The 1,141,967-nt window shown below is 50.0% G+C and overlaps 10 protein-coding genes across 39 annotated transcripts; 5 read left to right on the top strand and 5 right to left on the bottom strand.

Annotated features, from left to right (window-relative positions):
- Positions 1-47,574: 47,574 nt before the first annotated feature.
- B3GAT1 (beta-1,3-glucuronyltransferase 1) lies at positions 47,575-91,340 on the top strand. Of its 6 annotated transcripts, XM_036397450.2 has the most exons (7): positions 47,575-47,766; positions 73,585-73,713; positions 73,851-73,997; positions 76,826-77,334; positions 80,806-81,102; positions 87,559-87,676; positions 89,095-91,340. In XM_036397450.2, the coding sequence occupies exons 3-6, from the start codon at positions 73,886-73,888 to the stop codon at positions 87,643-87,645; spliced, it is 1,005 nt and encodes a 334-aa protein (XP_036253343.1). In that variant the 5' UTR covers positions 47,575-47,766; positions 73,585-73,713; positions 73,851-73,885; the 3' UTR covers positions 87,646-87,676; positions 89,095-91,340. The 6 variants fall into 6 exon arrangements, with proteins under 6 accessions (XP_036253343.1, XP_036253342.1, XP_054373070.1 ...); XM_054517095.1 differs by lacking the exon at positions 47,575-47,766 and having other exon boundaries at positions 73,605-73,696; positions 76,862-77,334; XM_036397448.2 differs by lacking the exon at positions 47,575-47,766 and having other exon boundaries at positions 73,605-73,696.
- Positions 91,341-91,824: 484 nt separating this feature from the next.
- Positions 91,825-125,518, bottom strand: LOC118695708 (beta-galactosidase-1-like protein 2). 2 transcript variants are annotated; one of them, XM_036397442.2, is made up of 19 exons: positions 125,399-125,518; positions 118,993-119,190; positions 117,037-117,105; positions 116,270-116,365; positions 114,362-114,470; positions 113,792-113,884; positions 110,940-111,021; positions 108,140-108,204; positions 105,262-105,346; positions 104,510-104,647; positions 103,804-103,884; positions 103,101-103,207; positions 102,615-102,761; positions 100,787-100,858; positions 98,653-98,734; positions 95,802-95,889; positions 93,921-94,035; positions 92,923-93,039; positions 91,825-92,538 (listed from the first exon to the last, which is right to left on the bottom strand). In XM_036397442.2, exons 1-19 carry the CDS (start codon positions 125,479-125,481, stop codon positions 92,452-92,454), a joined length of 1,914 nt encoding a protein of 637 aa, XP_036253335.1. In that variant the 5' UTR covers positions 125,482-125,518; the 3' UTR covers positions 91,825-92,451. The 2 variants fall into 2 exon arrangements, with proteins under 2 accessions (XP_036253335.1, XP_036253336.1); XM_036397443.2 differs by having other exon boundaries at positions 98,653-98,731.
- Positions 125,519-127,119: 1,601 nt separating this feature from the next.
- On the bottom strand, positions 127,120-138,160 carry ACAD8 (acyl-CoA dehydrogenase family member 8). Its single transcript, XM_036397548.2, has 11 exons — positions 138,049-138,160; positions 135,969-136,069; positions 135,442-135,611; positions 134,673-134,782; positions 134,261-134,337; positions 133,878-134,015; positions 133,111-133,246; positions 132,912-133,009; positions 131,159-131,311; positions 128,734-128,836; positions 127,120-127,898 (listed from the first exon to the last, which is right to left on the bottom strand). The coding sequence occupies exons 1-11, from the start codon at positions 138,128-138,130 to the stop codon at positions 127,846-127,848; spliced, it is 1,221 nt and encodes a 406-aa protein (XP_036253441.1). The 5' UTR covers positions 138,131-138,160; the 3' UTR covers positions 127,120-127,845.
- A 66-nt stretch (positions 138,161-138,226) lies between these two features.
- On the top strand, positions 138,227-144,046 carry THYN1 (thymocyte nuclear protein 1). Its single transcript, XM_036397549.2, has 8 exons — positions 138,227-138,379; positions 139,603-139,686; positions 140,615-140,841; positions 141,288-141,356; positions 142,007-142,099; positions 142,693-142,788; positions 143,585-143,735; positions 143,818-144,046. The coding sequence occupies exons 2-8, from the start codon at positions 139,644-139,646 to the stop codon at positions 143,862-143,864; spliced, it is 726 nt and encodes a 241-aa protein (XP_036253442.1). The 5' UTR covers positions 138,227-138,379; positions 139,603-139,643; the 3' UTR covers positions 143,865-144,046.
- A 3,477-nt stretch (positions 144,047-147,523) lies between these two features.
- Positions 147,524-156,803, bottom strand: VPS26B (VPS26 retromer complex component B). The gene is given in 7 exon segments (XM_036397485.2): positions 147,524-147,750; positions 147,752-147,769; positions 148,671-148,813; positions 149,439-149,614; positions 151,238-151,402; positions 153,052-153,208; positions 156,536-156,803. Coding segments are annotated over 7 exon segments (1,011 nt in total). The 5' UTR covers positions 156,759-156,803; the 3' UTR covers positions 147,524-147,621.
- Positions 156,804-157,187: 384 nt separating this feature from the next.
- Positions 157,188-197,311, top strand: NCAPD3 (non-SMC condensin II complex subunit D3). Its single transcript, XM_036397431.2, has 35 exons — positions 157,188-157,270; positions 158,020-158,174; positions 158,834-158,996; positions 159,804-159,979; positions 160,067-160,240; positions 160,746-160,807; positions 161,067-161,154; positions 162,940-163,073; positions 163,747-163,819; positions 164,116-164,238; positions 164,382-164,634; positions 165,869-165,931; positions 166,110-166,193; positions 168,970-169,043; positions 171,347-171,481; positions 172,970-173,190; positions 175,061-175,252; positions 175,539-175,636; positions 176,705-176,820; positions 178,214-178,321; positions 178,854-178,968; positions 179,589-179,696; positions 184,168-184,406; positions 185,698-185,777; positions 187,008-187,145; positions 187,443-187,576; positions 187,722-187,921; positions 188,353-188,463; positions 188,859-189,014; positions 189,751-189,920; positions 191,524-191,663; positions 192,038-192,115; positions 195,707-195,781; positions 195,893-195,953; positions 196,619-197,311. Exons 1-35 carry the CDS (start codon positions 157,210-157,212, stop codon positions 196,731-196,733), a joined length of 4,473 nt encoding a protein of 1,490 aa, XP_036253324.1. The 5' UTR covers positions 157,188-157,209; the 3' UTR covers positions 196,734-197,311.
- Positions 197,312-198,235: 924 nt separating this feature from the next.
- On the bottom strand, positions 198,236-233,715 carry JAM3 (junctional adhesion molecule 3). Its single transcript, XM_036397432.1, has 9 exons — positions 233,657-233,715; positions 207,009-207,074; positions 205,769-205,882; positions 204,797-204,949; positions 203,514-203,710; positions 203,138-203,237; positions 202,682-202,811; positions 201,324-201,378; positions 198,236-200,714 (listed from the first exon to the last, which is right to left on the bottom strand). The coding sequence occupies exons 1-9, from the start codon at positions 233,706-233,708 to the stop codon at positions 200,679-200,681; spliced, it is 903 nt and encodes a 300-aa protein (XP_036253325.1). The 5' UTR covers positions 233,709-233,715; the 3' UTR covers positions 198,236-200,678.
- A 40,209-nt stretch (positions 233,716-273,924) lies between these two features.
- On the top strand, positions 273,925-319,125 carry IGSF9B (immunoglobulin superfamily member 9B). Of its 17 annotated transcripts, none has more exons than XR_004981563.2 (22): positions 278,483-278,753; positions 281,673-281,870; positions 283,453-283,599; positions 285,016-285,167; positions 286,252-286,369; positions 287,189-287,330; positions 287,460-287,605; positions 290,306-290,448; positions 291,242-291,382; positions 292,562-292,678; positions 294,279-294,371; positions 294,477-294,627; positions 295,843-295,966; positions 298,681-298,856; positions 300,002-300,228; positions 301,673-301,757; positions 303,003-303,164; positions 303,889-303,934; positions 305,254-306,885; positions 315,111-315,232; positions 315,640-315,934; positions 316,397-319,125. XR_004981563.2 is itself a non-coding variant. In XM_036397297.2 (21 exons), exons 1-21 carry the CDS (start codon positions 274,077-274,079, stop codon positions 315,861-315,863), a joined length of 4,410 nt encoding a protein of 1,469 aa, XP_036253190.1. In that variant the 5' UTR covers positions 273,925-274,076; the 3' UTR covers positions 315,864-319,125. The 17 variants fall into 17 exon arrangements, 8 of the variants coding, with proteins under 8 accessions (XP_036253190.1, XP_036253193.1, XP_036253192.1 ...); XR_008508778.1 differs by having other exon boundaries at positions 315,640-316,500; positions 318,642-319,125; XR_004981564.2 differs by having other exon boundaries at positions 315,640-316,500; positions 318,197-319,125.
- Positions 319,126-405,980: 86,855 nt separating this feature from the next.
- On the top strand, positions 405,981-715,213 carry LOC118695693 (opioid-binding protein/cell adhesion molecule homolog). 5 transcript variants are annotated; one of them, XM_036397403.2, is made up of 8 exons: positions 405,981-406,250; positions 605,253-605,337; positions 689,933-690,165; positions 699,950-700,075; positions 700,344-700,490; positions 700,571-700,691; positions 702,005-702,156; positions 712,327-715,213. In XM_036397403.2, the coding sequence occupies exons 1-8, from the start codon at positions 406,190-406,192 to the stop codon at positions 712,425-712,427; spliced, it is 1,026 nt and encodes a 341-aa protein (XP_036253296.1). In that variant the 5' UTR covers positions 405,981-406,189; the 3' UTR covers positions 712,428-715,213. The 5 variants fall into 5 exon arrangements, with proteins under 5 accessions (XP_036253296.1, XP_036253297.1, XP_036253294.1 ...); XM_036397404.2 differs by having other exon boundaries at positions 405,983-406,250; positions 700,356-700,490; XM_036397405.2 differs by lacking the exon at positions 405,981-406,250 and adding an exon at positions 604,378-605,068.
- Positions 715,214-717,964: 2,751 nt separating this feature from the next.
- NTM (neurotrimin) lies at positions 717,965-1,107,341 on the bottom strand. 4 transcript variants are annotated; one of them, XM_036397397.2, is made up of 9 exons: positions 1,107,184-1,107,341; positions 864,504-864,588; positions 769,484-769,716; positions 745,840-745,965; positions 726,788-726,922; positions 725,802-725,922; positions 724,296-724,447; positions 721,319-721,351; positions 717,965-719,785 (listed from the first exon to the last, which is right to left on the bottom strand). In XM_036397397.2, the coding sequence occupies exons 1-9, from the start codon at positions 1,107,257-1,107,259 to the stop codon at positions 719,685-719,687; spliced, it is 1,062 nt and encodes a 353-aa protein (XP_036253290.1). In that variant the 5' UTR covers positions 1,107,260-1,107,341; the 3' UTR covers positions 717,965-719,684. The 4 variants fall into 4 exon arrangements, with proteins under 4 accessions (XP_036253290.1, XP_036253293.1, XP_036253289.1 ...); XM_036397400.2 differs by lacking the exon at positions 1,107,184-1,107,341 and adding an exon at positions 864,988-865,371; XM_036397396.2 differs by lacking the exon at positions 1,107,184-1,107,341 and having other exon boundaries at positions 864,504-864,880.
- Positions 1,107,342-1,141,967: the final 34,626 nt, after the last annotated feature.

Raw genomic sequence — 1,141,967 nt, 5'->3', positions numbered from 1 at the left:
TTCTGTTTGAACGACTGGATTACTTTGATGGCTTTTTTTCCCTTTTAAAACCAAGAACGAGCCACATCCAGGCAGTGGCTGCACTTCAGGTGAGCCCTGGAGCAGGGCTGGCCCAGTGGAAGCTGTTCCCTGGCCCAGCCTGCTGGATGCTGATCACAGTGTAAATTATAATAATTACTAATTATGGCTGAGTATCTATCTGCAGCCCTGCCTTGCTCAGTGCCATCCACGCTGGCTCTGGGCTGCATCCTCATCTGGGTCCTCTTATTTGGAATTATTCTTCCAAATAATTCTCCTTGGGACAGCACCAGCGTGCTCTGGGCTGTGTCCTCATCTGGTCCTCATCTGAAACTTCTTCCAAATAATTCTCCTTGGGACAGAATTTGAACCACTGAAAACCAAAGATGGTCCCAGTCCCATCACCCCCAGCCTGCCTGCAGATATTGATACAATTCCTAGGTGGCTCTTTCGGTTTCTTTTTTCTGTTTGAAGCACTGGATGACTCTGATGGGGATTTTTTTTTTCCCTTTTTCAACCAGGAACCAGCAAGGCAGTGGCTGCAGTTCAGGTGAGCCCTGGAGCAGGGCTGGCCCAGTGGAAGCTGTTCCCTGGCCAAGCCTGCGGATGCAGATCACAGTGTAAATAATAATAATAATAATTAATAATGACTGCTGATTAGCTGTCTGCAGCTCTGCCATGCAGGCTGGCAGCAGTGGCAGGGCTGGCTCAGTGTTGCCCAAACAGCATTTGCAGCTTTTGTTCTGCCTGGGTGCAGCTGTGGGCAGCAGCCCTGGGTGAGCCCCTGGCTCACACGTGGGTGAAGGGACAGCCCTGGGCTTGCTCTGAGGGACAAAAATCCACAAAATAATAATTTTGATCCTCAAAACAAAAATGACAGGAGCAGGAAGCAAGGAGAAGGAACAACTCAGCTGTCCCAGGAGCTGCTGATTCCCACCTCTCTCCTGTGGCATCCTGGGGCTGTGTTTTCCTCTGTCCCTCTTTTATTTACATGAGGCGTTTTTATCGCTTCAATTCCATTTTTCTTGGCCTTTCCCTCACACACAGGGGCAGTTTTATAGGTTTGGGTTCCACCGGCATGGAAATACCTGTGCACAGAAATGCACACACAAGCTGGTTTAATTGATTTTTATAACTTTGGTGTGTGTTTGCATTGTAGTTGAGAAGGCTTCTGTAGCTTTAATTATATTTATTCTTTTATTTCATATATAATATATAATATATAATATATAATATATAATATATAATATATAATATATATCATATATTATATATTATATATTATATATTATTTAATTGCACAGAATATAAAACTTTTTATCATACTCTTTTATAATTATATTACTTATATTATTATTATTTATGATAAATATATTATAATATATTATATTCCTTATATTTTTATAGTATGTAAATAGTCTCTCTCATACATATTCATGCTTCTTTTCTTCAGTTCTGTCACTCAGAAGCAGGTGCTGCTCCATTTGAAAGGTAAAAATGCTGGGATTTTCCTACCTTTACATCACTAAAACCAAATTAAAAGATCTCTTTCTTGTTTTTAGTCCAAGGGGATGGAAATACTTTAAGTGAAATTACTGGACTCAGCAGAGATAAATGGATGGATATCATGGTAAATGTAATATTTGTGATATACAAGAGATCACCTAAATACTCTTAGCTTCAAAGAAAGGTTCTGTTCTCTCTTGTACTTTACTCCTGGAAGAAATAAAATGTCAAAGCAACAGAAGGATTTGTGGTTATATCATTTGTTTTCCTGCTTTTCCAAAAAGTAATGGAAGCTGAAAATGTGAGTAAACACACAAAAAAGCTCTTTACTGTGCATCAGATAATGTTTTGCTTTGCAGCAACTTTGTTCTCTTCAGGTTTTCAATTTCACTTAGACCCAAACAAACAAAGCAGTAAGAAAACAAATGTTTAAAAGTATTCAGAAGAAATTGGGGAAGGGAGGGAAGCATTTTCCCCTTAGGATTTTGACAAAAAGAATAATAACCTCTTTTTTTAACCAGCTTGTCCATAGAATCTTCATCCTTCCTACATTTCTTTTTTACCTCTAGTACTCACCTGCTGTAGAATGAATGAAAAAATTTTAAAGTTAAATCTCACAAACAATTTTAGGGCATTTTTCATTAAACATCACCCCTCATGCCAGCAGCAAAGGAGCTTTTAGTGGGAGCTGCTTCCTTTGGGAAGGATGAAAACTGCAGTGGAGAGGCTGGACAGGAATTAACTGCCATCTCCTCAGGGGCAAATGTTGCTCCAGCAGAATTTTTAGCATCTCAGCCTGGGAGAGGACAGGGAGCTGAATAAATGGCAATGCCCTGACGTCACTTGAAATGTTCTCAGGGCTCTCTCTGGTCACACTGTTTGTACAGTTTAAGGTTTGAAATGTAACAGTTGCTGTTATCCCAAGATAAGACACAAAGAAATGCTGTCTGTAGCCAGTGAAGGTTATTTCTGTAAATCAAATTATTTCATGCTGCTAGGTTTCCAAATAGACTCTAATTAAATTAAACAGCTTTTTTAACATTTTTTTTTCTTTGTCACCAGAGGCAGATCGAGATTGTGTTGCCATTATGGGGGAAGATCAGTATTTATAGCATGGAAAGGATTTGTGCAGCAGTCACTGTTGTCTCTGTGTGCCTGACAGGACATTTCCATTCTGCACTAATGTTGTGTAACCTTCGGGTGAGAGGAACAGGCACAAAATATTTACCAGCACTGGCAAGACAAAGCTACAGGTCTTTCTTCTTTTGTGCTTAAAATATCAGAGCAGATGCTAAAGCCCTCTCTTGTTAATCTCTTGGAGGTTGAAAGCTGAATTCCCACTCGCTGACACCAATGCAAGGGAGAAATATCAGATATCCTGGGTGGCAGGAGAGAAATACACAAGAAATCCAATATCTGCTGAGGAATTCCACTTCTGCCTTGGCTTTCATTTGCTATCTCCCAGGTTGTGTCTGAGCAGCTGATAATCCTTCATGTCCCTGTCCCCAGAACATCCCTGTGAAAAATTGCCAGCCCAGCCACGAGGGAGATTGGCAAGGGGAGTTCATATCTTTTCCAATCTCAGCCCTTCATCAATCCACAGCTGGCAAAGGTTACACTGCAAAATTGGTTCCCCCCCAGCAGCAAGACAAAGCTTTTGGAGGCATTTCAGAACTGATGAGAGGAGCTGTGAGTGTGCCTTGGTTTGAACAGTCAGGTGTCTGCTAAGGAAGGCAGGAGCCTCTCCTGAAATGGAAAATGCAAACCATCTCACTCTGAATTATTATAATTTTGAAATTAAGGGGCTCTCGGGCAGAGATATGGGGGTAGGAATAACAGTTCGTTATTAGGGAAGAAAAATAAAATAAAATAAAATAATAAAATAATGTGCAGTAATACAAAACAGCAGTGACAGAGTCAGCCCATGCCCTGTCCCCTGTGTGCCAGGGGGTGGCACAGCCCCATCCCATGGGGGCTCAGCCCTCCTGCAGTGCCAGCTGTGGCTCAGCTGGAGCAGGGATCCTGCACAAGGGGGGAGTTTTCCTCTGCAGCTCCAGGGCTGCTGCAGATGGGCCTGGGCTCCCTCTGGCCATGCAGGGCAGCAGAAGCTGCTCCTCTGGCAATGCACTGGGCAAAGGCTGCTGGGCTGTCCCAAAGCTCAGATTGGATCCAGGTAGGAATGCTTGGCTCCGCCCCTGGGCAGAGCATCTCCCCATGGGATGATGGAATTGGATCAGCCCTGCAGGGACACTCCCTGGCCATGGAGAGAAGAGAATTAATAATTAATGGCCCATGAACAGCAGAGAACTGCCCCACAGATAGGAATGGAATTTGCACCCCCATTTCCAACCCAGCCGTGTCACTGGCGCTGGCCAGGGAGCTGTGAAAGCCCAGCTGGGTTTGTCAGAGCTGCTGGAACAGCTGGGCTCAGCTCCCTCACGTCACTCCTTGGGCAGAGCAGCTCTGCTCTGCTCCTCCAGGTGTGCAGATCCCAGCCTGTCTGATGAAGGACCCTGTTAGTGATCCAGATGTGCTGGGAGTCAATGCTGCAGCTCCTGATGCTGTGAGTTCCAGCAGACACCACTCAGACATTCCCCTGCTGTCCCTGCGCTTGGCACCTCCTCATTACCATAATCAATGCAATTTACACCCAAAATAATCAATGAGTAGCTATCAGGAGCACTGGGAGCTGTGTATCCAATCTTCTGCTCCAATTCTCACTTTTTTCCTTCACTGCAGCTTGCATTGCTATGAAAATATCTACAAGTTGAGCATAATGAGATTAAAAATACAAGAAAAGATTCAAAGTTCAGGGTGCAGCCTCATTTAATGCTCCCAACAGAAATTAAAGAAAAAAAAAACAAAAACCAACATTTAACCTTAATACATCAAATTAAATACCACTTACTTATTCAAATCCAAAGAAAAACATTCTCAACCTGCTTAATCCATCTACCAATAAACAATTAACCAATACCACAAAATATCTCTCCAAATCTTTCATAATTCATTACCAATCCCACTAAAAAATAAAATATCTAAACCAAATTTCTCCCTAAAACACCCTCTAAACCTCCAAAATGAACAGCTGTAATAATAGTAAACAGCTCAAGTGGAGTGAGCTTCTGTGTTGTTATTACAAAAATATTTTTAATACATTTTCTAACATGTAAAAAAATAAGTCTAGAAGGAGAACTCAGATTCTTCTTAGCTTCCTGGTGATGAGAATTAAGATTAAGGAGCTGTGGAAACTGGCCAGCAGATCAGTTGTAACAAATGATAATGTTAAACTGTGCCCTTTTTTCACTTTGTTGGTTTTCCTTTCTCAAGCAGGGGGGGTTTTTGCCCTTTGCCAAGGCTCCATCACCCCAAACACCCCTGCAAGCCTTCCTCCTGTTAGAAATGAATACTCTAATTTAATAATTAAGGAAATCTATTAAATAATCAAAGTATAAATTTGGAAAAAAACACAAGCAGTTCCACTCTGAGCCAGGCAATCAGAGTTGGGGATACCCAGGATTTGGCCTCCGTGCACCAAAATCCCTGTGGGTCTCCAAATGTCATTTCTAAGGGGTTTGTTTTATATGGTCTTTTGGGCTCTGGAAGAGGCCCCTCTTTAGCATATTTTTGCATATTATCAGAGTTTTTTTTCTTTCTTGCTGCCGTGTTTCTCAGACCTGGTGAACAATTGCTGAAATCCTGTCCGGTGAAAATCTTCTGGGATAAACTTCTGGTGTTGAATATTATTTTATTGATGATACCTATCAAATGCTTCCTGCTGGGGTCTTGTCAGATGAAAAAACCCCTTGAAATATCCATCTCTGGAGTCAGTGTCCTCCTGGTGTTTGAATCCCCATCCTTATCACTTAGCCTGTTACTGCTTGTTGCCCCACACTGGCTTCAGCACACAGAATGCTGTGATTTTTTAATTTGCTTTAGCACAAATTATTTTATAACATATATTACACTCCTGTCCTCTGACTGCATTCAGGGAGTGTTTTGCAGAAAATCAGAGGCAGCTGCTGGGGGTGGTTTGGGCAGCTAAACCAGGGCTCCCCTTTTTGCTGTAATTTGCTGTGATTTTCTGTGATTTGTTGTGATTTGCTGCTCTGAATAAGCCCAGGAGGGGAGGCTTGGCCAGGACAGTTCATTTCCCTGACACTGAGGGACTGTGGGGCAGCAGGGACATCAGGAGCAGGCTCAGTGCCCAGCAAATTGTCTCTGTGTCATCTGTGGCTGCATGCACAGCGCTGCCCTGGGGGGAAGAGATTCCTCTGAAGAAGGAAACCACCTGAGTCTAAAATCATGTTCTTCCTGGCCCACAGACAGGCACTGCACAGCTGATCCTTGGGTCTGGGGGAGTGTGGCCACATTTCTCTTCACTGAGAAAAGCGAGGCACAACTTCCCAAGAATTTTCTGGGATTCGCATTCTCTGAACCTGAGAGAAACAAAAGCCAATTCTTTTCTCATTTACTGCTCCTGTGTTTTGGAACAAGTGGAATGCATTGTGGAAGTTTGTTTACCTGAAGGGAATTGGTAATTGGATTCTGGTGTGAGTGCCCTAAAATTGTTTGTGAGGTTTAACATGAAAGACTTTTCATTCATTCTACAGCAGGTGAGTGCTAGAGGTAAAATATAAATCTAGGAAGGATGAAGATTCTGTGGACAAGCTGGTTAAAAAAGAGGTTATTTCTCTTTTTGTCAAAATCTTAAGGGGAAAATGCTTCCCTCCCTTTCCCCATTTCCTTTGAATACTTTTTGATTCATTGACCAGTTGAATCCAGGTGTGTGTCAGGACTGTTGGCTGACAGTCATGAGATTCTGTGCAGTTGTTTGGCAGATTCAGTGTAATATATCATAGAAAAATACAGTATAATAAAGTGATTAATTAGCCCTCTGATCAGATGGGGTCACATGCATCCTTTTCTCCCCCTTGTCCTGCTTTTCCAATAGGGGAGCCCTGGTTTAGCTGCCCAAACTCACAGCAACTTAAATTCCACACTGGGAGCAGGAGCCATGTCCTTGGCAGCTGCTGTGGAGCTGTGGTTTGAATAAAAAGAATAAAAATATGAGAAAAATATAAGAATAGGATAATAAGATAAATATTAATAAGATCAAAAGATAAGACTAAAAAGAATAAAAAATTAAAACCAGGATTTTATCCCTCTCTCCCAGGCTCTGCCCAGCACAAGGGATTTTGTGGGCAGGGCTGGGGGAGAAGCTGAAGGCACAGGCCTCTCCTTTTCCCAAGGAAACTTCCAGATGGCTGTAGGACCTTTCCAACCAAAGATTCCCAGCCGTATTCAAGGGAATATTTTCAGCCAGAGAGGTCTGGGACATCTCTCAAACACTGCCTAGATAAGCAGTAAATTACAAACCAATTAAGACAGAGGGAGAGGATGCCAGGTGTGGCCCAGGCTCTGTTTAAACTTGCTGCTCTCCCTGTCACACTTGGTGGCACTGCCAGCTGTCACTGCAGGCTGTCTGTGCCCAGGGCCTCGAGGTGACAGCACTGGTGCGTGTCTGAAGCAAGTGGGCACCTTCTGGAAAAACATCTCAGCTGCCTGATGCCATCCATCACAGAGGCAGCTCCTCTTCAGCACTCCAGCCCTTGCTGTGCATCCCCAGCAGCTCTCCTGGCTCAGCATTCCCTAAGCCAGGCAGGTCTCCAGCATTGTGAGCCCAGTCTCAGCATTGTTATTCATCATTTTGATCATTGAGAAGCCACTCCCAGGTTCCTGGGTTTGTTCTGAGTACCCAGTAAATGACAGCACCGTTCCAAAAAAAAACCCCAAACGTCCCAGGTAACTGGGATGAAGCAGGTCGCTACTGCAGAATGTTCCATCCTGTAACACTGCCTGACTTTCCATGTCCAACCCCATTGGGATCAGCAGGGAATCTGGCAGGGATGCCATCTCTCGTGGCCTGAGTGTCACCTGGAGCAGGTGATGACGCTCAGGGCTCACCTGCATTCAGAAAGGCTGGATTTATTTATCTATGGGTTCATTTCTTTGGGGTTTTGCTAATGAACAGAGATTCCTGACCCCTCTGCAATGAATCCATTGGCAAACATGCTGCAGATTTTGCTAAGCAGAGTTTACCAAGCTTTTGGAATAAAAACTCCTTAAGATGTCCAAGAGCCTGCTGCTATGCCTCACATGATGTGTTTTTCAGGACTGGATTATAATTCCAAACACGGCGCTACTTATTCCACTCTGTGGAGTCTAATTAACTGTCAGGAATGCATTGTTGAAGGGATGATGGATTATACCAAGGAAAACATTAATGAAGCTCATTCCAGGCAGCACATGAAGACCAGAGCTGATGTCACTGGCTGCATGGGAAGTCCCTTCCTTTGGGTTTCCAAAGCCTGGAGCAGGATCTGAGTGCCAACCCTACCCAATTAAGAGCTCATTAGCTGCACCCTTTTCTCTCACTGTCGTGATCAAGGTGATTTTTTTGCCTTTGTGAGTAGCAGAGACTGGAAGTGAGCGCTGACTGGGGGAGTTCCTCACTCCAGGCTGTCAGAGCTGAGAGCAGAGCCAGGCTGAGGGAATAACTCTGCTTGGCCATTCCCACATCCCGCAGAGTCAGGATCTGCCTCTTGCTGTGGAGCTGGGAGCAGCTAAAAGCTCTGAAGGACCAGCAGAGCATCTGTCCTGTGGTGTCTTCAGGGTCCCCCGTGGCAGGAAGGAAAAGTTGAATCTCACTCCATGTTCTTAGAAGGCTAATTTATATTATATTATATTATATTATATTATATTATATTATATTATATTATATTATAGTATATTATAGTATATTATAGTATATTATAGTATATTATAGTATATTATAGTATAGTGTATTATAGTATATTATATTATGCTATACTAAAGAATAGAGAAAGGATACAGACAGAAGGCTTAACAAGATACTAATTAAAAACTCCTGACTCTCCAGAATCTGACACAGCTGGCTGTGATTGGTCATTAAGCAAAAACAATTCAGATGAAACCAATCAAGCAATGACCAGTTGGTAAACAATGTCCAACCACATTCCAAAGCAGCAAAGCACAGGAGAAGCCAATCAGATAATTATTGTTTGCATTTTTCTCTGAGGCTTCTCAGCTTCCCAGGAGAAGAAATCCTGGGCAAAGGGATTTTTCAGAAAATGTGATGGTGACAATCCTGTCCTTTCCAACTGCCATCACACCCTCCCAGCTCTGGAATTGTCCTGCTCAGCTCATGAGCTTCATGGCTGGCACCTGGCCACAGCCAGCTCCAGGCTGACACTGGTGTCTCCCTTTTTCTGTGCAAAAATCCTCCAGGATCAGCTTTCCCCCCCTCCCTTCCTGTGCTCCATCCTCTGCAGAAACAGCCCAGCCCAGGCTCTGCTTCCCCACACAAACTGGGGAGCTTTTTGCTTTGATTCCTTTTTGGGTAACCTAAAACCAAAATTAAGAGAATAAAAAGCAGTTCTATTTATTGAAGGGTCTTCAGGTACATTTAGGGCAGACAAAACCCACCCAAAAATGGACAATGGGTCACAGGTTTCACACTTTTATAAGTTTGGTCCATTTGCATTTTGGGGGTGAATCTGCCAATTCCAGCTTCAGCTGATGAAGTCATTGACCCCAAGTTTGCTGCCCCCAAGTCCCTTTTGTTCCCATCTCTGGGGCCTGAGGCAGTGAGGTGTCCTTGATTGCCAGGCCTGGAGAGGAATTGTTGTGTCTGCCCCAAATGGGGAAGCAGCAGCTCCCACTGTGTGTGGAGTTCAGAGTTCTACACTAAAGAACTGCAGGGCTACAAATAGATGGAAAATAGAAAAGCTGAAATCCTCAGGCAGTGGTTTGGACATCCAGTGTCCCCCAGCCTGCACAGCCTGGTTCCCCTGGGCAGAGCTGCAGGATCAGGGCAGATCCATTCAGCACTGGCCACCCCTGGGCCCCTTCTGGCCACAGCTGGGTCTCTCCTGAGGGCATCCAGAGCTTCTCCAGCCTCTCCCCAGCCCCTGTGTGCCCGCCCAGAGGTGGCAGCAGCCAAGGTGACAGTGTGTAATTAAGTGGGAATGGATCCCCATGTGAGCCCAGTGGACAGGGGTGAACATAAAAGCCTGGCAGAATTTTTCTCACCTCATCCTGAGCAGATGGGCAAATGGCACCTAATCAGTCCTCTCTCCTTTTTTTCTTTTTTTTTTTTTTAACCTTTTAAATAATGAAGCAGCAACCTGGCTGAAATGGCCCCATCTGGATCATATAATCCTAATCTTCCTCTGAGGTTAAGTGCAGGTTATGTCACCAGGAGCTGAGGTGACAGCATGGAAATGGCACACAGATCCACCTGAAAGTGACTTTATTTTCACCACTGGGAAAACTGGGATTGGGAATGGCCCCTTCTGGTAAAACTGGGATTGGGAATGTCTCCTTCTGACTGCAGACCTTTTTCCAGAATCCTAAATTAGTGGGTATTCCACTGCTGCCTTTTTCCCCTATTAACAATTCTCACCCCACTCATTTAAAATGCAACAGGTTGGAAGAGCAAACAGAGCCTTACTCTAAATTCAGCTGAAATCCCCAGCCTGGAGCTGCCCTGAGGCTCCTGAGGGTTCAGATCAGCATGGAGGTTGTGGTCTGTCCTCTCTTTCTACTCCAGTTCCTAACCCAACTATTTAATTTAGCATAGTGGGATTAAATCCAAGGCTTGATGTGAATTTTCTCCTTCCAAAATGTGCAGGAAAAGTCTGTCAGAGGCTGTGAGCAGCAGGATAGGAAAGGGTTTAAGGGTGACGCAGAAAATCTGAAAAAAAAACCTAGTGGGATTAAATAAAGCACTGAGAGTTTGACACAATCAGGAATTATATCCTATTAGACTACAGGATAATCCCAAGAGAGGTGGCAGAATGCAGCAGGCAGTTTAAACCAAATTGCTTATACCAGCCTGTGAATACTGAGAGATAAAAGGCAGCAGATAAATTAATTAAAAATCCATAGCTCAGACAGGCCTTGCTTTGCCTCTCACTGTCCCTGGAATTCATGAGGAGAGAGAGAGCAGCACAAAGCCAATGGCACAAGGGCTGAGCCTGCCATCTGATTATGTCAGTTAATTTAAGGCAAAGACACTGCAACACACACAAAAAAAAACAAAAACATTCCAGCAAACAAAAGTCGCATCCCAACGAGCCATTTGTCACTTTTTTTATGACTGCATTTAAAAGGCAACCTCTGAAACAAAGTTCACCCTGCTTATAGCTCATCACCAGGACCTGGTGCCTGCTGCAATGAAAGCAATTAATTGAGGTCCTTTACATCACTTTCTCTCATGCATCATTGAGTTAATTATTTAATGACATATAAATCCTAACGGTTCAAAAGGTCTGGGGCTCGCTGCAGCTTCATTGCAAAGCTGTCTTTCATCTCCCTCTTCTCACAAGAGCAACTCCCCTTCCCTGTGAAGAAGGAGCTCTCTCTCTCTGAGATATTGTTGTGGCAGCCATCAAAAGGTGTGATATGAAATGTTTATTCACACACAGATAGCAGATATTAAATGAAATGAGACATATGTGGTTGCTAAACCCTCAAGACACTTCCCTGTCACTCTCTCTCCTTGGATTGGCTGTGGGATGGGATATGTCTGTTTGATCTGGTGCTTTCACTTCCATTAGATAGTGCTTGTCAGCAAGGAAACACCACAAATTAATTAATTTGTTAAAAAGACTGAGCGTTTCCTTAACAATGCCTCACATTTGTTTGGAACCTTTCATGTAAGGCTCTTGGAAAGCTCTGCAGAACTGAATTAATTAGTGGTGAGGTGGCATTTTCTGCCATGCCAGTGTGAGCTTGGCACTTTTGGGGCTACAGCATTAAATTAAATTAAAAATTTTTAAAGTTTGTGCTTTAAATTGTGTGTTTGGGCCCAGGGCTGGCAGCTGCTGGGTACCTCCACCCCTGAGTGCAGGGACACTCTGCCCCTCTCACAGCCTGGGGCACAGCACCTTTCCAGCTCAGGGGAATTCCTAATGAGAGGAATGAGGGATTTGTCTTTCCAAACCAGCTGTGGGTCTGCTGGGAGATAAAACCAGCACTGAGAGAGAAAAGAAACAATGGGGAGGATTCCACTGAGTGATGAATGGAAAAAGAGATTTGCTTTTACAAGTAAACTGTAGGTTTGCTGATAAATGAAATTGGATATTGAAAGGTGAAAGAAACAATGGGGAAAACTTTAAATTCCATAAGAATTAAAAATGAAAAGGCAGGGTTATACATTAGAGGGGAATCTTTGGTATCAGGTGTTTTGGGAAGTCTGAACCATGATTTCTTCTTCTTATTTGTAGCCATCTTGTGAATGGCTTTGAATGCCTGAGCTTCACAAAAAAGAAACGGCTGTGTTTCTCAAACCCTTCCTTATCAGGCTAGAAAACAATCATTCTTCATTGTAAACCCAGCTTTAGAACGTGTGAATTATCTCGTGTCCATCACAATCAGCTGAAAACCTGGCATGGCTGCATCCACTGTGGCTGGGGGAATTCAAACACATTTGCAAACATCCCTTGTGTGCAGAGGGAACAATGGGCCGGGCACAGCTGCCTGGGGAGCGCTCAGCACCAGCTGCAGCCTGGGCCTGCTCCTCTGGGAGGTGACAGCTGGGGAAGGACAGGGACGGGAGGTTGGTGACAGGTGAACACCCTGAACTCTGGCGGGGGGGGGACACCTCGGGGAGCTGCTCTGCACCCCCACCAAGGAGGTAAATGTGTTTTCTTAGGGTTAAATTTCTATGCTTCATGATCTTGGCACCTCACCTGCCTTGGAGGTTCAGAAGAGCTTCAGTGCACAGTGGGCAAAGCTTAGCTGGTGCAAAGGCAGCTGCAGACATGGGTGTCCCAATGAATGTGAACAGAAATTAGCAAGGAGAGCGAGGATTACTCTAAAAATAATTTGTTTGATAGAACAAAAGCTGTGCAGTTTGAGTAATTATTCCTACAGCACTTTTTGGGGAATCCCCTCTTGCTTTCTGCTCCCTTGTTCCAGCCTCAGGTTCTTTGTTCTAGATTGCAAGGCAAGATGTGTTCTTGTATGCTCTTGTTCTGTATGGCAGATTATCTTTTGTCAAGTGGGCAGTTTGCCTTATCTCTCTCTCTGAGTGATCATACCCACTCCTCCCTCCAGGGGACACCTGCTGATAACAGCCATTGAATGTCCCTGCATGGCTGATAAGAACTGCAGCATCCCATTGGGAGATGTGAGCCCAGAGGGAGGAGCCAAGCATTCCTGCCTGGATATAATCTGGAGGTTCTGGAACACCAGCCAAGCATTCCTGCCTGGATATAATCTGGAGATTCTGGAACACCAGCCAAGCATTCCTACCTGGATATAATCTGGAGATTCTGGAACACCAGCACGGCTTCTGCACTGGATTCCCAGAGGAACAGCAGCTGCCTCTTGCCCTGGATCTTCAGAGGCAGAGACTGCACCTTTCTCCAGGATCCCTGCTCCAGCAGAACCAGCCCTGACACTGCAGGAGGGCTGAGCCACAATTCCAATGGTTCTGCTGCCAGCACCCTGACCCACAGGGTGTCAGGCTGGGTTCTGACTCTGGCAGTGTTTTAGTTTACTGCACTGTTTATTTTATCTTTTTATTTTCTTCCCTATTAAAGAACTGTTATTTCTGATCCCATTTTTTTGCCTGAGAGTCCCTTAATTTCAAATTTATAACAATTCAGAGGGAGGGGGTTTACATTTTTTCCATTTTAGGGGAGGCTTCTGCCTTCCTTAGCAGACACCTAGCTTTTCAAACCAAGACACCAACATTACCCCATATGTGTCTGGAACTGGGATAAGATTGGAAAATTAAAGCTGCCTTCACGTTTTCTCCATTTCAGGGAAGGTTCCTGCCTTCCTTAGCAGGCACTTGGCTTTCCAAACCAAGACATTCTCTTCCTTGCCTTTCCTCAGGAAAGGGGTTGTAATTGAGAGAGAGAGAGGAGGATGAATTAAACAGATCCACTTTGAGAGTGAATTGTAGCTTTTCAGGTTGCCCAAACTCAGTCAGACAAGCTGCCCTTGAGATAAAGCTTTTGCATCTGTGGGAGAGAAACAACTGGCCAGGAGAACCATTTGCAATCCATTTCAGCAACACTTTCTAAAATAAGTGCTTTAAAGATTCCATTTAGATTCTGTCAGGCAGTTTCTGGGTGTTAATTAAATACTGACTGATTATGGAAAACTTATTTATGGGAATCCTAGACCTGCTGATGACTCTAGGAGCATTTTATAACACATCCTGCTTAGAAATATTTTTTTTTTTGCATTGATTTCTCTACACCCTTTTTTTTTCCCACTTATTTTGAAAAATGCTATCAGGAAAAGAAAGATTTCTTTCTTAAAAGTTTTCCTGCCATAACTTTTTAATTCTCTGGTTCTTACTGGATGAGTAGGAGACTGCAGGTGATAAATCATAGACTCCAGTTAGAAGTATTTAGACTGTGGAAATGCAGCCAATGGAATTAAAAATGAGACATAGAAACCTTTTATACTCTTAATTTGTGGGCACTCATTTTGCTGTGAACAACCCTTTTCTGGTGGTGTCAGCAGCAGGTTAACCATGACAACCACCATGAAAAGCTGACAGAATTACAGATTCACTGGCTCAAAATATTCACAAAAACAGGGAAAAAAACTTCTTGACTTCTTGTAAATGCAACAGGTAGGTGTGGAACTCTGGCAACTTGTCTTGAGGAACAGGACTGCTGGGATTGTCACTAGGGTTGTCACTGGGGTTGTCACTGTCACTGGGGTTGTCACTGGGATTGTCACTGTGGTTGTCACTGGGGTTGTCACCGTCACTGGGGTTGTCACTGGAATTGTCACTGGGGTTGTCACTGTCAGGAAGCAGCAGAGGGAACTGGCAGTGCTTGGGGAGCTGCTGCATTATCTTGTGGGCACAGGAGCATCTCTGTGATCTCCAGTGCTGGATTGGTGACACAGCTCCTGTGCAGCACCCAATTCAGCCCTGAGGAGCCTGGCTAATTAATGCTGTGTAATACACCTTGAAAGGGCCCCTGGGTGTGACTCATGCAGGGGGAGCTCAGCAGAGCACCAACATTTTGCTTGAAACTATTAAAACTGAGCTTAGCAGCACACCCCAAAGGGCAGGAATGACAAAGAGAGGTGACCAGAGCAAACACAACCCTTCCAGGCTGGCATTGGCCCCAGAGAGCCAGATGGGCATCCTGGCTTTGCAAAGAGCACCAGGGGTTAGTCCTGGCTTTGCAAAGAGCACCAGGGGTTGTCAGCCCCAGGTTTAATGCTGAATCCAGGGAAGTGTTCAGGGATCTGTTCCCTGATCCCAGAGCCTCACGTGGCCCTGCAGAAGGGCTGGGCCCAGCTGAGCAATGCCTGATCCATCATCATTGCCTTTGATTTAATGCACAGTAACCCTGCCTCTAACCTAAATTAATTGCACGGTCGTACATATAAGTCACTTAATTGTAATTGTTATTACCTTAATTTCTACAATTACAGTGGGTAAACAACAGGGCTTCATCTTCCAAGGGATGTGGCTCACGTTTGGAGCACGTTTGCTTCCCTGCCTTGCTCATCTCTCCTGTCAGATCTCTAGAAAACATCATGTGCATCCTCCCAGGCAGGGAATTTGGAAATATTCTTATGGTAATAAGAACTTCTCCTTCAGCTCTGGCCAGCTCCTGGGTGGGACATGGTGACTGAGTGGCACCAGCCTACCCTACAAAGGGACAACTTCATCAACAGCTGAGTGCCAAGAGCTTGCAGCTCTTGTCTTCCTTCTGCACCCCACACAATGGGGTCTGTAAACCCAGATTGTAAAGTGATTTGTAAACCCAGATTTACAGATTTTCCAGACACTGACCTTTTTTTAATTTGAATTTTAGATAAACATTTTGTAGATCTGGCCCTGTAGTTGTAGCGGCTGCCTGACGTCTCCTGCTGATGGGATGAGGCAGTGCCTCTCCAGCTCCAGACATCACAGATCCCAAAGAGCAGAATTCACCAATAACTTTAATTCCTCTCCTCTCCCTTCAAGATACAACCCCTTTAATTACAGGCCTGTAACATTTTTCAGTCGTTCTCACTTCCCAGCAAATAGTTTGGCTAATAGTGGTTGTATTGATGGACCCATCCAGCAGAGCAGAGAAAGAACCAAAGCTCCTGGATTTAAAATGAATGGAGTGTTTACCTGTACATCATTTTAATGGATGGTGAAATTCATTCTCATGATAGACCCATAAATGTCACTTTCTGTCTGCCACAGCAAAATACTCGTGTAACAAATGGCATGCTGCATTAATACCCAACAAGAGGATGTTCAAAGCAGCTTGACTTGCATTACACACGCTAATAAAGGCTCAACCTGGGATTTTTATTCATTCTGTTGGCTCAGGGAGCAGCAGAAACACACGGGTAGAGGTACAGCAAGAGGGAAGATGAATTATATGAAATTAAATATAAACTAGTCTGGCTCCCAGAAATGAGATCCTTTGTTGAGCTTGGGTCTATTCCAGGTGCTCCGGTAGAAACTATTTTTATTTGTTTAGGTTTTTTTTGCCACAATCCTCTGTGAGTTTGCTCAGCTTTGAGAAAACCTGGAGGCTGATAGCAGCCTCTTCCATCCCTCAGTGGAAATGCAATCACATCCCTGAAATCCCAGTGTCCAGGGAGCTCAAAGCCCTCCAGGTGTGCACAGAAATGCAATCAGGGCCCTTTATTACATCCTGTTCTGCCCCACTCTCCCAGGACAGCAGCAGGTTTGGGACACTGTGTGCAAAGAGGAATCAGCAAAACATCCCCAGCCTTTTTGTTTCCTGTTATTTTCTCTCCAGGAAAACATTTTCTCAGGTTCTCTTTTCCTGCATTCCCCTGGGTTCGGAAGCACAAACATTGTCCTCTCCTGGGCCCAGGGATGGAGCAAGCAGCAGAGAACAGCTCCAGCCCCCATGCCAGGAGCCAACTCTGTGCCTGTCCCTCTGCCTTTGACCTCACAAATCCACCCTGTGGGATTTCAGAGCGGGGAAACCAAAGGAAATTTTAGAATTAAAATTTATTTAATAAAAAGTCAAACCCTCTGTAGTCCTATAGAAATGAAGAAGTTTCTTCACCTCTAAGTCACCTTCTAGGCTTTAACAGAGAATAATGTCTCATAACATCCCTTGAGAATAATGTCTCATATCTCATCCTTTTTACCAAGGATGGTAAAAATAGGTACAAAATGTAGAGAAAATGAGGATTTCTCTCTTTCTCTTAAGATCCCCATAAGCAGCTCTTATCTCGGCATTTGGGATGTTCTTATCTCCCTGTGATGGGAAGGGCTGGGTGTTTCATGAGCCACAAACAGTCCCACCACCACTTTGGGGCTGAGGAAGACTCCAGTCCTGCGAGAGCTTTCCTGGATCAGCCTTTACCCCTCCAGAAAGGCACTGATTGAAGCTGCTACCCAAAGAGCACTCCTTGTGTGCCCTCCCACACTCCCTGGTGATAAATTGGGCATGAGGGTGGATGAGAAACCCCTGATTGTGGCTGCTCAAACAAAGGTCAGGGCTCTGTGTTCCTCAGCAGAGGATTAGAGCCTGGGGGAAGTTTAGCAGGACCTAAATTGAATCATTTAATTAACAGAAAACTCCCCCTTCCCATCTACTGCCAATTTTCTGTTACACCTTTGGTTTCATCTTTATTCCCTTTGGTTTAGTTCCAGCTCCCCTGTCCCTAAACTCTCAGAGTGGAGCCCTCCTGCTTTTCAAAAAAATGCTGCAGCTCAGTTTGCAAGCCTTGCTGAGCTCTGTCAGATCATTTAAATATTTAACTTAGCCTGGATGGACTATTTGTTAATTAGAGCTTTCTGTGTTACAGAAATGTTCCTTAATTTGCATCTCCCAATAAAAATATCCCCTGGATACCAGCACTTAAAGCTGCAAACCCCTCCACAGGAACAAGCTGTCAGGGACAAAGCAGAATGGGATTCCCCTGCTTCCCATTTCCCAGGATCCATGGCCACGTTCCTCAGATTGGAAACATCCAAAAGGAGGGCTTGGATGGAGCTCAGTGTTTGCATTAGCCCAGGTCTCCAGCACAAGGAGCATCCCAGATCTCCTGGGCTCTGTCTGAGGGTAGAAATGCAAAATGTGGCTGGGGTGTGCGTTCTATTCCCATTTTTTACAGGTGGGGCAGTTCTCTGCTGTTCATGGGGCAGTTTTCTTGATCTCTCCCACAGCCAACCCTCCCTGCAGGAGATCTCTGCTGTTCATGGGCCATTAATTATTAATTCTCTTCTGTCCATGCCCACTGAGTGTCCCTGCAGGGCTGATCCAATTCCATCATCCCATGGGGAGATGCTGCGCCCAGGGGAGGAGCCAAGCATTCCTACCTGGATCCAATCTGAGCTTTGGGACAGCCCAGCAGCCTTTGCCCAGGGCATTGCCAGAGGAGCAGCTTCTGCTGCCCTGCATGGCCAGAGGGAGCCCAGGCCCATCTCCAGCAGCCCTGGAGCTGCAGAGGAAAACTCCCCCCTTGTGCAGGATCCCTGCTCCAGCAGAGCCACAGCTGGCACTGCAGGAGGGCTGAGCCCCCATGGGATGGGGCTGTGCCACCCCCTGACACACAGGGGGCAGGGCATGGGCTGACTCTGGCAGGGGTTTGTTTTGTATTACTGCACATTATTTTATTTTATTATTTTATTTTATTTTTCTTCCCTAATAAAGAACTGTTATTCCTACCCCCATATCTTTGTCTTAGAGTTCCTTAATTTCAAAATTATAATAATCCAGAGGGAGAGGATTCACATTTTTCATTTCAAGGGAAGCTCCTGCCTTCCTCAGCAGACACCTGGCTTTTCAAACCAAGACACAGGTCCTGCTGATGGGATCTGAGGCGTTCACCTGCTCCTGATTTCTCTCACTGAGCTGTTGTAGGAACATGTTTGAGGCATTGCTCCTCTCTGATGGCCTCTCCAGCTTTCTGTGTGAGGAGAGTGGTAATTCCACTGGTGATACTTCAAGAAATATCGCTGGCTCTGTGTATTTAAGGGCTTTGAATCGTGAAGAGAAAGGGAAAGTGTAATCTTCTTACATTATCATTAAAGGCATCAACTAATCCTGCTGCAAAAGGTGTGACTTGCTGATGGAAAGGGGAACCTTGCTGCTGCCTGGGAATGCATCTTGCCAGCTCATGAACACTTCTCCCCCAGTTCCTCAAAATCTTATCTGTGCCTGATAAATTCCAATCCCCGCCTGGTTAATGCACAGTCCACACCTGGCAAATGCTGTGGCCTTTTCTATAAATATTTGCTTTGCCACCGCTGAGTAAAAACAACAAACTGGTGCTGGGATGTGCAAGTGCTGCAGATCAAGCAGGAGGTGGCACAGTCAGGTGGGCAATCATCAAACCAGCCAGGGGCACACTCAGGTTTTTCATTTTGCTGCTGACTTGATCTGCTGCCTCAGGCAAAGCACTTCACTGGGTTCTGCTTCCAGTTCCACCCACTGGGAAAATAAATATCAGCATACCCAGCTTTGTCCCTCTGCTTTGGAAAACAAAGGAGGTGAGATCTGGGAAGAAGCATTCCTGCATTTAGCTGTGTGGCAGTGATCTCTGATTCTTTTCCAGGCAGGATGAGGGAAAGTTTAACTGTCCCTTCCTCAATTTGCACTCTTGTGCCAACCCCACAGAGGGGAAGAGGGACGTGAGCAAGGTTTGGGAGCCTCTGGGCACAGGGATTTATGGAGGGCAGAGGTGCCAGTGTGCTGACAGAACATCTTCTTTCCTCCCTTGATAAGTTTTTGACCACTGCAGGTGCAAATTGGTCAGATTTACCTTGCTCCTGTGTGCTCCATCTGCAGCCACACAGCAAATTGGTTCTGCTGATAACTTCCCCTCCCCACACATCAACCATTCTCTCCAACACTCAGTGCCTTCCAAAAAGTGCTCCATGGCTTGGAGAGGCTTTGCACAAGGAAAAAAATCCAAGCCAGAATGTTGAGGGATGGCTGAAATGGTGTTCATGGAAAGGAGTTTTGGGTTTGGTGCAGGGTGTTGGAGTCCAAGTCAAAAATCCTTGAACTGAGTGGGCTGGGGACAGCAACAGGATTTGGTTCCAGGGAGTGGAGGTTTCACAGGGAGGAGGTTTGTACAAGCAAGAGGAACCCAAAGAGGGAGCTTTTCACGAGGATGGAGGAGTCGAAGTGTCTAATATATGAATCAGGAATAATCTATGAATCAGGAATAATCTATGAATAAGGAATAATCTATTAGAACCCCCAGGCTGACAGGGAGCAGCAGTGTGTGACAGGAGCAAGGATTGTCCTGGACACGTGGCTTGGCCATCCCAAAAGCAGAGATAACCCCAGGTTGTGCCACTGCTGTCAGCAGCAGGAGCTCTGCAGCCAGCTGGCAGAGAGGGGAACTCTCTTATTTCCACATTTATTTCATGCCAGGGTTCCTCAGTGCATCTCAGTGACTGCAGCACTATTGGAAAACGAACACAATTATTTTGGATTTGCCGTTTCTTATCTCTATTTTTTAATTTTTTTTTTTTTTTTTGTTCATTAGTGGCTTGCTTTTAGTTAATGAAACCTCCTGCTGCAAGGGAAGGGAAGGGAAGGGAAGGGAAGGGAAGGGAAGGGAAGGGAAGGGAAGGGAAGGGAAGGGAAGGGAAGGGAAGGGAAGGGAAGGGAAGGGAAGGGAAGGGAAGGGAAGGGAAGGGAAGGGAAGGGAAGGGAAGGGAAGGGAAGGGAAGGGAAGGGAAGGGAAGGGAAGGGAAGGGAAGGGAAGGGAAGGGAAGGGAAGGCTGTGATTTCCAGCCAAATGTGTGTGTGTGTGCCAGGGACTGTCAGCACAACACCCTGCTCAAATTTGGGCAGGGACCTGAGTGCGGGAGGCTGATTGAAGGAGCAGGACATGAAATTGCACTTGCCTGGCTTTTTCTGTGGGATCTGGAATTCAAATTTAGGCTTCACTTGTTGATGTAAGACCTGGAAGTGCCTGTTGCCATCACTGATTCAGGTGGACACGCCAGGAATTGACTCCAGAGAGGAAATGAAACTTTCTGAGCTTGGAGTCCACACCTCCATCTCCTGTTGGGTTGGATGCAGAGGATTTGTAGAATCCTGTTTGAAAAATGGGCAACACTTGTGATTAAAAAGAAAAACCCTTTGTCAGCTTTCTTAAAAGCTATTTTATTATTTTATTATTATTTTACCTTAAAAGCTATTTTATCCCCCATGTGGGGAGAAAAAGGGGGAAGGATGCCTTAGAATAACTCCTGTGCCTTGGAAGCATTTTTAATATCCCTTTAAGTACAAGATCCAGCATATTTCTGGCTGATATGAATTGCTCTTATATTAAAAATGTAGCAGTGGTGTTTTATGAAGGGGAAACATTTTTAATGCCAAAGTAGGGCTATTTTAAAATGAGTTGCTTTTATGAAATGGATGAGGTGGTTTTATTTAAAAAAGACCATTTGGGAGGGAAAACTGTGGCAGTATTTCTGTCTTACAGTGTAAGACAAAGCTGCATTTTTTACACTACCTCCTTTTTGAAAAGAAGGGGCTAGATTTGAATTTTTTGGGGTTTCCATGGAGTCTGTTTAGGCTCTGCCTGCAGACAAAAATCCAGTTTTTCATGAAGGGTGTGGTATTAGAAATAGTCCAAGGTGTTTCTTTGGCTCAAATACAAAGTGACCTTGTGGGAAACTGCTTTGGAGTAAAACCTGCATTTATAATTATAAATAATAATATTATTAAAAATAAAAATAATAATTTATAATTTTAAATAATAATGTAATAATAAAATACAAATAAAATGCAGGTATAAATATAAAGATTATACAAATAATTATAAAAATAATTATTATATTATATTATATATATTATATACATTATATTATATATATTATATTATGTTATGTTATATTATATTATATTATATTATATTAATTATATTTATTATATTATATTAATCCTGCAGCACCCACACTGCTCTCAGCTTGCTGAACTGCTCCATGAGCCTGGATTCCCACCTTTGTTTCCTCATTAAAAGCTCTGATCCTGGATTCTCACCTCTGTTTCTTTATTAAAAGCTCTGGTTCTGGTCCATAATTCTGGCTTCTCACCTTTGTTTCCTCATTAAAAGCTCTGATCCTGGATTCTCACCCCTGTTTCTTCCTTAAAAACTCTGGTTCTGGTCCATGACCCTGAATTCTCACCTCTATTTCCTCATTAAAACCTCTGGTTCTAGTCCATAATTCTGGATTCTCCCCTTTGTTTCCTCATTAAAAGCTCTTGTTCTAGTGCATAATCCTGGATTCCCACCTTTGTTTCCTCATTAAAACCTCTGATCCTGGATTCTCACCTTTGTTTCCTCATTAAAAGCTCTTGTTCTGGTCCATAATTCTGGCTTCTCTCCTTTGTTTCCTCATTAAAACCTCTGGTTCTAATCCATGATCCTGGACTCTCCCCTTTGTTTCCTTATTAAAATCTCTTTAAAAGTCCCTGGAATTTTGTTATTTTCACTCTATGGTTCGTTTCTGCTGTGTCTACCCCACCCCTCATCTCTCACTTCTTCGTGCTTGTGGGCAGAGGGAAAAACCTTGGGAATGCACCTTCCAAAGATCAAAAAAAAGTTAAAAGCCAGGAAAACACTTTTTCTGAGCGTGCTTGCTTGCAGGAGGTTGAGAGTGGCCGCGGATGTTGTGAAGGAGAGCGAGGCTGATCTGGGCTCACACAGATTTCTGGTTTTGAAATCAGACTGGGGGTGGCACAGGACCAAAGGCAGATTTAAACACTTTTCAGAGGTGAAGTTCCTCCTTTCCTAAATTACTGTCTTGGCTCATTTCAGGGTGTGGTGTGTGTGCTGCAGAGAGGCTGCCAGAGTGCTGGTAATGCTTTGGCAGTCCTGACTGACCTCAGGTGCTGCTTCCACAGCTCTGTTATCCATCCCAGGAAATCTGTGCTCGTGGTTTGAACAGACAGGTGTCTGCTGAGGAAGGCAGGAACCTCCTTGGAAATGGAAAATGTAAAACCCCTCCCTGTGAATTATTATTTTGAAATTAAGGGGCTCTGGCAGAAGGATATGGGAGCAGGAATAACATTTCGTTATTAGGAAAAAAATAAAAATAAAATTAAAATACAGTAATACAAACCAACCCTGCCAGAGTCAGCCCATGCCCTGTCCCCTGTGTGTCAGGGGGTGGCACAGCCCCATCCCATGGGGGCTCAGCCCTCCTGCAGTGCCAGCTGTGGCTCTGCTGGAGCAGGGATCCTGCACAAGGGGGGAGTTTTCCTCTGCAGCTCCAGGGCTGCTGGAGATGGGCCTGGGCTCCCTCTGGCAGTGCAGGGCAGCAGAAGCTGCTCCTCTGGGAATGCACTGGGCAAAGGCTGCTGGGCTGTCCCAAAGCTCAGATTGGATCCAGGTAGGAATGCTTGGCTCCTCCCCTGGGCGGAGCATCTCCCCATGGGATGCTGGAATTGGATCAGCCCTGCAGGGACACTCAGTGGGCATGGACAGAAGAGAATTAGTAATTAATGGCCCATGAACAGAAGATAATTAATAATTAATGGCCCATGGACAGCAGAGATCTCCTGGAGGGAGGATTGGCTGTGGGAGAGATAAAGAAAAAACTGCCCCATGAACAGCAGAGAACTGCCCCAGCTCTGACAGGTGGGGATAGAACACACACCTCTGGACATATTTTGCAGCCTAAGACATTTGTGTTCTTGAGTAGAGAGAGAAATCATGGCTCCTGTCACCCAGTGATGCATTCCATGTAGGAATCATCTCCTTGGCCTCCGGGTTGGGAATCAAGAGCTCACACAGCCCTGCAGGTCAACAACAGGTTGCACACTGAGTGTGCTTCAGGTTAAGTTTCTGCAATTGCTGAAAGGCAAAGGGGAAAAAACTCATTGGTGTTTGTTTTGTCTTTAATCACTCCTGCACAAAGGCAGCTCTGTGCCTCCCTGGGGTCTGCCTGGGTGGTTTTGCATATCTGAGAGATGCAGTGCTGGCTTCCCCCTTCCCTCTCCATTATTTATCTATCCCTTTGTGTCAGGGCCAGCTTAAGTTGTGCGCAGTTCTCTGGGCTGTGGTGATAATTATATTTATTCTTCTGAGATGGTTTTCCTTGGGTTTTCAAACAAGACAGGGGCCTTTGAGATCCCACTCTCTGTGGCTCTCTGATAGCTTTTGAACCATTTGTGAATCTCCAACAAATTTCCCCAGCATGTGTCAGTCTCGAAGAGAACTGGATGGGGATGTTATTTTTGTTACCCAAAGGGACTGCTAGAATCCTATATTTCTGTAAGTTTCATAAACACCGGGGGGAGAGAAATGGGTGTTAATTCTGTATTTCCATAGGCTTTGTAAATGGAGGTGGGAGAGAAAAGGGTGTCAGTCCCACTGCTGGGGGCTGAGGGTAAGGTCACCCTGACAAGAAACCAGGATCTGTGTGGGAGACATCCCAAATGTCCCAGGAACAGGAAAAGCAGCTTTGTGCCTAAACTTCCATCCATTTCCATGGGAAATTCAGGGGTTTGTGGTTCCACCACCCACAGAGTGACCTAAGTGTTAAGCCTTATATATTTAGAATTTATTTTGTCATGCTGCTCCTTCTGCTGCTTCAGCCATCTGACTGACATCTATCTCAGCATTTCATAGCTCAGTCTCTTCCCTGAGAAAGGAATGTGTGAGGGCTGCAGGCAGAATGAGGTATCCGTGCTTGGGATGGAGAAGGTGTCAGGAAAATTCATCCACAAACACCAGAGGTTGATGTCCAAAAGGAGACAGAGCAGTCCTTTAGCTTTATTCCAATCAAGGCAGAGGCCATGGGCCATTCCCCTGGGGTCTCTGCAATTTTTGGAGGACTCAGCCCACTTTTTATCCCAATTTCCCAGCCATATTTCTCTTCTCTCTTTCCCCATTTCTGAGGTACTTGAGAGGTTCAGACTTCCCAAAACACCTAATACCAAAGATTCCCCTCTAATGTATAACCCTCCACTTTAATTTTTAATTCTTATGGAATTTAGGGGTTTTTCCCTATTGTTTCTTTCATCTTTCAATACCCAATTTCATCCATCAGCCCAACCTACAGTTTATTTGTAAAAGCAAATCTCTTTTTCCATTCATCAATCAGTGGAATCCTTCCCATTGTTTCTTTTCTCTCCCAGTGCTGGTTTTATCTCCCAGCAGCCCCACAGCTTGTTGGGAAAGACAAATCCCTCATTCCTCTCAAAGATGCCGTGTGAGACACACACACCTCGTGTCTGGCATTTTGGGGAGTGCAGAACGCCCTGGTCCCGTCCCTTCCTGCAGACAGAGATGCTTTCTGGGTGCATGACTCAAGTGAACTCAATGATTTTGTCTCCCTGCCATCCTCGGGGCTGGCACAGATGACCTCATGTCTGGGAGAGCACAGGGCACCCTGTCCTCTGCTTCCTGCACAGACAAATCCCCTCCCTGCGTGTTCTGAGACCTGATTTTCAGTGCTGCTCCCTACTGAGCACCCCCATTCAACCAAAAAAAAAAAAGTGTGCAAAGCCTTCTAGGTGCAGTTTTCAAGGGAATTTCTGCGTGAGAAAAAAGTATAGAACAATTACATTTAAATACTTCATTCATTTTTAAAAGAACTCTTTGTTCCTTTCCTCCCTTAAAAGCTCCTTTAGTGATTTATCTCAGCAAATTCTGAGGGCCAAAAAGGCTCTTTGGGGTGAGCTGGGAAGGGACCTGCAGCCTTCCACCCTGGTGACACCAGGACAGCCATTGCTCCTCTCTGTCAAAAGCTCTAATTCCTAATTTAGGAGGCAATTCTAGTGCAAATTAGTGCGCCTTGCAGATAGAATTAGAGTCTGTGTGATGATTTGGAAAATACAATCAATTTACTCCAATTGTTTGTACATGTCAGATCTCTCTCCAATAATGAAGAATTTACTCCCTTCGTGCATGAATACAAACAATGAGCCATTAACCACGGGATGGGAGGCAGAAACAGCACATGGGGGTGAGGGGCTCCTCCTCAGGGAGGGTATTTCCAGGTCAGCGAGGCTGGGAACCTGCCTGACCTGGGAACGGCCTGGAAATATCCTCCTGGAAATAGCTCTGACCTGGAAATATCCTCCTGGAAATATCCCTGACCTGGAAATATCCTCCCTGACCTGGGAACAGCCTGGAAATATCCTCCTGGAAATATCCCTGGCCTGGAAATATCCTCTCTCCCTGTTCCCAGGTCAGAGAGGATATTTCCAGGTCAGAGAGGATATTTCCAGGTCAGAGAGGATATTTCCAGGTCAGAGAGGATGTTCCCAGGTCAGAGAGGATATTTCCAGGTCAGAGAGGATATTTCCAGGTCAGGGAGGATCTTTCCAGGTTAGGGAGGATATTTCCAGGTTAGGGAGGATGTTCCCAGGTAGGGAGGATATTTCCAGATTAGGGAGGATATTTCCAGGTCAGGGAGGATATTTCCAGGTCAGAGAGGATATTTCCAGATTAGGGAGGATATTTCCAGGTCAGAGAAGATATTTCCAGGTCAGAGAGGATATTTCCAGGTTAGGGAGGATGTTCCCAGGTCAGAGAAGATATTTCCAGGTCAGAGAGGATATTTCCAGGTTAGGGAGGATATTTCCAGGTTAGGGAGGATGTTCCCAGGTAGGGAGGATATTTCCAGGTTAGGGAGGATATTTCCAGGTTAGAGAGGATGTTCCCAGGTTGAAATCCCAAACCCTGCCCTGTGGAAGGCTGCAGGTAGAGGAGGGATATCGGGTTCAGGGTGACCCCCGTGGCAGGGAGGAACGATGAGGAGGACTCCATTGATACCACAAGGCTAATTAATTACTTTATTATACTATATTATTCTATATTACATTACACTACGTTACATTACACCTAAACTGAATCTGCCAAGCACCCAACTCTGCACACAACTGCCCAAAATCTCATGACTGTCCCTCAACAGTCCCAACACACACACACACACCTCTGGCCAAGGAACCAAAACCCCATCACTGTGGGTAAACAATCTCCACACTGCATTCTGCTTTGGCACAAACACGGGCACAGCAAATGAGATAAGAATTGTTTTTCCTTTCTCTGAGGTTCAGAGAATGTGAAACCCAGAAATACCCTTGGGAAGAATTGTGCCTTGCTTTTCTCTCTCTGAAGAGAAATGTGGCTACAGAGGGATGTCAGGGATGACCCTCCCCTGCCCAAAATGATGTGGGAGGATGGAGGACGCCCAGTCCTGCTGCTGGAGCAGGGGAAGAGAGGCCAGTGCTGGGGCCAGGTTGGCTCTGTCCTGCAAGGGACACCAGGTCCTCCCCCTGTCCCCAAACTGGCTGTCACAGGGTGGCTGGAGGGGCTCTGTTCCCAGGGCTTTTCCAAGTTCCTGGCCTCCCCAAAGGCTTATTCTTCTGATGAAGCTCCTGAAAATTGCATTTATTGAGACATCCCACTGGGGACCGTGCTGTGGCCATCATTACCATTGCAGGTGTGATTTCTGTGCTGCAATAATTCACCCTCGGCCCTGGGAGGATGCCAGGCTGGGCCTACAGCTGGTTCCAAAGCTCTGGGCCATTTCTGAGCACCAGCAGAGTGTGTCCAGTGCCTCCCTTGCAGAGCTCCTCCAGACCATCCCCTGTCCCACATCCACCCAGAGCTCATCAGAGGCTGCCTGGGGAGCGATTGTTGCTCTAATTCTCCATTTCTGGTCTTTTCACAGCTTTTTGGGAAGCAAACAATGTGCATATTTCATGGATTTCAGCTCAATATCTGTTTCATTGTGAACACTCTGGGTGAGTTTCCAGGAGCTGCCCCAGTGAATCACTTGAGCTGACAAATGGAAACTGGGGAGGAATTTCTGAGCTCCAGGTCTTCATCAGCGTCCTGCTCCTCTCCCTCAGAAATCAGAGATCAGCTCCTCTGCCTCAGTCTGGCAAAGCCTGATATTCTCCCAGCAGAGTTTCATGTTTGGTTTTGGAATTTGAGCAGTTCCTAAGGAAAGGCCATTCCCAGGAAAAGTTCCCTTTAATCCCCAGGATGGCTGGAAAAGGCTTCTTTATCAGAGACCTCTGCTGCCTGCTGGGGCTGGAGGCCAGGATGGTTTGTGCTGTACAAATCCACCCAAAATTCCATTCAGGGATCCCCAAAACTCCCAAATCCACCCAAAAATTCCCCCAGATTTCCACCCAGGAATCCCAGAAATCCTGAAATTCCCAAAAATTCCACCCAAAATTCCATCAGGGATCTCTGAAACTCCCAAGTCCACCCAAAGATTTCCCCCAAATTTCCACCCAAAAATTCCCCAAATTTCTGAAATTCCACCCAAATTCCACCTAAAATTCCACCCAGGAATCCCAAAAATCCTGAAATCCCACCCGAATTCCACCCAAAATTCCACCCAGGAATCCCAAAAATCCTGAAATCCCACCCAAATCCCGCCCAAAATTCCACCCAAAATTCCACCTAGGGATTCCAAAAATCCCCAAATCCACCCAAAAATTCAAAAAAAATTCCACCCAGGAATCCCTGAAATCCCAAATCCACCCAAAATTCCACCTGGGAATCCCAAAAATCCTGAAATCCCACCCAGAATCCCACCCGAAATCCCACCCAAATTCCACCCAAGAACCCCAAAATTCCCCAAAAAAATGCCCCCCAAATCCAACCCAAATTCCATCCAGGCATCCCAAAAATCCCCAAATTCCACTGAAAGTCACAGATTCTCCAGGAGGGAGGATCCTGTGGCTGTAAATTCCTGGGGCATGCAGATGTTCCAGCATATGTATCCCATCTCTGGGGCCAGCCTTAATGCTGGGGGAAACGCACAAGATGCTAAAACCTGCATTATCTGGGATTTGGGATGTTTGCTTGGCAGAACAAGGGATTAGAGAACAGAAAGCTGAAATGACCATCTGTCTGCAGAAAAAGGATCCCGTGAATTCAAATTTCCATGGTCGTTTTCCTTAATCTCCTTGGCTTCATTTGATAGCTTCTATCAGAGCTGATGCCCTGTGCCCCAAACAGGGACAGAGTTCATTTCCCACACGTGGGAGTTCTCTCCTACTTGTCTTTCTCTAGAAACTGTCACTTTTGAGTTTTTCCTGTTGTTTGCAGCCCATAGTTTTAGTATTGGGAAAGAGGAAAGCTTTATCAATACGATTGCCTGGCAAAAGATTTGGTGTCAGAACCCAGGAAATTCCTCTGGCTGCCCTGGAGGGCTCCAGCCCCTGCCCAGGGGGCTCAGAGACCTTGGCACAGAGCCCAAGACACCTCGATCCATGGAAAAACCATTACCAACCTTTATATGAAGAATTACAAGTCAAAAGAGTTTAAGTAGAATGATAGTTTGTCATGGGGTGAAAAATCGATTTTTGGGGTTTTTAGAATGGGGGTTCAGGGGGCAAGATGGAGGGATCTGAGCATGGCCAGCCTTTCTCCTGCTTCTTCTTGGCCTCCATCTTCTGCTGTAATGGTGGCACTTTTGGATTGGTTTAGAGTAGAAGCTCACTGTCTAACACAGGTGATGGGTATTGGAAAGTTATTGTAAATATTGTACAGGTAGTTTTTAGTATAAAAAGATAACACTGCCCTGGGGGCAGGCAGAGTGCCTCTGTCTGTCCTGCTGAATGGACCTCACCAGGGCAGGAGAAAGAATTTTATAGATAAGAAACAATAAACAACCTTGAGACTGAGAAATGAAGAGCTCTGACTCCTTCTTTGACTGCCAGGCTGGGAAAAGAGACTTTCGAACACATCTTGGGGTCACTGTGAGCAGCAGAGATTCCAGGAATTTGGAGAATATGGAAACTATCAGTGAGATTGAAATGAAAGCAAGCTTTGAGATCCCTCAGTTACTGAACAACTGGAAAACAATGGTGTGGCTGCTGAAGGTGATCCCCTTTTGATGGAACAACACCCTCTGCTTGCAGACAGGCCCAAGGGGCAGAGCAGACCCTACAGCTTGGCAGAAGGGGCCCAAAGAGGAGTTTTTAGGGTTTAAAATGTAACACAGGATGGTGATGTAATGATTCTTATAGGCTGTATGTAAATGCTGTAGGATTTGTATCTTGTACTGGATTGGTTAGTGAGAATCAGAATATTGTTATTGATGGATAATGAGATGATTGGCTCTCACAATTAAGGGATAACTACTGTGTGAATATTAAGACAAGCTTTAGTGATGTACAGTTATGTTATTGCAGTTTAAATGGCCTCTGCTCTCCCCATGGTTCCTTTCCCCCTGTGTTGCTGCCATCAGACAGCCTGGGCTGTCCAGGACAGGTACAAAGAAGCTGCACAGGTGTCCCTTACCTGGGGCAGGTGGGAATGGAAAAGCTTGGGGGGGCTCAGGGGGTGGGCATGGCACCACCTGAGCTCCAATGCAGTGACAAGAAAGCAGTTTGCACTGATAAATGGCACAGAAGAGCTGAGTGACAGACCTTGGGAGGGGCCAGGGCTGGCTGATGCAACCCCAGGGGTATAAAAGCCTGAGCACCCATCTTGAACATGAACTGGCCATGTGCTGTGCACGAGGGGCAGCTCCCAGAGCTGCAGCTTCTTCCTTGTGTAGTCCTTTGTTGTATTTTTGTTAAGGTTTAATAAACCTCTTTAAATTTTCACAGTGAGCAGTTGTCTCTCACAATATTCAGCACAGAAGAAGATTTATTGTATTGTAATGGGAACTTCCCACCTCTCTGGGGCTCCTCTTTGGGGCTGCTCCAAGCTGTGGCTGGCAGCTCCACCCAAGCCCTTTGCAATAAACCACAAATTCCACAGCCTGGCTTCAGAGATCTCTCTCTGTCCATCCTGACCATCCTACCCGTCACCCCTACATTTTTAGGGTTTCCAGCACCTTCTATCCCCAAAGAATGAGAGCTGGGTTTGTATTTCTTCTCCATCTAGACCTGAAATGTTTTTTCCTCTGGGCTGGGATGACTCACACTGTTGGACCCTATCACTGCACGAGGGTTTAGTCACCAATTCCAGCTGTTTATACACCAATTTTTGCCACGTGCTTGTGAATCTGTTGGTATTTGATGTCTCCCCATAGAGCCCCTGCTCCTGGAAATGTGAGAACCTTGAAATTTTGGGTTTAAAAAAGTTTCAAGGCCTCGTGGCTGTTCAGGAGAAATCTGGAAGTGTGTTAAAAGTGCTGCCTGTGGATTCACAGCCCAGAGAGCTTAAAGCCCCGAGTTTATTAATTTTAAATCTCATTACCTTTAAGAGCAAATTATATTTTCCTTAAAATAGCAGAGACATAACACCTGCAAAGAGGCAGCAGATCCTTGGTTCTGTGGTGGGGCTGGTGCACTGGGAGATGCAGAACCTCAGAGCCTGAAGGAAATAAAGTCCTTTGCTTTGTTTTAAAACCTTGCCTTGCTCCCATTTTTTAGGATTTAGTTCTGAAGGCAGCGAGCCTTGCTGGAAGACCTTGATTTGGGGTATCTTCAGCAAGACAAAGAGGTTGCTGGGCACTAATCAGCTCTGCTGGAATGGTTTGTGGCCGTGCTGGCATTAGCATGAGCTCCCCAGGGGCTCCCAGGTGCCTTTGGAGTGAAACACCAAATAAATTGGGGTCCTCACCCCTGTGCAGGCTGCCTTGAACCATAGAAGCTTGAGATTTCTTTCATTTTTTTTCCTGTTCTCTGTGCTCTGCCTTTCCAGCTTTCCTTCTCTTTTAGCATTTCCTTGTTTACAGCAAGGTGAGTGGTATTTACAGCGCCAGGGAATTTGTCAGGAGCTGCATTCTGCTCCTCATCTGCTCCGTGCCCGTCTCACAAAGCAATTAGCAGGCAGAGCATGTGAATAACAAACGGTGCTGGAGGGGCTGCTCAGACGGCTGTGCCCAGCAGGGCTGCTCCTGCCACAGCTGGGAGCTGGCAGTGCCAGCAGCGCTGGCCAGGGCCACTGCCAGGGCCACCAACCTGAGCCGGGGGGCAGGGACAGGGAGCCACAGCTCTGGGGACACTGGGGACACTGCTGTGGGGCAGGGAGTGGCAGTTAGGGGCAGGTATCAGCTGTAGGGCAAGGACAGGGAGCCACAGCTTTGGGATCCCTGGGGACACTGCTGTGAGGACACTGGGGACACAGCTCTGGGGTCCTGGGGACACAGCTCTGGGGTCCTGGGGACACTGCTGTGGGGCAGGGAGTGGCAATTAGGGACAGGTATCAATTGTAGGGCAAGGACAGGGAGCCACAGCTTTGGGATCCCTGGGGACACTGCTGTGGGGACACTGGGGACACAGCTCTGGGGTCCTGGGGACACAGCTCTGGGGTCCTGGGGACACAGCTGTGGGGCAGGGAGTGGAAGTTAGGGGCAGGTATCATCTGTAGGGCAAGGACAGGGAGCCACAGCTTTGGGATCCCTGGGGACACTGCTGTGGGGTCATTAGGACACTGCTTTGGGACAGGTATCAGCTCCAGGGTGAGGACAGGGAGCCACAGCTCTGGGGACACTGGGGACACTACTGTGGGGGCACTGGGGACACTGCTGTGGGGCAAGGAGTGGCAATTAAGGACAGGTATCAATTGTAGGGCAAGGACAGATCCACAGCTTTGGGATCCTTGGGGACACTGCTGTGGGGACACTGGGGACACTGCTGTGGGGCAGGGAGTGGCAATTAGGGGCAAGTATCAACTGTAGGGCAAGGACAGAGAGCCACAGCTCTGGGGACACTGGGGACACTGCTTGGGGTCCTTGGACACAGCTTTGGGGTCCTTGGGACACTGCTTTGGGACAGGTATCAGCTGTAGGAAAGGACAGAGATCCAGAGCTCTGGGGCCCTTGGGGACCCTGCTTTGGGTCCTTGGGGACACTGCTGTGGGACAGGGAGTGGCAATTAGGGACAGGTGCCAGCTGTATGAAAGGACAGGGATCCACAGCTCTGGGATCCTTGGGGACACTGCTTTGGGGTCCCTGGGGACACTGCTTTGGGGCAGGTATCAGCTGTAGGGTGAGGACAGAGAGTCAGCTCTGGGACACTGCTGTGGGACAGGGAGTGGCAGTTAAGGACAGGTATCACATATTTGGTCTTTCCTTTTTCAGTGGAAGCTGATGAGCTGTGCCTCCAACTCTTAGAGGTGTCCTGAGCTGTTTTAGTCTTAGAATCAAAGAAATAAAACTTTTGTGCTCAGTTCTGCTGCCTGAGATGCAGCCTGGGCTCAGCTGGAGTGTGTGGCTGGGGCTTTAGCCAGGGGAGAGCTAAAAGAAGTGGGATAGCAGAGGAGTATTTCATAGACACTTTAAAAAGTCATCTGCAAATATAAATTAATATTTCTCTTTGTTTGCATGGGATGGTTCCCTGTCCTCAGTGCTGCGCTGAGTTTGGATGCTGGAATCAGTCAGGGAAGGGTGAATAGAGGGATTTGAGGCTGCTTCAAGTGCAAATGTCTGTGCAAACTCAACCTGGAGCTGCTGCTGACTTTCCCATTATTCATTTATTGGGTGCCTTGCTCTGAGGCTGAAATTGGTACCTCCAAAACTCAGCCTGGCCCTAAATGAGGGAGAGGAGAGGAGAGGAGAGGAGAGGAGAGGAGAGGAGAGGAGAGGAGAGGAGAGGAGAGGAGAGGAGAGGAGAGGAGAGGAGAGGAGAGGAGAGGAGAGGAGAGGAGAGGAGAGGAGAGGAGAGGAGAGGAGAGGAGAGGAGAGGAGAGGAGAGGAGAGGAGAGGAGAGGAGAGGAGAGGAGAGGAGAGGAGAGGAGAGGAGAGGAGAGGAGAGGAGAGGAGAGGAGAGGAGAGGAGAGGAGAGGAGAGGCTCCATCCTCTATCCCAGGCTTTTGGACACTTCCCAGTCTTTTCCTTCCCTCCCAGGATTGCTGTGCTGCCCTTCCAGCCAGCACTTTGCCTGAAAAGCAGGCCCACATCACCCAGCCTGGCCTCCAGCTGGCTTCCCATGAAATAATAACGAGAGCATTTAGGAAATGAAGCCCTGAGTGTCGCCCGAGGGCAGGCAGGCCCTGCTCAGGGAGAGTGGACAGGGTTTGTTCAGAGCTGGGAAGCAGCACAGGATGGAGCTGAGTGCAGGGGACAGCCCTGAGCCTGATGCCTCCTGACGGGCCCTGGCTGCTCCTTCCATCCCCTTGTGCCCCAGGGAACCCATCCCACCGGGGGCCAGGCTGTGGAGGTGAGGGATGGGCCTGGAACAGCTCTGTGTGTGTGTGGATGCAGAGCCTGCCCTCAGGAAGGATTCCAGGAGTGGCTCTGGGCTCAAAGGCCCCTGTGCTTGATCCAGATGTGGTTCTGGTTGATCCAGATGTGGTTCTGGTTGATCCAGGTGTGGTTCTGCTTGATCCAGGTGTGTTTCTGGACACCTCACTGCCTCAGGCCCAGAGATGGGAACAAAAGGGAGTTGGGGGCAGCAAACCTGGGGTCAATGACTTCATCAGCTGAAGCTGGAATTGGCAGATTCACCCCCAAAATGCAAATGGACCAAACTTACAAAAGTGTGAAACCTGTGACCCATTGTCCATTTTAGGGTGGGTTTTTTCTGCTCTAAATGTACCTGAAGGCCCTTCAATAAATAGAACTGTTTTTATTCTCTTAATGTTGCCTGGCCTCTGTTTTTAGGCAGCCCAAAAGGCATCAGTGCCATCAGTGAAGATGGAATGAGGTTGCTGTCCCTGCTCCAGGCTTTGAGGGTTCCTTCCTGCCAGGACTTGGGCAGTCCCTCCCTGGAGTGGGCTCTGCTCTCAGAGGAACCCTGACATTCTCTCACTTTTTTGTCCCTCTCTTTCTAGACAGGAATGAGTAGCTGGGAGACTGGGAAAGAAAGAGGAAAGGGTTGTCAATGATCAGAAATTCAGCCAGTTACAGAATGGTTTTGGTTGGAAGGCCATGGGCAGGGATAGTTTCCACTGTTCCAGGCTTCTCAAAGCCCTGTCCAGCCTGGCCTGGAACACTTCCAGGGATGGGGCAGCCACAACAGCTTAACAAATGTTCCATTTCTGTTTATGAAAAGGCTCTTTGGTGAGCTGGTGGCCATTTAAACAGCTCCCTAATCCAGTGCAGTCTCTCAGAAAGGCCAGCAGTGGTTGGCAGCACCTGAGATGGATGAGATGGCTCCTCTCATCCAGGAGCAATTTATTTACGGGGTGAGGCTGTCAGCCCTGCATGAGCGCTGCCAAAGCTGCCAGGAGGAGCTTTTGTTGGGTTTCTATTCCCAGCTTCAGCCAAAGCAGCCCTGCCTGGGCCATGGCTTTGTTCTGAGGAGAATGAGGTGGTCAAAGGCAGCTCCTGCTCTCTCTTGGTGCTTCCATGTCTGGATGGTGCTGTGTGGGACGGCTTGGAGCAGAAATGAGAAGTGCAAAGGTGGTGGGTTGGAACCCAGGACATTGCTCTGGCTACCCTGGAGGGCTCCAGACCCTGGCAGGGGGCTCAGAGACCTTGGTACAGAGTCACAAACACCTGTGCCTTGGATTTTAGCCCATGGAAACAGTTCCCAACTTTGTGTGAGCCACAAGAGTCTGAGTAGAATGATAGTGAATTTATCACGGGGTGAAAATGTAGAATTTGGGGGTTTTTAGAATGGGGGTTCAGGAGGCAGGATGGAGGGATTTGGGTGGAAATTCCTCTGGCTGCCCTGGAGGGCTCCAGACCTTGGCAGGGGACTCAGAGACCTTGGCAGGGAGTCAGAACCACCTGTGCCTTTGATTGTAACCCATGGAAACAATTCCCAACCTTGTGTGAAGAGTTACAAGCCACAGGGGTTTGAATAGAATGACAGTGAATTTGTCGCAGGGTGAAAAAGTAGAATTTTGGGGATTTAAAATGGGAGTTCAAGAAGCAACATGGAGGAATTTGGGTGTGTTCTGCCTTTCTCCTTCTCCTTCTTGTTCTTCATCTTCTGCTGTGATGGTGGCACTTTGGGATTGGTTTAGAGTAGAAGCTCATTGTCTAACACAGGTGATTGGGAAGTTATGGTAAATAAGTACAGGCAGTTTTTAGTATAAAAAGCCAACACCACCCCAAGGGCAGGGACTGTGCCACAACCCGACCTGCTGGACAGATCTCAGCAGGTCAGAGAGAGAATGGAACAGATAAGAGCAAATAAACAACCTTGAAAAGCAGAGCTGAGGAATCCCAACTTCTTCTTCAAGCGCGGGGCTGGGAAAAAAAGAGACTTTTTAATACCTCAGGAGCCATTCCAACAGCTCAGAACCCGAGAGTGGTGTTGCTTGTACCTTCGTGGAGAATCAAAGCCTGATTTTTCTCTTTAGCTGGGAATTAGCTGGGGGAGTGACTCACTCTGCTAATGCTGCCTGCAGAATTACCCTGGCCACAGCAGCTTGGGCTCCTCACTCACTCTGCTCCACTTGCTCTTGGCCAAATTTAAGGTTTGTGATTCGGTTGCTTTTGCTGTGCTGCTTGCTAAGCTGCTGAGGGGATCAGCAAGAGAGGTGGGAGGAACTGTTGGGAAAAATCAGGGATTTCAGGGCATTGCCAGAATTCCAGAGCTCAGCCTGGCCTGGCTTGTGGCCTCCAGGAGAGATCAAACTCCATGAGCTTTGGATCTGCTGTCTGTGGCAGATTAATGTTTCTGTTCCTCTGGAGCCCACGGCTCAGAAATAATGACCTGGTGAGAGGCACATCCAAACAGTCCACAGAAAGGTCATGATAACAATTACAGGAGTGCAATAAATGCAATTAAGTATTCACAGCAGCTGATTCCTCGCTAAGGGTGGAGAGATCCCATTTTGGAGAGGAGCAGAGGTCAGGCAGCAGAAGGGTGAGGAGCATTTTTGATGTGGCAGGGAATGAATTCCCTGCCTCGAGCAGGGTGAGTGTCCCTCTGATCCCTGCTCAGGGCTGGGCAGGAGCAGGGATCAGCACAGATTATGGAGAATCCTCCTTGTACACCTGCCCTGAGGGCTGGCAGGTGAAAATCTGCAGGATTTGGTGCTGGTGGAGAGGCAGAGACGTTCACCAAAGCCCAGTGATGGTGAAAGCCCTTGGGGAGAGGGAGCAGCAGCGGGATGGGGGAGGCTCCTCTGCAAGGAGGGGAAGGTGCTCACCCTCTGTGGCTTCAGCAGCTCATTCCTGGGCAGAAAGGAGCAGGATGGGAACATTCCTATGCTGAATTAATCAGGATGAGAGCATTCTGGGGTGAAAGGAGCAGGATAGGAGCATTCCTGGGCAGAAAGGAGCAGGATGGGAGCATTCCTGGGCTGAAAGGAGAATGGGAACATTCTGGGCATAAAGGAGCAGGATGGGAGCATTCCTGGGCTGAAGGGAGAAGGATGGGAGCATTCCTGGGCTGAATTAATCAGGATGAGAGCATTCTGGGGTGAAAGGAGCAGGATGGGAGCATTCCTGGGTAGAAAGGAGAATGGGAACATTCTGGGCATAAAGGATTAGGATGGGAGCACTCCTGGGCTGAAGGGAGCAGGATGGGAACATTCCTGGGCTGAATGGAGGGGTGGGAGCATTCTGGGTTGAAAGGGGCAGGATTGGAGCATTCTGGGGTGAAAGGGGCAGGATTGGAGCATTCTGGGGTGAAAGGGGCAGGATTGGAGCATTCTGGGGTGAATGGAACAGGATGGGAGCATTCCTGGGCTGAAGGGAGCAGGATGGGAGCATTCCTGGGCAAAAAGAAGCAGGATGGGAGCATTCTGAGGTGAAAGGAGCAGGATGGGAGCATTCCTGGGCTGGATGGAGCATTGCTGGGCAGAAAGGAGCAGGATGGGAGCATTTTGGTCTGAATGGAGTGGGAATGGGAGCATTCCTGGGCTGAACGGATTGGGATGGGAGGATTCCTGGGCTGAGTGGAGCATTCCTAGCTGAAAGGAGAAGAATGGGAGCATTTTGGGATGAATAGAGGGAAGTGGGAGCATTCCCAGGCAGAAAGGAGCAGGATGGGAGCATTCCTGGGCAGAAAGGAGCAGGATGGGAGCATTCCTGGGCAGAATGGAGTGGGAATGGGAGCATTCCTGGGCTGAAGGGAGCAGGATGGAGCATTCCTGGGCAGAAAGGAGCAGGATGGGAGCATTCCTGGGCAGAAAGGAGCAGGATGGAGCATTCCTGGGCAGAAAGGAGCAGGATGGGAGCATTCCTGGGCAGAAAGGAGCAGGATGGAGCATTCCTCACTCCACAGGCTCTCTCTGCCTCGCTGCAGGCCTGTTCCTGCAGCTCTGCCAAAGGGTTTGTAGCTGCATCCTCTGCTGTGCAAAGGCAACGTTTTGCTGCCAAGGTGATGGTGTAACTGAGATTGAAGGCCTGTGTGTGTGCAAAACCCTGCAGGGTTTGAAATGGGAGTAGGAACAGCCGTCCTCAATCTGCTCTTTTTGTGCTGTCGGATGAATCTCAGGGGGAAATTCGAAAAGAAAACACATTTCCCGTGCCAAAGGTAAATGCTGGGACATTTCTGGGGGCAGTGGTGGTGTTTGCAGGGCAGGATTGGTCCCCCAGTGCTGGATGAGTGGGTTTGGGCACAGCCCATCACCTCCATCAATGCCAGGGCTGAGGAAGCAGCTGGGATTTATGTGCCTGGCTTTGGATCCACAGCAGAGCTGGAAAAGGGACCCCAGTGCCTGGGATCTCAATCTTCTGCTGGAAAAAGGACCCCAGTGCCTGGGATCTCAATCTTCTGCTGGAAAAAGGACCCCAGTGCCTGGGATCTCAATCTTCTGCTGGAAAAAGAATCTCAGTGCCTGGGATCTCAATCTTCTACGGGAAAAAAAGATGCCAGTGCCTGGGTTCATCAATCTTCTGCTGGGAAAAGGATCCCAGTGCCAGGGGGGTTCTTAATCTTCTGCCCATCACAGCACCCCAGGGGAATGGAGCCTTTCTCCAATCCTCTGGTGGTGCTGCCCAGGGCTGGGAGGCACAGCTTGGAGTGGGGATAGGCAAGGAGAGCGGTCAGTGCTGCCTGGGGCTGGCTCCTGGTGCTGCTGCTCTGGGGTGCTCTGGGATGATGTGGGAACTGCTCTGGGATGCTCTGGGATGATGTGGGATGATGTGGGAACTGCTCTGGGATGCTCTAGGAGCTGCTCTGGGGTGTGGGAGCTGCTCTGGGATGCTCTGGAATGCTGTGGGAGCTGCTCTGGGGTGTGGGAGCTGCTCTGGGATGCTGTGGGAGCTGCTCTGGGATGCTCTGGGATGATGTGGGATGATCTGAGATGTGGGAGCTTCTCTGGGATGATGTGGGTTGCTGTGGGACGTGGGAGCTGCCCTGGAATGCTGCTCTGGGATGTGAGAGCTGCTCTAGGATGGGGGAGCTGCTCTGGGATACTCTGGGATGCTCTGGGATGCTCTGGGAGCTGCTCTGGGGTCTGGGAGCTGCTCTGGGATGATGTGGGTTGCTGTGGGATGTGGGAGCTGCCCTGGAATGCTGCTCTGGGATGTGGGAGCTGCTCTGGGATGCTCTGGGATGCTCTGGAATGCTGTGGGAGCTGCTCTGGGATGCTCTGGGATCCTGTGGGAGCTGCTCTGGGGTGCTCTGGGATCCTGTGGGAGCTGCTCTGGGATGTGGGAGCTGCTCTGGGGTGCTCTGGGATCCTGTGGGAACTGCTCTGGGGTGCTCTGGGATGCTGTGGGATGTGGGAGCTGCTCTGGGATGTGGGAGCTGCTCTGGGGTGCTCTGGAATGCTCTGGGATGCTCTGGAATGCTGTGGGAGCTGCTCTGGGGTGCTCTGGAATGCTCTGGGGTGCTCTGGGATCCTGTGGGAGCTGGAGGGATGGAGTCACTCCCTGCTGTTAACCCCTGGCTGCCCTGCTTGCCCCTCTCCAGGAGCACCCTGCAGGCTCCCCTCTCTGTGGTGGGCTGTTTGTTTGGCAGCAGTTTCACCTTTGTTCCTGAGCCTGGAGCAGGGCTGGGCAGAGGCAGTGTAATTAAAGTTTGTTCAGACAAAGCTCGGTGACGAGATGCAGTGTTGCTGAATCCACAAGGGGCACAATTAACTGATAAGAGTAAACTAATTGTTATTCATATTAAATTAGGGCACAGGTGATTTGGAAAATCTATAGACACTCCCATATGCTTTGCAGTTTTGCATTGCAGATTATGGTTTTATAAGGCCCTTCTGGGATTCGGATTAGAGAGGCAAAGTGTGGAGCTGTATCTAAACTGAACACACTCCTTCCTGATTAACTACATGATAAAAACATAAATGTGACCATCAGAGGATTTGTCACTGTTTGCATACTAATTTTTCTTTTCCAGGCATGAACACAACAGGTTTTTTTTAATACATCCCAGTGATTTTGTTTAGTGGCAGCTTGGTAAAGCCAGACAGGGTGACGTGATTGCTGTGTTGTCACATAAGAGTTTGGAGCTGGAGGTTGAGAGGAATGAGGGATTTGTCTTTCCAAACCAGCTGTGGGGCTGCTGGTAGACAAAACCAGATAAATGAAACAATGGGAAGGATTCCACTGAGCGATGAATGGAAAAAGAGATTTGCTTTTACAAATAAACTGTAGTTTGCTGATCAATGAAATTGGATATTGAAAGATGAAAGAAACAATGGGGAGGAAAAATCCCTAAATTCCATAAGAATTAAAAATGAAAAGGCAGGGTTATACATTAGAGGGGAATCTTTGGTATCAGGTGTTTTGGGAAGTCTGAACCTCTCAAGTACCTCAGACAATGGGGAAAGAGAGAAGGGAAATGTGGCTGGGAAATTGGGATAAAAAGGAGGCTGCGTCCTCCAAAAATTGGAGAGACCCCAGGGGAATGGCCCATGGCCTCTGCCTTGATTGGAATAAAGCCAAAGGACTGCTCTGTCTCCTTTTTGGACACCAACCTCTGGTGTTTGTGGGTGAATTTTCCTAACAAGGTTAACAGCAGGGAATGGCAGGGACATGCCTGCCTCAGGAGCTGGTTCACACTCTCTGTGGATATTTGCAGATCTGTGCTCACCCTGCCAGGATGAGGTGAGGCTGCAAAGAGGTGCAGTCTCTCCACACAGCCTGGGAAAGCCAGGCTGGAGCTTTTGGAGCAGTTCTGTATCAGGCTCCGTTGGTTTAAAACATCTCTGAAATGAATATTTATAAATGGGACACGAAGAAAGAATCTAAATTGCGTGTGTGATCTTGGGACATGAGATATTATGATTATTTATGCGCTTCTATGTCTTGCTTTATCAGTTCATTGTGTTGCAATCCCAGAGTGTCACAAGCTGCTCTTGAAGAAGGTTCTCTCTCAGTTAGAGGCAAAACTGCCTGGAGAAGCAGTGGTGGGAAATGTGGGGACAGCAGGGCAGGAAATGGGGCAGAGGATGAGCCAACAGCCCAGCTGGAGTGTTGAGGGAAGGAGAGATGCAGGCTTGGACGGGCTGCTGACCCCTAAAAACAAAGAGTCTGTGACTTTTATCATCCTGAGGTCCCCATTTGGAGTTGTCTCAGCACACCCACTGTTGGGGAAGATGAAACAAGAAAGCCTTATCAATATGATTGTCTGGGAAAAGATTTTGAGAACATGGAAACTATAAGTGAGATTGAAATGAAAGCAAGCTTTGAGATCCCTCAGTTACTGAACAACTGGAAAACAATGGTGTGGCTGCTGAAGGTGATCCCCTTTTGATGGAACAACACCCTCTGCTTGCAGGCAGGCCCAAGGGTCAGAGCAGACCCTACAGCTTGGCAGAAGGGGCCCAAAGAGGAGTTTGTAGGGTTTAAAATGTAACACAGGATGGTGATGTAATGATTCTTATAGGCTGTATGGAAATGCTGTAGGATTTGTATTTTGTACTAGATTGGTTAGTGAGAATTAGAATATTCAACACAGAAGATTTATGGTGTTGTAACGGGAACCTCGCTCTCTTACCCCTTTTACTCTCATGCCCTTCTACTCTCTTACACTTTTGCTCCCTTATCTTTTTACTCTCTCACCCTCTCATCCTCTCCCCTGTCTTCTCTCAGGCCTGCTCTGAGCTGTGCCTGGCAGCTCCCAGCAGGGCCCTGCACCCAGGCCCTTTGCAATAAACCCCAAGTTCCCAGCCCTGGCTGCAGAGATCTCTCATCTCCGTCCGTCCCGACCGTCCCACCCTGTGACCGTGTTCACAGGGGTCTGAGGATGAGGGAAGAGACGAGGATCTGACTCCATGTTTCAGAAGGAGCCAGTTGGACAAGAGCCAAAAAACAATTTATTAGAAAAATAAAAGAACAAATAAACTAATGGCTTTTGTGGGGTGCTTTACCAGGGCCAAGAACTTCTTTCACCTGGCTCGGGTTTTCTTTGTAAAGAGTTTTGTTATTCTGCCTTTTATTAAAACTTTTCTGTTTCCAATGCTACCACAAAAGCCATCCTGCTGATTTTATGCCATCTAAGGTAGCTGAGCTATCTTGGGTGTGATACAGATCTCCAAGGGCTTATGAGACCTGGCTTGAGGAGACCATAAATCCCTCTGTCCATGGGGAGCCCCAGGCACAGCTCTCATCCCCCGGGCTCTGAGCTCTGCAGGCTCGGAGTCTCAGCAGGGCAGGGAACAGGGGGTTTGTGTTGGGCTGAGGTGCCTTCACTGGAGGAAATCCTGGTGGGAAATGCCAGGCTGGGGCTGGATTGCAGGGGAGAGCACCACCTGCTGATCCAGCACCACGGCTCCTCTGCTCTTCTCTGCCTCTCACCTGCTCCTGAACGTGCTGTGCGCTGCTGTGAAGCATCCTGAGAGCTGCACCCACAGATCAGGGAACAGAAACCTCCTCCATCCACTTCCAGAGCTTTGCAGGGGTGGCCAGCTCCTCCCTGGTGCTGGGGAAGAAAGTGGGGAATGTCTGTCTGCCTGTCCTGAGCCTGCTGGTCTGTGGCCCTTGGTGAGTAACAGGGTTAGGGTTATGAGGACAGCCAGCACAGCAGGTGCTTGTTGAAGGGTGTTCTTGCCCAGGGTGAAAATGACAACCAAAGCAGGAGCAAGGATCTGTCCCAGAGAGTGGGAGGGACTGGGAGGGTTGAAGGGAGCACCATAAACACTGGGCTGGGGGGTTTGGTGGGATGGAGGGTGAACACAATTTGTTAGTTTGATTTCTGGGTATGAGCAGCTACAAACACTGTGGGAAGAAGGGCAGTGGTGTTAGTTTGCCAAAGAATTTGGCATTATTTTCCTCCCACAACCTCTGGGTTGTCATGCAGGTGAGAGGGACCATCAAGTGACACAGAGACCCACAGAGGCATTGCTCCATCCCTCTGGATGAAAATTACAGCATGAGGCACCCAGAGCTGCTCCTGGTGATCAGAGCAGCAGAACAACCATGCAAACACACTGCTCTGACATTTCTTACAAAGACACTGCCCTGGCATTTCCCAAGGCTGTCCCTTTGAACCAAGGGCAGGGCTGGGTCTGAGGAGCTCAGGGCTGGGTCTGAGGAGCTCAGGGCTGGGTCTGAGGAGCTCAGGGCTGGGTCTAAGGAGCTCAGGGCTGGGTCTGAGGAGCTCAGGGCTGGGTCTGAGGAGCTCAGGGCTGGGTCTGAGGAGCTCAGGGCTGGGTTTCAGCATCTGGCCCATGCCACTGCTCTCCTGTTTCTGCAGGCAGCCCTGTCTCCAGTCCTGCACCACAAGGTGACGATGGCCTGGGGAAACTCCCTGAGGGGAGGAAGAGGAGGCAGTGCTGCTGGGGTGTGAAGCTGTGGCTGGGGCAGCAGCAGAGGCTGACAGCCAGGTGAGATGCAGTCAGGGATCTCTCCAGCTGCTCCCAGCCCCGTGTCTGTGTGTGCCCTGCTGAAGCATACTGTCCTGGATTGCCAAGCACATTGTCTTCCGTTTGCCATCTGTATGGCAGCTGGCTTCTGCTCAGTGGGCAGTTTGCCTTATCTCTTCCACAATCACTCCTCCCTCTGGGAGACACCTGCTGATAACAGCTACGGAATGTCCCTGCATGGCTGATAAGAACTGCAGCATCCCATTGGGAGATGTGAGCCCAGAGGGAGGAGCCAAGCATTCCTACCTGGATATAATCTGGAGATTCTGGAACACCAGCCAAGCATTCCTAGCTGGATATGATCTGGAGATTCTGGAACACCAGCCAAGCATTCCTACCTGGATATAATCTGGAGATTCTGGAACATCAGCCAAGCATTCCTACCTGGATATAATCTGGAGATTCTGGAACACCAGCACGGCTTCTGCACTGGATTCCCCAGAGGAACAGCAGCTGCCTCTTGCCCTGGATCTTCAGAGGCAGAGACTGCACCTTTCTCCAGGATCCCTGCTCCAGCAGAACCAGCCCTGACACTGCAGGAGGGCTGAGCCACAATTCCAATGGTTCTGCTGCCAACAGCCTGACCCACAGGGTGTCAGGCTGGGTTCTGACTCTGGCAGTGTTGGTTTAATTACTGCATTGTTTATTTATCTTTTTTTTTTCCCTATTAAAGAACTGTTATTCCTGCTCCCATTTTTTTGCCTGAGTGCCCCCCCTTAATTTAAAATTTATGAAATTCAGATGGAGGGGGTTTACATTTTCCATTTTAGGGGGGGCTCCTGCCTTCCTTAGCAGACACCTGTGTGTTCAAACTAAGACACATACCCTGCTATTTACTGAGGACTGGCCCTGGTGCTGTTCCCTCGCCCCTCACAGCCCTGGCTGATGAGCTGGTTGTTCACTGGAGAGAGGCACCACTCCTGTCCATGCCTGGCTCCGAGCACAGACACTCCCAGCACTGCCAGATGGCAAACACAGGGCGAGGAGAGCAGGGAGCTGCAGCTCTGCTTCCTCACAGGAAAAAAGCCTGGAGGGAGCGAGCCTGCCCTGGCCCTGCTGCTGCCTGGCTGTGGAGTTGGGAAGGGCAAGACAGAGCAGGGTCAAGGACTGAGCCCTGAGCCCCAGGGTGGCTGGGGCAGTGCAGGGTGTGGGGCTAGGAGTGTCTCCTTTAGGTTTGCACGTGCCTCCAGCCCTGTGGAAACAAACCTTACATAAACGTAGCCAGAAGCACAGCATTAATATTTAAAAAAATGACATTTAAGGTATTGGATGTGTGCTGTGCTCTCCAGCAGTGTCTCTGTGTTTGCGTGTGCGCACTCACGCTCCGGGCTTTGTTTTCCTTTTATAGTGGATTGTTGTGTGTATGTGTTTTACTCGGGGTGTTCTGTGCTATAATAAGAAGGGAGAGGGAGCAGGGAAATGCTGCTCTGTTTATACACACTGCTGTCAACAGCGATGCTGCCTCTTCCAGACTCACATCCTCCCTGAAGCTCCTGGATCCAGGCAAAGATTTCCCCCCATGATCCCAGGATCCTGCAGGACCGCCTGAGCCTCTCCTCCCATTCCCTCTCCTGGAATTTGGCCCAGGGGAGCGTGGCACAGCCCCATGCAGTGTGCAGACAAGTGGATATGTGCAGGTTCAAAGGGACAACCTTGGGAAATGTCAGGGCAGTGTTTTTGCATGGTTGTTCTGCTGCTCTGATCACCAGGAGCAGCTCTGGGTGTGTCACGCTGGGATTTTTGTCCACAGGGATGAAGCAATGCCTCTCTGTGTCCCTCCTGAGCTTCCTCGATACTTTTCCCAATGTTTTCCACCTTTGTGAGTCTTCTGAGGCTCTGGTGCAGGACTCAGCCTGAAATCTTACTGCTCACACATAATTTTATAAATCTCAGGTGTAGCACATCTCCTTCCCCTCCCCCCTGAATTTTGATGTGTTTAGGTTTTGTGGCAGGAGCATTTTTATGGCTCTTCTCATTTTTTTTCCCCTGAAATATTCACTGAATTTGCCCTTTTCTCATTCTGATATGGGCCTCAAGGGACAGATCGCTTCTATCCATCTCCAGCATGCCATAACAGCCTGGGACATGCTGGAAAAGCACTGGGTCTGAATCCACCCTTTTGATATAAGTGGACATTATGCATTTTTAATAGACATGGAGCTCAGTGAAACCCTTAGTACTAGCTGAGCTGGCACAAAATTCCCAGGCAAGGAGTCTTTGGAGCTGATCTCTCCCTAGGTACCTTGCAGAAAATGAGACCAAGGACAAAAAAAGGCCACGTTCCTTTTGATTGCAGGAGCTGCTGTGTTTTGCAGGAGCAGGAGCTGCCTGGCTGTGCATGAAGGACTCTGGGCTGGCAGTCCTTGTTCATCCTGTTGTTCCACAGAGTAGGTGCAGCTTGCAGGGAGAGGCTGCTTAAAGCTCCTTCCTTCCAGCATCACCTTGGTCTGGAGGCATCATCTGCCTGCTTTGTCCAGCCCAGGCCCAGCAAAGCTCATTTCCACCTGAGGCAGGGGTGTGGAGCCCTCCAGCTCACCCCACTGCAGGAATAGGGAATGTGGGAATCCCTGTGCCTCAGAGGGCGCAGCTGGGCTTTGTCAGTGGGCCTGATCATTTGTGGGTGATGTTTGGATTTCCAAACTTCTCAGCAGAAATCTCTGCATCGCCTGGAGATGCACAGGTGAAAGCTGGAGTCTGAATGCTGTGGGTTCAAAATCAAAAGATCCAGTGAAAATGGTGGGAATCCCTGGTGAAGATCCCTGAGGCTGCTCCATGCTCTGGATCCCAGATCTCTGTGTACTCCAGCTTTCCCCAGTCACCAGAATGATGGCTTTTGTTTTTGTTTTTTTTTTTTACTTTGTTCTTCCTTTTTTGGTAAAGCAAAAGTAAATCTGTCTATACCTACAGGTTTCCATGGCACTGTAACCTTACAGAGAGGGAGCAGCAGGGGAGGATCCGTGGATCTGTGCACGTCCACTGTGGAACAGGGAGAGATAAATGGGGGTACTTGGAGAGGAGTGATGTGGTTGGAAGCAGCTCAGGACAGGTGAAAGGTGCCTCATCCCCAAGCTCAGCAGTGACTTTTGGCTCAGGTTAAACTGCCCAGCTGCCATTTGGAGACACACTCACTGTGGTGCTCAGCCTGCTGAGCAGGATCAGGAGATGAGACCTTTGCTCTCCCTGTCCCCTGAAGCTCTGCCTCCTCCAAGTGATCCCCAAGGAGGAAGGGAGCATCCCTGTGGTTCTGTGCACGGATAGAGGTCACACACAGGTCCTGTCTGCCTGCTGGGCTGGGTGCAGATGTCACAGCTCAGGGGCAGCCCTAGGCACATCCAGAGCCTCCTTCCCATGGGAAAACGCTCCTGCTGCCCTTAGTCCAGTGCCAGGACCCTTGGGCAGCCCCCAGGAGGGACATGGGGGTGCTCAGTGCTTGGGTGGGGATGGCTGAGCAGGGCTGTGGGAAGGCTGGTGCTGCAGGGAAGGGCAGTGGGATGAGGTGTAAGGAGGGCTGCCCGCTGCTCCCAAAGCCTGGCTGGGCTCAGCTGGGAGCCACCAGCACGAGCATGGGCAGAGAGGAGCTGAGGGGGCTGCTTTGAAGAGCTGGAAGTGGAGCAGAGCTCTGCCTGCCACCCTAGGGGCTGGAGGGGACCCTCACACCCAGCACATGGTCACCTTCTGAGCTTCCTCTGAGCAATGCTGAGCCCCCTCCCCAGCCAGAGCCTCTCCATGCCCATGCCATGCCATGCCATGCCATGCCATCCCATCCCATGGATCCCATCCCATGCCATCCCATCCCATCCCATGGATCCCATCCCACCCCAGCTCATTTCATCCCATCCCATGGGTCCCATCCCATCCCATTATCCCATCCCATCCCATTATCCCATCCCATCCCATATCCCATCCCATCCCATTATCCCACCCCATTATCCCGTTATCCCATCCCCTCTCCCCCCGGTCCCGCGGCCGCAGCTCGGGCTGTGCTCAGGGTGAGCAGAGCAGATCCAATTCCTCCCGGGGCCCTTTCCCGGCTGTGGCTGCCGCTGTCGCAGGGAGCGGTGCCCCTGCCGGAGCGGGATCAATTGGTACAGACCATTCCCAGAGCATCCCCTCCTCTGGCAGCCAGAGCTGCCGGCGCTGCTCTGGATACAAAGCAGCCACGCTCTGGCTCCTTCCTCCCGCATCCCGCTGGCCTCCTCCTCCTCCTCTTCTTCCTCCTCCTCCTCCTCCTCCTCCTCCTCCTCCTCCCTGTTTGCTCGCTCTCTTTCTCCCCCGAACGCCAGGCTGCAGAAGGCAGAGCTGCGAGCCGGAGCACAGCGAGGAGCTCCCCGAGGCTGCTCCTGGCCGAGGGAAACGCGGGCAGGGATGCGATGAAGCAGCGCCGTGCTTGCTGCCTGGATTAAGAAAGAAAACATTTAGAAAAAAACCCAAACACCTAAACAAAGCGAGAAAAGCACCACAAAGCCGGACGCAACAAACGAGGCGGAAAGGGGGGAGAGAAAGAGGCGGAGGTTGCTGGATGGGCGAGGAGCCGCTTTGAATCGTGCCTCTGTTCGCAGGGATTAGAGCATGAATGGGAGACGCTTCCCGGCCGCGATGGAGACAGAAGGCGGCTCCGGCTGTGCTCACAAGGTAACTCTGGCTGCCTCCCCTGGCTGCATGGCTGAGCCGAGCAGGACACACGTCCTTTAAGCCCAGGGTGTGTGTGTGGGTGCCGCGGGCAGGGCACGGCGGGGAGCAGGAGATGCTCGGAGCGGTTTTTCCCAGCCCTCCCAGCGCAGTGAGAGGACGCAGAGCGGGTCCGGGGGGCTGCGGTGCTGGAGATTCACTTTGCCTCCCCTTTGCCTGAGGACACCGAGCTGCCTTCCCCGGGGATCGCTCCAGGAGCTCCCAGCATCGCCCTCCCGACCCTGCGCTGCCCCGGGGTCCCTCGGTGGCCCCGCATCCTCCCGAGCATCCGTGCACAATTAGGGGAGGGAGGTGAGAGGCCGCCCGGAGTTGCTGTTCCCCTCCCTTGGTCATCCTCTGCCTTTTCTTAGCACAGCAGAGGGATGGGATGCAGGAGGAGGGGGAACTGAAATCGCTTTCATTCGTGCCAGCAGCGCCGGGAGCCAACTTTGAGGCTGCTTAAAGGGAAAATCTTCCCAAGTGCTGTCTTTTTCTTGGGGAAGAGGAGATGGCTGAGCAAGGCTTTGGGAGGAGGGATGTCTGTGTTGTGGTGTGGAGTGGGAGTGGATGAAAGCCAGTGGTTGTGAGGGAGAAAGTCAGGGCTGATCAATGAAGCTGCCCACAAATTATGCTTTCCTCTCCCTGCTGGGCCTCTCTCTGACTCAGTTCCTGGGTCTCTGACCGTGAAACTCCGAATTTCTCTCAGCCAGAGCAGACAGCACAACTTCAAGCAGGGCTGGGAGGTGCCTTTAGCCAGATGTTTGGGAAAGCCCCGAGGAGAGCCCGATGTTGGCAGCTGTGGAGCCCCTCCCCAGTTATCCCCAGCGAGCAGAGCTCCTGCCTGGCCATCCCTCACTGCCTCGGGCAGGATCCTGCTGCTGCCACATCCATTTGCTCCCATTCCCCTCCTCCCCTTGCCTCCAGGGGCTGCTCGATGGCTCCTGGCACGGGGTTAGGAAGCGTTTGCTTTGATTACTGAAATAACGACGTGTCCCAGAAGTCCCCACTGGTGTGAACACATCCTGAGCCCCAGAGTGCCACCGGTCCCTGTAGGAGCCTGGATGTGCAGGAACAGTGATGCAGGAACATTCAGGGAGTTTGTGGCCCAATGTGAGGGACTGGCAGGGACTCTGGAGTCTCTTGCACTGCTCTGCACACACTCGGATTTTTTAGTGTCCATTAGCATCTTCCTCAGTGAGTGGAGTCACCAGGATTTGGCTGGAAGGTCACAAGGGCTGGGATTTCTTGGCTTGCCTGGCAGAGATGGGACTGAAAGGGTGTGGAGAGGAAAATGGAGGCACTGGGGAAACGGTGGGGAAAATATCTTCTTTCTGTGTGAAACTCCAAACTCTGGTGTCTGTGCCAGCCTCGAGGAATGTAGATGATGTTCTGGTGAAGGAATTCAAGAATTAGGAATAATATTTCTCCCAGCAGGGTTAATTCTGTGGCAGGGGCTTTGGAAATGGCCAAAGCCAGCAGGACAGTGGCTGTTGCTATAATGGGAAGGCAGCTGATCAATAATTTTATTTTCCTGTTTGAATATTTATGGGTGTGGGGAAGGCAGAGGAAGAAACGTGCAGTCTGTGATGTTGGCTCTGGGCACGTTCCCACTCCAGCTGGATTACAAATCCCTTCCTGCACCCCTCCATGGGCATTCCTGGGGGGATCCCAGCAGTGCCCTGACAGCTTCAGGGTGCAGAACAGGGGACACAAGCCTCATGTTTGGCTTCTCTGGGTCAGAAGAGCCAGAGGGTCTCCATGAGGGTCTCCCTCAGTGCAGGAGTCCCCAAGAGAAGAGAGGGGAGCTTTCCCACCTGGCTTCCCAAAGTTTCCTGACCCATCAGGGTGGCTCAGAGTGCACAAAGTGCCCCAAGCCTGGCAGGGGCTGTCACCCTGTCTGTGTCACAGCTGGCACAGGGCAGTGCCACCAGAGCCCAGCCAAGCTCAGCGATGCTGGATCTCCTCTTCCCTGCCCGTTTGTGGTGCATCTTCCCGGGGATTCTCTGCAGTTGTGCCCCTCTGGAGGCCAGGAGGGCTCTGAGTGCCCCCAGAATGCAGGGCTGGTGGGGTTTCAGCATCCCCAGCCCTGCTGCATCCTCCTGGCAACCCTCGGGGACATCTGGCCTAAGCTCACCAAGAATCCTTCCAGGACCAAAGTGTGAGCACACGCTCCCTCCTTGGCCAGAGCCGGCTGTTCCCTGCCAAAACGCTGCTTTCTGAACCCAAATCAGGGCATCATCCACCCCTTCAATCTCTTCCAGCCCTCTCCTGTTGCCACAGCACAAGCCATGGGAAATGACAAGAGCTGTCTTAAAAAGGGAACACCAGGGCAAATGCTGCATTTCATTTTTCAGTGGGTTTTGCAGACTTGCCTCTTGAGATGATTTTGCTCTCTCTTGCCCTTGTTCTATTTCTACTGGCTCAAAAAAAAAAAAAAAAAAAAAGTTGTGCAAAAAAAGCAATTTTTAGTTCGTCCAACAAAACCCAGTGGGCAGATCTGAATCCAGAGGAGGACAGGATGTGGTCCTTTCTTGCATTTCTGTGCATTTTCTCTGGCAGGGATGAACAGTGCCAGAGGCTGCCTGGATTCCAGGGCTGCTTTTCAGCAGCATCCCTGACCTCTGGGGATGCAGTGAGCCTTGGTCAGCATCTTCCTATGTGGCCATGCCCTCAGTGGTTCCCTCACCCTCCACTTTTCCTGCAGGCCTTCATTTCCTGCCTCAAAAAGTTCCGTGGGCTGCAGTTGCAAGTTGTGTTTAGCTGGAGGAGCATTTGGGGGAGCTTTGATGTCTTGTGTCCTGCTGTGGTCACCAGAAACTGATGCCTTGAGAAGGCTGGCCTAGAACAGAGGCTGGGCAGAGTTAAAGAATAAAGCAGGGATTTATTAAAAGGCCTCCATGGATGCACCTTGGGAAGCACAAGAGCCCAGCCAGGGCTGCACCCAAGAGGAACCAAAATGGTCCCAGAATGCACCCAAGATGAACCAAAATGGTCCCAAAATGAACCCAAGATGAACCAAAATGGTCCCAAAATGAGCCCAAGATGAACCAAAATGGTCCCAAAATGAACCCAAGAGGAACCCAAATGGTCCCAAAATGAACCCAAGAGGAACCCAAATGGTCCCAAAATGAACCCAAGAGGAACCCAAATGGTCCCAAAATGAACCCAAGATGAACCCAAATGGCCCCAAAATGCACGAGCGCTCCCGAGGTCTCTCCCTTGGATCAGTTCTGCTCCATTTGCATCTTGCAGTTCATTGTCCCATTCCAGCTCCAGCCCATGCAGTCCCATCCTTGTTTTTCTCTCTCCAGCCCACGGTGTTTGTGCTCCTGGGCTGAGATTTGGATCATTTGTCCTTGGTGCCCAGCTGGAGCAGGAATTGTTTTGTCTCCCTGCTCTGTGCCCAGAGCTCAGCATCCCCTGATGTGAACCCAGACCCACACACTAAAGCAGCACAGAACCTGAAAATATAAAAGCCAAAACCTGAGGCAGCAGCTTCAACCCACTCCAAGGCAAAGCTTCTTCTGGGATCAATGTCCCTGGAAGGTGCCTCTGTGGGTCCTTTTTCTCTGGGATGTGTTTTCTGCTCGTGCTCTGCCTGTGGAGATCCTGGATCAGCCACCTGCCCGTGCTTTGCTGCTGTGGTGGCAGGAGGAGTGACCCATGCCAGGGGGGCTGAAGGGTGAGGATGGACTCTCCCTTTTCCTCCTGCATTCCTTGACTTGTTGTGTTGGGCTTCCTTGACTTGTTGTGTTTGGCTTGGCCATCAGGGCTGGACTCACCTCCAGGAGCTGAGGAGGGATTCTGTGAGCAGACACCATGGGGTGGGGCCCGTCATTAATCTCCATCTCCTGCTGGAGACACAAGGAGCAGCCCCAAGTGCTGGCAGTGAGTCCCTGGGGAATACATCCTGCTCCAGCTGTGCTGGGAACTCCACACCCCCAGGGAATGAGAGAGTGGGCAAAGAATTCCCAGTGCTGGGGAGCACATCCTGCTCTCTCGGTGCCCTGTCCCAGGAATTCAGCCAGTTCAGCCCTCCTCCTACCCTTATCCCTCTCCCTCTGTGGGTTTTTTGGCTGTACCAAGTGTCACTTCCCAAAAGACATTGTTCACAGGCTCAGAAAATTATTCCTGGCCAGGAATGCACTTTAAAGCACAGTTCCACACCCATTTTTCCATTCTGGAAGTGAACTCCTTCCCTCTGCATAGTTCTGAGTGGTAGTACACCTCAGAGCACACCTCCACACCCATTTTTCCATCCTGCAAGTGAGGCCCTTCCCTCTGCACAGTTCTGGGCAGGAATACACTTTAAAGCACACTCCCACACTCATTTTTTACCATGCTGGAAGTGAGCTCCTTCCCTCTGCACAGTTCTGGGCAGCGAAACACTTTGGAGCATAATTCCACACCCATTTTTCCCATCCTGGAAGTGAGTTCCTTCATTCTGCACAGTTCTGGGCAGTAAAACACCTTGGAGCACGCTTCCACACCCATTTTTCCATGCTGCAAGGGAATTCCTTCCCCTGCACAGACCTGTGCAGTTGCTCTCCCTCTGTTCCTGCCCTGCCCGGGTACCACAGAGCCTTGAAGCAATTTCCCAGCTGCAGTGGTGCCTCTGAAATCCCTGCAGCTCTGCTCTCCCTGTGAGCCATGGCCAACACAACACGCTGTGCCTGGCTGTGACAGCAGAATAAATAGGAAATGCTCGAGATCCCCCTCCTGCCTGCATCTGAGCTGTTTTCCTAAAGCCAGGACAAGAGCTAAGCTTCTGTCGAGGGATTTCTCTGCTGTTCTTGAAGAGCAGCGGAGAGGGAATTGAAAGCTGAGGCTCAGGAGGAGAAGCCTGCTCACCTCCAAAAAATGGGGAACCCTTTGCTTCAGTGCTCTGAAGATTGGGGTGCTGCCTTAGGTAGGTTCAGCTGTAAAGAAAAATAGGGATTTCCAGGGTGAAGCTCATCTGATCTAAAGGAATTGCCCTAAAATAGACCAAGTGGTTGTTTGCAAAGAGAATGGAGCCAGGCAGCTCTGCTGAGGGGAGCTCCCTGCTCCTGTGGCCCTGCAGGGAGCAGGAGAGGGAGGCACACTTCACTCTCTGACAGGAGACAGAGCCGTGGGATTTGTCTCAGTCTCCTTGCTGAACATCATTCCTAAATTCCCTGCAGGTTCCTCTGGAGATAAAAGGCAAAAAAAAAAAAAAACCCACACCCAAAAAAACCCCAAAAAAACCCAAAACAAAAAAAAAAAAAACCCCAAAAACAAAACCAAAACCAACCAAACCAAAAAAAAAAAAAAACCAAACAAAAAACAAACCAAACCAAAAAAAAAAAAAAAACAAAACAAAACAAAACAAAACAAACAAAAAAAAAAAAAAACAAACCAAACTTGCTGGACATCATTCCTAAATGCCCTGCAGGTTCCTTTGGCACCTGAAAGGCAAAAAAACCAAAAAACAACAAACAAACAAAAAAAAAAAAACTGAAGAAAAAACCAAAACAAACAAACAAAAAAACCCCAAAAACAAAACCAAAAACCAAACAAAAACAAAACCAAAAAAACAACAAAAAAAAGCACCAAAACTAAAAAAAGGCTACTCCAGGAGAAACACCTCAAGTCTGCCTCACCTTCCATTGAGCTGGAAAGAGCCCAGAGCAGAAGGAGGGATGCTGGGGCTGTGCTCTGCATTTCATGAATGGATGAATGTAGAGACACAAGAGGGGATTTGGAGGGGATTTGGAAGCCTGCTCCAGGATTTGTCTGGCACACAGAGCATTTATAATACTTCCAGCATTATCATAACATAATGCCAGCGTGATTTGGGGCCCACTCGGGCTCTCAGTGAATAAAGAGCAGCACTCCTGTCACCATCAGGGGGACAGGGATCTCACTAGGGATGAGTTGGGGTCCAGATTCTTGTCCTGGTGGCCCCGAGCAGGGGCTGAGATGCTCTGGAGTGCTGCTGTGAGGGACTGGGGCTGCTGGAGGGTGTCAGTGTGACAGTGGGTGGGTCTGGTGTTTGCTGGGTCCCCCAGGTGCTGGTGATGGGGAGAGATGGGGAGACTGACTTGGGGATCAGAATCTGATTTTATTGTGGGTCACCCTGGTTTTTTAAGATTTTCTAAGCCTTCTGATGTTGACATTCTTGTAGTGAACTTTCTCACACACTTTCTGTAAGTAACTCATTGTTTTGCATTCCTTTATGGAAGAGGAGAGAGTTGATGGACTGTTGGTTCAACCAGTGGCATTGGAGAGGTGGCACTGTCATCCTCCAATCCACTGTCACTTTTAGAAGACTGTAAATGTTGGAGTCAGAAAATAAACTGCCCTTTTTTCCTCACCTTGAGAACGGTGGTGAGCTCGTGTTCTTTTGTGTCCTGTAGCGACAATTGTGGGATACAAACACTCATGTACTATTTCAGGGAGAGTAGTAACATGTACCACAATGATTAGGTTAAAATCCCATACACAAACTTATGCATACCTTGCTTGCAGAGTTTAATGGCATTTTCTTTTTCCAGTAAACCCGTTGGATTGAATCTTCTTGCAATGCAGATCTAATTTTCAAAGTTCCCTTTGCTTTTGCCAAGGCATCCTGTTATCAAATCTCTGATGTTAACCTGGTCCAAAGTCCATCATCTGTCTTGTGTCCCCCAACATTCCAGCACCCAGATGAAGGAAGGAATGATGAATCTGACTCCATGTACTCAGATGGCTAATTTATTATTTTATGATACTATAGTATATAAAAGAATATTAAACTATACTAAAGAATGCAGAAAGGATACAGACAGAAGGTGAGAAAGAATAATAAGAAGAACTCGTGACTCTTTTATAGATAAGATACAATAAACAACCTTGAGACTGAGAAATGAAGAGCTCTGACTCTTTCTTCAAGCACCAGGCTGGGAAAAGAGACTTTTGAACTTTTCTTGGGGTCACTGTGAGCAGCAGAGATCCCAACATTTGGGGAGTGGGCAGGAGCTGAGGGACCCTGAGGGACATGGGGCAGTGATGAGGCAGAGCTGCTCCTCCTGTCCACCACAGAATAACCACAAATCCCCCAAAAATGAGGGATCCAAGCCAGAGCAGACCCCCTCTCCTCTCCCTGAGCTCAGGCTGGGAAGGGAGCAGCCAACAGAAGGGATTTTGTCAGGCTGGGTGCAGTACCTGGAGAACTGGTTTGGCTCATGAATAACTTGATATTTGTCCTGAATAATAGATGCACGTGATGGCTGCTGAGAGGCAGGGCTGGGAGGGGGCTGGGTGCCTGAGGAAGGGAGGGAGGGAGGGAGGCACAGGGATGAGGCGGCCCTGGGCTGAGCTGGGGGCAGGAAAAGGGGCAGAGGGGACCTTTGGGTGTGAATGGGTGTGGCTGAGGCAGAGAGGGGGCTTGGCTGGTGGTTTTGTGTCCTCTGCAGTCAGCAGGAGTATATAAGTGTGTATTTATATAAAAATATATTATATAGTGTATATATATTGTATATGTATATATATTATATTCTATAATTACATTATATATGCATTACATTATATTACATTATATATACATTCAATATAAAAATATATATTTTTATATATAGATTGTGTATAAAAATATATATTTTTGTATGTAGATTGTGTATAAAAATATATTTTTTTATATAAAGAGTATATAATATTGTATATTATATACATTATATATGTACACATATATACATGTGCTAAACATATATATATGTATTATATTAATAATACATACATAACAGGTATTATTATATGTACTACATATATGTAGCACATGATATATGTATTATATTATATTATATATGTATTATATGTGTATTATATACGTGTTATATATATATTATATATTATTAGTGCAATACAGCACTGCCCAGCTTGGGCTCTGGGGCTGGGGAGGGTGAATATTTGTAATTTGCAGCTTTTAAAAAAATTCTAGTTAATGATTTAAATTTTTATTTTTAAAATGTTTGCGAATATTTGCCATTTCTCTGCCTCCAAGAGGGGCTTCCTTGGCTGTGTCCATGGCAGGAGAGCAATGGGTGCTGTGGATAAATCCCAGCACGGTTTGTGCTGTGGGTCAGGACAAACGGGGCAGGTTTGGGAGAGCCCAGAGGCTGGAGCTGAGGGCTGTGGGGGTTTTTGGGAGTTCCTGGCAGTGCTCAGACCAGCAGGGTGCTGTGACAGGCAGCCTCTCCCTTCCTTGAGAGACAGCTTTCACCTGACTTTCTAGTGGCACGCTCTGCTTCTAATTTGGGAGAGAGGGAAGGATAATCTGGCACAAGGCTGCCACCTCTGAGAGGCTGCCAGGCACTCTGTGGCACTGTCTGCCTGCTCCCTGCAGCCTGGGATGCAGGAATGTTCCTCCCCTCCTGCCACGCCTGGCTCCTGAGGAGGATGCAGGGCTCAGGAGAGGCTGCCCTGGTTGGTGTGGGCTGCTAGGGACAGCTCAGGATTTATTCAGATGGGCTCTGATCCACTTGGATGGACAGCAGCTGGTTAAGGAGATTGGAGCCACACAAGTCACTGCTGATGAATAATTCTGCCAGTGTCTTTCTTATAATAGTGTCACATTCAGCAGGCATGACTCGGACATATTCATCTTCCCAGAGCGTGCAGCTCCTGGAGTGACCTTCTGTGAGGCTTTGGAAGTGTTGTCTTCTGTTTGTCACACCAAGGAGCATCAGTCCTGACATGATTTTTAGCAGAGACAAAAAATTACAAGTGCTGAAATGGGGAGTATTGAAAAGAGGGGTTGGAAGCTGTGTGAAAAAGGATAATTCTGAGAGCACCGCTCACTCCTGGGTGGGCCAGTTTGAAGCCTCATCTCCCTTGGAGTTAGTTATTCTAAGTTATTAGTTCCTTTAACTCTAAATTCTCCCAAGTGCAAGCAGCCAGAGTTCAAAGAGGAGCACAGAGAAGGGGCCTGGCAGGCACAGCTGTGAATAAACCCACTGTGAGATGAATCCCCAGCAGCAAAAGGGGGATCTGCCTGGATTCTGCAGGTGGAAATTGTGTCTCTGCCTCCAGCCTGGCAGGCTGGCCTCAGGAAAGAGGAAAAATGGCAATAAAAGGTGCCTTTCTATAAATAAAGCCCAATTTCTGCCCTTTGTGGAGGCTGTGGCATTGAGAGGACGCAGGAATTGCTGTCAGGTGCTGGGCTCAGGGAAATGCTGCACACCACAAATCCATCCCTGTTTTGGGGGTTTGGGGAGTTTTGTACTGGCAGAACACGTGTGGGAGGGAAGCAGGGGGACCTGAGTTCTGTCCCTTGGCTTTGGGAAATGTGACAGCTGTGAAGCTGCTGGTGGCAAAGGATTGGTGGCAATCCCCTGAAGGTGTCACCCCACACGTGCACCTCCTTCCTTCCAGCCATTTGTCTCCTGAAAATGCTGCCAGCACTGTTTCTGCCCTGTTTGTCTTGTTCCAGAAGGCTCTAAAGGCAAGAGGCTCAGAGTTAATAAATAACTCACCTGAGGGCCTGGGTTATCCCAGGGCAGAGCAGGGTGGGAGCCCTGCAGGGTGGGAGCCAGGCTGGGCACAGAGCCTGGGGGGTGGGAAGGGATCAGCCTGTGGAGTGGGGAACAATCCCAAAGTGGGAGATGGGATCAGCCTGTGGAGTGGGGAACAATCCCAAAGTGGGAGATGGGATCAGCACCTGCCCCCTCTGCTGCTCCTGCTCTGGGACACCTTCAGCTTTAAAGCTTGGGGTGCTTCCCAAAGCTGTGCTACACTGGGGGGATGTGGGAAAAAGGGGTCAGGGAGTGCAGGGAATCCTGTTCCAGAGGCAGGATGGGAATCAATGGCTTCACTCTGTGCTGAGAACCAGCACAGGCAGAGAGGCTGAGACAGAAAATCCTCTTTTTTGTCAGCATGACAGCAACTGGGTGGACCAGGAGTGCCCAGATGTCCTCCCTGATGTGCCACATCCCCATTTTCACAGCCTGCATTTCCCAGGAGCCCCAGTCCCTGGAGCAGCAGTGGCCCCATGCAGCACCTTCAGAGCCCATGCAGCTCTGCTTCCTCCCTCTCTGTCTCAACCATCATTTCTGTTCTGGCTCATTATCAACTGAGTCAATGAGTTTAGTAACTCATGTTTTTAAAGATTAGTCATCTATAGGAATGACATTTGAAAGACTGACAGCTCCAATCAAATCACAAGGGCTGCTCTTGTGCTTGAAGTTGTTTAATTAAAATAAAAAAAAGGTAAAATCAACCTGACTAATTATGTGTGGTACCCTGAGATGCAGCTGAGGGAAGAACAGACGTGGTCCTAGGAAGGAAGGAGCTGCCAGGGTGGTGGGTGTGGGCTGGGCAGGCCTGAAGGGAGTGAGCTGGAGCTCTGTGGATGTTCCCTTAGCCCTGCTCCCTCCTTGGGCAGGGCCTGATCTCTGCCAGGCAGGGCTGGTGACAGTGGTAATAATAATAATAACAACGCTGTGATTTGCCTGGTTGATTTGAGATGTGCCATAATTACTGTGTGATTACAATATTCTTAGAGCAGGGCTCACAAACCCCCCCCAGCTCCTCAGAGCTCCCCAAGGGCTCATCTGGCACCTCACCTTGCAAGCAAAGCCTGCAGGGGAGGCTGGGGGGTGTCACTGGGATATTTTATGAAAAATCCCTTTGCCAGGATTTCTTCTCCTGGGAAGATGAGGAGCCTCAGCTTCTCCATGTTTTGCTCTTCTGGAATGTGATTTGGAGAACTGCTTACTCTGCATGTGAATTGTTTTGAATTAATGATCAATCACAGCCAGCTGTGTCAGACTCTGGTCAGTCACAAGTTTTTCTTATTCATTCTTGTTTAGCCTTCTGATGTCTCCTTTCTCTTTCTTTAGTATAGTTTTAGTATAGCATTTTCATATAATATAATATAATGTAATGTAATGTAATATAATATAATATAATATAATATAATATAATATAATATAATATAATATAATATAATATAATATAATATAATATAATCAGCCTTCTGAGAACTTAGGGTCAGATTCTCATCTCTGACCTCGTCCTGGGGACCCCACAACACGCCAATATCTGGGTGTCCCTCAGGCAGCTCTGGCTGTGCCAGGTGAGGGCTGTGTGCCCTCAGCCACCTGTAGATCAGAGTTCCCTGCTTCTGAGACTCTCTGGGGGAGTATTTGGTAGCAGGATGGTGCTTGGCCAAGCAGGACAAGCTTTTCCAAGGGCTGAGGATGCTCCTGGGAATGGCAGGGGCTGGGCAGTGGCACCTGGGGATGCTTTTCTTCCTGTGACAACCTCGTGCCCACTGAAGTATGAGGTGTGCAATTCTCAGCTTCATTCTGTCCCCAGCTTCTGCTTTGATGCCTTTTGGGCATCTAAAACAGAGGCCAGACAAAATAAAGAGAATAAAAAGCAGATCTGTTTATTGAAGGGCCTTCAGGTACATTTAGAGCAGACAAAACCCACCCAGAAATGGACAATGGGTCACAGGTTTCACACTTTTATGAGTTTGGTCCATTTGCATTTTGGGGGTGAATCTGCAAATTCCAGCTTCAGCTGATGAAGTCATTGACCCCAGGTTTGCTGCCCCCAAGTCCCTTTTGTTCCCATCTCAGGGCCTGAGGCAGTGAGGTGTCCTTGATTGCCAGGCCTGGAGAGGAATTGTTGTGTCTGCCCCAAATGGGGAAGCAGCAGCTCCCACTGTGTGTGGAGTTCAGAGTTCTACACTAAAGAACTGCAGGTTACAAATATGTGAAAATATAAAAGCTCAAATCCTAAGGCACCAGTTTGGCTCCTCCATTTCTCATTCAGAAGATCTGGATGGGCTTGGACCTTGAGTGACTCTAAATTCAGGAGAAATTACCTTTTCCAGGCCATAGGATTGGGCTCTGCCAGCATTGGTGCCTCTGCCATCACTGTGCTGAGCCCCTGAGCTCCCTGAGCCATGAAATTCCTGGCCAAAATTGGGCAGCTATTTCCATCTCACCTCCAGAGCAGGCTGAGGTGAGCTGAGCCAAAATAACTCAGCCACAGGGAAGGCAGAGTCAGCACCAGGCTGGGGTTGGAAGCTGGACAAGCCTGAACATTCATCCTGTGCCTTTCCCTCTGAGAGCAAAATCCCATTTCCTCAGGCAGGGCTGGAACAGCTCTGGGTTTATTGGATTGGCACAGGGGGATTTGTGCTGGTGGAAGAGAAGGAATGGTTCCCTGCCAAACACCTCTCACATGGAATGGGCCAGGTTATCCTGGGGATGCCTTGAGAAGGCTGAGTTAGAACAGAGGCTGGGCAGAGTTAAAGAATAAAGCAGGGATTTATTAAAAAGCCTCAAAGGATCCACCTTGGGCAGCACAAGAGCCCAGCCAGGGCTGCACCCAAGATGAACCAAAATGGTCCCAGAATGAACCCAAGAGGAACCAAAATGGTCCCAAAATGCACCCAAGATGAACCAAAATGGTCCCAAAATGAACCCAAGATGAACTAAAATGATCCCAAAATGGTCCCAAGGTGAACCCAAATGGTCCCAAAATGAACCCAAGGTGAACCCAAATGGCCCCAAAATGCACGAGCGCTCCCGGGGTCTCTCCCTTGGATCAGTTCTGCTCCATTTGCATCTTGCAGTTCATTGTCCCATCCCAGCTCCAGCCCATGCAGTCCCATCCTTGTTTTTCTCTCTCCAGCCCACGGTGTTTGTGCTCCTGGGCTGAGATTTGGATCATTTGTCCTTGGTGCCCAGCTGGAGCAGGAATTGTTTTGTCTCCCTGCTCTGTGCCCAGAGCTCAGCATCCCCTGATGTGAACCCAGACCCACACACTAAAGCAGCACAGAACCTGAAAAATGCAAAAGCCAAACCTGAGGCATCACTGACATGTCAAAGGCTCCCAGGCAGGCAGAATTTCATATTCCCTGGGGAGAGAGCTGGTGAGCAAAGGATGATGAGAGCCCCTTGTGGAGCCCTTGTGCTTCTTTGAGCAGGCCCAGCAGGCTCAGAATTTGGGCAAGGAGCAAAAATCCCCACAGGAGACCATTTAAAAATGACCTTCCAAGCAGGGTGTGTAGGTTTGTGGCTGCACTAATGGACTGCAGGACTGCAAGCACCAATTGATTGTGCTGCAAGCTGCTGAATTACAGTTAGGAATCAGCTTAATCATGCCAGATCCCCCCCTCACTTCCCTTTCCACGCTATGGCATCAAAGAATCAATGTTAATTCCTCAGTCCCATTAGTGACTCCTGTGTGGGCACCCAGCACTGAACAGGGATCAGGATTTGAGCCTCATCCCTTTAAAGGAGCCATCTAACAGGGATGGGAGCTGGGAATTTTCTCTCTAAGCTGATGGAGTGGCTGATTTCCTGTCCAGCTGCTGAGCTGGGAGCTCTGAGTGCCACTCTGAGCTCTGCTGGAGTTTCCTGAAAGGCCACAGGAGTGAAAACCTGCTGGAAATATTCCTGTTGATGCCTTTTTGGGCTACCTAAAACAGAGGCCAGACAAAATTAAGGGAATAAAAAGGGCTTTCAGGTACATTTAGGGCAGACAAAACCCACCCAAAAATGGACAATGGGTCCCAGGGTTCACACTTTTATAAGTTTGGTCCATTTGCATTTTGGGGGTGAATCTGCCAATTCCAGCTTCAGCTGATGAAGTCATTGACCCCAAGTTTGCTGCCCCCAAGTCCCTTTTGTTCCCATCTCTGGGCCCTGAGGCAGTGAGGTGTCCTTGATTGCCAGGCCTGGAGAGGAATTGTTGTGTCTGCCCCAAATGGGGAAGCAGCTCCTCCCACTGTGTGTGGAGTTCAGAGTTCTACACTAAAGAACTGCAGGGCTACAAATAGATGGAAAATATAATAATATATTATTGCTAAATTTATTATTATTATTATTATTATTATTGTTATTATTATTGTTGTTGTTGTTGTTGTTGTTGTTGTTATTACATTATCTATTTCAAATAGATGAAAAATATAAAAGCCAAAATCCTCAGGCATCACTGTGACTGGCACTGCTACACCATGAATCTGTTCCTGCAGTGCTGGGATGAGCTCTGGTGTTGCTGTTACCCTGGGAGCCTTGGCAGCTCTGCATTGCAAAGGTGGCTTCAAATAAGACAGGAATTTAACCATGAGTTTACCCAGATGTTGCAATAGGACACAAAAAAGAATGACACACACACAAGCTGAGATGTCCAAGGTAAAAAGAGAGCAGTTTATTTCCCAATTCCAATATTTATAGACTTTCAAAAGTGACCATGGATTGGAGGATGAAATTGCCACCTCTCCAACCACACTGGTCAAACCAACAGTCCATCAATTCTCTCCTCCTCCAAAAAGAAGTGCAAAACAATCATTATTTATGTGAAAAGTGTGCGAGAAACTCCATTACAAAAATGTAAAGATCAGAAGGCTTAGAAGAACTTTAGAAGAACAGGGTGACACCCAGACACTGCTCAGCTGAAATTCCCAGTGTGGTTGTTCTGGGTGCTTCTGACCATCAAAGCTGCTCCTTGCAGCTCTTGTAGCTCTTGCAGCTCTTGCAGCTCCTTCTTGCAGTTCTTGCAGCTCTGCTCCTCTGCCCAGCTCTGAGCTGCACCTGTGGGGAGCAGCAGGGAGGTGATGCCAGCTGGGAATTCACAGCACTGGAATTCCAGAGTGCCAGGAGCCCTCTGCCTCCCCCAGGCAGGAGCAGCCTCTCTCTGCCCCCAGGCAGGGAACTCTCCTGCCTGTCTGGAGCATCTCCCAGCCCAGACATTGCTCAATGTCCAGCAGCTCCTGCACAGCAGTTTCTGCTTCACCTCTGTCTTCAGGGACTGCTTCCTGCATCAGCTGCTGCTGTTTCCAAAAGTGATGGAGAATTTGGATGTGTTCATGTTTTTTTTGGAAAAAAAAACACCTCTAAGATATTTGATGTTAGCTATTGAAAAGAGAACAATCATGTTTTAAAGAGCTAAATCCCTTTTTCAGGTGACTTAGTTCTAAAAAGTTCCCTTTTTAGAGAACTCAGTGGTGGCTTTCTGCAGTGGGAGAGGGAACTCGCTCACAGCTCTGCGAGCTTCTTTCTCCCCTTTTCTTTTATACATTAGAATCAGGTTATTAATAACTCCTTTTAAATAGAGCAGGATTTATTTTCTTCCAGGGGTAAGGAAGAGCTCTTTTAATTAAAAGTGAGTGCTGATGGCTGTGGGGCTGCTGAGCTCTGCCAGGTGATGCCACAGGTGTGTCCCACCCCACCGTGCCCCCTGGCCCTGGGTGTGGGGGGAGAGCAGCGTCACCTCCAGGTCTGCAGTTGAGAATTTGGGGATTTGGGAGATAAATTGAGCCCTTGTGGCTTGCTGGGCACAGCTCTTCCCGTCTGAGGGTTGGATTTGTGAATTTTCCCAGGTGCCAGCATGAGGGGAGGCAGCTCCCAGCGTGTCCCACCAGCCCACAGAATCCTCCACCAATAATTCACAGAGGAAATAAGAGCTTCTCTCAACCATCACCAGCACGAGCTCTGGGGTGGTGGAGGTGAAGGAATCCTTAATCCAGCATCAGTCAGCACCAGCCTGCCTCCTTTTATTGCTGTGTTCTGCTGGTTTGGCTTTTTAGGCTTTCTTGGGTACAGGAGGGAAGGGAAGGGAAGGGAAGGGAAGGGAAGGAAGGAAAGGAAAGGAAAGGAAAGGAAAGGAAAGGAAAGGAAAGGAAAGGAAAGGAAAGGAAAGGAAAGGAAAGGAAAGGAAAGGAAAGGAAAGGAAAGGAAAGGAAAGGAAAGGAAAGGAAAGGAAGGGGTCTTGACACATTTGACTCGATGATTCAGCCTTGCACATCCTGGAAAAATGCAGTTTGCTGGCCTGCAGGTTGGAAAGATGAGCTTTTTCCTCTGGAAAAGTGAGGTTTGGTCATTGTGACCTGCCACCTGCTCCCATGAGGTGTCACGTGGCAGCTCCTGCCTCCAAACCCTTTGGACAAAGCATATGCAAAGCCTATTATGGAGCTGTGGAATTCAGCCTGATCTTGTTGAAATTGGGTCATCCTTTGTTAATGTCACTTGTTCAGATCCATGGGAGTCAGCAGTGCACAAACACTCGGTGCAATGCAGAGCACAGAGGTGGAAATGGAGAGCCTGGGAATGTGTCTGATGTGGTCTGGGCTGAGCAGAGGGGGCAGCTCGAGGTGTGTAGTGTCACCAGATGAGGAGAATTGGATGAGAAACCCTCAAATGAGCTAATTGTTGCAGCATTTCCACCAGCAACCTTTAACAAAAATCCACCAACTTTTCCTGAAGCAAAGCAACTCCCAGCTGCCTTTCTATTTTGGGAGTGGGCTGCAAGTCAAACAGCTTTTTATCTTGGGAGAGATGCTTCTTAAAAACTGTGTGTGAAGGGCAGCCCTTCATCAGGGAGGGCTGGGGGCAGGAGAGGCCTCCTCATCCCACACATGAGTCAAGGCACAGCTTTCCTGGTGTTGGCCATCCTGGCAGAGCACAGCATCCTCTGTCTCATAGATGAGTAATGCCATGGTTGACTCACAATTTAAAGGCAAATATTATGTATATGTTAAGAGAAGTTTTATAGGTTTATAGTTATATAGATTATATATAACTAGACTATATATAACTATTATATATTATAGCTATAATAGTTATATATAACTATATAATAGATATAATATATAATATATAATATATTATACATATATATAATATATAATATATTATACAATATTCTATATTCTATATTATATTTTATATATATTATAAATAATATATTATATATTATATATTTTATATACTTACATCAAACTATTATATATAATATATTATATATAGTTATAGGCAACTATTATATATAACTATTATAATTATATATATTAATATATATTAATATATATTAATATCTATATAATTATATGTATTATAACAATATATATATTATAACTATTATATATAATAACTATATAGTTTATATATATAACTCTATATATTTATATAGGTTTATAGTTATGTTTTACCCCCCTTGTGTTGTTATCAGGGGGTGCCCTGGGTTTGGGACATTTGGGAAGGTGGGGTTGTTACTATGGCAGCTCCTGACCTCCAACCAAGATTTAAGGCAGTGATTTCCACCCCTGGGCAGTGAAGAAGGAGTTGATGGACAGAACTTTGGGAGGGGCTAAAGGGTTAAAAGGCAAAATCTCCATTGTGTGGATGAGCACTTGGTGGGAAAAATCCTCTGCTCCAGCACTGTAATATTTTCTCTGTTCAGTCTGCTGTTGTATTTTTAATAAACCTTTAATAAGGTCTTAGTAAACCTTTCCAGTTTTTGGAAGTGAGCAGCATTTCTCACATCTGGAAGCAGAAAGGGTCCCTAAATCTGGTGCCACTCCCTGGTGAGGCTGTGCCAGCACCCAGGACCCACAGCAGCCTCACCACTGCTGGTGCCAAGCGTGTGTGACGCATTCTTTTGCTCCTGCTTTGCTTGGCACAAGAAGGTTGCAAAGGTCAGGTCCAGCCCTTTCCAAAATCATTTAATAAAAGGATTCCTGCCTTTTCCAGCCCTGGAAAAGATCCCTTTGCAGCAGCAAGGAGAGGAAGCGCAGTGCCTGTAGTTAAGGAGAAATCTGGACAGCACCTGGGCACTGTGGTGATGCTGCAATGTGAGAGCCTGTCCAGGAAAACAAGCACATTTAGGGCAATAAATCCAATGTTTTCAGGCTCTCCCAGGAGGTGCACCTTGCTGTTGGAAGCAGTGGAGCCCTGGGACTGTGTCACAGCATGAGAGCAGTGCCACTACACCTCCTGTCCCGATTCTACCACGGAGGGTGGATTAATCTGGAGAAGAGAAAGTTTCTGATGCTTGTTAAAATTTGGCTGAAGCTCTGAAACTCAAGGGGTTTTATGTTTTCCAAACTGGTGGGTGGTTCATTCTAATTATGGATATGCAGTTTATTCACATACACAACTAATCCTTTTTTGAATCCTGTTAAGTTCTTGTTCTTCTCAGTATCCTGTGGCAATAAGTTCCAGCAGCTAATTGTGCTTGTGTTGAGCTCCCTTGATCCACTTTACTCATGCTTGCTTTAAAATTTAAGTGTTGTTCTGAGGAGCTCGGTTAATTTTTTTTATTTATTTTATTTCCTTTTTTTTTATTTTCTGGGAGATAATCTGTTTTCTTGATCCCATTTGTGGCACCAGACTCAGGCTGGAAGGGAAGGGTGGGTTGGGTTTTGCCTCAGCTGTTGCAAGGTCAGGGGAATTTTGTGCCTCAGTTTCTGTGGCAGTTTGGAAAGCACAGGGAGTGGCTCTGTAGGCAAGGCAAGGGGTTTGTAGGCTAAGCTGGAGAAAACACTGAGTGAAAAAACAGCCTCCAGAGGCTGAGCTTCCTTACCAGGCTTTTCCAGTATCTCTGGGTTTCTGAAATCTAAAAAAATTACCAACCAAAAAAAACCCCAACCAAATAAAAAACCATAAAAAGGAGAATGCATTATTTCTGTATTCTGGCCATAGAAATTATTTCAATTTTTAAAAGAAGGAAACGAATTCTGAGTGAAGAGATGATGCCAACCCTCACCCTCCACTGCAGCATTGGCTCCAAAATTTGGGTTCTCGTGGATGTATCTGGATCTCCTCTGGCTGGGAGGATTCTCTTGGACACCTGAAACATTTCTGATCATTCTCCTTCCCTTTGCTGACCTGCAGTCCAAGGTTTGTGCTGCACAGATCAGCTCAGGGATGGCCATTCCCCCCTCAGAGCTGGGAGGGCTGACCTGAGAATCCTCTGTCCTTTTGTCCCCTGGATCGGGAGAATCTGAGCTTGAAAACACCACCCCTGATTAAATCCTCCAAGAAGCAGCAATTCTGTGTGCTCATTACTCAGTTCTGGCTATGTTCTGCTTAATAACTAAACACTAATTAGCTGCACAGTTTTGCTACTATACTTATAATAGCCCCCATTAAAGTTATGGGGTTTTTAGGCAGTAATGGCTTACAGAGTAATTAACGAGCAAGAGGCTTTTATTACTACCTTTATTTTTAGCCTGTGCTTTACAAGCCTGTTCTGCCAAATACCAAAAATCTTAGACAGAGGCTTGGAATGCCCATCCCCTGCCAAGCAGTGTGATAAAGAACAGGGATGAGTGTGCAGCACCTCGAGCTCAGAGCTGCTCCAGAATCCCGAAATTCCAGACTGGTTTGGGTTGAAAGGAACTTAAATCTCATCCAGTCCCACCCCCTGCCATGGGCAGGGACACCTCCCACTGGCCCAGGTTGGTCCCAACCCCATCCAGCCTGGCCCCTTGTCCTGACCCAGCCTTGTCCCCAGTGTCTGCTGGGCTGTGACCACCCCGTGCCTCAGTTTCCCCCTCTGGGAAGGGGGCAGGACACCCCTGAACTCACAGTTCTGGGGCTGATTTCTGTGCCAGGCACCTGCCTGAGCTGGGGTGGGAATTCAGAAGGGTTTTTGGGTTGAGGAGGGCAGAGCAGAGGGACCAACTCTGTCTTGTGCCACTCCAGCATCATTTTCCAGCAGAGATCAAACCCGGCTGCTGTTACAAAAGTGGAAGGAGCCCTGATTTTTGATTTTGGGAGGGAAAAGCTTTTGGTGAGAATCTCCTGAAGTGCGAATGTTTATTTTCTTTGCAAAGCTTTTGTTGCAGGTTTTGGCAGCATCTGTTTATTATTTCCTGGCTTGTTTGAAGCACAACAAAACAAGTGTTTGCTACGTTTGTTGGGGGATTTTTTTTGGGTGCATTTTTTTGTCACATCTAGACAATGTTTTTACTCCAGTAAGATGTATAGGTACAAATTCAAATCAAGCCTTTCTTTAGCTTAACATTTTCTAAATCACTTCTCTTCAGTGTGGGCAAACCAAGGATTAATGACACTGGGGCTGAGCAGCCCCAGAGGAGGAATGAAGGTAAAACTGACTATAAAGGTTGCAGATCAAATCACTCGCTCCTATGGCAAGTGTCAGAGCTGATGCCAATTAACTTGATTTAAAAAAAGAACCTTCAGTGTTTAATAATCCGGCATGTTACTAACACGTGGCTCCAGGATTTATTAAAGCTTTTTTATTAGATCAGTGCCCTTTCCCTTTTGTCATTCCTCGACACCATTGCCCTCTGCCGGAGGATGGGGATCTCTTTCATCTTGTGGCACCCAATTCTTCCCAAAACCGTGCGAAACTCCTTTGTTCTAGGAGTACTTTAACCCCTAAAAACACTTACTTTTGAGTCAGTGATTTGTGGCTTGCACATTACCTTTCAAAAGTAAAAAAAAAAAAAAAAAAGGCAGGATACTTTCTGTAGTGGAAAATAGATTTTGATTGTTTTAATTGATGTTTAAATTTGTTCCTTCTCCTTCATTTCCCTGGGGAAGAAGAGACAGGAGAAGTTTAAAAGTGACAATCTGAACGAAGCAGGTTTTGTTTCAAACAGTTTCAGTGAGAAAAGGAGAGTCCTGTTATGATGGGGAAGGGGTGGAGTGAATGCCTTGAAGAGGAACATTTTTCCCAGACCCATTTTTCTCTCGTGCCACAAACAGCAACAAAAATCATCGCCTGGCTTTGGCAACAAGGGAATTTTGGGATTCAGGGCAAGCCCTCTGTCCTGGGCAGTGTAAAATCACAGGCTGCCACGTAATTCCTGGCTGGTGGCGTTCACAGGAGAAAATGGATTTCACCTTTGGCCCGTGCTGAGAGGGGAGTGTGGCTTTGTGACACTGAGAGCTGGTGTCACCTCTCACCGTGGCATCAGGGTGTGGAGAGGGAAGCTTGGAATGCTCTGGATGGAGATTTCATAGCATTCACTGTGACCATGCTCACAGGGGTCCCAGGATGAGGGAAGAGACGAGGATCTGACTCCATGTTTCAGAAGGCTTGATTTATTATTTTATGATATATATTATATTAAAACTATACTAAAAGAATAGAAGAAAGGATTTCATCAGAAGGCTGGCTAAGAATAGAAAAAGAAGAATGATAACAAAGGCTTGTGGCTCAGACAGAGTCCGAGCCAGCTGGGCTGTGATTGGCCATTAATTAGAAACAACCACATGAGCCCAATCCCAGATGCACCTGTTGCATTCCACAGCAGCAGATAACCATTGTTTGCATTTTGTTCCTGAGGCCTCTCAGCTTCTCAGGAGGAAAAATCCTAAGGAAAGGATTTTTCAGAAAAGATGTGTGTGACAGCTCACAGCTGCCCCAAAGGAATTCTCACCACGTCCTTCAGGCAGGATCATCAATAACAGCAAATCCCTTCAGGAACCAGCAGTGAGGGAAGGCTGCAGAGCAGAGCTGGGCAGCTCAGGGTGCAGAACTGGGCTCAGCCTCTGGCTCCATGTCCACCCATCAGCATCAGGGACCCACCCCTGGGCTCGTGTCCCTTTGGGGACATTATTGCAGCCACTGCAGCCCAGGAGTGCTGATGGCACAGAGGGAGCTCAGCCAGCTCTGGGGGACAGGGAAGGGAGCATGGGGACATTCCCTGGGCCTGGGCAGCTGGAGCTCCACAGGGACAGCTCAGTGCCCAGGGAGCTGCTGAATGCTCTGGAGCAAATGGAAATAATCAGAGCAAAGCACAAACCACTGGAGCTGCTCGGTGTCCCCACTGCTCAGGGGCTGGGAAGCAGAGCAGCACCCCAGCACAAAGGGGCCCATTTGCCATCATGGCAAGCTCAGCCTGTCCTGTGGGATGAGGCTGGGTTGAGCCTGGATGGGCAGGAGGCAGGGGAAAGGCAGCTTTAAGGTAGGGGCACTGTGCCTGGAGGAAGCTGCCCGTGACAAACAGGGCATTTGGTGATGCCAGCCCACGGTGGCAGCTTGCCAGGGGCTGTCCATGGGCTCTGAGTGGCTTTTTGAGCTGTTATTTCCTCCCACCCCCTCTCCAGCAGCAGAATCCTGTCCTGGGTGCATTTCTGGGGAAGGCACTTTCCTGGGAAAGGTGTTCAGCCTTTCCAGCTGCCCCTTAGGCCCTGCAGGGATGCTCAAGGGACCTTTTCCAGCTTCATCAGGGGATTCCAAGGGTGCCACCACTCCTCGTCCTCTGTTCAGGCACAGTCAGCAATGCAGGCACAGCAGGGATGATGCTCTTTCCTCAGGGCACTGTGCTCTGGCAGATCGAGGCCAGCAGGAATTCTCTGGCTCCAAGAGCTGGACAGGGATGCAGCAGAAGGCTGATGCTTGCTGGAATAATTCCTCTCCTTCCTCCCTGGTTTATTTTGTCTGAATGAGGCTGCTTTCACCAATTCTGGAAACAAATGAGAGAGCTCTGACTGGGGAACTGGCTGTTTGCTAGAGCTGGCTGGGAATTTTCCTACGAGTTTGGGTTTTGTATGCATGGAAAAGAAATTATTCACTGAAACGTCAGTTGAGGGACATTTACATGACAGTTTTAAGGACAAAGCCCTGTTTTCCCTGGTAAATTAATACCTTTGTGATTGAAGTGCTAATTTGGAAGAACCAGGTTCTATCCAGCCACTTGAATATTGCTTGATTGCAAGATTCATTTAGAGGAAAAACCTGTCAGTTCTTGGAGCTGTTTCACTCCAAGTGAGCTCAGTGCTGGGGGCTGGCTGTACAGCCCAGTGGCCAAGGAAAATTCAGATCAATCCAATTTGGGCTAATCAAGGATCTGAACCTGGATTTCTCCATGTCTTCCCCCAAGAAAAAGCCACCTCTGGGAAAATATTTGCACAAACAGCGTGGCACCTGTCACAGACATCTTTTATGAAAAATCTTTTCTTTAGGATTTTTCCTCCTGAGAAGCTGAGAGGCCTCAGGAACAAAATGCAAACAATGGTTATCTGCTGCTGTGGAATGCAACAGGTGCATCTGGGATTGGGCTCATGTGGTTGTTTCTAATTAATGGCCAATCACAGTCCAGCTGGCTCAGATAGAGTCTGAGCCACAAGCCTTTGTTATCATTCTATTCTATTCTTAGCCAGCCTTCTGATGAAACCTTTTCTTCTTTTCCTTTAGTATAGTTTTAATGTAATATATATCATAAAATAATAAATCAAGCCTTGTTGAACATGGAGTCAGATCCTCGTCTCTTCCCCAGTCTGAAACCCCTGTGAACACGGCCACAGCACCAGACTCAAGGGGAATTAGGGAGGGGATGTGATAACTCCCAGATCACTGTCAGTGGGAGAGCAGAGCTTTTCCCAGAGCATCCTGCTCCCTCTGCAGCATCCCTGGGCTCTGCCTGCCTGCACTGCAGCCCTTTTAGCAGCCTCTAATGCGTGGCCCCACCTGGGAGCAGCAGCACTAAACTGCTACCCGTGTTTGCAAACTGCCCTGGAGCGTGGCAGCCCTGCTAAGTGCTGTGCTTGGGGCTGAAATACAGCCTGCTTAAATCTTGTATGTGCTTGTCTTGCATCAAACTAAGCCATTGTGGCACTTTAATAGACTCCAGGCACAGCACCTCTGAGAGGGAGCCAACCTGAGCTTCGCTGGAAGCCTGAGCTGAAAGTGGAGCTGCCTGCACGATGGGCTGAGCTGAGGGAGTGCTGGTGGGAATGGTGCCTTTGTCCTTTACCCAAAACAGGCAAAATTAAGGGAATAAAACGTATATAATAATAAAGATAATATTAGATATATAATAATATATATTATTATATTAATAATAATATATATTGTTATATTAATTATATATAATAATTATTATAATACTAATAATAGATAATAAAAAGAATAATAATATTTATTGAAGGGTCTTCAGATACAAAACAGAGGCCAGGCAAAATTAAGAGAATGAAAAGCAGCTCTATTTATTGAAGGGTCTTCAGGTACAAAACAGAGGCCAGGCAAAATTAAGAGAATAAAAAGCAGCTCTATTTATTGAAGGGTCTTCATGTACATTTAGAGCAGACAAAACCCACCCTAAAATGGACAATGGGTCATGGTTTTCATACTTTTATAAGTTTGGTCCATTTGGTTAAAAAGTGGTTGTATTTATTGAAGAACCTTCAGGTACAAAACAGAGGCCAGACAAAATTAAGGGAATAAAAAACAGTTCTGTTTATTGAAGGGCCTTCAGGTACATTTAGGGCAGATAAAGCCCCCCAGGAGCTGCACCCAAAAATGGACAATTCTAAGCTGATGGAGTGGCTGATTTTTTGTCCAGCTGCTGAGCTGGGAGCTCTGAGTGCCACTCTGAGCTTTGCTGGAGTTTCCTGAAAGGCCACGGGAGTGAAAACCTGCTGGAAATATTCCTGTTGGTGCCTTTTTGGGCTACCTAAAAACAGAGGCCAGGCAAAATTAAGGGAATAAATAGTGCTTATATTTATTGAAGAGCCTTCAGGTACATTTAGAGCAGACAAAACCCACCCAAGAATGGACAATGGGTCACAGGTTTCACACTTTTATGAGTTTGGTCCATTTGCATTTTGGGGGTGAATCTGCCAATTCCAGCTTCAGCTGATGAAGTCGTTGACCCCAAGTTTGCTGCCCCCAAGTCCCTTTTGCTCCCATCTCTGGGCCTGAGGCAGTGAGGTGTCCTTGATTGCCAGGCCTGGAGAGGAATTGTTGTGTCTGCCCCAAATGGGGAAGCAGCAGCTCCCAGTGTGTGTGGAGTTCAGAGTCCTACACTAAAGAACTGCAGGGTCACAAATAGATGGAAAACATAAATGCTCAAATCCTAAGGCATCAGGGAAAATATGGGATTTCTGTGGCCAGGAGCAGAGGTGCAGCCACCCCAAGGGCCCTGCCTGGCCAAGGGAGGATGTGGCAGGTGACAGCCTGTGCTGCTGTGCCCGGCAGTGCCGTGCTTGTGGCAGCCTCTGCTCCTTCCCTGCGCTGGGCTGGTGCAGGGGAAGGTTCTGCTCCGCTGGGATGGCTCAGACACTGCAGCTCTGAGCAGCTTTAGCTCAGCTGACAACGGGGACTTGCCTGACAAGGGGATGCAAAGGGAAAGCAAGGCCCTGGACACGCAGGAGACATCTCCCTGGAGGGGTGGGACCCGGCTGCTGCTCACTGCCTCCCTGGGGTTTGTTCTTCTCAGGAGAGCTCTGGTGCTTTCTGTGCCTGTGAAAAACGCCAATCACGTGTTTTTAAAATTTTAGAAGTTTAATAGTAATAAAATGGTTATTAAAATAGTAATACAATTAGAGTAATAATAATTTGGACAATTTGGATTAGGACAATATGAGACAATAGAGACAAAGAGTTACAGACAGTCCGGGTACCTCTTTCTGGGCAAAAGGCCCCACGTTAACAGAGGATTAACCCTTAAAAGCAACAGCCTGTTGCATATTCATACATCCCATCCATGATGCATAAATTCCATTCAAACACAGGATTCTGTCTGGGCAGTGTCAGCTTCTTCCTCTGAATCCTGATGGTGTCCTGGATCCTGAGTGAGGCAGGCAGAAGTCAGCTTCTTCTGATAAGAGAACAATAAATTCCTTTTCTCTGAAAGATTTAGGTGTCCTGTGGCTGCTATCTGGTGCGAATACCTCATTCCTTTCTTAAAAAATATCCCACTTACATCGTTCCTATTTCAACTACAAAAGTGACCTTTTAACTACAAAACTATTAAAATGTGAATACAGCACTACTAATCAATACAACAAAACATACATAGTAAATATCTGCATAGAGCAGATGACAATATGAACCAGCAGAAACAAAGTTATTTTAACTAAAAAAGTTAATTTTTAACTGTTTTAACTACAGAAGTTTTTAACTATTTTAAAACTATTTTAACTACAAAAGTGACCTTTTAACTACAAAACTATTAAAACGTGAATACAGCACTACTAATCAATACAACAAAACACACATAGTGAATATCTGCATAGAGCCATACAATATGCACTTTTCACAGTGCCTGCTGGCCTTTGCTGTGTGTTGCAGGTTTCCTCTCACATGAGTCCCTGAGGTTCCTGCTGGCAGCTCCAGCAGAGCCCTGCAGAGGTGCCCTCCTGCTCCTGGCTCTGAGGCCCCTCCAAACCTGCTTCTGCAATGGGTGGGTTGTAAGCACTGGTAAGACCCACGAGCCGTGTCACCTTGCTGCTCTCTGCCTCTCTCGCGTTCTCTCGCTCTGTCCTCGCTCCTTCCTGCCCATTTATTTCTGTTCTCCATGTGCTCTGCTGTTCTGTCTCTGGGGTTTTCACTGTCAGGTAATGAGGAGCTGTGGGCCCAGTCAGTCTTGGAGATGCCGAAGAGACGAGACATCCTGGCTATCGTGCTGATAGTTCTGCCCTGGACACTGCTAATCACCGTCTGGCACCAGAGCACCATTGCTCCTCTGCTTGCAGTGCACAAGGGTGAGAGAAACCAAACCAGCCCATGCCAAGCCCGTGCATCCCCCCCTTCGTCCTCATCTCCTCTCTCATTTCATTCCTCCATGGCAGCCATGCTCATCTCAGCTCCCAGACCATGCCCATGCAGGAGCCTCCCCACCCCAGCTCCTAGGGGTTCTTCAGAGGCATCAAACTCCCCACCCCAGCTCCTAGGGGTTCTTCAGAGGCATCAAACTCCCCACCCCAGCTCCTAGGGGTTCTTCAGAAGCATCAAACTCCCCACCCCAGCTCCTAGGGGTTCTTCAGAGGCATCAAACTCCCCACTTCAGCTCCTAGGGGTTCTTCAGAGGCATCAAACTCCACACCATGGGATGTGCTTGCTGCACTTGGAGAGCTCTTTATGGCCTATGCCCAGAGTGCTGCTTCTCTTTGTTCCCTGAGAGGATTCCCTCCCTCCCTGCTGGCCTTTGCAGAGCTCTGCACACAAAGTCATTCCAGCGGGAAAGCTGCAAAAGAAACAGCAGAGGAAACAAAGCTGCCACTCGAGGCAGCTGCTCTGGGAGACCTGAGGCTGAGAGCACTTTTAAGGAAAGCAGAAAAGCAGCGCTCTTGCACTTGAAGGAGAAGGCAAGAGCCAGATCTCACCTGCCTGGGGGAGCTGAAGTGCTCTGAGAAGTTGACTCCACACTCCTGTCACACACTGCAGTAAACACAGCCCTGGCCCAAATCAGGGGCTCCAGGAAGTTCTGAGGGAACCCTTCTGGCCAGAAGCATCCCAGTTTGGTCCTGTTCTTGGCACAGCAGCAGTATCCAAGGGCTATGAGGGCTCTTGGGGGCTGGAAGAAGCCATGCTGCCTTCTGCCACCTTCCTTCTTGGTTCTGCCCTTCTGCTGTGGGCAGGCTGGTCTGGGGGAAGACCAGTTCATTTTCAGGCCCTTTCATCCTCTCTGGTCCCTTTCTCTGAGGGATTCTCTCCCCTTTCAGTGTTTGTCCCCATCCTGTATAGCTGCTTATGCCTTTGCTGGACACTCTGATGTGCAGTTTGAGCTGCAGGAACTTCAGTCTGTCCTGAGCAGTTTTCCCTTTCTCCTGACTGCCACCTCTGAGACTTTGAGCAGGGAAAAATGCCTCTGATCCCTTCTGGAAGGTGGACAGTGTTTCAGAGGATGAGGGATCTCCTGGGCTCTAAAAGAGGACTTTAAAGATGACTAAAAACACACTGCCTGTCTGTACAGCAGTTTGATCAGTGCCCTAAAAGCTGTTTTCTGTCAATGGCCTCTGCAGTTTCAGCACAGAGACTGCTCCAATGGCTCGGTCAAGAACTCACCAATGACCTTGATGAGACACTTCTCTGCTTCTCAGAGCCCCCAGCAGAGAGTGAGTGGTGGTAGAGACCAATCTGAAATCTCTCAAGAGGAATCATTTTGTTCTTGTGAAGCATTTCTGAGATGCTCTGCTCACAGGTGCTGAGAGAGATGTGCACCTGGAGATGGCCAAACAGCAGCACTTCCCCATGCCAGGGCTCACAGCTGAGGATCTGACCTGCAGGGCTTTGCAAACTGCCTCAGGCACCATCCTGGCTAATTACATTTGTGTCTGTGTCCAATGCATTTCGCAGATTTATTTCTGAATTGATTCCAGCTCTCAGAGAGCTCTGCTGTGATGCTGAGGTGCTTTGCAGCACATAGGGCCTGATAGCAACGTGTACCCTGCTCCTTCCCCCAAATATCCACCCCCCTCTGTCAATACCTTGGAGTACAAAGCCTTCATTTGGTTCAGGTATCAAAGCTTTGCTGCTGGAAGAATAACATGCTATGAAAAAGCCATGGGTAATCCCATGCTGGGTCAGATCTAATGGTCCTCTGTTCCTGTTCTTTCTCATCTCAAGTACCTGATGTTGAAAAATCTATGGCTCAAAGAGCTCTGTGCCCACTGGAGAGGCAGCCTTCCATCCTGAGTGGGGGTCCCCCTTCATCTCTGCAGACTGTGGCATTCCCCCTGCCCTGCACTGGAGAATTGCACGTGGAACTTGCACCCTGGAAAAGCAGCAGGTGCATCAACACTGGTTTTCCTCGAGCTGATTGTGAACATTTGCAGGGATTTTGTATGTTTGGATCAGAGTATCCGATCTTTAGGCTGTTCATTGCTCACATCTGCAGCCCTGAGGGGGCTGTTCTGTTCAGAGGCTGGAGGGGCCTTTTTGAGGCAGGTTAGTTAGAGGCAGGGGAAAGTCTCTGCAGGAAAAAACCTACAATTACAGGCTTTAATTTCCACTCTCCATTTCTGCATTTGAAGTGTGCCTTTCCCCACTTCTCTGTGGCTGTCAGAGAGCAGTGGGGCACTGCAGTGTCCTGCCCAGACCGTGCTGCTGGGGATCTTCACTGGCCTGGTGTTTTCCACCAGTTTTTTCTGTGCCTCCCAGTTCCTGAGTGCAGATCTGAGTCCTGCCCCACTGAGCGTGGTGCCCAGAGCCCCGGAGCTCTTCAGGGATGATGGACCATCATTCCACGTGGCTATTTTCTTTATCTAAACCTACTTGCTCTACAATCCTCTCTTTTCTGGGTGCTTTTTGAAGCTGCTTGTTGTGAGCGCTCAGCCCAGTTGTGAGCTCAGCTTGTTGAGCACTCAGCTTGTTGTGAGCTCTCAGGCCTTTTTTCTTTTCAGTGCTGGTTTTCTAGCAGCAGAATCTTCTTTTCTCACGTGTGTTTGTCCCTGATTCCTTTATTTATCCATGCCCTTACCCACGAAAGCCTCCACTCCTGGCACCCACGAGGGTGACCCGCTGGCTCAGCCAGGGGGTGCCGGACGCCCGAGTCCATGCAGCTCTCTCTTCTCTCCATGCCCTTGCCCAGATGATGGTGGTGACTCCCAGCGTGATCTCGCTGCAGGCTTGGACTCCAAGGAATACTGCCTGTCGGACCGGGACATAGTGGAGGTGGTGAGGACAGAGTACGTTTACACGCGCCCGCCCCCGTGGTCGGACACGCTGCCCACCATCCACGTGGTCACCCCCACCTACAGCCGGCCGGTGCAGAAGGCAGAGCTCACCAGGCTGGCCAACACCCTGCTGCACGTGCCCAACCTTCACTGGATCCTGGTGGAGGACTCGCAGCGCCGCACGCCGCTCATCACCCGCCTGCTGCGGGACACGGGGCTCAACTACACCCACCTGAACGTGGAGACCCCCCGCAACTACAAACTGCGAGGGGACATGAGGGACCCCCGCATCCCCCGCGGCACCATGCAGAGGAACCTGGCCCTCAGGTGGCTGAGAGAGACCTTTCACAAAAACAACAGCCAGCCCGGGATTGTTTACTTTGCTGATGATGATAACACCTACAGCCTGGAGCTCTTCGAGGAGGTAAGGGCCTGATGGGGGCGTGGATGGGGCTGGTGAGCCTGGGGAGTGTAGGATGGTTGTGGTGAGCCTGGATAAGTGTAGGAGTGGAGTGGTTGTTCTATCTATCTAGGATGGGGCTGCTGAGCCTGGGGTAGGACGGTCGGGATGGACGGAGATGAGAGATCTCTGCAGCCAGGTCATGGAACTTGGGGTTTATTGCAAAGGGCCTGGGTGCAGGGCCCTGCTGGGAGCTGCCAGCCACAGCTTGGAGCAGGACTGAGAGAAGAGAGGGGGAGAGAGGATGAGAGGGTGAGAGAGTAAAAAAGGTAAGAGCATAAAAGGGTAAGAGAGCGAGATTCCCATTACACTACAATAAATCATCTTCTGTGTTGAATATTCTAATTCTCACTAACTAGCCTAGTACAAGATACAAATCCTACAGCATTTACATACAGCCTACAAGAATCACTACATTAGCATCCTGTGTTATATTTTAAACCCTAAAAACTCCTCTTTGGGCCAAGCTGTAGGGTCTGCTCTTACCCTTGGGCCTGTCTGCAAGCAGAGGGTGTTGTTCCATCAAAAGGGGATCACCTTCAGCCAGCCACACCATTGTTTTCCAGATGTTCAGTAACTGAGTTATCTCAAAGCTTGCTTTCATTTCAATCTCACTTACAGTTTCCATATTCTCAAGATATTTTGCTGGACAATCATATTGATAAGGCTTTCCTGTTTCATCTTCCCCAACAGGGAAGGGGTGAGGTGTAAGAGGTTACAGTATGGGTGAATGAAGGTGGTATGGAATGTAATCTTATCCCCTAAAGAGTTGCAGCTGAGCCAATTACTAAAGATTAGGAGCAGGCCTGATGTTAACAGGCCACACCTGTAGCCAATAAGAAGAGTGTTAGAAAAGAGTGGCTTGGTGGGAACTGGAGTCAGTTGGCTGCTGTGAGGACAAGGATGAGTTAGTGCCTAGAGGAGCTGCCTACGAGAAACATGGAGGAGGTACAAAACTCTGGTAATACGGAACCCTTGCAATGCAGTGATAATAGAACTCTTGCAATGTAATGACAGCAGTGAGGGATGCTGTGGGTGAGCTGAGGAGATGCTGGGCTCCACAGCCTTCCCAGGACATCTTGTTCAGAGATGTTCCCTGTGCTGGTCCCTGCCTTGCTGCACACACGAGGAACAGGAGTTTGCTGGAGCTTTTTGTTCCCCTCCTGGAAAAGCAGAGCCCTTCATACACTGCCTGGGGGAGGGATGTCTGTGCCAGGAGATGTGTCCAGTTTTTTCCCCCTAGAGCAATTCCTATTCCAGCACTCAGTATGACTCTCCCAGGGTGCTATCAGCAGGCAGAGGGGCTGAGATCTCTCCCTGAATTTGGCAGCTCCAGGGCTGATTTTCAGCATGTCCTGACAATGTGGTTGGGCTTGAGCAGGGGAAGATTTGCTGGGCTTTCCACCTTTGCTCTTTGTTCCAGCCCAGCTGGGGCTCCACATGAGCTCCTGTCTGCAGGTTTGAATGTTCTTACTTGGCTTCTAGCTCAGAAATTACTTGTTCCCTTGCTCTCTTGAGGCCAAACTCTTTCACCAAGGGATGAGAAAGGAGGATTGCTTCCTTCCCCACCAGCTGCCTGTTTTCATACCAGGGATCTCCTATTTATTTCCACACGCATGCCTCTTTCCCTTCCCCAATGGCTTTCACTTTAGCTTGCACAGCCACAGGAATGGCTTTGGAAGCTGAGAGTGAATTCAGGCTGAATTTCTTTCTTCCCCTGTCCCCTTTGAGGCTGGCTCTGGTGGCATCTTGAGACAGACTCCTCACATGAATAAAGCAGAAAGGGTTCCTTCATTCACTCCTATGCTGTGCTCGTAGAGGCTTCTCCTCTCAGATGTGTCTCTGCAGTTAAGGTCACTGAGCCAAGGAAATGTGCTGTGAAATGCAGGAGACACACATTATTGTTCCCTGTGGACAGGGGCTGCCGTTAGCAGCTGTATAATGCAGAAGGGCAAGTGCCAGAGCTCTTCTGCTCTCGTTTGCAGTAATTAGCAGTGATGAGATTAGCTCTGGGAGAGCCCTGATCTAAGAGAGCGAGCTGAGAGCAGAGATGGAGGCTGAGCCTGCCAGGGAGCAGGGCAGGCTGCTGAGGGTGAGGGCATTCAGAGCATCTGCCTTGGCCAAAGGGGCCCCTGGTGGCTCTGCTCCATTTCTGGTGGCCACAGGGAGCAGAGGCACCCTGTTCCACAGGGCAGGGCTGTTCTGCCTGCTGGCAATGTCCACAGAGGCTGTGCTTCCCAGTTGTCCCCCAGGCTGGCAGCTGCAGTGCCCCACTCTGGAGGTGCCCTTAGCCTTACATAGCCTGAGACTGCAGCTTAAATACCTTAGTAGAGACCACCTTTCTTCCTAGATGTGCCATTCCTGCATTTCCATGAGGCCTTGGACAAGGTTCTTCCCTCCTGGGTTTGCCCATGTGGAGCCCAAGAGTTGGACAAAAACCCCACTCATAAATCCCAGAGATTTCAAACAAACTTCTTCCCGCCTTGCTCGGGCAGGATGATGCTGTTAGAGTTATGAGGAAGAAGTTGATGATGACCAGACAGAATCCTGTGTTTGAATGGAATTTATGCATCATGTATGAGGTGTATGAATATGCAACAGGCTGTTGTTTTTAAGGGTTAATCCTTTGTTAACGGGTGTCCTTTTTTATGGGCCTATGCTGCCCAGAAAAGGTACCCAGACTGTCCATAACTCTTTGTTTCTCTTGTCTCATATTGTCCTAATTCAAATTGTCCAAATTATTATTATTACTCTAATTATATTGCTATGAATTAATACAGCATGTGTAAAATACGTACTTTATGATTGGCTTTTCAGAAATATTAAAATGAATATTATATGTGTTGTGTTAGAAAGTAATGCTGTATTAATTCTCTCAAGTAGTGCGTTAAATATAGATTTAGGTTATAACAAAATGTTAAAATAGAAACTATGCTCTGTAGGATACTTTTTTTCTAAAGAAAGGACTCGCACTGAGATAGCAGCCACAGGACACCTAAATCATTCAGAGAAAGCAGATGTATTGCTCCATTATCAGAACTTCTTCCCGCCTCGCTCGGGCAGGATGACGCCGTTAGGATTATGAGGAAGACGTTGATGATGAACAAACAGAATCCTGTATTTGAATGGAATTTATGCAACATGTATGAGATGTATGAATATGCAACAGGCTGTTGCTTTTAAGGGTTAATCCCTTGTTAACGGGTGTCCTTTCTTTGGGGCTATCACAAAATCCACATTTTTCACACTCTGTGTGTTTTCCTGGCAAATGCGCAGCACCCAGAAGGTGTTGGTGTGGCCCGTGGCCTTCATGGGCGGCCTGTGCCTAAAGTTTTCATACAGGCAGAACTTATTTCACATATATTTTATTTTAATATCTGCAAAAAGCCAAGCACAGCATACCCATTTTTCACACCCTGTGTGTGCTCGTGGCAGATGCGCAGCACCAGGAAGGTGTCGGTGTGGCCTGTGGCCTTTGTGGGCGGCCTGCGCTACGAGTCGCCCAAGGTGAACGCGGCGGGGAAGGTTTACGGCTGGAAAACCGTCTTCGACCCGCACCGGCCCTTCGCCATCGACATGGCCGGCTTTGCTGTCAACCTCAGGCTCATCCTGCAGCGCTCCCAGGCCTACTTCAAACTGCGCGGGGTCAAGGGCGGCTACCAGGAGAGCAGCCTGCTCCGCGAGCTGGTCACCCTCAGCGACCTCGAGCCCAAGGCTGCCAACTGCACTAAGGTATGCTCTCGTCCTGCTGCGGGGTGCTGGGGAGCCAGAGGGGCAAGAAAACACAGTTTTCTCCATCATTCCATCACTTCACAGAATCACAGTATTGATATTTACCAATACAGCCAGACGGGGCATGCCTGAGCTTGTCTGGCCCTGCTGCTGAACCAAACAGCAGCACTGTGGTGTTTCACCCCACAGACACTCTTTCCTGGCTGGGTGTGTGGTGTTTCACCCACAGACACTTTTGGCTGCCTGGGTGTGTGGTGTTTCACCCCACAGACACTTTTGGCCGGCTGGGTGTGTGGTGTTTCACCCCACAGACACTTTTGGCTGCCTGGGTGTGTGGTGTTTCACCCCACAGACACTTTTGGCTGCCTGGGTGTGTGGTGTTTCACCCCACAGACACTTTTGCCTGCCTGGGTGTGTGGTGTTTCACCCCACAGACACTTTTGCCTGGCTGGGTGTGTGGTCTTTCACCCCACAGACACTTTTGCCTGCCTGGGTGCTGCAGCTGGGCACGTGGGGACAAGTCCAGGCCTGCAGGAGCTCTGGTGGTGCTGGGATGGAGCTTCCCCCCATAACAGGGGCTGCTCCTCAGGTTTCCCTCTGTGGAGAAGCTTTAAGGTGACGGTGCAGGAAAGGAGTCGGTTCTGATGGAGGGTTTGGATCCAGAGCTTTATTCTGGCCCTCAGGCCTCTGAATGCAGCACCAGCTCCAACAGAACTCCCTGAGCCCGTGGCTGCTGCTCCTTTGAACCCCTGCCCAACCCCTCCTGCAGCTCTGGCAGCCTCGGGGCTGTGCCCGTTCCCTGGGGAGCCTGGGCAGTGCCAGCGCCCTCTGGGGGAAGAACCTTTCCCAAAATCCAGCCTAAACCTGCCCTGGCTCAGCTGCAGCCATTCCCTGGGTCCTCAACAGAAAGAAGAGGGATCAGTGCCTGTCCGCCCACTGCCCCTCATGAGGAGACTGCAGATGGCTGTGAGCCTCCCCTCAGTCTCCCCTTCGCCAGGCTGCTCCTCTGTTTGGAGGGAGCACAGCTCCATTTCAGGGAAGCTGGGAATGGGGGATTATGCACTAAAATGTGTGGAGGGCACTTAATCTCTTAGTGGTTGCAGAGACCTTGAAATGCACTCTTCTCTCCACTGTAATTGTTCTTCTTTCTTACATTAACCCTTAAAAAAATATTATTTTCAAGGTGGGCTTTCCTGTGGCCTGGCTGATCCCCTGGAGCAGGGAGTTCCATGGGTGAAATGTCTGTTATTTCATGTGAATTCCTGAGTGGGGTTTGAGTGCTGTGACACGCTGGGGTTTGCTCTGTGGCCCCTGGGAGCTGTAACCAAGGAGCAGGGAAGGGCTGCTCACACAGGCTCTGCCTTGCTGCCAAGTTGTCTTCTCCCTCCTGACATCTCTGCAGTATCTGTGCTGTTGGTGCCCACAAAAACCTGGATCTTTCTATGTCAGAGATAACACAGAAATGTTGTAGTGCCTGGGACATTGCTGTGAGCTCCAGGAGGCTTCCTGGAGGCTCCATTTGGGGGGATTTCACTGCTTTTAGCTGACTGATCAATGTTGCCTGTGCACGTGGCTGGGTCAGGGAGCAGGACCCTGTGTGCTAAATAACACAGAAACCACGGATGGCTCTTCTCCTGAAAACTTCCCAGTCTGAGAGGAGAGATGAATCTGTCTGGGCTGACAGGGACCGTGGGAGACACCATGAGACAAAGCTGCTTAGAGTGACAGGCGTCAATCACAGCCCATGAGCCACAGAGGTGCTGCCAAGGGCTTTGAAGCTTTGGGAATGGGTTCCCTAAATACTGGAGGTGTGCTGGGGGTCCCTCTGAAATCAGAGACCCCTGTGTAGCACTCTCACACCTTTGTCTGTTATAAACATCAGCCAGTCTGATTTAGAGAGTCTTTATTTCTTAATTACCCTCACAGAATTGTTCTTTTATTGTAAATAAGTTGTTATCGCCAACAGCCCCAGTGTTGGATCCAGGTCTCATCTTTTCTGGGATAGAAGGAAAATGTGGTTTATAGCCTCTGCCTGATTTCCATGTGCACTGCTCCAAAGCCATGGAAAAAACCAGGAATCTGAATGTTCAACAGTGCTCTCACAAGGAACCCAGGAATGAGGAGGAGGAGCTGAGGGGAATGAGCAAGTCTGGGCTTTATCAGATACCTGCTGTGCCTCTCTGAATCCACATTTCTGTGGTTATGGCTGTCCTACACCAGTTCAAATAACCCAACCAGCCTCCCAAGAAAGAGGAAAGAGTTTGGATTAAAATTGGATCCCTGTTCCTGGGCTCTGTGTGGAAATAAACGTGTTTCCAACAGGCAGGAGGGATGGACAGGCTGCTTTTACTCTGCGTACAGAGGATCAGGGGTGTTTACCTGATCTTCCCTCCATAGGGTGTTTACCAGGGTGTTTACCTGGCCAGTTATGCAGTCTTTGGTCCATTGTCCTTGCTGTAAACAAATACCTGCTGGAAGGAAGCTCTGCTGAAAGGCTGGGGTGGGAAATGACAGCCCTGGAGGAAGGAGAGGAAGGAAAATGTTGTTTCCAGGAGGGGGAAACAAAGGGTGCTGGAGCCAGGCAGGGCTGAGCCAGGTCAGGGATGGGAGGAAGCAGCAGGGATTGCTGCCCAGCACTGGAAGCAGACTGAGTTTCCTTTCTTGGCTGGGCTGGGGGGAGCTCACAAGGCTCCTTGTTGTGAGCTGAATGCTGTCTGCTCCTGGCAGGCTCTGAGTGCAGCTTTGCAGCCTCCATTTCCCTGGAAATCTCCATTTCTGCTCTTACTCACCTGTGACTGGGTTCACAGGGGTCTTAGGATGAGAGAAGAGGCGAGGATCTGACTCCATGTTTAGAAGGCTTGATTTATTATTTTATGATATATATTATATTAAAACTATACTAAAAGAATAGAAGAAAGGATTTCCTCAGAAGGCTGGCTAAGAATAGAAAAAGAAGGAATGATAACAAAGGCTTGTGGCTCAGACAGAGTCCGAGCCAGCTGGGCTGTGATTGGCCATTAATTAGAAACAACCACATGAGCCCAGTCCCAGATGCACCTGTTGCATTCCACAGCAGCAGATAACCATTGTTTGCATTTTGTTCCTGAGGCCTCTCAGCTTCTCAGGAGGAAAAATCCTAAGGAAAGGATTTTTCATAACAGATGCCTGTGACACTCACCCCTTTTACCAGGACAAGAGTCAGGGCCAGCAGCAGAGAAGGACCAAAGCCAGCTGTGGTCTGGGCTTCTCTGAGCCCACAGCTCAGGCTCCTCTCTCCCCCCTGTGCTCCCAGCACTTGTCATGCTTTGCTCCTGTTAAACACAACCACACACCTGCTTTGCGGGGAGATTTACATTAAAAATTATGATGTGCTTAGACAGAGTCATTAAGGGGGGATCAGAGGAATATGTAAGATAAGCACAGACATCTGTTCTCCAAAAATGCTGCCTTCCCTGTGTGCTCTGCTGGTGCTGGAAATGTTGATCAGAATTCAGCCCACAAACACACACTCCTGCAGAAAGCTGAAGTGTAGGCCAAAGATCACGTATCATGCTTATTTTGTTGGATTTGGGAACTGCCCAAAATGAAGGAGAAAGTAAAGGAAGTTGGTGTTATTTGCTGAGGAGAAAGGTATCCCTCCTTATGAGGAGGGAAGGATTGGTTTATCCTGGAGCTGTAAGGAAACAGGGCTTTGCAAGGGTTCTCTGTATTTGGATTTCTGCTGTTTGTGCATTTCCCCACACCCCCAGATCAAACCATCCTCTCTTCAACCCCTTGGCACAGGAGAGAGGTCTGAGATTTGGCATTGCTGTCAGGCTGGTGGAAGGGGAGGACATTCTGTTCCCCATTTTCTTTGGACAGCCAGGGAACAACCTGCAGTGAGCTCAGGCAGGGAGGACTGAAGCAGAGACAGAGGACCATGGGCACCACAATGCCACAGCTGGGGACATTTTATTGTCAGGCTGCAGAGCAGGGAGCAGAGCTGCCCTGTCAGCCTGGTGTCTCTTTTTTCCCCATTCTGTAGTTTCCATTTCAAACAACAGCAATTCCTGAATCCCTCCTGGGAGGGTCTGCTGGAAACCCTGTGATCCCTCCCACTGCAGGTCGGATACTTCTGTTTGTTTTTTCATCTCCTGTTGGGAGACAATGAATTGTTCTGCTGTGGAGATGGAGCCTTGTGACCTCCTAGGTCTGTTTTGAGTCCTGTGACTCCAAATGTCAGGCCAGGAATGAGTGGAAGGGTTTTGCAGTAGTGTTTTTAAAGGGGGGGTCCCTGGAGTGATCTCAAGGGTGATGTATGAAGTGATGTATGAAACCACTGCTCAGGAAAAGTCAGATATTTGGTCCCCCTCACTGTTTGGTCCCTCGTGAGAGAGCCAAAGCTTCTCTGAGGCATAAAACACGCTGCTTGTTGAAAAAAAAAACAAGCACTGGCTGAAAGGAAAAGCAAATGTTTCTGTAGTAAATGGTGACCTACCTCCCACGTTAAGGAGCACAGCATGGAAAATGGTAAAAGCTGCTGTATCAAGCTGTAAACTCTGAAAATGGGTCGGTTTTAGCCCATTTGATCTGCCCTTTTTGGCATTTGGCTGTAAGAGAGCAGAAGTGGGCTCCAATTGAAGCAGAGCACTGGTGCTGTGTGGTTGTGTTGCTCTGCTGCTGGAGTGGGAGTGAGCCCTGGGCCAGAGGAGGGCCAGCAGTGCAAAGGGCTCTCTCTGAAGGGGAGAATTGGCTGCAGGATTTCTCCAGCACCTTTTAAATCCTTTCACCATCACTGCAGAGCCCTGAGAGCCACTCATGAGCCCCGCTGGGTTTTGTCTTTTCCCGGGCATGCAGTGCAGTAATTGCAGCAGTGGGGAGAGCAGGGCTGGAATCAAGGGTGACTTTGATGAGCAGGCTCTGAAGTGCTCGTGGGGGATGATGAAATGGATTTTTGGACCCACTCCAGCCAGCAGTTGGTCTCTGCTGCTTCAGTATTAGCAGAGATTTAAGCTCCACGCAGGAGGTGACTGCTCCATCAGAGAGGAATTTGGTCAAACAAGGTCCTTGGGAAGGGAGGGAAGGTGCTCTGCTTGAGCCAGGAGGGTTTGAAAGGGGCTTTGTTCATCCCTCAGAAGCAGAACGTGGCCTGGTTTTTCAGGAAGGCAGGCACTGGGTGGAAGAGGTTTGCAGGATTGGGTGTGCAGGGGATTGTCATGGCAACCAGAGGGAAACCCCACGAGGTGGGAAACAGCCAGGCACAGGTGAGGGGAAGCAGGAAACCTGTTTGGAGAGGATAAAGCTGCAAGGAGGAAAGCAATGAGGATAATTGAGTATTTTAAGCAGCTTCCAGACCGTCTGAGCACAGCAAGTAGAAACAATTTCCTACAACAGCCCCTCTGAAATACTCAACCACCTCAGATTCTGCCAGTTCTCCTCCACAGATGTTGATCTCTCTGCAACTCTGCTGCCAAGACAGAGGGAAGCTTTTAGGAGAAGCTCCAGTTGTGTTTTAAGCAAGTTTGGGAGGGGTTTTAATACCTGGTACAGAATAGGGGGTGGCTGTATGGGGGCAGCATTCCAAAGGCTTTTGGGGGATCCATAGGGGAATGCTGGGTTATGAGAGGGCGTGTGCAGCCCAGAGCTCGTGGGAAGAAGGGAGGATTCTGGAGCCAGCTCCTGCCTCAGCAGCTCTGAGGCTGCAGCAGCACTGAGTCCTTCCCTGCTCGGTGACACTCAGTGGCTTTTTAGGCTCTGGAAAGGATTTAAAAGTGAAAAGAGAAGTGGTGGTTTTGTCTTTTCCCGGGCATGCAGTGCAGGAATTGCAGCAGTGGGGAGAGCAGGGCTGGAATCAAGGGTGACTTTGATGAGCAGGCTCTGAAATGCTTGTGGGGGATGATGAAATGGAGGTTAGGAAAGGAGGTTAGGGGGCAGACTGATGCCTGCTCCCCAGGAATGGATTTTCAGGGATGCACTGAAAAATTCAGATTGTATTTCCCTCAGCCAAAGGCAGGGGTGGACATGGAAGAGCTGCCGATGCCTCTTCCCTCCCAACATCACCTAAATGTCAGAAATTTGCATTTCCCCTCTGAGTGACTCCAAGGCTGAGGGTGTGGGTGATAACCAAGGAGCAGCTGAGGAGCTGTGGGAGGCAGGGCTGTGATTCCAGGCTGGGAGGGAGCTGCCTTACCCCATTGGAAGGCTGATGAGCCTTTGGAGGGAGCTGCTGGATAACTACATGGAAGGAGCAGGGTAATGTCCCACGACAGCACACTGTAAATGGTGATTTCTGTGCACTGTGCGTTCTGCAGAGCAGCAGCTCTGCCTAAATGAAGGTTTATGCAAAGCCCCTCTCAGCAGTGGATGCACCATTAGGCTCCAGGGTGGCTGCTTAAATTGCACTATTGATTTAATGTGCAGGAATATTTCCTAGTGCACTGGAGAGCTGCAGCTAATGACTTCTGCTGGCTTCCTCAGATTTTAGTCTGGCACACAAGGACAGAGAAGCCTGTGCTGGTGAACGAGGGCAAGAAAGGATTCACAGATCCCAATGTGGAAATCTGACCGTGCATGGCTGACAGAGACCAACAACCAGGTAAGAGCTGTTTCTAACAGCACTGAGAAACTACACAAGGGCAGGGAAAAGAGAAAAGCTCTTTTAAATGTGCTTTTTCATTTCCATTTTTCACAACCCTGACCTTCCCTTACTGCTAAACCTCTCAAGACCATTTGTTAATCTCTCTTTTTTAGAGTTAATCCATTTTTAAGACAAAATACCTGCTGAGAGATTGAGGGGAAGAAAAATGCAGGGAGTAGGAGTTTCAGCAGAAGTTGCAGCATTAAGAAAAATCCTTGTGTAAACAATGTTGCCTTATTAACTTAATATAGCTAAAGCACAGAGGTGAAGGGTGTGGATTTATCCACCTGCAAACACCTGAGGGAAGCTAAAGCAGTAGCAGCAAAAAGATTTTTGGTCAGGCAGAAGCTTTCACTGAGGGAAATATTTAATTCAGGCCCACAGTGAAGGCACAGAGGGGCCCTGATGAGTATGGAAGGTGTGGATTGAACCCTGCCTGAGGTGTTTGTTCACCTGAGGAGACCATGGGGTGTCTTTTCCAGTGGAAAGGAGGAAAGAGCACACACATTGATATTTGTTCATGCCCTGGGTGTTTCTGCAGCTGGTTTGCAGGAGGATGAGCTGTTCACTTGTATCTGCAGCCTGCGGAGCTGCCCTTCATTCTTATGGGCAATAAAATAAATGCACAATTCCCTTTCACTGGAGTGTAGAACCAGGCCTGGAGGGACAGGAGGTTGCTGCTCCTGAGTCCTGAGAAACAGGAGCAGGAAGGGGTAGATTTGCTCAGCAGGGGTGAATTTTTACCTGCAATGAGCTCCCTTGTGTCCCATTCCCTGGGGGAAGCAGGATGGAGCCCTGGCTGCTGCTCTGTGCCCTGGGCAGGGCAGGAGGAGAGCCTGCACCAGCTGCTCTGGGCCAGGGAGAGGCTGTGCACGGGGGCTGCAGCTCTCCAGTGCTGCTCCCCCTGCCCAGGCGGCACAATCTTGGGATCTGCAGTGAGGGCCAGGGCTTTGGGATGGCCCTGCAGTGAGGGCCAGGGCTTTGGGATGGCCCTGCAGTGAGGGCCAGGGCTTTGGGATGGCCCTGCAGTGAGGGCCAGGGCTTTGGGATGGCCCTGCAGTGAGGGCCAGGGCTTTGGGATGGCCCTGCAGTGAGGGCCAGGGCTTTGGGATGGCCCTGCAGTGAGGGCCAGGGCTTTGGGATGGCCCTGCAGTGAGGGCCAGGGCTTTGGGATGGCCCTGAAGAGTGGGACACAGCTTTAGGATGGCTCTGCAGTGGTTCAGGGCTTTGGGATGGCTCTGAAGAGTGGGACACAGCTTTAGGATGGCTCTGCAGTGGTTCAGGGCTTTGGGATGGCTCTGAAGAGTGGGACACAGCTTTAGGATGGCCCTGCAGTGGCCCAGGGGTGCTACCCACGCTGTTTGTGTCTCTTGCAGAAGATTTCTTCATGCACAGCCTGCAAGGTTCCTCTCCACAGCACCCACCCAGGCAGGAGCCAGGAGCTCTGCTGACTCCCACCAGTTTTAGCCTTCAGAAAAACCAAGCACCACTGCATACATGAAGTCCCCGGATCCCCTGCCCCTCCTCCCGGGCTCCGGAGGTGGAGAACAAAGCACAGCAAGGCAGGACTGGCAGCTCCCGGCCCCAGGCTCCGGCTGCAACGTGAGCAGGGCTGTGCCAGCACCTGCCTGAGGGTGAGCGCCACCACAGTGGCCCCCAGGGACTGGTTTTGCTGAGCAACATGAACTTTGTGGCCGTGTGTGAGACAGCCTGAGCAGCTCTCTGGCCGTGGAGGGGACAGCTGCCTTCCTAGATGGCACCTTAGCCCTTAATTTTAGGCCTCCTTTAATCAGTGTTCGTTACGCTGCACAAGAGGGGAAGGGTTTGGGGCGGGGGAAAACAAGGCAGGTTAGAACAAACCCTTGAAGCATCACTGTTCTGATTCCCTCTCCTTTTCCTTCTTCAGTTTCACAGTTTGGGGGGCACCCTGATGTTCCTGTGTGGTCATGGAATCATGGAAGGGTTGGGGTGGAAGGGACCTCAAAGGTCCTCTGGTCCAAGCCCTGCCCTGGGCAGGGACACCTGCAGCTGGACCAGGTTGCTCCTGGCCTGGAATATTCCCAGGATTGGGGCATCCCCACCTCTCTGGGCAGCCTGAGCCAGTGTGAACCACCCTCATTGTAGAAAATGCCCTTATATCTCACCTATCCTCTTTGAGCTGGCCCCATCTTTCTTAGAAGACCCCAGAGTGGGACAGGAGCAGGGGGCTGCTGATCACCACCAGTTCACCACTAATCCTCATGGAGTCGTGTCTCCAGCATGTGGATCTCTAAAAATGCTAAAATAACTGGAAATGGGGTTTAATGAGATTGTGGGGGCCATACACCACAATATTCATCCAGATCTTGGTCCTGTTTGGCCCTAATTTGGCTCCCATGAGCATTAGGTATGGGATTCTCTCAAGGGTGCTCCTACATAAAGGCAAATTTCCACTCTTAAAAAATAAAACTGCTTCAAACTAGAGATTGAACACTAAGAGGTGATTTTAGTCCATTTCCCATTTGACTGGAGAGTATCCTCCAGCCCCAGCCCCTTTTTCTGCTACTGCAGAGCTGGTGTGAAAAGCCACCCTGGAGCAGTTCCCTTGGGAAGGGGATCCTGGGCTCAGGGTTCTGCTTCTTCACCATCTGGTGGTGCTGCCACCATGGGTGACTCTGTTTGAGACTGCCAAGCTTGCTGAGATAAAAACTGAGGTACAACAGGCCCCTTCTCCCCAGCCAAAACCCATAAATTCCCTCCTCCTCCATAACTGTTGTCAAACCTTTGTCATTCCCCCCACCCCTGTCCTAATTCCTTCAAAAATTTTGAAGCACAATTTTACCTTTGAACTGAGGGAAAAATGTAATCCTGCAATAGACTTGGTTATTTTTAGCCCTAACACACAGAACTATTAAAATGCTCTGGGTTTGATTGTTGGCTTCACAGTGCAGAAGTCTCCCCTTGGACTAATGACATTGTGTATTTCCTGATATTTCAAAAGGAAAATATTTTTTGTAAGTTATTTTCTCCCACTGTATATCAGAACCGTTGGGGAAAAGTCTCATTCTTTAGTTCCCAGCCACAGAAGCCTTTACAAAAATGTTCCTTTTAGATGCAATGGCTGAAGCACCACTTGGAAAGAAAGTGTTGGATGCTGCTGGCTGCTCTATGGGAACAGGTATTGTTACCTTGGATTAAAACTCTGCACTCAAGTAGATTTATTCTCTTACTGTACTGGCCTTCCAAGCTCCCTTCAGTCTGCAAACCCTACAGTGGAAAAGAGACATTTTTCAAGGACTACCAAGTTTTCATAGCATTGAAATAGTTTCCAGCTGATGTCCTCTCCGAGCTGCATGTTTTGGTTCACTGATCTGAATTCCAGTCCCTGCTGGGTTCCAACTTTCCCTCCTTGGAAGGAAATAATAACTTTCAGAAAAATGCAAAGGATGGAGTGCTGAACACAGCCCTGCACGTTTGCTCTGCCCACAGGAGCCTGGGCCCTCTCAGCTGTCCCAGAGCTGCTGTGGCCCTGGGGAGCAGAGACAGACCTGGCCAGGATGGAGTGTGTTCCAGCTGCACTGTCTGTTCTCAGTTTTAAACAAACTGTATTTAAATTTGTTAAATAAAATGATGGTTTCTAAGAGCCAGAATAGCCTGCACCTCCCTTACAGACACAGTCTGGTGTTTCTCCTGGTACTGGCACAGAAAGCAGAGACTGCTTGGAGATTCTGTAGGATTCACAGCTCAGGTTTGATCTCTCCCTCTCCCTAAGGAGGCTGCAGCTCCTCTGTGCCTGGAGCTGCTGAATTAAAACAATGTCATGTTTACCTAAAGCCCAAGTTTCTGTTTAGAGGGACAAAAAGAAAAAACAGGACCCAAGATCCCACAGCAGCTTTAAGGAGAAAGCAGGGATGAGTTTTCCTACTTGCAAGCCCTTTGCTTCTACCCCAGCCAAAATGGGATCCCTGCTCATTGTGCAAGGGGGAATTTCATCTTTAGGTGCTTCAGTGTGAGCACTGCTGGAGAGGGGACTGCAGCACTCACTTGTTCTTTTCTCCTCCTTGAAAATTCTCATTCCTGCCTGGCCTGAAACATAATGATACATTTGACAGAAGACAAAACACATCTCACTTTTTAAATTTTCTCTTTTTTTTCCTTTTGAGAGAGAGACGACCTCCATCATAAAACTTAGTGGAAAAAAAAGCTGAAATTTAAAGTCATTTGACAACCACCTTGCCTTCCAACAAGGGAACACGTAATGGCCTTTCTGCAGAGAGCCTTGCTAAAATCTGCCTCAAAATGGTTTCCCACACCTGATTACTCACATGTTCACCAACTATTTTCTCCCTACCTAATTATAAAAACGAGGAGGCCAAGGATAGCACATTTTGAAAGTCCCTGGAAAGCTGAGCTCAGCTTCCAGTTCAGATGGCTTCAGTTCTTTCTCTCTCTCTCTCTCACCTGCCTCCAGCACCTTTTTACTCCCCCACATCCACCAGATGGTCCAGAACATGCTCAGCCATCGGGGCTGGGGGCCTCAGCAGGGCAGGGGATGAGCTCCATCCATCCATCCATGGAGCAAGGGCGCTGCTTCCTCGCTGTCCTCTCCTCTGACCTCACTGCCAGAGGGCAAATCCTTCCCCTGGCTCTGGTGGAGATGAGCATGCCCAAGTGCTGAGCCACCAGGTCCCCAGCCATGCAAGCAGGAGTGCTCAGGGTGAGCCAAACGTGGGCCAGGAGCTCTCAGCCCACTCTCAGTCCACGTACTGGGTCCGTCCCAGGTAAGGGATGTCCACGGACTGGATGATGCGGCCCGCCGTGCGCTCCTCAAAGATCACAATCTGCACAGGACAGAGAGAGAAAATCCCTTCTTGCAAAGCCTGGCGCTGCAAAAATGCTTAGGAGAAGCATATTTAAAGAGCTCAGTCAGCGTGGGTCTAACAAGGACTGAGGCTCTGCCTTGGGGATGAAGCAGCATCACCCAGGTTTGGGGTGATTTCCAACCTGAGGCAGAGCTGTGAAGTTCAGCTGCCAGAGCCAGAGCCAGCTTTGGAGCAGCACCTTCCCTCGTTTTCAGAGATCTCAGGAGACAGCACTGCCCTTCCCCTCTGTGGCACAGGCTTTCAGCTAAAGGGTAATTGCTGTCCTGTGTGTGTCTGGCTCTATGGGACAAGGATCTTTAACAGCCCCAACAGGCACAGAGCAATCCCAGCAGAGCCTCTCACCTCGTTGCCCCCTCTCCTTAGCCAGGGCCCAGGAAGGTAAAGAGTTTCCTGAGGTCCAATCTTCCAGTATCTTCCCAGGTTCTGACCATTGACAAACACCACTCCTTTCTCCCAGCCCTGGAATCAAGGCAGAACATGAAATTACTGATGCAGCTCTGCTGCCTCCTTAGCATCCCCACAGGAAACCAAATCTGCTTTCACACTTGCATTCTTTCCAGCCACTTTCTGCAGGTTTTCTGCTTGCTTTCCCTGTGCAAATCCCTGCAGCCAGGGAAAGGGATTTAAACGAGCCCTGCTGAACAGGAGTTATCCTTAATGTGCTCATTAAAAGGATAAAGCTTTCAAAAATGTGCAATTTGTGATTCGTGCTTGTATAGGAAGTTTCTTCCCTTTGAACAGACAGGCCTTTATTCCTCCCCAAGCATGGAATAGCTGCCCTCACCTCTTTCCCAGGTGATAGAAACACTGAATTGCTGCTGGCTGGCCTGATTTACAGCAAATAGAATTTTCCCAATACATGGAAAAGTGAGCAGGACAGTAGGGCCAGGCACAAGGTTGGCTCTAAGGGAGGGAAACCAGAGGAGGAAGTTTAATAATATTTAAAATCTCATGTGAAGTTCTGTGCAGTCTCCCACAGAAGCATGACAGGAATGCTAACTCCCATGCCATGGCCACAAAGAAGTGACTCTTTCCATGTCACACTGAGGAGACAGGAATAAAACAAGGCCCTCCTTTATTTTCTGTGCCCATTACTCCTCTGCAACTAGAAAAGAGCATTTGCATGCCAGCAAAATAAGACTGAAGTGGTCACGGGCAGCTCTGCAGGGTCAGTTTTCTCACAGGACCTCTCCACACTGAACAGAATTACCTGGAGGAGACCCTCAGAATAATTCCCTAAGAGAGAGGGGGAGGCTACAGAGATCAGTCAGAGCAGCTGCACAAGTCTCTCTAACCAGTTTTTTTTAATAAAAACTTGACCAAGAAGAACCAGGACTTGCCTGCAGCTTCAGGAAGGTGTCCTGTGGCTGCTGCTCTATCCACAGCCTCCCGCGGAAGAACGCCGGCCCCACGAAATAATCCGGGACTGAGCTCCAGCCAGACACGTGCTGCAGGCTGCAAGAGAGGGACACCTCACAGCCCATGGGGGCCACCTGCCTGTCCCCACCACCCACAGCCCTGGCAGGCCAAGCTGGGCTGCAGAGGAGATGCCTGGGACTGTCACCACCCCTGATGTCAGCGCTTCAATGTTTTTGACAATAGTGTGTGCTGATGGGGCAAAGGGGAAAGGATTCAGGCTGGAAGAGAGCAGGTTGGGATTGGGTATTAGGGAAAAATTCTGCCCTGTGAGGGTGTGAGGCCCTGGCAAAGGTTGCCCAGAGTATCTGTGGCTGCCTCATCCCTGGGAGTGTCCAAGGCCAGACTGGAGCACCCTGGGATGGTGAAGGGGTCCCTGCCCATGGCAGCAGTGGGATGAGAGGATCTTAGAAGTCCCTTCCACCCACACAATTCTGGGATAAAAGCTCTGCTTCACTTTGGCTGCTGAGGATCCTTCAGATCTGCCAGGGTGCTTGAAATGGCTGTGGCTTGCTAAAGGAGACTGCAGAACTGACAGGATTCAAACCAGACACTCCTGCCATGGCTCCTGGCGAGGAACACAAACACATCCCTGCAGTGTGCAGTAATCAGGGGGATCTGACATGATTCCTTACCTGTGGCAGCAATTTGGGAGCAGGGCACAAGCAGAAGAGGAAATAAGGAGAGCAGAATCCCACAGAAGCCTTGAGCTCCTGTAAGAACATGTTCCCTCCAGCCCTTACAAACTGCATCTCTTGGACTGGGGGAAGTTATTGATCCAGTGCAGCCTGGCTGCTACTGAATTATTCAACTTAAAGCCTGTGACAGCTCCTTTCACAACACTCCTCTCCCTCCTCCCCCAGGGGACTGTGAGCTGATTGTGTTTCAGTGCTGCTGGTCAGCAGCCAGGAGCTGAGGCTACTGGTGACTAATCTTGCTTTTGTTTGGCCATGGCAGCTCACTTGCTTTAATGCTCCTCACTGGAAATATTCCTCTAACACCCTGCAGTCCAAAAGGCTCTGAGTTACCCCATCAATAAGAATCCTTCAGGTAGCTCCTCAGCACCTGGTAAACTGCCCTGAGGCATTTCAGAATGAACCTTTTCCCTTTTAAAAGCCTTTTTATTTTAATGTGGCCTCTCCCTCTCCCTCCTACACAAAATGGGGCAGCTGTGATATCTTGGGGGATGCACATAAGTTGCTTGCTGGTATTAAAAACATCACTGAAAAGAGTCTCTGGACTGTGGCCAGAGTCCTTAGGGCATCTGCTGCCTGAAACATTTGCTGAGGTTTTCTCTATGTGCTGACAGAGGCTCTTCAACATCCCCCTGCTAAATTTCCTCCCTTGAATTAAAGCAAAACAACATAAAAGAGAGGGAGCCATCTGGATTGTTAATGCATTATCAGTAGCTTTCTAGAATTAATCCATCCCTTGCCAGGCTGAATTACTAAATATATCAGCCAGATTGGTAATTTCCAGAAAGACCCAAAATTTCCAACATGTGGGTGTGAGGGGATCCTTCCCTTTGGATAAGCCTGGATTTACCTACCTGATCTCACCCTGCTGCCAGGAAACCTTTAAACCCCACACAGTGGGATTAGATGTCTCCCTAAATGATGGTTTGGATCAGCTGGCACCAGTTCCTGCACTATTTCAGGCAAAAGTATCAACAAAAGTAGCAGTACAAAAATCCACTCCCCACTGTTACCTCATTTAGCTGCTCCCCATTAGACACTGCACTGCTGGAAAGCAGGTGGTTTGAAATGAAGAAGGAAAACGAAAATAAAGGTTAAAATCCCACAAACCTTTTCATGAAGGCAGGTTTCATCTCCAAGCTGTAAATCTTGAAGTTCCTCAAGGGGGTTTTATTCAAGAAGATGTCACCAATTAAGCCTGTGAGAGCAATGGGGGTAATGAGGAGTTGAGGAACAGCTAAAGCTGATGGATTTTGCTATTTGAATCTGAGGAACAGCAGGAGATGGAAAGCAGCCACGTTCTGCAATGGAATTAAGAGTCCATATGGTCCCATTGCTCATGCAGATTGAGTGGGGAGCATCTCTAAACTCTGCCCTCTCCATTCCCTCCTTTCCTCAGCTCAGCTGGGCCCCCAACCCTCCCAGGAGAACCCCCTGGGATGTGATGGGGCTTGTGGGGATTGTGGGGTTCAAGCTGACCATGCACAGATTGTTTTTAAAGCAGTGAATCACTTTTTAAAGCAGTGAATCACTTTTTAAAGCAGTGAATCCCTTCTCTAACAGGCACAGCAAAACACAACCGAGCCAGCACCAACACCCAGGGCTGCTCCAGGGCTTTTCATCCCAGGATTTTAAGGCACCTGAAGAAGTCATTCACCTTTAGCAGCCTTTTGTTGAAGGCAAAGCCTGCTCCTAATCACAGCTCTGAGGCTGCCTGGGCAGCACTGAGGTTTATGCAATGTTTCTGCATTAAATAAAATCAATACAGTCACGTGCCTAACTCCATTAATCCATTTTATAGAGCTTTTGCACATAGCTCCCCACTAAAATAGAATCAACCCCTTCCAGCCCCACTACTGTGTGTGATAGGCTTGAGCATTTCAGTCAATTCTGCTCCATGGGATGCAGTTCCCTCCTCCTGACATTGTGTGAGCTTTTAAATGGTGTGATTCTCAAATATCAACCTCTCCAGGGAAAACACAGATTAAAAAAGGTATTTTCCTTCCCTCCTTGTGAAGTAATATGCTCAGAGAGCAAGAAAAGGGAGCTGAGCATCACCTAGGAAACCCAGAGCAGAGCAAGAGCCATTGACAGCCCTGGGTTTAGCTGTACCCTTATCAAATAAACCTTGGGGCACTGAGCAGCCACTGCTTCTCCTCTGATCACTGCAGAGATGGGGGAGGATGTTTTTAAACCCATCCCCACTGAGCTGTACCCAGCTCCCCCACATACACAGTGTTAACAAACACCTGCAGAACAGAGCAGAGGAGAGCAGAGCTCACAGTGATGTCACAATCACATCCCTGCAGATGGGTTTGGCCAGGAAATTGTCTCTGCTTCAAACCAGAACTCAGGTGTCCATAACTGTGCCACTGTCAGCAAAGTGGGAATAAAATTATCAAAATATTCTCAGGACATTCAACATTCTGATAATTCTGTTTAAATATAAATATTTAGCAAAGTGGAACTAGAAATTAGCAACTGGAAGTTGCTCTGATGAGCAGAGCTCATCAAGGATGTCACAATCACATCCCTGCAGATGGATTTGGGCAGGAAATTGTCTCTGAACCCAGAACTCAGGTGTCCATAACTGTGTCACTGTCAGCACAGATGGGAATAAAATAATCCAAATATTCTCAGAATATTCAACATTCTGATGTTTAAAAATAAGTTTTAGCAAAGTGGAACTAGAAATCAGCAACTGGAAGCTGCTCTGATGAGCAGAGCTCATCACTGATGTCACAATCACATCCCTGCAGTTGGGTTTGGCCAGGAAATTGTCTCTGCTTCAAACCAGAACTCAGGTGTCCATAACTGTGTCACTGTCAGCAAAGGTGGGAATAAAATAATCCAAATATTCTCAAAACATTCAACATTTTCCAGTCCTGACCAGCACCATGAGAGCTGTGCTGGAGAGATTGGTTTTAAAAGAAAGGAACAGTCACACTTGTGGCTATTTCAAGAATCTTCCAGGTATTTGTGATGTGTGCAACAGAGCTGAGCCCTTATAGTTCTTGAGGTTCTTAATATTTTTAGACAAAGAAACATCTATTAATTTAATGATGGTCACAGTGATTTAGGCACTGATGTACCTTGACAATCTTCCACACTTCCTAGGACAATGGGACACACCCAGGGAGTTTTGGAGTCAGCTCCTGTAGTTTAGCTGCCCACAAATTTGTGTAGCAGCAGGAGCAAAGATTTTCAGGGATACAATCCTGGATTTACATCCCATGTCAGGCCTGCAAAGTGCTTGAACAACACTGAAATTCATAATACTGCTGGAGTTTGCAGAGACCTGAGACATCAATTATGTTTTCCTAAATCCTTCTTCTGTACTGTTACAGGACTCCAAGATAGCTGACCTGAATCTGGAGCTGCTTTTATATCTGCCAATAAATTATAAACACAAACATTGCCTGGAATGTTTTGGAAGAATCATGGGAGGACCACAAGTTGCTGAAAAGCACCTGGGCCCTCAGCTGGTTCTGTGCAAAGCACACAGGCAGCTCTGAGCATTTCCCCTCTGAGCAGTCCCTGGGAGGGTTTGGGAGCTCTGAGCAGACCCTGGGAGGGTTTGGGAGCTCTGAGCAGTCCCTGGGAGGGTTTGGGAGCTCTCAGCAGTCCCTGGGAGGGTTTGGGAGCTCTCAGCAGTCCCTGGGACAGTTTGGGAGCTCTCAGCAGTCCCTGGGACAGTTTGGGAGCTCTCAGCAGACCCTGGGAGGGTTTGGGAGCTCTGAGGAGTCCCTGGGAGAGTCTGGGAGCACAGAGAAGTTCCTGGGACAGTCTGGAAGCTCTGAGCAGTCCCTGGGAGGGTTTGGGAGCTCTGAGCAGTCCCTGGGAGGGTTTGGGAGCTCTGAGCAGTCCCTGGGAGGGTTTGGGAGCTCTCAGCAGTCCCTGGGACAGTTTGGGAGCTCTCAGCAGACCCTGGGAGGGTTTGGGAGCACTGATCCACACCCACCTTTCCTCTGCTCATTCAGTGCCAGCCCATAATTGACACGGCCACGGTTCTCCACCAGCAGCCTCAGCTGCCTGAAGCCCTGCTGAAAAGAATAAAGGACAAACATCAGCTGCAGCAGCCCTGCCCTCAGCAGAGGGGCTGAAGGGGAGAAATGGCACCACTGCCTTTGGCAGCTGCAATTTATAAATTTACTTTCAAGTTCTCTATTATTGTTGCTGCTTTGTTAATGAAGGAATGGGACTATCCTGGGTTAAGAATTTATTGTTTAGATGAATGTCAGTCTCTCAGAGGCTGTGAGGTTTTAAAGGAGCAAGCAGCTGGCTATAAAGCAGTCACAAATTCTTTGTTACAAGACAATTCATAACTTTCTAATCTAATGGACAGATGCTACAAGGTTTATTTTGCTTTACTAACATCACCTTTCCTTACTTCTACTGCACTGTGGATACTTTTACTTGATAGGCTGCTGTCTCACATCCTCACATATGCTTCTGTTATAACTTCTAAACTCTTTTATAACTTCTAAACTCTTAGCTTACTCTATACAGCCACACCCTACACTACAAACCCTTCAATATCTTACCCAATAGTTTCCTACATTATAAACCATTCACATCAATATGGTTTCCTACATTATAAACCCTTCACCATCTTATCAAACAGTTTCCTACATTTTAAATCCTTCACCATCTAATCAATAGTTTCCTACATTTTATAAACCCTTCACCATCTAATCAATAGTTTCCTACATTTTATAAACCCTTCACCATCTAATCAATAGTTTCCTACATTTTAAACCTTTCACCATCTTAACCCAATAGTTTCCTACATGATAAACCATTCACATCAATACAGTTTCATACACTATAACCCTTCACCATCTTATCAAGTTTCCTATATTATAAACTCTGCACCATCTTATCAATAGCTTCCTACATCATGAACCCTTCACCATCTTATCAATACAGTTTCCTCACCATCTTATCAATACAGTTTCCTACATTTTAAACCCTTCACCATTTTATCAATAGCTTCCTACATTTTAAACCCTTCACCATCTTATCAATACAGTTTCCTACATTTTAAACCCTTCACCATCTTATCAATAGCTTCCTACATTTTAAACCCTTCACCATCTTATCAATACAGTTTCCTACATTTTAAACCCTTCACCATCTTACCCAATAGTTTCCTACATTATAAACCATTCACATCAATACAGTTTCCTACATTTTAAGCCCTTCACCATCTTATCAATAGCTTCCTACATTTTAAACCCTTCACCATTTTCTCAATAGTTTCCTACATTATAAACCCTTCACCATCTTACCCAATTCAGTTTCTCGCTTACTTACAGCTATAGAAACACAAGTTTATTGTTTTTCTACTTCATGTCTGCGTAATTTATTTTTACATCAATCAAAGCCTGCAGATCAAACCCTCCTGTATCTGTAGAAATTTCTGTATTTCCATTTCCCACAGTTCTCTACTGCAAACAGGGAGGAACTCACAGCCTTTGCACAGATTTCTGGGTTGTTTTTTGGTTTTTTTTTAAATCTTGGATTTTTAATTCCCATTTTAATAGCACCCACAGAGCCAGCAATGGAGTTTGATGCAGGGCAGGCTCGTGCCATAAACTCTCCCACAAGCCCTAAGAACAACAGTGCACCCACCCATCCCCTCAGCTGCTCCCACAGCTCTGGTGCAATGTGCTCATCAATACTGAGCTCTTAGTGCCAGCTTCTGACAGGGTAAAACTGCTCTCAGAGCTGAACTGAGACATTCCTCCTCATTTAATGTGAGACCCAAGAGCCTCCAAAGCCCCTTAAAACCTGCTTTGTGCTAAGGAAGAAGCAGCCTGCAGACATTTAATCTGCAATAACAGGGTACAGGTACTCAATGTTGTGGCTGTGTAAGAAGGCTGGCAAATTTTGTACAGCAAGGGCTGCAATAACTTGAATTTTCTCCATGGAAAAGCGTTCAGACCCCACTTTTCAATCACAAACAGTAACTTGGCAGTGAAATCCCATCATTTGTGTCTGATTGGGGTACCAAGCTAGTCTGGGGTAGGAGGAGGTGCCTCTCTGAGCCTTCTCCCTTTTCAGTGATCTTGTCATCCACACCCTGGAGTTACCTGTCCCTCAGGAATGGAGAGCTCCACTGAGTTGTAGTCCAGCTCCCCCACATACACAGTGTTAACAAACACCTGCAGAACAGAGCAGAGGAGAGCAGAGCTCATCACTGATGTCACAATCACATCCCTCAGATGGGTTTGGGCAGGAAATTGTCTCTGCTTCAAACCAGAACTCAGGTGTCCATAACTCTGCCACTGTCAGCAAAGGTGGGAATAAAATTATCAAAATATTCTCAGGACATTCAACATTCTGATAATTCTGTTTAAATACAAATTCTGTTTAAATATAAATATTTAGCAAAGTGGAACTAGAAATCAGCAACTGGAAGTTGCTCTGATGAGAAGAGCAACTGCTCATCAGTGATGTCATAAACACATCCCTCAGCTGGATTTGGGCACAAAATTGTCTTTGCTTCAAACCAGAACTCAGGTGTCCATAACTGTGTCACTGTCAGCAAAGGTGGGAATAAAATAATCAAAATATTCTCAGGACATTCAACATTCTGATGTCTAAAAATGTTAGAGGTTTTAGCAATGTGGAACTGGAAATTTAATTAGAAGCTGTGAGGGTTTAGGGCTTAGCTGAGAAGTGGAAATTCATGTTTTCTCCCCATTTCCTGCCCCACCCAACCTGAGTGAGCCCTATGCCCCTACCTGTGCCTGGTCCTGACTGTGCCACAGTGAGCACAGGTGGGAATAAAATTATCAAAATATTCTCAGAATATTCAACATTCTTATACTTAAGTATGTTATAAGTTTTAACAAAGTGGAACTGGAAATTAGCAACTAAAGTTGCTCTGATGAGCACAGCAGCTGCTGATCAATGATGTCAGAACCACATCCCTCAGCTGGATTTGGGCAGGAAATTGTCTCTGCTTGAACCCAGAACTCAGGTGCCCATAACTGTGCCACTGTCACTGTGCCACGTCAGATGGGAATAAAATAATCAAAATATTCTCAGAATATTCAATATTCTGATGTTCAAATGTTGTAAGTTTTAGCAACTCAAATACCCATAACTGTGCCACTGTCACTGTGCCACGTGAGATGGGAATAAAATAATCAAAATATTTTCAGAATATTCAACATTCTGATGTTTAAAGATGTCATAAGTTTTAGCAAATTGGAACTGGAAATTTAATTAGAGGCTATAAGGGTTTGGGGCTTAGCTAAGAAGGGGAAATTTGTATTTTCTCCCCATTTGCTGCCTCCACCCACCCTGAGTGAGCCCTGTGCCCCTACCTGTGCCTGGTCCTGACTGTGCCACTGTCAGCACAGGTGGGAATAAAATTATCAAAATATTCTCAGAATATTCAACATTCTTATACTTAAGTATGTTATAAGTTTTAACAAAGTGGAACTGGAAATTAGCAACTAAAGTTGCTCTGATGAGCACAGCAACTGCTGATCAATGATGTCAGAACCACATCCCTCAGCTGGATTTGGGCAGGAAATTGTCCCTGATTCAAACCAGAACTCAAGTGCCCATAATAGTGAGCACAGGTAGGAATAAAATAATCCAAATATTCTGAGAACATTCAACATTCTGATGTTTAAAGATGTTAACTTCATCTTTCCTCCTGTAGCTCGAAGCTTGGCTGGCATTCCCAGTTGGTGAAATGCTTTGTCACCCCTATGGTTAGGAAGGACATGGGAGGATGCATTGCTCTGGTTATGCCACTTTTCCTGTCACTGACTTGGTGGATTGATATGTGATTACAGGTTTTAGCAAGTGAAACTGGATGTTTAATTAGAAGCTGTGAGGGTTTTTGCTCAGCTGAGCAGGGCAGGGTTGATGTTTCCCCCATGAGTGAGCCCTGTGCCCTACCTGAGCCCGGTCCCGGACGTGGTCCCTGCTGTGCAGGTGTCCCCCCCCAAAAATGACAGTCTCATAGAGCACATAGCCATAGGGCTGCCCAATGCTGTCGTTCAGCTGCAGATTCTCCATGTTCACAGGGAACTCTGACTTGATGGGCTGCAGGGGAGAAGCAAATTGAACATCAGGAGTGGAAATTCTTGGAGGAGCAGCTCATTTAAAGGTTCACTCTGCCACAGGTGAGAGCCCCCAAACTCTGGTCCAACCCAAAATCCCTCCTGACCAAAGTACCAGAAAAAGGAGCCAAGGACTTGCAAAAGTGCAATTCCAAGAGAACAGAAGGAGCAGTGAAAAAGCTGAGATAAAAGATTTGCTGCTTTTGCATATCCTTGGTAAAAAAATACCCCAGCCTCATCCTTTTGGGATAAGGCAGAGCAGAGATTGCTCTACAAGTTGATGCCTTTTAGGTCTGGGATGCAGTAAAAGAGGTGTCAGTACCTGCAGAAGTGCTGGCAGCACATCCCACAGAGAGATGTACTGGTGCAAGAGGATGGCACCATAGGAGGCCTTGCTCTCAATCATGGGAGGCAGAGGAAGGGGCTGGCCTGGGGTGCAAAAACAAAGATGGAACAATGACTTCAGACAACAAATTCAAGATACCTCCCTCCCAGACCTTCTTTGTCCTCCCATCCTTAATTCATAATCAAGCAGAGCTCCAGAAAGGTCAGTGTCAATAACTCCCATCCAAGGAGAGCCCCAGAAGGGTCAGTGTCAATAATTCCCAACCAAGCAGAGCTCCAGAAAGGTCAGTGTCAATAATTCCCAATCCATCCCCAGTTTCAATAATTCCCATCCAAGGAAAGCCCCAGCAGGGCCAGTTTCAGTAATTCCCATCCAAGGAAAGCCCCAGCAGGGCCAGTTTCAGTAATTCCCAACCAAGCAGAGCCCCAGAAGGGCCAGTTTCAATCATTCCCAATCCATCCCCAGTTTCAATCATTCCCAATCCATCCCCAGTTTCAATCATTCCCAATCCATCCCCAGTTTCAATCATTCCCAATCCATCCCCAGTTTCAATCATTCCCAATCCATCCCCAGTTTCAATCATTCCCAATCCATCCCCAGTTTCAATCATTCCCAATCCATCCCCAGTTTCAATCATTCTCTGACTGAACAGTGCTGAGACTCCTGGGTTGGTGATTACCAATGACCATGCTGAAGAGTTGTCTCAGCTTGAAGAATTTGGATGTGTAGTCCCCAGCCTCTGTCAGCACAGCATCATAATCTGGAAAAGCAGAACAGCAGCACATGTTTTAAAAACATTTTAAAAAAAACCATAAAAAACTATAAAGCAGCTCTGGGATGGCTTCATGCAAGAAATAAAAGCCCCAGGCACAATTTTCATGGCATTGTCTGCAGAATGGAAATCTGTACACTTTAATCTGAGGGAACATCACTAAACAGCCACAAAATTCCTTAAATTAGAGAAGAGCCATTCACACTTTCAGAGATCTAATTTGCACGTATCCAGAATTTCACACAGGATAAAGTCAACAATTAACCATTTTCACCAGGGGCTGTTGGGATGAAAAGAGATTTACAGTAAAATTTGACTTTGTAAAATTAAAAAATGGTGTTTTGGATCATCATCTCTCCCTAGAAAAAAGAGACATCAGTTCATCATCTGTGACAGCTCTGTTTAAAATTCAGAATAAGGGAATCCCCCACTTCCTGGAATGGCTGGGAATTAGAATCACTCATGTAAGCTCCCTTTTAGACAGGAATTTACTTCTGGGCTGTGTCCTACCTCATCTCTCAGGACAAAGTGGTTGTGCTGACCACTTCTGAGCGTGGCTGGTCACTGTCAGCAGCCCAGGGCAGGCAGAGCTGCACAGGCAAAACAAACTCACCATAACTGGTGACATCTGACTTGTACTCATCAGCTTCCAGAGCCCCGCTCATGAAGCCAAAGTTGGTGCCTCCATGGAACATGTAGAGGTTGATGGATGCTCCTGTTTTGAGGATGCTTTCTACAGTATTCACCATCTCTGTAAAAAAAAAGAGATTTTTTTGCAGTGCCAGGGAGGCCACGGACACAAAACTGGGCCAGGAATTCAAATCAGAAACGTTCTGGTAACTCCTGCCCAATTACAGTGATTTGTGTTGTGATTTGCCCTCAGGAAGTGGCAACACATCTACTGATGCATTTAAATACTAAATTTATTATTATTATTATTATTATTATTATTATTATTATTATTATTATTATTATTAATAGTTGTTGTTGTTGTTGTTGTTGTTGTTGTCGTTGTTGTTAACTTAATTATTTGAATGTATTAAATATTTAATATTTAATCCTCTTCTCCAGGTGAAAAAGGGGTAAAGCTCATGGCCTCCAGCAAGAATTTTGCTTTGAAGAAGAAGAGTTGCAAGGACTCCTCAGCCAGACTAATGACCCAATTACAAAGACAATTGCAGGAGGATGAAAGTTGTTAAACCAGTCCTGTACAGCTCTGCTTTCACTGCTCTTTAGATGCCCTGGGGGTTTGTTTTTTTAGTAGTAGCCTTCCAAATGAGCTTTTAACCTGGGAGAAAGGGCTGCACTCCCAAGGGGCTGAAATTCACTACAAAATGTTCTACAAGAAGAGCGTTTGGTGCTCACCATCTGCATCAAAGACATAGTGAGGGCCTCCCCAGTTATCAAACCAGCCAGTCCAGTACTCCATCACCATCTTAGGCTGGTCTTTCTGTCAAGAGAAAAACAGAGTTCACATGGATCCAGGACAGGCCTGCAGCCACCCCTTTGTTCGGGAGCAGCATTGTTGAAACAGAAGAAGAAAAAGAGGGAGGATGAGAAGAGGAAGGAGGAGGAGAAAAGGAGGAAAGGGAGAGGGAGAAGGGGAAAAGAGAAGGAGGAGAAGGAGGAGAAGGAGGAGAAGGAGGAGAAGGAGGAGAAGGAGGAGAAGGAGGAGAAGGAGGAGAAGGAGGAGAAGGAGGAGAAGGAGGAGAAGGAGGAGAAGGAGGAGAAGGAGGAGAAGGAGGAGAAGGAGGAGAAGGAGGAGAAGGAGGAGAAGGAGGAGAAGGAGGAGAAGGAGGAGAAGGAGGAGAAGGAGGAGAAGGAGGAGAAGGAGGAGAAGGAGGAGAAGGAGGAGAAGGAGGAGAAGGAGGAGAAGGAGGAGAAGGAGGAGAAGGAGGAGAAGGAGGAGAAGGAGGACAAGGAGGACAAGGAGGACAAGGAGGACAAGGAGGACAAGGAGGACAAGGAGGACAAGGAGGACAAGGAGGACAAGGAGGACAAGGAGGACAAGGAGGACAAGGAGGACAAGGAGGAGAAGGAGGAGAAGGAGGAGAAGGAGGAGAAGGAGGAGAAGGAGGAGAAGGAGGAGAAGGAGGAGAAGGAGGAGAAGGAGGACAAGGAGGAGAAGGAGGACAAGGAGGACAAGGAGGACAAGGAGGACAAGGAGGACAAGGAGGACAAGGAGGACAAGGAGGACAAGGAGGACAAGGAGGACAAGGAGGACAAGGAGGACAAGGAGGACAAGGAGGACAAGGAGGACAAGGAGGACAAGGAGGACAAGGAGGACAAGGAGGACAAGGAGGACAAGGAGGACAAGGAGGAGTTTATTTCCTGACTCCAATATTTATAGATTTTCAAAAGTGCCAGTGGATGGATTGGAGAATGACATTGTCACCTCTCCAATGACACTGGACAAACCAACAGTCTATCAAATTTCTCCTCCTCCAGAGAGGAATGTAAAAACAATAACTATTTTAATTATTTACATAAAAGTGTGTGAGAAACTCCATTACAAGAATGCAAACATCAGAAGGCTCAGAAGAACAGGGTGACAGTGTGGTGCCATGGTTTTACAGGAGTATTTTCTTCTCAACTGGCACAGCCAAAAAGGCACCTAAGGAGCTCTGAACAAGGAGCTGTGGGCCAGCAATGCCCAGAACAGGCAAGCAGAGCTTTGTTCCTCTGCTAGTCACAAAGCACAGAGCACACAGCCAGGTGCTGTCAAACATTTCTGGATGCTGCTGTTTGGCAGAGCTGTAGCAAAGGGACAAACCAACTGTCAGTGTTTAGTTCTTGCTAAAAACACACATTTATAAATGTCTGCTTATCTGCCACGCCACTGCCAGCTGAGAGCTTGCAGGTGCAGGGCAGCCAGAGCTTGCCAAGGTACAGCAGCAGACCTGAGCTGCTTTAATGCCTTTTTAATGCTGCATATGGTGCTGGCAGGGAAGAATTTGCAGGAATTAGGTCTTCATTAAAGGCTCTGCACACAGAGCAATTGCTTCCCATTTGTCAGTGCCTGGCAGCTCCCTGAGGCCCTGCAGGATCCCTCCTGTCCCCATGGCATGGGCAGGGCAATGTGTGCTCAGCCTGGCTGCCCCTCCAGCCTCCTGGGCTTTAATTCCAGGCAGTTTTGTGACAGGGGTTTTGTTTAATGCCACAGGAATTGGCTGAGGTAAGTGGCATTAAAGAAACTCGTGTTTCATTAGGAGAAAACAACTGCCTGCAATCATCGAAACATCCCTGGAAATGCATTTAATCAATCCATCCCCAGTGAACCAGGCAAAGAAGGGATTTTATCACCTTCTGGAACAAAAACCCATAACAAGGAGAAGATAAAACAGCTTCATAACCCCTAGAAACATTTCCTATCTCATTATTGGTGTGGCAAAGGAGGAGCTGCTCCTTTGGGGCCACGTGTGGTGGGGAAGGTGCCACCTTCTGCTCATTTGCAAGGTTTGGGCAATTCTGGCAGACCTAAAGGAGGTGCAAGCACTTCCAGCAGAGCCTCTTTGGCCAGCAGAGGAAAAGAAAACAAATGCAAGCTGTAGGATTGAACATCCAGCATGCCAGCAGGGCTCCCCTCCACAGCCAAAAGGTGAGCAGAGAATTGATCAGGGCTGGGGCAGATCCCAGCTGCTCACATCCTTCATCTGCTGCAAGCAGAGCACAGGGAAAGAGGACAGAGGGTGTAAAAACAGAGATAACCTGTCACTGAGCCCAAAACCTGCCATTCCCTCACCACTCCCTCATCACAATCAGGACACTGTTCACATCAAGAGCTCATTAATTAATTAACTCCCTCCCTGAGGCAAACCTCTGATAGAACAGAGGGGTTAAAAATGCTCAAGTGACACAGTAAAACCTCATAAATCTGAATGAGGCCCTGGAGGTGCACAGCCACAGCTGCAGCACACCAGCAAAGAGCACCCACAGCACCAGGGTGAAAGAGTTTGGGAAAAAAATGATGGAAATTCAAGAGAGAGGTTTGATAATTGTGCACTGGGATGCTCTGGGTATCACTTGAACAAGTCTAACCCCCACCAGCTAAACACAGGGCACAGCTGGGTGAAAATCCCTTTTAGAAGGACAACAGGACACTTAAATCCTGCTTCCCTAAATCCAGGAGGATTTGGCCTCGTGAGAAGGAAGCCCCAAACCAACAGACAAATCCCAAACAGAGTTATCAGCTTCACTTCCAGTGCTGGGAAACGTGGATGAGCAAAGTGTTTCTGCAGCTCACCTGCACTGTGTCAAGGTATTTCAGCAGTCCAGGCTCCAGCTTCTGAAAGTTAACAGTGGCCAGTGCTAGTGGGAAAGGAAAAATGTATTAATTTACACTCATCCAAAATGTCCAGGGGATCATCTCCTCAGGCCAGCAGGAGGGAACTGCAACACCTCCTGAACCCCCAAAACACCTCCTGAACCCCCAAAACAACCTGCTCAGAAACTCCCATCAAAGCCTGCACTGGTGTGCAGAATCCAAGTGAACCACAGCACAGAGTGGAATCCTCCCAGGCCATCTTTCAGCTCTAATGTGCAGAGATATCAGAGAGAGAGAGCATCAGAGCAGCTCCTGGGGTGTCACCAGCTCTAATTACAGCCTGTAAAGCACTTGGAGATCCTCACTTAAAAGGCACCACATAAAGGCAAATTTATTACCAAGGCCTGTGTGGATGGCACAGTGCTCTCCCAGGCTTTAGCTGCAGGAATCCCTTCCCAGGCAATATCCCACAGCCTGTCATGTCTGTGGGGGTGAGTGAGAGCAGCCACAGCACAGGAGAGCCACAGAGAATTAACTGCAACTGGAGGAATTCTCTGTGCTTCTGCCCATCCTCAGGCTCTGCAGTAACTTCAGTCTAACAAGATGAAGTTTAATTAAAGTCCAAGTGCCCAGTCCTGCATTTTGGCCACAACAGCCCCTGCAATGCCATGGGGATGGTGTGGCTGGGCAGTGCCCAGCACAAAGGGACCTGGTGGGCAGCAGCTGGACAGGAGCCAGCAGAGTGCCCTGGGGGCCAAGGAGGCCAAACTCCTGGCCTGGGGCAGGAATGGGGTGGCCAGCAGGAGCAGGGAGCTCACTGTGCCCTGCCCTGGGCACTGCTGAGGGCACACCTCGAGTGCTGGGCCCAGCTCTGGGCCCTCAGCCTGGGAAGGACCTTGGGACACTGAGCTCTGAATTTGCCAATGGCATCAATTACAGACTGGGTGACACTTTCAGTTCATTGTCCCTCTGCAAGCCCTGAATGGACCCAGGAGTAGCTGGACAGAGTGATGCTGTCTGGTACATAAATTTAAGACTGATGGAGGACCTGCATTCAAGTTATCTTATATATCTGTATCTATATCTGATATCTATACCTGCACATCCAGAGGGGACAGCGAGGCTGGAGAGGGGCTGGGAACACAAACCCAGAGAGGAACCCCTGAGGGAGCTGGGGGTGCTCAGCCTGGAGAAAAGGAGACTCAGGGCTGCCCCCATCACTGCACAGCTCCTGAAAGGTGCCTGTGCTCAGCTGGGGCTGGGCTCTTTCTCCAGGAGCTGACACAACCAGAGCACACAGCCTCGAGCTGCACAAGGGAAATACAGGGTAGATAGCAGGAAGAAGATTTTTCCAGCAAGGGTGATAAAGTTCTGGAATGTTCTGCCCAGGGAGGTGGTGGAGTCCCCATCCCTGGGTGTGTTTGACAAAGCCTGGATGTGGCACTGGGTGCCAGGGTTGAGTTGGGGTGTTGGGGCTGGGTTGGACTCGATGGTCTTGAAAGTCTCCTCCAACCTGGTCATTCCATGAATTCTCTAAATTCTGTTATTCTGTGATCAGTGACACCCTGGCTCTCACAGATTGTTGTGACAACCAGAGGCAAACTGGGATCAAAGAGCTCCCAGCAGAACAGGACACTCCAGACAAGGAGGAGCTGCCAACATTCCCTCCCTCAGGAGATGAGGCCAAGGCAGGGATTTCTCCTTTCTCCTCCTCCTGACAGCTCTGTGTGTGTGTGGCAGGCAGACAGTGACTCTGTGTGGTCACAGCTGAAAACTGCTGCACACCCAAAAACATCCAAAGGAATTTTTCACCGTGCTGCTGAAGGCCCATGACTCAGTAAATGAATTTATCCCTCTCATTCTGACATGGAAAAGCAAAAGGAGGGAAAAAAGGAGGGGGAAGTTTTTCCCTTTAATCATCTCCATGCCTGAGATTGGAAATTTAACATTATTTATGACTGAGTGATAACAGGAGCACTCAAAGGCTGTACCCTGCAAATACTAAATTTGGGGAGCAATAACACCCCAGGCAATTGGCAGGAACACAGGAGAGAGCAGAGGCCAAGCACAGAGTAAATCCCAGCTGAAATTACCCCAAATTCTGGGAATCAGTGCCCCAAACAGTCAGATTTAGGGCTCAGTGAAACTCAAGCAGCTGCACCTCCATTTCTTCCCAGGAAAAAGGAGGAGGGTGCTAAGCAACATTTAAAAAACTTATTAGAATTATACTTTATAAAAGGGAAAATGGGCATCCTTCTGCATTCTACACATCTGACACCCTCCTTTCCCCACCTAAGGTTTTACACCCCAAAATAAGCTTGCTCAGAAGATAATGCTGCCCCACAAACTATTGCTACATCTACTGCTTAAATGTAAAACTCAGAATCAAGGTTTTAATGGACCTTTTTTTCCTTCTCTTTTTAACTGCAAAGCTTTTACCTTAGGAATGAGTTACTACTGCTAGTAATTGCTGAGGAACTTGTTTAGTATCTATTGAAATGAAGCAATAAGTAGCATTTTCAGCCTTGTAGTCAGGTGAAACATTAAGAAATGCTGGGTGCTGCCATCTCTTGACTCAGTGGGAAGTACAGATGCCCATCCCTTCCCACAGTGTTGCACTATGTGGAAAATAAATAATTCTAAACCTTTCTGGGAGGGGTCTGGGTTGTCCTGGCTGCACCATCCAGCCAAGGGGTCCCTCCTGCCACAAACAGGACTCAGGGGGTGCAAAGGGTGAATTCAAGTCCTGTTTTCCTCCCTCAGCTCTAGAAGCACTCACCTCCTTCCACCAAGCCAAAGGACAGCCCATTCTTGTTGTCTGAGGTCATCAGCAGCTCCACAATCCCTCTGTTTAACAGGGCCTGGGTTAAAAAGAGCAAAAGCCATTGTGTTAACAGAATTTAGCATTTCTCAGGGTATTAAAGCACTCCAGCATCCCTTCTGTGGGCACAGCCTGCAACTGGCAGTGCCTTGTAATAAATATTATCCCTGTGACATCTCCCATTCCTCCTGAAGCCTCCCTGCCTACTTTTCCCAGCTTAAAGACCACTGGAAAATCTTATTTTGTCTTAGAAAGCTGGATTGGTTTCTCACTGATGCATCCAACTTCAGGATTATAGCTTCTGAGATCAAGGCAGTAAACAGCTTCACTGCTTTCATCAGGAGAGGGATTCAGGTGGAAGGAGGAAAGGAAAATCAGCTCAGGCTTCCCAAATGCCTGACAGTGGGAGCTGGAAAGAGGGAAGAGCTGATTTTGCACAGAACACCTTCACAGGACAGCTCAGGCACAGATGTTTTTCAAAAATCAATGAATTTAGTGGTTCCTCAATATTACAGCTCTAGAGGAATCAGCAGTCCAAGGTTTTAAAATCCACCTGCACACACAAGATCCTCCCATCAGGATTGCTCTCTTGCAGCTGGTCCTGAACAGAACAGTGCCTTAATTAACCACTCATTTCACTGTTCCTCCATTGGAAGTCACTCCTGCAGCTCCCAGGAGCTCTGAGAGCAAGGCTTCAGTCCCTTCAGTCCAAATCACTAATTGTGACATGGGATAAAACCCTTTGCTTATTGTCCCTGCCTGCACTAAGAGCAGACCTGGGCATGAAACCTTGCAACACAGAGCCTACAGACAAACCCAGCCCAGAGCCAGGACAAGCTGGGCACTTCTTCAACCCATCCCCACCAAATTTATACCTGAACAGAAGCTGGATTCAGACAAAATTCAGCTGCTGAGGGAGCTGGAATTTCTAGCCAATTTTACCAAGGTAATTCTTTGAGCACTGCACTAATGCTGAGTTTCTTCCCCTCCTTTTGAGTGTAAATGCAAAACAGAGGAACAGCAGAGCTCCCACACATTCAGTGCCTCCCAGAGTGCAGCAGAGAAGCAGGAATAGAAGCTCAGGTCTGTGTGGGAAGGGCCATGTCAATAAATCCTTTCACTTTTAGGAAGGCAAAGGTACCCAAAAAGTGAGGTAAGCACAGGGAGTTGAGTTTTTGTGTGAGCTGTGGGTGTTTTGTAATGAGTTTATTAATTCCAGGAAGCTGCAACTTGGTCAGAGATGCTAGATGTGAATTAATCACCTTGCCACAAACCAGAACAAAAACTCAGAGCCCCACCTCACATCAGATCCCACTCCAACCAAAAACAAAGCCCTGCAAATCCTGCTTTCCAACATTTCCATCTCTAACCACTATTCTGCACTGCCTCAGATGCAAATTGCACCCAATCCCAGAATATGATGAAACAGCACTGCAAAAATACACCCACAGGCCTGGCAGGGAGATGTGTCCTGACAAGTCTGAAACAGCACAAACTCTCCTCACCAAGGAAAGCAAGGCCAAGCCTGCAGCCAGCTCAGACCCCCAGAACCTCTGTGTCCCCTTCATCCAGGGCTCTGAAAACCACCTGCTTGCCATTATCTCTAATTTGTTTGTGTACAAACTTTATATTTGACCTTGTAAGGAGAGCTAAACCACAGCACAAGCTGGAGTTGGTGCAGCCCTAAGGAGAGGAGCATTCCTGCCATGGACTGGTTTGTTTGAAAAGCCTCTGGACACCCTGAGCAATGGCACAACCTGAGCCTCAGGGTGTCACCCTCATTAAACCCTACACTCCTCACCACCCTGGCTGTCCTCTCAGCAGCCCTGGGAGGATGAATAGGACTCAACCAAACACAAATCCAAACAATCCTAGCTTTTTCTTCCATCTCCCACCTAGGCTGAATAGCAATCATTATCATCTACAACCCTAAGCTTACACTCCTCAACTTCTATCTATACACTGTAATAACTGCAACTGTCTTCCTCACCCTAAACACAATCAAAGTCTAAAACTATCTACCCTAATAACTAAAAATAAAGCTATCTACTCTAATAACCCTGAGGGTGAGCCTCAGGGTGCAGCTGGGCTACCCAAAAGGCTCCAGAAGGATCCCATCATCCTGTAGCAGAAGAGCAAGCCTGCATGGGTGACCCCCCTGATGTGCAGCAATACCTTTAAGCATTCAGTGAGAAGAAATGAAACAACAAACCCTGTGAGGCACACTGCAGATCTCACTATCTGCCTGCCCTGCACTGGGTCAGAGTGCTGGGAGATCCACCAGGATAATCCAGCCTCCCTGGGCATGGGCCAGCTCCTCATCACCGACTCAGAGCAGCCAGGGCACAGTTCAATCCCTTTCTGACAGGGCTAAGGGAGGCATTAGGCAAATTAAGCTCCCTGATGCTGAGCTGCAGATTACACAGGTTTAGGAGAGTGCTGCTGACTTGTTCCCATCAACTTTCCTGCCAGGAAAGCCAACAAAGGGAAACCTTTATCAAATATATCTAGGAGAGGCAAAAAAGGACCTGCAGGTGAGAGCTGCTTCAAGGCAGGCTGTGCAGGACAGACACTCCCAGCTCACTATCTCCCTCTTCTCTGGGAGATATAAGAACACAGATTTATCAACACTCAGAGGCTCATGTGCCAACTCTTCCACTCCTGGAGGAAACATCCAAGGAAAATGCAGCTGGTGCTTTCAACAGTCTCTCAAACCACACTCAAAAGTTACACAGAAAAAAGAAAACACTGTAGGGAAGGAGATTTATGGGAGAGATTAACACAGAAACAAGTAAAAGTGCCACCATTACCATTTTGACATAGTTCATGTAGTTTGGGTCTTTGGCATAGGAACCATATTCATTCTCCACCTGCACTGCAATGATGGGACCTCCTTTCTTGTACTGTGGGGGACAAAAAAAAGGGAGAAAGAAGGTGTTCACTTGATTTCTAACTAGCAAAAATCCCATTAGCTGGCAGGAAAGATGCACCAGCATCAGAAGGACTCAGCTCCACCCTCCCATGCTCCCACAGAGTGGGAGCATTCCTGAGCACTGACACAGTGGGAGCATTCTCCACCTGCACTGCAATGATGGGACCTCCTTTCTTGTACTGTGGGGGACAAAAAAAAGGGAGAAAGAAGGTGTTCACTTGATTTCTAACTAGCAAAAATCCCATTAGCTGGCAGGAAAGATGCACCAGCATCAGAAGGACTCAGCTCCACCCTCCCATGCCCCCACAGTGACAGAGAAAACAGCCTGTGCTGATTCCTGGTGCATTTTTGTGGCAGTTTTTGGTTATTGCCTGACCCTCTGCTGTCACACAGAGCCCCCAGTGCCCTGTGCAGCCACTCCCAGGGACAGGGACAGGATGGTGCTTGCCTGGAAAGGGACAACCACGCGCATCAGGCGGTCAAAGTAGGCGTCCACAGCCTCCGTGAAGCCCTTGTAGGTCGTCCTCAGCTGCATCTCGGGGTCCTGCAGCAGCCAGCTGGGGAACAGCAGCAGAAGAGATGTGTTAGACAGCCCTGTCCAGTCATGCAGAGGTGTTCCAGCCACTGGCATCAAGTCCCACCTGGGCAGGGATCATCAGTGTCACCTGGCGGAGCCCACAGTGACACCGTGTCCCACCCACCTCGTGTCCATCTCTCACTTGGAAATAAATCCAGGCTCCAATTCCCAATCTCCTCCTCTTCTTTTTGTTTTGCATTTCAGGCCCAAACTCATTTCATCACCTCTTCCAATAATATTTCAAGGCTTAATCTTATCACTCCAAAGTGAATTCCCTGCATTCCCGAGGGCACTCTGCAACCAAGTGCTCCCTCAAAAAATCCCAACCCTTTCTCAAATAAAAGATTGCTGTCATTGTTCCCACTGTTTCTACTGCTGATTTACAAGGCTGGGTTTGTTTGGAGTTAACAGCAAAAAGGGCAATTTGTTGAAGAGCAGAACAATATAGTGCTGTAACAATTTAAGGGGAATGAGCCTGTATTTTCCTTTTCTCAGCAAAATGAGGCCTTAACTAATATCCTTTCAAAGATCTGAATATTCAACTCTTTGCTAAATGTGGCTTTGTGGACTTAAAAAAAATCATGTCCTCTTTAGCTGGAAAATGAGAATAGTACTGTTGCCCTTTATTAGAATTTTTTATGTGTCTGATTAAAAAACCACATGGGTGATGTGACAACAACTGACAACAGATGCACTTCTCATAATCCAATGTGGAGGTGGCTTCTGGCTCTGGTCATGAAGAGCTCTGCTCTCAGGAGTAAGTCCCTGACACCTCAACTCTGATGCCAAAGGCAGGTGAAAAGTGAAAAGTTAAAAAAATAATCCCCAAGTAATCTGCACTGAGGTTTGTGCTGTGTGCAGTAAGGAAAACGTGGTAACCTGGCACTGGCTCCACTCAGGAACCAGGAATGTCCCAGGGCTCCCAGAGCCTCCTCAGGGGAAAACACCACAGGAGGCTGGGGTTTCATCACTGCCAGCCATATAATGCAGATTTCTAGTAGGACTTTTAAAATGGAGCTGAGATGGAGGAAATTCTTACACCAAGCTGCAAATCCTGTCCATGTTATGCAGAGTCAAGGTGCAACAGCAAGATGGGTTCCTCTAATTCTATTTTCTTGCTGTAACCATTATACCATAAAACAATTATTATTATTTTAACACTCAAAAACAAAATTAGAAGAGCTCCATAAGATAATGAGATAATTTCTGTTTTGGGAACACAGAAAATAAATATCCCCATCAAGCAGCCAGGCATTCCAAAGCAATTCCTTTGAAGGAGCCTTGACTATGTGATCGTGTGTCACAGACATATTTTATGAAAAATCTTTTCATTAGGATCTTTTCTCCTGAGAAGCTGGAAGTTTCAACTTCTCCATGTTTTGCTGCTTTGAAATATGATTTGGAGAATTGCTTACCCAGCATGTGAAATTGTTTTTACTTGATGACCAATGACAGCCACCTGTGTCGAGGCTGTGAGCAGTCACAAGATTTTATTATCATTCATTCCTTTCCTTGCTCCCTTCTGATGAAATCCTTTCTTCTATTCTTTAGTATAATTTTAGTATATAATTTTCTTTTAATATAATATATATCATAAAATAATAAATCAGCCTTCTGAAACATGGAGTCAAGATTCTCATCTCTTCCCTCGGCCCGGGACCCCTGTGAACACCACCACAATTGGGAGTCTGGGATTTGTTTGTCCCTGATGTTGTGATCAGGAGCTTGGGATTTGTTTGTCCCTGATGTTTCCCTGCAGTGAACAATTTCCACACTCACCTGGGCAGACCCCCGAGGTCCCACTCTGAGCAGATGTAAGGTCCAGGGCGCAGAATCACCCACAGCCCATTTTTAGCTGCCAGGGAAAGGAAGGCCCTGGGGATCCAGAGAGAGGAATTATTGTCTGCAGAACCCCCACCCCTAATACTCCAAACCCATTGAATTTAGGTAGCAAAGCAGAAGGGAATTGCATGATGAAGTAACCACACAGGACTGGTGTCACTGTGATATTTTCTGAAAAATCCCTTCACCAGCATTTCTTCTCTTGGGAAGTTGAGAAGCCTCAGAGAAAAATGAAAACAATAATTATCTGATTGGCTTCTCCCTGTTTTGCTGCTTTGGAATGTGTTTGGACATTGTTTACCAACAGGTGCATGTTTGACTGGTTTAATGTGAATTGTTTTTATTTCATGACCAATCACCATCCAGCTCATTAAGCCTTCTGTCTGTATCCTTTTTCTGTACTCTTTTAGTATAGTTTTAGTATGGCATTCTTTTAATATAGTATAATATAAATAATAAATCAGCCTTCTGAGAACATGGAGTCAGATTAATCTCTTCCCTCATTCTGGGGATCCCAGCAAAGATTACAAATTGGTGCTAAATTGATTAAGTTCCCAGAACTTCAGAAGGATGAGGAAGGGGAAGGAAGGAGTCCCCACTGCCTGATCAAGGCACATCTGGAAATGACATCTTCACCCAAACACCACACCCCCCCTCCCCTCCAAAGAGGAGTATTTCAGAACAGAGCTGTCTGTGCCACATACCTCAGGTCCAGGTTTTTACTGAAGTCAAACTTGCCTCTTTCCTTTTCGTGCAGGTTCCACGGCACGTACCTGAAAGGCAGAGCAGGTGAAGGTGAGCTCTGGCATACTCAGAGAAAAACTGAGGCCCCACCATTCTTTTCTGTAGGAGCCACAGAGGGTAGGACAGTTGGGATGGATGGAGACGAGAGATCTCTGAAGCCAGGTCATGGAAATTGCATTTATTGCAAAGGGCCTGGGTGCAGGGCCCTGCTGGGAGCTGCCAGGCACAGCTGAGAGCAGGACTGAGAGAGGAGCCCCAAAGAGGGAGAGAGAAGAATAAAACAAGAGGAAAAAAGAGAGCAAAGTTCCCGTTACAATACCATAAATCTTCTTCTCTGCTGAATATTCTAATTTTCACTAACCAATCTAGTACAAGACACAAGTCCTACAGCATTTAGGATTTTAAACAAGCTCTTTCCCCACCAAGCCTTGGAAAGCAAGGCCAAGCCTGCAGCCTGCTCAGACCCCCAGAACCTCTGTGTCCCCTTCATCCAGGGCTCTGAAAACCACTTGCTTGCCATTATCTCTGTTTGTGTACAAACTTTATATTTAACCTTTTAAGGAGAGCTAAACCACATTACATCACCATCCTGTGTTACATTTTAAACCCTACAAACTCCTCTTTGGCCCCTTCTGCCAAGCTGTAGGGTCTGCTCTGCCCCTTGGGCCTGTCTGCAAGCAGAGGGTGTTGTTCCATCAAAAGGGGATCACCTTCAGCAGCCACACCATTGTTTTCCAGTTGTTCAGTAACTGAGGGATCTCAAAGCTTGCTTTCATTTCAATCTCGCTTATAGTTTCCATATTCTCAAAATCTTCTGCCAGGCAATCATATTTACAAGGCTTTCCTGCTCCATCTTCCCCAACACTTTTCCCACAGTAAGGAGCATGGAAATACATCCTTATGGCCTGTCACAGACATGTTTGATGAAAAATTCTTTCCTTAGGATTTTTCCTCCTGAGAAGCTGAGAGGCCTCAGGAACAAAATGTAAACAATGATTATTGTGGAATAATATTGTTATTATTCAACAATAATCTGTGGAATAATAACAATATTATTATTATTCCACAGATTATTGGAATAATAACAACAATATTATTGTTATTATTCCAATAATCTGTGGAATAATAACAATAATATAACAATAATAACAATATTATTGTTATTATTCCAATAATCTGTGGAATAATCACAATAATATAACAATAATAACAATAATAACAATAATAACAATATTATTGTTGTTATTCCAATAATCTGTGGAAAAATAACCATAATATAACAATAATATAACAATAATAACAATATTATTGTTATTATTCCAATAATCTGTGGAATAGTAACAATAATATGACAATAACAGTAATAACAATATTATTGTTATTATTCCAATAATCTGTGGAGTAATAGCAATAATATAACAATAATAACAATAATAACAATATTATTGTTATTATTCCAATAATCTGTGGAATAATAACAATAATATAATAATAATAACAATATTATTGTTATTATTCCAATAATCTGTGGAATAATAACAATAATATAACAATAATATAAAAATAATAACAATATTATTGTTATTATTCCAATAATCTGCTGCTGTGGAATGCAACAGGTGGATCTGTGACTGGTCTCATGTGGTTGTTTCTAATTAATGGCCAATCACAGCCCATCTGTCCAGACTGTCTCAGTCAGTCACAAGCCTTTGTTACCATTCTTTTTCTATTCTTAGCCAGCCTTCTGATGAAATCCTTTCTTCTATTCTTTTAGTATAGTTTTAATATAATATATATCATAAAACAATAAATCAGCCTTCTGGAAAACATGGAGTCACCATTCTTGTCTCTTCCCTCATGCTGGGACCCCTGTGAGCACCAGCACAGTGCAGAGGCTGGGCAGGGAGGGCACTCACGTGGTGAGGGTGTTGAGGCCACAGGCTCTCATTTTGAGCATGCGATCCTCCCAGTACTCGCGGGGCACTCTGAAGTAGTGCATGGAGCCCCCCAGGATGCGGAAGGGCATCCCTTCCAGCAGGAACTCGGAGTTCTCTGTCTGCAGGCCATGGGTCCTCCCCCACAGCCCCAGAGGGGTCAGCTCGCTCCAGTTAAACCTGCAAGAGAAAAGGAGATGGGTGAGCAGACAGTCCTGGGGGAGGAATGTGTCCCACTCATTGCACCTTGCCCGGCACAGAATCACGAGGTTGGGAGATGTGGTGTTACATTTGAGTTAAATGGTATGCTCTGTCTCACCTCTCAAAAATGTAGGGTTTATTCCAAGCCTGTGACCCTCCCCTGAAGTACCATGGATCTGTAATCCCATTGGCCCAAGCCTTACTCCATGCCCATTTTGAATCTCCCTGTTAAGCTGTGCCAGGGAGACCAAACCTCTCCTGGCCCTTTTTCTCCCTCTCTCTGCAACAGGAAGAGACCTTCAAGATCATTGAGTCCAACCCAGCCCAAATCCCTCAACTCAACCCTGGCACCCAGTGCCACATCCAGGCTTTGTCAAACACACCCAGGGATGGTGACTCCACCACCTCCCTGGACAGAACATTCCAGAACTTTATCACCCTTTCTGAAAAAACTTTTTCCTGATATCCAACCTGTAATTCCCTTGGTGCAGCTTGAGACCAGCTCTGACCTTCCTGCTTCTCAAGCAAGCCACACTCTTGTTCCTACAGAGCACAGAGATGGTTCAGAAGGCTCTAAGCCAGTTGGGAGATCTTCTTAAATATAGTTTTAAATCCATTTCACTGGCTGCTTCCCCCCTGAACCCCCTAGCCACTGTGCCACACTCTACAACTGACACTGCTCAGGCACAGAGCATGAAACTCATTTGCTGAAATCATGGATGGGCAAGTTTTCACTCACAATACTCACAAACACTTCCCTAACCTATGGAATTCAACATCTCCCTTTGCAGTAGGAGGGCACATGGCTGATTTCCAGACCCATGTTCCAACATCAGCTGCATCCATCACTGCCATCCCAAATGTCTTGGGGACTCTGGCATCTTCCAACTCAAAGCATGGAAAAAATAAAACCCTCTCACCTGTTCCCTGTGAACAGAGAACCTTTTCCTCAGTTTAATGAACCCCCTGGATTATATTCATCACCCAGGAGAGACTAAATCAGCCGTCACCACAAACTTACCTCTGCTCACATCACTGTTTATGTTCATCCTGAAAATGTTATTTGCCAGAAGAACCAGAGGCACGGGGCCAGCAGCTCCTCAGCACTTACCAGGGTGAGCCCTCCTGCTGTCACAGCTCCTCTGGGGTCAGCTCCTGCACTACTCACGGCCTTGCAGGCTCCCAGCTCTCTTTGGCTGAACCAAAACCCCATCTCACCAACAAGAACAGTGTCTGTTTTTACCAAAGCAGTGTCACTGCCTCCCTCAGCCCACCCCACGAACAGAGGGTCAGACAATGGCAGCTTGTTCCTTATCAGAGCCAGATGTGAGCAATGAATTCCCAGCTCCAGAAAGCAGCAATGACCAGCACAGTTGGGAGAAAATCACAGGGAGAGAGGAGAGGAACACCTAAGGCCCCAGCTGCTGCCTAGGCTATGTGAGAAGCAGTTGTTAGCAGAGGGTGAGGATGCTCAGAGCTTGTGGCTTACAGGGATTGCTAACCACAGCCTGTCTGTCCTCTGACAGGCCAGGGGGACTAAAGGAGCTGAACTAAGGCTTGCAGGGCACTGCAGGGCTGGCTGACAAGCTCAGAGGGTACCTGAGTAGCACAGCATTCTCACAGGGCTCTGAAACAGCCAGCAGCAGGCAGGGGTAATACCTGGAAAAGGAAGCCAGGTTAGATATTCAGTGCCTCCAGACAAAGAGACTCACAGATTGTCCAGCCATTCCCAGTGATACATGGTCTCCTCCTACCAGGTCTTATAAGCTCTTGGAGATTTTTATTACACCTAAGATAGCTCAGCTACTTTAGAAGGCATAAAATCAGCAGGATGGCTTTTGTGGTAGTGCTGGAAACAGAAAAGTTTTGATAAAAGGCAAAATAACAAAACTCTTTACAGAGAAAAATCGAGCCAGATGCAAGAGGGTCTTGCTCCTGGTAAAACACCTCACAAAAGCAATTAGTTCCTGTGTTTTCTTCTTTTTTTTAGTAAATTGCTTAGACAGGACTTTTTAGCTCCTGTGCAATCCATAAGTTTGAGGTGAAGTCCCTCCCCCAGGTCCTATGAGGTGTCTTTTTACCTAATTGAGGAGTGAAACTGTCACAGACACATTTTATGTTTTATGAAAAATCCTTGTTTTAGCATTTTTCCTCCTGAGAAGCTGAGAGGCCTCAGGAACAAAATGCAACCAATGGTTATCTGCTGCTGTGGAATGCAACAGGTGCATCTGGGATTGGGCTCATGTGGTTGTTTCTAATTAATGGCCAATCACAGCCCAGCTGGCTCGGTCAGTCACAAGCCTTTGTTATCATTCTTTCTTTTTCTATTCTTAGCCAGCCTTCTGATGAAATCTTTTCTTCTATTATTTTAGTATAGTTTTAATAATATAATATATATCATAAAATAATAAATCAAGCCTTCTAAACATGGAGTCAGATCCTTGTCTTTCCCCTCACCCTGGGACCCCTGCGAACACGATCACCAGAAACTTTTGGGCTTTATTTCCTTTTTAAGGAAACAAAGGATAATTTGGTCACTCCATCAACAGGGAGCACATTCCAACATCCCAGCAACAGAGCTGAGCAAGGAGACTCTGCTGTGTCAGAATGTGGGGTGATAACAACAGCTCCTGATGATAGTGCAGCTCAGATAGGAGAAATGAGTACAAACCACAAATCTGCCACATTTAAAGCGTGCCTGGGTCAGAACAGGACCCAACGTGCTCATCTGCATGAGAAACAGCCAGAGAAGGATGGCACGAGGCTGGGAAATGGCAGCACTGCTCCCAAGGAATTGTGATGAATTTCAGCAGCAGGGGAAAGGGTTCTCAAGCCCCAAACAGGACACCCCATGGCCACTGTGCTGCTAAATTACAGATTGCTCCTCTGTGCTGCTAAATTACAGATTGTGACTTTGGCAAATGTGAAAAATGCATATTTTATGATTGGCTTTTTGCGAAAGTGATGCTGTATTAATTTTTTTAGTAGTGCGTTAAATATAGTTTTAGGTTATAACATAATGTTAAAATAGAAACTATGCTATGTAAGATACTTTTTTTAAAAGAAAGGACTCGCACTGAGATAGCAGCCACAGGACACCCAAATCTTTCAGAGAAAGAGAATTTATTGCCCCATTATCCGAAGAAACAAACTTCTTCCTCCTTGCTCAGCCCTGAAGAGCTGTCAGGATTCAGAGGAAGAAGCTGACACTGCCCAGACAGAATCCTGTGTTTGAATGGAATTTAAGCACCGTGGATGAGGTGTATGAATATGCAACAGGCTGTTGCTTTTAAGGGTTAATCCTCTGTTAACGTGGGGCCTTTTTCAGGCTTATGTTGCCCAGAAAAAGCTACCCAGACTGTCTGTAACTCTTTGTTTCTATTGTCTCATATTGTCCTAATCCAAATTGTCCAAATTATTATTATTACTCTAATTATATTACTATTTTTGTAACCATTTTATTACTATTAAACTTTTAAAAATTTAAAAACGAGTTAGTGGCGTTTTTCACAGCAAACCAAACCAGCAGCTACATCTACTTCTGTTTTCCAGAGGTGGAAAACTCAAAGGGGTCTGGAGCTGCAAAACTCCAATTTTTAAAGATTATGTTGGAAAAGAGTTTCCAAGTTGTTTCTTAGCTAGGTAGAGCCCCAAATTCCCCCTGCACACAGAAGTGCTGCTGAGTGGTGCCAGAATGAAGGCTGTGCTCAGGAGGCACACACAGCCAGATAAAAATAAACTAATCACTTAAGCTCATCTTCTTAATCCCAGGCACAACTAACCTGGCACATTCCCATCAAGTTTCCTACTTTAAAACTCCCCATCTCCATTGTTTTTTCTCCCCAAGAAGGGCTGGAAGGAAGCTCCCAGTCTCCCAATATTTTCAACACGTTATCCTAGATATCCTGAAACCCACATTTCTCATTAGGATCTGTTCAAGTCACCTCAGGAAGAAACATTTCTGTGACTCAGCAGAGCTCGATCCTGTTACCCTGAGCTGGATTGCCAGAGTTTAAAGTGTACCTGGGCTCTGTGCTTCCTCCTGAGAGCAATTTACAGCTCCCAGAAGACTTTTTTTCTCACTTCTATAATGACAGAACAGGTTGCAAATAGTCTTTTTTTTTTTTTTTTTCCCTTTGTTAAAGGTTCCTGGCTTTCTTTGTCAACCTCAGCAGCCATCCCTAGGAGTGTTCCAGTCAGGCTGGATGGGGCTGGGAGCAATCTGGGATACTGGAAGTGTCCCTGCCTATGGCAGGGGTGGGACTGGGTCATCTTTAATATCCTTAATATCCTTAATATCCAACCCAAATTATAACATTCCACGATTCTGTGATTTCATCTCTGCCTCAGGGAAGTCTCTTTTGCAGAAAAACCCCAAAACAACCATTCCATTACCAACCAACCCCAGAGCAGAGACTCTGAAGTTGGATTGCATGAGTTAGGCCAGTAAGATGGAATAAGCCTCTGTAAGATGGAATGTGAAGTGCAAAATAGAGCACATGGAAAAGCCGAATCCCAAATAACTTGTGAACCAAACAGCCATGCTGCTCACACCTGTGAAACACAAACATGGCTGAAGTCCTCTCTGCAAGAGAGATTTGAAAAACCTCTCTGATTGAACACCAACCTTTGATCTTCAACCACCCCATATCCAGAGCAGCTGGGAGAAAAAGCTGGTGGAAAACAGCCAAACCAGGGGAAAAAAGGCAACAATTTCTTTGCTGATACTGAAGGATGTGCTTCAGAGGACAAGGGACTGTGCTGCTGATCCCTAAGCTCCACTGAGACCTCCAAGGGCTTTGCTGTTTATTCTGGGCTTCCTCTGGCCAGGGGAAAGTGAAAGCTCTGAGCTGCCCTGGCCCCCAGCTCCCTGCCCTGCACAGCCCCCCTGCTCACAGACCAAGGCTGAGGTAGCAGCAGCAATATCCTGTAAAACTGCTTGTTCTGCACACAGGGGTTTGTTCTGCACACAGGGATTTGTGGCTACACTCCTAGAGGAGACAGATGCTGTGCCTCCATCAGGTATCAGTTTGCAATAATCCTCCCTAAGAACCCAGGTGGCACAAATCCAAGGCCAGCTATGCAAGAATTTTGCTTCTAATTATGCAAAGATTTATTAAAGCTTTTTCCATAGCTCTGAGGATCAGGTTTACTTCCAACTATGATTTTAAGAAGGTGTTATAAAACAATCCAGCTGGCAATAAATAACTCTATTACATCTCCATACATATCCATGTGTATTTTCCAGCATGCCACTGGGAGGGACTGAGGAGTTTCTGACACCTGGAAGCCACAAACACGGGGAAAGAACATCACCCCCAGAATGAACGTGATCTAAACCACGTGGGATTCAAGCCAGAACCTCAAAATACTTCTTGATACTACTGGTGGGGTAGAGCTGCTGGTCTGGAGGGTGAAACAGGAGCAGCAGAAGGAAGAGAAGAGGTTTAGACTGGACAGGTGGGCATGGCCCATGGGTACCACACCGCTCTGGGGACACGGAGCAGGGACAGGCAGCGCCAGACCGGGGCTGCAGAGAGGGAAACAACGCCTGGGAGCCCGGAGCTGGGTGAGATGAGCCGGAGCAGCGATTGATTCGCGGAGCGCATCATCCACCAGCGCTGCGGTGATGCAAAGGCTCCCAAGGTCGGCACAGAACTGATTTATAACGAACACAGAGCTGATTTATAACACAGAGCTGATTTATAACACAGAGCTGATTTATGGCGCTGGCAGCGCGGCTTTCCCCGCCGATATTTCGGTGACGGACGGTGCGGCTATCAGGTGCAGCGCATATTTATATTTATATTTATATTTATATTTATATTTACATTTATATTTACATTTATATTTAGCTTTGCTCATTCCGCGCTCCTTCCCACGCTCCAGTTCCGCTGCAGGAATGATGGCAGCGGAGGTCTCCCATCGGAAAGGATGGGATTCTACCGAGCCTGCTCCCGCCCGGTAATTCCCCGGCAGCGCTCGGGACGCACGGACGCTAATTACGTTAATAACCGTTCTCCCGTGCACCGGCGCCGCCGATTCCATCCATGCGCAGTTCTCCCGCAGCCAGCCCCGCTGCCAGCGGCGGGGCCTGCGCCCGGCGGGCACCGACACCCGCCTCACGCCCGGCCCCGCCGCCCCCGGGGCGCGACCCCCGCGCCCCCCACCTCGCGCCGCGTCTCACCTGCGCAGCAGCAGCCACAGCACGACGAGGAGCAGCGCGACGCCCCCGAGGCGGCGCTGCCGCCGCCCCCCGCACGGCCACATGGCGGAGGGAGCGCGGCCGGGCCCCGGGAGCCCAGAACCCCGGCCCGGAGCCCCCCGCGCCCTCCGGGCCCGAACCCCCCCACCCGCCGGGCGCCGACCCAGAGCGCGCCCGCCCCGCCCGCCGCCCGCGCGCCACTGGCCCCGCCCCGCCGGACCGCCTCCCCGACTCCCATTGGCTGCCGGAGGGGCGCGCGCGGCCGAGGGGGCGGGGCGTGAGAGGGAGAGGCGCGGCCGTGAGGGAACGGCCTGAGGGGGACGGAGAGACGGACAGAGAATGGGGAGAGGGAATATGGAGAGAGAACATGGATAGAGAGACGGGACTGAGAATATGGATAGAGAGACGGAACAGAGAATATGGATAGAGAACATGGAGAGAGAGATGGGACTGAGAACATGGATAGAGAGACGGGACAGAGAATATGGATAGAGAACATGGAGAGAGAGATGGGACTGAGAACATGGATAGAGAGACGGGACTGAGAATATGGATAGAGAACATGGAGAGAGAGACGGAACAGAGAATATGGATAGAGAACATGGAGAGAGAGATGGGACTGAGAACATGGATAGAGAGACGGGACAGAGAATATGGATAGAGAACATGGATAGAGAATATGGACAGAGCTGGGACAGAGAACATGGACTAGAGAGCTGGGACAGAGAATATGGATAGAGAACATGGACAAAGAGCATGGATAGAGAACATGGACAGAGAGCTGGGACAGAAAATATGGATAGAGAGATGGGACTGAGAACATGAATAGAGAGATGGGACTGACAGCTGGGACAGAGAACATGGATGGAAAGCACTGGGAGAGAGCCCAGACTGAGAGAGAGCCCCAGGAGAGAACCCAGGCTGAGACCATGGCCAGGGACCCCTGGGAGAGGGACCCTAGGCAGGGATCCCACAGAGAGACCCACGACAGAGCCCCCCAGGAGAGAACCTGCACTGATACCCTGGACAGGGACCCGTGACAGAGATCCTGGGAGAGACCCCAGACAGATCCTCTGGGCAGAAACTCCCCATGGAGACCCTGGAGAGACTTCAGGCAGGGACCCTGGGCAGAGACCCCTCCCTGCCAGCCAGAGACCCCTCCCTGCCAGCCAGAGACCCCTTCCCACTGCCCAGAGACCCCTTCCCACTGCCCAGAGACCCCTTCCCACTGCCCAGAGACCCTCCCAGCCCAGGACACCCATCCCCTGGGCAGGCAGAGGGTCTCCCCCATGGGCAGGGGGCTGTTCCTCTTTGAGGCACTGGTATTTATCCTTTAAACTGCCCTCACTGCCCTGTGGGGCAAATTCAATGCGCAATAAAATGAGGGAGGGGACATTCAGGGCCTGCCAGCAACAGCAGGAACTGAGGTCAAACAAGTGGAAGGTGTCTGGAATGAGTTTAAGGGTTTAAGGTCCCTTCCAACCCAACCCATTCCATGATTCTGCTGCTAATCTCTGTCATCTTCCCCCTGCCAAGTACTGCTGAGAAAAAAGAGCTGGCTGACCTGAAGGGGTTAACAAAGACATTACCTAAAAAGCCCTCAAGCAGAACTATTTTGCAACGCCTACTTCAAAAATTCCCTATTGCTTCTGTTTAAACACCTGAAATACCACAGAAGGAAATTATCTTAATTTCCACTCCAGTAACATTTCCATCATTGCTTTATTGATTTCAAATCAGAGAGGAGAAAATAATTTACCAATATTTTTACTCCCCTTACATTGTTCACAGCCTCACTGATTGGAGGCCACAGAGCTCAATATTTCTGTACATAACTTTATTTTTCATTTGCACTTTTGTGTTGCAAAGGCTTCTTTAAGATTAAGCACCAAGATGTGGTGGGAATACAGAGAACAAGCAATGGCTGGGAAAAGTTTAGGAAACATCAGGAAAAGTTTGCTGGGAAAAGAGGGAGTGCTTCTAGCTAAAGGAGAGGCATCCTAGGATAAAAACCCTCTGGTTAGAGCCTGTGATCATCGGTTCCCAGGGGTGCTGTGAGCAGTTAATTCCTTCAAAATAAAGATTTCAGTGATCCCATGGGCTCACCTCTGCCTGGGATTCCCATTTCAGAGGTGAGCAGCAGCTCTGGGGTTTGTTTTGCCAAGGAGGACGTGTGGCAGGCAGGCCAGGAGCAGGGTTTGGAGACAGGGGCTTGGGTTGGCAGCTGTGATTTCTGGCTGCACAACGCCAGCCTGGCGACAGCAGCTCTGCCAGGCACGGCATGCAGCTGTGCCAGCCAGCTGGGGGTAAGGCAGGAAGGCTGTTCCCACTGGGGCATCCCCCTCTCCACTGCCAGGGACAGAGCTGGCCAGCAGGGGAGGGAAACAGGCCGGGCTGGAACACACGGAGGGATTTGAAGGCTCCTGGCTTCAGCCCTGCAGCAGATTCCTGGCCACAATCATCCTCATGACCTCGTTGGTGCCTGCAGCAGGATGGGCATGCAAAGGAAACACGGTTAAGGCATGGCCCAGTATTTTCCCCCTCAAAAGACCAAGAGAATTCTCCCCTGCTGTGCAGTTTACAGCTCTTCCCACCAGCTGAAGTGGCATTTAGGAGGGGCTGGGCCAAAACCCAACTGCCAAGGGCCAGCATATTGCTTGGGAAAGCTGCTGCTGCTTTTTATGTGAGTGTTGGGAGGCTGCAGGAGCAGGCATTGAGCAGAACTGGATTCACAGCAACATCTGAGCTCTCTGCTGTACATTTAACACATTCACCACACACAGGCTGCAAACCCACTGGGTGTAAGAAAGAGCATGTCCCTCACCAGCTACCCTGCTTGTAGGTGAGGGGATTTCAAAGCAGAGAAAACAGAATATTTAGGAGGCCAAACTGAGATTAGAAATGGCCAGATACTGTTAGAGATACAATGTCAAGGAGTGCAAACAGACCAAAATCACCGTTAGAGACATGATGTCAAGGAGTGCAAACAGACCAAAATCACAGGAGAGGAATTGTTAGGGAGAATCATCACGAGGCCAGGAGTAATGGGATGAAACTGGACAGAGGCATTGCTAACATGACAACTAAATATATTTCTCTGCTGTAAGACTCCTAAAATAGCCAGCTAAATATCTTCCTCTGCCCTCACACAGCCAGAGCTGCCGGCCAGGGCTCTCACACACGGCACACCTCATGCTCAGAGCAGAGCAGGGCTCTGAAACCCAACAATCAGACTCATGTGGGAAGGTGGGGGCCTCCAGGGGGGTTTTCCTCCCAACCCCACTGCCAACTTCACTTGTTCTAGGAGTGTCATTTACCTTCCAGGATCTGGTGCACTCTGATGTCTCGCACGAACTGCTGCACGGCGTAATCCTTCAGGTAGCCATAGCCACCGTGCATCTGCAGAGCCTGGTTACAGATCTGAGGGGATAACACTGCTCTGAAGTGACTCGTGCAGGACACAGCAGTGGCAGAAGTTCAGTAAGGGCCCAGGAATCTGGGCTCACTTTTTTTCCCTGGTCACCCAATCTCATCTCTTAAAAACGTGGTGTGACTGTCAGACCCCATCAGTGCTGCTCTCCATGCTATCATATGTCCTGTTTCACATGAAGGGTGTGTTTATGTGAACAGCAATGCCCAGAAATACCCAGGGATGGGTACAGATACCCAGGAATGGGATAGATACCCTGGGATGGGTACAGAGATGCCCAGGGATCAGAACAGACACCCACGGATGGGTACAGGTACCCAGGGATGGGTACAGGGATGCCCAAGAATGGGTACAGATACACAGGGATGGGTACAGGGATACCCAGGTATGGGTATAAATACCCAGGGATCAGTATAGACACCCAGGGATGGGTACAGATACCCAGGGATGGGTACAGAGATGCCCAGGGATGGGTACAGGGATGCCCAAGAATGGGTACAGATACACAGGAATGGGTACAGGGATACCCAGGTATGGGTATAAATACCCAGGAATGGGCACAGAGATGCCCAGGGATGGGTACAGACACCCAGGGATGGGTACAGAGATGCCCAGGGATGGGTACAGGGATACCCAAGAATGGGTATAAATACCCAGGAATGGGCACAGAGATGCCCAGGGATGGGTACAGACACCCAGTGATGGGTACAGAGATGCCCAGGGATGGGTACAGGGATACCCAAGAATGGGTATAAATACCCAGGAATGGGCACAGAGATGCCCAGGGATGGGTACAGACACCCAGCGATGGGTACAGAGATGCCCAGGGATGGGTACAGACACCCAAGGATGGGTACCGACATCCAGGGATGGGGATCTTTAGGGAATAAATTGATTTTTGTCGCATTTCTGCCGTTTGCAAACCCGAGCCGCCACCTGGCGCCACCTGGCGGCCACTCAGGGGAGGGGCAGGCAGGGCGCTGGTTTCCATGGAAACGCGACTCCGCGCGTCCTGTCCCCCAGTTTGGGATGGAAAACGGAACAACAGCAAAAATTCAAACTGCTGAGCACATAAACAGCTTCTAAATGGCACTGGGATAGGAAATGTCAAGTTCTTTTCCACCCTTCTTGCTTTCTCTTTCTGGGAACATTTTGATAAAGTAATAAAATAAGGTATTTTTCAAAGGGATAAGATAATTTTCAAAGCAATAATGTAATTTTTCAGTGGTCTAGGAAAGACCACTTCCTACCTAAGAACAATCACCCTGCAACATACAAATTTTCCTTGGAAAATAAAAATGCTCTGCTCCCTGTCCTGTCTCCCTTTTGGCCCCCCAGGAAGAACAGTGGAAAGATGTTTGAAATCTCTCAGATTAATCCTGCAGCCTCCACATGTGTTATAAAACATCCTGTCCTCAAATGAGGCTCCTGTTGGCTTTGGGTTGTGTAGTGGTTTTGGTTCACCAATTTAAAGATCTTAATCTTTAAATTAAGATTTGAGATTAAACCTTAAAATTTTAAGTTTTTTTTAAACCTTTAAAAAAATTTAAGATTTTTTTGCAAATTTAAGATTTTTCAAAGATTTAAGATTTAAATTAGTCTTAATTTAAGATTAAGATTTAATCTTAAATTTAAGATTAAATTTAAAAATAAAAAAAAAAATACAAATTTTCAGGGACAAGATCAAACTTCTCCCTGACACCCTGGGCATTAAGATTAAATTTAAGATTTGGAAAAAAAAATTAAGATGTCACTGTCATATTTTCTGAAAAATCCTCTTTGCCCAGGATTCTTCTCCTGGGAAGCTGAGAAGCCTCAGAGAGAAATGAAGACAATAATTTTCTGATTTCTTCTCATTTTTTGCTGCTTTGGAATGTGTTTGGACATTGTTTATTTACCAGCTGGTCATTATTTGATTGGTTTCATGTGCGTTGTTTTAAATTAATGACCAATCACTGTCAGGCTGTGTCGGGACTTTGGAAGAGAGTCACGAGTTATCATTATCATTCTTGTTAAGCTTTCTGTCTGTATCCTTTATTCTTTAGTATGGTTTTAGTATAGCATTAATATAATGTAATGTAATGTAATGTAATATAATGTAATGTAATATAATATAATATAATATAATATAATAATAAATTAGCTTTCTAAGAACGTGGAGTCAGACTCATTCCTCCTCCGTCTGGGGCACCTCAAATATGACACTAAGATTTTTCAGGGAGAAGATCAAAGTTCTCCCTGACACCCTGGGCATTAAGGGGGGCATCTCCAACCTTCCAAGGAGGATCCCAAGAGGAGTTTGAGGCACCTACCCCGAAGCACTCGTCGGTGGCAAAGAGCTTGGCCATGGAGCAGAGCACGGCCGCGTCCTCCCGGCCCTCCTGCAGCGCCCGAGCCGCGTTGCGCACCATCAGCCGTGCAGCCACGAGCCGGGTGGCCATCTCTGCCAGCCTGAACTGCAGGTACTGCAGAGCCACAGGAAACCCCCATCAGCACCTCACAGGGGTCTCAGCCAAGCCCTCTACTGCCAGGCAGGGCTGGGAGCCACAGCTCTATGGAGAGAGCAAACACAGCCCCACCACTGCCAGGCAGGGTAAGGAGCCACAGCTCTATAGAGAGAGCAAACACAGCCCCACCACTGCCAGGCAGGGTAAGGAGCCACAGCTCTATAGAGAGAGGCAAACACAGCCCCTCCACTGCCAGGCAGGGTAAGGAGCCACAGCTCTATAGAGAGAGGCAAACACAGCCCCTCCACTGCCAGGTAGGGCTGGGAGCCACAGCTCTATAGAGAGGCAAACACAGCCCCACCACTGCCAGGCAGGGTAAGGAGCCACAGCTCTATAGAGAGAGGCAAACACAGCCCCTCCACTGCCAGGTAGGGTAAGGAGCCACAGCTCTATAGAGGCAAACACAGCCCCACCACTGCCAGGCAGGGTAAGGAGCCACAGCACTATAGAGAGAGGCAAACACAGCCCCTCCACTGCCAGGCAGGGCTGGGAGCCACAGCTCTATAGAGAGGCAAACACAGCCCCACCACTGCCAGGCAGGGTAAGGAGCCACAGCTCTATAGAGAGGCAAACACAGCCCCACCACTGCCAGGCAGGGTAAGGAGCCACAGCTCTATGGAGAGGCAAACACAGCCCCACCAATGCCAGGCAGGGTAAGGAGCCACAGCTCTATGGAGAGAGCAAACACAGCCCCACCACTGCCAGGTAGGGCTGGGAGCCACAGCTCTATAGAGAGAGGCAAACACAGCCCCACCACCACCAGGCAGGGTAAGGAGCCACAGCTCTGTGGAGAGAGGCAAACACAGCCCCACCACTGCCAGGCAGGGTAAGGAGCCACAGCTCTAGAGAGAGAGGCAAACACAGCCCCACCACTGCCAGGCAGGGTAAGGAGCCACAGCTCTAGAGAGGGAGGCAAACACAGCCCCACCACTGCCAGGCAGGGCTGGGAGCCACAGCTCTATAGAGAGAGGTAAACTTTCCCTGGGGAAGGCTGTGAGAAGATCAGAGAAAATAATGAGAAACAATTTGTATCTCCACTTGCTGCACCTGGTGTTGTGCACGTGTGGAATGTGTTATGGGGATTTGGTTATACAAAGGGTGGTTTTGTAATTGGACACTGGATAGTGTTGGGATTGACCAATAGGATCCATCTGGATCAGACTGTCTGCAAGGGTGATGAGCTTCTTAACAAGTATACTATAATAATATAGTATAGTATAATAGTATAATATATGTTATATATTATAATATGTTATAATATATATTATAACATATTATAATATATATTATAACATATTATAATATATATTATATAATAGTATAATATAATAATAATATAGCACAGTATAACAGAATAAAGCAATTGATCAGCCTTGTGGAATCACAGAGTAAATGATTAATTATTATTACCCCGTTCAGGGGACCGCTGCTATGATGAGGGCTCAGGCCTGATACACTTCCTTAGGAAAGTGTGCTCTTGACTTCTCCAGGGAGGGCCCTGTGAGGTGAGGGATGGCCCTCCCAGCATGAGGAAGGTCAGGGCTGCTGCAGGGCTTACCTGGTTGTTGGCGAGGGGTTCCCCGAACTGCTTGCGGACAGTGAGGTGCTCCTGAGCCAGGAGAACTGAGGCGTGAGCAGCTCCTAACGAACAAGAAGCTGGTGGGAGAAGCCAAGGACACAGAGTGAAGGTGAAGCTACTTCAGACAGGCAACAGGAAGGTCCTGCCCTCCTCCCCTGGCTCTCTTTGGCTTTCTCACCAATGTTTATCCTGCCTCCGTTGAGCCCCTGCATGGCGATGCTGAATCCCTGCCCTTCAGCTCCCAGCCGGTTGCCCACAGGAACAACGCAGTCCTCAAAGATCACAGCTCGAGTTGGCTGGGAATTCCAGCCTACCTGGGAAAAAAAAAGCTCCTTCCAGACTGCTCCTGAGGAGCAGCACAGCTCCAACACAGAACCACCCAACCCCTCGGTCTCACCGCCAAGCTGCCACAAAGCACCCGTGGCCTGCATGGCTTGGCCTCAGTGTGGAAATTGGAATGGGTGTTTTTGAGAAGAGGCACAAATCCAGTGATCTTGATTTTCCTGAGACTAAAATCCTTCACTTACCAAAGGGATGGGTATTGGGCAAACTTCACCACTTGGTGAAACCATGACAGTTTGGGACTACAATCCCATCCATGGAGAGATCCCTAATGCTTTTCACAGAAAAGCTCATTGGGACCACAGGACACAGCCTCAAGCTGTGCAGGGGAGGCTCAGATTGGACATCAGGAAGAATTTCTCCATGGAAAAGGCTGTCAGGCATTGGAATGGGCTGTCCAAGGAGGTATTTGAGTGACCACCCCTGCAGGTGTTTAAGGAATGCCTGGATGTGGCACTCAGTGCTCTGGCTGACAAGGAGGATCAGTCACAGGCTGGACTCAATGGTCTTGGAGGTCTTTCCAATCCTGATGCTTCTGTGGTTCTGTGATCTCTGTCCTGCACTTCCCTCAGGCACACAGGAAGCACAACCCAAGCCTCTTACCTTCTTCTCCTTCTTGCCAAAGCTGAGCCCTGGCATTCCCTTCTCCAGCACGAGGCAGGAGATGCCCTTGGGGCCTGGGCCCCCTGTGCGACACATGACCACGTACACATCGGTGTCACCTCCCCCGCTGATGAAGGCCTGCAGGAGGGCACAACAAGAAAAGTGAGGCTTTTTTGGGGGGGGGGGGGGGTTGCAAACTATCCCTGAGCCCACAGCAGCAGCTGGCAGGGTACAGAAATGGAGAGGCAAAGAGCCCACAGCCAGAGGCGTTCAGGGACCCAGCTGGTGAAAGCTCTGCAGAGCACGTCTTGCCTTGGGAGAATGCACAGAGGTGAGGAGACAGCAGGAATGGGAAGGACAGTTTAGCAGGAGCAAAGAGGTACCTTGGAGCCATTCAAGACGTAGGTGTCCCCTTTCCTCTGAGCTGAGGTCAGCAGGGAAGCTGCATCACTGCCACTCCCTGTTTGAGAAGCAAGGAAGCAGCCAGTGAAGCAGAAGGTCCAGAGCCTACAAAATCTCCCTGGGACCATACCCTGACACCTGAGTTTGTACCACAAGCATCTCAGCAATCATCATCTGCCTCTCCTCAACTTCACAAAATGAATATGGAAAGAAACGTTTCACCTGCAGCCCTTTGCAATGTTCATGTGCAGTTAAAGAGAGAGGAGATGTCCTGGTTGAGGATGCTCACCTGGCTCAGTCAGGACCTTTGGTCACCTGGCTCAGTCAGGACCTTTGCAAGGTTCATGTGCAGTTAAAGAGAGAGGAGGAGATGTCCTGCTTGAGGATGCTCACCTGGCTCAGTCAGGCAGTAAGAGGCAAACTTTTCCATGCTACAGAGAGATGGGCAGAACCTGTGCCGCTGCTCCTCGTTGCCAAAGGTGTCGATCATCCAAACACACATGCTGGGGTGGGAGACAAGGAGCAGCATTCAGGATTGAACATAGGTTGGACAAGAACATCCCTGGCTGAACAGAGGAAAGCTCCACAGAGCTGAGCCACAAGCCCTGAGGCCTGAAAATGTTATTGTTACACCTTCCATTCACCACAGACTCACTGCCCTGTGGAACAGCAGGTTCTGTTTAAGAGCCTCAGTCTCCTCTCCATGAGCCCTGCTCCCTCTCCAGGAAACTGCACCTGAAGAACGAGCAGCATCACTGCAGCTCTCTGTGCCAAGTGACCTGTCACTGGACATGTCTCTACAAGCAGGACAGCCCTGGGGTCAGGTGGTGCCTCTGGGCTCTGTCACAGCATGGCTGAGGCACAAAAGCTTTTTCCAGGCAGGTTACTATCTATAGAAAGCTTAAGTGGCAGGGCAGAGAACAAAATCCAGAACTTAATCCTATCTTGCATGCCACAAAGCTAAAATTACTTCTTGGTGGCATCTCAGTCCTTGTGGCCTATTTGTTTACTGCCATCCAGGGATCCTCACAGGGATGTGTGTACTCGAGGTCAGCACTTAAATATATAAATAATGAGCAGCAGCCAGGGAGTGCCTCCAGCTGGATTTAGAGCCCACAGAGCAGCCAGGCTGACACCATCCACCCTGCACAGACAGACTCACTTGTGGATGCTCATGTAAGCAGTGGTGCTGGTACATCCTGTTGCCAGAGCTTCAAAGATGATGGAGGTGTCAAGCCGTGACAATCCAGAGCCACCAACATCTGGTTTCACGTAGATCCCACCAAATCCCAGCTGGGCTGCCTTCCTCATCGTTTCCACAGGGAATATTTCCTGTTGGGGCAGGAGAGATATCCCAATGAATATTCAGGATTAGTTCAGTCCCTTTGGGTAGCCTTGGGTTTGAGTCCCACTGTCCTGCAGAGTTTAAGACAGCTGGGTGAGTCAAAGAAGAGCTGGTACCAACACAGACACATTCCATCTTCAGCAGTGAATCCAGGATCCAGGTGATTGAATAACCTGGCTGGGAAAGCTTCAAGGTGTTTCTGATGACTTCCCCTTCCCCAGCTACAGCAGCAGCTTCAATGACAACCCCCAGAGCTACTGCAGGAACCCTCAGTGAGACCCATGGGTCACAATGTCCTAAGGGAGGAAAAAGGGAGCAGTGCAACCCTGGTGAGGCTGTCCTACCTTCTCATCCCACTCGGCCATGTAAGGAGCCATCTCCTTCGCAGCAAAATCAAGGGCAACTTTCTGGAATTCCTTCTGATCCTCAGTGAGTCCCGTGGATGCTAGAAAAGCAGCAAGAGATGAGAACACGTGTCTGTTGAGGGAAAGCAGCACAACCACCTTGTCTACACCCCAAACAATTTCAAGGTGCCCCTTAACATTAACTCACAAACAGTTCAGGGTCTCTGCTGCAGAGACCATTTCTCTGTTCCTCAGGAATACAATGAACTGTGCTGAGAGCAGGGGGCTTTGGGAGGGGCTTTCTTGGGACAAAACAAATCCAAGATCCCAGCTGGCTCTGTCTGCTCCGTGCTAACTACATTAGAAAGCCAGGACAGGGACCACAGTCACTCCATCTCACTAAGTCTGTGATAAAGAAATCTGAGGGAGCAGTGCTGGGACTTTAAAGAAAGGAGATTGGAAGCAAATAATACAGCAGCCCTTTGGAAACAGCATCTAAAGCTTTAGTTAGGTTCTGCATTGAAAACCTGCTTCACTGACACATAGATCCAACATTGTTTTGGTTGTTCCTCTCCTGAAATTCACAGCTATGCTGCAGCCTCAATTTTTAATGTTGCTACATTTAGACATCGAAGCAATTCATCTGCAAAGTGTCCTGGAACCAGAATGGTTTGGATTGGAAGGGACCCTAAGGACCATCTTGTTCCAACCACCTGACATCTTCTATGAGACTAAGCCTGTCCAACCTGGCCTTGAGCACTGCCAGGGATGGGGCATCCACAACTTCTGGCCAACCTGTGCCAGCTGGAATTCTGCCTGAAGAATTTCTTCCTAGTATCTAACCTGAATCTCTCCTCTTTTAGCTTAAATCCATTCCCCCTTACCCTATCAGTCTGCCTATATAAAAAACCACTTTCCTTCTTTTTAAAAATCCCTCTTCTTTTGAGAGATACTCTTGATTCACTATCAAATCTGAAAAACCGTGAAAACCTAGGTAAGGGAAGGACATGGAGATGTCACTATAGGATATGAAACAACATGAGCGCACACACCACTGCTCTTAAGGTGAAGAAAAAGGGAGTTTATTTTCTGACTCTAGCATTTATAGTTTTCTAAAAGAGACAGTGGATTGGAGAGTGAAGTGCTCCCTCTCCAATGACACTAGACAAACTAACAGTTTATCAAATTTCTTTTCTTCTATAAAAGAAAATGCAAAACAATAAGTTATTTACAGAAAGTATGTGAGAAATTTTACTGCAAAAATGCAAACGTTAAAAAGTTTAAAAAATCTTTAAAAAATCAGAGCAACATGGAGAGGGATGGACCTTCCTTGTGGGCTTTTTCTTACTATTGAGCACGGTCTAAAGAGGTAAAAGGAGGGACATGGAGAGGGATGGACCTTTCCTTCCAGGCTCTGTCCCACTGCTGAGCATGGTGTAAAGAGGTAAAAGGAGGGACAGGGAGAGGGATGGACCTTTCCTTCCAGGCTCTGTTTCACTGCTGAGCATGGTGTAAAGAGGTAAAAGGAGGGACAGGGAGAGGGATGGACCTTTCCTTCCGTTCTGTCCCACTACTGAGCACGGTCTAACAAGGCAGAAGGAGGGACAGGGAGAGGGAAAGACCTTTGCTTGTGGGTTCTGTCCCACTGCTGAGCACGGTCTAACAAGGCAGAAGGAGGGACAAGGAGAAGGATGGACCTTTCCTTACAGGCTCTGTTTCACTGCTGAGCACAGTATAACAAGGCAGAAGGAGGGACAGGGAGAGGGCAAGACCTTTCCTTGTGGGCTCTGTCCCACTGCTGAGCACGGTCCAAAGAGGTAAAAGGAGGGACAGGGAGAGGGAAAGACCTTTCCTTGCGGGTTCTGTCCCACTGCCAGGCACCCTCTGCGCGTGTCCGCGCCCGCACTGCCCTGACCGGGAGCAGGACCCGGGGAGGAGGGACACGGGGAGCGGTGACACACGGAGCAGTGACACGAACAGCTGGGAACATCCCTCCGGGCGGGGACAGGACCCGGGGGCCACCGACCCGCCGTCCATCATGTCCCCCAGCCCGCCTCCCCCAGGCCGGGCAGCTCCTTACGGTCGATGCAGGACGCGATCCCCCGGCGCCCCAGCAGCAGCCGCGCCGCCGCCCGCGGGGCCGCTCGCCACGCCATGGCCATGGCCGTGCGGGGCCGCTCCGCTTCCCGGCTCCTGCCGGCTCCTGCCGGGGCAGGCTGGGAGCTGTAGTCCTGTCCCCGGCACCGCCCGCCCGGGCGGGGAGGGAGCGAGGGGAGCCGGCCCTGCCCCGGCCTTTGCATAGCGGGCACCGCTTCCGAGCGCGCTTCCTCCTCCTCCTCCTCCTCCTCCCCGCCCGGCACCGCCAGCATCCTCATCGCCCCGAGCAGGACCGGCGGCAGCGGCCCGGGCTGGTGAGCGGCAGCTCGGAGGGCTGGCAAGGAGGGAGGGAGGAAGGGGAAAGCTTGGCATAGAAGGCGGAAAAGTTGATGCCGGCCGGCCTGGCAGGAGGCAGCGGGCTCGGAGCCGTGCGAGTGCTGCTGGCAGAGGGGGCAGGGGATGGGCCGGCCGGCCCGAGCCTCTCCCGGAACCCCGGGGTCCGCAGGGCTGGGAGGGACCTGGGCGTCAGCGGTGAACCCCCCTGGCCGGGCACGGCCACCTGCGGCCAGGTGCGTTTGGCGCTCTGCAGGGAAGGGGCCGCTCCCGAGGGACGCGGGCGAGCCCGGCCAGGGGCAGAGCCCAGGCAGAGCCCGGGCAGGGGCAGGAAGAGCCCGGGCAGGGGCAGGCAGAGCCCGGGCAGGGGCAGGCAGAGCCCAGGCAGGGGCAGGCAAAGCCCGGGCAGGGGCAGAGCCCAGGCAGGGGCAGAGCCCGGGCAGGGGCGGGCAGGGGCAGGCAGAGCCCAGGCAAGGGCAGAGCCCAGGCAGAGCCCGGATAGCGGCAGGCAGAGCCCAGACAGATCCTGGCCAGAGGCAGGCAGAGCCCGGGCAGAGCCCAGGCAGGGGCGGGCAGAGCCCAGGCAGGCGCAGGCAGAGCCCGGGCAGATCCTGGCCAGAGGCAGGCAGAGGCAGGCAGAGCCCGAAGCCACAGGCAGAGCCCGAAGCCACAGGCAGAGCCCAGCAGAGCCCAGCAGAGCCCAGGCAGGCGCAGGCAGAGCCCGGGCAGATCCTGGCCAGAGGCAGGCAGAGGCAGGCAGAGCCCGAAGCCACAGGCAGAGCCCGAAGCCGCAGGCAGAGCCCAGCAGAGCCCAGGCAGGGGCAGGCAGAGCCCGAAGCCGCAGGCAGAGCCCAGCAGAGCCCGGGCAGAGCCCAGGCAGCCGGGGCGAGGCTGGGCTGAGCCCTGGGGAGCAGCACAGCTCCTGTGCCAAAGGCAGAGAGGGCCCGCGCTCTGCCCACGCACCTTGGGGATTGCCTGGGTACAGCAGCGATCCAGCCCTGCTGCTGGTGTCCATCAGGGCTCCAGGGTGCGGTCCCCAAGCCCTGCCAGCATTCACACTGATAGAGGAAGTGGCTGAGCTCAAGGAAAGATTTATTTGCTCTCCACTCGCCCTGCAGCGCTCGCAGCTCCCTGCCTCAGCCGTCTGTACTCTTTTCAGCCGCCTGGAGCAGCAGTAATTCCTCCTCCTTCTCTCGTCCATCAGGTGCTTCTCAGTGAAGAGAAGATAATTCAGAGAGACCAGAGATGCCTTGGCCGAGCAGAAAGAGAGACAAAGGAGCAGTAGCAGGTCTGTGCTGACATCCTGACTGATTTAGCACCTCTCATTTGAGGTTCAGGCCATAGTGAAACTACAGGCAGCCGTGCTAACCGTCTGTCTTTCACAGGCAGTGTCTTACAGACAGCATTTCCTGTGCCAAATGGGCTGAGCACCCGAGCGTGACTGAGACAAGCCTGCTAGGTGTGTGATAAGGACAGTGATGTATTCTCAGCACAAGGGGCTTAGGAAATGGAATTCAGGCCCATTTTTGCACAGCAGAGTTGGTCAGTCAGAGTACCCCCAGTGCAGTGCCAGGAAACTGATGTGGTACCAGCTGCAAAGACAAAAAGCAAGAAAATGGCACTGGAGGCATAATGATGTGGTGTTTAAAGTACAAGATGAAAAAACTGCACATCTGTGCCACTCATCTGCTTGATCCACTCCAGCAAATAACCACATTTTTATCCTTTAATCACTTCTTAATAACTGGGGCCTTTTTGTCTGTGTCCTGAAGAAACAAAGGATCCCTTCTGAACAGGTAGTTCAGTGGAGGTTAAGCTAAGATTTCCAGCTCCTGCAGGAATTGAAATAGTTTGGTTTGCTTGGTGAATGTTCCTCTTACCAGATTCACCTAAGTCTGCTTTGTTGCCTGGAGCTGATTTCTCAGCAATTAATTAAAAAAATTCAACTACACTTCATGTGGGCAAACATGGTCTATCCTGAGGTCTTTTTATTACTAACTGGGAGTATTAAACTACATTTTTGCAGACCCAAAAACAATCTCCTTATTTCAGATGCAAATTAGAAATACTCAGAATCATTGGTGCATAATGCTGCTACCTTACCCTGAGCACCTGGGGTGCCCCAAGCTCCTGCTGCAGTCAAATGTGTGAAACCAGCTTGGACAACTAAAAATATTTTTTGAAACAAAATGTGTTTTATCTCAATGTCTTTTAAGATAAAAAAGAGCCTGATGCTAAAATTGCCAAAACTGAGAAGGAGACCTCGGATAAGGAGGAAGAAGAGAAGTCTGCAAAACCTCCAGCTGGGAGCTCCAAGTCAGGATGGAAGAACTGGAAGAAAAAAGAATCAGAGTCTGGTGGGGAGGAAAGCAAGATCACATATTGTCACTGGCTGCTGAAATCAGAACCTGAGAGCAGGCTGGAGAAGGGGGTGGATGTGAAGGTGAGCACTGGCACCCCCTCACTCAGCAAAGGACAGCAGCAGGGCCACTCCTGCCCACCTTTAGTCCCAGATGCTGAGGGACAACATCAGGAAACTCGGGTTGCTTTATCCTCTCAAAACCCATTTGTCCTCCTGGAAACAGAAAAACAAAATGTTCTTGTCCAAGGTGACAACCTTGGGGTTTCATACATGTAATACAAGAGGAAATCAGCTCCTCAGCATGCTTGGCTGCTGGTCACAGGAGCAGCATCTATTTCAGACTCTGCCTTTTCACTGCTGCTTTGTAAAGGTTTTTCTGTAGGCCCTGTGGGAGATAAAAATTGTGTCAGGTTTGTGCTATAATTGAAGGAGCTGCTAGCAACAAACGCTTAGGCTCAGTGCAGACAATGACACTGTAAAGATCAGAATGCTCCTGAATGAATGTTTATTTTCATTTCATTTGGCAGTTCAGCGTTGACGACTTGAAAGCTCAGCCTAATCAGACAACCTGCTGGGATGGAGTAAGGAACTACCAGGTAAGAAGCACATGGGGGCACTGAAATAGCAGTAGAAGAAGGTGGCTCTGCCCACAGCTTGTTCCTGTGCCTGAAGCATTTCCTCTTGCGGCACCCTGCCTGTTCATGCAGGTGCATTTTGGCAGGGACCTGAAGTCAGCTCTTGCTTAGTGGCCTCAAGGTCAGAGGTAGATTCAGGCTGGTGAATATTCTGTCAAATCACCCAGTTTTTCTTTCACTTAGACCAACCTTTGGTACCTCACAGCAAGTCTGTACTTACCCAAATCCTCTGTCAGTGCACAGCTTTCTGTTCCAAAGGAATTCCACGTGTGTTCCCCTGCTGTGTACGATGCCTGTGCTGTATAGGATTCCCTGTTCCCCTACACATGATCTGCTCTGAATTGTTTGCTGACAGCTCTCCTGGGCAAGGGTGGCTGAGCTGTTGAATTCCCACACACTTTCTGACCAACAGGAGCTTGCTCTTCAGCCTTGTTTTGACTTTATTTAATTCCAACACAAAACCATCTCTATGACAACTGTAGGAAACATTATCTGAGTAATTCTGAAGCACATCTACCTCTCCTCTTGTTGGTTCCTGCTCTTGGCTGCTTCTAATGAAGCCCTGAGAGCTTGATGGAAAGAGCTGAAAGTCTCTTGTTTACTCCTGACAGGCAAGGAATTTCCTGAGATCCATGAAACTTGGGCAGCAGGCCTTCTTCTACCACAGTAACTGCAAAGAGCCTGGCATTGTGGCCCTTGTCAAGGTGAGTGTCTCTGTTTTGGGGAGAAGTGATAAGGAATGGATTATCAAGCAGCTCACTGCTTGTGTCTCAGCACCAAAGAGTGCAGGAGTTGTCCAGTGAGAGCAGGGAGTGAGCCCAGGACACCTCAGCTCAGCACTGCAGGGCTGACTCAGCCATGTGTCCCCAGAGAGATGGAACCACGCTGTGCTGTTTTCCTGCTGACATTTCGGGGCACTCCCAGCCAAGCCAAGTGCTGTTCCACACTCTGTTCCAGTCTGACTCACTCCATTCTAGTCAGCAGAGCCCACAAGGCAGTAGACTAAAACCAGGGCACAGAGCAGCTTTTTCTTTAAGAGCAGAATTCATCACAAAGATCAGCAGCAGCTACCCAGTTTTCCTCTGCTGCATTTCCTTCCACGCTGATCTCCAGCAGGTGATGCTGCACTCACTGTTCTGCACTTCTTCCACCCAAGAAATGTAAAGGAAACTGTTAGAATGGAGTTCAGGGAAAGCAAGGCTGATTTTTCACCAGGATTACTCTCTGTCACATCTCATGCCCTTTGCTGGCAGGTGTTTTGAACTGATGGAAACTTTCCTCTCCCCTTCTGCTTCAGATTGTGAAGGAGGCGTACCCTGATCACACACAGTTTGATCAGAAGGATCCTCATTATGACTCCACCAGCAGAAAAGAGAACCCCAAATGGTCCATGGTAATGTATTCCATTAAATACAGCCCTGTGTGCAAGCCAAGAGAAGGGAGAAGGCTCTTTGCATCATATTAAAAATCTTAAGCTTCTGTCCTGGCCTTGCTGCCTTTTTCTCTCTCAAGAGAAAATTCAATCCTATTTTCTCTGCTTTTTCCCCAATCCCTTCCAGGAGGCTGCCAAAATATATCTCCCTAAATTTTCATATCTTGGCTGCAGAGCTGGCCTCTCTTCCTTTTCATATCTTGGCTGCAGAGTTGGCCTCCACACATGGCAGAACCCTGAGTTAGAAAAATGAGCTAAGAGCCACTGTCAGTGCACAGCGAGCAAAGCTGCAGTTTTGAGGCACATTAGATTGATTGTAGGGTGTTCATGTAGGGTGTTCATGTAGGGTGTTCATGGGCTGCCTACATCCCACATCTGAATTTTGCATTGTTTGTGACTTGCTGCTGCACAGTGCCAACAAATCACCTGCAGAACCCTGAGTTAGAAAAATGAGCTAAGAGCCACTGTCAGTGCACAGCGAGCAAAGCTGCAGTTTTGAGGCACATTAGATTGTAGGGAAGGGAGTGTTCATGGGCTGCCTACATCCCACATCTGAACTTTGCATTGTCTGTGACTTGCTGCTGCACAGTGCCAACAAATCACCTGCCACAAATACTGGGAAGCTCTTTCAGCCTTCAGCAAGGCAAAGTCAGTGCACATCAGTCACTTCCTACAGCTCCAAATCTTTACCCCTCAAATATTCTACGGGCTGTGGAGGCTGTGTGCCTGTCCAAGCTGCTGCTGCCCTCCCTTGCAGGTGGATGTGCAGTTTGTGAGGATGACCAAGCGCTTCATCCCCCTGGCTGAGATCAAGGCTCACCACCTGGCACACAAGGCAGACGGGGGCCCCCTCAAGGACATGATGCTCTTCAGCAGGCAGCGTCTGTCCATCCAGCCCCTGACACAAGGTGAGAACCTCCCAGGACTCTTCATTCCCTCGCTCAGGGCAAGCTGCAAGTCCCATTTATGGCTTTTCCTTCCTTACCACAGAGGAGTTTGATTTTGTCTTGAGCCTGGAAGAGGAAAAGCCACATTAAAGCAGCACAGCTCCCACCCAGCCTGCTGATGCCTCCTCCTCCACCAGCACAACTCTCAAGTTCACCTGCTCAAGCACAGCACCACGAACATGCCACCACAAGACCTGCAGCCACACGTCCCTTCCCTCGACACACTGTTATTTTTGCTTATTTTTTCAATAAATAAAGCCTTTTGGAATCAACTGCAGCTACTTGGGTTTAAGTAGTAGGAAAATCTGCAATTCATCTCTTGAGGAAGAAACAGGTACATCTTCTTTGTTTAGTTTGGGGTCTAGTGCAGCTCCATGTACTGCAGAGGGACATTTTTCTGCAGGAAGGAATCCCTGAGTTCTGTCTAGAACCAGAAAATTTAGAATCATTGAATAGCCTGGGCTGGAAGAGACCTTAAAATCATCTCATTCCACCCCTTACCTTGGGCAGGGACATTTTCCACTATCCCAGGGTGCTCCAAGCTCTGTCCAGCCTGGCTTTGGACACTTCCAGGGATGTGGCAGCCACACAATCAGGAGGAATTTCTCCCCAACATCCCATCTAAACTATTTTCTGTCAGTTTGAAGCCTTTCCCCCTCCTCCTGCCAGTGCATGCTGTTGTAAACAGTCTCTCTGGAGATGGACACACAAAGCAGATCACAGTGAACTTCCTGCAGGTACAAAAGTTCCCATGTTATTTTAGTTCTGACATCAGGGAAATGGAAGAAAATAAAGCCAGCCTGCTAATTTTTAAGCCACATGGGTCCTCCACCAGCACAGCTGCCAAGCAGTGACACAGCTTAAAGAAAGACCAAGGATTTATAAAGATAACAAAGGACAAACTCCTCCAGCATGTTTGAGAGCTGCACACTGTGGCACTTTTTAAAGAAAAATCTCTCCATACCACAGAAAAAAACCCCAACCCAACCCAATACAAAACATCAGACAAACTCATGCACAGCATTTAACAGCCAGGGCTGGCTCTTTTTAATTGGAGAGACAAAAAAACCCAAGTTTTAAAATACAGCCATTGAAAAGACGACGAATTAAGAAACATGTAAACACAGCAGAGGCTTAATTACAACTTGCACTGCTTGGTTTGGTACTTGCCCACTCCCCTGTGCCTGGGAGGGAGGGAATGAGCCAAGTACAGCACAGAACCACCAGCTCAGGGGGACAGGAGTGCCCCTTGACATGCTAACAGAACACTGCTCTGGAGTGCCTTGTCCTGCAGTGAGCCCAGCTTCTCTCTAAGGATGCTCAGCACATCTGCTCCACCCCACACAAACACAGGGCCCAGTGCTAACAGGCTGAAAATGGTCCTTCAGATTCAGTAAAAACGGGGGTCACTTCTGAATCCTGGTTCCACACACAGGGACATGGGGTAGGAAAAAATCCCCCAACTGAATGTATAGGCTCAATCAATGTCCAGGCTCAATCAATGTCCAGGCTCAATCAATGTCCAGGCTCATGCACCTTTTCCAAAGGAACCCTCCAGGAGTGATGAGCAGATGTTGAACAGCCACCTCCTTAGAGCCAGGCAATGATCTCACACCCAGTCAGGCAGGAAAAAACCACTCCTGGAATGCAGAGACATCTCCATCCAGGGGGTTTCTTTCCTTCTACACGGCCTACAATCCAGGGGAATAAAGGAATAAAGGAACAAAGGAATAAAGGAATAAAGGCAAGGAGGGAGCTGAAGGAAAGCTGAAGAAGATTGTAAGGGCACTGCTGTGCTCAGTTCCCCTTAGAACAGTTTGCATCCCCAAGAGCTCCCAAAGGAGCCTCACTTGTCCCTAAAGGATTGTGCCTGGCTGCAGCACAGCCAGTTCCCCCCAGGGAAGGAGGGAGGGAGGGAGGAGTGTCCCAAGTGCCATCCAGGGTCCCCTGCCATGGCAGAGGTGCCCAGCCCTGCCCTGGCACAGCAGGCTGATTGTTGTTTGCAGGGAGGTTTTGCCCCAGCCTTGGGAAGGCAGGGCCGAGCCCATGGCACAGATTCTCCGTGGGGGGACAAGCAAGCCAGGACCTCAGTGGGGCACAGCAGAACCAGGGGGTGACACAAGCACTGAGCAGAGATGAGAGCATCAGTGTCCTCTACAGAGCGAGACTGGCCAGCTCTACTACAAACCACAACCTTACACGTGGTGAGGAAAAGATAACTGACTTTGGCAAGCAGAAACACACATTTATCACTGAAATACAGTAGCTGTCATTACAGATAAAGCTCCCCTTCCCACCCCAGCCCCACTCCCTCCACCAGCACCGTTCCACTGAACACAGCAGACACTTCCATTGCCCAGACACCCGCTCCACACTCAGCTGTAGGACAGAGGAACTTGATTCCAGAGCCAAAAGGAAGCTGGACGAACTAACAAGCCACAAATTCAGGGAAATCCAGACAAATCCCACTTGACAGAGCTCATATCCCAGCACTTGGTGCAGGCTGGTCTCTCCCTGGGGTAGGAGGTGTCACCACCTGCTTGAGCAGGAGGGACATCCTCCAACCTCAGTCAATCAAGTCTACAAAGCCACATCTGATTTTTAATGGAGGACTGACTTCCTTCTGGGAATGTGCTCATGAGTCTACTTAGCTGAAGGCTAAAAGCAGCTTATTTAAAAAAAAAGAAAACCCACATTCAGGTTCTCAGCTCACTGCATGCTCTCAGACCTCGCTGGTGACTTCAGCTCAGGCCTCAGGAATGTGTCTCTGGAATCAGAGCTCTGCCACCCTTCCAGGTGCTGCTTGGCTCCTTCCAGCAGCCCACACTGGCCTGTTTGAGCCCCCCACAACAACTGCATCCCCCTTCTGTCCCCGCTAACCCTCATCCTGCAGGCACGAGGCAGCAAACCTCAGCAAACCAGACCACATGCACGTGTCCCCACACTGCTGTCCATCCCCACACACAGCCTGCTCTGTCCCCAGGACACAGACACAGGCAGGGCAGCGTGGGCAGCACAAACCCACCCACAGGAGAGCCCCCAAGAGCTCCAGAGCTGCTCTCCACACCTCCCTGCAGCAGCACCTGCACGAGAGCAGCAGCCGAGTGTGGATCTCAGGACAAGAGAAGGAAGGCACAGCTCGTGGCCAGGAGCCTTCCTGGCCCCACTTTGTTGCCCACCCATGAGCACTGGGACCGTCACCGCTCTGCCCACACCATGGCACCTCCTCCTGCAGCCACATCTCACTCCCTCCTACCAGCCCCAGCTCCTGGTGGGACACAGCCCGTGCTCCACGTGGCTGGGTGGCAGTCCCAGGGCTGAGTCACCTCCAGCATCCAGCTGCTTGAGGCAAGGAATCCAACGCCAGCATGAAGAGGAAGAAGGGGAAGCAGCAAAGGGATGACACCACAAGGTTTCCAGCAGGTCACACCAGTCTCTGATCCCTCCTCTAGCTCCTTCTGCTGGGACCTCCATCCAGCTCATCACCAGGCAAGATTTCCAAAAGGCAAGGCAAACATCCATCCTGCACAGCCCCAAAGCACCCTGCACACGGCAGCCTGGGCCTCCCCTCGCTCTCTCCTTCCCCACAGCCCGTGGGAGCTCTCGGGACACAGAGGAGATCAGGAGGAGATCAGGAGCTCGGCCATGGCCTCCAAGCAGCCACGGCCTCCAAGGAATGGATGGACTGGGCAGTGCCACGGCGCCTCCTCTGCAGCTGGCCGAGCCCTCCCGCCCCGTCCCGCCCCGCCAGTCCTCCGAAGGAAGGAAGGAATGCAGTCCAATCCGGGTTTACTCAGTGAGGTCCCTGGTGCCCCGCGGTGCTGGGGGGTCCCGGCGCCCCCCGGCCTCACTGGCGGCCGTTGTTGTCCGCGGGCTGCCCGGGGGCCTTGGCCTCGCCGTGCGAGGAGCTGCCCTCGAAGCGCTGCGATGCGATGGCCGCCTGGTGGGACATGCTCTTCCTCACGATGTCCCCCTTTCCTCCACAGCACCACCTCCTGCAGGGACACAGCAAAGGCTTGTCAGGGCTCCTGAGACCTTCTGCTAGGACCTTCTGCTGAGAGAGACCTTCTGCTGAGACCTTCTGCTAGGACCTTCTGCTGAGAGACACCTTCTCCTAGGACCTTCTACTGAGAGAGACCTTCTGCTGAGATCTCCTGCTAGGACCTTCTGCTGAGAGAGACCTTCTGCTGAGACCTTCTGCTGGGACCTTCTGCTGAGACCCTCTGCTGAGACCCTCTGCTGAGACCCTCTGCTGAGACCCTCTGCTGAGACCCTCTGCTGAGACCCTCTGCTAAGACCTTCTGCTAGGACCCTCTGCTGAGAGAGACCTTCTGCTGAGAGAGACCTTCTGCTGACACCTTCTCCTAGGACCTTCTGCTGAGAGAGACCTTCTGCTGGGACCCTCTGCTGAGAGAGACCCTCTGCTGAGACCCTTCTGCTAGAACCTTCTGCTGGCACCTTCTGCTGAGACCCTTCTGCTGCCCCACCCAGCCCCCCAGGCTGAACCAGGCTCGGTGTCCCACCCACAGCCAGGATCCACCTGGCAGTGCAGCCTGCCTGAAATTCGGGTAGGAAGCTCCTCCCTGGGTCTGGGCACACAGAGGACATCCACAGCACCTCTGTCCTAGTGCCACTGGTAAGGTGAAGCACAGGAGCTCCACCACGGAGCAGAAAAGATATCCCAGGCAGGCACTTTGCAGACTCCTCCTCACCACCACACACACATCTGACCTGCAGGGACATTCTTCTAGATCATCTTTCCATGTGATGAATCCCAAAATGGAATTCTTCTAGACTATCTTTCCACTTGCTGAATCCCAAATTCCCAGCAGGTCCTTGTAAAAGCATCCCATCACCATGCACGGCTCCAAAGAGAACAGCAGCTGTGGTTCTCACCTGCTGTTTGAAGTAGCGCCTCTCCTCCTCATCAATCAGCACCAGGTTGAGGTAATAACGCACAGAGAACTTCTTGTTGATGTCCCTCATGGTTGGAGTCAGCTCATAGCCAGCCAGAAAGAGCCTGATGGGAATGGACTCCCCTGGAAAGGGCACAGAGCTGTCAGCACAGACAGGATGCAGAGAGAAACCAGGAGAGCAGCAGCAAAACACAAACTCACACGGCCACAACCTTTGTCACCGCTTCCACAAGTGGACTAACATGAGCTAGAAGACCTCAACTCCCTCCAGAAACCAGCATGCACGGTCCTCAGCCAGATCCTGCCCTTGCTGACAGCTATTCCAGCTCCACTCTAACAGCACAGGACTCTTTTGGGACCTGCATCAAGACAGCACTGCAGGAAAAAATGAGTAAGGTGACATTTTCTCTAGCAGGTGACTCTGCTGGGCAAAGGAACACTGGCACAGGAGATTGGCACAGAGCAAGAACAACACCACCTCTGCTCTGAGCTGCAGCAATGCCAGCTGCTGGCCCATGCCAACTGTGAATTTATAGCTGGATCTGCCACTGCTCCATCAGAAAGAATTATGATCCTGTCTTAGTCACCCCTCATCACACTGGAGAGGGAAGGGGATCAGATCAATCCCCTGCTCTGAACCCACAACAGTGGAACGGGATGCTGAGCACACAGAACATACTTCAAGAGTCATATTCCCACCCCAAAATCCTCCAGGAGAGCAGTGCTGGGGGTTGCTGTGCCCTCTCACCTCTCACAGGTGCCCCATCCATGATCTCGTACTTGGCTATGGTGTCGTTCTCGTGGTACACGTTGGGCCCCGTGCCCGTTGTCTCCCTCTTGATGATGTCTATCTCCATGTGCTTGATCTTGATCCGCACCAGCAGGAAGTAGATCTTCCCCACAATCACATCCTTTAGATGGTACCTGGCACGAGAGGGGAGGAAACACCAGGATCAAAGCCTGTGCAGCAGAGCAGGGCTCAGGCTGACGTGCAGGAACTTGCTGGGCAGGCACTTTGCTCTCATCCCCAGCAGATGGCAAATCAACCACCCCCACCAGCAACCAGCCCTTTATTTCCACCCTCTGCTCTTTTGGAAACCCACAAGAACATTTAGCACCAGCATATAAATTAAATACTTTGCTTCAGGCTGAATATCTGCAAGAAACCCCTGGAAGAGCAAAGGCTCCAAAATCAGTATTTTACATCAATTAAAACCAACCCAAATCACTGAATCATTTAGGTTGGAAAAGACCTCTGAGATCATTGAGTCCAGCCACCACTTGCAGGGAGATTTGCCAGCACCAGCTGGGAAGGATGCACTAAGGGTAGTTTAAAAGAGCTCTTCCTAACTTCTTTGCTAGAGTTAATTTCTACTCCAGCTGTATTGCCTGGAAAGGAGCAACCATTGCCTTTTGGAGGCACCTGGAAGTACTGATCAGGATACAGGGAGTGGGAAGTTACAGCAAGCATTTCATGCTGTGCTCCAGGCTCAGTGAGCCACAGCCATTGCTTCCCACTCCCTGACCCAGAAATATGAGAAAAGAGAGGAACCCATGGAGCAGGGAGGATCTGAGCTGCCTCCAGCCTGTCTGGAGCACGTGTGAGACATAAACTTTAAGGAACTTAGGGATTTTAGAGGAGCTAAGATTTTAGTTAGAGATAAGCTTTATTGGAGTTAATTAAAATCAACCTTGATGAAGTTAAGAGTTAGCAGTTAACTAATAACTGATTGCTTGGCAACCCAATGTTGGGTTAGCTGGGTTTATAATGAAGAATACAGAAACTGATAAATGGCTTTTAGGAACATAAGACAATTGTGGGACTCCTCTGTTCTGAAACCAACTGAAGATGGGGAATGGGAGTTCTACCAAGGGTTCATTTGTCAGATTTGCATTGAAAAGGCAGCAAGGTCAGAACGAGGAAGACTCCATTTACTTCCTCATTTTGGGACCCCTCCCCATGAAAGGGACCAGTGACCCATTTCAAGGAACAAACTGCACATGCTTAATGGCTTTGGAACTAATTACCATGCTTAATGACTTTTGAACTAATTACCATACAGAGTGGGGAATGGGATGAACCAAAGTTATGAACCTGTATTTGTATTTTGGGTATTCAATACCTGTACAGATAAAAGGGCTCTGTGATCACCTGTAAATTGTGTTGTGTATTGGGAGCTATTCCACAATAAACACACACTTTCTAACTCTAAACTGTCAGAGAGTTTTTGGATATTGGTACTAGATGAATATCCATATTGGGAATGGGATGTACCAAAGTTATGAACATGCATTTGTATTTTGGTATTCAATACTTGTATAGCTAAAAGGGCTCTGTAATCACCTGTAAATTGTGCTGTGTATTTGGGAGCTATCCCACAATAAACAAACACTTTCTAACTCTAAACTGTTCGAGAGTTTTTGTCCGTCACAGTTGATATCAGTACTAGATCAAGATCCATATTTTTTTCAATAAATCACATGAGCATGGAATTCCTTTGAGGAAACCCCAGCAGGTGGGTCCCCAGCTGCTCCTGAGCCACTCACTTGGACTTGTTGTACTCGAACTCGATGTGCAGGCAGTCCTCAATGCCCACTTCCATCTTGATGGAGGAGTTGAGCTCGGGGTAGGTGCTCAGAGTGTGCACAACGATGTCCATCTCCTTCACCACATCGTTCAGCCTGCGGCTCACGGTGGCACGGAGGAAATACCTGCAGGGACAGTTGTCATGGACATAGGTCATGAAAAATCCTTTCCTTAGGATCTTTTCTCCTGAGAAGCTGAGAGGCCTCAGGAACAAAATGTAACCAATGGGTTATCTGCTGCTGTGGAATGCAACAGGTGCATCTGGGATTGGTCTCGTGTGGTTGTTTCTGATTAATGGCCAATCACAGTCCAACTGGCTCGGACTCTCTGGTCAGTCACAAGATTTTATCATTCCATTCCTTTCTTTGCTAGCCTTCTGATGAAATCCTTTCTCTTTCTTTAGTGTGGTTTTAATTTATAATTTTCTTTTAATATAACATATATCATAAAATAATAAATCTTTTCTCTTTCTTTAGTGTGGTTTTAATTTATAATTTTCTTTTAATATAATATATATCATAAAATAATAAATCTTTTCTCTTTCTTTAGTGTAGTTTTAATATATCATTTTCTTTTAATATAACATATATCATAAAATAATAAATCAGCCTTCTGAAACCTGGAGTCAAGATTCTCGTCTCTTCCCTTGTCCTGTGAACACCACCACAGACAGTCCCTTGCCACCAGGGTCACAGCAGGGACAGCCCCAGGGGGGCTTGGGCTGCACTGTCCTTAGGACACAGATCCATGTAAGGAGCTGAAATGCATTTCAATGCAAATCTAAATACAACGTGTGATCAACTCAGCAGATCCACTGAGAAAGTTCCTTTTTCCCACTGAAGCTTGGAGCTTTCTCCTTGGCAAGGTGAGGTGCTCAGCTCAGCTCAGCTCATGCACAGCTGAGAGGAGGGCCAGCATTTCAAGAACACGGAATGGGAAATGTCCAAAGGGATGAAATAAGCAGGAAACCAAAGAATTGCCACAAGGAAGCAGAAGAGCAAGGAAGCTCCTCTTCCCATGTCATTTGCTGTTCCATCGCTCTTTTAGCCCAGGTCTGAACAAAATAAACCCACAGTAAAAGAGCCCCCAGCTCTTTACATGTACCTGCCCCTGGAGCAGCCAACACCCCACACTGGAAAAGGCAGAAGGGAATTTTCAGATTCAGAAGGGAATTTTCAGATGGAAAAGCAGAATCCTCTCAGCTTCCAAGCATTTGTGAGCCTGAGTTACCTAAGCCCCGTTTTGGGGCTCTGAGGAACAGCCTGCACATGTTCAAACCACTGCTCTTTTGCAAGATTACATCAGGCTGCACAGCCACACCTCCCAGTGCACATCTCAGACTTTTCCAACCCCCACTTTGAAGGCAGTGAAAGGATTTTGAGTCGATTGAGTGCCTTGATGTGAAATATCATTTCTAACACATGAACAAGGCACCAGCAAAGCATCTGTTTGCATACAGAGCACAATTAAAGTTGACAAGACTGATTACAGCAAAAATATCCCCACTGGAGACTAAACCAAACAGTTTATTTTGATTTTTTGAATTATCAAATAAATTAGCAAGTATCTGATTCAAAAGGGGCTGATTTCTCTTGTCACTCAAAGGGGAAAAACAAGTTCCATAAAGAGCCTGATGCATGCTTGTAAAATAAAGACCTCAAAGGCAGCCTTTTACAACTCAGGCACTAAAATTAATTTGGAGTTCTGCATCATCAGAGTGAATATCAGCACTCACAGAGAGCAGAACTGGGCTCAGCCAGAGCAGGGGACTCACCTTAGCTTCACATTCTGCCCCGTGTAGGACTCGTAAGGTTTCTCCACATGTGTGAACTCAAAGTCAAACGTTTGTGATTGAGTGAACTCCCCAGGCCGGGCCAGGTCCTTCACCAGGGACACGAACTCGTGGTGGTTCCCTCGGTCATAGTAGAGCTCTAGAAAATGGAAATCCAGGTTAAGCTGAACCCCACATGACACAGGAGATTTTCAGCAACTCTCTTGTCCAGGTCACTCCTTCCTTCAACACCATTCACAGAACCTACCAGGGGAGCTGCACTTGTTCCCTGCTCTCCATCAGAGCCAGGTGCAGGCCACAACTTTCCTCCCTGAAACAGGAAGGAAAAGGTCCACACAATCTCCTTTACTACAATTTAATCAAGAACTTGCCTTGGGGAGGCACGAGTCGCCTATTATCAATATTAAATATTTGTAGCTCATGCAAACCCTTCCAATAATCTTCTGCACTGTATTCCAGGCCAAAGGCATTGCCCCCGTGAGGAAAAGCCACCACTGCTTGTCTGGAAGAGCCAGTGACAGAGCAAAACCAAGGGGACACGATGATTCCAACTGCTCCTGCTTATCCTTGGGCAGCAAAGAGCTGAGCGGCCTTGAGCTGCAGCAGGGAATAAATGACAATGTTGATCCTGCTGCACAACCAGCCTGTGTGTGGGGAGGCAGCTGAACCCTCCAGCCCATGGGTAACACATTCCTGGCCATGTGAGCATGCTGAGGGAAGAGCTCTCACCTCTGGAAGCACTGCTCAAACCAGCTCAAGTGACCAGCACTGCCTCGCTCTTCCCCACAACCCTCCCACATCAGCAGGAAACTACAGCTTTCCTCATTTAATGAAAGCAATCCTCCACACCTCCACTGAGTTTTCAGCCTCAAGACAAAGCAACAAAACCCTTCAATCTCTGCAATTTGCATGAACAGCTTGGGATTACCCAAACCCATCAATGAAACCTGCCCTTCCCAGCCCTGTGTGTGAGCCTGTGCCTACAGCACACCCACACAGCCCTTCTGCAAGGCAAAGCCTTTCTGCTTACATGAGGAAACAAAAACCTAAGTCATCACACAATCACACTCACACAAGCTCAGTGTCAGCACTAAACTGTGCAGAGGAGGCTTCTGAGAGGTATCAGAGGTGCTCAGGAACTGCAGTTCAGCCCTCCTTGAGATGCACAATGAGATTTCAGCTTTTAAGTGATGCCTGTTCCTCACAGCCCTTTGCTCACCTTATCTCTCTAATGGAAATTTTGGCACTAGAGCTCCCCTCACTTACGCACAACAGCAAATGTCACCAAGCCCTTTAGGCTGGGCAGGTGACATAAATAACCCAGCCTCTCTCTGTGCACTGAATTTGTGTGTCCACTGAGAGGAAAGTGCTTGCTGATGTGACAGGGAGAAGCCACGTGCCAAGAGAAAAAAGAGGAACCAGCCACAGAAATGGAGGAATCAGCCCAGACCATCGTGACACACAATGCAGAAGGCACAAATCAAAAAAGCAAGGGGAGGCAGATGTCAGTGCACTGAGTTCTGTGCTACCTCAGAAGGTCATGTTTGGCACCCTGCAGCCTTTAGCAGAGTGATGTTTCCCACACTCCAGCCTGTCAAACAGGTATAAGCTGTAATTTCAGGTTTTCAGAGCTATAAGGTTTCCAGACTTCCAGAGAAAATAACCTGCCAACATTTCAGTGGCTTGCTCAGGCCACAGCCACCAGAGGTGAAACCATCTGGAATGGGTTCTGGGCTGACTTGAGAGCAGGCAGGACCCAGCACTCACAGTCTGGCCTCCAGTACCTGCTCTGGAGCATCTTCCCTGCAAAACATCCCTCCTTCACATCCCAGTCCCCCTGCCTGTTAAACTGCCTCACCTCCACGCTGACCTCATGGCAGCAAGAAGTCAGAATACAAGATGGAAAGCATTGAGAAGTGCAATTAGTGGAACAAACTTCAGTGATTTATCAAAAAGGCCTGAGGGGCATAAGGACTGACGTGCAGCCACAGCAGCTGTAACACACCCTGCTTGGGCAATAATGTGCATACAAAGCAGTAATTCCAGGCAGGCATGGCTCAAAAGTCTTCCAGAACAGGGAATGAGTTGCAGGCAAGGCAGCACAGCAGAGACAGTGGAGCAGGAAGCAAAGTTCATGCTTAATTTCCACTGGGAACCGTATCAATAGGAGCTCATACCCTGGCTCCTGGTGAACAGCCTCACCTACACTCCATCATTTACAAATCATCATCCCTTCCCTTCCAAAATCCAGAGTCAGGCACAAGCAAAGCCAATAAAACTCAAACAGCAGCATGGGGCTGGGTGGGAAATCTCCTGCTCATGTTCCCTCACCACACAATTTGCAATGCAAAGGCTGCAGGCCCTTGGCTCCAGCAGTGATTTTGGGGTTTAGAGCCAAGCACAGAGAGCCACAGATGTGAGGCCTCGCATGCAGCCACGGGAAGGAACATCCTGAACTTATTTCGGCTTGTGGGGCTCAAGGCATATCTGTGGAGCAGGGACAGCTCCACTCCAATGAGGAGTGGGTGTGGCAGCTGCCTTTCCCCTTCGAAAGCAGGAAATATTAAACCTGAATTGCTTACACGCACAGATAACCACAAGTTTTGAACAACTTGAAGTCACCCAACCAACCGTGCAGGGGTGTGTGGAGGAGAAGGTGGGATCAGCCAAGGTGAGCCTGCAAGCCTCAGGAAAGGGGATCCACGCAGGTTAAAGGGATGTAAGGACAAAACCCACCCCATCAGCACCCTCAGCATCAGCAGGCACACGAGGGAAGTGGGCAGGTAGCTCCTGGAGCAGGAACAGCCAGCCTGGGCAGCAGGTCTGGGCTGACCTGCAGCTGCAGGACAGAACCAAAGCGCGCCCAGCTCGGAGCTGAAACCAGTGACCGAGCAGAAGAGAGAAATTAGGACAGGAGAACAATGACCTGGAAAAGGACTGGAATGCCCTTCCTTCTGCCAGGGCTCAAGCCTGGAGAACAGGCCAGGCTGCCCAGCTCGGAGGGTGGAATAATGTCCAGCAGCCGTGGGAATGCTGCGTGCAGCCAGGAGCGAGAGGAACCTGCTCAACACCAGCAGGATCTCAGTGCCATGGGCACAGCAATACCCCCAGTACCAGTGGGATCCCAGTGCCATGGGCAGAGCAATACCCCCAGTACCAGTGGCACCCCAGTGCCATGGGCACAGCAATGCCCCCAGAGCCCCGGTACCAGTGGGTTACCATGGGATGCAGTGATGCTCCCTGGACACTCAGCACCAGCAATTCTCTCTGGATCCCTGGCACCCGCAGGGATCTCAGTACCATGGGGTCCAGCACTGCTCCCCAGACCCTTGGCACCTGTGGGATGCAGTGATCCCCCCCGGACCCCGGCAGCAGCGGGATCCATCCCCGTGCGGTGCAGCGCTGCTCCCGGCACCCACGAGGGCCATCAGGAAGGGAGCCCGGGCCCGCAGGCCGCCCCGCTCACCGATCTGCCCGATGAACTCCACTTTGATGCCCTGGTGCTCCAGCCGCTTGTTGGGGTTCTTGAGGGTGAGGACCACCCTGCCCGACACGGTCTCGCCGTCATAGAAGAGGAAGTATTTCTCCTTCTTGCCTTCCTCCGTCTTGTGCTCCACCCGCCGCCGGCTCTCGGCGTCGCTCAGCACCAGCTCCAGCTCCGGGCTCTGCCCGAACCCGAAGAAGCTCATGGTCCCGGGATGCGGCGCGGGCCGGCGCGGCCGGACCCCGCGGCCCCGCTGGCGGATCGCGGCCGGGGCGGGGCTGCGCGGGGCGGCGGCGGCGACGCCGGGGAAGGAGCCGGGGCGGCGGCGGCAGCAGCGGCGGCGGCGGCGCGGGGGGGCCGCAATGCGGCAGCGCTGCCGGGGCGGCGGCGGCGGGACCCGCGCACCGCGCACCGCGCACCGCGCACCGCGCACCGCGCACCGCGCACCGCGCACCGCGCACCGCGCACCGCGCACCGCGCACCGCGCACCGCGCACCGCGCACCGCGCACCGCGCACCGCGCACCGCGCAGCTCCGCCCCGGCCCGGCCCGGCCGCGCCCGCCCCGCTCCTTCCGGGGCAGCGGCGCCCGCCGCGATTGGCCCGCGCCGCCCCGCGCTCGCCATTGGCGCGTTCGAAGGCGGGCGGCGGCGGCGCGATGGCGGCGGAGCGGCTGCGGAGCGCGCTCGGCGGGTGGCGGCTGCCGGAGCTGGCTGCAGGTGCGGGCCGGGAGCGGGATCGGGATCGGGATTGGGATTGGAATTAGGATTAGGATTAGGATCGGGATCGGGGCCGGGGTTAGGACCGGGGCCGGGGCCAGTTTCTCGACCTCTTTTCCGGTCTAGGTCGCTCTGTCTCTCGGTCTCTCTGTTTCCCGGTCCCGCTCTCTGTCCCAGTCTCTCTGGGTCTGTTCTGGTCTCGGTTTCGGTCCCGGTCCAGGTCTCTGTCCCGTTCTGTCTCTCTGTCCCGTTCTGTCTCTCTGTCCCGCTGTCCGTCTCTGTCCCGTTCTGTCTCTCTGTTCCGCTGTCCATCTCGGTATCGGTTTCTGTTCCCTCTCCCGGTCCTGTCTCTGTTTCCGTCCGGGTCTCTGTCCCGGTCCCAATCTTGGTGTCAGTCTATGTCCCGGTCTCTCTGTCTCGGTGCCGGTCTCTGTCGCTCTCCCGTTCTGTCTCTGTCGCTCTCCCGTTCTGTCTCTTTGTCCCGGTCCCGGTGTCAGTCCCGGTCCCCCGGTCTCGGTCCCGGTTCCGGTGGCTCTCCCCGGTCACGGGGGTGCGGCTGAACCCAGGTATTGGGAGGCTCCTGGCACTGACAGCGTTGCCCTCAGCCCGCCCGTGTCCCGCTGGATTTTGGGCAGTCCATGCTTATTTTGGAGCCTTATTTTGGGTGAAACGCGTTTCGGAGAAATCTCACCCCTGGCACTTATAAACACTTTTTTTTTGGTTTTTTTTATTTTTTTTATTTCTCTCAGTGTGGGTGGACACGGTGTGGGATCTGGATTTCACGGAGACCGAGCCTCTGGATCGCTGGATAGCGGAGGAGATCACGGCCGAGGGGCTCGACACCTTCACCCGCCTGTACAGCGCTCTGGCGCCCTTTGCTGCCGGGGACCAGGAGAGCAGAGAGGTGACATCCCCTGAGCACAGCCAGCCGCTCTCACTTTCTCTCTTTCACATCCGTCTTGCCTTGAAATTGGCAAAATATTCAAAAACTACTCAAACAATTCTTGCTCTGTGTGCTGGAATGCTTCAGAAGGAAGTTATTCCCAAATTTTAATAATAGAACTCAGTATTAAATCATTATACTATATTATATTATACTATATTATATTATACTATACTATATTATACTATATTACATTACATTATACTATATTATATTACATTATATCATATCATTATATATATCATATACATTATATATTATATACATTATGTATATTATGTATATTATATACATTATATATATTACTATATATTATTATATTCTATATATTATATTTAGTATACATTGTGTTATTATAATTATTGATAATAAATATATTTTAACAATTATTAATGTTAATTTATTAATTTAATTATTAATATATTATAAATATTAGTATAATTAAAATACTATAGATATTAATAATTACAGTAATAAAATAATTACAATAATAAAACACTTTTAAAAGCAGATAACACATAGGGAGTTGGTCATGGTGGCACCTGTTAAAATCTGAATAATGGCTAGTTTTGGACATCCATGTTGTTATGGGATTCCTGACTATACCTGTTTTGCCTCAGAATGTCTGGACCTTGTTTGCTGGGAGCAGCCTGTCCCACCAGGCCCTGGTGGCCGTGCTGCATCACTTTGTGCACGTGGGCCAGCACAAAAGAGCCAACACACAGCAGAGGGTCTTTGCTCTGCACTCAGCTGGGCTCTACCTGCTGCTGCTGGAGATCCCAGGTGAGCCCTGAAATGTTCCTCTTCATGCCCGGGGACAGCACAGGTCAGGCAGGGTCGGGTTTGTCACAATTCCAGGTGGAACAAGTGGCGATGTTGGCTTGGTGGCCCTGAAATCCTCAGGGGTTTCACGAGCTGAGCGTGGTGTGAGTGCTGAGCAGTGTCACTGGACCCCTGCCGCAGAGGTGTTTGGTGGCCCCAGAGCGGGTCTGTGTCCTGTGACAAGGTGGCAAAGGAGAGTGCACAGAGCTGGAACCACACAGGTCCCTCTGCTTTGACAGTCAAGGCAGGAGCTTATTCCTGTTCCTGTAAGCAGGGAGCATTTCACTGTGCAGCACATCTGGATGGGTTTGATTGTGCAAGCAGAAATGTCAGTTTAGAATGACCAGCAGCTGAGTGTTTCCAGCAGGTTTGTTCACAGCTGGATCCCTTTGCATTCCAGCATGCCCTGAGGTTTTGCTGATGTCCAGGGTGCAGCTGAGATGGAAGGGGTCATTCAGCTGGTGGTGCTCCTGGAATGTGTCACTGCTGATGATGAATCAGCCTGGTGCACTTCAGGCAGCTCTTTGTTCTTCTCTTGAACGTTTTTAGGCTCTGGGGCACCTGTGGAGAGATCATAGAACCACAAACTGATTTGGGCTGGGAGGAACCTTAAAGCTCATGTCATTCCATGGGCAGGGACACTTTCACTAGACCAGGTTGCTCCAGCCTGGCACTGAGCACTTCCAGGGGTGGGACATGATGCTCAGGTGGTTTGATGTTCTCTGTATCTTGCCTGGAAGAGGACTGATGTTTGTCTTTTCTGGGCAGGCAGCATAGCCAACCAGGTGTTCCACCAAGTGATGTTTGACAAATGCCTTCACACCCTGACAAAATGCTGGCCTCAAGAGATGAAGAAAAGGAAGAAGGCACAGTCTCAAAGCTCTCAGCCCAATGCCAGAAGGAACAGAAAGAAAGGGAAACCATGCAGGAATGACAGCTCCGGTGTAAGATATTTGTGCAATTTCTTCAGATACAAATCCCTAGTTATAAGCAAATTGTTGGCAAGCTGTTTCTCTTTTCTGCCAATACAGATGGAAGAGATGTTGGAAGAGGAGAAAGAAGAGGATGATGAGAATGTTTACTTCTCAACAGAAGATCTTCTCCAAGTCCGCAACGCCATCTTCCTTCTCTTGAAAAACTTCCTGAGGCTTCTGCCCAAGTTCTCCCTGAAAGAAAAGCCTCAGTGCATGCAGAACTGTGTGCAGGTAAGAAAGATCCAGCTTGATGAGCCTTCTGTCCCCTAACCCAGACTTTTTGGGGATGCAGAGCACTCCACATGGAGGAGGTGGCAGCCCTGCCTTCCATCACCTGGTCCCTGATGGGAACTGGGGAGATGTGGGAGCAGGGTGCCTGCCCTGTGTCTGCCTCTCCTACTGAACACTTGCAGGTGTTTTGTTCCTGGAATCAGAAGAGTTTGGGTTGGAAGGGACCTTAAATCTCGTCTTGTTCCACACCCTGCCATGGCAGGGACACCTTCCACTGTCCAAGGCTGCTCCAAGCCCTTGTCCAGCCTGGGCCTGGGCACTGCCAGGGATGCAGGGGCAGCCCCCACTTGTTCCTGGGGGGAGATTCTGGGCTTTGGGCTCTGCTTTTGTTCTGTTCAAGGGAGGTGTTTGAAAGTTAAACCCAGTGGTGTGACCCCAGACATCCAGAGCCCTGCACAGCCTCCCCTCAGGGCACTGAGCTCAGCTTGGCTCTCTTCCCTTGCAGATCTTTGTTGAGATGACCAGCTTTGAGGCAGTGCTCCACGAGTTCGAGTTTTCAGCAGCCATGTAAGCAAAAAATTCTTAATAATTCTTAGTGTTTATAAAATGGTCTGAACAAGTAAAGCCATCAGTGCTTGTGTTATTGTCCAGTTTGTATAAAAATGAAAGTGACAAATTCTCTTATAAAAATAATTGGAATGTGTTCCATGTGCTGACCGCAAAGAGCATCTTGTGAATATTGAATGTTTCACAGTCAAAGAGCTCTTTTAATAGTCACATTTACTCTGATGAGAGGTGAAGACATCTCTTTGCTTTCTTTCCTTAGGGATGTTAATAAAGCCAAGTACATTCCTGAGCTGGCCTATTACGGACTTCACTTACTGTGCTCCCCTCTCCATGGCACAGAGGATAAGGTACAAGTTAAACAGAATCTTTAACATCCTCACAGCAGCATGGAAAAGGAGTGGTTGCTTCTTTCCTTCTCAGCATGTCCTTTTTGCTTGGATGGTTTTTACTTTTCACTTCAGTTTCCCTCTTTGTGCCATCTTTGCTGGGTCAGAGCAAAGATGGTTTTTCCCACCCCAGTCCTTATGTGCTGCTGCACTTGTGTGCAGTGAATTCTGTGCTCTGCTGACTCTTATGGCAAATGAATTGAAAACAAAGGAGATCTGCAGTGACACTGGGTCTCTGAACCTTAAAGAAGAGAGTTCCAGGTGGCTGCCTTTGCCTGGAATGTTGTGATTCCCTGCTAGATGGAGCTGCAGCACCGCCTGGCAGCGTGTGAGGGGCTGGGCTGTGCAGAGCTCTGTGCCCTCAGTGAGGCTGAGCAGGGCTGGTTCTTCTTCACAGAACACTCTGGGATCGTGGAGCAGCCAGTTCTGCCAGAAATTCCCATCTGTATTTGTTTAAATTGGCAAGCAGAGCAGGGCATCTCCCACTTACCTGAGTGCTGCTGCTCTGCATGGGCTGCTGAAGGTTGGGTGTGCCCAGGCTGTGTCTGGGAGTCTGTGTGCCCCCCTGGGCTGGTTCTGAGCCTGCAGGCTGGGGATCAGCAGCTGTCTAGTCAGGAAAGCCTGGAGAGCACACCAGCCTGGTTATTCCTGAGTGCCAGCCCAGCTGCAGCAGCCTGTGTGTTTCTGCCTCCTTGGTTTCTCAGTGCAGCATGAGCTTTGCAGAGCTGTTGGCGTTTGTGGTGACAGCAAGGTGTAGCCACTCTCCTTCCCAGACCTGCCTCATCTTCCCTGCCTCTCCTGCTTGCTCAGGGAATGTCAGGATCATGAGGAAAGCTGTGGTCCCAAAAACATTCAAGGGAGACAACTCCAAGCGTTCAAGTACAAAACACGCATTTAGCTTAAGACATCTCCTGTGCAAAACCCAGCGAGTTTCCTCAAACTCCAAATGTTTCTGGCAGAAAAAGAAAATCCACAGGGGACTTTGGAGGGAGCACTTTGCCCTGTTTGGAGGGCAGCTGTTAATGCTTTCAGAAAGCCCTTCTGAGACCTTGCTGAGCTTGCATGAGAACATCACAGCCAGGAAAAGTGTTGTGTGTATTTAGAAAGTGTCCTCGTGGAATTTCTCTGCTAGGAGTCATGCTTTAACCTGTGCTGCTGTTTGGTTCTAAGCTTGATTCAGAATTATTTCATGACCCTGGGGTGCCCATCCATGGAACAGAGCCTGCCAGTCACCTCTTCTTTGCAGACCCTTCATTGTGTGTTCCAGCGACTCCTCAGTGTTGTTCTGGTTTCATGCTTTATTATTATATTTACATTTATTATATAATTATATTATAGATTATTATTTATTAGATATATTATATGATTATATTATATTTATTCATGCATTAACCTGTGCTACTGTTTGGTTCTAAGCTTGATTCAGAATTATTTAGCTTGAGTCAGAATTATTTCATGACCCTGGAGTGCCCATCCATGGAACAGAGCCTGCCAATAGCCCCTTCTTTGCAGACCCTTCAGTGTGTGTTTCTCTGCAGACCCTTCAGTGTGTGTTTCTCTGCAGACCCTTCAATGTCTGTTTCTTTGCAGACCCTTCAATCTGTGTTTCTCTGCAGACCCTTCAGTGTGTGTTTCTCTGCAGGCCCTTCAGTGTGTGTTTCTCTGCAGACCCTTCAGTGTGTGTTTCTCTGCAGACCCTTCAGTGTGTGTTTCTCTGCAGACCCTTCAGTGTGTGTTTCTTTGCAGACCCTTCGATGTGTGTTCCAGCGACTCCTCAGTGTTGTTCTGATGGTGGAGAGCAGTGGGGGCTCCAGGTGTGAGGCCCTTCCCATCACATCAGCTGTGACCAGCGCCAGGAACCAGGCTGTGAAATTCATCAGGTGACATTCAGAGCTCTGAGCATGGCTGCTCCTTTCTTCTGGCATGCCTTTGCTTTGCTGTCGAGGTGATAAAGGGATGAGACAAACTGGCACTGGCTTTGAAGTTGTTTGTGCAAATGAGGCTTAATTAAAATGTCTGGAATGGGAATTTACCCAGCTTGCTGGCAGAGGGGGAAGAAGGTGCTGTGGAAAGGACCCATTTTCTGTATTTTGCTTTGTGTCAGTTTTTCAAGTCCTGTGTTCAACTACAGAGAATTGTGAAGGAAATGAAAGATTAACATCGAGCTCGTTCCTCTGTAGTTGTTGCTCTCTCCTGCTTAATGATGTGTTTTGCCTGTGTTTATCCCCCCTTTTGGGGATCCATGTTGTTGGAAGTGTAGTTTGTGCAGAGATCCCCAGACAACATATAAAAGTAGATTAAGAACAAAGAAGCTTTTCATGTTACCCTTCTACTTGTTAGAAAAGTATGGGAAGAAATTATTTTGTGCCTGCAAAGCCTGGTTAACGTGGGAAGCAAGGATGGTTCTCTGCTCATATCCTGCTGCACTCATGATTCCAGAGTCATGGCCACTTTTCCTGACTTTTCAAATGCATTCCAAAAGGAATGTCCTTGACTTTTCCTCTGCTATAAACCAGCTTTGTTAAAATCTGCTTATGTCTTTCCCCTCTGCAGTTCTCTGGTGGATGAGCTGAAAGAAGCTGTTTATCCTGTTCTGCGAATCTTGCTCCAACATATCTGTACCAAGGTATGCCAAGCTCTGCTACTTCTGGGGCTGGAGAACTCGTGTGGATACATTGGAACATCATTAATAGTTTAGGAAATTTGTTTTCACAATCTTTTCTAAGCAATGAAAACGTGTGATGGTGAAGTAGTGACTGAGGGAGCTGTGATGATTCTCACTGTTGTTGAATGTGAATATATCAGCTCATTAAATAAAAAACCACTTCTCTTAAGCCCTGAAATGCCTTTCTGGCATCCAGAGCAGTGAAGTATCACAGGATGCCCTTGTGTCTTTCAGGTTTTAATTAAATTTTCTCTCAGGTCCCAGACAAGGCTGATTATCGCACCTACGCTGCCCAGGCCCTGGTGACCCTGCTGGACAAACTCCCCTGTGCAGAGTTTGCTGAATTCATTGCTTGGCTTTATAAATACTCACTCACCAAAGTAAGTGCATTTCCTTGATGCTTTGCAGATGAAGGGTTCAATCTCAGCACTGAATAGCTCTGTCACTGCTGGTACCCAGAGGCAAGAAAACTCCGTGTTCACTTCCATTAACAGAGCGCCTCGTGTGCTTTTTCTTCCTGCAGGTTTCCTACAGAGTGTTTGCTCTTGATGTAGCCTTGGCTTTGTTGGAGCTGCCAGAGAGGAGCCCAGGCAGCTCCTTGTCCCAGGATCAGCAGAGTTTGCTAAAGCACAAGTTTTTAGTGCAGGTCATGGTGTTTGGCCGGTGCTCAGACAAAGCCCCCATGGTCCGGAGCAAAGCTCTCAGCAGCTTCGCCCATTGTCTCGAGATGAAAGCTGCTGCTGCCTTGGAGAGCATTCAGGACTTACTACAGAGCTGTGAGTACTGTGGGCACATGAGGTAATGAAAATCATTCTTGAACTTTCAAGGGGATAATTGCTGGGAGGTAGGAGTTGTCAGGAACTTAAAAACTGGCACGCAGAGTCCTTACGTGCTGTGCCATAATGAGCAGTAATTCATGAGCTGTTGGGAAGGATGAAAGTTTGACAAGAAAGTCTCACATATATGTGTGTTTAGCAGAAAGATTTTTAAATGTAGAGTCTGATGAAGAAATAGAGATGGAAGTAAGTTTTTATATAGAAGAAAAGAATTGCTGAGCCAGTCTCGCTGGATAACCAAGGAGGCAAAGGGTGTGTTGGTTAGAAGGGGTTTGTATGGCTTAGAGAATAGGATAAACCCACCTCAAACAAGAAGATGTTTTTACTAAGCAGAAAGATGGCACAGGAGAACAGCCTGCTGATGTTGCAAGTAGAAAAAAGGTCTCAGAATTTTCCACTGCAAGAAAACTGAAAAACAACTTCTAGCTTAAACTGTAATGTACTGACTGTGAGTGATTGGAGAACAGTAACATGAATATGGTAATTATAGTAGTTATGATAGGCTGTAGATAATAGTTAGGGTATAGATTGGTTCTACTGTATTAAGAATCTAAGCAAAGAAAAGTATAAAATGCATTGGAACCAAAAGAAAAGGATAGAATGCAATGTAACCAAAACCAAAGGGCTCCAGGCCTGCCTGCAGCTGGAGCTGACAGCTGTAGACACAGCTCTGTCACCCACGACCCTGGACTGCTGCAATGTCTTAAATAGAATAAACTGCATTTTGGATACAATAAACTGCATTTTGGAGAGCTGCCTGGAGTCCCACATCCCTCATTTAAGCTCTTACAATGAGCCTTGTTCCTTATGAAGCCTTATATTTGGAAGGGATTTATTCTCCTGTATCAGTTCTAAAGAGATTCCTCTGTGAGGCCCCTTTGAAGGATGTTTGCAGACAACCAAAATTGCTCATTGGGAAAAAAAAAAAAAGCAGTTCATTCTTGCCTGACAGCTGATTAAATCTTGAGTTGCCTTTTGCTTCTGCTAAGTTGTTCTGTTCGTGACTGGCATTCCGAGCTCCCTCAGGTGTGCTGAAGGCCAGATGGCACAATTCAGAGCCTGCACACAGCATCCCACAGCTGGATTGCTCGCCCAAAAAGAATTTGGAATGGCAGGGATATCCAGAATTCAAATACTTGGTTTGATTTCCTTTTTTATTTCTCTTTTTTGGCAGCCTCTGTCCGCACAGTGTTGGAAGCAAACACAAACACTGCGAGCGTGACAGTCAGTGCAGAAGGTATAGAGTCATTCTTTTCCAGTAAGTCTCAGGCTTTTCTTGGCATGCCATTTCCTAAAAAACACACAAATCTGTTAAACCTAGGGCATGCATGAGGCTCTCTGTTTAACACTGAACCATCTTCTTGCCAGGTGAATATATGCTTTTATTATTCCTCAGCTTTTATCTTTTCTTTCAGCTGTGTCCAACCATCCACTGAGGACCTTCCCAACTTCCAGAACTGTGGAGCTGACAGACAGCAGTGACAGTGCTGGGCCTGATGGTATGTCAGAATTAAAGCAGCCTTTCCAGATAAGCATTCAAAGCCTTAATTGAAATCAGACTTTCTGAATTGTATTCATTGTCCATTTCTCAAAGGAAGTGGAGAGATCTGTTACAAAACACTTAAGGGTGATGAAGGGGGTGGAATTGCCAGCCATAAAGTAACACTATTTCCACTCAAGTCTGAAAAATACATTTAATCCTGAAATGCAGATGTCTGTTGGTACTAATGTGGTGGCAACCCTTGTTGAGAAGCAGGTAATTTATTCTTCTCAAATTGTAATTTATGTGGAATAAAACACTTGTAGCTCCATGAATTTCAGGGTAATTAAATCTCTTGCTCCAATGCACAAAGAACTGATCTGTTTTGCTGTGTAAAGCACAGCACCTTTCTGTTCTGGAGGCAAGGATCTGTTTCTCTGCAGCATCAGGTTGAAAGCTGAAAGCAGAGTGTCACACAAAATGTCCTGATGCAGCATGGCAAGCTGCCTCTAATGTGTTGATAGCATGAAATCACCGTGCAAGTTGGCTTTTGTGGCCAGGATGTTCCTCCTTTAAACCTCTCCCTTTCTTTTCCTCTTGTGTGGAAAAGCTTTTCTTGCTAACCTTTCAACCCCTGCCAGGATCTGCACTCTCAGTTCTTGCTGTTCACCTCCCTTGAACTGCTGACAGTTTCAATTCTCTGCTTGCCTCACATCCTGCAGTGCTGCCTTTGTTCCACGCTGCTCCTCACATGGGATCTCCCTCCCTATCTCCAGGAGCCAGGCTCCAATCTCCCCCCATTGAAAGCTCCTTTTTTTTTTTCAAACACACTCTGCTGATAAATTTCCTTAATCTGCTCCCTCAGACAGAAAAGTCCTCCAGGCCACTCAAGGTATTGTGAATTCCCTGTTTAGTTGCAGGCTCCTCGTGCCAGAGGATGCCTGGGTTTGTCTCTGATACCCAGCTGAGCACACTCTTGGCACTTGGCAAAACAAATTAAGAAAAGGCTGGAATGAAAAAAGACTGTCTGGAGCTCCAGAGGATTCTGGAATCCAGGGCTCTCCGAGGCAGTCAAGGTGCATTAGCAAAGCTGTCTGGCCCATGCCTGTGCTTGGCTTGTGCCTGTGCTAATTTTGCTCTCCTCTGAAGACCAAACAGCTCATTTCTCTTAGAAAAGAAACAAATCTCAGCCAGGGATAGTCAGAACATGCTCAGTGCTCAAGGGCAGAGATCAGAAGGGTGGGGATAACCTGCAAGGTGAGGTGTGCACTGCAGAATTCCCCCTGCACACCAGCATCAAACATTCCCTTCCCTTGGGAGTTCCCAGCCCTTTAGAACTTGGGATTTTTGGTTGTTTTGTTGTTTGTTCCCCCCCTCTTTTCTACATCAGAAAGATCAATGTCAAAGTGTGATTATTTGGTCACCTTCACAAGACTGGACTATTTTAGTGGCAAAATCTTGCAGTAGGAAGGTTCTGTGCTCTTCCTGTGCAGCTGCTCTTGGGAGGAGGATGGAAACTGCACTTAGCTGCCCATTAAGAAAGCCCAGATCAAAGTCCCTTTGCTTCCTTTTGGTAAAAATGTATTTTTAAGCTAGTTTTGCTTAGTTCCCTGTGACTAATCCTGTTTTTAATGGCAACAGGATGGATGTCCATGTGAATCTCTAAGTAACAGATCTCCAAATTTGGCATATCTTTGGGAAATCTGACAAACAGCAATAAATAAAAACCTTAAAAGCCATGATAAAATGCTTGAAGTCCTTATGGCCAGTTAATAGCCTAGTGATTCAAAATGTGAGAAATAATTGATCTGTGTATTCAGTTGTGTGCCACTTAATAACTTCTTGCCTTGATGATGTATTTTTTCCCTGCCAACATGCAGAAATAAGTATGAATATGGCTGTGCAGGGTGAAATTTGGGCCCTAACATGACATCCAGGGAAGAGGGATGTGTTCTGGTTTCCTTGCAGGCTCTGAGGTGGTTCTTTGCAGCTGCTGGTTCAATTGTACACCCTCAAGGAATTAACAAATGGAGTCATTTTCCCTCTGCAGCACACAGCAGTTCAAACATTGATGCTGTGTGCAGCTCTGAGGCAGAACTCCCAGGAGGTTGTGGGTGTTGTGAGCTCTGCAGAGCCTCCCCTGGCTCTGTGCTGGCTCCTTTTGTCTGAGCTCTGCCCAGGTAGCTCTTCCCACAGGTACCAGGGTTACCTGAGCCACAGACTGTGCCTGACTCATCTGCTGAGCTCTCAGACTCTGAAGGTAGCCTCACATCTTTTGTGTAGACAAATAAGAGGTCAGAAATTACAGATTCACCTTTTTTTTTTTTTTTTTTTTTGCTGTGTGTCTCAAGTAATTTGTTCCATCATTTTCTTTTGTGATATATTAAGATGAGTTTTCAAATGAAAGAAGTGGGGAAATGGTTTGGGTTTGTTCTTCCTTCTGGCTTATGCCTCATTCTGGATTTTTCTGGGTGGTTTTAATTGTTCAGTCCTTCTGAAAGTTTTGGGGAGCCGTTTGAGTTTGTTTTTTGCTGATTTACTGAGTTTGTGCTGCTTTAGGGTGCCCAGAGCAGCTGGGGCTGCCCCTGGATCCCTGGCAGTGCCCAAGGCCAGGCTGGACACAGCTTGGAGCACCTGGGACAGTGGAAGGTGTCCCTGCCATGGCAGGGGTGGAACAAGATGAGCTTTAAGGTCCCTTCCAACCAAAACCATCCTGGGGTTGTGTTGTTCCAGCTGGTGCTGTGAGTAATCCCTTCTTCGTGGGGATAATTCCTTTTTATCCTCATTTTGGATAGGAAAAGAAGTCATGGCCATGCTGAGAGTGAGAGCTGGAGATGAGAAAACCAACGTGAGGAAATCTGCTCTGCAGGTAGGGTGAGGTTTGCATCCTTCCCTGCTCTCAGTGATTACCCAAAATTGTTAAGTAATTAATTAGGCCACAGCTTTGCTGCAAACTCTGTCACTTTGCCCACTTGTAGCTTCCTGCTCTCCCTGCAGAGTGCCTTAGAGGCATTTAGGATCTTGTTTACTAGCTCCTGATAAGTAAATAATGCAGGCATAATGATGGAAATTTCTCTAGTACCCTTGCTGGCGTTCTGTTATTCCGTCATTTGCAAGGAGAGGCTCTTGTCAAATGTCAATAGGCATTTCAATTAAGAGACTTCCTCATAAACTGAAGCATATTAACTGCTTAGTTTGTTTTGACCTTGTTAGCAAAGGGATTAGGTTATATCCAGCCTCTTTTTGAGCTCTGTGCTGCTTTCCTTGCTGCTCATTTCTTTAATGAAGTCATTAGCTTTTAAAGAGAGATGCTTCAATGGAAATTTCCTTGTTTTTAAAAAAGAGGTGTCTGCTGCTGACTGCCTTCCTCTGTTAGTCCTCTTCACCCCAGCTCTTCCCCCTCAATTCACACACTGATTTGAGCTTCCCAGTCAGGGCTTTGCAATTCATGTTTTAATGCTTTCTGATTAAGAATAAAAATAAATCCCTCTTCCTTATTATGAAGTAAAAGCTGTGGCTCATACAAGAGGCACGTTACTTTCAAGGGGAAATTGTGACACCCTCCCTCTCCAGCTGCTGTTCCAGAGCAGCAATGACTGGAATGATGTTTTCTGATTCATTTTCCATCTCTGGCTGTGCCCAGCACTCATGAATTGTTAATGTGCTTCACTCTGGGTGTGATGAATCTCTGGTTGCTGTTGGTGGGGGGTAAATTGTATTTTTGCTTTGCCACCCAGTGCCCCTGGAGTGCCCAGCCCAGCTGAACCTAAATGGTGGGCCCAGAATGGGAGGGGATTTGGGGACAAAGAAGGAAGTTCATGGTGACTGCATTCTTGTGAAACAGGAGCTTTAGCCTGAACAGGACAGTGGGGGTCTAGGTAGGATCACTTGGGTTTGGACTCCCAATTACCCTCCTTGCACTTGTTCCAAATATCAAGGCAAGTGCAATGAGATGCCTGTCACATTCAGTAATTCTGTCTGGTTAAGGTGTTCCTACCATAATTAATGAAAAGATTTTGAAGGCTGCAAAGCAGTGGGGAGGGACAAGGGATTTTTTTGGCCACCTGTTTTTAAGCTGCCCCCTAGAAAATTCCACAAGTAGAGCACATGTAGTTTGTGATTATCAGTGAAAATGGCAACACCAGAATGGAACTCAAACCCCTTTTTAGTGAGCTCTGCTCCAAACCCAACCAAACATGTTGCAGATGTAAACGGAGCTGGGAACCCTTCGTGGGAGCTTTGAAATGCATCTCTATTGGAATTAAATATCAATATAGCCAGATAGGACATGCCTGGGCTTGTCTGCCCTTGCTGCTTGACCAAAGGCAGCAACTGTGGTGATTTCACCTCAGAGACACCATTGGCCGGCTGGGTGTGTGGTGTTTCACCCCAGGGACACTTTTGGCTGGCTGAGTGTGTGGTGTTTCACCCCACAGACACTTTTGGCCGGCTGGGTGTGTGGTGTTTCACCCCACAGACACTTTTGGCCGGCTGGGTGTGTGGTGTTTCACCCCAGGGACACTTTTGGCTGGCTGGGTGTGTGGTGTTTCACCCCACAGACACTTTTGGCCGGCTGGGTGTGTGGTGTTTCACCCCACAGACACTTTTGCCTGCCTGGGTGTGTGGTGTTTCACCCCACAGACACTTTTGCCTGGCTGGGTGCTGCAGCTGGGCCCTGCAGACAAGGCCAGGCCTGCAGGAGCTCTGGTGGTGCTGGGATGGAGCTTCCCCCCATAACAGGGGCTGCTCCTGGGTTTCCCTCTGGCAGAGAAGCTTTGAGGCGATGGTGAAGGAAAGGAGTCGGTTCTGATGGAGGGTTTGGATCCAGAGCTTTATTCTGGCCCTCAGGCCTCTGAATGCAGCACCAGCTCCCACAGAACTCCCTGAGCCCGTGGCTGCTGCTCCTTTAACCCCGGGGAGAGGGGCAGGGAGCCACCAAGCAGGGACAGGAGGGGAGGGACAAAGGGACAAAGGACACCTGGATGGCCCAGGGCCCCCCAGGGGTAGAGGGCATCCTTTGGATCTGCCAATCACTTGAGGCCCTTCTGGAATGCCAGGACTGACAGACAGTGCTGGGAGGGGTCAGGGAGAGGGGACTGACACACCTGGGGAGGGACTGGGAAAACTGCCATCAGAGCACACCACAACTCAGCGCTGCTGTTTGCCTGGCAGGTGTTTGTGAGCCTCCTGAGGCAGGGCGTGGTGCCCTGCACGGCCGAGGAGCTGGGCGTGCTGCAGGAGCGCTGCCGGGACCCCGCCGTGTCCGTGCGGAAGCAGGCGCTGCACTCCATCACCGAGCTGCTCCTGGTGAGCCTGCCCAAGAGGAACACAATTCAGTGCTCTCATCTTACTGCAGGGGTGCCATGCTGTTGTCTGCTTATCACAAAAGTTCCATATCTTCTTGGTGTTTCTCCTGAGTCAGCTCCTCATACTCCTGGCTTCCATACTGTTGTCTCCTTATCACAACAGTTTCAGACCTTCCTGGTGTTTCTCATGGGCAGCTCCTCAGAGCACTGACCCTTTCTTCTTCACAAAGCACCCAACTAACTCCAGTTCCCTTCTCCAGCAGCCAACCACTCTTTTATAGCATCTTCGTCTCACTGGGTACAGCTGTGGCCTGTTAAAGTCAGGCCTGCTCCCAATCTTTGATAATTGGCCCAGCTGCAACTCCTTAGGGCTAAGATTACTTTCTACACTGTCTTTATTTTCTTATATTCTATCCCACTACAGTTAAATGGGTATTTATATTATGTCTTGGTTTGGAAAGACAGGTGCCTGCTAAGGAAGGCAGGAGCCTCCCCTGAAGTGGAAAAAATGTAAACCCCCTCCCTCCAAATTTTATAAATTTTAAATTAAGGGGCTCTCAGGCAAAAAATATGGCAGCAGGAATAACAGTTCTTTACTAGGGAAGAAAATAAATTTTCTTTAAAGAAAACTCAGAGAAAATTTTGTTTGTATTTTTTGGGGCCTGAGACAGTGAGGTGTTCCTCAAGTTAGACCCCTGGAGGGATTGTTTTGTGTGAATAAACAGGAGGTGATAGTGTATATGGAGATTAGATTTATACTCTAAAGCAGCACAGGATTTGAAAAATATAAAAGCTAAAATCCTAAGGCATCAAGGGGAATGGAAATTCTGCCACACCTGGGAAGGGGGAGAGCAGGAGGGACCTCACCAATCAGTTATTCACTCTAGGAGCTGCATTTTAGGCTGCTCTAATTCTTTTCATTACCTTTTGACTCGGAAGTCATGACTCACTCTGATACCTACTTGTGATTTATGCAGAGTGCTTCCAACTGTTGGAAACACTGATTTTTCTGGCTGTTGATTTATGTGTCATGAAGAAAATGTTTATGTTGCTGGCCTTCTCAAGTTAAAAAAAACCCTGAATCACTTTCAGATGTAATGTGTGGATGATAGCAATGCTATATTTTTCTTTCTTTTCTATTTATTCACAGGGGGTTTGTAACTCAGGCTTGGAGCACAGGGTTTATATTAAGCAAAGCTCTTTTTTTTAGTGCTAAATCATCTGCTGTACAGCCTTATTGCAAACCTGTTATAATTCTTTATAGAGTCTCAAAACAAAGTGTTACAGTACTTTAGCAGAAACACCAGGTATTTATCATAGAGATGATTAAAGACCTTGTGATGCTGAGTTTCCCTGTCCCACCTGCTGCCACACTGCTGGGCTTGATTAAAATTCAAGTTTTGAAGTTTGTAGCTGAACCTGGAGGCCTTTGCTGCTCTTACCCATGCATTTGGGATCCCCTAATGATTTAAAAATGTGTTTCTCTCAGTCTCAGCCCAGCAATGTCCTGGTGCAGAAGGCCTGGTTGGACGGAGTGGTGCCTGTGGTGATGGATGCAGAAAGCTCTGTCCAAGAAAAGGCCTTGGATTGCCTTGATCAGCTCTTGCTGCAGCACATAAAACCTTACCATAAATCCAGAAGTGGTGATGGGAGGCAGGAGCTGGCTTGGGATCTGCTCTCCCTGTTGTCTTCAGAAAGCCAGGAGCTGAGGTAAATGCATTTTTCCCTCCCTTGCCTCTGTTAACATTCAGGGATAAAACCCACAAGTTTGGGGGTTTTTTTCACTTTTAATCCCATTAGAATACACAATTTTTCCTTTACAGAAGGAAATTACCTATTGACTGAGGACTAAGATAAGAGTCTGAGTTTGTGTTCTCATTCCCTGTGTGGCCACAGCCTGTGAGGTTCCACAGCTCACACGCACCCCGTTAAAATGCACGTGCTGTGCAAGGACAAGAAACCAAATTTTTCTCAGGGATTTCTTTGAAACTGCTCAAATTCCCTGCTTGAAAGCCTCAGTATCATTCTGGGGATGGAAACTGCCACACTGAGGTGCTTGTGTTGCCCTGCCAGCTCCCAGGACAGGGCTGTTGAGCATGGATAAGAAGAGTTCAGCCTTGCTCTGTGTCAGGTGTTTTCACCTGCTGCTCCTGTTACCTGTGCTCTCTCCCTGGACTGAACTGCTCATTGTTCCATCCCATGCTGGATGCACTGATAGCACATGAATATTTAAGTCAGATGGAGGTGTTCCTCTGACAGAAGTGAGAGAGGATATATAAAGCAAGAACATCACCTTGTATTAATTCTTATGTACAATATGTTACTTGTCTTGTGACAAATCGAATTATCCTGCCTGCCGTGGGAAGGAGAGGGAGAAATGGGATGACACACAGCATGACAAGGACACAACATTGATTAAAGACAGCTGTATGTTTATTAGTCAACAGGGCATAATAGCTCAGAAATAGCAGCTGAGGCACTGGTGGTGCTGCCGTGCCAGTGTGGGGAGCTGTCACTGTTCTAATTTGGGCCATTTTCTAACAGGGTTTGCACATTCCTGGCACCTTCTTCCTCCTGACCCTGCAGGACCTTGCAGCTTGAGAAATCTCACAGCTCTACCAGTGTGGAGCAGATAATGAGGGTTGTGCAGAAAAACGAGCAGGCTGTGATGCCTGACATGACTCTGCTGTGCCTTCATCCCTGGGAGTGCTCAGGGCCAGGCTGGATGGGGCTCTGAGCACCCCAGGTTAGGGAAAGGTGCCCTTATCCATGGCAGGGGGTGGAATGAGATAATCTTCAAGGTCCCTTCCAATTAAGGCCATTCTATTGATGCCTTGTCACGGCTGAACTGGAACAGAGGCTAGATGGAGCTAAAGAATAAAGCAGGGATTTATTAAGGGGCCTCAATGGATGCACCTTGGGCAGCACAAGAGCCCAGCCAGGGCTGCACCCAAGATGAACCAAAATGATCACAAAATGAACCCAAGATGAACCAAAATGGTCCCAAAATGCACGAGCGCTCCCGGGGTCTCTCCCTTGGATCAGTTCTGCTCCATTTGCATCTTGCAGTTCATTGTCCCATCCAGCTCCAGCCCATGCAGTCCCATCCTTGTTTTTCTCTCTCCAGCCCACGGTGTTTGTGCTCCTGGGCTGAGATTTGGATCATTTGTCCTTGGTGCCCAGCTGGAGCAGGAATTGTTTTGTCTCCCTGCTCTGTGCCCAGAGCTCAGCATCCCCTGATGTGAACCCAGACCCACACACTAAAGCAAAACAAAATCTGAAAAATAGAAAAGCTAAACCTGAGGCATCATTATGACTCTGGGTATTAAATAACCACTGCTGGAAAGTCTTGGCTACAAATTGCTGAAATTATAATTTCCTGGTGTGTCATGGGACCAGTTGGACCTTCTGTGTTACTGCCCCAACACCCATGTAGGGATGTCAGGTCTGTAGTGAAAATATGCCTAAATGTGGAAATTTTCAGTGGGAATTGTGGCAATGCCAGGCAATAAGCAGCTTTGTTGTGTTGGATTTTACTGTTCTATTTATTCCTCCCTAAACTTTCCTTTCCTCCCTGCAGCCGTTACCTGAGCAAAGCCTTCCTTATGTGGTCCAAGCAGAACAAGTTCACCTCCACTTTTGTCAATAATGTCATGTCTCACGTGGAGACAGAGCATTCCAGGGCAGCTTGGATGCTGCTTGCCAAGGTGGCAGGTTCTTCCCCCAGGCTGGATTACTCCAAGATCATTGAATCCTGGGACAGCATCAGCAGGTCAGTGTGTGTGCTCTGAGCTGCATTCTGCCAGGGAGCCCTCAGTGCCCTTCCACAGATTGCCTTGTAGCTGCTAAAATCCCAGTTTTTCCTTCAAACTGTCACTTCTGCAGCTGGAAATCCAGCAAAGGCTTCGAGATTGGTGCAGTAACCAACTCTTTCCTCAAGCCCTCTGAGTTTTCATTGCCTTTGTCAGGCCTGCCTTAATCATGCATGTCCCAGATGAGCGAGGATTGCTCAGCTGTGCTTTGGTGGCGTGGCTCAGAGCTCACTGTTGGTTTTGCAGGCAGCAGGACACCAACAGTGGCACCGTGGGACACGTCCTGTGTGTCATTGGGCACGTGGCAAAGCACCTCCCCAGGAGCATCCGTGAGGGGCTGAAGGGTGAGTGGCCCTGAACACCCGCAGAGGTTTCATCTCAGGAGTTTTGCTGTTAATTGCAGCCCCAAGATAGAGGAACAGTCTCTGTTTCGGCCCGTGTGTTCGAAGAATGAGTCAGAGCTCTTCAGTTTTTGATCTCTATATATCTTATCTATAAAAATTTTCCTCCTGTCCAGCTGAGGTCCACTCAGCAGGACAGACAGAGGCACTCTGACCGCTCTCAGGGCAGTGCTGTCTCTTTATCCTACAAACTACGTACAACATGTTTACAATTACTTTCCAATACCTATTGGAGGAATACAGTATGGGTAAATGAAGGTGGTATGGAATGTAATCTTATCCCCTAAAGAGTTGCAGCTGAACCAATTACTAAAGATTAGGAGCAGGCCTGATCTTACCAGGCCACACCTGTAGCCAATAAGAACAAGTGGCATAAAAGAGTGGATTGGTGGGCCCTGGGGTCAGATAGCTGCTGCAAGGACCAGGAACAGTCAGTGCTTAGAGGAGCTGCCTGTGAGAAACATGGAGGAGGTATGAAACTCTGGTGATATGGAATCCTTGCACCACAGTGATAAAAGAACTCTTGATATATATAAGACAACACATAATGATAATAGAACTGTTGTAATAGATAAGACAACAACCTATCACCTATGTTAGACAGTGAACTTCTATTCTAAACCAGTCCCAAAGTGTCAGCATCACAGTAGAAGATGGAGGTAGAGTAGAAGAAGAAAGGCTGGAACACGCCCAAGTCCCTCCATCTTGCCCCCAAAAACCCCTATTCTAAAAATCCCAAAATCTACCTTTTCACCCAGTGATGAACCTATTATTACACTGCTTAAACTTCTGTGGCTTTCAGGTCCTCATACAAAGCTGGCAACCTGCTCCATGGGTCATAATCAAACCCACAGGTGCTCTGGGCTGTGTGCCAGGGTCTCTGAGCCCCTTGGCAGGGGTCCCACAACTCTGGACACCCACAGGGATGTGCTGAGTCCTGACAGCTTTGTGCCTCCACAAACCCTTGAACAGCTTAGAAAATGTTTATTTTATGTGTGATGTCATCTCCAGGGAGCATCCAGAGCTGGCTGAAGGAGTCTCAGTGTCCCCTGGAGGTGATCAGCCCCGCTGTGGAGACCCTGCAGAAGCTCTGCCAGGCCTCTGCAGCTGCACCAGAGGAGGCACAGGTGGGACTTAAAATACTCCTTTTAAAATAGCCTGTTCCCCACTCAGGGGGTGTCTGCTGTTGTCTGCAGCCTGTGGGATGGATGATGAGCTCTAAAAAAGAGGCTCTGATTCCAGCAGCTCGAGCCTGCTCTGCTCAGCTCTGCCTCTTTGCTGCACTTGAGCTGGAGAACATCCTGGGGCTAAGCCTGAGCTTGTGAGAAATCTTCTGCCTTCAATCTTCTGCCTTCAAATGTGTTCCCCCCACACACCTCTGAAACACCTTGCATTTGCCTTCTGTCCAAGTTTACGGAATTCCTAAAGGAAATTTCCTAAAGGAAACCTGTAGCTGTGCTTGGTCCAGTTTGAAGCCACAGATTTATGCTGTAATCTCTGTGTTCTCCATCAGAGCTGCTGGAAATACACATATTTCTTAGACCTCTTCCTGGAGACCAAACAGGGAGTTAATAACTTGCTCATAACTTTTTTTCTGCCTCCATTTGTTTTATGCCATGGCTCTGTTCTGCTCCCATAGTGGGAAGTTAGGCCATATTTTGTTGGTAAAATAAAAATCTCAGCCTGGACACAATTGCAGAGAAGCCAAAATTGATGCAGGTCTCTGTCCCTGATGATTTCTCTTTGTTTCTGTTTTATATTTCTCTTTCAGTGTAGATGGTAGCTGTCTTATAATAAGCATCCCAATCAAGTTTAGTAAATAATGGGCAGAACTGAACCTTCTGTGCCTCAGCAGCCAGGGTGGGATGATGGTTTTTGGGTTTTTAAACTGACAATCAGAAAATCCTGCCCTGTAGGTACAGCCACTACAGAGTGTTGGCTTAAAATGAAATGCAGATGTTCCTGTCATTGGTCACTTCATCAAATCTAACATTAAATACTATTTATATATGTATTTGGTTATTAAAATTATCACTTTTAGATGGTGGAAAACCAGAAATTATGCTTTATATTCACCACAGTGTAGTAGATAATCTGCTTTTCATGTGTTTCCCCTTCACTCTTTGGAATTCACATCATGTTTTCTTGGTTAATGGAGCTGCTTTTTTCAAGCAACATCTAAAAATTCCCACAGACACCTCCAATGTGTTGGGTGCACATGAAACAGTCGCCTAAATCCTTTTTGTTTAAGTCTGTGTGATTTCTATAATGAAGTAAACTTGGGCCTGTGGATCATTAAAAGCCACATTTTCCAAGGTGTTTTGACACTTGCACACATCCTTTGATGTGCAGGGAGAATTTTAAAGCTCTAAGGCACTGTCAGATTGATTTTAATGGAATCCAGATTATTAAAAGCACATAAAGACTTTGATATTAGGGATTCATGTGTGGACAGATATTACAGCTACCTTTTGTTTAATTAATAATGTGTTGAATTAATTTTGTTTAATTACTGAACAGGAGCTGCTCAACCAGGTGTGTGGAGATTTGGTATCCACCTGTGAGAGCTACATCTCCAACATAGTCCTCAAAGAGGATGGAGCAGGGCAGCTGCAGGAAGATCTCTTGGTAAGTTTGGGGATTATTATTGTAAATAATCCCCTTCAAGGGTTATTTAAAGGGTGGAGGTGTGCCTGGAGCTGGTGTTCCTTGAAATCCATGCCAAGAGCTGGGATCATAGGAATGTGCAGGGCCTGTGTGTGTGATGAACTCGTGTGTTTAAGGGCCTGGGAGCCCACAGCAGTTTTACACACCAGTAGTTGCTTTAAGGATATGGCACCCCATGTATTTTTAATATATGACGTGGTTTTTATTTCCTTGCCTTTCCACTCAAACTTCTGAGATGAGCTGTTTGGGAGAGATGCATGGAATGCTCTGAGGAGTATTTCAGTCTCATTAGATGTGGTGGGGGCTGTTGGAGCATATTAAACACACCTACCCAGGATTTCTGTTCCAAAGCCTCCCCTTCTGTTCTCCAGCCACTGCCTTGAAAGCACTGAGGGAATTTTGAGTTGTTTTTTTGGAGAAGAACTGACTCCTGCTGGCTTAATTTGCAGCTCAGCCTCTGCCTTTTGACTGCAGTGCTGCTTTCTCTCTGCAGGTCAGACACCTCTTCCTGCTGGGTGAGGCTGCCCAGCTGTGCCCAGCCAAGGTGGACAAACACATCTTCCTTGTGGTTCAGTCCATCCTGGCCTCTTCTGGCAGCAAGGACCAACGTGAGCCACTCTCCCTCTGCCTTTAGCTGTGGTGATGTTCACAGGGGTCTCAGGATCAGGGAAGAGATGAGAATCTTGACTCCATGTTTCAGAAAGCTGATTTATTTATTTTATTATATATATTTATTAATATATATATTTAGTGAATTATTATTTTATTATATATATTATTGTAGGATATGTATATTATGATACATATATTTATATTTTTTATAAATATATTTATTCTCCCTATGATTTAGGGAGAAGAAGAATATAATATATATATTATATTAAAACCATACTAAAAGAATAGAAGAAAGGAGGATCTCATCAGAAGGCTTAAAAGGAAAGGAATGATAATAAAATCTTGTGACTGACCAGAGAGTCTGAGCCATCTGGGCTGTGATTGGCCATTAATTAGAAACAACCACATGAGCCCAATCCCAGATGCACCTGTTGCATTCCACAGCAGCAGATAACCATTGTTTGCATTTTGTTCCTGAGGCCTCTCAGCTTCTCAGGAGAAAAATCCTAAGGAAAGGATTTTTCATAAGAGATGTCTGTGACATTTAGCTTTGAATTTGCAGTCACCCCTGTGTGCCAGGCCCTGTTTCCATCCCTGCCCTGTTCTTTTCCAGTGTCTGCTTGCACAGACAGTGAGGAGATGCCCAGCTCCCAGCCACTGTCCCAGTTCAGGGGCTCAGCCATGCCTCCCGTGGTCAGGGCTCATGCACTCATCACTTTAGGTAAGTGCTATCCTGCCTTAAAAATGGGCCTTTGTGTATCTCAGCCTTTCTGGTGAAGTTCTGCCCAAAATCCTGCAGAAAAGGAGGCTCAGGGGGGACCTTGTCACTCTGCAGCTCCCTGGCAGGAGGGAGGGGACAGGGACAGGACAAGAGGAAATGGTCTCCAGCTGTGCCAGGGGAGGGCAGCTTGGACATGAGGAAGAATTTGTCCATGGAAAGGGTTGTTAAACATTGGAAGGGGCTGCTCAGGGAGGCTTGGAGTGCCCATCCCTGGAGTTGTCCAAGGAATGCCTGGATGTGGCACTCAGAGCTCTGGGCTGGGGACAGAGCAGGGATCAGTCACAGGTTGGACTCAATGATCCCAGAGGTCTTTGCCAACCTAAATAATTCCATGTAAAGCTCTGGCAGTTGTGACAGAGAGCCTCAGTGCTCTGTTGGCATTAGTGCAGCTCAGAGCTTTTAGCAATGCAAATATCCATGGAAACAAGTTGGGCAAACCATCAGAACCCTGCCAGCTCTGCTTCTCCAGGTGGTTAATGCATTAATAGTGACCAGTAATCAGCACAGTCCCCAGAGCTGTGCTGTCCTTGTACTCAGAGCTGGGTGCTGAAGGATCCAGCTCACTTTCAGTAAGGTATTCTAGAGAGGGTGAGGAAAACTTGGTCCTGTTGATGTAGCTTAGAGCAGGATGGCTGCACTCAAATACTTGTTCTCCTCAATGTGAGGGAAATGCTGCTCTCAGAGAAGCCTTTCAGAGAAGCCTGGAATGCCAGCTGCATTCCCAGGATTCTGAGGAATACCACGTGAAAGTTCTGGATTTTAATACTTCCTTGGTTAGGAACAAGTTTCTTCTGCAGATAGGCAGCATTATTCTTCCCTTAATTACTTTGGAAAGTTTAATACTTTTGTGCAGAGCTTGGGAACAGGGAGAAGTGATGTTAGAACTATCGCAGGCTATTTTATTTTAGGTTGGTTCAGTGATGCTCTCAGAGGTGGGTGTCTCCCTGCTATGCCTATGACAGCTGGGGCTGTTCTTTTTAGCTGCTTTGAATAATACCCTGCACACAGAAATAGTTTGCTGTGAAGGAGGGAATTTGGCATGGAGACCCACTCTATTGGTCTAAGGGGAGTTTGGAAGAACTTGAAGTACCATCTCCCTGAGAGATCGTGCAGATTGCTCATCAAGTTCCAGCATGAGTTTCTTGTTTATTCCCTTGTTTACTTCCTGATTCCTTCCCTGGTTTGTTTTGGAGGCAGCGAGCTGGGCTGGCTGGGAAGGAGAATTTATCCCAGCTCTGCTGCTCTGGTGATGCCTTGGAGTGGCTGCCTAGAACAGAGGATAGACAGAGTTAAGGGAATAAAGTGTGAATTTATTAAAGGCCTTTAATAGATACACCTTGGGCAGGGTTACAGAGGCTACACCCAAAATGGACAATGGTCATGAAGTCTTGCATTTGTGGGGTTCCCAGATGGAGGAAGGAATGATGAATCTGACTCCATGTTCTCAGAAGGTTAATTTATTATTTTATGATATTATATTATATTAAAGAATACTATTCTAAACTATACTAAAGATACAGAAAGGATACTTATAGAAAGCTAAAAAGATAATAATGAAAACTTGTGACTCCTTCCAGAGTCCTGACACAGCTTGGCCCTGATTGGCCAATAAGTCAAAACAATTCACATGAAACCAATGAAACAATCACCTGTTGGTAAACAATGTCCAAATGCATTCCAAAGCAGCAAAACACAGGAGAAGCAAATCAGGTAATTATTGTTTTCCTTTTTCTCTGAGGCTTCTCAGCTTCCCAGGAGAAGAATCTTGGGCAAAGGGATTTTTCCAGAAAATATGGCTGCTACAATGAGGTTTTCAGACTGATTTGAGTTTGGTCTATTTGCATATCAGAGGTTAATCCTCTAATTACAGCTTCAGCTAATGAAGTCATTCATAGTTTACTTCCCCCCAATCCACTTTTGTTTATACTCTTAGGGGTCTGAGGCTGTTGGGTGTCTTTGGATCTCGCGCCTAGAGAGAAATTGTTTTGTCTGACCACAATATGAAGAGTTCACTAGACTTTACATGGCACTTAGAGCTGTGCTGTCTTGGTTTCAAAAGACAGGTGCCTGCTAAGGAAGGCAGGAGCCTCCCCTGAAATGGAGGATGTGAATGCCCCTCCCTCCAAATTGCTATAAATTTGAAATTAAGGGGCTCTCAGGCAAAAAATAGGGGAGCAGGAAATAACAGTTCTTTAATAGGGAAGAAAATAAAAAGATAAAATAAACAATGCAGTAAACTAAAACACTGCCAGAGTCAGAACCCAACCTGACACCCTGCGGGTCAGGGTGCTGGCAGCAGAACCATTGGAATTGTGGCTCAGCCCTCCTGCAGTGTCAGGGCTGGTTCTGCTGGAGCAGGGATCCTGGAGAAAGGTGCAGTCTCTGCCTCTGAAGATTCAGGGCAAGAGGCAGCTGCTGTTCCTCTGGAAACCCAGTGCAGAAGCTGTGCTGGTGTTCCAGGATCTCAGATTATATCCAGGTAGGAATGCTTGGCTGGTGTTCCAGAATCTCCAGATTCTATCCAGGCAGGAATGCTTGGCTGGTGGTCCAGAATCTCCAGATTATATCCAGGTAGGAATGCTTGGCTGGTGTTCCAGAATCTCCAGATTATATCCAGGCAGGAATGCTTGGCTGGTGTTCCAGGATCGCCAGATTATATCCAGGTAGGAATGCTTGGCTGGTGTTCCAGAATCTCCAGATTATATCCAGGCAGGAATGCTTGGCTCCTCCCTCTGGGCTCACATCTCCCAATGGGATGCTGTAGTTCTTATCAGCCATGCAGTGACATTCAATAGCTGTTATCAGCAGGTGTCCCCTGGAGGGAGGAGTGGTTGTCTGGGTCTCCTGCTGGGCAGGTTTGCCCCCAGGCAAGCAGCACGGGGCTGGATAGCTCAGTCCTTTGGGGACAGACTGTCCAAGTACCCAAGCTGCTCTTAGCCACAGGCAACCTTAGCAAGCTTAAGGGATATCAGCTCTTTTTAGTGACTCTCAGCTCTTTTGCTTACTAAGGCACCATTGCAGGCCGACCGAAAGGCAGACACGAGAGAGGAGAAGGCAGCTGGGGTTCCACAGTGATGGCTTTATTGGGGGTCTGTGAAGGGTTCCAGTGACAGCTCTTCTAACCAGAATGGGCTAAACCAGTCCATTATATAGGGTATAGGGGGATCCAAAATTGTCCAGTAGCAGGGTTTAAGGGAAAGTGACCTATGGGGTTACAGAGAGATAAGCAGGGGTCCGAAAGGCAGAAGAGAGGGGCTTCTTGCTATTTCACCAAGACTTGGCATTTCCTATCTTTAAGCCTCTTCCCTCCACGGAGCCCTAGCAGGCCTGGAGCCTGCTGCAAGTGTGGTTGTGGACGAGATAAGGAAAGAACCTGCCTTAGTCCAAGTCCAAGAAAGGAAGGAGTCGAACCCCCATATGTTGGTTTCAAGGCAACCGCATAGACCACTTATGCTTCTTTCTCATAAAGAGGTGTTAGTAAAACAATTACATAGCCTTGTCAAGACTAACTTGCAGGTGAAAACCCAGCACATCTCTACCTAAATATGGCCAACCACTCACAACTTAACTTCCAAGACATTTCCTCACGTATCATAGAAGAGCTGATAGGATTCCATGACCATGCCCTGATGTGACCGTGTTCACAGGGGTTCTTGGATGAGGGAGGAGATGAGGATCTGACTCCATGTTTCAGAAGGCTTGATTTATTATTTTATGATATATATCACATTAAAACTAGACTAAAAGAATAGAAGAAAGGATTTCCTCAGAAGGCTGGCTAAGAATAGAAAAAGAAGGAATGAGAGCAGAGGTTTGTGGCTCAGACTCTCTGTCCAAGCCAGCTGGGCTGTGATTGGCCATTAATGACAAATAACCAACATGGGCCAATCACAGATCCACCTGTTGCATTACACAGCAGCAGATAGTCAATATTTACATTTTGTTCCTGAGGCATCTCAGCTTCTCAGGAGGAAAAATCCTAAGGAAAGGATTTTCCATAAAAGATGCCTGCGACACCCTAATGATTGCACTAGCAAGCTGCAGCCTAGTCCTCTACCTATTAACCCATACACTCAGAGAAAAACTATCGATCAAGGATAAGGAAAACTGCCCACGAAACAGAAGACAACTATACAGATGGCAAACAGAATCCACCTTGCCTTGCAATCTGGGACATGCACCCTAAGGAGGCACTAGCAGGCCAACCAGCATTACAATTGCTATCTTAACCACCACGTCCGTCATCCTCCTTCCTATCCTCCCCTATAATCCTTACCATTATCTAAGAAACTTAGATTACCTAAACCCAAGGCCTTCAAAGCCTTAAACAAGAGTTAAGCCCTCTTAGCGCAGGCTCTGAGAACCACAAGAACCTGAAACTGCAGGCGTCACCAGCGGTGTTGCTTTGCAGGGAAGCTGTGCCTGCAGCACGAGGAGCTGGCCAAGAAATGCATCGCGGCGCTGGCGCGGGAGCTGGAGGTGTCGCCGGACGTGGCCGTGCGCAACAACGCGGCGCTGGTGCTGTGCGACCTGTGCGTGCGCTACACCTCGCTGGGCGACAGATACATCCCCAACATCTCCCTGTGCCTGCGGGACCCGCACCCCTTCATCCGCAGGCAGACCCTCATCCTGCTCACCAACCTCCTGCAGGTGAGACTGTGCGGAAATTTTCGGGATGGGAATCTGTTTTAAGTGAAATGTGCATTTTTTAATTGAGTCCGTAGCTTGCAAACACAGCTGCAACACCCCTCAGACTACTGGCTCGTTAAGGAAACACCCTCATCCTGCTCACCAACCTCCTGCAGGTGAGGTTATGCGGAAATTTTCTGGATGGGAATCTGTTTTAAGTGAAATGTGCATTTTTTAATTGAGTCCGTGGCTTGCAAACACATCTGCGACACCCCTCCAGCTATTGGCTAATGAAGGAGACATCTGCATCCTGCTCACCAACCTCCTGTAGGTGAGACAAAATGGAAATTTTCTGGAGTAGAAATCCATTTTAAGTGAAATTTACATCTTTGAACTAAGTCTGTAGCTTGCAAACACATCTGTAACACCCCTCAAACTATTGGAGACACCTTCATCCTGCCCACCAGCCTCCTGCAGGTGGTGAGACAGAGTGGAAATTTTCAAGAGTAGAAATCCATTTTGGTTAAGTGAAATTACATCTTTGAATTAAGTCTGTAGCTTGCAAACACAGCTGCAACACCCCTCAGACTATTGGCTAGCTAAGGAGACACCCTCATCCTGCTCACCAACCTCCTGCAGGTGAGATTATGTGGAAGTTGTCTGGATAGAAATACGTTTTAAAGGAAATGTACATCTTTGAATTGAGTCTGTAGCTTGCAAGCACAGCTCCAACACCCCTCCAACTATTGGCTAATGAAGGAGACTCCCTCATCCTGCTCACCAGCCTCCTGCAGGTGAGACAAAATGGAAATTTTCTGGATAGAAATCCATTTTAAGTGAAATGTACCTCTTGAATTAAGTTTGTAGCTTGCAAACTCAGCTGCAACACCTCTCAGGCTATTGGCTAATGAAGGAGACACCCTCATCTTGCTCACCAACCTCCTGCAGCTGAGACACAGTGAAAATTTTCCAGAGTAGAAATCCATTTTAAGTGAAATGTACATTTTTTGAATTAAGTCTGTAGCTTGCAAAGGCGTGCAGTGTAAAAACAGTGTTGAAGAGCACACCTGCCATGGGGTGGGGAAACAGATTTTTCATTTTTCTGCTTTATTCTTCATGCCTGGGGTAAACCTCAATGTGCTGTTGTGGCATTTATGCTGCTTAGAGCATCCCCCAAAATACTTGGGGTTGTTTTGGGGTTTATTTTATGTGCCTCTTGAGGGTTTACAGCTTGTTTGTTTACCTGACTGCAATTGGGAGGTTCACACTGAATTTTCCTGGTCAGGTTGTTGATTTCTGCTGATTTTCACAGGAGGAGTTTGTGAAATGGAAGGACTGCCTCTTCTTTCGGTTTGTCAGTGTCCTGGTGGATCCAAACCCAGACATTGCCAGGTAAAGATCTCAGCTGTGAAATGATGGAGGAGGTGAAGGTCAGAGATGGCTCAAAACCTGTCTCAGTCTTGGCACCTTCACATTGTGAAGAGAAATGCCAGTGATAAAGCAGATTATCCCTCTAACCTCTGTACTTCCTTTAGGGTCTGCAGTGGTGGCACAGAGGTGATGAGCCTCTCCCCAGGTCATTTAAAAGTCCCAAAGTGTCCTTGGCTGTCCTCAAAACCTTCAGCTCTGCTCTATTCAGGACTCAGTTATCCAGGAAAAAAAAGGCATTTTTGAGGCAGACACTTGTGAAATCTTCCTTGTGGTTTTCTGACAGGCTCTGTCTCAAGTGCTGGATTTGTTTAAGAACTAGGATTAAGTATTTTGTTGCAGTTTCTTTTTTCTTATGTTGCATGCCTTGCCTTTTCAGCCTTCTGCCACATCTTGTAATTGTTAGAGGAATGACCTGTCAAATGATGTGTCAGAAGAATTATGCACTCTCATTTTAAGTGCGTGTTTATGAAGTTTTTGGAGGTTTCAAGGTCTCCAGCTGCTCTGTTATGTGGGAAATGAATGGGGCAGGTTTCTCTCAGGTGGGGAGCTCATGTAGAATTAGGATTGCAGAGGAGGATTGGACACCTTGCTGCTCATTTCTGCCTGGAACAGTCAATCTGAGATGGATATTTCCAGAACCATCGACCTTTTGTCAATTACCATTCACATTCCCTTTTCTCTTCAGTGTCTTTTGAATATCTAAAAATGTCTTTCCAGTAGATGGTGGCATTGCAGCATCGTGTTCCTCCCATTTCTTTGGGAGCCTTTTCCTTTGCATCTGCATTTGGAGACTGCATCCAGCCAAAACCACTTTCTTCAGGCCTGGGTTTTGCCCTGCAGCTCTTGCAGGACCTTTGGTGATGAACTCGTTGCTGAGTGCTGTGTCTCAGCCATGGTGGAACTCAGGTTAAATAATTAAATTGCTGTGACAGGATTCAAGTTCAGATTTATTTCTGACTCAGTTTGCTTTAATGGCCATAAAAATGAGTAGTGCTGTGGCTGCTGGAGATGTCTGTCCTCTGGAGACGTCTGTCCCTCTGAGAAAGGGTGGAAGTCAGTGAGCTGGGCAAGAATTAAATGTGGTATTGAGGGAGAGGAGAACCATCCTCCAGCCTTGAGAGCCCTACACAGCCTCAGGGGTGGCTTTTGGAAAGCATCCAGTGATAATTTCCTCCTTCTCCTCCCCTGCAGGTTTGCAGAGTTCTGCCTGGTGCATCTCTTGCTGAAGAGGAACCCTGTGATGTTCTCCCAGCACTTCATTGAGTGCATCTTCCATTTCAACAGCTATGAGAAACACCAGAAGTACAACAGGTTCCCCCAGAGCCAGCGGTCAGTTGAGCGCATTCCTGGCTAATTTTTGCTAAATTATGGGCTGTCTGGCCATGCAGCTCTCAGTGACAGCACAGCATTTGTGGCACTTGATAATTATCCATGCAAGTGCTGAGCTGGGTCCTGCCTTCCCTGTGACACTGCTGTGTGTAATTTGTAGGACTGTGTGCTGTCCTAGCAGGTTTATGGGTCTTAAAAGTGGCATGCAAATATCCCTGGCTGATTTAAGGTCTCATTATTCCTGGGAGCTGGCATGATGTGATTTGGGCCTCTGTAAAATGTCCTGCTCTGCCACAGGGCGAAGCAGCTCTTCTCTCTGAAGGGGAAGGAGAACAAGGAGAAGAGGATGAGGATCTACACCTTCCTGCTGGAACATTTTACAGATGAGCAGAGGTTCAGCATCACCACCAAGATCAGCCACAGCATCCTAGGTAAGGCTTTAAAAATGCCTTTAAAAACCTGCCAAACAAAAACCTGGTGTCTGTATAAAATCTCATGATCCAGGTGTTTTTATCCTGGCTTGCCCATCATTGCTGCTTCTGGAAAAACAAATTATTTCTTGCCTGTGTCTTCCAGCTTGCTTTGTGGATGAGGTCCTTCCTTTGGACCTGGAAGGCAGTGAGCTGCTCTCAGATACATTTGCAGTCCTCAGCTGCAAAGAAATCAAGCTCTCAAGTATGAGGTCCAAACCTGAGGAGGACATTCAGGCTGATGAAGATGAGATGGCCATGGCCAATGCTGTCATGCAGGTGGCCCAGAAAAAGCTCATTTCACAGGTGAGGGGCACTTGCTGTGCTGTGGGGAGAGGGCTGGGCAGCTCATATTGTAAAAGCACAATATGAAGGCAGAATTGCTGAGGGATGCTTGTTGTGGAGGTGGAGGGAGCAGAAGTGCATTTCCCAGGAGCCAGGGGAGCTGTGCTGAGCTGGACTTGTTCCCCACCCCTCTCCTTGGCCAGGCATTTGAGCAGAACAATGATTTTCCTGCACCTCTGGGCAATTTGCCTTCACTGTGAGATCTGAGTGACTTAGTGATGCATCTGAAAAGGCTCCCCTTAGGTTAAAAGCCTCTGTGCATATGTGTGGTGCAAGAGCAGCCTTAATTACAGTGATTCCTTGGCTGTGGAGGGAGAACTCCTCTGTGGAGGTGCAGAGTGGCTTTTCCTTCACTGCCTCGCATAACTGTTCATGCCTCGTTCACAAAAAAGGTTCAAAAGAAGAATTTCATCGAAAACATCATCCCAATAATCACATCACTCAAGTCCTTGATGGAGCAGAAGAGGATCCCAGCTCTTAAGGACCTGATGAACTGCCTGAGGGTAAGGGGAAGTGTTTTCCTGCTGGTCCTGATGTTTTGATCCTCTCTGGAGTTAATGTGCAACCACTGCCACAACCAAGAGCCTTCTGAGGAGGGAGGAATTCAGAAGATAGGATGTTGTGACACTGCCACTGTGTTAAATAACGTGGGAGGTGGAGGGATTGGAGATGAGGCTCTCAGTGTGGAACGTGGGCAGGAAGAGAGCTCAAACGCTGCAAAGCTTTTCCATGTTCTGAGGAACAAATTGGAGTTAAAACTCTTCAGTCTGTTAAAAACACCTCTGCTCTACCAACTGGTGTTTCCTTTTGCTCCCAAGCAGCTGTGATCTGAATGGGGATGTGAATCAGTAGCTGAGGGAGATTTCTGAAGGGGTCCAAACATTCCTTGTTGCTGCAGGAAATGATGCAAGATTACCGAAACGAAATCAAAGACTTCTTTGCTGTGGACAAGCAGCTGGCAGCCGAGCTGGAGTATGACATGAAGAAATATGAAGAGCAGCTGGCCAGGGAGAAGGAGTCAGAGCAAGAGCAGCTCCCAGCAGCCCACAGGGAGGTGGTTATTGCCATTAATTCCATGTCTCCTCTGCTCAAATTTGTGTGCTCACAGCGCCCATGCCCTGCCTGGGGACCCTGCCCTTGGAGCAGGATGGTTATCAGGGGTTTTCCTCCCTCTTTGTACTTCCTGACAGAAGTTTTGGTTTCAGAGTCATTTAATAGACTTAGAACATCAGCAAACAAAGCTAAGAGGAGCAGCAAATGATTAATGGAGAGAGAATTAAATTTAAAGGAAAAAGCAAGTCTAATTTGGCACTGGCTGGGCTTAAATGCTGTATTCTCTCTGTTCTCAGAATGATAAACTGGTAACAAAGAAAAGAGTTCACTTTGCCTGATGTCAGGTGTCTACAAAGTGAGAGTTCAAAGCTGTCCCAGTCATGAGATACTCTTTTAAATTCAGTGTAAAGAAATAAATATGTGCCTGAGTCAGTTGTCCTGAGCTATTTTAGATCCTTACCTTAAGATGAGATGACTTCTAGCCTGGAAGTTCATTTCTCTGCAGACCTTAGAAGAGCACTTTTTATATATAGACCTCTAAACTGGGACATTTGTGTCCCTGCTCACTTCTTGGTAAAATTTTGGCCAATAAATTGTTCCTCTCCAGCACCCTTTCCATCCATCCATCCATCCATCCCACAAAGGGCAGTTCTGAAACACTCAGGCCCAAGCACCTTGCAGGGTTTTCTGCTCTTGTCTCCACTGGCAGACATGACCTGTTCTCCTGTTTTCCACAGCAGACTCCATCTCTGGAGAGAGCTGCAGCTCCTGCTGGCCAGAATAATACCAGTGCTCAGCCCTCTGGGGGTGGGAGGCCATCCACACCTGGCTCCATCCCTGCCCCTGGCCCCTCTGAGTTTGCCACTCCTCGTGCTGAGGCTCTCAAGCAGCCACTGGTGGGTCGCAGGTATGGGCTCATTTTGTTACCTGGTATTTTACATTTATTATATATTTGTATTTCTTTTTATTTATTTATAATTTGTATTTTTATATTTTAATATTATGTATTATTTTACATTCTATATTTATTTATATTATTTTTATTATTATGTATTGATATTGTATATTTCAATATTGTTTGTATATTAGTTTATATATTTTGTATTTTTATTTATATTATATTATTTTTATTAAGTATTTATATTTTCTATTTTTATATTAGAGCTTATATATTATGTATTTTATATTTTTATTTATACTATTTATATTATTTTTATTTACTTATATTTATTTACTTATATTTATTTACTTATATTTATTTATACTATTTATATATATTTTTATTTTTATTTATTTATATTTTTTTATTGTGTACTTTTATATTATTTTATTACAGTTTATATATTTTATATTAATTTATTCATATTATTGATATTATTTATTTTTATTTGTTAAATTTTTTATTATTTTTACATTAGAGCTTATATATTATGTATTTTATATTTTTATTTGTATTTATTATTATATTGCTTTATTTTATTATAGATTTATTATATTATATTTTTATATTATTTTATATTCGAGTTTATATATTTCATATTTTTAATTTATTTATATTGCTTATTTTAATTTTATTATTTATTCATATTTTAATATTATTTTTATATTAGCATTTATATATTTCTTATATTTTATATTTTAATTTATTTATAATATTTATTTATTTGTATATTTCCACTTATTTATGTCACTTTGCTGATCCTTTCTTTAGAGAGTGGTCTGAAACTCATGGGTGTTGCAGCATAATCTCATTATTAGGTGTTGAAGATGCTGAGGGAGGGGACAGACCTTCCCTCAGGGTCTCATCAGGGCTTTCAGAGGGACATCCCAGCCACTGTCCCTTTGTGCCTTAGGGCAGCATCCCTGAGCACCCTGGCCATCCTCACCTCTGTCCTCTGTCCCTTTGTGCCCTAGGGCAGCATCCCTGAGCACCCTGGCCATCCTCACCTCTGTCCCTTTGTGCCCTAGGGCAGCATCCCTGAGCACCCTGGCCATCCTCACCTGTGTCCCTCTGTCCCTTTGTGCCTTAGGGCAGCATCCCTGAGCACCCTGGCCATCCTCACCTCTGTCCCTCTGTCCCTTTGTGCCCTAGGGCAGCATCCCTGAGCACCCTGGCCATCCTCACCTGTGTCCCTCTGTCCCTTTGTGCCTTAGGGCAGCATCCCTGAGCACCCTGGCCATCCTCACCTGTGTCCCTCTGTCCCTTTGTGCCCTAGGGCAGCATCCCTGAGCACCCTGGCCATCCTCACCTCTGTCCCTCTGTCCCTTTGTGCCCTAGGGCATCCCTGAGCACCCTGGCCATCCTCACCTCTGTCCCTCTGTCCCTTTGTGCCCTAGGGCAGCATCCCTGAGCACCCTGGCCATCCTCACCTCTGTCCCTCTGTCCCTTTGTGCCCTAGGGCAGCATCCCTGAGCACGCTGGCCATCCTCACCTCTGTCCCTTTGTGCCCTAGGGCAGCATCCCTGAGCACCCTGGCCATCCTCACCTGTTGTGTCCCTTTGTGCCCTAGGGCAGCATCCCTGAGCACCCTGGCCATCCTCACCTCGGCCAGGAAGGCTCTGCAGGAGAGGAACCAGCAGCGCAGCAAGAGCGTGGGCAGCAGCCTGTCAGCTTCCTCTGAGGCAGCGGGCACAGCTGGCAGCCAGCAAGGTGGGCACTGCTATGCCCTGCTCTGCATGGGCACAGCCAGCAAGGTGGGAACTGCTCTGCATGGGCACAGCTGGCACCAGCAAGGTGGGAACTGCCCTGGCTCTGCTTTACATGGGCACAGCTGGCACCAGCAAGGTGGGAACTGCCCTGGCTCTGCTTTACATGGGCACAGCTGGCACCAGCAAGGTGGGAACTGCCATGCCCTGCTCTGCATGGGCACAGCTGGCACCAGCAAGGTGGGAACTGCCCTGTCCCTGCTTTGCATGGGCACAGCTGGCACCAGCAAGGTGGGAACTGCCCTGGCTCTGCTCTGCACGGGCACAGGCAGAGCTGCAGTGCATTTCAGATCTCACTTTTTCCCTTCTTGTTCCCAGGCTCCCTCCAAAGCCTGAACCAACAGTCCAGTGGAGGAACCACGGCTGTGGTGGGGAGAGCAATCAGCACCCCAGAGGGTGAGTAGGAACTGGTGGCTGTGGATTATTTATTTATCTAAGGGCTTGCAGGAAGGAAGAGCCCTCCTGAAACCAAGGGATGAGAAAACTGAAACTGTGCATGGGAAAGCACAGCCCAGTGTCTCCATGTGCATCTCACAGGGTCAGTGCAGGAGGGAATTTATTTTGGGATGCTGACATAACACAGTGCCCTTTCTTCCTTCCTTGGCTCTGGGGTGCTGAAGAGGAAGGTGGCTGGGGTTCCTCAGCAGCCTGCCCTGCCCAGGGGTGTGGCAGCAGCTCTCTGGCCACAGAGAGAGAGATTTTCCCAGGATTTTCCTGGTGAAAGCTGTGAGAAGATCAGAGAAAAGAATCAGAAACAATTCTTAGCTCCACTTGCTGCACCTGGTGTAGTGCACATGGGGAATGTGTTATGGGGATTTGGTTACCAAAGGGTGATTTCTTAATTGGACACTGGTGATGGTGTTGGGATTGACCATTTGGATCCATCTGGATCAGACTGTCTGTAAGGGTGATAAACTTCTTAAGAAGTATAATATAATAATATAGTATAATATTGTATATATATAAATATAGTATATATATTATATACTATATAATTTAATAATATGGTATATAGAGAGGCAAACTTTCCCAGGATTTTCCTGGGGAAGGCTGTGAGAAGATCAGAGAAAAGAATGAGAAACAATTCTTATCTCCTCTTGCTGCACCTGGTGTTGTGCACATGGGGAATGTGTTATGGGGATTTAGTTACCAAAGGGTGGTTTCTTAATTGGACACTGGATAGTGTTTGGAGAGATTGAGCAATTAAGTCAGAGCTGTATCAGACTGTCTGTAAGGGTTACAAGCTTCTTAATAGATATAATATTATACTTAATAGGTATAATATTAAGTATTATACCTATTATATAGGAATAATACTTAATATTATACCTATTAAGTACAAGCTTCTTAATAGGTGTAATATATTATAGTAGAATAAAGTGATTGATCAGCCTTCTGCAATAATGGAGAACTAATATTTATAGTAATTACCCATACTAATTATTACCCAGCTGGGGCCCTGCTATGACACAGGTGCAAGGCTGAGCACTTCCTGGGCTCTGGAAGCTCAGCTGAGCAGTGTCAGTGCCCTGCAGAACCCTGCTGCACAGGGAAATCCTCGAGGTCAGGTTCTCCCTACTCTGAGGTGTCCAAAGAGGGTCTGGGGTGAGCTGCAGGCTGCTCCCAGAGCAGCACAGGATGTGCTCACAGGGATTAACAGCCTGCACAGACACTGAGGGTGTGTGTTCCACACTCAGAACTGGGCAAGGAATGATGTGGTGTGGTTACTGCACAGAGAGGAATATCCAGTGCACAAACTGTGAGTCTTTGCTTGTGTCCACTGCAGCTGAGCCCTGCAGGGACAGATTCTGCTGGAATGCTCTGACAGTCCTGCAAGCACGAGAGGCACTTAGAGCAAAAGCCAAATGGAGCTGAGTTCAAGCAGGAAATCCCCTTCCTTTCCATCCCTTTGCTGCTGAACTCCTTTAAATCATCTCTGTTGTGCTGTGAGGTGCAGAGAATTGAGAGAGAGCTCCAGGTGTGCATGTGTGACAGCTCAGCCCTCCTTAGGTTTGGGGCCTGCTTTGGGAAGGTTCTGGAATCCCCAGGGAGCTGTGGGACTGACTGACAGCTCCCCTTAGGTTTGGGGCCTGCTTTGGGAAGGTTCTGGAATCCCCAGGGAGCTGTGGCAGTGCCCCTCACACACAGCAGAGCCACACTGCAAACCCCTGACAGCCCTGAGCAGCCACTGGAAAATCTGATCCTGCCCTTCCTTCCCCGTGTGCTGGGCTGCACTTGTTGCCTCAATGTTTCTCTTTTCCTGAGCAACAAGCAAAAAAAAAAGAAATGGGGTTTGGTGCAAGAAGTGTTTTTAGAGAGCAGGATTCTTTGAGTGCTGTGGTCTCCTGGAAGCTTGCACGGCTGTTGCTCTTAAAGCACCATATGGTGAAAAAGGAGGGAAAATGTTAATCTGCAGTGGTGCTAGAGCTGAATTCCTGCTTTGCTTGGAGGCAGCATGTGTCCTTCAGCAGGGAGACAAACTGTACAGAGCAGGAGCATCACTTCAGTCAGCGTGTGTTGAGCCATCTGTATGGTGGCACAGGCTGATAGACAACCAGAATAAAACATTTTATTCCTCTGCTATATCATTCTGAGACTACTGGAGATGCAGTTCTTTGTAAACAGGTTTGTACTTGAGAAGCTGGGAGCAGCTGTCCCCTCTTGCTGCCTCCTTCAGCTGTTCTGGCTGTGTTCTCTCTTCCCTTCTGTCTTTGGGGCTCCTCAGCTCCTGCTTGGTGCTTTGGGAGCAGCCTCAGTGAGCTGGGTGCAGGGGATTGTACATAAACTGTACATTATTGTGGAGATAACCACACTGCAAGGAAGCCCTACTTCCCCATTTTTCCCCCCATTTTCCCCCCCCTTCTTTTCTGTTTAATCTTTACCATTTCTTTCCCCTTCATTTCCCTTCCTTCCCCATCAATGGCTCCCTACCAAGGTAACTTTTTCAGGCCCACACTGCACAGAGTCACTGGCACAGTCCTGGGAGATGCAGGGTAGAGCTAAGGCAGATGGATCAAGTTTGATTTCTGCTCTAAGCTTCAGTGATTCCCTTCCAGGACAGGGGAGGAGTTACAGAGCAAACCCAGCTCAGCTGTGAAGAAAAGTCCTTTTAGCTGAGTTTCCAACTCCTGCCCTATAAAGCACTTCCTACCTTAATTCCTTGTGAAAGGTTCTGGGAAACACGAGCATAAAACAGAGCGTTGAGTTAAGTAAAATCTGAATATTGTGACATCTCTCCTGAGATAAATGACAGGAAAGAGACAGCTGACAACCAGGGCCTATTCAGGCAAGCTAAATTCCACCTAGCTCCCCTGTCAAGTGATTCCTCTTGTCTGACTGCAGGCAGCTCCTCACTGAGTGGCTCTTCAGGGCCTTTGGCAGTTTTCAGATTCTGCCTTGAGTAAGAGGAGCAACTGCTCTGGGTGGGATGTGCTGCTGGGAGGGATGGCAGAGCTTCAGTGCCTGCCAGGGCAGGGGCACAGGACCAAGGTGCCACCCTGATTGCCTCCAGCCTGTGAGGCTGGGATTTGGGGGTGCTGTGCCCATCACACTCAGCACAGGGGTTTGAGGCTGGGATTTGGGGGTGACGTGCCCATCACACTCAGCACAGGGGTTTGAGGCTGGGATTTGGGGGTGCTGTGCCCATCACACTCAGCACAGGGGTTTGAGGCTGGGATTTGGGGGTGCTGTGCCCATCACACTCAGCACAGGGGTTTGAGGCTGGGATTTGGGGGTGCTGTGCCCATCACACTCAGCACAGGGGTTTGAGGCTGGGATTTGGGGGTGCTGTGCCCATCACACTCAGCACAGGGGTTTGAGGCTGGATGGGAGGCCCTGAGGTCTGGGAGGAAGAGTTGGATAGGCGTGTTTGCAATTAACTGGATTTACTTACTCTGTGACACTTGAGTATGGCACAGCAGCCTGCTTTGCCCTCTGGCTGTGTCACAGGCTGCTAATATGTGATTTTTTATTTGTTTTTATTTCCAGAGACCATAAATGAGTTGACATTTGGTGCTGGGGTCAGTTACATCAGCCTGATGCACACACCCCATTCAGCTCCAGGCAAGTCATCTCTGGCATTCTTATTTGAGGGGAGGGGGAAATGAAACCAACCCCAAATGACCAAACTCTGTGGCATTTTGTAAAACACGAAAACATATGTATTGTTTGCAGCGAAGAAAGATCCTGAGGATGAGCCAAGGGATATCATCTGTTTGACATCTCCAGAAAAACCGTGAGTGCAGCACGGGGCTGGAACAGGAACTGCAGGGAGAAACAGAGGGGCTGGAGCTGGCACTGCTGGGAGAGAGAGAGAGAGAGGAGCTGGAAGAGCCATTGCAGGCAGAAAGAAACACTGGAACAGCCACTGCAGGGAGAGAGAGGTTGGAGTAGGCAGAAAGAGAGGATGGAACAGGCAGAGAGGCGCTGGAGCAGGCACTGCTAGGAGAGAGAGGGGCTGGAACATCCACTTCAGGCAGAGAGAGGTGCTGGAGTACTCGCTGCTGGCAGAGGGGGGCTGGAGCAGGCACTGCAGGCAGAGAGAGAGAGAGAGAGGCTGGGGCAGGCACTGCAGGCAGAGAGAGAGGGGCTGGAACAGGCAGAGAAGAGAGGCTGGAAGATCCACTGCAGGGAGAAGGAGACACTGGAGCGGGCACTGCAGGGAGAAGGAGGCACTGGAGCGGGCACTGCAGGGAGAAGGAGACACTGGAGCGGGCACTGCAGGGAGAAGGAGACACTGGAGCGGGCACTGCAGGGAGAAGGAGACACTGGAGCGGGCACTGCAGGGAGAAGGAGGCACTGGAGTGGGCACTGCAGGCAGAGGGGCTGGAGCGGGCACTGCAGGCCGAGGGAATGGCCAAGGGTTGGGAAATGCAGGGCTGTTCTCCTTCCTTCCTGCAGCCCGTGCCGGCCCCGGGAGTGGAAGGTGAAGTCCCCAGCCCGGAGGAGCGGCCAGGCCCAGGCGGGGCCGCTGCGGCGCTCACAGCGCAGAGCCCCCCCGAGGGCGGACACCTGAGAGCCGCGCACAGAGAGGCACCAGGCTCCTGCACTGCCCCCGGGATCCGAAACGGCTGTGAATGCGCATCCTGCCCTGTCTGCTCTGAGCTGGCTCTCCCCAGAGCTGTTCTGGAGATGGGCAAAGCCTGCAGAGCACAGGGATGGGTTGCAAGTGCTGCTGTTCACACTGCAGGGCTCAGAGCTGCAGGGTGAAAGGAGGGTGGCTTTTCACTCTCTGGATGTGTAACTTGTCCATTTGGAAAAGTAAGGGCATAATGTCACCACGAGCCTGGCAATAAATTCATTTATCACAGCTTGCAGGGCAGTGAGTGGCTGGGTTTGCTCACCCAATCCCTCATTGTCCCTCTTGGTTTTATAATAGAGTTGCTTTAATTTGAAAAAAGGTGAATCAGCTTGTCACTGCCACACCCCTAAATCTGGTAATTGCACGCTACATCACCTCTTATTTGTTGTGCAAACTCCTGTGTGTATGAACAGCCTTAATGTTCTTTTTATATGGAATATTTCCATTCTTGAACTGTGTTATTTCCAACTATTAGCGTTTGATGAAAATAAATGGTTGCAGAATTAATTCCACCCACGGCGTCTCCCCTTTTCTTCAGCTGACAGAGAAATGATTTTTTTTCCCCTGCAGATTTCTACAGCTTCTCAGTCTCTTCTACCACATCATTGGTATCTTGGGCCCTCAGTTCAATTATTGTTGGGCCAGCAGCTTTTAAATAGAGACTTTGACTTGACTGCAAGCAGGGTATGAGTGACTCAGACAATGTGGGTAAGTGCCTTGTTTATCCCAAATATCCTGGGTAAATCTGACCCTTCCTGAGTCTCCTTGATGGCCACATGCACCTCACTGAAGTTTTTCTGTTTTTAGCTTTTATCACAGAGCTCATGGCCTAGATTTCATTGAAACTTGGAGCTGGGTTTTGTTTTATTCCTGCTGGTTTGTCTAAATCAGACACCAGCCCCAGGTATGGAACAGGATTTGCTGCAGGAGTGGAAACAGAGGCACTTTCCTCCTGCACTGGAATCCCAACGTTTGCCTCCACTTTCCCTACCCTCTTTTGAAGATCAGAGAACCCTTCAAGTGAGGTTAAACTTTATCCCCAAAATCAAAGTCGGAGAACAGAGGATGTATGGAATGGCTTTGGCTGAAGCTATGGCCAAACCATATATTTCTGTACCTTCTCTCCTGCCTTCAGCTATTATTTAACCACTCTGAAGGTAAACTGGGATCATTTATTTCCTACTTTTAGTTTTCTCCTCGAGCAGTATCTGAGATGGGCCCTGTGAGTTTTAACCTGTCTTCTCTAGAGAAGAACCAGGAACAAATGTCCAAGAATAAACTGATAAACAGCCCTGGACTTTGTCACCTCCATCCACTGTGAGTGCTCTGACAGGAGAGACCTTCCCTTATTTCACTGAGTTGAAAACAGGAGCTTCCCATAATTTGGCTGTTTGAAAACCACCACCAAGCCCCAACAAAAACCCCTACAAGAATGCTTTAGAGCTTGATATTTATGTAAAACATTCTTGGCAAAGTTAAAAGATAATACATTAGTACAAACCTGAATATTATTCACAATGATACAATGAATTCATCCATCAGCTCTCAGGAGCTGGGTGGGGGGAGATCCTCTCCCCTTTCTCTCATTAGAGATGCCACTGTGCATTTTGGAACTGGGAAAAAAAAATAAAATGAAGTTTGGATTCCTAGCTCTGCTGGTTTGTCACACGAAGGCTGCCTTTGGTGGGGCTGCAGATTGTGCTCCCAGAGCTACCCTGGTCCAACCCTTTCCTCTCTCTCCTTTGTTGAGGTACCCTGAAAGCAGCACAGAGGAGCAGTGGATGCCCAGAGGGTGCAGAGGGATGTCAGAACAATTAGAGGCAGCAATCAGCACTGGGTGGTTGGATGAAGAGCTGGCATTAAGAAGGTAACACCAGGGAAAAGCTGCAGGATAGTGGTGATGGGTGAGTTACAGAGAGAACGCCTGGCTGGGGCTGCCCCATCCTTGTCTTTGCTTCCCCTGGCAAAGGGACAAGTGGCAATGCTTTGTTGGGGTGGAACAAATGCAGCAATGGCATGCCCAGCAAGGGCTCTAGGAGACAAAGCAGAGTAAAGCAGAACACGAAAAAATAACACTGACAGTCCAAATTGTCAAGTATCCAAAATACTGTATACAGGAAAAGTTAAGACAACTCAATTCATATTGGAAATACAAGAACACTAAATTCTGCTACATTAAAAAACTTCCTAAACCACAGCACAGTCCTAGCGTTGCATCCACATCTTGCAGCCTGGTCTCACCCAATGCTGTTCAACACTATCAACATGGATATTTTGGGAAACAAAATATTCCCCATCATTCTCTCTAAAGCCAAGAGAACCAAATTTGGTTGGTTTTGCTTTTTCTTTTTTTTTTTTTTTTTCCTTTACCATCTAGAGAAGAATTTCATCTGACACTGTAAAAGTGCTTTTGTGTTGAGCTTTTGCTTTCCCAAGCCCAGAAACAGTGGCCTTGGCCATGTGGTTTAAACCTGCCAAGCTGCTGCAGCTGTCACACTGTGTTAGTGCTTTAGGGAACTTGCAGAGGGGCAGCAAACACTGAAGTCACTCTGTCACCTCTTTGGAACTGAATCCAAAAACCATCCTGGCTGTTTCTTGCAACGACAAAAACAAAGTGTTGGTCACTGGCAAGAAATTTTTTTTTTTTCATATAAAAAAGTTGATAGCTCCTGCCATAAATTTACAAAAACTATCCCTGAGTGACTCTGTTCTGTGTCTGGTAAGACCTCTTGTGACAAGGAAATGGCTGAAGCTGGCTGAAGAGGAAAGAGATGCTGTTCCACCTGCAGCTTTTTGTTACACTTTGCACTAATACTGATATGCTCTGACAGTGCCACACTATAGCAACGTGTGAGCTCCTCTCCTGTAGCTTCAACAGTAAAAAAATAGCTCCGTTACTCAAACACTGCTGGCATCGCATATTTACACTTTTAAATAGAAATGTTACCTTTTCTGAAGTAATCAAAATAGATCTTTGCAAAAAAATTTAGAAGGTTGTGGGGTTTTACAAAATAAACGGAGAAGGTAAAAAAAGCTGGAGGATCTCTCAGTACCTTTTATGGCAATCTTAGCCCAGGAAATTATTTGGCTTTAATTTTCCTGAAAGGGATGTCTTAGCAGTGGTTCTGTGCCTCCCCTGTAAGCCTCTTTGCCCACGGAAGGACGCAGGAGCCAAGCCTGCTTTGTGCAGATTAGAACCAGGGGTTACCTGGGTGCAGGAGCCCTGCCAGGCACTGCCCTGCCCTGGGGCTCCTGTTAAACAAAGCATTTGGGGATTTACACAAGGGCTGAGGGCATTAGTGGTGGTTTCACTGTCACTGGTGGCTGGGCACCTGAGCAGAGCCAAGCACAGGACAATCACAGATGTGGAAAAGTCACCAGCCAGGCCTGGGCAATGAGCTGCTGGGAGGAAATCCCCCAAATCTCACTCTCTGAAGTCCATCTACTGCTGTATCAGCACCTTTTTTTTGTCTACTGGTAACACATTGCTGCTCATGTCTACTACAGGTTTACCTAATGCTGTGCCCCTGCTGGATTTGCACATTGTGGCCGTGTCCCTGCAGCACAAAGAGAAGGCAATTCCACAAACTTCACACAGCCCAGTCTCTTGGGAAGGATTGAAACCTTTCCTCAGTCCAAGGACAGGTTTGGGTGATCCTGTTGGTATCTCCAGAGGCAGGGGAGACGCGAGTTGGGCAGTGAGGAGTTACTTTAAACTTTGGCAAAGAAAAAAAAGATAAACAGATAGCTAGCTATCGAGTTCTTGTGTGTTCCAAACTCTTCCAAGCGCACTTAATTATTCTTTTGCTCTTGCTTTGAGTTCCTGGAGGAGGTATTTTCACACTTGCTTTTGCTGGTTTGCAATCTCCTTTTGGCGTCTTAGATGACAAATGAAGACTTGTGTCTGAAGTCGCCCTGCAACGAAACAGTTTGGGATGTAGGAAGGATCCAGCAGCTTTCCAGGCAGCTCTCTGTTCCTGCTGCCCCTAAAAGGTGGATCCAAGCTGTATGACAATGCCCAGGCAGCTCCCATTTCCCACTGGGAAGGAGAGGGAGGCACCAGTTCCCCCGGCCAGGTGCTCCTCCCCTCGTCCTCCTCTCACACCAAGGCGTGGCAGGGACTTTCTCATTCCCTCACTGATATCTCTGCTAATGGGAGAGGCTTTTTCTGCTCTTAAGCTCAGTGATCTACTCAAATCCCAAAATACAAATTCTCTCGTAAAAGCATCACGTCCTGCCCACTTAATCCAATGAAACTCATCCTAAGGGGGTCAGGCCACGAGATAACTCAGAGCAGAGCTGCCTCTGATAGCTCCTGGCATCAGTCACTTCAGGCAGCTTCAACTGTTCATCATTTCTAAGGAAATGACTCAGCCCTCACCCTTCTGTTTTCCCTCTGTTCCCCAGCCCTGCTGAGGAGGGGAGCCCACTCTCACAAAGTCTGTGGGCCCTCCCAGCGCCTCGTCCTCTGCCCACCCTCCTCCTCTCCTGCCAGAGATGGAAATGCAAAGCATTTGTTGTTACCTCATCATCTGTCCGGATATAGTTAACGCCATCAGGCTTTGCTGGAGTCTTGTAGCTGAAAGAAAGGGAAAAAAAAATCTCATTTCTGGGACAGGAAGACTGCAGGGTTTTGGAGGGGAGGTGCTGGGGAAGATGGAAATGAGGAGGAGGAGCTGAGTGAGAAGCAAGCAGAGAGAAATCCAGTTTGTTTCTCAAATGAGAGGTCTGTGTTTATTCCATCATTTACCATGACTGGGATTTTGTCTGAATTCCCCTTCAGCACAGGGCGAGAAGATTGCTGTGTGTTTCCCTAAAACTCTGCAAAGAGATAAACTGATTCCTTCCTGGGCTTTGCTGCTTTGGTGTCTGTCACTGCCTTTCTGGGCCTCCTGCTCTGTTTCCTGTGGCAATTATAAAGTTCATTTTAATCCTTCACTGCCAGAAGCCTTCAGCATTTTTCTTAGTTACAAGGAAGCACCACTTGTTTGCAATCCCACAGGAACTCAGGATTTATACAAGACTGTCAAGTCCAGTGTATGCCAACCCTCAGCTGCATTTAAATGGCATATTTAGAGCTTTTTTCTGAAAAACAAATGAAACACGAGAAAAACAAGACAGGACTTGTGCTGAAAAGCAACATTTAGCACAGAACAAATCTATCTGGTGAGAATGTTGGCTTTGCATATATTATCTCCTCTCCAGACTCTGTAAGGACATCGAGGCTTGTCTCTGATGCTAATGCTGTTGTTTTTAACATTTTCATCTGCGCTCCAGAACGGCTGTTTTTCATCCCAAATTTAGGTCCTCACAACTAGTGAGACTTTCTGTGGAGAGCCTGCTCTGCTGCATCCATTCCCTATGCATGTCCTGATGCTTCAGACTAATTAGGCAGCGAGCTGAGATCATTAAACCATGGCCCTCGTTATGCCAACAGCACAGGAGCTGCTGGACAAACACCTGCAGGCATTTAATTGTGCTGGGCCTCCTTTCCATGCAGAGGATGAGGGTGGATGTCAGAGCACAGCTCTCATCCACACCACAATTCTCCCCTAGGAAAATGCCATCCATTCCTGCAAGCATCCAAGGCCAGGCTGGATGGAGCTCTGAGCAGCCTGGTCCAGTGAAAAATGTCCCTGTCCATGGCTGGATGGTCTTTAAGGTCCCAATTGACTCTGGGATTCTGTGATGATTCCATGAAATAAACCTGGATGCTGCAGGGTTTTACAGCAGGGCATTGGATGCCTCAGGGACTGGCTTGGCCTGAGGACTTTGGTGGGGAATTAGGCACTGAATTCCTTTTAGTCACTAATTTTTGGCACCCTTCAGACTCCTCCATGCTACCTGAGGGTGCAGGGAGTTGTCCAAGAAGCCCAGCTTACCTTTCCCCACTCTCTTTGCCATTTGCAAAGTATCCCCTTCTGTAGGCACAGCAGATCCCGAAAGTGATGAGCACCAGGACTGCAAGGACCACCAGGACTCCCCCGATTATCCCACCAATATTGAGGTCATCTGCCAAAGAGAGACACCAGCTCAGTGTTTCTTCAGGGCAGCAGCCACATGCCAGCTTCACACTCACTAAAATGCCATCTCTCAAGTCTTTCAAGCAATAGTTCACAGGGAACAAGTGAGTCCCTGACTTCAAGATTAAATCTGTTCACAATCTGACGTTTCCCTGCATTTTCAGATTATTTTTATCTCCTTATGTTTGGGGCTATGAGAAAGCAGGGAAGACTTAATGCTGTAGGATGTCCCTCCCCAATCCTGATGGTGATGGCAATTTATTTATGGTGATAAATCAGTCAGCATTGATGAAAACTGTACAGAGAGCCACTCACAGACTTCCATCTCCTGCTCCTCACACTTGGCAAAGCCAGCCTCGTTTGTTGCTATGCAGGAGTAACGACCTGTGTCACCTTTGTGCACTGCATGGAAAACCTGGGGAGGGAAAAGGGACAAAGGGAAGGGATGTGACATGAGAAACAAAGCACTGTGAGGGTATAAAAGCGTGTATAAAAAGCTTGTATATGTATCTCTGCTAAGATCTTCTTCCATCAATCTTCCCCCTCCCAACTAACCCAGACCCTGGCACACCTCACCTCTTCAAATTATTCATTCCTTGAAAGCCAGGCAATGTTTTTGTGAATTTACAAGCAGCCTTAAAGATAACCTGTCCAGCCAAACAAGTGTTGATCAGGTGTGTCAGGGCATTACCAGAGTGCCTGTGGCAGGGTTCAGGCTGTAGGAGGAGTTGTGGGGTTTGGATTTGCTGTCGGCTGACAGAGGTTCGCTGTTGCGGTACCAGCTGTAGGTGGACTTGGGGAAACCTTCATTCTCATGGCAGTGAAGAGAGGCTGACTTGCCAACAGGGACAGCTTTAGGCACAGAGCATCTGGGAGTCATGGGTTTCACTGTGGGGAGACAAAAACCAGGTGAGCGGCACTAAAATTCTCTGCTTTCTTAGGCAAAACCATCCAAACTTCCCATTATTTCCAGCTGGTTTTAAACCTCCCAGAGTGGCACTATTTGGAGATGCCCACAGCCCTTTGTGTTCCCCTTGCAGAGGCTGTGGGTTTGTGTTCATTTGTGTTTGTGCCAAGCAAATTGTATTCTATTTTATCTATTTATTCTATTTTATTTATTTATTCTATTTTATTCTATTCTGTTACTCTATTGTATTCTAAATAGAATTGTATTCTATTTGCCATCTGTATGGAAGTTGTCTTCTGTTCAGTGGTCAGTTTTCCTTATCTCTTCCACAACCATTCCTCCCTCTGGGCAGACATCTGCTGATAACAGCTATTGAATGTCACTGCATGGCTGATAAGAACTACAGCATCCCATTGGGAGATGTGAGCCCAGAGGGAGGAGCCAAGCATTCCTGCCTGGATATAATCTGGAGATTCTGGAACACCAGCCAAGCATTCCTGCCTGGATATAATCTGGGGATTCTGGAATACCAGCCAAGCATTCCTGTCTGGATATAATCTGGAGATTCTGGAACATCAGCCAAGCATTCCTACCTGGATATAATCTGGAGATTCTGGAACACCAGCCAAGCATTCCTACCTGGATATAATCTGGAGATTCTGGAACACCAGCACAGCTTCTCCACTGGATTCTCCAGAGGAGCAGCAGCTGCCTCTTGCCCTGGATCTCCAGAGGAAGAGACTGCACCTTTCTCCAGGATCCCTGCTCCAGCAGAACCAGCCCTGACACTGCAGGAGGGCTGAGCCACAATTCCAATGGGTCTGCTGCCAGCACCCTGACCCACAGGGTGTCAGCCTGGGTTCTGACTCTGTCAGTGCTGTTTTAGTTTACTGCATTGTTTATTTTATCCTTTTATTTTCTTCCCTAATACAGAACTGTTATTCCTACTCCCACATTTTTGCCTTAAAGCCCCTTCATTTAAAATTTATAGCAATTTGGAGGGAGGGGATTTACATTTTCCATTTCAGGGGAAGCTCCTGCCTTCCTTAGCAGACACAGTTTGGTACCTTGGACTGTGAGCTGGATGTTGATCTCGTCGATGGTTTTGGTGTCGGAGGGCGCAGCCACCTCGCAGCGGTACGTGGCCGTGTCCATCCTCGTGGTGTTCTTAATCACCAGGGACGTCCTGCTCAGGATCTCTGCCCGAGTTGCAAAGTCTCCTGAGACACAGAAAAAAGAGGGAAAACAGCAGGGGAATCAAGATTAATGACTCAAGACTGAAAACCAGACTCGTTTTGGGTGTATAAATTAAGTGGTTGTTCTCAGACTCCTTTCCAGAGTCAAAGGAACTCGATGCTTGAAAACCCCAAAGGAAACCAAAGCTTCCAGCCATGTAAGAGGATGAACTGGAAAGCATCACTCCAACCCTCAAAAACTGTGGCAAAATCGAACTTCCAAGACAGCCTCAGGCCTTGCGTCCTTTGGCAGATTCGTTTGGATGTGGCTCTTGGTCCCATGTGAAGTGCTGGAGTAATTCCAGATGGAGTCAAGCCCTCCTGGCACTGGAGTTCTCCTGTCAAGCCAGTGAGGCTGCTTCTAATGCTCCCAGGATGCTGCAAATCTCTGAGCAGCCTCAGCAGAGAGCACTGGCAGCTGGACACACGGGTCCCTGCTGGGGTGCAGGTGGAGCTCTCAGATGTTCTGGGGAAAGCCTGGAGGGCTCAGTGCCTGGTGCTGAGAGCTCAGACACCCAGTGACCATGGGACCCACAGAAGGGAAGCTGTATCATTCCTTTCTTCCCCAGAAAATGCCTCCTAAGGAGGATCTCACTCCAGCTCCCTGTCGCTCCCTACTGTGACTTGTCAGTAATGAGGCAGGGAGGAAAAAAACATCCTGCTCCCTCTCCATCCTGCACTTCAACTGTTCCAGAAGAAAGCAGCCAGCCAGCCAGAGCTCCTGCCTTTCACAGGCTTGTTTGTTCCCCATTGTGCTGTTTCTGAAAGCTGGTTTGGAAATCTGAGAACAAGGAATCTTCATACCCTGCATTTTGTTGCCAAAAAACACGTAAGAGGTTTCTCCATCTCGGATTTTCTTCCACTCGATTCTGGGATCTGGCGTCACCGTGGATTTAATGATGCAGGACAGCTCCACACCTAGCAGGAGAAATGGAGGCAATCCAGATTAATAGGAAGCAGCTGTGTTTTTGCTCTGCTCTGAACACTCTCACTCAGTGTTTTATTAGGAGATGCTGCCCACAAAGCAGAGCCTTCTCTTTCATCTGCTTCACAAACAGAAACATTGCTGGGTTCCAGGAGCTATTGGAAGATGGATTTTGGCCAGCAAAAATAATAGTCCAGCAGATATCAGCTATGGAGAGAAATGAACACCCTGTTCTCTGCAGACTGGGGCTCATGGCAAACAAAACCTTTAGTCAGAGTGAGCCCTCAGCCCTGTCCTGCTGCTGAGCAGAGCCACCCTGTGAGCCAGGGGTGCAGCATCTCCCTGGGCAGTGCCTGGGGATGGGCTGGGAGAGCAACTCCTGGGGATAAACCCAGCCAACGCTGTCCCCTCTGCAGCTGGCCCTGGCACCCCAGCTCCCCAGCAGGGTGAGAGGAGCCTTCCCAGTGTCACAGGCATCTTTTATGAAAAATCCTTTCCTTAGGGTTTTTCCTCCTGAGAAGCTGAGAGGCCTCAGGAACAAAATGCAAACAATGGTTATCTGCTGCTGTGGAATGCAACAGGTGCATCTGGGATTGGGCTCATGTGGTTGTTTCTAATTAATGGCCAATCACAGGCCAGCTGGCTTGGACAGAGAGCCGAGCCACAAACCTTTGTTATTCATTCTTTTTCTATTCTATTCTTAGCCAGCCTTCTGATGAAACCTTCTCTTCTCTTCTATTCTTTTAGTATAGTTTTAATATAATATATATCATGAAATAATAAATCAAGCCTTCTGAAACATGGAGTCAGATCCTCGTCTCTTCCCTCATCCAAGAACTCCTGTGAGCACCATCACAAGAAAATATAAATTTCTCTCTCTGTGTATTAATTGCATTGTTTTCCTTTTCTTGGGACCCAGTTCAAAAAAGCACTTAGGCAGAGACTTTGCAATGCCAGTGGCTTGCAGAGGACCTCAATAAACCATTTAAAACAGGGATATACAAACACATTCTCAGGCACTCCTCTGAATCCCTGGCTCTCATAGTCCTAAGGAACTAGTGAACAATAAGCCAAATTTTCCTGCATTGTTTGGCCTGATGCAGCACAGGCAGCACTCACTTTGGAATTCCTGCACCACGGGCTTGGTGTTGCTGGATGTCAGCTCCACAGCCAAGAGTCTGCAGCCTGGAAAAACAAACAGAAGGTAATAAGAAATAGCACAGCTCATAAGTCACCCAGCTAGGAGCAGGCTGCCTGCTGAGAAATCATCCTGGCCAGCTCTGAGGAGTGACTTCCCCTGACAAAACCTCTTCCTGCCTACCAGCACAGCTCCAGCAGGACTGAGTTTATTTAGGAGTTGTGGTGTAAATACAGGAAAATATAATTGTTAGAAGTAGCAATTAAAGAGGAGGATAAGCATAATGGCACAAAGGCAGTGCCAGCATGAGCCATTTCCTTGTGCTTGTTTAGATGGGAAAGGAACTGTGCTAATGCAGGAGTGAAAGTTTTATTTGGAAAATTAACTTGATGGTCAGAAGACAGGAAGCAGACCAGTCTCCAGAGATCTGGTCAGTTCCTGGGAGATGGAATGGGCCAGGCCTGGCCTCTAACAAATGCTGATTACATTGGCAAATACTGCAAGTGTGGTAATGTAAAATGTGAGGCAGTAAATCACAAGAGGACTGTGAATCAGGAGAAAACAGCTCAGCTCTTTGGGTAGAGCCCCAGCCAGACCCACACTGGGGAGGAAGCTGAGCCATGCAATGCTGTGAGGCTCCTTACAACACAAACCTGCTTGTTCCCTTCCTGCTCTGAGCACTAATTCCCAATTAATCCAGTCATCTTCCCTATTTTGCATGTTCCTTTAGTTTGAAAAATCTGCCTTCTGTGTCCCTTCTGCTGTGCACCCCACCAGAGCAGGCATCAACAGCAGTCTCGCTCTGCTGGATACCAAATTCACCAACAACTCTCCAGAGGGAGAGGGAAACAAGCAGGGATTTCCCTGGAAGAGGAGAGTGAAGCAGACAGGATATTCTGGAGCTGGGTGTTCTGGTTCTCCTTCTCCCATGCACAACATGGTGTCACCAAACCAGGCTCCAAAGCCCCTCCAGGAGGAGGCCCCATGCTGCAATCAGTGCCAAAATAATCAGCTGCAGGGGCCTGCTGGGGTCACATGAGCAGCTCTGCTGTGACAAATCCCATCACAGGTTGGTGGAAATCTAAGGGAGATGCCCACTGAGCTCGCTGGGCATTGATCAAACAGCAGCTTAAAAATGATGGAAAACCCAGCCTCAGGGACATGGGATGCAGCTGAAGGTTAAGAGTAAAAAGCCATAACAAGCATGGATAGAAAGCAGAAAAGAGAGATGTGGAGAAAGGAATGCTCTCCAGCATCATGACCCAGCTGGAAATTCCTGCGCTGGCTTTCAGGGGGGAAAGCTTTTGGGCAGGGACAACATCCCCCTGTGGAGTGGCCTGAGAAGCACCCAAGAGCTGCAAAGTCACTCCCACTCAAAGCCTGAGGGCCTTCAACACCCAAAACCCTTCCAGCAATGCTGAAATGTTCCCTGCTGGTTCCTGCCCCTCATTTATTAAATGCTGACACTTTCCTGGTACCCCAAAGACCACCAGGGAGAGCTGGAGTTTGACAGGGTTTAGAAAGCTGCCTTTGTGTCCAAAATCATTGTTTCTCACACAAAAGCCACCAGCTGATGCGAACTAATAGCTGGCCCAGCCAGAACTGCTCCTAGCAGGACTTTTCCACCCTTCCCCCTTCTGCACTGGAGACAGTCATGCAGCCTTTGGGAGAAATCCAATACTGCACTGAGCTGACAGAGCTCTGCACTTTGGTTCTCTCCAGGCAGCAGCTGGTCTAAGCAGTAATTTTTGCAAGTCTGTTTTGAAGCAGAGTCCATTTTCATAAGAGTTGCTGCTTCCAGACCTACCCCCTGAAAGCAGGGAATGGTGCCAGACAATGCCAAAGCATTCCCTGCCCTCTGTGCATCAGGGAACTGAGGATTGATCTGGGTTGGAGGGGACCTTAAAGACCCTCCAGTCCCACCCCTGCCATGGCCAGGGACACCTTCCACCGTGCCAGGGTGCTCCAGCCTGGCTTTGGACATTCCCAGGGATCCAGGGGCAGCCACAGCTGCTCTGGGCACCCTGTGCCAGAGCCTCACCACCCTCCCAGGCAGGAATTTATCCCAACATCCAGTCTGTTCTGTCAGCTGAATCCATTCCCCCTTGTCCTGACATGATGTGCTCTTGTAAAAGGGGATTTTTTAAAGTTCTCTGATCCTCCAGGTGTTCTGTGTGGGGCTCCCATCCTCAGGAGCATGAACAGATTCCACTGACCCCAGCAAACCCCAGAGCATGGGAAGCTGCTGATCCCCCAAAGACAAGGCACAATTTTGGGAAAATCCTTTTGGAATCTTTGGAAACGTTTCTAACAGTGAAACACAGCATTTGAGTGCCTCTGCTGTGAGATTGCTGCTTCTGGAACCAAGAACTGAATTGAGAGCCCAGGCCTGAGCACTCAGCTGATCTGAGGGGATGCTGGCTGGCCTCCTGCTCTGGACCAGTTTTAGTTTTGTTTCAGATTCTTGCTTGCACAATATCTTTTTCTGGGAAAATGCTGTCCCATCAAATAGACATGGCAACAGTCCTACATCTGCTGTAGTTAGAAAATCTGTTCAGCTGAAGGTGGGGACAACAAAACCACAGAGCTGTGTAGCTCTGAGGGAGTTATGGCTCTGGAAATATTCACTCCAGGCCAGTGGGACTCCATCAGATTCCAGCCCCATCTCATTTCTCAGAAACTGCTCACAGCAGGCTTTTTCTCACCCACTAAACACAAGAGATTCAGGTCTATCCCTCAGGCACAAAGCAGGATGACAACAAATTTTAGACAGAAGCTGAGTCCTTGGAGACTGTGTGAGAGGTTCTGACATTATTACATGTATTGACCGTGGGCAGAGATCAATGTGGCTGCTTAAATCACTGCTAAGGCAGATTTATTCCCTTCTGTGTGGCAGAATACTGCAAGTAGCATGTTCTAAATTAAAAGAAGGTGACAGCAAAGCAAAACAAAAACCTGATCTGACCATACAGACTGTACAGAAAGAGAGGAATGCCTTTCTGGAACCTCACTCTGCTGGCAAGAGTTGTTTGTTTGTTTTGTTTTGTGTTAAATCATCATTAGTGCTTAATAATCTTCTAAAAGGTGTTGCTTTAGGCTCCTTCCAGCCCAGCACAAACAAGCAGCAAAGGGTTTGTGTTATGTAAATCTCACTTCAAAGGCTGCAGCACCCGGGGTTTGGAGAACAGCTGGAATTGCATTCCCTGTCCATGTGTGCCACAGCACAGGCTCCCACCACAGCCGTATGTGCCACATCCCTGGATCCCACCAGGTCCATATGTGCTGCACCTCCCAGCTCCTACCAGGTCTCCATAGGCTGCAAAATCCCAAATCCTACCAGATCTGTATGTTCTACCCCTCTGAGAACCTACCAGCTCTCTGTGTGCTGCAGACTCAGCCAGACATACAGCTGAATCCCAAATGTCATCAGTTCTCCAAAATAGAATCCAGGACAAGCCACTGAAGTCTATAGCATATTCTTATGGCACTTCTTTTTTTTTTTTTTTTTCAGCTAAAGAGATCCAGCCCATGCTTGTTACTGTGACTCATGGTATCTGAATCATTTTAAAACGCTATACTGAAGAAAAAAAAGCAGCTTTATAGGCGACTCTGTGTGTTAAATCTCCTTTCTACTTTTCAAAGCCAAGCCTGACCTTCCATCTCCTTCCATCCTGATGTCTGTTTGAAAGGTCTAGGCAGAAATTTGAAGAGGAGGTGAGGTATTGTGTTATAGGGAAAATGAGAGGATGACCAGGAGACAGTTTGGGAGAAGTTGCTGGCATCATCCTGAGCCGCAGCCCCGCTCGATGTTATCTGATACAGTAATTTTAGTGAATGCACTGTCAGGCACAGGCAGTACAAAACCACGCAGCTGCATTTAAACACCTGCCCACCAAAGCAACAGAAATATTCCTTGCTTGAGGTGTCCATCATCACCAAGCCCTTGCTGGATTTGCAATTCAAAGCGTGCCTAAGCCATGTGGGAACGCTGCAATAAACCACACGCCTTGTTAAGCACCTCTGCCTTCTGGGGGGGTACTTGGTGCAGCAGGGGTGAGGGATACATTGGGGGGTGTTAAAACACGTTTGCTGAACCCTCTGCATGTCAGCAGCCTCAGGGCTGCTCGTCTGGAGGTGCCCATGGAGCATCCATCCATCCATCCATCCATCCATCCATCCATCCATCCATCCATCCCTCATCCATCCATCCATCCATCCATCCATCCCTCATCCATCCATCCATCCATCCATCCATCCATCCATCCATCCATCCATCCATCCGTCCATCCCTCATCCATCCATCCATCCATCATCCATCCATCCATCCATCCATCCATCCATCCATCCCTCATCCATCCATCCATCCCTCATCCATCCATCCATCCATCCATCATCCATCCATCCATCATCCATCCATCCATCCATCCATCCATCCATCCATCCATCCATCCATCCCTCCATCCATCCATCCATCCATCCATCCATCCATCCATCCCTCATCCATCCATCCATCCATCATCCATCCATCCATCCATCCATCCATCCATCCATCCATCCATCATCCATCCATCATCCATCCATCCATCCATCCATCCATCCATCCATCCATCCATCATCCATCCATCATCCATCCATCCATCCATCCATCCATCCATCCATCCATCCATCATCCATCCATCCATCCATCCATCCATCCATCCATCCATCCATCATCCATCCATCATCCATCCATCCATCCATCCATCCATCCATCCATCCATCCATCCATCCTCAGTGGTGACAAGGACAGCACAGCCCGGGCACAGAGCAGCCCAGGGGAGCTGGGCAGGGCAGCCAGGCTGACCCAGGGCTGGCCCTGCCTCTCAAGGGGGTGTGCAGCAGGGAGGAAGCTGCCTGGGAAATGGGGGGGAAACCTCCAGAGGAAGAAGAGCAGAGGGCACCATGCAGAGCTGGACTGGGTAAAACAAGGAGAGGGGAGGCTGCATTCCTGCCCTCAGCTTATTTTGAGGAAATCACCATAAGCCCTTTCAGGAGCCTCTGACCATCTGCCTGGAAATATCCATCCTTTTGTCTCCCAGTGCTGCAGGCTCTTTATCCCCCCTCTTCTCTATTCCCAGCGCGTCTCCTTGCAATTCCACAAGCAGACTTGTGCCAGGTGGTGCAGGACAGACAACGCAGCGTGGCACAGCAGTGAGACACCACAGTGCCTTAGGCACTGTTTGGTGAAGTTTCTTGGGCTTTCTTTGTCCAAATGTCTTTGTGTGGAACTTCAGGAACAGCAAATGTACTTGTGACAGATAAAGACTGGATTTGTAAAGGGTGAATAAATGTTTTGCAGCACTCAGTCTTAACTTCCACTCCTTTCCTTCATCCCAAGGAGCTGGTGCTGTGTTTGCTCTGGCCCCTCAGTGTCAGGCTAAAGCCCCAGGGGGCTGATAGGAGGGAGCAGGCAGGTGATGGGCCATGTTTGCCCAGTGACCCAAGCGAGCCATGTGCCTTTTTTTATTCCATTTTTCCATGGCACCTCCCTGAGCTCAGCCTTGACTCCAGGGTGGGTTGCCCTGCTGGAGAACAATGTCAATGTGCAGCCAGAGATTAGTGAACAAAAGCTTAGGAGTGTCTCCGTTCAAATTAAGTAACAGATGGACCTGGTCTGTGTGGGAGCTGATAACAGTTATAAAAAGGCCATCACCAGACTGTGGCCAGCCCACCCTGGAAAAAACCCACTCAGTCGTAAATCCTCTGTGCTGTTATAGCTGCTTGTGCGAGTAAGGCTTTATTTTTACCAGCTATCATCAACCAGCACGCCTTATTTTAAGATGCATGGCTTTTACTGCTCAGCTAAAAGGGTGCCAGCTCTCTGACAGACACCTCCCAACAGAGATGTGCCCGCCTGGGCAGGGAGCACCAGGCAGAATTAACCCAGAGAAGGGAAATGCAGCCTTGCAGAGCAGCCTTGGCATCCACAGGGCTTTGCTGTCCTCCTCTTAGGGAGCTCACTTGTGGCACTCTGCTGTGAAATGCTGGTGGTGAGGGGGTCTCTGGTGGTCCCAGCAGCAGCGGGACCCCGCAGGATGGAGCTGTGTGGAACACCACCGGGTGTTTGCATTCATCTGGAGGTGTAAGAACTTGGGATTTTGCCCTTAATTCACTTTCTTCCTCCTCACCAGTACAGAAGGTGAGGAGATGCCTGACTTCAAACAGGGTACGTGCAGTTCTGGAATGAAATCTTAACCTGTTAAATCTCCTGATTTAAATCTCCTGACTTCAACTGGGACCTTAAAGACCTGACTGCATTTGCTGCAGAGAGGGCTCATTAGCACCCAGGCCACGCACACAGGCTTTTCTCTTCCTTTCCTTTTTCTTTTTCAGTTTTTTCTTTCCTCCTCCTTCTTTTCTCCTTTGCTTTTTGTCTTCCTTTTGGACAGGAGGATTTACTGTTCTACCTCCTAACCAGACAGCAAAGCACACCCACCCTGAGGAGTGGAACAGGTTGCTCTCAAGGAAATTTGGAACCCTCTTAGGTCAAAAGCCTCTCTGCAAAGCAGCTCTTTCTGCAGCCAAACACTCCTCCTGTCTCCCAGGCAGGCAGGGAACCATAGGTGTTGCCTGGGAAGACCACACAGAGCTCTCTGATGGTTTCCCCCAGCCTGGTTTCATCACACTGGGCTGCAGCTGCAGACAGACTGTCTCAAGCCACCATCTGATCAGGGCTCCTGCAGCTCAGGGTTTCACAACCTTTGCTTGCTGTGGCATTGCAGCGTGGGCAGAGATGAGATGTTAAGGTCCTGCAGATCAGCACCTTCACAGAAACGACCCCACTTTATTAAAATGGGGTTTCCTCTGTCCCAACAGAGCTGGCTGGAGGCGCCAGCCCCACAAAGGGACCCTCACTCAGCCGCCAGCAAGGAGGAGATGGACATTTATACTCCATTTAATACCCTGCAGATGTGGCTGTACAAACCTTGCCCAACATCTTAATCTGGGCCTAGCTCTCCTGTTTTCCCAAGCTCATCCCCTGGGCTCTGGCTCCTCTCCTGGAGAGCACTGGCTGTATGTGCAATATTTGTGTGCATGACTAATACCCAATACTTAAAGAGATTAGGATGGAAGCAGCAAGGAGAGCTTCCAGCATGTCAGATTGCATCTCTTTCTGGAATATACTTCAGGCCAACTTCAGCTCAGGGAGAGGATGGAAAGAGTTGGAATTTGCCCCTCAAAATCAGGGATGAAGGGTAGTGGAGGGGGAACAGAAAGGAAACATGAACAGGAAAGCTGTTACCACCATTCCCTGCATTCCTGAATTGCTTCTTCCTTCCCAACAAACCTGAGGTCTCATTCAACAAACTGAAAGTCTCATTTCCCTCGTGTGAGCAACAGGGAATAGGGCATGGAGCTCCTGCCAAGGGATTGAGTCCTGCCCAGACCACTTCTTTGCCTTGCTGGTGGCCTCTGGGGTCAAGCCCCTCAGAGATGCTTTGGGCTTCCAGTGTTAGGCTGAGTCTCCAGAAGGGAAAACAGGGGCAGGTGGCCTTGCTGTGTGGTTCTGAGGCAGGAGAGCTTCTCCTTACAACCGCACCAGGGTTTTGGCAAAATAACAGAGGAGAAATCCCAGATCACTCGGCCAGGAATGCATCAAACCAGCCAGGATGTGCTCAGTGCTGGTCTTGCCATTTCATTAACAAATGGGCAGCCTAATTACACCTTCAAACTGGGCTGGCTCACAGCCAGCATCAGGGAAATAAAATGGGGATGAGGGGATCCCAGGAGGGCAGCTCATCCCCACCTCTGTTTAGGGCATGGAAACCCCAGGGATGCAGCTGGCCAGGACCCTGGCAGCCTGAGGAAGCTGAGGGTCTCTTGTGCAGTTTCCCCCCATCATTTCCATCTCCCCAGGTGCTGTACATTCCTCAGCTGAGCCTCAGTCCCTCCACATTCAGCATCCCCTGTACTCAGTAAGGATGTACAGTTCCAGTTCACTGGAGGAAAAAAATGAGGAATGGAAATCCCAGGAAGAGCAAAGGCACACGCCGTCTCAGGCAGCAGTGGATATGCCTCTCTGTGACCTGTTTACCAGATGAGAATGCCTTGCAGCAGCAAATCCCAGGAACAGAGATGGTGAGCACTGGAGAGCAGTGGGAACTTTTGCACAGGGCAGATTGGAAACCAACCCTTCCTGCCTAGTCCCACTTGCCTTCCATTGTTTCCTCAGCCAGCCCTAGGAACTGCCATGCAGGCACATCCTACGTTATTTCTCACTTCAGCAAGTCCCCTTCCTCCCCAAAGTGGCAGATGCTGGTACCAAATTAGTGCAAAGTGGGAGGGAACCAGCAGATAAGTACCACAAAAGCCAGGAGCAATGGTGCTCCTGCTGTCCTCTCCCTTCCTCCCAGCAGGACTCTCCTGGCAGCCGACAGATGCTGAGGGATGAAATCCAGGGCAGAGTGGGGTCAGTGAGATGTGACAGGGATCTATGGCCAGTGTCAGGGAGAGGGAGTGAACTGCAATGGGAAAAGGGGCAAGTTCCTTTATTTTTGGCTCGTGTGGGAATTTGACTCAAGGATTGCTGAGGATCTCAGAAGCCACGGTGACATTTTCCAGGCTGAGCGCCAGCCGAGGCACAGACTTGATCTCAGCAGGTATTTGACTTCCCTGGGAGCTGGGATGCTTGCTACCTGCCTGACCCTGCCTTTTGATGAGGACACACATCTCAGAAGCTGCCTGCAATGCAAAGACAGGAAATAAGCGGATATGCTATCAGCACCAGGCTTTGCAGTGCTCCTTAGTGTCTGGCTGTGTCCCAACCATCAATACAGAGACTTGCAGGGGTTTAGCCTATAATCCTCTATTCCTCTGTCTGTGACTCTAATCTCCTGATCCTCCCTTCTCCTCCAGCCTAGAGGCTTGACCAGCAAAACACGGATCCGAGGTTCTGCTTATTGAAGACCAACCATGTCATCTTCCTGTGGAAAATGGGAGCTGGGGAGAGAGCAGCAGTCATCCGAGCCAAGAGCCGGGAGTGGGCTGGAGAAGGGAACAGGAGAGGGCGTGAGCAAGCACACAGAGAAATAAATCATTTATGACAAGACTGAAAGCAGCTCTCGTTTTAAGAACATTTCCTCCAATTTTACAGTGTAATTTCTGCCTTTTTTTTCCTTTCCCCGCGTGCGTATAATTCTAGCCCTGGGTACAAACCGCAATTGTCTCACGAACACGCCATGAAACACGCACAAATAAACGCTGCAGGAGCCTGCTGCAGGCACCCAGGGAACATCCCCAGCTGCCTGTGAGCACACCAAGAGCTCACAGAGATCCCTGTGCCGTCATTCCAGGCGGGAGAGCTGGGGCCGGCCTCCGCCAGGCAGCTTTGAAGCTTTGCAGAGAATCCGTCAGAACAAAGGACGCAGCCCCACAAGGGGGGAAAGGCACTCAGCAAGCCCAGAGATGTGATTTTAGGGGCAGCCCTGGATCACAGGAGCAGATCTGAGAAGACTTGCCTTGTTAACATCAGCCTGAGCAGCACAGGCTGCCAACCTGCGCGGGGAGAAGCGCTGCAGGGTTCAGGGGAGATTATTTTCTTAGGAAGTGCACCAGGGAATTAAAGGGAGCCCAAGTGAAGTCACAGACAGATAAAGATGAAAAGCCTGACACAGAGCTATTAGGAAGATGCCAGCATAAATGAGCAGGGGGAGAGGGAAGGGAGTAATGCTGTGTCAGAGCAAAAAGGACAAAACCCATCCTGGCTCAGCCCAGCCTGGATTCCTGACCAGGGCAAGTCTGTTTAACAGAGCAGAAACGAGCCTTGGCACAGAGGGGTTAAAAGATTACTTGTCCTGGGTGAGTTGAATTAGCCACATATCTGGGAACCAACTTCTCCCAGACCCTGCCTTGTTTTTCTCCTTAAACATCATCTGCTGCTATTTTTAGCAGAGAATTTTCTCAGCCGAATGCTCCCAGTGGAGCTCTGGTCAGGGGCCCTTTTCCCAGCGAGACATGGGCACAGCAGCACATGCTGGCCCCTGGCTCAGCCCAGCTCTGTGCCACTGCCCTGCCATCTCTGGGTTCCTGTGCCACACTGCCAGCCCTCTCCTGAGGCACGGGACAGTGCCCACCCCAGCCTGGGCCAGGTATATCCAATGCCCTCAAAAAGCCAGGGGAGGCTCTAAGGTCAGAGACAGCTAAAAGGGGTGGACTGGACTTGGTAACTCGCCTGGAGGCTTTAGCAGCATGAATGGCAAGAAAGGTGGGAAGGAGATGGAAAGAAATGATTAGGCTGACATTAATAACAGGATCTGCTTCTCAGGACTAAAATCTATTTGGATTCCTTCCAGTTCCTCCGAGGGAAACCATGGAAGCTTTTATTGTTCATAAAAGTTGTAACTAAATTCGGACTGTATGAAGCTTAAGGAAATACCTCTCAGAGGACAACCCTGCTAAAAACAAACGAGGTAACTCCCTTCCTCTTCTCTGCTTTTCTTGGGGCCTTCATTCTTCCTTGGCCAACACCCCAAGCTGTCCATCAGCCCATCAGCCCCTGGCTCCTGGCTGCTCAGCCTCCAGCACTGCTATCTGTCTGCCTGGCTGCAATTAGCAATGTGTCACTGGATGTCTGGGCTGCTTCTCAGGGAGGCAACGCTGGGAACTGCTTTTATCTCCAGCTTGAATTAATACCTGCCTGCCAGAGATCAGCACGGAAATCAAAAGGCCAGATCAGGGCACACGGATGGACAAATTGAGTAAAGCAGGAGCAAACCCCTGCCTTGTGTGTGCTAATGTGCAGCTCAGGCTGGGGCAGCTGGGAGGATTGAGCTCTGTGGATGCTGGGGATGAAGTCAGGAAGGTCCCTGTAACAATGGCCCCTTCTTGGTCAGTGTATCTGTTCCCTGTGTGTCTTGGAGCCATGTCAGCGAAGCAAACAGATTGGGAACACATTTGCACTCCCCACAGCAGCACAGAAGCCAGCCCTGACACAGAGGAGCAAGCTGGGCTCTTGGCTGCTCCGTGCCTCGGTGCCAAGTTTCCAGCTCTGCTCAAAACCTGTGTTGGAGCCTGAGAGGTCAGGCAGGGCTGGGGAATGCTCAGCTCACAGAACCTGGCAGCTGCAGGACAGGGGAGCCAGGCTGAGCTCACCTGCGCTGCTCTGAGGCTTCCCAGGTGACACCAAACCTGGCACCGTGTGGCTCTGGCCTCCTCACGGCCACGCTGGAACAGCTGGGGCAGCAGGAGCCCACACAGCACACAGATGCTGCACAGGGCCTCGTCCCTGTGGCGAGAGCTGCCTGCAAAAAGCTTCCCCCAGCCCTGCAGGAATCCCAGGAGCCCTGGATCTCTCTCCTGACCTTCATGTGTGCATTCCAGCACATGGCACTTAATCTTTGAGGCTCCTGTGCAGCGCCAGTGCCAGCGTTTCACGGATGAGTGTGCTTCCCCTCGCATCTGCCCCGGCATCAGAGGCTGCCAGCACCTCTCTGTCTCTCTGCTGGCCCTGCTCCCAGCTGAAGGACAGACAATAGGCATTTGAATCCAGTCTCCACTTCCCCTCCCCAGCAGCCTGGGGAGATGGCATATCAGAGGCAGTGCTGAGAGCAGCTCCTGCCAGCTAGCCACAGGTCTCTGCAGATCCCACGCTGTCCTCTCCTTCCCTCCCACAGCCACAGAACCACCACTGCAGAGGTCACTGGGCACCCAGGCCAGCTCTGCTGGGCAAGTCCTGCCTCCCTCCAGCTAGCCAGGCCAAGGGAGCCTTCTCTCAGCACTCTGCTGCTGCCAGAATGGACTGGATCACCCTGCATCCCCAACCTGCCAGCCACAGCACTGGGCACGGAGCTCTCCTGGACCTCTCTGCCCTGCCAGCTCACTGCAGACACACTGGCCACCTCCTGGACCTCTCCTGCTCACTCTTAGGAGCATCTACCTGCATTTAAGTGATCCAGGTTCCACCTGCAAGAGGTTCAGCCAGGGTCTGGTGAGAACTGTCCTGGATTCTCCTGAAGAACCATCTTCCATCTTTCTAGAACCAGCTCTGCCTCTGGAGCCATTCAGCCTGCTTGGCACCATTCCTGCTGCTTCAGAGATAACAACAGAGAGTGAGAAAAACCTGTCTAGACACCATTTACCTTCCACGGACTCCCACTGCCACATCAAAGCACCTCTTCAAACAAAACTGGCCAGGGAAAACTCCCCAGCCCTCCTGTGCCTGCTCCAGCCAGAGGCAAGGACTCATCCCATCATGCTCCAGAGTTTATCTTTAATCCAGGCCCTTCTGACAACAGGAAGAGAGGGAGGATGAAAAATCTCATTACAGGCACATCAACAGAAGTCACCTGGCTTTACCCTGCCCAGCTGGGGGCTGCATCCCTTCTGCTCAGTGCCCAGCTTCAAGCTGAGATCTCACCTGTCTCCTCCGGGCAGGCTGCAACCCCCCAGCTCCTCTCCAAAGCTGCCACACACTTGTCACACTTGTCACACTTGTCCCTTCTGCTCAGCTGCCTTCCCATGTGTGTGAATGCTGGGCAAGCTTGGCTGCGAGCTGGGGATCACAGAATATCTTCCTGTGACACCCAAGGGAAGGGAGGTCAGCACCCAGCTCAGGACAAAGGCACAGGAGCTCAGAGAGAGGCTCAGGATACCCTGAAACCAAGGAGAGAATTTCAGGTCTCTTGAGCAATTCAGAATTCAATTCTCAGTTCTTGAGAATTTCAGGTTTCTTGAGCACAAGTTCAAGTCCCTGCTGTGAGGAAGCACCTGGTGCTGGCATCGAGCACTGACCCCACACAGCCACCACGAGAGCAGCATCTACCTCATTATTTTAATCAGGGTCCTTTGAAATACCTCCTGTGTGAGAGACAGCTAAGAAAATCCCAGTCTGGCTTTATTCTGTCTCAGGCAGAAACAGCCTTTATTTAGCAAACTGCTGCTAACAGCTCTGTCTCATTAGTCAGTGTTTAGGGAAGCAGGCTGCAATTGTTCTGAAGTCTGGCATTGCAGAAAGAGCCTTGATAATGAGGTCTGCAGGAGACGATTCCTCCTGACAGCCCCACAATGACCTAGAAATCCTACTTAATTCCCTGTCAGGGAAAAGTGCTGAGTAACAGCGAGGTGCAGAGGCACCGGGGGCTGGTCCCAGAGGGAGCTGCTCACACTCGGGGCTGCCATGCAGGTCCAGGGTGGCAGAGCCAGCCCTGCCCAGCTGCAGCAGCTCCCCAGAGAGAGCCTGAGGGGCAGGGACATGGGGCTTGCTGTGGGAAGGTTTTGTAGCCTCGTCTGGAGAGACTTGGCATATAGATAACACAACAGGAAAATCAACAGCAGCACCTGGGTCTGGGCTTCCCAAGGCATGAAGCACTGCCTCCCCTGGATTGTACTCACCTGCAAACTGTGCCAAAGCCCTGCCAAGGAACTCCCTGGCTCAAACAGCTCCACTTTTCCCTCTGTTCTAGGTCTGGCATGGCCGGGAGCTCACCAGCTCCACTGCTCCCAGCAGAGCCTGTGCAGTGTTCTGCTGTGGAGCACCCCTGGAGCTGCACAGAGGAGCAGACTCTGGGCAGATTGTTAGAGCAGCCCTCCAGCATCCGAAGACAGCCTACCATAAGGAGGCAGATGAGCTACACAAGGGCACGGAGTGATAGGGAAAGTGTGGATGGCTTTAAAACCTGAAGAGTATGTGTTTCCTTTGGATATTGGGAAGAAATTCCTTGCCAGAAGGGTTGTGAGACACTGGAACATGTTGTGGGTGACCCATTCTTGGAAGTGTTCAAGATCAGCTTGAATGGGTCTTTGAGCTTAAGGCGGTCTAGTGGAAAGTGTCCCTGCCAATGACATGGGGGGTGAAATTAGCTGAACTTTAAGGTCCCTTCCAAACCAACCATTCTATTATTCTGTGGTAATATTCATTCTGTGCAGTAGCAGTAAGCAGTTGAAGATAGAAATAACAGACTATTCATTCTGAGAAACTGCTATCCAATGAGTTTAACTGCTTGGCTCTCACATGTAGGCTCCATTTAGCATTACTATATCCAGTAACAGTCCTAGCGCTTTATCATACACACAAATATTTTATAATTTTTAACGTTTCTGACATTTGGGAACAGGATATGGGACACAGAGTGTGTGCCCTGAGGTGCTGGGGAGCATCTGACACGTTCTGCCCCAGCTGCTTTCCCCCATTCCCTCGGAGGGGCAGGCAGCAGGCTGGGGCAGGCTCAGCCCATAGGCACCCCATTTTCAGTGGGGTGATTTGTTCTCTACAAGCAGCACGTGGGCATGGCCAGAAACCTCTGGGCTGGGTGGCCCAGGGCCAGCTGGGCCAGAAGGTGAGGCAGGAGGTGTAGCAGGAATGTGGGCTCCATACTCCTGCAGGGAGGCTGTACAAAGGTGGGGTTGGTCTCTTCCACCAGACAGCACTGACAGAACCAGAGGACACAGCCTCGAGCTACATCAGGGAAGGGATAGGTTGGATATTAGGAAAAAATTCTTCACCAGAAGAATAATAAAGCACTGGAATGCTCTCCCCAGGCAGGTGGTAGAATCACCGTCTCTGGATGTGTTTAAAAAAAGCCTGGACATGGCACTTGGTGCTATAGTCCAGTTGAGGTGTGAGGGCATAGGTTGGGCTCAATGATCTTAGAGGTCTCTTCCAACCTCATTATTCTGTGATTCTGTGATACAGCTGACCCTGAAGACCACCCCCAGCACAGACCCCCAGAGCCATGTGCTTGCCACCTGTTCCAGCCAGCAGACGAGGGGCTAAGGCAGGAATTCTGGAGCTGAATGCAGGGTCTGTTCAGAGGGGTCTGGAGCCACACTGGGCTGGGAGTGCTGTCACAGCCCCTGGCTCAGGAATGCAGGGTCTGTTCAGGGGGATCTGGAGCCTCCCCAACATTGGGCTGGGGGTGCTGTCACAGCCCCTGGCACAGGAATGCAGGGTCTGGAGCCACATTGGGCTGGGGGTGCCCTCCCAGCCCCTGGCACAGGAATCAGCTCAGCCCATCACGTGCAGGGCTGCGAGCGCGGCGCTGTTTAAAGCACAGCCCAAATATGCAAAAGACTGCTGCAAAAAAAAAAAGAAAATTAAAAAAAAAAAGTGCAAATGAAATCAGCAGCCGAAACAGTGTCTAGAGACAGCCCCAGCCAAGTCCCTCGAATGTCAGCAGCAGAAGGAGGGCTCAGAGATGGAGAACCCAGCTCAGTCTGCTGGCACACACAGAGACATGAGGAAAAGACATATGCTGAGAAGGGAAGGCCCAGCTTTATTTTACCAGCCTCTGTTCCCACCCAAGATGTTTTAAAGACTGCCTTGCAAAGTAGGAATTAAATCCAAAGGTGCCTATGCATCTTCCTTGCTGTCATCCCCTTATCAGTTATCTCCAGCCTGCTCTGAGCCAGAAGATGAAAGGATCCTAACACCACTTATCTTCCCACTTAAGAACACGCTTAAAAGCTTGCTCTTAAAGAGCAGGACACTCAAGGCTGGGGAAGCAGCTGTAAATTCTGCAAATGGGCTTCCTTGCATGTCTTTGAAGGAGCTACTGCTTCTCAATGAGGGGCACGGATACCAAGAGGAAACTCGGGAGGGAGGAAAGAGAGAAGCCTTGATAGCCAAGGGAGTCTTTGCCTCATGTCCAGGACGTGGAGCTGAGTGACAGTTCCTCATGATACCATGAAGAAACTCGGGAGGGAGGAAAGAGAGAAGCCTTGATAGCCAAGGGAGTCTTTGCCTCATGTCCAGGACGTGGAGCTGAGTGAGAGATGTGAGACTTAGAGCATGTGTGCCTCAGAAGTGACCAAGGACGAGCCAGGAATTGCAAAGCTCTTGGGAAATATGGAAGCAGCCAGAATGATGGCATATTTGTCACTCCAAAACCAGGCTCTCCTCGGCACTGTGCAGTGTCACGGGCAGCAAAGGTTAGGGATGCCCTTGCAGGCTGCAGGCAGAGCTGCTGCATCCAGCCCTGCTCCAGGACCAAGCCTCGAGGCCAGGACCTCTCCCACACAGCCCCGTGTCTGAATTTGACCCTCAGCTCCCCTCTTTGTAGAGCTGCTTGTAACCACAGTGAACCTGGCTCCAGCTCGCTTTTGTCATTTAATAGCTGAGTCAAACTGTCAAAACAGCCAAAAAGGATCTGTTCCAAATATTTGCAGAAAGAGGAGGATCAAGGAGCCTGCAGCAGAACAGCAGGAGCCTGCCCAGGCAGGGAGAACAATTCTCATTGTGGAGCAGCAGCAGGATGCTGGTGGGCGATGAGCACGCCTTGGGACGTGGGCATAGAGCCCCAAAAGCCCCCAAATCCTCCAATGTTCAGGGATAAACTGGAATCTGGAGTCCCCTCTGTTGGGGTGTCACTCACTCGGGACATCAATTGTGGTTATTAATTGTTGTGGTGTTGTGAGGGTCCCCAGGACGAGGTGAGACATGAGAACTGACTCTAAGTTCTCAGAAGACTGATTTATTATTTTATGATATTATGTTATAGTATATAATATTAATTATATATAATTAATTAATATATTATTTATAATAATTATATAATTATATATATTATATTATATATATTATATATAATATAATTATTATATATAATTATATAATTATATATAATATATATATATATATATATATATATATTATATTATATTATATTATATTATATTATATTATATTATATTATATTATATTATATTATATTATATTATATTATATTATATTATATTATATTATATTATATTATATGAAAATTATATACTAAAACTATACTAAAGAAAGAGAAAGGAGACATCAGAAGGCCAGACAAGCATGGTAATAAAAACTCATGACAGACTCAGAGTGTCTGACACAGCTGGCTGTGATTGGCCATTAATTAAAAACAATTCACATGCTGGGTAAACAATTCTCCAAATCACACTCCAGAGGAGCAAAACATGGAGAAGCTGAAGCCTCCCAGGAGAAAAATCCTGGCAAAGGGATTTTTCAGAAAATATGTCAGTGACACCCCTCTGCCCCCTGGCAAAGGCCCAGCCCTGCAGGGTGACCCGCCCTGTGGCAGCTCAGCTGTTGGCTTGGAGGAGCAGTTGGCAGAGGGACAGGGGGTGCTGGGGCGCCTCAGGAGCTGCTGCCAGCCCCAGCAGGGACTTCAAAGGGCTCCTCTCTCCCTGCTGTGTGGGACAGGACAGCTGTGTGCTGGGCAGGCCCACCAGAGCATTTCTGATGGCAGCACGGAGGGGCTGGTACCTGGTGTAAGCTCCTCTCTCTCGGGCTGCTGTTGATAATTGCTGCCCCGAGATGTGCAGGGTGTCTCTGCTTCGGCCCGTGCGGCTGAAGAACGAGTCTGGACTCTTCACTTTTCGCTCTTGAGGTTGTTTATTAACTCTTATCTATAAAATTTTCTTTCTGCCCAGCCGAGGTCAGCTCAGCAGGGCAGCCACAGGCACTGTGACCACCCCTGAGGTGGTGTTGTCCTTTTATACTACAAACTACATAAAACATATTTACACTGAATTCCCAATACTCATCACCTGTGTTAGACAGTGCACTTCCACTCTAGACCAATCCCAAAGTGCCACCATCACTGCAGAAAATGGAGAACAAGAAGAAGAAGGAGAAGGAGAAAGGCTGGACACGCCCAGATTCCTCCATCTTGTCCCCATAACCCCCATACCAAAAATCCTAAAATCTACATTTTCACCCTGTGATCATTTTGTTATTACACCATTCAAACCTGTGTGACTTTCAGGTCCTCATACAAAGTTGGCAACTTGCTCCAGGGGTCAAAATCAAATCCCCAGGTGCTCTGGGCTGTGTGCCAGGGTCTCTGAGCCCCCCGTTGGGGTCCTCAGCAACTCTGGACACCCAGAGGGATGCACTGAGTTCTGACACTCTCCAGCAGGCAGAGCTCTGAGATTTATGGGATGCTGAAACCTGGCCAGAATGAAGGGAAAACACCAGCTCCAGAAGGATGTTTACCAACTCAAACTGCCAGCTCTGCTTGAGAAAGAGCCCACGAGGCTCAGTGGGCGATTATAAGGCACTCTGCCAGTTCAAAGGCAACTCCATCAGCTCTGAAGGAGATAAGGCATTGCCTTGCTGGGAAATCAGAGCAGCCCCATGCACATCCACCACCTGCAACCTCAGCAGAGCAGCTCACAGCAAAGAGGGAGGGAAAGCAGCACCTCCTGTGCTGTGTGGGAGCCTCTAGATCAGCGAGGAGATCCGTGGTGGGTGAAACCAACCTGTCCCATGGCTCATGTCTCCAATCCCAACCGGGGTGTTGGAACCCAGGACATCCCTCTGGCTTGAGACCCTGCCAGGGGGCTCAGAGACCTTGGCACAGCGCCCAAGACCCCTGTGCCTTTGATTTTGACCCATGGAAAAAACAATTACCAACCTGATATGAGGATTTACAAGCCACGAAAGTTTAAGTAGAATGACAGTTAGTTTGTCACAGGGTGAAAAGTAGAATTTTGGGGTTTTTAGAATAGGGGCTCAGGGTCCCAAGATGAAGGAATTTGGGTGTGCCTTGTCCTTCTTTCTCCTTCTTCTTGTCCTCCATCTTCGGGGTGATGGTGGCACTTTTGGATTGGTTTAGAGTAGAGACAAACTGTCTAACATAGGTGATAGGTATTGGAAAATTATTGTAAATAAAGTACAGGTAGTTTTTAGTATAAAAAGACAACACCACCCTGAGGGCGGGCAGTGTGCCACGGACTGACCTGCTGAACCGACCTCAGCAGGCCAGAGAAAGAATGTACTAGATAAGAGAAAATAAACAACCTTGAAAAGCAGAGCTGAAGCATCCTGACTCCTTCTTCAGTTGCTGAGCTGGGAAAAGAAACTCTCTGACACACCTTGGGGTCCTCCTGACCACAAACACTCCTGAGACAGGGGTGCCTCACTCCTTCCACTCTGCTGGTACCCAAAGACCTCAACAGCTTCTTCCAAGGGCTCCCACAGGCTGGGCTGGACCAGAGCTCCAGAGCACAGAGCTGGGACTTCCCTTTCCAAGATGCTCAGGACCTCCCTAGCACAGAGCGGATGTTTTCCAGGCTCTAAAAATAACCAGCTCCAAACAACGTGGTGGGCATAAAGAAATATTTATCTGCAAGGTTTTTGCTGAAGATCAATACGGAAGAAAAAGATTAAAGCAAAGATTTAAGTGTGTATTAAAAATAGCTGTTGATAAGTTCCCTTTGAGGGGATAAAAGCTTTTTTACAGGAGCAGCGAGAGCTGCAGGACTTTGCAACACCTTCCCTGCCGTGTGAGCTGCAGGAAATCATTCAGGAGAGTGTCAGCAGCCAGAGCCTCGGGAGGAAGTCCATTAGCAGGCAGCAATTCCTTAATGGGCCCTGGGGTATGTGGGAAAAGCTGCTGTGGACATAGGGGCTCCTTCCAGCACCACGATTCACACAGCCAGTTACCATCCCATCCTCCCAGGAACGCTCCTCATCTTTATGGCAGCCTGAGAGCACCATGAATTCATCTTTTGAGGAGCTTCCAGTGAGTTTTTGCTTTTTCTTTCTCTTTTTTTTTTTTTTTTTTTGTCAGCCCTCAGCAAACAGCCGCGAACAGAAGCTGTTCTGTAAGGCAGCTAACAGCAGCACCATCCATTAAACCTCTGTTTCCCAAGGATAACATCCTGGCAAAACAATAAATGCTGCTCTCCACGGGTGGTTTTGGGGCTGAAAGATCTTGTCCACTTACAGAAAAAATCATTAAGTTCTCTGCTGTGCAGCCACCTCCACTCCAGGTCTGAGAGAACACACAGCCACCCAGGAGGGATGAAAAGTGGCAGGAACCTTTCCACTGGGAATAAAAAGCAGGACTGCTGTGCAGAGCTCTGCTTCTCTGCTAAAAGGTAAAAAAGAGCTCTCCTCCACTGACCTTGCTTGCCAGCCTTATTCCATGTCACTAACAAAACAGAACTCCTGACTTCCTTTGGATATGTGGGATTTTCATGGGCTCCTTCAGCAAGTGCTGAAGGCTGTACATCTTGAGAAATACTGCGCAAGAGTGTCAAAAATGGCAATTTAATTAGATGTCTCAATGGGAAGAGAGCAGGGAAGCCGGGTGCTGTCAACAGACCTGAAATTTTAGAAGTATTTCACTCCCACCCTTCGAAACAGAGCCTGAAAGTGTCCTGATTTACGTCCTCTCTGTCAAATACTGGCCACTTATATAAGAAATTGCCCAAAGTTTATTAAGGCAGGGATTTTCAGAGGAGGTCATGGGCATTAGAAACCCAGCCTAGTAATAGGAACAAAATCCCCTTAGATTTCAGTGGATTTCTCCAGCTCAGCAGAAAATCTTACCTAGGCCACCAAAATACATTTTTAATAGCGTGATTAAAAATCTTGAAATACTGCTGAACATTGTCCACTGCTGCCTTTCAGCCTCATGCCAAAGATAGAGTAAGTCCCTGGCATGCTGCAGTTTTAAAGCTCAGTGTGTCTTCAAATGAGCCAGCTGTGCCCAAACAAATTAAGAGGGTCCAAAAAACCTGCTGATCTCACATTTGTGTTGTAATAATCAGGTACATTGAAGGGAGTAGGTTCCAGCATGCTCTGGCTTTAACTCTGAAATCCCTAGGATTTATGACTTAAAAAAAAAAAAAGAAAGAAAACCTTAAGCATTATCTGCACACAATTTAATTTCATCCATTGGTGCTCTGAAAAAACCTTCATTTCCCCTTGTAACTGAGTCTTAAGCCCTGTGCTCCAGCCCATGAGGGGCACCACAGAGCCCAATACCTGGGATTATTTATACTGACAAGCAATGCTTGCATGACAGAACAATTCCCATTAATTTTTCGAGCTTATCTGAAGTACCTGTGGGCTGTCAGGTTACAACATGTATGTGCTTTAGTTTCTCTTTGATTGGCCAACGCCAGCCCAGAGCTGACTGGACTCTCATCTGACAGCATTTCACAGGTGAGTTCATGGGAATCCAACCCAGCTGTGCTCTCAGGAGCTGGAGAAATTTCCAAAATACTTGTTGTTTTGGGGGGGTTTTTGGGGTTTTGTTTTAGTTTTTGTTTTGGTTTTTTTTGTTTTTTTTTTGGGGGGGGGGTTGGGGGTTTTTGTTTTTCGGAGGTTTTTTTGTTTGTTTGTTTTTTGGTTGGTTGGTTTGGTTTTTGTTGTTGTTGTTTTGGGGTTCTTTTTTGGCCAACTCCCATTTATAAATTTTGCTCCTGCCTCTGCTGCTCTTTCCTCTGCCTGTTCTCTGCTTTGGAACATGCACCTAAAGCAATTCCCTCCAATTCCCAACACAGCAGAAAAGCACCTTTGACAAGACACTGAGGAACTGCAGAGGAGCTCCCTCTCCAAACCTCACGTTTTACATATTGGGGTCTTTTTCTAAGATATTTGAAGGCCTGGCTGAGGATGCTGCTCTGAAGAACAGGACTCCAGCTCCATTTGCAGCTGTCCTGGTGCTGCCCAGGAGTCACACAAAGCTTCCTCAGAGTGGCAGCAAGGCCACCAAAGTGATAGCAGGGCCTCAGCTGGCTGTCCCTGAGCAGAAAACACCTTTAAAATACACCTCCCTCGATGTTTATCCCCCAAAGAGACTGCCTGACCCCTGAAATGAGAAGCAGGAGCTTGTGAGGAGTTGATAATCCCTGCAACCAGTGTTCTGGTGAACCGCAAGGAATGGACTCCATGAACTCCTCACTGTCCTGTTCCCCACAGATTTATTTTGCTGAAACCCATGGACTCCATGAACTCCTCACTGTTCAGTTCCCCATATTTATTTTGGGGAACCCCAAGGAATGGACTCCATGAACTCTTCACTGTCCTGTTCCCCACAGATTTATTTTGGGGAACCCCAAGAATGGACTCCATGAACTCCTCACTGTCCTGTTCCCCATATTTATTTTGGGGAACCCCAAGGAAGGGACTCCATGAACTCCTCACTGTCCTGTTCCCTACAGATTTATTTTGCTAAGTCCCCACAAAAAAAGAATTGAAACTCTCCAAACCACACCTCTCCCCTCAGGTTATTCCTGTCGGTGCTCTGAAGGGTCACGAGCAAACAAAGACCTGAACTTTCCAGCCAAAAAAAGGTCCAGTTTTATGTTATTATTTATTCTTCTGAAAAGTGAAACCCCTGGCTTCCAGCAGGGAGCTGGAGCGCTGTGACCCAGCAGTTATTTCCTCTGCCCCAAGCACAGCTATTGCCAGAACTGCACCCAAGCAGCAATCCAGGCCCTTTGGGGGAATTTCAAGCTGTGTCCAGAACATTCATTAGTGCAATTAAAGCCATTAGCTGGTTCTGAAGCCATGCCCTGACTCAGCAAGGACTGGGGTTTGTGCCCACGCCCTGACTCCTGCACCTCCCAGGAGTGATGTTCGGTGCTTCGCTGGGGTTTGGTCCTGTCTCACAACAACGTGATACTCCCTGGGGGCTCTGAGGGAAGGCAACCAGCCCTTATCAATCAGGAGAAGACGCTGCAGCTCAAATTCCCGTCGATGGAGAAGCCAGATTGAGAATGTAATTATCCTAATTAATTTTATATCTGGAACTCATCTCCTTTTGCAGTTTCCAAGCAGGCCACCGGCTTTTTTTTTTGCACAGAGCAGTGGTTTTATCTTGTTGAAGGGCATGTTGGCAACACAAGCTCTTGTTGTGTGAGACAAGGACTCTTGAGGACTCGGGATGCTGCTGGCCTGTGGAAATCTTTGCCTTTGCTAACTCCCTCCCACCACTTCAGGCCGGCTCTGTAAGGAGTTCACGAACCTTCTCCGGATCATCGGGGCTTGATGCAATCAACTGTGAAGCATTAGCTCTAAATATACAACTGGGAGGCCAGTTCTGCTTCAACACACAAACACTCATGGCAGAGGATGAGCCAGCAGCCAGCCCAATTTGCAAGAGGAACTGAACTAATAATCCAAGCAAGCTGCAGGGGAAGCAGGAGTGAGTGGGGGCTGATCATTGCTGTGCCCTTTGGGGATGGCTAAAGTTAGGGGCAAACTGGCAGGAGGCCACCCACAGCTTTTGTCCTTGTTGGTGGAGCTAAATGCAGCAGCTCATTCTGCTTTATTTACTTGTTTAGGTGATTTTTTGGCAACTCCAAGCGTGTCCCTGGTGCAAATCCTCCGTGTGTGGACAGATAATTGAAAAACAACAGCAGCAGGCCAAGAGACCCAGCATTCAACTTGTACAGGGAAAATAAACACTGAAAGAACCCAAGCTCACAAAGCAGAGCAACATCTCAGCCCACAGACTAAAGCAAACACGTTTTACTCTTTGGATCTCCTCGTGTTTCAGCAACCAAGAAATTCTCAGAAGCATTCGGGGCAAGAGGGAATGTGCTGGTGTCACGTTCTTTGTCAACAGCTGTAAAGGAGATGTGCATCCAACCACTCTTTGGTGGCCATGCCAGACCCCGCTTACCCAAAAAGGAACACCAAGCCCTTCCTAGGAATTTTTTGGAAGATGTTATTAAGCATCTGATTTTGGCAGGGCTCTCAAAGCCGTTTGTCCCGGTTTTTTACTGCCTGTTGAAAAGAAAGCGATACTACAAATACTTCCCATCAGAACATACCAACAAGCAACCTATCATCACTGCAAGGGAGCTAACAACATTTCCACCGAGTGGTTTTTGGCACTGACAGCTGACTCAGAACAGTTGTTGGTGGCTGGGACAGATGGACTTCATATATTAAAAAAAAAAAAAAAAGGAAATGAGAACTTCGACTCCATAGATTTTAAAAAGCCTTTTGCGAAATCCAACCTATTACCAAGCCCTCAGAATTAAATCAAAAGGAGATTTGAATATAATGAGCTTTAAAGCTGAAATGTGCCTGAGACTTGCCCATATCTCCCCATCAAGGACTACAAGCTATCAGCATGTTCCATTTTCAACAGGAAATACTCGAGAGTTTTGGGAGGGTCTCCACAGCTCTGCCCTCAGCCCAGCCCGTGAAATCCTCTAAAATCCAAATATTTGTTTCCACGGGGAAGCTGGCAAGGAGAGAGAGCTGGAGGTAGAACTGAAGTCAGCCGTGAGCCCCGCTCTCCATCAGTGCCGCCGAGAGCTTCCCCTGCTCTAATCGTGGCCATGGCATTTCCCTGATGTGCAGAACCTTTAGAGGCTTTCAGTGCCTAGAGCTGGGAATGCTCTGAACGCTCCATGCTTCACTGGCTCCCCTTCCATGGCAATGTTTTAAGGCCACGAGCAAGAACAGGGGTTGTTCTGGCAGCAGCACACAGCAGAGGCAAGCCCAGCCCGCAGCGCTCGGGGGTCAGAGCAGCACCTCAGAGTCTAGAGCAGGTCAGAGTTGGCATCTCAGCATCTTGGGAGCTTTGCCTCCTTCTTTTCATGCCTTTTTCTTTTTTCTCCCCCAAGTAATCAGTTGGCACAAACACATCCTTCCAGTCACACTCCCATCCCACTATCCAGCACCAGCCCTGCAGGCTTCAGTGCATGTCTAATTTTATGTACTGCTGACAGCATAACCCTATTTTAGTGGGGTGCCCCCAGCACCTCAAGTCAGGAGTAGTGGAAGAAACCTTTTTATTCTCAACCTCACTCTGCCCAATCTTTTGGGCTTATGACCCCAAGTTCAAACATTACTGGAAATCAACACAGGATGAGGCACTCTGACTTGAATTTAATGGAAAGCAAAGCTTGGCACCACTGGGCTCACTCACCAGGTAAATCCTCTCAGTCAGAGGTGTGAAACCAGTGGGGTTTGGCTGCTTTTAGCAACTATTGTCTGTCTGAAGAAACACAGAAATATCTGGAGTTTGTTTCCATTCCTCCTATCTTTAGGCCAGATTCAGTAGGATACTTGGGCTCTGTTCATGCAACACAAGAAGGAAATGGGGCACCTTTCTACCCTGCAGCCCCTCTGCCAGGGAAAGTCGTGTTAAATCTGTGTTTTTTGCCCATCAAAGGGAGCAGCTGAATCCAGAGCTAGCACTGGGCAGACCGTGTGATGCTCTGGGATCAGGCACTCCTGATTTCTCCCACTGAAGCTGCTTCTGCTCCAAACCACAGCAAAGCAAGTGAACACCAGAGCCTGGAGTGCGTGACAACCCTCTGCTTGTTGGGGATGAGTGTCAGAGTCATCTTCACACCCCTCCGCTGACTGATTGGGTAAATAGTGCCCAAATCTCACTTTACTTGAGACCCAAAGCGACTCTAAGCGACTCTGTGAGCTCTCTGGAGTCACTGGAGGAGTGTTTTTTGTCCTTAGATAAACTGTTTGAAATATTTCCATTCACTTCCTTGAATGTTGACCCAAAACAGTGACTGGTGAGTGTGTACACGCTCAGCCCTGTGTATTTTGGTACTCAGCTGTAGGCTGGTTGTCAGCCTAACCCCACTCCACCCCATCTTCTCCTCCTGCCATCTGGGCAGAGGGGGGGAGGACAACGTGAGCCCACCGGCTGCTGTCCCCCTCCTCATCCCCCAGCTATTAATAGCCAGACAACAAATGAGCCCAAATTCATTCCTGAGCGGAATTAGCAAATGTTTTTGCAATTAAAACTGCAAACACTCACGCGGGGCCCCCCGAACAATAGGCGCCTGTGCCTGGTCTTGAATAGGCACCAGTGTCCTCCCTGCCTGCCTGCCGAGCCTGCACATTCCTGGCACCCTCAGCCCTGGACCCGCTCCTTGCTGAGCTGGGTTTTGGGATGTTTCCCCCTGTGCTGTGTGTGTCCCACGCTCCCTGCAGCATCCGGCGGGTCCTTGCTGCGGGCTGGCCCTGGCCCCGTGTGCTGGCCCCGTGTGCTGGCCCCGTGTGCTGGACCCGTCCACATCCCGGCGGCTCCCACGCTGTCCCCGCATCCCCCCGCGCCCGGGCCAGCGCATCCCTCCCCTCCCTTCCCTTCTCCGGGGCAGCAGGAGCAGGGACGGGGGCAGGAGCAGGGGCAGGGGCAGGGGCAGGGGCAGGGGCAGGAACAGGAGCAGGGCAGGAGCAGGAGCAGGGGCAGGAGCAGGAGCAAGAGCAGGGGCAGGACAGGAGCAGGGGCAGGAGCAGGGGCAGGAGCAGGGGCAGGGGTAGGAGCAGGAGCAGGAGCAGGGGCAGGAGCAGGGCAGGAGCAGGGGCAAGGGCAGGGGCACGGGCACGGGTACGGGCAGGGGCAGCGCATCCCTGTCCTTCCCCGGGATGGTGACGGGGGCAGCGCATCTCCCCCTTTCCCTGGGATCACAACCGGGGCAGCGCATCCCTCCTCCTTCTTTCACTCCAGGATGGGGACGGGGCAGCGCATCCCTCCTCCCTCCCTGCCCCGGGATCACGACCGGCCAGCGCATCACCCCCTTTCCCTGGGATCGCAACCCGGGCAGCGCATCCCTCCTTTCTTTCTCTCCGGGATGGGGACAGGGACACCGCATCTCTCCTCTCTCCCCGGCTCCGGGATGGGGACAGGGACACCGCATCCCTCCTCCCTCTCTGAATCTGCGATCGGGACGGGAGCAGCGCATCCCTCCTCCCTCCCTGGCTCCGGGACAGGGACACCGCATCCCTCCTCCCTCTCTGAATCTCGGATCCGGACGGGAGCAGCGCATCCCTCCTCCCTCCCCTCTCCGCGATCCGGACGGGAGCAGCGCACGGCGGTGCGCGGTCGGCGGGGCGGGCGGCGGGCGGTGCGGGGCGGTGCGGGCGCTGCCGGCCGGTACTCACCGAGCAGGGGCAGGAGCAGGAGCCGGAGCAGCTCCGGCCGCCGCAGCGCCATGATGGGGTGTGCGGAGCCGAGCCGAGCCTGCGCACTGCCCGGGCGGCGCCGGCCCGGGGGCGGGGGTGCCGCCAGCCCGGTCCCGGCTCCGCGGGGGCACCGGCCGGGGGCGGGCCCGGCACGGCTCGGCTCGGCACGGGAGGGGAGGGGGCACGCACCGCACCCGCGGGCAGGGCGCGGCCCGGGCCCGCCGCCTGGAAAAGGGGATGGTCCCGGCAGGGGGATGGTGAATGGAGAGAGGGGATGGTCCCGGCAATGGGACCCCGTGAATGCGGAGAGGGGATGGTTCTGGCAGTGGGACCCCGTGAATGGAGAGAGGGGATGGTCCCGGGAGGGGAACCTCCGTGAATGGGGAGAGGAGATGATCCCAGCAATGGGACCCCGTGAATGCGGAGAGGGGATGGTTCTGGCAGTGGGACCCCCGTGGATGGGGAGAGGGGATGATCCCAGCAATGGGACCCCGTGAATGGAGAGAGGGGATGGTCCCAGCAATGGGACCCCGTGAATGGAGAGAGGGGATGGTCCCAGCAATGGGACCCCGTGAATGGAGAGAGGGGATGGTCCCAGCAATGGGACCCCCGTGGATGGGGAGAGGGGATGATCCCGGGAGGGGAACCTCCGTGAATGGGGAGAGGGGATGGTTCTGGCAGTGGGACCCCGTGAATAGGGAGAGGGGATGGTCCCATCAATGGGACCCCCGTGGATAGGGAGAGGAGATGATCCGAGCAATGGGACCCCCGTGGATGGGGAGAGGAGATGATCCCAGCAATGGGACTCCCGTGGATGGGGAGAGGAGATGATCCTGGCCGTGGGACTCCCGTGAATGGGGAGAGGGGATGATCCCAGCAATGGGACCCCCGTGAATGGGGAGAGGGGATGGTTCTGGCAGTGGGAACCCGTGAATGGGGAGAGGGGATGGTCCAGCACTGGGATGTTCACATTGTGAGAAAAGGAGCCATTCCTCCCCGTGGGACCCCCGCCGGATGGGAGAGATGGAGATCCCGGTAGTGAGACCCCTGGCGAGTGGGGAGAGGGGTCGGTCCCATTAGTGGGACCCCCAGTCGGCAAGGAGGAAGAGTGATCCCGGTCTTGGGACCCCCGTGGGTGGGGAAAGGGGGTGATCCTGGCAGTGGGACCCCCGTGGGTGGGGACCCCCGTGGGTGGGGAGAGGGGGTGATCCCACCCATGGTGCAGAGAGAGGCCGTTCCCAACCGCTGGTTAAGCTCTGTGGAGAGAAGGAAACTCAGCCTGAGTAAGGCACCAAGAGGACTTTAATGTTTTTGAGCCAGGATATTAGCAACATTGTGGTTATAAAACCCATCTAAGTTTTGTTCCAAAGTGTTTCCCCTTTATGTTTAAGAAGAACCCCTAAAAAGAGATTTCTCTGAGAATTTGCCCTGAAAAGCCAACTCTCATTGGTCTGTGAATTTTACTATAAACTTTCAACAACTTAAAGTAAGCAAGAAACATAAACAAGCAGCTGGGCAGAGAATGCTGCTCTTGAGGAACTTCCTGAGCCATAGAATCACAGAATGGTTTGGGCTGGGAAGGATCTTAGAGATCATTTAGTTCCAACCCCCATGAGAAGGAACACCTTCCCCAGCCCTCCTGCTGGACCAGATCCTTTCTGACACAGCCAAATATTTGATTTAGTGATTTTGCCCTGAAAAATAGCTTGGCACAGAGAGCATCCCAAGCTGCTGTGTGGTCCTCAAAAGTGCCCCAGGATCTTTTTCTTTGATTAAGAGCAACAGAAATGATCAGCATGGGACAGTGGCCCCGAATAGAGCAAGTTCTGTGTTAATGCTGGCTCTTGCGTCACCGCCAGCAGAGTCTGATGAGGATGCAATTAAGAAGCTGTTGAAGATCAAGCAGCTGGAATGAAAGGCAGAGCTCTCCTCTGCTCCATAAACCAGCTCAGCAGAGCTGGCAGGAGTTAAGGGATGTAAAAATGTATTTAACCTGATAACGCAGCAGATCTAACTCGAGATGCTAATGAGTAGATTTAAAGGGATGATCTGAGCCCGGTGAAATTAATACAGGGAGTCTCATCAATTCTAATGACCAGATGGGACATTTCCCTGAGGATGAAGGGGAAGGAATCACCTAATAAGGCTGTATGGCTTAAAACCTGACTCTGGCAGTCTTTGGGCTGGGTCCCTGTCGAGTTGGGAATCATTTTAACACAGCCCATTTGGGCTGCTCTGACAGGAGAAGTAAAATGTGATGACAGCGAATATAATCAGCGATAAAGTGCAATCACTGAAGTGTCAGGATCCTCTTTAGCTTCCAGCAGCAGCTTGATCAGGGCAGAGAGGAGATGAGACAGAAGAGACAAAGAAGGATGGGAGGTCTCTAGCTAGATTGCAGAAAAAAAAAGAAAATTATTTCAGTTTGGATGGTGCTTGGAGCAGCCTGGTCTGGTGGAAGGTGTCCCTGCCTGTGGCAGGGGGTGGAACTGGATGATTTTGGAGGTCCCTTCCTCCCCAAACCATTGTGTGCTGCTCTGAGTGGGAATGAGCCGTGCTGGGACAGCCACAGGAGGACTGTGCCGAGGTGTGTTGGCTCCCCCAGGCCATCTGGGCCACTCGAGGGGGAGCTGGATCTGCTCTGAGGAGCTCCCCCAAGCCTTGATTCCCCTCTCCAGGCTGCTGGAGCCCAGCCTAGGCGTGCCCTGAGAGTGTGTTTGAATAATCAATGCAGGCAGGGGCCGGCTTTGGAGTCAACTGGCAGAGCAGATATCACCTTCAGGATAACACCAGGGCATGAAACCTCGGCATCATCCCAGATATCCATCCTGCACCAGAGGGATGTGCCAATTGCTGTTCTCAGGCTGATACAACCCTGCCAGCTCTTCTCTTTGTGCTGCCCCCGTGGTTTCACTGCAGCCAGGTCCTGCCTTTTCAGCTGCCATTGCCTCTGAGGAGCGTTACTCTGGGTTTTTAAAGTTCTTCTAAGCTTTTTGATATTTACATTTTTTGTAATGAAGTTTTTCACGGAGATTTTATGTAAATAATAATTGGTTTGTGTTTTTTCTAAAAAAAGAAAAAAATTAATAAACTGTTAGTTTAACCAGTGTAATTAAAAAAATAGCAATTTCATTCTCCAATCCATAGCCACTTTTAAAATTCTATAAATATCAAAATCCAGAAATAAACACACCGTTTTTTACCTTAAACATCTCAGCGTGCAAGTGTCATTCATTTCGTGTCATATTACAACAGAGGAGCACTTTGAAACGTGAAACTCAACAAACTCAAGAGTCACAATAAATACTATACAGGATATTAATTTATTAATAAATATTATACAAGATATGAATTCATTTATATTAATATATATTATAAATATATATATTTGTATATTATAAATATTATACATCAGGCTGGGATGGCAAAGCACTGCTGTGTAAAACACTGATTTCCACACACAGATGGAGCTCCCTTTCCCTTATTTATTGTTGAAACAAGCAACTAGAATAAAATTTGTGCTGAGGGCAGCCCTGTGTGGCACAGGGGTGTATTCAGAAATGAGGAGGACCTCTTCCTGTGGTTTCCTTGTTCTCTGGAGGGTTTTCCAATCCATGCTCCAAACAAGCAAAGGAATCTGCAGGATGATAGGAGGGGAGCACAGGCCCTGCCAGGGAGCTCCAGGACAGCCTGTGTGGGGAGTGATGGAGAACAAAATGTGGGATAAAGCCATAGATACTCCTTGTAAGAACAGAGGGACGGTGACCAAGGACTAAACTGGGGAAAAAAAGCCCTGAGGGATTTCTGAAGGTTGCATGGAGCGTGCGGTACATCAGGTGTTTGGGATCTGAAGGCAGCTCAGAGAAAATGGATCTTTTTGATGCTTGCAGTGCCTGGAGGCCCAAACTGAGTTTCAAGCCCTGCTGGGAAGAAGCTGCTCAAACCTGTAATAACAGGCTGTGCCTGTCACGATGGCTTTTCAATAGCAGTCCACATGGCAGGCAGGAATGTGATTATCCCAGGCACCAGGGCTCTGCCAGAGAGCTGTGCCATACCTTGTGTGAGGAGGAGCAGCCTGTCTGAGCCCTCAGGGCTGTCCATCTGGACCTTTCCCAGCCTGCAGCTTTCTCCAGACCTCTTTAACTTTGATGCTGTGATGGTGACAGGACTCTGCTGGCCTGGGGTGAGGGAGGTCCCGGCAGATTGCTCCACCAGAGAGGGTTTGGCTGTTGTCAGAGGTGGGAGCAGCAGCACTGGGGGGAATCTGTTGTGTTAAAGAAAAAACTTTACACAAAAGAGAAGGGTTCTGGGCCACAGTGTTTTCTCAGGGGGAAAATACCTGCAGATGTGATTTTATTGGATGATCTGAAGTGTCTCTAGAGCCACCTTTGCATGTGACAGATGGAAGGTCACAGGTGATGTGTGTAACTGGTGGCAGAATGGCCACCAGAGAGGAAAAGTCTCCCTGGAGCTGCCCTGGGGTGAGCAGGAGCTGTGTCCCAGCCTTGGTTCCCCTTGGTGGGACAGAACCTCTCAGTCTGACTGGGTAGGGTGTCTGGAAACAAAGTCCTGCCTTGTCCTGGGGGGTTTCTAGGGTCACTTTAGGCAGGTACATGTTTGTGCACATCACTCCTGATCTCTGGATTTACCCAGATCATTCCCAGCAGCTCTGGGGAGAGATGCAGGTGTCTGGCCTGTGTCCATCCCTCTTTCACACCCTCCTGCTGCTCGGGCAGCTTTTTAAGGATGGCCTCATGCTCCAGTGCCTCTCACTCCTAGCTGAAGACAGCATCTCTTTTTTTGTCTGCTGCAGTCTAGACAAGCTGTTGATTCCCTGGTGTCACAGCCCATGACCCCACTCCTACACCAGTGCCATCATTTCCCCCTAGTTCATTGCTCAGGCATATGCTCATCTATTTTGAATCATTTCTGTGTGTGAGGCTGAGTGGCTCTAATCTCGTCTCCCTCCCGGGGCGTCAGTCACACTGGCATGTGCCTTTTCCCTGTCTGCCTCCCTCTCTTTATGGACTATGGGTATTTTTAACTCTACCCTCTAATTAGAGGCAGTATTCTCAGGATATTTTGTGCTGAAGGGCTCTCACGTCTGTGGTCAGCAGGGCAGGCAGTGAACACTGGGGACTGGCCATGCTTGGAAACCTTCCTGCTGAGCAAACAGGGTCCAGCAGCAGAGCCTGGGATGTGGGGAGTGCCTGCATTCCTCAGCAGCGTGCTGGGGTGGCAGCCACACAGAGGAGGCAGCTAACCCCCAGTGTGGAAAATGCCAATCGCTTGGTTTTTTTTAAATTTTAAAAGTTAATAGTAATAAAGTGATTATAAAAATAGTAATATAATTAGAGTAATAATAATTTGGACAATTTAGATTAGGACAATACGAGACAATAGAAAAATAGAGTTATGGACAGTCTGGGTACCTTTTCTGGGCAACATAAGCCCGAAAAAGGACCCACGGTTAACAGAGGATTAACCCTTAAAAGAAACAGCCTGTTGCATATTCATACACCTCATCCATGATGCATAAATTCCACTCAAACACAGGATTCTGGCTGGGCAGTGTCAGCTTCTTCCTCTGAATCCTGACAGCTCTTCAGGGCTGAGCAAGGCAGGAAGAAGTTTGTTTCTTCTGATAATAGGGGCAATGAATTATTTTTCTCTGAAACATTTAGATGTCCTGTGGCTGCTATCTCGCTGCAAGTCCTTTCTTTAAAAAAAGTATCTTACATAGCATAGTTTCTATTTTCACATTATGTTATAACCTAAAACTATATTTAACACACTTCTTAAGAGAATTAATACAGCATCACTTTCTAACATAACACATCTAATATTCATTTCAATATTTGCAAAAAGCCAATCATAAAATAGGCATTTTTCACCCCCAGGGACAGGGCCACAGCTGCCTCCTCATCCTGCAGCACAGCGCAGAGCCTGCTCAGAGCTCCCTGCAGCTGCCTCCAAGCTGCACGCTCATTTCTCCCGACCTGGAGCAGCCACATCCCCAGAGACATCCCTGGAGACATCCCCGAGCTGAGCTCCCTCACCCTGTGCTGGTCCAGGCACAGAGAAGACAGTGATACTGTGTCACTATAGGACATGAAATAAAATGACACACACACTGGAAACTCCAAGGTAAAAAGAAGGGAAGTTTATTTTCTGACTCCAATATTTCTAGACTTTCAAAAGTGACAGTGGATTGGAGGATGAAAGTGCCACCTCTCCAATGACACTGGACAAACCAACAGTCCAGCAAATTTCTCCTCCTTCAGAAAAGAATGTAAAACAGTAATTATTTACATAAAAGTGCATGAGAAACTTCATTACAAGAATGTAAACATCAGAAGGCTTAGAAGAACTTAGAAGAACAGGGCACCAATACTAATTAGAGGTGGCCTTGAACCAGGTGTCCCCAGCCAGGACCTTGTCTCCTTGTCCTTCCAGCACCAAGCAGTGCTGCCTGCCTGGCTCCAGCACCCTCTGGAGCCCCAGCCTGCTGGAAGCTGTGTGTCCTAGGGTGACGTTATGATGCTTGTATCCCCATTTGTGTGTTCTGTTCATGCTGCATATCATGTTCTGTGCCTTCAAGACTGGCTCTGAAGAGTGAAAGTTTTGGTTTGGTTTGGTTTGGTTTGGTTTGGTTTGGTTTGGTTTTTCTATCAGCTGCTCCCCACGGCTGGTGGGACACACAGACACAGGGCAGTACATGGTGCTGCTTTTGCTTTTTGCTTTGCTTTTCACTTTGCTCTTGCTTTTTGCTTCTGCTCGTTAGTTAGTTTAGCTAAGCAGTCCAATTTTTCCCTGGACTGTTTCTCCTTTCTCTTTTTTGGACCTACTCGACCTGCTCTGGACTGGGACCTGGGAACACCGAGAGTTTGCCCCTTGTGGCTGCAGCAGCTGCCCCAGCACCTGAGGGACTGAGAACAGAGCGAGCACCCCCAAGAGAGACTTTCTGAATTTGTCAACTTTTTCAGAGCAGTGACAGAGTGGTGTCACCTGGTATTGTTCATTTTGTGTGCTGGGGGGTGCTGTGCCTATTAATAAACAGGTCCTTTCCACTTCTCTCCAAGGAATCCTTCCCAAGCCAGTTGGGCAGAGGGGCAGTGTGGGTTTGCTTTCTGGAGGGGTCCCCTTTGGAGGTTTTCTCCCAAATTTGCCCTAAACCAGGGCACTGTGGTTCCCCAGCGCAGAGGCACGAGGCAGCCGTGGTGAGTGGCTGGTGTGAGCAGAGCTTTCCTCTCCCTGCCCAGCAAGCAGCATCTGGCTGGCCCAGGGCGGCCCCCGGGCAGCCTGTGGTGTGCTGCACATCTCCTGTTCACAGCCAAGTGCTCACTGCCCTGCCACAGCCCCCAGCAAAGCCAGGCCAGCTGTCATTGCCTGTCCCACTGACTGTGCCCTTGCCAAGGCAGCCGGGGGTGGCACCAGCTCGGGAGAGGCAGGGTGGGTGCTGGGGCTGCTGACCCAGCTCAGCTCTGTGGCTGGGAACAGCCAGCCCTGCTTCCCTGGCTGGGCTGCCTGGAGAAGGGGGATACAACTCCCTTTCCTCTGCTGGGGTGTGGGAAGGGGAGGCTCCCTCTCTCTCCTGATCCCTTACAGACCCTGCTGCACACACTGATAACTGTTAGAGATAAGGCTCTGTCGAATTTATCTCTGTGCTTGAAAGACAATGGGGAACACAGAGGGAAAACCGTTTCTTCAGGAGAGTGAGGATGTTCTGCAAAGCTCAGGGCTCAGGCTGCTCATGCCCTGGGGCAGAAGGAGCTGCTCTTCTTCTTCAGCACCATGGCAGGAGGGCAGTCAGGTCTTCAAATCCAGCCTGTGCAGGTGAGAGCAGCCTCCTTGGGCAGCGCCCCTCACTGCCTCCCATCTCCCTGTGCTCCCTGTGCTCCTTCCCTTCCTGAGTCACTGTTTACCCTGGCTCCGAGGGCTCCTGCTGCTGCGCTGGAGCAGCCTTGTCTGGATTTTCCAAGCTCTCCAAGGTTGTTTTGACATGCCTGACTAACATCCAGTGTCAGCCAAGGGTCTCCCACCACCCAAGCAGCACCTTGCTGGCCAAACAACACACGCCCTGGGGCAGGCAGCTGGCCATGCAAACACCCCCACGCATGCACACACCTCTTGCACTGTTTTATTGTTTAATAAGTGCCTTAGGTTTCGCCCTCCCAGCTCTTCTTCATGTGAATCCCTGGCTCAAGCTGGTTTTCATGGCTCTTGATGGAAACCAGTCAGGTTCTGCAGTGGCAATGTGCTCAAGTTGCTTGGAAAGGAGTCAAGGATTTAGTTCTTGTTGGTCTCTTGAGTCCCTGTTGGTGCATTTTTCCCTGTCCCATCTGCCTGATGGCTTTTCCAGATGATGGCATCCCACACCTTTGGGTCTGAAGCAGTCCCAGAGGAGGGCTTGTCTCATGAAGAGAGCTGCTCAGGCTCCTTTGGAGGAACAGGGAATTCTTGGGGGGTCTGGCTGCTTTGGGACTTTGTGCTTCTGGAGGGCTGTGGGGCTGGGGGAATTGCTTTGTGTCACTGAGTGCCACCCTTGGTCCCCTCCTGGGCAGCCTGGTGGGAGCAGTGTCCTGCTGCCTTGCAGTGGAGAGCAGTGCTGGGTTTGGAGGAGGAGCAGGGCTCTAATCTCTGCCAGTCGAGTGGTGCTTGCAAAGACGATTAGACATATGCCAGCTAATTCATAGTAAACAGGATGGAGGGAGAATTTGCCACTTATAAATGGCAGATGAGCAAGCCCATCATTGCTGTCACTCCTGGGTAATACAGGCTGACATAAGCCCAGTTTAGCTGCAAGTTTATCATTGCTAATCCTGCTGGCCCATGCCCCTCTGTTCCATCCTCCTGGCATCCTTCTTCCCCTTTCTGTGTTTTGTCTCTTTCTCCCTTGCTCCTGGTATTCCATCTTGGGGGCAAATTCCCCAGCATCTCCCACCCTCTTCTCAATACATTTGGCTGCCAAGGAATCTTTTCCTTTCTCCTGAAAGTGTCCCTGTGCAGACTGGGGAGATCTATGGAGAGATCTATGGGGAGATCTATGGGGAGATCTATGGGGAGATCTGTGGGGAGATCTGTGGGGAGATCTATGGGGAGATCTTGTCACCCCAAGGTTTTGGATAGACTTCCCAACCCCACTGCAGCTCTCATCACCTTCATTTGCCTCTCTGACCCCTTGGTGCTATTTCTTCACATGATGCAGCATTGCCCAGCTCCCTTCCAGGTGTGCCTGTCTCCAATATCATCGATGCTCCTGCATCTCCCACATGTGGGGTTGGGGCTCAGACAATGGGCTCAGACCCCCCCATGGGTTCTGCTCAGGGCTGGATCCCACCCAGCCTGGAGTTTATCTGATACCTTTCCCCAAACAGACACTCCCCTGGGCTCTGTGTGAGCAGCACCACAGGAAATTTTATCTTGGAACCACCCTGCTGTTTGGACAGCCACGTGGCCAAGCCAAACACCATCCTCTGCTGCTGGGGAGGGGGGGTTGGAGCCTTCGAGGAGGCGGAGGGGAAGGCGAATGTCCATGGGGGAGAGCAGCGACCACACAGCCTGGCTGTGGGAATACACAGCTGGATGGCACCAGCCAGATGTGGACCAGTGCTCAGTCTTACCTCTGCCCCACTGAAGGACTCTGGGCTCGCTCCAGAGCGTGGCAGGTCCAGCTGGGATGCAAGTCCTGCTCCTCTGTGCCTGTGTGGGTGCCAGGGACAGCAGTGGGAGCCAGAGCAGTGACATCTTTCCTGGGAGTCCTGTTGGATTTCCTTCCCAGTGATGATACAAATGTCCAGGTTTTCCTTGCTTGACCCAGCCACCCACAGAGGGTATGTGGGGGTTTTTTGGGTACTCTCAGTGATGTCTCAGAGACATTGCCCTGCTACTCTCCTTCATTCAGTTAAACTCCCTCCCCCTGCCTGGCCTTCATCCCTTGGATTGGATCATCTGGAGAAAGGAGGTCAGAGACAGGAATCCCATGAACCCAACCCCTCCCCAGGGGCAGGGGGACGGGAGATGCCCTCAGGTGGTTTGGGGCAAGCAGGGGTCCGAGACCCCTGTGCTGAGCGAGGGCAGAGCATCCTTCCCTGGGGAAAAGCCTCCCTGGGAGCAGGGCTGAGGGTGCCGAGCCGCGGAGCTCCTCTGGGATGAATTTCTCCAGCCCAGGAGTTCCCCCTTGTGGCAGGAGGCTCGGGCTGGTGCGGAGAGCTGCCGGCGAAGGCTCTGGATGTGCTTTGTCTTCCGGAGGGTGCTGTCCGTGGGTGTGCGGCTATCACCGAACCAGCGCTGGGTTTGCCTTTCCCGTGGCCGCGGCGGTGCCTGGATGGACTCGGCAGAGCTCCGAGCTCTGAATCTGCCGCAGTTTGCCCCTCACCTCACAGGGGCTGTTGCTCCAGGGTCCCTCTGCTCCCCGTCCGTGCGGGCAGCTCGGTGGGAGCAGCCCTCGATGGATGTGTGGGCACGGGGCTGTGAGTGATGGAGAGCCCGCTCATGGTGAATTCACAGCCAGGAGCCGGGTCCTGGCCCCTCTCCGAGCTGCCCAGAGCCAGGGCTTCCCTCTCACACCGGGAGCAGCCAGCGAGATGCTTTGCAGCTGCCTGCTGACATTTGTGGCTGCTGCTGCAGCAGCCGGGCATGAAGGGGAGGCCTCCACAGCTTCCCCGCTCCAGATCAGCCTCTGAGCATCCTCTGAGCCCCGTGCCGGCCCGGGGAGCCGAGGGCAGCTGTTCCCGTGATGAATCAGCACCTCCCGGGATGCTGAGCCGGGCTCCTCACGGCGCGGAGGCGACATCGATGTTTATTAATGACTGTATCGGGGATGCTGTTTAGTCAGCGCTCCCACGGAGCCCGAGAGGCACCCGAGAGGGGGGAAGCGGCTCCTCTGTCCTCGGGGGACACCTCAGGCACCCCGGCACCCGCAGCGTTTAGCGCGCTGATAGCCGGGTCCCACGGGATGCCACTGCTGCTGGCACACTGATGGGGAAGATGAAACAGGAAAGCCTCATCAATGTGATTGTCTGGCAAAAGGTTTTGAGAATATGGAAACTATGAGCAAGATTGAAATGAAAGCAAGCTTTGAGATCCCTCAGTTACTGAACAACTGGAAAACAATGGTGTGGCTGGCTGAAGGTGATCCCCTATTGATGGAACAACACCCTCTGCTTGCAGGCAGGCCCAAGGGGCAGAGCAGACCCTGCCAGCTTGGCAGAAGGGGCCCAAAGAGGAGTTTGTAGGGTTTAAAATGTAACACAGTCTGGTAATGTAATGATTCTTATAGGCTGTATGTAAATGCTGTAGGATTTGTATCTTGTACTGGATTGGTTAGTGAGAATCAGAATATTCAACACAGAAGATGGTTTATTGTATTGTGACAGGAACTTCGCTCTCTTACCCCTTTACTCTCTTATGCTTTTGCTCTCTTGCCCCTCTTACTCTCTCACCCTCTCATCCTCTCTCCCCCTCTCTTCTCTCAGGCCTGCTCTGAGCTGTGCCTGGCAGCTCCCAGCAGGACCCTGCACCCAGGCCCTTTGCAATAAACCCCAAATTCCAAGCCCTGGCTGCAGAGATCTCTCATCTCTGTCTGTCCTACCCCCTGACACTCCTACAGCACACGGCTCCAGTCCCTGCAGAGCCACAGCACGTGGAGCTGGGGAAACTGAGGCACAGCAGGCAGTCAGGGGTGACAGCAGGACATGGACAGACCGTGCTGATCTCCTGATGGGCAGCGGGCTCCTGCCTGCATCTGGCACATCCAGGGGGATTTATTGGTGCAAGAGGGCTGCAGATTTAACTGGTGACAACCAAGCAAAACCATTAGAGAGGAGGGGGGATGGTTCTTAAAATGCTGGGCAGCGTGGGGTGTGCTCTGGGTGCACGCTGGGGACGTTTTGGCACAGAGAGGAAGCAGTTTAAGGGCTGGGTGCTGTTATTAAACTCTGTGACGAGCGTTTTCCCACTCCGCCATCTGCAGTGCCATGAAACTTGCATGAGATTTGAGATGAAAAGTCTATTTCTTTGAATGAAGTTTTAATAAGATCAAATTGGAAAAAGAAAATAGTGCCTCTTCCCCCTCCCGTCCTGCCCCCCTTCCTTGGCTGCTGTTGGATTTAGTCTGGTGGAGGTAAAACCCCTTGTGAAGGGGCAGGGGCCTGCACTGAGAGCTGGGTGTTCAGGGGTCTCTGCAGGGGATGGGAGGAATTTGAGGGCCATAAAAGCTGTGGGGTTGCAGTGGAGGGGCTGTCCTGGTGCTGGGGGTGGTGGTGAGCTTACAGGCCATACCAGGGGCACACATTGACACGGGCTGCAGGGACTAAATGACCTTTAAAGGTCCCTTCCCACCCAAAGAGGGGAGCAAGCCCCTCCTGGTTGGTGTGCCAGATCCCTCGGGATGCTGGGAAGGGCTCAGCTGCAAACCCCTTCATTAACCCTCTCTTTGAACTATAATTTAAATGGGCTTAAGCTGCGTCCCTGCTGGGTGGAGGGAGGATGCTGCCGGGGGTGTTCCCAGCTCGGGGCAGCACAGAGGGCAGCTGGTGGCCCGGGGGACCCTGCCGGTGTGGGACGCTGCCAAAAGGGAATGCTGCCGGTGTGGGATGCTGCCAAAAGGGAATGCTGCCGGTGTGGGATGCTGCCAAAAGGGAATGCTGCCGGTGTGGGATGCTGCCAAAAGGGAATGCTGCCGGGGGGGAGAGCTGCCGATTTGGGGTGCTGCAGGTGCGGGGTGCTGCCGGTGGGGATGTTGTCGGTGCGGGATGCAGCCAGTGTGGGATGCTGTCGGTGTGGGTGCAGCCGGGGCGGGATGCAGCCGTTGTAGGAGGCTGTGGGTGCGGGATGCTGTCGGTGGGAATGCTGCTGATGGGAATGCCTCTGATGGGAGATGCCATCCCTGCCCCTCTCCGGGCGGGGCGGGGCCGCCAGGGGGAGCCTGCAGCCGCGGCGGGAGCTTCATCCCCCGCTGAGCATCATCGTCATCATCATCATCATCGTCATCAGCAGCACCATCCTCCCCGCCGCCCCGGGGCTGGGACGCGCTGCAGGGCTCGGCGGGATGCGAGTCCCAGCCTGCCCCAGCCCTCCCGAGTGCCCGGCTCCCCACGGCATTTCCAACGGGGCAGGTCCAGCCCCGGGGCCCCGAGGGATGCAGCTTCAGCCAAGTGGGATGGAGAGGAGAGCTGCGTGGCCCTGTTCTCTGAGAAGCACGAAGCCCAGCTGGCGTCTCCTCATTGCCCGGGAATGGCTCCCAGCCCATGGCTGTGCTGCCAGCGCCGGGATGGGCTGGATGCCCCGGAGATGGAACCCGGGGCATTGCCCTCTGCTCCTTCTGTGATCAGCAGCTCCCAGCACTGGCGGGTGGGGCAGGCTCCAGGAAGGGGAAACTGAGGCACAGCCCAGCAGCCGTGCTGGGGACAGAGAGAAGAGCAGTTGCAGCCCAGCATGGCTCACCTGGAGGTGCCAGCCCCAGGAGCTGTGCCCAGGTGTGCTCTTAGCCCTGAGCTGGGCTCAGCCCCACGCCAGCCAGGCCGGACAGGAGGCTCTGGTGTTTTGCAGTAGCCCCCAGGCACAAAGGCCCCTTCCCCTGCAGATCTCATGGCCACACGTGCCAGGAACCAGGTGTCCCTCTGGCACACAGGCTGTGACACGCCACTGCCCTGCTGCAGCCTCACCAGCGGTCAATAAACCCTCTCTCTGGTCTTCCTACCCCTGCCAGCTTCTGTCCCAATGCCAGAGGGCTGGCACTGCCCCAGCTGGGAGAGGAGCACTCCAGCTTCACCTTTTCCAGCAGCTGGGAAGGCAGAGGGAGAGGTGAGAAGGTACCTGGAGCTCAGGGAGTGTGTTAACATGAGTGACATTCCTGGAAAAGCAGGCACAGATTTAATTCGCTCGGCAGCGTGGGCTGGATCCTGCTGCTGGATCCTCCACCATGGATCCTGAGTGCCTGAAGTGTCCGTGGAGGTGGTGCTGCATCCAGTGCCAGCTATTTTGGGCAGGTGTCAGTGCCCTGCTCCTCATCCTCCCCCACTCCACGTGCCCTGGCTGCTCCGTGCCACCATCCCTGAGCAGTGGGAGGCTGGGGACGGTGCAGTCCCAAGGAGCAGGCTGAGGGTGCCAGGCAGTGGGGCTGGCAGGGGCTGGGAGGTGCCCCAGGACTAGCAGAGGGACAGAGCAGGGTGAATGACTCGTCATGGCTGGCCCTGCCTGTCCCTGCCTGTCCCTGCCCACCGGGGTGGCCCCGCTGGGTTCCCCCTCTCCATATGGCTGTGGATGTCTGGAGAGGCGTTTGACACCCTTGGATGGGTAATAAATAGAATCAGGCCCGCTGCCTTTTGTTTTGATTGATTCCATTTGTTCTGCATAAGCAGCTCCTTCCCCTTGCCAAGGCTCAGCTCCCGAGGAAGGAAAATGCTGAGAGATGGAGGGGCCCAGTCTGGCTCTGCTGGGAAGGTCCCCGAGGCTGAACTCTGACAGGGAGACACTGAGGCACCCAGCAGTGCCAGGTTTTGGTTAAGAAGGGAAACTGAGGCTGGGAAAGGTGGTGTGCTGTGCCCTGGGGATGCACAGTGAGGCAGGGGAGCCTCTCAGGGCCAGAAGTTCCTTCTCTGGCGCTGGGTGGGGATGAAGCCACCCAGACTGGCAAGCAAAGAGTGATCCAGAGACGTCGGCCAGCCCATGGTGCCACTGGCACAAAGGGAAAATGACTTTATAAATGAGCTTGGGATGAAAATGAGCACAGGAGCCAGGACTCCTGGCTTCCCTTGCCAGCTTGGTTGGAAACAGCAGCCTCGGGCGAGTCTGGTTCCTCCCTGCCTCAGTTTCCCCAAGCAGGAGAGGCTGTTTATCCATCAGGAGCTAGGGAACAGGCAGGTTTGGGAGCAGCTGGGATGAAAGGCTGGAAGCTCAAAGCCGGGGGGCTGCTCCATGGGCTCCCTGTGGGGCGGCACAGCAGTGAGGCCCCGAGTGGTGGGCGATGGGTGGGGACTGGTGGGACCCCAAAGCCATCTCCCTGGTGGTTCCCCGTGTGTAACCCCCTCACCTCCTTGCCTGGAGACCCCCATTCCCGGCAGAAGGAGGGACGGGGTTAAAACCATCGCCCCACCCCGGTGCTGCCGTGCCCCCCGGGTGAGTCACAGGGCCGGGGGTGCGCGTTCCTGCTCCGCAGCTGAGGTGCCACGTCAGGGGGAGCGGGTGTGGGCCCGAAGGACACAGCTGCCTCCTCTCCGCGTCCTCTCACTGCTCCTCTCCTCCTTCTGATCTGCCTCATTATCTCCTGAGTCATCATCGCTCCCACCTCCGCTGCAGCCACCGCCGCCCGCAGCCGGCACCGCGCGGGGCTGGAGCTGCCGGCGGGGAGAGGGGAGCTGCGGGCTCCTGAGTGTCACCTCTCGGTCCCCAAAGGTGTCCCGGTGATTGGGGACCGGGAGCATCTCCCCTGCGCGTCCTGCTGGGCGCTCAGATGGACACAGATGGGTGGGTGGTCATCTCCCATCTGCTCCCACTCCCTTTCTTCCTTTTCCTCCTGCCTTCTTGGCAGGGGGACCCTCCAGCCCCCTCCTCCTTCTCGGGGCTGCAGAAGGGTGAGAGCTGCCATGTCCATGGGCTGATGAAGACCTTTTTTCTGAACAGGAAGGTATTTTCAGGCAATAACTGCTCCTGCCCGGCACGGAGGGATCCCTGGCCACGGTGCTTGTCTTGCAGGGATGCTTTAGGGCTGGCAGTCAGGCTCCGGTGTGCCAGGCAAGGCTGCAGGCTGCTTCCCAAGCCCCGCACATATCAGGAGCCAGGAATAGAGCTGGTCTGCTCGCTGCTGCCCAAATAGGTCCCGATCCAGCTGCTGGCATTGCTGAGCACACGCTGGCGTGCTGCAGATCCCGGGTTTGGCATGAGCAGCCTGTGGTGCATCCAGGACACGGCTGTGCTCCCCAGAGAGCCCGAGGCATGCTCCAGGATTTTGCCTCCGAAGGTGCTGCAAGGCCAGGGCTGGCTCCATTTAGCTGCCGGGATGAGAGGCACAGCTCCGAGCTGAGCGGAAATCCGAGGAAGTGCCTCTCTCTCTCTCCCCGTGGCACTTGGCAGCCTCTTCGCAGCGTTAATTCCTCTTGCTGCTACCAATTTGTGGCTTATTAATTCTCATTTGAGCTCCCCAGTTTCCTCTCTCTGCTCCTCGTGCTGCCTCTCCCCGGCAGCCCCGAGTGCCCACAGTGGAGGAGCTCGGGGGGGATGGCAGCCCCCATGTCTCCTGTCGGCTGCGTGGGTGCAGCAGTTTAGGTCTCTTGTCAGAGGGTGTCTTCTCCCAGAGCTGGGAATGTCTCCGTGGCTCGGCATGACCGACGGCGGCTGAGCTGTGAGCTGTGGTGGCTCGCAGCCAGGCTCTGTCTCGCAGACTGTTCTGGAAGTGCCCCGGGTTAACCTGTCCATCACCCACAGATTTCTGCAGATCTGAGCCTGGGCTCTTCCCCCCATCCCTCTCTGCTTTGTGCTTTGCCTCCATGGCTAATAACTAGGTCAGGAGTCCTGGAGCAGCCGGGTGGGTGGGTGGCCATCTCCCATCTGCTCCCACTCCCTTTCTTCCTTTTCCTCCTGCCTTCTTGGCAGGGAGACCCTCCAGCCCCCTCCTCCTTCTCGGGGCTGCAGAAGGGTGAGAGCTGCCATGTCCATGGGCTGATGAAGACCTTTTTTCTGAACAGGAAGGTATTTTCAGGCAATAACTGGATTATGGCCCCACAGCCGGGCTGTCAGCTGTAGCCAATTGAGCCCGTGGCTGTGAAGAGCCTGTCCAAGGATGGGAGCATCCTTGGGTACAGACATCCCTGCAGAGGGTTTCCTACCCCCCAGCACTGGGGTGGTGGTAGCCACGGCCATGGCAGTGGGAAGTGCTGGAGCTGTGCGGGAGGCTCTGAGTCGGTGCAGAAGGTAACAAGCAGCTGAGTGACAGCCACGAGAGCCCCCCGGGGACAGCCACACGCTGCCGGAGGGCCGGGGAATCAAAGCCTTGGGAGAGCTGATGTCTGCAGGCTCCAGGAGAAAGGCTGCTCTCGAGAGGAAGGGATGATGCAAAGGCCACCTGCTCGCAATGCCCTGTGCCAGCAGGACCCGGGTGACATTGAAACAGCTCTGTCCCTTGAAGCACCCGGCTCCCAACGCCTCAGTTTCCCTCCGAGGGGGCAGAGCTGCAGCCCCCGAGGGCTGTGGGGGTCCTGTGGCAGCATCCGGTCCCGCTGGCCACCCCTGGGACGGCGCCGGCAGCGCGGGTGCTCCGAACAGGCGGCCCCTTGTGCGGCGGGGCCGGCGGCGGCTCCGAGCCCCCGAGGGGAGCGGGGAACAAGGGCGGCTGTGTGCGCCCATGGCACTGCCTGGCCCTCTGCCCTCCACGCATTCCCGACGCGGGCAGCGCTTTCCGGGCTGCCGCCGCTGGGATGCGCAGGGAGGGGTGCTGGCTTCTATAAGGGGCTTGTTGTGGAGTTTTCTTTTTTTTTTTTTTTTTTTCCTCCTTTTTCCTTTTTTATTTTATTAGCAGCCTTTGGGTGTCTTTTTGAGCAATTAATCTGGGTCATGACATTCGCTGAGCAGATCGGAGAGCCCGGGGCTCATTAGCACCCGGCCGAACGTCGCTGGAGAGGCGCTCTCGGCAGCTCCGCGGCTCCGCCTGCTTGTTATTCTGGGCGAGTCGGGGGCTGCGGCAGCTCAGAGTCCCCTCAGCAGAGACCCCACCGCACTGCTGTGGGCAGGGGGGACACCGTGGGGTGGCCGGGGTCCCCTCCTGCCGTGGTGGCGTGGCCGGAGCAGCCGGTGATGCTGTGCTGGCGCTGGGGTCCCCGGTAATCAGCAGGCAGCACCGTGCTGCAGGGCTCAAGGACTTTTGAGGGTCTCAGCCTCCCTGCTTCGGCTTTGGATTGACTTCATTCCCTGTCCATCAGCTGCTGGAGTCCTCAGAAGTGACCTGCAGCTGCTGCTGCATCGGCACCAGGAGTGGTGTTTGGTCCTGGCAGCCCTTTGTAGGAGCTGGTGCTGCTCCCCTCCCCTCTCCTGCCTGGGGAAACTGAGGCTGGAGAACTCACCTGGCCCAAATCCAGTTGCCTGCCTGTCTGTCCCTGCCAGCAAGGAAGGAACCATCTCTCCTTGGTCAAATCCAGCCCAGCTGTCATAGGGAACTGGTCTGTGATTCCCCACCTCCATCTCATGGATGCTCCTCTGTGGCTTTGGCCAGAATTTTGCTTTGGTTTTCCACAATGCCCCACGGCCATGAGCTGCTCCCAAGCTGCAAGCCCTGGCCTTAAACCTTCTGAGGGTTTTCACCCCAAGCCTCAAGCCTTCACCCTATCCTGCTGCCCACCTCCTGCACGGCCCAGCCCCGTCCATAGGCCTGGGGAGCAGGAATGGCGAGGAAGCTCCCTGTGCCTGGCTGGCTGTGGCGCAGCATATGTGCTGGGATCTGCTCCCTGCCTGCTGTTTATCCGCTTCCTTCGAGTTAACTTATGTTTCCATCGCTGCCCATCTGTCTCCTTCTCTTCCTCTCTTCTTTCCACTCCTTCCGTGCTGGCAGGCGCCGGCGGAGCGCGGGGTCCCCATCCCCAGCAGCTCGGGGTGACCCTGGGGAGTGACAGGAATTCTGCTTCCCTCCACTGCTCCTGTATCCCTGCAGGCCAGTTTTTGGGGGAATCCCGGTGTGGATGCACCCAAGGCTGAGCTCTGGCAGTTCCCTCCATCCACCACTAAATCCAGCAGGAATTCCGTCTGGAGGATCCCCTTCATCCATTAAACCTGAAGCCGCCGGGGCTGTGTCGGTGCCGGCAGCTCCCTTTCAGCCTTCCATTCCCTCCCTTCCTCCCTCTTCCTCGGCTCTCTTCACTCCCCAGGCTCAGCGACGTCGCTCCCATCCATCCTGTGTGGAATTTGCTCTTCAGATGTCTGTGCCTTCCCAGCTCCGGGAGGGAAGCCCGGCCCCGCTCCCACCCGGAGCCCGGCTATTAGGGATACCCAGGCTTCTTCGGGAAACACAAAGGCATCGAGAGCCGGAGCCAACATGCACCTGCTTTTCTTGCTGCTTCAGAAAGCCCTTGTGGCTGCTGCCTCCCACTTCTCCAGCTTTTATTTATAGTCTGTCTTGCTCGCGCTGGGGATTTTTTCTTTCTTTCTTTCCCTCTCCCCGGCGCAGCTGAGCTGCTGAACTCGTAGCGCTGCGGAGAGGCTTCTCCCTCAGCTCAGCTGCATGGCCATGGAAAAGGGACTGGGAGAGAAACTGGATCCCCACAGGAGCATCCCAGAGCTTCATCACCATGCTCTTCATCAGTGCTGGTCACCCCTGTGGTGGCTGGGGGCTCATGCACGAGGTCACTGCTGGTGGCCGTGACCCACATTTGGGGCTTTGCTGGGTGCTGTGGGCACGAGTGGCATCATCCTCGCTGTGGCACCAGGCTCTCAGGGCTCCTGCAAAGGACAGATCAGGCCCTGAGGAGGGACATCCCTCCAGCTGTCTGTGCTGCTTGTCACATCAGTTTGGTGACACCAGTCTCTTGCCTGCTGGGAACTGGGCTGAGACCCAGCAAGCTCGTGCTGCTCATGGCCCCTCAGGGGGATGCTGGGCAGAGATGGGGCTGGTGTTTTTCTCTTTGCCAGCACTGTCCCATCCCCAGAGCACAGCAGGATGTCCCTGATGTCCCAGGAATGTGCAGAGGAGCGCTCAGCCAGGGGACACCAACATCATCTGCCCAGGTCAGTGCTTTAAGAAGCTTGAGGACTGGTTGGGATGAGTGCACCAGCCAGTGCTGTTCCATGTGGGACACTGCCAGCCTGCCACGTCCCACAGGGAAGCCACCAATGGCTGTGGAGAGTCACTGAAAGCCAGGCTCCACTCCTTTGAGCAAAAACACAGTGCTTGCCACAGCCATCTCTGCCCTCCCAGGGAGGAGGTGGCCAGGGGACACAGCAACGAGAAGGGAGGGGAGAGGGGGCTGAGGACTGAAACAACAGCCAAAAATTACAAAATAAAATCCAATCACAAGGCGAGAGGCTCGCCATCTGCCGTGTGGGTGCCAGAGCAGGAGGCACCCGCCAGCCCCGCACTGCTGCTGCAGCCTGGGTGGCACCAGTGCCAAGTGATTCCACACTGGGAGGGAAGGATGCTCTGGGGACCCTCAGGGCTTGACCCCACACCCCAAAATGTACCCTGGGGGGAAAGCCAGGAGGGAAACCCCTCACCCCAGGGGCAGCTGCTGGTAGAGGTTTTGTGTGAGCCATGGCTGCTGGGGTGAAACTCTTCACACCTTGGTGTTTCCTAATGAAAGAAGAAAATCCGGGTGGAAGCGGAGACTCCTTTGTTCCAGGGGAGCCACGTTTCCATGGCACCCAGTGGGAATGTGCTTCTCCACACACCTGATGCCTCACGGGGTCCAGCAGCACGGCGAGGGGAGCCGGGGGTGCCCCTCCAACACAGCCATGGCAAACCAGGGCACCCAACCTGGGCAGGTGTCCCCAGACGGGCTCAGATGCCACGACATCATGGGCAGAGGTGGCATCGTGTGATGTGTAAGCAGCGAGTGCCACCCCCGAGGCGGCTGTGCCGGGAGCACCGTTCGTGGCTAACACTGCATTCCTGGCTAAAGCCGTGTTCCCAGCTAATGCCTGGTCATGTTCCCGGCTAATGCCTCATTCCAAGCCAAGCTAACAGCCTGTTCCCTAACACGGTGTTCACCTAACACTGTGTTCCCGGCTAACGCTGCATTCGTGCTCGCGCTCCCGGCTAACACCTCATTCCCAGCTAACACCGTGTTCCTGGCTAACACCACGTTCATGCTCCCGGCTAACACCTCATACCGTGTTCCCAGCTAACGCCTGGTCGTGTTCCTGGCTAATGCCTCATTCCAAGCTAACACCGTGTTCCCACCTAACACCGTGTTCCCAGCTAACGCCGCATTCCCGGCTAATGCTGTGCTCATGCTCCTGGCTAACACCTCTTTCCCAGCTAACACCGTGTTCCCACCAATACCCTGTTCCTAGCTAACACCCCTGTTCCCAGCTAACACCGTGTTCTCAACTGACACTGTGTTCCCACCTAATACCCTGTTCTCGGCAAACACCCTGTTCCCAGCTAACGCCGCGTTCCCGGCTAATGCCGTACTCGTGCTCCTGGCTAATGCCTCTTTCCGAGCTAACGCTGTGTTCCCACCAATACCCTGTTCCCAGCTAACACCCCTGTTCCCAGCTGACACTGTGTTCCCACCTAACACCCCTGTTCCTGGCTAGCACTGTGTTCCCGGCTAACACCCCTGTTCTCAGCTAACACCCTGTTCCCAGTTAACACCATGTTCTCAGCTAACACTGTGTTCCCACCTAATACCCTGTTCCCGGCTAACACCGTGTTCCCAGCTCACACCCCTGTTCCCGGCTAACACCGTGTTCCCGGCTAATGTGGTGCCGGCACGGAAGACAAAAGCGGCATTACTCACTGCCGGGGAGGAGTGGCTCAGAGCATTACTCAGCCCCGCCAGCAACTGGGTCTATTCTTTGTGCTTCAACCTGGGGGACCGGGGAGGAGGAGGGGAAGGAGGGCTGGGGATGGGGGACTCATTTTTCCGACGGAGCAATGCCCGCCCACTCCTCTGCAGCCCCCTCCTTCCCCCGGTGTCACTGGAGGGACGTCAGCGGGGGGATGCTCGGGCGGGGGCTGTGCCAATGCTGGTGCCTCCGGTTCTCCATGTGCCGCTTCCTCGGGGCTAATTGGAGATAATTGATCCAAGGAGAAGCTGGAGGAGGCTCATGTGGCTGTGGGTCATGACCTCCTGCGCTCCTCTCCTCCAGGTATCTGGCAAAGAAAGTCCCCAAGACTTCCAGATGTGGAGCACAGCTGGGGCCGGGGTTTTTGCTGAAGTCTGGGCACAGCTCTGGGAAGGCACTGGCATCATGCTGGTGTGGAATTCTCTGGAATTTTCTGCTGGGCCAGGTGCACACATTGCTACACTGCTGGGGAGGGTAGCAAACACATTGCTGGGAGAGTTTACTCCTGGCTTAGAGGATTTTTTAGGGAGCTCCTGGTGAGGTTGATGCTGGGATGGATGGATGGATGGATGGATGGATGGATGGATGGATGGATGGATGGATGGATGGATGGATGGATGGATGGATGGATGGAGGCAGTAATGTAGGAGCACTGGAGAGGGGAGGCAGGGGTGAGGGATGAGCCGCTGGCGGATTTGTAGCCACGGATGCAGCTTCTTAATGGAGGAAAATAATCAATGTGAGCTGAAGGGGGGAAGAGGATTTTAAGTGGGGGAGGACATCGCTGCTCTGGGTTGGGAGCATAGGAATTCCCATGGGTGAGGGGAATGAAGGGGAACAACGTTCTCAAAGGCATGGCCATGAGCAGGAGCAGAATGGGGGTGAGGAATGGTGCAGGGGCAACACCTTGCTCTGATAGGAAACACCTGGAGCCACCCAAAGCTGGGGGAACCCCAGCTGCAGAGGATGAAGCTTTAAATAGGGGAGGGGAAGCCCTTCCAGCATTCCAGCTTCTCTGCCCTGGTTCCTGCCCGTTTTGGTGATCCTGTGGCTCTCCTGGCCAGGTACTGTCAGCGTGGCTGGGCTGTGTGGTGGGGATTCTGGTTGTAAGAGGATATCCCCTCCCCTTGGATGTTTGGTTGGGAAATCAACCTTGGTGTGTGCATCAGGATAGGGCTGGCAGAGCCCTACCCACAGCAGGACTTGGATTTCTGGTGGGGATTCTGCTTTGAGCTCCAGAGAATGCAGCTTGGAGGGCTCTGGGCATGGAGTGGCTGCTCCTGTCTGTTAGGGGAGTCCAGCTTCTTCATGGCTTTGTCATGGGCAGGAAAACATGCTGGTATTGCTCAGTATGCAGGGAAATTGTTTCTTGCTCAGTTCCCAGACACAAAAGGTAATTTTGGGCTGGACCAGACCTTTTCTGGCTCTTTCAGCGTTGCAGCTCCTGTGTCTGTCCGCAGGGTCCGTGCAGAGCCCTGGCAGCCGTGTGTGTCTCCACGTGGCTTTGCAGGCACTAATGAACATCCCCCGTGCTGAGCTCCTCGCTCCCAGGGAGGAAAACCTCGTTATCCAGGGAGATGGATGCGGTGGCGTGTTCCCAGACACCCCGTGGCAGAGCCAGCCTCTAGGTCTGGATGCCTGGGTTACAGAGGTGCCTGGGGAGACACTTTTGTTCCCAAAGCAGTGGTGAATTTAGGGGATTCGAGTCCCACCACCCTGCTGCAGGACCCCTGGGGGTCTCCTTATTCTCTGCATCCCTCGTGTTGCTCCTGTAAATGCACCCTCAAGCCTCTACCAAGCAATTAAAACCGCAGCTACCCATAAAAATTAATTGTGCCGTGTAACGCTGCTCTCTGGCCAATGAGCTTGTCCCCACCTGACCCTGGGACCCCATCCCTATTGGAGCCCCTCCGAGGGGGGGACTGGGTACCTCTGCATGTGGTTGCCCCAGCAACTGTCAGTCTCACAGAGCATCCATCACACCCAACATTTCGGAGCCGTTATCGCGCCTGGGGCGCGGCGCTGATGGAGCGCTGCCGCGGGAGAAGCGTCACCCGCCTCAGCCTCGCTCTTTATCTCACAGTGGGCATAAATATCCACCAGCTCCTGCGTGTCCCCCTGCTCCAATCCCCTCCTGGTGCTGCTCACAGCAAGAGCTCCCTGAGCAGGGACCTGTGTCCGTGGGAGACTCGGCACAAAAGCAATTAGGAGTTTCCGAAGCGCGGTGTCGTTAATTGCATCTATCCTGGCAAATTAACAAAAGCGCCGGGGCCATTGTTTGACTCTGCCTGTGCCTGCGTGGCCTCAGGTGCAGCCTAGAAATGTTGGAGGCGGTCTGAGGGATGGGAAGAGCTGTGGGGTGATGGGTAGAGGGGAGCTGTGGGTTGTGGAGCCGGGAGAACGGCTCATGGGTGCCCAGCTGCTTTTCCTGCTCCTCACAAAGCGTGTCCTCATAGGGCAGAAACTGGTCTGAAAACTGTCCCAGATCTTTCCTCTACCCAATATTTTCCCTGCCTTTATCCTGCTTTCCCTGTTCCCCAACATCTCACCTGGCTTGTGCTGAGGGATTCCTGCTCCTTTTCTAAGCCCGCACCATCCTTGATCTGCAGCTTTGCATCATTTCAGGACTTAATTTTAAAGGTAAAATATGCTGTCAAAATAGAGTTGACTTTTTTTAGTGCTGCCTAAAACTAAGCAGGTCTGAGGGTCAGAGCAGCAGCTGGGGGGAGCTGCAGGTGTCTGGGGCTGGGCTGGTTTATCCCAGGAATGCTTGGTTCTCCTTAATTAATTCGTAAGGCCTTCTCTCATGTTTTTACACAAAACACCACGGGTTTGGCTCACAGCATCCCTCCCGAAGGGAAGCCCAGCGTGGGGCTGTGGAAGACACCCGCCCAGCTTGGAGTGCTGTCCTCATCCAAGGTTTTGCAGGGGAAGCCTGGGATGAGCGTGAATCAGCCATTCTCTGAGCAGAAAGCAGAGTGAGCACCAGCATCCCCCCCCCGGGGGCTGCCTGGGATGGCTCCCTGCCTGCTGCAGGCAGCTTTCCTGCAGGGAATGCATAATTTCCTTGGACCCCCTCAGGCAACCAGCTGGGAATCTCCAGATTCCCCAGTTTCGATGACAGCGTGGGGAATTTGGGAGCAGCATTTCCTGCCCTGTCTCGCTGCTCTGGTGATAAAAGGCGAGTGACAGCCCGTGGATGTTTTGGGGGAGGAAAGCATGTAGGGCAGTGCTGCTGCAGGGAGGGGATTGCTCTGCCTTCCCTGTTTCCCAAAGGATGCTCAGGCTCTGCCAGGCTCTCCCAGCTGACCAAGGATGTGTTGGTTCTTTCCCTGCCATGGGTTGCTCTCCAGTGGGACTGACCCCAGGGATCAGAAAGGTGCTGGAGGGTCCCTGCAGGTGTTTTCCTGCAGGCTTTAGGTTGCAGGGATGCTCTGGCTGTGCCTGGAGCTGCATCTCCTTGTCAGTGCCTCAAAAGACACTCATATATTCAAATGCTTCGAGGAGCTGGGGAAATAAATAAATAACATCATCTGCTGGGATTTTCTTGCTCCCGTTTTGCTGGTGAGGAGCCAGGCCCGGGTGGTGGTGGCGGAAGGAGCCGGTGGGGATGGGGCGATCCGAGGAGGGTTCCTGCCCTCTGGGCATCTCCTGGTGAGATCCCAGCGCAGGGAGTGAGAGCCCGGGGGACCCTGCGGGGGCTGTGCAGCCTCGCGCAAGGCCACCGTGTCCTTGTCGGGGGGTGGCGCAGGTACCGCTGTCCCCGCGGCTCCGAGCTCCGGGTCACCTTCCCCGCCGCGCTGCCGGGAGCCGCGGCCGCGCCGTGACCGGAGCGGTGCCGGCGGAGCCGCAGCACAGCAGGGAACCGGCATTTATCTGCTGCGACAGCTTTGCAACAGATTCCTTGGCGGAGCTGACTGCAAACTGCAATCCTAAACTGTCGGACGGCTCCTTTTTCCAGCCTGGGAGTGTGAGAAACAAATTTGTTTGGGTTATAAAAACATATTAAAAAGCAACACATTTTGTTTTGCAATATACATAGTTCTTCATGCCAATTTTTTTTTTAATGACTGCCATTCTAATCCCTTCCAGACAAAGACGTTTCTTAATAACTTTTTGTGGAGGTAATTGCTGGGGAGCCGTTTCAAAGTGGCAGGCAGGGAGCTGTGGGTTGCACAGCTGCAAGTGATGGCTGTGCATTGCTCAGGTACGGGGGGAGGAAGGATCAAAAAAAGCTCTTGGGTGTCTCTAGCTCTGAAAAGGTTCCATACCTGGTGATGCCTGACATCAGGATGTCTGGAACAGCACAGGAAAGTGGCTTTTTTGCTCGTCACACGTGCCCAGATGGTTGGCATCTTCATGGGCATGCGCTCTGTAGTTCTCTGGTGGTTCAGAGGCTGCTTGGCTCTTCCCAAATCCTGGGTTTGGAGGGTCTGGCTCTGAGCAGCAGCTCATCAGTACCAGCAGCTTCCTCTCCTCCTGGCATCCAGGTAACGTTCAGGACCTCCAGCAGAGGGTTTCCCTGGTAGGAACAACGTGTTAGGGATCCCTGGGAGCTGCAGGTGGGTTTGGGTCCCAAACCACTTGGGGTCCATCAGCTCCTCATCCTTGGGCTGATGATTGTGGAACATCCTGGGGTGTCTCCAGATCTCCTTTGCAAATGAGGGGGTCCAGACTTGTTTTTCCAAGTTGGTGTCAGCTGCTCTTCAAATCAAGGTAAATGCCTGTGGGTTTTTTTTTTTTTTTTAGAAATGGCACTGTTTGATGTGCAATTAAAATGCTCCATTTAATTAGACAAATACCAAAGAACCTTCAGAAACATGACTATTTTTCTATATTTACTCCTCTTGTGTTTTTCTTAGTGACTGTAGTTCCAATTAAAACAACCTCCCCTATTAAACTGTTGGCTCCTAAACCCAGGAACTAAAAATACAGCACAACCATGAAGCTGCCCTCCCTACCCCCACATCTTTCCTTGGACTGCTGCCTCTGCATTGCTTTGCTCCCTGAGAGCTTCTCCAGGCACTTGCTGGAGCTGGTGGTACTTGACTTTGGCTTTGCTCCATCACTTCTCCTACCTTGTGCTAAAAACTTGCTGCCTTTGGGCAGAAATATGCCCAGAGCAGCCCGATTAGGATGGAGGGATGGGTTACTATGGGGATGGGAAGGCATTTGCAGCAGGTTTTCTCCCACCCTATTAATTTGGGGAGCCTTTGGAGGTGGTTTCATCCCAAAAAGCCCTGTTTGATGTGCCTCCAGCTGGGAGCTGACACTTGCTGTGGTGGGGCTGGGGGGAACAGCTTGCATCCACCCCAAACATGTCTGTGCCATCCATGCGTTTGCAGTATAGGAACAATAGCCGGCCTGCCAAGCTAAACACGAGCTGTTCCCAAAGTTATTGGCATTTTGCTTTTTGCCAAGGGTCTGGAGAGGAGGCGGAGAAGCAGCCATCAGCTCTGAGCTGCAGCTTGGAGCTGGGAGAGGGAAGGAAACCCCTTCTGATCATCCAGGTTGAGGCAGCACCAGCAGCTGTGCCTGTGCTCGGGGAAACTGAGGCAAACCCTTGGTTTGTGTGCACTGGGCACCCCCAGGGGCACTGATGGGGAAGATGAAACAGGAAAGCCTCATCAATGTGATTGTCTGGCAAAAGGTTTTGAGAATATGGAAACTATAAGCGAGATTGAAATGAAAGCAAGCTTTGAGATCCCTCAGTTACTGAACAACTGGAAAACAATGGTGTGGCTGACTGAAGGTGATCCCCTTTTGATGGAACAACACCCTCTGCTTGCAGACAGGCCCAAGGGGCAGAGCAGACCCTGCAGCTTGGCAGAAGGGGCCCAAAGAGGAGTTTGTAGGGTTTAAAATGTAACATAGTATGGTAATGTAATGATTCTTATAGGCTGTATGTAAATGCTGTAGGATTTGTATCTTGTACTGGATTGGTTAGTGAGAATTAGAATATTCAACACAGAAGATGATTTATTGTTGTGTAAAGGGAACTTTGCTCTCTTAGCTCTTACCCTCTTACTCTCTCACTCTCTCATCCTCTCTCCCCCTCTCTTCTCTCAGTCCTGCTCTGAGCTGTGCCTGGCAGCTCCCAGCAGGGCCCTGCACCCAGGCCCTTTGCAATAAACCCCAAGTTCCAGCCCTGGCTGCAGAGATCTCTCGTCTCCGTCCATCCCAACCGTGCTACCCCCCAATGCCCCCACAGGGCACCTCCCTGCCCTGCTTTGCCCCAGCTGCTGAGCTCAGCCCCCAGGCACTGAGCCTGGCTCTGTTTAATGGGGAGGTAATTTCCCAGAGGTGCCTGAATTTGCCTTAATGCGAGCTGTCAAAATGATGTACAACTGTGCCGGGCTGCCTCGCTCCCCCTGCCTCTCTGGTGACAATTTTGTCAAAGATCCTTTCTGAGATGCTGTTTTGACGGGGTGCTAATGGCTCCTTCCTCATCAGGCACTCGCCGTGTCCTGAACGTGCCGAATGGAAGCTGCTTGTTTCTGTGGTAATTAAGAAAAATGATAATAACAGGTTTAAAGGAGAGCAGCTGGGGGTCAGTGCTGCTGGGTTGTTGGCAGCTCGGTGATGCTCACAGCCTGCAAAGGCCAGAGGTAGCATCTCCTCTGTGGGCTGGGATAAATCAGGTTTTTGGGAGCCTTTGAGGGTTTGCTGGGATGGGGCAGCCCTCAGAAATAAGGAGCTGGCTCAGCTCATCTTAATAACATGGGAGGTTAAAAATAAAAATCAATAAATACCAGATTATTGAGATGGGATTAATATCAATTTTAAACACCCCCCAACATCAATAATGACCCAGCGTAGTCCAACTAATGAGATTGGGGGCCTCAGCAATCAAGGCAGAGGATTAGAGATGATCAGAATAAATCCCAAATGATGAGGGACGTTGCCAAAGTCTATCCTTGGAAGACCCCACTGGCATGGACCTGATCCTGGGGGATGCTTGGGGCTGACTTTGCTTGACCTCAGGGCTGGGTGATCTGACCTGGATGTGGGTTTGGGCACAGGCTGCAGCTCTTGGTGCCTGCTTGGGTGTTGGAGCCCAGAATGCTGTGACCTCCCTTTAGCACACCGTGGTCAGATCCCACCTTTCTGGCAGCATCTCGTGGGCTCCCACCTCCACCACTGATGGCTCAGACTCCAAGCCTAGATCAGAACACTGGGACACTTGAACATTGCCTAAAACCAGTTTGCCCACAGCCCTTGGATAGCCCCAACCATCTTCTCCCACAGCTGCCCGTGGTCTCCAGCTGTGCTCTCCCTTCCCAGTTCCCAGCTTAATCCCCAGGCGTGTTTTTAATGCCTCTGCATGTCTCTAAGCTCCTCTATACCCAGAAGCCAAATGCTCCTTGTAGGATTCAGATGTCTCCCCTGTGGATTAGATGGGATGGCTGCAAATTCCTTGTAATTTGCTCACACGGGGTCTATTATCTGCTCCTGGGAGGAGGGGGCTCAGGGGTGGCCCCCCTCTGTTTCCCATCTGTGGAATGCTGGGCCAGGGGGGATTTTAGCCAGTGATCCCTTGTCCAGGCTGTGATTCAATTATTCCCCACTGCAGCCTTGCTGGTGGCTATGGGGCAGCACTGGAATTTGTTCCTTGTGTAGTGTGATGGAGGATGGCCCATCCCTGTGCCAGGCAGAGCTGGATCATGTCCTCCCTGTTCCACCCAGGGCTGGACCAGAGCATCCCCAACTGATTCAGGGCTGGATCAGAGCATCCCCATCCCACCCAGAGCTGGACCAGAGCATCCCAGTCCCACTCAGGGCTCGACCAGAGCATCTCCAACCCAACCAGAGCTGAACCAGAGCATCCCCTGCTGATTCAGGTCTGGACCAGATCATCCCCAACCCATCCAGGGCTGGTCCACACCATCCCCATCTGATCTAGAGCTGGACTAGAGCATCCTCATCCCATTCAGGGATGAGGACCAAAGCACCTCAAACTGATTCAGGGCTGGACCAGAGCATCCCTATCCCATTCAGGGCTGGACCAGAGCATCCCTGTCCCATGCAGGTCTGTCCCCCTGGGCTCTCTCCCTTCCCAGGTTAGCTGGTTCACCAGCTGCCTGTGTTGTTAAATATCACTGCTGCTTAACTCAGGTGACTGGGATGCAGGCTGGATTTGCTGATTCAGCAGGTTAAAAGGGAAAATCCTTTCTTTTATTGAAAAGAGTGGGAGCTGGGCAGAAGCAGGGGAGTTTTTGGGAGGGAAGTCCTTTTCTGCCAGGGATTTCTGGCTGATCAGAGCTGTGTGCTCCAGGAGTTTGATCCCTGCTGTCGGCTGTCTTGTGCCCAACAGCTGGAGGACACCTGAGTTGGTGCTTTCATGTCCTGGGAGGTGTTTGCCCTCTCCATAGGGATGGAGAGCATCAAGCGAGGGCATCCCTGTGCCTCCCACATCTCACCATGAGCGGTGGCATCCCCCACCCCCGGGGCTGCCGCCGCCTTCCCGGGGCGGGGAGCCCGGATTTGTCTTTCTAATGCCTCAGTCAATGGCATCGATTGGGCTGGAGCAGAGGATCGATCGTAATTTGGTCGGAGGGCCCCGGCGCCGGGTGCGAGAGGAGTAATTAGAGCAGCAGAGGCGGCGCGGGCCGGGAGGTCGGGACGGAGCCCATCGCCTGGGGAGGGACAGACGGACGGACAGGCAGCAGGGAGGGCGAGGGGCTCCCGCTCTTCCAGCGGCCGGGATGCCCTTCCTGGCACCCAGACCCCCACCCCAGGCTGGCAGGAACAGGGGGGTTTGCTCTGCAAAGGGATGGATGCTGAAGCTGGGTGTTTTCCAAACGTGCTTTCCCTCTCCTCTGGAGCAGCCCCTTCAGCCCCACAGAGCAATTTTTCCCAAACTGGGCAGAGTTTGGGTGCTGGGAGGTGCCTGCAAGGGAGGGAACCCACTGCACTACCAAAGGAGAGAGGGATGAGGGATGCTGGTGGGAGCTGGGTCTTGTTACAGTTGGGCAAAAATGGGAGAAATTCCCCTGCAGCCCAAGGGAACGGCACCAGAGCCCCGAGCCGGGCTGCAATGCAAATTTCCTGCTCTGCCTTGGCCTTCCAGGCTGCAGCTCGCTGGCAAATCCCACCCACACGGCTGGAGCCTGCTGCTTTCCCCAGCCCTGCCTTCGCAGGGGGCTGCGGTGGAACAGACTCTCTCCTCTTCCCCAGCAAGAATGATGGGCCATCTGGATTTCAAAGGCAGCTGCTTTAATTGGAAGCTGTTCCTTGCAATGGGAAAGGAGGGGGCTCTGCCTGACAGACACCCCCAGCTTTGTCCCCCCTTGCTGTCCACGGCCATGCTGGGGAACCACATCCCAAGGGGGCCCTGGGGGATGTATGCACACAGCTGGGCTTGGGAGCATCCCAGGGGTGGTTCCCAGAGTTGGGTGGGTGGAAGGCAAGGGAGAGGAGGATGTAAACTTGGAGAAAGGTCAGGAATGCTATAAATAAATGGCATCCGGGGAAAGAAATGTCAGCGTGAGGCAGCAGCGACACAGCAGTGCCCGAGATGGGGAGGGAAATGTTGGTGTCTGGGGGATCAAATCCATGGAATGAATGGGGAGGGGGCCCTCCCTGAATGTGGTGGGTCAAAGCGTGGCTGTTGTGCTGCCCAGGTTGTTATTGGGGGTGCTGATGCAGCCAGGTGGGATTGGGGCACACATCAGTCACAATTCTCCCAGACTCTCAGCACTTGGAAAGTTGTGCTGCTGCTGTCTGACAGGGAAAACAGGCTGGGGCTGTGAGGCTTTCCAGCTGCTCCACTCCCAGGCCCATCTTCAGTGAAGGCAGAAAAATGAGGGAGAGCTTCCCGTGGTCCTCCTGCCCGAGCTGTGGCAGAAGGATGTTGCAGGAGTGGGCGAGCACCCTGGAGGGGTTTATTTGGGATGGGGGAGCATCAGCAAAGGAGGCTGCAGTGCTACCCGTGCCCACAGCCTCCCCAGGGCATTCCCTGCAGCTCTGCCGGCCTCCCAGGGGAGCCAGGCGTGCTCCTGGGGACTGATTGCACGTTTGTCCCCGAAGTGCTCTGACTCGCTGCCGAGTCATCTTCCCGCAGCCCTGTGAATGCCGGGCTGATTGCTGCCTGGCAGGGAGGGAGCCTGGGGAGGGGGAGGCTGACTGGGAGCCAAGCCCAGCTGCGGGAAGCGCTGCCGACAGCGCTGCCCGGGCCGGGCTGTGCTCACCGGGCTGTGCTCAGCTCCTCTCGCTGCTCTGAGGAAGGGATGGTTTGGGGAGCTGTGTGTGCCGGGGGGACAGGACCCCCGCGTCCCCAAGGGAGCCCTGGGGGGCTGTCACCTCTCCCTGTGTCCCCTGGGCCGGGCTGGCTCGCCGGGCTGTGCTCAGCTGCTCTCCCTGCTCTGTGCCCATCTCCATGGAGGGGATGGTTTGGGGAGTTGTGTGTCCCTCTGGGACAGGACCCCCATGTCCCCAAGAGAGCTCTGGGGTGTCGCAGACATCTTTTATGGAAAATCCTTTCCTTAGGATTTTTCCTCCTGAGAAGCTGAGAGGCCTCAGGAACAAAATGCAAACAATGGTTATCTGCTGCTGTGGAATGCAACAGGCGCATCTGGGATTGGTCTCATGTGGTTGTTTCTAATTAATGGTCAATCACAGCCCAGCTGGCTCAGACAGAGAGTTCGAGCCACAAGCCTTTGCTATGATTCCTTCTTTTTCTATTCTTAGTCAGCCTTCTGATGAAATCCTTTCTTCTATTCTTTTAGTATAGTTTTAATATATATATCATAAAATAACAAATCAAGCCTTCTGAAACATGGAGTCAGATCCTCATCTCTTCCCTCAACCTGAGACCCCTGTGAGCACGGTCACACTGGGGGCTGTCACCTCTCCCTGTGTCCCCTGGGAGTGCTGTGGCAGTGAAGGGCGATCTGGGGGTGCCTGGGCCTGAGGCTGGTGCCACCCTGTGACTTCTGCATGGGGATTTCCTCCCCATGGCAGGCTGCAGTGTCACCTGCTCATTGCACCTTCACCCCCAAGTCCCTCCTGGTCCAGGGAGGGTTTGGGGTCATTGTGGTGATGCCCTGAGCTTGGGGGCACAGGGTGCTGAGCTGGGAGCCTCCAAAGCCACCTGTCCTGGGCACACTGTCTCCTTCAGCCCTTCGTTGTGGCACCTGGGCTGTGCCTGGAGGGGACACACGGGAGGGTCAGAGCCTCTTTTTGCTGTGCCTGGCCTCCTGAGCAGGGCAGACAGCTTGGAGGGCTGTGGCCTCGGGCAATCCTGTTACAGGCTGCCAGGCTGTTGTTGGAGGGAGTGGAGGATTTGCCCACCTGCTGCGGGGCAGGGAGCAGCAGGAGGGGGCTGGGGCTGGAGGGACCTGGGGGGTTCCCTGAGAGGTTGGACTCTGCTTCCCCCCAGCCACGATGTAGCCTGGTTTGGGGTATGGCTGTGGGAAAAGCCATCAGCAAGGGATGGGCTCTGGCTGTTGGCTCCTCAGGGCCCACCCTGAGCCCCCCACCCAAGATATTCACTTTGAGAGAGGAGAAAAGCAGTGAGTGGTTCAGTCTGGGCAGGGAGGTGCGAGGCTGCAGACCCTGCAGCCATCATCTTCTGCCGTGAACAAAGGCGGCTCTGAGGCTTCCCAGCCTCTCGGCTCTGCACAAGAGATCCCTTCTCTCCGGCAGCAAAAGCCTTTTCTAAGCCCGGCCCCCCTCCTCGGGAGGGCTGCAAGGCTCTTCCCTGCCCTTGGCCAGCCCAGCCTGGCTCCTGCCTGTGCCCTCCCTGGGCTGCTGCGGGGTCCGGCCATGGAGGGGACCCCGACAGGTTTGTCCCCTCCTGCAGCAGGGCCAGAGGTGGAGGTGGGATCTTGGGGGGGCAAGGCTTGGATTGCAGACAGTCCCACATCCTGGGGACCCTGCCTGGCACCAAGAAGGCTCCTGGGGGAGCCTGGGGTGATGATCAGCCCCCCCGGTTCGGGTGGGACTGGGCTGGGGCGGGCTCTGGCCGCGGGCACCGGGGAGCCCGGCAGGGCAGCAGGGATCAGAGGGAGGAGGAGAAGAGCTCCTGCGCCGGTAATTACGGGCGAGGCTGGTGCCACATGATCCGGGGACGTCAGCAGAGTGTCACAGCTGATGACACGCTGCATGTGCAGGGGCTGGAAAGGATGCCAGGGTGAGGGGGCTGGAGCACTGGGACACGGCGTGTGCCCACAGCGCTGAGCCAGCCTGGCCACCCCACCTTCACTGAGTCACCTCTCGTCCCCTCCTGCCAGGGCCCAGCCTTGTCCCCCTCCCGTGCAAAGAAAGTTCATTGTTTCAAGTCCAAACAGCTGAGTTTCAGGAGAAGGTCTATTCTGGAGATGTTCTCTTTTGACATCCCGGGTGGTCCTTTCTGGTTCTAAAACAGACCTGCAGAATCCTGAAGCAGAGAACTGCTACAGAAAATCGCTAATAACTATTTAGAAATCCACTGAGCCAGTAGCTCTTTCCCCCCTTTTTCTTTTTTCTTTTTTTTTTCTTTTTTCAAAAAGACCAGCAGCAGCAGAGGCTTCTTGGCTTCTCAAGAGGAAAAAAAAATCCTTAGGAAAGGATTTTTCAGAAAACATGTCTGTGACACCCTCCCTCTGGGAGCTCAGCACGGCCAGATCCCCGTGCCTCAGTTTCCCCCGGTGCAGTGAACTGAGCAGCTGCCGTGGCTCCGTGCCTCAGTTTCCCCACAGTGCAGGGAGCCGAGCAGCTGCCGTGGCTCCGTGCCTCAGTTTCCCCCCGTGCAGGGAGCCGAGCAGCTGCCGTGGCTCTGTGCCTCAGTTTCCCCCGGTGCAGTGAACTGAGCAGCTGCCGTGGCTCTGTGCCTCAGTTTCCCCACCGGTGCAGGGAGCTGAGCAGCTGCCGTAGCTCCGTGCCTCAGTTTCCCCACAGTGCAGGGAGCCGAGCAGCTGCCGTGGCTCCGTGCCTCAGTTTCCCCACAGTGCAGGGAGCCGAGCAGCTGCCGTGGCTCCGTGCCTCAGTTTCCCCACAGTGCAGGGAGCCGAGCAGCTGCCGTGGCTCCGTGCCTCAGTTTCCCCACCGGTGCAGGGAGCTGAGCAGCTGCCGTAGCTCCGTGCCTCAGTTTCCCCCGTGCAGGGAGCCGAGCAGCTGCCGTGGCTCCCTGCCTCCCCCCACCCCAGCAAGGAGAGCAGCACGCTCCTGGCTTTTTGGGGATGTTCTCGGGGAAGCCAAGGCAAAGTGTGGTTACTCATGGCGATGACAGCGCCGATGACAAGTCCCGCAGCCCCCAGAAGCACGTGCTGTGCCTGTGCTCCCGCGCAGGGAGGTGTGTTCCCGGTGCCAGAGAGCCCCGCTGAGTAATGGGGTGGGCGGCAGTGCTGGGGTGCCGTGCTGCAGGGTACGTTCTGTCCTCTTTTTAGGGTGGAGGGGCTCCCCCCAGGCAGCCCCTGAGGGGTGTGTCCCCCCACGGGCAGTAGGATGGGGGGCTACAGCGCCACTCTGCTTTGTGTGAAGGGTGAGATGGGTCCCCAGCGAGGTCAGCAGTGTCCCGCTGCCCCTGCTTGGAGGAGCAAACACCAGGTCACGGTGGCAGCCCTGGGTTTGGGGACCCCCACTGGCCCCAGCCAAGATCCCACAGAGCAGCACAACAAGGCTTCCCCTGGCTGGTGTTGGGACAGGGATGCTCCATGCAGTGGAAAGACGTATTTAGGCTGGGGAAGCAGGTGATGAGATAAGGATGGGGTATCGCGTTACCACAGCCGGATCTTTCTTTGAGGTTAACAAGACAAGACAGACAATCGCTGCTGCTTGATCCAGGGAGTGCTGTGTGAGTGAGTCTATTAGTGGGCTGATGAGTAATTAGCTCTGTTGGAGACCTGCTAACGGGAGGAGAAAGTTGTTACCGTGACTCAACTGACCCCTCTTCGCACAAGTTTAGTGTGTCTTTTCTGAAATACCACAGGTGGATCGTTCCACGACTTGGACGTGCAGCCAGCAAGGCATGGCAGGATACTCCCTGTTTGCCATCTGGAGTCACGCGTCGGTGATGAGCCACCGGCGAGGGGACAGGGGACGAGGAGGGAACGAGCCTAACCCCAGCTGGGTGTGAGCCGAGCCCATCTGCCTGCCTGTCCTTTGAGGGGGCTTGTTTTGGTCTTTCCGAAGAGCAGGCTGGCTGAGCAGGCAGCGGCACCGCAGGCTTGGCACAGCCCTTCCAGCTCAGCTCCCGAGCTTTCAGTGCCCCCGAGGGCCCCTGCCCTGCTGCTCTTCCTCGCTGAGATGGCAGGGATGGGGTGGGCTCTGCTGGTCCCTGCACAGAGAGGGGAGGAGGTGACAGCTGGGCCATGTGGGATGCTGTGAGACACCAAGTCCCACTTTCGGAATGTGGGCCGTTCCCTCCGAAGTGCAGGAGGCAGCTCTCCCGGGAGATCAGGTGTTGTGAGACTCGTGACTCCACCATGCAAATGCTGGAGGCTGTGAATAATCATGTACTTGTGCAGGGAGACTCAGCCCCGTGTGGGTTGGAGCATCCCTCGGCCAGGTGGGAAGCAGCTGGGTCCAGATTCCTGCTTTCCTGGACTGGTCACCAGCAGCGAGGTGTTGGAGGGAGAGAGGCAGCAATCCATATCCTGGCAAGTCTCATTTTCAGTTCAGCCCCTCTCCAGTGTTGAGTATTTTTTGCTGCCCCATATGAAGTCTGATCCAGATCCTTGCTGCTCCAAGTGCTGGAATTCCCTGGGTTTCCAGCCTGAGTTGTAGCTCATTCCCACTTTTCTCGTGCCACTTCCCAACCCAAAACCTCTCTCCCTGATCCTGAGAGCCAAATCTCAGGGAGATGGCAGCAGGGCTCAGCCAGGGCTGCATCTCTCCCACATGAATGTGTGTGATGGGGAGAGCTGCATCCCCCGGGTCTCTGGTGCTAATCTGAGAACTCCTGCCTCATCTGTCAGAGCTGTTTTCTTTTAAAAAACAGCCACATTTTTATCCTTCTTGTTAGACAGAGCAGTGGAATTATCACTGGGCAGTTGTCAGTGGCTCAGCTGGGCATGGTGGGTTCTGCTGGCCATGGCTGTGTGGAGGACAAGGACATCCCTGGGTCAGTAGCACAACACACAGGTACAGCTCAGGTCAGCAAAACACTACTGCAAGAGCAGCTCCAGCTGGGAATGTGGGGCAGGAAGGTGCCAACTCCAGGATGCCCTGCATCCCATGGGAATTGCAGAGCTGGGAATATGGGGCTGGAAGGTGCCAGCTGCAGGGTGCCCTGCATCCCATGGAACTGCAGAGCTGGAAATGTGGGGCTGGAAGGTGCCAGCTGCAGGGTGCCCTGCATCCCATGGAACTGCAGAGATGGGAGGAAGGTGGCAGCTCCAGGGTGCTCTGCATTCCATGGGAATTGCAGAGCTGGGAATGTGGGGCAGGAAGGTGCCAGCTGCAGGGTGCCCTGCATCCCATGGGAACTGCAGTGCTGGGAATATGGAGATGGGAACATTTGTGTGGGTCTAGGGGCTGTGTGGCTGATTTGGTCCCATTGCCATCCCCTTGGCATGGAGGGCTGCCCACCTGCCTCCCACGTGCCATGGCCAGGGCCTGGGGTGCTCCTTGCCTCGCCACTGATTCCTTCACCCGCTCCTGGCTCTGCCACCACAGGCTGACGTGCAAGTACAAGGAGTGCCCTGCTCATGTAAATAAACCCAGCTATAAATAGAGAGGGAGAGAAGTGTGAAAACAGTGGGGAATGGATTTCATGAAACCAGCAAATTAGTCTGGAGAAACAAGGGTGTGAACTGACAGCCATGCTCCAAACCAAGCCCATATTTCCAGTTTCTTGAGGGATGTTAGTGGGGCCCCTGTGGATGCACAGGCTGGGATCAGGGCTGGGCCCCCCCATCCACCACGGGCTCCTGATGCCTCCCAGGTTGGGCTGTGTTACCAAAGGTGCCATCAATGCCCTTAATTATTTTTTTTTCCTCTTTGAAATTGTGGCAAAAGCCAGGTAAAGACATGGAGATGATCTGACTGGTAACGTGGACTCCTGCTAGACCAGAACACTTTGTCTCTGTCTGGCTGGGCAAGGGCAGATGGAGCTGTGCCAGCCTTGGGCTGGCTGCTCTGCAGGCTGGGAGATTTTGGGTGCTTTGAAGGTGGCAGGACCGGCATGGGGAGGGTGCTGGACAAAGGGTTTTGCCCTCCTGGGCCACTCCAAACCAGACTTTCAGGAAACAGGAGAGCAGCTTGGAGAGCAGAACTGCCCCAGCACAAGGGTCAGCCCTGGCTGTGCCAACCCCCTGTGAAGATCTGCAAGCTTTCACTTCAGGCCTCAGCACCAGGAGCTGAGTCAGGCTTTTATGAGGTCTTGGAATCTGCTGGGGAAGCAAAGTGCCTGGGAGCTTGCGTGAGCTGGGGCTGGGCTGGGGGATGCTCTTGCCTCCTGCCCAGGGCTGTGCCAACATCTGATCCTCCAGGAATGTAATTCCAGGCAGAAGCTGTGGGATGTTTCTCCAACTCCCACATCCTCTGCAAGAGTTGGGTTTGTTTTTTTGGTTTTTTTTTGGTTTTTTTTTTTTTTTATTTTTTTATTTTATTTTGTTTCTTTCCTGAACGTGCATGGGAAGAGGTGGGAAGAGCAGCTGCTCAGACCTCTCCCAATGGGCAAGGGGAACACAGTGACTGCTGGGGACAAAACAATGTGTCCCCCTCTCCGTGTGAGCCTGTCCCCTCCCGGGCTGGCTGTCATCTAGGGGAGTTCAGTGGCTCGTTTTCCATGGCTGGCATGCTCCTGGGGGAGCCAGCCCGGCTGTTTGCCCATCTGGCACTGCCAGGTCTTTGCAGGGAGGATGGGTGGGCTGAGATGGGGGAGCACAGGGGCACTTCCTGTTCTCTGCCCATTTTCCATTGAAATGAACCCAAATTCTCTCTTGTCAAGTGGGCTGTGCCCAGCAGGTGACAAGGAGCTGTCACAGGGGGTAAATGGTGTGGAGCAGGAGCAGGGCAGGTGGCACAGGTGGTGCAATGACAGGAGGAGGTGGCACAGCTGGTGCTAGAGGTGACAGTGGCACTGAGTGAATGTGACACCAAGCTGTGGTGGTGGCAATGAGGTGACCGAGCAGTGCAGGGTCCTGGCAGAAGTGACAGCAAGCTGGTGCAGGGGGCAGGTGACATATCTGTCCCAGGCTGGTGGGGAGATGACCCTGGAGCTCTGCCAGGGCACAGATGGTGGCAGCTGTGTTCCCCTGAGCTGGTGCGTGGTACGAGGCTGCAGTGGCACCAGGCAGCTGGCAGGGAGGTGACCCTGAGCTGGTGCAGGGTGCAGGGACAGATGGCACAGCTGATGTGGAGCTGGTGCAGGGGGCAGATGGCTCAGCCCGTGGTAGGGAGGTGACCCTGCCCAGTCACAAGCTGTCACTGGCGTGTCAGAGAGGCAGTGTGTGGCAGCAGGGGTAGGTGGCAGCTGGGGCCAGGGAGGTGACACTGCACCAGGGGAGAGGGGGCACGTCTGGGGACAGGGAGGTGATGCTGAGCTGCTGTAGGGGGCACATCCAGCAACAGGGAGGTGACACTAAAGCTATGCAGGGGCACAGCTGGGGACAGGAAAGTAACGCTGAGCTGGCACGGAGAATGGCGTCTGGTGACAGGGAGTGACACTAAGCTGAAAGTGACGCTGAGCTGCTGTAGGGGACACATCTGGAGCCAGGAAGGTGATGTTGCACCATGGCAGAACACTTATGGAGGCAAGGAGGGAGCAGTGAGTAGGTGCAGTGACATTTGGGGATAGGAGGTGATAATGAGTCGGTGCAGGGGCACAGCTGGACACAGGCAGGTGACATGGAACCAGGGTAGGGGTCCATCTGGGGATGGGGAGGTGACACTGATCTGGTGTGCTGACACGTCTGGGGACAGGGAGGTGACACTCAAACAGTGCAGTGACACATTTGGGAGTGAGGAGGTGGCACCGAGTTGGTGCAGGGGCACATCTGTGGACGAGGAGGTGGCACTGATCTGGTGCAGTGATGCATCTGGGGACAGGGAGGTGACACTGAGTAGGTGCGGTGACACATCTGGACACGGGGAGGTGGCACCGAGCCGGTGCAGGGGCGCCTCTAGACACAGGGAGGTGACACTGATCCGGTGCAGGGCACATCTGGGGCCAGCGAGGTGACACTGTACGGGTGCAGGGGCACACCTAGACACAGCGAGGTGACACTGATCCGGTCCAGGGCACATCTGGGGACAGCGAGGTGACACTGTACCGGTTTGGTGACACATCTGGGGATGGTGAGGCAGCACTGAGGTGGTGCGGCGGCACATCTGGGCACGGGGAGGTGGCAGCGAGGTGGTTCAGGGGCACAGCTAGACATAGGAAGGTGACACTGTACCGGTGCAGGGGCACACCTAGACATAGGAAGGTGACACTGTACCAGTGCAGGGCACATCTGGGCACGGTGAGGCAGCACCGAGGTGATGCGGTGACACATCTGGGCACGGGGAGGTGGCACCGAGCCGGTTCGGGGGCCCGTGCGGGCGCGGGTCGCGGCGGGTGTCCGTGCGGGGAGGTGACCGTCCGGCGGAGGTGACCGCGCCGCTCCCGGCAGTGCGCATGATACTGCGGCGCAGGGGCCCCGTGCGCGCCAACCCACCTTGAACCGGCCCGGGCCGCGGCGGCGGCCAATCACCGCCCACTCCGCCGGGGCGCGGCCAATGGGCGGCGGGCGGGGGCGGTGCCGAGCCGCTAAAGGGCGCAGGCTAGGCTGCACCGCGCGGCGGAGCGCAGGTGCGGCGCGGCGCGGGGATGGGCGCGGGCATGGGCGCAGCGGCGGGCGGCCGGCCCTGAGCCGCCCCTCCGGCCCCGCCAGCCCCGCCGAGCCCTGCCCGGCCACGGCCAGCCCGGCCCGGCCCCGCCCCGCCCCGGCCGGGCCGCCCGGCGGGCGGAAGATGCTGCGCACCGGGGGCCGGTAGTACTATGATTTGGTATGTGGCCGCTTTGGTAGCAAGTGTGCTCGGCGCCCGCGGGCTGCCCGTCCAAGGTGAGTGCGGCCGCGGGGTGTTTTCCGCTGGGGTGAGCCCGGGAGGGCCGCGCCGGGGTTTGCGGGGCGGCGGCGGGGCCGCCTTTGCGTGTCCTCCCCCCCTTCTCCCGGTGTACCGGATGCGGCGGGGGGGATGCGCATGGACCGGGAGGGATGCGCGCACCGGGGGGGGCATCACGTCCCGGGGAGAGGGTACCGGGAAAGGGCTGGGGAGGAGGGTAGGAGGGGGAACTGCGGCTGCGAAGGGGGTTTGCGGGGTTCGCGTCTTCCCCGCTGCCGGTGCGGGGACCGAGCGCTTCCCGCTGCGGCGGGGCGCTGGCGATTCCTTCATCCCCCGCTGCCGGGGGGAGCCGGGAGCGCCCGGCGCATCCTCCCTCCGCAGGCTCTCGGCGGGGCTGGCCGTGACCTCCCCGAGGGCAGCGGCTGCAGCTGGGGAAGTTCGGGAAGCCGCGCTGCCGGTGCGGCGGAGCCTCTGCCCAGGGCTTGGAAATTCCCTTTGGGAGAAGGCGAGCGGGTGCGGGTCCTGGCGGGGAGGGAGCACGGCCGGCTGAGTGTCCCCGTTGATCAGGGATGGGCAAGCTTTTCTCCGCATTCGGATTTTCTTCTCTCATCCTGAGGAAGCGCCTGCGGCAGCTCCGGGGGGTGCGGGCAGCGTTTGCCCTTCCCTGCAAGGGTAGCCCGGCTGGGCAAGGAGAAATGCAGGAGGGATTCGTCGCCTTCCCCTGCAGCGCCCCGGCTGCGGGTTGGGGGGTGACTTTGCTCCCACCCCCCCGCCCAGGAGAGGCTGCCCTCCTTCTCCCCCCACTGCAGGCTGGCTGCTGTGCTGTGGTAAACTGAGGCACAGGGTTGTCCAAGGTCAGGACGGAGACGGCGGCAAGGAATAACCCTGATTTTCCTGCTCTAGCTTCTTTCCCTTCAGCTGCCAGCCCCCTCCCACCCCTCCGAGCCATCCCTGCAGGTACAGGGGAGCTCCCTGCCGCTGGTGCAGCACCCTCCCCCATCTCTGCCGCTGGTTCCTCGCGGGGCACACGGTTTTCCCTGCGTCCCGGTGGTCCTTTCCCGGGATGAGACCCTGGAGCCGTGCCCTGGGTGTCACCCACCCTGCCCATGGGGATGCGGTGGCTGCCGGCAGCAAGGGATTGCCTGGCTGGGAGCCACCACCACTCCCCTCCCCGTGCTGAGGGGGACGCTGCCTCGGGGGGCACGGGTGGGCTGGGAGGGGGCACCTGCCGGGTGCTGCAGCCCCCCCAGTTCACAGCGCTCCCTGAGCCCACTGGGTCACATCTCGTCCCTTGTCCTCCTCGCCTGGCAGGCGGCTCCTGGAGGCAGGGGGTGTGTGTCAGGACAGGGCTGTCCTTTTGGGGGGGTTCACGATGGGGCTGCCCCATTTGGGGGTACGTAGCCCCTCTCACCGAGCCGTGGCCGGCAGCTGCCAGCCTGAACTGCGTGCTGCAGTGTGGCGAGGCAGTGTTTGCAGCAGCTGCTTGTACAGGGATGCTCCGCCGGGGAGAGGAGCCGAGCAGCGCGTTCGGCACCTGGGAACTTGGAAATACCCTGGAGCCGCGGGGATGGAGCTCCGGAACTGGTGCCGGGGGGGAGTGGGTGCCGGGAAGCCCCAGCACGGGGGTGCTGTGCGTGTGGAGCAGCGTGTACGTGATGAATGAGCGTGCCGTGAGTAATGCGGGGGTGGCTGCCGGGGGAGGGGGTGCTGCGGGCCAGCGCGGCCCCCGCAGGGGCAGGGAGCCCACGGCACTCGCCCCAGCTGCTGCAGCCCTTTGGTCCCAGCACTGTCCCGTCCTCCTGGGGAGCTGTCACCCTGCATTGCTTGGGGACAGGAGGAGAGCCGGGGCTCACTGTGTACCGGTGCCCGCGCTGGGGCTTTTCCTCTTGCCATGGCCTTCCTCCCACACCACTTCCTCTTTGCCAGCGGTGCTGGCCCTGGGCAGCCTTCTTGCCTGGCTCTCCAAGGGCTTTCCAGGCGTTAATCGGCTCAGAGAGGGAAGGAGGGTGCGTTATCCCCTCTTATGGCATGGAGGAGGAGAGCCAGGACGTGACCGCGCCAGGAGTGGGTGTCAGAGGAAGGATCCGGCCTCCTGGCATTCCCAGCAGTGCCGTCACACCGAGGGGCTTTTCCTCCCTCTCCCACGAGCGTGACGCTGTGGCAGCACACACACAGTGCCTGGGGATGCTGGTGGATCGGGCAGGAGGGTTTGCAGAGCGAGGATTCGGCTCTGGTGAGGAGGCTCCCTGGGCACCGCGGCAGGCGACGCTCCTGGCGCTGACCTTGGCCGGTTGGAGGGGCTCGGGGTGGCAGTGCCAGCCCTCCATCCCCTGCTCACTCGCTGTGCACAGCTCTTGGGTTTTGCCTCTTTGGCCGTGGAGGAGTCTGGACCGGGAGCCGCTGGATTTGGCACGTGTGGCTTTGGCCCCGCTGTCTTCTGGCAAGGGGATGGTTTGGCACCGGGAACAGCCAAGGGCGTTGGCCGGGCTCCCATTTCCATCATTCCCTGGAGGTTTTCTGCTCCTCTGGACCTGTTGGATGGGAGCACGCGGGGCAGGGAGGGACGTGAGCGGCTCGATGGATGACTTGGCTTGCCGGCGGGTCTTTGTGGTGATGCTTTGCCGGCTCAGTTGCCTTTTGGCTTGGAAGATGCAGCTTTGCTGGTGATGGGTGAGCCCTGCAAGTTCCTCTCCAGAGCTGTGGCAGGGTGGCACAGCTCCCGTTCACCTCTGGTCCTCTGTCTTGGAGGTCATGCCTTCACGTGGATGAGAAGCCCTGCAGATGGGCCAGCAGTGGGTCCAACCCCGTGCCGTGCCGATGGAGGAGTGCTTCCCTCTCCCTTTCCCTGCAGGAGGAATCTCCCAGGCTGGGAGCCCTGAGCGACCAGCTGGCCTTTGGAAAAACAACTCGCTTCCTCCCGCTCCTCCGTGGAGAGGCTGGCGTTGGTGGGAGGGCTGCCTGAGCCAGGAACAGCGTGATTCAGGAGCTGCTGGCGGGCAGCTCGGAGCGCTGCCTGCATCCCAGTTTCCTGCTGGAGGGCTGTGAATGCATCGGGATGGTACCCGCTGCTCCACGGGGAGGGTGGTGCCAGCCTGCATGGGGGTACTGGGGTGATGTGGGGCTGGACTGGGGGCACAGCACCCTGGCAGTGCTCTCCAGCTGCCAGAGGTCTCTTCTGGGATGGGTTTGGTGCTCCAGCTCCCACCACAGCTGCTTGTTTGTCCCTGTGGTGCGTGGAGGGAGCTCACGGGGAGTGCACAGGTAGCTGCTGGTCGTTGCTGGGAGATGATGCCTCCCACGAGGCAGCTGCCAACACCCGATGCTCAACGCCGGGCTGGTGGTGATTGGAGGGAGGGGGCACAAGGGACCCCCAGGAAGGAGTAAGGTGACCTCAGGGAAATAATTTTCTTTCCTGCTCCATCTCCGTGCCTCTCAGAGCACCAACCTGTGCTCCCGTGTGCTCACTGAGCTGCTGCCTAGCCAGGCACATTCCCACCTGTGCCATTCCAGGGAGCAAGGACCCACTGTGGGGCTGCTGTGGGGCAGCATCCCATGCCTGCATTCCCCTTGGGATGCCAGGGCAGCTGCCTGCCTGCCTGCCTGAGGAGGGGGGTGATAGTCCCACAGGACACCCCTTGTGCCCAGGAATGGGGTTCTGAGTCCCCATCTCGCTGGGAATGGGGCACCAAGCCACCCCTCAGAGCTGCTAATCCTTCTCCTCCCTGGCCCCGTGTGACCTTGAGGCATGTCACTTGACCTGCGCATCGCCCTCCATCCATCTGGAAAATCGGGTTTAAAACGCAGGAATCGCACTGAAAGCCCAGATGCTGCTTTCCAGCTGGGGGAGGGGGTGAGGGCTGCGCTCCCAGCCCCAGGGCTTCCCCCACCAGGGGACAGGCGGGTGCTTTTGGGGGGCTCTGGATACCCCAAGATAGGGGCTGGGTTTGTAATGGGGGGTGCAACCCCTACTGGGATATTTAGGGGGCACAGAGGTGGGGGACAGGCAAACTCCCAGCACCCCACACCCTGCCAGGGTCCCTGCAGCACGTTGTCCCTGTCCCCCACCTGGGCTGCAGTCTCCCCCTGTCTTCATTTCATGGCGATGGCTGCCTGCTCTCCTTCCCTGCTGGCCTCCATATGCCATGCTGGTGGCCTTGTCCTCAGAGATCCCTGCCATATCCTGCCTCCACCGATGGGAGCGGGATGTGTCAGAGCACATCTCGTCTCGGCTCACCAGGGAGGAGAGGTCCACAGGCTCGGGCCCTTGTGCCTGCTCCCTCAGCCGTCCCCATGGGGGCTCTGGGGTGGGGATAGTGCCAGGGGTGTGGGGCAGCACTGGAAATGGATCGTGGTGCCTCTGTTAGCAGGCTGCAAGGTGATGGGGGGTCAGGACAGGATGCCCTCTCTGCCCTAGAGCATTGGTGTCCACTGTGCCAGGAGGGGAAGCTTTCCCAGGTGTTAATTCCTTTGGAAACCTCTCTGAAAGCACCTGCAGGAAGAGTCCTGCTTCAGCAAGCACAGCAGAGATTCTGGATGCCTTCAGCTTCACCGAATCCTGTGGCACCTTCCACCTGTGCCCTTGGGATCGGAGGAACTGCACGCCCAGATCCAGGTGAGGGTCTCCCCCTGCTTGGCATCGCCGTCCTGGGGAGCCCCGCGGTGGCACCGTCTCGGTGGCGGCAGCCTTCCCTCCTCTCCCTTTGGGATGCTGTTCAACTCCACCTCCGCATCTTGTATTCTTGCCTCCTGGCACGCGGCATGCTTTTATTTTTCCTGGATCTGCCTGGATGACGAAGCCTGTTGATTACTTGTTTTTCTTTACGAGGCATCCCCCAGCTTCACGTGAGCTCCTGCACCGAGGCGGATTTGGGGTTCGCCTCGGTGCTGCCGTTCCCTGATGTTGACCCTGTTTCCAAACCGCAGATTCAGCCTTGAAACCTCTCTGAACTTGGCTGGGAAAATCAAGTGGGTTTAAAAATACCCCGTCTATTTGTGCTCTGTTTCTTCTGGCGTCTGCGGGTTGTTTTCAAGCGTTTCCCTACAAATGTGGGGGTGAGAAAACACTTTGAATCGAGAGCTGCAGTCTCCATTGCTCGCTTTCTTCATGGTCTGGACTTGGAAGGAAAACTTGGTCAGGGTTGGGACCCCGCAGGGTTGGTGGGTTGGGAAGTTGAGGAGACCCCAAGAGGGTTTGTGAGACATCTCCCCATTGCCTTGCTGGTGCTCTGGAAGTGGGGACAGGAGGGCACAGGGCGGGTGGCAGCTGGGCAGAGCCGGGGGCCGGTTCCCCGCCGTGGCTGCCAGTCGGCCGTGCGCTGGGGAGGTGATGCTCAGCCGTGCGTGCAATTCCCCACCGGCCCCGCGATCAGACACCGGCGCTGTGAGCTGCCGGGGATGACCTATTTTCCTGCGCCCGGGCAGCCCTGGCCAGGCGTGGGTCCGGCGGAGCGGCTGGCTCGTCCTCTCCCCGGGGACGTCACCCACTGCTCTGCCAGGGAGCCAGCCAGGGGATCCTCATGTAGTGTGACTCCCTGGCGCCCGTCCCCAGGGTGTCTGGGTGGCCTCTTGGGCAGCGGGCTTGCTCCAGCTGGGCAAACATTGGCATTCCAGGCTCCAGTTGGTGGAGAGGTGCTGGGAACCAAGATTCCAGCTTGGTAGCCCAGGAGCTGGAGCGCTGGGGCAGGTGGGGGGCTTGGGAAAGGGGTTTGGGTGCTACCGCTTCCATCTTCTCCTGCTGGTGGGGAGAGGATGTCACTTTGAAGGTGATGGAAGTGCTGGGGACCTGCTCGCTCTGGCAAGGCGGCTGGGGAAGTGCGTCCTTGGATGCTCTTGAGCAGCATGTGACAGCTCTGTCCCCGATCGGCGCAGCAGGACCATGGACAGGGAGGGGGGCTCATCCAGCCCTGCAGCGCAGCCCCCCTCACCCTCTCGGATGGAGGGGTCAGGACGGGTTCTCACAGCTCAGTGCCGGGGTGGCAGGGGAGGGCTGGTACCGTCCCTGCTGACAGGGTGCGAACGGGAGCTCATCGGCGATGCAGCGCTAACGAGGGATGGAAAGGTGCAAGAGTGTTGTCGAGGCGGTGCAAAGCGTGTGCGGGGGTGTGCGTGCACACCGCACGTGTGTGCTCAGCCATTCCCCCCGCCCCGCTGGGGTCCGGGCGGATCCGTGGCCCTGCAGGACCCCCGAGCGGGGCCGGGTGCCTGCAGTGGGTGTGCGATGCAGCATCTGCTCCTTGCAGATGCCTCACAGCTCTGCACCCCCAGCCCGCTGCCACCAGCCAGCCCTCCCAGTTAAAGAGCCACCCGTGCCCGGTTTGCTGGTGGCGTGGGAGCTTGGTGACCTTCTGCAGGGACACACCTTGTGCGTGCCGTGTGCGAGCCGCGGCCGGCTCTGCCCGCTGCCCTTCCCGCGGGGACACTCGGCTGGTGGGCCCGTGGGGTGGCACATCACGGGCCTCTCGCCGGTACGCGCTTGTGCCAGAGCCAAAAATAGCCGGTGATGCTCGGTGATGCTCGGCTCCCGCGGCGGGAAGCGGTGATGTCACTCGCCGCCAATCACCGGCGGCCCCGAGGAGCAGCGCGGAGGAGTGGGAACGTGCTTCCCCGAGCATCCCTCCCCGAGCACCCCCCCGGAACAGCCAGCGGCCGCGTGTGCCAGGAAAACGGGGTCCTTTCCATGATGGGAAGGGCGATGTGGGTCTAAACCTAGTTTTGGGGACCCCCTGTTTGGCTTCCTCCCAGCCCTGGGTTTCCCTGTCTCTCCCTCTCTGAACGCCGTGCTGAGGATGCAGCTTTGCTGCTGCTGGCAGAGCGGGATGACGCCAGGCTGCAGCGAGCAGGGCGGCACAGCCGGGGTGGAGCAGCCTCGGAGCTGAGACCAAAGTCCCCTGTAATTAGCCAGCTGGGAGGAGCAGGGTGACAGACCCGACCCGCAGGTCGCAGACGGGTTTCAGGCTTGGGGCTCTCGGGGATGCCCGAGGACATGTGGGCTTGGCTGGGGCATGGTGGCTCCGGGGGCCCAGCCCACCCTGGCAGTGGCGGGAGAGCTGGGTCCGAGGGCTGGCACAGCAGAGCTGTGCCCAGGGGTCCGTGCATGCTCAGTCCTGCCCGCTGGAGGATGCAGGGGCACAAGCTAAAAGCAGCCTTTTCCCCGCCACAAGGATATAGGGTAGCCCGGATGGTGCTGCTATGTGGGGAGCAGTGCTAGGCATGCTCCGTGCTCTTCTACTGAGAGCAGGGGTCCCCAAAACCCCTGTGTGGTCACTGGGCATCACCCTTGCCCTGGTGCAGAGGTTGGGAAGCTGTCCTGGAACATTGGGGTGCTGATGGCCACTGTCCTGATTCCTGTGGTAGCTCAGGGGTGGCCTTGGAGCTGAGTGTAAGGGCTTCTGGGACCCTCTGTTGGTTTTGGGGCAAGGGTGAGCCATGAGCTGCCCTTGCTGGAGACAGGGGGCTGGGTATGGGCATCCTGGTTCGATGCTGGGCACCAGCAGTGGGATCAGCCACAGATTCTTCCTTCGCCCCCTCGCAGGTGCCCTCGGCTCGAGGGAGGAGCCCGAGTTCGTGACCGCTCGCGCTGGCGAGAGCGTGATCCTGGGATGCGACGTGATCCACCCGCTGACGGGACAGCCCCCTCCCTATGTCGTGGAGTGGTTCAAGTTCGGCGTCCCCATCCCCATCTTCATCAAGTTTGGGTTTTACCCTCCCCATGTGGACCCAGAGTATGCCGGTGAGTCCCGGGGGCGCAGGGGGACGAGGGGAGGGTGCCCGGTCCCGGCTGCAGCCCGGCCTGGGCCATGCAGCTCCGCTCCATCCGTTCCTCTGTCACAAACCACGCGGGCTCTGCCTCTCGTTGCTCGCTTTCCACCCAGTTGGTTTTAATTAAGCAGCAGCATTAGGAAGCCAGCTGGGCTGCGTGGGACGGGAGCAAGCGAGGCAGAGAAACCCAGGGTGATGCGTGGTGGCGGTGGCTGCTGCTGCTGCTGCTGCTGCACCTCAGAGCAGCTGTGAGCCCAGGGAGGGGTGCTGGGGGGACACTGGGGATGGAGCCAGGGCCACGTGCTGGGCGGAGGTGACAGGTTGGAGCCGCAGAACTCATGTGGCTGCTTGCCAATGTGCTGCCTGTGACACGTGGCCGGTGTCCTCTGGTGGGATCTGTGAGCTGGAAACCAGCCCTGAGAAGGTTGGTGTGGCAGGACAGACACATTGTGGTATCTCTTTCCCTGTCCTGGGAATCTTCCCTGGGTCTTAGGGGACTCTCTGCCCAAATTGCTCTCTAAGAAATGCAGCAGCAGGGAAGATGCACCAGCTGAGCCCTGCCAAACTCAGCTCAGCAATGAGCGATCCCACAGCCCGGTGGCCACTGCACCAGGGTGGAGCTTTAGGCTGCTCTGCTCCTGACCCAGTTTTTGGGGCTGGCACAGGGTCAGCTCAGGGCTGCCCTGCTTTCTGGGAGTCTCCCAGGCGGGGCAAAGCTCTGGGGCACGCCCCTGTGCCGGCTGTGCCGCCGCCAGCCCCCGGCTGGGAGCAGAAGGCCGGTGTCGCTGCGGGCAGACATTGCTCCAGGCACCTTGCCTGGCCCTGGCAGCTTGGCTCTGCTGTCCCCAGATGGGCGAGTGTGTCACTGGCCTGGCACCACTGACCTGGCGCCACTGGCTGGAACCACACTGTGGGGACCAGCCAGCCCCAAACCGGGACAGTGCCCACACAGGGATGGGGTGTCCCCTGTGGTGATGTTCTGGGGGGCTGCTCTGGGGCCAGGATGGGGGTGTCCCCTGCAACGGTGCTCTGGGGGCTGCTCTGGTGTGGGGATAGGATGTCCCCTGTGGCCGTGCTCTGGGGGCTGCACCAGTTTGGGATGGTTTGTTCCTTCAGTGATGTTCTGGGAGCTGCTCCAGTTTGGGATAGGGTTTCCCTTGCAGTGATGCTCTGGGGGCTGCAGCAGTTTGGGATGGGGTTTCCCCTGCAGTGATGCCCTGCAAGCTGCACCAGTTTGGGATGGTTTGTTCCCCACAGTGATGTTCTGGGAGCTGCTCCAGTTTGGGATGGTTTGTTCCCCACAGTGATGTTCTGGGAGCTGCTTCAGTTTGGGATAGGGTTTCCCTTGCAGTGAGGCTCTGGGGGCTGCAGCAGTTTGGGATGGGGTGTCCCCTTCAGTGATGCTCTGGGGGCTACAGCAGTTTGGGATGGGGTGTCCCCTGTAGTGATGCCCTGGGAGCTGCAGCAGTTTGGGATGGGGTTTCCCCTGCAGTGATGCTCCGGGGGCTGCTCTGGTGTTGGGGACACGGTGCCAACGCTGTGCTCTCCCACAGGCCGGGCCAGCCTGCACGACAAAGCCTCCCTGCGCATTGAGCAGGTGCGCTCTGAGGACCAGGGCTGGTACGAGTGCAAAGTGCTCATGCTGGACCAGCAGTACGACACCTTCCACAACGGCAGCTGGGTCCACCTCACGGTCAATGGTGAGCGGGGCGGGGGCTGCGGCATCCCTGCGGTGCCAAAATGGGATTTCTGGGGGATGCTGGATGGCTGGGGGATGCTGGGCCTCAATGGCATCTTCTGTGCCTGGCAGACACGCCAGCCTGAAGCCATCCAGGCTGGCTGATCCGGCCAGGGTGTGACTTCAAAAGGGACAAAGCTTTATTAGGGATTCCTCAGTTTAATTACACAGAGCTTGTTTAAAGGAGAGACATCAAGAACCGGGGCTGGGAATGAATCTCCTCTCAACAAACAGATCAGAAAATCAAATCTTTGTTTTCTTGAAATTCAGATTTACTCAAATTACTTTTTCATTTTATTAAGGCTGTATATTAAACTAATTAACAAATTGTCATTCTCTGCATCAGGAGAGAGATCTTTATTTTTAGCCCAGCAGCAGGGCTGTGCCTCTCCTGCTGCAGTGGGGTGGCTGGAGAGATGTGGCCACTGGCAGCTCCTCGCTGGTCTTGCCTTGACCTTGTGCAATTAATTTAACCTTTGGGGGGATAGCTGTGCTGTGGCACAGAGCAGAGCCACCTAATTGAGCCCAATTAGTGAGCAGGAGCTTTGCAAGCGGGGCTGTGCAGGCCACCAGCCCCATCCCTGCCTGCTGCCCTGCCTGCTGCTTCCTGCTTTCCCCCAGCCTGCTAATGAGCTCCGAGGGCTTGGGAAGGAGGGCAAGAGGAGGAGGAAGGAGGAGGATGGCGGTGCCTGGCTCACCTCTGCCACGTGCACAGATCCTGCAAACTGCCTGGAAAATGGCCCCAGATGCCCTGTCCCTCCCCTTGGCAAAATGGGCCAGTTTTGGGGCTTTATGCAGCACGGGGCGTGCAGGGGCTTAATAACAATATAATAACCATAATCCTCCCAGCCCGAGGAATTGCTTTCAGGGTGAGGGCTGTGGCTTTCCCCCAGAGCATTACAATGCTTAATTTTCTTAGGGGGAAAATAAAAATCATTTGGGGAGAAACAAAATATAATTCCTTTTCCTTTTTTTTTTTTTTTTTCTCCCAAGCAGATTAAATTGCCAACCTGTCTTCTTCTAAAGTGGGCTTTAACAACCGCGGGTAATTAGGGGCGGGCTGTAATCCTGCCAGCCTCTTTCATCAGGAAGGAGCCTTTCGATCTGCACTGCGGTGTTTTCCCATGTTTTGACAATAGCGAGTTAATGTGCAGCGGGGTGGGGGGAGGAGAGGGGACAGGGCTAGGGTGCGACGTGGCACCTCTTGGTCGCTGTCCCCAGGGACACCCCTGTCCGTGCAGCCTTTGTGGCGGTCGCAGCCCTGCCGTGGGGATGTGCAGGGCATCCCCTGTGTGCAGGCAGCAGCGTCCCCTCTGTCCCCGTGTGCCCCCAGCCCCGGAGAGGCCACGGGTGACGCGGTGGTGTGGTGTGTCCCCAGCTCCCCCCACGTTCACGGAGACCCCGCCGCAGTACGTAGAGGCGAAGGAGGGCAGCAGCGTCACCCTGACCTGCATGGCGTTCGGGAACCCCAAGCCCATCGTCACCTGGCTCCGAGAGGGAGACCTTTTGGGTGCCAATGGCAAGTACCAGGTAGGTGGGGGTGGGCTGCCGTGGGGGCTCCTGGGCTGGCAGCTGGCAGGGACAGTATTGACGGGACCACGGTGGCGGCGGCTCCGCTGAGCCTGGAGCCAGCCGTGCTTTCTCAGCACTTCTCCTTGGTGAGATGCCCATTTTCCCCCACCCCATCCCTGCTGAGCAGCAGCCTGTAACGCTGCCAGCCCTTGGGTGCAGGCTGGAGACCCTCTGAGTGCTTGGGACAGCCCTGCTCCTGCACCTGACCTGCTCCCTGCAGACCCAGCCCAGGGGCCAAGACCCTGGAGGTGGGGTGGGGGCTGCAGCCTGGGGTAGTGTCCCCCCTGGCAGGGCTGGGGCAGGGCAGGATTGAGCAGGGAGGATTTCCCCTCCTCCCCTCCCCTTCAGGACCCTTTTTGCATCCCAGAGGCTCCCAGGCAGAGATTCCCCCCTGAGCTGTAATTGGTAAATCAGGCATTGGAATCAGCGCAGGCACTAATGAGAGTAATTAGGAATCATTTGTTACTAATTGAAATAGAAGGATGAGGCAGAATGAGGTGGGGGGGGAAGCCTGGCTGGGAGGCCTCCCCTGTGCATGGGGGTGCTGCTACCCCAAAAGGTGACAGTCCCTTGTCCACCCTTCTGCTGTGTCCCCAGGGGAATCCATCCACTCCTCTTCCAGCTGAGAGGTGGCCCCACAGGGAGGACAGTGGCCAGGCTGGGGTCTCCCCTCATCCCCCAGCAATGGAGCAGGTCCTTGGGGGGGCAGGGAATGCTCCAGCAAGGCTCCTTGTGCAGCTCCAATGGTGCTGGGGTGCTTGGCAGGAGCGATTTGGAGCCTGCTGCCTGCCAGTCACTTCAGGGAGACGAATGTGCTGGGATGGTTATTTATTTATTTCATGATTTTTTTTTTCCCTTCCCCTTGGCGTCGAGCAGCAAGGCGTGTGTTGGTTTATTAATATCCCACGTCTTGCAGAGCGGGGAAACCCGTCTCTCATCCGGCCCCGAGAGCGCCGGCAGCTCTGCCGTGGGAAGCAGGGAGGGCCTCCCCCATCCCCCTGGGGGTCCCTGCCCACGCTCCAGGGTCTTCCCTTGTTGCCAGGTGAGCGACGGGAGCCTCACGGTGCTCTCGGTCAGCCGGGAGGACAGAGGTGCCTACACCTGCCGGGCCTACAGCATCCAGGGCGAGGCTGTGCACACCACGCGCCTGCTCGTCCAAGGTGAGACCTTCCAGCTCCTCAGCATCCCCTGGGAAGCCAGGATGGGGGGCATTCCACAGGTCCATGGTGTCACCTTGGGGTGACCCCCCAGGCCTCTGTGCCTGGCTGCCCCTGGCTCTGCATCCGGTTTGTAGGATGGAGGAATCTGCTTAATTGGGACGCGGTGGTGGCCGTGCTGATGAGCAGCCAGGCCCTGATGGCAGCTCGGTTTTGTTTGGGAAGCGGGGAAAAGATTGAGGCTGTCATGAAGCGCCTCGTCAGACAGCGGTGATGCATGACAGGCCTCCTGCTCCTTGCTCCCTCTCTTATTAAATAAATCTTTAATTAGGTCAGCAGCTACCGGCAGAGAGAGGAGCGCGGGGTGTCCTCTGCTCTGCTTTTGTGGCAGTGGTGAGCTGCTGGCTCCTGGCAGTCTGTTCCCCCTGGATTTTTCCTGTGGGTGATACTCTCCTCCAGAAGTGCTGGGGATGAAGGGAGGTGTGTCCTTGTGTGCCCTGGGAGAAGCACCATGGGCGTGGATCCTCTCCTCAAAGCTGTAGAGATTAGGAAAGCACTGGGAATAACAGGGTCACTGGTCAGCCGAGAGATTAGGGAAAGGGCTGGGAATAACAGGGTCACTGTGGTTCTCAGTCAGCCCAGAGATTAGGGAAAAGGCTGGGAATAACAGGGTCACTGTGGTTCTCAGAGGATCGGGGCCAGCCCTGCCCCAGAACCCTCCAGCAGCTCCCAGCCAAAATGCTGTGATGGAGCTGAACCTGAGCAACCTTTGTGGGGACACCTGTAGTGGTGGGAGTGACACCTTCCTCTTCCCCCCTCCAGGACCTCCCTTTATCGTTTCCCCTCCGGAGAACATCACAGTCAACATCTCCCAGGATGCTCTGTTCACCTGCCAGGCCGAGGCGTATCCCGGGAACCTCACCTACCTGTGGTACTGGGAGGAGGAGAACGTCTACTTCAAGAAGTGAGTTTATAGCTGGTGGGGCAGCGTGTTCTCCTCCTCCTGCTGCTCCTGGCTTGTGCTGGGAGCTGGGATTGTGCTGGGCTTTGCCTCTGGCTCTCCTCGTGATCCTCCTCTCCTCTTCTCCTGCAGTGACTTGAAGCTGAGGGTGCGGATCCTGATCGATGGGACGCTGATTATTTTCCGTGTCAAACCAGAGGATGCTGGAAAATACACCTGCATCCCCAGCAACAGCCTGGGCCGCTCGCCATCAGCCTCTGCCTACCTGACAGTGCAGTGTGAGTGTGGGGATGGGGCTGGCATTGATAACACCTGGCTCCCAGGCAGCCCCACAGGCTCTCTTGTCCTGGTGTGACACTGGGAGAGTCAGGCTGATGTGACAGCAGCCTTTGGATGAACACGGAATCATCCTAAGCAAAAAAGCTTAAGAGCATCCCACGTGGGCGTGGGAGACAAGAAAGCAAATGGTCTGAGCAGCCTGAGTGACACTGCTCAGCTGGGACCAGCATCCACCTTGGCTACAAGTGTTTTTTAATTAGGTGAGCGTGACTGTGTTCACAGGGGTCTTAGGTTGAGGGAAGAGACGAGGATTTGACTCCATGCTTCAGAAGGTTTGATTTATGATTTTATTATATATATTGTGTTAAAACTATACTAAAAGAATAGAAGAAAGGATTTCCTCAGAAGGCTGGCTAAGAATAGAAAAAGAAGGAATGATAACAAAGGCTTGTGGCTCCGACTCTCTGTCCGAGCCAGCTGGGCTGTGGTTGGCCATTAATTAGCAATAACTAACATGGGCTAATCAAAGATCTACTTGGTGCATTCCACAGCAGCAGATAGTCAATGTTTACATTTTGTTCCTGAGGCTTCTCAGCTTCTCAGGAGGAAAAATCCTAAAGAAAGGATTTTTCATAAAAGATGTCTGTAACAGGTGAGCATCATCCCATGGCGGCTGCCTCACCGTCCTCACCCTGCTGGGGTGAGGTGAGGGCTCTCAGTGCCGAGGTGTAGTTTTTTTGGTGTTCATTTTGGGGGTTATTCCTGTGTTGTGGCCGTTCTGCGAGCTCGGTGTGTCACATTCCTGGGGCGGTAAGCGATCTAAACAAGCGCAGGAGAAAGGGCTGCAGCAGGAGCGGCGCCTCCCACGCTCGCTCGTTCTGCAGGAATCCCCGGGCGGTAATGGGTAGTGTGCCACCGGCATCCTGTGGCATTCCCCTGTAATGGCCTCAATTGCCGCCGCTCCAATTGCAATATTGCTCTGCTCCGAAAGACTTCGGCGTTTTTATTTCATAATGAAAGACAGGTCTGAGCAAAGTGGGCTCTCAGTGTGGGTTTTCCAAGGCTGCCTTAAAGCTGCTGCTGCCTTTAGACCTGGTGCTGGTTAGTGGGGAGCCCAAGAGCCGGGCTGGCAGGTCCCTGTGGGGATGGATGAAGGGGCAGAGTGGGCAGGGGGATGGTGTGAGTAGTGCTGTGCCCAGGCACAGGCGTGATTTGGGGCTTGGATGTTCCCAGCTGGGTGGCTCTTGGGAAAGCCTGTGGCCTCAGGCCATTAAATCTGCCCTGCCTCTAATCCAGGGCCGCTTGTCAGGGCTGATAGCTGTTAAAAATAGCTCTAATGGCAGGGAGAACAGGCTCGGACAATCTGCTGCTCAGCCAGGCTTCAGCACAGGGAGGGGTGCTCGGTTTTTGGTGCCACAAACCCTTTTCCTCCTGAGCAAACCTTGTCCACACCGGGGTGATACCTCTGGAGGGACCTTCCCATCCTCTGAAAGCAGATGGGGACACAGCTCTGGGTCATTAGTGGGCTGGGCTGGCCCCTGGCCAGTGACCTAGTAGTGAAAGGCTCGATCCCATTACCCTCTCCCGCACTGCTGGAGTCCTTGATTACATTTCCTAAGAGGTGGAGTTAAGCAGAGGGGGGTAAAGCCTGCTCCATATGTGGCACTGGGCAATCTGGGTTATGGTGCCACTGCCGGGGGCGAGCGGTTTTGGGGAGTGGTTGGCGTGACCTGCTGGGAGCAGAGCTCCCAAACTCTGCTGGTTTTGCCCCAAGAAAGCAATAATCTTCCATCTTCCACATCTTCCATGCCTTCCTGTTAAGCACCTTAATGTTTACCCTCCCAATTTGCATCAGCAGTGCAGGGATGCTGCACCCCAAAACTCCCACATTTATCCCTTAATGCAGCATAAGCCCCATCAGGATTTTCCCATAACCTCGTGCTGCCGGTGTCTAGACGAGATTGTAGAAATACTCACTCTTCTTATTAAAAATAACATTTTTTTAAAAAGCTTCTTATTAAAGAAAGTCTAGATTCTCTTCAACCCACTCGCACTTAATTAAAAAGCTCTTAGAAGTGCTGTTAATGACACATTCTAGACTGGAGGATTGCGAGACACCTCTCTGCGTGGGTGGTGCAGTGTGGAGGGGGGGGTTAGATACGTATTTTAAGGTTTTTGCATCTTGGAAAGGGTGAGGTGGCTGCTGTTCAACATGACCCAGCCTCAGTGAGGCATGAGTATAAGCAGATACGGGAGGTAAAGGACTTGTGGCAGCCTGGACACAGATCCCTTTTCCTATCTGTGTGTGTTTTAAGGCTTGGCAGTTGAAATAGGTTTGATTGCTTATATGTAAAACCAGGCTGTGCTGGGTGTTCGTCACACCTGGCACATGTTGTGCTGTAATGGAGCAGCAGGATGCAAGTTGGTGTGGAATTGGGAGCAGGCATATCTCCCATTTCTTCTTAAATGCAATCTTTAATGAGCCCCAGGTAGGAACACCCCGGACATGAGCAAAGCCTTCCAGAAATACCAGGTATTCCAGAGGATTTGTGTGTAGCAAGCCTGGCTTAACAACCTGTGGGAGCCAGGGTGGTGCTGGGTTTGGAATTCATTACAGAAGTGAGGCAGATCCTCTGAAGCCAGGCTGGGAGGAGAGAAGGGCTCTCTCCCGTGCTGATGTGGTGCTGCTGCCCTCTCAGATCCTGCCCGTGTGGTGAACATGCCCCCCATCATCTACGTTCCCATCGGGATCCACGGGTACATCCGCTGCCCCGTGGAGGCAGAGCCACCGGTCACGCTGGTCAAGTGGAACAAGGACGGGCGTCCCCTGCGAATCGAGAAGGTACCAGAGCCCCCAGGGAGCAGGGGACAGGGGGGCACAGAGGGCTCGGACCCTCATGTCCTCTGCAAACACCAGTGAGCACCACCAGGCACCCTGTGGGTCCCTTTCTGTTGGGAGAGAAGAATCTCGTGGATGGGATGACACTGCTTTTCCTTGTCAGCTGTGGGCAGAGTTAATTCCAGTATTCCAGTTCTTGTATGGAGCCCACAGTGCCTGTGGACATTCTGTGTCTCCCACACCTGATGCCTTCTTCCCCCTAAAGTCACCTCTCGATGGCCCTGCTTTATTTTTCCAATGGCAACTGGTGGTTAAAAGACCCTTTTAACAAATCTACATCTTCCCCTAATCATGGTTTGATAGTCTGAGCAAGGATATTAGCCATTAAATATTTAAAGAAAACGCTCAATATTTTAAATTTTTTGCTTAAATATTAACGATTTGAAGTTTTAATTCCATTTAAAGTTGTTGCTGCTGTGGCCTCCTGGTCCTTGGTGCCCTCAGCTCTCCAGGTAGAGATGTCTTGCTGACTCCAGAACAAGTCTTATTTAGTGTTAGATTCTGATCTTAAATCTTTTGGGCTACACGAAGGTGCCTGGCTGTGCTTGGACAGGCTGATGTTGCCCAAGTTTCCTCTCTCTACTGTTGAGGAGATGCTTTGGATGTTGGGAGTGGGATTGGGCATCTCCTGGAGATGTGACAGCACCCTGGGCATGGGCGGGGGCTTGGCTGAGGGGGAAATAAGGAGCTGTGGTGGGTGTTGGCTAAGTGATCTCCCTGGCTCTCCCTGCTGCAGTATTCTGGCTGGAACCTGCTGGAAGACGGCTCGATCCGGATCGAGGAGGCCACTGAAGATGCTCTCGGCACTTACACCTGTGTGCCTTATAACGCCCTGGGTACGATGGGCCAGTCTCCCCCTGCCCGACTGGTACTGAAGGTAATCCTCTGCCAAAATCCCCTGGGTTTGCTGGGAGCAGTGTCCTCCTGTGCCAGGAGCAGCTCCTGGGGCTGTGTGGGGAAGAGCAGAGGCTCCAGGGTGAGGGAGTGTCTGTGCTGTGGTTGGAGTTGTGCTTCCCACCGGCCCAGGCAAACCCCCAGGGCGCCCTGTCTGGTGTAGCTGGAAATATCCTGCTGGAGCAGCAGTGCGGGTTTTGACACTGGACTGGGGTAGTTTGAGGAAACATCTCCCTGGAATGTCCCCTTTGCCAACAAAACACTTAGCCCTGCTGGCCCGGGCTTGGGTTCAGGAGGATTTTCATAAATGGATGATTTGAGCTCCACGTGCTCCGGCTGCGTGCGGCGCCTGGGGCGCGCTGAGCTACCAGTGCAGTTCCTGGTGCAGCTGGGGTGGGAGCTGCTGCCTCTTCCCTCCCTGAACACGGAGTCCTGTGCCTGGGAGGGAGCTGTGGTGATTCATGGAGTCTCGGCGAGGTTCAGATATAACGCTTTGTGTACCAGACACGCGCATCCGCCGGGGCGGCTGCCGGGGCGAGGAAATCAGGTTGATGGCTGATGTGATGTGGGTGGGTTTCTTCCTGTTTCCAGGAGGTAAAAAGCAAGATGCTGCTCAGCCTGGAGAAGTTGCGTGGAGGTGTCAAAGCAGGCTTCCTGCAAAGAGGGCACCTGCAAGGAAGCTGGAGAGGGATTCTTTGTCAGGAACTGTAGAGATGGGACGTGGGGTAATGGGGTCAAACTTAAAGAGGCAAAATTTAGGTTAGATATTAGGAGAAAGCTTTTCTGTGTGAGGATGAGGAGGCCCTGACACAGGTTGCCCAGAGAAGCTATGGCTGCCCTATCCCTGGAAGTGTCCAAGGCCAGTTGGAGCAATCTGTGACAGTGCAATGTGTCCCTGCCCATGGCAGAGTGGAATGGGATGAGCCTTAAGGTACTTACCAACCCAAACCATTCTAGGATTCCATGATTCTTTGGACAGAATCTTCCTCCAGGTGTAATTTGAGCCATTGAGGCTCCTTAGCACACGTTCTCCGCACAATTTTCCTTGCAATGCCTCAAGCTTGCCCAGAATGGGGATTGGGTTGGTCTGGAAAAGGTTTGGTTTTGGTGATGGGAGTTTGGGCAGGCTGACACTCGTTGTTTTTCCCTTGTTTGGCTGCAGGACCCCCCCTATTTCACGGTGCTACCAGGCTGGGAGTACAGACAGGAGGCAGGGAGGGAGCTGTTGATTCCTTGCGCTGCTGCCGGAGACCCCTTTCCCATCATCGCCTGGAGAAAGGTACCCGGCCTGCCAGACAAATCTGCAGTGCCTTTGGCTTTTGGTGAATATTGCAGACAGAGAAGCCACACTCTGTCCCGGTAAGAACAAACTGCAGGTACAGCTGCTTCGCTTTGGGCTGAGCCACTGCCGTCCTGTCCCGCAGGTGGGTGGGGGAAGCCCGGCTTGTGGCCGCCCAGTAATCCCGGGAAACCGACACGGCAGCATCCGCAAAGCTGAAACACTGCCCCCGCCCCGGCCCCTCCTCTGCCTCGCCAGCACTGCCCACAGGACGCCCTCCTCCTTGCCTGGCTCCCAGGTGTCACCAGCGGGACGTGGCAGTGGTGGCAGTGCCGTTGTCGCAGCACACACCTCCTGTGGAGGGAGGAGATGTGTCACCGCAGCACATCCAGGGGTCTGGACCAGTCAGCAGCTGCTTTACTGCCCTGTGACTTCAAAGAGCCTGGGAAGAAGCTGTTTTTATGATCCTGAACTGGATATAAAGACTTCAAGATGTCCCTTGTCATAGAGCAGGGTGTGGTGGCACAGCCTGGGAGCAGCGAGGGCTTTCCAGTCCTCCTGCAGCCTTTCCCTTGCTTCCCACCTTTACTGCTCCCATAGGAAAGCCACTGTAAAGGAGACCTCCTGGGCTCTTTGTTGTCAGGAGCTTCCCTCCAAGCCTTCCACGCCCTTCTTAGGGCTCTTGAGAGTGATCTGGGTCCCTCTGTCACCCAGCGGGACCATCCCCAATCTTTGTGTCTTGAGCTGCTGCACCTCTGGGTCCCTTTTAGCAGCACGAGGAGGACCGTGACTTGTACACATTGCAAGTGACCTGCCTAAAGCTTGTTGGCTGTTTAGTCTTTTTCTCCATCTTATTTTTCTTTCCATGCCCTCACCAGTCTCAGCCAGGTTTCTTTCCAATCCCATTTGTGCCTTCTGGTGGTCCTCCTCCTTTTGTGGCTCTGGACTTATCTCCTCCAACTCCAGTTAGGGCTGGCTTGGCCTGGGCTCAGTTTGCCAGTGGCAGAAACCACATTCCTCCCTCCCCATCAGCCCACCAGTGCTGACCAGCCTCTTGAAGTACTCCTTGCCTTGCACTGTAACCCAGCGTGTCCATGGGCTCCTCTGCTCCTCCTTCTTTGCATCAACCTCTGGGTCCTGGTGATCAGCAGAGTCCCCCACATGAAGAACAGCTGAAGAAGACTCAGGACAATGTGGAATTTGCACAACTTTGGCTGATGGGCATAGATGAGTTGTTACAAGATCCATCTTTCCGCTCGGCTTGAGAGATTCCAGGCACCTCCACGCACGCCATCCTCCCACATCCCCACGGGACCCTTGCTGCCCAGACTCTGATGCGAAGGGTCCTGCCTCTCATCTGCTGCTAACTGAGGCTGAGGGGCAGTTTGGGCATCTCCTGGGGCAGCCTGTGCCTTCCCCATCCCGGGAGGGGGTTTGCTGGGATATCCAGTGCCCGTTCTTGCAGCAGTTTCAGCTTTGGATGCCGGAGGTTGAGCCCTGGCGCGGGGCTCGCTGTCCGTGCGAGTGCCGTGGGGTTTCCCGCTGGTGTGTGAGCGCTGCCAGCAGCCTCCTGACGCATGCCTCTCGCGTTGCCCCCCAGGTCCTCTCGGAAACGGGGGAACCGTCTGCCTTGCCACGATCGGAGAGCCCGGATCCCCTGCCGGTGGCCGGCGGTGTCCCCTGGGCCGCGCAGGTAGCTTAGTGACCCCGCCGCCGCCTCGCCCTGCCCCACCACCCGCTGCTGAGTCCTGTTCTTTCTCTCTTTGCCTGGCTCCCCCCACCCCGCTCCCTGCCCAAGGTAGGGAAGCCCAGCAGGAGCAAGCACAACACGCTGCCCGGCGGGACCCTGCAGATCCGCTCCCTCGGCAAGGACGACCACGGCGAGTGGGAGTGCGTCGCCACCAACATCGTCGCGAGCATTACTGCCAGCACCCACCTGACCGTCGTAGGTACGGGCAGGGGGGGAAAAAGGGGCCTGGGGAGAGCCCCCCGGGCAAGGCAGGAGGTGGGCATGCTCCCCACAGGTGACAGGACAAGGGGGAGTGGCTTTAAGCTGAGAGACGGGTGGTTTAGATGGGATATTGGGAAGAAATTCCTCCCTTTGAGAGGGTGGTTAGGCCCTGGTGCAGAAGCTGTGGCTGCCCTATCTCTGGAAGTGTTCAAGGTTACGTTGGACAGGGCTTGGAGCAATGGGGTCTACTGGAAGGTGTCCCTGCCCATGTCAGGAGGGTTTGAGCAGCCATCCCTTCAAGTTCCTTCCAACCCAAACCACTCTATGATATTGAGAAGAAATTCCTCCCTTTGAGGGTGGTGAGGCCCTGGCACAGAAGCTGTGGCTGCCCTATCTCTGGAAGTGTTCAAGGTCACATTGGACAGGGTTTGGAGCAACCTGGTGGTGAGGCCCTGGCATAGAGGCTGTGGCTGCCTTATCTCTGGAAGTGTTCAAGGTCACATTGGACAGGGCTTGGAGCAACCTGGTCTACTGGAAGGTGTCCCTGCCCATGTCAAGAGAGTTTGAGTAGCTGTCCCTTCAAATTCCTTCCAACCCAAACCACTCTATGATTCTAAGAGCAGTGTCTCCTTTAAATGTTATTTCCTGCTGGAGTTGCCTTTCTCTGTGCTGTTATGGCCACCTGCCCTCTGCCATTTCCAGCAGAAATGGCCTTGGCCATTTGTGACCGTGATCACAGGGGTCCGAGGAAGAGGGAAGAGACGAGGATCTGACTCCATGTTTCACAAGGCTTGATTTATTATTTTATGATATATTTTATATTAAAGCTATACTAAAAGAATAGAAGAAAGGATTTCCTCAGAAGGCTGGCTAAGAATAGAAAAAGAAAGAATGAATAACAAAGGCTTGTGGCTCGGACAGAGGGTCTGAGACAGCTGGACTGTGATTGGCCATTAATTAGAAACAACCACATGAGACCAATCCCAGATGCACCTGTTGCATTCCACAGCAGCAGATAACCATTGTTTGCATTTTGTTCCTGAGGCCTCTCAGCTTCTCAGGAGGAAAAATCCTAAGGAAAGGATTTTCCATAGAAGATGTCTGTGACAGCCATTGGCTTGGTGCAAGAGGAGTCCCCTCAGGCCGTGTTTTGGGAGATGACCCCTTGCAGCCGTGGTGCTGCTCCCCTCTAAGCTGTCCCCTCTCTGTGCAGGGACAAGCCCTCACGCCCCGACCAGCGTGCACGTGGTGGCCGCCATGACCTCAGCCAACGTGTCCTGGGAGCCCGGCTATGACGGTGGATACGAGCAGACTTTCTCAGTTTGGTACGGCCCTCTGTGAGTCATCCTGGCATGCTTTGCTCTCTGCTTCTTTTCCTTCCTAGCCGACCCGAGCTTGGAGCAGCCGGGGGGAGGAGGGTGGGGAGGGTGGTGTGCCCAGCTCTGTGCCCAGCTCTGTGCCCGTGGGCCTTGCAGGGCTGAGCTCCCTCAGGGCTCCTCCGACAGATGGGTGGTGGTTGTGGTGGTGGTGGGATCGTGCAGTTCCTGTATTTTCTCTCCCTTCTGTGCTGGCCACTGCCTCTGTCTGCCCCAGCAGGTTTTACTCTGCTTGTGGTACACAGGAGATGCTTTGCATTCGTGTAGCTGTGCCTCTGGCATCTAATTTCATGATAAACTGTTTATGAGGCTTAACAGTCAGGGAGAGGATGGAAAATGCAACCTTTAGAGAGTGTGTCCTGGAAGAGCTGTGACTAAGCAGAAATGTTCTCTCCTTGCTCTGTGGCTCCCTGGGGGTGGTTAAATCCCAGCTGAGATCATGACCAGCCACTGTGAGATCCTGGCACTGGGGCTTTGCTCCCATAGCTCCTGTGCTCCCAGCACCCAGGTGCATCCCACCTTCCTGCAGCAGGGCCAGGCTCAGCCCTGTGCCTTTCCCCTGGGGCAGGGGAGGGAGAAATGTAGCTGCAGCAGGGCTGGGGTTTACTTTGGGCTCTGCTGTTGTCATCTTCTTATAAAGAATCATCCTTGGAAATGTGGAGGGGGTGATGTGTTCCCTTTCCAGGCCTGGGCTGGCATTCTTCAGCCTTTCCTCTCGCTCTCTCCTTCTTTCCTTGCCTTAATTTGCCCTGATGGAGGCTGCTGATAGAGAGGAGAGAGGGAGATGCTGCCTGTAATGATTTCTGCTCTGCTCCAGCCTGAGGCTGGGCTGTCTGTCTGGAGATGGAAAGAAGGAATGGATTGAACAGAGAGAGGGGAAATGAGGGAGCAAGCTGAGCAGTGCAGACCTTGCTTTGATGAAAATGTCCTTGGGAAGGAGTGGTTAAACCTCTCTGCTCTGGCTGCATCAGCAGCTGCTGCTGCTCTTGCTCTGCAAGCTACTCTCAGATTCCTGCCTCCTCGTGGCTCTTCCAGACTGCACAGGGAGAGAGCAGCCAGCAGGGAAGGGTGTTTGCACCAAGCTTGCATTAAGGAATTCACAGGGAGCTGTGGGGACTCAGGATAGGGAGGCAGTGACCTGCCTTGCCCTGACCCTAGGGCGTGATTCCTGGGGGATGTGCTGTTCCCTGGGCATCCGGGGCATCTGGGGCACAGCTGGCTCATGCAGTGCCATCCAGAGTGCCATCCACGTGCTTTCCTCCCTGCTGTGGCTGTGGGATGCTCAAGCAAAACAAGGCTCCATTTTCTCTGGATTCGTGCTCTCCTCCTGCCTCTGCCTTTGTTGAGGCTGGAAATGCAAACCCCTGTCCCCAGGGTGGCCAGGGCCAGCACAGCATCCCAGCTGCACCACGTCCTCCCTCAGCCAGGGGGTTCTCCCAGTTCAGTGCTGCATTTACCCCCTGCTTTCCCCACCCTCAGCCCCTCTCTCGTGTGTCCCTGCCTGCAGCAGTGCCAGGAAGGAGGGATGTGAGGGCAGTGGGATTAAACACTGCAGGGACACTGCCCAGGAGAGGGGCTGCCCTGCTGCCCTCCTGCCTCTGCCAGAGTGGAGGGGGGTGCTGGGATCTGCAGTCCCAGCTGGAGCTGCACTGATCCAGAGGCTTTCCCTGGGTTTGGCAGAGGCACACAGCACATGCATGGCTCTCCACAGACCTGCTCGTTTCCATGGCTTGCTGCTGCTTCTCTGCCTCACTTTCTGCTCTCTGGACAGCAGCAGTATTTCTCTTTCCTCCATCTTTTCCTGCTGGGTGGATTCACCTGGCTGTGTGCTGGTAACTGCAGATGTGCCCCCTTACCTGTGCAGGACAGACCATCTGCACCAATCCTTCCCAAATTTTCCAAGGACACCACCAAAACCTGCAGCTGAGGGCTCAGACTCCCTAAAATCCTTCTAACACGAGCAGCATGGTAGTCATGCAGTGGTGCTGCTTTGGGATGTGGGATCCTGGTGGGATTAATGGCTTGTGGAGGTGGCACTGGGATGGCTCTGGGGGCATTTTTCACCCTGGGGTTGTGGTTAGACCCCAGCAGAAAGGTTCTGTCCTGCACTCCCTGCCAGTGCCTCTGCTGCTCTGCCAAACCCTGAGTGGTGCCCCAGGCTGTGCTGGCAGCCCCCGACTTGTGCAAATGTGGCAGAGATGGGGATTTAGTTAAATGTCTCTCGTGGGATGACATGTACAGGGCTACAGCTGAGGGAGAACTTGGCTCTGGCTCAGGAGATGTCGAGGTATAAATGGGAACAGGGCCTGTCTCCTGCGTCAGCCGTTCCCTTTGCAGCACTCACCAAAATGCTCCAGCTCCCACTTTTGCCCGTGGGAATCTGGTGGAGATCACGTCAGAGCTGGGCTGTTGGCACTGCTGTTATCCCTGACCCAGCTCAGGGCAGAGGGGAGAGCTCGTGGCAGTGCCCCTGAGAGCTGGTGGGACACCAGGGCATGGTGTCCTCTGCCAGCTCGTGGGTGGTGAGTGGCTGCCCCATGTCCATCCACATCACTGCTGTCAAACCAAACCATCGCTCAGGAAAGCTCCATTTTTGCATAAGAAGTTAATGCTGCCTCTCTGTCCTCCCTGTCAAAGACACCTTCCCCTGAGGATGCTCCCTTTTCTCTTGGCAGGATGAAGAGAGCCCAGTTTGGACCCCATGACTGGCTGTCTCTCCCTGTGCCAGCTGGTTCCAGCTGGCTGCTGGTGGATACCTTGGAACCAGAGACTGCCTACCAGTTCAGTGTCTTGGCTCAAAACAAGCTGGGCACCAGCTCCTTCAGTGAGGTGGTCACTGTGAACACTCTAGGTAAGTCCTCCTTGGGAACAGGGGAGGGATCTGGGAGCTCTGTGTTGCCTTCTCCGTGTTTCCTGTCTGTTGGAGATGGAGATGGAGATGAACATCATCAGCAATGGTTTCCAGCCATGTAGGGGATAGTTTGTGGAGGGTCCTGAATGAAGCTTGCGGATTTTGGTGGATGCACGAGGCTTTGGAAGGCTTATCCTGAGAGACAGCATGGGGGAGCTGTACTGTGCCAGTCACCTTTCAGATCTTCCTTAAGTTCAGCTGGGATCAGGAGGTATTAATAGAGCACGAGATCACTTGTTAGAGCTCAGAGCCTTTGGGCTCTCAGGTGGTGGTGGGAGGAAGCAGGAAGACCTGGAGTCATGGCCTCATTAGTCCAGTGCCTTTTGAAAATCCACTTTTCTATTTCTGTGATAAGAGACCAGACTCCCAAGAGGTGCCCTAAACTCCTGGAATGTGGGAACTGCCACAGTGGTCCTTCTTATCACCGGCCAGGGGTGTATGTACAATCACAAACAGGACAGGACTGCTGTGGAACGTGCCTTGAGCTGTTTTATTTTCCAGCATCAGTCTCATTACATGGTTAAGACAATGGGAAGATGCCAGCAGCTCACATCCCAGGCAGCAGGTCAAGAACTTAATGTTACAATTTACTTTATAAGTTTCTTGACCAATCACACACAGCAAAAGCACATTGCCAGTAGTTCTATCCAACCACCATAAGCACATGTACCTGTGGTTAAAGCAATGCTTGCTTATTTTTAATATAATACCTACTTGTAAGCCTTAAAACACAATGTACAGAGCTCCATTATTAAGCTTCAAACTTCCTAGTATCTTGCTAGATAAACTTTCTGTAGCTTAGAGAGTTATTCTAGACAAGCGTTAATACACAGACCATTGTTCTATTTGTCCTTGCTTTTCTACTTTTTAAATAATTTTTCTGCTGACCAATCTCATGGCTGCTGCTTAGCTCCAATCACAGTTCTGCTGTCTCTGAGGCCTGCCTTTTGCAGCTTTCCCAAAACCCTCTGATTTTGTGGATTCCCACACTTCTGCTGCTGCTGGGGGCACGGGTGGAAGAGAATCTCCTGTGCTTGCCCTGCCCCAACTCAGAGGTGTCCCTGTCCCTTCTGCTCTGCCCTCAGCATTCCCTGTAACAACTCCAGAGCCTCTGGTGTTGGTTACCCCACCGAGGTGCCTAACAGCCAACCGGACACAGCAAGGCGTCCTCCTGTCGTGGCTCCCTCCCGCCAACCACAGCTTCCCCATCGACCGCTACATCATGGAGTTCCGTGTGGCGGAGAAGTGGGAGATCCTGGATGATGGCATCCCGGGCTCCGAGAGCGAGTTCTTTGCCAAGGACTTGTCCCAGGTGAGCAGGGGCTGGCTGCCCACACCAAGCCCAACGGAGTGATCTTTTCCAGCCTTCATGGCTCTGTGATAATATTGCACCATCTGCTGCAGCTCCGGGGAAGTTTTGGAGTGGCTTGATCAAGGAGCTGGGCAAGATAGAACGCTTTAATAGTTTTAATTAATGGTATTAAGTAATCACAATCAGTATACATAAAAATGATAAATAGTGTGTTACTCTTCAATTACTCTTAGCCAGCATTTTTATAAAGTTGTTATAAGCTACTTCTGTAGGAACACAGCTTGAGAAAATGACTGAGACTTAAAGTTTTGGTAAGGCCACTCTGATATGCTTCAGTGAACAAAACCTGGGAGAGAAGGATGTGTTGTTGAGGTTGGAATGTAGGATTTATGGACCACAAGGACATTTTGCAGAAAGCAGAAGCTAAAGAGACTAACAAAGTCTCAGTATACATTAGAAAGTCCCTACAGGAGGAAAAAGATACTAAAAATATGCACTAATTAGCATAAGAAGCGAGAAATCGATAACCAATAGAGGATAGGATATGAATTAACGAAAGAGAATTGTGTCATTTAGGACCAATGAACAATAATTTTTGTTTGATGAAAGTGTATAAATAGATGAAAAAGTTTTGTATCTGTGTCTGGGCGGAGGCCAGAATTTTGGGTTGACCACACAAAATGGCCACACACCCCCTGGGCAAGGATAAAAGCCTGGCTTGCTAACATTAAAAATGTGTTGTTAGAGGGTTTTTGTTGGAACCCAGGACATCCCTCTGGCTGTCCTGAGCAGCCAAGACCCCTGCCAGGGGGCTCAGAGACCCTGGCACAGAGCCCAAGATGCCTGTGGTTTTGATTATGACCCGTGGAGCAAGTTACCAACCTTAGATAAGATCTGCAAGCCACAAAAAATTAAGTAGAATGATAGCGAATTTATCACAAGGTGAAAAAGTAGATTTTGGGGTTTTCTAGAATGGGGGTTCAGAGGGCAAGATGGAGGGATCTGGGCATGTCCTGCCTTTCTCCTTCTTCTTCTTGGCCTCCATCTTCTGCTGTGATGTTGACACTTTTGGATTGGTTTAGAGTAGAAGCTCACTGTCTAACATAGGTGATGGGTATTGGGAAGTTATTGTTAACATTGTACACGTAGTTTTAGTATAAAGCCATAACACCGTCCTGGGGGCAGGCAGATTGCTAAGCAGACCTCAGCAGGACAGGACAAAGAATTTTATAGATAAAGAACCAGAAACAACCTTGGGACCAAGAAATTAAGTGCCCTGACTCCTTCTTCAAGCGCCGGGCTGGGAAAAGAGACTTTCACACTTTTCTCGGGGTCACTCTTAGCAGCGAGAGATCCCGACAGGTTTTATGGGGATGTTGGAGGTTCTGGTAAGACGAGGCTGGAGGCTGTGTGGGGGCCCTGACAGGTGTGTTTGGCGTTGCAGGACACCTGGTACGAGTTCCGCGTGCTGGCGGTCATGCAGGATCTCATCAGCGAACCCAGCAACGTCGCTGGCGTGTCCAGCACAGGTGAGGGCTGGCTCCTCTCCTCTTCTCCCCCTGGCTGTGGGGCTGTGAGCTGGGCTGAGGGAGGGGTGCAGGGCTGTCATGGCTGTGCTGAGCTGACCCCAGGCTGCCCCGATGGGAGCAGGTGAGGACAAATCCCCGGAGCATCGCCGAGCCCAGCCCGCCCCGGCTCTGCGGTGAGCCTGGAGAACAAAGCTCCGAGCGGGCACTGGCGCAGCCGGGGAGCGGGAATGAAAGGTGGAGAGAGGGAAACGTAGCACTGCAGTGCAGAGTCCACAGGGAAAAGGGCTTTGCAAGCAGGGAGACTGCAACGTGCTGCAGTTCGTGCGTGTTCTCCCTGCACATGCAGCGCTGAGAATGCTCCTCGAGCCAGGGGCAGGCGGAGGAGGGTTGTGATGGCGCTGGGAAGGCGAGGGCAGCAGGAAAGGATGGGGATGGGGCGAGCCCGGATTTTCTGGCTCTCGTGGAAAAGCCGGCTCCGCTGTGCTGCGATGCCGCGGTCTCTCTCTGCCCCCAAGTGGTGCCGGTGTGGTGAGGAGAGCTTGCCGCAGCTTCCCTGCTCGCTGCCCTTGCTCCTCACGCCCAGGTTTTCTGATGGGGTTTGGCAGGTGCCCGGCCCCAGGCAGCTGCTCTGCCAGGCTGAAAGCTCCGTGGGGGAATGCGCTGATGCTGGATATGGCACACGGCAGGAGCACCGAGGTGTGCAGGGTGCACATCTGCACGTGCTCATAGCTGAGGTCTGCTGGGGCTTCACACGTGCTCCTGTTGAGCAAAGGGTTTGCAGCCCAGTTTTCATTGAAATGCTGAAATGAAGCCCTGACAAAGAGGTTGAAATGCCTTCTGCTGCTGCAGTAGGCTATTCAGCCAGGAGGTGACTGCAGGTTTGCTGCAGTTGTGTGTGTTCGTATGTATTTGTTTGGTGTGGACGCTTCTTCCCTGGATGTCCACCAGCTAACACAGAAAGGTTTATCAGGTTGGTTTGGGCAGTCTGATCTAGTTGAAGATGTCCCTGCTAGACAGCCTTAAACAGCCCTTCCCAACCTAAACTATTTTATGATTCTGTGATCTGGTGTGAGATCACCAACTCCCTTGGCCTTGAAGCAGCACTGATTGTTCTCCCTTTGTGGGCTGGCTTGGAAGCAGGGTCTTTACAGAGATTATCATTCCTGCAGGCTATCACTGCCTCCACGCTGTGGCAGCTCCCTGGGGAAGGCAGCACGTGTAACACTGAACTGTGTTTTTCCCCAGATGTTTTTCCTCAGCCTGACCTGACGGACGAGGGCCTAGCCCGCCCGGTGCTGGCTGGCATCGTTGCCACCATCTGCTTCCTGGCTGCTGCCATCCTCTTCAGCACACTCGCCGCCTGCTTCGTCAACAAGCAACGCAAACGCAAGCTCAAGCGCAAGAAAGGTGAGTCCATTCCCGGTATGCTTCCTCCCTCCTTCCTGTCTCCCCCTCGTTTCTGCCCCCTGGTTGTGTTGTGGTCGTAACCTTCTTCCCTGTCTGTCTCTTCTTCGTCCGTGCGCGTCCTCAGGTGAAGCCCTGACTTCCTCCCTCGGCTGTGCCTGAAAGCGCCCGCGGTCGGGAGCGGGAGAGGCAGGGTGGGTGAAGAGGCGCCAGAGAAACTAGCCTGGGAATTCCGAGGGAGCTCTCCCACGCGGTGATAACTCCTAGAGCCGGGGGTTTAGGCTGGGCTGTCCTCTGGGATGCAGACGGGGGGCACTGCTCACCTGCTCCAGGTCACCCTGGAGCTGGGTTCTCCAGCTGCTCCCAGCATGGAGCGGGCAGTGCTGGGCTAGAGAAGACCCCAAAGGAGACCCTGCTGCTCTGTTTCCCAAAAGCTGGGACTGCAGCCTCCATGCAGGAGTGGCTGGTAGGGAAAAGGGCGGCTGGGGAGCTGGAGAGGGCAGGGAAGTGGCTCCGTCTCCTCCAGCCTGCGGGGCTGTGGCAGCAGGACGGGCAGGACCCTGTGACGGGAGCTGTTTGTTGTCAGCAACCATTAAAGCACTGGAGCAATGAAACCTTGGCCTCTTGTTGAGTGTCTTTTGTTGTCGTGATGTTGAGTGTGTCTTGTCTCTGTCGTGTTGCGCCTCCTCAGCGTTCTCTCTTCTTTCCCCTTTTTATTCTCTTCCAGACCCTCCTCTCTCGATAACCCACTGCAGGAAGAGTTTGGAGTCCCCGTAAGTATCTGTCTTAGCTGTGGCACCAGGCTGTGAGGGTCTTCAAGGTGCCTCCCTCCTACAGTCATTGCAAAGCTCAAATGGAAATGTCTCATCCTTATTTGGTGCTCCTGATGAGTTGTTTTTGAGTGTTCCCTGAACTTTTGGGAACACAGCAGTTCACAAGAGACAAATGGGCTTTGGAGCAGGAAGCAGCAGGGACAAATGCAGCAAGCTGAGCTAAGAGATGACCCCGCTGGATCTGTGAACACTTTCCAAAGCTGGAGTTGGCTGATGGAACTCAATTCCACACCAGTTGGAAGAGGCTCCTTAGGACAAGGACTAGCCTGCTACATATGGAGTCCTTCCTGCCAGCTCAGTGTAGTTTTTGAGTCATTCTCTGTTGGCTCTTTTTTTCCTGGGAAATTCATCTTTTCTCCTGAAGAGTGCCCTGCTGAAGCCTCTTTCCATATGTGCCCAAAGGTGGTGGATTGGGGTGCTGCGGAAGCCACAGCTCCTTGCAGAGCCCATCAAAAGCATGTGTAGCTGCAAATCAGCAGGAGCATCTTCCTGGTGGGAGTGCAAGAGTCTGGGATGTGGACACCTCATTCTTTGGCTCCTCAACTGTTGGAAAATGTCCTGGTGCCAGTGGATCTGAATCTTACTTGTTTTCAGTTCATCCACTGCTCTGAAATAACCTGCACTGTGTTGGATCTGCTGTCTTTTGCCTCTCAATCCTGTTTGTTCAAGGCTTTCTGGATAGGGATGAGGGAACTGTCCTGGTGCTCTCTGCCTTTTGAGATGCTCAGCCTAAAGTCTGAGTGTTGATAATGGGAGAAAGAGTTGGTCTGAAATGATCCGTTAGCATCTCCAAGTGAGATGCTGAGTTCTGTGGGAGGGAACATTTGCCTGATGTCCCTCTTCTCAGGGCCTTTCCTGGGCATGTACAGCTCAGGTGGACATAAGAAAGCGCAGAAGGAGTTGGAAGCGAGCTCTGGGTGTGTCTTTTTTTCCTTGTGGGGCTGTAGAGCTTGTTGCAAGGTCTTGGTGGAGCTTGTTGTGAAGTGTTGGGGTGTTGGTGGAGCTTATTGCAAGGTGTTGGTGTGAACTTTCAGCCCCGAGTGTTCCGAGCTGCCCTCCCAAGGAGCAGGGATGCTGTGCACTGCCGCTGCTGAGACTGCCATCCTGGTTAGCCCCTGCCAATTTCTCCCAGAGGTTCCTCTTTTGAGAGCTGGTAGCACTTTGTTTCCCGGATCCAGAGTTGTTCTTCTGGGCAGGAAGGGCTCCTTTCCTCCCCAGGTGACCGTCCCCTCTCTCGGTTTTTCTCCCCTGTGGTCCAGGTTGTCTTCCGGCAAGGTGAGTCCCGAGAGCATCCGCACGCTCCGTCCCCCCTCGGAGTCCTCTGACGACCAGGGCCCTCAGGCCAAGCGGATGCTGAGCCCCACCAAGGAGAAGGAGCTCTCCCTTTACAAGAAGACCAAACGAGCCATCAGCAGCAAGAAGTACAGCGTCTCCAAGGCGGAGGCCGAAGCTGAGGCCACCACTCCGATCGAGCTCATCAGCCGCGGGCCGGACGGACGCTTCGTCATGGACCCAGCCGACATGGAGCCCTCCCTGAAGACACGGCGGATCGAGGGCTTCCCCTTCGTGGAGGAGACGGACATGTACCCCGAGTTCAGGCAGTCAGACGAGGAGAACGACGACCCCGTCGTCCCCACCTCTGTGACCGCCCTGAAAGCCCAGCTCACCCCTCTCTCCTCCAGCCAGGAGTCCTACCTTCAGCCACCAGCATACAGCCCCCGGTTCCACCGGGCGCTGGAGGGTCCTGGCGCCCTGCAGGCCACCGGCCAGGCCCGCCCGCCAGCCCCCCGGGCTTTCCACCACCAGTTTTACGGTTACCTCAGCAGCAGCAGCCCCGGGGAGGTGGACCCGCCGCCCTTCTACATGCCAGAAGTCAGCCCGCTGAGCTCAGTCATGTCCTCCCCACCGCTGCCCCCCGAGGGGCCCTTCGGACACCCCACCATCCCCGAGGAGAATGGGGAGAATGCCTCCAACAGCACGCTGCCCCTGGCCCAGACCCCCACGGGGGGCCGGTCCCCCGAGCCCTGGGGCAGGGCCGAGTTCCCCTTCGGCAGCCTGGAGCTGGCCCCCGCGCCGTTCCCCCACCAGCTCCAGCCCTGCGAGGCGGCCGAGGGCTCCCAGCCCACGGGCTGCCTTCCTCGGGGGCCACCACCCTCCTCCCTCCAGGTGGTCCCCGCATCCTACTCGGGCATCCTGCCCCTGGAGGCACCAAAGAGCTGGACCGGCAAGTCACCGGGCAGGGGTCAATCCTCCGTGCCCGCTACCACCAAGTGGCAGGACAAACCTATGCAACCCATGGGATGTCAAGGGCAGCTAAGACATACCAGCCAAGGTATGGGCATACCCGTGTTGCCTTACCACGAACCGTCCGAGCCCGTCGGCCCCAGCGGCACAAGCACATTCAGCCTGGACACCAGGTGGTACGAGCCCCAACCCCGACCTCGGCCCAGCCCTCGGCAGGTCAGGAGGGCTGAGCCCAGTTTACATCAGGTGGTGCTACAACCTTCAAGGCTTTCTCCTCTGACCCAAAGTCCCCTGAGCTCCCGCAACAGCTCCCCGGAGCTGACTGCCCGCGCCCGGCCCCGCCCGGGGCTCATCCAGCAGGCGGAGGTGTCGGAGATCACGCTGCAGCCGCCCGCGGCCGTCAGCTTCTCCCGCAAATCCACGCCGTCCTCCACGGGATCTCCGGCGCCGAGCAGCCGTGGGGACAGCCCCAGCTTCCGACCGACCACCGCCTTCACCCCCGTGGGCACCGGCTTCTCCAACTCCCAGGGCTCCTCCCTGCCCGTGGACACCATGGATGTTTTCGGAGACATCCCTTCTCCAAGGAGGGCTGGCGAGGAGATTCTCCAACCGGAGCCGACATCCACCACCACGGTAGCCGCCACAGGGTAAGTGCGTGAGCCCCATGGTGACCACCCCCCCCCCACTCCCAGCCCCTTCCTGGCTTCCCCCACCCTGCCTTACCCGCTCCCTCTGACTCCCTCCCTGCCATCACCATCCCAACTGGTAGGGTCTCTCTGGGCACGCTGCAGCATCCCTTTTGGAGACCGGCGTCCCGCGGGCTTTGCTAGGCAGAGGCTGGTGCCACGGGCACGGGTTGCATGGCCGCCGCCCGAGAGCGCTGGGTTTTAGGCAGGCGACCTTCCCGGTCCCTTGGGAATCTGGGAGCGCCGTGAACTCGGGCTACGGGCCGTCTACCAGGTGTACAAAGACCTGGCTCGCTTAGGTAAGTGTCCTGGTGTCACTGGAGGTTGTTTCCTCTTCTAGCTGCTGGCTCTTGGCTTTCTTCGAACGTTAGGGCCGCCGCCGCCGCGCCTCTGTCTTCCTCCTCCTCTTCCTTCCCGCGGAGTCTAGAGAGCTTTAATGCATGACAGAAACAGCTATCACGGTCACCGCCCCACCTGCAAAAGGGATGCTGCAGCCCCAGGACGCGGGCAGGGAGAGATCAAGGACTTAGCCACACCAGCAGCATGTCAGGAGAGGAGCAAAAATAAAAATAAACTAAGCCCAGCGGAGATCGGGAGGCTGCCGGCACGCTCAGATCCTGCCCTAAAGAGGGATGTGGCTGCACTAGACAGTAGCGGCTGGTTTTCCAGGTACCAGGGTTGCTCCAGGCAAAAGCGTCTCTCTCTCTCTCTCTCTCTCTCTCTCTCTCTCTTTCTCTCTATTTCTCCTCTTTCCTTCCGTCTTTCACAGCACCTTAGACCCCGTAGCCGTGCTTTCGTCCCATCCTTTCGTCTCGCTTCATTCTGGCTTCTTGTCTGGTGGGGTCGAGCCCCCTCCTCCGGCTTGTGGCAGAGAGGAGTCGGGGGCCGGGGCTCCCGGCCCCGCGGAGCCGGCGCGGTCGGAGGCGTTCGGAGGAGAGGCTGTGTTCTGGGGAGGGGGGAGGCAGCGTTTCACCCCGCAGTGCCCTCCGCATTTCACTCCCGCCCTCTGGTACCTGGAAGCGTTATGGCCTTAGCAAATCCCTCCGGCACTGAACGGAAGGAAGGAGGGCTCAGGGGAGAGAGGATGGGGAGGGAGAGCAGCTGGATGAGCCTGAAATGACTTCTGTGTGCCTCTGGAAAACCCAGCTACGGAGCGATGCAGTCAGGGATGTAGTCACAGGTCCATGTGTCTAGCAGGGCATGCCAAGGAGAGCCAGCTCCAGGACAGAGCCATGTTAGAGCAGCACTGTTGTCCGTGCTTTTATGCAGTGTATCCATTCGCTTTGTTGATTATCGTTTTTGTTTCTTCTTTTCCTTTCTCTTCTGTTTCTTTCCCCCTTTCTTCTCCAGCCTCGTTTCGTTTGTGTTTCAGTTTGGTTTCTTTCCCTCCTTTTTCCTTTGGAGTTGTTGACGTGCTGATGTGTTGCGGAGCTCGGCTCCTTGCGGGTGTTGATAACTGCTTTGTTTTTGATTAATCTCAGCTATCTGGGCAGTGTTGTCGAGACAAGCTTCTCCTCAGCTCAATAGGTAAGGGTGATCCATGTCCGAAAGGATGGTGTGGGTGCTGTGGAGGGTGGCCGGGAGCGGGGCATGACAGGGGACACGGAAGGGGCTTTTCCAATACCATCTCTTCCTTTAAAGGGGAATAAGGAATGTGAAAACACTAGGAAACACCTCTGGACGCACAGTCTCTGTGGCTTTTGGGTTTCCCCTCCCAGCAGCACACGCTGCTCCCCTGCCTTGGGGGCTGGGGTTTGGGATGAGCCGAGCTGCCGTCTCCCTGGGCCACCCTTCCTTTCTTGGGGGCTGGTGACACACGTGGCACTTTTGGCCCTGGCAGGGTGCACGAGGGCTGTGGGGTGTTAGGGAGGTGTGTGTTGAGGTGGGGTTGTCCTGGATGATCCAAACCAGGAGGAGCCCACAGCCAACCCCTGAAGTCAGGAAAAACAGCCATCTCTGGAGCTGCCAGCTGCAGACAGCCTGCTCAGAGTGGGCTCCAAAAATCAGTCTCCAGCTGCAGTCCAGCACGTGGAGAATTTTGTTTCCAGCAGAGTCTGGATTTGTTTTCTTTCTCCCGAGTCTCCTCAATCACAGAAAATGGGAAAAGTCTTTCTCCCAAGATGGATTGTATGCTTGGCAGCAGCAGAACTATGGTCTCGGGCTGCCAGAAACGTGTTTTTCCTTCCCACCACAGGTGTAGTCATGGTAAAATCCTTCCATACCTGAAATACTCCTTGGAGAAATCTTTGACCTCTTCTGACCCAGCTGTAAATAATCTGCCCTAAGCAGATCTTGAAAGACTCTTCCAAGAAAATTCCTCCTGGGCTGCCTTCATGGGGCTGGTTTCCTAGACAGCCATGGGCATTTCTGGAACTGGGATGGAGTAATCTGGAGATGGTTTTCAGACCTTAGAAGCAGAAGAACATCACTAAAACTGCCAAATCCAGATGGGATAATACTAATTTGTGACCCAGAGGATTGGCAGCACTGACCTGTTTGGCCGTCAGCCAGGCTGGTTGTGAAAGCAGAGATGGGATTGTAGATGGGCCTGTTTCTAAAGGCATGGCCATACCCAAACTTCCTTAGGACAGGTCTTACAAAAAGTAAAGCTTTGCTGCCTTGGTTGGGAAGAGTCAAGGTTCTGGCTGATTCTCTCCAACAGCCTGAGGAGCCTTGTTGGGCTGGGAAAGAGCCTCATGAGAGAGAGGTGGGATGCCTAGAGAAATCAGGGAGAGGTTTCCAGGAGAGGGGAATTCCTCCAGCTGACCTGGAGGGTTGTCCTGGGGTGGGGAGAGCAGGATTGGTGAGGAGGGGGTGTTGGATGTGTGTGGTCCATGGAGGAGCCATCCTCTTGGCATGACAAAACCCATCCTGTTCGAGCCTCCAAATCTCTTGAGCACTTGGCTGCCTTCTCCTTCTGTTTTTCCTTGCTGATCCCAGAGCAGGGCATCCCGTGAGGAGCAAAGTTGGCACCAAGCCTTGGTGAGATCTGGGCTGTGCCAGCCTTTTTGGGAAATGGGGAAGCCCTCAGAGAGGATGTGGCTGTTTGTTCTTGCTCTGTGACACTTCCCTGCTCTGGCAGCATTAGGGACACGAGCAGTCATGGCTTTAGCACAGCAGAGGTGAGTCCAGGCTCATGTCTGAGTTTGGTGTGGCTCTTGCTCAGGTCCTGGCTGGCTCCAGTGCTGGCTGCCATGGGCTGATGGATTTTGAGAAGCAGGTGACACTGCCCAGCAGGGTGGGAGCAGCCGTGTGTCCTACTCCAGGATGCTGCTGGGAGCTGCAGTCACAGGGACAACTCCAGAGTCATTATCCCCAAAAAGGGGAAACCAGAAGAATAAATCTCACTTCAATAAGCAAGGAATCCCACAGAGAGCCCAGCCGAGTAATTTCTCGATGATTTGGGGTCATAAAATTGTCAGTGCATGCAGAGCACAGGGATTTTATACCAGGCCAGCCAGATTTCTCTATTGCAGCATTGGAAGCTGAGAGGAGAAGGAGAAGCAGCATGTGAGCTCCCTGCTGCACCATGGTGGCTTTTGCTAGGTGAAGCTCAGGTAGTTTTTATGGATGAGCAGAGATAAATGATGCAGTTACTGAGCCAGGCAAGGAGTTCTCCCATCTTCTCCTAGGATGCAGCGCGCATCTTGGAACAGGGAAAAGGGGGCTGTCGTCTCCCTGCAGAGGGAAACCCAAAAACCACAGACAAGGCACCAAGCTCCCCTGCCCCTCGGCACGGCAGCCTGCCCTGGGTGGCCTCCCTGGGCCCCCCTTGCCGGGGCAGCCCTGCCAGTGCAGGGAGCTGGGGGGCTTGGCAGTGGCGTAGCGTTGAGTGACCAAGGGACGTCGGCGCCAGGCGTGTGGGAGGAGCAGCAGCAGCCCTCGCTCCCCGCTTGAAAGAAAACAGGTTCCCCTTTAAAGACTGTCCATGTGCTGATCCTCTGCATGTGTTCCATGCCTCCTTCCGCTTGGAGAAGTTGTGAGTCCGCTTGTCTGAGTGCGTTTTTCTTTTCTTTCTTAATTATTATTATTATTATTATTATTATTATTATTATTATTGTTACTTTATTTTTCTTTTCAGTCTCTTTAATTTCCTTATATATTTTCTCACTCCTGTTTTTCATTTATCTTCCTCTCTCCCCTCCCCTTCCCCATGACTGTATCCCCCTCTTCCTGTCCAGCCCGGCCCCGTTTCCCTCGCCTTCTCTCCTCTCCGTCAGCATGGTGGTGAAGTCCGTTGTGTAGATGAGTTATGGTGTCTGCAGACCTGTAGAAGGGCACCCCTTCTCTGGTGTGCTCCCTGCTGTGACCAGCCCCTTCCTCCCTCCCTCCTGGCGGTGCCTTGGCAGCAGCAGCAGCCCTGGCCTGGGGCTGTCACCGCGGTGTTTCTCTGGCACCTCTTGTGCTGAAGGATCCCAAGCGTTCCGGGATGGAGGCAGCAGCCTCGGAGCAGAGTGGGAATTCTGACTTGCAGGAGCCTTGTGTAGGACAACTGAGCTCTTCATGTGAGGAGGATGAAGGGTAGAAGGACACAGTGGGCTCCTTTCAAGTGGATACTCTACTTTATCCAAGTGATGCTCTAACATGCCCAAACTATTCCTGGATGTCAATGTCTTGGCTCGAGGAGAGGAGGAGACAGGGAGGGTGTGTTGAGACCTCCATGAGGTTAAATATATATGAATTTATCTATAGTATCCTTGAATCTCCTGGACCCTTCCTTTATATGGGTTCCCTTTCAGAGTGGATGATTTCAGGGGTCTTCTCCCTCATATCTTTGCTTTGTACATGGAAGGACATTTGAAGAAGAGCAGCTGTGATGTGTGTTGGGCTGGATACTTCTCCTCTCCTTCCTTTTCCTGCCCTGGGACTCTTGGAGGTCCTTCAGTACCTTTGTGGCCTCTCCAGTACCTCCCAGTCCATGCAGTCCAGACACTTGCTCATGCAGAAGGGTTTTCCTTTGAAGACTCGAGGAAAGCTGCTGCTCCAGGTGTTGGTGGTGCCTTGCAGAAGGTTGGTGCCAGGAGTTCACGTGGGCTTCTCAAAGCTCCTTTGCTTGGCTCTACACTGAAATTTCCAGAAGAAGTTCGCCCACCTCCCTAACGTCTCATCTGTTGGTATTCAAGAGCTCCTTTGTGTGTGGGCAGCTGCCCAATATGTGAACTCTGGGGGCAGGAAGAGGCTTTTGGCTGAGCTTAAAATGAAAATTAATTTGGACGAATTGGCGCCCTTTGAAGAGATAAAGGGTGGGTAGAGCAGATAAAATTTGGCTGCTGAGTAGCATCGTTTTGTCCTCTGTATCCCTTCCTTGCCAGAGGTCAGATAGTATTTATGGTGACACATGGGTTCAGTGCACTCACTGTTTATGTTTGTGTGTATAAATACGAGTTCAATTATGGAGAACTAGTGGAAATGAGCTTCAGGCAATTTCCTCATAATCCCTCATGTAAATCTGTTTAATTTTGTCAGCATGCCACGACAGCTTCTTCTTAGAAAGAAAACAGAGTGGAAAGAGAAAGAGACTTTTACAGGCTGAGCTTTAATAACAGTGGCAAAAGCTGTCTGGGTGGTGGGAAGAGGTGGTGGAAGGCAGGGGCTGGTGGGCAGGATGGTGGCAGGATCACCGAGCTCGTTGCTCTCCAGGGCTTGGCACACCTGAACTCTGTGGGTGATGGAGCTGGAGCAGCTGAAGTCACCATTAGCCAAGTCCCTGCAGGAATGCAACTCATCTGCACCCCACAGAATGTTGGCTGTAAGAGGGAAAAGCCTGTCATTGGCCATTCAAGCAGGAATTGCTGCAAGGAGTGCCATGTTGTGACCTGTGGGTCACTGCAGTCCTGCCTTCAGCCAGCATGGTTGAAGCTCAGTTGGTTCAGCTCAGAGGGCAGAGCTGCTGCTGGCAGCATCTCTCACAAGAGGCTGATTGCACTTGGGAAGGCGTTTGAGCTCTGCAAATGTAAACGTTGTCTTCTGGATGAGGAAAAGCTTAGATCCAGCCAGCGGGACTCCCGGCATGTCTAATGAGCTGCTTCATCTTTGGCTGATGTGATGCTCTGCTGGGAGCTGGAACAGAGGCTCTCCAGGAACTCTCCGCACCCTGACGTCTCTGTTGTGTTGGAAAACATGAAAAGGAGCTGTTCTGTGCCCAGTGAAAACATGAAAATGAGCTTTTCTGTGCCCAGTGTTTGGGTTTCTGTTGCGTCTGCTGTGCCTCAGCTGCTTCTTCACCTCACGCTGCACTTCCCTGGGTGCTCTCCAGTGCTGCCAGCAAAACTGAGAAGCTTCGCAATCACACTCATCTTCAAAAAAACCCCAAAACCCTTTTGCTCCCCAAGGGGAAAAAACCTCCTGGGAGCTCCTTGCCTGTGCGCTCCTGCTGAAATTTCAATGCTCTGGAGACCCTTGGGATGTCGGATGGGAAGTGCTGCTGTCACACCGTGCTCTGCACACATGGGGACCCACAGGGAAAAGCCTGCAGGTGTCTTCAGTGCCAGCCAGGCTCTGCCTGGACCCCAGGGGAGATGAGGAGCTCCAGACTCTCCGTGGGTGGGTGTACTCTGGTACCACAGCCCGGGAGTGCAGGGTCTGTGCTCCAGCCCATGTCCTCGCCCCTTCCCTGCTGCTCCTGCCAGCAGCCACGGTGTTTTTGCCATGCTGGATGGGGCACACCCTGCTGACAGACAGGGGGACATCATCCTCAGTGGTTCTGTGCCTCAGCAGGAGTCTGAAGGCACGGATGTTGCCTCTTGCAGCCAGCTGAGGTGTCTCCTCCTGCCCTCCTGCTGCCCGTGGCTTGTGGGATTTGCTGATCGCTGCCCTGGTCACAGATGGATGCAGGAGCTGCCATCAGCACTGTCCTCTGTGTGGCTCCTGTGACGAGGTTTGGTTGCTGACCCCTGGTGACCAAGTTGTCAGAGCAGAAGAGCATCATCTCCTCCTCTGAAGGGTTCCAGCAGGCTGGTTTAAATCTTCTTTCCTCATTGGAGCCTGGCTTAAAATGTTGGCTTTATCGCAGTGAAAGGTGCTTTGTGGAAGCTTCCAATCTTCTCTGGACACCTTGTCTGCAAGTGGCTTGGGTTTATCCCAGATGGCCACAGACAGCTTCTGTGGCATTAGGAGTTGGTGACTCTTGGAGGGTCGTGGAAGTAAAATGGAGAGGGGGAAGGAGATGGGAAAGCAGCAAGAAGGAGGGGATGCTATAGATAAGGGGTGTGCTATAGATAAGAGCTGGACTGCCTGCTCTCCTAAGGAAAAGGTTTTCCTCTAATGCTCTGCTCTCTACAGCAGTCGTGCTTTCCAGGCCTTGGATGGGAAAAACAGGTACAGTGAAGGAGATAAAACAAAAAATCTCTTTGCAAAGGGGAGGATACTGCACCTTGAGCTGGTTCCTGTAGAAGAGCTCCCCAGGGGGTACAGCTGATAAACTATCCCTTGCACCTGCTGGCTCTCCTGCAGGAAGCACCCCTTTGCAAACGTCCTCCTTGTCCTTGCAATAAAACCTTGTCAGTGTTTCCATTTCCAGCTCCCAGCCTCTCGCTGTTCCAGGAGCAGATGCTCCTGTGCTGTCGCGTTTCTGTTGTCGCTTCTCACAGGGACCTGGGAACGAGGTACCTCTCCCAGCTCTGTTGGTCTGTGCCCTTGGTGTCCCTGTCTGTCGTGTGGCCCCTGGTTTTTCTGGCTGTGGGAGCAGGGCCAGCAGGATCCTGCCTCCCTGCTGTTTGTGGTGCAGGTGTTGTCCGCCCCGGGTGGCTCATGGTGCCCGTCTCGATGCTGCCGTGCCGCTTCTGCCTATCTCTTTCTCTTCTCTTCTCTCTCCATCCCAAGGGGTTTCCTATCACTTCCCAGAAATGCCTTATCGGACATAGGATCTGCCCCGTCCTGTTTTGTCTAGCAGTGTTGGCATGGCAGGCAGGTGAGCTGGGGATGCCCACATTGGATGTGGCACCGGCCAGGTCGCGGTGCTGCTGGAAAACCTGGAGGAGACGTAGGGGCACAGCGGGGACGCCTCACTTCCTCCATCCCGTGCTCTGGCACACCTGGCTGGCCCTGCTCCCTCGGCCCTGGGTTTCTCACCTCTTCCTTTTCCACGGCAGAGCCAGCTGGGATCGGCCGATCCCCCACCGGGGACGCCCAGAGGCCCGAGCGTGGCCGGGAGCCGCTGATGGCGCGTGTCTGCTTTTCCTTCCTAGAAAACGTCCATCTCCGCCCGGGGACACTGCTGCACCTGAGAGGCTCGAAGCTCTGAAATACCAGCGGATAAAGAAGCCCAAAAAGTCATCCAAGGGCTCCTCGAAATCCAGAAAACAACCCAGTGAGTGCGAGGACCCCACGGTCCCCAACGGCATTCCCTGTGTCCTGCTGTGAGCAGAGCTTGGGCAGATCCCTGCCGGCTCCAGCACTGGGGTTCTCCAAGCCCGTTCCTGGATGCTGCCCTTGTTCCCTGCTTCCCAAAGGGATGTCTCCCCGGGCTGCTTGCCTGCAGGTTGTCCCTCCTTTGCTCCTCCAAACCAAGTCCTTTCCATGCATCTCCCATATTTAGTCATTTGTTTGGATTTTGAGTGTTAATTTCATTTTCCCTGATGCCCAGCGTTTTCCCTTCTTGCCACGCTGCGTATTCAGGGCCAGGCTTGCTGTCACCTCCCTTTTTCAGCAAGCAAAGCGCTCTGCTCTGCCTGCTGCTGGCTCCAGTCCCATCTGCCTTCTCTCCCCCCTTCCCAGATGGCTCTGCCTCCCAGGTTCAGCACCCTCCCAGCTCTCAGGTACTGTCACCTGACGAAGCTGTCTGCCTCCGCAAGAAGAAGAGACACCCTCGTCAGGACCCCTTCGCCCGGCTCTCAGCGCTGAAGGACGACCTCTGCCACCGGCAGCTCCCTGAAGACCAGACAGCCATTCTCAACAGCGTGGACCACGATGACACCAGTGGACACGCCACCCTGCTCTAGCCTAGCGCCGGTCCCAGGAGGTTGAACAGGAGCGGTGGAGGGAGCTGGTGTCACACCACGGGGGGATGGAGGTGATGGGAAAGAGGGGGGGACACCCCTAAGCTGTCACCTCTCTGAGGGGTTCGGTGGCTCACGGTGGGGACGAGCTGGGGGGACCTGGGGGATGCTTTGGGGAGAATGCTTTGGGCTGGGTGTTCCTCAAATCCACTTCTCCCCCACCCCAAACAGTTTGGGTGGGGTGGGAAGAGGGGTGTTGCATCTCAGTTTTGGAAAAGATCTATAGGCTTCAAAGGCATGGATGGAGCTTTTGACATCTGCGTCGGCAGCGCGCGTTTAGGGGGAAAGTGTGGGATTGAGCAGCTGGCCCTCAATCGCCAGAAGAAGTTGAATGACACAGGGTGTAATTAAGTGACAAGAACCTAACAACCCAGGCGGGAACTGGTAATCCCATGAATCTGATTATGATAAAAACATGACCAAATAATCCCAGGAAAGATGTAATTGTGAAAATCTCCCTGCCTCCCCCTTCCCAGCCTCCTTTGACGTGAAGGTAACAGCAGCAAAACCATCCGTGACATCTTTCCTTACCTATCTCTGAAAGGGAAAAGCCAGAAAGACCCTGAGCCTTCGAATCAATGTGAGAAATCACCATTTGTCTGTGTGCAAATGCACTTGAGCCTCGGTGAGGTGTGCTTGATGCCGCGCGAGCGCGCAGGTGCGGGGCTGATGCGATCTGGGGGTGTTTCCCCCTCCAGGCGTGGCGTGTGCCAGCTTTGATGAGGGTGGGTTTGATTAATTCTGCCCGACTGCTCTGTGTATCTCAGGCAAATGTTCTTCAGCGCCGCATGGTGATGTGATTTCTTACTGTGTGATGTTTAATCCCTACCCATAACCGCAAAGGGGGAGACGTGGGCGTGCGGGCGAGCGGGGTTTGGCTGCCTGGTGCCCAAAGCCTCCGTCGGCAGGTGCTGAGCCCCAGGGAGATCATCTGGAAGTGCCCAGCTCTGCGGATGGACGTGGATGGCTCCGTGCAAAGCTAAGCCCAGCGTTTCGCGCCAGCTTAAAATATGTTGCTGCTGGTTTCACTGTTTTTCCCTTTTTCCTTCCTGCTCCAGCCCGGATGTGTCGGCTGTGACACCTGCCAGGGTTGTGCCCCTCCCTTTGCTCCCTGTTCCCCTCAGTAATGCTGTTCAAACTCTTCACCAGAATGTATTTCCTCTTCAGAATAGGGTAGGTTTGGTGGCTGGTGGTTTTCTGGATTGCATAGGCCTTTTTTTTGGTTTGTTTTTAGCAGGCAAGGTGTAACCCGAGAACAGCCGGGCTCACTTTCCTGCTCTGCCTCCACTCTCTGACTGCGTGGCCTTGGGCAAGTCACTTGACCTCTCTGTGCCTCAGTTCTCCCATCTGTAAAATGGGGATAAGTCATATTTGAGCACTTTGGACAAGCACTTGGTGGCCTACAGACTGCAAGTGCTATGTAAATGCTTAGTGCTAATACCAAGCAATCCCTACCTTTAAAATATTTAGAGTTGATTCTTTTTTTTTGGTTTGAAGTGGTAAAATCAACCACTGCATCCAGGTTTGCACAGTTCTTCCTCTGCGGTAAAGTGCTAAACCCTCCAGCCTGCCTGGGAATAAAACACCGAGTGTTTCATGTAGATATTCTTGCTTTGAGTGGATTCAGGCTGTAGAAAAAGTGTCAGGAGAGCTGGAGAGCCTGCAGGCATGTTTTTAGCCCCAGGCTCTCTATTTGCATATGAAACTTTTGTTTATTCCCAGGTAGAATTGCCAAGAGATTCTCTGCAATCTCGCCTTTAATTCTGCTTTGCCTTGGTTTTTGCTCTTGCTGCTGGTTGAACCTCCAAGGGCTGAGATGTTTGGAGGAAGACGTGAGCTCTCGGTTGTGATCTGGCTCTCTGACCATGCCACGCTTTTAGGTTGGAGCCTGTTGATTGCTCTGCCTCCTTATACCTGGTTTTAGAGGTTGTGCTTCCTTTCCCAGCAGGATGCTCGGGAACCTGTGGCCACCAAAAGCAGAGCACCGTGTCTTTTCCAATCTCCAGGCCCTAAGTAAGGTTTGAACCGCTGGACAATGAATCCTCTAAATCGATAACCAGATATTTCTGAGCTTTAACAACTTTCTCAAACCATCACCAGGTTTGTCTTGGGAAGGAGGGAGGGTCTGGCAGAAATGCCTCTCTCTTTCCAGCCTGTACCAGGGCTTTTTATTGACCTGACGAGTGACCTGACGTAAGAACCTCAACTCTCAGAGTGAGAACTCAACCTTGCTAACAGTATGACTGCGAATTTCTTTTCTTTGGGTGTGTTTTTAGGGTTTTTTCCCTAGAACCTGCTCGGATCTGAATTGATTTAATGCCATTCTCCCGCTCGGCAGCGGGGAAAACTCTGCCTGGCTTGGCCAACTTCAGCTCGCCGGTCCCTCCAGCTGGGCTGCTCCTGATGGACAGGTGACCCTCGGGGCTGGGGGAGGCGTGGAGGCTCTGTGCTGCCTGTGCCATGGCCAACTTGCTCTTCCTTTTGCTCTCATTGCCTCAGCCTCTGGAACAGAGGGTTGCTTTTCCATTTGAGTGCTTTCCAAACGATTTACGACACCCGTTCGGATGGGCCAGGCGCTGTCTTCAGGCTCTTGAGGTTTCTACCTCAGGACTATGCCCCATCCCATCTTAAGGAGCTCTAGAGGACTTGGAGTGCAGGGCAGGTTGACGGAGCATGCAGGCTTGCTGGGTCAGTCTTTTGAGATTTGTTTTCCTTTTGCAGGTGTTTTGAGCCACTGGGCTTTTCATGGTCTTCGACCTTTAGAGGCTGGAGCTGCAGCCCTCTCTCTTTCAGCCGTGTACCTGCCACGCTGCTGGAGTGGGAAATCCCGCCCGGGCGCCTCGTGGAAGCAGCTCCTCCCTAAAACCATCCTTAACTCCTTTCCCTGCTAGACCGAGTTACCTTCTGATAGACTCGGGCCGTGCTTTGGCTGACTGGCTCGCCTCTTGCTTTGGCAACCTCCTCCTCGCTTCTCCCAGCCCTCTGGTTTCCATGCCCTTCAGGGTCGCTCCTCTCTCCTTCCGTGGACCTGGAAACATCGAAGCCGTGTCAGACGATGCCAAACACTTCCCCCATTTCACCCCCGTTTGAACTCCGTGTCGCTTTGGTGGTTTGCAAACACAGCTGCTGTCGCTGCTGCTGCTGCTTCTTCATTATTTTTTTTTTTTCCTTTCATGCTGCAAAATATATCTTGATTTTTATCTTCCTGGGCCACACTCTCTTATTTTCTAAGCTGGTCTGAGGTAGATGGCTCTTTCTGTATCTATCAGTAACTGTACAATTCCTCCTTTCACGTTGTGAACATGATGTTCTATTAGGTCCCTTGGCAAATCCTGGCCCACGGTGAAAAAATTCCTCTGAATCACAAGGATATTGTCCTGGGCTCTGCTGGGGTGTCAGTGTAGGGATACCAGCCCCGTTTTGGGGGGTCCTTGCTGATGCTTCTCCCTGCAAGGGGGCCATGGTGGGGATGCTCCAGCACTGGTTTCGTGCCACCTTGGGGGTTGCAGGATTGGGGCACCCTGAGCTGGGGAAGGTGACATGGAGAGGTGGATGCAGGATGCCACTGAGATCCTGTGGAATAGGGGTGCTCCGGGGGTGCTGTCCCTTGCAGTCCAACAAGGAGTCCTGGAGCAGGCAGGGAAAAAGGGCAGGGAAAGTGCTTTGCCTGCTTTTCCAGCAGGGCTTGCTGAGCTCTCATCCACGTGTTTCTAAGGTGACTTTGCCGTGCAGCCCCAGCAGCATTTTGGTTCTGCAGTGTTGACGTGAAGGAAAATGCAAGTTAGTGTCAGGGGGGAGTGGGAGCATTCAGGGCTCGTTTGTGGGGCCCCATTGCTGTGCCTGCCACTACAGCACCCACGGGCACAGGGAGTGATGAGTTTGTGGGATGGGGGAGCTGCAAGGTCCCAGGGTCCCTTCCCAGTCTGAACCTCGGCATGGCTTGCAGTCTGCCCCCTGAGTCACCGTGAGCCCTCATGCTGGCTGTGTGAGCAGGGGAAATCCTTTTCCTGGGAGGATTCTCATTCCTGCTCCCCTGTGCTGGTCACCTGTGACTTGGAGGCTGCTTTGGGGCATGGGGGGACTCCAGGCTGTTCATCTGGTGTTTGTCACCTTGTCAGCTGGCTCAGTGCCACTGGAGGAAGGCTGGAGGTGATGCTGTTTGGATATATAAATGTAAAGGGAATATAAAAGGAATAACAGCTTGCTGTACCTACCTCTGGGAGTGCTGAGGACACTGGATTTGGGATCAGCAGCCCAGGCACAGTCCTGACAGGACTTAGTCATGTCTGGTGGCATCCAGACATGACACACATTCCAGACTCATTGCTGCTCCCACCTTGCTGTCTGTATTAGGACAAAATCCGCCTGGCATTTTGGTTTCTCTTCCTGCTTCAGGCAGTGACGTAGATTTGGGAGTTCTTGGAGTTTTGGGTTGGTTTCAGCTGTAGCTCTTGTCTGGAGGTATTTTTCCATGAGGCTGGACCTTCAGGGATTTCCACACGTCCCACATGGGCTCGCTGCAGCCCCAGACTGAAGTCAGGGCTTTTTTGGAAGGAAATCTTCTCAAGGAACTGGAGTAAAACCCACTGTACATATGAGATATAAATAGATAGAGAAGCATAGGACAAAGGTAGATAGGTTTGCAGAATTCAGTAGATTTGCATGTCGGGGTATGTGTGTGTCATGGGGAGAGTTTAGAGCCGTGCTGGAGCGGGGGATCAGGATGGGCCAAGCTGGGAAGGGGCTGGGAGCAGCTGCAGCCTGAGGGGAGTTTGGGGATGGAGAGGCACCGGCGTGAGCTGCGCTGCGGCCCTGCTGCACACAACAGATCGCTCTGTTTCATTATTTCATCCCCAGTTTTTAGCTTTGCTTTGTTCATTGTCTGGGACTCACCCTTGGGCCCTGAGATGGAGGAGCAGGAGGGTCAGGTCCTGTGCTCTGCGTGCCCGAGGCACGTGGGGCGTGACACGGGACAGGACACGGGAGGAGGATGTCACATTGCCTCATCCCTGGTGCCATCGCTTAAAGAAAAAGCTGCACCACGCAAAAACCCTTCCCTCGAGTCCCTCTAGATGCTGCTCTCTGGTTACTCGTGTGAAAGCATTTTGCTTTGCGTCTGTTCTTCCCAGAGAAGCGTGAGTCAGAAGGGATGAGAGAGGGATACAGCTAAATTTGTCCCCTGAGCTGAGGAATGCAGCACTGGCTGTGCCAGCCAGCCCCAGCAGTGCCTCCTGGGAGGGACAAGATGTTCTTGACAGAGTCTTTTTATTTTAAACCTCATTAGCAGGACTTTGAGGATCTGAGGCAGAGAGGGGGTTTGGTCACCAGTGATGCCAGGGCTGGTACTGACCCCGGGCACGGGGACAGCTGGATTCAGGCTGGATCCTCACTCCTCTCCCAGAGCCATCCCTGTGCTGTCTGGGCACGGGGTGGCCCTTACAGAAAGCAGGATATTTACTCCCATTTCGCCCCTCCATCCAAATTCTGTTGTTGTTTTTTTTTCTGTTTTTGAGTGTCTTGACTCCTCTCTGCCTGTGTTTGTGGGAAGGAGAGGTAGGAAGTGCAGTTGTTCCTGTTAGAAATCTGTCAGGGAATGCTTGATCCAGGAACTGAGGGCTGGGAGGCAGCGACCAGATTTGGCAACACCGGTGCCAGCAAAAGAAGAAACTTAATATTGCACTCAATTTCCATCAGTTGGCACATCCCCAAGCAGGGAGGACCAGTGTGGTTGTGTGGAGATGGGAGCCTGTTCCCCTGCCTGGGTGACTGGGATGAGAGGGAGCCATGTTTTTCCATTTTCCCCAATTTTGGGTGTTTTGGCACAGCTGGCTGAGCTCTTTTCCTCGCATTGCGTGGCAGCAGGACGAGCATCCCCAGTCCTGGGGCTCTGGCTGGCTTTTGATACGTGCATGGATGGAGGAGGGACCTGGGGAGGGGGTGGGCAGTGAGAGGGGGGCAGAGGGGCTGGTCCAGGCTCGGGGGTGTTGGCTGAGGCAAGCATGTGCTCTAGAGGTAGATAAGGATTTTTGTACTGGTTGCAGTGGGGTGGGAAATGCAGGATGGAGGGGCTGGCATCCCCCATGGAGGACAGCTTGCCCGGATTTTATATTTACCATCAAAATGACACTTTCTCTCCCAGGAGGGCTTTTATTCTTGTTCTCCTGAGGTTGCAGGGCTGCAAAAGAGGGTGCCCATCTTCCCAGGTCTGAAAGCTCCTTGGATTTCCACCCACTCCCCCCCCAGCACTTAGATTAAAATAAAACACACAAAAAAAAATAGACTTGAGAAATGAGCCCCAGTATCTCTATCTAAAGAAATGATATTGGTGTATTGAAACCGCATTGTATATAAAATTAAACAAATATATATTTACTCTCTATTTTAGAAGGGGGGGAGAATAAATATTTAAAATAATTCGTTAGTAATAGGTGTCAGAAACTTCTGTGCAGCATGAGAGAGGCTGTCAGAGGTGGGGAGAGTCTCAACAGCAGGAGCAGAGCGAGTATTTTTACATTATATTGCGCTTCAGCTTCTCTGCTTCTCCATCCACCTATAAATAGACAAAAAATATATATACAAATATATATATATATAAAAATTATATATATCTAAGTCACATAGCTGTTTTATTTTTGTATCCATGCCTAGTGCTGTTTGAGCAATACAGTGGCGAGGGAGAGGAGGGCTGGGCCAGGCTGGGGGGCTTGCAGTGCTCCGGGGATCTGCCCTCTCCGGGCCCAGCATCACCACTGTTTGCTGTTTCAATAGGGAAAAACACTAAAAAGGGACAAAATCCCGGCATGGGGAAGCCTGGGCTTGCTGCCAGCTTGCCCAGGGCCATGGTGAGGTGGTGTTTTCACTGAGGGCTGTCTTGGGCTTTTTTTTCTCAGAGAAAAAAGACAAATTTCAGCTCCGAGGAGCATCAGGGAGCTGCAGCCTGGGGGTGGCACAGGGTGGGGACACGCTGTGGGGACAGGGTCCCCACACTGCTGCCTCCCTGGTCACCTGTCCCTGCTGCCCTGATAAACCTCGAGGGTTTCTGAAACCCTCAGAGCCCCTCAGAGCCACCCGGGTGGCCACAGTGGCATTCTCCAGGTCCCTGCACCTGGCTGGAGCGGGGAACCTGCTCTGGAGGGAATGTCAGGACCTCTCCAGCTGAGTCTCCCAGGGCCTACTGGTGCTGTGGGGCTGCTGGGGTCCACTGGGGCAGGATGTGGGGCTCTCCCTGCCTGGATGGGTGGGATTTGAAACTCTCCCTGCCTGGATAGGGTGAGGGGCTCTCCCTGCCTGGATGGGTGGGATTTGAAACTCTCCCTGCCTGGATGGAATGTGGGGCTCTCCCTGTCCCTCTGGATGGAATGTGGGGCTCTCCCTGCCTGGATAGATGGGATGAGGGGCTCTCCCTGCCTGCATGGGGTGAGGGGCTCTCCCTGCCTGGATAGATGGGATGAGGGGCTCTCCCTGCCTGGATAGATGGGATGAGGGGCTCTCCCTGCCTGGATAGATGGGATGAGAGGCTCTCCCTGTCCCTCTGGATGGGATGTGAGGCTCTCCCTGCCTGGATGGGTGGGATTTGAAGCTCTCCCTGTCCCTCTGGATGGGATCTGGGGCTCTCCCTGTCCCTATGGCTGAGGTGGCATCGAGCCCTGGCGCGGTGGGGGCTGTGCTGGGGATATTTGGGGCTTTTCCTGCAGGGCAGTACGGACCCGCCGGATCCCTGCCCCCTTCCCCCTGGGCTGTGGCAGGACAAGGAGCCAGTTTGGGACTGAGCAATGCCAGGGAGCTGCAAACCACCCCCGTGCCTTCACTGGGGCACGATTTGGGGATTGTCTTTGGGCAGTGGCTCCCCTCAGCCTGTGTCCCACAATCCTGGGCTCTGGGGGGGTCCGGGTGCTGTTGTTTGGGCTCAGATGTCCCCGAGGGGACGGTGGCAGAGCCCTGGAGTGCTTACACCCCTGCAGAGGCAGGCAGAGGTCCCTCAGCGTGGTGCCCCACGGCTGAGGCGCTGGCAGGAGCTGGCCCCTCGCAGCAGCCCCGTGTCCTCCGTAGGTGTCACCTGTATTTTCCATGATATTTCTCTCTCTTCTTCGTCGGGTCGGGGCGGGGGGGCTGGGGTGGGGGATGTTTCTAATATCCAGCCGAGATTTGTTCAGCACCAATTCTTGATATCGAAGCAAAGCATGTTTGGTGGGACTAACTTGCATTTATTAGCGGTAAATACATAAGTGAGTATTTTATATGTTAAAATAAAACAAACGAACGGGAGAAGAAAAAAGGAAAAAAAAAAAAAAAAGAGGATGTCAGGAGAAAGAGAAGGGATGAGATTTCTCACCACTCAGTGTCCGGGCTGGGGGGCTGCCTTGCCCCCCCCCGGTGGGGCTTTGGGTATTGCTGGGGGTGGGCAGGGGGGCGGGCAGCTTTCTCCTACCCCCATCTCCCCTGGAATCACTTACAGAAAAAAAACAGGCAAAGGAAAGCTCGAAATGTTTACAAAGCACACTTCCCACAGTACCGTTAACCCTCTGGATGCCAAACAGACACATCAGGAGCTGCCCCCTCCCTGTGCTCAGGGGTGCTGCCTCCCACAGCATCATCCTGCTTCCCGTGGTTTCTTTGGTTTGGTTTTTTTTGGACACCATCCCCGCTGCCTCCATCTGCGTGCACCTGCCTGGAGCTTGCTGTCCAGGGGAGGGGTTTGCTTCTGCCCCCTCCCGGGCTCTTCCTGCTCACCTGGGAGCTGTGGGAAGCTGTCCAGGGGCAGTTTGCTTCTGCCCCCTCCCAGGCTCTTCCCGCTCGGCTGGCAGCTGTGGGAAGTGCCTGTCTCTGCTCGGGAGGTTCTGGCTCGGTGGGAGATGCTGGCACTCACTCCTTGCCCTCCCAGATGCACTTTAAGGCCAAACTTCCCTTATTTTCCTTCTCCGGGGCTGGCACAGAGCAGGCAGGGGATGCTCCCGTGGCCCCAGGGGGTGCAGGACCTTCCACACATCTGTGCAGGCTCTGGTCCCTTGGCATCTCCCATGTGGGGAAGCCCTTTGGAAATCCTGGGAATGCCCACGTTGCCATAAGGTTCCTCCTTTGGGCATTAGGGGATCACAGCTGCACTGCAGCTCCTCGGGGAGCAGCCCTGGGTCCCCCGGGAGCATCTCCAGCTCTCCCATGGGAGCATCCCTGGCTCTCCGGGGGAGCCCAGACTTTTTAATCCCCTTTTAATAGGTTTGTAGACTCTCTGAACCCTCGTAGACCTCCATAGGTAGCTCTTGATTTAGTCCCCTCCTAACCCCATAGTGTTTTCCCCTAAGGCAGGATTTTCTTCCGGACCCAACGCGCGTCTCTGGTTGCGTGGGACAACTTTTTCTTTTTAAGAAGAATTTCTTGCCTCTGGATATAAAGACTAGACCATCCAACCTCGTTTCCATCTCTTGAATGTCGAGTATTACGATGTATAACACACGTTAGGGTGCTCTTTGGTGCTGTTTCAATGGTAACCAGTGGAACTGACTTTTTTAAATAACAATAACAATAAAAGAAACTTTAGTGTCGCTGGTTCCATAACGTTCGTTGTCGTGACTTTTTTTTTTTTCCTCTTTTTTTGGAAGTTTTATTAGGGTTTTGTTTTTTTTTTTTTAATTCTTTTTTAATTTTTACTAAACAGTGAGTAGCGATCAGCTGCCGGGTTTCTGTGGTGTTGATTTTAGTGACTGGTGGATGCTGTGAGCTTGGCAGGCTGCGTCACAATTTAGTGGGATTTGGGATCAAGTAGCTTCATTTTGGAACTGCACACAGCAAAACGAGCATTTGATGGGAGCCCAGACGGCAACTAGAGGGTTAATTTTTGAACTTTCAGGTATGTTCCTCAGAAGAAAATAATAATAATAAAAAAAATAATAAAAAAAAAAAGATAAGAGAAACAAAACACTATTTTTTCAGTAAGCTTTTTTTTTCTGTAAACGATTTACAAATAAATCTGACATGATGGTGCTGTACCAAAGCCTTATACGAAACTTATTCCGCTCTCTCTATAATCTCTCTGTATCTGTATTGTTGCTCTCGGCCTCCGCCAAGGCCAGGAAATGCCAGCAGGAGGGACCGATGGCCGCGCTCGCCATCGGCATCCCTGGAATTCCCCGGCATGGGAATCGTCGTTCATTCCCGGGAATTCCCGGCCCGCGGGGAGGGAAAGCCAAATTTCAGCATCACTCCCCAGGCGTGCGATGAGGGGCACAAGTGGGGGTCCCTCACCCCAAACTCTCCTTCCGACTGGGTGCTATCCTGCCCTGGGCAGGGATCCGAGACCTCGAGGGCGTTTTACCCCCCGTGCCCCCTCCTCCGGGGGATTCCACATCTTCCAGCTCAGCCCGAGCTCCGCAGCGCTCAGCCAAGGCAGACCCCTGGCTCTGCCCTGCGAGCCCTCTGCCAGCCCTTCCCCTGGGGAGCTGGGGCTGCTTTGATAGCTCGAAGCAATAATCCCACTCTGCCAAGAAAGTTGGGTCCTTTTGGCTCTTGGACTGTTGTCAGTTAATGAGTAAATGCTCATAAGCCAACAAAAAAAGTGGAAGCAATGAGAGTTTGAAGCCCTGCCTTACTGGGAGTAGCTGGTCCCTCGGTCTCTGCCTGTTGGAATTTTAAGGCCTGCTGAGTATTTAATTTATCGCCGGTAACATTGCATGTTCATAGATTGACTTCTTGAGTTGATTTTTTTCTTATTTTAATGTACCCACTATAAGAAATTCTGGCAGTGTTGCAATGTTACGTACAACTAGCCATGCTGTAGGAGAATGATGGGTTTTGGAATCGATTAACTTGCTCCTCATGTAACATTACCCTGCTTCAGAAATGTTTTGTATTTTGATATAAATAAACATTTGCTAAAAAAAAAAATATCTATAAAAAGGCTCGGTTGCTGCCATTGATTTGCTCAGTGGGGCTGTGGGGAGGGGGTGGGCTGTCCCAGAGGTGTTTGTGGGGGATGCTGGGCTGTTCTTTGCCCTCAGCATCCCAAGTTGTCTTGTCCCCCTGGGATTTGCAGCATGTCCCAGCTGGTGCTCCAGGCTGAGCTGGATACTGGGATGGACACTGATGCTCAGGTCTTGATTTTGGGTGAGCTCCAACCCCATCTGGCAGGTTGATGATGGACAGTGAGCCCTGTCCCTTACTGTCCCCTCCCACAGTTCCCTTTCTCATCCCCTCCCCTTTGCCTGCTCCCTCTGGAGTTTTTCTCCATCTTTTTGCGCTGATTCATCCCGCAGGAGCCCCAGGATAATGAAGTCTGTGTGCAGCCATGGAGTGTGTCCGGGACTGTGCGATGCCACAGTGTCCCCAGACTCGCTGGTGGCCGTGCCACACTGTCCCCAGGGTCACTGGTGGCAGTGCCCCGCTGTCCCTAGCCTTGCTGGTGGCCGTGCCCCACTGTCCCCATTCTCGCTGGTGGCCGTGCCCGCTGTCCCCATTCTCGCTGGTGGCCGTGCCTCACTGTCCCCATTCTCGCTGGTGGCCCTGCCCCGCTGTCCCCATTCTCGCTGGTGGCCGTGCCTCACTGTCCCCATTCTCGCTGGTGGCCGTGCCTCACTGTCCCCAGGGTCACTGGTGGCCGTGCCCCGCTGTCCCCATTCTCGCTGGTGACCGTGCCCCGCTGTCCCCATTCTCGCTGGTGGCCGTGCCTCACTGTCCCCATTCTCGCTGGTGGCCGTGCCTCACTGTCCCCAGGCTCGCTGGTGACCGTGCCTCACTGTCCCCATTCTCGCTGGTGGCCGTGCCTCACTGTCCCCATTCTCGCTGGTGGCCCTGCCCCGCTGTCCCCAGGCTCGCTGGTGGCCGTGCCTCACTGTCCCCATTCTCGCTGGTGGCCCTGCCCCGCTGTCCCCAGGCTCGCTGGTGGCCGTGCCTCACTGTCCCCATTCTCGCTGGTGGCCGTGCCTCACTGTCCCCAGGCTCGCTGGTGGCCGTGCCCGCTGTCCCCAGGCTCGCTGGTGGCCGTGCCACGAGGTGGCAGTGCCGGCTAGGCAGCTCCCGGCGCTGGCGATGCGCTCCGAGGAAGAGGAGGCTGCCTCGATCACCTCCAGCATCGCTGTGCTCCGTGTGTCCCCCGCAGGGCCAGCATGGAGGGGATGCTGCTGTCTGTCTGTCTGTCTGTCTGTCTGAGCTATCCCCCAGCGCTGGGGTCTGCACGAAGCCCCCCCCCCCAGCCTCCCTGCAAGGATTTTAGGGGCTGGAACATGTTCTGCTTTCAGCACGCTGGGGACAGGGCTCAGCCCCTGCAGCATCCTTGGGGTCGGTTCCAGGCTTAAACCCCGGTCCCAGCTGAACCCCTCTAGTGGTAGGGATGCAGCATCTTTGGGGCGTCAGCTCTGGAGCTTCCCAGTTAAATCCCACTCCAGGGAGGAGCAGGGATGCAGGGAAAGGCTGTTCCCACATCCCTGCTCCCCAAAACCGGGGGCTGAGGCAGCCCTGGCCCCTGCACCCCTCTGCTCTGTTGGTGCAGAGATCAGGGACTGTCCTGCTGTGGTCCCAGCACTGGTGGGAAGATGCTGGGGAGCTGCTCAGGGGCTGCCCTCCATCTCTGTTCCAGGCTTGGTGAAACCCTGCGGGAAGGAGGAGGAATCCTCCCGGCTGGATGCACAGGAGAACTGACCCACGCTGCTTCAGAGAGAGTGAGGGGGAAAACTCAGGGTGGGCGGGCTGTGACTGAGGACTGTGCAGTTGAATTGATGCCTTTTGGGCTGCCTAAAAACAGAGGCCAGACAAAATGAAGAGAATAAAAAGTAGTTATGTTTATTGAAGTACATTATGTTTATTCAGGTACATTTAGGGCAGACAAAACCCACCCAAAAATGGACAATGGGTCACAGGTTTTCACACTTTATAAGTTTGGTCCATTTGCATTTTGGGGGTGAATCTGCCAATTCCAGCTTCAGCTGATGAAGTCATTGACCCCAAGTTTGCTGCCCCCAAGTCCCTTTTGTTCCCATCTCTGGGCCTGAGGCAGTGAGGTGTCCTTGATTGCCAGGTCTGGAGAGGAATTGTTGTGTCTGCCCCAAATGGGGAAGCAGCAGCTCCCAGTGTGTGTGGAGTTCAGAGTTCTACACTAAAGAACTGCAGGTTACAAATAGATGGAAAATATAATAACATACTATTATTAAATATAACTATTATTATTGGTAGTAGTATTAGCATTAGCATTAGTATTAAATATAATATCATCTCTTTCAAATAGATGGAAAATAGAAAAGCTGAAATCCTGGAGAGGAATTGTTGTGTCTGCCCCAAATGGGGAAGCAGCAGCTCCCACTGTGTGTGGAGTTCAGAGTTCTACACTAAAGAACTGCAGGGTCACAAATAGATGGAAAAATAGAAAAGCTGAAATCCTAAGGCATCAGAATGATGCTGCTGGAGCTCACCCAGGCTGTGTGGGTCACAGGGGATGATCCCTGGGCTGGGGGAGGATGGCACTGGTGTGCATGGCAGCTGTGACGCCCCTCCAGTATCCCCAGTCCCCCCAGTGCAGGTGGGCAGCCCAGCTGTGCTGCTGGCCTGGGGCACAATCCCCTGGCTGTGCTTTTAAGCCTCACAAGGACAGCTGACATTTCCTGAGGGCAGTTTGGACTCTCTCCAATGGTTCAGGGGCTGACAAAAAGCCTTGATCTGCAATCACTGAGCTGAGGTGCTCCCAGCATTTTGAACACCTGTCCCCAGGTAGCAAATTTATTTCCCCTCCTGGAGCCAGGCAGCATTCCCCTCCTCTGGAGCCCCACATCTGGCTCCTGGCTCTCTCCCAGCCCCACTGAGGGCCAAACCTCTGCTGCCAGGATGGGTGGCACTGGCAGGAGCTGGCAGGGATGCAGGGGGTGCCCCAGGGGGAGGCTCTGTGCCCTCCACAGGTAGGTCTGGCTGGAGTGTCTGCTATCAGTGAATTATTGATTGGATTTACCACCACGGCTCTGACAACACCATTACTGCCTTTGACTTCATGTTTAAATCATCACTCCAATAGCTCTGAAAGATGAGATCTTTTATTTAAAACGCACTCAGTGGCTCTTTTTGATGCCCTGGCTGGATGTGCTGCTGGCAGGGGTGGGGAGTGCTGGGTGCCTCAGTCTCACACCAGGGGCTTTGGGGACACTCAAGGTCACTCTGAGAGAAACTCTCACCTCATGCTCCAAATGAAAGCTGCAGGTAAGAGGGAGCTGCAGGGAGCTGTGCCATGCCCTCTGCCCTGCCTTCAACCCAGCCACAGCAATCCCTGAAGCTGGTGGAGCAAGCTGGGAGCTCCTCCAGGGCTCTGTGCCCCCAGCCCACCCTGCTGTGCTCTCCCACTGCTGTGTCCCTGCTCCCCATCCCCGAGCTTCCCCAGCTCCCAGGCTGAATCCCAGACCCTGTGCCTGTGTCTCCACAGCTTCTTCCCACCCTGACCTGCCTCTGGGGTGTGCAGGGGGCTGTGCTGCTCTGGGGCTGCACATTTTGGGGCACAGCAATGGATGTAGAGGCCCATGGGGCCAGAATTCCCCCATGCCCAGCTGGGGGCTGTTGGGATGCTCAGTGCCATCCCACTGGGAAGCTGCACTGCTCATTCCAGCAGGACAACAGGGCTGCCTGCATCCCTGCTTGTCTTTTTATCAGCTTCACCATCCAATATTCCCAGGCTGCTTTGTCTTTGCTTTCCATTTATCAATATTACCAGCTGATCCCACCGTCCCCCTCCGTGGGTTTATTAATATTGCCCTCTGATCTGCAGGCAGCAGCCATGCTTTATATTCCTGCCCCATCCCCAGCTCCTCCAAGCCCCCACGCCATGTTTAATTAGATTTTCTCCTTGGCTCAGGCAAACACAAATTGAGCTCCTGGTATCTCTGTGCTGTGCTGGAGCTGGGTGCCTGGCTGAGGTGGACAGCATCCTCCACCACATTAATATTCTAGTGCTGGTGCTTGTCTTGGGATGGTGCAGTCTGGGGGGTTTGCCTGGAAAAGGGATTATTTCTAACCCCCACACCCTGTTTTCAGTGGATGGCAATTAATTTAGCAGGGAAATATCTTTTCCTACGGGGTCAGGGTTGAGAGTTCATGATTAGGAAGTAGCACAGGATCCCTGGGTCAGAAATCAGAGCTGCTGCTTCCCCTTCTCCCATTGCATTCCCCCCATCCTGCTGCTCCAGGCCATTAATGTCATTTTCCAAGGAATCCTTCTGGGCTTGGCTTTCCTCAAGTCAGTGGGGACCAGCATCAGCCTCTCCCACTGCTCCATGGCAGCTTTTCCACATCAGAGGGAAAGAAAATTGTTTATGCAAAGTTTGTCAGTCCCTCCAGGCACGGAGGGAAGCGCTGATTGTTCTCCAGCTATCTCAAATCTTTTGCCAGTTTCCAAAATTAAAATTTTTCCCTGTGTCTTGCAGACATATTTGGTGTTCGTGCTTGGATTTCCAGACTTACTGTCCAGCAGCTGCACCATTATTATTATTATTTTTATTATCATTATTACTAATATTATTATTATTATCATCATCATCATCATTATTATCATCATTATTATCATTATTACTACTACTATTATAATATTTAATTTAATTTGAATTTTATTTTACTTTAATTTTTATTTTATTTTTAATTTTACTTTTTAAAATTTCTACTTTATTGCATTGTATTTTATTTTTTAATTTAATTTTAATTTCATAGAATTTTATTACCCCACCTCCCCAAAAATAAATAAATAAATAAATAAATAAATAAATAAATAAATATATTTATTGGATTTCTCCTCCTGCCACAGTCTCACCCTTTGTGTTTTCCTCTTCTCCCAGGGAATACAGGATGGAATTTGCTCCAGGGATGCTCATGCAGGGACCAGAAACCCCTCCTGGGGCTGGATCTGCCTTTCTCAGCTGTGATTCCATGGGGCAAAGAGCTTTCCATCCTGGCAGCCTGTGGTGCTGCTGGGATGCAGGATGTGCTCCCCTGCCTCTCCTTTCGCAGCCCTGCCAGAGGAATGTGCTCCTTGAGTCAATAGGAAGCTAATTAAGCCATTTATCTGGGAAAAGCAGCCACTCCTGGTGAGCTGAGCTGGAGGGATGGAGGAGGAAGGAGCACAGAGCTGGGGAGAGCAGCAGAAGGCTGTGGGCAGCCCCTGCAAAGGGAGAAGCTCAGCTGGGAGCTGAGCAAGGTGGGCTCCATCCCCAGCACTCCCTGCCAGGACCCTGCCCATCTCTAGGTCACACCCTGGTCTTGCATGTGCTGCCTGAAAGGAATCCCTGAGGATGCTGCAGTGCTAAAATCACCAATAAACTGCTTTTCTAGCTGACAACTCGGTGCTGAGTTTTGTAACACCCATCATTCTCACCCATACTGACAAACAGTGTTTATTCCCAGCTGCCCCTCAGCCCTGTGCTATCCATGCAGGGGACCCAAATCCCATTTTTCCCCCTCAAACTCCCCTCTCCAGGCTTGCTGTTTGCAGAGCACGGCTCTGCACTGAAGCAGGCTGCACTCTAACTTTAAATTGACATTTTTAGTGGAGCCCTGGGAGGTTTTTCCAAGGAGTGCAGCCTATTCTTCAGGGCTTTTATAAGCCTTTAGTAGCTTAATACACAACTAAGTTGGCCCTAATCCCTCATAAAAGCACGTAGGTTTTCTTGCCCTTCTGCTGCATCAAGGTCTTAGCCAGGTGCTTTCCTTCACTGTTGTGTTTGTCTGAAGGACGGGAAGGAAATGCCTGTGAAATTTTCCTTTTTAAAGACCTGGATCCTCAGATCAAACCCATCCAGGGGGGGCTGTGGGCAGGAGATGGGTTCCATGGGACAGAGGGAATGTCTCATCCCTGATGTGGTGGCACAAATCCTTTTGGCTCCATGGACATGCAGCACCTGGGGAAATCTTTGGCTGGATCATCCCCACAGTGACCCAGAGTGACCGTGCTCACAGGGGTCTGAGGATGAGGGAAGAGACGAGGATCTGACTCCATGTTTCAGAAGGCTTGATTTATTATTTTATGATATATATTACATTAAAACTATACTAAAAGAATAGAAGAAAGGATTTCCTCAGAAGGCTGGCTAAGAATAGAAAAAGAAGGAATGATAACAAAGGTTTGTGGCTCGGACTCTCTGTCCGAGCCAGCTGGGCTGTGATTGGCCATTAATTAGAAACAACCACATGAGCCCAATCCCAGATGCACCTGTTGCATTCCACAGCAGCAGATAACCATTGTTTGCATTTTGTTCCTGAGGCCTCTCACCTTCTCAGGAGGAAAAATCCTAAGGAAAGGATTTTTTATAAAAGATGTCTGTGACAATCCAGAGTGAGGGGGGCGGTGTGAAAATATGGAAAAAAAGGATTTCTTCAGCAAAACAACAGTAACCCTGCAGTGAGAGGGGCTGTGCAGCTCTGCCCCTGCCAGGAGATGCCCAGCCATGGGTGAGTTGGGTTTTATCCTTCACTTTGGAGAAGTTTCTTGGGTTCTGGCTGGGGTTCATTCTCAGAAATATGGTTTTTGTGAGGAGAGATGAAATGCTGCCTTGAAAGTTTGGAAATGGGTGGACGCAGAGCTGGAGGGGTCTGTGCTTGGCCAGGGCTGGGCAGGGATTGATTCCCCCGAGAATTCTCCTGGGCACTTGCAGCTGAGCTGTGCCTCGCTCTCCAGCCCTTCCCAGACCTGGGGCTGGCCCAGGATCACTCTGTGGTGGGGTGTGGGAGTGCTCCAGACCCCAAAATGAGGATTTCTGCACCAGGGCAGCCTGTGGGGGAATGAACCCTGTGCTGGATGTTATCCCTGCACGGTGCCAGGGAGTGAAGCATCTCTGAAAGCCCCAAAGCCCCAAGGAACCCCATGGGGTGGCACTGGGGCTCTCAGCAGGGACAGGCTGAACACAAACAGAGGGAGGGAATATTTTCTCACCCCACAGCCCAGAATGATGCGAGCTGCAGGAAGGGAGGGATCACACCGGTGCTGAACACGAACACACAACTCTGCACCCCAAAACCACACACAACAGGGGCTTGTCTGCCAGTGGGGGAAAATTCGGGTCCCTGTGGGCCAGCCTGGCAGGAGCTGCCCCATTTGCATATTAGGGGTGAGTTTATGAATTATGCAGCCACCACGGCACGTCCAGAGGAATCGGCTGCAACACGGAAAGCATATTTATCTTGGTGTCTCATTGATTTATTTTTCCTCTCCTGTTTTTTCAAGCTTGAGCAGCTGCAGCGAGGAAGGGAAAACAGCCCAGGCAGCCGGGGCTGCAGTGGGACAGTGTCCCCTCCCTGCAGCCATCACTCCCATGGGGCTTCTCCTCAAAGCTGGGAGCTGTTCCATGGAGACCAACGTGTTCTGAGCACTCTGGTGCTTGTTTTGGTGGAGCAGGAGCCTGGGGATATTTCAGAGTGAGTGGAATCATTTTTGGTGACAGCAAAGGTGCTCCTGAAGGGTGATATGGACCATGGGGTGGTGAGAGGGACAGTGACCAAGGACTGTCCTCTGTGGGCACCATCAGAGGTCCTAGGCAGGAGCCAGGCCGTGAGGACACATCAGAACATTCGTCCTCATCTGGGTAGAAATGCAACCATCCATTTTCACATTGTCTCCATTGTCTCTTTGTCCATCCATCTACCCTTTCCACTCATTAACTCCACCATCTGCTCCTTCATTTATCTCCCATCCTGGCCAGTAAATCATCTCTGTCTTCCCTCTCCACCCATGCATGAGAGAAGAACCTCTTGGTTCCCTCCTCATCCCAGACCCCCAGGGCCATGACCCTGCTTTGAGCAAGACTCCATCCAGGAGGGAAGCTCCCAAAACCCTTGGGGCTTTATTTTAGCTCTTAGATGGCTTCAAAGCACTCAGGGACTGCAGGAAGGAACCAGACCTGCTCCATCCCCAGGTGCTGGACTGTGGGTACCACTGACAACCACACTCCACCTGCCTTCTCCTGCATCCCTGGGAGCATCCCCAGGTGCTGGACTGCGGGTACCACTCACATCCACCTGCCTTCTCCTGCATCCCTGGGAGCATCCCCAGGTGCTGGACTGTGGGTACCACTCACATCCACCTGCCTTCTCCTGCATCCCTGGGAGCATCCCCAGGTGCTGGACTGTGGGTACCACTCACATCCACCTGCCTTCTCCTGCATCCCTGGGAGCATCCCCAGGTGCTGGACTGTGGGTACCACTCACATCCACCTGCCTTCTCCTGCATCCCTGGGAGCATCCCCAGGTGCTGGACTGTGGGTACCACTCACATCCATGCTCCACCTGCCTTCTCCTGCATCCCTGGGAGCATCCCCAGGTGCTGGACTGCAGGTACCACTCACATCCACCTGCCTTCTCCTGCATCCCTGGGAGCATCCCCAGGTGCTGGACTGTGGGTACCACTCACATCCATGCTCCACCTGCCTTCTCCTGCATCCCTGGGAGCATCCCCAGGTGCTGGACTGCAGGTACCACTCACATCCACCTGCCTTCTCCTGCATCCCTGGGAGCATCCCCAGGTGCTGGACTGTGGGTACCACTCACATCCACGCTCCACCTGCCTTCTCCTGCACCCATGGAAGCTCTCAGCCCTCCCAGCTGTGCCCTTTTCCCCCCAGCAGCAAAGGTTAGCTGAGATCACAGAGCCAGCCGGCTGCCCAGATTCCCACTCCCTGGGGCTAATTATGGAACAACATTAGATAAAAGTCAACATATGTTGTAAAAGGCACTATGTATCAGCGCCTGACAGCTCCTAACAATGTGCTCATGTAACAGCTGTCAGGCTGCAATGCCTGGAAATGAGGAATATGTTGATTTATGGATATCAGATCTGCCCTCACGTTGGCCGACGGCGGCGCGGAGCAGCGGCAGCGCCCGCCAGGATGGGCTGTTCCCCACGCCCTGGCTCAGCCTCCCGCCCTTCCCAGGGATGGTTCACTTCCAGAGGTGCCCACGTTTGTGTTGCTGCTCGTACAGAGGAGGAAAATCCCCAAATCCTGTTGTTTCTGCCCCCTCTCCATGGGCTCGGAGAGCAGGGAGGTTCATCCAGCTCAGGAGGAATGTGGAGTTGCTGGAGAGAGGCACCAGCATCATCAGAGAGATGGAGCAGCTCTGCTGGGAGGAAAAGCTGAGAGAATTTGGATTGTTCAGCCTGGAGAAGGGGAGCTGAGGGGTGACCAAATTTCAGCCTCCCAGTACCTAAAGGAGCCAGTGAGAAGGATGGGGAGAGATGTTTTACAAGAGCCTGGAGCAACAGGAAAAGGGGGAATGGCGTCAACCATAAAGCAGGATTAGATCAGATATTGGGAGAGAATTATTCCCTGAGAGGGTGGTGAGGGCCTGGCACAGGGTGCCCAGAGGAGCTGTGGCTGCCCCTGGATCCCTGGAAGTGGATTGGACCAGGACTTGGAGCAGCCTGGGATGGTGGAAGGTCCCTGTCCATGGCAGGGAGTGGAACAAGATGATCTTTAAATTGCCTTCCAATCCAGGCCATTCTCTGATTCTATGATTCATTTCTATATAGGACTGCAGTTCATTTCTGTGCTAATTGTAATATTTTATTTTAAATGCAATCAGTAAATATTTGCTGGCCGAACAAAACCTTCTTCCCTCCTCATCCCTCCCTGTTTCAGAGCTCTGGCTGCTCAGACCTCTCTGCTTTGATTGAACCAATCACTGGGTGGTTTCAAAGTCTTGGGGTCACAGGGGCAGCTTTAGACATCAGCTCCCAGCCCCAGATCCCCCTGGGAGACGTGGTGCTGTCCCTGCAGCTGGCAGGATGCACCCAGGCCCAGCCCATGCTCCCCAGATCCTTGGAGCTGAGAGCAGAGGCTGCACTGGGATCACTCACAGCTACTGACACTTGTGTTCTTCACCTGTACTTGTCCTGATGCTTGCGTTCTTCACCTTCTCCTGTTCTGCAGCTCTGTCCCTTCATGGAACCCCTGCACTGTGGCAATTCCCCAGACCATGTTCCTTCACCTTCTGTGGCCTCTAGGGCTCTGTATGTTGGGGGGAACCAAAATCGGACTGTGGCTTGGGCAGATTTTGGGACGTGGGAGGTGTGGTGAGCCCACAAACCCCCAGATCCTGCACCCTGCTCCCCTCCAGCTTTTGGGGTGAAGCTCAGCTTTTTTACTGTTTTCCTGCTTGGATAAGGAAGTGAATTTTTTTGGGAGGCTGTGGTCAAACCAATGGGTGCTCAGATTTGAATATTGGCAGCTGGTGTGGCCAATGAGGACATGGATCCACCTCTGAGAACACAGGGGGTTAAGAGCAGAGAAGCCCCAGGGAACTCTCGCTTGGTTCCAGTCCCTGAAGGAGATCAGATCTTTTGTGTGGTGGTGGAAACTGGGGGGAGGAGGAGGAGGAGGAGGAGGAGGAATGTTTTTGGGAGGTTTTCATTCTGACTTCTGTGTGTTCTTTTTTTTCATCTTGGAAGTTAATGAAGTTCTTTTCCTTTATTCCTAAGCTGGAGCCTTGCTCTATTTCTGGTCTATAAGCTTTGCTCTGTTTCTGGTCACATCTCACAGCAGACACTGGGGAGAATATATTTTCATGGGGGCACTGGCATTGTGCCTATCCCCTGGGGTGGTGTTCACAGGGGTTCCAGGACGAGGGAAGAGATGAGAATCTCGACTCCATGGTTCAGAAGGCTGATTTATTATTTTATGGTATATATTATATTAAAAGGAAATGATATACTAAAACTATACTAAAAGAATAGAAGAAAGGATTTCATCAGAAAGAAGGGAAGGAAAGGGAAAAGGAAGGGAAGGGAAAAGGAAAGGAAGGGAAGGGAAGGAAAAAGGAAAGGAAAGGAAGGAAAAGGAAATGAAAGGAAAGGAAGGAAAAGGAAGGAAAAAGGAAAGGAAAGGAAAGGAAAGGAAAGGAAAGGAAAGGAAAGGAAAGGAAAGGAAAGATAATAAAATCTTGTGACTGACCAGAGTCCCAACACAGCTGGATCTGTGATTGGCCATCAAGTAGAAACAACTGACATGGACCAATCAGAGATGCACCTGTTGCATTCCACAGCAGCAGATAATTATTGTTTTTCTTTTCCTCTGAGGCTTCTCAGGAAAAAAATCCTCTCAAAAGGATTTTTCATAAAATATGCCAGGATCTGGGGGGCCTGAACCATGGACATTCCCACCGCAGCAGAAAGCAGAGGTGCCATCCCAGCTGCTGGCAGAGTTCATTAGTGGCTCCCACTAATCAGCTTTGATGGGAACAGGGAAGGAAATTCCTCCTGGCTTTATTAGGCACGCTCGGCTGGATGCTCCCAGGTACAGCTGGGCCTGAGGGAAACCTGATTCTGCTCAGATCTGTGGGGCTTGGGCTGATTTTTGGCAAGGAAAGAGCTTTTGGGAAGTGTTTTCTTGGCTCAGGCGGGGTTGTTGGGGAGGCAGGAGGGGATAAGGCAGCTCCAAACTCATGTAATTTAAAATACAGGAGTGCATTCTCTTTCCCTCCTTGTTTTCAGCAACCCTCAAGGCTCCAGGAGCTGTGGAATGGAGATATTTCTTCCTGGGAATGGGGTGGGACTGGATGCTTTTTGGTCCAAACTGGGTTTGCTCCCCTGTGGGAGGTGGCAGCCTGGCCAGGGATGCAGCAGGACTCTGAGATTCCCCTTGGGAAGGCAGTGGATCCAAAATTAATTTCAAGTGGGGATGTTTTTTCAGCTCTTAATGTCAAGAGACATCATTTTTAGTTTCCTTTTCCAAATGCTGATCCCTAGCAGGATTTGCATCGCTCTTTAATTTATTCCAGCCATGTTTTCCTGTATGTGCACTCTGGTTTTCCTACATTTTGTGGGGCTGTTTTCCTGGGTTTTTTTGACAAATATGAATAAAGATGCGATCTGCAAATGCTCTAACTCTTTTTATTTTTGGGTGCTGGGGTCTCATCCCCTGTAACAACCCTGCCAAGTTCCCCCTGCTGCAGGGGGAATGTGCAAATCCAGTAAAAGTGTTCATTCCATTGAAATTTGAAAATATAATAAAGTTGGTTATATCACTTTATAAAAAGTAATAAAAAAGAAGGTTAATGTCCTTCCTCAACTTGCAGCCTGTGTGTTTTAATCTGCAAAACAATAATGGAAAACTCCATTTATGGAGCTGCAGAGTGGGTTGGACTGAGCCTTTACAAAACCTCACATAAGACTAAATAAACTCCGGCTCCATTGCAATTTGCTCTTTATAGGCTGATATTTACCAGCCTAGCAACCCCTCTACTTCCTAACTTGAATATATTTCATTTTTTTTAATACATATTCATTATTTACAAACTTGTTTCCACTCTCCAATTTCTGCTGCTTTGTGTGATTTCTCGTGGGAATTCTTTTAGTATGCAGATTTCATAGGAAATATTTTTATATATAGATATTTTGGCTATGTAATTATCTCAGGTCTATTGTGTTTAATTCCAAATATAACTTTGCAATTCCCCAAAGAATGACTCTATTTTAGGTTTTCCTCTCTTGGGGGAAGTTTTATTAACCACAGGTGTGTGTGTGGATGGGGGAATTATCCCAAATTCCTCGTGCAGGGCAGACCTGTGAGGAGGAGATGGGAAAGCAGCTCCAGGATGTTTTATTTTGCTCCAATGGTGGGAAAAATTCCCTGGGAATTTTTGCCTTTCCCCTCTTTTGATGCTCAGATGGGGAGCAGGAACTGGTGGCTGCTGGAGGAGCAAGAAGCTCCCACAGACCATATCAAAAGCAAGTGCACATTAATGGGCTTTTTTCCCCTTTTTTTTTTTTTTTTTAAATGGGGTTTGGACACTGAGCCTGGGATTCATCCAGGCTGGACCAAGAGCCCTGTGGCATTTGGAATGCAAATCACCCAGCCATGCCTTAATCATTACCACCGGGAGACAATTAGGGTTAAAATATAGATTTTTCCAAAACAAGGCCAAACTGTAGAGGCATAAAAAGAAAAAAAAAAAAAGTCTGGCTATGATTCATTTATATCAGCCTGTTGCTTTGAGGAGGTTGTTAGATGCTGGGAAAGAGCCTAAAACCAGAGATCTGCTCCAAAACAGGGGAGAAAAGTGGGGTTTAGGTGGGTTCCACCTCTGTGGAATTCAGAATTCAGGGCTGGCTGATCCCACAGAATTCCCCCCAGCAGCAAAAAACGTTGGAAACAGGGAAATTAGTCAGCTGTGCTGGAATGTGATCGAAAGTGCAAAGCAGAGGATGAGGGAGGTGAACAGAAAGGGCCTTTTTTGCATTTTTATAATCTTGTGGGCTTTATGAGCAAGGTAAACTTAATAACGTGGGCCAAGAGCCTTGCTGAGCACTGCCCGGGGCTGTGCAGGGAGGGGGTGAGGAAAGGGGCTGGGAGAGCCCAGGGGGCTCATGGGGGGCACTGGGGGTGAGCAGCTGCTGCCAGGCTGGGCTTCCCCTTCGCCCCTTGGCTTTTCTCCAGGGATTTACCCCACACTGATCCCACTGACGGGGTGAAAATGCAGGAAAAATTATTTTTTTCACAATTTCTGGCCTTGGAGTGAAAAAAAAAAAAAAAGGAAAAGGTTTGATTTCATAGGTTATTCCCAATCCCAGCTCCCTGTGGTGTCTCCTTGCCCACCTGTCCTGTCTCAGCACCATGACTGGGGCCCGTGGGTGGGAGCCAGGCTGTCCCTGGACCCACACAACAATTTCCCCTTCCTTCCTCCTCCCTCTTGCTCTCCGCTTTCCCCCAAATCAGAGGGTGAGGGATGGGAGCAGCCTGTCCTGCCCCTCCTGTGCACCTTGCAATGCCCTTCCCAAAGCCAAACCCCGTGGCCAGGGCCAGCACAAGGCTTTGGATAATCCTTGCCCAGATTGTGGAAGTGTCCCTGTGGGGAAAACCCAACAACAGCCGCGCTCTAATCTTTAATTAGAGAGTTAATTACCCTCGGAGGCTTGTGAGGGGGTGGCTGGACATGGAGGGAAGCTGCTTTGTGAGTGGAATAGGGGGCAAAGACTTTGGGGTTGGGGGGGTGGTGGCTCCTGATTTAGCTGGGTGAGGGGTGGGCACCTGTCCTGTCCCCTTGTCCCTCCTCCCCTGTGCCCAGGGAGGGACCCCAGGTGATGAATGCTGGGTTTGGCTGGACTGAGGGGTGGGCACCTGTCCTGTCCCTCTGTCCCCAGGGATGGATCCCAGCCGAAATCCAGCTGTCCCCTGTTCCTGGCAGTGCAGGGGTCTGGGTGTCACCACCCTGGCACAGGGGTTCCAGCAAGTGGCACATGGCTGAGGAGCCGAGCTGGCCCACGGGGATGTGGGCTCTTGGTGGCCTCTCTGTCACCTGCTTGGTCTCTAACACTGAAGTCAAAAAGCAGGAATACAAATGGTGTGTGAGAGCCCAGTGCTGTGCAGGGCACACAGAACGTGGCACAAGGGACAGGGCAGATGGGACAGGGCACACAGGACAGGGGACTCTGAATGTGGCAAATGGGACAGGGCACACGGAACAGGTCACACTGAACGTGGCACACGGGACAGGTCACACTGAATGTGGCAAATGGGACAGGGCAGATGGGACAGGAGACTCTGAACGTGGCACATGGGACAGGGCACACAGGACAGGGCACACTGAACATGGCACACAGGACAGGTCATACTGAACGTGGCACATGGGACAGGGCACACTGAACATGGTACATGGGATAGGGCACACAGGACAGGGCACAGTGCACATGGCACACGGGACAGGGCACATGGGACTGGGCATGTGGGACAAGGCACACTGAATGTGGCACATGGGATAGGGCAGACGAGGCAGGGCACATGGGAAAGGGCACACTGTGCACAGCACACGGGACAGGGCAAAGTCTACATGGTCCCAAGCACACAGCACAGGGTATATTGCACATGGCACATGGCACGTGTCACAGCCCATGGCACAGAACCCATGTCACCCAGCCCATGGCACGCAGCACATGTCACACAGAGCATAGCACATGTAACCCAGCCCATGGCACACAGAGCATGGCACACAACCCATGACATACAGCCCATGGCACCCAGCCCCATGGCACCGAGCCCATGTCCCCAGCCCTGTCACACCTGTCCCCAGCCCTGTCACACCTGTCCCCAGCCCTGTCACATGTCCCCAGCCCGTATCCCCAGCCCTGTCACATGTCCCCAGCCCATGTCCCCAGCCCTGTCACACCTGTCCCCGCCCAGCCCCGGGGCTCCCCGCGGGGCTGTGACCAGCGGCAGTGACCAGAGGAGGGCGCTCTCGGCTCAGAATTGCCCCTCCCAGGCCCTGCCCCGCCCCACCTGCAGCCCCCCAGAATCCCAACCCCCGGTGAAGAACAGCCCCCCAAAATCCCCGACCCCAGGTGCAGAACAGCCTCCCCATGTCCCCCTCCCAGCCCCTGTCCTGCCCCACCTTCAGCCCCCCAAAATCCCAATCCCAGGTGCAGAACAACCTCCCCTGTCCCCTTCCAGCCCCCCAAAATCCCAACCATGTACAGAACAACCTCCCCTGTCCCCTTCCAGACCCCCAAAACCCCCTATCCCATGCACAGAACAACCTCCCCTGTCCCACTCCAGCCCCCCAAAACCCCCTACCCCAGGTACAGAACAACCTCCCCTGACCCACCTGCAGCCCCCCAAAATCCCCAAAAACCCCATGCACAGAACAGCCTCCCCTGTCTCCTTCCAGCCCCTCAAAACCCCCTATCCCATGCACAGAACAGCCTCCCCTGTCCCACTCCAGCCCCCCTGCACTCCTGACCCCCCCCAGCGTGGGGGGTTCGGGCATGGAAGGTTCTGGCATCACCCCATTGCACCCCTGGGGTGGCTCAGTCTCCCCCTTGGGCATTGGGGACCCCCCCAGGTACAGGGCCCAGCCCAGGGAAAAGCCCAAAGCAGCAAAAGGGACTCGGTGCCAGGGAGGGGAGTGAGTGTAATGATGGGAAAATAAGGGGAAAATAAGGGAAAGTAGGAAATCAGCACAACAAAGTTGACTAAAGCAAATATTTCCATCCCTGCAGGAGGGAGCTGGGCTGACTGGAATGCTAAAGCTGCCCCTATTTGCATCTTTTTAAATAGGAGCCGATAAAAGCAAATACTCCACCGCCAATAATTATAATATTTTAATTGCCTTTCTTCAGGGCTTTTGTTTTTCAGCGAGACACAAAAGCTGTGTGTAAACTGGCAGAAATAAATATCCCTGCTGGTGTGGGTTTGGGTGAGATTCCTGAGTGTGCTCCTCAGGACCTGCAGCACCCCTGGGGCTCAGCTGGGACCTGGGGGTTGCACATCCCCATCCTTGGGGGATCAGGGGGTGAATTTTGCTCCCCTCTCCCTCCCAAATTCCTGGTTGCAGGGTCCCCCCCGTCCCTGTGCTGCTGTTGGGATTTTAGAGCACTTCCAGAACAATTTTGGTTTCCAGACCAAACCCCCAGGCCTGGGCAGGATGGGGGGCTCAGAAGGTTGGAATCGATGACCTAAGAGATCTTTCCAACCCAAATGATTCTAGAAAACGCCTTCCCAGTTCCATTGTGGTATAAAAAATGGAGCCTTTCATTAATAAATACGTGATTTGGTGTCTGGGGGTGATCTATCTCTGCTTTTCCCCCATGTTTTTAATTCACAGCACATTTTTCACTTGCTAGCAAGGGCCCCATCCAGAGACTCCCTTGCTCTGGGGGATTTGGGATGGTTCCCCCAGCCCAGCACACCTGGGGGGGTGCTGCAGGTGAGCTGGGAGCTCCCAGCATCCCTGAGCCCCTGGAGGAGGAGCAGGTTCATCCTGCAGAGGGGGAGAGCTGGAGGATGTGGAGGAGGCTGAGGGTGAGCCGTGGATGTCTTTATTTTTGGGTTTAATTCCTTAGCTACAATAGAAAGATTTGGGTTTTTAATAGGTGAATGGAGCTGTTGCTGTGTGCAGCTGCCTCCTCTCAGCTCTGCTGGTTCCAGAAAAGGAATTTTTGTGGTTTTTTTTTCAGTCTTAACAGGGAGCCACGTTGTGCAAATCACCCCCAAACTCTGCTGTGGGGTGTCTGAGAGCTGCAGTGAAACAAACTCCACTCCTCCACTCTTGATACCCCATGGAAAAATGATTTACAAGGAGGATGCCCCCAAATCACCTCCCTGCAAGTGCAGGGCTTGTGTTTAATGTCACCAAATGTCCCTGAGTGTGCCCAGGTACCACCCAGCTCCACAGAGAGCTCTCCATGAGGCTCAGCCTGGGGCAGAACACATCAATATCGAATTCCCAGAGGAATTAAAGTCTTTCCAAGTTGGGTTCTGAGCAGGGCTTGCTTTGGTGGGTTCCATCCCCATGGTGGGGGCCCTGGAGCTGCTCCAGCACGGGAGGGCTGGGTCCTGCTGTCCTTTGGGGGCCCAGGGAGTGTCCCAGGGCAGAGAAAATCCCCCCATCCTCTGGGTACCCCCAAACTGCCTGGGAAGGAGGGAGAGTGCAGCTGCTGAGCCCTCAATTCGGGGTGCACCGAGGGGAAATCTCATTTTTCCAGGGGGGTGGTGGGGCTGGATTTGCTGCTTGCTGCCCAGGAAGGATTTTTGTCACAGACACATTTTGTGAAAAATCCTTTCCTTAGGATTGTTCCTCCTGAGAAGCTGAGAGGCCTCAGGAACAAAATGCAAACAATGGTTATCTGCTGCTGTGGAATGCAACAGGTGCATCTGGGATCTGGCTCATGTGGTTGTTTCTAATTAATGGCCAATCACAGCCCAGCTGGCTCAGACAGAGAGCTGAGCCACAAACCTTTGTTATCATTCCTTCTTTTTCTATTCTTATGAATATCATCATTCTTCTGATGAAATCCTTTCTTCTATTCTTTTAGTATAGTTTTAATGTAATATATATCATAAAATAATAAATCAAGCCTCGTGAAACACGGAGTCAGATCCTCATCTCTTCTCTCATCCTTGCACCCCTGTGAACACCACCACAGATTTTTCTCCTGGTTTTTGGCTGGTTTGGCTGATAGTGAGGAGTTTGTGGGGGGAGAGTGGGGCTGGATTGCTGGGCAGGGGTCCTGGGGAGGTTGGGCTGACTGGGCAGAGTAGGAACAGGGTCACCCCTGTGGGATGGAGGCTCGGGATGGGGTTTGGGGTGGGAAGGAGCTGGGCCCAGCTGCTTCTGTGGGCAAAGAGAAAGAGGGAGGGAAGGGGAACAGGAGCAGCGTGGTCTGACCCAGGTTTAGCCTCCTGCTGTGTCCCAGGATTTAACTGGGATTGGGGGATCCCAAAAGGGCCCATCTTGAACCCCTCTTTGGGGGAAACCTGCCCCAGCCCCAGCTGCACAGGCTCTTTCCCCTGTCATTCCAGCTCCAGGCATAAATCCCGAGGGAAGCAGGGTTCATTGGCTCTAGTGCCCCTGGGATGACTTGTTTTATTTAGATTTTCATTCCTGGAAAGAGAACGAGACCTTTTCCCCCTATTTTTAGGGTTTCACATTGATATAACACAGAATTTTTTGCTGTTTTCTCTGTGCCTGGCCCCGAAGCAGTGGGGAAGTGGGGATGGAGCAGGAAGGGATTTTTCCTTCTGTTTTCCCAGCTGTCAGAGGGGGACACAGCAACATCCCCTGGCATCCCCCAGAGCTGCTGAAGCCTCTCCTGGCCCTTCCCCATCCCATTTCCAGCCTGTCCACCGAACCAAGGGGCGCTGAACAAACAAACAAACCTCAAACCGTCCCCTCTGCTGGGGGGCATCACCAGAGTTTGTTTCTTTGGAGTTGAAATTAATTTCCCTCCCCATGGGTCCAGGGCTATGCTCAAAAGTGCAAATAAACCTCGGGCACATCTCGCTTGTGTGCCCCAGGATCCACGTGCAGCAAGATATTTGCAGGGTCAGGGACTAATAATTTAAACTGCTGAGCAAAATAAATAAGTGTAAAGCAAACCCCAAACCCAGAGCGCCACAGGAGCAGGCAATATTGTTTGCTTTTCAAATAGACACACGAAAAATACAAACAGTAGCAGGAGGGATACAGAGATTAAAATTTTTATAAAAACAAAATAGCAGCAATCCCACCAGGAAGCAGTGTTTCCATTTTGTATGTGCATAAGATTAGCAACACTTTGCTGCCTGCTATGAGCATCCCTCTTCCCCTCCTCCTGGGAAACTTTGACCAAAAAAAAATAGTCTTTTTGGACCAAAAGGAAAAAAAAACAATAAAAAAACAAACCAAAAAATAAGATGATTAAGATTTCCTGCAGAAAATGTTGACTTTTTAAATTGGCTGTTGTCTCTGCTCTAGCCTAGGGGGCAGCCAGGAAATTCCCTTTTTACTTTTCCCACACAAACCCTGAAAAGTTGGAATTAGATGCCTCCCTTGCAGATCTTGATGTGTCATAAACGTGAAATCCACATGGAAGGAGGAGAGGGATGTGCTGGCTCTGTGTCAGGGGATCCTGAGCCAGAGGGGAGCGAGGTGTGTGCCTGGGTGGACACCGTGCAGCCAATGCTGCTGCTCCTGCTGGGCTTTGAGTCTTCCTGCTGTAAACTGTGATTCCTGGAGCGTCACCACGGGGATTTCCAGAGGCAGGTCCCCAGGCAGCTGTGCCTGAGCGCCACAGGGAGCCCTGCCCTGAGCCCACTGCCATTCCTGCAGGGGCTTTCCCTTGGTGAGGGAATGTTTTCTGCCCGATATATTTCAAGGATCTCTGAGTGTTTGACTTTTGCAGTTTCAAAATTGAAAAGGCTGAAATCAGTGGTTTGGTCAATAAAAAGCTCCAATCTATTCCCTTTTCAACTTCACTTTTGCCATTTAATGCTTGGACTGGCCCTGAGCGCTCTGGTTTAGTTGACAGGGCAGTGATGGGTTAAACAGACTCCACGATCCTGGGGGTGCTTTCCAACCTAAATGATTCCATGATGTGGTCCAGTAACACCTTGTCCAGGTGCCTGGAGTCACTCCTGATTCCCCAGGCCTTCTTTCATGTGCTGTCATGTATCCAAAGTGAGCTTGGAGCTGGAATTTGGAGTTTTTTGGACCTGGCATGGCTGGTACTGACCCCATCCCCAGCCAGCCCCAGCTCCCCTCAGACATCCCCATTCTCCTGGCATCAAACCTGAGCTAACGCATGAGTGGGGTGGGAACTCCAGGGAGCTGCAGGGGTGGCTTTGACAAGCAGATCCCACCACATCCTCACCTTCCCACGAGCGTTTGCGGGGCCGGCAGCGCCCGTGCCCACCCCTCTGCAGAAGGCTGGAGCCAGCATTTGAATAATGAATTCTGCTTAAGACTGAAAAGCTCCGAGATCCATCTGTAACAAGACTCGAAATAATTACAGCTGATGATTGCCTGGTACCTCAGCCAGAAAAAACAGAACAGATTTTGGCCGCCAGCAATTACAAGCAGCACCCGCTCGAGCACGGGGAGAACTTTGTGAGCGAATTCATGAATACATTTGTGTGGATCAGGAGTGGTGGGGATGGGGTTTGGGGTGCAGAGTGTGGGGAGGAGGTGTCTGTGCTCACATGGATCCCTGAGAACTCGTCTGGGAGAGCAGTGGGTGTTCCCTTGGGGTGTGTGTCTGTCTGCAGCATCCTTAGGGGCTGGGAGGAGCAGGGAATCCACACTCAGACCAGTGCTTGGGGTTTTAATCCACACCAGGATAAGAATTGGTGGGGAGATAGGAGAAGAACAGGGAAAAGTGGGGACAAAATGAGAGCCTTCCCAGGAGCAGAGGGATGTGTGGAGGTGGCAGAAGAGGGTGATCAATTTTGGACTCTGCCAAACATCTTCCCCCTGTTCCTTTGGGTTTGTGGCTTCACAGGCAGGGGCTGAGCAGAGCAGGGTTGTTCCTCCACACAACACAACAGCGCTCCCCTTGGGGCTGCCAAAAGCGCCCGTGCTGTCCCTGCTCAGATTTGCCTCTCGCATAATGGGGATAATTTATCAAATAGTGAATACTACGCTTCCCTTCTTCCATGTCTCCTCCACGTACCATTTCAACTGACTGAAAATTGTCAAATTAGACTATTTTCCTTGACTGCTCCATTTAGGAGCAGGGGGAGCCGAAGGCGCTGATAATTGCGCTGCGCGCTCCGCCAACATCTTGTAAAATAACAGCGAATAAAACTGTTACTGCCCGAGCTCCAGGAATGTCCTGCTGGCTGAAACATGGGCTTCTCTCCTGAAACTGGATGCTGATGATCCTTAAAGGTCTGTTTTCTTTGCCCCCAGAGCGTGGCTGGCTGAGGCTGACTCGGGGAAACCTCCGCTCGGGGACTGTAAGGACGCGGCGCTATCGCGTTTTCCCATCCGCCAAAATTGCGTGTGCTCAGAATTGTCCCCGTGTAATGTGCCTGTATTAATCATTGCTCCCTTATCTTGTTCGCCTCCAATCTACAAGGATCTGCTTGGTTCTCCTCTGCACCTTAAATTCTCTTTTATCTCAACTGGTGTCACCGCAGAGCCCGCAGACAGCTGGAGCAGCTTTCCCCCTGCAGCTGGAAAATGCGGGCGGGACTCCCTGCCCTGTCCCCATCCCTGGATTTTCTGTGGGATGTGGGGCTTGTATGGACTGGCTGGAGCAGTGCTGGCATTTTGGAGCATGTGTGGGTGTCTCTGCTCTGCAGCCATCCTGGTGGCCATGTGAGATCCTTGTGGCGGGGATGATTGTGGTGGGAAGGGTGACCTGGGGAGAGGGAAGCTCCCAGCCCTTGGATTGGCAATCCAAGAGGTCCAAAGAAATTTTGTGATGGGGGAGCCACGTACTCTGTCAGGTTGTTTCCTCCCTCCTCCCCGGCCAAAATTACCTCACTGACCCCCTGTTTCTGGTGATGAGTCCATCTGGAAGTAGGAAAGACAAACCTGGGAGACCTTGTGCATGCCTGGGTATTTCCACAGTGTACAGCAAGGGCCTGGGGGGCTTTTCCTCAGGGAATCTCTTGCACTGGTATTTCCCACCCAAGCTGAGGCGGAAAAACCAGAAGCACTTTATTTTATGCCAGAGCAGCCTGCCAGCCCAGAGCAGATATGCAGAGAGGGTTTGCTGGTCCTGCCCTATGTCCTGAGCTTGTCTAATGCTGCCAGTGGGGTTTTTGTAGGCTCTGTATTTCTGTTGGTATTGGGATGCTGAGATTTCTTCGTCAGTGATTCAAGTTATTTTCTCCCTTTCCATCTTTATCACTAGAGCTGGTTAAATAAAACAGGAGCTACAAAATGCCTACTGAGTACAGGTGCCCAATTTGAATGATGATGATTCTGTTACAGAATCCCAGAATCTTTAAGGCTGAAAAAGACCTTTAAGATCATCAGGTCCAGCCACTACTGTGTTCACAATTAAACCATGTCCTCAAGTGCCATAACTACACGTTTTCTAAACACTTTCCAGGATGGTGATTCCCTGAGCAGTCTTTTCAAATGTTTCCCAACATTTGCCATGAAAAAAACCTTTTCCTAATATCTAAGCTGTTAGATAGGAGGCTGTTTCCTCTTATCCTGTCTCTCTGCACCACCCTGTTTTGGGATGAAACGCGAGGTACCAAGTCTGCCATCCCAAACTCCCCACAGCCTCTCCTGAAAACCTCCATTTAAACCCAGAATATGGGAGCTGCTTGGGCAATATAGACTGTGCAGCGTGGCTTAATGGGGCCCCAAATAAAGGGAACAGCTGGGTAATCAGTTCGAGCGGCTGGGAACCAGTTTACCGTGCATTAAGTATTCTTTGATTCCGTTTAATTGGGACATTGCAGAGACCCTGACGTCCAGTAATAAGGACAGTGGGAAGCTGATCAGACAGCTCGTTAACACTCAATTAATGTCGCTCTGTACGGCACAGCAGTAACTTTTAAAAAATGTATGTGCTCAGCCGAGGTGGAATGGGATTGCCAAGGCAATTTCCAGAGGGCCCGAGCCGGGGCTGCCGCGCGGGAACGGCGCTGCCGCGGTGCCCGCGTGCAATTGAAGTGGAATTAAAAGTTGAAGTGCGATTTTTTTAGGTGAATGCAGTCACTTTACGCAGTGCAGAATCAGTTCATTTTTAATTTATAGGAGCAATTAAAGCGCAGTAAGAATAAAATTAATAAATCTTTAGCTAACTGACCGTGATTCTTCTGAAAACTCTTTTTGTTCCTCCTGATGTGGGTGATAGGGGCACCTGCCGTGCCTGGAATTACATTAACAGCGAGCTCTTCCCCTTCAGCCTTTCCTTGTCAATCCTCCAGGCTTCATTAATCTTCCCTGGATGTGCCCTGGCTGTGCTGGGGTGTTTGCTTTGCACCCACAGCCGTGCAAAGCCTCAGCAGCAGGTTTAACGTTGGCTTTGGCTGAGGGACCTGAGCCAGGAGGGTGAATCCCAGGGATTCCCTGAATTCCTTACTGTGGGATTTGCTGAGATGCAGAGATGGAGCAGGGGATGCCAGATGCCATCCTTCACCTTGCTCCAGGGATCTGTCACCTCTGCTAGGCCTCTGCACCACCTGAGAAGCAGACAGAGGGACATGGGCATTTCAAGGCAGGGAATGGTGGCTGTAACTTCACTGGGAACCCTGGAAAGGACTTGGATGGAGAAGTGTAACCTGGCAAAGAAGGGAAGGAGCTCTCAGAAGAGGCATCTCAGTCTGCAATAGCTCTGCAGGGTTTTCCTGTGGTGTGGATGGAGGAAGCTCTCAGTGGTCTGGGTTCAGCTTTTCTCTCTCCCAGTCAGTTTCCCGTCATTTTCCCTCCGGCCAGACAGAGTCCACGCTTGGCATAGCATGGCTGGAGGGGTAATTGTCATCTCTGCATTTCCCTAATGAGCTCTGGGTCTGCTAATGAGCCTATTGCTCCTCACAGAGGAGCTCTGACAGGGCCCCTCTGCTCCGAGGGGGGCACAGCTTTGATCAGGGCATGTCTCTTGCCCCCTGAGTGCTCAGAGGGGGACAATTCCCCGCTGGCCTCTTTGTAACTCAGCTCCTCCAACCATTCCTTGCCATCAATCATAGATTCATTTAAGGGCATGATTTCCTCCTTCTTTCTTTTCTTTTCTTCCCTTTTTTTTTAATTTTTTTTTTTTATTTTATTACATCTGCACACTCAGTCATGCAAAAAATTACATGATTTCAGAGCTTCAGCTGACTCTGGTCTCAGAGCACGGGGGCTGCTTAGCACTGCCATCACCATTCAATTAGCCCTGTGCACAAAAGGGATAACACAGCCTAGGGCTGACAGGGGCTCTGTCCTGTGCAGAGCACTCTGTGGGGAGAGCAGGAGCTTGTCCAGTTACTCCTCTGTCAGAGCTCAGTGCATCCCTCTGGGTGTCCAGAGTTGCTGGGGACTCCGCCAGGGGGCTCAGAGACCCTGGGACACAGCCCAGAGCACCTGGGGATTTGATTTTGACCCTTGGAGCAAGTTGCCAGCTTTGTATGAGGACCTGAAAGTCACAGAGGTTTGAATGGTGCAATAACAAAATGATCACAGGGTGAAAATGTAGATTTTAGGATTTTTGGTATGGGGGTTATGGGGACAAGATGGAGGAATCTGGGTGTGTCCAGCCTTTCTCCTTCTCCTTCTTCTTGTTCTCCATTTTCTGCAGTGATGTTGGCACTTTGGGATTGGTTTAGAGTGGAAGTGCACTAACATAGGTGATAGGTATTGGGAATTCAGTGTAAATATGTTTTATGTAGTTTGTAGTATAAAAGGACAACACCACCTCAGGGGCGGTCAGAGTGCCTGTGGCTGCCCTGCTGAGCTGACCTCGGCTGGGCAGAAAGAAAATTTTATAGATAAGAATTAATAAACAACCTCAAGAGCGAAAAGTGAAGAGTCCAGACTCGTTCTTCAGCCGCACGGGCCGAAGCAGAGACACCCTGCACATCTCGGGGCAGCAATTATCAACAGCAACCCGAGACTCCTCAGCTCATCCTCTCCCCTCATCCACTGGGATAACGATGAGGACTGGGCTCCAGAGGTTGAGTTGAGCCTGAACATGCCAAGAGATGCAACAGGTGGGCATGGAGGTGTTTAGTGCTGCTGACTCCCAAGCAGGTGCTTCAGTGCTGCCTCCTTTTCTGGCTGTGTGTCTGCTGCAAAATCCAAGTGGATGGAGCTTCTCTGAGCATCTTCCTCCTCCCAGGGGACAGATCAGCCTCCTTGCAGCAGCAATCCCAGTGTGCCAGGCTGCAGAATTCCCTCAGCTCCTCAGACGTGCCCTGGAGGATGCTGAGCTGTGGGGAGGGCTCCCCGCCCTGCTATGGACTCACCCCCCAGCCCAGAGCTGCATTTTTGCCCTGCCTGTGCAGCACTCGCAGGTGGGCTGCAGAGATGGGGGTGAGATGAAACACACGGCTGGAGCCAGCTCGGGGAGGCGGTGTGAGCTTTTCCTTGCAGTTTATAGGCCACAAAAACCTGCCTTTCCAACACTTCCCCTCCTTCTCCATGGAAAGCCTCAGTTCTGCTGCTAAAACGTGGTTTGCAGGAGAGGCAGGTGAGCACACGTGCCACTCCCAGGACTCCTCTGGCCATCCCTTCCCCAGGTAGATGAAGCACCACATCACCTCTGTCATTCATGATCAAAACCTCTGCATTTTTAGGCTGGTGATGACTGAAGATAAATCTGTAGCTTTGAAAGGAGGGGCAGAGGGTAAAAGAAAAGTTATTCCTTTCCTTCCACCTCTGCCCTTGAGTGGGAGCTGATAAAATCCAAAGGCTCTGCCAGGAGATCAGACTCCACTCCAGCTTTGCCCAGGAACCATGTGGATGAAATATTAAGCACTGGGGCTGGAGCAGGTAGAGGAGGAATAATCAGATGAGTAGCTAAAGGTCTGGTATCCTGTGGGGACACATGTGATTGATCAGCCTTGCAAAAATAAATAACCTGGCCCTTTAGATCTATGTAGCAATTTTAAATTTTTAATAAATCTGTGTGTATGGTGAAGGATAAGTCGTCGCCCTGCGCTCTGTGCCTCTGATTCTCTGGGTGAATTTATCATGCTCTCCCTTTTGGAGGCTTCACATCCTGCTGATAAACAGTTTAAAACTCCTGTCCCGTCTTTATCTCTTTGAGGTGCCACAGAGCCTGGCTGGGGATGCTCCATCTCTGAGCAGGGAGAAGGGAGAGCCCAAAGCTGCTGCTCCTGCCTTTGCCAGCCCGTGGTGCCCCCAGGTTTGCTGCAGGAGGAGGGAGAAGAACCAGGAGTGCAGGGGAGGGCTCTGGAATCCTGCAGAGAGGGGCAGCATGTGGAGCAGAGGGAGAGATAACACAGCAGAGGTAACACAGCAGCCTTCCAGACACGGGAAATGATGGCACAAGGTGGACAGCACCTGCAAACCAATCCTGGCAGGCTCTACAGAGCAGGGTTGGGCTCTCTCCACCTTCCTGCTTGGAGTTGAGGCACTTGGGAATGATGGAGCCTGGCAAAGCTGATCTGTTTCTGCTCTGAGAAAGAGCAACCAGGGGTCTGAGAAAAGAGTTTGCTCCTCCGGGAATGTGGAGTTGGAGGCAGAAGGACCCAGGTGCAGCTGAATTTCACATCTGAGAAGCACAGGACATGTTTGAAGGCAAAATGTGCCTTTCCTGTGGCTTGGTGCAGGGCTCCTGGGCGGGGCTGTGGGTGGCAGCGCTCTCCTGGCATCACCAGAGCTTTGCAAAAGTCTTTTGTCACTTGTGTGCCATTTTTGTGCTGTGCAGCTGTTCAGTCACATCCCTCTGTGTCCCACCTGAGCTGTGGAGCGAGAGCTGCTGCCATCCCACTCCTGAACAGGCAGGAATCTGCCATCCTCTCCTAGCTGGGATTCCAGCAGCCCTGGGTGAGGTTTCCCAGGTCCCTGCTCTCTGCCAGGCTCTGACACGCCCAGCCCAGGGCTCTGTCCCCCGGGCAGAGCTGCTCTCAAGGACCACATCCCAGCTGGGCAATACAAACTCCCCGCTCAGCAGGGAGGCAAATCCAAGCTGGGAATACTTTTGGGTTTTATTTTTACCATTGCAGTGGGGAAGCCTGGAAGATCTGCAGAGCCATGGCAGCGTGGGTGCTGCTGTTCCCCCACGCTCAGTGGGGGTGACACGGCTGCGTGTGTCACCTGCAGGGCCCGCGCTCCTGCTGGAACCTCCTGGTGCCTGCAATTAATTTCTACGTGAGCCCAGATCATTGCTGACTTTGGGGGGGATTTTTTTTTTTTTTGTACTCTGTGTCTAGCAGCCATCAGTATTTTTAAAACTTGAGCTGCCAGCAAATTTGAGTCGTGGTAGAACCTCTGGAGGAGGTGCTGATGCTCTCGGTGGCTGCTGTCAAGGGGAAGGCAGGATGTGAGCTGAGGGAAAACCTTCTCCTGCTCCCCTGATAACGTGGCACTGTTCTCTGGGCTTGGGTTATGGATTTGGAGCCTCCACGAGGGGGTTCTGGTGATGCTTGGAGGTCTGGTCCGGCCACCAGCTGTCATCGGCAGCACCAAACGTCCCCCCAGCCATGGGGACAGCAAGCACAGTGCGGTGACAGGCAGAGGGAGCCCCAGGCTAGAGAGCCAGGGGATGAGCAGGGAAAGGTGTCCAAGCCATCCGGGGGGTGTGCACGACCCTGGCACAGCAGTGGGAGCTGGAGCTGCCACCTCGGGGTGGTCCCAGCCTGGCAGAGCTGTGATATCCATCCCTTTCAAGCACTGCTGCTCTGCTCTTTGGGAAAACTCATTAAAAGCAAACATCTCCTGGCTCTGCAGTAATTGAGAGCTATCAGTGGAGCACCAGGATGCTCTTTAAAGCATTATGGGGGAGGAGAGAAGGTAAAAGCCCGGGGATGAAGGCCAGCCAGGAAGGATGAAATAGCATTTAACAGTGAGCAGGTTTGCCTTGGGCATCCTGGCAGGCATGGCAGCTCTAGGTGGGAGGCTGCTGGCACCCAGGTGTCATTTACTTTGATTTCCTGATGGTGTTTTTAACCTTTCAGGGGCCAGGACAGCCAGCCCTGCTATCAGCACAGATGAGGGTGGCTGTGGGGGCTTTGGTACCTTTGATGATCTACAGTAATTTGTTTTCCCTCCTCATCTGAGGCAAGCCCTGGTAACTTTCTCTGTGCCTCTTCCTCTGCCACAGCCAAATGGGGAGCAGGCACCTTTTTCTGGGGTGAATTTGGCCCTGTGAGCATTGCAAGCCTTCCCACTGGTTTTTAAACACTCTCATCAGCAGAGCCCAGATCTGGCAGCCAGATTCCTCGCTCAGGTTTAAACGAGGGATTGCCTCCCTCCTGTGCTCTGTTTGTTGTCTCAATTTCTCTGATCACCAGCAAAGATGGTTTTTTTAGACATTCTGCTTCTTGCAGATAATATTCCTCCTTGAGCAGACCTGCTTGGACTTAAATAGGCAAAGTGTTGGGGGCTGTGTGTGCAGATTTTGCTGAGCTGCTCGGTGGTGAAGGTGTGGGGACCCAAAATGCTGCTCCTGAGAGGAAAAAAAGGATTTGCAGGGACAGTGGGTAGAGGTGAGGAGGTGGAGAAGAGCTGCCAGGGAAGATGATGGCTGGGGAGAGCACTGGGGAGGAAGGCAGTGCCTTCCTGAGGTGGTAACACCAGCCCAGCCCCGTGCAGGAGAAAAGTGATTCCCAAGCATTCCCAGCATGTTGTTCTCCCAGTTTTTTTTTGATGCCACAGTGCTTTTGGGCATGGCTTTGCTCTGCTGCAGCCCTTGAAAGCTGTTGTCCAACACGTCTCACTCCTGTATGGTCGAAATAATTGTGTGAGTGGCATCCAATGCTCTCTTCACTCCTTTTTGCATCGTCCCTCTTGTGAATAAAAGCCACTTTCATCTCCTGCCTCCTTTAGCATTTTCCATCCCATTCTTTCTCCCCCTTTTTTTTTTTACCCACAAAAAGCACAATTTTTCAAAATGAAATGAGAAAGAGAGAAAAAGAAAGCTCAGATGCAAGTTTTTTTTGGTTTTTTTTTTTTTTTTTTTGCTCATGAAAAGGAAAGCGTGGAATACAACAAATTAAATAGCCACCCAGTGAGAAAAAAGGGAGTGGAGTGAAAAATGGGCAGGGGGGGGATAAAACCCAGATGAAAAAGGCAGGCTGGTGCTGGAAGATGCCAGACAGGTCTGGGAATAGAGGCATAGCATGGCAGTAAAATAATTGTACCCCTTCGGCTGCAGTCCAGCGCTGCTTTCTGCCTCGCTACCCCAAGCCTGCCATCCTCTGTTAGCTCCTGCAATATTTTATCCGCCAGCCCGGGCTCTGTTTCACCAGCGATGGAGAGGACTGGATTAATTAGGAGAGCTCTCTCTCCCACAGCCAGCCCGGCTCTGCGGGGGGAAGGCTGGGAACTATTTAAAGGGATGAAGATGTACTGCAGCAGCTGCCATCTCTCTGGCTGGTAATGTGCTCGCTCACCTAGCTGAAAATTCATCTCCTTTTGCCCTCTGCCAGTAATTCCCAGCAAATAAAAGCTGGTGAGCTCCAGTCTGAGCTCTGGGCTGGGCTGGGGGTTTGGGGAGAGCAGGTGTAAGGGAGGGCATGGGGGCGAGATGTGTCTGGATGGAGCTTGGAACCTTGCAGAACGTTCAGAACCTGAACGCTGCTCTTGTTTGTGACAGCAGTGCCCACGATGGGAGCGGGGCTGCAGGAATCCCAGGTACCCCCCAGCCAGCACGGACCCTGCCCAGCACCGCTCCCCCGTTTCACAGCTCATTAAGGCCCAGCCTTGCCTCCGAGTGACACAGGTAATGAATCCTCTGCAGGGTGCCTGCTGGCTTTAATAAGCTGGAATGAACTGAGGATGAGAATTAACCTGGCAGGATTAGCTCGCTCTGCAGCGGGATGCTGGGGATGTCTCCTCGCGGGCCGTGACGGGAATTTCAACACCTCTGGCTGCCCGCACTGGCTCCGGCTGCTCTTTGTGGAGCATCCAGCAGCTTTAAAGCCCCTGCGGGGCCGAGGGGGAGCAGGCAGGGGAGCAGCACCCCGGCTTGGATGGTGCCTGCTGCCCCCCCGAGTGTCGGACGGGAGCGATGCTGAGCTCTGCAGCTGCCAGATGTGGGCTCTGCAGCTGCCAGATGTGCAGCATCCCGGCGCTCCAGAGCAGGGAGGGTTTGAGAAGCTGTGTGTGGGTTCGGGAGGTGTTTCAGGCAGCACATGGGGTGGGTTTTGGCCAGGGCTCCCGGAGCCTGGCTGATCACAGCACTGTGAGAGCCTGACGCCTGAAAACCCTGCAATTACCCTGCATTTGCTTGGGCCTTCGGGCTTTTTATTTTCAGTAAATGGCTTTGTAATGCAGCCCCCCTGCAGGGCACGCTCCGTGGGACACAGGACGTGCTTCATGCCCTAAAAGCCACAGGGATGGCAGTGTGGGGACATCCAGGGGCTGAGCCTGGGATCCCACACCGCATCCAGGGTCCCGCCCGATCCCTGGATCAGGGATCCTGATAGGATCCAGGCAAGGGGGCACTGTGCTCTTGCTTAGCTCAGCGCAGATGAGGAGCTTCCCTGCTGTCCTGCCTTTGGCTGGGGTAGAGTTAGTCCCTTCCTAATCCCTGGTGGTTGGGATTTAGGATGAGCCCTGCTGTGACACATCACCCTGCTGCCTGTCACCCTCCCTCTACGCTGTAGGTCCCTGGGCAAAGCTCATCCTGCAGCTGGGTGAGCCCTGGTACGTGCCCAAATGGATGAAAGATCCCTCGTGATGAGGTCTCTGGTGTCAAGATGACCCCGAGGTGTTGAAAGTCTCTTTTTCCCAGCCCTGAGACCAAAGAAGAAGACAGGATGCCTTGGCTCTTGTTCTCAAGGTTGTTTATTTTCTCTTATCTCATACATTGTCTTTCTGACCCACTGAGATCTGTCTGGCAGGTCAGTTCGTGGCACACTGACTGCCTCGGGGCACTGTTATCTTTTTATACTAAAAACTACATGAACTTTATTTACAATAATTTTCCAGTACCTATCACCTATGTTAGACAGTTTGTTTCTACTCTAAACCAATCCAGCAGTGCCACCATCACAGCAGAAGATGGAGGCCAAGGAGGAGAAGGAGAAAGACAGAACATGCCCAGATTCCTCCATCTTGCCTCTTGAACCCCCATTCTAAAATCCCCAAAATTCTACATTTTCACCCTGTGATTAATTCACTATCATTCTTCTCAAACCCTTGTGGCTTGTACATCTTCATTCAAAGTTGGTAGTTTTTTCCACGGGCTAAAATTGAAGGCACAGGTGGTTTTGACTCCGTGCCAAGGTCTCTGAGCCCCCTGCCAGGGTCTGGAGTCCTCCAGAGCAGTCAGAGCAATGTCCTGGATTCCAGCACCTTGGGTCTGGGGGAAATGAGGGGAATGGGTAATTGGGACACACCTGGCTCCACAGGCACAGGGACGTGGGAAGGTGACGACGGTTGGCACCTCTGTCTGCCAGCCCAGCAAAGCCAACATCAGAGAGCCCTGCTCTTTGCCAGGCTGCTTCCCAGCCCGTGGTCTCCTCCATGGGCATGGCACATGCATATTAATGTGCTTTTCCTGCCTTACAGGAGCCTCTAAGGACAGACACAGAGTTTGAGAAACCCTTAATGGCACTGCTTGTAATTAGAATGTAATTGGAATAATGGGGAGCCCAGGGGCTGATTTGTGTGGTTTTGGTTATTTTGAGGCTTGTGGGGTTATCCACTTCCCCAGGCCTGGTTTGTGGGGGTTTAGTGATGCTGCTTTGCCTTGGTTTGGGTCCTTCCTCCTGCCTGTCCGTGGAGAGCAGGAGGAGGGGAATGGGGACAAGGATTGGCAACAACTGACAGAACCAGAGGACACAGGCTTGAGATGTGCCAAGGGAAATATGGGTTGGATATTAGGAAAAAGTTGTGGGGGGATAGAATGTAAGAAAGTAAAGATAGTGCAGAAGGTAATCTCACCCTGAGGAGTTGCAGCTGTACCAATCACCAAAGATTGGGAACAGGCCTGGCCTTAACAGGCCACAGGTGTTTCCAATGAGGATGAGTGCTATAAAAGAGTGGCTTAGCTGGGTGAGAAGGCAGTTGCAGTTTGTTGGCTGTGCTGTAAGGCAGGAGTCAGTGCTGTGAGGAGATTCCCCATGAGAATTCACCAAGAAGGTAGGGGAGCTTTTCAATAAGATGGCAACAAAGAGTTTTTTCCAGAAAGAGTGACAAAGTTCTGGAATGTTCTGCCCGGGGAGGTGGTGGAGTCCCCATCCCTGGGTGTGTTTAACAAAGCCTGGATGTGGCACTGGGTGCCAGGGTTGAGTTGAGGGGTTTGGGCTGGGTTGGACTCAATGGTCTTGAAGGTCTCCTCCAACCTGGTCATCCTGTGAGTGCAGGCACAGAGCAAACACTTCCTTGTGACACCACAGCCTGGTTTGAGGGCCACCAGAGCCATCCCTCATTGATAACACCTGGGCTGTAATGAGTTCCCAGTCCAGGCTAGGAAATAGTTTGGAAGCTGCTCTGGATTTCCATGGAATGTCCCTGTCTGCTGAAGGGTTTCTGGCTTTTTCAGCTCTTAGTAGGAGTGTGAATGTTTTTATTTCTGCATGGATGGGGTAGCAAGGAGAGGGTTAACACCACATACCCGGGTGTATTGTCCCCAAGATGCTGAGGCAGGGATGGTGCTCCTGTCCCTTGGCATGGGGACAAATCTGGTGGCAGCCACCAGCTCCCACACTGGGGCTGCTGGTGGCTAGCAGGAACAAAGCCCAAGTGTGGAGCTGGAAGTGGATGGAGCCTGGATGACCCAAAGTGTTTTGAAGAAGATAATTAACAGTGAGAGGGGATGGCTTTCAACTGCTTGGATTTTCTAAGGTTAAACCTGGATGTCATGAGGGTATATCCCAAATTCCATGCAAGGCTGGGCAAGGTGGCTGTGCCTGCCCACCTTTAGCCTTAAATCAAAGGTTGCAGTCCTTGATGAGAAAGCAGCCAGGGAGATTTTTATTCTGATGCTGGATTTCAGGGACTTGCAGGAAGGTGTCTGTTTTTCTCTCCCAATCCAGTTTGTGGAAGAAGAAAAACAATCAAGAAAGCAGGGAGGGTGATGTTCTTAAATCCACCAGGGCTTTAGGAGGATATTATTTGTGCTTCTTGAATAATGGCTTTTGATATGTAATAATATTGTGTGGGGTTTTTTTTGATGGCCAATATTACATTTATTTTAAATGATATAATCAGCCCTTGGCGTCTCAGCTGATTTAGTCAATTAAGTTTTTAACCTCATGTCTTCAATCTCATCTGTGAGTAATTTAAATGTGGTGATTTTAATGAAAGTACATCTACCTGTTCATTTATCCACACACACCGTTGCCCTTTGGATCTGTGGTGAGAGGGACAGGAGATGCCTTTTCTCTTCTGCATGGAAATGTTTAGCAAGGCTGAGGAGACAATGCAGTGATTGGCATTAGGGAGCTAAAGGGGTTTTTGTTTTTTCCCCCCCACCAATGCAATCCAAATCTATCAGATGTAGCAATTCCCAGAGTGGCTGTACATTAAAGCTTTCAGAAAGGACAGTGGGACTGCCTCAGAATCTGGGGTGGTGTTTTTTACCCCAGGAGATGACAATAATGCACCATGGGGTGGTGTTTCTTACCCCAGGAGATGACAATAATGCACCACCCAAAGCTGATGGATGCACAACATCTCAGATGCTCATGCAAATCTTGTGGCTTGCCCTGATAATTACAGCAGCTTCAGGATCAGGCACTGCTGGGGCTGAGATTGAGCCCCAAACCCCTCTGTGCTGTTTGGGGTACTCATGACAGTGATGTCCCCAGGCAGATGGCCCTGGAGATGCCCTTCCTGGCAGGATGGTGGCTCCTGCAGCCCCTGGCGTGGCCCTCGCAGCGCTCGTGGTTTTTGCCTCGTGCTGAATTCAAGCCCAGCAAACGCAGCTGATGTTTTTCAGCCTTCACCAGCACTGCAAAGAGAAATCAAGATAAATGACCTGGGGCTGCTCAGAGCCCAGCTTTGTGTGCTCCTGGACACGCTGGCTCCTCCCCACGGTGTTTTTTGGCTCACAAGGGAGTTCTGCAGCACCAGCAACAGCCCGGGCTGGGGCTGGGGCTCCTTGGGCACACACCCTGGAGAGGTGCCTGCTCCAAAGCGGGTGTCTGAGGCCAAGTTCTTTGAAATCAAGCCCAGAAGCAGCAGTAACAGCTTTTTGTTCCTATCTCATAGGCTGACATATCTAAAATTCTTTTTTTTTATTTGTTTTTAAAGTAAAAATATTCCAAAGGGGCATTATATGTGGTTTTCTCACAGAAGGCAACCTGCCTCCCCCTGAAAACACTTGTTTCAAAATTTTCTGTGGAAAATGTGAACGGTTTTTTTTTTTATAAAAGCATTTCTATTCATGAGCAGTAGCTCAGAGAGATTTGCAGAAAATAAATAGGTTTTGGCAGCATAAAAGTCTCTGTTGAACAAGGGGATGGGGAAGGTGTGAAGCTTGATTTGGTATCGTTTGCCCATGGAATTTCAGCAAAACTCCTTCAGCAGAAGTGTCAGGGGACATTTTTCCATCAAGCCCCTGTCCAAATCTCCTGGTGCTGGTGAGAGCTACAACATTCCTGTGTCAATAACCACCTTCTTGGCTGTTGCAGTGCTCTGCTCCTTGGAGACTTGTCTCCATCCCACCCTGGGCCATGCTTGCTGCTGGCTGGGTGTGTTGGAGAGCTCGCCTTGAGCTCCCTCCACATTTCAGCTGGTGAAGGTCACTGTGTCTCAGGAAAGCTGATTTCTCCTGCACTTCTAATAAACATTCTGCCTTATTAGTGCAGGTTTTTAACGAACTCTGTGCACAACGGAAAGCAGAGAAGGCAGGGACAGGGCCTGTGTTGGTCTGAAGCAAAAGTGAGGTTTTTATTTTGCAGCCCTCTTGCTGCTGACCTGGGCTGGAGGCGCCTGGGGCAGGGCAGGTTGGCATTCATTCTCTGGTAGAATTGATCAATAATTCCTGCCTGGGGGTGAGTGAGTGATTAGCCTGTCAGGAATTCACCAGGCTCCAGTTTCCAGCATGCCCCCTGCTTCCAGCATCCCCAAATTCCCTGCTGCCATAGGGAGCAGCTCATCTTAGAGACAAACCTTGTTTTGGGTGTTCTCTTACCAGCTTTTTGGGCTCTGTCCTGCCCTAAGTCTCCCAGCTGAAATTTGGCTCTCCTCTCCTTGCTCATCTGAGGCTCTTTCCCTCCTTCCTGCCATGGATGGGGTGTAAAACTGATGATATTTGGGAGTGTGAGCCGGCCCTGCTTGTCCACACCTCCTCCCCTCTTCATTCCTTCAGAGCTGCATATAAGAAAGCTCAATTTTCTTGAAAGCTGCCTAAAAAAAAAAGGTATTTCCATGTCTGGCAAGGAAGCAGGAGGATGAAGGGATGCTTGGAGCTGCCTCTCTACCTCCAGCTCTTCCCCCACGTCCACGTGGATGCAGCTTCACTCCCTTGTGGGAAAGGGAGAGGGGAGGAGAGGCACCTGCACCGCTTCCCTTTAAGCAGAGATTTGTCTGTGGCTCTGAAAGCAGAATTAGAGGTAGGGTTTAATCATACAAGCTCTGAAATATGGGAGATTAAATCTTTTTAAGGAGGGCAGCTAAGCACTTTATTTTCTGTGCAGGAATCTTCAGGGGGTCGGAGACCAGACAACTGGATTTAAAGCTTTTAAATTACTTTTTTCTTCTTCCTTTTTTTTTTAAACAAGTTATTTTTTTTTTCTTCTTTTTTCCCTCCCACAATACATGGTTGGACACGGAAGATTTTAAAGTGATGGTTAAAAAAAAGAGAGAGAAAAAAGATGGGTGGAATGGAGATGCTTGTTGAGAACGGACATTATTAATGTTGTGTTGAGTTGTCCAGGCACATTTAATCCTTAAAGTGCACATGTACTCTGGGAAGTGATTTTTGTGGAAGGAGGGAAATCTTTCAGGTGTTTCTTGTCATTTCTTGCTGCATTTGATGACAGCTTTGCTCCATGGCAAGGGGATTTGCAGCCCCTCTCCTGCTGCAGCCCCCAAAAGCCCTGAAGGTGCTCGTGGGTGCTGTGGGTCCCCCTTCCCGGGGTTCCAGGGGGATGTTTAAGCTGAGATTGGCATTCTGGCTGCAATTGGGTTTTGTTTTTCCCAGCCAGGCACTGGACCAGCCTTGCTCAGGGGAATTGGAGCTGTTTGGTTGCCTCTCACAGAGCCTGCTCGGGGACGTTTGCTTGTGTTTGTCTTGCGTTTTTCTTAATTTCACGGAGCTGAAGAGATCGATGGGAAGGTAGACCTGGGATTTAAGGCTGCCTATAGCACAACTCTGTGACTGATGACCCCAGCTCTGCTGCTGCTCTGCAGGCTGGGAGCTTGCAGGGCTGCCAGGGGCAGCTGATGGTGACATCCCCAGGAGGAATGTTGTCCTTCCCACGGGTGGGACACCTGAGTGGGTCATGGTGACTTTTATGAGTAGAAAAGTTGCCCATTTTTTTTTAAAAGGTTGCAGAGTTCACAGGTTGGGCCAGTTGCTGCCAGGGTGGAGTTCTAACTATTTGTTATTGTAATCACCTGTCGTTTTTGTTAACTACCTGTCCTTGATGGTTAAGGATTCCCCCTTTTGTCGAGTGGCACACCCAGATGGTGAAGAGGAGGGGACATTGAGTTGCCATGCAAATGATATCGGATCCAGCGTGCAACAGGAGAGATCCCTCACTAAACCTAGCCAAAAACCCCTAAAACAACGAGCCAACACAAAATTGACGAATCAAAGCGATGACTAGACGTGAGGAACAGAATCCAGTATTGACAAGGCCTTTTTACCCCTCACCCTAACCTAAAAATGTTGGCTGGACAGAGGACCTTGAATGTCAAACCAAAACATCTGATGCTCTTGTGAGGACGGAAGCCCCAGCTGTGCCCACAGACCATTGGACAAAGCTGCGCTCTTCCTCCTGCTCTGTGCCACTCCTGGGAGCAGCAGCGGTGCGAGCATGGACCCGTCGGTTCTCCCCACCTGAGCTGGTTTTCAATAAAGGCATTAAAAAGGAGAAAGATCTCCTGCCCTATTTATTTCAGTGAACGCCCTGGGAAAGGAGTGCGAAGTTGGTTTTGAAGGCTCTCAAAGGACTCTGGGAGTCCTGCCTGGACTCGGTGGGACCTTGCCTGGGGTGTCAGCAGAACAGCGCTGGGATCGCGGTGCCGCCGGCTGTATCGGCTGCTCGTTGCCATGGGAACACCCTGTGGCATCGTGCTTGTTTGGAACGAGGTGGCACTGGCGTGTTGGCAGGACACGCTGCGCTTTTCCCACCTGGAGCGAGCGCCTTTGGCCACTGGAAGTTGTGTGTGTGAGGGAAAGAAGGGTTGGCTTGGGTGACTGTGCTGGAAGGGCTCCAACAGCCAGTGAAATAACCACAGGCAGGAAACTTTTCTCCTTTTTTTAGTACCTTTATTAAAAGTGACCAGCTCAGGTGGGGAGATCCGATGGGTCTGTGCTTACGCCACTGCTGCTCCCAGGGTGACTTGGAGGAGGAAGAAGAGTGCAGCTTTGTTCAGTGGTCTGTGGGCAGAGCTGGGGCTTCCGTCCTCATGAGAGCATCAGGAAATTCCTTGCTATTCAGCTCAACATTTGAGGTCCTCTGTCCAGCCGACGTTTTTTTAGGTTAGGGGTAAAAAGTCCTTGGTGGATACTGGATTCTGTTCCTCACATCTAGCCATTGCTTTGATTCATCAATTTTGTGTTGGCTCATTGTTTTCGGGGTTTTTGGCTAGGTTTGGTGAGCGATCTCTCCCATTGCATGCTGGATCTGATGTCATTTGCCTGCTGACTCGATGTCCCCTCCTCTTCACCATCCGGGCGCCATCCTCCAGGAAGCAGCAGGGTGCCACTCGACAAAATGGGGAATTCTTAACCATCAAGGACAGGTAGTTAACGAAAATGACAGGTGATTACAGCAACAAACAGTTAGAACTCCACCCTGGCAGCAACTGGCCCAACCTGTGAACTCTGCAGCCTTTTAAAAAAATGGGCGTCTGTTCTACTCATAACAGCCAGGACACTGAGGGTGATGGGAGAAGGTCCCCTTAGTGATGCTCTGGTGTTCCTGCTGGTGCAGGCAGCATTTTCTCCATTCCAAAGGCTGCTCCATGGCAGTGAAATGGTTTGTGCAGCCTGGGTGTCCCTGTAGAGATGCTGCTGCATCCCTCCAGCACCGGCAGCCTCTGCAGCCCACCGTGGCTTTAATGGCCCAATTCCACCGAGCAAATGAGGCAGCGCCTCCGAGCCCTCCCCTCGGCCTGCCAGCTAATTAGCACTCCATTAACTTAACGAGGCTCTGCTGGCCACCCTGGATGCGGCCAGGAGAGGGAGAGCCAGGCTTGGCTGGACCTGGGGGCTGCGGCAGAGCCTTTGTGGCTGAGCAGGGAGGGCTTTGCCCTGGGCTCTTGGGGCTGCCGAGGCTTTTCCATGCCTTTGGGTCAGAATGGCCGTGTCAGGGAAGGGTGATGGGGATGGCTGGCGCTGTTGGAAGCTCTGGGAGTGAGTTGTGACGTTGTGTAGGGTGTGATGCTCCAGCATCCTGCACAACCCTGTCTTGAGACACTGCCCCATGGCCAAGGGGGACTGAAGGGGGTGCAGTGTCCCTCGGAGGAGATTCCCTTCCTGCTGGAAAGGCTCAGACAACGGCAGCTCCCTGCCAAAGCTTTGTTTGTTGACAGAGTTAAATTTGCAATTTCATGGTTTGGTTACAATGAGTTTAGCTTATAAAATTCATGAGCTGTTAGGAAGTGTGGGGAGGAGGGGGGAAAAACACGCCTGGGAGTCAGCAGGGACGTGGCTGCTGGCACATCCAGCAGGGTCCTGCTTTGGGGACCCTGTGGGGCTCAGAGATGGGGTGTGAGAGCCTTGTGCAGGACAGAGGGATGAGTCCCCACTGGAGGAGAAATGCTGGTTTCTCCTGGTAACAACCACTGTATCTTTACCTGCACACCGTGCAGAGCTTTCCTTGGGTGGCCTTCAGAGAGCCACTGGAGAAACAGGAATCCTTTCAGGGATGGAGCGCAGGGTCTTGGAAACAGCAGGGCTCAGCCTGCTCAGGGAGCCTGCTGCTGGTTTGGAGTTTGAATTTGTGGTTCTTGGGAGCTTTGGTTGGCAACCCACGAGATGAGCTCCATTCCCTGGAATTCAGAAGGACCGTGACAGAGAGAGGCAGTTCCCTGGAGTGTCACTGCATAGGCAGCGTGCTCCAGTCCATCTGTTGTGAGATGAGCTGGTTGACACCCTCACATCCCACTTTTCCAAGAGATTTCTTTGCAGCTTGTCTATTGTATTTGCAGGGTGCCCTGATGAAGGAAGGAAGGAATGACGAATCTGGCTTCATGTTCTCAGAAGGTTAATTTATTATTTTATGATACTATATTATATTAAAGAATACTAAACTATACTATACTAAAGAATACAGAAAGGATACTTAGAGAAGGCTAAAAAGATAATAATTGAAACTCGTGACTCTCTCCAGAGTCCTGACACGGCTTGGCCCTGATTGGCCAATGAGTCAAAATAACACACACCAGAATCCAATGAAAAAACCTCCAAACACATTCCAAATGAGCAAAACACAGGAGAAGCAAATAAGATAAGAATTGTTTTCCTTTTCTCTGAGGCTTCTCAGCTTCCCAGGAGAAAAATCCTGGGCAAAGAGATTTTTCAGAAAATGTGAATGTGATACCTGTCCTGTGTCTTTGGGGGCTGACTTGGAAGCAGAGCAGCCCCCCCGGTCCCATCCTCCATCCCCCAGCAGTGGAGATGCTGCTCCAGGATCCCGGAGCTGCTGATGAGCTCAGAGGGAATCAAAAGGCAGTGTCAGGAAGGATCTACACAAATATTAGCTAATTAACATAGAGTGCTGGGAGCTCAGGGGGAGCAGGAAGGGGAGGATTCACTGAGGATACAAAGCCATGAGGTACCTGTCCAGCATGGCAATATCTGTGAGCAGGAGCCAGCAGCCTGTGTGTGCTGCTGTGGCTGGGCTGGCGTTATTGTCACATCAGCAGGAGGCTGGTGTCCTCCCAGATTCCTTACAGGTCATAAACCACCACTGGACTCCATTGGAAATGCTAAGCTGTTGATTCTTGGGGTTTTCAAAAGAAACCTGGTGTTAGTCACTGCTTGGTCTGTCCCTCTGTGGGGTTGTTCATGGAGACAGGCCATAAATAGACACCAAAACCCCCTTTTCCTGCAGTGTCTGTTGGGTGGTTGACTTCCTGGGATCAGTGGTCTCTAAGGTTTGGCAGAATCTGCTCATGGCTGAACACATGGATGTGCTAAGCAAGGCCCAGAAATCATTGGTGGAAATGGAACTGAAGTTCAGGGACGGTCACTAGATCTGACCAGGGCATCCAAAAATTAAGGGGAAGGTGATTCAGGCTGACTCCTGGACCTCATTCTGGTGACCTCTCCAGCAGCATTGTCCATGATGAAACCTTTCAGTTGCTCTGTGTTCATTAACGGCCTTTGGGTTGTAACTAGTACATCCTTGCCTTACTGAATATCTCCATTTGAAGCAATTTACTGTGTGAATGTTTCCCTGTGAAGCTGCTGGACTTTCTGGGAATGCTCAAGAGGGTTTCTCTTTCCCAGCAAGCCCCAGCACATGGGTTATGTTGATATACAAGATGCAGGACCCAGGTGAGGTTCATGGTCATTGGATTTTGTATATGGGGCTTGTCTGGAAGGAAATCCTCCTCTTCCCTTGCTGGTGGGGCAATTGCATGGAATTCTTTTCCATCCAAAGTGTTTAATCACCTAATTTGTGTTAAGGAGCATCGGCTTTTCATTTCCAGCTGCGCCAGCACAGAAGATGCTTCCTTGTTAATGAATCCTGGACTTGAAACATCTTTATGTCTGTGTGGGGACATGAAAGCCCAGGGAGGGGACAAGACTTGAGGGTGCATCAGGAAATTGGGAGCAAGGGCAGGATGGAGCGCAGCAACGAGACCACCCGCAGATCCCGCTGCATTGTGTCCAATCCAGTACCCAAATTTCAGACTTTTAAGAGGATTATCAGGTGTCTGTTTGAATTACTCTGACATGAACAGTCACTCAGAAAATGTACATTCATTTGAAAGGTCAAGCACATCTGATTTTTGCCTTTGGTATGCGGGGGCTTATCCTTTCAACTCTCCCTTCCTTAATGAGATTCTTGTTTCAAAGAGTCGCGCTGTGCCCAGGATTTGACAGAGTCAAGTGTGCTGGAGATAGTTTTTGTTATCATGTTTACCCTTTTATCTGCCTGTCCTTTGAAAGCTCCCCAGCACACAATAAGGATGCAGCAGGATGGCCACTCGGGGCAGCTCTGCCAGCAAAATCAGCTTTTTAGGGGCGGAGAGATGGAGATGTGCTAGCGGGGAGCTGCAGCACCAGGAATTTTGATTTCTGTGTGGCAAAGCATCCAAATGGAGAGAGGGCCTTTAAGACCTCCAGTCACTGGGCAGGGGGGGCGGCTGGGCAGGTACCAGGGTGTCATCAGCTCCCACAGAAACCTCAGAGGAAATAAAGCCAAGTTGGGCTTGGCATGGCAGAGTTGTGTTTCTTGATTAAATTAATGTGTATTGATATTTCTCCTGTTGTTTTGACTTCACAGGCTGTTTAAATTCAGGCTTGTCACAACAAAATACAAAGGAGGTTGCGCAGAGATTGATTTTTTTTTTCCCTTTAATCCTGTCTCTGAAGAAGAAGAGTATTTTAAAATTTTATTTTTTTTTTTCCCAGTACTTCCAGGTTGACAGCCAGGGAAGGCTGCAAACGTTAAAACTGTTGTGCAAATAATTATGTTAAAATGCTGAGCATACATTATGGAGGGCGCTCCTTGATTGTAACGTACGAATCAATTTTCTGCGTCACAAAATTACTGACACTGGAGTTGGCTTTGGTGATTTATTCCCTGGAATGACGATCCTGTGACTGCCTTTCCCCTGGAGAAGGTTTTTATTTTTTTCCTGATGGGTGAAGCTTTGGTCTCCTCTTTGCTGTCACTGCTGTCTCCTCCCTGCCTCGGTGACAGTCCCCTCTGCCGCTTAAAAATAGCGGCTTTTATGCAAACTACGTCCCAAAACGCTCTGCCAAGTTAAATAATGTAGTCACAAAACCAAATATTGAATAATGACTGAGGCATGGATTAAGGGAGACAGGCAAGGAACAAAAGAGAGATTCTCAAGTGTTTTGAACACAGAATTGAGACGACACAGATGCGCAGTGGGCTTTTTCTCTCTGCAGCCAGAGGACACAGATTAAAGGGGTCCTCCAGGACTGTGCACTCCCAGCCAGCTTAAGCTGCCTAAAGACCTCTTTAAATCCAACCTTTTCGACAAGCCCAGCTGGCTGGAGGAATTTCTGCTGGGGATAAATTCAGAGAGTCATGGAGTGGTTTGGTTTGGAAGGGACCTTGGAGGCCGTCTCGTTCCAAACCTCTGCAGGGACACTTTCCACTAGAGATTCTCCCATTGGACCTTTTAAAATGGATTTCTGGGGAACATATCTTGGTTTTTTTTTTCTAGTGGAAAGTTCCCATGGGAGCTTTTCTGTGCTTGCTTCTGGAAAGAAAACATAGTTTCTCTTGTTTTCCCTTGAAAGGCAGCAGCCCAGGCAGTGCCATCAACCCCAATTCTTTACACGACTCTGTTTTTGCAGGGAGATTTAAATAAAAAATGCCAGAGGCGGGGAAAAAAAAAATCACAGGCATGTAATTTCTCATGCAACTCGTGGGATTTTTCAAATCCACCTCAAAGTTGTTGAGTTGCAGTAACTCAGTGGGTAGCTGTTGGCTACTCATATGGTGAGAGAGGAACAGGCTGAAGGAACGTTGCACAAAAACTTATGTAAATGTCTTCTGTACAGCTCAGAGAAAGTCTAGGACTCCTTTAAATCTAAAAGTTGGAAATTTATCTGGGAAGACATAAATTCAGTAGATGTCTTTTCCTCAATAAATTCAGACTATTGGCCAGGGAAGAAGCATCCATGTTTCACAGAAGGAGTTACTGGACTTTCTGAGTATTTCTTCTTCTTTTTTTTTTTTTCCTGGTCCAGAAACAGTTGAAATGTGGCTCAGGATAAATTGCAAGGTGATGATTTACATGACAGGTGACACTGGCAAGCACATTATTCTCAGAGGAAGCATGAGATGGGATGTATTTACTGCCTGTCTGGGCAAATTATCCACTCTCAGATGTCTGGCATGTGCTTGTGTAGGAAATGTGTGAATCCAAAATAGCTGATAAAGGGGATGCAGGGCACAGCAGTTAATAAATGCAACCCCCCCATGGCTGTTGCTGCATCCCTCCTGCTGAACTCTGTAACTGAGAGATCTGGAGATGCTCTGAGGCTGGGTTGGAGTGAGGGAGCTCGCAGAGGAATTTCCTTGCTGCTGCAGAGGTGAGATGGGCACGGCTTTGCTGAGGAAAGGAGAAGGATCTGTGTTTGAGGGATGTCAGTGCAGGGAGCCCAGTGTGTTTTGATTTTGGAGCTGCAGGAGCCCAACTCCTTGTCTTCTGTTCCTTCCTGAGGTTATAACATCCCATCCTCCAGGGAAACTCCTCATCTGAGATCAGGAAAATTACCCTGCTCTGGCTGCTGCTGTTGCTTGGTCTTGTCAGGCTGGCTGTGATTTACTCCTAATATTTATCCCTCTTCACCTTATCTTTCCTACTGATGATTTAAGCAGAATAATGAAGTGGTGCTGTTAAACTCTGAGCTCGTGCTATCCGAGGGGACTGCAGCTCACAGGCAGGGATGAGTTGGGAATTTCAGTGCAGTTTTGGAGCCCTGATGTCCCCCCTGGTAGCTGGTGATGACCCTCCATGTGGAGACTGCTTTAGATCACCTCTATTATGGATTATTGTGTTTCCAGAAGGTTTTTTTCTCCCCTACTCTGGGCGGGGGGAGGTTTGCAGGATGATTGCTTTTTATTTGTGTGTGTGTGCCCACGGAAAGCTTGGGATCTCATCTGGCTTTTAAGGATCTGCTTCTGTTACCTAGCAGGTATTGTAGGTGGATGTGTAAATGAGGATCCTTCTGTTTACAAAGAAATGGATATGTAGTATAAAAACAATTTACTTGTAAAAGACTCATCCTGCCTCCAGAATATGTTTGAATCTTAACACAAGACAAAGTAATTTAATCCCTCCCAAACCCATATGTTGTTTGCTTCTCATTTTTTCCAGCAAATTTTACCTTCATCAAAAGATAAATCAATTTGTAGCAGCTATTGGCAGCTCTTTAAGCTGCTGAATTGAACAGCTTAATTAGGGAAAATATATTGAAAGATCTAAGAGATGCTAACCCATTCAGTGCCTCCTCTTGGTACATCCGTGTGGTCTTACACATGTGTGGGGCTCCAGACCCCCTCTAGTTTGTCTTTGCTGCTGCTTTTATGTGATGCTTTGTGGTGTAGTGATGGCACGAGGGGTTTTACTGCCCTCTAAAGCCTGGCAGGGCTTTTCTAGGGCTGTCCAGTTTGAGGATTTATTATAGAAGTTTATTCTCTTGCAAATTTTTCTTTTAAATAAAAGCAATAACAATTTAAAAAATTAAACCAATAATAACAACAACAAATTATTATTATTACTACTACTATTATTAACAACATTGGTGGTATTATTATTATTAGAGGGCTCTTCCCAAAGCACCTGGCAGCTGCCCAGTGTCTGTGAACATCCCATGTCTGCAGCATGAGATGGAGTCGTGGTCTCAGAGTTCTCACACCCAAATAAATGGGACAGGAGCAATTTGGAGCACCATTCCCAAAGATCCACTCTCATTCAGCGCCGTTCCTGTGCGTTGTTTGCACTTTGGAGGGGGGGATGGAAAAAGGCACCCAGTAAAAGCACAAACTGCATGAGTCAGCCTGAATCTGCTGTTGTGCCTCGTTCTTCCCATTAGCAAACACCAGGGATGAGTGTGTGGGGAGGTGGGCATGCCCTCCTTCCTGAATGACAGGTTCTTTCAGGGCTAAACTCATTGGTGAACATCCCCAGCCTGGCTCAGCACATCCCTGCCTCTCCCAGATATCCTGGGCAGGGGAGTGGCTGCTGTTGATCTTTGCCATGGCTAAGATGAGGACAGACCTTTGCTAGACCTGTCTTGGAGGGACAAAGCTGCTGTGCCCTCAGTCCCGGCCTTCAAAAACCTGCTAGGAAGTGGATTTTGGAAAGGAGTTTCCTGCTGCTCCTGTTGGAGAGGATGAGCATCAGCTGAGGACTTCAGAGCTGTGCTTTGCTGTAAAGCTTCCATACTTGACCTTTCTTAGGGCTCTACCTTGGGTGACGTTTGGTCCAGGATTCCTAGAGATGGCTCTGGGTTCAGCAAATAAGAGAAGTTCCTTGCAGATCTGAACTCCCCAAGGCTCGTGTCCTGGGCTACAACAAAAAAGCAATGTTTGGTTAATTTAAGCTTTAACTGAGGTGCTGAGATAAAACAGAGCTGATGTCAGGGTAGTCTTGCTTCAGAAGCAGAGTATTGTCAGCGCAGAGCAAAGTGTTCTCCATCTGTTCCCGTGGCTGTCAGGAGCCAATATTAGATAGCTCCGCTGCAGGCTGGGAATCTGCGAGTGAGGGCTCATGGCAAAAGCTCCATGTGGGAAGTTTCATCCCTCCCTTTGCCTTGCCTTGGGTTAACTCACACCCAAACCAGTCAGGCTTTGCAAAGCTGAGTGTTCCTGGTGATGTCTAGAACTCATTTTACATCCTTCACGTTGCCCTGGAAGGACAGGGACAAAAAGGAAGCTGAAACATCAACTGAAGGATCTCCTTGTCATCATCCTGAAAATCTCCTAATGACCCAAAGAGTGGTTTCCTTGCTCTTGGAGCTTGTAGCACATGACAGACCTTGAGGTTTTTCTTCGCCCACCTCACGTTTTTTTGTCCTCTGCAGCAACAGAGATGAGGTTTGGCTGCTGAGGGAAATGATGAAACTTAGAAAACGAGAGGTCCTGTGACAGGCTAACACCTCAGCTTGCTTTGAACTCGATAGTGAAATATATAGACACAATTTTCATCGCAGGTGGCTTTTTCCATGGTAGCATGTGGGTATCTGTGCCCAGCCCCACACGTGTGTGTACATGCATAGTTATTCTTGCCTCAGCACAACGATTTCCTAACGATCTCTTACCCATCCAAGACAGATTGCTTTTCATGGTTCAGTGGCCGCAGCTCAGGCATCCATTTTAATCAATAAAACAGTCAAAAGAGAGAATAGATTTACTTGTTTCTGGTTTTTTACATTTAATTGAAAATTTTCGAGTGATTACAAACATAGCTATTGTATAGATTGTGGAGTTTAGAAGACAATAAGTGCCAAAAGAAAAATGTCCCTGGAGCTCAACCTCTTCCCCTTGTGATGCACTATAGATGTTGGTGGTTTGTGCCTGGCCTCGTCCTTTCTTCTCCTTCCTCAGGGTTTGCAAAAAGCGGGATGGATTTAATGGGGTTTTACCCAGACACTGCAGGGATGTCTGTGATGAGCAGCATTAAATCCTCTTGTTTGTCATGAGGGAGAATCTCCTTTGACACAGAATGTGGAAACACCATGGGAAACCTGGAGATGCATCATCGTGAGCCACCTGGTCACCAAGCATGTGTGAGGATGGGCCATAAACTCTCTCCAGATCCAACAAAAAGGGTTTAATTTTAATGAGAGCTGATTGAAAAGCAGTTTCAGCAAAAAAAAAGATCTTTTGGTCATCAACAGGGGAAGATACGTATAATTTTTGTCATGTTTTCATGTCCAAACCAAGCCCCTTCTTCAGAAGGAAACTGTGGGGATAAATAATTGGAGAATAGGTGGGTTTGGGGTATTTCCTAGTGCCCAAAGGTGCTGCTGTGGTATTTATCCCTTATTAGCAGGTTAGGTTAACCTTCCCCACTGGAGATTGAATTTGATCATTTAATCTGTTCCCTTTGTTAATGTGAGTGTCCAAAGGTAGGTGTGTTTGTGGGGGTACCACATACATAACAATCCTGTTGAGATTTGAATAAATGTGTGCATGGAGCAATGATTTGCTGTGTGGTGTTAGGAAAGGGAACTCCTGGACACCCATGGTTTCTGAGCTTGCAGCTTGCATTGATGCCTGATAAACTTTGCCTTTCTTCTGGGGATTCTTTGGAAAAAATAACAAGCCATGCTGTCTCTCTGGCTGTAAATTTAATAAACCTGGAAGCAGCACAGCAGCTGAACATATCAAAGCCACAGACTGTTAACTCCAGTGCAGGAAAACTTTAAAAACAGTCCTCGAGACCCCTGCGCTCTCTGCAAAATGAGATCTGAGTCCTCTTTAAGTTGTTTTTAATAGCTGGAATTACTGAAGATTGGTGTTTACCAGGGAATAGGTTTGTGAGGGAGCTGCCTGGTGGGTGCCCATGGTGATACCATTTCCAGTGGTATTCCTGGGATAACCTCCAGAGCACACAGGCCTCCTCACAAATTAACGCTGAGCCCTTTGTGCTGCCTGGCTCTGGCTCCCAGACGGACAATTTCCTCGATATTTTTATTATCATCTCCGATTTCCTAAGCTTGGTTGCCTGCTGAAAGCAGATTTGTTCTGGCATGGGCCAAGATGTGGCTCTGGAGGAGTGGTTGTCACCTTCCATCTGTCACGGGTAGCGCCCCTGTCACCTTGCAGAGAGCGTGGCTTTGTCTCCAAGAGCCCAAACCTGTGGAGCAGCTCTTAGGAATCGAGAGATTTCCAGTTTGGAGATTCCATCAGAGAAGAAAAACAGCTCATGGGGTGGTTGTGTCCACAAAACGAAGCATTTTTGTCCTTTTTATCCCTGATATGTTGCAAGCTGGACAACCCCAAATGTTGGATTATGTGCAAACGCGCCCTGAAGAATTTGCAGCAAAACTGATTTTACTGCTACAAAAAGTTTATAGATTATGGCTATTCCTTTCTTGGCAGCATTTTAACTCTTCCTCCCCATCAATTTTATGGATTTTGTGGGATTTTTTCCCATTGCATATCCCTCACCAGAAGGAAGCAGCCGTTTTGAGGAAGAACAGATCCTTTTCACAATTTTCTTTTCAAACGCAAAATCAAATTCTCCATCAGGAAAGGCTTCAAATAGAAAACTCTGACCAGCCCAAATTAGGGGGGACTCAATTTACTCTGGCAGAATACTTTGAGAGCTGCAGATGAAAACTGCAATTTAAGTGCCTAATATTATAATTATACACCGATGTGTTTTATTAATGGGATTGAATGCTGGTAGCTTTGTAGTAATGAGCTTTTTTGAAGATCCGTGTAATAGAGTTTTCTGATGGTGAGGACCCTGCCATGCTGCTCCCTCTAAGGAGCACCTTGAAACTTGTGGAGTAGCCAGGGACAGGGTTAATTCGTTGACTTGAGCAGTAATTAGTTGCCCTTCTCCTGGAGGAGCCCTTCCTGGAGGGGAAGAGGAGCCCAAACCTCTCGCTTTTGGTGCTGCATGGATGATCTGGAATTTTATTTTGGGTGATTCTCGAGCAAATGAAACGTTTGGGGAGCCTTGGAGATGAAAGGTTTTGTCTTGACAAATTAGCACTTAGCAGATTGCTGGTATTAAAGAGCTGTGGGTTTGAGCGATGTGTGCAGTTGGGCCTTTTTAACACAGGAAAAATCATTTTCCCATTCTCTAACAGCATTTGAATGCACTTCTGGTAATAAATAGGGAGAAAAAAAAATGAAACCTTTGAGTCTTTTCCTGGGCCACACCATTCCCTCCCAGCGGGGTAAAGCTGGGTCAGTTAAAAAGATTCATGTTTGCAGCTTGCATATTCCCTGTGGAAAAACCTGGAACAATCCTAACTGAGGTTCTGAAATAAAGTCTCTAAGACAAATTTCAGTTTTAAACAGAATGTTGATATGGGATATTCTGATAGTTTAATTTTTTTTTTTTCTTACTGTGAATTTATCACAACTCGCTTCCCCCGGAAGGAATTTTGGATAAATCAACAGCTTGTGTTAATTATATTAATAACCACATTAATTATATAACAGTGCATAAGAATTCAAGGTCTTCTAAGACTGAGTAGGGAGAGCAATGAAAATAAAATGGCAAATTCTAGAGCTGTTATACTGTGAAATCGATGTTACTTACTTGGTGTCTTTTGACAGGGAAAAGTAACTTTTCAAAACCCACTCCAATGTTCTTTACAAATCCTGCTTTTCTCTAAATGTGTCCCTTCTATGCTAGAGCATAATTAGCTTTTGTCAACTTTTCTATGGGCAGTTTTCATTTTGCACTTTCTTTGAATTCCATGGCTGCTTTTCTGGAATAGCTGAAGTTTTGTTTCTTCCTCTGGCATTTTTAGTCTGCAATTTTCGTGGAGAGAAAACCTCATGTTTGGCCTCCTCTCACTAGTTAGGTGTCCTTGATGCATTCATTTAGGAAATGCAAAGCCAGGCAAGTGTTGCCCCTTCTCCCTTTGTTAATTAACCCAGTGTGTACAATCACATTTTATTTGGCAGCTTGACTGGAGGGCCCAGCTGCTGGGAGATGAGCCATGAGAGGGGAAACAGGAGCTTTGTGCTGAGTTAATATGTGGATTTTTGGAGCTTGTTGATGTTCCCTAGAACATCTGCTCCTTGGCACTTGCCTGTCCAGCTCAACCTGGATCCTTCCAGGAATGGTGGAACGAGGAGGGGTGGGGAAATGGGGGTGCAAATGGGAAAATGGGATGGAGAGTGAGAGACTTCCCCTATTGCTGATGGACGCTGGTGTCTGAATCTTGGGGACTTCAGGGCAAAGCCTCCCTCCCAAGGCCAAGGAACCATGTCTGGCTTCCAGCATCACCCTCAGTGACTTGTGGCACGCTGGGTTTGGTGTGGGAGGGATGGCAGGAGATGGGAAGATCTGTGTCCCATGCATTCTCCATCCTGTCCTGCATCCCTCCTGCCCTTCTCACTCATGGTCCCTGTCAGGGAAGTGGGAAGAATGGGCAAGGAGACAGCTCCAGTGCCACCCTGTCCACCCCCACATTATCCTGCCTTATTACATTGTAATAAATTGAACCATTCCACTTCATTATTTCATATTTGAGGAGATTTATAGATTGTCCTGGTGGCTGAAGAGGCAGTGATTAAAGGAGCAGTGTGCTAATGAATGAGCCTCAGCACAAAGCCTTTTTAATTAATGCACAGCCCAGGGGCTGTAAACGCCTTGCTGATAACAAGCCTGGCCCATTCAGGACATGAACTGACAACTTTGCAGAGAATGAAGGCTTATGTGGAGACATGGGTATGGTATTGAAATGGCAATTAAGGCTAATAAAATGATTCGTCTGCCCATCCATCGCCCTCCTTCCCTGTGCCCAGCCCTGTCTCTGCCTCTGCCTTGGAAGTAATGGCAGGTGGAGATTTCATTTGGCTCCTCCAACCTTTCTTGGTGATTTAATTTACAGGCTGCATCTGTTCCTTCACAAGGCTCTTTCAGTCACATTAGAGATGGATTTTCACTCCAGGCTATTCTGAACTCGCTGGAAATTTCCCTGAGTCAGATTATTTTGCCCAGTGTTTACGGCTGCTTTTCTTTTTATTTCTACAAAACTTTTCTAATGGAGTGTCTTGCTGGGAGGGGAGGCAGTGAACTTGTTGGCAGTGCTGTCCATCCATCCACACATTCAGCATTGACTCTGGGCTGCTCAGAGCCCTGGGATAAGCAGAGTGGATTCACACAGCTCTGGGAAAGAGGGAACTTTCCAGGATGAGTTGTCACCTTCTGTCAGGATGGCCTCAAATCTCTCCCTGATTTTTGATGGGTTTCACATCCCCTTCCTGCACATCCTGTGCTTGGTGGTGTTGGTACATTTGCCCATTGGTAAAAGTGACTTTGAAAAAATGCATTAAGGAAAAAAATCAATGCTTAAATAAACTGGTGGTGACAAACTGGAACTTCCTATTTCCTTGAGAAGTTTAGGGGGAGATGAACAGCACAGACAGGTCATTGCTGCTCCACTGAACTCTGAGGAATTGCCCTGGTTTGTGCCCCATTCTTTGTGGTGATGCTTAAATGCTGTGCCCTGAGTCAGCCTCGTGGCAAAACACCCTTGGTGTGTCCAGGAGCACACAGGGATCAAACCAGGCATCACTGACACCTGGCAGCTCTGGCGAGTTTTGGAATGCTCTACTCCTCTGAGCATCCCCTGTGGCTTGGGAGTGAGGACCTCAAAGCCTGGCACCATCCCTTCTTCTCAAGGTCCATCTTCTGCATTTTGCCTCACTGAATTCCTGACAGGTGGAAGCACTATTTTTCAGAAAGGGACACATGGGAAGAGGAGGTGGCAAACTTTTGAAACAAAGTTAAAAAAAAAAAAGAAAAAAGACAAAAATATAAATGATGCTGCTTGTGGCCTGCAGATTTAATGATATTTGCCCATTTGATTGATGAAGATGATGAACGAGGCTTTGTGGCCTGTTGAGGGTGAAAAGTCTAAGTACCAGGATGGAGAGTAAATCAATCACTTCCCTCTCCCGTGCCAGATGGGATCATCAGTTACCTGCAGATCCCGGCAGCGCCGTACATTACCCGGCTGTGGGACAGCACATCAGCCATGGCTGCTGCCTCCTTTCCCCAGAGATCAATAATCCATGGCCAGGGGAAGCAACACCACAGAAATAAAACTGCTAAAACTCCTGGCCAACTTTATTCTCGTGTCAGGTTTCGTTTGCTGATGGACAAATTCTGGCACCACATCTCACAGGGGTTGGGCTGGACACTGGGCCCTGCAGTGCTGGGCTCTTCAGGGCAAGGTAGAGGTGCCTTAAGATTTTAGCCTTTAATATATTTCAAATCCTCTATGCTGCATCAGTGCATAACTCTAAACTCCATATAAAGTGTAGTTAACTCCTCACATTTCAGTCAGTCTTCACATTTAGTCATTTTAGTCAGACAAAACAATTCCTCTAGGCCTGAGATCCATGGACACCCTACAGCTTCAGACCCTGTAAAGTATAAATCAAAGTGAATTGGGGAGGGGAGAAAATGGGGGGGAAATGATTTCATTGCCTGAATCTGTAATTGGAGGATTAACCTCTGATTTGTAAATGGACCAAACTTATATCTGCTCTAATCTTATATCCTATATCATCTTATATCGAACTTATATCTATCTTATAAGATTGGTCCATTTATAGATATAAGATCTATCTTATGAAAAACTTGTGACCATCATCCAAACTGGGTTTAGTCCCTCTCAGAGGCTTTTGATTGCCCCAGGTGTATCTATTGAAGGCCTTTAATAAATGCCTACTTTTATTCTGTTAATCTTGTTTAGCCTCTGTTCCAGGTATCTACTCAAAGACAGCATTAGGACACAGGAGATGGAGTACGTGGGGAAATGCTGGTGGTTTATTGAAGAATAATCTTCTCTTGAGTGCCTGCAGTGCCCATGTTATTTTTTGGGTTTTTTTGTTTTGTTTGTGTGCATATGTTTTTTCGTGGCCTTAATTAAGTATTTGAGCACTTCCTCATCATTTACATGCTGAAACCCAGAGTGTAGAGGTAAAAAATGGTTCTGTCCCTGCTTTGGACAGAGGGATTTGGGTTGCAGGGCTGTATCTCAGTGCTGGACCCTGCAGGAGTCAGAGATCTCATTCCTTGGGCATTATGAGCCATGTCCTCCATGTGCCATCCCCATGTTACACCTGCTTTGGGCCAGCACTGTAACTTTATTATTTTGAGTAGTATTTGCCTTACACTTGGCAGAATCCCATGAATTATTTGAGGGTGTGTTGGTAAACAAGGTTTGACAAACAGTGGCTCAGAACCATGTAACAAGCTCAGGACTTGGGATGTTCATCAAAAGTTTTGGGGTTTTATATTTCCTGAGTTCCACCAACCTTGTGAGCAGAGCCAGTGTGATTTATGGCTTTGTGTTATGCTCCTGTGAAACTTGCAGGATTTTGTTATAAAATTCTCCCAGCTTTAACTATCAGGTTTCACCTGAGCCCTGTTTTGGAGGCCGTTAATTCTTTATGTTGTCATTTCTGAAGACCCTTTTACAGCAGGAACTCAGCATTATATAGCACTTAATAATGGGCATGTTGCACTCCAGAGTAAAGAACATTCTGCTGTGTTCAAGCCTCTTACAGTGATCACTGCAGCTGCTGATGGCCAGGACAAATGTGCCCAGTGTTTTGCAGTGTATTTATGTAGGGAAGCATCATTCTGCTCAGGTACTTTTTGGGTTGTGATTTATGCTCAGAGGTGCTGCAGGACTTTCACACTCTCTGAGTCCTGTTGTCTAATAAAGTCCCAAGTTGTGTCAGTGGGGAAGGAGAGCTGCCCTTGGGAAGAGTCCATCCCTCTTGTTGACTTGGTCCATTGACCTCCCCAGTCTATTATCAGGACTCATTGGAGAGCTGGCCTTAATTACCTGGCCTCAAGATGATGAGTTTAATGTGCTGCTCAGACAGAGAAGCTGCCACATGTAGAGGTCCTCACCAACCATGAAGAACACGGTGGGAAGCAAAGGAAGGAGGAGCTGAGATCCTTGTAATGTGTATGTCCTGAGTTTTAAGACCCTAAGAAGGGAGATATGATGGGCCAGGCTTGGTCTTGTCACAGCAGATGCAGAACCAGTGCATTAAACTTACAGCCACAGGAGGATGAGGTGAATTTCTGACAGCAGCACTGTTCTGACTTCTCAGCACTGTTTTTTCCCCTGGATGTGCTGCAGATTCCTTCTGTGACCTTGAGGATGTTTTCAAATCTTTCTTTTCTGCTTGTATCTGGGCTTTCTAGGGCAGGGACCATCTCTTACAATGTCTGCTTAATCGAGGTTTGCCTCTTTTTGCCTCTTGTTTGAAGTCTCTGGGCACTGCTTTTGATATCAATAACAGTCATGATGGTGAGAGACCAAAGACAAAGGAACAGTTCCCAGGAAAAATAGAGCAGTGCTGCTCTCCTGTATTGGTAATCCAGGGGTAAGGAATATAGATGAGTTTTGACAGGAAATAAGAAGTGCTGGGGAGCTCAGACTGCAGTTCTAGTGTGGACTGAAATCTGGTGTACAATGAACAAAGCCTTCCAGACCTCCCTGTGCTCTCTCACCTGGGTGGGAGAGTAGGAAGGGAAACACAAACATTTCCTAAGAGGATCTGCTTGAATTCATAGTGCCTAGAGCAGGGTTGTTAGATGGGCCCTGAATCACAGGCAGGAGCAGAGGATTTGGGGAGAACAGTCTCCCCTAATAAATCCACACAGCACCTGACTTGCAAATAGGTGAAGTAGAGTTTTTGAGGTTGGAATTGCTGGCTAAATCCAGGACTTCTGTGCAGCCCACTGCAGTCATTAGAGAGGGCCTTAAACTCATTCTCTCCTTTTCATTAGCATTGACCATTAGCTCTGGAGAGCCGTGTTATTGATATAAATGTCTTTGAAACCTCCCGAGCCCCAGGCTTTGACGGATTTCATAGGCTGGTTAGGGAAAGTGTTTCTTTTCATCAGTTTTGAATTTGTCACTATTTCAGTGGAATCAAACGGGACTTCTTGTGTTGCAAGGCAGGGAGGGTAGAAATACCAGATGTACTTTATCTCCCTCACTCATTAATTCATATACATTTATCATAAGACTTCCTATTTGTCTCCTTTTTAAGATAAATAATCTCAGCCCTTCCAATGCCTTGTCATATGCAGACAAGAATGATTTAAGGAGCTGGAAAAGTTCCATATGACAAGGGATACAGAGATTCAAGTGTTGAGTCTGGTCCTTTCATTTCTGGAGGACAGAGCAGAAGATGGACATGACAGGGCTGAATATCCTGGTTTCTCTGCAGATGTCCTGTGGCTAACACAGGGACAAGTGCATGGAAACACATCTGTCCACCCCATTTTTGATGCTGGTAACACATTCTGGGCTGTGATAAGTTCGAATTTTGTACAGAATGAGCTACATTTGATAGGAGCTGTCTGTATGGCCTCTTAGTCCCAAACTCAGAGGTGGATGCCGAACGTGTTTGAGTCATTCCCTCCGCAGGAATGTTTTATAACTTGGCTGAGGTTGTAGCTGTGGTATTTGCTTAAGATCTGATCCAGATCTCCTGTAATTGCAAGGTGTCTTTCTGGAGGATTTGGAAGAGCTAGGCTGCCTTATTCCCTTCCCCCTAATTTGAAGGTTATGCATTGCTGTTTTCCCCCGGAATACAAGAGTCTTTCCTGGGATACTCGGGAGGATCAGAGGAGGAATAGCAGCAGCCCTGTTTTAGGGTACTAATCCTCTTGTAAATCCCAGCATTTGTATATCTCTAATAATAATTCCAGGCACTTGAATGATGGTTTAAGCGCACCCATAAGGAAATAAACGCTGAGCTAATCCTCTCAGCGCCCGGGGAGCAGCAGGGTGAGCAAGTGGTTAATGCTTGTGGCGTGGGTGGGGCTGCTCTCGATTCCCTGAGCATGACAGGACCCTGGGAGCAGCTGATGCCAGGAGAGGTGTGGGGACAGGAGGCACAGCTCACCTGAGAGACGTCCCTGCAGCATCCTCACCTCACCCCTCGCTCAGGAGCTGCCTGTGAGCTCAGACAGAACCAACAGCTTGAGAAATCTCTCCCTGCAGCCCAAGCTAATTTGTGCTGTCAATCCCCCTCGCTTCCCGCGCTCGTATTTAGCACCATTGATTTATTGGATTGCAGGAATATTAAGAACCTCAAACTATTAGTCCTGATTATAACTTGTTGGCGGCTTCATCACTCCATGTGTCTTGCCATGCTTGGGAGGAGACAGACTGGGCCCTTTGCTTGTTCCCAGCAGCTATTGAGCCTCAATTTACCACTCTCTCCTCTCTGCCTTTCCCTGCCCTCCCAAACTTTCCCAAGCATGCTTTTCTTACAGCCACAGGATTTTTGGGAAGGCATGGAGGAATGGAATAACTTTCCAAGATGAGATGGACTCATGCAAAGCAGAGCCAGGGAGCTGAGGTTGCTTTTGCCCTTGTTCCCAATGCACTGGATCTTTCCTAATTTCTCCTCTACTGCTTCCCATCCCTTTGCTCCCTTCAGAGCACTTAACACTGCCTTTCCTTTCCTACCTTCAAGGTCCTCTTTGAAAATCTCTGTATCTTTGGCCTCAGAGCAGACTGTCTTCCCTTCTCATCCCTTTTCCAAGTCCTGGGTGCTTCCAGAAGGAAATGGGGTCATCCTGAGTACAGATGGGAATGCATTTAGAGGAGTAAACACCACTGCAAAGAGATGCTGCAATGGCCCTGGTTTTGAAGCTGGCCTTGATCAAGAGAAAAACAGCCTCTGGCAGTGAGGGAGGGGGAGAGCAGGGAATTTGGGGTGAGAAAAGTGCTGAAAGGAACAGTCTGTGCTCCGCACTGTGCCCGGGGGGGTTTGGTGTGTACAGATGGACCAGGTCCCTCTGTGCTCCAGCTGGGCCTGAGTGCAGGGACAGTGCTTGGAGGGGGCTGTGTGAGCTTCCCCTGAATTGTGGGGGTGTGTGAGGGGGCTCAGCCCCCATCCCACTCTGCCAGTGGGGGATGCAGCAGAGTTTGTGTTTGTTGGATTTGTGACTGTCCTGTCTTTCTGCTTGGCTTTTCCCTCCAGTGGGAAGGTGTGGGGTCATAAAGGAGCCCCCTGAGCCTTCAGGCTGGGGTCACTGGGGTTTACTGATCCCTGGTATGGGCTGGTGGGGTCTGGCAGCTTCCACCATCGAGTCTGTGCTTTGCTACAGGGGCCAAGACTCCATGGGGGAAATGGCCTAAGATCAGTTCCTTTGTGGGGGGAGAAAAAATAAAGAGAAATGGCTTTTAGAATCTGAGAGTTCCACATTATTAACATCAGAGCTGCTCTTACCTCTGCAGTGCCCTCTTAAATGATGCTGGTGCTGCCAAGGGCTCCCAAAATCTGGATGGCTGGGAGCTCCCTGCCTGGGGTTCCAGCTGTGTGGTGCTTTGGAGAGGGTGTCATGTGCCTTGGTGACTGTAAGGGGCAGGGGGAGAGGCAGCAGGATCCCACCACCCTCATCCCTTAGCTGCATCTGAAGAGAGCTGCCTCCAAGCTGCTGGTGTGGGAATCCTTAAAATCAGAGGGTTTTGGGAAAGCTGCAAAAGACAGGTGTCAGAGACAGCAACTGACTGGACTTTCACAGCATTAAAATTGCTGTGTTGTAATATATAGCAATGCTTAATGCGAGCAAAAAAGATGATTTAAGCAAGAAATAAATATAGTAAAGCTATGAAATGCAAAGTAGTTAATAAATGACACAATTAGAAAGTTTCTTTTTAGTTAAACCCAGAGAGAGAGAGAGCTGGGGGTGGTGTCCCCACTCCCGAGCCTCCTTTCCTGCCCTCCAGAGGCTCTGTGGTGAGATGAGAGCTCTGTCTGCAGCCCTGTCCATCTTCCATCACTCAGGGCCTCAGGAATATTGCAGAGGAAGGGTTTCCACTTGTTGTAACCCAGGAAATTCCTCTGACTGCCCTGGAGGACTCGAGACCCTGCTGGGGGAGCTTGGAGACCTTGGCACAGAGCCCAAGACCCCTGTGCCTTTGATCTTGACCCATGGAAAAAATTACCAACCTTTTTATGACGATTTACAAGTCAAGAGAGTTTAATTAGAATAATAGTTAGTTTGTCACAGGGTGAAAAACAGATTGTTGAGGTTTTTAGAAAACCTCAAAAGGTCCCAAGATGGAGGAATTTGGGCATGCCCTGTCCTTCTTCTTTCTTCTTCCTGGCCTCCATGTTCTGGGTGATGTTGGCACTTTCGGATTGGTTTAGAGTAGAAGCTCACTGTCTAACATAGGTGATAGGTATTGGGAAGCTATGGTAAATATTGTACAGGTAGTTTTTAGTATAAAAGATAACACCAGTGTGCCTCAACCTGACCTGCCAGACAGACCTCGGTGGGTTGGAGAAATAATGTTAGAGATAAGAAATAATAAACAACCTTGAGAACGAGAACAGAAAAGTCCTGACTCCTTCTTTGACTGCCAGGCTGGGAAAAGAGACTTGTACGGATCTCAGAGTCACTCTGAGCAGCAGAGATTCTGAGATCCACTCTGCTGGCGTGAGGCTGGATAAGGTCTGGGCGAGCTGCTGCTGAGGGATGGCTGGGGAGTGCTCCACAAGGACCTGGCCCTTGCCCAGGAAAGGTTTCCATCACTGCCTCCCAGCCCTGCGGCCATGCGCTGCTGTAGCCTAATTACAGCAGCGCTGCTTAATAGACTGCAGAGCCGGGACTGCATCTCATGGCTTTTACTGCCCCAGGAGCACCAGTCCTCCTGCTGTGGATGGAGCCAGACAGGGCTCTGAGAATCACAGGGTGTCCTCAGCTGGAAGGGGCTGTGGCAGCAGCTCTCTGGCCGCAGCGACAAACACAACTTTCCCAGGCATCATTGTGTGAAAGGCTGTGAGAAGATCAGAGAAAAGAATGAGAAACGATTCTCATCTCCACTTGCTGCACCTGGTGTGCACAAGTGGAATGTGCTATGGAGATCTGGTTACCAAAGGGTGGTTTCTTAATTGGACACTGGATAGTGTTGGGATTGACCAATTGGATCCATCTGGATTGGACTGTCTGTAAGGGTGATGACCTTCTTAATAAGTATAATATAATAATATATATATATAATATAGTATATAGTATAATATAATATATAGAGGGGCAAACTTTCCCATGCATGGTCCTGGAGAAGGCTGTGAGAAGATCAGAGAAAAGAATGAGAAACAATTCTTGCCTTCACTTGTTGCACCTGGTGTTGTGCACATGTGGAATGTGTTTTGGAGATTTGGTTACCAAAGGGTGGTTTCTTAATTAGCCATTGGTAATAGTATTTGGATTGGAGAACCAATCAAGTGCACCTGTAGTAAACTAGGGTATAAAAGTATAGGTTTCTTCATAAAGATTATTATCAGCCTCTGTAATGCATGGAGTCTGTGCTAATTATTACCTGTTACTGTAATAAGGGACCACAAGGATCACCCAGTGCAGCTCCTGGCCCTGCACAGACACCCCAGCAATCCCACCCTGTCTCTGGGAGCATTGTCCAGCCCCTCTGGCAGCCTCTGCCCATTCCCTGGGGGGTCTGGGCAGTGCCCAGCACCCTCTGGGGGACAAACCTTTTCCCAGTCATCCTAAAATCCACCATAACAGGATGGATCATGTTTCCCCATCACATGGATCGTGTTTTACCATCACTTCCGGGGCAGGACAGCAGCATCACTTGCAGCTGGAGTTTTAGGTGCTGCTCTCACCTTCAGCAAACAGAAGTGAAGGATATTCCAGGTGAATTTGGATGCTTAAATTAGTATAGCAACTCTTCCATCCACTTCCAGCCCTCATCTTTCTCTTCTCCAGCCTTGCTCCCTGCTCCTGCAGTCCAGAGCTAGTGCAGCAAACACGTTCCTCACGGAGCAGCCAGCCTGCTTAAGGACCTAAATTTATTTCATTTTCTAAACTGCAGCTGGGAAAAAATAAGGACCCATTAGGCTGTCAGTTGTCAGAGCTTTACAGGAGCATCAACACATCATGTTTTTCTTTACTGAGACATTAAATGTGTCAAGAGCCAGTGATGGACTGTTTGGATCAGATTCAGAGGGCAGAAGGGATGGTGAGTGAGGGCAGGATGGTTTTCTCTGCTCTCCCAGGCTCCAGAGTCTCAGGAATGCTGTGCTTTCCCACATGTCAGAGCCCTTCAGCTGCTTCACCTTAATGGAAGCAGTCACAGGTGTCTGCAGGGATGTCAGCAGGGAGCTGAAGCTCAGGTGCTCGCCCATCACTGGATGGAGCAGCACCACAGGTCTCTGGTGCAGCCCTCGTGGGTAGGATTTGGATGCTGCTGGCAGCCAGGAGCGTTTCTCCCCATTTTCTCCCCGTCAGGAGGTTAATGACTGCCTGACCACAGCAGTGTGCCAGGGCAGGAACTGACAGGCAGAGCAATGTGGAAATCGTGACTTAAGCTAAGGAGAATTCAATGTGAATGGAGGTTTTATTATTTCCCAAAGTACAGCTGGACCTGGGAGTTTTATTTTGTTTTTCCTGTGCTTGTCAGATGCCCAGAAACTTCCCAAAGCCTTCAACATCCCAAGGCTCTCCCGAATGCAGTGTTTGGTCTGCATGTACACGAGATGTGTGGCAAATATTTTATTTCAGATGCTGGCATATTTGCACTGGCACCGACTGAGTTCCATGTGAGTGATGAAAGGCCCTGTATAAATACGGTGTTTCCATTGGTATTGATTGCATTATGATTGCAATTACACTTGCAGTGGGGCTGCCTGCATTATGTGTGTTATTAGATTGGCACTCATCATTAGTGCCTGCCTTGAGACCACTTTCTTTTTCCTCGAGTCGTGTCTGACACAGCAGGAACGGAGCTGTGGAGGCAGAGCCAAGGCTGAGCTTGGGATGTTGGGTTTTCCTGCAGCACTGACCTGCCCAGGGCAGTGCCTGGCTGAGGAGGTCTCTGGTGCTGAGATGACCCCGAGGTGTTGGAAAGTCTCTTTTTCCCAGCCCCGAGACTGAAGAAGAAGACAGAATTCCTTGGTTCTCATTCTCAAGGTTCATTATTTATTATCTATTACATTCTTTCTCTGACCTGCTGAGGTCTGTCCAGCAGGTCGGGTCGTGGCACACTGACTGCCCTCAGGGCAATGTTATCTTTTTATACTAAAAACTACATGAACTTTATTTACAATAATTTTCCAACACCTATCCCCTACGTTAGTCAGTCTCTACTCTAAACCAATCCAAAAGTGCCACCACCACAGCAGAAGATGGAGGCCAAGAAGAAGCAGGAGGAAAGACAGAACACGCCCAGATTCCTCCATCTTGCCTCCTGAACCACCGTTCTAAAAACCCCAAAATTCTACATTTTCACCCTGTGATAACTTCCTTATCATTCTACTCAAACCCTTGTGGCTTGTACATCTTCATACAAAGTTGGTAGTTTTTTCCATGGGCTAAAATCAAAGGCACAGGTGTTTTTGACTCCATGCCAAGGAGTTTTTGACCCCTGCCAGGGTCTCGAGTCCTCCAGGGCAGCCAGAGGAATTTCCTGGGCTCCAACACCTGGGTGGTTCTGGACCCGAGCATCTCTTGCCTCTCGTGCAGGGCAGTGTTTGATGCTCTCCTGGTTGTCACTGCTCAGTGCCTTCAGCTGGATGTCCCCTCCCACACGAGCAGCTCAGCTCTCGTGGCAGCTCCTGCTGCACTCCCTCCTGCTGTGTTGAGATCCCCAAAATTCCAAGGTGCTATTTAAAATTCCTTCTTGCTCTCTGCGCTGACCTCCTCATTACAGACCCAAATTGCCTTGGATAGTCTGTGTAGTAGAATGTCTCTCCTCCTTTGATTCAACCTCTGTCTTTATTTTTTTTTTTTTGTTATTCTGTTTTGTGAGATGAGGGTGCTGCGGGCTCAGAGGCGGTTTTGATATTTTCCAAGTCAATATCTCTTCCTGCTAGGAACAAGATGTAATCTGTGTGTGTGTGCCTTCACAGGCTCACACAGAGCAGCATCAGGCTCCTGGAACAGGAAGAAAGGGATGTGCATTCCCCAAACGCAGCAGGGAGCTCTGACATTGCCTCTCCCTGGCCTCTGAAGCTGGTGAGAGGATTGCCCTTTGCTGCCCTGCCCTGGAAATGTCATCCTGGCTGGAGAGGGAGTTCTGTGCCTGCTCCTCGCCCCAGGCTGAGGCAGCTCCCTGGCAAACTGATGAGGAGCAGATGCTTTGAGCTCGGGAAGGGTTTTCCCTGCCTGGGCAGGTGTTAATGGGAAAGGTTACAGGTATGATGGGGAGTGAGGAGCAGAGTGGGAAGGGGCAGATGGACAAGGCAGGAGAGGGAAGCAGGATGGCTGTGCAGGGCTTTCTTCATCTGCTCACTTAATTAGAGAGGAGACCCCAACCTGGGCACCCCTGAGCCTTTGAGGAGTGGTGGGGGTTTGCTCTGGGCTCTGCCCCTGGCCTCAGCCACTGCCCCAGGGAATCTGCCTAACACCTGGAGAAAGCCAAAATAATTTTTAAAAAAAACCACTGAGGGGTAAAAATGGGGAGGGGGAAGTGGGCATGAGGAAGGGACACAAAATACACTTCCTCTCTGACAATCCACATGAGTTTGAAGTCAAAACATTCTGTGCATGTCTGTTTTTTCATTGCCTCACCACCTGGTAGCTATTATCAGATGACAATTTATTCCAGGCATCCTCTTGGGAGGAGATTTCACTAGCATCAAGATTTTAAATCCAGAAAGGGCCATGCTTGGCATGGTGTGTGCCTAAGACAGAGTGTTTGGTTTCATTTCCCATCCTGGGCTGTGCCCCTCGCCGGGGTTTCGTGTGTGTTCCCCTGGCAAAACCTCAGGATTTGGCTCTGAAGTCCAGGAGCCTTCACTGGCTCTTAAACCACCTCTTCAGGAAGAATCTCCAGACGCAGCTGGGAGGGGGAAGGATTCTTGCAGTTTGGCTGGGAAAAGGTGGGGGAGTTGTGCCTGGGCTCTGGGACAGGCTAAAAGAGGAATTTTATTTTGTGTAACCTCAGGAGGTTTGCAAGGCAGATGGAAATGGCTGCAGAGGAGCAGGTAGAGCATCTGTGTTTCTCTGGAAGGAGAAGATTCCCTCAGCATGCCTCAACATGGTTGTATCTGATTCAGGAGTGTGTGACCAGTTCACAGAGGTCTCAGGTTAAGGGAAGAGACGAGGATCTGACTCCATGTTTCAGAAGGCTTGATTTATTATTTTATGATATATATTATATTAAGACTATGCTAAAAGAATAGAAGAAAGGATTTCATCAGAAGGCTGGCTAAGAATAGAAAAAGAAAGAATGATAACAAAGGTTTGTGGCTCAGACTCTGTCCGAGCCAGCTGGGCTGTGATTGGCCATTAATTAGAAACAACCACATGAGCCCAATCCCAGATGCACCTGTTGCATTCCACAGCAGCAGATAACCATTGTTTGCATTTTGTTCCTGAGGCCTCTCAGCTTCTCAGGAGGAAAAATCCTAAGGAAAGGATTTTTCATAAAAGATGTCTGCGACAGGAGTTTATCACCAGGATAAATTGGTGCATCAGGCACCTTTTGTCTTTGCCTTTCCTTTGCCTTGGAGGCTTATTGGTCAAATTGGTAACTATTAGAATATTACTTTACTGCTAATGACTTTGCAATAGGTTGCACTGGGATGTTGCAACTCCAAAACCTGCTGTGTTTTATGGGAGAGGGTGGCTTTTCCCTGTGCATTATGGCTTCCTGAGCTTTCTGCCATTAGAGAATTCTTCCCCTGGTGTAGAATCCCATCCCAGCTCCTCCTGAAGTCCCCCTCTGGACACCCTGCTTCCCAAATTTCCCAAAAAGTGCCTTGCTGGTGCCTCAGCCAGGCGTGACACACGGGGCTGTGAGCACCTCAGTGCCTTGCCAACGGTGAAAATAGACTTGTCATGTTTCGTTTGGTTTGGTTTCCAGCAGATGTATTCACAAATAACTTCATTTGATGGCAATGATGGGGAAAGAAAAGAAAATCATCCCCATGATTTTCTGAATGTTATCCAATGATCTATAAAGCTAGGCAGAAATTTAAAAAATAAAAAGGGAAAGAGAAAGGAGGAATTGTGAAGAGTTTGACAAGTGTGTCAGTGTTTCTTGAACACATTACAGCACAAAATTCAGTTGGCTTGGGTTCCTAAAGCACTTCATTGCTGGCTCCTGAGTGCTGAGCTGGGCTGTGCTGCCTGTGTTCCCAGCACATGAGGGACACAACATGCAACAAAATGCAGGAGAAATCAGGGAGCCTTTAATGCTGGAGTGATGGTGTTTGAGGAGGGAGGAGCATGATCAGATCACTTTGGTTGTCCCTACTGCTGCCAGAGCCACAAACTCCAGGGTTTACAGGGCTCAGCATGGTGGGATCTGCAAAATCCAGGGAGTCTCTGTCTGGATTTGCTTCTGGCCTGCTCCCAGTGTGAGCCCAAATTTCCCAAGTGTGCTGAACGCAGCAGGAGGAGCTGGGCAGGTGTGCTGCAGGGGGAGTGCCCAGGGTGTGCCAGAGCTGCTCTCCTGCACTGCAGCTTCATTAGAAACCTGCTCAGGTGCTGCTGGCCACAGGCAGCCCCAGCTGTGCAGATCCAGGGCTCTGGGAGGAGCTGGGCCAAGCCATCCCTGTAATCATCCCTCCAGAGTCCCCCTGGAGTGGTGCTGCTGGTTTGTAACCTGTAAAATCAGAGGGGCTTGGTCAGTTCAGCCAAGCAGCTGCTGTTCAGCACCCCCTTCACTCTGGATTTTGGTTTGCTCTTGTTTAGGAGGTGGATTTGTTTTGTTGGTAGGTGCTGGGTGAGGGAGCAGTGCCCAACCAGAGGGGCTGTGTCACTGCAATTCCACATAAGGCAGCATGAAGCAAGGAGGGGGAAAATACAAGCAAATAATAATAATAATATTAATAATGCAAACAGAATAAAAAATAGTGCCATGGGAAGATTTAATGCAAATTCCCTTCCTGTCCTGACTGTGTCTGGTGGCCAATCCTGTGACACTGGGTTTGGTCACCAGGACTGGGGCTCTGAGATGGGACAAGGGACATGGAGCTGGGTTGCACTCCAAGGAGCCTGGTGTCCCATCTGAGGGCTTCTCTCCAGGTGCCTGGAGGCACAGTGTGGGGCTTTGTCTCTTGTTTAGAGAGCCTTGGCTTTTATAAGTTCAAAAATGAGATGGCAAATTGAATTTATTCATGAGCATGGAGGCTCTCTGGGGTTTCCTCTTTAATTCAGTAGACTCGCTTTAAGGGACTCTGTTTTAGCAGAGAAAGGACGGAGTTGGTGCTTTCATCTTTCAAGCTCCCTTTACCGGTGTTCCCCCCTTGCTCCTGAGTCCTACAGAGCCTGTCCCAGAGCAGAGATGTCCCTTTGTGTGGTTCCCACCCCTTTGTGTGTGGGATGCTGTGCTGGGTTTTTGGTTCAAGGCTCCTCTCCCTGTGCAGGGGTTTGGGAGGATCCATGGGAGGGGGTGCAGCAAAGAGCCCCCAAGGTCCTTTCTCCTTCCTCCCCACCCACTTTGGAGCAGGAGCTGCCCTGGTGGGGTGACGCCTCCACCCTGGCTGGCAGCTGGCTCGTGCCACGCTGCCACTGCCATGCCAGCTCAGGCTAATGGGTGCCATATGGAACGAGCCTGGCTCTGCCTCCCACTCCCCCTCCATGCTCCCAGGGAGCCCCGAGGGGTTTCCAAGCAGTGACAGGAGCAGTCACAGGCACAGGGACCTGTTAGCTGCTCTTTCATGGTTCAGCAGGCTCCGTTTCCACCTGCTGCTCTCCGGGGAGCCCCTGTGAGCTGCACAAGGTGGGCAGGGACAACAGGGTGTTTTGTGGGATGTGGGGCATCTTTGTGCAGGATGAGGGTGTGCAATGGATTGGGAGTTAAATAGCCCCTCCCAAGTTTTGGGAGATGCCCATTTCCCTCCCTTTTCCATTGGCATTGCTGCTAAAAAGTGGAGGTGGGTTCAGGGAAGGAGGGGAGCCAGAGCTCCTCCAGCCTGCGAGCACAGCTCGGGCTGGAGGTGCTTTTGTCTCTTGTTTAACCCAACAAAGCCCCGTGGGCTGATAACTTCAGAGGGCTGCGCAGCAGCTCTTGTATAAACCATGGAAATTAGGAGAATTTTTGCTGTGGTTTAAGTTTGTTATGAGCTGAATGTCAGCCTGGGTTTGTGGTCCCTCTGGGAGCGCCGGGAGCCGGGAAGGTGCAGCGCTAAAATTCATTGCCTGCTGAGCTGGCTGCTGCTGTGTGCACACAGCCCGTGCTCCCAGCGAGTGTCTGGGGCTGTAAAACCCCGTGGAAGGAGGTGATAAAGCCCCTGAGGCTCCAGCAGAGCTGCACCTCCCCAGCTGCTCCCTTGGTAATGGGACCTCCTGATGCACGGCAGGATCTTTACTGGGAAGGTGCCATTGAAGGACAGCGTCTGAGGATGTTTGGATGTTAAAGTTTTACAGCTCCCCTGCCTTCGAACAATGCCTAAAAATACTAGTGTATGCAAATTATAAACTAATTTAGATGATGGAGCATGGGAATATTGCTCATACTCCCCAAGCATGGCATTTCCAATCATATCTTCGTTTCATTTTTAAGCAAAGAAATCATAATCTTGACATGTTTATCATTCAGTGCCTGCACCAATTATCTCTTTGGGTTCATTCTATAGTTCATAGAACTGATAGATTATGATCATGTTGTTAGGAGAATTGTGCAATCATTATTCCTCCAGCTGGAGGAGAAGTTGCAAAACAATTATAAAGAATGATTCTCCTTTGGATTGCTTTTGGAGTTCATGGAATAGGCAAGTTCCCATTACCAGGGACCTGGAGCTGCAAGGTTCCTGCCACCGGTGGGTTTGAACTCTTGTGATCCAAACCCCATGTCTTGAGATGCTCATTTCCTCCAGCAAGCTCCAGTTGTGGTTATTATTTTTTTATGGGTTGATATCAGAGAGATGAATGCCATTGGCTGCACGAGGGCTGCGACTCGGAATGATAATTTCCAGTTTAATTACAGTGCAGGGCGCTGGGGATGCACCAGTGGATACCTTTTGGGTTAGAAATTGAGACTCAAGGCTTTGCATCCAAATAACCCAGTGTGGAATTTTGACTTGAAATCGGGTGAAGCGTGGTTCCCCCAAATTAAGCGTTGTTTTCTTTCAATGTCCTTAATGAGACTCGTGGGATTGTGACCCTCCCAAAGAAAATATTTGCAGGAGATGCTGCTAAAGGAGTCCTCTGGGAATTTGGGAGTTGAAGGCAGCATGCTCCTAGGGGAGAGCTTTTCTTTGATCCCCAGAAGGAGCTCTCTAATCTCTTCCATAAACACACTTGGGCAGCTCCGGGGTGATTTGGCAGCCCTGCCTGTGTGATGGATGGTCCCCAGAGGACCACGCTGCCTCCCCGCTCCTCCCCTGCCCCACTTCTCCACTCACACTATCGAATTTTCAAGTTACTTGACCAGAAGGCAGCAGAACCAGAAAAACAAATGTCTCGCCAAGACATCATTCCCACGCAAGGATTTTGTCTCCTTGTCTCTCCAGGGCTTTTCTTTCCCTGCTCATGTCCCAGCTGGTGTCAGGACACGAACAAAGGGCTTGGCTGCATCCGTGCTTATCCAATTTGGGGCTGGATGAAGCCCCCTGTCCCCCAGGCCTTTTTGTTTTGCCTTCTCCAAGTGGTCAATATCGACTGCTGGAGCAGAGCTATTTATTTAAGAATGCACCTTGTCAATATTTATGTAGCCTGCAGCTGGCTGAGTGTTCCAGAGCAGTGTGGGGAGTGATGGACGGGCAGGGGAACTCTCCAGCTGGGAAGGGCTCCGTGCTGGGGAAGGAGGGAGCAGCCTTGGAGGGGCTCTGGTGATTTTGCTGTGCCTTGGAGTGGCAGTTTCCTCCTTCTTCTGGTCACACTTCCCTCCTCCTCCTCTGAAATTCTTCTTTCCCTCTGCATCCCCACTCTGGAGGGCTCAGATTTTCCTTTGGGGGAGGGAGAGGACAATCACCTGCTTGCCATGAGACCCTCAGTTCCTTTTGGGAGCAGAACTTGCTTCTGCTGTTAATTACCTGTTTAAATTACATGGCATATAACAGAGAACCCTCAATTAGGTTATTCAGGTGTTGCACACCCAGGGAAGCAGGGTGAATGTCCTAGACCCAAGCTCATGTTTTAATATGAAACCTGTTTTTATATGCTGGGCAGAGGTGCCAAGAGTCCTTCAACTTTAGAAGAAACATGGAGAAACTGGCATTATTATTTATTACTTTCCAACACCTCCCACCCTGAGCACCTGGAGTTAACAGGCTCCCTGTAGCTCTCCACTGGCTGGGATTTAGTAGACGGATAAACACATTTTATTTCTTCAGAAAGGGGAAAAGTTGTTTACAAATTTTAAACCAGAATGGAAATGTTGTTTTTTGTCAGGACTATTTCATGAACAATAACAAAATAATGTTTAAAAAGCCTTTGACGTGTCCCTTTCAAAAGCAAAACTGAAGTGCTGGGGGGAATATTAAATGCCACAAATACAAGGTATTAATGCTTATTAATGAGCTAAGAGAAGAATAAAATGCAACTGAAAGCAGAAATTCATGCCTTTGTGAAGGCTTTGTGAACCTTTGTGAAGGCTCTGCCACATCACCACAGGAAAGGGTCATATCTTTATTTAAAAACAAATAAAGGCACAAAATGTGCCTGTGGGGGAAAATCAGCTGTGGGGCTTCCAGATTTACATTGATGTTATTTAATGGTGGTCAGGGGAAGACCCTTCTGGGTAGGAAACTCTCAAGGAGTTGTCCCTGAGGTTCTTGCATCTTCCTTAAGCTGTGTGACATGGATGTGCTTAAGTGCTGCTAATTCTGCTTGACACTGCTTTTCTCAAAGTGTGTTGGACTTTTTAAATGTTAGACAGTGGCAAGGGTATTGGTTTTGGTCAATTCTCCTTTTCCTTTCAATTATTGTAGGAAGGATGCAAAAAGCTTCTAAGAACAGGTCCTCTGACAAGTGAGAGCAAGATTTGCTTGTCCTGAAGAGTAGCTCCAAGGAGAACATGGGACATATTTCCAATTACTTCATGACCAAACCTATTACAAAATAAAAATATTTCCAAGTGCCAGAGGAGGGAGCCAGCAAAACACAGGAAATCAGAACATTTCTGCCTTTTTAATATCTCTTTTCCTAATGAAATCAGAAGAAATTGAGTGGAGCAGCACCAAACTTTGCTGTCAGTTGAGAAGGAGTTGATAAAGTGGTGTCAGTGTGTGATGGATGAGTTGGGAGCACTCACTTTAAAAATCAAAAGTTTTTGGCTCTGGGAGGACGGGGCTTTCTCCTTTCTGCTCTGCCCACCTGCTCCAGTCTATTTTTTGCAATAATCTCAGGGGTTATTTCTGGCCTTTTCCCTGCTCTTGCAGCACACAGCTATCCATGGGGATACTTGGGAATTTTTGCTTGCCCAGGCTTGTCACTGCTCTCCCCACAAAGCAGAGCTATGTCACAGGCATCTTTTATGGAAAAGCCTTTCCTTAGGATTTTTCCTCCTGAGAAGCTGAGAGGCCTCAGGAACAAAATGCAAACAATGGTTATCTGCTGCTGTGGAATGCAACAGGTGCATCTGGGATTGGTCCATGTGGTTGTTTCTAATTAATGGCCAATCACAGTCAGCTGGCTCAGACAGAGACCCGAGCCACAAGCCTTTGTTATTCCTTCCTTATTTTTCTATTCTTAGCCAGCCTTCTGAGGAAATCCTTTCTTCTATTCTTTTAGTATAGTTTTAATATAATATATATCATAAAATAATAAATCAGCCTTCTGAAACATGGAGTCAAATCCTCATCTCTTCCCTCATCCTCAGACACCTGTGAACAGTGTCACAGAGCTGGATGTTGGTGACAGGCTCTCAGATGGCCAACAATAATTCGTGGCCTCACACAATGGTTTGGGTTGGGAGAGACCTTAAATCTCATCTCATTCCAACCCCCTGCCTGGGGAGGCACACCTTCCACCAGCCCATGTTGCTCTAAATCCCACCCAACCTGGCCTTGCGCACTTCCATAGGTCGGCATACACATTCTCCCTGGAAAAAGGAACGATGGCAGGTCCTGGGAGGACACTGGGAGATGTGCTGGAGTGCATCTCCTCGCTTCCATGGGGAGTGTGGGGAGCATGGTGCTGCCTGGAAAAGCTGGGGGAGGCAGGGAAAAGGACATCTGTGAGATGCCGGAGGCGTCTCCACCCTGCAGCGCTGCTGTGGGAGGCAGGGAGGGATAGAGAGCACCCATGGGCAATGCAGGCGAGCTGGGTGACCCCAAACACCCCCGTGCAGCCCCAAAACTCCTCTCCAGTGCCTGGGATGGGTGGGAGCTGCCAGTGCCTCTCAGTTTTGGGCCTTGCCTTTCGGTTTGCATGCGCTCCGTCACTCCACAGATTCCCACTCCCCGTCGCCTTGCAAAATGCCTGCGCCGCATATGAAATGGAGGAGATAAAATTACAGGATCTGAGAATTGGCCGGGCTCTGTGCAATATATAACATACCAGATGGTCCTACAGGATGCCTCTGAAATATCTGTGCAATAGCATTTTAAGAAACTGATATAACTGATCAGGCAGCATATGGAAAAGACTTTCTGTGCTGTGTGAGGGTGCGGTGCCCCCTCTCCCGGCACCTGCTCTGCCTCCCCAAATTAGGGGTGCCACGCAACAATGAGCATCTCCCATCCTTAATGGGAGATGTTCCCATCAAACATCTGGGACAGGGCCCTGCAGCTGGGAGAGCACCATTCCAGCATCATTCTGTAGAAATGAAAAAAGAAAGTTGTTGTCAATCAAGGGCAGAGTGATAACATGGTGGTTCGGTGGCTTCTTCACAACAACAACGTCCAGGATGGCCTTTTCCTGGGAGCATCCCAAGGATGGGGCTGTTTGCATGGAGTTTGTGACCACCCAGCCTCCCTCCTGCTGCTCTGCTGTAAATGAGGTTTTGATCACATATTTCCCATCTCCCTGTGCCTTAAACAGAGGGCGGGGTGGGTTTGTGGGAGCAGACAGACCCTAGAATGCACCTCCCTCATCCCTGGGCAGCAGCACAAACCCTGGGTCTCCAGCAGGAGTTTTCCCCGCTCTCCACCCTTTGAGCCTCCCCAGTCCATCCAATTTTGGATGCACCTCATGTGCTCATCTTGCCCGTGGTGTCCCTGGGCTGCCTCTCACCCTGTGCACATCCAAAGCCTCTCCTGCCTGTTTGCTATTCCCTGCTCCTCTGCCTGGCCTCACACATGGGCTGACCCCTCTGTCAAACAGAATGGACAATATTTCCTCTCCACAAGGCTTGGCTCATATTCTTTGAGGTACTTCGGGGTCACGGGATGAAAGGCTCCTTGCTGCTTCTGCAATGAGTCCAAGTCGAGCTAAGAATAGATCTATAAACAAGCCAGCAGGGAAGGCTTCCCTGGGGAACCTCTCAGGACTCTCAGAGAATGTCATTGCTGGAGTCATTGTCACAGGAGATGTGGACCCTGCTGAGCCCTTGCTCTGGGGGGCGCCTGCCTTTCCTGTGTGGGGGGTGGCTCTGAGCAGATCCTCTCCCAAACTGCAGATTGCTTTTGGTCCCAAGGAGCAGCGCTGGGGACCAGAGCTGAGGCAGGAGAGGGAATATTGCATCCCGTGGCTGCAGGTGCTGTGGTGGGTGATGCTGCAGGACACAGGTGGTGGGCTCTTGTTGGGATCTGGAGGGATGGAACCAATTTTCCTCCCAGGCCTGTTTCCCTGGGTGCCCTGGGAGAGGGCTGCGGGCTGGGATGAGCTGCAGGGATGGGTTTTTCACCGGCACGTGAAATGCTCTGGCAGGAGGCTCCACGCTTGGTTGCTACCCACGCTCGTGCAGAGGTATTTCGAGCTGTCAGTCTGGCGTGCTGTCTGTCTGTCCACCCACCCAGGCATCTATAAAAATCTGGGCTGGATTAAATCTCTGTCAGAGCCCTGCTGCTGGGGCCAGGGCTCGTGATGCTGATTGTTGTCCTGGAGCCCAACGTCCAGGTGGAGAGGGTCAGGATTGGGGCCTGAAATGTGCAGCTTGATCAGCTTGATCCCTGTTTCTGGAGTAATCTACATAAAAGCTGAGAGCGGGAATCTTGCAGAAAGCAGGCGTCCCTCCTTTGTCTTTCCTGACTCTGTCCTCTCTGTTATCTTGACGGCTTCTGCTTGGCTGCCGTGTTGCTCTTTAATCTGGAGCCCTCTGTTCTTACCTGAGCTACAGAGGCTTGACGAGGAAAGCCACTGAACTCGGAGAAAAATGAAAAGGAGCAAAGCTTATAAAAATGTTTTCTTTCTCATTCTTGAAAAAAAAAAGGAAGAAGAGAAAACCCAACCCCCAGAAGCGCACAGCCAGTGAGTGATGCCTGGATTCATCCTTGAACTGTTTCCTGCTTATGGATCAGGGATGCATCATTTCTGCTTTGCTTTCTTTCTTTCCTCCCCCCCCGCTCTTTCCCTGGCATTCAATCATTTTGATCAAAGCCAGGCAAACAAAAAACTCTTTGCTTTCACCCCATTGACTGGGAGAAGAGAGTCCTGCCCCGGTCCTGAGGAGAGCATCTTTGGAGAGGGTGGGATGGGGAGCCTGGAGCAGTGAGGCATGAGGGGATGGGGGGTGGCACAGAGGAACTCGATGCCTGCATGGAGATAAATGTTTTGTACACGACAACAATGGATAATTACTGTGATCAAAGATCTGTGTGAGGGTATCTTGTGTTTCATCACTCCTGGTGCTGGCCCATCCTCCTGACAGCTGAGGAGGGGAGCGAACTCCCCCGCTGTCTTTTCCCACCATCCTCCTCCCCATGGATTTCCTCTGAAAATGCACACGAATCCTTCCCATGAGGATTCCTCCCAGGAGATGGGGTGCTCTGGAGGGTGGTGGTGTTTTGGGAGTGGCTGGGAGCACCTGGGGGTGTGAAGGGGGCAGGCTCTTCTCAGGAGTGCTCAGAGAGGGCAACGAGCACAATCAAAGTGCAGGAAATTCTCTTTAAATGTAAGAAAAGCTGTTTCAGGGAAGTGGTGCTCCAGCACTGGAATGGGTTGTCCAGGGACACTGTGGGGTCCTGACCTCCTGGTGCTGCCACGTTTTCCAGGGCTCACAGCACATCTTTGGAGGTGCCTCATCCAGCATGCGGCAGGTAATGATTCTTGACGGGAATTAGGACCCTGTCCATCTGGCCCCCGTTCTGCCATCTAACAAGAGGAGATAAGTGCACTTAACAACACACCAGCTCTAGTTCAGGCCCCTTCTTCCCAAGCCAGAATCAATAGCAGTTCTCTACAGCTTTTAGAGACTTAGATCCCATCTTTTCATCTCTCTCTCACTCATTTTTCCCAAGCAGCATGTGCATGATTTCTCTTTTTTTTCCACTCTGCGGAAATTTTCCCGTTCCACCTTTCATCCACACCCGCGTGGCGCCGGCCCAGCCGGGGCTGCAGCTTGCACACCAGATAAGAAACCATACCATACCTGGGTTCCCTGATCCCCATCTCCCCCTCTCTCCTGGCCAGGAGCTCTCCCACAGTCTCATTTATCTTCAAAGTGCTTTACAAACACTAATTAATCCCCGCAGCAGCCCGCGGCGGGAGGCGATGCATCGCTGTTTGCCCTCAGCCACTGATGCCAGCACCCTCATTCCTCGCCCTTGGTTTCTTCCCTGCTTGCTGTGCTTGCCGTGGTTTGGAGGAGTAGGGAACTCTCCCCATGGAAGGGTAGCAGGACGCTTGGTGTCTGTGTCACAATGGTTGGGGACCTGTGTGGAAGGAGCCTGACTGATGGCACTGCCAGCCAGGACCTGCAGGAGGTGAGCAGTGCTGTTTGCGCCATCTCCTCCTCCCGAGCCCCAGCCTGCTTCTGCCTTGGCTTTCCCTGCTCATTTAGTTGCCTTAGGTCCAGCTTAATTGTTTTGTTTGCCTTCCCCCCTGGGCTGGGTGATGCTGCTGGCCCAGCCTGGGGTAACTCAAAGTGTTTGCCCTTGGTGAGGGATGCAGAAGCACTTGGGGAGGATGGTTGGGTGGATCCTTGTGCTCTTCCTGCAGAGCTTGGCGTGGTTGGTGCTCAATTCATAGAATCACAGGATGGTTTGGGTTGGTATCACCTCATTCCAACCCCCTGCTATGGCCAGGGACACTTCCCACTAGACCAGGTTGCTCCAAGCCCCATCCAGGTTATTTATTCCTGCAGGAGCTCTGAGTTCAGAGAGTCTTTCTTTTTAAAAAAAATAGAAAAAGAAAAAAGCTAGGGTTTTTTTTTTTTCCTCTCTCCTTGCACAAAATGCAAATCAATAGCTGTTGTATTCACATTCTAACAAGATGTCAAGGAGAAAAGGGTAGCCTTTCATTCAGCAGAGCACACACACACACACCCCGAGGGAGGGGACAGGGAGGAGGTTGCGGGGGCTGCCTGGGGCGGGCACTGCGGAGAGGGCACGGGGGTGAAAGCCACAGGCACGGCCGGTTTGGGAGGCTTCTGTTTCCCTGGAGCCCTCTGCGCCCCTTCCTGCCCATCCCAGAGCTTCCATTCCCCACCCTGCTCTCTCAGCATCCCTTTAAACCAAACCCTTGTGCTCCTCATCCTGCCCATCCCAACCCTTCTGCACCCCTTCCTGCCCATCCCAGAGCTCCTGCTGCCCTTCCAGCCCAACCCAACCCTTGTGTACCCCTTCCAGCCCATCCCAACCCTCCTGCTCCCTGTCCTGCCCATCCCAGAGCTCCTGCACCCCATTCTGTCCATCCCAACCCTCTTGCTCCCCATCCTGCCCATCCCAACCCTTCTGCACCCCTTTCTGCTCATCCCAGAGCTCCTGCTCCCCATTCTGCCCATCCCAACCCTTCTGCACCCCATTCTGCCCATCCCAGTGCTCCCACTTTGCTCCCCTACACCTCCCAGTGTGAGCAGACACCTCTCAAGGCAGCCTTGGGCTCCTTGCAAAGCCACAGCCCTGCAGAGAGGTGCCATGCAGTTCCCTGGCACTGCTCTGGGGTGGATGGTCCATGGGGGTGTGGGGTCTGGGGTTGGGAAGGAGAGTGGAGGTGGCCAGGGCAAGGATGGTCCTCAGCACCTGGAGGAGCAGGACAGTGCTCTGTGGCACGCGGTGATCTGTGGCTCACGGTGATCTGTGGCACAAGGTGATCTGTGGCACAGGATGATCTGTGCCCTGAGGTGATCTGTGGCTCAGGATGATCTGTGCCCTGAGGTGATCTGTGGCACGGGGTGATCTGTGCCATGAGGTGATCTGTGGCATGAGGTGATCTGTGGCACGGGGTGATCTGTGGCACAAGATGATCTGTGGCACAGGGTGATCTGTGGCACAGGGTGATCTGTGCCCTGAGGTGATCTGTGGCACAGGGTGATCTGTGGCATGAGGTGATCTGTGGCACAGGGTGATCTGTGGCTCAGGGTGATCTGTGGCTCAGGGTGATCTGTGGCTCATGGTGATCTGTGCCATGAGGTGATCTGTGGCTCAGGGTGATCTGTGGCTCATGCTGATCTGTGGCTCAGGGTGATCTGTGGCTCAGGGTGATCTGTGGCACAGGGTGATCTGTGCCCTGAGGTGATCTGTGGCTCATGCTGATCTGTGGCACATGGTGATCTGTGGCTCAGGGTGATCTGTGGCATAGGGTGATCTGTGCCCTGAGGTGATCTGTGGCACAGGGTGATCTGTGGCATGGGGTGATCTGTGGCATGGGGTGATCTGTGGCATGAGGTGATCTGTGGCTCAGGGTGATCTGTGGCTCAGGGTGATCTGTGGCACATGGTGATCTGTGGCTCAGGGTGATCTGTGGCTCATGCTGATCTGTGGCTCAGGGTGATCTGTGCCATGAGGTGATCTGTGGCTCAGGGTGATCTGTGGCTCAGGGTGATCTGTGGCACATGGTGATCTGTGGCACATGGTGATCTGTGGCTCAGGGTGATCTGTGGCACAGGGTGATCTGTGGCTCAGGGTGATCTGTGGCACAGGGTGATCTGTGGCTCATGCTGATCTGTGGCACAGGATGATCTGTGGCACAGGATGATCTGTGGCACAGGGTGATCTGTGGCTCAGGGTGATCTGTGGCATGAGGTGATGCAGGACTCTGTAGGGATCACTCTGGCAGATGGGATCAGCCCAGTGCAGGCTGCTCTGGGGATGGAGCACCCAGGATGGGAGCAGGGATGCTCCTCACGCTGCTCTCCTGCACTGCTCTGTGCCCTCTCCCTGTCTGTGCAAACCTCTGCTTCACTGAAAACGTGTTATTTCCCCCAGAGACTACTCTGGTCCCAGATGTGAATATGCATTGAGACAGCTGGGGAAAAAAACCTCTGGAAATACACACAAAAATCATGTCTAAATGTGCCCAGCGGAGCAGAATGTCTCCTCTCCGATCAGGGGCTGCCTGTCAAATTTAAATATGCATTTCAGATTCTCTGCTTGATATCGGAAAGCAAACAACCCCAAATATCCCAGAAAAGCTCCACCAGCTAAATACATATTTATACACCTTTTTATTATGTGTCTTGGAAATCAAACAAATGAAACAGGCCAGTGCCTGCTCGGTCCTGCAGAGCTGGTGAGCAGTGATGGATTTGTTTGGCTGATCAAAGCACATTTGTTCCCATTTTGCAGATGGGAAGGTAAAGGCAGCAAGGTACCAAAGGTCTGCTCTAGGGTCACTCTCAGAGCTGTGTTTGGCAATTTGGGTGCCAGCCTAATTGGCCAAAATATATGCAAAGAGAGCAGCTCAGTGTGTGCTGGACTTGGGTAATAATCACTGCCAGGTGAAGAAAAAAAAAAAAAAAGCAAATGGGAGAAGTGTGGTGGGAGGAAAAAAAAAAAAGTAAGAATGTGTTGTTTTGAAACTTCCCCAAATATAGCTTTTCAACTCAGGGTTTGAAAGCAGAGCAACATGTTTGTTCTGAGTCCATCAAACATTTCTGTTAATTAGAAATGATTTCTTTGTTCATTTCCTTTAGTTCCTCCAAGATAACTTTATTTCTTTTTTTTTGCCTTGGGCGGATTCAGAGCTCGCTGTGTGCGTTTGGAGGATGAGCTGCAGCCACAGGGTTCAGCTGAGCCCCAAAGCAGCTCAGTTTCCCCTGGGGACAGATGTCCCTGTCCTGGGCTGGCCAGGAAGGATGCAGCCACATGCCTGGCAGCCCTGGGAAATCCCAAATGTCTCTTTGCAGCTGTTTTCCCAAAATACTTGTGAAGCAAAGGATAAATTTGCTTGGTGTCATCTGTTGGGGTGTCATTTAGAGGGAAATTCAGGACAGAAATATCCCTGTCCTCTCCCAGGCTGAGGGAGACACTCTGCTCACTGGTTTTTGCTCCATGTGATGATTTAGCTCTTTCAGAGGTCAAGCAACATAACTTTACCCTTATTAAAGGAATGAAATCCTTAGTCATGTTTGCTTTGGTGCTTTCCTGAGGATGCAGGAGATGGGATGCCTTCAGCAGATAATGTGGGAACATGGCTGAGTTAAAAGCTTTTGAAAACTTGCGGTTTATTCATGCAGAGTAGAAAATGAAGAAGAATTAATGGTTAAAAGCCAGAGGAGTTTGTCCTGGCAGTGTGTGCTTGGCTCCCATCCCTCTCTGGGTGAGGGACACCCCTTCCAGAGCACAAGGGACCTGGCTCTGTGCTCCAACCCCACTGCTCCTGCTCCTCCCAGTGCTGCTGTGTGTGACAATAGTGCCAGATAAGAGGGATGGACATGGACGGGGATGTGCTGATACTGTGTTGTAACAGGTGGGTGAGACAAAAGGGAAAAAAGACCAGAGGGGAGGGAATGATCAGGGGTTTGTGGGTTTGGGTGCCAGGAGAGCTCTGGCCCCAGCTCTGTGGCAGGCTGTGGGAATTGGGGTTTGTGCACCCCAATGCAGAGGGTCCCTTAGCCAGGTGCTCCCTGAGATGATGGCTTAATGGAAAAAGGAGTCTCGAGGGAAAATAATCCAGGAAAATGGGGATCCAGGGATGGTGAGAACAAGCCCAGGTAGGTGAGAACAGAGACCAAGGCGAGGAGCAGGTGAAACCCTGGGGTGTGGGATGTGGAGGAGTGTGTGGCCACTGGTGCCAGAATGCTGTGGTGAGTTAGCTGGAAACCCAAAGTGTTGGGCTGAAAGTTCTTTTGGGCTGGCCTGGAGCTCAAAAAGAGACCTTTAACCCTGAGCTAGTGGGGAAAGAGATGGTTTTGAGAAAAACTGAAGGTTAAAATTTGTCCTGAACCATTAAAAAAACCCCACTTACAGTCTGTTTTTAACAAAGTTGCAGTGAGAAATAAGAAACATGTTGTTGGTTTCTTTTTTTTTTTTTTGTTTAGAAAATGTCAAAAATAAGTACTATTTATTTTGGAAACTAACCTTTGCAACTTTTTTTTTTTTTTTTTTTTTTTTTTGGCAATGCAGCAAACTCAAGCCCTGACTGGTGAATGCCTTGATCTGGAGGTGGCTGTGGGAGGGGGACATGGCAGGGGCAGCTGCCCAAGCCCAGGGATGCTCAGGGCTCAGCAGAGATGTGGGAATGTGCCAGGGAGGGGGTTCTGGGGGTACAGAAGAAAATTGTGGCATCCTGGAAGGAAGGGAGACCCTGAGGAAAACTCCTTGGTATGGGATAGGGGGTCTGCAGGGGCAGGTACCCTGAGCTCAGGGTCTTTTTGGGGCTTTGTGAGCTGCTGAAGGGAAAAAAATCATGTCTCCAGTTAGGATGCACAGGGAAGATTGCTGCCTGGTTTCAGAGATTTTGTGTGAAAAACACCCACTCATGCTAAAAAGCTTGGATTGCTCCCTGGTTTGCCTCAGCAGTGGAAGAGCTGCTGCTGCCTTCCCAGTGAGGGGAGCAGAGGGCAGGGAGAGCCAAGGGGCTGAAGCCTGGGGCTGCCCCACCAGCCAGCTCCAGGCTGGGGAAGGAAAACCTTCCCCTTTGCAGGTGGCTGGTGCACGAGGAGCTGGTGTGACCATGCCTGTGTCCATGCAGGGGCTGCTCTCTGCATCCCAGAGCTGCTCTCTGCATCCCGGGGCTGCTCTCTGCATCCCGGGGCTGCTCTCTCCATCCCGGGGCTGCTCCCTGCATCCCAGGGCTGCTCCTTCTATCCCAGAGCTGCTCTCTGCATCCCAGGGCTGCTCCTTCTATCCCAGAGCTGCTCTCTGCATCCCGGGGCTGCTCCTGTATCCTGGGTCTGCTCCCTCCATCCCAGAGTATCACCCTCCATCCCGGGGCTGCACCTTCCATCCCAGAGCTTCTCCATCCCAGAGCTTCTCCCTCCATCCCAGAGCTGCTCCTGCATCCCAGAGCTGCTCCTTCATCCCAGAGCTGCACCTTCCATCCCAGAGCTTCTCCCTCCATCCCAGAGCTGCTCCTTCCATCCCAGAGCTTCTCCCTCCATCCCAGAGCTGCTCCTTCCATCCCAGAGCTGCTCCTTTATCCCGGGGCTGCTCCCTCCATCACAGAGCTGCTCCCTCCATCCCGGCCCGGGGCTGCTCCCTGCATCCTGAGAGCTGCTCCTGCATCCCGGGGCTGCTCCCTCCATCCCAGAGCTGCTCCCTGCATCCTGAGAGCTGCTCCTGTATCCTGGGTCTGCTCCTTCCATCCCAGAGCTGCTCCCTCCATCCCAGAGCCTCTCCCTGCATCCCGGGCACCAGCTGGTGCCGGGAGGGATGCTCAGGGGGTCGATGCCTGCATTTAACTCCCTGGTTGCGGAGTGAAGCCCGCAGGAGAGCGGGAGTGCGTGTGTCAGTCAGCATCCTGAGCCAATGGGTGCCCGGTAGGAGGTCTGCGCTCCCGGAGCACGCACGGAGCCCGCTGCTCCTTCTGCCAGTTGTGTGCGAGTGTGCGTGCGTGTGCAAGGGGAGACCAGCCACACTGACTGCCTGCTCCCGTCTCTCCCCCTCTCTCCAGCTCGCTAACTCCGTCTCCCTCCCTCTGCAAACATTGGATTTAAACCTGCTCAGAATTCAGCGCAGACGGAAAGCAGCGGCGGCAGCAGCAGCCAGCAGCGAGCGAAGCAGCCGCTCGCCTAGCGCAGCTCCAAGATGTACCATCCTGCCTGCTGGATCGTCTTCACGGCCACCACTGCCCTGCTCTTCATCCCAGGTAGCGCAGGAAGCTTTTTCTGGGGCGGCTGGGAGGGCAGGGGCTGGCAGGGTGGGAGAGCCGAGCGGGCTCTGCGCGCAGGGAGCCGGCTCCGCGCACATTGCGCACGAACGCGCGCAGGCAGGCGGGCAGGCAGCGAGTTTCTCTGCATCGGGGGATTGCCCAGTGCTCCCCGTGATCCCCTTGAGGGGCTCCGGAGCCGTGCTGGACCCCCAGGTGGGCACCGAGCCGCCGGTACCTGAGCGGTGCCGGCACCTGCAGCCCCCGAGCTGGGCAGGGTCTGTCCCCCCGAGCGATCTCTGCTCGAAATGACGGGCTCGTGCAGTTTTTTTTTTCCCTTCAGAGTTGGGCACCTGCTGTGCCCTCCCTCTTCTGAGAGCTGTCATGCTATTCCCTGCGCTGCCCTCATCCGTGCTTCCCTGATTCCTGCCAGGCAAACTCGGTGCCTTCCCCTCCAAAGTGAAAATGAGCCCCCCGCCCCAATCCAGGCACTCGGGGAGGCCGTGCCGGTGCCGCAGCCGCGCTGAACTGAGCGGGTGGCTCCCGAAACGGGGGCTGGCCTCGTCCCCCCGGCTCCGGGGGAGATGCTGGGGCTGCATCCAGCGCTGGCTCCGTGCTGATGCTCGCGGGGCAGCGGGCGCTGCATCCAGCGAGGGCGATGGGGGCGGAGAGCGGAGCTGAGCGCCGGGGGGAGGAAGTCACCGGCGTGTTTTTGATGATGATGTGCACTTTTAGCAGCTGGGGAGATTATCATCCCTGTGCAAGCAGATGGGGACTGGGTGTCGAGGCTGGGATCCGATCTTAACCCAGCCTTGTGTTTTTCATGACCGCCAGGGAGGGTTCTGTTGCACCAGGGAGGGCAGAGGGAGGCACGGCTGTGATTTCAGCAGCTGAGGCACACACGGGCTCTGAGGGGTTGGTGTGGGTGGCAAGAGGGTGAGGCTGGCAGGGGAGAGGTTACTCATGTCACAGCTGGCGAACAGCTCTGCCCACAGCAGGGCTGAACAGGAGGGTTCTTGGGTTAGAACTTGCTTGTGGAGGCTTGTGCCGTGGGACCAGGCACATCCTGAGGTCCTGTGGAGCTGTCACACTGCAAACTGAGCAGATCAGTGGGTACAGGACCCCCTGGGATGGGCACAAGACCCCCTGGAATGGGCTGGTTGCCCCTCTGCGGGATGGCAGGGGGCTGGGATGTGCATCAGCACTGAGGTCAGCCCTGTCCCCTGGGCCAAGCTTTGGGAGCAGTGGTGGAGAACCCTTGACCAGCAGAGCCTCGAGCTCCTCAGCAGCAGCAGAAACCAAAATGGTGCATCTGTAGTTTAGCATGTGAGCACAAGGGAGCCATGGCTGTGTGAGCTGCCTGACTTTGTGCATGTAAAGGGGTTTTTTTTGAAAATAGATCTTCAGCAGGACAGGGTGGGTGTGCCTGGCGTGGGGGCAGGCGTGCCTCAGCAAGGATGCTCTGAGCAGAGCATTGGCTCTTTCACCCTCCTGCTGGATAAGGTTCTGTGGGTTGGAATTGCAGAGAAATGGATGGAAGCAGCTGTGTGGGCCAAATGGGAGGACGTGTGACACTTGATGGGCTGTCACAGAGATGTCCTTAAGCTGCAGGAGCTGGCAGAAACCTGACAGGGTGCATTTGCTGTTTGCCAGTGCCCTGCTGCACTTTCCTCAGGATGTGGCTGTTTGGGCCAAGCCAAGGCCTGGGCTGGCCCTGGCCCCTGCGTGTGCCAGGGAAGGAAAAGGCCCCTGCATTTAAGTCCCTGGAAACTTGGGAGAGGCTTCTTGATCCACACTTATGCAGTTGTAGCTTTCCCTTCTTATTTCTATAAAGCAGCAATATCTGCTTTGGCTTTGGATGTTCCCCTGAGCTAAACCAGCCCAGGACTTTGCCTGGCTGGGCTCAGCCCTTAATCCATCAAGCCAAACCCTTCTGCCTGCATTAGAGGAAGGGAAATACTCTGGGCTGCTGGTGCTTTGCCTTCCTGCCCTGCATTTGAACATCTCAATCCTTTTTATTTATGCCTGGCCTGCAGAGGTTGGATGTTTTCCCTCCCTGCCCAACCTGTCCCAGCAGTGATTGCAGTCATGGTTTCACTGCTGTGGGCTGGAACACGAGTCACGTTGGCAAAGTCACGGATGGCAGAGGGAAGGTGAATGGTCCCTGCTGTCCTTTGGAGCCTGCACCTTTTCCCAAAATGTTTTTCTTGGGCTGTTTATTATTCACAGGCAAAGGTTTTGTGCAGGTGACTCTCCCCTGGGATATGCAGAGGCTGGTTCTGAAGTGCAAACTCTTTTCCTTTCCGTTTTTATCCGAATCCTGCGGGAGTTTCACACGGGGTGGTTAAAGTGAGAAGGGAACCTGCTTTTAGAAGGTGTAATTAGAGTGAAGGGAAACATCACAACTTGAAGGCTCCTGCAGAAAATAGCATCGCAAAGTTATTATTAGCTGTAATAGCTTATTTGCCAGTTTTTCCTCTTTCTCCTGCTCCCACCTCTGTCTTTCCCTCTTTCTCTTATTTTTGTTAGGAAAGATGCATTTTTCCCATTGGGTCTTGTGTCATCTCGTTACCAATTTACTCTCGTGGAATCTAAAGACACGAAAGGTTAATGCAATAATGAAACCCTGACCCCTCTGGTCATGGAGACTGTCTTACTCTGCAGCTTTTTACTTCTTTGTAAGACAAGTTTCTATCTGAAATAATTTGGAAGCCTTAATGCTGTTGTCATCTGGAGCCTTGGGGGAGGCGGGTTCCTGGACTGGGGTTGCTCTCTGAGGTGGGAAGGATGCTGAGGGTTTTTAATGAGTCCAGCGCTGCAGGATAGGGAGGTGAGTGGGTAATTTAATTGCCAAGCTGTTGGCAAATGCTTTGAACTGCTGGGCATTGTGGGTGCTGCTGGTTTGAGGTGAGGGTGGGCTGTGATGGGGAATGAATTTGGGGCAGGGGGGAATCGTTGTCTGAGCTGCAGTCACAGGGTGACATCATGGCTCTACAGGTGGCAAAAATCAATGCTCATCAGCCTCTTCAGACATTTATATTGCTGCCTTTGCAGGCTGGGGGAAATTACTTGTCATGGCAGTGGTCAGAAAATCTGGTACTGCAGGGGGGGGATGGACAATCCTGTTTTTCACTGCTCCAGGGCACCGGGATCAAGGTGAAGCTTGTAGAGCTTGGGGTGTCCCCCAGTGTGCCACTGTCACCCTGGCACCCAGGACCTGCTTTCTGCATCCTCCCAGGGACTCTGTGTGACTTCATCCTTGCTGAGGCAGCCTGGCTTTGGTGGTGGTTGTAAAACCCATCTAAATTTACAAAACAGACATTGCAGGCATTAAAAAACACCCTCCCATCCCCTCCTGAAGGGGTCCCTGCTGCAGGAGCTTGCTTTTCCTGCTGCCTGTGACATGACTGTCACCTCTCTCTGGTGGGGCATGCTGGGCTGGTGGAGGGCTGCTGATCCCTGCCACTAAGCCTGAGAATAAGTACCTGGAGCACATTAGTTCTGCTTTAGTATCATTTCAATATGAGCAAGAGGGGCTTAAAGGGATTTTCTGTGCTCTCCCAAAGGCTGGGGATAGGTGTGGATCAGGCACTGCAATCATCAGTCTTCCAGGAGGAGTCAGGGAAGCTGGGGAAGGTGTCCCAGCAGGATGGGGTGTGAGCCCAAAACCACTGTCTGGCCTTCCTCTGCCTCCCCCTGAGGTCTGGCCTGTACTTTCCCTGCCAGAGGGTGATTTCTCCATCTCCTGGCTCCCAGTACAGGGAGAAGGTTGGTGTTGGCTCTTAGAGGATGCTTTAATTCTGCTGGGGAGGAGCAGCACTCGCTGTCATTTCCAAGCAATGTGGGGAGAGGGAGTGTGATGGGAGAGGAGGCACACACAGCTCTTGCTCCCTGCAAATCCCCCCCCGGTGCAAGTTCCCAGAAGAATTTGCCCTGGGGGCTGTGGGTTTCGGGGTCGGTGGCTCTGGCAGCTGCCTTTCAGGATGCCCCAAAGTGCTGAACCTTGCTTTGCATTTTCCAGCAGCTTCTCTTTGACAGCCTCTCCTTTGTGCATTCCGTGGTTGCAGACGGCCGGGTGGAGGAGCTTTTGCTGGTGCGAATCCCTGTGAAAAACTGAAAAGGGAGAGATGTTTCAAAGGCACCGATGGGAGCTCTGTGCCTTAACTGGCGCCTTTGAAAATCTTCTCCAAAGGCTTGAATATTTGGTTATGGCGAATTTTGAGCTGCATAAACAGCTGTGTTCGTATTTTACAGTTGAATATGAAATTCGGAGTTTGTGCTTTGCTTGGTGAGAAACCAAAGTCACTGAGAGGGGCTGTCGGGGTGCAGCGATGGACCCCTAGAGGTTTGTGGGGGAACAGGGCACCCAGGAGGACCCTTCTGCTGCAGTCAGGTGGGGATAGAGCAAAACTTGTTGGATTTTATCTGTAATCTCCTTCACGACCCTGGGGTCACCCTCAGCTTTGCAGCTCTGCCTTTCCCCTCCCCAGTCAGCCAAAGCTGGGCACTGATCCTGAGCCCTTCTTACCTTCTGAGCATCCCCTGAGATGCTCTCAGCTGCTGGCATGTGCAGGATGGGGAGTGATTTCAGCTGTCACACTCCTCCTTTTTGTTTAAACTTAAAAATAATAACAGCTTTGCTGCAAATCTCCTTGCCTCCCAGTCATCTTTCCCTAATGAAGGCACGGTACTTATAATTACCAATGCAGCAACAGCACATAACAGAGGTGGCTTTGACACTTGCTGCTCCGTGGGTGGGTTTTTCCAGGGAGCTCCTCTTCGTTTCATGCTAAGAGAGAAGAAACACTTTCCTGCCTGCTTCTCCAAAGCTCTGGGATCGTGTTTTCACCCTCTATGGGTACCCAGGCAAGGTGGCTTTTCTGGTGGGAGTGGCAGGGGACGTGTCACCCTTGTGAATGGATGGACACGCGAGCCCAGGTGTTGTGGGGCTGACTGGGAGCTGGGGGATTCTCCCTCCAGTCCCAGCTTAGGTTCAGACAGTGTGGGATGGCTGAGGGCAGTGGTTTGGGATGCTCAGGTTCTGCAGGGACCCATCAGTGAGAGAGCCACCCCCTTGGGAGGAGCTGCTTTTGGGAAGTTGAACCTGTTGCCTGTGCGGCAGAGTCATGTGCGCCGGGGACACGTGTGAGATGAGGCAAAGAAGGGGGAAAAAGAGGAGATATTTTTAGGTTTACTTTTCTGTGAATTCAGCGCTAGTGAAAAGTGCTGGATTGACTGCTCTGGAGACTGAAGCCAAGTGCAGGGAAGGGTAGCCCAGGAAAGCTTCCCTGTGAGCTCTGCACTTCAGGATGGGATGGTGGGACTGGACCTCATCAGCTCAGACTGCCTGGACAGCAAAGCCGTGGGGGATGTCTGTAGTGTTGAGCAGAGCTGGTGCACTCGTGGGGTTTTCCAATGGATTTAGGATTCCCAGGAGGGCAGCTGGGGTTACCTGTGCTCCATATGGCTTTGTGCTATATGATTCACCCCATGGGTTGCTCCTCCTGGCTCCTCAGCCACATGAGGACCAGCTGACCCCGCAGCAGGAGGTTTGGGCTTCCTTCAGGTCCTGCCTTTTCCACTAACCACGCTTCCCAGGCATGTGTATTCCCATGCTTTTTGCAGAGCATGGAAGAAGAGGTCTTCACATGGGGCTCTGGCCCTCAGAGCAGCTCCAAAGTGGTGAGACTGGGCTGAGCCAGGCTGTGCCGCACGTGTTTTCTGAGCAGTGTCCCCCTGCTGTCCCCTGCCAGCCCTTTGCCTCCTCTCTCCCAACTGTTTACTTCTGGCTTTTGTTTCCTGGACTTGTTGCTATGCATGCAGCATGTGGAAGGAGCTCCAGCGAATATAGGCCACACTTTGATTGTTCAGCAAGCTGGAAAATGATGATTATAATTTTTGACAGAAAGGAAGGGAGGGGGAAGGAGATCTCTGGGCTTTCAAATCTGCTCTGTCATAAGCAGGATCTTGCAAGGGCCTTCTGATGACTTCTCCCGCCCCAAAGGAAATGGAGTTTGCATAGCAAGAGGGGTTAGAGGAAAAATTCCTCTCTCTGCAAGGACAAAGTGGCACTTCTTTCACCAAGCCTTCCACCTCGGGTGGCGGTCCTGTCACAGAGCATCAGCCAAATGCAGTTGGTGTTGGCCAGTAATTGACTGGGAAGCATCCAAGAGAAACCTTGATGCTGCTAAAAAATCCTCCTTCCTGTTAGAGCAGCACACAGGTGCATCCCTTGGATTGCAGAGGTGCTGGCAGAGCAGTGCCTGCAGTGCCAGCCCTGGGGGACGTGGGTGTTGAGGTGGAAGCCAACCTGGAACTGTCTGGAGGCTCCAAAGACTTCTCCCAAAGGGGCAGCTCCATTTGGGGCCACACCAGCAGGGGACTTGTCTCATCACAGTCCAGCCTGGCAGCAGAGCCCATGGAGATGTTGGCTGCTCCTGCCCCTTCTCAACTCACTGCTCTGTTGGCATCACCTGCACAGTCCTCGAAGGATCTCCCTATTTATTTGTTTTATTTAATGGCATTGGCCAATTTCCACTTCAAATTTTTTTCTTTTCTTTTTTTTTTTTTTTTTTCTTCTTTGTGGTTGTTTATTTTAATGCGATCACTCCTAATGAGGCTAATGACATTTAGTCTCTGTGGCGGTGCATTTTAATTTGGTCACCGAAATGTCAGCGCACGGCTGCCTCCTCCTATCTCCCCGTGACAAAAGGCACCTCAGACAAAGGAGCCCTGTCCCCAGCTGTCCCTCGCCCTCCTTATCTCCATCCTCCCAGGGACGGGCCAGCACTTTTGGCAAAGCCACCTCCTGCCATCCCCTCCTCTGCTGGTGCCAGGGGAGCGGGTTTGGCCGCCAAGGGCTGCGAGGAGGGAAAGTGAGGGCTGCCGGAAACTCGGGATTTTCAGGCGAGCCAGTGCCACGTAATTAATCAGATGTCAAAAGCTCTCAGCAAAGTTAGCTTTGATCGGCAGGGAAATCTGTCAAATAGGTCGTTCTGCTGCCCCCGGTGCTTTTCTGTCTCGCTCTGCCCATAAGTCTACCTGGCACTGCTCCTTTCCATGGCCATGTTGGGAACTTCCTACAGTAGGGTAGGACCTTCCTGCTTGGAAAGCTGGACCAGCTTCTCCTTGCCTGCACTAGGGCTGGTGCCATGGGCATTTTAAAGCTGGAAATGGGAAAAAGGGAGAGGGCTGGGGTGGGAGTCATAGATATTTGGAGAGGGTGAGGTGCTCAGATGTTGTGTGTGCATTTGGAGAGGGCTGTGGTCCAAGCTGGGGGGTCAGGAGCAGCCTAAACCCTGGGGAGGTGGTGCTGGGGTCACAGGTGGCTGCACTGGAGAAGTGGAAACTTCTCTGCCTTGTGTTGCACCCAAATCTCTCAAGGTGCTGAACCTCAGAAGCCTGAGCCATTTTACTTAAGAATGAGTCCTTTTTTCTGCAATCTGGGTCCAAATGCAGCTGAATTTGATCTGTTCTCCTTTGATCTGTTCCTCCCTCGCTATTCTATGTACCAGGAATGGATGAAGATTAAAGTTTGCAGTTTCTGAGCAAACTAGGTTACTCATCACTGCACGATACCCAATTACCTGCTGATACCTCAGGAGTGAGAAGGTATTGATCTTGCTTGGATTTGAACTTGTTGAACCAAAGACTCTGGATATTTCAAATCCGTTGTGGAGGACGTGCCATTTCCTTCAGGAATCAAAGAGGGATGCAGGCTGTGTTTCTGCATCACATGGACTGTGGGAGGTGGATCTCTCCTCTCTGCCACAAGGGAGATGACCAATAAGTGATAAATAATATTGTCTGTACCCTCCACACCACAGGAGGGATGTAGACGTAATGACTTTTGTGATGTGCCTGGGAATATCTTAATTTTGCTGGGAAGAAGTCCTCAGAAGCTGATTTTTACCTCACATGGGTGGGTTTTCTGTGCCCTCTCTGCTCACCACTTCTTTGTGAGCACTGCAGGCTGCAGAAGTGCCTTTGATGGCATCCCCTGTGTCTGCCTTCCTCCTGTCTGTTGTGTTCCCAACCAGAAATAGCCAATAAATTCAAAAGAAACACGAAAATTCTTCCAAAAATTACCTGGCGAGACGAGGCCGGGGGGCCTGGATCAAAACCTTTATTACTGAAACTCACTGATATCAGGTCTCACTCTTACGCAGTGTTTGTTTCCAGCAGATCTTAAAATAATTCACGGAGAAGAGAAATTTCATTGTACCTGTTTTTGTAGACAGGGGAGCCAAGGAATAAAGAGGGAAAATGACTTGCCCAAGGCATGTGCAGAGACACGTGTTAAGAGACGTGTCCTTGCTGTAGCTCCAAATCTGAAGTGCGTTTTTCCTTGTGAAACAGTGGAGTTCCTGCTTTGAGAAACACAGAAGAAACAGTGCAGGATCACTACATTAGGTGCTAAAATCCCTGTGCTGGGCTGGCAGGGAGCTGGAGCACCACCAGGCTCTTGAACCTGCACTTAGATGCCCCAGTTTGTGTCCTGGCAGGAGAGTCTGTAGCACAGTTGAGGCAGTGATGTCTGGAAGAAGGAAAATGTGAATTCATGATCAGCCTGCCTTTGTGAGTGGAGGGGCACCCTCTGCTCCTCTCCAGGCTGGCAGGAGGGCAGCACGTGGTTGATCCCCCTGCCCTTTCACGTTGCATCTTTGCCTGTCCTTCCCCTGAGGCTGGAGAGCGATGATCCCGGAGCTGAAAGGAGGAGGCGAACAGAGGAGAAATTCTCAAGCACACTCTTCACTCAGCCCTCGGTCTCCAGATGGAAGCGCTCTTTGGAATTTCAGGGGGAGCACGCATTTGTCCTGTCAGCGCCTGCCCTGCGCTGCAGCATCCGCCGGCCGCCGCGGGGCCGAGAGCCGCTGCCTTTGCCAGCCTCTCCGGATCCTCGGGACACTTTATCTTTATAAAGTCGCAATAAGTGGACAGTATAATATATTTCACTTTTAATAAGGTGTTGCCAGTTGCACACACTCTGCAGAGCAATTAGTGTCAAAGGCGGCTAAGCAATGGCGGGGCGCCGTAATTCCGCTGTTTACCGGGCTGCAGGATTTATGGGCAGTGCTGGAGGAGCCGCGGCCACGGCTTGGCTGGAGGCACAGGAGGTGCCGTGCACTGGCTTGGAAGCCACACTCTGAGCTGCTCTGAGTCGTGGTACTCTTGGGAGAGAGGCAGGAACGAGCCACTGCTTTGTTTTGGTGTCTCCCACCCCAGTTCTGGGATTCCGAAAGGAGATGCTGAGCCTGCTCAGATGTGCCTGCCAAAATTTTGGGCAGTTGCTCAAAATTCAGACTGAGAGGACCCCCTTGCTCTTTGAGTGTTGGCATGGGAGGAAGAGCTTTGCCATATGAGGTTTTCCACCATCAAGGAAGGGAATCATAGAATCACAGAATGGATTGGGTTGGAAGGGACCTTAAAGATCATCTCATCCCACATCCTTGCCTTGGGCAGGGATATCTTTCACTAGGCCAGGTTGCCTGGCTTTGAACATCTCTAGGGATGGAGAGAAATCTGGAGAAGTCTCCAGTGTCTGGATTAAAGGTAGCCCCTGGGCTTGGTTGGCACACAGGCATTGTGCTGATGGTCTGACCAGTCGGGTGAAGACAGGACAGGAGAGGGGAATTTTCAGGTCTGGGGGAGGCTTTTTTGCATGCTTACATCCTGTGAGGTACCTGGATGGTGGGGGTATCCAGAGATGGTGGGAGATGCTACTCAGTGGTTCTGCTTCCCATAAGAGTAACCCCATTTTCTCTCCTGGGCATCTAGGACTTCTTACTTCAGCTTTTCGAATTTTTTTTTTAGCATCAGGGCATGTTGGGCAAAGAGTTTCAGTGAGCTCAGCTCAGAGAAGTGCTTATCCCTGCCTCCTTCCCATGAACTGAACATTCCTGCTTTTGTCTGGGGACTCTCTGATCATCACAGGCTGTACTGTGCAGTTTTTGTAAAGTCAGTCCATGTGCTGATCTCACTGCTGAGGCTGTCAGGCAGCTCCACCATCCTGCCACAGCCCTCCTACCCAGATCTGACCAGGCTCATCCTGCCACTCATATTTCCAGAGGCTTGACCTACAGTCCTTGGCTTTGTGTGAGGACAGAAAGTGGTGTCACACCATGAGCGGGGTGGAGGGAGGTGCCGCTGTTCCTAATGGCTGGATTGGGCTGCAGATGCTGCAGAGTCAGTCCAGGCAGGATCTGCTGCTGGGAAGCAAACTCAGTTTGTGTCAGATGTGTAGGATGTGGTTCTGAGGGTCTGGGATCAGCCCTGTGGGGAATGCACACGCACACACAGCCGCTAACGCGCGAGGCGCGTGCCAGGGATGCAGCGCTGGGTTCTGCATCCCTCATCTCCAGCTGCCATCAGCTCTGCACGCCTGAACCTGCACCTCTCCTGCCATTTGCCACCCCAGCCCCTGGGGATGCCTTCACTCCTGGAGGGATCAGCCCCAGAATTTGGTTTTTGGAGCCAGCACAGTTGATATTGCTGAGCCCATGCCCCTGCCCGCTCCCCCTTCCCCCCCCCTGATTCTCAGTTCAATAAAGTCCCAGTATCTTGGGTTTGTTCTCCGAATTGAAAGCCTTCCATTTTCACACCTCTGTAATTGGTGCTATCTGTTGAGAGAAACTCTGCAACTCCAGCCAGCCAGGGTCAGGAGGAGCTGAATTGAATTAAAAGGAGCAGAAATTGGTTCGAGGTGGGCAGAGGGCCACAGGGAGAACTATGCAATTTCTCTCCTCAGGGCTCCTGATGAGCAGAGCAAGCAGCAGCTTCCCATCTCTGCCCGTGGGGGGCTGACACTGGCCCACCCACACCTTAATCTGCACATCGAGGTGGGCATCTCTCAATTGAAAACAAGGAAATGAAACCCAGCATCTCCTCCTTTTATCTGGCCAGCAGGCCAGGACTCTGCTCCTCTGGCTCCTTGGCCAGGATGCTGACAAGTGTCACTGAAATGACCTTGCTGTGATTAAATACAGCAAGAAGTGATGTTTTTAATAAAAAACTAAAGCAGTGATACAAGCTGATGGCTGGGAGATTTGAGGTGCTGTGTGTTAATCCTACCTGTATCTGAGCCCCAGATTGAAAACTCCTTGTGCTGTTGGACTGAGTTAAGGGCAAGCATCCTGGCCTTTGGATCATGGTTCCCCAGCTCAGTCTCTGCTGGCTTAGGCTGGTGTAAAACCACAGAAACTTCAGCCAAAGCCAGTGGATTTATAGCCCCGTGGTAAAGCTAAGGATGGAGAGAGTGCTGGGAAGTGCCAGGTCTGAAGTTGTCTTAGGGGAATAGATGTGATGCTTACAGCTCTTAAGGAGCTGCTTGGAAATTTTCCCACATTTTTTTTTCCCCATGAAAAATGGTTTTTTTGTTATCTTCGCTCACAGAGTGTAGGAGCACTCTTTGCTTGGCTCTGGGAAGCTTGCTTATCTTGAGGATGCTATTTCTAGGAGCAGGAGGAGACCCATCTGAGGAAGGGAGTGCTGTGACCTCTGATCCCCACGCTGCCCTTATCCCTCAGCCCACAGAGAGTTCTTCTTCCTCAGGCCAGGCTGGGCTGGTTTTCTCTTTTGTCGCTCTTCTAGTGGGTGTACAATTAGTTTTTATAAGGGATTTGGCCCCAGGTCTTCCCCAGCCCAGCTAAATGTCCTTGGCTTTTCAGAACCAGAGCCGCTCTTGCTTTGGTGCTGGCTTGGTGAGCACTCAGAGTAGAGTGGCTCCAACAGGACAGCGCAGAGAGGGGGAAATATTTCAAATGGTGAAATTTCAGGCAACAAGGGAGCAATTTTCCACCCACTTCTGAGCTGGAGCGTAGCCCTTCCAGTCTCCCTTTCTGTTGCTCCCCAGCTGGGCTGGCACCAGGGATGTGCCATTTATTGGAGGCAGTGAGAAGGCACGTGGCCAGGGTAGCACTGGAGGATGCCAAGCGCGCTGCCCTGCCTGCCCAGCTGTTTGGAGGATATCCCCAGCCCCATTTTTCCCCCCAGGGGGCTGATTGCTCGTGGCCTCGCTGTCCCCTGCTCCTGTCCCCGGGCAGCAGAGGGGACAGTGGCACAGCTGGAGCTGGCAGAGCACCCTGGGCCCCTGCTCTGCCTCTCTCATAATTTATACAAGCGAAGGCCGATGTTCCCTTTTAAATTGACAAAGGCAGAGACTGGAGCCCGGGAAGCCCTCTGACCCCGGAGCCCTGGTCCATGAAAATTACAGGCGCTGTACAGCACGTTTCCTCTTGATGTACTTGCAGTGGGGAGATGCTGGTTAATTTGCCAGGACTCAGAGGTGACCCGGGTTTAATAAAGAGGATTAATGGATTTGAGCTAAAGGTCTCGGCTGTTTGGAGCTGATAGCCTTCTCCTTCCAAGACACTCCGGCAAGGCACGGCTCAGCCTCCTGCGGGGAGAGGTGGGGGCAGCTCTGCTGGAGGAGCACTGCTGTGTGGGCAGGGCATTGCCTCGGGGTTAATTAGCAAACCCAGCTACCCTGGCCCATCTCCCCGGGCTGGGCAGTGCTGCTGTGAGGCTGCCAGCCTGCCCTGGGTCCTGCCTGTCGCTCCTCCAGCTGCCCTGGGACGTCCCCTTCCCACCTCTGGGAAGCTTGTGCCACCCCTTAGGAGGGGACATGACCGGGTGAGAGGCATGACAGCTGGGATACAGAGCTTGTGCAATGCCTTGTGCTCCAGTTTTGGGATTGGATGCTGAATGTGGGCTCAGACCCCTTGTTTTAGCAGCTTTCCCTGTGGATGGTTTAGGACAGCAGTGCCCTCCAACCAGTGGATGCCAACAGCAGTGCCGACCTTACTGAGAAGAGTTTGTGCTTTGTACAAAGTCCAGGGATTTACACTCTTCCCTGGGGAAGACAGGCAGGGTTTTAGGGATAGGCATGGTTACACCAGCAGACCCTACAGTGCTGGGCAGCTGGGGAGCAGCAGAGGAGGTAGTTTGGCTCAGGGCTGGACCCCTGAGTGGTGTCACAGCTGGATGTAGGGATAGAGGCAGGATGCACGGGGAGTTCCTCACCTGTAGGATGCACTTGTGAGGTGTGAGTGGTGACAGGGCTGTAGAGGAGAGGAGCAGCCTGAGGGCAGTTTGTCTCAGCACATCCATGCTGCTCTGCCTGCTGGAGTCCTCCTGTTCCCACAAGGGTTAAGGACAATCCTGTGGGAAGGATCCCACGGGGCTGCCAAAACCCGTGGCAGGAGCGATTGGCTGCCAGGGGCTGTGATGGGGAAGAGGCTGAGCTGAGCTGCTGCCATATCCCCCTGCTCTGCCTTCCCACTTAATGTTCCCAGCACGCAGAGAGCAATGAATTCCCCGTAGCGTCCCGCTCCCTGGCCCTGGAGTCCCTGGCGATATTCCCGTAATAAATAAGTGGAGTACTTTGGACAGGAGCAGCCAAGGACTGGGCCAGTTTCCCTGCCGGGAAAATGCATGCACGATCAATGCAATCAACTTACCCTTCAGGTCCTTTTTGGGTTGGATGGTAGAGATGCTCTGACTGAAACCCATTTATTGAGTAGAGAAGGTGCAATGGAATTACAAGCTGTAGCTTTTATCAGCTCCTGGCTTCTGCCTTGTCTTTACCTTATCCAACAGGATGCTGAGTGTTATGAAGCATTATTCTCTTAAAACCCCATTACTCCTCATTTCAGAGGGGTGTGGAAGCACTCAGTGATTCATCCTTTGCCAACTACAGGTGGAAGTGTTCAACAGGAGGTCCTGGCATGGAGCTGAGTCCTATTTAAAGTATTATTTATCCCTCTAGGGCTGGCCACTGACCTCTCTTAGCTCTCTTGCTCACCAGGCAATTCCAAGTGAACAACTCCCTTGCAGAGCTGAGCATCAAGTCAGAGCCAAAACCATTTGTGTTCCTCCCAGTGTGTCCCACAGCTCTTTAGGACAGGAAGGGAAGGTATTTAATGTATCATGGAAAAATTAAGTACAGGAGCTGGAATGGATGATTCAGCAAGTGCACTTAAGGGTGATGCCCTGTTATAATGGATATAGTGGAAACCCTGGAGGGAATTTGTAGAGATGTCCATGGCTGCACAAACTCTGAACATCATTAGGAATGAGGTAAATTTTGCCCATCTGTGCACATGTTTTGGTCACTTTGGGCTGATGCTGGCAGTATTTTTTGGTCTGGGTAGTGCATGACTCGTGGGGGATTTCTCCCTCTATAAACAAGCCTATTTTCGAGTAGCTGCTGAAATGGAAAAAAGGAAAAATAACCCCAGAAACCGTGAGTTTGCTCTCATTTAATCTCTTTAAACCAGCCACCACAGAGGTCAGGGCAAGAGCCCGTCAGGCAAATAATCTTTAATGCTCACAGGCGGCCAGGACTTGGTATTTATTTCACTTCAGGTTCCTCTAGCAAGAAGCATCACCTGCATGCCATCCTCTTCCTCAGGTGCCGTACACCGGGCTCCTGGCACGCTGTGTCCCTGCTTGCTGTGGTGTCCCTGATGTGCCACGAGCGATGTGGCTAACGGCCCTGTGCTGCTTCCCTGGATCCGAGGGGCTGGGCACCGAATTTAGCCGAGCTGTAGCTGGGCAAAGAGTCTATTTCAGTCAGTGCTGGGCACTGCTGGCGTGCAGAGCGCAGCGCCCCGGTCCTGCAGCCCCTTCTGAGGCTGCATCGCAGGAATACCCTGGCTCTGGATGCAGAGACATGGGATGCAGAGAGCTGGGATGCAAAGGCTCTGGATACAGAGAGATGGGGTGCAGAGAGCCAGGAGGCAAAGGCTCTGGATTCAAAGAACCGGGATGCAGAGAGCTGGGGTGCAAAGGCTCTGGATGCAGAGAGTTGGGATGTAGAGAGTGGGATGCAAAGGCTCTGCATGCAGAGAGCCGGGATGCAAAGGCTCTAGGTGCAAAGAACTGGGATGCAGAGAGCTGGGATGCAAAGGCTCTGGATGCAAAGAGCCAGGGAGCAAAAGCTCTGGATGCAAAGGCTCTGGATGCAAAGGCTCTGGATGCAAAGAGCCGGGATGCAAAGAGCCACTTTGCTCTGGATGCAGAGCTGGGATGCAGAGAGCCGGGATGCAAAGGCTCTGGATGCAAAGAGCCAGGGAGCAAAAGCTCTGGATGCAAAGGCTCTGGATGCAAAGAGCCACTTTGCTCTGGATGCAGAGCTGGGATGCAAAGAGCCGGGATGCAAAGGCTCTGGATGCAAAGAGCCACTTTGCAGTCAGGTCAGGCTCTTTCCGCTCTCCTCAGCCCTCGCCAAGGACCTGGGGGTGCCGCAGCGGGGTCCCCCCTCTGCAGCGGGGCCTCGCAAATGAGCGCGGCCGCACCGGGGCTGCTGCCTGAATGCATTCAGCCGGCATTGTCTTCCCTGCGCTCCGCTCCGCCTGGAATTCTTCCCTGGGATTGCCATGCATTATTTAGCTCGGCGCTGGAGATGCTGTTTTCAGGAAGGGGCCGGGCAGAGCATCCCCCAGCTCCGGGTGTTGCCTGGCAAGCGAGCAGAGCATCTCCATGGTCTGACCCTCCAGCCCTGTGCTGCTTTTCCCGGGAGAGCTCTCATCCCGGGCAGCAGACCTAGCGCGAAATTGCTGCTCACCCCTGCAGCAGGAGATTTAATTATCATTAGCTGAGCTTGCACAGCTCCACGTGCTGTCGTGCAGCTGCAAGTTTAGCTGGGCCTTTTAAAAATCCAGCTGCAATATAGTTAATTTTTTTTCCCCTCCCTTTTTTTCCCCTGTGTTTTTATTCTTTGCCTCGCAGAAAAGCTTTGTTTTTATGTTTTGGGTCAATTTGGCAGCCTCTGAGCATAGTGCATGCTCAGAAAGGGCAGAAAATTAGTATTTCAAGGATTGCAGCCAGGCAGAGCAACCTGTGGGCAGGTTTAAAATATGCAAGTCCCATTCCCAGGGATTGAGCAGTTTTTGCAGGATTCAGTGTTTATTTTATACCTTAACAATTTACACTAGAGGAAAAAAAAATAGAAGTGCTAAAAAGTCCCCTTTTTCTTGGGAACAGGAGTCAGGGTCATGGTAGGTGTGGGAGGAAGAAGAGGGATCCCCAGGGAATTTCCCCCTGTGGGCTGGAAAAGTCAAACTCCCTGACTTGCCTAAGATTTCAATTTTTTTTAAGACTCTGGCTACCTGTGCAATGAGCTGACAAAACCCAGCCCAATATTCCACAAAACTGCTGCTTTTTAGGAGAACTTTGTTTCCATTAGCATTTCCAGCAAAACTCTTTTTTAATGCCAAGTTGGGATTTTTTTCACTAAAATTTCCCCTTTTCTGGGAAGTCCTGGTCAAATCCCTATTCTATGGGCCAAATTCCTGGCATGGTGACCTTTCCTCATGACTTTTCCCATCCTTGCCCTACCCAGCCCTGGAAGCCACTTTCCCCCCCATTGCCAATAAAGGCAAACAAAAATTAAATCTATAATTATCATTACTAATTCCACTTAATTAGTCACAAGCCAGCAGCCAAATTGGCTTTCTCATAATTATCAGATAAGCAGTAAGCACATCTCATAGATTATAATTAACACTGCTTAATTAAAATCTAATATACATACACCCTTTCCTCAACATATGCCTAACTGGGTTCACAAACAGAGGGGGAGTGAAGCCCCCATCCCTGTTACTCCCCCAAAGATTTGTTGGATGCCACTTTTGTGTTAAGTTGGTGGCACGTGGGATGTTCTTCCTGTGCTTTCCAACACCGTGGCTCCAAAAAAAGTGAGTCTCTGCTTCACAGTGAACTCACACAAGACGCTGTCCCCACTTCACTATTTTTTCTTTTTATTGTTATTGCTCCAGCTGTGACCTCTCCATAATCCCCTGTCGAGGCTGGGCTCTGCAATAATAAAGCAGCTTGAATAAATTACACTTTCAAAGGCGAAGGCCGGATTTTGGTGCAGAGCTCTGGAAATTGATGTCTCTCTTATTCCTTCTTTTCCTGAGCGGGGCTGGGAGATGCTCTGAGGCTGTAGTGAGGCTTTGTGTGTGGAGGGAAACTCTCAAACTTGTTTGCACCTTGGCTGCTCATTGATACCTCACTGAAACCTCATTGATATCTCACCAAAATCTCATTGATACCTCACCGAAATCTTATTGATATCTCACCAAAATCTCATTGATACCTCACTGAAATCTCATTGATACCTCACTGAAATCTTATTGATACCTCACTGAAATCTCATTGATACCTCACTGAAATCTCATTGATACCTCATTGAAATCTTATTGATATCTCACCAGAAATCTCATTGATACCTCACCTGAAATCTCATTGATATCTCACCGAAACCTCTTTGATACCTCACTGAAATGCTCTGGGTGCCACAGCAGCGATGGCAGGGAGCCCCTTGGTCCCCTCCATGGCTTGGTTGAGGGCTTGATGCTTGCAGGTGAGAGCCCACACTATGGTTTATGTGCTGGGGGGGGCTTTTGGCTCCTTTTTCCCTGGATTTGGTGGAGGGGCCCCTCCTGTGGATGAGGAACCCGGGTCTGAACCAGCACAGGCATCATAAGGGGCCACCAAAGCTTTGGTGCTCCCTTTGCAGGTGGCCTGACTTGTGAGCAGGGCACTGCCTGCCAGCACAGCTGCCACTGGCTGACCTTGGGGCAATAATTACATTGTGTTCCAGGTAGCTCTGCTCCCATTCCCAGATAAATTCTTGCCTGTTTGGCTGCCTGAGAGAAGCAGAAACTCCTGATAGTGCTGATTATTAATGAGATCATTTGCCTGCCAGTTTTTGCTGAGCTCATATCTGACTGGGGAGTTGATTCACCGTGGGAGATTTACAAAATGTGATTTCTGTCTCAGAGATGCTGAGCTGAGCTCCTTTAGCCAGGATGGAGGGAGCTCCTTCTCTGGGATTTAGTCCTGGCCAGGGCTCCTGGCTGCACTGCCAGGGCTGGTGACCCTCAGGGCAGGGATGGGGCATTTTTAACACCAGTCCTTGGGGATCAGAGGCTTCCATGTCTGGGGAATGGTGGCACTGGGTGATGCCAGGGCACCCTGGCATTCCGTGATGTCAGCTTGTCTCCAAAGGCTTTCAATGCAGTGGAAGGGAAAGGCTTGGCACGTGTTCCAGCGTCAGGGGAGGATTTGCGGATTAGAGATGTGTAATTGTATGTAGTGCATGACAAAACAAAATAAGTGGCAAAAAGAACTCAGTCGTATTAGGAATTCAAAGCAAGCGTTAAGCTTTTCTACATTAAGGGAGGGAAAAAAAATAGCCAGGAAAATGCACGAGGCAAAGTCCCCTTTGCTCTGCATGCTGAGGCACAGCCTGGCTGCTGTGGGATGAGGGATGCTCGCCATCCACAGGAGAGAGGGGCCAACCACTCCTGAAAACTTTTCCCTCCCAGCTGCCAGCCGTGGATGGATTTGCTGGCCTGGGAGAGATGTGCATCTGGAATATGAAGGGGAAACAGGGCTGGGGCTTCCTGGCTGGTGTTCCTGGTGGTGCTGGAGTGCCGTGCACGAGCCAGGTGCTCTGGGCTCTGGTGGTGGCTGAGCCCCCTCTCCACACTGTCCCCATGCCCACAGCATCTCCACAGCCTCTGCTCGCCAGGTTCTCGCCTGCCCGTGCGAGGCAGCTGGAAGCTTTTGTCCATGGGGATTTCTCACCATCATAAGATCTTCCCAGATTAAGTAAATAATTTCACATTAGCTTAATTAAGTCTAATAGACTCATTAGTTCACTCCTTGCGCACGTTCCCGAGGGAGGATGGCCGGGAACCGTGAAGAGTTGCTGTGGAGAAATCCTGTGGCATCTTAAAGGCAGGAGCCAGCTGTGGGAGCACTGCTGCTGGGTCAGGGTTGGCTCTGTGAGGTTCAGGAATTAAAAATTTACATCCTCGTGGTGGCTTGAATCACGGGGAGGTCTTTCCTGTCCAAAACGCTGATGGGTTTTGGGCTGGCTGGTGGCTCAGGTGGCTGTGAAGGTGGGTGCAGTGGCACAAGCAGGAACATGGTCCCACACCATCCCCTGGTGCCACAACTGCTTCCACAAGCAGGAACATGGTTCAGACCATCCCCTGGTGCCACAACTGCTTCCACAAGCAGGAACATGGTCCCACACCATCCCCTGGTGCCACAACTGCTTCCACAAGCAGGAACATGGTCCCAGACCATCCCCTGGTGCCACACCTGCCTCCGTGTCCTTGGGAATATGTTGCCCTGCTTGGAACAGGGTGGTTCCATCAGACCAGTCTGGCAGTGCCACAAGGGCACACTTTGGAGTGAGTTTTTTGGTGCTTTTGCAGTATTTTTCTTCCTTCTCCCACTACCAAGAAGTTTCTGAGCCCACCATGCTCAGAAGGGTGGAGAAGAGCAAGGGCTCCTGATTCAGCGGCAGGGTTGGGATGGTCCCTTTGGCTGCTGTGTGGGATGGCAGGAGTGGCTCCTGGATGGTTCTGTGGGACATGGAGAGATCAGTGGGGGACAGATGTTGAGCAGAGAAGCAGATGTGGGGGAAAAAAGGCTGAGGCTGCTGGCTGCCCTGGGTAGAAGGTGATGGGGAATGAAAGGGCTGATGGAAGCTGAAATCTGTGTGTGTGCAGGTGCCGCCAGGGTGGGAGTGTGTCTGTTTGCAGCAGGGGGAGATTTTGGCTTTTCTCTTACCTGCGGGCGTGTGGTACTGAATTATACCGCAGCGTACAGGGCATTTTTATGATGCATTTTAAAGTTACATCAAGGGCATTGAGAGCATATGGGTAGGTGACCTCTTTTTTGCATTTGCATAAATCTAAATAAATAAAATAAAATTGAGAGCGGGAGGCAGGGACCTGCAGATCTCTTCATTCCGGTGGCGTGTTCCCATCTCCCGCACACAATGCTGAGGAGCAGAAAGCACAGAAGCCCGAGGTAGACATCTGGTTTCCCTTTCACAAGTGTTGCCTGTTCTTTATTTATAAAGAAATTATTGTATTTAAAGCCAATACTCATCTCTTGTACCAGCAGAGAGCAGAGAGAGATGGATAGATTAGAGGGAAGTGGGTTGTGCATATAAATGGGGGTTAATTTGCTGACTCTTTGGAGAAGTGAAACCTGGCTGAGAGCTCCCGGGTTTGGAGGTTCCTGGAGGTGTTTTTGATTTCAGAAGCAGCGTGAGAGGAGCCAGTCCTGGCCAGGGGGATGCTGAATTACAGCGTGCTGGGTACCATCCTCATCCCTGCATGGCAGAGGGGCAGGATGGAGGGAGAAGGGAAAGCCGACAGCATCCCCCGAGCATCAGAGGGGATAAAATCTCTCTCCTTGTGGCTCTGGGACTTGTCCCTCCACATCCCACCCACAGCATTTCTCTTTGCCTCACTCCATCTGGGCAGCAGGATTTGGTGCTGGCCATGCAACAGCTCCAGCAGGGATGGGAATGGGAAAAGAATAGATTGAAACGCTAAATATACCCAGCAGGAACCAGCTGGAGCCGGTGGAAACCTCAAACGTGCACATAGAGAGGAAGAACACAATGTTTCATTTGTTTTGTTTTATTTCACAAGAAAAATCTTCACAGCCCAAACTGTCACTTTGGAAGTAATTTGTGGCTGAGGATTTCAACACCCACTCCAATGATATTTTATTCTGACCCTAAACAAAATCAATAGCTTTTTTTTTTTCCCTCCTCCTTTTTCTTCTTCCTTGAGAAAACAGTATTTTTCAGCTCAGTGGAAGAAGAAAATAGATTCTGCCCAGTGTTGTTAAAAAGATATTATAACCAGTGTCTCTGGAAGTGTAAAAAGTACATGATCTAATATGTCTGAAGCAATTTTGAAAGGCTGCTTTATTTAGGATAATGGAGAAGCAGCAGTAAACCTCATAATCTTCCCGGATAAGGAGTCCAGCAGGAGGGATCTGAGCTGCAGCATTGTGCCCTGGCTGCTTTTTTCTACCTGTCAGAGCCAGGGTTGAATGCTGGATGAAGCTCAGTGAGGTGGTGGAACCCAGCAGCAGCCAGGGAGGGTGGGGGGCTCCTATTTTAAGTCTGTAAAGCCCCTGAATATGAGAGAGAGGCTCTGAGATGCAGGAGCACCCCTGGGAGGGTTTAGGACAGCAGGGGTGCTGGTCAGGGGTGTCTCTGGCACTGCTGCTCTGTCTTTTCATGTTCCCAACTTCTGAAAGCAGAGAAGCCTTCAGCAATATTGTCCCCATCGGTTGCCCTCCTCGGGAATTACAGAAAATCTTGTTTGTCAGAAGGGAGGCAAAAAAGAAAAAAAAAATAAAGAGGAGTCTGATGAATTTTAAAATAAATTATAAATTATTTTTTTAATAAATTATGAATACATTCTCTCTGTCAGGATTTGAGGCTCTCTGCTCTGATCAAAAAGTTTCCGAGTGTGTTCTCTCCCCACTTAGTCAAATGTAGATGTGTGCATTTCTGCTCCTGATTTTATTTTATTTTGATGAATTTTTTACTCCAACAACAACAAATACTTTGTTTGTTCTTGACGGGCACTGGGGGAGAAAACTTCTGAAACGCTGCTCAAACACTTCACTTGCAATCAGGGTGAGGACTCTGAGGATGCTCTGAGCCTCCCCAGCCCCTCTGGCGCTTGGGAGAGGGAGAGGCAGCAGGAAAAGGGGGTGGAGGATCAGGGAGGGTGGATGGAGCTGGAGCAAGGTGGGCTTGGTGTGCACCACCAGCCCCAGTGACACAGAGGCTGCTGGTGGTGTGGAAACAGTTCTTGAAGGGCTTTCCAAAAGTCTAAATCCTTTGAAGGAATGAGATGCAGCGAGTGATGCACTTCCCTGCTTGGTTTGCATCCTCCTGGCCTTGGTTTGAAAAGCCAGGTGTCTGCTGAGGAAGGCAGGAGCCTCCCCGAAATGGAAAATGTAAACGCCCTCCCTCTGAGTTATTATAATTTTGAAATTAGGGACTCTCATGCAAAGATATGGGAGTAGGAATAACAGTTCCTTACTAGGAAAAAAATTAAAAATACAAGTGCAACAGTACAAGAAAAATCACTGCCAGAGTCAGCCCATGCCCTGTCCCCTGTGTGTCAGGGGGTGGCACAGCCCCATCCCATGGGGCTCAGCCCTCCTGCAGTGCCAGCTGTGGCTCTGCTGGAGCAGGGATCCTGCACAAGGGGGGAGTTTTCCTCTGCAGCTCCAGGGCTGCTGGAGATGGGCCTGGGCTCCCTCTGGCCATGCAGGGCAGCAGAAGCTGCTCCTCTGGCAATGCACTGGGCAAAGGCTGCTGGGCTGTCCCAAAGCTCAGATTGGATCCAGGTAGGAATGCTTGGCTCCTCCCCTGGGCGGAGCATCTCCCCATGGGATGATGGAACTGGATCAGCTCTGCAGGGACACTCAGTGGGCATGGAAAGAAGAGAATTAATAATTAATGGCCCATGAACAGGAAGAGATCTCCTGGAGGGAGGATTGGCTGTGGGAGAGATAAAGAAAACTGCCCAAAGAACAGCAGAGGACTACCCCACCTCTAACAGATAGGAATGGAATTTGCACCCCTATTTCCAATGTAAGACACTCCTGTCTCCATATCCAAGCTTCCACATACCCAGGTTTTGTGTCCCTGCCAGGTTCTGGCTCTGCTCAGCTGCAGGTAAGGACCTGGCTCCTTACAGACACTTCTGCTGCCACCCAAGACTTCTGCCCAGCATCACGTCCTTGGGCCCCTCGTTGGACTGGATAAAAGGGCTGTGATTAGCCTTCCCTTCAGAGGATGACAGGGCAATTACTCTTGTAGATTTTAATTAAAATGTTTAATTACACACAGTTCCAGCAGGCAGAAAAGTTAACACCGGTCCTGGCCGGTCCCCAGATTTGGGGTTAGTGGGAGCAGGGAGAGGAGGAGATGGGCAGGGAGGAGATGGCTCCATCAGTAACATGATGCACTCTCTTCAGTGTTCAGGAGGGCAGGAGGTGAACCTGGTCACAGGGACAGAGCAACAAACTCACAAAGTCACAGGGTATGTATGTGTGCTGCTTATTCATTTCTTCCTGGTCCAGTTAGGAGGGAATGGCAGCTTCCTTGGATCTCTTGCAGCTGGAAGCTGGTTCTTTGCTTTTTCCATAGCAGTGTCTCATCTTCATCCTGCACACAACCCCCGGTCCTTCTCAGCAGCTCTCCTGCTCAGCTCATCCCCTCCCAGCCTGTTCCACTGTGTGGGATTATCCTGCTCCAGGCGCTCAGCTTGGCACTCTGCTTGATGTCATAGATACTCTTCAATATTTTGAAGAACAAGCTGCTCCTGTAAAAACAAATCCCTGAAGTCTGTTGAGGTGTTTAAAACTCATTTTCCATATGGAGGTCCCTGGGATAACAGTGCCTGGAGAGGCAGAAGAGCCAAGGCAATGGCTGGACTAATTGGCTCATGTTAATTGTCAGTAACTAGGATGAACAGATCAACAAGGAAAGACCTGTCTGTGCTGGGTTTGGAGCCTTTTGTCCATTGCCTTGGAAGCACAGGTCTTTTACACAGGTAAATCCCAAAAAGCATCAGCATTCAGTTCCTGAAATAATCTGTGAGGAAGGAAGGAGTGGAAAAAATAAAATGCAGTGTACAGCCTTTCTCCAGGGAGCAATTACCAGCCTGAGAAAAAGCTCTTGGTGCTTCACTCCATGAAACACCTCTCCATCTGTCTGTATCCTCTTCCTGCTGGTCCTGCAGCAGCAGGGACAGGAGGAGCCACCCAGCTCCTCCAGCACCTTCCCCTGAGAGTGTGGAGCTGCTCCCTAAAGCCTCACCCTGTTCTCCTTAGCCTGAAGGTGAAGGAAAGCCAGGAGATCCCCAGGAGTACAGGGAGCTGTTGGAGGTCTCCAGCCTTGGCCTGCTCTGCTTTTATCCCAGGATTCTGCTGAATCTCTGCTGCTGCTCAGCCCAGGGGGATTCCAGCCCCCTTCACTCCTTGCAGTGGTTTTCCTCCCATTTTGCCTGAGCTGTGTGAGGCAGCAGAGATACCCCTGACTCCTGTCCTGCTGCAGCTTGGGGCTATCCTTACCTCATTGCTGAGATATTTCCTCCACAAGGCACCACTCTTGTCTCATGATGCGTGTCCAGGAAGCCACACATCTCTTAACTTCATTAATTCCTATTAGGATTTGAGCCATTTTCTTTATTTCTAAGTGATTTCCCTTAACAGACACTCTGTGTACTGCCAAAACATCAAAGGTGCTATGTTAAAACTCCATTTTTCCAAAATTTGGAGAAAAGATGCCCTGGGAGGGCTGGGCTTTAGGTCTTCTAGCAGTGGGGTGAGTTCTTAATTTGAGAGTGATTGTTGTCACTTCAGAGCTGGTTTATTGAGAAGCTGAGGAGCTTTTCAGCAACAGTAATGAAGTCCCAACCCATGAGAAGCTGAGATTGCAAGGGAGTCGCAGGACTGAGAGGAATGGAGTTAGTGGGCTTGTTATCCAGTTAACACCTGGTGGAGCTGGGGAACATTTAGCTCTGGTTAGCAGGAGCCCTGAGGTGAGTGGCCAAGGGTTTCACAGCTCCTGTTAGTGTGAAAAGCCAGGGCTCACCCCGAGCTGAGGAGGCAAACCCTGTCCCCAGTCCCCGGTGCCGAGGTCGCCCTTCTCCATCTCCAAGGCAGGCTCCTCTGCCTCCCCTCTCCGTGGCGATCGCTGACGTGTTTATTTCTCTGATTAATGAACTCTGCAAATTAACCTCCTCGCTGCTCTATAATTGCCATTAAGGCTTCAAAAATCACTTAAGCGTTTCCGGCGCTGGCGAGCCCATTCCGCGCGGCCGGCCAGCGCCGCGTGCTGATTGCAGGGAGATAGAGCCCGGCTCCTGACCTCCACGTTTACAATTAATTATTGCATTCAGCACCCAAATTACCCCCGCTCTCCACGTGCTCAGCTTTATCTCTCTGCACACACAGGCTTGGCTTTTAATTAAAGGTCCTTCAAATTAAATGAAAACAAATTCAATTATTGCCTCTCATTGGAACAGCTCACCGCAGACTCCTGACTATACTTCTTCTATGGAGAACCTGGAGACTGCTGGTCTCCCATAATCCAGTCTGACTAAATTTGCCTGATCTGCTGTTTTCCTTATCGTCTCTTGAGCTGTTCTCTCACTGCCAGGTCAGACGTGGGCTTGACTTGCAGAGAAAGCAGAGTTTTAAATGGGCTTGCTCTCTCTTTGTGTTGTTGCCCTTCAAGGAGAAGATGCTCTTGTACGGTGTGGACGGGTGGGACCATCATCATTAGTCTTCATTTTGGCAGCAGTGGAAGGGAGAGGACCCCAAAAATGAGGGTTTGGCCTCTCTGGTGCTGGATACCTGAATGCCAGGTGGTGGGATGGGCTCTCACCCGAGGGAACTGTGGTGTTTGGAGCTCTTTGTTCGAGCATGGAGCCCCCCAAGCCCCAGGGCTTCTGAAAAGGGGATATACCTCATGTGCACAAGGGTAGATTTTTTTCCAAAAGTGTGACTTGCATTATTATGGTTGTGAAAGCATCGCAAATCAGTGCTATTTCTGATGGCCTTCGGTGTGGCAAAACCCAGGTGGTTGAGAAGGTTTCACAGCAGGTGTATACCTTGGGAGAGCTTGGCTCACATACAAGCTCTTGGCTGGAGATAAGCTTCATTTCACACAAATCGTGCCTTCTAATGCCCAGCTGCCCCTTCAGGTGATGTCCTTTCCTGCCTCCAAGCAGGATTTCTTAGCCAGAAAAGTATCTCCCTGTCCCACACAAACAAGTGGTCTCCTAAAAGGTCCTTGTTCATCTCCCATGTGAAGGAGAGAGACAGAATATGGCTCTGGCACTGCTCTGCCGAGTGGTTTGGTCCTGGTTATTATTTTTCCTCCCTTTTGTGCAGTTTGTGCCATCATCTGTGCTGGCACGAGCTGGCAGGAGGGACCAGCTCCAGCCTGGCTGATGCAGAGGAGGAAACAGTCCAGCGTGTGGAGGAGGGGGAACCAAAGTCAGCAAGCGTGCTCAAACCCCAGAATGATAATGAATGTCTGGGGTAGGGCTCTCTGGTGGTGTAAATTAGCCAAATATCCGCGCCGTTTTGCTAAGCAACATCAGCCGATGATCGGCCTCATTAGCTTCACCTATGGAAACCCTTCCCTGGCTCTCCGGGGCTGCGTGTGCCCGGAGGGGGCACCGGGCAGCGATGCCAGGCGGGGTGAGCCGGGGGGATGCTGCGCCAGCACGGTTCAAAAAGCACCAGCCTGCGCTTTGCGGAGCAGCCAAACTCCTCATAAGTCTCCCGCTGTGCCGAGCTCTCTCCGTGCCGCTCTGTATGGTAATCACCCCCGATTATATTGCTCTTTAAAAGGCCGCAGCGATCGCTTTTATTTTGCTGGCAGCCAAGCGCGGCTGCCTGGCGGTGATTGAAGGTTAGGATGCTGTGACCGCCCGCTCCCCCGGCCCGGGACTCGCCTTTCCCCTTCATCCCGTCCCTATGGGAGCTTTCCCTGTGTCCTCTGCTTACAGCCGCGCTCTCTGCTCACTTGTGATGTGGTAATTTTGTGACATCTCTTTTCCCAGCGCCGCGCAGGGTGAGGATGGAGGGTGGCAGTGCATTGGGAAGCGGGATGGGCGCTGGGAAGCCTGGGGTAGGGAGCATCCTGCGGCACTCCCTAGACATTGTCCCCTTTGCTTTTCATGCCCTGAGCACTACAAGGACATCGTGGTGACACGAGCTGCCTGGCTGCCTTTCCAGGGCGAGGTGGGCTCCGGCTGGCTTTGCTCCTTTGGAATTCTGATAGAGACAGAGGGAGAAGCGCCTGGAAATGACCACGATGCACACGCGGGCTCTGTCCCTCTGCTCCACTGCTGCAAAGGGAGAGGGGAAGGCAGAGCCCCTGGAAAGGGAGAGATTCAAAAGCCGGGAGGAAGAGAGGAGAAGGGATGCGAGGAGAGGAGAAGGGATGAGGGGAGAGGAGAAGGGATGAGGGGAGAGGAGAAGGGATGAGGGGAGAGGAGAAGGGATGAGAGGAGAGAAGGGATGAGAGGAGAGGGAGAAGGGATGAGAGGAGAGGAGAAGGGATGCGCGGAGAGGAGAAGGGATGAGGGGAGAGGGAGAAGGGATGAGGGGAGAGGAGAAGGGATGAGGGGAGAGGAGAAGGGATGAGGGGAGAGGCGAAGGGATGCGAGGAGAGGAGAAGGGATGAGGGGAGAGGAGAAGGGATGAGGGGAGAGGAGAAGGGATGAGGGAGAGGCGAAGGGATGCGAGGAGAGGCGGTGCGGATGGATGGATGCGCGGGAGGGGGTGGAGAGCAGCGAACACCGGAGAGCCGGAGCGAGCTCATCTCTGCTGCCCGCGGGGTGCCCGGGCTGAGCCAGGCGGCTCTGCTGGCATTTAATTTACTGCTGGACACCGTGTCCCGCGGCTCACTCGCCCCCTCGGGGCGGCAGCAGAGCCGCTGCCTCCGGGTCGAGGAGCAGGGCTGGTTTCAAAGCCAGGCATCGCTTTGTGGGTTGGTTTTTTTTTTGCCACCACCCGGCGTTTGGGCAATTATTAGTCTAGAGCAGTCGTGGAGGATTTTCTGCTTCAGTTCACGAGTTCCCTCTTGCTGCACAAACACTCTGGTGGGGAACCGATTTTCTCTGTGATGTTCCCGCAGCCGCTGAGATGTCAGCTTGGTGTCTGGGGTATCACAATGAATGTCTCTTCCCCATCAAAACCATCTGGAGTGCTTTAATAACACGGGGGGAGATCCCAGGGTAGCGCTCCTGTTGCAGCTGAGGATTAAGATAGGATGTCAGAGTTTGTGTCCGAGGGAATCACATTTTTTCCCTTACCTGCAGCATCCTTTCGTCAGTGGATCTTGAGATGTGTTAATCCTGCAAGGCACAGCAGGGTCAGCATCCTCAGGCTGGGGGAAATCAGGGGAGACCTCACAGCAGCCTACAGCTTCCTTGAGATGGGCAGTGGCTGGGCAGACACGGATCTTTTCTCTCTGGTGACCAGGAACGAGACCCAGGAATGGCTGGAGCTGTGCCAGGGGAGGGTCAGGTTGGATATCAGGGAAAGGTTCTTCCCCCAGAGGTGCTGGGCACTGCCCAGGCTCCCTAGGGAATGGGCACAGCCCTGTCACTATAGGACATGGAATAACATGACACGCACACACTGCTGTTCTTAAGGTAAAAAAGGGGCAGTTTTATTTTCTGACTCCAACATTTATAGATTTTCAAAGGTGGCAGTGGATTGGAGGGTGAAAGTGTCCAAACTAACAGTTTACCAAATTTCTTCTCCTCCATAAAAGAATGCAAAACAATATGTTATTTACAGAAAATGTATGAAAAAGATTGTTGCAAAAATGTAATTATCAGGAGGCTTAGAAAATCTTAAAAAATCAAAGCAACATGGCCCCAAGGCTGCCAGAGCTCCAGAAGCATTTGGACAACAATCTCAGAGACAGGGTGGGATTGTTGGGGTGTCTGCAGGGCCAGGAGTTGGACTCAGTGCTCCTTGTGGATCCCTTCCCACTCAGGATATTCCATGGTTCTCTGAAATCACTTCTCTGAAGATTGGTGATTAGGGAGAATCTCTCACTCCCATCACCTCTGTGGCTACCCTTTGCTTTTCCTTAATTAAGTGCAGCATAGGAAAGAAAATTCTCTGTGCTGAGCATCAAAGGGCTGCACTGAGAGCTGCTGCAGCCCAGGAATGCAGCTGAGGGTCTTACAAGGTTTGCTGGGTTTTTTTTTTTCTGGAGGTTTGAAGTGTGCGGCAGAAACAGCAAGGTCGGAGTTCAGGTTTGACTGCAGTCAGGTGGAACAAAGAAGCTATGAGGCATTTAGAAAAGTGTTTGTTTTGGGCTTGCATTTGCCTTGTGAGGCCCATTACTGAGTGCAAGCCGTTCTCTGCAGCGTGGTGATGGCAAAGTGTGGTTTATAGGCCTAATGGAGCAGATTTGTCACTGGAGCAAGGAGGTGTGACTCTACTCAAGTCTGCAAATTGCCCCCCTGTTTCTGCAGACTGCTGTTTTTGCTTTCCTTTTCCCCCTTTTCCTCCTCTATCCATCACCATTGTGTGCTCGCCACAGTGATTTCCCTAAAGTCATCTATCCCCAGGCTGTGCCATTAACAGGCAGGCTTCGGTGTGATGGCTTTGTTTCTTCTTGGAAAACTATAAATATTGCTGGACTAATGGCTCAGAGGATGAAGCTGGGCCATTTTGGGGTGTCTGAGTTCTGGAGGGCTGAAATGTATTTTTAAAAAATGAAAAAAAAATAGCTGGTGCTGTGAGAGGAGGGAAGGAATTGGGTGGGGTTTTGCTTTGGTCTCCATCAGACACTTTGTCCCTCCAGCTCCAAGTGTTTGGCACTGCTGCAACATCCACTCCTATCCAGTGTCCTCATCCTGCCCCATGTCCTGTCAACAAAGCAGGGAAGGGCCAGAAGTTTCCTAAAGAGAAGAGTTTAGTAGTTGTAATGCATAATTAGGCTGCCATTTGGAATTTTACCAGAAGAGAGCCTCTTTTCCTGGTGGTTTGTTTGGCTTTGCTGTTTTTTCCTTGTCTGTGTGTATAAGTATGTACATAAAAGTGCTATTTGGGATGAGGGCATAGCTTGTTTTAAGCCAGCTCAGCTTCTGTGACTGCAATGTAGATGCAATTTTAGTAATTAGACTCGGTGCCTCTGTCTCCTGGCAGAGGGATGTTTATGTGGAGCAATGCTCCAGCTGTGGTGTTTCAGCAGCTTTCTGAGCTTTAGAAGTGATGGGTCAAAATATTAAACAGGGTTTAATATTAAAAATGAGGAATTATGGTCTGTGGGTGTTGGGGGTCCCACGGAGAAGCTGTGGATGGGAGATGCTGGAGGGGACCCTGTCCTTAGGCTGGGTGTCCTTACTCCAGAACCACTAAAACATCCTCTTTATGGATGGACATTTAAGGTGTCCTTCAGGAATTAGAAACATTTAAGATGTCCTTTAGGAATTAGAAACAAAGATCACTTGAGTTATCAACATTCCACTAGAGGCAGAGCAAGGTATTTCCTAGAATTTGTTTGTGTGGGATGGTTTGGCTGGACTCAAAGGTTGGCTTGGATGATCTTGGAGATCTTTCCCAACCTAAACAATTCTATGACTCTGCCATGAAAGCTGATAATAGATGTGTAAGAAATAGGAAATGAGGATTGGGTGATGACCTATTTTCAAATGGGAAAGAATCTGACTTCTCTGGGTAACTTTCAATTGGTTTGGGATGGTTTTGTTGCTTGGGGTGTGGATTTTCCCAGCCATTGAGGTCAGGAGAAGATGAGTGTCAGTGTTCTTGTGAAATGCTGCTCTTCTCAGCCTCCCTGAGACCTAACAGCTCTTTTTGCTGAGGGCAGAGCAGCCTGTAAGGGGTGAGAAACACAAGAGCCCAGAGGATGGCACTGCCACTGCTGCTGGAAAAGGAGAACAATGGTGGAAAAAGCCAGGATTTGACTCCTCTTTGCTGATGGACTTTTCCCCAGCAGAGAGCAGAGGTTAATTGTTCTTTGCAGCCATCCCCACCCCTGGCTTCAGCAGCACCACAGAGCAGGTGGACAGAAGATGGATGGGGCTGTGCTGCACCTTGGCCTCCTCGGGAAGGCATTTCTGCCTTGAGAGATGGGATTACACACAGGGAGTTTGGCTTTTCCCATCCTCCCGAGAAGCTCCAGAGCCCGCAGCTGTGTGGTGAAGCAGGGAACAAAGGCAGATAAGATGGAAAGAGAGTAGTGACCAGGAACTAGGCCTGTGATGGAGCATTTTCCTTGAGAGAGGCTCTTACTGAAAATTGCTGGCTGTTACAATGCATGGAGAGGGGGAATGAGGCAGTGGGGATGGAATAGTTTTGCATGGGGAAACATCATGGAGCAAGGCTTTTAAAAGGGGCTTCTCAGCATGGCTTTGTCTGGAAAGCAAGGAGATGGCTTTGCCTGATCCTGGCAATTTTCCATGAGTACCCTGAGCCCTGGTGGTGCCTGGGAGTGTGAGCCCTCATGGCAGGGATGCACACACAAGGATTTAAATCACACTAAATATAAACAAAGCCAGGAAAATCTTCCCACTGAGGCCAAACTGTTTTTCTGCCCAACCTCAATTCTGCCCAAGGCATGGCTAAGGTTAAATCTTTCTTTTTCATCCCTGTCTTCTGTGAAGACTGGACGACTTCGCTAAGTGTGATTGGAGCAGTTTGTTTTTAAGCTCCACATAAGCACTATGCTGGATTTATAGCGTTTTCATTCTTTTGGAATCGACCCACTGGGAGCCATTAAACTTTTATTGCTCTCTGCAGTTGCCTGGCCAGAGCGGGATGGAGCAGCCCTGCTGCTGGAAACACTCTGTCTTCAGCTGCCAGGGCTGTGCTGGAGAGGAGGGACAGCAGGGACAGCCCTCCCAGGGCCACCCAAGGATTTGCTCATCAGCTGGAAAGATGCTTTGGATGTGATGATGGTTGTCACAATCCTCTGCAAGGCACAGAAAGATCCACCAGTGCATCCTCCCCTGGGTCTTGCTGTTTCTCACCTCTCTTGACTGACAATATCACTGCTCATCCTTAAAAGCTGAGAGTGCAGGAGGCTTAAGACTTAATTTTGTTGCATCCTGAGACTATCCAGGTTTTTAAGTACACCTTGACTGTGCAGATAAGGACCTGGAAGTGTGTCCTCCAAAGGGTTTGTGTGGGAATGTTGGGTGGTGCTGTTTTTCCTGTTTCATCCACAAGCCTCGTGGTTAAATATTAACAAATGGATCCTGCCTTTTTAGGGATGGGAAAAATTTATCACATGTGATAACGTGAGGGAGACAGAACATGGCTGTTGCAGCCTGAGCTGCCTGACTTGACACTCTCTTGGCACAGGGAGAGAGAAGAGCTGCCTGCTGGGGGCATTTTTCATGGAATAGAATTTCAGGACAGGTGAATGGAGCATCTTGGCCAGGTGCTGGTCCCTGTCCAACCATGCTGAGGCTAAGGCTGGGGGAGATGTTTCCTACGCAGGAGAGAGGGAGCAAAGTTAGATCACACCCCGAAGATGGTCCCAGACCTGGGTCTCGTGTTGTAGCAGATGAACCTCAAATGCAGCAGCTGAAAGAATTTCTGGATGGAAATTCTCTTGGAAATTCTCTCTCATTTCAACCTTTGGCTCCCATCCCACTCATCCCAGACCTTCACCACTGTGGGCTTTCCCTTCTTTAACCCAATCCTTTATGGGTTTGTCTTTCTGGCTGAACCTTCTGCAACCCTTTCCTTGCATTTCCATGGGAGCCTTCCTTCAGTCAGGGCTCAACCACCCCCAAGGCTCCGATATTCAACCCAAAACATTGCAACTGGAATTCTGCAAACAAAAACTGAACATCCCAGCATGGCCACTTTTCTCTCCTGAAGGGAGGTTTGCATTATCTCCTTGTAGCTCCAGAAGGCCAGGCTGGGCTACTTCTGTCGGCATGTTTTCTAATTTAATTACTTATCCTTGTCTCAAATTGTTTATGGTACACTAGGCTATTAAATGTGCCATAAGCAAATGGCTCTTGAAAGAGGAAGAGGATTTATTTGTTTTAGCAACCACTCCAACAAAAGTCTATTTCCTCAGCTAATTAAGATTCCATTCGCTAATTTAAATGTTATGCTAATTAAAGCATAATTCTGAAACTGTAAAAAGGAACTTAAAAAAGGGGGGGGGAGGCAGAAAAAAGAAGCAGAAAGTAAGAAAGAAAACTGGTTGGCCTTTAGAAATTGCATTAAATTTATTGTGTTGTTGTAACAATGGTGAATGGAGTAATTATTTCATTTGCCTCTCATGTGCTATTCATGCTGTTGCTTTTATTCATTTTCCCCCCATTCTCACACTTCATCTCATTAACACCCCTTCTCTCCCTCTAATGGGCATCATCTTGCGATGGTTTAAGATGAATTGTGAGTGTGATCCCTGTGCTTCCCAGGAAAGGGCCACACTGAGAGTATTTGAGCCTGTTTATCTTCCAGCCCGAGCTGAGACAACGCTCAGCGGCCAAACTCACAGAGTTACATTGTGCTCACTTTAATTAAAATATAAATTACCTACTTTTGGGGAGGAATAAAGGGAAAGAACAACAGGAGCAAGGTCTGTTTTGGTTTGTGTTTTCTTTTTTAAATGTGTCTGTATGTGCAAGGGACTGGCTCCTTTTCTCAGCTCACCCATCGGATTCTGGCCTTGTAACTTGGGAAATAGAATCACTGAGCATTTCAAAAGGAGCTAATTCACTGGAGACTTTACTAAGATAAAGGAGAGGTTGAATGGGTCTCTGGTTTCGTGGAAGGTGTCCCTGCCCATGGCAGGGGGTGGAACTAAATGGTCTTTAAGGTCTCTTCCAACCCATGCCATTCTGGGATTGCGTGATTCTTGAGCTGAAACAAATATATCAGGAAAAAACTTCACCAGAAGTAGGGAAACTGGACTTGCTGCTGTAGTTTTGGCTCTCAGCTGAATGCCAGGTCATGGAGGTCCACTGCCCACCTTCCATCTGATTGATCCCACCAAGATTTCATCACCCCCTGGAGCTGGCATGGCCTTGGGACAGCCTGGGAGGTGCCAGGCTGATGGGCATCAGAGCCTCAGCCTGAGCATCAGCTCCTTGCTTTGATGTTTGCTTTGCCTTGGCCAGGATGAGACTTTGAGCTTTGCTGGAGCCTCTGGAGGCCGGGATGAAAGGGCAGAGCCATCCACAACGTGGAGAAAAACCGAGCTGTTGAGAGCAAGCGCCTGCACTGGAGAGGAAATAAAAGGAGAGAGGGAGATGAAAGATGATCATAAAGAGACCTGGCTGGCAGGAGCAAGACATGAACCCCAACAAAAAGGAGGCTGTAGCAGCCCCAGTGTTATCCCCCAGGATGTTCTCCCAGCAGTGAGGATCCTCTCCTTTCTCCAGGTCCTTCTTTGCCCCGGGGTGCCAGAGCTTTCCCACACTCCTGGCTGATCCATCTTGGGAGAGAGAATTTGGAGAAAGTTTCTTTGCAGTGTTGTCTTGCTGTGTTCATATTATCAATAATGAAAAACAGGCAGGAATTTATTATATTGCTTTAATTTATGCATTTGGAGTTTTTTAAGAGAAAACCAATTAAGATTCTCTGATGAGCCATCCAGCTCCCAGCGGCTTTGGGAAACACTTCCACGAGACACATTCAATCTGTGCCCAATACCTTTGTGTGTGGTCCTGATAAACACTTTTGGGTGATGCTGAAAGAAATGCAATATCTCCTCCTGCCTCCTCTCCTGCCTCCCCAGCCCTAATCCTGCTCACTGCCATCACTGTGCCTGGCAGGCTGAGTCCCTGGGAGGTAGAGGTTCAAAGCAGAGTTTGTGGAAAAGCCAGTGTAGGCATTCAAGGCAGGGCTAGCTGACTTTCTGCCCTGCTCACGCTGTGGGTTGTGAGTTTTTAGTTGTTTCAGAGCTGGGGAATGTTGTCTACATCAGCTGCTCTGGATGTTCCAGTTGGATGAAGGAATTTTGGGGTGTTGTGCCATATCTGTGGTGGGATAGTGTGACTGTTCACAGGGGTCTGAGGATGACGGAAGGGATGAGGATCTGACTCCGTGTTTCAGAAGGCGTGATTTATTATTTTATGATATATATTATATTAAAACTATACTAAAAGAATAGAAGAAAGAATTTCATCAGAAGGCTGGCTAAGAATAGAAAAAGAAGGAATGATAACAAAGGCTTGTGTCTCAGACAGAGAGTCTGAGCCAGCTGGGCTGTGATTGGCCATTAATTAGAAACAATCACATGAGATTAATTACAATTACATGAGACAATTAAAAACAATCACATGAGATCTACTTGTTGCATTCCACAGCAGCAGATAATCAATGTTTACATTTTGTTCTTGAAGCCTCTCAGCTTCTCAGGAGGAAAAATCCTAAGGAAAGGATTTTTCATAAAAGATGTCTGAGACAGGATAGGGACTGAGGGATGTTTGTTCCCCAGTCTCTCTGTCCATCCCTGGTTTCTCCCTGCAGCTGTGCTCCAGCTGTGCCTCATCCCATCTCCATCCCAGCTCTGGACCCACAAGCAGCACCTGCTTTGCCTGTCCTGGTCCACAGATATATTTAAACTTTGATCTTGATGGGAAGTGACTGGTGCTACATTAAAGCCATATGTTTTAGAGGGAACGGCGAGGACGTGTAAGCTCAGTGATATTCACATCTAGAGAGAGCTGGGAACTTGTAGTGCCACCCACGCTTGGTATTTCTGCCGGCTCTGCGAGGCTTACACAGCTGGGGAAGGCAGAGTGGGAGCGAGATCTTCTGCTTAAGGGATTTTGTAGAGAGAGATGGATTAGATAGATTTGATGGAAACTGATAGTTTATGAAAATGAATTCACCTGCATCTCAATTTGGTTCTTGATGCCAGGAGACAGAGAAGAAAAGGAATAAAAAAAGGCAAGAGGGGGAGAGGGAAAACAATCCCAAGTTAATTAAAGTGCAGTTTTGATGTGCTGTGCTGTTTCTTTTTAACTGTTTGGCGAGTGGGATGGGTTTGTGTCAGCTTCCCAGGGAGGAGTGAGCAGAGGGATGCTGCATTTTGGGGTTTCTCCTTGTCTCCTCTGACTGTCCAAGTGGTAGCTTAGGGGAATGAAGTGGGACTGTGCCAGAAGAAGTGAGGAGAGCCATGGTGGCCACGGGTACTTGGCAGCATGAATAAAACCTGCTTACAATTCTCCAGATTTCTCGGAAGTGTCCTGACAGGAGTGGAATTAGCACTGCTCGTTCAGCACCCAGCTGGAGCAGGCTGCCACCCCCGCTGGCTGTCACACCACTCCCTCGTGTTTGGCCACTGGAAGCTTTGGGAGAAGCCAGATGTTGGGTGGGAATAAACAAAAATTTCACAAATCCCCTTTTTTAACTGCCCTTTCGCCAGGAAGGTGACAAACCACAATGGGGTGGTTCTCCTGGAGGCAGGGGGTCAGGGAGAACCTTTCCATCCCAAGCCATGGAGTTATGAAAACCTGGGGAGGGGATAGGACTGTCCCTGCTTTGCAGAGTGCAGGAAGAGTCCCAGCTTGCTTTTCATGGCTTTGGATATACAAAGGTGCCTCTGGCTTCAGTCAGACAGGGCACAGGCAAGAATTTGCATAGAGCCCAACTGGAGTGGGGATTGAGCTGGATCTTGAACATTGGTTTGAAGATTTCCAGCTGATGGAGCAGTTGGGACAACTGGCTTTGGGTCCCATGGGAAATTTGGCTTTTCCTTCGGTCTGGGTGCTCAAACAGGGCTTTTCCTTTCTTCCTGTGACAGAAAACTCTCTGAGCAGCCTCCCACCCTGAGGAGCTTGTGTTCCTCTGCTGAAATCCTGCTCTGAGGGCAGTGAAGATCAGAGAGGTTCTTGGAGTATCATCAGAACAGCAAGATCCAGGATCTGAACCAGAATCTGTTCCTTCTGCTGTCTGTTGATACTCTGATTGCTAAATAATTATTGGCATTGGTGAGCACAGGCAGCTCCTCAACTCCCCGTGGCTGGAGGGAAATCTCTTCATCTCCATGCTTTGATTCCTTCATCTAGAACAACAGGGATAATAATCCTTATTTTCTCTCAGTTTATGTCACTCTTTCAATGTAAATATGAACTCCTTTGGGCAAGAAATGTCTCTGGGAACTCGTGAGGAATAAACAGTGTTTGGAGGTGGCATTACATGTACGAGCAGGACCTTTTTAACGGGGCTCTGTGCAGCTCCAAGGGAGCATTTTTCAAAAGAAGATGGGAAAAAAGCCAACGCAGAAAGTTGAAAACAAAACATGTGGGTAAATTAAGGCATGTAAGGCTCGCTTTGGAGTGTGAGGGAAGCATCTCTGCCTGCTTAGTTTATCAAAGGGAGGTTAAGAGGTGATTTCATTGTGGTCTACATATTTCTCTGTGGGGGAGAAGCTGCTGAAAATGGACAGGTTTTTAATCTAGCAGCAAAGAGTGTGTCAGGATCCAGTGCTGGAAGGTGAAGCTGGACTCATTTACAGTAGAAGCAGCGTCTGATTTTTGAAGGGAGGGTAATTAATCATTGCAACAACTTACTCTGAGCCACAGCAGGGCTGCCATAACCCATGAGCTCTGCGCTTAAGGGAGACATTTCTGAGGGGCTTTCAGGAGCCACAAGGAAAGCTGGGAGCTGCTGCAGGGACCCACTGGTGGGAGGACCCGGCCATCCATGGGATGGGGACTGTCCCATGCTGGCCTCTCCCCTCCATAGAGCTGGACAGGGGTGGTTTTGTCCCAGTTTGGGTGTCTGCACAGTGCTGGGGTGTCCCCAGGTGCAGGGAGCAACCACAGATGCATTAAGCACTAATCACTGCCAGGCCTCCAGGGATCAGCAGGGTCATTGTGCCTTTTTTTTTTTTTTTTTTATTCCTTTCAAAAGCATTTTTAAAAATCGATACAAATAAATAAAGAGGCCATAAATCTAGGAAGACACCTGCAGCTCCCTCTGGAGCCCTCTGTTTGGTGGGGATGGGTTGAAGGGTGACAGAGCATTGACCTGCCTGAGACAGATGGGAGGAAGCTGGAGCCAATGGATGCAGGACAGGGGGCTCCAGGGGATTGCACAGCTGAGGGGGTAAGGGATGTTTATTTTAAGGTATAGGACATCCCCAGCTGCCCACTCACCAAGGGAAAAGCCTGGCTTTAGGAGCATTTTGTTGACTTTGAGGCAGAGGCCAGGGATTGCTTGAAAAACAAGACCAAGCTGAGGCAGACCCAGCAGCAGCCCCTTGTCTTGGCTCCCCTGACCTCATCTGGTCAGGCTTGATTTCCCCACACCTGTGTTTCAGCTCTGGGGGCAGGGGTCACTCTCAGCCTGAGTTATTTGTGCTGAGCAGCATCCCCTGCCTCTGGCACAGATGGGGAAGTGACAGGCTCATTTCTGCACCCATCCAAGCTCCCTCTCTTTTCATCTCAGCAGGAGGGGTGTTTCTTTGGGAATGGTTTGGGAAACATTCTGCATGACCCTGGGGGTTTGGGGTGGATAGTGAAGCTCCTTGTCCTGCTGCTGAAAGCTGACTAGGAAATCTGAGGTGAATTGTGCAGTGGTTCATTTCTAGTGCTCATCCATGCTTGGAGGTACAAGCTGGTTAAAGCCCTTCCCAAGGGACAAAATATTCTTATAAAACACAAGATGCTGCGTGTACCCCCTCCCATGCAGGCCAAACAAATTGTGTCTTGGGCAAATAGAGCACAGAAGGGTGACAAAGGCACTGTCCTTTACCTGAACACTGTCCTCATCCCTGTGGTGTGCAGCAGAGAAACAGCTCTGCCTTGGCAAGCATCCTGCTGAGGGGGAAAATTTATGCATGGCACCTCCAAATTTGTATTCGTGGGTGCAAGGTGGGAGCAGCAGCATCTCAGGGGATCCTTGCTGGGTCCCAGGGAGAAAAATTCATCTCTGTGCGCCTGGTGTGATCTCAGCAGGTTCTGTGGCTCTCTTGTCCCCCTTCACCCCATTCCCCCTGGAGGGGGGTTGGTTGTTTTTGGCACAGAGGGTCTTCCTCGGGCAGGTTTGCTGGAATTGCTGTGCTCCTCGGTAATCATGGACTGTCAGCAGCCTAAGGAGGGGAGTTCAGCTCAACACCGACACTGCAAGGAGAGATAATGGTAAATAACCAGCAGCTATTGGGGAAGGTTGAAGTAAAATAAATGGATCCAATTTTCAGTCTTTCTCTTGGGTTTTTCTTTTTTTTTTTTTTTCCTTTTTCTTGCTCTATCCTTTTTTTCCTCTTTCCCTCTAGAGCAGCTTGGGCTGGTGCAGCCCCAGCAGAGCTGGAGAGCCCTGTGCCTAAAACTGAGGGGGCCCTGGTGTTTTGGTCTGCACCCAGGTCTCAAGCTTTTAGGTGTTGAGGGGGAAGCAAAAAGTCAATTTGACTTCTTGTCAAGGGATAAGCTGGGAAGGAAAACTCCTGGTCACTGCTAAGTGGATGGAGGAGGGGAAAAAGGGCTCGAAACCCCTCCCAATCCCTTAAATAAATGTTTTCCCTAGTCTAGCTGCCCACACATAAACAAAATGCATTTTCAACCTGTTCTTTCTCCATCCCTGACAGCACAGTGGCAGTTTTTGCCAGAAGTCCTCGTGGGCTGTTGGTGGAAGTGTGGTGGTGGTGGGAAGTGAAGGTGCCCGTGCCCCGCGGGGGCTGTGGGAATCGCTCCAATCGCTGCTCGCTGACCTCTGCTTGAGGCTTTGAAATCCATGTGAGAAAACCATAATAGCTCCCCACCTTGCACATCCTCCTCGCCAAAACAGAAACGTTTCTTGCAGGACCTCACCCAGGACTTAAATACCTCCCGAAATTCCTCTGCAGCAATTCACTTTTCTGTCTTGCATCCAGGAGCTCTGCTGTCGAGCTGCTTTTCTTCCTTCCCAGCATCGCTTTCTCAACACTGCCTGCTGGCTTTAAGGACTGGGAGGATGCAATCCTAATTATCCTCAGGGTGTTTTCTGTTAATTCTTGGGATTACATCTTCCCATCGGGGAAGAGCAGGTGCAGTAACTGGCCCTGCTGTTGGCACAGAACAGGGGAATGCTGGGCCTTCCTTTGCAAAGTAATTTTGGGGTCACATTGAAGTGCTGAAAACAATTTGGATGCTTGAGCAGCGTGCACCTTCTGGAGCTCTGGGTGCCTGCAGGTCGTGCCAGCCCCTTCCAGCTCAGCTGAGTTTTCTGGGATTTGGAAATGACAAACATGCAGAGCACAGTGTAATTAAACACGCCGTGCACGGGCTCATTAAGTGGTTGCTGGGAGTAAAGCGAAAGCCTCGCTGACAGCCTGGCCTGGCAGGAGCAGGGGCTGTGGAGATGACTCAGGGCCAAGCACAGCTTGATGGGGAGCGTGTTTCTGACCCTGTGCCACGAGGTGCCGAGCTGGGATCCAGAGCATCCGCAGCCTCTCCCCCGCCACATCCTGCTCAGCTGTCCGGGTCTGCAGATGAGAAATAAAATAAACAGCAATTTCCCAGCCGTGCAGGCTCTTTGAGCTCTGACTGCAAGCAGTGTGCTGTCTGCTTTTTCAAGTTCTCCTGCAAAAAGCATGTCAGGTTTCCTTGGAAACTTCTGAAACTTCCTGTCCTTGGCTTGAATCCGCGGTGGTGTTGAGGACATCGCGTGCTGCAGAGTGGGTTGAGCTGTCGAGCTGTGGTGTTGCCCTCCCTGCACCTGGGTGTTGCACAGGGGGAGCTTTCAGGGCTTTTTGGGATGCTGTGTGTGTGGTACCCCAGGGAGAGCTGCCTGTGGGGACACCATTCCCATTGCAGGAGCTTTACCTGGATTTACCTGCCAAGGCTGTGGGGTGCTTTTGAACCCTCCAGAACAACAAAGGGAATCAGAAAAATAAAATATCATCAGGGAATCTTATCAAACAGCAAGGTCACCTCTAAAAATAGGGAAGATGGAGAGGCTCTTGGGCACTTTTTTACAGATAAATTGTTCCTCAGCTCAGACCAGGCAGCCTTGCTGACCTTCCCACCCTCCATTCTGAAGGAAAAGCCTGGGTGGTTCTCATGGCTGTGGTAAGTGATGCCCCAACCCTTTTCTTCTCCCCCCTTTGAAATCTGAATTTTCCGTAAAGCTAAGCCCAGACCTCCAGTAAAAAGGTGTCTTCTGCTGCACAGTCGTGGGGAGATGAGTAAAAACAGGGTCCTCTCCCTCTTCTTTAAGGCTCTTCTCTCGCCTTTTAATTTTCCTCAAGCCTTGGAGTGATATTCCATAAGGGCTCTGTGAAAGAGCGCTGACACAAGACTCTAATTTCAGGTGTGAATATGGAGACGTTTTTCATTAGGAAGCATATGGTGTTAAGGTTAAAAAAAAAAAGAGATGAAGTTTGACGGCCAGGAACAAAGCAATGAAATAATAACTACAGGTGGGTAAAGCCTCCAGCAGCGTTTGCAAACAACAAAACCAAGCCAGGGGTGTTTCAGATCTAAGTGTTATTGTCACTTCCTGGAGTTAGTGGAAAATTTTTCAGGGGAATCAGGGTTGGTTTTTGACAGGAAACTTGGGTTTTCATCAAAAGTGAAATTTCCATTGGAAGTGTTCACCTTCTGAGGGAAATTTGGGCGTGTGGTAGGAGACAAAGAAAGAAAGAAAATGGCGAAGAAAGATGTCAGAAAGCAGCTGAGGAGTTTCTATGCTGAGTGATGGATGAAGTGTCCCCCTTCCCCAGTGCCAGGCTAATACAGACTGGGAAGGGGCCTGCTGGGTGCTGGGTGTTGGTCACCTTCAGCTCAGGGGGTGCAGGCCCCTGGCTCCATCCCTGCTATCAAACACTGGACTCATCTCCCTATTAAAGCAACCTCATAAATATACAGCAGCTTCCCCACCCATAAGAAAATATCTCCTTGATTCTTTCCTTTGGGACTTCATGGAAGTTTTCTGCCTCCTCATCTCCTGATTTATCCTTATATCTTGAAAGTGTTGCCTAATGGCAGGAGATCCAGATTGGGATATGTGAGAGGCAGCTGTTCTCTAAAACATCTTTTATTCCTCCTTCTGCCTAGTAAAACAGGGTTAAAGGTATTAATACTCCTGGTGAAATACTGGGGGAGATGCTGATTAAAAGCCTGGGATGGGAGGTGAATCTTTGCTGCCGGAGTGTCCGGCTTCTCATTTCCCCTCAGGGCTTTGGGAGAAAGTTGAGCTCAGGAGCCAAATGTCATTGCTGAGACTTTGCTTTCTTCCCTGCTCTTTGAATGCCAGGTCCCGAGTGGCCTTGCAATTTATGGTGAATATTTTATACCTCTAAATGATGTTTTGTGGGATTCTGCTCATCTCGCCTGCTTTGCCTCCGCCGGTCGTGAGGATGGAGCCTTTGTTGTACGTGTTAAGCTTGACAAGGTGCCGTTTTTCCAAATGGATAATTCTGTTCCTCTGCTGTCGAGGAAGTTGTTTCCTTCCTGGAAAGGCTGATCTGTGGCCTAAATGAGGCTTTGGCTGCCAGGAAGACGCCTGGCTAAAAGATGCAATGTGGCTGCAGGTGACCTTGAGATAAGGCATGTAGGGGGTGTTGCTTATATTTTTTCCTGGTCCCATTTTGGAGCTTGTTTGTACTGGGAAAAGCTTCAATTTGGGGAAAGTGGGGGTTACTGAACCCCCTTGTCACTGATCACTTCCCATTAGCAGGCAGGGCAGTGCAGAGAATGAGGGGTCTGAGGGGGAAACAGTTTTCTCTACAAAAGAGAAAAAAAAAACACTTAGGAAAACTGGAAAGTGGGAAGATAAATGGCGTGGAGAAACAAACCACTAAAGAACTTGAGTCAGGAGGTCAGATTGGGAATATGCTGCTCGTTTTCCAGCTCCAGCCATTACCTTCTGCCTTGAGCTGGCTCAGGCAGGCTTGGTGCTGCGTGTCAGCCCAGGGATAGCTGAGCTGGTCCCACTGTGCATCCCTGCAAAGCAGGAGGAGGATGGAGCCTGGCCAGCCTTGCTGGCTGCCTTGGAAGCTGGAAGCTGGAGCATCACTCTCCACAAGTGGCTGCATCCCAACACCCTCGGCAGACACACTCCCACCACGTCTGCACAGGGCTGTGACTTCGGGGACCTGTGGGAGGAAAGGTGCCGCAGAACCACCGGTTTTATTAACACCGTGGAAGCTTGCCAGCCATAATTAAAGCCGTGAGAAGCTCGGCGGTCTCACTTCACAGAGCCTGGTACAAATATTTCTGTTGGGTTTGATCCATGCTGCTTCGGAGGCTCCTGGTTTCACCTCGCGCCGCCGAGCTGCGTGAGGTCTCTCAAAGAACGTGGTGAGCCCTCGCCGAGGTGAAGCAAGGCAAGGCTGACGTGATGTGAGCGCTGATGAGGCGACCAAGTTTCCCTCTCAGCAGGCCACAGTTAGCCTGCAAAGTTTGGATAAATTGGATGGGAGTGAAGGAACTTGGAGAAGTCAGTTGAGTAGCGCCTTGTGTGGGATTCACCGGCATATTTCCCGCATCTTCTCTGTCTCAGGGAGGAGGAGTGTGGGGAAGAGCAGACTAAAGAAGAGGAGGCAACCTTTCGTAAGTGCGTAGAGATGTCTCTCCTCCTTCCCCACTCTTGCAGGAGCCATCTGCTGCAGCTCAGCAGGCTTGAGCCCAGTCAAACTGTTTTCCCCCCTGCCTCATAAATTACTTCTTGCAACTTCAGGCAAGTGTCAAAGTCTTGGTTATAAATGCACCCTTTGGAGAACCTCTTTGCAAACATGGTTTCTCTGGGGACAGAGTTACTTCATGGCACCTGTTGTTAGCTTCCATAAAAATCCAGCTGTGGTAGGTGTCCAAGTTTCTCCATAATCACTAAGGAGATATGAGGGACCTAAGAGTTAACTGCTCACTCTTTGCACCTCTGTGGTGGTGGGGGAAACTTGGAGGATTTGCTTGGCTGGCCACCTTTTAAAAGGCAAGAACTTCCTGAGGTGATGCTTGCTAGGGCTTTAGGAGATCTTCCCATTTGAGCAAAATCTGAGCAGAGGGACCAACTTAGAGCTCTCTCCAGGCTCTTACCCTTAAATTTTGAAGGTGACTTTAATCAGCTCCTGAAGGAATTGTCCCATCCTTGGCAAACTCAAGGGGATTGAGATGATGATTTAACCACGGTGCAACAGAAACATTTGGTACAGGACATAGTAACTATGATATCATCCTTGTGACAACAGATGACTCATCCCCAAGATGATGAGAACCTCCCCAGAATTCTTAAAAGTCCTCTCTCATCCACACTATACCGAGCCCAGGCTGTTGGATCCAGCCCACAGACACAGTCCTGCTCTCCTGTTCTGTGAATTAAACACACCCCAGAGCGCCACAGCCACGGCTCGAGGGCGGCTTTCCTGAAAGCACCGCCGTTTTCCTCAACAGCACCTCCCCAGCTGCGTGCAGCGGGGTTAAAAATGGAGAAAGGGATGAAGAGCTCCTTCCATCTGTTGCCCACCAGTGCTTGCAGACCCGAGGGGAGGTGACCGCCTGCACTGCAGCACTCCCTGAGCCAAGGGGGCACAGCCGAGCGCGCCCGTGGGAGGCGGCACGGGGTCGGTGCGGGCACGCGGGATATTTTTAACGCCGCTCCCCGAACGTGCAGGCAGGACCGGCAGAAAGTGCCAGATTGCCAGCCCAGCCAAGGATTCCGGGCTGTCGGGGAGGGAGAGAGGCGTGAATTGAGCGTGACGTGCTTCTCTCCAGAGGGTGCACAGTAGGAGTGACGGGGGTAGGACGGAGAGACGAGAGATCTCTGAAGCCAGGTCTTGGAATTTGTGGTTATTTGCAAAGGGCCTGTGTGCAGGGCCCTGCTGGGAGCTGCCAGGCACAGCTCAGAGCAGCCCCAAAGAAGAGCCCCAAAGAGAGAGAGAGAAGAATAAAAACAAGAGGAAAAAAAGAGAGTGAAATTCCCATTATAATACAGTACATCTTCTTCTGTGATGATAAGAATATTCTTATTTTCACTAACCAGTCTAGTACAAGATACAAATCCTTTAGTGTAGGAGCGTCAGGGGGTAGGACGGTCAGGATGGATGGAGACAAGAGATCTCTGCAGCCAGGGCTGAAACTTGGGGTTTATTGCAAAGGGCCTGGGTGCAGGGCCCTGCTGGGAGCTGCCAGGCACAGCTGAGAGCAGGCCTGAGAGAAGAGAGGGGGAGAGAGGATGAGAGGGTGAGAGAGTAAAAGGGCAAGAGAGCAAAAGCGTAAGAGAGCGAGGTTCCCGTTACACTACAATAAATCTTCTTCTGTGTTGAATATTCTGATTCTCACTAACCAATCTAGTATAAGATACAAATCCTATAGTATTTACATACAGCCTATAAGAATCATTACATTACCATACTGTGTTACATTTTAAACCCTAAAAACTCCTCTTTGGGCCAAGCTGTAGGGTCTGCTCTGACCCTTGGACCTGTCTGCAAGCAGAGGGTGTTGTTTAATCAAAGGGGGATCACCTTCAGCAGCCACACCATTGTTTTTCAGTTGCTCAGTAGCTAAGGCTTGGTATCTCAAAGCTTGCTTTCATTTCAATCTCGCTTGTAGTTTTCATATTCTCAAAATCTTTTGCCAGGCAATCATATTGATAAGGCTTTCCTGTTTCATCTTCCCCAACAGTGCACAAAGAGGGCTGGAGCGTCCCCCTCCATAGGAGAGTGCTCCTGCACCATGCAGGGACATCCCAGGTGTGGGCTTCGAGTCATCCCCTCCAAAATACCCCCTGTTCACCAGTGCCCTCCTCATGGCCACACAGCAAGGTGGCCTCAGCTCATCTGGGGTCCCTGAGGGTGTTTACGTGCTGAAGCAGTGCCAGCCCAGCTCCTGTTTGTCCCCCACAAGGGGACAGCTGACAGCCAGGAGCTGAAGTCAAGCTGGCTGCTTCCTCTGCTGCAGCAGAGACAGGTTTTGTGCTTGTTCCTGACCTAGAAACAGGGCCAGCCACCTCGAGGTGAAGAGCTCTGCATCCTCTTACCCATCCCTGGAGCCTTCTAATCTTCTGAGCTGAAGGTCTTTTGATCTGAGCAGCTCTGTAGTGCAGGCCAGGCTGGCCAGGAGGTGTTGAATGTTTAAAAACCTTGGGCTGCTCTCGCTGCAGGGGAGTGATGCAGGCTTAAAAACAGTTCTGGTTCCTCCTGTGTCTGGTCAGGGAATAGGGGGAGGACAAGGACACCTTGCAAACCCTTGGGTGCCAGGTAGAGGTGTAACATCCAAAGGTTTTTTTTCCTGTGGTGTCACTCAGAGAAGTGCCTCAGGCTAGAGCAGCATTCCTGGGCTTGGGGCTGCTCTGCAGCAATGGGACAGGAGTCAGGACTGAATTCCTCCCTGCTAAACCTTTGATTTCCTTAGGAAACCCCAGCCTGGTTCTCAGAATGGTCAGCAGTGCCTGAATATCCCCAAGGCGGGGGGGGGGTAAAAGCTTGGAGAGACCACCAAGGATCAGGGGCTGCTGTCCTTGAGGTTCTGGCAGTGCACGCCCCCCCCCCCCCCCCCCAAATTGTGCTGCTTGGGGGAGAATCTGATGACTGAGGCCACGAGCTTACAGTCACCACAGAATGCTCCATTTCCAGCCTCCCAAGCTGCACATCAGTCACCTCTTCAGCAGCCAGGAGGACTTTTTGGAGAGCTGTTATCCTCCTGCTCCTGGTGCACTGGATTTGAGCAGCCCAGATGTTTGTGTAAGGCTTCTCCTTTTGGCTGCAAATAGGCCCCATTTCCTGGCAATTCAGTGGTTTTAGGGGATGCTGCTGTGGCTGGAGGAGGGAGCCATGGTCTGGCGGGGCACAACCTTGGACTCTGACCTCACAGAGCCTTTGCACAGCATTTGCTGCCTAATGAAGCTTAGGCAGCAGCCTGAGAGCTGCATGGCAGATCATTGCAGGGAAATCAGCTATTATTGGATTTGCTGCAGATGATCTGAGCGATGATTTGCTTCTCTCTCAAAATACAATTAGTCACTTCCACAAGCTCAAAGGAGAGCAAGGGCCTGAACTATTTGTGGCTTTGTGCTGAGGGAGCAGAAGAGTGAGTTCTCCTGGTCTGGACAGCTCCAGATGAGCTTTGCCTCGTGGTGGCTTTTGTTAGCGATGCTCAAATCGAGCTCCGTGTTATGTGTCTACATTTTTAGCACCCTCAGATTTGCAGCTGTGCCCTGGGTGTTGGGTGAGGTGCTAGAGGCAGAGGATGAGCATTGATGGAGCCAACTGGGTCCATCCACAGCACGACAGCAGCAGGGAAGAGGGAGAAAAAAACTGGCTTGCCAGAATCCAGCACGGAGAGGTTGTTATTTTGTTCACTAGAGTGGGAGAAAGTCTGTACACAGCTGTATTTCTTCCCTTCTCTCTGCCTGGTGGGGATGTGCTGGTTTGGGCTCTGCCCCCAGGACTGTTTCTCTGCTAAGGAGAAGGTTTGTCAGCTGGCAGGCTGCCCCTGGCCTTGCAGAGGTGTGCTGGCTGCAGCCTTGCTCCTTTGCAGGTGAGCTCTGCCTCATCAGGAGCCAGTGCCATGCCAAGAACATGCTTCTGTGAGATTATTTACAGTTTGGTACCCAGCCCTGGGTGCCTAAAGGAGATCTCCTCTCTCTGCACTGTACTTTGCCTTTAAACACTCCTGGTTGGTAGTTGCTGGAAGTGTGAAAGCACCTTAGGTCAATTGGTGTTTCTGAACACCTTAATTAAGTGCTTTTTGCTTCTATTGAGCCCCTGCCCTTAAAAACCAGCCTTGAAACTGCAACATACAACCAACACTTAAGGTTGCTTTATCATCTTAACTCTGCTTACAGGTTCTTTCTTGCTGGAGCAATCACTTCTTCCTGTTCTTCCCTGCCTGCCACTGGGATCTCCTTGGGATCTCCCTGGCAGGGCTGCCCCACATCCCATCCCTGCTGAAACCTTTCTGCTCCCCCTTCCCGCCAGGCTGCCTGCAAAAACAGGATCGGGGCAGTGTTTTGAGACTTAACAGGGGCTGCTTTGGGCTCCTGGGGCTTTGGTGTGGGCAGCATCTTTGGGTTGTGTTTGGTACTATGGTGAGACCTGGATCCAGGGGAGATTTGTAGGGTCCCAGCTTCTGCGTGCCGTGGGTTGGACCCCATGGCAGTGCCACGATGCACAAGGCTGTCCCCAGCTCTCCTGCTGCCCTCCCTCTCCCTTCCTCTCTGCTGATCAGAGCACTTGCTGTGTTTTAGGCTGCAAGCACGGTGCATTGTGCATTTCCATAAAGGACGTGGTGTGGAAGGGAATTTTATTGTATATGCTGGCTGCGTGCTTCCTTTTAAACTATACCCCTGTCACCAGGCAGCTTTCTACAGGTTGGTTGCAGAGTGAACAGCTGAGAACCTGTGGGAAGACCCAAATGGCACTTAAATTATATTTGCTCTTTGATTTTGAAGACATTTAGTACCATTTAATAGAATCAGAATGCAATTTAACTCTGCCAAGTGGGGGAGGCCGCCTCGGGAGAAGTGACACTGCCATAGCTGGGGAAACAAAAAAATTCAAGTGAGCAAAACAGCAGGGTCGCATTTACTATCCGGGTAATTATTATTAAATAAAGAGCAGAGTGGGACTGTGTCTATCAGCCTCCCCGAGCACTCCAAGCGGCATTAACCACTTCAGTGCCGTGGGATGCTCTGGGTTAGGAGCACTCCGGGGACCCCCGAGGCGTGGCAGCTGAAGAGGCTGTTGAATTAACCCGGGAGCGTTTAAGTGGAGCCTGATTTTAGTGCTAATGGTCCCCTTAGTCCGGCTGGGCTCTCTCTCCCCCGAGCCGGCAGCAGCACTTCAGTGCCAATATTGTTTTTTTCCACCAGGAGCCGGTTATTAAAAAAATAATGCAGGGAAAGGGACAGGAGCTGTGCTGTGCTGAGCACATCTTGGAGACAGCTCCACAGGGAAGTCTGGCTTTCCTGCCTCCCTGTCTGGCTGAAAGGATGATGAAGACTTCTTGTTTGAATTTCGGCTTTCTTTTTTATTCCCCCCGCTCCCCCCTTTATTTATTTTTTCCACCATTTTCTGGTGTTGTTTGTTTATTTGGTTGATTGGTTTTTTTTTCCCCATTGCCGTTGGGGCTTTTGCTTGCATTTTTGATTTTATTTTTAACCTTAAACTGTCCATTTCAGCCGCCAGGATGCCTTAGCTTTGGCAGCACTAAGTTCTCTCCAGTGAGGAGCAGTTAAGCCCGGCCTGGCTGCCTGGCACTGCTCTGCTTAATTTAAAGTTTTTTTTTGGGCAGGTCTCCAATGCAGAGAGACAGCGCCGTGGGCGGCCGACTCCCAGCCGTTGTTCCCTGCCTGTTTAGAGGAGATAATGGCACTTCCCAGCCTCACCGGGGGTTTGCAGAGGACGAGTCTATTATAAAGATTGCGAGGTGCTAAAGATGCTTTGCTGATTGGGGTATACAAGTAGCTGAGGTACCTGGTTTAAGGGAAGCTTTGCAGTTGTGAAATCAGAAGATTGTCTTTTTTTATTGCCTGGCACCTGGAAATCAGATTGAGTTGTTAGAGTTTTATTTTTTTGCTTGAAAAAAAAAAAAATTACAGTAAACTGGGAGATAACTTATGTGTGGTGATGATACATCACATTCCTGAAGCATGTTTTGGCTGAAGCTTCTTACACAGCAGGGAAATGCTCCCAAATTGCAGATGTGGAAACTGAGACACTGAGGTTGGGGGTGATGGGGATCACCTTGACCAACAGGATTTGGAGAAGTCTTTATCCTGCCATCCATGGGGAGCAGCAGGTCAACAGATCCCAGGATGTGTTGGATGGCTGGGAGTTGTGGGGAGGAAAGGTCCCACTAAAATGGTCAGAAATCATTTCTGCTGTGTCCAAGCCTCCGAAATCCCAGCTCACAGCAGCTCTGGGTGCCAGTGGGGACGTGCAGGCAGAGGCTGCTGCTCCAAGATGAGTTTCCCCTGGAAAACCTGGAGTCCTCGTAGAGCTCTGTGACAGATGCAGCTCCTCATCCCTCCACTAGTATTAGGTGTGCATTTATGTCTGCATCTCTCAAACAGCTTGATATGTCCAATCCTCCTGGATAAAGGCAAAGGATTGAATTATTTCCAAAGGACAATATTTCATTTCCTATAAGTGCCTTAATCTCGTGAGTAAATATTACAGCTTTGTGCTATAATCCCTAAGCTGGTATATCTCTTCCCTTCACAGTTACCTTTTGTGTTGATTTACATTTAATATGTTGCCATTAAATCTCTTTCTCTCCCTGAGGCCTATTATAAGTGCAGTATTTATTCTGTTGAGTCTTTTTCAGTCACATTTCTATTGTATTCTAATGTGCTCACACAAAAGACTGCTGGGCACATTCCTGGGATATTTGCATCTTTTTCTTCCCTAATTTTGTCTGGGCTCCTGAAAACACGTGCTGGTTTGGCCCTGCACCCAAGGATTCCTCATACAGATGAGATTCCTTCAGGAAATCTTCTCTGCTAACTCCTGGGCTTTCCTGGTCTGCCAGTCCTGCTCCCAGGAGGAGCCTCCTGCCTGGTAGAACGGAGCATCCTGATCTCTGGAAAAAATCCCTGTATCAGCCAGGGAGATCTCCATCTCATTTCATCCTTGGGCTCAGGCTTTGCATGAACCCACCTCATTCATTAGGCAGCTCAAGGAGAGGTTTTCTGGAATTTGCAGGCAGGAGGGGGTGGTTTGAGAGCTGGCTGGGGGTGTTTAAGGACAGGACAGAGCAGGGGGTGCAAAGACTACAGTAAAGGTTTGGGACACAGTGGGTATTTTTGGCTCCTTGATATAATGATGGGTCTAAAACCTTCTCCTGGGATATCTGAGGGTCTCTGCAGCCAAGTGCAGTTTAGGGGGGGAGAGAGGGCATCACAAAAGTTTTCCTGAGCTGGGGAACCTCCCCTGGGTGGTGTTTTGGGGGTGGGTGAGGGATGGTGAGGGAGTGGAAACCCCTTCCCTCCCCCTGCTCTCAGCACCCACCCTCAGTGGGCACTGCTGACCTGCTCATTCCTTTATCCCGCCTGATTCTGGGGGGCTGTGCCTCTGCTTTCCAGGCTTTGGAGGGAGGTGTGGGAGATTGGGGGTCTGTGCTGCCTGGGTTGCTGATTTCTGTGTGCAAATCCTCATATTTTCCCGTGTCCCTGTTCTTTTTTCTGCTGTCCCCTCGATATAATAGCTGTGCTGCTCTCTAAAGTGCCTGGATCTCTACAGATTAAGGGTGCTCAGCAGAAGCTATTATTATTGTGATGCTTTTATTGCATGGAGAGACTGAGACATTAAAGGACTCCTTCAGCTCAGGCTTTTAGAGGTAGAGAAGATTGGCCAGAGCAGATTTGGGTGCAAACATCCACCCCAAGAGACAACCTGAAGCAGCAAAGAGCTGAGCTCATCTGCCTGGGTTGGAGGAGAGGCTCATGCTCAGACTGCAGATTTCCACCAGCACTCTGAATGTCAGCTCTCCTCTGGAGCATCCTTGCCCACGGGAAGGAGGGATGAGCTTCCCTCACTCCCTGCCTTTGCAGAGGGTAGTGTTGAAAAGCAGGAGGTCCCACAGACTCTGTTCACAGGGCTGTAGGTAAAGCCTGTCCCACCTGGCTGGGATAAAAAACCCATGCAATTATTGACTAATTGACTAAAACCTTTTAATCAGGTTAAAAGTGTGCTCAAGCCTGTGTGTCTCCTGTCACCTCACCACCTGTCACCTCCACTAGGGACAGGTCCTGTGGCAGAGCCGCTGCCAGGTCCTTTCTGGGACCCTTATCATGGATTAAACATCCCAGAATAGCCAGCCTTTCCCTATGAGATTCAAGTCTGGGATTAAGATTCTGCAAGATGCAAAAGCAAAGGAGCGCACACAAATATCCAGGGGTAGTGACAAAATGGCTGCGTTTGAGCTGTGCCAATGAGGCGAACAGCAAAGGAAGGAAAAACAAATGTTGGCTGTTGAGGGACACGGGGAAACTATGCTTTTATCTCCTTCAAAATCACTCTGCTCTGTTTGGTTTTTAAATCTTCCTTCCACAGTGGAGTCATTCTGCTACTACGTGCAAAGCTACCAGGGGAGTTGGGGGAAGAGGGGAAAAAAAATTAATTGAATCCTTAGGTTTGAGTGATGGCTACTCTGAGAGCTTGTCAACCTGATGGTAAATCTTGGGGGTGTTAATTGCTTTGAAATCCCTTTCCTCTTGTCAGCAGTTCCCCACCTTCCCCGCAGTCCCATCTCGCTTGTTTGCAGCCCACGGTGAGCTGCCCGTGCACAGCTCTGAGCATCCAGGGGAGGCTCGGGGTGAGAGGGAGGGATGCCTTCTCCTTATTCCCTTTCCAATGGCTCCTGTTTGCTGATAAGGTTAATTGATTTCTTTTGCTTTAATTAACGAAATTCAATTTCCGCTTAATGAGAAAGATTTTGGTGTGACACGTGTAAATGGCGAAGTGAGGAGTGCCAGGCGAGAGGGGAGGGAGGGAGCAGCCTGTGTGTGGGCAGGCAGCTCAGGGAGGTGGGGTTCCTCATCCTGGGCATCCTCCTGTGCCCCCAGAGTGAGGTGCAGCCCATTGCTGCATCCTCTGTGGGAGCCAGGAACATCAGCAAACATCCAACGCAGTTTGGTGCACCTTCGACCTTTCTAAGGAGAATTGACCCTGGGATAGAATCATGGGATGGTTTGGGTTGGAAAGGACCTTAAAATTCATGTCGTCCAACCCCTGCCATGCACGGGGACACTGTCCCTCATCCTGGGCATCCTCCTGTGTCCCCAGAGTGAGGTGCAGCCCATTGCTGCATCCTCTGTGCTAGCCAGGACCATCAGCAAACATCCAATGCAGTTTGGTGCACCTCTGACCTTTTTAGATAGAATTGACCCTGGGATAGAATCATGGGATGGTTTGGGTTGGAGGGACCTTAAAATTCATCAGCAAACATCCTCTGCAGTTTGGTGCGCCTCTGACCTTTCTAGGGAGAATTGACCCTGGGATAGAAACATGGAATGGTTTGGGTTGGAAGGGACCTTAAAATTCATGTCATCCAACCCCTGCCATGCACAGGGACACCTTCCCATATCCCAGGTTGCTCCAAGCCCTGTCCAACCTTGGACACTTCCAGGTGTGGGGCAGCCACAGCTTCTCTGGGCACCTTGTGCCAGGACCTGCCCACCCTCATGGGAAGAGTTTCCTCCATGTCTCTGACCCAGCCAGCAGCACACGGGCTCGTTTTGGGCCCTTGGCTCCCTTGTTTGTGCTGAAATTGGGATCAACATGAGAGGAGCGTGGGGGGAGGAGGATGGCAGAGAGAGAGAGTCACTTCTCATCAAGTTGATCAATCTTTCTGCTGTTGAAGCCTCTCAATGAGTTGAATGTGATTTTCTCTGCCTTACGCGCAAGGTGGAAGTCGATCGCTTTCAATTTTCAGCATGCAGAACTGGCACTCTGTCAAGCTCCTGCCTTGCATAACCATGATTGCTGCTGGCGAGGGCTCCCAGCACACCCAGAGCCGTGCTGGGAGCGGGGCGGGGTGTGGGCAGCACCCCCTGCCTGGGAGCTCCAGCCAGGCTGGTCCCTCTGTCCCTGTGCGGGGCAGGCTGCTGGCAAGAGGAGGGTGAAATCTCTGTGTGGGGCTGAGAAAATGCTGGGCTGCGCTGTGAGGGGACAGATGTGACAGCACAATGGACTCGATCAGCCCAGGGCTGCAAACCCAGAGCCCTGAGACTGTTAAGCTCTTTGCACATCAGCCAAGGGCTCTGCAGCTCCACAGGCAGGGAATGGGGTAGAACTGAGTGGCATTAACCTGCCTGGGAATGTGGAGAAGCTCTTGCTGCCTTACAAATTCCCATTTCCCACGAATGAATCCCAAAGGAGGATGCAACAGGCGCTGGCAAGGAGTTTGGGACACTGTGTGGGGGCTGTTGTCAGCAGCCTGGGGTGTGAGCGTGGCCTCGGAGCCTCCTGCCTGCCACAGGGGCCAGAGGCTGCAGATAAGAGAAAGTGATTTCTGGTTTTAATTAACTGAGCTTTCATTTCAGGATAAACAAAGGCCGTGTTTGTGTGCTGACAGCTGGCTGTCCTTCTGGGTCAGATAAGAAGGCAACTTATTGCCTCCAAGCTCTGGGAGGGACCAGGAGAGAGTCCAAGGAGTGGGAAACGTGAACAAATGCCGGGTGAACCTACACGGGCAGCCGGGCTGGGCTATTGTGTGTGTTAAATAGGGATTCTTGTGCCTATTCATCCTCCTGCCCCTGGGTAGGAGCTGCTGTCCTGCCATTGTCCCAGCAAATCCCTAAACCAGTGGCAAGCGTGTTGTGGCAGGCGTCCAAGGTTTCCTCTGCAAAGCTGGAGTGCTCCCTGGGGCTTTGCTGGCTTTGGGAAGGATGGCTGCCCATCCCTGCACGAGCTCCCTGATTTCTGAGTCTTCTGGTGCCCTGAGGATGAAGCTGTCCCTGGGATGCGTTCCAGGGAGAGGAGGGAATTGCCCCGAGGCCAGGCACTGGTTTGCTTTGGCAGCCCCGGGCTTGGCTGGGGCAGAGGCTCCTTTGGGAGGGTCAGGCAGTGCCAGGGTAAATGCCAGGCTCCCAGTTCAGTACCCCTGCGATGTGATTTAAGCATTCAAAGACCTGAGAAATGCCAGTATTCACAGCCTGGTGCCCTGACCAACACATTCTGGGAAGGTTGCAGTTTATTGCAGCCCTGAGACACGTGAACAGTCCCTGTTTTGGCCCGTGCATTCGAAGAATGAATTGAAGTTCTTCAGTTCTCCGTCTCAGAGTTGTTTATTTTATCTAATCTATAAAAATTTTTGTCCTGCCCTGCCAAGGTCTGTCCAGGAGGACAGTTCCAGGCACTCTGCCTGCCCCCAGGGTGGTGTCATCTCTTTATACTACAAACTACGTGTACAATGTTTACAATTACTTTCCAATACCTATCACCTATGTTAGACAGTGAGCTTCTACTCTAAACCAATCCAAAAGTGCCAACATCACAGTAGAAGGTGGAGGTAGAGAAGAAGAAGAGGAACGGCTGGACATGTCCAAGTCCCTCCATCTTGTCCCCAAAACCCCTATTCTAAAAATTCCACAATCTACATTTTCACCCAGTGATAATTTTATTATTACACTGCTTAAACTTCTGTGGCTTTCAGGTCTTCATACAAAGCTGGTAATTTGCCCCACGGGTCATAATCAAACCCACAGACGTTCTGGGCTGTGTGCCAGGGTCTCTGAGCCCCCTGGCAGGGGTCCCAGCAACTCTGGACACCCAGAGGGATGTGCTGAGTTCCGACAACACATTCCATGGGGAGACCAGGGAATTTCCTGGGTGCTCCCAGGCACCTGGTGCTGCAGGGAGGGAGGAGCAGTCAAAGCAGTGGAGGAGTGAGAATACCTCTCCTGAGCCGATGATTCAGAGGTTCAGCCAACCTCCGTGGCACCTCTCCTCGATCTGGTGGGGACAGGGTGTTCCCAGCATGTGCTGCTGTTCCCCACTGTGTTCTGGCTGAGCAGGGGCTGGGGAGAGCTGGATTTTGGTGAGGGTGGGCACAGGGCACTGCTCCCTGGGGGGTGCCATGTTGTCATCTTAACGCAGAAGTTCCATAGCTTTGTGAAAAACATTAATCACTTGTTTTTAAAATTTTAAAAGTTTAATAGTAATAAAATGGTTATAAAAATAGTAATACAATTAGAGTAATAATAATTTGGACAATTAGGACAACATCAGACAATAGAAACAAAGAGTTACAGATGTCCGGGTACCTTTTCTGGGCAGCATAAGCCAGAAAAAGGGTGCATATTAACAGAGGACTAACCCTTAAAAACAATACCCTGTTGCATATTCATACATCTCATCTATGATGCATAAATTCCATTCAAACACAGGATTCTGTCTGGGCAGTGTCAGCTTCTTAATCCAAACAGCATCATCTGACTGAGTGAGGCAGGAAGAAGTTCATTTCTTATGATAATGGGGCAATAAATTCTCCTCCTTTGAAAGATTTAGGGTCCTGCTATCTTGGTGCAAGTCCTCTCTTTAGGAAAAAAGTATCCTACATAGCATAGTTTCTATTTTAGCATTATGTTATAACCTAAAACTATATTTAACACACTACTTAAGAGAATTAGTACAGCATAGCTTTCTAACACAACACATGTAATATTTATTTTAATATTTGTAAAAAGCCAATCATAAAATACACATTTTTCACACCTTCTTGGTGATTTCTCATGGGCATCTCCTCGCAGCACTGACTCCTTCTTCACAACACAGCCAACAAACTCCAGCTCCCTTCTCACCCAGCTAACCCCCCCTTCTATAGCACTCATCCTCACTGGACACACCTGTGGCCTGTTAAGGGCAGGCCTGTTCCCAATCTTTGGTGATTGGTACAGCTGCAGCTCCTCAGGAGTGAGATTACCTTCTGCACCATCTTTATTTTCTTACATTCTATCCCCCCACAGTGCCACACCCGCGTTTGGGTGTCTGTGAGCACTTCTGGTGGAGCCAAGCACCAGGACAGCACTTCTGGGTCTCTGGAGCTCTGCATGGCAGAAAGCAAACAGCTGGTTTGGTAGGGTCAGCAGATGTGCGGCACATCTGGGCAGGGGACAGGCAGCTGAGAGCCTCCTGCACTGCCTCAGAGCTCTGCAGATGAGTTCAGCTCTTGTCTGAGATGCTGAAAGGAAGATGGTGCTGGGTGTGTTCTCATTTGGAACATTTGCAGGAGCTCTTCTGGTAGGTCAAAGTTTTCCATTACCTTTGTGAAAAATCCCAAAGCAAAACCTGAGGTTTTCAGGCTGTGGCTCTTGCACATCATCTGTTCAAACCTAAAGTAGGAGTATGTTCATTTCTTAGCTAATTTTTTACTGAACTTTTTCCTTGTTCTTTTTCACTGGAGAGACAAAAGTAAAAAGAAACCTTAAATGACTTTGTGGGATGTCGAGGGAAAAAAGTTTGCTTTTCCTTTAATCTTCAGCAATACAAGTTGGCAGTTTCAGTCCAGTTCCAGTCTTGGCACATTTTCTCTTTGTGCCTAATTTGAGGTGACCGCTCTAAGATCTGCTCTGGTTTCACATTCCCCAGCCTTGTGTTTCTGCACTTCCAAGCCTGTGTGATGGATCTTAAGGAGTCTACAGTATACAGCCCTGTATCCATCTGTTGTCCTTACAAGTTAAACAGCCTGAAAAAAAAAATGGATTAGAGCCTCAGCTCCTATAATGAAGCAGCAATTTGTCTCCAGATCCTGATCCAGGTGTAGCAGAGCTAACGAGCCGGCTGGCCTTGAGCATCAGAGAATGTTAAATACATTTTTTTGGTGGAGAAAAAGCTGGAGTGAGGAGGAGAAAGCAGCATTGGGAAGAAGGAGGGAGGGAAGGACAGCAAAGGTGGGAGAAATTGGGAAATGGGATGGGGTTATCCCTGCTGAGCACTGGTCATGGAGCCAAGGTGGGTCTCTGGTCAGGTTGGATGTGCAGATTGTGCCTGGTGTCATCTCCAAGCTGTCTTTGAAGCAGTTGTTGATCATCCAGTGGTGCCAGAGGTTACTGGAAACCTGGAAGGGAGGGGAAAGTCCTGCAAAAGCCATCTGGCTGCTTTTCCTAGGAGAGGATGCCAAGGTTTGCGTGGGCTGAGCCGCTCAGCGTCTCTCACGGGGTGGGGATTCATGGGAGGGACCCCCAGCCCCTTCCTGCTGCTTGCCAGGATTATTAAGGCAGGTAAAAAATGCCGGCGAGGAAATGAGAGGAGAAGGTCTCATTCCATTATGTGGGAGAAAATATTCCCCAATTAAGGAGAATGAGCTGAAAGTGGGATGTGGGGGGGAGAGGGAAGGGGGGAATCGTGCAGCTCCCAGCAGAAGCTGTCACCTTCAGTGGGGCTGCAAGAGGAGAGGATGAGGAGGATGGATGGATGGATGGATGGTTGGGTAATTTTTGGTTTTTTTTTTTCTTATGGTGAGGAAGGTTTGGTTCTGAAAGTAAGAGGAGAGGAAAGGGAGGCCAGGTTGATGGAGATCACGTTTCATTCAATTTGGAGAAAAGGAGAGGGAGAAAAGAAGATGAGCCTGAAATGAGGCTTAATTTTAATGAAGAAAAATTCTCTGCTAAGTAAGGAGAGTTGAAAGGGAGGGGAGAGGAGGGTTTGAAAATGATAGGAGCCTGACACGCTATTGTGGTGGAGAGATTTCCTTTTCTTCCTTTTCCCTTTGGTTGGGGAAAAAAAAAGATAATAAGGACAGTGAAAGGTGGAGGAGAAAAGAGAGGAGAGATCTAATAAATGAGTTGCAACACCTGAGAAGAGGTGGCCTCGCTGCTGGGGGAGGTGACCCGGGGCTCTGCTCAGCACTCATGGATGCAGATGGCTTTTCTCCCTGCTTTACCCCCCTTGGTGTGCCAGGCCTGCAGGGGCAAGGCAGGGCTCAGCCTTTTAATTGATTTTTAACTCAGAAATTACTCCTTAAATGGGTACCAGAGAGGTTTGAAGCACCCCAGGGGCCACCTGATGGATGGGGCCACAAAGAATGATGAACCTGAGCCCTCTTCTGCTGCTTTGGGTGTTGTGTCTCTCCTGAAGGAGGATCTGGGGACTCACTGCCAGCACCATGGTGGGAAGGACAGATCCAGCCCTGGGCACTCATGGATTGTAGCTGGCACAGTAAATCAAATCCCTTCCTGGCACCCAGGATGGATTTCTGAGCCCTTGGGACTTCACTGCACTTAGGATGTGCATCCCTGCTCATTCCCAGCTACTGATTTCCATTAGAAGTTGTTAAAAATACATGAATGGTGTCATTTGCATCATTTTCTTTGCCATCTAATTGCGGCACCTTGCACACAACTGAGGCTCAGCCACCACTGAGGGGAGGTTCAAGAGGGGACTGGTGCCAGCTGCTGCCTCAGTGGGGTGGTTGGCAGTGCTGACCCAGTGAAAATCCCTTTTGCAGAGCAATTTTTTTGCTCTGGGTGCTGGTTTGGATGCCCCAGGAACCTCTGGGGTGGCACAAGCCCTTCAGATACGCTGGAAATATTTGGCTGAGCGTTTCCTGCTGTTGTCATTCTGGCTGCCCTTGGTTTGGTGGGAATTACTGGGTATTTCATCGATTCTTTTTCCATCTGTTTCCCGGATTTCTGCTCATTCCCCAGATCTCCTGTCTGGCTCGTAGCTGGTGGGTACACAGGCTGAGAGCACCCAGGGAACTGCAGTTAAAAGCTCATCTCATCTTCTGCACGACTCACATTGCACAACTCGCTTGGTTTAAGGCTTATTAAAAGAACAACACATCCTCTGGGGACAAAGAAATCCATCTTGCTTCCAAATGCTTTTGTGGGGACAAATCCAAATGCTTGGCAATAGCAGGCCCGGGTGAAGCTCACATTCACTCATTTATTTCTTGCTCAGGTGACTTTGGCTTCATGCAGACTTCTTGTTCTTGATGAATAACACTTAGGTTCTTAAAGCAGTGTTTGTGTAAAGCTGCTGAAGAAATAGGAGGCAAATTGCCTGCAATTGCTGGATCCTAATCAACAAGCAAACAAGAGAATTGCTCCCTCCCCTGTCCGAGCTGTCACCCTTCCTCCCCATGGAAGTGTTTGATGGTGCTCCTGAAAGCAGTGAGATGGTGACAATTCCATTTCCTGTACTCCATCATTTTCCCCCTTGCCAAGGCAAAGCTGAGTGGGGAGTGCCAGCCTATTCTGGAGCAATCTCTGGAGGGATGTGGGGAGGCTGGGACAGTCTGGAAATCTCTGGTTCTGTCCTGGGGAAGTGTTCCCTTCCCTCTGATGGGGCCTGAAAAGGCGTTAGGAGAGTAACTGATCCATGGCTTCCGGGAGGCAGCTCTGAAATGGGCTCTGTAATCTTAGACTTTGGACCTTTTTTTCTCCATAATCCAAGGCTTAGATCCTTGATTTGGTGTGTTTGAGTCCCTCCTGCTCCCCTCGTCCCCCCAAATCCCTTCCCTTTGAAATAACACCTGCTCATATACTTGTGTCTGTCATGGGGAGGCAGAAAGATCTTCTCATCACAAGGAAACGTGGTTTGCTTCAATCCCCCCCACTGCCACACATCCTCTTCCCAAAATACTGCATAATGTCAGACTAAATCCTTATCAGAAATTTTAATGAGCAAAATAAAACCTGAAATCTGTGTGATTAAAATCAAATCTTCCCTCTTCTGCTCTGCTGGAGCTGGCTGCCAAAACAGAGGCACAAGGCTGACAATGGGAGGCCCCTCGTATTTAATTACCTCCGGCTTCATCGGCGCTTTAGAGACGTCCTCTGGTCCCTGCTGGGGCCCTGGAGAACCTCAAAGAACAAACAGAGGGTGGTTAAAGTGGTATCCACTCAAATGTGCCCAGAGAAGCCGTGGCTGCCCCATCCCTGGAATTGTTCCTTCCAGTGTCCCTGGAACAAGATGATCTTTAAGGTCCCTCCCAGCCAAAGCCATTCTGGGATTCTGTGTTTGGTTGCTGGTCTGTGCCGTTGGAAATGATCCAGTTCTGGCTCCCAGGAGAGTCTGGTATCTCCAGAGATCTCAAGGGACAAAAGTTGTCCAGTACTGATCCCAGGTGTTGCTTTTTCCTTCCCCCGGTGATGGTCTTAATATTTATGGAGGAGTTTTCCATGGGTGGTGGCTGCTCCTGGCTGCCCTGAGGACACTCCATCTGTCCACTCACCTCTCTGCCAAATTCCTTTTGACTTCCTCTGTCAGCCCTGCATCACCTGTGCTGCTCAGTGCCCAGCTGTCCTTTCCTACCTCCTAGAGATCCCTTTTTCCTGCTTTGTCTGCCTTTGAAGTCACATCACAGTTCTTTATAGCTGCTGTTAGGCCCACCGTGCTGCCAAATACCATCACCCAAGGGACCTCCCTTCAGAGCCAAGGTGGGGCTCACCAAAGGGAGGAGAAAAGGTGAATCCTGATGGCTCCTGCTCTTGCCCACCTCTTTAGTGCTGTTCCAGCTCCACATCTTCTTTCTGTGCATGAAAAATCACCTTTCAGCCCCTTTTTTTAACAAATACAATGTCTGTAGTGCCTTTCAGCCTCCCTGGACGCTCCTTGCAGCTGACTTCCAGTCAGAGGTCCATGCAGTGCTGCAGTGAATTAATTGACTTCCTACTCTGTTTCTTTCATTCCTGGATTAATTCCTTGAGTACCTCTCAAAATCACCATCTGACTTTCCCAAAGTCTCTTGAATTATGTCTTCACCCGTATCCTCTGTCGTTTGTCTCCTTCCAAGAGGCTGTTTCATTTCATTTGTCCTTCGAAGGAAGCAGGAGCATATTTCATGAGCCGGAGAATTGAATCAAATAGAAGAGAGCAGAGAGCACTCACCTGAGCTCAGACCTTTCCCCACCAGAAAGAGAAAGAGATAATTAAGAGATACTCAGGAGGTGCAGCCAGCCCGTGTTTCTGGCAGGAATCCTGACTGGGTATCTCTGTCTGCTTCGCCCAGAACGCAGGATGCTTAAATTATCATAATTTAATGGCAATAATATGAGTATCCAGATAGGAATAACTAGAGCAGTGAAAATTCTGGAGAGCGAACGGGAGAACTTTGGTTGCAATGACCTTGTCTTAAAACCTGATAAGCCATGGTGACTTGAGCTGGAGAGACAGTAATGAGGGGAATATATGCAGATGGCCGGTGTCCTCCTCAGTTCTGTGACATTGTTCCCAAGCAGGTGGACAGAGCTGCTGTCGTGACTTGTCTCGTGGACAGCTGGCTCTGAAACGCTGCCGTGACAGTGGGACATCGGCTCCTCGGCGCTCCTCCCCTTTCTCTTTCTTTTTTTGGTGTGGTTTGAAAGGCAGGAGCAATTATGCCAAGATTAGAGTGTTAACCATCATTTGCAAATGGGGGAGTTGTTCTGAGGAAGCAGTAGTATGTTGAGGGGAAGCATGGATTGACTTTGAGCCTGAGAGGAGCCATGCAACTGCCATCCTTCAAGCATACGTCTCCTTGACCTCGTGAATGTGCTGTGCAGCGCTGGGTCAGAAATCTGCAAAACTCATTCGAGAAATCCTGTTTTGATTAATGTCAGCCTGGCCAGACATTCCCCCCTCCTCCATAACCAGCCATGCAGTTTGCTGAACGTGCTGGGGGAAAAACACTCAGCAACTGGTTTGTGGCACAGGTTGTTGTGCTGTGCTGCACTTGATGCTCTCCAAGATGTATCCTAGGGAAGCTGGGCTGGAATAAAACAGCTCCTCTCAGAAAATCATCATGAAACTGGGTAGGAGTGCACAGCTCCATGCCTGCAGTCCTCTTGGCTTTGTGGGTTTTTGCAGAAAGCATTTTATAATGAAAAAAGAGCAGAAAAAAAGATGTCTTATTTACATTTATTGTCTATTTGCCCTCTTCCACAAGTTAAAGCTCTCTGGGACTGGAAATGCAGATGCTCCCTGGAGGACCAGCATCTCCTTCCTCCTAATTTCATTTCACTTGACAATAATAAGATATAAACCCACAATTAAATCCATATTAATAGATACAGCTCCACAAAGTCATGGGGGCTGTTGAATTAAGGTCCAGCCCTGCCTGGTCCTGAGTGCCTTTCCCTTCTGCTCAGCTGCACTGGGAGCTCAAGAGTTTGCAGGCTCTCACGTGAGATCCTCAGCATCTTGCAGAGTTGTGGCTTTTAATTTTGCAGATCATCAAAGGCAAACCAATCCATCAATTATCAACGCTCCAGCTTGATGCTGAGTAAATGAGAGTATTATGGTGTATCAATTAGCAGCATTGGATGCTCTGAAATGATAACAGAGGAGCTTTCCAGACATGCCTGGCATCCCAGGCTGCAAATTGAGGGAGAAGGTGCCAGGATGTGGCAAAAATTGGTGGGATTTTGGCTGTTGGGGAAGGATGCTGGACTCGGGAGCTGGACTTGAGGGGAAAAAAGGAAGGGATGCTCCTGGGTGGGTCGAAATCCCATTTCCTGTTCAAGGGTTGTAGCTCTTGTGTGTGGTAGGTGGTTGTAGTGGTTGACTGCTGAGAATCTAATTGTACTTGGAATGCAGAGAGATTTGGGATGTATGGGCATTTTTTAAGGTATTTAGTTCTCATAATTCCAGATCAGTAGAAAATCCAGCTAAAGGAGCAGCGCTCCTGACCTCATGCTCTGCAGTCTGTGCCCTCTTCTCCCTTCTTTTCCTCCATGTTCAGGGTGTGACATGAACAGGCTTATTGTAAATGTTCCTCTGGATTGTCCACAGCTGCAGAAGCCACCGCTAATTCCTCAGCATCCGTTGGGGAGTGTGTGTATGGCACAACAATGAATCCTGGTCCCTACACAATTCTCAGTGGTGGTTTGTCTTGCATCTCTCAAATTCATCACCACCAGGCTCTCATTATATGTTCAGATTGATGCACTTGTATACTCCTTTTATTTATTTATTATTTTGTATTCAGCACATTAAGTAGAGCTCAGTGAATAACACATTTTTCTGCTCATTTGCTGGATGATAAAATTCCTTTAAAAAAAAAAAAGGAGGGGTGAAAAGCTCAGCCCCACTCCCTGCAAACACCACTGTTTTGTTTAGATTTCATTTATTTAAATATATTCCCAAAGGGTTTGAATAAAACAGAAGGAAACCCTGTGATGGGCCTTTGAACCGAATGCTCTGCATGTTTTTGTGTTCCAGCATCTTTTGAAGTTGTTCAATTCTTCCCTTTCTGAAACAATCCAGTGGGTTCAACCCAAGAATTGTTTGGGGTCACCAGACTTTTAGTTTTGAGAGAAATATTTTTGATAGTTTAAGTTTCTCTTCCTCCTAGTTAATAAAATGAGTCTTGCAGCCTTTCATGATGTGGAAGGATTTTGCCATTTTAGGTTTGCGTTGCTGCTGCAAGAAAATGTGGAATAGAACCAAAGTTAATAGGGAAGGGTCTGGGATCCTATGAGGAGCAGATGAGGGAACTGGGAGGGCTCAGCCTGGAGCAAAGGAGGCTCAGGGGGCCCTTGTGGCTCTGCACAGCTCCTGCCAGGAGGGCACAGCTGGGGGGGTCGGGCTCTGCTCCAGGGAACAGGGACAGGAGCAGAGGGAACGGCCTCAGGCTGGGCCAGGGCAGGGTCCAGATGGACACCAGGAGGAATTTCCCCATGGAAAGGGACTGGAAGGGGCTCCCCAGGGAGGTTTGGAGTGCCCATCCCTGGAGGTGTCCAAGGAATGGTTGGATGTGACACTCAGTGCTCTGGGCTGGGGACAAGGTAGGGGTTGGGCACAGATTGAACCTGATGGTCTTGCAGGGCTTTTCCAATGATTCCAAGAGTGATGATGCAGATATAAATTTAGCAGCTGATGTCTTAATTCCTCAGATACATTTTGCAAACAGTCCCCCCTTGAATTCCTCTGACCAGTGGCTTCCAACATCTCCATTTCCATGGGGAAACAGAGTCACAGTGGCCGAGCTGCCCAGCCTCAGACCATGACTTGCTGGGAGATCAGGTTGCTTTGGTTTGCATCCAGCTGTTTGCAGCTGGCCAGCTGTGTGTGAGGGGGGGAGATGTGCTGAAGTCAGCCTAGGAGGATGTTTTGGGCCATTTATGGTGACCTGTGCTGGGGTGGCAGGAGCTGATGCTCTCTCCTGCGTGTCCAAAGGCAGCTGGCAGCATGTCCCAGCCCTGCTGCCTTGTGCCTAATATGTGCAATAGCCTTAAATATTCCTGGCCTGTGATATTTTTAAGGAGTATTCATCTAGCACTTCTCTTAACAGCTACAGCAGTGCACCTGAGGGATTAGAGCTGATCTTTGTCACAAGTGTTTAGTGCTTGATACACATGTTTATTATATATTTCAACTAAATTGGAGTCAATAAACCCTCTGCATAAATATAATGTCTCTGAACAAAACACACATCCCCTCCCCAAATAGGCTATTTGCTATGCAGGAGCTCTAAAGGGTTGTAGGGATCTCTGATTCTTACTTCTGTTGTAATTGGCATTAAAATATAATACCTTTCCTTCAAAGACAGGCTCCCATACTGTGAAAATGTCTTTTCTGTCCAGGCAGGGGCCAAATAATAGCAAATTATAAGCATGGAAAATATTTAGGAAAAAAAAAAGAAAAAGAGAGGAAAGAGGACTCTGAATTATCAGAGCTGATCCATAGCTTGCAGTCTCGTACAATTTGTCTTTTGAATACACCATACGAACCAGCTATGAATAAAATCAGTCAATTTAACCCAAAATCAATGTTCTTTCGTAGAAGTGCTTAAAATCTAAGTGGAAGGGAAAGCTTTGAAGCTGCCTATCCCTTGGTAAACGCCAGCACTTACTCCCCGTTTGATTTTAGCAGAAAATCCTTCTGTCTCCCAGGGCTCAGCACAGCACCTTCATTAGAAAATCTGATGAGTAATTAGCAAATGTGTGGAAAATGGCTATTTATTTATTTATTTATTTTTTTTTAAGAAAACAATGCTTTTTCTTGCCATGGTTGGCACTCACGGCTTCCATGAGCCTCATTGCAATGAGGTTGTGTCGCAGCTCCCTCGGAGTCGTGTGGCCCAGCAGGGAATTGCTGGGGACACATGTCCTCTGGCAAGGGCCACGCACGCCTTGTAGGAAGCACGGAGCCTCCTTTGTCTGCCTGGTGCCTCCAGGGAAAGCCCATTGCTTCTCCACCTTGGGAGAGCTGCCAAGGCTGGCAGTGCTGGCAGCCTTTGCTTCTCAGCAGGTTGGCAGGCTCGTGTCTCCATGAGGGATCCGGGCAAGCCAGGTTGGCTCCCGCTGCTGGATTAGAGGCTGTGGCGTGATAAAGACGTGCAAAGTGTTTCCCTCCTCTCCTCTGGGGAGGGAAGTGCCCAGTCCCTGGGATCAGGATAGCGTGGGGGTGCTGCTTGTGCTGGTGTGGCTCTCCTGGCTCCAGGCCATTGTCCCCTTGGCTTCACTCCTTGGCTCCTGCCAGTTTGATCCCAGCCAAATTTGCAGCCCAGGCTGGAGACAAGTCCCTGTGCAGTGCAGATGGTTGAAACCCCTCTGAATGAGATGTTTAGAAATGGAGGGGATGTCACAGCCAAGGAATTGAGCCTGACACATCACCATGGAGGTGCCCAGTGACCCCAGATTCTCTCTTTTGAGTCCCAGTCAAGAGCGCTGTGATTGAGCAGCTGTGATCTGCTGCTTGGAGGATTAAAAGGCTGCTTGGGTCTCACTGAAAGGATTTTGCCCATTTTTATGTCATATCTTGGCATCCCTTAATTGCAAATGGGCTTTTTTTCCCCTAAAAGAGATACCAACCCCACTGGGGATGAGACCAGGGAGCCTGGGTGATGTGTCAGGCCTCCCTGGGAGGCTGTGGCAGAGCAGAGAGTGACTCCTCTTGTCCAGAATCCCAGACCCTGTTTCCATCAGTCACATCTCTGGTCCTCCAACCTCTTCCAGCTACTTCTTACACTGAGGTCATCAGGGGGTTTGCATGATTGAATTACACGGTCAAGGGTGGAGCTTGAGCAGGTCCATGAGATGGTTTTTCCCCTTCTGTGGTGTCAGGTCTCCTGAAGATTCACGTTTGGTGAGGTGCTTTAATGGAGTGAAGTCTTGGGGGTCAGCTAAGCAATCTGCAGTCCTGAGGGGGAGGCGGTGGACCTGCTCTTGTCAGTCCTCAGGTATCAATTACTGAAGTGAAAGGCTTTGTTCTCCCGCTTTGTTTGGATCAATTGTTGATAAATAGCTCAGTGCTTGTGATGGATGTTGTGATCAGAAGTTTGAACTTGCCCCAGGCCTGTCAAATTTGATGTATCTCAGATGTCTGCACTAATTTATACAAATGCTTTGCAGTGCTAGAAGAAATCAAAACCTTGGAAACACAAAAGTTTAACCAAAAAAGGAGCAACTTTCCTTTCTTGTCCCCAAAGACCTTGTGTTATTTCAGGTAAATGTTAAGTTAATGCCTGGGAACCCCAGCCCCAGTTGGGGTCCTACAGCCCAGCTGTTGTATCCAAATCAGATTCTTTATTTCAGAAAGCTTATTTCAAAATAAAGACAGGACTTGAAGAAGAAAAAGGGAAATATCACAGCACCATGACTTGCAGAAGGACATGCAGGTGGTTGATAGTGTGGCCATGAGTGTAACCTGGTCACCTGCGGCTTTGTCTTCACTAATCTGCTGCTTTCATTTCCCAGGCTGGCATTTCAAGCAGGCTAAACACAGAAATCAAAAAAGCAGCTCTTGCTAAATTCCCTAAATACAAACATTTTGTGGCTTAGCCTATTTATAGCTGGCTATAGTGAAGGTAGCACTCAGTGAGAGGGACATCAGGAGGTTAATATGCGTGCAGCTGGTTTGGCCAATTGATTTTTGTGACCATTAAATTCTGCCTCTGAGAGCCTTGCATACACATTTCACTTGATCCATCTTGGACAGTGGAGTGCTACAAAGAGTGCTTGAAGCTTTATTTCCCTGATTTACAGGAAATAAGGTGTTACTGGTTAAGGTGCTGCAGATAAATTCACAGAGGTTTGGTGTTTGGTTTTTTTTTCCTCGTTGTTTTTGTGTTTTAATTGGCTGGCAGCTCTCCCCATGTCTCCCCCCACCCAGTCCTTATTTAGTTCAGCGTGCAATTCCGCGCACAATGCGCACACGCTGAGGTGTGGTTTCAAGGTCTTCGCGTGTTTAGCAAATATTTCAGCCAAAACGATCTGTTCAGCTGTTACATTGATTGCCAAGATTACAGCACGACAACAAACATTATTTGGGGGATCGGAGACGAAATTACAGCCCACTCTCGGCGGCGTCTGCAGCGAGGAGCAGATGCACCGTTAATTTGGTGCTGCAGTGGCCATTCCCCGGCGCAGCGGTGTGGGATGCAGCAGCATCCAGCCAGCTGTGCCTGCCGTGGAGCAGCAAACCCCGCAAGGATCCGCGCCATGCCAGGGCCTTTTCTGCCCACCGAGGGCGGTGGTGCTGCAGGCCAAAGCAGAACAGGTGGTAGAGGTTGGCAGAGTTGTGTTGGACGGTTGGGATGCAGAAAGTGGCGCTTGAAATGGTGACAGATCCACAGCCGGTCTGCGGAGTGCGGGGTGGTGGTGCTGGCCACGGCGCAGGCTGGGTTTTTCATGAGAGCCTTGGACCGATGGAATGATGGCGTGATCATAAACCTGTTTATTTTGGAAGGAGTAGCGATGGGCAAATGGGGTGTTTGCTCCATGAGCTGGCATAGCGTCCCCTTTGGACAGGATGGGGCACAGTTGTGTTAGTTTGGGACTCAAACTTTTGCTGGAACCCAAATCCATTGGCTTGCAGATTGCCTGTGACTCAATTTGGTGGAGGAATTGGGCTTTGGCTTGTGAATTCCACCCCTGCAGGATGTGTGAGTGCTGCTGGCACATTGACCTTGGGAGATGAGCTGGAAGCAGCACTGAAGGCAGCAGGAACCCATCTGCTGTGACCCAGCCTGCCTCAGTTTCCCCATCTGTACAGTGGGGAGTGTCATGGAGGTGAACAAGTGGAGCTCATGGAATGTTAGCACACTGTGACACATGACATTAGGGCTTGGGGACGTGCTGGCACCCACAGCACCAGAGAGGAACCATCTGTGAGGGTGAGGAGAAGGCAGAAGGGTTCTGTCCCATGTCCTCCTTCCTGTGAGCCCTCCCCAAGCAGCTGAGCAGGCTGTGGAGAAGGAGGATGGAGAGAAAATGTGGCTCCTGTGCCATCCTTCCCCACAGCTCTCACTGTGGTGCCTCCCCTCAACACACGCTTTTCACCTCACATCTGCAAAGAGTAAAATATCTGCTCTAACATGGGAAGCTGGTGCATGCAGAATGAGGTCACTGCACTTGATCTCATCATGAACATTTTTTCCCCATGGTTGAAAGGTGAATATCAACTGTGTAGTGGCCACCGAGGAGCTCAAAGGAAGGACATGCAGCCTGATATATGGCACTGCCTTGAAGTTTGGGGCTCTGCAGTCCCAAGGACAGGGCTGGTTGAGGACTCTCTGACCTTGAACGTGCTGCTCTGTCCTGCCTGATGCTCCCAGGAGGTTTCTGGCAGAGGAAAACAGCCCAGCCAGAAAAGTTGATTAAATGACATTTCTGTCCTGATGCTGGCTACGGGGTCACCCTTCTTATTAAAGTTAGGGTTATTGATAGCTCTTCAGGAGTCTGTATAGAGTTAATAAGTGGTTAGCAGATGTTAGAAGCATATTGCAGATATTAGTGGTAGATTGGGATAAATCCATCAGTGGATGATGCTGCTGGTGGCTACAGGCATGAGCTGAGCACTGCCTCATCGGCTGAATATTCAGCAATCCATTACCTGCTAACTATTTGCCTTTATTAAGCCTTGTTTAACTCTCTGTTAACCAGCCAGAGTCCCTCTCTGGGAAATTTGGCCTGAAAAAGCACCAAGTACACAAATCTCTTGACATCTCTGCCAAAACCTTGGCTAGCGAGTAATTTGTACATCTGATTCCTGCCTGTGCTTTGAATCCCTCTCCGAGCAGCTTCCTCAGCCCATTTCTCCAATTTATTAAGCCACTTTGTCCTTGGAGTAGTAGAGGCACAAAAAGGTGATCAAAGAGGAGGTGGAAGATCAAATATTAAATTTCTGAATGTTTTCTGCTAAGTGACAGCGAGGGAGCCAGGAATTGAATGCCCAATATTGCCGCTTTCAATGGCTTTCTCTTCCAAATGTCACCACGTAAAAATAAAACTGAAGGGAAAGGGAAAAGCCAAACAGCAAGAGGGACATATCACAGCTAAATGACACACACCCCGAATGCTGGAGTGGTTTCAGTGGCTTTTTATGGGAGCTGCTCCCATCTTGGCAAAGTTAATGAGTAGCCAGTTTTCACTGCCTGCTGGGTAATGTCAGGTCTAAAATACAGTAAAGCCTGTCTGAGGCAGCCACTCAAGGGAGCAACAAATACAGGTTGCAGGCAGAGACGGCTCAGAATTGCTCTCCACGGCCCTGGTCCTTTGCAGTGACCAAGGAGCTTGTCTGCTGAACAGGGAAAGATGACAAAAGTGGTGTGGAGCCCTGTCCTCTGCTAGCCAGTGAGGTGTTTCTGCTTTTCCCTGGTTGCCTCTGGGTCCTGGTGGCCCTGTCCCTCCATCCTAGTGGAGATCAGTGTGAGGGTGTCCCTCATTGGTTTTTGTTCTGCATTGTCAAAATCTTCAGGCATTTGAACCCCTTGGTTTCGCCTTGATTTGGGATTTGCACAGGATAGGAAGCCAGGGAAAAATTCTGCTGTAAAATTATTTTCTGAAATAGTTACACAATTATTCTAGACCTGCTACTGACATTTCTGATTTTCTTTGTCTCCTACCAAGCTGGCTTGCGCGACCTGGTCTGCAGCTCAAATTTTTGCTCTATTGTCAGTCTTATCTCTGATTAAGCCAATCATGTGGAGATGAACCAGCGTGACCCACATGGTCCCATCATTTCCCAGGGCACTCCTGGATCCTGCACTCAGTGCTCACCCTCCTGAATCACTGGTGGCTGTGGCCTCTAATTACCTGTGACGTGGCCTGTTGGGATGTATTTGGGAAATTGATAGCTTGGCATGGTGATGAATAATTCTTGCAGCTTGGTGGAGGTGGGATGAGTTACAGGTCAGTCCCTCTCCTGCTCAGGGAGGGCAGTGGAGGAGGCTGTACGTGGATGGGATTGGACTCAGCGTTCAGGAGAGGAACGTCTTTGTTCCACAGTGATTTTGGTAATCCTGCCTGGGGTTTTTAGCATCTCTGTGCAATATTGGAGTCCTTTCCACCTTGGAAACGTGCTCCCTTGCACCTACATGCAGGGTTTTGGGTCCCAGCAGAGAATATCTAGGGAAGAGCCCACAGGTGGCATTCAGTGATGAGTCCTGGTGGGATGGGCTGGGAAATATTTCCAGGGTTCAAAACCCAGACAGTGTCTGCTGACACCCTGGTGCTCATAAAACAGAGTTGGGAGCAGAGGTTTGCCAAATGTTGCCCATCTTCACCCAGGAGGACAAGGTTTCCTCTGGGCCAGCTGCTGGTCCATCTGCATTTCTGCTGAATAACAGAGCTGGCTTGGGGGAGCGTGGGTGATGGAATGTGCCCGTTTCCATGGCATCTGAGTGCTTTGCAACATTCCAGCTGGGGAAATGGGGCCCTGTTATTATTCCCATCAGACAGGTGGGAAACTGGGGTGTGGGGAAGTCGGGAACCAAGTTGGGCTTAGTGATGCTGTGTCACTGTTTTGGGGTCACACATCTCTAAATGAGGGATGGGGGGTCTGAAAAGCTGGGGATGTGCTTTTCCCATTTGAAACAGGTACTGAAGTTCAGATAGGAACTTTCAGAAATGTTTTGAGGACTGCAGTTGTTTGTAATAACTGCACTGGCCTTCTCTGGCTTTTTAAGCCACGCTGTGCCTCTTGTGTTTGCTTTCATTTGTTTATTTATTTATTTTGATAATCCCCACTTCACAGAAGGGATCTGCAGTGAAAGAATTAGTGGCCTGTCAAGGCAATTTCTCACCCTCTTCACCCAGGACATCTGGTTAGTTTACATTAGGGATACTTCAAAAAATAATTGTTTAGAGCCCACAATTCATTTATTATTCACTTCAAAATATTTGTGTATGACTTTGCCTCTTCTGAGTTTTCTCAAGTCTTAGGCAGTTGACATTTACTGGAATTATTTTGTCCCTAATTACCTCTGCTTTTGATGAAAGAGAATTAAAAGCATAATCAACATCCCCAAAGTATCTGAAGTCAGACAGTTGCAGAATGGGTTCATTCCCACCAATCCTATATATCATAAAGACAGCTTTTTTTAATCTTCTTATTTCTTTATTGTTTATTTATACAAAGCTCATTGTATATTTTACTTTAGCATTTTGTATACATATTTCATCTGTTTCTCCATGACATTCAGGATGTTTATATCAAATTTCATGCTCACTTATGCCCAAGCATGGTTTTTGCTTAACTGACTGACACAGCTTTAAGAACCATGGATGGTTACATATTGTGTTTCCAATTTACTTGGTTATTTTATTATTTTTTTGAGCCATTTCCAGTCATTGTAGCATGCCACCAGTGTATTGCACAGACACTATTTAAAATACCTGTGTCTTGTTAAAAATAATAAAGGTTTAAAGTGTTATTCTTGCAGTATCTTTAGCTGGTAATGACCTTTCTATTGCTGAGCACTGAGGTAAAGGAAAGACACCGTGGTTCTTTATTACCAGAGGAGCCTAACTAAGCTGCAATTGCCAATGTCAAATTGCTTGCGAGCTGTTTGACCTCCTATTTACTTCTAATTTCTGCAAGCTGTTAGTAAGAGCTGCACTAAATCAACCTGTCATTTGATTTCGCCTTTTGCAACCATCACTGAAAGATTTTATACTTATGAGCATCGCAGAGGAACTGCCTGAAATGGCTTAAGAGAGAGTGTTGGAGTTTACAATGAATGTGGGAATGTTTGAGGATATAAAGGGTAGAAATTATAGGGTAAGGGCTATGGGAGGGGAGAGGAGCTGATGCTTCTTTCACAAGAGAGGTGTGGGAAGCAGCAAGGAAAACATGGACCTAAAGCAAGATATCACCTGATGGGATTCCACATTTATTCTTACTCCGTGGTTCCGATTATGGATTTACACAATTTGTTCTTTCCCCTAAGTGCTGGAGCTGCAAAATCAAGCTGCATTCACCCTGCTTCTTAGCTCATCACTAATAATAAAGATCCTTCACCGGGAGTGGAGTTGACAGTTGTGCTGAGGACAGTCATCGCGGGGGCCGCACCGCGAGCGAGGACACGTTATTGTTCAGCATGCACCACTGTTCCCACATTGTACAGCTCCTTCAAAGGCCCTCAGAATGCTGCTCAGTTGTTCAGATTCTCAATACCTCTGGTAGGGAGCTGGCGTTCAAGGTTTCCTGCAGCGGGGGAAATGGAGGCAAAGGGAGGATGAAAAGGGAGATGGGAAACAAAGAGGTGATCGTGATTCCTGTCTCCCAGTGGGGTGTTGGGACTTGCTCCATAGGAGACTTAGTCCCGAGCTCTGCTGTTGAAAGTGTCTTGATTCCCTTTTTTGCAGCAGAAATGTGAGTCTGAGGAGTGCTCGTTGTTCTGGTGTGTGGGTGCTGGGTAATGGCACCAGCAGCTTCTCCTGAGCAGCTTTTCCCGAGCATTTTTAAGAGCCTGATGCTGTGCTGATGTATCTGCACTTGCAAAATAGCAGCAAAAGGTGTTGTACAGAAAACTGCCTCTATTACGGTATTTACTGATCTATGTATGTATAAAACCACTGCAGAAGGAAAAGCCATAACAGGCCCCTTTAACAGGTATTTATGGCCAGGTCCTGCTGTAGTGTTGTTGCCATTCCTCTTCCTGTCTCCCAGGAGTGTTTTGCAGACACAATTCTTGGAAAAACAAACCAGGGAGCAGTGTGCTTCATCTTGGCATGGTCACTTGGCTGGATTTTGGGTGCAGGCTTTGCCTGCTCCCATAGGAGGAAAATACGTACTTTAGGGAAGCCTCTGTTTGCAAGACCTGCTTCTTTCACAGCATCAAAGAAGGAGACCAACAAAAGGCAGACCTGAATAGCAGATAAAGCTGAGAAGAATAATTCCTGACCTGTTCCATTGTGAAGATAGTGACATATAAAACTGGGTCCATATTAGGTCTGAGGAAGAATTGGTTTCCAGGGATAAGGCCATGGTCTGGCCAGCACCTACTGAAGTGTTGCTGTCTCCCCTAATTGGGCTGTTAAACCTTAGGGGAGCAAAAATGTGGTAATGACCTTCCTGGAAACAAAGCTGGAGAGAGGAGGAAGGATGGGGAAATGTCTCAGCAATCTGTGACCGAGTGCTTAGCACCAGGTGCTTGGATGTGGGGAAGCTGAGGGTGAGATCTGTCTCCAAAGAGATGGCAGCATTGTGAAAACACAGTGAAGTAAATCACTGCTCCCTAAGCAGAGCCAGCCCCCATAAATCAACAATAATATCTCAGCCCTCGCTGAGTGCACGTCTGAGACACTGCACTCAGCTCCAGTCACCACGTTACGAAGGAGGAAATTACAGAATAAGAGAAGGTGAGAATTAGGGCAATAGGACCACAGCTCTGTGAATATCAGATATTTTTTCATAGTACTTCTGGACAATTGGGGTCAGATTGGTTTTGATTTTTTTCTCGAAAATCAAAGTAACACCCAAAATGAAATATCAGACAGTAGGGGGGAAAAGAGCCAAAATTGCTTGAAAAAAAAATCTTGCTCTTCTCGAGACATGCTTTTTATTTTTCTTGAAGTCAAAACCCATTCAGTAGGCTTGGCCTAATTTCACTCAGAGTTTCAGCAGAACCTGGGTCATATTTCTGGTGGTGCTAGTTCTCACTGGCTTGGACTCCAAAATACATTGAAAAGGGGCAATGGATGGAGGATCAGACAAACCTGAACCTTTTCCTCTGTGTAAGATGAAAAGGGAGAGAACAGCTGCTGGATGTTGTGGCAGAATAGAGCAGGGCTGGCTGCTGCTTTGGTGGGAGTATCTTCACAGGAAGAGCTGGTTTGGACTGCAAGGGGGTCACACAAGACAAGGGGGGAGGAGAATATTAAAAGTTGATTTGGTGCATGTAGCTGGTCATGACTTTCAAGTAAGATACAAAGACATTAAGTAAGATGTGAAGTGCTGGAGTTTGTCCAAAGAACAACAGAACCAGGGCAGGGTCTGAAACACATGTCCAGTGAGGAGTGGCTGAGGGGGCTGGGAAGGCTCAGGGGAAGCTTCCTCACTCTCAACAACTCAATGGAGGTTGGAGCCAGGTGGGGATTGATCTATTTTCCCAATTAACAAATGACAGAGCAAGAGTAGATGGCCTTGAGAGAAGGTTTAGATTGGGTATTATGGAAGATGTCTTCACCAAAAGGGCTGTCAAGCATTGAACAGTCTGCCCAGGGGGGTGGTGGAGTCCCATCCCTGGAGGGATTTATGAGACATGGATGTGGCACTTGAGGACGTGCTTTAGTGGTGGCCCTTGCAGTTGGACTCCATGATCTCAGAGGTCTTTTCCAAACGAAATGGTTTGATGATGAGCATTTCTTAGGAAGACAGACTTGCCCCATGGGGCAGCTTGGCACTCCTGGCCATATTTAGCCTGGGTGAGTGGCAGCAGAACCCAAACCCCTGCTGCTCTGGGGCCTGGGGTGCCGTGACTTTCTTTGCAGGGAAGGTGGGAAAGGCTCTACCACTGAGTGATCTGTTCATAATAAGGTTCTGTTATTAATGCTCAGTGATGACCTTGCTAGGGCACAGTTGAGTGCATTGTCATCTGTCCTGATCTTATTAGAGGCGTCGGCGGGATTCGGTGTGTGCCGGGCTCCTCTTTATCTCGTTGCTATCAATACCGCGCGCAGTCATGAGGGCCCCACTCCCAAGGGCCTCCCATATGTCTAAAACCCTCTTCGTGACTTGCTATTTTAAGAGTCACATTTATAAGAAAAAAATAGACAGCTACAGTAGACCAACAATGTCTTTCCTATCACCAGCAGATATATCAGAGATAAAGTACCCTGGCTCCTTCCTTTTGCTGGTGCCACGGAAGGGAAGAAATCTTGGTGATTCATGGGCTGGTGGTGGCTGTTGGCTCCAAGGCCTACTAATCACAGGTATTAATGGAACCAACTGGAGAAGTGGGTCAGTGCTCGGCCTGAGTTAGGAGCAGAGCGTGTCACCAGGAAGAAAAATGAGGGGAAAGCTCAGAGATGATGTTAGCAGAAGGATTTCTGCAGTCAGAGCTTGGGAGAGAACTGAGAGGAGAAAAGACTCTGGTATCTCCAGGGCAGATATGAGCAAACATCTTGTGCTGTTGTAAATGAGAGAGAGTGAATTGCTTGCTTGATTGTAAATTTAAAAAGATAGCGTGTTTCTATCAATAACCAGAGGCTTAAATAATAGACCTTGGTCTGACTACCAATCTCCTTTCCCCGTTTAGGGAGAAAGTCTCTTAGAGCAGCAGGGAGAGTCTCCACGCAACATCTTGTAGCTCTATCTATCACCTGCCTTATCAGTGGGTGTACTACAACTTCTTGCTCCAAGTCAGCTTTTTCTTTGTCTCTTCAACCTCTTCTCGACTTCTATTTGTGGTTTTTAAAATGTTATTTCCAGGCAGGCAACATGATAACTCAGCCTGAAGCGTTGCTCAGATCCAGCCTTTGCAAAGGAGCTGGAAGCAATGCCGTGGGTGTTTGTGTGTGTGGTTAACACATCCACACCCATGTCCATCCCAGCATGGTTTTTGGGAGGTTCTAACAAAGCTGAGTCTTTCTCCTTTTAGCCACTCCTTTGTCTAAAAGGGCTTGGTAGCATTCCTAGCATTTACCTGCAGAATGTTTTGTGTCCCATCACCAGCTTTCTGCTGAATTTGTTGAAGTGAGGGAAACCCATATGGTGGGGCCTTGCTGCACACTTGGAAAATGGGATTCCAACCAGGAGCCCTCCCATTGCTGCCTCAGCCGAGCCATTTTGTGCCCTGCTGCTGCACTATTAAAATAAGCACGAATTGAGAATTAGTGCAGCACAGTGGAAGGGACAGGCAAAACAAGTCCGAGGCTCCAAACAACAAATTATTCTTGAATCAAACATCTCATTAATGGCTGCAGTGTCGCCACTCTGCTTTGCATAATTAAGTTTCATGGGGCGTTACAATTAACAGTTGTGCCGCAATGTAGGTAGGAACAATCTCCCGTTTATTTACCCTGGCTGTATCTGAAAGTGCTGTGTGGTGAATAAGACGCATTTACAAGTAGATTAGGGTGCATTCTGGGTCATAAATTGAGTAAGGCTGTAATTGCTTTCCAACAAAGGAGAGCTGCAAATAAGACAGGCCGCCTCTCTTTTTTTTTTTCCCCTTCTGAAACCCCTTTTTTCCTGTTGATGTGTCTGAAAATTCTCATCCCCAGCTAAATAACACAGTTATGGCATTGAAAACCTTGTAGAAGCTTTTTCAACTTGACAGCTCCTACTCTGTAATATTTCAAGGCATATTTTCCCCCTTCTTCTTCTCCCTTCTTGAGTCTCTGCTGCAGAGACCTGTTTTAAAACCACATATTCTGGCTTTGTATATTATCAGTTAAATATCCGCATGTGCATCCACGATGGGGAGGGAGAGAGGGGAGATGCTTGGGTTTCAGGCACTTGGAATTAACTGGGAAAGAAGCCAAAATGTCATTAGAAGCTCTCGGATACGGCAGAATGCGAAGCACCTCCAGTCTATATTCAGATACGAAGCCAGGCCCAGGAATTAAACATTTATCAAGGCTGGGGGATTAAAGCCTGACCACAAATACTCTTCTTGGTGAAGGGCTTTCCCTGCAAGGACGGAAGGATCCGGAGTGTTAGCAATGCCGATTGCAGGCTGTTGAGGAGCAGGAGAAGCTCTCTCCGCCTAGAAACTCTCTAGGCCAAATGAGCTTTTCTTGCTTCAAATATTTCTTAATCGTACTTTCTTATAGGATTATGAAGAGGCTGGTGGAGAATGTTAAAAAAAAAAAAAAATTGGGTTTTTTTTCAGCCCTCACGAATATTTCTCGGGTGGTTGGTAAGACTTGGAGCCGGAGTAGCTCAAAAAAGGGAGAGAAAGATTCAGCTCCCAACCAGATCTGTTCATCCTTATACACTTAAGGAAAAGCTGCCATTTCCTCCTAAAAACCCATTTGTCTTGCAAATTTCTATAATGAGCAGATTTTGGAATAAATACCATGTAATCTGCAGTGACAGTTCTCTCATTTCTTTTTTATTAGTTCAATCTTCTCAGCATCTGAAACACGTAGCAGCGGAGTCTCAGAAGAGGTTTAGGCAGCTCTGAGGGAGTTTTTTTAACACCTTGGCACACAACTCTGCCACTCGCTCTCCCATGGCATCGCTCCCCTCTCCGTTACCTTCCATTTATTTATTCAATTGTGTGTTTTAGCAGCATCTGTCCATAGCCCCAGGCACCCTTTTAGTCATTTAGAGTACACACAGCCATGCATTATCCAGACGTGCCCCATCCCATCATCCTCAATTCCTACAACAGCCTATGGAGCAACAGCTGGATGGGCACAGCCTCCTTGCTTGGTTTTTCATGTTTCCAGATGCCTGTGGAAAAAAGGGAAGGCCTTCTCATTTATCTCCAATTAATATTTATCGTATCCACAAGGCAGATATTTTTTGATTGGGGTTGGCAAAGATGGAATTTCTTTGTCCTAGAGAAAGTCAAACTGGTCTTTCTGGAAGGAAAGGATGAATAGTTGTGTTTGTCCCATGTCTGTGGTCCTGCCTGGTGGGCTGGAGATCAGGTAGGACATCCCCACCTGGAAGGATGAATTGCTGCAGCTAGAGCTTGGGAAAGATGGATCCTGAGCAGTTTTTGCCCATGGAGCATGGAATTTGGGCTGATGTTGGAAATATTTGGTGGCATTACCTGCTTGAGACTGCAGAGATGGAAAGGTTGGTGTCAGACCTTAACCAAGGATGGGTGATTTTGCTGTTGGGAGTAAAACAATGTAAGAAAGAGCAGGAAGCACGTCTCTGTTGGGATTTAAATTTTGGGATGGGAAGAGGCAGCTCTTGCCTCTGGAACTCAGGCCTGTTCTACAGGCTTGTGTAAGGGGGTTGGAAAAAGCTGAGACTGTGAGAGGCAAATAAGAAAACAAACAGCTCATAGGATGGCCTTGTGACCCTGTGCCATTCAAGCTGACCTTTATAAAAGTGTATTAAAACCTGGAGTTTTCCCCTTTGTGTTTCCTGCAGTCTACAAGTGAATTACAAATTCCATCACTTTTAAAATATGTTGTGTTAAAATACTTGGTGAACTTTAACTTTTTCTTCTTTTCCCTCCTAGGTAAGTGGCATTTACTTAATGTTGAAGTACTTGAAGGTCCAGAGCGGGGATGTAAAACATCCTTGCCCAGTTGAAGGTGACTTGTCAGGTAAACCCAAATCTTTTCCTTCTTTTTTTCACCCCATGTCCAACCCAAGCTGTTTCCTCTCTCTTTTGATGTTACTGAGGCAGGCTGATAAGCAGGGGAAGGGCGTGAAGGTGTGTGAGCTTTTTCATTTCCAGTTCACTGCTTTGAGGAGCTGAGTTGCAGTTTGGATTGGCAGCTCTGACTGTCTCCCTCAGGGTTGAGCATCGCAGTGCAGCAAGGTGTGAGGTTCAAAATCCCCTGGAAAGGTGAAGGTGATGCTGAGCCACGCCGTGCTCAATCCAGCCGAGTATTTCAGCAATGCTGGGAACTATCACGGAGCCTGTTGCCATCACACAGTTTTGGAAAGCTTCAGAGCTGTGTTTCCAGAAAAATGATGCTTGTGCTTGCTCTCACCTCCCTCTGACCTTTCAAAGCATGGTGCCTGCCTCTGCAAAAAAAACTGTCACGTGCCTGACTTTGAAATATTTCTCTCGTACAGGTGATTTTCACACTCAATAGCAATTCAGAGCGATTTTCTCCCTCAAACCCTTTCAGCCCCAAACCCTCTGCGAACTGGTATTTTCTTTGCTCAAAAGAGTACCTCTTGTTTTCTACAGAGCCCAAAAAAGCCTGGGTGAGCCACAGCAAGAGCCACCCAGGGCTGGATGTGCTGAGCCAGGTCTCATGGTGTCGTATAACTCCCGGCAGCTCATTCCCTGTGTGTCACTTTTCCTGAGGTCGCTGTATTATCTCACCCTGGCAGATGCAGCGAGGTAGAAATACAAGGCTATTTGCAATGCAGTTTATTAAGACATGTTTTAGAGGTGGTTTGAGGGAGCACTGGCTGGAAATGTTAATCATCATCTCTGACAATGTATTGACCTGCCTTCTGCCTTACCCCGCTGCCTCGGGAGCCGGGGGGAGTGCGGGCTGGGATATCGGAGTGCTCCAGCCGTGCCGCCCCCAGCCCCTCCTGCACTGCCTCTCCCGTGCCGAGCAGGGAACATCACTGCTGGCACACGGAGGAGAAACTTTTTGCCTGTTGAAAGGCAGCTCGTGAGTAGGGAAGGCAAAGGAAAACAAACATTTATTTTACTTATTTTTTTTTTTTATTTTTTTTTTTTTTTTTTTTTTTTTTTTTTTGGAGCTGGTAGTTTTCTTGCTGGGAAGAGGGAGTAATCTGGCTTCTGTGGAAACAAATGGTATTGCACGACTGCCTTGCTGCCTTCTCCTGCTCTGCCAGAAAAGGTGTCATTATTTTTCCCCTTTTGTTTTAGACTTCTGTGAACCAAAAGGGCTTGAGGATTTTAATGGTCTATCTCAAAGATTGAGAGGCCCTTTATATGTCAAGCCACAATCCCATCCTAGGCTGTACTGGCCTCTGTTTGATTTTATGAAGCTTATTTTGGATAGATGGTATTTTTATAGCTCCTGCCTTGCTTCACCGATGGCCATATTGATGTAGCGCTACAGGACAGGGCTAATAAATAGTTTATAAAACTGTAGGTTCATTCTCCCAAGTGATGTAGGGCTGTGTCTGAGCAGACTGCAAATCACCATCCCGGCAATGCCGGGGCTCCATTCGGCACAGCCCTGGGCACACCGTGGGGAGGGAGGGTTTGAAGCAAAGCACAGCTTGCTCCAGCTGAAACTGCTCCAAGCTTCCCCTTGCAGTGATGCTTTGCCCCTGCAATGGATGGTGGAACAGTCAGCTGTTTGTTGGGTCCAGCAGCAGGAGCATCCTGCCTTCATCCTGCCCTGTGAGGGTGCCATCGCTTTGGGAAACTTTTCCTTAAGCTCCCTAGAGCCAATCATGTGATGTGACATTCCTATTAACAAAATTTCGCTGGCAGCACCTTCCCTCCTATATGGACCTTCCTAAATCTTTGGAAATGCACTGAGTGATGGCAGTCTGGAGTGCAAGGTCACTTCAATCACCTGTATGTGACCACGGTGTCAGTGAGGGCTGTACCTGTGGGCTTGGGAGGAGCTGGCTCAGACCCAGGTGGAGCCCTTGGGAAACTCCTACCGTGGTGTTTAACTCCTAAATGCTCATTTAAACAGTTGCCTTGGAGTCTGTTTTAAGTCTGAGGTCTGGTGTCTGTTTGGCCTGTTCTTCCTTCTCCAGAGATGTCTTTTTCCTTGTCCCTGTGAGCAATGTGTGTGTGAAAACCCTGAACTGGCTGCTGGCATCAAAGGCTTTCTCCTGTTGCTTCCTTTTGGTATTAGAAATACGAGCCTCCCTCATTTCTCCCACTTTTCCAGTCTTACAATGCTCAGGATGAAAAGTCAATGAGGTTGACTCTGCCTGAATGTTGGCATTCCCAGTAATGGGATCCTAAAAGGGACATGAGGCATCATTATTAGCCCATGTGGAAGTTGGGTTTGGTTTCTAGAAACACAGGAATTGATTCCAAAAAGGGAAGGGAAGCAGTGAGGGTGGGAGATGTACCCACACACTTACACATTGATTTTTGCCATGCATCCCCTTCATGATCTGGGCTTGCTTTGGAGGGGTCTCTGGGCAGTAACTATCCAAAAGAGCTGTCCTGTCACCACTAAGGACTTTATTCACTTGCAGATACAGCTCAGAAGGAGGAAAAAAGCCAACCCAACTCCCAGCCTTCCCCGCACCCACTGTCCACACCCCGCCAGCATTTGGCAAATGAGAAAAAATTAAAGCCATATATTTTCCTGCTGTGCTCAGTTACCACGTTGTCCTTTTCTTTGGAAAGGAAATGCAGTCGGGAAGACATATGGAGGTGCTTGTTCTTCTTGTTGCCATGGGTATGTCTGTGGTGTCTTCAGACATGCGGCTCTGGGTGCCCAGTTTTGGCTTGGTCCCCTCAGCTCCACCACTGCCAGATGCTTGTCAGGGGGTTTAGGTCCATATTGCCAATTCCCTCCTTCTCTAAGATGCCTCTTGCACTATTTTAGGATAATTTTCCCTGACAGCTCTATAATTTGAAGGTTAATTTGGATATTACTATTCTATTACTACTGCTCCGAGGCTCCTGTGCGGGCTGCTAGGATCACTCAGCAACTCATATGTCTTTAGGTGCCACAAGCCTGGCTTAGGGACACTCAAGCTGCTTCATCCAGGGCGATCTTAAAGCACCCACAACCTCCAAAAATGTGAGGGAATGGCTAGGCTAGAATGAGAGCAAGTCTGCAGAGGTGATGTATCCAAAATTGAGATCCAAAAGAAAGACCTCTTGGAGTAAGTTTGGGCTTTTGAGGAATAACTGGATAAGTGGGTGATAGAGATACAGCCACATGCAAAGATGTATCCTGTTTGATGCCAGCTTGCACAAGGAAAGGTGGGAAAAGACCCATGGGGCTGCTGTGTCTTTTAATTTGTTCCTTGAACCAGTCTAGGACAAATTGTCGTGTTGGTGTAGGAAACCTTAGGCTGTCCCTGCTTGTTTTGTTCCTCATTATAAGTACCTTACAGTTAACTTTAAAAGACTTCATTCTCCAGATAGCTCAGCTGAATGGCTTTTTTTTCCTTTAGTACTGAGCATAAAAGAGAAGTGCAGCCCTTCAAGCTCCACAGTGGAGTTCAATGAGAGAGAGAGATTGGGAGTCGATGCATTTATTAGAACCATTAGGGCAGAGGAATGTGCACGGATACATTGCCAGTTCCACGCTTGGAACTGGCATTTTTTCCCTGGATTTAGATTGTTCTCAGTATTCCTGCGCTGATACAGGAAAGTCCCAGCATGGGATGATGAGATCAAGTGCACATTGGTAGCAAATGCAATTTGTAAAGTGTTGGTTGGATAAATGACATTGTGTATAAAAGAAATGTTGCAACACAGCCCTACTAATGCAGCCATGTGACACCAATTTAATGCATTTTCCCCATTAAGCTGCTTGTTCAAGACATCTTTCGACCATTTTGAGTGCAGCAGTGGTGTGTAAGGCCTCTATTTTCTGAGTATTACTCATTTTGCAGCTAACAGATGTCAGTGTCTATTTGTCCCTTATGGAAAAGTCCCTTTAAAGTTCAATAGGGATTAAATTTGTCAGGCTCTATAGAAACATAACAGGATTCTATGGAAATTACTCTGCAATCCTATAGAATGTAATAGATAATCTCCTCGTCTCTGGAGGTATTTTAACTCTTGCATAATTGCAGACCAGAATAGAAAATCTCCATTAAATTCAACGAGATGGTTCACAAAAATCCTATAGGAAAATGATAATTTTCTATTAAAATCACTAGGACTTTTTCATCAGCACGTTGGTATTCATAGAGAGGTTTTATTCATTTGCCAATCCTACTAAAAAGTGTTTTGTCAGGAGGCTGATACTTGCTTTGTTCTAGGGAACTGTGATTTGTGCATAAACGATGCTTATGTCCAATGCTCGTATAATTTATGGCGAGGCACTAAATTCCCTTTCAGAATAACTGGAGCAGGATGAGGCTTTAAGCCCTGCAGGGACAGGAAAAAAAAAAAAAGAGATGTAGCCAGGGATTTGGAGAAGGGGTCTGCCTGTGAGGACCACCCTGCTATTGTGTTACACAGGTCGCTGGAGCCCACAGCGGACCCAGGCAGGGTGTTGTGATCATGCACGGATGTGCCACAGTCACAAGCTTGTCCCTGTCATCTCCCTGGCTCCGGCGCTCCTTATCTAAAGTGTTCAGCCCAGGATGCTGCAAATTAATGTTGGATTGAAGCTCTGTTTCTGTGAAACTGCCCGTGGCTGGTTTGAATGGCTCTGCTGCCTCCTGCATCAGCAGGCTGGCTTTTCGTGGTGTGGCCTGGGTGGTGGGGAGCAGCCAAAATCCAGGGCTTTGCTCTTGGAGGTCACTGCCTCTGCCGTGTTGCTGGTGGAGCTCAGCCAAGACACGGCTGGAGCAGTTAATTATGGAGAGAAAGCTCTGCTTGGCTGTGGGGGGTGCGAAAAGCCACCCCTTGAAAGGATCAGCCTCCTTTTCTCCAGCCTTGGAAGGTGCTGCTGTGCATGTTGATGAAGGCAAAGCACCCAGGTCAGCAGCGAAATGCTGCCTGCAGATGGATCATCACTGCTTGAGACACACGCAGAGGCCACCCTGTGAGGGAGCTTGCTCAGAGGAGGGGACATGGGGGTGGGTGATGCTCTGGGGAGCAGGTGGGGCTGTGCCCATAACCTCTCTCAGGGGCGATGCAGGGCGGTGAGCGATGCTCTGCAGCCTGACACAGCAGCGTGATTGCTCTTCTTCTGCCCGTCCCTTGTGTAGGAGGATGAGTCATCTTGAGAAGGGAATTGTTAACTCCTTGGGGGGTATTTACAAAGATAAGTCTTCAAGGAAGGTTGCTTTGTTTTGGCAAGACGTGCTTAGAAGGACTTTCTTAAAAGGATGGTGAATTAACTCCTCAGCTGAACATCAGCTCTCTTGGTGGCATTGCAGAGGGGACAGTGTCCTGCCCTGTGGTTGTGGTGGCCTCAGCAAAGCACAACTAGCCCTGGGCTAAGGGTTAGTGCAGGTCTGAGTTTCATTCTGAGGGCTTGCGCTCAGTATGGACCTAGCAAAACTTTGGGGCAGATCCCAAGGTTTTGGTCCATGGGTGAAACATGTCACAGATGCCTCCCTCCCTGCAGTGGGGAACAGCTCAGGAAGAATGTCTGCATAGCAGGGCTGGGATCAGCTGATAGAGCTGAGAAGGTCCATGGCCAGGGGAAATTTAATGTCACAGGGTAAAGGTCAGGATGTGCCTCAGGATGGGGCAATGCCAGGAGAAACCAGGAACCAGCTCCAAACTTCCAGTGCCTGGGTTCCTTTGCACTTCCCCGGTGCCAACACTCACAGCTCAGACTATAAAAATCAATTGACACAACATATGTAATGGTCTCATTTACTGGCGAATAGAAATGTGTGTAAATCTGGCATTAAACATGAGTTTACACTGTTCCCCTTCTTGGGAGAGCAGTGATTGACGGCGCTGTGTAAATGACAGGAATATGCCGGTAGAAGCTGGGAAACATTTACCCTTCAGAGAGCCATGTGTACATTGGAGGATTGCCTCGCCTCGCCGGGCGTTAAACACATCTGGAGGGATCACTTCTTGCATGGTTCCTTGCTGTTGCTTACAGTTAATACCTTTTGTGGCAAGAGGAATTTTGTGTGGAGAAGCAACCCTGTCTTCTATAAAATATTCCCAGTGTTTTTGTACCTCCTGAGCCATGCTGTTCCCTCCTAGAAGGTGCTGGAGCAAAAGCTCCTGCAAACCCTTCATGTAGCAGCAGGTATCTCACTCCAGAGGTTGGGATGCTGCCTGGGTGAGTAGGGGCTGGCTTCTCTTGCTGTGCCCGTTAGCCAGCTAGTCCAAGAGAAAATTCAATAACAGCCATTTGAGATTAAATTCTGAGCACTTGAGCAATCTAAAGCCAGCGAGGAGTCGGTGTCTCAGCAGTCAGTCAAATGGTCTGGGCTGTCATCTTATTAGAGGGAAAGAGAAACTTTGATTTAACCCCAGACCCTTAATTTTCAATAATGTTTTCTGATTCCCACTAGCTGTTACCATTTCATGAAATCTTTGGGTTCTAAAATTTGTGACTTGTGCTCACAGTTTGGACTTCCCAGGGAATTTTCTTTGACAGGAGGATCCGTACAAATCAATTAATGGAAGTAGGGGTGGAGAGCAGTGGGTTGTGTGGGTGTTGGAAAGGGATACTGGAGCAAACTCTCTGGGATGAAAGACAAAGGAGTTGCCATTTGCAGTGTCAGTGGATAATGCTGTAGAAAGGGAAAAAAACCAGCCTAAACCTCAGAACTTGATAAAAAACCTGACTACAGTTCTTCCCAGCTCCATGGGTTTTACAGCTTTGAGTCCTGGTGTGGATTTAACTTCCCCCGTCCCTTCCTGCTCCTCCTGTGCTGTGTTCAACTGCTGCCATCTGATCACAGCCTTCCAAAATATTGGAAATTAATTGGAAGCTTAAATACTACTTTGGCCTTTTACTCTGCTCCAGACTGAGTGAAGTAAAGGTTTTATCTCATCAGAAGGACATCTTCCTGAAGAAGGGGAAGTTGTTCTTTTTCCGCTGGAATCCATTTTCCTTTTAATTGCGCAAAGCCCCGGCCCCTTGCCAAACATAAGAATCAGCCACCAGCCTTTTATTTATGTAACTATACATTTATTTATATTATTGCAACTTCCCACCTTCTGGCTGAGGATGTTTTTTACCCTTGGAGGCGAGCTTGAAAAGTAATCCTGGGTGCTCTCTCCACGTTTCTCCCGTGCTTGGGAGCCGCACGGGCAGGCAGCGCAGAGGTGTGAATTAAATTTCGGTGTCGCAGCGCAGGAGTTCTGGTTATGCCACCTTCCCTCTTCAATGCAATCCTTCCCAGCTCCTCTCACCTCCTTCCCTGCTATTCTTCCTGCATTTATTGCCTTCATTTCCATAGCTCGTCCGGGGCTGCATTCTCCTAGCCCGCTCCCCTGTAATGTGTGACCCAGATAGCGCTTTCTTTCCGGACAAAGCCATAAACAATGGAATCCCTGACAATGTGCTCGGCTGCTGCTCCACACTGAGTGGGGCTTGGATTTAGCAGTAGAGAAATATTCTCTCGAAACCAGATTATCTCAGGTACTCCATGCCCCCTATTACCATAGGATCTGAGCACCTTGTGGCTTTTGAAGACGCTTATTTTCCCGTTAACCCCGTGGCGTTATCCTTTTTTATAAAAGGCTGGGGGCTGAATCATCAGGAGCATAAGGAAAGCTCTGGGCACAGGGCGTGGAGTGGCTTTTTTGGTAGGATTGCATTGATTTTTGGATACTTAGGCTGGGATGAATTACAGAGGTGGCTGGGCTGAGTAAGGTGCTGTGGAGTACTAACATCAGGACTATTTTGTGCTGTGCCCCTGCCATCATTTTCCCGTCAGTAGGAGAAGCTGATATTCCCTCCCCAGCTGGTGGAAATCAATAGAGCCCAGCTCCATTGACATCCATGCAATTGCCCCGTGTCTGTGAAAATCTGAGACCTTTCAGAAGCTCCAGAGTCCCTTAAAAATCATGTTCTCATTCCTGATGGGAAATGACCATGTCCTCGTTGGTCCCATGCACTGGAGATGTGCTTCCCCCACCTTTGCAGGGACAATAATTTACAGTACCATGCTGCTTCCTTTATCTCCATTTATACTCTCTTAATGTGGTTGGGAATCCACAAATTCCCTTTTACGCTGTTCTGAACGAAACCTACTAAACCTTAATCATGGTTTGGGGAGTAGTAATTCTTTCTTTTATATGGCTCTCTTTTATTTTCTCTTATATAATTTTTTCCTTTAAGAAAAGATCATTAATCCATGTTTCTGAGCCTTCCCATCAATCTATAATTGAATCGTATAAAAAAGGCTTGATTTTACATCCGTATAAGAAAGAATTCAATTCTCCTTAATGCCTGTAGATTTATAGGTCTAAATTTCCAGATTTCTCTTAATTTTATTTTACTTTTAATAACCCAGCTTGTCTGGACTTATCTAAATTATTAGTGAACCTGAATATGCTGTGATCTGAGGATATCAGTTATCTTTTCCGCAGAGGAAGAGCCAAAAGCTGAACAGGCCTATCTCTCCGAGAAAACAAAACCACTTCTGAGAGCTGCCTAACCTTGGTGAGCTGGGAAGCCCCTCTCACCGGTGCCTTCAAAAGGTGCTCGTTTAATTGTCGCATTTTTAACACCGTCTTGCCCTGCAGGGCTTTCCCCTCTCAAGTCTCGTCTCTGCTATCACCTCTCCCTTTAAAGCACAAAGGGAGCAGCACAAAAGGAGCAGTCGTGCCTTGCTGGCTTGTGGGGCTGGGAGGAGAAACTCTGCCTTTCCAGCCCCATCTCTGCCACCAGAGTCGCTTTAAAACCTGGTCTGAGTTGTTGCTGTTGCTTTGTTCAAGGCATCTTCTCTGTTTAATCCAGCCTTGGATGGGTTGTACCTGCTGGGGGTGGCTACCTGGTGCTGCTTCCAGTCCAGATTTTGGATGAATGCGACTTTCAACACAGTTTTTAGGGATTTGTTTTGTGCCTGCACTGATGGGAGAGGGAGAGAGTGACGAGTTAATTTCACTTTATATCTTGGAGTCCTGTGCCAGATTCCTCTGAGCTGCAAAACACCACTGGGTTTTTTATTGCGATGTTGGGGTCCAGCTGGACTCTGGGAGTGTAAGGCCTGCAGGGATGCAATGGCTTTTGCTAATTTCATAATGCTCCTAAAAAAAAATATGGGGCTTGGATTGATGGAAGACCTCCAGTGCTGTCGGGCTTGTACCCTGAGAGCTCAGGTGGCCCTGCTTTTAAAGCTAAGTGATGTCAACTGAAATGCGATGGACTTTGTCCTTGTGCTGCCTTCCAACTCAGGATATTCTGTGATTCCAAAGCAGCTTTTCCTTCACTGACATCCCATCTCAGAGTTGCTCAGGCATCCTGCAGATCCGGCTGCTTCACCTTCTCCTTCCTCCTCCTCTCTGCAGCACAGGAGAAGACAAAGGCAGGTAATTGTGCTGTCTCTGCACACAGCAAATTCCAGCTGGGGTGTCCATTTTAAGCACTGCTTGGAGCCTTGACAGTGACATGTGTGTGGGAAATTGCTCTGAATTCCTCCAGCCTCCACTGTGTTTAACTCCTGGAAAAGGTGTTTGGAAAAGCAGCAAGTCTGATATTTGCTCTGAGTTTCTTGCACTGGGAAGAGGAGCAAATCCCAGGTTTTGCTGTCCGTGCATTTACCAGCCTCAATCCCTGCCTTTCCTGCAGGCTCCCAGTCCCATCTGTTCGAGCTTTCTTGCACTGATGTGCTTTTTCTCTATTTTCCTGCCATGCCTGTGCTGCAGATTCCCCCTCTCTAAATGAGACTCGGGATCTGTTCTGTGCTCTCCTCCCAGACATCCCCTCTCCCTTTCCCTCCCTCCGTGCATTCCCTCCCTTCCCTCCTTGGCCAGCAAGGGAGGGCTGCTGTTGAAAGAAGGGATTTTGGGGTGCTCAAGAGATGGGAGGATCACGAGTCATTATTGGGGGAAGGTCAGCCCTCTGGAACCTCCTTAAAATGGAGCTCCAAAGTAGGATTAAAATCCTGGGTGAATTTCTCCTCAGACTGACCCCTTCTGGTGCTGGTGTGCAGGTTATGTGATTTCCAAAGCACCCTAAGGATCCCCTGGCTCCCAATATTGTGTTACTAGGAAATCTCCTGGGTCTGCTGGAGCACTTGGAGGTAAAACTGCTGCTTGGAATGGCTGCAGACAGATTTGTGCTCCTTTTCATTTTATTCATTACTTTTTCTCCCTTCATTCTCCTTGTTGCTTTCTGAGTTTCAGATGGATTATCCAGATTGCAGAGCCCAAACCCTGCCTGCCTGCCAGGTCCTTCTGTTCCCTTACAGTTCATTTCTTACAGCCAATGTTGCAACCCCTTCTTTCCATGGGGGTTTGAAGGTGCAGCTCTGTACACCCAGTGGGTCAGGGCTGTGGTCACCTCCAGGACACCAGTTTGTCCCACCAAGGCCTCTGCTGGTGGGGGAGGATTTGTTTGGCTTTGCAGGAGCCACTGGGGTGGTTTTGTAGGTTTCTTGGGAGGGGTGTCCCATGCAGGGATGTCTGTGCTGCTTCCCCCAGCACAGTCTCAGGGTTTCTCCCTCCTGATGGGCCCTTCCAGGGCTCTCCTTGGAATGTTTCTGCCTGCAGCCATTCCTGAGCTTGCTTTCTGCATGCCCTCATTCTCTTTGGAGAGCTCTAGGAAACAAGGTGGCTTTGGATGGTGTCTGTAAATGTAGAAAAGGAAGGGAATAAAGGGGTAAATCTATCCCAAAGTAACTTTGTGTCCTCTTGTCCATCCCGATGGCAAACTGCTCTTGCCAGAGGCTGTCAGGACACCCCTGGCACATGGGAGTCTCATTATTCCCCATGAGTAATTTCTCCTGGATGTCTCTTTGAAAATTACAGGCTGGGAGACACTGGGTGACGTGGCAGTGAGGGGAAAAGAAAAAAAAAAAGATTTTTTTTTTCCCCCCTTCATTTTGGAGGTAGGTTCAGGAGTCTGAGAGCGTGATTCCTCCCTTGAGGAGTTCACTCTCCAGCTCTCTCTTTTGACTTAGCACACAGGGGATGTTTTCTTTCCTTGGAAGAGAACAGACATAACCATTTTCTTTCTGTATTGATTAAAACCAACAAACATCCTTGAGTGATTTTGTGCTTCCTTAGGTGGAGGGAGAGTACAAAACCCAGGTCTTTGTTTGCTCATCAGCATCGTGAGGCTTTGCTCTGGCTGCCAGCAGTGCTGGGAAGGAAGAGCATTTCATCACTGCTGCCACTGGGACCCACCAAAATGGACCAAAGAGCGACTGCTCTGTGTTATAGAAAAATGAAATTACTTTCCTGGCTGAGATCAGAGGGGTCAAAAAGGAAATGCCTGTGGCCAGTCTGGTAATGTAAGATCTGGTTTTCAGTCCTGGAGCACTGGGCAAGTCTCTTTGATCTTGGCCTGCCTCAGTTTCCCCCTCAGCAAACCTTGGCATGCTCATCCCAGCACTTAACCTTGTGCTTTGTACCTGGGGATGAACCTGCTTATAAAATGGACCTGAAATGCATAATAGGCAGATGGATGTGAATTAGAGAACAACAGCTTTGCACTCTCTGCATCTTCAACTCAAGGTGATGTCCCTGGGGACTTTACCATGGCTGTGAGCCAGGTTTGGGGTCCCAGCCCACGAGGTGCCCTTTGGGACCCCGTGTAGATGAACACAGGTGTTAAATACTTCCTGTGATCCCACAGCCCTGGCTCGCTGGTGTTCCTGGGGATGATGGATGACTCCTGGACAGCTGAGATTCTTTGAAATATTCTGCTGGCTGTCAAGCCTGTCTCTTCCCCTGTCTATCCATCTCCTCAGAATAACTGTGTTGTGCAGTTCCATGCACACGTGTTGTGCTGCTCCGTGGGGAGATCCTGGAGTGGGATAACTGCAGGACTGCACGGATTAAGTTATTAAAAGAGGCGTTTGTGATGCTTTTTCCTCCTGAGCGTCTCAGAGCAATTTGCTGAGGTCGCTTTTACACATGGGAAAAGTGAGGCAAAGCCCAAAATTGTGCAGTGAGTCAGGAGCAATTTGGAAATGGAACCCAAGCATTCTGCTGTCCAGGGTTGTGCTCCTTCCTAGGGCTCAGAAGAGCAAAATGTGCTTCAGAGTTCAGTAAAGAGGCGTGTGGTGGGCCCTGGGGGGAGGCTGGAAGCTGCAAGATGACTGAATCAGTCATCATGTCTAAGCACTGATTCTGGCTCCATCCTCCTCCTCTTGCTGCATTTCTCTCATTTGTCCTGCCCCTCTGGGAGTCCAGCTAAGGATGGAAGAAATTGCCTGGAAAAGCCATCAGCCCACGTCTAATTCCCTCCTGAATTCATGTTTCAGGCTCTGAGAGTTTGTATTAAGCCTGCAACTTTTGAATAACAATTTTGTTTTCCATCCGGAGTTGGTTCTCCCAGCTCAGAAGGCTCTTGTGGCACACCTAGGAACAAATCCCAGATTTCAGCTTGGTTTCCTGCTCTAGTTGTCTGGAGAAACTTTTCTAGGTGTTAAGACGCGGGGTTGTCCTCTCCTGCCAGGCTTTGCTTTCCTGGCACTTCTCAGGAGCAGCAGCTCCTGGTGGGCAGCAGCTTTGCTGAGGTGAAAGCTCAAAAAGGACCAGGGCTCCTCATCTCTGCTCCACACAAGTCCCTCAAGATATTCACCTGCCCCAAATGTGTAACAGATCAACTGGAAGTGTTAATATTAAATATGGTGAGGAAAGTAGCAGCCTTGGTTTCACAAACCACTGAGTACTTTAAGTTTAGGTTGAGTACTTTGGTTTGTGTGTTACTTGGGCAACTTTGCATGAGCAAATTTGGGCAAGAGAGTTTCTCTGTGCTGTGGTTTATTTGCCAAAAATCCTGAATATGTGGAGATTGTAGGAATCATTATTCTCCCTTTGAAATCCTGTTTTTTAATGGTTGGGAATAGCTGGGGTTCCAGCCAGGACAGAGCTGGGGATCTGCAGCATTCTCCATCACCTTTTCTTGCTCTTTCAACTGGAGGTGTTGAGCCTCCCCTTCCTCGCTTGGGGTGACGTCTGCACTTTAATTAGCAACTGCCACTTCCCTTGCAGGAAAGTCCTGGAGAGTTTCATGGCAATGATATTAATGAACGTCTGTGGAAGTTGTTCCCGAAACATATGGCAATGAATATTTCTGTTGGGTTTGTCTTGCTGTCCCACCGAAAGCTGTGCTGGGGGAATGCTTCCCCGGTTTGCTTTGAAAGTCAAACACTTGTGCAGTCTGTAATGTCTGCACGATTTTTCCATAAAGATGAAAGGTGTGAAGGAAAAGAAAAATTATCATTGATGCTTAATTATTGCTTGGTTTTAATGACAGAAGACCAAAGAACAAAGTTTTTGAAGAGAAGAAGCCTTCTCCTCCCTCTCTACCCTCTCATACAAGAATTCAGGGTCCTCTGTCATTTTCAGAGCTCCCATGAACCCCACAGATTATCCCAAACCCAGGGATAACCCAAACCAGCATGGGTTTGGCCCTGTTGTGGTGTAACTTTTGGGGTGAACCATTCTCTGCGCCATTTGTTCTTCCCTTTCCCTCAGACCCCAGTGCAGAGCAGAAGCCCCAGCACAGCAGGATTTTCCCTGTTGTGGTGGCACAAGAAGAGCTCTTTCCATGCAAACAGCCTCTGTCTCCTGGCATTGCTGCTGTGGTCTTTTGTCCAGGAGTTAAACTGCAGGGTTTTGCTGCATCATAGCCAGAGTCTGACCCAAGCCCTGGGGACACCAAGGGGTCTTGCAGAGGCAGTGCCTTGGAGAGGGAATGGGAGGGACACCTGGGAGCCAGGGCATATCCCACAAATTCGCACTATCCCGCGTCTCACTGCGGGTGGAGCCACATCTCTGGTAATCTTGTGTTGCAAATCCAAAGGAAATGGATTTTCTGTCCCTTTTTGGGCTGGTGAGCAGTGGAGAGCCTCATTTGGAAACACTGTGATGGGAAGCTTGTTCCAGAGGATTGAGTTTCTCCTGGGCTGCTGTGAAACACTTGGGTCCCAGAAGCAGGAGCACGAGTCTGTGTGACACTCACCAGGCTGCTGGCCTCTAGATCCCAAATATTTAACTTTTCAGCAGCCCTATAGCCCTTTCCTGCTAGTCAAAAACTCCTTTAGCCATGGTTTAAGGTCCATCATCTGTTGGCTGATGAGCCCTGCATGCATCACAGGATGCAGTGGGCATATTCAGACCCATAACTGCAGCCTCTGGTGGGATCCTCTCACTCCTCCTTTATCTGGGATCTCTCTGTGCTGACATCCCCAGCCTGCATAAAAATTTAGCAGGGAAAAAGCTGTTCCCTGTGCACCAAGGCCACTTCTGAAAGATGTTGTGTAAGCGACTTGGCGAGCAAGTAACTTTTGCATTTAGACTGTAATTGGCTTTAAATTCCAAAGGTCCATTGCTAATGATATTCAGAGCACTTTAATTAAAGGGACACTGTCAAGTACTTCCTTTATAGTTTTCCTTTCGCGCGTGCTCTCGGTTGTAATACCAATTTTTTTTTTTTTTTATAAGCTTGAAGGTAATAATTAAAGTAATTCTCTGCTGATTTTGTCCTTTTCTATTTGGCAAACTTTGATCCATTATTATTTTTCAATGGAGATGAGATTAACATGGCCACTTTTGTTCCTCGATCGTTCCGGTTCAATACGGCCCCGGATTGCGCTGGGATCTCGCCGCCCTCGTGCCGGTGGCATTGCTTGGTGGTGACATTGATGCTGCTTTGGGGAGGGCAGTGACATTGATGCAGCTTTGAGGGAGCTGCTGAGGCAGCTGCAGGAGCTCGTGCTCCACCTTAAAGACTCTCTGAGCTGTCTGATCCACTGTCGGGAAGAACCCGAATCCGTGCTGAAAGGTGGGGTTTAGAATTGCTCAAAGTGAAATGAAGATAACCCTCCCCCTCACTAGGAAAGCCCATCTTTTGTATATGTAAAAGTATTTTCTGATGGAAGAAAATGTATTTGCAAGGTGTCGGCTCATAAAAGAAGCCATCTCATGATCTAAGTTACAAAGACACTCAGCTCTAAGCTGTCTCTTCAGTTTTCAACTCTAGACTTAAATTGGGGATGAATAATTTGTCTAGGACTTCAAACTCCCCGGCTTTCCTGCTTGTTAAAGAGGAATAAACAGGGCTGAGGGATGGCAGCTGCCTGGCCTGTAGTCAGGGGTGCTGCAGCAGCTCCTCCTGCTCTGTGCTCTTCCCTCTCCACACATCTGTGGCACAGAGAGGGGGATGCTCATCCTGCCCGTGCCCTTTTCCACAAAAGTGCTGCCTTGAGCAAAACTGTGCTAGTGGTGTGAGCACGAACCCACTCAGGGCGTGGGTGGGATGGAGCAGGAATGTTTTGCCTGTTCCAGACAGTGATGTGCCTCTCATTAGCCTTGGGACTCCATGAGATGGGTCAGGAGGGAAACACTGACCGACCAAAACTCGTCTGCATTCACCAGCCGCTCTTCAGTCTTCCCTGAAGCAGCCAGGTGTGGAGAGGGCTATTTAGATCTGAGAGGATAAGGCAATAACCATTTTAAGAAAGATATTCGCGGTGGGTCAAATTTTAAACAATGACAGTGTTTCCACATGGCAGCCTCTGCCAATTATTGCTTGTAATTGCTTTCCCTCCGGTGCTGCCTTTGCCCTTTCTCTTTTACAGGAGCTGCTGTCCCCTGTCCACCCCATGTAGCTTTCTCCCACCTTCTTCTGGGCTGGAGCATGTTTGCAAGTTTTTTTCAGACACTGTAAATGGCTCGATTGCATCTGCAGGGATAAAGGGTTCCTGCTTTTCCTGAATCCTTGGTTATTTGGCAGCTGGTTACTGCAGCAGCAGTGAATTCACACGAGGTTCATGTTGAGGTGTAGCTGAGGTCTGAGTTGAGGGAACCAGCAGCTTGTGTTCTCCAGGCAGAGACTGAAGGTGCCAGGTGATGTGTCTGAGGGGGTCAGGGCTTTCTGGAGCACCACGGATAGGGAGGAGTGCTGGGTGTCCTGGTGTTGTGGGTGAGCACACAGATCCTCACTGCGGTTGTGCCAGAGGAGTATTTATGACAGTATTTATGAACCTACACCAGGACAAGCCATGTGGGCTTTGGACTGGGCTGTAAAAACCCACAGCACCCTCTCTGAATCCAGCACTGCCAGCTTTGGGAATGCTTCCCTTGGTGGGTGAAGTGACAACCTGCCTCTGTCCTCTGCTGAGCCACCAGCCCTCGAGGCCATGCTCCCGTTTAGCCCATTAAAACTGGCTCTCGTTTACCCTGCTGAATCAATTTCTAAGTCTTTAAATGGTACCTTCCTTGTGCTAATCATACAATAGGACTACTAATGAATGTCTCAATTATTTAATGTTTGAATCGAGCAATTATTTTCTTGAGGTAGCAAATTGAAGTTTTCAGGAGGAAAAATACCATCTCACCACCCCTCCTTTTTTTTTTACTGCTACATAATTAAGTAATTGTATAGCCAGTGATTTAATAGCTACAAGATCAGGAGTGACATATTTTATTCATTTTAAGCAGGACTGTTTCTCATTTCTCCTCTTTCTGCCTAGGAGGAGCCCTTACCAGCCTCTGGGAAGGCTGGGGAAAAGCTGCAAAGCTTTACCCTTGCCTCTGTCGCGTTTCTTTCTGTGTTTAACGATTTTTCTCCTCTGTGCTGAGCTGCTTCTGCCACGGGCTGCCAGCGGGTGCTTTCCCTGGAGCCCTTGGAGGGCTGTTTTGGAGGATGGATTTGCTGCCTGTCACCACCATCAGCTCGTGTCCCACCCTGTCCCTGTGCTGTGCCTGATGCACTTGGGTGCTCCCATGTTTTTGGGGGCATATTTGGAGGGAGGAGAAGAGCTGAGGCGCTGACTATTGTTTAACTGGGAGCTGTTGCTGCACCAGTGGTGGCAGGAGCCCTCCAGGGAGTGCCCTGGTCAGGGGATGTATCTCCCTTTGGAGCAGACACACGGCCCTGGCGCAGAGCGTTTGTCACACATCATCCCCGTCGCGCTGTCGCAGAGACACGCGGAGTGACAGTTGCGCTGGTGGAAACCTCTCTGCTTGTTTTAAATAAATAAAGAAGTTAATCACTAGGGAATTACCGTGCTCAGATGTTGAGACATCCTGGGGATGAAAAGAAGTGTCTAAGGAACAAGAATATTTAGTGTCGACTGAGCGTCTACCTGAATTCCCCTTATTTGCGTGCGTGTCAGCTGTACAGGGGTATCTGTGCTGGGGAGCAGAACGGCTGGGTGGTTGTCTGGACAAATAATTCACCTTCCCTGCTTGTTTTTCATCCACTGGTGGACAGACTGTGGTCCCTTCAGAGCCTGTTGCTGTAATTCCTGCTAGTGGGACTTGTCTGTAGCTTGTTTGTAGGTACCTGCTAGGGAGTAGAGACTTTTGTAGCTGTAAAATGCCCTGATAAAAAATGGATGATGTGTGATATCCTTGTTCTCCTGCCAGAGCCAGAATCCCGGGCAGGCTGTGATTGCTCCCTCCTTGGATGAATGCAGCGTTAAGCTGTGCTCCTGGCGTGAGCGTTCATGACCATGAAGCTGAAATGGGCCTTCCTTGGCACCATCCTCCCGATTTCAAACAAGTTCCCAACAGCACGGGTTGGTGAGAGCGCTGGCAGAGAGGGAGCACAAATGTGCTGTGAATAGGCATCAGCGGGAATTCATTAACAGGACCTAATTAGCAAATTCTAAGTGGCAGCGCTGGGCTGAGAAGCGGGGCCGGTCCAATCCAGTCACGGTGAGCATCCCATCAGCCGGCTGGGGGGTGAGGTGGGGATCAGGAGCACACACCGTGGCCTCTGGAAAAAGCCACTTTGGGAGGAATGAGGTGTGACCTGCAGCAACGCATCCCCCGCCCTGCCGGCAGGGACGGAGCCGCTGTCTCCCGTGACAGGGTTAAACTCCTGTGACGGTGAGTGATTACTCGCCAGATGACAAACGAGCCCAGGGCTGCCGTGGCATTGCAAGTAGTTTTTCAAGGGCTCGGTCTTTTGTTAAAGAAATAGTGACTTGTAATTATTTAGTTAAAACTTTGAGTCAGGGGCTGCTGCTTCTGCAGCATCATCACGTGTCTCTCTCCAGCATCACCTTCCCACTCTGAAGCCTCCTTAGATCAACCTTGGTGGCCTCACCCCCAACCCCTGGGGCTGACACAGATCTGAGAGGTGGTGGCCACCCTTAAACCCAGGCAGGAGTGGTGGTGATGTCTTCACAGCCTTTCCCAGGTAGTTTCAACTGCTGCTTTCTGGTGTCCTTATTTAACACGCACATTGTAATTAAGAAGAATTTCCTGTACTCCTCTGGGGCTCGTGAGAAATTTGAGAGCTGGAGGGGTTTGTGTGTTATGTTAACATGCTTGTTAAATAGGAGAGGTCTCCTCAGTGGAGCTGAATGGACCCAGGTACCAGCTGAGACAGCTGTAATGTTGGAGGACCTTTGGGAAGCACAAATGTGAGATGGATTCGTGTGTGCAGGAGTGACTGCTGGTGGAAAAGGAGGTGAGGAGGTCAGGATCCCTCACTTTGGGTTTGATGAGTGAGCTCAGGAGGCCACATCCAGCATGTGGGTTGGCTTTACCCCATGCCATCCAGCAGGGTGGCTCGCCTTCATGGTTGGCACTGAATTTGGGGAGACCTGGTGGATGCTAAATATCCTGGCTCTCCATTCCTGGTAATCCTGGAGCACTGGGCCCCATGCACAGCAAACCTTCCCTTAAAAACCATTGAAATCATTCTGCAGCCTGGATGTGGCTCTGTGTTCCTCTACCTGAAGGAGTTTAGCTGGTCAGTTTGGTGGCTGTGGGCATGGCCGCAGCACCACACTGATGGCTTTTGCTTCCCAAAGCCTCCTGAAAAGTTTCTGGCTGGGGATTGAGCCCATACAGGTGCTTGTTGTGAGCTCTCTGGGGCTCCTGAGCTGTGAAGTTTTGGAGCTTGGCCAGGAGGGTGCTGGGCAAGGCACTGTGGTGGTGGCTGGAGCCTTCCTTTAGCTGGAAACTTGTAGAGTCAGTCACCAAAGGCAGATGTGGAATCACAGAGTTGTTCAGGTTGAAAAAGACCTTTAAGATGATCAAGTCCAACCACCACCAAGTTCACCATTAAACCATGTCCTCAAGTGCCACATCCACATGGGTTTTATTAACACTTCCAGGGACATTGACTCCACCACCTCCCTGGGCAACCTGTTCCAATTTTACAACTCTTTCTATGAAGAAATTTTCCTAACATCCAATGTAAACCTCCCTTGATGCAACTTGAGGCATTTCCTTGTCTGTCACTTTGTTACCTGGGAGCAGAGCCCAACACCCACCTGGCTCCACACTCCTTTCAGGAGGTTGTGGAGAGCAATAAGGTCTCCCCTGATCCTCCTTTTCTCCAGGCTAAATTGCAGCTGAAATCTCAGCACATTGCTAATGTTTGAGCAGAGGAAGGGGCTGTTTTTTCCCTTAAGTATCAGCTTGCTTGGGTTTTATTTTTCCTTTCTTTTTAGTTCAGCTTTCCACAGCAGTTATTGACAGCGTTAGGAGCTACCCAGGGATCAGGTAGGAATGAGAACTGTGGTGAGGCTTCACCTGGGACCAGTCTGCCTTTCCCCTCGTGGTTCTGCTGCTGCAGTTGTGTACAGCTGTGTGCAGCTGTGCTTCTGCACCGCAGCCCCGAGACCCCGTTGTGCTGCCAGCAGGACTCCCACAGCTGTGCTGTGACGGTGACAAAGCCTGGATTTATGTGTTGTGACTTCCCCTGACCTCTTCTTCAACTGGTTCTTGCCTCCTGGCTATGAGTGACCCCGTCCCCGACACCTCCCTGAGCGCCTCCAGCGCCGCGCGAGTTCCGGAGTGTCCCCAGCCAAAACCGTTACCAGATGTTTACACGTCTGGAGGCGCCATCGCCAGGGCTCCATCCCTCATGCCTCATTTCGTAAGGAGCAGTCGTATTTTGCAAAGTTCACTCCCCTCCCTGAAGCTCTGTTATCTCACTGTGCCGTGCCCTCGCATGTTCCAGCAGCCGCTCCCTGCGGTGGGGCACTGGGACATGCACTGGGAGCATCCAGCTGTGCTGGGAGCATCCAGCTGTGCTCATTGGCTCTGTTTTGGGTGTCTGAGTGGTGGTTTAGTGGGGCCTGTCAGAGGGACAGGCTGCAGTGACTTTGGCCCCAGCTAAGCTCCATAGGGAGCAGTCTGTGGTGACAGCACTGGGCACAACGGGCAGTGTCCGGGTGGGCAGAGGTGACCTGTTTGCAGGGAAAGAAAGAACAGCCTGGAAATCCACTCTGGTGCCAAAGAAAAAAAGCAACATGTGTTTTAAAACACTCCCCACATGCAAGGCTTTTGCTTGCCTGTGTCGCAGTAATCTCAATTTAAGCCCTAAATAGATGTGAGTTAAATAACTTTTTGGAGTTGTCATTAAAGGCTCCTTCTCAGGTTTGTTTCTGTTTTCTCCCTGAAGGTGAAAACTGCAGGAGTCCCCAGTTATCTTAATTTCACCTTGAGTGTTTTTGGCTGCAAACTTGTGGTGTTTGGCTTCGTAGGAATGATAAAATCTAAGATTTCACTTGTGAAGGCTTCACTCTGCTGAAAATCCCTGTTGAATGAGGAGTGTGGGATCAGACCCCTCATTTAGATCAATGGTTCAGGAAGGAGAAAAAAAAAAGAGATGAACTTGCAGCCTGTGAAGAAAACCTGGCTGGGGGAGGAGGGAGGAGGGGGAGAGCTGAGTTAATGGAAGAGAGATATCTCCAGCCTGGAAATGGATGAAGGGAAAGGGAACGTATCTCACTTCGTCCTCCTGGGATTAATTTTGAATATCAAACGCTTGATCTCGAGCCGTTCCTCAGGCAGCCGGTCATGTTTCTGTGAAAGCTGTATTTTGAAAAGAATTTTTCTGATGCTTTAAAACAGAGGAAAGCAAAGCAAATGACCTTATCCTGCTTTGCATTATGTCACACTCGATGATATTCTTTTGCAGTACTTGCAGATAGCTTGACACATCGAGGCAGACAGCCCCTTATTATTAAATCTGTTTGCAAATGTGCTCAGATTGCCCTTCACATCCACCCCTGGTTATGAGCGGTGGCAGCCTGTGGCTGCAGATCCCAGGTCCCCACAAACACCCACTTCGTTCCCGCCTCCCCACCGAAATTGTCAACACTTTGGGAATTAATGAATTGTCCTGTGAGAAAAGGAAGGGGATGAAGGGATCCTGGCAGGGATGAAATGCCTCCTTCCTGTGGTTCTCCTCCTGCACGGCTCTCAGGGCTCCGCACTGAGCTGCTGACCTCAGGAATGTTCCTGTGAGTGGCACGGAGGGACCCAGTCCCTGTTCAGCTGTGTCATGTCTCCCCCCGGGTCACATCAGGCCAGCAGCGCCGCTGCTTTCTGCGCTGGTGAAAGCTGAATCAATAGTGCCTCACTCTGCTGAGCCGGGCTATTGCTGCAGCAAGGCGTGCAATCCTCTGCGTGCTGCAAGGACCCTGCTTCCCTGCACGAGCAAAGCAGAAAGCACTGACAAACAGACGGCCAGGGGGAGAGGGATGAGAGCAATTTGGCATTTAAACCCTGAGTGGTGACAGGGCTCCTTGCTGTGCCTGCCCTGGAGGTGCCTGCTTTTCCAGCTGGAACTTTCCTGTCCAGTGAAACATCATCAGCATCTTTTCCTCTGGGGTTGCTCGGAGAAAAGCCTCACTGTTTATTCTGATCTCCAGCCTTTCCCTGGTAAACCCTCTGTGCAAAGCACCCCTGCTGTCAGCATCACCTGATTTACCTCCAGCTGTGGCAGGGATACAGGGATGCCTGGATTCCTCAGGAGCTTGGGGGAAAAGTTCTCCCAAGAGAAAACGGAGGGAGAATTTTCTTTTCTGAATACAAGCCATTGGTAATTGGCCTCAAAGATCTATAAGGACCTGTCAGTAAATAAATACCAGGCTGGCCAAAGCCACAAATAGGTCAGACTCCCAGAGGTTTTATTTAGCCTCTATTCAGATCCTAATGGATTTTTATCCTACAAAGAGGTCTTTGGGATTTGACATTTGTGTTCACATCTGATGCTATTGCAGCACTCCTGATAATCCCTGTGAGCTGTGGAATTGCACCCTGCATCACTGGGAGCTCGTGGATGAGGCTGCCAGGGCAGTTTGGGCATTTCTGCTGAGGCACTCACTGTCTGTCTCTTCCAGATTTCACTGTCAGTGAATTTGTGCTTTTCCTTATGGGAGAATGAATAAGAGGCACCACATAAACTTGGGGCTTTTTGTTTTGAAATGTTTTTCTCCTTTCTCATCCTGTTCTTGAATGATCCACCCACAACTTTTTCATTAGGTATGGAAATGTGTTTAAGACCACGTTTTTTCATTGTTATTTTCCTATTATCCTTACACACCTCTGTCTCTCCAATGCTGAAGGTGATATTGCAAGCTGAGAATGTTGTTTTCTTCCATGAAACCACCACAATATTTTCATTTACTGTTCCCTCTCCCTTTCTCTCCATGTCTTGCTTTCTTGGCCACCACTGGCTGTTGATCAGATGTTTTTGTTAAGTTGTCCAGAGTGATGTGTGGTTTTTTCCCTTCCCCTGAGTGGTTACAATTAAGTTAGAATCCATCAATGTGTATGAGTTGTTGGCAATGTTGCTTTTGATAGGCATTACCTTGTACTTGTCTGTATTAAATTTCAGCTGTCATTGTTTTCTTAATTGCCTGTGTTAGATAATGTTGAATTTCCCACAGTCCTCTCCTCCTGACTAAAATGAATAGCATTTGTATCACAAATGCTTCAAACTTGACACCTTTTTTTTTCTCCATGCCATTTAAAACTTCACCTTGGCTTGGCTGATTTAATTTGCTATCAATTTCTCATATTTTGAGGCATTCCTTTCTTTCCTTTCCCTCTTTCTGTCTCTCTCCTACTCTGTCAGCTTTGAGGGGGTTCCCTCCATGGCAGGAAGGGCACACCTTGGATTTAGCCATGAAGGGGAGGGAAAGCTCCATTTCCCTAAAGGTGAAAGGGCAAAGATGTAGCACAGGTGTATAGTATAAATCCTTCAGGAGCTCTGGGATATGGGTTTGGGTTGTTAAAGCAGGATTTTCTCAGCCGTGGTGACTCAAATCCAGCTCATCTGTGTGTGGTCTGTGTCCTCCTGGCCCTAGCAATGTCATTTTTGGGATCTGCTTGATACAGGAGTGGGAGAGCCGTGGTTCAGGAGATCTGGCTTTTATTTTCCACTCTCCCTCATCCCTGCTTTGTGTGGATCTTGACAAGCTGCTGTTCTTCCCCAGCTGCCGTTCAGTTTGTGTGCTTCCCTTGTTCAAATGACATCCCTTCACAAGGCATCTGCAGGAAGATGGTTTTCATCTTCGGAGCCTGCTGCTTCTTCAGGGGTACTGGTTATCATTAATTAAGACATTTTTGAAGGACTAATAAATAATAACAGCTTTTCTTGAAAGTATTGCTGCCTTCCTCAAAGGACTCTGATAGATTAGAGAGGGGACACTTTATTTTTCTAAAAACCACACTGTGCCACATCACGTTCATCCAGATAGTTTATTATAACTTTCAAACCCCCAGTTTAACAAGTTTACTTACTGCTGAAGTGAGCCTTTCAAGTCTGGAATTATCTGTTCACTTCGAAAGCATGGAATGATCATTTCCATGCCAGCAAAAAATTACTGAGTGAAATTGGGTGATAATTTTAGTCTTAATTTGGTTTTCAATCTATGAAAGTTTCTCGATATTTTTAAATTATGTGAAAGGATCTCCTCTATTCAGTGTTGCCCAAAATAGTCTACTGCAGCAAATTAAAGCATTTGGTAACTTGGCCTTTATGAGAACCTTGTGTGGCTTTTCTCCTCTTTGAGGAAGAACTGGATGCCACATTAACAGGCTGGCAGACCAGACCTTCAGAAGGGGCTGGAGGACCGTAAAGAGGTGGAGAGACCTCTGGCATTGCTCCCGAGGCAGATGAAAGGCACAGAGAGAGTTTATGAACCCATCTGCAGGAGGAAGGCAGCAAACTTGCCAGTTCAGCGAGCTCAGTTGAATCCTTCCCAGCCAGGGTAGATCCAAAGTTAATCGCTCAGAGGTCTGATGGTATTTTTATCCCTGCATTTATATTTTATGGAACCATCTGGTCCCATTAAAGCTTTCAAAGTCAGCTTAGATTGAATTGAGTTTCCCGGGAACTGAGGAGAGGAGGAGTAAGAGTAGGTGAGGTGTGGGGATGGGGGAGGTCTCATTGCAAAGCAAGCACTGACAAACAGACGGCCAGGGGGAGAGGGATGAAAGCAAATTAAATTTGGCATTTAAACCCTGAGTGGTGATGGGACTCCTTGCTGTGCCTGCCCTGGAGGTGTCTGGTTTTCCAGCTGGAACCTTCCTGTCCAGTGAAACACCATCAGCATCTTTTCCTCTGGAGAGAAGGAGACCTTGTAACTCTTTGTGAAAGCAGTGGTGACAACTTGAAAAATGGCTTTGCCAGCAGCAAGTGCCCTTCTTGGGCAGGAGCTGTGGAGAGTTGCTCCAGGACATTAAAGTCTCCAGCTGGGTCCATCAGCTCCCCAGCCTGGTGCTGTGCACAAAGTGGTCCAGCACCTCATTCCCACATTTCCACCCTGTAGCCACGATATTTTATGAAAAATCCTTTCCTTAGGATCTTTTTCTCCTGAGAAGCTGAGAGGCCTCAGGAACAAAATGCAAACAATGATTATCTGCTGCTGTGGAATGCAACAGGTGCATCTGTGATTGGTCTCATGTGGTTGTTTCTAATGAATGGCCAATCACAGCCCAGCTGGCTCAGACTCTCTGTCAGAGACACAAGCCTTTGTTATCATTCTTTCTTTTTCTATTCTTAGCTAGCCTTCTGATGAAATCCTTTCTTCTACTCTTTTAGTATAGTTTTAATATAATATATATCATAAAATAATAAATCAGCCTTCTGAAACATGGAGTCAGATCCTCGTCTCTTCCCTCAACCTGAGACCCCTGTGAACACGGTCACACCACCCCTCTCTCAACAGCTTTGCAAAGGTGGGAGTGAACAGCCCTCAGGAGAGGAGCTGCAGCCCTGGCAGGGGCTGCTCCATGCCCAGACCATCACTCCTGTGCTCCAGCAGTGCCAATCCTGACAGCACAGCAGCTGCTGAGCCATCCAGACTTGGAGGTTTCCCCTCCTCGTTTTGGTGTTTGCTCACTTGGAGCCTCCCTGTCCCTTCCCCATCCTGCATGTTCCCTTTCCAGGGTTATGGCCTGGAAAAATGGGAGCAGAGGGGCGTGCACTGAATCATTTGCCTTCTGTTCCACAGCACTGGTGGCTCTCCCAGCTCACACCGAGCCTCAGTGGCAAACCCTGGAGGGTTTGGCTGGGACAGAGTTCGGCTGTGCCCGTTTGGGATGTGAGTGGTTACCATGCAAATTGTCTGCTGTTCAGTGTGCTCCCAACCTGTCTGGAGATGGGAAAGGAGTTTGTGGGTGTTCTGGTTTTCAGGAGCACCTCGTGTGTCACAGCAGTTTGGGAATAGAAACCTTTTCCTTTCAGCTGCAAACACAACCGGCTCTCATTAGATGAAGCCAGTGGTTCCCTACACATCTGAAAGGCACAAGCCACCACTTTTCTTGATTTCCTCCAGAGAATAACTTGCATTTGCTCTTTAAACACTCCTGCAACCCCTTGTGATTTTTTTCGAACACCCCTAACCTGAATCCATCTCTTGCTGCTGCTGCCCAAGGATTTCACAGCACCATGGGATGGCAACTCCTTGCTCTCCAAAGGATTGGAATGAGTGTCTGAAAAGCCCCTTGAGATGCAGAAGAAGATGCTTGCAAAGGAACCTGCTGCTTCTTGGGCAGAGTGAGACTTTTGCAAACCCAGGGCACCTCCTGTTTGCAGTAAGGGATATTTCATGGTGATAGCTTGGCCCAGCTTATCATGGTCACCATTTTTCCTCTTTTTCCCAAGTACCTCAGAGCTGCTGATAATGCCGTGGCTTTGGGACAGCTGCTCTGAGCGTGTTAGATTTGAGTGAAAAATTCATGGAAGTAATTTATTCATTGAATTCAGCAGTCTCAGGCTTGGGGTATGTCTGCTGGGCAAGTTGTTATTTCCTTCAATTTATTAGTCGTGGAGTAATATGCCAATATACATTGAGGCTTCTGTGTCACAAAACATTTGTAATTCAGAAATCAGGGCTGGCTGGTGAGCTCAGAGAGGCAGATGGGGGATGAGGTCTTCCCCTGGGAGGCTGCTCTGAGGTTTTTGGGGAAAGCATCCTTCAGAAAACTCTCTGCTGATCCACCCTGCTCTTGCAGCCCCACTCTTTTGGGTGTGAGGGGGTTTGGGTTTGGAAGAGGGGCTGAAGCTGTTAATAGCCTTAAAGTGTGCACAGGGCTTTTCATTCACCCTCTGCTCCTCCAGGGCTGGGGGAATTGGAGCTCCTGTTATTATTTAAGTGTCTCTCCAGCTGCTCCTTCTCTTCCTGTCGTCTCCTTGCCTGTCTTTGATTAATGACTGGACCATCCATTCCAGTGCTTCCCTCTCTCCTTCACTTAATTCCCTATTTTTTCCCTCCTTTCCCCTCCACTTCTGTTTTTTTCCTCACACAAACTGCTGATCTAAATGTTCAAAATAAATTATGCTGAATAATGGATGAAGGCAGCTGCATAATTTATGGTGCCACAGGGTGAGGCAAAGCCCTGTGTGCTCTTCCTCTGCTTCTTGCCCCCTGTGCCATCCCATGCCCTTTCCCTGAGCAAACTGAGGAGGTGGTGGCACCAGGTTTGCTGGTGGCTGCTCTTCAGGTACCACTTTCAGGCAGAGAAGGGATTTAATATTGCAGGATTATGCACCCAGGGGTGTTGTGACCACGGGAGATGAGAGGTGCTGACGTTCAGCCCATCAAAGGTCGTCCGTGCCTGCTGGGGCAGAGATAATGGGTTTAATTAGTTACCCCATGACGTTCCTCTCCTGCCTTTCTGCAGCAGGATGGTGCTGCTGGAAAAGGTTTTAAAAGGGAAAGGGTGGGTATCTTCCTTTTGGGGTTTTGCTTTGCCCCAAGTGTAAGTATGTGAGAAAGTCTGGTGTTGGTTAGAGTGATTCATTCTGGCAGGCTGAGGCAATTTCTTCTGACTTTTATATTATATTCAGAATTTCTCTCCATAAGGATATCAGATATAATTATAATATGTTGAAATGAAGTACTTCAACCTTATCAAAAATAACATTTTGATAATTTTTCGCTGAAAATGTCAACACAATCAATAGGTTCTTGCAAATGTTTTCATTTTATTAAACTCAGCAGATTGTTCTGCTGGCATGTTTTAACCCACACTAAATATCCTTTTTTCCATATTGGGATGAACTTAGATAATAAGGTTACCTTTAAAAGCCACATGGTGATGAAGTAGAGCTTTTTAGCAGCAGCCCTCCATGTTCCTTATAAAAGGATGAAAGAGTGGCAGAGATGACTGAGACAGTGAGGCAAAGAAAAAAGGAGAGACGGAGAGACATAATTTTTCCCTCTCCAGGTTTATTATCCCATCTGTTTGCCTCTGTCTTTCACCGATGTCTTGTCCGTCAGCCGCTAAAACCTAATTCTGTAAGAAATAAATACAACTTGAGTAAATTAAATGAAAAGGCTGCACAGAAGCCAATTACTCTCTGTCCCCCAGACGCTCGGGAACAGAGTTCATTTCCCTGTAATGAACAATGTGCTGAGTGACAGCCTGGCAAAATGAGCCATGGTTTCATCCAGGGGCAAATGGGAGGAGATGGAGTAGTTAGGGATGGTTCTGTCCGTGGAGGTGGAGATGTGGGGAGACTCCAACTCCTCTGTCTGGCTTCCTGAGAGACATCACCTTTGTGGAAACCATTTGTTGCTAAAATTGGGAGCAGCAGAGCTGGTTGAAGGTGCCCCAGTGTTTCCTTTCAGTGTCTCCCAGTTTCATTTGCTTGAAAGTCTCAGTGTTGTGCAGGCAGAGCCATCCCCTGCCAGGAGAGAAGTTCAGGACCACAGCAGACATTTGCAGCCTCTGGAAGGAGTTCAAAAAGAGGTAAACCCAAATGTATGTGGGATCTGTGAAGTGGTGAGGCTGAGGAATTAACCTGGGACTCAGGACTCAGCCCTGCTCTGTCGCAGCCCTGACTGCATGACCTTCAGCAAATGGCTTTGCAGTCTGCTCTCTCTCCCCCAGCAGCACATCATTTTGTTCACTCCTCTCCTCTGATTGCAGGCAGCTTTGGTAAAAGATTTTGTTCCTCTGTGTGTGTATTGAACTTGGCACAAAAGCTGCTCATTCCAGCTGTTGCTGTAATACGTGTGGGGAGCTTTTTGAGGAGTGCTGGAGTAGGGCAGGAGGGAGCCTGGGCTGCAGCCTCTGCTTGGTTTTTCTTCTGTGCTTCTAGGACTAAACCCAAGAGCTTAAGTCAAGCAGAGGTGAGAGTGTGTGCTGGCACTAAGATTTTGTAGGGCAGTGGATGGGGTGCCAGTCTCGTGTAACACAGGGATCAGTGCAGGTGCTGTCACACTACTGATGCAGAGTTGATGGTGTCTTGTTGTTGTAACCATAGATGAGGATAAGCAAATTTTGCCTGTTCCCTTTGCCTCTGTGTATGCACAGACTCCTTCATACAGCTTCCTGAGTGTTCCTGTGGGATCACCCAGGATACTGGACTGAAGGGGCTATCACTAGGGATAGTTTATTTGGGGCTGCCTGTGGCGAGGCTGAGCCAGCACAGCTTGTTCTCAGGAGCTGTTGTGGTGCAGCAGGTAATGACTGCTCGGGAGAAGGAACTTGCAGTGCTTTATTATGCGGAATATCCAGGCAGTGAAAGACAGCTGCTGCTGCTCTGTGCAGTATTATACCCCCATAATCAATATTGGGGAGGAGGAACGGCTGGGCAACCTGTTCCCTATTATGGGCACTTAAGCAGTGCTTGGGTTGACAAAGAACCTTGTACCAACTGCAGGCAGCACATGTTCAACATGCTCCTCATATATCAGGGAGCGATCCAGCCAAAAGCCCAGATGCTCTTGACAGCTAACTTTGGAGAGGAGCTGGTGACAAAGCAGCCTTTCAACCACAGGAATCTCCTTTTCCTCTGGATACTTGGGGATCAGCTTTGCCTGAGCCTCGAAACCCAGAGCAAGGAGAATGATGGTGGTGTGCAATTAAAGTCACTAAATATCACCCAGGCAGGCGGCTGGAGCTCTGAGATCTGATGTCAGGTGTGAAGGACCTGGAGCCAGGACTGTTGGGCTGTTTCTCTGGCACTGCCACTGATTCATTTTGACTTTGAGCAAGTCATTTAATCGCTCAGTAATTAATGCTATTCATACAGCTAAATTGAGTACTGCTAGGTACGTGAGCTCTCGCTGCAGGCACACTGTGGCCATTCAAAAAAATCACAGCAACACCTAGAATAGAAGAGAAGGTGTTTGATTTCAAAGCGTCCTGGGCTGCCACTTGAATCCTTCTCATCATGTACCTAAAAAGGGCCTGTGGCAGATCTCTGAAAGGCTCCACTTCCTTACTGCAGGAAGGAGTGATACCCACGGGCCAGAGCTGGGAAATCCATCACCTACCTCAGCAAATAAGTGTTAATGAAGTTCACAGGGAGTCTGTGAGGGATGGTAGTAGGAAACAGCAGATGATTCCTGCCATTTTAGTATTGATCTCCTCCATGACCTGCTTGAGGTTTGAGGCTGGCACAGCAGCCCCATGACCCTGGAGCCCATGCTGAGGTGACCTCCTGCTCTCCTGGTCCGAGCCTGTTTAACTGAGGAGCTGCTGGAGTCAATCAGAGCCAAGTGTTTGCAAGCAGGGCCCGTGCCTGGTGCTGAGTGTTTTTATTAGCTCAGTACAAACTGCAGCAGAGCACTTATTGATTCCTGTGATCCACTGCCCTCAGTAACATCATTTGTAAACTTTTGGGGAAGCGGGAGTGGTAGCAAAGGCTGCTGCATGATCCCAGTCACTGGGGCATTCAAATTACCTTTACTGAGTGAAGAATTTGCTGCCTAACACTCAAGGCTTGGCTGGTGGGTCAGGAAGGGCTTGGAAGGCAGTGAGTGAGTACAAAGGGCTGCAGACTCAGTCTTTGCCCTCGACCCAAGACACGTGGCTTTGCCCAGGGGTTGGAGGCCACGTGCATGCTGCTTGACCTCTGTGTTACACGGCAAAATGAGAGACCTCTTGTGTTTTTTATCTGCCCTGCCTTGAAGTAACGCTGCCTGGAGAGGCTTTCTTGTGCTCACAGTAAGTAAAATGAAAGATCTTTGGACCTTTAGCTGCAGGGCTTTGCTCAAATTCCCCTGTACTTATTCTTGCTCCTGGCAGACCCCTGTAATTGCACTGTGTCTCTCTGTATTTATGCAGATATATTATACATCAATCTCCTACCAAGTGCATCAATTTCTTGACTAAACCTGCTGTTTGGGAGTCCATTAAGGATGTTTTGTTGACCAGATGTGGCCCCAAAAGGGAAGAGTTCCCCCTTTTCAGCTGTTGTGGGTGTGGATAAGGGATGTGAGTGAGCTGGGATGGAAATATCTGTGGTTCTGCATGCACACAAAATGACTTCTGGGAAGCTAGGATAAGCATCTTGTTCCTTCAGCTTTTCAAAATGACAGATCTCTATCACTCAGAGGAGTTTTTCACCTAAATAGTGGCAGTAGATCCACAGGGTCCTCTGGGGGAGCAATGGACTTACTGCAAAGTCAGGACAGTTTAACTGGAATTTACAAACCCACCTGGGATTTTGGGTTTGTGCTTCATTTGAATGGGAATTTAATATCCCGTGTTCCCCAGATGGCTTAGAGAGTTTTGCTGTGTATTTTCCAAAAGGAGGTTTTACAAAAACGTGGAAAACCACCAGTAAAATGTGTTTTGCCACAAAAAACCCAGTGAATTTTGGATGGCTGGCTTTTAACTTATTAGCAGCTATGGGATGTTGTGGCCCAACAGAGGAAATAAAGCTCCAGTTATCCCCTTCAGTGCAACTTTTACCTTCTAAAGAGATGTCAAATTGTCCAGTTCAATTTAAGAACACATAAATCCATGTGCATTTTTTTCCTTGCTACATTTGTAGTAAAACTCTTTAGATGGTGGGACAATATGTACTTTTAGAGATGCTAAATTGCCTTTAGAGGGAGGAGTTAGGGAAAGGAAGAAGGGAAAAGGTGGTAGCAGAGATAGAGCCTGTGAATTAGCTGGGCTGGAAGGGACAATCTGTGCGACTGACTCATCCTTATTACCCACACATCAACTTTCTGTCCCCAAGGCCACACTGCCAGGCCATTTCCATAGTGTTTTCTTCAAATATACCTTCCTGTGCCTCCAATCTCTCCCCTGGCTGGAGGTGCTGATGTCTGGAGGAGTAATTACTGTGGGGGTAAAGCTGGACTCTGAGATGGACTGGGAGCCACCTGACACTGTCTTGCCCCTGGTCCTGCCCTCCATGGGGAAATTTTAAGTGTGTCAGAGTGATGGCTTTGCACAAATTCCCAGCTGACAGGGACATGTGTTTGGGCTGCCTGGGTGGTTGGGAATTCATTAGGAACTTTTGTGTCTGCAGCTGTCTCTCGGATTATATCTTTATTGATCCTGCCTGCCCATGGCCAATGGGAAATATGTGGAACTGATGAAGCTCTTCTGAAGGGGAGTTCATAATCTTGCTCAAACAAAGCCAGGCCCCCAGAGAGAGGGATGAATGGCCCGTGTGTAGCCTATTTTGAGATGATATGGCTATCACATCTTGTTCCCCTTGTTTTACTGGGATAACATTCAATTACCCCTGCCAACAGCAGCTTCCTGTAAGGGTTGTTGAGAGAGCTAATTGCTTGCCCCACTTACTCCAAATGAGAAATACAAGGCATCTCTGAGGCTGTGTGGGGCCAAGAGGATCACTGGGAATGGCACCAGTTTTAGGACTGCACAGGTCCCCTAAAGACCTGGTGTGCTGAGGAGGTTGTGGAGCTGCAGGTCAGCCTTGAGCCCAACTCTGCCATGGCTTGGCTGCTTGACCAGAGGAAATTTATCACTGGCTGGGGTCTCTGTACAAATCACAAACAGGATGGGGCTGCTGTGGAACGTGCCTTGAGCTGTTTTATTTTCCAGCATCAGTCTCATTACATGGTTATGACAATGGGAAGATGCCAGCAGCTCACATCCCAGGCAGCAGACTAAGAATTTAATGTTACAACTTACTTTATAAGTTTTTTGACCAATCACACAAAGCAAGAGCACATTGACAGTAGTTCTATCCAACCACTATAAGCACATGTACCTTTGGTTAAACAATGCTTGCTTATTTTGGATACAATACCTGCTTGTGAGCCTTAAAACACAACGCACAGAGCTCCGTTATTAAGCTTTAAACTTCTTAATATCTTGCTAGATAAACTTTTCTGTAGCTTAGAGAGTTATTCTAGACAAGCATTAATACACAGACTATTGTTCTATTTGTCCTTGCTTTTCTACTTTTTAAATAATTTTTCTGCTGACCTATCTCATGGCTGCTGCTTAGCTCCAATCACAGTTCTGCTGCCTCTGAGGCCTGCCTTTTGCAGCTTTCCCAAAACCCTCTGATTTTGTGGATTCCCACAGAAATTCACTTCAATTTGTGGCAGGGTTTAAGAGAAAGGTCATGGATGATCAGGAGATTCCAAGTTAAGCTGGAGTTTGTGCTCCCTAAGCAAGCAGTGGGTTGCCATCCCCGGCTCTTGCTCTGGGGACAGCATAGAAGGGTGAGATGGTGGCTCTGTGGAGTGCAGAGGATTATTTGGGCTATGCTGCCCTCCCTGCCAGGGCTGCACAGTTGGTACCAGTGTCAGCATCTTCAGCAGGGAAGCTTCTCCACAGCCCACATTGTTCTGAGGGAGCCTGGGCAGAGCTGTCAGCAGGTAGCAGCTTTCACTCGCTATTTTGTGCAGCACCCCAGAGAGGCAGAGCCCAAGCAGCCCTGTATCAAAGCCTGACAGCACCTTCCTGCTTGTACACCTGAGCAAGGAGACAACTTGTGAGACAACTGCACTTAGCCCCTGCCAAAGCCAAGCACCGGAGAAGTCCCTGATGTATTTAGAGAAACACACTGTCTTGTTGTGTCTGCTGTGGAGAAACCTTGCTAATCCTTCCTGAAAAGCCCAAAGGGGGATCCAAAGTAGCTTTTCATTAGCCAGACATGCCCTACAAGTTCCCCAGCAAAATACATACAAGGGAGGGATGCTGCTGCAGCAGAGTGATGGAGAGGAGGGGAGGAATGTGCTGGGCAGGGAGAGAAAGTGATGGGCAGAGAGAGAGGATTGAGATGGACAGGGAGAGGGATGTGATGGGCAGGGAGAGGGATGTGATGGGCAGGGAGAGAGGGATGTGATGGGCAGGGAGAGAGGGATGAGATGGGCTGGGAGAGAGGGATGTGATGGGCTGGGAGAGAGGATTGAAATGGGCAGGGAGAGAGGGATGTGATGGGCAGGGAGAGAGGGATGTGATGGGCTGGGAGAGAGGGATGTGATGGGCAGGGAGAGAGGGATGAGATGGGCTGGGAGAGAGGGATGTGATGGGCTGGGAGAGAGGGATGAGATGGGCTGGGAGAGAGGGATGTGATGGGCAGGGAGAGAGGGATGAGATGGGCTGGGAGAGAGGGATGAGAGGGACAGGGAGAGAGGGATGAGATGGGCTGGGAGAGAGGGATGAGAGGGACAGGGAGAGAGGGATGTGAGTGCCAGCATCATATCAGGAAAGGACTGGGAGATTTGGAAGAGGCTTGTAGGCTTTAGGAAGAACTGAGAGCTTTGCATTGCAGGGAGGGGTGAGAAAAAGTGGGGCTCCTCCCTGGGATTGCACCATCTTTTGGGCATCCCGTGGGGCTGCAAACCTCAGCCAGAGGTCCCTGCTGTTTTCCCTCTTTTCCCACTGGAGGAAGGCTCATTCCCAGACTCCCTAATGATGGAGAGCCCTCACTGCTGCCTGCAGCCAGGGCTGCCTGGCATATTTCTCTATGCATGTGCAAACAAGCTATCCCTGACACAGCGCCTTTATGGCAGAATAACTCCATCCCTTGTGCTGGGCTGTGCTGTTTCTTGCTGAGCCAGTACAGCTCGTACAGGAACTGTGTGTACACAAGCCCAGAATGTGTGGAAAGCACTTATTTAGACTTCCTGCTGCATGAGAGAAGGGATGGGAGTTCATTTCTCAGTGGGGCTGGCTGATCCAGCAGGGATGGGGGTCTATAGTCAGGACCTGGGATGAGTGCAAACTGCAAGGTCATTAATGCTGCTGTGCCCATGTAAATGCTCTGCTGCTGCTTTGCCTCGCTCCTGCTGAGCATCCATCCCTGAGCTGCTGTGTCTGCCTTTCCCTGTCTCTCCCAGGCAGCAGAGCCCCGAGCTGCAGAGGGTTGGATCCCACCCGGGATCAGGCTAATTCGTGGTGCTAACAGGTTGTCAGCTCTGGGGCTCTAAGGGGATGTGTTTCCCAGGCTGTGGGAGCTAAATCCGGGTGGACGTGACTTGCATGTCCACAGTTCCCCTCTTGAGCTGCAGGACTTGCAGGAGCTGAGAGTGCTCTGGTGATATCTGCAGGCATGGCAGAAAATCGTTTTCGGTGGTGGAAAGTGACTTTGCAGTATGGATAAAATCTTGTGAAATTACTCTGGGCTAAGAACAATTTGTTTCAGTCTCCATCTCCCAAGATACTGATGTTGGACATGTCCAGATTTGCCAGACCTTCTGTCTGTGCACCCATTTTGAATGCTGGGTTTGGGTGCTTTTCTGTTGTTTTTGCTTGGGTGTGCTTGTGGCCTCAGGGACAGGAGTTCCACTAAAGCAGATAAAGGACTTTAAATAATAAACACCTGCCAAGGTGTCAGGAGAATACCTGGATGAAATTAAACTCCTGCTAAAGAGTTGGGTGCATGAGTGCATATATGAGAGCATATAGGGTCATTTGGTGACATATAGATATATAGGTGTCATTTTGGTGACATGGTGCAAGTGTTCAAACCTGCCCTTCATATGCAGAGGGGCTCACTGAGAGTCCCCACTGACACAGGCAGAGGAACCCAGGAGCAGTATTAATTTAGATGGCTCTCCTTCCCATTCCAGGCCTGTTGTTATGGTGCTGTTGGTGTGTAATAAAAGACCTTTCAGTGCTGGGGGAAATCAAATAATCCTACGCAAATGTGAAGGCATTTGGGTGGTGATTGTCCTAATGAAATTGGTGATTCAGCTCTGGCTCTGTGTGTCCCCTTTCCTCCTCTTAAGGTGATTTTGCCAGCCTGTGGATTGATAGATTGATGCCTGAGTGCCTTTGTTATCAGGAACTTGTCATTAAGGGTTTGTGCATTGCTTAGAATTGAGACTAACCTAGGCTTTTCTGGCTGGGGGATATTTTGGGAAAGATTTATGAATTTTATGAGATGGACTTAAGTAGTAGATAGTGAAGGCTTTGGGATGGTAAAAGAGTATTTATCTTGAAAAATAGGAAAATATTATGAACCTTGACATCTCTTTCACTCCAGAGGCAGCCTGTGAACTCTTAGAGCTGGAAAATTACATGGAGAATGTGCCACAGGGCAGTGTTTTCTATACTCTGTCGTGCCTCTTCCTGTCTTACACCCTCTCCTGGCTTGACAGGGCAGAAAAGACTGTGAAGGAGAGGAAAATGAATTTTCTGGGTTAAGGGAGTTCCAGCTCTCTTTCCTCCCTTCCCACCAGCCCTGCCTGTGTCAGTGTCCTTGGCCCGGGCAGTGGGAGAGGGGATGATGCTCTGGCAGCCCTGGGCACTGGGGTACTGCTCCAGTCAGGTGAACCTGATGGTTCCCAGTCCCAGATATTTGGGACACAGGTGCCCAGCACATGGGATGATCTCTTGCCTGGGAGGGGTTTTGTCTGCACATCTCAGTCAGTCAGTGACTGACTCGTGTGCCAAAGCAGGAGCGTTTAGAGCCCCGCCGAGTTTTGATCTCTCCTAATATAACGAGGAGCTTCCTTGTGGGTCTCCTCCATCTCTGATTTCTGTGAAGCCCATTTCAGCTCCTCTGTCACCGCAGAGCTCAAACCAGCCTTGTCAGAGGCAAGGGGGATAAAAAGCCACAGACCTCTCTTGTTAGAGACATGCTTCCCTGGCTTTCCTGAGGGCTCGGGGACTGCATTACCAACACTCTGTGAGAAGCAAATGCACTTTGTACAAACCATTTAACCTCTCCGTGCCTCTGTTTACCCTTTTAAAAAGGTGTAATACCCACAGAGATGCCGTGAGGATCAATTACTGTTTCTGTATTCTGAGATCCCTGGATAAAAGGGTAGAGAATTATCCTTGCCAGTCTGCCTCAAATATTGTTTTCATTAAGATTAACACTCTTCAGTAAACAGAAGCGTTAGAGCTGTATTAGGTGTTTAATAAGTAATATGGAGTTGTTATCCATCACCGTGTCTTTTCAGAGGGAGCTGCTGGGGAATGCACAGTAGCAGGGCTGTGGAAGTGAAGCATCCTGCTCTAATTGCTCGTTTGATTAGCAGCACTTAGGGTTACGTGAGGGTGATTGGGTGGACCTCATCTGAAGTCCTCGTCTCAAGGGCACAGAAGCAACAGGAGACACGGGAGCCACATCAGCAAGATTGTTGAGACTAAGATACAGGAACTCCACTCGAACTTGCAGGCAGCCCCCAAAGTTGGGGGAGAGGCAGCTCAGGGCAGATGGAGGGATGGGCAGAGGGCTGCAAATTCTGGTAAATCTTGCCAAATCTATAAAATATTTAAATAAATTATTCAAGTGGTATGGTTTCCCATTGCCTATAGGCAGTACTTCTGCATCCCTGGCATGTGGTTATGGAATCAGGGCTGCTTTACATGGAGCACCTGGGCTCCAGCAGAAATGGGGAGTCCTGTGGAGCTGCACTCCCACTCCCCATCCCTGAACTCTGTGGGGATGGCAGAGTTCACAAAAGGAAGATTTCCTGACCTCAGTATCAACTACTCTTTAAATTCTCCTCCTTTTTAGCTGTTTCACCTCTCAAATCTCCTCGTCACCTTTGGTCACTATTCTTGCATCCCTGACCATGGGAACAGGTTGCTCCCATATTTTAGGCTTCTTTTTTTTTTGCCCAGATGTGGCTGGCAGGAGAAAGAGAGCTGAAGAAAAATAGAGTTTTAAAAGCCAACAGCCAGAACTGGGTCCTCAGCTGGGTCAAGTGCTGTGCTGATTTATGCTGGCTGAGGTTCTGGCCCATAATCTTTTGTGCTCTATCATAAATATTACGTTGATTTAAAATGAATAGATCTATCTCAAACTTGGCTGAGCCTTCAGTGTAAATAATGCAACTTTTGGAAGTCCACTTCCATGTTGTCCTTGCTGCCTGTGAGGACATAACTCTGTCTTAACACTTTGGTAACAGAAGGGGTTTTCCTTGCCTCCAATTTTGCTCAAATTTGGAGGAATTTCTTTCCAGTGGGCTGGACTGAGAGGCCAGCAGACCCATGCCTTGGTGCACCCAGCTTACAGATGCTGTCTTATTCCCTCAGCTCTGGAAAAAGCAGTGCTAGAGATTCGTGGTCAGTTGTGCTGGGGCATGTTCACAGCTGTTGATGGCAAATGTTGGATACTGATTTTGTCCTGTAAAAGCCTGGAAGTGTTGGGACATCACAGCTTTGATTCCCGGAATGCCTGGAGTTATCCACCTTGGAAACTCAGACAGCTTTTAGCCAAGACTGACATGTGAATAATACATATGAAAACCAGCTGAGTTTGTGAGGAATTACCTTAGTCTGAAAGCATGCCCTGACCCAGTTTGGGTGCAGCAGGCCTGTCTGTGGCTTGAAGAGTGGATGGCATTCCCAATCCGTTCAGAGCCATCTCTGTGCTCCGAGGCAGGCGTGAAATGACAGTGCCTGTAAGCCCTTGGCTCCACATCTCTTCCCCAGGGAGTTGTGCTCTGAGTTATCAGTGCCTCAGAGTGCTGCTCCCTGCTAAGTCCCCAGGAAATCCCATTCTGCTCACCAGCCAGAAAAGGAGTCTGCAGGATTTCTACCAGCCTGGAAATAATGGGAGAGTAACACCAATTAAGAGGACAGGCTCAGTCCATCTCCCGCTGTTCCGCGGAGGAGATCAAGGCGGGTTTGTCGCCGTTTGAAGAGTGGCCTTTGAGGAAATTGTCAGTGAAGATGTTCTGAAACTGCTCCAAACGTTGCAAGTTGCTGCTGCTCGGATACATAGCAGGAGAGCGGAGTCTCCTCTGAAGAGGAGCTGGCAGGGAGTCTGGGGAAGGGCGGCAGAGCCAGATCCCCGTGGGAGGCCAGTGGGAAGAGACTCCCAGGATGATGCATGAGAGGGGTAAAGCTGGTGAGGGCAGAGGTGAAGAGGAAAGAGGTTGAAGCAGGAGTTTGTGGGACTGGAGCAGGAAGAGCAAGGCTGCTCTTTGCCTTGAGCTGGGGGTGAAAAGAGAAGGGCAGCTCTCACCTAGGATTGTCTCCTTCCTTACAGCCCTAATTTCCAGAGAGGGGTGAAGGACAAGGAAGAACAATGGGATGGTGCAGTGTCGCAGACATCTTTTATGGAAAATCCTTTCCTTAGGATTTTTCCTCTTGAGAAGCTGAGAGGCCTCAGGAACAAAGTGTAAACAATGGTTATCTGCTGCTGTGGAATGCAACAGGCGGATCTTTGATTGGCCCATGTTGGTTGTTTCTAATTAATGGCCAATCACAGCCCAGCTGGCTCGGACAGAGAGTCCGAGCCACAAACCTTTGTTATCATTCCTTCTTTTTCTATTCTTAGCCAGCCTTCTGATGAAATCCTTTCTTCTATTCTTTTAGTATAGTTTTAATGTAATATATGCCATAAAATAATAAATCAAACCTTCTGAAACATGGAGTCAAATCCTCGTCTCTTCCCTCAACCGGAGACCCCTGTGAACACGGTCACAGTGCAGGTGCTCAGACAGCTTTGCCCCAGGCTGGTGGTCCAGTGTGGAGGCAGAATTTAGCTGGGGCATTGCATGGTGAAAGCTCTCTGGGAAGAGAAGAGGTGTAGGAACATTTCCATCACATTGTCTCTCTTCAGTGAGGGCCCATGAGCAGTTTTGGCTTTTGGGCTGACAGCAGCCTGGCACAGTGTCCTTAGCTGGGCCTCTCCAGCGCTGTGCTGAGGGATGGAGCATGTGAGTGAAACCACAGGGTTTTGTCCGTGCCACAGAGACCCAGCAGGCACAGCTGTCCCTGGGCCACCAAGCCATCTTCCCACCTACTCCATCACCCAGGCTGTGAGGTTTCAGCAAGGGGCTTCTCGGGCAGAGTGTCAACCTGCAGCCCCTGTGGTTTGCAACCTTCTGGCTTGGATGGGGCTGCCTGGAGCTCCTCGGGTTCAGCAGATTTTTAACAGTCTGTTTTCTGCCTCTGCAGTGCCAGAGCAGCTTGCTCTTCCAGTGCTCCAGCAGGCTCCTGCCAGCCCCTGGGGAGCAAAGAGCCCAAGTCCTCCAACCCTGGCACTGATCACCACCAGGATTTGGCTCTCTGAACAAAGCCCTGCATCTCACAGGAAGCTTTATCTGAGCTCCCTTTGATGCTAACCAGGCTGCACCAGGTTAAGCTATTGAACTGCCTGTGTCAACTCCTGGCTCTGGGATCTGGCAGAGGGAATGCTCATGGAGGGCAAGACCAATGGCCATGTGCATCAATGTTTGGTGCCTCTGCACCTCTGACCCAGTGATTTATTTAAACCCTTGTAACAGAGGAGGCCAAGCCCAAAATATGGCTCCAGCCCTCTGCAGGACTGAATTAAACATGTGCCATTGCTTCTTGCAGGCTCTTGCTAATTTTTGTACAGGGAGGGAGGAGGGAGAGCTCAAACAGATGGCCCAAGTATCACTCTCACTGTCTCCTACCTCCTTCCTAAATAAATGAGTGCTTCACAGAGAAGTTTGGAGGGTGTAATGTGCTTTTAGGGAGGACACTTTCCAGGAAGGCTGAGGCTGAGGCTGCTGGGGTCAGTGTGGATGTTGCTCTTACACCCTCTTGTCTTGAGACACCAGTTAATTTATGCAGCACTTGATCAGACTCTCATTACTGGAGATTCAGCAGGGACAGCTAGCAAGGGTATTATTTTATTTCCTTGCTCCATGTTCATTTAGTTCAGTAATTTCTTTCCCCCAGGAAAGTGTGGCTCAGATGAAGCATCTGGATTTTCAATAAGGTCCATCTTTATTTTAGGTGGCAACCGGCATTTGGTTTTCCTGTGAAAAACAACCCCATCACCTCCCATTTTAAAGGACAGGGATTTTCTATACAGTGATGCTGGATTCTGTTGCTGAGAGCAATATGTGGGGAAAGACCAGGATTAGAGGGAGTCTTTGTCATTTTGGGAAAGTGTTCAAAAGTGTCTTCCATCATGACTGAAGAACATCGGTGGCCCTGCCCTGGGGTGGCAGATGGGTGTAACCACCACATCCAGGGGTTCTGGCAGAGGACAGGAGGGCAGGCTTGGTTAAGTCCCATGGAGATCTCTTTGGGTGAGGCCTGGCTGGGTCCCCTCCTGGCCATCCCTCCCGCCTGGAGCCTGCTGGATTGTCCAGAGGAGCGCGGAGGCAGAGGCGATGCAGGGAGGGACAGCAACCGCCGGTGGAAGAGAAAATGCTGACATAAATTAATCAAACGAGGCATCTCACAAGATTGAATTAGATCCTGATTTATGACTGCAGTGCTGCTGCTTCTGCAGTTCTGATGCTCCATGCTTACTCCTCACCCCCTGATTTATAGGGAGGCTCCTGCTGGAAGGGGGCCCCTGGGGAAGGGATGGATGGATGGATGGATGGATGGATGGATGGATGGATGGATGGATGGATGGATGGATGGATGGATGGATGGATGGATGGTGTTACCATCTGAGCTAATACCAGCCATCACATCCTGCTTCTCGTCAGGACTTCACCTATTCAATTGCTGTATCAGCTCATTTTCGAGGTGTTTTGGATGCATCATGTAGCTGTTGAAAGGATGATGCCTGGAACAGGAGGGAGCCTTTGATCCTGCATCTTGCTCATCCTCCACCTCCTCAGCACACCATGAAAACCGCTACCTGCTTCTTCCTGTGACCTGAAAGGTCTTTCCAACCCCTTCAGGTTGGGTTGGCTTGTGAGTGAGGCTGGTTTATCTTCTGAGAGATGCTTCTACTGCCTGGGATGCCAATCCCTTCATTTCTGTTCCACTCGGAGAGCTCCTGTAGCTCCTGGCTCCCTTGTCGAGCCTGTCGAGGGGAGCCTGATTTGTCTGGACGTGTCCAATACGTTCCCACACTGCACCAGCAGCAGGTTGGCAGAGCATGAAGTGGCTGAGCACAAGTGACTCCTCAGCCTGTGCAGAGGAGCCAGAGTAGCTCTGAGGGAGCCTGGTGCCAAGGTTGCTTCAAAGAGACTTCTGGGGACCTCACCCTGAGGGGGGGGCGGGGGGAAGAAAGAGAAGATAAAGGGAGCAGGTGAAACTTGAGGGTGTTAACAATGAGCAGCTCTGAGCAGAAAGTTGGGGTGAGATTGCTGATGAGCAGGCAAGGGGAATCCCATGGACAGCGTGGAAAATAGGAATGTGTAGGTTGTGTGGGATGAGTTGGAGGAGGAGTCTGAGGAGAGAAATTCGGAGGATTTGGAGAGAAATCAACATAGTCCTCCCTTCCTTAGGGCTGGGTTTTTTTTGCCTACCACCCGTACAGGATTCATTCAGCTTCATCCATGTAGGGAAAGCATTTTCCAAAGAGCCAACCCCTTCTCTGGCAGTGAGTGTGCCTCTCTCTGGGATGACTGGGGTGGGGAATTGGAGGACTTGGCTTGAGCAGGAGGGCAGTAGCCCCCAGCCTTGTTTGCAGTGATGTTCCCTGGGTACCTGGCATCAGAGATGAAGAATAGAAACAGATCTTCTGTCTTCCTGCAGCGTATTGATTTTTTGCTCCCTGCTCTGGCCTTTTGCTTATCCTTTTCAGCAGCTGGCGGTGAAGTGAAATATAAGGTTTGAAAAACTAAAAATACAAAATGTGACAGCTTCATTGCTCCGAGTGATGGTATTTCGAGGGGACTCGTGACCTGAAAAAATGGAGGCAATGCCATCCCAGCCTCCTTCTACTCACGTGGTGAGGAAGAGAGAGGAGGAAAGGAAGGATTTGGGGCTTGGGTGTGCAGCTTTGTCATTGCCAGGCTTGGGAGTGACCCTGCCCCTTCTGCAGAGGCACCTCTAGCTTGCTGTGGAGGTTTGGGAATGGGAAGGGATGCCTGCAGTCCCAGGACATGGAATTATTGGAATTAAATACCAATATAGCTGGATGGAACGTGCCTGGGCTCGTCTGGCCCTTGCTGCTTGACCAAAGGTGGCAGCTGTGGTGGTTTCACCCCAGAGACACCTTTGGCTGGCTGGGTGCTGCAGCTGGGTGCTAGAGGCAAGTCCAGGTATGCAGGAGCTCAGATTTACCTCTGGCAGAGAGGCTTCAAGGTGAGGTGAAGGAAAGGAGTTGGGTTCTGCTGGAGGGTTTGGATCCAGAGCTTTATTCTGGCCCTCAGGCCTCTGAATGCAGCACCAGCTCCAACAGAACTCCCTGAGCCCGTGGCTGCTGCTCCTTTGAACCCCGGGGAGAGGGGCAGGGAAGGGGCAGGGAGCCACCAAGCAGGTAAGGGGGGGGGGAAGTCTCAGGGGACAAATGACATCTGGATGGCCCAATGTCCCCAGGGCTGAGAGGCATCTTTTGAACTTCACCAATCACTCCACGCCCTTTCTGGAATGCCAGGATTGATGGACAGCACTCAGCAAGGGTCAAGGGAGGGGAAGGGAGAGGTTATTGGCACACCTGGGGAAAGAACTGGCATGACTGAGACAGGGTATTGCATCACACCACAACATGGAATGTGCCATTTTTGTCTCTGCCACACGTTCACACGGGACACATCATCCCGCTGTACCCATCTGAGCAGGAAGGTGGCTGTGGGACCCTGAGGTGATGGGAGCAGGGATAAACCTGGGAGCAGGGATAAACCTAACAGCCCATCGCTGTCGGTACTGGGAGCATGTTTTAGGGCTATTTACAGGCTTTTGAGTGGTTACTAATTAGCAAGTGCCGCAGCTCACTGCGACACGGCAGGCTCGGCTTCGTCGGAGAGTGCCCAGCAGGGTTTAAATTACTTGTCATTTGCCTTGTTTTGCTTGGCCATTTGAATGCTTGACTCTCTCCTAATTGGCATCGTAACCGCTGGGGTGACACGCTCAGAGGCTCTTGATTGGATTCCTTATTTTTTTTTGGAGGGGGGGAAGCCTGGCAGATGCTGCAGAAATTAAGCAATAGGGTTTAATTCCTCTGTGTTGTTCGAGAGACACGCGATGCAGAAGGGAGAAATCCCTTGGGTTTGCCGTGTTAGGGTGAACTCAGCCTGGGATTTGCATGGTACAGGTAGAGTTTAAGCAAAGGGAGTTCATCCCTGGGTGCTGTGGGCCCCTGGGCTATGGGAAGGTTCTGCAAAGGTGGAGGAGCAATTTGCACGCTTGGGTTGTACCAGCAGAGATGGATAGTTCTGGAAGGTGTTCCAGGGTTGTGAATGGCTTAATCTGTGTGTGCCTCCGGGGAATTACACAGCCCAAAACCCAGGGCAAGCATAAAAACTTCCCCAGTACCACAATGAACATCACGAAGGCTGTAGGGTTGGAACTAGAGCGTGGAACCCCAGAATGGCTTGGGTTGGATGGGACCTTAAAGACCATCGAATTCCAGCCCCTCTGCCATGATCTTTAAGGTCTCTTCCAACCCATCCCGTGACTCTGTGCCTGTAGGGGATGGCTGGGTGAGCCCTGGTGCCCATCTCCTGCCTCTGGCTTTGCTGTGAGCTCACAAAGCCCAGGGGTTTGGGATCCCCGTGCTCCTGGGCAGTTTCTGTGCCCACTGCAGAGCCGAGCTCGGCGGTGCACTGTTGTGGTTATTAAATCCGATGGCGATGAATGGGACATGACACCTGTGTATATGATTCAAATCGAGTCATCCCATTACACGGTGTAAATCAATAAACAAAATGTAGCCGCTGACAGCATTTACAGTTCCCCCTATTACTGCCAACCAGCCCATTTTCTGTGCATGAAAGAGGCATTTACACCCCATTTAACTGTGCTTTGATGCGGGATCCTGTTCCTGGGAAGAGGGGAGGCTTTGACAGGTGGCATTAGGAGAAGGGGAGATCTACAGCGCTCATTTGCAGAGACCTGAGCCGAGGGTTGTGAAACACATCTTCACCTGTTTGTGCTGTCCATCACCCTAATTGATGATGTGCAGGGTTGGCAAATAGAGCTTGGACAGGGGAGAGGTGATGCTGGTGGTGTTGGAATACAGCTGTGCTGGCCTTTCCCGGTGGATCAGGAGGGAGGGAATGTTGTTTTCCCTTCTGTCCTAGCTGGGGAATGGCCTTTCTCTCAAGCTGAGTGTCAGGGAGAGAAAGGATGAGGGATAAGCAGGCTGGGACACGCTCTGAGGGACATCGCTCTAAGAACACCTCAACTGTCTGACTTGATTTTATTTAATGGGCTTTGCAATCTGGTGATTAATCTGGTAATCACAGCAAATGTTACAGTCACGGCTGGCAATAAAAATATAACCTAAAGTAGATAAAACCCCTCTTTTTCTTCTCTTTTCCATTTTTTTCCCCGCTGAGAAATTGTCAGATGACATCTCTCCCCTTTATGAGAGGCGGCAGGAGGGAGAGGGAGATGCATGTGAGGGGAAAACCTGATCCTTGCTGCATCTCTGCAGGGCTCAGAAAACTTCCAGCTCCTCGCTGGTGCAGAGGGGCTCAGAAGTTCCCCCACCCCGAATTTAGGCAAAGTGATTTTTGGGGGAGGCATGGGCAGGGATCAGACCGGCTGCCCTTGGAACTGCAAATTGGTAGTTTTGTCTCGTTTCCTGGAACTGCACCAAATCGCTGGATTACTCCAAAAAGCACAAGAAAGGCCTGTCTTTCCCTCTGCCTGCCTTTGTTGTTGCTTGATTTTGTTGGTGTTTTGCCACTGCAATTGGCTACGTGGATGAAAAGGGCAGTTTTGTGACCAAGAAGCAGAGACATGGTTAGAAAACAGCAAACAGAAGGAGGGATTTTACAAAATGTACTGCTTGAACATCCTTTTGTCAGCATAGAGACATAAATCCAGGCCCATTTTTCACATTCCTCATCACGTTTTCCTTCAGATTTCCACCAAAAATGTCCCTTAAGCCCCAAAACGCAGCTTGGCAGGAGACAGCGCTGGTGTTGATTCTGGAGGAACAGCATTCCCATATGCTTTGCTTAGTCCAGATCTGCTTCCAGTAAATATCCTCAGCAGCCAGGACTGAAGTTCGATTCTCTGCCAGTCATCCTCATCTAAGACTTGCATTTATTTATCCTTTATCACTCCCTTGGCCAGTGTCTGGCGTGACTTCAGCCCTTTCTTTCCCCAGCTCCTCGAGCTTTTATCGTAACTGCCATGGGAATGGTGAGATGAGGAGCCTGTGTTCCCTCATCCTGAGGGATGCAGGGGATGGGGATGGCATTTCCAGAGTGACTCGATGCCAGACCTGCAGGCTGGAGCCTGTGGAGATGACAGGGAGAGGGCTGGCAGATAGGGAACAGCGCTGGAGCTCCTGGAAGAAAGGGGAAAGGGGATGTTTCAATGCAACTTCTCATTAGAAAAGGTTAAATATATCAACCCAGGATGTTTCTTCTTATTAAAAGGGTTGGGTTTGATGCTTCCTATGTAATTAGGAACAAGTCAAGAAAGATTTTGAAACCTTTTGTGTGATTGTGTTTGAGCTGTTTCCCCACAGACTTGGGAGCAGTTGGCGTTTGTGTGGAAGGGCCCTGGGGCTCTGGGTGGGAGCAGTGCCATGTCCTGTCCTGGGGAGGCCAACAGGAAAAAACTGCCTTAGACTTGATAAGTTTCAAGCCAAAAAAGCTTCAGACAGCACCTCCAGACTCATTAAAGCTCAGGGAAGGTGACCTGGCTCTCCTGCAGCCAGCAGGGAGAGGAGCTGCAGGTGTGTTTACCTGCAGGCACTGGGAGTTTTGCACCCTCTGGCACCGAGCTGCATCATTAGTGTTGCCTGATTTCCCTCTGCCACCTTGGGAAAGCTGGTTTTTAATGCCTCGGTGTCCTGTGTGCCCTCCCGTGCCCTTCCCCGGGCTGCTGAGCACCATCTTTTAACTTTGAAGGAATTGTCACCCTTCTTACGCATCTTCCCCATCTTTCCTTGGCTGTCTGTCACCTTTTGCTGCCAAATTTTCTGGACTGTGAAATGAAGCTTTTATTATCTTCCGAGAAGGGGGGGGGGGGGGGGGGGAGCAGAAATTAAATTAGTGAAATTAAAAAGATGATGATGATGACGACTGTAACCTGACTTCAACCCTTTTCATTCCGCCTCACATAGCGAGGCAGCCGGCTCTGTTCTGGGGCTTCTGCTTGGATTGCTGGAAAGAACCAAACTTTTACTTTCAAATTAACCTGTCAAATCATATATTTATAAGGGAATTGAAGGCAGGAGAATGAGGGTCCCGGATATTCCCACGCATCAATTAGGGGGAAAATTAATTACGATTTACTGGCATTACCACATTAGAGCTCCCTTGATTGGAGAGCAACTTGCTCTGTGCTCTGGAAAAAGTTAAATTAAGGAGTTTGGAGGGAGGGGGTCCTGGTTGGGCAGAACCTCCAAGAGCAGATACTTGGACTTGGTATCTCCTCAAAAAAATTGTTTTGGACTGTGAGTGCATTGGACACTCTAAAAATTGCTTGTTTGACCTTGACAGAGCACTTGGTCTGGGGCTGGGTGATCTCCAATGCTAGGGCAGGGAAAAGCTGATCCTCCTTGTCCTTGTCAGCACATCTCACCCCATCCTGGTGCTGCATCCTTGGGCTGATGAGATCCCTGCTTGATCCCATTGCCAGGGAGTCCCAGAGAGTCCATCAGATCTTCTGTGGGGTTATTCTGGGGGTTAGTGAATATTTCATGGGCCTAAATTAGTGCTGGAAGGAGCCCCCTGTGTGGCTCCCCAATGTCCCTTGTGTGGCTGCTAAATGGAGAAACCTGGAGAAATGGGACCTGGGGGAATGGCTGCAAAGCTGCTTTTCCATGGGAAAGCCAATCTCATTCCTGCTCCAAACACCCAGGCCATTAACAATTTGCTGCTGCAGTAAAAGGCTGTGGCACAGGGAGAAGCCACAGGGTGAGGTGAGGCACAGGAATTCCCTCCAATCCCACTTTTTTGTGCCATGGAGGCAGCAGCTGTGCAAGGAGAAGGTCAGAGGAGGCTTTGATGGGGTCCATGGAGGAGGGGAGGCAGATTGTGTGCTGCAGAGAGAGGGAGGGATTTCACAAAACTTTGAGGAGTTTGGGAACAGATGAACCTGGCATGCGGCCACTTTCCAAAGCCTGTTGTGGGTTGTGGTTTTTTAATATTCCTGGCATTACCCACCAGCAGAGATGAAATTTGTAGGCTCAGAAAGCCCAGATTCTGGGGTCAAAACTCAGGCAGTGATGTGTCAAATCCAGAGTGGGAATGGAATTGTGCTACTGGAAATCACCCTGGGACAGAGAGAGCATCCCTGGGAGCTGGGAGCAGTGTGCCTGCAGGGCTTTGTCCTTGGTGGGAGTGCCTCTTTTCAGGCAGCTGGGACAGGGATATTCAGTATTTGCCCTGGGAAGGTGAGATCGGGTGTCAGAACCCAGCACATCCCTCTGGCTGTCCTGAGCAGCCCAGACCCCTGCCAGGGGGCTCAGAGACCCTGGCACAGAGCCCAGGATGCCCCTGTGGGTTTGATAATGACCCCTGGAGCAAATTACCAACCTTGTATGAAAATCAGCAAGCCATGACAGTTTAGGTAGAATAATAGTGAAGTTATCACGGGGTGGAAAAGTAGATTTTGGGGTTTTTGGGATAGGGGTTCAGAGGGCAAGATGGAGGGGACTGGGTGTGCCCAGCCTTTCTCCTTCTTCTTCTTGGCCTCCATCTTCTGCTGTGATGGTGGCACTTTTAGATGGGTTTAGAGTAGAAGCTCACTGTCTAACACAGGTGATAGGGATTGGGAAGTAATTGTAAACATTGCACAGGTAGTTTTTAGTATAAAGATATAACCCTGCCCTGGGGGCAGGCAGAGTGCCTGGAACTGTCCTGCTGAGAGGACCTCGGCAGGGCAGGAGAAAATTTTTTACAGATAAGATAAAATAAACAACCTTGAGACTGAGAAATGAAGAGCCCTGACTCTTCAAGCACTGGGCTGGGAAAAGAGACTTTTGAACTTTTCTCGGGGTCACTCTGAGCAGCAGAGATCCTGACAATTGGGTGCTTGGAGCAATGGTCCAGCTACTGGGACCAGTCCCAGACTCCTCATTTGTCAATCCCTTGCAGAACAGGGCTGGTTTATGGCTGGGGTGTGCCACCTCTTATCAAGGACACTGCAGCTGTGGCACGAGGTGCCAGGGCCCCCGTGGGAAGGAGGGAGAGCCCAGGGCTGTGCTCTCATTCCCTGTGTGCCCGTGCCAGGGAGAGCAGGATCCAGCCTCAGAGCTGCTGCTGTGCCTGAGGCCATGCAGGCTGGGCAGGCTTGAGATGGATACAAGGATGGAGGGTGCTGTGCCCTCACCATGGGCTGTCTTGGCCATCCCAGGTGTTTCTGGGGTTGTCCCCTCTGTGGGGCTGTCCCCACATTGGTGACCAGCCCTTGCTGCTGCCAGTGAAGCCAGCCCTGAGCTGCCAGGAGAGCTCTCTGCAGCAGCTGCAGGTGGATTTACACCAGGGAAGGATCCAGCCCTCGTCAGGAGCTGAGGGTGGGAGAGACACTGGGGTTAGGGACCCCGAAAGCACAAACATCCCTGTGACAAGCTGTTTGAAGCCAAGCTGATCAGAGAAGGTGACAGCCCTGCCACATCTGGGAACAGTTTCTGTGTCCTCCTTGCTGACAGGAGGAGTTTGATTCCTTTAATATTTGATGTGTTCTGTCTTTTGCAATGTTTGTTTTTGGTGTTGTGGGTTTTGACTTGTTTTTTTATTTTTTTAAACTCTGCTGCTCCTCAGTACCAGCTGCCCATGCCATGGGCATGGGAGCTCTGCAGGAGCCAGGGGAGGGGCAGGCAGTGTGACAGCAAATGTGACACCTGGGGGCCTGGAAACTCTGCCTGACCTGGGAGATTGCTGCTGCTTCTCCTCATCCACCTTTCCAGCTGGAGTTAGGGGTTTTATTATTCCTGTGTGCAAGAACAGGCAAAGGATGCAAATAGGACTTTTCATCCTCCTCCAGCTCCCCAGGTCACTCTGCTTGAAGCTGGGGGTGGCAGCAGGGAGGTGACCTCCTGGAAAACTCTTGGACCATCTTGCCTCAGGCCCCTTCTTCCCACCCTGGTCCTCTGCTTGGTCCCATTCCTGCTGCAGATGGGCAAAGCTCCCACCTGGAGAGCAAATTTCCTGCAGCTGGGACAACTTCTGCTCTCCTGATGGCTTTTTTCCCCTCTCCTGGGACATCCCTGCAAAGGAAAACCCTCTTCACATGTCTTGAAATGCTGAGCTGAGGGTCTGGGAGGAGAGAGCAAGAAGTGTGTGCTGAAGTCACCTGGGGGGATTTTGGGAGTCTCTGTCACAGAAACAATCGTGGAGGGTCTGGAGAAGCTCTGCAGGCAGCAGGGCAGGGGGGCTGTGCCTTTTGGAGGGGCTCCTGGAGCAGGACCGAGCTGGGGAACATGTTCCCCTCTGACAGGGAGCTTTGCCTGGTGATGGGCTGCCCACATTCCCAGCAGGAAGGCAGGAGCAAGAGCCCAGAGAGGACGAGCAGAGGCTGTCCCAGGCTTGGAGCTGGCAGGGCGAGCTCTCTGCCGCACAAAGGCTTCCCCCATTGACATCAATGTCCATGCGTGCCACAATTACTGCAGGCTCTGACATCTGAAAGGAGCAGAGCCACCCTTGCTGTAATTCACTGCCACTCTGATTGCGGGGCAGAGCAGGGAAAAGTCAAATTACCCAAAAAAGCAAAAGGGGAAAGCGATAAAGCCGTGCCTCACTGATGGAGGTCAGGGTGGTGTGGGGCAGGACAGGAGGCCCAGCTGCTCTTCTGCCCTTGCCATGCCCAGGCAATGTTGTCCAAGCTCCAGTCTGATGGTCTTGCCTTGGGCATGGTGGGATGAGGAGGTTCACCTCTGCAGGATTTGGAGGTGTGGGTGCTGGTATGAGCCAGGCCAGAGCAGAACAAATCCAGGATGTTTGCTCACAGGCATTTGCTTGGGCAAATTTCTTCTGAGTGGGTTCTGAAGGAGTGGGGTTGACATGGGAGTTAGCTGGGCTGGGTGGAGATTACTGCTGCTTGGCTCGGGGTCAGGCAGACAAATCCTGCTTTCTGGTTGCTTTCTGATAGCCCAGCGTGACGTGCCTGACAGCAGAGCTGTGGCTTGAGTCTCCTAAGCTGAGGAACATGAATTTCCCCTTTCCCACTCCAAGTGTCGGCCGTCTCTGCCTGAGGGTGCTGGACAGCCTAACTCCAGCTCCAACTTGCTATCAGACTCTCTCTATAACTTGCTTTTGAGACTCTGCCTGCATTTCATGTGGATTTTGCTCCTGCCCAGCAGCTAGGAGGAGGAGGAAAGCATTACCCCACATCTGACTGTTCCTTTTCAGCCACTGCATCTCCCCAAATCCCCCCCGAGCGCATGGGAGGGACCCTGGGTAGGCATCACTGCTCTCCTGCTTTTCCCTCCCTCCTCCTTTTCCTCCTTTCAAGGTGCATTTCTACATCTGTTGGATGCAGCAGCGTGCCAGCTCGGTTAATTACAGTCTGCTTACCTGAATTCCCCCGTGGAATTCCAGCTGGATAACAGTATCCTTCTCTGGTGAGCCTTAAAGACTCACAGGCAGCCAGACCCCTCTGCCTTTGGGTGTAAACATGGGTTTATGATGCTCAGAGCTGCCCAGGGCAGCAGCAGGGGTGTGGTGCTGGTTATCCCTAAAGGCTTGAGAGCTGGTGCCTTGCTTGATCACTCTGGGATGGGGCTGGCATCTGTCTGTCCAGGAGAGCAGCCAGCAGGGATGGTGGGAAATATGGTCCATGGGAACAGAGCTGGAAGCCACGAGGCTCGCAGGAGGTGGATGAAAACACTTTGAGCTGCTCTAATGCTTAAGTGGACAAGATAATGGGATACTTTTTTTCCTTATTGGCCCACCAGATAAGTCATTAATGCAGGCGATTTCCAGCGGCGCCTGTGATTTGCATGGATACAAAAGAGCGAGATTTTCATTATTTGGTGGGGTGCTGCTTGATCAAGGGCTGCAGAGAGGAACTCAGGGCTGATTTGGTGCACTATTTATGGTCTTTCATTAGCAGCTGACAGGAGCTTTGTCCCGCCTCAGCTCCGAGTGTCTCCAGCGTATCATCAGCGCAAGAGGAGCATTTTGCCTGAGTCTTGTTGGATGATAAAGTTATCAGCATTCACATTGCTGCAGTTGTGCCCCCAGATCAGATGTTTTTGGAGGCAATGGGTGTGATTTTTTGTTAAAAAAAGTGCTCATCTACCACAAAATGATGAGAGGTGAGGTTGATGTCTGGAGAAGAGCAGCTTAGGAGGTGCTGGCGTGGGAGTTCCTCTCTCCATCACTTCCTGCTCCATCTCTGGCCCATTCCAGGCCAGCCAGGCAGGGGAGTGACAGCCTGAGCCCCCCAAACCTCTCATTCATTCCATGCTGGCCTCCAGCTCAGCGATCCCACGGGAAGCAGTGTGCTCCTGCAGACCCTGCTTAGCTCCTACTCTAAAGCAGCTTTTCTTTGCTCTGACTGATTTTTCCGCACTCTCTCTCTCTCTTGGGAAGACGATGTAATCTCTTTCCTTATTGACACTCGTGGCAGATCTGTATGGAGAATGCAGTCTGGGGGTGATGCTGCAGCCCAGGAGCTGGGCCAACAGGTCACTGAAACCCTATTATTTGGGATTGCAATTCCTGCCTCCTCAGGTGACAGCAGTGTCCTGGGACCACAGTGGGGGTCTTTGGTAATACAAATTACTCAGGAAGGGTTTCCCATGCTCTGGCATTCCAAATCTATAAACAGCAGAGGCTTTGGTCAGCTTCTGTTAGGGGGATCTGTCCTTTCCACCCCACTCACCAGAGCTTTGGGGTTCAGGGCTGCTGGCAAGAGAGAGGATTTGCTATTCAAGGCACAGGGGCAGGAAAGCACAGCCTGAAAGGTGTCAGTGCAATCTCACTGGCCTTTGTGCCTTTATTTATCTGAAATCCCACAGAGCTGTCCTTCACTGCAGCTTGGATTAAATTCATCTGATTGTGGTGTGGGTTTTGCAAGGTGTCTTTTTTATTTAAAGTCCTAGTTCCTGTGACAGTGCAGGAATCTCTGTCTGCCTTCTCCTTCTAATGAGAAAGTTTGTCTGAGTATTTGGAGGTGAAGCAGAGCTTTCCTAGGGAAGGAAAGCTGTGCTTCCAGGCAGGGGTTTATTGCCCATAAGCAGCTGGCTTTCTCCTGTGCCACTGAGCTTGTCCGTGAGCTGCTCTGAGCCAAATCCAGCCCTGGTTATTGTGCAGAGTAATCATAGAAGTGTCTCATTTAAACTAGGAGTGAACTGAGGCCAAGAAATAACTCTCCAAAGAATCAGCCTCATCTTCTCCACCTGCCTCTCCTTACCCCATAATCTGCCTTGGGAAGCTTGAGGGAGTGCAGTACCTGATCCTTCAGCCCACAGGAGGCAGGACCTGGTGTGCAAAGGGTGCAGGCTGGAGGCTGCCCAGGAGCCCCAACCTCCTTCTGGCCACTTTGCCTTGGGCAGAGCCAAGGTGGGCCCTGGAAAGGCTTGCAAGCTTCCAGCAGGTGAGAGAGCACACGGGGGTCTGGGCAGGGCTGAGCCAAGGAGGGAGGGAGGAGGGAGGGAGGGTCGTGTGACAGCTCTCGGGGCCGGCTGGCCCTTTGGCATATGGAGCCGTTGTGCTTGGGTGCTTCGTTTTAAAGAATTTTCAAAGAGCCCGTCCATCTGGGCCCCCTCGCTGCTGCCGGCGCGGCGGGGCGCCGAGCAGATGGTTTGCAAACAAAACAGCTTTGGCTCAGGAGGGGAAGGAGACCTGTCCAGAGAGGCTGGAGCTCAGCCCCAGCACCGCGAGCGGGGCGCTGGCAGCGGCATTGCCCCGGGACGGGCAGGTGCGTGGCTGTGGGCAGGCAGGATCTGCGGCTCTTGGGGGTGTTGGTGCCCCTGCAAACAGCCTGGTGGCTGCACTGTGAGGGCTTTGATCCCAAATCCTGCCCTGCAGAGCTGGCTGGGAGCTGCTCGTTCCCTCTGCCTCGCATCCCCGTCCTCACGCACAAACGCACGCGCTCCTGAACGTGGGATCGCTTTGCAGAGGTCGGTGCTGAGCAGTTTAGGGAATGGCTGATCTGCTGCTCGCATTACCTGAGCTTTCCTTGAAAATCCTTCAGCCATCCAGCCGCTGACCCTGAGATGTGACAAGCTCACAGCTCTTGCCAATAAAGCAGCGACTCGGTTTGAATAATATCTGACAATTACGTGCTGAGCCCCAGCATTATGCAATATTTATGCATGTGTCTGGACTGTAAAACAGTGATTATCTAAAAGGAGTAATTGTTTGCAGTCTTACACTGAATTTCTTTTCTTCTTTGGCCTTGGAGAGCCACACTGTTAATCAGCAGCACACAGGGCACTCGTTAAACGCTTCCACTGAAACCAGCCCCACCATTAGCCCAGCAGGGCTCTGAGCAGTGTCTTGGTGCAGTGGCATGAGGTTCAGTGCACAGAGATTTATTTTACTGCCTTGGGCTGGTGGATTGCTCATGCTTGGGCTGCCAGGTGGGTGAAGAGGGCCAGCACCCACCCCTGCTGGCTCAGCTTGCGTGGGATAACAGGCTTTGATGTGCTGAACAGAGAGGTGCCAGGGCAGAAGGGCTGAGCCCAGGCACCCAGCGAGGCTTTTCACCCTCCCTTTCCCTCCTGGACACTCAAAGGCGCTGCCGTGCCCTTGGAGCAGAGCAGTGATTGAAATCTCTCTTTGTTCCTCACTCCCTCTGCCACAGCAGCTGCCCTTTAGTTTTTTTCTCCTCTTCTCTTCTTTTTCCAAGTGTTGTCGGCTGTCAACCTGGGCCGAGGAGGGAGTCAAAGCTGAAGAGACAAATGTGGGCTGTCACATCGCAGGGGTGGGGTGGGACAGAGAGGGCAGCCCGGCCTCCTGCCCCGTGGCCAGCAGGAGGAGGGACTGCCCGGCACATGGGAGCCCCCGGCACGCTGGGGCCACGGGGGTGATGCTTGTTTCTGCAGCTCAGAAGGAAAGCCTCTATTTTGAGGAGGAAAAAAAAAAAGCTTTTCCGTCCTTTTGGCGCTCTGCAGAGGTGGCGGCAGGGCAGCAAAATGTTTTCCAGCTTGCATTCCGGTGACAGCGTGGTCACAACGTTTGGCACGGGATATATCCCAGCGTAATTCCTGCAGGAGGCTGGGATTCGAGGTGGAGAAAGGCTCAGGGGACCAGGCAGTGGAGACAGACAATGTGTCTGGTCAGCAGAACAGGCAGTGGAGCTGGAGAGGCCAGGATTACTGCTGCCACAGCTTGTTAACATAAACTAATACAGGCTGCTGCGTTGGACGCGGGGAGATAGGAGGGAGAAAAATGGGAAGCGTGTGCAGGAATAAGGGCCCAGATAATGAAGCTGGCAATGAGAATGCAAAGCAAAACAAAACAGGAAGAAATGCTGTTGTTGCAGACTCCAGGCTCTGTCTGCTTCAGCTTCTTGCTGCTTCTCAAAGACTTTATTCGTGGCTGGGATGGTGCTTTCCACAGTGCTGGAGTCACTGCTTCACCCCCAGGGCTGTGGGAAGAGAGGGTGAGTGTCCTGTTCAAGGCCTCAATGGCACTAACATTGCCTCAGCCAGGGTGTCCCACTACCACAGAGGGGTGTGAACAGGGTGATGCTTCCCAGCACCTCCTGGGACAGGATCTTACAGCAGGAGACACATTATCCATCACCAGGATGGGTTGCATGCCCATCCCAGCCCATGCAGGAGTAGTTCCCTGCTGCTGAAGTGGAAGAGCCAGCAATGAAATGGCTTTTTGGGCTCCTACAGCAAAAAAGCAGAGCAAGGGCTATAGTTATCCTAAGAAATTTGGGATGAGAGGGCTCCTTGCACATCCTGACAAGGGAGGGATAAGGAAATAGGAAATGCACGTGTCACCGTGGGATGTGCTGTGGCAGAGATCACCACGCTGAGCTGTTGGGTTGCAAGTGGGCAGGGGATCTCCACCCCTCTTTTTTGAGTATGATAAGCATGGAAAGGAGCTTGCTGCAGCATGTGGGACCAGACACCCACCCTGGCAGCACAGGGCCACCCTGCTGAAAGGCAGCACTGGTTTTATGAGGTGTGCTGCCTTCCTGCCTAGAGGGTCCTGCCTTCTCACAGGTCCCTGAGCCGTGGACAATTCATCTGGTTTTATGGTGATGACAGAAGAGTCCAATCTGCAGCCTGTAGCTGGAAAGTTCAGAGCCACGCAAGGCTGGCTGGGGAGGAGAGCAGGTTTTATTGATGGCCTGGGCTCCTGGATGTTGTGTGGGAGGAATCTTGTTAATGGGTCCCTTGGGCCATTGCCTCCTGACTCTGCCATATCTCCTTATTTACCTGCCTCGGCTCCGATGGTGTATTTTTTATTTTGCCTTTTTTTTTTTTTTTTGCCTTTTTCCTGCTCTCTTTTGATGTTGCAAGGGCTTTTAAAAATGCAGCAGGAAGGGAGGATGTGGGGCTGACCAAGGCACCTGCCAGTCCTTTGCCATCCCTCATGATGTGTCCTTCAGCATCAGAGATCACCACAAAAGATGTCCTGGGCTTCGTGATGTGGCTCTGACAACACAGAATGATGGCCTTGGCTCCAAGGTGACCAGAGAGCTGCTGATGGGCTGCAGCCCCATCAGTCTCTTGTGTCGGTTGAAGGGGTGAAAGGATGATCACTCACTGCTCACCTTCCTGAAGTCATCCCATGGCCGTGCTCTGCAGCCAGAATTGTGCATCCTCACGGGAGCAGTGCTGCCACTGGAGCCTCCTGGCTGGTTGCTGGGGAAGATGAAACAGGAAAGCCTTATCAATATGATTGTCTGGCAGAAGATTTTGAGAATATAGAAACTATAAGCGAGATTGAAATGAAAGCAAGCTTTGAGATCCCTCAGTTACTGAACAACTGGAAAACAATGGTGTGGCTGGCTGAAGGTGATCCCCTTTTGATGGAACAACACCCTCTGCTTGCAGACAGGCCCAAGGGGCAGAGCAGACCCTACAGCTTGGCAGAAAGGGCCCAAAGAGGAGTTTGTAGGGTTTAAAATGTAACACAGTATGGTAATGTAATGATTCTTATAGGCTGTATGAAATGCTGTAGGATTTGTATCTTGTACTGGATTGGTTAGTGAGAATCAGAATATTCAACACAGAAGATGATTTATGGTGTTGTAACAGGAACCTTGCCTCTCTTACCCTTTTGCTCTCTTACGCTTTTACTCTCTTACCCTTTTTTACTCCCTTACTCTCTCACCCTCTCATCCTCTCTCCCCCTCTCTTCTCTCAGTCCTGCTCTGAGCTGTGCCTGGCAGCTCCCAGCAGGGCCCTGCACCCAGGCCCTTTGCAATAAACCCCAAATTCCAAGCCCTGGCTGCAGAGATCTCTCATCTCCATCCATCCCAACCCTCCTACCCCCTGACGCTCCTACAGTTGGTGTCACGGGGCTTGCGGATCAGGCTCCACTTTCTGGCCCATTTTTGATAATTAATTGATAGTTGAAAATGTTTGACAAACAAACAGCAAACAGGAATCAAACCCGCTCACGTGCGCATTAACATTTCATGGCGCCTTTCTTGTTTGTTTGCTTTTAAATCACAAAACGCTGTGATACATTTTTAATCGAAAGCACTATTGGCTGTTGCCATCACTGTTCCGATAACTTCAGTGATGAAAAAGAAGTTCAATGCAGAAATGTAATGGGATCTTTTAGGAGGTGGGCGATGGGTTCGTGACAACCGTTTTCGCTTCTACAAAGAGCATTTTTGTCAGGGAGAAATATATTTAAAAACATTCTTATTTGAAGAAACTCTCAGAGCTCTCGGGATGCTCTTTGATGGCTCTCGGCGTGGCAGAGCAGTACACGATGGGCTGTGTGTGGTGGGAAGGTGGGGGGTGATGACTGACTGTGTTTAGTGTCCCCAGGGCAGGGTCCTCAGCCCCTCGAGGGGTTGCTTCCTTGCAATCATGTTTTTAAACCCTCCTTAAGGTGCTCTCAGAAGAAAATCCTCCCTCCTGGCTAAACCCAGTGACTTGCAGACAACAGCCTTATCTTGAAAGCTTAACTAAGGTTTTTTCTCCCCTCCTATGAAGGCAGGAGATGAAAGGCATTTGTTTGTGTGCATCTGTGTGGGAATGCAGCACAGTAAATAGTGGGTAGGGAATATTAATACAGGACTAAACCCATCCCTGGCATGAATCACAGGGAGGACATATGTTGTGACAACTTTCCTAAGGGGGTTCTGGCCAAGGTAGATACCGTGTGTTCCCCAGAGGGAAGGAGGAGGGAATGACAGCTCTTTTCTTTCCAAGACTGATATAATTAAAGAGTTATAATGTCCTTTAACTTCACTGCCCTTGGCACTCTTGTGCACTGACATATTTATTTATTATTTTTTTTAGCACTGATGAGTGACTAGTAGGGTTTATGTGAAGAGGCAGAGGGCCCTCAAATACAGTTCAGCACTGTGCAGAGGGAACGTGGTTTTATTTCCCTGGGATTGATCATCCATCCATCCATCCATCCATCCATCCATCCATCCATCCATCCATCCATCCATCCATCCATCCATCCATCCATTCCCTGAGCGTGAGGTTAAACCCTCTGTCCTTCCCACTGTCGCTTAACACACCGAACTTTGTCAAGAGAAGCTTATTTTAATTTAATAGAAAAATACATTATACATAATGCTCCCCATAATTTTCCCTCTGATCTGAAGGAGAATCTGCTGGTCTGCCCAACCCAGCCCAATACCTGCGGATTTGTCGCTGCATGGTTTAAATAATAACAATAACAATACCAGTAGCAATAATATCCTTTGCCGCTGTCCTTAAGTGACAAAGATGATGGAAAATGAAGTTGTAGATAGCTGGAGATGACAATGTGAGTATGCTCTACCCATCTTCCAGGTTATTAGCAGGTGTCAGTCACTGGAAGGAATCTAATAATTTCCACATGCTGTGGTGTCTCCAAACGTCAGCCGTGCTGCTGTGGCTGCAGAAAGCAAATGGTTTTATGGGCTCAATTCCCATTTCTGCTCAGTCTTGTTGTGAGAGAGGCCGTAAGGGTGCAGTGTCCGTGGCCACGTGGCACTGTCCCCTGCAGCGGGGTCCTGACATGCCACTCAAGGGTGTCACCATGTCACAGACAGCACCTGGTACCTGTTGCTGCTGTGGAGTTTCACCACCCAACCTTTCCTTCTTTGCCCTGCTAATGGCCCTTACCCAGTTATCCATGCTGGATTAATCTGGGAATCCCCCTCTGGATGGAGGGGGAGATAGAGCGATGGTGAGGCTGTCACTGCTGAGAAAGGGGGAGCACAAGGGGTCTGTTGTGGATTTGGATGTGTTGTGCATTTCCTGAGCTCTTGTGGAGTAAACCATGAGGGGACAGATTGCTCCCTTGGACAAGTTGCTCCCTTGGAATCAGCATCCTGATGAGAGTGCTATAAACACACACTAATAATCCCTTTCTGAGCGAACATGACACGCACCATGGGTGTCAAGGCTTGCTGCCCTGGGGAGGACTGCTCCCACATGCCTTTCCTGGAGGGTCCAGCCAGTCGGGAGGAGACTGGGAGCCACAGGAGTTCATTGTTTCCCAAGCAGGCGGTGCTTTGCGAGCTTGAAGCGAGCACCAGATGGGCAGAGATGATGAAAGAGGCATCGGCGTGAAAGGCTTCCCTCTAGGGTGTTAAATATTACATTCCCCGAGCCCGCCGAACTGTTGAAACCAATAGAACTAATTAGGGAGCCCGTGCCGGGGAAGGACACGCTGTGGCTGGCGGCTGGAAGTGGTGCCAGATCCCACAAAACCCTCCCTTTGTCTGTCCCAATGCCTCTCCTGAGCGTGGCAGACAGGGCACACCGTCCTTTGGGGGACAGCTCTGGAAAAGGAGCGTGTCCCCTGTCCCAGGGCCACCTTCTAGCGTGGATGAGGGCTGGGAAGCAGAGGGGACAGCTGACTCCTGTGCAGCAGGGTTGGCTTCCCCCCATTTTCATCTGCTGAGCCGACTGAGAAGATGCCAGGGGTGTTTGCAGAGCTTTGGAGAGCTGTCCTGTGGCCATGGTGAGCTCTGCCAGGAGTTTCCAGGGGATGAGAGTAGAGCAGGGCTGGGTGGGTTATAGGGGCTCTGGAGAGAGTGTTAAAGTCACCATCACTGTGTGCCTGTTCCTCTTTTCTGGTGACAAGCCAGGCTCTGTAAGCAGAGCACCCTGGTGACCCCATCAGCACAGGCTGACCACCAGGGTTTGGCTGGATGTCAGACCTTGACCCCTGACTATCACCTGCTGCTCAACAGGGAGCCAGCAGTGCACCTCAGCTCCCCAACATCCATCTTTCCCTGGATTTCTGTCTCTGCTGGGGGAGCTCCTGCCCTGGTATGCGGGAGAGCCATGAGGGAGGGTAAATCCATCCCTGTGCCCTTGTCAGTGTGGGGTCCTGTTCTCTTAATGGGCTTCTCCAGCCCATGTGCCAGCAGCTGCCCTGAAAGAGGGCAGGATTATCCAAGCCAGCCCATGCCATCTGTGCCCTCAGCCAGAGCTGCTTCATCTCTGTGCTGCACATGCCCCTCTGCATCTCCCTCCCTGGCAGCCCTCGCACTGGAAATAATAATAAAAAAAAAAAATAATAATGGCAATAATAAAAACAATAAAAGAAAAGGAATTAAGACAAGCAAACATAAAGATGAGTTGTTGCATGGCTCCTGTGCCGATTCTGATCTCAATGTCAAGGGAGCATCATTCCAGCCTAATGGCATCTTCCCGTGGAAGTGCTTTGTAGCAGTCATAAATAAACATGCCGGCTGAAAGGCATGATAACAAAAAAATGGAAACTGAGGCGCCCGGGATCTTTATTATTGAGCGGACAAAGCATCTGTGATTAGCAGGAACAGGGGAGAGGAGAGGGTAAAAATAAAAGGTGGCCGATTGTGTTGCTGCCTTGTCCGTGTCAAGAGAGGATCTGGCTGTGGTAGGTTGACAGGTTGTCTGGATAAATAGTTTGGGGGCAGAACACACATTTCTGATGGAACTTTCTTTTTTACAGCCGAGATCAGGAGCTCCAGAGGTACTGTCAAGGACGGACGAAGCTCTATAAATCAGGACAGGCTTTTTTGTCTGTCTGAAAAGTCTTATCTCGGAGTTCGTCCAGGCAATTTTTTGAGGTCTCTCTGGCTTCCTCCCTTCTCCTTATCAGAGCGCCACAGCTTTAAATGCAGATAGATACCCTCTAATGGAAGCACAAGCCAGAGCCCTCACTCCCTGTAAGTGCCAGCTGGTAATTTAGTTGTGTGCCCTTTGGCATGGGCGCATCCATCACAGGATAGAGGCAGCGTCACCTCCTGGTGCTGCACCAGGGACTGCGGTGCCAGCAGGGGCTCAGGGCTGAAGGGACCCCAGCTCCTGCCCTCCTTGCTCAGTGTGGGACGAGCCACCTGTAAAATGGGCTGAGCCTCTCGGGCTGCTGTTGATAATTGCTGCCCCGAGATGTGCAGGGTGTCTCTGCTTCGGCCCGTGCGGCTGAAGAACGAGTCTGGACTCTTCACTTTTCGCTCTTGAGGTTGTTTATTAATTCTTATCTATAAAATTTTCTTTCTGCCCAGCCGAGGTCAGCTCAGCAGGGCAGCCACAGGCACTGTGACCGCCCCTGAGGTGGTGTTGTCCTTTTATACTACAAACTACATAAAACATATTTACACTTAATTCCCAATACCCATCACCTGTGTTAGTGCACTTCTACTCTAAACCAATCCCAAAGTGCCAACATCACTGCAGAAAATGGAGAACAAGAAGAAGAAGGAGAAAGGCTGGACACACCCAAGTTCCTCCATCTTGTCCCCATAAGCCCCATACCAAAAATCCTAAAATCTACATTTTCACCATGTGATCATTTTGTTATTACACCATTCAAACCTGTGTGACTTTCAGGTCTTCATACAAAGCTGGCAACTTGCTCCAGGGGTCACAATCAAATCCCCAGGTGCTCTGGGCTGTGTCCAGGGTCTCCGAGGCCCCTGGTCCTTGGCCACTCTGGACACCCAGAAGGATGGACTGAGCTCCGACATGAGCCCAGTGGGTTTTCTCACTCTGTGGTTGTGTTGAGGGGATTAAGGAGCGGTAAAGAAATCCTGCCTGGTGTCTGAGGCAGCAGGGTGGAGATGGGCAGGGTGGAGAGCAGCCATTCCTCTGAATTTTTTTTAGTTTTTCTCTTGCTGTGTCTTTCCCCCTCACACACTTTTTGTATTGAAACCAAATGAGTTGGGAAGGAAGGGTTGATTTTTGGCTGGCCACGATCCAGAGGGATGTCATGCACCCGGAATCAGAGCTCAGCGGGATGAAAACCGACATGGGGTTTGATGGGGGAAGCTGTCAAACCACCCCTCGGCTGCGGAGCCCTACCCAAACCTCCTCAAACCTTTTGAAAATCACTTGTCACCTTCCCTAACAAACAGTGCACAGCTAATGGCGACACTTCAGCATTCCCGACAGCTCCAGATTGTTAATTCCCCCTGTTTTTCCCCCTGAATGGCGTTTTGCCTTCTGGCTAAAGCAGCGTGGCTGCATCAGCCCGTGAGCTCCTCACCTGTGGACGTGTGAAGGGGGTTTAATAGGTTTCTTCTCTTTGCCCCACTGGGCTGTGACCGGGAGGGGAGACAGAGCTGCCTGAGTCACTAATTGCTTTGGCCCTGTAACTCCCGAATGATGGAAAAGATTAAGAGGGAAGGAAAACAGCCATTCTATCTCTTTCTTGAAAAAACTTGCAGCATGAAAGGCTCATTAACATCATTAATGTTTCATTAACCTCTAGCCAGACAAATAAGCTGGAGGTAATTTAACAGTACGGGGGGGAAAAAAAAAGAAAGAAAATTAAAAATTACCCAGGTGTAGGTGACATTCTCTGGTTTACCTTCGCTGTGGGTTTTGGAGAGGTGCGGGCTCCTCTTCCTCCCTGCCTGGCGCTTGGAGCTCTGCCAGCGGCTCCGGAGGGCTGCAGGTAATAACGAGCAGGGAAAGTCATTGATTGTGACAAAATGGGATTCATTTGAACACAGCAACATCTGAAATCTCGCAAAGGAACAGTGCTCCGCACAATGCCGGCTTTAGAGAGAAAAAAAACCCAAAAAACCTGAAAAAAAAAATGAAGGGGGAAAAATCCGTGGCTGCAAAATGACTTTCTTTGTTTGAGTTAAAGGCTTTCTCCCCTTGTTAATTTTGGTTGGGTTTTATTTGATTTTTATCTCTGCCCAAGTTTACATGCTCCACCTCCACCCTGCTCATCCCAAGTCCATGTGGATGTGTACACACTGGGAGAGATATATTTATACACATGCAAACACTGGTGCTTTGTGAGCCCACTTGTAACTCACTGCTTCCCTCTCAATTGCCTTCCCTTGAGCAAGATGTAGGAAAAAAATCATTGTTAGTTCCTCCTTGAAATCTGAAGGTGGGTTAAAAATATAAAAAAATGCAGTATTTTTTGGCTCTTTGCTGTGGTATAGTCTGTGAGCTTCCAGAATTGTCTGATTAATCTGGGTCGTTCATGAGCAAGTGATAAGAGAGAGTTTCTGCCTGTAAGAGAGCAGAGAATAAGGAAAATCAGCCAAAGGGAGAGGTTTGTCCCCATTCCCAGTTCAGAGGGATGAAGGAGACTGGTTTAAGGTGACCCTGAGGAGATCCTGTTGGAACAGAGGGTTGAACATGCTCCTCGTGGATGGTTATCCCCTGATTTCCACTTGTTCTCCTGTCCCACAAACCAGACCCTGCACGACTTTGCAAGATTTGCCTGTTCCTGGGTGATTTTTGCTTTGTGGAGTTTGGACCAGCCACTCTCCTGCTGTGATCTGTGGGGAAGGAGGAGGAGATCTTTGCTGCTCTGTTCACTCCAATCCTGGATCCTCTATTTGCTCTATTTGCTCTGTTTGGGGCTTTGGATAAGGTGCCTGATTTCCACAGCTCTGTTTTCCTTAGCCATAAAATGTTAATAACTCTCCCAGCGTTCAAATTAGTCCTCATGAAGATCTTTAGGTGTGAAGTACAACATTAATGTAAATTTTCCTGTCTTTGCCCACTGCTGTGCTGGGACAGGAGGTCTCAGCCAGGGGAGTGGATGTTTCCTGAGCTGAGGTTGGGATCTGGCTGTTATCCAGCACAAGGAAGGGATGGGAGGTGCTCAGTAACATTGAACCACCTGCTCTAGCTGCTCGCACTTGCTTTCAGCTACCCCTGCACTGCCCAGGGACTTCAAAAAGCTGCAGTCTTTAGCGTTACAGGAATTTTCTGTCTAGTGCCAGCCCTCGGTATTTCACAGGTTCCCCAAGCAGCCCGCAGGCACAAATAACCTTTACGTCCTGCTCTCCACTGTTTATGTAAACTTGGCTTCTGCTTGTTCCTGTCACACCGTGCCTGTGCTCTTTTTCCTCTGGGGATGGAGGGGGAGATAGAGCAGGGAAAAATTCCTGTGTGAACATTTCCTGGTGAAAAAGGGTCTCGCCTACGTGGGCTTGAAGGGAACCCAGCAGTGCAGGTAGGGCAGGAGCTGAGGGCTGGGTGTTTCTGTTACAGTTTTGTGTCTGGTAACAAGGACTGTGTCAGCACTGGGTCCTTGCAGGTAGAAGGTGCTGCTGCAACATCACACCGGTCCTGGGGGTGGTGGTTGCTGTGGTGGTGGGGAAGGTGCTTTCCTTTGGATGCAGCCCCCAGCCTTGGCTCCATACCTGGGGCTGTCAGCACAGCCTGCAGCTGCACACACAGATGTGGACGCCACCTAGCCACATGTGCAGGCAGTAGCTCTGATTCTCTCTTCAGGCAGGGCAGGCAGCTGATTTTAAGTCTCTCCAAATGAGCCTGCGTGGTAGAAAACTCTGCTGAATTTCTTGGGTGACCCTTCCTGGGTGACCCCATCTCAAGGAGTTAAACTGAGACTTCTCCTAACAGGGAGGCCTGTCTGTGTATGAGCAGTCATGAAGGGCTTTCTGAAAATTTGAGACCCTTTTTTTTTTGCTGGGTGAGCCTTTAAACAAGGAGACATTAAAAAATCGCTTGGAAAAATCTTGGTCTAATTTTGCCACAGTGAAACAGCACAAACTGAACCACTATAAAGATCTTTTTTATTGCCATCTATCAGTGTTTGTATCTGTCTCCATCCCATCCTTTTGACAACAGTATATGAGCAGCCAGGATTTATCCTTCCCAGCTAAATCTCTTTCAACCCATGCAAGAAGCCCAGGAAATAATTTCACAAAAATATATAGTTCACCAAAATTATTCAACCCTGAAGCGTTCAGGTTTAGGTCAGTGTAAATTTAGAATAAGTATTTGTTCTGGTTCTTATCTTAGCCAAGCTGATTTACCCAGGAGCAGCTGATAACTCCTTTTAAATTCACTACAGAATCATCTTCTTCCAAATGCTCATTCCCCACTTCTCCCCCCCATGTCCCTGCCTGAGTTTGTTATCCTGGTGTTGCACACATGGGTGTTGGATTGCTGATGAGCTCTGCTGGATCCTCAGCTCCATGTTTCCAAAAGGAAAAAACATGCATGGGATGTGACTGGTATAGTAGAATTTAATAAAAAATTAGGAACAGCTTCCCCAACTCTTTTTTAGAAGCCCAAGTTGGGAACAAATATTTGACTTGCACAGGAAAAAAAAAAAGTGTTTATGTGGTTTATGATGTCTTTTCACTTGTTCAACTTTCAAGCAGACTTTTTTTCTCTCTAAACCTCAGCAATTCCTTCTTCAACAGCAAATCTCTTGAGGTGGAGAGTGCTTTGGAATAGAGTTATTTACCCATCTCTCTCTCTTTCTATGAACAGACTTTAAATGAGCTGAAAACCAGGAGCTGCAGGAACTTGTACTGGCTCCTGCCAGCTCTTCCCATCTGCATTCCCTCATCTGCTCCTTGCTGGGTCTGGTGCAAGAAAGTGAGGTGCTGCAAAGAGAGAGAGGTCTTGGACCATCCACTCTCATCCCTGCTCTGTCTGCTCTCATCCCTGCATTCCTGCTGCCCTGCATTCCTGCCCATGCACCAGGATGCTCAGCATCCCTGTGCCAGGAGCTGCATCCCTACCCTGCATCCCTGCCTGGGCAACTGAATCCCTGCCCAGGCAGTCACATCCCTGCCCTGGCCACCCTCATTCCTGCCCCGGCTGCCCTGCATTCCTGCCCAGGCAGTCAAATCCCTGCCCCACTGCTCTGCATCCTGGGCCAGTGGCCACATCCCTGCCTTGCATCTTTGCCCAAGCAGCTGCATCCCTGCTCTGGCCTCTCCCATCCCTGCCCCAGCTTCCCTGCATTCCTGCTGCCCTGCATTCCTGCCCTTGCAACCACATCTCTGCCCCTCTGCTCTGCATCTCTGTGCCAGCGACCCCATCCCTGCCCTGCATCCCTACCTGCATCTTGCCCAGCCTCCTGCCACCCTGCCTGGTCATCTGCAACCCTGCCCAGTCACCTGCATCCCTGTCCTGCATCTCTGCCCTGCATCCTGACTGGTCATCTTGTTATAGTAGAATCTAATCCTTGCCTGGTCACCTGCATCCCTGCCCTGCATCCTGCCAGGGCAGTTGCATCCTTGGCTACACCATAGCATCCCTGCCCTGCATCCCTGCCTGCTTACCTGCAACCCTGCCCAGTCACCTGCATCCCTGTCCTGCATCCCTGACTGCTTACCTGCATCCTGCCCGGTCACCTGCAACCCTGCCCAGTCACCTGCATCCCTGCTCAGTCACCTGCATCCCTGCCCTGCATCCTTGCCCTGCATCCCTGCCTGCTTACCTGCAACCCTGCCCAGTCACCTGCATCCCTGTCCTGCATCCCTGACTGCTTACCTGCATCCTGCCCGGTCACCTGCATCCCTGCTCTGCAGGCTCCATCCCTGTCTCACTTCCCTGCCCGGGCAGCCACATCCCCATCCCAGTGCACCGCCCGCATCCCGGCCCCGCATCCCGGCCCCGCATCCCGGCCCCGCATCCCGGCCCCGCATCCCGGCTCTGCATCCCGGCTCTGCATCCCGGCCCCGCATCCAGCTCTGCATCCCGGCTCTGCATCCCGGCCCCGCATCCCGGCCCCGCGTCCCTGCCCGTGCCTGGGGAAGCAGCACCATCTCGCGTCGGTCTGGAGCCGGCACAGCCGCTCCCTGCCCGACCGCACCTCCTGGAGAACCCGGGGAAATGCCGACACTCCCCAGCACCAGCTCGTCCCAGCTGCCTTATCCCGCCCTCTCAGAACGTGGATCCAACTTTCCTCCTTTTATTCCCCTCCTGTTTCTCAAGGACAGGGAATTCTGAAGCCTTCTGCTAACTGAGGGGATGTTGAGTGGTTCAAACGTGTATCATTTCTTTTTCCTAATCTTTCAGGACATGCGGAAGTGCCAAGGTTTATTTGCTGCTGCTCAGACTCCCTTTATACCATCCTATTTATGCCTGTCTGAAATAACTGCAGAATAGAATGTATTTAGAAGTGTTGTTCCCTTGAGGGGTGGTTTTCAAGGGGATGTAGGACCCAGACTTTGGAGCAAGGAGTTGCTGCATCTTCTAAAGTAGTTTTATCCTCTCTAAGGCTGCTGACACCCAGAGATGGTGAGTTAAAAGGGTTGCTGATGAAAACAGGACTGGGGACAGCGTCGGGCCAAAAAAAGCTCTTTCTGAGAGGTCTATTTCTAGCAGCGAGAGATGCTGAAAGGCAAAGCTGGTGCGTCACGGCTCCTGCTGGTCAGGAGTTGTGTGTGTCGAGGCGGGGAGAGGCTGCAGAGAGCAGGACTAGCAGCCCAAGGCCTGGAGATGGCAGATCTGAGACTTAGCTGGGTAATTCCTTTCTTTTTAGAGCTGGCATAAGGATTTTCCTGTGTTGGAAACAGAGTTCAATCCGACACTGAGATGCTGCTGTCTAGAAATTATCAGCTCGGTTCCTGCTTGGGAATAATTTCATTTTAGAGGAAAATGAGGTGCATTGACTTTAAAACAGCAGGAACAGCAGCTCTATCCTTTGTAAAGCAAAGTGTGTTTGGTGTGTCCCCAGAAGTTCTTGAAGGAGAAAGCTTGGATCATGCAAGGTAAGGGAGGCTGCCTGCAGCACTGGGGACTGGCGAGAGTGAGTTTTTCCAGGCAAGCCTTTCTGCTGAAAAGCTGTGAAACAAAAAATAAATCAAAGAAAACATTTGGAGAAACAAAATAGTGCAGCCTCCTTCCCCCAGCAAGCAAGTTTTCTTTGGCTTGTTCAAATTGAGATATTTGCATTTGAAACACACCTACATATATATATGTATTTATAGATAGAGCCCTAGAAGGTGAAACTTGTAGTTTCAGCAAAAAGACTAAAATAGCCTCATGTTTTTGCCTTTATTTTTCCATTCTGGTTAGTAAAGAGTCTGTGATTGGCATAAGGCTACTTGCAAAATGCCAGGCTGGATCAGCATCATCCTTCTGGCAGCCAGCTTGGGTCGATGGAAAATAAATACAACTCCCTCTGTGATCACCCTCTTTTCTTCATCGTGGCATTGTTGGAGAGCAATGGGATGGGGGTCCTTTAAAGGGGGATTTTGGGAGCTCTTTGTGACTATCCAGCAGCAGGGAAAGGAACTCTCCATGGGATGCAGAGACTCTTCATGGGATGCAGGGACTCTTCATGGGATGCAGAGACTCTTCATGGGATGCAGGGACCCTTTCTACAATGCAGAAACTCTTTGTGCAATGAGTTCTTCTGGCTAAAGTCCCTCCCTAGGAGCTCTCCTGGGCCTCCCAACATCTATGGGATGAGACAGGACCTCCCTGGACCCCAGCAGGCACCAGTACCAGGGATATGGCAGCGACTGATGAGGGTTTCACTGCCGGAGGGCCCAAGGGCAGGAGCCAAATTGGGGCTGGATATTGACATTGAAAGTTGGCTTTTTGAAAGGCACAACAGCCTTTGCTTGCTGCAGAGCTAATTATTATGCAAATTCATGCTAATAAACTCTGCCTTGCATGTTGTGGAGAAGCTGCCTTTCCCGGTTAACATACCAGTAATGAGAGGTAGATTTGTAATTCAGATGCTGGTGGTAATATCCTAAATTACTCCACTCTGTAATGGACTTTATTTCTTTCTCCCCTCGGCTCTCCCCCCAGTCCAAATGTCAATGCAAATCAGTTACAACTTTGCATATTTATTGCAGATGTATTTATTGTTGATACAGGGGTGAGACCCTCAGCTAAACAGCTCCTGCTGGCACTGCCATGCCGCCAGGGGCTCAAGGTGTGGTTTTACCTGTCATGGTGCTTGGAGGAGCTCCTTCCCTCTCTTCCATCTCCTTTTTTTTTTCTCTTCCAAGGAACAGCCTGAGAGTGGGGAAAACATGTTTATTTTTTTTATTCATTAATTCCTTAGCATCTTTGCATGTGTGGTTTTGCATGACTGCTTATTCTCCGAGTTGGTGGAGATAACCAGGGAAGCACAGATCATTTGCAGACTAAGCTAGGATTTAGGCCTAAAGCTACTGAACCAAGGCTTAGATTAGATGGCATCAGGCCTCTGTAATCAGCCTCTGTAAGATTTTGGCCCCACTTTGTCATCTTAATCAATGGAAAATCATGCAAGTCAGCTGTGCTTGACATTTCAGCTGCTGTTGAGCCACTGCTGAGCCAGAAATGCCCTTCTGTTACTCAGTGTCCCATGGCACACAAATATAAAGCAGTTTTCTTTCTGCAGTTGTGAACCCATGCTCAGAAAGTCCTGACTTGAGACCATCTGACAGGAAAGGAAAAGCAAACCCATTCCCACATTGCCCCTGGGCTGCCAGAGGAGCAGCCCAGGGAGTGTTTCAGGGTAATGCTGGCTGGGCTGAGGGAATGGGAAAGGACAGAGTTGTGTCCTGGTGGGTTTAAGCCTGGTGTGGGCTTTGATCTTACTGGTCTTGTCTTTCTGCTTGCTCTGAGGCATTTTTTTCATTTTTTTTCCCTTCCTATGGGAGAGAGAGCCCCAAAGCTTGGGAGTATCTGTGGCTCTCCAAATCCTTTGCGTCAGTATGGACAAATTGATGGATTAAAAATTGGCTTTTGGGGGAATATTGTCTGCTCCTGGCTCTGGCGGTGATGATTTGGGGAAGGCTCAGTGATCTGAGCTTGAGCTCACTGAGCCATTGCAGACAAGCTGTGTGTGCACAAGGTTGTGCCTCCCTGGAGGATTTCCTTCCCTGCAGTCAGAGCAGGTGCCCATGTTCAAACAGCACAAGGGACTGGGCAGGCTGCTCTGCCTGAGGCCTGGAGCAAGTGTGTGAGTGGAGAGAGAAGCAGGAGCACCTCTGGGCCTGCCCAAATCTAGCACAGAGGTCTTTGAAGCCTTTGAACATTTTTGCTTTGCTTCCATTTGCATTCAGGCTTCTGCACAGAGAGAAACCACCTGGGCTGAGAGGAGAGACTTTGAAAGGGACTGGGGAATGCTCTGCAGCCCTGCTTCTCCTCATCTCCATGGGCCCCCTGCATGCACCAGGCACCGGACACCTGGAGTTTGCTCTGAATCACTGTTTGCCGTTTATTCCAAGGCCAGGCTAAAAATTGTCAGAACCATCTCTTCCAGCCTCAAAATATCGATGAGTCACTGAGGAGCAAAGGGCTACAGAGCCAGAACACAGAGTCTGTGATGGTGTTCACAGGGGTCTTAGGATGAGGGAAGAGACGAGGATCTGACTCCATGTTTCAGAAGGCTTGATTTATTATTTTATTATAGATTTATTATTTTATGATATATATTACATTAAAACTATACTAAAAGAATAGAAGAAAGGATTTCATCAGAAGGCTGGCCAAGAATAGTATAAGAAGGAATGATAACAAAGGCTTGTGGCTTGGACAGAGAGTCTGAGCCAGCTGGGCTGTGATTGGCCATTGATTAGAAACAACCACATGAGCCCAATCCCAGATGCACCTGTTGCATTCCACAGCAGCAGATAACCATTGTTTGCATTTTGTTCCTGAGGCCTCTCAGCTTCTCAGGAGGAAAAATCCTAAGGAAAGGATTTTTCATGAAAGATGTCTGTGACAAGCGTGCAGCCTGTGGTGGGGAATTTTAGACCGAGAGTAGCCTTGAGGGCTGTTCAGCATTGCCAGCCTCTCTCTCTTGTGTGTCCCCCTCTGATGATCCTTGGCCTCTCTCCTATGCTTTGCAGGCAGCTCTGCATCCTCATGGGTCCTGGGGCATCCTCCCTGCCCACTGGTGTGTGTGAGGCATCCTGAGGGATGCCAAGCCTTGTGCTGCACAGGGCAGGGGTACCCTGTTGGAATTAAATACCAATATTCCCGGATGGAACGTGCCTGGGCTCGTCTGGCCCTTGCTGCTTGACCAAAGGTGGCAGCTGTGGTGGTTTCACCCCAGAGACACCTTTGGCTGGCTGGGTGCTGCAGCTGGGTGCTAGAGACAAGTCCAGGCATGCAGGAGCTCAGGTTTAGCTCTGGTGGAGAAGCTTTAAGGCAATGGTGAAGAAAAAGGAGTCGGTTCTGATGGAGGGTTTGGATCCAGAGCTTTATTCCTGGCACACAGGCCTCTGAATCCAGCAACAGCTCCAACAGAACGCAGGAATGTGGTTGCTGTTCCTTTGAACCCCGGGGAGAGGGGCAGGGAAGGGGCAGGGAGCCACCAAGCAGGTAAGGGGGGGAAGTCTCAGGGCACAAATGACACCTGGATGGCCCAATGCCCCCAGGGCTGAAAAGCATCTTTTGAACTTCGCCAATCACTCGATGCCCTTCTGGAATGCCAGGATTGATGGACAGCACTCAGCAGGGTGCAAGGGAGGGGAAAGGAGAGGTTATTGGCATGCCTGGGGAAAGAACCGGGATAGCTGAGACAGGGTATTGCATCACACTGCAACAGTACCCCAGCCCCACGGAGGTGCGGGTGTTGAGATCCGTGCGGGTGGCGGTGCTGTGAGGAGCTGGGAGCAGCGTGCAGTGCTGCAGCTCTTCCACACGGTGCTGACAAAGCTCCACACAAGACACAGAAGGCTCTGGATCCTCACTCCACAGCCACCTTGTCCCAGCACCCTCCGTAGTGCTCGTAGCTTTCCCCATCCAACAAGGGGTGAAAGGCTGGCAGTGCCCACCCTGTGAGCCCTGGAGCCCAATTAGCTCGACTCCAGGGATGCAGAGAAGAGAAGGAGACGCTCAGTGCGATGTTTAGGATGTATCTCTCAGCTCTGGAGACCCCGGATGATGCCCTGCTGCTCTTGCTCCAGCTGCTCTCCAAGCTGTGGGGTCAGGGTGGGCAAGCTGTGCTTCCTCCTGCTTTCAGGCCAGCAGGTGAGACTGAAAGGGCTCATCCATGCTTGAAGGAGCAGGACAAAGCCTGAGCACTCCTTTTGTGCTGCAGGCTTTGGGTGGGCTCAGAGACAGCCAGTTCCTGGCTTGGTGGGGTGGCAGAAGCAGGGCTGCAATCTCCCCTCATTACTGTGTGTGCTGTGCTGCACTCAGGAGCAGCCAACCTCCCACCGAGTGTCTGCAGCCGTTTCTTAATTGCTTTCTTAACTTCGTTACTCCTCTTCTGTTGGCAGTGCCCTGAAGCAAGGAACACTTGCTCTTGCATGCCAAAATTAGCTTCTTTTATTTAATTTTAAATAAACGTAGAGTCCTTTGAGTGCTCCCAGCATCTGCCGTGCAGGGGCAGAGGGAGCGGGCGGTTAATTTTGCATGTGCTGCTCCTCAAAGACCTGCCTGTTACTCGGCCTTTAGGAAGTTTTTAATGTATCTTGCAGCTGTCCTTGGTGACCCTGAGCGAGTCAGGCTCTGTGGGTACAAAAGGAGGAGATGAATTCTTCATCTCTCCAACATGTGTCTGTCTGCACTGCTTAGAGCCAACACTTCTCAGCAAGGCCGTGGGGGTTCTGGTGGATGCCGCTGTCACACAGAGCTCTCAGCAGGGTTTAGAGGTGTTAGGCTGAGCCCTAGGCCAGGTTTTACCTGGGCAGAAGTGCAAGTTAGGACATCAAGGTGCCTGGAGAGCCCTTCTCTGCCACACTGTCCCCATATGACCTTGGGTATGTCAGCTGTCTCTCAGCTTCTCCGTGTTTGGGATCATGATAGGATGAGATCAGGGTGGTAACTGCAGTAGTTCAGATGGAGAGGGCAAGGAAGGCTCTAGGAAGAGCGAGGACCAGGAGGAAGAAGGGCTGGAGGTCTCCTCACAAAGTTTGCTGAGCTGAGGGCGGCGTGCACGTGCATGTTTTACACAGGGCGCTGAAATAATTTATGGAGAGCTTCTCCCTTTCAGCAGAGGAGGTGGTCAAGACGAGCGAATAAATCTTTAAAAGAATAATGTTTTCAAAATCAGGCTTCTTGTCCTCGAACCCTTTGATGTATGAGAGCAATAGTAGGTAGGACACATAGTGAAATAAACATGAGATCTCCGTGGAAGAGAATAGCGGAGTGGAGAAAATATTAGTGTTTACATCAAAACTCAATTGGAGCACTCGTTTCAAGATGATAGTTTATTATATTGAATCCAATTTAGTCCCGCCAGGATGTTTCTTGTGCGGGTGACACTCAGGCTCACTCTGTGTCTCCTCCTCCTCACTGTACCTGGGCACTGCTGTCCCCCCTGGGTGATTCATCCTCTGCCTCTCGCTGCCATCTCAGGAGGGTTGGAAAAGCAAAGGGAGGAATTAATCAGCTTTTGGCCAATTTGCTGTTTCTTTCTGGGCTGCTGATAGCTTGTCTTGACCCCATCCTGGGAGAGATGTGCTGGGAGATGAGGGGATGCAGAGGGAAGGAACCTGTGGTGATGTGGACAGAGGGTGTTCAGGTCATTAGTCCCTCCTCTCTGTCCTGAAGTGTTCAAAATCCAGCCATGATTAATGCATGGGAGAGGTTCACTCCTGCTCCCAGCACTTTTAGGAGCTTCACACCTCTTTGCTGAGCCTGGAGCACGTCACCAATGAATTGTGTTTGCCAGTCTCCAGGTACCTTGGTACTGCACCATTTGAGGGTTGGGAGAAGAGAGGTGTGAAGGGCTTGGCATCCTTCCAGAGCCCTGATGTGATGGGGATGGGGAGCTGACCCAGGGAAGCCTGCCCCTTCTGCTCCAGCTGCAGCAGATGTGAAGGCCTGCAGTCCTTCCAGGTGTATTTAATGTGAATTTATTAGCACTGGGTGCACAGTAGGGCTCTTAATGGCTCCATGACCCGTACCCAGTGAAGGGTATCTTTGGGCAGATGATCCCAAAGAGTTTACCTGAATATTTCCTTCACACCAGGCAGCTGAGGTGACAAGGGACACCCTGGCTGTGTAGGATGCCTCACATCACCCCACAGCTGTATGGGAAGCCCTGAGCATCCCGAGCAGCACAGCTGGGCCAGGAGTCTCTGTCCAGCTTATTCAGAATAATGAATGGAGAATATTTTAGTACCCTCAGGGCAGGTGGTGCAGAGAAGTTTATCAGTTTGATTACTCTTCTTTTTCTTGGTGAATTTTCCTCCTGGTTATGAAGAGCTGTGTCAGAACTCCCTCCTGCCAAGTACATTTTTTACTGGTCTATTCACTGGCCAGGCAGTGTTTGGGATCTCATTTACTCTTGAATAATATTGGCTGTAATCCGTGCACATTACCTGGCTTTGGTTGATGTGATTCCCCAGGGCTGGGGCTGTGGGGGCTTGCAGGTGTGATTTGCTTTGCAGGCAGAGGATGGATGCCCTTAGCAGAGTTACTGGCCCTGTGGATGCTGAGTAGGAGGGGCTGTCCCTGGGATAGGTGCCCATCCAACCTGGATGCACTTGGATTGCAGGAGATCTGAGCCCTCATCTCTCCTCCCCTCCTTTGTTTCCTAATGTGCAATTAGTTATATGTATGTAAATTACAGAGCGAGCAGAATCAAAGGGAGATGAGTGAAGAGAGAGAGAAAAAAAAAGAAGCCCAGCCCAATAATTTATTCTGGTGCAAATGTTGTTTTTTGTGCCCCTGGATCTCTTGGCAGTGCTGAGGTAGAAGGAAGGAGGCGGCCGTGTAGGCACTGGGCAGCAAACGGGGAGTGAGGATGAGATTTGCAAAGTCACTTGGGAGATTGGGATGCTCAGTTCCCATTAATTTTAATAAGAAGAGGACATCTGTCTCCTAGCTGACTTTGAAAATATCAGCCCAAACTTTGTCTAACCCTTAGTTATTTCTCCACCTGTTGCTCTCTTGTAACAATGCTTTGGTGGCATTTAGCAGCAAAAGCAGCTCTTAAACACGTAGGCACTTTCTAACCAGCTGCTAGGATGAATTTATAGAGACCTTGTTAGAGACAGGACTCAGCTTTTTCATGGTTCAGACCTGCTAAAGGCAGCAGAGAGAAAACTTCTTGTTTGTTGTGATGATCAAGAGATCAGCCAGCATCTCGTTAATAAACGGTCAAGAATAATTCAGGCAGGTCTTTAATTCATTATCAGAATTTCCAAGAAGTGGATAACTTACATTCTCCCAATTGAACCCATTCCTGCTAGGGATGTGGTTTTCCCTGGGAGCTGGTGTCCCAAACTGTGCCCTGCTGCTCCTCTCAGCCCTGCTCGTGTTTACCTGGTGATGGAGTGTCTGTTTGCACACCCTGAGCCACAGCACCGCCGTCTGCCTGGCCTTTGATTTCTTCATCCTCCCTGTATTACTCTGCAGTTGTCTTTATTGAATTTCATCTCACTGATTTTTTTTTTCCCTGTTTGTCTAATTTATCACCAATATTTTGAATTCTGATCCTCATTTTTGAAGCATTCTAGGCTCCTCTCTGCAAGGTCTCAGGCTCTTTCTTCTTTATTATTCCCAGCACCTCTGAGATACAAAACAAAGAGACTCTGGCCCGTGGCAGAGGAGGAGAAGCCATTTGAAATGCCTTCCTCAGTGATGGGAAGTGCTTGGCAGCTGCTCCCTGTGTCAGCTCAGCTGATGACATTTCCACCCCTGGTGCTGCCTGAGCTTTCTTCCCAACTTCCCTCATAGGGGATGTCATGAGGGACGATGTCAAGCACTTTAATGAAGTCAAGGTATATCACATCTGCTGCCTCCTCCCCTCCGATCCAGGAGACCAATTACACCGTCAAAAAAGGAAATTAAGTTGGTTTGACATGATTTGCTATTGACAAATCCGCAGTGGCTGTTCCTTATCACTCCATTATCTCCTCAGTGCTCCCAAAATTGATTGCTGTGTAATTGGGCCACGCGGCTCACGGAGTATAGGGCAAAATGTGCTCAACCCCTCGGGCAGCCAGGAAAGTGGAAGCAAAAAGCACTTTTCCTCCTTGGCTTTCATGTTCCCAGATCCACGTGTGCTGCCTTGGACACGCTGCCAGTGCTGGGGAAGGTGTAGGGGCACCAGGATGGCTCCTGCACTCATTCTTTGGGCACCTTTGGTAGGCACCTCACTCATTCCCGTTTTGGTGGTGTCCAAAAAGGGCTGTGCACTTGGTTATTTAGGGATTTATGGGTTCTCAGGGGAAGCTCAGCATTGATCCAATTTATCCCGTGGACTCCCAAATCCCTGGAGCCCTTAAGCAGATATGGAGGCAGCTGCTCCTGAAGCTCTGCCCTCCCTGCGGTCTCCCTCCACCAACTCCTGTGTTTACTCTTCTTATGAGCACCACAATTTAGTTTTATGACCCAGCGATCAATTCTCCATCAGGAGCTCTGGAAAAGCTACTGATGTGTTTCCAATAAATGGCACGTCAAGGAAAATATATATGATCCTGTCCTGTCCCTGTCTTGTTTCCTTCTGCTTCGCATGCAGCCTTTACAAACATTTCCAGGAGGCAGAAGAAGGGGGCTCGTTGTTTGTTTGAGGCATTAGGAACGAGGGGATATCGATTCCCCGGGGATAGGGGGATTGGTGGACAGGGAAATTCGTACAGCAGTCACTGGTGAGGCTCAGACAGGGAGCGTGTGCCGTGGGTCTGCAAAGAGCAATTGCTCTGGAGGCAGAAATGAAACAAGTGTCAGGGAGAATAACTGGAGGCTGATGTTAATAATTAAGCTTTCTAATGAGAGCATTTGTTTTTCTCCAGTAGATGGATTCAGCCTTTCCCATCCTGGTGGTGTTGTGTACAAGCCCAGCTCATTTTTTCACCTGCCGAGGACAAAACACTGCACAGGCAGAGATTGCTCCTCGTGCCTGCTGGGATGGACAGGCCAGATGAGGATTGGGACTGGTGTATGAGAATGGGAACTGGGGGAGGTTTCATGGCCATCTGCAGCTTCCTCTTGGTGGGGAGCAGAGGGACAGCACTGATCTCTCCTCTCTGGTGACCTGAGGGAATGGATGGAGCTGTGCCAGGGGAGGATTAGGCTGGATTTTAGGAGAAGGCTCTTGACCAGGCTCCCCAGGGAATGGGCACAGCCCCAAGGCTGCCAGAGCTCCAGGAGCATTTGGGAAACGCAGCACAAATGGGATTGTTGGGGTGTCTGTGCAGGGCCAAGAGCTGGAATTAAATGATCCTTGTGGGACCCTTCAAGCTCAGTGTATGTTATGATTCTATGATATTTAATGTACTCCTGCTCTGTGGGAGCTCAGTCCCATCTCTGCAACCTTCCAGTTTCCTCATCTGGAAAAAGAACTTCAGGAATCCTGGAGCTGGGTGAATCTTAATTAAAAAAAAAAATATTTTCTATAAAGAAACTTAGTTTTGCTGAGATCCACATCTGTGGTGATAGAAATGGGCTGGAAACAGGAGCATCTATTATGCCGCAGGTTTTTATATTTCCTGGAGAAAATCCAAAGACATTTTTTGTTTGAAACTGGTACATCAAAACATTGCAAATTCAGTTTGGTACAACGCCCTGGTTTGATGAAACAAAGAAAAAAAGTCCCCATTTCTGAATTTCAGCGTTGTGGAACTGATGATTCCAGAAAAACCTTTCAACTTCTAACCCTATCTCAAGATGAAAACAAATGTTGAACTACAGAGATTTCCCAGAGGAAGGAAATTCTGCTTTCCTAACACCTCTAACACTTACTTTTTGTTGTAAATCATTTTGAGCTCTACAGATGAAAAGCTCTTGGTAGATGCAAAATATTGCTGCTTTTTATTTTATTTATTATTCATCATGATAGTTCATGCCCAAAGAGGAATTAATATTCTTTCTTTCTTAGCTGCTGGGTCCCGTGAAAATTGCCCAGCTAAGGAACCTGGCTGCCTGCACTTGTGGCATACGTGGGAAATTCATTAAAATTTCATCATTTCTGGCTTAAGTTGTTCACTTTTTTGACCAGCTCTGCTGGGTCTGGCTCTGCAGGACCTGGTGGGCTTTGCTTGGCCAGGATGGGCTACTTTGGTCGTGCTCTTGGCACGTTGCAGGACGGAGCGTGGGAAAAGGGGGGATCCTGTGGGAGCTGGGTTGGGAAAGGAGGAGGCAACTGATGAGCTTTGCTAATTGCCAAGGCTTGCAGATGGCTGGACCAGGTCTCTCCCCACGCTGTTTCTGCTGGATTTGCTCTGGCACCAGGCACGCACAGCACCTGCTCCCCACCAGCCCTGGGGGCACAGGTAGCCAGGAAGGGGGATATTAAAAGGACATCTGGCAAAGAGCCCGTGTGGCACAGGAGGGGAGGGAGCCTTCAATGAAGTTTCCCCAAATACGCAATTAATTTTGACTTAATAAGACATTTATTGTATAATAAACAACAACTGATTCTATGAAAAAATATTTATTGAGGATTTACGGCTGAGTAATGAATTTGTAGCTCGGTTTGCCTCGACAAGATTTATTTACATAGCAGTTAAACCCCAATCAATAATATGCTTTTAATAATCACTGTATTTAAGTAGTATTTCAACAATACACTGTAATTAGGCCATGAATTCTTCTGTAATTCTTTAGATTTAGTATACTTTGGGGTTCCGAATCTCTCCTGGATCGTGATGTGAGTGCTCCATTAATGTTAATTAAGTGTGTGCCAATCAAGCAGAGCATAAACCTCGCTGTGTGCGAGTGAATAGCAATGGAGCAGTGGGAGGGAAGCAGTTCAGGCTTCCCGGGATAGAGAGACGTGGTTTCACTTCAGCATCCTTCACTTTGGATCAGCCATCACCAGGATCAGCTCCTGGGAGAAGAAGGAGGGCAGAGACCAATGCTCCTGATGGGAACATTCCTGTGCCTTGTGCCACACTGTCCTCTGATCTGTGCCAAAGAGCTCCCAAACAAGGCTGTTTGAGATTAAATTGCTGGTTTATAGATAGGTAGCTGTGAGTCTGTGGAGCTCCTGGAGTCCCCAGGAGCTGTGTTTGCTGGGCATATTTGCTCTGTCCCAGGGAAAACAGCTCCTGGGCTGGCTGGTACAGAGGGTGCACAATGGGGATGCTCATCCTGGTGCTGATGGTTTCTATTGCTGGGTGCAGGGAATGGATCCTGCTTTTGTGAGCTGCTGGTGAAAGGTGAGTGGCCACAAGGAAGTCTGGCACTTTGCTTCCCTCTGCCCATGGGAATTTTAACTTGGATTTTTGGCAGTTTAATATTCCGCTGAAAAACGTGAGCATGGAGTGGGTGCACTTCAGAGCATGACGCTGCAAAGTTTTACTCTACTCACAAGGCACTCGGAAGTCTTTCTAGATAAATCACACTTTAAATGCACATTTTTCTCTGCTCTTGCTCTGTCTAATCTCTCTTTGTCTCAGCAATTGTAGCTCCTGTCTCTGTCTGCAGCCGATGGTATCGCTCCTGAGAAAGATACGGGTGTGTATATTTAGAAAATGTCTCCTGCATTGTCCTCTCACAAGGGATACTTGAAATGGCTTTAGGGGGGAAAAAAAGAAAAGGCCAAAATATAGTCCTTTACTGTCTTGCTTCTTTCTGCCTTGTTAGAACAGGGCCCGAGGCAGGAGAGGTGCCACAGAGCCACACGTGGAACAGGGCTGGCAGCACAGCAGGGGATGCACTGAGGAATATTTACTGCACCAGAGAAAAGATTTGATGCTAAACACTTATTTTCCTTTTTATTTGGTAAATCATCCTGCGCTGTGGTTCAAGTGCGGCTGGCAGAGGGGTGAGGGAGGCAGGGAGAGAAGTGAGGGGTGGCAGCTGCAGAGGAGATGGGGGAAAAACCTCCACGTGAGCTTTCCCAGGAAAGGCACCGAGTTGTGAAATTAGGCAAGACAGCAGGCAGGGAAGAAGGATGCTCTGTGTTATGGTAATCGCTCTTCTTAATTGCTTTGACTCCGATGACCACTCATTTCTTATCCTAACAAAGACATGAGAGCCATCCTCTCCGGACCACAAAAGCGCATCCTGAGCGAAGCTTCTCTTGTGGTCTGCCAGGGACCCAAACCTCTTTGTGACTGCCAGCCCCAAGGTGCAGCTGTGTTGGGACATTGTGGTGGTCATGGTCCCACAGGAGGCTGAGCCCAACGAGCCCAGAGGGATTTTTTTGGAACAAGGGCTCGTGCCAGGCATGGATCCAGCACCTCCACACCTGCTCAGCTGAGGTACAGAAAACCAGGCAGAGCTGCTGCCATCAGTGTTTTACCAACCCTCTTTGAGCTCAATAGAATCCTGTTGCTCAGCTGTACAATTTGCACTGATTCCTCTGTAAATTCATGGTCTGAACTCACGAGGAGCAGGCAGAAAGGTGCCTGCTGCTTTTTGCCTGGGCTTGATCCAGCGCACAATAATTGCATTGACTGTTTCATTCCGTGCTTGGCAGTTCAGGGCTTAGAAATCCCCCACAAAAGAGCCCAGCACACAGAAACTTGACTTGGAGTCTAAAGCAAAGCTGCAACTGGCAGAGGTGCAGATCTTTAGGCTCAATCAGATGCATAAAGACAGGCAGGCCAAGCTGAGATGGGAATATGTTGCTTCAGCTGTGCGCTGAAAGCTGCTGAAATTTTCCATATCAGAGGCTTGCTTTACAAAAAGGGATGGTCTGGCCTGGGGTTTGCAGGGAGGAAAACAGCAGTGGTGACGACAGCAGCAATAAAAAGCTCTCCCTGCTTTCCACACTGCTGGGAATTGCTTGTCTGTGCTCTTCCAGTGACTTTCCAAGCCAGTTTTCTCTGTGTACGAATCAAAAGCATCTGCCTGTTTGCCCTTGGTGTGTCCCAGGCTCCAGCAGCCCTGCACCAGTGTCACTGGTCACAGTGACTGTGGTTGCTGCTGTCAGGGCTGGGCTGGGCTGTGTCTGGGCTCACAGAGGCTGGAGAGCAGCTGTGTTGTGGAGAGGGGCTGGTTGAAGGAGTTATGGGTATTCTTTTACTGTTGTTTTTTTTTTTTTTTTTAATGTGAATGGTGTTTTTTTGCATTTTAGTAGAATTCCAGATTGGTTTAGATTGGAGGGAACCTTAAAGCTCATCTCATTCCAGCCCCTGCCATGGGCAGGGTCACTTTTCACTATCCCAGGTTGCTCCAAGCTCCATCCACCTGGCCTTGAACACTTCCAGGGCAGCACTCTGGGGAATCTGTGCCAGGGCCTCCCCACCCTCACAGGGAGGAATTTTTCCTCATTCCCTTCAAAGTGCCTCTTGGTGATTAAACAAGCAGCTCACCTAGAGGGGAAAAATATTGCCCATGCTCTGAGCTGTTCTGGACTTCTTCAAAATGAGTCTGAGGAGGAGAGAAATGCCTCCTGGTGCTCTGCAGGAGATTTTTAACCAGTCTGAGATACTCAGTCTGAGTGAGAGCAGTCATGTTTTTGGGAGGGGAAGCTTTGCTGATTCCAGCAACATCTTTTCCTCTGGTAAGGAATAACTGCTCTGGCTTGGGAGTGCAATCAGGCAGCCCAGCTGGCCCAGGGATGGCCACGAGAGGACTTTGGCCTCCCTGCTGCATTTCAATTCCCCCAGCACTGCGGCAGCGATGGACACTCGGACACTGGTTGCATTAAACATAGGGTCAGTCATTTCCCTGCCTTCATTCTTTGTCTGTAATTCTGCATCTAATGGCAGCAATTAGTCACTGTCCAAGAAGGGATGAGCAAGCTCCTGGCTCGTCCCTGCTCTCTGACGGATCTGCTCCTCCAGAGGGATGGAAAGGTCATTAGCAGAGGGTTAGCTATTGATCGGCTTAGGGGAGAGAGAGGGTCCAGAGGTGAAGCTCAGCACCAGGCTTAAACGATGGGCCAGAGAAAGAAAAGAAAAATAGGCTGGCAGCAGCCCCAGGGAGCCCCCAGCCACCGTGCCACAGATGCAAAGGACAAATTCTTATTGATTGGAGAGGTGTTTTTGGAGGTAGGTTATTTCTTTTCCCTCCCTAAAGCGGGGACCAATTATAGCTGTTGACTGGCAGAGACAAATGCCACAAGTACCAAGCCTGGATTTCCTAAGGCCATCCTGCTTCTTCTTATGGTGGGGTTGTAAAATCCCAGAGTGCTAAAAAGAGCACCCTTGAACTGTCTGGGAGAGAGATCTATGTCCCAAAACTGGGGATGGGGATGGTTTTTGCACACACTCCTCTGCCAGGTGGGCAGGAACAGCTCTGCAAAATGGCACAGGAGGAAGCAAGTAAGGAATTGGTGGCTCCTGTGTAGGAAATGCTGAGTGCAGGCTGAAAAAGTAATGGGATGCTTTGGGCAGTGGTTGAGATGGAGGGAGGACAGAAGGATCTGGGGCAGATTCAATGATTTGCTCAGCTCATTTTGGGCACTGGCTATAATTAAGTTGTTCAGCAGATAAATTAAGGCCATTGCCAAGCTCTAGGAGGGAAGGACCTTCATGGTGGATGAGGGCCAGGCTCTCCTCGGGGGGGGTGGGTTCTTCCCAACCATCAGTCACACCTCAGGGCCTGTTGAACACCCTCCGACCTCCTCTTCCATCACAGCTGTGTCAAAAAGAGGGATGAGGTTATTGACCGTGTCAACAGGGCTGATAAATCACAGCCTCCAAGCTGGCAGTGCAGGATACCCTTGGTCTAAGCTACCCTTGGTCTAAGATACCTTGGTCTAAGCCTAAGCTTGGCTTAGGCTTCATCCTCTGCCCAGCTGGGAGTGTCCCTCCATGCATGTGGGGATGGTGCTCCTAAAGAGACATCAGTGGTGATGCTTGCTGCTGCCAGAGCTCTTCCTTAGGATCTCAGAATTAGAGTGTTCTCTAATGCCTAACTCATCTTTTCCTCTTGCCTCACTAGCTGTGTTTCCCAGGTGCAAACTGGCTCTATTCCCTGAGTTGTCTCACTCCTGAGGCTCCTTTCTCTGGAGAAGAGGTGTGAAACCATTTCTGCTCCTCCAGGCCAAGGGCTTCACATCAACACAGGGGTGTAGTGAAAAGCTGATAAGCCCACCCAGCCCTTGCAGGCAGCACTGCCAAGAACCTCTTGGTGCTCCCACAGGGCTGACAGCCAGGTTCAGCCCAGGTGGAAGCAGGGATGGATTCACGTGTGGGTGTGTTGTGTTGTGATGTCACAGCTTGCCTCAGTTTTCCTGGTCCTTCCCCAGGTGCCAATCACCTCTCCTTTCCCCCACCCTGACCCCTGCTGAGCACTGTCCGTCAATCCTGGCATTCCAGAAGGGCAGCGAGTGATTGGCAGAGTTCAAAAGATGCCTCTCAGCCCTGGGGACATTGGGCCATCCAAGTGTCATTTGTCCCCTGAGACTTCCCCCCCCTACCTGGTTGGTGGCTCCCTACCCCTTCCCTGCCCCTCTCCCTGGGGTTCAAAGGAGCAGCAACCATGCAGTTTGGGGAGTTCTGTTGGAGGAGTTGCTGGATTCAGAGGCCTGTGGGCCAGAATAAAGCTCTGGATCCAAACCCTCCATCAGAACCGACTCCTTTTTCTTCACCATCACCTTAAAGCTTCTCTACCATAGGGAAACCTGAGCTCCTGCATACCTGGACTTTTCCCAAGCACCCAGCTGCAGCATCCAGCCAGCCAAAGATGTCTCTGGGGTGAAACCACCACAGCTGCCACCTTTGGTCAAGCAGCAAGGGCCAGACAAGCCCAGGCACGTCCCATCTGGTGATATTGGTAATAATTCCAAGATGGGTGGGAAGAAGGGAGAGCAGCAAGGCGGGATACCTGCACCCTTCCCATGCTCATCCTGTCTCCACCCTGCCAGTGATGGAGTGTAACCCTCTCCTCTGTAGTGATTATCCTGTTCTTGGAGGCTTCTTTGACCTTCAGCAGCAGATGGATAATGCTGCGGGCAGGCAGGAGGAAGGCTCGGGAGCGCTGCCTTCAATACGGCTTCGCCCTCCTGATTTATACAGGGGAGCGAGCGGTGCTGATGCTCGCTGCTGCTCATAGATTATCTTCATTCCAGCAGCACTCAGGCAGACAGCAGAGGTAACAGAGAGCCATCCACCACCCTATCCGTCACCTTCCCTCCGGCACTGGCGGTGGCTGCCGCAGAGCCGCCGCTTCCAGGGGAAACCTGCCCTCTCCATCAAACACCGCAGCAAAAAGTCATATTCTGCAAACAGGTCCATGTGTCTCTGGGGAGCTTGTCATGGCTGTGTGTCTCCCAAGCCTCTCTGGAGGACAGGGAAGCAGGGATGGAATAATGCTGGAGGGGAGCTGATGGGCTCAGGGGAGCCAGGAGGGTTGAGGTCTCTGTTCAGCCCAGGGTGGTGCTGGGATTCATGGCTGTGTTTCAAGGTCTGGGCATCTCAGTTCAACCAGTGGAAAGGAAATCGAAGGTGCTGGGGACCTACTGTGATTTCTTGCATTGTTTTTATTTTATTATTTTATTTTGTTTATTATTTTATTTTATTTTATTTTTTATTATTTTATTATTTATTATTTATTTTATTTTATTTTTTTATTTTTTATTTTTTATTATTTTATTTTATTTATTATTATTTTATTTATTTTATTTTATTTTATTTTGTTTTATTTTATTTTAATTTTATTATTTTTTATTATTTTTATTATTTTTATATTTTATTATTTATTTTATTTTATTTTATTTTAATTTTCCCTCTCCTCACCTCTCAGGCCTTCCTTTCCTCAACTGGGATTAATCTTAATCTTACTTACCCTCCTCCTAGGGGAGCAGGGAGGCTTGTTCTGTTCATGTCTGGAAAATGCTCTGAAATCCTCTGATGAAAGGTGCTGACAGAGCACTGAGGACTTCCAGGATTCACGGTTTTAGCTTAATGGAGCGGTGGAAAGCACAAGGGGCTGAGGAGGTGGTTCTGTCAGCGTGGTGGGGCTTGGAGTACTGGGGGAGAGCTGGCAGTGGGATCCCTGGGAGATGCCCCCTCCAAAGGACACTGAGAATCACATTTTTTGAGCTGAAAGTAGAAAGTCTTGGCAGCTGCACCAGCCAGGAGTGGGAAGCCTAAAGGCAAGTTATACCTTTCTTCTCTCGCTGCCTCTGAGAACACATGAATTATCCAGCCTTCCTTTGCTGCCTGGAGACCAGGATCAAACCCAGGTATGCAGAGTGCTGGTGTTTGTGCTGAGGCTGGGCAGACGGGGGTGCAGCAGGCAAGGTGTGGGGCCTGCAGTGCTCCCTCTTGGAGAGCATAGTGTATTTTGGCTCTGAATTGAATTTTAATTCCTCCTTTTCTTATTTTTTTTTAATATTGTAAAATAGTCAGGGTTTAGATCTCTGCACTTGTCTTTTTTTTATTATCAGCTGTATGTAAAATGTGCCCAGTAGCCCAAACATAATGAGTGCACTCAGTGTGGAGCCAGAGGAGTGTTATGTGCAGGGAGCTCTGCAGGTTCCCAGTGCTTCACCTCCTCCTTGGGTAGCTCCAAACAAAATCCTACCACTGAAACCTCCACAGGCTTCAGGACAGGTGGGAGACTGCGCATCCCAATCCTCCTTTTGCTCGGGAGAACCCTGTTTCTAACACCAATTTGATCAGCATCCCGTGGCTGAACAACCTGGGCTTGGTGCATTCAAAATTGCCCTGCGGCATAAGATGAACAAAATCTGAATGCCTGGTGAGCAGCAGTCCATCGTGCAGGAGGATATATTGCTCCAACTGGAAATAATTTCTATTGCTAGGGAAGAGAGTGGCCTGTTCTGAGCTATTGCACTGGGCTGCTCAGTAATTTGTGCAGTGCAGATGGGAGTGCAGAGTCTTTACTGCTGGAGAAAGCTCGAGTCAAGTTGTTAAGGAAGAAATATAATCAGAAAGAGCCAGGAAACATAAAGATCAAAGTTGAGAATAATTTACATTTCATCAAGAACTTGTGGAAGAAGGACAAGGAAAAAAAGCAAGCCCCGTCGGTTATGTGAGGTTTTCAGCAGAAGGAGTAGGATTCAGGAGCAAAACACACAGAAACTGACTTTTCCCTGTATTTTCAAAGTGAGAATTGACTGCCGAGCCACAAGTGTTACTTGAAGTGACATTTGTGGGCGCGCTGTGAAAATCCTCAGACAGCACAAAGCCTTGTTCAGCGGCAGCCATGTGTCACTTTGAACCCTGTGATGCTCTCGCGGGCGCTCTGACAGCAGGGACATGAGATGCAGGAGCTTGGAATAGATGGCATTGGGGTTATCCATAAAGTTTGTGGTTTTCTCCCAGCCTTTTGCCTCCATTTTTTGGGGAGGATCATCATGCAGAGGGAGAAGTGGACGCATTGATGGGATGCAATTTGTCCTTTTGCCCAACTCCTTGGAATGTTCATGTATCATTCTTCTATCTGTAGCATTTTAATGCCTTTATAAAACGTTTCCTAACGACAGAAAGATAATTTGGCTAATGCAGCTCTGCACAATTAGGTTCCTCAGTTAACATCATGTTCCTGCATCAGATGCCCTTTCCCTCGTAACCTATTTTTCATACCCTGGGTAAATATGTTTAATGATCAATTGGCATGTTATTAACGCACAATAACGATCTCACTAAATCGAAGCTCAGGCTTTATTTGAGACACTTACAGTAAATATTGACTGTTCTGCAGAATTATGGCGGAGCCCTGAGCAGTCTGTTCCAATGGGAACAGGATCCATTTTTTAATACCAGTTATTGATTTTCGGCAAGCAAAGTGCCTGGAGACGTCTGTGGTTTTCCTCCTCCTCTCTGTGGGCTGTTGGGATGGACATGCACCAGGGAGATGATTTCTTTGCTCCATCAGTAGTGCCATGGCTGGGGATGGGCAGAGGCTGATGGGCATTTCTCCCTCTCCCTTTGGAGGTTTTCCCAAGGTCAAGGTCACTCCCATCCAGCAGTGCTGGCTGGAGAAAGGTCCCTGCCACCCGCCAGGGTGACAACTGCTTGCTGTGAATGTTCTGGTTTAATCTTCTGCCCTTAATTGCTGCTAAGGAAAAAAAAAAAATTGGCTTGTTTGGACATTTGATGAAGCTTCCTGCCAGCTCCCATTTTCCTGCTGTCCTGTGACCTGTCCACTCAAAGGCTGATGAGAATCGACACTCGCTTCTCCTGGAGCATCCCGGGGTGATGTGCCCCTGGCACCTCTACATGGGAGAGCCAGCTGATGTGGGGGTGACATGTTTACAGCCCTGCTAAGATCCACTCTCTCTTCCTCTGTGCTCTTTGTGCCTCACCATTGAATCCTTTTAATCAGAGCCACCCTCTAGGAGGACTTCTATCAGTGTAATTCCCATCCCCGGGAGTAAGGTCAGTCATTCTGCTCATGCTGGGATTTGATGATGGTCCCACCATCATGTGTTAGGCTGCTTTTCCCAGAGGAATGGGAAAGCACTTTCCCCCAGTGCTTACAAAAGCCTTGGGAATAGCAGATATTTCCATCAGATATCTCAATTTTTCACTCATGTGGGAGAGGAGGGAGATGGAAATGAGTCACATCCCATGCAAGGTCTGTTCGTGAATACCTTGCCTCGGAGGGAGCAGGTAGGGTGGCTTCTCCCTGCTATTACCTTGTTGGAGCCCTGTTTTCTTCCATGGAGAAGGGTTTGAAGGGCAGGGTGACTCTCAGGACTGAGAGTTACTGCGTGTGATGTACAGCACATGGAATTCCTCAGGAATGACTTTGCAGATCATTCTCCTGGTGGGCAAATTCATTTGTCGGAGATAGAAAGAGACAAGGAGCACGTCTGTGCTAGGTGTGTGTGCAGGGATGCAGGGACAGCTGTGCACACTCTGAGGCCAGAGGAGCCTCCAGATGTGCACAAGCTCTTGTAAATGGCTGTGATGCCTTGTTAAGGCAGGAGCTGCTTCCCGAGCCAGGAGCTGGGGAAAGGGCTGTGCCTTGGCCATAGCTCATGGAGATTTGAAGTCCATTGGCGTGGCTGACTGTCTGTGTATATTTATGTAGAAGACTTTGCGTCCCTGGAAGGTGCTGCTGCTTGTTATTTTGACTGATTACAGGAGAGTGACTGTACTACAATAGCAGGAGCCACTCATTAGCTTTGGCGTAGCACAGAGAAATCGGCAACTTGTTCCAGCCACATCTGCCCCTGGAGGTGAATATTAAACAGGAATTGATCCCGGGTAATGAGAACACAGCCGGGGCTGCTGTGATTAGCACTGGTTGAATTTTAAATAGTTAATTATTTCAACAGGCAAAAGGAGCTGTTTGGGGGTGGGAGAGTGTGTTGTGTTTGGGGTGGTGGCTGTGTGTGAAGGGGTGAGTGTTGGTGTGGTGGCCGTGAGTGTTTTGGGGGTGTAGGTGGCTCAGATTTGGAAGGTTTGTGTGCATATGGTGTGAGTGTGAGCAGGGTACACCTGGAATGCTGCCTGGGGAGTGCTGCGGGGGGCTTCTATCCAGGTGAGAAGGTAGATGGGTGGCCCCATGACACCTGGAAGCGCATGTCTTGGAGCAAACAAGTTTTGGGCAGAGTTCAAAGAGCTGTGGAGATGAAAGTCTGAGGACACGTGTGTGTGTGCTGCCCCAGCTGAGTGTACAGGGGCCATTCCCAGTCTCTCCAGCCTCAGGACAGGAAAAACCTGGGGAAACAGGTCTGGAAAGTTGTGATGGGAATGCATTGAATCCTGTTTTTCTTGCATTCCCCCACCTCTGCTCCCTTCTTCTGGAGCTCTGCAGAAACAAAGGGAAGGCGAGAGAAGTTGGCGGGTGCCAGGGGAAGGCGTGCTGTCTGCCTGGAGACAGGGGAATTATCCAGCTTCGATAAATACCTTTCAAAAAGAGAGGAAAGAAAGAGAATTTCGCCCTTCTCCTCACCCCACGCCTCCCAAAATACCAAATCACCATGATTAAAAATTGACTCAAATGGACAAGCAGGCCCGGTAATTGATTGTGGCCTTTCATTCTTGCAGCCACACTTAATTAACCTTTAGACTCAAATACCAAGCACTGGTGAGACAGAAAGGTGCAGGCAGGAAGGAAGACGACAGTGTCTGTTGGGAGGATCCCAGGCTCTGAGAAGTCCTTTGGGGTGAAGATGCCTGGATGATGATCTGAGGAAGAGCAGGTTGTGCAATAACACAAGGCTTGGATTTGGAGGTTTGGTTCCCTTTCCCAGACTGTAGAAGGAAGAACATCCCCATTCCAGATTATTTTCCCCCAGTGTATTCCAGCTCAGCTCCCTTTCCTGTGCTGTTGCTGATATTTATTGCTTAAAACCATTGACAGGAGCTGACACCAAGTTGTGCTCAGCTGTAGGAAAACACCAGGCTGAAAACTGCACAGATGGGTTTGTCTTTGTGTGTTGAGTGCTACCTTGTAGTGGTGAGGGGAAAAAATGCAAAATGTGTGGCAAGGAATGCTGTAAATGGACTTTCAGGTAGTAAAAGCTCTTAGTTGAGGGATGCTTTTTTCCTCAGTGAATTTCTTGGTAAATCAATCTCCAGAACTAAAACAAAAATGTGGCAAGCAGGGATTCCTGTGACCTTTCCCTTAGGGAAGGGTTCAAAGTCCATTTTTTGGTATGAGGATCTGAGACAGTCAAGGATAAATATCCTGTCCCAGGGACTGTGTCAGGCTTGGTCCTCCCACAGTATAATCTCCTTGTTGGATCTCCCCAGCTATTCCTTGAGGATCCCTGAGGTGGAAGACCACATTTGAGTGCAAAATGGGTATTTTTGCCCATTTCAAGAGCTGCCGGTCTCCCACACACCCCTGTTTCCTTTCAGCCATGGGTCCTGTGGTTTTATGCTCGGGAGCATTAATGCAGAGCTCCTCTGGCCTCCTTACAGCACAAGTTGTCTCTGCTCTGTGCAGTGCAAACGTGCTTTGACCTGGAAAGCCGCTGCCAGCAGCAGATGGAGCAGACCTGCAGGCCCAGCTGCTCTGTGCCCTGCCAGGTGCTGGGGATGCTTTGGTTTTTAAATGCTTTGGTTGAAAGACACTTCAAGTTTGTTCTCAAATTGGGGATGTATAGAGGAAACTTGGGGTGAGGCATCAAAATGTGTACTCTAAATGAGGTAACTCATTTCAGAGGAGACGAGGATGAGCGAAGAGGAGGCTCCAAGTGGTGGATCTAACAAAGGTGACACTGCTTTGATGGTGTAGTATCAGTTCTGCTTTTTACATCAAGCCCAGGTTCAGCATAAAAACAGGAGGGCTGATTTGGAGAGCACAGCTGAAAGCCAGAAGCGTGAATACAAAACACACAGCATAATAAACAGGGAGGGCTCCTATAGGAACAATAGCAGCTCGTGAATGTCCATGGGAAATCGTTTGCTTCCAGATATGTAAATGTCTGAGCTTGTCCATGAGGCCTGGTCCCAAATTTTTGGATAGGGCAGCAATGGCTGAGCTTGGCTTGTACTCTGGCTCTGTGGCAGGACTTGGGCTGGGTCCTACCCACAGCTCTTTCTGTATTCATCTCCCTTCGACCAGGAGCCTCGGGAGGCTGGGAGACAAATTGCATTTGTGCCTATCAGATGGAGACTTTGGGGGTTTGAGCAGGAATTCTCTGCCTTTTGTCTTTTATCATTAGGAGTCAGGGATGGAGGTGACAACAGAGTCATGTATGAATGCAGAGTAAACAAAGCTTTAGTGTGGGTGTGATGACATGTTTCTTTTGTCCTTAATATATTCATCCTCTGAGTGCTCCAGGGTTATGCATTTAATTTGTTGTGCAATTGGCAGAGCTTTAGAAGTACTTAAGCATCCAGCTATCCTTGCCCAAAAATAACTGGAAAGCAACTGGGGTTGGGTTTTTTTGTTCAGGAGGAGGTGGGCCAAGGAGATAAATGTGTTCTGCACGGCAGGAACGCAGCCCAATCCTGACAGGCCCACCGTGGTTTTCTGGTTATTTGGGTTTTTTCTTCATCCCTTCCCCAGTTTGAAGCAGCTCTGGCTACAAGGAGCTCTGAGGGAGGAAGTGTGGGCTGGTGGTTACAGCACCAGCTCAGGATTTAGGTGATTTAGGCTGAACCTCTCATTTTGCTGCTGTCTTTCTGCGTCATCTAAGTCTCTCTGCAGTTGTAATATCACCATTTCTGCAGAGAGGGGTTGCAAGAGTAAATATATTAAAGATTGGGAGGCATTAAGGTGCTGTGGGAAGGTTCTTGCAGAGAAAGAGAGCATGCACCTGCAAATCTCAGTGGCTCAGAGGGTCGACAAAAGCAGCCTCAAATATATTATTTTTAATATCTCATTATTTCTGAGTCTGCTGGAAGATTTTGAACTGTCCTTGTCAGGTCATAGAATCACAGAATTTAGGCTGGAAAAGTCCTCCAAGATCATTGAGTCCAACCTGTGACTTATCCCCACCTCGTCAACCAGCCTAGAGCACTGAGTGCCACATCCAGTCATTTCTTGAGCACCTCCAGGGGTGGGGACTCCACCACCTCCTTGGGCAGCCCATTCCAATGCCTGACAATCCTTTCAGTGAAGAAATTCTTTGTGATGTCCAACCTGAGCCAGAGCAGAGGCTTTGATTTCCCTCCCTTTGTGCTGTTGGGTCCTTTCATAAAAACAAGCCCAAGGTTGACCCTGTGTGCAGTGCAGGCTCTCTGTGGCACTCTGGACTGGGAAATTGAGGATTTTGAGCTAGCATGGGTGCTTGGCACTCCTCAAAGTTGGGCTTAAGGTGCTGGTGCCCTATCATTATGGGACTTAGAGAAATAATAGAAGAACAACTATTGGTGATCCCGACGTGATAGTTAGCAGAAGATAAGACAGCCGAGAGCTGTGGCGGCCAAGAGCTGCGACAGAACATAGCCTTTGGGTCAAGGAGCTGTGAAAGAGTATGGCCTTTGAGCAAGGAGCTATGTGTGTTGTACATGGCCTGTGAGTCATGAGAAAATGTATGTATTGTAATTGAACATCTGTACAACTGTTAACTTATGTAAAAGAAAAGGGGGAAATATAGTAGAGGAAATGTATTTGAATGTCTGTATAGAGGCTTCGCCCCGGAGGTCCCGGTTGCCCTTGATGGGCTGCAGCTGCAACCAATGAAGATGACTGGGATAAAAGGGGGCAGGTTAGCCAGTCAGGGAGAGCCTTGTAGGAGCCCTGACCTGAGAGAGAATGGCATGCAGCAGGAAAAAAAAAAAAAAAAAAAATAATCTGTGCAGTGAACAGTGAAGATCTGCAACCATGAGAATACACCAAAGAGGTATGGACTTTAGAAGTCTGAGAATATCATTATGGGACTCTAGAGAAATAATAGAAGAACAACAATGCCCAACATCATCTCCAGGTTGGTTCAGCTCAGCGATGGGGTGGGTTCTGCTGTGGAAGGGACTCAGCAGCAGGCAAGGCCTTGGTGCTCGCTGTCAGAGCTGCACAGCAGCACTGCTCAGGAGCAATTTCTGAATGCTCACGGATGTGTTTGGCAGCTGATAATGGGACTGAACTTTCTGTTTCAGATCCTACAGAAGTTTGGAGCTGAAAAACCTTGTGAGCCCAGGGCCTGAACCCCTAGGAAGATTAAAATTCCCTACCCCTACTTCGAAAGGCGCTGAGAGTCTGTCTGGCAAGACAGGTTCATTAACAAATTAATAGAATAATCAGCGGGGCTTTGTGTGCGTTTTGCAGATAAAAAACTGGTAACAGCGTTCTTTGGCTCTTTAATGGCTGATAAGAGCCAACTATCTGCTCCATGGCGGGGCTAATCACAGAGATAACAGAGGTTAAATCAACTGCGGGGCGCTGGCGAGGGGCCGTGCAGAGGCGGGGATGGATGGAGGTGGGAGCTCAGGGGTTTTAAACATGATGAAAGGGAATAGCAGCAAAGTGAGGGGAGAGAAAACCAGCAGCAAGCTCTCCGTGGGTATTTTTAGGAGCACTGTGCAAAGACCACGAGGGTTGAGCTGCTGGGAGGCTGATGCAGTGGGGAAGTGGCTGGGTGGGGTGCAGGGAGCTCTGTCTGCTCTCAGGTCTTTCCATGGGGGTTTGGATAAGGAATAGGTTGCCCAGAGAAGTTGTGGCTGTCCCATCCCTGGAAGTGTCCAAGGCCAGGTTGGGCAGGGCTTGGAGTAACTGCTCTCAGGGAAGCTGTCCCTGCCTATGGCAGGGGGTTGAGTGAGGTGATCTTTAATGTCCCTCCTAACCCAAACCATTCCATGACTCCACAATCCTATGAGACTGGTTACCAGAACTTTCTCTCTAAGATAAGAAGCTGGGGAGAGTGGAGGATGTGGTTTTTAGGGGTCCAGTAGGAAAGAGGCAGAATGCGCTGCGTGCAGGTTCCCAGGCTGGTGCAGAAAAGCCAAGGCACTTCAATGCCAAGGGTCTCACAATCAAAAGTCTGTGCAGAGCCATGTGTGAGCCTCTCTAGGAGAATTTCAAGCTCCATCTTAATACCAAACCACCCCCAGTCATGCTTAGCAGCTCTCCTGCCTGGCATCCCAGCCCAGCATCCTCCTCTCTGCACCCTGGGAGCCAAACACAGCAGGAATGAGTGGCAGGTGCAGGAGGCTGGGTTGGATAGTGCTTCCAATGCCTTTCAAATCCAGGAGTCTCCTGGTTTTTCTGAACAAAGCCCACAGTCTATCTCCTCTCTGCAGGCCTTCTGCACCTGTGAGTTGCAAGGAGTGGGAGCAGCCCTCGGGTTTGCAGGCAGCAGAGCTGCGAACATGCGATGCTTTCGCAGAAGTGTCACTTTACCTTCATAAATTACAAATGTGTGCACTGAAATATTGATGGGGATACAAGAGGGACCCTTGGGCTTGCCTCAGGAATGCAGCAGCCGAGAGCAATAAGGATTCAGGGTGTGTTTTGCTTTCTGCAGCCTCCTCCGTGGAGGTTTTGAGGTGTACCTGGTATCCAGGGACCTCTTCTCGTGTGTCCTCGTGTCACCTCCCCTAGAGGAGGCTGTGGAAAGTGGCCGTCAGGCCTGCCATGGGAAGTGCTTGGCTCTGTCTTTCCCTGAAGGACTATTAATTTATACAATATTTGCTTTGTTAAAGGAAGGACGTTGTCAGGCAGCTTTCAAGTGATGTGTGAAAGTGACTCTAATAAGATGTTCTGGGGAAGCCTGAAGGCAGCCCCGCCTCTCCGCCAAACTTCTCCAGGCCTTCTTTGAAAGGAGCAGCAGCAACCTTGATCTTCCTCTCCTTCTCCTCCTCCTCCTCCCCCCTAGCAGAGGCAGTTGCTGCAGACTCCTCTGACGGGGGTGGAGGCACTGGGACGAGTGGGAGGGCCGGGGACTGCCGGGGAACAGAAGCAAGGAGGAGATGGCACAGAGGGGTGGGAGTTTTCTTTGGAGAAGCAGCTGCAGCTCTGGGCTGGTGCTTGGCTAATCAGTGCAGTGTGGAAGAGACTGTAAATGAGATCTGATCTTCCTCTCCAAAGCCTTGCGGGCATCCTTCAAAAGGGATGTGCTCTCAGCACCCTTTGGATGGAAAAGGAACCCCAGAACGCCATCACCATCAGCTTGTACTACTCAGGCTCTGCAATTATTGAGGGATTTGGGTCTCCCTGGCGTTTCCCTGCTGTCTGTGGTGCAGTGGGCAATTAAACAGAGGTAACTACTGCTGTACCCCACCTTTCTCCATGGGACAGCATTCAGTTCCATATCCCCAGCACTGCCTGCCTCATGTTCCCCATCTTCTCCAACACCAGGATGAAGTGTTGGATTATATAAAGTGCTTCTTGCTGGCCATCCTCTTTTGTTATAGGAGAAAGCCAAAATAAAAGCTCCCAAATGAAAAGCAGTTCTGGGCAATGAAGTGTCAGGACCAGTGTGGGCAATCCTGGGGTGTAAATCTGGGTGTATAAACCTTCCTGGGTAAATTGTGTTTTCAAGGATTTTTTATTGTTTTTGCAAATTTTGAAGGAATTAGGTATCGATTAACCCATTAATGCTGTGTGCTGCTATCCCACCTGTCAGCCCAGAAGCTTCAATCCCATTACAGATGTTAACCAAGCGTGATCACAGGGGGATTTTTGTGTTGAAGGGGTAAACTGAGGCACAGGTCCAAGCTCAGCTGAGCCAGGCTCACAGAGCTCTTTCTCTTCTTTCTCCTCCTCCTTCAGGCCCCAACTGCCTGGAGCAGAGTGGGGCTGTTGATAAAACATCCAAACCATTAGAACATAGGGAGAGAACAGAAACAGGAGATAAAAGGTGATCCCTTGCCTCACCTCCCTCCATCTCCAGAGGGATCCCTGCACCCCTGGGGGAGTGTGAACTTGTGGAAAGGACTTTTTGGTAGTTCTGGCAAATGGGAGGAAAAGAAGGAAAGAAATGACTACAACTGAAAGGCACAAAAAGCTGAGAGAGAAGCCCAGTTCCTGCACGGGGCAGTGGTGTGAAGGTGCCATCTGGGAGCTCAGAGCAATCTCTTAATTTGGGGTAAGGAGCCTTGACACAAACTCTGGCACTGACAAAATGCCTTTTTCCCCTTTTATTTTTTTTTTCATTTATAAGGATTCTGGAGCTGTTGGGAGGCTTAATTAATTAGTTAAGATGTTTTCCACTGTTATTGTGCCTCCCCTCAAAGGCTTCTGACAGTAAATTCTCATCAAGTGGAAGATCTAATAAGTGCCAATTATTGAAGTTTGCTAATTGCCAGCTAATAATAATGCTGATTAATAATGCTTTTAACACCACTGTTAATTTCAAATGTGGGTACATGTGCTGCAGCACCATTGATTTAAATTGTCATTTCTTCTGCTTTGTGGCTAATTGTGGTAAAAATCAGGTCGGTGGCATTTTTTTGTCCGAAGTGCACATTGTTCTAACCCTGGAAAAACCAGCAAAGTTTTTAAGGGGGATATTTAAAAATAAAGGAATAAGCTCGGGAGGATAATGCATCGCGGAGAAGCGGTTCGTTCATTTCCTTGACAAGTGTAATTTAATTTTAATTATTTATGATTCTTCATAGCCCGCTAGAAAATGTTCTGTAGGATATTTTGTAAAACTAATGAAGTCTTAGTAATAGGAGACCTAACTCGAGCCCTGCGCAGAGCCGTGGGAAGATGCAGCTTGTCTCCCTCCTTCTGATTAATCCGTATCATAGCAGGGATGTTTTGCATGATTATCCTTTAGGAATCCCACCCAGGCAGGGATGCCGCTGCTCCAGTTGTGTGGGAAGTGTATCCCAAAGCTTTATTTTGGTTTTGCTGGAAAACTTTTTCCTTTTGGAGCTGTAGTGATGGGACACTCCAACGAGAGGGGAGTCTTGCCCTCATTAGAGCATCCCACATCATGCAATAGGATTTGTGATCACACTGGACTGATCATAAAGTGGGGTTTCCCTCTTAATTATTCCTATTTTGATTTCTGCCCCTAAATGCCCCAGGGGGTGAGGAATCATGGAACAAGGAGGGGAAGTGACTTGGTTTGAAATCCCCCAAAGGAGAGCAATGTGTGTTCCTGTTGTGGCATTGCTCAGGGTTTGGGATGGGCAGGGATGCTGGAATTCCCGGCCCCTGAGGATGGATCAGGGCTTGGGATGGACAGGGATCCCAGAATTCCCAGCCCCTGCAGATGGATCAGAGTTTGGGGTGGACAGGGATGCTGGAATTCCCGGCCCCTGAGGATGGATCAGGGCTTGGGATGGACAGGGATCCCAGAATTCCCAGCCCCTGAAGATGGATCAGGGTTTGGGATGGAAAGGGATCCCAGAATTCCCAGCCCCTGAAGATGGATCAGGGTTTGGGATGGAAAGGGATCCCAGAATTCCCAGCCCCTGAAGATGGATCAGGGTTTGGGATGGAAAGGGATCCCAGAATTCCCAGCCCCTGAAGATGGATCAGAGTTTGGGGTGGACAGGGATGCTGGAATTCCCAGCCCCTGAGGATGGATCAGGGCTTGGGATGGACTGGCATCCTGGATTCCCAGCCCCTGCAGATGGATCAGGGTTTGGGATTGCAGGGATCCTGGAATTCCCGGCCCCTGTGGATGAATTAGGGCTCAGGATCACAGGGATCCCGGAATTCCCGGCCCCTGTGCATGAATTAGGGCTCAGGATCACAGGGATCCCGGAATTCCTGGCCCCTGTGGATGGATCCGCTGGGCAAGTGTGCCCACAGCAGCGCGGGGCCTTGAGCGGAAACCTAAATTTAAATGTTAAAAAGCTTTGTTCATTACTGGTGGCATTTCCTCCCCCTCCCCATTTGTCACTTGGAGCGGAGCTGTGACTCTTTTAATATCAAACAAATAATAAGCTCCCTCTAAAGTGATTTTTCTGACAAGGAGCTCAATATATTAAACTTTATCTATATTTTAATAGCCAATTTCACACCAAACTGCCTTCTTAATAATGTATTTACCACCTGGGGATATTATTCCAACCCATCTGGAAAGAATTGGAAATTAACTGTCCCTAAACTGAGTCTGTGTGTGCTTTAGATGCAGTGGAGATAACAGCGGTGTCATTCCTAGGGGAAGTGGGGGAGGAAGCTCATCGTGCACGAGCAAAATGTCAGCATCAAAGGCAAGAGCTGGAAGGGAAACGAGTGCTCTCCTTCCTGCACCCAGAGCCCGGCCCCAGCCCACCTCTGAAATATTCAGCCTCTCCCAGGAACAGCTGAGAGCACCTCAAGAGCATCTTCTGTGTTGTAGGAGAGGAGGGGTTTGGTTTCCAAGGATGCAGCATGGATGCAGGGCTCCAGGGAGTGGCAGCATCGTGCCCAAGCTGCCACGGGGCACCTGCCACTGTGGTGTCAGTGGGCACCCAAAGGAAGGGGAAAAGTTGTGTTTTCTAAGCTGGTGCTTCTAATGGCAATTTTTCTGCTCAGGCAGTGTGCTTAACTTGCTCTATTTCTGTGTGGTTCTCTCTGGATCGCTCTGATCCCATCTGAATCAACACTGAAGCCTGGGCAGATTGCAGCCTCCTCCTCCCCGTGTGTAGGGGTGAGTTTGGAAAATATCCCTTTGTTTAGTCTCAGAGGCATTTATAATTACTGTTACTATTTGCTTCCTTCCCACTGTTTCAAGGGGTTGGACAATTCAGCTCCCCTGGCACTGGGTTCTGTGTGAAAAAAACACCAGTTTTGTGTCGTGGTTTTGGTTTGTTAATTTGAGATTTTGTTTATTTTGAGATTTCTTGGTTATGGGATTATCCAAGCCCCAGCAACCTGACCTTGAACAGGGATGGAGCAGCCACAGCTTCTCTGGGCACCCTGTGCCAGGACCTCATCACCCTCACAGGGAAGAATTCCTTCCCAACATCCCAATATAAACCTGCTCTCTGTCAGTTTGATCTATTCCCCTTATACTGGTACTACAGTTCTTAATAGAGACCCTCTTCAACTGCCTTGGATACTCCCTCCAGATACAGGAAGGAATTTTGACTGTATTTCTTATCAAATTAGGGTCTGTTGAGGTCTGTCTAGCTGATGTTACTCATTGCTGGCTGTACAGAGCATGCCTTGCAGTGAGGGGACACCAGGGACATTGCTGGGACATCCCTCAAGCCAGAACTGAGCTTTCCTTTTTACCCTCAGCAAAAATTCCTTCCTGAGCTTCCTCGGGGTGTGTTTGCTGGGAAAGACTGGCTGTGAGGTCAGGGCTGTTGCTTTTTATGCCACACCTGCTGTTACATCACTTGGTGATGGTTGATAAAAGGCTCACAGAGCACAGGTATTGCTTCCAGCATCTCCATGGATGCACAGACCCCCCACACACCGCTCTCCTCAGTAGAAAAATCCTGAAGAATTCCATTGTTTTAAAGTTTTTCTTGAATGTGACTGTGGTAGGAGGGTTTATTTTATTATTCATACATTTCTACAAGACATCACCCTCACCAAAGCAGATTAATTCTTGCAGTGTTTCCTTTTCTTTTTAAAATAATTAAGGGCAGCTGCTACTTAAAGTCAGCAAAAACATCCCAGTTTTAGATAAAAGTGCCTCGTGTTTGTTGTTGTAATGAAGTAGTTTGACACGGAGATGAAAGTCTCTGCTGTTTGTGTTGTAAAAACTGGTTTTGACGCCATTTTTGAACAATGTCAAACTGTTTCCTTACATTTTGAACAAGATGTGCTTTGATCTGGGAAAAAAAAACCCCGCAACCCCAAGATGTTTCAATCAGAATGGAAAAGCAGCAGCCCTTAATGATTTTAAAATAGGATCAAATGTTTCAATCATTATGTTATGTCACATAATGACACCCTCGTAGCTGTGCTGTGTGATGCTCAGCGTTGCATTTAGCATCGGGAAATGTTGTAGAAATAATTCAAAATAATCTAAAATGCTGAAATGAAATGGTGAAATTGCAAAGTGGCTCCTTAAAGCGTCAAAGGAAAATTCTGGTTTCTGGCAGTTTTGGAGTTGCTGAGCTCATCGGAAGAAAGTGTGCGGCCGCTTTTGGGTTTTTTCATTCCAAATCTCAGCGAAAACAAAGCGTGGAGGGGTTGAAAGCACCTTGTGAAATGGAAATTCTGCAAATCGACCCATTTTAGCTGTGATCCCCTATCTGTGGCACGAGGGGAAGAACTTGGGGGGAGGAGAAGGAAAAGTAGTGGGATTCTCAGTCTGTGGCAGTGCCCAGCCCTGTGGATCGGGGCTGAATTGGTTTGGGAAGGGGTTGGGAAGCAGAGAGGTGTTTGTGCATCCTTGTGCTAAACCAGCTGGGTTTGGACCCTTTCTGGGCCTTCTTGTCACTTTTGGATTTGCCAGGTGAGGTGCCAGGAGTGAGGGGTGGGATGGAGACAACAGGGTGCAGGCTCCTTTCTGAGTGGTCCAAAGGGCTCAATCCTGTGGCACCTGGATCTTTGGATGTTGGGAGCAGGGGGGAGGCACTGTGGTCCCCAAACCATGCCCTGAGTGTGGGACAGCCGGGTCAAAGAGGAGGGGGGCACAAAGGCTGCTGAGATCCTGCTGGGGGGGAGATGAGTGCTGACAGTTACCTGGGGACCCCGAGCTACCAGAATCCCTAACTTAATCAGACAGATAACAGGAGCAGCTAGAGATGAGGCAGCAGCAGGAACTGCTGAACAATAGGAGCCAGCCTCCCCAGGCCCTCGTGCTGCGACTGAGATAATAAACTATATAAAAATCTGTCACTATGCGATAAGTGATGAATTAGAATCAATTATATGTTTAAAATAATAGACCTCCCCACGGTGTTAACTCTCCAGAATGGTTATGGCTCCTGCCTGGGCTTGGCAGTGCTGGTGGCACTTGCTGGCACTGTCACCACCGGGCCTGGGACACCTCGTGCAGGCGCCTTTGCAGCGCCGGGGAGCTCGGCGTGGTGGCAGCCAAAATCAGAAGTGACAGCTGAGGTTTTGGTGTTTAATTTTGCATCTCCTCCTGGTCCCAGCAGAGCCAGGCGTGGTGTGTGGATGCAGCCAGCGGATGCCGTGCCTGGTGCAGAGATTTCCAGCGTGCTGCTTGTTGTTTGGGGTTTTTAGAGATTTGCCGTTTTTCCTGCATTATCGGCCGCTCCACGTGCGTGGCCTCGCTGCTGCTCCCTGCCTGGAGCAGCGATTTCCCGAGCAGCTGAGTGCTGTTGTGCTACATAACACTGCCTGAGTGCGGTTCTCCTCTCCCTCAAATGCCGGGAGGAGAGACAAAGGTGTGAAAATGCGAGATTAACCCTGTGAATCAGCCATCAAGTGATGCCTGTGTGTCTGTGAGGCAGGAGGCAGAGCATCCCGGCTGGGTTGCCCTGTTAATGCAGGGTGGATGTGAAGGTTGGTAAATATTCCCAACAAAGCTCTTGTGGGATGGTGGGATGGCTGTGCCTGTCCAGCCCAGTACTAAATTGGGTTGAAAGCAGAACCATTGTGCAGAGCAGCTGTGGCTGCCTCATCCCTGGAAGTGTTCCAGGCCAGGTTGGATGGGGCTCGGAATAACCTGGGATAGTGGAAGGTGTCCCTGCCTGTGGCAGGGGGTGGGATGAGCTTTAAGGTCACTTCCACCCAAACTATTCTGGAATTCTGTGATATTTGGTTTTCTGACTGTGCTGCTTCCAAAGGGGCTCAGGAGGAGGACTGAGACTGAGAGGAACATCCCAGTGAGCTGGCCTGGTTGGGAGATGGACTAGATAACCTTGAAATATCCCTTCCAACTTAAGTCAGATGATGATCTTGGATGTCTTTTCCAACCTTAATGATTCTGTGACTCTAAACCATAATTCTGAGGTCATTTTGGTGAGGATCAGAGTAGAGTCCTTGCTTTTCCTGCTGGAATTGCAGTGCTGTAATGTGTCACAGATGTGCTGCAAAGGGTGTTAAGACACTGGGCTCAGTCTGGCTCCTTCCTTCTTCAGACTTCTTCCAACTCAGACTTTTCAAACAAACCCAGAACCCTGCTCAGGTGTTCTCAGGGGTTTGCAAAGTTCTATATTGCTCTAATTAATTGAGCTTTTCCCCACTGAGGACAAAGGCTTTTTTTGCTGCCCTCCACATCCTGTTCCTTCTGAGGCTGGGGAGTTTCCAAGCTCCCTGCGCTGACGGGAGGGAAAATTTTCTTTGTCCATCAGAAGTTGGATGGAAACCTGTGCCTGGGCCTGGTTTGCTTTATTATTTTGTTAAATAGCACAACTTGCAGCCATAAAGCCCTGGAAGGCTGTGCTAAGCAGGGGCGCTGGGACCAGTGCTAATGGATTGAAGCGAGCGGCTCACCAGCCACAGGGGTGCCCTGGGATTTCCCTTCTGAATCTTATTTACATTCGGACTAACTATAGCTCCCAAGCTTGGCTATAAATAATTTCTGGGAAAGAGTTGTCTAATTAAACGTACAGCAGCAAAAAAAGTACTTTTAACCACAACACTGGTGTCCTAATGAACGTAATCACTGGATGGGGACAGCTTAGGAAACAGAACTTGACATCTCCCCATGGAGGCAGAGAGATGGAGGGGGAAACCTACTTGGGGAGAATTCCCAATCAATATTTAATTGTGTAGCATGCAATCTGCCTGAGCATTTTTTAAAAATAAAATTAAAGCCCCACAGAAACTGGAGAACCTTTAAAGCAGATTTGAGGAGGGGGAGTCTCTCTGTTTTTTTTATAGCTGTCTGGGGAGGGAGCAGCATCTAACAGCCCCTACAGGCATGCAAATTGTTCTGTCGCTTGGTAAAATGGCCTGGATTCAGGCTTTGGCCAGGGATTTACAGCCTTGCCCCATCCATCACAGTCTTCCTCCCTTCTGGGGCCTCAGTTTTGTTGTCTGTAAATGAGGAATACAGGAATTCCCCCAAACCTCACAGGTGCCCAGCTGTAGCTTGCATCTGGAATGCATTTTGACAATGAGAATTATCCATAGTAATGGGTATCCATAAAATTCACAAGGGCATGGAGTGACAGGACAAGGAGGAATGGCTTTGAGGTGACAGAGGTCCATTTTAGATTGGGAAGAAAATCTTTACAATGAGGGTGGAGAGGCCCTGGCACAGGGTGCCCAGAGAAGCTGTGGCTGCTTCTGAAGTGTCCAAGGCCAGGCTGGACAGGGCTTGGAGCAACCTGGGATAGTGGAAGGTGTCCCTGCCTGTGGCAGGGGGTTGGACTGGATGATTTTAAGTCCTTTCCAGCCCAAACCATTCCAGGACTCTGCCTCAGCCCTGTGCCACGATGCTGTGGAGGTAAAACACAGCAAGAGCTGATGGGTATGTGATGGGCAGAGCTCTCTCTGCTGTGGGCACACAGAGAGGTGGAACCTGAGGCAGCAGAGAGGCTCCTGGGCATGGCCTCATGCTCATCTGGGAGGTTTTGGCTCCGTGTGGGAGTAGGAAAGGTGTGAATGCCTGGGGAGAGGCTGCCCACTGGCAGGATGGGTCTGTGCTGAGCAGATGTGTCCCCACCTCTGTGAAATGTCATAGCAGGTGCTGGTGAGCCACTGGGAGAAATCCAGTGTTGGTTGGACTTGGCTGTCTTAGAGGGCTTTTCCAACATGAATGATTCTGTGAAATAAAGCCAGGCAGCTCTGGCTTGCACCCCACAGTGTTTGTGCTTCTCACAAGACTGGGACACAGAATTAGGGGGCCACCAGCACAAATCCACACTCCCCCAGCTGCAGCAGAGATGCTGATTTGTGCTGCTGGACCCGCAGTCCCCTCCAGCGGGGAGGAAGGTTTGGGAAGAGCAGCCTGGAATGCCTGTCCCGCTGGTTTGAGTGCCGCTGGCCCTGGCAGGGGTGTGCAGCTGTGGGATGCCGCTGCTCTCTGCCTGCTGCTGCTCCTGCTCCATCCCCCGGGAATTCACTCCGGCTTCGCTGCGATTAATCTCATCGGCCACTGGATGTCAATGTTGCCTCATCCAATTACAAGTGGGAAAATCGCGGATCTTCAGAAAGGGGGAGAAAATGCTGCTGTCAGAATATCGCAGGTTGGATGTTGTTTTCTTCAGCGAAGTTGGTTATTAAACACCGTGGAGCCGTGTACGAAGGGGAGGAATCCATCACTGCTCTTGTTTGGCTCAGCCAGGGTGGGATTTGACCCCATCTGCACAAAGACTAAACCTTGATTTGGGATGAAAAGCCTTGGCAGAATGAAAAGCTGGATTAAAAAAAACCCCAAAAAACCAAAAAAAACAACCATCCCCCCTTCCTTGAGGCACAGCTGAGGTGTTGGTGGTTGGCACTGCACCCTTCAGCAGGGCAGGGATGTGTTCCTGGGGGCAAGGGAGCTTGGAGGATGTGAACTCTGAAAATCCAGTTCTGGAAGGGGAGGATTCTCAGGAAGCAGATCTGGATTTAAACACTGCAGCTTGGCCTCCTCCCCGTTATCCATCTTCCAGCCAGTCGTGGGGAAGCAGCTGTATCCTGCCAAGATTCATGATCAAGAACGCCTCTCCCCCACCTCCTTCCTGCTTTCCACAAATATTTTAAAGCCAAGCCCTGGGCTGGGAAGCAGGTGCCTGTCTGCACACCCAGCTGGGACATCTGTGGCGAGGTTCCTTGGGAAGTGGAAGCCCTGAGCTGGAATGGAGGTCTGTAGGTATGGTCTGGTGGGTTGAGGTGCACCTCAATCCTCTCCTGCACTGTGAAACCACTCAGTATGGATCTTCCCACAAAGAGAATGGGGGATGCAGAAGCATCTGGGTGTGTCCTTTGCTTGGATAGAACATCCCTAGCAGCAGGATCTGTGGAGAGCTCCCTGCCCTCCCTCACACCTCTGCAGCATTTAAAGTCAGGACATTGCTCCCCAGAGCTGCCAGCCCACTGCCTTTCTTTCCCAGCAAAATAGAAGGAAAATGGATTTCTGTTTTCCATCCCTTTGGAATTATCATCCCCCCCCCCACTTTCACGTTGAGTTCATTTGAGCACGTTAATATCTCAAGTTTAATGATAAGTCTAACGGAATTCATTTATAAGATAAATAAGATGTTATTAGTACATTAGTAGCAAAAAATGTGCAAGGACATTGCTAATCTAAGGTGAAAATGCCTTCCTGCGTGAAATTTAATTAGCAGATTGTGTTCTATTAGTGACTTTTATGGGGATTTCATGAAAATGAATACAAATACGATCTGGGCAGCCTCTCCTGTGAAATGAGAGCCTCCCTAACCTACCCTCCCTCTCCCCACCAGGAAAACACAGATGTGTGTCCTATTCCTTTTCCAAAGGGAACTTTGTGGAGGCAGAAAGGCAGCCTGTGGCCACCTTGCAGCGTGGGGACGTGGCTGAAGGGTGTCACAGAAGCTGAGTGTGCTCACAGTGAGTGAAACAGGCTGGGGGGACTCAGAAATATCCCAGCCTTTCCCTCTGCCTGAGCAAGCAGCTGGTCAGAGCTGCTTTTCCATGAAAAAAAGCAGTGATGGTTATGGAGCTCTCCTTCGTGCTCGGAATTTTCTCCCTAGCCAGATGTCCTGCAGCAGGCAGCAGTGGTGGCAGAGGGTGCCAGGTCCTGCCCAGGGTCCATGGTGGGGATGCAGTGTCACAGATGCAGTGTCACAGTGCCATGTGCGGTGTCCCTGCTGGCGTGGAGGAGCTGCAGGGAATGGAGCCCATCCAAGAGCATCATACATATTTTAAAGACTTATGGTCCCTCAGCAAGCCCGAGGGGGTTGTGCAGCTGTCACTGCCAGGCTGGGCTGGAGTCACAAGCCACAGAGATGTGCTGGTGCCCCTTTCCTTGCAGCTCGTCTTGCAAAGCCAGCACAGCAGGGACTCTGTGGAGGTGACACTGATGCATCTTCCTTGGTTTCATGCTGAACACCAGCACTTGGGGTGTTTCTGGAGCTGGGAAACATTCCCATGCTGTGATTTCAGGAGCTTACAGATGACTTGGAAAGGAAAAGCATCTTGGCATCAGCAACAAGCTGCCAAAAGAAATAAGTGGAAGGCTTTTCTGTTCTCAGTCTCCCTGGGAAGACTGTTGTGCATACCCTGCTTTGGGAAGAGTTGTCACTGGCATCACCTCCTCCACCTGATCTGGGACCTCCTGGTTCCAGTCCCTGTGTGTGACTAAGGGAGATACAATGGAATTCCAGGATGGTTTGGGTTGGAAGGGACCTTGAAGTTGGTAAGGTGGTGTTGGGTCATAGGTTGGACTTGATGATCTCAAAGGTCTTTTCCAGCCTAGTTAGTTCTGTGATTCAGTGTTTCTGTAAAAACCACCCCTTGCCATGGGCAGGGACACCTTCCACCTAGACCAGGCTGCTCCGAGCCTGTCCAGCCTGGCCTTGGACACTTGCAGGGATCCAGGGGCAGCCACAGCTATTCCTCAGTGATGCTGTGCTGGCTCCTTGCTCTTGGCACCAAAACCCAGGCTGAGGTTCTGCCTCATCCAGAATCGTGGGAAAACTGCTGTTGGCTCTGGAGTGGCCAGGAGGGTCAGACAAACAGCCATGGGCTGTTTGATCTTTGTTTGAAAGGACTTGGGAAGGTGTTGGAGCTCCAGAGGAGCAGAGAGAGCCCTTGTGCCCTGAGAAGTGGCACGGCAGGGTCACCTCCCCTTAGCAGACCTGTCCCACCCCTTGTGTTCATGCAGAATGACTTTGGTAGCCCAGCCAGGATTTTGAAGCTGGGGAGATGTCATGAGTTACTGGAGGAGGCATCTGGTGGTGGTTCCAAAGCTCCTTCCCTGCCATCTGCGGGTGCAGGATCCAGCTCTTGCTGATTCCTTTGCTGAACAGTGAAGCAAATGCACTGGGAATCATTATTCATGCAGATGATCCTCACAATTCAATAGAGGTAATTAGGAGAATGATGGAGGAAATTAGCACTTTCTGTGGGTTTATTAATATTAATAAAATGATTCCACGGTTAAAAATAATAATAATAATATTCATAAAATAAATACATAACTGCAGAAGAGCTCTGCCCAGCTACTAAACACCAGGCTGCTCCAGGCAGGAATCAACAAGCAGCTGGAATCAGTCTGCTGGCTTTTTGCCCCCTCTAAAGATGGAATCATAGAAGTCAGAACCAATTGAGGCATATCTGGGGTAATTTCTCATTTCCCACATTTATCTTCCACATTAGGGAGAGGAGCTGAAGCTCAGCCAATCCTTAAGGCTTTGAGAAGTTGAGGGACTTGCCTTTAGTGTGCCAATGGTCTTGAAAATAGGATGTTTTCTGAGAACTGCTGATGGGACATGGGTCAGGGCTTCAACCTGACAAAGGGCAGGGATAGATGGGATATTGGGAAGGAATTCTTCCCTGGGAAGGCAGTGAGGCCCTGGTACAGGTTTCCCTGTGGCTGCTCCATCCCTGAAAGTGTCCAGGGCTAGGTTGGATGGGGTGTGGACAGTCTGGGACAGTGGAAGGTCTCCCTGCCATGGCAAAGGTTGGAACAAGGTGGGCTTTGAGGTCCCTACCAACCCAAACCATTGTGTGATGATCCTGTGATTCTGTGACTGAGGCATTTGGGTCATTTCTTGTTTGCCACTTTTATCTTCCACATTAGGGAGAAGAGCTGAAGCTCAGAAGATCTTCAAAGCTTTGGAAAATTGAGTGGCTTGTCTTTAATGTGCCAATGCTCTTAAAACCAGGATGTTTTCTGGGAGCTGCCTCTGATTCCTGTTGTCCTCTTGCTGCTTCACCTGCTGGGTACTGCTCCTAGCAGGAAAAGCATCCTCACATCCCCACTTGCCATGGAGCTGGTGTAACGTGGCTATGGGTACCCATTTCCAGATTGCTCCCTCTGTTGTGTTTCCCATTCCCAGATCCCAGCAGAGGACTGTGGATCTCTGCCCCCCATGTGTTGTGCATCCTCAGGAATGCTTTTCAGCTCCTGTGCTGCTGGTGTGCTAGATGTGCCTCAGGATTTGGAGGAGGTTATTTGCACAGGGTGAGGAGATTATCAAATTAAAGACAGCACAGAATGCTATTAATGAAAATACATGACAAAGGTATTTAAACATGTAAAAATTTAATTAGAATTTTTATTGTTAAAGTCTTGCTACAAGTGCTTTCTGAAACCCTCTTCTTTCTGCGGAGATCAAGGCTGCTTCATTTTCTTGCATGCTAAAGGAGGATTTGGGGTAAAGAAGGGAATAATTGTACCAAATATCTTCTGAAGAAGGCAACAGGACTTTTCTATTGGATGCTGGGTGTGGGCTGTGCCCTGGCTGGACCCATGGGAAGCCTGTCTAGGCTTGACTCTTTTAGAAAGGCATTAGTGGGGTTTTGCAGGATCAAAAAACTTCATGGGCTGGGAGGGACACCTGGGGAGCATCAGTGTCAGACTGAGGATGTTGCTGAACTCTGAGGATGGCAGCAGGCTCTCAGGAAGGGCAGGAAAAATCCCAGATGGGCTGGTGCACTTGTAGCTCCTCCATCCATGGGAGAGGTGCAAACCCGAAAAACTTACAGGGAGAGCAAAGAGAAGGAGCTCAGAGCCCCACGGAGCTCCCAGGCTGTGCTCCCTGCCCTTTCCTCCTCAGAACACCCCTGATCTCCCTGCTCTGGGGAGCAGCTCTGCTTGTTTTGACTCTGCAGGGAGCTGGGAATTGGCCAGGAACAGCTCTCCTGGCTGACCCCACTGCGCCGGCGCTCCCGAGCTGGAGATGCCAGTCTGGTGGGTGGTGCCAATTCCCAGAGCCTTCTCCTGCTGTCTTTATTAAATGGGAAAAGATCAGAGCGGTTGAACCCTTAACTTTAATGAGAGATTGCATTATATTAAATGGTAATTGCAAAAAAATCAGTTTCTATAATTAAAAGGAGACCTCACAGCCAGGCATGGAGGAGGTTTTCTGCAGCTCCAAAGATCTTCAGCATCTTACTGCTGGGGATCCTCGTGTTCTCTGAGTTTCTGGGTTGCTTATGGTCAGCAAGAGCCAGGATGGGGACTGGGATGGGATTCCCTGTCCCATCCACTCGGGAGCCATGCCCAGGGCTGTATATCCTGCACTCCAATGGCAGAGCTGGTGAGGGGAGGCAATTATTTCCATTCTAGAGGAATTTGCAGGGCTGGCAGTTTTAAGGAGGGGGGGAAAGCAACCCTATCTCCCAACTTGTAAATTAAGCAGATCTGGTTGGGAACTGTCACCGCCGGAGAAGAAATATGAAACCTCTGGGGTCATGTATGCAGAGTAATTTTTCTGACTGTAACTCTACTTAAAAGTAAGGATATGATGGAAATGCTTAGAGCATTTTAAATGGACCCAACAGAGATCTGCTTCAGCTCCAGTGAAGTCTGTGCAGACTTTATTGGGTGTTGGCTTACTCTAAACTTGCTAACACCAGAGTTTAGTGCGTGACTGAGAAATAAATTGGTTCCTTCTCCTTATTAAGTGAAAATACTCTCAGATGAAGGAGAAAGAACAGCCTTATTTGAATATTTTGGTGGGATTTGCGGCATGAGAACAAGGAGGTCGGTAATGTTGAGGAGAGGCACTGGGATGCTTGCTCCCCACCTTGGGTCAGGATTCTCCACACAGGACTCAGGATGGATCAGGTCTCCAAGTGATGGAAACCTCCCAGGGGTGAAGCTGACCTTGAAAAGCACCAAGGGTGTCTGTGTGTCCGTCAGGCTCACTGCCTGTTTGAGGGAATACATGACAAGGCTCGCTTTAGGGAGTGGAAGAAAAAACCCTCCACAGGAGCTCAAAATGTGAGCCCACATCAGCCTCCCTTGGGAGTCAGTGAAGGCACTGCCAGTCCCAATTCTGCTCCCAAGGTTTTCCCTCTCTCTCTAAAGTGGCTAAGCAAAGCCAGCCTGGTGAACCCTGTCAGAGAAGCCCTTTGAAAGGAGCTGTGACCCTGAAGCTGTGCATGGGTGTTGGATTCTGGGACATGCTGCATTCAAGGAGTTCATTTAGGGGGAAGAGCAGGAGAGATGCACCATGACCTCTCCCTGGCATGCAAGCCTTGGGAATGGCAGGGTTTTCCTCCCAGTTCTGAATTTGAATTCCCAATTCTAAAGACCTCACTTGGCTCTGCTCTCCTCCAGCCCCATCAGTGAGACATTTGAAGGCTGGTGTGTGTTGGTTTCTGACAGGTGGAAAAATGAGTGTGCCAAGGCAGAGGCAGGAGGATCCCAGGGGACGGTGAGCAGAGTGATGGCTGCTTTGCTCCTTGGTGCACCCTTTGTGAAGTTTATGGAGCCATTTGGGACACAGGAGTGCCCAAATTGTGCTGTTGCAAGGTGCAAACAAAGGGAGGAGGGAGGATTTGGGGCTCACCTCAGAGCAATGAGCTCCCTCTGCGTGGGGGTGCTCCCACCTGCCTTGGCCATTCCCTGGGGCGCAGGGTGGCTGAACCAGACACACCATCCCCACCAGCAAATGCAATTCCCTTGGCTTTGATTGGAAGGATGCAGCCAGGGGAGGGTGTGCTCTATTGTGAAGTGGCTCCGTGCAGAGCCAGGCTGGCCTGAGGACATCCCCTCCTGCTCTGGGGTCAGACATCCCAATCCCATTCCAGGGAAGGTTTTTAAGCACCCAGACTGCAGTAGGCAGATACAGGGAATCTGCTGCTTTTCTGCTTGCTTAGGAGCATAAGGAATGCTGCAGATTATCACCCCAGAAGGAATTAATAAAGCTGGGTTTGCTGGCTGATTGAAGACTGGGCAGCTGTGAGTGCATTCCTGTAGGTATCCATGAAATGTGGCCTCTAGATGCTCAGGATTGAGGTGTGATAGGAGGAAATCTGGATGGAGAGGAGAGTAACAGCCAGCCCAGCTTTTCCTTCTCCTCCTCCATCTCCCTTCTTGCCTCCCCTGGATTTCTGTGGTGTGAGATTTTTCACCCCGTGCACTGGAAACAATATCTTGGAGCAGCTTTGGAGCCATTTGTTTTCCCTTTAATTGGCTAGTGGGGAGAAAATAACGAAGGGAAGTCATGCAGGGGAAGTTCTCATCAGTGCCATTTTTGGCAACAGAGTCGCAACATCCTAAATTTATTTATTTAATTGCATTATTAAAAGTATAAATAAAAATAAATCCAGGAGAGCAGCCGGATCTATACTTTGCATCTCTAAAATAGAACCATAAATGCCACGGAGCACTGGGGGAATGATTTATTAGCCTGTTATCGTGAGTGACTGGGACGCTTTCGATGGAGTCCTTGCTAATTTCTAACAGCTGCATTAAATCACAGATGCTATCAGCTATTATAAAATAATCACCCAGCGCTCTGTGAACCAGCACGAGCCCAGGGTCAGTGCTGGAGCCCTGGATTTGTTTCACATCTCAGCCCCTCCATTTCCTGCGAGGGTGGGAAATAAATAGGGCTTGTAGCAGCCTCATTTTATCATCCAGGAGTTGACAATAAATAAAAACCTCTATAAAACTTTTTTCTAAAAGGAGTTTCGACCAGAATTTGCAATGAGAGGAAACCTGATTTTGTGCTGTGTGATGTCAGGACTCCTGGGTCCTGTTTCTAGTTCAGAAAGGGAGCTGAGTTTGCTGATTTATGGGGCAGAGGGAGGATTTCAAGGGTTTGGCTGCAGACAGGGCTGCAAGGAAGGGAGCAGGTCCTGGCAGTAAGAAACGTCTGTCAGCTCCTCCGCCTTTGCTCCTCGCTGCTCTTTCAGACAAGTCACTTAAATTTCCCTGCAGCTCGGCTGCCTTCCTCTCGTTTGACAAATAACGTGTGTGTTTATGTGCCTGGGCTCCGGAGGGGGTTAATACTTGGCCTGGAAATCTCTTTAGAAGTGCCAATTTGTAGCAACAGAGAAACAACAATGAATAGAAGAGCCTGCGAGGACCAGAAGAAGCGAGCGGGCGGCTGCTTATCAGGATGGTGGCTCACAGAGCCAGCTGCAATAGCAGGGGTAGTTGTAAAGGGTGAAGGAGATGGGAAGGAAAAAAAAAAAAAGCAAACCCAAACCCACAAAAAAATAAAAATGAAGCAGTTAGGAAGAAAATGCCTCCCATCTGCAACACTCGTATTTTTCTTGACAGTTTTGCTTTATGTTAGAGCAGCTGCTTAACATGACAAACGCCAGCTTTAATAACGAGGAGCAGAGGAGATGCAGGGATGGAGCTCTATGGCTCATCCTGCTCTCCCATGCTCTTCCTTGGGTGTGAACAGCCCAGGGCAGGCTCATCCTGGTGTCCTGCACCACCTTGTCCTGTAGCCATGATATTTTCTGAAAAATCCTTTCCTTAGGATTTTTCCTCCTGAGAAGCTGAGAGGCCTCAGGAACAAAATGTAAACAATGGTTATCTGCTGCTGTGGAATGCAACAGGTGCATCTGGGATTGGGCTCATGTGGTTGTTTCTAATTAATGGCCAATCACAGCCCAGCTGTCCAGACTGTCTTGGTCAGTCACAAGCCTTTGTTATCATTCTTTTTCTATTCTTGGCCAGCCTTCTGATGAAATCCTTTCTTCTATTCTTTTAGTATAGTTTTAATATAATATATATCATAAAATAATAAATCAGCCTTCTGAAATATGGAGTCAGATCCTCGTCTCTTCCCTCAACCTGGGACCCCTGCAAACGCCACCACATTGTCCAGCTTGGGAAGATCAGTTTGGACCCAGTGCCTGCTGTATTGGGAACAGTTGTGGTTTTGAAGTGCTGTGTCCTTGTTTGAATTTGTGGGGTTAAAGGGGTTTTAAGGAAGAAGGAGCCCTCAGGGTTGTTAGTTTGTGGAGCAGCAGCTCCTGGTGACATCCTAGGCTGCTCCAAGCCGTGTGTCCATGGGAAACAATGCTTTGGAGGGACCTGGGGCTTCCAGGGTAGCTGTGGGCAGCTCTCTTATTTCCCCAGAGGTATTTGGGTTCCTTTGTCTTTTCCTACCTTGTCATTCTCTCTGCAAAACGGGATGGTGGCTTTGCAGCTTGCAGGTTGTTTCCTTCCTGCGGTATCGGGGGTTGTTGGGTTGTCAGCAGCCTGGAGATAGCAGGGATTGCTGACAGCAAGCAGAACTCAGTCAGAGCTGTGCACAGAAACCTTGCTCAGCCTTTGAAACCGCAGTCAAACCCTCCCCCAAGGTTATTCTTCCTCATAAAACACTCTTAGTTTTGTTTGCTGCAAACGTAGATTTTAATCCCAGCATCCAGGCAGAGCTGGGCTTTGAAGAGAATTGGGTTGGAGTCAGAAGTGAATGGCTGAGGCCAGGCTGACTGAAACAGATGAATTAAAGCTGACCTAGGAAGATGGAGATGTTCCCATCCACACCCCGGCTGTGCCACTTGCATATTTATCTCATTGTGCCCGATACCACTGGGAATAAATCAGCAGTGAGACCTGCAGGGAGCAGCTCTGCTGCCTCTGAGAGCAGAGACCTGCACCAGCATTTACCCACAGCTCCCATCAAACTCCCAGGGAAGTTTTCCAAAGCCTGCAGGAACCAAGAGCCTTCCCTCACCTAATGGTTTTCTCCCCCTCACTTCAGCCCTTAGAAGCAGGAATTTCAAAGTTGAAAAAACATCACCAGCACTGGGCCACAGAGGGGAAGACTGAAAACACTGAGAATTTTTATTTCTCCTGGGACCTGCAGCATGAGCAGCCCAGGTAGTTCAGACAGGCTGAGAACAAGTGTTCAGACCTTTACCTGCAGAACACGACTGCCAAACCTGCCCAGCAGCACCTGGAGACAAGGGGAGCGTGCAGGGTGAGGAGTGGGAGCAGGGAAATTTCCTCCCCAGTTCTGCAGAGATCCCACCCAGCTCCCTGCAGCTCCCAGCCCTCCTCCCTCTGCCCCTTCCAGCAGCAGCCCAGGCAGGATCTGAGAGCCCCAGGAGGTGCCCCAGCAGTGAGATGTTCTGGAGGCTGGCTTGTGTTGTTGGTTGGGAGAGCGGGCGTGTGGAGGTGTGAAAATCCCAGAGTGGTTTGGGTTGGAAGGGACTCTCAAGGTAACACAGTGCCACCCCCTGCCATGGGCAGGGACACCTTCCACTGTCCCAGGGTGCTCCAAACCCTGTCCAAGCTGGCCTGGAGCACCTCAGGAATGGGGCAGCACAGCTTCTCTGGGCAGCATTAAATATGAGTGGCAGGGCAGGGCTGCCCTGGGTGGTGATAAGAGCCCCAGGGACATTTGGGGTTGTCTTGCCCAAGCTGGGAGGACATGTTGGAGGGGATGAGGGTACATGGTGGGCAGAGGAACACAAATGCTGCCCTTCAGGGCTGCAGGGCACAAGCCATTCCTTCAGGGGAATCCAAGTTTTCAAGGCCCAGTTTATCTCTATGGAATCAGTCAGGCATGTTTTTGTCTTTATCTTGAAATCTTGCTGGTTTGGCTGCTCTGCTGGTATAAAAGGTTTGGTTTGGGCAAGCAAACCCTGAGTCTGAGCAGGGCTCCAGGATGTGCAGTCCCTCACCTGTGCATCACACGAGGATGGATTTGCTGGGGGGACTAATGATGGAAAAACCTGTTAAACATGGACTGCTCCAGGAGGCTGTGGCTGCTTGCAGATTGTTTCCCTCCAGGTGTACAAGGCCAGGTTGGGCAGGGCTTGAGGCACCCTGGGATAGGGGAAGGTGCCCCTGCCCATGGCAGGGGCAGGACTGGATATCCTGAGAGGTTCTGGTGCGATCCAGGTGTGAAAAAGAGCAGCACACACTGAAGAGGATGTTAAGACAGGATTTTCCTTTCTCTCCCCTGTGCTGGGGATGCTGTTTGGAGCCTCCCAGGACAGCCCAGAGCGTGGTGTTTCCCTCTTCCAGCACGGTGTGTCGGTGGCACAGCTGCTCTCTGATCATTCCTGCATCTCTGTATTCTGTAAATAAGCCCCGAGGCTACACGATGGCTTCGTGTTTAGAAACAGGATAAACAGGGCGATGTGATATCTATTTATTTGTTCTTTTATTAGTTCAGCGCAGAGCTCACAGAGCACTTTGTGAGTGTCTATGAAATGAGCCTTGTAATGTTCCCAGGAGAGGGGAGAAGCATTCCTGCTCCAGGAACGTGGGGGAAGCTGAGGGTTCCCTGTGTGCCATGGCCAGGGTGAGAGTGTGGTAGATGCAGGGGTGGATCCCAGATCCTGCTTTCCATTTCCAGTCTGTAATGGCTGGTAGGGCTCAAATGCATATTTCATGCCCAGGCTCAGCATCTGTGCTCCAGAACCCTTTTTCTGGGGTTTCTCCTACTCCTGGACTAATTTGGGAATGTGATTGTGCCTCCACACCTTGTCCTAGGGAGGGGTCATTAGGTATGAATGATGGAAAAACCTGTCAAACACAGACTGCCCCAAGAAAAGCCTGTTAAACACAGACTGCCCCAAGAAAAGCCTGTCAAACACAGACTGCCCCAAGAAGCTGTGGCTGCCCCATCCCTGGAGGTGTCCAAGGCCAGGTTGGACAGGGCTTGGGGCACCCTGGGATAGGGGAAGGTGTCCCTGCCCATGGCAGGGGTGGCACTGGATATCCTATGTGGTCCCTTATGGGACACCCACATCTTCTCTGGAAATGACCAGTGCTTCTCACCCTCACATCTTAATATCCAATTTATCTCACCCTTCCTAATATCCAGTTTAATCCTGCCCTCTGTCAGGTCAAAGCCATTCCCCCTTGTCCTGTCACTGTCTGCTTCCCAGGGATGTGGGAAATTTGGGACAGGGCTCCTGGAAGCATCTCTTTGGCAGAGACTGTGCACCGTGATGGATTTTTGTTGTGCTGTTTGGTTTGGTTTTGTTTTTTTTCCAAGACAATGTCCTTGCTAGGGCAGCTTGAACTTTGGCTGCTTTGATATGGAAATGTTTTGGCAATGAAGCAAAATGTCACATGTCTGTAATGCCCCCCCAACATTCCTTCCCTCTAGAGTTGGAGTTTCAGGGAAAGGGACTGCACAGAAGTTGAAAATTTGCCCAAATGAACTAAATACCATCAGAAATGGCAACAAAAAAAAAAAATCTTGGCATCACAGAGAAAATCTTAACATTTTGCTTTCCTTAGGAAAAAAAAAATTAAAAAAAAACCCTAAATCATGCTGGATGGTTGTCAGAAATGCTTCAGGAAAATTAAATCCGTGTTTTTCAAGCTTTTAGGGTGATGTTGTGATGGTTCTGCTGCCCCTGGGTGTCCCAGCCCCTCCGAGCTTTGCTTGAGCAGCACCGGGCGTTCTCAGAGCTGGTGTTGTTTATTCCTTTAATATTTGGTGTAAGGAGGAGGCTGCTTTAACTGCTCCAGGTGGGTGTCTGTGGAGCTGCCTCCGTTTTGGATTTCATTTGTCAGGTTTACACACTCTTTAAACGTGCCATATGCCGGGGTTCAGCCGGGGATTGCAGCTGAGCATTAAGTGTGGAGTAATCCCATTAAAATCCCCAGGGATTGCTGTGGGTCCTGCTCAACCATGACCTGCCTTCCCACGCTGTAATCCTGACTCCAGGCTGGGTTTGTGTGGCCCTGGGGGGATTTTGTGGAAGAGGGAAGGATTTGTGTGTGAATTTAGGGCACGAGGATGGGGTTGGAGGGTCTACCTGGGCACTGACTGCTAAACCAGCCCTGAGCCAGTTGTAAATGAGGAGCCTGAGCCTCCAGTCTGGATTTTCTGCCCTTGGAGCTCAAGCACCACGATCAATGTGAAGAACGAGTCGCATTTTTTTCCCACAATTACCTCAGCAGGTTGTTTAATTTTTTTTTTTTCCCCTTTTGCTGAATTCGTGCGATAAAACGCATTAAATGTAACAGCACGGAAAATAAAAGTTCCGTTTGCAGAGAGAGCCTGATTTAGTCTGAAGATAAAACAAGATAAAACAACTGGAAAAATTAAGTGGGATAAATAAATTCCGCTGGGAAGAGGCTGAGGTGAGAGAGGGGGAGGTGTGTGTGTGGCAGTGGCCTGGCAGTGGTCAGTGCAGCTGTGGATCCCATTCCCAAGGCTTTCCACCTGGGAAAGGGGTGATGCTTGGCTTTGTGCCCCTTCCACAAACTGGTGGGGGCTCAGTTTTGTCCCAGGACAGTGAGATGTGATTCTCCCTGCATGGGGAGGTGTTGGGGAAGATGAAACAGGAGAGCCTTATCAATATGATTGTCTGGCAAAAGATTTTGAGAATATGGAAACTATGAGCGAGATTGAAATGAAAGCAAGCTTTGAGATACCTCAGTTACTGAACAACGGGAAAACAATGGTGTAGCCAGGTGAAGGTGATCCCCTTTTGATGGAACAAGACCTTCTGCTTGCAGACAGGCCCAAGGGTCAGAGCAGACCCTGCAGCTTGGCAGAAGGGGCCCAAAGAGGAGTTTTTAGGGTTTAAAACGTAGCACAGTATAGTAATGTAGTGATTCTTATAAGCTGTATAGAAATGCTATAGGATTTGTATCTTGTACTGGATTGGTTAGTGAGAATCAGAATATTCAACACAGAAGATGATTTACTGTATTGTAACAAGAACTTTGCACTCTTACCTCTTGTCTCTTAGCTCTTGCCTTTTGCACTCTTACCCTTTTACTCTCTTATGTTTTTACTCTCTCACCCTCTCATCCTCTCTCCCCTCTCTTCTCTCAGGCCTGCTCTCAGCTGTGTCTGGCAGCTCCCAGCAGGGCCCTGCACCCAGGCCCTTTGCAATAAACCCCAAATTCCAGCCCTGGTTTCAGAGATCTCTCATCTCCATCCTTCCTGACCGTCCTACCCCCCGTCACTCCTACAGGGAGGATGTGTATTCCTCCTGCCTGTGCTCGTGCCATCTCTTTTGGGTGAAGAAATGAGAATATTCAGCAGCAAACGGGAAAAAGCACAAAGCGGGGCTGTGGGGTGTGGGGGAAGAGGTGTCAGGATGGATTGCCAAATCTGCTGGGGAAAAATTAGCAGCTGCAAGTGTGCAAGAGAAAGGTGGAGAAGAAAAGGGGTAGAGACAGATGGAGAGAAGGAGGGAGAGAAAAAGGAGGTGGGAGGAGAGGGAGGAGGGGATAATAGTGTGGAAAGAAATTAGTTAACAATCTTATAGCCCCGAGCCCAGACACCATCTGGAGGATGCAGGGTACCAAGACACAGCTCCACATTCACCATGGAGGTGTCACATATGTCTTGGCCAGGTAGGGTGGCCGAGATGCTCAGGATTAGAAATTCCCCATGCCCCAGGAAAGAGATGCCTTAAAAGAGCCCAATTTTGTGAAAAAAGTGCCTGTGGCTGTCTGCCAGCTGGGGACCAGAGAGGAGCTGTTGTTGTTGAAAGTCTTGTCTGGGCTTTCCAGAGGGAGATCTGGAGAACTTCCACTTCCACCAGTGCTGGAGGGTGAATCCCTGGGAGCAAAGATTACTCTTTGATTAAAAAAGCACAAGGCCTCCAAGGGCTGCCTTTCCCTACAGCTGTGCTGGGTTTTTGCTTTCCTGGGTGCAGCACTAACCCCTTGAGCAACGGTTTAATTAACCCCATGAACCCCTTTGAACAAGGCTGAATGTCTGAGAGACAGCAAAGTTCACCTCAGAGAAAGGGAAAAAATAAAAAAAACCCAACATTCTTTCCCATTATCTTTGTCTTAAGATGTAATTTTCTTTGCTTGCTGAGGACTGTGACAAGCACATGGTTTGTTGTGCCCACTGAGGGAAAGGCTGCTGTCCTAGGGTGAAGCACACCTCTGTGGTACAGCTGTGTCCATGTTTCCTTGCATTCCCCTACCCAGGCAGGTTTAAAAGGAGTGAGAAATGGTCCTTGGATCTCTTTTGGAAGAGGCAGTGTCCCAGAGGAGGAGGTGGCACTTGCTGGCCAAATGTGCAGTGTCCCAGTGGTGCTGCAGTCCCTCCCTCCCTCACTGCACTGATCCCGCGGGAGCTGGACTCACTCCCTGCTGCACAGTGAGCATTTCAGTGTGCCCTGAGCTGTGTGGAGAAAAGGGAAATCATCTGGGAGCAGGAATGAGGCTGGGGAATGAAACCCAGCATGGCCACCCGTAGGTCCCAGTGGCTGCAGGCTGACTCCCAGTCTGACACTGGAGCAGCTCAGTGACTGAGCTCCCCCACAGCCCCCAGGCTCTGGTCCCTCACTAATTACTTCCAGGCCTGTACTCCTGACATTTGCAAGCTCCTGATTAGAGCAACGAGGGAGAAATCTCGGAGGGAGAGGGAGGCTAAACTGCACCACTAATAACAGCTGAGATTGACAGTGGGCTGGGAGGCGACAGCCGGGGAGGTGCAGGGACTCGTCCTTGCCGGCTCAGTTTCTTCCTGAGCCTCTGGGATGATGAGAGAAGGTCAGGGCTTGTTAACGTCACCGTGAGGAGCAGGATCCACCACTGCCATCTGCCTGGTGCCCCCAGGGCCTGTGCCAGCCTTGAGTCCCTCTCAGCCAGGCGATATTTTTAGCCACAGACCTGAACTGGAGCCACCCTGTGCAGCCTCAGGTCTGCAACTGTCTCGGTGCAAAAGTGCCTCTGCCTCTGTGTCTGCTGACTTTGTGCTTCGTGAAAATTTTGCAGCCTCCTGGATTTCAAGTTTTTCCCTCCTGCCCTTTTCTCTCCCACGTCCCATCATTTGATGGCAGTGCAGTCACTGGGGAGGTATTGGTAACCTCACAAGTGGGACTGGCACATGTTTGTGATGGGGTGGCCCAGAATACCAAACCAGGAGAGGCTGCTCTGGTTCCCCGGGTGCCCACAGTGGCCTCTGAGATGAGCATGGTTGAGCCATGTCTCCTGCAGTCTCCTGCACAGCCATTCCAGGCTGTTGGGTCCCTACCCAGCTACATAGATATGGATCACATTCATTTCCCAGCCCTCTCTCTCCCCTCCTTGATGCCCCATATCCCCTTACCTGTCTGTAGCAGCCAGTTTAGTTCTCTGTCTGTCCATTCATTCCCTGCCTTTGCATCCATTCATGGATCCATGGCTCTCCGGCCTCCTCAGAGTCTCTTTGTGAGGCAGACAGGCTTTTTTTTCCCTATAAATCTTCCCTCTCCTGGATTACTCTGGCTCTGGCAGGCTTTGTGCTACACACACTCTACATCTACAGCTCCTATCCCAAGGGGTAAACATGACTTTACCCAGCAGAGCTTGTGGTCCCTGCAGCATCCCTGTCCCCTGGAGCTAATCCTGCTGCTGGGTGAGGCTCAGCAGTGCCCGTGGTCTCACTGCTGGGGGCTGCCATGGGTTTGTGCTGGCCCCTGCTGCTCCCTCCCTTCCAGCTCCTCCATGGCAGAGTGGAGCAGCTCAGGAGGGAGCAGAGTGTCCTTCCTCTCCCATCCTCCTCCCAAAGAATCCCTGCTATGGGAGCAGCCAGCCTGCACACTCGGGGTTAAGGCAACTTTTCAGTAGCTGAGGAGCTTTCTGATGGAAAACCCAGCCCTGCTTTTCTCCCTGCTTCCCTGGGCTCCCAGGCTGCCCTATTTATCCAGGCTGCAGAGAGCATCCCTCTGGTGCTAGAGCTGGTGCTGGGTTGCCAGCACACATCCCTGCAGTGCCAGCCTGTGGCTAGTGGCTGTTTGGGGTCACTGAGTCCCACTGCCACGTACAAAGAACCTATTCTGCTGAAAATTGGGCTTGGGATCACTGAAGACTCCTTGCAAAACCCCTTTATCAGTTCTAACAGCTGTGTTTGGATCTCTGGATGAGGTCGGGGTCCTGAATTAGCCAAAACTCCTTTGTTGGTGGTTATTTCCCTCCTCCAGCCCTGAGAGGGACAGGTTCCCTGGGATACATCAGCAGAGGAGGCAGATGTCCTTTGGAGGAAGGCACCTAGCCAAGGTCCAGCCTGGTTTGGGCTGAGGAACTGCATGAGGAATCCTGGCAGCACAGGGTCAGTTTTCATTCTGTGGGCACACACAGGTGTGTCTGGATGGTCACCAAGGTCTTGGTGCCTCCAGATGCTCTTTGAGGAGATAAATGGTGGTGTATGGGTGTCTCCAAAGGAGGAAATTTGTTGAAATTTATTGTTGAGGAGGAAATTTGTTGAAATTTATTGTTGATGCTCTGTTGTGAGTGGCAGGGTGGAAGCCCTTGGGCTTCCTAATTCAAGGATCTCAGTGTCAGCAAGCGGGGACAGGAGAGGAGATGCTCTGGAGCTGTCTTATTTTATGCCATGGGAAAGGACGTGGGGACAGGACCCTGTTTCTCACACAGAGAGAGAGAACTGGAGCCAGTCCCCACAGGGATATGCATCAACAGGTGGAGGCAGGGAAAGATGCTGCGGTGGCCGAGGGTTTGGGCAACCTGCTGGCCTGGAGGGCAAGCGAGAGAAACGCCCCCTCTGCAGCGGGGCTGAAGCGGGCTGAAGCGGGTGAAGGCTTGGGGGTCCCTCGGCTGGCGGCGTCCCCGGTGCCCGTGCGGGAGCGCGGCGCGGCAGGGGTTAATGTGCGTGTCCTCCTGCGCATCCCGCCCCGCTGCCGCCCGCCCGCCCGCCCGTGTGCGGGGCTCGGGCCGTGCGGGAGCCGAGGCGCCGGGCAGCGCTGGAGCCGCTGCCATGACAACCCCGGGGATGCTGCCGGCCGGGGCCGGGGTGCTGCCGTCGCCGCCGCCCCCCCGCATCCCCCCCGCCCCGCTGCGCGCCTGAGCCGCAGCCCGAGCAGCCACCGGCCCCGCGGGGCTCCGAGACCCTCTGGACACAGCCCAGGAGCATCGCGGACATCGCCTGCAGCTCCGCGGGGAAGTTTCGATCTTGCGACAGAACCGGGATTTTGGGAGCTTTATTGGGTTTTAAAATTTTTTTAATTTTTTTTTTTTTTTAAATTCTCCTTTCTCTCTGTGATTTAAACAAAAGCTCAAGAGCCGGAGAACAGCCCAGCCCCGGCCCGCTGTGTCCCCCCCGGTGCCGATGCCGCCCTCCCCTTCCTTTCACAGACACTCACGTTTCCTCCGTGGGTTATAAACTTTTGATGCCAGATCTCCGCAGCGCCTGCCCAGCTGCAGCTGAAAGTAGCGTCTCCAGCAGCCACACATCTGTGACCTTCATCTCGTGCTCCGCACCTTCTCTCCTCCTCTTCCTCCTCCTCCCCCCGGCCCTCCCGTCCTCCTCCCTCGCCCGAGGACAGCGGGACTCCCTCCGATGCCGCTCGGCAGGCTCAGCGCTCGCAGCCAGCCTTGCCGGGGGCTCTCCTGATCTCCGTGGAGCTCCGCAGCGCTCGCCCCGGTGGTTTTGCTCCCCCCCATCCCTCCTCTCCACCCACCCCTTCCCCCTTTTCGCCTTGTCGGGTGTGTTTTTTGCCTGTTGGAAAAGTCCCCGCTGCCCAGGATGGGGGTCGGTGGGTGCTTGGCCCTGCCCTGGAGGTGCCTGGTCGTCCTCTGTCTCAGGCTGCTCTTCCTTGTGCCCGCAGGAGTGCCCGTGCGCAGCGGAGATGCCACCTTCCCCAAAGCCATGGACAACGTGACAGTGCGGCAAGGGGAGAGCGCCACGCTCAGGTAGGAGCAGCTGCACGGGGGCTTGGGGGGCTCGGGGGTGCTGCTTGCGGCTTTTGGGGGATGCTCCGTGCCCGGCGGGGCTGCCGGAGGGTCCTGGGACCAGCTGGAGACTTTGCGCGTGTCCCAGGGGCTTGTCCCCGTGGTGGCAGGGGACACTCCGGATGGCAGCTTGTCCCCGTGGTGGTGGTGGGGTCACCCCGTGCGAGCGCTTGTGGAGGGACGGCTGCGTTCGGTGCTTTTCGGGCTGCAGCGCGGGGTTCTGGCAACCTCCTGGGGGGGCTGCGGGTGCCAGACGAGGAGACGACCCGGGGGTTTCGGTGGCAGACAGTGAGTTAGTGCTGCCCGAAAACCCCAAAGTTGTGCCTGTGTGAGAGGGGAGGGGGGTCCGTGCTGCTGGCACCGGTGCCAGCCTGCACTGCCAGCGGCTTTCCAGGGCTGCGATGCCTCCGAGGTGTCAGTGTTTTCCTCGATCGCTTTATAGTCTCTGCACGAATCCGTTAATATCAAATCAATCTTTTACTCCAGGGGTGCATCTTATGAATTCTGATGGATGCTTTCCCTTACGTTGTTTGCTGTAGGAGAAACACAGGCGGCTGATATGCAGATGGGTCACTCCTGTGCCGCACAGCCCGGCCGAGCATCCCTTTCATTCCCTGAATGAGTTACAGGTGTACGCGGTGCTGTGCCCAGGTAGCACCGCAGCTCTCCACAGGCATCGCGGCCAGAGGAGCAGCCCAGCCTTTTTTTGGAGGGCAGCGAGGCTTTGGGTCGTGCTGTGCGTGCTACAGGCAGCCCCGGGAGGACCCGAGCTGGTTCATCCGGGAGCTGTGGGACTGGGGGAAGGAGCTCGGGGGTGCTGGGACGTGAGCGTGGAGCAAGAGAGCCCGGAGGAGTTTGTTTGCGTTGCCTGCACCAGCGAGCAGCGTGTGCCCCTCACCCGAGGCTCGCTCAAAGCCTAAGGATCGGGGTCTCTGCAGCAGAGAGCAGCTGCTCTTGCCAGAGCCGGGCACGGGGATGGCCCAAGCAGAGCCTGACACGCTCTCCGTGAGCAGCCGAGCCGGCGCAGGGCTGAGGAGCTGCTGCTGCTTTGAGCAGAGGGAGCTGTGCTCACCTGGGCAGGTTTCCGTGCCTGAGGTGGTCTTTATAGGGGAAGTGTTTGGTGGTTTTGGGGATCAGGCTCTGGCTGAGGCTCTGTGGGTTCTGTGCTGTGGAGGGAGGTGTTGGTTGCCTGTCTGCCCTCTTCCCACCACGCTCAGTGCCAGACTTTGGGATGCTGTCCCTTTTTCTGCCCGCTGGGACACGCTTGTTGTCATCACCCCGTGTTCCTGGGGTCTCCTTGTGCTCTTCCTAATTGAACTGCAATGATGATTAACCTGAGCTGTGTGAGTAAAGCAGTTTAAAGAAGGACAGTCCCCAAGAGAGGTGCCTTTGGCCCTGGTGCTCTTTTCCTTGCTGTTGGAACTTGTCTCTGCAGTGAAGTGTGGCTCTGGGGCTCTCGGAGGCGATGCTGGTGCTGCTCAGAGCAGGATGGGTGCCTGTGCCTGCTCCCAGGGGAGCCCCTGCACGTCCAGCCGAGCCTGCTGCCAGCAGAGGGCTGACTTGGATCTCCTTTTTTAATTTTTTTTTTTTTTTAATTTCTAGTCTTCTGCCCCCTTTTCTGTGCTGCTTTCAGGAGGGGATGTTTGTGAAGCAGCCCTGGCTTGGTGGGAGGTTTTAGCCTCCCCATAAGAAACTCTGCATCCCCAAAGTGCTGACACTTAGGGGAAGCCCCTGCCCCAAAAGCACTTGAGTTTATCCATTTCCCCCCTTGGCATCTGCTCCTACCCATGCTCCCCAGGGCATCTTTTCCATGCTCTTACCCCCTCCCTTCTCCTCCTCGAGTCCAGCTTTCCCCTGCTGCAGGCAGGTTTCTGCCCCCAGCTCCCATTTGCTCCCAGTCTGCTCCATCTTTTCTTGCTCTGCTGTTTCCCAGTGCTCCTTCCCTTCCCTCCTCTCCCTGTTTCCCTGCTGCTACCCCTCTGCAGCCTGTGGGTGCCAAGCAGTTTTCCACCTTCCCTTAGGATCTGGAGATAGGCAGGGAATTGCGCACAGCAAGCCAAGGAGGTGGCGTCGGTGGGGGCTTGAAGGCAGGAGGACAAAGGTTGAGCATCTTGAGGATGGGGCTGATGTTTATTTGCAGGCTGTGATTTCCTATGAAGAGCCAGGCAGGGCAAAGTGCCCTGGGAAGTCTTTCCCAGTGAGTGGTGTTATTGCTAAATGGTGTTTTCTCCTGTGCACCCACAGGAGGAGGTGGTGGTGTCCTCTGCTGTCCTCCCTGCAAATGGCACTTTTCCTGGGGCTCAAACCAAGGAGCTGGGCTTGGAAAAAGTGAGAGCTGTAATTCCAGTGTGTAGCTCTTGCAGAATTAGCCCCAGTCCTGCTAGCTCTGGATGGCCAGGTCCTCTCCCTCATCCTGGTGGTGAGATGGGCTGAGCCTGCAAATCTCCTGGCTCCTGCAGGGTTGGTGGAAGCTCTTTGCTTTCCAAGATCAGCCCTTTAACCACCCCTTGCATTGCAGAAAGGAGCTGGGAGAGCGAGCAAACCTGTGTGAAAGTGGTGGAGGAAACCTGGAGGCTTTTCAGGCTGCTTGTGGGTTTCCTGTATTGGATTTTGGGTGCTTCCATTTCCAGCTCTCCACCCTTTTTCCGAGGGAGGCTCAGCATAATCCTTGCAGAAACTCAGGCTCCATCTACAGGCAACTTGCAGGTCATCTTAGATCAGCAACAAATAATTTCTGTTTTAAGCAAAGATTGTTGGTAATTCACTCCTTTTTATTGTAAGAACAAACAATTCCCATAATAGTCAGGCACCTTTCCTCTCCTGAGAACTAAAGGCAGTATGGAAATTCTCTGTGTACTGTTAAAAATCAAACCAAACTGCCTCTTCCCTGACTCAGGAACACAAAGCTTGGGTGTTGAGGGGGCAGGATTAACTGATGTAACCCACCAGTCTGGGACATGAACAGAGCAAGGAGCACACTGGGAGCCACCAGGGATGGTGGAGATGGTCACTTTTTCATCTCCCAGCTGGGATTTGATGTGGAAACAAGGATTAAGTTCCTTCTTTTGGGAAGAATGCCACTGAGTCTTAGCATTCTCCATGTGCTGCTCGTTGATGCACGTCCTAGGGTTGCTGTGGGGGCATCGCTGGCAGCTCATGGTTGGCCAATCCCCATGGGTTGATCCTGCCTGGTGGCTTTGGCTGGGTTTTATCCCTGTTGGAGATGGTCACTTTTTAATCTCCCAGCTGGGATTCGATGTGGAAACAAGGATTAAGTTCCTTCTTTTGGGAAGAGTGCCACTGAGTCTTGGTTTTCTCCATGTGCTGCTCGTTAGATGCACGTCCTGGGGTTGCTCTGGGGGCATCACTGGCAGCTCATGGTTGGCCAACCCCCATGGGCTGATCCTGCCTGAAGACTTTGGCTGGGTTTTATCCCAGCTGCATCAGTGGTGGAAGCATCTCCATGAGCCAGAGGGGAAACTGTGGCAAATATTCCCACGGTGTTAAAGTGGGGATGGAAATGGGATCGTCCTGCTGTGCCGCCAGCAAACCGACCTTTACAGCAGCCATCAGAACAGTTCATAAAGACATCAACCACCAGCTGCTCAAAATTTCAAGGCTCTATAGTTTTATCTGTATTTAAGAAATATTGTTGGGGTTTTTTTTAAGGGAGAGAGTGCGTTTTAGAGGTTGGAGGGATTAGCTGGGAGATGGGGTGTGCTGAGTTTTCTCCGTGGCTGTCACTGCAGGGACACCAGGACTTAAGGAGGCCCCTCTGTTGCTCTCAGCCTCAGTTTCCCCATCTGTAAAAGGATCCAACAGCAGTGGTTTATCAGTGATGATTAGAGGAATGGGTACTCATAGGTGATGCTAAGGCAGGTATAGCTAGGCTTTTTTCCAAACTAAATAATACAGAGCTGCTTTATCTCTGTATATAAGGGCAAATTTTCAAGTCAAATCCCCTGGGCTTGTCTGCTTCTGGTGAACCCATGGCCTCTCCTACTGCCTGTCCATGGAGGAGACCAAGAAGTCAGGCTAGCTTTGCTCATTGGCATCCAGGACTCCGTGCCTGGCTGTATTCTGTCAATTAGCTAGTGTGAGAACAATTCCAATTAAAAATAAAAAGCCCGAATAAAACATCATGAGATGCTGTTCTTCCATTTATTTTTGCAATTATGGTTTTAATTATTTCTGACAATGCCGCTTTGATTCTTCTTTTTTTTCTTTTGGTGTAATAACCTACCACAGTCTATTTTCCAGCACGCAACAAGACCTCAGTAAAATACAACCAGCAGGAGCAGGAGGCAGGACCACAGTCTCCAGGCATAGGTCTGGGAAGTCAGGAAATCACATTTTTTTGGCCTCTTTTTTCAGTCAAACCGCTGATATTCTGTGTACCTGCCTGTTAATGGGGGTTGTGACACTCACCTGTCGCCCTGCAACAGCAGCCAGGGACCTGGCAGAGAAAAGAGGCGTTAATGCATCCACATCTCTGCTGTTAAATCCTTGCTGGGGAGCAGGAAGAGAGTCACTGCTCTTTGTGTGCAAATGCTAAAAGCGTGGGGATTAGCGCAGAGCAGATTAGTGAGGACTTGCTCCATTGCTGCCCCTTCCTTCCTCCCCCCTCTCTCCTATCCAAAAACTTTTCTGGAGCAGCTAAATATATACCTGCCGTTTCCAAGGTAGAGCTCGCTGCGTGGCGGAGCTGTAATTGGCGACTCAGGGAAATTACAGCCATGGATTCTGGCATTTGGATCCTCCTGGCTGGCATAATAATTTCTCCCTAGGTAGCTGGTATTTAACTTGTCTTATCTGCTCCTGATAGTTGTAATTACAGTGCCCGCTAATTTCACTGTAATATTGCTGCCACTGGAAGGGTGGTTGGAGAAAGGTCAGGGGGTTGCAGGAGGGCTCCTTCCTCCCCAGCCTGCTGGCCCAGTGATGCTGCCAAAGTGCAGATGCTGAGCCCATGGAGCTGGTACCCTGGCTGTGCCCCTTCCCACCTTGGTGGGGCTGGAGCAGCCTCACAGCCCCTGCCATGCCATTGTCCTTGTTGGCATCAGTGAAGGACGTGCTGGAGGGAGCTTTAAGTCCTGATGTCTTTTTCTGTGGGTTGAATATTGGTTTCCAGCTCATGTCAGGGCTGGCTGGTTTGTGTGAGAGCCACTTCTTGGGTTGTGCAGTGAGAGGCTGGTTGTCACTGATGTTGGCTGGTCCTGGGCTGGTTGTCCCTCAGGGAGGTTGGCGTTCCTTGTGGTTCATTGTCCCTAAGATTGGTTGTTCCTGAGACTGGTGATGCCTGCAGTTTGTTGTTCCTGTGGCTGATTGTCCCTGAGATTGGTTGTTCTGGGGTAATTGTCCCTGAGGTTGGTGTTCCTTGTGGTACATTGTCCCTGAGGCTGGTTGCCCCTGATGTTGGTTGTCCCTGAGGTTGATGTTCCCTGTGGTTCATTGTCCCTGACAGGTTGGTTGTCCCTGCAGTTGGTTGTCCCTGATGCTGGTGTTCCCTGCAGTTGGTTGTCACTGAGGCTGCTTGTCCTTGAGGTTGGTGTTCCCTGTGGCTCATTGTCCCTGATGTTGGTTGTCCCAGGGGCTCATTGTCCCTGATGTTGGTTGTCCCTGAGGCTGGTGTTCCCTGCAGCTCGTTGTCCCCAGCACTGGCTGTCCCTGCTCCAAGAGCACAGTCCTGCTGTGCAATGGGAAGATTCAAGTCTGGCTTTGGGGAGATCCAGGGCTGGCTTTGGGGAATTCACCTTCAGCCAGCAAGGCTCAGGCTGCTGCCTGTGCCAGCCCTTGTCCTGCTGAGCCAGCACCGGGCAGGCTTTATGTGGGTGTAGGGCTGGGCTCAGTGTCAGAGAGCTGGGGAGTCCTGCTGACACAGGCTGGAACCACAACACTGGGGGTTTGCTGCAGAAAATGCTGGTTTTGAGAGCACAGCGAGCTGGTGGGGCTCTGCAGAGGGAGGAGGGGACCCTCACTGTCACATCTCCTGGGCCAGGATTCAAACCCTGGAACATCCTCTTGTCTAGCAAAAAAAAAAAAAAAACTCAAAAAAACAAACCACCCCCCACACTAAGTTTTTAAGCTCCACTAGGCAGAAATATTTCCAAGTTGTGATATTTACCTCCTGGGGATGAGACTGAACTGTTGGTAATCCTGCACTATAGGGTACAGAGATCTTTTTGCAAGGATAATAAACTCCCTGGTAATAGCTGTCCTTCCCCTGGATCACGCACACTCCTCCTGGAGCTCAGGGCTTTGTTTCTGGAACAGGATTAGGTGTTAACGCTGCAGAACCAAACGGGAGCACAGTGGCTGCCTTTCACTTTCCTGCTTTCCAAAGAGTTTCTCTGTTCCCCTGACTGTTCTCACAGTTTGCCTCCTCCTTGCATTCCTCAGCCCTAAACCACGGATGCTTTTTACAACAGCTGGACATATTGTTTTAAGTGATAATCTTTAGATACTGCAGCCTAGCAGACAGTTCATAAGAAATATCTGATTCAGTGACTATCACTTCTTCCTCTGTCCTTGTGAGCAGCCTTTGAGGGTTAGAATGTGCTGTTTTTTCTTTTTTTTTTTTTTTTTTTTTAATGAGAAAAATAATTTCCCCACAGCCCCTGTCAACAATTTTTAGCCTGTAGTGGGTTGTTTACTGCAGGTTGGATTTGATATGTAGGTCTTGTCTTTCCTGACAGAACCCTTCAAGGTCGGCTCTTCAGTGCAAAACACTCACATTTTATATTTCTGTTTTCCTATGAATATTTCCCAAGATTTGCTTAAAATGAGTTGTTTCCATGACTATGCTCACTTGACGGACTTGTTCCTTGGGATACAAATGGGTCTCCCAGTCTGTTTCTCTGTGGAGGGGGAGGATAATGAGAACAACATCTGTTGTGGTGTAAGCTGTAAATTTAAGATATTTTTTCTCATCCTGTAAAAGATCAGCAAATTGTGCTGATGCTGATGCGGTACTTTGTGCCATCTCCAGTGCTGATGGGTTCAGTGTGGGGACACTTGAGGACATGTCACACATCTTGCTTTTTCTTCTCTTGGTGTGCCAAGGCTTGTGTGTGGTGTTACTTCCAGGCTGGAGCTGGAGAGGAGAGAAATGGGGCTCCAGAAGGGAAAAAGTGGAAGAAGAGAGAGAAAAGTTGGGAAGGGGGAAAGAAAAATGTCAGGTGGAAGAAGGAGTGGGTAAAGGTAAAACCAGGGTGTTGCAAAGGGTGCACCAAAGAAAAATCCACGACTGGTAACTCTCAGTGTGTGAAGTTCAGCTTTGAGGGATGAGCTCCTAAATTAAAGCCCAGCAGGCAGCACAGAAATGTGGGGGGTTTGGCTTGAGCCAGTTGGTACCCAAGTTCTAGTGGGATAGTGTATCCCTTCACTGGGTTTTATATATCTTCTCCGTGTGTGTGCATGTGTGCATGTGTGTATATATATATTTCTATAAAAATCTAACAAATTTCTAACCCATATAAATCCAATTACCCATGTTTTGCCTGCAGGGAGCGAGGGAGATTAATGTTTGGTATTTTGGCAGGAATGTAAAAAGAAATAGGTGGTAATAACAATGAAGGCTCATAAAAAGGAACCGATAGTCGTGTCTGTGCCCGGAACTCGGCCGTAATTCTCCTGGGGATTTGTCAGCAGAGTGCCCTGCTCCCATGGAGGGGCAGGAAAGAGCCAGGAGTGCTTCCTGGGCACTTGAGCATCCATCCTGCCAGTGAAGGTTCCATTAATGCGATAATAATAGAGGCTGATAAAGAGAAATGGTTTATGCTCCCAGGGCACCTTCTTGTGACAGATCTGCTCTGTGTCGGGACTCGTAGGAGCCACAGGAGCATGCTCCTCTTTATCCCTGTTTCACTGAGAGGCAAGTCCCAGGAAAGGAGGATGAACATGGAAGGAGAGGAGGGAGCTGAGCTCTTCTCCACCCTCTGTTACAAGTCTGTAGTGGTGCTGGTGCCTGCAGGTCCAGCTTGGAGTGACATGGCCTGGGGAGTTTCAGGCAGGAATTGGGACTGCCAGAGTTGTGCTCTCATCTTTTCTCCACTCAGAGTCCTTTCCTGCAGTGTCTCTTCCCTTCCCTCTCATAAACTCAGATGCCTGAGATGCCTTTTCCTGCAGCTCTCACTCATGGGACAGTAGCTTTGTTGGAGGATGAGGAGTCACTGCAAGGCTGTTCCTATCTCATCATTGCTTAGCCTTGTCCCCTTGTGCCCATGGCCTGTCCCGTGTGGTGCCTGCAGTCAAAGAGGCTGTTGGGGCAGAATGCTACTGAGTCACAGCTTTCTCAGCATGTTGCTCATTGGGTTTGCTGTGGGGGCATTGCTGGCAGGTCATGGTTGGCCATCCCAATAGGTTGATCCTGCCTGGAAACATTGGTTGGGTTTTATCCCAGCTGCATCACAGTGGTGGAAGCATCTCCACCGAAGGGCTGCAGGCCCTTGAGCTGAAAATGCCTACCAGGCACTTCCACTCCCTCAGTGTCAACACTTGGGAGCCAGTCCTCTTCATCCTCCCCTGACATCCTCACTCTGGTGTCTGGGTGAGTTCCCTCTGCTGCTGTTGTCCCCTGTGTCATGGGTGGCACCTGCACTGCTCCTGAGCTGTCACCCGTGGCCATGCATTAATCATGGTTCAGATAGTGTGTCCCTACAGCAGGTTCTGCCTTCTCTGCAGGCTTTGCATCAGGCTCCTTGCTCTCCGTTTATTACCATCACCGGTTTTATAACCCACTTTATCAGATGACTTTTTTTTTTTCCTTTCTTAAAGAGCATAACCCATGAGCAACTCATCATTTCCGAGAGAGGGAGAGTGCCGTTAGCGGCAGAGCAAGGGCTCCTTGCTCGCACCTGGAATGAGGAGCCTGCTTTGCCGTGGTGTTGCATTTAATTCAATCAAGGCAGTTAAAGCCAAGATTTAAAGTCCTTTGTGTGATCACAGGAGTTGCTCTGATGCGGCAGCAGGTAGAAGGGAAGATTGAGCCCATTTCTGAGGAGACTGGGAGTAAGTGTTGGCAGCAGCCAGGCCTGGGGCTGACTGCGGCAGTGGCCACGGTGGGAACCTCTTAGCATTCACAGTGCATCCCATCTCTGTCTCTGTCACCCTCCCTGCTCCCTCTCCTCATCCCCATATATTCCTTTAAGTAGAATTGATTTGTTTGCCTTTTTTTTTTTTTTTAACTGGGGGGAGGGCTGTTTTTAATTAATATTCTTAACTATATGATAATTGCACCGACTGGTCCCAGCGCTGTCTGAGTCACCCTCTCCTCCTTGTTCTTGCAGGAAGGCTCTTTGGACTTAATTAAAGTTAGGGATCCAGGGCTAGTGGGAACAGCAGGAGTCTTGCAGGGTTTTTGATGAAATGATTGCTGTGGGGGAAGTGGCTATTTCCTACCCAGAGCCATAGATTGTGATGCTGAGACAGAGTTACGACCGTCTGGTTTGGCCACCTGCTTTTACACGGGCTGCTGCGTTCTCATCCTGCATTTCCCACCCTGTGCCCACAAATCCCTCCTGGACACATCAGTCCTTGTTTTGGGGTGAGAGGAGCTCAATTTCACAGTGTTTTCCCTGCTTAGGCACAACCCCTCCTTGTGGGAGTGTGTCTTGGAGCGACCCTGTCTGAGCTCCCCATGCCTGGCACTGGTGTTGCAGGTCATGATGGGGAATTTTGGAGGGATAATGGAAAAGCTGCATGGACTCAGCAGACCTTTTTCATCTCTGGTTTCAGCGCTGGTGCTTGCAGACAGCGCTGCCACCAGAGCTCAAATGCAGCCCAAGCAAGAACTTAACAAGCTCCGAGAGCTGTCCAGAAAGTTATCCTGACACCAAGTGACAGACTCTCAATTGATATCCTCTGGAGACTTTAAACTCACTTCTGCAAGGTTTCCAAAGCTGGTTTTGTCTCATACCTGAAGAATCCTTTATCTGCTACGACGCCTCCCCTGCCTTGTCTCATTGCTCTTGACGTTTCTTTGTTGCCTGCTGCAGCTCGGGTAAACTCCACTGCAAAACTATTTAAGAGAGGTTTCTCTCAGCCTTGCTCAGCTCTCTTGCTGGAGTTCTGGTATAAATCACCTGGGCTGATGCTGTTCCTGCTTGGCTCTGCAGGGAAGTGGCTGGAGTGATGTCAGGACTGCTGCTGCTCATCCCAAAGGGCAGGGAATGCTCCAGACCCCTGGGGAAGGGCAAATTTAGTGGTTGGTGTAGAAAAGTGAGAGAAACTATTGTAGGAGGCAATGCTCTGGAGCAAACAAGCAAAATTATTTGTGATCAGCTAGAATGGACAAGAGACTGCACCACAGCCAGCAGAGGTTTGTCAAGGAGAAATTGTGTCAGACAAATGGAATCTCATCTGTACCATGGAGTAAGGAGCCTGGTGGGCAGGGGGGAAACTGGAGGTGCCTCAGATGGTGACCCAGGCAAGGCTGGAGCTGCTGCCTGTGAGCTGCCTGAAGCCTGAGGTGGGAATCACTGTCTGGGACGGCTGTGAGGAAGCAGGCTGGGAGTTCTAAGGTGCTTCTCTGCTTCTGAGACCCAGCCCAGTCTAAAATTCATTCCTAACTGGTACAAGAAGCCACCTTTGCAGTAGTTTCAGGCTGCAGCTGGCTGGTAACATCCTGCTGGATGGCACAGAGAGCTTGGGGAGCTGGCTTTATGCCCTGAATCTGCCTGTGCAGGAGTGTGCCTGTTCATGGCATCATTGTGCTGCAGGACTGGCATTTTGGGATGCCACCAAGGACTCTGGAGGTTTCTGAAGTAAAGATGTGCAGTTGCCGATGCCTTGCTCTAGATCCCATCCTGTGGTGCCTCAACTGGGAATGTCCATGATGGAGTGTATTGATTTTCCTTCCATGCAAGGGGTCTTCCAGCCCTCTGCAGGATGGGTGCTGGCCTCATCCTGCTGCCTCCTGCTGCCTTTTTCTGTGGTGCTCCCAAGCAGCAGCACTTTTCCTCTTCTCCGTGCTGTGGGTGTCGTGCTCCAGCACCCATCACAGAGCCAGCCATCTCTGGACCCCTTCCCCAGTCGTGTCAGACCCACTGTGTACAAGACAAGCTTTTAAGAGGCAGCTGGGGCCTGCCCAGACTCTATAACTGAGGCTGGACACTCTCAGGGGTGCAGTTGAGGCATTTTCCTTGATTTTGCTTTTATTGCCTGGTAAATCAGTGATAGGGCCAGCCTGTCTGCAGGAAGCAGCTCTGTGTACTGAAACGTGTTCTCCCTGCTACATCTCTCTCCTAGCCCACCTCCCCAAGCTGGGAGCCATCCAGGGTGGCGAAAACCAGACAGTCCTGGGCCTTGGCTTCCTCTGGGAAGAAGCCCTGACAGAATCCTGTGCTTTGTCCTGTGATTGCTGAGCTTGCAGTGGTTTTCAAGACTGATACTGCACTTAGCAGGGTGCTGCCAAACCCATGGAGTCCAGCAGGTTATTTTCCTTCAGAAGCCATTTATCTTTTCCCTTTTAGATGCTCGTCTTCTGTCTCTCATCTCTGGTTTTATCTCTCACGTGGGAAGGAGCTCAGTCTTCCCAACCCTCCCAAATCACTGGTGCTGGAAACAGGGTCAGACCCCATCGTGGGGAGGAGAGGCAGCTCTGGGGCAGGTACCAGGGAGAGGGGATGCCAGGGCTCTATTGATTTCTTTCCCATTATTATTTAGGGAAGTTTGCTCTAATCTTCAGCTTCTTCTGCGTGTCTTCCAGTTGGATGAGGCTGCCCTGTGGGCTGGTGAGATTCCAGAAGGTTCTGGGCTGGGGTTGGAAAGTTTTGTTCCAGCAGGGAATTGACAACTTGACTTTCTTTTTGCTGAGGGGTTGCATGGATTGAGGGGAAAGCTGAGATGTAAAATGTCAGATAGGAGGTTTAGGAGTGCCTTGGGCTCTGCCACCACCTCTTGCTTAACCTCACTTCACCTGAGGCTCCGAATTTCCTGACTTCTTGCTCCTTTGAGAGACTCCAAACCTTGCATGCTGCCAAACATTTTGGACACTCCCATCCAAAAGTTTCCTACAGTAACAACACTCTTTCTCATTAAACACTAACTTAATAGAACAGGAGAATGCTGCGTGATGGATATTAAACTTTAACAACTGTGTATATCTATTACCTTGCTGCTAAATCTTTATATGCCTTAAATAATCAATTGATATTTAATTAGCATACAGTACTATTACTGCCTTCCTAAATCTATAATGATAAACCAAGTTACAAGTTATTGGACGTTAATTACTATCTGATGATTAGAAACAGCAAGACATTTCCCAGTCTCATCCCGGATATAATCCAGCGTGTCCATGCTCACTGCTGAGCCAAGCCACGCTCCCTGTCTCTTAATAATCAATGGCTGTTCAACATGCAATATTTGTCTAATTAGCACTAAATTAAATCCTCATTGACAACACTTCAGGGTAAGAGATCTGCATCGAATATGATGGATTAGACACGGAAGGGCTGTTATTGTGAGCAGGAGATGTGTGTGTCACTTGCTTTGCTTGTCATGGCTGGCACATGGCTTCCTGTGACTGTCAGCCCGCTCCTGGGGGGACAGTGATGGAGCTGTGCCTGGATGTTGGATTGACAGTCCTGGAGACCCTGGCTCTGTCTTTAATCGAGCTGTAGACATGAGCAGCTCTTCCCAGCACCCTCCTCTGCTTCCAGCCTGCTCTCACCCATGGATGTACAAATGCCTCCATCAGCAGGGTGGGTTTGTGTGGGATGTGACGGGGCTTTCCCTGCTGGCAGAGGGCAGAGGTTTCTTCTGGATTTTATGCTTTGTGCAAACTTTTTGGGAGTGTATGTAGCCTCTGTTTGGGCAATGAGGATCAGGGAGATCAGAGAGTTCCAGAATGGTTTGGGTTGGAAGGGACTTTACAGCTCATTTCATGTTCCATGAGCAGGGACACCTTCCACTATTCCAGTTTGCTCCAGCCTGGCCCTGGACACTTCCAGGAAAGGGGCATCCCCAACACAAGATATTTGCAGCCACAAGTCTGAGCTCACAGCAGGGACGCTGGGGGGATTTGGAGGGGTGTGGGGGTGAGAGCAATCCCAAATCCTGGTGTTGCAGGGAGGAGTTTCCCCGGGAGCTGCTGTCTCGCACATGGCAGATGTTTCTTCTGCATTTTATGCTTTGTGCAAACTTTTTGGGAGTGTATGTAGCCTCTGTTTGGGCAATGAGGATCAGGGAGATCAGAGCGTTCCAGAATGGTTTGGGTTGGAAGGGACTTTAAAAGCTCATTTCATATTCTATGGGCAGGGACACTTTCCACTATTCCAGTTTGCTCCAGCCTGGCCTTGGACACTTGCAGGAATGGGACACGCCCAACACAAGGAGTTTGCTCACAGCAGGGACACTGGGGGGATTTGGAGGGGTGTGGGGGCGAGAGCAATCCCGAATCCTGGCGTTTCAGGGAGGAGTTCCCCCGGGAGCTGCCGTCTCACACATGGTTTGTCAGCATCCATGGAAGCTGTTTTGCGAGAGCAGCGGGAAGGATTGCACAGCCGCCGGCTCCTTGCGAGACTCAGCCTGTCCTTCACACTCAGCGTGGATGTAATTAACTGTGCTGATGGGATGTTATGCCAACAGCAAAGCAGAAAACACCAGAAAATGAGTCAGGAGCGATAGCGGGGCTGCTCAGCGCGGAGAGGCGGGAAGCGGCAGCCAGGCGTGCGCTGGGCTCGTGTCCTGCCCCACGGCACGAGTGGGACCATCCTCCTGCAGGAGGGCAGGGGCTGCCTCTGAGAGGAGCAGTGGGGCACAGAGAGCCTCCCTCAGCATCTGCCATGGCTTTGCTGTGGGGAGATGCAGTCCCTGAGAGGTGTTTGTCTCCCTGGATGTGTGATGGATGTGTAACTTCAGCTCTCAGTCCCCTCCTTTCGATCCTTTGCAAGGAATCACTCTCCTTGCTGTGTCAGGGATGTTTCTCAGCGCTGGTTTTCCTGTCTTGTTGGGGAAGATGAAGCAGGAAAGCCTTATCAATATGATTGTCTGGCAAAAGATTTTGAGAATATGGAAACTATAAGCGAGATTGAAATGAAAGCAAGCTTTGAGATCCCTCAGTTACTGAACAACTGGAAAACAATGGTGTGGCCGGCTGAAGGTGATCCCCTTTTGATGGAACAACACCCTCTGCTTGCAGACAGGCCCAAGGGGCAGAGCAGACCCTACAGCTTGGCAGAAGGGGCCCAAAGAGGAGTTTGTAGGGTTTAAAGTGTAACACAGTATGGTAATATAATGATTCTTATAGGCTGTATGTAAATGCTGTAGGATTTGTATCTTGTACTAGATTGGTTAGTGAGAATCAGAATATTCAACACAGAAGATGATTTATGGTATTGTAACGGGAGCCTCGCTCTCTTACCCTTTTACTCTCTTACGCTCTTGCTCTCTTACCCTTTTACTCTCTCACCTTCTCATCCTCTCTCCCCTCTCTTCTCTCAGTCCTGCTCTCAGCTGTGCCTGGCAGCTCCCAGCAGGGCCCTGCACCCAGGCCCTTTGCAATAAACCCCAAGTTCCAGCCCTGGCTGCAGAGATCTCTCGTCTCCATCCGTCCTGACCGTCCTATCCCCTGACACTCCTACACTGTCTCTTCAGGGTTTTACAGGTGGTAAAACCTCCTGAAGCCTGAGCAGCTCCTTGGCTCCTCACAGGTCTCTCTCTACTCCCCAAAAGTGCTGAACCTCACTGGCTGGGAGGTCTCCTGCACTTGGCAGGAGGAGGGATGACAAAGAGGAAAAATTAAAAAAAAAACCAAAAAAGACTGTCGATTAGCAATTGAAATTGTTCTTAAAAGAATTTGCCTATTCTGCAAGGAATGTTTAGTAATTGATGGCAATTTCTAGCAATTAAATCCAAATTAATTCGTGCTACCGAGAAGCAGTTTATTTATGGCTCTGTATTTATGGGCACTCCTTCTCCTTAAAACTATCATCGTTGCTTTTGATAAGTAATTAGAGTTTACTGAATAATTTCCCAATGTAGGTATGAATTTTAAATAATTTTTAACACCGTGCAAGTGTTTCATTGTATTGCTGAGTGAGGGATTATCATTATTTATATTGTAGTAGGGCCTGGAGGCTGGGACAGGCACTGTGTGAGTGTATAGCACAGAGAGAGTCCCTGCCCAGAACAGCTTGCAGGGAGTTTTATGTCAGCAGCAGGATTGTGAGTGTGCTTTTCCAAGAAATAAAAGATATTTGGAGTCATTTGCACCTGTGTAGCACAGGCTGAAAATGTGTTTCTCCTTCATCTTGAGTAGGGGGAAATAGTAATTTCCTACTAGCGATAGTAATGGTTAATCACTCTGAAGAGGAGGGGCAAAGTCCAGACCATGAGGGGGTGAACAAACCCCAGGTATTTTGGCTGGTTAAATTGCAGATTATTTGAGCAACTTGGCGTAGTGGAAAGTACCCTGCCTATGGCAGGGCTTAGGACAAGATGAGTTTTAAATTCCTTCACAACCCACTTCATTCTGGTATTCTGCACTTTGAAGTGCCTTTTATTTGCTTTGTGGCTTTTCTAAGATGATCTCAGATCGTGGTTGCAAACCTTTAACCGTGTTCCTGCAGCTCCACACATGTCCTTTGGCTCTGTACAAGGTGAGATCTTCATGCAGGGCCATTTCTAGGTCTGGCAGATTTGAGCAGAGAGGGAAAAAACAACAAGTGGTGGGAGTTGACAGTGTGACACCAGACATGGAGAGTTGGGTTTAGGAAAGCTGTGTGTCCCAAGCGCCTTCCATCAGGTGTGTGACTCCCCTCACAGCATCTGGTGGATGCTCAGCAGGGCAGAACTCATGTCAGGGATGGTGTGGGAGGGAGAGATGTCTTCTGATGCCTGATTTACAGATGGGGAAGTCATCTTACAAATGCTGGAAGCAGGAGTTGGCCAGGCTGGAGGGAAGTGCTAATTAAAGCACATGGTGACAGCATCCATGCGAGGAGGATCCTGGAGAGAGGGAGAAAGCCAAGCCTGGAGAGCAGGCACCATGTTCAGAAGTGAGCCTGGGAGCTGGCAGCAGCATCTGGGCTTGCAGTGCCAGCCAGGAGTACACTCCAAAGCACAGACTTTGTGCCCTAAATATCTTTTAGGGGTCCCGAGGTGAGTGTTGCTTTTATGGAGGGTTAAACTCAAGCCTGGGAACCTTGGAGAATTAAATATCCCACAGTGTTAATGTGTAGGAACAGATTTGGGATTTACCACATGCACTTGCATTATAGCTGACGTGCCCATGGGCTGTTTGAAACTTCGAGGCTGCTTGGATCCTTTGGAACATCACAGAGGTGCCCGACCCCACTGCTGCTCCTGTCCCCTTTGTCACCTGAGGGTAGCAGGGTCAGCCCCCACCTCTGATTCAAAGTCTGTGCTGATCCTGCCCGTGGCAGCACAGCCTGTTCTGGCTCATTTCTGCCTTCATTACTGAGCTTGATTAAACGGTACTTGTACAGCCAAGGGTTGGGAAAACACACAAAGGGACTTTTCTACTCATCTGAGGCACTTGGGTACCGTGGAGACAGATGCTGAAGGGAGAGGGAGACGTGGAGAGACATTGAGGTCGCGGTAATGAGATGTAAGCCATTAGGGCAGTGTCCTTGTGGGATCCAGGTGCCTCCAAGGGAGGGAGAGGGTTCAGACAGAGCCCCAGGACCTGGAAAGGGCTCCCTCTGAAGAAGGGAAGAATGAAGTGAGGAGTTGTCCTGTCTGAGGGACAGGATTCTCTGGCTTTTGCAGAGGGTGGGGTTGGGAGAAAGCCATGGTGAGACTGTTTTGGCCTCAGGTTCTCACCGTCTGTATCTTGTTTTATAGAGGCTGTGTGTGCAGCCAGCAATATTATTGGCACTGCTGGAACACAGAGAGCTGCATTTAACCAGCACCTCCTGGGCTGTGCAGCTGCTGTAGGGTCATGAGTGGAGCATGGGGTGATGCTGAGAAAGGACATGACTCCTGTCACCTCTCTAATTTCTACAGCAAGATGTGGTCTCCCAGATCAGATCAAGCTTGTCTTTGGGGGCTGGGAAAAGCTGTAGCAGAAGGTGGCAGCTCTTACTACAGGGTGAGTTTGGCCAGGTCTGGGACTGTCCATAGGGCCCACCCCGAGTGCTGATGGCTCAGCAAAGACAGGCCTGGGAGTGACTTCTGAAGATGGGGAACAACTTCAAACCAGCAGGCTCATGGTCTTGAACTCTCCTGCTCTGGGCAGTCTTCCCTTAGATATTTCAGCCCAATTATTTTGTGCTGTCCTTCCCATGCTGGAGGAGTGCAGAGCTTTCCTCCCTGCCCATCTGCAAACCTCATCTTGTGCTTCATTTGAACGTTTTCCTTTTACCTGTTCCCTGCTGCTGCCAGGGTCTGGGGCACGATGGTGGCTTTCATCCCTCCTTCCCTGTGATGATTCAGAGCTGGTGGCTTTTGCCCTCTGCACTACAGGTCCCTGGTTTGTTATAAGCTGTTGTGAGGTGGTTCATGGTGCAGAGGAGAGATGCTGGGGACTCTTCTGAGTTAATGAACTGCCAGATTGCAAGGGATGACACTCAGTGACACCCTGGGTCTCTTTGGGAGGTGTGTGTCACCCCCTGCTCTCACCCTGTGATCTGAGGACGCTGGCACTGGGCTCATGTGTGGACTCAGGGATCTTAGGAGATGGTTGAGGCTTTTAACTGTGGGCCCTGATGGCCCTGCTGTCCCTTCCAGCAGCTCCCAGAGCTCCAGTAATTGACTGCACATGCCCAAAATCACTGCCTCTCTGAGGCTTCAGGACCTGCCAGTGCTTCTGACTGCTCCAGTGCCCTGTGAGTGTCCAGACAGGGGTCAGTGAGGCAGCTGCTGTTAGAGGAGCTCAGAGTCTCCAGGTTGGAGAGGCAGGAGCACTCCCCCACCCTTGGACTGAGGACTGAAGCACCCACAGACTCCGAGGGGTGTAAACAGGGTTTGGGCTCTCAGCAGCCACGAGGTCACTGAATGTGCTCAGCTCAGCAGGGCAGGGCTGTGGTGGGTGCCAAAATCACCGTGTGATGAGAGAAATGAGGGTGATGGCTTTACTGAGGATGTGGTGAGGACAGTGCCCTTGCGGAAGGTGGGTGCAGGGAAGGAGCTGAGCCATCCTAATCCCTTCTGGCACGATCAGAGTTAAACTCCTGTGGCAGGATTGCTCATCAGTGATTCATCAGCCTGAGCATTAGGGTGGTTCTCCCTTGCTGTCTGCAGAAATAACTCTGGGGAGCAGGGGAGGGGGATGTGTCACCCCCCCAGGGAGATTTGGGTGGCTCTGAGGTGTCACCACATGGATAACTGACCAAAGCTGGGGGGTTGAGAGGAGGGGATTTGCAGACTGGAGGCAGGGGTGCTGCTGGCAGGGTGGATCTCTGTGTCACACTGACCAGGTGTGGGCAAGGGATGCTCCAGCCATGGGTGGGCACTCAGGTTTGTGGTGCAGAGGTGCCTGCCTGTGGCTAAATTTCACATTTTACAGCAGAGAGCTTGGATCTTCTCCTGTTGCTCAACCACAAGCAGCACCTGAACCATACAAAGCCCAGACAGAGTGAGTTCCTCAGGTCAAAACCTCCCTGCCGTTATTGCCTCTTCCTGACAGCAGCCCGACCCTCCACCAAATAAAAATTCCACGCACAGAGCCGGTTAAAAACATCAATTAGCTCTAAAACAATTATTATTTTTTTTGAAATGTCATTTTATATATGCAATAACACAACACAATAATCCTGGGTTATTTAACAGAGCATTTACCATGAAAACAGTCATTACTCTTTAAACGCTGCTGACTGTACAAGCCTCTTAACATTAAACGGCAAGTGAGGCAGAAGTCTTGCCATCAGAAATGCCACATTCTCCTGAATATATTAAAAACACTGGCACTGGGAGGCTTGCTGCCTGATTCAGTGGCTTTTCCCGTGCTGGGAAAGCTCTTGAAATTCTGGGGCAGCCCATGGAGCATGGGAGTAATGTCCAACTTTGATTTTGTTTAGGTGTAGGCATTTGTGGGAGGGGATTAGATGGTTTCAACCCAACTTCACCGTAGTCCCAAGCCTTCCCTGTGCCCCACTCCTCTCCTTTTCAGCCTTGATTGCACCAAAAGAGGTTCAGATTGGACATCAGAAGGATTTTTTTTTCACAGAAATGGTTGTTAGGCATTGGAATGGGCTGCTCAGGGAGGTGGTGGAGTCCCCATCCCTGGAGGTGTTCAAGGAAGGACTGGAGGTGGCTCTCAGTGCCCTTGGCTGGGTGACAAGGTGGGGTTTAGCCCCAGGCTGGACTCAATCTGAGGTCTTTTCCAGCCTAAGTGGTGCTGTGGTCCTGTACCATCCTGATCTCCCGGGGTAGCAGCAAGGTTTGTTATCCAGCCTAAACCCAGTGGATTTAGCAGGTTTAATAGTCTCCATAGGGCCTATCATAATGCACTGAAAAAGATGTTTTTTGCAGCTAAGTCAATAACGAATTTAGTAGTAAATTCTGCATTTTTCCCCTTTTGAGGTTCAAGGGAATTGTGCTGGATGTATATTATTTGCTTATTTATTAGACCTCTTCTAATACCTGGCACAAGCCCGAGGGAGCAGATGGAAATACCATTCTCAGACTACCAAAAGCCTTTGGTTTAAGCAAAATAGTTGTGTTTAAAGATTAATTTAAGATGCTTTAAAAATTGAGCAGGCCATTCATTTTTAATATTGATTGATATTATTATAAAAGATTCAGCGGCAACTCTTCTCACCAGGACCTCTCTTGGCGCGCAGACAGCGCGTTTGTCTGCGAGGGACGTGGCTTAGTTATTTTTAATCTTTGATACTTGTTCTTGTGAAATTTATGGGAAGCATCATCTCGTATCTGGCACATCAGAGCATCCCAGGCAGGAGCTGGGAGGGCCTGGGGAGGAGGTGAATTTGGATGAATGGCTGGTGGGGGTTGGAGCCCGTGTCTCTGCTGGATGAAGGGGAGAGCTTGGTACGTCTTATTCCAGCAGCATCGTAGGACTGGGAGCAAATCTTCTTCCATTGAACTGGAAGGAGCTGTGGTACAGTAAATGTGAGGGACCTGAATAGGCAGAAAATAAAATCTGCCCAAACAGCCAGGATGTTTGATTGTGCTTCTTGCAAACCTCCTATAGTTTTTTTTTTATTATTAAACATTTTTTAAAGTGGAAGTGGAAGTGAAATACTGGCAGAGCGCCCAAGCCTGGGCACCTCCTTTGCATTGACATCTTTTGATAGTGTTTTGTTGGCAAACTAGTGATACAAGGCAGGCACCCCAGCCCTGAAGAAGCTGAGTTTGATGCTGAGGAATAATTCTCCAAATTGCATTTATTTCACAGGCGTAAAAGGTCACAAAGTGAAGGGAAACAAGAACTGTATTCAATTAGACAATTTGATCAAAATAAATCTGTCAAGATGGCATTCCTGCTGAGAAATCAATTGACTTGGAAAATGAAGGCAGCTGCTGCTGCTGCTGCCATTATTGTTGTTATTATTATTATTATTTTAAATTAGCTCCAGTACCTGCCACGAGTACCTGAGCAGGAGTGCCCGAGTGGCTCAGATCATCTATCACTCTTATTAGATATTAATATATCCTCCTCTGCCTTGCATTTAGTACCCTGTTAATGGTCAAGTGGCCCCAGAGTGCTTCCTGGGAGGCTGATGGGAATAATTAGTAATGAGAAGGGATGGTGAGGTGCTTTTTTTTAATTTTTTTTTTTTTTTTAGCCAGAAGGTTCAGGGAATGAAAAACCTGGTGAGATGGAGAAGAAGCAAGGACACTGGTGTGCTTGGTCACACACAGTTCTTGGTGGCTCTAAATTAACCTCAGTAATATCCCTGCATGTTCCTTTTTGTTCCAGCAGAGAAGCATCCAAATAATTGAATTTATGGCTGGGGATTGGTAGGAAAGGGTTTTTTCTCCCCATATTGGTGCTGCTCCTGCTTCTCTGGGTGTGCTGGCTCTGACTGGCTTGGTGGCACTGGGGTTGTGCCCATGCCTTGATGGGCAAAGGAGTTTGGCAAGAGACTCTAAGGGAGGAGGGGTAGAGGGACATGAACCATCAGGCTGGAAGCTGAGGAAAGGCTGAAGTGGGCAAAAACTAGCATGAGATGTTCCCTTAGGGAATAAATTATTTTGAAGAGGAAGAAATCCTCCCATTGGAGAGAACTTGAAGCCTCCACAGCCCTCTCCATCACCTGAGCTGTTTAAAACTTGATTTGATAGAGCACTGGAGAATTACAGCAAAGCAACAGGCCTGCCCCAGCTGGATGAGAGCCTGGAGAACTCTGACAGATCCTTCCCAGCCTTGGCACTTCCCTTCCTGCTGCCGTCAGCCCTTGGCGGCTGATCCGGCGTCGCCTCCCGGGGATGTCCCGTCTTTGAACGAGCACAGGGAAATCAGATGTGAAGGCTCCCAGGGCTGCCAGGTACCAGAAGTGTCTGGGCTGCCTGTGATGGGAAAGGTGATGAGAGAAATTTCCTTCATCTTTTACCAGCTGGGGTGTTTTCCTTTGCATCAGGCAGCGTTAAAGAACCCGCAGAAAAGAAAGAACAGGCACCAAGCTCCTTTAAGGACAGATTTTATCACAGCGATGGATTGCTCTGCTTGCCAACTGCCTTCAGCTTGGTGCAGCTCATCAAAGAGCCTCTTCCTGTGCCTTGGGCAGCTCTGCCTGGATACAGCTTGTGGCCAGGAGGCTTTGCCCCAGAGGCATCACCTGAGCTGCCAGCAGATCCTCCTCTCTCTCTCAGAAGGTGGCTGAAGTGTCAGCAATAGGTGGCAGAGAGAAGCAGGGTCCTCCTGGACATCTGATAGGTACCAGCACTTGGGTTTGGTGCTGACACCATGCCCCAGATGGGTTTTGTAGGTGTGACTACGTCCTCCTCCCTTAAATAACAGAATCATTTCTGTTGGAAAAGCCCTCTAAAATCATCAAGTTCAACCATTCCCCAGCACTGCCAAACCTACCACTAACCCATGTCCCCAAGGACCACATCTGCACATCTTTTAAATCCCACCACTGCCCTGGGCAGCCTGTGGCAGTGCTTGAAAACCCTTTCCATGGAGAACTCATTCTGAATATCCAACCTACCCCTCCCCTGCTGGAATGTGAGGCCATTTCCTCTTGTTCTGGTCCTGCTGCCCTGCTCCTGCCTGGTCATCAGACCCTGAATGGGTGTAACTGTGCCCACCTTGAGACTCTGGGGCAGGGGATGTGCACTGGGAGCCAGGCTGAGGATGGACTTGCCTTTGCTCACCTGTGTGTGCAGGTGATCCAGCTGGGATCACACGAGGGCAGAGTGGCAGGAGAGGGACCTCAGCTATCACCTCCTCCTCCCATGGCTTGAATTTTTATTGACTGGAGATGACAAACTGGTTTATGGACAGATCTTTTATACCCGCTAGGACTCGGCAGTTATTTTTGAGATGATGCTTTGCCTCAGAATCTTCCTTCCTTCATCCTTCATAAATCTTGAGCAGGCTGCTGCATTCAGACCAAGCTTAATATTCTTCTTGCAGATCTCTGCACCAAAATGGCTGTATCCAAGCAGGGAGGGGTTGGCAGATTCCCCTCCACCCCTTTGCTCTGCTCTAAGGCTACCTCAGTGTTAGGGTCTGTAAAAGGGTGTGGGGTCCTTGGAGGGGGCAGGACTGTGCTGCTTTGGGGGTGTCTGTGTGAGGGTCCAGGACATGGATATGAACCTCTTTTCTTCCCATCAGGGTGTAGTTTGTGAGGAGTATGGAGGTGGCTGGAGTATGGAGGTGGTGGTACCACCCAGGGAAGAGCAATGAGGGCAGTAATGGGAATAAAAGAACAAGGAAGGGATAGAAAGAGAAACTTATTTTGCAGCCGTGTTGCTGTTGTTGGCTTTTTTCGAGTGAAAAGCAGAGGAGAAGAGTCCAGCCCCCTCATTTCACCTCTCACTCACTAATGCCTTCAGTTGCAAAGGACAGATCCCATTCACTTGGCCTTTCTCCTCTCCTCATTAACTCCCATGACCTTGAGGCTGTGGCAAGAGCAAAGCGTTTATCCCAACAAAAGGATTATCAAAATAAATAACCAGAGTTTCCAGAAAGGTCATGTCCCTCGCAAGCCCAGGCTGAGGCAAAACCTCTGTGCTCAGCTGAGTTTGGACTGGCTTTTCTTCCCAGTGTGTCGGGTGATAAATCCCACTTGTGTCCCTCAGCCCTGAGCACCGTCCTTCTCACAGCAGAGCTGGAGAATCTTTTCCTGGGAGCTGCAGCAGTGGGGAGTGGAGCAATGCTCTGTCCCCCAGGGATGTCTGAAAAGCCCCATGGTGCCCTGGTGTTGTCATTGTTGCTGCCCTTCCCAGACCATTCTGAGGATCTCCCAGTGGGACGTGATCAGCAGAATGAGCCCCCAGGCTCCCTGTTAGCAGGCCACTGGAGGAATCCTCCTTTAGACAAACTCCTTTAGATGAAATGGATCCTGAGGAGTTCAAAATCAGGGTGAAAGATGCTGATTATTAAGAAAGTGTTGGATATAGAGAAATTAAGGATGGTGTGATACAGAAATAAGGTGCAGGTGTCTCGGGAAGTGGTTCCTACAAATATACACACACACCTGTGTGTAGGTGTATGCATGCATAGGTGGTTCCCAGATAAGCCCTAAAACTTGCTACTCCTAATCTTGGTGTTAAAAATAATAATATTCCTTCTAATTTTCACATCCTTTGGGATTTCCCTGTGTACTGCACTGCTCTGGTTTAGTTTAGGCTGGGCTCAAGGGACAGGGCTTGCCCTCAGCTTATCAAACAGCACCTTCTCTAGCAGGTGGGCTTTTCTCCATGTTTCCTACAGCAAACTTGTCTCTGACCATCTTCCAGTTTCCTGCAAAAAAGTTTAATTCATGTTTGGTGATGCAAATGAACGCGGCTGCTTCCAGGGAGCCCTTGGGAGGCAGTCAGGAGCAGGCTGGCATTGCACACCCCAGTCTGCAAGCCCACGAGCTGAGCTGCTGGGACTGCAATACCTGTGTGGAGGAAGAACAGAGCTGCCTCGCTGCAGGAGGTTCTCACATCCAGGGTGAGATCCTGCCTGGGATCTGAGCTGGCTCGGCTGCTCCGCGCTTTCCTTCTGCTCCTCTTGGTTCATGCAGCTGGGGAATAAAAAGCACCTGCCTTTGCTGCCGCTGCCTGAGTGAAGTGTTATCAGGTTTTATTCTCCCACCTGTCTCCCTTTTTCACACCTGTGTATCACAAAAACGTCTCCTATCATCACATGCCCCGCGAAACTCTCCTGGAGCGTTTATCTGTTCGAGAGCAATAGCGGAGGATGTGATTTTGAGGCTGGCGTCCTCCCTCTGCCTTTCATCCCTTCTCTTTGACATGATAGAGCATCTCCGAAGTTGTAAAGAGCATCTCTCTTTGTGTGGGTGCACCTGCTCCGTGTGTGCCGTGGGCGGGGGTGCTGTTAGCAGGGGGAAATCGGTGAATAATTTACCACGCAACCAAAAGGACCAGTAAAGCTTTAAATTATTAACACCGAGTTCATTTCAGAGGAGAGGTGTTGGAGCTGTTTGCTTTGGCTGCGGGCTCTGCCTCTGAGTCGGGGTGGCAGGAGTAGGAGTGGCTCTGGAAGGATTCTGGTGCTGTGGTCATTTTCAGGCTGGAAGAGTATGAGCCAAGGAAATAAATAATTGAAAAGATCCAGATAGGTATAAGGACAATCCCAACAGCTTTAATTATGTAAGCTGGTGATGCCCTTCCCTGGGAAAGAGATGAAAAAATAATGACCTTTTGTTGCGTTGCCAGAGAAATGGTATTTTCTTTCATTGCCTCCCTTAATTCTTTAGGAGGCAGAGGAGCAGGTGATTCCTCTCTCCTTCCAGCAAGCTGGCGTGGGGCAGCTCTTTCCCAATCCAACCCAGAGATGTTCCCACACACATTTAACCTGCTGATTCCTTACCTGCAACTTTGCACTGCTGTGTGATTCCTCTTGAATTAGGCACCACAAACCCAGCCAGCAGCTGCACCTGGAGCCCAGGTGCTCACCCAAACCACCAGAATTCCAGCTGGTTTTGGCAGGTGAAGGTGCTGCCCAGCAGGTCAGATGCTGTTCCCCATCCAGGCAGCATTTGGTGGGATAAGAACTGAGTGTGAACTGGTGCTGAACCCGAATCAAGAGCTGCCATTGAAGCATTTGCCTGCTTCTCTCCTTTTTTTTTCCCAAGCACACCAAGAGCTGGGAGTTAATTCTGGAATTGTCACTTGCACAAGGATGTTTCTGGCAGGCTCAGGGTTGCTAAGTGTAGTTAAGTGCCTCGAGCATCCCCAACTATTCAGCTCCTTGGTTTTTTCCTCCATGAAGAGAAACTTTTCTGAAGAGGGAAGCGAGTGCAATCAGCCGTGCTAAATAATCCTGTAGGGTGCTGCAGGAGGTGCCACCAGCACTGCTGTGTGGGCTGCCTGGGCTGGCTCCTTCCCCAATTTCACCCCCTCCATCTCTCATCTCCTCTGGATCCTTTTGCTGGCATCTGTGAGAGCAGGGAAGTGCTTGGAGCTGGGTGTCGGTACATCCTTGGGAAGGCAGCAAGGAAGGTGCACTCGGTGCCTCTGAGATGCTTCTGGACTCAGAATCCTCTTGCTGCTGATCACACCAGTGCATGGATGGGCTGGACTGGGATGTGCCAGGATGCTCCAGATGTCTGTGGCACCAGACAAACTTAAACCCACTCATGCTCCGTAATTCCCTCTGGGACACTGGGAGTGCATTGAGGCAGCAGTGCAGGGGGCTCTGCCCTGTTCCTTCTCTGGAATGAGGTGGTTGGTACCACTGAGGGCTCTGGAGGAAAGAGCTCATTTCTGGAGTGATGTGATTTGCCTCTGGTGTTTTCAGGGAGGATTTTTGTAACTGTTTAAACCTGGTAAATTGCTAATTACTTAACAGCATGCTTCTGAGAGGAGCATAAAGAGAAGACTCCAAAGCTTCTAAGTGGTTTTTAACAAATACAAATTTCATTTTCTATTAGGATCTTGGAATTGGTTTCTGAGGCGGTTGATGCTGCTTTTTGTAGTTGTTTTGGGTACTGTTTCTGCAAGTGTAGGGTCCAGCCCTGCATTGTGGAGGTTGAACCCCAGAGATGATTTACTTTGGTGGCTGCTCTCAATCCTGGCTCCTGCTGTGGTCCAGGGGGCCCCAGTTAGACTGAGCTGGGCTGAAAAGCCTCGCTGATGAAGGATCATCCCTATCCTAAATCCGCACTCATTTTCAACTAGTTCAGCACAGCAAATTCCCTCTTTCCTCTCTTTTTTCACCTTCTAGTCCTCTTTCCAGAGGTGCAAGAGGGAGTGAAAGACCCAAAGCTTTTTCTCCTTGCCTGCCTCTCATGCTGCAAAAATTAATAACAAGCTTCAGCTCCCCAGCCCGTGTTCCCAGAAGCTTATTTATACCTGTGCTTAGTGTTGATTCAGCTGCCTCACATGCATCACTCAAATTCACAAGAGCTCTCATAGAAAGGAGAGATGAAAACCACCCTGTCCTGCTTCTGCCTCTCTTTCGTTTCTATTTTCTCTCTCCTTCACGCTCACAACGCTTGCCTCCAAAGTTTTAAGCATGAGGAAAAAGAAGTTGTCACCGAACGTGTTTCAGAGCCCCTGTGTGAGCTCCCTCTCCTGCTTAGGCCTGGCTTTGCAAAGCGAGGAGCTGAGCTTAGCAGACCCCTTGGAGAGCCTGCTGCCCACATCAGAGGAGAGGAGGAAAGGCCTGACAGGTGCCTCCTCGGCCGTTCCAAATCTCCCACCGTCGGCACATTTGTGTTAGATATTGATTTCTGTTTAATAGAATAAGCCAGGAGAAATCACACTCTTTGTTGGTGTTCAAAGGATAAACCATAAAAGCCATTAAGAAGTACTGTAAGCGGCAGGATGATTAATGAGACTTTAGGTGCATTCCACTGACTGCTCCCAGATAATGTCTTTGAAAGATCCCATTGCTTCTGGCTGCAATTCAGAGCTATTTATTTGCAAGGTGAAGCTCTGAGGAGCAGCGCTTCCAGCCCTGCCTGATACTGTTATGGAGACAAACTGGTTGCCCCCGATTTCCCATCTCCAGAGGGATCTTTTTGCATTGTGGTTTTGCTCGTCAGCCTTGTTGAGATACTGGGGAGGACAAGTGAAAGATGCAGTGTCTGTCCTCAAATCGCTGCTCTGTGCCTGTGGTGAGAGGCTGTCTTAGGGAGAGAGAGCCATGGGCTTGGGGATCATAGGAAGGAAGCCCTTTTTGGGATGTACTGATCCTGTTTGGATTGGTTTCGGGTCTGTTTTTTGGTTGTTTTTCCTGTTTTCCTGTGGATCCATGTCTCTGTCCAAGGGAGTTTTCTGGCACTTGGGCTGTCTCTGATCCTGGCAGTGCTGGTAGCCCATAAATACCTCTTTGGTTTCAGTCTGGACAGAGCTCACAGTGGTGTGCTCCAGCCTCCAGGGCTGAAATACCCCAAAACCTCTGTGCTGGGTCTCTGTGTGGGTCAGCATCCCACCGTGAGCCCCAAAGCATGTGCATCAGCATCCCACTGCCACCCCAAATCTGTGCAGGTCAGCACCCCTCTGTGAGCCCAGCAGACCTGGCAATGAATATTTCTTTCAGTCCCTTTCATGACATCCCCATAGACTTTTGCTTCCCGGGGTTCCTAAACTGGGGTTTTTCAGGACCCCCATTTTTCAGCAGATGGGCTCTTCAGGACAAGCTGAGGAATGGTTTTTCTTACTGGATAAAACCAGAGGGCCAAAGGAGTCTCAGACCCAAGGTCTAATCCATTCTTTCTGCTTTGTTTTTTCCAACTGCACAACCTGGAGACTTCAGGGTGTGATGTGCAGAGTGTGGGGTGGCTGGAGGTACAGAGCTGCTCTCCAGACTGGGGCCATGCAGCCCCACACCCCAACTTCCCACCAGCTCTGCCAGGTTTCTCTTTTCCCTGGAGAGGTGGAAGTTATTGGTGTCACAGCCAATGCTGTTTCTAAACCAAGCCCATCTGCAGTGAAATAACAAACAGAACACAAGGAAAGAGATAAGCTGAGTTAAAAAAAGAAAAAAAAAAAACCAAAAAAACACAAACAACAAAACTGCACTTGAAATTTATTCTTTTTAATCCCTGGAGGAAAAAACCAAACAAACCCTTCCCTGTGGCAGGGCAGGATATGGGAGGCAGAAATTTTCTGTCAAGGGAGCCAGAGCTGCCAGAGTTTGTCATCAAGAGTAATAACAACCAAATTATGATTGGCAAACTGTTGTTGAGGGGGTAATGAGGATTTAATCCGGTGCAGCAGAGGAGCAGGGAGGGGGAGCAGGCAGTATCCCATCTTTAATGAACAGCAGCGCTGCTGGTAGCAGGGGAAGGACCCAATTCTGCTCTTCCCTTCCTCAGTGCTCGTGCTGCAGCAACAGCCAGAGACAGAACCCACCTTCCTTGCAGAGGATTGGTTTCTCCCGTTAAACTTGAAGATAAAAGTCGGCTGCTAAATTGCTGTCACTGTTTTAATTCTCCCTGTCTCGCCACCTCCCCTCTTCCCCCGCTACCTCCTCCTCCTGCTTTTCTCCTTTATTTTTGTCTCCTTCTTTCTCCTTTCTGTGCCTCTCCTCCATCTTTGTTTTGCTCTGTCAATCTCTTCCTTTATTCTAAAGCTCCTTTCCCCTTCCTCCGCTCTCCTATCTCCTTTATTCCCTTTAAATTCATTGCTGCTCCTCTCTCCCAAGCCCTCCTCCTCTCTCAGCATCCTCTCCATCGCCGCCAGGCTTTGCAGCCTCTCCTGGGGCTCCTCTTCTCCTCTGTCTCTTCCCACAACTGATTTATTGGCTCACTTGGAGAAAATTTGGGCTGGTATTTGTGCCTCCAAGATGCTGCCAGCAGCTGGGAGAGCACTAAAAGGGCACTGGGTTTGTTTTCAGGACCACAGTCAAGTACTGTGGTTTGGGCTGGGTGAGCTCCCCTGCGGGCTGTGTTTTTTGGAGAGGTTTGAGGATCTTTTGGCTTTCAGCATCCTTTCCCTCTCATACCTGCCCTCCAGACATGAGCTCTTGAGCAAGGTGCTCCCCAGGCTTTGCTTCTTGCATACACTCAGCACTTAATAAGCAAAACTTGGTAGTAAAAACAGCAAGTGGAGGATGTGAGGGGGTGGGAGCCCTGGGGTGGGGGATTTATAATGTTTATGAGCTCCGGGTTTGCCTCTGCCACTGACTGCTGCCGGAGATTTAGCAAATCCTTTAATCTCTCTCCTTCCTCAGTTTCTCCAGTCGGTTAAGTGAAGATAATGAGCCATAACTAACTTGCAAGCTGTCGTGGGAACGATTTAATTAGTGGCTGATCTTGCTAGGTGCTGTGGGGCTTTGGTTCCATGGCGCAGGAGCGTGGATTCAGGCATGAGAAGGCTCCAAGGGGCTCAGGACCTACAAGATATTTGCCTGACTAAATACTTTGGGTGATCCAAGCCCCAGCTCATATGGCAGCTCCTACAGAGTGGTCTCCTGGAGGGGTGATGTCCCTGGCCCCCTGTCCAGCTGTGCCCCACAGCAGCGAGCAGGGGATGCAGGGACATCAGCTGTGCTGTCCTTTGCCATGTGTTTTGCAGGCAGTCCCTCTCCATCCCTTCCTGCTTGCACTGGGGTTAATTGCCTCGTGCATCTGCCAGCCGCAGGGCTTCCCAGCCAGCACCGCTCTTCCAGGAATAGAGGCTCTTGGTCTGCAGCTCTCTGTCATAAATCCAAAAAAAAGGAGAGAGAAAGAAGGGAGGAAATCTATTCCTTCCAGCTGTCTCTGGCTTACGTGGCCGATAAGATGTGCTGGTTTCATTTGGAGTGGGTGGGAGGAGAAGCAGAGGTGGTGGAGGAAGAGAGGTAAATACTGGTGCAGAAACACTCCTGGGTTCCAGGGATCAGCTGAGGATCCTCACATGAGTATCTTCCACCCTTCCTGCTCATTATCCAGTGAAAAATTCCCCTTATCATGACGCTTGTTGCTTCCTTTGGATGCTCTCTGGAGCTTGGCTGCCTTTCTGTCCCAGGGTGCAGAAAACACTGCACTTGTGAGATCCAATCTGCCTTGCTTAGGGAGTGTGTTTGTTCTATTATGCCCAGTGGTTTTGGTTGTAACCACATGCCAAAGAGGCATGACAGGGATTTGTTCCTGCCTCCTTCTCCATGCTGGGGCTGCACATGCTCCATTCCAGAGGATTAGCTGACACTGAAGCAAAGCATATCCACTATCTTCCTTCTGTCTGTCTGCTTTAGTACCTTAACAAATGCAATTATATTTGTCTTGCATCATCTTTTTTCTCAAGATGAGCCCATGCTGATCAGTGTTTACAATCCCATTCTCTCTTCCCTGGCCAGAAAAGCAGGGGAATGGTGTTCACATAAAAGCCTTTGAGAAGCAAAGAAGCTCATGAAATCTCACCCTGGAGTGACCTTTCTTCTCTTCCCTTGAGCAGGCAAAAGGCATCATGTAACCCATCCACTGAATCCCATAAATGGTTTTTACAGACATGTAAAATATTGGTGAAAAATACTTCATCCCTTTAAAGAGAAAAACAAACAGCTTCTCTCATCATTATACAGTTTCTAGGAAGAAAAACACAGTTGGTATTGACAAAGCTTAAAAAGGCGGGGGGGAGATGGGAGAAAAAAGAAAACCCAAACTCAGGATGCTGAACTTCTCACAAAACAACCTGCCTTTGATATTTACAGACGTGTAATTTGCTCCTTGTTGGATTTGGTGTGAACTTGTCAGCAGTGCTGCGTGCGGGCACGGGGAGGCAAAGTGTTCCTGTTTGTTGGCTGAAATTGCAGTGGGAGCTGTTGGACATCTTGGTGGTCATTGTGTCTGTCAAGAGAATGGTTCATTGCACCCTAAAAAGCTGCTTAAAGGGTGTTCATTTTCAGAATCACAGAATTTAGGTTGGAAAAGACCTCCAAGATCATTGAGTTCAATCTGTGATTGATCCTTACCTTGTCACACAGACCAGGCCTTCCTTGGACATCTCCAGGAATGGTGGCTCTACCACCTCCCTGTGAAGCCCCTTCCAATGTGTAAAAACCCTTTCAGTGCAAAAAATTCCTCCAGATGTCCAACCTGACCCTTCCCTGATGCAACTTGAGGCCATGCCCTCTTAAGGGTGCCTTAAATGTCCTCACAGCCCAAACCTGGGTGATTAACCACGAGACTTGATGAGCTTAGAAGTCTTTTCTAACCTCCACAGTTCTCTGATTGGGGTTGGCCACCATTCTTTGAACAGCTTTGAAGATGAACCTGCACAAGTTATGAGACTTCCAGACTGCTGTATTGAGCTGAGCTCAGTGCTACCCTGAGTGCTCAATGCGAGGTGCTCACCTGGAGTTTGCACCACCAGTAGTCTTTTATTGCTCCAGAATTCCCTTTCCATCAGCTGGGGTTGATTTCAAGGTGTGAACTTGGCTTCTCGCATGACCTGCAGTTGGCTGTGTGCTCTGTTACGTTTCAAAGTACTCTGAGAGCTGTAGAAATGCGATGCCTTGCCTTTTGCCGTTGAAATATTTTTATTCTTTCCCCTTCCTGGGTTTATTGCCTTTGAGTTACGCAGGTGCCTTTGAAGTAGGGATGAATTTTAGCCATGGAGTTTCATCTCGAGGTGTAGATCCCTGCTCAAAGGAGGGAAGCGTTCACTACATTTTCTTTTCCCATTCAGCCTATTACAGAATTGGAACCAAGCTGTGAAATTCAGATGTAAATTCCTCCTAAGCCACCACCAGACACGGTTTGATTGCCCAACTTTTTAAGCTGGTGAGCTCTGATAGTCAGGATGGAAACTTGGGAATGGCTTCCTTGGAGATAGGAATGATCACTTGACTGCCATCCTTCTGCATCCAGAATGCAAGCTGGGAGTGGGATTGGTGGGAAGCCACATTTTTTTCCATGTTCAGCTTCTGAAAGATGGGCTGTTGCTATGTTTGCCTCCAAAATGTGTCTGTGGTGGAAATTAAAGTTAGAAAATTATGGGACACAGCGGGGATTCTGGTGGGGGGACAAAAATCCATATGATGCCCCACTACCACTCTGAAAGCACCTGAGGTGCTTTGGGCCCATGGCACCCCTTTGCTGTCTTTGAGTGAGTGGGATTTCCTCATGGCCTTGCCGTCAGAGCCGCCCTCGGTGTCTAATTGGCCGTAGTCACAGCTCCCAGCCCGCTCCATTTATATCCACAAACGGGGATTACTGGGAGCCAACCAACTTCAATGCCAGCTGCAGAGGGATGGAGGGGGAGAGGGGAGAGCAGGAAATGAGCCGTGCAGATGTTGGAGAGTGAATTAGCCTTTCAGAGTGTTTTCCATGGCGAGGCGGCGCGGCAGCCGAGGTAAGAGGGAGCAGGATGCTGACAGCATCCCTCCAGCAATCCCTCATATTTACTGAGGGATTGAGGTGAGTTTGTTCTCTTCTAGCAGATTGAAGGCTGTGGAGACCTCAGAGCATCCTAAGGGTGCATGGCAGGGCTTAATAATAAAGAATGAGTCAGGTCTTCAATATTTTACATGAAGATACCGGGCTTAAATAATAAATGAAGCAAAATTAATCAAGGTGTATCCAAAGGGGGAGGAATGGATGTTCCAATGCAGGGAGCTCGGGAGCAGCTCGGCAACTGTCAACATAGAACAGAAATGAAGTTGTACCTAAAAACCAGCCAGAGAGGAATCTCTAGATGATCTTCCTCTTCCTTTAAACTGTGTAAATTGTTCTGGGATTTTGTGCTGAAGGATTCACTGCTGCCCAGAAAGAGTTGTCCATGACCAAGAAAGGGACTTCTCATGAAAAAGTTGTGGTGTTTCAGTTACAGTCTTGTCTGGAGGGTGGAAAAGGTGAGGAAAGGCAGGTATAAAAATGTAATGGAGCTGAACATCTCTAGTGATGCTGGGTGGATGCAAATTCAAGCTGGGCTCTGGAAAAGGGCAGCTGTCTGAGGCACAGACAGAGCTCTACTTCCTTTCTGTGCCCCCCTTTTCCATCCTTTCCTTTCCATCAATGCTGGAGTTCCTCCTGCTGATCTCTGCCAGCCTTGCATCATGTGGAGGGCAGGATGGACCCCATCACATCTCCCTCTGCCTTTGGTACTTCTCTGGAGCAGACAAGCCCAGGCATGAAAGGACCTGGACTTATTTCCATTTAGATGGTTCAGAACAGCCTTGTGGGCTTAGATGTTCATCGTCCTTTGACTTTCAGTGGGCTTTGGCTCTCAGATTCCTTTGCAGATCTCGGCTTTAAGCCTTGCGGCTTTCCTCTCCGATGGGGCTCCATTTAACCTTTCCTCTTGTCTGAGGGAAGCACATCACATTAGCCCATGCACACAGATGGAAAACTGAAGAGGACCTTTGCCCTTTCCCTTCTTCAAATGTAACAACTCAGGGATCCCCCATAAAGGCTGGATTTCCCTTATGAAGCTGTTGTTGGCAAAAGACCTACGAGGTAATTGGAAAAGTAGCCAGGTTTGAGATTAAAGTTGTTCCATCAGCTGAGACATTCGTCAGAAGCTTCCCCTCTGGCTGATTTACATAATGCTCCGAACCATTTCGGGAGGAGTGTTGGGAATCCCATAATGCAAATAACCCCTGAGCCTCTATAATCAAACGCCTTCACCTGATCCAAGATGAGCCCAGAAAGAAATTTGCCACATGTTTTACCCAGCTCAGCAATGTCTCCTCTGCAGACGGAATTGTTAACAATATTCCGACCTGTTGGAGCACAACATTGAAACGTATAGAAACAAGACCTGCAGCCACGTTCTGCAATTCAATCTTGTCTTTATTGCGGTGGTGGAGGTGTGCTGCATATTAGCGAGGAGTTTTTTCCCCTGACTAACCTTGGCCAGGTTTCATTACCTACTCCTGGCTCTGCTGGGCTGTCTGTCTCTGTGGGCCTGTGTCCTGTTGAAGGGAAGGTGACTGCCTTCCAATCCTGCTGGGGATGGGGCAGTGACCAACATCAGCCTCCATATGCTTTGTCCTGCTAACGTATAGAATCATTTCGGTTGGAAAAAATATAAATAATCAATGAGTTTGAAAGGCTGAGAATATTGGCCTGGAAAACGAAAGGCTTCGGGGTGACCTAATTGCGGCCTTCTGCACCTGATGGGAGCTGTTAAAAAAGATGGAGAGATATCCTTTACAAGGGTCTGGAGGGACAGGATGAGGGGCACTGGCTTCACACTGAGAGTAGGTTTAGACTGAATATTGGGAATAAATTCTTGGTTGTGAGGGTGGTGAGGCCCTGGCACAGATTGCCCAGAGAAGCTCTGGTTGCCCCTGGATCTCCTGCTCTGATCCAAGGCCAGGTTGGATGGAGCTCTGAGCACCCTGGTTTAGTGGAAGGTGTCCCTGCCCATGGCAGGGGGTTGGAACTATATTGTCTTCAGAGTCCTTCCAACCCAAACCATTCCTCTATTCTATGATTCATTAAGCAAAATGCCCAGCTTGAATTTCCACCAATGGCCAGATGGAATCAGCGATGATAGGAGAGGATGTGCTCTTAACTTTTCTGGATTATGGTGATGCTCAATCAACTTCTGTATCTCCACACAGAATTCCCCCTGCTGAAGATCTGTGCTCTAATCCTCTCTTCTTTTTTTTCCCCACTTTTATCTTCTGGAGAAGAACATTATATCTCTTACCCGCTTGGTAGTTTCTGTTCCTCGATTGAATTATACAGAGGGTGCACTCGAGTGGTTTTTAAATCTAAATGAAAATGTAAAGAACCCTTTGCCGGAGTGCCGAATCCTGCAATAAGGCAAATTGTTTGACTTCTTCACACCCCCATCTGGCCCTAATTGATTCTTGTAACCCAACTGTGATTTCTAACATGTTCTAGGCAGAGAAATCTACCGGCACTAATTCAACACGGTGAGCACTGGTTCGGTGTTTAATGCGACGATGAGATCAATGTCCCTTCCGAGGGAGCCTCACCCGCCCAGCCACGGCCAAGCAGCAGCTCCAGGGCAGGCTTTGCCCAAAACTTTGTTTTCAAAGATGGGAATATAATTTTTTTTTTTCATCCCTCTCTTATTTTTTCCTCCCCCTTAAAAACCTGCAGCTCTTTCTTTTCCCATAGAAATCCCATGGGAGGAGGCTGATCTTTTGGGAGCAAAGATTAAAAGCATTTTAGATGAGCCTGTGTTCGCCGTACCCCTGCTTGTGAACCCCAGGATGTTTTGGCATTTGGATTCAGCCTGTGGCTTGGGCAGAGGTTGAATCCTGTTTCTTGGCAGCAGCTTTCCTGAGCCTCATCCCTGCTGTGCACAGCAGGGATCCAGGGGCTGTCGTCCAAGGATGCCTTCACTCAGAATTACAACTTGGATCCTCCGGAGTCATGCTATGAATAGAAGGGTGCTTTTGCTTTTATTATTATTTTTTTTAAACTATGCTAAAAATATTGGCTTTCTGGATATCCTTGGCTCCTTAATAAATGAGCTGAGAGTATGGACCTCTGGGCCTCATCCAGCTCTTGCGTTGATCTCTGCTGGGAATAGCAGGAGGCCCCAGAAGGAGTTCATCCAGGTCTTTGGAGCCACAGAGGAGCCAGCCATAATTTCTCTATCTCTACAGCTTTCTGGAAGTGTTAACATTTATCTCTTTGCTCTGGGCTTTCAATGTCAGGGAACTGGAAGCCGTTTACCCTGATCATCATATTTTAAATGAGGAGTAAGGGCTGTGTTGGTGGGAATATATAGCCACAAGGCTTTTCCACTGGAGTAGGGTGAGTCATAGGAGAAACCCTTGTGGAAGGGGGTTTTCATGGAGAGGAGGTGGATGTCCCTGCTGCCTCCTACAAGTGTGTAAGAAATGCTTTGTGGTGTGGTGATGGATGTGGCACAACACTCCCCCACCTTGGGCTCGGCATCGTGTAACCATGTGCAATCGTGCAGTCATTGTCTTGGTGCCTCATTGCTCCATTTTCCCCTTCCCACCACCTCCCTGAGACATTTCGGGCTGCCAGCACTCGCTTAGAACAATGTGGCATTTTAGGGCTGAGTGTGATGAGACTGGCAGGCGACAGGCAGCTCGATGGCAGTGAGTGACGGGAGCTGGGCTCCCAGCTGGAGATGACAGGTCCAGCTGACACCTTGCCATGCGTGTGGGCTGCTCCTCAGCCGTGCTGGGGGGAACAAACAGCTTTTTACTTGTCCAGCAGTTGCTGTCTCTTCTGTGTTGCTACACTTGCATCTCCAGATGCCATAGGATTAATCTTCCCTGGCAAGGTGATGGTTGGAAGCTCCTTCCATTTCGGATGAGTTGACACCAGGAAGGCAGCGTGGACCATGGCAAATCATGTTGGCCACAGGCAGCATTTGGCTTGTCCATGCAGAACCTGGGCTCACCTTCCCAAAAACCGGGCTCACAGGGATTTATTTGAGTGCTGGTAGCTGTGTGTGGTGGTGGGTATGGCATGGATGAAGGACAAGCTCATCCTCTCCCAAAGCAGACCTTGTAGCTCCAGCTCTGGAGTTGTTTGCTGTAGTTTTCTCTTACGTAGCTATGCTGAGATTTAAAAAAAAAAAAATAGGAAAAAACAGATGTTGGAATCAGTGAGATGAGATTTACATATATAGAAGGGCTAAAAAGCTTCGTTTTTGTTTGGTTTTGTTCCTCTTTGTTTGCTTTCTTACTTTTCGGAGTGTTTTCACATTAAAAATTCAAGATATGTCTGTCTTCTATTTTCTGGGAGGCTCGGAGGACATCTGGAGAACTTGTTAGGATTTTGTTGTTTGAGACACAATTTCTTTGGAGGCTGAGGGGTAGCTCTGGCTGTTTGAAACCCCACTTTGGATGGTGGATTGTGTTGTCACCTCCTTTTGGAATGCTTATTTTGGAGAAAAGCTCATGAGAGAGATGTCCTTGTTAAACCTTGCACCATGAAATAATGGCTCAGAAAAGCTCCAGTTTGGGGGAACCTCTAATGAGCCACCCCAGGAGGCACAGCTCTGTATTCTCGTTTTGTCTGAGGTAATGGGAAAAAAGAAGAGGCAAGTCAAGTAGTGAAAACATTTTTAAAGTTCAAAAAATAAGAGAATGGGCAACCTCAGACCCCGCCTGTCTGTATGCGCTGCTTGTAAGTCGGTGGAAAAAAAAAAGGCAGCACCCTGCTTTTTTCCATTAAGCTTCTTCTATAATGTATTAATAGAGAATTATACCCTCGCTATAGGATTATTAAAAAAGAAGGGAGATAAAAATGATAGAAATGAATCCGTGTGCTATTATGTGGATGACAATAGATACACTTAAGCCTTCCAGCCCTGACCTTGGCACATGTTTCATCTCAACTCGCGGAGAGGCTGAAATTGATACGCTGACACTTATCATTAATATGAAGAACCATCATCTTCCCCCAAGAGCATGAGGGAATGGGAAGCATTTTGCCAATGCTCTGAGGGGTAGAGAAGGGCCTCTTCTTGTCCCAGTGCAAACCCTTATGTCCCACTCCCTGATTTTTCTTTATCTTTTTAAATTCAACTTGCTACCTAAGTTTCTGTGCGAGGTGTCCAGCCACGTGCCATCCTCCTCTCCCCCTGCCTTATGCTCCCCATTTGATCATAGGCTGGTTTGACAAGGAAAAAGCCATTCAAACCTGTGCCAAATGCCACCTTAGCAATGTGAGGGGACCTTCACTCCAGATTCCTTCAGTTTGGGGCACATGGATTGGTGCTAGAAAAAAGACTGTGGGAATGAATGAGACCGAAACTGAGTTGAATTTTTTCTTCCCCAGATATTTAGCAATTTGAGTCTCTCCACATCTGGAGACAGCTGTGAACTTTCCCCCCAGTGCTGTGCATCCCTTTCAGAAGCACAGCAGTATCCATAGTCCCCATCCTCTCCTGCAGCATCTAGTCCCATGACTACTGGGGGAGTTTTGTTTTTGATAGGGAAATTTGTTTTCCAGGAGCTTCCTCTGTCTCTGAAGTTGGAAGGAGGGCAGGTTGCTGCTGTGGATTTGTGTCCACCAGGATCAGGAGCGGGTCCTCCATCCTGGCTGGTGCCCCTGCCTCCCAAATATCCCAACCTGTGATGTCTTCCTCAAACTCAAGCTGCCAGACATTGCTGCCATTTCCCACAGCCCACTCCATGTGGTGGAGACAAAGGATTTCCACTCTCCGTTCCTTTCTCAAATTAAGTCTGTTTAGCCCTTAAGCTCCTGTGAATATCGAGAGGGAGAAAGAGCTGTGTAATGTAGTGACAGTTGTGCTGTGTTCCTGCTAATGCAGATATCATTTGATCAGTGTGATCCTCTGCAACCTCTTCCGAGGATTAATAATGCAGAATGTTTCACTGGAATGAAACCTGAGGAGCAGCAGATTTGGTTATCCGAGCGCTCCAGGTGGGAGCCAGCTGTGAGCAGAACTTGTGGTGGGTGTCTCAGAGGGAGCTGTGCTCCTGAGATGCTGCTGAGGAGGGGGAGGATGCTGGGACACAATGAAGGGACACCACTTCACCATTAAACCATATATCCCTACATTATCCAAATCATTTGTCATCAATACACTTTCAATGAACCTTCCTCTATAATTCCTAGTATCAAAAACAATAACCAACTGTCATCATCACTCCATAACCCTCCCTAAACAAACATACAATTGACCCCAGAACTAACCTCCCCCAAAAAACCAAACAAAAATACAAACCATGATGATAAATCATCAACCAATCACCCACCAAATTTTACGTTCTTGTAGCTTATAGAAAGAATGACCCTGAAGATGTCAAGATGGCTGCCACACACACCCAAGGACAAAAGACTTAGTCCTAAACTTACTGTTAGTTTAGTTTTGCTAGGTATATACATGCAAGTATCCGTGCTCCAGTGTAGATGCCCTGGACACCTCCCACCACAATGAAGTGAGAGGGAGGGCAAGGCTGGCAGCTTTCCTTCCACTTGAGCGCAGAGCCTCCCCATCGCCTCAAAAACGGGGGACTGGCCATGGCGCCTCCCCATCCCTGCACTTTCAGCATCACCATGGGATGCTCTTGTGCTGCTGGTCATGGCTGTGATGCCGAGTGACCAGCTGGGGGTACAACATCCAATCTGGTCACAAAGGGATAAAGCAGGACAGCTGGGAGGGCACACAGGAGGAATTCTCTCCAAAGTCCTCGGCGTGGCAGCTCTGCTGCCTCAAAACACTGCGTGTGCCTCTTCCTTTCTTCCTTTGTCTCGTTTTATTTATAACTCTGGTTGGATTTTTTTAATTATTACTATGATTGCTCCTGCTGAGCTGTAAAGGCGGTGAGGAAAAAAGGGAAAAGAAATACCAGGGCAGCTGTATCAGGCAAATTGAACTGGTTTGTTATAATCAACTGCTGCTGCTGTATCCTTGGCTTTCCGTGGCTCTCTCCCCATAGTCCCCATGTACATATAGATGCTCTCCCTCCTCTCAATTTCAGTGTCAAGAACTTTATTGGCATGACAAGATATAGTGTGTTTCTGGAGTTAATACAGTCTCAAGTGTGTATGTCTGAGAGAGGTTTTCACAGTAGTAATTGGGTTTTATACAGTGTGTCCAGTTCTATATTCAGTGGCTGAGGTGCAGCTATATCAGGAAGCCATTTCTGCCACCTCTGCTTGAATTATGCAGAGGACTTTTTCCCTCATTTTTAAGGGTGAAATAGAGGTGGTTGTGCAGCCAGTCTGCACCTTGCCCCTCCTGCAGTGTGGCTGGAGGGGATCCCTCAGCTCAGCCTTGTCGGGTGAGGCTGTTTTGGCAGTGCTGTCATGCTTGTTTCTACTCCATCCTCCCCATGGAACCAGATCAAGGGCATCCAGTGGGGCTGTGCCTCCAGAGTGGACCGAGGGTACATTTATCCTCTGTGCTCAGATGTGGCTTGGTCGAGGTGCTGGCTGGGTGCTGCTCTGGGAGAAGAGATTCTCATTGATCATGGAATTCCAGAGGGGTTTGGCTTGGAAAGGGACTTAAAATCCATCTTGTTCCAACCCCCCTGCTGTGAGAAGGGACCCCAGGTTGCTCCAAGTCCCATCCATCCTGGCCTTGGACATCCATATGGCCAGAGCTTGCTCTCTTCTTCCCTGGCTGTCCTCTCCCCCCCTCCCCTGCCTTCTCCATACCTCCCCCCTTGCCATCCTCTTCTTTTTCCTTGCTTTGCTCCCTATTTACTTCAAGATTTCCCTGGTTCCCCCATGTCCCTGCTTTGCCCCATGGGGATATATCGTGGCCCCACATATGGAAGCACCCCAGAGAGAGCAGGGTGCCACATGGGCTGTGTGCAGAGCTAAGGGACAAATGCGACCGAGAGCAGCCAGTCCATGTGACAAGGAACCTTTGCTCCAAGAGGCGATGAAAGGCAGCAGAATTGGAAATTATTTTATTTCAATTAGATTTTAATTAGCTGCTGTCTCCCAGCCACTGGATCAGTCAGCAAATAATTGAAAAGCAACAATATTTGCATGTGGTGCCTGGAAGAAAAGCTGCCTCTGATCTGTGGCAGGGAGGCTTTGGGGAGATAATTCCCAAGGTCAGCTGCTCCTCAGTGGTAGTTCAGCGTGGACAAGTTTCTTGAAAATAACCCACTGTAGCCTCACACTAATTTTACAGTAAATTAATGCCAAGCCGGCATTTGTATGGATTTAATTAGCAGGCAACACAAACTTTTATAAACCTTTTGCAGTGGCAATTTAAACCTGATTGCAAAGTTATTAAAGGCAGCCATGGCAGGCTGCTTCCAGAAGTCTGCAGGGACCAAAGGCAGGGGGGCTACACGCTGTGTTGGTGCTGCTGGAGCTTTTCATGCCATGGCAAAACAGAAGAAACCCTGCTGACTCGCTGGGGAGGTGCAAGGCTCAACCAGGTGAGTGCCAGTGTGCACCACCTACCTGGAGTCAGAGCAGAGCCTTGCTGGTCATTCCTGCTGCACTCCCCAGCAGGTTGCATCCTTCTAGGAGACCTGTTGGCTCCCAAATCTCCCCCAAGTTGCTGTTCTGCCCTTCTCCATATGGTTGCTGCATGGTTTTACAGCAGCTACAAATAAAAAGGCCCCCACTGTCCCCCCAGCACAAGGAGAGCTGTTTATGAGCAGGGCTGTGGCAGTAATGTGTGGCGTGGTCCCTGAAGAGAGCTGCTGGAAATCACGAGATCATGAGTTTCACAACACATATCTAGAGCTGGCGTCACAGATAATTAAAATGAGCGGGTTAGGAGCCTCGCTTGGGTGCGTGGATTACAGCTCCCGTATTTCAGGGTGGGCATGGGTGGCTTGAAGCATGGAAGAAATAGCCCTGCAGCAGTTGGACAGGCTGGATGGCCATGCTAAGGATATTAAAAATATTTATGCAGTCTGGAATGATGGGAGTTCTTTTGAAACGCCTGCAGAACGAGGTCATTTCTTATTTTGCAAATAATTGCATTTAAAATTTACCTATATCTCTATGTGTATGTGTCTGTATATATAAGGGAAGACACAATTCTTGGCAGAGCAGGTTTAATTGCCAGCCTGCCTTAATAAGAAATGGGCAAAGGCAGCTTTTAATTACAATTGTGGCTGGAGCAGGACACCTCAGCAATCAGGCCGATCCTGTCCTCCATGCTTCCCTCCTCACATGTTGGAGGACAATGGCAAGTCATTAACGAGCCATAATGGGAAAAGCCGTATCTAATGATTACATTCTCTTAGCGAGGCCGGGCGGGTGAATAACCACCGGGGTACTTTTTCTTCGCTTTTCTCCTCGCTAATAGCCTTGCTAGAGCTGCTGAAGCCTGGCCCAGCTGCCGGGCCACTGACTGCTCTGCTTGGCTCCCGGTGCCAGTGATTGAGTGCCCAGCCCTGTTCTGCTGTCTGTTGCACTGTGTAGATCTGGAGTTGCTCCACGGGCTTGCATTTGTCTGACATAAATGGGAGCAGAGCCTGGCCTGCTTCAGCTCCATTCCCTGGTAGCTGGAGGAGAGCTCTGATTAATGATTGATTGCTGGTATTAATTTGCTGCGTGTAAGAGGTGTCCAAGGACAAGGCTGAAATGGCTCTTGCGTATCCAAGGGGAGTCAGGAAGAGCTGACGGCTTCAAGGGGAGCTGTGTGCTGGCAGACACCCTCCCTAGAGTGGCTGAGAAACAGGAACCCCTTTGGGAAGGTTTTGAAGTGGCTGGTTAGTTGCTGTGAAGTTATTCTCTCCTTAGCTGCTCTGTGTCTGTACCCACCACAGGTCTCTGGAGACACAGCCTGGTTTCCAGAGGTGCTGTGCTGGTATTTTTCCATACGGGTAGAAACTGCTGGGTGTCCAGCATCTTTAATGTGGAAATGAGATGTTCAAGGGAAGTTCTGAAACTCCAGGAATGCTGGCACACAGACTGTGGGTCATGCATATGATGAAGATGGAATGGAGAAGCAGTTTTTGAGGTCTTGGTCAGAAAGGGCCCAGCTTTTAGGCCCTCTGGTCTTTGGAAAAGCGGCTGCAGAGATCCAGACCCTTCCCGTTCCAGACTCCCTGGTCCCTGCTACAAACTTGGATCAGGGCAAAGTGGGAAAGGGAAGAGTGGATTGCTAAAAAAGTCATAAACGCAAAAGTAGATGATCTGAGAGATATTTCTAGATGGACGTGGGTAGGAAAATGAGAGGGGAATGCTATTTGCATCTTGCAATTAAAATAAATCCGAACAGGAGAGGGGATGGCAGTGCTGAGTCTGTGGATGTGTCTGATGAAGCAAAGCTGATTCACCTGGAAGCTGACACAGCTGTGTTAATGTGCTGGCACACAGCAGCCCCTGCCTGCCTGTGAGTCAGCCTCGGTGGGGCCTGGCCCCACCTGGGAGTTAGAAAAGCTGCTGCCTCCCCTTTGACTGGAGAAGGTTCCTTGCTGGGCTCCCACACACGCACCCAGCTCTGGCTGCAAAGGAGAACACCCACTAGGGAGAGACTGGGCTCCACTAACTGTGTAAGCATTTCAGTTGCCACTCATTACTTTGTTTTGTGGGAGTGGGGCAGGTGTGCAGAGAAGCAGGAGAAAGGAAGGACAGGGATGTGAATTTTGAGTGTAATTGCAGCAATTTACCCATTTGCAGTGTGGAGCACAAGTGAGTTGGCAGGCAGGGGTCGAATGCTGGGGAGCAGCAGCAGTTCTGCCATTTAGGATCAAAAGGGGGGTTGAAAACCCTCAGCACTGGGAGCAGAGCATTCTCCTGCACCCCCAGCATGCTCTAAAAATACCCACTGGTAATCAAGCTCCTGCCGCTCGCCTTTGTGTCTCCCTTGTTGCTGGTGCTCATCAGGCCCTCAGGTATAAATAGCAGAGCTTTTGACAGAGCCACTCTCTGTTGTTTTGATGTCCCAAATGCTGTGGTGGTGCTCAGTGTGGTCCCACAGACCATGGCGTGGCACCCACCAGGGAACCAGCTCTGCCACAGACCCTCCTGGGAGGGTGGTGCTTGGGCACCCACTCACAGGGCAGTCCATGGGAGAAATGCAGGCTGGAAGGAGATGCAGCTGTGTGTGCATGCAGGGGGACAGGCTCAATGCTGCTTTTTTAGAGTTTTTCTATTGCCCAAGCTAGAAATGACTGCTTGGTCTGTTGGATATTACAGAAGTATAGAATGGTTGGTGTTGGATGAGACTCTGTGGATCGTTTCCTTCCACCCTGTGCCATGGGCAGGGACACCTTCCACTATCCCAGGTTGCTCCAAGCTCCATCTAACCTGGCCTTGAATGCTTCCAGGGACAGGAAAACCTGTGTCACAGCCTCACCACCCTCACAGAGAAAAATTTCTTCTTAGTAACTAATCTAAACCTTTCCTCTTTCAGTTTAAAGCCATTAGTTCCTGTATTTTTCCCCACCCTGTATCCTTCAGGCTTGAGCCCCTTGGGTAACTCTCAGAGTAGCAGGAGAGGGAAGGGGCAGATCTGAAGATCACCCAGCCTCTCCCTGTGCAACAGTGCTGGGTGTTGGTGGCGCCCAGCAGAGCTCCTGGAAAACCTCTGAGTGTTGTGGGACCCAAAGGAAGAGAGGAAGATGCGATCTCGTTTTTTCCAATATGTCAGAAGTTGTTATAGAAAAGAGACCGATCGATTGCTTTCCGTGTCCACTGCTAGACAGAACAGGAAGGAATCAGATTAATTTGCAGTAGGGAAGATCAAGGTTAGATACTTGGGAACAGCAGTCTGGTGCAAGCATTGGAAAGAGCTGGGAGGGGATGGGGAAATTGGTGTGTCCCATGGCTGGGGGCTCTGTGAGCGAATTGGTGCTGGGGATGGGATGGGGACAGCTGGTGCTGCTCCGTGGAGGGCTCTGGGACAATCTGTGAGTGGTGGCTTCCCAGTATGATGTTGTCCCTCCCTGCCAGATGTGGGCACAGCGCTGGAGGCTGCAGGGATACAATGCTTATTAAGCAATTACTGGGGGAAGCAGAGAGGTGTCTCCAAACTGGCTGCTCTGCAGCTTTCCTGTGCAAACTGTCTTGCTGAAATCCAAATGTCATCCGTCATCAGCAGCTGAACAGCCTCTCCGAAACCTCTGAGTGGGACGTATGCACTGGTTCATTACAGCTGTCATCCTGCTGGTGCTTGGGTTTATTTGTGGTGGTGGTGGTGGTGTTGTTCACAGAGAGCCTCTGCTGTGCTTTTTGGACATGAACGCTGGCTCCGGGGGCTGGGAGCTGCAAGAACTCCCATCTGCTTGCTCCGAAGGCAAAGGCTGTGTCAGCACCCACCACGGCTTCCTGACACCATGCAGGGATGCAGTCAGAGAATTGATTTAGGATGGAAATAACCTTTTAAGGCTACTGAGTCCAACTGTTAGCTCAGGACTGCTAAGCCCATCAACTAACCCATATCCCTAAATGCTACATCTCTGCATCTTTTAAGTTCTTATGGGGATGGTGACTCCACAGCTGCCCTGGGCAGCCTGTGCCAGGGCTTGACATCCCTTTTGGTGAAGAAATATTTTGTAATATCTAAACTAACCCCTCTGGTGTTGCCCCGGCCCCTCTCTGTAAGCAAAAGCAGCAGCCTTCATTGCATCCTCCCTGTTCACTTTTTTGCAAGGACTTGGAGAAATGGGACCTTGGCAGAAGGATTTAAAGGGGCTGGGATGAGGAGGAACAGGGTGGGTTTGTAAAGCTGAAATCCTTATGGGAGATGTGGCTTGACTTTCTCCTATGCCCAGTGGTGGTTTAGAAGACATTGGCACCCCAGCTGTGTCCCCTGGGGTAGGTGTCCAGCTTACAGCTTCCTTCACTGAGCCAAAAGCTCTTTTGCTTCCAGGAAGGAATTTCTTGAGATCCTCCTGGGAATCATAGAGCTCAGCATCCCCCTGTCACAAGAAACTTGCCCCAAATCTTCCCCTGTGGTCTGTTGCATATTCCCCAGTGCAGTCAGAGAGGGGGCCGATTGTGGAGCCAGGAAAGAGGAAGCCTAATGGGTAGGTAATTAAAGGACATGCCAGGATAGATGGATGAATGGAGTGGAGGGAGGATGCTGGAGGGGCTATAGAAACACATTAATACATGTATGAGGAAGGGAGAGATGGACGACAAGATTAATTTACGGTCGTTCCTGTCTATTATTATTCTGAGTCAGACACTCAGATCACATTTGGAAAGTCTCCAAACCTGCCCTGGTGCCATAAGGTTAATACAAGGCCAATGGCTCAGTGAGATCCCCTGGGCTCGGAGCCGGATTAGACAAACTCCAGCTGAAACCTAAGGTGGGCAGATAGGGGAGCAAGAGATAAGAGGGTGAGCAGCGGGGTTAGAGGGCTTCGTGGCTGGGATTGGTGAGTGATGATACAGGCTGGCACTGGCTTGGGGTCACCAGAGGAGTGTTATCATCCGGGATATTGGCAGAACAGACACCCAGACTTATTTTAGGAGGGAGCAAGTAGCACCTTGCTGTTTGTGGGATGGGATGAGGTGGGCTTGTAGTTGGTTGTACTCCCTGGGCTGGCTGGATTTGGCCATTGCATCTCGAATCCCTCCCCATCCCAGAGGTGCTTCAGCTCCTGGTGGCAAGTAGGAGTTTTGGAAATCTTTGCTGACCTCCTGTTTGGGATTTTTACAGGTCTTGGCTAATTCTCAGGAGGTGGGGAGCACTGAAAGACTTTGTAGGGTGTGGATCCCGAGTTCAGACTCCCAGGACAGGTCGTTTTGCTGTTTGCTGTAGCTCAGGAGCAGAAGCTGCTGTGGTGCCCAAGCAGCGATACAGCACATTCCCAGCTTCCCCGTGTGCAGGTTCTGTGCCATGGAATGGCCCCTTCTCCTTGTCAGGGTTAAGCAAGTGGCTCACTGGCAGCTTCATGCCTAGCCCATGTGGCTCGGAGGGGGTCTGCAGCCCTGTGATCCACGGAGGGAGTTCAGCAGCTCAGGAAAGAGAAGCAGTACTTCACAACAAGGGGTGAGCCAGGAGACTTGTTGGAAACTGCAATCATTAGATGTGCTCCTCCTTGGAAACCTTCTGAGCGTTTTCCTTTTCCTTGCTCCTCGTCTGAAGTACAGCTCTTTGCTCCAGTTCCACAGGCTGGGTGGGCTCAGATGGATTTCCCTTTCAAATCGTACAGGCGGGGCAAAGACACCCCCAGCCAGCTGGAGCGAGGGTGTGCAGGCAGGGAAGGGAGTTGGGAGGGACGAGGGTGCATCGCCTTTTGTTTATCCTTCGCTTTAATAATCGGCTGATTAAGTTGCATTTTTATTTGGTTTCAGTGGCAATCAGATTGAGAGCTGTAACATCCACTCACACCTCATAATTACCATTAATTTCTCCCTCCTCTTGCGAGGCGGGGCTGGGGTTGGCAGAGGCAGCAGGAGCGGGGTGAGTGGGATCCCAGCGCTTTGGTGCCTTGATGAGCCGAGGCAGTGCCCGCTCCTTGGCTGGGGCCGAGCCGGAGGAATTGGAGAGGAGGGAGAAGGGGTGGGGAATGGGGGAAAATCCACCTTAAATCCCAGACAAAGGCAAACCCGGCAAAGTGTCGGAGTCAGCACAACAGGCTGTGTGAGTCTAATTACCATAACGATGTGAAAGAGCCCAATCAGCAATCTGGGGCTAATCTTTCATGTATTACAGGTCTCTCTTTTTGGAGCGCTTCGGAGCTAAATGCATTTTTAATGAAGATATTCCTAGACTTGCAGATAATTTCCCACTCTTTACAAGGAGGGTATCAGAGCTCATTAAGTGGGTTGTTCTTTTATATATATTTATATATATATATGTATATTTTTATATATATGTATATTTATATATATATGTATATATTTGTGTGTGTGTGTACATGTATATATATCCCAGTTGTTCAGAAGGCCAACGTCAGTGTGACAGGAAAGGGAAGACATTCGCTGTCTCAGGGAGGAAGGGATGTGGTGGGAGGACTGGCTCTCACCACAAAAGTTTGCTTTCTGCATTTTTCATGGGTTTGCGTGCTTTTCCCTCTCTCTGGTGCAGCCAGATAATCAAATATAATAAAATAATGGTGGGAGTGGGGAAATAAAATAATGGTGGGAGTGGGGATTGGGGTGATGGAGCAGGATGGATTGAGGTGGGGCCAAAGCCTCTGCAGTTATTGCAGCCTTAGCTATGGCTGTAGAGGGACTGTAATCATATTATTGCTCCGATGGTGATTTCTCCTATCGCATCCTAAAGTGCTGTCAGATGAAATCTGGCTGAAAATTAAGGGAGAAGCTGTGGCTGGCCTGCAGAGGATGAGATATTTGGGGAGGGAGAGGGGCTGTCTCCTCCCGCTCCCCAGGATCTCCGCAGGCGCTTTCCTGGGGAGCAGGGAAAGGAAAACAGGGAGATTGCCTTTAAAGCCTCAGACAGCTGGCTCCTGACAGGAGGAGAACGCAGAGGGTGTGTTTCCAATTATCTCTGTAGATAGGGCCAAATCCCTAGAGGGGATGAGGAACTCTCAAAATGAGATCGAGGAATTGCTGGAGAGAAACCGGAGCGATGATGGGTCCGGGAGCGGCCATGTGGGGAACATCACGCTGCTCAATTATAACCTGCCTGAAGGGAAAAGGCTTTGAACTCGAGGGAAGAAGCACTTGCTGTGAGCCTGTGAGCAGGAGGGTGTCTGAAATGTCTCTGATGCCATTGGATTGTTGGGTTTTCTCCTGGGCTGTGCCTTCCCAAGTCTTTATTTGAGCCTCGGCGGTAGTGCTGGGGGCTCCTTCCCGCTTGGGATTTAGCTTGTAAACCTAAAAACTGAAAGGCCTCTGGAGTGTAGAAGTCTTTGAATGTGCTCTGGAGTTGGGCTGGAGCAGTGATGTGTTAGGTCTGATCCCTTGCTTTTGGGTATGAGCCTTGCAGGAGCTCACTTTGTGGCTGAGCCAGACTTTTCTCTTGTGTCTGGATGCTTGCTTTTGGTGGCCAAATTTCCTGCTTCCTCCAAATTTCCTGCTCCTCTTGCACCTCCTTCCATCCTGCAGGGAAATTTGGTTTCTGCTTGGACTTACTTCTGGCCTTCTTCCTTCTTGCTGGTGGGATTACAACCATGTTGAGGTGGCTGGGGGAGATGAGGGATAAAGGGTTTCATTTAAAGGCAGGGCCAGAGATTTCTGGAGAAAATGCTGTGCTGAGAGTTCTGGGAGCAGCTGCTTGTACATCCTGAGGGAATTGCTTCCTTCCTCAGTCTGTGCCAAGGGCATCCAGCAGGAGACTGTGGGTGGCAAGGGGTTAAAGAGGCAGAGGAGTGAGAGGAGGAGGAGGAGAGCAGAACTTTGCAGGGATGATAAACACCACCGAGGATGATTTTCTCTCCACAGAACAGGCCATTGATCTGTGATTAGAGGAGCTGAAGCTTTTATAGTCCATCAGGTAGGAAATCACATCATTGTGGGTTCAGAGGTCAGAGAAATCGGGGAGAGAGTGAGGAGAGAGAAGAGCTGACAGAGCCTCTTGAGGGGCTTGGAAAGGCAAGGAGGATGTGTGGCTGAAAAGCTTTGAGGGTCCTCAAGACATCCAAGGGTCTTCAGCTTGGTTTGGCCGCCCAGGTTGTGACAAGTGAGACTCCTCTGACTTGGGCACTGAGTATTGGTCTGGTGTTTTTTGTTCTGTGGGCAGCTTGGGGTGGCCAGACCAGGTCTGAAGTCACAGCTGTGACCTCAGGATGGTTTCTCCTGTTGGTCCTAGAGATGCTGCTGGACTGGATGTTAAAAACCTTGAAAGGCTGAGGTTTGTCCCAGGAACAGCCACATGTAAACATCACCCCAGTCCTCTTGCTGATGGGGCTCTGCTCTCTGGCACCAGAGACACCTGCTTTAAGCAATCCCTCTGAGTTCATTCCTCCACTTGGAGATGCTCCTCAAGCTGGAGTCCTTCAAGACTGAAAATTCACTGGGGCTGGGCTAAAAATAGCTTGTGGAGCTGGTGCTCGTATTGCTGCACTTAGATACTGCGCTGTGGAGTGAATAGATTGTGTGTGCCTTGGTGCCTGCTGTAAATAACTGGCTGCTGGAGCCAGGTGGGTATTATGGATTAATTCAGTAATTGGTCCATATGGAGCATCCACTTATAATATCAATTTTTCCATGTACCTCTTAATATCTTGAAGGAGCTTTAGGAAGATGCACACTCGTAACAAGGAAAGGAAAACTAGGAAGAGCTCGTTTAGCAAGAGGATGGAGGGGAAGGTCAGGAGATGAGCTGTCAAGCAGGCTGGTAAAGGGTTACTCTCAAGCAGATCGATCACGTGTAATTTGGCCTTGCTCTGAGAGAAAAAGGAATAACAAAGGTAGGGCAGATTAAATAGAAGACAAAGGGAGAGCGTGTGATTACAGCCTCTCCTGTCCTGCTTTTCCCCAGCCCTGTGACGGCAGCTGTACCACTCATTTTCTGCCTGTTATTTTGCCTCTGGCCTCAGCCCCGTGGCTTCTCAGCGGGGTGTTTTAAAAATATGATATGATTCCTTTGCCTTCCGTGTTTGGAGGCCCATAGCAGGCACTGACCTTTCAAGTCTCTTTGTGATTAAAGCTCTTATTAATTTCCTGTGGGGCTGCAGACACTCTGAGGCAGTAAAGTGTTGGGAGTTCATTAACATATGGGGCTTTAATTAGTCGGCAAGAAATCCCTCTCTGTCCCGATTTGACCAAGGAAAAAAGAGGAAGGATGGTTTTTAAAAGAAAAAAAAGTAGAGAGAGAAAACGATGTTGAAGTAAAAATAGTCGCAGCAAACATCTTCACAGTAGGAACAGATTTCAAGGCTCACAATCTATTTATCAGGCACTTTAGACCTGTGTGCATGCTCCCCATACAAACCATCAGCCATGGCTCTTTACAGACAGACGTGGGGACAATCGTCCCACTGGCACCCAGAGCAGTAAATAATAGTGGCAGGAAGGGAATGAGCAGAAGGGTTTGAAAAACAAGCCAAGTGAGCCTGTGCAGCGGCTTCTGCACAACCTGATGCTGCCACGGGCAGCGCTGCCTGTTCCACTCTCCCAGATTTCACTGGAGGTACATGAGGATTGCTGGCAAGCCAGATGCAATGAGTTTTGCTGTGATGGGGCTTGATTCTTCTACCTTCTGCCTTTTCAGTAGCGTGGGCAGCATCCCTGTTAGAGGAGATACAGGTGGAGCAGAGCCCAGTGTTGGGCATGGCAGCAGCCCAGAGGTGCTCCAGCCATGGGAATGCACCATCAACATGTGGTCCTGGTACTTATTTAAACCTTGGGTGGAATGATATATGTTTGATTGCCCGGTTGATCTATTTGTGACAAGTGTTAAAACACATGTGCATTGATTTTCTTTGAGGAGCGTATTTCTAAGGGTAATTTAATAGTGGTGTTGAGCATAGCTCTTACTGGCCAGGGAAGAGGCGGAGGGAGGGAGGGAAGGGGGGATTAGATGAAGAAGAGAGAAACACTAATGGCGTTTTCACAATGCAATTGCTTAGGTCAGTGAAAAGCTGTCACAGTTTAATGCACTCGCTTGTTGGGGATGTTATCATATACAGGATTAAGCCATTCCAAAACATGAAAACAAGAGCAGCTTGTTAGCAAGGGAAGCTGTTAAAGAGCTGCTGCTGCAAAGTTATGATCTCTGTGTGGAGGGAGTTACACTGTGCCTCTCCTGCTGCCAAGACTGCAGGGATGCTCTTGTCTTCTGGGACCAGCTGGTCTCCATCCTCCCGTTTTCCTGGAGGAGCTGCTCCTTGGCATTTGATCCTGAGGGGTCATTAGGGGATAGGCACAGGAAGGCTAGAGCCTGGGTGAGGGTAAATCCAGTGCATCTCTTGGCTCTGGGCTGAGCTGTTAGGACATGCCATGGTGTTGTGACCAACAGCAGCAATCCAGTCTGGGGCTCTCTGGGCGTGTTCCCCATCTGCCAGGGACATTGAGTCCAGTATCCACAAGCCATCTTCTCAGAGCCTTAGAAGATTTGCTTCTTGACTCCTAATGAGGAGTGAAAGATTTTCCAGTGGCTCAGGCTGGGATCTAAAAGAGAAGCTGGGCTTTTCCAGGTGAAATACTGTCCTGGTTCATATCCATGCAGCCTCCTTGTCTCCTGTGGGGTTGCAGAACCAGCACTTGGATGGCAATAACTCTGCTCATCACACAGCAGTCAGGGGAGGCTCAGCTCCCTCTTTCTGGGCTGACTCCACATGTCTGCCAGGATCAGAAAGCATCACAAGCTTGTGTGTGTCACCCAAAATCAGCAGCTCCAGCTCTGGATATGTGTGGGGAGCCGCTTTATGGAATAGGATGGATAGGCTGTGCCATCTCCCCAGTGCCACTTTTCACAGTGGGTTGTATTTTAGTCTCTCCCCATGCTAGCGAGTGAGCTCCTCTCCATCATATGTAATATTTAGTTCTCCATCCAGTCTACTTTCAGTTGTTAAAAACAACGGAGCATCTCCTCCTTCCTCCTGGGAGATGGTTGCATTGCTCTGTAGATCTTGGCGTCACGAACTTCTTTCATATATGTACTTGACCTAAATTCTCTCTCTCTTGCAAACAGCCACAGTTTTTGCCCTCCAGCCATATCCCTTCTCCCAATATCCCCACTTCTTTAGAGTGTTCACACTTGGAAAACACATAGTTGCAATCATACAGGTGCCTTTATATGTTTTTTAACCAGGCTATAAATCCTGCTTGTTGACAAGGTTATTGTTATCTGGCTTCTGCCATGACCCACTGTTAAAATACATGACATAAATTACACAGAACATATCATACAAGCCATTTTTCCTGGTATGAAGTCTGATAAATATTAATGGCCCATTGCTGTAGCTTTGTACTGTGGTAGGATTGGAGTCAATGAGGTTGATCTGAGGCATGATAATTGCTGGTGGACACGGACCCCAGGCAGCTCTGAATTAGCTGTCTCTCCAAGCACTATGCACTTCTGGAGCTCTGGCTGTGTCTCCAGGGGGTTAATTTTGGCCTCTGTTTTCTCAGATTCTGTCTATTAGAGGGAAGACTCAGGTTGGATGGGACAAGTCTACCCAGAACTCTTCCTGTGCTGATTTGTCCTCACTTGGGTTATCTATAATATTAAATACTTGCATTCATTCATCTTTGCCACAGATGGCAAGGCAGCAGTGTGGATGTCACCTCTGTCCCCAGGCACACGTCACTGCTCATCCCTCGTGCCCTTGGGACCCATTGCCCATACCTTCCCTTATCTCCCCAATCTGAATTTTCAGCGCCTGCCAACTGTAAATGGCATTTTATCCACTGGAAATGTGAATCCGGTCAGTGGCGTCGGCTCCGTCACGCTTATCAGAAATGCATTATCAGGTGGGGATTAGACAGAACCTCGTGCTCCTGTTGCTATCCATGCCAGGCGAATAATGAATAATGAAAATTCCCAGGACCAGAGACAAACACACTTGACAGGCATGGAAGCGCCTGCTCTGCCTTTCACTCACTTTAATGTGACAAATGTGGCTCCTTCAGAAATCTTTCCACTCCATTCACCATGGCTTTTTTTTTTCCCCCTCCTCCTGCTGCCTCCCCACTCTCCCAGCCCCTTAGCCCCTGTGCCATGGAGGAGGATTCAGGAGGTCACTCCCACCCTGACTTCCACCCAGCCCCGTGGAGACTGCCTTGTGCTCACACACGGATGCTGTGTGGTTTGGGTCCTCACCTCCTCTGAACTTTGCTGTTGCAGCTTCTCTCCCTTGTTGTCAGTGCAGCTTTCACAGGGGGGGCAGAGCATGGCAGAGGCACTGCTCTGCTGCACAGCCCTCACTTCCATGGCAGCAGTGAGTTTGGTGGGGATGAGAGTGAAGGCACTGTGTCTCCCAGGATATCAGTGCTGCATCCTTCAGTGCTGACCTCCCCAACCCTTATGGTTTTGCTACCTGCTCCTCTCCCGGGCACTCCAGGCCTGTCTGAGCCTCGTCCTGCACCACAGATACTCCAGTTAACTCGAGTCCTTGCCCTTTTCTCAGGGTCAGTGGATGCTTGGTTTTGTTCTGTCTCATACCTACCCTTCCTGAGCTGTGGAAAGAGCATGCACTTCCCTGGGGCTGACCAGCCACTCTTGGATTTTGAAGTGTGTAACTCAGGAGGACTGAACTCCTTGTCACAGTCAGTGTAAGAATGAGAGCAGCAGGTCCTACTGCACCATTCCTGGACTCAGAGAGAGCTTTCCTGCCATGGCTGTCCTCCCTGTGCCTTCTGTCTGCTGTTCTGTATGTTTCCCATGCAGGGACAGGAGGATGTGGGTTCCACAGTGATGCAGACACTGGTGCAGGTGGCTGTGAGTGAGCTCTGGTTCTTCCAGGTCCCTGGATGCACTGGAACTTTCTCCAGGATGCTGTGGCTGACCTGTAGAGTGGGGCACTGTTCAGAGAGAATGGGGCCAAGGAGAAGGTGTTTGTTGCTGACCAGGTATGGGATTTTTCCCAGGACTCAGGTCTGGCCTGCCTCTTGTCTCACGTAAATCAGCCGTGGCGATGCCATCTGTAAAGGCTGTCTACACGAGACACAACTACAGCATGGGTTGTTTTTTTTTCCTTCAGTTGTCATCTAGAAGGAGGCAATAAATTTTATGGACCAGGGTTTATTGAGCACAGAGGATGAGGAATTGAGCTGCCTGGCTTGAATCTGAAGCTGATGTTCTGGGGGGAACAAGCGCTTTCAGATGAACGCTTCAATCACTCACTGCCCACTTTCCAGAGGAAGTCAAATGTCCGTGTCCCATGTCGGCATTTCCGGGGGAGCAGAGCCCCGGTGCCAGCCCTCCCCTGCCTTTGCCCCGTCTGTCAGGGGTGACATCTGTCTCCTTCCCAGCCTGCCTCTTTAAAAAGCATCCAGGCTGCTGCTGGGAGGACGTCTTGGCTCGGCACCGGTGGTGACAGTCCCTCTTGACGCATTCTTCTTGGCCGCCTTACACCAGCTCCGTGACTCCGGCTCTTCCTCCCATCCACCCGGCAGGGAGGGAAGGAGCTGTGAGCCCGCATCACATCTGCTGCACAGTGTGAGCCTTTGCCAGCGAGACTCCTGCTCATTAATGTCAAACTTATTTTAGCAAATAATGCTCAATTTCTCGTCCTGGGGAAGGGGCTGGTGCCAGCAGCGACTGCAGCAGCTCCGGAGGAGATGCAGCTCCAAAGCGCTGGGATTTGGGAATGGGGTGGGAATGTGCTGGGGAGTGTGGGCATGGGCTTTGCTCCATGCATGAAAATGATCCTGGAGTGTCATGTCTGGGACTCTTGGCCAAACTTGGAGTCATAAAATCATAGAATAGCCTGGATTGGAAATTATACTAAAGATCAAGTTCTAACCCCCTTTAATGGGCAGGGACATCTTCCTGCATCCCAGGTTGCTGCAAGTTGTGTCCAGCCTGGCCTTGAACGCTTCCAGGGATGGCACATCCATAACTTCTCTGGGCAACACGTGCCAGGGCCTCAGCACCCTCCCAGGGAAGAATTTTTTTCCCTATATCTAATCTAAAACTACTCCCTGTCAGTGTGAAGCTGTTTCCCTTTGTCCTGTTAGTCCATGCTCTTGTAAAAGTCCCTCGCCATCTTTCTTGTAGAATCCCTTCAGTCCTGGCCATATTTCCAGTTTGTGCCACTGGCTCAAGCAAGAACTGTTGGGAGTTTTGAAGGCCCCAGATACACACAGGTTGTACTTCTTTGGCCTTTTTCTGCAGCAAGAGGTTTATTTGCTTTTTTCTTCAAGCACATGGTTCTCTTCACATAGAGGGAAGCTGGAGGAAGAGGCAGAGTGAGCCCCAGTCCTCTCCTCTCTCTGCCAGTGCTGCAATATTCAGTAGCTGATGCTTGAGGGGGAATTTGCCAAAGCACACCTTGTTGACCACTATCCCGATTCCCTGACTATCCCAGAGTAGAGATGAGCTGGTGATTTATTGTTTACGCTAGGAAAAGAGAACTCCATCTCGGTGATGCTCACAGGGTTGCTTCTGTAAGCTGAGACAGCTCATCTGTTTTAGCAGAGCCAGTATTTCAAAGATTGCTACTGTTAGCTGGCCATTATCATCCCCATTTTTCATACAAATCAATTCAGACACAGTCAGAAGACAAGAACAGTAGATAACTAGGAGCCAAAAAATAGCCAGAGGTCCTGGCACCAAGCCCTGGGATTGAACTGTTTTGACTGTGATGCCTCTGAAGGCATCTGAGGGGACCTCCTTTCTCTTTGTCCCGTGTCAAGGCCACTGATGCTGGTTTGTGCCTTCACTGCGGTTTAGATGTAGTTTTATCCATTGGGTTTTCGGTGGGTGAGTTCCTCCTATAGTGCTAACACCACACTATGGAATCAGAAGGGTTTGGGTTGGAAGGGACTTTGAAGCACATTTCATTCCATGGGCAGGAACACCTTCCACTATCTCAGGTTGCTCCCAGCCCCATCCAGCCTGGCCTTGGACATTCCAGGGGTGGGGCAGCCAGAGCTTCTCTGGGTACTCTGTGCCAGGGCCTCACCACCTCTCACTGTAAAGAATTTTTTCCATCTATCAAGCCTAAATTTTTGAAACATCTTTAATTAAATACCTTTAATTCTGGACTCCTTTTCCCTCATGGGACAGTTGCAGTTGACGTTAATGGAAGTTATTTATTCCCATTAATGGCAGTTTCTGTTATTGTGCTATTTTTGTATAAACTGCTCTGAAGGTCATGAGCAAGGTTGGGTGGCTGCTCCAGGCAGTCCTGTGTGCTGGGATAACCCAGAGGACCTGCTCAGTCTTGAGCTCTATCTGGAGCCACAGGAAGAGCCCTTGGAAACCTGAAAAAAATCTGGGAGTAGAGCTTGGAGGAAAATTTCCTTTCGAGTATCTTTTTCCCACCAGAAAAAGACTGCCTTTGTCAAGAGAGACACTGACGTGGGAAACATCTGTTCTGTGCTAAAAAAAGGGGGAAAGGCGGATAGAGGGAAAAACTTGAGAATGTGATTTCCCCCTCCCCTCTGCTTGTTAAGCAGCAAAATGGAAACAAGAATAATTGTGAGCATATGGGGTGAAAAATAATAAACAGGCGAATAAAGTAAAATGATGTTCTGGCTGGGCAGCTGATTTTTTTCAGTTTTGTTTCATTTGTGGATGTTGGAATTGGTATTGTGGGGGGATATGTTGTCAGTAAAACAGGCAAACAGAGATCAGTCAGATGAAATTAATTGTGAGGCTGAACACACAGGAGGCTAAACATGGAAATAACATTGTGTTCATGGGAGCTCTGAGCCTGGGCTGAAAGCGGGGTGGCACTCGTGACCTGCTGGCTTGGAGGTTGTCCATGCAACCCAAAATCATCCCATTTATGCTAATGGAGCCTCTCCTAGCCCTCTCCAGTCCTCTGGGAGGAGGGGGCGATGGGGAGCAGCCTGTGCTTCGAGGCTCGCGTGAGAGATGAGCACTAGACTGGAGTACTCTTAGCAGATGCCAGCGCTGAACTTTCTGCCTCACTTGAAGCGAGCGGTGTTATTTCTCCTCAGCTGCAGAGGAGGGGGCTGAGCGAAGGCAGGAGCAGAGCTGCGATCCCGCGTGAGCGATGGCGCGTCAGGCAGAGGGGAAATGCTGCTTCCACTTCTCCCAGGCTGACACCTGAGCTGTGCCTGGGCATCGTCTCCCCCTCGCCGTGCTAGGCTTGTCTTTCCTCAGGGTTGATGAGCGTGTACCCAGCCAGGGACAAGAGTGGTTGTGGCAGTGAGGACAAAGTGTGGTGTTTGATCTGGGGTTTGGTGGGAGCGCTTCCTGCACCTGTTAGTCACTGTCCCTTCTCCCCCTGAATCTGTCTTCCCAGCTAGAGAGGACAGAGGGAAAGGGAAACAGCTCAATCCTGCAGGAAGCAGGTATAGCATGACAGGCCTCCTGAATTCCAGCATGACAGTGACAGCCATTAGAGAGACGGCCTTTGCCAGCCGGGAGCTGAAGCTCTGTCACCTCTAGCCCATGGGCCAATCCTGCAGCCCATCTGTCCTGACACAGGGTGTGCCCGTGCCTGATGCTGGCCATTCCCCAGGTCTCCTTGGAGGAGCAGAAGGCACCAGGGGCATTAGAAGGCCCAGGACACTGTGCCTGTGTGAAGGATGGTCATGGCCATGTTGCCCTGAGTGTACTGAGGGCACACAGGCACTGAGGTGGCCAGGAGCAGGCGACCTGCAGGGTGCAGGTGTAGCTGCTCTATGGAGCCCATGAAGGCGGGCACAGGGCACTGCCCAGCCCCCTGCTCTTTGGTCCAGCTCTCCAAAAACCAAGGAACAGGATCATGATTTCCCCTCATGCCTTGCCATCCTGCAGGTGAGCTCTCCTCCCCAAAACCTCCACACTCAAATTCCCAGCTCCAATCTCAGCTTTGCAAAGCTTCTTGTTGGGATCATGGGTTAGGATTCTCTCCCTTCCTGAGGGCTGGAAACTTGCCTCTGGCCACCTGGTGCGCTTGCCTTTGGATTTGCAGCTTCTCCTGCTCATTAGCTCATAAATAATATGGACCAGCAGCATTCAGTGCTAATTAATTTTGTGAACTGAACCAGGGTGAATGGGGTAATTGCCCGTGGCGTGTGCAGGCCACCAGGTGAGCCCTCCTGCTTTTGCCCTCCTTGTTTACCAGCTCCTCTCTGTTTATTTTAAGAAGCATTTGGTCCCCTCTCCGTGTGCAGAAGAAAAGCCATGTGATCCAGCCCAGAGAGAGCACAGCAGGCACTGAATATTAAATTAAAACACATCCTCGCTTATACACGAAAAAACTCCAAGCTGGAAAGGTTAAGAGCTAACAGAGATCCTCAGAACAGTCTCTGTCTGTTTGGAATGAATTAATCAGACCATTAAACAAATCTTTTAATCTAAAGTATCCCTTTCATTTCAGTACTCTGTAAAACAAAGTGACTGGAGTATTGAGGGAAGAGTTTGCCATCACTGTGCTTTATTTGTACTAGGGAGGCGGGTGGTGTGATGTTTTTTTTCCCTCCCCGTCTTCCTCTTTTGGAAACAAAAGCAGGGTTAGAAAGAGCACATGAGCTGGGACTCAATGGGCATGGAAAAGGCTGAATTCCCATGGTTCACGAGGTGTTGCATCATGAGCAGAGAGGTTTTTTTTATCTTGGGAGGCAGAGCAAGCACAAGAGGAGGCAACATCTGAACTGGAGATGAGCAATATGTGGGAATTATGGAGTGTTGAAGTCTTGGGATAGCGAGGCTGGAGCAGGGAAGGCAGAGAGCATTCCTGGGGTCTTGGAGCCCAGAACAAGCAGGGAAGTTGTTTCTGCAGAGGCTTAGTGGAGTTTATCAGAGCCAGGTCTGGGGAGTCACGGAGGTGCTGGTGGATGCTCAGAGATGTCAGGTGCAAGCTGCCACAGGCTTTCCTCAGCCCGAGCAGCCTCTGTTGAGGGAAGGGTCTGGGAAGATTGTACATGTGGCAAAGAGCTCAGAAACTCTGCGTGCTACCTTGTACAACTCCTATCTGCGAGTCAGGCACTTTCTGCAGTGCTGAGCAGTGCTGGGGCCTCTTGAGTTGTGTTTTATAAGACATTTGTGAAGTTGATGGTACTTTAAGTTTCCCATTCCTGTTGGCTCAACTGGGAACCAGTGCCTTAGCATCCAACTCTTTAGAGTGGCACTAAAAGCAGCTCAGAACTCTGTGAGGATGCACTCTTCCCCTATTCTTTACCCTTTATACAGTGCTTGATGGCATTTTTAAAGCCATTCCTAGGTTTTTTTCCCGGCTGAATATGTGCAGGAAGACCCAACCTAGTGACCTGGGCACAGCTTGTGTTTGTGTTCCCTTTGCCACCTCATTTTGGTACTTGCACCCAAATATTTGAGAAAATGCTGCTATCACCCACACATGTGCAGAAAGGAGAAAGGCAGAGAGAACGATAAACCCAGGTAAAATCAGGCAATCCTGTTGCAAAATCAAATGTATCCTTTTTTTTTTCCCCTTATTATTTTTTTTCTCCCTTTTTAATACACTCTTCAAAGCTTGCTAAGATTAAGTGCGCGATTTATCTTCGCCAAGTTTGAATTTTAAAAGGAACAGCCAACTGTGTGATCGTATTATTAATATTTATACCTCGTCACAGAATGTTGACAGATTAATTATGCAATATGGTATAAAAATCAGCAGGCAGCGTGGGAGGGCGGTGGCAAAGTTCATGTATTAATAACACAGCGGGGTGGCTCGCACGCTCCCTGTGTGGCTCCCTGTTATCAGCACCTCATCCCGCGCCCAGCGGAGGCACCTTCATCCTGCTGAAGGGATGAGGATGCTGACAGCAAGAGGGGAAAGACAAATGGAAAAGGCGGAGGGATCCCAGCTCTTTTTGTGCTGCTTCAGGAGTCTTTGTTGGGTCAGGGAGCAGGTGTGAGGAGCCTCACAAGCATTCTTGGCCTGAAGAACACCAGGAGGTGGTTTTGTCAGTGGAGATGCTGGATCTGGAGTTGGGGGTTTGCTCCAAAGTTGTCTCTTTCATCCTGGCTCATCCCTCCACCCCAACAATTAGCCCTTCTCTTAACGAGTGGTGTCCCCTGTCTGGCCAAAATTGCTTCTCTCTCACCTGTCCATGGTGGCTGGTGCTGTGCCTCTTCTGAGGTCCAGCCCAGCACCAGGCACGTTGGAGAAAGGTTTAAATCATCTTTAGTGGACAAATATGAGATGGATGGTTGTACAGGGAGAGGTTTTTCCTTCCCCAAGAAGTCAGCTTGGGTCTTTGGGCACAGCGTTTGAGAGATTTACATAGGGAGAAGTAGGAAATGAAAATTGTGTGAGCCCCAGGGGTGAGAGCAAAGTCATTTGAGAGCACCCTGGTGTTGTTTGCTGCCCAGCCCAGCCTGACTGGAGAATTGAAGTTTGTAGATGTTGTGAGAAGCATCTGTGGAGTGTTACCTCTCAGGATCTTCTCTGCTGGTTTTCTCCTAGAGATGTACATCCTGTGAGCCTGATCCTGCCCTAGGGCCTCCATCCATTGGCATCCACTTGGCTGAGATGGATGGACGGATGCTAAATTAAGGTCGGGTGTGTGGATGACTCATGCCAGCCAGCCTGGCTGGACAGCAGAAGTCTGTGGCTGGGAATAAATCCCTCAGTGTGGAGCTGATAACGTTTGCCATGGGCAGAGCTGCCTGTGCAGCTGGCACAGCTCAGCTGTCCCCTCCGGTCACCCTCGGTGTGAAGGAAAGCTTGCCCTCCTGAAGCCCTCTGGGGTTGCTATTTCCATCCCAGCCTCTCTCTGCCTAAGTGCTGCTCGTTTGGATTTTTTTATTAATGAATCTTTTTCCTTAGTGTGTCTCAGGGGGATGTTTGATATGAAACGATTTGCCTGATCCTTCTCAAATAATCTCAAGCGGCGTCTGGGTCAGGCTGTGGGGATGTACTTGGGCTGTTAGAGGGTTCTTTGTCAGAGAAGCCCTGGATCTTAGAAAGGCAGCAGAATACATCTCTCTCCCTCTCTCCTCTTGCATCTTGCTCCTGTTTGGCCCTGGCACATGCTCTTTCATAAAAAAAAAACCCATCCATGTGCAGCCAGGCTATGGAGAGCAGCCTTCGGGGAGATGTGCAAAGGCACTTCAAGACTGATATCCCAGTTCCAATGAGGTGTTTAACCTGCCAGACAACAAAGAAAGTCGTTTAAGGTGGCTTTTGAAAGCCTTTCCAAGGATTTGGCTTCTCAATTTCCATTCAAATGAACTTTCCCTGTTCCCTTTCGTGCAGCTTCCCAATGCCTCTTTTTACAGCCTCGGCCTTTCAATCTTAATTAAAAAAATGGGAAGAACAAAGGCACAATTGAGCAAAGCACTTCAACAAATGGTTGAAGTAACAGATTTTCCTGGCTTTCAGTGCAGGCTTAGAGATGTTTTGGGACTTTGCTCCATGAAATTGGGGTCCTAAGGCTATTGGTGCAAATCCCTCTAGCTTTTTTCACCCAAGAAACAAGTCCACATTGATGGGAAATGTTTTGATCTACCTGGAGCACGTTCTCATCAAACCAACTTGAGTTATAAAGGGTCTTTTCCTCCCATTTTTGTGGGTTTCTTTTCTAATTGAGATGGAAACAAAGGCAGAAGCCTCTGAGTTGTTTAGAAAATGGTTTTTTTCTGCTAATGGCAAAGTTGATCTCCTTCTGGATGGCCAGGCAAGATTTGTCAGCATTATCTGTCAGTGGCCCTTAAGTAGATGTGAATCTGGAAATGCAAAGGATTGGCTGTTAGTGACAGGAGATTGGGAGCTCAGGGTGAGGGGAATGGCGAGGAAAATCCAAAATGCCCGTGGATAGAGCCGTCCCCTGCAGCTTCCCAATCAGAGCTGGAGCTTCCTCCCAGTCTCCTCCTGCCTTTCCAGATGATAAACGTTGGATAATTGATTTATTCCAGCCGTGCCCCACCTGGCTGTTGGCTGTCCCATTTCCCCCGAGTGCCTGCAGCCGCTTCCCTGCCCCGCTCCAATGCTCTCCCACCACACGAGGACACGGAGCCTTGGCAGGGAGCAGATGGACAACCCATCTTGTAGGCATCAAGAGCAGGAGGCTCAGTGCTGGGCTCTTTGGAGGCTGACGGCTCCCAAGACCCCGGAATGTTGGGAGGAGCAGTCGAGAGGCGGCTGTTAGTCAGTGGGAAGGCAACTTTTGCTGGCTGAAGGTCCTTTTCTAAGTAGCCCTCAAGGTTAAAGTTGGATGCTCCTTCCAGATGGTCTCCATCTGATGCATCTCATTATGGGCTTCAGCTGCCTCGCATTCCTGGCCTCCCAGTGCCAAGAATAACAAGGAATGGAAGCCAGCAACAGCGATGGCTGCTGTTAGAAGGGTATAAGATGATTTAAGGGTCAAGACAAGACCATATGGCCCATCAAGGTCCCGTCGTAACAACCCGGAGGAATATAAAACACCTTGTGTTAGTTCACCCTTCCTGCTTCCTCTCAAGGCTGTCTGCTGTCACCTTTGTGAGAGTGGTTCCCCAGCTCCACCCTGCTCTGATTTATGCCCTGAGCTGCTTTCCAGAGCCCTGTGGGTCCCCTCATGGGATGTCCTCCCTGGTGGGCAGGCAGGAGGAGCAGAGGCATCTCGGGATCTGTGGCTCCAGGCTCAGTCTTCTGTCACCCTGCCTGGTTTAGGGAAAGCTGGGAGACCCTGTGTGTGCAGCTGTGAAATCAGGGTGTCATGTGTGAGCCCTTTTGGCACCCGAGGGTGTGCTGGAGCATTTACTGCTCCTGCCAGCATTTCTCATCCCTGGATTGATGTGAAGTGGCCTCTTGGTGTCATTGGTGGCTCACATCTCCAGCCCCCTCGGCCTCCAGCCCCCTCAGCCCTCAGCCAGCCCAACTGCTCAGCTGGATAAGCCACATCTGGTTGGTTTTCCCTTGAGATTCAGATGCATCTGGAATGTGCTCAGCTTGTTGTCCTCTCAAATAGTCTGGGGCTTTTCCTTGGTTCCCCTGTGGACTCACAGCCTTCCTTCACCAAATTCTGCTAAAATCACACTCATTTCCATGGAGGGAGCAGAGCAGGAGGGACCCCTGCCCTCAGTTGGGAAGAGGGTCTGTCTGCATCCCATCACTTTAATTCCAAGGTGAAGTGCAGCATCCTGGCACAACCAATCCAAGTGCTGTGGCTGCCCCAATAAATCTGCATTTCTGAGAGGGAGTCGATGCTTCCTTGGAGTGTCAGCACAGGGCTTGGCCTGCAGCAGCCTGGAGGCAGCGATGCTCCTGTTCCCGAGGCTGTTCCCAAAACAGCAGTGTGCGTGGGTGTCTGGGATCGTGTGGGCAGCCACACCTCGGGGCTGTGGCTCCTCACCCTGGTGCTGTGTCCCTGCCCCACTTTGGTGACAAGACAGCCACATTCCCTGCTCGGCTCTGGTCCCGCAGTCCATCTCCTGAGGGAACACTTACAGCCCTGACCTTAAAGAGCAATTTCGGGCAAGCACGGAGCAGCTCAATTGTTCATAAACCTGACATTTATGTCTCAGAGATTCTTCCTCTGCAGAATGCACTGCTCTTTATGATTTTATCAAATAAAATGCCCCTTCACCCCCAACCAAGCTCTTTCTCCTTCCCTGATGTTTTTGTAGGGCAATCATTGTCAATGGAGAGCTTGAAGGCATCTGCTCGTCCTTAATGTCGTGGCAGGGCGAGGGTTAGGGAGATGTTTGTGCAGGAATTAGCGAGCACGGATGGGCAAGACTGAGCTCTGGTCCTCTAATGTTGGTAATTACTGAGCAGGGATTAGGGACTTGCACTGCGCACACGTAGAGAAACTGAGTATTAAATGCAAACAGATCAAACCACCTGACGGACCTGAAAAGTTTATTCCTGGGATTTTCACTGCTCTGCTGCAATGCTTCCCGGGCTTTCAGATCATTTCCCTGCTCATCACAGGGGTGGCATGGCGGGTTTGGAAGCAGCAATGTGGTGTCATCCCAAAATAGCTGTTAACTGGGGGTAGGATAACTAGCCAGGATGCAGGAGTGCATCTTCAGCTTCAGAGTTCCCATAAAAAGCTGGAGCAGAGACACCAGCTGTGGCCAGAGGTACCTGTGTGACGCAGCCTTTGGTCCTGTCCTAGCTCCATGGGGACAGCAGTGACCTGAGACGGGGCTCTCTGCTGCTCTGTGTCACCAAGTTGCCCAGGGAAGTTGTGGATGCCCCATTCCCAGAACTGTTCAAAGCTGGGTTGCACTGAGCTCTGAGCAACCTGGTCTAGTGAAAGGTGTCTCTGCCCACAGCAGGGAGGTTGGAATGAGATGGGCTTTAAGGTAGTTTCCTAAACATTCTGGGATTCTGTGATTTCTGTGTTTTCTGTGATCTCCCTTTCCTCATTGCTGGTGCTGTCTCCCAGCTCCTTCCCAGTCACCACACAAGGAAATCCACTGGTTGAACAAACACTGCTCACTCTGACCAGGGCACCCTCTATCCAGTCTATTAATACCAGCGCCACATGGAGGGCTTGCTACCCTGGAAGTGTTAATTAGCTTCCCCCCTCCTCCCTCCCATTATTTTCCTGCCTCGCTCTTTAGAAGGTCTCTGAACCAGGAGATCAATGTCTCCAGCTAATCCGCTCTTCAGCAGCTTAGAGAAGCACCACAGAATACTCGGTTTAATTCTCCTCTAACACCTTTGCTAATCACCCCTCCCAGCCCCAGAGCCCCGGGCAGGCGGGGAGGGGAGGGTCCGGATGGGGAGCACAGCAGGTGCTCATTTACACAGAGACAGGCAGGACCTGCACACCGGGAGGGAAAGAGCAGGGGTGCAGGGGGGAAAGGCAGTGGGAGGGACAGCAGGGGAAGACCCCTTGGGATGGGAAGCGTGGCATCAGTGTGCAACCTGTTTGAATGCTCTTGGAGTCATAGAATCATTTAGGTAGGAAAAGACCTCACCATGGTGTTGTTTCCCATCTTGTCCTCTCCCTCCGTGCTGTAGGTACAGGTTGTGCTGTGAACCTCTGCAGTTAATAAGGATAACTGCTCCTCCTGGCCTCTTCACACAGTGCCCTGGAGTCTGAAAGGGCTTGCCAGGGTGGGTCAAACCCCTGGGATCTGGCCTGAGCTGTCCCTCTGAGCAGTGTTCCCTGTTGGCAGGGACATGCGGGAGGTCCCAGGAGGGAGCAGTCACATCCCGTGTGCTGCCATGGTCCTCTGCAGCAGGACATGATGGAGTCATTGTGGTTGGAAAAGACCTCTAAGATCAAGTCCAGCCATCCTCAGGCTTTTTGGCTGACTTGAGCTGGGGGCTGTGGGCTCTGGGAGCTCTGCCACTGCCTCTCCAGCTCCCTGTGCTTGCCCATCCTCCCCTCTGTGGGAGCAGGACTTCTCTGGGGCCACTTTGGCTTTCACAGCAGAGCTGCATAAATAGCCTGGGGTGACTCTGAGAGTCAGACAGAGTCACCCATGGGTGACAGTTGTTGTGCTTTGACTCCTTGGCTCTTGCTGCACAAGTTTACCAGAGGCTGTGTGTCCTCTGTGGGGAAGACAGTGACCTGGATTTAACTGTGAGGACCTTGCTAAGCTTTTCCACCTCCAACTGCTGTGATCCAGCTAAACAGCTGGGAGCAAAAACCCACGTGAAGTGCAAGTGCATGCTAATGAGTCGTGTTGCCAAAACCAGAAGGAACCAACTCTACAGGGATTTGGTACTTTTCTTTTTTTTTCCTGCTACCCAAGTTCAATAGCAGTGAATTGCATATTTCTCTGAGGCTTCTCAACAAACAATTTACAGTGTAAATATATTTGTTGGCATGCAAATCACTCTGCATTATGAGTCTTGATTAATATTATAATGTGTTGATGAAAGCCTCTAAGTGGTTCTTGGAACTAAGGTTCCTGACAAAGATCAGCTGTTTGGGTGCCCAGTGTTTGCAAAACATTAGATTAGGGTGATTTTTTTTCCTTTGTTTTGGTTTCTTTCCCCCATGTGTGTTGTTTAATGGGTTGTTTCTTTTCCCCCTCCCTCTGTTTAAGATGGTGAGTGCAAAGTGGCAGTGGCTTTTCAAACCAGGCAATTAATTAACACAATCAAGCTCTTCCCCATGCTGCTGCCACCCCTCTCTGCTCCTTGGCCCCATGTAAGAGGGATGCTGCTGTGGGGGTGGTCCTCAGCCCCTGCTCCTGGGGAGGGACAGGATAAAGGGAACAGAGCTATCAGCAATCCCTGTGTGTGCCAGTAGCCAGGCTGGGACATGGAGCAGCAAATCCATGTGTGGATGGAGCTGTTCACTGAGCAGCAGAGTAATGAGGCTTGATTGCCTCTGGAGCCATCCCAGGGGCTTTGTTCCCCTGGAGCCTCTCTGGTCTGGAGGAAAATTCATGGTCAGTCCTGCAAATGTGGCATCACCAGCCTCCTTCCTAGCGATTCCACTTTCCAGGATGGAGCAGCTTTGATCTTGTGCCTTCCCTGACAGAACAGTGCTGGGAAGAACCACAGGGCTCATCAGAGGGTGCTGAGTGACCCCCATCCCCACCTTCACTGCTCTTTCCCTGACTGCATTCCCAGCTCCATCCTTTGTGACAGCTCCTGAAGCACCTGGAAATCCTTTCCCTCTTCCACCCCATCCTCCTCAGCCAGAGCAGGCTGCTCTGGGTGCTGGGTTGCCCCTGGGGAAGGGGATGTGTTTCCAGCCTCTCTGGCATTTGCTTGTGGAGACAGGAGACATGGCAGTGGCAATGAGCACCATTCTCCCCATCCAGCTTTTGTGATGGCTGCTCTCACTCTCATTGCTATTTTCCTTCCACCCTTCAGAGCTGAGTTCCCAAAGATGTCAGGACAAATGCCACACTCATCAGTGTGGCTCTGCCCAGGCAGGCAGGAGCAGGGAGAAAAGGCAAGAAAGGAAAAATAACCCTGTTTAGCAGGCGGCAGAGCAGGGTTTAGTGACAGCCTCAAGTCTTGATCTTTGTTAAACTGCTGTTTTGCTCAGAGACTGACAGGGAGCACCATGAAATACGGAGTGTTCAGCTTGTACCACTCTGGAGAGCTGTGCAGGTTGTGTGTGGCTCTGCTGTGACGTGCCTGGCAGGGAGAACACCACAGGGGCACTCTGAGCTCCCCTGCCCCAGGAACAGGCTGCTTTGGGAGAGCATCTCCCCTTTCTGCAGCTTCCCATGCTGAGCCCACTCCTGGCTTTGCTCCCCTCTGTTTCTCAGCAGTCCCAAGTGGTTTTCTGCAGTGGCTCGTGGCTCATTTGGCCATCCCCAGGGAGAGCAGCATGGCAGAGCCATCCCCACCCTGCTCGTTGCCCTCTGAGCATGGCAGCTCGTGCTGAGGTCTCGGAGTTGGAGCCGAGCTGGGCAGGGAAATCACAGACACTTAAAGGAGAGACAGAGAGAGAGGGGGAAAGAGTGATGAGCACACGTGCTTTAAAAGAACACACTGCCTTTTTTTTCCTCTTCCTTTTCTTTTTTTCTGAAAGCAGCTGTGCCTTTTTCCAGCACTTTTAACTGGTTGCCAGGGAAACAGAGCAAGGGAGAGTGGAAAGGTTAGATGGATATTGGACGAGGCTAATGCACTTGTTTCAACCAAGAATTGACAGGTGCTTAGGACACCGAAGGTCCTGATAACTCCTCATTTGTACAGCTCCTTTGCAGAGCCTCGAGTACCTCCCCACCACCATTAATTGTGTTTTAATCATTTGCAAATTATAATCCATCTCCATCAGGGGATCTCTAATGGTGGCTTTATGGAGCGCGTCCGCATGTTCCTCAGCCCTTCTGGGATACTGGGGATGAAATATTGGGTACCTGGAGCCTCGTTGGTATGGGTGGGCTGACCTGAAGGGACTTGGACTCCAGCAGAGGTCCTGATGGCAAAGGTGGGAATTGCAGCTGGGTGATCCCAACATGCTGGGAAAAGCACTGGAGGGAAGCCATGTGTTTGTGGCTGTCTGGTTTTCACAGAGAAGGGGGCTGGCATTGGAGAGGTGGTGATGCACATGTCCAGTGAGTCCACAGGGTCATCCTCCACCTTGGTCCCAGTGTTGGCAGAGTCTTTGGCATCTCCCTGCTCACCAGCAGCTGCCATCCAGCCCCAGAGGGCTGCTGGGGCACATGGTCCTGGCATGTTTGCAGCTCTACTTGGCTTTTTCACCTTCCTCCGGGTTAAAAACCAAAGACAAATGCCTCACTGTGGATGTTTGTCATCATTGTGATGCTCAGAGGGCTTTTTCCCTCTGCTTCTGCTTTAGGTTTTGTTTTTGTTTTGCGTCTGTCTTGTCTAAAATAGCAGCTCCATCTAAGGAATAACCAAGGGGCCTGAAATTTGGCTGTTCAGGATGAGCGTCACATCTGGTCTGTGCAAAAACACAAGGAGTGAGAAATGGCTACAGAGTCGTAGAGCTCAGGCTCTGGAGAGGCAGGGGTGGCTGCTGAGGCTCTTATTGCATTTGGGGTTTGTTTTCCTGGGGAGGGCAGAAGGGCAATTATTAAAAAACCTAAGCTTAACCCCACTTGTGTCTGTGGGTGGGGAGGTGGAAGTGATGCTGAGGGCTGGGGACCCCAGCTCTGCTCTGGTACCCTGAGCCTCATCCTGCAGCTCTGGGTGCCTCAAACACTGATGGATAACAGGGCTCCCTCCTCCCTGGGGTGACCTCAGGGGACTCTGCCTCATCCTGCCCACCCCGTCCAAAATGCCTGGCTGCGTCCTCCCAGGCCAGCTCACAGCCAAGCCATGGAAGATGGGAATCCACCTTATTCTGAGGGGAGGGAACAGAGTATAGTCCTTGCCCAGGGCTGCAAACAGAACTGCTCACTGCTCCTTCTTGTCAGCAGCTCCCCGAGCCTGCTGCCTCTCCATCATTCCTGAGTGATGGGTACCAGGCCAGCCCAGAGATGCACAGCACTCATATCCCTATTATGACATTTTCAGTGTCACAGCTGAGTGTGAGGGACTCGGAAAATGTCACTTCAGGTATTAGAAAATGACTGTGCTTTTGCCACACTGTGGTTCCTGGTCCAAAGTGCTTTTCCTCCCATCAGTTCCAGCTGGAGGGGCCTCTGCCTTTGACTAAGGTATCTCTGCTCTGGGGTTTTTAGTGAAAAGTGTGATTTTAGTCATGGTGCAAGGAGCCAGGCTGACAGCCCTGGGCCATGCAGCCACTCCAGCTACTGCACAAATGCTGAATGAGTTCCACATCTCCTCTGTGCAGGGGTTTCCTCTCCCCAGCTTTCCTTCTCTCCCTCTTCTCCTGACCACTGGTGGCACACTGCCCTGCCAGGTCCTTCACCAGCATCTCCCCTGCTTTGGAGGGGACCTGTGCTATTGCCAGGAGAGGAGCTCAGTCCTAATCACCAGCTTCATCAGGGGTGATGTTTAAACATGCGACACATCAATGCAATGTGAGCTGCTTTTCCCAGCCCCTCCCAGCAGTACATGGAATTGTGACCACCACGGGCTGTGGGGCTGCCTGGCACCCAGGTGAGCTCCAGAACTGATTCCTGGTGTGTAGAGACCTGAGCAGCTCGAGTGGCTCCGGTCTGTCCCAGTCACATGGCCTCATCCCCTTGACAGCAGGAATGGCTCTGGTCGATCTCAGCAGTGCCCAGGGTGCCAGGGCAATGGGCTCCCCAGCAAGCTGGCATTATACTGCCTGAAAGAGAGATCAGGAATGGGAAAAGGGAGTGGAAGAAGAGGAATGATTTATGAGGCTTCGCTTGGCCAAGCAGGGCATTCTCAGCATATTCCAAAATAATTTAGCATCATCTATTGTGCCTGCAGCGGGAGCTTGTTGCGGAAAACGAAAGGGAGCAAAAAAAAAAAACTCACCACATAAAGAAGGCAGAAAGCCCCTTGATGGGATGGTTAGAGCTTGAAGTTTCTTTTTTCCTGAGGGCTGCTGTCTCCTCTCCCCAGTTCTCTCTGTAAATCAAACTGCCAGCGTCGGATCGGCGGCTCCGTCTTTCCTGCAGCCGCTTCCCCGAGGCCTCCGCGTGCACCGAGGGGACGTAATCACCACCTAGAACAGCTTGAAGGACACAGGCGCAGGAGCCGAGAGGACGATTTCTAGTGAATAATTTAGTGGATGAATTTAAAGCTTTTGTTCTCGTCGCAAATTACCTGCGAACTGTACGGGAAGGTTTTGATCATACAAATTCATTTTACATCGCCTCTCTCTGCCAACAGACCCACCTACCCGCTTCGTTTGGGTTTGAACCGATGCATTTTTCCCTGCACTTCGATGTGTTGTGGGGGGTGGGTTGGACCTTTAATTAACCCATCATTTTGGTGCCTGTGGTTTTAATTACCAGCATAGGATTGCCTGTCTGAGTTGTGTTGAAGATTGGAGAGTGATGTTTGTAAATAGGAATAATTAGTGAAGTTTGTTTGTGTACCGTGGGGTGTTTGCACAGCCTTCAATGTGTTTTGCTTTTAGGTGGAAGGAGATGAGATGGGCACAGGGCTGGGATGCCCGGGCAGGGATGAGTGCCAATGTCAGCATCCTGGGATGCACTGCCTGGACATTGTGCAGTTGGGGAGGGACCCCTTATTGGAGAGGGGCTTTTTATAAGGGTGTTGTAGAGACAGAACAAGGGCAGATGGCTTTAAGACAACAGGATTAGATGGGATAATGGAGAGGAATTCCTCCCTGTGAGGTGGGGAGGGCCTGGCACAGGGTGCCCAGAGAAGCTGTGGCTGCCTCTGGATCTCTGGGAGTGTCCAAGGCCAGGCTGGATCAGGCTTGGAGCAATCTGGGATAGTGGAAGGTGTTCCTGCCCATGGCATAGGGTTGGAATGAGATGATCTTTAAATCCCTTCCAACACAAACCATTCTGTGATTCCCTCTCCTCACCCTGGCATGTCTTTCACACCCCTGAGAGGCTTTTCCCTGTCTTTGTGTTTGGTGTGGACGGTTGGATCCAAAGCTCTCTACTCCCCTCCGCTCACTGCCGAGTTTGTTTGGGACTAGGGAATTCAGCAAAGTGCATGTGAAGGAGGCTGCAGCCTGCCCAGAGACAGCCACGAGAAATGAAGTTGTATCACTCTCTGAGATCAAATTATCCTTCTCAGCTTTCGGGGAGAGGACTCAGGCAGCCCCATGCGAGAGCTCACTGCCTCCTCCTCAGCTCAGTTTATATCCTGGTCCCCCGGCAGACTGCAAATGCTCCCTCATCAGGGCCTGCTCTCTGTGCTAATGGCCCTCCATAAATAAGCCCCAGGAACAGCGATAGAGAACAATCATAAAAGGCAGGCGCATAAATTAAAGGCGATGTTATAATAAACTAGACAAGCCCTTCATCGAGGGTTTTATGTTTCTCCTTGAGTCGGCAGCTTTGCCAGCAGAAAATTATTTCCGTGTGCCTTGGCCCAATCCTCTGTCTCTCTGCTCTGCCACAAATGGGTGTCAGAAATACCTGGAATCACCATGTCCCTTTTTCGGCATTCTGGGTATTAAAGCTGCAGGGATTTCTCGGAACAGCTCTCTGCATGTCCTTAGGGTGGCAACAAGACCATGGATTTACTGATGGTGGCTCTGGGCACTCTTTGTGGCTATAAATGAAATGTATGGGCTCTGGGTGGCTGGAATTCCTGAGAGCTCAACACTATTGCCGGCCGGGGGTGTATGTACAAATCACAAACGGGACAGGGCTGCTGTGGAACGTGCCTTGAGCTGTTTTATTTTCCAGCATCAGTCTCATTCCATGGCTAAGACAATGGGAAGATGCCAGCAGCTCACATCCCAGGCAGCAGACCAAGAACTTAATCTTACAACTTACTTTATAAGTTTTTTTGACCAATCACACAAAGCAAGAGCACATTGACAGTAGTGCTATCCAACCAATATAAGCACACGTACCTTTGGTTAAAATGCTTGCTTATTTCAAATACAATACCTGCTTGTAAGCCTTAAAACACAATGCACAGAGCTCCATTATTAAGCTTAGAACTTCCAAGTATCTTGCTAGATAAACTTTCTGTAGCTTAGAGAGTTATTCTAGACAAATGTTACTACACAGACCATTGTTCTATTTGTCCTTACTTTTCTACAGTTTAAATAATTTTTCTGCTGACCTAACTCATTGCTACTGCTTAGCTCCAATGACAGTTCTGCTGTCTCTGAGGCCTGCCTTTTGCAGCTTTCCCAAAACCCTCTGATTTTGTGGATTCCCACACCTACACCTTCAGAGAAAGCTGGAAGTTGTTGCACTCGCCCTGGTGAGCTGCAGTCAAACCTCCTGGAGGGAGATGCTGGTGCATAAAACAGCAGCGTCTGGAATGCATGGTACCTCTGAAAGGCTGCTCCTTCCCCTTTGCCCCGGAGCATCTCCCTGGTTGGAGAAGCATGCACCAGTGGCTGGCATGTAGACTCTGTGCCACATCTCCGGAGCGCCTCAGGAGTGATGGATACACTGCTGAAACTCCTGCCTCTCCCACTGAGTTCAGAGCTGTCTCTCCAAATCACATCCTGGATGACTGAAACTTGGCAGGGCGAGTGGGAGAGGCAGGCAGAGCTGCGTGCTTGCACCCTGTGCTGGAGAGACACAGCAAGTTGTGCCCTGTGCATGGAGCGGGTCAGGAAGGAGTCCATCTCCAGGTCTGTGACACACTGTGATGCAAAGTTCATGTCTTGGTCACCAGCTCAGCTTGCTCCCAAGTCCTTTTTGGACACTTTCAGTCTAAGATAATGACACTGAAAGTAAAGTGCAAACTGCTGCTCCAGGCTCTGATCTTGCTTTCATCCTGTCCACCCATCCTTTATGGTCTGTGCAGTGAAATCCAGAGGCAGACAGATGTGTGTTGACAGGGAGGTATCACCCCGTGCCTCTTGCAGGAGGCTGTGTGGACAAGGAGGAGAATTCCAGACATCCATCTCCTCATTTCAGGTTCAGAACAATTTGCAGGCACGTTTTCAGCTCTGATTTGGATACATGCCCAGCCACATGTCCAGGTCCATGCAAGAGGTTTCCCCCTTGCTGTGCAGAGTTACATCCAAATGGGGCAGCTCAGACACATCCCCTGGGTGCTCAACCAGCTTCTTCCTCTGCAGTTTGATGAAGCTGCAGCACATCTCGTGCTGGTGTGGGAAGGTGACAGCCAGGCAGATTATGTACATGGTGGGGTGGGATGGATAAATGGAGAAGAAGGAGAGGATGTGGAAAAGGAGGATAGAGAGAGGGTGAGCTGTAGGCTCTGCTTTCTGCTCTGTGCTCCCCTGTACACTCTGGCCTGAGCTCCCCCTCGTGTTCAGCCACACATATTTCTCCATTGCTCTCCTGACTCTCCTCTCCCAGTTATTGCAGGGATGTCCCATCTTTCTGGCCATGTTTGCATTGGAGAAGCTGGAGCCCCACTGGGCAGTCCACTGGCTGTCAGCTTAATTTCCCCACAACCAAGGCATCCCCCTTCTCCCCAGTGTGATTGCAGCACCTCCAGCCTTTCTGATTATTCAGCCCAGAGCCAGCTGCTCAGACAAGCTGCCTCAAGAGCTGGAGATCCATAGTTTTGATTGTGCACGGAGAGACACGTGCCACAGACATGCCCTGGAGTGTCTCACTGGGTTCCCTCGAGGGAGAGAGGAGCCGTGCTGTGCCGGTGCAGCATCAGTTCCCTCCAGAGGCTGGCAGGCACTCCCTGCCACTGCTGCCGCTCATCAGCCCCTCGCTGGTCTCGCACAGGGTCGTTTTCTGCTCCATTTCCTCCCTCAGCCTCCGGATTCCCCCTCCCAAGCTCTCTGTTTTCTTCTTCATCATCCCGGCTGGGATAGAATATGACTGCAGCCACAAAGAGCTGAGATTGCAGCTGCCCTCGGGGCTTGTTTGCCCACATCACCTGTCGGATCAGGAAGCCTGCATGTCCTTGGAAAAATATGTATTTCAGGCTGCCGGGATGCTAATTTGCAAGGCCCATTACTCAAACGAAACATTAAAATGGCCGTCCATAAAGCAGAGCCTTTATCCGTGCCTCCCCCTCGGTCTGTACTCCCCGCGCCAGGTATAGGCTTCCTGTCAAGCCCAAGAGCCAAAAGCAAAGATTTATAGGAAGGTTCCTTAACTCCGACCTGCATTTTAATTATGTTGCCGCCAGCCTGTGCTGAGAATAAACTCAGTGGCTATTGTGTTACCCTCGCTCCTCATCTCCGGATGAATGCTCCGGGTTTGTGGTGTCCCCAGTGGGAACCCTCTTGTATTCCCACCTTTTTTCCTCCCCGCTTGCCTGCACGGATCAGCAGACCGGTTGCTTGGTGCTCAAACACTGATCCAAACGTGAGGCTGGGAGGGAAGGATGCAGGGAATGAGTCCTGTGCATCACCATGCCTCAGTTTCCCTTAATGTGGGAGCTCTGCCCAGCCTCCCCCAACCCACTCTGTGTGCAGGGGGTGTGAGAGCTGGTCCTGCCACAGCCACCTCGGTGCTGCCGGGGCAGGAGGCAGCGAGCAGGGTTGGAGCAAAGCCCAAATTGCTTTTTGGAGAGCTCAGTTTCACACCGGGAGCGGAGCCGTGGCACCGCGGGGAATTGAGGAGCCACGCTTGTCAGGGAGGAGATGCGCTGAACTTCAGAGCCGGCTTGTTTATTTTGCCTGTGTATTTATGAGCGGGGGTGTGTATAAATATTGCTCGCCCGTGCCAGACGATGCTGGTGTCGTGCTTCGTGCGGGTGCAAAGCTTGACCTGGCACTTCCCGGCGGGAATGATGCATATTTATTAGCGAGGCGATGGGTGGGAACGGCTCCCTCGATGGGTGGGAACGGCTCCCTCGATCCTCGCTCCTGGTGTGGCAGACACTGGCTCAGCAGATCAGGGGTTATTATTATTAAAATAATTAAAAGCAAAAGCAGCTCGGCCACCACAGTGTCTCCCGTGCCGACTTCATGAAGGAGCCAATTTCTGCTAGGGTAGGAGAGGGGTTCATGAGAGGATGTTCTTGGGAAGTTCCTGACTACATAGGGATTGACTCTGTAAACTCCGGGTACCAGAGCACATCCTCTGCCTCAGTTTCCCTAGTGATAGCAGTGACATATTGAAGTGACGTAAGTCTCAGCCTGGCAGGAGAGTGTGAAATGCTCCCTTCATTAATAAGCACAAAGTGCTTTGGTATTTTTAGATGGAAGTGCCACGTATTGATATAATATTACTGTACCTCGTTTGACTTCTTTTTCGATTGCAAGCCCCCTCTTGATCCCGTTACCTGCACTAACAGTTATCTGGCTATATTTTATCATCTGAATATTTCAATTAAATTACTTTAAGGGGAAAAAAAAAGCTGCAGCCTAGGCTGAAGTTGGAAATGATCACTGTATCACTCCAACTTCCCTCCATTCCCAGAAGGTTAATTGAAAGGCAGCCATCTTGGTGACGTTTAGACAAATGAGGATAATTATGTGTTCTCCAGCTCTTTGAGAGGTTAATTGCTTAGATGTACGAAGACTTGAAGAACAAAGAAGGAATAAATCAGAAGCAGGACTATGATCTGATAATGTAATTTGGGATATTCACGTGCAACTCAAACAAATAAACCCCCTAATTGCATGCAGTTGTTTGGCCCCTGGGGTTACCTAGATGAGACTCCTGGTTCTCAGGGATGCTCGGAGAGGGGATACCAGCAGGAAAGGTCTTCATCTGGCTGGTACCCAGGAGTGTCTGTTGTCACCTCACAATGATGATGACTTCTTTATCTGGCACTGGAGATGACTTCTTCATCTTCACGGAGCTGTCACCTGGCTCCTTAGTGCCTGAAGCATCAACCCCCATCCCGGCAGAGCAGCGGTGGGTAGAAATCAGATGGGTCAGGGAGGAGTGGGAGCAGCGAGCAAAGGATTTCCTCTGGTGGGTTATTTTATTTTGCCTAATTGCTGGTGAAATTCCTGCAAATTGGCAATTATATTCCTGAGCTGATGGCTCACCCAGGTCGTTTACAGATCTCGTGTTTGGCAGGAGCGCTTTATGGTGTTCGCCATGAAATACAGCTTCGCTCTCCAGTGGCAGAATTTCCCTCTTTTTAGAGGTTATTAATTCGTCTGCAAGGATTTTGCACCTAAATCTTGTGGCAGCACAATCGTGAAGGTACCTGATTTTTTTCCTTTTAATTCATGTTGGTGGACCAGTCTGGGAGTCAGTTTGTCCATCTGTGAGCCCCTTCGTCCTCTTGGGGTGGGATACTCACTGGCAGTGACTTCCAGGTGTGAGGGGTGTGGACGGAGTGAGCGGATTTGCCCCTCAGCTTTCACTGCAGTGAATGGTGCAGTGTGGAGCCAAGACCTTGTAATGTTGGAGCTTTTATGGAAGTCTCGGGGTTGTGTGGAGCATCAAGCTGTCCAGCCTGGATCAAACACTGCTTCATTTTCCAGCCATGAGGGTCAGGAAAACACTGCTTTTTTTCTTTGCTGAAAACTTGAGGGTAAAACATCTTCATCCAGCATCTCTTTCTCCCTCCTGTCTCTGGGGAAGTTGGAATTGATTTCAAATGAGCAAATGCCTCCCCACCCCTAACGTGTGAGAAGCCCTGAGCCTCGGCCTCTGAAACACCGGCGAGAGGTTTTTCCGTCGATCTGTCTGGAATTGCAGTTTAATTCCCTGCGTTTGCTCCCGTATTGTGCATTAAGATACAGTGAGTTTATCCAGCAGTCCAGCTGTTTTGAAGATAATTACTACAGAACTCAACCTGATGTAAAATAATCCTCCTGGGCAAGCAGCCAAGAGCTTGAGACTTATCCTCCAAAGACTGAAACCTCTCCATTACCCTTAAGAGCCACAGAGATAGCAGTGGGCATCTCATGACAAATATATTTTTGGTGGTAATCAACAACAGGATGTAAGAAGAGGTTTTGCTTTCTGCCCGGTTTTTGGGGAGGGTGGTGTGGCCAGATTGACTGACTGAGAGCATGAGGCCCACATGTGATGGAGACATGGATGGCTTTCCTATTAAAGGGCTCTAAATGCTTTTGTTTCCCCCAGGAATCCCTTTTGGGGTGATAACACCACCCCCTTGCTGCATTGGGGTGGCTTCAGACCAATTTCCCCTCCTTGCAATGCAGGGACAAGTGTCCGATGGTTTTGCTACGACTCCTTCTCTTGCAGATGTGCCTTGATCCAGGTTTTAATCAGCCTGCCAGCATCCTTTCTTCTTTTGCAGCTGTGGGATGCTGCCAGTGCCATGGCCACATCCCCCTGGGTTGAAAGTGTCCCCCTCACCCAGCTGAGATGGAGATGGTCACCAGTCCCATCAGGATGGCTGAATCAGAGCGGTCAGAGCCTCATGTTGCCACACGCTAATTACCGCCACTTAACTGCATGTCCAGCTGTGACAGCCAAAGTTATTCCTCTCTCTCCCTGCCTGGGCAGATGAATGAAAAAACCCATCAAAAAAGCAATAGCAAGGAAAATTCCAACCCCACAACCCCAGCGCAGGCGTGGAGGAGGTTGAGGTTCTCAACTGCTCAGCTCTGCTAGCGATGAACTCGGTGTTTTCTTTGCTGCTTTTGATTGAAGAACACTGGAAATCAGCCGGTTGCAGGTGCTGTATTGTGTGAGATTAGCAATGATTTAGGCAGGGTGCAGGTGCTGATTGAGCAGGGTGCTCTGCCTACACTGGCAGAGAGCAGGGGAATCTCCAGATTGCACCCTTCGAGGGTGCTGAGAGCATTGGTGGGTTTTTCCCTGCAGGGATGTAGGGCAGGGATCAGTGTAGGGATAGGGGAATTTGCTTTTTCTGGTGAGAAAACAGCTCTCTGCCCATGTTTCTTAGGATAGGTACTGATGCCTTGATGGTAAACGCTGCTGGATTGTGACTGCCTTTCTGGAGAAGAGCTGGGAAGATGTCCCAGCCTTCTTCAAACCACAGCATGGCCAAGTGACCATGGAGAAGTGTGAAATAAATGCCCGGCTGTGTTAGGGAGAAATGCAATCATTTTGGGCAAGGAAGGATGCTTTTCTGTACTTCTTCCAATTTCTGTGGTTTTGCTGGCCTGGCTGCCCCTGCTCAGTGCCTTCATTTTCATCTCTGTCTTTGTGAGATGAGGTGTGGCCGCCAGCATCGACTGCCTCTGATGGAAGCATTTACATGCCACCTGCTCCATAAACATTCCCATTGATTTGCTCCATCCAAAGGCCTTCTGCTTTCTTTCTTTTGCTGCCACCTCATATTTCCTTATGAAGATTTCTCCTGAGCTAATAACAGCTGTTGGCTGTTGGGGCTTAGGCTAATGCCTTCTGACCTTCCCTACCACACAGGGGGAGCATCCCGGCACGTGGGCACAGATATTGAAGCAGTGCTGTGTCAGAAACAAGGGAAAATCATGTTTGGAGGAGTACTGGGAGGAGAACCTGACTTTGCCCAGCCCCCCTTTCCCTTGCCAATGATGTTGTCAGGGTGAGGTGTGTCCCTGCAAGCTGGAAGTAGAAGCAATGAGGAGTGAAAGAAGGGCTTTACGAACAGGAGGAAAAGCCTGGCTCGCTTTAACAGAGCTGACTGTTTCTGGATTTGCTCGATGTGGAGCATTAATTCAGAAAATCCCATGAATGGCTTTGGGGAGAAGATGTGATCTGTCAGTGGGGGCACCGTGCAGCAGCTCACCTCACTGGGCATCCCTTCCCTCTGCAAACTAGGATTGCTTTTTCAGCCATCTGCAGCACAGCTATGCCTGTGTCAGCTTTAGCATCACTCTGTGCCACCTGCAGCAGTACCCAAGTCCATCCCTGACTCCAGGGGGCTCAGACCCCCCCTCCCTGAATCAATGTCAGCTCAAGCTTGGCAGCAACACCTTGGCAGCCTTTGCATGTCCTGGGTTGTCACAGACACCACCCAAAGCCCTGTGGAAGCTGAGCACAGAGCAGCCAGTGTTTTGTGTGACATGGACCCCTCAGGGACTGCGTAGTGAGCATTGTCTTGACTTCTGATGCCTCGCGCAGACGGCTCCCGCCCTCCTCATCATCTTGTTATCATTCTAATGTCTGGGAGCTGCAGTCATGGACCAAAACACCATTAAACTATCTGAAATGGAGCAACTCGACAGCCTCTGCCCTCACAGGCTTATTATCTTTGCAGATGGATATTTTATATTTAGCAGTCGCTAATGTATCAATTTGGGCTTTGATTTTTCACAGGGAGCAGCTTCTATTCTGGTGCCTGCTGGTGGGCAAACTGCCACTGCAGGGGAACCGCCAGGGACAAGCCCTCCCTGTGAAGCCCTGAGCCTCTGGAGAGGGCAGAAGGGTCCCATAGCCCTTGGAGGGCCTTGGGCAGGGGGTTGTTGGGAGGGAACAGGTTTTCCAGTGGCCTGGAGTGTGTTTGAATAGCACTGGGAGCTCTTGGGGAATTGGAGCAGCAGCAGTGGGGCCAGCAATTAATTAAACTTGCAGAGTGAGAGGCAGTTGTGTGTGGCTTTGCAGGAGGCAGCAGCTGAGTGGTGTAAGGTGGGGAGGGAGGAATGTTACGGAGAAAAGGAGAACTTTGGGCTGGCCCAGCTCTGGCACACCCCATGCTCCTTGTTTTCCCACAGTGGGTATGGGTGTGGTGATGGATCAGGACATGCTGAGTGGTTCCTGATGGCTGGATGGGTGGTGGTAGTGCTGGGTGATGCCATGGGGTGCATCCCAAGTGCCCTCTGTCCTTGGGGTGCTGGGAGGGTATGGTGATGGCATGGAGCTGTGCTTTCTGTTCTCAGTGTGCTGGGATGGCATGAGGATGGCATGGAGCTGTGCCTCCTGTTCTCAGGCTGCTGGGATGGCATGAGGATGGCATGGAGCTGTGCCCTCTGTTCTCAGTGTGCTGGGATGGCATGGAGCTGTGCCCTCTGCTCTCAGGGTGCTGGGATGATGTAGGGATGGCATGGAGCTGTGCCCTCTGCTCTCAGGGTGCTGGGATGATGTGGGGATGGTGTGGAGCTGTGCACTCCACATCCAGCCACCAGGAGGGATGGGAGAGAGGGGAGAAGGGACACTGCAGGTGCCTCGGAGACAGAGTGGACATGAGCATGATGAAAGAAAAGTGCCTTGTGCCCTCCACCCCCCGAATAAACAGCATGGATGGCAGTGAGGGAAGCTCAGGTGGCGCAGTCCGGCCCTCGGGAGCTGCCATGTGAGACCTGCCATCACATGGTGCAGATGCCATTGTCCCTGCAGATAATGTGGCGGGTTGCATTGTTGGGAGAGGATTAGAGGAGCTGCAATGTTTTGATGGCCTGCTTCTCATTTGCATCTTGAACGAAGTGGGAGCCCAGCCAGGTTCTGTTCTTTTGTGTTTAATTCTGAGGAAATGTGTTTATTTCCGATGATTACAAATAAATCTCCTCTGCCTTTGCTCCAGCCGCCCAGAATAAAAAACATCCGGTGGCCCTTAACTGTGTAGCCAGGGCGAATATTGGAAGTGCAGGAGAAATCCCATTAGGAGTCCCTGGAAAATGTAATTAACAATTTCTTCTCAAAGACAAGGGTGTTTGTTCTGCCCCTGTGACAGGTATTTTTGGTTGGAGGTTTCCCAGGGTGAAGCATCACCTGGTTGCTGTCGAGGGGCTTCACTCCTGAGCTGGGTGAGCTATTTTAGCTGCTGAAAACTGGGTCAGCTGCAAGTTTGCAACTGGTTTTGGCATCTCCATTTGTCATCCTGACGAGACACGTTACCTACAGGAGAGAGAAGCAGTTTGGGGTTGAAGGGCCATAGAGGAGTTTAAAAGTAGAGCACTGTTGGTTTGAACAAGGAAACAGGAGAGGTTTGAATCCTAGAATCATCAAATATCCTCAGCTGGAAGGGACACACAAGGATCATTAAGTCCATGTCCTGGCTCTGCACTGGACAACCCCAAAAGTCCCACCATGTGTCCAAAGAAATGGACAACAAATTTGGGTTGATCCATCCCCCAGCCTCTTGGCATGGACAGGGACCGGTGGTGTTGGCTCTTGAGGTACAAACATGTCCCCTGGGTTTCTTAGGATGTGCATCAACATTTTGGGGTCCCACGTATCCCATTCCTCAGAATATTTTGCCCCCATGGAGAGGGTTTTGCAAGACTTCCTGTATGGCTCCAACTCTCATTTTTTGCTGTTTATCCCTCCAAATTACTGCCAGAAAACTAGTGCTGACCCTGGACACAGCATTTCCCTCACCATGGGAGAGGCACTGAGGGCAGCCCCAGGCTTCTGCCTCGTGTTCAGCCAAGTCAGCAGTGCAGGAAAGGTCTGTGACAGGGACAGAGAAGGCAGGGGGTGGAGGTGGAGGGTGTTATGGCTCAGCCCACACATAGGAGAGGCACTGTCAGTGCTCATTGATGGGGCTGGGAAGGAGCCTGCTGTGGGAGCTATGTGGGGTCTCTCCTAATAGGTGCAGGAGGAGGGAGACGGGCACTGTGTGCCACCACACACAAAGAGCATGTCAGCAGAGCTATCTGTATTGTTGACACTAAGTGAAATAATCCCACGGCAAACTTCAAAATTAGCATTTAAGAATGAGGAATAGGGGCAATTAGAGGGGAAGCAGTGCAGCGCCGCTGCCCCCAGCTCCCACCCTCATGCATCTTCTCACGCTGCTGCGTTCAGGTTCATCACCCTCATCTCTGGTGGAGCTCTGGGATCCCTGCAGCAGCTCTCGTCCTCCTGCAGAGCGAGGGGATCAATATGGGTCTCAGGAGATGAAGCCTTAGAGAGCCCACATGTATCATTGTGAACATTGATTGTGGGAAGCTCCAGCAAAGCCTGGCATCCAAAGCTCCCCAGCCACTCTGGAGGAGAGCAGCAGTGGTTGGAGGCAGCTGAAGGGTTACAGATGGTGAAAAGTCTCTACTCAGAGGCAATGAGGATGTAAGTGGGATGCAGAGATGGAGGAGCTGATGGCACTGGTCACATTGTGCAAAGAAGGGATGCGTGGGGGAGCTGGGATGCAGCGTATGCTGGGGGCTGACAATATCATTCCCAAGATATTCCCCGTGCCTTGCTGGTGGGCTTTCTCCAGGTGAACTGCAGAGCCAGGATAAGTTTATTTCCCTCCCATGTGACAGGTGCTTTATTGTCTTTTGTCCCTTCTGGACTGGTAAGGCAGTTTCTGGAGATGGATACGGTGCCTTCAGGAAACTGTTAATGGGGGTTTGTCTTTGGTTTTAATTAGATCCCTTCAAGGGAAAACCTCCTGGCCTGCTTTATTATCCAGCTTTGTCAGAGCTTGTCTGCTTTATCTAAACACTTTGCAGAAGTCTCTTTACCTGTTTGCTTACTGGAGACATTATCATAATCCTGGTCAATTGGAAATGGGGAGCAAAGACTGCTCAGCAGACAGGCAAGTGCCGTCAGCTTAGCAGCTAATGGAGATCACTTTCCCAGACAGGTAAAGAAGCTGATGAGGTGATCCTTATGCCAGGGCATCCATCAGTATTCTCTTTGTAGTCCCAATTGCCAGGGCATGGGAAAACTGGTGGTGGGAAAGTGAGGTTAGTTGAGAAGGTGCCTGCAGGAATGCCATGTGCTCTGTGCCAGCTGATGGATGGAGCTTTTCTGCTGATGGCGGTTCTGACACGTTCCCAGGAGGTGCAGGAGGGCTGTTTTTTTGTCTGGCTGTCTGTAGCTGCAGGGAACAGTCTGGGCTCCAGTGGAGAGGAGCATGATGCTGCACAAAGCTGAAGAGACTTGGTCCTAAATTTGCTATTGAGCGGCAGTGACTGAAGAGTGGGCTGGAGGGGTGGGAAAAAGGAGCCTTTGCCTCCTTGCTCTTGGCATGGATTTGTTACAAAGGTCTCCAAGTTGCTGCTTCCTGCTCATTCCAAGTGGTTTTGAGGGCAGTACCAGTCACCAGCACCACGGACAAGGCAGGGGGATGCTGTCCTTGCCCTCCCTCCTGTGAATGTCCAGCCGGGGGCATCCCTCGGTGCTCATGCAGTGCAGCTCTGACATGTAAGTGTGAGATGTAAATGCAGAATGAACCACCCCAGTTCTCAGGTGTCCTGGACCGGCCCCAGATCTCCTCAGGAAGCACATCCCATATGCACCAGCCAAAGCTGGGCGGCGACAGTGGAACGTACTCAGCGCCGGCACGAGCGTCTCATCCCTGTCACTTCAAACCCGAGTCCTTGTGCTTCACCCCTAATGAGGGGACCCGAGAGTACCTCGCAGGGCTGTAGTCTGGATATTTATATGAGCGCAGACATGCAAGTTGTCTGTTTTACATATTGCTGCCCTGATTTTTCAGTGCACGCAATGAATAATTTACAGAAGCCGTGTGTAAGTATCTCTTTATTATTCATTATAATGAAGTGAGACAGCAGTAATAGTCCACTAGACTGGAATCCCCCAGGGCCGAACTTTACTTGGCTGTGCTTAGCTCTCCCCCAGTTAATTTGAAGGAAGAGAGGGCTCGGTTTCCTGACAAGGACAATGCTGTCTGTGGGCACAAGGCTGCCCTGGTCTGGCAGAGCTGAGCTGGCACCAGGGCATGTCTGACACCAGGCAGGGTCCCCTCGTGCCAGCAGTGCCACGGCAGGCGTGGAGCACCATCCGTCTTTCCCGGCGTCCATACGTGCTGTGGCTGGCAGAGACGTACAGCTCCTGCAAGGGGAAAATTACTTGTTTGCAGGAGAATATATGGCTCGTTCCTCTGAACCGAGCACCCGGGGGGACCCTCAAACATGCCAAGTATCGCCCCTTTCCTGCGCCCGATTAATAATCTCGATCGAGGTGATGCTCTGCAATCTCAGCAAGGGAGGCATATAACACCCCCAGTGCCTGGGCAGGAGAGGCACTGCAATGGGGATGAGGACAGGAACAGCCTCCCAGCTGCTCTCTGAATTTACAGGCATGTGGAGAGGGACTTGCACGAGTTCCTTGATTGACTGTAGGTGCCTTTTCCTACGATCTTGGCTGGACAAAGCTGCAGCAGGTCTGCTACTGCTGGCACTAGCTCATGTCTAGTTGATTTCCCCTTTTTTTCTTTTCATGCCTAGAGAAAGCTTCCCTAGCTTGGTCCTCAAATGGCAAAGGTGAAGCTCCCAAGGGATGCTGGGCTCTTAATTTAACCAAACACTCAGAGCTTTTGCTGCAGATACCATGGCAGCAGCAGCAGCAGAGAAGGCCACATGTAGATAGATGGAGAAGAATCTATCAAAAAGTATGAAAAAGCCATGTTTTCCAGGAACATTTTAATTCCCTTCCCCCCCATCCCATTCCTTGCCAAGTGTAACTCAGCGCCGTGGACCGGAGCTGCTGAGCTCCTGCACATCTCAGAGCAGGGAGGGTGGGAGCCAGGCAGGAAATAAATAATGGAAACGACCGCGTTGTGTTTTCAATGCACTTCTAGGATTTACAGCTGCTTATCCAAATGTTCCCTTCCCTTCCCCATGAGCTGGCTTGGCCGTCTCCGGCTGTTTCTCTTCTTCCCCTCTCCCTGTGCATGTGCTGTGGCCCCTGTCCCCAGCAGTGGGGGTGTTTATCACCCCGGGGATGGCTCGAGGGCTGTGCCAACAAGCTGAACTGTCAGCACATTTTACAGCTTCATCTGGAATTCTCAGTGCACAGAAAAAGCAAGGGGGGCTGTGGAGGTGGGTGAGAAGAAATGGTCCGCCTGACTTGCAGAGGTCAAACAATGGGGATTTTGTCTGTGGTTCCCCAGTTGTGTGTAAAAGAAAAAGGGAGGTTTTATTTCTGGTGAACCCACTGTTTATGTGAAATCTCACGTGGTGGGGGATGTGGAAACGGAGCACGGCCGCAGCATGCAGCATCTCCGTGCTGGCAGAGCTGGGGAGCCACCCTCCCATCCTGCTCCCATCCCTTTTTGGGAGCCGGGACGCTCTGTGTGTGTCCCATTCCAGGCGTGTGACCCTCTGTGTGTCCCCTCCAGGTGTACTGTGGATGACCGGGTCACGCGGGTAGCGTGGCTGAACCGCAGCACCATCCTGTATGCCGGCAATGACAAGTGGTCTATAGACAACCGTGTGGTCATCCTGTCCAACACCAAGACCCAGTACAGCATCAAGATACACAACGTGGACATTTACGATGAGGGCCCCTACACCTGCTCTGTGCAGACAGACAATCACCCCAAGACTTCACGTGTCCATCTCATCGTGCAAGGTAGGTCTGAACGTGCCTCATGCTGTTGCTGGGTGGTTTGGTCTGGGAGGCTGCCTGGACTTGGGAAGGGTTTGGAGGCCCTCTTGATAGTTGAGTTGGAGCTGCTTCAGAGATTGCATGGCATGGGAACAGTGGTGTGGACAAGTGCCCACCATGCCAGGGAGGAGATGAGCGTGCATTGTCTCAGCCTTGCTGTGTTGTGCAGTCGTCACATGGGGCAGAGGACACCTGAGAACTGGCAGTGGGGCTGCTGAGCTCTTCTTTATTCCCCCTTTGCCTGTCTGTGCTGTGAATTTGACTTGTCTCCACTGCTTGGAACCGTGTTGCTCAGTTCGCTCCATCGGGGATTTGTTAGTAAGGTGCTCAAGCAGGTGTTTGAAGATGCTTCAAGAGAGCCAAGAGCAACGTGCTGCTAGGCACAGAGGAGAAGCAGATCCCAGCAGCACAAGGCTCTGTGCTTTTGGGAAAGAGGTCAAAATCTCTGTGGGGCCATGAAGGGCTCTTGGCACAGGGCTTCATAGGCAAGTGTATTAATATAGCAGATGCTGTTGGGCTGCAAAGCAGTGTTCTGAGGTTGTTCTGATGGGGGAATCCAGGTGCTGGCAGATCAGAGGGACCAGTAGCTCTCTGATGGATGCTGCCTCTCGATTCTTGCGGCTTTGCACCAGCTACTGGCTTTTGTCCGGTCTCTAGATTAATTTTTCAGAGTTAGTGTTAGTTCAGGTTAGATAAAGATAATGAAAGTTTCCTAATCCTCTTAAAGAAGATTTATTTGGCTGAGTAGAAAGCTCTCGGAATACAATAAAGCGTGTATAAAACCAGGACCTAATCTTTCCTTTAATTTCAAACAGCTGATGGGTATTGATTTTGCAATGAGCAAATCTGAAAACTTTCTCAGCCTCGACACATCTCTGAGAAGCCCCCAACAGAGTTATGTATGTATTTATGTACCCTTCTCATTGGCTAGAGGCAGGGGTTGATTGTGGTCACCCATCCAACAGGTTTTCCTGCCTGGTGGCTGTAGGAATGTGTTGGGAAACCCCAGATTGTGTGCACCAGACTGTGGTGAAGAAGGGGAGTGGTCACCTCGGGAAGAGGGGAGAGGAGATCCACTGGGAGCATCCCTCCATCTCCTTGTTCAGAGCTGTCCCTCTCCTCCTTTTCGAGCTGTGTGTGAGCTGTCCATCTGAGGTTTAATCTGTTTATCCTGTCTGCTCTCTAATCATGCTAATCCATCCAGTCAACAGCGGTGAAGTACCCGAGTGCTTTGCACCTAATGAAATCAGGTGAACTGGCGGCGGTGCTCAGCACCCGCTGCCCTCACCCCTTTCTCAGGGTGATGCAGGCACCTGCCAGGCACAGCCAGGTGAAGGTGAGAGAGAGTTTATGTCCAGAGTGATGGTCTGGTGGTGAGGCATTCCTAACTCTGCTGGGGAAAGTTTTTTTTCCTGGTGTGAGCAAGTCCTGTTGAATTGCTCCCACCGCAGCGATGACTGTGGTTCTCAGCAGTGTCACTTCTGCACAGCTGGAGGGAAGCATGAGAGGAACTGGGGGTGCAGGCACAGGTCAAGTGCTCCATGCTGAGCACTGTCTGTACTTCCCTTTCAATGAGTTAAGCTCAAGCCACATGGTTTGCCCAGCTGAGAAAATCCATCTGTAGGTGCCTTTGAAGGTGGTGATGAGAGAGGCAAATCCTCCTGTGCTCTGTTCCTGGTTCAGCCTGAGGAAGAAAAGCCTGTGTGGAGATGCCATAGCAGCCATCCAGTATCTGGAGGAACCTACAAAGAAGTCAAGGGGGACTCTTCATCAGGAATTGTAGTTAAAAGGAATAATGGGTACAATCTGAAAGAGAGGAAATTTAGGCTGGATATAAAGAAATTCTTTCCTGTGAGGGTGGTGAGGTCCTGGCACAGGTTTCTCAGAGAAGCTGTGGCTGCCCCATCCCTGGAAGTGTTCAAGGTCAGGTTGGAGCAACCTGGTCTAGTGGAAGGTGTCCCTGTCCATGGCAGGGGATGGAGCGAGATGATCTTTAACGTCACTTCTGACCCAAGGCATTCTATAATTCAGCTCCTCTGCAGTTCCTTGGTGGCTAAATTGTGATTTTTGTGAGGATGAACAACGCACAGTCCTTTGCTCAGTGCTGAGAGGAAAGGAATGATTTTCCAAAGATGGATTTAGTCCTGGCTGTTTCTGTAAGCAGAGCACACACTTTACAGGGATGGGAGCAAAGCCCTGTTTCTGGCCTCAAAACTGAGGTTTAGGTCTGTCCTCTGTTTTTTGCCCTCACTGTGCCAGCAGGATGCCAAACATGCAGTAATGACCAGTTAGCAACTATATTCAGGTCAATTAATTTCTATTTGTATTTTGCAAAACTATAAGTTGGCCGGAGAGAGTATTGATTCTTTGTGCCCGTGTTCAATTGGGTTTTAATTGTGCTACTGAGGGGCCCGGCCTTCCCTCCCAGCAACCCAGCAATAAATCTGCCAGGGAATCGCCGTCAACAGTAAATGTGTCTCTTAGTAGCACTATTAATATGTCTCTTGCATTGGTTCATTGCAACAGCCGTTAACAGCGTCGATGGCAGGAAGCCAGAGGGGGTTTTTTGTCGTCTCCCTTTTCCTCTTTCTGTCAGGAGCTGCCTCGTGATGAAGGGATGGATGCTTTCAGAGATAGATGTGGTGTTTATGGCACGCTGGTGTGTTCTGGGGAGAGTTTGGGATGAAGAGAGAACAGGAATTTAAGCTCATATAAGCAGAAGATGAGCCGCCCCATCCTCCTCTTGTCATAAAGGCTGGAGTGGAGCTGAAGTGGGGTGGTCCTTGGTGAGCCCTCCTGCCTCTGGGATGAGCAGTGTGGAGGCCACCTCTCAAAACAGGTGAGAGGGAAAGCTCCTGGGAGGTGCAGGCTTGCAAGGAGGAGTCAAGAGACCTTAAAGGCATCATGCTGCAGGATGGTTTTTGGAGTGAGGGGTGTGGTAGACCCTAGTTAGGACACAGCCCTGCCTTCATGGCTTGGGCTGCTTCAAGTTGTACTTCAGTTCAAAATGTGGAGCTCAGGGTCAGTTTTTTGGCAGAGGCTGTGAGCTTGGGATCCCTTCTGGTGGAGATTTTGGTGGTGACCATTGGTACTGGCCATCCCTACCTAACGGTGGTCTTTGGTATTTCTCCCATGTTTTCTGTTCCTGATTATTTAAAGAGCCCTTCCCTGTACTGCCTTGATCCTACTCGCCATACTGAAGCCTCTCCCAGCTGTTGGAATTGTTTCTCTTGTTTCTGGTTGGCACAATCCATTTTCTGTCTCTGTGTTTTCTGCTTTCCTCACCCTGGGAACCAGGACAGGTTTCGAAGGGCCACGACCTTTGTTTATAGGGTGTGGTTGCGTGGTGTCTTATCCAAATGCACCTAAGGATGCTCTCCTGGAGCTGGTCCTGTGTCTCACTCACCAGCCTCTCAAAGCAGCACCAGTGCAGATGTAGCTTCTCCATGAGTGTTTCAAAACCAAACTGAGACTTTTATTTTTCCCTTGTGATAACAACTGGCTCCTTAGGGTTCTCAGAGGGCCACATTTGAGAACTTTTTTTAATCTCAATTGAGATCTTTTTCTCCAAAGAGAAAAGGTTGGATGAAAAGTTGCAGCCAGACCCCTATCTCAACTTTCTTTCCTCCCTGAAGAGGCAGAGGATGGGCAAGAGAGTGAAAACGGCCAAATGAAGGTGATGCAGGAGCAATGTGATAGTGAATTCAAAAGCAAAGCAGCCTAAAGAAAATCTGGAAGGAATAGCAAAGTTTGAAGAAGGAAGCAACTAGAGGGGGGGGAAAAAAATAGAAAAAAAGGATGAGAAGAAAAGCGCAGAGTCCCTAGAACAAAGGAGAGAGAGAAGGAAATGTGCACACCCAGAAAAGCACCAGAGCATCAAAAGGGCAGGAGGCAGCAAAGGGGAGGAATGAAAGAGCAATGAAAGAGAGAGGGCAGGGAGAGGGGGAAGGTCTGGAAGGAGGAAGAGTCAGAGTGGCAGGCAGAAAACAGCACACACTGCCCGGACAGGAACAGACACTGCCCCATGGCATGCCAGCCCAAAATCCAGATGGGAGAATGGTAAAGGGGCAGGATGGTGTCCACCAAGGACAGCATCCTTGGGCTCCCAGTCTCAAAGCTGCCTGAAACTGGTGAAAAGGAGCCATCAGGATGTGCCACAGGGACCAGCAGCAGCAGCAGATGATTAATTACTGCAAAAAAAACAAAACTGGGGAAGAGGAGGGAGAACTGGTGAAGTTGTTTCCCCATTATATTTCCGAACAGAAAGAACGTTTTAGCTCGTGCACAAATAGCTCCCTGGGAAGCACTCTCACTTCCTAATTGTTCATAAATTTACTGACAGGTGGTTACACAGTAGGTATAACACTGTGAGTTTCGGTTTTATTGCTTTCCCTGTCTCAACATGAAAACTTGAGAAAAAGGATGCACTGCGAGCAGTCAGGTGACTCCACCTGGAAAAGGGTGCTCAGTGCCTGTATTTAATTTTTGCCATGTTCCTTCCTGTAAATCCCACTGAGATCCCACAGAGGGTGTTTTACTGGGGGAATGCTGTGAAAAGAGGGTGTTCAAGACCTCAAGCAAAGGGAAAAGGACGAAATTAACAAAATGGAGTGCCTGTAGAAAATGTGAGGCCATGGCACACAGCTCGCTTGGCAGGGAAATTTGACAAAAATCATTTTGTTGACCAAACTGTAGCTTTTAAAAGTGCTTAATCCATTATCTCAATAAAATCAGCTCTGATGAGCCTCTCAGACCGAGCTGTCACCAGAATGGTTCGATCAGAGATGGTCATCATCACTGCTGAGCAGCAACATGTTGTTAAAACTCTTGATGTCACCTCTTTGACCAAGTCAGTTCCCCCGTGGGAACATTGAGGTGCATTTTCGCAGGGTTACCCTGTGTGTCCTGGCAGGTGTCTCCTGAACCCCGAAAGCAATGAGCTGGAGAGAGGGAAAACATCAATTTCCATCTGCCAGCCGGGAGCTGGCTCTCAGGTGCCCCATTTAAGGCCATCAGCCCCAGACAGGAGCTGTTCTAGGGAAGGTCTCGTATTGCTGGTGCCTTCAGCAGACACACAGGGACTGGAGGAGGCCCCGGTGCCACCCTGCTGTGCTTCTCATCAGTGAGGGAGATGGAAGGCACAGGCAAAATGTGAGTTTTCAGCACATTTGCCTCCTTTGTGCTGACTTTCTGTACGCTAATGAGACCTTGCACAGTGACACCTCTGACAGCCCCATCCTGCCTGTGCCGGGGAGGCTTGTGCAGAGCTGCAGATGCCTGGGGCTATAGGCAGCTGGGGTGCTGGGAAGGGAGGCAGTGTCATCTCCTGCAGGCATCCGACCCCTGCTAGGGTGGCAGTCCCTCTCCCTGCTGGTGACAGCATCACCTGTCACAGGACACAGCTGGACACTGCAGCTGCAGAGGCGAGGGAGCTGCATGAACGCTGCATCTCCCCAAAATAGGAGATGTGTGAGAGGGGGTGGAAAGGGAGGTGCCAGGGCAGAAACACAATGTGCTGTAGGTGTGACAGTGTCCATGGAGGCTTCAGAGCTCTGAAGATGGGATGTCCCTCTCTGCTGTCCCTATGGGGACCTGTGCCCCAAGTAGGGGTGGACAAGTGGCTGTTGCCTGGCAGTCTGAAGAACCCATAGCTATCCATCATCTCCCCTTATCAGCAGCATAGGAAGACATCTCTTTTAATGGATTAGGAGCTAATGATGTGGAGGAGGGACATCGGTTGCATGTGTCAGCCACTGTGCTCATGCAGGCTCTCCGCTCCGAGGCGTGCAGCAGTAATGATCTGGCAGCTAAAAATAATCCAGGGCCACGGCGGCGAGTGGCTGGGGTAGGGATGGGCACTCTGGGGATGAGTCAGCCTGCACACAGTCGTGTGCGTCACCGTCATGTGCAGCCCCCGATCACGCAGCCATTCCCGAGGTGCTGTTTGTTCCCCGCGTGCTTTAGCAGGGAAGAGTCGTCTCTGCGAGCAGGGACCGTCCCTCCTCACCCTTGGGTGTCTGGTTGTCAGGGTCTCTCGCTGGTCAGAGTGACCCCAAGAAAGGTTAGAAAGTCTCTTTTCCCAGCCCGGCGCTTGAAGAAGGAGTCAGAGCTCTTCATTTCTCTGTCTCAAGGTTGTTTATTGTATCTTATCTATAAAATATTTTCTCCTGCCCTGCTGAGGTCAGCTCAGCAAGACAGTCCAGGCATTCTGCCTGCCCCTGGGGCAGTGTTATTTCTTTATACTAAAAACGACGTGTACAATGTTTACAATTACTTTCCAATACCTATGTTAGACAGTGAGCTTCTATACTAAACCAATCCCAAAGTGCCAGCATCACAGCAGAAGATGAGACCAAGAAGAAGAAGAAGAAGAAAGGCTGGACATGTGCAAGTTCCTCCATCTTGTCCCCAAAACCCCCATTCCAAAAATCCTAAAATCTACATTTCCACCCTGTGATAATTTTATTATTATACTATTTAAACTTCTGTGACTTTCAGATCCTCATACAAAGCTGGTAATTTGCTCCAGGGGTCATAGTCAAACCCTCAGGTGCTCTGGGCTGTGTGCCAGGGTCTCCGAGCTCCCCGGCGGGGTCCTGGCAACTCTGGACACCCAGAGGGATGCACTGAGTTCTGACATCTGGTAGTGGCTCTCCAGGTCTGAGCTTTCCCGTTGCTTTTGTCCCCAGATGGGACAATGAGTGCAAAGACACCGCTGGTGCCCAGAGCAGGTGGTGGGATGGAACATACTGGGGAGAGTCCCACAGGTATCCCAAGTACTGCACAGGCCATGGCAGTGTCACCAAGGTGTGATCCCATGGCCAGCCCCATAGGGCCCAGTCTGTGAGCTGAGGGGAGGGATGGCACCTCACAGTCCCCGCAGATGGTGGCAGACACTGGCACATGCCTAGGTCCCACAGAGAGTGTGGATTGGCGCATCAGGCAGTGCAGGTCTCGGGTGGTAAAGGATGGAGATAAATCACAGGCTTATTGTTATTGAATTTAGTGGCATCGCTTTCACATTCAATTTCTCTCACCGGCTTTCGGAACAAACAAGAAATTACAGTGCAAATGTATTTTTTGGCTTACCAAACCTTATGCATTAACTTCCCTGTGATTAATATTATGCAGGGCTGACGAAACCCTCTGCGCGCCACTCGTCGCTCCGGTGAGACCATGCTGCTCGTCGCTTCCTCAGGATTTATTCTTTATTCAATCTGCTTATAGTTGTAGACTTCTGTGAGGAAGGACTGTGGATAAAAGGGGATAGAGATGGTGTTCTGCCCTGTTTTTCTCACTGCAGCTGTATAGAGCAGAGAGAGGGAAATGTAGAGAACCAAAGATAATCCAGGGAAAGGATGCTATCAGCAGGTAAAGGACTAGGAGCAGCACCCACAGTCATGCTGGAGGGCTGCAAGGCATTACCAGGGCTGCCTGACCTGAGAGGAGACCAAGAGAAATCTATGGGGTTTGGGAGAGCCTTTGGACTCCACACCAGCACCAATCCCAAGCTGTCACCACCTTGAGACAAGGCAGCTTTGGTGGGATGTGCTTGTCAGGGCAGCCATGCCTTGGCCATCCCTATCTCATGGTATTGACAGGGTGTGGCTGAGGGCTGGTTTTATCCACATGTCATATTTGCCATCAAATTCACCCTGCCTGCATCCCTAAGTGGCCCTAGTTTCCACCCGCTCCTCCCACGGCAAACCAGCGTGTCCTTGAGACACCATCCTTGACAGCCCAGTCAGTGGGATCTATACAAACGCAATCAAGGTCCTTTGATGTCCTTCTCCAAGTCCTGGTAACCTCGTAGGCAACGATCGCAGTCACAGCCATTGAGCTGCCCTGTGGGGTCCCCGTGCTGTCCATGGGTGTCCCTCCACTGAGTGTCCCTTCTGGCTCGCAGGGACGTTCCTGATTGCATTAGGGCAGGCAGTGGAAGCACGGCCGTGCTTCCCTTGCCTCTGGATGTTCAGGAAATGCAGTTCCCCACTGTGAGACCTGCTGGCATGTCTGTGTCAGCATCCTTTGCTAAGGGAAGGGCTTTCAGGCTGATATGTGGGTTTGTATGGCTTGGGGTTTTCCGAATGGGAGCACTGGGACTGTAGTGGTTATGGGTAGTGGTAATTTTTTCCGCAGGAGTGAAAGTGTTTCTGTGCCCAGGAGGGGGACAGGCTCACATCTGTGCCCAGAGCACCAGTTTCTGCATCTCATTTTGTACTTGTGGTTTGGGACTCAGAGAACAGGAAAGGGATGCCAGCCTTGAACTGGAGGTGTCTGGGAGGGCAAGAATAGAACGTTGACTGCTTTTGCTGATGCCCTGCATCACAAATCATCACTCTAGTCCAGCATCTGCAGGCAAAATCACACAAGGAAGAGACAGGCTGCCATCTGGAGCAGGGGTGGCATCCCAAGGTCTCAGCATCCACTAGTGATAGTGATGTCATCTCAGACCAAAACTGCTCACAAGGAATGCTGGTTTGCAGGGCTCAGGAGCAGATGAAAAATGCCGCAGTTGTGGGAACCTTTGTCCTGGATGTTCTTGTAGTTTTCAGATGTTCCTGGTACCAGTTTGAGGAGCTGTTACTGGAGGGGAGAGGTGCAAGGATGCTGGTAATATGGATTAGTGTTATCTTGTCTGAGTGAGGAAGGGCCATTTACAGCCTTCCTGCAGCTCATTGTGGCTGCACTGTTGGAGTTGGCCGGTTCTGCTCCGAGCGTTAACTACGTTTTCCAGCAGTTGCCGGCACACACTTTTCATTTTTGGATTGCTGCTTTCCCCTGAAGGACTCAGACAATCTCCCTCTGCTATAACAGACTGTACTTCTATATTAATGTGTCAAGTTGCTGGGAAATTTACTGCTTTGCAGAACCCATAGGGCTGCAGAGACCGCACTGCATCTTTGCCATGGCTCATCCTGCTGTGCCGCCTCTCCCACGCCAGGAGAGAGGAGAATCTCCCTGGGAGTGTGAGGAGAGCTTCCCTGGGGGTGCAAGGAGAGCCAGACAGCCCCACTTGCCCTTGCAGGCAGTGCTGGTGTTGGCCACAGTGGTTTTCAGGTGATTATCCTGGAATCCCAGCAGTGCAGGAGGGACCTGCGTACAAGGGTTGGGCATCTAATGCCACTTGACCTGGGCTTTCAGCACATTGTGTGCTTGGGGAGGGGGCACAGGGCATCCTTTCTGGCATTGTAGGTATGGTGTCTCATTTGGGGAGGGTTGTTAAATATGGCCTCATTTACTCCCTGGGGTGCAAACCCTTTAGGGGGTTGTGTCCGACAGCCCAGAGTGCCAGGAAGCAGCATCGGCAAGTGAGCTTTAATTGCTTTTTGCCATGGCCAGGGATATTTATGGGTACGGAGATTGCCAAGTTATTTATTAGATGGAGTATCTGGGGATAGAGTAATATAAATCACCCTGGCCGGTATTGAAGGAGCAGACGCTCAGTAATTTAAACAGCTTTAATAAATATGCTAAAATATGAGCCTTGTCTCAGGCCATAACGAGAGCTGGTTATCGGGCCATAGAGTGGGGGGGCTGGCACAGTGAGTGGACCCCTCCACACCCCAGATCCATGCTTGGCTCCAGTCCAAGACACTGATTTGGAGACATGGAATTGCTGACTGGACAGGGCAACAGAGGGGACACAGCATCACACGATGGGACAGGTCTCATGGCTGGGGCCTCCCACCTGCGCCTGGCAAGCTGGTGTATTGATGGCGCCTTTGGTGGCCTTTATGTCTTGCAGTGCCCCCCCAGATTGTCAACATCTCGTCAGACATCACCGTGAACGAGGGCAGCAGCGTGACCCTCATGTGCCTGGCCTTTGGGAGACCGGAGCCCACCGTCACGTGGCGGCACCTCTCTGGGAAAGGTGAGCCCTTGCTTGGTGGAAGAACTGCCTGGGTCTGAGGAGGGGCCATCCTGGCCTGCGTGGGATGCATGGTTGTCCCTGTAGACGTGGCCAGGGTGGCATTAAGGTGACTCACAGTCAGAGGTGCTGACCTGGGATGGGGCTGAGGGCGCTTGTCAAGTGCTTCCTGGGTGAAGGGGATGCCAGATGCCCAGGCAGGGGTGTCGGGGCAGGGGCACAGGGAATTTCCTGGTGTTGGTGTCCACGGGTGACAGTGTCACACGTTCAGTACATCCCCCAGGGCAGACCTTTGTGAGTGAGGACGAGTACCTGGAGATCACGGGCATCACACGGGAGCAGTCCGGGGAGTACGAATGCAGCGCCGTCAACGACGTGGCCGTCCCGGACGTGCGGAAAGTCAAAGTTACTGTCAACTGTGAGTGCAGGGCACAGGGGAATGAATGGTGGGAGGTGGGTGCACCTGGGCCAGTGTGACACATCTAGGTGTCTCTGCAGACCCGCCGTACATCTCCAACGCCAAGAACACGGGCGCCTCGGTGGGCCAGAAGGGCATCCTGCAGTGCGAGGCTTCGGCTGTCCCTGTGGCGGAGTTTCAGTGGTTCAAGGAGGACACCAGGTGAGGGGCTGCAGAGGGCAGCCACAGCCTTGGGGTGATGTCACACGTCCCGGCTAGATGGTGACAGTAGGGGGGTGACAGTCCCCCTCTTTCAGGGCTCCACAAAATCCCAGTTACCAGTGGAGGTGCAGCGCAGAACAAAAAGGCACAGCATGGGCCTGGGTGCCACTGAGTTCCTTTATTTGATGTTACACTCCCCAAGTCTCGGGGTCCCAGGCAATGAGCTGGGGGCAAACAACAGCTTATAAGGGGGGGCAGGTCTCAAGGGAGGATACAATGTTCAAGTAATCAAAGGCACTGGGGGTGGAACACAAGGGCAAGGGGTAAAAGGGGAAAAAACTGCTTGGGACAGGAGGGGTTAACAACTGGTTGTGGGAGGAAGGGGTTTGAAACTTGGCAGAAAAGTAGCTAAGTAGCAAAGAGATAAACCAACACCTGGCTCAATTCAATAACAAAGACAAGTCTGTGTCACTCTAAAAGCAGGGGGAAAAAAGCCCAAAAAACTGCCAAACAACAAATCAAACACTAACCTGCAAAATAAAAACACACTGCAACAGGGTGACAAGGTGAGGAGGTGGAGGGAGGTGGCAGTGTCTGAGGCCATTATGTGGAAAAATATGGTATTTGCAGGGGTCCCCAACAAAGGAGGAATGATGAGGAGGACTCCATCTTATCAGAAGGCTAATTAATTCCTTTATTATACTATATTATTCTACTATATTGCACTATATAGCATTACATCTAAACTGAATCTGCCAAGCACTCAACCCTGCACACAACTGCACTCATCTCGTGACTGTCAGCCGACAGTCCTGACACACACACACACACCTGGCCCTGATAGGCCAAGGAAACAAAACACCATCACTCTGGGTAAACAATCTTCATATTGCATTCTATTTTGGCACAACACAGGCACAGCAAATGAGATAAGAATTGTGCTTTCTTTATCTGATGTTCAAAGAATGTGAAACCCAGAAATGTTCTTGGGAAGAACTGTGCCTTGCTTTTCTCTGTGAAGAGAAATGTGGCGACACAAAAAGGCTGGGATCAACTCGTTTTGGTGGGTGCTCAGCTGAGGGCTGAGGAAACCCCAGAGCTGTTTCTCCCAGGGATGGTGGCTGTGGGACACTGGGGTCAGGCTGGATGGAGAGTGGAATGGAGAGTTTGTCTTCAAAACTGGGATGCACAAGTCCAGTGGGGGAACATGTGGGTGTACAGTGGTGTTGGCTGGTGGGAAGCAGAGTGTCCAGGAAGGGGTAAGATCCACCCCAGCCCTGTTCTCCCAGCACTGCTATGGTGTTTCTCTGCAGGTTAGCAAACGGGCTGGAGGGAGTGCGGATCGAGAGCAAGGGCCGCCTGTCCACGCTGACCTTCTTCAACGTCTCGGAGAAGGACTACGGCAACTACACGTGCGTGGCCACGAACCAGCTGGGCAACACCAACGCCAGCATCATCCTCTATGGTAGGTGCCCGTTTTCTGCAGTAAGGTGAGGTGAGAAGGAGGCAAAAGAGAAGGAGAGTGAAGAGGAGGCATTTGGAGAGGAGGAGGATGAAGAGGAAGAGGAGGAGGAGGATGAAGAGGAGTTTGAAGAGCATGATGAGGAGGATGAAGAGAAGGAGGATGAAGAGAAGGAGGCTGGCAGACGGCCAGTGGTGGAGTGATGGAGCAGAGCTGGCTGTATTTGGTGTTCCTGGTGCGCCGAGGTGCCAAACAGCACAAACCCCGAGCAGTGAGGCCCTGCCTGAGGATGCTCAGAGGATGAGATCTGGATCAGCCCAACACTGGGTGCACAGCACAGCTGGCCACAGTCCGCTCAGCCCTGGTGTTGCTGGAGCACAGGGGTGAGGAGGGAGCCTGGGACAGGTGAGAACACGCTCTGGGTGCATGGTGTGGGGTTTTCCCTTGTTTGCTACTGGCAGGTCTGCCAGCAGTGGTCACGTTGTACTGGCAATAGCAGGATGGGTGACATCAGCCTGGGTGATTCAGGTGGCCAGGGCAGGAAGGTGTTTGAGGAATGGTGTCATCAAGGACAGCTGTCATTGAGGAAGGTTGTGTGTACCTGTGGCATGTCCCTTTGGCATTCTGACAAGCTGAGAGAGCTGCCACGATCCAAGGGTGGACAGCAGGAGCCTGCCTTCCCCCAGCAGGAGGGAGAGGATGGAAGTCAGGTAGCAGGCTCAAGGAGATGTTGAGAGGGAGAAGAGTTTCCACACCAGCTTAGAGTTTGGATGGGTGGACACTGTGGAGGGGGCCTGTGGGGTGCTTGGTGTTTTGAGGTGGTGAGAGGGGCACACCTTTGGCTTTGGTTGTGGGGCTGGCTGGCCCATTCAGGTGTTTTCTGCTCCACCCTGTTCTGTTGTGTTCTGTAAGGTTGTGTTTGGGTAGGGGCTGATCCAGGCCTTTCTATTCTAACCAGTTCTCCTCTGCCCTGGCCTGATTTCTTCTCTTTGGGTCCAAACTCTGGGTTCTGTTCCCTCTCCACTGCTCTCTTCTCTTCTCTTCTCTTCTCTTCTCTTCTCTTCTCTTCTCTTCTCTTCTCTTCTCTTCTCTTCTCTTCTCTTCTCTTCTCTTCTCTTCTCTTCTCTTCTCTTCTCTTCTCTTCTCTTCTCTTCTCTTCTCTTCTCTTCCTTTTTTACCTTTTTGGTGAAGAAATTTTCCCAATATCCAGTATAGTGCAGTATAGTATAATAGACTATATATAATACAATATGATACAAATACAATGTAGTACATATTATTAATAATAATAATATATCAATAATAAATATATATAGATATGAAAACAACTGTTATTCATATATTTAATATTACTGTCTTGTTGACATATATTATTATATATAAGCATATTATTCTTTATTATATATTATGTATGATACTCACAGTATATAAATTATAGAATATCTAGTATACATTATTAGTTTTTGCATAGTACAACATATAACTTACAATGTAAATGAGGTATTTTCTATATATATATTTTAGGGGTATAGGAGTTATAGTGGCAGTGCTGAATTGATGGTTGGGTTTGATGCTCTTAAAGGTTTCTTCCAACCTTGATGATTCTATGACTGTATATAGTAAATATTGTATTTATGATATTTAGTACATAAATAAGTACATTAAGTTTCCAATCCAGTTTTCCCAATATCCTTTTTTTTTTTCCTATTTCCCTGTCCTGCTGGCACTCTTACACTTGCTTTTTCTCTGATGTGAGACAAAATAACAGCACCTAAGTCTCTTTTATTTATGACGTGAAACCAGACTAAAGTAAAAGTTGCAGTGGAGGTAACTCCCTCTACTCAGAAGGGGACTGGATTAGGGTTTTTTGGTTTGTTCCGAGCTATTACGTGGTTATCTTTTATTTGACAACATCTGTTTTCAGGCATTTTTCCTTCTCTCGGCAGACAGTGTTGCTCTTTACACACTCCTCCTGTGACAGCACAGCAATCCTCTCACAACGGTTATCAATTGATGCCAACATGCAGAGAAAACAAAATTTCACCTTGTTTTAATTAATTAATCCCACAAACACGTCCAGCAGGATGAAGTGAAGCACATTAGAGGTGATTCCATAGATGACAAAACAGGGATATTAAAAATCATCCATAAAAAGTGAGATGTAGGAGCCCAGTCCTGTGGCTCTCCCTGCCTTGTAGCAACTCCTGTTAGTAATGGTCTGTTCAGTGGAATGCTAATATTCCTCTAATCCTTGTTTTATAAAAGGAAGATTAGGAAAATAGTTACTAGTGAGAGAGCAAGAAAAAGCATTAGGAAGGAAAAGTTAAAACTTAAAATGTTCCATTTGTTTTCATGTGGGTATTTAGCTGCACCAACATTGAAGCCTAAATTTGTCTTTGAAAGGATATTGGCACATCCTTTGGATATTGCTGTGTGAACACTCAGGGTACCTAAAGCTATTTTAATTTCATAACTTTTAATGGAGAAAAAAGCAAACATTCATATTCTATTTTCCCCCCCTTCTTTCAAGAGTGTATTGAGTGAAGCACACTGGAGCAGTGAGGAGCAAGCAGGCCATGGAGTGAGCTCAAAAAAGAATTTAAGCAGGTGGGATTCCATCCCTCCTCGAGGATTGCGCTTTTTTCATTTCGTGAACATGTTGTGAAATTCAACAGCTTGTCTGTCAAAACTGCAGCTTCTTGGAAACACAGGGGAGAGTGGAAAAGATGGGCTCTGTGGAGAGCTTCTATTTGGGTACGTGCGTGGTGTTTCTTGGACAGTCTCTACCAGCCTTTGCCAAAGGGGAGAGGAGCACGAGTGGTTGGAAATCTGTTAATTCTTTTATTTAAAGATTTCATGTCTGGGTTCACTTTTTGATGAGCACGTTGCATTTTGTACTTGCTATTTATATATGGAGATGAGGGGGGGAAAATCACCCAAACCTGGATCTTTGCATCTCTTTTAAGTGCAGCATGTCCCTCAGTCACCAAGGGAAATTCCCCCAAGCCCCCACTCCAAACTGGGAGCTCTGGGACCTTTTATTGTCCCTTTCCATTGAAGAGCTGTTGGAATAAAGAGAGATGTAGTTGTTTTATAAAAGATGCCATCTGCATTTTTCCAATGTTCAGGGTCTTATTTCTAGTATGTAATCTTTTTGATTGATGATTGGGTGAGTTAACTGAAAATAAGTTAAAATACCAAGTGTTAGATGTGATTTAAACCAATTATTCTATGGAGAGATAAAATCTTTTCATGCTTTATTGTGCACTCTCTTAAGAATCAGCAGCTTCAGACTAAATACATAAAAGCAAGGGAAAGCAATTACGTCTTTAAGAATAAGAGCCCTGATTCAATATTTAAAGACTGCTTGACTTAAAACACTTAAAACACAAGTCATAGAATCACAGAATGGTTTGGGCTGGAAGGGACCTTAGAGCTCATCCAGTTTCACCCCCTGCCATGGACAGGGACACTTTGTACTACCCTAGGGTGCTCCAAGCCCCATCCAACCTGGCCTTGGGCACTTCCAGGGATCCAGGGGCAGCCACAGCTTCACAGAGCCTCACTGCAAATATTTGAATTTTGCAAAAAGAGAATCAATGCAAAACATATGCAAAAAAAAAAAAAAAAAAAGCAAGAAATAGCATCTTTGCCCTGTTTTCCTATTGCTGTGGAGCGTCTGTGATTGCAGTGATTTTCTGTGTTTATTTGTGCACACAAACCAGTAATCTGACAAAACTAAGAGATATTAGGAGTGGAAATTAGTAAGGAGAGGAGAAGGAGGCAGTGCTGTATTCAGGCAGTGTAAATACCAGAACCAGATCTTTTGTACAGGAGAGAAAGTAATTACCCCCCATCTACTGTTGTGCATTACAGGAACTTGGAAGGGCAGGTGAATCTGTCCAACTGCTCTTTTGTGTCTGCCACCAGCAATGCTTTTCAGGTCAAGGGAGCAGCTCACACCTCATTTCATCATTCTTCAAGTTGCCACCTGCCATTATTAAGAGCCCACAAAAAGGCTGAGATATGTAAGCTCCATAGATGCTGCCAAAGAGTCTGGGAATTGCAATCCCCAGCTTTATTTTGCTTCAGGAATGTGCTGGTGGGCAGCTCAGGGATTGGTGGTCGCACATTGCTGTGCCATGGTGCCACAGCCAGCCTGGCTGGAAGCAGTGGAGGGGACAGAACACTGTTGGGTGGGGAGTTACAAAGGCTTCAATTCCCTCTGGTCAACAATAAAATGATTTTTTCCTGTTAATTGAGTGGATTGTGCTGTGTGGATGTTCTGGGTGGGATCAGGGCACATGTCCATCAGGTGCCTGGTGCTGGCTGGCTCTGCTGGTGCTTCATGACTCTGGGCTGAGCCATCCATCCCCTCAGCATCTTCTGCTCCAAACACCCCTCAGGAAGTGGCCACTCTTCTCTGGAGTCAGGCTGGGAGAGCTGGGAGTGTTCACCTGGAGGAGAGAAGGCTCTGGGGAAACTTTGGAGTCTTTTCCAGTGCCTAAAGGAGCTCCAGGAGAGCTGGGAAGGGCTAACTCATGGGGTTAATTTGGGTTATTTGGTCAGCTAATTAGGATTTGGGGTTACCTGGGACAGACTCACTTTCTGTAGAGGACTTTATGGTTACTTTAGATCATGGGGTTACTTTGGCTCAATCAACTAACATTTGGGGTTACTGTAGATCATTGGGAATAATTGAGGTCAAACTTGTTCTGGTCAGATCACTTTGAGGTTACTTGAGGTCAACCAGTTAATATTTGGGGTTACTAAAGGTCATTGGGGTTACTAAAGGTCAAATTTGTTCTGTGCAGAGCCCTTTGAGGTTACTTGAGGCCATTATTTGAGGTCAACCAGTTAATATTTGGGGTTACTATAGGTCATTGGGGTTACTAGAGGTCATTGGGGGGTTACTTGAGGTCAACTAGTTCATATTTGGGGTTACCAGAGGTCAAACTTGCTCTGTCCAGAGCAATTTGAGGTTACTTGAGGTCATTGTGGGGTTACTTGAGGTCAACCAGGTAATACTTGGGGTTACTTTAGGTCATTGGGGTTACTAGAGGTCAGACTTGTTCTGTGCTGAGAACTTTAAGGTTACTTGAGGTCATTGTGGGGTTACTGGTGGTCAACCAGTTACTATTTGGGGTTACTATAGGTCATTGGGGTTACTAGAGGTCAAACTCACTCTGGACAGAGCACTTTGGGGTTACTTTAGGTCATTGGGGTTACTTGAGGTCAGCCAATTAACATGGGATTATTTGAGGTTACATTCCATCTCTGAGGACCCTGCTGGGCTTTGCTGAGTTCAGGCATTTTTCTTGTTCCAGTATTTGAGGTCACCAGCTCCAGCAGTGACAGCAGAGCTTGGACCTGAGTTTGTGTCCCTGCCACGACTCCTTCTGTTCCATCTCACACCAAGGAACCCCCGTGTGCTGTTGCTGTGTCACACCTGCCCACCATGGTGCCAGTGTGGTGTCAGTCCCACCCTCACCCCAGCTTTCCTGGTGACTTTGAGTTCCCTTGTCACCATGAATTGCTCATGCCAGACCCCCTGGCCCTTCCCTCTGCCCCCTGGCCCCAGCTGTGCCTCCAAATTCCATCCCACCCATGTCCTGTGAGCACCTGCCCTCTTGGCCTGTCTGCACATGAGCTCCTCCAGCATTCAGGTTTTTTAGGAGAAGATGTAGATCCTGAGGATCTGAACATGAGTGAAGCTCTCCAGCTCCATCTCTTCTGGCTGGTACCCCTGGATTTCTGTGTCCCTCTGTCCATACCAACCTTTACCTTCTGCAGCTGCAGATCTGGTGAGATGTTTCAAAGACACCAACACAGCTTGAAACATTAAACCAGGCTTTATTAGACAATCATTTACATGTCACATCACCCAGGGTTAAGCTTTAATCATCATCCACAAACAGAGAAATGATTAGTTTTAATAAACTTGGCCTAAATCAGCTGTAAATTAGAATCTCAAATAGGAGCACTTTCATGGGGGGGGCAGAGGTTGTGCCATGGCACTGTGGTTTGGGCAGCTTGGGAGGTGAGGAAAAAACCTTCCTTCATGTCTTGGTGAATTGAGCCAGAGCTGAAGTGGGATATCTTCTTTTCCCTCAGTATTTATCAGTGTTCTCTTCTTGTGAAGGGATGAGGGACAGCTCCCTCCTCTTCACTGATGTTTTGTTTGTAGGGTTTTTCCCAGCACATTCCCTGTTATCCTCTGGGGTTACTTTGCCTTCACCTATTATCTTCTCTACCTACTATACATGTATTTTTTTCTCTTTCACACTTTTATTTCCATTTGGTCCCTATACTTCACATGTGCAGTTATCTTCCTGTGTTTGGTACGTTTTGTTTTCTCTTAACTATTTCATTAAACACTTTGTGTTTTCTCTTAACTATTTCATGAAACGCCAACTTTGCCATTAGATGCTGTAAATAACCCATATATTGTACCACCCTATAAAATGCTTACCTATAGTCACTGCTCACATTAACATAGTGTCCCAGGGTCTGTGTTTGTGGCAAGCCTTAGATCTTGCTCAACTTGTGTCTCCTTTTTGTGTGCATGAAGCAACCACTTTCTGTTCCTCACTCTGTGCTGGGTGGCTGCTCAGTCACAGGGGTGAACATCCCTGTTGGAGCCTTTTTAGAATCAAAATTGGAGTTGGAAGGGACCTTTTAAAGGTCATTTAGTCCAACCCCCCTTCAATGAGCAGGCACAGGCCTTGAAGGACCATGTAGTTACCTCAGGGAAAATATCAGGAAAAATCATCCTGGGGAGGTTGCCAAGGCTTACTCTAGGTGCCTTTGCTCTCAGACATGAGTTACTGGACAGGCTTCCCCCAGACTTCCTTCAGTTATTGCTGTCCTCAGACATGAAGAATTGGACAGGCTTTCCCCCATTAGCTGCTGTTGCAGACCATGAGAAGCAGAGAGGAACTGTTGTCTTTTCCTGAGCCTTCTAGGAAAGAGAGGCTCCAGCAGCACCCTGAGTGTGGACACGTTCCCTTCCCGTTTCTCCTGAGTCCTGAAAATGAAAAGCAGCAAGGGATACATTCTAAATTCTTCATCTCCATGTGTCTGTTTCTCACCTGGAGAAGAGTGAATGTTGCAACAAACTGGGAGGAGTGAAGTGGAAGGCATGGGACTTCTGTCCTGCGCAGAAAGAAGGCAGGAAAAGAAAGTAAAAGCTATTTTTTGGTGCATGTGAAGGGACTGCTTAGCTCTGTAAGCATTTGTGCTATTCCCATGGCTCACACTGGAGTTGAGAGAGCCTCCAACACAGGCTAAGAAAATCCATTCACCACAGAGCCGCTGATTCCTTCTGACCTTTGTATCCAAGATCTTAGGAGAGAAACAAAATCCCAACCTTGCCATCTGTACTCAAATCAAGGTCTCAAAAAATCTAAGGCTGCCTCAAGGAGAAGGAAGGAAATAGCCAGGAAAGGAAGAAAATAGCCAGAAAAGTGGACACAAAATAAATAAAGAGGAAGAAAATTAAAAGCAAGCAATAATAAATAACTGCAGTAATAAGTAAGCTGAGCAGGGGCAGCCAGAGTCCAGGTGCACTCACACCTCAATGCCCAGGCACTGGGGTTTGAACAAAGCAGAGCCAAAATATTTGCTGGGACGGCAGGGCTAGGGAGCCTCAGCTGAGTTCTCTGCCTGTCCTGGTGGGAGTTGTCCCTTTCCCATAGAGAGTGACAGTTCAGAGAACACAGGAGTCACAGGCAGCCTGTGATGAAATGTGCCATCTGCCCTGATTTTGTGATTGTATCTAATTACTACTTTATTTTGTCTCTGTATCTTTATTCTTGTCTCTACTGTAGAGTATCTTTACAATCTTTACAAGGCCAAGCTGTCTGATACCAGAATACATTCTTCCACAGTAAAGAATAAATTGAAGAGAAAATGTTTGTTTTCTTTTTTTTCTAGTAATGACCCAGCATTTTTAGTTTTATTTCCTCCCTGTATGAGGTGACTTATCTATTTGGGAGCTCTCCAACTCAAGCACAATGCAATTGCTTTAGGATAGATTATGAAATTTCTAAAAGTGTCATTAAATCAAAGCCAATAACCAGTGCAGAACTGTGAACTAGAAAATAGTGATAAGAATTAGTCACACATTAAAATCCACATCTATAGAGATACTAGAGAAAGGCACCGATTTAGCAGTGTTTGGGCAGGTGTAAATACAGAAAAGTTTAAGGCTAATCAGCATTTGGTATTAAATCTGCAGAAATTGTTATGATTTTGGATGATGTGCTGAGCTGCTGCCGTTGGTTTGAGGGGTGAAAACCAAAGAAGAAGGAGCAGTGAGAGGTCTGAGGAAAACCAAGCTAAGAAACCCTTTCTGTTCTACCTGCAAAGGGTCTACCTGCCCCTAACAAATGTGGGTTTCCGCTTGTCATATCACAAGGTCTATTCAGCAAGGAAATGTCTGATTATGGCATAGTTCTACCCCTCCTGGATGATCATGTGCTCTTATAATCAATTTTGTTTGAGCATGGGCATGACACAGCTTCTTGCTCATCACTCAATCTTCCCATCATTTCCTTCACCTTCTGGCAGCGCTTGGATTTAACATCTCAGACTCTCCTTTGCCTCTTCCTGAATTAAGATAAATGCTCAGAAAAAATCAGTAGATAAAAAGACAAGGAATAACACCATCCTGAGGAAATTACGATAACTGGATATGATTTCATAGAATCACAGAATGATTTGGGTTGGAAGGGACTACAGGAGAGCTGGGGAAGCACTTTTCATAAGGGCATGGACAAGGGGGAATGGATTTAAGTTGAAAGAGGATGAGTTTAGATTGGGTCCTGGGGAAAAAAGTCTTCACTTTGAGAGTGGTGAGGCCCTGGCACAGGTTGCCCAGAGAAGCTGGGGCTGCTCCATTCCTGGAAGTATCTAAGGCCACGTTGGACAGGGCTTAAAGCAACCTGAGATAATTGAAGGCTTCCTGGCCCATGGCAGGGGATGGGACAAGATGGTTTTTAAGATCCCTTCTGACCCAAGTCATTCTGGGATTCTGTGATGAACCCATTCCAGGTGACTGCAGGCCTGAGAGCATATTCACAAATGCATAAGAACCCCATTAACTTCACATTTCATCCATGCCCTGAGTTTTGATGCTAAGACAGCTGAGCACTTATTTTTCTATTTCTTCCCTTTCAGAATGCCAGTACTGGGGCTCAGACCTGTGACTTCTCCAAATTCCTCTCCATGGCCAGGGGGAGTGTGGACAGACCCATGGCCCTGTGGCAGAGTGTGTGGTGGCTGCCTCTGCTTCCCTCACTCTGCCCAGCTGTGGCATCCCATCCTGACTGGCCCCTTGTGTGCCCTGCAGCCCAAATAACAGCCCTAACATAAAAACTCCAACCAATCTCCACTCCAGCGGTGTAATCAGATGACCAGCCTCCTCCCTGCCTGCCAAGAACCCCCCAGCAACCCCAAAATGCTCCTGCATACCTGAGAATCCACATCTGGACAATGCCATTTCCTGAGCCAACGATCCTTTGTTAGCAGTCACAAGTTGTGCCACTCCAGAGCACCAAGGCCTGGTGGCTCTCACATGATTGTCTGCATCAGGACTCCCCAAGGAGGGCAACTTCAAGCGTGGTGGGGCTGGACTGACACCTCTTCAGTGTATCCTCCTCCTCCTCCTCCTCATACAAGGACTATGCCTGCCTTAAGTGTTCCTCAAGCTCTTTGCAAACCTCCTCACCTCCTCCTCAGCGCTGGCAACGCTCTCCAAATGATGGACAAATCCACCACCCTTCCAAGGGGGAACACAGCACCCTGGTCAGCTTAGGGGTGGGAACTGCAGGCACAGTGGGGAGGTGGGTTACCCTGTATACCCTAAATGCAACTCAGGTGCTTTAATTAAGCTAAGACCTTCCAATTTACTAGTATCATGGGCTTAGATCCCATGATACCATAGTTAACAGCTATATGCCCTAACCAACAGGCCTCTGCCTAAGGCTCGGGTACAAAACTAATGCACATCAATGAGCTTGCAACTCACTATGAACTTCACTACAGAGCTGATAAGAAGAGGAATTGAACCTCTGTAAAAAGGACTACAGCCTAACGCTTACACACTCAGCGCTGTCACATCATCTCAGTGCTGTCCCTAACGCTCTCCTTTCTCCTCTCTCCTCCATACAGGGCCCGGAGCAGTGCACGATGGCGGCAACGCGGCGTCCCGGGTGGCTGCTGGCCTCTGCCTCTGGGCCACCCTCCTCGCTCGCCTCCTTCTCGACTTTTGATAAGGGAGCGGAGGGTCCCGGGAGGCCTCGCCGCACCTCTCCCCCGCCGCGGGCTCGGCCGCCGCGCCGCCCGGGGACTCCTCTCCACCGGACGGGCGATGGATGCACCGGAGGACGGGCGGCGGTGCCGAGCGTCCGAGGATGGCCCCGTCTCCCACGTGCCAGGATCGTCCTCGCCGCCGGTTACGCTGTACAGACCCCACCACGTGCCACCAGACTGTCACCCGCCACCGTCGCCCTGGGGATGTGGCCTGGCACGGACGGAGCCCCCTGTGGCTGCCTCATCTCCAACGCCGGGGGCACGGAGCCTGTCGGGGCGGGTGCCGCCCAGAGCCTTCACCGGGATGTCCGTCTCGTCGTCTCACTAAGCCGCCTATGCCCAAAAAGACCCCAAGGTTGAAGCCTCCTGGCTCCGCCTTCAGCCCTCTCGGTCCTGAATGTCAGTTCTCGTCGCCAAAGCTCCTCCCTAAGCACCCCGATGTCGCCAGCCCCCCATCGCCTGCCTCTGCTCCTGACAGGATGCTCTCTGGCCCTCTGGGAGAGGGTCACCCGACACAACCAGTTGTCCTTCAAGGGTCTCACACTTCCCACAACTCTTTATTCCAGCTGACATCTTACCCCTGTGCTTCTCACTAAAACCCCCTCACCTTCCTGAGGACACAAGGCTGCTCTCCCAGGAATGGGAGCCCTGGGGACTGCCACCAGCCCTCCTACAGACTAGAGCCTTCTTGCTGCATCGGACAGCCAGGCCCTCACTCCTTGCTCCAGATCCCTGCCCACTCTGCTGCTGCCCCCCTGATGGCAGGGGCTGCCCCATGGCTCTCACCTTGATGTTCTGCCAGCACTTTTTGGGGAGGTTTCTCTGGGCTTGTTGTCCAAGCACTTTCCAACCTGCACATCAAAAGCACAGCATCACCAGCGTGGGGCAGAGGCTCTGAACAACGGATCGAAACACCAGCGGACAAGGCCCTTTTGCTACAGCTCTGACTGTCCATGACCCTCTGTATCTGTGCCCCTCATGGGGCCATGAGCTGAAATGTCCTCACTCTGCCTTGTCTCATGCCCATCACATGTCCCTTCCTGAGGAAAGTCTGATGTGTCTGACCCTGTGGAGGAGGCCAGGGCTCTGTCAATTTGCTGTGCTGGCACAGCAGGGACAAGGATGGCTCCAATGCTCCCTGCTGCAACTTGCCTGTGACACCAAAATAGACACACTCAGACTCTGCCCTCTCTGCTTCTTCTAGCCACCCTGGGAGCTGCCACCCGTAGTGGCGGTGGCCATGTCATCTCCCCACATATGGAATTGTGCTCCTGATGGCCTCGTGCACCATGGAACCCCTTGCCTGGTACATTGTGGCAGCCCTGAGCCTTCTTGTCACTTCATGGCCACCCGAGAATGCTTTGGTGCCACAGTCTGGGGATGGACACTCCCATCCTGCTCCTGAAAAGTCACGCCTGGCACCGAACCCTATTGCTGCGACAGGGAGACTCAACCACAGCAAGGCACTGAGCAAGCACACAGAGTGTCCCCTGTCCTGACCCAGCACCTCCCCGTGCCTTGTCCCTTCTTTCTCCCTCCATAAGTGAGATGACTTAGAACAACGGCCACGCACACGCTGTCTTCCCCCTGCAAACTCTGCTGCTGCCCAAACCTGCTTTCTGTGGCTACAAGGAAGCTGGGGTGCCAGCCCTCAGCACATAAGATGGAAAAACCACCCTGAGCCAGAGGCCATGATGGGCCACCACCGTGTCCTCTATGCAGCCATGCCTGTCCTCATCCCTGTTCCCAATGGGCTGCCCAGGACCTGCTACAAAATCTCAGTGGATGCTCCTGCCCGCCCATCCTGGATATTCGACATGTACCATGGCTGATTGAAAAAAAACAGGGCAGGAGCTGCTCCAGTGCTGGCCTGAGGCTCTGGCTTACCTGGTGGACAGGGATCTGGTGTTGACTGGGTGAGTCCGCGTCCTGCGGTCCCTGCGGTGCTGCTCTGCTTCTCTGCTGGCATCCAAGAAAGGTGGCACTGTCAGAGATCTGGGTCCTGTCCCCCAGCCCGGAGCATGTTTATCACGTGGGGATGGCACTGTCTTCAGCCAGCACGGCACCACGCACATCCTTCCCCACATGCCTGCTCCAAAATACCGTGGGTGCAGGAGACACCTTGCCCTGATGCCTTTACTGGTCCGCACTGCCCCACAACTGCCCCCCCGCTGCCACCCCGTGCCCTTTCCTTGGTCAGCCCCAAATTTCTCTGTCCCCACAGCAGAAATGCTGCAGAGTCACAGGGCAAGAGGCCACGGCGAATCGGAGAGTGGCGGTGACGAGATGCCACGACGCACACTGAGGCTGGCGGGCCTGGTGCCAGGGCTGCCCCCCATCCCATCCTTGTCCCTGGGTTGGGTGGGCTCCCCTGTACCCTGCCGGGACGGCATTCGACTTTCTCGTGCCATGTAACGTGCCATTGTGAGGAACGTGTTGGCTGTCTGAGGCCGGCCCCGCCGCGGCTCTGCCGGGTGCCAGACCCATTTGTGACCACTGCTCTCCGTGTTTGGATGCCCAGGGGGTGGCTGGGTGCCCAGGGCGGGGGCAGTGTGGCTCTTGGGTCTCTCCTGCTGACGGCCGTGATGGCCGGTCTTGAGTTTCTGTCGATCATTGTATTCCAAGGGTGGCTATACTACCTGAGATTTGTGCATGTTACATTGTAGTTGTAACCTTTTCTAATTCGGCAAGAATAAGAGATGGTTGTGATTGTGCAGTGTATCAATAAAGTTTGACGAACTTTGTACCTTCGGGGCTTTGCTTCACGGGTCCCGTGCACCCCAGGGAAGGGATGCAGTGCTGGGCACCTGCTGAGCTGAGCTGGGAGGGCTCCTGAGTGCCTGGGACCTCTGCCACTCCTGGGGTCCCACCCAGCACTTGGCTGGACCCTCTTTTGATCGTCCCCTGTGACAGTGATGCTTGAAGCCCCACAGCTGGGGGCCTGCTGCTGTTTGGGCCACCCTTCACCCCATCCATGCATCTCCCCTGGGAATCCACCAGTGAGTCTCGGCTCCTGCCCGCCTCTGTCTGCTGATGAGTGATGAGCACACGCCTGTTGATGGAGGCCCTGAAGGGTAAGGACTGTCTGAGTTCTCATCGCTCACCCACGTTCCATGGAAGCAGCATGACTGGGGGCCTCTTTTCCACAACTGAGACATTCCCAGCATTTCCTCCATCATCTTGCAACAACGCTCACTCTGACAACTAAACCTGCCCCCTGTCAAGGGATGCCTGTGCAGACAATGCACTCCCAAGGTTTGCTCCTGTCGTGATCTGGCAGCGTGTGACACAGAGCAAACGTCTTTGTCAAAGGACAAAAACCTTGAGGACCAGGAGCAGAAGACTCGTGACCCTCAGCGTCTCCCTGACAGGGCCGTAATCTCACAGCAGGCTGTACCCATTGCTCCCAGGGGATGCCTCACTTTTCCACACCATCAACCAGGAGAAAACATTCAACAAGCTCTTCTAGTGTGAGACCTGCTGCCAGGAGACTGGGGGTAGTGGGACTGTGACAGACCCATCAGAGTCTTGCTCACTTTGAGACCTCCCTTCGTGTTCCCCAACGTGGGAATGAAAAGTCCAGTCCCAAGAGTTTTTCCCTGAACACCACAACAAGCAAACAGCTCCATCCCAGCACTGCTATGAGCTGCTGTGACCTTGCACATCAGGAACACTGCTGTCCCCCTTGAGTGACCCCACTTACCCAGGTAAGTGCTTCCCAAAACTCAACAACCTCCTGAGGGAAGGGATCTGGGAGGGATGTGTCACCTTGCCCACTTTCCTCAATGTCACCTGCAGTGAACCAAGCACTGGTGACCTCCATGGGAGACTCTGCTTTGAGCCTCTTCCAAAAACCCCACCCTGTCAGGGAGCCAGGGCTGATTTGATGTAACTACAGGTGCCACAAAGCAACGCTCGCTCCTTGCATGTGTCATCTGGGGATCACGCCACAATCCAAGCTTCGCTAATGCTTCCCATCTTCCCATGCCAGTTCTGCCTGATACCCAGTGCTGGACCTGCCTCCACTGGAGTGAATACCTACAGATGCCCACACGCTCCTGCTCATGGCACATCCTGATGCCTCGTCTGCATTGTCCCCAGCACAGAGCACGGGAGGCGATGCAGCCCCTCTGTGCCCATCCTCCATCTCCCTTTCCTGGCTTGAGAGGGATGTTTCTCCATGGCCCTCAGCAATGCCCAACCTGTGCCTAAGGACATGGACCTCAGCTGCTACATCCAGGGGGAGGGAAGGCATTTTCAGACCATGACTTCCATCCCTTCCCAGCACCAAGAGACACCCTTACCTATGTCAATAAATTATTACATAAATGCATCCATCGAGCCGCCTCTCTCTCTCTTTAACTTCCTCTTTGTCTGCTACTTTGGCACTGGACACTCCTTGATCTCTCACCTAGAACACCAAAAAAGTTACAATTACAGTGAGGAGGTGAGGGAGAGAGCCCTGCTACCTCCATACCTATCCCTGGATCCTTCCCCATTACCCCCAAGCGTCTGGGCATTGCCCCTCCTACCAGGTTTGCTCTATTGTGGCTGGCTGGTCCAACCTGGGAGTTGCAGGAGCTGCATAAAGACCCAGCACCATCATCTCTGCCATCCTGACCCTGCTACCTGTGCCCAGCTGTCCTGTCCCCACACCCTCAGTACCCTGTCCCTTACTTGGGATATGCCGCAAAGCTGAGCATGGTTCTTCCCTTACCCCATGTCAGTATCACCTGGACCCTGCCTGTCACACCTCAAAGCAACATCTTCCCATCCTTCTTCTCCATGCTCATCTCTTGGGTTACATCATAGGGTCAAGAAATAAAAAAAGCTCACACAAAACTGTCACAGCATCAACAGCAACCAACTTCTGATCCTGCAAATGTGTCAGGTGACCTGAAGAAACCAGCACCCTGGAGGCTACAGTTGAGGATGAGGACCAAACTCACTAAGCAACCTTCCAGCATCACCAAAAGCCAAGACACTGACCAAGACAAGGCTCCATGGACAGCCAAATGCACCTACACCCAAACAATCCTGCCATGCTTTGCCTGTGTGGAGCACTGCATGGGGGATCCTGTTCCCTGTATTCACTTCACATCACTCTGTCCCTCCTTCCCACGCAGGATTCACTTCAGCTGCTCCACAAGCATCCCCAGCAATGCTTTGCAGCTGGGCTAGAGAGCCACACCTGAGCTTAGGGGCACTGAGTGTGGTCCTGAGCAGGGAAATTGGGCAGTGTCAGCTGTGCCTGACACTGTCTCCATCTACTCACCCAAGCCTTACCTGTGACAGCATTCCTGCTGGCCATCAGTGAGGTCCAGGGGCCATCTTTCCAATGCTCTCCTGGCCCATTGTGATGACTTGGTGCTCCCGTCTGCCACCCCCACCTCCAGCACCCCTCCCCACATCCCTCCCCATTCCTGGTGGCGCAAGGGGAGAACGCGGAGTGGCCCTGGCCCCCGCGGCAATGAGCACCACAAGCAGACGGAGCGGCCACATGGAACAATCGTTTTAATGGATAGGCAGAGAGAGCCCCCTCGCCGCCTGCCTGCCCGCGCCCGGGCCCCCCGCGTGCCCCCCGCCGCCGGCCGCAGGGAAGGAAAGGAAATTGAAGGAGGAAAACCAATTGCAGGAGAAACCCCCGCTGAAATGGACGGCGAGGCAACAGGTCCTGCGCCTTGGCAGGGGCCGGTTGCTTCGTCTTCTTTTTCTCATTTCTTTTGTGTTTGTTTTTTTTTTATATATATATATATATACATATACACACACACGCACGCGCACACACACACATATACATACACATATATATATATATATATATAAAAATATATAAAACTGAGCTATATAGATCTCCCTCTGTCCCTCAGCTCGCTTTATTCCACCGCGAAAAGGCCGGGGCCACGCGGCAAAAAGCGACAGAGAGGGGCCCTGGTCCCCTGTGACCCTTTGTCCCCGGTGACCCGAGGGTGGAAAGGCGAGGGGGTTCAGGGATGTGTGACCGAGACACTTGTCTCGCTGAGAACCGATACACACCTAACTCCATATACAGCATGCAGTAATGGCAGCGGAAGGACCCTGCTGGGAACTGTGGCTAGAACTCTAACAAAAAAGAAAATTATATATATATATATATGTATATTTATATATACTGTATATATATATCCCATAAAAAGATTCAGTATCTCCCTCCACCTCAACGCGCGGCGAGTGTCATCTGTGCCCTCGGCAGGAACTGTCCAGACGACCACTTTTGGGCCGGTTTTGGGGGTGTTTCAGCACAGACCTCCTCCTCATCCTCCTCGCCGGGCTCACAAACCTCCTTGGCTGGTCGCCTCCTCGGCAAACAAACTTCTCTCCGCTTGCTCCCCCTCTCCTGGATTGTTTTTTTTTTCATCTTTTTTTTTTCTTTTTTTTCTCCCTCTTTTTTTTGCATTTCTGTTTTTTAGGAACTAAGAGTTCTAGGCTCGTATCAGAAAATACAATTAATAAAATTAACCATGACTCAGAATCCCTTATCATTCACGATGTCCGCGGATGGTACGATGAAAGCGTGGCTCGACGCTGGTCTCCTTCCTCCCTTTCCTTTCGTGGTGGTGTGGTAACTGTTGAAGATCTATATATCTATACATATATATATGTATACATGGAGATATATATATATATGTATATATATTCTGAAACACAAATGGCGGCACAGTCCATGAGAAGACGGGGAAATCTTGGCAAAGGAGAAAACCCGTGTGTCTGGATGGAGGGTCCCACGGGAGGGAGCAGGCGGGTGGCGGCAGTGAAGAGGACAGGGCAGGGGACAAGTGCCACACTCTGATGGCCCCGTCCATCCTCCACGCTGGCCCGTGGCAGAGAACAACAAAAACAGGGGGAAAAAGTGGTAGGGGACAAAAAAAAAAAATAGGGTGAAAAGAAAAAGACTCAGTCGCATTGCATCTTCAGCAGGAAGCCTTGGATTATTAATTTTTTCCCTTTTCTCTCCATTCCAAATTCCCGTTGTGGTTTTTTTTTTTTTTTTTTTTTTGCGTGTTTTTCCTCTCTCCCCCTCCCCCAGGTGGCCTGGCCGGATACTCTCTCAATTCTTATGATTATTTTCGGAAACGGTGAACACTTCTTCTTTTTCTTCTTCTTTTCTTCCTCTCCTTTCTGCTTGCGCTCGCTGGCCGTGGTCGTCGCTGCCGCTACTCCGCGGGCCGGCTCTCGGGTCAAAACTGGCGGGCGAGGTGGGCGAGCGGGAGGAGCAGCAGCCACACGCAGCTGCTTCGCCGCCACGCGCCGTTGTTCCCGTCGTGCACTGCTCCAGGGCCTGTGGGAAGGGACAGGAACGCCCGTGTGGTTGGTCATGAAGTCAACAAATAGAAGAAACCATGAAATAAAGATTAAAAAAAAAAAAAAAAAAAAAAATCACACTATTTGGGGCCCCCGGCGGTGTTGCACGTGATGGGATTGCTCTGAGAGGTCTCTGGGTGTCCCCCTCCATCTGTGCTTCTCAGGAACATGGGAACGGCCATCCCTGTCCTCACAAATGCTGATTTTTGGGACAAGATCCTCTGCAGTCCCTTTTCAGCCTGAAGTCCCCATCCCAAGCCCACTTCCTGTGCATCACCACCATCCAACCTCCCTCAGCCCCCTTCACCCTCCTCCAAACTGGTCCCAGATTTCCAGCCACACTTGTAGGGGAGATGACAGTTATTACCCAGCACATTCTGCCCACCCCAGGGTCACCACCGTGTTGCCCTCCAGTGTCCCTTGGGAGGGACAGTAACCACCTCCCCACCCTGCAGAGATACTGCCAGCAGCACTACATTGAGGACTTGGTGTTTTGCACCTCTTCAATGTCTCTTTGGGGCTCAGTATGGGCCCACACCACCTCAAGGAGATGGGATGAGGAGGGTCAAGAAGAGCCAAGCCCACTCATCTATGGGGACTACAAGAAGTGAGGAGTTCAAAGCTCACTGTGGGAAAGGATGTGGAGGGTGTCTTAGGCAATGGCTTTCACCAAAACACCCATTTTTTCACAAAATAGTTGGCCCAAGAGACAACTAAGGTGGAAAAAGACCTCAGGAAAGCATCCATGCTTGTGTCCTGTGGAAGCAGGGCTGACCACAAGGTCTGATTCACAACTGCTTTCGAAACCCCAGGACATGTGCCCTCACTTCAAAACCTGACTGGGGCACTGAGCATCAGTAGCCATCTGGTTTCCCACCAGTAACACTCTCCAGCACACTCAGACACCTCCCACCTCACGAATCCAGGTCTCGCACACTGCTTCCACAGACATCTGCAAGTCATACCAAGGACTGACCACTCCATTCATCACAAATGAAGCCACCCCAAAATCAAAATGACACCAAGCCAGTTGACCAGACAGTAAGAGAGCTGGCTGCCCTGGCCAGGAATAACAACAGAAGGGGGACCAAATGCCTGTCCACCCCTCTCTCATCCCATAAAAAAGGCACTAGAAGCATCCCAGAGGAGGAAGGACCTGCCACAAGGCCCACTAACACAGTAGCACTGGGAAAACAGCCCAAAGACCGCCCTGCTGTGCGCTGGCAATGGGGAGGGAGCGGGACACCATGGGATGGGGACAGGCATGCAGAGGGCACAGACCACCACCAGACAGGCACAGTAGGCTGGCAGGGAGGGGGCAGGATGGGAGGGTGGCTAAGAAAGCCCTGATTCATCCCTACACCAGTGAAAGCAGTGGGGCTGTGGGGCAGGAGATCCAGCTGGTGGGTGCTGCGGCTCCCACTGAGATGAGTTGTGGTGGGAGCCAGAGGGGCCCAAGGGGAACAGCAGGGGAAGCACTGGCATTGTAGGGAACCCCCAAATTACTGACCTTTCCAGGGTGTCAGAGCGGTAGTTGTCTCTTCTAAAAATTAAAGAACAAGGGAAAGTTAAGGCAAAAGGGCAATGGAAAGCGCAGGCTCGAGACACCTCCCTCAGCCTGCCCTCGACCTGGGGTGGGAAAACCAGTGGATGGGGTAGAAATGGGATCTGATTGCCCAAATCACACCCCACTGCTCTGGGGCCATGGTCCCCTCATCTCTGAGATGAGATGAATATGGGACCTCAGAGCTGGCAAAGCCTGTGGTTGCACCCTGTGCAAAAGGCAAAGCACAGGGGCTGGGATATGGGGATGCAGGGCATTCAGCTCTCCCCTGTGAGTCCAGGGCCCATCCCTCTTGCTAATCCTGCAACATCCCAAAAAGATTTATTGCCTGACAGCTGCCTCTGGGAGCAACATAGACTGTGTGATGGGTGAGAAGCAGAGGGTTGGTTTTTTTCCCCAACTCCACAGAATGATGTGGTTTCCCTGAGCACTCTATCACATCCCAGACAGCACCAAATGAGCCGCTGAATGAGACGGCAGGTCTGGAATAACGAGTGCTACATGTTAAATAAAGCACTAGTTGACCTCCATGAAAAATTAGATTAAAAAAAGGATTAAAAGATGAACGCTACATTAGCCTCTCTCACAACCCCAAAAAGGCTCATGTCACGCTACCTGCACAGATGAAACCTCCATTTGTGGGGGAAAAACTCCAAAACACTCAGCTTCAGGGAAAAAGGGCCACTCACAAAATTGTCCCCCAAAACCTCACAGAAGAGACATTTCTCATGCACAGGTAGTGCAGCCACCGCATCCACTTCCCTCTTATCTTGCATTAAATAGATTAATAAATATGTCGATAAATAAGACACATTAATCCCCAGATTGAAGACACTGGTTTAGGGACGGGTGAGCTTGGCCCTCTGATGCTTGGGGCCATCACATTCCTGGTAATTAGGGAGGGATTGTTCATGGGGGTGCTGGGGAGCCCTGCACCAGGAGATGGGGAACCCCAGCATGTCACGGTCTCCTCAGGGAACTGCCACCCCCCCCAGGGGGACTAATTTAAAGACTGAATGGATCATTCAATCAATTGAGCCTTTATGGAAATTATGGGTGGTCAAAGGACTCTGATTTTCCTGATGGGATTCACAGCCAGACCACAAAGCTAAGGGGAGATCATAAAATAAGCTTAGACTTTTGTGGGATGCTTCCCAGCCTCCCACCTGACACTGCCATCACAGCATGAGTCCCACAGATGAGTTAGAACCCAAGGAACCAAGAGGTTAGAACCCAAGGAACCAAGAGCTCTTCAGCAGGGAGACGCCATCTTTACTTTTAGGCTGTTCATCCAGCCTGGATCTGCAGATGCCAAACTGAAGGCTCCCACTAATCAAGATTTTAACCTCATAAACATATTGGAAGGCTGCAACATCAGAGCTAAGAATGTGGCTCAGGCTATGTTGAGCATTTGGCACGGCCACCCTACGTCTGCAAAACTGGTGGAGCCAGGTCTGGGTGGCTTTGCAGTGCCAGAGGCATTGGCATCCCTAAAACATGGGGTTGGTTATTGGATTGCCAGGAAGGCTGGGGTGGAAGAGAACTGAGGTAGTTCCTAAGCAATGGCAATGATGGCTTAGCACAGGTGAACCTTCATCACACACAGCTTGGACTTTACTGGGGGAGCAAATGGGTTGGAGCATCCAAGATGGGATGAACTCCTCTGTCACAGCTCAGGGGAACCTGGCACAGCTGCCAGTACCAGTGGCAGGGGAGGATAAGCCTGTCCTGTGATGTCACCCTGACCCCACAGCTGTGGTGTGGCCCCTGGCAAAGCCCGACATCCTCTGACGTCCTTAAACAAACTGCACCCTTGGAATCCATCCAGCTCCTCCCCAGGACATGGACAGCACTTCCCAGGGTCTCCAGATGCCTCCCACTACCCTGGCACACTCCAGAACCCAGAACATACTGTGGGACTGCTCCCTATCCCAAGACACTTTGTATGGCCAGGGTACAGACTGCCCTGATCCATCCCTGAGGGACCTGGGGACAAGGAAGGTTAATTTGTCACTCTGCTCTGCTCCCTCTGACCGTACAATAACAAGAGACAAGGAGATGGCCAGGCACAACAACCGGGTGGCAAAGAGGAGGACAATGTTGGGGAGAGTTTGGAGGTCCCCAGTCTGCACTTGTCCCGTGTGGTTCAGCTGCAAGAACCACACACCCCATACCCCAGCAGGGAAATGTCCCCAAGCAGTGGCCAGGGATGAGATCTGTCATCCATCTCTGACTCCTGGAGGGCACAGCCTCTGCTCTGGTTTTGCTGCCACCTGAAGAGGTTTGACAAATATGTTAATCAATCACAGCCCTTCCCATCCCTGGGCGGTGTCAGCATTGCTCTCATCCCAGCTCCAGCATGCAGGGAAAACAGTCCTGGGACAGAGGTACAAACTTTCTCCTCCTTCCTGCCCTCCACACCTTCCCATCTCCCTTGGCACCTCCAATAAGGATATATCTGCTTGTCAGGAGCAGAAAACATGGCCTGGAAGGTGATGGAGCAGGGAGCCTGTTTGTTCTCACATGGGAATGGGGCAGCAATGACTGAGCGGCATCTCTCCTCCCACCCATCGACACAGGGGGATGCCTTCACACAGAGGCTCTCCCAGGCACTCATCAGAGCAAGAAGATGGAAACCTGCAGCCAGCTCCTAACTTTGCATTCATGGCAGCTCCCAAACACAGTGCCAAACACCTCTGAATGGTGGGAGACACTGGACCTGGATCAGGAGGCAGCTTTGGAGGTTCACCCCTTCCCAAGCACTCACCACAACCTCCAGCCCACGTGCCGAGGGCAGAAAGGACCAGCAGCAAATATAAATCTCCCCCAAAAGACACGGGAGACCCTTCCCATGTCTCTGCCATTGGTGATGTCACTGTGAAGCCATTCCCCCTTCCTGGCTGATTCCCTCAGCCCTACTCACCATAGAGGATCATGCTGGCATTGGTATTCCCTAGCTGGTTGGAGGCTACGCAGGTGTAGTTGCCATAGTCCTGCTCAGAGACGTTGAAGAAGGTCAGTCTGGAGAAGAAGGCTTTGTTCTCCACTTTCAGCCCTTTCTGTCCTTCAGCCAGTCTGGGAGAAAAGAGGAATGGGAGGTCACAGGGGTGACATCAGGAAGGGATGTGCTCACTATTTTCCGTGCCCAGTTATCCTCTGGTTGTGCCTGTGAGTGGGGAGATGGGTCTTGGGAGACGAGAGAGAGGGAAAGGTATTGGGAAAGATAAGGGAGATGGATGCTGCTCTGCTGTGTCTCCAGCTGCCAGCCCATACCACCCCCATGCTGACCAGAGGCATCCTCACTGCTGCAGGGTCGTGGGATGGTGCTGGGACTCACCAAATGCTGTGCAGAGAGAGGGATGCTCCTGTGCCTGGGAAAGGCTCATTCCCACCCTACAGAAGAGCCTGGTTTCCCTCTCATGCCCTCAGTCCTCTCTGTTTTGCAGAATGCCTTCTGTGACCTTCCTCTTTTCTCATCCCTGTGTCCCCCCAGTGAGTGCTGCAACAGGCACCCATCACAGCAGGGAGGGTTCTCAGCCAGCACAAATGCTGGAGCATTAACCAAGTGCTTGGGTTTCCCTGAGCTGGTGTCCATCCATCCTGCTTAGCTCCTGCAGCTCTTGCCTGCTAATTCCTCAGGGGAAGTGCTGGATTCCCATTATGAGCCACGCTGGGTGCTGATCAGGCGGGCTGAGCCTGCTCCTGCCGCTGCTCTGCAGGCCCTCGTGATCTGACCTAGTTCTGAGCAGAGCCTTTCATCTGCCGTACAAACATCCGCAGCTTTGTACACTCTGCTGCTCCTTTCCTCTCCAACCGGGTGAGGCAGGCAGACCCAGACTTCCCTCCAGCTTCTGGAGCATCTTTTTTTGGTCAAAACATCCCTCCTTATCAGTGACTAGTGTGGCGTGTCCTGTGTTTGGCCACACCACGGCCCCTCTGGGCTAATCAACACAAAAATTGGTTAAAACCACTTTGCCGGGGTCAGAGAGAGGCAATTTCTCCAGAGTGGGACCTACCCTAGGCTGTGCTGCACCACTCCTCATTCCCCAACCACGTCCCTGTGCTTTGGCAGGACACAGAAGTTGCAGGTTGATCTAAAAGGCCCATTTTCACCCCAAAGCAAGGCAGACTCTCTCTGAGGTATAGCAAACCCTGTTTCTTGACTGACACCCCATTCCTTTTGCTTTTCCAAGAGCTGCCTTCTGGCCAAAGCATTTAAAGAGATGACAGAGATTTCATCCACTCCTAAGTGTGTGGATTTGTGCTGCCAATATCCATTTTGGACATTATGCTTCACCCAAGCAGGGATTTACCACAACACCTTCACACAGAGGCACGGGCAGCAGCAATCCTCCCCCAGTGAGGGCTGCAAGAGGTTCCTGGGAAAATCCCTTTCCACAAATTTGATGAGTTAAATAAAAACTCTTACCGCTTGTCATCTTTGTACCACTGGAAGTTGGCGGAGGGGACGGCAGAGGCCTCACACAGCAGGATGCCCTTCTGCCCCACCGGCACCCCTGTGCTCTTGGCATCCGAGATGTACGGAGGGTCTGCAGGGAGAGGGGAAACCTGGGGTCAACACCCAGCAGCCTTTGGGACTCCTATCTCTCTTGGTTTACAAGATAGATGTCTGCTAGGGAAGGCAGAAAAAGCCTCCCTTGGAAAGGAGGAGGCTTTTTCCTTTTCCCTCCCTTGTAAACCCCCTCCCTCCCTCCCTCCCTCTGAATTATTAGAATCGTGAAATCAAGGGGCTCTCAGGCAAAGATATGGGAATAGGAATAGCAGTTCTTTACTACTATGTATAACAAAGCAAACAACTACGGCTCTATCCCTGCCCCTTGCTCCTGAAGATTTCCTTTCTCTCCCTGCATATGAGCAGGAGCCAAAATAATCTCTGAGCCCATTCTCAGCTCCTGCCACTCCGGTGCTGCTGTACAGAGGTTTTCAGGTTCATGGGAGTTCTCTTCCAAAAACAACAGACCCTCAACTCATGGTTGTTACATGTTCAGCTAATGGAGTGACCAGAGAGGGGCTTAGGAGAGTCTTTGTGTATGTCTAAACATGAAATATGCTGCTTTCTTCCTCTCTCTCATTTTATCTAACAGAAAAAAAAAAATTCTATTTACTGCTCTCTTCTCTTCTCTCCTCAGAGGTTATCAGCACAGCATCTCTCCATGGGCAGAAAACCCAGGTTGATGGAGACAGCTGAGGAGGAGGTGGTGGGAAAAAATGGAGCTTGAAAAGAAGGGGAAAATAGGGCAAAACACCACCTGCTCAGAAAAACTGCTGCCGCCTGTCTCGCTCTGGGGCCTTTGTGTGCCTCACTTCCTTGAGGGGAAGTGCCATTCCCTTGTGGGGCAGCACGGTGACCCTCTGCAGCCCCACCCCTGTCCCCCGAGGGCCCCAGGGACTCACAGTTGACGGTGACTTTGACTCGCTGGACGACGGGCGCTGAGACATCGTTGGAGGCGCTGCACTCGTACTCTCCCGACTGCTCCCGCGTGATTCCCGTGATCTCCAGGTACTCATCCTCGCTGATGAAGCCCACAGCTGCAGAGGCAGAGACAGAGAGCCCTGAGTGATGGGGAGGCACAAGAAACCTGTGCCCACTGGCTGCTCACCCTTTGTGAGCATGTCACTCTCCACTAGGACACCCAGCCTGCAGGTCCCAGCCCGGAATGTCCCTGTGCCTGTGCCCCTCCATTCCATCATTGCCAGAAAGGTTTCTGCAAACACTGGGCTGCTCCAGCAGCTCTGGCCTCACTGAGAGCATCACTTGCTGGAGATAATGTCCTTGATGTGCTCAGGCTGGGCAAAGTGGGCAAGCCTGCACCCTGCAAAATGACCTGAGCTCACCTCTGCACATCCCCTCTGCTGGGAGATTCCTCCAGGCTAACTCACATAAACACCCTTCTCTAATTTTTCAGCTTCAATTAATTCACAGCAAGTCTATTCCCATTAGTGGTGGTGCCAACACCTCCCTTTAGCTGGAACACCTCATCCCTGTGCCACCCCAGGCTCATTTCTGGGGGGGAGCTGCACTTGTCACCCTCCTCTCCATCCAGGCTGCTGTGCAGCTTCTTGTTTCACTCAAAGCCAGAAAGATGCAATAAGTGGCATTTTCTTCACTCTGGCATCTTTCAGCCCCCATTCCTTGCAGGAGCTCTCTTTATTTTGACACACTTCTGGAAAAACATCCAATGCTTGTCTGGCCAGGAGCAGGTTGGGGCACGAGATTCCCCAGGTTCTTCCCCAAACAAGCAGCAAAAATTACTTTTTGCAGTCCCAAAACAGGGACAATTTCTCCCTTTCCTGTTGTTTACATCTCCCCACTGGATCTCCTGCAGCCAGGATGCTGTAATTACTGCACGGAACATCTCCAAGCCCTGTGTCACACTTAATATTCCTATAAATTTTAAACGGTAGTCCTTGGTACATATGTGTGGCAATTGGTGTCATATTTTAATTAGGCTTGCCCTACACCATCTGAAATTAATAATAGCTCGAATTACCAGTGTAATTTATAAATTAACATTGCTGCAGCATTAGGAAATAAATTAGCTCTGGACAGCTGTTTCTGGGAGTGAGTGCCAATGGCAGAGAGGCCAAGCACAGGTCCCTGGTCCCCAGGGGGATGCTGTGAGCTCGGCCAGCCCTGGCTTCCCACCCAGACACCGCTGTCTGTGCTGGCGTGACCTGACGGGCCACAACTCGCCGCGCTTGGCCGGTCAACCGTGTGCATCCTGCTCCTAACAAATGCATGCAACATCCACACGTGGGAGGCTCCCAGCAGGGCACACGCTGCTGCTTCCCACTGGCTGATGCTTTTATGGCATCTTTTCCCATGCTGCAGGGGTAGTGTGGTCAGACTTCACCATCCACCATGGAAAGAGCTGAGCAGCACCGATGGTGTTCCTGTAATGCCCTGGGACAGCTCAAGAGCACCCCAGGCATCTGCCAGGATCCTGCTGCTGCAGTCCCAGGTGCCACTATTGTCAACTCAAACTAGTGCAAATATGCTCAGCCGTGATGAAATCCCACCTTGGCTCCCTCTCCCTGCACCAGCACTCGCAGCTGCCACCTCCACACAGCATCCCTGGTACTCTGCATGTCCTCTGCTCCCCGAACTCAGGACGCCAGGCATGCATACATACACCCCACCTTTCCAGGCTGATCTAACTGGGAAGGCAGCCCTCTGGGGCTTTGCAAAGGAGTGAAGTGAGTTTTCCTGTTGATGAATTGCTGACATGCACCAGTGTCCTCAGCCCTGTGCTGAAATTCCCACCTGAGTGGCTGGTGGTGCAAACCGCTGAGCTCATCAGTACTTAGTGCAACTGAAGGGTGAGATATGAAGGCGTTACCCCAAAATCAATATCCTTTAGAGACACAAAAATTACATCTTTACATCCAGCAGCCCTGCAGCACTGCAAAAAAAAAAAAAAAAAAGGAGAGAGGGGGAAAAAAATTCCTTTTTGTGGCTGACCTAGAATCAGCTTCTCTGTAGCACAGCGCTGCCTGCTGATAAAGTAAGGACACAGCCGGTGGCCTTCAGATGCTCCGTGCACAAATCTGACTCTGGGTTGTGCAAAGGCTCAGATAACACTGCTTCCCAACTCACCAAAGGCCCTTTCCCAAGTTGCAGAGTCGGCTCACACACGGCAAGAATTAGCTCTTGCCATAGTCAAGCCATAATTTGTGTGCCTGGTTTGATCAGGGAGCAAAGCAGCTCGAGTGCATTTTGTTCTCCAAAAAAAGACTTCATTAAAGTAACTGCGAGGGTCAGATTTCCACCTGCAAAAGCTCAGGAAATTGGGGAATGATGGTTTCCCCTGTGCCTGCGTTGCACTGAAGTCTGAGATATGTGCACAGTAATCAGCTGATGGAGAGGCAGAGCTCAAAGTTCAGGGACTCAGGGTCTGACATCCTGGGAATTTGGCTACAGCCAAACAGAGCCTGCCCCGGACTGGGACAGGATGCTCTGAGCTGGAGATGACTCCTGTTTCTGTCCTGTGCACAATGTGATATGAGTCACGCTCAGATGACAACAGCATTAGAGATACCATCCCTGCAAGAGGCTCTGGCCCAGGGATGCCTCCTTGGTGACAGCTACAGCATCTCAAATATTTAGGTGACATAAAGAGTCCCTGCCCCCTGGTGACACCAGGTGACTAAGACAACATTCCCCCATCCTCTCCTATACAAGTGTCTTTGAAGGAAAACCAGATCTGTAAAGCTGCTTCACTCTGTGGGACCACATCCTGGAAGCACCTGGAACTAGGGAAAGCTCAGGACAAGGCTTGCCCAGAGCCCTGCAGCTCCAGGAGCTGTGCCAGAGGTACCAATCCTTCTCTGCCTGAACTGATGGTGGGAACTTCCAAGGCTGTCTCTGCTTGAGCACAATTAGGAGCTGAAATATTGCAGGAATTAATGGAGAGCTCTCTCATCTCCTCAGGAGCTAGAAAACTAGCACAGCCAGCACCCATCATTATTATTATTAATACTAATAATATAATACAGGCTAGAAATGGAATGGCCATGGACGATGCACAAGTGTAATCCTTGCTCATCAGCCAAGGATGATGAACTAACCCACTGTGAGCAGGGGAGATGGGAAAGCAGAGCCTGAGTCCTTGTGCTCAGTGAGCAGGAGGCTGCACACAGACCACCACGCACTATTTGGGACTTGCTCTGCAGATCTCTGTTAAAAGCCTCAGGGAAGGGGAAGTTTGACCATCATGAATGTGGAGGAGCCACAGAGGCGAGGTCCTGGTGTGGCACAGAGCACCAAGGCAAACCAACAGATGGCCAAGCTGTGCTTGGGGTCCCACACAGCATGGATGCAATGAGGTGTGGGCAGATGCCTCCTGCATCCATATTCCTCCCTCCATGCCTTTCTCCTTCCCTCACTTCTCCTCCCTTTCCCATCCTGACTCATCTCCCTTCTGACTCCTCCTCCCCATTTGCTTCCATTGAGCCTCTGACAAGATAATAACTCATCAGAAAGTGAACACATGTTCCCAAATTAATTACATGCCACTGTCCCCTGGCTCACTGTTGCAGCCATGTTCAGGTCTCTAGGACACTGCTCACAGCTTTCCCTGGCTGAAGACTGCCTGTGATGCCACTGAAAAACCTTCCTTGGAGCTCTTCCCTGTGTCCATACCAACTCCCTGCACCTCAGATCAAGCTGAGCCAGCCAGGGCTGCAAGATTTTTCACCTCTAAAGCCCAAAGGCACAACCTCAACAGTGGTCCCACAATAGGTTTGGTCTCTGGGTGCTCAAAGTCCCACCAGTGATCCCAAAGCACTGCCCTGCCCTCTACACCGTGCTGCTGCATTTTCCAGGCACTGATCCCAGTGGCCAGGGTGAGCCAAAGAAAGAGAATATTTTATGGAGATAATTTTATTAAAATGTTTACAACAATGCAGATATTGACATCTCACTTCAATCAATAGCACAATTTATTGTCCTTCAAGGTGAACATTAAGCCAAGCTGCCCATTAGTCAATATTTACCTCCAAGGTCTATAAATCTTTATACGGGCTTCAGCGGATGTTGACAGCAGTTGATTCCAGATAAGTAAAAGTAAGAGCGTGAAACATTGCTCCTTTTGGAGGTGAAATAGTAACTAGTTAATTACAGTCCCTACAGCAATTCTCAACTATCAATTTATGGCTACTTCTGGCAATAAAAATTAACATCGTGCAGACTCCCAGCTCCGAGTGACGCACTAAACCCGAGAGCCATATATTTCAAACGTCACCCCGATGTGGTGCTGATGGCCATCCTATAACAGTTTATGGTAAATAAATAAAGCACACAAAGGTAATAAGAGAATTGTTGGCACCCGAGACCCGCTTCACCTCTCCTTCATGCAGCAGCGAGAGGAAAAGTGCCGCTGGGATGGGAGCAGGATGGGAGATTTAGTAGAATCAGAGCAGATGGGGAAGTAGGTGGGGGAGGAACCACCCCAAATCGCCCCAAATCTGTCTCAAAGGAGGCAGGACACAGCCCCAGGTGGGTGGGTAAACAAGAGCTAAGGCTGCCACCAGTACATGTCCCAGCCAAACTGAGGGATGCACCTGCTTCAGCTCTTATTAACCACTATTACTCTCTCCTGATGGCTCATTAACACATCAGGAACAAAGTTCAGGCATTTCTGAAATTCCCTTCCCCATTTTTTTTTGATCAGGTGAATGACCCCAGCTAGGGCAGCTTCTCCTCCGTGCAGCCCCTCTTTTCAACCCCACTGTGCCAGCCTGAAGATGCCATGCTCCAGTGGACAAAGATTAGGGATAATTAACCTGCTGGAAACCATCCAGCGCAATCATTCAAAAAATGATTTTTTTTAAGATTACCCTATCGACCCAGACAAACTCCTCTCCTCCTCTTGTGAATATTGCATCCCTGAACCGCAGGCTCAAGCCCATTTCTATCTGTGACCCCCCCCCTTAGCTGAGCAATCCATTTAGGAAGCACACCTACATGAGGTACGGGGTACACACCTCCTGTTCTCCATGTTCACAACCCTTCAGAAGCAGGACCGTCTCCCCAGAAACGGGCACACAGCACATCAGAGTCTCTGTCGTGCTTACACAGGGCCAAGCCACTGTTTTTGAAGTTTCCCGATGACAAGGAGGGAAATCTCTCCTCCGACATGCTTTTTCATGTTAATTAGCATGTTTCCATGGCCTGATGTTGTGCAAAGCCCCAGGGGATGCTGCACTCCCTGCCTGGCACTGCACGGTGCTCAGGGATGTGGGAGCTTGGCAGGAGCTCACTCCACTGCTGCAGTCTGAGCTCCCTCCTCATCCTCACACCCCAGGGGTGGCAATCATCACCAGTTGTGTCTGGTGTCATCAAACAGAGAGAAAAAATCATGTTTTCCTTACTCAGACCCTTCATTACATTGGATTTGGGGAACTCTCACAGCCAATTTTGCTCCTTGTGTGCGGCAGCACAGGTTTTGAAGGAGAGGGGTGGCCATAAAATCCTTGGCATAAAGTCCTTCTTCTCCACTGGTATCAGTGTCCCCTCCTCCCTGGGGCTGTGGGAGCCTCTCCTTGCCTGTTGCTATGTAGTGCTGTGGCTTTTCTTCCCCTTCCAACTTTCTGGGGCATAGGTGAGCTGAGGGTGCCTTGAATTTTGCTCCAAAATACAATGGAGGACCTGCCCAGGCCTGATTTTGTGCTGACATGAGCACAGGTGACTATTTCTGAAGGGCCAATCTCTGGCTGCCCATGACCACAGGGTCAGGACATGGGGATTTTGACAGGCACATTCTAACAGGGAGCCATCACAAAGGCAGGAAATACACGTTCTTCAACTTCTTGCTCAATGCAGAGCTAGAGCTAAGTCAGGACCCACATTTATGGCTCTGTTTGCTCAGTGCATCCCTGAGATCACCCTTGGGGCTCATACCTCACACAACAACTCTGATATTTGCTATTAAGTGGGTACATGCCACACATCTCACTAGCCACAGGGACAGGTGACCTACAGAGACCTTCCAGATGCCACCACATCCCATGGTCACTCAGTGGTCACACATGGTCAATATATTGGCATGAACTCCAGGGACAGTGAAAGCAAGGCACTGGGGGCCTGAGCAACCTGGTCTAGTGGAGGGTGACCCTGTCTGTGGCAGGGTGTAGGAATGAGATGGTCTTCAAGGTCCCTTCCAACCCAAAGCAGTCTCTGACTCCCTGCCATGCCCTTCCCCGCAGTATTCCGGGGACACCTGCCCACTCTGCTCACCCCACCAACGCTATGCAGAGCTGCCAAGTCGCCTGAGCCATCCATTATAGCACCATTGTGAAGAGTTTTTAGCTTAAAAGTCCTTGAAAGTTTCCCACTGTGACTCGTTAAACAAGATCTTTTTCACTTTCCCTCTATTCTCCGCTAACAATATTTATACTCATTTCTTTTATTGAAATCTATCTGCCGCCTGTTCTATTAAAGCCACCTGAGTGGCAGCTCCTATTCTCCGGGAGCCTGCAGCCCATCTATTCTCCAGACAATGAGGTACAAGCAGTCTATCTTCTATTGTGCTTCCTGGCCTTCGGCTCTCAAATCTTCCATCTCAAAAAGGCATGTCAGAGACGCCTCCATGCAAAAGATTGGAATCCCGGGTTGTGGGGGCTTCCCAGTGTTGGCCTGGCTTGCTGCCCTCCCTCTCTGGGTGAGCACCTCCAGGGAGATGCTGCTGTGGCACCTGTGATCCCTCAGGGATGCATCTCTCCATCCTTAGTGTGGATTGTGGCATCAGCCGGCGCACGGCTCGCTGCTGCCGAGGTTTTTTGCACGTCTCAGACAACTTATTTGTTACCAGGAATAAAAGAGGAGCATTAAACCTTTTGTTTGCAAGAAGTAGTTCCTTGGGAAATAAATGGATTATGGAAATTAATATTTAAAGAAACAAAACAAAACAACTCAGGGACCAACCACCCTTGAACGAGGCTCTAACTCAGGAGTAAATGAGTCGAATAAAGAATGAGCTCTTTTATTTCAGTGTGAGGGAGAGCTCAGAGGCAGCTCAAGGCTCAGCAAAGTAGCAGTGACTGTCTTCAGCCTCTCCCAGCCTCTGCCTCCTCCTGGGGTGCTGGTAAGGACACTGGACCCCAGGAAAAGGTCCAGAGGGCACATGTCATCCTGTTAGAGCAAATTAGCAATGGCTACGGCTCACAAAGACCTTAAATAGTGTCAGATTTGCAGCAAAGATGGGTGCAGGGCTCGTTAGAGGGCAGCTGTTCTTAATGACACCCACCCATTATTGCCAGCATGAGCTGGATCCCTTTCTCCTTGGCCCTGGAAAGGCAAGGGTGACCCTTGTGGTGACACTGGGAGGGACTGATGCTTGGCAGAAGCTGTGACTGGCATGGAGCCACTTCCCACGGAGCTTTTCTGCCTCCTTGCAAAAACAAATGCAAAAGGTACATGAAAATCAATGTCGAGGCTCCCACAGAGCCAAGCCTTCTCCAGAGAGCTCCTGAGGAGACAGCATCTCCCAGCAGCTCCTGCCCGAGCACCAGCACTGCTCCTGGCACCACTCTTCCTCCCATGGTCTCTTCCACAGCCCAGAGCATCCAATCAGGCACCCAACACAAAGTCCTCTCTCCTTCCTTTCCTTACCCCTCCTTCCCCCCTGTCGTTTTTTCCCCGTAGCTGCTTCCAAGGTGAGAGAGGACAGCGTTGCTGGAATGAAAGATTCTCCTGCATGCCCTCTCCCAGCAGTGGCTCTAATTCATTTTTCATGGCCCCTTGCAGTGACAAAAGCCGCTGCTTCTCTCTTGTAAGCATGCACCATGCAATAAGTCAAAGCTGATGTGCATTTTCCCCCTGGGTGCCGAAGCTGCGCTTTTGATTTAATTTGTCCTGTTGTTTGGCGCTCAGCCTTCGCCGGTGAGCTCCTCTGGAAAGGTGGGAAGTAGGGCCCCATCCATGTGGAGGGGCTGCCTAACAGATGGGGTACAGTGGGTAGTGGTTAAATAATTTGTTGCAATGCTACCAAGATGTTGGAGAGCGACAGATGCTGCTGGAGAAAATCACTCAAACACGCATCCTGTTTGTGGGAACGCTGCTCCTCCATTAAATCCTGTCGCAACTTGGCTCCTCTGGAGCTCTTCCCGTTTCTGGCAGCTTCCTCGCTGGCTCTGGGAGAAGCTGTGGTGCACAGGGCTTGGCGAGGAGAGCAAGAACCAAGGTTGCTCCTGCCTGCTCCGGGGACACCTGCCTACTCTGCTCACCCCACCGATGCTATGCAGAGCTGCCAAGTCGCCTGAGCCATCCATTATAGCACCATTGTGAAGAGTTTTTAGCTTAAAAGTCATTTATCTGCAGGTGCTTTGCAAAGAACCCTTAAAAATTCCATGGGAGATCCACCACATCCCTTCCCAACAACTCCATGTGACCACATTGCTGTGCAGGAGAAAACATTCCCAACCCCTGCCAAACTTGAGGCACCCTGCTTTCCTCTGGATTTGTGTGAAAAAGAGCTGCTGGCAGCCAGGACCGAAGGGTCCCTCTGGCTGGAAATTTAAACCCCAAGGCTTTCTCCACAGGACAAGCTCTTAAGAAGCAATTGCAATGCAAAGCGTTAAATGGCTGTAACCTCGGCTAAGCCGTATTTCAGCCGCATTAGGGAAATATCCCTCAGATGGGAAGCAAGTGGCATAATGGCATTAGAGTAAAAAAATAAGCATCAAGTGCCGGCTAAATCCATCCCCAGAGCTGGCAAGAAGTCATGGGGATCTGGGAAACTTTCCCTTCTCCACACGTATCCCAGCAGGCAGCTCATGGCAAGCCCGGACTCTGTGGCTGCCACAGCTTTCTGCAAATGGGGGATATTTTCCATCCCTCTTTCTCCCCTGGGACCCCCTGACCACTCTTCACCCCCCAGAGTCATCTGAATCATGGCAGGGTGAGACTCGCTGTCGCCTCTCCGTCATCTTTATCCCGTCTTTATTTTTTCAGACACGCTATTTTCCAGCCCAGTGGCCTTGCTCTGTCCCTTGTGTTTTATGGCACTGATGTCTCCATTTCTGCAGGATCACTCACAATATTGTGGCTTATTGAGAGAAGCCAGGGAAATGCAGGGGTGATGAGTTGGATGGGTTTGGGGCTCTGGGGGGCTGGTGAGGATGCCCTGGGTCTGGGGAAGGGGGATGAGGTGGTTGTGACAGGAATTTCAGGGATGTGTGATGCTGGGTGGCTGAGACTGGGGGACTGGAGGCTGGGCTGAGCCCCTTCCTTGGAGCCCATCATCCCCTCCTCAGGCCTCTGTGTAGGTATTGGCCCTGCTACAGGAGCTGGGAGGGCAGCGAGAGGCATTGCTCTGCAAGGGAAATGCCATTTTAAATAACAGCAGTGTGTCACAGGAAGGGGAAAAACCCATGGGCTACAGCATTGCTCTGGCTTTAAATTATACCATAGGAGAATAAAAATAAAAGAGAGGAAGACAGAGAGAGAGGCCAGGAGGAAAAAGAATTGCCATTGTTTTACCAAGCAGATGGGAAAGTTCAGGGGATCAGAAAAAGACTATTATTATCTTGACTCGACCGAGAGAAGATGGGAAAGGAAGAGGCATTTTTTTTCCCTGCAGTGAGGAATGCTGTGGCTGAAGTGTTTCAGCAAAGAGTCGGAAGGAAACGATGCCATCAGCTCGGGGTAGCACCCAAGTTACCCCCACAGCCTGGGCACGCCACCCTGATTTCCCTTTTTGTCCCCTTTCCCAGCAGTGACACCACATCCTGTGCTTCTATTGCAAGGCCAGGGAGGGGTAACCAGGGCACACATTTCTCACCACCTCCAGCTGCAGCAACGTGCCAGATGTACGGCCAGATGTGCCCACTGCCAGTGGCGCTGCAGCTGTGGGCACCCCTCCATGGCACTGCTGGTCCCACCACCTTCCCAGCCTCGGGGCATGGCCACCTGCCACAACTACCCAAATTTCTGTTTCCTTGTCCCAGAAACCTATTGCTTGTCTACAAGCCATTAAATATCCTAAATACACAACGAATTTCCTGCTGGCTGTTTAACATGAGCAGGACATGATTTTTTTTCCTCCCCAAATTCATGTGAAAAGCCCTTTTTCTGTGTCTGCAATGGTGCTACAGCTCCGTGGCTGTAGCTTCACTGTTGTTCTCCAGCTTGGTACGGGGCAGCTGAGCCACTCTGGCTCTCCAGCTCCTTGCCCTTACAAGCACAGCAGCGTTTCTCAGCCTCACCAGAGACAAAGAGACTCTTTTTCTACCCATATTCAGGCCAGGGGAAGGGCACAGCCCTGAGGCCCATGGCAGTGACCGAGCACAGACATCAACAACTGATTTACAAACTGGGGCAAACACTGGTGCAGCATCTTCCCTGACAAGTGTCAAGGTGATGGGACTGGGAAACAAGGAGGTGAGTGTAGGTCAGTCCTGTCAGAGCATCCTTCACCCACCACATCCCTCCTTAAAGCCTCTTTGCCACTCGATTTCCTCCCTTTCCTTCTATCCTCACTTTCTCTCCTCCTCTTTTCCCTCTTCCTCCCTCTGCCACGTGGTCTTTCCCTCAGTCCCCCCACTTTGCCTTGTCACCTTTCCTTCCCTGCAGCCACTTCTCTCTTGCACCCCTGGGACACAGAGAGGGGCTGGCAACCTGCCCTGCTTAATCCCAGGGCCACTGACTCCTCGGGCACTTAATATTCACGACAGAGAGAAACATTTCATGGCGAATTGGACGCACATTCAACTGGAAATGGAAATTTTATGACTCTTCTCACTCTGCGCAGCAGATTACACCAGCTGAGAAAACATGGAAGCAAATGAACAACCTGTGAACTGTAAAGTATATTAATAATGAAATCACAGCCCGGGAAATGAAGGCTTTATTCTGTTTATATTCTGCTCCATTAATGGAGAGTGCTCGCAGTAGCTCCGCCCCATTAGCTGGCAATCTGCGCCCCAGGAAGAGTGCAAGGATGGTGGGGGAATGGTGGCACTGGGCAAAATCCTCCTTCCCTCTGGGAAGTTTGGCTCAAAGCATTTCCCTGTGCTGCCTCCATCTATGGACAGTGGGGGTGGGTGAACATGGGGGTTATCTTTAGTGCCCTGCCCTGTGCAAGCTTGGGAGCAAGGTTATAAGGCAAGGAATGGAGCAAATGGTGATGCCAGGAAAAAGAAGGAACAAGTTTGGGTGGAAATCAGCTCCAAAACCACAAGGAGACACCCAGCAAAGAACTGGCACTGGGAAAAATATCCATAGAGAGCCTTATGTGCTTTCTCCTTGGGCTGCTCATTCCCATCCCCTGCCTGCTGTGTTTGAGCATCCCCACCTCTCCAGCATCCTTCCCACCCCTCACCACCACATCCCATTTCTCCAGGGATGGAAGCACTTGTGCACCCACAGCCCCAAAGCCACGTTGATGGCCACAAACTGAGCCAGGCCAGCAGGGTTTGTGCAAATAAATATTTCAGTGCTATTACCCGGCACACAGCCCTGTCCTTGGCTCAGCAGACCTGGGCCACGTGTGACACAGCCCAGCCAGGCTCTCTCCTTCCCGAAAACAACAGCAGCAGCTTATGCAAAGCACATCACAGCAGCTAAAAGGAGCCAGAGCAGAGTTTTCTATAGCTGGAGCGACCTGGTGTTGACAGAATGGGGACGCATTTCCACAGCTCAGATTTTTATAATAATACCTCAAGGGAGTCGCTGGCAAAGTTTGGCCCAAATATAATTAGTTTGCACAGCTATTAGGGGCTGATAAAAGGTTTTAATTTGCGTGGAGATCTCTGGAATCTCAGACACTCCTGTCCCTTGCTCTTCCCCAGGCCAGCTGAATGAAAGGAGAGTCCCAGGCAGGGAGCAACACAAAGCCACGCATTTATCAGGGAAACAGGGAGTTGTGTTCAGCAGCAAAGAAGAGAAGGAAAATCCAACAAAAAGCTGACATTGCTGGTGTGTTGGGCTTTGTCCTCTTTGTCCCACCACGCCATTAACACATCCCATCCTTCCTGCAGGGAGATGCCATGCAGAGCACAGATCAGGGCATTTGCAACTCCTCAGTGGGTCCCACCTTTGTGGGAAAGGTGGTCAGGGACCAAGAGGACAAGACACAGGATAAAATCTGGGGGTGCAGGCAGGGCTTCCTGGTTTTGCCCCCTATTAGGGCAGCAGGCAGCTGCTTCCCCAAACTGTGATGAGGAGCAGATCCCTCTCTGCCTCTGGCAAACTGGGAAAGTGTGACATTGCAAAGCTGCATTTAGGGAATGTCTTGAAACCAAGAGGGTTCCCCCCCCACACCTTTTTTTAAGGGAAAGACATTGCCTCATTTGTAGCTGGAAGGGGTCTTGTTATTTTTGTACCAAGATGCATATTTTAGAGGTATCTATGCCAAATATGCAAAATCAGCTCCAAGAGTTCATTTCCACCATGCAGAGAGCCAAAAATATTACTTTTATACACATAAAAGTACATAATCTCCCATTGCTTTGAGCAAGCAGGAGGAACTAGGGTGTATCAGGAAGGGAAATGCTAAAAGAAGCTCCCCACATGTCATGCTAACCAAGTTTTAGTCATTCCTTGGCGAAAGAACAACATGGAACTCATGAAGTGATTCCACCAGATTCTGTCCCCTGCTGGGCCACATCCCTCTCCCATGGGAGCTGATAGAGAAGCTGCTGGCACTCAACAGGCTGAATATTTCCCCTGATCCCTGTCCGGATCTTGCTGGTGGTCATATGGGTCCACATTCTTCTTAAGCAACCCATGGCAATGCCGGTTGCCTCCATCACCACAACCACACAAAAAACCAGTGTCCATCCCAAAGTCCTGCTTCTCCATGGCCACTTCACCCTATTTATTTCTCCTGTTTGTATACCCTACATGATACAAGCAGAGCTGGACCACTGCTGACCCTTTGCCCAGCTGCTCAGTCTGGCACACATTGATTAAAGGAGTATCAAAAGTGGTGGCAGATTTACAGGTTAACAATGATTTAGTGGAGAGCACCGGAGCCAAATTAATGCTGGCTATAATGTAGTTTACCTCATTAAACAATGCACACCAAGATCCTGTCTGTTGTAAAACAATTGGTCTCTGAAGCCTAGTGTTCATCTTCCAGGGTTGCTGGGAGATAATAAATGGGTAATATTCCGGCGATAATGGTAATGGAGTCACGGCTCAGAGCTAATATTATGGCAAAGCAGTAATTATTTCAACAGTAAACAAGGGGATGGTTGAGCTGCCGACAGGATTGGAGCCAGTTGAAATGCTCCAGTTAATACAGTGGAGCCCAGGCCTGCAGCTGCCTCTAGGAAGGAGGACAAGGGGCTTGGCCATCAAGTGTGTCAGTTGAACCTTTGTTGAGTCACCCAGACATCAAAAGACAGGAGGGACACATGCACTAAAGTGAGGTGGGACAGCATGTACAACGTTGGCCATCCCAACCCAACTCATCCAAACCCATCCTATGCTATCCTATGCTATCCTATGCTATCCTATGCTATCCTATGCTATGCTATGCTATCCTATCCTATCCTATCCTATCCTATCCTATCCTATCCTATCCTATCCTATCCTATCCCATCCCATCCCATCCCATCCCATCCCATTCTCCCATCCCACCCCATCCCATGCAGAGCTGGCAGCGCAGGCTGGGCTCTGAGCTCCATCACACAGCAGGAGCACTCACTTCCCTCCTTTGACACACCACTCATGTTGGCTCAAAGCAAATCTCCAAAGCAGAAAAGAGGCAGAGCAGAGACACAAGACTCAGGATGAACACAGAAGGAGCCTTACACGAACCATCTGCTCCCTCTGAGAGGTATTTCCCTGCTAAAAGGGCCAGGAGAGGACACAGCTCTCTGGTCTTCCATTAATGAGGTGACATGAGGACAGGCTAACAGGAGCAATCTCACAGCACGTGAAGCTGGTCAGGGGAGGAACAAGGCAGAACAAAAGCAGACAGAGATTTTCCCACCCAAGAGGATCCCCCTTCTCCCTGTGCCTTCCAGCTAGGCTCCAGATCTGATGCCCAACCAATAAATATCCCCTGCCTCCTCTCCAGGGAGGATGAAGATGGCAGGCAATGTGCTTAATGGACAAACCTCTGAGACGGGAGGATGTCTCCCCTTCCCAGGGACAAGCACCTCTCCAAGCTGGATAATTTTTGCAGATGTTTGTCCTCTTGTTTTAAGCCTTGCCAAGAGCCAGGGAGAATCAATATACCCAAATATACCAGACTTCTCCCAGAGTCCCTTTGCTGGTTTGCTGCTGATGTATAGACAGATGATCTCATGAGACCTCTGCCACATCAGGCCACCGTGTCTCATCTATCTTAAGTGCAGATACGAGCTGTGATTACTGCTGCCTCTGAGTGCCTCACGTCTGGAATGTGTTTATCCTCCTGCAGTTCTGTGAGACAAGTGACTGCAATTGTTCCTCTTCCAGGGAGGCCACGGGGGTTAAATGGGCAGATCATGGGGGATATCCTGGATGTGGCCACATCAGGATCCTCCAGGCATCTCCCCAGGATCTGCCTTGTAGCACTGAGGCGTCACCTGCCCCACAAATGACAGCTCAGCCTCAGCTCAGGACTCCAGCTCTGCATAGGATCCAGCTTTCAGCACCCAGCTTAATCCTGAGATTAATGAGGGATTCCCACCACACAGACCTCTTGATCAGACCTCTTACAAGTAAATACACCATCAGCCAAACCATAATGTTTTCCTACCCTGGCAGCCACTGTCTTAAGCCTCACACCAGAATCCATCATACTACAGCAATAATCAAAAAGCAATTAGATAAAACCATGGCAGAAAAGTCCATCAAGGGTCATTAAGGATGACGACTTGGATGCAGCCTCTGGCTCGGGATGTCTGTGTGTGGCAGAGCAGTGCTGGATGAGCCAGCGGAGGGATCTGCATGCAGATCCACACCCACTTTTACACCCTTTCCTTGTGCCTCTGGTCCTGCCGTGGCACGATAACCCCACTTGTCTGCCCACACAGCCCTCCTCATCATTACTGCTAAACTGTGCCTGCTCCTCCTGGGACAGAGGCTGCTGAGCCTTCATTCCTCCTGGAAGATCCCTCACTTCAATTCCTTGGCACATTTCCCAAGCTTAATGGGAGGCATGACTAGTTTTGTGTCTGCAGCACAGATAAATATCCCCTGGATAGCTCAACGTGGTGCCACTCTCTCTGCCAGTGCCTTGGCGTCACCCTGAGCCTGGTGGCCCAGCGTGCTGTGCTTCATCCCAGCCAAGAAACCTCAGCCTTCATCCACTGAGAGATGAAAACTGGCCTGACAATATGACAATTGCCATGACAACATCAGTTACCCCACAAAAATAAATAAAAAGCTCAGTAACTATGGAAACACCTGAGTGACCAAAACCAGGCTATTAACCAGAAGACCTCGCTGCAGTTTACAGACAGCGTCGGCACCGCGAGGCTGGGGCTGTAATCCAGCCAAAGACTCAGAAACACAACGTGCTCTGCACCTAAGGGTGCAAAATGGACGTTTATGGGCACACAGAGCATTGCCTTTCAGACCCCTGAGTCCAAGTCTGTGCAACTTCTACCTCCCCTGGGCACATGCTGCTGCCTTCATGCCAGGTGTTACATCCAGGCCTCTGTTATCTACATCATTCTCTCCCTCTTTGCCTCTTTTGCTCTGTCCCTTCACCCCCAAGGTGCCTCTCTTAATTGCCATCCCAAGGGCCTGGGCCCCACGGGGGTACCAAGAAGGGATGGAGCTGCCCCGTCCCATGCCAGATCTTGGCACCTCACAGCAGTTTCACAGAGCTGAGTTTTGAAGCCCCAGTGCCTGGCAGCTCTGCTGGTACTTGTGATGCCAGCTGGAGCATCCAAGCCCAGGACAAAGCCTCTAAGCTGTTAAGCCTCCTCTGCTGAGGCAGAAGAAGCTGTGACTCCAGCAGCTTCACTTCTTTTTCCACCTCAATCTGTTCAGCTGCATTAACAGGAGTTGCTGTGAGTTAATACAGCATTACTGGGAGGAGAAATAAAATAAGACAGAGAGAAGTAAGGCAGAGGGACAGAAGACAGTCTTTATCACACCTTATTTGGACTGGCCACAGGCTCACAAAACACTTCTCCAGAGCCAGCAGCCTGATTCTGTTCATGCAGGAGGATGAGGATGGGCACAGGTAGGACCAAGGTCTGAGAACTAATGGAGGCACCAACAAGACCAACACACCTGCATTTCTCAAAATCAGAAGCAGAAAACTCTCTTGCTCAGGTCCACTGAGCTCTTGAGTTATACTGTGAACTTGATCTCCTCATCCCAGCTGCAGGAATTCCTCCAGCCCCCAAACCAAAGAGAGCTTCCAAAATGGGTTTCACAACTCCTAGATCATGGCAACAGCTGCAGGCAGGCAAATTCAGCAGAGTTTACCAGCCCAAGCCACTGAATGCAAATTCATTGGAGCAGAGACAGAACAGCCAAGCAGTCAGAGGAGCCTGGAGTGGCTGGCACAGGGTCTCAAGTGAGATCAGTCACCAGGGAGCCGGGCTGCTCTTGGTGTGTATCCTCTGAAAGGCCTTCCCCTGCACTCCCTGGTGAGCAAACACTCTTATTTGCTCCATTTCCCACCAACAGGTGCACTGTGTGCTCGCAGGTGCCAAGGAAATCATAAAACCTGTGAAGTGCCTTTGCACAGAGCAGCACTCACCAGTGTCAGCTCGGGGACAGCTCCTGGTGGGGCCGTGCCTGGCACACACAGCCTGTGCCAAGCAGCACTGCTGAGAGCCACTTCCCCACTCACTGTGGGAGCCCTTAAATTATGCACCAGCATTCTCTCAAACAATTCTCCCTTGTCCCTTTTCTCCACCACTTCAAGAGAGATGGAGGAAGATGGTGAGAAGGAACAGGAGGCAGTTCGCTCAAGACTTCCCATGGGATGAGTAGAACAACCAAGAGGGGCCAGCAGCAAGCTTTGGGTTTTGCTTGGCCCTGGCACTCTGAATTAGAATGTATCCTACATCCCTGATCTGCTATAGCACCTCTATGCATTTTCTCTGGCTCTCATTTCAGTCCTCACACTCCCGATCTTCATCTCTGCTGTGTGTGGTGAATGCAAAATGGAGAAGTAGAGGTTCCCCTTGGTGCCTTGGCAGACCTAGAAACAGAGGAGCTGCCCACGGAGATGGGCAGCCATGGAAGTTGTCCTGGGCCACCTCTGGGCTCATCACCCTCCATCAGCAGGAGACCAGGCTCTGGTAAATCTCTGTGATCATTTGTTCCCTTTGAGTTTTGAAAGCAGAATGCCTAATCATGGCCAAAATCAGGAAAGAGCTGCTGCTGCAAATTACACAGCGCCACAGGTAATTTCTGATTAGCTCACTCTTCCTCTCCTGGTGCATCCTCAGTTTCCATAGCAGCTAAGTCCTAAGTAAAATGGAAACATCTGGTTCAAGCGCATGTAAAGATTCCCTGGGGAAAAAAACCTGCTGGATGGCAGCAAACACAGAAAATAGCCCTTGTGAAAGACAGAGGCATCAGGAGCTGGGAGCCTGGTTAGGACAGGATGGATGGCATGTGGGAGAAGGCAGCAAGGGGCACAAGAGTGGGAGACAAGGGTTCTGGGGAGCAGGAGGGGATGTAGGAAGGAGAGAAGGGCTGTGGGAAAACAAGATGCTTGTGAAAAACAGGTACTGAGGAGGCTGAGCAAAACAAAAATATGTTGTCAGGGTAGACAAGGGGAAGAGTAGGAAGAAGAGGCTTCAAGGTGGGAACACATGGAGACTGCCTCGACCATAAATGTGACAGCAACTTTGATTCCATAGAGAGACGCTCAGGGATGGGGAGGAGCACATGGATCCATACAAAGACCCTGACCAAAACCACCAGCCCAGAAGCAAGCCCACCTACAGTGGAAAGCCAAAATGTGCTCTGGGGGAATGGTTTGTAGAGGCTCCTGTCAAGGGAAGGGGCTGAGATGCCACCAACTCAGCTTGCTCAGCCTGGACTTTGCAGAGTGATGGATCTGGCCCAGCCATTCCCTCCAGCACAGACAAATAGCAAAAAATCAATGGAGCTGCAACGAGACACCGCAGCCCTCGTCAGGAGCTGGGCAGGGAGAGCAGCCACGGTGCCATCCGCCACTGCCGCCCCTGCGCCGGCTCCTTTGGCTGCCGGACAGCCTGGCCGGGCATCCCCAAGGAGAGCTTGAGGCAGTTGTCTGGAACAACAGCCCACGTTGGTAAAACCCCAGGGGAAACAGGACTCTGAGGCGGAACTGAAGCGCTTAGACAGGATCAGAGGATCAGAGGCAGGCGTTGCCGCTTGGCCGCGCGGCTCATCCCAGCCGGAGCCTCCGGATCTCACCCCCAGCTCACCCACGAGAGCCTTGCAACCGCCTGGGAATAACAGGGCAGCAAAACGCAAAACAAGTGCCAAAAAGCAGCTGGGAAAAGGGGTTGAAATTATACGGTCCTGCACGCCTGGGAATTTGCTTCCCAGCAGTCACACCCACACAGTTCTGCTGAGGGTTTGCTTACCAATTAACAAGGCCACCAATTAATGCTTCATGTGTTTTCCTGCTCATTTGCACTATTTACAATCCTCCTTTGAAGCAACCTGTAAGAATTGCCTGAAAAATTTTCAAAACATGGCCAGACAAGCACGTTCAATGTGCAATGCAAGTGCCCCATGCAGGAGCTCCATGATCCTTGTGTGTCCCTTCCAACAGAGACTATTCCCTGATTCTATAAACCTCTGAGCACAACAACCCCAACCTGGCACCTACAGCCAATCTTCCACAGGACCAAAACCATCAGCTCCTCTTTCAGACCACCAGGATGGATGTTCTTCCACCAAAGTCACCAAGTCCTGTGTTGAGTCACATCTTTTTGGTGCATTTCACCTTCTCCTGGCAACACAAGGAGCCACCGACCCCTCCCCAGCCACTCACAAAGAGTGCTGTGCCCTTCCCAAAATATTTCAGGTAATGTTTGGTTCTTACCTTTGGGTGAGATGTGTCTCCAGGTGATTGTTGGGTCTGGCCTGCCCGTGGCTATGCAGGTGAGGCTGACGTTGCCGCCCTCGTTGATGGAGATGTCAGAAGAGATCTCGGTGATTTTTGGAGACACTGCAATGATGCAAAGAGGAGAAGGAAAATGAAACTGGTTCTGCTTCAACTCAAATCTTAGACTGTGGGTGAAGGAGGCTGAATTTCCATCCTCCCTCAGCTTTGACAATTTTTGCAGTAGCCCATCAGTCTCATCTGACTTGGCAGGAAGAAACAGGGAAAAGAGGGGGCAGAGAAGACACAGCTGAAGTGGGAAGAAACTGTAGCCAGAGGGGATTCAGTCATTTTAGGGAGGCTCGAGAAACTCCTCCGTGGTGTGAGACAGTACTTCTTCCTACCCCACTTCCAGCATTCCTTGTGTCCTCCTAGCCATGACAAACCCTTCCCAGCAGAGCTGCATCATCCTGAGGAAACACGAGTCATCCCCTTCAAACTCCCGCAGCTTTTCCTCTTTGCCAGGCCCTTGTAAGCACAGGAGCACCAAGAGGAGCTGGGCATGAAGAGAGAATCTGCTGAGGAGCCTCTGAGGTCGACCACCCTGCAAAGGGAGGGAAATTCTGCAGGGATGAAAACCATCCCCCTGCATTGGCACTGCCACCCAGAGCATGCAGGAGTGAGTCAGATACAGGGGGTCCAGGTCCCAGGAGGGGACACAGGTACACGATGGGGGTGATGAGAAGGGGGCTGGGAAGGGATGGGGAGCAAGCAGGGAGCACCCAGCTCCTGCTGCTGCATGAGCAGAGGACACGATGTGGCTGCTGGGGAGGGCTGGGAGATCTTCTGGTGGGGATGTAGGAGGGAAAAGCATCAGCTGCTGTTATCAGCCTGCACCTGCAGAATATAATAAAGACTGTCACGTTCTCAGGTTTATTTCCAGACTTTCTCCAGAGCCTAGCAGGCACTGGCACCCCGCTGCAGCGCTTTGCAGGAGAGCCACAAATCACCCACACCTTCCACCCTTGCTGGGAGAGCCAGATTCATCTCCCCACTTGGGGCTGCAGCCCAACACCCCGAATCCTGACTTGGACCCCGCTCCTGGGGCTCCCTTCCCTGCCTCTCCCCACCTCCCACACCTTCCTGGGCTGCGCCAAGCCGGAATGACTGCAATGGCCTTGCACGCAATGCCTCTGCTGTGCAGGTAAGTAATTTATTGATCCGTAAAGCACTCCAAGACGCTCTGGAAGGGATTATGTCATGCCAGTGCCGTGCAATAAAATAAAAAATGATGGATTTTTTGTGAACATGATGGTGATTTAGGGTTTGTAGTTGGAAGTGTAGTTAAAGTACATTTTAAGTGGAAATCAAGGTGGGTAATGAATTATTCTCTGTTTTGAAGGGCTTCTGGGAGTTCATTTTTTTGCTGCTCTGGGCATGATGGCTAATCTGCTAATCATGCACTGGAGAGCAGCCCTGGATCAGCTGCTCCCAAACAGAGGGGGCTCTGGGGCAGGACAGTGGAGGGCACAAAGACAACACCTAAAAAATATTAATATGCTTCAGTGTCACTAAGGGGACAGCACATTCCTCATGGGACCACTCAGAGCTGGGAATGCTCTGCCCATGGCCAGGTCCATTGAGGAGATGCAATTAATTACAACATCGTTATGATTGCTCCACTGTGCTCCTGGTGAGGCTGGGACTGCCAGCCAGGAAATCCATGTGTGCTCTAAAAACACAGAGTGTGTGGTCTCCACAACAAAAACAGGCCCAGGGGGTATTACCATGGTCATTTTGGAGAGGTGGGAAGAGCCAAGTGGAGGCGCAGTGATCGCCCACCTTTGCCTGGGAAGCAGCAAGAGCTTCCAGCTCTAAGTCCCAAAAAAAACAAAAGCAATATCCATCATCTTTAATGTGCTGTTTGCTGCATCACAGAGGAACCTTTCTGATGTTTTTAACTGCTGAATCCACATCGACCCAATTCAGCTTGTTTTGCAGAGGCTTTAAAAAAAGCAAGTCAGACTTTACACTGCTACTCTGGGACTGCACAGACCTATTCGCACCCACCCAGGCGAGAGACAAAAATCAACTGACCAGGTTATAAAACATAATTAAAACAATTTAAACTTGGCTTTGATTGATAGGACAAAGGGGAATGCCTTTAACCTGAGGAGGGTTGATTTAGAACAGGTATAAGTTTTTTGCAATGAGTGTAGTGAGACCCTGGCCAAGGTTGCCCAGAGAAGCTGGGGCTGCCCCATCCTTGGAATTTTCCAAGGCCAGGCTCAGGCTAGACAGGGCTTGGAGCAGCTTGGGATAGTGGAAGGTGTCCCTGCCCACAGCAGGGGATGGAACTAGAGGGTCTTTAAGGTCCCTTTAAACTCTAACCTTTCCATAATTCTATAAAAAGCAGCTCAAACTGCTCATGCAACAGGGCAAAAGTTCACCATACTCTGGCAAGCTCAGGACACTTTGAGGGAGATGCAATTTACTGTGGCCCATCTGGAATGAGAGGAGGCAAGAACATCTGGGAAGCAAACCAGAGAAACGTCACTGAAGCTGTTAACTAAGTCTGGAATTGTCTATGCAGTGGTAGGATTTAACACGGTGGTTATTGTATGCTAATTAAATAGTTGAATATTTTACTGCACAAACTATTCCAAATGCCTTTCTAGAGACACAACAGGTGTTTTGTAAGGCTTTTATCAGACTAGGGAGGGAAATCTTAATAAATAAATGATCCAAGTATATATTTAATATTATTTAACAGTCACTGGCGCTTCCATTCCCTCTGCATTAAAGGACTTTCACCAGCACTTGGCATTTCTGCAGCAGTGGGGCAGAGGAGACATTTCCTGTGCCGAAAGCAGGACGCAGATGGAGCTGTGCCCCTTTGGGAATGAATAAATAAATAAAGCTAAGTAAATGCAGGCTTCCCAGGCGGGAACCCTCTCCTTGCAGGCAGTCCTTTTGTGTTCAGCATCTCTCTTGCTCGGAAGTGATTAAACATGGCAGTGTTGGCCAAGCTGCTCCGGTGACACTGCACAGATTTCCCCACAGGCAGGCTGGTGCTTTATTGATCCAACTCTTTCTTTTTTCCCCCTCCATCTTCACCACGGTTCTGGGGAAGGTCTCTGGGTGCTCTCAGCCCCCTGCAGGTGCCCTGGGCACGCCCCCAGCTCGCCCCAATGAGGTGCACACAAGGAGTCCCCAGGACAGAAAGCAGCTTGCTTAAATATTTAACCAAAGCATATGGTGAGCTGCACGTTTGAGGGTGCTCAGGCAGGTGATAGATGTCTTTCTGGATCCAAGCATATGTGCCTGCCGACACACATCCATTCCCTGGCGCACAGACACCCTCCTGCCACTGGCACAGACGATATCCCTGCTCTGCTTTCACCTCCAAACACCCGCCCCTGCCAGCACAGGTGTGCAGCTCACAGATCCCGTGCCTGCATCCCGCAGCAGTGCTGCACACAGATCTTCACATCCTGGGAATGTGGTGGGGCTCCCCAGGCATTTCTGCCACCTCCTCTGCTGCCTCTCCCATGGCACCCACTGCAGCACTGAGGCCTTCCCTGATTATTGCTCCAGCTGCCTTTTACAGCTCATCCCAAACTGTATAAACATCACCAGCTTTGCTTCCTTGCTTGGGCCCTGCCACCTCCATTTCCATCATCATCAGCTCCCCACCCACCTTCCTGGCATGTACTAACTGTGCTGCTTGCCTGGGCTGTCCTCCCCCTGAGCCCCTGCCCCCATCTCTGGCTCCCTCACCCCAGCACCCCAAATTTCAGCCACACATCAGGCTGAGTGGAGGGTGCATCTGGAACAACCTCTCCACCTCAGACTGGCAAGGGAACTTCAAATCAAGTTGCCTATTCCTTCTTCAAGGAGCAATTGCACTTTTTTGGCTTAAGCACCCCCTTTCTATGCAGTTTTGGAAGCCAAGAAAGTAATGCAGAAGTACAGTTGTGACCTTTGCAGACAGGCAAACCCCTTCTGGTGTGGGAGTGAGGCAGAGCAGGTGTTTGCCCCGGCCAATGGGTCTCAGGCCCTGGCATAGCCTGGGAGAGAGTGGCTGTCCTGGTAAGCCCAGCCCTGCTTCCCTTTCATAAAACATGCAAACCTCCATCTTCCAGCACGAGTAACATCTGCTCCAGATCAAAGGAAACAACAAAGAACAACTATAAAAGTGTCTGGAAGAAAGAAAAAGAGGGAGAGTCAGACTTGTGTTCTGCAGGCGATCTGTGATGTGCACTGGCAGCTTCCTGAGCATCAGCCTGATGCTGCTCCTGCTCCTCATAACAGCTTCTTACAGCTTCTCACTGCTGTCACACTCAGACTTCCCTGTGTTTTACAGAGTTTGCTGCCATGGGTCCTGCCACTGGGATTGGGTGAGGGGGAGTCCTGGGTGTCCTATCCCTGCTCACAGCAATGCTGAGTCAAACTGAGCCCATCCTCAGGCAACTGAGGGGCTGCCAAAGGCAGGGACCCAATGTCCAGCTCCAGGGCTCCTCCAGAGTGTAACCAGAGCACTTTGTAGCTGCCAGGTCAGGAGAAGGTGCAGTGCTGGCTGCCACAGTACCAGGCACCTCCATGGTGCCTCCTCTCTCTTTTGTGTTCCAAAGCTTTCTGCCTTCAGGGAGCAAATTGAGAGCCCTGTGCCTTCAATTACAGGTGTATTATAATGGGCTTTTAAATCAGTTTGTGTTGCTCTAACACAATTATAGTTAAGAGAAAAGCAGAGAGGGCTTTGTCTTTCTGTCATATCACACTTCCATCATTTCATCCTTCCTTCATATCATCCTTCCATCATATCAGGAGGTGTTTTGAGCCTGTCCAAAGGTGTGAGGAAGGGCAGACACAGCCTCAGAGCCTGCTCAGTCACAAAGGTTTGTACACAAACCCCTTGTGGGTGCCTATCCTGCTTCCCAGGGCTGCCTGGACCCTGGGTTGGCACCACCACCCCCTTCCCATGTTCAGCACAGCTCCACCAAGGGACTGATCCCCCTCTTCACAAACCTGGCAGCAGCCCAAGCCATGAAAAAAGTAGGCTGGAAACAAAGAGGACATACATAACGACCTTAATAAGCAATTAATAAATAACTAATGACAATTGCTCGTTCTAAAGCGAGGCGTAATGAGATGTGTCATACGGCACCGAAATGTGTCTAAATGATTTCCCAACCAGGTAACAGCTCCTGTTGCAGGGAAGCTTGGAGGACACGAGATTTTTTACGCCCGTCTCTGCAGCAGGTTATACAGCACAGCATCATAATAACTCAGAGGAGGAGGGGGAAACAAGACGTTCCCAATCATTCATTAGTAAAGTATTTGTGAACGCGGGTATAATTCACCGCATAAACAGCAGGGTTTCTGCAGACAAACTTTATAGCTAAGTGCCAAAAGGGAGCCCAATCTGATTCCACTTACGACAGCATAAATCAGCACTACTACTGCAGTCAACAAGGGATACACCACAATAAACGTGGCACAATAGGAGAGTCGGGGCTCGAGCACAAGGATTTTCCCCTGATTTCTGGATGGGTCCAGGTCACGAGCCTGGATCAAGAGCAGCTCCCTCAGGAGTCAGGATGCTGCCTCACTGGATTCACTCCCCTGTTTTCAAGACTTTGAAGGGATCTGCATCATTTTTCCTAGCAAAAAAAATGAAGAAAACACCTAACACCAAGCCCCACACCTGTGGGGAATCAAACCATAGTTTCTTTGTATGGCTGTTAATGAGCAGCTTTAAGAGGAGGCAGAATCCCTCCCTCAGGTTTGGGAGAGTTCTGTGTTAATGTTACAATGCCAGAAGGAAGATGTGGCACAGCTCTGGACTTCGTTGCCTCCTTTAAAATGAGTCTAATGATGCTGAGTGAAAAGAAAACAAGAAGAAAGATATAAAAGCAAAGTTTTTTTCATTATTATCCATGAAGAAATGCAGACAAACTAGGAGTGTTTGGCAGTTCAGCTCCCTGTCTAGACAGATCTCATTTTCAACTCCACACACGCTGCACGGATCTAGTTTCCAGTTTTTGCACCCCGAGCCACCTGGGATTCCCCCTGTAAGCCAAGCAACGCCTCATGAAAGGCAGAAAATTGAAGGATCTCGAATCCTTAAGACACCTGCATCATTTTTCCAGCATTATTGACACCTCTGCTCAAGGCACGACAGCCTCTCTCACAACTGCCTCCACGGTGACCAACAAAGTGACAGTGACTCTGTCACACCCTGCTCAGGGGATGCAGGGTCCCCAGCTCCTCTCATCCCACTGGGTACCAGTGAAGTCTCCATCAGACCCTTGGGAAAATCCCTGTGTGGGGACGAGCCAGAGCGTGCTGACAGCACCCCAGAAAGTTTGAACACGACTTGTGGTTAATACAAAGCTTGTCAAACCCATCACCTCGAAATGCTGAATGTCTTTATTAGATTCCTTTATCTCCCCCCAAGATCGGAGGGACACGACGAGATGATTCTCGGCGGAGATGTCATCATCCAGAAACTAATTAAAGGCTGCGCGGGAAGCCGGGCCACGCACACTCTGGAGAACAAAACGCATTAGCAACCCGAGCTGGGGAAAATATTACAAGTGAACTTCAGATCAGAAAGGGCGAGCGAGGGATTTCACAGCAGCTCTCCTCTCCTCTCCCCATCTTTCCTCGCACTCATCCCTACACTCCCTTGTCCTCCATAGGTGACCCCAGCTTGGAGATGATTAGGACCAGCCTGGGAGCTGGGGGATGCAGGCCAGCAGGGGATCCTTTCCTCCACTCTGGGAGAAAAGCATGATTTGTGGAATTTCCTTTATTTTTAATCATAGAAAAGCATCCTTGCTGTGGGTCAATAAGTGCAGAGAAAAATGGATGGATGCTGGTTCTGCCAGAGTGCTCCTGGCAAAACCCTTGGTCTCGTTTGGTCTCATCTCTCCGTCAATGTAATGACAAGAATTTCTCATCCTTGCAGGCTTGTGAAAAAGACAACAACATAAGAAATTATGAGATACCCAGAGCCTATGGCCACAGGAAATGGACAGGGGGGCATTTCTCCATGGGGACAGATGCACAGAACTGGTTTAGGACACGTGTCTCAAATGGATGTACCTGCAAACAACCCTTCCCAGCCAACCTGGAGTCTCCAATGGACAGCAAATATCCACGATATTGCTCATCTGATCCATCGACACATGCTGTCCTGCTAAATCCTGCACAAACCCCCAGCTCCCCTCCCCACAACCAGCCAGAGTGGCCGTGCCCCACCCTCCTGCTCCCCACTCTGCTGCTGGAGAGCAGGGGGGCTCTCCCTGTCTCCTCTGTCCATGCAGAGCGGGCATCACGCCAAGGGCTGAGCTCGCCAAACTGCCCTGTGCCACTTCACTCCTCAAAAAGGACCTGACAGGAACAAAGCAGCTCAAACATCCTTTCCAAAGATAAATCAGATGCTCTAATGCAGCCTGCATCTCCAATGAATATAGGGCAGGTGTCTCTGAAGTGAAGTATTAGTTAAAATGATGCTCTTTAAATTACATTTCGGCTATTTCAGGCAGACAGGTTGTGTGTGGGTTGGGCTGGGTTTTTTTATGATCTATCTAGAGGCTTAAAAAGACACAGAGAGAAATAAATCTCCCTTCCATTAAAAACACATTACGCTCTTGCATATTTGTTCTTATCTCGGCGCTCTCGCTCTCGTGCTCCCTCTCGCAGGGCTGGAGCACAAAGTAAGTGTTTGTGATTGCACTTCCACCCTGACACTCAGCTAATTCGAGGAGCTGCCAGCCCGTGCCCAGGCAGAGCACACGGCTCTCCCACCCCCGCAGGAGGATGAGCTGTGCTTCCCCAAATGCCTCGCTGGACCCGGTGCCTTTACTTCAAAAACCACTGAGATTTGTGGTGTTAATGTGGAAACCATGAGAAAGTCTCAAGTTTTGATTGAGTTTATTTGGATCTTCTGAGTCTATCCATGCCCTTTTTGTCTCATTTATCTATTTACATCCCTCCACTGCCAGCACTGCCTGTTCCTAGACAGCCACTTTCCTCCCATCCTTCCTGAGCTCCAGCTCTTCCAGGTGCCCTCGTGCTCCAGACAGGGCTTTTACTTCTGCTTAGGCTTCTTCCCATCTTTGCCTTTGACTCCAGTTAAAAATTAATGGATCAGGCAGAGAGCACAGCCCTGTTATTGTCTGATTAGGTGGTCTGGAGGCTGCTACTTATGCCCAGACTGTTTGTCTGGGAGAACAGAGTAGGAGAGCAAAGCTTGTGAAGTGGGAGAACAAAGCTCGCAAAGTGGGAGGTCAGCAAGGTCCAGCAGTTCAAAATGAACCCCAGGTGAGGTGATCCATGCCTCCATGTGCTGCCACTCCTCCTATCCCCATGGGAACACATCTTTTGTGACTCACCCATCACTCCAACAGAGGCAGGCCTACCTTCCCAAAGATGCCCTGATCCATTCCTTACTCCTCTTAGTCATTTCTTTACATCCCTGCTTTTTCAGTCTCTCCTTCTTTGACTCCAAGAGACCCCCCAGCCTTCCTCACCCCTCCCATGGAATATTGCTGGTTCCTCATCCTCTCCCAAGGCACATTTCTAGGCCAACTCACAGCTTCCTCAAGCCCAGGGGACCAACCCAAAGCTTGGCCAAAGGTGCCAGGAACAAGCAGCAGGGAAAATACCAACAATCCAGAGTCTGTGGGATGATGCTCACTGTCCTTCCCAAACCTTCAAATGTGGTTTATCCCTATCGTCCAAACTCTGGGAGATAAGGGAGCTTTATTATTATTTCCACTTTACGGATGGAGAAATGAGGCCCAAAGATCAAATGGGCCAGAAGTGCCTGTTCAGATCAATGCTCTGCAGCACCTGCATCTCAGGCTCTGTGGAGCTTGGAAAGCCACATTAAAAAGGCACAGGGAGAGTGAGGGTGGCTGCCAGGGCAGGTATTTCCATTGGGCTGCACAGAATGAGAGCTCCACAGTTAAGAATCAGTCATCAGGCCACCGAGACACAGCTGTGTATCCCTGTACATAGAGGGGCAATTAAAATTCCAATCGCCAATTTCAACCCAGCCAAGCAACATTTGAGAGAGCTAAAAGCAGAGGAAAAGCAGGGAGCGATGGTCCCACAAGGGAAGGATATTGATGTGCCTGGAGAATGCGGGGGCTGTTCTCCTTTCCCATTAGGACTGCTCCTTCATTTCCTGTTCCTCCTAAACAAAGCCCTCGAGCCTTCTTCTCGGCCACACTCGTGCCTCCGAGAATGCCAGAAAAGCCACAGGGAATTATCCCCGCCAGAGCATCCTTAATTTCCCTATTTGTCTTCCTAATGCCCAGCCTCATCACCAGCACCATCTATTCCCCATGTGCTCCTACTTTACATGGATGGACTATTTTTACCCCATTCTTCCTATGCCTCTTTTTCCTCCCATTTAATCATTTTGGAGGCTTTTTATCCACACTTTCCTTTCCTTTCTTTCCTCTTTCCCTTTCATTTTTAATACCTGTGGTTCTCCGATTCAAAATCATTACTGTTTTTAACTTGACTCGAGCCTCTTAATTAAGTTACTTTCCATTATTTTTTATCTAGTCCATTTGTCTACATCCCCCGCACCCTCCCTAATTCTCCCTTTCCTCCCCAAGGCAGGCTGGGTATGAAATCTTACATTTCCATTTGGCTAACAATCACTTTGAATTTTTAAATGCTATTAAATTGGATCACACCAGTCACTGGACTGGAGTTGTCGAGCTGTGATATTTACTCGCGCCAGTCAAAGGGAAATGAAATTGTGGCGGCGCGGGGGGGAGACGATGGGGGAGCCCAGATTTATTCTGCCCGCAGTCCCTCGCAACCAGGCACAATCCCCTCGGATTTCTGAGCCAGTTCAAAGGAAACTCTCACGCTCAACCATGAATGTATTGTAATGTCTTTAATAAATCAATTACTTGTTGGCAGGGAAGTGTCACTGCATCTCCAATCCTTGTAATCACCTCAGCCTTGCTGTGTTTTAAGCGCGGAAAGCCCACGGAGGTAGATGGGGAGCCAGGAGCGTTGTCGGCACAGGGCAAAGCACAGAAAGCACCACTTGGTCTTGCCAGGAAAGGCCAAAATGTGCAGAAAGGATTTGCATCATGTAAAAACACACACACATACACACATAGAGTGACCCCCAGCTCCAGGATGAGGACACCACAGTGCTGGAGGGACTGTGTGGGGCTCATCCTTCCCAGGGCAGCTCCTGGGATGCAGAAGCTTGGAAGGAATGACCACAGCAGGTTCCTAGGAAATGCCTATCCCAGGAATCAGCCTGTGGTGATGGGAGCAGCCTCTGGTCCTTCCTGCCCAGTGCTGAGCAGGGGAATATTGCAAAGCAGCGTTTTCCCACTGGCCCAAGAGCCAGACAACATTTTGCTGCACTAATTCAGACCCTGAGCTTTGTGCTTCTGCTTCAGGAGAGTACTATATTTCAATTTTACTAAAAGAGACCTTTTCCACTCAAAAATTTGCTAAAGGGAGAGAGATTTGATTATAAAGCAGCCCTGGCCAAATCCAACCCCTCCTCCTCTCTCTGTGCCGACGACATCCTCCCCTCCACAACAACAATCATCTGAGCACAAACAGACAACAGAGCTTTTCAGAAAGTAATGAACTCCGGTTGGAGCCAAGGCAGGAAGGGTTTAATGTTCAGTGCAGAAAGCTTGGCGAGGCCATCAATTATATAGCCCTGCTGCTGAAGGAGCAAAAAAAAGAGAGAGTATTTCAGACAGACTTGGCCAAAAAGAAAAGATAGGGAAGGAAATCGCTGTGAGAGAGATTTAATTTCACAAGCAGGGAGAAGTGTTTGCAAAAGAGGAAGAGGATCAAAGGCTGAAGCTCTCGGGCTGGCTGCGGGGAGGAGGGATTACAAGGACAGCAAACCATGGAGGAGACATCTCTGTTGATGCCTTGTGTCAATGCTGGGCCAGGCAAGCAGAGCCTGGGGCACAAACTGGGGAGTCTGGTGGCTGTGGGGGCCCAGTGGGCAGGAGACTTGGGCAGAGAGGAGGGTGGATTGAGACCTGTTCATCTTATCTCACACAGGACAGCAAACCAGCACGGGGTCTGTGGCCTCTCCTGTCTCATCCCAAATCCTACCCAGGAAATGATACAAGATGCTACCAAAAAGGAAAGCTGAAATCTTTTGGGCATCTCTACTACTGGGACCAGTAAGCCAGAAATGAAAAATCACAGAATCCCAGAATGGTTTGGGTTGAAAGGAACATTAAAGGTCATCTCATTCCCACCCCCTGCCATGGACAGGGATACCTGCCACTATCCCAGGGGGCTCCAAGCCCCGTCCAGCCTGGCCTTGGTCACTTCCAGGGATGGGGCAGCCATCTGGGCACCCTGTGCCAGGGCCTCAGCACCCTCACAGGGCACAATTCTTTCTATATGAGGATATGGATCTACCTAAAACAAGAAGACCTCCTCGCCCTGTCCCCTGCATGCAGTGGGGCCATGCTGATCCCTTCCAGGGATCCAGTCACAGACTAAGGTACAAATTCACCTCCTTTCTGGAGGATAAAGGGGTTTCACTGCTGCCTCACAGCAGGCATGGAAAACCCATCAAGACCAAAACAAATCAAGACCACGTTTCAATATCTTATTTGAACAACCACATTTCCACATCTTTTACAAAGATCCTTGCCTTTTTGTTTTTCACTTCCTGCTTCTCCTTGTCTTTCTAAATCTCTTTCTTCTCCATTGCATCACCAGAACAGAAAGAAAACAAAATCACATCTCTCCCCAGGTTTCAATGCAGCTCGTCCTTCCCATTTCCCCCGTCTCCTTCAAAACCCAAGCAAGAACAGTGTGAAAAACCCCACATTTTCCACCCAGTTTCCCCCTTTATTGTCCCAGTGACCTCCCTCCAGCCTGTCCTCAAGCCTGGAGATATTTGCTGGAGGTTCTCTAGCCCTCAGAGGTGGCAGGGCCTGGCAGCTTTTTGGCAGCTGTTGCCTTGGCCTCTCCTTTATCTCCAGCATTGTGTTCACATCTGCTTCCCCCTCTGCCTCTTTCCCTGCTGCTGGGAGTCTGCTTTTAAATCACTGCTCAGCACAGCAGCTGCCAGGCACAGGTTCCATGCCCCGTTTGGATGGGGGATCCAAAAGCCATTTGCAAACCTCCCTCTGCCTTTTTTCTTCTCTCATTTTCTTAATTTTTGTTTTAATTTTTTTTTTTTTTTATCCTCCCGAACCTGCCGGTGCTGCCACACTGCTTTCCCCTCCTCCCTTTTGGCTGAGGAGCTCTCTTGGCTCTGGAAGTATGTTCAGACACCTGGTTGCTGGCAGCATGGGGTCTGGCAGCAGCTGGCAGCGTGCAGCTCTCTGATAGGGAATGGGAGGAGAGCAGGGATCTCACTGGGGGTCAGAGCTACCCACCGTGGCCATCAAGGATGTGCTGGTGGCCACTTGCACTGCTCCTGCCTTGCTGGTGGCTTTCTACCATGCACGCTCATCTGGCTTTGCCTGCAGCTTTGGCCAAGGACATTGATTGTTTTTTGCTGAGGATTTGTAGGGTAAAATAACACAGATTTGTGCAGCACCACTCAGGAGATGGGAATGCATTTAGGACAAGGCATTGCCATCTGTGGCTCCTGTCCTCAGCAGAGGCCCACTCCCAAGCAGGGCAATTTTGGCAAAGCAAGGCAGCAAACCCTAGGGAGCAGAGCCAGGCACGTGGAAGGCTGGATGCCTCACTGCCACCCTGCCCACGCAGTGGCTCCAGGCTAAATTCCCATTCCAGATTGCAATTTCTCTGTGCTACCAAAAAAAGAGAGGGCTATATCCTTCCGGTTGCCAGTAATGTACAAAATCCCCTGAAAAAACTTGGCTGATTCCTCCCCAACCTCCTTTCACTCAAGGTCTGTGCAGGATTGCAGGCCAGGATCCCCATGGATACCACCCTCATGGCAAAGACTACACCAAACAGACAAAAATCCCTTGGGAAGAGCCCTTTGCTTCATCCTCTGACTCCCCAAGCCTCTGCAACAGGTTTTTGCTTCTGGACTCGCCTCCAGAGAGACTGGCCAGAAAAACCAGTTTTAAAGGCCAAAAAGAAGAGCCAGATTAAAGTATCAACTCTGAATTTATGCTCAGGACTTAAGTTTTAATAATGCAACAGAAAATCAATATTTAATAAAGCAAATGATGGAGAAAAACAGTGAATGGGAGATGAGCTGCTGCTCATGTTTTCAAACATGTAACCCCCAGAGGAGCAGGGTTGGCAGGATGGATGTGGAACCAGATTGCCACAAAGAGCTGGCACACAGGACGCCCCAGGTCCCAGCGATTCCAGCTCCGGTGTCAAGGGGAGCTCACGGGTCTTTTATTAAAGGACAAAGAAGGAATTATTGCCGTGGTCAGAATCCAAACACTCATGGAGAGAGATCAAATGCTGAAGCACGAGGGGAGTGGAGCAGCTGCTGCCCTGAGCAGGCCCAGACTGGGGCTGGGCTGTAGGAACATGGGCAGGCAGCAACACCCCCAGGTTCAGGTGCCAAAGAGCTGTCTGGGGATGGAGATCTGAGAAGCTGGGAGGGAGCACAGGGGCTAAAAGCAGAGGGAAAACTCCTGCCTGCTGAGCAGGAGAGGAGGTGCATGGTTCAGGTGGGCAAGTGGGCAATTGGGGCACTAAGCATGGCTGGCAGGTGGGGAGGCACAGCAAATGTGCATCCCTGAGCAAGGCAAGCACACATCCCTGGGCATGGCAGGAGTGCATCCCTGGGAATGGCAAACCTGCATCCCTGGGCACAAACCACACATCCCTGGGCACAAACCACACATCCCTGGGAAGTGCAAACCTGCATCCCTGGGCACAAACCACACATCCCTGGGAAGTGCAAACCTGCATCCCTGGGCATAAACCACACATCCCTGGGCACAAACCACACATCCCTGGGCACAAATCACACATCCCTGGAAATGGCAAACCTACATCCCTGGGAATGGCAAACCTACATCTCTGGGAATGGCAAACCTGCATCCGTGGACACAAACCACACATCCCTGGGCAAAGCAAACCTTCATCCCAGGGCATGGCAGGAGTGCATCCCTGCACAGCAAGCAGACATCCCTGGGGACAGCAAGAGTGCATCCCTGACCATGGCAAACCTGCATCCCTGGGCACAACAAACCTCTATCTCTTGGCAAAAAGTGCACATCTCTGGACACAGCAAGAGCTGGGCAAAACAATCGTGAATCACTGGACACAGAAAGTGTGCATCCCTGGGCATGACAAGCATAAATCCGTGGGCACATCCCTCGGCTAAAAGCACACAGCCCTGGGCATGGCAAGTGTGCATCCCCAGGAGCGCTGGTCTGGGCAGGACGAGGGGAGCTCTGCGATGCTCGGGACAGATCAGCAGCTCTGCCTCCCTCCCCTGGAGGATGGAGAAAACTGCAGCGAGCCCCTGCGTGGCACAGAGCTGTCACCTGCGCCTTGTCCCCCCATTGCCTTTCCAGCCCTGATACAATGCTGCCAGCCAGGAAAGGAGGAATTTTGCCCATACCCCTGCCAGCGATGGCAGGTGCTTTTTGAGGTACCTGGCTCAGGGTGCACAAAGATCTGTGCCCCATCTCACAAAGTCTGGGGACTCTGGATAAATCCTCTGGGCAAAGGAGACTCTCACTTGCACAGGAATCAGTGCCCTTGGATGAAACCCCTCCTCTGGCACACTGCGTGTGCCGGGTTGTCTGCCTGGCCCTGCAGCACGGCAGTAATTTGTAGCTTGTGCTAGGATCCTTCACATTGAAAGATGACATATAAATATAAAACGTTATCACTCCATAACAGCCACATGCTATAAAACGCCAGGCAGAAGGATCTGGAACTAGATGGAGGCAGTGCTTTAAATCCTTCCCTGCAGAGTTACTGCCGCTAAAACAACAGACCCGCTCCAAAGAGCTCCAGCAACGGAGAGAGAAGAGGACAGACCCCGATAAAAACACCACAATTGAGGAATTAGATGAATAAATGATGGGATTACAGCATGACCTCCCCATGTTGACAGCCCCAGGGTAGCAGTAGCACCGGCGCACCCGGTGACATCTCCTCCCATTCATCCCCTGCTGTGATTTTCACGGATGCTCCGCGCTCCTGTAGTAACAACAAAGCGCCGGCACCGGCGTTACACTAGAGCGGGCTGACTCCGCTCCCGCGGCTACGATAACAACGCTGTTACTGTAGTAACATTACAGAGCTGGGGTCTCACTGTTCTACCCTTAATTTTATTGTCGTAAGATTAAATTGCAATAATGTTATTGAGCTGCCATTAGTGTCGCCATGGCAACAATAACATTAAGGTAGCGATATCGCATTACAGTGGTCCAACCGTTCCACCACAAATATTTTAATGTAGTAAAACAAAAGAGATTACTGCAGTAACATTAAACTGCAGTGACCTCATTAAACCCCCACTGGCTTTATCACAGCGCTCCTCTGGAAACCACACGCGGCAGTGGGAGTACCCTACACACATCCTGGGTGCTACTGTGCCACCCCTTTGGCTGGTAAATCCATGGGGAAGGAAGGGGACGTGCTGCACATCTGGAGAGGCACACACAGCTGCAGTCTGTAGGAGCATCAGGGGTAGGACGGTCGGGATGGACGGAGACGAGAGATCTCTGCAGCCAGGGCTGGAACTTGGGGTTTATTGCAAAGGGCCTGGGTGCAGGGCCCTGCTGGGAGCTGCCAGGCACAGCTGAGAGCAGGACTGAGAGAAGAGAGGGGAGAGAGGATGAGAGGGTGAGAGAGTAAAAGGGCAAGAGAGCAAGAGCATAAGAGAGTGAGGTTCCTGTCACAATACCATAAATCTTCTTCTGTGTTGAATATTCTGATTCCCACTAACCAATCTAGTACAAGATACAAATCCTATAGCATTTCCATACAGCCTATAAGAATCATTACATTACCATACTGTGCTACATTTTAAACCCTAAAAACTACTCTTTAAATCTCTTCTGCCAAGCTGTAGGGTCTGCTCTGATCCTTGGAGCTGTCTGCAAGCAGAGGGTATTGTTTCAAAAGGGGATTACTTTCAGCCAGCCACACCATTGTTTTCCAGTTGTTCAGTAACTGAGGTATCTAAAAGCTTCCTTTTACTTGAATCTCGCTTATAATTTCTATATTCTCAAAATCTTTTGCCTGATAATCATATTGATAAGGCTTTTCTGTTTCATCATCCCCACCAGCAGTCCTCCCTGCCTGGAGAGCTGCTGGAGCCGCTGGCCTCTTGGATTCACCCGCTCCGCAGAAGGGATTAGCAGAGTCACTCTTGAATGGCTCTGGGTGAGGCAGGTGACCTCTTCCTGAAAGCCTTTGGAGAGGTTGGGTGAACGGGGCTGCTGGGAGCTCGCGTGCTCAGAAAGGCTCAAAGAGGAGCAGGCTCTCGTTTTCTAGAAGAGGGGTGAAGCGAGGGTGACCTCCGCAGCTCTGAGGGAGTAGCAGAGAGAGTTCCACGGAGCTCTCCTCGCTGCCACGGCAGCGCACACAGCTGAGCCAGGGAGGATGGAAACAGTGGAGCCATGGGGATTCCAGAGGTGGGAATGCCCCCAGCACTGAGGCACGGGACATCTGGAGGGGACCACAAAGAACTCTGTCAGGAACCCAGTGGCAAACAGGACGACAGCATTAGCGCTTCACTGGGGACACAAACAGGAATCAGCCACAGCCTGGGTGTATGTGAGAAAGAAAAACAGGAAGGAAATTAAACTGGTCTGTGTGTCCTGTGAATCACTGGATCTTCCTTCTCCTCTGCTCCAGTCTTCTGCCAATTATTTGTCCTTGGGAACAGGATACATCCTCCCATGACTCTGGCAGTGCCTGGCCCCATTTCATCACTGGGGTGCCAGGCAAGCCTGGAGGGGAATGGCTTGAAATGGAAAAAGTTTTATGTAGAGTAGATATAAGGAAGACATTTTTTAAAATGAGGGTGGTGGGGTCCTGGCCAAGGTTAACCAGAGAAGCTGTGGCTGCCCCATCCCTGGAAGTGTCCAAGGTGAGGTTGGACAGGGCTGGGGCACCCTGGGGTAGTGGAAGGTGTCCGTGCCCATGGCAGGGGATGAAACCAGGGGTCTTTAAGGTCGCTTCCTACCCAAACCACTCTGGGATTCTATGACATCCCTTCATCCCAAACTCCCTATTACCAAGGTGCCCTCCTTGTAACAATGTGAACTCACTCAAGCACTGTTCACCCCTCCATCCCTCCCTCTCTTTACACCAGCAGGCTCATCCACAAGCTCCAGGAAGGAGCAGCATGGTGGGACACACCCCCAGTGGGATGCAGCATGCCTGGGTCCCTCCAGTAGCAGCAGGGACATGAAACTGGGGCAGCCTGAAGCTGCAGCAAGGGCAGAAAGTGAGCCCAGGGCAAACTCTTCCACAGTACAGACTCTGGAGTCTCTTTTCCCTCCCTGCTCCCACCCCACGATATAATTGCTAATTAATAATAACGTTTAGCTCTCAGATAGAGCGTTCCATCTTCAAAGACCTCTGTCGACATTAATGAATTAATCCTCATCAACCCCCCTGTGAAGTAGGTGACAATTATAATCTCTGCCTCACAGATGTTAAACTGATTTGCAAAGAGGTCAAGTGACTTTGGGGAGGCTGGAGGGAGCCTGGCCTGGTACGAGGCCACTCCACAGGGGAACATGGACAAGCACACCCCAGAGAAGCAAGGGCTGTGATCCGAGGGTGTGAGGGAGATGGAGAGATCCAGGGGCAGTAATGGATGTGGGACCTGCAGAGATGCTCCCCGAGGGCAGAGCAAAACGAGGATAAAGAGCCAAAAACTAGGCCAGTGCGTGAGAGCGTGTGGGAGACCTTCAGTCCTCCACGACAGCCCTGATACAAAAGGCAAGGATGCTTTGACAGAGGGACGGTGATTAGCAACAAAAGAGAGCCGGGGAAGGAGCACATCAGTCAAAGGAGCCGAGAGCACAGGCGAAGTGAGGGAGGATTTCCATTTCCTGCCGCTGGTTTCCTCCCCTCCACTGCTTTGGGAGGCTCTCCTAGCTCCCCCATGCCTTTTAGGAGTTATTATCTAAACCTGCCTTTGCTTCTAGAAGGAACAGCTGCTCCCATGGTGGGAAATGTGTGGACACCCCAGTAAATCCATGCCAAAAGCAGGGGGAGCATCTTACCCAGTGTGAAACTCCAGCCCATGGCTTCAAACATGAGCAGTGTCTGGGCAAATCCCTTTTCCCTTCTTGCTCCCAAGCCAGGGATGTGCAATGCAGGCATTGGTGGCACAGGCTCAGCCTCACCGGTAAGGTGATGATGACTACAGGGACTGAGCCTTCCTCCCAGCAAAGGCATTTCCCAGGCAGCAAAAGCAACAAAAAGTTCTCCTTGATGTCCCACGAGTGAAAGGGGCTTGTGGCATCAAAGGAAAATTAATTGGGCAGAGTTTGATGGTTGAAACAAAGCCGGCTGGGGCACTGCAGCCCCACTGGAGGCTTTATCTTGCCGGCACAGACCTTGGCAGTGCTGCTCCCTGCACGGGGACAGGTGCCACCAGCACTGCCACCTCTGCCCCCTGCCGCCCCCTGCCACCTGTGTCCACAGCCCCCCGACTCTGCCGAGCAGGTAATTAACTCCCAGACAAAGGCAGGGATTTGAAGATTAACCTGGGCTCTGGAAGGAGTGGGGAAAACTCATTTACACCAAACAAAAGGGGAGGGGTGATTAGTTTCTCCAGTGACAACAGCAAAAGCCAGATAGGGCCAGGCAAAGTGATAAAGAAGGAGGGAAAGCGCTAATATCCCCCCAGTTGCCTGCTTTTGCCTTTTTTTTTTCTTCTTCTTTCTTTCTTTTTAAGCACTAAAATTCCACCATTTTCTATCATGCAAATTCGTGTGCCTAAGTGAGATTAAACTCTGGCAGGCTCCGTGCCTCCTTCCCCAAGTCCATTTCCTGCACTGAGATAAGGCCAACTTCCCTTAATGCATCTTACAAGGCAGTGGGAGTGTTTAGCAGGCATGCATTGGAGACGGCTTATTATCAATACAAATAACAGCTTTCCAGATAGCTCCTTCTCCTCCTACCTCGCCTCTCTCCTTTAAACCCAGGAACCCAGAGAACGGCTTAAATAGCTGAAATGTCCTGCAGGGAGAAAGGGGAGGCTGTGCTGAGATGCTGCTGCAAGCAGGACTTGCTAAGGAAACCAGAGTGGGAGAGGAGAGGAGAGGAGAGGAGAGGAGAGGAGAGGAGAGGAGAGGAGAGGAGAGGAGAGGAGAGGAGAGGAGAGGAGAGGAGAGGAGAGGAGAGGAGAGGAGAGGAGAGGAGAGGAGAGGAGAGGAGAGGAGAGGAGAGGAGAGGAGAGGAGAGGAGAGGAGAGGAGAGGAGAGGAGAGGAGAGGAGAGGAGAGGAGAGGAGAGGAGAGGAGAGGAGAGGAGAGGAGAGGAGAGGAGAGGAGAGGAGAGGATTGCTCCTCTGAGGTCAGTGGGACCTAAATCCTGTTTCTCACTCTGGGTTTCTGCCCCACTCCAAGTTCACAGCTTGCCTATTGCAAGTGGGGCTTCCTTGGATTTTGTTTCTTTGGCATTTACTCCCAAAAACACCTCACTCTCCCCAAGGTCCAAGGCAGACACTGCAAACACAGGCAGTGCTGCTTTTTGCTGCTTTGTTCTGGGGAGTTTGCTGATTATTGCAGCCCTGAGACATGAGAACAGTCTCTGTTTCAGCCCGTGCATTCAAAGAATGAGTTGGAGTTCTTCAGTTCTCGGTCTCAGAGTTGTTTATTGTATCTTATCTATAAAATTTTCCTCCTGTCCAGCCGAGGTCTGTCCATCAGGACAGCCAGCAGCACTCTGACTGCCCTTGGGGTGGTGTTGTCTCTTTATACTACAAACTACGTGTACAATGTTTACAATTACTTTCCAATACCTATCGCCTATGTTAGACAGTGAGCTTCTACTCTAAACCAATCCCCAAGTGCCAGCATCACAGCAGAAGATGGAGGTAGAGAAGAAGAAGAAAGGCTGGACATGCCCAAGTCCCTCCATCTTGTCCCCAAAACCCCTATTCTAAAAATTCCACAATCTACATTTTCACCCAGTGATAATTTTATTATTACACTAAAACTTCTGTGGCTTTCAGGTCCTCATACAAAGCTGGTAATTTGCCCCATGGGTCATAATCAAACCCACAGGTGCTCTGGGCTCTGTGCCAGGGTCTCTGAGCCCCCTGGCAGGGGTCCTGGCAACTCTGGACACCCACAGGGATGTGCTGAGTTCCAACACTTTGTCTGGTCTTATGGCAACTCCTCCTAAGAAGGAATGAGCACTGAAGGAGTGGGAGCACCTTCCAGACCTGCAGATGACAGGGATGCTCCCTGAGCTGCTCATTTTAGCTCTGTCTGTAACCTGGGTGCATTTTACCCAGGAGAGATCCAGGTGCTAAGAACCTCCTTGTGCCTTTGGCAGCTCTGCTGTTGGCTGACATCGGCTTGGCACCACCAGCCTGACCCCATTTAGAGCAGTCCCCAAAATAGCAGGTCTGAACTTTGGTGCATTCAGTGCCAAGGGTCTGCTGTCTCATTCCTGAGCTCATTTGTCCCACATTAGCACAGAGGCACCGACCTGCTATTCCTGGATCAGCAGCAATCACCTTTTCCCTTTTGTACCAGGATTTCAAGACTGACAAGTGTTTCTGAAAGCCTGGCCAATGAGGAAAAGTGGGGAAAGACAGAGCTTGGATGGTTTCAGAAAGAAGGCAGCTAAGGGGCACCAGGATAACAACCTTCCCAAAAGCAAAAGGTTATTACAGAGGACACTGATCAATTGTTCCCCACATCCACTGGGAATAGGCTGAGAAAAACTCCACTCCATTTGCAACAAAGAAGGTTTAAGTTAGATATTAGCTATACATTTTCTAATTAAAAAGGTAGCAAAGCAGTAGAATAGATTGTCTGGGGAGACTGAAGAACCTGCTTTGTTAAAGATTTTCAAGAATAGCTTTCACATGTGCTTGGCAGCGAGGTCTCTGCCTGGTTGCAGGGGGACGGGATAAATTAGCTCTTGAGGTGCCTTTTCCCCACCTATTTTGGGATCTTGGCCATCCAGTAGAGCCAGCCTAGAAATAAACGTGCAGCTCACCCCTTGCTGCAGTGTGGGCATCCTCATTTCTGGGTGTTTCTACCTCATTTTCTCCTTGGGGATCATTCCTGACCCTCATACCCTGAAGGAATATCCTTCTCCCACCCCTACCCCTCTCCTGCGTTTTGCTCTCCCCCCTCCCACAGCTCTGCTCCCCTCCAGCAGCCCTTGGCCTAAACCACAGATGCCCTCCATCCATGGCTGTTTCCCAGAGATTTCCCCTAAACCTGGGGAGGAGAGGGGATGCAGGCATGGCTCAGAGTGTCTGGGCACATATGCACCCATCCTCGGGAGCAGCAGGCTGAGCAATCCTGGCTGGAACGGGGAGAGCTCCTTGCCCTGGGGCACCCAGTCCCTTTGGAGAGCACAGCCTGCCCCGGGGCACGATTTAATTGCATCCTGAGAGGCCGGAGTGCTCCTGCCCCCAGGCCCTTTCCTGGTGCAGCAAGGGGAAACTCAGGAACTCAGGACCTGCTTAGAGCAGCATGCACACCTTCCTCTTCCTGGCTGAACCTGTTAACAAGGAGACATCCCCTTTCCCACCTCCTTGAATCACCCCTCCTTTCTTATCCAGCTGCAGGAAGGGGCAAAATGTCCCAGGGCTGTGTGCTGAACTTGGCACATCCCTGAAATCTGGTGCTGAGCAACCCTGCTTTCCTAGGAGGGGAAATAAGCACCATTTCCCACAAGCTGAACGTTGTTTTGGACAGGATTATTCCAGAATACATATTTATAGGGCCCATTTTCCAAGGCAGGAGAGTTAATCCTGGCACCACAGCCCAATTTTCATCGAGGTCATTAAGGCAGGTTTCCCTTTAATTGGACATGATAATTCACTTTCATGTCCTGCTCTGAGAAAGGGCTGGGTGAGCCAAAGAACAGCTTTTCAAATTAGGGGGCTTGCTCTCCAGAGCTGGAATTTCTGAGGATCTTCAGCGCATTACAGGACTGAGACCATCACTGAATCATCCCATACTTAACTGCTGCAAGGAGTTAAGCTCTGACCTTTTCCTGCAGTACCCAAATATCTCTTCCTAATGATACAGCGAGACACAGGAGGGATGGGTCTGGATGTCTGGTGATACAGGAAATTTAGGTCAGGAAACGGGAATCAGAAGAGAACAGACAGAAATTGTCCTGCAGCACCCCAGCATCTGATAGCGACTTCAGAACTTGCTGGTGATCGACTTTGGCTTAAGAAATTCAGGCAGGTAATAAGAGATTGCAAGATAAACAGCCAGAACCAGGGCTGGCAATGCATCCTCTTCCCCTCTGTGCTTAATGGAGATGGAGAAAGTCCGGCTCTGGTTAGTCAGCTTGATTGCTTGGAGAGGAAAAGGAAAATGAAAAGGGAGGGAAGAAGAAAAATAAAGGGCCTGAGTCTGGGTTTTTTCCCCACTTCTATTCATTAGGCTGTCAATAGCGCTCAGGCCTGGAATATCGACGGTGGATTAGCTCAACCCGACTCTGTGTACAAGACCAATGCCTTTTTAACCCAGCTTGTTTCCAAATCAATACACCCATCAGCATTCGAAAATTAGCCCGAGACGAGATTCCAATACTCAAGCTGGTGTGTCATGTTAAGAGGGCTCCTGGCCAAATCACAGAAGAAGCAGCATGAAAAAAAACAGTTGCTAGCAAGGGATTAGGAATTTTCCATTAATCTTCCCCCAGGCTAAGAGCTCATCAGGCTCCGTGTGTCCCTCCACAGGCTTCCCCTTGTCCAGCTCTTGCCCTGCCACATGGGCACAGGATCAATCTTCCATGAATGTCCATCTGCTTGACCATCCCATGTGGCCACACCTGTCTGTCCCCTCTCAAGAAGTTGTGTGTGCTCACACACTTGCTGAAGAGCACATGTAGGCATCCCCTTAGCCACCAAAAGAGCTCCAGCACCCTGTGCTGGTCTTTCTCCTCCTCTTCCTCCTCCAAAAGTATGGAATTTCAACACACAAACACATATTGTTGCTAGGCATACACACACTCCCACAAAGCACACAAATCTGTCAGCTCTCTCTTTTCCCCCAACACAAGTTTTACTTCAAGCATTGCCTCCAGCTTGGAAAACAAAAAAACATCAAACAACAACAACAACAACAAACAGCACCACGGGTTTGCCAGTGACTGTGTTGGGAGGCAGAGTTGCCTGTATCAGAGCCCTGGGATTATGTCAGCAAAGATGGATAAAGCCAAGCCTGACAGAGTTCAAGAGCATTTGGAGAATACCCTCAGGGACATGGTGTGACTCTTGGGGATAGTGCTGTGCAGGGCCAGGAGCTGGACTCCATCATCCTCGTGGGTCCTTGTGGGTCCCTTCCAACTCAGCAAGTTCTCTGATTCTGTGAAAGTCATTACCCAGCTTGGGACAATCCTAGCTTGTGGATCAGCCTCTACTTCTGCACCAAGCTGTGTCAAATGCTCAACATAGGAGCAATTGGACAAGAAGACACCAAGGCAAAAGGAACAGAGAAAGCGAAGTCCCAAGCCCTCTACAAACTCCCTTTTCTTACCTTGCACGATGAGATGGACACGCGATGTCTTGGGGTGATTGTCTGTCTGCACGGAGCAGGTGTAGGGGCCCTCATCATACACATCCACATCCTGGATCTGGATGCTGTACTGGGTTTTGGTGTTGGCCAGGAGCACCACCCGAGGGTCCAAGCACCACTTGTCATTGCCGGCATAGAGGATGCTGCTGCGGTTCAGCCAGGCCACCCGGGTCACCCGGTTGTCCACGGAGCACCTGGGGAGAGGCAGAGAGGTGACCCATCAGTGCGCTGCTCCTGAGCACTCTCCCTCCCTCCCTTCCAGCCCTCCTGGTCCTCCTGGCACTATTTTTAGCTTTGCTGTCAGCAGCACTTTCAGAGACCAAGAGCTTTCAGTGTCCAAAGAGGACAAGGTCAGTGCTTTTCCTGCAGTGCTCAGGGCACCAATATCCATCTAAACCAGCAGCTCCAGAGATTTGACCAACAGCTTCACAGAGTTTTCAGACGCAGGGAAGTCAGAGCCACCCAGTACCAGCTTTTCACTCCTCCGTTCCAATTTATTCTTTCACAAACTCCCAGACAAACAGAGCTGAGTCCAAACCTCCATCCCAAGTCCACACTTTTTTTAGGGGTGCAGGTTGTTACTTCCTGCCCAAGTCCATCACCTGTCATTCTCTCTGCAGACCTTCACATCCCTTCAGCCACACAAAAAGATGCAAAATGATGTTGGGAAAGCTTGTGCTGTTTCACAAAGGAGCAAGGAAAATTTCTCTTTGGAGAAAGCCATCTTTGACACACACCTCTAAAGAGAAACCTTGAATATCTGACCATTTGTCCCCTCTGTCAACTTTTCCTTCCATACCCATCACCTGCTCCACTGCTCCTCCCTCACTTGTGAGCTGAGCATTTCACTTATCCAGGGATGTTTTGGAGGCAGAAATCCTCTATATTCAGCCTCAATAAGCACCTGAATTCCCCCTGGAGACAACACAGTGCAAACCCAGAAATTATTTTGATCCTGAAGGAGATTACTTTCCTGTCAACATTAGCTGGGATCAGTCCTTCTCCTCCCAAAGGTTTCTGCCAGCTCTGTAACCCCCCCATCCCCATGTCCCCAAGCCAGATTTGAATCCTCCTATTGCCACAAGAGAAGCATCAAGAAGTTCTCTAAACAGCAGAAACCTGCAGCCCCCACAGCCAGCTAAACCCCTGCTTCTGTCTGAGAAATTTTGGGATTACGGAGCCATCGGGATTTAGCCACGCTTTGCTGGATGCTGGCTCCAGAGCATAATGTCCCTGCATAAAACCACTCAGCCTAAGATCCACTGTTTATATTCTCCCCCAAACTACTTCATTACTTGTGCAGTGGCTGGGATGCAAATTAACTTCAGAGGCACTGGGAGGGAGCCCAGCAGCCTCTGGGACATCTCACTCGGGGTGACTTCAAGGAATGTAAGGGACTTAATGGGCTCCATGTGCCAGACTGCACTGACAGGGGAGCTAACGGCAAGGATGGGTGTATCTGTGGCACATGGACTTGTCCTGGACACTTTAGGGAATCTGTCCTTCCTTTGGGTGAGCTGTCTCCTTACTGGGGCTCCTTATAGCCCCCTTTGGGTGGGGATTTACATTTTCTGCAAGGTAACAAGCGATAGGACAAGAGGAAACGGCCTAAAGTTGTACCAGGGAAGGTTTAGATTGAATATTAGGGAATATTTCTTCACTGAAAGGGTGCTCAAGGCCAGGGCAGTGCTGGAGTCACTGGAGGGATCTAGAAGTCCCATAGATGTGGCACTTGGGGACATGGATTTGTGGAGGACCTGGCAGTACAGGGGAATGGTTGGACTGACCTTAGGGGCTTTTCCAACCTTGATGACCCGTGATGGAAGACTCCTCTTCCTGTGTCCATTACTGATGCCAGGGAACACAAAGGTACCCACCTGGGGACAAGTCATCCCATCTCATTCAGACTCCTCTTGGAACCTCTTTGGCCCTAGTGATTACAGGAGAGGCCAAAATAACCCACCCAGCCTCAACACACAAATTTTGGGGGTTGGGGGTGACAGAGGAAACGTGTTGTCTGCAGCACAGGACACCCCTGAGCTGCCAGTACCCAGCTCCTGCTCCATCCTCCCTCCCTGGTGTGAAAAACAGCCAATAAATTAAACCATTTTACTACTGTTCCATAATGATATTACGATAATAATAAATTAAATGTGAGCAGATTTTTATGATCTACATTAAAAAAAGCAATAGATTCAGTCTGGGCTGAACACCAAGAACTTGGCTCTTGCTCTCAGCTGCATTACAACTTGAGTAAAAGGCCTGAGAGTTTAGTTGCACAAGTTGAATTAAACTGGAGATTTCTTCCCAGAGGACGGGTTTAGTCTATTGAACTCCAAATCTCAGCTCTGCTGGTAGCTCAGACCTATGGGGCACGAATGAAATGAAGTGGTTATTTGGTGTTTGGCTCTGGTACCATGAAATAGGCCTCCTGTGGTGGTGGTTCTGCACAGACACAGGGGTGTCCAGGGCTGGGTGATGAGAAACCAGACATGACTTGAATTTCTCACCCAATCCCCTCTGCAGATGTTACCTTGAGGAACTGTAAGCAGGCTGAACTAAAAATATATATTTCCCCTCTCCTCCTCCATGCCAGTATCCTTTATGAAATGCAGCAGCTTGAGATCCTTGGATAATAATGGAGCCAGACAGTGTGCAATCCAAGCATTCCCTCTATCATATGGGCATTTAAGTGCTTTTGAAAAGCAACGGGGCTCAGGTAACGCATGAGGCAACAGTGAAATAAGTGCTGTCGCCCTTCACAGCACCCGGGCATAATCTCTCCTTATCATCCAGACACGCTTCCCTGTCCCTGGGATCGGCAAGCTTCAAGCTGTTACTTTGTATTCTTCCCTGCCTCTTAAAGCTCCTGAGCCGACATATATATAGAAAAAAATATATATATAATAAAGCACAGCACGGCTCCTGGGAAAGAGGTGCTTTGACCTCTGGATGCATTGGGCTATTTAGGGGTTGGCAGTTGTGCTCCTTCCTGAGCTGCTCCCAAGCACTCTGCCCCTCCTGTCTCTCCAGCCCCTCCAGCCCCTCCTGCTCCTCATGCCCCTCCAGCCCCTCCTGCTCCTCCAGCCCCTCCAGCCTCTCCAGCCCCTCATACCCTTCCAGTCCCTCCTGCTCCTCCAGCCCCTGCTGCCCCTCCTGCTCTTCCAGCCTCTCCAGCCCCTCCAGCCCTCATACCCTTCCAGTCCCTCATGCTCCTCCTGCTCCTCAAGCCCCTCCTGCTCCGCAAGCCCCTCCTGCCCCTCCAGCCTCTCCAGCCCCTCATACCCTTCCAGTCCCTCCTGCTCCTCAAGCCCCTCCAGCCCCTCCAGCCCCTGATGCCCCTCCTGTCTCTCCAGCTCCTCCAGCCCCTCCTGCTCCTCCTCCTCCTCGCACAAGCACAGGTCGGGGTCCCCGTGGCCGAGGCTCATCACAGTGACCCGATGCTCTTCCAGCCCCTCCATCTGCTCCTCGTTCCCTCCTCCAGCAGCTCCTGTCTCCAGTGCAGGGATGGGGAGCCTCCTCTCCCACAGGCAGGCAGCAGAGCAGAAAGCCTTTGCCTTTGGCCAGCAAGCCAAGCTCCAGGCACAGGTGGAGAGCAAAGCCACCACCGAGCCCACAGCCTCTCATCCTTCCACCCTGCTCTTGGCAAAGTGCAAAGCCCTGGGATGCCTCCTCCACCTCGCTGGAAGCTCTCACTTTCCCTCTCACCCCAGGATGTGCCAGGGAAGGAGGGGAGGGAGAGGTCCTTGGGGTGCCGGAAAGCAGTGCTTGCCTCCAAAAAGATGATCTAAAAACAATTAAGCACAGATGAGGTAATTTTCTCTCTCAAGATCCTTAATCCTTGTTCCACTCCTGCTCAGACAGCAAGGACTTCTCCTCCAGGAAGATGAAAAACTGCTGTGTGCCAGCATAGGGTGGAGATGCTGCTGCTCTGGATACTGCTGCCTCTCTCTGTTGTTTCCTTCCCAATAAACCCAGAGTCCCAGGCCTTGGGGTTTCTCCTCTGGGAGAGGGGAACACTGCCTAACTCACCACTGCTACATCACCCTGGGGCAGGAAGGGATGGTTTGTCGGGAGATGAAGCTCCTCATGCTGCACCAGACCCTCTGCTCCCTGAGGCCTCTGAGGGCACCTCAAAATGACCACAAATTGGGGCATTTTACAGTCAAACACACTGAGCAAAGGTGAGAGCTGTGAATCTCCATCCTCCCCACCTGTCCCAACCCACCTGCTCATCCCTTGCCCTGCACTCCCCGATTAATGATGTGTGGTGGGTGCAAAGGGATACAGAGTGGAGCTGCCCCTTCCACATCTGTCAACATCTCCCACAGCCAAAATTTCCAGGCTTTGTTATCCACTCTGTTCTATCAAGTCAGGGACTGGCCACTCTCCCCCAGCTGGTATTCCCAAACATTTCCACAGCCTGAGGGCTGAGCTCATGCATCCCCAGGGCCCCACAGGTGCAGCCAACAGCCCACCTGGCTGTAGGGACAGCACTCAAAGACAAACTGGAAGAGGAAAAGCAGCAGCACAAGGATTCTGCCAGCGAGCACAAAGATGAGCCGGGCTGAAAATGCCAACAAAGCCATCAGTGGGGACAAAACAGCCTCATAAACAAGTACCAGGAATAAACAAGCAGCAGGGTGCTGAGGCTGAGTTCCCTGACCACTGATCCCACCCATGCTGCGTCCAGCCCCCAGCACCTCCCTGCGACTCCAGAGCAGACACAGATGGCACACACCAGCAGTGACATGCCCTCCTGAATTTCTCTCTTTGCTTTCTCGAGTTTGCACACAAAAAGATGACATGAGAGGAGGTGGGCAGGCAGTGGGGGGAAGGAGGTTTTTAATTACTGAAGTGTAGTAATTGGCACACAACACTTTTTTTGTTGCCTCTTATGCAGATTTCTGGTGTTCCAGAGGGCTGGGCTGGAGAGCACAGATTGTCTCAACCCAGCAGGACACACAAGAAATGAATAATGTTAATTAGAACTGAAAAGAGCTCAGCAAAATTACCAACCTGATTGCTGCTTTCATTGCAATTATCAAGGTACAAGCTCCATCATGGGGAGGCAGAACAGGGCTAAGCCTGGCTCACCCCATGAAATGTGGAGGCCCAGCCTGGGCTGTGACCAAACTGACCCTCCCCAGGCTCAATTCTCCTTCCATCACCCCCTAATTTTCATGGCATGCTGACCCTAGAGAAAACCACCTTCCTAAATCCTGGCCACTTGATGGAATTTCACAATGACACTGACCCGAAATCTTTAGGTTGGAAAGAACCTTTAAGACCATTGAGTCCAAGCATTAACCCAGCACTGCCAAGCCCACCCCTAAACCATGTCCCCAAGTGCCACACCCACCATCAAGCATCCCCAGATATCTTTTCATATTCTTCCCAGTCTAACCCAGCCATTCCCACACAATTACAGATTTTTAATTAATCCCACACCAGCAATGTTTTGTCTGCTATGGGCTAAACCAAGCTGGAGATCAGGAATAAATTTGGGGTTTATCTTAAAATTGAGTGCAAATCCTCCCACTGAGGCTGGGTAAGATGACAGGATGCTCTGGGCCTGCCTTGTCCCCAGCTTCTCATATCCCAGACATCACCTTCCAGCCTCTGCACCATCAGCCAAGCTATAAATGATCAACTAAACCAGCCCGCCGCCCGAGGCAGAGCTCCACATCTTCAGATTTATTTCTGTGATTATCACATTTTATTGTTATTTATTAGGATTAATTAAAGGCCGGGCTGTGAACAACTCAATCCCAGTCAGGCACAGTCTCACAGACTTTCCTATGATGTTTAGGAGAGAATTTTGGCCATCAATTCCTGGGCAAAGGGAAAGCTGGGGCCAGATTGTGCCATGCTTCTTAGGACAGGCACTGCCCACAATCCTGAAAGGCTGGCATGCCCATGCCATGGACAGCCTGAGGTGTGGCTATCACACAGAACATGGTCTGGAAGCTTTTTAACTAATAAATATCGAGCCAAATCTCTCATTGTTACAACCCAGTCTGGTTTCGCTCTCTCTGCTGCACTGGGCTAAGTCACGCACCAGCAATTTCTCCCAGTCCAGCCCTTCTCCAGCAGGATTTACAGCATCTGCTCCCTTTCTGTGCACACCCAGCCTGTGTTTGCTCACACACCCTCCCTGCAGCACCGTCTGCTCACATCCACAGGGCTGGCCAGTGCTGCCCTGCACACCAAGCCCACACGGCACACACTGAGAGCACCCACACACGTGGGGAACAGCGTGTGCTCCCCCAGCAATAATCCCATTCTGCTGGAGCAGGGACACCCAGCTCAGGCCATGGAGCTCGGATGGCGAGGTTGGATGTGTTAGTCACAGGCAAGGAGCAGTAGACATTCATAGTGGACTGCTGGATTAAAATGCCTGTAGGTTTGGTACTGCTGAAAGCCCCCAGTGCTCAGTCAGGGACTCTGATGGGGGCTGGAGGCTCAGCCCTGCTGGGGTGAGTGGCTGTGATCAGGCTCTTGGCATTCCTGTCCTCACCTGCTCCCCAGGACCAGCCCAGTCATCCTCGCCCTCACTGTGAGTTTGGCTGGAGGGCATCCCTGGGGCTCCCACTGATGTGACACCACCAAAGACACAGCCCGAGGAGGTTTTCACAGCACAGAGTGGCTCACAGTGCTCCTCCCTGCATGGGCAGCCTGGTTCCTGTCAGGTAGGAGCCCACCCAGTGATTAACCCAGCAGTGGGGTCTGGCAGGAAAGGGGGTCCCTGCTGGGGCTGGTGCCTTCCTCCCGTCCCCCCTGCAGCAGCCAGAGCCTCTCCAAAGGCTGCAGGGTGAGGAGGTACCCTTGGATCAGCTGCCACCCCAGTGCCTCTTCAAATTAACACTGAGCTGGTCAAAAGGAATGCTCAGAAGTGGAAAATAAAACCCCTTTGTGCTTCCCCCTCTCTTCCCTGCCCAGACAGCTCCATGTTGGTTGTTGCAGAGGGAGTCAGGGCCCTGGACTGTGAGGTCCTGCATTTCCCACTGGCCCATGCAAGTTCCTGCCCTTTACTCCTGCCTTCTGCAAGGTTTTAAAGATATCTGGCACCTCCTTGCCAGGGAGTGTGAGTTAACTCATGTTTATAAAGTACCTGATCTCCTCAATTGAAAGTTTATACATGCAAATGATTCACACTAATTACATTAATAATAATACTGGGCTCAAAAAGATCCGCCTTGGTTCACTGCCCGGGATTTGCAGAGCTGCAAACAACTCCCAGTGTGCTGCCTTAGACACGGCTATTGGCACATGCCAAGGAAACAGGAGGAAACCGGACTGGGAAGGGAAGAAGAGCTGCAAAAAGAGCTGGAGCTCCTGCTGACTGAGCATCAGGCAGGGTGGGGAGAGGCACGGATTGTGTGAGCACCTCTGTGTGCATCCTGCAGTGCTGGGGTTGTGTGAGCACCTCTGTGTGCATCCTGCAGTGCTGGGGCTCTGAGAGCACCTCTGTGTGCATCCTGCAGTGCTGGGATTGTGTGAGCACCTCTGTGTGCATCCTGCAGTGCTGGGGTTGTGTGAGCACCTCTGTGTGCATCCTGCAGTGCTGGGGTTGTGTGAACACCTCTGTGTGCATCCTGCAGTGCTGGGGTTGTGTGAACACCTCTGTGTGCATCCTGCAGTGCTGGGGTTGTGTGAGCACCTCTGTGTGCATCCTGCAGTGCTGGGGTTCTGAGAGCACCTCTGTGTGCATCCTGCAGTGCTGGGGCTCTGAGAGCACCTCTGTGTGCATCCTGCAGTGCTGGGGTTGTGTGAGCACCTCTGTGTGCATCCTGCAGTGCTGGGGCTCTGTGAACACCTCTGTGTGCATCCTGCAGTGCTGGGGCTCTGAGAGCACCTCTGTGTGCATCCTGCAGTGCTGGGAGAGCCCTGTGCTGGCCCCAGGGCTGCTGCAGAGTGGGCAGATCACGATGCAGCCGGCAGGGATGGCTCGTCTGGAAAAGTCTTTATCTCTCTGCAATGCAGCAATGCACCAGCACCTTTCCAAGTCCCGTGCTCGGCTCATCCAGCCTTTCTATTTATCCTCCTATTGTCTCTGCTAACAACAGGGCTCTGCACATCTATAGCATCTTCCATCTCAGCATCTCTGAGCATGCCACAAAACATCAATGAGGGCGGCAGGCATGGCAGGAAGTCCCTAAGCCCGGGTGGGGCTGGCTCCCTGGGGCACCACTGGAGCGTGTTCCTGGCCCATCTGCCTGGCTGCCCTCCAGAAGTGCTAATGGCACTGGGCACAGGGTGGCACCAGCACCAAAATGCCTGTGGGCAGCTGTGGGGGACACAAATGACAGGGGTACTGTCAGGACCCTGGACATCCCTCTGGCTGTCCTGAGCAGCCCAGACCCCTGCCAGGGGGCTCAGAGACCCTGGCACAGAGCCCAGGATGCCCCTGTGGGTTTGATAATGACCCGTGGAGCAAATTACCAACTTTAGATGAAGATCTGCAAGCTACAACAAGTTTAGGTAGAATAATTGTGAAGTTATCATGGGGTGGAAAAGTAGATTTTGGGGTTTCTGGTATGGGGGTTCAGAGGGCAAGATGGAGGGATCTGGGTGTGCCCAGCCTTTCTCCTTCTTCTTCTTGGCCTCCATCTTCTGCTGGGATGTTGGCACTTTTAGATTGGTTTAGAGTAGAAGCTCACTGTCTAACATAGGTGATGGGTATTGAGAAGTAATTGTAAACATTGTACAGGTAGTTTTTAGTATAAAGACATAACACCGCCCCAGGGGCAGGCAGAGTGCCTCAGACTGTCTTGCTGAGCTGACCTCGGCAGGGCAGGAGAAAATTTTTTATAGATAAGATACAATAAACAACCTTGAGACAGAGAAATGAAGAGCTCTGACTCCTCCTTCAAGCCCCAGGCTGGGAAAAGAGACTTTCTAACCTTTCTTGGGGTCACTCTGAGCAGCAGAGACCCCGACAGGGTACCACCAGGGAACCCATAGGAGGGATCCTGGGCTGAGCTGTGGGACAGTTATTCCTCAGGGTTTTCTCCTTTTTCGCATTCCCCAAGCCCAAGTAATGAAAAGGAGGCTCTTGGATGCCAGCAGGCAAAGCCACCCCTCCCCTGGCAGTCTTCCAGGGTTGCCTACAGAAGGATCCTCACTCCATCAGCCCAGTCCAGGACCAAGCTCTAGCAGCTTCAAAAAGAGGTGTGGAAAATGCCACAAGAAGAAAATAACTCCCTGATGATCTCATCCTCTCCCCTCAAACATAACGAAGCAGTGCAAACCCTAGCAAACAAGGTCTCCTCATCTGAGGAGGTGCAGAGAAGTTGCTTTCTCTCTCTCTGCCTCCAAAAGAACAGGGATCTCTCTCCTTGCTCTGCACTTCTCTCTAGAAAAAAATGCTCTTTACCACCCACAAGTCCGGGCTGAGCCACTCAAGTCACCTCAACTCCCCATCCTTCAGTGCCCCCCTGGCAGCTCCAGCTCCTGCTCTCCTCCTGCAGGCTGCACTGCCTGAACGGCGCTGAACTCGCCCGATTACGAGCCGTGCCCCGGAATAAATCCCGGTTCTGCTTTGCCAAGTGACACTAATGGCCCTGGAATAAAGCGATGCCATCCACCCCAACGGGCTGCAAAGGAGCGCGTTTAACTGCGCACGAAGGCAAGGCACTGCTGAGCTTAACTGCACTGAAAATGCATTCCAAAGGAAGCGATGCACTTAACTTATCACAAGTGGGAAATTATCACTGAAGTGCCTTTTCCTTAGAAGTTGAGGCACAAAACAGGAGCGGTGAGGGGTGAACGCTTTCTGCCAGGACTGCAGAGAGGGACGGAGGAGGGAATTGGAGGCTGCTGAAGGATGCTGCGAGTCCGGGGGCTCTGGGAGGAGGAGCAGGGGCGAGAGGGAGGGAGAGGTGATGCAAACAGAGGGCTGCAGGGCACTGGTGGAGACAACACAGGGAAACCTGCCCAGGCAAGGGCACAAGCTCAGGATTTAGGTTTTCAAGGCATTGGCAGAGCTGCTCTAGGGAGCTGGGGGAGCTTGGGCTGTCACTGCCTTCTGCTGACCAGCTGGGTCTAGATAGGATCATGGAATGGTTTGGGTTGGAGAGAACCTTAAAGATCATCCTGTTCTATCCCCTGCCGTGGGCTGGGACACCTCCCACTCGAGCAGGTTGCTCCATGTCCCATCCAACCTGGCCTTGGACACTTCCAGGGACGGGGCAGCCAGGACTTCAAGTAGCAAAAACATGCTGCTATTGTACATATATATACCATATCTCTATATATCCATCTATCTATTCTCTGTCTATATATTCTCTATCCATATATGCTATATCTATATATACCATGCCATCTCTATAATTCTGGCCTTGGGCACTTCCAGGGATGGGGCAGCCACGACTTCATGAAGCAAAAATATGCTGCTATTGTACATGTATAAACCATATCTATATATATATCCATCTATCTATTCTCCATCTATATATATTATATCTATATATGCCATGCCATCTCTATAATTCTAGCCTGGGAATAATTGCAGGTTACCACTCCACCTTCCTACACCAGCTCTCTCTCATGCTCCTAATTGCATCTTCACCACGAGCTCGTCATGCTTCTGCTGCCAGGTGGGGAGAGATGGGGAGAGACAGAACAAGGACAAGCAGCAAATCCTTAAAATTAAAATAGAGAGGTGGTCCCGGCAACTCAAGGCTGAGTAGGAGGAGTGGGGCATCCCAAGCCTTTGGAGATGAATCCTGAAGCCTTGCAGGGCTGTGCTGCATCACAGGGTGATTCTTCTTTGGCAGAAGAGCACAAACAGCTGAGAGAAAAAGCTAAACTGTGCCTCTTGCTCTGACATCCCTCCTCAGAGAACACAGCTCCCTAACAAGAACCTGCACAGCTCCTCACAGACGCATAAACCCCAGAACAGAGCCAGACCTTCTTCCACTGCCTAACCAGAAGGTGGTTTGCTACATAAACCAAGTTCAAGTGCTCCTCTCATGACTCCCGTGTGACTCATCACAATGGGGTGGGGACTTGAGTCTGACAGAGGAGGCTGGAGAGGCATTGACACAACAAGGCAAGTGGGGAACCAGAGGAAGTGGAAAGGGGGGACAGGAGGGATGTCAAGGAAGGAAACATGATGGAGCCAAAGCAGTGGGACCTTCTCCAGCCTTGCCATGGCACCAAAGCCCTCTCCTCATTTATAAAATAGCACTAATGAGACCAGAAACAAAAGAGGGAGTGAGGGAAAGGACCCTTCCCAGTAAAGACACCCCCATCCTTCCCTCTCCCCTTGAGGACATCATCCTTAAAATATATTTCATTTCACAGCTGCATTATGGTACCACAAAATCCTGAGAATCCAATTTAAGAACAGATTACCTCCTCACTTACTTCATTTGAAGCAATTACATGTTAATTTTCATTGAGACCAGCCTAATGCATACCAATCTGATGCTGCAATCTCATTTGAATACTTGAGGGAAAGCTAGTTGGGCTCTGGGCTCTGGAGGCTCATATTTAAAGGGCCACTTCACATTTCCTTTCCCTTTTCCCCTGGTTATTTACGTTCTCATCACACTTGTGGTGCTCCCTCCCTCCCTTCAGGGCATTCCCAGCAGCTGCTGCCACACCTGAGACAAAATAAAAATGCCCAATAAGTGTTGCAGTAGTGCTGCTGTGAAATGAAATGTGATGCTGTGTCCATCACCAGCGCAACCCACAAGGCACCACCTTCCCCAGACCAAGCTCCAACATGAACCACGTTCTTCTCCACCAGCGAGTATCAACCACGTTCTTCTCCACCAGTGAGTAACATCCCAGCATCAAAGTTACGGGGGAAACACGTGCTCGTCTCAGCAAAGAGACTCCTCCTCCTCCTCCTCCTCCTCCTCCTCCTCCCAGGCCAGGAGCAGGCTCCACCACGTTTCTGGCTGATGGTTATCTCCAGCTCCCTCACACTCACTCAGTCTCTCCTATCTCTGCAGAGCTGCAGTATCGATCGTGTCTCGGACACCAAGCTTTGAGTAATTAATAATGCCAGGAGAGTGTGGATCCTGCTTGGGGGTGAGGCGGGGAGGCAGCTGCCCCTGGCTGGCTGCACGCATCCTGGTGATAAGCATTCATGTTGGAGGCTGCACCTTAATTAGATTTTTCAGATTGCAGAAGCCCTGAGACACTTGTGCAGACACCATATAAATGTATATTGCATTGTACTGTAATTAATCCAAGGTGATGGAGCAGGAGCCAGGGATTCACAGTGAGACAATCAGCCTCAAAACTTCAGCACATCATCGGGCTCCAGCCCACCCCATGGCCCAAACCAGCTGCAAACCAAGAAATCTCCCTCTTCACTCACCAGAGACACGTTGGACAACAGGAACACCCCAGAAGCCAAAGGTTTCCTGATGCCTCCTACCCAGACAAGGTTTTCACCATTATATGTACATCTTCCCTTCCACACAAGCAGTTTAACAGCCAGAAAGACAACAAAAAGCACTAAAGACAAGCAGAGATTAATTGCAGCTCCTCCTCCCCAAAAGAAATAATCGATTGCATCAGGCAGATGTCTGTGCTGTCCCTGAAAGCACGTGGATGTCACAGCCACGGGCTCCAGACATTTGTATTCCACATCAGACAGCCAGGATGCTCCATGAGCACTGAGGGAAGTGATGGGGTGAGAGAGTTTTGTTGGAGAAAATCTTTGGAAAAGGAGTTTGTGCTGAGGATAACCCTGAGAAGGTGCAGGAGGAGATGAAGTGACAGATGAAAAATTGCTGTCTGAAACATCACTCAACCTCCTAAAGCCTCCTGTGCCTGTGCAAGTCACCTGCCTAGAGCAGGGGGGAGCTTTTGCTTGCTGGGAGCTGTGGGACATTCTCCTGGCTGTTATGAGCTTCCCTAGAAAACAGAGATGCACAATCCAGGCTTGGATAGCTCAGGGCTGGTCCCTGTTCCCACAGGTGTTTGCCTGCAGCAGAGATGCTCTGCTGACCTTGCACACACCCAAACCTGGAGCTGAGCTGGCTTTTCACCTGACCACCTCACCCCAACCCTGCTCCCTCCATCCTGGGGCAGCCAAGGGGTTTCACATGCATTGGGAACATCCTGTAATTTCTATTAATGCAATCAAACTGCTGCTGATCGAGTCCAACAGCCTTTGCCTGCAGGAAACAACCACCAGCACACTGGGCCCTTTCTGCAGAGCCACTGGGCTGGATGGGACCCCTGGGGAACATTCTGGCTGCTCCAAGCCCCACAGGGGCTCATTCAGAGGGTCCCAGGACACGATGGCTCAGCCTCCACTGTGCCCACAGGGTAAAAAGCCCTCTGAGGAGTGAGGGAGCTGAGCCTGGAGCCTGTTCTGGCACCAGTGGGTTTGGGAGGGATGGAATGAGTCGCAGGGCCCCAGGGCGCGTGGTGAGAAACCAAATAATCAGGATTCAGGGGAGGAAAGGCAGTTACCTGGGCAACAGAGAGCTGCTAATCCATCTGCCACCCCGCAGGACTGCCCAGCTGCTCCTCCACTGCCAGGGGAGCCCCCAGCCCAGACTGCAGCTCCACAGCCTCATGGGGGCTATCCCAACCCAATTCCAGGCTGGGTGGGAAGCCAGAGGTGACCCCGCCCTCAGCCCTGCCCTGATGCAGCCCCTCCCCAGGCACAGCAGCTCTCAGCAGAGTCAGCAGCTCTCACTGCCCACCCCCACAGCCTGAATGATGGTGGCCATGCCCAAGACACAGAAGGAGCTGATGTCCCACAGCTCTGTCCTGCCCTGGGTACCATCCCTTCCCAAGCGCTGGCCACGCTTTTCCCCTGCTCCATCTCCCATCACACCCAAAAGCTCCTCTGCAGTGAGCAAGGAAGGAGGGAGATCCTCTGCTGGCAGACATGGATGCAGGTGCCAAGGAGACACAAGGACACAGGGGATGCAGGGGATGCCAGCACGGTGTCACTGTCCTGTCCCATGTGCACCCCCACCCCTCTGTGGTGACACGGGGCCCGCAGCAGCCTCTGCTCCCCATCCAGCTGCTTTGGCAGGTGGAGAAACACCAGCACTCCAGCTAAAACAACAGGTTCGTTGGCTTGGGGATAGGATTTCAAAGCACCCAGAGAGACTTTGCCTGTTCCCTACTGATCCAACTCAGTCCCTGCACAAGCCTTTGAAAACATGTCCTTTATAGTTTTCAATTTTGATGTCACATCTGTAAGAATATATGGTGGGGTTTTTTTTTTCCTTCTTCTTCCCCTCTTCTTCTTAAGAGGAGATATCACACTTTGAACTCTAATTTTTATTTATTTTCATTTCACTAGAAAAGGACTGATTCCCCACTGAGCAGGGATGGAGGAAGAGAAAAGGGGGTGGGGAGGAAGCCTTCAAAAAGTGCCCAGATTTAATTTTTTATCAGAGGAACAGAAAGAGAAATTTGTTGATGATCAAACAGATTCAAGTACTTTAAAAGAAAGCGACCGCCGGTAAATGGAAACTAGTTAAGGAATTACATGAAAGACAAGGGAGACACTCGAGAAGCAGAAGAAATGCTGCAACCAAGTGGGAAACCAAACCCATCTGTCCCAAACCGCTGGAGCAGCAGCGATGAGCACGAGGTGAAGTGTTTGCTGTGCAGCAGCAGCAGCAGCAGCAGCACAGACGATGGCAGAGCTGGAGGCTTGCAGAGCTCTGAGCTGGCCCCAGCGCCAGGAACCAGCACCCAGCCAGGGTTTTACCTGCCTGCCTCCCTGCACAGCTGAAACAAGTGGAGGCAGGCAAATAAAGGGCTGCATCACTTTGAAAAACAGCACCCCGGGGGCTCTGTGTTTTGCTTTTCCTCCTCGGCCCATTCCAGCTCGAGTGCGCTCGGTTTATAAATTCGAAGGAGTGGGATTGTTTGGGTTGGGTTTTTTCCTCCCTTTGCTTTGGTTTTAATCCAACGGCAGCACTTGAGCGCTCAGGCTGGGAGCTGAGCCGGGCAATGGGATGTGGACAGAGCGATTTAGGGAAGGGAGGGGCAAGCAGAGGAGGAGGAGGAGGAGGAGGGGGTGAGACCATGGCAGCACCAAGCTGGCCTGCAGGAGTCAGAGGCAGACAGGGCTTGAGAGAAGGAGCCGGATCCATCCTATGGAAAATGCGTATTTTATGATTGGCTTTTTGCAAATATTCAAATGAATATTATGTGTGGTTTGTTAGAAAGTTATGCTGTATTCATTTTGTTAAGTAGTGTGTTAAATATAGTTTTAGGTTATAACATAATGTTAAAATAGAAACGATGCTATGTAAGATAATTTTTTTCAAAGAAAGGACTCGCACTGAGATAGCAGCCACAGGACACCTGAATCTTTCAGAGAAAGAGAATTTATTGCTCCATTATCAGAAGAAACGAACTTCTTCCTGCCTCACTCATCCCTGAAGACACCTTCAGGATTCAGAGGAAGAAGCTGACACTGCCCAGACAGAATCCTGTGTTTGAATGGAATTTATGCATCATGGATGAGGTGTATGAATATGCAACAGGCTGTTGCTTTTAAGGGTTAATCCTCTGTTAAGGTGGGTCCTTTTTTGGCCTTATACTGCCCAGAAAGAGGTACCCAGACTGTCTGTAACCCTTTGTTTTTATTGTTTCATATTGTCCTAATCCAAATTGTCCAAATTATTATTACTCTAATTATATTACTATTTTTATTATCATTAAACTTTTAAAACTTTAAAAACAAGCGATTGGCGTTTTTCACACATCCCAACCCTAACAAGCCTTGCCGAGGCCCTGAAGAGGCCAGATCCTATTGTTTCCTGAACTGTGACCCACCTGGCTTAGCTCAGAAATCTTTTAAATAGGAAAACAGAGCCGGCATTTGCTTTCATGCAGAGTCAGTGGTGAGCAAAGCCCAAGGGTTGCATTAGATTAGCAGCCGGCTCCTCCGAAGGCATGGAAACTTTGATCATTTAATATGTATGCACCGTGTCAGAGCACACAGGTCTCCAAACCCCAGTAAATGTTTTATTAGGGCAGCTCTGGCTTTTATGCCCAAGCCTTGCTCCTTTTGGACTCTGGGGATCTTGTTGTGATTGGAAAGACGCTGTTCATCATCTCCCTCTCTCCCAGGAAGGGCTGTGCAGCTCCTGCCTTGCTTCTCCCTCGGATCTCACTCAAAGTGCATTGGAGCCCAGGAGCCTGGATGGTGGCAGGAATATCCCAAAATGACCCCCTGCCCTCCTCAAAGAATCCTTTTGCATCTTGCAGAAACCCCAAGATGTGAACTCTGATGTCAGTGCTGATCACAGTGGGAGCAAAGGCTCTGCTCTTCCTCCTCCATCACCACCTTATGGACTCAGGGACATGGTTTAGTGGTGGATCTGGCAGTACTGGCTAAATCCTTGCACACAATGACCTTAGACATCTTTTCCAACCTTTCTGATTCTATTAAAGTGTCCACCAGGCCTGCCCAGAGCTCCCAGTCCCACCAGGACATGGCAGAGCCAGTCACCCTCACTAGGAAGTCACCAGGCAGGAGCCTCTCTGGGGAGGAGATTTCTGACTGAAGCATTGCAGAACCAGCCCCAAGCTCCCCTGAGTACAGAACATCTCGGTGTTATCAGAAACACTCTTTGATTATGTTCTTTTAATTTGCAAATTACTTGTAGTTGCCAAAATTTGGAAGCGATTCATTGCCAAAGTGATTATTTGTTGTTGAGAATGTCATTTTGGTTGGAAATTTAGAAGAAAATCTCCACTAAACAGCATAGTTTGCCCTCCATGCTGCCATACTCAACTCCAAATGGATATAACCCCACTCAGTGCTGGATTTCCAGCTTCCCAAGGGCTGGAATTCAGATGAGGAACCAGTGCATGAAGAGAGAATGGGGCAGATACAATCTGTGTGTACAAGGACTGTGCTTCAAAGGACACTGGGCCAGGACCATAAATCTGAGTGCACAGTCCTACAAGAGACATTCTAGGGGAAAATTACACACTGTAGAATTAAAGCAGCCCCCTTTTTTTTCCCTTCACGATTGTAAAAAATATTTACATCCAAAATAGACAAGAAAAGCCTAGTGCCAAGAAAATAGGGGATTTTTATAGATCCTGTTTCTGCAAGAAATTACCAAGACAACAAGTCACTAAGTTCTGAGAAAGGATTTGACATTTTCCTGAATAAAAATAGCACCTGAAGTGGCATCATTTAGGATTACACCTTATGGGCAAGTGCTGCCGAAGCAGCCGGAGTATAAAACCCTTCCCATGGGTGGAAAAATTCACCTGTGGGATCCCACCAGGGATGCTTTATTGTTTCCCCTTTTCTATAGGATTTCACACTAATTTCCACAGAATCCTCTTTGTTTTGTCACTATTAAGTTTGATTAGACTTTTTTTTTTTCCCTATAAAGGAATTACAAGGAGCAGCAATTGTCATGCTTCAAGGCATGGACACATCATCAGCTCGGAATGAGAATGACCCCATGGTGCCATCCGGTGTTTTAGGGGATTTCTGGATTAAGCAGAAAGCCAGGGTTTTTGTCCCAGGTGCAGCCACTTGTGCTGTGAGATTTGTCTACAAAAGCACACTCCAAAATTCCAACCCACTGGGCTATGGCTGCAGAGCAAAGAGCAGGAGGGGTGGGTGTGGACAGGCACCTGGTGGGAAGGGAGCAGCTCATCCAGGCAAGGATGCATCTCCAAAAAGACATTCTCTGGCTGTCCTACCTTCCACATTTTCTCTTAAGAGCACAAAAACACCCACGTGCACACGGCAGCACATCATGACAAAAGGAGACCGGACGCCAAGGAATACAGGGGAAAGCCTGGACATGGAATGACTGAATGAGGACACTGGGATTTTGGAGAAGCATTATGATCATGACAGCTTTCTGCATTTTCTACCTCCAGCGACAGAAAGCCCTGAGGTGCCTGCAGAAGGGCAGATGATGAGGTGTTGTCACAGCCACCAGAGCCCTTACAGCTGCATCCCATCAGATGGGATCCGAGCCCTGCCAGGAACACGCATCCATCTCCCCGAGCTGGCAGTGGGACACAGCCCAGCTGCACCTCTCCTCTCTGGGAGAGATCCCATCTCCACCAGGCACAGGCCTTGTCCCGGTTCCCTTCTGGACAGGTTTGCCCCCGAGCAGGCAGCATGGGGCTGGATAGCTCAGCCCTTTGGGGACAGACTGTCCGAGTACCCAGGCCACTCTTAGCCGCAGGCAACCTTAGCAAGCTTAAGGGATATCAGCTCTTTAGTGATTTATCAGATCTTTTGTAATTTCAGCTCTTTGCTTGCTAAGGCACTCAGGCTGGCCGGGAGGCAGATGCGAGACAGGAGAAGACTCGTCCTGGGGTTCCACAGTGATGGCTTTACTGGGGGTCTGTGAAGGGTTCCAGTGACAGCTCTTCTAACCAGAATGGGCTACACCAGCCCATTATATAGGGTATAGGGGGATCCAAAATTGTCCAATAGCAGGGGTTAAGGGAAAGTGACCTATGGGGCTACAGAGAGATGAGCAGGGGTGCAAAAGGCGGAAGACAGGGCCTTGCCATGACTTGGCATTTCCTGTCATTCGGCCTCTCCATGGGGCCCTAGCTAGCCCATGGCCTGCTGCAAGGCCTGTCCTCCCCAGAAGTGCCAATTAACCCCTCACCCGGGGGTGACCAGCCATCCCCTGCCAAGTGCCAGGCGCTGACCCAGCACTGCCTCCACACCTTGGGATGCTCCTTGTGGAGCACCAGGAAGGCAGATGGACAGCGAGGAGCAGAAGCAGCACAATGCTGATGGATTGGACAGCCAGGGAAGGGAAGGGAAGGGAAGGGAAGGGAAGGGAAGGGAAGGGAAGGGAAGGGAAGGGAAGGGAAGGGAAGGGAAGGGAAGGGAAGGGAAGGGAAGGGAAGGGAAGGGAAGGGAAGGGAAGGGAAGGGAAGGGAAGGGAAGGGAAGGGAAGGGAAGGGAAGGGAAGGGAAGGGAAGGGAAGGGAAGGGAAGGGAAGGGAAGGGAAGGGAAGGGAAGGGAAGGGAAGGGAAGGGAAGGGAAGGGAAGGGAAGGGAAGGGAAGGGAAGGGAAGGGAAGGGGTTGAGCCTTCTGCTCGAGGCGCTGAGCGTTGCTCTGTGCTCTCCACAGCTCCTCTGGCGAGGCCGAGCTGTCCCTCTGCCCCCGCTGCCTCATCCCTGCCAATGCTGAGTTTGACCCTCTTTATCCAGATGGCCCAAATCTTCCAAGCACTGAGGCTCCTGCAGTTTTCCAGGAAAATGCCCAGTGGTCTCATTATATCCAAATTCTCCTCCTCCACTGAGCCCAGCTAATTCACTCCTTCATCACTGCCTGTGTGGAAATAAGGGAAAGGAGGGACCAGGAGGGAAAGGTGGGGGATTTCATCTATCCAGGGGCTTGATTTCTTCAAGTTTTGAAACCTAGAATATGAATGTGTTTATTTTTAAATCGAAATTCAAACTAATTATTAGCAGGAGGCTTTCAAGTCAAATGTAGGTCATGCAATGTGATGGGGGATAATAGCAATTGTTTCAGCTTCAGGAAGCACAGAAGTAATGGATACTCAGGAGTTGTCCAGTTTGGTTAAGCACTTTTAACACAAAATTGGGCACCTTTTTTACTTCAGCCTGGCCACCCTCTTCTCTGGAGTGCTGGACTGGAGCCATGGGGTGCCCACTCCATCATCCAGCTATGGTTTGCAGAGGCCTCAGTGCAGAGGGGTGAAACACAGCCTACAGGACACCCAACTCACCTCAAAGGATGAGCTGGACCTGATAATTGCGATATTTAATGATAAGAATTAAAATTATTCAAATGGGAATGTCAAAACCAGGAGTTTGGGATGTACATTTTATGCTACTCCTTCAAACAGAGGTGGGGGGATAGTGAGACCTGCCCCTTCCTGCATCTCAGCCGTCAGAACTGACTTGACCCACTGCACAAAAGAACCAATCTTTTCACCCATTTCTGCTTTAAGAAGAGCCTTGAAAATAAAAAAATCTTGGGATGTCAAGAGCTGTGAATCCTCAGCAGCTTTTCCCCAGCACCAGGTGCTTGTGGGCAGCAAATATCAAAGCCAAAGCCTGGGAATGCAAAACGTGGCGTTTACACATAAGAAAATGTTTGGCAGCAGGAAAATCTTTGTGCTACACCCGGTTGGAGGGAGCAGGATCAGGAGGAAACTTCTCCACACCAGCCCAAGGCGCCTGAGACAGCTCAGAGCAAACGTAACCTACTTGCAGTCAACCACGATCAAGGCGAAACAGAAAAGCTGCCAATTAAAAACACAGAATGATTTCAAACAACAAAGAAATCCGTGGACATTGTTTGATCACACATATTCTGCACGAGAAGAAAGAAACACAAAAAAAATAGAGGCTAAAAATAGGCTGGGTGCTGTGAGCCAGCTCCCCAGCCCAGCAAAGGCACCGGCTCCGGGGAGTTTTGCAGCTTTACCCATGCAGCCGTCATTGTTGCTAAGTTCTGAGCTCTATTCAAACTTGCAAAACGTTTTCTTTTCCTGCAAAAATACAAGAATCTCCCCCCGCCCTCCCCATCTTGGAGCTCATCTCTCCTAAAGCAGCTCACATGATGATGATCAAAAGTAAGCCCTCCAAGCCTAAGCTCACTAACATTCATTTCTCTCCTGCTAATGCTGGACTTCTTACTGTTAATCCTTAAATATATCCTTAAATAAGAATGACAGTACCTGAAGCACCTAACAACCCTGTATCATAAACAGACAGCCTCTGCATTCCTAATTTAGCTTGCCACAGAAGAGCTGACACTAATCCCAGATCCTGAGTCCCGGATATCTCACACGTAAATGCCATCGCCTTGCTCACCTTGACATTACAGAGCAGCCTGAACTTTCCTTGTTCTGCTCAACTTTCAGCTGCTTGTTTGTTTTTTCTCCCTTGTTTTGCACAAAAGCTGACCCATGTCAAGCTCAGCCTCTGGGGCTGGGGATTAAGGGGAAGTGTCACCTTCACCCTGTGTGGCTCATTGCTGCAGGGACACGAGCCACGAGTGACACCGGGAGTAGGAGACTGCGGATGGAATCTGCACCAGGCAACAACCTGCACTGAAAGTGCTCAAATCTCCTATTGAGAGCTCTCAGTAACAGAAAAGGAGCAGTGGGTAAAAAGGCAGGGGAATGGAGATGACCACGCCGGCTCAGCTCGGCCACTGCACCAAAAATCACCAGTATTTGCAATTTCTATGTCTAAGGCTCCAGTTTTCAAAGTGCTCCAGACCAGCACTGAGAATCTGGCACAGAATCACAGAAACCCAAAATGGTTTGGGTTGGAATGGACCTGAAAACTCATCTCATTTCAACCCTCTCAAGACCTTCCACTAGCCTGGCTTGCTCCAAGCCCTGTCCAGCCTGGCCTTGAGCAATTGCAGGGATGGTGCAGCCACAGCTCCTCTGGACAGCCTCTGCCGGTGCCTCCTACACAGCCTGTGAGTAAATGGGATTGTTCCCAAAATACCAGGAACCTGGGTAAATGTGTGCACTTAGGAGGCAGGAAAAGAGCATTTGACATTTTGCAGGGACTCCAGAAAGAAAGGAGAGCAAAGCTTTACAAAGCAGAGCTCGCCCATCATTTCTCAGTGGATTTTCGTATCTCTCCAAAAAGGCAATCTGAAAACAAAAGGCTGTGAGGGACTGCAGCTGGCTCCCACAGAGCAGGCACCAAACCCAGCCACTCCATGTGATCTTTAACAGGGAAAGCACAGAGGAGGGAGGATTTTAGCAAATTGCAGCAAGGAATTAACTCTACATCAATTTGGGGGCTTGTAGAGTAATTTCTCCCCTCAGCATGAGGGCAAGCACACTGCAGCTGCAAGCCAGCCATGAGCCAGGGACAAGAAATATCACCAGAGCAGCGAGGAGAAGCATCAAGTGCCAACAATAAGCCAGGCACAAGCCCTAAAGTTTATTGCAAGCCTCTGTGGACCCAGGAGGGCACCGTGGGCCAGCTCCAAGCTGGCGATGGGAAGGTGCCAAAGCCCATCATCCTGTCAGAGCTGTCAGCTGGCAGGGCTGCTGTGGCACGCCGGGGTTGGTGGCCCCATGCCACGGCCAGGGGACAGGCAGTGTCCCTCTGCAAAGCATCTGCTGTGGTCAGAATAATGAGTCAGAGCAAGGGCTTTGCTGCTGCTTTCTGCAGATTTGCATTGCATGAGCTCTGGGCATCCCAGAGCCGGGCGGAGGGGCGGGCTCTGCAGCCCAAATTGGCTCTGCTGTGCTTCAGTGCACTGGCCACACCGTGCTGGAGGGTTGGTGCCTGCCAGGGGCTGGGCAGTCTGACACCCAGAGGGTGGTCGGGCACTGAACAGACTCGCCAGGAACGTGGTCACAGCCCCAAGGCTGACAGAGCTCAGGAAGAGTTTGGAAAACGCTCTCAGGCACAGGGTGTGACTCTTGGGGATGGTGCTGAGCAGGGACAGGAGCTGGACTCAGTGATCCTCATGGGCCCCTTCCAGCTGAGCAGATTCTATGATTCTGTAGTCCTGCATGCTCACTCCTGAGTGCTGGGGAGCATCCTGGACCCATCCTGGAGGCAAAGCTCTCCCCACCAGCTCCTCACATAGTGGGGATAACACCAGCACATCTTGAATGGCAAAACAGGGCTTGGCACTGCTTTGCCTCAAAGCCTTGCTTTGATTTTCATGCCATGGCAAAACTGAAAGGATGACACCTGCCTGGACCCCAGGTGACTGGAGGGACTGGGGGTTACACAGTGCTCACTGCAGATGAATTCTTCCAGCCCAGAAATGCTCAGATTTAGAGACAGACGGATGCCCCCGAGGCTTACACACCTCTGTGGGACAGGACAAGCTCCAAAGGGCAGGTGCAGCCACAGAGCAGAGCCCCAGGTTTCCAGGTTTGATTCCGATCACTGAGATAAGCAGCAGCTGCAGGCTGGGAGCAGGTTCAGCTTTCAGGCTTTTGCTCAGAGCTGGGATTTTGCTTTGGGCCCATCCTCAGCCAAGAGTGAAGCGGAACAAAATCACTACAAGAAAGCATTTGGTATCTCTGTTTCTCTGGACAAGGTCTGGTTCCCCCCCTCACACACTCCGGTGCCTTTGGAAAACAAAATCCTGCTCCTTCTGTGTGCCAGATCCCACAAGAAAATGGGAACTGGCAAACAGCTCCAGCTCTCAGCAGCAATTTCTGCTGGAGGAAGGGGACCCAGATCTAAGCGTGTCTGGGCTGCAGACAATTTACATCCCACTAAAAGGCTCTGAGGAGGGAACTGGGGGACTGGGCTGTGTTTGGCTTCTGCTGGACCTACTTTCATCATTGGATGGAGCCTGAGGAGCTTTGTTCTTTGCAATAACACATGAGGATATTTCCTGGTGCTGCCAAACTTTACAATATGACCAAGTATTCCATAACCCCTCTTATTTTCCTTTTAAGCCCCAGCTCTCACTCATATATTTTTATATAAGAAATCCTTAGCCCTCCTCACTCTTCCCATTCAAAAATATATAAATCCACAGGGGAAAAAAAAACCCAAATCAAACAAAACCCAACAAAGCAGCAATGAAATTCTTCAAAAACCACCTCCAGTCACCAGACACACGGTTTGAAAAGCAAGACTCCGGATTTGGAATCCTTAAGCTCTGCCATGCTTACTCTGCACTGCACAGGAGCCCCTAAGAACAACTCTCTGGCTCCTTCCTGTCTTTAATCTGCCTCAGCAGGCACAATAAACAATTACAAATGGAATAACAATATTGGAAAAGGGGGCTGGGAGCACAGGAGAGGAGATGCTGTAATGTAGAGAAGGCCTGAGAATACCAGCAAAGGCTTTTAAGAGCCATACATGCTAATTATGGTGTTAAAAATCTGTCAGTCGAAGGTCTGGATATTAAATGGAATTGGCTTGAGATGACAGGGCTGAACTGGATTTTAAAAAATTATTTATTAAAATGCTCTGGATACAAATTAATGTTCTTAGTTCAAAATGTATTATTGTCTCTCTGGCTTTGATCTGCAGAGCACTTTGAGCGATGAATGGGAGAGGTTGTCAAATTTCCCTTTGCACCACTCTCCAAGTGACTCCACAGCCCTCGCTGAGAGGCTGCTTTACAATTTCCTCCAGCAATATCTTTCCTTACATCCTCAGGAAGATCTGCACCAGCAAGGCCATGCCCCTTGTTCTGGGGTGAACCTGTTTGGGAGAAAGCACCAGCACCTGGATGGGCCAATGTGTGGCATGGATGGAAAGCTCGCTGAAGTCAGGGATGAGGCTGCTGACAAACTTGGGATCTAAGAGCCAGGAACGAGGTTTGCCCAGAGAAGAGTATCTTTGGGAGGGATTCAGCTCTCCCCTCCCTTCTTCTACAAGTGGCTGCTCGGTCTATGCACTCCAGTCTGGTGGAAAATAACAGCCCTGTTCAGTAATTTGGGATCTATTTGTCCTTGTCAATAGGGAAAGGGGGAAATGGCTTAAAATTGAAAGAGAATGGGTTTAGATTGGACATTACAAAGAAATTCTTTCCTGTGAGATTAGTGAGGCTCCAGCACAGAGTGCCCAGAGAAGCTGTGGCTGCCCCATCCCTGAAAGTGTCCAAGGCCAGGTTGGACAGGGCTTGGAGCACCCTGGGATAGTGGAAAGGGTCCTTATCCATGGCAAGGGGTAGAAAGAAATGATCTTTAGGATCCCTCCCAAATGAAACCATTCTGTAATTCTATGATTAGGAAATCAGAGGCTGAGGGGTAGAGAGACCAGGGGCAGCAGCCCTGCATTCATCCTTACAGCAGCCTGGAGAAGGTGGAAGCCCGTGCTGATGTGCAGGATGCCTGGGAGGCTCCAGCTCCAGCTGTGCACAGTGATCCCTTCCCAATGACAAACCCCTGCCAGTGCAAACCCAGGTATGCAGTTTTGGCCAAGTCCATCCCACGCCTTGCCTGAGAATCACATTCCTTGTGGCCAGGGAATCACTCTCCCCTCTCCAGCTCATCCACCACATGCAAATTCACCCACTGCCTCCAGCAGCTCCAGCTCTTTGGCTCCCTACACAGTTCGCTCCACTCGGCTCTCAGGTCACCTCCTTCCTTCCCACTTTATCTCCTCTTAGTTTTTATTTTCTAATATTATTTTTTTTTAACAATGTCTGTACAATTTCGCTCTCGATAACACACGAGTTAATTAAGCCGTGATCTCCTGGAGACGGGTTGCTACAAGGAGATAAGCAGCGGCTTCTGTTCCCCATAAACAGCTGTGCTCCTCTCCAGCTTCTGGGGATTTGCTGCTTTTGTACAGGAGACAAAACAATCATTGCCAATTAAACCTGGACATCGTATTTTCCCCATCTCTTGACATCACCTTTCCCCATGATCCTCGCAGAGGAGTGAGGGTGCAGTGCTGTAAAGTGAGACTTGGGGGAAATTAATACCTGAGGTTGTAATAGGCCAGATAACGGCATGAATTCAACACAGGGCAGGGCTTGAAGGACAAAAGCCACTGCAGTTCCGGCAGAGTTGTGCTAATGTGGCCTTGGTGGGTGGGTGACACCGAGCCGATGGGTTTGCAAGGGGTGTGGAGGGGCAGGTCTGGAATTTAGAAGGTCTCAACACACTTTTAGATATGGTCTCACATGAAAAAGAGGAAATTCAGTGAATAAGAAAGGAAAAGTCGAAGCAAATTAAAGCAAGACCAAACAATTTTGCTCTGCTCAGAGTGGGAGATTTTTGCTCAGCTCTTTACCTGCCACTCCTCACCCACGACAGAACAGAAGTGATTTTTACCTCTTTGCACTGATTTTGGCAATAGGACAACACCAGAATGCCGGTATGGACCCAGAACCATAAAATGGGAACAATCACCTTGAGATCTCTCTGCACCCATGGCTGGGGGACACTGAGGTGCAGCAGTAAGGGGGGACCTGGAGATGCACAGAGCTGGACTCCTGGCTACCACTGCCGAGGCAGGGCTGGATGCCAGACCAGAAAAATCATCAAAATGGTACAACCTGAGACTTTTTTACTTCTGGATGCTCCGTGACCTCCTCTAGGTCTGCTTGTTGTCAACACTGATGCGCTGCCTGCAGACTTATCTTGGAGCCTGGTTTCATTCCTTTAGCCCTTCAAATCTGATTTAAAGCTTTGCTGACTCCTGCACAGATATCCTTTGGGGCAGGGGTACCCCATTGTGGAGACCAAAAAACCCCAAATTCTGCCCATGACGCCAGGGCTCAGAGCCAGGTATTGATCTGCTGGCTCTTTCCATTTCTTTCCTCAGCATTCCCCATGACTGGAAGAACACAGGAGAGCTCTGCTTGTGCTCCTGATTCCTTAACCAGTCATCCCTAGGCCACAAAGTCTCTCTTGATTGCCCTTGGACTTCTTGCTGCAACTTCATTGCTGCCTATTACGAGTGACATGCCAGGAGTTGCTCATTAAACACAGTCACTCAGTCTTGGGGGGGGAAAGGAGGTGGGGGGGTTCCTTTTTATTCCCCCTGAATGTGGCTTTAATGATTTTAAATCCCTTCAACCCAATTACAGCTCTGTATCCTGATTAGGAACTGAGCTATTGTGCACTGGAGCCATTATCTGGCGGCCCATAGAAAAATTAGTACCTGGAGAGGCTGCACTGGGAAATAAATCTTTTCCTGACATTTTAGGACCAATTCTTGGCCAATTAGAGCACACTTTGCCATGTAGGTAATGTGTATCCAAACTGCTCTCCCTGCTGAAAAGGGCAAGCAGAGAACAAGTGTAATCCATGCAAAAGAGGAGGAAAAATCACCCGCTGCCAAGGAACTCTCCAGTGCTTCCCGACAAGTTGTGTGCCCTCTGCAGAGCTCCATCTGACCCCAAAGCCATGGGGCATGGAGCAAAAAAAGCCTTTTTGTGCCAGCCCCATCCCATTCCTCTCCTGTTTCCTGTCCCATCTCAGCCATGGGCTGTGGGCAGATACAGAGGGATGGAAGCAAAGCCAAAGAAGGGGACCTGGTTTGGGATGGACGTGTCCCAGCTTGGCCCTGAGGCATTGCACCCTACAATGGTCAAGGTTTTGACCATCCTGACAATGAGGACACAACCAATGGAGCTGAGAAACTGTGCAGAGAATGATGATGGCTCCAGGACACCCCAGAGGGAACAGGAAAGACCTCAGGTGGATCTGAGGAGGTTTATGTCCGGCCTAGGGTAGCATGGACCAGAAACCTGCTCCACCAGCCCCAGCCCTGCAGCAAGAAATGCAGCCCTCACTGCCCACAGGACTTGGACAAGGTGTGCAGACAAGACATTGAGGTAAATACAATTTCCCAGGAGGGAGCTCCTTCTGAGCCATTTTTCCCTTGCTAGCACTTGTTCAGTTGGTTTTGCACCTCCCTGTCCCTTCCTCCTCCGCCCCTCAGCTGGAGCTGTCCTAACAGAAATTCCCTAATTGCTAAAAGTCACAAAGAACTGCTCACTCAGGCATCCACAACTCTCCCAGTTGTCCCCATGGCACAGCATAAGATGCTCCCATTGCCCCTTGTGCACTCTCCTCTCCCATCCCTCTCCTCTGCAGTGTTTCCAGGGCAACGGGGAAAACAAGAATTTAAACAAAACTGAACCCAAGAAAGTAGAAGATGCCAAACATACCCCCTCCCAGCTGAACAGAGGGATGTGCTCAGTCCAAACACCTGCCAAGGGAGCTCAGACCAGTGCCAGAGGGCAGGTGAGCAGCAGGCACAGCACTGCAGGATGCTTTGAGGATGGATCTTTGCTTCTGGAGTCAGAAATCCCAACCACATGGTGCCTCCTGGCTCTGGGAAGGTCTCATGCTACAGGATTTCCAGAGCAGGTCTGGGAACCTCTCAGCCATGGGTTGGGTGCACTCTCTGATCCTTGGTGTCTTGGCAAGGTGGGAAAAGCCTGGCTCTGCCTTATGGATGAATTTGGAAATAACCATTAGTCCTGACCCCCCTCCAGAAGAAAAGAACTGAACAAAGAGCTGAGAGCACAGCAGGAATCTGGTGCCACCACACTGGGACAGTTCCCACCTCCCCCACGCCAGAAACTGAGCTCAGCAAAGACCCAAACCCCCAAGGCTCTGACCTCAGGACAGAACCTCAAGCTACAAAAGGCAGTTGAGCATTTATGATGCATTTGTTCTTGGTTCTACGGCGAGATCTCAGCGGGCAGCCCTGGCTGCCACCAGCACAGCAGTCCAGCTGTGCAGGCACTACTGGCACAGCTGGACTGAGCCAGTCACTTGGCAAATTAAACTGGTGCCTCTCGTTGCCTTTTAACACCTTCCCCACTCTCCCTCCTGGGGAGGCAGCAGGAGAAGGGATGGAGGGACCATGGAGCACCCAGGGAATGTGAACATCCAGGATGGATCACACCCTCCCTGCCCTGGGGTCAGGTTAATGGTGCGTGGGCCTCTCGGTGCAACTTTTTGTCTATAAAAATCCTAATGGCAAGCAGTTAAATTCATCCCTGGTGAGAAGATGATCATAGTTAATGGAATTAATGCAAGGTTTTAATTTGCCTCTCGCTGCTCGGTCCTAGCAACTCCCCAGCCTCCAGCACAAGCGCCAAGAAGATGATGTTTGATCTTCCCTCCCCTGGTACTCGTGTACTTCTCATCCTATTCACCATCTGGAGGTGGGAAAGCCCATCAGGCCTCCCTGCTCTGCTGCAGGACTGATAATCAGGAGGCCTGGTGCTGCAAACCCCAGTTCAGTCTCACCTCTGGAGGCACAGCAGCAGAGGCTCAGTTTGTGGACCTCAATACGTGGGCCAGCAGCTTCTGGGAAAGGACTGGGGTAAGAAGAGGACAGCATGGAGGGATCCCATGACCACAGCAGTTACCAGCACCTCCTCTTTGTGTCTTTGGTGCTTGTTATGGTTTATTTGGGGAGGATATTGGTAGTGTTTGTTTATTCAGTGTCGTTGGCGGCGGATCCTTACCCAGAGGCCTGGGCCAACTGGGGTGTTGCTGGTTATGTTATGTTGTTGGTTATCTATTTCTTTTTGTGGAGAAATAGATCAACACAGTCCAAATTTTGGGGTGCAAACTCAAACCCAGAAGAGTTTGGGGCTGCTGGGATGCCTGGGACACCAGGGAGAACACAGAGCATGGCAAAAGAAATCATGGAAAAGCTGCAAAACAAGTAAAGAACCAGCCAGGAACAGTCTGATCCAAATAGACTGGAACAGCAGAGATGGGGGGAAAGGAAAACAGTATTAAAAAAAGCAGCGGTGTGTTGCTGAAATGAGATTAGAACAGTAACAGGTTCCCTCCCGTGCCAGCTAAATCCCCATTAAATCAGATTAATGCAGATGGTCTTTATGTAACTGACCAAGACGATAGATCAATATTGTTGTTTCAGTCGGGGAAGGAAAAGATTTGTCCTGTCTGACAAAAACACATCATTACCTGCCTACAGCAACCTGCACCTTGCTCAGGACTGCCCAAACCAGGCTGGCTGGGTTGGTCTGGAGATGACAAACCCTCACAAATGGCTCATCCCAGTACCTACTTCCACCCTGGGGGGAAAAACCCTAGGTGAGATTTTTTCCTCTCTTGGAAAGATAAAATTTGGGGTTCTCTCCTGGCCAGGGCTGTGAAGTTCCATGTCCCACAGCAGGACCTTGCTGGGAAGTCTCCCAGCAGCCACAATTGCAATCCAGCCAGAAATTTTCCTGTGTCAGCAGCATTGAAGAGCTGCATTCCACCCAAGTGCCATCTGCAGTGACATTTTCTATTATTCCCCTTTCCTACTAAACCTGCTCCCACTTTTGCTGGGGACAGAATTCCCTCTCCCTGCAGGGCAGGTGGGGGACAATGCAAGAACTCACCCCTCCCAGCATTCAAGTGAATAAAAAGGGAAAAAAAGGAGGCCTGAGAGCAGGGGAACCTGGGATGATTTTCTCCTGGAGCCATTATCCAGGGGCCCGTAGCACAATTAGCACCTGGAGAGGCTGCACAGAGATATAAATCTCTGTGACATTTCAGGACCGATTCCCCGCCAATTAGAGCACCCTGGCTCTCCCGTCAGCAGCCTCACCACCACAAAGGCCAAGCCCAGAGGATGGAAAAATCCATCTGGAGAGAGGACAGAGCAGTGCAGGGGGGCTGGAGCTGGGCCTCCCCCCTGCCAGCCTGGTCCATGGACCCACAGCTCTGCTCCCGTGCTCCTGTATCACACCAGGTGTGGGAATCATCCCCCCTGCTTGCCCAGAGCTAAAAACCCTCCCAAAATCCCAGCCCAAGCCCTTCCCACGGTTTGGAGGAGCACCCAGGAGCTCTGGCTCCCTCCCTCCATCTCATCATTAGGGATGGATGAGATGCTCTATGGAAAGTGCTATTTTTGTCACTCAATCTGGGTTTGCAAAGGGAGAGGCACCATGGAATCGCCAATTCACTCACTTTTTGTTCTGGATTTTAACTCCAAACTCCTCTGTTTAAAACAGTCTTTCCCTGCAACCTTTCCTTTACATTTGCTTTATATCTGCCACAAATCTGAAAGCTCAAAAGCAAACACCAGACTTCTTGGGTTTTGCTGAGGCAAAAGACTGAAATCCAGTCAGAATATTTTCCCAGATTTTAAATCCACCGACATTTTGAAACGTTTCGTTCGTGAGCTGAGCCCGAACGATTTTTTTTTTTTATACCATCAATCCAAGCACCACTTCCAACCTCAACTGCCTTTTCCAAGCTACTTGCTCTGCCCTCTACAAGAGCAATGCTCCTCCATCTCTCCTCCTGCTCTCAATTGCTGCCTCCAAGTGCTCTCTTGGGGAGACTTCTTTTGGATCACGGCTGCTTAGCATTGAATCCCAGAGTATTTGGAGCTGGGAGGAACCTTAAAATTCATCTCATTCCATCCTCTGCCATGGGCAGGGACACTTTCCACTAGGCCAGGTGGCTCCAAGCCGTGTCCAGCCTGGCTTTGGACACTTGCAGGGATGGGGCAGCCACAGCTTCTCTGTGCCAGTGCATGAGGAGCTCAACTTGTAAGGATTCCTTATTTTTATAGCAGTAATCCTGCTTTCTCAGCTCCCACATCCTCCCACCAAAGCCACGGCAGCGGAGATGGGATGGGATGGGCTGGGCTGGGAGAGGTTCAGGCATGCAGAGCTCAGTCTTGCTGCGGAATCCCCTTCGGTGCTCACAAAGCTAAAAATAATCATCAATTTCTTCCCCAGGTAGTGTTCTCCCATCCCTGGGGGAAATCAATCACAGCATCAAAGGGAAGGCAGCTCTAAAGGGCTCCAGCAGAGCTGCACGCACTCAGAGAGAGGCACCAGGAGGTGGATAACAGCAGCAAACCCTGTAGTCAGCAACCCCTCCCCACCTGGTTGTTTTTCTCTTTTTTTTGGTTTAACTTTTAATTATTTTTAAAGGTTGTTTGGTGTTTTTCAGACTTGCTCAGGATTGAGTGGCAGAAATCTCAAATTTAATTTAATTAGCACCTCCTCCTTGCCTGGAAATGGCTTTTCTTCAAGTCTGACAGTTCCACCCTTTGACTGCCATCGCCTCCTTCCCTCTGTGTTTCCAAGGGACCTGGAAAAATCTTGTTCCCTGCTTTCTTTGTGCTCCAGCCCCAGCAAAGACATGCTGAAAGCTGCTGGGATGGAGATGGGCTGCAGCAAGCCCAGCAAGACTGGAAAGAAGCAGCACACACATTGCTTTTTCCTTCTCTCTATCCTAAGGAGTTGCTGATTTAATTGTATTTATTCCTTGGCAATTGGTGGCAGACGTGGAAGTGACAGTGACATTAGATGGAAGGCAGATAATAAATACCAGCATTAAAAACAAACCCATGTGTGGGTGCAGGCACTGTAAATTGGCATTTGTGCAGGACACGAGCTGCATCGAACAACATCCCATGGCAAAGCTCTCCATGTACAGTGTTAATAGAGCAGGAAAGGCACATAAAATCCAAAGATTCCCACTGCTTTTACAAGCCCTGTGTGTTGAGGGCACAGGTAAAGCTCCCAGAGCAGCAGTTCAATGTGCAAATCCACTTGAAGGAGAACAAAAGGAATAACTTCCCCGCTCGGGTGTCCTTTTTCCCAGGAAAACGCATCCATGCAACCCCCTCCTTCCAACAAGGGGCAGAATTGACCCTGCATACATCCCTCCTTCGAGCCAGGAATTTGTTATTCTAAGTTGTTGCAGTGTGACGCCATTTCCTGTTTCACCTATCCCAACCCCTCAGGTGTGCCAACCTTTCCTTTCCCCTTTGCCCTCCTGCTAAGTGCTGTCCATCAATCTTAACATTCCAGCAGGGTCATGGTGTGGTTGGCAGAAGTTCAAAAGATGCCCCTCAGGTCCGGGCTCATTGGCCTGTCCAAGTGTCTTTATCCATTGAGCCTTCCCCTCCTCCCACCTGGTTGGTGGCTCACCTGTGCCTTCCCCTGCCCCGGTCCCCGGGCTTAAAAGGAGACGGGACCATGCGGTCTGGATTCTGTTGGGAGCTGTTACAAGATTCAGAGTCTGTCATCCTGGAATAAACTCTGGATTAAAACTCTACAGCAGAATCCTCTCCCGTTTCTCTTCACTGTCCCCTGAACCTTTTCCACCAGAGGTAAACTGAGTTTCTACTATGCCTGGATTTGTTCTGAGTGCCCAGCTGCAGCATCCAGCCAGCCAAATGTATCTCTGAGGTGAAACACCACTGCTGCCGCCTTTGGCCCAGCAGCAAGGGCCAGACGAGGCCAGGCACGTCCCACCCGGTAATACTGGGATTAATATTCCTTACTAAATATTCAGTAATTACACATCAGTGGAGAAAGCAAGAAGACCCTGCATGAATGCGCCTTGATTGGCACGGCAGGCTCGGCTGCACTGTGTCCTAACAAGTGTGGTGTGTTTGCTGATGGGACATGGGCTGGCTTTGGGGAGCCTCCCTGGGAGCACCAGGCACAGCATTAAAGTGCCTTGAGGCTCCCTGGGAAATCAGCACGGACCTCACCTGCAATCAGGGACAACGAGGTTACGCTGGTGATTAGCTCGGAAAAAACATCAGTGCAGGGAGGGGAGCACTTGCAGCTGCCTGTGTGCCTGGTCTTCATGCAAAGTGGTTTTGGAAGCAAGACTTGATTTCTGGCTGAGAAATTGACCACTCTTCAATCCTTCTGCCTCAGTTCTGAACTGGTTTGGGGAGCTTGATGTCATGCTGGGGAGGTGGGACTGCAGTATCTGATGATAAACCCACATTTGCAGTATCTGATGATAAACCCACATTTGCAGAATCTGATGATAAAGCCACATTTCTAAGGGGAAATTGGGTATTTAAAATTGCCTGCTTTCAGAGAGAAAGGGAAAAGAAAAGTCAATTCCACTCGACCATGCTCTTGGCCTCAGCAGGTGCTGTTTAACCCCTTTGCCACCCAGAGTGTTTTACTCTGGGGTAACAGAGGCCCTTAATAAGTGTTATGGTCACTAATAAGTGTTATAATCACATATCACAGTGACTTTCATGCTGGTAACCACTAATCTGGGATTGGATTTGTGCTGGGAAGCAGGACAATACCCAGAACAGGGACTGACCCTCATCACAGCATGATGAGGGGAGGGAAGGGACAGCACGTGGGGATGGAGTCTGCATCTCTTCATTTCCAGGCAGTCTCCTCCACCAGACACTCTGTGCCTCCCCAACCAGCACTGGAAATTAGGAGAAGGACAGGTGAGACCTTCATGGGCACAACAAGGGGCAACAGACCTGTCATATGGGAAAGAGCTTCCCTACTCTGCAGGTGACCACACCCTGGAACAGGCTGCCCAGAGAGGAGTGGGGTCTCCACCACTGAGATATCCCAGAACCATCCACAATGCTGTGCCACATGTGCTGAGATGACCCTGGGAGGCTGGAGATGCTGTGATTCCTCCCAGCCTGAGCAGTTCTGGGACATCCAGAAGCAGAAAATCCCAGACATCCACAGCAGGAGCAAAGGGGACACAACCACGCGTCTCATCTCTTCCTTGAGCAACCTGGAAATGTGGTACTCTCATTTGCCTCCTTCTCCTTCTGCTCTCCAGCACCCCACCAAGTCCTGACCCTGCTCTTCTCTGGGTGCTGACCCTCCCATCTCCTGTTGTTCAAGCACACACAGAGCATTGTCCTTTTTAAACAGAATCTACTACCCTGCAATTACTGAGCATGGAGAGGAGGACGGGAGCTGTATTGACTTACAAAGCCCACACGGTTGGAATGCAGCCCAAACAAATCAATGGCATATTTAGCCAAATAAACTGCTCTAGCAAGCTGATGACTCCAGACCTCCACTGGTCCAGAGGATGTTTTACTGGAATGCCTGGTGGTTTGCAGCTGGAGCAGTTTTAAAAGCATGAAGCCAATGAACGTAGTGACAGACAAGGGGGAAGGGTGTGATGCACAAAGAGAGCAGGTTTAGATTAGAGATAGGGAAAAAATTCTTCCCTGCGAGGGAGGTGAGGCCCTGGCACAGGGTGCCCAGAGCAGCTGTGGCTGCCCAATCCCTGGAAGTGTGCAAGGCCAGGTTGGATGGGGCTGGGAGCACCCTGGGATAGTGGAAGGTGTCTCTGCCCAGGGCAGGGAGTGGATGAGATGAGCTTTAAGGTCCCTTCCATCCCAATTCTGTGGGGATTCTGTGATAACATGAGTGTTATGAATGTGATTTCCACATCAGCAGAAAGTTCAACCTGGTGATGTCCTAAAAGTTTCATCAGACTTAAATTATTACATGAATCTGTCCATGTTGGCAACCACCCACAGTTATTTCCTCTTTTCTGTGAAATTCTGATCATGAGAAAGGATTTGTGACACTGATCTGGGGTCACAGCTCTTGGATAAGCACAGATGGGAAATCAAGAGTGTTGAAGAAGAGAAGCTACCAGAGAAGAGAGATATGAAAGGGGAAGTGGAAACACAAGTAGGTGTAGCTCTGTTCTTCCAGAAAAGCCAACTCTCTTTGAAATAGCAAACCCAGTCACTTTTACACCTCATGGTTCCCAAATTCAATCTTTAACAACCAGAGAAGATGCTGGGCTGTTTGCCACCTCAAACCTGCCACCCTTCCCCAGAAAAGTCAATCCCACCACAGAGACTTGTACACATGAATGAGGCTAGGTTGCAATAATCACTGCACAAGCACCAAACAGGTCCTTGAGCTGACTGGATCTGCTCTTCCCAGAGCTTTGTGTCCAGAGAGTGAAAACATTTCCCACACAGAGGCCACAAATCAAATAACCAGAGTACTTGAGGTCATCTTCTCCAAACCTTAGAAAAATGTATATATTATTAACCAGACACATGTCAGCAGGGAACATAATTTGGACAGAAAGACCTGAAATGTTTGTTTTGCAAAGTGCTTTTGGAAATGGACGTTTTCCAGGTTTTTTAATTTTTCCTTTTCTTTCACTCTTGGCTGAAACTCTTCACCACGTTTGGCAGGGCTTCACAGATGGCGCTGGCCGACCCACAACTGAATTTTTCAGAGAATAAGCTATTTGTCCAAAAGAAGACAACATGCCCAGATTTTCTAGGTTCCAACCCTCTCCCACGCTGCTCTTGCTGCCACTGCAGCCGTCAGCTCTCCCACCCTGCAGCAGAGGCTCCTTGGGGAGGTGAGGAGTGGTTCCCTCCTCGGCAGAGGGATGCGGGAGCATCCCTGGCCAGGAGCATCCCCTGCAAGGCCCATCCCTTATTTTGAGCATCTTCTGCCACGAGCAGTGGATGACACAACAGCACCCAAAGCCTCCCTGTGCTTTCCTTCTCCCTGTGGGAATGAGGACGGATATTTTGCACCCAGCGGGGCTTTTTCCTTGCTGAGCAAGTTCTCCTGGTCTCTGCTGCCCACAAACAGGATGCAAAGCTTGGCCTGGGTGCATGGGAACAGGCGTGATTTGCAAGTAAACAAATGTGCTGGGTGAGATTTGCTCTCTCGCCGGGCAAATCCTCTTTGAGTCTGAGCCTCTGGAAGCGGAGCCAGTGGAGGAAATTAATCCTGAGAGCCCCAATTCAGCAAGCTCAGCACTGAGTCAGCCTGAGGGGGATGCCCAGGAGATGTGGGTGCTCATCCATTGGGATACACCCTGAGCACCTCCAGGAGGGCTGGGAGAGGCTTTTTAAGGACACTTAAAAACCTCTTTACAGCCCACAGCAGGAAAAGGGAGACAAAGCGCTGCCACTCAGCCCAGGAAGGACCAACATCCCGTGTTTCTGCAAGGGATTCCAGCTCCCTTTCCTGCTGCAATCCCAAAGGCAGCTCACCTCCCTCCTCACCCTCTAACACCCCAAAAGCTGTGATGCCACAACCTCAAAAGGACAGCGGAGCAGAGGGACAGTGCCCTGCCCTCCACCTCTGCTCCAAGACTCTCTGCTGGACAGAACAGCCCCCAAACCTAATCCCAATCTCCTTGCTGAGATAACAGCCCCTGATCACCATCTGAGGAACAAGGAGTGTTCATCCATGCTGCTCATGGGCAATCTGGGTCTTACACGCACAATGAATCCCTGCTCAATTTAAACTCCCTGCGGCTTTTGGGGGCAAGACCAAGAAAGGAGACAGAGATTGAAGGTCCTGGTAAAGCAGGCAGGCACCCAGTGGGATTTTCAAAAACATGGGTGTCAGAGGAGAGGGGAAAATCTTTCTGGAGCCGACCCTCAGCTCCACCAGCACCCCACAAACACAGCCCTGGCTCATCCATAGCAGTATCATTGGGAGCAACACATTCCTATAGCTGATAACAGAGAGGAGCAGGGATTTGCAGAGCTGGGGGGAAGCTGCCACATGGCCGTGTCTGCAGCAGCTGAGGAGAGAGCTGTCGGTGTTTGCTCACAAACAATATGCTCGTCAGGATCTGGCCTCGTCTCTCAACTAGAAGATTTCCTTATGGAAGTTTCTCCACAGGCAGCAACGCTACAGAACACGCATGGCTGGATCGGTCTGGCATCCAAAGCTCCCAAGGAAAAGGCCTGGACAGTGTTCCAAACACCTCCTCTCCATCAGATCTGTCTTCCATTAACTAAATATTGCTTAATATCATTAAAATATCAGTCTCATTCCCTCCTTGCCTGTTGTAACCAGTAGGGTAACAGCCTCTGGTGCTGTTACCCTACTGGTTTTGTTCTAGCAAGGACGCAAAAAAATTTCCTTTTTTATTTTTCACACTTTCAGTTACCAAAAAAACTTTTAGAATAAACTAAAAATCTGTTTCTAGTTGTTTGTGGCTTTTCTTCCTGACAAGTTCACACCTCTGCTGTCCCTTCAGAGGATGCATCAAACACTTGTGATGTGCCAAGTGACCTGGAAGAGGCCCCAGCTGGAGCTGTGACACGATACCCAGTGCTGGAGAAGCAGATGCCACCTCATTTTCCCAGGAAGCCCAACGGAGCCTCAGTCACCTGGAGAGGAGAGCTCCCAGTGATTTTATAACTGCCATGACACAAAACCTGAGAAGTAGAATGGTCATGGCAGGCACCAAGAAAAATTAATTTATTTTCTTAAACTTAAAGGACAACTTGGGTGTGGAACGTGAGCGCAGCTGGGAACTCAGCACCCCCCATCCCGCTGCTGAGCCCCCCAGCTGTGACCATGTTCACAGGGGGAAGAGACGAGGATCTGAGGCCATGTTTCAGAAGGCTTGATTTATTATTTTATGATATATATTTCATTAAAACTATACTAAAAAAAAAGAAGAAAAGGTTTCATCAGAAGGCTGGCTAAGAATAGAATAGCAAAGAATGATAACAAAGGCTTGTGGCTTGGACAGAGAGTCTGAGCCAGCCGGGCTGTGATTGGCCATTAATTACAAACATTCAACATTGGCCAATCCCAGATGCACCTGTTGCATTCCACAGCAGCAGATAACCATTGTTTGCATTTTGTTCCTGAGGCCTCTCAGCTTCTCAGGAGGAAAAATCCTAAGAAAGGATTTTTCATAAAAGTTGTCTGCGACACCCAACCCTACCTGCAAAGTCAATTTAGTGCTCAGGTTTAGTTGTTGGGAAGGAAATTCCCCATCCATGGAGGCATGTAGGGAGAAGGGTGATCAATCTGCCGGGCTGCTGCTCCCAAAGCTTCCCTGGGGCTGCTCACAGGCAGAGGGGTCGCTGCTGCCCAGGGAGCCCCACGCCGCTCCTCGAGTGCCTGATCAGCTGTGCAGAGTTTGCACAGCTTGGGAGGAAATGAGCTCCTCCAACTCATCCCTGCCATTGCCAGCTCTTCCTTTCAGCCCCCTGCCTGTGCTCCTTGGAAAACCTCTGCCCATAAAGGCAGTGGAGCAGTTCTTGTAATATCCAGGGATCCCGAATGTTGCTATTTCCAGCAATGTCAATAAAAAAGGGAAAAAAGATGCTCCCGTGAGTGCTGCAAAATTCTCCCCTTGGGGCTGCACATAACTCATCTGAATTTCTGAAGTTCCCAAATCTCCAACCAGCTTCAATCCAGCCTGTGGCTTGCTCAGCTTCCAGTTTCAAAGAGGAATGGTGATACCCCTCAAGCAGCAACATTTCTCCTGCTGTGAACCACAACAATCCACACAGTATGGGTTTTCCTCCAAGACATGCACTGGGAAGCCAAGGGGACCTGGGGAGCCCAAGGCCATGTGCTGATCCCCTGTGCTGCTGTTGTTCAGCATCCCATAATGTTATGTCCATTTGCAGATTGCACTTTATTGGTTTTTATTTGGCAGCCTCGCTTGACTCTGCCCTTTAATTTATCCATTATACATCCTGATTAATTGGCCGATAAAGCTCCGTCCAGTTTTTTAAAACAAATTCCCAGTCCATTTGCTTTTAGTGGAGCTGTGAACAAGCAGTTTAACTCATTACATTAGAGCCCTCGTGCCTGGGGTGCGCTCTGGAAGCAGAGATTCCAGGATCATACATATGGAACACAGCTCTGATCTGCATTAACAGTCCCTCCGAGCCTGGGGCTGGCTAAGGAGAGATCCCACAGCTCCCTGTGAGTGCTGCACAGGGACAGCCCCTTCCTCCTGGAGGTTCATTTCCCAGGAGAGTGGAAGCCTTTCTCTGCATGCACTGATGCCAAGTTAATGATTAGTTCCCACAAAACCAACTTTTGCACTTCTTTTATTTTCAGCTTCATTGCCCAGCTGCCCTGTTTTAGAAGGAGCCATCTCCAGACTCCCTTTCTTCCCTTATACCCTCTTTTAGGGCTGGAAAAACATCTCCAAAGCCATTGCTGGAGTCTCTATCCCTCTTCTGTCACAGACATGTTTTATGAAAAATCCTTTCCTTAGGATTTTTCCTCCTGAGAAGCTGAGAGGCCTCAGGAACAAAATGCAAACAATGGTTATCTGCTGCTGTGGAATGCAACAGGTGCATCTGGGATTGGGCTCATGTGGTTGTTTCTAATTAATGGCCAATCACAGCCCAGCTGGCTCAGACAGAGAGCTGAGCCACAAACCTTTGTTATTCCTTCCTTCTTTTTCTATTCTTGGCCAGCCTTCTGATGAAATCCTTTCTTCTATTCTTTTAGTATAGTTTTAATGTAATATATATCATAAAATAATAAATCAAGCCTTCTGAAACATGGAGTCAGATCCTCGTCTCTTCCCTCATCCTCAGACCCCTGTGAACACGGTCACACTCTTCCATGGTACAGCCCTCTCCATCCACAGATTCCTGGCTGCAATCCCTCATTCCCAAATCCCCAGCACAAACACCTCTGCCTGAGCAGCACTTCTGGTGGAGGATTCACATCACCCATGGCAGTGCCTCCCTGGGCATTCCTTGCTCCCACAACCACTCCTTGTTTTGCCTGAAAATCCCCAAATCTCTCTTTTTCTCAGCACCCAAAGCCCCCAGAGTAAATCCACCAGAGCCTATTCCAGGTGCAATCAAGGAATGACACATGCAGAAGTGGGAGCAGGGGAGAAGGGAATTAATCCTGCTGGGTTGGCTCTTCAAAAGCATAAATGGAAGAGAAAAAACTAAGGGGAGAGCAAACACCATTCTCCTGAATATGGAACCAAGAGTGAATAAGTGATGGACTTCCACAGGACACCTTAATTCCTGTCCATCAGCCTGGCTGCCTTTTCTCCCCTCCAATGTTATTATCTCACACTCTCCTGGCGTGAACAGGACTGGGTGCATCTCTGTCTCACCAGCTCAGCTGATAAGCTTGACAGACCTGGCCATTGGTGACAGCATTCACATTTCCAGTGGATAAAGTGCCATTTACATGAGGCAAGAGCTGGTGATTTTCCATCAGCCAGGACAGAATGAGGATGGGAACAGCTTGTAAGCTTCCCTTTTATTTTTTTTTTTCTGGTTTGCTTTTTTGTTGTTGTTGTTGTTGTTTCCTTGGTGGGTTTTTTTTTAAGGGCAAAATCTGGACTTTCTCCTCCACTCCCATTTATAAACATCACCACGAACAAGGCTCTGGCCCTGATTAAAATTCCCAACATGCCAGAGTTTGTAAAAATCTCCGGCCCAAAGCAAAACAAGCTCAGGGAAAAGTCTGGCAACCCGTTAAATCTGGCTGTTGTCGAGGGGATTAGAGGGGAATTTGGCATGCTCCCCTTTCCCTTCCTTCGGACTCATGCCTTATATTTTTAAGGGACCCTTCTTTAGCCCACACTGCTTTCTTCTGGAAGAGCAAGGGGGTTTTTAATGTTCCCCTTTGTCTTCCTATCACGGCTGTTTTCTTTGCCTTTTCCTTGACAAATTGTTGCCTTCTTTAGGCAGGAATTCCAGGGGCCAGTTCCCACCAGGAAAACTGGGGAGCTGGGAAGAATGTGAGGCTGAGACACATTCCTTTGCTATCAGTGCCCTCCTCCTGCCCTTCCTCAGTCCTTGAGGGGGAGACTGGCCCAGCTGCCCTCATCTTGTCCCCTCTTCCATCAGGGATGAAGGGAAAGGCTCTGTCAGACATGGAGCTATCACCAGGGCCTGCCCTGGGGGATTCAGGGGGACGCAGATGTGTGGAAGAGCTGCAAACCTCACCCCCAAAATCCCTGCTGGGTGCTTTGTCCCCTCTCCAGACAAGTCACGTCCCCGCAGTCACACCACCAGCACGGGGAAAGCTCCACGCCTGGTGAGTGAGATGGAAGCAATAAAGATCTCTGACAGCACTGATAACACCAAGGTCACCAGCCAAGGGCCTGCTCTGCTCTGACAACCCAGGCTTTATTGACTTAATTAAAAAAAAATAAAATAAATTATCTTTTTTGTTGTTGTTGTTGTTTTGGGGTGGGTTTTTTTTTTTTTGTTTTGTTTCTATTTTATCCACAAACTTCTTGCTGGCCTGTTTCAGACCAGCAGTCCCAAAGCCAGCAAGGTGGGTCCCCATCCAATAACTCTGGTAGTTAATCACTGTCATGTTCAGGGGACACCTCAGCCTTGCCATGGATGGGGCTCCATGGAGATGACAACGGGGCTGAGCTCAACAGCCCCAGCCTTGGAAGTTCATGCTTGGAAATGCTGGAGATAAGGGCAGTGCAAGGACACCAAAACCCCTGACAAATGTACATTATGCCTGATGAAAATAGGGGAAATCCTCTTAGAAGCTTCTCTTTACATTATATTTGCAGGAAGATTCAACTTTTAGGAGTTTTAAGAGCAGAATTCTAAATCCACCTATTGCTCTTCATCTCCATTTGCCTTCCTGATAGGAAAAAATATCCAGATAAGGGGAAATTCACATATTTTTACACTGATATGCTCTTCTTAACTGCCCACAAGCAGCAACCGAGCATTTACATGAAGGACAACAGGACACAGCCATGCCATAGGTGATGGATTGTGGAAATGGAATACAACCTCAGCATCAGGAGAGGGAGCAGCAACAGGGGAAGGGAAAACAGGAGAGATTTCACCTTGTTTCTGCCCCATTTTATCTGCTTGGACACCTGCCCAGTACTGGGGACAGCATGGAAGCTCCAAGAAATTTTCCAAGGCATTCACCCCCAGCTGCAGCCTTTGCCCTGACAGCATCTGCAGGCCCTGATCTCCTAAATCACCTAAATCCCTGCTGGGAAGGGCAAGACCTCATTCCAGTGGAATTCCACCTCATTCCAAAGGAATGCCAAGGGATGCTGCTGGGCTCCCAAGGATGGGATGAGCCCAGGTCTCCCATCCAAGCAGAGGCTGCCCTCCCCAGGGTCAGGCACAGCTTGGGTGGGAGATGCTGCCCACAGGAGCTGAGCAGCAGCCCTGGTGTCTCTTTGCCTCTGTCATTAATCACAAGCACACAGGGAAGGGTTGGAGATCCTCCAAGCAGGCAGCCAGCCAGGCATGGAGGAGGAGGAGGAGGGAAACATGAGACCCCTCTTGCCTTCAGGGATAATCCTGGAAATGCCAGAAACCAGGAGAAGTCTTTGCCTCCATCCCAGGCTCCATCCCCTCCCTTGAACTGCCCCAACAAACCCAGGAACCGCAGCCACCAAACCAGAAATGGGAGAAATCTTCCTCCCTTCTTCATCCCTGCAAAGCTCCTCCCAGCACGGGCCGCTCCAGCCTGCACGGGGAGGAGCCCATTGTGCCTTCACATCCTCCTCTTTAGAACCTTCCTGGGCCAGCCCCTCAACATCTGCTGTGCTGCTCCTCCTGCCCCTCACCTGCTGTTCACACAGACGTTGCCACCCGGCTCAGCTGTACTGGATTTTTCCAGTGCTGCCTCCTCCTCCTCCTCTCTCCAACCCTGCAGAGCATCTCCATCCCCACATCCTCCTGCTGCTGGACACAGCAAGAGCTGGAGGCACTGCAACAACCCCAACCCTCTCATCCGGCTGGAAACTCAGGATTTTTGGGATTCAGGATGCTTAAGCTCCGATTTAATTCATCCTGAGATCTGCACAAAGTCCCTGCCTGGCAGAGGAATGGTGCCCTAATATCCCAGATCCTGGGAGAAGAAGCTCATTTACTACTGTTTATATTAATTCATACAACCTGCTCCTCAAATCCTAACCTATGGAAAGGATTCCTTGGGAATTCACAAACCTTTAGGGATACAAATACTGCACGGAGCACGACAGCCTCACAAAGTGTGCATGATAAGTAAGAGAATCAACTCTCAATAGGTAAAATCAACTCTCAGCCTCACCAGAAAAGACTCCAGAGCCCAAGTCAGCTCCAAAGCTCCAGTTTTCCTTGGATTGCACTGCAAAAAACAGTTCCCCAGAGTCCAAATTCACAGCCGTGCCCCCAACTATCTCCCCAGCCATTCCCTCACAAAGTCTTTCTTCCTGTCCTGGTGTTAAGGAGGGTTATTACTCCTTCCTCCCAGCATGCGACAGAAATGTTTGTGCAGAGAAAAAAAATCCCCAAGTCAGTACATTAATGTCCTGCAATGAAAAATAGATCTGTCTAAATATGCTCAAGGTAATTCAGAATACATTTGAGGTGATTTCAGGCTCTAAAGTCTGCCTGTAACAGCATTTCAGGCTGTGTTTATCAGTGCTTTTCCCCTGCACTTGCATTTTTTTTCCTCCCTAGTTATTTTTAAAACATTTGCACAACAACAGAACCTAATGATCATGGCTAAGGGTAGGAATCAGCCTCCCAGCAGCCTCTCCCAGCTCTGGAAATTTTACCTTCCCATCTCCCTGAGCCAAAGGCTTGCCTGATGCAGGCTGGGGTTGAGCTTAGGTCAAAGCAAAGAGTCCAATCCCCATCCTACAGCTGCAAATCTGCAGTGAGAGTCCTGAATTCAGCCAGATTTCAGCCTGGGCACTGTTCAGGGATTCAGAGTGACAGCAAAGGTCGGGTGGGAACTTTGTCTTTACAGCACAGACAAGAGGGAACATCTCTCCCAAAGACTAAAGGATGCTCCCTGGACCAAATGCTCCTGGACCAAACCTTTCTCCAGGACCAAACCCTCCCCTGGTTTCAACCACTCAGCCTCACACCTGCTGAAGGATGAACTTTCCCAAGCCAAAGGGTGCCCAGGGTCAGGATGATCCCTGATATTTGCTGCCATGGGATGCTTTGGAGAGATGGCTCTGGAAACTCCTCCCAGCCTTCCCTGCTGATTCCCCACAAGGAGATGGGAGCTGGACAGGTCACCCAGGGAGAGCAGCCATCCATCCTAGCCATGACCCATCAGACCACTGCTCCCAGGAGCACATCCCACTGCAGAAGCCCATTCCTCCTTTAGAGCTTTGGGAAACAGCTCTGTGGTTCCCCCCAGGCTGCTGAACCTCATTATTTGTGGGGAGGGGCAGAGTTTGGCTGCAGGGCCAGGAAGCTCAAGCAGAAACAGGTATGGAGATGGATGAGGTGGGATTGTCCTGGCAAGACAAAGAGAAATGGGAGCCTTGGAGCCAGTTCAGATGTTTTACCTGGGGCAAACCCACCTGGTGCAGATCCTGCCCTGAGAACACTGCGGCAGCGGAGAGCACAGTGTGCCAGGCACACTCCAACACTGCTCTGAAGTACCAGCTTGGAAAAGAAACAAAGAGAGATGGCTTTGGGCTCAAGAGGGCCCATCTGTTTTTCAGGAGTATTTATTTATTTATCAATTAATGTATCTATTTTACCTTGTGCTTTTGCGCCATCTTGAAAACAAGGAGTCATAATATCCCTCAAGCAATTCTGCCCCTTATCCATCTGGTAAACAGCCATTCTCTTTTATTTTCCTGGCTTTTTTTTTGGTTTTTTTTAAAGCTTTTCAGTTTCTAACAGAGCTGAAATCCACAATCCCATGACAAGGACATCACCATTAATGATGATAGCAGGAATAATGACACTGCACTCGCCTCGTGCCTCTGCTGGCAGATTTCAACCCATTTCAGAGTCACCTGCGAGCACCCAGCAGAGGAGCCAAACACGGGGCTAATTTTAGGAGTAAAAACTTGTAGAGAGAAGCTGAGCTCTTCTTCCAGTCCCAAGACAAGGCTTTAGCAGGGTTATAAATAGGAGGCAGCGTTGCCAGCACCTTTTCTCCCGATAAATACAGGATGTCACATGTGTGTACGCGTGGTGACATTTTCCCAAGCATCTCGCAATTAAAGCCTTTCTCTGCCTTAGCGCTGCCTCGGTGTAATCACCGAGAGCTTTTCCAGGGCCAGTCTGGCATTTGCCAGCAGAGGGAACCTTCCCATTGCTGGCTGGGAGACGGAGGGACCCTTCAGAGCTTCTCTGCAGCAGCCAACATCGCTCTGCTCTGCCCAGCTTTGGAATCCCAGCACACACAGATCACTTGTGACACTCTCAGACACCCCAATGCATTTTGAGTGGGTGCAGAGTGTGCAAATATTCCATTTTCTGGGGTGTGCACCAGTGACAAATCCATCCCCCATGCCCAAATCTCGCCATTGCAAAAATCAATTTGCATCTCCCTGGGACACATCCCTGCAGATCCCACCTATTGCTCAACAAGAATTAGTGCCAAGACCCCCTAGAAGCCCCCAAAATCAAATTCAGTCTCTCCCCTGGCTCAGGGAGAAGCTCACACCCCATGGACAGGGGGGTCCCTGCCCCTTGGGGGAGAGGGAGCTGCTGCTCAACCCCAAATGGATTCAAAGCAAATCCCACACCCATTATTCACGCTGCTCACCCCAGGCTATAAAACATTCATCCTGAAAAGTTTTCAAATAAAATAGAGCCTCTAACCAAATGACACACGGGGTTAAACTAGATCTATTTCCCAGCTAAAAAACCCCATTAAATTATAACGTATCTCTATTCCCCCCTGGATGAGGGAGCTGGTGCTGCAGCTGGAGGCAGGGCCTGCACTGGAGACAGGCAGGATTTATAACCACAAACCCTCCAACAGTTGTTCACAGCATCAGCTCCCTGCACATTAGAAACACTTCCCATTCCCATCTCCTGCATGGATTGCACTTTGCAGTTATGAAGTTGTTTCCACTTTCTCCTCCCCCCTCGCTCCCTCCTTCCCTACTATAATATTTAGTCTGCAGCTCTGCTTATTTACATACTTAATTTCAGTTCTGTTTGCAAACACAAATTAGTTTTGTGCAATTACTTTGTGCATGGACATGGAGTTTATCCGCTTCAGCAGTTTAACAACACGGGAAGTGACTGCACAGGACCATATGGCTCCCGATATATAATCACAATATTACCTGCAGATTAGTTACATAAGGGCTGCCAGAGCAGGGCAGAGCAAGGAGATTGGAGGGAAAAAAATGGGGAAAGGGGATGGGAAAGAAGGGGGAAAGAGGGGGAGGAGGGAAAAAGAGGGGGAAGGGAAAAGGGGGAGAGAAAGAGAGGAGGAAAGTGAAGGAGGAGGAGAAGGGAGAAAAAGTGAGAGAAGGAGGAAAGAGAAAAAGGGGGGAGAGGGGAAAGAGGGAAGGGGAAAGAGAGGGAGAAAAGGGGAAGGAAGAGGGGTAGAAAGGGGGGGAAGGGGAGAAAGGGGGGAAAGGAGGAAAGGGGATGGGAAAAAGAGGGGGAAGGGAGAAGGGGGAGAGAGAAAGAGAGGAGGAAAGTGAAAATGGAGGAGAAAGGGGAGCAAAGGGAAAGGAGGAGGGAAGGAGAAAAAGGTGGAGGAGGAAAGAGAGGGGAGAAGGGGAAGAAAATGGGGAAGGGAAAAAAGGGGGAAAAGGGGATGGGAAAGAAGAAGGAAAGGGGGGGAGAAAGGAAAAAGGAGGAGAAAGAAAAAGAGGAGGAAAATGAAATAGAAGGAGAAAGCGGGGGAAAGGGAAAGAAGGAGGGAAAGAGGAAAAGCGGGGATAAGGGAAAAGGGAGAAGGGGAAAGAGAGGGAGAAAAGAGGGAAGAAAGAGAGGTACAAAGGGAAAGAAAGGGGGGAAGGGGAAAAAAGGGGGGAAAGGGGATGGGAAAGAAGAGGGAAAGGGGGGAGGAGAGAAAAAGGGGGAAGGGAGAAGAGAAAGAGAGGAGGAAAGTGAAAGAGGAGGAGAAAGGGGGGGCAAAGGGAAAGAAGGAGGGAAAGAGAAAAATGGGAGAGAAGGGAAAGGGGGGGAAAAGGGAAAGAAAGGGGGAAATGGGAGGAAAAGGGGGAAGGAGGGAACGGGGAAAGAAAGGGAAAAGGAAAGAAAGTGAGGGAAGAAGGGGGGAAGGGAAAGAAAGGGGGGAGAGAAAAACGGAGGGAAGGGAAAGAAAGGGGAGAAAGGAAAAGAGGGAGGAAAGGGTAAAAGAGGGGGAAGGGAAAGGAGAAAAGGGGAGAAGGGAAGGAAAGGGAGAGAAGTGGGAAGAAAGGGGGGAAAGGAAAGAAAGGGAGGGAAAAGGAAAGAAGGAGGGAAGGGAAGAAAATGGGAAGGGAAAGAAGGGGAAAAGGGAAAGGATGAGAAGGAGAAGGGGGGAGAGGGAAAGACTGGGGAGAAAGGGAAAGGGTGGATGGGAAAAGGGAAGAGAGGGAAAGAAGGAGGAAAGGGAGTGAGGGATGAAGAGAAAGGGGTGAAGAGAAAAAGAGGGGAAAGGAAAGAAGGGGAAAGGGCAAAAGTGGGGGAAAGGAAAGGGGGGGAGGGAAGAAGAAAGGGGGAAAGGGAGGAAAGGGGAAGGGAAAGAAGGGAGAAAGGGAAGGACAGGGAAGGGAAAGGAAAGGGGGGAAGGGAAGGGAAGAAGGGAAAGAAAGAGGATAAGGAAGGAAAGGGGGAAAAAGAAGGTGGAAGGGAAGGGAAAGAAGAGGGAGAGAGGAGGATGAAGGACAGGGAAGGGGAAGAAGGGGAGAAGGAAAAGGAGCAAGGGAAAAGGGTGGGGAAGGGAAAGAGGGCAAGAGAAAAGAAAGAGGGAAAATGAAAGAGGAAAGGTGGGGAAGGGGGAAAACCTGGGGAAAGGGAAAGAATGGGGGAAAGAAAGGAGGGGCAAGGAAAAGAAGGGAGAAAGAAAAAAATCAGACAAAAGGAGAAGAGAAAAATTCAAACAAAAAGGAAAAATAGAAAAGGCGGGAAAAAGAGAGAAGAAAAGCAAGAAAGGGAGGAAAAGGAGAAAATAATACAAAGAAAGGAGAAAGATTCCCTGACTCCACAATGCTGGCAGCGTGGGAGAACAGAGCTATGCAGGAAATTGATTTTATGACAAAAGTGAAAAATCAGGTGAAAAATTGTTTGAGTCAAATTAAATATTTTGTTCAACCAGAAAATAAAGGTTTTGTTTCATTGTCAGGTGTTCTCTGGTTTAGGTAGCAGGTTTCTCTGACCTTCATAACCACAGTTGGTTACATTTAGCAAAAAACAAAACAAACCCCAAAACAGTAATTGAAACAAAAATCCAAATATTTTTCTGGAAAATGAAACAAGTTTTTTAGATGGGTTTTTTTTTTTTTCCTTTCCCTGACCCAAAATTGGTGGTTTGAGCTCTGTTCAGTAATAATTCCAGTCAACCCACACCTTCCTTTTCCAGGGAAATTATTATGACCATGAAAAGCTGTGATGGGATGCAGCAGATGGAATTTTTTAAGCACAGCTGTGAGACAGGCAGGGTATTGGGGAGGGGTTTGGGAAAAAAAATTTTCCCATTTTTTTCAGTTTTTTTTTTTTTTTTTTTTTTTTAATGGGTTTCTTTTAAAGTCAAATTGTGAATAGGCAGAGTTTGCTGGGGAGGATTTTAACCCCCTGTAGATATCAGTGACCCCAAATGCCTCCCAAAAGGGTCATCAAGGCCAGATTGGACGGGGCTTGGAGAAAGCTGGTCCAGTGGGAACGTCCCATGGCAGAGGATGGAACAAGTTGGGCTTTAAATCCATTCCAACCCAATCCATTCCAACCCAAACCATTCTGGGGTTCTGATACAAACGAGCTCCTGGGGCTGGAGCCCCCACAAGGGGCAGTGGGATTTTCTCCCTCATCCTCACTCCTGGCACCATCGGGACAATCTGAAAAAGTTCCCCGTGGCCAGCGGGGTTCACATCCCTGCGACTGAGTCTGAGGGGTGCTGGCTCCTGCACAGTCCCTCCCCTGCCCCTCTGCAGCCTGGGGGGATGAGGGGATGGGCACAAGGGACGCCTTCATTGTCACCCAGGTGGTGCCAGCCCCCTTGCAGCAGCACTTCTACCACGGCTCCATCCCCACAGCCCATCTAACCCCCAGTATTATTCCCATGCAGATATTTCCAATATTTCTCAAAGCTCCTGCGAGTTCATTGCATTTCCTGCTCTGTGTGAGAACACAAATTCATTCCACGTGTGCTCAGCAGCCTCAGAACACCAGGCCCCCTGACCTCCCAGGCAGCATCCAGGTGACAATTCCCACAGTCCTGAATCCCTTCCCAGATTCACCTTTTCCCTTGAACATCTCAGAAACCTGGTTTTTATTTCATTCCCCTCTTCCCCTGCTGCTTGTACGACAGTCTTTATTTATATAATACATTTCACATCCAAGACATCGCTGAGAGCTCTACACAAATATTAATTACCAAGCCCTGGGTGGTAAATTATAAATATCCGTTCTCTCCAGATTAAAAACACAAAAAAAAAACCCAAAAAAACCCCCACAACGTTTAATAATAATAATAATAGTAATAAAGACTGCACTGTGGCACATAAAGTGCTACATGAAGGAGCACTCCTTTCCTCCAGGGCTTCCATAAAACACACCAGAGCCCAGAAAAGTTAAAAAAGGGGATAACTGAGGGTCAGGCCATCAAGCTGGTGATGCACAGGCAGCTGGGCATTGGAAACACAGTGAGAGGATGCAGAGAATTCAGTGCTAATAACAATGGGTGAGAGCAACCACTGGTGAACATCTGGCAGAGGGGGCTCACAGCCCCTGAGCACCTCCCCTCTGCCTGGCCTTTCTGGAGCAGCTGGAAAACGCTGCCCTGAGCCATCTCTGCTGATCCCATCCCTCCCCTGCCTGTGTGACACGGGCTGTACCCTGCAGGATTTCTGTGCCACACCAGGTGTCACCATCCTGACAGGGCGGTGATGGACTCACCAGGAAGCAGCCAGGTGTGATAAGGCAGCAGCTGCTTTTGGGTTGTGCTCTGGGATCTCTTGTCCTTGCAGAGCACATTTTGGGGTATATTTGACACTCCTTCCTCATGAAGAAGCAGCCGCAGCTGACAGCAATGAGCAGGCAGGGCAGAGATAAGACCCTGGCATGGTGAGACCCAGGGCTGGTTGTGCCTGGCCACAGAATGAGGCAGTCCCTGATCCAAACATAAATCACAGAATTTGAGCTGGAAGGACCCACAGGGATCACCACATCCAACTCCTGGCCCTGCACAGACACCCCAACAACCCCACCCTGTCTCTGAGAGCGCTGTCCAACCCCTCCTGCAGCTCTGGCAGCCCCGTGCCCATTCCCTGGGGAGCCTGGGCAGTGCCAGCACCCTCGGTGTTGGGGAAGATGAAACAGGAAAGCCTTGTCAATATGATTGTCTGGCAAAAGATCTTGAGAATATGGAAACTATGAGTGAGATTGAAATGAAAGCAAGCTTTGAGATACCAAGCCTGAGTTACTGAACAACTGGAAAACAATGGTGTGGCTGCTGAAGGTGATCCCCTTTTGATGGAACAACACCCTCTGCTTGCAGACAGGCCCAAGGGTCAGAGCAGACCCTACAGCTTGGCAGAAGGGGCCCAAAGAGGAGTTTTTAGGGTTTAAAATGTGACACAGGATGGTAATGTAATGATTCTTATAGGCTGTATGGAAATGCTGTAGGATTTGTATCTTGTACTAGACTGGTTAGTGAGAATCAGAATATTCAACACAGAAGATGATTTATGGTATTGTAACAGGAACTTCGTTCTCTTAGCTCTTGTCTTTTACCCTCTTACCCCTTTTACTCTCTCACCCTCTCATCCTCTCTCCCCCTCTCTTCTCTCAGGCCTGCTCTGAGCTGTGCCTGGCAGCTCCCAGCAGGGCCCTGCACCCAGGCCCTTTGCAATAAACCCCAAGTTCCAGCCCTGGCTGCAGAGATCTCTCGTCTCCATCCCGTCCGTCCTACCCCCTGACGCTCTTACACTCAGGGGAAGAACCTTTCCCTGATCTCCTTGGACAAGGCAAAACCACAACCAAGTAAAATGCCACGCACATCCAAACTCCAAATCCTGCTGGCTGCCCTGTTGTGACAGAGCAGGACCATGGGAAGCAGCTGGATGTCCGAGATATGTACCCACCTTCCACCAGATGAGGAGGGAGAAGTAAAATTTCCTCTCTCAGTCTTATAGCTCCTACCACAAACACACATCAGACCACGCTGATGCTGCCAAGTCCCCATCTCTGTTCTCCCTAGCAGCTCTTGGGGCCTTTGCAAGACTCAACAGATCTCTCCCAAGGACTAAAACAAATTCTCTGGGCACAGTTCACCTCCCAAATCCCAGAACAGGAGCAGTTTGCTGCAATTCTTGCTCTTTGTATCCTTCCTGACCCTGCTCAGCTTCAGATCAAGCTCTCAAATGCTTCACTTCCAAGCTGCAAGTGGCACAAACAGGGCAGATCATTCAGGGCCTGAAAATATTTATTTATGAATACTTTTTCTCTTTAATTTTGATTTTCTTCATTGCTGCCTGCTGGCCTCCCCCCATTTTTTTTTTCTGTGTGTTGTATAGATCAAAGCAATCACAGAAAAGGACAAAACCCAGCTTTCAGGGTGGGAGAGGCAGCAATCAGAGCCAGTGGAAAGGACACGCCAGGAAGTCAATGAAGATGGGAAATAACATTTACCAATGCAGGGCTCAGCAGGCCCAGGGTACTTTGCCTGGCTCTTTGAACAGTGTGTGCTCCTCTTTCCCTTTGAGTGCAGCTGCTCCCTGAGAAAGGGAACCTGAGGATAATAACCCTGGGATGATCCCTGCAGCAGCCTCACAGCGCTGTGATTTCTGCTCGCACGGCCGGCAAATCCAGCTCTAAACACAGGGGGTGTTTAATGACTTTCTCTGGCCACTGCCTCCCTCCACACGAAACCTCAGTGAGGTTTTAAGGCTTGGGAGCAGCTCCCTGGCCCCAGCCACAGCTGGAAGCAGGGCCAAGCACTCTGCGAGGAGCAGGCAGGAGGCTGGACACAGAGCTCTTCTCCTGCTGCCTTCATCTTGCACAAAATATCAAGCAGAAAGAGACAGCAGCTCAGTTTGCCACCTAATTTCAAAGGCTGGTGCCTCCAGCTGCCTCTTCAAACCACCCTCCAAGAGGAAGGCAGCTTCATTTGGCATTTGTTTAGCAAGAAAAAGCACAAGTCCTGCAGAAAGCCATGAGCAGGATGTCATAACTATTTACTGCTCACCCACACTGGAGTGCTGCTGCAGCATTATCCTCCTCAGCACACACATCCCATTCCTGAGGAGCCAGTGAAGCACAGCACATCTTCAGAGGAATGAAATGGACAGACACAAAGAGAAGGACAGGAGGAAAAACATCTCCAGCTTAGGAGACTGATTGTAAAAGACCTCTCTTATCTAGGCACACAAAGGGTAGCCATTAATTCTCCAACCTATTGGAGGCCAGACATGGAAAAACCTCACTCTGCCCCCTCTTTCTGCCTCAGCTCAATGCCTTGGAGGAAAGATTTTGTCCATTCTGGCTAGCAGCACCATGGTAGAGGAGATGGAGCACACTGGGCCACCAAAGTGCCACCTCTCCCTGTACTCATCCACAGTCCAGGACCTGGACAGCTCCCAAGGAGCAAAGTAGGATGTCCTATAGGCTGTGGTACATCAAGACATGCAGGGAGTAGTAAGATCATCTATAGCCACAATGGTTTTCTCCCAGTCCTGATTCCCTCCTCCCCCAGCCCCAGCTGTGGTCAGTGGGTCCAATTTCACAGCTGCTCTGTTCCAAATTGGACTCGTGCTTCCCAGCTGTCCTCCCACTCCCGCATTTGTTTGCCATCAGCTTTAATTAGGAGAAGTTTCACCGCCTGACACATCCAAGCCTCTGCTCCAGCTCCTCCAAGGCCATCTTCCTCACCCACTCCATGCTGAGGGCTTTGAAGGCTTGCAGCCACTGCCTTGGATGCATCTCCTTGCCTCTTGTGCTGCCAGCCAGGGATCAGTGTGGAGTGAAGGGACACAAACCCCCACCTCAGCCACGGGCACCTCAGCCAGGTCTCTCCTGCCTGCTCTTGCCGAGCCGTGATGCAGAACTGAGCTGGAGAAATCAAAGCTGATTCCAATCTTATTATCCAACACGGCCCTATCAGCTGAGACAGCGACATTTATCACATTAATAGGAATGATAGAAGAAAACTGGGATCCTGTCCAACAAGAGCACTTTATCACATGTTGCACTGTCTTACAAATCCAATTATCACCAGCCGAAGGTCTTAACGGCCCTCCAAGAGTGGCTCTGGAAATCTTAAAAGACTATAAAAGCACTTGTCCAGAGCCTTCAGCATCACCTCTGCCAGGGCTTGGGAAGAAGCATCATGTCCTATTTGGGAGATTGGAGCAGCTTCATCCCAGCAAAGGGAGACAGGTCCCACTAGGACATTGCCACCATGGCTCGGGGGAAGAAAGGAGAAATCCAGGCCAGCTACATGACTCAGGGAAGAGAATCCCACCAGCAAGAGAGCAGGGATGAAGGCAGTGGCTGCCAAACCACATCCCAGGGGAGGGGGATGCCTCAGGATGCTGCCCAAAACCTGTGGGATTTGTCCATGCAAAGCCTGAGGTGCCATTCAAAGCAGGGGCAATAAGAGTTTGCCCTTCTCTCCTCTCTGATTTTCCTGACCAAGAACAGCAGCAGGAGCAGACCTCTCCAGGCACAATCCCAAAGGATTCTGCTGCTCCCTTGGCCTCCTGGCCTGTCTCACTAGGAAAAGACTTGAGCAAAGCTTTTCTCCACTCTCACTGAATGAAGAACAGTCAAACCCAGCATCAATTCCCTTATTTCCCTTCAGCTGTCAGTTACTAAGGTTGAATTCCAGCTTGATCCCAAATGATTTTTTTCCCCCTATTTTCAATACTGCAAGCAAAGCAAAAGGCAATAAAATTTACTTTTTCCTCCCCCCGTGGCTCCAATGATCGTATCTTAAATAATTTATCCACTCCTCTTCCACACTCATGCTCTTCCCTTCCTATTTCCCAGACATGCTTCAGCATTCCTCCTCCTGCCCCACCCCAGCAGGTCAGGAATGATGACCAGGGGAATTTGTCACAGCAGGACAGGCTTTTCATGTCATTCTGCTCCACTGAGCAGCCAGAAACAGCTTCTTGTTGCCACCTCCAGCCCCGTGCAGTCATTCCACAATTCCCCAGGAATGTGTGACACCTCCAAAGGCACCTGAGTTAAGCATCTGGGCACCATCCCTGTGTTCCAAAGGCTCCTTTGAGCTGCAGCAGGATGCTGGGACCAGGTGAGTGTGATGACAGGAGAGGAGAGGGACAGAGGAGGTGCAGGGCAGTGGAAAATCCCAGAGCTTGCTTCAGCCACATGAGGAGCAGCAGAGAGGAACAAATTCTGCTCTTGTTTGTGCTGGTGTGGGCACAACAGGGAGTGTTTGATTCCTTTTGGACTGCCTTCCCTCCAAGCAGGGAGCTTGGAGAGGGTTTGGAGGCACCTGATGGGGATGGCAACCAAACCTCCCTGGGGTAAGAAGGAGCAGGACACATGTCCCCCTCGGCTGCTTGAACCTTGGAGGGGTCTTGACAGCTCTGCCAAAATCTGTCCCTCGTCCTGTTGCCATCAACACTGGCAGATTTGTGGGATGAAGGCAGAATACCAGATAAAGGCAGAGAGCCATTTTGTGGGAGCAGAGGCAATACAGACTCAAGGAGACAGGGCTAAAGCATCCCTTGGATCCTGCCAGGGGAGATGGTCCAACATCAGGGCAGAAGGTGGGGACTATTTGTGGTATTCACATTCTCTGAACAGACAGAGACATAATTCTCTCTCCAGGATTTTTCCTAATTCTCTCTCCCAGGATTTTTCCTGGGGAAGACAGTGAGAAGCTCAGAGAAGAAGAGAAAACAATTCTTATCTCTACTTGCTGCTCCTGTTGTTTGGCACATGTGGAATGCATTATGGAGATTGCTCACCCAAAGTGATTTGTTAATTGGACATCAATGATGGTTGTTTGGACTGATTGACCAATCGGGTCAAAGCTGTGTCGTGACTGTCTGGAAAGAGTCACGGGGTTTTTTTTAGTATCTTTTTAGTATAGTATCTCTTTAGTGTAGTATCTCTTTAGTATAGTTTTAATATAGTATCAGTGTAATAAAACCTAGCTTAATAAAGCATTCGTTCAGCCTTCTGAATCATGGAGTCAGAGCACATTATTCCCCCCATCAGGGGCACCCTGCATCAATAACTATGGAAGGGACACACTCTGCATCCCGCTATCTCTCCATCTCTAGACAGATGTAGCACAGCCCCTGATCACACACCAAGTTTATGGGCACAGAGGCTTTCCTGGCTGGCTGTTCACCAGCTTTCATACGCACAGCAGGTCCCTCTAATCTGGATTATTCCTGCCTGCAGGAATCAAGCTGCCACAAACGAGCTTTACCCTGGTGAAGCCCACGGAGGCAGAGCAGCTGCCGCCTCACATAATCTCCGCCGCGCCACGATGAACCGATGCCCCCCTGACCCCCACGTGGGAATGTGTCTCCTGATTCCATTTCCAGGCATTTTCCCTGCTAAATAAAGCAACAAGCAGGCAAATTACCCCGGTTCTCTACAGGGTCCCCCCCTTTGTGGCCGTGGCACAAGAGAGCAACGTGCTTATCCACACCTGACTGGCATTACCAGTGCCGGGAAACAAGGGTCTCCATCGTGCTGCTCGTACATATTTAAAGTGATTTAATGGTTGTCATTCATTATTAACCACGGTTATTAGAAAGATGCCTAGGAACACATGGAGAACGGGATCTTTGCCTGGCTAGACACTGCACAAACACTGAGCAGAATAAAAAGATCTCTTCTAGGAAAAGCCCTGCTCTGATAAAACAGCAGCACTTGCAGGAAATATTTGGATTTTGGGGGCAGGGTGAAAAGAAAGAGACACATATATTTCATAAAAGCTTTTCCAGTTTTTAATCCTGGTGCATTTCATGGCTGCATTGTCCCAGCAGGACTTGCTGCCCTCTACTTTACTCACACTGAGGTGGCCTGGGAGCCCCTGTGAGGGGCACAAGCTCCACTGAACAGGATGAGATAAAAAAGATTCTCCCTCCCCCTGAGCATCACCCTCCAAAAGACTCCTGGCAGGGATAAATCCAGTCAATTCACAAGGCAGTGGGGAAAAACCACACATTTGCAAAGCGCTGTCGATGTTCTGGGCATTAAAGAGACATTTTAATAAGCACCATAATGGAAATTTATGTCAGGGTCCACAAAATAATACAGATGGCGGTTTATGCAGCCCTTGTATTTAAAACAAAGTAAATTATATTACCCTAAAACAATAGAAGAAATTGTAAAGCACACAAAGAAGTGGAACATATCCAGCTCCTTCTCCAGCAGGACCCAGCATCCTACAGCCGGATGCTGCCCCTTACAAATCCCTTTGTTGCCTTCACTCATTCCTAATTAAAATTAAAAGAAGCTCCAAAGGCTTGGCTAACAGAAAGGACCCTCTCCATGTGTGTACAAGAGATGGATGACAGCAAGGAGTGGTGGAAGAGTGGGGGGATGGAGGAGAGAGAAAATAGAAAGGGAGGTGGGGGGCGGAAGCAAAGAAACTATCAAAAAATAGGATTTTGGAAAGCCCAGCTTTAATCTTTTCAGAAATGATGGGGATTTGGTAAAGCTGAGATGCACACCAGGAATCCTGGAGGCACAGCTGGAATTGAACACAGGTGCCTTGTCCTGGCACAGCATCCGTGCCTGTGCCAAGAGCACGAGGGGCTCCCAGATCTCCCACCCCTTTCCCTGCTCTGGAAGGGCTGAGGGAGGTGGGGATGGACTGAGGAAGGAGCCTCAGTGGATGTCTTTGCACTTCCCTGATTTCCTCTTGGTAAAATATCTCCCAATATCCTTCATTTTCCACAACTGCGGAGGAAAATAGGAGGAAAATCCCAAAGCTCAGCCACTGCTCATTTTTAAGCCCCTCGAGGTTTTGCTTGGCTTTGGGAATTGCAGAAGTTGCCTGGACTGGGTGTTCAGTGCAGTTTGTTTTCAGCCCATAGAAGCATTTACCAGGTGGATTTTCTTCCATTTCCACAGAGCCCTGCACACTGAGGCTGAAAGCTCTGCTAAGAGGAGCTGTCAGGGCACATTATCCAGAGGGGCTGATGCCTCTGGAGAAAGGAAAGTTGAAACTGTGAGTGAGAACAAGGAGAGGTGACGATGGACAAGATGTGCATTAGAAGGAAGAAGGACACTGTCAAGAAGGACACAATCAAGAATTTTTAAATCCATTTGCTGCTTAGTTTTCCATGCACTGAGAGCTTCCAGTCTGCTCCTTTAGCAGGCAGGGCACTGAGCTTTTCACCTATCCTGCAGCCACCATCCAGTGGCATCCATTGCCTCCTGAATTTGTCTTTCCAATGGGAAAGACAAAAGAAAATCTCATTTTAAGGTCGCCCTGCAGCATGAGTTCTAATTCTCCTGAGCATAGGCACAGGCTGGGATAAATTCCTCCTGGAGATTCTCTCTGCTGATCCCTGATGGGGTTGAGGATCTCTGTACCCACCACTTACAGCCCCACGCTTTGGTTAAATTAATTTGAATAAATTGAATTTTGATCTAAGTGGCAACGCAACAAAATTCTTCAAAACTCCAAGCCAGGCTGGACATGCCTTGAGCAACCTGATCAAGCAGGTGGATCCCTGCCCATGGCAGGGGGGTTGGAGGTAAATGATCCATCCACAAGGTCCTTTCCAACCCAAACCATTGTAGGACTCTGTGAAAATTCCCAGTGCATCCTGCTGACTCCATCACTCCAAGCAGCAAAACCAGAGCTGTTTTTCTGTACAGCACCTTGTGTGCTGTCTAAAACACACCCAAATACCTGCCCGGATGCCACATTCCAACGCCTCAAACAAGAATGTGGGGACACAAAACTGGCCGCCCCAAAACAGGGTGATTGTCACAGCCACTGTCACCCAGGCAGGACACAATGAGAAGTACCAAAAAATCACTTTTGGGGATGTTTGTTCCAAACCCCCATGGCTGAAAAACCAGCCTGTGGCTTTAAACATATTTCAGAGTCCTTTTGCATTTGTTTTTCCAATTTTCACGAGCCTAATGTAATCACGGAGAGTCTCATTCCCTATGTTAAATGCCCAATCCCTGCAGACTGAGGGAAGGCAGGAGACAGAAGCAGCCAGGAGGGAGCATGGCAGCTTGTCAGGGAAAAATGTTAGCAGAGCACTTGGCTGGGGAAGGAGGAGGAGGAGAGGGGCAGCAGAGGTGTCTGCAGGGCTCAGCTCAATCCTGCAAGTCACCGTGTCTTCCCCCCTGAGGCCCCTGTCATCCCTCAGCTCGTTTTACACCGGTGCAGGGATCAGCAGCAGTTGGAAGTTTAGGTTTTTAGCGTCTGCAGCCTCAGCTTCCCCCTGGCAGAGTTAAGAGGAGTCTGAAAACCTTCTCAAAAGGTGCTGAAGGGGTCCCAAATTGCACAATGCAGAAGGAATAGGGAGAGGCTTGGGGCAGGTGTAAGAAGCTGGTCTGGGCACCAGAAGTTATGAGCATGGCAGGACTAAGCCCTGTCCTGGCTAATTAACCCCCGCAATCTGTAGGGGGTGGTAGTTTAATGAGGGTACCCCAAAAAAAACGAGCAGGGCACAAATACCAAGACTGGTTAGTGGGCAAACCAATTGGTGCTGCCCCATCCCTGGAAGTGCCCAAGGCCAGGTTGGACAGGGCTTGGGGCAACCTGGGATAGTGCAAGGGGTCTCTGCACATGGCAGGAGGTGGGACTGAACTCAAGGTCCCTCCTAACACAAACCATTCTGAGATTCTATGAATTACCACCCAAAGCAGCCTTTCACCCTCTGCTTCTCCATCCACTCCTCCCTCCCTCGATCCCCCCTTGCATCCATCCATGTCACAGGAGTTCCCCAGAGGCAGCAAGAACTGGAAAATCTCTTTGACAAGAAGTGAGGACATATTATTGGCATTACCAAGTGATCAGAACAACCGGGCCACCTTTCCTATAATCCATTTATTTTCCTACTTTTAGAGCTTTTGATCTCTTTGATCTATTGGATACATATGGATCAACCTGAGCAGCAGAGACCTCGGAGGGAAACCACACACCAGGATGAATTTCTACACCCTGCTACAAACCAGGGGGAAGACAAACACCTCTGAGGAGCTTGATTTGGGGAGAGAACAAATTAGAGCTCGCAGGCAAGGCACTACTGAAACCTCAGGGTCTAAAGACCTTCGATGGTGATGATCCAACAAAGGAGTATTCATCTCCTCCCTGCTGGAGCTGCCTGAGCATCCTTCACAGTAAAATCCCCCAGACCTGAGCAGCAGGGACAGCATTACCCTGACAATGTAAACACATTAAGAAAGCAAAGAGTTACAAGCTCAGATGCCAAGTGGCGCAATCACGTCCGAGCTATTTAGCAAATAACGTGGAAAGAAGACATGATGGATAAAGACGAAATTAATGACTGAACTGGTGCTCAGTGATTATCAAGAAACTAGTGATGAGGACCTGATTACATTCACAATGGATAATAAAGGCTTGCCCCAATCAGTAATATATATACTCAGGGCTTCAAAAGGACTCATTTCCAACGCGGGGGAAAATTATGGGAGAAATTGGCTGGAAGGAAAAGTGTCAACAGAGAAATGTGGGCTCGTAACACAAAACTTATTAGAGAGCCAAAAAGTCAGGACTCCACAATCCAAAAAAGACAATTTTGGCTAAAAGCCCTATTCTTATTGCTAAAGCAGCAATCAAGCATAACACAAAAATAAAAGAGGAATAGACAGCAATCAATGTACATTAGGAGTTATGAAGCACGTTGATAAGGAGAGCTAAAAACACCATGGGGGAGGCAATTGCTGCCTGCCTGAAGCATGGAGGGGATTTAACAGCACTACCCCCAGCCCAGCCCAAGGCAGCTGGGCTAGAATTGGTTAGAGCATGGTGCTAACATCACTGAGGTTCTCACAGCTCAAAGGCATCAGCAGGAATAAATCACCTTTGAGGCTGCTGGAGACTCTCTGCAAATCCAGCCATGCCATTGTCCCCTCTGCAGCTCTGTTCCCAGCTGGGAATGGGTATAAGGACAGCTCCTGTCCCTGCTGCTGCTGCTGTGATCTTTGTGCAAAGCCACTGGAGCACCCACACTCTTGTCATCAGGGATAGAGCCAGACCCCACGCCACCAACAAATTCCCAATCAGCCCCTGCAGCCTGAACACAAATGCCCCACTCTGAGCCCTATTTTGACCAAGAACTCTTCCCCCAGTTACCAATTCAAGCCTTTTCTTGTGCAAGGAGTGAATTTGTCACTAACCAGCACCAGGGTGCAAATAATTTTGGCTGATGTCAATACCACAGTGCTGATATTGGAGAAGGAGCAGCTTCCCAAGACATTTTGTCTTTGGAATTCCAATCCCAGCTAAGTTTTAGCCCAGGTAATTACATCTAATCTCCCCAGTTGCTCAAGCAGAGGAAAATACCCTCCTCCTACCCATCCCTGAGCGGCTGAGCTGGAAAAGCTCTGCACTGACAAACAGATGTGCCAAGCCTGGATATTATTGGAATGTCTTTCAAACAATTTGTATCCCCAGAACGGTGGTAAAGAGATATTGTATGGCAAATAAATTAAAGCATTTGGCCATAAAGCCAATAACACAGAGAGAGAGAAAGGAGTACAGACACTGGAGGAGAGGGAGGTTTTAAATGAGATTAAAGAAAGATGGAAAGTCAACAAGAAAAGAAGGAATCTTAAAAAAAAAAAATGAAAAAAAGAAGAAAAAAGAATATTAAAGCAGCAGCAAGGATGTGCTTTCTGGGATTTGTGGATATGGCTCGGACAAAAGGTCAGCCCATTCGTGCCAGTCTCATGAAAAACTCTGAGATGAGAGGTTAAACCCTCACAAACACCTGAAGAAACAATAATGTCAGAAAATAGAAAACCAGGAGAGGTGAGGAGCGAGGGGAGCTGCTCCGGGCACTCTCGTGCTGGGCTGAACCACCTCACTCCCACCTCACTCCCACCTCTGCCAGAACACGAGGCCCAGGTAGATTGAGCACTTGCACGACTGCTGCTGCTCCAGAGTCTCTGGGATGGCTTAAAAAACCTTTTTATTAAGCCAGATGGAGAGAGGGGGAAGGGGAAGGGGAGGAGGGGAGGGCGATACATCTATGTGCCAGGTGCCAACAAGGGGGAAGGAAGAGAAAAAGAGAAATCAAGCGTGGAAAATAAGAGAAAATGTAGTCAGAGATATAAAGCCTGTCAAATTGGCTGCAAACACTAACAAAAGCAAAGGAGAGATAGTTTTCTCTTTAACAAATGCTTTGATCAGCTGTAGTTGATATAATTACTATATAAAGCTACAGCAAGACAGAAATAAGACACATTTATCTTCACAGAGCAAAGAGAACCTTTCTGATCGCTTCCTTTCTTTCCCAAGCTGTGACAAGCAGATTCCAGGCTGGAAGGTCACACAGCTGAGATTTGGGCAGTCCCCTTCTGAGGGGCTGTGGGACCTGAGCCTGGTCCCTTGGGCCTGGCTTTGGCAGTCTGAGCCCTGGGAGCCAGCCCAGCTCCTGCAGGCCACACCAAGCAAAGGCCTCACACCGTGGGCAGGGCCCTGGGCACAGAACCAGGGAAAAGGGGAGGCCACAGCAATGGAGGAGGCCACTGAGGAGGCCTCAGTGCTCCCTGTGGTGAGGACTGGCCCAGGGGAGTGGCACAGTGCACACTCAACCACCAAAACCTGCACAAAACCCAAAATCCTGCAAAAATCACAGCACACCCAACCACCAAAACCTGAACAAAAACCTGCAAAAATCACAGCACACTCAACCACCAAAACGTGCACAAAACCCAAAAACCTGCAAAAACCACAGCACACCCAACCACCAAAACGTGCACAAAAACCTGCAAAAACCACAACACACCCAACCACCAAAACTTGCCCTCACCATTCCCAGCTGGTGCAGAGAGCAGGACAACAGCCAAGGAAATTTCCATGACAAACCCAGACACTCAATTTGCTGCTGCAAGCATTCCACAACACCTGCTTTGCCGCCTTCCTCCCATGGCCCTGACCTTCACCACATCCCTCTCGCCATCACAACAGCAGCCCAGGTGAGACTGCCAGGACCAAGAAATAGTCCCCTGCCCCAGGAAGAGAGGGAATCATCCCAAGCATTCCCATTTTCAGGTCACACCACACCCAGAGATCTGATTCTGTAGTTTCCAAGCATCACATTTGAATTTCAACCACTCTTATTTACTTCAGTCTAGCTAGGTAATGTTAAAAATAAACACCACAACAAGCTATTTCTATGAAATATTTCCCTCTTGACAATGTGACATTGCTCATTAGAAATACAATGCAGCCCCAAAACGCTGCCAAACCCCTCCAGTCACAGCCACTGCCATGCACAGGGGGCTGTCCCTGCCTCGGTGACAGCCAGCTGAGCATCTGTTTGTGCACAAAGAGCAGGGACAGCCCTGCAGTGCCACTGGGGGCTGAGTGTGGGACGTGAATCACTGTGGAATGATAGGATAGTTTGGGTTGGAAGGGAGCAGAAGGGTTGTGGGGCAGTGTTTGGTGGGAATAGGGCTGGCGTGGTTGTGCAGGGTGAGTGACGCAGCAGAACAGCCCAGGGGAGGCCAGAACAGCACAGGGCTCAGCAGGACGCACCATGTCCTCCAACAGGACAGCCAAGACGCGTCCCTAAGGACAGCAGAGCACACAGGTCACAGGGGATGGTGCCCACACAGACAACAGGAGCACACAGGAAGGGGGAGCAGGGCTCCTCTCCCACATTCCATGCAAACCCCTGATTTATTTAGACTGGAACAATTTGTCGTCGGCTGTAATTTTAACTACCTCCGTGCTGAGGAGCCAATCAGGGCTTGTGCTCATCGAGGCTTTTATGAGTTCCCATAAAAGCAGCAAAATGAAAACTCAGGGGCCCTTAAAATATACTCCGCGGGTTTGTGCAGTGCAATTGGAGGCTTTTATGACTCCTGTCAGGGCTTTTATGACCCTGTAAAACTGTGCAGCGGCCCAGCCTGCGATGAAAAGTGACCTCAGATGTCTTAAAAGCCTAAATGGTCCTGTACATTTACAAGACCTGCTGGCTGAATGCAGGGAAGCCCTGGGGCACGTCACCCAGGCTCAGCTCTGCTGCAGGGGAGGGCACGGCAGGAGGGGCAGCGCCAGAGCCTCATCACCACCCTTAAAAACACAAACCCCATCTTTTTCTTAAAATCTAGGGGGAAAATAAGCAGTTTCCCTCCTGTCAGGACAGGGCACAGCCATGGGAGTTGGTCTGCCAAGCCACGAGCTCCCTGGCTCCACATAACGTGATTTGCAAGCAGCCGGGATGCAATCCTAGCGGAGCTCTGGAATAAGTGAGTTTGATGGCATCACACTCTCTCATTTCCCAACACAAACACCACTTGATTTAGCAGAAGCAGCAGGGTTTTGATTCCCCCCTTAAATGAAGGCAAGACTGGAAGATTAGGGATGCGGCAGGGAGGCAGAAAGAAAACCCATCAGGCAGGCAGTGACAAAGAAGCATTAATAAACTGCACAAGGTACCAAATGCCATGCAGGAACGGGGGACAGAAAGGCAAAAGGATAATACAAGACCCAGGAATGTGGCCAGAGCTTGCAGGATGCTCAGGATTGGTGCTGGGAGCCAGGGCAGAATCACAATGGGTCACTAAGCCACAGAATGACAGTAAGTGATGCAAATAAAACCAGTGGCACATCACTGAGGGCATTAACAAAACACATGCCTGATCCCATAAAAAAATAAGCCATCTCCCCATGCTCTCCTGAGCAGGAAAATACACCACAGTCTATCCAAACAAGAAGAGTTGCTTCATGCATGAGAAAAATGTGAGTATATCAGCACAGGAAAACACCCAGTCTCCTCCAGGCCACATCCAAATATCTTTTTTAATGCACTGAGAAGGTGAGTGAGGAATCCCATTGCTGGCTGGGTCACACATTCAGCCCTGGCCAACCTGGCCTTGGACCCTGCCAGGGATGGCTCAGCCTCAGCTTCTCTGGGCAGCCTGAGCCAGGACCTCCCCACCCTCACAGGGAAGATTTTGGTCTTAGTATCTCATCTGACCCTACTCTCTGTCACTTTGAAGCCATTCCTCCTCGTCCCGTCCCTCCAAGCCCTTGTAAATAGTTTCACTCTGTATCAGGATCCTTTCTGGGTGATGGTGGGACAGCTGAATTAACCGTTTTTCTCCCAAAACTCTCATTTTTTTAATATAACCCGAGCTCAGATGGCAGAAACCAGGTCCTGATTAATATCAACTATGCAACCAATCCAACTTTTGATGGATATTTTATGTTATCTCCACTTCCCCATCCCTTCAGCAGCCTTACAGCTTCAGCACGGTGCAGCAAGGTATTAATTCCACAAAACAAGGGGCAAAATGAAAATGCCAGCGGATGGGTAACATGCCAGACTTGCCAAAATTCTACAACCCATCTGGAAGTGTTCCTGAGCAACTTTGCACACCCAGCAAAGCACAAATCCCATGGTAAAGCCGGTGTGGAGCGTGCAGGTAATTGCAATTAACATTCAGGGCAAACACATGCAAAATCAGGGCAAAGCTAAAACAGAGAAACTGTCTTTATTTTCCTTTCCATCTCCCCTATTCCACCTCCCTGTTTTTGGGGGTTTTTTTTAGGAACAGAGCATGGATGTGGAAAATAGCCTATTGAGCCCACTTCCCCGCCTCAGAGGAGCTGCAAATGTGATCCTTTGCTAGCTCAGACAAAATCTGCCATGCTACATTAGGCTTGATAGCAAATTTGCTACTTGCAAGCTTTTATCAAAACTGTATATCTTAAAAATCTTAATAACACCGAGCTTTCTGTTGGCCTCGACGGCTGCCTCCTTCCACCCCTCCGCATCCTCTCCCCGCCGGGCGCGCGCGGCTCCGCTCGGAACCAATTCCCAATTTGGAGCTCAGCATTTTCAGCCGTGGAAAAAAAAAAACAAAAACCACAGAAACCCAGCAGAAAGTGCTGGGGTGGGGGGAAGAAATCAGCCAGATCTCCACGGCTGGGATTTATTCTGGTGTGGAGATGCCTGAACGAGGCCGGAACGCTGCCTCCATCCCGCTCGTGACCTATTTCGAGGACTTACAAGTTCATTTCTGAATGAACAACCATCCACAGGCAGCGGAACAAATGTAACATGGCCTTCCAGCCTCTCCAGCCACGTTCCCCGGTGGCTCTGAGGGTGCAAGGGCTGGTCAAAAGTGGTTTTTTCCCTCCCTGAAATTGCTTATATAGAAAAGTCTTTCTCCTCAGCCACTGTCTGCTGTCTAACAAAGGCTCTGCATATGCTGGAACCCCAGTCTCATGGGGCTGCTGTAATAGCTGGGCTCCTTTACCCAGCCACCTCTTTTAATGAAATTTATAGAAATTTAATATCTCTGAGACCTCTTTCCTTCTGTCAAATTGGGTAGAAATTGGCCAGGAATTGGCCAAAGGGCTCAGAAACTACAGAGGGCTAGGAGTGGGTAAGGCAGACAGACAGGGACCGATGATTGCACAGACTCCTCTGGAAGGATCCAAACTAAAAATCAATATCTTTTCCTTTTGTCTCTATGGGTTTGTATTTCTTTTTTGGTTTTGCTGTTAGGAGGGTGCTTTTTTTACACAGCAAAATTCCACATGGAATGTTTCTATGGCAGTTGCATGATGGGAAGCTTTCAGCCAGCATCCCTGGGGGCTGCAGGACACCCTTTGGAAAAGGGATGCTGTGAATTGCTCCCTCCCGGCTCAACACTCAATACATGCAGTTTTCCCCAAATCCCATTCCCACGATGTCTAAACCCACGAGACAGGTGATGGAAAAGCAGAGGATTTGTGCCCAAGAAAGACACAGAGCCCCTATACATTGATCCAGTTGGAGCATCAAGTCCACAAACTGGAAAAAGACACTTTAGTTCCCTAAACCTCTCCACAAAACACCAGTGTCCTCAGTGAACAAGCTCATTCAACCTCAAAATTGAGAGAAAATGAGAAAAACTTTGGTGGAGCTGTTTAAGCCCCTCTTCCAGAGTCATCTCCAACTGCAGGCGCTCCATCTGGAGCCACATTGACCAGGTTTTTTGTTTCTGGTGTGAATTCTATCACCCAGCAACTGCCTGAGCCAGCTGGGAGCTGAGGGGTTTCCTTGAATCATATTAGAGGGATAATCTCCTCACCCTGGCTCAGGAGGGGGGTTCTTAACTCCATTACTAAAGTCGACAGAGCAGATGGGTGCAAAGCTTTCTAGGAAAATGGATGCTCTGCAGAATTCCACGAGCTAAGCAGGGCAAACACGAAGGAAGCCATCCCAGATTGCTGAAATGAAGAGAACTCTGCATAATTCCTAATGGAAGTTTGTTCAGGATTTAGCAAAGGGCAAAGCCTTTCCCCCTACAAGGGGGAAGATGCTCTTGCCAAGTACAACAATATCTGGATTTTGTAGCTTGCCCAGCTCCAGTTGGCCAAATCCTCAAATAATACTTAAAGATATTCTCCGAGGCTGGTCTGGACATGGAGAGCTGCTGTTGGAGCTCTCCAACACTTCCTGTCTGAGGGGCCATGGAATTTTGGCAGGCTTGTCTGAAATTAAGCTTCCAAAAGGTGGCTAATGAGATTCCTTCCTCTCCTTTCAGCCCCTTCAGAAATGCCTGATTTAGGGGGAGACCTCATGGACTGGAGGATTTTTTTTTTGGTTCTCCTTATAATTCTAAGGAGGGAAAAGGGGCTGAAGATCTCCTTATTCTTTTACACGGTTTATTTCAGGTATTCAAATGCCCAAATCCACCCACCCTGATGTTCTCCTCAGCACAGACACACAGAGCTGCCAGTGTCTCCTTCCCCTGCTCAGATTGATAACTGAGCATGAAGCTGTCGAGTCTCTCCCAGACAAGGCACAGAGAGGAGTATTTTTCCTGCATTAACCGTCTTACTCCTCCGCTTGACTGATTAGTTACTACGCAGGATCCTCTGGATTTCCATTAGGAAAGGAAAGCGGTGACAGAAACCTGTACTTGTGGTTAATTTTGCAATTTGTCACTTTTCTCATGAAGCAAACAAAGGAACTATCTGCAAACACACCGCACCCCTCTGGGAAAGGCAAAGGTAGCTACAGTAGGCAATTCCCAAATTCCACACAAAAAAAAAAGGGAGGCACCCCAAACTCCATTTCCTTGCACCATCCCTCTTGGCTGCTTCAGCACAGCTGTTGGGGTCGCTCAGTGCCTCTCTGCCCTGCTCTGCCCTCCATCCCCCAGCCAAGCTCTGCATTCCCAACGAGGCTCTGGTCACAGCCACGCTCCTCCAGCTGCACCGATTCCCTCAAGCGCAGTGACCAGATAAGACCTTTATCAGTCAATTCTATTCCACAACAGGAAGAGCAAGGGGTGAAATTCAAAGAGGCTGGAGTCAGACTTCATAAAAAGGGCTGATTACCCACTTCACCAACCGGAGCAGCAGCTCCCTGGGCCTCTCCGGATTCTCAGTGTTGGCTCAGACAAGGGATGCTCAGTCCCATTTCTTTCTCCCTGTTTCCCAGCCAAGTGACATCTCTATCAGAGCTCTGGAGGCTCCCCAAACCTGTTGCTGGCTGCCTGGAGATCCTCAGTGCAAGATGTGGAGCAAGGTGAAATACAGCATCTCTGTATTCCACCCGCTACCAGAACTCCAGCAGGGAAGGAAAATCCTGGAGGAGATGAGATCCCCTCGAGTGCCTCCCATGGGAGCTATTTCCTTGCCTGGCTGCACTGCTGTGCACGTGTCACAGGGAGCTGGGGACGTGGTGTGGTGCAGACCTGCATGTCAGCTCCGGGTCTGGCTTAGAAATGAATGGTTTCTGCTATTTCCCCGAGGAGAGAGGAGCGAGCGCTCCCCGCACACACACAAAATCAATAAGTCGTTGGGTCTCAGGGAACAGCTCTTTTAATTACAGCTCTCCCCTGAGCTGGGCGCAGGCTTTGCAGGTTGGCAGCACGATGGAAAACCGGGAGGGACAGTCCCTGGGAGTGTGCAGGGACCACTGGGGATGCTGGAGGTGAAGAGGGGGAATGAACCATTTCTCCCAGAACATTCCCAGTTCTGCCTTGGCACTGTCCTGATCCAGCCCAGCCTCACCTCAAACTCCAGCCAGACAGGCACACGCTGCTATTTATCATACAGGGACTTAATCCAAAGAACCTTTTGCTGCTGGCTTTATCCATCGCATTTATCTGCTGATCTCTCCCATCTCATCTCGCATTCCGTGCAGCCTCCCCGGAGCTGCAGCTGGTTTGTGAGCAGCAGCATAAAGCCTGATTTAATACCTGGGAATGGGGAGCAGTGCCCTTTTCTAGGGAGCAGCAGCTGGGGCGATCCCTTTGCAAGGGGCATCGGGATGCTGCCAGTCCTGTCATGGTTCTCCAAGAAAACAGGCACTTGATCCCAAAAAAAACTGCCAGGAAAAAGGTGAGACCTTCGCCCTAAGCCTCCCCTGGATCCAGCCAGGTCCCCCATCCCTCCTCCCTCTCGCCTGCTCCTTCTTTAACTCCGTTTCCAAGTGCTGAGTTACTATCAAGGAAGGTTTAATAGGATCCTGGATTTTAAAGCCACTGGCAACACAGTCTGGGCCTTTTATGGTTAGTAATGAATAAAAGAACTCAAATCACCTTTTTTTTTCTCTCTCTTAACAGTCTCTGCCTACAAATTAAAGTCATTGTGCTTCTCACTCTGTCTCACTCCTTTTGTCTTCCTGCAACGCCATCTGAGCCCATGCAGGACTAGTCCAAGGTGTGCCCTGCTTCCCACCCCCTGCTTTTATTTATTTTGCAATATTTACCCCTTCCAAAACTCCCCATTACTTACTCTCACTTCCATTCCATCTTTTTGTCTTCCTATCAATTCCTCTTTTTTTCATTACCCCACATTATCACGGGAGCAATGACATTTTGGAACCCCACTGCAGAACAAAGCCCTTGACTCTTTCCCTAGAGCTGGCAACCAGCCCTTCACGGTAGAAAAAGCCAAAATTGCTACTATCTTGTCACCAATTCTGGTTATTTTTAGCACTCTTTCCCTTAAAGCGCCAGCTCCCCAATCATGTGATTACAACATGAATCTTATCTCTGATCTAAAAGTTTCATGCCCTCACAGCTGCCAGAGAAGTGCTGGGAAAGATGAGTCAGACTTTCAAAAACCGGCAAAAAGACTGGGCTTAACTGCATCTTGCTGAAACCGTAACTCAGGGGGCGCCTAACCCCGCTTATTAAATGTTCCTAATTTTTAATGCAATGCTGGAGAGAATTAGCCATTCAAGCCCTGCTGGGTGGCTTCAGAAGTCTCCCCGTTACCTCACTTAATTAAGACAGCACAGAAGATCTTCATATCCTTTGGGTGAAGCGCTGGCTCTGTTGGACATTTTTTCATTAGCGTCACCATAAATAAGATTTCAAGCCTTGGCATTTACCACAGGAGCGGGATGAAGAAATCAACGTGAAGACAAAGCCTTTTGGTAACCACAAGTGGATTTCAAGGCAAACCCGACTCTCTTATCTTCGCATTTATCTTTATCCCATTGATACGGCGCTATAGATGGCCGGCAGCTATCTGATGGCACACTAACAGCTCTATTTGCAGCTCACACAGCGATAGCCCCTCGCCCTCCCCCATCACCAGCAGATTTTGTATGACAGGAATGTTACACGACCTTTCCTTCCACTTTTTCACCCGGCCTGGATTCATCCTGCGCGCAGAAATGACCGGCTAGCCCTAAAGAGCACCTGGTAATTGGGAATTGGATCATTATAATATATAAGCCAAAAAACCCCCAAAAAATCAAGAAGAGGGAAAGGCTCCTGATCTCCACCTTATCTCCCTCCCAGTCTCATATTTACCCTTCTCACACGTGCTTACAATTTTCCCTTGTTTGGCACAGAGAGATGCACTGAATGACACAGGATATTTAAGTAAACATTTTACCGTCCTACCGTTATTTATTATTAATAATATACTGCTAACTCTGCCCTTGTAGGCACCTCTAGGAGGGAAATAGTATTTGCAAGTGTCCAAAGGCAGATTCCCCATGGATTGCTGTGCTCCCTCCCCGTGCCAACAACAGGGGCACATCCCTGTTTGTCTTCTCTGGACTTCGTGACTTTCTCCATCTTTTTTTTCCATGGATATAAGCTGGATAAATGCTTCTCTCACCCCCACACAAAAGAAAACTCTATCTCCTCGCACAAGCCCCAAAATATATTTTCCCACCTTGTGACTGAACTTGAACCTCCTCCACTTCACACGCCTTCCAAAATAACCCCGAGTCGAGCAGTTCAAATTAAAGCAACAAGAGCTGAGTGTTTGGCCCCCCTGATTTCAAATGACACACTCGAAAATAAAGAGCCATTTTTGGCTTATTTTTCCATGCTTTCCCTTTCCCCCGGACAACTTGAGAGCTCTTGTATGAATGGGGAAATTATTTCAGATGGCTAAAAAGGCATTATTATTTCTACAGGAAAAAATGCATGTGGAATTTGGTCCAGCTGCCATGGGAAAAGCAGTCCCATCTCTGACTGACTGTAAAGGCAGATGTAGGATATAAACACTTCAGGGAAATCAGAGCAGCACCAGGGCTTCCTCCAAGCTCCATGTGGCTCATGGGGACATCACCACCAAGGCCACTGTGACACCTCTTGGTGCAGGGGACATTTCGGGTTCCTCTTTTGGGCCCAAAACCTTTCCCAACAAAGTCTCCAGGGTTTTGGATCTGGGCTCCACAAATATTCCCATTCCAGCGTAAGAATTTGTTGAAAGCAGAATATGGTTGTACACAAGGACAGCTGATGCCTGACATTTATCTTCATGACTGAAGACGGCAGACCACAGAACATGAGAGGCAGAGTTAGTTATCTTCTCCTTAGCCATGACTGACAGTAAATGTCAGCAAAGATTAGTTATTCTGTATCATATCCGTGTCACGCATGTTTTTAATTCTCCTACTGCTTCAGTACAGTTTCCACTTCCAGTTGTAATAAATCAAATGTACTTGCTCTGCGTGAAGAGGAGTTTCTGCAGTTGGAGAAGGCCTGCTGATCACCCACTGTACCCACTTTACATGTCCTCAGCCCAGACAGATTTCCTGCTCTGCATCTCTGACCACAGTGGCTTAATTTTGGTTAAAATTGTAATTAAATCTTTTTATGCATCACCTTCCCTCATGATGGATCCAGAAACACAAGGTAATTAATGAGTTGCTTCGCTCAGCAGTGAAACACAGCCAGTTCTGGGGTGAAAGTCTCAGAGTTTGACAACCTGATGCCACCTGAGTGGCAATTCCGGACAGGCACAGAAAGCTGCTAAGGAAGAATTTGGAAAGGAACAATGGTGAAGTCTGGAGGACACTAGAAGTACTGTCTTTGCCAGCAGAAATAAATCCCAGCTCTCTGCAACATGGTCAGCATTCAATACTTCAGGTTCAGCTCCTTGCAGTGGGGTGAGCTGTCATGAGGACCACGAACCCACCATGTTCTGGGGAGAGCACACATTAATGTCCACTTTAAATCCCAGCTCTGTGGCTGAGCTACTGACAGCTTGGAGAGAGCCACAGGGCAGCAAGGCCAGAAGGGAGCCTGTCTCAGACTCCCTGAGCATCAGAGTGAGCCTTTCCTTGTCCCCAGGCCACCCTTAGACCCACAGAGGGGCTGGAAGGATTCCATCCCACCTACTCATCCATACACGAGCTTCACATCACCACCCTTGGACATCGAGTCCCATCTCTACTCAAGGCACAATGAACACAAGTGACACCAAATCTTTACCTTTCACACCCTGCTGCCTGATCTCTTTGTTTCACCCCCACCCTTGCACAGGCTTCGCTGTTCTCTTTTTGGGCCCCACCTCAGGCAAGTCCCCATTGCACCCAGCCAATGATTTCCATCCAAACCCAGCTCCAACTTTATTTCAAGGTGGTTTTCACCTGTTCTTCACTTCATCCCCTGATTCAGGGCTGGGGTTTGCAGCCAGTCCTGCAAGCTGGAGGAGAAGCCAGTAACATCTCCTGAGGGCACCAGGTCCCTTCCTAATGGCTTTCATGTCTTCCTGTACCTTTAAATAATTGAAATCTCTTTGTTGCTAAGTACATCCAAGCAAGAGGGCACTAAAAATTTTAAACCTCTCTGGGGATGCCAGGACCAGGAAATCTACACAACTGACAAGATGTCCTGCCACCAAAGTACCTTGTCTCCTGAAATGAGACTGACTGTGCTGCTCCTTGGAGCCACTCCCGCAGTGGTTCCTCCCTCAGGGTGCTTGTCACTACTATGGGAAAGGTGTCCTCTTTGATTCCTAACAGCCTTCTCAAATCTGTTTTAAAAATATCATTTCAGTGTAGAGCATGATGCCTACAAAGTGCTCCTCCAGGGAGAAGTGGCAGCAGGGTGACACGAGGTTCCTGTCAGCCCTACAAAAGCACAGCACGAGCTACACGGACGTGGCTGGCCCTTGTAACAACCAAGTTACGTTCCTAAAGCATGAGGAGCACTGAGAGGTGAGTCAGGTCTTTCTGCCCCACGAATTTCCCAAGGGAAAGAACACCTAAAAGACAGTTTTTCGTCCCATAAGAGGAAGGAAGCTCTACAACTGCAAGGGGGAGTAAGGCACGGGTCAGCTCAGCAATGGGGCAGCTCTGGGTGCTGCTGTAGCTGCTCAACATCAGCCCACCCTGAGCTGCTGAGGAGCTCAGAGGAGCTCAGAGGCTGGCAAAGCTCAGAAACCAGATCTAAGAGCTCACCCTCGAAGTCCGCATGTCTTCAGAGATGTGCCTAATTAAATAATCTTTTCATTTCATTTGAAGACAGCAGAGCTCTCTTAAAGACCCTGACAGCTTGTTCATGGTCCCGAGGTGGTGGGCATGCAGTCCCTGGGTTGCCCAGGGAGAGGATCAACACCAGACAGGTGCCAGGGCACAGCAGGATCTGGGACAAATGACCCCAGACAACTGCCCTGGGCTTCAATCACCAGTTGCCACTTCTGATAGCTGAATCCCCATGCACCACTCCTGATGTAAATAACCATCCATTTATAACTCCTTGTAATTACCTGCCTATTTCTGCGGCCCGCCTTCACAAGGTAGTCTCTCTGCAATTATAGTTAATTGCCTTGATTGCTACTGCATATTTGAAGAAAGTGCAGAAAAAAATGGATGAAGTGGGCTAGTTTAACAAAGAGCCATATGGGGACCGGAACAGAAAGAGTTAACATTTGGAGCTTCTGATTTATTTCTCATTCCTGTCAAAATAAACCCTGAGGATGCGAAAGCCCTTCCAGAACCATTGACACAAGTCTTGACCATTTCTGTAATAACTTGTGAAACTTTCTTTGAGCACAAGTCCCAAGCTGCAGGTGGAGCAGCCCCTGCCAGCCCTGTCCAGGTGTTCCCAGCATCACAGGGATGATGCAGGTTTATGTTCTATTACCTACAGTAACTGCAAATATCCTTTAACCCATAATCATGGGACTCATCTGTGCCTGGACTCTGAATTTCCCAGGGCTCTGAGCTCCATTTTTTAGCAAATTAGGCAAACTCCAGGGATAACTCAACACCTCCAAATCTGAGCAACCACTCCCCATGCCAGGATGTTCCCTGCTCTGCCATGGGACTTGAGCCCAGGCCTCCACACAGGACCAAATGTCCACCGGGAGCCATTGGTGTCCTCATTTGCCCTCAGTTCACGCTCTGCTATCCCGAGCCTCACAGACCTGGCCAGTGCCCCATGCCCAGCTCCCAGGGCTGCACCAGCAGTGTTACAATCCTCAGCCAATGGGAAGGTCAAGCAGAGCAAAAGCTCCCACCGAGCCACAAATCCTCAGCTCACCTTCCTTCTGAAGGGACATCAATTACTCGGGGCTGTCAGGATGATAAGGCAGCCCAGCCTCCACAATAAGGAGGATATTCCAGCTAATAACTTCCCATTAAGCTCCTCAGAGCTGGATGTTTTCCATGCTTTTCTGCAGGGCTGCTGCCAGGGCTTGTTTGCTCTCCTTACCCAGCTAACTCTTGAAGGGATATGGCTTGAGGCACTGTTGTAAAATGAGATCTCTACCACCAGTCCTGCTGGAAATCCCTGGCAGAGCTGGACAGAGAAACCACAACCTCTGAGTTTTTGCCCTGATCCCAGCTTAGCCTTTCTCTTCCAAAGGAAGATGACAGCACTCAACACAGAAGATGTAAACAAAATTAAAAAAAAAAAAAAGAAAGAAATGGAAGAATCCTCTTATCCATCACTTCTGACCAGTTTATTGCCTGCAAGCACATCCCTAGCACACTGAAGGGATGCCAGGAGAGGATGGCTGGGATGTTATATTTCACTTTTTCTCCCCTTGATGCTCACTAACCTTCAAATGTCCGTCCCCACAAACTGAGAGGTGAATGCAGAGGTGAATCTCAAGTTCAGGGTTAGTTTTTGATGCTGACCTGAAGATCCACATTTGTATCCCTTCACTTTTTCAACACATCCTGCACCTCCTCCTCATCCTTCCCAGCAGCTTGTCCTTCCAGGGCCAAAAACCACATCACCACACACACCAGGATGAGGATGGACCCTTCCTTCCCTTCCTAATCCCAGGTGGGGAGTACATCAGGGATGCTCTGGGAACTGCCCCAAAGCACTCCTTGTCCTGCATTGCTCAAGAGTGCAGAACTGGGCTGGTCTTGTAGGGATTACTTTCACCTCAGGAAATTTGCTTGAGGAAAAAGAAATCTCTGTTCCATTAATGCTTCATAAAAATTTTACAAGGTTTCTGCTAAAGGAAGGAAAACAAACAGAGATGATGTCGGCACCCAAGCACTCTTGAAATCAAACATTCTTTCTCTAATGCATTTTTTTTCTATAGTACCAATCAGAAAGGCAATCAAGCACGAAGCCCACAGCTCCCAGTGCTTCCATTTCCAGCATGTGAATTTTTTCCTGCTCAGGACATTCACTCCCAGTGCTTCCACACAACCTCATGTCCCACCAAGTCTGTGGAGCAGCTGGTGAGATGACACCAAAAAAATCACCCAGAAAGCCAAGGACAGAACATCCTTAACAGGATCCTGATTTTGATGGAATTCATTAACTTCACCAGCATCTAGGACTGGAAAGGGATCAATGTGCATGGGTACTGTGAGTGTTTTCCAGGCACATGGGGATGGGGAGAGAGGAAGCTCCTGTCTTTCCCTAATAAAGGTGGAAGCTTTCTGTGTACCACAGCATTAACAACTCCTCCATTAAAATCCAGAGCCTAGGCTGTTTTTCCAGCAGGGAATGGTACAGCACAGCCAGGATAGTAATGAGAGGTTTGCCATTAAATCCACAGCTGAGGTCTGGTCCAGGCAGAGACATTTGGAAACCGAGTACCTGAGTCAGCTCGAGACCTGTCTAATCAGTCTGGGAAAATGTCAAAGGTATTTCTGCAGTGTTCACTGGCCAAAAAGACCCAATAATCTCTTTTTCCCCCTTGTTCCTTTGTTTTTCTGAGACCTTCCCTTTCTCTGCAGAAATATTCTGCTGTAAACATAGACGGCTCCCAAAAATCAGGCTTCTTCATAAACTGTATATTAAAAACCAACCCTCCAAAGAAAACTCTGCAACTGAATACAAAACATAGTTATTGGAGAGCTGCACAGTGATGGAGATGAGGAACAAACCCACCTAAAGTAAGGGGGAAAAGAAGTAAATAAGGAGAACACCAAGGAAAAAAATTCTGCTAAGAACTCAGGAGACGTTAATTGTCTAAGATCAAATGTGTATGGATGAAATATACATAAGGCTCATAAATCTATATCATACAGACAGACACAATGCTAAATATATATTAGTTACTTTGCAAAACTTGAAATTAAAAGCTCTATTTTCATCCACACATGGCTTTGGCTCTCTTCACCATCCACAGGTTCTGAGAAAGGAAAACATTTCCCCTGAACAACTACCCAGGGATTTGGGACAACCCCCAGGAGATGGGAAGGATGCAGATGATGAAGCCACCAGCATCCCACCTCTGCAGTGAGACCCTGGCTCACCTCAAGCCCCTCAGCTCTCACCCTCAGCCTCTATTAAACCTTCCAAGCAGAGGAATGAAACCCTCTAGACCCTCTGGAGGAGGAGAATCCCATTTCCCAGAGCCTGCTAACACCCCAAGAATCCACACTGCACCCCACTATTCACAGCCTGGCTGTGCTCCATTCCCAAGGGAGCAAAAAGCTTCTGAGTTGCCAAATAAAGCCAGAGGAGATGGTTCCTCCCATCCATCTCCCCCCTGGAAATCTCACAGAGCTCTCTGTGGGTGTCTAAGCTGGTTAAATGCACGGGAGGGTCTCCCAAAACACACTGGGAATAAGTCAGATTAGGGGAGCTGCATTTCCGCCTCGTATTTCTCCAACCCCTCTGCATCCCCCAGGCTGCAGCCAGAGCTGCTGAGCATGAGCAAGGAGCAGTAGGAGAGAAACCCACAAGCCTAAGAGAAAAGGGGGAAAAAAAAATAGCAATAAAGGCTTTGCTGCCTCCGTGGCTGGCTCAGGAGAGGCCGGGAGGCCGGTTAATGGATGTCAGTTCTGTTTCCATTGAAGAAAAGAAAAATCAATGAAGCCTCTTAGGCAGGCAGGGCACAGCCACAGCCCTCGTGCTGCTTTGCCTTCTCCTCACCCACAAACAGAGGTTGGATCCACATTTTCCAGCTCGGGAAGCAGAGCCAAGCAGCCCTATGGGTTCCCACAGAGGCAGGAGAAACAGGAACATCCGTAACCTGATCCTCCACTCCGCTCTTTACCTGCAGATGTTCACTCCCATGGATTTCTGCAGCAACAGCTGCAACAGGGTGGGAAGATCCTCGCCTCAAACTGCCACGTTGGCAGAGACCCCACTGCAGATGTAATTATAAAGCTGAAATTCTCTTCCTAACTACTTTTGGGGTTGAGTTTTTTATTGTACTCCTGCGGTTTTGCCACACTGACACGAGCAGCGCTTTGCTGGCAGAAGGGACCCGCTCTGGGTGGTCTCCATAGAGCTGGAGTTGGATTTTTCCCTTTACTGCCTCTGTTTCAGCCTCTCATGCAGAAAAGATGCAGCTCAGACATTTTGTTAGCACTAAAAAGAATACTAATGAACTTGCAGGTTGCTGGGTGAGGCACCTAATGACAAGCCACATGCAGAATTGCTTAGCTGAGTCTCCTGGAAGTTTCAGGGATGAGATTTAAATGGACTCAGGATGCAACAACTCACCAAAAAAGCCATTTCTTCCCCTATTTCTGCTTAGTGCAGTACCAGGTGTTTTCCTGCTGCTCAACACCCTCATGAGGTTCTAATACACCTGATCAATGTTGGATATTTTCTATTCTGATTCTGTGACTTCCTCTAAATGCTGGGGTTGGGATTTATCACCTCACGAGCCAAGTTCATCCATTTGGACCCCGTTTCATAGCAAATGGAGAGAAAGAGGCACTGCTAGGACACAATCTGTCTGACCTATTTTAGACACCTGCCTTAGACTGGGATGAATTGCACCCTAAAAAGGCCCATTGCTCCCCAGTGACTGCAAAGGGGGACTGGAAAAACACGCTCAGACACAGGCATCCATCATCTCGGACACCTGCAGTTACAGGAACAGGTATCCCAGACTGCCCTTCCTTTTCTGGGCTCCTATGGAAATGCTCACGGATCAAGCTTTTGGCAGAATTTTTGTCAGTTCCTTTGCTTTTTCTCTCTTTCCCCTTAGCCCATGTCCTCCTGTAGTCAACAGCAGACAGGACTCTGGGAGATGGGCTGGTCCTTCTCTCTTCCCAAGACCTGCTTGGATCAGATACCTAATTTCTGGATGCCAGAATTTCTGGATGGATCTAACTGGGAGCACAGAATCATGACATCCATGAGAGAGAATCAAAGCACCCTGGTTTAAGACATGGATGAAGCAGTCTCTGGCAAGAGCACACTGCTCTCCCACAGTTCATGTCTCACCCAGGCTGAGAGAGCCCTCCCAGCCCTTGGTGGACGAGTTGTCCAGCAAACAGCTGCAGCATCCTGGGGTAAGGATCAGAGCTCTGGAAAAGCGTGGATGGGGCTCATTTTGGAGAGGAAACCATGCGTTACCAGAAATGAAAGATAAAGCACCACATCCGACCTAAGGCAAAGTCCATCTCCAATGAGGAGCTTTCTACAGCACCAAAAAATAGACTCAAATCTAATATCTCTCATGCTGGGGAAAAGTTGGATATGGATCCCATTTTCCAAACTGCCTTGTCTCCAAATAACATACCCTCATACATTTTTAGCCTTGAGTCCTACTGGGATGAGCTTATTCAATCGCGCTTTTCACCTGCACACCCCTGTCTAGCAATCTTCCCCAATAATTCGTGAAGCCTTTGGCCAATTTTAACTAAATTTGACAGAGGAACAGATGGCTCAAAGACATTAAGTACCTGCAAGTCTAGTGCAGATAGGCAGCCAGGTACGGGAGAGGGACGCTGCGAGTGCCCCACGGAGGGAAAGGCCACAGGAAAATGAGATTCATCCTCATCCGAACCTCAGAGAATCCACTCAGCACAAAGCCTTTCCAAGCGTCCTCACCACAGGCAGCAAATCATTGACTCCTACTTGGATTAAAATGAAGTAAACTTAAAAGAACCCCGGCTTTATCGGCCTCTGTGCCAGTCAGAGGATGGATTTTGCATATGAAATCAGAGCCTGTGTGACAACTCAGACAAAGGAGGAAAACCAACACGGAAGCAAAGTCAAGTTGCTGCCGGCACCAAGGAACTGCAGGAAATCTTGCACCAAACCTTCCCACATCTATCCAGAGCCCTTGGATGCTGCAGGCGGGGTGAGGGGATGACTGATGCAGCAAATTTTAGGTGGTTCCTGCACCAAATTTTTCTTGGCTCCATTCAAGGCATTTCTTGCACCAAGGGAGGGCACAAAACGATCTCAGCGGCCCCGGGCTGGCCCGGCACGCCAGACGCCAGTAATAGAGCTGCTCATCTATTTCCCATCAATGTATCTTCTTAATGAGGGAAGATGGCTTTTTAATAAATAAAAGCTTTCACCAAAAATAGCTGCACGGTCATCTATAATCCCCTGAAAACTTCTAAAGGTCTAAAGTTGAGGCGCAAAGCACAGAGCAGGAGTTAGTGGAGGGTGGTGAGGAAATAGGGCAGCCACTCCCAAACCTTTACAGCCAGGAGGAAATGCAGCACACCTTTTCTGCACACACCTGCACATGCCTCACCCTCCCAGCACTAGAGCAGCGTCAAAAGCATTTTGCAAACTAATATTCCCAAAGTCCCAGAGCTTAGGCAAGTACTTTTGTTTCTATTTCAGTGCAGGGGGGAAAGAGGCAAAGAGCAGCAAAATGCCTTCATTGGAAAGGGTGAGCTGGTGGCAGAGTGAGGACGGAGGAGGCAGCAGCACCCCCGAGCCAAAACCAGGGAGGGATTAGGCACTGAGCCTCGTGGCCACCTCCCCTTTCCTGTCTATCAGCACCATCTCCCCTCTCCTCCAAGTAAAGCAGATTTGTCCACAAAATCAGCTCCGGGTGGTGCAGCCTCGCCCAGCAGGTACAGATGGACTCGCTGATCAAGATGAATCATTTGGCACGTTCCAGTGACCCGGGCGCAACCGCAGAACGGGCTCTTTGCTCAGGGCCCTCTCCAGGGCCAGGGCATCGGGGACAAAAATGAGAGGAGCCTCCAAAACAGGCAGGGCCCCCACATCTGGCCCCTCCAGCTCATCTGCCCCCTCCCCACCAAGGTCTGGCTTGTTTGCCTCACCGAAGCCCCCTCCCCGCTCTCAGACAAGGTTAATAGTGTAGAGAGAGAGCATCTGTTTATGAGAAGGTTATCAAGTGAAAGGCAGTAACGCAGCCTCCAAACCAGCTTTTCATAGCCTCTTACTTATTATTTAATTTGGCTCCAGTACGTGAAATTAGGCTAATGGCTGTTAAGTGGTTAAGGCACGCACATTGTCCATCTGCCGAGAAGGCTCCAGGCCGTTGTTCTGTTTCAAAGGCTAAGGAGGAAAAATAATATGAGAGTTGCATGCTGTTAGTTTGAGAGCTCATAAATGCATTTTTTTCCCTCTTTCCCTCGCTTTTATATTTCTTTTATCTCCTGTGCTTTGCCTCTTGCAGCATTAGGAACTTCTGGAAAGCGAGTTACTGGCTTTATTATTTTTTTTGTCAGCGCTCTTATGCCTTTTTTTGCCTTTATTTTTTTTTTTTTCTAAGCAGAGGGAAGGGTGAGCCAGCCCGTTCCAGCAATGCCACAGCCACCAGCTGTTGCAGCCTGCCCATTCAGCTGAGCTCAGTGCAGCATCCCCCATTTGAGAGCAGGAGAATTAAGCACAAAGCCCTGAGCTTTTGTTTCTTCTCCTTGACACCAGGACTGGCAGCTTCTCTCCACCAACACAACATCAGCTCTGCAGTTTTCCTTACGCACAATCTGGAGCGCTCAACCCCTCCCCACCTGCACTCCTTGCTGCATTTAATGAGCAGTTCTACACATTGCATGGAAGAAGGGTGTTTTTCTACACATTTTAAACCTTAAATGATGCAAGCTCAGGCTGGAGCTCCCTCTTCCCTTGAGTTTTGCACATAACCAGCACCCACGTGGATTCTCGGGTGTCTCGTACAAGAGCTGAGCTCGTTCTGTCATTACTTCAGAGAATAATGAGGTCTCTCAAAGCTTTACTGTTTTCATGGGAGTTGTAGGAATGTAACCTCTCTGTAAAACCTGACCAAAACCAGGCAGCTGATTCACAAAAGCCAGCAGGAATGGTGAAGGGGAAAAGGGACACCTGGACCTCTCTTCCATGCATCCACAAAGAAGATGTGAATGACTTTAAGGCAGATGAGCTACAGACAGCAAGGCTAAACTGCATGTCAAACCTAGCCAAAAATCCTTGGAACCATGGGATCACAGAGTGGTTTGGGTTGCAAGTTTAAAGGTCATCCAGTCCCATCCCCCTGCCAGGGGCACCTTTTACTATCCCAGGTTATTCCAAGCCCCATCCAACCTAGCCCGGAACACTTTCAGCGACAGGGCAGCCACAACTTCTCTGGGCAACCCATGCCAGGGCCTCAGCACCCTCACAGGGATTGGGAGTTTCATCCCAATATCCCACCTAACCCTGCCCTCTCGCAGTGGGAAGCCATTCCCCTTTGGTCCATCAGGCAAGGGAAACTGCTTGACCTGACAGCAGCCCTTGGAAGGAGGGGGCTCTGAGGAGGGGAACAGCAGGCAGGAAAGAGAAGGGAAGGAACCCTCCAGCCACTGCAAAAAAATAGGAGCCCAGAGCCATCTCTGTCCCTTGTGTAGGAGCTGAGCTGACTCTGAGTGAGGAGGGTTATTTATGGGGACACGAGGAAGGAGAAGGCAGCTGACGAGCAGATCTCATTTTCCTCCATTACTGCAACAACCCCACTTGAAATCCAACTTTATTTCTTCCTTTCCAAGCCAGGGAAAAAAGAAATAACTGAATGCCACAAACAAAGTCAGCCTTCCATCCTTGTTATCCCCTGATTTTGCCAGAGGTTAGCGGGATGGTTTCAGACTCGCAGCAGGGGAAACAAGCAGCAGTTGGCAGGTCCAGGAGAAAAGATTGGAGCATTTACCAACAGGCATTTACCTCACCCCTCCTGAAAGGAGCCCCCAGTGCTGCTTTTCCACAGAAACACTTTTCCAGGGCATAGCTGTGGCATCCAGGCTTGCCCATCTGCTCTATCTCCCCTGGCTTTATCCCTCTGTACTGCCTCTCCCACCAGGTATCTGCATGAATTACTCCTCCCCACTTGTACCTTTGTTCACAGGGTATGTAAATATAAATGCATATTTATCTTTTAAAAAAAAATCTTTAAAATTTTTGCATATAAATATAGATTTCTTTTTTCATATTGGGGGTTGGCACTAGATTATCTTTAAGGCCCCTTCCAGCCCGAGCATTTCTATGATCCCATGATAAACACACACAAATTTGGTCTCTGTGTGCGCCGATGGCTGACACGTGCAGAACGAACTGTGCTCAGGGGGTGCTTTGTTATAACACTCAACCCCTAAATTCCCAGCCCTATACTCATTTTGACACTGCTCTCCTGCTTCCCCGCTGAACCTTACCCAAAACACACCATCCAGACTGTGTTTTTTGAGGAAAGATATGAGGAAAACAGGAAATTAAGCTGCTGGTGCTGCCTGACGGGAGGGTGAAGCGGCTTTGTGCTGGAAGAAACAGCAAAGCGAGATGCTCAGCCCATGTCCTGCAGCTCTGCACCTGCTTGTGCTGACAAATAACTGCCCAGCCTGCAGAGCATTCTGGGACTATGGAATGGAGCAGGATTTTTTCACAGAAAACTGCCCAGGTTTGGTGGACCAGTGCGGGAATCTCGCGCTGGTGCAGCAGTTTCTGGGGGGGGAAGTGAGCTGGTGCAATATTTTTACTTGACACTGGCAGAAGCCCTGCTCTGACACATTTTTCCCTGTTCTGCTGCCAGCGCTGTTTAATTCCCGTGGCAGGCTGGCGGGAGCGGCGAAGCGATCCTAGCAGAAGTCTGACACCAGGAGAGCTCTGTGTGAATAGCATATCCTGCAAATCTGCAGGATAGAGAACATCTGAAAACCAGGTTAAGGGATAAATACTGACAAGCCCTGACTGGAGAACAGAGTGTTCATTCAAACACCTGCATGAACTGGAGGATTGTTTCGGTTTTCCCTCTAAATGCTGCTGAACCAGGCGATAGAGCCACGCGGAAAAGCAGAAGGAGGAGGCAATTCAGAACCTCCAACCTGCTCCTGGAGTATGGGGGGCTTCCCATCTGAAAATGGGGGGAATTGGCAGGACAGGGTTTGCAGGAAGCATCCTTCAAGGAGTCCTACCCCGTTCCATGCTGCCAGGAAGCATATGCAAGGAAAAGAAGGATTACAGCACTTTGCTTCTGATCATCCCTGTTTTGAAGGGGTTTTTTGGCCTTAGTCGCCAGCAATTTTGGCAAGAGGCTTCCCAAGCACTGAGCTGGCAGTTGTAGGGAAGAGGGTGGCTTTATCCAAGACATAAAAATCCGGGGAGATGGCTTTGAACTAAAGCTGATGCAGGAGAAAGACAAAAAGGAAATATCCTCGTGGGCACAGCAGCTGCTTCAGCGAGACAGCAGGGAAAATTTGTGGAGAGGAGGCTGAGCTCAGAGTAGAGTTTTTCCCAGACTGCAGGATCACAGTGTGGAAGGAGGAGACCTGAGGAGGACAGGCTCCATATTTTTCCTCAGATTCCTTTAAGAAAGGGAAGCTTTGACCCCCTCCTCTCGTCTCAGGGGAGCAGGGAAAGAGGACAAGCTGCTCACAGCCTGCAGCCTCGCTGGTGGGACGGGAAATTGCTCTGCTCCTGCTGGGATCTGCAGCCCTGGCCTCTATGGGGAGTGATGGATGAAAGGGAGGGAGAGGAGGAGGAAGCTGTGTCTTAAGGCTCTGCAGCAGCAAATGGCCTCAGCGATTAGAACTGAGTGGGCAGCTGTGTATCACTCTGGATTTTCTGCCTGTTTCATCACTAGCAGTGACTCAGGAATATTCTTCATCGCCCTCAAGCGAGGATATGATCATTTTCTGCCACTTGAGATGAAGCTAATTTTACAGCAGCTTAGAGGGAGAGAGATGTCATGTGCTGATTTCTGTACTGTCTGCATCACCCAGTGCTGCAGCACGGCCAGGCCTTAGGTGCTGACAGCTGGAAGTTAAACCACCCTGCACCAGGACAGAAAATCCAGGGAAAGGGGGTTTGGAGCTTCAGGGCCCAGAAAGATGAGAACAGAAAAGCAGCACAGAATCAAGAATTCCCAGCAAGGAGAAACCTAACAGCATCCCTTCTCCAGGTCCATAGAATCCCAATGTGGTTTGGGATGGAAGGGACCTTAAAGATCATCTTATTCCACCCCCTGCCATGGGCAGGGACACCTTCCACTATCCCAGGTTGCTCCAAGCTGGCCTTGGACACTTCTAGGGCTGGAGCAACCACAACTTTTATGGACAACCTGTGACAGTCCTGTGCATTAGTAGGAGAAGTGTCCTGACTGCCTGAAGGTGTTGAATCTGCTCTGATAGGACAAGTGTGATAAGCAAAACTGATGGACAGAAGGCAGATCTCCAAGGGCTGATCTCACCACTCAAATCTAACCAGTCCCAGAGACTCCAAATTTACCAAAACCAAATCCTGGTGAGTGAGTAGCCCATTTTTCACAGAATTCCAGAGTGGTTTGGGTAATGGATGCAACCTTAAAGCTCATCTCAATCCAACTCCCTGCCATGGGCAGGGACACCTTCCACTAAACCAGGTTGCTCAAAGTGCAAAGCGTTCACAACGTTGGTGCCAAATCACTCCCTTGGCACATCAGATCCTGGGGCTGGCTGAGCTCCCCCTCTGATCCTATCAGAGCTTCCCATGGAGCTGGGATGAGATAGCAGCTGAACCAAGTGCCACCACCAGCACTGCAGCTGGGCTGCCCGGGCTCCTGGCTGGGAACCAGCACTATGACCACATTCAGATGGGTTTTCTTGCTCACTGCTCAGGCCATTTATTTATTTCTGAGATGCACAAGCTGCCTTCTCACCAGGCCCTGGCAGTGCCTCACCAGGCTCCCTGTGCAAAGCCATGGTGTCCCAGCCACCGCCCAGCATGTGATGCCTTGACAGCCCTGGATTCGGGAGCTAACTGGCAGTGGAGGCTGCCTTTGCAGGGGGAACGGAGCAGTGCTGCCAGCTTTTCGTGACAAAGGGAGTGTTTATAACAGGCACGGTGACAGCTGTCCGAATGCCACATTTATTTACAAAACGTTCGTTAAATTACTGACAGTTGGCGCCGCGCGGGGAAGCTGAGAGGAGGAAGAGCTGACACGTCCCCGGCGCGCTCATTCGGCAGCCCCACGGTGCCTCCCAGCAGCCTCCCCTTGCAGCGTGGGTGGCACAGCCCTTTGCTCAGGGTGTCACTGCACCTTCTGTCCTCCCCTTCCCACCTAACCTGCAAGGGGATCATCCTGCAACCTCCCACCCACCCCAGAGGGTCAGTGACAGGACCCAGCACATCCCTCTGGCTGTCCTGAGCAGCCCAGACCCCTGCCAGGGGCTCAGAGACCCTGGCACACAGCCCAGGATGCCCCTGTGGTTTTGATTATGACCTATGGAGCAAATTACCAACCCTGTATGAAGACCAGCAAGCCACAACATTTTAAGTAGAATATTAGTAAAGTTATCAAGAGGTAGAAAAGTAGATATTAGAGTTTTTGGTATGGGGGCTGAGGGGGCAAGATGGAAGGAACTGAGCATGTCCAGCTTTTCTCCTTCTTCTTCTCGGCCTCCAACTTCTACTGTGATGTTGGCACTTACAGATTGGTTTAGAGTAGAAGCTCACTGTCTAACACAGGTGATAGGTATTGGGAAGTAATTGTAAATATTGTACACATAGTTTTTTGTATAAAGACATAACACTGCCCCAGGGGCAGGCAGAGTGCCTCAGACTGTCTTGCTGAGCTGATCTCAGCAGAGCAGGAGAAAATTTTTTATAGATAAGACACAATAAACAACCTTGAGACCAAGAAAAGAAGAGCCCTGACTCCTTCTTCGAGCACTGGGCTGGTAAAAGAGACTTTTGAACTTTTCTCGGGGTCACTCTGAGCAGCAGAGATCCCAACAGGTCAGAGCCACCAAGGTGGGTGAAGTTCCTCCTAACAATGCACGGCCACCAAGCCTGCTGCCTTTTCTAGAAAGATCAAGAGGATGTTGATAACCCTACGATCCCTTCAGATTATTTCAGGCAGTGCCACTTGAATGGATGGAGGTCACCAAGAGCACCTCTGGACAGCCAAAAATGTCTGTGTTGTTTTCAGACTCACAGAGGTGGCTGAGGTGAAGGCCCCGTGTCTGCTGAGCAATGCCAACAGTCTGCAAGCTGCTGGCTTGGAACCAGCAAGGAAATTGCAGCTGCCATCCTCCAGCAGACAAGGACAACAGGAGAAATTTAGGAGCCCAGCTGACATGCACCAGTGAAAGCATCTCCCCTGGCCAGCCACCTCCGTGACGAAGCAACAACAACCCAAGAGGGGATTTTGACTTTCTGAGCACAGAATTGTTCAGGCTGGAAAAGTCCTCTAAGACCATCAACTCCAACCATTCCCCCAGTCCACCACTCACCTGTGTCCCCAAGTGCCACATGCACGTGGCTTTTAAATCCCTCCAAGGATGAGAAGGGATTCCTCATTCCAGGGCTTGACATCCCTTTTGGTACAGAAATATCCCCTAATATCCAAACTAAACCTCCTCTGGTGCAATTTAAGGTTGTTTCCTCTTGTCCTATCGCTCATTACTCATGAGAGGAGACTGATCCCCACACCCTGCCCTGCCACAGAATGCGAGAGAGGGAAGAGCATCTTTAATTCCACTGGTCAAGGCCAACAAGATACCTTTGGCTCCTCGTGTTTGTAGAGGACTAAATCACATCCCTTGCACACACACACACCATGAGGAACCTCCAAACTGCTCCCTCCCAACGCTGCCACGTCCTGCCCTGACTCCCACACTGTGGAAGTTTGCAGAGCAAACATGGTCCTGACGTGCCTTGGCCAGCTGGAAGTTTGGCCTTGGAAAACATCACTCAAAACAAACTTTGTCTGATTCAAAACAAAGCAGCTCTTCCACAGAGTAGCAAGCAACGGCAGGGATGAAGTTTGATGGAAAAATTGACCCAAGAGGTAAAGCAGTTTTGAGGTGAGGAGGGCAAGATTTATTTTCAGCTAAAGGGAAACTGTGTGCGTCCAGAAACCCATTCCTTCTGAGACTGAATGAAATCAGGATCTTGCTACTTCTTATAAAACACTTTTAAACCAAATCTTGCTTTAGCTTCATCAGAGAACTTCCTGTAACATTTGAGAAAATGCTTCACTGAACTCACAAACTCAGATAAAAGGAAAGAAATACTATTTTTCCAAGCAAACCCAAACCTGCCCTCTCCCCCACAAGGCAATTCTAAGTCAAATCCTTTCCAGTCAAGGTATGCAAGAAAGAAATGGATTGTTTAATAAAAATATCTGGGTTTGAATTAAAAAAGAAAAAGTACTTTCTTATTTAACAAATGATAAAAACCTGAAATTTTTGAATGAAAGTAGACTCCCAGCTCCTGCTGAATAGTAATGGAAGAAAAAGGACTTGGAAAATACTTCCTTGAATTTTCACCTCAGTCACCTTTCCTTTGAGCTCATCAAGAGCTTTATACTGGACTGTGAGAAAGGAAAAGGGATGCAAGATAATTAAATGTTATCTTTATGGTTTTTAAGGTTATTTAAGGAATAAAGCCCTCCACATAAAATTGATTGAATTTGGAGGACTGAAGGATAAAAACCTAAATATGCCTTCAAATATTACTGCTGTGCCTATCTGTAGGTCCAAAGTATCTTGAGATTTGGTGGTGTCTTTGAGCCTGGAGCTGCCCTGCTCTCCTTTCATACCTTTGAGAATTTGCTTTTCTCAACGGCTTCCTCTCATACTTCTTATTAGAGATGAGTAAAAACCACGAGGCTGAAAAACACGCTGCTTTTGCTGAACTGAGGATGTGAAGATGCGAAAATAATGATCCCACCATGACAAAAAAAGGGAAAAAGAGACTCAAAAATCCCAAGTAATGAATGTTTGGATCATGGCTGGGGCTCTGCATGTGTCTAATAAAACAGACACAGGTGTCAGAGCCATTTATGGTTGCAGGCACAGAGCTGGTCAAAATCTCCCATCTCTGGGAAAGAAATCCTGTGATATTTCACCAGCTGCTCATGTTGGAAGGTGGTTTTATCCCTTATTTACTCTGTCCTCATTGACATGCAGAGCTGGACTCACTCCTCTCCTGTTTGACCCTTGGTGTCCTTTCCTATTCAGCACTGTCCCCAAAGGTGTCCCCACCTTCAGACCAGGCTCAGCTCTCCAGACCTTGTCCCAGTTCTCTCCCAGATTTTTCCAGGGAAGAATCCAGCTGCAAAGTCAAGTTTGCCTGCAGATTTTCCATACCCACCCATCTGCCTCCTCACTTTGCACATAAACTAAGGATGCTTCCCAGCGTGACTGTGGCGGTGACAGCCAACACCACTCCCTGACAGCTGAAGAATCCTTATTTAAACCAGGATTTTTAATATCCTCATGATGGAGATGCTGTTGGCGGTTCAGCAGACGCTGCAGCAACCAGACAGCCAAGCCTGAGCCTCAGACTTGGCTCCTTCACAGCCTTGCACCTCTGAGAACTAAACCCAAGGAGAGCAGAAGGTATTTCCCACTTGCTTTGCGAAGGTGCCGCATGCAACAACGAGCAAACCCCGAGGAGAAGGAATTCCACATTGCTATTCCACACACAACCCGTTCACAGTCTGCATCCTGGAGCAGGACTGAAATGCTGTCTTCCAACCTGATCCCCAGTCCATTACAGCTGGGATAAAGACTCATGGTGACATTAATGAGCACTGGATCAGCCCCTTTGCTGGCATAAATCTCTCTGTCGCATCAGTGGGATTGCATTTTCCCCATTTGCCTGTTTGTTTGGCTCTGGATTCTCATTACAATTTCTATTAGCCCAGGCTCCCACTGATGTGGTCGTAGATTAGTTCCTTCCTGATTTTTTTTCCTCCGAAGGAAAATAAGGGTGTCTGAGCTCAAAGTGGCAGGTTTTGGCAGGTCTGGGGGGAAGAAAACAACTCTGTCTGATCAAGAAGAGAATTTTTCCAAGGGCACAGATTGGAGTAACTCCAGTGAGGCCAACAGAAGTGACAAATCCTTAGGCAAGCTAGAGATGACCCACACCCCCAGCCCACCTCTGTTAACACACACATGGGAGCTGCCAGCTCAGGGCTGCAGTGCCAGCAGCAGCGTGGCCCAGAGGGCTCTGCCAGGGTGGCACTGGGACAGCACATCAGGACAGCCAAAGGCCAGAGGTGAGGCCAGGTGCCATCCCTTGGATTAGCACCCACAAGTGCTAAGTTCCAAGGCTTACATCAGCTCGTGGTTCTGGTGAGGCAGCTTCAGAGCAGGCTTGGGGGCAGTGAGCAGCCCCACAGAGGCATTGCTTCCCCAGGTCCCAATATCCCTGATTTTACTTCAGCTCCCACCTAAGCATCCACCCTGCCAGCACCTCTGCAGCACCCCAGCCTCACACAAGGTACCTCCACCATGACAATTCCCTGCCATGGCCAAGCAAATACATCTCCCAATCCCCTCTTCAAACCCCAAGCAAGGGCAGGACATGGGTGGACACCTCTGGTGCCCTCCAGTAGGACACTTTTAGCATTTTCCTTGCAGAGGGATGAATCCTGCCACAAAGAGACTGCAACGCAAGCAGATGACTCATGGAGCAGAGAAAGGAAGCATTGCAATTGCTGTGCACGAATCAAGACATTTATAGGGCCTGGGAGGGCACCTAACGTCACACCAGGAGCTGAGGGCACGGCTGACAACTGAAAATCCATTTCCTAAGCCTGCCTCAACCATTACAAACACCAGCCCAGCATGCCTCCACTGTGGGGCTGCTCTGGCCTCCCTTCCCCATCCCAAGGTGAAGCTTGTTTGACTTCAGCTTTTCCAGATGTGAGATGCTTAAGCCAGGGTGGAGATGCCAGCTCCACAAAAGCCCACTTGTCCCCTAGGAGACCCCAGCTCCAGTGAACCAGAGGCAGCAGCTCTACCAGGGAAGCTATAAAGGGAAACCCTCCTCTGGCACAGCAATCAGGAGCTTGTCTCATCTCAGATGGAAATTGCACTCAGGGAAAAAAAAAAAAAAAAAAAAAAAAAAGAATAATCCATGCATATGACAATTTTTTTTCACCACTTTAAGCTGATTCCATCTCGGAGATGGGAGAGAGGTGGCAGAGATTTGCTGACATGTCACTTTTGTAATAAACTCCTCTTTCAGAAACGTGCCATCACCAGCAGAGCAATCGGCTCGTGAGCGACAAACCCCACACATGGGGCTCCTGCAGCCTCTCCCAGGGGCATCCCCAGCAATGTGGGGACAAAACCCTGACCAGAAAGGAGGACCCAGCAAGAGGAGAGAGGCAGGGGTGAAGTGGCACCCTGAGGGATGCAGGACATGCTCTACTCCTTCCCCACCTTAATGCAGGAGGGGTCACCACAGCCCTGAATTGATTCCCTAAACCTCAGGATGAAAAGGGGAGAGGTTTGAAGGAGAAGGACAGAGGTGGTGGATATTGGAGAATTAGTGGAATTAACTTAGGTTAAGACATGAGTGCACAGCTTGACTCCATCCCTACAGGGCTGCTGGAAGCTGCTCCCAGCCCATCCCAGGTGCTCAGAATTCCTCTACTGCTCAGGAACTGAGAAGAGCAAAGATGTGACACCTTGGCCTCTGCCAGCCCCAGCTATATCTCCCTCTATGGCCTTGGGAAGTAGGCAGGCAGGCAATCAGGAGTCTCTGAAATAAATAACTGCAGCAGGTTATTTATTTCCTGAAAACTACCAGGTGCTGGACGTGGAGACCATGGGGATGGGATGGCTTTTCCACAGGTCTGGGCCCTGGAGAGGCAGATGAGCACTGATCTGGAAATCAGGAATGTGGTGGTTGTGCAGGGAATGGGGGCAGTTGGCTGGGCAGGGCAGGAGATGGGAATTCCTAACTTGGGGTGTTCTCAGCTGGTGGGACAGGGTGGACAAGCAACACTCCCTCAGTGGGGTTATTGCAGCTCAGAGTGGGAGTGGGAGCCTGGAGCAAAACGGACACAGAGCTGGGCAGCCAGCAGAGGAGGGTTAGTAATCATGGCTGGCCCCTTTCACCATCATCCTCTTCCCTGTCTGGCTTTTGTTACTCACACCAGGAGCCCAGCCCAGTGCTGGGCACTGCCCTCTGAGCCCCCCTGAACCCCCCATGACTCAGCCAAGGCTTTCCCAGGCACAGACAGCCTGGAATGGGTTCCCCTGGCCTCCTCCCCCTGCAGGATTTCTGCACTCATTGACTGCAAACCACAAAGGCGGCTGCCCAAAACCTCAGTGAGAATCGCCCTCACTCAAACACTGGCAGGAAAAGCACTGGGGGGGACTTGGAGGCTCCCCCAGGACCTGGGTGCTGGAACACACCACATTTACCCATTGGAGATCATTCCTATTTTTCTATTACACAAAAAAAACACAGCAAGACAAATTCCTGTGAATAAAAGGGAAAAGATGGGGCAGCAAAGAGTCACAGAAAACAGACCCATCTCTGAAAAATAGTCTTTTCTGCTTAGCAAACAAGCACTTTCTGTTTGCACCCATCAAACAAACATGCTTGATTTTGTTTTGTTTCACAGCCAAGTCATCATTTCTCCAAAATTATTTCAAGAGCACAACAGGGGCCAAATAAATTTGCAAAACAGGCTTAGGTAAAGAATGACAGAGCTCAGTGGCAAAGCTCACAGCCCTTTTCAAAGCCTGCGTGGAAACCACAGGAAACATCAGGGTTAAAAAAAGCTTTGCCTTATGTTTAACTCAAATTTGACTTCTAGTGTTGGAATCAAAGAGGGGAATAAATGAAGGCATTGCATCACCCTGCCAAGGAAACCAGAGGAGATGGAGAGAGGAGCACCGTGGATTCGGGGGGACACCATGCAGGCGCCTGTGCTGCTGATGGGAATGTCAGAGCCTCGCCATGGAAAGCGCTGACTGATGCCAATTAAAGTGAAATCATAATCAAGCCATTTGTTTTGGTGCCCAGAGAGCTGCTCCAAAGGTCTCAGCAATGCCTGGACTCGGTTCAAGCACTGGGTGGAAGTTCAGGATGGGTCCTCTCAGCGTGAGCCACTCGCTGCTGGTGAGGGCAGAGCTGTGTGGACATGGTGGGAGGGGATGAAGATCAGCCTCACCCTCACAATCTGTGCTTAAGGACACAAGGAAGGACAGAAAACTGACTTTCACCTGCACACAACTCCTCAGTGTAACCCCAAAGGCAGGACCAACACATCCATCAGTAAAAGCACAGCACTGTGACACAACACCCTCAAACCCTTTCCCTATTCCCGCAGGCTTTGCTGCACCCAGGAGTAAATCCTACTCCTCCTATCCCAGGCAGCAGCCCTAAACCAACATCTAAAGCTTGATTTAAATGAAATACAGTGATCCAAAGTGCTGGTACCCACGACATACCTGTACCCTCCAGCAGAAACATCACAAGATGTAAGGAAATACCTGAACACCTCCAACGTCTCTGGTCCTAAACTGATTCCCCACAGTGGATTGTACAGAGCAAAGCCTTTTCAGTTGAGAAGTCTCCTTGCAGCTTTCAATCCAGCTTTTTTCCCAGCACTGAATTCACTCTGCTTGGAGGGACAGAGCTGAAAAGAGCCTCTTGGCAGGGCACTGCTGTTTGACAGCAGCTTGGGCTCCTCAGCACCTGCCACCCCAATAAAATAACCTATTTCCAGCAGCCAAGGCCTCTCCCTTGGGAAGAGGGTGGGACAGGATTTCCAAGTGCTCCAGAGAAAGAGCAACTTCTGCTGCTGAGTTTTCAGCTTGTTCTTCCCTTTTGGCATCTGTGAAACACCAAGAAGGGACCTCTAGAAACATCTCTCCTTCCAAATCCTTGGCTGCAGCTCCCTGTCCTCCCACCTTGCATGGAAATGAGTGGGATTGGATTAGACCTGATTTTTTTTTTCCCCCTTTTCTGACTGCCACCCATGCAGGGTTGGGCAGGAGGTGGCCAGGGGCATGGCTGGGGTCTGCCAGAGCCTTTATAGCAGCATTGCTATTCTGCACAAGTTAAACTCCTCCACAACAGATCGATGGGCACGCCAGGCTGGGAGGGGAGCAGGCAGGAAGATTCATGCTTCCTTGATTTCCTCAGGTTTTCACATGCTCTGCTCCTCCTGGCTCCTGCCACAGTGCAGCATGACAGGGACTGACCAGGGGATGCAGCAACGTCCCACTGCCTGCTGGGCCAACTGCTCCCACCTCAAACCAGCAGGAGAACACCTCCAAATGCCCAGGCAAAGCCACACCTGCATGTCTCTGTCACCAGAGCAGAGCACTGAGCTGGTGGTGGCAGCAAGCCATTCATTTCCAGGGGCAATCCCTGCTCCAGGGGCAGGACAGCAGGAATGTCATCAGCACAGGGGGAGCAGAATCTGCACAAGCTGCACACCCCAAAGCCCACGTGCCCCTCTCCTGGGGCACACCTGTATTGGCAAGGCACCTATCAAGGGACAGGGACATCCCCTGTCACCAGAGTGGCTCCCAGCTCTACAGGGATGCATCCATGGCAGCTCTGGGATGATGGCACACTGCTGTCCTCCCCAGAGCCACCTCCCAGGGACAGGATTTGTCACCTTTCCCATGAAACGTCCCTGACAGAAGAATCCCTCCTGCTGACTCACCCAAGCTTCCCTTTGTTCTCCTCCAGCACCAGTGACCACCCAGTGCCAGGGCAGAGCACCTCAATCCACGGTGTGGATCAAGATCCCTGATCTATGCCCAAAACCCTGTGGAGGCCCCCACAAGAGCTTCTTCCCATAAGTTTGCAGAGCACCCACCCAGCTGCTGCCATCCCGTGTGTTTCACTGCCCAGACCCCTTGTAACCCTCCCTCTTTGACAGCAGGATCTGTAGGAATTTTGGCACTTGGAAGAACACAGCGATTCAGGAAAGAAAAAGAGCTACTACTTTTTTAAGCCAAGCTCAAATTCCTAAGCAAGACACTCCATCCTCTGCCACCTTCTCCAGCCTCTTTGCCCAGTTGTGCCATGACAAGACAAACCCAGGGGAACGGCCACAACACAGCTCCCACCCTCCCAGGAGCACTCAGGGGCTCTGAGGGGGACACAAGATTTGGCTTCAAACAACTGAGTTGCAGGAAAATTCCTGCTGAAATTCCTCCTGGGGCTTTTTTATCTGCCCTGGCTTGGCACCTGGGACAACACAGCAATTCAGGAAAGAAAAGGAGCTACTTCTTTTTTTAAGCCAAGCTCAAATTCCTAAGCAAGACACTCCATCCTCTGCCACCCATTCTCCAGCCTCTTTGCCCGGTCGTGCCATGACAAGACAAACCCAGGGGAACGGCCACAACACAGCTCCCACCCTCCCAGGAGCTGGGAGCTGGGGAGGGGGACGCAAGATTTGACTGCAAACAACTGAATTGCAGGACAATTCCTGCTGAAATTCCTCCTGGGGCTTTTTTTCCTGCCCTGGCTTGGCCCCTTTCCACGGGCTGGCCTAAGGCAGGAGTGCAGTGTCACCGCACACGCCCAGCTGGCCCCGCAGATGTCGGTGTCACCTATGCAATGCCCCGGAGGAGCAAAGTCGCTCCCGAGCATGCCGGAGTTGCAAGCGCCGCTTCCCAGCGCTGCAATTAAAACCTGGCTTTTGATTTTTAATGTCCCTATCAAACATCCTCTGGGATGACTGCGCCCATCTGCTGTGAGGACAGGGACGAGTGTCTGGGCATAAGATGTCCCAGAAATTATGCTGAGCTAAATTACGGATTCCTTGGCAGCCCCTGAACCCCTCGGATCGCTGCTGCAGGAGGCAGGACCCTGGTGCAACGCCCAGCCCCCATCTCTCCCCTTCCCAGGGCGGGAACGCTGCCAGGGAGCAGCAGCCCCTGCCTCTGGAGTGCAGGGATTTTTAAGGAACGGAGCATTAACCTGCCCCGTCCTGCACTTCCCAATTCCAGCAGGTCTGCACCTGAGATAGAGGCACAAAGCCACATCAGGGGGTCACCAGCTCACCCTTTCCCCAGGCTGGGGCGGTCTGACACGGGTGCAGACACCCCGGGCACTGCATGCCAGGAGCAGAGCAGGATTCATCTGCACCGAACGCGGCCCAAGTGCCCGAGCCACGGTACCGACAGCAGCAACCGAGCCCCTGCCTCGCACTGTTGGGGGGCAGGACGCCCAAAGGGAACCACATCCCCTTATTTTTCATCCCCCAGTAACTTTCCCGAACACAACTGGGAGGGCTGAGCCCAAGCCCGATCCCCCGGCGCTCCAATCTCTCAGCTCGCTGCCCGGGACCATCGCACACCGCCAGCCGGCACGGCGCATCCCCCGCGGGGAAACTGAGTCACGACCCCAAAGTCACCACGCAAGCAGCACCCCCGACCCCCCCAAGCCCCCGTGCAGCTGCTCCTACCTGAGCGTGGCGCTCTCCCCTTGCCGCACTGTCACGTTGTCCATGGCTTTGGGGAAGGTGGCATCTCCGCTGCGCACGGGCACTCCTGCGGGCACAAGGAAGAGCAGCCTGAGACAGAGGACGACCAGGCACCTCCAGGGCAGGGCCAAGCACCCACCGACCCCCATCCTGGGCAGCGGGGACTTTTCCAACAGGCAAAAAACACACCCGACAAGGCGAAAAGGGGGAAGGGGTGGGTGGAGAGGAGGGATGGGGGGGAGCAAAACCACCGGGGCGAGCGCTGCGGAGCTCCACGGAGATCAGGAGAGCCCCCGGCAAGGCTGGCTGCGAGCGCTGAGCCTGCCGAGCGGCATCGGAGGGAGTCCCGCTGTCCTCGGGCGAGGGAGGAGGACGGGAGGGCCGGGGGGAGGAGGAGGAAGAGGAGGAGGAGAAGTGGCAAAGGTGCTGGGCGAGCCGGTTCTTCGGGCAGCAGTCCGAGGCTCACTTGGGCGAGGAGGCGCCGGGGGGGGCCCGGCTGTACCCCACTCCCGCACGCTTGTCCCGAGGCGGGGGCAGTCCAAAAACCAATAAAAACCCCAAAAAAACACCCCCGAGGCGAGCTAGCAAAGGTGTCCAGGCGCAAGAAGGCACAGCGGGCAAAACCCTTCGGGATGCCCTGCAGCTCCTCTCCTCCCGCCCCGCTGCCAGGGGACTGCTCCAGGCGGGATGCAGAACGCGGGGATGTCAGGCTGCCGGAGCCCCTGGCTGGCCTCAGCGGCGGGCGGGGGGGATGCGGGGGGGCGGCGGCGACGGCAGCACCCCGGCCCCGGCCGGCAGCATCCCCGGGGTTGTCATGGCAGCGGCTCCAGCGCTGCCCGGCGCCTCGGCTCCCGCACGGCCCGAGCCCCGCACACGGGCGGGCGGGCGGGCGGCAGCGGGGCGGGATGCGCAGGAGGACACGCACATTAACCCCTGCCGCGCCGCGCTCTGCGGGGGCATGGCAAGACCCCCCCCCCCCCGCTCCTTTCTCCTCTCTCTCTCCCCCCTGCGCTTACCTGTGTCCCGCAACCAGCGCCGCACAACTCTCCCCTTTGCCCTCCTCTACCTCTGCACCTTCCCCATCCCAGGCGGCAAAGTCACTGTGCAAGAGGGGAAACTGAGGCACGGGTAATATCCCCCCCCTTCCCCCCCAGGCAGGTGATGATGAGGAGAGGCAGGAGCGTGTCCTCCTGGTCCCCTGCACCTCGCAAACACAGCGTGAGCTTAAGTGGCAAATTCCTCCCCAGCCGCAAGCACGGTCCCCGTGTACTTTTTATCAGCTCATAATTTAACAAATATCACATTTGCTTATGCCGAGTAATTCCTCCTTCCCTCCGCTAGTGGCTAGACACATTAATATTTCCAGGCACAGTTCCATGCTGGTAAAAAGGTGCTGGGGAGCATCCTCAGAGTAGAGAGTCGTGGAGGCAGCAGTCAAATCACAGCTCTTGGGGTCCTGCACCCCTCAAACCCCCCAGCTGTCACAGCCCAGCCTCAGGGAACACCAGATCTCCGCCCTTGCTGTGCCCAATGCCTTCCCTGCTTTGCCTTACCCAAAAATCCTCCCTCCATTCCCCCACCGTGTGCTCGGCAGCTTTTGCACGGCACCAACGTGGGGTGGTGGGGTTTGTTTTGTGGGGTTTTTTTTTGTTGTTTTTGAGTTTGCTGCTGGCAACCTGAGCTGGATTCAAACCGGTGACCTAGATGTGAAAGGATCCGTAGCCCGTTACTAATCCCTGGAGTCTCCGAATCCCCTGTAAACTACTGCTTAATTCACTAACTGTGCTATTTAATCTCTAAAACATTATGAGCTGTGCCGGGCAGAGGAAACACTCCATCAAATAAAGCTTTATTATTATTGTGCATGCTGGCTGGTCATACGAGAAGGGGATTGCTCTGCAAGTCTCTCTACTTTTTCCTTGTCTGAAGGTTCTCTGCTCCTTGAATTTAGCGCTGGTGGGACGTGCTGCCTCCAGCCCTGTGTTTTCCCAGAGGAAACAGCAGCTTTGCCCAGCTCTTGGCACAAGGACTTTAATCCCCGCAGCGAACTCGGCTGTCAGAACTGGCAAGGGAGGGGGGAACGCCGCATTCAGCGGATCCTTTGGGGCCACAAATGACATGGGAGGGGTCTCTGAAACCTCACTGCGTAAGGAGAGACCGTCAGAGGCAGGGGAAAAGGCTGTCCAGGGCTGGGTACAAGACAGCAGAGAATAAAACACAGCAATCCTGCTGGTGGCTGCGGCATCCAGGCACCCCTGGCAGGATGGGGACCCCCCGGGATACCTGCAGCACCATCACACAAGAGCTCGCTCTTTGTGGGGCCGCTCCTTTGAATGGGCAGAGACCAACTCCTGTGTCAGCAAAAGCAGAGGGATTCCAATAACCACCGCCAGTTAACCTCTTAACACGGAATTCAGCCCCGCATCGCCAGGAGCATCTGAAATTACGAGCTAAAAAACACCTCCCTGCACTGAAAGCACGCGAGGCTGGGGCAGATGTGACCTGCAGAGCTGTTCCAGCCCTTGCCAGGGCTGAATTTGGCCCACTGTTAGGAGATCATCAGCAGCATTGTTTGAAAATCCCAAGGAATTTACATCCAATATGCTCCTGCATACTAAAGCCCGGCAGAATCCCTGCTCTCCCTCCCTCTCTTGCATACATACAATGTACATATAAATCAGCCTGTCACAGCTCGTCTCTTTTCTGACAGCAGTAATTGCTTCGGACTATAAAAATATCTATAGACAATAAACACAACGCGGGAAAACAGCAAAGAGAAAACCAAATCAAGGTTCCTTTAAATAATTCAGTTGCTCCAGCAGCAGTGGAGCCAGCAACTGAGTCCAGCTGTGAAGGTTCAGCAGCGAGAGAAAGAGAGCTTTGTAGCCTTCTCTGGGGATGAGAGAGTCTTTTTTCCTTCATTGGGTTTTGACCACAGCAGCAGCAGAGTTTGCTGCACACGGGCTGAGCCCATCTGAGCACCAAACAGCCTCTCGCTTTCAGCTTCTTCCCTTTCTTCCTACTTAGGTGAAAGTCTTTTTTTTTTTCCCCTCCTCGTTTCGAGCAACAGGCAGGAGGCAAACACAACGAGCCGAGCACAGCACGTTCGAGGTGTGTCTTTATCTCCGTATCCATCTCACTGCTCTCCTTCCCAGCAAGGCTAAAGGCCCCCCTCTCCTGGCAGAGACCACAAACAGGGCAGCAGGAGCAGCAAGGGCTGGACAGGGTGGGAAGTGATGCACGACAAGGATGGAGCCAGGAGAAGGATTTTCCCCGTGGGAGATGGCAGCTGGACGGGAGGATGCTCTGAAAGCCTGGATGGAGAAGGGGTCAGAAGGAGCAAGGCCCTGGGGGTTTGCTTCCCAAAGGAGCATCTCTGTGGATAGCTGGGGAGGAGGAGTTCAGAGGCAGAGCAGGGAGCAAATCAGTCCCAAAAATGTCCCACAGGGAAGAATGGTGGCATTTGGATTGCTGCAAGGGACCTCGACTCCTTCTGCAAGGACCCTCCCAGCAAACACTACCCCAGTCTCGGGCTTTTCATGCAGAACCAAGCCTTAAGCAGCTAATCTGCAGATCTGGTCCCAAAGGCCGATAATCAGATGCAAATTCGCAGTTCAAGTTCCTCTATCAAGGGAAACAACAACATCGCTGCATTTTCTCCTGCTTCCTCCGAAGTCTCCAGCAGGACTCTGTCTTCTATTTTATTGTAGCTGCTTGCAGGTCCAAATTAAAGATCCTCCCATCCTGCAGACCTGTCTGCAAACCTATATCCACACAATCCTACACCTCCCCACACCAATGGATTTCATTCCTGGAGAACAAAAAACTACTTTCAATAAGTAGGTCATAGCAAGGCAATTCGTACAGCCAGATTTTCCTTTTAATTCCTTTTTTTCCCTTTTCAGGGAGTTGATAGATGGCAATCTATAGCCCCAAAGTGGAAATTTATTTTTAATCTGAAACGGCCAAATATGATCAGAAACGTAATTTATGCTCGAGACACTCTCGTTCCTTCCGAATGAAAACACGATTTTACAACGGCAGCCGTGCTATCGCATACCACATTATTCTCCAATAAGCTCCGAGTTGCACAAAAAGTGCTTAATTTCCTTGGCATTCGTCAGGTGAATGACACACGAGTCCGGGGGAGCTTTTCCTGAATAACTGCTGAGCTCTCCGTGTCCACAGCCATTCACCGAAGCCACAAAGGACGCGGGCTCTAACTCCGCTCACTGCCTCGTTTATGCCCTCGTTAGCGGTGGCCCCAATTAAAGAACAATAATTGGGAGCCTTACTTGGCCGGAGCCGTTCGGAGCCCTTCTCGCCCCAAAGGCATTCCCGCTCCGAGCTGCAGGAATCGCCTGTTCGGGGCTGTTTCTGGGGCAGGTTTTGGAATGCAAGCAGCATCCTCATGGGCGCTCAATCCCTCCCAGGCAGGGACTCCCAGCACCCTCCTCACGGTGCTTAAAAACAACGCAGGAGACCCCATTAATCCCTGCTAGAGACGCTGTTAATATTTAACTGCAGTTTAGATAAACTTACAGGAACCATCCTATTAAATTTCAATAAAATGTGCTTTTGGGAGCCTTCCCCTAAAGCCACGCTGCCCTGCTCTGCCTGCACTTTGCACCAAGTGCCTCGCAGTAAAAAAAAAAAAAAAAAAGAACATTTTGTTTGCCCTTTAAAAAACTGCTGGGCTCGGGTTTGTCGCTTGCTCTCATCGTGCTCAGGGACTTTGGAATTTTCAAGCACGAATTAACTCCTTCCAGGGCACCCTCAGCAGAGCTGCAAAGCCTCAGCCAAGGGGCTGGAGGAGCAGGTGCCCTGGAAAAGGCTGCAAATCTGCCCCAAACTGGTGCTGCAAAAGCCAGCACAGGGCTGATCTCCCTGCACCACCTCACCAGGTAACCTGAACCCACCCAAGGAAAGCCAAAATGCCCCACAGAGCACTGCCAGCCCTAATACACAGCAGCATCCTTGAGGATACTCAATGAGAGGAACAGTGGATTTGTCTTTCCAAACCAGCTGTGGGGGTGCTGGTGGATAAAGCCAGCACTGGGACAGAAAAGAAACAATGGGAAGGATTCCACTGATTGATGAATGGATAAAGAGGTTTCCTTTTGCAAATAAACTTTAGGTTTGCTGATCAATGAAATTAGATATTGGAAGATGAAAGAAATAATGGGGAAGAAAAACCTCTAAATTCCATAAGAATTAAAAATTAAAAGGGAGAGTTATACATTAGAGGGGAATCTCTAGTATCAGGTGTATCAGGAAGTCTGAACCTCTCAAGTACCTCAGAAATGGGGAAAGAGAGAAGGGAAATGTGGCTGCAAATTGGGATAAAAAGAGACCCTGGGGTCTCTCCAAAAATTGGAGAGACCCCAGGGGAATGCCCCATGGCCTCTGCCTTGATTGGAATAAAGTTCCAGGACTGCTCTGTCTCCTTTTTGGACATCAGCCTCTGGTATTTGTGGGTTAATTTTCCTGACGCTCAATATCTCATCCCTGGCAGTGTTCAAAGCCAGGTTGGATGGAGCAGCCTGGGCTGCTGAAGGTGTCCCCAGCCCCAGGGTTGGGGCTGGGTGAGCTTTGAGGTCCCTTCCAACCCAAACCATGCTGGGGTTGTTTGTACATTGCAGAGGGGCCAGGCAGTGCTGCAGCTGGGATCAGGAGGATGCAGAGCAGCCCTCAAGGCCTCACTTTCCCCTTTGGATTGGTCCTTTCTCCCACAGCCCTCAGTGTCTGGGCCTTTCACAGCAGCCCAGCCAGGCACTCACGTTTATGGAGTGACACCTCTGCAGGTCCAGGCTCCATATCAAACATCTATGCAGAGAGTTAAAAAACTGATCAAAGAGCTACCAAGCCACACTGGCAACGTGAGAATTATGAACTGGGATTGATCCTTGGTACAAATCAATATTGATTTCACATAAATCTGTTTCTCATGGCTTCCTTGTGAGCTTATGCTGCTGTATGAACAGCCCAAAGAACTTCTTTGATACAGACTCTGCATCTCCAGCAGAGTTTGATTGGCTCAGGTGCCAGGGACAGTGATGATGTGGGATAAAGCCGTGTCATTATCCATCTAATGGCATTTGATAAGTGTGTGACATTAACCCAGAGCTCTACAACTCAATCCCTGCAGTCAGTGAAAAGGGGAAAAAGCTGAATGAGCTGAAAAGCAAAGCCAGACACTCCTCAGATCTCACCATGGATATTTGACAGCTCCAGCACGGCTCCCTTAAATGTGAAAACACAAGGTTCTACCCCCTCTGAGGCTCTGCCCACAGTCTGGGGGCTCTGTGCTGGTTAACTGTTTGGAAAAGCAGCTCCAAGAGTTGCTGCACCTCCTCCTGGGATGGTCCCAAGGCAAACACACTGAGCCAAGCCTTGCCCAGCCCATCTGGATATCGCACACAGCCTCAACTGCAGGGAGCAGCAAAAAGCCTGGCAGTTCCACCCTCTCCATCTCAGTTTCCCCCCCAAACCCTTTCTGAACAGAAAACTGCTCAGTCCCTACAAAACCAGGGGAAGCAAACAACAGAGGAGGAGCACATACCTCAGTTTAGATGACCACCTTCAACAAAAAGCAAATAGCAAGAGCAGAGCCCCTAAAATCCCTCTTTTAGACTGAGTGTGCTCAGTTGTGCTGGGTGAAAGCCCAGCCCACTGCCAGGTGTTTTGCATCCTTGGAATCAGCCTCTCCTGATCTCCCTATTGCCTGCACCTGCCTCCAGACTGGGAGCAGCCACCTCCAAACCAAGCTGTCCTTTCTGAGTCCCCACCAGCTGCTGCCCAAAATGGGCTTTTTCCCATTTTCACCCCAGATCAGCACCCATCTTTTGCCAGCCTGCTTCTCTGAAGTTGCCAAATTGCTCGAGTACATTCCTTGGGAAAAACCTCCAGGCTCGTCGCCGTCTGCCTGTATCAGTTTGAGTTCTGCCACCGGTCCTCTGACCCTCACTGGCTCTCTGCATCCAAGAATAATATTAATAATAGTCATGCCATTAAGCAAGATGCTTGGTTTGAATTTGAAGATTTTGAGAAATGATCTCATAAATTTAATTCCCGGGGTACCATCTTTGAGCGTTAACAGGCACAGTCGCCTCTGAATTCTGGGAAATGAGCATAATTACATGGAGATCGACAAGGCACAAATGCCAAGAATTCTGTTAACCTTTAATACTGCAAAAAAACTCTCCCCTTGTAATTATCTCTTTCCTTTGTCTTAAATGTTACTGATGAATATTTAGTGGGATAAGCAAATAAAAGGAGGCTGAGGGGTGCAAGGAGGTGCAGTTCCCTGTGGGGTAAGTCTGAAAACCTGAAAACCTCACAGCATCGTTGTGGGTCAGGGGAGGATGGGAGCCCAGGTCACAAAACTGCTCCATGGGACAATCACACCCCCGTGGTGACACACAGCCACGACGGAGCCAGCAGAGGGGAATTTGAGTTACTACAAAATCCAGATTAACTCCCAGCACTGCTGCAAATGCACCTTCAGCCAGGTCAGTGAAGAGTGATCCCACAGCCCTCAGTGGGATGGGCTCAGGTGCCCTTTCTCCAAACGGAACTTTGGCTGGGAAGAAAAATTCCCAGGTAAAAAACACATCACCTTTCAAACACATCCTCCCTAGGGCTGCAAATGGCACTGCCCTCTTGCTGCACATGGAGCCTGATGGAAAGAAGATTTTCTCCCGGTGTGAACTGCATTAATATCTGTCAGAGCTCTGGCATTTCTGCCTATAATGATGAAAAATATGTGCCGAGAGTGCGGGGTGCTCTCAGCATCGCCTCCCTCCCCATGAAGTGAAATTAGAAGCAGCTGCTCCTGCTCCCGTCCTCTTTACAGCCCTACAACATTATCTGGGGAAGATTATTATTTGGGAGATGGTGTGGAGATAAGGGAGCCCCGTGACCCATCCGTATTCCAGCGGTGCCCTGCTGCAGACAGGGCTCAGCTCTCCCCTCCCCGCAGCTGCAGACTGGTGGAAAGGTCACTCTCCTCTCTTAATGTCGTGTCAGAGCCACCGCTGAGGGAACACGGCAAAGGGAAAGGCTCATCTCCCCCACTGGGTGGAGAAAATCCAGCTCTGTCCTGGGAGGAGTGTGCCAGGAGGAGCTGGTTGGGCTCTACCCACCTGCAATGCCAAATGCCTTCAGAGCGCTCTCCAGGAGCTCTGGAGGGGCTGGAAGGAGCTTCCTCCTGGACTTGAAGGTGCTGCTCTCAACCACACCCCAAGAGCAGCTGGACCTGCTGATTTGGGTGGGCAAGGAGGCAGCGAGCCCTGTGCTGTGGAGGAGAGGGATTGCAGCACACCCCTGTGCCTGTCCCAAAATACTGAAGGCATCAGGGGGACAGAGGATATCACAGCCACGAGTGTGCCAGTCCCAGATCCCAAATTAAGCAATGCTTTTTGGGCCACTGAGGCTGTGAGCTGGCCTACCCAGAAGCCCCAGAGAGGCTGGAGCAGTCACAGAGCAAACTTTCCTTCCAGCCTCAAGGCCAGACCTTTACACATCCCCTCCTCCCTTGTTCCAGGAGGAGAGAAGCCAAGGCAGTATTTATCCACAGAAGACTGGGGAGAAAAATGAAAGAGGCGAGTTCATTAAGTCCAACACCTCCCTCTCCTGTGAGGGCTCTGCCCTTGGAGGGGAGGAACAGTCCCAGCCCAGGAGCAGGGCTGTGGGCAGCAGTGAGGGCTGCAAACCTCCCCGAAAGAGGTGACACCACAACCACCTCAGACCTGGGGTCCCAGCAGCTCCAGCCAGCCCCCCAGCTACTCCTAACCTCAGAATGTGGCAGATGTTTGCTCTCCTCCTTTCCCTTTCTCTTTCCCTTCCCCTGCCTTCCACTGGAGCGAGGTTTCTGGTCTCCAAGCTGCTTTTATGCCCCTTTAAAAGGTTATAAAAGCTGTCTTTATATTCCAATAAAGGGATGTAAAAACAACCTTCTTTGCAGTTCAATAAACGTGCTTAACTTTTCCCCCCATTAATATTTCTTTGCCTCAATGCCATGTGCACGTGTGGGCTGCTCCAGGACATGGAGGAGGATGGGGCTTTGGGCACCACATCCCAAGGCAGGAGAAAGCAGAGCATCCAAGGGAGAGGGACCAAGGGGCTGTGCTGGGGGCACCCAGCACCCTGCTGGAGGCAGCTCTGGTGCCAGGCAAAGACAGGCAACATAATCTGAGTTGCTGTCCAAAAAGGAGAGAGATGAGGATGCAACCTCAGTGGATATTGTGCTGGTGCATTTACTCCAAAGAAAATTCCTCCTGGAAGCAGGCGTGAGCTCAGGGAAGGACTGTGCTGTCCTTTGAGAAAAATTCAAGGGATGAACTATAAATCAGGGGGTAAAGAGCTGCCCAGCAGGGTTTTTCCTCTTCTTGCAAAGGCCTGTGGATGTAAGGGATGATGAACTGCAGCCACCCTGTCCCCATCCCTGCACAAAGCAGCAGCTGCACGCTCAGGGCTGTGCCACCTCTCTCCTGGGTGACAAGGGACACGTCACTTCACCCTGCACTGCCAGCCCCCTGCTCTTGGCAGCACCATTTAGACCTTACAGGCCATGGGTCAGGAGTTGTCCTGTCCAGAACAACAGTGGCACAGGAAGCCTGACAGGCCCCTGCTCCCCATGCAGCCTCCAGGCACAGCTCTAATTATTATTTACCGTTCGTGCAGCCATCCCGTGGCTCGCAATCCGTCTTTCTCAAAAGCGTCCTTTTCCTTGGAAGAGGATCTAAACCTGTCCTGCTGCTCGTCCAACAGCCTCTCCAGGCATTAAAACAAGGAGGTTTATTATTTTTGGTGACAGCCTGTTCTGCAAGGTGAACACAACTCGAATGAATCAAACCGACTTGGATTTCATACATCATCCCCCAGCAGCACCAACGTGAAGGGCAGGAGGGGTTTGGCTGCCGAGTGCAGAGCAAAGCAAGGAGTTTATTGAGTTTATTGGTGCTGATCTCTTGGTGATCGGGAGCCTCTGGGGTGCTGGGACCATGGGGGCTGGAGGGAGATGTGAGTCCATAAACAGGGCAAGCTGGAGATAGCAGTTACAGGAGCTGGAGCGGGAGCCCAGCAGCAAGGCAGTGAGAACCTTCTAACTGTGCTCCCACTCTCTGACCTTGTTTCTCCCCTTCCTGCCCCTGCACAGGTACTGGGGATGGGGACCAAACTCTGAGCAGGGCAGATGCTCTTATCATAAAATCCCAGAATGGTTTGGGTTGGAAGGAACCTCCCACCATGAGCACCTTCCACTGTCCCAGGTTGCTCCAAGCCCTGTCCAACCTGGCTTTGGACACATCCAGGTCAGGGACAGCCACAGCTCCTCTGGGAAACCTGTGCAAAGGCCTCACCACACCCACAGGTAGGAATTTCTTCCTGATATCCAATCTAACCCTGCCCCTGGCCAAGGGGCTCCTTGCCTCACCACACACCCTGTCCCATCCCACCCAGGCTGAGCCCTCCCTGCCACCTCCAGCTAATTAACCTAGCTAATTGCCTTTGCCAGGCTCCTTTTAAAGGCAGTGGGAGAATGATGAGGGTGAAGGGAGAGGGTGAGCATCCAGGGCTCCCTGGGGAGCTCAGAAGCATTTACAGTCCCTGGCACAGGAAAATCCATACTCATCTTGGCTCTGGGAGGCAGGGCTGCCCTCCCACACTCCTATTAGCAATTCCCAATCATCTTTTATTAGGCCTGCATTGATTTGCTGCTCATTTCGGTGGGAATGAAGAACTAAGAGCCTCAGCCTGGCCTCAGCTGAGGAATCCAGGCACAGAGCAGATGGAGCCAGAGGAGATCTTGGGAGATGCTGCCCCGGGTTCAGCTGAGCCATTACACAGCAGCAGCAGAGCTGTCCTTTCAAAACAGCCTTTCACATCCCACAAAGCTGGGAAACACATGAGGAAAAGGGATCAAGGGCAGGAGGGGCTGAGGCTCCCCCTGATCTGTATTTAGGGTGCTCCTTTCATACTGGGGAGGGAAGCACTGTCTAGCAGGGATTCCTGGGAGAATTCACCTGGATCCCACACTCCAACCCCCAACACTGCAGAGCAGCTCGGGCCAGTTATTACCCCCTGGAGAAACAGTCTTCTAACACTACTCCAGTTTCCAAGCCAACATTTCCATGTAGCTTGTGAAACACAAATTCTGTTAGGAATCATCTGAATATTTTGTTCTAATAATGCCATAACACCAGCATACCCATTAGCACATACACAGAAAGGAGTATTTGAATATCAAAACAAAGCAAATTTACAGTCATTTTTTTTTCTTCTCCTGGCAAAGGCATCACTGCTAGTTATCAGTTTCCAACTGTTTGCACCACAGCTTTTCCATGTGTGTCCCTGCTGTCATCAAACCTGCTGCTCCCTGCACCCTGTGTCCTGAGATAACCTGAGATGTGCAGCGATGGCTACAAAAGGGCCTCACAGCCCCCAGGGAGGAGAAGGGCTGAGAATGACAGGGTGGCAGAGGACATGGTGGGAGATGCAAATCTCCGGCTGTGTGAGCCACAGATGAATTCCTCTGCACCCAGCAGCTCCCTCATAACACATCACAACATCTACCTCACCCCATCCTCATCACCCTCAACACCCACCTCGTCCCATTATTGCTCTCACCTCATCCCATCATAGCACCCACCTCATCCCATCATAACACATCACAACAGCATCCCTCTCACCCCATCCTGGCACCCACCTCATTCAATCATGGCAACACCTCACCCCTTCCCAATGCCCTGCTCATCCCATCACAGCACCCACCTCATCCCATCATAACACATCACAACAACATCCACCTCACCCCATCCTAGCACCCACCTCATCCCATTATTGCTCCCACCTCATCCCATCATGGCAACACCTCACCCCATCCCAATGCCCATCTCTTTCCATCACAGCACCCACCTCATCCCATCCTAGCACCCATCTCATCCCATTATTGCTCTCACCTCATCCCATCATGCACCCAACTCATTCAAACAAGGCATCCACCTCACCCCATCACAACATCCACCTCTTTCCATCACAGCACCCACCTTATCCCATCCTAGCACCCACCTCATCCACCTCATCCCATCATGGCAACACCTCACCCCATCCCAATGCCCTCCTCATCCCATCACAGCACCCACCTCATCCCATCCTAGCACCCATCTTATCCCATTATTGTTCTCATCTCATCCCATCACAACACCCACCTCATCCCATTACTGCTCTCACCTCATCCCATCATGCACCCACCTCATCTCATCACAACATCCACCTCTTTCCATCACAGAACCAACCCCATGCCAGCAGTCTGAGGTGGGAGGACGCACTAAAACCCACTTTTTTTTTGCATTTAGAGTTAATTATATGTATTTTTTTTAGAATGCCCCTGCATTTAGCAAGCCAGAGCCACTCTCTAAAACACCCCAGGAAATCCAAAGCCGGGGGAGCGGATTCAGAGGAGAACAGCTCACAGTGCCTGTGGTGAGGCAGATGAAAGCTGAGGGCTGCATCCTTGGATGTGCCTCACTTCAGACAGAGCGGGAGGAAATTCAGACACTCTTAAAATTCTGCCCCAGATCTGCCAGCATGGAAACTTTCCCTCTGCTTTGAACCAGGCAGCTGAATTCTCTCCCTGGGAAGCGGCTGCCTCCAGGCAGTGTGCAGGAGGTGATGGAAGAGGATTTGGGATATGGGCAGGGTCCAGCACTGCCTGGGGGTGGCCAAGGTGATGCTGCAGGAGTGACTGTCACCCACCCAGGTGATGCTGGGGCTGTGGCACCCAGGATCCTGAGTAAAACAAGAATAAACCTTGCCACCAGGAAACAAGGGTTTGCTTCTCTGCATGTGTTCTGATGCCAGTTACAAGCATGTAAGGAGCAAATTGGGTCTGAGCCAGAGGGTCTGAGAGCAGCAGCTCCTAGGGATCCACTGCCCATTTTTCATTTCTTGCTTTTTTTCTCTCTGTTTACCTCCAGGAAGTCAGGGAACAAGACAGGGAGATGAAATCTGGAACCCCGTGAGAGGTGAAGTCCTGTAAGGAATGTGCTGCTGAATTCCCCTTTCCCTGCCCATCACTGGGTGCTGGTGTCACACCGCAGACAGAGGTGCAGGAATTTTGTCCCACACTGAACTGGGGCTGCCACAGCCCCTGCTGGCACCCACTGTGCTTTTTGCCTGGCATCAGTGCACAGCTCACAACCAGAGCGGGCCAAATTCCTCCCTGGGGTAGCTCAATTAAAGTCAATGATGGCACACCAGGGATGAACCTGGCCCACTGGCCTGAGCTGGAGTCCACAACAAGTCCAGCTGGCAACTCAGAGGCAGCAGGAAGGATCCCTGGCACCAGGAACAGCGCTGGGAGCTGTGGTCAGCATTTGCGAGTGGGAGACTCAATAAACCCAGGGCTAAGTAAACCAGATCTGAAATAAATAACAACCAGCATTCCACCTCTTCCAAATGCTGCAGAGATCCGCCCAAATTGTTCTTCCAAGCCCCATGTGTGGTGGGGACATTTCATTAGCCCTGTTACACTGACAGGGAAACAGGCACTGGGAGCCTAATAATAATAAAAATCCATTCTGTTACAGTGCTTGTTGTGTATCCCAAATAGCAGCTCCAAAAGGCAGGGAAATGGCTGGGCTGGTTTTACTGGAGTCAGAGGGATGGAAATGGGCAAGGAGGGTGGTGATTAGCTTCAGGTCACTCATCAAGATGAAGTTTGCTGAGTGGTGCCACCAGGCCACATCCAGGCTGGGCTGAGGGGCTCGAAGGTGCAAGCAGGATGGATCAGGGGAAATGCTGTTCCACAGCTGCTAACTGAAGGAGAGTCAGAGCATTCAGAGAATCCCAGAATCATTAAGGTTGGAAAAGCCCTCCAAGGTCATCAAGCCCAACCTGTGACCAATCCCCAACTTATCACCCAGCCCAGAGCACTGAGTGCCATGTCCAGGTGTTCCTTGGACACCTCTAAGGATGGGGACTCCAAACCTCCCTGGGCAATGCTCAACAACCCTTCCCATGAAGGAATTCCACCTGATGTCCAACCTGAACCCCTCTGGCACAGCTTGAGGCTGTGTCCTCTTGTCCTGTCCCTGTACCCTGGGAGAAGAGGCTGACCCTCACCAGCCTGCACCTTCCTGTCAGGGAGTTGTAGAGGGTGAGAAGTCCAACCTGCCTGCACCAGGCCAGAGGAATCTGCAGCAGCTCAGATCCCTCTGCCCACCCAAACCCATGCCAACAGACCCCAGGGAAGTCCCCACCAAAACTTTAATGTGGCTTTATGTAGAGCTTGCGGGGTGTGATTGCCCAGCAATTGTGGTGTGATTACACCACAGCTCTGCTTCCCACACCTGCAATTTTCACTCTACTCCTACAACTTCAAGGCTCCATGGCTGCAAATTAATTAAAGTGTAAGTGCAAAATCAGTGGTGCCACTGAATGTTATAAATACCCTTCCATGGTGACCAGGAAGCCAAAGCCACAATTTTGGAGATGGAGGTAACGTTAAGAGCTGAAATGTAGTGAAATTCCAGTTATAGGGACAAGTGGGAGGTGGTGAGGTTATCCAAAAGCTTTACCACGGTGTAATTACACTGTATTCATCAGGTAATTACAGCCCTGCTATTATATACTACAACTCTCCATTCCCTGCCTAATCCCACGAGGTAGATCCAGAGGGATAAAAGGCAGCAGCAACAGACACCTGACTGCTGCAAGAAGGAATGATGGACGTGGACTGACAGGGAGAGCAAAAGGAGAGGGGGTAGGAATGGAAATGCTCCAGGTATCCAGAGCAATCACTCACACCCTGAGCAGCCCCAGGTGCATTCCCACTCTCTGATGCTCCAGGGATTCGCACCACAGAATGAGGAAGAGCCAGACTTGGCTGCTTGGGATCTATTGAGGAGGTAAAAGCATCCATCAAAAGCCAATCTGCTTTGGGAAAGCAGAGAAAGAGGTTACTCCGGATTAATTTTTCACTTCCAAAGCTTTATGAGGAGTTCTGAAAGTGTCAGGTCGCTTCAATATTTTCTGAACGAGAAGCTCAGCGCTGGTTCCAAACTCCTCTGTTTGGATTGTCAGGTAATTTGTACCCAAACATTTCAATTAAAAATTTCTGTTGGCTCATCTGTTTGGGTTTTTCCTCTGGGGAGAGAGATGGAGGACTTGGAGGTTTTGCTTATTTCCAAATTTCTGTCATTTTGATGCCTTATAAGCTACTTTAGGGTTGAACAGGGAGGGGGAAACTTAATAACCCATTGCAGGGAGAGCACCCAGCCCTGGCTGAGGGGTGGATTCATCCCTACAGCCCTTCCCCTGTGGCACATCTGAATATCCCTGGGTCCCCAGGGAATTTTTTTTTTCTGGCAGCAGGGCACCGGTGGAATCCCGTCCCTGGAGGAATTTAAAAGCTGTGTAAAGCTGGTTAAGTGGTGGGTGTGGCAGTGCTGGGGAAAAGGATGGACTCAGTGATCTTACAGGGCTTTTCCAACCTAAATTATTCCATTCCGCTGTTTTCTATTCTATTCTATTCTATTCTATTCTATTCTATTCTATTCTATTCTATTCTATTCTATTCTATTCTATTCTATTCTATTCTATTCTCTGATTCTATTTTCAATTAATCTCTTCTCTTCTCTTCTCTTCTCTTCTCTTCTCTTCTCTTCTCTTCTCTTCTCTTCTCTTCTCTTCTCTTCTCTTCTCTTCTCTTCTCCTCTCCTCTCCTCTCCTCTCCTCTCCTCTCCTCTCCTCTCTCTTTCTCTTCCATTCCATCCTGTTCCATGATTTCCAGGGTTTTCCTCCACCCAGACCAGCTCAAGGTTCCTGTTCCACAAGGCTGGGTAAGCATTCAATGGAACAAATCCCACCCTGCTCCACGGGGTCCCATTTGGAGTTCCAGTGCTCCATGACCTTATTTAACACTACCCCATCCCCAAGGCAGCCCAGCCCAGCCCAGCCCAGCCCTGATGTTCCTCGCAGGTCTCCTACTGCTCCCTCCTTCCCCCTGATCCTGTTTTCCTGCTGCTATTTGCATTCATATTTCCCCAGCAGATGGGCACAGGAAGGGATGTACAGAACTGTGTCCATGGTGGAGTCCAGCAGGGTCTGGAATAACCCCAGCCCTTCCTGTTGCACAGCATAGCACAGAAAATGAAGACAATTCCCCTTTGGTGCTCCCAAAACATTTACACAGAGCAGACGTGGGCATGGAAATACAATCAGATGGGACACAAACTGTGTTTTTGCTGGGATTTTTTTTGCTGTTTGGGTTTGGTTTTTTCCTTCTTTTTCTTTGTTTTAAGTCAAGCTGGACCAAATTCTTTATCATCTGCTCCTGCAGAAGCCGCGCAGGATTTGTGGAGCCACAACGAAAGAGAAGGAGCAAATCCCTGTGGGATGCCAGAATGCATCCCAAGGGAGCAACTCACAGAGTTGCATCCACGTGGACTGGCTCTAATCCCTCTGGGTGCAGTTTCATCCACTGAAATCCATCCTCTGCAAGGTGCCAAGCACAGCTGCCATGGGAAATAAGGGCTGAGCCATTGCTGGAATGATCTTACAGGAATGATCCTCATCTCCATTAGGGGCTCAGCTAAGCCATGGAGCCTTAAAGTTGATTATACCTTTCATTAGGAATGACTGAATGATGTTTTAAAGCTGGAAAATGAACTCGCAGCTAAGAGGAAACACTTTCTTGGCGAGGCCGTAGAGGAGGTTCCCCACGGAATAGATGCAGCTGTGAGAGTCAAAATTAAATTGATATTAGAAAATTTCCTGAGGGGGAAAAAAGTCATCTGGTGCCTGCAGAAATGGTATCACACAGAGAGCTGACTAGGAAATGGAAAGCTGCTGAAACTCAAATATATGTGTGTGTGTATATATATATATGTCTATATATGTTTGAATAAAAAAGAAAATATCCTCTAACTTCCCATCTCAGCAGAACTTTCCAAAAAGTAAAATTTTCATGGAAGAGATTATTTTTCCCCCCGTTTACCTAATACAAGGACATTCCAGCTAACTCCCTGCTCCTGAAAGAGTAATCTGTGTCCTGTAGATGGGACAGAATATGGCAAGTTGCTTCCAGTGGGTTTTAGGGTTTGGGGTTTTGGGGTTTGGTGCTTCCCACTGCGTCCCAGCAAGTCTCCCTGGCCAGCAGGGACAACTCCTGGCCTAGCCATCAGACAACTGAACCACTGAGCTCCTTCCAGGCAATCACCTAGATTTAGATTTGCCCAATGGAAAATCAATTTCTCTGGATAAAAGTTAAAAGCATCCCAGGAATTTTGCAATAAAGGCACTTTCTGTGCAGAAATGTACATTGATGGAAGACCAACAGGCTCTGACTGATCTGGTCTGGTTGAAGATGTCTCTGATGACTGCAGGAGATTGGATTAGGTGAGCTTTAAGGTCCCTTCTGACCCAAACCATTCTGGGATTCACAGCCAGGATTCCAAAGGCGGCTTTCTCCATCTCCATGCTGCTTGGGAATGAGCAAACGGAGCAAAGCAAAAGGATGCAGATACAAAAGCACAGGTGGACACAGGAAAATCCCTCTTGTATCAGCCTCCCTTGTGTCCCTCCACGCAGACAGAGGCACCAGGAGCCTGCACATTTCCATTTGCACCCACGGGGAAGAGCAGGGACAGCTCCAGCCACATCCACAGCAGGAACCTTTGGATCAGATAAACAAAAAGCCGCTGATGGCAACAGCTCCTCTGCTGCTCCCGTTGCCTGCTCACAGTTCACTCTAACAGCCCCCAGAAAGGGACACACATTCCTTCAGCATTTATCCAAGGAAAGCCGGAGGCTCTGTGGGGAGCACAGCCTGGGGGCAGCTGGAGGGGCGCTGCCAGTGCCCCCGCCCTGCGGCATCGCTCCGGGACACGGCGCTCAGCCCAGCCCAGGGGCACATCCACAGCCCTGGCTCTGCCTCAAACACCATCTCTCCCTTACTGCCTTAAATAAAAGCTTCCAGCACTGCTGGCTCCCTCCAGGAATGAGTCAAAGCTCCCTGCAACACAGGGCCACCCCTCCATCACCGCAACCCAGCACAGCACAGCACCAGACTCCTCCAAAATTCCCATTGGGAGCACCTCCATAGCTCCACTGCTCCAAATTAGACCCCTGCAAGCCTTCACTTTGACCTCTAAAATAAAAGCAGTCATAATTAAGATGATCTGGGTTTATTAGCTGGCAGATTGCAGATGTATTTCCATATTTTTTTGTGCAACCCCAGCATCTCAAAGCTGCTGCTCACCCAAAGCCTGGATTCCTCTGCAATTGCACGGTGCCCGTAACATTAAAGAAAACATCAACTCTGATGAGACCACTGAGACCTGCAATAAAAACAGGAGGGCTGGTTGTACCAGACACATCTGCTGCCAGCACCCTCCTCCACACCTGACTCCTGCTCTCCAGGCTGGAATCCAAAGGGGTCACAAGACCCTCAGGGAGCCCCACACCACCCCCCTGCCTCTGACTGAATAGAACCATTGCCAAGCCAGAACTCAGAGGGTGGAAACTCCAAACATGTGCTCCCAGAGGCGGCTTGTGAGAATCTGCAAGGTAGCAGGGATGGAACGAGGTCAGAAAGGGAAAAATCAGTGGCAAAGAGGAGCCAGGACCTCGAGTCCAGGCTCTGAGAGGGAAGATAATAAAAAGGCATCATCCCTTTGCAGGCAGTGAATTGTTGCTGAAGCCCGAGGATCACAGACAGCCCTCTCATCTGAACGGAGCAGTCAAGTGAAGACATTTCCCAGCCATTAAGTCGAGCGATAAAGCACCCGCAGTAAAGTCAGGGAAGTGGAATTTATCATGGCACTGTACAGATTGTAGGGCCAGGAGAGAGCTGGCTCAGGTCAACAGGTTGACCTCTTGTGTTTGCTAAAGATCCTTCCCTTCATCACCTCCATTAACATCCCATCTCTGCGCTGCGGCCGGCGCCAGCGCTCCCTCCCTGGGGACTCTCCCCCTTCCCTCCTGACTGGGGGGCACTTTCTGAATAGCCAAGCAGAAAAAATTTCCCTTCCTTAGCTCCAGGCCATTAGTCCTTGTCCTACCACCTTTGGAGACCAGGAATAATTCCTTTTCTTCATTTCCAACATTGCCCAGAAGGTCTTTAGAGATTGTGATCCAATCCTTCCTCCTCAGGAGGTTTCTCCTCCTTTGCTAGACTGTAATTTAGGGCTGGAATGGGTCAGCCCAGCCTTGTGATGTGCCTGCTCTGAGAAGTCACCTCCACCTTCCAGGGAAGGAGTTTCATCCTCCCAAGGACGTTTTTCTCTTGCTCAGATCTGCATAGGGATCATCCTGCTCCTCCCAGCCAGTGATGCAGCTTTAAAGTCTGTTGCCCAGAGAAGCTGTGGCTGCCTCATCCCTGGAATTGTTCAAGGCCAGGTTGGATGAGGCTTGGAGCAACCTGGCCCAATGGATGTTGTTCCCACCTGTGTCAGGGGCTGGAATTTCCCACCCAAACCATTCTGTGATTCCTTTATTCTACAAAATCCTCTTTGGTTATGGTGTTCAATAAGGAAATAAATAAATTTTGAACAATGACATGCAGCCAGTAAGAGCAATTTGAGGCAGTCAAGGATGGCAAAAGTTCCTCCATATCCCTGTGATCTGAAATCTCAGCCATTCAACTCACATCAGGAAGGTTTTTGTTTGGGATCGATGACCTTGTTTAGACCGAAACCATCCAAGCCCAGCAACCTGCAGCACACAGAGGATGTTTTCTTGCTGTTGGTTGGCTGAAGTTATTCTCATTTACGCCTTTTTTCTATTTCCTAGCAGAGACAGCAGAATAACCGTCGGGAAGACAATTCCCAGGATGATTTCTGCCTTGTATCAGAGGAGCCAAAACGCGCAGATGAAAACTCTGCAAATGTTTTGCAAGGGAGCAGTAGCCCTTTTGAAGATGGCTGATTTCCCAGCACAAACATTTCATCCAGCCCTCAGAGTTCTTTGCAAAACAGTTTGAGCCCCACAAAAAAACAACCAACGAGAAAACCCAAAAAACTGTCAAAACATTGTGAAGGAGACTGAATTTTTCTGTTCATTTCAAAAGGAGCCATCAGCATCCAGGACCAACAGACTGGTGGGTGCATAACAGTGCATGGAATCCAGGTATTTGGCTTTTCTGCCTTCTCCATGCAAGAGCCAAGTGGTTGCAGTGCTCCTTGTACAGTACAGGGTCACCTCATCAAAGCTCCAAAATTAAACAACCAACCTTTCTGTACCCAAAAAGTGCAACCCAAAAAAATGCTGAACCCCAAATATCATAGAAATCCAGAATGGTTTGGGATCAGAGGGGCTTTAAAGCTCACGTGCTTCCAAGCATCTGCCATGGGCAGGGACACCTTCCCCTGTCCCAGGGTGCTCCAAGGCCCATCCAGCCTGGCCTTGGACATTCCCAGGGATGAGGCAGCCACAGCTGCTCTGGGCAACCTCTGCCAGGGCCTGCCCACCCTCACAGGGAAGAATTCTTCCTGTTATCCCATCTATCCCTGTCCTCTGGCAGTGTCAAACAATTGTCCCTATCCTGTCCCTCCATCCCTTGTCCCCAGTCCCTCTCCAGCTCTTCTGGAGCCTCTTAGGGTCCTGTCAGGGGCTCTGAGCCCTCCCTGGATCCTTCTCCTCTCCAGGTGAGCACCCCCAGCTCTCCCAGCCTCCGGAGCAGAGGGGCTCCAGCCCATGGATCATCTCCATGATCTCCTCTGGACTCTGCCCAGCATCTCCACATCCTCTTGCTATTGGGTGCCAAAAAAAACAAACAAACAAAAGATTTGATGCTATGCTGCTTTTTCCTCCCTGCCTTGACTACTTCCAACCTTCTCCCCTTCCCTTCTGCAGCCTGCCCTGCTGTCCCCAGGTCCCGCTGATGCCCACAGCCCCTCGGGCATGCGGATGGAGCTGCACAGGGAGGCCATGCAGGCAGCACAGGGGAGGGAGGCTGTGCTCAGGGGATGGAGGCTGTGCAGCGGATGGAGGCTGTGCAGGGATGGAGGCTGTGCAGGCAGCTCAGGGAGGGAGGCTGTGCAGGCAGCTCAGGGGAGGGAGGCTGTGCCGAGTCTCGCCCCTGTTTCCTCCTCTCCACCTGGTTGCTCATCCAGCTCCTGCCAGGAGCAGCGAGGCGAAGGCAGCGCCGGATGGATGGGCAGCGGCCGGCAGCACAGCACAGACGCTCCCAACAAGCTCCTGGGGTGCTGCCAGCCCCAGGCCTGTGTGCTCCCAGCTATTCCTGGCACCCCATCCCCTCACCTGGCTTGCTCGAGCACCAGGGTAGTGCTGGGGCATCATCATTCTCGAGGAGCAACAAAATCAAACTGCCAGACCATGCTCAGCAGGAGGAAAATGGATGTTATCGTACGCTCCCAGCTCACTTGCCAGAAAACCAGGCTAAAGCCAGGCTGATGTGGCCCCAAGCCTGAAGTCCCTCCTAGGACTAGCTCTAGACATGACCTTCCCTGTGCTGGTGTGGGTTTAACATCCAAAACAGGCTGCAGGCACCTAAGGAAGCACAGGAACGCCTCCTGCATCCAAACCTCAAGAGGCACCCATCCCAAGCTGCTGCCCATCCCTCGTTTCTCCGCACTCCAGCTCTGGTTATAGCAGCCAGCTGGGAGGGAGGGATGCAGGGAGCTGCTGCTTCCCAGCCAAGCCAGAACTCAGCTCTGGTGCTTATGAGCATCCCCTCCCCGTGGGAGGATCCGTACCCTGGGTGCTGCAGGCTGGGGGATGATGGGATGCAGCAGCTAATTTGCACTAATGGTCCCAGAAAGGCAGGGAGAGCTCTCCAGAGGAGAACACACTTGAGCAATAACCTAAATAGCTCCGCGTTTCCAAGCAAAAAGTCCTTGAGGAGGGAAGAGAGGTCCTACAGTTGAATATTTCTCCCCACCTGCACCTAAACTTGGCTGGGGATGTTGGAAAAGAGCTGCCCAGGCAGGGAAAGACATCAGATCTACTGCAATGTGAGCAGCAGCCCTTGGAACCATGGCTGGATGTCCAGGGCTGCTTTCTGTGCCCGCTTGGACAGACTGAGGCAGTCCTGGGAAGAGCCCAGCCCGGAGCACATTTGGCTCCATTGCCAGCCCAAGGCAAAAAAGTCAGCCCATCTGTGCTGAGACAGGTTGATATAGAGGGTGAAATGCCTAAGTAAAATTCCACAACAGGGCATTAAAAAGATGTAATAAAATATACACGAGTTATTAAATATTGTCATCAAGATGAATCATAAATCAGAGATTTTATGGTTTCTGATTATAAATTCCATTTATTCTGTAAGCGTTTAAAGAAAGAAAAATGGAGATTCAGTAAAGATTTAAGCCCAGCCATGATGCTGCTGATATTTCACTGTTGCTTGTGGATGACACAGCTGGGGGAGCCCAATGTTGGGTGCACAGAATTGTCTGGAAGGATCCTCTCGTGCCATGAAAAATTCCAATATCCTTATGGACACCACTACAGAGTTCCTGTACTGCAAACTCTCCTCCCCACCTCTCTCCTCACCCTGTTTGTGGGTTGTAAGATGCAGCTGACTTTTACAAAGAGAGAAATCATCATTTCAGGGAAGGGAAGGCTAAAACCAGAGAGTGTATGTGGGAAATACCTTTTCCCCCTCTTCAAATGCCAAGAGAAATATCAAAGAAATTGCTTTCTTGGAAAGACTCAAGGGTTCAAATAAATTGTCAAGTGCTGGGTGCCAGCACTTCCCTCCTCCTGCCACGGCAGCACTGTGAGGCTTCCCCTGCAGAGATGCCACCACAAAGAAATGTCAGGAGATATAAACCTTGCAGAGATTTCCACAGAAAACAAGCAGAGGGACAGCCCATGCCATCTCATTCTGAGGAGGATCTCGGCCCAAGCCAGCCTGAAGCTACCAAAACCCTGCTCTGCTATTCTACAAAATCCTGAAAACCTTGGTATTCTACAGGCACAACCCAGGCGTGTCAACAGCCCTGGCGCCCTCTCAGCAATGACTGTTTCCTGCATTTAATGCCCATTCCTGTTTGTCAGCATCACAAAACAGTGCTAGATTGTTCCTTGTCCAACCCTAAAACAGGTTGACTCAGTCCCCAACCTGCATTTTTCAGTTAAGAGAAAACGCACACCTGATGTACAGCTTTGCACGGGCTGTTTCCGTTCACTTTAATCCATTCACCATCCTATTACAGTTCATTTCCAGGGGAACCAGAGCCCACGGACACAGATCCATAACCCCAGCCATTAAATCCCATCTCTCAGATAGGCTGGGTGGAAGCTGGACCACAGGGCAGATCCTGTTTAATTAGAGCTCATAAAACCAGCTCAGTGCTGCACCGGGGAGTGGGGCTGATTTGCAGCTGCCTTTAAAACGGAGCAGGGTTACTGCTTCAGCAGTTTTCCCAGCCAGTTTTATGGATGCAACAATAAAGCCCAAAAAAAAAAAAAAAAAGAAGAAGTTTGCATGCCAGGAGTTTTAGTGCTGAAGCATCTGATAACGTCACGGCAGCTTGTCGTGGGATGGAGGGAAGGAGAGCACTGGGATGGGAGTGGAGATGTGGATGAGCTGCAGGAGGGAGGCAAACCCAGCCTTGCTAAGCCACAACAGCTCCTCAGCGGGGAGATAAGACACGTTGAAAATGAGCTGTGCCGTATTTCCAAACAGCCTGTGTGAAGGTTTCTGTCTGGCCAGATGAAGCAGTGCTGGGCTGCCAGGATGGGGTTTATGAGGTGCAACAAGGAGGGGATGCCAGGAGCCTTGGCTGGGGGGAAACACTGGGATGTACAGAATCCCAGAATGGCTTGGGGTGGGAAGCTCATCCCATTCCATCCCCTGCCATGGGCAGGGACACCTTCCACTGTCCCAGGTTGCTCCAAACCCTGTCCAAACTGGTCTTGGGCACTGCCAGGGATCCAGGGGCAGCCACAGCTGCTCTGCTCTGCTTCCCTGAAATTCTTCAGGGAAGAATTTCTTCCCAGTATCCCATCTAAAGCTACTCTCATCAAAACAAATTAAATAAGGCTTCTTATTTTCTTTCTTTTTTTTTTTTTTTTAATTTTTGAATAGAAATTCTATCCTCCCCCCACAGCCAACTCCTTCTGAGCTTCTCAGGATGCACCTGAATTGCTGTGCTGGAGTATTACAGCCTGGTGCATATCTCTGGACAAGCTCTCCCAGGTGTTTCCACGTGGAATCCACCAGACAAGGAGCAGGATGAGCTTGTTCCTGCTGCTGAGCCTCCAGCATGCAGCCTGGCCCTGCACAAGGTGAGCTGGTTGTCTGTGTGAGCCCCCATGACAGCCCCAGGCACAGGCACGACAATCCAGGTGGGCATTTGGAAAGATGAACTGGCAGATCAGAGAAAAAAAAACAAGGGGCAAAAAGCAGCACACAAGGTTTCTAGGATAGGAAAACAAGAGAATGAAAGCCTCCCTGAATGCCAGCCAGGGCAAATCAGCACTTCCCTTCCTGCCTCTCCGGCTGCAGCTTTGGGTAAAATGTGATGAAGCAGCTTTATGCATGAAAGAGGCCAATTTAAAAGAAAAAAACCAGGGCAAGTGTAAGGAAAAAGAAGAACAGAGCGAGACTGATGGGGTCAGGGCGCTGTTAAGGATGTCAATACCCATCACTCACCAGTAACCTTTCTGTAACTCCTGACCCCGCAGTGGCTGTCGCGAAACCGCAGCAAAATTAAAACAGAAATGAAGCAGCATCAGGTCCCGGCGAGAGGAGGCAGCGCCTGACAGGCAAGGTAAGGGCCTGACGTGGAGACAAGGAGGGGGCACGGCGCCGGCCACGGCAGCCCCGGCGCTCCCGGGAAAAGGGCGAGGGATGCAGGATGCGGAGGGATGCAGGATGCGGAGGGATGCAGGATGCAGAGGGATGCAGGGGGAGCGGGTCGGACCCGCGCTGCCGGCACAGCGGGACACGGAGCCGGGGGATGAGGCTCGGCTGACAGCAGCGGGATGCAGGAGGTGAGGATCACCCCGGGAGAGAGGAAGGACGAGGCTGATGTACCCCAAGAGATGAGGCTGGATGGGGGACAGCGGATCGCTACAGCCGGTGGGGTTATGTCGCAGACATCTTTTATGAAAATCCTTTCCTTAGGATTTTTCCTCCTAAGAAGCTGAGAGGCCTCAGGAACAAAATGCAAACAATGATTATCTGCTGCTGTGGAATGCAACAGGTGCATCTGCGATTGGCTCATGTGGTTGTTTCTAATTAATGGCCAATCACAGTCAGCTGGCTCGGACAGAGAGTCCGAGACACAAGCCTTTGTTATCATTCCTTCTTTTTCTATTCTTAGCCAGCCTTCTGATAGAAGAAACCCTTTCTTCTATTCTTTTAGTATAGTTTTAATATAATCTATATCATACAATAATAAATCAAGCCTTCTGAAACATGGAGTCAGATCCTCGTCTCTTCCCTCATCCTCGGACCCCTGTGAACACGGTCACAGGGTTACAACACCACCACTCTGTGCTTTGGGGGATTTCTGCTAAGAAAAGGCGATTTCCTCAGGTTGCAGGTGGGTTTTCATGCAGTCCTGCATCCCATCCATCCATAAAAGTAGTGAAATAAGCAGCAAACCTCCCTCTGAGAGGGCTGGAGTTGCAGCAGCACGACGCTCCCCTCTCCTCCTGCCCCCGGCTCTCTGTGTGAATTTAAAGCATGTTCCAGAGATGGGCTGACCTTTCCAGAACACATGAAAAGGCAAAAGGAGAGGTGGAAATGCACAGAAGGGAAAATGTACCTTGTGATGGAAAACAGACCATGCACATCCCACCTAGCAAAATGGGAAGAAATGGGGAAGGAAGGGGATCTAGCCTGGGAACAGTCCCAGATAAAGCCAGGCCTTCTCATTGCTGTCCCAGCCCCAAAGGGTAGGTCCCAAAGCAGGCCCTGAGCAGATTTAGCCCAAAAGAACATGGGACCAGGGCTGCCCTTACTGGGAAGCATCCCTAAGGCTCACCCATAGTGATCTCCCAGCTATTTAACCCAGACTTTGAGGGAGATAAGTTCCCCAGATCAGCCAGCAGACCACAGCAAAGTTTCTCCAGCACTGTTTCACCCATCTCACGCAGCTTTCAGAGCATCCTTCTCCCTCCCCATCTCACAGATACCTGCCTTTCTCTTTTGCCAGCCTCTCCTTCAGCCTGCTGTTGTGAGAAAAGGAGGACAAGCTCATCCCCCGGTGCCAGGGGTTCCAGGCACAGCCCTGGCCAGGAACAAGCGCACAGGGGGAAGGCAATGAGGAGAACTATGGGAGCTGCTGTCACACAGCAGCAGCACTGACCCTGCTGGGAGCCCCTGGATGCCTGGGAATGGCAAGGACACAGATTCCTGGGCTCCTGCCTTCCCTGTCACGGCTCTCTCAGCTTTAAGCTGGGCCAAGGTGAGGGTTCCTGTGCTTGTGGGCACAGCCCTCTCTCCGCCTCCCAGCCAGGCACAGCGTGCAGGATCAGCTCAGGCTCCTCTCTGCAAGACGTCCAGAAGCTGAGACAGAGCTGATCCATCTTCCCCGCTGAAAGAGTGTAAACAACTCAGCTGCAGGCTTGGAGTGCAAGAGAGGACACGCAGTTGGAAATTTTAAGGGCCAATTTACTAGGTAATTTACTAAACACGCTAATAATTGACATTGCAAGCACCATCCTGCTGTCCCCAGCTCCTGCTTAATATCCGTAGCAAGAGGGAGAAAACAGCTTTCCCTGTCCTCGTGGCTCTGCAAAGCCTCCTCTGCCAGCCACATCCTGGATGCCATCTGGGCAGCTTCGCTCTGCTCAATCCCAACCAACACAACAGCAACCCTGGCAAAAGCCAGGCTCCTGATTAGTATGCATATTTCTGAGCTCTGATTCCACCTGAGGATCTGTGCGAGGGAAAGGTGTGTTGTAATTACCACCTCTTCCCTAGCTGTAATTAAAGACAAACTGAAGGGAGTTATGCCCAGGCTTTCGGTTTCCCTGAAGCTTTTCCCCGTGCCAAAGAAACAGCTCTGCAAGAAAATTCCCAGCAGCTTCTTGGAGAAAGGCAGCGGCTCAGCCTGGAGTTGCAGCCTGGTTTAGGTGATGGTGCTTAGACTGGGCTTTTCAGCCAGACACAAGGAGAGGGCTGCAATGCAGGTATCCCACATCCTTTAGCCACCTGCTGCAGGAGGGGAGGAACTGCCTTTGCTATGAGGAGCACAGGTCGTGGAAGGGTTTGTGATGGAAGGGACCTTGAACATCATCTCTTCCACCCCTGCCATGGCAGGGACACCTTCCACTGTCCCAGGGTGCTTCAAGCCCCATCCAGTCCGGCTTTGGACACTTCCAGGGATCCAGGGGTAGCTGCAGCTTCTCCAGGGAACTGGTTCCAGGGCCTCTCCACCCTCACAGATAAGAATTTCTTTCCAATATCCCATCTAATCCTGCCCTCTGGCAATGGGAATACATTCTTTCTTGTCCTGTCACTCCAGGCCCTTTTCCACAGTCCCTTTCCAGCTCTCTTGAAGCCTCCTCAGTTGCTAGAAGGTCTCCCCTGGCTGGCAGATGACCAAGATGAACCAGACCCCTATGACTTGGGTGACTAAGCCTGGGCGTGGTGAAGCCCAGCACACCCAGTGGTGGCATCTCTGCTCCAGTGGAAGCTACACATTCAGTCCTGTTCAACAAACCATCCCAGGACATCAAATCCCTGCACAAATGGGAGGGATTTGGGCTGTTTGTTTGGTCAGAAATGCTGTTTTTTGAAATTTAAAACTTCCCATGGGAACGTGTTGACTTTGACAAAGTCACATTTGTGCTTTTATTGCCTTGACTTGCTTCATTTTAATTCCAAGCACCTCTGCTGGTTCTTAATGGTTTATATTCCTACCTAGCAAATCTTTTGGAGAGATGCTCTGCTTCCCCCACTTCTCCCCATTGAGAAACTGCACTTGCAGGGCAGGAAATGAAATTCTAAATTCAAAATGCAGCTCATATTCAACAAAACCTCTGCATAATTGAGAGGGATTCCAAATCAACCCAATCCTGGGCACTGTGGGGAGCACCCACAGCTGGGTGCCCAAAGGACCAGTGAACATCTTTGAATTTATTTCTGTCCTGCACCTGGCTGGATCTGCACGTTAGAAATGAGGATGAAAATCTGATGAGCAGTAAATAAATCTGTGCCCTCAAAGGCGCAGGGGTTTCAAGAGCCCTCTCACCACTCTCTCAAGAAAAAAACAAACGAAAAAAAACCTCTCAGGGTCCACAAAGGCCTTTCACATTGAGCATCTTCATCCTGAAAAGCCCTTCAAAGTTGTCACTCTCAGCAAGCCAGGTCACAGTTTGCAATTAATCATTCACTTGATTAATTTTGCCTCCTTTAGCCTGTGAGTCTCTGCAGGCACAAAACCCTGTCGGGGTGAGGAAGCCATGGGTGGGCTGTGAGTGCCCTGAGACAGAGCCAGCGTGGATGTGCCTTGGGAGCACGGAGCCAAACCACCCTTCAGGAGGGGCCAGGCATGGACACAAGGTCAAAGCTCTTGCCCATATGCCCTGGCAAGAAAATTCCTTAAAAAAATTCCTCTGGTGGGTGTAATGACCTCGCTGAGATATCACATCACACATCCCTCCTCCTCCTCTTCGCCTTACACTCAGCCTTACTCTACTCTCTCCAATGGACCAGCAAAATATTCCTTTCAAATTGCTGTGAGGGTTTTTTTTTTTGTGTTTTCTTTCTTTTCTTTCCATTAGGAGACATGTTCATTAGGAAAATATCAGAAACCTCTGGGGCAGCTTGTGCTTCTAACTCATTTTCCAAATGTATAATGAGCCAGGAGTAAATTTTTTAGGGTGAATTTAATTGACCTTTGCAGTGGCATTAGGCAGATTGGCTTAAAGTCCATTAGAGCATAATGTAACCTGGTGAGATTTTAGGGAAGGGTATTGGAGAAACCGATGGAGTTGGACTGCTCCCCTCCCTTCCTCCCCAAGCTTTCTTCACAAAGGAAAAGCAGGATGGCTCAAGAATAGAGAGGGCTGAACAGAAGGGGAGAGAGATGAACAGACGGGGAGAGAATTAAAAGGGAGAAGTGAGGGAAAGAGTGGGAGGCAGAGAGAGGGGAGCAGCTCCAACTGGCCCTGGGCTGTTGCAGGTTTGGCTGCTCAGGGACAGGCAGTGGCAGCCACTAACGACCAGCTGGGCCGTTTGTTGGTGACACAGTGCCAGCTGGGGATCAGGCCCTCGGGCCATGGAAGAGAGCCCAGCTTTGCAGGGACGGCTGGTGAGCCGCTGGTCCCTCAGGGAAATGCGCTGACAGATGCTGGGCTCTCCAGGAGCTGCTCCAGGTGCCACAGCCAGGGACCTGCACCTGCTCAGGGACACCCCTGGGGGCACGGTAAGCTGTCCCTGAGGAGGCTGGGGGAGGCTGGTCAGCTCCACATCCCGGCTCATATCCAGGAGGGGATGTCAGACCTCCAGCAGTGCTAACAGGGGCTCTCCAGGGACTGCTGAGAAACAACACAAGGTGAAAACTACAGAATTTCACTCCAGTGCAGAGAAACAGCACGGCAAGAAGGCTTCAACCTATAAAGCCATGTACTGCACACACCTGTGACTCCAGTCTTGGGCTCTCAGGGCATATTTGGGAACTAAATGCATTGTGATGTCACCCCATAAGGCAGAAACCCCCATGTATACAAATATATAGAAAATTAGAGTCAGAGAATCCCAGAACGATTTGGCTTGGAAAGGACCTTAAAGCTCATCTCATTCCACCCCCTGCAGGGACACCTCAACTAGACCAGGTTGCTCCAGCCTGGTTTGGAACACTGCCAGGATGAGGAATCAACAACCTCTCTGGGCATATATACATATATACACACACACACACACATATATATATACACACATATAAATATATGTATATATATGTATATATACATATATATATGTATATATATGTATATATACATATATATATGTATATATAATATGTGTATATATATATACAAATAAATATACATATATATACACAGATATATATATAAATACATATATACATATATGTACATATGTACATATATAGTTGTGTATATATGTATGTATGTATATATACATATATGTGTGTGTGTGTGTATATTGATATATTGATATATTGATATATACACACACACTCACACACACATAAATATATGAGGAGTTAAAAACCAGCCAACCCTTACACCAGTAACAAGTTTCCATCCCCAGACCGCAATTCCTGCCTCCTTTTAGCAGCTGTGCAGGGCAGGTTCCCGTTCAGGGTCAGCACCGCCTGCAGCAGCTCAGGGAGCAGCACCTCTGCCCTGGGCACTCACACGCCGCTTGGAACGACAGGAACACAATTGCAGCAATCGAAGGCCTCGGGGCAAAGCTGGGTGCCAGGGAGCTGGCAAGGCACCGCTGCTCCCACCCTTCCCTGTTTCACAATGCCGCACACCAAGCCCCGGGTGTGTTTACAGGGAAGTCAAAATCTCCGCCCGATGGGACCCCGGCATTGCAGGAGTGGGGTCGGACCCCACCGAAAGGGCTCTGGCTCCCAGCACCGTCCTGATTTGCGGTCCCATTCCAGTTATCCGAGCCCTGCCCGGCCCTCGGCACAGGGATGCCCCGAGGAGATCACCCAGGAGCACTCACCTCTATCCTGTCAGCACTAAAGAACTACTTTTCCTTCGGTGTTTTTGCACCAGCCTATAAAGGAGGGCCGGCAAATCAACCTGGGAAAATCTCGAGGCTGTGTTTTGAAACATCACTTGTTTTGCGTTTTTTTCCCCCCCACCCAGCCCCGATAATCTCAGGCACTCCCTGTCCGTGCAGGGGTGGGGTATGAAATGCCGGGCTCATTCCAGCCCACACCATTCCCACCCGGCGTGGAGCAATCCTCCCTGAAGTCATCCCCAGCTCTGATAAGGAAATGGGGTGCACTCCCTAGGGATGGGTGAGCTACACGACGCTGAGAGCCCAGTGCTGAGCCCGGCTGCCCCCAGGCTCGGGCTGGGGCCCTGATGTTGAAACCATCCTCCTTCCTCCTCCCTATAGCCAAAACAGCTCTGCCAGGATGCTCCGCTCTGTGCCAGAGAGGCAGCTCCCACTTGTTATCCTCCTACTGCGACATAAATGAGATTCCAGCATCCCAATTCCCAGTTACAAACCCTCCACCGTGCACTGACCGGTGCTAAACACGCCCGTGGTGCCGGCGGGGCTTTGCTCCCGCAAAGGCTGCGATGTGGGAAGGCTCAGGATGCCCTCCCTGCACCAAACCGGCCACAAAAGGGTTACCGACCTGCTCTCCTTTCCAAAACTTTGCTGCTCCATCCCCTGAGAGGCTGCAGCGAGGGAGAAGAGGGTTTCAAAAGCGAGCCGGAAAATGAGAGAGAAAAGGGGAAGGTTTCAGCTGGATGCGGTGAAATGGAAGGCTTTGTGTTTTCGGAAATTAAGGGTGCAAGGGGTCTCTTTGTGCTAAATGCTCCGGATGGGATGAAAGTAAATAGAGCTCAGCTGGGCAGGGGAGTTCGGGCGACATGGAGAAGAATTTTTAGCCCCGTTAGATATTAATTTCCCATACATCATCCCCCTGTCCTCTGCCTGTTTGAAGTGCTCGAGGTTTCAGGCTTCAAAGCGCACCACGCCGGCCACTCGCACAAAGCTCAGGATCCGTGGGGAGCCGCATCAGCAGGTTCCAGCCCCGTGTCCCAGCAGGACCCCTGCCTGCCCTGCCACCCCCCACAGGCCAGCCCCGGGATGTGGCAGCCCGTGCCAGCGCGCGGTGACATCCTCGGGCCTGCGCTGCACCGGTGGGGGGGACAAGGCAGAGCAGATGAAAGTGCTGACCCACTTTGTGGCCCAGAGTGCTCATTAAAACCCAACCACATGTCCGCGCACGCCTGGAAAAGCCGGTGGGGTCGCAAACCCCGTCCCTGCCTCGCTGTCACTGATGAAGCACCTTCCAAAATCATCAATGGCGCTTTGTTGGGTTGCGTCAGCTAACGAGGAAAAGGCCATTTATTGTTTCAGTGGGGAAAGGCTGACGCACCACAAAGAGGGCCCTTTGCCTGACTCAGAGCAAATATCTGCAGCTTTTCCAGGGTGATTTGCCTTCCACAAGAGGCTTCTGTCCTCCAGCAAGACACTCGGGCTGATGGTGGTCCCGGCTGGGAGAAGCAGCGATGCTTTTCTGGCTGCCCAGTGAGGGATCTGCATCCAGCATCACTGATGCTGGGGTTTGCAATTTCTGTGGATGCACAGCACAAGCACAGAGCGAGGCAGGCAGAGCTATTCCAAATTTTCTCCTGGGCAAAGGGAGGCACGGCTGACCGAAGAGCAGGAGGCAGAGCCCAAGCTGAACCAGAGCCAGGCCAGGCAAAGCCCAACCATCTGCCTGCTGCAAAGCCAAATGAGCTGAGGTTACTTGATTGAAACAGCAAGTGCATAAATATCCAATAAAATAAACAACAGCCATAATTAATAATAAAATAAAAATAGCCTTTCCTTTCTGCTCCTGCACTTTGCAGCCGCAGAGCTCAGGGCACATCACACGCCAGAGTAACAACTAATTATAAGCACCAATTACGATGATAATGAAATAATCTACCTTCCAAACCTGCTTGCCATTAATTTTCCCTGGCTGTAAAGAAGGTTGAGAGCTTACACTGGACAGAGGGAGTGACGTGGGTGCGCCCTGCTCTGTGCCACAAACCAGCCTGACAGAAGGAGGGGGGACAGAGCCATCCTGCAGCAGTGACTTCCCCAGGTCATTGCCCAGGGAAGCGGTGGCTGCCACATTCCTAGAAGTGTCCAGGCCAGGTTGGGGCTTGGAGCAACCTGGGGTAGTGGAAGGTGTCCCTGACCATGGCAGGGGCTGGAATGAGATGAGCTTTAAGGTCCCTTCCAACCCAAAGCATTCTATGATTCTATGAAAGCCACGCATTCTTTGGGGTAAAACAGAAGCAAATCAGCACAGGAAAGATTTGATTTATCTCCTCTCTGTAAACTGAAGGTTTTCTTTCCCAACACCATCAGCAGACAAAAATAAAGGGGCTGAAGGAGGACAATTTGGATGAGATGCTGAGAAGCAGTGTTTATCCCTTTCTAGACAGTGACTCAGGGAATCATGTGGGCACGGGCTGATTCACAAGCCAGCAGTTAAGCAAGAGCCTGAGTGATGAAGTACTTGAGGCTTGCACTTCATTGCTCTCCTGAGCCAGAGCCAGCACCTCGCTCCCAATCCTGGCTCATCCCATGTCAGGCTGTGGGTGTCATTGACCATTCCGTGTCTGATCTCAGCCCATCCCATGGAAGTCTGTGGGAGTCATTGACCATCCCACGTCTCCAATCCCAGCTCATCTCATGTCAGGCTGTGGGAGTCATTGCCTGTTCCATGTCTCCAATCCCATCCCATCCCATGAAAGTCTGTGGGAGTCATTACCTGTTCCATGTCTGATCCCAGCTCATCCCATGGAAGTCTGTGGGTGTCATTGCCCATTCCGTGTCTCCAATCCCAGCCCATCCCATGTCAGGCTGTGGTTGTCACTGCCCATTCCATATCTTCATTCCCCCCAGGGCAGATCGGTGCTCATGATGCTGATGCAGAGCTCTGTGACAAGGACACTCTTCTTCCCAGCTCAGATCTTCCCTGCCCTGGGAATGTGTGCTTTCAGCCCAGAAAGCCAAGCCTGCTCCTGGGCTGTGTTCCCAGCACCATCAGCACCAGGTCAAGGGAGGGGATCGTCCCCCCCTGCTCCACTCTGGTGAGAGCCCCCTGGAGCACTGTGCCCAACTCTGGGACCCCAACAGCAGCAGGATGTGGGGCTGCTGGACAAAGTCCAGAGGAGGCCACAGAGATGCTACAAAGGCTGGAGCACCTTTCCTGTGGAGACAGACTGGGAGAGCTGGGGATGTTCAGGCTGTAGAGGAAAAGGCCCTGGGGAGAACTTAGACTCCTTCCAGAGCCTAAAGGGGCTCCAGGAGAGCTGGAGAAGGACTTTGGACAAGGGTCTGGCGTGCCAGGACAAAGGGAATGGGTTCACACTGCCAAAGGGCAGGGTCAGAGGGGATACTGGGAAGGAATTCTTCCCTGTGAGGGTGGGCAGGCCCTGGCACAGGGTGCCCAGAGCAGCTGTGGCTGCCCCTGGGTCCCTGGCAGTGCCCAAGGCCAGGCTGGATGGGGCTTGGAGCACTCTGGGATAGTGGAAGGTGTCCCTGCCCTTGAAACAAGATGATCCTCAAGGTCTCTCCCAACCCAAACCATTCTGGGATTCTCTGATCTTGTATTTGATTACAGAGGAACCTGGCTGGTGCATTTAATCAGCAAGGATGGCAACCAAGTCCCAAAATGCTCCTCTCCAACCTTGCAGCGAGCCACCAAAGCACAGCACTTGATCCAAAACAGAGAATTCCTGGGCTGCAAAGCTGGAAAAGCAAAAGCTCTGCATGTCAGAGAGGGTCAGGGGCCCCACATGTCCCAGCCCCAGTGGTTCTGAGCAACACAATGTCCTGTAAAGCCCAGGGCTGGCTCTGGCACCAAAGGTGAGCAGAGCCTGTAAGATTGATTTCTTTTTGTTTTCGATTGACAGCGTGTTTGCTAGAAAATGTCATTTTCAGGAACCGAAGCTATCTGTGGATTCAAGTCAGGTTTAGCGAACAGTTTTCACAGAAAATAAATAGAACGGGGAGAGGAGGGAGCTGCAGAGAAGTCAAAACATCTCGTGGATGATGTTTCTTGTGTGTTACATTTCAATCTCTCACTTGAAATGTCATTGTCATTCCAAAAAATTGACATTTATCTAAAAGGTTAAAAAAAGGCTACGCTGAGTGAAGCATATGGGTCGGTTTCCACGTTTGCATAAACTGTTTCATTAGGATTTGACAGAAACACTGGGTTGACGTCACTGTAAGAAACCCAGCTCCACACTTTTCTCCGAGGTGACCTCAAGGCAATGTAGTTTCTTTGCCCTGGCCACCAACTAAGCTGTGAAAAATAATTTAAAAAGCCATTATTCACCCAACGTTGGCAGTTCTGGGGTTGGGAGAGTGCGTGGAGCCGTTCCCACCGCAGGGAATCGTCCAGAGTGGTGCAGGTGTACAAATCCCCTTGGAAAGTCATGGCAGGTTTTGGCTGCTGTGACAGAGCTAGACCAGCACGAGTCCATATTAAACTAATGAAGGATCTTAAAATCCAGGAATGTAGAGAAAACAGGACTGAAAAATGACACAACCAGCACATGCAGGGAATATAAATTGTCCCATTCATCCCGAATTTGACCTCAGATTCCAGGAAGGCCATGGAATTGTAACGACCAGCCACCACCAATTTAATCCACCACCAGATTAATCCCATGATAATTATAATGCCATGGTTCCAGGCTGGAACAAACAACCCCTCCCCGAGGCAGAAAAGGCCTTTTCATCACCTTCTGAAAGAACCGGTCAAAGTCTTGATTTTCTGGATTCTCCCCCAGACTGATGTAATGCAGATTAAAAGTACAGGGCCTGGGGGGGAATGACTGACTGGAAAATAGAGGGAAAACATCTCCGGGAAATGGTCAGTCAATGGGGGTTTTGTGATGTGGCAGTCTGAGGTTTCCAGTGGGAGCACCACCGGAGGGGAAGAGTTCAGCCCAGTTTTGGGAAGATGCTTGTTTTCCCCTGTGTCTCTTAGGACTGGGAATGTGGATATGCCCAGGGTAAGGATTGGGATGCCCAACTCCTTCCAACCGCATGCCTGGATGGATCTCAAATTCCCCCAAAAGCACAACTGAGGATTTACAACCCAATTCAAAAAGGCTTTGCTTATAAATTAATGGCTTTAACAACTTGAGGTCTTCCCAACAGCAGCTGAAATTTGTAGAATTCCAGAATGGATTGGAGGGAAGAGAATCATGGAATGATCCAGGCTGGATGGGACCTTAAAGCCCATCTCGTTCCACCCCTGCCATGGCAGGGACACCTTCCACTGTCCCAGGCTGCTCCAAGCCCTGTCCATCCTGGCCTTGGACACTCCCAAGGATCCAGGGGCAGCCACAGCTTCTCTAGGGAACCTGTGCCGAGGCCTCACCACCATCACAGGGAACAATTTTTTCCCAATATCCCATCTAACCTTGCCCTCCAACAGTTGGAAATAAACTCAGAGCAAAGGTTTTAGCACTCAGAGTGCTGGCAACACTTCTGATCTGGATGTCAGCTCTGCAGCAGCTCCTTTTCTTTTCCTTTTTAATTATTTAGTTGTTTTTATTTTTAATATTCATTCCTTCCTTTTTTTAAAAAAGCTCCAAGCTCCTTAGAAAAAGGCTGTGTGTTTTTCTACTCTGTGCTTGGATGACTCTCAGCCCCCTGACAGAGAATCTATAGGTGCTAACAAAATACAAACGGATAATTAATCACCATAATTGGGGATTGGGTGGCTTTTTTTCACTTCCATCTCCTCTGTGGTGTTTCTTCAAAAGAAAAGAGGGGGGGGGAAAAATCTAGTAGAGAAGGAAAGAAAAGAAATCCCGTAAGTCTAAACGGGCTGCACAGATTTATGGAGAATTAGTTTAGTCCTTGGGACCTTGTGACACGAGAGTCCAACCAAACTCCATTCTTGGCTTTATGATGTTTTCAAGCCCCCTCAATGCAATTATTTCCTTGTCTCCCTACAGCCCATCCATTATTCTCTATAATAATATGTTTTCTGAAACTCCTTTCCATAAACAACGAGAGCAGGCAGCGAGAAACCTCATTGTTATTGATATGGTGTCACATCACCAGTAAAACGGCTCCTGCAAAATGGGCTGAGAATGGAGATGGCTTCAATTGAAAACATCCCCACCTTTTACATCCTTCCAAGATAAATGAAGCCAAGGCACTGTGACGTCACACGGGGAAATTTAACCCCACAGTGGTTTTGGGGACAATCAAAACAAGAGATTTTGAGACAATCAAACAAATTCTTGGTAAGAAACAGGTTCCTGGCAGAGTTTGTTTGTTCCTTCCACTGGATCTGGCCCCACACCATCCCTCAACATCCATGAAACTTTTAAAAGCAAAAAGTTCCAGGCTTATTTGTCCCTTGAACCCAAAATTATGCAAGGAAATCAATAAAATGTTGCTTTCACCCAGCGTATGATGCTCAAAAGCACAAGCACCACCAAGCTCCTGTTAAAATAGCAACAATCTTCACCCCCCAAATCATCATCCTGGGGGGTTCAAGCCCACAATTCCCATTACAACTGATAAAATCACAGCAACTGCAAAGCATAGCTGGCAGTTTCAGTGGCAATATCACAAAGATTTGAAATGAGCTTAAATAGCTAAAAGTGATGCTTGTAGGGCTGGATTCTGGATTTGTATGCCTGGAAGACAGAGCTCAAGCCACACCAACACTGTCTTCGCACTCAGACACATGGATCATGTTCATTCAATTAATTAAAATAGTCCAGTTATGATCCTGGCAACATCAAACAAGGACTAATAAACTTTCTACATATTCTAGGTAGACCCAAGTGTATGTCTGACCCCCCCACATCCCCCAAAGATCATCCATGCCTCTAAAAATTTCAGGTATATATTGAACCACCCTAAACCTTAAAAATGAATCCATGGGGTGAGGATGATTGGATCAGCCTATTAAGAAATTCAAAAACAAAGATTTCATATTAAAAGATCAAGGGGGAAAATCACTCATTGGCCACAAAGAGAAAAATAAGAGCAAGAACACAGCTGGAAGCAGCCCCATGGAGTGAGATAACTGATCCCAGGGCCCTGCATCCTTCCTCAAACTCCTGCTTATTCTGACATTTCAGCAATAGGAGCATCCAGGCAGAGCATTTTCTCAGAGACCAGATTTTTATCATCCTAATCATGGTCCGGGACCAATACATGGAAGCATTTACTGGTCCAGAAAGCATTTGTACTGTTCCAGTAACTAAGCACTTTTGAAAGACTCTTTTCCACCTGATTGTAGGAACTGATAGCTCAGGAGCTGCTAGCGAGAGATTGATGCTTCATATGTTTGAAAGCTCAAACTCCAAGCAGAGAATATTGCACTGGTTTCTGGCTCTAGTGGTTTTCATAACACCCAGCAGCAATATCATGTCAGAACAGCAGCTGCCAAATCTAGTCTTCAATTATTGCCAGCTTCAAGTTCAAGGAAGGCTAAATCCAGGGGTTCGGTGCAACCTGATGTAAAATGCAGCTCTAACAGGACTCCCTTTGTCTTTTCCCCTGTCCCATACATATTTTAGGAGCTTCCAGGTGTCTGCACCAAATTAGAGACTGTGGATGGCTGGAGGCATCCTGGCCACACGCTGCTGAAATAGGTGGGTTAAATGGTTTAGACAAATAAAACCTTAATGCTTTCAACCTCAGTCGAAGGGGACCTTCAACCCTTCTCCTCACCCTTTTCCAGCCTGCAGAGTTTAACAGTGGAAAATGAGAGGTTGGGACTTGCTTTGCTTCCTGAACTCATTTAGCCCAGAAAAAAAACAAAGGAGGTTTAAGATGTCTTTTGGGGAGGGCAAACTTGTTGTCCAGAGAAGCTGTGGCTGCCCCTGGATCCCTGGAAATGTCCAAGGCCAGGCTGGATGGGCTTGGAGCAACCTGGGGTAGTGTAAGATGTCCCATGGCAGGGGGTGCAACTATATTATCTTAAGGATCCTTCCAACCCAAACCATTCCATGATTCTGTGACCTCATGGTTTTAATTTGCATATGCAACAGCCCTGGAAATTACAGAGCAGGACTCTGTGACTGTGGAGAGATGGGTCCATGCTAACCCTGCTGCCTCCTTACTTTAGAACCTTCTCTTGCAGGCTCTCCCACCATTCCCAACAAGAAGATTTTGGCAGACAAAATCTACCAGGTTACACACGTTCCTGCAGCAGAGAAAAATTCCAAGAGCAGGGCTGCAGATCCTTCCCCCTGCAATGACATGTGCAAATGTGTCCTGAGCAATTTTGTGAATTCAATGATATCTCCCATGTGGATTGTGCAAAATCCCCCAGCAAAAAGTTTCATTTCGTGTCACGCGAGCGACCTGTGCAGAGCATGAAAGCAGGGGATGGGGATATGCCAAAATCCCTAATGCTATCACTTCTGCAAACAAAATTAATGATTTTCAAGCCCTGGAGCCATCAGATTTCACTTCCACAGGGACTTGTGTTGGGTGAGCACCAAGTTCTCTCAGCCACATGGGAATTTCATACTCCAGTGATATAAAAGATGAGGGTTAAGCACACGGGGAAGATACGTGAGGACACAAGAGGAAGGCCATGATGAGCTTCCATCAATCCACAATGTCTAAGGCCAGAAGAGACAATCAAAGCTGACAGCCTGGAGAAGACAAGCCACACAATTTCACCTTGTGAGCGCCGGAGCAAACACAGGGATTATTCCCTTGCACTCAGGCAAACACCAGCAAACCCAGTCACTTCTTGCTGATGCTCTGGCTGGGTTTTAGCAGGACAATCAGTCTTGCTTAAAAGACTTCAAGTGATGATGAATTCACCATTTCCCCCACATAATCAAGGGATAGCTTGGTTTGCATCTGGCTCCTGTTTTACCAGAGTTCCAAAGATGTATTACACAAACTGGCCTGGATTTAGGTCATGTATCACTGACATCTCCATCCAAAGGAAAAGGCTTTGCCAGCACCTACAAGGAAAACTCCTCTTCCTCCAAACCTCAGTCCTCAGTGCCTGGGACAGAAGCCATCCCAGCTTAGGGTTGGTGAAGGTGACGTGTCCCCTATGCTGCCTTAACAGCAGTCTCCAGCCTGAGAAGCTGTGGAGAACCTCCACATGCTTCTTGACACCTCCATACCAGAAAGAAATCCCAGAATCCCTGACTGGTTTGGGTTGGAAGAGACATTAAGGATCATCTATTTCCAACTCTCCTACCACAGGCAGGGAACCTCTTGCCAGACTGGAAATGGGGCAAAAGACCCCAAAAGTTCCTGCAATGGTCAAGTTGGACCCAAAGTATCTTTTGGGTCTGATCTAGGGGAGGGAATAAACCACGGGCAAAATAAATAAATAAAAAACCAATCTCCATTTAGAGGCACTAAATCCCCACTCCTTTCCAGATGGCTGGGAGATTTCTCCCAGGTGGTAAATATATTATTAGGAACTCATTTCACCGTGAAATTGACTATTCAAAACACAGACAGAAGTTAATATATTAGGACAACCTGTCTGAAAAGCTCGCATTAGAGGGAATTTATTTTTGTTTAATATAAAACGTGGCAGTACACACATGGCTGTCCTCGAGCTGCTCCTCAGCAGAAACATGCGTTCAGACATTGGGGAGGTCTCCCACAACAGGACAAATGGCACTGGATAAAGTCACTGTCACCTTTGGGGCAGCAGGGACACCAGCACTGGGAAGCAGAACTGAGCCATGGCTGGGAGGCTTCTCCAGGCCTCACTGACCATCTCAGTGTTGTGATTCTGGTGTTCCTCAGGAGCCCAGTGCTTAGAGAAAGCAAGGTATTAATGAAGATTTGCTGCTCAGGGACATCCTTCCACTGACTCCAAAGGGAAAATCCAAGCAACGTGAAAAGGACATGAAGAACGTCTTCCACAGGGAGCCATGAGGTCAGACAAGCCCTCCAGACGCCCCTGATCTACTCCCCCACTCAAAACAGGAGCAGGTTTCAACCTGAAGTTGAGCCTAAACTTTATCCAGGTTTAGATTAAACCTACATCTTGAAACTATTTTCATTTACAGACCAAATCCAATGGAATCTGCCATTACTAAATCACACCTAATGCATTATTTCTTATTAACCACTAATAAGAAGATGCGTGAAGTAACAGATTTTTCTAAAGTTGAGTCAATTGTTTTGAGTATGTAATTATTTGAAAGTATCCCAGATATTTTTTAGCGAGGAGGAGCAGCATAATTTTGCAAATCAGTAAAGAAGAAGGCTCAGTGGGTCGACAAACAGTTTGTATGGCTTAATTTGCTTCCCAGCCTTTCTGTCAAGGAGCTGCAGCTTTGCTATATGTAAGATCTGCCTGGGGGAGGTCATGAAGGTGACCTTTTTCTTCCCACTCAATAGCAGAGGACGAGAGTCTGAACTGCTGGACACACACCGACTTCAGAGCATGTCTTCATTAGAGGCCACACGACGCCTCTGAAGTCTCAGCCCTTCTGGAAAAGCATGGATGGGAGAAACTTCTGCAAGCCTGGGTCTATTAGACTACAACTTATTTCACTGTAATTCAGCTGCTAATTAACTCACTTTAAGCTAAATGCCTATGTCTTGGGTAAAGTGACCTCTTTGCTGGCCTTCGGTCCAGGACAGGCTTGGTGGCTCAACAACCACCTCAGCTGAATGTTGAGCTCTCCAAAGAGATATCCCAGGATTCCTGCATTGAACAGGTCCTCTTGTGCAGTGTTCCTTGAGAAGTGGGTGCATGACAGCCCAGGACAAAATCCAGGCTGGACAAATTGTCCTTTGAGAAGGGAAATTGGTGAAAGGTGTCTGAGGAAGAAGAGAGCATAGAGGTCCAATAGAAAACACGTGATGGGAAAGAGTTACCCCATCCTGGAAAAAGCTGGACATTTCTAGGAGCCATCACCTTTCCCTAGACCTTGGAAAATTTCCACCTAGAAAAATACAAACCCCCTACCACTCCCCTTAGACCAACCCAATTTATCGGGAGCAATCTTTAAAACCTAATTTAATCCTGCCTGCTCAGATCTTGATCAGCAAAGCCACTTGAACCCTAAAAAAGCCACTTATCTGCAGGGATAAAATTCATGGCCTCCCTTGGCAACCAAACCTCATCCAGCAATGAGGCTGCAGACTTGGCCTCTGGCTCTTTGTCTCAGTCTCTCTCAGCCATTCTGCTGCAGATAAATAATTAACCACACGTTGGAACAGGGACCTGGGCACACATCTCCTCCATCCCGGCTGAGTGCCTGAGCTGATGGGCTATAAAATCCCTGCTGGCCCAACAAATATTTATTCATGCAAAATGGAGCAGCTTCTATAAAGAGGGACAAATTTGTGTGCTCTCCTTGTGCTCTGCAGAGGATTCACCCGGGAGCAAACACTGGTGAGGTGGAGCTATGGGTTTGTTGGCCAAACTCAGAACGTTTTCATCTCTTGGCTGAACTCCTCATCCTTCCAAACTCCACCATACAAGGAAAAATAGCTGTAAGCATTCAAGAGCGATCTTTATTAATGAAATTGGGAAGGCAATATTATTATTAATAAATATTCATAAAACTTGGACAAGGGAACCATCCCCATCTAAGGTCCTCAGGCTTGGCTGTTTGGAGAGCTGAGTTAGAACACACAGTGGGATTCCTGAGACTGTCCTGCACAGGGCCAGGAGCTGGTCTTGGATAATGCTTGTTGGTGCCTTTCAACTCAGGATATTCTATGAGTATTTAATATGAACAGCCATGGTAGCCTCTTCCAATGGTCATCAGGGCCACCAACTAATTGCCAACTCCACCAGTCCTTGAGGATGCCATGAGACACTTGGTCCTTTAGGAATCCCTCTAATTAAAGCCATCCTTCCTCAGTTTTCCAATCCACAGTCAGCAAATCAAATTGCCAGTCAGAATTCCTCTTTCTGTGGTCTTTTAGTTTTGATTCTCTTGCATCTCCCTTCTCCAGTGGAATAAGGGATTGTTAATCCCTTCCAATGAAATGAGACTTTTGCACATATACAGGAGCACACCTGAAGTCCCTGCAAGAAGTCACACCTTGGTACCTGACATCATGAGAAATGGTCCTGGGAAAAGGTCCTGCTTCTCTTTTTTTATCAGTAATTCATTCAAGGCACCAAACCCAGCTGTTAGGAGTGGCTGGCATTCACTTTACAAAGAAAGCAAGGCTAAAATAAACTAAAATACAAAACCCTTCCTCTGTGCATACATTGCTTCTACAAATGTGAGTACTAATAGTATTTGACATGTTGGTAATCTGCGTTTTTTTGCCATAATTCACTTAGAGTGGTTCTGCTTGATTATTGTACATTTTACACCATGATGCACAGAAAATGTTGTTGCTTTTTTTGCCTCCCTAACTGGTTTTATTCCTTCTAGAAATCACTCATTCATAGTACCCACATTTGAGGCTAGAGAGGGAGGGAAGAAACAAAGCAAAAATCAAAGAGAAGATAGGCAGCAAGAGAATAGGAAATAAATGAAGAGAAACGAAAGGAGAAAAAACAATAAGAAGGGAAAACAAGCCGAGAAATTATGCAAATAGAAGAAAACAAAGCCAAGATCCAGAAGGGCAGAGAGAGAAGCCAGTTCCCTGTGTTTTGGGATAGCAGATCCTATTTCTGCCCAGAGAGCGGGGCAAAGGACAACCTAACATGTGAGGACTTAATTGTATTTATTTTCCATGGAGTTGAGTCTTGTTTAACCCAACATCTTCTCCGTGCTCAGAGTGTTTGTGTGGCATTAGACATGATGTTCTTATGGAAATCTCTGCAGTCAGAAAAAGAGCTGGGAAGAAAATAACTGTTCCTGCTCTATAAAAATTTTGCCCTTTCCTATGTAGGGAAGGAGGGGGGAAGAAGCTGTAAACCAAAATTCTCAAATTACTCAAACTTGAGGAAAGTTGGGCCAAAGTCAACATGACCTTTAGATTTCACATTTTTTGCTTATTAATGATAAGAAAAATTCAGCTATGCTTCAATCTTCTATTTTGAGCCAGAAATTCACTTGTTTTCCTCAAGGAAAAGAAAAATATTATATTTTAAAATCTTGCAAAATGTTTTAATTTTCCTTGTATTTTTAGTTCTGCTCAAACACTCCTTTGAAACTGGCCTGTTCTCCTGGAAAGCTGCTTTTCCTAAATCTGTATGTCCCTGTTTAAGAAGAACCAGATGGAAGGTGTTCCATCATCTCATTTAAGGGCATTGTGTCCTGTAGTGACAGAACAAGGGGGAATGGCCTTAAGGTGAGGGAGGACAGGTTTAGATGGGATACTGGGAAAAATTCTTCCCTGTGAGGGTGGGGAAGGCCTGGCACAGGGTGCCCCTGGATCCCTGGAAGGGTCCAAGGCCAGGTTGAATGGGGTTTGAGTGGAAAATGTCCCTCCCCATGGCAAGGGGCGGGACAAGATGGAGCCTTAATCTCCTTTCCAACGCAAATCCTCCCATGATTCTCTTCCCTCCTAGCCAGCCATGGCAGAGGGGAATCCCACACCAGTGCCATGAATCTCAGCCCACCCTCAGCTCCTCACATGCAGAGCAGGGAAGGATTTGCTCCCTCAGCTCCCAGCATCTTGGGATACATGGATGGACAGGAGACAGACAGAGCCCACTTAGGTTCATGACCAACAGCACACACCTGGATAATACACCCAGCCTCTTGGCAGCAGGAAGGAGCTGCTTTGCTCTCAATCCATCACTGAGGTTATTGTGTCTCTCTGAGGGCTTCAAGCTGCCTGGAATCCCCAGTTAGTTAATAAAGAAAACAGGAGATTCAACAATTGTTTGTGCTTGGGCTGCCGTGTAAAGGCTTCGTCTCTCAGCAATGAAACAAAAGGGGACTAATAACACCCCGTGCTGCAAAAGCAAGTGCCAAGGAAGAGACAGAAATCAATTATCCGGGTGAAATTCAAAGGGAGAGGAAGTGGAGAACACGTCCCCATCAGCAAACAGCACACATAATCCCATTAACACGGACGCTGTCTCCCTTGCGGGAGTGCCAAGCCATGGAGAAAGATGATAATTAAAATAAACAAACAAAAAGTTGCCTCAACTTCCCACATAAGGGGTGGTGGGATGGATGGATGCCACTGGGACATGGCAGAGGGCAAAAGGGGAGCTGAGGGGGAGCTGGGGGGATCAGGACACTGAATGCTTGGGAAAGCCACCTGTCCCTGTCACCAGATGTTGTGAAGGGCAGCTGCACCCAATGGATGGTTAAACCATCACATCTTTAGTGCAACCTGCAAAATGCAGCCTCACCAGGCTGAACAAGTCCAAAGGAGGGATGAGGATGCCCCGAGGATGCATCCCATGGCAGGGACAACCCTCCCAGCATTCTCCTTACCCCACTCTGCAGGAACAGGGATGCTGGGCCCGGAACTATCAAAGGCAGAAATCAGCTGTGCCAGTCTCCCCAAAATGTCTCTCCTCTCTTCACTGACTCACCAAAAACCTTCAAACTCCATCTCTCACTGTTTTCTATCAGGATGTCCCATCCCTGGAAGTTTTCAAGGCCAGGTTGGACAGGGATTGAGGCAACCTCGTGGAAAATGCTCCTGCCCATGGCAGGGGGTGGAACAAGAGGAGGTCTAAGGTCCCTTCTGACCCAAACCAATCAGGGATTCCATGATAAATTGAGGCAGCCTTACTGGGTTGCACAAAACCATCACTGAAACCCATTCAGTCTCTTTTTTTAACAAGAAAAAAAACCAAAAAAACCCAAAAACTGAGGCACAAGAAAAGGAGAAACCCAGCCCTTCCTGGAAAAAAAGGTGGAAAAGCTGAGCCATCTGGGATCTCCGCCTGCCCTAAACTGGACTGCAAGGAGGCCCATGTGGCTCCTGGGGACACAGCTCTGTGCTCCAGTGACACAAACTGGGCAGCTGTCACCGTAAATCCATGTTTCCCACGTGGGGCAATTAGAGACAAAGTGATTCTGGCACAATTGGGCCCTCTAAAAATGGGCAAATTGATGCTGTAGTACCAGAGTCTCCACTGGGATTAGGGCAACCCCAAGTGCATCTGAGTTTTGTGCTGCAGGAGGGGATGGCCACAGTGCTCCTGCAAGCAACCGTGTGTGAAACTCTCCCCTGCAAACCCAAATCCATAAAGAAACATCCATTTTTCAGGACTGATGCTCTGTGAGGCACTTCCAGCAATTCTCCCAATGTTCTTGCCCTCAGGATGGATTCAAGGAGCTGCAGAGAGGAACTGCAAGAAAATAAACCAGCACCAACCCTTCTCTATTCTCTTGTCATTTCGTAAAGCTTGGGGCTACATGGGGACACAGATGACCCTTGAATCCTGATAAAACCATCCCAAAATGGGTCTGCAACCTCTTGGATGCCTGCACCCCCTTCCAGGGTTTCCATTTCCCCCCCTTGATTCTCCTCATGACCTTCCTCTTCAACCCTTCTCCATTCTCTTGTCATTTCTTAATGCTCAGGGCTAAATGGGAACACAGATGACCCTTCCACATCCAGCAACGTTTCACATCCTTGTGGATCCTCTGTTTTATCTCAGGAACCCATCTGGGCAAGGACAGGTTAAGCATAATTGTTTGTGCAGCCCCCAGCCAACTTCCCAGATGAAATTTATTGCTCCAACATAATTCTCTTGTACTTTTTTTTTCCCCCCCACGCATCTGCTGCTGGCAGCTTTTGGAGATAGGACACTGCACTGATCTGGCATTGCAATCCCAATTTCTGCTCAGAAAAAGGTTTTCTGAAGTCTGTGAGAGTTAATGGGAATGGAATACACAACATCTTCCAAGGATTTGGGATCAGAACCAAGATGAGCTCAGGAAGTAAAAAAAAGTCTAAAAAAGTCTAAATCCTTTTCCCCTTGCCCCCACAGCTGCTCTCCCTGACAGAGCCTCTTTGCCTCCAACTCTGGCTCAGATATATGGCTGCTCTATAATTTATAATTGTCTCCAAAGACCACAGAGAAGTTCATAAATTTAAGGGGGAAAAAAAAAAGTCCTTTTCAAGGATAATTTTAATATCAGGCTTTTCATTTAGGGAAAGAGCAACTCAAATTAATTCCTGTAAATACTGTCTTTTGCCTGCTCCACTTGGTCCATCTGTCCCAGGAGCATCTGCAGCCAGGAACAGGGATGGAGAGTGAATCCACAGCCCCAGGCAGACCGGCAAGACATCCCCACAACGAATTAAAATACAAGATTAAAATACAGTCACTTAATCCCCTGCAAAGCCTCTTAAGTTTTTCTATCAGGGTCAGCTCACTTAGTTCTTAGTCAACCCACCTCTGAAAATACCACAGTTTAGGTCCTTCCATGACTGTCCAGAAGGTTGGAATGAGGGATGGGATGAAAGGCAACAAGGACCAAGTGGATGGAGGTAAATTCCATGTAAATATCCCTCATTAGGGAGCAAGGAACAACCTCCTCTTTCACACCCATCTCCTCCTTGGGATGCTCCTGCATCCTTCCACAAGTCAGCTTTTCCCTTCCCTTGCTCATGCCTCAGTTTCTCCATGGTGTAACGAGGATGAGTTACCCTGGGGCTGAGCCCAGCAGCCTCACTGGAGGCACTTTCCCCACACACAGCTACTCTGTGCTGGGGATGGCAGAATGGCTTTTAGCTGCAGTGGATGATGGAGAGTTAAATCCTGATAAGACCATCCCAAAACGGGTCTGCAACCCCTTGGATGCCTGCACCCCTTCCAGGCTTTCCCTTTGCCCCCTTGATTCTCCTCATGACCTTCCCCAGGCTCCTGCTCACCAAATCCCAGGGGTGCTATCCTGGAGAAATTTGCTTCCTGCAGAACTGTCCTGGAGGATGGTGTGACAGAGCCCTGCCAGCAATTGGAAGGGCTCGCTGCAGGCATGATGAAAACAAAACTCCTTGGACAGTTTATTTAGGCCAGGCTCTCTGCCCCCACCATGTTCACTTTGTAAATCTCACAGCCCCAAATTCCCCTTTTTTGTCACTTTGATTTTTTTTAAATTTTCTAAGCCTTCTGATGTTTACATTCTTGTAGCAAAGTTTCTCACACACCTTCTGTGAATAACTTATTGTTTCGCATTCTTTTATAGAAGAAAAGAAATTTGATAGACTGTTAGTTTGTCCAGTGTCATTTTTTGAGGTGGCACTTTCACCCTCCAACCCACTGTCACTTTTAGAAAACTATAAATGTTAGAGTCAAAAAACAAACTTTCCTTTTTCTTCCCCTTGAAAACAGCAGTGTGTGTGCTTGTGTTGTTTCATGTCCTATAGCAACACTTCTTTTCTCCCTCTCCTCAATTAACCAAAACTAGAAGGAGGTGGAAGCTACAAAGGCAGCTCCTGCACTAGTCCTGCTCCTGACAGTCCAGGTGACAACAGGGATCTGCAGCAATGGAGCACTGAAGGTGGAAAACCAAAACCAGCCCTGTGCCACGGGACACACCGAGCCCAGGGCTACTGTGACATTTACAGGGGTCCGAGGATGAGGGAAGAGAGGAGGATCTGACTCCATGTTTCACAAGGCTGATTTATTATTTTATGATATAGATCACATTAAAACTACACTAAAAGAACAGAAGAAAAGATTTCATCAGAAGGCTAGCTAAGAATAAAATAGCAAAGAATGATAACAAAAGTTTGTGGCTCGGCTCTCTGTCCGAGCCAGCTGGGCTGTGATTAGCTATTAATTACAAACATCTAACATGGACCAATCCCAGATGCACCTGTTGCATTCCACAGCAGCAGATAACCATTGGTTACATTTTGTTCCTGAGGCCTCTCAGCTTCTCAGGAGGAAAAATCCTAAGGAAAAGATTTTTCATCAAAGATGTCTGCGACATGTCTGCCTGTGCTTGCTGGAGAAAGCCCTTCTCAGGATGAATCCAGCTTCCTCTGCTCTGCAGGACTGCCCCAAAAAAGCACTGGGGCCAAGGCTCCTCCAAAGCTAGGAAACAATTGGATTCATCTCCCTGGGAGTGCAGGAGCAGCACAAACTCTCCTTGCCTGAGCCAAGGGCTGGTAGCACCACCTGGAGCTGTTTTGCCTCTCCAAGGTCCCTGTGCACACAATTATAACCAGCAGCACCCATGTATTTATGTGCTCACACACACCCAGACATGCAGTCACTTTGCAAAGTCCAGATGATCCTACAGCTGTATTTTAATATTTCAATATCAGGGTCAGAGTGAATCTCACTGTCTCCCTCTTATCTTCCCTGCGCATACCAGCGCTGTCAATGCCATCGGCAATTTTACATGTAAATGAGCCCATCAATCACTCCCTGCTCGGCAGCTCCTCACTTCCAAGACTACCATGGAGTTACACCATTAAATCTCCTGGCTTTACAATATACATCATGACATATTTGACATCAATCAGCTGTGTCAGTCCGCTCACTGTAAACCATAAACTTGCTCTGCATTCCAGCTCCGTGCACAGTGATTAAAACCTTCTCAGCCTGGTTTCCTGATTATGGTGACAAATGACAGTGCCTTCCCTTCTGACTCAACACTCACCCAGCCTCCCCTGAGCGCCCCTGCCCTGGCCAGCTCTCATCCTCAGTTATCCATGGGCACTGCTCACCCCTCTGTCCTGCTCTCTGACCTTTCCCATCTACCATTTCTGGTCCATCCATCCATTCATGCCTCCACCAGCACATGTGTTTCTCCTGCAGCTACACCCACTCCCCATGTCCTCCAAAGGGCTGCTGGTACAGCTTTGACCACCTCTAGAATTTAGGTGAAGCAGCAGAAGAGACATTTTTGGGCATGACTGTGATCTCAGTGACCTGATTTAGAGGGTGGCACCCCTGTCTATGGCAGGGGGTTGGAATGAGACAATCTTTAAACTCCCTTCCAATCCAGTCCATTTTATGATTCTGTGACCTGAAGAGATGTAGCTGGGTCAAGACAGTTACCCAAAATCATCCTTCCTGTGTTCAGCCAACACCTGCCAGCCTTACACAAGCTGTCTTTATACACATTCAATGCATTGAGTGACTTCAGGCAGACATTCCATAATCCTGCTTCACACAGCATTGTGCTTTGAGGCACCTGAAAAAAACCCTGTTCCAATTGTCAGGACGACTGATCCTTCCCTAATCCCATTTGCTTCCTGAAGAATGAACAGCTCTACATGATTCCTGAGGCTGTTAAGTATCAGGTCTATCAAGTCAGGAACCAGACTTCACACACAAATGCAAGTTCGAGGGGTTTGCCTCAGACCACTGAAATTTTGCCTTTTATTTCATTTTTGTCTTTTTCTGCTGGGAAACTCAAGAAGAATTGAGTTCGGCAAGTCTAGACTTTAATATGTGTTCTGAGGACATGTTTTTTATCAATCTGCCTAAAATTGCAGTAACTCAATACTTCAACATCACAGGGAGAGACTCTTTACAAGAGCATGTAGTGACAGGACAAGGGGAATGGCTTCAAACTGACAGAGATCAGGTTTAGATTGGATATTGGGAAGAATTCTTCCCTGTGAAGCTGCTGAGGCCCTGGCACAAGGTGCCCAGAGCAGCTGTGGCTGCCCCTGGATCCCTGGAAATGTCCAAGGCCAGGCTGGATGGGACTTGGAACAACCTGGGATAGTGGAAGGTGTCCCTGCCCGTGGCAGAGGGTTGGAATAGGATGAGCTTTAAGGTTCCCTCCAACCCAAACCAGTTTGGAATTCTGTGATATTTTTTTATCACAAACACACTTTTTTTCTGGGCATACTTTAAAAAAAAACAACAAAACAGCTTTGCTAATAACTCAGGCCCAAGACTGAAACCCTTATGGAAGGTGTGATCACATCATTAATAACACAGACTTGAGAAAAACCCCATCACCACCAAAGACAACACTTTCTGATTGGGTTTCTCCTAGATCAGGAAACTGAGGCATTTGTGAAACAAACCCCAAGAGACTGCAAGAAGCCACACACAAGGAGATCATTTCAGCTTCCAGCCAACTCACCTTGTTAGAATTTTTTCCAGCACCTTATCATTGCTGTTTCTTGCACCAGAGAAGCCACACAACTTTTACCATTGTTCCTTCCCTCTGTACATCCCCATCAGTCAGAGGCAGAATCCTCATTAGGACTGGCAGGATCTAAACCAGACTGTTATGTCTTATGTTATCACATAGGGCTTGCCCAGGTGGCTTTTCTGCCACCACATCACCTTCTGAGCACCTGGATCAAGAAATAATAGAATATCTTGAGTTGGAAAGGATCTACAGGGTTCACTGAAGTCAAACTCCTTGCCCTGCACAGGACAACATGAAGGATCCCACCTGAAGACAGAAGGAGCCTGAGGAGTAGCTCAGAACTGATGTTTTTCCCATCTAGAGCCTTGTAAATGACCCAAAAAGAAGCATGGAAATCATGGAAGAAGCCAGACAGGCAGAAGAGGGAAGAAGTTAACAACTCGCTTTCATTCTTGGGACATCCACAGAGAAATGATCCCTCCTTCACTGAAAGATGAATGGGCAGCTGTACAGGTTATGAGGGAGGTTTTATTGCAGATCAATAAATCTGTGTCACAAACCCCATCTGGAGGGAGTTTTAATTTAAAGAAAAGAGTGATGAACGCTGAAAGACAATAAATCAAAAAGTTGTGAAACCCCATCGGTATTAACCTTCTGTCAATGCTAGCACAGACTCTGGACAGGGCTGGGGACAAGAGTTTGCTGCCCCCATGGACCTGGGATTAAGGAGCATCAACAGGGATCAAGCAGGCACGAGGAACCCAGGATTTACGACTGTGCTGCTCTCAGAGCTCAGCAGGTGTCAGCAGGAGATGGTTCTCTGATCCAGATTGGAGAGAAAACCAAAAAGAACAAACCTGGGAGAGTTCATGGCGCCAAACTCGAGGCAGGTCTGACAGAAGAGGGGAAGAGCAGTGATTATCTCAGATCTCTGCTCAAAACACACAGAAAGGAGCTCCCTCCCAAAGCTCTCCTTTCCATCATGTGGCTTTCTCCATCTGCCAGGTGCTGGCTCCACTTGGAAGCGGAAGCCAACCCGAACTAACCCAGATCTGGTCAGTGACAAGAGAGACTCTAATAAAGTCAAAATCCTTCAGGGAGAGATTCTGGGAGAATCCCCAGGTCTCCAGGTGAGGATTCCGAGCCACTCCTCATTACCACCCTCTCGTGGAGGTCACACCTGGACAATTACCTTTGCTCATCAGAGAGGCTCCAGCTCCTCCCATGCTGACTGAGGGTGGAATCAGGTGTCTGCAGCCCTTCCCACACCTGAACCTCACCCCTTGCCCAAATCCACCCCTGGTTCATGGAATTACACAATCATGCAATACTTTGGGTCAGACAGAATTCTTTCCAACTGGGAGGTTTCCAAACATCTTAAACACCAGTTGCTTTTAAATTTTGGAAACCTGCACTTTCTCTAAATTCCCTAGGCTGTGCTATTAATCTTATCTTCCATTAGGCAAACGAGAGTTTTTTAAAAAATCCAATTTACTTTTCCCCGTATACACTTCAGGTTAACTTTATTTTTCACGTTACTCAGCTTGAACTAAGCAATAATCATTTCCAGATTAATGATGATAATTTCAAACACTTTTCAGAGCAGGCATCTTAATATCCTCTCTGACCAGCAAAGAATTTCCTGTTCTACAACAGGATTACATTTAGGAAGATTAAACACATTTCTGTTTTGCTGGAGGCAGTGGGGATGGGGACTTGGTGAAAGACTCTCAGTGGAAATCTCCATCCAGGACAAGTTCAGGAATGCAAAAAACATGTGGGTTTTGGTTTGTTTTTTTTTTTTTCTTCCCTAAAATAAATGCAATTAATTTTTAAAGGCACAGTCCTGCAGCAGGTTGTGGGAACAGCCATTCCAGTGGAAAAATCATAGATTTCTGGAATGGTTTGGGTTGGAAGGGACATTAAAGCTCAATTTGCTTCAATTCACCTTCCACCATCCCGGGCTGCCCTGTCCAACTGGACCTTGGACACTTCCAGGGATGGGGATCATCCTCGCTGAGCTGTCCCAGGGCCTCTGTATTCTGGCAGTGGATTCAAATGCCACTTTTCATCCCTAAATATATTCATTTAATCCAAAAAAGAAGTGCTGCCCCACTAAAATGGTTGTTGGTTCTGCAGGATGTTGGAGCAAGGGGAAGACCCAACAGGTTTGGACCTTGGAGCAGGAAAATGCCCTCAGCTCCACCCTGCAAAGGGGAAACTGAGGCCAAGAGAGGAGATGCTGTGGTTTAGCTGATGTTTAAATTGAAAACACAAATTAAATCCCAGAGGATCCAGTCAAGTTGACTGAAAGGGGCTCATCCCAGGGGGCTGATGTCGGCAGGATTAGAAAAATCCCGCTACTGTATTCAGTCCTGCTCCTAATGGATTCAGCTTCCTTTAAAAAGACAAATACTATAATGTGAGAGGATATTTCACATTGTTCTCAAGGGCTTTTTACAGGCTTTGAGCCATGAAAACAAGAGGGAGAGCACAGCAGGCACTTCAGCAGCAAAAGGCAGGCTGATGAGGTGACAGAAAACACGGAGCAGTTTGGATGCACAGTTGATGCTCCTGCAATTCAGGAGCTGATGAGAGAAGGAAACCCGAGGGCTAAGTGGAAAAACAGCACAAATGTGATCAGAAACACACCACGGAGCTCCCTGAACTAAAATTACCCTGACTTATTTCTGCTTTTCCCCTGTGCCCCAGCATGGGCCTGCCTCATAACAACCACAACCAAAACCCTGTTGCTCCCATGCTCTGTCCCACTCTCATCTTCCTCTGAACAGGTTAAACCACAGCAGACATTTCTGCACTCCAGCACAACTGCCTTTCAGGCGTGTAGGAGGAAAGGCAGTCAGGAATTCAGCAACCCTCACTAATGACTCGTACATTCACTGAGCTGATAACGCTCCCATCCCTGAGCACTGAAGTTCCAAGGCAGTGACGTTCCCCCAAGCTACAGCTCAAAGTGCCTGGAGCCATTCAGAGCAGGGTGACTTGAAAAATAAGCAAAGAAAATTTTTATAAACCCAACAAATCCTTCAGTCAGATGTGAATGAGCATCATTAAGGCAGGAGCAGTCTGTGAGTACAAGCCCATCATCATCAGTGTCACTTTATTGAAGGAGGCTCCTTTGGGACCCCCATTTCTCCCACAGCCCAACCCAAGAGGGCGAGAAAGGAGTTGGATTTCCCTGCTCCCAACCAAGAGGGCGAGAAAGGAGTTGGATTTCCCTGCTCCCAACCAAGAGGGCGAGAAAGGAGTTGGATTTCCCTGCTCCCAACCAAGAGGGCGAGAAAGGAGTTGGATTTCCCTGCTCCCAACCAAAGCTTTGACAGAGAGGCAGAAAGGAGAGTGAGAGTGAATGAATATTAGCACATCAGCTTTTTGGGTCACCATTAAAAAGGATCATGTGAAAGGAGGTCAGATAAATATTTAACATGGTTATTAATATCTGCTCCTAATTTCATTCCTCCTCCCAGCTCCTCCCTTCACTCTTCCTCTCTTCACTTGGCGTGGTTGATCCCTTTTAAGAAGGTCAGCCGGGATTGTAGGGCAGTGCTGGCTGGCAAAGGGGGGCAGGGAGGGACAGAGGCACCTTTCCCCCTGGAGCACAGCCTGAGTTAGGCTGGGGCTGGCACTGCCTGCCGAGGCACCAGGGACACCCTTGGCTCTCCCCTGCCCAGGGCAGGCACTGCTCAGCCCCAGCGTTGCCATGGGGAGTAGGGATGGAAAAACAGAGCTGGAGCCCAAAACAGGAGGATACAGAGCTGCTGGAGCAAGTCCAGGGAGGCCATGGAGAAGATCCATGGGCTGGAGCCCCTCTGCTCTGGAGCCAGGCTGGGGCAGCTGGGTGGGAGAGGAGAAGGCTCCAGGGAGAGCTCAGAGCCCCTGGCAGGGCCTGAAGGGGCTCCAGGAGAGCTGGAGAGGGACTGGGGACAAGGGATGGAGGGACAGGACACAGGGAATGGCTCCCACTGCCAGAGGGCAGGGATGGATGGGAGATTGGGAATTGGGAATTCTTGCCTGTGAAAATGGTGAGGCCCTGGCACAGGGTGCCCAGAGCAGCTGGGGCTGCCCCTGGATCCCTGGCAGTGCCCAAGGCCAGGCTGGGCAGGGCTGGGAGCAGCCTAGGACAGGGGAGGTGTCCCTGCCCATGGATGAAATGGACCATAAAGTCTCACCCAAACCAAACCATTCCATGATCCTTAAACAGTGATGGCAACTCACCCTTAGAGACGTGCACACACACACAGCCTGAAGATCTTGTCCAGAATTCCCAGCAGAATTTTCCCAGAGCAAAGATGGGACATTATTTCTGTGAAAAGGGGTGTGTGTGAGCCCTCAGAAGGCCTCACCAACACTCACACCCACAGAGTACCAAACATGAGCCCAAAACACACAAACCAGATCCTCCCCACAGCTGCCAACTCTGCTGGTGCACTGCCAAACCCACAGCTGTGGGGTTTTCCTTGTTTTTCCATGGGGAAAACCAGGATCAGGTTCCACTTTCTACCTTCCTGAGCCACTGCCACTGGGACTGCTGGCGCTGGCAGGCAGCCCTCAGCAATATATGCCTTCACCAATTTGGGATCTCCACAGCTGCATATGATTGTTGGGTTTTTTTTAATTTAAAACCTTATTTACAGATTCCTCCACACACACACCTGTGTGCACTCCTTTGCATTTTCCTGTCCTATACTGCCATCATTTCTTAAGACAATATTCCCTCAGGAAGAAAAGGGAATCATCTTATCCAATTTTCCTATACAAACAGCCCCAAAAATGCTTCAGGGTCTTTGCGTTGTGATCCCTGCACCTTTTTCCTCCTTGGAAGAGGATGCCAAGAGCTTCATCCTCTTTGTATCCCCAGAAATTCATTTTTCCCAATGTCCTCACCCTGTTCACTGGCTGTCAGGCTGATGTGGGGAATTTACAGCTCTGTCAAAGGAGCACTGCATGACTTAGGGCCAGGGCTGGTAGGAAATAAAAGGATCCTAACTTGAGCAGAGATAAGTCATCCTGCACCACAGCGAGCCCAGGAAAAACAACAGTGAAAGAAATAATTTAAAAGGTGGAGAGAGAAACTCCCTTCTCTTGTTTGGGTTTTGGATAGAGTCTGCTACAGAGAGAGACACCCAAGGGAAAAGCCAGCATCCCTCTACCATGGTGCTGGGAGGTTTTGGATCCCCCCTCTCCTCCAGCATTGCTGGTGTTGGACTCCCCAAGACAGCCTGTGCCCAGAAATCTCAGCTCAACATTTTGCTCTGAATTGTGGAAAAACCCCAGGACATGGGAAGAAACCAGCAGAGAGTCAAGGAGTCAATGCTCAAATACCAGGTCAGGCACTGCTTCCAGCTCTTGGCACATCCTCACCCCAGCCAGGATTGGGGCCCTCAGTGCCTCCAGGTCTCTTATTTTACACTGTTTCAAAGACAAAATTATTCACCTCCTCCTCAGCATTTTCTGGTGCTTCCCACACCAGTGTTAAATGCTCTGGAAACCTCCTCACATCCATCTTTGCAGCTCTTCCTCACTATTCTCTCTGTTTTACAACTGGGAGCAAAGCTCCTGGTGCTTTGGTGCCTCAATCTCCCCAGGTAACCTTTTCCAGCAGGAGAGGAGGAAACGAGAGCACCAAACCCAATGGAGCATCCAGGGGGGTGAGGACAACATTCAGGCAGGGATAAATAAACAGTTCAAAGTGATGGGTGGAGTTGTCTCATATATCAAGAGTTCTTTTAGCATTATGGTGCTAGGATTCCATATCACCAGAGTTTCATACGTCCTCCATGTTTCTCACAGGCAGCTCCTCTAAGCACTGACTGTTCCTGGTCCTTGCAGCAGCCATCTGACCCCAGGGCCCACCAATCCACTCTTTTATGCCACTTGTTCTTATTGGCTACAGGTGTGGCCTGGTAAGATCAGGCCTGCTCCTAATCTTTAGTAATTGTTCCAGCTGCAACTTGTTGGATAAGATTCCATTCTATACCACCCTCATACTGTATCCCCTACAGGGTGGGACATTTACACACTTGTGTTCCACATCTGATTAAGGAGCTGATGTCCCCTGGCAAAGCTGAGTGGGACAGAGCTGCTGACCCCAGGAGAAGCCTGCCTGCAGCAGAACAAGGGGCTCTGCTAGGAGAAGCCATTCCTGGTGTTCTGCAGAATGGCTTTGAGGTTCCTGGAGGGAATGCTGTGGGAATGGCACCCTGAGGACCCCAGTGCTCCATCCCCAGCATTCAGACATCTCCTGGGACACCCCTTGGTTCTCCCAGCTTGACAACACCAGAGAGGCACAGCAGTCCCAGCATCCACGCACCAACAGTCCCGTTCATCAAACCAGCCCTTCAGATCTAATTTCCAGGCTCCTCTCCCTCCCAGCCATCCTTTTCTCCCTCCAGACCTCCCTTCTCCCTGCCTTTTTCAGTGCACAAAAGGTCTGCTGCTAAGCAGGGGTTGCCATGAAAACAAGACAAGAGTTCGGGTGGGGAAAAGCGCCCACGTACCATCCTCTCCTCCCAACAGAAATAAATAAGGGAGGGAAAAAAGATGGATGTTTAGCGTCACTTGAGAGGTGCATGGAGCAGAAATTATGGCAATTTCCTGTAACTGGAATCAAATGCCCGACTTGCCAGCTCACAGCAGGGCACTGCCATTAATTCCAACACTTGTGTGAGAGTTGTGTTCCCGTTAAAGGCCCAATTTCGAGCCCATTTCTCTGATCAACAGACGGCTCCAAAACTGGGGCTTGGTAGATTTGATCAGGGCAGAGTTTGCACAGGTTGTGATTTTGGCCAGGAAAACTGCAAGGAAAAATTGTGCTCAAAATCCTGTGGTGCTGGTGAGGGGCTGGGAGATGCCCCTCACCCCGGCACCATCCCAATTATCCCAGGCTGAGCAGCAACGTGCCAAGGGAATTGGATGGATTAACCACTGTAAAAACAAAAATGTTATTTAATCAAAGCATAACAAAGTCCAGCTATCTCCTGCAGGCTGCCACAGGGATTGGCAGAGCTTCCTGCAGCCCTAGCTCGGGACACTTAAGCTGCAGAGGAACTCTGCTGTCCAAGACCTGATTCCTGCAGTTTTCTCCTCAGTGTTCCCAGATAAAGGATCAATTCCTGCACAGTAAATACCCCAGGATATTTGGGGGTGGTGTAAAGGTGCTACACCAGGTTGCTTCTGGAGGAATTGCAGACAGACTAATGGATGATTGCCAGCCACAGCATGGAATGATCTTTCTGGAGACTGAAAGTCCTGGAGCTCCAGACTGGAAAGGAAGGAGTGCATGGAGAAGGTGGCATCATCTTTTCTGCCCTGTCCCAGCCTAAGCCAGCATCTCACCAGCCCTGCCTGAAAATCAGGACTCCAGCTTACCTCATTACAGCTCTGGGACAGGGATATTTGGGAAGGGACAGCTCCTCCTCAGTTTGTCCTGTATCACAGCCCTGGGACAGGGATATTTGGGAACAAACAGCCCCTCCTCAGTTTGTCCTGGGTCACAGCCCTGGGACAGGGATATTTGGGAACAAACAGCCCCTCCTCAGTTTGTCCTGTATCACAGCCCTGGGACAGGGATATTTGGGAATGGACAGCTCCTCCTCAGTTTGTCCTGTATCACAGCCCTGGGACAGGGATATTTGGGAATGGACAGCTCCTCCTCAGTTTGTCCTGGGTCACAGCCCTGGGACAGGGATATTTGGGAATAAACAGCCCCTCCTCAATCCCTCCTGTATCATAGCCCTGGGACAGGGATATTTGGGAATGGACAGCCCCTCCTCAGTTTGTCCTGTATCACAGCTCTGGGACAGGGATATTTGGGAATAGACAGCTCCTCCTCAGTCCTTCCTGTATCACAGCCCTGGGACAGGGATATTTGGGAATAAACAGCCCCTCCTCAATCCCTCCTGTATCATAGCCCTGGGACAGGGATATTTGGGAAGGGACAGCCCGTCCTCTGCTCCCCACCCCACAGCAAGCCACACCCAGTCACCCCAGGACACCGTCCCTCTTGGAAAGGGCTGTAATCCCCCCTGAGATGGGGAGCAGGATCATAACTCCCACCGCAAAGGATGAATATTCATTTTGGCACTAAGTCCCCTATCAGGTCTCCCAGGCAGGTGGTTTTAAGACTGGATCCCCAGAGAGTTTTGTCTCATTCTCTGGAAGCAGAGCCTTGGCTTGGAGACACAATAACTCACTTAAGGAGAGCTAATTCTCTCTGCCAGGGGATTGAAGTGCAGTGGGAAGGTGGCACTCAGATGACAGCCTGGCAATGCCACTCGTGTCTCTCCTTGTGCACTCTGATGCTGGCAGGGCACGGCCTCAAACCCCTGTGTCAGCCACAGGTTTGGAGTGGGATGGAAAGAGGGACAAGGTATTCCCTGCCACTCCTCTGGACACCCAAGCCAGAATCCAAAGCCCCTTTGCAGGCCTGTGCCAGGCTCCCCAGTGCCAGAGCCTAATGAAAACATTTGCAATTACAATGATAATATTATGATTTTAAAAGGAATTAGATTCTGCTGACCTAAATATTAACCATGCAGACAGTCAGGGCCATGTGGACTTCTCCAAAGAACATTGCACACTTCTTTTCCAAGAATTAACAGGGGCAGGGGATAGGAGGGGGAGCAATGCCACAGGAGCCCACAGCTCCCCTCACCCCCAGGACTGCCAGTGCAATGTGCTGCCTCAGTTTCCCCACCTTTAAAAACAGGATAAATGGAAAATAAACACTGAGAGAATGGAATGTTTTTTTTCCCTTTAAAAAAAAAGAAGTGGCAATCATCAGCAAAAGATGTTTCCCTCATCTGACATTGCAGAGTATTAAACTGCTGAGCAGTTGTGACAGGTGCTGTAACAGCAGCATTCATTATCAGGTTGGTTCTGTTCAGTGCTCCTCACTCACGTGCTCCTCCCTAGAGACTGAATTGCTCCTGCTTTACTCTAGGTTTACTCCAGGTTTACTCCAGCTTTACTCCTCCTCAGACATGGCAATGATTATGATGCCTCTTAACTCTGGACATGACAGCATTGCCACAGTCCCATCCTGCCAGGCCCTGCCAGCTGCTGTGTCACAGAATTGTCACAGAATCCCAGGATGGTTTGGGTGAGAGGAGACCTGGGACTCCATCCTCATCAAACTCCAGCCCCCTGCCATAGCAGAGACACCTTCCCCTGTCCCAGGCTGCTCCAAGCCCCATCCAGCCTGGCCTTGGGCACTGCCAGGGATCCAGGGGCAGCCCCAGCTGCTCTGGGCACCCTGTGCCAGGCCCCATCACCCTCAGATCAAAGAATTCCTTCCCAATATCCCATCCATCCCTGCCCTCTGGCAGTGGGAGCCATTCCCTGTGTCCTGTCCCTCCATGCCTTGTCCCCAGTCCCTCTCCAGCTCTCCTGGAGCCCCTTCAGGCCCTGGCAGGGGCTCTGAGCTCTCCCTGGAGCCTTCTCCTCTCCAGGTGAGCACCCCCAGCTCTCCCAGGCTGGCTCCAGAGCCGAGGGGCTCCAGCCCTTGGAGCATCTCCTGGACTCACTGTGACAGGCTCACACTCCATCTCTCCCTCCAGACACACCCAGCACCACCTTCCCCCTCCATTACCCCCTTCCTCCAGAGCCTTGTGTCACCTGAACCATTTCTTAGCCCCAGAACCCCACTGAGTCCCCCTGTGCCCCTGCAGGAGACCGAGTTGCCATGGATCAGCTGTGTGTGGGATCTGCTCTCCCATCACACACCTGGCAGAGCACACCCGATGGAGCAGCACCCACCCAGACCATTTGGATGGCACAAAAGGTGTAGTGGGACATGCCTCGTTCATGAGATTGGACATTGTGCACAGCAGATAAGTTTCTGGGTCTGTGGGTAACGTTTGCAGCTTGGCCGTGGGTAGGAACACTTGGGCTATATGGTACCTGAAACAAGAGTGTGTCTGGTGAGTGTACTGACTGAATACCATCCATCTGGGAGATGATGTTTGGGGTTTTGATGGAGAGGCATAGTGTATGATGTGGATTATCCTGCATTTCATGGACTGTCTGATGGGGCAGAGAGTGTGAGGCATTGTTATACGTACTAAGGTACTCACTGTGACAGGCTCACACTACATCTCTCCCTCCAGACACACCCAGCACCACCTTCCCCCTCCATTACCCCCCTTCCTCCAGAGCCTTGTGTCACCTGAACCATTTCTTAGCCCCAGAACCCCTGTGCCCCTGCAGGAGACCGAGTTGCCATGGATCAGCTGTGTGTGGGATCTGCTCTCCCATCACACACCTGGCAGAGCACACCCGATGGAGCAGCACCCACCCAGACCATTTGGACAGCACAGAAAGTGGTTTGTGCTCCTTTGTCCTCAATATTTGAATAAAATAAAGCTGAAGATCTCTGGGACTGCATGGAAATGCCAGGAGAGTTAAGCTATTTCCCATCCATCTCTGGAGAACAGCAGATCTCCTCACTAGTGGTCTGGCAGTCCCTCTTTTCATGGCTGAAGGGAGGCATAAAACACCTGAGCTCCAACCTGCACACGGATAAAAATGAGCACGAGGTCTGCTGGTGCTCCTGCATCCCAGGACCTGGGTGCTGAACACCACAGCCTCTATTTATCAACAGATAAGAACCTTTTCCTGCTCAAGACACTGCTACCCACACTGGGCAGCTGGTGGGGGATTGAACAGCAGCTCAGTCTCCACCAGGGAGGAGGTTAATTATAGCTCCATCATCCTGCCACGGACACGCTGCAGCCGGGGGCTGCTGAGAAACCTCTTCCTTTCCCTTTGGATTGGAAAGATGAACACATTTAATCCCTCCTGTGCTATTCACAGAGCCCTGTGAGCCTGAGAAGATTCATGGCTGGTTTTTCACAGTGCTGCTCTTCCTGCTAACGCTGCCCTTCCCACTAATGTATGCCGGACGGGATTTGCATTAGTCAGGAAGGGGCGCCATAAAATGGAAGACATGGAAGACGAGGCAATAAAACACCTGGGAGAAGCACTGCCAACAGAGAAACGAGCCTTGGTCCCCCCAAAAAGGCTCAGCCCTCTGTGCTGAGCCACCCCACTGCCAGCAGAAACTTTTCCTCTTTTGCCAGGAGTTTGATATCCCCTTTGCAGAGGCTGCAGGAGGTATGGGATGGTGGTACAGGTGGGAAACCCAAGCCCACCCCAATCCCTGGGGATGTCAGGGGATGTCAGCATCGCCCTCCCTCTCTATCCCTGCCCAGCCTTCCTAAGCAAAAGCGGAGGGTGGAATAAAACATCATTTTCCTCCTTTGAGATATGCATCCCAAACCAGCAGAGGGGGGAAAAGCCAAGAGGAACAGGCAGAGGGTTGTAGGCACAGCCAGTTGGGATGCTGAAGGTGCAGGTTGTGACACGAGGCTGTCCCCAGCACTGCAGGGAATAGTCCAACACCTGTGAGAGGACAGAAACTCCCTTTCTGTGGCCAGATGGCAACAGCAACAAAAATAACAAGAAAAGGGAAAAAAAAAAAAAGAGCAAGAAGAACCAGGAGCAACCTTTAAAAAGGTGCATTGTTTCTTTCCGCTTTTTAAATGGCATCATATCAAAACAGCCCATAAAAAATGAATCTGAGTGTGTTTTGTAAATTATAGATTAGCCAGGAGCAATGCTTCACTACAAAGCTCGGTGCCAAGTTGCAATTCCAGCAGCGTTTCTGCCGAGCCCGCTGGGCAGGAGGTCACAGCAGTGGTAGCAGTGTGTTCTCTCTGTATTATTATTATTCTGATGCAGAAATAATACTGCTGCTCTTACACAAGGCCAATGAGTAGGGAGAGAGGAGGTGGGTAGAAAGGAGCAAGGATGGGGCTAAAATTGTTCTTTATTCCCTTTATCTTGCCCTGACTAACTGAAGGTACATGTCACTCACAGCTGGGTGGAAAAGAAATCTCTCCTCTACCTTCCCCCTTTGAGTCCATCTCTGTATAATCGGAGAGATTCTTGCAAAATCAAGGCCTTATGACTGAGTGGGAGGGAAACTACTGCTCTAAATACATAGTTTTGGGCTCTGAAGCTGAACAAATGTCTGTGTCTCTGGGTTGTGAGCAATCCTGGGCATGGAGTACACGATGTGGTACCCAAGAGGAGCATCACTGACGTGATCTGCTGCGTTTGGGGTTTTATTTCACTCTTCTCTGCAGGCATCACACTGAAGAGGTTAATATTAAAGGCACCTCATGCCTTTAAAAAGAAAGTCTGAAAAATAGCTAGATTTGGGGTTTCTGCTAATTTCTAGGGAGCTTTGATTTCTCCTCCTTTGTTTGGCAATTCTTTTTGAGCACCGGTAGCAAAATTGGCCAATTACCATAATTGGGTCACCCCTAAAGACTGTGATAGACACCCAGGGCAACCTACCAGAGAGAATCTGACTTATGGCTCATTATTAGTGAGAGCTTGACAGGTTATTTCAGTAACAGGCAGCAAAGGCAGCAGAGCAAAGGCACTGGGGAGAAGCTGGGGGCCTGTGCAGCTGGCAGGGCCAGGGTTGGCTCAGTCACTGCTGGTCCCACAATGTCACCACGGGCACTGCTCTGGGGCTCAGGATGGGGGCACAGGGTGCTCCTTGTAGGGCTGCAGCTGAGCTGCAAATTCAGCACAAACCCTTCTGCCCAGACTCTGGGTGTTGCACATCCAGCTTGTTGCACAATCATCAGCCAGTGGTGACTTGTAGGTGACACCAAGGTCCCAAACGCCAGCGAGCTCCACTTCGTCCAGAGCTGTGCTTTGTCTCAGATTTTGGGATTTTTTTGGTATTACAAGGTTGGCTGCTGGGTTTTGTAATGAGGGCGCTGACTACCAGATGCTGGTCCTTGCTCATCCTTGGCCTCAGTGTTCTTGAATCAAAAAGGTCATAGAAACACAGAATATCTTGAGTTGGAAGGTACCCACAGGGATCACTGAATCCACCTCCCAGCCCTGCACAGGGCAGTCCCAAGGATCCCATCATGTGCCTGGAATCAATGTTTGTCTTTACCCGTGTGGGCATGAGTGAATACACTCACTTTGTAACCACAGCTCATAGGAGGAAAGGCAAAATTGATTTCTTACTGAACTCCTACAAGACTCCCTCAAAAACCCCAACTCCCAATTTCCTGCTCCCATTACTCAGCATTTTGCCCCACCAGCATCAATCCTGGATGAATTTCCTTCCTGGGATCCCTTCCAAGGAAGGATCCTGCTTCCCCTTCCTGCATCACCACTATTAACACCCAGCAAATGCATCTTTATCCAAACCATGAGCAGCCAGACAGCTCTGCCGAGGAACATCTCCCTCTCCCCAAGCTGCTGAGGGACTGTGGAATCAGGATGGAACAGATGTTTTAAGGACTCTATAAATCCGTGAAGATAAAAAAACCACCCACCCAGCACTTTCTAACAACCCCCCGTGCTGATGGGCTGGCACATTGGAAATAAATACAGCCACCCACAGAAAGTCAGATAAATCTCTGCATTACATTCCAAATATATATATATATATATATATATATATATATATATGTATATATATATATTTGTGAGTCTGTGCATATGTATATTTATTTATATATATATATATATATATGAGTGTGCACATATAAGAATACCCATGTTTTTTAAAGACTAAAGTTGCTAAATTTAGACCATTATGACTCAAATAAAATCTTCCTTCCTCTCGCCCATCTCTTCTTTTCTCCCATTAATCTCAGCAGCTCCCCCATTGCTTGTGTACCCCTCTGTCCCCTCCCTCCCACGGCTTTGGTGACTCCCCCAACTCCCCCCCACCACTATCATCTCCCCCACTAACTCCTCACCAAACTCCAATGAGTTTTTCTAATTAGAGTAATTAATTTTCTGCCCAAGTTAATAAGACTGTCTGCAGTTCAGAAATAATTGGGCTTCCCAAACACCAATATTCCCTCCCTTTCCCCCTCTCTCTCGGCAGTGAGTGACGAGAGGGCTCCTTAATAACTCAAACTCTGTTTTTCACCCGATGGTTTTGTGTTTCCAGCATTATTTAATTTTTCCATTAACACTCCAACACCAGCCTTCCCCTGCCTGGGGCACACAGGAGGGAATTGGTTGCTCAGGGATGCTCTGGCCTGCAGGGGATCCCTTCCAAGAGGGAATAAATCCCTTTGGGAATCCACAGGCACCACTCCTCCCATGGTACCAACCACCAGGTTAATTTGCCCCCACCAAGCTTTGCTTTCCCCCTGCAGAGTATTCTGGAGGTGGGATTGATTCGGGTGCCTGTTGCTGTAAAAGGACATTTTGCCATGAGGAAACTTTCCATTATATCCCCCAGGTGAGGTTTTTCTAGAGATAAGACCCTACAACACATTCCATGAGGGCCTGAGGAGCCTTTTTCATCTCTCTGGGACATATTTGCAGGCGTCCCTTGGGGACAAAATGATGATGCCCAGAACACAAGCCCTGCAACCCTCAGCTTCTCCAAAGCCTAATCTGGCCAGAATTTCCATGCAGGCACCACAGTTCATGATGCTAAGCCTGAATAATGTATTTTCCTGCTGGGAAGGGATTCAGCAGCATCACAGGTGCTGGAGCTCCCAGGTAGGGCTGGACCAACGGGATCAGCATCCCTCATCCTTGAACCTGAGCATCCCGCAGTTCAAAGGTCAGACAGGACAAGCCTCCAGATTTAGCAGCCAAAATTAAATACTAAAGCAGGTTCAGGAAGGAAAAAACAAAAGTGCAGAATTGTGACAGCAGAGGATAAAATATCTCTGTTTTAAAAGCATTAATGGAGCAGGCAATTCAACAACCTTCACCCGAAAGCACCCAAACACTTCGACTTTATAAAAGAAAATGGTTCAGTGACAATGAAGTTCAACATTTCAGTGAAAAAGGCCTGTCAGGCTTGGAGCAGAGTGAATCAGGCCATCAGAAGAGGAAAATTCACATCAACCCTGACTCATTGCTGAGGCAGAGAAGAGCAGAAGCTTTGTGTGGTTTTTATCACACAAACTCGGACTGAGAGACCCCGGCTCACCAGGATGGGAGGGCTGGAGTGAGGATTTCATGTCCTGCACCCTGAGAGCATCTCCTCCAGGTGAAATTGTGGCTGGTGGCACCCAGAGGGTCAGAGTAGATTAGAGCCACGAACTGTCCTGGCCTTAATTCCCTGAAATGAGCGTCCTGCCTCTCACTCCCTCCGCTAATCAAATAAAAGAAAGAAGATGAAATGCCAACCACAAACGAGAGATTTGCAGCTGGGGGATCTAATTCCAGGAGTCTGCAGGCCATAAAAAGAAGGGATCCATTAGCATCCACTTACCTGCCATGATGAAGTGACCGCGATAAAGTGCACAGGATTAAATAAATTTAAGTGAATCCCCTGACGGCATTTTTATGGGATTGAAAGAGGTTTTATCCACTCGCAACCTCTATCCTCGGAGGGAACTGATTCAATAAAAACCAAACCCACTTCATCTAGCAGGAAGGCAAAAAAAAAGACACAAAAACTCTGCAACGTTTACAGAGTCACTAAAGCAGTCAGGGAAAAAAATTAAATATAGGGCAAATCCCTGAGTGGGAGAAATACGCAGAACTCTGCTGCTACAGCTCAGCTCCATCATTTTAACCTCCAACTTTTAATGCTTTCACTCCCTGGGGCAGGAGCAGTCGGTCCCTGCCCCCAGGCACCTTGCAGCTCCCACAGCATTTGGAGTGGGGGGAGAAAAGGGATTTCCCACCCTTTTGTCTATCCCCAGAGATTCTCTCTTCTATCCCCCCAGCTCAGCACCTTAATTGCCCCTGGTAGCCAACTCCAGAGCAGCCTGGATATCCAAACTCCCTGCAAACTCCTCTCCCACAGCCAGGCCAGAAATAGATCTGGCTCTCTTCTGCCCATGAGGATGGGAATTATCTCCTTCCCTGCTCCACTATTTTGTGCTGAGCTTTGCAAAGGGACACTGCTGCTGCTGCTGCTGCCTGCAGATAACATCCCGCTGCTCCCCGAGGATGGAGATGCCATTTGCCATCCAACAGCCTCCATCTGCTGCCACAGCCCGTGCACATCCCAAACACTGAAATCCCAAACACTGACATCCCAAACACTGATATCCCAAATGCTGATATCCCAAACACTGAGCACATCCCAAACACTGATATCCCAAACACTGACATCCCAGACACTGATATCCCAAACACTGACATCCCAAACACTGAGCACATCCCAAACACTGATATCCCAGACACTGATATCCCAAACACTGACATCCCAAACACTGACATCCCAAATGCTGACATCCCAAACACTGAGCACATCCTTCACAGACATCCCAAACACTGAGCATATCCCAAACACTGAGCACATCCCAGACACTGAGCACATCCCAAACACTGATATCCCAAATACTGAGCACATCCCAAACACTGAGCATCCCAAACACTGAGCATCCCAAACATCAAACATCCCAAACAAACACCGAACATCCTGAACATCAAACATCCTAAACACAGAGCATCCCAAATGCCAAGTATCCCAAATTGTGAGCATCCCAAATACTGAGTGACTTGAACACATTGTCCTGGACATAGTGCATTCCAAACATGGAGCATTCCAAATGAATCCCAAACACTGAATATCCCAAACACCAAGCATCCCACCCTAGATCCCAATCCAGAGGCAAAATAACACTGCCTGCACCCCTGAGCCTTTTCTCCCATGTGTTGCTGTGGCCTCAGTTTCCCCAGGTGGACGTGAAGTGTGGCACACAGGGCACTGTCTCTGCCACCTCAGCTCTGACAGGGAATTTTCTCCCAGCAGCAAATTCCTGGGATGGAATTTGGGATTCAGTTTGAGGCTGCCAACCCCTGGAAAGCCCCACAGACTTCAACCAGACCAACCCATTCCTGAAGAACAGCAACACCACTCCAAATCACAGTATTTCACTGGGAGATGCATGTGAGCAGGAGGAGCAGACCCCAGGACAGGTGTTGGACGCCTCTGCTGTTCCAAACAGGGACATTTGGGATCCTTTCCACGGCAAAGACAGAGCTGAAGGTCAGCAGAGCAGTGCCGTGCCCTGCCAGAGCCACACATCCTTCAAGCACCCCTGGATCCATCTGCATCCTGCTCCTCCAGCCCTGGTGAGGAACATTTGGGGTTGCAATCAACCCCGCTGCTCCCATTTCTCTGCCCCTGGGTCTCCCTCTGGATGGATTTCCCTCCCAGCAGGGCTTCCAGAGGGGTTTGGCTCCTCCTACCCACATCCATCACCCACCCATCCAGCACTCCCAAATTTACCTGCCCCAAATACATCATCTCACTCCATCTTTTAGAGCCTCTCCTGAATTATCCAGGGACAGGGCTGGGGAAGGAAATCCTCCCGTCTTTAGGAGCTCCAGCAACAGACTCCAAAAGCCCACAGCGAAAAATAATCCATAAATCTGGACCCAAATAACAAATGATATAAACTCCTATCAGAGGAAGGAAAATAAGGATTAGAAGCTCCTCGGAACAAAGCCATTTTCCTCTGATGTACATGAGAGTGGGGGAAAAACCATTTTAATTACTGATCAAAAATAAATGACTTGCATTTGCCAGGCCTCTCTTTTTATTATTATTATTTTCGAAATTACTTTTGTAGAATGACTTAAACTTATTAATATATTTATAAGGAAAGAAAACACCCATAAATGCTTAGAATACCGAGCCAACAAATTAATTAACATCAAATTACTCATGGTTACTCCAGCTTGATACCAAACATTGCTCCCCTATTATGTGGAGGATGGACAAAAAATCTCTTGCAGCTGTTAATTATTTCAATTATTAATTTTATTTAATAATTCATATCCCTTTTCCCGACCCCCTGGAGTATGTTACAGTATCTACATTTCTTCCTCTCAGTCTCCATTTCTCCCTAACTCCACTTTCAGCAAGACAATCCATCACTCCACAAGGTTACTAGCTTAAGGAGAGAAGGGTTTTTTTTTATTTTTATTATTATTATTTTATTTTATTTTTTATAATCGACAGTCATTTCCTCCGAGAAGTACCCCCAGTAAATACCTGCTCTAGAGAAATGATAATAAATCCTTAAAGGTGAACTTAGCTGCTTTTCCCCTCGTGTGCTGCCTTTGAAGAATAAAAAAAGTAATACGTCTTAAAAAAACCTAAACCCACCCTCTGAGAGCCCAAATCCTTCCTAGTACATACATGGAGAGTGAATTACAGATAAATCCACTTGAAAGTCAAGCAGGGAGGATTTTTTTAAGCACCTTTTAGGTCTGGATTAAGGTTCTCAGCATCGCCCAAGGCTGTGCTCAGTCCATGGACCCTTCCCAAGCGTGTTCCCAAGGCCAGGTGACAGCAGAGAAAGGGAAACTGAGGCACAAGGAAATTAAATTTATTCATGAACTTGTGGGGTTCTTTTTGAGCTTGTGTTGCACAGGGAAGCCGTGGCTGCTCCTGGATCCCCATCCAAGGCCAGGTTGGAGGGGGTTGGAGCTCCCTGGGACAGTGGAAGGTGTCCCTGGGTGGAATGGGATGGAGCTTTAAGGTCCCTTCCAACCCAAACCAGTTTGGGATTCTGGGATTCCCACACATTCCCATCACACAGAAGGACCTGGCGCTGCTGGGGAAAGTCCAGGGGAGAGCACAAAGGTGCTCCAGAGGCTGGAGCACTTTTTATACAAAGACAGGCTGGGAGGAGATGTTCACCTGGAGAGGAGAAGGCTCCAGGAACACTCAGGGCCACTTTCAGGGCCTAAAGAGGCTCCAAAAGATCTGGAGAGGGACTGGGGACAAGGCCTGGAGGGACAGGACACAGGGAATGGCTCCCAGTGCCAGAGGGCAGGGATGGATGGGATATTGGGAATTGGGAATTGTTCTCTGTGAGGGTGGGCAGGCCCTGGCACAGGTGCCCAGAGCAGCTGGGGCTGCCCCTGGATCCCTGGCAGTGCCCAAGGCCAGGCTGGGCAGGGCTGGGAGCAGCCTGGGACAGGGGAAGGTGTCCTTGCCATGGCAGGGGTGGCACTGGATGGAGCTTCAAGGTCCCTTCCAACTCAAACTGTTCTGGAATTCTGTGATTCCCACACCTCCCACGTGCTGTTCTGAAGGGATCCCTTTTCCACAGCATTCCTCATTAGGTGAACACAGCCCTTAAAATACAAAGGATTAAAAAAAAATATGCAGTTGCGGCCTTTTCCTATTTTTCCCTCTTTTCTCCCTGTTTTTAAGTCCTCAGCTGCTGCTTTTTGGAGCTTTTGTGTTTAACCACCCTGAAGAGAGAGTTACTTCAAAGGGAAAAGGAAAGTTGGGATTTCAGCAGGACTCTATCAGCCAGAGCATCAGGAAAATTGCCTTGGCTTTGGAAGCAGGAGAAAAAATCTTGCATGGAGAAAGGTGTGAAGCTCCTGAAAAAATCCCTGCCACCCTCAAAGGGAAAAGCTCAGAAAAAATTGGGGATGGAGGGGGGAACTGAAAATTAAAAAAAAAAAATATCTTCACATTTCTATACATCTATTTTTCCATAAAAGAGCTTTACCCTACAAAACCTCATTGCATTTGGGGCTGCTGGGGTTCAGGGATGTCGCAGAATTTGGGATTGATCTGCAGCTGGTGCCACCAAACCACTCATGGATGCACACGGCTCCTGTGTGCCTGAGTTTATCTGGAAATTAATTTCCAGATCAAAAGGAACCCTTTTAATGACAGAATACAAGTGGGGGTTGGTGGAGGATGGAGAAAAGGATGAAAAACTTGGCAGCCCCAGAATATTTCTTGCTGTCAAGGGGATCCATAATTCTGATATGGTTTTGGGGAAGAGAAAGGAGGAATTTGGTGTTAACTCTGGGGCAGAGAGTCCCAAATTTGATTCCAGAAAGGAAATGTTTAAGGAGAAACAATAGCTCCATACTCCAGAACACACAAAATAAATTAATAAATTAGTAAAATAATAAATTAATCTTCTCTCTTGATCTAGAGGAGAGAAGTAAAATGATGGTGCTCTTTGCTGATCTCTGGAGGGCAAATCAAATCCCAAAAGAGGGGAGAAGCAGCTCCAAAAGAGCCACACTGAAAAATAAACAGGAGGATTGTTGGTTTGGGGCTGGTTCTGGGAAGGAGAGAGGGGAGAGGTCACTTTCAAAATGTGGTTTTTTTCCTAATTCATCTCTTAACTATGGTGAGTAACAAAATCTGATTATTTTGGTGGATGGCCTGGATTATTATCTTGGTGGCCTTTACATATTTTCCAATGGGATAACAACAGTTTAGAGCCTAAATCTGACAGCTGAGTGCCTGATCCTGCTATGGAGCCCCAAAAGCACCTGGCCTTTCTGTGGCATTGCCTTTCTGGGGATGCCCAAGCCCTTGGGAAGAACAACCCAAGCTCCTCTCCCACCCCTGTCAGGCAGCAGGTAAAAAATCATTCCCATTTTGAACAGCTGGGGAAACTGGGGCAACAAAAATGGGAAACAATTTGTCCATGCTGGCTCAATAATGTGCTTACAAAAGGAATCCAAGACCACTTTTCCCATCTATCCACTAAAGCTCCCTCCCTCCCCGAGCAGCTCTGAATAACTGTGTCACTTTTCCTGCAATTTGCAGAGGCCACACGCTGTTCCTCTCTTCCCCTCGCTCCCACTGATTGGCATTTCCATCTCCACGACCTGGTGTTTTTCCATTCTCCCAGGGAAATGTGGTTCTTAAGGGGCTCCTGGCTTCTTCTTCAGCTGTGAAGGGGGTGGAGAGCAGAGGGGAAAGCCCAGCAGGCACAGAGGGAGCAGGCACAGCCCTTCTTGGACCCAAACCTTAATGAAATCTGCATTTTCCTCCCTTTTTCCCCCCATTTTCCCACACACCTTGCAGCACTGCAGGGGCTGATCCCATTCCACCATCACCTGAACACACCCCTGCCTTCCCACCACCTTGTTGATGCAAGGAACCAAATCCTGGTGTTTTCTCCCTGGATTAAACCAAATCCTGATGCTTTCTCCCTGGATTAAACCCCACAGCTTTGCCTTTTCCTGCCAGGCCCAACCTCACTGGATACAACCCTAAAATAAGAATTACCCCAGCATGTTCTGGCCCTCCAGCACCCCAACCCCAAACCTACTCCCCAACCTGGGACAATGCGCACTGCACCAAGATCCTCACCCAAACTGAGCTTTTCCAGCACAGAAACAACAAACTGAGCCCACACACCAACAAACTGAGCCCACACACCTCCTCCAGAGCCACCTTCCTTTAAGGAAAGGGCTGGGTTTTGCAATTGGGTCTTTTTTTAATCCCCCCTCTTTTTCCTCTTAGGCCTGAATGCTTTAACGAGCGTCCTTTTGACCTAGGGAACTTAGTTTTAATTTCCATCCCTTTATCCAGAGAACAATGTGTCCTGGGGGCATCTTTGAGCACAATGTACACTTTCATCATCAAAACAAATGCTGGAAATACCCATCTGCCATGGTATCAGAGCGTGTTGGCTCACTGAGCCGGACACCGCTTAGGGGACAAGGGAGCCTTTTACTCTTCTCAAAGTCATGAGTGCTCCCTCTAAGCTCTTTAGCATTAGAGATTCCTGTGGAGATGGGTATTAGAAGATCCATTTCTTTTTTCCCCGGTCAGGAATGATGGGGGATGGAGCGTTCTTTGGAGATTTCTGCTCCTACAGGGGAGGAAAGGAGGGAGGATCCTCTGTCACTCATCCTGGCAGGTGCCTGGAGGGGCTCAGGAGTGCCTTGCTCCCAGGGGATGCTGCTCAGAGGGAGGGATGGAGCAGCAAGCTGGGTCCAAAGTCAAGGACTCAGCTCTGAGCTGAAGGTTACACAGGGTGGGCAAGCATCCAGCAGGGCTTCACCTCAGATTTCTGTCCCCAGAAAGGGGTGACAATTCTCTCTGATTTATTTTGTCACAGAATCTCAGAGTAGTTTGGGTTGGAAGGGACCTTAAAGATCATCTCATTCCACCCACTGCCACGGCAGGGACACCTGCCACTATCCCAGGTTGCTCCAAGCCCCATCCAGCCTGGCCTTGGGCACTGCCAGGGAAGATTTTCAGGACCCCCTGTACCAGGACCTCCCCCCCCCTCTCAGTGATTGCACTCCTGGCTCAGGATCTCCAGCTCCACCCAACACCCTCCATCATCCAGACCTTCTCTGTAGGAATTCCATGTGTTTCGGACTTGTATAAGTCCAATACAACACTTCTCCAAACCTTCCCAGTTTCCCCCCAGCAATATTCCAGACCATTTCATGCCATGACATTCAGCTTTTTAGGATTTGGCCCTTTCCCCAAACCCACCCTAAAAAGAGGTTTGCCAGCTACAGCCTCCTCTCTGTTCCAGACTGGAATAATTTGGAATAAGTTATAATAACAGTAAACATAGTACAAACAACAACAAATCAAACTTGCTTTGTTACTCCCCAGGCACACACATTTGTCTTCCAAGCGACAAAGTAATCACATTTTTGGTTCTAATTTATGACGTGCATTTCAGTCGGTGCCTTGGGGCGTTATCACAAGTCACAGCCCCAGTGAGGAATCCAGGCTCTTAAATCCTCACCTCCTTTAGCTCCTCCACCTGCCAACAATTCCAAAGACATCCTTTCCTCTGTTTGAGCTGATTGCACAGAGCCCAGGGATGGTATCCCACCTCCACAGGGAGGAACTGAACCCATGGGAGCACCAGCCCCGTGGAAAGGGGCATCACAAAACCTGCTGAAAGACAGGCTGGGTTTAATTTCCTAAGGAATCTGCATGGAAAAGCCCATTTTTACCTATTAGCTTTTATGTTCTCCCTTCAAAGAGCTTCAAAACACAATGTCCATCATTACTGTTTATGGGACACCGACACACACACACAGAGAAAACACTGGAATGTGGAAAAATACAGAGAATTCTTCTCTCTGCCATGAGCTCTTCCCACCAGCCACAAGTCACCCAGAGAGCAGCTGGAGCATGCAGATGAGGGCCAGCTGCAGGGAGGGATGAGCAGCTGGATCTCAGGGGAAACTGGGGCGTGGTTCAGCAGCTTCCCAGCTGAATTTGGAAGGATGGAAGGGGAGGGTTCAAGGCTCCTGGAGTGGCATCACTGTACCTGCCCAGCCCCTCCCTCTACTCTGAGCAGGCATCAGCGATTCCACAAGAGATCTCCATGCTCTCCATACAGGAACACGGGGGTTTTCCCCCTCTTTTAAGCAGAAATTCTGGATTCTGCTGGGATTTTCCCATGGCAGGTGTCAGTTTGTGTATAACCCACTGAAGCTCAGCCACATCTCCATCGCACCAGAACAAGCACCAAGCCCTTGCTGGGAAAGGGGAAGGAAATGGGATGGGGGCTGAAATTTCCTCCCCAAGATAACACAAAGAGAAATCTCTGCCACCAAGCAGAACAATCACATTTCTTGCCAAGGAGCACAAGCCTTTTGGCAGGTCGGGGATGGATCTCAGGAGCTGACACGTCTCTCTGCTGTCTACAGCTGATGAAATGTCAAATGAGATGGAACAGAAAGTGAGACCCAGCTGGGAAAGCTCCAACAGGCTGATTGATACCGGGAGGAGGAGGAGGAGGAGGGTGAGGTGGCTGAAGAACCACAGGGACCTGCTGCTGGTTGCTTCTGCACTCAGCAAGGTGATGCTTTGGGGATGGACACTTTGGGGAGGGACACTTTGGGGAGGGACACTTTGGAGATGGCCAGCCCTGAGTATCTCTGTGACTCCTGAGCATCTCTGTGGCTCCTGCTCCTCCTCCTCCTCCTCCTCCTCCTCCTCTCCTGCTGACCAGAGCTGGGAGGGAGCAGCCTTGGTAATTGCCAGAGCAGTCAGCAGTGACAGCAGTCATAGTCCTCAACACAAAGAGCAATGATCATTAATTATTGTCCTTATTCATTAGTGTGAGGGGGGGTCCCTGGGCAGGATCCTCTGGAGCTGAGAGGTGGCTCAGGGGTGAGTGGGCCCTGTGCTTTGCAGAAGAGTTGGTTTAAAAACTCAGATTAATGCTGGGTTTTCAGCAGTGAACAGGGGGAGGAGGGAAATCCGTGCCTCTCATCACTGGCACCTCAAATCTCTGCACAGACCCTGGGCCAGGGGAATGGAAACAGGGAAGGGATGGAGATGAGCTGGAAGAGCAGTAATGGGGTGAAATGAAGCTACATCCCCCCAAAATATGGGAGAGTTGGTAAAGAGGAGAGATCACATCCCCTGACCTTGCCCACAGCATCTGCATCACATACAGGGATTAATACCCATAGGGAATTTCCAGCCTGACCCTTGAACTGTCACAGTTCCCTCCAGCCCAGCAGAGCAGGAGTCACTGCAGAGCAGAGGGTGACCTTTGAGATGTGGGGGATGTCCTTTCCTAAAGGACCTTACGGAATTCAGTCCTGAATTTAGTCCTGAATGAATGGAAATCTCCTTTCAGCCTAAGGACAGACCTTTTCTGAGGCTGTGGGAAGGCAGGCAATGAGGCAAGGCACAAGATCCACCACCCAACCAAAAAACCCTACTCCCAAAAAGCCAGACACACACAGCCACGGGGTGCTGTGTTCCACGATACCCCTTAATAGGATCAGCAAAACAGGGCCTGCATATAAAATACAGCTGCTTTGGAGATCACAAAAATACTTTAATCTGCAGTGGCTCCTCACCTCTAGGGGCCTGTGAACTGGTACACTCTATCTGCTTATTTAGCTGATCCTGTTAAAAAAGCTATCAGAATAAAGCAGAGAGGGAAAAAGAAAGAGAAATCTCCATTGTGTGAACTGAGCCAGAGAAAACTTTCCCTCTAGCAAGACTCTGGCAAAAATCCCAGTCCCACTCCAGTGGTGCTTTGAAATACAAACAGGAAGATCTGCTGGTCCTAAAGAGCATTTCCCACTGCCCCGGGGCTCCCTGCCCACAGAGAAGTCCTGGAGATGCTCCTTGGAGAAGCAGGGATGATCTTTGCAGCCTGCACAAGAAAAAGGTAGGGGATGAGGCAAGAGGGAGATGTGAGGAACAGGAGCATCCTGACACATGGAAGCGTCCAGGTGAGCGCCTTGGAAGGAATAAAGCACCATGGATTTTGTATCAGCCTGGAAATGCAGCTCCCCTATCCCCATCCCTCTGCCAGAGCTGCAGCACAGAGCCCAAGGGCAGTGGCAGGAGGATTTTGTCACACATCAGGAGAGCTGGGGCTGGGCGAGTGCTGCCACACTGGGGAGGGATGCTCAGCACAAGCCTGATAGAGACATCATCCAGTGACTGTGCATGAGGGAGAGGCAGGAGCTGCCTCACAACAAGCTAAAACCAGGGGGGAAAGCCACAAATATAGAAAAAATGCAAAGGCAAGGCACAAAACCTGCTTTTGCCTGCCTTGAATAAGTTATCCAGCTCTGGTGGGAAGCAGGAGGGGCAAATTCCTGCTCTGTAAGGGTCTGCTGCCACCAGGTTTGTTCCAGTGTGCCCGTGTTCACAGGGGTCTGAGGATGAGGGAAGAGACGAGGATCTGACTCCATGTTTCAGAAGGCTTGATTTATTATTTTATGATATACATTACATTAAAACTATACTAAAAGAATAGAAGAAAGGATTTCATCAGAAGGCTGGCTAAGAATAGAAAAAGAATGGAATGAATAACAAAGGCTCGTGGCTCAGAGAGTCCGAGCCAGCTGGACTGTGATTGGTCATTAATTAGAAACAACCACATGAGCCCAATCCCAGATGCACCTGTTGCATTCCACAGCAGCAGATAACCATTGTTTGCATTTTGTTCCTGAGGCCTCTCAGCTTCTCAGGAGGAAAAATCCTAAGGAAAGGATTTTTCATAAGAGATGTCTGTGACATTCCAGCTGCTGACATACAGCTCCTACCAACCTGCTGCTGCTGGCTCTTTCATTCAGGATCCATAGTTTGGTCAGGTTTACTCATCAAAGGCAATAAAGCAAAGAGCTGAGTGAGGTGTGAGAGGCACAGCAAGGTGACAGGGCTGCCAGATCCCTGCACAGGCCTGGGAGCATTGCATGGGAAAACAGAGCCACTTCCCCAGCATCTCCTGCTGCCCTGCAGGGAGCCCGGCAGCAAATTTCAGGGGGAGGAAAAACAAAAGGCAAATCCCAAAAGGCACATACAGGATTCCCTAATTTCCTGTGGAGAGATGGGATCTGCAGGCTGAAGGACCAGCAAAATGTGAAGGGATAGCAGTCCATTCTGCAGAATTCCTGAAAGAGGAGAGTGCCTTATCCCCTTGGACAACACCCAAGCATGGCTTCAAGCCCTCCATATCACCCTGACAAAACCCTCATGTTTCCTATTTGATGGAGTCCAGGAGCCTCAGGCCCAGGCTCTAGACCTGTGTCAGCAGCTCGTGCTGCTCACAGGCAATATTCCAGCCAATCTTATTCCTGGGACACTTTGGAGAAACTGAGGGACCCACCCTGGCACCATCAGCACACCAGCAAATAAACTTCATCTTGTTTGAATCTTCAAAATCAGTAAATCTGCCTTATGGAGAACGCTAATAGCAATATTTCAAGACAAGTGAGATTTTGGGGTGCAGCTTGTGACCCTAAATCCCTGAAAGAGAGTTGGAATTGATTCCTAAATGTAACCACGCTATTCCTGTGGGGAGATTCACTGCAGAACATCCAAGGAGCGACCAGGACTCATCCTGCCTGGTGCTGTCCCCATCGCTGGGCCAGGAGGCCGCTGGCACTCGGAGCCAATTCAGCCCCAGCTGGTCCCCCCAGATGAGAATCAGATGGAAAATCCTGGCCTGGCACTCAGCACACACCACGTGGGAGCCGGGGATGGCAGCGCCGCTGCCTCCAGCCTTGACCTTTATTTTCCATTAATGGACCCGGGTGAGTGTCGGCTGTGTTTGAAGCTGCATAAAATGAACTGAAAATAAGCGGGATAAACAGCAGCAGTTAAGGCTCTTTCCCCACTCCCACACTCTCCCCTCCTTTTTTTTTCTTTTTTTTTTTTTCTTTTTTTTTTTCCTGGAGCAATGCTGAACCAACTGTAGCAAAGTTATTGACACACAGCGAGGTGCTTGCAGGCACAGCTGACGTGTTGGGAGCCAGCTCCCTGCTGGCTGCCCAAGCAGGGGACACAAACCCAGAGGAAAAAGGCTCCACGGGGGGAGCTCTGCCAGTCCCCAGATGTCATCAAGCATCTGGATCAAGTGTGAGCAGGACAGAGCCAGCCCGTCCCCCTCGGGAGGAAGATGGAAGGAAAAAGAAGTGAGGATCACTACAAATGGAAAGGGAAGCCAAGGAATATGGGAAAGCCTTGCTGAGATTTGATTAATTGTATATTATACTACATATAGTAGTAGTAGCAGTAATAATATAATATAATATAATACAATGTAATATAATATAATATAAATTAATATGTATATTAATATATATTTTATATAAAATATATTACTGTACAATACTGACATTAAATATATTATAGTATAATACTGACATTCCATGCCCTGAGCAGGTATCATCCATCCACAGATGCAATTTTCTACCATTATTATTATTATTATTATTATTATTATTATTATTATTATTATTATTATTATTATTATATAAAATAAAATATATTACTGTATAATACTGACATTCTATGCCCTGAGCAGGTATCATCCATCCATGGATGCAATTTTCCACCCTAATTATTATTATTAATAGTATTAGTATTAGTATCTTATTTTATTTTATTTTATATATATATATAATAAAATATATTACAGTATAATACTAACATTCCGTACCCTGATCAGGTATCATCCATCCACGAATACAATTTTCCACCCTAATTATTACTATTATTATTGTTGTTGTTGTTTGTTGTTGTTGTTGTTATTACCATTATTATTACCATTATTATTACCATTATTATTATTACTATTGTATATATATATATATATATATATATATATATATATATATATATATAACTGTATAATACTGACATTAAATATTAGAGTCTAATACTGACATTCCATGCCCTGACCAGGTGTCATCCATCCACAGATGCAATTTTCCACCCTAATTGAGGTATTTTGCACCCTGCCACTCTGGGTATCACCTTTTTGGGGAAGCCCATAAAGAAGAGGATTCTCTTTAGGAAGAAATTCTTCCCTGGGAGGGTGGGAGGAGCTGGCACAGGCTGCACAGACAAGCTGTGGATGCTTTGAACACTTCCAAGGACAGCTGGGAGTGTTCAAGGCCAGGTTGGACAGGAATTGGAGCATCCTGATCTAGTGGAAGGTGTCCCTGCCCATGGCAGGGGGTGGAACTGGATGAGCTTTAGGGTTCCTTATAACCCTAACTCTTTATAACTCTATAATTCTCACATATGGAGCCCACAAACCTCACACCAAGGAAGGAGCGGGAGCTGGAGGGCTCCAGTGGGAAATAACACCCCCAGGAGAACTGTCATTTGGGCTTTTACACACCCAGATTGCCATCAGAGGGAAAAAAGCCAGCCCAAAACTTTTAAAAACATTAACCTTCACTGGTATTTGCAGAGCAAACAGGCAACTCACACAAATTAAATGGCAATGTGTTGCCTCCTTCTGCTATTCCAGTTTTAGGAATGCAGGTTTAGGATTCCAGGGCATGCTGTGCTAGGCTGCTAACCCTTTAATTCTTTAAATCCAAGCTCATCTCTCAGCCAGGCCTTTAATTTAAATTTCTCTGGATAGCTGCTCCATGTTTAATAAATAACTATTGACTATTTAAAGAGCACCTGGGCTGAGGTTTCCCACCTCAGGCTGGGTACACACGTACAAACACACAGTGCCTATTACTGCCTTATTAAACCTTAAGCTATTGCCTAGTCCTAGGCAAAAGCTTAATAGCCGCTTGCTATTTAATTAGCCAGGGAATTCAGGGCTTATTGGGGAAAAAAAAGTAAATACCAGCAGGACTGTAGCTCTGACAGCCCTGGGAAATGGCTCCTCCTTTCCTTTTGCTATCCCCAGAGGAAATGGCCATCCATGGCCAGCAGCAAGGATGGATCACAGAACCCCAGAATGGTTTGGGGTGGAGACAACCTTAAACCTCATCTCATTCCACTCACTACCATGGGACATTTTCCACTATCCCAGGGTGCTCCAAACCCCATCCAAGCTGGCCTTGGACACTGCCAGGGGTGTGGGGAGTCCACAGCCTCTCCAGGCGACCTGTTCCAGCATCTCAGAGATGTGGGGGGGACAGGACAGTGCCTCCCACTGTCCCCTTTGATCCAGCACGGTGGGGACTGATAAACCAGTGAAAAACCCCAGGCCACCACCCATGGGGCCACCACCATAACCAGCACAAGGGGATCACCCACAAAAGCAGCCACTGGACTCACAGGTGCCACTATAAACACGACGTGGACATGCAGCTCTTCCAAGGGGAAAAGAGAATTTTTTAATTTCTGACTCCAACGTTTACAGATTTCCAAAAGTGACAGTGGATTGGAGGGTGACAGAGCCACCTCTCCAATGACACTGGACAGATCAACAATCCATCAAATTTCTCCTCCTCCTCATAAAAGAATGCAAAACAATAAGTTATTTACATAAAGTGTGTGAGAAAGTTCGTTGCAAGAATGTAAACATCAGAAGGTTTAGAAAAACTTAAAAAATCAGGGCGACACCCAAAAATCCATCCCAGAGCTGTCACCTGTGTATCTCACTGGGATCACTCCTAAATCCCCACAGGAGCCCTTTAACTCCTGAGCTTTGCAGCAGGTGACACGTGGGACTCCCCTTCCCCCAGGCTCAGCGTTCCCATAACTCACACTGCATGCCAGATATTCACAGGTAAGCTTCCATCAGGACCCAGCAGGATTTATCTACACGGGCTCCCATTAAGGGTAATGAGATGAAGGCAATCAGCCTCATACATTCCACTTTGGCCAGTATAAATTCCTTCACTTCATTCCATGGCTGCTGGAGTCATGGCAAGGAATGAGCAGGGGTGGGGGAAAGAAAAAGAAGGGGAAGGAGAGGAAGATAAAACACTCCCAGGCTACATCTAGCTTTGCATTTGTTGGGGAGGTGGTTGGGATTGGAATTGTAGAATTCCAGACTGGTTTGGGGTGGAAAGGACCTTAAATCTCAACCAGTTCCAGCCCCAGCTGTCCCTAGACCAGTTTGCTCCAAGCCCCATCCAACCTGGCCTGGAACATGGGTTGGAGCAACCACAGCTTCCCTGGGCACCCTGTGTCATGGCCTCCCCACCCTCACAGGGAAGAATTCCCTCCTAATATCCCACCTAACCCTGATCTCTGTCAATTTAAAACCACTTCCCTTGTCCTGTCACTGCCTGGATCTGTGGATTCAGCAGCCACCAGCTGGGAGGGTGTCAGAAACCAGGAGATTCCTCTGGCTGCCCTGGAGGACTTGAGACCCTGGCAGGGGGCTCAGAGACCTTGGCACGGAGTCACAGACACCCGTGCCTTTGATTGTAACCCATGGAAACAATTACCAACTTTGTGTGAGGAGTTGCAAACCACAGGAGTTTGAATAGAATGATAGTGAATTTATCACTGGGTGAAAATGTTGAATTTTGGGGATTTTAGAATGGGGGTTCAGGAGGCAAGATGGAGGAATTGGGCATGTCCTGTCCTATTACTTCTTCTTAACCTCCATCTTCTGCTGTGATGGTGGCACTTTTGGATTGGTTTAAGGTAGAGGCTCACTGTCTAACATAGGTGATAGGTTTTGGAAAATTATTGTAAATAAAGTACATGTAGTTTTTAGTATAAAAAGATAATACCACCCTGAGGGCAGTCAGTGTGCCTCAACCCAACCTGCTGGACAGACCTCAGTGGGTCGGAGAACAATGTTATAGATCAGAAAAAATAAACAACCTTGAGAATGAGAACCAAGGCATCCTGGCTTCTTCTTCAGTCTCAGGGCTGGGATAAAGAGACTTTCCAACACCTCGGGGTCATCTCAACACCAGAGACCTCCTCAGGAGGGCTCAAGGCAGCCTGCTACACCCCCTGGCAGCATTCCCCCGTCCCAGTGGACACCCACTCTGGGGTGGATTGGGGTTATTTTGGCCGTTTCTCTGCAGGATTGCTCGCTGCTCATTTGCTCCATCCCAGCGGACGTTGCCATCTGCCAGCGCCGCCCGACAGGAGATTTTGTCAGCGCCACGCTCGGCGTCACTGTGAAGGTGACACTTTCCAGGGGGCTGGCTGTGGTTTGTATCTGCTTTCAATTTATTCACAGAGCAACTTAAAGGCAAAAAAAATAAAAAAAAATCTAAGGCAACTAGAAGAGACTTTGTAAAAAACAGTCATTACAAAACTCGAGGATTTCAGATGTTGTTATTGTTCCAGTGAGCTCCAGAGATAACGGCTGAAATCGGGGCCCTGCTGTGCACTTCACAAACAGGCAAAAACCCTGCCTCCCTTCAGGAAAGGGCTGTGTTTGCTGGGAGTTGCAGCAAGCAGAGGAGATTCAGTGCTAAGCTGAACGTCAGATGTCTTATCAGGCACTCACACCGAGAGGTGTTAACTCTGGAACCTACTGATGGCGAGCTCAAAGTCCTCGTGGTGTTTGAGTCAGCTCGCTCAGCTACTCTCTGGTTGTGCCTCCCTCAGCCTCCTGCTTCCTCTGCAAAGGGCACCCCAAAACCAGCCCAAAAAGGGCAGTCAGAATTCCCAAAGTCCCAAAGAATTCCCAAAGAATTCCCAAAAAACTCCCAAGAATTCCCAAAGAACTCCCCTAGGATTCCCAAAAAAATCCCAATAATTCCAAAAGAATTCCCCAAGAATTCCCAAATAACTCCCAATAATTCCCGAAGAACTCCCCTAAGATTCCCAAAAAAATCCCAATAATTCCAAAAGAATTCCCCAGGAATTCCAAAAGAATTCCCCAAGAATTCCTAATAATTCCTGAAGAATTCCCACAGATTTCCCAAAAAAATCCCAAAGAATTCCCCAAAGAATTCCCAATAATTTTCAAATAATTCCCAGTAATTCCCAAGAATTCCCCAAGAATTCCCAAAACAATTCCTGAAGAATTCCCAAAGAATTCCCCAAAGAACTCCCCAAGAATTCCGACAGATTTCCCAAAAATTTCTTAAGAATTTCTAAAGAATTCCAGATAAAATTAACCCACACGGAGCTGAGTGGGGCACAACTAGCATGGCCCATCACTGGGTTCTCCTGCTCCTCCTCCTCCCTCACTGGCTGGACACAGGGTCTGGACAATCTTTGCAAAGCTCCAGAGCCATTGAGCCAAGCCACCACTTCCCTGACGTGACATTTGTTATCCCTAATTATCAACTTGGCCTCATTTTAAAGTCATTTGCACTGATTATTCTGACTGCTGCCTTGGGTAGTCAATGACTTAGCACATAGAAAAATATTTAAAATATATGTATATTCACCAAAATTCCTTTAATGTCCTGCTTTGCTGCATCTTGGCTTAAACTGATGCCCACTTGTTCCTCTAATCTGACACGACCTCAAAGAGTCTCGTGGCATCAATCCGCTCAATTCCCTTCAGAAATGTGTAAGCCCTCAACGAAGCCCCTTCTTAATCCCCTTTTTGCCAGTGATTACAGAGTGGTGTCTCTAACTCAGCCCGGATCAGAGTCCCCATGTCCCCACCAAGCTGCCTTTGTTCACCTGGCTGTGTGGTGTCACTCCTGCAGTGTCACTGAACACATGGTGTCACCTCTCCTGATGTGCTCTGGGACAGGGCCTGAATGCATTTGCAAACTGCTCAGCCCCTGGGGAAGTTTGGATCCACATATTCAAGAGTTTCAGGAAAAGCAGCAAACAAGAGAATTGTAATTGAAACCCAAAAAAAAAAAAAAAAAAAGAAATTCTTAATTCAATTCTTGATTGTGGCAAATCCACAGCAGAAAATGAATTCCCTGGATAAGCAGTGCTTTGAAGAAGAAGCTCAGCACCTCTCCCATCCAACTTCCACACTCATTTTGTCCCCCATTAAAATCATTAAAACCCCACTCCTTGCTCTGGAGGTGATGTCAGTTCTCCTGAGCTCACTCTGGGAAGCCATGGATACCTCTGGCTCCAGGGCTTTGACACTTGTCACGGAATTGCAGCATCATGGAATGCTTTGGGTTGGAAGAGACCTTCAAGATCCACCTTGTTCCAACCTTTTGCCATGGGCAAAGACAAATTCTACTGGACCAAGTTGCTCAGAGCTCCATCCAACCTGGACTTCTCTCCTCTCCTTCCATGATCCTCACGTAGGTGGGAACATCAGGGCTGTGGGCATCAGGAAGAGGCTGTGGAGGCCTGGGTGAGGAATGGTGTGGCCAGCAGGAGCAGGGAGGTCACTCTGCCCCTGCCCTGGGCACTGGGGAGGGCACACCTGGAGTGCTGTGCCCAGCTCTGGGCCCTCAGCTTGGGAAGGACATGGAAGGTCTGGAGCACATCCAGAGGGGACAATGAGGCTGGGGAGGGGCTGGGAACACAAACCCTGAGAGGAACCCCTGAGGGAGCTGGGGGTGCTCAGCCTGGAGAAAAGGAGACTCAGGGGTGCCCCCATCACTGCACAGCTCCTGAAAGGTGCCTGTGCTCAGCTGGGGCTGGGCTCTTTCTCCAGGAACTGACACAACCAGAGCACACAGCCTCGAGCTGCACAAGGGAAATACAGGGTGGATAGCAGGAAGAAGATTTTCCAGCAAGGGTGATAAAGTTCTGGAATGTTCTGCCCAGGGAGGTGGTGGAGTCCCCATCCCTGGGTGTGTTTAACAAAGCCTGGATGTGGCACTGGGTGCCAGGGTTGAGTTGAGCTGTTGGGGCTGGGTTGGACTCGATGGTCTTGAAGGTCTCTTCCAACCCAGTGATTCTGTGGTTCTGTGAAGGGTGGACAGACAGACAGCTGGACACACAGCTCTCCCTGAGCCTCTGCTTCCTGCTGGGATGGACTGTGGCGCTTTAGCATGCAGCAGACCCCTTCCATCCTTGGCTTGGGGAGGAAAAGCAGCTGCAAGAGCCAGGGCCAGCTCTCCATGGGAGGAAACATGCCTTAGGCACAGCCCGTAAACACACACAGGAGAGGCTGCTCCGAGGAGGAGGAGGAGGAGGAGGAGGAGGAGGAGGAGGAGCGATTCCAGCCCAGCATAGCCTGGTGGCAGGAGAGCAAACAAAGGCTGACCAGCAGGAGCCTGCTCTGCCCACGGCCTGTGGAGCCAGGAAAGGCTCTGACAGCACTGCCAGGCTCCCCAAAAGGGAGGGGAGAGCCCCAGGCAGCCAAAGCCCCTGTGACACTGGCACCAGGTGGGAGAAGAGGAGGAAGGACAGAAGGAGGAAGGAGAGGAGGTGATGCTGCTTTGTTGTTTCTACAAAGATGCTCTGTGTGTTTGCACAGGGGGAAGGGACAACGTAGAGCTGGCAGGAAAAGCAACCCACACCTATAAGGAAAATCCCTGAGGATCCAGCCTGGGGATACAGCGGAGATGCCCTGGGCAGGGTGGCACAATGCCCATGAGGTGTGCAGTGATTTCCCTGATCACACAGCAGGTTAAGCTGGCCAGGATGAGTCCAGGAGATGCCCTGGGCAGGGTGGCACAATGCCCATGAGATGTGCAGTGATTTCCCTGATCACACAGCAGGTTAAGCTGGCCAGGATGCGTCCAGGAGATGCCCTGGGATGGGCATGGGTGCCACAATGCCGATGAGGTGTGCAGTGATTTCCATGATCACACAGCAGGTTAAGCAGGCCAGGATGAGTCCATGCCTGGCAGCACTGGAGAACATCCTCTCACCCCTTCTCCATCCAGCCTTTCACCGTTCCCATTTCCAGCCCCATCAGCACTGCCCAGTGCTGCAATGAGCTCTGTCCAGCCTCAGGGACCTGCAGGTGGGGCTGGAGGGGGCTCAGGGTGAGCTACAGGTCTGGGGTGGGGGGGATCACAGAGCAAGGGAGGCAGGAGAAGAGCAGGAGGGCCAGGCTGAAGCACCTGCACAGCCATCGCCTCCTGGACTGAGGATGCTCAAGGTCAGGGAAGAGGGGCAGCTGCACAAATCATGTCCCACAAATTATCTCTTCTTTTTTTCCCAAATGTCCAGAAAAAAAATACTGGAGTGAGGACCAGGAGGATGCTGGGGTGAGGGCGGGGAGGATGGTGGGGTAGGATGACGGAGGATGGTGGGTGAGGGAGGGGAGGATAGTGGGGTGAGGATCAGGAGCATGGTGGTGAGGGAGGGGAGGGGAGGATAATGGGATGAGGAGGGGAGGATGGAGGGGTAAGGATGAGGAGGATGGGGGTGAAGGAGGGAAGGATGTCGGGGTGAGGATCAGGAGCATGGTGGTGAGGGAGGGGAGGGGAGGATCCTGGGGTGAGGGAGGGGAGGATGGGGTAAGGATGAGGAGGATGGTGGGTGAGGGAGGGGAGGATGTCGGGGTGAGGACCACCAGCCTTTTCCACGGCTCGTTTTCGCCATCTAGTGCTCAGCTCCCTTTTACATGCCAGAGCCAGATTATTTCACAATAAACCAGCCAGAGCCGCGGATTGTTTCACAAGTACGGAGCGGTACAGAATAAAACCCCGCTGTTCCAAGCCAGTTCAGGTCTGGCCCCTGTGCACCTGAAGTCCCAGAGCACAAGATGGTCATAAATTATCATATTTGGGTCATTTTGGAGTAATTTTTTTGCAAGAGAACAAAACTGAGCTGTCCCAGACTGGCATAGAACAGGTGCAGGGAGAACACGCAGTTTTCAGTCCATGAAACCTTGCTTTCTCCTCCTTTCCTTTGGCTTTTAGAAATCACTGTGTGTGCCTCAGTTTCCCCAAGAAGAGGAAAACATCCCCCTTTAGCAGCACAGAGAAAATTTTCTCTTGTCATCCCTCATCAGTATTCGGGAACAGCAAGGGAGGGAAGTTTGCCAATATCTTTTTGAAGGATAAACACCTGAATACAGGATGTTTTCCATGAGATCCAAAATGCATAGGATAACACAAAGAAAAAGCAGATTTTGATGTCTATCAGCATGTCCCACATCAACCTAGACATTTGCTAACTCAAAAATAATAAATCTGATAGGGAAAGCACAGTGAGCCTGAGGGGTAAAACACTGGAGCAGGTTGTCCAGAGAGCTGGTGGATTCTTCATCCCTGGAAGTGTTCAAGGCCAGGTTGGATGGGGCTTGGAGCACCCTGGTTTGGCTGCTCTTGGTAGGGGGGGTGGATTAGAGACCTTTTAAAGGTCCTTTCCAACCCAAACTATTTTACAGTTCTACCATCCCCTCTGGGGAGGAGCACCATGGATGCTCTGGGATGAGCAGGAAGAACAGTCCCAGCCCCACGCAGAGCTGCAGCAGGAACCACACAAGCCAGGGAATTCACAGAATCACAGAATGACCAGGCTGGGAGAGACCTTCAAGATCACAGAGTCCAACCCAGCCCCAACCCCGCAACTCAACCCTGGCACCCAGTGCCACATCCAGGCTTTGTTAAACACACCCAGGGATGGGGATTCCACCACCTCCCTGGGCAGAACATTCCAGAACTTTATCACTCTTTCTGGAAAAACTTCTTCCTGCTATCCAGCCTGTATTTCCCTTGTGCAGCTCGAGGCTGTGTGCTCTGGTTGTGTCAGCTCCTGGAGAAAGAGCCCAGCCCCAGCTGAGCACAGGCACCTTTCAGGAGCTGTGCAGAGTGAAGAACCAGAGCTCAGCTCACCACACCAAGCCCGTTTCTCTCTCTGTGGGGTTTCTCAGCTGCTGCAGGCACGGCACTGCTGCCTGGGGAGGGTGGTCCCCACCAGCCCTGATGTCCCCAAAGTGCCACCAGGCTGCTGTGCCGTGCTGCAGGAGGGCATTGCCATCTGCTGACAGGCTGCAGCCCTGCACCTCCTGCAGCAAACCCTGCCTGCTCCTGCTCCTGCTCCTGCTCCTGCTCCTGCTCCTGCTCCTGCCCCTGCTCCTGCTCCTGCTCCTTCTCCTGCTCCTTCTCCTGCTCCTTCTCCTGCTCCCGTTCCTGCTCCTGCTCCTGCTCCTGCTCCTGCTCCTGCTCCTGTTCCTTCTCCTGTTCCTGTTCCTGCTCCTGCTCCTTCTCCTGCTCCTGTTCCTTCTCCTGCTCCTGCTCCCATTCCTGCTCCCGTTCCTGCTCCTGCTCCTGCTCCTGTTCCTTCTCCTGCTCCTGCTCCTGCTCCTGCTCCTGCTCCTGCTCCTGCTCCTGCTCCTGTTCCTTCTCCTGCTCCTGCTCCCGTTCCTTCTCCTGCTCCCGTTCCTGCTCCTTCTCCTGCTCCCATTCCTGCTCCTGCTCCTGTTCCTTCTCCTGCTCCTGCTCCTGCTCCTGTTCCTGTTCCTTCTCCTGCTCCTGCTCCTGCTCCTGCTCCTGCTCCTGCCCCTGCCCCTGTTCCTGCTCCTGCTCCTGCTCCTGCTCCTGCTCCTGCTCCTGCTCCTGCTCCTGCCCCTCCAGGCCCTGTGGATGCAGCCCAACAAGCCCAGGATGGAATCCCCCACTCCAGGCAGGATGATGCTCCTGTCCAGGACCTGCCCAGCTCCATCCCAGCTGGGTAAAGGCAGCCTCATCCACCAGCAGTGGCTTCTACTCACGAGTGAATAATCAGCTTATTACAGATTCAGATAGAAAATCATAATATTTGCTAATCACAATATTAATTTCTTGCTAATTGGCTGCCTGATGGCACAGGCAGAGCAAGGGGGCACCAGCTGGCTGCCGAGGCAGGGCCTTCCCTGGCTGCTGCACGGTGAAGGAGGTTTTGGCTTCCTACAGAAGTCAAGTCCCCAAACAAGAGGAGGGAGCAATTTGCATCCAGAGGGATCCTCACCCCCCAGTGAAACTGTGGGCAGGAGTGGGGGAAGGGGCTCAGGCAAGGAAACTGAGGCATAAACCCCCACCCAAAAGGGAAAGGGAGAGGAGCAAAGCAGAGCACACAGAAGCTCTGAGCAGCGTTTGACACTTGCTCCCTCATTCTTTGCAGCATCCCTTCATGAAGCCAGCACTGCCACTCCCCATCCCATTCCCTGTCCTCTCCCTCGGGAATAGGGCCCTGGGGAGGAGGGAAGGCACTTCACAGGTAACCCCTCTGCACGGAGCTGGTGTGACATTATGCAGGTTGGATGCCAGGCAAGGCTGATCACAGAGTCATTGCTGCTGCTGCTGCTAATGAGGCCCTTAGGCTAATTAAAAAGACGAGTAGAACACAAAAACATAATGAGGAGCCAGTTTATCGGTCAATCGGAGGACATGAATACGCCAATAAAAGTTTGAACTACCTCCTTGCTGCCAGCATCCCAGAGCTGGCCCAGCCCTGGGCTGCAGGGGAAAGACTCACTGAAATGGCTTTGTGCTCCCAGCTCCTGGCTGAGGACAGACAGGACAAAGCTCACTGAAATGGTTTTGTGCTCCAGCTCCTGGCTCAGACAGGACGGGACAAAGCTCACCGAAATGGCTTTGTGCTCCAGCTCCTGGCTCAGGACAGGACAGGGACAAAGCTCACCGAAATGGCTTTGTGCTCCAGCTCCTGGCTCAGGACAGGACTGGACAAAGCTCACCAAAATGGCTTTGTAATATGTGATGTAGGGTAATTCATGCTGATGTGAAAATGCATAAAATAAAAATTGTAGAATAAATTTTACGTGTAACTAAAATCCAAAGAGCCTAAGACCACAGACAGTCCAGGGACAGATTACCATGTAGAAGTTGTGAAACTCCCCGTGGCAGCAAAGAAAGAATGCCTCATTAACAGGCAAAAGGACGTGGTATGGAGCTGGGCTTCTCCTGGAACCACACAGAACACCCAAGAGTGATCCAGGCTTGATGAGAATCATCAATCAAGATAACTGAAGTCATCAAAAACATACATCTGAATACTCGACTTATCATAACATGATCAACACCTGCCACCTCCCAAGAAACAGCATTGTCCAGCCCTGTACAGTGAAAAGAAACTTCATGCTTATGCGGGGTGACAAAAAGAATAGGGGCACCTCTGCCTCGGGCAGAAAAAGGCAGAAAAAACTGTATAAAACAGCCCTGCCAGAGATGGCATTCGTGAACAGAGGGAGATCTGATGCGATAGAAGTCAGATCAGGGCTCACCCAGCACCGACCCCAGGCCTGACTGTGGCTATCAAGGACCGTATTTTCGGTCACGAAAATAAAATCTTTTGCTATTATTATTAATTTAGCTTTCTCGTTGATTATTTATAACAGCTTTGTGCTCCCCAGCTCCTGGTTCAGGACAACAGGGGGATTTGAGGTCAGGAAGAGGTGTGCAACCTCCTCTGTGCCCAACTGGCATGTGGCTGTTCACTTTTCCTCCACAGAGGATGGAGGGCTTGGAAAGCAAATAATGAGAGGGGCTTGGGTAGCTCATCTGATGGGGTCTCTGGTGTTGAGATGACCCCAAGGTGTTGGAAAGTCTCTTTTTCTCAGCCCGAGATTGAAGAAGGCAGAATTCTTTGGCTCTCGTTCCCAAGGTTGTTTATTTGCTAATTTGTTCAATATATTTTTAGCTTATAACATAATGTTAAATTGAAACTCTGCTATGTAGGATAATTTTTTTAAGAGAGGACTTGCACCAAGATAGCAGCCACAGGACACTTGAATCTTTCAGAGAAAAAGGAATTTATTGCTCCCTCATCAGAAGAAACGAACTTCTTCCTGCCTCACTCAGCCTTAAAGACACTGTCAGGATTCAGAGGAAGAAGCTGACACTGCCCAGACAGAATCCTGTGTTTGAATGGAATTTATGCATCATGGATGAGGTGTATGAATATGCAACAGGCTGTTGCTTTTAAGGGTTAATCCTCTGTTAAAGTGGATCCTTTTTCTGGCTTATTTTGCCCAGAAAAGGTACCTGGACTGTCTGTAACTCTTTGTTTTTATTGTCTCGTATTGTCCTAATCCAAATTGTCCAAATTATTATTGCTCTGATTTTATTACTATCTTTATAACCATTTTATTACAATTAAACTTTTAAAATTCTAAAAACAAGTGATTGGCGTTTTTCACACCCTGGATCCCTAAGGATGAAGGATGCTGTGGGAGGCTCCATCCAGCCAAGTTAGTCTGGGCTGTGCTCCCTCCTCTGGCTTTCCCATTAGCCTCTAACCAGGCGGAACAAATGGGCAGGAGAGGCTGCAATCCCGCTGCCAGAGCATTATTCTTGTTATTAATATTATCATTATTATTATTATTATTATTCACCCTGTGGCAGGCTCAGCCACTGAGAGCTGCAGGTGAACCATGGGGTCAGCAACCTGGTCTAAGTCTGAAAGCAGCCAAAAACATGGAAAGGTCCTGCCTGGGCCCAGCAGAGGGATCCCAGATCACCCACAGCCCTGTGAAGAACGCCAATCACTTGTTTTTAGAATTTTAAAAGTTTAATAGTAATAAAATGGTTATAAAATTAGTAATATAATCAGAGTAATAAAAATTTGAATTCCAATTGGGATTTAGGACAATACAAGACAATAGAAACAAAGTGTTACGGAAGTCTGGGTACCTTTTCTTGGCAAAATAAGCCTGGAAAAGGACCCACATTAACAGAGGATTAACCCTTAAAAGCAACAGCTTGTTGCATATTCATACACCTCATGCATGATGCATAAATTCCATTCAAACACAGGATTCTGTCTGGGCACTGTCAGATTCTTCCTCTTCATGGCTGAGCAAGGCAGGAAGAAGTTTGCTTCTTCTGATAATGGAGCAATAAATTATTTTTCTCTGAAAGATTTAGGTGTCCTATCTAGGTGAGTCCTCTCTTTAAAAAAGCATCTTACATTGCATAGTTTCTATTTTAACATTATGTTATAACATAAAACTATATTTAACACACTACTTAAGAAAATTAATGCAGCATCACTTTCTAACATAACACATATTCATTTGAATATTTGCGAAAAGCCAATCATAAAATACGCATTTTTCACAGCCCCCACCCCGTCACCCAGCTCTGTTCCCTGCACCTCCAAGCCAAGGACAGAGCTAGGTGCTGGTTTTGGGGCTGGTTTTGGGGCTGGTTTTGCTGACAAACAGCTTCCGTGGGTTTCCTCGCTCAGCTCTCTGGCCCAGCCTGTGGATGAGCCAGGAAATCTCAGGGGTGTCTTTGTGATAAACAATTGTAAACACTTAAACCTAAACAGCAGCAGCTGGAGCTGCCGTGTCTGAGCACCCCAGGGCACGAGGAGAGGAGAGGAGAGGAGAGGAGAGGAGAGGAGAGGAGAGGAGAGGAGAGGAGAGGAGAGGAGAGGAGAGGAGAGGAGAGGAGAGGAGAGGAGAGGAGAGGAGAGGAGAGGAGAGGAGAGGAGAGGAGAGGAGAGGAGAGGAGAGGAGAGGAGAGGAGAGGAGAGGAGAGGAGAGGAGAGGAGAGGAGAGGAGAGGAGAGGAGAGGAGAGGAGAGGAGAGGAGAGGAGAGGAGAGGAGAGGAGAGGAGAGGAGAGGAGAGGAGAGGAGAGGAGAGGAGAGGAGAGAAAAAGATGAGGGGAAAGGAGGGGAAAGAGAAGGATGGGGGGAAAGAGAGAGGAGGATGGAGGGGAAAGAGAGAGGAAGATGCAGGGGAAAGGAGGGGAGAGAGGAGGATGGGGGAAAGGAAAGAGAAGGATTTGGAGAAAGGAGAGGAGAGAGAAGGATGGGGGGAAAGAGAGAGGAGGATGGAGGGGAAAGAGAGAGGAAGATGCAGGGGAAAGGAGGGGAGAGAGGAGGATGGGGGAAAAGGAAAGAGGAGGATTTGGAGAAAGGAGAGGAGAGAAAAGGATGGGGGAAATGAGGGGAGGTCCAATAGAAGAGGAATTTGGGAAATCACCTCTCAAGCCTATCCATGGGTGCTCAGACACTGCCTGCATGTCCTGCCTGACCTGACTCTCCAAGCCAGCCCCTGATTCCTGCAGTGCCACACGTTCCTTTGCAGGTGAGGCATTCCAGATCTGTCAGTGGAGCTGCGGGGGATGCTCCTCCCGGGCTGTGCTCATTGCAGCCACCCTGATGCTCTGCAAGAGGCGTTTCCTTGCCCTGGTCTGTCCCCGAGCTGCTCCCCACACCCAGATACTGAACTGGCAGTGGCCACCCGGGCAGGGGACAGCTGGCAGCGTGACACAGGCTGGCTCTGCCTGCAGGAGATGCTCCCTGCAGTGCCCTCCTTCTGACCAGATGCAGAGATTTCCTCTTATTCAGCATATTTACAGCACTCTCCTTTTGTAGGACCCGAGAAACTTCATGTAATTAATCCCACCGGTCACTCCCTAAATACACCCCTGGGTAGTCCAGGCAGGCCAGAGCCTCCCTGCTGCATCTTCCTGTACTTAAATTGGGATTACAAAAACGAGGGAGAGTGACTTTTTACAAGGGCATGGAGTGACAGGATGTGGAGGGACGGTTTTAAACTAAAAGAGGAGAGATTTAGATTAGATATTAGGAGGAAATTCTTCCCAGTGAGGGTGGTGAGGCCCTGGCACAGTTTGAAATTGTCCAAAGCCTGGTTGGACAGGGCTTGGAGCAACCTGGGGTAGTGGAAGCTGTCCCTGCCCGTGGTAGGGAGTAGAAGGAGATGAGTTTTAGAGTCTCTTCCAACTCAAACCGTTCCCTAATTCCAGGATTCTGTGACCCCCGGGTTTTAGGGGGACCCCCTGTCTCCTTCTGAGGAGCCCCTCTGCAGCCCCAGCTCCTCTCCCCTGGCTGCCAGGCAGGCCCTGAAATGGAGCTGCTAATTAAATTACACTGCCAGCCAAAACTGCTTCGTCAAGTAAATAAATAAATAAAAATTAGAAGGTCATCAAAGCTGTGTTTGGAGACCATCGCATTAGCATACATCTGCATAGTAATGAAGGGAAAAAAGGGCCATTTAAAGAGAGCTGGTAATTTACCCCGCCAAGTAAACTTCATTACCTTTAAGTAGCGCCCACGACAAGCACTAATTCACACCTTTAACGACCCTGGCACAGATGGCAGAGAGGGACGGGGAGGGCAGGGGCAGCCAAGGTGCCCCGGGTCCCCCGAGGCTCTGGTCAGTGCTGGGGGTGATGCTGTGACCCACCCCGGCCGGGGAATTGGGTGTCAGCGCCAAAGCTTTGCCATCTGGGGGTGCAACAGCCGGATCATGGCAAATGGAGGGGCTTTGCTTCACCTCCTGCATGCCAAGGGAGCTGAGATCCCTCTGGAGCCCCCCAGAGCACAGCAAACCCCCCCACCAGTGCCACCAGTGCCACCAGTATCACCAGTCTGGCGCCGCACCGGAGCCCTCAGCAGCAGATGAGGGAGGAAAATGAGGAAAACGGGGCTGTCCTTCTGCCTTGGATGAACCCCATGCATCCTCCCAAGCACTTTACTCCACAGCGGAGCCTTGTAGTACCCATTAGAGCCGTGCGAGGCCAGCACAGCCCCGCTCTCCATCCCTGCCTCTCTGCAGCATCCCGTTTCTCCAGGCTGCTGGGTGTATTTATTTCCGATCAGGTCAGGAGTATCAAGGTTGTAAAATAACATATTTCCCCTTGTTTTCTTCCCGGATCTCGTATGAAACGCTTCCAAAATCAATTATCTGCCGGTGGCTGAGCTCCCGGCACAGCAGACACCCCGTGGGGGCCAGAAACCAGGCCGGGGGATGAAGGAGGGATGGGAGGAGGGAAAAACACAACAGCTCTTAAAAACAAGAGCAGGCTGCTGGTACCAAAGAGATTCCAGCATTTATTATAATAAAAAGGCCTAAAGCATTCCTGTCGAGGATGCTGCAGCGCCGGCCTCTATTGTCCCAGGGGAGCAGCACAGCTTCCCTGGGTCAGATGCCCCTTTCTATCCTGTTTTTTGTCCCTTTGGATTGGTTTCTTTTTGGATCCTTCACTTGCATGAAGGTTTAAGGCACTTCATTGGCCCATTACAGTTCTGTCCAGGCTGCCTTGTTTCGCTTGGGAGCTGGTGCAGTTTACTTGGGTGTAATTTCTTATAACGACCCTTTTAATCCCTTTTACCATAACCTAATCAACAGTACCTGTTAAAAACAAGAGTAGGCTCCTGGTACTAAAGTGATTCCAGCATTTATGATAAGAAAAATAAAGCCCTTAAGCAAAGGGGGCCCAGGCCATGCAGGAGCGTTCCCATCCAGGATGCTGCAGCGCCGGTACTGGGGCTGCTCAGCTGCAATGGCCCTTATGTGGAGCAGGACAGCTTCCCTGGGTCAGATACCCCTTTTTATCCTTTTATCCTGAGGATTGGTTTCTGTTTAGATCCTTCATTTGCATGCAGGTTTAAGGCACTTGATTGGCCCATTACAGTTTTGTCCAGGTTGGCTCATTTTGCTTGGGGCATGGTGCATTTTACTGAGGTGTAATTTCTTATAACTTCCCTTTTAAACCCTTTTACCATAACCAAACTAACAGTATATGCTTAACAATTACCAACTATTTTACAACAGTTTCTAACCTATTTTAACAACGGCCTGATGGGGATTTCTGCTGGTACGGGAATTCCAGCTGGGAAGGCTTCATGTGCCTGCCAGGTCCTGCTCCACCACAGCACAGAGCTCAGTTCCAGCTGTGTGCAGAGGTTGAGGTGTCACCTTCTGCTAGGCAGGAGGGGAAAAGGGCTGCAAGCATCCCCAGGGTGTGTGGTTGTGCCCTGAATTAGGACAGAGCTGTTTGTCCAGACAGTTCTCCTTGCAGAGATTCCCCCCTTCCCCTTATGTCCTCCTTGAATTCAGCATATTTTATTAGGATAAGGGCGCTCCTCTTCCTATAGGCACCATCCTCAACCCACCAAAATTCCCCTCCTTATGGCCTCCTTCCCCTCCTTATGGATTCCTTGAGTTCAGCACAGTTTATAGGGTAAGGGCTCTCCTTTTCCTGTAGGCTCCATCCTCAGCCCACCAAAATCAGAGATTGCTTTGTTGAGAGCTCCAGAGCTCCAGAGAGGGGCTCAGAGGGGCAGAAAGTCACGGCAGGAATATCACAGGAGACACCAGCCCACCTGGCAGGTCAGGACTCCTGGGAAATTTAGCTTCAAACTCCTCTCAAAATCAAACTAAAACTTCAATGTTCCTTCAGGCCACACCCCAGCTATCCTAATGGGTGAGAACATGGGCCACTGTTCCCATCCCAGTGATGTTCCTGTTATAGATGGATAAGGAGATGATTGGGTCTCGCAATTAAGGGATAACTATTGTGTGAATATTAAGAAAAGCTTTACTGATGTATAGTTATGTTATTGTGGTTTAGATGTCCTCTGTTCTCCCCATAGTTCCTTTCCCCCCCCTGGATTGTTACCATCAGACAGCCTGGGTTGTCCAGGACAGGTAAAAAAGAAGGCTGCACATGTGCCCCTTCACATTCCCATCACTGTTCCATCTTGAGGTACTACCCAAGGAACCAGCTGGCCATAAAGCTAGGACAGCATCTTCATTCCCTTTTTCCAAGACAACCTCTTCATTTGTTCCTTCCCTCTTTCCTTTCTTTCCCATCTCCCTTCTCCCTTCTCCCTTCTCCCTTCTCCCTTCTCCCTTCTCCCTTCTCCCTTCTCCCTTCTCCCTTCTCCCTTCCCTTCCCTTCCCTTCCCTTCCCTTCCCTTCCCTTCCCTTCCCTTCCCTTCCCTTCCCTTCCCTTCCCTTCCCTTCCCTTCCCTTCCCTTCCCTTCCCTTCCCTGTATTTTTCTAAAAAGCGCTTTTTTTTTTGGCCATGTCTCATTTCATTCCTCATCAGATGCTTTCCCAGAGCATAATCCTGGCTTGTCAGGCAGCCCTTGCAGAAAGGAGTAAATCCTGTTTGATCCATTCCTGTGCACTTTGAACATGCAGAGAAGCACCTGAGGCAGAAACACAATTCCCGGGTGCGGGGGGGATGCTGGGCTCCTTAATTACCCGGCCCTGGAGTCCTTTAGCTCCGGTGCAAAGCGCTTTAACACGGCTGTTCCTCAGCTTATTTCCAGCCTGTTTCTCTCTCCCTTTAACTCAAGCACCGGCATAACGAGCCAACAATTGCCGGAAAACAATAACAACGTTTTTTAAAAGACAAGGTCGGGGTTATTTCTTTTCTCTCTCGCTTTCATGAGACAATAGCGAGGACGATGGTGGTGATTACCTGGAATTTCATGCTGTGATTGAGGGCCTACAACAAGCGGAGACCATTCATTGTCTGGGTTCGAACTGAAGGAGGGGAAATTTAGGTTTGATATATGAAAGAAATTGTTCCCTGTGAGGATGGTGAGGCCTTGGCAAAGGCTGCCCAGGGAATTTGATGAGCTGCCCCATCCCTGGCAGTGCCCAAGGCCAGGTTGGATGGGGTTTGGAGCAACCTGGGATAGTGGGAGGTGTCCCTGCCCATGGCAGGGGTGGGACTGGATGAGCTTTAAAGTCCCTCCCAACCCAACCCAGTCTGTGATTCTATAAAAGTATTCTATTTTGACATAAGGAAGTGGATAAAGACAGGCTGACACTGTGTGTTCCTGCCTCTGGGAAAAGATGTTTATGGATTTGTTCAGGCTGAGTGCTCGGCCAGGGCCAGCTGACCAGGATCACCAACAAACTCCTAGCTAGACGGATTGCACCTCACTTTCCACAGAATATTCCCACCCCACAGGTTAAGCAGTTTGGATGTGGACCCTCAAGATGGGGACCAAAAAGACATCTTAAACTTGTGTAATATGTAATGTAAAGTAATTAATGCTTAGATGGAAAATGTATAAAATAAAAATTGTAAAATAAATTAAACCTCCAATGAGCCTCTGAACACAGACTACCCAGAGACAGATTACCACATCCAAGTTGCAAAAGTCCTGGTGGCAGTGGGAATGAATGCCTCGTTTACAAATAAAAGAACGGGGCTGGCAGAGAGATGGGATTTCCTGGAACCACCCGGGAAGACCCAAGGACGATCAGTACTTGATAAGTGTCATCAATCAAGATAACCGAAGTCGTCAAGAACATACATCTGAATACTCGACTGCTCCTGACATGATCAGCACCGCCACCACCCAAGAAACAGGGATTGTCCAGCCCTGTACATTGAAAAGGAACTTCATACATATGTGGGGTGACAAAGGAAATTGGGGCACTTCTGCCCCAGGCAGAAAAAAACTGTATAAAACAGCCCTGCCGGGATGGCATTTGTGAACAGAGGGAGATCCGGTGTGATAGAGGTCGGATCCAGGTTCACCCAGCGCCCACCCCAGCCTTGACACTGTCTCTTTGGCTCTGGCTTTTTGAGGACTGTATTTTCAGTCACAAAAATAAAATCTTTTGCATTTATTAATTTGCCTTTCTCGTTGATCCTTTATAACACTAGTATGACCGAGTCTGACCCAGACCCAAAAATACCCTCTCGGCGCACAGCTACCCTCGGGCTATTGGAGTTGTGTCTCGTTAACCAGACCCATCTGAGAGCAGCTGGAGCCGTAAGAACACATTCGAATTCGAGACAGAGCCTTGGAGGCAGCATAGAGATTGTTACGGAGTATTTGCATTGCCACAATGCATGGCTGGCCCCATTACGGCCCTTTCTGAGCGCCTCGTAATTACCGATGTACCCTGCAAGCCTCTTCGAAGGCAATGTTCCACTATTGCTCCCCATTAACGGACGGCGATCTGCGATCCAGGGAGGCAAGGAAAAGGGTTTGCAAAATAACACTGAAATAATGCTGGAAATGCTCAGCAGGGTTTGCAAAAGCATCTGTGCGAGTACCTGGCTTGTTCTGCCACTTGCATAAAATCCGCCCAGGGCATCAAAACTAAACCTGGTCATCCATGGCATGGAACTTAAGGTCGTCCTAGAAGAGCATCAGAGGGAAGCAGAGTCCCAGAAGAACATCACATCCACCAGATCCATCCCACCCACCCTGGCAGCAGGTTTGCAGGGGCTGCAAGGTGTCATTGGGAGTGCTGCTGTATTAAAATGTGACACAAAGGCTGCTTCTCCCTCCATCTCTCCCCGGATTCCTCTCCCCTGCCTTCTCCTTCCATCTCTCCCTGGATTCCTCTCCCCTGCCTTCTCCTTCCATCCTTCCCTCGGGTACCTCTCCTTTGCCTTCTTCCTCCATCCGTCCCTCCCTGGATTCCTCTCCCTTCTCTTCTCCTTCCATTCCTGTCTGGATATCTCTCCTTTGCTTTCTTCCATGTAACCCTGGGTACCTCTCTCCCCTGTTTTCTCCTTCTATCCCTCCCGGATTCCTCTCCCCTGCTCTCTCCCTCCATCCCTCCCCAGGTACTTCTCCCCTGCCCTCTCCTTCCATCCCTCTCCCCAGATTCCTCTCCCCTGCCCTCTCCCTCCCTCCCTCTCCCCAGCCTCCTCCCCAGCCCCACCACCCCCCCAGCCCCTTTCCCCCCTTTTCCTGCCATGACAGGCACTGCACCAGACAAGGTTGTGTTGCACAGTAATTGCACCTGGAAGGCAGAGCCACGGCTGAGCCCAAACACCGGGCGCTGCCTCTTTGAAATCCTGGAGAAGAGCTCCGGAATACATTGGGAATAAAAACAACAAAGAAGAAAATTGGGACAAGCTGCACTAATACAGTGGAGGTGGGAGCAGGCAGTAGCTGGAGAATGGGGGTGGAATGATTCTCCTTATTCCCATGTGAGATCTATAGACATACATATAATATCTATATAATTTTAATATTTTTTTAAAAGATGTTGCTGCTTTTTCCCCCTCATTAAAATCCAGCCTCATTTCAGCTGCTGTACCAGTACCTCCAGAGAAATCCAAGCCTCGGTTGTGGCTCACAGAGATGTCCCTGAGCCAGTTTTAGGACATCTCTTTCAGGAAGCAGCAGTGACCCAGCTACAGAGAGACTGAGCTGGCCAAAACTCACGCAGCCAAAACCGTGCAGTCCCATGTGCAGAGTGACATAGATGAATAACCCAAATCCTACTTCCTAATTTTATTTTTGTTTTAATTACTATTATTTTTTTAAACCCCTTAGGCTGTAATTCTTTGGACTGACATTTCTTCTGGCACTGGGCTCTGGGCTGGCAGGCACCCACAGGCAGCAGTGGGAGATGGATGATTAACACCAGGAGCCAGGGACACCCTGGAAATCTGTGCTGCCCCCTGGAAATCACCCGGCTGCTCACCTCGTGCATCACTCCACAGAGGTGCTCCTGCTTGGAGCCCAACATATTATCCCCATTTCTTTTCATAATCCCTTTTATTTTGTTTCTTAAAGCATCTCACTTCAGTAATAACTTGGAGAGATGTCTTGGGATGCCAAATAACAAAATGCATTTCCGCAGCGGCTTCATAATTAATGTTTGCATAGTTTATCTTTCATGGAAAGATTATTCTGACTAACGAGGTTCTGGGCCACTAATTCATTACAGTGCCTTGTCACTTCCTGCTCCTTCTTATTACCCAGAAATAGACTCATTAGTCAGAGTGCAATGACAGGGAGAAATTGTGTTCATTAATTTAATTCCTCTTCTCTCCCTTTCTGGGTCGGGGTTTGTCCGAAATCAGGGATTAGAAGGGGAGGAAATGGGACCTGTTGCAGTGCTTGGTGCTTCCCCCGTGTTTCCCCTCGTGCTCGGGGGGAGGAAGCTCAGTCCTTCCCTTCTCTGCAGCAGCAGACACAGGCAGGGCTGGCTCATCTGCCTGGCTTTAGCCTCAAAGCTTTTCCAAATCCTGGGAAATGTTGAAGTGGAATTTTCCCCATCGGCCACACTCAAGGGATGGAGGGAACCATTTATCCCTGGCCTGGCTGGAGCTGAAGCAAAGCAAAACCCCTCCAGGTCCTGCTGAACCCCCTTTCCACTGATCCCTACAATAAACTCCCCTTGGGGAACTCCCCATCTCGGTGTGATGGAATTACAGCTCCATATTTCATGATTCTCCATTTCTGTTCCTGTTATCACTCACTGTCTTGCTCCCAGTGGCATTTCCAGCTGGGCATCCCCAAAAAGCCACAAGAATCATGGAATATCCTGAGTTCAAAGAGACCAACAAGGATTATGGAGCCCAACTCCTGGCTGCTTGGGACACTCCAAGAATCCCTCTCTGTGCATGGGAACATTGGTTAAATATTCCTTGAACATTGGTTAAAATTCCTTGAAGCGGCAGCCTTGGAGTCATGACCATTTCCTTGGGGAGCCTGTTCCAGTGCCCAGAGAGCTTTCCCCAAGCAGCAAACAAAGGAAAAAAAAAAATAATTGGCCAAGAAAAGGGAAATCCATCCCAAATGAGAAAGGAAAATAGTCACCAGTCCGGGCTGGGGAGGAACCACCTCCAGCTCCTACTTCCTCGTGCAAGGCAGAGGTCCAGGGACAGACAGGGGAAATTAAAGGAGCAAAAGCTCTTTTATCCCCTCCTACATGTCCTAAACCCTGAGCAATTTGTGTAACACCTGCCGTATTTAACACATTTAACACTTTTTATACAGCAGAGCCAGCGCCCAGCAGGGCACCGTGACAGGAACCGGCTCAGAGGCATCTGCTGCCAGGGCTGCCCAGCAGGGAAAAGGTTAAAAACCCTTGGATTTACACAGGTTTGGCAGCTCGTTCCGGTTTTCCTACAGGTAATTACAATAATTGTGGGGTGCAAACACTTTACAGAGATCAAAAACTGGGGTGTGAATGGGAAAGGGATGAGGACAAGCAAGATCAAAGGAAAAATTATTAAAATCTATATATTGCCGCTTCCTAATTCCTGTGAAGTGTGATAGCGGGGCTGGAGGGGTGAAGGAGCAGCCTTGGTGCTGCGTTAATCTCGCAGCCCATAAATTCCCACATTTTTGGTTAAATCATACACGGAAGTCTCCATCCAGCACCGCTCCAAACCCAGCCCTGTCCAGCGCCGCGGGGCACCTTTTCTATTCCTGACACCAAACCACCGAGGGATGCACAAGCTCATCTTTTTGGGGAAGAAATTGCTTCATTTCTTGCTTTTCCAAGCGGGACCCGAGCAGAAGCTCTGGAGCTTGGGACTGCTTTGACTTTGCGGTCCCCCCCATCAGCGATGCTCTAATCTGCGCTCGGCAGGAGGATCCGCTTTTCCCCGCGGGGTCGGCTATTAACAGTTGACGTTTAGTTTAAACAAAGCCTTGAGATTGTCCAAATATTTGCCTCAAACACACTTTGTGTTTTGCCTCTCGGCTCGGCTCCCCTCGGGGCTGTTCCGCTCTGGTTTTCCCATCCAGCCCGGGTCTCCCAGGCTGCAGGGATGGATCTCAAGCATCACCCGATAAACCTCGAGTTTACGCATGGACTCCCTCCCTCTCCCTGAAACAAAACATCAAAGTGACGGGGAAATTATCTTCTTGGAGCAAAGTGGGTTTTAAGTCATTTACTTTTAATTTTCCCTTCTATGCTGCAAACTCGAGCAGGAGAAAAAAGAACAAAGTTCAACGCGGAAATATAAACACTGACTTGTTTCAAACCATGGTTTTTCTCACAGCTCTCCCCAAAAAGGCCCGATTAATATTTTTGATATAACTAATTATTTGTGGGAATGTGCACAAGCTCCTGCACGCTTTGTCTCCTCCCCATCCCTGCTCCTCCTAAAACCCCCACACTGGAGCAGCAAAACACACTTGGAAAAGGGTTTGACACTTTCTTTTGGTAAAGAAAACAAACAGCTGAAAAAACAAGAACATGGCTTCAGAAATATTCCCCCCACAGCAAGCTGCTAATGAAGAACAGCAGTCCCAGAGAGTCCCAGGGAGCTGCTGATCCATGCAAACCTGGGCTAGGATTTCATGGAAATAACAACTTCCTATAGAGCTGTGATCTCCACGGCCTACATTTATTCTTTTCCAGCCTCTTTTCTTTGTTCTGCCTCCCATTTGAGTCAAAAAATGTAGATTTCCATGTTTCTCTAGCTCAGACAGAGCTGGGCTCTGGGATAACCCTTGGAGCATCAGCACCTGCGTGGGATTCACTCAGTGGTCAACTCAGTTATGAGGAACAAAAATGGAGAAGAAAAATAAAGAAAGAGCTGACAACAAAGGTTAGAACCCGCTGCTCTGCACTCCTCTGGGCTCCAGAGGAATGCTGGGAGGAGAGATGCGCTGCTGTTTGCTTAGGTTGGGATTTTTGCTGTTGTTTACAGGTATTTTTGTCTCTCCCAGACTCCCAGCTCTGCCTGCATTCCTGCTCAGCAGTGCCCCGTCCCGCTCACGTAGCCGTGCTTATAAAGTCATCTTGCTGCAGAGAAAAACGGGGCAGGAAACAATAATTCTTCCCCAGCCATTCCTGGACGGTGCCCAGGGTATTTGCTGCTGTAATTCAGGTTTGTCTTGCCAGGCCAAACCTTCAGAAGTCAGCACACTCACAGGAGATCAGCCTGGAACGGCCCCCAAGAAATGACCTCATTCCTGCCATCAGCAAAAGTACTCCCAGTAAATTATCCCAGGTATTCACACGATGTGGTTTCCACAGGCAGCAGCCCAGAAAGACAAGGGTTGGTTCTATCACCAGGAGCTTTTAGGGCTGGGAGGGATGCACAGGGAGATGCCCAGTGCCATTGCAATGTGTGTTCCAGGAGCTCAGAGAGCACTTCCATGTGCTAACTGGATCCATACTATGGCTGTCCTGCTTTCCCCCACACCAAAGCACCAAAACATCATCCAATGTCATTAATAAAGGGCTGTAAAAAAACCAATGAGCCTTCATATCCATACACCTGACCCTCATCACATCCACTCTATCCAAACCCCACAGCAGCACCTGTCACAGACATCTTTTATAGAAAATCCTTTCCTTAGGATTTTTCCTCCTGAGAAGCTGAGACTCCTCAGGAACAAAATGCAAACAATGGTTATCTGCTGCTGTGGAATGCAACAGGTGCATCTGGGATTGGGCTCATGTGGTTGTTTCTAATTAATGGCCAATCACAGCCCAGCTGGCTCAGACTCTCTGTGCGAACCACAAACCTTTGTTATCATTCTTTCTATTCTTAGCCAGCCTTCTGATGAAATCCTTTCTTCTATTCTTTTAGTATAGTTTTAATGTAATATATATAATAAAATAATAAATCAGCCTTCTGAAACATGGAGTCAGATCCTCATCTCTTCCCTCATCCTCAGACCCCTGTGGGCATGGCCACAGCACCCAAACCAGGCAGGGACCCCCATGCTCACAGTCCAGCACGAGCTCCTCTTCCTGACAGCATCCACCCTTCTTCCCTACAGCTGCAGGGAAGGCCCCTCCTGAGGATTTTCCCTACGATTTTCTCAAAACTGGACACACTGGAGGATTTTGGGATGGGTGGATGTCCCCCAAGGGCTGCACCCCTTCCCTGGGCTGTCCCCACCTGGATTCACATACCTGGACAGCTTTTGGATGCCTCTCTCCTGGTGCCACTGGCTGCTGTGCCTGTGTGGCTCCTTCCCTGCATGTCTTATCCCCCCTCTATAAAAAAAAAAATAATCCAACTTTGCCTCAAGGATAAGTAGAATAAAATGTCACTTACCTATTAGGGGGGAAAAAGAGAAGAAAGAGGGAAAGTATTACACACGTATTCTTTGAAATCAGGTCAGCTTAAAGCTTTGAAATGGCAAAAATTTAAAGATATTTTCCTCCCACTTCCCTTCCTCTCTTTTTTCCCAACTCTTTTAAAGGACTGTCTACTTTCAAAGGCTTCCCTGAGTCCAGTTTTCCCTCTGGTACAGTTGTTTTTTTTATTTTTGCTCCATGCTCAGGCAATGCCCATCTCCTCCTGTCCCGTGTGTGTACATGGCTGCTTCCCCCTGAGGGAGAGAAGGAAAGAGCTGGAGAAAAGCAAAATAACAAATAAGGGAGGTGAAAGCAGGGACTCACAGCATGGTTTAGGATGGAAGGGACCTTAGAGATATTCTAGTCCCACTGGACCAGGTTGCTCCAAGCCTGGCCTTGAACACTTGCAGGGATGAGGCATCCACAGCCTCTGTTCCATGGAGGAATTAATCTCTGGTGGCCACATCTCAGCACATCCCATGCAAAGGATGGGAAACCCAAGCACAAGGGGAGCTCTGGAATTCTCCCCTCTCCTCCTGCAGCTCAGGACTCAACGAGGGCCTTTCTCCAGCTCATTCCTGAACCATTTAAGGCAAATTCTCCAATCTGCATCCTTTCCAGTGCTGTCTGCAGCCTAACAGGCCCTATCTCTAAGGAAAGCTGAGTGCCAAAAAGAGATATTTGTTATTAAAGAGCAGTTTTATCATCCCCATCCATCTGCCTGCCCACCTTTACAGCACATATATGAGCTACATATAGAAAACCTCAAATGTAGGAATGTGATGTGCAGCCACACTTTCTCCAAACAGGAAAGGGAAGAAATTTGTTCTCATCTCTCCTGATCCCTCTGAAGAACATCTCCAGCCCCATGAGCTGAGTTTGGTCTGATCCCTCTGCAGAGCATCTCCAGCCCCATAAACTGAATTTGGTCTGATCTCTGTGCAGAGCATCTCCAGCCCCATAAACTGAATTTGGTCTCATTCCTCTGATTTCTCTGCAGAGCATCTCCAGCCTCATGAGCTGAATTTGGTCTGATCTCTCTACAGAGCATCTCCAGCCCCATAAACTGAATTTGGTCTGATCTCTCTACAGAGCATCTCCAGCCCCATGAACTGAATTTGGTCTGATCTCTCTACAGAGCATCTCCAGCCCCATGAGCTGAGTTTGGTCTGATCCCTCTTCAGAGCATCTCCAGCCCCATGAGCTGAGTTTGGTCTGATCCCTCTTCAGAGCATCTCCAGCCCCATGAGCTGAGTTTGGTCTGATCCCTCTTCAGAGCATCTCCAGCCCCATGAGCTGAGTTTGGTCTGATCCCTCTGCAGAGCATCTCCAGCCCCGTGAGCTGCCTGGAGGGGGGCACTGAGGGTGCATTTAGGATGTGGTGGTAATTCATTAAGGCTGAGAATCGTGCTGACAATTCCCACCAGGAGCAGAGGGAGCAGCTGGAGGACCCCTGCATGCATCCATATGCCTCTCCCATATGCAGGGAAGCAGCAGCAGTGACAGGGACTGTCACAGAGCATGGCTGGGAGCAGAGCACGTCCTGCTGCAGCCTGGGCTCCTCTGCAGCATCCTTGCTGGGCAGGCTGGAGAGCAGAGCACACACAAACCCCCTCCTGCCTCAGCCTGGCTCAGCCCGTGGCTCTGGTGATGCTTTTATTGCAGAGCACCAGACTGAGACAGCTCCTGCTTGGAGCAGAGGCTGGAGCTCCGAGTGCTCCATCACCTCCATCCCTGCAGCCACAGGGTCACACTCGGCTGCCAGTGCTTCATCCTCACCTCCCTCCTCCTCCTCCACTTCAGGGATTCACAAATCCCCCCCACCCCAACCCTGCCTGCTCTCACACCTCTTTTGTGGGTACATGAGACATAAATCCCTTTTGTTTGTGGGTACATGAGACATAAATCCCTTTTGTTTGTGGGTACATGAGACATAAATCTCTTTTTTGCTGGGTACATGAGACATAAATCCCTTTTTCTTCCCTGCAAACACCTGAAGTCGAGACCCACTTGGAGCATGCTCTAAGTGCTCTGCAGTCCCAGCCCAGAGCTGGCAAATGAACCCTGCTGTTACAAATTACTGGTTTCTCATTCTAACACATCCTAAAATCAGGATTTCTGTCACCCTGCCTGCTCCTCATTCCCTTAAACTCCCAGGGTTTTTCTCTAACACCATCCTAAAATCAGGATTTCTGTCACCCTGCCTGCTCCTCATCCCCTTAAACTCTTTGGGTTTTTTCTCTAGCACCACCCTAAAATGAGGATTTCAGTCACCTTCCCTGCCCCTCATTCCCTTAAACTCTTTGGGTTTTTCTCTAACACCACCCTAAAATCAGGATTTCTGTCACCGTGCCGCTCCTCATCCCCTGCCGCTCCCGCAGTTTTTCAGCTTTAGGAGCAGAAGTGGCTGTGAGGGGTTTCCCTCTCTCGCTCCTGCCTGGGCTTTGGAGCAGGGAGGTGAAGGCAGAGGTCGCGCTCGGTCTCTCCCCGTGTCAGGGACACCAGCCCGGGATCAGAGCAGCGCCAGGCTCGGCGGAGCCATCGCTAGATGGGGACAGAGTCCCACCGACCGAGTCCCACCGACAGCCGGGCGCTCCCCGCTCATCCCAGCCCGGCACTGGGATGCTCCAGCAACGCGGAGGGACCGCAGCCCCTCGGAGCCACCACTGCAGAGTGGGAATGTGAGAAAACCCTGCTGGGAAAAGCAGGGTGAGAGCCAAAGCCGTGCCAGCAGTTTGTGTGCGTGTCCTCCCGCAGCGTGCCCCGCTGATCCCCTTCCACTTCTCCGGCAAAGTGCTTGGATTTATTATCAGGTTTATTATCAGCTTCCCGAGACCTCCCTCTGCAACAACGATTCCTTTGAGAGGAGCTCTTGCTCTCCCTTCTCCCTGCTTTTTAGCAAGTTTTGCTGTGTATTTGGGGTTTTTGTTATTTGGAATATATATATATATATATATATATATATTCCAAATAACATATATATAACATATATAACATATATATATAAAAATAAAAAACATATATATAACATATATATATAAATAACATATATATATATGTGTGAATATATATGTGTATATATATGTATGTATATATATGTGTATACATATGTATGTATGTATATATATGTATATATGTGTGTGTATATATGTGTATATGTGTATATGTATATATATATATGTATATGTGTATATATATATATATATATATATATATATATATATATATATATATATATATATGATTTTTTTTTCATATTCATTGATTTTTCACACTGGGCAATGCAACACATTCTGCACCCGTGGGGATCTTCATTTGCAGGACCCACCATCCCCTGTGGAACAGGAGGGAGGGCTGAGGGATAGAAAATGTGTGACAGCTTTAAACTGTTGCTCCTGTCAGCCAGCAGGGCACAGGTCCACGGCAAGCACGCAAAAAGCATTCCTTTCTTTCATTTCACGCTGAAAAAAAAAAAAAGATGTGTTTTTCCAACTGACAGGATTTTCCTGGTTAAAATCCTGTCCAGGAGAAAATTACTGCAGGTGGCTCTGGGAGGATGGGGAGGCTCTGCTCAGATTGGCACCAAGGGCAGAGCCACTGACCACCCTCCCCAAAAATAACTGAATATCCACATTTCTCCCAATTCTCTGCTTAAATCACCCCGTTCAGCCACAGCAGAGTAACACAGAGGGATGCTGCGTCCCTTAGTGCTGATCTCAAGCAATAACCCCCTTTTCCAATATCTGTAAATACATTCCAGGGTCTAGGATCCCCTTCAACCCCCATGCTCCATCAGGAGAGGTGTTCTGGTCCTTTTCACCCTTTCCAGGCTTGGAAATCTCCCACAGCTCTGCAATTCCAGAGTGATGGAGGGGAAGGCACAGCTCTCAGAGCTTCCCTCCTGCACAGCAGGATTTAGAGAGGTTTGGAAGACACCAGGAGATATTTTATAAACCCAACATTCCTCTCCCTCCTGCCAGCCCCTCTTGCTCCCCAGTACCACAGGTATCAACCCTTGTCCTTGTTGTATTTTGTTGCATTAATCCCTCAAGGCAGGGGAGAGGGAAAAAACCAATAATTATTTTAAAAATCCATACAAAAGAGAAGGAAAAAGGAAGGAGGATTAAGTCAGAAAAGGAGGGACGTGCGAGGTGTTGCTATTATTGATGCCAGCATTTTGATCCCTCCCCTGCAGCTCCTTCAAGGCTGAGAGTGGTAAATAAAAGGGGGATAACAATTTTGGGCAAGGAGGGCTCAGACACTGGAGCAGGACAGGTCCCAGTGTCCAGGGGCCAGGAGAAGCCACATCCACGGGACACAGATCCAGCCACAGCCCTGGGAAACTCCGAATTCCTTCCCTCCCAGCGATACTTTTAATAACCAATTAATATTTAGTCAACAAGTAGCCGTGCTAAATCCGAGGAGATGGATTTCGCAGGAGGGCTATTTCATGTTAAATGAGCACTGACTCATCAGCAGCATTTACTGGGGATTATGGATTAGCTGCGTGCCCAGTATCCATCACCACAAATCCAGCTGCCAGCAGGGCCAGCACGAGGCTGTCCCGTGGTGGGGGAACCACTGGGGAACCTCCACAGCCCCTCCAAGGGGCTCTTCTCCTTCACAGCCCTGCCAGGAACATTCCAGAATGGGATGGCTATGGGAAAGTGAACCCTGCTGAGGGAATGACAAAATTATCCTTTGTCCCCTCCAAAAGGAAAGAAGCCCAGAGGTTTCTCTCCTTGATTAGGTGAAAAAAGAGACCTCACAGGACCTGGGGGACTTCACCTCAAACTTAAGGATAGCCAGTTGAGTGCTTGGCACATTCACTCCAGATATAATGTAATATAGAATACAGAATATAGAAAAATATAGTATAATGAAGTAATTAATTAGCCTTCTGATAAGATGGAGTCCTCCTCATCATTCCTTCCTTCATCAGGACATTCCCTGCAAGCACTGTAATGGGGTGCCACTGCAATTGGAGAGAAGCCAAACAGTCCTGCCTGGGCAATTAACTAGAAAAAGAAGAGAACAAAGGAACTAATCACTTTTGTGGGTGTTTTACCAGGAGAAAGAACCTCTTGCACCTGGCTCAGTTTTTCTCTGTTTGCTATTTTGCCTTTTATTCAACCTTTTTGTCTCCAGCACTGCAACAGAAGCCATCCTGCTGATTTTATGCCTCCAAAGGTAGCTGAGCCATCTTGGGTGAGTAATGGACCTCCAAGGGCTTATGAGACCTGGCTCAAGGAGGCTACTTGACCCCAACCCATGGTTCCAGACAGTTCCCCCCACTAAAATATGGAACAGCATGGAGCTGGGATTGTGCAAAGTGGACACACAGCACAAGGGATGGAAGGGAGGAGAGCACCCTAACTATCAATCCCTGAAAAACAGGGCACAGCATCCCAACCTGCAAAACTTCCTGCAAAGGGGTCTCCTTCTCAAAGTGTGTCCTGCCAAGGCTGGATTGGTTGGGCAAAGGAGCAGAAAATACCAGGTGGGTCCTTCCACCCCTGGAAGCGTTCAAGGCCGGGTTGGGCAGGGCTTGGAGAGAGCTGGTTGAGTGGGAGGCATCCCTGGTTTGGAGTCAGATTGTCATTAAACCTCCTTCCTACTGAAACCGTTCTGGGATTTGGGGATACAGGAGCACTGGGCTGCTGCAGACAGCGTGGGAAGCATCGCCTCTCTGAGGAGAAGAGAACACTCATCCTGCCCAGTCCTGTCTCTGCTGGACAGCAAACCCTGCTGCTGATGCTCCCTCTCCCCTCCTCATCCAGCAAGAGACACCCCCAGGCAGTCCTGCCCTCCCACAAATCCATTCAGGCTCAGCTCAGGCTGGGTTTGTTCATGGGGACCCTCCCCAAGGACAGTTCTTCCCTGCTGATTCAACGCCAATGGCCACATGGCAGCTTCCCCCTTGCATCCCATTGTAGCATTTGCAGGGAATGCCCTGACAAAGGAAGGAATGATGAGGAGGACTCCGTCTTATCAGAGGGCTAATTAGTTACTTTATTATACTATATTGTTCTATATTCTATACTATATTACATTATATCTAGACTGAATGTGCCAAGCATTCAACCCTGCACAAAACTGCCCAGAATCTTGGGACTGACAGTCCCAACAGTGCTGACACACACACACACCTGCCCTGATAGGCCAAGGAAACAAAACACCATCACTCTGGGTAAACATTCTCTATATTGCATTCTACTTTGGCACAAACACGGGCACAGCAAATGAGATAAGAATTGTTTTTCCTTTCGCTGAGCTTCAGAGAATGTAAAACCCAGAAATATTATTGGAAAGAATTGTGCCTTGCTTTTCTTGGTGAGATGTGGTGACACCCCATCCCTTTGGGATCCCTCTGGGAGGCAGGGTGGGATCAGGGGATCCAGGCAGGGCTGGGCTCTGCTCTGCTGCTTATCAGTGTTGCTTCTGCTGGAGGAGGTGATTAACTCCCTGACCTGCCAAGCTTTAACGCGACCTCCGAGAATAGATAGAATCTTGTTATCTTGTAATGAGTTTTATGGCTTATTTCAGTACATTTTGGCCATGTTTCTCCAGTGATTAAGGCAATTATCAGCCTGTGCGTTTCAGGATTATGAATTATGGAGCCTCTGAAAGGCTACAGAGATTTAATATCTCTCTCAGCGTCCCTCTGCCACACTTCCAGCACTTAACTGGCTCTGGACTCTTTCTGCTTGGAGCATGGGAATGAGGGCACAGCAAAGGAATTGCGCATCAAAGCTTGGGAATGAGATACAGAATACAATCAATAATAGAGAATATTTAACAATTAATAATACAATTAATAATACAATTAATAATACAGACTATTTAACATATATTTAACATATATTTAACATATATTTAACATATATTTAACATATATTTAACAGTGTGTGACCCAGGAGTGCAGGGCACAGTCACAGCCCCAGCAGGGATGCTGCTGGTGCCTGTCAGGGAATGGGGAGCACAGTCTGGGTGTCCCAGCCCTTGCAGGAGTGAGTCACAGATTCTCAGCTGGGATTTGGGGGATGTGATTTAATCCCAAGGAGAGGCTGGGGAAGGCCAGTCCATCTGAGCTGCCCTGTGGCTATTTTGGGGCACAGTGTCTCACCTGGCTGGGGACACCCAGTCCTACCTGTGGCCCTCTCCCTGGAGTGCCCTGTCCCACCTGAAGCTTTTTAGACTCCTAATGCCCCTGAGCAGCTTAGGCCTGGACTGAGCACTCGGGATTAGCAGGCAGGGGACATTTCCTGTCAGACCTAACTGGCCTTGTGTCACACACATCTTTTATGGAAAATCCTTTCCTTAGGATTTTTCCTCCTGAGAAGCTGAGAGGCCTCAGGAACAAAATGCAAACAATGGTTATCTGCTGCTGTGGGATGCAACAGGTGCATCTGGGATTGGGCTCATGTGGTTGTTTCTAATTAATGGCCAATCACAGTCCAGCTGGCTCAGACTCTCTGTCCCAGCCACAAGGCTTTGTTATCATTCCTTCTTTTTCTATTCTTAGCCAGCCTTCTGATGAAATCCTTTCTTCTTTTCTTTTAGTATAGTTTTAATGTAATATCTATCATAAAATAATAAATCAAGCCTTCTGAAACATGGAGTCAGATCCTCATCTCTTCCCTCATCCTCAGACCCCTGTGGGCACAGTCACAGCCTTGGCCCTGCTCAGAGCTGTCCTGGGCAAAAGGCACAGCCAAGTGGAGCCATCCATGCTGACCATGGCAGTGGCACCTTGCTCTCCTAAAAGCCTTCAGAGCACTCAAGAAAAGGCACCAGCACGCTTTCATGGAAGGGGAAACTGAGGCACGATGTGTTGTTGCTGGGAATGAAATCCCCTTTCAGCCTGGAACTCGAGGATGGGACAGCCATGAGCAAAACAAGCCTGAGCTGAGCCTGAGCTGGACTTGTGGGAGGGCAGGACTGACTGGGGTGTCCTGGAAGAGAGGCAGCATCCGCAGCACGTTTTGCTGTTCAGCAGCCTTACCCAAAGGGCAATCCCTGCCCACATCCAGCCCTCCCCACACAGAGCTGGGGTGCCCCAAATCCAATCCCAGCCCCCCCTGTTTGCAGGGCCTCACTGCCCAGCCCAGAGGCACAAAGGACATTTGGAGGCTCTTGCAAGCCCCCAGACCCCACCTTAATGTAAAAATACTCTGTTTGCCTGCCCCTGGCTGCAATGGGGACAGCTGAGGCCGGGCAGGGCCAGGTCCTGCTGCCACCACCCATCCTTAGCACCATCCAGATGGAGCCTTTTAACGATCTTGATCCACGCTTGGTTTTATTTTTATTTTTTGCTCCCTGCAAATGATCACTAGAACTTGATGGCTGCTTGGGAAAACACAGACGACAGCAGAAACCTTTTGGTGCGAGGAGCTGTGCTGGCTCAGCTTCCTCCTCTCCCCCTCCCTGCGGATGTGGGTGCTTTTTCCAAGCAGAAAAACGAAAAATATTAATTTTGCATAGAAATAAAATTAAGCTTTTGGAAACGAGCTTCACGAAATAAAGCCATTGCTTGAGTTAATTAAGAAGTGATTACACTGAAAGGCTGGGATAAAAGCTTCACACACAGAGCTGCTGCCACAGGCTGGGATGGGGAAAGACCTGGGGAAGTGAAGGGAAAGTGTGACCGTGTTCACAGGGGTCTGAGGATGAGGGAAGAGATGAGGATCTCACTCCATGTTTCAGAAGGCTTGATTTATTATTTTATGAGAGATATTACATTAAAACTATGCTAAAAGAAAAGAAGAAAGGATTTCATCAGAAGGCTGGCTAAGAATAGAAAAAGAAGGAATGATAACAAAGGTTTGTGGCTCGCACAGAGAGTCTGAGCCAGCTGGGCTGTGATTGGCCATTAATTAGAAACAACCACATGAGCCCAATCCCAGATGCACCTGTTGCATTCCACAGCAGCAGATAACCATTGTTTGCATTTTGTTCCTGAGGCCTCTCAGCTTCTCAGGAGGAAAAACCCTAAGGAAAGGATTTTTCATAAAATGTGACAGGGAAGAGCAGCACCTGGGCTGGTCCCAGCCCTTGCTCTGCCCCCTTTGCTCTGCTCCATCTGCTCTCCCTGCACCTCTCCCAGTGCTGGACTCACCAAAGTCGTTCCACAAAGCACTGGATGTAAAAAATATGCAAACCCAGGCTTCCCCCAAGGGGTGCAAGTGCCTCTGCCCTCCACGAGATGACAGATAAAATCCCCTGTTACTGGAGGAAGGTAATTTGACATAACAGCTGTTCTGACATTCTCTCCCTATGGATATTGCCTGCAATAAGAATGCAAATCAGCACTCTTTGCACTTCTCCTGGAGAGCAACTTTCACCTGAGAGCACTTCCAAAATGTGAACTCATTACCACCCACTCCTTGGAGCTGCTCTGCCTCTGCCCTGGCCACAGCAGAGCCTGCACCCTGCTGATCAGAGCAGCAGGAGAAACAGGAAACTTGTCTTGATCTTGGCAGTAAAGCCGCTGTTCATCACCTTGCCTCAGTTTCCACATTGTGAAAACCAGGATGTCACTCTAGGACACAAAATAAAATGATGTGGACACTGGAATTTCCAAGGTAAAAAGAGGGAAGTTTAATTTCTGACTCCAACATTTATAGTTTTCCAAGAGTGACAGTGGATTGGAGGATGACAGTGCCACCTCTCCAATGACACTGGACAAACCAACAGTCTATTAAATTTCTCCTCCTCCATAAAAAAATGCAAATAAATTAATTATTTACATAAAGTCTGTGGAAAGTTTGTTACAAGAATGTAAACATCAGAAGGCTTAGAAAAACTTAAAAAAAAACAGGGCAACACCAGGCTCGAGATGCCAGAGGTGATAAAAGAGCAGCAGATGTAGAGACAAAGGCTGCAGGCAGCAAGAGCATGGTGTGACTTCTCAGAGAGATGCTTTCACTCATCAAGCACCATTTCTCCAAGCCAAAATGAAGCCACCCATCTACAGAGCCTTCCCTGAGTGCTCCCATCCTCTGGGATGATGGGCTGGTGCCAGACCTGCTCCAAGAAGGAGGAACCTCCTCACCCTTCCTCCTCATTGCTCCACTGCCTGGAGAGCAGAGGCTCCAAACCTCAAGTGAAAGGTGCCCTGCTGCTCTCTGTATGGCAGCTGCTAATTATCCCTGGAATTTATGGGCTCCCAGGATGCAGGAATGGCAAATGTGTTCTAATCCAGTAGCTGAGGACTTAGAGCAGCAGCCTGGGAATCAATCCTGCTTTTTTTTTTTTTTTTTTTTTTTTTACCTGGGGAATTTGAACCTGCAGCTCACCGGCAAAATGATCCAAATGATCCAAAGCTGCTGATAAGTTAGGATGGAAACTTAACTTATCAGCAGCTTTGGATCATTTACCACTCATTCCATAGGACACCTGGTTGGCAAGTGACCTCTGTAGAATTAACCCCATCCTACACCCACCCCACTGCAGGCTGGACTCCCCAGATTTGCACCACAGCTCAGCAGGAGAAGGGAAGAGCTCCCAATATCCCCCACTCCAGATGGGAGCCATTCAGCCTTCCCCATCCCCAGGGACCCAAAGCCACGGCCGGCATCCTGCCAGCCACCCCCTCATTGAGCATTCAGGGGGGTTTGCTCCCCTTGTTGATGATATTTCACTTTGTATAATTAAACCTTAATGAGAATAGGGACCAGAGCTTCCCCAGCGAGTCTCCTAACCTCTGAACGAGGGAGCCACTCGGATTCCTAATTAATAAACACCTATTGGTACACAAGGCAGAGCTCTGAGCAGGGGCCAGCCCAGCATCCCCCATCTGCCAACATCCCCAACATCCTTTGGTGCTTCCCTGTGAGCTGCAGGTTCAAATTCCCCGAGGCAAAAAAAAAAAAAAAAGAAAAAAAAAAGCAGGATTGATTCGCAGGCTGCTGCTCTAAGTCCTCAGCTACTGGATTAAACCACAGTTATCACCACTCCATTGCCTCCGTCAATCTACACCCGAGTTTTTTTCCCCCTCCTGCAGTTGAGCATTTTGATTAATTCAAATCACATCGCTCCCAGACAAGTCACAGGGATTTACTATCCACTGGAAAACAGATGTACAGGTGGACTAAGGCTCCTCCACGTCCAAAGACTCAGGTTTGGGCTGCTCTGGCATATTGAAAACCACCTTAACCTTAAACCCAGCGCTGGGGAGCCAAGCTAGGCTGGAGCAGCCCCATCCATCTCTTCAAACAAGCCCTGCAAAACAAATGTCACAACAAAGGGGATGTAGGACTGCAGAGCGTGCAGCCCCCTCCAGCCTGGAGGAGATGCTCCAAGGCATCCTGAAATGCAGAGTTTGATGGATGGAGGAGGGATGCTGGCAGCACAGGGATGGGGTGTAAACTTCATGTTGGAAAAATGTCAATTTTTCCATCCTGAAACACAGAATATGGTTCTGGCTCAGCCTGACCAATTAAAGGAAACCTGTTAGCAACTCCTCTGTTATCATTTTCAGTTGACTTGGTGGAGCAGCAGCTATTTTTTCCTAGACAGACGCCCCCTAAGGTGCTTCTCACCACCAAGGCAACAGTGCTCCTACAAAACAGGGAAAATTTTAAATCTCCCATCCCACATAGGAAACCAAGCCCCAGAGAGGAGAATTTGACAAGATCTATGGCAGAGCAAGAAAGGAAAATCAAGTTTCCCAAGGCCCCCCCAAGGACTGGGCCATCCCCCCTCTCCAAACCAATGAAACCCTTGAAAATGGACACACTTAAACAGGCTTAAGCCTCCATTAAATCAGTTCAGTCTCACTTGGTAATTTACCGTTGCAAGCAAAATCAATTTTAGCAAAGGTTAAACTAGTTCTGTCTGTATTAGGAGTTTGCACCATTTTAAATAAATTGATTTAAAATCAATTCACTTGATTTTGTGCAAATTTCTAATACAAGCAAAGGCATCACTAAGCTCAGTTCAGGTTTCAGCCACTTGCTTGCTTTATTTCCTTCTGGTGCTTTCCCAAAAGATGTCAAATGCCAAATTTGGATGATAATTTGGTAAATAATGAAATCTCCATAGGTAACCCAGCTTTAAATTATGATCATTCTTTATAAAATCATGATATTCATGATTTATCATTTGATAAATGATGAAATCTCCATAGTTAAGCCAGCTTTAAATTGTGATCATTCTTTATAAAATCATGATACTCCTCCAAAAGGAAGCAGCATTGCCCCGAGTTTTCCGGGCAGCACAGAAGATTCCAACTTGCTTTTCCCAAGCAACCAAAGGAGAATCAATACACAAAAAAAAAGCTTTTCATTTTTTTGTTCCCCATCCCAGGCTACTGCCCTGCCCTCTCCTCTCTGGTGGTCCAGGCTTAGATCATGAGCAGGCCCAGGTGTGGTTTCAAAGCATCTTTAGCATGATGAGGACTTAATAATAACCCATCTCTTCAGTTCCTCCAAAGGCCTCTCCAAAATGAGGCCATGAAAGCACCCTATTGACTGCCTGTCCCATCACAGGGTGGAAAAAGGAATAAAAATAGCTTGAGATAACTGCAGGGAAAAAAAAAACCCCACCAAAGTCCCCTCCCTTTGTTGAGCAGAACTGACCTCTCGTCCCACAAAGAATAACCCCCAGCAGACTGCCAAAAGCTTGGAAGAAGCAGGGAACCATTTGATTTTCACCCCCGTGGGTTGCATAAAACGGGGAGGCAGGACCTTTTGTGTGCATCATCATCTCTGAGCCAAAAATCCCCGGGGTGTGAGGAGCCATGGAGGCAGCTGGGGGACAGCAAGGCAAGGGCTGGGACTGCAGCCCTGAGGAGCAGGGTGGGGTGAGGCTGGAGGAGTGACCTGGAACTGGGGTGGGAGAGTATCATTGCAAGGGGCCCTGCTGGGGGATAATTAGCATGGAGTCCATGTATTACAGAAGGCTGAATCATAATCTTCATTAAGAAACCCATAGTTTTATACCTTAGTTTGCTACAGTGCACTTGATTGGCCCTTTAGTTAAACACCATCACCACTGGTTAATTAAGAAGCCATCCATTGGTAAACAGGTCTCCATAACACATTCCACGTGTTCACAACACCAGGTGAAGCAAGGGAAGATAAGAATTGTGAAAAAATGCATATTTTATGATTGGCTTTTCACAAATATTCAAATGAATATTATATGTGTTATGTTAGAAAGTTATGCTGTATTAATTCTTTTAAGTAGTGTGTTAAATATAGTTTTAGGTTATAACAGAATGTTAAAATAGAAACTATGCTATGTAGGGTACTTTTTTTAAGAGAGGACTCACAGTGAGATAGCAACCACAGGACACCTAAATCTTTCAGAGAAAAAGAATTTATTGCTCTCTTATCAGGAGAAACAAACTTCTTCCTGCCTTGCTCAGTCCTGAAGACATCATCAGAATTTAGAGGAAGAAGCTGACACTGCCCAGACAGAATCCTGTGTTTGAATAGAATTTATGCATCATGTATGAGGTGTATGAATATGCAACAGGCTGTTGCTTTTAAGGGTTAATCCTCTGTTAATGTGGGTCCTTTTTTGGGCTTATTTTGCCCAGAAAAGATACCTGGACTGTCCATAACTCTTTGTTTCTGTTGTCTCATATTGTCCTAAATCCTAATTGTCCGAATTTTCATTACTCTAATTATATTACTATTTTTATAACCATTTTATTACTATTAAACTTCTAAAATTTTAAAAACAAGTGATTGGTGTTTTTCACAGAATTGTTTCTCATTCTTTTCTCTGATTTTCTCACAGCCTTTCCCAGAACGATGCTTGGGAAAGTTGTGTTTCTCTCTGTTCCAGGGAATCCCATCATCGACTGCAATGTGGGCTGGGGGAGAAACCTTTGCCAGGGTGGTTCCTGCAGTGTTTGTTGTGTTTCTCTGTGTGGCCAGAGAGCTGCTGTGACAGGAGAGCTCTGCTCTCATCCCAAGTGCCCTGAGACCTGGATTCCCCATTGCTGTCCCTGGGGGACTGCAGGAACCACCCTGGCAAAGGTTTCTCCCCCAGCCCACATTGCAGTGGATGATGTGATTCCCTGGAACAGCTCATTCTTCCTGAACTCTGCTAAACCTTCACCTTGGGGCAGGAGGTGTCACAGGGCAATCACATCCCTACTAAAATTTTATTGTGGGTATAAAATTCCCCTGTATCAGCCTTAATTTTGTCAAATTTCAGTTCTGTAGGACATTGCTTGGATGCTGAATTAAGTGAGAGCCAGGAGCAACAGCAGCTCAGCTCCCCCTCCAGCACCACCCCAGCTGTGAGAGAAGTTGTGCTGTCCAGGGAATCTTCATCCTGGAAGTGCCCAAGGCCAGGCTGGATGGGGCTTGGAGCACCCTGGGATAGTGGAAAGTGTCCCTGCCCATGGCAAGGGAATGAGATGAGCTTTAAGGTCCCCCCCAACCCCAGCCATTCTGGAGTTTTATGAGTCTGTTCACACTGAAAAACACTTCAGAGAAGAGCTGAATATTTGGCAAACAAAATCCTGATCCCAGTGTCCTGGTCCTCTAAATCCTTCCAGTTCTCCCATCCCAAGGCATTCCAAAAGGAACTATTTACAAGTTCTATATTTTATGGCTGAGGATGCAGGGAGTGATGTGCAGAGATTGGTTTTTCTTTCCCAGCTCTAAAAGATGGAGAGGAAAAGGATCAGAGGGGAAGGGAGAGGATTTGTGGATTTGGAGGAGGGAGCTGAGGAGACGACAAGGTTGGAAATTTCCTCCTGGCAGCCCTTTTCAAGAAGAGTATTAGAATTTATTTTCAATTATACACAAGAATAAGCTGTCTGCAGTATAGTTAACTTTCAATTTCAACCAATTTTCGACACATTCAATCACAGATGCCTCAGTGATTAAGAATCTATGTTGCAAAACAATTCCCACTTTGCAACAATGCAATCAAACAGATCTACAACTCATAACCCATTATCCAAGAGTTTTTCAGCTCATTGGGGAAGTGAAATGGGATTCACCAAGCATGCCCTTTTTTTACCCAGTGAGCCCCCAAGCTCATTTGCAAACAGAGCTGTGACTCCAAACAACCCACACGGGGATGGGTTGGGGTTTTTTTTGTGTGTGGTTTGTGTTGCTTTTCCGCTCTCTCTGGAGATGCTGAAGTGCAAGGCTGGGATTTGGGATGCTGTTGGAGAGGCTTGGAGCTGTATGGGAAGGCAGTGGGGGGCTGGAGGGGGGCTCTCCATCACCCATAAGGATGAAAGAATGGGAAAGGCTTTGGAAAAGCTGCTTCATTTGCAACTGGCTGCCTTTCCCCCCACCTTTTTTTGTCTTGAAATAATGCTGGGACGGACAATGTCAACGTTGGTCACAATGACAGTGGTGACATGTCACAGCCAGCAACAGGCTGGACCCTTCCCACGCTGGGCTTGGAGATGCCTCCTGCCTTCCCCCATCCTGCTGCTGCTCCTGGGAAGGAGAGGAGCTCCCCCAGGACTCACAGGGTTTTGGTGGCTGCAGGAAATCTCCTGCCCCCACAGCCCCAGGAAGCACCGGATAAACCGAGCCTTTCTGGGCTTACCCAAAAACTGAGGCCAGACAAAATTAAGTGGTTCTATTTATTGGAGAGCCTTCAGGTACATTTAGGGCAGACAAAACCCCCCAGGGACTACACACAAAAATGGACTCACAGGTTTCACACTTTTATAAGTTTGGTCCATTTGCATTTTGGGGGTGAATCTGCCAATTCCAGCTTCAGCTGATGAAGTCATTGACCCCAAGTTTGCTGCCCCCAACTCCCTTTTGTTCCCATCTCTGGGCCTGAGGCAGTGAGGTGTCCTTGATTGCCAGGCCTGGAGAGGAATTGTTGTGTCTGCCCCAAATGGGGAAGCAGCAGCTCCCACTGTGTGTGGAGTTCAGAGTTCTACACTAAAGAACTGCAGGTTACAAATAGATGGAAAATACAAAAGCTAAAGTCCTAAGGCATCAATGCCATGGGGGCTGTGACTTCACACCCAAGATGTTTCCTCTCCAGAGACTATTTGGAGTAGATAAATATGATTTGGAGCAGCACAGACCCCCCTCCAAATATTCCTGCTCCTAGAGGTGCCACTGTGCCCATCTGCTATTCCACACACACTGTCCAGCCATGCTCACTGGGACCCCTCCAAAGGCCACCAGACCCCTCTGGGAAGGAACACATCACAGCTGAAGATTTGGGAATAGAACGGCTCAGGCTGATGGGAGAGGAGGAGGAGGATTTTAAAGCTCACTGAGCCTGGAGGAGAGGCAATAAAGCAGCTGAAGGAAATTACTTTCCTGGGTAAAGTGTCGTTTTGTCAAGACCAAAGTTCTCCCTGGGAATGAGTTGATTTTGAGTAAAAACCATCAGGAACAGAAAAAAGAACTGTGAGGGACCAGGTGTTTGAATGACACACTTTGGAAAGGCAAAGTGGAAGTGCCACAAAACAGCTGCACAGACCTCAGATTGCCTCCCTGTGCTCTTACACTCCGTGGAAAGTGCACCAGAAGACACCTCAAATTCCCTGTTTTGCCCTGATTTGGGATTTGGGATCCCTGGAAGCTGACAGATGTGCCCACTAAAGGGATACCCCTGGCAGAAGTTGGGCTCCCCATCCCAAGGGACCCCACGTGCACCCCCTGCACCAGCTCCTCTCTCCCTTTGATGCTGACAAATAACAATTTCAAACTGGGGAAGACACCTGGGAGAGCCGAGGCACTTGTGCTACAAGATAATTAGAGATTATTATAATCGAAATTTCATTGCCACATCAAACTGTGTCTTTTAGCATTAATTAATCTCCTCTCCCAGCCTCTGAGCACTCCCAGCTCCCGCGCTGTAGGACAGCAGCTTGTCAAACACACCAAAGACTTGCATCTCATTACCTTATCAGAGGGGGTGAATGGGGAGCTGGGGAGCAGCACTGACACATTCCCCAGCACAGCCAGGGACGTGAGGACGCCTGCAAAGCTGCTCCTTGGATTGCAAACTTGTCTAACAAGGCACACGAGGATCTTCATCCCCTCACCGCACCCTCCTTCCTCTACCTCTCGTGCCTCCTGATAAAAGCAGGCCTGGCAAAGCTGCTGCTTTGTCCCATGGCAATGTATGACCTTGAATAAACTATGAATGAGAACTGAGACATCCTGGCAGGGCATGGAGTGCTCATTCCTTACTCTCCTTAAGCTCCTAGAAGTGGGTGCAGCCGTGCTGCTGTGCCGGTTACAGTGTAAAAATTCCTATTTAATATCCCATTCCCAGCCTGGTGCATGAGATTTCCCTCCTTCAGGGAGGTTTGGGGTAGGTGTGAGGCTAAACCCAGTTTTCTACATGAGGTTCACAGCAGCTGCTGGATGAGACCAGGCAAGACTGACCTTGAAGAACCAAAGCAGCAGAGAGAAGCCAGACCCAGCTAAGGGCAAATTCCAAAAGCTCTCAGCACTTCTGAAAAAGCCCAAACCAAACAAAAATCCACCTTCAAGGGAGAAACCTCAGCACAGGAACACACTGCATCCCTTTTAGCAGCAGCTGAAGGAACTGGGCACCCTCAGCCCCCCTCAAACCTGGCCGTGTTTTTGCTGTGTATATATTGGTGCTATGCATGAGGTGCTGTATGTTCTAATCATTGATTCTCCACTCCTTCCATAGCTCAGCTGCAAATAAATATCCTCTCCCTTGTTTCCACCTCTCCACTCCCCCTTTCCCCATTATTGGCTTTCTGACGGAAGGCTTTAATTTATTCCCCCTGCCATATCTTTGTGCCGCTGTTTTCCAGCGCTTTACACCATCTATTACCCACCGTCCTGTGTCATTTAACTGCACAAGGCACTCTGAGATACAGTTTGCTTGAAGGATGCTGGAGCCATTAATCCTGGTTCCACAGCCCTGCAGAATGCCCCTGGCACTGTCACTGTGCACACACACAGCCCTTCTGATCTCCACTGAAACCCACTCGCTGTTGGGTTTGTGAGGGGTCCCCAGGACGAGGTGAGGGATGAGAAATCTGACTCCATGTTCTCAGAAGGCTGATATTCTATTCTATTCTATTCTATTCTATTCTATTCTATTCTATTCTATTCTATTCTATTCTATTCTATTCTATTCCATTCCTTTCTATTCTATTCCTTTCTATTCTATAAATGCTATGCTAAAACTGTACTAAAGAAAGAGTAAGGATACAGACAGAAGGTTTAACAACAATGAATAATAAAAACTCGTGACTGACTCCTCAGAGTCCGACACAGCTGATGGTGATTGGTCATTAAGTAAAAACAATTCACATGAAACCAATCAAACATGCACCTGTTGGTAAACAATGTCCAGACCATATTCCAAAGCAGCAAACACAGGAGAAGCGAATTAGATAATTATTATTTACAGTTTTCTCTGAGGCTTTGCAGCTTCACAGGAGAAGAAATCCTGGCAAAGGGATTTTTCAGAAAATATGACAGTGACAAGCCCCAGCCCTAATTTAACACCAAGTCAGTCCAATCAAACCCCTCCTGACCACTCCTGGCTTCTCCCCATTCCTATTGCCCAGGCAGAGCCTCGCGGCTGCAAATGGTCCCAGCTCCAGGGAAGCGCTGAGCAGCTGGATCATGGCAAGCAAAGACCAGTTTGGGGAGGGGAATACCAGTCTCCTTCATCCCAGAAAATGGGACAATGAGATGATGAAAAACACATCAACCACAGCAGATCCTCTCCTCGGAGCCGCTCCGCGCCACGCTGCCTGCAAATCGTTCACCAGAGGGAGAGCTTTGATGAAAAATAGAAAGGGGGAAAAAAAATTTAACGGAACGAGAAAATGTCATTTATTTTATTTATTTATCGGAATATTTCCACGTGGGGAGAGGAGGACGGGCATGATTATTCATCGGATTGCACATGGCAGGCTCCGCTGGGAAACGCCGCCGCCGCCGCGCTCGCGTCCCTGCGCCACATGACACGTCGTTAGGGTGTATTAATTGTGCCAGAGTGAGAGATGAGAGAGAGCCCCTGTCTCAAAGAGCTGCCAGTCCAACACAGCTCCCTCCCACCTCTGCAAAGCCAGGAACGAGCAACTCCAGCTGCAGGAAGCAGGCACCGGACTCCACAGCTATCCCAGCTGGAAAAGGCAAACAAACCCCAAGCCAAACCCTCGCGCTCCTGCTCAGCACAGATGAGCCCTAACTTGATTTAAAATCGTGTCTGTCTTCACTGACACAACAGCAATCTGTGCCTTCCATGGCATTTTCCATATGCCTCCAGAATCCCAGAATCATGGAATGGCTTGGGTTGGAAGTGACCTTAAAAGCCATCTCATTCCACCCCCTTCCACAGGCAGGGACACTTTCCACTGAAGCAGGGGGGGTTGATCTCACCAGTGTGGTATTTTCTGAGATCCCCGTCAAAGGGAGGAAAGAATGAATCGGACTCCACATTCTTAGAAGGCTAATTTATTATTTTATGATCTATATTATATTAAAGAATGCTAATATAATACTAAATACTAAAACTATACAAATACTGAATACTAAAACTATACTAAACTATACTAAAGAATAGAGAAAGGATACTTACAGAAGGCTAAAAGATGCTACTGAAAAACTCGTGACTCTCTCTTCCAGAGTCCAGCACAGCTTGGCCGTCATTGGCCAATGAGTAAAACCAATTCGCATGTTGGATAAACAGTCTCCAACCACATTCCGAAGCAGCAACATGCAGGAGAAGCAAATCAGATCATTATTGTTTTCATTTTTCTCTGAGGCTTCTCAGCTTCCCAGGAGAAAATCCTGGGTGAAGGGATTTTTTCCAGAAAATATGACAGTGACACACCAGGAAGGATATTTTCCTGTTGTTATTTTGCTGATGGGGAAACTGAGGCACTGGGGCAGCAGACTGGTTTTCCCCAGGCCATGTGATGCTGGTGCAGCAGCGCTGTGGCTCCTGCCTGCTCCTCCTCTCCCAGGCTGCTCTGGAGATGCTACATTTCAATAACTCCTGGTTTTTCTGCTGCACGCACGGGAATTTTAACAGCCTTCCACTGGCATGGTGATGAAGCTGCAAGGTTTGTGGGGAGAGCTGATATCTTACATTGGAGCAGCTGAGGCAGGTGGGAAAAGCCATTTTTATGCTGAAAACCCAGATCTGATTGAGCTCTGATGAAGGGATGCTGCATTCGTCCACCTCCTCTGGCAGCCTAACAAAACCTCACTTGCACCAACTTTCTAAACAAGGAAGCAGCAAACAGCTGCCAGCCCCCACCTCCTCCACTCAAACACCCACAAAACCCCTTGGGATATGCAAACACCTCCACGATTTCCCAGAAACTCACAAGCAAGAAACTATTGCAAGCCCTGAACAACGGCATAACCTGAAATTCCTACTTGGATTCAGGCAGAACATTCACAAGTTGCTTTCTTTGGAGCTAGTGTGGATCAGTTTTTTAAATTCGTGGGAGAAAAGGAGTTGTTTTGGAAGCCACAAGCACTTTGTTGCCATTACTGAAGCCAATATAATGGCCCACCTGGAGACACGCTCCCCTGCACACAGCTCAGCATTCCTGGGAAGAGGAAGGGAAGAAGTCTGAAGAGAGCTGGCTTTGCGGTTTAGTTGTTTGGGGTTTTTTTTTTAAAAAAAATCACTATAATTTAAAGGCCAAAGCTCTAACGAGTGCACAAGGGCAAGAGGCGACAAATGCCTTGGTGAAAAATACAAAATTACCATTTTAATGGATGAGTGTTGACTCCCTGGGTCTCCCCGGGGACGCCTGTTTGATTTCCTCAGCTTGTTAGCACAAGGATTTGACACAAGCGATTAATGCTGAGTTCATTAAGGGGGGGGGGGTGAGTGCTTTTTTGCTTTTCCACTGGATTCAGCATGGAAAAAAAGGCTGGGGGGAAAAGGGGATCAGTGGTAGGGATCTCCTGCCCTTGAGGATGCAGAGATTGGAAGCAGCTCATCACACCAGTGCCCAACAGCATCAGCCTCAGAAACGCTGCTCACTTCAGGGCCCAAGCTTCAAATCTCTTCCTTCAGCATCCTCACATCCCAGGGATTGGAGGAATTGGCCTCCTCTGCACCCTCCATCACAACAGAGACCAGTTTTGATCCCAAAGCCTGAAAATAACAAACCTCCGCATTCCCTGGCAAGATCCCAGCCCTGCAGAGGGGAGAAACTGAGACAGAGTGCTGGGAAGGGCTGACCTTGCCCATGGGCACCTGGAGCACCCCTGGCAGAAGCCACTGTTGGACCAGAGTCACCAGCCACAGGGACACACATCCGGCCCTTGTCAGAAGGGCAGAGCAGGAACTGTGCCCATGGCTCTGCCATCCCAAGCTGCCCCTGCAGAGGGATGGATGTGGAGGGATGGATGGGTGGAGGGATGGATGGATGGAGGGATGGATGGATGGATGGATGGATGGATGGATGGATGGATGGATGGATGGATGGATGGATGGATGGATGCAGGGTGATGGATGGGCTGCATCCAGCCCTGCTCTTCCCACAGGCACTCACAGCACAGCTGCTGTCCCCAGCCATGAGCGTCAGTGCAAAGGGGAAAATCAGCATCAGCCAGAGCCAGAGCCATGCCAGGCCTGTGCCACTGCTCCATCTGACACTGCAAGGTCAGCTCCTGTCCCCTTCCCACCAGCCATGGCACCTCAGCTCCCAGGGGAAGCTCCCTCTGACACAGCTGGGAGATTTCAGAGCCTTTGGAGAGAAAGAGCAAGCAGGGATGAATCCCCCCTTTCCCAGGGGACACTTGGAGAGCCAGGGCTGCCTGCCCTGAGCCAGAAGCCCTCCACAGCCCAGCTGCCTGCTTCCCCCTTCATTCTGATAAAGTCCCTGCTCAGCAAGAGCAGTTTGTTTGGGGTTTTTTTGTTGAGGAAGCACAAGCAGAGGTGGAAGGTTAAGTCCACTCCGGTGCTCTTTGCTAGCTCTCTGGCTGATCTGGCAGATGAATTCCTGCACAACAGGCAGCTTTGAGGAATGAATGCAGCTGGTGCTGGCTGGCTGTGCCCTGTCCTCTCCCCCTGAGCTGAACACAGGGCTGGTGATCTGCAGAACCCTGAGCTCCCCTTTCCTGCACCCCCACCCACCACTGATGCTCCCACAATTTAACCAAGGGATGTAGGGATGTAGGTCCACTGTTTTCCAGCTCTGCACCAGAGAGGAGCAGCAAGGCAGTCATGGGGAAGAAGTGACTGCAACTAAAAATGACTTATTGTTCATTTTTCTTTTAAAAATAAAGCCCTTCCTCCCTTTTTCTGGCTCCTTCCTTTAATCCTCTCTCCTCAGGGTTTTTGGCTAAGTGCCTCTCCCCAGGCATGGGGCTGTGATTTTATATCCCATCACCTGGGGCAGGGAGCTGGGAAGATGCTTCCCAGTCACAGCTGTGCCCTGCCACATCAGCTCATGTCATGGGGCCATTGCTGAACCATCACCAGCCTCCTGCAGAATTTCCTTCCCCTTATTCCCCAGATGCCCACAGATCTCTCCAGGTCCTCCAGGGAGCATGAAAACATCACTGGCTGCAGAGATTCCTGGTTTCTGTCCCGGCTGGAGAGGTTTTTATTTCAGACAGGCAATGGCTTTGTGCTGTACTCTGTATTTTGCAGCACTCTGCCAGTTTGGGCTGGGCTGGAGTTTCTGGCTGGGGTTAAACCATGGCACGGAGGGGATGGACACACTCCCAGAGCTGGGATGTTCCAGGAGCACCACTGGCCTGCTCATCCCCAAGCAGCCCTGCTCTGCCAGCTCACAATCCATTCCCACTGGGAAAACTCCCCTCTGCAAGGCTCCGTGTCCTCATAGCTCTCCTGCAAGGACGGCACAAGAGGTGCTGCTGGGATGGGCTGGCTTAAGGAAGGAGACATCCCTCACCTTGCATCCCTGGGCATCCCTCTGCATCCCTGGACACAACACAGATCCCCAAGGAGAGCAGAGGAGGGAGGGTCTGACAGAGCTTCCAAAATCCTGTGACTAGTGAGGATGGATAGCCAGGATGGAGAGGGACAAGGGGCCTCTCACACTGGGGATGCAACCCAGCAGCCCCAGCCCCAGCACAAAGATTGGCTCTGCTGGGAGAACACCAGGATCTGAGCCTGTGCATCTCAGGGCAGAGATGCACAAACCAGCTTGGAGCAACCTGGTTCAGGGAGGTGTCCCTGCTCGTGGCAGGGGGTGGGACTGAGAGGAGCTTCAAGGTCCCTTCCAATCCAAACCATTCTGCGGTTCTATGAAACACCCATTTCACCCTCAGCTCTGCCCAAAACCCACAAACAAAGCCCATGCTCAAGCTCTCCTCAACCCACACCCCCCCAGGAGCTCGGTTTGGGGCAAACTGGTATCAGAGGCAAGCCCAGAGGGGCAGATGCAGGCTGGCACAGCGGGCTGGATGCAGGAAGGCCCTGATGACAAATGGCATCAGCACCATGACACCAATTAGCTGCTCGGGGAGGTTAAGACAATGCAAGTCCCGTCCCTGCCAGACAGAAGATGCCAAGGGAACGTGTTCTGAAAGGTTTGGCCTCCTTAGCATCTCTCCAAAGTAATTCCACTTGTAACTCATAAAGCTTCCCCAGCCGACTGCGCGGGGCTTGCCAGCTCCTGGATGAGACAGACATTTGTATGAGATATACAAAGCCATTTAGCTGTTCAAAAGCTATCAGCACTTACATGCAAGGTTGAAGCAGGACAGATTCTGCTGTATTCAGGGCATCAAAGGGGATTATCCAGGAAATGATAACAGATTTTAATTTAGATCCTCCAAGATGGGTATTGGGGCTGGGCAGGGAGAGGTAGAGAATGAGAAGGGGGGAGGTTATAAGGTAGGGAGGGGGAGAAAAGAAAAATAAATAAGCAAGGAGAGATGGCTGATCACAAAAGTTGTGTCCACACATTTACCATGCTGACCACGGAGCTGTCGCTGCCACGTCGTCATCCCTGCACCCACCCGTGCTCCTTTTCCCTAGTCCTTCCCAATTCCAGGGGGAGCACTGAGCTGCAGCCCCTCCACACCAAATATTGCCATTTTCCTAGGCACAGCATCTATTCCTGCTCAGAGTTATTTTTTTTCCAGGCAGGAGGGGAAGAGGCTGCCCACCGGGCTGTGACTCCGGCTATCAGTCAGTCTATCAGCGGCTTCTGGGTACATTAAGTTCTCCTTTGCAGAGAGATCTCGATATTCCTGTCCTCCCAGCCTGATTTTCCATGCAGATTTAAAGAGCTTTACACAATGAACACCTCTGCGTCTCAGACATGCTTGTGTTTATGTATTTTATCTAATTTGAGGGGCAGGGTCTGAGGCTTTCCACACAAGGGGCGGATGGATGGATGGATGGATGGATGGATGGATGGATGGATGGATGGATGGATGGATGGATGGATGGAGGGAGATCACCTCCAGAGATGCTCAACCTCAGCGCTCTGTGAGTTGCTTTTTGGAGATGCTGGAGGCCCAGCTCAAATTCGAACACTGCCTCAAAATCAAAACATTTCATTAAAACCCTAAAAGCAGCAGCTTTGTCTTTTAAAGTGCTTTAATTGAGGATACATGGCAAATCCTTCCAGACTGAGGAATAGTTTAAGTCAATCCCAAGCCTTGTTTTCTTTTTAGAAACAGCTCCTTGCCTCATGTCCTCTCCTGCCACATGGCTTCTTTGCAGGTTTTGCCTTTCTATTTCCGACAGTCCCAGATGGGATCTATGAATAAAACTGAAGAGGAGCTGGAGATTGGCTCGGAGTCATTAACGCAGCAAATATAGACTCAGCTCAAGATCTGAGGCATGAGGGGGAGGGGGAAGAAAAGCTCCCACCTCTCGTCTCGACGACGGATCCAGGCTAATGTGGGATGATGCATCCCTGCAGACATTAACGGAGCAGAGGGGACAGTTCTTGACTTTTAATCCTCAGATCAATTCAGTGTACGCACTGGATATACAAAATGCCTCTGGCTATGCATGGCACAACTTTCCTGTCCAAAATGCCCATCTCCTGAGGCTGCTCTTGGAGAAAAAGCCCAAATATCCCAAAACAATCTGTTCAGTGACCTGTGTCTTTTGCCCTGTGGAAAGATGTTTTTATACATGGAGTTTTGTAGGAATCAGATCCCACAGGTGCAGCACAAATTCACCCTCTGGTTTGACCTGGTCTGCCCAGAGACCTTGCATCACATCCATCCCCAAAACAATTACAGGAATGTGGCTGGCTTGGAGAGGAGATATTTATCCAAGAGAACACAAGGATAACTTGGAGTTATTTTTTATAGTCACATTGATCAAAATCCTGGTATTTGGTCAAGAAAATTTCTTGGGACAGTTTCTCACCCTTCATTATACAATTGAGCTGGATGGATCAGGGGAAGGATCAAGCCCAATAAATACACCCCACATCCCCCAAAAAACCCAAATTCTCCCCTTTTCCAAGCCAAGACTCAGGACAGGTCTGTGAGCACGGGCTGTGTATGCACTCTGGTTAATGAAATGACCCAAGAAGGAAGAGCCCAGTGTGACAACCTAGGTGTCACCAACCCCACCAGCACAGCCTGCATGGAGGACAGTCCTTCTGCTTCCAGGTCATCCAGGCTGACCTGATAAGGTCAACATTACAAGATCACCAGTGATGAAAACCTCTGAAAACCATGGCAGAAACCCACCCACCCTTCAGCTGTGTCATCCAGGGACGAGATCCCTCATCCCTGCACCCCCACTGTCCGTCCTCGCTTCCCCTTCTTGGCAATTAAAGCAATAAATAAAGGTGAAGGAATCTCATCCCATTTTTAAGGCAAAAAGGAATGAAAACAGAGAGTGAAGGGCACCGCTGGGAGGGAAGGGGCTGTAATTAAACCCTCCCCCTCTTTATGTTTTCACTGTTTTTCTGAAGGCCTGACTAAAACGCCCTTAAAACCTTCCTCCACAAAAGCGGGAAAAAGACCCCCCTTCCCCTCCCACCACCCTGCCACTAAATGGAATGAAATGGATTTTTCAAATGTCATGCTAGTATCCACTTAATAATACATTTTCCTATAGACAGGACAATAATATATATTTTAATCACTTTTCTACAGGCAAATAAACAGCATGGAAGCCTGGCCTTCACTGGCGCTTGGAAATTATGAATTTTTCAATAACCTTTTCTATTATTCATCCCGTGTTATTCCGTAACATTTCTATGTGAGGAATGTGCTTGCCAGACACTTTATGAATCTCTTCTTTTATTTATTAAACAGCAAGGTGTCTCCCTGAAACCCCTCCTCCCTCCTCTGGAAAGATGTCAGCAGAGCCTGAGCAAGACTTAAGACACAGATAATTACACCTTGGGTCATTAATAATTTCCCCTCTGTAAGGGTGGCCACGTGAGCAGCTCCTGGGATGCAGCTGGCTCAGCCTCAGGTGGGTTTGGGGGCAGATGCCAGGAATAAAATCCAAAATTTAGGGAAGAGGACAATGGGAGGGGCTTCAGGGGTATGTCCTATGAAAGCATCTTCATATAGGAAGGGATTCACCAGTGGCACAGCACAATTCCTTGGCTCTGGTATGGATGAGCCAAATTAGAAATCAAGGCTGTGTCCGTGGATTTGGGGTTTGGGAGAAGCCAACTCTGCATCCCTGGCTCCTATGGGCACCCTCCATGAGGGTCTGGCACTGTGTCCTGCTGGATTGGATGGCCAGAGGCCAAAACAAAGCCCTTTTCACACCAAAACACCAGTGCCCCACTGTCACTCACCATTTACATAGTTCCTGCTGCAGGAACAACCCTATAAACAAAGCCAAAATCCTTTTTAATGTTTGTCTCCACCTCGCCCTGAGCAGAGGGACCAGCGCGTGCTGCGGCTTTGCTGGGACGTTGGATGGCACAGGAAGGGATCAAACAGGGAAGCATCACTCCCAACACCTAATACCAGCTTAATTATGGGATGATATCTGTGACTTACGCCCCTGCACAACGCAGAGAGCTCAGCAGCTGATGGCAAAGATCCTCTGATGCGACCCAATTAGGAATCCAGATCCGACGCTCGAGAGCCGAACGCACGGCAAAAAGAAAAAGCAGAGGAGACGCCAAGGAAGCAGACCTGGGATTAATCTGAGCGCTGTGCTCGTGGATACCCATGAGGTAATGGTTAAAAAGATTTATAATTTGAAGGCAATGACCTCGTGGGGGAAGAGTGGGGGTGCTCTTCTTGCAGCAAGCGGGACCTTATTATTTTGCAAATGACATCTCCATCACGAGGCAGAGCCTCTCATGCTGAAATACAGATGAATAAATGATACATAGAGGAGCTCTATGCAGATCCTTGGTGGAGATATGAAGAAAAGGGAAAATTAAAAAAAAAAAAAGGCAGAAAATTAAAGCATAGATTTCCCACAGTGTTTCCGTTCCCATCCCCAAGGTTCAGATAGCAGCGTCACTTGGGAATTGAAAAAAATCAAAAAAGAAGTAAAATAAAATGATCGAAAATACTGCCTGGAGCTCTGCACTTAAGAAAGAAGGAGAAGGAATTTTAAAATGGGATGCTGGATCGAAAAGCAGCTTTGGCAGCACAGCTCAAAGCAGCCAGAGCATCCCTAGGCACGGTCCTGGTTCAGCATCTGGGGACCTTATCCCACACACGGAGAGCTGGAGTTCATGGGACCAGCCAGACTCCAATCCAAGCCATTTTTTCCTCAGTGTCTTTCATTAGCCGATCCCTCCTGCCTGCCACAAGGACAAGAGGAAGGACATCGCCCCAGTCTGTGGCCAGGAGCCTGTTCCATACCTGTTCAAACACTGATAACTCCTACTCCAGCTGCCTCAGGTGGCTGTGGGCTGACACTTGGCAAAGGATTTCTCTGATAACTCCTTGTAATCAGGATGGGAAAACAGCCCCACTGAACCCAACAAAAAAAAATAGATTAAAATAAAAAAAAAAAAGCAACTGTGAGAAAAGGCCTGTGACAGGGACTGTAATGGATTTTCAGGGGCGGGAAATGCTTTTGGTTCAACTTTTTGTGGTTGCAGCAGGGGGCTGGAATTGGAGGAATTGATTGCAGGGCAGGGATGCAGCTCAACATGCTGAGGCCCGTGTCCCTGCTCCAGGGGCCTTGCTAGACAGCCTCCAAGGAAAAAAATCATTCCACTGGTGTTACTGATACTGTGATAACGTAGGGAATCCACGAGGCAGAAGCAGCATCCTACCGCAGGAAAGAAACTCAAATAAAATAAAGAAAATCTCTAGGAAATTCAGTTTTTTCTATACCTGAGGATAGGGTTTTTCTAGCTGGTGTTTCTCTGTGCTTCTCCTCCTCATCCTCCTCCTGAGAAAAACACCAGCTAGGTGCCATGCCCAGGATGGCAAAGGTCACGTCTGAAGCACAAACCCTGCAGGTTTTATGCCAGGTGTGATCATGGGCAGTGAATCCCAGTGCCCTCATTAGCCAGAATTCCTATTTCATGCCCAGCACTGGTTATTTTTAAACCTGCACATCTCACATGAGCAGAAAGCCCAGAAGACAGGCAGCTCCAGTCAGAGAAGCAAGATCCATGAACAATGGCAGTGTGGAAGGGGTGAAGGAACAGGAGAGCAGGGCTGGGACAGGACACTGTGAGAAAGGACAAGAACAACAATCTTGGGGTTTGAGTGTGGATGGTGAGCACCAGGACTGTTCAAGGCAGCCAGGAATATTGGAGATTCCCAGCTCCTGTGAGGGCACTGAGGTGTTGGCACAGGTTGCCCAGAGAAGCTGTGGATGCCCCATCCACAGAAGTGTTCAAGGTCAAGTTGGATTAGATCAGGGTTAGGCTGGATGGGGTTGGATTAACCTGGTCCAGTGGAAGGAGTTCCTGTCCAAGGCAGGGGGTAGGAAGGAGATGAGGTTAAAGATCCATTCCAACCCAAACAGTTCTGTGATTCTGTGATTGTATGAACCATGATCAGCAAGCTTGAGAGGAGGGAACAATTGCTTAGGAGCGATTTCCAGGTGGAGAGAAGGGGTGGCTCAGAGAGAAGGAGAAGGGATCACCATCCTCATCCACTCCTTTGCAGCGCCATCAGCACGGAAGGCTGACCTGACTTCCCCAATCCCACAGGAATTTCTGGACTTAAAGGCAGAGTTGCCAACTACACCCACCTCTGCAGCTCTGCCAAAAGCACCAAAATTGAGGTCACCCAGATCCCAGCCCATGGCCTTGGCTCCCTGTCTTTGTCCTTGGCATAAAGGTTCTGGCAATCAGCTCCAACCCCAGCTGCTGGGAGGCGAGGGCTTTTTGGACCTTGTGAACCTCATGAGAACCAGAATCTCCAGTAAAATGGAACAAAGGTATCAACATGTTGTGCTGGCCAACTTCTCCAGAAGGATCTGGTGTGTTTGGCTCAGTGCAGGTACCAAAAGGAGCAGCCACGTCTTCCAATGTCCTCAACAAGTTGGCTGCTGAGCCTCCGAAATTCAGGAATTTGTCCAGCAAACCAAGTCGAGCACTTTGGGAAACACAGACTGAACTAACCACTTGGAAAACAGTTTCCAAGTCTCTCTGAAGCTTTCCCCTGAAATGACAGCTCCAACTTTTTAATGGCACCCAAAGCATTTTCAGCCTGGTTTCCTGAGGAAATGAGCCTTACACACCGGCAGTGCCTGCCCGGCTGTTTCCTTTCCCCATATCCAGTGATTTCTAAACCTTATAACCCATTTCAATAAAATCTGATGGAAGGACACATTTATCTCCAAGATACAAGTTTGGGGAAAATAGGGAACTAGTCAGATGAAAGATACTATTAAAGCTTTTACCCAGAGAAAGGCAGCACTGTGAATTCAACTTTTTTAAGCATCAGAAAATCTAGCACGAGTTTGCTCTCGAGACACAGGCACAGGGATCCAGTAATAATTATTTCTGCTGCTCTTGGAAGTAGCTGTGTGTGTTTTTTATATGTATGAAATCAACACTAGAATATTTGCCTGGATAAACTAATCGAAATTGCTTGTTGGATGAGTTCACCGGCTATAAAACCCTGCAGTTACAAGGTATAATTACAGCAGCTTTTATTTTCCTCAACAAAAAAAGTCTTCATTAAAACAGAGTTAAGGTTGTAAACAGATCATTAATTTACAACAACATTATCAGATGGGTTACAGTTATTAAAAGAGAACACACTGTAGAGCCAGGAAACTGAGGAGTGAAGGTTAAAACCAGCTGAAATTTGGAAAGCTGAGTTTCATAAATATCCCAGCCCCAGCCTGATCAGTTGCAGGGATATTGCAGCAAGGACACCTGGAGAGATCTGCATTATGGATGGGCTGGTGGGAGGCCCAGCAATGCCAGAGATGCTTCTGGAGCAGGCACGGACACGGAGCTTCCCAGGAGATCTCAGGGGACCCAGAGCTGCCAAGATCTGCTCTGGTCTAGGGGAAGGTGCCCCTGCTCGTGCCAGGGGGCTGGAACAAGATGGGCTTTACGTTCCTTTCCAACCCAAACCAGTCTGGGATTCTCTGATTTGCCCCACTGAACACCACAGGGACCCCAGGAGGCTGAGCCCACTCTGGATGACACCTCCTGAGACCTTTTTGGGCTGCAGCTTATCTTACATGGGCCATAGCCCAAGGCACTGAACCCAGAGGGGTCTGCCCAGCTATGCCAGCCCCACCTGGAACCCTCGGGGTGCCCAGGTGTGCCCCAGAGCAGTGACAGCCACAGGGACCACACCAGGGGACGCTCAACAAAGCCACGCTTCTCTTCTGAAGGGAAAGCTCATTTAAACTCTGCCTTCAGAGAGCAAAGACCAACAGCACTATGGAATCATGGTGAGAAGGACCAGGATGTGATTTCACCCAGGAGCTCGACCTGACACCTCCCTGTGCTGCTCCATTCAGGCAAAGGCCTCCTCCGGGCAGCAGAGCAGAGCTAACATCAAATGAGGGCAAGCACGCACAGAGGGGGGGATCACAGGAATTCAGAGAAAATTGGGGTTTTCAGCTCTTTGCTTTCCCTCTCAGCCTTGGGTTTGCATTCCTTTTATCCCTTACTTTTATTGTAAGTACAGAGTATTAGCTGTCTCTCAGTGGCTCCTGAAGGAGCCAAGAGCTGGAGTGATGGACCCAGGAGGGAAGGGGCAAGCATCCCACGTGGCTCCAGCTCCAAGAAAATCTGTGATTTGGTGTCTTGCCATAAAGCAGGATGCAGGCACAATCAATTCCCTCACAGCCACGACTTGAGGCCCCCTTTTTCCCTTGAAACCTGCCCCAGGTTTGCTTTCAGCACATCGAGTGGAGAGAGAGAGAGAGAGAAATACAATCGTGGAAAACCTTTTAAAGCCTGCACAGCTCTCCCTTGATAGCACATTGTTAAAAGGGATGTTATTGCAAGGGGACACTGTGAATCCATACAGTCAATGCTCCAGAACTTTAGTGGCAAAACAACTCAATAGCCTCAATTGACTGCATGAAATTCTATCATTTTACCACTAGAAAGAAAAGAAGGCAGGAAGAAAAAAATAATAAATAAGAGACTACATTGCATTTGTCTTTCGTTAACTCCCTGGGCAAGAGCATCTCAATCCATGTCCTTAGCACAATGTGAGCCAACTCCTAAGTGGCTCCAATAAAAAAAATAAAAAGCCAAATACATCCCAAATGCACTCCCACACTCCAGAGCAGCTCTCCTGACTACCCCAAAAAGAACAGCCTCAGCAGCATAAAGACACAGCATCAGCCTCAGGCAGCTGCCTTGATTACCACCTTCCCTCTGATGAAGATGATGCGGGATATGATTAAAGATGCTCTGAAAAGACACACAAGTAATAGAGGAGAACTTTTTGCCTCCTTTCCCCAGCTAGGTCACTAGGTGTTCCTCCTCAGCAGCTGATTTCTTATTCCAAATTTGTCCAGACCCTGCTCTTCTTCATCAGCTGAAGAGCTCCAAGACCGCTGGCGCCTCAACCGCTCCTCTCCTGCTGATTGGGCTTTGTGGCTCTTGGGAAGCTCTGCCTGACGGCAGGAATCTGTCTGCACCCTCCACCAACCGGTGCTTAAAGGGGCTCCAAGGCATCATGGAGGGTTCAGAGCATCACAAAGAACCAGCAAGTATTACTTTTGTAAAGCAAAACCTCTGCTTAGCTTCTTTCCCCCCCGTTTTTCTCCTGCTGTACACTCAGGAATTCAGCTGCTTTTGCCACAGCCGCTCGGAAAGATGCCAATCACCCCGAGCTGCCCCCAGTCCATCCCCAAGAGGGAGAGAAAAGATGGTTTTATTTCGGGTAGCACAATCCAGCAGGCAGATCAGGGGGCTGAGAGAGCAGGCAGGCGCCTGGCTGCCTCCCCACACTGCAGTGTGACTTTGGGAAGTCATCGCACTCCGCCGGGTCCCCTCCCATTTTCCTTCTCTCTGCCCTTCTCTGCCATCTGACACACGGGCTGTTTCCTTGTCCCCCGGCCAAGCCCCAGCCCCGCAGAGCTCCCTGCAAATGCTAATGAGCAGTGCCATTGCAACCTGGACGTGCGGGGCTGAACATCTGTTCTTCCACAGAAACCTCTGGAACAGGGCTGGAGGGATGGAACAGCACAGCCAGCAGGGCTTTGCCTCAGTCCCAAACCATCCTCTGCACTTAGAGCTGCCCACCCCAAAATTTTCTCTTTGTTCCCACCCATGCCAGGCCATATTCCACCAGGGCAGAGCACGGGATGAGCACACTAATGCCAGGAGGGACTTGTGCAGCCTCCTCTGTGCAAGGCAGCACCTGCCGGGATGTCTCATCACAGCCAATTGATATTCTACTGAGCATCTTTGGAAAAATAATCTGCAAACAAGACGCTGCAGGCTATAAAATCACTCCCTCTCCTTCGCTTTAGTTCGCAGCTTAATAAAAGCATAACACAAGGTAGCTGAGGAAACCGCCGCACTTTGCCCAACCACATCATCCCTTTGTGTATTATTAATCGGTTTCAAGTTGTACCACGGCTTCCTGGGGTGGGAAGGAGAAGGGGGCTCCGGCTGTGGAGGAGACTTGTCTTTCCCTTTCAAGGTTTGCTGCTAAAAGTCTCACTTAACAGAGCAGCGCAGAAAGAGAGTGGCACTTACACCCCTGGCTCCCCGCGATGCTCACGGTGAGGATCGATAGGAGAAATCATTTGGGGTTTATCTCTGCTGTTGGGCACAGGCACAGCACCGAAATGGAGAAGTTTCAGACAAATAGGGTGAAAAAAACATTGTTGGGAAAATGGGGAAGACACACCAATTTTTGAGAGTGGAATGGGGCCCTAAGTGGCACGCTGGTATTTTACAGTGTAGTAGATGTCTCTCACCCAAAGCTTTCCAACTCTCCCTTGCTTCATAAAATCATGGAATTCAGTTTAGAAAAGACCTCTAAGATCTTTCTGGGTCCCTGATGGGTTTGTAACAGCTCAGTGCAGGTGTCTCCTCCCTGATCACAACGCATCACACAGGAACATTAATCCTGAGGTCTGCAACCTGTTCCCAGACCTCCACATGGGTTTGGTTTCAGGCACAGGCAGAATCCTCTCCAAATGCTCCCAGGATGGAATAAGCAGCTCCCTGGATGCTGCAGAGTGTATTGGAGAGCAGCGCTGAGATGCTGAGTGCTCCCATCTGTGGATTTCTGTATCACCTGGATGGAGAAGGGTTTTATGGTGGGGAAGAAAGGCACGGAGCATCCATCAGAGCCCCAGGAGCAGCATGGGCAGGAGACCAACAGGCTCCTGCTAAGGCTTCTGATAATTTTTCCCACTAAAATAGTACAATATATTGTCTATTCGGGAGCAGTTTAAGTTGGTTCATTTCACACAGTAAATTAACCTGATTTCTTTAATAGGGGATTTTTATTTGGTGTCAAGCCCCAACTGTTATCCCAAACCCTGCACCCTGGGACTCCAGCTATTAAAACTTCTCCCTGGACATGGAGCTGGAAGTGCTGCTGGAGCAGCGGGTTTGGTGTCACTCAGAAATAAATGGCTCAATCATTTCCAAACATCCTGGCCATTTACTGCTTCCACCTGACCCAAGAGATTTCTCGAAGCAAAGCTGCTTTTTAGATTTACCAAATGAAAAACAAGGTATTGGAAACCCTCCTGGAGTGCAGACCCTTCCCAAGCTCCTGTGGGGATACTGAGGGCAGCTCCATGCATGGAAATTCACTGTAGGATGGGATAAAACACTAAAACTCCTTGAATACCCTGGCCAGGGAGAAAATCAAGGTTTTCTTTTCTGGATGGACTCGGTCCTGACTTCCTTTCTCACAGCTGCTGCAGTCCAGATGGGAGCTTAGCTCCTGTGCTGGAAATTGGTTCTCTCTGCACCAGGGATGAACCACAGGATGTGGCCAGGCTGATGTAGGTCGGGCAAACAACAGCAAGGACCCAGTGCCCAATTGCTCCCTCACTTCCCTTCAGTGGCCACTGGGGCTCCACAGCCTTTAATGGGACCAGAACCAGTGCCAAGTTGGGAGTCACCAGCCCTCACTCTGCCAGCAGAGAGGCACCATCTTTTGGGATTAAAAAATATCCTGAGATTTTTAGTTCGTGAGAGGCGAAGAGCAGCCCTTTGGCAGCAAGGATGTAGTAATTTTTTTAACTTCCATGGAAAACGCCAGCTCAATGTGGCACCCACACTGAGATGGGTTTTCTGACAGTCCAGGCAAGGTATTCAATTGCTTGATGCCCTCTGTCTCAACAGCAGCTATTCCAAATGCCCATCTGAGTCCCTCTGGGTCTTTGAAATACTCACTTTGGAGGAAATCTATGCCTAAAATGCATGGGGCCTCTGGGCCAGTCACAAGCAGAAACTGCCTGTAAAGCAGAAGGAAGCCCCAAAGGCAAAATTCCCCCTCTCCATTGAATCCAGAGCTCCTTCTGCCCCTCTCCCTGCTCCTCAAAGCCTCCCATCCCACCCTGGCAGCCGTCACCTCGGCACCCAACCGCTATGCTCCAATCCACGCCTGGTTAGCCAGGTGACAAACGCCCCCAGTTAATTTTTCTCCTCTCCCCTATCTGGGGTGCTGCTGACATTTTGATATTTCCCGCTGGGATTATCCTCCACATAATGAATTTCCTCCCCAGCCCCTCCTTCCCTCGCGCCTTTTGGCTTTGCCGACGCGCACGCTCTCTCTCGACTCTGCCGACTCCAGGAGCAAGCCCGACACAAGATGAATCGCTCGGAGACTCCTGGTGCATCCTTCTTTACACTTCACATCTTCCCAGCGCCGATGAGAAATGAGTTTTTTCCTCATCCATCATAAGTCAGCGTGACAAGGCTGTCGTTCTCCACTGTATCATGCGCCTCTCCGTCCCGCTTGGCTGAGCAGCCCGCTTCCCTGAGAGCATCTGGGACCTTTCCGAAGTGCTCTCGGTCGGATCGGGAATTTGGGCACTGACAAAAAGTTATTTCTGAATGTTTCCAGCCTCCAAATTGCTCCCTGCCTCATGGGCTGTGCCCCAGTAAGATTCTGCACGGCTCAGGCTGTGTTAATCCTAAGGAAGGGGAAACTGAGGCACGGAGCAGCTTTGTGGCTCCTATGAGGTCTGACTGTGAGCCAGGAACAGCTATCCACAAATTCTGCTTTTGATTCCCAGCATTGCTTCAATAACCTAACTCCAAACCTGAGCAATGGCATCAAAACCAAAGGAATAAAAAAGATCAAGTTGTCAATTCTCATCTCTTCAATAAATTCCAAGTGTTTCACTTCAATTTTCCTCCTGCAGCATCAGTCAAAGAAAGCAGAGGATTCTGCCTCAGGTACAATTTGATATGGATACTTCCCTCTTTTTGATTTGGGATGTTTTTTGCCGCAACTTCCACTTACTCAGAAATTCCTCTCAGGCCTGGGGTGGAGGGAATTTGAATTCATACTATGAATTCAACCAACACAAAGCCCAGCAGAAAGCTGGAATTTCCTGTCAAGGTTAGGAGCAACCCTCTGCTTTCACTTCCTGCTGAGCATCCATCCTTGGCAGCCAGTTTGTGAGTCTGGCAGCAGCACCAGGTGGGAGCTGGAGTGAGGATGTCAGGGAAAGCAGGGGGAATCAGAGGCAGGCAAGGGTCAGATGGCTCTGTGCTGCCTGCTGCCACCTGACCCTGCATCCAGCTTGTTTCCATGACAATAGCAGGTAGCTTCACTCCAAACCATCAAAAAGAAATGGCATGGAAAGCTGTCCAACAGAGACAGAGAAGTGACAGCTCAGCCATTGGGATCAGACCCCCACCAGCAGCTTCCCTCTCTGCTCTACTGTCCATGCCCAGATAAATCCTTGTGTTTTGGGGTTTTCCCTAAAAACAGCAGCAATGCCTTGGTGGTGATGAGCCTGCAGATCCCATGCCAGATCCCTACAACACTGGCTCCCCCAGGAGAACCATGTGCACTTTGGAGATCCAGGAGCAGAGAAGGAGTATTGCATTTGCATTTCTCCCAGATGAAGGAAGGAATGATGAATCTGACTCCATGTTCTCAGAAGGCTAATTTATTTTAGGATACTATAATATATTAAAGAATACTAAACTATACTATACTAAAGAATACAGAAAGGATACTTACAGAAGAATAAAAAGATAATGAAAACTCATGACTCTCTCTAGAGTTTTGGCACAGCTTGGCCCTGATTGGCCAATGAGTTAAAACAATTCTCATGAAACCAATGAAACAATCACCTGTGGGTAAACAATCTCCAAACACATTCTACATGAGCAAAACACAGGAGAAGCAAATGAGATAAGAATTGTTTCCCTTTTCTCTGAGGCTCCTCAGCTTCCCAGGAGAAGAATCCTGGGCAAAGGGATTTTTCAGAGAATGTGAATGCCACAAAGGCATCCCTGAGTCTCCTGGCAGGAGCAGGGAAGGGCTCCCAGCTGTCCGCCCTCCTGTCATTCCAAGACAAGCAGCTCAGCCGGGAAAAGAAGATTTAACTGTGTTTGCTTCAAAACCCCAAAATGAGTTCCCTCCCATCTGCTGGAGAGATTGATCTCCCCAGTCAGCCGTAAATCGCCCAAAAACTCCCTTGGAGCACTTAGGCAGGAGAGGGATGAGGCTGGGAATCGTGTGCTCTCTTAGGCTCACATCCTGCAAGGACACTGCCTGGGAGCAGGTAAATTATCCAGCTTGGATATAACAATTTCAGCTAGTTAATTAATTTTCTAACTTCTTTTGTCTGCAGGTAAAGATCTTTCCACCCCAAAATGAGAATCCCAGATCCCAAATTCCTTATTCAGCTTCCTAAATAATGCTGACTTGGCATTACGAGGAGGAGGAGACCCCCTGCCATCACTGAGATTCATGGACACCCCCAGGACAAACTCTGCACCTACTTAATGTCACTTTTGGGCACTGGACAGCATCACAGGGGAAGAGGAGCCTCTTGCAACAATGATGGAAGTAGTCAAATGCAGAAAATTCAAAATAAATAGTGGACATCCAATATCATGTGTGTTTGCAGCCCAGCCAAATCCAAGATATCCAACTGCCAGGACTTCAAAGGTACAAATGTGAGATTTAGAGATACAGAGACACAGAGATACAGAGATATAGAGATACAGAGACATATATAATCTTTTTTTTAAACTCTCAGGCTCATTAGTCCAGTTCAAGCTGTGTTGCTCCACTAGAAAGGCTCTGATGATGCCAGTTTTATTCCCTACTGGTACCTTAGTTTTTCCTTTAATTTTTGCAAGTTGAAGTTTTCAAAGAGAAACTGCTTAAAAGTCCCATTCTATAAATCCATTTTAACTAATTCCATGCAAACCCATGGAAGGTGCTCTCAGTATTGTTGATCCCAAACCTTCAGCAGGAGTTTAGTCCTTAAAAATCTGATTGGAAAATATTGGGGTTGCTTTTTCTGCCTTTTAACCTAAAACCTACTTTTGGTCCCTATTTTGGAGTTACTTCTTTCCTCAGTGGAAGAGGAGATTTCTCCACAGCATTTGAAAATCCTACAGGTGTTTGCAAAGGCTGGGCACTCAGAGACAGTGGGAGAGGAATGCAAGTTGTCTGAATTTTGCTGTAGCATTTCCTGCTGAATGCAAACTGCAAAATAATTGGGGACTGGAGATGCTCGTGGCTATTCAGAATGGCAGGATAAAAGAATAATTCTTTTCTGTGAACAATCACCAAACAAATCACTCCTGAGCATATGCTCAGACAAATTAGAAGGAAAAGCAGAGAGGCCCAAACGGGGCAGTCATGGTACACAAAATGCAGGAGGCAGGAATTCCCAAATGAATGGAATAGATGCTGCTCAGCCCTGCCAAGGCCAGGAAAGGAGCAGAGGGTAACTGGGAAGGTGGGAGCCAGAGGGGAGCAGTCGTGGGGTGAGTCCTAAACATAAAAAGTACCTGGAGCTGCTGGAGAGATTCCAAAGGAGACAACAAAGAAGCTCCAAGAGCTGGAGCCCCCTGCTCTGGAGGCTGGCAGAGCTGGGGGTGCTCACCTGGAGAGGAGAAGGCTCCAGGGAGAGCTCAGAGCCCCTGCCAGGGCCTGAAGGGGCTCCAGGAGAGCTGGAGAGGGACTGGGGACAAGGGATGGAGGGACAGGACACAGGGAATGGCTCCCACTGCCAGAGGGCAGGGATGGATGGGATATTGGGAATTGGGAATTGTTCCCTGGGAGGGTGGGCAGGCCCTGGCACAGGTGCCCAGAGCAGCTGTGGCTGCCCCTGGATCCCTGGCAGTGCCCAAGGTGAGGTTGGATGGGGTTTGGAGCAGCCTGGGACAGTGGGAGGTGTCCCTGCCATGGCAGGGGGTGGAATAGGATAAGCTTTAAGGTCCCCTCCAACCCAAGCCATCCTATGATTCTGATGATTCCCTGGCTCTGATTCTGGCCTCATATCCCGCAAACACCCCTGGGATATTCCTAAACCAGAGCCTGCTCTGCCTCTGCCCCAGCAGGAGATGTTACAGAGCTGCATCAGAACCACAATCTGAATTTCATCTCCCTCAGGACAAATGCAATTGCTGGCACTGCAGGAGGTCCAGATGAGCCGGATTTACATGTGGGACATTCAGAGTGAGGTGAGATGTCCCTGTAACCCACGTAATTCCCTCCCTGTCCTGGCAGGTGACGCACACCTGAGATGGCAACAGCACTGGCACTACAAGTGTGGGATGGAGATTTAGGAACCCAAATCCTTTCACTTTCAGATAAAAAAATCCCAGATCTTGAAAAGAAGTATCCCTATGGATCTCACAGCAGTTCCAAATCCTGCACAAGAAGGCAGACACCAGTGATCTTGTCTGTCTCAGCTGAGTCAGCTCCTGCCCACCACATCCCCATCCTCACCTGGGTGCAGGCTGCAATTCCCAGTGCTCCCCACCTTGTCTCCCAGCACCAAGGCCTCTCAGGGCCAGCTGTGAGGGATAAACAGCTGGAGACAGACATGGGGAGGGAAAGGATCTGTGAGGAAAGTGATGGAAGCTGCCATGTGTCACCAGGCTGCAGCCACCAAGGCTAATTGAGCCTTCAGGCCCTGTTCCTCCCGATGATGGGAGCAGCTGAGATTAATGAACAGAACCAACCTTTCCCTTCTTTTTATGGTTCTTTTTTCCTAGCAGTGTCTGAGCACGGCAGCAGAACCAGGATCAATAGGTGGGAAATGTAGGTAATAAGTGGCCTTTAAGAAGACAGCTGGGACCTGCATGTCCTGCTCAGCTACAAATCCCAATCCTGCCTGACAGGCATAACTCTGGCACTCAGGTCCCTGGGCTGGTGTAAATCACGGGACAAAGGCCAACAGCTGGAGCTGCTCTAAGGACTGAGTTCATCCCTCAGTCCCCACATAAGGAAGGAATCCAGGGTCTGTTTCATTGTGGGGACAGCAGGGGGGATGGCTGGAATGAGATCCCCAGAACATGGAAGGCTGCTCACATATCCATCACTTCTGGGGACATGTTCAAGCTCTGCCAAACCACATCCACTCTTAGCACCCACCAGTCAGTTTAAGATAAATATAATTAATGTTTGCAAAGGAGCCCCTGGGACAGCTTGGGATCTTGAAGCACCCTTCATCCCAGACTGGGAATGGTTGGAGAGGGACTTTGGAAAAGGCCAGGAAGAGGTCAAAGGAGAATAGCTTTAAACTGCCAGAGGGCAGGTGGGAAGATGTTGCTCCCCATGAGGATGCTGAGGCCCTGGCACAGGGTGCCCAGAGAAGTTGTGTCTGCTGCATCCCTGGAAGTGTCCAAGGTCAGGTAGGACAGAGCTTGGAGCAGCCTGGGACAGTGGAAGGTGTCCTGTGTCCTTGCCCATGGCAGGGGGTGGGATTGGATGAGCTTTAAGGTCCCTTCCAACCCAAAGCATTCTGTGATGCTTCGATGATGATGGGAGGGAGGAAGAACACGTTCTGATGGGTCAGAGCAGTGAGCAGCATCACATCCAGCCACAGCCAGCCAGACAACCACCCATGCCAGACAACGGAACCACAGGAGCTCCTCAGCCTCATCCCAGGTGCCCCCAGCTCCTCAGAGCCCTGGCTCTCTATTCTATTTGCAGAGATTCCCGTGGCAGGGAGGAATGATGAACCTGACTCCATGTTCTCAGAAGGCTAATTTATTATTTTATGATACTATATTATATTAAAGAATACTATACTAAGCCATACTAAAGAATACAGAAAGGATCCTTACAGAAGGCTGAAAGATAATAATGAAAGCTCGTGACTCTTTCCTGAGTTTTGACACAGCTTGGCCCTGATTGGCCAAAGAGTGAAAACAACTCCCAGCAGAATCCAATGGAACAATCACCTGTGGGCAAACAATCTCCAAACACATTCCACATATGAGCACAACACAGGAGAAGCAAATGAGATAAGAATTGTTTTCCTTTTCTCTGAGGCTTCTCAGCTTCCCAGGAGAAAATCACGGGTGAAGGGATTTTTCAGAGAATGTGAATGCCACAGCTGTCCAGGTGGAAGGGCAGGGCAGCCCCCAGGAGCAGCACCGACCCTGGCTGCAGCTCAGCCCCTCGTGAGAGGGCAGAGGGTCGGGGCAGCAGGGCTGCGATGGCAAACCCAACCCCTGCACCACTGCAGCTGGGAGTGCAGGCAGCCTGGGAGCTGTGTGTGGCCCGGAGCGTTGGTTATTATGCGAGTCAGGCAGCTCTGGTGACAATTAGCCATGGCTGGGAGGCAGCGCAGGTGGCTGCCTGCACCTGGGGCTGTGCTGCAGGAATGCAGGGCTGCTCTGGGAGAGCTGCTCCCTTTGCTGCTCTCTGTCCCACTGCTCTCCTGACTCACCAATCACGCCAGGACCACTTCATGTGTGGTTTATTGAGACTCCTCTCCACAAAGCTCAGCCATGTTTCACCGTTTCACGTTTGCCTCTAAGGAAGCCACCTGAGACAGGAGAAGCACTGCCTGTGCAGAGGGGATGGACTAATTAATCTCCTGGCCACCAAAAGCATCCCATGTCCTGGCTAACGACCTTTCCCATCCAGTCAAGGCATTAATCAGCTTGGAGTGCTGATTTCACACGGCTTCTGGAGGCTGGCAGGCTCCCTGGCAGGAGCATGGCCGCAGACTCCTGCAGACCTCTTTCTCTCCTCATCAGAGTTACTGTTTTGGGTAATGATGAAGCAGGGGAATTGATTTGAAGCCTAATGAATAATCAGCCACCATCAATAATTGTAATCACTAATCTGGTGCAATTAGAGGCAATTATAGTAAATGCAATTTCCTCCCGAGCTGCTAACGAACTGCAAAAATATGAATTGACTTGAACTGCCTGCCTGTGATTTATGCAGCCGCAAGATCAAGGATCCCATTACACCAACAAAGGCTCTTAAAGGGACATGGAAGTTGCTTTGTCCCCCTTTTCCACCCCACTCTCCCAGCAAAGCCACCAAACTTTGGCGGGAATCCCAAGGTAGCACCATGAAAGAGATGAATCCCCTTTTTCCTCTTCTTTCCCTTCAGTGCCACATCCAACTCCCACATCAGCTCCCGCAAAGCGAGGATAACACGTGCCAGGAGAGGTGCCACATGCACATCTCCACGTGGAGAGATTGCCACCTATTGGCACATCCACGGGGATGGTGGAGGAGGCAGCAGCACCTCCAGATCCACCAGGAGCACCAGGTTCCTGTGGGTTTGGAGATGGAGCAGCGATTTCCAGCTGCCTGTTATCCTCCCCGTGCCGTTAAAAGCGCTGTTTCAAAGCACCCTTTAATTTCAAGTGCCTGGGAGGACACGCACCAGCCTCAATTGGAAAAGGCGATAAGCACAAGAGTGGGATCTTAGGAGAGTTTTTGAGATGAAAAGAGAGCTCGCAGGCACTTTTTTCCTCCCAAATTGCAAGAGAAACGGAAAGATCTTGAAGAAAAGCACAAACCACTTCCCAAAACAAAAAAACTGAGTTCAGTGCCAAGAATCGGATTGAGAAGCACCAAAAGGAGTGATTTCAGGGATTTGGGGCAGGTCCCAACTTTTCCATAAGTTTGGGGACTCTACAAAACTGGATTTTGTGTAGAAAATATTCGATCTTGACAAAGGTGGCTCTAAAGAAACCTGGTCTAGTGGAAGCTCTCCCTGCCTGTGGCAGGGGGCTGGAATGGGATGACCCTCGAGGTCTCCCCCAACCCAAACCAGTCTGGAATTCCATGATAACATGGAGATAAATTAGATTTCCATTCTCAAAGCCCACTTGATGACAAGCCATGGGGGAACAGCTCTCACCAGGCAGGTACCCACATCAAGGGGCACTGCATTTCCATAGCGTGTCCATTCCAAAGCTGGAGAGACAGAAACCACTGGATCAGACATGGAAATGAACCTGCCTCCATGAGCAACCCCCCACTTGATTCCAGCTATTATTCTCCTCAGAGTCAATAGCTTCCACTCTCCTGTCCATAAATCTTGATATTCACCTCCCCAGAAATCAATAGCTGCCTATTATTGGTCTGTAATTGTTACAAAAATTTAATCAAGGGTCAATAAAAGAAAGGAACAAGTCTATTGCAGCAGCAGAACTTCCAACACAAAGTATTTCACTGCCCAATTATCCTCTGCTCCTGACTTTTGCTAATATTATTTATTATTCAGGCAACTACAACGCCAAGAAGACTCAATCTGAGCCATGAATGATGTTCCTGCACAAGGAACGAAACTCCCACTGTTGCCCAAACCACTTGCAAGGCAAAGAACCAACAATATTGAACAGAAAAAGGTACAAACTGCTGGGGAAATGATCACTGCAATAAATCTGTGCCCAAAACTAAGCACCAAGTGAGCGTTGAGAAATTAAAAGACAAATGAGAGACTCATTCCCAGAGGAAACACAAGTTGGCAGTAGCTGGTGGAAGCTGGGGATGTTTTTTTTTCTGGGTGTATTTTGGAAATGCAAATTGGGTTTCTGTGCAAAATTGCTACTTCTGTGTAGATTATTGGATCAAATTCACCTTAAAGTAAAAAAAGAAAAAAAAGAAAGAATACAAAACAAAAAACCCACAGAAACTATTAGGAGAGAAAGGGATTAAAAAATCCTTTGTAATTTCTACCCAAATCAGTTCCAGGCGGTTGCAAGCCCTCCAGGCTTCATCTCTCTACATCTTGCAGTCAAAAAAAAAGGTGAGGAAAATAGCAGGGACATTAGAACAAGTCCAAATGTCTTTCAAAATAAGAATGATTGTCATTTTTGACCTGTGCCAGTCCCACTGACAATTTCTGAGAGGTTTGAAGGCGTGAGAAACTTTCTCACAGCTGCCACGTCCCACATTGCCACTCGGAAAAAGAATCACATTTCCAGGTTTCCAATAGGTTTGGAGACACTCTAACCTGGAGATCTCTTCTGCCTCATTCTCCACTTGCCTTTTGTGCTTTAAAAATCAAATTTTAAAGCTTCCCATATATTCTGCATGTTTAGTCCGTGCAAAACACGAGTGTCACAAACCTGCTCACAGGCTGAGAAGCATTTGGTTGCATTTACAAGGAACTTTGGGGATTTTCCTAAGGCAGTCAAGGGTCACTTTCGGTTCTCAAACTCCCCTTCCATTGATGTCTGCTCACCTTCCACCCTTCAAAATGCATGGAACCTACACAATTCCAAACCTTAAATTCCCATAGGCATTTTCCCTCAAAACAAAGCAGAGGCTGCATTTGTGCTCTAAGGTTTTATGCCCAAGAAAGGATCTAAATAAAACCATCACATGAAATTCCCTCAGAAAACACAACCACAAAAAATCCCACCAAAACACCACCTTAAACAGATAAAATATAATTATCCAGCAACAAATGGTGCCAACACTCCAAAGAAGCAGGAGGAGCACAGGCATCTCCAAACCCACCGAAATTTCCAATTGCAAAACATTTTTTCCCCCTGTGGCGCAACGCAAGTAATAAATATGGAAATCTGTAAAGAAAGAAAAACCAGGAACTCTGCTGTGTCTCACCAACAAAGTACAACACAGGTTGGGAAGGAAATGAGGAGCTTTATTCCTTTGCTGGGCTTTGATGGGCTCATGGTTTTGGGATATTGCTGGTCCATCACAGCAGGTGTAGGGATACATGGAAAGTAGGAGCTGAAGCAAAGCATCCTCACCTCCACAAACCCACCCCATCCCAAATCTATAGGTTTGGAGCTTCATTCCACTCTCCCAGTCATATTTTCCACCAGTGACTTGCACAACCCAACTAAACCCTGATTAAAATGATATTTCCTTGGATCATGTATTTCTCACTTTGCCATTTCCCCAAGAACTCTGTCATATCCTCCTGCCAGGCTGCAGATGGTCTAATCCCTCCAAAAAAGATTTTTAGAGCTGCTCCTCACTGCACATATCCAATCACAAAACCTCCCAAACCAGGATTAAACCCATAATTTGCTGCAAGTTGGTAAAAATTTGGCTTTATTTCAAATCAGGCCCGAAGCTGAAGTTTTCTCCAAATGTTTTGCTGCTGGGCAAGTGGAGCATCTCATTTACACTCAAAAATTTCTGTTTGCTTCAGTTTTCCCTGTTTCCCAATTCTACATTGTGAGATGCAATCAGAGGAGGGAAAATAAAGCAATTAAAGGAATCGCATGAGATTCCCAGACGGCCACTGATACCAATCAGCTTCAAGAGGGTCTTGGCACCCAACCTGCAAAATATTTGATTTTCTGGAGTGGATCTGGGTTTTTTTTTTCCTTTGGTGAGTGGAGCTGGCACTCAGATCCATTTTTGCATATAAAGAATGACAAGGAGGCTCTAGAGAAGACCACAAGTGGCAACTGAGCTTTGGCTTTTTGTGATGTTTTTTGTATTGGTGCAAACCGGATTTATTCCCCAGAGCCTGAGGATCAGGTTTAGTCCTTCTTCAGCCTCTTGCTCTTTCCATGTTCATCCCTACCTTTATCTCCTCCTCCCAGAGCTCACGTTTACATCTCCGTGTAAGCAGCCATGCCGGTAATCGCAAAGCAGCTTATTTTTAATTGTGCTGAAACCAAATTGTTATTTAAACTTCAGATCTTGCTTTTCTCCCCCAAGACCCCTTTAATTCCTCCCAGATGTTAATTATACTGAATCACAAAGCTGCAAAAATCTCAGGCTGGTTGAAGAAAGAGCCCCTCCAGCCTGATCCTGACGGGAAATCAATGCCACCACCAGAGCTGTATCATCTACATCCATGCTGAGCTTTGGGAATGGGAACCACAAAGACAACACTTCCCAAAGGACCAAGGTGATTTTAGAGGTCCAATTCCCATTTTTCCATGCAATTCCCAGCCTAAGGTCCATTAATTTTTAATGAAACCTCGTGGTTTGCCAAATCTCCTCAGGAGTTTGGAGCAAAGCCTCCAACCCATCAAGGCTGTTGTACCCTGAGTGTCTACACCTTTGCCCTTATGCTTGATCCCCAATTTCTTTTTCCTTGGAGATGATGAGGAGGCAAGAGATGATCTGGAGGCAGCAAGGATTTTATCTGGGTGGATTTGGAACAATTTTCATATTTGAAAATACATATTTGGAATATAAATTTTATATTTGGAAACGAACAATTTAAATGGAATTTCAGGACCAGGACATATTGGTCTAGTGGGAGGTGTACCTGCCCATGGCAGGGTGTTGGAACAAGAAAATTTTTAATGTTCCTTCTAACCCAAACCTTTCTAGGGCTCCATAATTCCATGAGATTAGTGGTTCACACAGAATAACACTTTTTCATCACAGCTGGACATGGGGAGCAGGACTTGCACCCAATTTCATCACTTCAGATGTGGTTTAGTGTTTCTGCTGCTGTATTACTTTGCTGTTGGGATTGTTTTATACTTTAAATACCCATCACATTAAGCCATGGCATTTTGGTGGCTGACTTGATAACCCTTAGGATATAAAAGGGAATGTGAAAAGTGCAAAGAGAAAACTGTTCTTCCTTCTCCTCCCCACCATGGTTCAGCAGCAGATATAACCCATAACAAATTGATTTGTTAGAACGAGAGAGACAGCACATGGTATTAAGAAATTATGAGTTATTAGGGAGCTCTAAAAGCCAAAAATCTGATACCTATAAACGACTGCTCTGAGCAGACGCCAAACCCTTTGGAACTCACAACGCACACGGCTAAAATGCAGGTCCTGCAATCCTGCATCTGGGCTAAAAATACCAGAGAACAGGGCCAAGCTCCATTTTTAAGCCCCATTCCATGCCAAACCCTTGATAGGGATGCTTCAGGTCTGATTTCCCTCCTGCTCATCACGGCTCTTCACAAATCAAAAGCATTCCCAATTTATTCCTCTCCTTTCCAAGCTCCGCGCTGCTCTCATCTGCTCAGCCTCGCAGAAAGCTCGTTAAACAATTCATTGCAAGCGCCTGGAGTATAATGAGCAATGGGAGGGCTGGGAAGGCTGGTGCCAGCAGGCACACAGGGCTCTGCACCCCCAGGATGCTTGGGATGGCCCCAAACCCCACGTCTGGAAGTGGCCATCCTCTGCTCCAGGTGCCATGGAGCACCATGTGTCCAGGTTCGTGTGCCTGGGCAGGTTTAGTGGTTCCTCTCCCTCCTGCTGGTAAGAGAGGAGATGATTGGAGAAAATAAGAACAAAAAGAAGGCTGAGGAATGCACAAGAGCAGGATGAAGCCCAGGGGAGGTGGGGCATGGCTGAGAGAGAACAGCTTGACCTCCATTGAGAGCCTGAGCAAAGTGCAAATAAACCCTGGCACAGAGCTGGTGTTCCCAGGATGCTCCTGCATCCCTCTGCTCTCCTCCAGCCACAATCCCAAATCTGCTTATCCCTGGGGGAATCGCCATCCCTGGAGGTGTCCAAGGAGCTACTGGACATGCTCTGGTGTAGTTGACAATGTGGGGATCAGTCACAGGTTGGACTTGATCTGGGAGGTCTTTTCAAACTTTAAAAGTTCTGGGATTCAGCAGCTCTTTAGCATGGGGCGTTCTCCTGGGGAAGGTGGTTCCTGTCCTGCCCCACCATGGACGCACAGCCCCTTCACAGTGATGAAGTTGGGTGCAAGTCCTGCTTCCCATGTCCAGCTGTAATAAAAAAGCTTTATCCTGCATGAACCACTAATCTCATGGAGTCACGGAGTCCTAGAATGGTGTGGGTTGGAAGGAACATTAAAAATTGTCTTGTTCCAACCCTTTCCCATGGGCAGGGACACCTCCCACTAGACACAGCCCCTCCTGGTATCCAGCCAGGCATCCAGCACTGCCTCTCCCAGCCTTCCTGGGAGATTGGAACCCCCTCCATTCACACAACATTAACCCCAGTGCAGCGATCCCCGCGCCGAGCAGGACTTTAGCTCTAATATGTATTTAAAAATTGAACGTATGTATCTATTTCCAAATATCCGCCATGCAGACACACGGCTAATCCACTTCCAGACATTTTCCCAATTATGCCAGGGTCCTCTGCACAGCCCATTACCCCGTCGATGTTACTAAGTGCTGCATAAACAATCCTCTGCTGCGTGGCTGACACTTAAGCGGACACGTGGAAGCCAATTGCAGCAGGACAGCAAATGGAGCCGGAACAGTGGCAGCAGCAGCTCCCCTGCTGTGAAAGCCATAATCATCAGCACATCTGGGCTGCTTTCCCACACAGAAAGCCACCTCTGCAGAAAACTCGCCTCCTCCCCACTGGTGATGTGCTGCCTGGTGGGGTCACAAGAAATTTGGAGTTTGCAGGAGGTTGGGGACTCTGTGGAGCTCGTCCGTGTGATGCTACAGATCCAGTGTGAGAGAGGACTCCAAGCAAACCTCTCCTTCCTGGGCTGCCCATGCAGGAAGCACTTTCCACGCACCCCGACAAACACGTGTGTGTGTGGGCTGGAGGGGAGCAGAGCTACAGCAAGGCCAGGAGGCAAGAGGAAAGCCTGGCAAAGGAATGGCATCCATTTTGCCCCTTCCTGGCCAAACCCATGGTCCTGCTCCTCACAGCAGCTCCAGGATGTTGGAGGGGGCACAGGGTGGTGGGACCATGTCCCCCTCTCCATCCACTGTGGGGTGGCTGAGGGACATGTCCCAGGACAGCCTGTCACCCTCCCACAGCCTGAGCACGCCCAGTCCCCAGCTCAGGGGCCTGGCACAGGACACGCCCCATCCTCACAGGCTGCTCAATGCAGGGAATCCCCCAGCCCCACTCTCTGCCCCCACTCCAGGAAGCAATTCCCTGTTTAAACTGGAACCAGTCCATCCTAACTCTTTGGAAGCTGGGCAGCACCTTGATCCTCCTGGAGAGCCCCAGAGCCCCCGTCCATCCCCACGCCGCCAGCTCCAAATGTCACCATGTGCTTTTCCCCTTCCTTTCCCCCCTCCCTATTGTTTTTAAAAGCAGTCAGACTGTTAATTAAAAAGGCAGAAATCAATTGCCCTCATCTCCCCATCAGAAGCTCCTCTGCATGCCGGGATTAAAGCTGCCTTCTACTTTAAGTCAATTAGAGATAAGGGGAAGCTGACATTTCTACAACCCGCCTTATCAAACTGCTTGAAAACTGCTCAGATTAAAATGTAAAAAGATTATTTCCTCAGCTCTCTCTGCCTCTCTTGCCTTTCTTTTTTAATAATTATTCATAAGAAACCAGACAAACGGGTGCTGATAGTCTGAGATAGCGCTGCTCCTGCACAGGGCTATTCTCAGGATCATCCAGGAGCATCCTGTGGGATACTGAGATCCCCCAGCACCCCCAGAACAGGGGGAAGGAGGCAGAGAGTCCTCAGGACTGCAAAACTCAGTCCCCATGAGCCACATCCTGACTTTCCATCCAAGAGCTGCAGGGAAAGGGTCAAAGCCCTTGTCTGGATGCCATCCTAATGAGGCTCTGCTGTCCCTAATTAGCCAGAGGCAGGAGGAGGCTGGGATGAGAGGTGGGATGCAGGCCAGGGACCCAGGACAGGGTTGGAATGATAAATACAGCCAGGGACAGGGGCAGGGACACTGCTGGCATGGCCCAGGTTTGTCAGCAATGCCCAGGAGCTGCATCCACACGGTGAAAATGCAATTCCTGCACCGGGATCTGCTGCCCTGCATGGCTCAGCTCCCCCCACCAAGGCTTTCCTGGGACTGGGAGAAAATGGGGCTGGAAAACAGCTCAGCACCAAGTCAGCTCTGCTGATGGGGAGTGACCTGATGAGCTGAAACTGGCATCTCCCCTGTCCATCCATCCTTCCATCCATCCATCCATCCATCCATCCATCCATCCATCCATCCATCCATCCATCCACCATCCATCCATCCTCCTCTCCTCTGAGGACAATACAGCAATTGGATCCTCCACAAAATGCAGGTTTAGAGAGAAAAAAAAAAAAGAAAGAGAGGAAAAAATATAAAAGTTTCATATCACAAATACATGAGGGTTTTTTCGGAAATACGCCAAATGTTAGAAGCAAACTGCAACATCCACCAAGGGACTTCACTGATGTTTTTCACATTGAAGGAGAAAAAAAAAATCTCATTGCAGCCCCAGATGCAGGGAGCAGAAAGCTCTTTATTCCTCCAGGCAGCAGTGCCACCCCCAAAGTCACCAAGCAGAAAATATTTACGTCACAAACAACAACAGAGATGCTCCCTGGGCTGATCCATGTCCCCAAAACCCCCTGCCCACCCCAGTGCAGTGAATCTCTGCCAGGGTTGGAGCTGCCCTTGCAGCAATATAATAATAATAATAATAATAATAATAATAATAATAATAATAATAATAATAATGCTCCAGGTGGATCCAAAGCAAGGGGTTACTGCAGCATGCAGCAGCAGCAGCTTGGGAAAACCAGGAGTTGAAATTTGGATTCACATCAGAAATATCCCCTGCAAAGGGAGTGGGAGATGAGAGCACAAAAAAAAAAAAAGGTGGGGGAAGAAAAGGAAAATAGAGTAAAAATAAAATCAAAGAAAAAAGGGAAAAGAGAAAAGAGAAAAGAGAAAAGAAGAAGGAGAAGGAAAAGGAAAAATGAAAATAAAGGAAAAATGAAAATGAAGGAAAAAGAAAAAGGGGAAAAGAAAAAAGCAAAAGAGAAAAAAGAAAAGGATAAAAGAGGAAAGAACTAGAAGGGAGAAAAATAAAATAGGAAAAAAAGAAAAAATAATAAAAAGGAAAAAGGTAAAAGAAATAAAGAAAAAAGAACGGAGAAGGGGGGAAAAGGAAAATAAAAAAAAGGGAAAAAGAAAAAAAAAGGGAAGAAAAAAATAGGAAAAGACTGATGGGAAGGAAGTGGGGGCAGAGGACAGGGACCAGGAGCTGTCCCAGCAGGACGCTTGGTGCATCCTTTTCTTCCACCATCATTTCCAAAACCACACAAAAGGCAAAACCCTCAAATCCAAGGAGATACAAAGCACAGCATTGTCTCATCCCTGGGGAAATGCCATGAAGTGTCTGGACCACCCTGATCCACTTGGGACACAGATCCCATTCCCCCTCTGCACATTCCTGCGCCTGTGCCTCAGTTTCCCCCTCAGCAGAGGAGGTGGAATCCTTCCCACTGGCAGAAGGATTTCATTAACTTAAACCCTTCAAGATTTATAAAGCACTTGTGAAAGCTCCCGTGTAGGAAATATTCCAGTGTCACTGCAAACGTCAACTGTAACATATTAAATCTTTCCCTCTTAAAAAAATAATAATATGAGATTATGTCCCAGGAGGAAGTTTTCCCACTAGACTTCTCTATTCTTATAAAAACGATCCGGCATCACTTAACGGCTCATAAATTCCATCTCCCATTAAGCAGATATTAAACACGTATTTATAAAGGTTTAAACAGATCAGTTCGCTTAATTTTCAGTTTGCCTTTAGGCAAAAAAATGGTGTGTTTGAATTGGGAGAGTTCCTGCTGGGGCTGATGGCGGAGGATCCCTGAGACCAGGGACCTCTCCCCAGCATCAGCAGCACCTTCTGGCCCTCTGGAACAGCACTGATGGACAAATCCATGATGGGAAATACAGGATCCTGCACTTCAGCAGGTCAGAGACTTAACAATTAAGTACAGGGATAATTGTCTCATCTTCCTTAAGAAGGGAGAAAAAGCAGTTTAATTCCCCAGGCAGGTGCATGGACCAGAGCTTTGACACATTGCAGCCCAGTCACCAACCTGACTTACACTAGTGCTGTTGATATTATTTTATTATTCTTCATTATTTAATTGCTTTTTTTTGCATCCAGGTCTTTGGTCAGTCCATTCTAACAGCATATTCCAGTACTGAGTGGCACACCAATATTGAATCCCAGAATGAGATACTGGGAATATCAATATTCTAATGGGACAGGTGGTGACACTGAGAAGGTGACCTGCAGCCACAGGCTGTGGAGGAGCCTCAGACCCACTTATTCCAACCAAAATTTACCATTTTTCCTTGAAAACAATGTCTGGGACCACCACCCAATGCTGTATCCATCCCAAAGAAAGCAAGGACAGAGCAAGCAGTCATCCCTTTAAAATCCCAGAATGGGATTCAATGGGAAATCTCTCTGAAGAGCATCTACACAAAATACATGAAAACAGCCACTAAAATCCCACATGGTCAAATTAATCCTGATCTCTCCCAAGATTTAGAAAGATCATTCCTATGACTTTACTTAAAGCAGCCTAAAAATGGAGGGGTTTAGTCCTGCTCCCTGGGTCAGGCTTTGCTTTTGGGGTCCATAGTGTGAATTTCAGACAACAAATACAGATACAAACTCTGTAGCTCACGTGGAAAAGGTTTCCCTGTTTGTTTAAGGCATACAAAGGCTGGATTTGCTGAGAAAATCGAGGGTTTAAAGCTCAGTAAATAGCAGAGAAGGACACTGTGACCCAGGAAAAAGAGCCAGGAGGTCTCCCCAGTGGACAGCCAGTAAAGTCAGAGCAGAGAGAACAACCTCAGATCTTCCCATCCCACCCACAACCTGCCCAAACCAGCTCCCAGGCTGGACCCCTGAGCACGGATAGCAGGAAGATTTCCAGCAGCACAGGTCTGCTGGGGAGCAATTAGAGAGTAAGGACATGGAGGAGAAATGAGATCAATTCCGTGGGCATCTTCCCCACAGCAGGTAGGGGAGGCGGCTGTCCCTCCGTCCTGCCTGCTGCATATTGAGGGGGACAGAGCAAGAAGCAAAGAATTAAATGACAAGCCCTGGGACAGGTGGTGACATTGAGAGGGCAAACTCCTGCCACAGGGTGTGGTAGAGTCTCAGATTCTGTATTCCAAGAAAAATTTATTATCTTTTCCTTGAAACCAAAGGAAGGGTTTGTATCCATTCTGTACCTATGAACAAAAAGGCAAGGGCAGACCAAGCAGGCATCCTTACAAAACCCAGAGATTTGGCTGAGTTGTGATGAGCAAACCTCCAGCCAGTTTTCCATCCCTAATCCTCTTGTTGCTTCCAAGACATCCACAAAATGCTTTTAAAAAAAGCAAGCACAACTCTATTATTATCATATAAAGCAATCTATGAACATAGTATTCCTGAAATGCCCTGTGCCTGCAGTTGGAAATTTCAAGGTGAGACAAAAATTGAGTGTTCCTGTCTTGATGAGTGGGATACAACAGGAGCAAAAGCAGACAGCTTTATCTCCTGCGGGGGGGTAAAAAAGCCAAAAAATGTAAATTCTCTTTTATATGTGAAAGACTTTGAAATCTGGTGCAAAACCTGGGGCAAAAGTCTGAAACTCAATTTCCTTCACATCACAGAATATTCCAGGAACAGAATATTCCCAGTGATCAGTGGGATCACTGAATGCTTTAATTTTCATTCCATTGGTTTTTATTACATAAAATAAGAGAAAAAAGAGAATGCTGGAAGAGTCTTCCAGTGCCTAAAGGGACTCCAAGACAGCTGGAGAGGAACTTTAGAAAAGGACCTGGAGGGACAGGACACAGGGAATGGGTTCACACTGCCAGAGGGCAGGGATGGATGGGATATTGGGAAGAATTCTTCCCTGTGAGGGTGGGCAGGCCCTGGCACAGGGTGCCCAGAGCAGCTGTGGCTGCCCCATCCCTGGAAGTGCCCAAGGCCAGGTTGGATGGGACTTGGAGGAACCTGGGATATTGGAAGGTGTCCCTGCCCATGGCCAGGGGTGGAATGAGATGAGCTTTAAGGTCCCTTTGAACCCAAACCATTCCATAATTCTCTGATACTCCAGCCTATGGAAATTATATCCACTGGTAACACCATGCAAAACTCCAGTGGAAAAAATCGTACCAGATATTCTGATTTCACTGTAAGTGGTGCTGGAATAGCCTTTCACCACAAGCCCAATGCCTGGTGCTTCCCAGCCCTCAAAGAGGAGAGACAGAGGAGCCTCTCGGTGAAATTCAACAGGCAGCTCCATGCAGAGGTAGGAGATGAGGCCCCTCTTTGCACAAGGCATGATTAACCTCTGACACCAGGTTTCATTAAACGGAAGAGCTTAAAAGGGAACCATCAGGCTGAAGGACTTACATGAGCAATGAGAACCTGCACAGCTCCACAGCAGAATAGAACAAGCCCTTGTGCTTTCAGAGAAAGAAACTTCTCCAAGTGGGATGTGTTGGCAGTGCTGGGCTAATGGCTGGACTCAGTGATCTTAGAGGTCTTTTGCAACCTCAGAGATTCTGTGATTCTGTGATTGTAACTCTGCAGCCACATTCTGAGAAGCTTCTTGGACCTTCCCCAGACTCCCATTTTTCAGAAAAGAGGGCAGGGGATGAGCTGGCCCACTGATCCTGCAAGTCCCACGCTAGTCCAAAAACTGGGAGTACAGAAAAATAAATGACAAAACCCTCGTGTTCCCATGACAGGGTCGCTGGAAGCGTGGCACTGACTTGTCCCTTTTAATGAGTGTTAATGCTCCCCTTTCATTTCTGCGGCCATGGGATGCCAACACATTTATCTGTTTTATGCGTCTCCGTTCAATTTCAAGAGACATTTCTTTGGACATCGAACGTTGTAATTTGCACTGGCTCCCCATCGCGAACGGCTGAAGTTGGAAAAATCACTGAGTGAGTGATCAAACACATTATAAAAATAGTCAGGCAAATGCACCACTATCTTCTTCTCAAGAGCCATTTATAGGGGCCAATCCTAAAGCCATTGAAGTCAATGGAAAGACTCCTGCAGAATTCAATGGGGTTTTGATCGAGTCCTTATTGTGCTATCCATAAGAAATAGGTCAGATATTTATATATAGTCTTGAAATGTTGTGTGCCACCACGCTGGCAGCTTGCCTTTTGAGGCACAGCCTCACTTCTTGCCGAACCTGCTGCAAAGCTGAGGACTTTGCAAGTCCAGCTTCCAAACCTTTCCCCCTTTGGCACCACTGCCATGTTGGTTTCCACCCTCAGCTCTCCCTTCTCCTGCATGAAACCCACACCAGCACCTTCCTCCTCTGACCTGGAAACGGTTTCATGCCCAGCCTGTGCTCCCTTTGCACATGGGTAAGGCAAACCTGAGGTGGAAAATTGCTCCTGGAGTCCACATGTAGGGAATAACAGAGGGTATGGAGCTGAGCAAGAGCCAGCACCATTTAACGAGACCCTGTTATCAAACCAACCCACCTAAGCAGGGGCAAACACTCCTGAGTACAAACTATTTCAGCTTGAAAAGGACTTGTTCCAGCCTAGCCTTAAATAAGTTCCAGATCAAGTTGAAGCAAATTGGAGCCCTTCATCCTCACATGTTTTCCAGCTTAAAGATATCGGGTTAAATTCATATAAACAAGGAGATGAGTCTTGTGCTGTTGGCACAACCTTCGTCACACACACCTTGAGAGCACAAGTGCAAATCAACCACCTAATTCTGCATTCAGGATGTGCTGTTTTGTGATGACTTGGGAAGGGGCTTGAAGCAGGTTCAGGGAATATTATTTCAACTGAACACAAAGCCTTCCAGTGAATTAATTGTTATTTGTTACCAAAGTGACTTCCTTCTGTCCCAGTTTTAGTTTAGACGAGGCTTTAGAACCAATATTTTCTGGGGAAACAAACCTCACCTTTCTTCATCTGACGCACCCACTGCTTTTTGAGTACTGTGAGATGAATAAAAGCAAACCTCAGCCCTTCAAACCATTATTCATAAGCGTAAATTTATACAAGTGAATCATCCCACTGGAAGTGGTAATACCTCTCATGTACTCCGAGTGAAATACATGGCTGTTTACCAATTAGTCGGACTGCAGTAGGTTTAGTTGCTGTAGTTCCACGTTAATTATTTATAACACTTTGCAGTACCACCAGTAAATGTACAGAAGCATCTTCTTTAAAAATAATGAGACCTTAGTCCTGTGCAAAGTCCCTGCAGCAGCTGTTATTAAAACTTCAGTGAAGCGAGAGAAGAAATGGATGTTTTTGCATCTGCAGCATGAGCAGCAAACTTCTCCTGCCTTGGATTTAGCCTTTGCATGGTTTCATCCTTTCAGGAAAAATCAATGAGGAAAAATAGCAACATCTAGGTTTTTCCTGGCCCTTTTATTACCAAAAAAAAAAAAAAAAAGAAAAGAAAAAAGGACACTTTGGGAATGTGTCACTTTAATGACTTGTCATTTTAAGCAGCCAAGGACCAGGAAATGGGCAAGCAGCTCTGAGGTACCCTAATGGAGCTTAAGGTAGGTGTTCTTGTAGGATCAATTTGACTGCAGCTAAGTCTTACTTCTTGGCATGGATTTGATGAATGCTGGGCATGGCTTAAAGATGAGATAATCTGCTCAATTTATTCTTATTATTTATTTGCTATCCTTGTGACAAAATGAATTATGGTTCTGCACGGAGCCAGAAGCAGGGATAAAGTTACCATTGGGGAAGAATATGTCACTGTAATGGGATCTTTGCTTTTTTCCTTCCCCTTGAATGAAATCAGCACACTGAAGAAACGCTTCACACGTAACCTAAAGGAATCATTTCCAGACAGCAGAGGGGTAAACTGAGCCTTTTTGCTTCACTGTACAAACACAATTACTACAACAGCAGCTTAATACAATTGTTTATACAGATGTCTCGTGTTTCCAACAGCCAGAAATATCCTTGTCTTTCTAGGAAGCAATGCAGGGCGCAGCAATGCTGCTGTGGGGATGTGCTTAGGGAGAAGAGGGGTGGATAATGGGGCTGATTTGGGGGATCTCATTGATCTCCACTTGCCCCAGACCCTACTCTTTCATCTCAGGCTTGCCTCCCAAATGTAACAGCTGAATCATGTAATCACAGAATGATGGAATCATTGAGGCTGGAAAAGCCCTCTAAGACCACTGAGTTCAATCATTAACCCAGCCCTGCCAAGGACACCACTAAACAACGTCCCCAAGTGCCACATCTACATGATTTTGCAATCCCTCCTGGAATGGGGACTCCAACATTGCCTTGAGCAGCCTGTGCCAGGGCTGGACAACCCCTTCCATGAAGAAATTTTCCCAATATTCAACCTAAACCTCTCTTGGCACAACTTGAGACCGTTTCCTTTCCTCCTGCCCCTGTTCCCTGAGAGCAGAGCCTGGCCCTCACCTTGGCTGCCCCCTCCTGTCCGGAGCTGTGCAGAGCAACAAGGTCCCCCCTGAGCCTCCTTTTCTCCAGGCTGAGCCCCTTTCCCAGCTCCCTCAGCCACTCCAGACCTTTCCACATCTTTGTTGCCCTTCTTAGGATGCATCGTGGGACAATCTGTATGAACAAACACCTCCACCATCAGCAGATAGTACCTAAACCCCCTGGGCATGAAGCCAGGACAGAATCATCAGATGTCCTGAGTTGGAAGGGATCCGTAAGGATCACCAAGTCCAGCTCCTGGGTGGACTCACATTTTGCTGTCTCCTTGCCATAATGAGATGCTTGCCTTAGGCTCCACTCCCCACCCTCATCAGCAGGCAAACCTTTCCCTGCCATACAACTTGCCAGTGGATAAACCCAGCAGCAGCAACAGTCTGATGTTCTACATCCCACAGCCCATTAATTTACCATCAGAGGGGTGTTACGAGGATAAGGGCATTAATGATGGAGCCTTTGGATGTCTGATTGTTGGGCAGCCGAGGGTGCGTCAAGGAACGTGGCAGACAAGTGCTTCAATTTGCTCCCTACACACAGCTCCGTGTGTTAACCCTTCATCAAGGCTTTGTGTTTATTTTCCTTCACATAAAGGAAGGGCACGAGCCCTTTGAAGAGCTGAGCTGCAAGAAGAACACACAAGGTTAAAGCCCTGAAAAGTCCTGATCAAGGAGCCGACTGGATTACAGCCAAAGCTGCGGCAAATTTCTCTCTTTCTTCCCCGACAGGGATCTAAACACAAAAGGAATAGGTTTTTGGGGGGAATTCCATCTAATTCCATCAAATCCTTTTTGTCATTTCCTCACCATCCTTTAAACATCTGACAAGGCCAATCGACCGCGCCAGGCACGGAGGGAATCGCAGCACCGGGGCTATAACTCTAAGTTCATTAAGCGTGAATTATTATTTGAGCCAGCCTCAATTTTCACCAGCAGAATTAGACATTCCTAAAATAATGTCCCTGACACATGCAGAAAATGGGCTTTACGGCTCTCACCTTGAACTCCACCAGAACTCCCACCTCATCTGTTACCCTTCCACGGGCAGGAGACGGAGCGCAGCGCTGCGGCTTCACCTTTAATTATGCCAGGTATTTAAGGGCTAATGTTCATAGAAGAGGAGTATACGAGGCAATAAATGGCTTTTGCAGGTGATTAAATGCCCAAGCAGAACAGAGGCACTTGATAAGTGCAGAGGCCGTTTGCTCAATTATGTTCCCGGTGCTGTGAACTTTATTCCAGCTCCCCGATAAGGAAGGGGAATATTCAACAAGAGAAAGGAAAACATCAATGGACTGAGTTTTGCATATCATATATATATATTACACATACGTAATTCGTGTATTTTTTTCCTTCACTTTACATTGAGGTTTGCTTGGCCCAAGTGCAACAACTTCAGAAGTTTAAATGACAGGTGAAATGCCACAAATCACCCGGATCAAGGAGGATTTCATCCCAGATTCTTGCTGCAAGTCGCCCCTCCCTACAGCTCCTTTCCACAGAATGAACCCATGGAGCAAGGAGAATTTAAAAAAGGTTTGCAAGGTTTGCTGATGCTGTTGATTCCCCCAGGGGCCAGTGGGCAGCGTGAGGTGCCAAAGGCTCAAGGAAGCTCTGGGGACAATAGACGGGACATAAACCATAGGAGAACTGAGTCTGGACAAGACTTTTGCACCAAAAAATGTCCCCATGGGTCTGGCTGAGCCTCTGCTGGCGTCATACAGTGGTCGTGTGGAGAAAAAAAGTCAGCTTTACATCAAAAATTTGATTCTTATTGAGCACTTAAATTCAATTTGGGGCTCTTTATATAATGTTTCACTGCAAAAATCTTTATTTTAATGTTTATTTTCTTGGTAATGGTGAGGAGTCTCCAGAAACATCTTTGTATCAGCAATTCCTTGCAGTTGCAGCCCCAGCCCAGAAGCTGCAAAAGCAGCTCTAAATCCCACTCTGGCCATATGTCCAGCAGCACAAAAAATCTATAACTCTATTTCGCATCGGGTCACTTCCACCGGCATGACTAAGGACATGAGCCCCATGTGTTAGGAGATATCCATTCCTTCCTGCCAGTGCCTAAGTGAGAGCTTTTCCTTGCCATAAAATCACACACAGAACCCTCCTCAGTGCTTTCATTTCCTCACATCTCTGCTGAGCCCAGAAACCTGCCTGGTTTTTGCCAGCAGCACATTTTGGAGCTTCCCCTCTGCAATCCCTGGGAGCATGAGAAACCCCAGCATTCCATGAACACAGCATCACCCATCCTGGTATCTGGAATAGATTCTCCACGTACAGCAGATATTTGGCCTGTTTTTTTCCTTCCCCTCAGTAAATACTGATCGTTATCTCTCCAGAAGGACACTGCCATTGCCACACACAAGGCCACAATCTAATTTATCCAGTTCCTTTTCATAACTCCCAACGCTCCATTATTAGGGCAACTTTATATTTCTCTTGCAGTCAAAGGCCACAGCCCCAGTCACCCCGTGTTTCAGACCATTAAGAAATAAGTTAAACAACATTAGCCCCCAGAGGAAATTTGAAGCCCACGACTGCTAAGCTTTCGCTGCAATGAAAATTGATCTATTTGTCTTATTTTCCATTTCCCGTCAAGTAGAGAGTTTGCAGCTCCTAACAAGGCTTGGCCATGCACGAATTTCACATCCATCATATCCTTGGTAGGGCTTACAAAGCTTCAGACTCTTCCAAGCTCAATTATTATTTAAAGAATCAATTAAAAATATTTAATATAAAGTTATTGAACAAAAAAATTGTGCTAAGGTTCAACAAGAGCATAGGAAGATCAAGAGCAAATGGACTCAAGTGATACCAAGGGAGGTTTAGGTTGGATATTAGGGAAAAATCTACACTGAAAGGATTAGCACAGACTGTCCAGGACAGGGATGAATTTGACATCCCTGGAAGGATTTAAAAGCTATGTAGATGTGGCACTTGGGGACATAGACAATGGTAACCTTGGCAGTGCTGGTTTGGTTGGACTTTGGTGACCTGAAAGGGCTTTTCCAACCCAAACCATTCTATGATTTTGTTTTCCCTCTCCTCCTTGTTTGCCTTCCTGCCATGAAATCCTTTCTACAAATAAAGCCCAAAGATCATCACTACAACCTCATTTTTCTTCTGAATGGGAAAGGAGCATCCTATTCTGGTAGGGACAGAATAAAACAGTCCTGCGCAAGCCAAATATTCATCTTTCTTCTGCCTTGCTTGCACTCACTGCTGAGCTCTCTGTTGTCAGTGTTTGTTTCCTACCTGCAGAAATGGATGTTTCCATTGAAATCCCATTGGTTTGGGATGTGTTGCCAGCAGTGCCCAGAGCCAGATGCTTCAGGAGGTGGAAAACCCCTTCCAGGGCGGATCCTGGTTTGCAATGCTGCACTCTCCTAATAATATTCCTCTCCTAAGTCCAAATCCTCCATCTCCTGACTGCTTGTCGAGTAAAGGGATTTGGTCACAGCCAATTTTGGGAGTAAAACAGTAAAAAAATCTCATCTCCTTCTCCTGCTTCTCACCTTAGTGTGCAGTGCACCCTGTCAGGTTTGGGCAGGGGATGGAATATCCTGGGGTTAAAGCACACAGAGACAGCAGGACCTACCAAAATATATCCACACACCACTGAAGGTTTGCAACTTTCCCCCCACAATTCCAGATGATTTCCTACAAAGTCTCGTTCCAAAGACTAAAAACCAAGGTGACAAGACCAGATTAATTTGTCCAGGGGACAAATCTCCCCTGTCTTTTCTAGGAAAAAAACAGAAGGGGAGATGCAGCCCTGGCTTTGGCAGGACCTGACACTCAGTGCTCTGGTGTAGTTGAAAAGGTGATGGTTGATCAAAGATTGGACTCCACGACATTGGAGGTCTTTCCCAATCTCAGTGGTTCCATGATTCTGTCATTTGAGAGTCCCTTGGTCCAGGAGAGGACATCCCACCCATTCCCAGCAAAGCCTGTGAGACGCTGCATTGGTTTAACCCCAATTCCAGAACTTTGGGAGCACAAAGAGCTGCAGTCACTGCTCCAAGCAGAGAAAAACTTTGGATTGTCAGAATCTGGAAGAATTTGGAGCAGCCTGAGCTAACACACCAGCTGGTAAGTTCAAGGGTTGCTGTCCCCAGCAGCTGTCTCACCACCTCTCTTGCCCAGATGTGTTGAGGTAGGATACAACAGCATGAGAAGCAAATCCTGAAGGGCAGCAGATGTTCCCAATTTTGCATCAACTCTCTGCTGGAGCCAGTGGCAGCTCAGGAGCCCTTTTCCAGGATGTTCCCAGGTCCTGGGTGCAGAGGTATCTGTGATATCAGGGACACCCACTTCCTCCACCTCCTCCTGCAGCTGAGACTCTGAAAAAGCCACTTTGCTGCTATTTTATTTTCCCCAAACATATCAGTCTCAGAGAAGATATTTTCTCCCGTCACAGATTTTCCCTCAATAAAATGTGACATTTTCCTGCCTTCACCTATTTATTGCACAACACGAGCTCATTCTCTGGTGCCGATTTACATGCAGAACTTTTCAAATTTGTTTTATTTTTTAATTGGGGAAGGAACTCTGCTGCTTTGGTTGCATCCTGACAATTTAAAACCCTGGAGCGAGCTGTTTACGGACTGCCAGATTTCTGTTTAGCGCTCTCCACATCTCTCTTCAAACCTCAGTCTTCCTTTATAACCTTGGAAAAATCACAGGGGGATTATTCAAGGAGTTTTTATTAACTTGGACCACGCGTTTCCCCTCGGCTCAGCTGCCTGTAAAGTGGGAATAAGGAGAGCTGCTCTATTACCTGTGGGGCAGCTCTGTCTCTGGCAATCAACCTGTGCAGTGCTTGGTGTGAGGATTCCTGACGTCAGGGTGGGACTTTTGGGCAGCTGGAGGAATGTGATGACAAATAAGATTTGCGAGAGAGGTAGATGAGATCTTGTTAGCTCTTGGGCAGAGGTGATAATAGATAAGATAAAACCGACATGCCCACGCTGCTGTAAAACAAGAAGGGTCGGGCCACTCTCCTGTACCAATTTGCAGCAGAGGAGGATGAAAACCTGGAGAATGTCCCAGGGAAATAGGTGCTACTCTGAGCACAGCGTGGGGAGCTGCTTATTTACTGATGGCAAAAAGTGTGGAAGCAGCTGCAAGGAGCCATCAACCTGTGATTGCCCTGGAAAATAATCCCGTCTCCCTGCCTCCCCACGATCAAGGCTGGAGGAAAATCAATCCAGAGCTGAGATTGGATACAGTGATACAATATTTATGACTTTGGCACTCGAGCCAGGCACTGCCTGCTGAGGAGGGGATGAAGTGCAGTTCCTGGGGTGTCCCATGGGTGCAGAGTGATGTTCAAATGGAGTGGGATCCATCTGCATCCATGGAGCCTGCCCTCTCTGCCAGCCCTGCTCTAGCCCAGGGATTTAGAGCAAGGCCATAAATACATCACTGTCCTACAATTCTGCCTACATTTCCATGTGCATGAACACAAGGAATAGAGTTCCAAAGACATGATATTCCTGCTCTTCCAGGTAATTTCCCTGACAAGGGCCGGTGTTCCATGCATGGCCACTCTGCAGTGACCACAGCCAATGAACCCCTGTCCTGCCATTCCACAAACCTGATGGTCCCACTGGCCTGGAGCTGGCTGGGAAAGGCAGCTGGGAGCTGGATGTAACCTTCACACTGGAGCCCTCTAGGCACTGTGACAGAGGAGACACAGGCAGGGGGCAGCGGTGATGGGGAGGAACAAACAGATCCTGCTGGAACATTGCCAGGTTTATGAGGGCTTTGCAATTCCTTTAAACCAACGTGAACACCACTGAGCACCCAACTCCTTGCTTTGCCTGCTGAGAGCATCAAAGAGATGCTCATCCTGGCACACACATGCACAGGGGAGGGCACAGAGGGAAAAAGGAGGGCACAGAGGGAGTAAAAAGGGCACAGAGGAGGATAAGTCCAAAACTCCAGACACCAACCCTCAATTCTACCAGAAATAGCCAAACCACCCCTGCCCCATCAGCCTGACCACCAGCCCAGCAACACTGCCCAGTCAAGCTGTGGTGATGCTCCAAGAGCATGGAAAACATGCTCAAAGCAACAACTCCTTGCTTTGCCTGCTGAGAGCATCAAAATGATGCTCATCCTGGTACACACGTGCACAGGGGAGGGCACAGAAGGAACAAGGAGGGCACAGAGGGAGTAAAGAGGGCACCGAGGGAGCAAAATGGATCAGTCCAAAATTCCAGACACCAACTCTAAATTCTACCACAAACCACCCCTGCCCCATCAGCCCTACCACCAGCCCAGCAACACCAGCCCAGTCAAGCCATGGTGATGCTCCAAGAGCATGGAAAACAGCAATGGGGCACCGGGCCAATCCTTCCCAAACATCACCAGCAAGGGCACCATTCCCCCTCCCAAGCCACCAGCCCCCTCCATCTGCAGAATTTATAGGGCTGTCCTGGTGACACACCGCCTCCGTAAGTGCAGAATGGCAGTTGTAAAAAATCCCATTTGCCAGCGTATTAGAATCCTATTAGCGCTCCCGGCGGAGAAATAACGCCGGCCCTCCTGGAGGGATTAAAGGGACTAGGACTCAGCCTCCACAGTTTTATGGCCCTCACCCCCATTTGCTGATCAAACTGACAGATATAAAGCTGAAGGCAAGAAGTGTCCTTGGCCCATAAGCCCCACAGCAGGAAAATGCCTTTGAAGAAACATGAGTGCCAGTAAGGAGACTCCAGTGCTGCCAGGAAAGGGAACAGGGCCGTTCCTTCATCCTCACAGCATCCTCTCCATCAACCCTAATTCTGGGGTAGAAAATTCCCAGGGAGAGGAAGGGAAGGGAAGGGAAGGGAAGGGAAGGGAAGGGAAGGGAAGGGAAGGGAAGGGAAGGGAAGGGAAGGGAAGGGAAGGGAAGGGAAGGGAAGGGAAGGGAAGGGAAGGGAAGGGAAGGGAAGGGAAGGGAAGGGAAGGGAAGGGAAGGGAAGGGAAGGGAAGGGAAGGGAAGGGAAGGGAAGGGAAGGGAAGGGAAGGGAAGGGAAGGGAAGGGAAGGGAAGGGAAGGGAAGGGAAGGGAAGGGAAGGGAAGGGAAGGGAAGGGAAGGGAAGGGAAGGGAAGGGAAGGGAAGGGAAGGGAAGGGAAGGCCAACAGGGCAGTGCCTCCTGGACACATCCCTGTGCAATGTGGATATTGCCCAGCAAACCCTGACTTGTCTCTTGGCTGTTTACAGGACCTTTTTTCACAACACAGGAGGTTGTGTAATTACTGGAAGGATCACTCATAAATATCTATTGATTGTCTGGGAATTCTTCAGGGGAAAATGGCTATTTCATAAAATAAAGCACGATCCACAAAATTGTTGAAGGCCAGGCTGGATGGAGCTTGGAGCAACATTTGTAGTGGAAGGTGTCCCTGCCCATGGCAGGGGGTGGAACAAAATTATCTTTAAGGTCTCTTTTAACCCAAACCATTTCTTGGTCCTCCCTTACACCCCAAACCAGCTGCAGATACATTTCACATGCAACAGACTCCCCCAACACATCTCCCTGCAAAATATCCTCCTCTTCCACAGTATGATTTTCCTTCTTTTTGTGGCCCTGGGCACAAGAATGCTGAGCCAGAGCTGGGCTGAAAATATCTCAGCACAAGGAAAGGTTGGGTTTTATTCCCTCCAAAGACACACACAGCACATAGATGCTCCCAGGGTGTGTGTGCTGCCTTTTGGGATCTTCAGGGAATTGCCTGCCCACTGGGAGCCCCGTGCAGAGGAGACAGTGTGGGGCTGGACTGGGAAGCCCTGGCAGCATTCCCAACTCTCTGAGTTCACCAGTGCAGAGTCCTGGGGAGAATAAATAAATAATTGCAGACTGCTTGCTCAGCACTGCTGTAAATAGTTCATGAGTTCCAGGAGATTTATTTCCCTCTTCTCGCCTTAACGAGCCCGCAGCCGCCGTGGAGGGCTGGGAAGGTTCACAGCCTCCAGCCACCAAGCAGGGCTACCAGGGAGCCCAGCCATGCCCAGCACTGGCCTGTGGGGTTTTTGGGAACTCACAGACCCACTGGCATCAGCTCATCCAGCCCCTCATGCTTGTACCCGTTCCCAAACCCAGGATTTACAGGTCCACATGCCAATGAGAAAATGCTTTTTGCTCCCCTCGAGGATTTGTTACAGGTCCTTGGCCAGGATCCCAAGTGCTGCCTGCTCTCCCCTTGAGATGGCTCTATCCACCAGCCATTAGGGAGACACTTCCCAAGAGATTTACAGTGTGGTCTCACACAGACCCAGGAGACCCAGCCAGGCTCCCAGGGAAACATCCTGTCCCCAAGGGATTTGCAATGCCAAGAGGACACGGGGAGCATTAAGAGCTAATGAAGAGGTATAAGTGTGACAGCCACCCCAGGGACAAACACAGCTGAGACTGCACAAGGAGGCAGCTATTCATCCCAGCTTTCATTTTGAGGTCCTTGATTTATTTCCAAAGCAAACTTGGCCAGACAGAGCTGTTCCAGGAGAATTTCTCCCATGTCACCTCTCCCTTGGAGCCATCTAACAAAGGGACCAGCAAAGTGTGTGAGCTCCAGCAGGCACCCACCCCTCCTCACAGCAGCTCTGGTGCTGTAAAGGCTTTATCAATCCCTGGAGCCATCCAGCCTCCCCTGCTAGATCTCTTTATTATGTGCCTTGACATTTCCAAGGGTTATATTTCCGCCCGTGAGAACCATCAGTCCAGCAGCACACAGTAATATATGGAGTAATAGAGTCTCAGCACAGCAGGTTTAATCTCATATTGCTGAAGCCCCTGGTGTCCTAGCTGAAGTAAGTTTGTCATTAGGAATTCCTTTCTGCCGACCTTGTTTTGTTTGGGGTTATTATTTTACCCCTAAAGAGAAGAGAAACACTCGAGATTAATTTATGACTCTCCTGTTTCTGGGAGGAGAGGAGAGGAGAGGAGAGGAGAGGAGAGGAGAGGAGAGGAGAGGAGAGGAGAGGAGAGGAGAGGAGAGGAGAGGAGAGGAGAGGAGAGGAGAGGAGAGGAGAGGAGAGGAGAGGAGAGGAGAGGAGAGGAGAGGAGAGGAGAGGAGAGGAGAGGAGAGGAGAGGAGAGGAGAGGAGAGGAGAGGAGAGGAGAGGAGAGGAGAGGAGAGCCCAGTGGCTGCTCTCCTGCCAGCCAGCACAGCCACACTGTGCCACCAGCTGAGTGACACCCAGGGTCCCTCTTGAGCCCTGGGCAGGGTCAGAGCCCTGTGCAGCAGTGACTCCACAGCTTCACCCCAGCAGATTCTCCTGCAGAGCCATGGAAGATTAATGATCAGCCCTGGTGCCTCCACTAATTCGATGAAAAAGGGGCAAAGCAGGGGAGAGGAATATAATCAGGATATTTTCTACAGTGCCAACCTGGATTTGGAGGGATAAGGCAGCAAATAGGGCAGCAGAGACTGGACATTCAGAGTTCCTCTGTGCCTTTTAGGGCTATCCAAGGGAAAGGGGTTGAGCCCTAAAAGCTGGCAGCATTCAGTGCAGATCAGAGATATGCTGGAGGCAATAACCTGCCTGGACAGGAGAGGGGCCCAGCACTCCCATGCCCATGAATCACATTCCTTCACTCTTTAGACCCTCAAATTTACCTCCCTACCCAAACACTTGGGAGAAAACACCAGTATGAAAGCAGTTTATTTTCTCTGGGTATCCCAAGCATCTGGGAAAGATAATGGAATAGAATCATGGAATAGTTGGAGTGGGAAGGGACTTTATAAATGTAATCTAGTCCTGCCTGTGCATCCCAGCACCTCCCCACAGCTGACACAGCCACGGGAGCATTTCCACAGGAGCCCAGAACAAGGTTTGAACACAAGTCTCCAGCTCCCTAAGGCGCTGTGCCCTGATGGCCGTGAGGATTTTCAGGCTGTTACACAAAACCCAGGATTAAATCAAGCCCAGTGACGGGGCTGGCAGCCTTCTGCAGCCATCTAAGGGCAAGAGGGCCCAGGGGACAGAGCAGCTTTGTGCTCTGCTGCTGCGTGGCTCCACAAAGGAGGGGATGAGGTGGAGAGAGCTGGGACAGGGATGCACGTGGCAGTGCCAGCCTGAAAGCCCCACACAGAGAGGCTGCCCCACCATCTCCAGCTCCAGCTGGAAACACCACCACAGCCTCCAGCCCCTCAGAGCCCTTCCCAGTCTCCTGGGGTAGAGGGGTAATACTGGAAGGCTTTATCTCAGACCCCCCAAGTGCAGGAAAATCAGGGAAAGTGCCAAACACGCCATCCCCAAACAGAAGCAGCAGCTGAACGAAAGGGCTTGGGAAGCCTGTCCACACTGGGGGCCTTGGGAATAGGTTTTGCTCTGCTATAGGAGCTTTACTCCTTGCTGCATTTGATAGCTGCTTTCCCCTGGAGCACAGTCATCCCTGAGATCACAGCTTCATGGAGGAACGAGATAAAAAGGTGCCAGGAGTGATGCCAAAACCCCTTAATCCATCCAAGGCTAGCTGACATTTCCCAGCTGAAATCTCTGGCTCTATCAGAGCAGGAGGTGCTCTGGCAGGTAGCACATAGCAAATCTGAGGACATGGACACAATGTGAGGCTTCACTCTGATGTCCTGGCCATGCCAAGGAGCTCAGTTGGCCTCTGCAATCTATAGATTTCCATTTGGGAAAATAATTGTGGAAGTTTAGGGGTGCTTTGGGGGTCATCCAGGTGCATCTAAGCAAGCAGGGGCCACATGGACTTGCAGAAGTCCTTTGGTGTTGGGGAAGATGAAGCAGGAAAGCCTTACAAATATGATTGCCTGGCAAAAGATTTGAGAATATGGAAACTATGAGTGAGATTGAAATGAAAGCAAGCTTTGAGATCCCTCAGTTACTGAACAACTGGAAAACAATGGTGTGGCCAGCTGAAGGTGATCCCCTTTTGATGGAACAACACCCTCTGCCTGCAGACAGGCCCAAGGGTCAGAGCAGACCCTACAGCTTGGCAGAAGGGGCCCAAAGAGGAGTTTTTAGGGTTTAAAATGTAGCACAGTATGGTAATGTAATGATTCTTATAGGCTGTATGTAAATGCTGTAGGATTTGTATTTTGGACTAGATTGGTTAGTGAGAATCAGAATATTCAACACAGAAGAAGATTTATTGTATTGTAATGAGAACCTCGCTCTCTCACCCTTTTACTCTCTCACCCTCTCATCCTCTCCCCCTCTCTTCTCTCAGTCCTGCTCTGAGCTGTGCCTGGCAGCTCCCAGCAGGGCCCTGCACCCAGGCCCTTTGCAATAAACCCCAAGTTCTAGCCCTGGCTGCAGAGATCTCTCGTCTCCATCCATCCCGACCATGCAACTCCCCAACGCTCCAACACTTTGGGGCAACAAATGCTGCTGGAAAAACCCAGTGGGAGTTTCAGGGCAAACCCACTGCAGCTCTGCACTGGCTTTGAAAGCCTCCAGGAGCCAGCAGGTACGAGCTGGAGGGGAATGAGGCTGAGCTGAGCGTGGCACCCTCTGGTTCTGGGGATGTGCACCCACTGTGTGCTGTGATGGCAGCTCATCCTGACTGCCCATGGCAGGAAGGACACCACTGCCTCATGAATATGCAGAGGCAGGGTCAGAATTAACATCTTTAATGAAATTAAACTCAGGCAACAGGGTTCTTTGCCTGACCACGGTTTGGGAAGCATGGGGAAAAAGCTGTGCTGGAGAGAAGCAAGCCCTGGAGACTGCCTGGCAAAAATATCCTTCCCTCCTCCTGGCATCTGCCCTCCTCTCCCAGCCCTATCTCCATCAGAAGACACAGAAAGATGCCTATGCCAAAGCCATGGCAGCACTGGGAGCATAAGGATCAAATATTGAAGGTTTTTATTGTATCTCTGACACCATGAGGATCAGATCCAGTGACACTGGAGCAGCCTGGAAATCCCAAACTAGCATGGCTGGGATCCCCAGATGAGGCTGGGGACTCCTGTGTTCCCCCAGATATCAGCACAGCCTGTTCCTCTGGGGGGACAAAGGGATCCTCTCTCACCAGCAAACCAATCACTGCTGTATTGATTACATTTCAATTAGCAGAATTCCCGTGGGATGGTGGGCTGGGTAGCACTGGAGAGGCCATGACAGGGCTGGTGGGACTATTGAGGCTGCCTAGCACAGAGAAACATCCCAGCCCAGAGGCACATCTTGTGCCTCTTGCCATAGCAAGAATCCCCAGAACAAATGGCCTGAAGACCCTGTGTTATATGAGAAGAGCCCTGTGCTAGGAATCACAGCTGTGCAGCCAGGTCCTGGTGTTTCCCAGCACCTTGCTTCCTTCCCAATCCACTCATTTGTGTGCTAATCAGGATGGCAATCAGTCCTTCCCATGGACACTAGGACCAAGGCTCAACCTCACTGCCCCAGCTAAAGCCAGAAGGGTTTTTTCTGGTGCAGAACTGATCCCTGTCTCTCCTTACCAAGTCTCCAGTGGTAAGGGCATAGAGAGAGTTATAAATCAAGCTCGAGTGTTTATCTTCTCTTTAGGGGTAAAATAATAACCCCAAACAAAACAAGGCTGGGAGAAAGGAATTCCTGGCCTCCCACTGCCAGGAATATACTCTGTTTAATTTGCACCAGCAGCCCTTTCAGAGGCTCTAGCTCCATCAATAAGAATTTCCACAGGGAAGTAATTCCAGGATCAGTGACTTCTCTCACACAGAACATCCTGACCCAGCCCTCAGATGTTGCAGCATCACACCAATGTCTTTCCCACAAAGGTTTGGGGCTGGCAAGCTGAAACTCCAGATCCCTGTGGGGTTAGGAGACCCTTATGGCACTGAAGGAGGCTGAAGTTTCTCCCTCTCTTTTGTCAGGTCAAATTTACTGCAACAGGAGAACGTTTCAGGAGATATTTGTCATTGTTTGTGGCAGTTTGGAAAGCTCCTAAATACGCTCTGTGCAATCGTGAATGTAAATTGAATAGAAGCAAAAGCAATTTGCGAGGCATTAAAATCCCTCTGCAGGTTCCTTTGAAGTGATCGATGTCTCAAACCACGATGTTATCTCCACGTAACCGAGCTGGGCAACGCAATCCAATCCCTGAAGTCATTCCCTTCTCAGGTAACTTATCAGCCCATGGACCACATTCACTGCCGACCTCTGCAGGCATCGCTGTGCCTGCAAAGAGCTCCCGCCCTATCTCCTGGGGCACCTTTATGGCAGGGGAAGAGAAGGGAGGGACCTGGCATGAACAGATTTTGGGATGCACACGCCTGGCCTGGCTGAGCTCCCTCCCAGCAGAATCCCTGCAAAAAAGCACCAGGGTGGATTTTGCTCCTATTTTTGCACGATGCATCAAAATCAGGTTGCACCGCTGGGTGTGAAGCTGCCAGCCTTGAAGAAGTGCAGTTCTCAGCCCTGTTCCTGGCTGATCCTCAGCTCCTCCACCCCACATGGACAATCTGCAGCCAGACAGGAGCGATCACTGCAGCCCTGCTGCCTGCAGGAGTGACTTTTTTGGGAGGACTCTCATCACTCCTGGTGCCTGGCAGATTTCTGTGATCCAAGCCTCAAGGCAACACGTGGTATTGAGATTTGCACTCATCAAATTCTTGGACCATTCCCACAGCCTGTGCATCTCCACTGTGAAAAGGTGTGTGTCCACTGGATTAAGGATTATGGAGATTTAAGAGCTTTTATGAGTTTTCACAAGATGGGGATTAGCAAAAAGCCCAGAGGGCTCCAGCAGCAGTTGTGCCAAACTCTCCATGGCCACTCTCCATGATGATCTTTCTATGGGGATCCCTGGATCCTGGATCCCAGTCCCTGGGAGCAAGCAAAGCCTGTGCATGAGGAGCTGTGGATGCCCCATCCCTGGAAGTGCTCTGGATCATGCTGAACAAGACTGGGAGCAACCTGGACGCTTGGAGAAATGGAAAGGAGAAATCACCTGGACAAAGAGGAGCTTTGAGGTCCCTTCCAACCCAAACCCTTCCACAATCCTGTGAGCTGCGAGGCTGCTCCCCACCAATCCACCTGCCAGGAGCAAAGGGGCCATGAGGGCTGGGTGTTGTTGGATGCACCACAGGAAGCAGCTGTGATGAGGAGGAAACAAGAACTGGGGTAGAACAGACAAAGAGCCACCCAGCCAAGGCTGCCCCCTCCCTGGTGACCGCTGCTCCCAGCATCCCGGGGCACCCAGCTGCAGCAGGCAGATAGGCAAGGATTCCTCTGCAGGAAAAGTTTCTTCCTAATCATATTAGCTGGAGCTGGGCCCGTGCCCTGCAGCAGCAGGTCAGTATCTATTTCAAAGCTTTCACTTATGAAAATAAATTTACTGTTAGCGCCGCGGAGCTCCGGCGCATGTATAAGCAGGGGGTTTGGGGAGTGGGTTTGGAGTCCTCTAGCAATGGGAGGAAGCAAGGAAGGAATGAGACTGCAGAGGGAAAGGGTTAAAGCTCCCTCCTTTCCTCCCAGCCCAGGCAGAGGAGCTGCTCTCAATCAGTGTGTGATTGCAATCAGCGGGAAGGTGCCGTTTGCATTAAACAGAGCAGACAGGGGAAAAAAAAGACAAGACAGGCTGTGCAATCTGAAAAATTTATGTAAAAATCACAAACAACAATAAAAACCAGCTTTTTTTTTTTTTTTTCTTTCTCCCTCTGCTTCTCCTTGTTATTATTGTCCCCAAGGGCAGAGAAGTGGGATGGAGCAGGGAGCCAGTGCTTCCTGGGGCTCCTGTGCCGTACCTAAATCTGCCCTACATCAAACCTTGCAATCAGTCTCCTTTACTACTAATTTTGCCTCATGTTTTTTAATTAAATTTGCCGCTTCCTTCCAATACCAGGCGATGAACCATCCACATTTCCTCCAAATACCCTTGAAAATGTGGAATCAAACAACTAAGCAAAATGATACCCAAAGAATTGTCGCTGAAGAGGCATTGCCCGGAGCATGCATGGCTGCAGCAGGAGCCAGGGAGGAGAATTAGGGTGAAGCACGGAAAACTTGGCCACAGAGGATTTTCAGTGAGCTCAAACTGCAGTAGCAGCACCCAACCTGCTCGTTAGAACTTCAGGAAAAAAGGTAACGACAATCCTGAAGATGGCACTCCTGGGCTACCCTTCCCAAGCCAATCTCCCTTCCTGACCCTCCCCAAGCAGAGGGTGCCCGGCACCCTGAACTGGGATGGCTCAGAGCTCCTCCAAACTCTCCAAGGCTGTCCAGGTCGGGTGGGAAATGTGTCTTTCCCTCTCACCCTTCCACAGCTATTTTTTGGTTTCAAAGGCAGCTCCTGACAGGGATTTGAGGCTGAAGACCAAGGCAAAGCAGACTGAGAAACTTCAGGAGCAGCAGCATGTTCTGTGAGCAGGCAGAAAAAAGGGAGAGGAAAGATTTTTCTTTCATCGATTTGACATTTGCTGCTTTTTGGTTTCTCTCAGCAGCATCTCCTGACTGTGCACCACGAGACAGGGAGGCCCCTGCTCCATTTATTCACCTGGATCCCCTGTGCCAACCTGGGACCAATTTATTGCACCTGGACTCAATGGCAAGAGGATGAACTACAACAGTTTTGCTCGGAGTTTCTCTTTGACAGCTGAAGCTCGTTTGAACCAGCAGCTCAAGGGGAAGGGAAAGGGCCTTTGAGGCCCCCCATGGTGCGGGACTGCGTGAAAAAGGCCCCTGAGCTGCCACTCACTGGGTAACTAACAGAGCCCAGCACTGAGGCCACACAAGTCCTCGATGCTCCACAGGAGCCTCTTCCCACCCTGAGCAGGCAAGAGCTTTGTGTGGAGCACACAGGACCAGCCACGCCTCAGCTGGGCCGTCACCCTCCCACCAACAAACCTTCCCAAGCCATCGTCCAACCGTGGAGAGGCTCAGGCCACCAGCAGCAGCACCTGGAAAAGGGGAGGAAGACTTCTAGGAGCAGCTGTAAGCAATCTGATCAATGGTGCAGAGCAAGAGTGCATCCTAAGAGGCATTTTCTGCATCACCTTGTGGGTGAAGACCCAACCTCAGCTGCATCTGAACCTCCTCCACGTTCTCAGCTGCCTCAGATTTGGCATTCCAGCTCAGCACAGGGACATTTTCTGCATTTAAATGGACAAGAGCCTTATCCCCAAGATGAAGGGGGATGGTGGGAAGGCAGTGTTCCAGCCCTGGCGGGGATGGCAGGAGGACAATCAGGCACATTTTTCCCTTTGTCCTCACATCACCTTGAGCACGGTGCCTTCCTGAGGCAGCAAACCCAGGACAGCACAGGGAGCAGGGCATTCAGCGATGGATCAGGCAGGAATGCTGGTAACCAGAGCCTTTATTAGGCTCCTTTATTTATTTATTTCTCCGAGCAGTAGGTGTTAGTCTAAGGTGAGTGAAGAAGTGCCGGCACTGGGAGACAGGGTAATATGTTATGGAGAAATCTTCTCGGTGTGAGCAGGGGCTGGGCTGGCTGCTCCTGTGCTCTATGCATTATTTATGGCCCTGCTCAGCACTGCCAGCCCCTTTATCTGCCTTCCAAGGGGCTCAAGAAGAGAATAAATCTTTGACTCAGCAGTTTTTAGCCCAGTGAAATGAAGAAATGAAAGAGAAATACACACACACACTCTCATTTTATATATATAAATATATATATATATAAGCTGAATCCACTCTGGGGAGGTGACAAGGAGCTAATCCAGCCCCCTGAGAGGCTGCAGGTACTGGCTCTGGGCGGCTCAGAGTGAAGAGATTTAGCTCCTACATAAATTGTCTGCAGCTCTTCCCCTTCTGCTGACCTCCAGCGCTGTGTCTGTCTGTCCTTAGGCTGAGCACAAAACCAAAGCCCGGCCTTTGGGAGAGCTTAGGAAGTGCCTAACACACTCCAGGTGCTGCCATCAATTAAATAAATCTGCATGATGCATCACACAAATAAATAAATAAGTGGAGATGACTGAAGAGCTCCATTTTTTTTCCCAACTGCACATACACACACGTGTACTTAAAGCCAATTTTTCAAACAATAAAACACTTGAATTTTTTTCCGCATGAAAAATTCATCCTGTCTCACAGCCATCTAAAAAGCAAATAAGCAAAGAAACAAATAAATTCTTCGTGGTGAAAAAACATCACCCAAATCATTCCTGATGATCTTCACCACACAGCCACAATTCCCAAGCAGCCCTCGACGCCCTGGTTGCTCCCACTGTGGGAGTGAAGAGCAGGTGCTACATCCATGAAAATAAAACAGTGATAATAAAATAGTAGGGTTTCTTGAGGGAGAGGCAAGGAGAAGGGAGCCAGCCCTTTCCAGATTCCAGCAGGGTTTTTTCTGGAGGTGTGGATCTCCCTGCTAGCAGAGGGACCCATCCAAACACGGTCCTGCAGCACAGCCACTGCCACCAGCTAATTATCACCTCTTCCTCCCTGCATCCAGGCTCTGTAAAAATAGTTCTTTTAATCAGGGCCGCCTCCCCCAGGGGAGCCTGCGTGCAATCCTGGCACCGGTTGCAAATGGGTGCCCCAGATCTATTTTGAGCTCCCCAGGGCTGTGCCAGGTCCCCATCACAGGACACCCAGCCCGGTGTGAGAGCAGCTCCAGCTGCTGAGCACCCAGGAGTGATTTTCCTTCCTCCAGGAAGGAGCTGCAGTGCTGCTGGTTCTGCAGATGAGGAGCCAAAGGCACTCCAGTCCTTGTAGGCAGGTTAAACCCTGGCCAGAGAGCCCCTGAGAAGGGTTGCTGAGGACATTTGCAGTATGTACCACGGGGATAAGCTGCTTCCAGGCTCTGTGAGTGGGGAAAGAGCTCCTCTTTTCTCTCCTTTACAGCCCCACTCAGAAACTCTCACCTGGCAGCTCCTCTCTGTGATAAAAGGTGGGAGAAGGGCCAGGCTGGATGGGGCTTTGAGCAGCTTGGTCTAGTGGAAAGTGTCCCTGGCCATGGCAGGGGTGAGACAAGATGAGCCTCAGGCTTCCTCCTAACACAAACCCTTCTGTGATTCTGAGATAAAATGGGTTCCTCATCCCAACTCTCTCAAGATTTTCCCATCAGGATGGGAACAAAAGCCAAAACACCAAAACGGGTTTTCCAAACCCCGGTGTGAGCGCAGCCAAGGCACAGCCAGAGATTAACCAATCACAGAATCCTATGAAATAACACAAAAAACATTGCATACCACGCTTAAAACATCACACAATGCCATCCTTAAAAACAACCAAACCACCCCAAAAGTCTTCCCTGGGATTTTTTTTTTTTTTTTTTTTTTTTTTTGAGGGCAGACGGTGGTTAAGATGCTAATACTGAGTCTTCTTCACCCTGCCACCACCCTCGTGGGGTGACAGAGCTCCATGCAGCCATGCCTTTGGCTCTGGGACAGCTCTGCTCTACCAGCTGGTAGGGGAGAAAGGTCGAGCAAGTGACAGCCAGCACTGCTCACGGCTGAAATCCATCACGAGACAGCCAGAGCAGCCTGGCTTTTCTGGTTTGTTTTTGGGGGGTATTTTAGAGACATTCGATGCCCATCTAAGTCTCTCTCAGCATAGAAAAAACACCCCCTGCCTCCGACCCGGCACAGAGGGGTCTCACAGAGGAGATATGTTCGTTATCAAAGTTCGTAAAAGCCTTAAAATAATTGAAAAGGTAAATAAAAGAGAGGCGGCGAAGCAGAACGGCTGGCAGCGCCTCCTGCTCGTTAGGAAAGGGGGGCACTTAACGCTACACAGAGAGCAAATTAGCCTTTAATCATCGCTGCCTTCGCTGGGTTTTATCCACGAGTGAGCTCCAGCCCAGGCTCCTCCCTGGTGCCGGCAGCCCTGGGGACTCCAGCTCGCCTCCTGTTTATTCCCCGGCTGCTTTGTTGTCTCAGATCAGCAGAATAAGGGAGCCGTGTCGGCAGAAGATACTTCTGTGCAGCCAGCGAGAAGTTCGCACAGAAAATTGATATTCGCTGCAAATTATTTTGGATGATTTACTGGAATGAATTAACTCACAGCGACACGGGGAAAATTCCAACTGCACTGCTGCCTGCCTCCCACCAACAGCACCACGAGGATTCCAGCCTCAGCCTTCTGCTGTGGGGATGAGGATGAGGATGGTGGGGCTTGGAGAGGGCCCTGAGCAGGCTGTGGCTCAGGAAGATCCGACATGGTTGGATTTGGTGTGTGGGTGCTTGCAGAGCATCCAGGTTTGGGCTGTGGCCTGGAAAACCAAACCAGCCCAACACAGTCATCCCATCATGACCTTGCACCCCAAGCAGTGAGGGCAGCACGGAGAGAGAGGGGATTCTGTGCCCTGGTGAGACCCCAGCTGCAGAGCTGCCCCCAGGACTGGGGCACCCCACAGGACAAGGAGCTGGAGCTGCTGGAGCCACCAGAGAGACCATGGAGAGACCAGCTCCAAGAGCCCCTCTCCACAGGCTGGGAGAGATGGGGGAGAGGACAGGAGAGGAGAGGAGAAGGCTCTACTCCTCTCACCTGGAGAGGAGAAGGCTCCAGGGAGAGCTCAGAGCCCCTGCCAGGGCCTGAAGGGGCTCCAGGAGAGCTGGAGAGGGACTGGGGACAAGGCATGGAGGGACAGGACACAGGGAATGGCTCCCACTGCCAGAGGGCAGGGATGGGTGGGATATTGGGCAGGAATTGTTCCCTGGGAGGGTGGGGAGGCCCTGGCACAGGGTGCCCACAGAAGCTGGGACTGCCCTGGATCCCTGGCAGTGTCCAAGGCCAGTTTGGAAGGGGCTTGGAGCACCCTGGGATGGTGGAAGATGTCCCTGTCCAGGGCAGGGGGTAGAACAGGATGAGCTTTAAGGTCTTTTCCAACCCCAACCCTTCCAGGATTCTATAATTCTATCTTGATTTTGTCACAGGCAGCAGGAGGGGAGATGTCCCGTGGATGGCACCTCTTGCAGACCCCAGTTGCTCATGTTGGCACCCTGGGGAGTTTTGAGAGGGACAGGAGCACCTGGGGAGGGCAGGGGCTTGTCTGACCCCAGCTCAGCTCTGCTACCTCTGTTCTGTTTGCAAGATGCAGAGATAATGCCACTGATTGATCTTTTTCAGCTCTTTTGAAATCACAGGATAAAAGACTCCGGGCTTAACGCTGGGAAAAAGGAGCACGTCCTGCTGGGACAGCTCTTCCCTTTGTCCATGCCCTCGAGGTGGTGACTTCTGCAGTGCTCCCTTGCCACCAGAGTGGCACCATGAGGGATCCTTGTGACTCACAAGGGCTCAGCAGAGGGTCACACTGAGGCAATGGCATTCAGGGATTGCTCTCGGGCCGGGATTGCACCCACCAGCTCTCCTCCTGCCGTGACTCCGCTGGCTCTGACGCGCTTACAAGAGGGATGAACTCAATCCCTCAATCCTGGATTTCCCTCCCACCACTTCCTTGGCCCTAAATATGAGCAGCAAGGTTTTTTGGGAAGAGGGATCCCTCCTGCACCAGGGGCTTCCTCAACCACCCACCCTCAAACCAAGACAAAAAGATCCCTCCACTCCTTTCCTTGGCTGGAGGAGAGGAGGATGAGGCTGGTGGCAAGCTGCCTCCACATTTCCTCCATCCTGGGATTGCTCATAACCCTGCCTAATCCCTTGAGTAGCTTAAAGCATCTGCAGGGATCCACTGCTTTACACACTGAGCCCTGCAAAGCCAAGAACAGCCAAGGACACTCGTGACAACCACGTCCCCATCCGGGAAGGAGCTCAGCATCCCCTGAGGGAGCGCTGCCCACCGCAGCTCCCCCTTCTCGGGGGAGAATATGGGCTCCCATCCCTCCTCCAGCACAGGACCCTGTCCCAAAAGCAGCACTGATTTTCATGCTCCATGATTTTCACCCCCAGTATGCTGAGGTACAAATGTCCATCAGGCAGGAGTTATCCCATATTTACCCCTCTGCCTGCTGTCCCCTCCCCACAGGGCACCCAGCCCTGCCAGGCTGTTTCCCCATGGTCAGTCCATGTAATAGCCTGTACATAACCACCTAAACGCTGCAAACTCTTTGAAATAAGCATGGAAATTGGTTTCCAGGCTCCAGCAGTTTCTAAATAATGGATGTTTAAGATAATAATAAAAAAAGAAAAAGCAAGCGACATACAAAGTGGATTCTAGAGGGGAAAAGAAAAAAGGTGGAGCATGTTCTCAACAAAAAATCTCCAAGAAAACCTGAAACAGCACAGAGGGACCTAGAAGCTCTGGCTGCAGCTGGCAATTTAACCCTGTGCTCTCGCAGTGGAGAAAACCTCATTTCCCTGTGCTCCCCCAGTAACTCCTCCTCACTTTATATTCCGCCTCGCCGCAGATGTAATATATTCTGTCAATGCAAAATTTGGGCTGAAAAATGTGCTGGCCTTGGGGAGATGTCTGGATTGGATTGGATAGGATAGGATTGGAGAGAAGAGATGAGATGAGAAGGGTGTGTGCTGAGAGCAGTCAGGCACAAGGGATGGAAGGGAACAGGAAGGCATCAACCTTTGGCTCTCTCCATTAGCCAAAAGACATGCCAGGCTACTGCTTTAAGCAAAGGTCAACTAAACTGCTCATTCCTGTTGGCAACACCACCCACATGAGTCCATTTCAGCCACAAAAAGGGTACTTGCTTAAATCCATAAAAATTCCTTAATGCTGGGCCCACAGCTGGAGTGTGCCAGATGGGCATCTCCCAGAAGATCATCAGCATGAAGGAGGTCTCCGTGATCACAAAATTGAGGATTTTGGAGCCTGGGGACAGCTGGCAACATGGGAAGGAGGCTGCAGTACCGCTGCAAGGAAAACCATAAGAGAATGGAGGAACAGCAAGTCCCTTCTCACCCCTTCCAATACCTCAAGAGGAGGGAATTTCCTTTTCCTCTTCAACAAACATCCACAGCTTCGGTCATCAAGGAACACCCTTCAAGGGAAGGTGTCACTGACATATTTTATGAAAATCCTTTCACTAGGATTTTTCTCCTGAGGAGCTGCAAAGCCTCGGAAATGAGATGTGAAGAGTAACAATCTGATGGCTGTGGAATGTGGCCTGGAGATGGTTCACCAACAGGTGCATCTTTGATTGGTCTCATGTGAACTGTTTCTACTCGATGACCAATCACAGGTCCAGCTGTGTCAGGACTCTGGTCAGTCACAAGATTTTATTATCATTTATTTCCTTTCTAACTTTCTGATGTCTCCTTTCTCCTCCTTTAGTATAGCATTTTTAATATCTTAAAATATCATAAAATAATAAATCAGCCTCCTGAAACATGGAGTCAAGATTCTCATCTCTTCCCTCGTCCTGGGGAAGGGATAGTTTAGGAGAGCTGAGTGATGCAGGATCTGCCCACAGCAAGACCATCAGAGCAGCTCCTGCACACCCCGAGGGCAGTGACAGGGACAGGGATGGATGTTTGTTTTAATTACAGCGAGTGTGTGTTACCTTTACACATCCCCAAATCACCCAGCCCCGCGGCATAATTCACTCAAAGGGGCTTTTCCACCCGAGTCAGCAAAATGAAGAGATTCAATTACAGCCTTTGACTGGGCCTGCTTATTGTTATTTATAATACAATACATCCCAGCTGCTGCGGAGAGAGATGTACAGGTCCTGAAATGTTGCCTGTCTTGGCAGTTAATTGAAACGCCGGCGCCTTGCTAGGATTGCTTGTCCCAGCCTCCCCAACACCGAGCAGTGGCATCTACCTGCTGTACCCTAATAGAGAGGCACTGTCACCAAAGGACACCTGTGGCAGGGGCAGAGCTCTTAAAAGCTGCCAACTCCTGCGCTCCAAACCCAACAGCGGCCGAGCTACAATGGGGGGTTTCAAATGAATCCTGGAAGAGCACTTGGAGGAGAATGGCTCTATTTTTGAAGAATGACACGGGGGGGAATCCACAGCCATTTCCTCTGAATGGCTGCAGACCCAGCTGCACTTTATAAGCAAAGTGATGGATACTTTTTGTCCCCTCTTGCTGCTCCGTCTCACTCCATCTACAATGAAGTCGTGCTACCTAAGTCCTTTGTGTCCCTGCCTCCCAATTAGGGAGAGGATGCCAAGGTGGAAAAGGAACTCATTAGCAGGTACCAGGGGCACAAAGTGGGAGGGAAAGTGGCTTTCCCTCCTAAAGCAGGGCAGGATTCACTGGGCTTGTGGGAAGGGCTCGGCTGAGCGCCAAGGACTTCACAGCTTGCCTGGATCAAGGCACAGAGGGATAATTTCCCAGGCATGCAGCATCCAGTGCCACCAATGCGGGCAGCAAACACCCAGCAGCACCTTCACAATCACACAAAAACCCCAGCCAGCACTTTTGGAATCATAGAATGGTTTGGGTTGAAAGCAAGCCTAAAAATCAGAGTGTTCCAACCCCCTGCCACGTATAGCAACAACTTCTACTAGACCATGCTGCTCAGAACTCCATCCCTCCTGTCCTGAGCACTTCCAGGGATGGGGCAGCCACAACTTCTCTGGATGTCCTTATTTTATTATTTTGGTGGAGAAACTCAGCCGTGCAGCACTCACAGCCTCATGCTGGGGAAAGGAGGAGGAATAAGAAGTCTGGCAGGTAGCAGCACCTGCCGCCCTTTGCTGGGCTCCCACCTTCTCCTGGGTGCTCCATGGAGAGGTTTGGGACTGCCACAGGAGTTTCTGCATGAGGATTTGCCAGCAGCCAAAGCAATGAATCAAAATTTGCCGTGCCCTAGAATCACAGAATTTAGGTTGGAAAAGCCTTCTAAGATCATTAAGCCCAACCATTCCCCCAGCACTGCCAAGGCCACCATTAAATCATACCCCCAAGTACCACATCTAGGCCTTTTAAATCCCTCCAGAAATGGGGACCCCACCACTGACAGCCTATTCCAGGGCTTGATATCCCTTTGGATGAAGAAATTTTTCCTATTGCTGATGTAAGACAGGATGCCTTTGGCCTTCTTGGCCACCTGGGCATTTTCTGGCTCATATCCAGCCCCCACACAAGTGCTCTTGTGCTTCCCCCAGAGTGCCACCAGTGGGAGCAAACAGCTGTGAAGGAGTAGGTCTGGCTGTGTTGGGGGGTACATGGGGCTCCTGGGACTGTCCTGGGTCCTGCCCCTCTCCTAACAGGGCAGGTGAAGCCTCTGACCTAATCCATGAATGGGAATAATGCTCAGATGAGCCGTGCCAAGAAGGTGGGAATGTAGATGCAGCCAGCCAAGAGCCTTTCTTTGATGGTCCATCAGCTGGAAACCCTGGAGGAACTCAGTGGGCAGCAAATATGAGGTGGAAACAGAGGCAGGGTCAGTCAAGAGGAGAAACTTTCTGTGCCAGCAGGATGGTGAGACGACATCTTTCCTACCAAGCGTTCAGCCCTGACTGTAAACACCCAACTAACCTTATTACTATTATTTTTATGTGTCTATAAATTGCTTCAATGACCTGAAACAAAGCTGTGGTTTTCAACGGCAGCCATCTGAGTGCCTCTGAATCTTTTTTCCCTTCCACTTTGCAAAATGTGAAAAACACCAATCACTTGTTTTTAAAATTTTAAAAGTTTAATGATAATATAATAGTTATGAAAATAGCAATATAATTAGAGTAATAATAATTTGGATAATTTAGATTAGGACAATATGAGACAACAGAAGCAAAGAGTTACAGATGTCAGGGTACCTTTTCTGGGCAACATAAGCCCAAAAAAGGACCCACGTTAACAGAGGATTAACCCTTAAAAACAATAATGTTGCATATTCATACACCTCATATATGATGCATAAATTCCACTCAAACACAGGATTCTGTCTGGGTAGTGTCAGCTTCTTCCTCTGAATCCTGATGGCATCACCTGCCCAAGCGAGGCAGGAAGAAGTTCATTTCTGCTGATAATGGAGCAATGAATTCTTTTTCTCTGAAAGATTTGGGTGTCCTGTGGCTGCTATCTCGCTGTGAGTCCTTTCTTTTAAAAAAAGTATCCTACACAGCATGGTTTCTATTTTAACATTTTGTTATAACCTAAAACTATATTTAACACACAACTTAAGAGAATTAATACAGCATCATTTTCTAACACAACACACGTAACATTCATTTGAATATTTGCGAAAAGCCAATCATGAACCACCCATTTTTCACACAAAATGTTCATGCTCCTTTTGGCAGCATGGGCTCTGCTCCAGGCAGCCCTTTCCATGGAATGCTGCCTGCCTGCTGCCTGCCCGTGTCCCTTCCAGCCAGCTCCTCGCTGCCTTTTGATTGATTGATCGGCGTGGCAGCCTAATAAGCGATAACAGCACATATGACAAACTAAACAACCATCTAATGAATTGATTGACATCCGAAGGATTTGACTTGATGCACAACCCCAGTCACAGATAAGGTTAATGAGGGAGAAATTAAAATGTAGCTCAATGGGTAATGAATACAGCATGTGCCTTGTTGGAACACATGCCAGATCCATCACTCTGAATCAAGTGGTGGTAGCAATTTCTAAATTATTTATTGCACCCCTCATCCTCCTGTCTCGAGGGAAGAAGCACTTGGACCGGCCTTTGTATTATTTTTGTATATACATATATATATAAAACTGTTTCTGTCTATCTCTGCATTGTGAGGATTCATAGCCAAAGAAAATTGCTTTGAATTTTGCAATTTTCAGGTTGGTTTTTGTTCTTTTTGTAAACTCAATAGCAAAAAAATACAACAATCCTGAACCTGTCATGCCATTTGAATCATAATAGCTACAAATTCACTCCTCTGAATAAATGGAGAGGCTTATTTATCAAATATATACAAGATGTCTGTCTAGCTGTTAACACACAGAGGTATGAGTAGGCAGAGGAAATCGAGAAAGTTTACATATTCACTGCTGCCTCCAGGGACCCTCCTTTTCCACCTACTTCTTATTCCCTCTCCCTTCCCCCAATCACATCTCCAACTTGCTTTGACTTGCTGTGGTTTTCCTTTTTTTTTTTTTTTTCCTTTCTTTTTTTGCCTCAAATGTGTCTGGCTGACAAAACTTGGGCTGTCAGAAATGATCAAGAGATGAAGTTGCCAAGGAAGGGGAGAGGGATTTGCATGGAGATGCATTTCCCCTTGTCTCACTGCCTGCATGAGAGGGGATCTCCTCCTCTGTCTAGGAGGAGAGCAGGGAACTCTCAGTCTGCTGGAAATATTTGATTATTGCGTGGATTTATTTCCACTTTAGGAATGGGGAAGCCAGCTTCACCAGAAATGGATTTCTACTGGTTCCCAAAGGGACAGGCACTGGTGGAAAAAGTCGACCAGCATCATATGGGCTCTCTGCATTATTTATTCCTGAATTTCAGGGTACTTGGAGCAGTGACCAGGGGATGTGCTGTCCAAAGCAGGATGAGGAGTAGACAGGGACTGAGCAGATGGCTTCACACTGACACAGGACAGGTTTAAATTGGACACTCAGGAGTAGGTTTAGACTGGAGCACCCTGTGAGGGTGCTGAGGCCCTGGCACAGGTGCCCAGAGCAGCTGTGGCTGCCCCTGGATCCCTGGCAGTGTCCAGGACCAGGCTGGACAGAGCTTGGAGCACCCTGGGACAGTGGAAGGTGTCCCTGCCTGTAGCAGGGGGTTGGAACAAGGTGTGCTTTAAGTTCCTCCAACCCAAACCATTCCGTGATTCTACAAAATGCAGAGTCTGCATCCAGCCAGAAAACAGCAGCTACAGCTTTTCCCTGCAAGCCACGGGGACTCCTGTGGTTCCAGGTCCTGAATGATCCTCCAGGATGCCCTGGCTGCTGTGCTGAGTATCAGCAGAGGAAACCACCCCTTCAACCACCTCTTGGACGAACCCAAGAGCCAGGGAGAACCTGATGACCTTTCTCCTCATCAGCAACCTGAGACAGTGAAGCCAACAGGCCTGAACTGTGTTTGTCATCAAATCCTTTAAAAACAGTGCCTGGCTGTTGTGGGAATAAATCCCCACAGCAGCATTGGCCTTTGCTCTGTCCAGGACTCCTGTCCCTCTCCAGTGTCTCCCCAGCAGAGCCCAACACAGACACAGAGATGGATAAAACAGCATCCTGCAGCTCCCAAAGGCAGGCTGAGGTCAAACCTCTGTGGGAGTGCTCAGAAAACACCTCGGGGGCTCCCTGACCTTCCACACCACATGTGGGACTGCGTGGAAGATCCCTCTGGGAAAAGCCAGTGTCCATAAAGGAGACAGAGGAGTCCTGCAACTTTATTGGAATAAAGAGAGAGAGTCCACTGGGGCACACACCCATGGGGTTTCTCTCTCATGGTTTCGGAGGGCACACCTTCCTTTTATCCCTTTTATCCTAAACTCCCTGCAGCACGCTGCCCTCTTCCTTTCCCCATTGCTGAGGCACTAGGAAGGTACAGCCCAAACCGCCCATATCCCCCCTTAAATCTGCAATTTCCCCCCAAAGTTCAGAAGTTCAGGCTTGTGCAGTCTGATTCAAGAGCCAGGATCTCTGGGCTCTGTAACAAATCTGCTGCTTGAAGTTGGTAGAAGCATTCAGACCCGTTTCAAAGCCGTTCTCACCCCTTCCCTCAGCCATGGGATTGTTTGTAAAGACACATCTTCCCTCTCAGGACGAGGAGGCCACTCCAGATGCCACCGCAGAAGACGCCCGTGCCATGGAACGCTTTCTTTTCCCACCAGCAGGAATGTCTGCAGATGAGCAAAAGCTTCCAGAAGGCTCGAGTGAAACATCCACATTTTTTATGTGCTGTTCTGAACCCATTAGCACATCTTAATTGCTATCGGCAGAGGAACGCCAGACTTCCCCGCGTCTGCCGAGTCTGTGCGCCTGCTCGGGGATGGGGGAACAGCACCGGAATGCAGCCCTGCATCCTGCAGCATCCTTCAGAACCCTGCAGCATCCCGCAGCATCCCGCAGCATCTCAGAACCCTGCAGCATCCTTCAGAACCCCGCAGCATCCTTCAGAACCCTGCAGCACCCTGCAGCCCTGCCTGAGCTTCGCTCTCCTCTCTGCACAATCTGTCCCCGGGGCTCCTCAGCTGCTTGCAGGAGGAAGCAGGGAGAGGAAAGGAGCTGGGAAAAGCCCAATCACTTGTTTTTAAAAATTTTAAGAGTTTAATGATAATAAAATGGTTATAAAAATAGCAATATAATTAGAGTAATAATAATTTGGACAATTTGGATTAGGACAATATGAGACAACAGAAACAAAGAGTTATGGACAGTCCAGGTACCTTTTCTGGGCAAAATAAGCCCGAAAAAGGCCCCACTTTAACAGAGGATTAACCCTTAAAAGCAACAGCCTGTTGCATAGTCATACACCTCATCCATGATGCATAATTCCATTCAAACACAGGATTCTGTCTGGGCAGTGTCAGCTTCTTCCTCTAAATCCTGACGAATCTCATGGCTGAGCAAGGCAGGAAGAAGTTCGTTTCTTCTGATAATGGGGCAATAAATTCTCTTTCTCTGAAAGATTCAGGTGTCCTGTGGCTGCTATCTCAGTGAGAGTCCTTTCTTTAAAAAAAATCTTACATAGCATAGTTTTTATTTTAACATTATGTTATAATCTAAAACCATATTTAACACACTACTTAAGAAAATGAATACAGCATAACTTTCTAACACAACACTATAATATTCATCTTAAAAATTTGCAAGAAGCCAATCATAAAATCGGCATTTTTCACAGAAGCCAAGGCTCATCTTACAGCCCTGCTCTTGGTGAACACCGGGGATCACCCCGGGCTTTGCCAGGACATGCTGAGCCCAGACAGACAGACAGACAGACAGACAGACAGACAGCCCATTCCCAAAGAGCCAGTGCTGGGGACACCCCGCACACTGACACCCTGTGTGCCTACAGCGTTGTGGGGACATGTGGAGCCTGCCCGAGGACAGAGGGGCTTCCCCAAAGCGGGGAGGGAGGAGGGAGCCAAGGGACAGACGGACGGACGGACTCTCCCTGTCGACTCCCTCCCGGGCAGACCCTGCCGCCGGTGCTGGGAAAAACTTGGAGCTGCTGCAGAGCATCAGTTAATTTGTCATCATGGAAACAGCCAGCCCGGGTCAGCGGCTGTTGGTGGAGGAGTCAGGAAGTGCTACTGGTGGTGATCTGTTCTTTTACCTTTTTTTTTTTTTTTTTTCTTTCTTTTAAGGAGATTTCATTTTTTTTTCTTTTTTTTTTCTTTTAAAGCTGCCTTGATAAGGAATTTACCAGGGCAAAATGAGATTACACCAGAGCTTGGAGTAGCTAAAAGCAGCAGTTTGCTGGGGATGCAGAGACTGCTGCTTATACTATCTCTCTATCATCACATATATCCTTCTATCTCATCTATCTAGCACCATATATACCCTTTAGCTCGCCAGCTCCCACAATCCCTGCCCTCTATCCATCATCCACCTATTCATCAACACACATCCAGCTCTATCTACCTAGCCATCACTATAAATATCCCATCCATCCATCTCTCTCAATCTATCTCTCATCAGAGAGACCCTTTCCCTACCTACCTGCCCATATATCCACACACACATTCACACACCCCCCTTGTCTGTCCATCTGTCACGGGCAGAGCTCTCACCTCCTCTCCCCCATCCTTCACTGCACGTATCCTCCCATCCACCAGCCCATCCATCACAGCCTCTTCCTGCACGGGGCTCGGTGCCTCTCTGCTCCATTTGCTACCCGAGGGCACCAGATATTTCCCTGTGGATCACTGGATCCACAGCCCACCAAGCAGCAGGTCCTTTTCTCCCCCCAGCCAGGAGCCCTGGAGAGGGGATGGAGCTGGGAAAGGCACTCTGAGCCAGGGGAGATGTTGGGGAAGATGAAACAGGAAAGCCTTACAAATATGATTGCCTGGCAAAAGATTTGGAGAATATGGAAACTATAAGCGATATTGAAATGAAAGCAAGCTTTGAGATCCCTCAGTTACTGAACAACTGGAAAACAATGGTGTGGCTGCTGAAGGTGATCCCCTTTTGATGGAACAACACCCTCTGCTTGCAGACAGGCCCAAGGGGCAGAGCAGACCCTACAGCTTGGCAGAAGGGGCCCAAAGAGGAGTTTTTAGGGTTTAAAATGTAACACAGGATGGTGATGTAATGATTCTTATAGGCTGTATGGAAATGCTGTAGGATTTGTATCTTGTACTGGATTGGTTAGTGAGAATTAGAATATTCAACACAGAAGAAGATTTACTGTATTGTAATGGGAACTTCTCTCTCTTAGCTCTTGCCTCTTACCCCGTTTATTCTCTACCCTTTTACTCTCTTACCCTTTTACTCTCTCACCCTCTCATCCTCTCTCCCCTCTCTTCTCTCAGTCCTGCTCTGAGCTGTGCCTGGCAGCTCCCAGCAGGGCCCTGCACCCAGGCCCTTTGCAATAAACCCCAAGTTCCAAGCCCTGGCTGCAGAGATCTCTCGTGTCCGTCTGTCCCAATTGTCCTACCCCCGATGCTCTTTCAATAGGAGACAGTGTGGAGTGCTAACACTGCTCAGCTGGGCTGGGCTGCACTTGCACATCCCCTAGCAGGAGGAAAGAGCAGCTCCTGGTCTGGGCAGGAGCACAAAAACCAGGCACATGCTTATAGGGAAAGTGCTGAGCACCTTCTGCAAGGTGCAGCAAGGATTTAAGGAAAATCCTGATCCCCACACTAACGAAGAGCATCAGCGCCCTGTATCCCCCCAGATCCTGCCCAGCTCTCTGGCAAGTGTAAGAGGAGAGGGATTTCCCTTGTAGAGATCCCTATGCCACCAGGGCTCCAAAAATGCCATATTTCATTCCATTCACAACATTTGGGTGTTGTGCACAGCAGAAAAGTTTCTGGGTCTTTGGGTAACGCTTATGGCTTGGCCGTGGGTAGGAACACTTGGGCTATATGGTACCTGAAACAAGAGTGTGTCTGGTGAGTGTACTGACCAAATGTCATCCGTTTGGGAGATAATGTTTGGGTTTTTGAGGGAGTGGCATGACGTATGATGTGGATTATCCTGCATTTCGTGGACTGTCTGATGGGGCAGAGAGTGTGATGCATTACTATGCACACCCTGAAAGCATGAAGAAAACATGCTGGGGTGGAAAGGAAAGGCAAGTGTAAGAGGAGAGGAATTTTCCTCGCACGGATCCCTGTGCCACCAGGGCTCCAAAAATGCCGTATTTCCTCCCCAAATCAGCCACTGACCAAACCACACCATACCCTACCCCTCACCAGCTGCCAGGCTGGCACAGAGCCTCCAGGCTGGAGCCAAAGGCAGCTCAGGCTCAGCATGGTGGGGGGAGGATGCTGCCGAGTGGCACCGAGCCACGAAATTTGCCAGAGACAAGAAAACACCCAAGCAGTGCTTAAAAACTGAAAGCTGTTACTTTAATTACGGGCTTTCTGCTTTATCACCAATAGCGTTTCTCACACATTCATCAGCAAACCTGGTAATAAATCAATCGTGGGTAGCCAGGAGCTGCAGTCTGGCTCCTTCCCTTTCTCTTCGCTGCTCCCTGCGAGCTCTCACACCATTAGTATGCAGTCCAGCACTGTCAGTCTGTGCATTCCTCATCGGCTTTGGACTGGAGCTGGTATCAGAGGATGCCCCCAGCACAGATTTCACACAGCCAGCCTTGCCTGTGAGGAAGGCAGGAGCTGGTGGAGGAGATGGAGACGTGCCTGTGTCTCTCAGGGCATGTGAGCAGTCCTGGCTGCACGCTGGAGGGGTATTTCTGCACCCACAGGAATTTCAGGATGGGAGGAATGCAGGGATGGGGCAGGTGCTGGTGTCACACACCTGGGTGCAGGCATCAGCCGCTGTGCACACTCCCACTCCTTCTGCTCCTTGTTTTGTGCCCAGAAATCCCAGTGGCAAGGCCAGGGTGGGCTGTGTGGGCACATTGGCTGAGCAGAGGGGCAGCAAAATCTCAGCTACAAAACCCTTTCCATGCAGGGACACTGGCCCTGCAGCACAGCCCAGCTGGCAGGACACCTGAGGACACCTGAGGCCGGGGAGAACCACGTGAAGGTGTTCCCTGTGCCTTTGCTGTGCCTTTGCACTTGAGACAGCCATGGAAAGCCAGCTCTGCTGCCTGTCCCACACCCAAAAAAGCCAAATGTTCCAGTTAGCTGGGGTGGTGCACCATCCACTCATGCTGCACTGGAGCTGCCAGTGTTATCCCTGCACACACCAATTCCTGGAGAGGATACTGCATGTCCTGACTGTCCACAACTCACAAAGGGCCAAATCCTCCTGCCTGGATCTTGCTGGAGCAAGATTCAGCAGTGGGAACTGAGGCTGAGGATGCTGGCCCTGCTGAGGTCTCTGTTCATGAGCTGTTTGACACCTGCCCTCTCCTCAACATCCCGCTGTCCACTGCAGCAAATCCAGCCACAGCTCAGCTGCTGAAACACAAATTGAACAGCTCCAGCCCTTTCATTTCCCTATCACCTCTGCCAGCCTCCCAAATCTATTTTTTCCTCCTATTTGAGTGTTCCTGGGTTCACCCCACTGTGGCAGAGGTGCTCCCCTCTCTCCCCTCTCCCCATGGCAGTGCCTGCTGCTCCCCATCAGCCGGGGAAGGGCTGCACAGATGTGCACACAGCAGTCCAGATGTGCAGGGCACCTTGCCAGGCTGGTGATGGAGAGGGAGCTGTCTCCCACCTCCCAAAATGAGGAGATGGGCTCCCTCCAATTGCTGCTGGAGCGAGTGTGCAAATCCAATTGACCTTGAACACTAATTGGCCCTCTAATTAACACTCAGCAGAGAAGCAAAGGGCCAAGAGTCTTTCTAGAGGAGGGGGAAGGGAGGGGAAGGGAAGGGAAGGGAAGGGAAGGGAAGGGAAGGGAAGGGAAGGGAAGGGAAGGGAAGGGAAGGGAAGGGAAGGGAAGGGAAGGGAAGGGAAGGGAAGGGAAGGGAAGGGAAGGGAAGGGAAGGGAAGGGAAGGGAAGGGAAGGGAAGGGAAGGGAAGGGAAGGGGAGCAGCCATCCCCCCGTGCTGTGTTTCTGTGTGGATGAAAGGACACATCTCCATGTTTAACCAGGAGAATCCCTTCCCTGGGGCTCATCCTCGGGAGCTGGAGCCAGCGGACACTCTGGCACCACAGTCCTGGGAAAAGCATCCTAAGGCAGAGGATGCTCACTGCCCAGCCCAGCACACACCCTGCCCTCCTCACAGAGCCCCACACAGCATCACAAGCATCTCCTGGGGTCTCTCCCAGCCTGATCCCTGCAGAGATCACCTCCAGCCCTCCCTGTGGCGTTTGCATCTCTGTCCTGCCCTGTCTCCCCCCATCACTCTCTCCATATCTCACCCTCCCACACCAACACACACATTTCCCTCTGCTCATCCCCTCCTTTAGGCTGGCATCAGGAGCTCCAGGCTTGACATTTCCATCTCCAGGCTATTTCCAGGAGGGCACATCCGAGGAAGCGGTCACAGGTGATTCCCCCGCTCCGCCACAGGGGGCAGATCCTCACTGCAGACATCATCAGTTCTGCAAATCCCCAAATCCCACCCTCCTGCCACCCTCGTCCTGGGGAATGCAGAGCCACAACAGGCTGAAACTGGCAGCAGCCAGAGTCCTGCAGGAGCTCCTGCTGTCCTGCTCTTCCCTCCACAGCCCCAGGGCAAGTGGAGCCCTTGGGACGGGCTGGATCCTGCCTGGTCCTCCCTGGAGCAAACAGGGAGTAAAACCATCATGGCTCTGCTTCCCAAGCAGGGAACTGCTGGGATCACACCTGATATGGATTCAGCAATGGAGGGACTGAATTCTGGGCTGGTCCTGCCCTTAGGTGGGGTGAGGCTGGAGAGCATCACTTGGTTGAGGTTGAGTCCTGTTAGGAGGGTGGCTAGCCATAGGGGGAAAGCTAGGGCTAAGGTTGTAGATAGTTGGGTGGTTGGGGTAAATGTGCAGGGTAGCAGTCCTAGAGTGTTAGTGAGTAGGAGGAAGATTATGAGGGATGTTAAAATTAGGGCTCATTTGTGTCCTTTTTTGTCTAGGGGTGTTATTAGTTGTTTTGTGACTAGGTTGATAACTCATAGCTGGAGAGTTGAGAGTTGGTGAGTAATTCATCACTTGCAAACCTCAACCCAGCCCTTAACCCTTTCTTCCAAAAGATAACAAACTGATAGCAAGTGACTGCAACCACCAGAAACTGAGGGAGATTCATCTGCTACGATTCCTGCCAGGAGCTGCCAGTGAACTGGAAAATCATGTCACAGCCTCCTCTTTGGAGCTGCTCCTGCAGAAGGGACACCTTGAGCTTCCAGCTCAGGTGAGCTCCATCACTGTCTTGCATTTCTCAGGTCAGAAAGGAGATGAAGCTGTGCCTGCAGCCACCAAGCTGCTGCTCTGCCCTGGCTGGCACCACCAGCCCTGAACCCTGATGCCATTGCTAAATCCCCTGCTAGCAGGGGTGGTGTCCCAGAACAGCTGGGCTGGCCAGGACCCGAGGAGCTGGGTGTCACCTTGTGAGAGTCTGTCTGAATTTTCCCTCATCTGCCTCACAATCATCGTTTGGGGACCACTGAAGAGAAGACCCCCCCTGTCTGGAAATCTCTGGCTCTGAAGGAGAAAGTCATGTGCCTGAGACCTGAGAGCACAGTGCTGAGTTATTGTTTTCACAGGTGTTGTTTGCTGTGTGCTACACTGAGCCCAATGAGAAGAAGAAGGGGGCACCGTGCCCTTTTTGCAACAATAGCCTTGGAAGCTGTCCCACCTCTCAGCCTGGCTGGACTTCTCCTGAGTTCTGGGTGGTCCCCCCACAGAAGACCCTCACCTGTTTTACAACCACTGTGACAGACAGACGGAGATGTGAGGAGCCTCTCCATCAAGGACTGAGACACGAAACCCCCGTGTGAAAAGGCCCCTCTGCTCCTCCCAAGGACTGAGACTGGAACCCCCGTGTGAAAAGGCCCCTCTGCTCCCCCCAAGGACTGAGACATGGAACCCCCATGTGAAAAGGCCCCTCTGCTCCTCCCAAGGACTGAGACACGAAACCCCCATGTGAAAAGGCCCCTCTGCTCCTCCCAAGGACTGGGACTGAAACCCCCAGCCCGGGGCAGGTGTGTGAGGGAGGCAAGCTGACCAAAGCAAGATGTTTGCCTGCAGGTTGTGACCACTGGACCACGAAAACAATGGCTCTGGTTTACTGCTGAGAACATGGACTACCTGTTACATCTATTCCTTATTGTATCTGTTTCCTCCCCCTCACAATTTTCAATAGAATTATCATAACAAAAACCTCTGAGTTTCCTAGAGATTTTGAGATGTCCCCGACGTAACAGGCAGATCCTTGACTGGACTGGACCAAAGGACTTCATCTCTATGTTTGGTAGCTATATCCCCCCCCCCCCCCTCTTTTCTCTCTCTTTCTCTCTATTTTTCTCTCCCTTAATCCCTCTATCACACTTTGCTGTGGTCATTCAATAAAGGAGCATTTGTTGTGATTATCATTGCAAACCCCCTGTGCCGTGCCAGTTCTTTTTGCACCCTGAGATCAAATCCACGAACCACCACGAATCCCGTTCGTAAGGATGGATGGTGACACATCTCCACCCTCAGCAGTGCTCAGAGTCCAGAGCAGCACACAAACAAGGCCCCAGCAAAACCCAGAGGCCCTGGCTCACACCAGGAGTGGGGTGGGAATGTGGCATCCCAGGGAGCTCCCAGTCCCCAGCCTGGCAGCACACGCAGGAGCTCCCCAGCTGCTGCTTTCCTCACTCAGTTGCCTCCCTGACCATAACTACTCCTTAATTATTTAATGTCTGCAAGACACCTCGAGACTTTGCATGGGAAGGGAGATGAACTGCACGACCTAAAATTGGTCTTTTCCATCTCAAACTCCTTGCATTTTATCCTGGGATGAAAAGAGCTCTATTAGGCAAAGTATCAGTATTATTAGATTTCCTTGGAGCCCTAACAAACGGATATTAGATTATTACTGCAGATGCATTTCTAAGGCACTCATCACCAGAGTATCTGAGCATCAATTACACAGATTTAGAGATAAAAAATGCTTTCCCCTGGAGAACAGGGTACAAAACCCCTTCTCTTTTTGCCTCCCTTCCCCATCTTTTCCAAATACATTTACTTCCCTCCCACTGCCTTCTGCAGAGCTGGAGCTGCTTACGAGGGAAGCTCTCAGATTGATGGGCAACCCTGCAATCTTTGAAACATCTGAAGCAGCAAAAGCTTTTTGTAAAGACTGGCAGGAGTCAGCTGAAGAGATTTCAATGTGCAAATGGACATAAAAAGATGCAAGAGGGGGAATGAAACGTTGGATTTATTGTTCTAAGGACAAAGGATCTGCTATTAGATGAGATGACCCCATGGCCTGGGTCCAGCACCTACAGGTCACAGTGCACAGAAAACCCATCCTGCTTTTGGGGTGAAAGGGAAAAATGGAAAAAGTTCAGGTTTGACTGTGCTGATAAGGTCTCTGATAATTCCCTGCCTTACTATTGCCATTATGCTAACCCCTAGCAACACCACAGGAACTGGGCTGGATATTGAACACACAAATCCACGGCTGGAAGTGCTTAAAGGCTGAAGAGAAAAGATCAAAGTTTGAGAGGGGAAAACACGGAGAAAGGCTTGGCCAGGATCACAGGGCTGGGACCAAACTGCTCCTCATCCCCAGGTCCCAGCACACACAGGGACCATGCCACATCACCCTTGCCTAACTCAGTCTTTCTTGCTCTTTCTGCTGATCTTGCTTCCAAAAAGACTAAATATCACAATGAATTGAATTGCAATGCATGTTTTTGTGTTTTTGTTTTTTTTTTTTTTTTATTTCAGCTGCTGCATCCAGAGATTGTGATTTGGCCTAATTTCAGAGCAAAGCATCAAATCCATTCCTTTCACCAAGCCAAGCCCATTCAACCCTGTAGGTAAATACTCCAGGGCTACACCCAGGAGGTGCTTCCAGCCCCACGACAGCCCTCTCAACAAGCTGTCAGAAGGGGCAAAACCCAGACAAAATCCCTTAATTCTCTTTCCAGATCAGGATCCCATCCCCAGAGCGGGTCCACACCACCTTGTGAGCCCAGCCCAGCTGCTTGGCTCATCCCAGAGCCCCTCCTGCACGGCTGATGGAGACAAAGCCACTGCTCCAGCCAGCCCAGCTTTGTGTGTCAGCCAGAGAAGCCACTGGGCAGCAGGGAAAGCAGCCCTACTTCAGAGGAAAGCTCTCAGAGGCACCTTCTGCTTTTATCCATGGGCAGGACTCAGAGCCAGGATATGGGTCTCCTCCTGCCATCCTAGTTCTGCCCCACCAGGACCACGAGTTCTATGTGTCAGTCTTGGAAGGAACCTTAAAAATAATTTTTTTCCACCCCGTGCCACGGGGAGGGACACCTTCCACGAGACCAGGCTGCTCCAAGCCCCATCCAGCCTTGCCTGGAAGACTTCCAGGGCTGGATGTGTGTAGCCCTTCCAATGGACAACTGCAGCCTCCAAGCAATGCAGCTCTTGGCACCCAACTGTCTGAACACCACAGGGATGGACCAGATGTCCCTTTGTGTGAGAGCTGCCAGCCCTGGGAGCACAGTCTCAGGGTTAAACACTTTGCAGGGTAACTGGGAAGGCCCAGCTGATGCACAAGATGATTTGGGTGTAGCCATGGTCCTGACTCCTGCCCTGCAGGGAAAACCTGCACGGCAGAGATGAAGGAGAGCCAGGGCCCAGCTCAGGGACACGTTAAAGGGAGAGGAATTGGGATGGACAGGACCCAATGCAGAGGGAGGGAGCATGAGCAGGGGGATTTGGCTACGTCAGAGCAGGGCATGGTGAGCAAAACAACCACAAATCCGAGAAACAGAGGGTCAGGCATCTCCTCCTGCCCCAGCAGGACAGAAGGCTCACAGCAGCATCCAGCCAAGGGGCTGGCACAGGGGCATGGGACCCAGCACTGCCTGTGGATGCCAGGCACAGCCAAAGCGCAAACATTAAAGAACAAAACCCATCACCCTCCTCAAATGATTTCACAAGTTACGAGGTCAATGCACTTGGTCCTCTCTCAGGCAGAGACACAGTTTGACCTTGTGCTGCTGCCCTTGGCACAGCTGTAAAGGCACTTTGCAGCCCCAGGCAGGGTCAGGCACCAGCAGCACTTCTGTTCATCTCCCAGACCCCTGCCAGAGCTCAGAACAGAGCCTGGGGATCCCATTGCTGAAACCCCCCAGGACTGCAGGTCTCCTACCCATCAACCCCACCAATCTCATCACCATCTTCACTGCCTGTGTTGGGGAGGAAATGATATTCCAGCACATCACCTGCCCTGCACAGATTTATAAGGAAGAGAAGGGAGGTTTCCCAAAGGTTCAAAGACCCATCTGTTCCTCCTCTCCTGTAGCTTCCCCTCCATCTCAAGCATCTCTCCATGTTTCAGGAGCAGCCTCAGAAATCGATGCTCGCTGAATCACAGTTAGATCCTTTGGTTTATTTATTATTTTCCCAGCTTGAACTCAAAGCTCCTTCCGCATGGCGGGAGCAGGGGATGAAGCAGGCAGCGCTTCACAAGCACAGGCACTGCGGGAGGGACGAGGCAGCAGCGAGGCACGGGAGGGGCAGGAGCCCTTCCCTCCCAGCACATTGCTCCAGACACCACCATGCCAAAGCCCAGAATGGTTTGCCTTGAGAGGGACATTAAAGCCCATCTCATTCCAACTATTGCTGCTATCCCAGGTTGCTCCAACCCCAAATCCAGCCTGGGATGGGGCAGCCACAGCTTCTCTGGGCAACCTGTGATGGTAAGGAATGATCCAATGCAAGTCAATGATCAGCTGATGGATGCAAAATCTGGAAGGAGAAGATTGTCTGTGCATGCCTGCATAGGCATTCTGAGTATTCTTCTGGATTTTGCATCACTTGGGCTGTGCTCAACACACCAGCCCTGCTGCAATTCTCCAGTGAAGGCCGGATGAAGGAAAAAAGCAGGCAGTTATCAAAAATCCCTAGCAGCAAGGACAGAGGGACACCAGGGCACATGCCCTGCTCTGATATCTTCACCAGCAATGTCTCTCCATCACTTTTCTGCTCATAATCTGCCACCTTTCCCCCAGCCAAACATCCAACAGTTTCCAACCAAGGTTGGATGTCAAGGATGTTGGATCTTCATGGAAAACATCTTTGAAACACCGAGGCTGGACTGGTGGATTCCCACCTTGGCTCTGCCTGCAGCCACATTGGGCAGCTCGTGGAGTTTCCCCAATGGGCACCAGCTCCTTCCAACCCCCACCAGAGGGCTGCAGCCCCATGGGGCCTGTCCCAAACCCCTATTCCCCAGAGCAGAGCCCTCCCATAGCCCTGTGCTCGCCGCTTCCCAGCCGGGGCTCACCACAGCCAAGTTAATTGCAAAGACGGCAGCGCCAGAGCAGAAAGCAACCAGCAGGGTTGCTGGAAAAGCCAATTCCCACAATACAGAGCTGATGGGATTTCTGTGTGGAAGAGGGCAGAGAGGGGCAGGGGTGGGGGAACTGAGCATGTCCCAGACAATCGCTCCGCTGGCGCTAACGTGCGGATAAATAGCCAGTGCCGACATCTGCTGAGAAATACCTTTCCCTCTCCACACTGAGAACTGCAATCTAATAATATCCCAAATGCCCCCCCCGTATCCTTCTGCATCCCTCCCCCACCCAATTACCGAGCCTGACATTATCCGTCATCTTCCCTTTGTGTCGGCGAGAATCCAAACGCAGACGCCGGGAAATTAATAATAATTGTTGTGTCAAAATGCGGGATGTAATCAGGATGCGGCGTGGAAGCTAATACAAACACAAACAAATGGTATTTATCCTCCCGAATGATCCCTCCCCTCCCTTCCCTAAGGGCTGCTGATGATAATACTCATGGAAGAGATGAATCAGTGCTAATATAGGGATTAGGAATAGATCCCAAACCCCAGCCTGGGCTGCAATCAAAAGGAGCGCTCTTAATTGAAATTAGAGCTGGGATTTCGGTGCCTCTGCAGAGATGGGTTAAGCCCATTGGGGCTAAACAGAAGGGAAAATAAAAATAGCATCTTTATTCAAGAGCAAGAAGGTGGGAATGGGAAAAAAGATCCTCTCTGGCTTCGACACACCTGGTTTGCTCAGTCTTGGCTTTGCAGCTGGGTTTTGTCCCAGCGCCGATTCCCAATTCCCGCAGGCAGGGCAGAGACGATGCTCCCGCTTCTCCCTCAGGCATCTCTCTGCCTTTTCAGCTTGAGATGGGTTCAGAGAGGATATTTCAAGATCAAACCACACCTCCCGTGCTCTGAGGGAACCCAGGGCAAGCTGAGCTCAGGGTCCTGTTCCTGACTCTTTCCTGAAACTTTTTACCGCTCTGCAAGTGAAACGTGCTCTTTCCCCCGATGCTCACACTGGCAAAGATAAGCGTTCTCACTTTCATTCCTTTTATTCAGAGGCACAAAAGGAGAGGAAAAGACCACCTGAAAAAAGGCACAAGTCCTGCTTTTATTGCTGCTTCATTGCCCACATCCCTCTGCGCCCCAGGGCCACCTGGACTGATATCCTCAGCAGCAGAATGACAATTTAATCACCCCACCAAACCCATTGAACCATTTACTCAGAGGGGCTGAATTCTTCCCAAATCCCAGTCCCAGGCAGGAGGGATGGTCAGGACCAGGTGTTTAATGGCAGCATCTCACTTTCTCCCTTTCCAAAGGTTTTGGTGGTTAGTGACTCCTCGTCCCGACTCTGTCCCAGCCCTACACCTCACCCTGAGTGATCCCTCTCTGTGGATGCTGCTCAAAGGAGTCTAACACACATGAGAAGCAGAAAATAGGATCCAGGCATGGATTATTCCCACGAGCACATTAGCAATTCCTGTGCTTTAATTCCAAATTAGATTTTACGTCTAAAAACAGGTTTCTGAATTCTTGGCTTGGGCACTGTGCCACAGTCTGTGCCTTGCGCCAGCACATACAAACCCAGACTGAAAACTGGCCCCAAAATAAATCACCCAGCTCCAAACCCTCATGCTGCCAAAGGCTGGGATTTGGCTCTGACCTTCACCACTCTCCCTCCAGCCTCACACAGCCCAGTTGTACAAAAAACTTTTGTGATTTTCTTCTTTTTCCAGCCAGGAAAATCCCATTTCCAAAGCTGAGAGACAGAGAGAAAACCCTCTATGAGCAGTGCAGACTCAATTCATCTCCCTGGTGGCAGCAGGTCCTTGAGGGCAGCCCAAGGGCTTGCAGGTCAGGAGAGACTCAGTGGAGTATGGCCAGTTAGAGATGACTTAGATGCATTCCCATCCCCTGTTTAAACTTTCTGTGTCTCCACAGTGTCCTCTCCAGGAAAAGCTGGCCCGACAGCACACAAGTGTTCAAAAACATGAAGGAACAAATGGTGATGCTGTTCCTCACTCCAGGATGATGCTGGATGTGGGTTTTACCAGCCTGCCTGCATCCCAGCCAGACTTGGATTTATACTCCAAGGCTGCTGACAGCTCTGAGGACCCCCAGCTCACCAGATGGTTGTAACGACCAACACACCAGAAAGTGATGGGTTCTGCAGACACCAGAGGTTTGAAGACTGCCCAAAAATCCTCCACCAGCTTTTGTTTGTGCCTTCAATTACAAGTGCACCAGGATTAGCCATAGAGCAGACTCTGAGAGCAGCTCCCAGCTCCGAAAAGCCTGGCTCATCCCACACTGAGCCACTGAATCCAGTACAAGTCTTGAGCCCAGTCCAGAGACAAACTGATTTTAAACACAAGCACGGTGTAGGAACTCAGCATTCTGCAGCCTGATGTTTGGATCTGGTTTGCAGCTGGGCAGAGGTGCCCATCAGGACTTTGGGCATGTACAGCTAAATGAGCTCCCCGTGCTCTCACAGCAGGAGCAGATCCATCCCATCCAACTTCTGCTCCCAAAAACCTGGCTAGCTGCTCCAAGGCAGGAATCTGGTTCTTCCACCAGTAGCAGAGGTTGGTACCTCCAAAAAAGGCCAATTTAAGGATGATATGAAGGGCACCTTGGCACTGCTTCTCTTCCTGCTGTCCATGGGACATGAGGGCTGGAGTGCAGCCTCTACACCCCAAGGATGTGCAACACAGAGAATCCCAAAAAGGTTTGGGTTGGAAGGAACCTTAAAGCCCATCCTATCCTATTCTATCTCCTGCCATGGCAGGGACACCTTCCCCTGTCCCAGGCTGCTCCAAGCCTGTGTCCAACCTGGCCTTGGGCACTGCCAGGGATCCAGGGGCAGCCCCAGCTGCTCTGGGCACCCTGTGCCAGGGCCTGCCCATCCTCACAACCAAGAATTTCTTCCCAGTATCCCCTCTAGACCTATCCTACTTTGGTTTAAGCCGACCCAATTCTCCACCTAACAAGACTCAACAGAAAAGCAAAGACCTGAGAAGCCCTTGTCCCTGCTGCCACTCCTAAGCCCACACTTTATTCCCCAGCTGATTTTCCTGTCTGTGAAAGGCACATGTCCACCCTGTCAGCATCCCGAGGCTGGCCATCCTCCAGGCCCTCCTCCAGGCTCTACCAGCCCCTCTCCAGGCTGGAGCTGTCCCTACATGATCCCTCTCAAGTCACAAATTCCAACAGGGAAAGAGGAGCTGGGCAAAGCCCGCAGCCGCGGCGGGGCCGGCGGCAGGAGCGCGAGCGTGGAAATTCATTCATATGAATTTGGAATATAATACCTGACACAAGATGTATCACTGCTGCCATGCTGCAATCCCAGATAAGGACACAGCAGTAACAGATGGAGGAACAAGGCACTTATCTTGTTAGCTGATGGATTTATCTCTCCTTCCCCCACCCTTCCCTACATATTCCATAGTGTGCAGAGAGCCGCGCTCCTCGGCAGAGCAGCATATGGAGCACGAATTGATTTCTTCCTAACACCCCCTCCACGCTTTAATTCAATAAGAGCTGGAGTGGCGGATAAACAGCTTGTTGTGCTAGGAAAATTTCAAAACAGTCAAGAAAATGTCAAACTGTCTTTTTATGACTGTCTTTCTTTTTTTCTTTTTTTTTTTTTTCCTTCCCTTTTTTATTTTTTTTCCTTTTCATTCCCCCTTCTCCTCAGATGTTCAGTGAGGAGCTCCATGTCTGGAGTGAGCCGTCCTTCCCTGGCAGACACCTGTACATCTCCTGTCAGGCCAGTCCATGGCAAAAGGTGGCTTTGGTCCCCTCCTTGGATGGGAGTTGAGAACGCAGAGACTCTGGGTAGAAGATTAGGCAGATGGTTTCATCTGGCAGCTCCCTTAATCTCATTACTGGAGCTGGTGGAAGTTTTTAATGTGATCTCTCTTTCCTTCTCTACCCTCACCCCACTCAAAATGCCTCGTCTCAAAGAAAAACCCAGACATGTTTCCTTAGTGGTTTCTTTGTTAGGAGCAGATAAAAAAATTTCTTAAAAAAAACTATTCCATTTTTATTTTTGGTGTCCTCTCCCTCTCTATTATTTAGCTCTGAAAAGGAGGAATTATTAGAGAAGAGGAAAAAGCAAAATTGGATGTTTTCTGGTCCTTGCTTAAAAATAAGGAGCTCTTTGGAAATAGCAGGGACATGTTTCTGAAGATCATAAGGCACCTCGTGTGCTCTTGCCCTGCCAGTAAACCCAAGCAAAAGCTGCAGCCATGGAGGTTTATTTAGGAATGTGGAAATCCAGCCCTGAGGGACACCAGCATGTCCCACACTCAAGGGTCCTTGCTGGCCTCCAGACCTGTCCCAAACCCCTTGCTCCTGCTGTTCCTCACGCAGCTGCCTGTTTCCAACCAGCCAGGAACTGAACTCCCTCCCAAACACGCCAGCCCATCGCTCCCCTCCCTCCCAGCTCTCTCCACACCTCCCTAGCTTGTTCTCCTGAGGGATTCTCATGAGATAAAACCCTTCAGGACCTCTCCTCCCCATCCATGCATCCCTTCAGCAGCTCATTCCCTGCAGAGCAGAGACCAGCACAGCCCCAAAGCTCAGCCTGGCACCACACGTGGCCTGAGCCATCCCTGGCTCTCAGCTCCCAGAGCTGGTGAAAACCAGAGGGTTTGGAGGAGGAGTTGGAGCAATCACTCCAAGAGTCTGCTCTCATATTTTGAATATTTGAATTCATATTTTGGCGTGAACACAGGGAAAGAAAAGGGGAATGTGCTCCCAAGTATGACCAAATGGACACCAAGTGGATTCCCAAAAGGAAGAACAGAAGACCTCACTGAGGTGAAGGAATAAAAATGTGTTCCCTAAAAAATGTAGGAACAACTTATTACAAACATTGTCGGGGCACCAGTTATTGATGTTTGTTTTACATTGGGCCTTTCTGGGGCTCCCTGGATGGGAGAAACTTTCCTGTAGCAGTTCTGTGCCAGGTAAAAGGAGATGCATGGGACTTTTTCAGTCTTCAGTTTCTTGTTTATTGTTATCTTATCTAAAGTTTTGCATTGCTGTACACATCAGGCTCAGCACGCTGGAAAAACACCTCAAAATGGCTCTAAAATTTATGGTTTCAAGGTCTTTTCAAGTTGTCTCATCCAATTAACTCTTAAAACACACATTATTTCTACTTATCATGAACACAGGAAAGAAAAGGGGAATGTGCTTCTAAGTATGAACAAATGGAAACCAAGTGGATTCCCAACAGGAAGAACAGAAGACCTCACTTAAGTGAAGGAATAAAAATGTGTTCCCTAAAAAATGTAGGAGCTGCTCTGTTTTCTTCAAAACTTCTCCTACAGAGTCTCAGCATGGACTTGGGAGTGACATGCAGGGGACATGCTGTGCACCCATGGTCAGAATACGACCACAACCTTATCTCTCATCACCAGCAACACCTTTTGGAGGTCAAACAAGGAGCCAGCATCCACAAACCCCACCCCAGCACAGTGTCATCCATTGGGGAGGAGAAATAAAGACAGACAAACCCACGGGACAGGCAGTGTTGGGATCTTTAGCTGGTCAGAGTGACCCTGAGAAGAGTTGGAAAGTCTCTTTTCCCAGCCCAGCACTTGAAGAAGGAGTCAGAGCTCTTCATTTCTCGGTCTCAAGGTTGTTTATTGCTTCTTATCTGTAAAATTCTTTCTCCTGCCCCGCCAAGGTCTGTCCAGCAGGACAGTTCAGGCACTCTGCCTCCCTAGGGGTGGTGTTATGTCTTTATACTAAAAACTACAATACTTACAATGTACAATATTTACAATAACTTTCCAATACCCATCACCTATGTTAGACAGTGAGCTTCTACTCCAAACCAATCTAAAAGTGTCAGCATCACAGCAGAAGATGGAGGCCAAGAAGAAGAAGGAGAAAGGCTGGGCACACCCAGTCTCCTCCATCTTGCCTCCTGAACCCCCATACCAGAAACCCCAAAATCTACTTTTCCACCCCTGATAACTTCACTATTATTCTACTTAATTTGTCATGACTTGCAGATCTTCATCTAAGGTTGGTAACTTGCTCCACGAGTCGCAATCAAATCCACAGGGGCATTTTGGGCTCTGTGCCAGGGTCTCTGAGCCCCCTGGCAGGGGTCTGGGCTGCTCAGGACAGCCAGAGGGATGTGCTGGGTTCCCACAGGCAGCAGCATGGGTGTGGGGCTGCACATCCCTGTGGGGTGAGTGAGTGGCTGGGCCCATGCTGGGATGTTTGGGGTGAAAACAGACCCAGAGGAGGGTGTGCAGGGAAGGAGAGCCGTGTCCTGCAGTTCCCCACCTCCCGCCATCCGCCGGCTGCTGTGCTGGAAGGCAGAGCTGCCTCCCCACCCCCTCTGCAGCAGAGCAGTGCAGAAGGCTGCAGGATCCTGCAGGGAGCCGCCGTGTTTAGCATGCAGGAGAGAGTGCAGAGCAAAGCCCTGTCTCGTGCCACGGAGCAGCCGGCCGGGAGCAGCAAATTGCTGCTGGAAGGAGCTGGGGCTTGGGGAATCTGCAGCCCCTCACTGCTGCTCCACCTCCTCTTCACGTTTAGCTCCTGGCTGCAAAGTAGGGATGGGGTCGGTGCCTAATCTACCCCTGCCTCAGTTTCCCTCTATGACAGAATGCCACCACTCATCTCAGTACAGCCCCAGACTGTCAGGGAGGAGCAGCAGGGATCTCATCCCTCTGCTCCAGAACCATCAGCTCCTTGCCCCATCCCTTCCCCTGACAGCTGCACTGGGCACCCACAACCCCAATGACAGTGGCAGGACCCAGGTACCCACAGGTGATCCCTAACAGCACCCAGGCACCCACAGGTGACACATCTAAACACCCATGGGAGATCCATCCCAGCACCCAGGCACCCACAGGTGATCCCTAACAGCACCTGGACACCCACAGATGATGCATCTAGACACCACAGGTGACACATCTAAACACCCATGGGTGATATTTTCCAGCACCCAGGCACCCACAGGTGATCCCTAACAGCACCTGGACACCCACAGATGATGCCTCTAAACACCACAGGTGATCAATAGCAGCACCAGGCACCCGTGGGTGATCCATAACAGCACCTGGGCACCCATGGGTGATCCATCCCATCACCCACAGGTGATCCATAACAGCACCCAGGCACCCACAGGTGATGCATCCCAGCCAGCACCCACCCCATGCCCAGCCCCACACTGAGCTCTCCTCCTCCCCTGAAGGCTGGGGCTCAGCCCCTCCAAGCCTTACCTGCCACCAGGGTCCCCTCCTTGTCCCCTTCTCACCTCCCTCCGTGGCTGCACCAGGGAGGGCAGCAAAGCAGGTGACAGCACACCAGCACCAAGGACAGCCAGTCCCCGTTTGATGCCGGTGTCTCTGGTCAGCTCTGACCCCCTGCACCCACCTCCCCCCCGAAAAGGACATGGAGAGCCCCTTCTCCCCCCACTCAGGACATTTCAAACCTGCCCCTTTCAAAAGAAGCTCTCGCCAAGCACCCAATTACAGCTCAGTGAGTGAGGATGAAAAGCTGCTCTTGGAGCATCCTGTTTTCTCTTTATTTTTCCCCCTTTTCAAGGTTCCTTTTCCCTCCCTTCTCATGAGGTTAAAGAGCTAAAGACCAACTCAGAGCCAGATAATAGAGTGACAGCTCCTCATAAAAAAGCAGCTGAAGCTTTGGAGAGAGCAGGCACACGGTGCATTAGGGATTTCTGTCGCAGCAGCTGGGAGTAACAGTGACCCTCTGAACTCAATTTGCTCCACGGCTTGAAAACCAAGGAAAACCTTTGGACTGTCAAACTCCTCCTTTGGTTTCCAAGGGTGGCTGCAGATTTTGAGCGAGCTTTTGGGGCCCCAGCGTGCCCCTCACCCCACAGCAACTGCCCTTGATTCATATCTGGGGCTGGAGGTGGAATCCCAAACCCTGCAGGGATGTGGGATGTGGTGCAAAAGGGAGAGTAATACACGGGCTGGGAGTGACACTGAGATGTGGAGATGTGGATTTGTACATTACAAGGACTCAACAGCCGCCCTGCCCCAGCCCAGCAAGAGCAGAGGGACAAGGGGGGGACATGTGAAAGGTTGGTGCTGCATGGGAAGAGCTCAGTGCTGCTGCACAAACCCATCACTTTCCCCTCTGCCTTCCCCTTCTTCCTTTTATTTTTTTTTTTTTTAATGAGTAGAAAATTCTTCCCACTACGCATTAGCGCCCGATGTAATGGTGCAAAGCATTTTTCATTTATCATCATAAGGCCAGTCAAACGAACCCCCTAATAACATAAATGCAAGAGGAAAGCTATTAGAGTTTATTTGTGCAGTGGCTTTGAACTCGTCCCCACTGCTCCACCAGTGTGACTGGAGGGGCTGCATGGAGCTTGGATCTTCAGGACCTCTCACCCTCAGCGAGGCAGAGCCTTTCCTTACAGAACACTGCAACCCTGCACATGTTGCTGTGTTGGCTGAATTATCAAAATACCGAAACACCTGAAACGATCCACTGCAAACAGCCACTGATAGTCCTCCAAAATAGGTTGGACAAGGCTTGGAGAAACCTGGTGTCGGAACCCAGGACATCCCTCTGGGTTGTGTCCCCCCTGCCAGGGGGCTCAGAGACCCTGGCACACAGCCCAGAGCACCTGTGGGTTTGATTATGACCTGTAAAGCAAATTACCAGCTTTGTATGAAGACCTGAAAGCCACAGAAGTCTAAGTAATGTAATAATAAAGTTATCACAAGGTAGATTTATCACAAGTTATCACAAAAGTAGATTTTGAAGTTTTTAGAATAGAAGTTTTGAAAACAAGATGGAGGGACTTAGGTGTGTCCAACCTTTCTTCTTCTTCTTCTTCTTCTCTACATCCATCTTCTGCTGTGATGTTGGCACTTTTGGATTGGTTTAGAGGAGAAATTCACTGTTTAACATGTGATAAGTATTAGAAAGTAATTGTAAACATGTTATACGTAGTTTGTAGTATAAAGAGACAACACTGCCCCAGGGGCAGGCAGAGTGCCTGGAATTGTCCTGCTGAACAGACCTTGACAGAACAGGAGAAAAATTTTTATAGATAAAATACAACAAACAACTCTGAGACCCAGAACTGAAGAACTCTGACTCATTCTTCGAACATGCAGGCCGAAACAGAGACTGCTCACGTGTCTCAGAATAAATAATGCAACCTCCCAAGAGCTCGGGACAGTGGAAAGTGTCTCTGCCCCGCAGTGAGAGGGGCTCTGAGATCCCTCCCAACCCAAACCACTCTGGAATGCCCCTTGCCTTGCCATAGCTGTGCTGTGCTCCAAGTCAAGGGAGCACACCTGGCTGTGGCTCACCTGCAGCTAAAGATCTCCAAATCCTGTTATTCCTCCCAGGCAGAACTGAAATCAGGCATTTATTTTCCACAGCATACAGGGCCTGCAGTCCCTATCCCAGCTCTGCACCTCTGCCAAGAGCTATCAGAGCATCTCTGCTGTGCCCAGACCTCCTCCTCTGCCACCCCCAGACTGCACAGCTTTGGGAGATCTGTGCCATGAAATAGCTCCACACATTTGATGAGGCTCATGCAAGAAAACTTCCCTATAAATAAAAATACTTGGAAAATTTAAGTCATTCTTCTGTACAGCTCTTTGCTCTCCTTTGCAGTGGCCATTCCCATCCTAGGATTTCACCACAAGGACAAGAGGAAACAACCTTAGGTTGCTCCAGAGGAGATTTAGGCTTGATTTTAGGAAAATTTTAGGAAATTGAATTTAGGAAATTTTGAATTTAGGAAATTTTAGGAAAAATTTCTTTATGGCAAGGGATGTCAAGCCTTGGAACAGGCTGCCCAGAGAAGTGGTGGAGCCACACCATGGAGTAGGGTTAAAAACATGTATGGATGTGGCATTTGGGGACACATTTGGTTGTGGGCTTGGCAGTGCTGGGGGAGTGGTTTGAGTATTCCTTGGGTGGTCTTAAAGGTGTTTTCCAACCTAAACTATTCCACGATTCAGTGATCTGTCACTGCTGCCTTGCAGATCCACCCTCATCGTTCCAGGTCTCTCCCCTCAGCTGCCTCCAACCCCAAGATCTCCCAGCATCACTTGTCCCAACAGCTCTCATCCTACACAGCCCCGTCCTGGAGAGCCATGACAGAGCATTTAATTTTATACACAATAATTTCCTCATTAAGCCGAAATTAAATGCGTATTTCAAAACCTACGAGAGAGAGCAAACTGCTCAGTCTTATGCTTTATTAAACAAAAAAATCTTTGTGTGGAAAGAGGTTTGGTGCCAAATTACAGCCCTGCTGATGGGGCTGAGCTATTCCCAAGTGTGTCAGGATGTGTGGTGCCAGCAGAGAGGGCCTGCACTGCAGAGGGAAACTGTGGCAGCAGCCTGAAAAATTAGTTGAATCATTAAGAAGTTTATTCACTCAACTTCAACAAATTGTCATGTTTAGCAGACAGAAAGCTTCCAGGGAAGGGATGTTACAAATCAGCAGGAGCCCCTGTGCAAGGGTAACCTTCCCTCCTCCACCAGGCTGCCCATTGGAGCAGGGAAAACCCCCAGTACAGATGATTCTAGGAAGAAATGTTTTGTGGTGAGGGTGGTAAAACACTGGCACAGGTTTCCCAGAGACATAGCAAATGCTTCATCCAAATGCTTCATTCAAATGGAAAGAGACAAGGTTAGGTTGGATGAGCGTGGAGCTGCTCCACTGTTCCACCAGTGTGACTCCATGGATGGAGCTTGGATCTTTGGGACCTTCCATCCAAAGTTATTCCTCAGTGAGCCAGAACCTTTCCCTACAGACAACTGCAACCCTGCACATGCTGCTGTGTTGCATGAATTGCCAAAATGAATACAGAAATACCTGAAACAAGCCATTGCAAAGGGCCACTGAGATGTGTGGGAGTCTGGACAGGGCTTGGAGCAGCCTGGGATAGTGGAAGTTGTCCCTGACCATGGCAGGGGATGGAACAAGATAAGCTTTGAGGTTTCTTCCAACCCAAACCATTTTATGATGGGATACCAAGAAATCCAGTTACTCCAGGCATGGATATAGGGGTGGACTGCAGACCTATCCTGTAGTGTAGATGGGGACAAGGTGCCATCAGTGAAGCACATCTGGAGGTGTGGAGGAGCATTCCCTTACCAAAGCCAGCAGGTAACACCAGGCACCAGGCTAGACCAGCCCATAGCAGCAGCCACCCCCCCCTCTGCTCCCACAGCCCCTCAAAGCCATAAAAATAAACCCTGATAAAACCCAGACGTGTTCCAAAAGCTCCAGCCCTGCCTCCCAGTTTGCAGTGGGTGGGCTCTGGATCACAGACTCTGCCAAGGGCTGCCCTGGGTGCAGAGGTGCAGCAGGAGCCAAGAGGGGTGGGAGGCAACACTCAGGTGGGAAGAAGCTGACACCAATTGAGAGAAAGGATCAGGGCTCGCAGGAAGGGGAGACAATAAAACCCAGCCAGGCAGACAGAGATTAATGAGGGTTTCCCAGATATGATAATTTCTGGACATCCATCAAATTTAATGTGCTCCTGGGCTGGTGAGAGGCACTGCAACTCTCTGAGAGAGGGGAGGGGTCCTGGGGTCTCAGTGGGACCCAGGCACAGCCAGCCCACCCCACAGCACCCCGGCCTGAGCTCGTGGGTGATGCATTTTCTATCAGAAATAGAAAATCCATTGTGTGTTTGTGCCCCTCTGCAGCAGCACATCCAGCTGTCACAGCTGGGCACTGGTGACACATCCCTGAGGACACAGCAGCCTGTTTTGGGAAGGTGTCTGTCAGTGTGTGCTCCCTGCCAAGGTGTCACCACGTGGGGACATCGCTGTGGCACCCCCAGCCCTGCTGCCACCAGCTCCTGCTCCATGACTGCCATGGGGATGCCAAACTGCATCCTCTGAGAGTGCCTGCTCAGCCTCCCGTGCTCCAGAGAGCAGCTGTGGACAGGCTCAGCCCCCCAATCCCTGTGTTTAACACCAATCCAACACACGAGGCAGCCAGGGTTTAACTTCACCTTGGTTGGTGCCAGCACAAGCAAAGCAACTCACACTTGTGGTTTCTCAGGCACAGCTGGAGGGGCAAATCCCTTATTCTCACTAGAATCCAAGGGAATTGGATGGTTTGCCTGAGTTATTTCAGACTGGGCCTGTTGTTGCCGTCGCAGACTTCACTGGGAGCCTCTTGATGCCATCCAACCACTCTGCAACATCTCCACATTTGCATCCAAGCCTTGGAACCATCCCTGAGCGGCCACAGCCTGGCCCTGCCTTAAAAAAGTTACCACAAATCCCATGGGAAAGGAGACTCCCACATGCTGAAACCACTCAATCATTGAATCCCAGACAGGTTTGGTTAGGAGGGACCTTTCAGCTCATCTCATTCCACCCCTGCCATGGCAGGGACACCTTCCACTGTCCCAGGCTGCTCTAAGCCCTGTCCAGCCCTGGCCTTGGGCACTGCCAGGGATCCAGGGGCAGCCCCAGCTGCTCTGGGCACCCTGTGCCAGGGCCTGCCCACCCTGCCAGGGAAGAATTTTTCCCCATATCCCATCTAAACCGTCCTCTACTTCACTGATGCAGATGGATCTGCTCCAGCGACCACCAGCCCTCCCTGCTGAGAGCCCTGCGTTCGTGACTGCAGCTCCTCCCCAGCTCTGCTCTCTGCTCCAGGCAGACCAGGAGCCAGGGAGCTCGCCCTGCACTGCAGTCCCTGTCAGCTCCCCACCAAGATTTGTGTGCTGTGCAGAATTCCTTATTGACATTTAAATGTCTTGGACAACCAGCCCTACACATCTTTGTTAGGGAGGATGGGAATGGCTTCACCCAAATCTGCTGCCTTAAAGTTCAGAGTCAGGTGTAAGATGTTTTTGCCTGCAGTATATCCAGGTGCTGTCACTGCCCATGGGGTTTGTCATGGCCACCAAACCCTTGTGCTCCTGGGGCATTGATGCAGGAGGCTTGGAAAGGGAAGCCAGTCCTTGCTTCACGTGTGGAGATGACAGTCTGGTCAGAGAGAGAGAAAGCTAGATAAACTTCCCCATGAATTGGTCTGGGAAATTTTAGGGAGGCAGAGAGAAAGAATGTTAAACAAATGATAAACTATCTGCAGTTGGTGTTTTGAACAAGTTATTTTTCTCATAACATGTTTTACTAAAGGGTGGCTTCTTAATTAGGCAATCATGTGAAATGTGTTGATTAAATGACCAATCAGGTCCCCAATCAGGTATAAAAGATGGGGTTTCAATAAGCTCAGGGCTTCTAGCCTCTTACCTTCTGACCTAGAGTCCGTGTCACTTATCCATTCCTGACTCAATGGTGACACAGAGCTGGGCACAGATGTGCCATGTGGTTTGGACAAGGGAGGTGACCAGGATGGCAGCAAACCACCCAAAATCCCCATCTGGATCAGGACACAACCAGCAGACATCCCCCACCCTGCCCGAAATGTGCAAGCACGGGACATGGAGAGGTTGAAAGCCAGGGAATGGGGTAACATCCCTGGGAAGCCCTTCTTCAACCAAGGGACAGAGCCAGAAGGACAGACAGAGCAGTGTCTGGCAGGACACAGTCCATCCCTGTCCAAGGGAAGTGTTTGGGAAGGCACAGAGAAAAGCCTGAGGTTTCCTGCCTAGGGAATAGGGACTTCAGCCTTTAAGGAGGAAAGTAATTTTGGGTGAGAGTGGTGATGAAACGATCGAGTTCTCAAGCAGATGGAAAGCTGTGGAATATGGATAATGGACTTCAAAAGCCAGATTTCAAAAAATTCAGGAAGCTGGTAGATGGATTCTCCTGGGAAAATAATCACAAAGAAGGGGAGAGCTGGCAGTTACTGAAAGAGACTTTATTAAACACACAATAGCAGGCTATCCCCGTGCAAAGGGAAGGTAGGAATCCTAGGAAGAGGCTGCTGTGGCTGAATTCAGAGCCATTCAATGACCTGGGAATAAAAAAGGAATCATGAAAAAAGTAGGGAAACAAGGGCTAATAATTAGGAATGGGTATAACAGAGCCACAATAGCATAGAGGGATAAAGTCAGCAGCACTTACATGCAAAACAAGTTTTAATTAGCAAGAGATATGAGAGGAGAATAAAAAGGCTCTTGGATTTGCTCAAATGAGAAGGAAAAGGAATGTTGGGTCTGTCACCAAGCAGTCAAGGAAAGCATGTGGCAGAGCTCCTCAGAGCTGTGTTTGGTTGTATCCATATAAAGGCAGGTGTGTGGCCAGCAGACAGCTCCAAAATTCATGTTAACAGGGAAATGGCTTTCAGACTGGAGCAGGGGGAGAAGATGGGTTAAAAGAAAAAATTAAACTGGCAGAGATTGAGGAAATTCTCTGGAGAGTGATGAAAAATCGGGCAGAAACGTCGCTGAGCCATCAGCGCTGCTCTTTGGGAGCTCGTGGAGGCCGGCAGCAAGGGCAAGAAATCTTCATATCTTTAAGTAAAAAAAACCCAGGAGCTGTAGGCAATCAGCTCAGCTTCAATCACTGGGAAGATACTAAAACAAACGATGAAACTATCATAGCTTGTAAGGCCCGGGAATTTAATAAAGTGAGAAAAAAACCCCACATCCACCACCAACATGAGTTTGTCAAGAACAGATCATGTCAAACCAACCTAATTTCCGCCTTGACAGGATAACTAGACTTGGTGGATAAGAGGAAAGCTGTAGACATGATATACCTTGACTTTAATAAGGCTCCTGATGCCAGTCCCACGCGGCCCCTCCGAGGAAAGTTGAGGAAGCGCGGAGTGGATGTAATCGCTGAGGCTGGGGGCAGAGGGGAGGAGGGATAACAGCCTGTTGACAAAGCGCTCTCAAAGAGTGCTTATCTATTATTTACAACCATGCCAGGAGGCCAACCTACAGCAGGATTCCTCCGGGGTCTGTCCAGCCCTGCTCTCTCCAACATTTACATTTAACTGCTTGCGTTACAGAGCTGGGAGAGCGCTGATTTACATTTGTAGATGATGCCCAGCCAGGAGGAAAGGAAAGGGGCTGGAAGGGTTCTGAGGGTAGGACCAGAATCTCAAATCTTTTATGGAAATGAGCAGTAGGAAATGCAAGATGGACAACTGTGATACAATATGTAACATTCACATTCTCTGAAAAATCCCTTTGCCCAGGATTTTTCTCCTGGGAAGCTGAGAAGCCTCAGAGAAAAAGGAGAACAATAATTATCTCATTTGCTTCTCCTGTGTTGTGTTGCTTTGGAATGTGTTTGGAGATTGTTTGCCCACAGGTGATTGTTTGATTGGATTCTGCTGTGAGTTGTTTTCACTCTTTGGCCAATCAGGGCCAAGCTGTGTCAGGACTCTGGAGAGAGTCAGGAGTTTTCATGGTCTTTTTAGCCTCCTGTAATTATCCTTTCTGTATTCTTTAGTATAGTTAGTATAGTATTCTTTAATATAATATAGTATCATAAAATAATAAATTAGCCTCTGAGAACATGGAGTCAGATTCATCATTCCTTCCTTCATCGGGCACCCTGGGAATACAATAGTGATACATTCTGAGAACATTGAACACATGGATAAAAAGGACAGAAATACCTCAGGACCTGGGGTGTTTGAGCTGCCCACAAATTATGGAGGATTCAACCAGGCTACAGAAGATGGCAAATCTTAACAGGGGTGCTGTAAAAAGGACAAAGGAGAATCGTTTTGCTCCATTTGGTTTAATGCAAGGGCTCAGCTGCAGAACCTCAGCAGGACCTGCACACTGGGCTCCCAGAAAGGCAAAGGTCAAGTCACTGCAACTTGACACGTTATCACCTCCCCACTGACCCGTGCTGACACTCTGTCTCCTTCCCCAGCACATCTGGCTGCCCTGAGCCTGCAGCTGGAGGTTCCCTTTCTTCTGAGATCAATCCAAAGTGCGTTTGCCACAGTGCAAGACACACATCTCTAATCGATGTGGAGCAATTGATTGCACGTCCCAGCCGGGACGAGCTGGGCTGAATCCACGGAATAGCAATGAAACTGGTGAGAGATGCAGACAACTCCAGAGAAAGATGAAAGGCACCAGGGTTTGCTTTGTCACTAAAAGAGAAAATGGAGTAAGAATTGACAACTCTCTTCCCTTACTGTAGGAGCATCGGGGGGTAGGAGACGAGAGATCTCTGCAGCCAGGGCTGGAACTTGGGGTTTATTGCAAAGGGCCTGGGTGCAGGGCCCTGCTGGGAGCTGCCAGGCACAGCTCAGAGCAGGACTGAGAGAAGAGAGGGGGAGAGAGGATGAGAGGGTGAGAGAGTAAGGGAGTAAAAAGGTAAGAGAGCGAGGTTCCCATTACAATACCATAAATCTTCTTCTCTGCTGAATATTCTAATTCTCACTAATCAATCTAACACAAGATACAAATCCTATAGCATTTCCATACAGCCTATAAGAATCATTACATTACCATCATGTGTTACATTTTAAACCCTACAAACTCCTCTTTGGGCCCCTTCTGCCAAGCTTTAGGGTCTGCTCTGACCCTTGGGCCTGTCTGCAAGCAGAGGGTGTTGTTCCATCAAAAGGGGATCACCTTCAGCAGCCACACCATTGTTTTCCAGTTGCTCAGTAACTGAGGGATCTCAAAGCTTGCTTTCATTTCAATCTCACTTATAGTTTCCATATTCTCAAAATCTTTTGCCAGGCAATCACATTGATAAGGCTTTCCTTTTTCATCTTCCACAACACCTTACATAAATACCATACAAAGCAGGGCAATGTTTGTGCAGTCCTTCAAAGAGACAGAAGAAAAACCCACTAATTTGCAACAGGGGTTTTGTTTGAGAACTTGGAATAACTTTGAGGCTCGTGAAGCCCCTACAGAAGGGCTCCATCACCAGAGGGCAGCTCAGTTGCCCATGAAGCAGGTCCCACATGTGCCCAACTCCAGTGGAGGGTGAAATCAGCTGGGATCCACCCAGTCCTAACCCCACAAAGGTCATTCCTCACCAGACTGACACAGGAACCTCTCAGGATCCATGAAACTGTTGCAGCAGCATAAAATCTGGACCACAGACAGTGGCAAATAGAAGTCCTCTCTGTGGCATCCAGCAGATCCATGTGCAGCTCCTGCTCACCAGTGGGAGCAAGGGCTCCACTGCCTCAGACAGCATGACCCCACAAATCACAGCAAGACACACTCAGCACTTTTATTCTTTATTGTTACAGTTCAGACAGCTCCATTATTTATCCAGATTACTTATTCATGTTCCATTTCCAGGGACAACCCTGCTTCAGTGGATAGAGCGATCATCGCCTCTCCCCTCCACTCTCCCCCAGCTCTTGTCCCACTTTTTGTGGTGTTTGGACACACCACTGTTTGTGCAAGAGCATTGGCTTTAACTAGAGAATAATTCCATCCATCCCAGGCCCTCTCTTGCACTGCTCAAGGGTTCTGACAAGGGGAGGATTGAAAAGGCACAGCCCAAAATGACAGCTAAGGCTCAGACAGTGACTGACAGAAGCACTGAACGTTTCCTGAGGCAACTCAATCAGAACAGGTTTTCTGGCCATTGTTAGAAGCTAAACCAATTCAGACAAATATCACTCCTACCTGCAGGGACAGCAAGGGCTCATCATTAAGAGCACGGTGGCAGCTGGCCTGGATTAAGCAGAGCTACCCAATGTATTTCCATATATCACCCTCATTTCAAGGCTGCACCTCAGAGGGCACATGGACCTTCACACTTCTGCAAAGATTTGAAGGCTGAAAGGTTATCATGATGTGCTGTCTCCAAGCTTAGATCACACCCTTTGCTCTCAGGTCAGACCCCGAGCACAACTCTACCTCCCACACGAGTCCCCTTCACCCAAGCTGAGTGGGATTGGTGGCTCCTGAAGCCATCCAGATCTGGGAATCACATCCTCCTTTTGTTGGAGGGCTCAGTTTCCTTGTCTGAAGCGCTGACACTAAAGTTTCACCCCCATGAGAAAGCATTTAGAGGAGAAAAGTATTTCTAAGGGCAAAAAACAATACTGCCAGAACTTGTGACAGCTCCTCTGCCAAGCCCCAAGTGGATCCTGCACCTCCAGGTACCATCAGCATCAGCTCAAGCCCACATCTGCAACATCTGTCCTCACCACCACACCTCCCTGTGGCACACACGAATTCCCCAGGAAAAACACGGGGGTGAAAGAAATTAAAAAACTCCTCAGAGTAGCTGAGTGAGCTCCCTAACAAAATGCTCAACTCCCGTGAAACCGAGGCAGGGCTCTCCAAGGAGCGGCTCCAGGCAGAGCAGGCGCCTAACGAGGCTGCAGACAGCACTGCAGACACACATTCCTGACTGACAGACAGCAGGGCCTGCGCCCCAGGGCACGGCTTCCGGGGGCTGAACAGAGTCAGAAAGGAATCCTGGAAGGGTTTGAGATAAAAGGAAATTCAAAGCTTATCTCTGCAATGGGCAGGGACAGCTTCCACTGTCCCAGGCTGCTCCAAGCCCCGTGCAACTTCACCTTGGACATTCCAGGGATCCAGGGCAGCCCCAGCTGCTCTGGGCACCCTGTGCCAGGGCCTGCCCACCCTCACAGGGAACAATTCCCAATTCCCAAGATCCCATCCATCCCTGCCCTCTGGCACTGGGAGACATTCCCTGTGTCCTGTCCCTCCATCCCTTGTCCCCAGTCCCTCTCCAGCTCTCCTGGAGCCCCTTCAGGCCCTGGCAGGGTCTCTGAGCTCTCCCTGGAGCCTTCTCCTCTCCAGGTGAGCACCCCCAGCTCTCCCAGCCTGGCTCCAGCCCTTGGAGCAGCTCCTTGCCTGAGCCAGAAGCACTCTCAGCAATTTTTAGCCATTTTCTCGGTATTTCACCACTGTGACTGTGTTCACAGGGTTTCTTGGATGAGGGAAGAGACGAGAATGTTGACTCCACGTTCAGAAGGCTTGATTTATCATTTTATGATAGATATATATTACATTATAACTATACTAAAAAGAAATAGAAGGAAAGGTTTCCTCAAAAGGCTAGGTAAGAATAGAAAAGAATGAAATAACAAAGATCTGTGGCTCGGACAGAGAGTCCAAGCTATCTGGTCTGTGGCTGCCCATTAATTGTAAACGTTCAAGATGGCCCAATCACAGACACACCTGATGCATTCCACAGCAGCAGATAACCATTGTTGACATTTTGTTTCTGAGGCCTCAGCTTCTCAGAAGGGAAAAAATCCTAAAGAAAAGGATTTTCACAAAAGATGTCTGCGACACACCACTCTTACTTATTGCCTTACTTATAAAAAGCACAGGGAGAAAGCACAGATAGAATCATCCATCATAGATACGGATCAGAGGCATCCTCACATGGCCATCACTGACCTCCTGCCACCACCACCACTTCCAGTTCACCACCTTCCAGCAGACATCCATTTCCAGGTCACTTGTAGAGTGCTCAAACAAGTGCAAAGTCCCAAGAAATCACATTCTGAGTGCATGAACACCCCCAGCTCCAACTTCCAGCCTCTTCTCTGAGCTGTCCTTTGAGGTGCAGAGCAGTGGCTGAGAAATGCTCTAATCACTGCATCTAATTTCAAACAGTGTGAGGACCATGTTGTGCCTTGGGATAAATGGGGAGAGCTGCCATTGAAGTAAAAGAGAGCTAGGCACTTCAGAGGCTGGAGTTTGGCCTCAAAAATAAAAAAAAAAAAAAAGCCATAAAACTCAACTGTTAAAGTGCATTTAAAAACATAATAAAGCAGATTAGCAATTGAACCGAGCGGCTCGCTGAGGGACTGATAAGTGGGGAGGGCTCTGGAGGCACATATAACCACTGAAAAAAGGCCAAAAAAGCCTTGTTAAGAGTAAAAATGACTTTTGATCCAAAAAAACCAGCATGGAAATGCAGTTTTTCTCATGCATTTTCCATGAGAGAGCAAGCCCAATCAGGCTTGTTTTAAGCAGAGATGCTGAAGCTCCCACCTGGAGTGTTCTGTGCTGGGAGGGACAGGAAATTGCCCGGTGACTCAGTGCATGATGTAGGCGACAACCTTGTGCCTCTCCTGGATGTTCAAAGCACTTTTGACTCATTCAGGGAGTCACTTGACCCAACCCCATCCCAACCTCCTCAGCTGTGCAGTCAAGGAGCTGCAAAAGGAGCTTGCTCCTTCAGTAATTCTCCTGGAGTTGGGTCTTGGGAGTTCATTTAACATTAAAACATTAAAACAGCCACGAAGGAGGAACTTTTATCCTAAAACATGGAGTAGTCACTGGGAGGAGTCAGCTTTAGGAATGGGCAGGGGGAAGGTGTGTGGGGAGGATGGTGAGAGCTCAGCCTTTGCCTTCAAAGATCTTCTCAGCAATTCTCAATGCAAAAACTTCTGAGACAGCGACGCGCTGGGCTGCAGAGGCTGAAGCACTTGCTGATACAATCCAAACGTCTCACTGCCTTCAGACCAAGGGATCAGCCCAGGGCTTGACACCCACCAAGCTTCCATGTGCCTGGAGGCCAGCAAGGGATGACGTCCTCCAAGATCTCCTTCTGTCTCACAGTCTCCTGAGGCTCTTGGCTTTGTAGAAATCCTCCTGCCCAAGACTGCCCTGCTGAGCTTATTCCCAACCAGATTCATTGGCTGGATTTTGTCTGGAAAAGTTGGAAAATAGAAGGCATCTCTTCTTGGAAGCTTGTACAGTAACCATCTTGCAAAGAAGGGGCAGGTGGCTCATGCTCAACCCAAATTCCATATGTATCGGTCCAAAACGTGGTTCAGGTTTATTAAATCCTTAAAGTCTCTGTACAACTCAAAGGACAACTCCCTCACGCCACCAAACCCCTTTATGGTACCAAAACCAGCACATGATCAGAGTCAGATCACCCACGCCAGGGTGGAGCTCAGTGCTCCAGGGAAAGAGAGTGGGACCCCTTGCTCCCATGGGACCTGAGACCCCACCCATGCAGGGGAAAGGAGCAACCCCACCCATGTCCCTGTAGATCCCTTCCAGCTGAGGACATTCTATGATTCCATGATAACCACAATCAGGATCCCTGCCAAATCTTCCCAGAACGGTCTGGGTGGGTTTCCAAGCTGATCCCCCCCACCCAGCACATGCCACGTTCACAGGGTGCTCAGCTCCCTCAAAACATGGGGTGCTCAAGCCTTGTCACTGCAGCTGGGGTCAGGGAGAATGAAAACACAAGTGTATAATCCTCTCACGATTTAATCAAAGCACCCATCCACCCTTCATTCAAACCATTAGCCATGGCTCTTTACAATTAATTATTTGGAACCAAATCAAACAAACAAAGAGAAGACCCAGGAAGAAGAGAGAAAGCCAAGCAGAGCCAGGGCAGTGCTGCAGCAGGGCATTAGCAGGGCTCATCCCTGCCTCCCCTAAGTGAGGCACAACCCCTTTTAGCCAACACAAGGGTTGCTGGAGGTGAGGACCCTGCTTGAAGTTTGGGTCTTACCTCGAGCTGCCTCTGTGACCTTGGGAAAACCTCCCTGTCCCTCCTTGCTTCACTGCCAGCCCCTCATGCCATGACCCATCGCTGTGCTGCTCCCTGCACACCCTCCTTTGCCCTTGAACTGTGAATAAACCACAAATAATTGATTTACACAGCACAAGAGCTCTTTGGTGAGGCGCTTGGGTGGGCAGGAGCCAGCACTTCCAGCCCTGACCTAGTCCCAGCCTCAGGACTTGCAAAACATCTGCAAGACCTCAGATGAGCAGAGAGCAGACCTTCCCACCTGCACAGAAAGCCTGGGAAGGGCTCCTGAATATTGCAAGGAGGGCAAGCAGCTCTCCTCCTGCTCCAGTGGAGGCTGTGTCCCCAGCTGAAGCTCTCTGCCCTAGTTTATCTCCTCTTTTCCATGATCTCTCTCCTCGCTGAAAGCTTCATTTCAGCACAGGTATGCGAGGGGAGAAGGGGAGGTGGGGATCAGGGAACCATCCTTCCTTTTCTCTTCTGATTTCCCTTGCATTTCCTTCCCTCTCATGTGCTGCCACAGCCACACTCTGTCTCTCATCCCCAACCTCTGTCTCCTCCATGCCCTCTCTGCTCCCTATCAAGCCAGGGTTTAATGTCTTTCCATCTTTTCCTGGGTAAATTGCAGCAAGTCTGCCGGCTGCTCGGGTGGAACACACTGTTTTATATGCGCCATAAAGGGAGAGAACTCTGTAAACAATATTATTTTTAATAAAATCCAAGTCTTTGGCAGGCCAGCTGCTTTTGTGTCTGTCTTAATTTAATCAGACGATCAGCTCTCTCAAGCAGCAAGAGGGAATGAAAAGCATTAGCAAGTAATCAGGGAACTGGTGAGGAAGAGACATGATTTCCATCAAGAGCTTTCCACCCCAGTGTGCTGCTCTGAGAGCAGGACAAGTTTTTGGGAAACAGATTCCCAAAACAACTTTGTCAAGGTGCAGGAAGGACATGGGCAGACCTGGGTGTAACATTCATCCTGTAGGGCTTGAAAAAGAGCTGCTCTGGGCTATAAGAGCTGAAATGAGAGATGAGGGACTCCAGGGGCTCTCCAAAATGCAGTTTATTGTACACAAAATGCAGTTTATTGTATCCAAGGTGTTACAGCAGTCCAGGTCATGGGTGACAGAGCTGTGCCTACAGATGTCAGCTCCAGCTGCAGGCAGGCCTGGAGCCCTTTAGGTTTTGGTTTCATTGCATTATATCCTTTTCTTTTGGTTTCATTGCATTCTACACTTTTCTTTTGGTTACAATGCATTCTATACTTTTCTTTGCTGAGCATCTTAATACAGTAGAACCAATCTATACCTTAACTATTATCTATAGCCTATCATAACTACTGTAATTACCATATTCATGTTACTGTTCTCCAATCACTCAAAGTCAGTACATTACAGTTTAAGCTAGAAGTTGTTTTTTCAGTTTTCTTGCAGTGGAAAATTCTGAGACCTGTTTTCTACTTGCCACATTTGCTGACTTGTTTGCCTGTGCTCTCTTTCTGCTTGGTAAAAACATTTTCTTGTTTGGGGTGGGTTTATCCTTTGCTCTAAGCCATACAAACCCCTTCTAACTCACACACCCTTTGCCTCCTTGGTTATCCAGTGAGACTGGCTCAGCAATTCTTTTCTTCTATATCAAAACTTGCTTCCATCTCTATTCCTTCTTCAGACTCTACATTTAAAAATCTTTCTGCTAAGCACACAAATCTGTGAGACTTTCTTGTCAAACTTTCATCCTTCCCAACACTGGGCCATGAATAAAGCTAGACTTAAAGACACTTCCAGTCAGAGCAGACCACTGTGACCTGGGAAGGTGTCTGACATAGCCCACATTCCTTAGGATGGGAATTCTGCCCAGTTTGGTGACTCCACAATGCTTGTATCCAGGTACAGCCATCCAAGCCAGCATCCATCAGCTCCCTGTTCACAGCCAAACCCCAAACCAGCCTCATTTGACAGGTCAATATCCAAAATCAATCAATACAATGAGAGTACTAGGGATTAAATACTAAATTCTGCAAATATATCCCCAAAATTCAGTCGAGGCTAGATCCAAGCTGGATCCAGGGTAAAAGCTGCCTCCAAAGAGGGGAGGGGAGGAGATGGTGTTGGCAGCTGGAGCAAGGGGAGAAGGAGAGCAGCCCTGAGCAACCCCTGACACACAGCATCATGAGCAGCAGCTGAGTTTGAAAGGTGTCGCTTACAGACAGCCAAAACCTGGCAGAAACAGCTGATTTGGTGACACTTCTGTTCTTCAAGACCAAGCAACAGCCAGCGAGCATCTGCCGTGGGCAGACAGCTCCTTTCCCTGCTCCAAAGCCTCCGAGCCAGCAGGCTCAACACTTGGCCATGATGTCCTCTGAGCCTAAACCATTCCAGATGTGATTCCTGCCTCCATCTCATAACACTTTGGGGGATTTTTGGCAGCTAGAGCTGCCCAGAGCACAGGGAAGGACTCCCCTGGTATGGACTGATCAAGGGTTCCACTCTTCCACTCAAAGCCACAAATCCTCCAGAATGAAAATCCTCCAAAATTTGAAATAATAAAAACTAATTACAGACACAAAGTAAACAAATTAATTGATGTTTACTTGTTTACCCAGTCACCACAAAATTCTTAATGACTGAACATGTATTTTTAAGATTTTAAATTGTGCTAAGGCGCAGCCATAAATATCCCCAGTAAAGCAAACATGGTGCTTTAGCACTGCAAAGGAACTAAAATTAGTGTTTAATTACAAGAAATCGCTTGAAGTTCTTTTGCTACCATTAATCACTTTCAATTATGAATGTAATTATAAGTCATCTTTTCTCTTTGGGTGGTCGCTGCTGGGACCTGAAGCGGTGACCCTGTGCTCCAGAAGGGAGAACCCCACTTTGCTCACCAAATGACAGCTCCATGCTGGCTGTGCCGAAGGGATGGATCAATTAGTGCCTGCACCATGCTCCTGAGGAGCCAAGGGCATGCAAACAACGCAAGGGTGAGGGGGAAACCGAGTTACTGCATCCCCTCTGCCTGCACTGATTGTGCACTACCCACCCGTGGCAGAATCAGAGCTACCAAGACAGAGAAATTGATGTGAAAAATCCTCAGTGTCCTCAGGTCATTAAAGGACGAGATGATAATGTTATCTCTTGCCACGAGGCAAATCAAAGCCTTGAGAGTTCCTTCCCTGCCACAGGGATGGCTGCAGTGGGGACACGTGCGGCTCAGTCCGTGCAGGCAGTGGAGGGGAGCAGAGGGCACAGCCAAAATCTGATCCCTCACCTCCTGGCCCTGCCCTGCCCCTGCACCCGGGCTGCACCACGGTCAGCATCACCTCCTGGCAGCTAAAGATGGAGCACGCTCACTGCAGAGGGGGCTTTCAGCTATGGATCAGTTCTCTGGGGAATCTACACCGGGAATCTGCGAAACGTAATTAAGAAAAGCAAATTCATTAGCCATAAGCGCTGATTTTTTTTTTTTTTTTTTCTGAAGGAGGTGGCACTTTTCTTCTGGGCAACTTGCAAATCAAAAATAAAAAGCTGAAAACTCCCTCTCTGCTCAGTGCTCAGCCTCCTTCATCAGCTCAGGCTCCGCTCAAAGAGTTTGGGATGTGGAATTACAGCCCTGACTGCAGGCGGTCACTGAAATAAATCCTGATGTGGAGGCAGCTGCTGGCAGAGCATCTCCAGCCTGGGACGCCCCTAATAACCAGGACACTGCACCATGAACTGCTGCCTTGACTCCCCCAAATCCCCTCAGCCTCACAGCCTGCTCCTGGCACTGCCCAGCACTGAAGAGGACCAAAACACAGAAGACAACGTGGAAGATCAAATGGAAACGTTCCCCTTTGGTTCCCTTGGTACTTCTTCACAGAGAATGTGATTAGCCTGCCCTTATCTTGGTGGGAACAGTTGTTAGCAATAATGAAATCATCCAGTCCTTTTCTTTTTGAAATCCAGCCATATCCTTTGGCTCCAGGAAACAGGGGCAGTCACATGTGCTGTTTTCATAAAAAGCCACAAGACAACATATTCCATCACAGTAAATTCCCTTCCCTCAAGTGAAGAGACAAGGGGAGAGATTTCAAGGACAAGAAAAGTTTCAGCCAAAAGAAGGGGCTGAGCTGAAATTCTGCCCATCTGACACTTCCCAAGAAGTTGGCTCCTCACTATCTGAAGAAGTCTGGATGATGACAACCCTTGTTGCTTTTGTCTCTCTCCTTCTGCCTCAGCTCCTGTGAGGGGAACAGGAATTGTGCACTGAACTTCCATGCTGACACCAACTCCAAGAGGATGACTGACTGTGAGGGAAAGCCCAGCCTCTGGAGGATGAACACTCCACTCCACATGTTGGCCAAGATTCCAAGGAGGAATCGTGCCAAAACCTCCACATGTTTCTCCCAACAGCTACTCGTGACCTGCTCGGAATCAGGACTACTCTTGGCAGGTCATGAACCAAGCCAAACTCATCCTCACCTCATCCCCTTGGACTCTTCCCCAGCCCAAGACCCAAATTCCCTGGTGAACCTTCCTCTCAGCCCAGAGGATGACAGAGGGCCACGTTGCCACCCGAGTGGACAGCACACTGGGCTGTTGTGACTCAGCACCTGGATTACCCAGGCCCCATCCTGTGCTGCCTCCTAATTAGCAGGCAGGATTTCAGCGTCCTCAGGTCCTTGGCTGAGTCCCCCCTTCCCTCTGCTCCTCACTTATTCTGTTCACTGAGCTAATTGCCGAGCGCCTGCACCCTGGGTGTCTGCTGCTGTTGGAGAAGATTAGTATTTTTACAGAGGGGAAAAAAAAAAAAGATTAAAAAAAAAGATTGTGTTTTTTAAAGCAGATGAAAGGAGAGCCCAAGGAGATGTGCATTTGACTCTCAAACATGCTCCTTCAAGTCTCCCTCAGCAGTACTTAAAGGCGTTTCCAAAGCAAGACTTTATGAATGCTAAATGAACCCGGCGCCTTGTTCCTCTGCCACAAGAAAAGAAAAAAAAACTTATTTTTTATATACAACATTTCCTTTATGGCTGACACTGTGCATCACGCCTTGCTCCCACTTCAGACACCGACGCTGACCTTCACAAAGTCACAGGGACACCAGGGGCTGCCTGGGCTGGAGGAACACACACCGGGCAGGGGCCAGGGAGCCTGGCTGGATCCAGGCAGGGTTCACCTGCTGCTTGCCAGGAAGGGAGAGGTGAGAGCACAAATGGAGAAATGTTCCAAGTCGTGCTTTCTGTCATTGTGATCTTGGATGGCCCAGCCAAAGCAGGGATGCTGGTTGGTGTGTCACCCTGCAGAAGGGTTTGTGAGGATGCAGGTCGAGATGGGATGGGGAATGATGAACCAAGAGGGAACGAGCAGCAGCCCAGCAAAGCAGACAGACACAGGAGAAAACACCCTCTGACTGTCCAGCCCTGAAAACCATCTGTACCAGCACCTCCGTTTCACCAAGGGGTGATGGTGGGGTCCTCATTTGGGTGTCCAGCACCCAAAGTCTCCCCAGTTCCAGAAAGGACAAGGAAAAGCACTTTAATGCACCCAAACACCTTTGGCCACCGGGTGATCGAGTCAAGCCCACCCAATACCTCCTAACGGAGCAAACAGCCCAACCCAGAGCCAGGACTGACCCCACCACCCTCACTGCGTGGATTTCCAGCAGGACCACCCTTCCCTACCTGTGAAATGGGGAAGAAGTGCCTTTAGCTTCTCACAAAATACTCTGGGAAGCTGGTCCACGCTCTAAGGAAATCAGCCACCCAAAGGAAGTCTTGGGAGATTTAATTAGCTGCAGTCTGTGCTGTTTGAGCTTGTTAGGTGCTATATAATTGCTAAATATTATTATTATCTCTGCAGGTACAGCAGTTTGTTAGGATAATGATAGTGATTGACATTTCCCTGGCATCTTTCATCCCAACCAGATCCCATTTTACTCTATTATAAGACACTGTTCTGCCTTGACTCTCCATATGTCTCCAAACTGTCAACAGGATCATAACCAGCTCAGCTTTGCCAAAAGAAATACAGGCAAAGTGGCTCATGGAAGTTCATGGGATGCATCACAAGCTGAGCAACTTCAGCTTTGAGCTCAAGAACTCAAGTTGCACGGGTGGGTGTGGTGCAGACAGAGATCTACGGGCTCTACTTCAACATCAACACGGAGCAAAGCTGCACAAGTGGTCCTGGAACCACCACAGCACCCAAAAACTTCCCTTGTCCATCCTCATCCCCTTTTCCTGGCAAGCAGCTGTGGGTACCATAACCCAACCACCACCATAAAAAATACCATCCCAGGGACAGCAAAGCAGAGGGGCCACCGAGTGATTAATGGGGGAATATCAGTTTGGGATAGGTCTCTAAATTCTCATTAAGTCAGGTGCTGAGGCATTGCACATTAATCCAGAACATTTCCCCTTCGGCCCAAACAAATAAATAACTCGTGTATAATTCAGGGAGAACTGGGTGGAGCCATCTCTCCCCCCCTCTCCATCTCTTTCCAACTAACCAGTGAATAAAACATCGCCCACAAATCTATTAGGCTAATTTTAAATCCTGACAATTTAGCAGCACTTCAGCAAGATAAGAGCCATTTATTAAAAGCCACAGTTCATTAAGCCAAATGCTGCTGGCGTATTTACTCAGAGAAACGGGCCTGGGCTCGGCTCTCACCCAGACCAGAAGTCTCCAAAGGAGCAGGAGTGATCCTATTTCACCCAAAAAGAGAGGCCAGCATGAATCTTTGTCCTCCTTGAGCACACGCAGGGCTGTGCATGCTTCCCACCAAAGGAACTGGGTGTCTGTGCTGCCGTCTCCCCTCTTGGATGAGCACAGAGCAGAAATCATGGGAGGCTCTGGAGCTTGGGCACCCAGAGCTGTGAGAAGTCCCCACAGCTCACAGGGGGCCATGGGACTGCTCCCAAAAGGATCAACACCCCAGTCTGGATCAGGATTGCAGTGCTTTGGAGCCATTCCCATTGGTGGCAAGCACAGATTGACTTTGGAGAGGGATGATTGCTTCCAACCACAAGCCAGGAGGGGGCTCCTGAAGAGGAACTGCTGCTTGCCAAAGGTACCAGATTGCACCCGGAGTTTTCCTTCCTCCAAGCTGCCTCTTGACATCTCTGCTGATGTCCTGTGCTGTGACCATGGCAGGGAGTGCTTAGGCACACACAAGAAGGGCTGGAGGCTCCCAGGGCACTGGCAGGACAGAGATGGACTCAACAATGGGAGCAGCCCTGCTCTCTGGGAATTGGGATTTTTGGGATTTTTGTTAACCTTCACAAGGGATGAGATGGATGCTCCACCCAAACCAAGACACCAGTGTGACCGTGTTCACAGGGGTCTCAGGTTGAGGGAAGAGACGAGGATCTGACTCCATGTTTCCGAAGGCTGATTTATTATTTTATGATACATTTTATATTAAAACTATACTAAAAGAATAGAGGAAAGGATTTCATCAGAAGGCTGGCTAAGAATAGAAAAGGAAAGAATGATAGCAAAGGTTTGTGGCTCAGACAGAGTCCCAGCCAGCCGGGCTGTGATTGGCCATTAATTAGAAACAACCACATGAGACCAATCCCAGATGCACCTGTTGCATTCCACAGCAGCAGATAACCATTGTTTGCATTTTGTTCCTGAGGCCTCTCAGCTTCTCATGAGGAAGAATCCTAAGGAAAGGATTTTTCATAAAAGATGTCTGCGACACACCAGAACCCATAAAGCCAAACTGTGCATGAGCCCACCTCAGATCTACAAAACCTGCCCAGCAAAGCTGTGCCTGAGCACAGCCTGGCAGAGCCAGCTCTGTGCCAGCATGGATAAGCTCATTCCACATGGGGAACCAGCCCTGACACTGCAGGAGGGCTGAGCCACAATTCCAATGGTTCTGCTGCCAACAGCCTGACCCACAGGGTGTCAGGTTGGGTTCTGACTCTGGCAGTGCTGTTTTAGTTACTGCATTGTTTATTTTATTTTTTTATTTTCTTCCCTGTTAAAGAACTGTTATTCCCTGCTCCCATATTTTTGCCTGAGAGCTCCTAAATTTCAAATTTATAACAATTTGGAGGGAGAGGGTTCACATTTTCCATTTCAGGGGAGGCTCCTGCCTTCCTTAGCAGACACCTGGCTTTCCAAACCAAGCCAGATTTTGGCATGTCTTGGAACCAGAGGATTGTAACATGGAACCAGAGGATTTTTAAGGTCCCTTGCCACCCGAGCCACCCCAGGACTCTGTGATCCTGCGGTTCAGGAGGGACGAGTGGTGAGCGATGGAGCCGGCAGGGAGGGAGCTGAGCCAGCAGCGTGCGAGGAGCCGGCGGCAGAGGGCAGTGCAGAAATCCCATCTGGCAGAGCTTGTGAGTGTAATTCATTCCAGCGGGAGACATCCAAGAGACTTTATCAAGTGCAATTGTCCCACTGAGCCTTTCACCTGCACACACTTGCAAGACAGTCTGGAGTGACTACAGAGTATCCCTTTACAGTCAGAGCTGAAAGGAGCATTATAAAGGTGAATTAACATTTTAAAAGAACGTAAAAAACCCAGAACTGTTCTAATGATGATTAATGGGAAGCTATAAGGGAGGCCGTGACCTCCTGGTGTCATTAAATGGATTGGCAGGTTTCTGAGCATTAATTATAAATAGCCACAGGAGTTTGAGTGCTTAGCAGAACGATGATAAATCCATGACACAGGCACAGGGACAAGGAGCCAGGAGCGTGGGGGAACACGTGCCTGTGTGTGCACACAGCTCAGCGTGCAAGGACACATGGGTGTGCACGTGTGTCACACACAGGAAAGAGGCACAGAGCCAAAAAAAGGTGGGAATGAGTCTGTCTGAGGATACTGCTGTGTTTGGGTGGAGGGAGAAATGGATAAATGATAAATTAGGCACTACCAGTCAATCACATTTTCTAAATGTTTTATATCCCAAAAGCTATAAAAGCAATATTCCTTTCTGGCCTTATTGGAGCCATTTCTGGAAGGCAATCACATCTGTTTCCTTGGGGATTTGAGCTGAACTGTGCCTTGGCTTTTTTTTCCCTTGCCTTTTTTTTTTCCCTCCCCTTTCTATTTACTCTCTAGCCTGTTACCAAAGCAGGGTCAGAGCTTGCATACAAATAGGGAGGAGGAGTGAAAAACAAACAGCCCTGAACCAGTGATGAACAGACAAAAAGTGATTGCAAACTTCTCATGGCAAAGCCCCAGCGCCACAAATCATGGGCCACACAGATTCTGGGTCAGGCAGCTCCCACATTGGTATTTCCCTTGCTTTAATGTGCATCATTCCATAATTCCATTGATATTGTGGAGATCTGCATCCTGGGGCACTGCTGTGCATCAGCTTGGATGTGCTGAGCCACCCAGCCTGCCTGGGATTTGCACAGTTCTTCTCTTCCAAGGTCCCTTGGAGAGACACTCATGGATTAAAGCCCAAATCCCTCTCTGCAGCCCACAGGGGCCCAGAGCTGCAGCCACAAAGGTACATTTGCTCCCTAAAGCAGAAGGTGGGGTTTTGCAGGAGTTCTTTGGGAAGAAAGGATCAGCAAACCATCAGAGCCTGCAGATGGAGTTGGGAATAAATGGGGGATGAATGGAGGGAGGACCTGAGGCTCGTTAATGAGCTCTGCCAGTGAACCACAGCGACTGCAGAGGGGGAAGGCTCCTCTCGCTGCCAATGACGGGAACAAAAGGCTCTGGGTGAGATGCCAAGGGGGCAGTCCCATCCCTGGGCATCCAGACACCCCCCTTAGCATTCAGGACAGAGGCTGAGCTGGCACAGCTCTGCACCAGCAGCCACATCCCATCCCCAGCTGAGACAGCAGCCCCAGCACCCAACCATGGAGCATTTCCACTGGGATTGGGATCCCCATTTCCTCCAGCTCCTCTCTGAACTGCTCTTTTATTTCTTTTTATTTCTGCCCAATCTAGGGGGAAGCAAAAGCACAAGCCAACCCCCCCTCACACTAAAATTTAAAATATTCCTGTTTAGATTTAAGTCTCATTACCATGCTGGGCCCTCCTGTATTATTTCAACTGATTGGAATATGGTGGCAAAGGAATAAGTTCTCCATACAATTTTCTTCTGATCCTATTAGTTGCAATACAATTACAGTGAATACATCAATTCTTCGTCCCAGCAGCTCCTGGAAAGAGCCACCTATTAAAAGCTGGCTTATTAATGGAATTGTACTTCCAGGATTAATCGGGCCACGTTGGCCATTTCCATTTCTCACTCCACAAGTGCTTTTGTTTGCTTAATAGGCTGAAGTAACTTGAGAATGACACAACTTAGAGCTTCCCCATTTGCTCTGCATATCGCCAGCAAATTTAATATCGCTTTCCTTGCCGGCATCTCCCTGGGATAAAACCTGGCAGTGCTGCCAAGGAAATCCACCCTGCAGGCTGGGGAGGGGTGGAAGGAGCTTTCTGCCTTTGGCAGAGCCAACAAGGGGAAATTCCTCATTGATCCAAGGCGTCAAACCCAAAGGGAAATGGCAACACCAAAACAATTTGCCAAAGCCTGCTGGATGAGAGCCACTGGGATATCATCCCATGAGCAGTTCAAAAGCTTCCCAAAGCAGCCCCTCAGAGCATCACTCCCTGCTCAGTTTGATGTGGGGGGTCCCCTCTGGCCCTGCCCAATCCCAGCCGCAGGAAGCAGCATCAGCATCATCCCTGCACTGTTTCCCAGCACAGATATTCCTGTGGCAGCAAAGCCACTGCATGTTGAAGCACAGTAATATAGTATGACTTTTCCCTTTAATGGAATTTTTCTAGCCCACTAGGAAAAAAAAGACTCCATTAGCCATACTACAAAGGCTCCTACTTATTAGTATTTTAGAACAGCGGCAAAAACATTTCTTGAATCTAATTATTGCTGACAAATATGAAAATTGAAATCAAAGTTAAATTTTCAGCTACAGTGCCTCATTCGGCCGCGGCTCGCCCGCTCCCAACGATTGCATCAACACATTTATTCTGCTGAGCAGGCTCCCAGATTGGGCCCCCCCTTTCCCTGCAGCCCACCCCTCCATCTTCGCAGGCATTAGCTCTGACATATTCATCTCCACAGCCAGGCCACGGAACCAACTTCGTGTTTACCACTTGTACGTGGCCAGCGGATCGGAGCGAGGCTTCCAGGGGCTGCAGAGGAAGGGAGCAGAGCTTGCTGCTCGAAGAAGAACTTGCTGCTTTTTGGTTTTCACCTTTTCTTTTTAAATTTATTGTTATTTATTTCCAACTTCGCTGTCTCCCATCCCCTCCCAACCCAATCTCCAAAAGGGTGATTTTGATTTCCACCAAGATAGAGGATGTGGAAGGGAGGGGAGAATGGAGAGAGGGGGGAAATAAGGAGAAAAAAAAAAAGCCTTGTCAACATATTTCCTTTCTCCTACCTCCCCCCAACATACTGTAAAAATCAATCCCCTTTGTCATTTTGCTCTGCTTGTGTGAATGTTTAATGGCTGTCGAGGGAGATAATGATTGCTGCTAGGAAATTCATTTCAGATTTGCTATTTATAAAGTACTTGGTGCTCAGGTGGGAAATTAACATAAGGAAGGGGGAAAGGGACCAAACCAGGGAAAAAAAGGCAGCAGGAGAGGAGGGATGAGATGCTGCAGGGCTGGTTGGAACGGGATGGAGCCCAAAGAGAATCTGCATCTGGTCCCACCTCTCCTGGGACAGAGTGAAAAGGTTTGCATGGAGCAAGGATGGCACTGCCAGCCCCTTCCCACCCACGGATGCAAGAGATTATTCCCCAAGTGCCTGGGGGCTTCACCCCTCAAAACCCAGACCAGCAGCCCCAGCAGCACCAATGGTTTGTGCCCCAGCTCTCCCTGCAGCCCCTCAACCCTTTGGATTGACCCCAAACCTCCTCTGAGTCCCCTCTCCCCTCGAAGCCCACCGAACCTGCTGGATTTTTGAATCCCAAGGGAATTCCCATCTGCGGTCCAGCCAGACCCCACAGCACCAGCGCTGCCATTGAGTTGCTAATTCCTTGTCTCAGAAGTTGCTTTTCACTTTCTGATTTTTCAATAATAGGCTTGGTATGAATCCCTTAAGCTTCTGAAATAAGCTGAAAAATGCTTTTCCAGCCATTTACATAAACACAAGTGGATCAGAAGGAATAATCATAGTTTATGCATTATTTGGGGGCTTTGGAGATGGTTTCTAATGTGGTGTCAGGTTTTGAAGGCCAAAACATACAATGGGAAGCATTGACGTGCAGAAAAGCGGCACAAAAAGTAAACAATAAATAATACACGTTTTTTTCATGTTGTCTCCAGTGACAAGGCAGTTTTGGCTCTGCCACTACCCCAGCCTCTAATGGATCACGGATCCTGCTCCTCGCCAGCTTTGTTCCAAAACGAGCTTCATTAAGAGAGATGTCACTCATCCTAAATCCAAATGCACCCCGTGCCAGCCAGCCCTGCCGCTCTCCTGCACCTTGGCCCGCTATCAAAAACCCCAGTGCTGGCTTGGGGAATTGACTTTGGAAAAGTAAAAGTCTAACGGAGGCACCCTGTGATCTCTAAATACCATCTGTCCTGTAGAAAGGGAATGAAAGCTAAAAACACCCAAACCAAGCCAGGAACCAAGTGCTATTCACCAGATAACTCCTCGAAGAGGGGAAAAAAAAGCCCCAAACACCAAAAAAAGAAAGAGAATATTATGGCATTAATGAACCTTGCTTTGCTCTGTGGGCCTGTCACGCTTCCAGTGAGGCGGGTCAGGTCTGGCTTTCAAACCAGTTCTTTAAATCAAGAATTCTGTTTCTAGTAAAATGGAAACATTAGCAAAGGATCTGTTTTGAAGAAATAACAATACAAAATGGAACAAGGCTGGAGACTCCAGGCTCTTTGATACTGCTGGAACACGGCCTTTGGAGCTCTTTTTATTTTTTTTTTAAATCACTTCACAACTTTGTACATAAAGCCTCAGCGAGCTCCGAAGAAAATGTTTCAAAAATCAATCCTTACTCTTCCCAGAATTTACTTTCACTGGGAATTTGTGATTGTTCTTTTTTTAATTATTATTTCATTTTGGAATTAGAAAAACCTGAAACATTCCGCTTCGTTTCTAATATTACACAATTTCCCGTGGCATTTCCCACTCCTTAGCAGCTGCTCTCTCTCTCTCCCACCATGAGTCACTGGAGGACACAAACCAGCCCTCTGGACTGAGCATTTGTGGTTTTCCAAGCTCCTTTCCAAGCTAAATCAGGGTTCCCAGGATCAGCAGTGTGCAAGGAAAATACACCAACCCCTCAAGGCTGGGTTGGATGGGGCTTGGAGCAGCCTGGTCTAGTGGAAGGTGTTCCTGCCCATGGCAGGGGTGGAATGCATCACCAAAGGGGTATTGGAGACAGACAAAGGTGACACAGAGACTCCATCATCAGAAAGCATGAAAAGCACTTTATTTAGAAACCCACAGTTCTTGTAGGAACAATGGTGGACCTAAGACCTGATTGGCCTTTAGGAATCTTCTCTCTCCTGCTGGTGAACTATGAATAGCACACTCTGGAGAATCATATTTATAAACAACATTTACAGAAAGAGAGATAATAATTGTTTTAATTCTTTCTCCAAACTTTCTCACAGCTTCCCAGGAAAATCCTGGGACAGCTATGTCTCTCTCTGCTCAGAGGATATGTGGTTACCACAGGAATGAGATGAGATTTAAGGTCCTTTTCAACCCAAACTGTTCTGGGATATTTTTCTGTAATTTCCAAAAAATCCCTGATGAGAACCCACCCTCATCCTTCCTCCAAGCCAGACCCACATCCTGGGGTGAGCCACAGCTCACCCAGGGCAGAGAGGTGACCCTTCCATCCACCTCCAGAGGGTCCCTGGGGCTGTGCTGGGGCTTTTCACTCTGGCAGCACCTCCATCCCCACTGTGCCCGTGAGAAGGCAGAGGGTTCCATGCAGAGCACACAGGGAATACTCTGAGCACCAGGGATTCAGGCACAGTGGATGCCCAGAATCCTGACCTGCCCCTGCAGCTCCTCTGAAGCATTTCAGAGTCAAGGCTCCTTTTTTTTGACTGCCCTGATTAGCAAGCAAAGCATTACTGGGAGGTGGAGGAGGGGGGCAAGAATGCCAAGAACCAACCACTGTCTTTAGTGGGAACAGTCAACAGGACAAGGGGCCAAGAGGTCAATTAATTTACAACAGCTTTCAGCATTAGACATATTAACTGTTAAGCACATCAAAAATCCGAGCTCTGCCTCCTGGCAGCAGAGAGCAGAGCCTGGCAAGGCAGCACCTCTGATTTATTGTTGACCACGAGCAAGGTGCCTGCTTGGGGAGGAGGAGGAGGAAGGTGGCAGCTCCTCCCAGTGCCAGCCACAGCTCCAGATGTGCTGGGATGCAATTCCTGCAGGATGCAGGGGTTGGGGTGCCCCAAGGGGTGCAAAGGGATCACTCTTTGTGTTCCTGTTTTTTCAGAGAATCCCAGAATGGTTTGGGTTGGGAAGGGACCTTAAAGATCCTCCTATTCCAACCCCTGCCATGGACAGGACAGCTTCCACTATCCCAGGTGGCTCCAAGCCCCATCCAGCCTGGCTTTCAACACTTCCAGAGATACAGGGGAAGCCACAGCTGCTCTGGGCACACTGTTCTGGGATCTTCACACCCTCACAGCCAAGAATTTCTTCCCAATCTCCCATCCAGCCCTGCCCTCTGGCACTGGGAGCCATTCCCTGGGTCCTGTCCCTCCATCCCTTGTCCCCAGTCCCTCTCCAGCTCTCCTGGAGCCCCTTTAGCTCCTGCAAGGGGCTCTGAGCTCTCTTTGGAGCCTTCTCCTCTCCAGGTGAGCACCCCCAGCTCTCCCAGTCTGGTTTTTTTCCTATAAAAGCCTCTAAAGGCATGAAAAACCCACGTGTGGTGCTGGCTGGCAACAGAAGACAGAAGCATGGCTTGGACTTCCACTACAAAATCCCCAAATCTGGCACCTTGCTCATTTTGGCTCCTGTTTGAAGCCAAGAACTCAACTCCAAGTCCAAGGCACAGCTCCAAGCTTTTGCCATGAACATCAGAGATGGATCAGGTTTGAGTCTAATGGGAGATTTGTCACTGCCCATCAAAGGAGAATGACAGTAATGCTTAAAAAATCCCATTTCCCCTCTTTAAAGCTCTTGTCCCTTCAACTGGAGAACAAGCAAGGAACGTTTTTCCCTTTCTTGCCACTACTGAAGTTTGGGAAGCAAAGACAAATACAAATAAAGGTCTTTTTTTGATCCCCATGGCCAAATATTTGCTCCTCACAACGTGTTTCCCAGGCTGAGGAAAGCTGAATTTCACCTCCACTGACTGACTGGAGCTTCCTGGGAAGAGCTCTCCCCATCCACTCCTGGTTTATCACAGAAAACAGCAAGCCCTGCTCACTAACCTGACCTAGATCTGTCAACTGATCAATTTCTTCCCCATGGGGAAAAAATAAAATGGGGGAGGAAATCAAAATATAGGTATTTTTAAGTGAAAACTGCAAGAAAAATACACAAAGCAGACACTCTAATATCAAATGCACTCGTCTCAGGAGTAAGTTAAAGGAAGATGGAAAAACCACGAGCCAGGGTTATTGTGCTGGTCAAAGTTCTTATGTGGAGAAAGGAGAAGCAGCTTTTGTGAAGCACAGGGATATTCCAAAACTGGCAGCAGCCTCCAGAGCCCCAGCCCTGCACACAGGGATGGTCCCTGAGGTTACCAGAGCAGATTTTTTACAAGCTCCCAGCTCCCACCTGATCCTCTCTACTTATCAAACTGATATTTATCTCCCTCTGACCCATGAAGCTCATCCCAAATGTGGGAAAGAGAGAGAAGCTGGACACCAACCTGGGCTTCCACAGAATCCCCAAATCTGGCATTTTTGCTCATCTTGGTCCCTGCTAGAAGGCAAGAGCTCAACTCCAAGGCCAAGCTGCAGCTCCAAACCCTGGCCATGAACACCTGAGGTGGTGTTCCATCCTTTCCTCCTCACATACCCACCACAGGGTGGCCACAGGCACCTTGTTCACATGTGCTTCATGGCCAGGAAACGACTGCAAATCCTGAAATTTGTCCTGAAATGATGGGACCTCACACGTCTCCAGCCCACCAGTGAGGCTCCTAAACCTGGTGTAGCTACTACACAAACCTACTCCAGCACCTCCTCCTGTGCTGCAAGGGAATTTATTACACACAATGGAGCTTCCATTGCACTTTGATTTTTTTTAATTATTTTGATCATGATTTTTATCATTGAGATCTCTCCACAACCACAGCATAGAGCAACTACAACAACTTTACTCCTCCTTGTATCCTCCTTGTATTACAGCTGTGTAACCAGCTCAGCACAGGGAGGCCCCCAGGGAAGCAGCAGAAATCCACACTTGTGTAGTGGGATAGAATATAAGAAAATAAAGATAGTGTAGAAAGTATTCTTACCCCTAAGGAGTGCAGCTGGGCCAATTATGAAAGATTAGGAGCAGGCCTGTCTTTAACAGGCCAGAGCTGTACCCAGTGAGACGAAGATGCTATAAAAGAGTGGTTGGCCCCTTGAGGAGGGAACTGGAGTCAGTGGCTGCTTTGTGAAGAAGAAAGGGTCAGTGCTCTGAGGAGCTGCCCATGAGAAACACCAGGAAGGTGTGAAACTTTTGTGATAAAGAGACAGCAGCGTGGCACCTAACAGTGTGAGGGGCTGACTCAGGAGAAACAGCAAGAAGATATGGAACTTTTGTGATAAAGAGACAACAGCATGGAACCCCTGCAGTAAGATGACAACACACTTGGAAAACCCACCTGCAGCTCCACCACCCACACCAAAATCCCATCCCCTTTCCAGCATTTTGGGTGCCTCCAGCGTTTTGCACAGCTCAGCTGCTTTCCAAAGGTCTTCTCAGGTTCCTGCTTGCTCTGATGAATCTTAAAAATGTGCCAATTAATGCCACGTGGTTCCTGATTTCCAGAGGTGCTGATACCTCCTCAGCCCTGCTGGGAATCAACAGCAGTGACAGATGTTCAGCCACGCTCCAAATCCAGCATTGAGCAGGCAGAGTGCATTCCCCTCCTTTTATGTACTGCATATAACTGGGTTATCTAATCATGTAGGTATTGATTATTACTGTTATTACCTATTAAAAAGCTATTTTCTGCCGTTGGGGTGAATATCATGTTTTATTGACCTGTGTGATAACTATTAACCACATCTAATATTTTTCCTGAGGACCAATAAATCCGAGCATTCACAAAAAGATGTCGATACACGTAATTTTTCTTATACGCATTCATTAGTGCAATTACCTCCTGCACGAGCTGCCAGGAGGATTCCCCTCACCCCTCCACTGAGAGAAAACTCTCACAGGATTTTGGGGGCAGCATTTTTTGGGAGTAGCCTGAGGTTTCCCCCTCACCCCTCCACTGAGAGAAAATTCTCATAGGATTCTGGGGGTAGAATTTTTTGGTGACAGCATTTTCTGGTGATAGCATTTCTTGGGGGATAGGGGTTTTTGGGGGCGGCATTTTTGGGGATTAGCAGGTTTCCCCTCACCCCTCCACTGAGAGAAAATTCACACAGGATTCTAGGGGTAGATTTTTTGGTGATGGCATTTCTTGGGGGACAGCATTTTTTGGGGATAGTATTTTTTGGGAGTAGCCCGAGGTTTCCCCCTCACCCCTCCACTGAGAGAAAATTCACACAGGATTCTGGGGACAGCATTTTTTGGGGGTAGAATTTTTTGGGAGTAGCAGGAGGTTTCCCCTCACCCCTCCACTGATAGAAAATTCACACAGGATTTTGGGCACAGCATTTTTGGGGGACAGCATTTTTCAGGTGTAGCATTTTTTGGGGGCAGCATTTTTTGGGGGGTGGCACTCTTTTGAGATAGTTTTTTTTTTGGGAGCAGTATTTTTTAGGATAGTATTTTTGGGCACAGCATTTTTTGGGGATATCATTTTTGGGGGGCAGCATTTTCTGGGGATAACATTTTTTTTTTTTTCATAGCCCCAACCCAGATTCCAAATCCTGCCTTTCCTAAGGGGAAGCACCCAGCCCCTCCTGCCTGTGGATGTGTCTCTGGGTCAGATCCAGCCTTTCCATCACACACCAGCACAGCCTGTCTCACTTTGGGAATTATCTGCATCCCAGCCACATCGAACGAGCGAATAATTCTTTCGGATGAGGAACGCTCTGTGTAGGATGTTGACACATGCTATTATTTTACATACCTATTTCAGCTTGTATGCTTATTAGAATAAGGTCTTTATGCTAATTTGTAAATCAAATTCCCATAATTCTTGGCTTACTGATGCTAAAGGCCCAGCTAAATCTTCTATGACCTTTTAGCCTGGTTAATCCTTTTACGTGTGGCTGAGTGAAGAGTTTTCTTGTCTCTTCCACTCCCGAGTGCTGGGGTGAGATTTTTGCCCCTTCCTTAAGAAATCCAGGTGGGCTGTGGGTCAAGGACATGGGGCATAAGTGAGGACACCCCTTTGCTTTGAGCCAGGAAAGGGGGAAGGGAAAATTCTGCTGCCTGGGCCCTGTGTGAGGATATTTTGGATTTTCATTGCTGCTATTTAAAAATCACACAGAAGACACAGAGCAAACACAATGAGAGCTGTGTTGCCAAATTGCCACTCACTTCCCGAAGCCTGGGGCTATCCCAGCCCTCTGCAACCTCCCCTCTTCCCATCTCCTCTCCCAAGTTGTGGCTGGACGTTTTCTGGATCCATCCTTCTCATGAGTGGATGCAATGGACACCTGTAGCTTCTTCCAAGGGATGCAGCATCCAAGAAATGCCCCAGCCTCTCTCTCCAGCTCCCTTGGTGTCCAACCACCCTGGACATTCCAGGGCTCAGGGGGCTCTTTCCTGATGGACACAACCCTCAACAGCTCCCATTTTAGGGCCGCATTTCCACAAATCCAACAAATGAACAAAATTTCCACAAAAGTGAGTCTGCAAAACTTGGAGGACCCACAGATGTTTGCACAAATGCAGGTGGTCAAACGCCTCTGAATTATCCCACTTCATGCTCCACTTTCCTTTCAAGCACACTCACAAACCACTTTTCTTCTTGTTTTTTTGGCTGGAAATAGGGAAATGACCCAGGGGAGGACGAGCCGCTGCAGAGGGCAGCACACATCTCTGGAGATATTTGGAGGAGGTTTGTGCCAAACACAGTTTTCCTGCATGACAATTATTTTCACCTTTTCAAACACAAGGCAGCTCCACTTCTGGACACCAAACAAAGGGGAAAACTTATGAATTCCAAAAACTGCTGGGATTAGCAGAAGAATTCACGAAGCAGAAGCACATTACTGCTGATTTTCAGCACTGCATACAAACCTAAATATTACCTTGGGCTTGAATGAACCCAAATTTCTCAAAACTCTCTTTAAAAGTTTGTGCTAAAATACAAAATTATTCGTAGGGTGTGTTTGAGGGGTTTTTTGAATGACTCTTAAATAAAATTACGCAAGAAAAAAACTCCCAAGGGGACTCCTTCCTTCCAACAATGCAGCAACTCCCAGCCCCAAAAAGGCCCCAACTTTTTGCTGCCAAAGGCTGCCCTGGGCAATATTTCACCCAGTTCCCCACAGCTCTGCCCTGGGTCCTCCCCAGCCCACAGAATAACGTGGCTCCCTGCTTTCCCTCACTCCAGGAGTGACTCAGGGACTTCTGGCACCCACATCAGATTCCTGAAATGCAGGGAATTGGGGGATTTTGGGCTCAGGGAGTCAGCACATTCCTCCCCACTGCTCTGCTGCCCAGGAGAGTTATAAAAAATAATAAATAAAGAAATAAAAAACCAACTACTTTTTGATCTGGAAGCTTTGATAGGAGCAAGGAAAGGAAGCAGGAAGGATGACCAGAGGCATGGAATAAGACTGCAAGGAAGCCAGGTGAGGAGCCCCAAAGCAAGCATTAAAAAATAATAAAATAATGAAATAATAAAACAAATGAAGCCTCAATTCCGAGCAGGAGAAGTGAGGAGGGAAAGGCGCAGCTTCATCCCTCTCCTGGGGAGCCCCGACCCTTCACACCCCGCCCGGGTTCCCTGGAGGGCTCGGAGCGGGGGAAGCCCCTGGGATGCAGGAATGCCGGGCGGGCAGCAGCAGCCCTGCGAGACGGAGAGCGGGAGGAAGGCGAAGAGGAGCGATGCCTCGGCACCGTGTGATGTGCATGTTAAGCAGCCTGTGCCGGTCGATACGGCACGGGGGGCTCTCCCCCCGCAGCAGCAGCAGCGGGCCCGGTTTGCCCAGCAGAGAGAAGTTTGTGGTGGGAGACACCCAGTGAGCATCCCTGGCCACCCCGCAGCCCCCAGCCCCGCACCCGCTGGGCTCCCAGAGCCCGCCCGGCTCCTGCTGCAGCGCTCCTCGGCACACGGGGGACGAGGCTGGGCTGCTTTGGACATCCCCAGCCTTCCGCGGGCACCTGGGAGCAGCGCAGAGGGAGCAGGATCCGCCTGTGGAGAAGGAGGTGCATTCACCCCGCCGGGCGCATCCATCCTCGGGAGACCCCACATCCCCCCGGGCTGCATCCGTCTGGCCCAGGAATACTCGCATCGCCCCGGGGGTGCATCCCTGCTCCAAGGAGCGCCTGCATCCCCTCCCGGGGTGCATCCGTGTCCCCGGGAAGTGCCCGCATCCCGCCCCGGAGCCCCGCTCCAGGCGCAGCAGCATCCCCCTGGCGCATCCCCTGCGCATCCCGAGCTCCCGCGGCGGCCCGGGGCAGGATGCGGCTCCATCCTCTCCTCCCATGGAGGAAACCCCGCTCCCACAGCCCCTCCAGATGGCTGCGAGGAGCCTAACGCGAGCTGACAGGCTCGGCGCTCCCGGCCAGATGGGGCTGGCTCCTGCCGCCTCTTCCCCCCTCCTTTTCCCTTCGCTTTTTGCTCTTTTTTTTCCCCCTTGCACAGCCCCCCCTCCCCTCCAAGCACCGTCCCCCGGCTGGGGGGAGGCAGCCGTGCTGATCCGGGACAGACTGGACCAGGACTTCCCAACTCCCAGCCCGGCGGGAGCGGGGCTGCACCGAGTTTTTCGGACGACCTTGCTGGAAAAGCAAAGGCGTGGGGGGAGCACGGAGGAACCCCGGTCCCCCCACCGTGTCCCCCAGCCTGTTGGATCACTGATCCTGCCAGAATCGTGCTGGGATGGCAGAGTCCTCCTGCACCCGCAAAGATAATCAGGACGCCAGGGGAGCGGTGTCCCCCCCGCCGCCAGCCCGGTGCACCGGGGATTCCTGCGCCGCACCCGCATCCGCATCCCCCGCAACTTCACGGCGGGCTGGGGACAATTTCCCAGCTCTGTCCCCGCTCTGGAGGGATCCTCATGCCCACTCTGGGGGGATTCTCATCCCCCAGCCCCCTCGGAGGGTGCTGCTGTGGGACCGCGCATCCTCCGCCCGCCCGGGCTGCGTCCCCCGCGGCGTTCCCTACCTTGGGGGAGGAGGAGCGCGGCCATCCCGGCGAAGATCACCCAAGAGACGGGGTGGTGCATTTTGGCCTGGGCCATGGTTTTCCTTCTCCTTCCCCACTCACTGCCGGGCAGGGAAAGGTTTAAAATCCAGCGTTTTCCCGGAGCAAAGCGCAGGAAGAGGGGCGGGGGGGGGGGGGAAGGAAAAAGGAAGGGGGAAAAAAAAAAAAAAAGGAAAAAAGCACCGAAGGGTGGGGGAGGGGGGAAAAAAACCCAAAAGAAAAAAAAAAAGGGGGGGGAAGGGGGTCGGAAGGGGTTGCAGGTGCGAGGACAGGCGCTGCGTGCCCGCCGCTCCGGCCCGCACACGCCGCCCGGCTGCAACACGCCGCCGGCCGCGCACGCAGCCGCCCCCGCGCAGCATTCATTGGCTGCGGGGCCCCCCCGCGCCGGCACCCGCACCCTGCCGGCACCCGCACCCCCGCACCCCCGCGGCAAAGACACCCCGAGAACCCCGCCGGCATCGGCACCCCCAATATCCGCACCCCCAACATCTGCACCGCTTAACCCCAGCACCATCCAGACCCCCAGCACCCGCAGCCCGGCGGCAAAGACACCCCGAGAACCCCGCCGGCATCGGCACCCCCAATATCTGCATCCCCCTAACCCCAGTACCATCCGGACCCTGCCGGCACCCGCACCCCAGCGGCAAAGACGCCCTGAGCACCCCCCCAGCATCTGCACCCCCCATATCTGCACCCCCCCAACCCCACCAGCATCGGGACACCCGGCACCTGCAGTCCCGCACCCCAGCGGCAAAGAGACCCCAAACACCCACGGGCATGTGCACCCCCAACATCTGCACCCCCCTAACCCCACCAGCACCCGCACCCCCGCACCCCAGGGGCAAAGACACCCCGAGTACCCCGCCAGCATCGGCACCCCCAATTTCTGCATCCCTCCTAACCCCACCAGCACCCGCACCCCCGTCACTGTCAGCACCCGCAGTCCCCAACTTCCCCCCGGCATCCACCCCCCCAAACTGCCCCCCCGGGCATCCACATCCCCAAACTGCCCCCCTGGGCATCTACACCCCCAAACTGCCCCTCCCGGGGCATCTGCAGCCCCCTCATCCCACCAGGATCTGCACCACCCCACCCCTCAGCATCCACATCCCCCTCAGTGTTGGCAGCCGCAGCCCCCAGGGTTCCCCCCTCCATCTGCATCCCCCCAGCTCCAGCATCCCCCCAAACTCCCCTGGCAGCCAGCACCCACATCCCCTGGGCATCTGCACCCCCCCACATTTCCCTTTAGCGTTCACCCCCCTGCTCCATCACCCACACACCCCCACAGCACCCTTGAAACCCCCCCAAAGCTCTTCCCCTCTGGGAAAGGGGGTGAATCCCTCCTGGAGCAGCTGCAGCAGTGCTGTGACTCAGTTTCCCCAGCTGCACGGTGGTGGGAGGGATTCACACCCACACACCCACCCTGCGTCCCACCTGCCTGGCCCCAAAGGAAGAGGGGCACCTGCTCCTGGGGGCCTGATCTCTGCAGGACAGCCCCTACAAGCCTCTTCCCCTTGTGCACCTAAACCCACGTGGAAATGGCTCTAGAAGCAAATTTAATAAGGAAAACCTCTTCAGTTTGGAGCAGAAATCTCCTTTTAGTCCAGATCAAGGGGGGTTTTCCATGCTGTAACCATGCTCATCTGATTCCTCACACCAAGCCCCTGCTCTGAGCAGCATCTGGGCCCCTTGGACCCAGTTTAGGATTGAACACACTCCTGTTACCTCAGCTCCTTGCCCATGCCAACCACTGGTCCCTATTTCACAACACCAGAAATAAAATAGGCTTCTCTCCACTTCAGGATTCCCAAACCAAACACATCTGTCCACACCACAACCCAGCATCAAGAGCATGACACCCACATGCCCACACAGAAAAGGTCCTTGAAACAAAAACCTTAAATTATTCCACCCTTTGTCCAATAAAAAGAATATCTGAGGCTCAGAACCCACAGAGACCCCTTTAAAACAACCTAAATAAAAACTATCACATTAAATATTATTTTCATAAGTGATAAGGATGTCTCATTTGATTGCTCGGGGTGACTCACAGCCCCTTCAAACAACATTATAGCCAGGAGAAAAATGACAAAGAGGAAAAAAAATTAAAGATATTCTGGCTTTTTGTATTTATGCCTCCTCAGAGGCTTCCAAAAATCTGAGCTGTTCACTTTGCAATTCAGAAGAAGACTTGGCTGCGAACTCTTGGAAATCCAGCTGTGTTTCTCTCTCTATCACCCAGGGACTCTCTGAGTCAGATCCAGGCCAGTCCTTGTGCTGCAGGAAGGTGACAAAGCACAGGTCCCTCTGCTCAAGCCCCGTCCTCAGATCTGACAAGAATTCAAATGTCAAACGTTGGGAGGGATTGGCAGCTCAGGCTGGGTGCTCCCACCTGCCCTGTTTGATGCCTGCACGTCCCTGCCACCAGCCAAAGGGTGACACTGTCCCCAGCCACAGACAAGACGCATTCACCCTTCCTTGGGTGCTCCCCAGCACCTCCACTGCTGTGTCCCACCAATTTCCACGAGGAGTTGCCAAAAAGTGGCTGCAGGCTGCTGCAGAGGGCTCTTAGCTCTCCTTCCTGTCCCCACCCAAGGCTTGGTTCAACCCACAGACCCTGAGGAGGTCCAGTGGATCCACCACCAGCTCCTGGCACCACCAGGAGCACCCCACACCCTGCCAGGGCCTGCAGCACCTCCCAGCTCATTAGGACAGCGAGAGCTAATGAGCACAGTGGCATTAATGACCCGGTGGTGCAGCAGGACACTTCTCCAGAGCCAAATACAGGATGTGGAGGATTTAATCTTGTCATGATATCAGGGCTGGGAGCACAAACTAACTGCTGCTCCAGCGACCACCAGCTGATAGAAAACCCCTGGAAAGGGGGAAAGATTCCTAATCCCATCCCATGTCAACCTCCCCACCATTCCACCTGCATAAATTGCCTACCATGAGATGCCACACAGCAATTTTTACCACCCTTGGCAAAGCTCCTTTGACCCCCAGCTTGCCGAGCCAGCGACTGCGTTTGGAGCAGCTGGAAACGGTCAATTAGGTTGGTTTGGTTTATTACCAACACATTATGCTTTAAAAAACACAACTTCCCTGCCTGTTTGCCTAAGCAGGGAGAGCAGTTTCTAAGTCAGCCCTACGCAGTCGCTGCTCTTCCTACAGATTTGCTCCATGCATTATTAATCCACACAGCGCCTGCTCTGAGCACGGATATTTACCAGTGCACCAGAACAGCTCTTAAGGAGCCTTTGGCTTGTGGCTTTGGGAACATCAACTTTTCATGTTGAGCAGCAGGTGATGTTCAACAGAATGCCTTGCAATAAATGCCTAATATCTCCATTACACTCGTCCATATCTACGTGCTGGGCTGATAGGAACATGCAGATAGCAGGGCTGCACTCCTGAGATAGGGATGGGGGGACAAGTTATCATTGGAAATCATATATAAATATATATTTATACCTGGTGTTAACCAGGGACACCATCCCTCCATGCAGAAGGCTCCTCTCGGCAGAAATTCCTGCAAAATTTCTATGAAATTCAATTTTTTTCTGCCCCTAAATCTGAATAAAAGCCCAAAACACAACACCTTGGCTAAAAGTCTGCAGGGAAAAAAAAAAAAAATCCTGATGTGCTGCTTTGCAAGGAAACCTCTAACTGGCTCTAAAAGGAGCGCTGTGACCTTGCTGAGCAGCACTGCATAATTTTTAATAGACATTTTTTTGCTGGAACTGACATACTCCCAGGCGTGGTTTTACTTCACTAACATTTTTTCCAGAGGGAAATGCCATGTTTCATTGGGTTTTTTTTCATCATCCCTCCATATACATCCCTATAATTACTGTATGCATTACAATAGCATTGGCGTGCCTTTGATAAGATCCTGGTTCCATTATGCTCCACTCCGTGTGTACACCCGGTAAAAACAGTCCCTCCCTTGAGCTCTTCAAGTCAAAATAGAGAAAGCAGAGGAAGGTGTTGAGACAAGAGCAAATTACTTCTCATTTTAGGGCTGGAAAAATAAGACTTGGGTAGGCTAAGCCACCACATGAGGCCGGGGAGGGAATTTCCAGCTGTGTCACGAACGGAACCAAAACCTCCCAGATTTTAAGGCTTGCAGGGCTCACCTGCTTCCCCATCCGAAATGACTTCTCCTCGTGGCTCCCCAGTGCAAGGGGAGAGTGAAAGCAACGCTCCCACCGCTCTGCCAGAAACACCAGCGGTGAATTATGTGCAAAATGACCCTTTCTTCTTGACAATGGGAAGAATTTGTAAAGCTCCACGCACGGCCCTGCCCACGTGTCCACACAAAGGCATTCCAGCACCCCCGAGCCCTGGCGTGCAGGGGACACACGGAGCCAGACAGACTCGTGCCCACGGGTGCCCAGCTCTGCTCCTTTCATTACACCTCCCACGGGTGAGAAAGATAAGCCCAAACGGAGCAGCTGCATGAAGGGAGGAAGCCTATAAGTTATTCATAAGTTCAGGCTCAAGCTCCTCTCTTGCTTTCACTCCATGACACCTTCAAAACATATTATTCATCTATTTTTTTTTTCCTCCTCTGGGAAGGGAGATGGTAATTGTAGTAAATATATCACTGCCAAGTCATCCCCGCAGCCTCCGAGGCTGCACGGCGCGAGGGGCAGGGATCTGAGGCAGCAGATTTGGGATGCCTGGGATCCGTGAAGGGCATCCTCAGGCTGCTGAGCACTGGGGGAGAACCTGCACTCACCCCCATCCCCTCCACCATCCCATCCTTTGGGATAAAACCCCACAATGCCCACTTGTCAGAACCCAGCACATCCCTCTGGCTGTCCTGAGCAGCCCAGACCCCTGCCAGGGGGCTCAGAGACCCTGGCACAGAACCCAGGATGCCCCTGTGGGTTTGATTATGACCTGTGGAGGAAGTTACCAACCTTAGATGAAGATTGGCAAGCCACAACAGTTTAGGTAGAATGATAGTGAAGTTATCACGGGGTGGAAAAGTAGATTTTGGGGTTTTTAGAATGGGGGTTCAGGAGAAAAGTTGGAGGGAACGGGGTGTGTCCAGCCTTTCTCCTTCTTCTTCTTCTTGGCCTCCATCCTCTGCTGTGATGGTGGCACTTTGGGATTGGTTTAGAGTAGAAGCTCAGTGTCTAACACAGGTGATGGGTATTGGAAGTTATTGTAAATATTGTACAGGTAGTTTTTAGTATAAAGACATAACCCTGCCCTGGAGGCAGGCAGAGTGCCTGAACTGTCCTGCTGGATGGACCTGGCAGGGCAGGAGAAAATTTTTTATAGATAAGGAACAATAAACAACCTTGAGAGTGAGAAATGAAGAGCTCTGACTCCTTCTTCAAGCCCCAGGCTGGGAAAAGAGACTTTCTAACTCTTCTCAGGGTCACTCTGAGCAGCAGAGACCCCAACACTCACTGAGCACCTGCAAGTTGTTCATAGGATTTTCCCAGCCCAGCTCACAGTGGGACACCTATTCCATCAGGATGCTGCACGCCATTTCCATCCCATCCTGGTGGCATTTGGGTCAATTTTTGGCTGTTTCTGGCTGACAAATAAAAAAAAATAAAAGCCACTCTCACCAGCATCCCTGCCTGCAGAGAGCCTTTGGAAGCAAGAGCCACAGCTCAGAGGTTTTGTTTGCCCTCTCAAGGCTGCTCCAGACAGAATAATGCTCCTGCCAACTGAAGCAGCTCTCCTTGAGCTCGAGAGGTTAGTTTTTCTGAATGCAGCGACACGGATCCTCGTCTGGGCCCCATAGCACAGAGGATTTGTTGTATTCCAGTGCAAAAATAACCCTGAAAGCAACAGCTACGGCCCCACCAGGAAGGGGAGGGCTCCAGCATCAGTGCAAGGCGCCTGGGAGGGGAGAGAGACACGGGGCATGGATTTTATTTGTCCTCGATTCCCAGGGAGGTCATTTACTGCAGTGCCCCTGGCACTTCCCCAGCCCTTTTCTAGCACATTTGATTCTTGTGAGTTTTCTTAATCTCATCTCCTTCATTGGTTATTGCTCTTTCAGTGCTGAACTCAGCAAGATGGCTTGTGTTTAGAGAAAGATTAGCGCTGAGTACATTAAACACGGTAATGCCATGTACTGTAGGGCACCAGGTCACTGCCCCAGCTCCACAGCACCTTCCCAAACCCCAGCCCTCTGCCTGAGGCTGCTTTTAGCTACGTCTGCAGCACCTCTGGCATCCCAGCACCTCGGGAGATAAAAACCCCAGCAGCTCCAGCACTGAGCACACCTTGTTTCCCCTTCAAACTGAAGCTGGAGTTGGATGGGATGGGGTCACCCCACCCAAGCTGGGAGATGGTAATTGTAGTAAATATATCAAACTGAAGCTGGAGTTGGATGGGATCTCCCCACCCAATCTGGGACATTCTGTGACTGTTTGATGGTGAAGTGCTGAGGGACAACGTGGTTTTCACAGCAGAAGAAGCAGAAGGAAAGGGTGGATGGAGAAGGGTTGGATCTCCCACCTGGACACGAGACAGCACCAAGCAAGAGCCATCCAGAGCCCTGCCAGGCTGAATGTCCCCAAAGATCTCAAATCTGCAGGCTCAGAGGCAGCAGTGAGCTGCATCCCTGCAGGAAGGCGATGCCCACAGTGCCCTGCTCTTACCCAGTGCACAAGGATGGGGCATCTCTATTGCCCAGGGAAATGTTATTCTCTAGGAAATTTTATCCTCTACATAAAATTCCAGATTTCAAGCAACACAGCAGCAAACCAAGGCAGTAAGAGCCTCTGGAGAGCTGCTCAGTGGCCATGCTCTGCTTGGTCTCACTATTTCCTCCATTCATTCCCTTCCATCAAACAAACCATTTTTCTCTGTATTCCAAAGATGCTGCAGGGATGCTTCCCATCACCCACCCGCTGGGGCTCGTGCTGCCATCAGTCCCCATCCCAACTGGACTCTTATCGTGGCTCACCACCTCCTCTCCCTGCTTTCCAGCTGATTAAAAGTCTGTTTACCTACGGATTACAAGGAGGCAACAAGTCCACGTGGGAAGAGGCACCGTTGCATGGGCAGAGTCTCTGCAAACAGATGGCTCGAGGAGATAGTGGCTGCTTGCTGCCTGTGTGTGCTGCTGGGCTTGGGGGGGACACAGCCCTGGCACATCCCTGCCTTCCCTTCCCTTTTGTTCCCCTCCTCAAGCTCCCTCTGTGACTTGGGGAGTGAAGACAAAGGCTCAGCCAGCTGCCCAAGTCTGTCCTGGAAGGTGTTGGAAGATGAACTCACCCTCAAATTTTTGCATTTCTAATTATCTCTTCCAAATTGATAATGGGATATTAAATTTTGGGGGGAAAAAACTCTTTCACTGTTCTTTTCCTGCTCCTCTGGAGCTTGAGCTAACACTGAGGTGGCTCAGCAGTGGCCCACCACACCAATAAAGAAACCTTGATGTCTCAGACAATCCCACCTCAAGAGAGCCCTCTGGAAGCTGGGAACAGACAGAAACCCACCAGAAATTATTTATTGATGAATATTCTCAGCTCTGGAAGGTGCAGCAGCGGAAACACCTTTGCTGCAGTGCTCAAAGCCACCCAGCATCTGCTCTGCTCCCTGGAGCTGGAGTGACACCTCCAAATGCAGCCCAGCCTCCCAGCACCAGTCAACCCCTGGCAGGTCTCAAACACCACATCCTTTGTACTCCAGATGAAGGGGAAAATAAACATGCACATTACAAAACACTGGCTGTGATGAAAGCACCATTTGAGACCCTGCAGACTGTCTAGGGATTTTTTTTCCCATCTAATTCACATCTCCCACTCTCCATCTGCCAAAAGAGAAAGGCAGGTAAGCCCTGGGAGGAACGGGATTCGTATTCCCCAAATAACACTCATTTGCAATTTTAGCTTCTCCCGCTCATCCTGCCACCCCAAACTAATTGCATTCCCCACACCCTCCTCCTCCTCCTCCTCCTTCTCCCCCATCCCAAGCTTTAAAAGCCCTTGGTGTTATACAGCAGGCTCAAGGCACGTTCAAGATTAGTCCTGCAACCTGCCTGGCAGAGCTAGAAAATTGAATGTGGTAGGAAAAAAAAAGGGGGGAAAAAAAGGAAAAAAAAAAAAAAAAACAGAAAAAAGAAAGACTCAGCTCTTGTCAGGAGTGTGGTAGTACAAGGAAGTAATTTTTCTCTCCCCATTTCAGCTGGACGTTGCTGTTTATGTCTGCTGCATCCTTTCTTCTCCACTGTGCAGCTGTAGCATTGGGAAATTGGAGAGGGGAGGCACGGTGGCGAAGGCAATAGCCATTGAAATTGGATCCTATTGAATTTTCAATAGGACACCAAAATATATCCATATTTCAGCGTGAGATTGCATGGACGTGGAAGTCAACAGTGGAATCTGTGAATGGTCGTTTGGAATAATTACAGTGGGGGGAAATCATCAGAATAATGAGCAGTTGCTCCTGGAATATTCAGGGAAATGAAATGCTGACTGCTGTTTATTAAACAGGGCTTTATTTCCAGTTTAGGTATTGGAATAGCATCACGCTGCAACATTTAGGGTGTTTGGGATGGAATTAGATGGCAAACACACAGCATCACTGAATGACTGGGAAAACCTGGGATCACTGATGCTGCTCCAACTGCCTCATTCATTCCCTCCAGCCCTTCCCTCTTTCCGCCTTTCCCTGTGGTTTCCTCACCCTTCCATTCCCTCCCAGCCACAGCAGCCTCTGCAAGGGGCTGTCAGGCAGCTCTGATGCCACAGGAGATAAAAAGATGGCCCCTGCCCTCCAATCCCCCCATGAACACCAAGGGACACCAGTTCTGGACTGGAGCAGCCATCAGGAACAAAGGACAGCGAGGTGGGATGGCACTGAGAAAGCCAAGAACCAGAGGGTCACTCCTTAGCAGCTGGAATTTTCAAAAGCTTTGAAGTTTTGGGTTGGTTTTTTTTTTTTCCCTCACCAATATCCTCAGGAAGATGCTGCACAGCCCACCCACACCCCCACGCCTCCAACACTGCCTGGCACACGTTTAACTTATTGTTTTCTTTAACAAGACCATAAAAAAAATAAAAAGCCTCTGCAGCACAGCAGAGAGCCCAAGCACAACTAGCAGGTTTGAAATATCCACTTGAAAAATTAGCAGGAAGAGCACACACTTATATGAAAACCAGGCAGATTCTGAAAACTTACATTTAGGGAGAGATACTAATGTGTCACCTAAGGGACATTTTGTGACACATGCTTTGTGAGATAGAAAATAAAGGATCAAAAAGCCATGGAAGCCTCAGAAATGCAGAGCCCAGAGCTCGCTGGGGGTTGTTCCTGCTGTCCCCACATCCCAGAGGGGATTTGAATGAGGATGTTGCATCTGGAGCGCAGGGGGGAGCAAAAAGAGGAGCAGGAGGCCACTGGGGATGGGAGCCCTCATCATCCTCCCCCTCCTCCCAGCTCATGCATCCTCCCAGCACCAGGATCAGCTGAGGAAGCAGACATGAAGTTTTAAGGAGATGGAAGCGCCTGTGTGTATATGCACACGATTTAGACATCTCAAAAGATTTCACACTGTATTTCACATCATTCACATTTCTAAGCTTTCTCCCTTTGCAATGCAGGAGGTGAGCATAAATGAGACAGGTCAAAAGCCTTATAAGCTTTGAAACAGCTCCAGGTTTTCAAAATCATATTTAAAATCTTCCAGTTCTGGATGGAGCAGGGCTACCTAATGCCAGCCAGATGAAACCAGGCTCCCAAAACCCCACTGTGCGGGCACTTCACACCTCACAGCCAGAGGATAAACCACCCTCAGTGCTTTGACAAGTGCTCTGTGCCCTCCAGGCACGCATCATCTTGCAAACAGAAAACCTCAAACCTGGAGAAAACCAAAAGCAAAAATAAGGTACCTCAGAGACGTCTCCTCCTCGAGGTGATGCAGCATCCAGCGTGGCCAGGAGAGCTGGGGTGGCTTCAAATCAGCCAGGTCCTGCCTGCAAGGAGAAAAGGATGCTCATCCCACATAAAATGCAGAGATTTTTACTGTTTCTTGCTATTTTAGTCACTGGGGGAACCAACAAAACTATTTTGAACAATTTTTCATGAGCATAACAGAGGATTCACACAGGAACCTTCCCTGTGGCACAGAATCCAGAGCTGGGAAATGCAAGAAGCTCCACAGCAGTTTTGGGGGCTGATTTGGGGGTAACACTGTCCTCAAGCACTGAGCACCCTCAGCTCACACCAGGATTTGTCCACAGGGATGCAGGAGAAGTGCCTGGTGCAAGGCAGGGACAGGGCAGGGAATCCTGGCTGTGCCCCAGCAAAAACAGGGCCCAAAACAATTCAATCCACTGGGAAAAAAGACAGACTGATTATAAATGTATAGACTATAAAATAGCACCAGAGATCTTTGGGAGCTCTGCCACATCCCTCCATCCTCACTCACAATATCTCTTCACACTCTGCAATTCACTGGCCTCTGTTTCTCTGCACCACCTCTGCTCTGCAGCAAAGCCAACTTCCAGCACTGGGAGAGGAAAAAAAAACTAAAAAACCCACAACAAAGCAAGGATCCAACACCTTAAAAATAAATTAAAACCCCTAGAGGACACTGAGGAGAGTTGTGGCTTCTTTTACTGCATTTTCCAAGGTGCTGTTTAAACACAGACAGGGGAAGGTGCATAAATACATCAGCTCAGCCCTCTGGCCTGCAGAAGCGTTGGCAGAGCACAGAGAGCACCAGGAGCTGGGATAATTTTATTTTTGTCTCCTTTTTGTCTCCCTCCAGCCAGCACAGCCACAGCCCTGCCTGGGACCTGCTCCTCCAGCCCCACACAAGGGATCTCAGCACTGACCTGCTCCGTGCTGGAGAGGGGAGATGAGAAATAACTGCTCAAGATGGCATCAAATTGCCTTCCCAGATCATCCACTCCTGTGCAAAAAGGGTCAGGGCTGAGTTATCCTGGCTCTCACAGCTCCAAGGTGTTTGGTTTGTTTTAAAAAATGCAGAGAATCACAGAATTACCAGATTGGGGGAGACCTTCAAGATCATTGAGTCCAACCCAGCCCCAATAGCTCAACTCAACCCTGGCACCCAGTGCCACATCCAGGCTTTGTTAAACACACCCAGGGATGGGGACTCCACCACCTCCCTGGGCAGAACATTCCAGAACTTTATCACTCTTTCTGTAAAACACTTTTTCCTGCTATCCACCATGTATTTCCCTTGGTGCAGCTCGAGGCTGTGTGCTCTGGTTGTGTCAGTGCTGCTGGAGAAGGAGCCCAGCCCCAGCTGAGCACAGGCACCTTTCAGGAGCTGTGCAGTGATGGGGGCACCCCTGAGTCTCCTTTTCTCCAGGCTGAGCACCCCCAGCTCCCTCAGGGGTTCCTCTCAGGGTCTGTGTTCCAAACTCCTCACCAACCTCACTGCCCTTCTCTGGACACATCCCATTCCAAGGTTCTCCATGGCCAGGGACACCTTGCACCAGAGCAGGGTGCTCAGAGCCACATCCAGCCTTGAGCAGCTCCAGGGATGGGGCAGCCACAGCTTCTCATCTCTGCCAGGGCCTCACCACCCCCACAGGGAAGAATTGTTCCTGATATCCCATCCATCCCTGCCATTGGGAGCCATTCCCTGGGTCCTGTCCCCCCATCCCTTGTCCCCAGTTCCTTTCCATGGAACCTTTCCAGTTTCCTATCCTGGAACCCCTCTAGGCCCTGGAAGGAGCTCTGAGGTCTCCTCACAATCTTCTCTTCCCCAAGATTTTCCTCCCCCTATCCTGTCCCTCCAGACCTGTATCCCAAGTTCCTCTTCAGCTCTCCTGGAGGTGAAGCCAGCCCCAGCCCCTTCAGGCACAGGAAGGAGCAACACAGAATCCCAGACTGGTTTGGGTTGGAAAGGACCTTAAAGCTCATCCAGTGCCACCCCTGCCATGGGCAGGGACACCTTCCACTGTCCCAGGCTGCTCCAAACCCCATCCAGCCTGGCCTTGGGCACTGCCAGGGATCCAGGGGCAGCCACAGCTGCTCTGGGCACCCTGTGCCAGGGCCTCAGCACCCTCACAGCTGAGAATTTTTCCAATATCCCATCCATCCCTGTCCCCCAGTCAGTCCAAAGCCATTTTCCTTTGCCCAGTCTCCCACCTGGATGGCCCAGGGGAATCAGCCCAGCCCCAGCACGAGGGGTTTGGGCAGAGCCTCTGCTGTCCTGTGATGAGCCTGGTGGAAAGGGGAGCTTGGGAATTCCTGGCACAGGGGGAGGATAACCCAGGGCTGCCCTGGTGCTGCCCCTGACCCATCCTCTCTCCTCCCTGATTGCTCCTAATGCCATAACACTCAGCATAATAAATAATGTTAAAAGCAAAAGCCTCTCTGGAGACGTCGGCTCTCGGGCGCAGGTGTTCAGGCTGTGGTAATTGGGTGAGTCATTCATTAAAGGAAATGCAATTTTAAATCTATTACATTCTTTAAAACACAAAGCTTTTGATTTGTCCCACCCATTTCTGGCCCAAGCCCAGTATCCAGGGTTCTCCTGTGCTTGTCAGGCTATTTCTGCAGTGGAGCAGCACAACACAGACTTCACCCTCTCCCATCCCCTGAATCCTGTTGGGCTTGTAAAATCTCCCCTCCATTTTGCAAAGCCCTTTTAATTTCTAATTTTTATCAAATGACCAAAAAGGGCAAGCTGGAGGAACCTGGATACATCACCCCAGTGTGTGAGGATAAATTGGATGATAAAACACAGCTCAGCTGAAGGACACAGGGAAACTCTTCAGTCCTGGGGGAGAGAGGAAGGAGTTTGATCAAAGAAAATGCCAGGTGATTTCTCCCAGCAGGGAAAGACACTGCAATAACCAACAACGAAGAAGTTAAAGACAGACAAATTAAATACAGCACAAATGTTTAGCAGCAAAGGTGATTAACCTTTAAAAGCCACTACCAATGGCAGCCCTGGGTTCAGCATCTCCTGAGATCCTTAAATCAACCCTGAACACCTTTTCAGAAGATTTATGTTCGACAAACACCAAATCCAAGGCTCAGGAAGGAGGTACCTAATGACTTTCCAGGGCCTGTTTGTGTGATCTAAAAGTCCCTTCTGGCCCTAAATTCATTGCAGTGCTGCAGCTGATCCTCAGCTGATCTTGGGAAGCAAAATCCTGCCTGGCCAACCCTGAAATCAAGACCCAAAGTCAGTCATTGAAGTTATCACAACTGCCTGAAATTCAAGATAAACCAACCAGAGAAAGGTTCAATCAAACCTTCTCCCTCTGCCATATCCTCCTGTGCAATTGCTGGTGAATTTTGGGGAGAATAAAGCACAAAATGGTGGCTGGAGAGATTATCCTTGAGAACAACTCAGAATATATTCAATTTGAGAATATGAATATTGAGAATAATCTGAAGAAGAGAAGAAGAAGAAGAAGAAGAAGAAGACTAGAACAAGCTTCTAGGTCTAATTTTTCAAATCCAGACAAGAACTAAGTTGACCCAGGCAGGTGGCCTGGATTTGCAGGTACCAAATACTGGTGACAATGAGTGGCTCAGTGCCACTGGGGAGGAAGGCACCAGGACACGCTGTCCTGCTCCTCGGGCAGAACAAGCAGTGACAGAAAAGCCACTTTAGAGCAGAGTAATTGCAACAGCAGTGCAAGTTCTGTGTACACAGACCTACTGGCAGAGGGAAAATCACACTTGCAGCCAGCGATATTCGAGTGGCAAACACTCCCAGTGCCAAGGTCTGCTGTGGCTCCTTCTCTCTGCCTCTTCTTTCCAAGAGGATGCCCTTCATTTGCTCTTGCCCCGAGCTCAGCGATCCTCAGGAGCCACTGGAGCTTTCTGGAGCTCTCCTCGTGCTTACTCTGCACCACCCCAAAATCCCCCAGGCTCTGCAGAGCCTGAAGACATCCCTGAGGAGGGGGAGGATGGTGCCCAAGACACTTCCATGGTCACAGCACTGTTCCAAACACCCAAATTCAGCAGTGAACAGGGCACATGGGTCTCACCTGAGTGTTGAACCACCACATCCAGAGCCCAGCCCAGCACCACCCTCCTGTTCAGATCACTGCTGATTTATGTCAGCAGCACAGACCTGGTCACAGTCCTATTCTCCCTCTCTGCTCCAAGATCATGGAATGGTTTTGGTTGGGAGGGACCCTACAGCCCATCCCATTCCTGGGGCCATGGGCAGGGACACCTTCCACTGCACCAGGCTGCCCAAGTTGGTTTGAGAGTCTCAAACCACTGTAGCAGAGAAGCAGCTGGACTCAGAACCCAGTGCCAGGGGTTTCCACCCTCACAAAGAAGAATTTATTCCCAGTATCCCATATAACCCTGGCAAGTGGGAAGCATTGTCCTGGTACCACACTCTCCTGTGAAAAGTCACCATGTGTTTGTTCTGGGATCACTTTTCCAGCCAAAGCTTTCCCTGCAATTCCAGTGTTCTCCTGAGCTGGGCTCTCTCCAGGGAATTTCACCTCTCTGAGCCTCCCCCACTGCTGACCCAGCCTGGGATGTTGCTCGAGCTCAGGGCGTGCAGCCAGTGGGAACATGGACATTAATGGAGAGCCTGGCAGTGCTGGGTAATGGTTGGACTTGATCTTAGAGGTTTTCATAACCTTAATTATTGGATAATTATAGGATTTAGCCTTTGCCTGGCTGCCTGTGTGGCACAAGCAATAACCTGGAATTCAATGGCTCCTTCACCAGGGCTGAAACCTCAACTGCAGCATCTTCCTCCTCCACCAGCCCCAGTATTCCCAGCTGGTGAGTGCTTTTCTCTGCCTCGAGCACCCTTCTGCCTACCCTGTCCCGACAGAAGCTCCACACACACTCTCAGCATCCCTGCAGGACATTTGATAAGACGCCATCGCTCCAATTTCCAAGAGAAAAACTCTCCTGGTTGTTCCTGGAGGCACTGGTGGAAATCAGTGATGTCTTCTCAACCACAAGCTGGGTGAGGTCATTCTGAGCAGCAGAGATCCCGCCACCCAGTGAGGCTCTGAGTGCCAGCCTGCATCCCCCTGGCTGCCAGCTCACCCTCTGCCTGGGCATGCAGCCCTGCTTCCCGTGAATCCCAGGGAAATCTGGAAGCAGCACCTGACTCTGGCCTGCTTGGAGCAGTTTCTGAGGCGTTTTCTGGCTCTGGAAAAAACCCAGCGAGGACTTGGCTGCTACAACACTCTGTGAGGGAGCAGGGAAGAAACCCACACGTCTCCTTGTCCTCTTTTTCCCTGTCTGGCCCTAGGGCAAGGGGACAAGATGCCCCTGTGAAGAAATAAAATCCCAGCATGGAAAATACCCCAGGGAACTTGGCAGGGCTCTCCCAGGAGGAGGAGGGAGCCGAGAGCTGGTGCTGCTCATCAGCTGAACGTTCTGAAGGGGTAAATTAAATTCATTCATCTCATCCCAACTCTCAATGGCAGCGTTTTCACCCAACACACACGTTCCTGACAATCAGCTTAATTTACTTCAATAATAAATGAAAAAGGGAAGTTTTCCTTTATAAGAGAAATCAGGACCAAGTGCCACGGTGCTTTTTGTGTGGGTTTTTTTTAAAGCAAACTATTCAACTCGTTCTCTTTAAATAAAATGATTCCTTTATCTATTATTCATTTGAAATACAGAAGGAGGACACAAGAGACTGGAAGCGCATGGTTTGTTTCTGACACCTCTGGAATAGTTTTTAGGAAGACAAAATGCACAGAGCTTAGGGGTTTGGTAGTTAGGAGCCCAAAACTTCCATTTCCTCTGGTTTATGATTTTATAATGTTGCCCATCACTCTGGTGTCTCCATGCAAATCTTAGCTGGCTGAACCTGTGTTATTTGCTGGCTGGGATTGCTCAAGAGCAGCAGGTTTTGTCCTGTGCCCACACATGTGAGATGCAGCTACACAGATTTACACCAAGCTGTGATACAGGTGACTGTAACAGCCAAAACACCTCCAGCTTCAGTCAGGATATTCCTTGTGTTCCAGATTGCAATGCAAGATATATTCCATTACCGTCTGTATGGCAGATTATCGCTGTCAAGTGGGCAGTTTGCCTTATCTCTCTCTGAGTGACCACAATCACTCCTCCCTTGGGAGGGGACATCTGCTGATAACAGCTATTGAATGTCCCTGCATGGCTGATAAGAACTACAGCATCCCATTGGGAGATGTGAGCCCAGAGGGAGGAGCCAAGCATTCCTACCTGGATATAATCTGGAGATTCTGGAACACCAGCCAAGCATTCCTGCCTGGATATAATCTGGAGATCCTGGAACACCAGCCAAGCATTCCTGCCTGGATATAATCTGGAGATTCTGGAACACCAGCACAGCTTCTGCACTGGATTTCCCAGAGGAACAGCAGCTGCCTCTTGCCCTGGATCTTCAGAGGAAGAGACTGAACCTTTCTCCAGGATCCCTGCTCCAGCAGAACCAGCCCTGGCACTGCAGGAGGGCTGAGCCACAATTCCAATGGTTCTGCTGCCAGCACCCTGACCCACAGGGTGTCAGGCTGGGTTCTGACTCTGGCAGTGTTGGTTTGGTTCACTGCATTGTTTACTTTATCCTTTTATTTTCTTCCCTATTAAAGAACTGCTATTTCCAGCTCCCATATTTTTGCCGGAGAGCCTCTTAATTTAAAATTTATAGCAATTCAGAGGGGTGGGGGGTGGGGGGTTCACATTCTCCATTTCAGGGGAGGCTCCTGCCTTCCTTGGCAGACACCTGGCTTTCCAAACCAAGACACTTAGTGAAACACTCCTTGGGATTCAGCTCCTGAAATGTTGGTTATTCCTTTTTTTAGGGGCTTTTTTTTTAGCCTTGTACCAGGTACCCAGGGCAGCAGCAGACCTGTCTCCTTTCCACCCCAACAGGCAGACTCACCTCCATCCCTCTCCATATACTTTAAATATAAATATATAAAATGTACTCAGGGCTCTCTTTATCAATGGAGAGAGAGACCAGCACCTCCAGAGGGCAATTCATCCAGGCAGCCTGTCTGGAGGAGATGGATGGCCTCTGGAGATGCCCATTTCTCTCCACCGACAAGGAGGGAGCCCAAGGCGACAAACCCCAAACGTTGGCATCCAACTTTTAGACAGTTAAGTCAGAGCAGATTAATCCAACCCATTACTGGGGCCTTTAATTTTTGCTGGCTTGATTTACAAGTGCTTGCTCAGCACGTTGAGTCCCAATGTCACAACAGGAAGGGGGGCCCTGGAGAGTTCTTTGTCCTCTTCCCACCTTGGATGTGACCATCTGTACTCTGCCACACACCTCACGGTATCAAATGCAGATAAAATAAGAATTATTCTCGCTGCAAACTTTCTCTTGGAACTCTAAAAAAGTGAAAATGTTCAATTAAGGTACATTGTTACCAGAGTTTGTAACACACTTGGAGACGACAAGCTCTTTGGAAAGGAAGAATGTATCATTATCCTCATCTTGTAGGTAGGGAAATGGCTGAGTCATGAATAAAACACAGCTTTGGAGCCAGAACCCACAGCTCTGTCCCTGTGCAAGCCAAGGGCATCCTGGACTCATCCCACAGCAGATTCTACCCCTGTGCAGAGCTCAGTCCAGCTCAGGGGTCCCAGCAAAGGACCTGGAGCTGCTGAGCAGAGTCCAGAGATGCTCCAAGGGCTGGAGCCCCTCTGCTCTAGAGCCAGGCTGGGGAGCTGGGGGTGCTCACCTGGAGAGGAGAAGGCTCCAGGGAGAGCTCAGAGCCCCTGCCAGGGCCTGAAGGGGCTCCAGGAGAGCTGGAGAGGGACTGGGGACACGGGATGGAGGGACAGGACACAGGGAATGGCTCCCACTGCCAGAGGGCAGGGATGGATGGGATATTGGGAATTGGGAATTGTTCCCTGTGAGGGTGGGCAGGCCCTGGCACAGGGTGCCCAGAGCTGCCCCTGGATCCCTGGAATGTCCAAGGCCAGGTTGGACAGGGCTGGGAGCAGGCTGGGACAGTGGGAGGCGTCCCTGCCCATGGCAGGGAGGTTTGGAATGAGATGAGCTTCAAGATCCCTTCAAGCCCAACCCATCTGAGGATTCTAAGATGAGACAAGCTGGGCTCAGAGGGCTGAATGTGAAGTCTTGCAGGTCTGAATCACTCTGCTTGTGATGGGAAGCAGAACAAACTTTTGAAAGCAGGTTTTAGTGGGACTGAGGTGATGCTGAACACCTTTTTCTGGCCCCTGGATCCCCGGCAGTGTCCAAGGCCAGGTTGGACAGGGCTGGGAGCAGCCTGGGACAGTGGGAGGTGTCCCTGCCCAAGGCAGGGGTTGGAACAAGATGATTTTTAAGTCAAGATGATTTTTAAGTTTCCTGCCAACTCAAGCCCTGCTGGCATTGTGTGACTCCAGCAGCAGCAGCAGGATGGGGGTGGCTTTGCCCAGCAGGGCAGAGGCTCTGGCACTGCCCACGTGCCCTCTCTGCTGTAGCTGCAGGGTGACAGCAGCCCAAGGGCAGCTCCCAGCCCTTCCTCACAGCAGCTCACCACGCTCCTGTGTGGGGCAGGCCTGCCTGGAGCCCACAGCACATCCATCTCACATCCTAACTGGGAGCCTCCCGGGGACTAATTAAGCTCCAGACCCCAATCAGTGCTTGTGGGTACATTTCAAGCTGCCTCCCACCGTGCTGTGAGATGAATCCAGCCCTTGGCTATTCAGATTTTGTTAATTGCAGCTATTCCAGAGGCACAATGGAGCATTTTTTATTCCTGCAGCCCTGTGTGCAAGCAGGTGGATCCCATTACTGTCAAATGGCAGCACCACATCCCTGCCCTCCCCACATCAGGGCTGCCACAGGTGGGAGCCTCCAGCTGCAAGGAGGAGTTGAGTTCCTGAATGTTATGAGTAGAAAAAGCTGCCAATTTTTTAAAAAAAGGTTGCAGAGTTCACAGGTTGGGCCAGTTGCTGCCAGGGTGGAGTTCTAACTGTTTGTTGCTGTAATCACCTGTCGTTTTCGTTAACTACCTGTCACTGATGGTTAAGAATTCCCCCTTTTGTCGAGTGGCACCCAGACGGTGAAGAGGAGGGGACATCGAGTCAACATGCAAATGACATCAGATCCAGCATGCAACAGGAGAGACCCCTCACCAAACCTAGCCAAAAACCCCGAAAACAATGAGCCAACACAAAATTGACAAATCAAAGCAATGTCTAGATGTGAGGAACAGAATCCAGTATCGCCTAGCCCTTTTTACCCCTCACCCTAACCTAAAAGATGCTGGCTAGACAGAGGACCTCAAATGTTAAACCAGAAGACCACATGAATCTCCTGATGCTCTCATGAGGATGGAACCCCCAGCTCTGCCCACAGACCAGTGGACACAGCTGCTCTTTTTCTCCTCCTCCAAGTCACTCCTGGGAGCAGCGGCGGCGTGAGCATGGACCCGTCGGTCCTCCCCACCCGAGCTCATCACTTTTAATAAAGGCATTAAAAAGGAAAAAAGTCTCCTGCCCGTGTTTATTTCACGAAGGAGTTGTCTTCCACAACAAGAAAAAGCCCGGACGTCTCCTGCTTAACACAGGAGGTCTTGCTGACACTCTGCCCGACCTGTTCACTCAGCTGAAAATTGCAGACTCACCTCTCTCTGCCTGGGAATGCACCTCCCTGCTCTCAGGGCAATGAAGTCCAGGTCCATAAAGCAGCACACGCAGAGCTGGCCCTAAGTGTACCCTTAGATCACCTTCCCAGGGTTTTTGTCCATCTACCCACAGGCTACTTAATTAAAAGTTAATTTTTCCCTCAGCAGTCCCTGCTAGGCAGGGCAGAGGGGAGGCTGGAGCAGTGGCTCCTCGGGGCAGCCAGGGGCAGGGCTTGCCCTTGGCTGTGATTCCCCTGGGCTGGGTGCTTGAAGTGGCTCCTGGATGAAGCTGGGAGGGTTATTCTGCTTTCCTTTTGCAGTGTAGACCTATTCTTCTGGAAGAAATTTTTACCACTTCCCAAGGATTTGTGCTCATTCCTGCATCCACGAGAGCACTGCAGCTGGAGGAAGGTGTTGACAGAGCAATCCAGAGCCTGGAGAGGCAGTGATTTACCCCCAGAGGATGGAAAAGTGAAGGACAATGGCCTGGAGAGCTGAACAAGGCAGAAACAACAAAACCCACCTCCTCTCTTCACTTACCCCACTTCACAGCCATCCCACATTTCTCCTCTGTCCTTTCCCCCTCCAGCATTCCCAGCTCCATGCCCTGGCTGGGCTCCTCCATCAGGGTCCCCATGCGTGGCACTCGGGGGCTCCAGCTCAGCCACTGATGAGTGTTTGGGGGCTCTTTGGGAGCTTCCATCAGGCTGCCTTGCCTTCCTTACACCAGGAAATGAGCACACCCATCTTGTCAGCCACAGCACCAATGGAAATGGGCTGAGGGGCATTCATGGAGCTGTGGAAATCATTGGCATATCATGAAGGGAAACCCTGGGGGTGTGTGGCAGGGTCTGGGGGCTTTCTCAGAGGAGATGCCAGAAGTTTCATCTGTATCTGCACTGGTGATGCCTTGGAGTGGCTGCCTGGAACAGAGGCCAGACAGAGTCAGAGAATAAAGTGGGGATTTATGAAAGGCCTTTACCAGCCACACCTTGGGCAGTCAGAGCCTCCCAGGGGCTGCACCCAGCATGGACAGGGGTCATGAGTTTTTCCCACAATTATCACTTTGGTCCATTTACATATCAGGGGTTAATCCTCCACTTACAGCTTCAGGCAATGAAGTTCCATTCCCCAATTTGCTGCTCCCCAATTCACTTTTATTTGTACTTTTCTGGGCCTGAGGCTGTTGGGTGCCCTTGGGTTCCAGGCCCAGAGGAATTGTTTGTCTGACCAAGATGTGAAGACAGGAGCTGACACTTCATATGGAGTTAGAGTTATGCACTAATGCAGCACAGGAATTGGAGAATATAAAGGCTAAAATCTCAAGGTATCACTGGCAGCAGCTCCTCTGGGGTGTTGTATTTAAGGGACAGCCCTGCACCTTCACCAGAGCCCAACCTCCCCTTTGTACCCTGCAGATGTTTTGCAGCTGGATGCCAAAGGAACAGGGGAAGGAATTCAGTACCCAAAGGGGGCGTGGAGCTTCTGAAGCCAACGTTCCACATTTAATCAAGACTAAACAATCCCTGCCACTCTTCTGAGAGCGGCAGCAAACATCCCCAGCCTCACAGGTGAGCAGTAATCTCAATAAAGTCACGCTCCAGTACCTTCTCCTTAGCCCTGCTGAAGAAACATGCCTTATTACAGAGCTCACACACAGGATATCAGATCCCTCTTCTCCTGAGCCTCAATATTGCCCCAAAAATTAATATTTTCTACAGACATTAAGCCCAGGTACTTGCAAGAGCCCAAAAAACCAGAGAAAACAACAAAACAACCCCCCAAAAAATTTAGAAACAGTACTCCCTCAAGGATGGGATTCAGTATTCAAAATTCAAATATTCAAAATTCAAATACTCAAAATATTCAATATTCAATATTCAAATATTCAAAATATTCAACTCAGTATTCAAAAATATTTAAAATAATCAATATTCCCAGAGCAAGAAGCCAACAATTTTTGAGAACAATTTTTGAGATTTCATCCAGTAGCACCACTGTGGATCCTCCTCTCCCTCAAGGCTGCCTTTCCCAAGGATCCAACAACTCCTTGGAAAAGGAGCCACCAACCCAGTCCAAGCCCAACCTAATGTGAAGAAATTCAAACATTTTGCCTCATACGTGGTTGGAAGTTTCTAGGGAGGAGCAGATCTGAGACTCGAGAGCAGCCTCTAGTTTCAAAGGCCAGAACTGTGCTCTGCCCTGGACCCTCCCCAGCTCCAGGAGCTTTGCTGACCTCAAAAGGTGCTGCTGCCACTCTCTTGGAAGCAAAGCTCCTTTTTGCAGCAGTCCTCCCATGTTATTTTAGCAGCTGCTGTCTTCCAGGCTGCTGGAGTAAGAGATTAATGCTTTAATTATCCCGTGTGAGAGCTGGAGGCTGAGCCTGTGGATGGTATACAGCACTGGCTCCTGGCACTTGTGGATCTAGAGGGACTGCACACTAAAATCTTGCTGGAATCCAAGTGAGGAATAAAAGTGGAAAAAGAAGTAAGACAGCAATCAGAATAATGTACTTTTAATGCCTAATATCTCACAACCAGCTGGGGCTAGAAATGAAAGCTTCCTGCTTGTTGCAAGTGGGGGTTCCTGTCTTGCAAAGACTTTATCTCTCCCTTCTCCATCCCTGGTGGTGCAGGAGGTACCAGATGCTGAAGTTTCCTGCCTTTGCCCCATGCTCTGGAACATCTGTGAGCACCTGATCACCCTCCTTCCTCACCCAGACAGCTCAGGGCTGCTCCTGCATCCCCTCCTTGGGCACAGAGGTCTGCTGCATCCCCAGCATGGACAAGGATCCAGGAGAGGACAACCAAGCTGGATTCCTTCATTTTCCAGCAGCAGCTCCTCCATCTCCTGTGGCAGCTCTGGGGCTGGCTGATGGCACAGCTGGAGCATCATCACTGCTGGTTCTGCAGCCCTGCCATTTTCCTGTGTTCCTGCTCTCCTCTTCCACTCCTTATTTTTCTCCCTCTGCCTTCTCTCTCTCTCCACCTCAGCCTATTTTTCTCTCCTCTCCCTGCTCCCCACCATCCCTCTCTCTGCTCCCCCTCCCTCCTACTTAGGAGGAGATCAATATACTGGGAATGCTGACTAGGGAATTAAATCCAGCCAGCCTGTCTCTTTGAGAGACCTCTCACTAATCAGCTTGGATGGATTCCTATTCCCCCCTCCACTCGAGGATGAATTCCTCCATCCCCGGTTCCTGCCAGCCTGCACACAAGGAGGCAAATGTCTCTCTCATCTGCTCTGCACTCTGCTTTTCCTCTCCATGTCTGGATCAAGCAGGTTGGAGGCAATAGCAGCACTACCTTGCCTGCTTCTATTTTCTCTCTGAGCTGTGATCCCGACTGGAACGCTGTCCGTGAGTGAGTAATTCCATCCTCTCAGCCGTGGGCTCCGTCTGTAGCACGTGGGGCTTCTGTGCTTTGGCACATCTCTTCTCAGAGCACAGCTGAGAAGGAGAATGGTGCAAATCAGGCTTTTCAGGGGCATGTTTGTTGTCCTCCATGCCTGTCAAATGAGGAGTTCCATAGGAATTGTGCTTATGGATGGGCTGTCATGCCTGCCTCGCTCTGCTGAAGGGGATGTTCAGGCAGAGGCTCCCCAAAAACAAAGGGCAGGGCAGAGGATGGAAATCAGACAGCCCAGCTCACACAAAACTCCCTAAACCCAGCCTCAAATTGCAAAGGTTCTGCCATAATGGCTAAATCCTGCCTGGATTTGTCCCACAGTGATTTCTGCAGCTCTGAAATCTGCTTGTTTGACCCCAAACCACAGCTGACACATCCCACTGCTTTTTCCAGCTGGTTTTTTATCAGAGAGTTCTGAAAAGGACTGGTTGGGAAATGTCGAAATGTTTCTTTTTGACATTTCTGCTTCCTGACATTCCTGAACTGCAGTGTTTAACTTGGGCTTTTTGGGTTCAATCAAAGCACCACGTTGGGATTTGGTTCCTGCAACGCAGGAGAAACATGGATACACAACAAGGGATGTGGTGATCGAGATGGAAACCTGGCCCATGAGGCCCCTGATCCAAAATATGATCCCCAGGGCACAGCAGAGGGATTCACACATCAGTATTCAACTAAAGGAAAATTTTGGCTCGCTTTGATGAAAAAAGATGCACCAATTTCAGCTGCCCAAAGCTGATCTCGCTAGAGACCTGAGAGCAAAATAATATGGAAGGGGGGGGAACACTGAGTCCTCATAAACATAATTAAAAACAAAAGTCAATTTTGTAGCCTCCCTGTGTTCCTCAAGCAGGCAGTCCCATGAGCAGCCCAGCTAATGAAGCCTGGCTGCCTATGGATCGGTGTCTCACGGCTCAATTCTCTGATGTCTAATGAGGTGCAAGCTCTGATCAAAGTTTTCCCCCACCGTTGGGGAATTCATAACAATGCACTCATCTGGGAGCAGGCTCATCCTCTGAGGCTGCACAGGAGGAGCTGCTGCTGCTGCTGCCTCTCCTCCCACGGCCGCTCTCGCTGGCTGGCTCCTCAGCCCCTCACCAAGATGCCTACACCCAACCCACAACCTGGGGGTGCAATCTGGTGGAAAAGACTGGAAAACATCACAGGCGCTCACACAGAGCCCCAGGGAAACTGCTTCCCCAAAACTGCAGCTCTGAAGAGTTTTCTAGAGACTTCCCAACTGAGGATGCTGCGAGGTGGGCGCTTGAGCCATTTGCACGAGAAGAGAATGGGCAAACAGTGAGTGATAGGCAGATTGTGATAGAACAGGGGGCAATGGTTTTAAACTAAAAGAGGATGGATTTGGATTAGGTGTTCGGAGGGAACTCTTCCTTGTGAGGATGGGAAAGCCCTGGCACAGGGTGCCCAGAGCAGCTGTGGCTGTCCCATCCCTGGCAGTGCCCAAGGCCAGGTTGGAGGAGGCTCAGAGCAGCCTGGGACAGCGGAAGGTGTCCCTGTCCATAGCAGGGGGTATTGAATATTAGTCCCCAAATGTTTCCGGGTGTGGGGGTCCTAATTCTTCTGGCCCTCGCTGCTGGACCAAAGGCGGCAGCTGTGGCGTTTTTCACCCCAGAGATACCTTTGGCTGGCTGGATGCTGCAGCTGAGCACTCAGAACAAATCCAGGCAAAGTAGGAACTCAGTTTACCTTTGGTGGAAAAGGTTCAAGGAGCAGTGAAGAGAAAAGAAGCAGGTTCTGTCGTAGAGTCTTAGATCCAGAGTTTTATTGCAGCATGGTAGATTTCTGAATGTGGTAACAGCACCCAGACAGACACACACCAGCCACATGGTCTCGTGTCCTTTTAAGCCCCAGGGACAGGGGGAGGGGAGGGACAGGTGAGGGCCAACCAGGTGTGAGCAGGGGAAGGCTCAAGGATACAGACACTTGGACAGGCCAATGAGCCCGGACCTGAGGGACATCTGCCGACCACACGACGCCTGCTGGAATGTTAAGATTGATGGATGGCTCTTAGGCAGGAGGGCAAAAGGGGGAGGGGGAAAGGTTGGCACACCTGAGGAGATTGGGATAGGTAAAATAGGAAATTGCACTGCAACAAGGGGGTTGGACTGGGTGAGCTTTAAGGTCCCTTCCAATACAAACCCTGCTGGGATTCTATGTTGCCGCAGCAGGACAGAGCCCTCCTAATCAGAACCCGGTGTCTCCCCACCATGGATCCAGCACTTGCATCGCCCCCTTCTCTCCCAGAGCCACAAGCAGTAGGAAAGCTGGAGAGAAGGACACCAAAAAAGAATTGAGGTGTGTGGGCAGAGAAGAGATGCTGCTTGGTCCGAGGGGAGGCAGGCAAGGAGCTGTAGGAGCTCACCAGCTGCTGGTCCTTTATTCTAGCAGAGGATCATGACTGATGCAGAAGTAATTTCCGTGCATGGCTGCCTACGCAGGATGCAAGGGAAGTGAACCAAACTCTGCGCTGACATGTGTACGACTACGCCTGTGCGCTTAAACATGCATGCAAACAAGCTCTGCTCCTCCAAACCCTCCCATAGGCTCATCTCTGCATCCAAATGAAGCAAAATCAGTGTTTACCAGCATTTCTAGAGCTCGCTGACAGCCAAAATACAAGATTTCAGCTGTTGAGGCCCTCCAAGGATTACTGTGTTTGTAGTGCTGGATTTTTCATCAGCCTTTTCAGTCGCTGGCAGAGATGTCAGAGGCAAGCAGGACCGAGCAGGGCAGGACACACCATGCCTTGATGTGTGCCCACTGTGCCCAGGACAGATGGGTTCAAACACGTCAGCAGAGTCTGTGCAAGCCCCAGCAGTGCAGGAGACCCTCACAGACCAAGGGAAGGCAGAAGGAGAATGGAAACAGAATTTTCCCCAGTCACAGCCCCAGGTTGTGTCACAGGTGAGAAGATGCACAAGGCAGTGGAAAGATGCAATTCCCTGCTCCATCATTCCCTCATAACCCAGCTCACAGGGACATGCTCTGGTATCATTTTAAGAGTCTCAGGATGGTTTGGATTGCAAGGGACCTTAAGGACCATCTCTTTCTACCCACCTGTCACGGGCAGGGAAAATTTCCACTAGACCAAGTTTCTCCAAGCCTTGTCCAACCTGGCCTTGAGCACTTCCAGGGATGGGCCAGCCTCAACCCAGCCACTCTGGTATTGTTTGATGGCAAAGCCCTGGTGAGATGCCTTGAGCAGGAGCTCAGGAACTCACTGCTGCAGGGGGCTTTGGGTCAATACAAAACAAACTGAACTCCCCAACCTGTGGCATCAGGGCAGACTGGGAGGGCAGGGGGAAGCTGTCGCTGCCAAGGCATGAAGGGATGTGCCAGCCCTTCCTGCCTCAGCCAGGGCCACAGATGCTGGTGGCTGCCAGTGCCCAGCCAGGGGGGCAGATGGCTGTGCCCTGATAGGAGATGGCTGCTCCTGCTCTTTGAGTTGGCAGCCTCTGCTCACTTCCATCAGTGCAGCTCTGTGTGAGCTGAGCCCAGAGCCCAGCCAGCACTCGGTGCCTCACACTCAGTGCCCTCACAGACCCCTCCTTGCAGCCAGGGCTGCTCCCCGTGCCAAGGAGTGGAGAAGGAGGCATTACTGCTGCCACCCCGTCTGGGGACACCTCTGAAACAGGCATCACACTTGACCCTCATCCTCTTCTTAATTACCAGTGAGGGTATTAAATTGCAGCCTTTTATTCATGGACAGGTGTGTGTCTTTGTCAGAGGCCCCTGCTTAAATCATCCGCCTCGTCTCCAATAACAATGTTAATGATGCTCAGAGCCAGTGCTGGACTGTAAAACATATTTCCCTGATGTTTGTTCAATAATTCTCTGAGAATTAAAAACATCTATTACCGGCTGCAGGATGCTGAGAGGCCCCTGGAGCAGAGACCAGGCTGTAACTCACGGAGGGGCTCATCTGATGCTGCAGATGCTGTTATCCCAGTCCCAGGCTCTGGCACTCGGGGGCATTTGACTCAGTACCAAGGTGTGGGCACAGCAGCACAGTCACAGCACAGGATTGAAGGTTATCAGCCACATCCACATCCCTGACGTGCTCCAGGAGTGCTCATGGAACACATCTCCAGCTGCCCTTCACCACCCCACCACCATCACTGGCACTGTTGTTATCTCAAACCACTGGGGCCTTATCAAGACTCCATTTGGCAAAACCTCCCAAAACCATTGCTCTTGCTCTGCCTGGCTCACAAACTCAATGGAAAAAAGGGGGGAGGAAAGCTGCTGAGGGAAGGAAAGCATGTAAGGAGGGAGGATGACAGTGTGCCACTCGGTGGCACTGCAGGAAAGAAGCCCAGGTGTCCCCAGCCACATCGCCACACTGCTAAAAACACCCAGGCATCACCCAAACCTTCAGCCACAGAGCTGTGAAAAAGCTGCCTCGACACAAACCATGCCACAGAGTAGTCCCCATGCCTGTCATGACTTCTGGCAGCTCGGAAATGTTGTTTCTGGAAAAATATTTATCCTGTTAATGAAGCCGAGGCAGCAGCAGAGGCCCCAGAAGGTCAGAGCAGCCCTCGCTGCAATCAACTCCCTTCACAGCGCCTGCTGAATGGGGCTCTGATTGCAGATGCCAATCAGAGCACTCAATTTTCCCTGCCTATTTGAGAATTAAAACATAAAGGCCCTTTCCCAGACACTGCATTTAGGGGTGGTTTATATAACATAATCTTGTGGGCAGAAAGCCAGATGGATTCGGAGGGTGGGATACTGGAGTTGAGCGACTCCATGAAGATAGAAAATACATCTTAGGACATGAACTCCAGGGAGAGTTGGAGAAGGGGTTGGATGCTGCTGCCCATGGAAATCACCCCAGAACCTCCAGGACACAGGGTTTTCCTGCAGCTTCCTGACCGAGCTGTTTCCAGTGGCCACCAGCCAAGATGCAGACTGCTGGTTTGGTTCTGCTGCCTGTTATTTTTAATTATTATTGCTATTTCCGAGCATCTTTGCGTCTCACCCAAACAATGAGACAGTTGGATGATCAGCAGGCAAGAGGAGAAATGAAAACAAACTAATCCAGTCCCGAAACAAACGCTTCCGATCGTAAAATTCACAACACTCAACGGCTGCGGAGCGCCCGGGCTCGTCCCGCAGTAGGTGCTCACAATTTCCATTTAAATCATCAGAATTAAAGAGCAGCATGAGTCAGAGCATCTGTCTCAAGATTTCTGTGCCTTCCCATGCCCCCATGAGCACAGCTGTTTGGATCAGAGACAGAGGAGGGAGCTACAAATTCACCAAAGGCTGATGGAAATTAAACGTGAGCTGGAGATTTTCTGCCCGTGCATCCCCAAGTGCAGGGGGATGAGATGTCATCACACTGAGCTGTGTCCCAAGGGGTGACAGGGAAGTCACCTTTCGCCCAGGGAAGTGGCAGAATCACCATTCTGGGAGGTGCTCAAAAGGAATGTGGATGTGACACTTGGGGACACGAGCTGGCAGCACTGGAGGAACGGCTGGACTCGGTCTTGAAGGGATTTTCCAACCCTACTGATCCATGACAGCACACAGAGGACCAGATTTTCACCTTCTCCAGGTTTTTTAGCAGAATTCAAAGAAGAGTCGAGCAGGAAAAGGTGTCAGGTAACTGCTCATTCAGGAGATGGAAGAGAGACATTCCAGAGCTGGAAAGCAGCTGGACACTGGACCCATCCCCTCTGCATCCCGGGCCGGGATCCCAGGGCAGTGTGTGTCACCCCTTTGCTGAGGCTGTCTCTGTTCCTGGCCTGCTCAGAGGATGTGTTGGTAAGCAGGCACTGATCAAATCACTTGGGATCATTTCCCTTTTGTGACGGTGTTCCCTCAGGTTGAGGGAAGAGACGAGGATCTGTCTCCATGTTTCAGAAGGCTGATTTATTATTTTATGATATATATTATATTAAAACTATACAAAAGGAATAGAAGAAAGGATTTCATCAGAAGGCTGGCTAAGAATAGAAAAGAAGAATGATAACAAAGGCTTGTGGCTCAGACAGAGAGCCCGAGCCAGCTGGGCTGTGATTGGCCATTAATTAGAAACAACCACATGAGCCCAATCCCAGATGCACCTGTTGCATTCCACAGCAGCAGATAACCATTGGTTCCATTTTGTTCCTGAGGCCTCTCAGCTTCTCAGGAGGAAAAATCCTAAGGAAAGGATTTTCCATAAAAGATGTCTGTGACACCCTTTGACTCAGGTATGGAGTTTTTCCTCATTTTACTGTTAAACCAGCAAACTCCTCCAGCCCTTGTCACCCTGGGGAAGTGAGGAGCTGAAGGCAAAGCTTTTCCAGGGTGGGGAAAGCCACCCAGGGTTGGCTCTGATGTGGGACATGGGATGATCCAGCTGAGAGCCAGTGCTGGGACAAGAGCCACCTTGTTGGGAGGAGAAAGGATAGCGAGTGCCCCAGGCAGCTCCTGGTCTGGGGACACCATGGGGCTGACTCAGCAAGCCCCACATCCCAGCTGGGACATGGGAATGTGGCAGCCTCCTGTGTGTGTAACTCTCAAGGACACATCCAACCCTTCCCATGGTTTCCATCCTCTTCTTCACAGCCACAGGGAGGATTTGAGAAGGGAAAGAAAAAAGAAAAATCCCAAGGAAATTAATCCTGCTTCCTCCAGATTGCCCCTTCCCCCATGAAGCCTCCCTGCTCAAGCTCATGTCAGCACATGGGTGTGCACCTCACAGCTGCTCTTTGCAGCTCTGCTTTGGTGGCAGCCAAACACAGACATTTCAAACCCCCCCACGGACCCTCCTGGTGTGTTTCTGCTCATTCATTCCCTTCCCTCACAGCCCACCAGAGAACACATCTGCTCCCTGATCTTGCCATCGCATGGAAACGCTGCTCTCGAGTGCCTCTACTCCAAAACAAGGCTTTAATTACAGGAGAAGAGAGCCCATCAGATCTCTTAATTTAGCATCTCTTCCTATTAATTAAACCACAAGACATTTAGAGTAGAAAAATGTTGGTGGGCAGCTGAAATCAGCCCCCCGGTGGTGTTTTGGGAAGGTAAAGGATCCCCACAGTCCTTGATTTCTGCCCCGGGGGTTGGAATGAGCAAAGTTTTAGCTCCAGCTATTTTTGTGCAAATAAATGTCACCAATATGTGGCTGCCAGTAGGGAGCAGCACGGCAGCTCTTTAAAATACTCCAGGGAGCATGGAGCAGCGCTGGAGAAGTGCCCCTCTGGATCCCAAATCCCTCCTGGATCCCCAGGATGTCCAGCAGCCCCTAGAGCCCTCCACACCAAGCGAGAGCAGGAGAGCTGCAGCTCACTGAGCCCCAGGAAAGCAGCTCAGCCCAGAGCTCAGCACCCTCCTTGGAGGTGGGATGGCTGCTGAGGGATGGCTCCAAAGGTGCTGTGACTGCCACGTGAGCTGACACAATTCCCAGGCTGGCAGGAGCCGCGTGGCTTCGGGATCTCGCAGCCTCTGTTTGTGTGTGGGTATGGGAGCGTTTCTATCTGTGCTGGCTACTCATCCAGTGAGCAAATATCCCCTGCCTGAAGCAGCCTCTGTGTGTGCAGATACCAGTGAGACCCACCAGAAGAAGGATGAAGAAAAATAAAAAAAAAAAATTAAAAAACCCAACCCGAAACCCAAAGCCTTCCTCCGGCATTCATCATTTTAATTAGCGGAGCTGTGCCTGGAATCTCAATGGGAGATTATACCATAAAGAGAGCCAGGCAGAATAGCACAAGTGGCTCCTCTAACTTCAGAAACGAACAGAGCTGCCTGTGAAATTATTAGGAATATTATGTGTCCCATTTCCAGACCAGCACACTCATCCTGGGGGCTCACCCGCCAGCAGCTGGGGTGGTTTCAAGCAGGGTGACATTTCCAGTACCAGTGTCCTGCCAAATCATTCACCCTCAAGGCTTGGTCCTTCATCCCCATCTCCCTCTTCACCCACCCAGACTTTCCTAATGTACCCCTGGCATGGGAATATAAACATTGGGAAGTGAAGGAGGCTTCAAGCACAGTCAGCCCCATGGCACTGAGCTGCCTGCACATCACACACAGCAGGCACCATCCATATGGATACACCAAGGAAATTAATAAATACACAGACACCAATCTTCTGTGCCCCAAATGTCCTCAGATAATTATAAAAAACAAGGGAGTACATAAAAACTTGCTCCTTTTTCCTTGCAGCTGCCTTGTTCTCTCTTATAAGGGTTAAAAACTTCCTCTGTGGAGATTAAAGCCATGATTTCACATTAAATACACCACGAGCTGGGAATGCACAGCCCTGGCTGCATTTGTGCATCTGCTCTGAGCACAGGCAATCCTCAGGGACCACTTCTGCTGGCCACGAGGGAGAGATAACGGGATGGCAGCACAACCCCACATCCAACACTCCCTGTAAATTGTTATGACCCACCCAATTGCCTGAATAAATAGGTAGTGAACAGGAAGCTGAAGAATCACCCCAATTTATCTCCCCTAAAAGCCTCCTTGCTATAATCTAATTTCTTTATTCAAGGCACCTTGGCTTGTTGTACAGAGCCCCTGCTCTGCCCCTCTGAGCAGCTTTGGAGCTCTTTCCCTATCACTGAGTGGAAGTTACTGGAGTGAGGAGCATTCCAGGCATGGGCGTTATTGCTCTGTGTAGCCATGATATCTTTTATGAAAAAGCCTTTCCTTAGGATTTTTCCTCCTGAGAAGCTGAGAGGCCTCAAGAACAAAATGCAAACAATGGTTATCTGCTGCTGTGGAATGCAACAGGTGCATCTGGGATTGGGCTCATGTGGTTGTTTCTAATTAATGGCCAATCACAGCCCAGCTGGCTCAGACTGTCTCGGTCAGTCACAAGCCTTTGCTATCATTCTTTCCTTTTCTATTCTTAGCCAGCCTTCTGATAAAATCCTTTCTTCTATTCTTTTAGTATAGTTTTAATATAATATATATCATAAAATAATAAATCAAGCCTTCTGAAACATGGAGTCAACATTCTCATCTTTTCCCTCATCCTCAGACCCCTGTGAACACCATCACAGCTCTGTGCTGAATTGGAGGCTACAAACATGTCCACATCCACTCAGGATGAAACAGAAATGAGGCAGCACTGGCTGGAAACTCAGCCAAAAGCCCCTTGTTGAGGTTAAGAATTCCAAAGGTGGCACTGGAAGGAGTTGAAGCTGCTCTGTGAGATTTCACACGCAGCTTTCAGGAGCTTGGCTGGCACCTCCGAGTGCAGCCAATGCGCCTCAAGGCAGCCTGGTGCTCCAGGAACACCCCAGGGCTCCAGGAACATCCCAGGGCTTCAGAACCATCCCAGGACTCCAGGAACATCCCAGGGCTCCAGGAACATCCCAGGGCTCCAGAACCATCCCAGGGCTCCAGAACCATCCCAGGGCTCCAGGAACATCCCAGGGCTCTGGGATGGGCAACCTGGTGCTCCAACAGCATCCTGGTGCCCAAGCAGCATTCCAGACAGCCTGGTGCCCCAGGAGCATCTCAGGGCTCCAGGAATATCCCAGGGGCTCTGAGATGGAAAACCTGGTGCTCCAACAGCATCCTGGTGCCCCAGCAGCATCCCGGGCTGCCTGGTGCCCCAGGAACATCCCAGGACAGCTCCCACAGCACCCCTGGCAGACTGGAGCTCTGTCCTTCCACCCCTCTTTGCAAGGCAATGGGGGAAGTCGCCTACTCCCTAAAAAGCCTCCAAACGGAATGGTGGAGATGCAAATCAGAGCTAGTTCTGCTATTAAAGCAATTCCGTGGCAGAGACGACATTCCAGGAAAAGCCGCTTTCAGAGATGATGAGTGCAATTTGTAGATCGTTATCTCTCGGATAAAATCAGAGGACTTTAAAACAATTGGAAATGTTGAGTTTAGACCATCTCCCCTTGGGATATAATATCTGCTTTAATGCTGCTGCGTGTGAGTAACGCTGGAAGCGCCAGCAGTGATACATTCCCAGCGCGGAGCGGCTCTGGGAACAAACCCTCCCAAACCAAAGGAAAGGAAAGACATCATTAGCCAGCGGCAGCGGCGCTTTCATCCTCCCCTTGGGCGGAGAAAAGCCACCTCTGTCCCCTGCAGCCACTCTCTGGCAGCACCTAAGTGGTGTTCTGAGACTTGAAAAAACTTATGGGAGGAACCAGAGGTGGGAAAAGCCTCGGAGACCTCCCAGAGGGATGTCAGGGGCTAAGTAAGGTAAGAGTGATGCCTTAGGAGTTTAGCTGTTATGTTTTCCATCTATTTGTAGCCCTGCAGTTCTTTAGTGTAGAACTCTGAACTCCACACACAGTGGGAGCTGCTGCTTCCCCATTTGGGGCAGACACAACAATTCCTCTCCAGGCCTGGCAATCAAGGACACCTCACTGCCTCAGGCCCCAGAGATGGAACAAAAGTGAGTTGGGGGCAGCAAACTTGGGGTCAATGACTTCATTAGCTGAAGCTGGAATTGGCAGATTCACCCCCAAAATGCAAATGGACCAAACTTATAAAAGTGTGAAAACCCATGACCATTTTTTTACTGTAGCCCCTGGGAGGCTTTGTCTGCCCTAAATGTACTTGAAGGGCTTTCAATAAACATAATTGCTTTTTATTCCCTTCATTTGTCTGGCCTCTGTTTTTGGGTAGTCCCAACAAGGCATCAAGACAAAGAGTTTGACTCTAAATTGAGAATTTATTCAGAGGCAGAAAAAGCTTCTCAGCACAGGACCTTTTCTCTCTCCAACTCTTCCCACTCAGTGCTTGCCACAATCCTCCATCCCCTGCACAGCCACAAAAATCCTATCTCTGGACTGAAGCCAGACTGGAGCAGTTAAGAGGACTCAAAACCCACATCCCTCTGACTCCATACACTGTCCCCTGCCCCAAGTAAATCCGTGATGCCCAACATCCATCCACTGAAAACACAATCAGCGAGGGCAGGTCGAGGCTTGGCCAGCCTGGAGCTGTTTAGGAATAATAAGGGGAAGGTGCCCACCTGCCTTTCCAAAAGTGAGCCCATCAAACCACGGGGAGAAGGGATGCTCACGGATGATGGTGTTGGGAAGATGAAACAGGAAAGCCTTATCAATGTGATTGTCTGGCAAAAGATTTTGAGAATATGGAAACTATAAGCGAGATTGAAATGAAAGCAAGCTTTGAGATCCCTCAGTTACTGAACAACTGGAAAACAATTGTGTGGCTGGCTGAAGGTGATCCCCTTTTGATGGAACAACACCCTCTGCTTGCAGACAGGTCCAAGGGTCAGAGCAGACCCTACAGCTTGGCAGAAGGGGCCCAAAGAGGAGTTTTTAGGGTTTAAAATGTAACACAGGATGGTAATGTAGTGATTCTTATAGGCTGTATGTAAATGCTGTAGGATTTGTTTCTTGTACTAGATTGGTTAGTGAGAATCAGAATATTGTTATTGATGGATAATGAGATGATTGGCTCTCACAATTAAGGGATAACTATTGTGTGAATATCAAGACAAGCTTTAGTGATGTACAGTTATGTTATTGCAGTTTAGATGGCCTCTGTTCTCCCCATGGTTCCTTTCCCCCTGTATTGCTGCCATCAGACAGCCTGGGCTGTCCAGGACAGGTACAAAGAAGCTGCACAGGTGTCCCTTACCTGGGGCAGGTGGGAATGGAAAAGCTTGGGGGGCTCAGGGGGTGGGCATGGCACCACCTGAGCTCCAATGCAGTGACAAGAAAGCAGTTTGCACTGATAAATGGCACAGAAGAGCTGAGTGACAGACCTTGGGAGGGGCCAGGGCTGGCTGATGCAACCCCAGGGTATAAAAGCCTGAGCACCCATCTTGAACATG

Source organism: Molothrus ater, chromosome 22 (genome assembly GCF_012460135.2).
Source record: "Molothrus ater isolate BHLD 08-10-18 breed brown headed cowbird chromosome 22, BPBGC_Mater_1.1, whole genome shotgun sequence".
Taxonomy (NCBI): domain Eukaryota; kingdom Metazoa; phylum Chordata; class Aves; order Passeriformes; family Icteridae; genus Molothrus; species Molothrus ater.
This window is presented reverse-complemented; position numbering and strand designations above follow the sequence as displayed.

Bases quoted from the DNA above. Each gene is read 5' to 3' on its own strand.
- B3GAT1 (XM_036397445.2), top strand. From the start codon at position 73,811: ATGTGCTCTGCTGTTCTGTCTCTGGGGTTTTCACTGTCAGGTAATGAG. The intron at 73,998-76,825 runs GTGAGAGAAACC...GCCCTTGCCCAG, and splicing joins TCTGCTTGCAGTGCACAAGG to ATGATGGTGGTGACTCCCAG. The intron at 81,103-87,558 runs GTATGCTCTCGT...TGGCTTCCTCAG, and splicing joins AGGCTGCCAACTGCACTAAG to ATTTTAGTCTGGCACACAAG.
- LOC118695708 (XM_036397442.2), bottom strand. From the start codon at position 125,481: ATGTGGCCGTGCGGGGGGCGGCGGCAGCGCCGCCTCGGGGGCGTCGCG. The intron at 119,191-125,398 runs GTGAGACGCGGC...TTTCTCTTGCAG, and splicing joins CTGTGGCTGCTGCTGCGCAG to GTTTAACTGGAGCGAGCTGA. The intron at 93,040-93,920 runs GCAAGTCCTGGT...CCTTGATTCCAG, and splicing joins ACACCTTCCTGAAGCTGCAG to GGCTGGGAGAAAGGAGTGGT.
- ACAD8 (XM_036397548.2), bottom strand. From the start codon at position 138,130: ATGGCCATGGCGTGGCGAGCGGCCCCGCGGGCGGCGGCGCGGCTGCTG. The intron at 135,612-135,968 runs GTAGGACAGCCT...CTGCCCCAACAG, and splicing joins TGGCCGAGTGGGATGAGAAG to GAAATATTCCCTGTGGAAAC. The intron at 134,338-134,672 runs GTGAGCATCCTC...CTTCTCAAACAG, and splicing joins TTACTGCCTGACTGAGCCAG to GGAGTGGCAGTGATGCAGCT.
- THYN1 (XM_036397549.2), top strand. From the start codon at position 139,644: ATGCCTTGGCCGAGCAGAAAGAGAGACAAAGGAGCAGTAGCAG. The intron at 139,687-140,614 runs GTCTGTGCTGAC...ATGTCTTTTAAG, and splicing joins AGACAAAGGAGCAGTAGCAG to ATAAAAAAGAGCCTGATGCT. The intron at 142,789-143,584 runs GTAATGTATTCC...CCTCCCTTGCAG, and splicing joins AGAACCCCAAATGGTCCATG to GTGGATGTGCAGTTTGTGAG.
- NCAPD3 (XM_036397431.2), top strand. From the start codon at position 157,210: ATGGCGGCGGAGCGGCTGCGGAGCGCGCTCGGCGGGTGGCGGCTGCCG. The intron at 171,482-172,969 runs GTGAGCCTGCCC...TGTTTCTCTCAG, and splicing joins CCATCACCGAGCTGCTCCTG to TCTCAGCCCAGCAATGTCCT. The intron at 192,116-195,706 runs GTGAGTAGGAAC...TTTTATTTCCAG, and splicing joins AGCAATCAGCACCCCAGAGG to AGACCATAAATGAGTTGACA.
- JAM3 (XM_036397432.1), bottom strand. From the start codon at position 233,708: ATGGCGCTGCGGCGGCCGGAGCTGCTCCGGCTCCTGCTCCTGCCCCTG. The intron at 205,883-207,008 runs GTGAGTGCTGCC...TTCTCCTGCTAG, and splicing joins CGTGGTGCAGGAATTCCAAA to GTGTGGAGCTGTCCTGCATC. The intron at 203,711-204,796 runs GTACCAAACTGT...GTCTCCCCACAG, and splicing joins CATCCAGCTCACAGTCCAAG to TGAAACCCATGACTCCCAGA.
- IGSF9B (XM_036397296.2), top strand. From the start codon at position 278,483: ATGGATCGTGGTGCCTCTGTTAGCAGGCTGCAAGGTGATGGGGGGTCA. The intron at 287,331-287,459 runs GTGAGTTTATAG...CTTCTCCTGCAG, and splicing joins GAGAACGTCTACTTCAAGAA to TGACTTGAAGCTGAGGGTGC. The intron at 303,165-303,888 runs GTGAGTCCATTC...ATTCTCTTCCAG, and splicing joins CAAGCTCAAGCGCAAGAAAG to ACCCTCCTCTCTCGATAACC.
- LOC118695693 (XM_036397401.2), top strand. From the start codon at position 605,171: ATGGGGGTCGGTGGGTGCTTGGCCCTGCCCTGGAGGTGCCTGGTCGTC. The intron at 605,338-689,932 runs GTAGGAGCAGCT...TGTCCCCTCCAG, and splicing joins GGGGAGAGCGCCACGCTCAG to GTGTACTGTGGATGACCGGG. The intron at 690,166-699,949 runs GTAGGTCTGAAC...TATGTCTTGCAG, and splicing joins TGTCCATCTCATCGTGCAAG to TGCCCCCCCAGATTGTCAAC.
- NTM (XM_036397396.2), bottom strand. From the start codon at position 864,670: ATGGGGGTCGGTGGGTGCTTGGCCCTGCCCTGGAGGTGCCTGGTCGTC. The intron at 769,717-864,503 runs GTAGGAGCAGCT...GCCTCTCCCCAG, and splicing joins GGGGAGAGCGCCACGCTCAG to GTGCTCCGTGGACAACCGGG. The intron at 719,786-721,318 runs GTCAGTAATTTG...CCCTTCCCACAG, and splicing joins CGCTCTGACACCCTGGAAAG to GCCCTGGAGCAGTGCACGAC.